The sequence below is a fragment of the Pleurodeles waltl genome, chromosome 8 (assembly GCF_031143425.1).
Source record: "Pleurodeles waltl isolate 20211129_DDA chromosome 8, aPleWal1.hap1.20221129, whole genome shotgun sequence".
NCBI classification, from domain to species: Eukaryota; Metazoa; Chordata; class Amphibia; order Caudata; family Salamandridae; genus Pleurodeles; species Pleurodeles waltl.
In genome coordinates this window covers 468,730,844-469,687,648 of record NC_090447.1, presented here as the reverse complement: position 1 = coordinate 469,687,648, position 956,805 = coordinate 468,730,844, and the positions used below count along the sequence as shown (strand labels likewise).

General features: G+C 45.6%; 2 protein-coding genes across 2 annotated transcripts; both read left to right on the top strand.

Moving 5' to 3' along the window:
• The first annotated feature begins 103,303 nt into the window (after positions 1–103,303).
• Positions 103,304–565,694, top strand: LOC138250053 (interleukin-18 receptor 1-like). The gene is made up of 7 exons (XM_069204433.1): positions 103,304–103,552; positions 163,633–163,701; positions 186,596–186,737; positions 253,877–254,016; positions 272,675–272,836; positions 476,925–477,083; positions 564,777–565,694. The coding sequence occupies exons 1-7, from the start codon at positions 103,492–103,494 to the stop codon at positions 565,148–565,150; spliced, it is 1,107 nt and encodes a 368-aa protein (XP_069060534.1). The 5' UTR covers positions 103,304–103,491; the 3' UTR covers positions 565,151–565,694.
• Positions 565,695–710,628: 144,934 nt separating this feature from the next.
• LOC138249534 (interleukin-18 receptor 1-like) lies at positions 710,629–943,291 on the top strand. The gene is made up of 4 exons (XM_069203483.1): positions 710,629–710,796; positions 770,784–771,039; positions 911,231–911,411; positions 943,109–943,291. Exons 1-4 carry the CDS (start codon positions 710,739–710,741, stop codon positions 943,289–943,291), a joined length of 678 nt encoding a protein of 225 aa, XP_069059584.1. The 5' UTR covers positions 710,629–710,738.
• The last annotated feature ends 13,514 nt before the right edge of the window (positions 943,292–956,805 follow it).

The window sequence follows — 956,805 nt, the reverse complement described above, 5'->3', positions numbered from 1 at the left end:
AGAGGACTTTTAAAAAAAAGGTAGCTCACATATAGAACGCTATGTTTCAGATCCAACAATCAGACTGTTGATGAGGACAAAGAGGCTACCTGTCTTGGAACTCACCCTCAAGCCAATCGCACTCAAGGAATATTTTCCCAGCTTAGTCAGAATGTTAAACGCGAAGTCACTCATGGGCTCCTCGACAAGGTTCTTTCACCTGTAAATATAAAGAAAATGTTGTAAAACAGATGCCATCAATTAATTGGGCAATTTAGGCCTTGTTAAGAGGTACTAAGCCTTAACCTCTTTCTACCTCTCATAACGCATCAAAACTGTGTTTAAGGGCAACAGTTGCACTAATCAACATCAATCACCAAATTAAGTGCAGTAGCAGAAGTGACATCACACACCCTTTGTTTAAATATCATATGATTTTGGGAAGCAAAATCATATATTTAACCCTGAATCTTCTCAGGAAGTGATCCCCTTGACCTTAAATTTGAGTAACAATATATTTGCATAATTAATATAAACCTGTACACAAACAAATATCCACTCCAGATATCACCTTCATTAGAGTGCTAAAATATTAATGGTTTCTGTAAGAAATTTCGCTACTGGTTGAGGGGGGTCAAAACCTTCTCAAGCTGCTATCACAATTTTTCTCAGGGTGTGGTCACAAGCAAACCCTAAATCAATCTGTTCTTAACACTCAGGTAGCTTGCCACATGAAGCAGTCGACTTAATTCAGGAGGCAATGTGTAAAGTATTGGTGCAACACTTCAAAGAGTAACAGAATGAAAACACAACACAAAAATAGCCCACAACACATTTAGAAAGTTGAAGTATTCTTTAATAAGTAAAACAAGATCATAATGACAAAAATCTAATCAATTCCCTCAGAAATATTCAAAGATTTTAGTAAAAGTAGCGCCAAAAGGCGTAAAATGCTGTTGAAGCAGATATGCTAATTAGAAAATTATTAATGATGTTTATGTGCTTGAATAATGAAAAGTTTGTAGAAGAATTAATCGTAGAGAAAAATAATGTGTACGTTTGAAATTGTGCCCTCCGGGCATGTCAGCCATGTGTACAAGATTGTACTCATATAACTGAAACTGTATGAAATAATGAAAATATACGAGAAAAATGTAGTAATATGTCATTTTGAAATATATAACCTATGTTTTACTTTAATGTCTAGTGTTAACTTAGCTGAATTTATGGCCTAGTCTTTCTACGCCTCGCACACAGCGAGCAGATATAATAACTGCGTTTGCAAGAAACTGGATGCCTGAACTGTCCTTGATCCACCTCAGGTTAAAATTGCTTAGCTAGAATTTTCTGCAATGTACCGGCGGACAGGAGATGATGAAGAAAATTTGATAGAATTATATGTAGAGAAGGATAAATGTACTTTCCCAGGACTTGAACAATGGAGCCACTGACTGAGGAGGAACATGCAACAATTTTGCTACATGAAGAGCCGGATGATGAGGACATCGTATAGCAGACCAATCTGCATCTTGTGAAAGGACTAATATTGAAATTGGTAGATTTGGTAAACAAATATTATAGGTTAACCCCTTCGCTGCCAGGCCTTTTCCCCCTCCTGTGCCAGGCCCTTTTTTGGCTATTTGGGGCAGTTTGCGCTTAGGCCCTCATAACTTTTTGTCCACATAAGCTAGCCAAGCCAAATTTGCGTCCTTTTTTTCCAACATCCTAGAGATTCTAGAGGTACCCAGACTTTGTGGGTTCCCCTGAAGGAGGCCAAGAAATTAGCCAAAATACAGTGAAAATTTCGTTTTTTTCAAAACAATTGGAAAAAGTGGCTGCAGAAGAAGGCTTGTGTGTTTTTCCCTGAAAATGGCATCAACAAAGGGTTTGCGGTGCTAAAATCACCAGCTTCCCAGCTTTCAGGAACAGGCAGACTTCAATCAGAAAACCCAATTTTTCAAGACAAATTTGGCATTTCACTGGGGCATACCCCATTTTTAAACATTTCTAAATTCAGCAAGGGGTCATTTGTGTAGATCCTACAAGGGTTTCCTACAGAAAATAACAACTGAAAAAGAAAAATATTGAAATTGAGGTGAAAAAAACAGCAATTTTTCACTACGTTTTACTCTGTAACTTTTTACTGCAATGTCAGATTTTCGAAGGCAATATACCGTTACGTCTGCTGGACTCCTCTGGTTGCTGGGATATATAGGGCTTGTAGGTTCATCAAGAACCCTAGGTACCCAGAGCCAATAAATGAGCTGCACCCTGCAGTGCGTTTTCATTCTATACCGGGTATACAGCAATTCATTTGCTGAAATATAAAAAGTGTAAAATAGCTATCAAGAAAACCTTTGTATTTCCAAAATGGGCACAAGATAAGGTGTTGAGGAGCAATGGTTATTTTCACATCTCTGAATTCCGGGGTGACCATACTAGCATATGAATTACAGTGCATTTCTCAAATAGATGTCTTTTTTACACACTCTCTTATATTTGGAAGGAAAAAATGTAGAGAAAGACAAGAGGCAATAACACTTGTTTTGATAATCTATGTTCCCCCAAGTCTCCCGATAAAAATGATACCTCACTTGTGTGGGTAGGCCTAGCGCCCGCGACAGCAAATGCCCCAAAACGCAACGTGGACACATCAAATTTTTTGAAAGAAAACAGAGGAGTTTTTTTGTAAAGTGCCTACCTGTAGATTTTGGCCTCTAGCTCAGCCGGCACCTAGGGAAACCTACCAAACCTGTGCATTTTTGAAAACTAGAGACCTAGGGGAATCCAAGATGGGGTGACTAGTGGGGCTCTGACCAGATTCTGTTACCCAGAATCCTTTGCAAACCTCAAAATTTGGCTAAAAAAACACGTTTTCCACTCATTTCGGTGACACAAAGTTGTGGAATCGGAGAGGAGCCACAAATGTCCTTCCAACCAGCGTTCCCCCAAGTCTCCCGATAAAAATGATACCTCACTTGTGTGGGTAGACCTAGCGCCCGAGACAGGAAATGCCCCAAAACGCAACGTGGACACATCACATTTTTTGAAAGAAAACAGAGATGTTTTTTGCAAAGTGCCTACCTGTAGATTTTGGCCTCTAGCCCAGCCGGCACCTAGGGGAACCTACTAAACCTGTGCATTTTTTAAAACTAGAGACCTAGGGGAATCCAAGATGGGGTGACTTGTGGGGCTCTGACCAGGTTCTGTTACCCAGAATCCTTTGCAAACCTCAAAATTTGGCTAAAAAAACACATTTTCCTCACATTTTGGTGACAGAAAGTTCTGGAATCAGAGAGGAGCCACAAATTTCCTTCCACCCAGCGTTCCCCCAAGTCTCCCGATAAAAATGATATCTCACTTGTGTGGGTAGGCCTAGCGCCCGCGACAGGAAATGCCCCAAAACGCAACATGGACACGTCACATTTTTTTAAAGAAAACAGAGGTGTTTTTTGCAAAGTGCCTACCTGTAGATTTTGGCCTCTAGCTCAGCCGGCACCTAGGGAAACCTACCAAACCTATGCATTTTTTAAAACTAGAGACCTAGGGGAATCCAAGATGGGGTGACTTGTGGGGCTGTGACCAGGTTCTGTTATCCAGAATCCTTTGCAAACCTCAAAATTTGGCTAAAAAAGCACATTTTCCTCACATTTTGGTGACAGAAAGTTCTGGAATCAGAGAGGAGCCACACATTTCCTAAAACCCAGCGTTCCCCCAAGTCTCCCGATAAAAATGATACCTCACTTGTGTGGGTAGGCCTAGCGCGCGCAACAGGAAATGCCCCAAAACGCAACGTGGACACATCACATTTTTTTAAAGAAAACAGAGGTGTTTTTTGCAAAGTGCCTACCTGTAGATTTTGGCCTCTAGCTCAGCCGGCACCTAGGGAAACCTACCAAACCTGTGCATTTCTGAAAACTAGAGCCCTAGGGGAATCCACGATGGGGTGACTTGTGTGGCTCTGACCAGGTTCTGTTACCCAGAATCCTTTGCAAACCTCAAAATTTGGCTTCAAAAACACATTTTCCTCACATTTTGGAGACAGAAAGTTCTGGAATCAGAGAGGAGCCACAAATTTCCTTCTACCCAGCATTCCCCCAAGTCTCCCGATAAAAATGATATCTCACTTGTGTGGGTAGGCCTAATGCCCGCGACAGGAAATGCCCCAAAACGCAACATGGGCACATCACATTTTTTGAAAGAAAACAGAGGTGTTTTTGCAAAGTGCCTACCTGTAGGTTTTGGCCTCTAGCTCAGCCGGCACCTAGGGAAACCTACCAAACCTATGCATTTTTTAAAACTAGAGACCGAGGGGAATCCAAGATGGGGTGACTTGTGGGGCTGTGACCAGGTTCTGTTATCCAGAATCCTTTGCAAACCTCAAAATTTGGCTAAAAAAGCACATTTTCCTCACATTTTGGTGACAGAAAGTTCTGGAATCAGAGAGGAGCCACAAATTTCCTTCAACCCAGCGTTCCCCTAAGTCTCCCGATAAAAATGATACCTCACTTGTGTGGGTAGGCCTAGCGCCCGCAACAGGAAATGCCCCAAAACGCAACGTGGACACATCACATTTTTTTAAAGAAAACCGAGGTGTTTTTTGCAAAGTGCCTACCTGTAGATTTTGGCCTCTAGGTCAGCCGGCACCTAGGGAAACCTACCAAACCTATGCATTTTTTAAAACTAGAGACCTAGGGGAATCCAAGATGGGGTGACTTGTGGGGCTGTGACCAGGTTCTGTTATCCAGAATCCTTTGCAAACCTCAAAATTTGGCTAAAAAAGCACATTTTCCTCACATTTTGGTGACAGAAAGTTCTGGAATCAGAGAGGAGCCACAAATTTCCTTCAACCCAGCGTTCCCCTAAGTCTCCCGATAAAAATGATACCTCACTTGTGTGGGTAGGCCTAGCGCCCGCAACAGGAAATGCCCCAAAACGCAACGTGGACACATCACATTTTTTTAAAGAAAACCGAGGTGTTTTTTGCAAAGTGCCTACCTGTAGATTTTGGCCTCTAGCTCAGCCGGCACCTAGGGAAACCTACCACACCTTTGCATTTTTGAAAACTAGAGACCTAGGGGAATCCAAGATGGGGTGGCTTGTGGGGCTCTGACCAGGTTCTGTTACCCAGAATCCTTTGCAAACCTCAAACTTTGGCTAAAAAAACACATTTTCCTCACATTTTGGTGACAGAAAGTTCTGGAATCAGAGAGGAGCCACAAATTTCCTTCCACCCAGCGTTCCCCCAAGTCTCCCGATAAAAATGATACCTCACTTGTGTGGGTAGGCCTAGCGCCCGCGACAGGATATACCCCAAAACGCAACGTGGACACATCACATTGTTTGAAAGAAAACAGAGGTGTTTTTTGCAAAGTGCCTACCTGTAGATTTTGGCCTCTAGCTCAGCCGGCACCTAGGGAAACCTACCAAACCTGTGCATTTCTGAAAACTAGAGCCCTAGGGGAATCCAAGATGGGGTGACTTGTGTGGCTCTGACCAGGTTATGTTACCCAGAATCCTTTGCAAACCTCAAAATTTGGCTACAAAAACACATTTTCCTCACATTTTGGAGACAGAAAGTTCTGGAATCAGAGAGGAGCCACAAATTTCCTTCTACCCAGCATTCCCCCAAGTCTCCCGATAAAAATGATACCTCACTTGTGTGGGTAGGCCTAATGCCCGTGACAGGAAATGCCCCAAAACGCAAAGTGGCCACATCACATTTTTTGAAAGAAAACAGAGGTGTTTTTGCAAAGTGCCTACCTGTAGATTTTGGCCTCTAGCTCAGCTGGCACCTAGGGAAACCTACCAAACCTGTGCATTTCTGAAAACTAGAGACCTAGGGGAATCCAAGATGGGGTGACTTGTGGGGCTCTGACCAGGTTCTGTTACCCAGAATCCTTTGCAAACCTCAAAATTTGGCTAAAAAAGCACATTTTCCTCACATTTTGGTGACAGAAAGTTCTGGAATCAGAGAGGAGCCACAAATTTCCTAAAACCCAGCGTTCCCCCAAGTCTCCCGATAAAAATGATACCTCACTTGTGTGGGTAGGCCTAGCGCGCGCAACAGGAAATGCCCCAAAACGCAACGTGGACACATCACATTTTTTTAAAGAAAACAGAGGTGTTTTTTGCAAAGTGCCTACCTGTAGATTTTGGCCTCTAGCTCAGCCGGCACCTAGGGAAACCTACCAAACCTGTGCATTTCTGAAAACTAGAGCCCTAGGGGAATCCAAGATGGGGTGACTTGTGTGGCTCTGACCAGGTTCTGTTACCCAGAATCCTTTGCAAACCTCAAAATTTGGCTACAAAAACACATTTTCCTCACATTTTGGAGACAGAAAGTTCTGGAATCAGAGAGGAGCCACAAATTTCCTTCTACCCAGCATTCCCCCAAGTCTCCCGATAAAAATTATATCTCACTTGTGTGGGTAGGCCTAATGCCCGCGACAGGAAATGCCCCAAAACGCAACATGGGCACATCACATTTTTTGAAAGAAAACAGAGGAGTTTTTGCAAAGTGCCTACCTGTAGGTTTTGGCCTCTAGCTCAGCCGGCACCTAGGGAAACCTACCAAACCTATGCATTTTTTAAAACTAGAGACCTAGGGGAATCCAAAATGGGGTGACTTGTGGGGCTGTGACCAGGTTCTGTTATCCAGAATCCTTTGCAAACCTCAAAATTTGGCTAAAAAAGCACATTTTCCTCACATTTTGGTGACAGAAAGTTCTGGAATCAGAGAGGAGCCACAAATTTCCTTCAACCCAGCGTTCCCCTAAGTCTCCCGATAAAAATGATACCTCACTTGTGTGGGTAGGCCTAGCGCCCGCGACAGGATATACCCCAAAACGCAACGTGGACACATCACATTGTTTGAAAGAAAACAGAGGTGTTTTTTGGAAAGTGCCTACCTGTAGATTTTGGCCTCTAGCTCAGCCGGCACCTAGGGAAACCTACCAAACCTGTGCATTTCTGAAAACTAGAGCCCTAGGGGAATCCAAGATGGGGTGACTTGTGTGGCTCTGACCAGGTTCTGTTACCCAGAATCCTTTGCAAACCTCAAAATTTGGCTACAAAAACACATTTTCCTCACATTTTGGAGACAGAAAGTTCTGGAATCAGAGAGGAGCCACAAATTTCCTTCTACCCAGCATTCCCCCAAGTCTCCCGATAAAAATGATACCTCACTTGTGTGGGTAGGCCTAATGCCCGTGACAGGAAATGCCCCAAAACGCAAAGTGGCCACATCACATTTTTTGAAAGAAAACAGAGGTGTTTTTGCAAAGTGCCTACCTGTAGATTTTGGCCTCTAGCTCAGCTGGCACCTAGGGAAACCTACCAAACCTGTGCATTTCTGAAAACTAGAGACCTAGGGGAATACAAGATGGGGTGACTTGTGGGGCTCTGACCAGGTTCTGTTACCCAGAATCCTTTGCAAACATCAAAATCTGGCAAAAAAAACACTTTTTCCTCTCATTTCGGTGACAGAAAGATCTGGAATCTGAGAGAAGCCACAAATTTCCTTCCACCCAGCGTTCCCCTAAGTCTTGCGATAAAAATGATACCTCACTTGTGTGGGTAGGCCTAGCGCCCGCAACAGGAAATGCCCCAAAACGCAACGTGGACACATCACATTTTTTTAAAGAAAACCTAGGTGTTTTTTGCAAAGTGCCTACCTGTAGATTTTGGCCTCTAGGTCAGCCGGCACCTAGGGAAACCTACCAAACCTATGCATTTTTGAAAACTAGAGACCTAGGGGAATCCAAGATGGGGTGGCTTGTGGGGCTCTGACCAGGTTCTGTTACCCAGAATCCTTTGCAAACCTCAAACTTTGGCTAAAAAAACACATTTTCCTCACATTTTGGTGACAGAAAGTTCTGGAATCAGAGAGGAGCCACAAATTTCCTTCCACCCAGCGTTCCCCCAAGTCTCCCGATAAAAATGATACCTCACTTGTGTGGGTAGGCCTAGCGCCCGCGACAGGATATACCCCAAAACGCAACGTGGACACATCACATTGTTTGAAAGAAAACAGAGGTGTTTTTGCAAAGTGCCTACCTGTAGGTTTTGGCCTCTAGCTCAGCCGGCACCTAGGGAAACCTACCAAACCTATGCATTTTTTAAAACTAGAGACCTAGGGGAATCCAAGATGGGGTGACTTGTGGGGCTGTGACCAGGTTCTGTTATCCAGAATCCTTTGCAAACCTCAAAATTTGGCTAAAAAAGCACATTTTCCTCACATTTTGGTGACAGAAAGTTCTGGAATCAGAGAGGAGCCACAAATTTCCTTCAACCCAGCGTTCCCCTAAGTCTCCCGATAAAAATGATACCTCACTTGTGTGGGTAGGCCTAGCGCCCGCAACAGGAAATGCCCCAAAACGCAACGTGGACACATCACATTTTTTTAAAGAAAACCGAGGTGTTTTTTGCAAAGTGCCTACCTGTAGATTTTGGCCTCTAGGTCAGCCGGCACCTAGGGAAACCTACGAAACCTATGCATTTTTGAAAACTAGAGACCTAGGGGAATCCAAGATGGGGTGGCTTGTGGGGCTCTGACCAGGTTCTGTTACCCAGAATCCTTTGCAAACCTCAAACTTTGGCTAAAAAAACACATTTTCCTCACATTTTGGTGACAGAAAGTTCTGGAATCAGAGAGGAGCCACAAATTTCCTTCCACCCAGCGTTCCCCCAAGTCTCCCGATAAAAATGATACCTCACTTGTGTGGGTAGGCCTAGCGCCCGCGACAGGATATACCCCAAAACGCAACGTGGACACATCACATTGTTTGAAAGAAAACAGAGGTGTTTTTTGCAAAGTGCCTACCTGTAGATTTTGGCCTCTAGCTCAGCCGGCACCTAGGGAAACCTACCAAACCTGTGCATTTCTGAAAACTAGAGCCCTAGGGGAATCCAAGATGGGGTGACTTGTGTGGCTCTGACCAGGTTCTGTTACCCAGAATCCTTTGCAAACCTCAAAATTTGGCTACAAAAACACATTTTCCTCACATTTTGGAGACAGAAAGTTCTGGAATCAGAGAGGAGCCACAAATTTCCTTCTACCCAGCATTCCCCCAAGTCTCCCGATAAAAATGATACCTCACTTGTGTGGGTAGGCCTAATGTCCGTGACAGGAAATGCCCCAAAACGCAAAGTGGCCACATCACATTTTTTGAAAGAAAACAGAGGTGTTTTTGCAAAGTGCCTACCTGTAGATTTTGGCCTCTAGCTCAGCTGGCACCTAGGGAAACCTACCAAACCTGTGCATTTCTGAAAACTAGAGACCTAGGGGAATCCAAGATGGGGTGACTTGTGGGGCTCTGACCAGGTTCTGTTACCCAGAATCCTTTGCAAACCTCAAAATTTGGCTAAAAAAGCACATTTTCCTCACATTTTGGTGACAGAAAGTTCTGGAATCAGAGAGGAGCCACAAATTTCCTAAAACCCAGCGTTCCCCCAAGTCTCCCGATAAAAATGATACCTCACTTGTGTGGGTAGGCCTAGCGCGCGCAACAGGAAATGCCCCAAAACGCAACATGGACACATCACATTTTTTTAAAGAAAACAGAGGTGTTTTTTGCAAAGTGCCTACCTGTAGATTTTGGCCTCTAGCTCAGCCGGCACCTAGGGAAACCTACCAAACCTGTGCATTTCTGAAAACTAGAGCCCTAGGGGAATCCACGATGGGGTGACTTGTGTGGCTCTGACCAGGTTCTGTTACCCAGAATCCTTTGCAAACCTCAAAATTTGGCTACAAAAACACATTTTCCTCACATTTTGGAGACAGAAAGTTCTGGAATCAGAGAGGAGCCACAAATTTCCTTCTACCCAGCATTCCCCCAAGTCTCCCGATAAAAATGATATCTCACTTGTGTGGGTAGGCCTAATGCCCGCGACAGGAAATGCCCCAAAACGCAACATGGGCACATCACATTTTTTGAAAGAAAACAGAGGTGTTTTTGCAAAGTGCCTACCTGTAGATTTTGGCCTCTAGCTCAGCTGGCACCTAGGGAAACCTACCAAACCTGTGCATTTCTGAAAACTAGAGACCTAGGGGAATCCAAGATGGGGTGACTTGTGGGGCTCTGACCAGGTTCTGTTACCCAGAATCCTTTGCAAACATCAAAATCTGGCAAAAAAAACACTTTTTCCTCTCATTTCGGTGACAGAAAGATCTGGAATCTGAGAGAAGCCACAAATTTCCTTCCACCCAGCGTTCCCCTAAGTCTTGCGATAAAAATGATACCTCACTTGTGTGGGTAGGCCTAGCGCCCGCAACAGGAAATGCCCCAAAACGCAACGTGGACACATCACATTTTTTTAAAGAAAACCGAGGTGTTTTTTGCAAAGTGCCTACCTGTAGATTTTGGCCTCTAGGTCAGCCGGCACCTAGGGAAACCTACCAAACCTATGCATTTTTGAAAACTAGAGACCTAGGGGAATCCAAGATGGGGTGGCTTGTGGGGCTCTGACCAGGTTCTGTTACCCAGAATCCTTTGCAAACCTCAAACTTTGGCTAAAAAAACACATTTTCCTCACATTTTGGTGACAGAAAGTTCTGGAATCAGAGAGGAGCCACAAATTTCCTTCCACCCAGCGTTCCCCCAAGTCTCCCGATAAAAATGATACCTCACTTGTGTGGGTAGGCCTAGCGCCCGCGACAGGATATACCCCAAAACGCAACGTGGACACATCACATTGTTTGAAAGAAAACAGAGGTGTTTTTGCAAAGTGCCTACCTGTAGGTTTTGGCCTCTAGCTCAGCCGGCACCTAGGGAAACCTACCAAACCTATGCATTTTTTAAAACTAGAGACCTAGGGGAATCCAAGATGGGGTGACTTGTGGGGCTGTGACCAGGTTCTGTTATCCAGAATCCTTTGCAAACCTCAAAATTTGGCTAAAAAAGCACATTTTCCTCACATTTTGGTGACAGAAAGTTCTGGAATCAGAGAGGAGCCACAAATTTCCTTCAACCCAGCGTTCCCCTAAGTCTCCCGATAAAAATGATACCTCACTTGTGTGGGTAGGCCTAGCGCCCGCAACAGGAAATGCCCCAAAACGCAACGTGGACACATCACATTTTTTTAAAGAAAACCGAGGTGTTTTTTGCAAAGTGCCTACCTGTAGATTTTGGCCTCTAGGTCAGCCGGCACCTAGGGAAACCTACCAAACCTATGCATTTTTGAAAACTAGAGACCTAGGGGAATCCAAGATGGGGTGGCTTGTGGGGCTCTGACCAGGTTCTGTTACCCAGAATCCTTTGCAAACCTCAAACTTTGGCTAAAAAAACACATTTTCCTCACATTTTGGTGACGGAAAGTTCTGGAATCAGAGAGGAGCCACAAATTTCCTTCCACCCAGCGTTCCCCCAAGTCTCCCGATAAAAATGATACCTCACTTGTGTGGGTAGGCCTAGCGCCCGCGACAGGATATACCCCAAAACGCAACGTGGACACATCACATTGTTTGAAAGAAAACAGAGGTGTTTTTTGCAAAGTGCCTACCTGTAGATTTTGGCCTCTAGCTCAGCCGGCACCTAGGGAAACCTACCAAACCTGTGCATTTCTGAAAACTAGAGCCCTAGGGGAATCCAAGATGGGGTGACTTGTGTGGCTCTGACCAGGTTCTGTTACCCAGAATCCTTTGCAAACCTCAAAATTTGGCTACAAAAACACATTTTCCTCACATTTTGGAGACAGAAAGTTCTGGAATCAGAGAGGAGCCACAAATTTCCTTCTACCCAGCATTCCCCCAAGTCTCCCGATAAAAATGATACCTCACTTGTGTGGGTAGGCCTAATGTCCGTGACAGGAAATGCCCCAAAACGCAAAGTGGCCACATCACATTTTTTGAAAGAAAACAGAGGTGTTTTTGCAAAGTGCCTACCTGTAGATTTTGGCCTCTAGCTCAGCTGGCACCTAGGGAAACCTACCAAACCTGTGCATTTCTGAAAACTAGAGACCTAGGGGAATCCAAGATGGGGTGACTTGTGGGGCTCTGACCAGGTTCTGTTACCCAGAATCCTTTGCAAACCTCAAAATTTGGCTAAAAAAGCACATTTTCCTCACATTTTGGTGACAGAAAGTTCTGGAATCAGAGAGGAGCCACACATTTCCTAAAACCCAGCGTTCCCCCAAGTCTCCCGATAAAAATGATACCTCACTTGTGTGGGTAGGCCTAGCGCGCGCAACAGGAAATGCCCCAAAACGCAACATGGACACATCACATTTTTTTAAAGAAAACAGAGGTGTTTTTTGCAAAGTGCCTACCTGTAGATTTTGGCCTCTAGCTCAGCCGGCACCTAGGGAAACCTACCAAACCTGTGCATTTCTGAAAACTAGAGCCCTAGGGGAATCCACGATGGGGTGACTTGTGTGGCTCTGACCAGGTTCTGTTACCCAGAATCCTTTGCAAACCTCAAAATTTGGCTACAAAAACACATTTTCCTCACATTTTGGAGACAGAAAGTTCTGGAATCAGAGAGGAGCCACAAATTTCCTTCTACCCAGCATTCCCCCAAGTCTCCCGATAAAAATGATATCTCACTTGTGTGGGTAGGCCTAATGCCCGCGACAGGAAATGCCCCAAAACGCAACATGGGCACATCACATTTTTTGAAAGAAAACAGAGGTGTTTTTGCAAAGTGCCTACCTGTAGGTTTTGGCCTCTAGCTCAGCCGGCACCTAGGGAAACCTACCAAACCTATGCATTTTTTAAAACTAGAGACCTAGGGGAATCCAAGATGGGGTGACTTGTGGGGCTGTGACCAGGTTCTGTTATCCAGAATCCTTTGCAAACCTCAAAATTTGGCTAAAAAAGCATATTTTCCTCACATTTTGGTGACAGAAAGTTCTGGAATCAGAGAGGAGCCACAAATTTCCTTCAACCCAGCGTTCCCCTAAGTCTCCCGATAAAAATGATACCTCACTTGTGTGGGTAGGCCTAGCGCCCGCAACAGGAAATGCCCCAAAACGCAACGTGGACACATCACATTTTTTTAAAGAAAACCGAGGTGTTTTTTGCAAAGTGCCGACCTGTAGATTTTGGCCTCTAGGTCAGCCGGCACCTAGGGAAACCTACCAAACCTATGCATTTTTGAAAACTAGAGACCTAGGGGAATCCAAGATGGGGTGGCTTGTGGGGCTCTGACCAGGTTCTGTTACCCAGAATCCTTTGCAAACCTCAAACTTTGGCTAAAAAAACACATTTTCCTCACATTTTGGTGACAGAAAGTTCTGGAATCAGAGAGGAGCCACACATTTCCTTCCACCCAGCGTTCCCCCAAGTCTCCCGATAAAAATGATACCTCACTTGTGTGGGTAGGCCTAGCGCCCGCGACAGGATATACCCCAAAACGCAACGTGGACACATCACATTGTTTGAAAGAAAACAGAGGTGTTTTTTGCAAAGTGCCTACCTGTAGATTTTGGCCTCTAGCTCAGCCGGCACCTAGGGAAACCTACCAAACCTGTGCATTTCTGAAAACTAGAGCCCTAGGGGAATCCAAGATGGGGTGACTTGTGTGGCTCTGACCAGGTTCTGTTACCCAGAATCCTTTGCAAACCTCAAAATTTGGCTACAAAAACACATTTTCCTCACATTTTGGAGACAGAAAGTTCTGGAATCAGAGAGGAGCCACAAATTTCCTTCTACCCAGCATTCCCCCAAGTCTCCCGATAAAAATGATACCTCACTTGTGTGGGTAGGCCTAATGCCCGTGACAGGAAATGCCCCAAAACGCAAAGTGGCCACATCACATTTTTTGAAAGAAAACAGAGGTGTTTTTGCAAAGTGCCTACCTGTAGATTTTGGCCTCTAGCTCAGCTGGCACCTAGGGAAACCTACCAAACCTGTGCATTTCTGAAAACTAGAGACCTAGGGGAATCCAAGATGGGGTGACTTGTGGGGCTCTGACCAGGTTCTGTTACCCAGAATCCTTTGCAAACATCAAAATCTGGCAAAAAAAACACTTTTTCCTCTCATTTCGGTGACAGAAAGATCTGGAATCTGAGAGAAGCCACAAATTTCCTTCCACCCAGCGTTCCCCTAAGTCTTGCGATACAAATGGTACCTCACTTGTGTGGGTAGGCCTAGCGCCCACGGAAGGAAATGGTCCAAAACACAACGTGGACACATCACATTTTCTCACAGAAAACAAAGGTGTTTTTTGCAAAGTGCCTACTTGTGGATTTTGGCCTCTAGCTTAGCCGGCCCCAGGGGTGGCAGAAATGGCCTAAAATACATTTGCCCCCCCAACCCCCCCCCCCCCGGGTGCAACCCTTGCCTACGGGATCGCTCCCCGCGTGACATTGGTGCCAAAGAAAAAATCCCCGGTGCCTAGTGGTTTCTTCCCCCTTGGGGGCAGATTGACCTAAAATCTGCCAATCTGCCCCCAAGGGGGGCAGAAATGGTCTAAATACAATTTGCCCCCCAGGGGAGCGACCCTTGCCTAATGCGTCGCTCCCCATCTCTAAAAAATAAAATAAAAAAAATAAAATGTTTTTTTTGCCCTGGCGCCTAGAGGTTTCTGCCCCCCCCCCGGGGGAAGATCGGCCTAATAACAATAGGCAGGGGGTGGGGGGGTCGGATGTGAAAGGGGAAGGGCTTCCCCTTCCATCCCTGCCTTTGGGGGGTGGGTGGGGAGCATGTTCCTGTGACTTGGACGAGGTGACCTCGTCCGAGACACACAGGAACTGGCGCCTTGGTCGAGGTCACCTCATCCAAAGCACAGAACCGGTTAAAGTCATATCTGCTGACTGACTGACCAATTAGGAATTAGGGGGAAGGACTGGGAGACCCTAATAAAATGTCATGAAAAGGGGATAAAAAGGAAGATGCGAGGGGAGAATTGATGACGTCAGGAGATGCTGTCCGAGGTTCTGTTGTTGGGCTCATACTCTGAGAGCCTGATGCGTGGCTGACTAATTGATGACCTGAAGAATTACTTTGTTGCTGATCCATTTTGTGGATAGGTAGCTATGAAAATGTGACTAACTAATTGTGCCTTTTCTTCTAGGTAGCAACTGTGCTGATTATAGAATTTTCACTTAGATAGATTTTTCCCAAATCAATGTTTTTCTCTAACTTGTTTTGCATGAAGCCCCACATGCTGATGCTAATCTTGGCTAGGTAGACTGTTAGGGGTGACGTTGACAGTGACAAATCACTGATGAGCTATCTGCTGAACTCTGCTATTAATGTTGGTATTCTTTTGGCATATGTAGATGCTTTTATGCATGTGTTTTCTTCAAGTTATGAGATGATGTTTTCATTTACAAATTAATAATTGGACTGATTGAATAAAGATTGATCTAACAGATGATTTAGTATTGTAATCAATAGGGAAATAAAAATTGTTTAACTCTTCACTGAGTTGTGGTTATTGAAGAGAAGATGGTTTATTATTGATAGCTATGCTGATTATTGATTTTGATACTCACTACATGACTAGGATACTCCATGCGATTCAAAAGGTTCATCGACCTATACGCGTCGCATTGTAAGCTTACTTACTAAGGACCAGGCGCGCTTGCAGTTTTTGATAGCAGCTTGATGGTTTTGTTCCTTGGAGAACTAGTCATGTGGTGAATATTGGTTATGGTGGTAGTTTAACCCCTTCGCTGCCAGGCCTTTTCCCCCTCAGGTGCCAGGCCTTTTTTTGGCTATTTGGGGCAGGGTGTGTTTAGGCCTTCATAACTTTTTGTCCACATAAACTACCCATGCTGTTAGAAATGGGGTCTTTGGTTGACAGTCAGGATACCCCCTGTTCAAGCAAGAACCCTCAATCTAGTCAGGGTAAAAGAGAATCACCCTCAGCTAACCCCTGCTTACCCCCTTGGTAGCTTGGCAGAGCAGTAGGCTTAACTTCAGAGCGCTAGGTGTAAAGTATTTGTACCAACACACACAGTAACTCAATGAAAACACTACAAAATGACACAACACCAGTTTAGAAAGATAGGAAATATTTATCTAAACAAAACAAGACCAAAAGGACAAAAATCCGACATACACAAGTCAAGTTATGAATTTTTAAATATTAAACTCAAAAATAGCGCTTAGACACAAAAATGCTTCGATGAGATGTTAACGCGGCGTCGTGACGGAGTCGTTCCCAACACGCTGACACCAGCGGCGCCGGACACGGAGTGGTGTAGACCCCCAAGTACAGTACCCTTGGTGAAGAGTGAAAACAAGCCGATGCGCGAAGTCGGGAATCGTGGCGTCTATGCGAAACGTTGAATCCGTGCACTTCGAGCGGCGTCTGTCACAACGTGGTGCAGTGACTTCCACGGAGTCGCGGACTTCAGCGGGGCTGCCGCGGCGTCGGGCCTGCGAAGAGCATCGCGTTCCAGCGAAGGTCACAGCGTCAGGTGCAGGCGGCGTTACCGGATTCAGCAGCGGCGTCGGTCCGGAGTCGTCCGAAGTCGATTTCCTTGGATTTCCACCAGCTTTTCTTTCAAGGGCCCAGGGACTGGATCGGGCACCACTTGTCAGAGCAGGAGTCTCTCCAGAGGCTCCAGGTGCTGGCAGAGAGAAGTCTTTGCTGTCCCTGAGACTTCAAACAACAGGAGACAAGCTCTAACTCAATCCCTTGGAGATTCCTTCACAAGATGGAAGGCACACAAAGTACAGTCTTTGCCCTCTTACTCTGGCAGAAGCAGCACTGCAGGAAAGCTCCACAAAGCACAGTCACAGGCAGGGCAGCACTTCTTCCTCAGCTATCAGCTCTTGTCCAGGCAGAGGTTCCTCTTGGTTTCAGAAGTGTTTCTAAAGTCTGTAGATTTGGGTGCCCTTCTTATACCCATTTTAGTCTTTGAAGTCACCTTTCTTCAAAGGGGACTCACACCTACTTGTGAAATCCTGCCTTGCCCAGGCAAGGCCTCAGGCACACACCAGGGAGTTGGGGCCGGCATTGTCAGAGGCAGGCACAGTCCTTTCAGGTGAGAGGGACCACTCCACCCCTCCCTCCTAGCAGAGGTGGCTAATCAGGAAATGCAGGTTACACCCCAGCCCCCTTTGTGTCACTGTCTAGTGCGCGGTGAAAAACAACCCAACTGTCAAACTGACCCAGACAGGGAGTCCACAAACAAGGCAGAGTCACAGAATGGTTTAAGCAAGAAAATGCTCACTTTCTAAAAGTGGCATTTTCAAACGCACAATCTTAAAATCAACTTTACTAAAAGATGTATTTTTAAATTGTGAGTTTAGGGACCCCAAACTCCACATGTCCATCTACTCTCTAGGGGAATCTACACTTTAATCATATTTAAAGGTAGCCCCCATGTTATCCTATGAGAGAGAAAGGCCTTGCAACAGTGAAAAACAAAGTTGGCAATATTTCACTGTCAGGACATATAAACCACATTATTATATGCCCTACCTTATCCATACACTGCACCCTGCCCTTGGGGCTACCTAGAGCCTACCTTAGGGGTGCCTTACATGTAAGAAAAGGGAAGGATTAGGCCTGGCAAGTGGGTACACTTGCCAAGTCGAATTTACAGTGTAAAAATACACACACAGACACTGCAGTGGCAGGTCTGAGACATGATTACAGAGCTACTTATGTGGGTGGCACAACCAGTGCTGCAGGCCCACTAGTAGCATTTGATTTACAGGCCCTGGCACCTCTAGTGCACCTTACTAGGGACTTACTAGTAAATCAAATAGGCCAATCATGGATAAACCAATTACATACAATTTACACGGAGAGCATATGCACTTTAGCACTGGTTAGCAGTGGGAAAGTGCTCAGAATTCAAAAGCCAACAGCGACAGGTCAGAAAAAAATAGGAGGCAGGAGGCAAAAAGATTCAGGATGACCCTGCATAAGCAAAAGTCCAACACGACCCCCTACCAGCCTAAAGCCAGGGGAGAACAATCAATTACTTGATGTACTTCCCTGATTGGGGCGATAGAACAAGGACCCAGGCCCACAACAGCAGGGGCATGTTCCAGTTCTACGCCTTCCTGACTCCAGTTGGATCCCTCTGTCCATACTCTCAGGGCCCACCAAGCTAACCCATGGGGAACCCTTCTCCACATCTGCAGACACCATCTGTGCAGCGCCTAACTTTACTTTGCTCACAGATGTATTGCAATGGGCAGATAGTACCACCAGGGCCAACACAGTGGTGTTGCCCACTCCACCCCTGGGGTGTGACTCTCGTTCCCCCCCCCAGGGGCAGCTCTGTCCACCAGGACAGCAAGCCAAAGTGACCCCTGACAACTGTCAGGGATGAGAGCCTGACCTCAGGCCTCTCCAACCACTGTGACTGTGGAGAGTGGGGGGCGGTAGCCCCAGGTGCCTGACACCCTTTGACCACTCTACCTTCCGCCAGGTCAGAGAAGATAACCTGACCCTGGTCCTCCCCTCTGGGGCTCTGTACCCTCCCTCCAGGAGCAGCACCCCCAGAGTAAAATAATGTCAGGGTGCTTGTAGAAGCAGTCCTGCACAATTCTTCCACCAGTGCAGGGATGTTAACCTGCAACTGATCCTCCAACCTGTGGTCTGTACCTTCAGGTTGGACCAGGGCCAGGGGTGAGGCTTCCCTCCCCCTGCCCTCTCTTCTGGGGTCCTGAACCACCCAACTAGGAGTGGCCCCCCCAGAAGACAACATGGTAGGGGCACTGTTAGCAGCAGCCCCTTCCTCCAGGTCATGGGGGACACCCTGAACCTGGCCTTCCAATCCAGGGTCTGTACCCTTAGATTGCTCTGGGGTCCGGGGTGAGTCTTTCTCTCCCCTTCCCCTACTCTCAGGGTTCTGCACCCACCCCTCAGGGAGAGTACCCCTTGAAATCACACCAGGGGGGGTGATTGGGCAAACCGCCCCCCCTTCAGGTCAGGGTTTATCCCCTGCACCTGATCCTCCAGTCCAGGGTCTGTACCCACAGACTGGACCACTGCCTGGCAACCCAGGAATTCCTGGGGGGCATACCTACCCCCCACCAGGTCAGAGTTTACCCTCTGAACCTGGTCATCCAATCCAGGGTCACCACCCTGCGGTTGAACCACTACCTGGCGCACCAGGACTTCCTTGGGAGCACACTTACCCCCCATCAGGTCAGAGTTTACCCCCTGAACCTGATCATTCAACACAGAGTCACCACCCTGCGGTTGAACCATTGCCTGGCACACCAGGACTTCCAGGGGGGCACACTTACCCCCCTCAAGGGACACACTGTCCCGAAGGGCCACACAAGAGGCTGGCTGGCGCAGGTCTCCTGACCTCTGCCCGTCTGACAGAGTCTGGATTCCCCCCAACCCAGAAATGGTCTCACCAAAGTTCATTCATGGGGGGCTCTGCTCTCAGAGCTGACCCCTGACCCTCCAGGTTCTCCACTGGAGTCCGCAACCCCCTCACAACCCTCTGTCTGGACTTCTGCACCCCCTTACTAGGAGTGGTACTGCCAGACACCAGAACTGGTGGGATGCTGGCTATAGCCGCCCCCCCAAGTTCTCCTGACACTGTGGGATCTCCCTCAACAGATGGCCCTATGGTACAGGCTAGGCTCCCCTCCTGGTGTTCCCTCATGGAACCCTCCAGGACCTGGGACCGGATCTCGGGCACCTTGGACCTCAGCCCATCCCAATTCCCTCTCCTCAGAGACTGGACATGGGGTCCCTCACCCATCCCACTACACCGGGACCTACCTGGGACACTACAATCCTTCCCTACCTCACCTGGTTGGGAAATACCTAGACCACTCCTCTCAGGAGCCCCCCCAAATGCCTCTTCAGACTCTCTGGTAGTCACCAAGAGGTCTGCCTCCATTGTAAGCTCCCTGGGGTCAGAGAACTCACACTCCACCTGGTGTTGGCGTAGCTGTGGAAAATAAGGACTAGACATATGCTCTCCAGCAATTACATCACTCAGCCCCTTACATGAATTAACCAAAGTACCCTTCACCCAACCATCCAGTGACTCTGCTTTGAAAAAGCACCCCACATCACCCTCCTGAGACTGGTGAGACAGTACCCGACTGTCCCTGACACTCAACCCACACTCTTCTGGGATGTCTTCACACTCCATAACCAGGACTTCTACCTGGGGGGAACCCCTCTCCCTGTCACTCTCACCTAGAGTCAGTAGAGTGTCCCTCCCACCAGTAGGAATATGACTCCCCATGCCAGTTCCCCAATCCACCTCAAGGACCCTGTGCATCACTGGAGCTACCTCATACTCCTGAACCTCCTGGCTTGTGTTAACTCCCTCCTTCAAGTAGGGCACCACATCTCTGGGCATGTGCACTTCTTCAGCAGTACTGGATACAAGATTTTTGCTGCCACCATCTGAACTGGACTCAGCCCTCATGGCCTCCAGCTTCAGCTCTTCACAGCTCAGCTCTTGAGCTGTAATCCTTTCTTTTTCCAGGACTAAGGCTCTCTTCTCCTCAGCCCTCTTAAGCTCTGCATCTAGCTCTTCCAGACTCCGGATTCGAGCTAGGAGCCAATCATCTCTTTCTGTTCCCTCCTCAGGGCCACTGCCCTCCTCCTCAGAGTAGTTCTCCTCCTCAGACTCATTTGGTGGTGTTGCCTGACAACGTTTCAATTCATACTGAAACAGGGCTGACTCAAGAGCCTCCCTTCTGGATTTCTTGTTCACAGCCAGTCCCCTTTCCATGCAGAATGCTTTAAGCTGCCACTTTCAATACATAAATAGGTGCCAGAAATTGACTTCCATTCTGCAAAGGCTTCACTACCAAAAACCAAACTCCAAATATATTAGCAATACTTCCAGGAGGACATCAGAGAACAAAAAGCAGAATCACAAGACAAGTAGTATGTGGTCACGTAGTGGTCTGAACTCAAAACAGTAGTGTACACTTAATCACTGTATGTCAAGTACAAATACAAGTCCAAATCCCAACCGCTGATCACCAATGTTAGAAATGGGGTCTTTGGTTGACAGTCAGGATAGGACCCTCACTCTAGTCAGGGTAAAAGAGAATCACCCTCAGCTAACCCCTGCTTACCCCCTTGGTAGCTTGGCAGAGCAGTAGGCTTAACTTCAGAGCGCTAGGTGTAAAGTATTTGTACCAACACACACAGTAACTCAACGAAAACACTACAAAATGACACAACACCAGTTTAGAAAAATAGGAAATATTTATCTAAACAAAACAAGACCAAAACAACAAAAATCAGACATACACAAGTCAAGTTATGAATTTTTAAAGATTAAACTCAAAAATAGCGCTTAGACACAAAAATGCTTCGATGAGATGTTAACACGGCGTCGTGACGGAGTCGTTCGCAACACGCCGACACCAGCGGCGCCGGACACGGAGTCGTGTAGACCCCCAAGTACAGTACCTTTGGTGAAGAGTGAAAACAAGCCGATGCGCGAAGTTGGGAATCGCGGCGTCTATGTGAAACGTTGAATCCGTGCACTTCGAGCGGCGTCGGTCACGAGGTGGTGCGGCGACTTCCACGGGGTCGCGGACTTCAGCGGGGCTGCCGCAGCGTCGGGCCTGCAAAGAGCGTCGCGTTCCAGCGAAGGTCACGGCGTCAGGTGCAGGTGGCGTTACGAAATTCAGCAGCGGTGTCGGTCCGGAGTCGTCCGAAGTCGATTTCCTGGGATTTCCACCAGCTTTTTTTTCAAGGGCCCAGGGACTGGATCGGGCACCACTTGTCAGAGCAGGAGTCTCTCCAGAGACTCCAGGTGCTGGCAGAGAGAAGTCTTTGCTGTCCCTGAGACTTCAAACAACAGGAGGCAAGCTTTAACTCAAGCTCTTGGAGATTCCTTCACAAGATGGAAGGCACACAAAGTACAGTCTTTGCCCTCTTACTCTGGCAGAAGCAGCACTGCAGGAAAGCTCCACAAAGCACAGTCACAGGCAGGGCAGCACTTCTTCCTCAGCTATCAGCTCTTCTCCAGGCAGAGGTTCCTCTTGGTTTCAGAAGTGTTTCTAAAGTCTGTAGATTTGGGTGCCCTTCTTATACCCATTTTAGTCTTTGAAGTCACCTTTCTTCAAAGGGGACTCACACCTACTTGTGAAATCCTGCCTTGCCCAGGCAAGGCCTCAGACACACACCAGGGGGTTGGAGCCGGCATTGTCAGAGGCAGGCACAGTCCTTTCAGATGAGAGTGACCACTCCACCCCTCCCTCCTAGCAGAGATGGCTAATCAGAAAATGCAGGTTACACCCCAGCCCCCTTTGTGTCACTGTCTAGTGCGAGGTGAAAAACAACCCAACTGTCAAACTGACCCAGACAGGGAATCCACAAACAAGGCAGAGTCACAGAATGGTTTAAGCAAGAAAATGCTCACTTTCTAAAAGTGACATTTTCAAACGCACAATCTTAAAATCAACTTTACTAAAAGATGTATTTTTAAATTGTGAGTTCAGGGACCCCAAACTCCACATGACCATCTACTCTCTAGGGGAATCTCGCTTTAATCATATTTAAAGGTAGCCCCCATGTTATACTATGAGAGAGACAGGCCTTGCAACAGTGAAAAACGAAGTTGGCAGTATTTCACTGTCAGGACATATAAACCACATTACTATATGTCCTACCTTATCCATACACTGCACCCTGCCCTTGGGGCTACCTAGGGCCTACCTTAGGGGTGCCTTACATGTAAGAAAAGGGAAGGATTAGGCCTGGCAAGTGGGTACACTTGCCAAGTCGAATTTACAGTGTAAAAATACAGACACAGACACTGCAGTGGCAGGTCTGAGACATGATTACAGAGCTACTTATGTGGGTGGCACAACCAGTGCTGCAGGCCCACTAGTAGCATTTGATTTACAGGCCCTGGCACCTCTAGTGCACCTTACTAGGGACTTACTCGTAAATCAAATAGGCCAATCATGGATAAACCAATTACATACAATTTACACGGAAAGCATATGCACTTTAGCACGGGTTAGCAGTGGGAAAGTGCTCAGAGTTCAAAAGCCAATAGCGACAGGTCAGAAAAAAATAGGAGGCAGGAGGCAAAAAGATTCAGGATGACCCTGCATAAGCAAAAGTCCAACACATGCCAAGTGTGCGTTCTATTTTTCCAACATCCTAGGAATTCTAGAGGTATCCAGACTTTGTGGGTTCCCCTGAAGGAGGCCCAGAAATTAGCCAAAATACAGTGAAAATTTTGTTTTTTGTTTTTAAAATGGGAAAAAAGGGTTGCAGAAGAAGGCTTGTGTTTTTTCCCTGAAAATGGCATCAACAAAGGGGTTCTGGTGCTAAAATCACCAGCTTTCAGAAACAGGCAGACTTGAATCAGAAAACCCAATTTTTCAACACAATTTTGGCATTTTACTGGGACATAACCCATTTTGACGTTTTTTTGTGCTTTCAGCCTCCTTTCAGTCAGTGACAGAAATGGGTGTGAAACCAATGCCGGATCCCGAATCCTAACCGTTTCTGAAAAGTAGACAAAATTCTTAATTCAGCAATGGGTAATTTGTGTAGATCCTACAAGGGTTTCCTGCAGAAAATAACAACTGAAATAAAAAAATATTGAAATTGAGGTAAAAAAACCAGCTGTTTTTCTCTACGTTTTACTCTGTAACTTTTTCCTGCAATGTCAAATTTCTTAAAGCAATATACCGTTACATCTGCTGGACAATTCTGGTTGCGGGATATATAGAGCTTGTAGGTTCATCAAGAACCCTAGGTACCCAGAGCCAATAAATGAGCTGCACCTTGCAGTGGGTTTTCATTCTATACCGGGTATACAGCAATTCATTTGCTGAAATATAAAGAGTCAAAAATAGGTATCAAGAAAACCTTTGTATTTCCAACATGGGCACAATATAAGGTGTTGAGGAGCAGTAGTTATTTGCACATCTCTTAATTCTGGGGTGCCCATACTAACATGCGAATTACAGGGCATTTCTCAAATAGACGTCTTTTTTACACACTGTCTTATATTTGGAAGGACAAAATGTAGAGAAAGACAAGGGGCAATAACACTTGTTTTGCTATTCTATGTTCCCCCAAGTCTCCCGATAAAAATGGTACCTCACTTGTGTGGATAGGCCTAGCGCCCGCGACAGGAAATGCCTCAAAACACAATGTGGACACATCACATTTTTCCACAGAATACAGAGGTGTTTTTTGCAAAGTACCTACCTGTGGATTTTGGCCTCTAGCTCAGCCGGCACCTAGGGAAACCTACCAACCTGTGCATTTTTGAAAACTAGAGACCTAGGGGAACCCAAGACGGGGTGACTTGTGGGGCTCTCACCAGGTTCTGTTACCCAGAATCCTTTGCAAACCTCAAAATGTGGCTAAAAACACTTTTTCCTCACATTTCAGTGACAGAACGTTCTGGAATCTGAGAGGAGCCACAAATTTCCTTCCACTCAGCTTTCCCCCAAGTCTCCTAATAAAAATTGTACCTCACTTGTGTGGGTAGGCCTAGTGCCGGCGACAAGAAATGCCCCAAAACACAAAGGGGACACATCACATTTTCTCAAAGAAAACAGAGGTGTTTTTTGCAAGGTGCCTACCTGTGGATTTTGGCCTCTAGCTCAGCCGGCACCTACGGAAACCTACCAAACCTGTGCATTTTTTAAAACTAGAGACCTAGGGGAATCCAGGACGGCGTGCCTTGTGGGGCTCTCACCAGGTTCTGCTACCCAGAATCCTTTGCAAACCTCAGAATTTAGATAAAAAAACACTTTTTCCTCACATTTCGGTGACAGAGAGTTCTGGAATCTGAGAAGAGCCACAAATGTCCTTCAACCCAGCATTCTCCCAAGTCTCCCGATAAAAATGATACCTCACTTGTGTGGGTGGACCAGGTGCCTGCAACAGAATAACGCCAAAAACTTGTAGAGATAGAGGGAATAGCACAGCGAGTTGATAAGGACATATTCTTCTTTTATACATCTTTAGGCTGACTCTGCTTCGGGGACCCACACAACTGAGGTGTCATTTTACTTGGGAGACTGAGGGGAACACTGGGGAGTAGGAAGTTTGTGCTGGAGCAGTGATCCTACTAAGAAAAGGTAGGAAAATATGTTTTTTTAAGCAAATTCTGAGGTTTGCAGAGGAGTCTGGGTAAGAAAATGTTGGGGGATCCACGCAAGCCACACCTCTCTGTACTCCTTGGGGTGTCTAGTTTAAAAAAATGTCTGGGTTTGGTAGGTTTCCCTAGATGAAGGCCAAACCCATGACCAAAAACATAGGTGCCCCTCCCCCCCAAACACAGGTAGTTTTGCAATATATCATTTTGATGTGTCCACGTATGTCCGTGATGTGCCAAACACTAAAATTGTGAAAAGAAACGTACTTAGGTTATGTGAAAAAGACCCCTCACCCACTAACCAAGTTGGTGGCATGCTTCATCATCGGGGTCCCACCTGAGACACCTAGCGTGTCACAAGTGTGCCTTGACGTCTGATTACAGCGGAGCAGGTTTTGTCATTAGTACCACACATACTGGTTGCATTTGGCACAAGGGTGAGTGATGGTTCAGTAGATACATTTTTATTAACAAGAGATTTCACAAAAGTGAAATGCACTGTTAATAACTAAAAGGCCAAAAAACTGAACCAATGACTCACAGCTCGTGAGCTGTAAAGCCATGTCAAGGCACCAACCGTTTTACAGTCCATTCACACACCTTTCATACATGACATGCACAAGACCATTCACGCCGCCAGCCACGGGCCCAGCACATTACAAAACTTGCATCGACAGACAGCGCCACTCACTTACACACGCCCATATACCTGATACAGCTGTCACACTAGCTGATGTGAGTGTGTGGACTGATGTTTTGCTGGCACCACCCACGCACACCGCCAGACAAGTGCCACCCCACGCACACTGCCAGCCAAGCGCCACTCCAAGCACACCGCCATCCAAGCGCCACCCCACGCACACCGCCAGCCAAGCGCCACCCCACGCACACCACTAGCGAAGTGCCACACCAAGCACACTGCCATCCAAGCACCACCCCACGAACACCGCCAGCCAAGTGCCACCCCAAGCACACCGTCAGCCAAGCGCCACCCCACGCACACCGCCAGCCAAGCGCCACCCCCAAGCACACCACCAGCCAAGGGCCACCCCACACACACCACCAGCCAAGCACCACCCCACACACACACCGCCATCACTTTTTTCCATTTATAAACAACAAAGAAACCACTAACAAATTATAAAATAAGTAAAAAACTACAAACACAAAAGCTCTAACTAAATACATGAGAGTAATGCCAACCATGAAACTGAACATACGAAAATATAAAATAGGCAGTTTAACTCACAGTATTTCCTCAAAATGTTTCTTTGTGTGGTAATTTCTGAAACAGCCGGGCACACACAGCCCAGGCTTTGGAGTGCAATCATGGCAGTATATCTGGCTCTCCCCCCGGATACCTCTTCGGGCACATACTCTACATTTCTTAGTCGGTAAGTCTTTCTTGGGAGTGGGAGGAATGTGATCTGGAAAGTGGCGATCTTTCAATCTAGCCACATCCTCCACCACTGCTACTCTAGGACCTCGTGCCTATTCCACCACAATAAGGCTCTCTATCACCGACTCCTGAAATTTAACAAATGTCATCCTTGACTCAGGTGAACAATCCTTGAACACAATAAATGCATTAAAAGTTGCCAAATGAAATAAATGTAGGGCCAACTTTTTATACCACACGTAAGACTTACGCAGAACAGTGTAAGGTTTCAACCTCTGATCTACTCTATCAACACCACCCATGTGCCTATTGTAGTCCAACATGCACGCAGGTTTGCGCGCATCGGCAACCTGACCCCAAACAGTCACAGGGGAAGTACTCTCATCATGGATGGTAGATAGCACGCACACATCCCTCCTGTCTGAAAATTTCAGAGCTACCAGCTCATTATTCCGCAAGGCACTGCACTGTCCCCTCTCAAGTTTTTTACAGACAAGCTCCCTTGGATAGCCTTTCCCGTTAGAACGGATTGTGCCACAAGCAAAAGTGTCCACTCTAAACAGCTCCTTGAACAGCTGCACTCCAGTGTAGAAATTATCTACGTACAAATGGTGGCCTTTGTTAAACAGTCATCTACAAAGTTCCCACACAATTTTGTTGCTAACACCAAAAGTGGCCGGACAACCAGGATGGTCAATACTGGAATCCCTACCAGTGTAAACCCGGAAATTATACACGTATCCTGACTGCTTTCTGACAGCATATACAATTTAATCCCATACCGTGTCCTCTTACTAGGAATGTACTGCTTAAAAACTAAACGCCCCTTAAAAAGGACCAAAGACTCGTCCACACTTATCTCTTTGCCTGGAACATAGACCTCTGAAAACCGATCTACAAAATGATCAACTACAGGCCTAATCTTAAAAAGATGGTCACAATCAGGGTGATCTCGTGGCAAGGCTAAAGCACTGTCTACAAAATGCAGCATACGAAGAAGAAGCAAATAGCGATTACAAGTCATAGTTGCAGGAAACATAGCTGTTGCCATCAAGGGACTAGGAGATCAATAAGAAGCCAATGACCGCTTCCTTATCAACCCCATCAAAAAAGTCAAACCTAAAAACTTTTTCATCTCTTCAAGATATGTGGGAACCCACTGAGTAGCTCTAGACTGAGGCCTAGGTATGGCAGCGTTGTGCCTCAAATATTGCTCAGCATACACCTTAGTCTGCTCCACAAACTCTTCCAAAAATACATTGTCCATAAACAAGTGAAAGAAATTGACAGGCAAAAAAGTTTTCTGTATTGACTCTACACCCTGGGAGACCAGTAAATGCAGGTAACTGTGGCTGCTCCATGTTTGGGGCAATCCAGGTGTCAGGCATTCTAATGGGAAACCCTTCAGCCCCAGGCTGCTGCATTTAAAATGTCCAGTTAAGGGAGGAAGACTTAACATGCCTCTCGGGTATTTCTTTTGTTTCTCGGTGGTGAAAGCAGCGTGTACTAGGGTGTTGCGGTTGTTTTTACCTCTTTTAAAAGAAAAAAGAGGTTTCTGGAGGCCTAGTGGATATAGTATCTTCCAATTTTTTTCTATAATTGATCTCACTCTGTTGGCCTTTGGACTGTAGGTCAGAACTCATGTGAGGGGAATTGTTTTATCTTTTTCTTTCTCTTTTGGGGTAAGGAGATATTCTCTGGGAGTGTACCAGGCTCTCTTGCATGATTGTTTTACTAACTTTCAGACCATTTGGGACTTTGTTGTCCCAAACAAAGTAGGGACTTTGTTTGGTGGGGGACTTTTTTCTAAATAAATCTTCATGATTTCTAGTGCTTCGTCTTGGGGGATGTTGGTGTACAATGACTCGATGTCCAGTGTGACTAATAACTGTGTTGTTGTATTGTAGTCACTGCCTTCTAGAATATTTATCATGTGCATCAAGTCTCTTACATAAGATTTTGTAACCCACACCAGGGATTTCAAAAATGTGTCTATATATTGTGCTGGGGGCTCGAGCACAGACCCACATGCTGAGATAATGGGTCTGCCCGGAGGATTGGTTGCGTTTTTGTGGATTTTAGGTAGGACGTATATGAGTGGAGTGCGAAAAGTTTCCTGGTTTAAGAACTCGTGTTCTTTTATACATATCCATCCTTCTCTAAGTGCCTACTCTGTGGCTGTTTTTATTACATCTTTAATGTGAATAGTCGGGTCATTGTCAATTGCGCGGTAATGTTCTATACTACCAAGTTATCTTTTTACTTCTGCCTCATATTTTATTCTGTCCCAAATCACTATGCCACCTCCTTTGTCTGCTGGCCTTATGACTATATTCTCATTTTGGGATAATGCTATAAGTGCTGCTTTCTCTTCTTTAGAAAAATTGCTTTTATAAGAGATTCTTTTTGTATTAAGTAGATCAAGTTCTCTAGCTACACGCCTGTGCCGCACATATGCTGGATGCGACAGCGGCGTGAGGATGTCACACAAACAACTCAGAGCTACCCTACCGAGGTAGGTTTTTATGAGGCATGAGCGTGCCTGTTAGCACACTACAACGCTTAGTAAGGCTAATAAAACCATAATATTAGCGATCCTACACCTGCCCTCTTTGTCCCTTTTTTTCACAGTCCTATAATAAATGGAAAACGGACCACGGGCCGGCTATGCCACCCACTTGCAAAGTAAGATAGTTCGTTATAGATTAGCTGATTCTAACTTATAGCCATGCTTATTTTGTTGTAGCTTATATATTTAAAAAGAAAGACTCCAGTGCAAAAGAACTGTTTCCTTCATATATTATATACTAATTTGTCCCCCTTTGAGGGGGCGACCCTTGCCCAAGGGGTGCCCTCAAACACACAAAACACACACATACCACACAATCCCTGGCACCTAGTGGGTTTCAACCCCCGAGGGCGAGAACGGCCAATAACATAGCCGATCTAGCCGAGGGGGGGCTGAAACATATAATAATGTATTGCCCGTGGGGCAGCGACCCTTGCCCAAGGGGTCGCTGCCCAAAAACATAAGGTAAACATAATCCCTGGTGGTCTAGTGGTTTTTGACCCCCCCCCCCCGGGGTCAGATCAGCCAAAAAAACAGCTGATCTGCCCCAGGGAGGGTCCGAAATAGGATTGTTTATTGCCCCCAGGGGGAGAAATCCTTGCCTAAGGGGTCGCTCCCCAAAAATCATAAGCATAATTAAATCCCTGGTGGTTTTCGACCCCCCCTGGGGGCAGATCAGCCAAAAAAGTGGCTGATCTGCCCCCGGGGGGGGGAGGGGAGGATTTTATATGATAAAAAATAGCCCCCATGGGAACGACCCTTGCCCAAGGGGTCGCTCCCAAAAATAAATTTCAAAACAAATCCTTGGTGCAAAGTGGGGGTTCCTGGTCCACGATCATCGTGGACCAGGAATCCACTGAAAACAGGCACAGGGGGGGAAGGAAAAACTCTTTCCTTTCCCCGTGTCTGTTTTCCACCCCAAAACCCCCCCAAAGGAGAGAGACTCACCGGCGAAGTCCTCTCCTGCAACGTGCTGGAAGCAAATGGCTTCCAGCGCGTCCTCTGCAACTTCTCATGACGTTGGCGCACTGTGAGCACGCTGACATCATCAGATTGCCGAGGGGGTGTCGGGAGAATTGATGACGTCAGAAGATGCTGTCTGAGGTTTTGTCGTTGGGCTCATACTCTGAGAGCCTGATGCGTGGCTGACTAATTGATGACCTGAAGACGAAGACCGACTTTGTTGCTGATCCATTCTGTGGATAGGTAGCTATCAAAATGTGACTGACTAATTGTGCCTTTTATTCTAGGTACCAACTGCACTGATTATAGAATTTTCACTTAGATAGATTTTTCCCAAATTAATGTTTTTCTCTAAATTGTTTTGCATGAAACCCCACATGTTAATGCTAATCTTGGCTAGGTAGGCTGTTAGGGGTGATCTTGACAGTGACAAATCACTGACGAGATATTTGCTGAACTTTGCTATTAATGTTGGTATTCTTTTGGCGTATGTAGAAGCTTTTATGCATGTGTTTTCTTCAAGTTATGAGATGAGGTTTTCATTTACGAATTAATAATTGGACTGATTGAATAAAGATTGATCTAACAGATGATTTAGTATTGTAATCAATAGGGAAATAAAAATTGTTTAACTCTTCACTGAGTTGTGGTTATTCAATAGAAGATTGTTTATTATTGGTAACTAAGCTGATTATTGATTTCGATAGTCACTACATGAGTAGGATACTCCATGCAATTCAAAAGGTTCATCAGCCTATATGCGTCCCCTTGTAAGTTTACTTACTAAGGACCAGGTGCGCTTGCAATGCCAACTATGGCTATTTGGTGGTGTCAGACCAAGACAAAGTCACAAGTTCAGGCTGACAGCGATGGAGCGCAGGCGGGCTACAGGGACCCAATTAGGCCAGCTGAACACAGTACCTTCAATCCTGGTTTGCGGAGATTGTGCAAGGATCCACATTGAAGATGAGTCGCACAGCCGAAGCGCTGCATTGGTACTGAGATGCTGCGAGGCTGCGGTGCGAGGTCCTGTTGTATCGTCATCAAAGATCCCGTTGACAAGGACTTAAGATGTAAAAACCAGAGTGGGGGATGCATGTCACAGCGGGGGCGGTGTATCAGTTGCCAGGAGCTGTAAGACTGCCATGTGGTGTCCAGTATCATCATTGAGGCTGCTGTTGATAAGGATGCGAGGGTCTGTCCCGAGGACGCAATGTTCAGATGTAGTTCTGATACAACGATGGGCTGCAATGTAATACATGTCTTTGCAGGAGTTCCGATCCACCCAGCAGTGGTCATGTGTCAGTTCTCCTGAGGGTTGTGCTGAACAGCAGGAAATATGTCAGTTCTGCTGGGTCCAAAGTGAGTAGCAAAGCTCCTCTGACCCACTTCCAAAGGCCCAGATCTGGGGTGACACCACTTGGCCCAGTAGATGTTGTTGGAGACTTCTGTCCCTAGAGCTTAAGTCGGGAGGTCAGCCAGCAAGTCCTTGGAGTAAATCTGGGGCTCTGGGTTCAAGAGATGTAGGTCCAGCCCTACTCACCCAGGCAGTAGAGCAGCAGGCCAACTGAGCAAAGCAACAACACAGCAAGTCAGTAGTCCATCAGAATGTAGTCCAGCAGAGTGGCAGTCCTTTAACAGCACAAGAGTCCTTCTTCCTGGTAGACTATTCACAGGTCCAGAAGTGTACTAAAGTCGTGGTGTCTGAGGTCAAGGATTTATACTCATTAGTTTATTTGAAGTGGGGGAGAAGCTTCTAAAGGTTTCTCTTTAAAGTCCCCAAGCATTCCGCCTACCCTGTCCATACTAACCACAGGGAGTTTACAGCCCTTTGTGTGGAGCCAGGATACAGCCTATTCAAGTGTAAGTTTGGCTCTGCCCAGCTCCTTTTTCCTATCCTGCAAGTGATGGCCCATCCATGCACACCTAAGCTCCCTATTGTGTGTGGCTGTCTAGGAGGAACACCCAACGCTCAATCAGCTACACCTGGTCTTGTGACCGATGTACAGGCTGCAAGCATCAAATGGCTAAGGCAAGAAAAAGCCAACTTTTCTAAAAGTGTCAAACAAACAAAATAGGACAACCAAATATTCCCCAGGAAGCCTGGTATAGACTCATAAACCTTCCAAATTGTTCCTGAAGGAGTCACTTATTATCTTATTTAGTTACTTACTAGGATGGTATATTAATCCAACACTTTTCCAGGTAAGGATATGAGAAATAACAAAAAGGCATACCAACATGCTTTATTTCAAATTATCACTAAGGGGGTCATTACGACCTCGGCGAGGGACCGCCGTGCGGAAGACCGCCTGTACTGGCGGTTTGCCGCTCGCCGTATTATGACTGTTGGCTGCTCTCCGTCGTTATTCCGATGGAGAGCCGCCAACAGCCATGTTTGCGGGTGGCGGGGAAGTGGAGGTAGCTCCACCTCCACCGCCACGCCAACAGAACACCGCCCAGCGAATCACGTCCTGTGATTCGCCGTGGTGGTGTTCTGTTGGCGGTGTGGAGTCAGCGGAGCTGCCCCCATGGCTCCCGTCCCCTCCTGGAGGATCGATGGACCAGGTAAGTCGATCGTCCATTAGGGGAGGGGGGTTGGGGGGTGTTGTGTGCGTGCATGGGGGTGTGCGTGTGTGTATGTAGAGGGGGTGTGTGGGTGTGTGTATGCTTGCGGGGGTGTTGTGTGTATGGGTATGGATGTGTGCATGTATGTTTGAATGTGGGTGTGCATGTCTGACTGTGTGTGTGGATGTAGGCATATATGTCGGGGTGTGAGCGTGTGTGTGTTGGTGGTGCCTGCATGCGTATCAGGTGTGTGTGAGTAATGTTATGTTGGGGGTTGGGGTGGGGAGGGGGGCCCCGCCACCTTTGGGGGGGTGGCAGGGGTGGTGGGGGGTGTAGGGGAGGGAGTCGGGGTGGGGGGTGGGGGAGACCCCTATCAGTGCCAGGGAAGGAATTCCCTGGCACTGATAGTGCTTACCGCCATGGATTTCATGGCGGTTGAAACCGCATGAAATCCACGGCGGTAAGCCGGGTCTAAATACCGCCGGCGGTATACTGATGCCCACCAGGTCTCCAGCCCGGCGGGCGGGACGGAGAACCGGCGGATGACCATGGCGGTAACCGCCATGGTCATAATTCACCAAGGTAAGAGCGCCAGCCTGTTGGCGGTCTTACCGCCGGTTCCCGCCATCCGGCAGGGTTTTAATGACCCCCTAAATGTTTACTTGAACCCTTAAAGCATCTCATAATCTTTGTGAGTCATATAAATAAAAAGATATTCTTATGTTACAATACCAATCTTCTGTCACAGTGACAATAGAGGGGATTTTTTGTACACAATGATCAATGTAGAACAGAATATCCACCCAACATAGTGTGCCCTTATCACAGGAAGCCCATTCTAGTTTATAATTAGATGCACAAGTTGTTAGGTTTTTTATGTTAGTGAGGATGATCGGTCGATGTTTCGGTCTCCAGGGACAAAATAATCCTTAAGACCATCCTCACGACACAGAGATACAAACCCTCAAGAATTCTGCTGAAAAAGACAAAAATGAGCTCTTAAAATCACTGGTACTCAAGAGAAAGACAAAGAATGTGGACCTCTAACCCACAGGGTGCCAAACAACCATAAAATCCTGACTGCATCAGATCAAGTGAATGGAATATGTATATCCACCACAATGGTGCCTACGAGCCTCATGTGCAACACCAATGAAAGTGCAAACTCATCCAACCACCAAGTGCTGTTAGCAGCAAATGCAAGTCGCACTGATGGATAGAAACTCACATCTGTTTCAAAACGAAAAGAATCTAACAAACTGAATATTGTCCTAGTGCAGAACCATCACCAAAAATAATGCTTAACAAATTCTGTCAGCAAAGACTAGGGGCCTGATTTAGGTGCCGGTGGAGGGAATATTCCATCACAAATGTGACAGATATCCGATCCACCATATTACAATCGAAATACGGCAGGTGGGATATCTGTCACGTTTGTGACAGAGTATTCCCCTCTGCCGACATTTAAATCATGCCCTAAGGCCAACAAAGGTTCGTCTTTCCTTTAAACCCATCTATAAATAATTTAAAGCATTGTTATAAATAACCTTACCAAGATTAGAAGAAACACAATCAATCAATTGAATCCAAATCATCTTACTTACCATTTAGGGGAAACAAAAGTGGTCTGAATTACTTGACTCATTTGTTTAGTCTTCCAAAAAAAAGAATGGAGCATCCAAAGTAATGGAGACCCTAAAAGCCCTTACTAGACTCAGGCCCTCATTATGACCCTGGCGGATGGTGGTGATATGGTGGAAAGTACTGCCAAAAGGCTGGCAGTACTTTCCACCATATGATGACATTGGCGGTTTGGCTGAAGCCAAACCGCCAATGTACCACACGGACTGCCATGGGGGTAACACCACCGGGCTGGAGATGTCAATCTCTAGCCCGGCGGCCAACACTGTACCGCCTGTGGGATAATTACCCCACCTATCACCATGGTTTCTATGGCTTCCTTACTGCCACGAAAACCATAGCGGTAGGCACTATCAGTGACAGGGAATCCCTTCCCTGTCACTGATAGAGGTCTTCGCCACCCCCTCTCCAGATACCCCCACTCACCCTTCCTCTCCAAACCCCCTACATTCACGCCCCCTACACACACACACAAATACACAAACCCATTCCCACATGCATCCATGCATGCATACATCCATTCACACACACATCTGCACACACTTTTATACATACACGCAGACACGCACTCACACCTCAATACATGCACACACATTCAACACAAAACACTCCTGCATACACGCCCGCACAAACATTCACACACACCCCGACACACACACACACAACACCCCCTCCCCTGTCAGATCACCGACCTACCTATGTTCAGGGGGTCCTCCGGCAGGAGACAGGACAGGGCGCTGCTGCCACCAGCAGCGTTCGCCAGCAGAGCACCGCCAAGCGGTCTTATGGGTCATAATGCGGCTGACGGCGTTCTACTGGCGGGCGATGCTGGTGGCATGCCACATTACCGCCATCCACCAGCATGGCCACAGCCAGATTTCTGCCCTTCTTCTGGTGGAAATCTGACTGTGGTTCTAATATGGCAGACGGCTGGTGTCTTTTGGTGGCCGTCCCCGCAGCGGTAGGTGGTTTTTACCACCAAAATCATAATGAGGGCCTCAATCATAGAGGGACAAGAGCTCCTGTATGTATATACAGAATTACAAGTGATGTCTTGAGAAACTTCAGGTCTGGACTAGAGGAAACACTCCCCATAAGCAACCAAATCGTGTTACTTACACATACAAAATGACAGTGGCCCAACTTGCTTGACTCATCTGTCTGGTCCATCCAGTCACAACAAAACCTCAAGTCAACAGAGTTATGTTAAAAAATGCATGCTTGCAGATAGTCTTGCCCACTGTGCATGACTCAGAAGGAATAACAAATAAAAGGTGAGTCGTCTTAGGGAAGGACTAGAATCATAAACTGCCAGTGAAAACACTAGTCCTGTGAAAAGTATACATTTTCAGCAAAGATGCTAATATCAAAAAATGTTTATTGGGGACAGAAATATTTACCCAAGCATGCACTATATACACCATAAGAAGGAACATTCAAACAACTCCCCAGCTCAAAAAAGGTTGCAAACACATCAATTGAACAACTATTCGAGAATAGGAGCAAAGGTTTAAGAGTACCCCCTCAATGAAGCATAACACATGGGAGACCACTAGACAGGACAAATAGGGCAGTGATCTCCCATATTCATGATATGGGCTCAAAAACCTTACATGATATTCATATAATGATAGGAAGGAGAATGAAAATAAAATCAAACAAAACATATGAATAAATATATACAGTAGTGATAATCATCAAATGTAGGAGGAAGTCCTGGTTTGTAGTGGGTACCTTGGGTACTTACACCTTACACCAGGTCCAGTTATTCGTTATTAATGAAAAATAGTAGTGTTCTAGCAGCTTAGGCTGATAGAGGTAGCTATACCATTGCAGCTTAGGCTGAACTAGGATACATGCACAGATCCTGCAATACCACTTATAGTATTTATTTGGGTGACACAGTACCAGAATTATCTTAGAGACAATACTCCTTCTGAAGGTAAGTATTATACACAATATGTACACTAGACACCAAAATAAGGTAAGTAATTAGACATAGGATAGTGGAAACAATAGGAAATGCTGAATAATCTAATGGGAGAAAATAGGTCTAGGGGCAACACAAACCATATACTAAGAAAGGGGATTGCGACTCATTAATGCCCCCCTAGATAAGTGTAGTGTGTGCAGAATTGCTGGGAGAGTAAGAATACAGTAAAGGTAAGTAAATTACCCCACCCCAGAGCCCAGAAAAGCAGGAGTAAAGTACTGCAAGTTTCCTTAGAACATACTACACCTCGTGAGTGGGATTATTGCAAGAACCAACCAAGTCTGCAAACAACAAACAGTGGATTCCTGGAACTGAAGACCTGCAAAAGAATGAGTCCAAGTCCAGAAGTCAAAAGAAGTTCCAGAAAGGACAGGAGCCCCTGCCAACCCAAAAGAGGGTGCAAAAGAAAAGTCCCCAGCTGGACGAAGACTGAAAAAATGCACCCTAGGAAGATGCCAGCAGGTTCCTGCATGATGCAAAGGATATCTCACGTCGTGAAGTTGGATGCAGGCGAGTTTTGGTGCTGGATTCCTCCAACAAGCCTTCGTTTTGGCAAAGTTGTGTTTTGCTTCAACTAGGCACAGGATGGACCCAGGAGGAACCTGGGGGCCTTACCACTGTGTGAGGAGGATGAGGGGGCTCTCAGCACTTCAGAGAGCCCTCAGAGTACCAGATAGCACCCACAGGAGTCCCAGGACATGGGGACAAAGGAGGTGCAAAATGCAGTTGGTGCAGCACTAAAAAGGAAGGTCCCACACCACCGGAGAACAACTCAGCAAGTTGAGCATCTCAGGATAGAGTGCTGGAGACCTGGCCAGGCTGTGCATGAAGGAATTTTGCAAATAGTGCACAGAGACCTCAGGAGGTGAAGAAGACGCAGTGCAAAGGAGTACTGTCGTTCTGGGGGAAGGCAAGGTCTTACCTCCTCCAAATTGCGACAGCAGGACCTCAGGAAAGTCTGTGTTGATGGGGTCCACACTCAGTGTTCCAAAAAGCATGCTCATCGCCAGGAGAGGAGTCCAAGAGAACTGGTCGTGGACTTAAAATGTGCCTGGGTGAGCAGGGGAATGACTCTGTCACCCCACAGGAGGTTTCTTCGGTCCTTCTGGTGCAGGGTGAAGACAGGGAGTCCTCAGAATATGCACACTGTGGAAACTGTTGCAGTTGCTGGCTGGAGCTGAATTTGCAGAGGAAAAATACCCCTTGTGGATACTTTGATGCTGTTACAGCGGTTACTGGAGCAGGCTGCAGTTGATCCGAGGTCAGAGGATGAAGTAGTAGTTGCAGAGGATTCGTGCTGAAAACCTGCAAGTAGAATCTGAAGAGAACCCACAGGAGAGACCCTAAATAGCCCTGAAAGGGGGATTGGCTACCTTATCAGGTAAGGACCAATCAGGAGGGGTCTCTGATGTCTCCTGCTGGCACTGGCCACTTAGAGCCCTCCAGAGTGCCCCCACACCTTGCAAAGCAAGATGGCTGAAGTCTGGGACACACTGAGGAGCTCTGGGCATCACCCCTAGGGTGGTGATGGACAGGGGAGTTGTCACTCCCCTTTTGTTTGTCCAGTTTCGCACCAGAGCAGGGGACAGGGGGTCCCTGAACCGGTGTAGACTGGCTTATGCAAGGAGGGCACCATCTGTGCCCTTCAAAGCATTTCCAGAGGCTAGGGGAGGCTACTCCTCCCCAGCCTGTAACACCTATTTCCAAAGGGAGAGGGTGTAAAACCCTGCTCCCAAAGGAAATGCTTTGTTCTGCCTTCCTGGGACTGAGCTGCTCAGACCCCAGGAGGGCAGAACCCTGTCTGTGAGGTGGCAGCAGCTGTAGCTGCAGTGCAAGCCTCAGAGAGCTGGTTTTACAGTACTGGGGGTCCAAGGTGGAGCCCCCAGGATGCATGGAACTGGCTCCCCAATACCATATTCGGAATGGGGGAACAATTCCATGATCTTAGACACCTCACATGGCCATATTTGGAGTTACCATTGTGAAGCTACATATAGGTATTGAACTATATGTAGTGCAGACGTGTAATGGCGTCCCCACACTCACAAATTCCTGGGAAATGGCCCTGAACTATGTGGGGGCACCTTTGCTAGTGCAAGGGTGCCCTCACACTTAGTAACTTAGCACCTAACCTTTAGCAAGTAAAGGTTAGACATGTAGGTGACTTATAAGTTACTTAAGTGCAGTGAAAATGGCTGTGAAATAACATGTGTACTATTTCACGCATGATTCAGTGGCAGTCCTGTGAAAAGGTTTGACTGAGCTCCTTATGGGTGCAAAATAAATTCTGCAGCCCATAAGGATTTCCTGGAACCCCAATGCCCTAGGTACCTAGGTACCATATACTAGGGACCTATAAGGGGGTTCCAGTGTGCCAATTGAAATTGGTAAATGAAGCACTAACCTATAGTGACAAATTTAAATGCAGAGAGAGCATAGGCACCGTGGTTCTGATTAGCAGAGCCTGAGTGACACAGTTAGGCACTATACAGATATTAGGCCATAAACTATGAGCACTGGAGTCCTGACCAGCAGGATCCCAGTGAGACAGGCAAAAACATACTGCCATACTGGTAAAAATGGGGGTAACATGCCAAAAAAGATGGTACTTTCCTACATCAAATCAATACTGTAACCAAAGGGAAGTTGCACCAGTTGTAGTGATGATACCCAATATATCAAATCAAAATTTACAGGGTGGGAAAAAGACTAGTAAGAGGTCCCTAAACAAATGTAAAAAACACCCGGAATGTCAACAAGAAACTCATCAAAGTGTGGAGAGGGAAAACCATTCATTCTTATGGTTGAGTCCTTTCTTGACACTGCTTGCTTCCCAAATCAATCTATTCTCCTTGGTAGTGAGAAAGTGATCCACATTCTGGCCCTCATTCCTACTTTGGCGGGTGGCAGTCGCCGCCCGCCAAGCGGGAACTGCCAGAAGACCGTACCGCGGTCAAAAGACCGCGGCGGTCATTCTGACTTTCCCGCTGGGCTGGCGGGCGACCGCCAAAAGGCCGCCCGCCCGCCCGCCCAGCGGGAAAGCACCAGCAACGAGGAAGCCGGCTCCGAATGGAGCCGGCGGAGTTGCTGGTGTGCGACGGGTGCAGTTGCACCCGTCGCGATTTTCAGTGTCTGCCAAGCAGACACTGAAAATCAATGTGGGGCCCTGTTAGGGGGCCCCACGACACCCGTTCCCGCCAGCCTGGTTCTGGCGGTGAAAACCGCCAGAACCAGGCTGGCGGGAAGGGTGTCGGAATCCCCATGGCCGTGGAGGATTCACAGGGGCAGCGGGAAACCGGCGGGAAACCGCCGGTTTCCCTTTTCTGACCGCGGCTTTACCGCCGCGGTCAGAATAGCCCCAGAAGCACCGCCAGCATGTTGGCGGTGCTTTCTCCGTCCCCTACCCTGGCGGTCTCGGACCACCAGGGTAGGAATGACCCCCTCTGTCTTTTACTTGAGCACCTTACAACCTCTAGCACAAACCATTTTATTTCATGGGCAGCATGTGATCTATTTTTGTAATGACTGAGCAAAGGTGCATTCGAAACATTGCATCTGATTCTGGATTGGCATTGGACAATACCCTTTTGAACTTCTTGAGTAGTTTTACCAATGTATTGTAGAGTACAAGGACATTTATTGTAATAAAGTACATTTTTGAAAGGACAATTTGAAAAATGTTTCAACTGTATTGTCTTGCCATTTAAAATGCATGATTTACTGACACAAGTTGAATTACCTGCTATACATTTGCAATGTGAATAACGCACTACCACCAGTTCCATACCCCAAAGTTAGCTTAAATTAGTATATTCAGGCCCGATGTAGGCCCTTACCAATGTGTCTCCCAGATTACGGGCACTTTTAAAACCAAAAAAGTGTTTGTCCCATTTCAAGGTTTCTGAGTGCAAGATGCGCCAATTTTTCAATATGATCTTTTTGATCTTTTGGGATTCAGTGCCAAAAGTGGTTATGCATCAGTCGAGACTGATTACTTCCCTTTTTTACCTTAAGAGGTGATTCCCTGTCATAGTACCAAGCTTGTTATAATTAATGTTTTACCAATTGGTAGGGATAACCTTTTGAAACAATTTAGATAATCAATCAATCTGTGTACTTATAGAGCTCAGCTTATCACCCAGAGGGTCTCAAGGCGCTGGAGAGGGAGAGGGGGAGTGGATAAGTCGAAGAGCCAGGTCTTGAGGTCCTTCCTGAACTGGATCAGCAAGGGGGTTGCCTGAGGTAAAGAAGAAGCCTGTTCCAGGTCTGTGTAGTGAGGTATGAGAAGGGTCTTTCTTCAGCTGAGTTCTTGCGGATCATTGGGGTAGAGGCGAGGGCCCACTGGGTAGAGCGGACTTGTCCGGAGGGCATGTGGAAGGAGAGGAGGTTGTTGAGGAAGGGAGGTCTTATGTTGTGTAGGGTCTTATATGCATGTGTGAGGAGTTTGAAGGTGATTATTTTGCTGGCCCAGAGCCAGTGGATGTCTATGAGGTGGGCGGTCATATGGTTGTGTCGGCGGTGTCCAAGATGAGTCTGGCCGCAGCACTCCAGATTCTTTAGAGTCTCATTTGGAGTTTCCTGGTGGTGCTGGCATACAGTGTGCTGCTGTAGTCAAGATTGCTGCTGATGAGCGCTTGGGTGAGTGTTCTTCTTGGCGTTCAGAGCAGGGAGGAGGTAGGGGAAGCAGGAGGATGAGATGGCATTGACTTGGAGGACCCTTGAGAGTGAGGAATCAATGATGATGCCGAGGTTGCGCGCATGGTCGGTGGGTGTGGGGGGGCCTCGAGATCTGCGGGCCACCAGGAGTCATCCCAGGCGGAGAGGGTGGAGCCCAGGATGAGGACCTCAGTCTTGTCAAAATTGAGCTTGATTCAGATGTCTTTCATCCAGGTGGTGACTGCCTCCATTCCGTTGTGGAACTTGCTCTTGGCTGCTGATGGTTCATTGGTATGGGAGAGAGTCACCTGGGTGTCATCGGCATAGAAGGCGATGTTGAGACCATGGTTTCTGATGATGTTGGCGAACCAGGTCATGTAGATATTGAAGAGGTTGGTGTTCAGAGAGGAGCCCTGGGCACTCCGCAGCTGCTCTCTGTCAGTTTCGTGGTGAATGGTTGGACTCTGACTCTCTGGGTTCGGCGTGGGAGACAGTGTGAAAGGTGGCGGAAAGGTCCAGGAGGATGAGGGCTGCTGTCTTTCCTCTGTGGAGGAGTGTGCAGATGTCATCCATTGCTACGAGGAGTGTGGTCTCAGTACTATGGTTGCTCCTGAAACCAGAACAGTTTGGGGACGATGGTAGCACCAGCTCGGTTGAAGATGTGGTAGAGGCAAGGGCCTGAGGCTGCCCTGGAGTAGATTGATTTCATGATCCTGAGGGTGTCTTCCAAGGTTAGGGGGTCCATTGGAGAAGGGTTGGCTGGGAGCTGGAGTCTTTGGATGTGATGGCTGTGGACAGGGTGGGTGGGTCTTGGGTTTCAAGTTCATTATAGATGTCTTAGATCTTGCAGTTAAAAAAGTGTTGAGGTTTCTGCAGAGGTTTTGGGAGCGGGTATGACTGTGTTGTCTGTGCTGGGTTTAGTGTATTCTTTGATGACAGTGAAAAGTTCCTTGCTGTTGTGTGGATTGGCATTGATGCATTCTTAAATGGCTGATTTTCTTGCTGTTCTGATGAGCTGGTGGTGTGTGGTGATGGCGGTTTTTAAAGCTTTGGGGTCTTCCCTGTTATGGTTGCTTTCTCTCGAGTTGTCTGCAGGTGCACTTCTATTCTTGGATGTCAGAGGAGAACCTGCTAGTTTTCTTGTGATGTTGTTTGTTGAGGGTTTCCTTAGGGGGCGCAGAGTGCTGGCGCAGTGGGAGATCGTGGGCTGAAGCACTGGCGTCCATGGTATCTGGTAGTGGAGTGTGGCAGAGGGCGGCGGTGAGTTGGTCTTCGGAGACCTGGCTATAGTTTTTGCAGAGGTGGAGGTGGTTGTGGTGTTATTCTGTGGTCTAAGTAAAGGAGAAATTGATCCAATGGTGGTTGGTCCAGTGGAGTTCAGGTGTGCAAGATGGAGATGTTGTTGTCGTCAGAGAAGACGGGGTCAAGGGTGTGTTCTGCCGAATGGGTTGGGGAGATAATAGAATTTTGGCTTCTTTAAAATGATCATCCTTTATGGTACAGTTACGTTTAATACATAAAAATTGCCCAAAGGGGAGGTTGTGTTTTAAGTTCCTTGGGTAATGACTGTTGTACTTCAACAGGGTATTCCTCGTAGTAGGTTCGGTATGCAAACATTTATATGGGGTACCTGAATAATTTTGATCATCAAATAAAACATGTTGGTACGCTTTGAAGTATTGGATGGGTATCAAGATTTGGGGCCCGATTACGAGTCTTGGCCTGAAGACCACCAGACTCACTGTAGACATCAGGCTGCTGCGGCTGTGGCGGTCTGACCGCCACATTATGAGATTGGTGGTTGGTGCAACCAAAAGACCATGTCTCTGCAAGGGTTTCTGGCTCCATGTGGCGCCGAGTCCATTGCAGCTGCATGTTTTCCACTGGCCTGACCGGCAGAAACCTTGGTTTCCGCAGTCAGCCCAGTGTAAAACTCATTATGGGCTGGTGGGAAGACCACCAGGTTTGCGGCAGTCTCCTCACCACAGGGCTGGCTGTCAGGTTTTCCCACTGCCAAACTCATAATCAGGGCCGTAGTAAGGAAAATAAATTATTTTTTACTCAACCACATCTCATTTGATTCTTAGTGGCTAATTTGTTATTTCCAGAGGTTTGGCACTGAATCCAACAATATCAAAAATATTATTTTGAAAAATTGGCTTTTCTTGCACTAAGAAACCTTGTAATGGGACAAACTCCTGTTTGCTTTTAAAAGAGCCCATAATCTGAGAGACAGATTGGTACAGGCCTACATCCAACCTGAATCCACTGCTTAAAGACATCTTGGGGTCTGGAACCGGGCATTATCCATGTGGCAGCCGTATAGCATGTAATACAACTTATGTCACTAAATCATGCATTGTAAATGGTAAGACCATACAACTGAAACATTTTTTGAATTGTGGTTTCAATAATGTTATTTATTGGCTTAAATATCCTTATACTCTACAGTATATTAGTAAAACTACTCAGAAAGTTCAAAAGTGTAATGTCCAACACCAATCCAGAATCAGATGCAACATTTTGAATGCTCCTTTGGTCGATAGTTATGAATATATGCCACCCATGAAATAAAATGGTTTGTCCTAGAGGTTGTAAGGTGCTCAAGGTGAAGATGAGGTATGGATCGCTTTCTCACTATCAAGGAGAACAGAAGAATTTGAGGAGCAAACAATATCACGAAAGGACTAAATCAGCAGAATGAACGGTTTCCCCTTTCCACACATGGATGAGTTGGATGATTTTGGCATTCAAGGTGCTGTTTTACATTTGGCTTTCGGATGTCTTACAAATCTTCCCCCTCCTGTAAATTTTGGTTTGATGTATTCTGTATTATCACTAGAACAGGTGCAACCTCCTGTTAGTTACAGTATGGACTTGATTATTAGCTCAATTATATATATTCATTTTTATTTTATATATTACATAAATATTACATAGGCCTTTTGATCCACATCAAAAATATGGGAGGTCTCTGGCCTATTTGTCCTGTTGTGGTGTCTCCTGCATGTTATGCTTCATAGAGGGGGCACCCTTGAGATTTTGCTCCTATTGCAGTGTAGTTATTCAACTGATATCCTTGCAACCTGTTTTGAGCTGAGGGTGTTTTTCTTTATGAATAGTTGTTCCAATGTTCCTTCTTATGATGTAGTTAGGGCCCCCAATAAACCTTATTTGATATTAACATCTTTGTTGTAAATTAATAATTTTCATGTCTTTTCACTGAAAGTTTACTATTGTAGACCTTCTGACCTTCTCAATAATGGTGTGTCTTTTAGTTGCAATTCTTTCTCAGCCACACACAAGGGGAAGCTATCTGCGAGCACACATTTTTAGAATTTCCGTGTTTACTAAATATTTTCATGTGATGTGGAAGGACTGAACAGATGAGTCTGGCAAGTTGAACCGCTGTCATTTTGTATGTCTAATGAGGATGATTTGGTTTCTTTTGGGTGGCGTCTCCTCTAGTCCTGATCTGAAGTTTTTAAAGACATCACTTGTAATTCTTTATGATGAGTATGGAAAATATTAACTGACCTCTTTTTTCTCTAATGCGGAAGTAAGATGATTTGGATTCAACTGACAGTGTTTCCTCTAGTTTTGATATTAGTTTTTTTATAAAAATGCTTGAATTGTTTTATAGATGGATTAAAGGATGGATGAACGTTTGTTAGCCCTAGTTTTTGGAGACACAGTTTGCTAAATATTATTTTTGGTGATGGTTCTCCACTAGGACAACATTCAATTTATTATTTTTCCTTAGTTTTGATACAGATGTGAGTTTCTATCCATCAGTGTGACTGGCATCTGTTGCTAACAGCACTTAGTGGTTGGTTGGTTCTATACTTTCGTCGGTGTTCTCACTTACGCATGAGATTCGTAAGTACCACTGTGGTGGATTTATATATTCCATTAACTTCGTCTTATGTGGGCATGACTTTTTACCATTTGGCTAAGAGGGCCACTTTCTTTGTCTTTTCCTGGCGTACAAGTGATTTTAACTTTAACAGCCCTTTCTGTTTCATTTTTTATTTTATTTTATTAGAATTCTTGGGGGTTTTGTCTTTGTGTCCTGGTGATGGGCTCATGGACGATTTTTTCTCTGAAGACCAAAATGTTGATGGATGATACTCACTAACACCCCAAAAAACAACTACTTGTACATCTAACTATGATGGAGAATTGACTTATTGATATAAGTGCACACTGTGTTATGTGAATATTTCATTCTACATTGATCACTTTGTACAGGAAATCCTTTATATGGTCATTGTGATGGATGATTAGTATTGTAACAAAAGACCCCCTTTATATTTATATGATTGACAAGAAATATGACATGCTTTAACTGTTCAACTGAACATTTTTTGATTTTTAGAATTAATTTATGTTGGTAAGTTGTATTACTATTTCTCATTTATTGAATTGGAAAATGGTTGGATTAATATACCATCCTAGTAAGTAACTAAGGGCCAGATGTACAAAGCGTTTTGCATGGCGCAAACTGCGAAATTCGCAGTTTGCGCCATGCAAAACGCGCATCGCGATGCACAATCCCATTTTGCAAGTCGGTTCCGACTCGCAAAATGGGAATGCGACTCGCAAATAGGAAGGGGATCGCGGTCGCAAAGCAATTCACAGTTAGCACCCATGTCAAGTGGTTGCTAACTGATTCTCAAAAGGGAAGGGGTCCCCAAGGGACCCCTTCCCCTTTGTTAATGTTGCCATGAATATTTTTTCAGAGCAGGCAGTGGTCCAATGGACCACTGCCTACTCTGAAAAAATGAAACCAAATGGTTTCATTTTTTCTTTTGTATTGCAACTCGTTTTCCTTTAAGGAAAACGGGCTGCAATACAAAAAAAAAAATGCTTTATTAAAAAAGCAGTCACAGACATGGAGGTCTGCTGTCTCCAGCAGGCCACCATCCCTGTGAGTGCAGGGAATTGCAAGGGGGTCGACCCACCTCATTAATATTAATGAGGTGGGTGCTTTGCGACCCCCTTGCGATTCGCAGAAGGTGTCTGAGACACCATTCTGCATATGATTTTTCGACTCGGAAATTGCGAGTCGCACCGACTCGCGATTTCCGAGTCGCAAAATCATATCTTGCTACATATGGCCCTAAATTAGATAATAAGTGACTCCTTTAGAAACATGTTGTTAAGTTTTTGAACTTTATAGAAGTGATATTTTCAACATCGTATTTTCAAATCCGACTTCACCATAAGCTAGGATTTTAAATTCCAATTCAAGAGACACTACATATGAACTTGTTACCTGTTCCCATTTGGAAATTGCACCTATAAATTGTAAGAAGGTAGAACCAATGTTATCATATGGGAGAAGTAGGCCTTGGTGTAGTAAAAATTAATTTAAGAGCTTTTTATTACCTGGACATGTAAAACTTCAAGGTGCATGCCCAATCTTTTCCAATATACTGCTTGTAGTGGTTTATGGGTTATACCGCTCGAGAAGATCTAGTGAAATAATACCCAAGATGGGTACTCTGCTTTTATTTTATGATCTAAGAATAATTTTTGTGGGTTGCCATCCAATCCGTGATTCACAGTATGCGTTCGAGTCTACTAATTAAGCCATTGATTAGCAAGGAATAAGCCTTAATTATTATCTGTGGCTCTACAAGTTTAAGGGTCTCTTATTGGAGGGGGGAGTTTTAGCAATCTGCTACTAGGTGATTACTCATGGAGTCATAGATGCATTTTATGGCTGTGGTACTCAAGAAATATGAAGTCAAAAATGTGTTAGTGTATCTGCCTTGGGATTCACAAGTCTCCATGTGAGAAACCAGGGCTGATTGCAGAGGACCCCTAACTTTTTGCCCCCATTTTTCACTTTTTGCAGGTGTTTTCTTGACTCTGAGGGTGTCCTGGGTACTGCTAACCAGTCCCAGGGCCTGTGCTCTGTACAATAGAAGTATGCAAATTAGGCTAATTATAATTGGCTATGTCAACCTACCTATAAGTCCCTAGTATATGGTAGGTCATGTAGGTTTAGGGACCACAGCATAGGTAGCACTGCTGAGGTGCCCAGTGTCATTTTAAAGGCAGGCCTGCCTTGCTGGCTGTTCTTCAACTAAAGTGTTATGCAAATTCGACTTTACAATTAAAAACACTTCCAAAGTCTTAAACTAGCTTATTTTTACATATAAGTTACCCCTAAGGTGTGCCCTATGTGTCCCTAGGACTGGGTGCTATGGAACTATGAGCAGGGACCTTATAACATAGATTTATACCCTGGTGAGGTAAAACAGCCAAGTTTGTTTTTTCCTCATTATAGTGAATGGCCTTCAAAGGCTGGAATGGGGAGACTTTATTTTAAGTTGTAAAGTCCTCTTAAGTGTCATATACCTCACTTTTGGTATCCGATTAATTGTTATAATAAATCCCACAACTTACAATTGTTGGATTTAATATACCTTGTTCAGGTAAAGAGTTTTAAACTCTACCTAAAAAGTTGCCAACTTCAGCCCTGTAGTGCTCTGCTCTGATTGGCCAGGCTGCCTTGATGAGGTGTGAAGTAGCCGTGGCTGAACACAAAGCAATGTGCCTTGGGGAGGAGATCTTCCCTCAGCAGATGGAGATGCAGGAAGGGGGAGGGCTGCCAAACTGGTCTTCAAAGGCAGGGAATGACATTTGGAGTAGCCCAGCACCTCCCTCACATCATGCAACCCCAGACAATTAGGTGCCCTCTTGATGAGATTAGGAGCGGGCAGGAGAAGGGTGTGTTTAAGATTTTTAGCCACACCAGTGAGTGGGCTCAGCCAGATGTAACCTCCAAAAACCACTTTCAGCCATGATGGATTTTTGAGGAATGTTGCTCCCTGGGATACATTTTTGCCACACTTCCCAGGAAGAGTTCATAACAGGGGGAAGAACCCTGCACCTGATTGGAGAACCAGGACCCCCCTGTTTTTAACCTAGGAGCAAGGATAAAACTAGCAGACCTGCACCTACACCTCAGATCCCAACCAGGAAGAATTATAGGAGAAGAAGGACTGCCCTGCTGGACCCCTGACCTGCACCTGGACACTGAACTCTGGAGGGTTGCACCAGTTTTATGAGCCCTGGTGAGGGAAAACAGCCAAATTCATTTTTTCCTCATTATAGTGAATGGCCTCCAGAGGCTAGAATGGGGAGACTTTATTTTAATTTATGAAGTCCCCTTAAGTGTCATATACATCACCTTTGGTATCCAATTAATTGTAATAATAAATCTCACAACTCACAATTGTTGTATTCAATATACCTTGTTCAGGGAAAGAGTTTTAAACTCTACCTAAAAAGTTGCAAACTTCAGCCCGTAGTGCTCTGCTCTGATTGGCCAGCCTCTGGCAGCCTGGCCAGGCTGCTTTGATGAGGTGTGAAGTAGCCGTGGCTGAACACAAAGCAATGTGCCCAGGGAGGAGAACTTCCCTCAGCAGATGGAGAAGCAGGAAAGGGGAGGGCTGCCAAACTGGTCTTCAAAGGCAGGGAATGACATTTGGAGTAGCCCAGCACCTCCTTCACTTCCTGCAACCCCAGACAATTAGGTGCCCTCTTGATGAGATTAGGAGAGGGCAGGAGAAGGGTGTGTTTAAGATTTTTAGCCACACCAGTGTGTGGGCTCAGCCAGATGCAACCTCAAAAAATCACTTTCAGCCATGATGGCTTTTTTAGGAATGTTGCTCCCTGGGATACATTTTTGCCACACTTCCCAGGAAGAGTTCATCACAGGGGGAAGGACCCTGCACCTGATTGGAGAACCAGGACCCCTCTGTTTTGCACCTAGGAGCAAGGATAAAACTGGCAGACCTGCACCTACACCTCAGATCCCTACCAGGAAGAACTACAGGAGAAGAAGGACTGCCCTGCTGGACCCCTGACCTGCACCTGGACACTGAACTCTGGAGGGCTGCACCAGCTGCACACTTGGGCTATACCACAAAAATGACTTTGCCTGGGTTCAACTGGTTCAAGAAGGAACTCCCTGTTTGCTACAGGTGAAACACTGCTAACCAGAGTTCCCTGCATGACGTCCTGCAAGCAGAGCCCAGGTGACCAGCGGTCAGTGGCCATTCGAGGATTATGACTAGGTGCATTCTGGGAATTGTAGTCCCAACTCCTAATGAGCAACTCAGAGCTTCTGGAACCTTGGATCAAGTTGTGGACACTTCAAGGACCCAAAAAGGACCGCTGGAAGAAGATCTAGAAGTTTGGAGACATTTGGAGCAACTCCATATGTTGAAGAGGTGCATTGTGGGAGCTGTAGTCCCAGACCCCAAGAGGCAAACCAGAGCCTATAAACCTTTGGCTGGCGCTGTGGACCACTTTCTTGAATCAAGAAACACTTCTGAAAGTAAGTGTGATATAGTGTTACCTCAGGGGTGGCTTGAACTCTGGACTTTGTCCCTTTCCAGTGTGACCTTTTTAACCTTTCAAGCGCTAATTGTGTCTATGCACTAGAAAACTTCAATTCTTTAAAAATTGATATCACCGGTTCCTCTTATTTGATTTTGATAGTTTTGATGTCCTTTTAAAGATAAAAATAGAATCTATTTTTACAAATTGGTGTTGGAGTTTTGTGTCTTACTTATTTACTGTTTTGTTATTTTTAAATGCTTTACACATTTGTCTCCTAAGTTAAGCTTTGTCAATTGTTGCCAAGCTACTAAGGGTTGAGCTGGGTTTAATTTATTGAGACCTAACTGGCCCTAAGGGGAGGTTAGTGACCTATGGCTAAGTGTAGGTACTTACCTGCCCTTACCAATTATCCATTTTCCAAAATGTTTGGTGCGCAGTGGTGGGATCCAGTACTTGTGTTTAATGTCACACTACAGTTTTAAGTGAAATAAGTTACAAATCCTCTAAGTTGACCAGAGCAAAAGTATTTTTGATTTTCAAATTTGGACTATTTTTTTAATTTTAATAACTTAATTTTTGATTTTTCTAAATTGTTCTGAACAATTGTTGAAAAAGTTTTTTTAAGTGACACAAAACGTAAGGGAGACCATGGAGCTTGATCTGGCTAGCCTACCCACACTTACTGCAGCTGAGCTTAGGGTGTTGTGGAGAAAGAAGGGACTACCTGCTGCTAACAACCTTAGGAAGACTGTGATGGCCAAGACCCTTGAAGCCTGGATAGGGCAGAAAGAGACAGGAAGTTTCAGCGGTAGGAATGGAGAGGAAAGCTGTCCTCTCCAACCTCCAGGAGGAAGAAGATGATTGCCTCACTGTAATCTCAGCAGCTAGGGCCCCATCCAGAGCTAGTGGGAGGGGTGGGTCTATGGTATCAGACTAAGAGGAAGCAGAACTGGATCTCAGGGAAAGGGAACTTGAGGCCCAGGTAGCCCTCACAGCTTTGGAGGTAGAGAAGTTGGCCCTAGAGAATGAGAAATGGGCAAGAATTGAACAGAGGGATGGTGGCAGCGACAGAGAAGTTGAGGTGTCCATGGGTGGGGGGTATAGTCCCAGAGTTTCTAAGCTGGTGGTTCCTGCTTATGTAGAGGGGGATGACATAGACAATTGGTTGGAGGCCTTTGAGAGGGCACTCCAAATAAGAAGGTTTAGGCCTCAATACTGGGGTTCACTTCTTTGGGAGTTGGTTCCCAACTCTGGGAGGGATAGGCTTCTGATCTTAAGTGGAGGGGAGACAGATTCATACCCTATATGAAGAGGTGCTTAACCAAAAAGTTTGGTCTGACCCCAGAGCAGTATAGGATGAAGTACAGGGACATCCAAAAGGGCAATACCCAGTTAAGGGTTGATTTTGGAGACACCTCACTTAAGGCACTAGCGGGCTGGATACATGGTAACAAAGTGACTACTGATGAGGGGTTATACAATTTGATTATGCGAGAGCACATCTTGACCAATTGTATCCAAGAAATGTTGCACCAGCATCTAGTGGGCTCTAAGCTGACCAATCCCAGAAAGCTGGGGGAGGCAGCTGATGAGTGGTTGAGAACCAGGGTGATTGTCACGTCCCAGGGGAAAGACTCCAGGAAAGGGGGGGGTCAGGTCCCCTAAAACCTAAGGAGGGAGGTGGTAAGCCCACCACAGAGACTCCCTCTGTAACCCAGAACCCTAAGAAGGAGGGGAGTAAATCCCACTCCCACTCTGACAAGCAGAGGCAGGGAGACCCAGGTTTGAAAAAGCTTTCAGACAGCAAGGCTTGCTTTGACTGTGAGCAGATAGGTCACTTCAGAGGAGATACAGCCTGTCCAAGGAAGGTGGTTAGCACTGGGCTGTCCAGTGTAGCCAAGAAGGAGGACTCCTCAAATTATGAGGTCCTCATATCATTGGGCTGCGAGACAGAACCGATGGTGAGCTGGTGATTCCCAAAGGTGGGAGAATGCACTTTCACCCCATTCAGGTGAATGGGATCCCTACCACTGGCCTGAGAGACACCTGTGCCAGTCACACCATAGTGAGTGACCAGTTGATGACCCCAGACATGGATGTCCCAGGAGAGACCAGGAAAGTCATTATAGCCTCAGGAGAGGTCACCTTCAAACCTGTAACCATAGTGCCCCTAGCGAGGGAGGGTATCCTTGAATGGTTTAGGGTCGTAATCAGTGCTGACCTCCCCCTAGATTGCATCCTGGGCAATGACCTCCCAGGAGTGAGTCTGGTCCCAGATGGGGTGGTCGCCCAGGGCGCCCCCCCAACCCAAAGTCCTGGAGAGCTAGTCCCTACAGTTAGGAGATAGGGGTCCCCAAGGAAAGTAAAGACGAAAAGGAAGGGTAGGTCACTCTTAAAGAGAGTTCCAGTGAGACAAAGGCCTTCTGCCCCAGAGGGGGGGAGCCCAGAGTTGGCAGTGGTGAGGCTTCACTTGACCCCAAAGAAGTCCTAAGTAATCAGGCAGCTGTCCAGCTGCAGGGTGTAGCCCCCTGCACTGACATAAGGGAAAGTGGAAGGAGGGTGTCAGCCACCGGAGGTGGGAGCTCCCCACTCTAAACAGCCAGAGAGGTGCCAGGACCTAAACCCATGCTGCACAGAGCCCTTTCACCGTGCGCAGCAGAAGTTGGCCATGGCATGTCTCTCTGGTTGTGAAAATAGGTGTGAAAGGGTGTATCTGGGGGTGAGAGCAACTGTGAGAGTGTCTGTCTGGATGTTAGAGTGGGTGCATCAGTGTCTTAGTGGGTGCATCAATTTCTGTGTGGATCTGTGAATGGGTACGTGAGAGTTTCAGTGGGTCTCAGTGGGTGTGTGAGAGTCTGAGTGGGTCTTTGAGTGGGTGTGTGAGTGTTTCAGTGGGTCTGTGAGTGGGTGCATGACGGTCTGAGTGGGGCTGTGAGTGGTCTGGGTGGCACAGTGACTGGGTTTATGAGTGTCAGAGTGGGTCTGTAAGTGAGTGTATAAGGCTCTGAGTGGGTGTGTGATTAGGTAAAAGGGACTGAAAAAGAGAGGGAGAGAGAGAAAGAGAGTGACAGGGAGCGAGAGAGAGAGAGATAGAGAGTTCTTTAGGCTTTGGTGAATGATATACTTAAAATGGGATATTTCTGGACAAATTGAAAAGAAAAATGTATTTGTCAAGTTAAGAGAGTGAGATCACCTTTAATTATTAACCTTAAACTTTTGAAGTTGAAAACAAATTAAAATATGGAAATGATCACAGACACACCTGGACTAGAACACTCAGTTTTCAGTGTAAGTGTCTGTGACCTTAACCGTTATGACACAGGTGACTCTTTACCGTGCTTTGAGGTAATTGTATGGAGAGACTATTGTAATGACTATCTCTCTCTCTCTCTCTCTCTCTCTCTGTTCCTTCCCATTTTGGGATGGAAGAGAGACAGAGAGAGTGACAGACTCGCTGGGGGAGCCTGAAGACCTAGCCAGCTACCCGCATCTTGCAGGAGTCAGCATTGCTCCCACAAGAAGTGAGCAGCTTTAAAGAGCAGCTCCCTGCTTATGGCAACAATGTTTCATCTGTTTCCCTGCATGGATATTTGCGTGTAGGGAAACAGATTAAAACTCTGCTTTCTAACAGCGGGAGCTGTTTAACAGTTCCCGCTGTCAGAAACTGAACTTTGTTTACTCCCACCAAGCAAAAGCAAACTCCACACTACTCCATTGTGGTGTCACTGACCCTATCCGAGGGATTGATCAGAGTTTCTTGTTCATGCATTTGTCTGCCAGCTACATGCTGCCCCACCTGTGATCTGTCAATCAGTAACCTTAACCGTAGGTCTCAGAGCCTTCCTGGCCATGCACTTTTTAAGTCAGAGTTGACAGAGAGTTCATGATGGATGAGTAGATTCCAAGATTAACATTCCCCCCTCTATTTGAATTTTCAACTACACTATCTAATCCATACTTCATGACAGTCACATTTTTTGGGGGCTTGTTGTTCTACTGCCCTGGTTACCAGCCTTCCACCCAATTTGAGGACTGCATTTTTACAGCAGAAAACCCCTACTTACAGGAAACCAAACAAAAACAATAATAGTATGAGAATGGGCAACAATGATGTGCACAGACTGGTCAGCCACCTGGGGAGCCAGGAGAACCAGTTTGCGAACCACTCCTCACACACATCTATTTGTAAACGCTGCAATGGTTGGATGGCAAGAGTCAGAGTGTTGTTGTCCATATCATTGCCTGGCATAAACATGCAACAAGAGGTTCCGATCTTGGTATACACCCCTCCCTTCATTGCGATCATTAAGTCCAACACATAGCTATGTTGTATCACACTGATGCAGACGGCTCTCACTTGTTCCTTGACCACATTAAGGCCGAGCTCAGTGGTGTTCATTATCTTGAGCATATCTACCTGGTTATTTGTAACCAGCGTGCGTTCATTTTCGTCTGCACTGCGAAGAAGGGTATCGGCCCTCCCGCTGATATTTGTACATCAGATACCAATCTGAATTCTTCTGGAAAGTCCTTGTACTGGGCCCAGCAAAAGTAATCAGCAGTTCTTTTTTCTTGACCCTGACATAACAGAGTCATCTTCTTTGGTTCACTGACAGAATATCGAAACCCTATATGTCATGGCACAAAAATATCGATACAAAAATATCAAACCCAAAAATATTGTTATCCTATACCTATAATGAAAATGGCAAAAATATTGAAAAAAGAATATTGTTTTACACTAATATCAAGAAAAAGGCACAAATCTTTTGTAATTTATATAATTTATATAGTTAAATATTAACATCTAACAGTGTTTTCATGTAAATTAAATATCTTGAAACATAAAAAATATAAATATATATTTATTTAATTATACGCACACACACATATGTGTATGTGTATGTTTGTTAATTTAAAACTACTTCTAATATATGTATATGTGTGTATATATATCTATATATGTACATATATATATATATATATATATATATATATATATAGAGAGAGAGAGAGAGAGAGAGAGAGACAATGCATTAAGAAGTGGAAAAAATAAAACACATACCAATTTATTTCCACATAAAAATAAACAACATTAAAAAATACATTTTTATTAAAAATATATTATCTATATCAAGCATTTCTAATTAAAACAAGCATAGTTTAAAATAGACAAAAACATAATAATAATACATATTTAAACAATATAGATGAAAATGTAAAATTTCAAAAATAATACATATACTAATCCTACTCCAGTCTGTACAGCAGTAAGGAATGCAATCAAACTCAGGAGGGGTAAAATGTACTATTCCCACTGTAGTTGGTGCAACAGTAAGGAAAGTGTTGGACTCTGGAGGTAAAATTTACTATTCTCACTCCCGCCTGAGCAAGAGTAGAGAATGCGTTGGGCTCAAAAGAAGTAACATTTACTTTTCCCATTCCAGTCTGTGAAACAGTAGGGAAACATTGTACTCCGGAGGTATAAAATATACTATTCCCACTCCAGTGGGTGCAACAGTAAGGAAAATATTGGACTCAGTAGGGGTCAAATCTATTATCCCCACTCAAGTATTAGCAACTTTAGGGAAAGCATTGAAATCAGGAAGAGTGCAATTTACTATTCCAGCTCCTGTCTGTGCAACAGTAGTGAAAATACTGGACTCAGGAGAGGCAAAATATTCCCACTCCAGTCAATAAAACAGTAGGGAAAGAGTTGAACTCAGGAGGAGTCAAATGTATTATTCCCACTCTGGTCTCTGCAACAGTAGTGAAAGCGCTGGACTCAAGAGGGGTAGAATTTACTATTCCCACTCCAGTCTGAGGAACTGTAGTAAAATCATTGGACTCAGGAAGAGGAACATTTACTATTCCAGCTCCAGTCTGTGCAACAGTAGTGAAAACTTAGGACTCAGGGAGGGTAAAATTTACTATTCCCACTCCAGTCAGTGTAACATTAGGGAAAGCATTAGACGCAAGAAGAGTAGAATTTACTTTTCCCACTGTGCTCTATGCAACATTAGGCAAAACATTGGACTCAGGAGAGGTAAAATGTACCATTTCCACTCCAGTCAGTGCAACAGTAGGGAAAGCGTTGGACTTAGGAGGGGTAAAATTTACTTTCTCCACTCTAGCCTGTACAACAGTAGAGAAAGCATTGGACTGAGGAGGAGTAATGTTTAATATTCTCACTCCTGTCTGTGAAAGAGCGGGGAAATATTGGGCTTAGGAGGGGTAAAATATCCTATTCCCATTCCAGTTAGTGCAACAGTAGGGAAAGCATTAGACTCATGAGGAGTACAATTTACTATTTCCACTGTAGTTGGTGCAAAAGTAAGGAACGTGTTGGACTCTGGAAGGGTAACATTTACTATTCTCACTCCAGTCAATGCAACCGTAGGGAAAGCATAGGAAACAAGAGGGTTCAAATTCACTGTTTCCACTCCAGTCTGAGCAACTGTAGGGAAAGCGTTAGACTCAGGAGCAGTAGCACTTGCTATTCCTACTCCAGTCAATGCAACAGTAGAGAAAGCATTGGACATAAGAGTGGTCAAATTTACTATTCCCACTCCAGTCTGTGAAACAGTAGGGGAAACATTGGACTCAGGATGGGTAAAATTTACTATTCCCACTCAAGTCAGTGCAACAGTAGGGAAGGCATTAGAGTCAGGAGGGGTAAAGTTTTCTGTTCCCACTCCAGTCAGTGCAACAGTAGGGAAAGCGTTAGACTCAGGAGGGCTAAAGTTTACTATTCCCACTCCATTTGATGCAACATTAGGGAAAGTGTTAGACTCAGGATGAGTAAAACTTACTATTCTCACTCTAGTTGGTGCAATAGTAAGGAAAACATTGGACTGAGTAGAGATAAAATATACTATTCCCACCCCAGTCTGCATAACAGTAGGGAAAGCACTTCAGTTCCAAAACCTACCTTATTTTAATACAATTATTAATTTCATAAAATTTTAAAGCTATAAATATAAACCTAAATAAATACATCAAAAAACAAACAATTTAAATAATTTTACATTTCTTAAATAATTAAAATAAATATTTATGGTGTCATCATTATTTTATTAAATTCCCAGACTATTGTGCAACATTTAACATAAATCTAAATTAAACAATTGTAATACCTAGACCATTTACATGGTTAATTACCAATTAATTAATTAACAATTAAATAATTAATAATTTATCGAAAATAATTAGTAAATTATTATTTCATAAACTTCCCAACCTCTACCCCTACAAACCCAATGACCCGCACCTAAAATAAAACTTAAAAAATATTGTTCACAAAATTCATGACTTAATAGTAAATTAAATAATTAATATTAATTTTAAAAATATATAAATTATTTATACCTAAGTTACTTCCCACCCTGTACATCTACAAACCTCCCAACCTGCTACAACACTATAAATTATTATTTTACAATTAACTTAAAAATAAAAATACTTTAAAATGACAAAGTTTATTTAAAAACATTAACAAGTACAGAAACAAAATAAAACATATACTATTAAAATATAATTTAAAGACACAAAGAATCTCTTAAAACATGATACTCTTTACCTTAAAACAATGATATTTCTGTCAACAATATTTTTGCTCATGATATTTCTGTGTCACAATATTAAAAATTTGATATTGTGAAACTCAATATTTTTGATTTTTCATTTTGTCCGAATACCGGGCCAGATTCACAAAGCTAAACTTAGACCACTAGTGTAAGTTTATGATTGTTTGGTATTCACAAAGGTAAGTTACGAGGAGTATCTTAATGTCTGCACCACAGGCATAGTATCAACTCAGGGCGCAGCAAAGGGCGCAGCATCTGACCCGGGGATGGAATTATTGTAACCACATTCACCTGTACATTATTAATCTCACCTGCAACCCAGACCCAGAAGCCAGATAAAAGCAGCAAGCAAGCAAGCACTGATTTCACCACAACCACACTGTGCCTTTGCTACATATTCTGACACCATGCTGCCCAACAGGAGGAAAAGGAATTACACAGAGGAGGAGACCACCATGATACTGAAATTTGTTGTGAGGAACTTCAAGAGACTGCATGGTCTCCCACCCTACATCAGCAGTTCCTCACAGAAGGCAGCCTTATGGCAGCACTTGGCCACGGCGGTCACTGCATTGGGGGAGGACATCCGGACTGTTAATGACATAAAGAAGAAGTGGCAGGATGAGAAAAAGCAGGGTGAAGGAAAAGTTCACCAGGATAAAGGTGGCTAGAACACTCCTTGGTGTACAAACTGGAGCCCACCTCCGACTCACTCCCCTTGAGTAAGTTAACCTCTCCACCATAGACCCGTACCTGCTCCGTGGGCTGCCTGTGACTGATGTCCACAATGTGGTGCCAGATAAAATGCAATTATACTAACAATGACACCACATGAGTAATGTATGTGACACTCAAAAATGTGGCCATGAATGTTGTCCCAAGTAAGTGCAATCTGTGTGGTGTCTCTCACTCTCATATGTCTCAGAAAGTCCATAACACTACAAGTACCAGAATCCTTTGTAATTTTAATTTATAATAGCTCAGTCCCAAACAGCGGCCCATCATGGCTGCCTGAAATGAACTAGGCAATGTTGTATATCACATGTGCCAACTAGTATGTTAACACACACATATAATTGTAGGCCCTGTGAAGTTGTCCAGAAAAGAACAGCCTGCAGTGACATCTGCAAAATGTATGAGTGTGACATCTGGTCAGGCTCCCCACACTCTGCAGATGTCAGACACTGGTAAGGAAATGTAAAAATTACATTCACAAATGCTTCTGCTCCTAACCTGTGGTGTTAATATCAGCATTATGTGAAGTGTCTCTAATTTCACTGTTGTCACTCCTCCCCATATGCTACTATATGGGTCACAACAGTGTACCACAACCTGATATGCTGGCTAATGATAGGTCTACAAATAATGCATATATACAGCACGTACTTATGGGTACATGTTGAACCTCATGTAGGTAGATATTGATTGGGTAGTGAAGCAAGTCAATATGTAACAAAGCTGTATGCCTCACCTCAAATCGTGTAAGTTGTTTGTGCTCTCACAGATATACATAGTTTTATCACTGGGGAAGTTTCACAAATGTCCCAATTGTTCATGCAAAGTGACTCAAGTGGAGAGTAAGGCAACACAGTGACTTGTTCAGTCTTGACCCATTCCAAGGAGCCTGGTCTCGTAGACATGATTTACTGGTGTGTGCAGCTGGAGTTGCACAAAGAGTGACCCTCATAAATTTGTTCCCAAGTATATCATGTGGAGTTGGAGGCACAACCAGTTTCTGAGTTCATGACATGGATACTTGCTAACTAAATCCCAGGATATAACAGCTAATGTAATGATGTTGGTGAGTTTTGTACTGATACCAGCAAGCTTGCAGTTTAGGAGTGTCGTAGTGGCTGGCAAGTTGGGTGTAAAGGGGGAAAGCCTACACAACTAGTTGTGGAGCTGCACAATGTGAAAATAGTGAATGTAGTAAATGTGGTGATCAGCCCAGCTTTCCCTCTTGAGCAACTTGTGGGATCCTAAATCAATGTTTATTTCACTTTGCCACCATGATCACAAATGGATGAGTTCCTGAACATATGACTACAGTTGGTGTGTTGTACATGACGATATACAGTGTCAGGTAAAATAGACCATAACATTGTACACATACATCAGAAATACAGGGCAAATGAGAAATGCACAGCAGAACTGGCTGACCTCACAGTATAAACTTAGCAATGTTGGAGGGGGTGTATCAAAATAAATGTACCCATACCTTGGTAGAGAATTGTGTATGCCATATATGCACTTGTCAATGTACTGACTAAATTTGATATGCAAAGATCATACAGCCCTGTATATTGTAGAAGACTTGTATTCAAATCAGAACATCATACATAGTATGCAATAAGCCACTGACAATGTAGGTATGTCCAAAGGTAGCCAGTGCTGGATAACCAAGGGTTTACTGCCCCTTAGCTCTCAATATTTAAATGTTTGCCTGTAATTGTGATACCTGAGTGATATGGTGTCCACCTGTAACTTGTAGATCACTGGTCCATCCCTCGTACATGTAGAATCATCACCATCATCCTTTGCACTCAGTAATGGATATGTATGTTACATTACAGCTGCTGTGAGGACTACTTCCGTGATTCAGATGATACCACCCAGGGGTTTGGGAGACACCCTGGCTGCAACAGTCAAACCTACTGTTATCCGTCCATCGGGTGAGTGAGCCATATAGTGTCACCTATTGATATCCTACCCATCAACAAGAACCAAAATCGTGTGGAAGGGGATGAGCAGATTTCGCCATTTTAGCACTCCTCCATAGTTGGTGTGTAAAACATACCCAACAAGTTCAGTGATGTGTGTTGCAGGTGTACACTATCGCATAATATATATGCTGTACAGGAACCATGTTGTCACTTCTTTCCAAAGAAGCTGGATCACAGACCAGTTCTTCTGCAACACATCCAAGGAGCCCAGTCCACCAACTGACGTCTAGGGGGATCTCTACACCACACAGACCTTTGGTAAGAACTGGTGAGTTTGGTTTTGCATTGTACATCTACATTATCCACGTCAGTGTCACCCTGTGAGCTATCATGTCTAAGTGTACACAAACCAGGTCACATGTGGTACATCCATTGATGTGAAGATTATTCAACTCAATCCCTGTGTTACACCACATCATGCTGTAAGTCAATTACTTAGCCTGTTGGAACCTCCGTCTCATAGGTGGTGAGGACAATGAGTTGAGATGGGAGAAAGCACCATCAACCAGTGATGGGCACTGGGCAATCCAACGGCGGAACCCACTACTCTTCCAAGCTGCCTTGTCAGCTGCCAGCACAGCACAGGAGGAGGAGGAGAAGGAGGAGGAAGTAGAGGAAGCTGAAGATTAGGGGCTAACTGCAAGTGATGTAGAAGCCAATCCCCTGATCACACATGCTGGCCCATGCAGATTACCTACTAAATCCACATCTGCTGTGGTTGGTATGGTGCCTCCTCCCACACTCCATAGGATTGCCCATTCCCCAACTACCCCAACCCAAGCCTCACCTCTTTACAGCCCTCACATCCAGGTCCGACATGTTGGTTCCCCTGTACACTCCTACCCTGACAGTGTCTTCCAGGCCTTCACGCCAACACCTGAGGGACATGCCAGCCCTGGTTAAGAGCAGGTAGCCTCTAAGCATATTTATCCTCCTCACAACCTACCACGTGCCACCACCCATCCTCCTGGTGGACGCTCTGGTTGCTTTCAAGTCCTTCCCAGGCAGAGTGGGCTGGCAGATATTGATGTCAGAGAGTTAGAGGAAGATTACAGCAGCAAGCAGATGTTAGGCAGGACATTTGTGCCATTGGGGTAATACTGTAGGCAATGTCTGCCTCACTACAGATCATGCACCAACTCTCACGGTTGGTGTACAGAATGACCCAGGTCTTAGAGAGGATGGATAGATCCTGAGACAACATGGGGAAGATGATATATGACATAATTACTTGAGGGCTGGACCAAAAGTTGTACTGCACAATATGGGGCATAGTTAAATACACAGATCATTTTGCACTTCCAAACATGAAATGTGTTTAAAATGGTAGCCGCCTGATCTACTGTACTGGACATGTCGAAGTGGCCTAAGTCGTCATGGCAGTAGGTGGTCAAAACCCCCATGTAATTTGCCATTGGAACACATTGCTGCCTTTGGTGGACTTGGGCCAATGGCAATGTCCGCAGGTGGTGACCGTCATGTACGAGGCAGGCGTGATCACCATCTTCTGCAGCATTGCTCGCTTGACTGCTGACACTGCATCCAGCAAGACCTCCACGACCTGAGCTGCTGTGTACTGCCTCTAGGAGCTATCATGCCACTTCCTGCATGTGATAGGGCCCCTGCCTTCACCCCTGAAGAGCTGGAGAAGCTAGTGGAGGAGTTCCTACCCCTGTATGACCAGCTATATGGTGCACCAGAGGAGCAGGTGAGTTCAATGTCATACCAATGTGTGATAGGTGTGGTGAATTAAGGTGTATTGTTTATGTAGACTAGTGAAGATGGTGATGCATGCATACATATTTTGTGAAGGAGTGTCAGCTGAGAGAATGGGATTGTGTGACTACTTGCTATTACTGATGTGTTCTGTCCACTACTATTGGTATGGTGCATGTGGGCATGACTTTCGACTTTTTTCTGTGTCATCCATGCAGGTCAAAGCCCATCGTAAGAAAGGAATCTGGCGTGCCATAGCCAAGCAAGTGCAGACCCTGGGGGTCCACAGCCGGCGGAGTATCCACTGTAGGAAGCGGTGGGAAGACCTGAGATGCTGTGCGCGGAAGACAACAAAGGACCAGCTGGGGATGTCCTCCCCATGAGGCAGGCGTGCCCGTCGGACCTTGACCCCCTAATAGCCTGCCATTTGGCGGTGTCCCACCCTGAGGTGGATGGGCGCTATAGGGCAGCACAGCAGCAACAAGGGGGTAAGCAATGACAGAACCTATGTACTTGCCTCTGCTAGTTTACTGCATGCTGTATATGTATTTCACCTGTGAAGATGTGGGTGCTACAGGTATGTTGACTATTGGGAATACATGGTATTCAAGTAGCCAATATGCAGACACAGATGAGGCCATTGTAATGTCCATGACAACATGTTGATCAACTGTATGTAGCAAATTGTATGACTCCATGTGGAGATGCACATCTGACTGAGTCATATGTGTGACTCTACTCAGCCATATATAATTCTTCCCTGCTGTGTCATCTTTCTCAACTAGTGTCCCTGATCAGTATAGGGAAAGGTGCGGAAGACATTGTGACGCAAAGGGTTAACTAGCTTGAGCAGTGTAGATGAGCGTGATGCCTGCTGAAACCCGAACAACGTGGAAAAGTTTACGATGTTGTTTTCAAGCTTGTTTCCCAACATTCCGTAGATACATTTATTCGCAGCTGCATGTGTAAGAAACAGGTTGTGTAGGAGACTCCGTCTCAACCTTGAGAACGAGAGTACATGGAGAAGATGGAATGAAAACAATGTCTAGGGAATGGCAGAGCAGCCAAGAGACAAGTGCTGATAACATAGCTAGAACATGCCAGAAAGGGATAGAATCCAAGCTTCAAGTTATTTAAGCACTGAAGTGCGGGTGAGGGTGAGGGTGCGGGTGAGGGAATTGAAGCTCGCAGATGGGGTTGTGAAAGCCATCGCCAGGCCCACAGCTCTGCCTCCCTGTTTTGCTGTTCAGAGACTGTGACGCTCGAGGGAGAGAGAGGTCCAAGCGGGTGGTAGAGGGCTTCTCAGCATTTCGTGGACTATGTTAAATTCCACCGAGGGATGAAAGGCCTTTGTTTCTCTGCTCTATTATTATGATTGATTATTATGCTTGCACTGTGTTTATAATCTGAAGTATTCAGCTCGTTTATATTTTGCTTCCTGAACATCGTAGTGTGAGCTTGCTGCAGTAATTGAAACATGCATTTTGGTATGCAGTTAATCAAAGCTTATCTGAAGTATTCAGCTCGTTTATATTTTGCTTCCTGAACATCGTAGTGTGACGAATTTTGGTATACAGTTATTTAAAGCTTATATCTGTCAATTAACTCTTAACACTCATATATACATAGATGTTCTTTGTAGTGTACTCATATATAAATAGATGCTCTTTATTGCTATTTTTTTCTACCATGTTGATGTGCCAAATGCATACATGTACCTGAAATTCTAGTAAAGCTAAATTGTGTTCATAATTGGTGTGTGGTCATTCATTGAACATCCTTATTGACTTATACCGAACAGGTGTCAACCAGTCACCTGGATAAGACATTTTGGTACCAGAAGTGGGGCATAAGTCAATAATGACTCTTTGGGGACATAAGAAGAATGGGGAAAATGGGGCAGAGAGCGGAAGGCAGCATGGGGCAGAAGCCAGATCCATTCCCGGGTGGTTAGCAACTGACCCGTTCTCTGGTGTGGCAGGACTCCTGAACCGGTGGGCAGCGCCGGTTTTATGGGAAGCACTAGATGAGAAAGTGACTCCTCTCTTAGTGGAAGATGCGGTCGAGAGTGTGGAGCTAAGAGGGGCGAAACTGGAGCTGAAATCGGCAGGGCAAGTGGGATGACTTTTCCTGTCTGCGCTCCGTACGGTATACAGGAAGACATTAACCCAAGATGTAGAAATAAGAAAACTGTGGGATGAGGTTGCAGCCTTGCAGGAAAGGCAGTTGCTTAAGAAAGAGACTATAGAAAGTGCAGTGACTCGGGGTGATCAAATGGAGGCAAGGCGCACCGCATTAGCAGTACGAGTGGCAAAACAGAAGACTAGGCAGAAGCCTAAAACACCCTCAGCTGTGCAAGTGAGAGCATTGGTACGCAAATAAAATTGGGATCCATATACTTGGGATGGAACAGTCTCAGATAATGATGACGACTGGAATTGGGGGGATGAGGTGGAAGTACGTGTAGCAGAACTAGGTGGAGTTGAAAGTGGAGAAGGAAGTGTAGGTGAAGTTGAAGGAGGAAGAGGAAGTGTAATGGAGGTTCGCCCACTCGTGCAAAACAAATCAAAGGGAATGAATGGTGGGCAAATACAGAATTCTCGTTTGGTGAGAGATTATACACAGAGTGAGTTGTTGGAGATAACCCGTATGTTTAGGCAGATGCCTGCAGAGCCTTTGTTTAAATGATTGGTGAGATTGTGGGACACTGGAGCGGATGGTACATATTTATCACCAACTGAACTTTTGAAAATGGGATCAGTACCTACACATGCCATGTTAGGGCAACGGTTACGAGGTGCACATGGGCAACAAGCTTTCTCTCTAATGGGTTGGTTGATTGAAGGAGTGAAGCAATTGTACCCAACTGCTATAGATGTGGAAGAGAGTTGGGGCCCTTGGCATACGATTTCAGAGGCAAATGAACAACTGCGAGAAATGGGGATGCAGAAAGCAGTGTATTCCCAACAGTTTTTAGGACCTGACATTGAACCTGTGACAGCAGGGATCAGGGCACGGTTGTTCAGGAATGCCCCTCTGCATATGAAAGGTGCTTTGCTGGCTCTTCTAGGACCCGCTCAGGGAAGACCGGTGGGGGATGTGGTATTATTAATGGCACAATTAGAAGGGCTTGACAGGCAAAAATCAGCAAGAGATGTCGGGCAGGACAATAAGTGTAAGGGAGGAGAATCTACAAAAAAAGTGACCAGCCGACAAATGTGGATAGATTTACTGAATGCTGGGGTGAAGAAAGAGGCGATGGGAAGCCTACCCCTTATCTGCTTAATAAATGGAAAGCATTGCAGCATAGACAGAAACATGTGGGGGGGATGGCATGCAGTGTTTGATTTAGCAAGCGCCTTCTTTTCAATTGACATTGATGAGGCCGGTCAAGACCAATTTGCAATAAGCTGGCAGGACAGACAATTCACATTCAGGAAGTTGCCCCAGGGGTACATGCATAGTCCCACATTGTGTCATGGACTAATAGCCAGAGATTTAGCCAACTTCTCGGCAGGAAACACCCGACTTGCACATTACATTGATGATATCATGATCACTGGGGAAACTAAAGAGCAAGGTGGTCATTACAACCCTAGCAGACGGTGTAAGCGGCGGTAAGACCGCCAACAGGTCGGCGGTACAAAAATTGGAATTACGACGTGGCGGAAACCGCCAACAAAGACAGCCACTTTAACATTCCGACCGCCACAGCGGTACAGACAAACAGCTTGGCGGTCACCGCCAACACACAGGCGGAAGACAATGTACCGCCCACAGTATCACAACCTACCAATCTGCCACCTTTTCCGGGGCAGATTCCTCGTGGTCATAAACACGGTGGAAACATGACTTCGAAGGGAACACGCTCACTTCTACATACCCCACGAGGAATCCGAACGCCACGGAACCCGAGCTGCACATCCTGCCAGCCCTCATCTTCTTGCTCCTCTACGAGGAGCACGAACGCCGGTGGCGAAGACAACGGTAAGTACTGCACCTACGACAATACTGGGGAGGGGGGAGGGAAAAACAGGGACACAAACACACAACACTCCCACCCCAACCCTCACCCACTACAACACACACACTAATACATATTTATACATTATAGTTACACCCCCAAGCCCCCGTAAGAATGCAAAGACAAAAGGAAATGAGTGTAACCATTGTAATCTATTAAAATCAAGTAAGCAAAAATATATATATACACTATAAACAAAATATACACCAAGCTTAGTAGTCCAGGTAGTGCTCCAATGAAGTCTGTGGAACACTGGGCCCACACGGTATGGGCGAGGCCCACACAAGATCCCCAACCACAACGGAGAGAAAACTGCAGGGGCATCACAGAGCAAGAAAACAGGCACCTCAGCCGGTTGAGTGCACAACGCCAAATCCACAAGGGGGCCACATGCCCACTGTTCCATCCTGGGGAGTGCAAAGCCACAGTCTCTCAAGTCTCTACAGTGGGTGGGTTGCCCACTGTTCAATCCTGGGGAGTGCAAAGCCACAGTCTCTCAAGTCTCTACAGTGGGTGGGTTGCCCACTGTTCATTCCTGGGGAGTGCAAAGCCACAGTCTCTCAAGTCTTTATAGTGGGTGGGTTGCCCACTGCTGCATCCTGGGGAGTGCAAAGCCACAGTCTCTCAAGTCTATACAGTGGGTGGGTTGCCCACGGTTCCATCCTGGGGAGTGCAAAGCCACAGTCTCTCAAGTCTCTACAGTGGGTGGGTTGCCCACTGTGCCATCCTGGGGAGTGCAAAGCCACAGTCTCCACTGGTTCTGGAGGTGGCATGGTGCTTAGAGTGCTTCAGCCTGCTAAGGACAGAGGTAGTGGATGTATCTCTCCACTGGTTCTGGAGGGGGCATGGTGCCCAGAGTGCTTCATCCTGCTAAGGACAGAGGTAGTGGATGCCTTTCTCCACTGGTTCTGGAGGGGGCATGGTGCCCAGAGTGCTTCATCCTGCTAAGGACAGAGGTAGTGGATGCCTTTCTCCACTGGTTCTGGAAGGGGCATGGTGCCCAGAGTGCTTCATCCTGTTAAGGACAGAGGTGGTAGATGACAGTCTCCAATGGTTCTTGAGGGGGCATGGTGCCTAGAGTGCTTCAACCTGCTAAGGACAGAGGTAGTGGATGTATTTCTTCACTGGTTCTGGAGGGGGCATGGTGCCCAGAGTGCTTCATCCTGTTATGGACAGAGGTAGTGGATGCCTTTCTACACTGGTTCTGGAGGGGGCATGGTGCCCAGAGTGCTTTATCCTGCTAAGGACAGAGGTAGTGGATGCCTTTCTCCACTGGTTCTGGAGGGGGCATGGTGCCCAGAGTGCTTCATCCTGCTAAGGACAGAGGTAGTGGATGGGAATATCCACTGGTTCTGGAGGGGGCTCTGTGCCCAGAGTGCTTCATCCTGCTCGTGACGGACTCAGTAGGGTCAGTGCCCTTGGCGCTCATGGGCCAGCGGTGCTTGTAGCGGTGGTGCCCTGTTCAGCTGTGCTTGTAGCTGCGGTGCCCTGTTAAGCGGTGCTTGTAGCGGCGGTGCCCTCTTCAGCGGTGCATGAGGCGGCGGTGCCCTGATCAGTGGTGCAGGAGGCGGCGGTGCCCTGTTCAGCGGTGCATGAGGCGGCGGTGCCCTGTTCAGCTGTGCATGAGGCAGCGGTGCCCTGTTCAGCGGTGTTTGAGGCAGAGGCCTCCTTTGCAGTGACTCAGCTGCTGGCGGTCCTCTCTGTCCCGGCGGGGCTTGTGCTGGCGGTCCTCTCTGTCCCAGTGGGGCTTGTGCTGGCAGTCCTCTCTGTCCCAGCGGGGCTTGTGCTGGCAGTCCTCTCTGTCCCAACGGGGCTTGTGCTGGCGGTCCTCTCTACCCCAGCGGGGCTTGTGCTGGCGGTGGCCTCCTGGGCAGCAGGGTAGGTGCTGGCAGTGGCCTCGTGGGAAGCAGGGATGATGGCGGTGGCCTCCTGCACAGCGGGGATGATGGCGGTGGCCTCCTGGGCAGTGGGGATGATGGCGGTGGCCTCCTGGGCAGCGGGGATGATGGTGGTCTCCTCCTCGGTGCTGCTCTTCCCAGACTTTCCGGGTTTCTTGTGACCGTTCCCCACCTTGGAAGGTGTCGCAACTGACTCCACACTCCCACCGGGACCCCTGGGAGCAGCTTTGGTGGCTGAAGTCTTCCCCCTCTCCCGCCGGACACTGGCCAACTTTTGATGCTTGACAGGTGGGGGACTGTCTGTGCTGTGGCTCCGTGCCACACTGGCTGCCCTGGTGGCCGGTGTACTCCAGATTCCGGTGACTACAGGCACCACTGGTCCCGGAGATGTTGTGGCTGAGGTGCTAGGTTGGGACCTGGAGAGTTGGGCCCTAGGACACGGTCGGGGTGGGCGAGGTGTGGGAAAGAGGTCAAGGTTGGACAGGAAAAGTTTTTTGGAGACATAGGGACGGGTAGCTGGAGGGGGTTTGGGATTGGAGGAAAAGTTTGGGGTTGTAGGAGGTGTTCGTTTGGTGACTTTGGGTGAAGGTGCATGCGCTGGAGGCTGTCGTGAGGTGGATGGCTGTTGGGTGGGTGTGTGCCTGCGTTTGTGTATCTTGGGAGGTGGCGTCACAGACACACTGGGAGAGGACACAGGGGACGTGTGAATGGTAGTGGGGGTGGTGACTGCACGTGAACGGGGTGTGGTGGTGGGTGTGCTGGTGATGGCAGTAATGGCTGTAGATGTAGTGCATGCAGGTGTGAGTGTAGACGAGCCTGGGAGGGAGGAGGGAGACGAGGAGGAGGGGGACACAGTGGAGGCAGTGGATGTTGGTGTGTCTGCATGCGTGTGATGCTTGTGTGAGTGCCTGTGGGATGTGTGGTGCTTAATTTTGCCTGAGCTTCCCTTGTGTATTGACGTGTGTGCATGCTGGTCTGAAGGTGTGCTTGGGATAGGCTGGGGTACAGGGGATTGGGTATGGGTGGAGGAAGTAGAAGGGGGGAGGCTAGAGACAGAGACAATGGCTGCCATCAGTGCTGAGGCCAGAGTCTGAAAAGCTTGCTGAAGGGCTGCCTGACCAGAATGAATGCCCTCCAGGAATGCATTGGTTTGTTGCAACTGCCTTTTGACACCCTGGATGGCATGCAAAATGGTAGACTGCCCAACAGTGAGGGACCTGAGGAGGTCACTGGCCTCCTCACTGAGGGCAGCAGGGGTGACTGGGGCAGGGGCTGAGGTGCCTGGGGCAAAGGTGATGCCCACCCTTCTGGGTGAGCGGGCACGGGGCAAAGGCTGAGGGGCTGCTGGGATGGCGGTGCTGGTAGGGGATGTGGCGGCTGTACCTGTAGATGCGGGGGCACAGATTTTGCCGCCACCACAAGGGAGCTCCCATCAGAAGACGAGTCCGTTTCGCTGGTCTCAGCTCCTGTCCCTGCCGTGGAGCTCCCCTCGCCCTCCGTCCCACTGGTGAATTCAGACTCCGTAGTGTCGCCCTCCAGGGCCATGTGGGATGCAGCTCCCTCGTGCTCCGGTGCCACTGCTCCTCCGCCTGATGATGCTAATACACACAAGAACAGGGAGACCACAAAAAGGGGACGACGACAGAAGAAAGACATGTTCAGTGCATGCATTACTGCTACCGTTGGCGGACACAACAGACACAGAAGCCCCCTGCACTACTCCACGCTCTTGGGTTCCACTGTTCAATCCCTAGGAAATGGCCTACTAGGCTATGGACGACATCTGCACCCATGGATGACACAGGGGCATGACTAGGTGTACTTGGCACTCTACAGAGGTGGGGTGCCACATGGGCTGCCTTACGGAGGGACCTTGCCTACTAAACTCGCCCTGGCCTAGGGAAACCCACAGCCCACCTTCCCCACCCAGACACCTCTGCGGCACGCAAAATCAGCAGGATGAGAGTGTACTCACCCCCTTGTGGCTGCTGTGATGCCCTCAAGCGGCCATCCAACTCCGGGTACGTCACTGCCATGATCCTGAACATCAGGGGGGTCATGGTGCGACGGGCACCCCTCCCACGTTGGGAGGCCAACCCCAGCTGAGCCTCCGCTGTCTTCTTGCTCTAGCGGCGAATGTCCTCCCATCTTTTCCGGCAGTGGCTGCTCTGTCTGTGGTAGACCCCCAGGGTCCGGACGTCCTTGGCGATGGCACGCCAAATATCTTTTTTCTGGTGGGCGCTGACCTACATTAATTGTACATGGGGAAAAGAAAAGTTATTACCAACTGCACCATCACAGTCATTGGCCCCCATCCCTACCATTGCCATGTGGCACATGCACTCACCATCGTTTCATGCACGCCGCAATCCCCGCCCCCTTCTTACATCCACCCCACTCCACACAGGCATAGCCCATACAGCATGCTCCCAGTGTACTTACCTGTTTGTCTGGAAGACCGTAGAGTAGCGTGTACTGGGGAGGACCCCGTCCACGAGTTTCTCCAACTCCTCCGATGTGAAGGCAGGGGCCCTTTCCCCAGACACTCGAGCCATTGTCTCTTCAAGACCGAGGTCACAGAAGCACTTGCAGTGTAGGTCCTCTCCTGTTGAAGATCAGGTATCGAGTGATTGAACAGATAGAATATGGCGGTCACGTCCGCGGCACTGCGTACCGTCACCGCCGGCGTACATCGTCATTGGCTCCTGGGACCGATAGGGTCCAATGTTAACCAATGCAGCAGCATTGCGCCGCGGTCTTTGACCGCCTACCGTGACGATGTGCAACGCCAGCGCAGTTACCTCACATCCCACTGTCCCACTTTAGAGGTCAGGCAGCCACCATTTCAGGTGCCCACATGGCTTCATTTTTAAGTGCGTCACACATACCTAGGCCTAGACTCAACGCATACAGGCCACTTTTCGGATTAGGATTTGTGTTCTGTGTAAGCTGTGGGTACGTACCACTGTGTTGTTTGACTCTGTGCTCGCTGTTGACCTTCATAGGCACCATCCGCTGGGACATGTGAGGAGATGGCAGCATCCTCCGGTGTACAGACCGCTGGTGGACCTGTCGACAATGGAGGAAAGACATGTGATCATCACATACAGGCTTGACCGTGCCACAATCCAGGAACTGTGTCCCCAGCTGGAGCCAGACCTGATGTCAGCAATCCGCCATCCCGCAGGAATCCCCCCTCAAGTGCAGGTGCTGTCAGTGCTCCATTTCCTTGCAAGTGGGTAATTTCAAACAACAGTGGCCATAGCATCAGGGATGTCCCAGCCTATGTTTTCCAACGTATTGTCCAAAGTGTTGTCTGCCCTTCTGAAACACATGCGGAGCTACATCGTTTTTCCTCAGGTGGAGGATTTGCCTACAGTGAAAGGTGATTTCTATACCCTGGGACACATCCCCAACATCATAGGTGCCATTGATGGGACATATGTGGCTTTGGTCCCCCCGCAGGAGTGAACAGGTGTACTGAAACCGGAAAAGTTATCATTCCATGAATGTGCAGATGGTGTGTTTGGTAGACCAGTACATCTCCTGTGTTAATGCCAAGTTCCCTGGCTCAGTGCAAGACGCCGACATCCTGAGGAATAGCAACATCCCTTATGTGATTGGTCAACTCCAGAGGTACCGTGTGTGGCTATTAGGTGAGCACCTGGAAGCAAGACAGTGGGAATGGTTGTCTGGGTCTGGGGTTATCCCTACAGGTTAGTGTGTGTCTAACAGTTGTCCCTCACCATTTGCAGGTGACTCTGGTTACCCCAACCTGTCATGGCTACTGACCCCAGTGAGAAATCCCAGGACAAGGGCAGAGGAACGCTACAATGAGGCCCATGGGCGAACACAGCGGATAATTGAGCGAACCTTCGGCCTCCTGAAGGCCAGGTTCAGGTGCCTCCATATGACAGGTGGATCCCTATTGTACTCACCAAAGAAGGTGTGCCAGATCATCGTGGCCTGCTGTATGCTTCACAACTTGGCTTTGCGACGACAGGTGCCTTTTCTGCAGGAGGATGGTCCAGATGGCGGTGTTGTTGCAGCTGTGGAGCCTGTGGACAGTGAAGACGAGGAAGCAGAAGAAGAGGACATGGACAACAGGGACTCGGTGATCCAGCAATATTTCCAGTGAGACACAGGTAAGAATACAAACCTGCCTACTACATGTACTTTAACACTAATACCTCTCTACTGTCTGTTTGTTGTTTTCACCCAGTGTATGGTCACTGAGTTGTCACTTTCCCTTAAGATTTCACAGATGTGTGTCCCACTGTGTGACATCTGCTTTGATTCCTCATGGACTAGAGCTGTGTGACATAGGTATGTTGACATTACAATTGAAAGAGCTTTTTGCCACAGTGATACCTAATACACTATTTCCAAATCACAGACTGACTCCAGATTATTTTGTGCTTCAAGGGTGTTTATTTAAGTGCAACATATTGGGGGGGGGTTGCAAAATGGTGAGGGGTGATGGTGGAGGAATGTCCATGGCAGAGTCCAGTCTATTAGTCTCACAGGTGCATTGTCCAAATGGGCATAGGAAGTAGAGCTGGGGCAGTTTAAGGATGGACAGGGTGACAAAGTGGGACAGAAGGATGACATTCAGGGTGGTCTCATTTCTTGGTAGGGGTCTTGGCATCGTTCTCTGTCTTTGTCCTGGATCTTAGGGACCGTTTGCGGGGTGGTTCTCCCTCTGCAGGGGGTGGGGTGCTGGTGTGGTGGTCCTGTGGCGGTGCCTCCTGTCCACTAGCGCCGGCGGAGGTGGTGGGCAGTTCATCGTCCATGCTACTGTCAGGGGCCCCTTGTTGTGCCACAGTGTCCCTCCTTATGTTGAGTACTTCCTTCAGTACCCCTACGATGGTGCCCAGGGTGGAATTGATGGATCTGAGTTCCACCCTGAAGCCCAAATACTGTTCCTCCTGCAGGCGCTGGGTCTCCTGAAACTTGGCCAGTACCGTTGCAATCGTCTCCTGGGAGTGGTGGTAGGCTCCCATGATTGAGGAGAGGGCCTCGTGGAGAGTGGGTTCCCTTGGCCTGTCCTCCCCCTGTCGCACAGCAGCCCTCCCAGTTCCCCTGTGTTCCTGGGCCTCCGTCCCCTGGACCATGTGCCCACTGCCACTGCCCCCAGGTCCCTGTTGTTGTTGGGGTGGTGGGTTAGCCTGGGTTCCCTGTAGTGGTGGACACACTGCTGATTGACGTGTCGTGGGAACAGAGGTATGGGCTTGCTGGGTGGGTGCTGTGCTGGTGTTTCCAGAAGGGGGAAGCTCTGTGGTGGCCTGTAACTGTGTCAGGGGAACCGACTGTCCCGAGGTCCCCGATGGGACAGGCTGGTCATCTAGATCCAGTTGGACAGAGCTGCTGTCATCACTGTGGGCCTCTTCTGTTGGTGGTGTGGACATGTGTGGACCCTACTGTCCGGTGACGCTGGGTAGGGGTCCTGCAGGGGTATGAAAGGATGTTTATTACATCTGTGTGTGGCATGGTGTGCAATGGGTGGGTGACCGTGTACCCCAGTGCTTGCATTCCTGTGTGGGACCTTGTGTGATGATGGTTTAGGGGGGTGTATGGGTTTGTGCAGTGGGCATGCTTTGGTGATGGGTGTCCATGCTTTTGTGCTGCATGCAGGGCTTGGTGTTGGGATGTGTGGTTTGTGATAGTGGGACATCTGTGAGGAGTTGGAGTGATGGGGGTGAGGGTGAGGGTGGGGGTATGTGATGGCATGCAGGTAGGGTGGGGGATGAAATAGTTAAGATTTGACTTACCAGAGTCCAGTCTGCCATCTACTCCTGCGAGGCCCTCAGGATGCAGAATTGCCAAGACCTGCTCCTCCCATGTTGTTAGTTGTGGGGGAGGAGGTGGGGGTCCGCCTCCAGTCCGCTGAACCGCAAGGTGGTGTCTAGAGACCACGGAACGCACCTTCCCCCGTAGGTCGTTCCACCTCTTCCTGATGTCATCCCGATTTCTTGGGTGCTCTCCCACTGCATTGACCCTGTCCACTATTCTTCGCCATAGCTCCATCTTCCTTGAAATAGAGATGTGCTGCACCTGTGATCCGAATAGCTGTGGCTCTACCCGGACGATTTCTCCACCCTGACCCTGAGCTCCTCCTCCGAGAACCTAGGGTGTCTTTGCCTTGCCATGGGGTCGTGTGGGTGATGTGTGGGGTGGTGTGTGTGGTGATAAGTGTGCTGATATGTAGTGGGGTGTTGTGTGAGGTGCGTGGAAGTTATGTGGGTGATGGTGTTGTGTGTCTGTGGATGCTAGTATTGTTGATGGTGGTGTCTCTCTGTGCTTCTTTCTCAATTGTTGTTATAGGGGTTTGTGGGTGATGTGGGTGTGTGTTTTATATTGTATTGGGTGTATGGGAGTGGTGTGTGTATTTCGATTTGTCCAATGTGGCTGTGTTTTGTATGTGTGTGTGTATTTTGAGCGCGGCGGTGTGTACCGCCAATGGAATATGTAGGTTGAAAGACCGCCACATGGATTCGTGTGTCGTGATATTGTGGGCGTATTTCTGTTGGCGTGACGGTGGAGGTTTTGTTTTCGTCAGTTTATCACTGACCTTTGGTGTGGCGGACTTGTGCGGGTGTCTGAATTTTGGCGGATTCCGTGCTGTGGGTCATCATAGCTGTGGCGGATTTCCACGGCCGCAGCAGTGTGTTGGCGGTCTTCTGCACGGCAGTAAGCGGCTTTTACCGCCATTGTTGTAATGAGGGCCCAAGTCTCAGACACACTGGAAAGGTTAATTGAATACTTACAGCAGGGGGGGATGGGCTGTTAACCCGAAAAAGGTCCAAGGCCCGTCACAAGAGGTGAAATTCCTTGGCGCTATTTGGTCAGGGCCGGTAAAAGGAATACCACAGAAAGTGATTGATACGGTACAGCAACTAAAGATTCCTACTACTAAAGCAGAAGCACAACGATTTATTGGTTTGATGGGATTCTGGAGACAACATATCCCTCACTTAGGATTAATACTGAAACCATTATATCAAGTCACATGAAAAAAAGCATGCTTTCCAATGGGGACCTGAGCAGCAAGAGGCCTTTGAGGGAGCAAAAGATGCATTACAGATTTTTTTTGCGTTAGGTCCCATCACAAAAGGAGACCTGTTTGAGCTGGAAATGATAGTACAGGATGATGTGGAGCCTATGACAGAGGCAGGGAAAAAAGAGGGTGCCACAAGGATTTTGGTCAAAGAGATTAACACCATCCATGAGCAATTACACCCCGTTAGAAAAAGAACTAGCAGGGGCATATTGGGCATTAGTGGAAACAGAATGCATAAATGGTGACCGGTCGGTCACCTTAAGAACACGGGTCCCCTTACTAGGCTGGATAAGAGAAGGAGGGGTTGGCACTAAAGTAGGCAGGGCGCAGGAGTCTACCATCGTAAAGAGGAAATGGTATATGCAGCAGAGGGCAAAACTGGGGCCAGCAGGAGTGTTGAAATTACAAGAAGATATGCTAGGACTTGCAGGCAATGGCCCCCTCACAAGAGCCCTCTGAAATGGAATACTCACCATTTAAAACAGACCCACCTTTTGAACAACTCACTGAAGAAGAACAGCAAAATGCATGGTTCACAGATGGTACCGCCCGGTACCGTCAAGGAAAAAGACAATGGCAAACAGTCGCATTCCAGCCTGCTACAGAAACTCTGTTGCTGTGAGGAGGGATAATGGATCAAGCCAGCTTGCAGAACTGCAGGGGGTAGCAGCAGTGATCGAACAAGCCCCCATCGGAGAGAAAACATTTGTGTACACTGACAGCTGGGCCACTTACCAAGGACTTGTAAGCTGAGCCCCGACTTGGCGCAAGGATGGATGGAAAATTAAAGGCACTCCCATTTGGGGAGGCGAGCAGCTATGGGAAGAGATGTGGGAGAAAGGGCAAAATGTCAAATCTATGTGGGACACGTGGAGGCCCATTGCCTATTGGACACCTCACCTGCATCTCTATTCAATGACACCGCAGATCAGATGGCCAAAACACGAACTTTGGTCCTCAATGAGGAAGCTGAAGCTGCCTTAGCAAACTGGGCCCATGCAACATCCGGACATCTAGGAGAGAATGGCACTTATGCATGGGCAAAGCAACGACAAATTCCAGTTACTAAAGAACAAGTGCAACAAACAGTAAAGGAGTGCCCCACATGCAACCAGATTGGACAAATGCCCCTGCAAAAGAAGCCTAGCAGTCATATCAGAAGAGGAACTGCAGCTGCTATGATGTGGCAATTGGACTATATTGGGCCGCTACCAAAAGAAGGAGGAAAAAGCTACATATTGACCATGGTGGACACCTACTCTGGCCTTATGTTGGGTATGCCCTGTAAGTCTGCAGACCAAAAGTCCACTTTGCGAGGGCTAAACTACCTGATAAAACATTATGGGGTACCTGATGAGATCCAAACAGATAGGGGCACACACTTTTCAGGGGAAACAGTGCAGGACTGGGCTCAGGAACAAGGAATTCAGTGGATTTTGCACCTTAGTTATCATCCACAAGCTGCAGGCATGATTGAGAGATAATAGATTGTTGAAAGAACAGCTAAAAAAGTTATCAGCACATCAGACTCTAAAAGGATGGAATAGCAATTTAGACAAAGCCTTGTTCGAATTGAACAATAGACCAGTTGGGCAGCAGACTCCTTTCATTCGGATGACAGGGCATGATAAAGAAACCACCCATACAATGATTGTCTGGAAAAGAAACCCTCGAGCTCGATTACCTTTACAGGCTACTTCTGGCAGTATAGGACTGGACCTGTTTGCCCCAGAGGATGGAGAAATACCTGTAGGAATAGGAGTAAGGGTACCACCTGGAACATATGGTAGAATTGCCCCTCGATCCAGCATAGCCATCAAGCGAGTGTCGGTGCTAGGGGGAGTCATAGACCCAGATTATAGAGGAGAGGTTAAAGTAGTATTATTGAACCAAGGAGATGCTGCTGTATCATATCAAACGCATGATAGACTAGCACAATTGATTTGTGAACAAGTGTACACCCCTACATTGAAGAAAGATCTCCCCCCCCCCGATAACACCCAGAGAGGTGGGGGAGGATTTGGAAGCACAGGAAGAAAAGTATGGGTGCACCATCCAGGGAAAAAGCCAGAGGCAGGAGAGATATTGAGTCAAGGGGTGGGGAGTACGTATATTGTACTTTTAAAGAACTCTAATGTACCTGTGTTTGTACCTGCAGTGAGACTTACCCCACGGTCATAAACAATGGCATCTGCGTCGATGACGTGGTTCCTGTTTGCGGTCATAATTAAAACCGGAAGAGGTGTTTGGGTTCAACCGAATGTAGCAGAGAATGTCGTTACGGCCCTTCATGTCACTTGTGCACCTCAAGCCACTAATGTAACTGATGACCAGGAAAATGTTTCACTTTGCAACGTGGAGGTACATGGAGTCAAGTGGATGGCTGCCAAAGCTGTGACCTGGAAGGTAACTGGACAGCAAATCCGACATGCTAATGGATTGAACGAGTTGCAGGGGACGCCAGCAACAGTACAGGCTTTGAATTATATGCTAAACATGATATTTAAATATTGTGATACCATTGTATCTTTTACACCAGCACAGGCATACCCGTGTAAACCTTATGATTGCTCTGACAAACAAATTATTTTACCAGGACATATGGTGGTTGTTACAATGAACAATGCAACCAAAGGAGTTTGATACTCCAAACCACCAGCCTTCATGTTTTATGTAACCGAAAGATGCATGGTCAGCAACTTAGGCAATGTTTCCATAGTTCAACATAGAATAGGATGTAAGCAAGCTCTGCAGGCAAGCATAATTAACTGTATTGTGTTACAGATAAATATTGCCAAGGGGAATGTCTCAAAGTATGACCCATTATGTTTACCATAGACACCACAGTTATGGCCCTTACCAAAGTTGCGCATTAGAAGAGATCTAGGATCCTTGATAGCTGGGGCCACCGGAATCGGGTTAGGGGCCCTTAATTCTTTTGATATCGAAACCATTACGAATAAGCTATCTTCTACAGGATATAGTACAGGAGAGGCCATATAAGTAATTTCTCAATGGGGGCCCACACACTCACAGGAAGTATGGAAAGTCCTGCGTGGGTTGTATCGTGATTGGCAATGGCATAATTTCAATTATGAACAGGTCGGAAAAAGCTTTCAAAACACACAAACAGTGACCCAGGGCATTCAGTGCATACTATGGCAAAGCATTGTTAATCAACAGTATGCAGACTTAAAGTGGAATGGGGACAGCTTCAGGGTGAATATTGGAGACAACAATTGCATTTGTCTGAAGAAATATGGGTAAAGCCCATACAGTTTCACTGTGAGGAAGAAGTGTGTTATGCTCTTTTTGATATAGCAACAAGTGATCTTCCTCCTGACATATGGTGCCCCTTTATATTGCTCCCCGTAGTGATAGGTAAAGAATGGTGGATACCTCACACTGACAAAAAGTGGATTGATCAAACAAATCATACTGTAGATCCCACTAGATGTGCAGATTGGTATAAGGGGTGGGTATGTACCCACACTGGACAGGTGCTAGATCCATGTCTTCACACAATACCAGGAGAATGTGAATGGTTACCTTATCCTATTAATGGCTTATATCAGATAGGGGCAGAGAGTATATATAATGTCACTAATCATCCCTTACTTATTAACGGATTTGTACAAACCACCGGAGAGCAAGTAATGTGTATGTGCAATATTACCAGCATTATTGACATAAGCACTCACGTCTTGTACCGACAGACTAAGTTCACCATAACCACATTACAGACACAAATGCAAGCGCAGTTAGAGTGGAACATCCCGCTTGTTGTTAAGCTACCCAGATTAGAGGCAATCAGGCACTACGCACAAGTTACATTTGCTAAATTTGATATGGCAGCTAAACACACCGAGGACACAGCCATACAGATGACCATAGATGCTAAGCAGCTTATGCACACTGCTTCACGCATCCAACAAGTAACTGAGCATCATTGGTATGGCATCTTCTCAGGCTGGGCACCAGGAGCTACGAAGACGCTAAATATAGTGTTACATCCGCTAATTTGGTTATTGATTGTTTGTGTTACGCTAATGACTATACTATGTAGACTATATGTACACACAAAACAGCTTTATACTAAGATGCAGGTGCTTAGAATAACGCTGACAAGTATTCTTAACAACCTAGCTAGCGGAACATCAAAATAAATGATTTTTGTTTCACATGCATCGCGCTCATCTAAGAGGTGGAGTGATCAGTATAGGGAAAGGTGCGGAAGACATTGTGACGCGAAGGGTTAATTACCTGGAGCAGTGTAGATGAGCCGCGATGCCTGCTGAAACCCGAACAACGTGGAAAAGTTCACAATGTTGTTTTCAAGCTTGTTTCCCAACAATCCGTAGATACATTTATTCGCAGCTGCATGTGTAAGAAACAGGTTGTGTAGGGGACTCCGTCTCAACCTTGAGAACGAGAGTACAGGGAGGAGATGGAATGAAAACAATGGCTAGGGAATGGCAGAGCAGCCAAGAGACAAGTGCTGATAACATAGCTAGAAAATGCCAGAAAGGGATAGAATCCAAGCTTCAAGTTATTTAAGCACTGAAGTGCGGGTGAGGGAATTGAAGCTCGCAGATGGGGTTGTGAAAGCTGCCATCGCCAGGCCCACAGCGCTGCCTCCCTGTTTTGCTGTTCAGATACCATGACGTTCGAGGGAGAGAGAAGTCCAAGCGGGCGGTGGAGGGCTTCCCAGCATTTTGTGGACTTAATGTAAGTTCCACCCAGGGATGAAAGGCCTTTGTTTCTCTGCTCTATTATTATGATTGATTATTATGCATGCACTGTGTTTATAATCTGAAGTATTCAGCTCGTTTATATTTTGCTTCCTGAACATCGTAGTGTGAGCTTGCTGCAGTAATTGAAACATGCATTTTGGTATGCAGTTAATCAAAGCTTATCTGAAGTATTCAGCTCGTTTATATTTTGCTTCCTGAACATCGTAGTGTGACGCATTTTGGTATACAGTTAATCAAAGCTTATATCTGTCAATGAACTCTTTGCTCATATATACATAGATGCTCTTTGTAGTGTACTCATTTATAAATAGATGCTCTTTATTGCTATTTTTATTCTACCATGTTGATGTGCCAAATGCATACACGTACCTGAAATTCTAGTAAAGCTAAATTGTGTTCATAATTGGTGTGTGATCCTTCATTGAGTGTCCTTATTCACTTATACCAAACAGGTGTCAACCAGTCACCTGGATAAGACAGTCACCAAGGCCATTCATCCTAATGGTGAGATATATTTCTATAAGGTGTCTGACCACTCATATTTCACAGAGTCTGCACTATGTGCAACATTGGGTCTGATGGGTGAGTTACAGGGCCAAGTAATCCTGTGTCCTGAAATATTTGTACATTGCATGTAAGGCTATCATCCTAATCTAGCTTTTGTTATGGCCAACTTTGTACTGTCCCTATGAGGTTTGTGTTGATGTCCCCATCTTCATGTCATATTCATACAATGGGAATTGTTTAGTTGGCTAAGGGTGTACATCCTACAATGTGAAACTTATGTAGTCCATTAGACCTTCACATTTCATGGTATATATTGACATGTTTGCAAATGAATTTGTATCCCAATGTGATTATTGTGGAGAAGGTAAGTGGCTAGGCTGCTTATCCCTTAGCCCGTGTGTATTGTCCATTCTAGATGTCATACCTATATGAGTGCAACATATGCTATTTGCTGCCTACATCATGTGTCAATAGATACTTTGTTTCTGAATATATTTTGTTGCATTATTATACTCAGACTTACCTTAGCTGATCTGAGGCTGCACAATTATGCCTGACTTTATGGTGTAACAGATGTTCGATCTCGCATACACCTGTTGTGTGATATGTTGTAAGTGAAATAGCATTCGTCTCGGTGGATGTGTCACTCACGGGTACACTGGTTAACAGTTGTGTAAGTGTTATCTGTGTACTTAGGTAAGGAGGATCACATCAGGACAGTTGTTAGTGACAAAGGTATTTTTATGTTATCATGTAGTGGCTGCTATTCAGCATGTCTGGTGGGATGACAAAAGCCTTTCAAGCACAATGTTTTGTGTCCATAGTTTAGTTTCAGTAACTATGCTCCCTGTGGTTGTCTGTGGATGTATCCTATGTGCCAGGTAGCCCCCAATTGCAGTACATAGAGTTGGTGTATATGTGACTATGCATCTGGTGCAGACATTCCTGATGAATCTATAGCTAGTCTTTAGATACATGTTTCCTAGATACGCACTGTGATTTCGTTATACCCACTGTATGGAAATTACATATGTAGTGTATTCCTCAGAAAATTATGCCATTGTGTAAGTAATGTACAGAATGATCAGTTAGGCATGTGATTGGAAGTCAAGTTGCTATGTCGTATGTGAAGTGGGATGACTTACCTTTCATGGAACATGACTTCTAGTGATCAACTGAACAGATTTGGAGCCGGAGTAGGAATGATATTGTGCTATCAGTCCCCTGCATTTCCTTAGACTGATGCTATGATAGACAGTGATGAGCTGTATGGGGATATATGTCTTTTGCTGAGTAAAAAGTGATTGAAGGGATGGTCAAGTAGTGGTCAGATGGTTGGCTTATGTTGTCGGTGAGAGTGTTGTCAAATGGGAAATTTGGAAGTATCTTCTTGTGCCATGATTTGGTTGGGCCTTTCCTAGCAGGAGATTTGTAGCTACCGTTGTGCATGTTGTAATGTTTGTGTGTGTGAAGAATGTGATGACCCTCTCTCTCTCTCCCACTGTCTCTATTTGTGTTCATCAACATAGGCAGGTGGAGGAGATGGGGCACAGGCGAGTGGAGAAGCTGGTGGCCACGGGACCCGAAGTGCTGAGACCACATACAACGAGGGACCCAGTGGCCCGGAGGGCGATGGGAGTGCCACAAGGGAGACAGGATCCATGTTATCATCCTCCAGTGGACACTCACTGGTGGGGACAGACCCGTCTAGGACCACCCCAGTACCATCTTTGTCCAGCACCCCTCTTTCTACCACCACCCGCCCTGTAATTCCCCACCCAGTTGGCTGTGCCCGCTCACCCATGATGGTGGGCATCTCCTTTGCCACAGGCAGCTCTGCCTCAGCCAGCCCTGCTGTCTTCAGTGAGGAGGCTAGTGACCTCCTGAGTTCGATTTCTGTGGGTCAGTTGACCATTGTAGGAATTACAACTCAAACCCAACAGAGTAATGCATTCCTGGAGGGCATTCATAGTACTCTGGCTGGCCTACGGAGATCCTGTCAGGCTCTGGCCTCCACACTGACAGCCGTCAGTCACCCTTTGTCTTCCGCCCCCCCACCTTCCCAATCCCAAACCCCTTTTCCTCATCAATCAATCAGTCAATCAATCAGTTTTTGTAAAGCGCAACTACTCACCCGTGAGCGTCTCAAGGCATTGGGGGATATTCTGGCCTCATCCTAAGAGCCTAATCTTGAGGTTCTTCCTGAAGATGGTGAGTGATGGGCTTTGTCTGAGGTCCATGTATAGGTTGTTCCAGCTCTTAGCTGCGAGGCAGGTTAAAGATCTTCTTCCGTCAGTGGTTTTCTGGATGCGTCATATGGTGGCTAGTGTCTACTGGGCTGAGCGGAGGGATCTGGTGAAATAATGGAAGGAGATGCAATAGTTCAGGTAGGCTGGTCCAATGTGAATGGCCTTGTAGGTGTGGGTGAGAAGGTTGAAGATGATTTGTTTCTCCACTGAGAACCAATGGAGGGTCCTCAGGTGCTGGGAGATTTGTTCCTGATGGGGGAGGTTCAGGACAAGTATGGCGGTGGCATTTTGGATGAGTTACAGTAGAGTCAAGCTTGCTTATGACTAAGGCATGGGTGACTGTCTTGCGGCAATTGCCCGGGATCCATTTGAAGATTTTGCAGAGTTGGGGTGGGGTGTGTCAGCAGGAAGCAGTGACTAGGTTTACCTGTCAGGTCATTGTTAGGGATGATTTTGAGGTTGCGAGTGTGGTCAGTCGGCGCTGAGTGATGTGGACCACCAGAAGTCATCCCAGGCTGAAGTGGAGTTTCCGAAGATGATGAGCTCGGTCTTGTCTGAGCTGAGCTTGAGGCAGCTCTCGCTCATCCAGGTGGCGACGGCTTACATTCCTGTGTGGTCCATGTTAGCTTTGTCTGAATTTTCAGTGAGGGATACAATGAGTTGTGTGTCATCGGCGCATGACAGGATGTTCATTCCGTGGCCTCTTACAATGGCTGCAAGCAGGGCCATGTAGATGTTGAAGAGCGATGGGCTGAGAACTCTGAGGGACTCCGCAGCTGACTTCTGTTGGTTTGAATATGAAGGGTGGGAGCCTTGCTCTCTGTGTTCTTCCGGGGATGAAGAAGTAGATCCATTGCAAGGCTTTTCTGCTGATTCTTGTGTCGTGGAGTCTGGTGCATAAGCTGCTGTGGGAGGCTGTGTCGAAGGCTGCTGAGAGGTCGAGGAGTATGAGTGCTGCGGTGTGGCTGTGGTTGAGTGTGCAGATGTCATCGGTGGTTGCAAGAAGAGCTGTCTCTGTGATGTGGCTACTGTGGAAGCCAGACTGCGAGCAGTCCAGTGAGTTGTTGTCTTCAATGAATTGTCGCAGGTGTGAGTTGAGCGCATTTTCCAGTACTTTGGCTGTGTAGGGTAGTAGTGAGATGGGCCGGAAGTTCTTTAGCTCTGATGGGTCAGCGGTGGGTTTCTTCGGGAGGTGGTGGACTTCGGTGTGGTTCCAGTCTTCGGGGAAGGTGGCTGTGTTGATAGAGCAGTTCAGTGTCTTACGGAGCTCGGGAGCGATGGGTGCACTGGCTCTGCTGTAGATGTGATCGGGACAGGGGTCTATGGGAGCTCCAGAGTGGTTGTTCCCCGTCTCTTCTCTGGTGAGAGTGGACCAGCTGTGGATGGTTTGGATGGGTTCTGGGGGGCTGGGTCGGTCATAGGTTCTGATGCTGGGCGGGTTTTCCAGGAGGGAGCTGTCATAAATGTCCTTAATCTTGTGGTGGAAGAAGGTGACCAATTTGTTGCAGAGGTCTTGTGACAGGGGGGTGTTGGTTGCTTCGGAGGGAGGATTGGTGAATTTGTTGATTACCGTGAAGAGTTCTTTCGTGTTGTGCATGGAGGAGTGGATGCGTTCACAGATTGTGGCTTTTTTTGCGTCCTTGGTGCATTAGTGGTGGGTGGCAGTGGCGGCTCTGAAGGAGGCGAGGTCTATGCTGGTTTTGCTGTTTCTCCATTTCTTCTCTAGGTGTCTGCAGGTACACTTGGATTCCTGGAGGTCAGTGGTGAACCAGCTGGCTTCTTTGGGATGTACTTGACTGAAGTTGATCGGAGGGAGAACTAACGTGTCAGTGCATTTGGTAATCCAGGAGTTGAGGTTGTGTGCTCCAGAGTTGGAGTCATCAGTAGGAGGCGGGGATATTTTGGCAAGTGCCGTGGTGAGTTGCTCGTCAGTGATTTCATTCCATTTCCTGTGGGGGGCCATTGGGACGTGGAGGAAGCTGTTGGGTGTGGTGATGGCGAAGTGTAGGCAGTGGTGGTGAGTCCAATCCAGGGTGGAGATGTTCTTGAATGTAATTTGGTTGCTTGAGGTGAAAATGGTGTCTAGTGTGTGTCCTGGTGGGTTACATCCCAGCCAAAGCACACAGACAGACATGCATGCATCCACCTCAACATCCAAGGGTAGGTCAGAGAAACACAAGCACCACAAGACACACCACCGGCATGCACACAAACAAAGTACACCTGCATTCACAGCAACAGTCACAACCTGCCCTGACACCACCACCACCCCCTGCATCAGAGAGTATATCAGACACACCTGCAGACACCACAGCATCATTCACGGATCCAGCCACTACACCTATCTTACTCACAGACAGCACAACAGCAGAACCTCAGACATCCAGCAGGGTCACCTCATCTGCAGACACCACAACCACTGACATGCCTACATGCAGCACATACATCATGCCTGCAGTCAGCACCCAGACAGACCACGGCATCCCCGCACCTCCAGCTCCCTCAGTCCTGTATACATAAATGCCCTCTCTCACCCACCCAACAGACACCCACCACCTGCAGGTATACCTCCCACACAAACACAAGCATGACACCCACACCGACAAGTCAGACAACCACTCTTCACCCTCCACTCACAAATCCCATTCTGATGACCATCCCTGCCGGTCAAAAAAATGGTTCTTTACACGTTTTGACCTTTTCCCTACTCCTCTTCCCCAGTGAGACCCCTAAACGCTACGTTTTCCTCCCCAGACCCGTCCCTTCCACCCCCAAAACCTCCCTTCCCCCCCTGCAAGTACCCATGCCCCTCCCTCAGCCAAGAAGTCTACCCCTCCCAAAAGTACCCAACCCTCATAAGCCTAAGCCTAATCCCCCCAAACCCAAACCCAAAGGTCCCACTCCCAAACAAAAGCCCATCCCCCCCCATCACTGAGGTGCCTGCCTGCCCCCTTGATGTCCCTACCTGTGGAGGTTACATGGCAGTCCGGAGTCAAGTTGGGGGCACACACGTGCATTGTGAGCATTTTGCCCATTGTATTTTTGGACTGGCTTCTGCCCTTGGCAATTTTTTATGTATTTATTCATTATTAATATATTTGGGCCAACCAGTTGTTGTTTCCAAGTTACTTCTTTGTCCTGCATTTCTTTTGTTAGGTCATATCTGTTCCTGGCTGACATTGTTTGTGTGTCAGTATTTGTGTGTAAGTGGTGGTTGTGCTACCTATTTTGTCTGGGCAGCATGTGAGGTTGTATGCAGTGCATTTGTCCCCTAGTGATGGGTGTGTGTTGTGTGATGGGCATGTGTATGTTGGATACATGTTGTTGTGATGGTATTGAATAGTGTTTGTGATGACGTGTTTATTGCAGTGTTGTGTGCCTTTGTGTGCTTGGACTGTGTGCATGTGCAAGTGTGGTGAATGGTATGTCAGATATGTTGTGATGTGTGTTTGTCAGGGTATGTCGAATGCTGCGTTGTATGGTAGTGTATGTTTGTTACTTTTGGTGGTAATGTTGTTTTGTATGAGTGGTTTGTCAATGGTTAGTGTCTCTTGTGGGTGCTTGCCTTTGCTCTGATGGTGTTACGGTTGTGGAGTTTTGGTATCATTTGGTGGTGTTGTGTGTTACTGTGTGTGACTGTCCTGGTGCTGTCTTTCTGGGGGTAGGTGTGTGTTACTGACGTGTGTGGGTGATATAGCCATGGTGTGTGTACTGTGTTTGTGCGTGGGAGTATGTGGCTATCTGTGAGTGTAATGTCAGATTGTGGTTACTTGTGTGTGTCACCCGTGCCCCCCGTTCCCAGTTGGTTTGTGGTATGTGAGTAGGTACTTTGACATTTGACAACAGTGACAGGTAAGTGTGTGTACTCACGGTAGCTGTCATAGTTTCCGTAGTCGTTGTGTGAGCAAGAGCAGTGGGAAGACGTGTATTTCTGATTCCATGGCACCTCCGGACGAGTATGACTTCCTGAAGGTGAATGTCTCCTTTTATACAGTTGGTTTCTGCCTGGGTTTCTGTGGTGGTGCGACTGCACAGAAACGTTGGCGGCGTGCAACCTGGTAATCTGTCCGGCAAATGCATGGTCTCTGTCAGTCTGCAGGTGGCTACCATTGTCTGTGGGGGCTTGACTTCATTGGTGTTGCCGGCAGTTGTTTGGCTGTATTCTGTTGTGAATACTGCCATGGTCATAATTTGGCGGTCTTCTCGGCCAGCCTGTCGGCGGTACAACCGCAACCACCAACATGGCGGTCCTCAGATCGACAAACTCGTTGTGTTTTTAATTAAATTCCAATTCAAATCATGATTTGTGTTAGTTTGTAACCGAAAGTAATACAACATTGTGCAATGAGCTGCATCAAGATGGTTTTCATTGTGTGGTGCATGGTCGCACCTATGCAACCACCCATGAGTTTTGAAGCATATCCTTTTCTACAAAGAATTGCAGATGGGGACTTGAGCTAAAATCCTGCACCACCCTAAGACAGGCATAACAAGAAGAAATGTCTTGAATTCTCTTTTTTCAGCCTTCCATTTTTGCTATAGTCTACAGCATAAATCATAGTTTCTGCATAGGAAGGAGCCCCCTCCTGCACAACAGCTATGCTTACCACAGTGCAAACATCCTTGTGCAATAGGGTGTCTGCAATGGAGTATGAAAGCTTAAAGTGCTCCGGCGCAGAGAGCGATCAAAAAAGCGGCACATCTTAGTAGATACGATGCTGCTCGTTCTCTCTAGTTCACGCAATGCAACACAGCAACTTTACTTAATGCACTGAGTTGCACAATCTTTTTGTCAAGCAGGGCCTTGTTGCTCAAACTGTTCTATTCTGTGCCATTTCTTTAAATTACAGATGGGCTAGTGCTCTTGTGCTTTTGGCATAAACTTCTTTTTGTGCATGAAAGATATTTGTGCTGACCTTTGTTCCACTATGCATTGCACCAGTGCCCAATCTAACATATAGTAAATCTCTGCCTTGGTCTGTAAAATGTTCCCATAATTTGCATAACCAGCACAAAGCACCACAAATACATTTGTCAAAAGTAGATCTGAAAATGTCCTGATACCCTGCAGGTGAGGAGGCAGCTTGTCCACTACCAACCATATCATTATGTGCCTTATTCTACTTGTTTTTAAGAATGTCCCTTGCACTGGTATATTTAGTGTACCCCTGCCCAGAGTGCCTAACTGCATGTAACCTGCCATTCTGAGTTTTGTTTTGGCCCTGGAATCACACTAATCTAGGGTGAGTATATAGCCTAGGCCTCTCACTGACTATGTGCCTATGTGAGGTGCACAGCCTGTTATGAGACCTGCAGGGGTGCAGGAAGCACAGCGTAATAGATGACAGTGGGTTGCTGACCCTGTCCTGAATATAAGCATAAGGCTGTTGTGGCAAAGTACAGTGTTTTGAGACTCTGCAGTGCAATTGTTTTATTTTGTTTCAGTGAGAGAGTGTGACCTACTGACTCTTCTCACATAAAGTTCTAGTGTTATATGAAACCCAGAACCTTGTGCTAATATCTTGAGAGCATGTTGACTACATTGCATGTAGAGTAAGCCTGTAATATGGGTGTTAATGGGACTCTGTTCGAGTCTACCTACTGAGGCCAATGAGAAGAGTTTGGATGCATCTGGTTGTAGCATGGCACACAATGGAGGATGAGGATTGCTTCCTTAGAAACAGTGAGTGTTTTGCCTGCGCTCCTACTGGTTGTAGGCTGGAGTTCCAGTCCCTGAAGTGAGGAGGATGGAGACAAGACTACCCTTAGAAAATCTATGAAGACCTTCCTAGCAAAGGGGTGCTCATTAGTTATTCCTGATTACTGGCATTTGGCATCAGGAAGGGACAAAGAGTGGCACGTCCATTTCTGTTGTTCAAGGTGAGGAAGTTTGTAGGTCAAGCCTGCCCTGTTGTCTATCTTGTATACAAATGCAGGAACCTCACACCTTACTGTTTCCATGTTATGGGTGCTTCTGCTTGGTGCTGCCTGCTATACAGTGCTATATGCTGTGGAAATCATCCATTACAAGAAGGATGTGTTCAGAGAATAGCCTCAGAAGAGCATTTGAAAGAGAACAAACTGAACTGTGTTCTGAAGCGTTAGACAGTGAATCCACATTCCTTTCCTTGAAAGTCCATTTATATGTGCAATGTAAATGACCCGCTTTGTTCCAGTCCCAAGTTCTTCTTGACCAAAGAAGGGAGTGTTCTGCAGCATAGTCAAAGAGCTCCTGTATAACAAGACCTTTTGTCTGACTGACAGCCAGTCTCCCACAGGTGAGGGGCCATCACTTGAAGGCAACACTCTCTGCTGGAGGAGCTAAGACACCAGGATTAGTATGACACAGCCCTAAAGGCCACGGGAAATGGGAGGGGGGAGAAGAAGAGAGTGTGCACCTAAGTGTGCATGTGTGTTTGGCTGGCCTGAGATGGCTTGCAAAACACGCATGAGCACTTAGGTGCACACTCTCTCCTCCCCCCTCCCATCTCCCGTGGCCCAGCCCGCCACTCCCTACACTGCTGGCTGAGCCAGCAGCAGAAAAATAAAATGAGAGTCAAAAATCGTTTTATTTTTCTGCTGCTGGCTCAGACAGGGGGGCGATGCTAGTTTGCCATAGCAAAGGAGCCATCCTGGAATCCTGCCTGTCTGCCTACCTTTGGAGAAAGGGAGCAAGTGTGCTTGGCTCTGCAGGATGAGACACTGTCCAGGAGAGGTTGGTTGCGGTCCCTGGCTAGGAGAATCTCATAGAAATCAGAGGACTGAAGTGAGTGTGCCATGAGAGGCCCTGTATTTGTGATAAGGTCTCCCTGACCTATCTGCGCAGTTCCTGTGTTGAGCTGAGTCTAGTTTATGCCAGAGGATTTTCACCTGGTAGCCAGACATAGATTTGATCACCTGATGCTGCTGCATCTCACGAAGAGTGAAGGAATGTGCCACCACTGAGCAGAAAGCCTGATCTGCCCAGAAAGCACCACTGCCCAAGCAATCAATGTCAAACAAGTCCAGTAAGCACTAACCTGTAGTTGACATTGGGAGGCACAACAACTGGGCTAAACACTGCCATAAAGACACACATCCCCGAATCCATGTTCTGATGCTGTCTGAAAAGACTGCTGCTGTTGCCCCACATTAAAGTATCCAAGCTGCGAAGGATGGAAGGTGGGACTGCATCATCCACACATCTGAACAATCAAGAGCTTTCTTGCTGGTAAACCACAGTTCTTAGCCTGCCTGCTACATTTTGTGGCAATGAAGAAATGATAAACTGTTGAACCAAGCTGACAATTAAAACCAGTAAGATCTTTTGAACAATTTGCGTATACCTCTAGGCCTGGCTGGAACTAATAGTGGGGATCTTTGCCCTAGAGGTAGAAGAGGATGTTTTCCAAAAGGTAAAATGTTACTAGCATCTCACAATAGGATGGAGCATTTTGTAACACTGTATGTTTCATTAATTGACCTGAACAGTATTGTGTTCTTCTGTGAGATTCAAATTACTTTTATTTCAATAAAGATAAGCATTAGGCTCGACAGTACCTTATTGTGTCTTCTGAAATCTGACTTCCTGCCCCCTACATTACATCCTTGAAAAGCCTGTGGTCACAAGCTACCTCGAGATTCTAGTGGAAGAAAGGGTTGTACCTGGCCTAGTTTGCAAAACCATAGCAGGACGCACTCTGAGACTACAGTGACACAGTACACTCCACCTTATCTGGCCTATGCCCCCGCCAAACATAGTCTAGCACTAGCACTTCTCTAAACCATCCTGAGCACATCTTAGAAACGCAAGATCCATAATTAAGTGGCCAAACATCGACTCTATTGGCAATGTTACAGATCCCATTAATCTACTTGAATCCCATTCAGAGATTTTACCAAACGCAGATTTGTCCCAAGACTCGGACCACAGTTGTATGTAATTACAGAGGGTACTTTAATTAATGCATACCTATACATGAGAGTAGATGGTTGTGCCTGTGTGTATGGGTATGCGTGTGAAAGCAGACAGAAGTCTCAGACATCATTGGCAACTTCCCTTTGCTTAACTCAGGTCGTGTCATGAGTACTTTGAAGATGACACAGTCTCAGGCCATGTCCTGTACAAAATGTGCATAGGTCATTATAGTAGCCCTTGATGTCATATGTGAGGACATGAACAGTGCTTGCCAAAAGAATTAAGTTTGAATAGCTACCTTAAATGGAAAATTTCTGAGATTACTGGCTATGAGATTCTGATTCATAAGCTTAACACCACATAACATTTCTTACCTAATTTCAAATGCGTTTCTACTGATTTGCTTGGATATGGCCAAGTGGCACAAAGGCACAGCTCAAAAGACCACTATTTCACAATCATTGATGGTAACAGTGTGTGTTGACAACCAAGGGCAATTTTATGGGAAACACCTGAACAAGAGGAAATTGTGGTTATAAAGGTGTGATACAAACGAGCAAAAAACAACTAACTGAGAATAGAGATCGTTCAAGTCGAATGAGTGCAATGCTAAAAAGATGACACCTAACTCACACTACAGTTGCCCTGCAATCAACACCTGAAGCAGCATGCAATCCTGATCACACAGTTTATGTGTGAGAATATGAGTTGAATTAGGTTCACAACGCTCATGTTCTGCTAAGCGCAAATGTATTCATTTGCATTACTCATTACTTGCAATCACAAGTTAGCAGCTACGCCCAGCAGACGTCATAGGCTAATATATCAGGCTGAGCCGATCGTTTACCCACTGCCAAGTAACCTACTGTGACCTGCCAGGACCATTGACAGTGGTGCATTCTGCAACTTAAAAGCAAACGGTACTTGATAATACGACAAAAATTGGCCTCGGGAATAAACTGCATGGCCTTGCTTCAGGGGAAACGCATGGTCTTCAACTTTTGAAAAGTAGGTTGCTCAACCTCAATAAAGGACTCCTCCCAAAATTCACCTCGTTTAGCACCTACACCCAAAACTCTGTCCTGATTTAGTGAATAAGTCATGTTGCTCATCTGCAAAGAGTTTGCTCTGATTAGGTATGACTTACTCTTGGGGTTCTCCTGGCTTGCTCCTGGGTTGCAGGAGTGAGCTAGGAGTACTCCGGTCTTGCCTTTAAGCAGAGCCTTTTGACATGGCTGAAAGACCAATCAACTAAAAGGCATGAGGGTTAGGAAAAGATGCACTATCTCAAAAACATAACTAAGATCACAAATTAATTCAGCAGGTCAAGCACACACACGCACACATGCACAGTCAAACACACACAACACACACACACACATAACTCCCTCTCTCTCTTTCTCTCTGGGTGAATGTGGCTATCTGTAAAGGATTTTAAACTCAACGCTATTAAATATCCAACAACAGTACACTCATAGTCGATAACAACCCATATTTATTCCCTAGATAACAATTTCACACTGAAGGTCACTGGTTTGTATTCTTCCTCCTCGTCTCCTCGGGTCGCTAATATAGTATTTCCCCAATTCCAAAGAAGTATCTATTCCTTTGGAGAATAAACCTCTAGCTAATGTAATGGACCTTGAGCATGGTCACTGTACACTGTATCTCTTTCTAGTTCACAAAGGTCTTCTGGCATTCATGGTCGAAATGACCACCTGGACTAGTCGCTGGGGTCAGTATAGGCAATGGTTACACAGTAGTCTTCCGCCCGTTTTACAACTCTTTTACAGCAATAAAATTGTTGAGTCTTAGCCTTAGGACAAATCGACAACTGTAGCACTATCTATGCAGAGATTCTAAAAAAAAACCTCTATCCGATAGATTGAAAATACAACAAAATCATGCAGCAATGTTTGCCTAAATGATTAGAAACACAACAATTCATAGTAAGCCTCGAAGGTTTTTAAGCTGCTCCTAGCTTATTTAGTTTTCAACTTGAAAACATTCAATGCTACCCACAAAGCCTATTGAAACAAAGGGAATCAGTCACTTGCAAAATCTCTGCACTCTTCCCAAGCTAGAAACCTTCAGTTGTCCACTTTCCATCCTGTACATAAATAGGCCGAACATAGAGACAGGTCTCTAGGATGCCATACTGTACGAAACCCAGAAGTCCTGTCGGTGAGTCGACTATCTTGGTTCTAAACATTCCAGCAGATAGAATATTTTAGTTGGGCAGTCAAACGAACACATGTAGAATTAGGCAAGCAGTAGAGGAATACCTGAAAAGTCTAACAAATTTCACATTTAATTTTCCTCTTCTTAATTGTATTCCTTTTGGTACCTTTTTGCACTTACAACGGTCTTCCTATTGTGTTCTGTAATAGTTAAAAAAGCACTAAACAAATAGACATTTAATTTAAGTAAGTCGTAGTAGGTCTTAGGAAGGACATCTCTGGGCCAATATGGGGTAGTATTTTGTTTAGGAAACTGGCTTGCAAAGCAATGGTAGAGGTCACATTTTGGATATGAAGTTTGTCTGAGCTACCTCAAATCCAAAATAATCTGACCCCTAAAACGTTAAGTGGTTTCTATGAGGAAGATATTGTTTACCTTTGGCAGTTGTCTCAAGCAGCAAGGCTTGCTACAGAGAAATACATGTGGTATATCTGCAACATCTAAATAACAATACAGTTAATAAATAAACAGCTTATATTTTCCCAACTGAGGTAGTCAAAAAGAGATAAACTCCTAGTAAGTGAAAATGACACAAAAAATAAAAGTCAAAGTAGAGACCAGGAATTCTTACAAAAACAAACATATGCATAGGAAACAATGAAAAAGTCAATTTCAATATTATTCTACGTAGTGTGCTGAATCATAAAGCAAGACCCTCTGCAGCCAAAACTAGATGGAGCATGGTCTGGTAAAAATAGCAGGTTCATCTTTGTTTAAAATGTACCTTCAGACTTAGAAACATTTGGGAGAATAAAAATCTTCAGAAGGACAAGGCTGGAAGATGCAACTCAGTGACATGTGTGAATTAATGGAAAATAAAATCTGAGAAACCACATTGGAGGAAGCCCAATAATGGAAAGCCAATTTTAAGGGAAGATAACTTTAAGGACATACAAAAAATAAAAAAATTAAAAGAATTACTTAAAAGGAAAGATAATTTTAGGTAAAATCCAAAATTACAGAAATCTTGGGTAGGGTTTGGGACTACTGTGGGGTTTTTGAATTCAGGGATGGGCAATGTTTAGGGTGATGAGGGGTTTTGAGGGATCAGGAATAGTCGACGTTAGGGCATAGAAAGGGATTTTTTGAGGTTCAGAGATGGGTGGAGTGTAGGGGTGATGAGTGTTTTTTTTGGGTTCACTGATTAGTGGTGTTTAGATGTGTGAGGTGTTTTTTGGTTTCAAGAATAGGTGGACTGTATGGGTGTTAAAGGCTTACAGTGTTCATGGATGGGTGGAGTTTAGGGCTGTTGAGGGTTTTTGAGGTTCAATTATGGGTAGCAGCTCTGGTAGTAAAGAGTTTTTAGGGTTCAGGATGGGTTGAGGGTTAGGGTGGTGAGGGGTTTTAAGAATTCAGGGATGGTTAGAGTTTAGATATAGAAAGGGGCTTTTAGGTTCAGGGATGAGTAGTTTAGGGTGATGAGGAAGATTATGGGTCATAGATGGCTGGTGTTTCAGGGCACTGAAGTTTTTTTAAGGATTATGGATGGGTGGGGATTGGATATGCTAAAGTGTTTTAAGGGATATGGGATGGGTGGGGTTTAAGAGAGGAAATAGTTTTTAAAGGTCCAGGAATGGGTGCAGTTAGGGGTAGTGACTGATTTTATGGTTCAGGGATAGTGGATGTTTCGGGTCGAAAGGGCTTTTAGGCTTCAGGGATGATTGTAGTTTAGGTGTGGCAAAGGGACAGGGACTGATGGTGTTAGGGGCTGAGAGAGGTCAGCGATAGATGGAGTTTATGGGTGGTGATAGGTCAGTGAATTAAAAGCATCTGAATTAATTTTTGACAATGTAAAAGATATAAATATGAAATTACGTCCATCAGTATCTTCAACAAAACTGTTTCTGTATATAAGACCTGCAGCCATTGCATTTCCACTTAAAAAATAAGCAAGTAAAAGCTAATTTCAACTAAAAGACATTTTATGAATTGTTTTCTATGAAAAAATAAACGACATTCATTCTGAAAGTTTCCATTAAACAGTTTAGATAAAAAGTAATGGTGTCTCAGTAACATTATTCAATTTAACCGTTTTTCCATAAAATCACATACAACGGTAGCTGAGAGGAGACTCAAAATTCCAGGTGCTTCCTTTCCTGGATGCCAAGGCCTGGAACCTTGGTAAAAAAAATTCAGAGTGAGATAAGGTATTTTTCGCTATTCAAATGCACAAATTGTATCAGAAAATGCTCATTTGACCCCTATCTATGCTGCAGGATGCCCCCCACAATTTCAGTTCAAGAGATTTGAGTCAGAGATCGGGGGCCAGTCTCTCCACAGTACATGTGTGTGAGAAAGTTGCATCTTTCTAACATGGTTGCCCCCACTTTTGGCCTGTTTGTGAGTGTGTGTCAGTGTGTTTTGCCTGTCTCACTGGGATCCAGCTAGCCAGGACCCTAGTGCTCATAGATTATGGCCTAATGTTTGTGTTGTCAGTAGTGCTAACTGTGTCACTGAAGTTCTGCTATACAGAACTTCAGTGCCTATGCTCTCTCTTTTTCCAAATTAGTCACTATAGTTTAGTGACTTCATATTCAAATTACCCGGACTTCGTGAGTGCAGGGATACCATTACATGCGTGCACTACATATAGGTCAATATCTATTTGTAGCTTCACAATGGTAACTCTGAATATGGCCATGTAAGGTGTCTAAGATAATGGAATTGTCTCTCCATTCCAAATCTTTTATTGGGGGTCCAATCCCATGCATCCTGGTGGCTCCACCATGGACCCCCAGCACTGCCAAACCAGCTCTCTGAGGCTTGCACTGCAGCTACAGCTGCTGACACCTCACAGACAGGGTTCTTCCCTCCGGGGGTCTGAGCAGCTCAGTCCCAGGAAGGCAGAAGAAAGCCTTTACTTTGGGAGGAGGGTGTTACACCCTCTCCCTTTGGAAATAGGTGTTACAGGCTTGGGAGGAGTAGCCTCCCAGAGCCTCTAGAAATGCTTTGAAGGGCACAGATGGTGCCCTCCTTGCCATAAGCCAGTCTACACCAATTAAGGGACCCCATTCTCTGCTCTGGCGCGAAACTGTACAAAGGAAAGGGGAGTGACCACTCCCATGTCCATCACCACTCCAGAGGTGGTGCCCAGAGCTCCTCCAGTGTGTCTCTGTCATTAGCCATCTTGTTTTCCAAGGTGTGGGGACACTCTGGAGAACTCTGAGTGGCCAGTCCAAGCGCCAGCAGGTGACATCATAGACCGCTCCTGGTAGGTGGATACCTGGTTAGGTAGCCAATCCCCTTCTCAGGGCTATTTAGGGTCTCTCCTGTGGGTTCTTCTTCCAATTCAGCTTGCTAGTTTCCTCCAGGAATCCTCTGCAACTTCTGCTTCAGCTTTTGACCATCGGATCAACCGCAGAATCCTCCAGAAAATGCTGTAACTGCAACAAAGTATCCAGAAAGGCTACTGTGACCCTGCAACTTCAGCTCCAGCCAGCAACTGCAACAGTTTCCGAGGTGTGCACGCTCTGAGGACTCCCAACATCTCGACGTGGGACATTTCTTGCATCACGCAGGAACCCACAGCCATCCTCTTTGGTGCTCTTCTACAGACTTCTTCTAACCGGAGAATCCATTTTTGCACCATCTTCTAGGTTGGCAGGGGCTCCTGTCCTTCCTGGAATCTTCTGTGACTTCTGGACTTGGTCTCCTCTCTTCACAGGTCTTCAGGTCCAGGAATCCACCTTTTGTTGCTTGAATTCTTGCGTGGTTCTTGCAATAACTCTTATCACGACTTGTAGTGTGTCCTGAGGAAACTTGCAGTATTTTATTCCTACTTTCCTGGGCTTTGGGGTGGGGTATTTTACTCACTTTTGTGGTTTTCTTACACTCCCAACACCCCTCTACACACTACACTTGCCTAGGGGGGAATTTGTGATTCGCATTCAACTTTTTTAGTATATGGTTTGTGTTGTACCTAGGCCTATTGCAACCTATTGCATTCTACTGTATTTTCTACTGTTTGCACTATTCTGTGACTATTTACTTACCTGATTTTGATCTCTAGTGTATATATTGTGTATAATACTTACCTCCAGAAGGAGTATTGCCTCTGAGATATTTTGTCACTAAAATAAAGTACCCTTATTTTTGATAACAGTAAGTATTGTCTTTTATTGTGTATAAGTACTGTGTAAGTATAGTGGTATTGCAGGAGCTTTGCATGTCTCTTAGTTCAGCCTAAGCTGCTCTGATACAGCTACCTCTAACAGCCTAACCTGCTTGAACAATGACTACATTTCACTAATAAGGGATAACTGGACCTGGTATAAGGTATAAGTACCTAGGGTATCCACTACAAACCAGACCAGCCTCCTACAATGTAAAGTTCCCAAATAGTATGCAAAAAAGCTTTCTTTCTTTCTTGGTGCTTTCTGCTGAGATTGGGTCATATTTAGCAATTTAACAAGTAACGTCTGGCTTTACTTGGTTAAGGTCCTTACAAAAAACTAAAATTTCCTGTCTTCAACCAAAATTTAGCACTCCCAGGGCCAGATGTAGGTAGCCTTTTGCGCCTCGCAAACGGCGAAAAACGCCATTTGCGAGGCGCAAAAGGCCTCACGCGATGCAGAATAACATTTTGCGAGTCGGTTCCGACTCGCAAAATGTGATTCAAACTCGCAAATAGGAAGGGGTGTCCCCTTCCTATTTGCGACTCGCACCGCGATGTAGAGTTGACTTGTGACCGCGAAAGCGGTCGCAAATCAACTCGCAGTTACCATCCACTTGAAGTGGATGGTAACTCATTCGCAAACAGGAAGGGGTCCCCATGGGACCCCATCCCCTTTGTGAATGCTCACAAAAATATTTTTTCAGAGCAGGCAGTGGTCCTATGGACCACTGCATACTCTGAAAAAAAACGAAACAAAAAGGTTTCGGTATTTTTTCTATTTGCAGCTCGTTTTCCTTCAAGGAAAACGGGCAGCAAAAAGAAAAAAATAACTGCTTTATTCAAAAGCAGTCACGGACATGGTGGTCTGCTGTCTCCAGCATGCCACCATCCCCGTGAGTGCCTAGACTCGCTATGGGGTTGCAAACTGCGACCCACCTCATAAATATTTATGAGGTGGGTCTTTGCGACCACATAGCGAGACGCAGAAGGTGTCTGAGACACCTTTCTGCATTTCCTTTTGTGAGTTGCAAATTGCGAGTCGCTGGGACTCGCAATTTTTCAACTCGCAAAAGGAAACCTACCTACATCTGTCCCCAGTTCCTATTCCAGAAATATACTTTCAGAAAAAGCTACACCATATTCCCTTTTACCACAAAAAAGTATCCCCATTTGGCCATCTATTTCCTTCCCTAAACCACTTCCAAAGCTATCACAGTTACTTACAAGAGAAATCAAAATAAAATCCCAATGTCCCAGGCCTCAGATCTGTTTGTTTCTGTGTTGTATTTGGCTTTACTGTTTTGAGAAAACTCCCTTCACAAAATAAATTTGGTTGTGGAATCATTCACAGTTGTATTTCGGAACCTCGCATATATCTGCTTCGCATGCCTTTACAACACAGTCTCTACCATGACTGCGAAATTACCACATTTACCTCGCAGTTTTGAATCGATTGGAGTAATGGAAACAAGTATTAGCGTTTGTAAATGAGGCCAAGAATTCACTTCGGTGGAAACTGAGGTGTAATTGGTAATAGCGGTTTCCCTGCAGAAATGTTGATTTTTTCAGTCTTACCAGTTGGCCCACACCAATATTTAGTTCAGGTATTTTTTGACAGACTGTGAACAGGAATGTTGATAGACCATGGCCAGGAACATTCCAAGTGTTCCCAATTGATTCCTTTGCTTATTAATAGGACCTTATTTTCCATCTGTACGTTGTCATTACCGGTGGTGCTGTCCATTATCTAGATTCTATGGACTTTGATTGGAGTTAATTGGATTATATACCAGCACTACATTCTCGCCTTTTTGTCCTGATGATGATCTTTGAATAAATAAGCGTTAAAACGCCGACTGTTGATACAGCGAAATAGGGCTTTTAATGTTTGTTAAGAATGTGTGAATGATTTATCAAGTCATCCTTTTCTACATATATTTGAGTTGTATTTTACGACGTGAGCCCATCTGCTGTTTTGTATATATATATATATATATATATTTACTTGCGCCGTTCACCTGCATGATGTTCAAGAGCACTTTGTGTTTACTTACACTATTTGGCTATGAGAAATGTGATTGCTGTTTATGGCTTTTTATTCCTGTCATAATCATAATATAAACAATTATTTAAATGCACACACTTCCCTGTGTTAACCCTATTTTTGTGAGGTCCTTTAACATTGGGTTACGAATTATACCTGTTGTGACATTGTTGCAGAAACATAATCCTTCTTAGGTCCTCTTAATGGGGGAAAATATAATTTTGACTGTTTTAATTTGGTATTATTATTGAGATTATTATTGAGATTTTATGACTCTAGACCTGATGGATGACGTGTCGGAAAGCGTACACTCTGTTCAGTAATTCTGTGTTGGTTACGGTGACAAGCCAATGATAAGGCTAAAGGCCTGACTGAATTTTTTGGGAAACTTATTTCTTATTCCATGGGTTTATTGGGTTTGTTTCAAAAGGTTTGAAAAAGTCTGTAGGCCTCACTTATTTATTGTGATAAACATACATTAAACCCAATAGATATTTTAGGATGGATTGTTTTTACAAAGTGTTAAAGCCTTTTGGCATGTATTGTGTTGAATGGAGTGACAGGGATTTCAGTAGTTATGCAAGTGTTTCGTGTTGGACTCCCCCAATGAATAAGTCTGGTGGTTGAAGATGTGACCTTGATAATCCTTGTTCACGGTTAGGGTAATTAGATGTTCTAAGGTATTTTATTCTTAAGACCTCACCAGTATTATGTCCAAGGTTCTTCCAGGAATACAGTTGAGCTCTTCCTGGTTTTTAGGGGCCAGGATGAGACCAGAGGATGAAGCATGACACCATAGTGTGTTTGAGGGAGAAACAAACAACACAAAGGTTGTGTCAACTTGTTAGAGTTGCGCTTCACTTTTCTTGTGAGTAATCTCAGTGTGGATGCCAGGCTAATAAATAAATATATAGAACACCTTTTGTGGACTGAGCTTAAGATGGGAGAATGTATCCTATGGTTTTCCTCTCATTCCCTTCTTAGTACTCAATTGACCTTTCCGTCTACTTGTGCTATCAATATTATGGATACAGGTGTAGTTGTCTGCCAGACCCTGCCATAAATCAGTCATAAAAAAAGGCATACATAATTTTAGTCCCAACATCCTTGATGTGGTATTTGCCCAGACTTTTTGCCTTCCTTCCTCTATTTTTGCTGAACTTGCTCTGGTTGGCTTTGGATTCTGTGCAACTTACCCCTGCTAACCAGTGGTAAATTTATTGTTCTCTCTCCCTTGAACATGGTAAATGTAGCACACATTTAACTGCCACATTTAATTTAAATAGTTTGTTAGTTTGTGGTACTACCTATTCTCAAGCCCTGTAACTGTATTGCTACAAGAGGGCTGCAGCAGTCATTGTTCCACCCACTGGAGTCAAATTGTAAAACATATCTCAGGCATGCCACTGAAACCCGTAGCGCATTATTACACTGCCATTTTTTCTTGGGTTGTGTTTTAACTTCAACACTGTTTGAGTGCAGCATAAATACTTTACACATTGCCTCTAAGTTAATACTGACTGCTTCCGTGCCAATCTTCCAGAGGAATAAGCACAGGTTTATTTGGTGATTTGTGGTTCAACCTGACAAGGATTGTGTTTATTTCTTGAGTGGAGCTCTTGCCGCCCTTTCAACAAGTAATACAATTTCTTAGACATATATACATATATTGACATATATATGCAGAATCACTGTGGGTCAGCTCTCTCCTGCCATTGGTCTGCTTGAGTGTAATTTATGTTCTGCTTTTACCCATGACAGCATGTAGCTTGAGATAATGAGTCAGCCCACATCAATAATTGTCTCTATGGCATGCTGAGTGACACCATTTTGCTCCTCCCCTGGCTAAAGAGCCTGTGACACATTCTCCCAACTGTCAGTATAATGTGTTCACTCATTCCATTGCCTCTGATCCCAACAACCTTTCCCTTATGTTTTCCTACATAAGTTTTAGGGGCTCATTACGAGTTTGGCCATTACCGCCAAACATGCGGGGAAGAAGCGGCCGTCAACCCGGCTGCCTCACCCATCATATTATGATGTTCCTGCTGGTCAGCTGGGTGGAACAGTGCTATGGTTTTGTTCTCGGCTCCCGTCAGGTAGCCAAGGCCAGTACCGTAGCATACAAGCAAACTGAGAATGTGCACTGTCTGCAAAGCGGGGGCATGGGCAGTGCAGCCCAGTGTCTCCCAGTACTCTGTTTCCACCAGCCTTCTTATGGGCGACCACGACTCCAACCACTGTCAGCCTGGCGGGAACCAAGTTCCTGGCAGGCACGGTGGTCCCCTGGTGGTCTGACTGCCAGGGTCGTAATATAGCAGTCAGACCACCTGGAGTGCAGCAGTCCGACTGCTACCACAAGGCTGGAGATCTCAAGACCACCAGCCTCATAATGAAGCCCTTACTTATTGTCAGCGATAGCACAAGAACCAAGCTGTGAACTAGAGATGTCTGCTGGGAATTAAAGAAGGTTTAATGACAATGTGAAAACTTAAATCTTGCGCGTATCATGCCCATATACACATATATATATTACAGTGTTGATACGTGCAAACATGACCCTAAAAGTATCAATTATCTAAGTCAAAAAATTATATTGTTTTATAATAGTTTCAAGCTGCTGTCACACTGAGTATCTGATCTCGTTTTAGTGCTCTAGTAGGCCAGAAAGCCATAAGAATCAGGGTTTTATCTTTGCACATTTTCTAGCATCACAACCTTGCTTTCAAAATCTGGCAATTGTAAGCAGGGGTCTGGGAGAATAATGAGCCTAGTGTTCAGTGGTTGCACCTTATCAGGGGCTTCAGGACATAGCCCCACCTCACATGAGGTTCCACAGCTGCTACTTAATTAACTGAACGCTGTTCATGATAAAACTAGTTTTGTGCTCTCATGCACACTACCAGTGTCCTGATGCCAGGATGGTGAGGATTGGGCTGAGAGGGCTCTGGCTTGATCTAGCTACAGAATACTGTTTAAAAACACACCAATATGTACATGAATGCTTTGACTGGGCATGTGAGAGATGTAGTTCAATTATGATACCCTCACACAGGCACAATCCATGTTATTTAGCATACTTATTGAGCATGCCTCAGGCAGCACAGTATACCTGATAAACTGTGGCTATCATGGCGCACATCAGTTCATCTGTGAGGCCAATGAGAAGCCACACAGAGCAGCACAGGCAGGAGCCCAGCACAGCAGGCTTCCAACAACCTTGCACCTCCACTGGACTCTGTCATCTGTGAGTCTACCTTGCCAAGTGGTGGCCCTCCAGTCCTGGACTCTTGGAAGTGGGCTTAAGGTGCTGTGCCAGTCTCTATGGATCCAGTAGAACTGATGCATCTCCTCTGCTGCATGGCGCAAACCCGAACAGAACAAAGGCATTGCTGCTGCTGCATGGATTGGACCTGTTGCAAAGACCTGCATCGCAGCCCATCGAAACCGCTGATGCATGACACATCCTGGGTGCAAGGCATTGCGTCCCTTGTTGGTGGCAGCCTCAACAATGATGATGGACTCTGTATCACAGACTAGCAGTTCCTCAGAACGGTGCATCGCGTTGACTTCATGATGCATCCTTGATGCCAAACTTCGCATCGCAAGCTCTCACAATGAGATCCTCAATGATGATGCAGGACCTCGCACCGCAGCCTTGCTGCATCTCAAAACAGCTGCATCACTTTAGCTGCACAACTCATCTTCAGTGCAGATCCTCTCAACAGTATGCAAACTAGGATTTAAGGTTCTTTGTGAAGCTGGCCTAATTGGGTCCTGCAGTCAGCCTGCACACCATCGTGGTCAGCATGAACTTGTGACGTTGTACTAGTCCGGCACAACCAGAAATCTGCAAGTGACACTTTGGGCTTTTGAGCCCTGTTTTCACTAAAACCTGCATATTACCGATTATATTGGTTGGATTTTTGTTATTTTGGATTAATTTTATTTATTAAAGAAGTTTCATTTTTCAAAAAAGGGCATAGGATCCTTTTGATGTGGTGTTTTCGCTTTATTACTGTTTGAAATGTTGAACAAACTTTAAACTTCTACACTATGTAAGCCTGACTGCTTTGTGCCAAGCTACCAGAGAGTTAAGTATGGCTTAAATCAGGGTTGGCTTGTGTCTCACTTTGACAAGGACTGTGGTTGCTGCTTGCCAGGGCTCACACCCTAGTCAACCAACAACCAACTTCTTACATAAACCAATCCAATGCGGAAACGTTTCTGTATCACATACTTGTTGGTCTATCATATATGCCCATGAATTCCTGGCAAGTAATATGCCCCGCTACTTTTAAAGATTACCAGCTGCCCCTGACAGCATTATAAGTGTATATGTGCCATCGCCATACATCTCCCACAACCCTGCACCTGTTACTCCTCCTTACCACGCGCCCCAATTACTGAGCCTCACTCCACCACCCCTTCATTTCCTCAATCCTTCACCCCTCCCCACTAGGGGTGTGCAAAATGTGTGTAGTTTGCTAATATGTAATGTGAACTTTATAGAAAATTACACAAATAGTTCAAAATGCAAATCTGTCATGTATCAATATATTTTAGCACGAAATTCATTTTGCATTATTTTTTTACCGGATGATGCATTTAATGCTCAAAAAAATAGCGTGAAAAATACAATTTGTACAAACAGCTGTTCGTGTTCTGATTATTTGCGTTGTTCCCGTGTAACTGCGCTATAATTTTGCCACAAACTGCTGCGTATTTACAGCATGCTGCGTGATGGCATAATTTAGGGATTTTCTCATCAGAAGCATAACGTAAAATTTCCAAAATTATTTAACTCAGGCGGACGTATTTTAAATTTCACCAGGACCTAAGCCTCACCACTTGTCCTTCATTCTCCCAGTGTTGGCCCTCACTTTCTTCTCAAACATCTCACCATTCTCTCCCCCTAAAAACTGCTATCTTTGTTTCATCAAGTCCCTTCCTGAATCACCTAACTCCCTTGACTCTTCCAACTCTTGCTGCTCACACTCCTATCTGCACTTCAGCACCCTCCCCCATCCTTTTCCGTTTCCTCCTAAACACTGCAGTGTTGACCTTTGCTAAGTTAGCACAGTGCAGACACCGACGTCATTTAGCTGCTGTCTCTTCTGCTGCCTCTGCTGTACGTTAGACTGGCCTGGAAAAAGTCTTGACCCAGAGCTAACGCCAGAAGGAGTGACTTTGGCAATGATTGTTTGAATGAGAAGGGGTGGGACATGCAGGCAGGTTTCGATCAAGAATGCGGCCTGTGAAAGGGAAAAGAGTGCGATTGAACTGTCATATTCCATTACGTTAGTCACCTATCGCCTGGGTTCAAGAAAATAGTAATTTCCCCTTCGATGGAACAAACGTATGTGCAGGGCATGACAAAGACGACGCCGTGGCTCTATTTCGCAATACCTGCTCTGGCGAAACAGTTCTTAAGTAAACCGCGTTTGTTGTGGTCATGAAGTTCTTTTCAATCTTTTGCTCCTTTTAACTCCCCGACTTTACCGTGGCCTAAAAGCCAAGTCTGTGCTTTTATATTTCAAGGAGACGCGCTTTACTTGGCTGGGGAGAATGAACGGGCTCGAGGAGTTTATCGTTGTATTCATCATGGTTCTCTCGAGGAATTTAACAGGTACGTACTGTGTGTGCCTTTCATGAAAACATGTCATTTTAGTGGCATTGTGTTCACCTTTAAAAGGCTTTCTTTAAAAATTGCAACGTCTACCTTTTTCGCATGTCCGTTTTACTGCACAGATTGCATGGCATTTCTACACCCATTTGACTTTTAAGTTCATTGCACCAGACTCACACAGTTTTTTCCATGAGTACAGTTGTCTTCCTCGTAGAAAAATTAAGATAAGTCACAATCATGCCACACCAACTCACAGAAATGTCTTTGTGACAATAACTGGCGTGAGTTATGTATTCATGTGAAGGTTGCCATATGTCTGTTCTGAGCACAGCATAAATTGATGTTGCCTGTATTCAGACAAAATACAATCCACAATTTAATTAAAAACATTCTGGGCCTCGCTCGCAATCTTTTCCGATGAGTGGTTGTGTTTTAACTCATGCGTAGAGTGTGTCCTACTTCAGACTCCGATGTGGGACTGGGCTTGGTCATTTCTGCAGGGTCGTCCCCAAACTTCTTGCCTTCATATTCCCATTTCCTGAAACCATGTTTATTGGTTTGTTCGACTCTGCACACCAGCGCCAAAGTGCAGGCGTGCTCTCCTTTAAACATGGTGAAAATGGCTTGCACCCAATTGACACATTTCATTTACTTGTAAGTCCCTAGTTGATTTCACATGTAACCAAGGCCTGTAAATTAAATGCTACTAGTGGGCCCACAGCTCTTATTGTTGTGACACCCACTATGGCAGCCCTTTAAAAATATCTGAGCCTTCCCAATGCAGCCTGTGTCTGCCCTTTCAGCCTTGCAAAATAAATCTCTTTTCAGGCCTAAACCTCTCTTTTTAGGTCGAGCGCGCAAGCGCATTGACTTGTAAGTATTGCAGGCTTTTAACCATGCACACCTCATGTCCATCACTTTCATTCATTCGTGGGATTGCCTTTCAAAAATCCCTCAATGTAATTGGTAATTGCTTTACGTATGTCCCACCTTGATGCTGTTTTTGTCACGCCTTGCAGACTGACCCTGTTACATCGATTATTGCAGGATTACCGATATACTTCAGTGTGGACGAACTACTTTTTGTTTTGTCTCTCCCCTTTGTACTCCATTGCCCTCACAGCACTCACAGCACTATCAGAGAAAACTCCATCAAATTATTTACTACAAAACACAGAAATCTGCAATGTAGCTCTCCGGGCACAGCGGGAGAGTCGATACTAAAATATTCACTGCACTCTGAAAAAGGTGCCCCATAATGCTTTGCAAACATGCACCAGAACCTGCTCTTTTTGTCTATATAATCTCTGGGTCCCCACACTAGGTTAGTGGGGACCCAAAAATAATAGCCTCTCCCTCCATTCAGTATATTTTTAATGTCTCTCATGGCTGTAACTTTTGTTTCACAACTGACAGTGATTTGTGTTTTAAGGGTCTTGTTTGTAATGTCATTGGAATAGGCCTGCTAGTCCTCAAAATGTGTAATGCACTATGCCCTTCAGAGGCTAAACATATGGTTACACTACAATGCTTTTAGTCATTTCCATTTTATGTGGTTATGACCTCTAGGTGTTAACTATATGGTAACATAACTTTGTTTCTTACAAATGCTGTTTTCATTGTGATGTCCTCTAAGGACTGTGGCTATTTTTTAAATCTCTCCTTATTACAATTATGATCATGATTCAGCCCAGCTTAACATCCATATTACACTATGACTGTTTGTACACTCTTGATATGTTTGGGTGACCCTTCTAGTTTATTTCTCTCTTTACTCCTCTGTGGCTGTCCTGTTTTGGGAATTGTGTTAGCCAGCCAGCAACTCTGATGGTGGGGTGATAAAAGTAATATTCTATTGGAATTAGCATTTCAAGTTTAAATCAGGATGCTAAATGGCAACATTTTCATTATTGGCTGCCGATAAAGGAAGAAGGTAAATGGAAGTGCTTTAGTTATATGCAGGGCCACTGGAATTATGTGGCAGGAAAAGATGAAATTATGAGACAGGTTTGACCAATTTATGTTGCAAGAAAAGTCCAGTTATGAATTCTCAATACCTATGTCACCCCTAGTGCAAGCTCCAAACATCCCATATAGCAGGGTACAGTATTTTTAAATATTTGGATATGTACTTTTAGTTTTACGTATCCTGGTAGTGAAAAACACCTGAATTTGTTTTTCACTACTGTAAGGCCTACCTATCTTTTTGGAGAACAGTGGGTTACCTTATTATATTTACTAAGTGATAACTTTCAATTGGTAGCGGGTAAGAAAGTCAAGTTTAGTCTATAAAGAAATTGTCATTTAAAACCCCCTTTTATGGTAAAGTTGCATTTTAAGTCTGAAAATGACACTTTTAGAAAGTTGGCATTTTCCTGTTCTAGTCATTTGATGCCTGTAGGGTGCATCCATGGTCACATGACTAGATGTAGTTGGCAGTTCATCATTGTGTATTAATCCTAGTATTAATCCCAGGCAGTGAGACAAAGGAGGAAGAGGTGTTGAAAGGATGGGCCCTCTAACCTGATCGGGCATTGAAGTTTACACTTACCCCACTTGCACATCACAAAGACTCTACCTTAGTACACTCATAAAGTTTTTATATGAGTCTTTTGTGCCCCTAGAAATCCCAGGTATGGACAGGGAGAAAGGAAGGAAATTTAAAACACCCTTTGGGGGTAGAAACCTCTGGAAACTTCTCCTACTTCAAAGCTAGCACCAGGTATAACTATTGAACCCTCAAACCCAATTTTACAGAAGACACATGGACCTGTGCAAGACTCAGAAGAACTGCCATGCTGCTCTGTGGCAAGAAGAACCAATGTTCTGCCACTATGCTACTCTGCTGTTCTGCTGCCCTGCTGCCTGTGTAAGAAGGACTGGACATGTATCTTGAACTCAGGACTACCATAATGGCTCCAAGGACTAAATGGCTGGTGTTAAACTTGGCATCATTGGAGTGGTCTCCCCTAACTTCTTCCCTCTGCTTCCTAGGTTGTTGATGTGTGCTGGACTCTGTTTTTGCTGTTTTTGTTATTCTGGGCATTTTACCAGGGGCGGCTCCTCCAAATGGGTGGAGGAGCATCATGCAGCACCTGAAGCTGCAACGCTTTCACCACGAAGGAATAATAAACTAAGTTTATTATTTCTTCGTGGTGAAAATGGAGGGGCTTAGGGGATGACAACCTTGGAGGGGAGTGCACAGACCACTCCCTTCAGAGCGCATGTGTGTCTCGGGCCGGCCAAACACACATGTGCTGTAGACTCTCTGCAGCCCGGCAACATAGTTGCTGGGCTGGAGAGAGCCTGCACGGGTTCCCAGTCTGCCTTTGAGCAGCGTCAGGATAGGCGCAGGGCAGGCTGGGAGCCTGTACCTGTAGTGCCAGCGACAAGGACGAAGGAGCGGCAGCAACGGAAAGGTAAGTTTTTTTCATTTTCAATTGTTGTTATTTTGTATTACTAATTGTCCCACTCCCCACGCACTGCAACCACCCTGCCCTTTCAAATAGGAGCGAGCCGCGACTGCACTTTACCACTCCTATCCAGTGCTAAAGTGCAAGTGCTCCTATATAAAATGTGTGTGTAATTGGCTTACCATGATTGGCATATTTGATTTACTAGTAAGTCCCTATTACAGTGTACTAGAGGTGCCCAGGGCCTGTAACTCAAATGCTACTAGTGGGCCTGCAGCACTGGTTGTGCCACCCACATTAGTAGCCCTGTAAACATGGCTCAGACTTGCCACTGCAGTGTCTGTGTGTGCACTTTTAAACTGCCAATTTGACTTGGTATGTGTACCCACTTGCCAGGCCTAAACTATCCCTTTTCGTACATGTAAGGCACCCCTAAGGTAGGCCCTAGGTAACCCCATGGGCAGGGTGCAGTGTATGTTTGAGGCAGGACATATACTAATGTGTTTTATATGTCCTGACAGTGAAATACTGCCAAATTCAGTTTCCACTGTGCAAGGCCTATCTCCCTCATTGGTTAACATGGGGGCTGCCTTTAAATATTACTAAAATACAGATTCCCTTTAGGAGCAGATAGAAATACAGAGCTTTGGGTCTCTGAACTTACAATTTAAAAATACATCTTTTAGTAAAGTTTGTTTTAGATTGTGTGTTTGAAAATGCCACTTTTAAAAAGTAGGCATTTTCTTGCTTAAACCATTCTGTGACTCTGCCTGTTTGTGAATTCCCTGTCTGGGTCAGTTTGACAGTCGGGCTGTTTGCACTTCTCCTCTAGACAGTGACGCAAAGGGAGCTGGGGTGTAGCCTGCATATCCAGATGAGCCATCCGTGGTGGAAGGGAGGGGACTAGTGGTCACTCACACCTGAAAGGGCTGTGTCTACCCTCACACAATGCAGTCTCCAACCCCCTGGTGTGTGCCTGGGGCCTGGCTTGGGCAAGGCAGGATATTACAAACAAGAGAGACTTTCCTTTGTAGTTTGTCTACTTCAAAGACAGAAAAGAGTTTAAGTAGTGAACCCAAACACCCCATATTTTAGATCACTTCTGGATTCAAGAGGAACCTCTGCCAAGGAGGAGAGTTGAAGAGCTGAGGAAAAGTGCTGCCCCTGCCTTTGTTGGGCTATCCTGCAGTTGCTGCTTCTGCCTGTGAAAGGGGACAAAGACCGGACTTTGTTGTGCATTTCTGCTTGAAAAGAATCTCCACGGGTTTCAACTGAGCTTCAAGCCATTGTTAAAGTCACAAGGCCATCAAAGACTTCTCCGGCCAACACCTGGACTCTCTGCTGAGACCTCTCCCTCGAAAGTGGGGCCCTATTCAGTCCCTGAGCCCTTGAGAGGTGAAGCTGACAGCCAAGAACTGAAAATCCACGCACAGAATGCAATACGGGTAAATTTACGATGCATCTTCCACGACGCGGCTGATAAACGATGCGCCACCAGCTTTGTGGCAAAAATCTACCCTGCATCGCAGCTGGGAGATCGATGCTCGCGGCAAAAGAAATGATGCGCAAAACACCTGCTTACAGACGCTGATAATGACACAAACCCCACACAGTGTGGTTTTCTAACACAGTGCGACTCTGCGTTGACCCAGGGTGCCCATCCGGAAATCGATGCATCACTCTCTTGCGAGGGACAAAAACAATGCCTTGCCGATCCAACCGGAGAAGGAAATGACGCATCGCTCTCTTTTCTGACACACGCTTGCCCGTGCAGCTTTGTTTTTGACGCTAACCAGATACTTTGTGTAACAACAGAATTTTCACTGTTTTCTAAGGATTAAGACTCTTATTCTTTTGAAAATATATATCTTAACTTATGCAAGTTGGATTTTCGTCATTTTTGTCTTGTTTTGTGTAGATAAATATCATCTATTTTTCTAAACCTGGTGTGTCATTTTGTAGTTGTTCACTGTATTACTGTGTGTGTTGATACAAATACTTTACACATTGCTTCTGAAGTTAAGCCTGCCTGCTCATGCCAAGCAACCAAGGGGGTGAGCGGAGGTTAACTGAGTGTGATTCTCCTTTACCCTGACTAGAGTGGGGGTCTTTGCTTCAACAGGTGGTAACCTGACTGCCAGCCAAAGACCCCATTTTTAACAGCTGGCCTCCTGGTCAAAGCCTCAGATAAGAAAAAGGCTCCAACCACGGTGAACCCAGCACCTGGACTTGGTCTGCTGTTAGCCTTGCCACCCTCCAAGTCCTGGACCAGGGAAAGTGGGTCTGAAGGTGCTTTGCCATCCCAGCTGTAGTCCTAGCAGAACCAAGGCAACACAACACAGCACGGCCCAGCCCCTCAGAACCACTGCTCCACAATACCTCTCGATGTAGGACCTTGCATCACCGCCTTGCAGCACCTCAGAGCCACCCATGCATGACATATCTCGATGCAGGACCTTGCATCATGGCCGCACAGCTCCTTGGAACCACCCTGCACAATGCATTGTTGATGCAAGACTTTGCACCTCAGCCCTGCAACTCCTCTGAGCCATCGCTGTGCAATGCATTCTCAATGTGGGACCTTGCAACGCTCTGCAATCAGGGTTTGAGGTACTTTGTTCAGTGGGCTTAACTTGCTTGCTACACCCGGCCCGTGCTCCGTCATGGTCAGCCTGAGATTATACCTTTTTCCCAGTTCAGCAAGACCAGATAACCACATTTGGCACCTTGTACTTGTAAGCCCTAGCTTCACCTTAACCTTTAAAATTGCACATCTCCAGTTCTACTGATTGGATTGTTGTTGTTTGGGTCTCAGAGTCTACTGACTGGATTTTTGTTGTTTGGGGCTCAAATAATTTATTACATTTTACTCTATTTTTCTAAATTGGTGGGGGTTTCCTTATGTAGTGTTTTCAATTTATTAGTGTTTGAAGTGCTGCATATATACATTAAACATTGCCTCTAAGTTAAGCCTTTCTGCTTTTGTGTCAAGCTAGCAAAGCGGTAAGTACAGGTAAATTTGAGGCTTTTTTGTGTTTCACCCTAACACGAGTTGTGGTTAAAGCTTGGGTAAGGTTTCACTCTCCTCAACCAGTAACCCAATTTCTTACATGTGGTTTATACAAAAAATTTCCAGCAGTATTATATGTTTACTCACAGGAACTATAAATGAGCATGACTTACTTCTGGAAATTACTAACTGTAAATGCTTTGCAAATCTATCCTAGATATTGAGGTGTAACTCACTTCTAAGATAGGGTCAAGAAACAATTGCTCATAAAATCATGGAAAATGTTTTTTGAAATGGATCTTCTCTATGTAAGTTCAGTTTAAATTAAAAACATATATTATACTGACTGTATTTCATTTCTAAATTCACATTCTAGACTAATTGACTTTTTATTTCTGGCTTAGTTCCTCCTGCTAGCATAACACATGTATAGCAAAAACAAGTTAAAAACTGGTTCTAAGAACATTAACAGAATTTAACCCAAACTATCACCCATTGTCAAATTGCTCATATTGAACCTGGACATCAAGGTCATTCTCAAGAAGCACACCACCAAGAAAACCAAAATTATCTAGTAAAGAGTTCACTACTGAAGAATGTGAAACCATTCCTCCAATTAAGCGACTTCAGAATTAGCATTCAAGCCCTCCTACTCTTCTATCTGGATGAGGGCCAAGCCTTACTACATGGCCACTCATGCTCTGCATTGCTCCCCTTGTTGGCATCCTACTTGTTACTTGTCCATGATCTTCGACATGTTATATGGTCATATTCGGACTTACCATTGTGAATCTACATATAGGTATTGACCTATATGTAGTGCACACGTATAATGGTGTCCCCGCACTCACAAAGTCCGGGGAAATGACCCTGAACTATATGGGGGCACCTTTGCTAGTGCAAGGGTGCCCTCACACTTAGTAACTTTGCACCTAACCTTCAGCAAGTGAAGTTTAGACATATAGGTGATCTATAAGTTACTTAAGTGCAGTGAAAATGGCTGTGAAATAACATGTGCATTAATTATTTCACTCAGGCTGCAGTGGCAGTCCTGTGTAAAGGTTTGTCTGAGCTCCCTATGGGTGGCAAAAGAAATGCTGCAGCCCACAGGGATCTCCTGGAACCCCAATACCCTGGGTACCTATGTACCATGTACTGGGGAATTATTAGGGTGTTCTGGTGTGCCAACTGAAATTGGTAAAAGTAGTCACTACCCTATAGTGACAATTTTAAAGGTAGTGAGAGCATAAACACTGAGGTTCTGGTTAGCAGAGCCTCAGTGACACAGTTAGTCACTACACAGGTATACACATTCAGGCCACAGACTATGAGCACTGGGGTCCTGGCTAGCAGGATCCCAGTGAGACAGGCAAAAACAAACTGACATACATGTAAAAATGGGGGTAACATGCCAGGCACGATGATACTTTCCTTCAATCAGACACTCCTGATTTCAATGAGATGCAGGGCTGTGTTAAACACGCTGCTCATTTAAAATCTACCACTTGGCAAAACATTAAGGCCCAAATTTAAGAAAAGTGGTGCTACATTTTATGCAGTGCCAGTTTTATTGCGCCCATTCATGACCCCTAACGTCACAATGTGTGAACCGTATTAAATGGACGGCTCACCATGGTGCTGGTCAGGGACAATAGCATCAAACTTTTTGATGCTATTGTAGTACATTGCAGGATTAATGCCAAAAATGTTGGCGCTAGTCCTGAAAGGTACATATGGGGCCCATTAAGAATAATGGTGTGCCCCCTTTTAACGTTTGCTCTATGCAGGCATTAAAAATAGCCGCTATAAATGGCACTGTGGAATCTCATAGATTCCACTGTGCCATTTTTGCAGTCCCCCTAATCGAGGAATACCCCCTTGCAAGGGGTTACAAAGTGGTGGAATGCATGCATTCTGCCACTTTGTGAATCTGGTGCGGTGCATCTGGCCTCATTGAGCCACATCAGTGTAATAAAAAATGATATTAAGGCGGCACAAGGAGGCACCATGCCTTCTTAAATCTAGGCCTAAGCGTCTCTAAGGTCTATAATTCCCCTCAGTGTCACCAGCCTCTGTCATCAGCATGGAGGCGTTGAAAATTACAATGAGTAAATTCACGTTACACTATTGTTTTGCAATTAACACAACTGGGTTTTAAAGCACAAGAAAATATTCCCTAAATTCTATATAAATTATCTTGATTGCTAACCCAGGCACTGTTTATGATATACAATATTTTGCAACAATGTAGTCACTTGGGGCCAGATTTAAGCTGGCCTTGCGCTGTTCTAACACCACATTAGCGTCATTTTTTTACGCTAATGTGGCGTTGGAAGAAAGAAAAAAACGCCGCTCCATATTTATAAAGTGGGGCAATGCTTGAATTGCCACACTGTATAACACCTTGCACCACATTATGCCTGCACCAGACATAATGTATGCAAGGGGGCATTCCAGCATTAGGGGGGGGCATACAAATGTTGCAAAACGAATCTGTAATTCTTTTGCACCATTTTTATTGGCATTTTTTAACGCCTGCTAAGTGTAGGCATTAAAAAGAGGCTTCCATTGGTTACAATGGGCCGCTGGTTACTTTGCAGGGTTAGCGTCATCGTTTTTTTTAAGCTAATCCTGCAAAGAGCTGGACTGGCGTCACAAATTATGATGCTAGTCACCCTAACTACTCCATGGTGTGATATATTTTAAATATGGCACCACCCTGGTGGCGTTAGAAGGGCGCTAAGGAACATTAGAAAAATTACTCTGGACTAGGTGCAGCGCCACTTTTCATAAATATGCCCCTTGGTTTATTAACACAATGAAACAATCATTTGCATAAGGTGGTTACCATCAAAAGGAAGACCTGTTGGAAGGAATATTTGTAGGTAGTATATACAAAAATGGGCAAAGAAAAAGAGGCGTCTTGAGGTTAAAGATGAGCATTTGAATACATATGTGGGAGTCTTAGAGAAGTTCATAGACATTTATAGATGGGGATGAGGAAAAACGTAAGGCATAGTGCCATTAAAAAAATGAAAATGATTCTGCTTAGATTCAATCGTGTATTTTAATTATTGTACTTGTTTAATAGCATAATTTTTAGGCTTAGAAATGTACTGAAGAGCTGTTACTAAGTCAGCCCGTCCTTGCCTAATCAATGTGGTTCGACAAACGCAGTGCCATGTCTACAGTACCTACAAATAAACAAAAAACGAGTGACATACATAACTTTTTTAAAGCACATGCAATCTCCTCTCTTAAGAGGAAAATCTGTTTAAATGAAAAGTATGCTTTCACATTCCTGGAACAGATTTCTTTTTATCCACTAATTTGATTTATGTTTCCATGCATGTGCTGGGTGTAATTATGACGCAAATCAAAGTTGGAGATACATAATATCAAGCGTGATCATGGTTGATAACATTTGTATATCATTTTCCATCACTTGCTATATTCTGTATTCTAACGCATGGATGAGTCTCCTTGTCTGAGTACTGGTACTTCAGATAGGGTGCTAGACCACCGAAAGACGTCAGCGGTCCTGCACACAAAGTTGCCATTAACATCAAGGGCCTGATTCGCAACTTACACGTTGTGCAAATTTACTCTTTTTTTCAGTATTCACAAAACTACAATGTAATAGTAACTTTATGAGTGTGGAGACTCCGCAGTCCGGGTGGAAAACTTCACACATAAAAAATAGGACAGGATTATCTTAATAGCGTGATATTAAATTCACAAAAACGCATTTGGAAATGTAGGTGGAGTAATCGTACTAATTATATATTCCTGGGACATATATTATTACCACTTCAAACGTTTACTAACAAGGAGCAAATCAGGGAGTTTCAAAAGGGTAGAACGCTAAAAGGAGAGCATCATGAGCAGGGCAACGCATTTCCACTGACACATCCACAAATAAACAAGTTAGTCTGGAAAAAGCCTGATTCGTAAAAGAAAACAGCCATACCTATTAAAGTAGTACATCAGTACAACTGAGCTCAAAGTCACGTGCAAAAAAGCTGACAGTGCAAATTGCACACACGTTATGTTATAACAGCACCACAAGTAAAACTAACAGCACCACGCTAAAGTCAAAAATGAATACTGTTAAAGGAATCCATTAAGAGAGTGTTCAAGTCAAAGTATGACTGGAAACGTGAAGGACACCATGCACTTTTGTAGATTCACAATTAAAGTGCACAATGTGCATTATTGACAAATGGCTCCACACATCCTCATGCCAATGATAACATTTCTAACGTGAGCATTCTCACTTGCAAAATAAAAGGAAAGCATCTATATCTCAACTCAGTTAATCATACTTCTTCAGTTGCAGATTGCAAAGTGGCTGTATGGTGACTATGAGGGCACGTGGCTGTTTGTGGATGTGGAGACATTCACTTTCTTTGTAGCTTCCCCAGTTCTATTTGCTTTTAAGGGAATTCATGTATTATCACCTTCTAACTCTGTTCAGTGGGAGACAACTACACTGCTCCCAGTCCATGTGCTGTGACACCTAAACATGGTGAAAGAGTAGCTTACCCCAATTGGCCTATATGACTTATTGGTAAAGCCATACTAACATGATAAAGAAAACTGCAGAAGCAGCTTCAAAGTTGGATGTCACGTGTAGGTTGCAGGATTTACACCGCCCATATGAGTGGTTTTATAACATATCTTCGGGCAAGTCTACTTTTAACATTAGCTGAACTGAAGCACACGTGGCCTAATTGTATAATGTGTACACATCGGTGATAACAAATATTACGATTGCCATGTCCCTTCAGTTCCAATTTTGTCAAAGCCCTACTTAAGAAAAAAAGTCATATTTTACCCAAGTTGGATTAGGAAGAAACATCAGAAATCAAATGCACACTATAATTATATTTATCAAAAATTGAAATCGACGGTGAACATAGACGTTTGTTAAACATACTGTAAAGATGGCAAGTTACTCTCTGCCTGAAAGCTTAGGAAGTATTTTAATTCAGTTGTGCTACACTCTCCCTCCTCCGTGGATAGAAACTAAGAGACAGATTTACAAGAGAGTGGCACATCAGTACTGATGCACCACTTTTGTTGCGTCGCCCTTGCCCCACCTGACACCATGTGTGTGCAGTATTTATAATACAGCACATCATGGCGGTCGCTAGAACAATAGTCTCAAAATATTTGCCGCTATTGTGGCGCTTTGTCACACTCGCATCAAAAATGTTTACCCTAGTGTGGCAAAGTGCAAATAGGCCCAGTGATTTCGATGGGTAAGTCATTTTAACGCCTGCTCAGAGCAGGCGTTAAAAATAACACCACAAATGGCACAGTGAAATCTTGCCGATTTCATTGCACCATTTTTGCAAGCCTCTTACTGGCTGCCTTGCCCTGATGACCTATACCTTCTCTGATATGTTTCTTCAAAACTTCTTGTGAGTCTGAAGATAAGAGGAGACAGGCCTAATCCACTTTTTGTAGGTGAACAGCACTCCATCACAGTGTGCCATAACTTTTGAGTTTGTCCCAGACTCACACAATTATATGTCTGAATAACAATTGCCTGAACAACTAATTTTAAAGTAATTTTTTTTATTTTTTTTATGGTTTATTAGTTGCTTAGAATTTATATATGTAAATATTTAAATATATGTATATATATATATATATATATATATATATATATATATATGTTTAAAAACCAAAACGAAAACCTTACCTTAAACTTAGTTGTTCTGGCAATTGTTATTCAGGCACAATTGTTGTTTAGACAGTAGTTGTTCAGTACTTAGTTGTAGAGACTTTTTAGTTGTTTAGCAGTAGTGGTTTAGGCTATAGTTGTTTAGGATCTAGTTGTTCTGTCACATCTTCGCTAGGGCAGGCTACCCTGGCAGCTGGGGTAGGCTCCCTTCCCTTCTTAGCAGCAGCTGGGGCAGGCTCCTTTCTCTTCCTGGCAGCGGCTGAGGCAGGCTCCTTTGTCTTCCTGGCAGCAGCTCGGGCAGGCTCCTTCCTCTTTTCGGCAGCTGGGGCAGGCTCCTTTCCCTTGAGGCTGCCTGGTGCAGGCTCCTTCACCCTCAGGACATGTGTCTTGGATCCTTTTCGACCACGAGTGGGTGTGGTGATGACTGGGCCCGTGGACTGGGTGGCTGGGGTGCTTGGCTGGGTTCTTCCCACCCTTGCCAGACATGCAGGATGGGAGGGGTACGGGTAGGGAAGAGGTCAATGGTGGATAGGATTTTTTTTTTAGGGACATTGGAGTGGGAAGAGGGAGAAGGTTTGGGAGTGGAGGAAGAGGGAGTGGTTGTCGGAGGTGTCCATCTGCTGATTTTGGGTGCAGGTGCATGGGCTGGATGCTGTTGTGTGGTGGATGGTTGTTAGGTGTCTGAGTGCTTGCGTTTATGTACCTTAGGAGGGGGGGACAGACACAGAGGGAGAAGACACAGGGGACGTGTGCATGGCTGTTGTGGAGTTGTCTGCCAGTGAGGTGTGTGTTCTGCTTGGTGTGGTGGTGATGCTGGTAGTGGATGATGATGTACTACATGCAGGTGTGAGTGTAGACTGAACTGGGAGGGAGGTGGAAGAGGAGGATGAGGAGGAGGAGGGGGAGACAGTCGAAATAGTGGATGTTGGTATGTCTGCATCTGGATGGTGCTTGTGTGTGTGCCTGTGGGATGAAGTGTAGTGCATGTGTTTGCTGTACCACTCTTGTGTGTTGTCTTGTGTGCATGCTCGTCTGCATGTGTGCTTGGGATAGGTTGGGGTTGAGGAGAATGGGATTGGTAAGAGGAAGTTGGAGGGTGGTTACAGGGACAATGGCTGCCATCAGAGAAGAGGCCAGAGCCTGGATCGATCTCTGTTGGGCCACCAAGCCAGTGTGAATGTCCTCCAGGAATGCATTAGTCTGTTGCATCTGGGATGCCAGCCCTTGGATGGCATTCACAATGGTTGACTGCCCTACAGAGAAGGATCTCAGGAGGTCTATAGCCTCCTCACTCAGGGCAGCAGGGCTCACTGGGGCAGGGCCTGAGGTGCCTGGGGCGAAGGAGATGCCCACCCTCCTGGGTGAGCGGGCATGGGCAACTCAATAAGGGGCTGCTGGGAGGGCGGTGCTGGTATGGGGGTGGCGACTGTACCTGTAGCTGGGGTGGTCACAAATGTGTCCGCCACCACCAGGGAGCTTCCATCGGAGGAGGTATCTGTGTCAGAACTGTCCCCTCCAGCATCCACCGTGGTGCTCCCCTTGCCTTCCGTCCCTCTCTGGTGCCCTCAGCGTCGGTGAACTCTGCCTCCTGGGTCCTGTGGATGCAGCTCCCTCCGTCGCTGGTGCCACTGCTCCCCCCGCTAGTTGATGCTAATGCACATAAGGAGAGGGTGACAAAACAATAAGGGGGAATAGACAAAGGATACACTTTATCAATGGCTGCACCAACACCACAGTTGGCGTACACAGCACCCTCACACACAGGGAACAGGCCTGCGCACTATGCATTGCACTACCAGTGATATTGCTAGGCACCAAAGCATGGGGAGGGGTACACACTGGCAAATGCAGCACACCTGGGACCCACGCAGCCCTGACCAGGATGCTAACAAGCTAGGTAGCAGGATTATCCCTCCAGAACCCTATCCACAAGGGGACCTACACTGGAATGCCAGGCCTAGTCTAGAGGCACCCACTGACACACATCCCCCACCTGGATACCACCCTACCATGTGTAAGTTGTAACGATGGGCACTGTACTCACCCCCTTGTGGCTGCTGAGATGTCCTCAAGCGCCCATCCAGCTCTGGATAGGCCACCGCCAGTATGCGGGCCATCAGGGGGTGTCAGGGTTCGACTGGCACCCGTTCCTCGTTGAGAGGCCATCTCCAGCTGGGCCTCTGCCGTTTTCTGTGCCCAGCGTCTCAGGTCCTCCCACCGTTTGCGACAGTGGGTGTGCCGCCTGCAGTAGACCCCCAGGCCCGCACCTCCTTGGCGATTGCACGCCATATACCCTTCTTTTGATGGGCGCTGACCTGCAGAGGAAATACACACAGGAAAATAGTATTAGTCAAACAGTCCTGCCTGTTACAATATTGGCCCAACATACCCCTTCACATCACCATTTCCACACACATGGCCCAGCACAAAACCAATACGCTGCCTAGAGGACATCCACCCACCCCCATTACACAAGGCCTTCACACACCACCCCATGCATTCATGCCACATGCATCGTGCCCACAGTGTGCTCACCTGTTGGTCCGCAGGCCCATACAGCAGTCCGTACTAGGGTAGGACCCCATCCACCAGTCTCTCCAATTCCTCTGATGCGAAGGCTGGGGCCCTTTCCCCAGTCACACGGGCCATGGTAGGTTCCAGACACAGGTCGCAGCAGCAAATGCAGTGTAGGTCCTCTCCTGTTGAAGATCAGGTAGGAAGTGAGGGATGAGATAGAAAATGGCGATGACGTCCGCGGCGGTGTATACTGTCACCGTCAATGTAGATCCCCATTGGCCACTGTAGGCCATAGGGCCTAATGTTATCCAATGAGGAGTTGCTTAGTGGTTTTCGGCCACCTCCTGCCACGGCGCACAACATCAGTGGAATTACCTCACTTCCACCTGTCCCTCTACACAGGTGGATGCCATTTCAGTGGGGGGCAGGGCCTGGATATTTGCTGCGTCACTGGGGAAATTTGGACATACTAGACAACTCACACTTACCCATTACAAGTTAACAGCATGCAAAGTTCTGTTGTAGCCCCATTGTTCAGTTTGTGACCGGGTCCTCAATCTTTTGCCCCATAGATTGCTACCGCTGCGGATGAATAGGAGATGGGGACATACCTCAGTGTACAGACCCCTAGTGGACTTGGCAGCAATGGAGGACATGCACATCATCCTCACCTATAGACTTGACAGAGCCACAATCACAGAGCTGTGTACCCAATTGGAGCCTGACCTGATATCTGCTATCTGTCATCCCATTGGGATCCCCCCTCAAGTTCTATCAGTGCTCCATTTCCAGGCAACTGGTTCTTTCCAAGTGACAATGGGCTTGGCAGCAGGAATGTCACAGCCAATGTTCTCAATAGTGCTGACCAGAGTGTTGCCTGCCCTGATCAAACACATGTGCAGCTACATTGTATTTCCCCAGGTTGAAGATTTGGCTACACTGAAGGCCTAGCTCTATGCAATGGGACATATCCCCAACATGATTGGGGCGATTGATGGAACACATATTGCATTTGTCCCCACCGTCAAAATGAACAGGTGTTCAGAAATCGAAAGAGTTTCCACTCTATGAATGTACCGATGGTGTGCTAGGCGGACCAGGACATCTCCCACGTCAATGTATCCTGAGTCGGTTTATGATGCCTTTGTCCTGAGGAATAGCAGCATTCCAAATGTGATGTCCCAACTACAGAGGCACAGGGTGTGGCTAATAGGTGAGCCCTGGTCCCCACCCAGTATATGTTGGTGTATGGGTATGGTGTGGGCTATATGGGATAGTTTTTGGCTAAACGTTGTCCCCCAATATTGCAGGTGACTCTGATTACCCCAACCTATCATGGCTTCTGACCCCTGTGAGGAATGCCAGGACAAGGGCAGAAGAACATTATAATGAGGCCGATGGGCCAACCAGAAGGATAATAGAAAGGACCTTTTGTCTCCTGAAGACCAGGTTCAGGTGCCTCCATCTAACAGATGGATCCCTGTGCTACTCTCTGAAGAAATTCTGCCAGATAATAGTGGCATGCTACATGTTGCACAACCTTGCCCTGAGTCGCCATGTGCCTTTTCTGCAGGAGGAGGAGGCTGGAGATGCCCGTGTGGCAGCACTGGACCCTGTGGACAGTGAGGATGAGGATGCAGAGGATGAGGATGAGGACAAGAGAACATCAGCCATCAGACAGTACTTCCAATGACATACAGGTGAGACAGTGTTACTTCACATCTAAATGAAATATTTTGGTATATCTGTGGCACTGGCATGCTTTTATTTCCCTCTTTTATGCCCACTTACTGTACCCTTTGGCAATTCATTTTACAGATGTTGGTGACCTCCCATATGCTCTTGGTGTGATCACTGCAACCAGCTACAGGTCCTAAACCTATGCTCATTTTCTGTGCAGTTGAATTGCAATGTTTGTACCTGTTTCAATGAATACATACTTTAAAAATTTGACATACTCCAAACTTCTTTTTTTTCCAAGGGTGTTTATTGAAGTGCTACAATATTGAGGGGCTAGTGCAATGGGATGGGGTGATGATGGAGGAAAGTCCAGGGTATTGTTCCATTCTGTTTGTAGCACGGATACATTGTCCAAGGGGACATAGGAAGGGGAGAAATGGCAGTTCACGGTGGACAGGGTGACTGAGTGGGACACAGGGGTGACAATCAGGAGAGTCTCATTTCCTGGCGGGGGTCTTGGCAGGAAATGAGACCGGTACAGGTGGACACACTGCTGATTGACATGTCCTGGGGACAGAGGTATGGGTACGCTGGGTGGGTACTGTGGTGGTGTTTCCAGATGGGGGAGGCTCTGTGGTGGTGTGCGACTGGGCTTGGGTAACAGGCTATCCAGAGGTCCCTGATGGGCCAGGTTGGTCATCCAGATCCTGCGGATTAGAGTTGCTGTCATCACTGTGGGCCTCTTCTGTTGGGGGACTGGTTATTGCTGGCACCTCCTCTCTGCTGACATTGGCTGGGGTACCTGTGGGGATGTAAATGCTGTGTTATTGTTCTCTGTCTGACATATTGTGCATCCAGAGCTTGCCCTCTTTGGTTGTATTTGCACTGGCAGCTTTCACTTGTGTAAGTTGGTATATGGTGGGATCGCTGATTCTCTCTAGTGTGCATGCTTTAGTGATAGGTGTCCATGCAAGGCTGTGAGTGGTGTCCATGTATTGGTATGGCATGCAGGGCTTTGCATTGGGATAAGTGAGATGTGATGGTGGAGTGTGTGGGATGTAGTGGAGTGATGGGAGTGAGGGTATGTGATGGCATGCAGGAAGGGGGGTAGTTGTAGTAAAGTTGACTCACCAGAGTCCAGTCCTCCTCCTACTCTGGCCAGGCCCTCTGGATGCATGATTGCCAAGACTTGTTCCTCCCATGCTGTTAGTTGTGGGGGAGGAGGTGCGGGTCCACCGCCAGTCCTCTGTACAGCGAGTTGGTGTCTTGCTGCAATGGATCGTACCTTCCCCAGTAGGTCGTTTCACCTCTTCCGGATGTCATCCCTAGTTCTTGGGTGCTGTCCCACAGCATTGACCCTGTCCACGATTCTTCACCATGGCTCCATCTTCCTAGCTATCGATATCTGCTGCACCTGTGCTCCAAATAGCTGTGGCTCTACCCTGATGATTTCCTCCACCATGACCCTTAGCTCCTCCTCTGTGAATTGGGGGTGTCTTTGTGGTGCCATGGGTGTTGTGTGAGGTGTGTAGGTGAGGGTGTATAGGGTGATGTGTTGGGGTGTGTGATGTGGGGTGTGTGGGTGGTGTATAGGTGTGTATAGTGTGTGGCTCTGGTTTTGTCTGTGGTCTTAGTGTCTGTCTCCTGCCAATGGTTTGTAATTGTAAAGGGTTGTGGGTAATGTGGGTGTGTGTTTTATAGTGGTGTGGGAGTGGTGTGTGTATGGGTGTCAGGTGCGTGTTATTTAAATTGACCAATGTCATGTTGTTTTGTTTGTGTGTGTGTATTTTGAGCGCAGCAAGGTGTACTGCCAATCGTTTACCGCCATTGAATGTCCGCCGTGGTGATTCGTGGGTCATAATGTGGTGGCCATTGTTCTGTTGACATAATGGTGTGGGTTTTGATACCACCACTTTATCACTGACCTTTGGTGTGGCGGAATTATTTCTGGGGCTGAATAGTGACGGATTGATGTATGTGTGTCATAATATGTTAAACAGATATCCGCTGCAGTGGCGGTAAGTTGGCGGCAGTCAGTATGGCGGTAAGTGGGATTTAAAACCAATGTCATAATGATGGCCATAGTGTGGTGGCCCAATGCTCTCCAGAGGAGTTATGGGTTAGCAATCTCAACATTACTAAGTCTTTCGGGGTCATGAGGTTTCCTCAATTTCAGATCTCTCTTTTCGTCTTCTATTAATTTTATTTTTTGAAGAGAGCAGTGATCCACTCTGTGGTGTTATACTTGTGGCCGTATGTTTGGATGCCATCAGGCTCTGAGAGGTAAGCACAATCAAAAGAATTCATGCTGTTATGGAATTTAAAGAAGTTGGTTACAGAGAGGTCAGTGTGCTAAGACTTCTGTTGCAGACCTGTGTTGTTACATGCAAATTAAAGTGGCTTATCAATAACTTTACAAGTGGCTATGAGTACGGCTCTGCAGAGAACCCAGCATGGCAAGAGGAGTTTATGATATGGAGTGGATGCTTTCAAATTGAAAAAGAGAAATAGAGTAAGAGCGAGAGCAAAATTCAAGTGTGATGGTACAGGCGCTAGAAGTTGTCATTCCGCCTGGAAGGTGAATCTGTGATGTCTGTGATGGGACTGCTGGGAGAAACAAGGCATGAGAAAAGAGTCACTGGTAAGGCGAAGGTAGTTGCATCAGCAAGACGGAACCATTGTGAAATGCACCAATCCGTGCGTCACAGCAACAGTGAACACTTACCACATCTCAACGCATGAAGAAGAGAGAAGATGAAAACTGCCGTTAAATGCACAGACTGAAACCGTTCTAATGAAGCTTGGCTTTAGTTATTCTCAGCACATTTGGATCGGGTCTCAAACGCTGTACACATTCAAAAATAAAGTTACAAAGTTAGAGTAATCAAATTATGTAGTACAGCTGCTGCTGCCTTTGAATAATTTGTTAAAATAATGATTGGTATGGTATTTATTAAAAGTGTAAAGTTTCAGTCAACAGGGATATAAATAGCCAAAAACTGTCACTGTGTCGCACAGACCAGGTGAAAGCGGGGGCATGTGGGGTGAAGTGTCACTAAGGGTAGCAATTAGGGGTGGGTGGGGTTCATGGAGTTCCACTCCGTGAAATTCCACAGAGTTGGTTTAAAACTTTGTGGACTTCAGCGGAGTTCAATGAGTGGCGGAGTGCTGCCTGTCCTCTGGCCTCCCTGGCCTGAATGCTCCCAATCTCAAAAGCCCAAAGCAGGATCAGGCCTGGTGTGCACTTCCAAGATCGGGTGCATTAAGGCCAGGGCAATAGGCAGCAAAAGCTGCTGTTTCAGGCCTCTTTCACTGCTATGGCCCTCACCTGAATTCAGGCCAGGGCCGTAGGAAGCAAAAGCTGCCATTTCAGGCCTTTTGTGCACCAGCCATTTCAGGCCTCCTGTATACCGTTGCACCAGAACTAACAAAATGAGGACTTACCTGGATCCTTCGAGGGTCTTCGTTGTCAGTGGTCTGGCTCTCTGCCTCCCTCTTCCCCCCGATCCCAGGATGGTGGCGGGGGAGGACTGGATCCGGAGCTGGTGCCAGCAGCATCTCCATTTCTCCAACATTGGGCCCAGTGCGCATCATCTACAGCCCAGTTGTGGGCGACACAGCACAAGCGCAGACTGTGCTTCAGCTGTGTGGCCCATAACTGGGCTGCAGTGCGCTCGTGGTGAGGTCTGCTCCACTGCTGAGTCTAGCTGAGATTTTGGTCAATCTTCACGCTCCAAGATGAGTCAGGAGTGCCAAAAACTCTCTTAGCTCTGCCAGTAGAGCGAACCTCACCACCCACTCCCAGTAGCAATCAACCTGCTGAGGTTTAGAATGGGATACAGATGGTGCCTGGGAAGAAACATTTTAGAAAAGGGCATTTGTACAGCTATACATCGGGAGTGTGGGCACCAGTCAGAGGGTTGCAGAAAGGGCATGCTCGGTGTACAGCTCCTTCTGGAAGGCAAAAACTTTAATTCAGATAAAGAATGTGACACTGCACATCCAAGAGGTGAGGCACAACTTATTTCTGAAAGTGGAGGACACTGCCCATGTCAGTTGAAGGGGCTTGTGCCAGAAAGTGGAGAGAAAATCCAATGTTTTGGTGAAAAGAAGGTGGCATAATAAAATTCTTGCTAGACTGCTCATGTGAGAACACACTGCATGCAGGAGAGAATGAAGGGAAGCCAGACCTGAGGGCCTGGACCTGGTCCTGAGCTCCCAAAGCTGCCAACTTAGATCTGCCATGCAAGCAATGTCCTGCTTCCTCCTTGTGCTGGCTAACATGGACAGTGACAAAGGACTACATACACTACACTTTGGCAGTGTAATAACCTGGTGGCCATCTTGCAAGGGGATGCTGGAGGGCTGCTGAGGGGGCTGTGCGCTGACCATGGAGGACAGTGATGGGTGATTCTGCCACAGCAAGACGGGAATGCTGCTTGGGCTCTGGAGCCTCTGCTCTGCCACTGCCTTCTTCTGACCAGGGCTGGAGCACAGAGATGGTGCGCACGGGTAGCTGACAGTGCATGCCTCCTCTCCCCAGCTTACTTGCAAATGAATGGCAGGGAGATGCAAATGCGTGGTCTACTCCAGTCCAGTGTTTTGTGGAGCAGCGGATGTTCTGCTGAATCATATCACACATGGAAAGGGGTGTACAAGCTGAGCCAGAATGGGAACACAAGCTGCTACACACATGCGCCTGCACCTGGGGAAAAGCCACAAGGAGACTGCAAGAAAAGCAGAAGACTAAACAAGCACAGCTCCAGGGCTGTGCAGCCGAAACATGAAAGAAAATGTTCCCCAAAAGCAGATGTAAACAGTACTTGGGCCTCAGTACACTGATAAGAGCAAACACATGCATTGGCAAATGCTAGAAATAGTATGCTACAGCCAATAGAAACGGAGGAAAAGTAGGTGGCAAGCAGAGGAACCAATGAAAAGCAAGAGTAAAATATAAGTCACTTTTCTGATTTATATTGAATACAATAGATTTCACAAACATAGTACAAGCTCTAGGCAGGTGAAACCTGAAGAACGTACATTGGTGTATCTAATATCCGATCCTGCAGCAGCAAACTTGCAAATCCCATGCATAACAGTAACCTGATTCAGGCTCCATTCTCCCGATTTTTTTATAAATCTGCCACTTTACTCTTCTAAAATGTTGTCATGTGTGCTTTTATCATTTCTCTTAGATCAGCTTTTTAAAATCTTTGAACTGTACAAGTGCAGTGTCAACAGGGCCGGCTTTAGGGCGGTGCGAGCTGAATTGGGGGGCTCTGACCACAGGGGGCGCAGTCTTTAGCAATAACTTAGTAACTTGAGATTTAAAAGCACCTGCTGGAAAGTTCCTTGTATGTCCAGCCTTGAGAATGCATTTAACATGTCAAGATACCTCTTGTGATTGATGTTCCTGCTAGGGAGAGGGATGGGAGTTTTGTCTAGGGGCACCTTTGACTCGCCATAAAGTAGAGCAGAGGGTTACTATACAAGCTGCAAAGAACAGAACTATATTTTATGTGGATATCTCAACGGATTAGAAAAGCCAGCCTTTACAAGTGCTTTAAAACAAAGGAATGTATGTGAAAGGGGCGTTATGGAGAGATAAGGGGCACATTTGCATTGTAGTAGCAAGGGAATCTGAGGAGGTGGTCATGGGGTGATGGGGGCGACAAAAAAGACTGTCGCACAGGGCACCACCAGCACTAAAGTCGTCCCTGAGTGTCAAATACCGCAACCATATGCAACAGGAAAAGAGCAATGAGGAAGTCCACAAATGGCCCTTTTTGTGCAGTGCTCACTATAGTCAGTAGAGGCTCGTGGGCCACGGAAGGGGCAGAGTGGGGAGGTGTGGGGGGAGAGAAGGAGGGAATAAACATTTTATTTAATTAAAAAATGATCACTTACCTTCTCCACCGCTCCTCTGTCCCTCGACGGTCCTCACTGCAGGCACAGGCTCCCAGCCTGCCCTGCACCACTCCTGACGCTGCTCAGAAATCAGGATGTTACTTGCACTTCATAAGTTACCATCCTTCTGAGAAAGCACCGTGAACTATGAACTGTATCAAGGTGCTGCATGCAAACTGCATGGCACATCTTTAGAATTTTTTTTGCTTTTGTCTTTGTCTTTCATCATTCTACCCTTACTAAAAAAAAAAAGGACTCTTTTGGGTAATACAAACATGTAAATAGACCCAATTCTGGTGGGAGACGACCGATTTGTGATGCCAAAAATAGCTTACTTTTGGCTGTCTCCCACCTGAAATTGCTTTTGTTTCAATACAAATCAAGGGGAGAAATGGAAATGCACACCCCCTAATATTTTTTTTTAAGTCTCCCACTTTCCTCTTCTGAAATGTTGCTACGTATGGTAATACTTCATTTTTTATTATTATAGACAACCTAATTTTATATCCTGATTTTGTGGGGCAGAACCGCTAATACTTTGAATACAATTTGCATCACAGAAGCAAAACAAACCTGGAGCAAAATATAGTACTAGCAGTCATAACTGTTCAACACACATACAAAGTGGTAAATTTTGAAACGTTGGGAATGCGTAACATTTTGTACTAGAAAGCAAACTTTCCAGTAGAAAACCTGAAGGGTACTCTTCCAATAAAGAACCTATGCTTAATATCAGTTACACACCCTTGCACTACAGTTCAAGGATGTGTGTATTGGTACAAGGTAGCCTAAGGTAAGCCAGTGCTATGGGAAAGAAGAACAGGGCAATTTCTTAGTAGAGATGGCACTGTTCTCTCCCCTTTTCACACAACACAGCACAACTTCAGTTACTGGGCTCTGTTGCATGAAAACATAGTAAATCTGTCCCTTCATTTCCATAGATGAAGCACTTTTAACACATAGGGCCTGATTACAACTTTGGAGGAGGTGTTAATCCGTCCCAAAAGTGATGGTAAAGTGACGGATATACCACCAGCCGTATTACGAGTCCATTATATCCTATGGAACTCGTAATACGGCTAGTGGTATATCCGTCATATTTGGGACAGATTAACACCTCCTCCAAAGTTGTAATCAGGCCCAAAATGCCTACCAGTATGGGTCACATGCGACTCCAAGACCTCTTGGCCCTCATTGTCTATACATTGATTTATACATTCATTTGCAGACTCTGTACAGTATGAGTGGGTGATGTAAAGCGCTCCGAATCCCTTGACTGAGGGGTTAAGGAGAGATGGGGAGGGTGGTAGTAAGGGGATCGGTTGAGAAGGATATCACAGGGGCCAAGGCGGGCCCAAAAACAATTGTCGCCGTGCACACCACCAACGCTAAATCCCTGTTCCTGTGCAATGCACTAGACATTGAGTACCATCCATGTCCGTTCTGTTGCTCAGTAGTGATCCGTGGAACTTGAGATGGCGATGGGCATACAGAGAGATCCCATAACATTGTCATTAATTATTTCGACATCATGGGGTGATGGTCCTTTTAAAGTATCCTAATCTTTACTGGACTGTGGATCAGCAACACGCTCTAAAGACACAGATGGAGAAGAATCAGAATCGCAGTGGCAGATAGGGCAGCATTGTTCTGAAGAGTTGGAAGGCCCTTCATCAATATACATTCAGAATTGATGTATTCATTGTCAATCATTTTTTCCGATCAGGAGAGCTCCAGTCCCTTATTTTCCCTCCTGAGTCAGTCTTATGTTTCTGGTTAAATCCTCTCGAGGCTGATACCATGAAGCATCTTTACATACGGCCAGGGGAGCCAATACAAAGAGCAAAAAATATTTTATTGCATCCACAATTTGCGGCACTAAAAACAGTTGCAAAACCTTAAGCACACTTAAAATGCCTTCTTTAGATAAAACGTATTTTTTTTTACTGAGGTTCTTGTTTTAGTACCCAAAAAACAAAGTGCTCATTACACAACGCAGCAAGCAGTGCTCACCAACATGATGCATTTTAAACTGTTTCATTCAAGATCGCCATAAGAGGGAAGAGGTGTGAAATCAAGGTATTTATTTAAATACCTTTTCATTAAGCACATTTTTCAGATATGAATAATATTCGAGAGCCTCCTTACAAGTGACTTATATTACTAAGCGTTATCCCCCTCACCCCAGAATTACCGGTATGGTACCTGTCCATGTTATTCTGGAGTGGGGGTATGAAAATAAAAGGCATTAGAAGATATTGGGGAATAACATGCAGGGACTAGTGTTTTTGCACTGTTTCCTGCATATTTTACCCTAGTGTTTCATACACAGATTTCAGCTGCTTTCAGCAATTTTCCTGTGAAGTACTATGCCGTGAAAACCTTATGAGGCTGTAAACATGAGTTATTGGCACACTCAAGATTACCAGGGCACTCTTAATGAAGCCCAGTCCCTCTCGCTCGGCCCTCCCGTCACAGCTCAAGGCACTGAATATCCTGGTGGGATGCTTCTAGGTCAAACAGAGGGTCAGACCTCGGGTATCCCTTTTAAATGGAGGATCTTATTTTAAACTACAGATCAAGCTGCATAAACACAACCAAAAGCAAGACAGCGACCATGTTCATACAAATAAATAAAATGAATTACATTTGCATTTGTAATGTCTACTTTTCAGCATCTCCTGTTGCTTATGTGTGTACAAACAATAAGTGCCTTTTCTTCTTGAGAAGCATGATGAGCATGTTGAACTAGTGTTACAGGAGGAAGGGTGCATATGCTATTCTTTAAAATACTGTAAGTCATAGCACTATCATATCTTGCATTTCACAAATATTTTGTGGAGGGATGAGTGTCAACATAGAAGATGATTCTCCAAAGCAGTGGGGTAAAATATTTACTCTATCAAAAATCATAGCATCCCAATGTGGTCTGTCACAGACTAAGGCTAACATCAGCTGTCTCTAAATGACAAGCAATGCTGATGTTAGGAGTCAAGCAAACATTCAAAGAGAAAGAGGGTTAATAGGGACAAGTGGGAGAGGGTTTTAGAAGGACCGCGGTCCCACAAGAGGGCTGTTCAGCAATGTGAGCAGCAGTGATTGATGTCATCAAAATTCAAGATTTTTTTATGCCTCAATTTAATTTGAAATTGATTATGTTTACAACATCACGATTGTGGCATATGTTGCTTGCTTATAGATCTTCCTCTGATTCTGAGCAGCTAGAGGAGGTCCAAAATTAAAACTTGTGCTCACCTATAGAATGATCAAAAAGTGCAGCAGGCATTCATGGGATCCAGAGAGAGATTGTAATCATTGGCACCACCAAGTACATGAAGCAAAAGAAGTGGAAAAAGCTTCTAGATCAGTGGACCCTGTGGTTTCAAAAATTTAAACACAAACATCACACCCCATGGCAGCCTCTACTGGTACTTTTCGTCTTCACCTAATTGCCTACACTACTGAAGGACACTATCTGCCCAAAGTCTCCTTAAATTCTGACACCTCTGTTGCCTCTTATGGCTTCCTCCATTCATCAGCAATACAACACAATAGAGGCTGCTTCTAAGGAATGGATTGGGTATGTGCTAGGAGAGGTGCAGCACTGTAGAGAGTCCTGTGGGGTCTCCTAGAAGATATCTAGAGGCACAGACTGCTCGACATCATGATATAATACTCCCCTTTCTTCTTGGACTGCTCTCACGCCCTCACCTAACACACCGCCACTGGATAAATTGAAAGCTCTGTCCGCTTCTCCCTCCTCTCCATCTGATCACTCCTTTCTTCTTTCATCCCAATATGGTGATGCCATAGCCATTCTCATCTTCAGAAGTGAATAAACCTGGACATGGGGCATTTCATGATGAGTGGCAATGCTTACAAATTTGCCATTGAAGAATTCCTCCTTTGTAAGGATGTGAGATGTTTTTGGGTGTGTTTTCAATGTGATCCATTTTTCTTTAGTAGATCTTTGTTGCTTGTGTTCTTTTCAACTACGATGTTTAATACTTTGGGGGTGATTCTGACCCCGGTGGTCCACTACCGCCGGGGCCAGGGTCGGCGGGAGCACCGCCGACAGGCCGGCGGTGCCCCGCAGGGCATTCTGACCGCGGCGGTTCGGCCGCAGTCAGACAAGGAAAACCGGCGGTCTCCCGACGGTTTTCCGCTGCCCTTGTGAATCCTCCATGGCGGCGGAGCGCGCTCCGCCGCCATGGGCATTCTGACACCCCCTACCGCCATCCTGTTCCTGGCGGGTCTCCCGCCAGGAACAGGATGGCGGTAGGGGGTGCCGCGGGGCCCCTGGGGGCCCCTGCAGTGCCCATGCCAATGGCATGGGCACTGCAGGGGCCCCCGTAAGAGGGCCCCACTTTGTATTTCAGTGTCTGCTTTGCAGACACTGAAATACGCGACGGGTGCCACTGCACCCGTCGCACCTTCCCACTCCGCCGGCTCAATTCTGAGCCGGCGTCCTCGTGGGAAGGTTGATTTGCCCTGGGCTGGCGGGCGGCCTTTTGGCGGTCGCCCGCCAGCCCAGGGCAAATCCCAAAATACCCTCAGCGGTCTTTCGACCGCGGAGCGGTATTTTGGTGGGGGAAGTCTGGCGGGCGGCCTCCGCCGCCCGCCAGACTTAGAATGACCCCCTTTATTTCCTTTCAAGTTTACACATCCTTCCTAACATAGGTTTTTAGATTTTTTAGACTCATTTATGCTTATTATTTTACCCATCTGCTGCCAAGCTAAATATTTTTTTCTCTAACTATTTTGTACTGAATATTTTCTGATATATTTTTCCAGCATTTGTATGCTAGACCTGTTAGCCTTAGGGTGATCTTCCCCCAATTGTTTTGCCTTCATCCTCCATTTTTGCTGATCTCGTTTTTGCTAGCCTTTGGGCTCTGTGCATGTGCTTACTCCTTAAAATTTGGTAACATTCGCTTATCCCCAATTGTCATTTATTTTTACTTGGAAGTCCCTAGTAAAGTGGTACTACGTGTGCCCGGGGCCTGCATATTAAATACTCAAAGTTGGCCATCAGCACTTATTGTGCCACCTACTTATGTAATCTAAAAAACACATCAGGCCTTCCATTGCAGCTGGTGTGTACAATTTCAACCGCCATTTGACCTAACAAAATAAACCTTTTACCAGGCCAAAACTTTCATTTTTAAAATACATGTCACCTCTAAAGTAGGCTCTGGACAGCCCAAAGGGCTGGGTGTGGTGCATTTAAAAAGTAGAACATGTAATTTTAAGTTTTACATGTTCTGATAGTGAAGAACTCTTAAATGTGTTTTTCACAACTGTAGGGTGTGCTTTTCCAATGGGATAGCATTGGAGTTACCTTATTAAACTTAATAAGCTGCAATTTCACAATGTGAGCAGGTAACCAGTTCATGTTTCGTGTCTGTGGAGTTGTAATAAAACGCCTCTCCTTTCGTAAAGTCAGATTTTATATTACAACTTTTAAACTGCCACTTTTAGAAAGTTGGCATTTTCATGTCATACCCATTTAGTGCATGTAGCCTGTCTCTGGGTCACATGACTGAGTGTAGCTGACAGTTGGGCCTTGTGTGTTCCTCCTACACAGTCACGCAAAATAGAGAGCTTAGGTGTGCCTGGATGGTCCATTGCTGGAAGGGTGGGAGTGATGAGCAGGGCACAACCCTACTTACACTTGTATAAGCTGTGTCCTGCCTCCACACAAAGGGCTGCATACCCCCTATAGTTAGTTTGTAACTAGTACAGGGAAGGCAGGATGCCTAGGGTCCTTAAAAGGAAAACTCCAGAAACTTCTCCCACTTCAAAGGCAGAACGGGGTATAATTACTGGACCCCAGACACCAACTCTGGACCTTTGGATACTGTGCCAGGAAGAAGCGCTACTGTGCTCTTTAAAGGACTGCAACTCTGAGGAACTGCTGCTGTGAAGGACTGTTGCCCTGCTGTGCTGACCTGCTGTTTTCTTGCCTGGGTAAGAAGGACTATACCTGCATCTGTTGAACTCAGGACCCAAAAGTGACCCTATGGCTAGTTAGCTGGCCAGTTGACTAGAGAATCAGGGACAGAAGCCTCCAACAACCTTAAATCATCTGTGGATCCTACCCTGCCAATCGGTGCCACCCAAATCCTGGACCCTTGGGAGTGGACATGAAGATGCTCTGCCAGCCCATCTGTGGGCCCGGCAGAACCAATGCATTGCCTTATCTGCAAGGGCTCTCCTGACATAGAAGACTTCTCATCCATCTTGCAGCCCCCACGGAGCCGCCACCTGTGCAAAGTTTTCCTTAGGCAGGCCCTCACAACGCGAATCTCTCATAGACAGCAGCCTCAATAACGTCACAGGTTCTTGCATCACAACTTCTTAGCTCCTTGGAACAAATGCATCACCTTGACTGCCTGACACATTCCCCTCACTGGACTGTGCATCGCAAGCCATCGTCAACGGGATGCTCAATGACAACACAGGTCCTCGCACCTCCGCTTCGCAGCTCCTCTGGATGACGCATTCCTTGGCTGCGCAACGCATCCTCAGCATGTGACCTCGCAAATCTCCACAACCAGGACCTAAGATACTTTGTTCAGCAGGCCCAACAGGATTCCTATAGCCAGCTGGAAGTCCATCACAGTCAGCCTGAACTTGTGACTTTGTCCTGGTCTGGAGCAACCAACCATCCAGAGTTGGTGCTTTTTAGTGCTGTTTTCACTGAAATCTTTAAACCTGCCTATCTCCAGTTCTACTGATTAGATATTTGTTGTTTTAGTCTTGTTTTATATATTGAAAATTACTCAATTTTTCTTAACTGGTGTAGGATCTTTTTGTGGTGTGTGTTTTGCTGTGTTACCATTTGAAGTGTTGCACAAAAACTTTACACATTGACTCTGAGTTAAGCCTGACTGCTCTGGGCCAAGCTACCTGAGCGATGATCACAGGTCAATTTATGGTTTGCTTGTGACTTAACCCTGAGAAAAAATGTGCTTGCTCCTTGAGTAGGGTCTCATTCTTCCCAACCAGTAACCCAATGTCTTACATTGTAACTAAACAAATCTGGTAGCTATCCTTGTGAGATAGCTGTCTATGCAGTGAATGTGCATAGGTAATCATAGGCATGTCAATAAGTAGGGGTTCCTCAATATGATATTAAATTGTGCATACATCCCACCTCCACATTACTGAAACATGTCACACATCTTGATCACCTTATACCATGAAACATTTCATAGATTAATAATAAATGTAGTGGGTTAAATGTTTATTATACATTAAGTGGGAGATATACACAGATGTGTGTGACAACAAGTACATTAATTCAAATCAAAGTGGTTTTGAAGCATTTCACTTACCCATAAAGTGCACATAAAACCATTTACTAAGGACCTAGGAGTACATGGAATGTGCCAATTGGCTGTATAGCTATTTTACCATGTTCAGAAGGGAGGGCAGAGGAACTTTAACACAGGTTATCAGCTGTAGACTTCAATTGCAAGGATTGCTTTGCATCCTTCCCTCCTACATTTTTCAAAACATTTACATTATATATAATACTTTTAAAAACTCTTCAATTGAGGTACACAATAGTGATGCACAATCTGAGGCACCCTAAACTGAAACTCAAGGATGCTTTTTTCCCCCAAATCCCAGAGCTGCTTGAGAAAGTTAAGTTTTGATACCTCTCAAACCTTGCTCAGGGATTGTCTTACTCCAACTAGCACCCTATCAAGGTAGGTCGATAACTAAGCTGTTCAATATTAGTGTATGCTCAGAAGGTTTACCAATCGATTTGAAAACTTGGGTGGGCACTCCAATCTTGAAAAAGGAAAACTTTGATTCTGAATATCCAACTAACTACTGCCTGATTACATTAATCCCAGTCCTAAACTAAGCTCTGGAAAAATCATTGGCCGCTCAGCTCTCCACTTTTTTGATGAGGCAAGTGCTGTTAAATCCTTACCCGCACTTGCCTCGTCAAATAAGTGAAGAGTTGAGCAGCAACTGATTTCTGTTGAGATTTCTTCTTGATTGCCAGAGGAAACGCAGATTAATCCCATTATTACCCATGCACTTAATAGTACACTTGAAAAATGTCAAATGTCTCCTTATGGTGATCCCAGTTTGGAGGAAACATACCAGAAAAGATATACAAACCTCATTGGCAATCATGTAGGTCCTTATTGAAGATAAAGATTAATACAGAAGTTAAGAAACGGGCACCAACACCCTAACATTATGGTAAATCCAGTTGAAGCACCAAATTCTAGGAACAAAAATCTGGGTGAAAAATAGTAGCAAAGTTGGAAAAGAAAGTGACCAAAAGTACGGGAACAAATGAGTTGTGATGTATCTATCACTATGCCTGTCTATATATGATTCAAACAGTAAGTGACATCAAGGAAAAGGCTATGCTTCATCTAAGTTTGGGGATGCCAGATAAAATGCCCTGGACAGACCACCACCTTGGAAAGGGCTTATAAGCCTTGTGCATGTTACTTTCCTGAAACGCTTACCGCTGGTTTGGAATTCATAGAAGAAACCTAAGTTTGACATTCTTTACCATGCGCAAAACTCTGAAAACTCACTGCCACCCTTATCACCCAGTGCTCACTTCGGCTTATGGCACATGTCTCAGAGTGTCAGTGAATGCAGAATCTCCAGTGTGGTGTAGTGCTCTGGCTCAAACTAAAAGGACATAATGCCAAAGAATGCAGCACTCTTAGTCTGAGTAATGAATTTATTTAATAAGCATATACCTCAAATAAAGTAAAATAATCACAGCAGTTAAACAATCAAAGAGCGAAATGTGCACTGCATCAACAGTGAAAAAAATATCTATATATGTATTTATATATATATATAGCAAAATAATAAAAAATGCATCACCAATGTTTTTTTTCCATCATCCTCACCAACCAGACTGGGGAACCCAGGATCAGCCAAGGCAGGTGACCCCCAAATTGGGATCAAAGAGATCCTGGGCAGCGCGTCCACTTCACAAGTGATTTCCTGCCTTGGTGCCAAGTTTCTCCATCTTTTATACTATAAAACAAGGTCCAGGAGAGATGTCTAAAATAACCCTCCCCTCTGTTATGAAATTAAACATACTGTACTTTGTCTGCTTCAAAAACATACACAAAAGTAGGCCAGACTACCCATGCTTATTTCTAAGACAGAGCTGTACATTGCTCTGATAAAAGCATTCTCAGCCTTGTGCACTCGTACTTAGTACGCACCACCCATAATATGTTCTAGCATGGTTTGAAAAGAGAAAAAACAAGTGCTCTGAGGAATACAAGTTTTGTGTGAAAGAACATCTATGCTGACTGCAAATGAAGCAGGGTACAAAATGGAATCACTTTCACAAAATGGAGTTGATGGTCAACATGGAGTCAGTGGTTAAATACACATAGCATTACACTCCACCCTTTGTCCATTGACCCTCATAGCTTACAGGTTTAAATTCAAACTTTTGTGGTCGTAGTATAATGATTATATTAGGCATGCATTGTGCACAGCAATATAGCAGTATTATGATGTATATTGTTAGGATTATTCCATCTAAAATTGAACAAAGCTGACCAAAATAAGGGAGCCAACTGGAGAACCAGTTTCACCACTATTTGCTTATATCTTGTTCCACCCCCTTTACCAATTCATACAAGGCTCTGATGTGAGACTGGGTGGGTTTAGAGTGGTCTGTCAAGTTGAAACAACCCATCCCTTCGGTTTCTGAACATCCAAAATTGTATTTCAAAAGCAAGTAGTCGGTGCCGGCGTGATTCTGAAGAGCAGCCTTTCTGGCACCACGCATATCTAGTAACAGTTTTGCTAAAGCAATAGATGTATAATTAATATGTTTGACAATCAAAGATGCTAGTTTTGTAATACCTTGAATATTATAAATAGCTAACCCTGGACCTTATACTATGTAAAGACTTAAGCTTAAATATTCTGTTTTAGATAATAAGGCCCATATTTATACTTTCTTAGCGCCGCATTTGCGTCATTTTTTGATGCAAAAACGGTGCAAACTTGCAAAATACAATTGAATTTTGTAGATTTTACTACATTTTTGCATCAAAAAACGGCATAAATGCAGCGCTAAAAAAGTATAAATATGGGCCTAAAACTATTTCAGAGTCACAATCTTCATGAGGGGAAACGTTTTCCCTCGTGTTTCGAGTATGTAATGCAGAATGTAATGGAAACATTATAAGCCCCAACCACGTGAAAGCACAGGGTCCTCCAGTTATGTTTGCAGGGTTGTAGGTGTATGTGTCATTTAACCTACTTTTATGACTAGAAGCAGATGCTATATTCTTGCAAGACATGCTATTATTTACATTTTTGCAGGTTTTGTCAGTTTGTCTCTGACATAACTCTTCTTCAAGGCAAATTTGAACATACTTCCCGATCTTTTTGGTGTCACATGTTAGATTATAAAAAATGACGCCAGAGGTGACATTGCAAACAACTATGTGGGTTATGTTGTTCCATCTGTTGTCGGCAGTCTCTTGGCAAACCTGACAGTACTCATATGGTGAGAAATGATTGCATATGTCACTTTCTTACACAGCCTCAACCTTATTGGTGGTGTTAAATATTTGCAACAGAACACTAGTGGGAGTTGGAATAGCAATTGAGCAGGTGGACAGGACATTAATGATGCTTTTAATATTCGTCATTCAGAAGTCTGACCTGTGAGGCACAGTTTATGCTATGTGGATCCAGACATTTTCTGGCTGGTTTAGCAGAGGTGTCAATCGGTGCTGTCAGTCAGTCACTATGTAGCTGGGAGCTTTTGGTCCCTCCTGACCCCACTCAGACACATCCTAAAATGCTCCACACAGCGCAGTCAACACAAGGCCACCTTGTAGTGTGATCTGTAAAAGAGACAAGTATGATTATTCTTGCACATAACATTTATCCCCTGTTATATGTTCCCATTTTTCTTGTCCTGGTTTCATGACCAACAGTATTTTGTCTTTGCCCTTTCCTATAACTTCCGCTGGTTCCGGGGGACGATTTGGGGATTCTACCCAGGCCTTAGCACCAGGATTCTTGTCAGAAGAGCCAAAGCCTACCTCCCCACGCTTGGTAAGAAAGGCTGAGGCAGTTCCCTTTGTGACTACTCCTCCATACACTGGAATATTTACAATTTGCACATTTCAAGACCTGCAGATTCTGGTATCACTCAGCACAGAGCTAGAGCCATTGGCTTTGTCTCCCAATACATTATAGTATTGGTCGCTACATGAGGTTGTAGCTGTAAGGCTAGGGGCAGCATTCAAATTAAAGGAGTTTCTGCATTTGTTAAAGGTCTGTTGTTCAGTACCTGTAATGCTTCTTTTAAATGATCACTCCAATTTTTAAAAGATCCATTTGACAGTTTGAGTAATTGAGATTTCAACAATCCATTCATTTTCTCAATGAATCCCAAAGCTTGTGGGTAATATTGAATATGATAAATCCACTCTATAGTGTGCTGTGAACAGTAGTCATGCACCAACTTTCCTTTGAAATGTGATCTGTTATCATGTTGGATTTGGAGTGGAACTCCATAGTACAACATCAACAGCCTAGTGTCATAATTGTATTGAACTGAGTAGTACATTTACATGAAACTGCAATCAAATAGACAGAATAAGTATCCACCACCATGCAGGTGTATTGACATCCACGACTATTCGGCAGTGGTCCAATGTAATCAATCTTCCCTGGTAATTTAACTCTCCCCAGCTGACCTCTTACGGCCTGCGGAACAGATCTCTGTTGTGTATGTTGACAAATAGGACGTTGCATGATGATTGTCTTAATCACATCTAGGGGAATGTACATTCCTCTAATCTCTGTCCACGTGTTAGTGGCCTTCTACCCAAGGTGGCCACATTCTTGGTGAGCCCATTTAGTCATCCGAACCAAGTCTGAGACCTGTGTCACCACTTTTGCTTCCGAAATGTGGGCTTTTTCTTCTGAAATGGAATTAAACCAGCATTCTAGTGTGTAAGTGGGACAGTGGGCATCTACATGATATGCATGCTTTGCTTTAGCATTTCCCAAATTTCATGCCACAATTCTTTGCCCCACACATCCTCAGAAAGTATTTGCCAGTTGTGTGCATGCCATGCAGGAAGCCTGGTAACTACCTTATTGGCAGTAGACCAAGAATCAGTATAAATGTGACATTTCCCAGGTAATTCTTGTTTTAGAGCTTGATATACAGCACACAATTCTGCTTACTGACTATGCTTCCCTTCTCCAGTACTGGAAAGCAGCTTCTTTGTTACAGGCTTATATGACACTGCCTCCCAATTTCTCTTGGCCCCCACATACTTTGCTGAACCATCTGTGAACCATACATGCTTCCTATCCTCAGGGGACAAGGACTCAAATAGCTCATCCCACCTCACAGGTGACTATTTTTTTTTTACTTTGGCACCTCCTGTAACACGTGTTCATCCTGCACAGGGGCCTGTGCCAGTTTTTCATGCAGAGCTGTGGTTCCTGCTGGTCCCACCCGGGCCCTGTCCTGTATGTACCATTTCCACTTAATGATACTTGCTTCCTGTGCATGTCCTATTCGGTGAGTTTTGGGAGAACTCATCACCCACTGCATATTCGGGATCTCTGGTGTCAGAATCAAATATGACCTATTGTTACCTTTTCGGTGTCCACAAAAGAACAATAACACATCAGTAACTGCTTTTCAAATGGACTGTACCGCCCGCCAGCATCTGGCAACTTCTCCAAAATCCTAGGGGCACTCTCAAGACAGTGTATTCTCTTTTTGGTGTTCTCAATATTTTCATTTGAACCTTGGTTTGCACAGCAAGGTTTTTCTTTACACCTAAAGCCATAATGGTGTAATACTGACCTGTGAACTTTTTCGGATATCCATATATCAAAGAAGCCCCAGCTCCGGTATCCACCAAGACTCTGACCTTTTGTACATTTATATTTTTCTAATAAATTTCTACATCAACATGTTGTCTATTATCCTTATAACCCCATCCCTGTGCCAGAGGTTGACCTATTTCCTAATCTGATTTAAACCCGTTGACTTTTGCTCAGGTCAGACCTGGATATATGCTTTCATACCTGCGGGAAGATTCCTCTCCTTTCCTGTTCCCCACAGTCAACCAATCATTGTACACATCTTCCTTCCTCCTTCACCTTTCGGGAAGCATTTCTCTCCATTTCTGCCTCTTGCATCTCTGATTTGCCCTGACTCACCCGTTTATTATCCTGCTTATTCACCTTCTGGCTTCCTTCCTTTCTGTCCAGTCCTTGCTTGCGACACATCTCCCACAGACTCTTGGTAACCATCCCATCTATCAGTTCTTTGTTGACACCATCCTTCAATAATATCATAAACATATCTCTTTTAGATACCCTGTTATTGCCAGAACGGCTCTCAGACCGAGAGGCTCCTTCAGGTTAAATCCACTCTCCCAGCTCTCCCAACTCTCGGACTGCCTCAAGTACATCTTTCAATAAGGGTCCTGTCTTGTTAGTTAGCAGAGTCATTATCACCTGCTTGTACGCTGGGGGAGCTAACCAAATGATTTTGTTTCACACTGACACCGTCAGTGGTGCATTCAACAAACTGGGAGCTTCAATCAAAAGAAAAGCAATTTTCATACTTTCTTCCTTGATTCTCTGCATAGTCTCTCTAAATGTGTACCAGGGTTTATCATTTGGTGGCCAGTCTAACTCAGTATGATATTTGTGATTACACCCTATAACTACTAATTGCAATAAGTTAGTGGCTCTCTAATCCTCATAACCCCTAAATTGCTCCTGTATAATGGGGTCAGTGCTAAGGATAGAAAACGTCCTTGCAACTCCCACATCCAACACTACTCCAGAAACTCCTGTGTGAAACAATCGCATCAGCCACGTAAGCTTTCCCAGGTTTTTGACAAAACCTATCCATTATATCAAATATCTCCTGCTGTGAGTAATCTTCTAGGGAGTTCATCTCAACCCCCCCCCCGGATTTTGTGGGGTGCCCTGTATTTTTTGACTAAATATAGGCTTTGCTCAAACCACTTTCTGCTCGTCTGACTCACCCTGAACACCACTATTTTAGCAACACTCTTCGCCAGAATCTAAAAACCCAGAAGAATCCCAAATATTACAATCGCATTCATCAGGGTTCCAATGTAACCCTGATCTAGCAATGAACTTTTTTCTTAACTGTTCCCCATTTTTTCTTGTATTTATACTGAGCGACGAGCACTGTGGCTCTCTCAGCTACAGTTTGGTAGGTGTCCAGTTTATCCTGCAACAATTTCTTCTGACACAATACCATTACAAAGTATTCTTGGCTTCCACTAGCTGCCTTTCTAATTGTTCATGTTTCTGTTCTAACTTAACACATTTTTCATGCATTTTCCGATCGGCACATAAAAGGATCCAGCCTCTCTCTAGAATCTTTTCTGTTTTCTACTGGCACTTTCTGCAAACAGGCTAATACATTTGCTAGCTCAGTTTCTGCTATACACCCATCCCAATTCTCACTCAAATCATCACCATAAGCCCAGTGATGGGCAAGTACATCGTAAGGACATTTTTTACCAACCGTTTTTTCACTTGGCGTCTGGAAAACTGCCTTTGTCTTTTTGCCAAACATTTTTTACTTTTTAATCTTTTACTTTGTATCCTGCAAGTAATGCCAATTCATATTGCTCTGGCTCAAACTAAGAGGAAACAATACCAAAGAATGCAGCACTCTTAGTGTGAGTAATGAATTTATTAAGGCACTTCCCAGACAGCATATTACTCAAATGAAGTAAAACATATGTGTATATCAGAATAATCACAATATACTAGAACAAAAGAATTAAAAATGTATCACCAATGTTTTTTTTTCACTGGGATCAGCCAAGGCAGGAGACCACCAAATTGGGATCAAAGAGGTCCTGGGTGGCGCGTCCGCTCCACAGGTGAGTTCCTGTCTTGCTGCCACGTCTCTCCATCTTTTATATCTTAAAACAAGCTCCAGGAGAGATTTCTAGAAAAACACTTCCCTCTGTTATGAAATTAAGTCCTGACTGTACTTCGTCTGTGTCGAAAACATGCAAGAGAGTTGGCCAGACTCCCCATGCTTATTTCGGAGGTAGAGGCAGTATGGGAAGTAAAAAACAAGTGCTGTGCGGAACAAGTTTTGTGTGAAAGAACATCTATGCTGACTGCAGAAGGAGCAGGGCACAAAATGGAATCACTTACACAAAATTGAGTTGATGGTCAAACATGGAGTTGGTGGTTAAATACACATAGCATTACATGTGGTCACACATTAAAGGTTGCCCACATGCAGAGAGCTGTCTTGAGCAACATGCTGCTTGACTGCATAGAAGGAGCTCACAGTCTACTGAATGTTTGGTAAGTCAAATACGATCTCAGCACAGAAGTAACAAATAAATGTGCTTTTAGTGTGAAAAACTGTCTGGCGGTAGTACAAAACTGGATGAGTTTTCTAAAGCTCAATGCAGGGGAAGCAGACATTTTAAGGCCACATGTTTTCTAGGATGGAAACCTATGGCCAATAGACTTTGATCTTTGCCTACTGTCCTCCGTAAAATCTACTTCTAGGTGTGTTAATGTATCAGGATTCTCCTTTGGAATAGATCAATGCAATGGTCCCCTCCTATTTATTTGCACTACAATAACTAAAGAAAATCAATCAGTCATAATTGTTGACTAACACTTTATTATTATGTCTTCCATATTCCTCTTCCGATAAGGCTATTGAAGCATCTTAACCTTGAGATTGACTAGCCCTTTCTTGGTGAAATTACAACACACTCAGGGTTTAACAGCACAGATGAAATGCAATTTGTTTAGGTTTGATCTGGTTTCGGAGGCTTCTTATGGGCCAGGCAGCTAGCCTTTGAACAAAGTGTCAATTTCAATCCCCAGGTCCTAACCCATAAGTTAGTCTTTGGACCAGAAATGTTAGAACAAAATCTATCCTACAACCAATGTACACTCACCTGACCCATAAGATCTGAGGGCCAGTCTCTATGCAATGTTCCTTGAGTAAAGAGAGCTTGCTCAGGTGGCCACTCTTTATGCCTCCAGGTCTCCAAGCTCTGAAATACCCTCCCTGTGAAGGTAAGGAAATTCAGCACCCATCCTGCTCTTCGAACAGCAAAGACAGTTTTTATTCTGTTGATTGTACTTTAGTCCAAAATGATCTCTTATCAGTTGCAGCACCAAGACACTAGTGGGAGCTAGTGTTCCCTAGACATACATTAATATATTTAAATAAGGGTTATGTATAGTAAGGGGTAGCAAGTATATTTAGTGAACAGGGTGCACACATTATCAAATGAAACATGGGATTAACCATGTATTTGAGAATATCACTCTCAGGATTGGCTATGGAACGCTACTGCAGGGCTGATGGAAGGACCTGCTTTTTCATCTGAAGAACTCTTTGGATGGTGGGGCCCCTTCTTCAGAATGTGGGGAGAGAGAATATAATCTTGATGCTTCAGGCACAAGTTTCGCTTGACAACTTTACTAAACTCTACAGTCAGGGTCTGCAGTCTATTGGCTGCCATACTTTGAAAGAGCTGTAGAACTCTGCAGTGCCATCTTTCAAAGATATCTCTTTTACAAGTGTGTTATCGCTCATTGCATACTGTTTTAGCTCTGCATACTGGTGTGCATAATGGATTATCAGGGGTCAACAGAGATGTCAGTCTGCTCCATAATCTGAGGACCACAACTCATTGATTCCTGCTGGTCACTGAAATTCTCATCCATGAGGGATGGAACTGACTCAAAACCACCCATTACACATGCATGAACAGGAGTCAGTGATTGCCACAGAGATGTGACACAACTGTAGGAAAAGTGAAGTCATTAATAAGTATTAGTAGGAATCTGTGAAATTGTTAACCAGGTGATCATCCAACAAGTTAGTATTACACACACATATTATTGTTGGTCATAGGCACAACAATGGTGAGAAGCGAACAACATGAGTGGTGAGAATTGATGGAAAGGTGAGATATTGGTTTGGACATAAAGGTGGACAGCAACCAAACCCTGGTGATACATCTGTCAGTAGTTCTTGTTGGGTTTGCACCACTGCAGTACCAACACCAACAGTTCTGGTAGTTGAAGGCAGAGAATGTTGATGACTGGATACTAAGAAGTAAACTTTTAGGCATATGTCCTTCTCATTCAATTTACAGCTGTGAAAGGATTGCATACTAAAGATACCACACTGGGATACATTCAAAGAGTAAGTAAGTAAGTAATTAGTTTATTGTTCAGTTACTTAAAACTTAAAATGGTTAAAAACACAGTATACAATTATCATTGGAATCAAAGCTGATATATTGACCGTTTCTTCCTACAATCATTCTTCTTAAGAAGCAAAAACATCTGTAATACTATAATAACATATTCAACTGTAATCGCTTTAAAGAGCCAATTTCCTAAAAACGCGCTAAGTGCATTGACATTACTTTTGTCTCCTCATACCTATTATACCAAAATCTCATAAAATACTCATGATACTTAAACATAGTCAATAATTGTTCATCACAATCCAAGTAGGTTTCCTAGACAATTGTGCTTAGTACTTTGGCATTAAATTTCATCTCATCATGCTTATATGCAATGATACCACAATACGCTTAGACTACTTTACTCTAGGAAATAATTAATTTGCAGAATGTGTGCACTATCCGTCCATAGCTATGTAGTATCCTGCTGGACCTTTGGCATTAATTCCATCTTGTCATGCCTATACTGCAGTCATACTTAATTGAACTTATACTACTAGTAATAATCACACACAGAAAGTGCACACTCCATGCCCATTGACACTGAATATCCTGCTTTCAAATATGTAGTAGCTAAGCAATTTACCAGCTTACAGTCATGGCCTAATCAAGGGCTCCTTTATAATTCAATCTTTGCTAGTTTTGGCTCTGCAATTCATATAAAGATAAGAAACTTCCCAATAAACATTGCATCTTCTCCTTGAACGCAGGCTATAATAGCCCACCGACATGTATATATGCTGTTCTTAACAAAGTACTGTTAAGTAATCCTGTTTGCTCCTTCATTAGAGCAGGACGAATGCATACAAAGTGGCAAATGTCCGCCTTGAAATTATTACAGAGTTCACATGTTATTTCACTGGAGGATTGCTTCCAGACCGGGGAATTGAAACAGGTTTGAAAATCCCCCATCTGTAAGGTTAACAATTTAAGTTTAGAGAAGAGCACATATGTGATGTGTAAAGCCATGTTGACTGGACGGGGGCAGTGGATGGTAGGGTAAAGAAGGATGTTCTGCCAACCACTTAGTATTTTTGAAGGCTAAGGGGGCATTTAGATTTTGAATGCAGCACTGAAGAGTGCTGTTGTAGCAGACTGGATCGTAAGAGTATCTTACGTTTTCGACCATAGAAGTGCTTATAGTTCTAAAGTTACAGCAGATACAGCATGATTTTCTGAGGGCACTTTGGGTGAAATGTGCATTGCTTGATGTTTGAGTTAGTTCTCTGCCATGGAAACATGGCAGAACCTCTGGCACGTATTATGTACGCCAACATCTTTCTGATATACATTGTTATAAATCTGCACACTCTATGATGGGGCGATATAGTGTTACGGTCTGTGTGAGAAATTTGCTGTTGTTCTTTAACATGTCAAACGTTTTGACATGGATGGAAGTTCTACCAGGGTAAATGGCACCAAAGTGGATCCACTCAGTGAGCATGCCACTTTGATGTAATTGCACCCTAATACTTAGTGTAAGAAATTGGGTTATTGGTTGAGAGGGGTGAGAACTCCACTCAAATAAAAAACACAGTTCTTGTCAGGGTGGACCACAATAGTTCCTAAATAAATCTATATTTAATCCTCTGGTAGCCTGGCACAAAAGCAGTAAGGCTTAATTCCGAGTCAAGTTTTTATGCAGCACTCAAACAGTAATAAAGTGAAAACACAGAAGGCAAATCTCAGACCAACTACAAAAATGCATAATAAATAAAATGACACCAAAACAATAGAAATCCAAAAGTAGAACTGAAGTTATGAATTTTTTAAGTTTTATGTAAAATTATTTCCAGGAAATACAAAGTACGAATTGTGATAGTCAGGACAAGCAGGACTGGAGCAACATCGGAGGTTCAAGCTGACCTCCATAGATCACTTGTTGGATACAGGGACCAGGTTTGTCCCAGTAGAAAGTTTACCTTCTACTTACTCCAGTTGCACACAAGGAGCCTCAGCCAGAGATTCACAATGGTGAGGGCCGCAACTAAGTTGTCAGCATCAAGAAAAGGTCTCAGCGATAGCTTTGTGTTGGCAGAAGACGTAGGCGTTCATTGTTGATGCAAAGAACAGGTCACCATCGGAGCTTCTTGTTATCAGGAGACACAGGTGGCAAGGAGACCGGGATGATTTATTCCCAGATGGGAAGTGCTCAGAACCTCTGGGTTTTCAACTGCAGTTTGAAAGTCAAAGAGTACACTCTGACACCAGCCAAGGGCCCAGAACCTGAGCAGGAACCTGTTAAATATTTTAAATTAGAATTCAAATGAGTGGAAGAACTATTTCTCTATCTGCTTCCAAACTGAAGTTATCAAGTGGTAAGTGTAATAAGGTAACCCAGTCAATGGGAGAGGTAGCCTTGCTGCAGGGGAAAAGAACTTGTAGAGTTTTTCACTGCTAGGGCATTTAAAACCTAAGTGTGCATGTTATACTTTTAAAACAAATACTATGCACCCTGTCCTATTAGACTTCAGGGGCTACTTTTTGGGCGACTTATAAGTATTGAAAAAAGAAGGTTTAGGCCTGGTTATTTTGCTTAGTCAAAATGCCAGTTTAAAACGCTGCTGCAAGCTGCAGTGGTTGACCAGTGACGTGATTTACAGTGCTACTTTAGTGGGTAGAAGAATGAGTACAGTAGCCTGGTTGCAGCATTTAATTTGCAGGCCCTGGGTACACATAATACCATATTCTAGGGACTTCTAAGTAAATTAAATATGTCACTTGGGCTTGTAGCAATTTTACCAGGTTTGGAATGGAGAGTAAGAATGTTACGGCTGGTTATCAGGAGCAATGGGCACAGAGTCCCAATGCCAACATAAGCATATTTAAGTGTAACAAGAAATTTCAGTAATAGGTAGTTCAATGATTCAACTGAAAACAGATTTTTTCAGACCAGCTACCATTCTGCATTTAGCGAGTAAGTGTACTGACCAGTACAAGAGGAGTTTGGGGGCGGCTCTGCCCGAAGTGTTTTTTTTAAAATCATTCCAGGTATGGTGAGGTTTACAACACATTTTTCGTTATTAAACCTTGTTCAATCATTGAACAGATGGGTGGAGATTGGCAACAGGCTATAGCTGGATGATGAGGAGTGTTTGCTCGAATTAATTCAAGAATGAATGATGATGAACACCGAATTTTAGCTACGTAGGCAATGTGGTTTTCATTTTATCCTTTATATTAAAACATCACCCCCCCTGAGCACTACTGCTACCAATTCTTATGAACAATTCATAGCCTGAATGCATTTAATGATCTTATTTAACACCTCAAAGAATTAAAACAAAACACTTGATCTAAAATTGGGGAGAGAATGAGATTTCATCACAGAGGATGAACTGCACAAAACCTTTGCATCAATCTTCTTGAAAATCAGTGCATCCTTTTGAACATATTGAGTGTTTCTAGGCAATCATTTTTTTTCAGAGTGCCTTCTTTTCCTTCAACGTTACGTGAGAACTGAAAATACTTAATTGCAGGGTGTATACTGCATTAAAGCAAAATACCCTGTCTATAACTACACCCTATGCCATGTATAGAGGACAAAAGACAGCTATCCTCTTGGTTAACTAATAGCATCATCGCTAGGGTGGTGATGGGGCCATGATTGTTTTTAAGTTCATGACTAGAACCATGTTGCTTCTGACAATTACCACTCAAGTATAATGGTTTGATTTCATGTAATTAACAGAAATGGTTTGAAAGAACACATTATAAAGAAATACCCTGTTTAGAATTTTGAAGAGTCTTTATCATATGGAGTCTCCAAGCCAAGCAACAACAGGCCCATCACCCCCCTCTCAACTAAAGCCCTGAAGGTTAGTGCTGCTCACTGGTGACCCTAAAAGATACAGGAACTGCCAAATGGAAAAACAAATGGTTTTAAAGCAGGATTTAAACCCATGTTGCTTTTTCATAAGTGCTGGAAACACTTTGCGCTGCTCTCCAGCAACAAATCTGACCGCCCACCTGCAGTGAAACTGGCCTTTACACCGCCAGTCCTCTGGAAACAAGCCCAGTGTCCGGTGGCACCAACTCAGATGCAGAACCCCTACCAAGCTCCCACCATAGGCATTCTGTACAGCCATCTCAACTTTTCCACTGCAACGCCAACAACACCAGTGGTTGTTGTAGTAGGTTGCAATGGTAGCTGCAAAATTGGTGCTGTGAGAAAAAGCAACACCTTTCCTCTGTGCATAAGATTTTGAAGGCAATTGCATATGAACTGCATGCTGCACATGACATACATTGTGCAAATGCATACATGGAGTCAGAAAAATTATCAAAGGTGCAGACAATGTGAATGTGCCTAGTGCATATATTTTTTTCTTGAATTACGTGGTTAAAAAGCTCGGGTGATGTCATAAAACAAACACACCTAGATGGCTGTGAAACAGAGATGGGTTTTCTAGCCAGGCCAGGTATCAACATTGCATGTTTGTTGGATAGATACACTGCCAATATGTCTGCAAAGTTCAAAATTGCTCTTGATGCTCTTGTGACATTAGGTTGTGCGGTGAACATACTTGTTTTCTCACAAGATGTCCGATATTGTTGTGTTCCTTACTCTTTTGACACTTGGCCACTGTTTAAAAGCCATGTTGTTAATATGCTGGGACACAGCTGCAGGGAATTACATTGTTAAAACGTTGGCTATTGCGGTTATCCATGTTTGGCTAAATTGTTGTGGATGTGCAGGTTAAGGGTTTAAGGGTGCACACAATATTGATAATATTTTGCTCCATGTGGGCGAGTCTGAGACAGATCCCAGATCCACCGGGAATATAGAAGCTACCCATTATATTCTGTAAAACTTCTTTACCACAAGCATCTTTGGCATTTACCATGTCACTGAGCCCCTGCCACATGACCTACTTGTCTACTGCACTGTGGATGTGTGGAAGCAAAACTGAGATATCAACATATACGGGCAAAAATTTCATTTCGCTTCAGTGAAATCTTAATTCTGGTTCAAACATAGTGGCTTCTGTGCCTCTTTTACAGTATGATGCTGAAATGGAAACTAGTGAGTCTTTACCAAAAACAGTCATTTACGATTTTTCTGTGTAGATATGCTTGAGTGTGACGGGTGTCAGACGTGGATATTTATCTATTTATACCATGTAACTTTATGATACATATGTATACATAATTAAATATTTCTGTTGGATCATGTGGGTGTAATATTACCTCCTGCCACACCTTTGCATGTGAAACCCCGATCTCTGCAACTTTGCAAATGAGAACACAGGTATGTACCATCCTATCCACGATATACATATGCAAATATGTGTAGTACATCATAATCTTCTGCATTCGTAACATTGATGTAGCTGAAATGTTACTGCTACACAATTAACATCTATATGTGACAGAATTTGCATTTTGACATTTAAAGTTTTAATACATTAACTGTAAAGTGGTGCACTGAAAGCCTATATCAGACTGCATTCATTGTAGAATAGTGATTTAATGTGATGTGGTATAGCTCCAAAACTGCATGTATAATTAGTTAATTTGATTTCATGTGTTTCCCCATGATAATAATTAACAGTTTTCACTAAAATGACAATGAGTTCTAGAAAGAAATGTTCCCTATTATACTTGTTGAAATTAATTAACAATTCTTTTTGCTTTTGCAGACACTGTAACATGAACACTTACAAGGTTTATTAATGATGGCATTCCAATTATATAATTAGTTTTTTTTTTTTTTAAGTGAATAAATGTGCCATGTTAATTCCATTTGCTTTAGTTCAGCCATATTGTTTGCTAGGCCTCTGACTTTGCAGAAATGTGAGAAACTCTTTTTTATTCTTGGTAATGTATCATTACTTTCAGACTTCATTCCCATAGAATATTAGCTTGGAAGTAGACGTCCTATTGTTTAAAGCATAGAGAGCCTGAATAAATAACCTTGAATTCAGTACACCAAGAAACTGTGGATATGGACAATATACAATTGTTTCAACCCAAACAGCAGAGGAAGGTGGATGCCTTTCCCTTGTTGGTAATGGGAATCTTTCCTGAAGTTTCAAATGACTGTCATATTGTGGATTAAGACTAGACAATTAAACCTTCTGAATAGTGTGATGTGAGCGATGGGCAAATCATTGTGCACTTTGGACTTTAATTTACCATTCACCAGTTGGAATGGAAGGACTGTTGTCTTGGACCTCTCTACCCTTGTCTTGCACCTTAATGCTGAGATTTGAGGACTTAGGGGGTGATTCCAACCCTGGCGGTCGGTGATAAAGCGGCGGCCAACCCGCCAACAGGCAGGCGGTCAAAAAAATGTCATTCTGACCCTGGCGGGAACCGCCACACAGCCCGTCACTTTAACACTCCGACCGCCACAGCGGGACAGACAAACAGCGCGGCGGTCACCGCCAACAGGCAGGCGGCAGACAATGTACTGCCCACCCTATCACAACTCACCAATCCGCCACCTTTTCCGGGGCGGGAGCCCCGCCGATAAAAACACGGCGGAAACAGACTACGAACGGGAAAACGCTCACCGATACACACTCCACGAGGAAGGAGGACAGCATGGAACCCGAATTAAACATCCTACCAGCTATTGTCTACCTGCTCATCTACCAGGAGTACGAACGCCGGCACAGACGACAACGGTGAGTACTGCACCTACGACACAGGGGAGGAGGGAGAAGGAAAGCTTACAGGCACACACATACGCCATACACCCACTCCCCCACCCCAATTACCTACACCCCAATGCAGAGAAACAAGTCAGAGTGACACCCCCCAAACCCCCCGGAATAATGCAAAGACATAATTAAAATTATCTTTAAAATTTATGTATAATATAGCTCTATTGAAGTTATGGGAAATATGCAATATGAAAGATACAAAATAAAGAATGAACATAGTGAAAAATATATACATAGGCAATAAGTCCTGCACATTTTGTCAAAGTTCCATAGTCCGTGGGCCAATGTGCACAAACACATGGGCAAAGCCCACACAGGAGACCAGATACCATTGGAGAGAACACTGCTGGGGCATCAGATGATAAAACTACAGGCACCTCAGGGGGAAGGGAAGGGGGGGCACCTCAGCCACATGAGTCCACGACGCCAGACCCACAAGGGGCCTCCATGCCCACTGTACCATCCTGGGGAGTGCAAAGCCACAGTCTCTCAAGTCTCTACAGTGGGAGGGTTGCCCACTGTGCCATCCTGGGAGTGCAAAGCCACAGTCTCACAAGTCTCTACAGTGGGAGGGTTGCCCACTGTGCCATCCTGGGGAGTGCAAAGCCACAGTCTCACAAGTCTCTACAGTGGGAGGGTTGCCCACTGTGCCATCCTGGGGAGTGCAAAGCCACAGTCTCTCAAGTCTCTACAGTGGGAGGGTTTCCCACTGTGCCATCCTGGGGAGTGCAAAGCCACAGTCTCACAAGTCTCTACAGTGGGAGGGTTGCCCACTGTGCCATCCTGGGGAGTGCAAAGCCACAGTCCATCAGATGGATTACCGACTCCACTGGTAATGGAGGAGGCATGGTGCCCAGAGTGCTTCGTGAAGCCCTGCTCGACACAGAACCGGCACTGTCAATGGGCCAGCGGTGCTTGAGACGGCGGTGCCCAGCGGAGCGGTGCTTGAGACGGCGTTGCCCAGTGGAGCGGTGCATGACAGGAATGGCCCAGCGGAGCGGTGCTTGACAGGAAGGGCCCAGCGGAGCGGTGCTTGACAGGAAGGGCCCAGCAGAGCGGTGCTTGAGACGGCGGTGCCCAGCGGAGCGGTGCTTGACAGGAAGGGCCCAGCGGAGCGGTGCTTGACAGGAAGGGACCTGCGGTGCGGTGCTTGACAGGAAGGGCCCAGCGGAGCGGTGCTTGACAGGAAGGGCTCAGCGGAGCGGTGCTTGACAGGAAGGGCCCAGCGGAGCGGTGCTTGAGACGGCGGTGCCCAGCGGAGCGGTGCTTGACAGGAAGGGCCCAGCGGAGCGGTGCTTGAGACGGATGTGCCCAGCGGAGCGGTGCTTGACAGGAAGGGCCCAGCGGAGCGGTGCTTGAGACGGCGGTGCCCAGCGGAGCGGTGCTTGACAGGAAGGGCCCAGCGGAGCGGTGCTTGACAGGAAGGGCCCAGCGGAGCGGTGCTTGACAGGAAGGGCCCAGCGGTGCCGTGCTTGACAGGAAGGGCCCAGCGGTGCGGTGCTTGACAGGGAGGGCCCAGCGGAGCGGTGCTTGACAGGAAGGGCCCAGCGGAGCGGTGCTTGAGACGGCAGTGCCCAGCGGAGCGGTGCTTGTCACGGCGGGGCCCTGTTCAGCGGTTCTTGTCATGGCGGGGCCCTGTTCAGCGGTGCTTCTCGCGGCGGGGCCCTGTTCAGTGGTGCTTGTCACGGCGGGGCCCTGTTCTGCGGTGCTTCTCACGGCGGGGCCCTGTTCAGCGGTGCTTGTCAAGGCGGGGCCCTGTTCAGCGGTTCTTGTCACGGTGGGGCCCTGTTCAGCGGTTCTTGTCACGGCGGGGCCCTGTTCAGCGGTGCTTCTCACGGCGGGGCCCTGTTCAGCGGTTCTTGTCACGGCGGGGCCCTGTTCAGCGGTGCTTGTCACGGCGGGGCCCTGTTCAGCGGTGCTTCTCACGGCGGGGCCCTGTTCAGCGGTGCTTGTCCTGTGTTTCTAGGGAGCCAGACCTGGCCAAGACTGCCCGCTCAGTTGCCATCCGACCTTGCGGTTGCGGGGCCCTCCTGTGATGGAGTCCTGGGCCCGTGGGTGTCGTCCGTCACACCCGGAATGGGGCTGGTAGGGCCCTCCTGGTCAGCTCGCCTGCTGCCTGACTTCTCCGCCCTGCTTCCCTTGCCCTCCTTCGCTGAAGCTCTGTGGCCCTTGCCTCCCTTTGATGATGTGGCAGGTGACGGGGCAAGGCTACTGTCCTTGGTGGCAGCCGTCTCAGGCTTGTCGCGCCACCCCTTAGTTTTTTTTGTCCTCTTCCCAGGGGGTGGGCTGGCTGTCCCCTTGCTGCTGGCCGATGTTCCTGCCCTAGGAGCTGGGGGACTCCAATAGCCCTGCACTATGGTCCTAGTAGATGCAGGGCTGGTGGTGGCTGAGGTGCTCTTTGGACTCTTACCAGATGGAGGGGGTGGGTCAGTGGTTGGAAAGAGGTCAAGGTTGGTAAGGAAAAGCAATTTGGAAAGACAGGGACTGGTAGGTGTAGTGGGTATGGGAGTGGAGGAAGAGGATGTGGTTGTAGGAGAGTCAAGTGTGCTGTCTTTGGGTGCAGGTGCTTGTGACGGAGGCTATCGTGAGGTGAATGGCTGTTGGGTGGGTGGCTGCCTGCCTGCGTTTGTGTGGTTTGGAAGAGGGGGTGACAGACACCCTGGGAGAGGACACAGGGGACGTGTAAATGGCAGTGGGGGTGGTGACTGCACGTGTGCGGACTGTACTGGAGGGTGTGCTGGTGATGGAAGTACTGGCTGATGGTGGTGTGCATGCAGGTGTGAGTGGAGACGTCACAGGGAGAGAGGAGGGAGACGAGGAGGTGGGGGACACAGAGGTGGTAGTGACTGTTGGCATGTCTGCATCTGGATGTTGCTTGGGTGAATGCTGTGGGATCTGTGGTGCTTATGTCTGGATGAGCTGCCCTTGGGTGTTGAGGTGTGTGCAGGCTGGTCTGATGGTGTGGATGGGATAGGCAGAGGAACAGGAGACTGGGACTGGGTGGAGGGAGTTAGAAGAGGGAGGCTGGAGACAGGGACAATGGCTGCCGTCAGTGCTGAGGCCAGAGCGTTGAACGATCGCTGATGGGCAGCCTGACCCGAATGAATGCCCTCCAGGTATGCATTGCTCCAATGCACCTCCCTTTCTACACCCTGGATGGCATTCAAAAGGGTAGACTGCCCAACAATGATGGTCCTCAGGAGGTCAATGACCTCCTCACTGAGGGCAGCAGGGGTAACTGGGGCAGGGCCTGAGGTGCCTGGGGCGAAGGAGATGGCCGGCTTCCTGGCCGAGCGGGCACGGAGCGAAGGCTGAGGGGCTGCTGGGAGGGCGGGGCTGGTGCGCTGGGTGGCGGCTGTACCTGTTGTGGCGGTGGGCACGGATGTTGCCGCCACCGCAAGGTAGCTCCCTTCCGAGGATGTGTTGGTGTCGCTGACGTCTCCACGGGTCCCTGTTGTGGAGCTCCCCTCGCCCTCCGTCTCACTGGTGTACTCGGAGTCTGTTGCATGGCCCTCCGGGACCATGTGAGATGCAGCTCCCTCGTGCGCCGATGCCACTTCTCCTCCGCCTGATGATGCTAATGCACACATGAACAGGAAGACAAAGAAAATGGGGGGGGGAGAAATGAAGACAGGTTGAGTGCATGCATTGGCAACACCGTTGTTGGAGAGGACAGACACAGAAGCCCCCAGCACTAGGCCGCGCAATCGGGGTACACTACTCAGTTATTGTGACTAGGCTTACAGGTCTATGGACGACAAATGCACACATGGGTGAGGCTGGACCATGGATAGCTGTACTTGGCACCCTACAGAGGTGGGGGGCACAGGGCCATGCCTAACGGAGGGGCCTAGCCTACAGAATGCGCCCTGGCCTAGAGATACCCACAGCCCTCCTCCCCCACCCAGACACCTCCACTGCGCGCAAAGATAGCAGAATGTGCTGATACTCACCCCCTTGTGTCTGCTGTGATGTCCTCATGCGCCCATCCAAATCGGGGTAGGCCACCGCCAGGATCCAGGACATCAGGGGGGTCAATTCGAGCCTGGCACCCCTCCTACGTTGGGAGGCCATCCCCAGCAGAGACTCGGCGGTCTTTCTGGTCCCGCAGCGGATGTCCTCCCACCTCTTTCGGCAGTGGGTGCCCCGTCTGTTGTGGACCCCCAGGGCCCGGATGTCCTTGGCGATGGCACGCCAAATTTCGATCTTCTGATGGGCGCTGACCTATGTGACATGTACAGGGTGGGAAAGGAAATATCATCACTTTTCTGCCTGGTCAATGTGAGTGGCCCCCCTCCCCAACCTTGCCATGTGGCACATGCTCTCATCTGTCGTGCGTTGCATTCCTCATTCGCTCACCTCCCCACCATCTTACATCCACCCCACTCAACACAGGCATAGCCCATTCAACGTGCACCCTGTGTACTAACCTGTTGTTCTGGAGGACCGTAGAGTAGCGCATACTGGGGGAGGACCCCATCAACAAGTTTCTCCAATTCTTCTGAAGTGAAGGCAGGGGCCCTTTCCCCAGTCGCAGCAGCCATTGTATCTCCCAGACCGAGGTCACAGCAGCACTTGCAGTATAGGTCCTCTCCTGTGGATGATCAGGTCTTGAGTGATTAATCAGATAGAAAATGGCGGTCACGCCCGCGGCGGTGCGTACCGCGGCGGTGCGTACCGCGACCGCCGGCGCACATCGTCATTGGCTACTGAAACCCATAGGGTGCAATGTTAACCAATGCGGCTTAGCACCGCGGTCTTCGACCGCCTACCGCCACGGTGTGCCACGCCAGCGAATTGACCTCACATCCCACTGTCACACTTCACAGGTCAGGCAGCCGCCATTTCAAGGGCCCACATGGCATAATTTCTACTGCGTCACACAGGCCTTGCATTGCCACTCATACAAGCCTTTCAATGCATAGCGATTCGTGTACTGTGCAAGCTGTGTGAACGAACCTGTGGGTTGCTTGACTCTGTGCTCCATGTTGTCCTTCCTAGGCACCGTCCGCTGGGACTTGCGAGGAGAAGGATGAATCCTCCCGTGTACCGACTGCTGGTGGACCTGTCGACAATGGAAGAACGACATATCATACTTAGATACAGGCTTGACAGAGCCACTATACATGAACTGTGTGCCCAGCTGGAGCCAGACCTGATGTCCCCCATCCGCCAACCCACAGGGATTCCCCCTCTGGTGCAGGTTCTGTCAGTACTCCATTTTTTGGCAAGTGGGTCTTTTCAGACAACAGTGGCCATGTCATCTGGGATGTCTCAGCCTATGTTTTCTAAGGTTTTGTCCAGAGTGTTGTCTGCCCTGATGAAATACATGCGGAGCTACATTGTTTTCCCTCAGGTGGGCGATTTGGCTACAGTGAAGGGTGATTTCTATGCCCTTGGACATATCCCCAACATCATTGGTGCCATTGATGGGACCCATGTGGCTTTGGTTCCCCCCAAAGAAAGTGAGCAGGTGTACAGAAACAGAAAAAGTTATCATTCGATGAATGTCCAGGTGGTCTGTTTGGCTGACCAGTACATCTCCCATGTAAATGCCAAGTTCCCTGGGTCAGTGCATGACGCGTATGTCATGCGAAAGAGCAGCATCCCTTATGTGATGGAACAGCTACAGAGACACCGTGTGCGGCTATTAGGTGACTCTGGTTACCCCAACCTGTCGTGGCTACTGACCCCAGTGAGGAATCCCCAGACCAGGGCAGAGGAACGGTACAATGAGGCCCATTGGCGAACTAGGAGGATCATAGAAAGGACCTTCGGGCTCCTGAAGGCCAGGTTTAGGTGCCTGCATATGACAGGTGGATCCCTAATGTACTCACCAAAGAAGTTGTGCCATATCATCGTGGCCTGCTGTATGCTTCACAATCTTGCTTTGCGACGCCAGGTGCCTTTTCTGCAGGAGGATGGTCCAGATGGTGGTGGTGTAGCAGCTGAGGAGCCTGTGGAGAGTGAAGAGGAGGAAGACGACGGGGACGACACGGACAACAGGGATACAGTCATACAACAATATTTTCAGTAGCACACAGGTAAGAATCACCCACGCCATTTTACATTTACTTAAAGCCTCCTGCCTCTCTACTGTCTGTGTTTCCCCCCAGTTCCTGTTAACTGATTTGTGACTTTCCCTTCCCTTTTCAGAGCTGTATGACCCACTGCGTGACTTCTGCTTTGTTTGCCCATGGACTAAAGCTTATTGACATTGGTATGTTGTCATCACAATGTAACTGAACATTATTGCACCGTTATGTGTAATACATTTGTTAAGAATACAAGCAGACTCCTGTTATTTTAAGTGCAATAAGTGATTTATTTTAAGTGCTACATATAGGTACATGATTGTAAAATGGTGATGGGTGGGGGTGGAGTAATGTCCAAGGCAGAATCCAGTTCTCAGTCTCACAGGTGCATTGTCCATATGAGCAAAAACAACAAGGGGTGAATGTTTGACAATGTTCAGCATTCCGTCCATCACTACTTGTTTTTGCATTTTTCGCCCTAAGTGGGAAGGGTATGCCCAGACGTGGGTCCCGTGCTTCCCATGCCACTGGATTCAAGCTAACCTGGCTGATGAGGGGTGAAACCCCGAAACCGGTCCCAGGATGCTTGTTTCCAGTCCAGGGAAGACCTGGCCTAGTAGTTCGGGCTGGACTGTTCCCATGGGGAACAGGGTCAAGACTGATTTGCATATGGCTGGGTCCAAACTGGAATGGCATGAGCAGCAAAAAAACGATGGATTAAACCCAGATCTGTGACTGGGGGTGAATGTTTGACAATGTTCATCATTCCGTCCATCACTACTTGTTTTTGCATTGTCCATATGCCTGTGGAAGGATGGAGCAGGGGCAATTAAAGGTTGGACAGGGTGACAATGTGGGACAGTGGGATGACATCAGGGGGTATCTTATGCTGGCGGGCGTCTTGGCATCCTACTCTGTCTTCTTGTGAGATCTCAGGTTCCGCTTGCGGGGTGGTTCTTCTTCAGCAGGAGGTGGGGTTCTGGTGGCCTGTTGTTGTGTGGGGGCTTCCTGTCCACTAGCGTCGGCGGAGGTGGTAGGCTGTTCCTGGTCTAGGCTAGTGACAGGGGCCCTTTGGGGTGCCACATGGTCCCCCAATGTGGTGACTATCTGGTTAAGGGCCACGACGATGGTCCCCATTGCGGAACCAATGTTCCTCAGTTCCTCTCTGAACCCCATGTACCGTTCCTCCTGCTGTGCCTGGATCTCCTGGAACCTGGCCAGTACCGTCGCCACCGTCTCCTGGGAGTGGTGGTATGCTCCCATGATGGAGGAGAGGGCCTCTTGGAGAGTGGGTTCCCTGGGCCTGTCCCCCCCCTGTCGCACAGCAGGCCTCCCAGTTCCCCTGTGTTCCTAGGCCTCTGTCCCCCTGGACGGTGTGCCCACTACCACTGCCCCCAGGTCCCTGTTGTTGTTGGGGTGGTGGGTCAACCTGGGTGCCCTGTAGTGGCAGACACACCGCTGATTGACGTGTCCTGGAGACAGAGGCATGGGCCCGCTGGGTGGGAGCTGTGCTGGTGTTCCCAGAGGGGGTTAGGTCTTCTGTAGCCTGTGGCTGTCTGTGGGGAACCGACTGTCCAGAGGTCCCCGATGGGCCGGGCTGGTCATCTGGGTTGAGGGAGACAGAGCTGCTGTCATCGCTGGGGGCCTCTTCTGGGGGTGGAATCAACATCTCTGTACCTTCCGTGGCGGTGTGGTGGCGTTCGGGTCCTGCAGGGGTATAAGGGTATAGGTATTGCTTCTGTGTGTGGCATTTCGTGTGATGGGTGGGTGGCCGTGTACCCAAGTGCAGGCATTCCCTTGTGGGGGCTTTTGTGAGGGTGGCTTGTGGGGGTGATGTGTGTGTGCAGTGGGCATGCTTTGGTGATGGGTGTCCATGCTTTGTCGTCGCATGCAGGGCTTGGTGTTGGGATGGGTGGGTTGTGATGGTGAGCCATTTGCAAGGAGTTGTTGTGATGGGGTGGCGGTGAGGGTGGGGGTATGTGCTGGCATGCAGGTGGGGTGGGGGTGGGAAGAAGTAGTTAAGATTTGACTTACCAGAGTCCATTCCTCCGCCTACTCCTGCGAGGCCCTCAGGATGCAGGATGTGCAAGACTTCCTCCTCCCATGCTGTAAATTCTGGGGGAGTAGATGGGGGTCCGCCGACAGTCTTCTGCACCGCAATGTTGTGCCTTGATACCATGGAACGCACCTTCCCCCGTAGGTCGTTCCATCGCTTCCTGATGTCATCCCGATTGCGTGGATGCTGTCCCACCGCGTTGACCCTGTCCACTATCCTTTGCCATAGCTCCATCTTCCTAGCAATTGTGGTGTGCTGCACCTGTGCCCGAAGAGCTGGGGCTCTACACGAACTATTTCCTCCACCATGACCCTGAGTTATGCGTCAGAGAACCTGGGGTGTCTTTGGGGTGCCATGGGGTGGTGTGGATGAGGTGAGGGATGTTGTATGTGTTGTAGAGTGTGATGTGTGTGGTGGTGTATGGTGTTTTGTGCGTGGTAATTGTGTGGGTGATGTTGTGATTTGCCTCTGTGTGATGGTCTACTCTAAGCAGTGCTGTCTCTCTCTGTCCTTAATTCGCAATTGTGGTTGTAGGGGTTTGTGGGTGATGTGGGTGTGTGTTTTATATTGTATTGGGTGTGTGGGAGTGGTGTGTGTATGTGTATCAGGTGTGTGTATTTCAAATTGTCCAATGTGGTTGTGTTTTGTAAGGGTGTGTGTATTTTGAGCGCGGCGGTGTGTACCGCCAATAGAATACCGTGGTTGAAAGACCGCCGCGTGGATTCGTGGGTCGGAATGGCATGGGCGTATTTCTGTTGGCGTGACGGTGGAGGTTTGGTCATCGCCATTTTTTCGCTGACCTTTGGTGTGGCGGACTTTTGTGGATGTCGGGTTTTTGGAGGTTTTCAAGTAGTGGGTCAGAATGACCGTGGCGGTTTACCGCGACTGCGGCGGTGTTATGGCGGTCTTCTGACCGGCAGTAAGCGCCTTTTACCACCGAGGTCAGAATGACCCCCTTAGAGTTTTCTTTCGACCCATGAGAAGATTCTTGACCAAGTTTCTGACATGCTGACACCTTCCCTTTTTACTTACTTTTTGACAACTTTAGTTAGTTTATCTTGTCCCAGATGTAATTTTCCCAAATTCGTTTTCTCCTTTATTTCCTTTTTTGCTTTTTGCCCCCAGCACTAAGAGAAGTTAGAATTTGCACCTTTAATGTACTTGTTTGGAGAACTAATTGGATACTTGAGGTTCATGCAAGTGCTCAGAAGAACTGGTCAACATTTATTTTCAGAACAACAGGTTCTGGTGCTTATGTTTTGTATTGCATTAATAGAACTTTTAGTCTGTTGGATTTTGGTTAAGCTTTGGTTACTCCCAAGAGGTGGATATCCATTGGTGATTCTGTATTTTTATAGCTTTGTCTTGAGAATTGTTTATATTGTCCTGAGTCTGAGTTTGTGATAAAAACCCCCATAACTTTTATCTTTGACTCAGGTTTAACTTGGGTTTCTAAATTGGTCATACTGTAGATTTAAAAGTTGATTGAATGTGCAGTTTACCTTGTCTCCATCCCTTCTGCTAGGGGGAAAAGATCTGTTGGTCTTATTTACAGCATACCTGAATTGCTCCATCAACATTAGGTGCATGCATTTTGTGAATTGTTAAAGAGGGTTTTTTTTTCCAGGACTAATGCTGTGATACTACACACCCCTGGTATTGTGAATAGGGTTCAGTCAGCTTAAAAGTGTCTACATAGCTACTAGGGAATGGAAAAAATCCAGGAATCCTGAAAGGTGTCCATTTTGTTTTTCAAAGACATAGAAATATGTCTTATTTTTGCATATCTAAATAAAAATCGAATTACTAATCGTTCTCCTATTGACAAAATCAAGGTACTAGTTGTTCAAAATTATCTTTGTTTTATATAAATCCATTCTTGTTTCTACATGTTTGCCCACATTTGTTTCGATTTACATAATTTTAAATAATAAAAAAAATCACTCTTGTCTGTTGCCTGCTTGGGATTAACACAATAACTGATGACTTCGTCCTTAATGGTCAGCTCATACTCCAATTTTATCAGCTACCTATGTCCTTAGAGTGCTGCTTTTAATTTGGATCTTATTCAGTGGAAGGAAGTAAGGAAGGAATGAACGAACGAACGAAAATGGTCGTATTACTTTAGGTACTGCAGATACATAAATAATCACATTGTAGAAATGTACAAAGTAAATTAAATAATTGTGCAATAAATTTTAAAGTTGTCATATAAATTTAGACGGTGAAAACACCAATATACATCACATTGCACGAATATTGAAAATTGACAAAAAATAATAAGTATAATTAGTATAAAAATGTCACATAATTGCAAATGTGGCAGACACCCAAAGAACTCATGGCGAACGAATATTACAAATATTTAAAAAATAAAACACAAAAATAAAATAAATAAAATCATATAACAGTAAACATCACAGACACCTATTATAATCATTATGTAAAACATAACAGCTACATATACATAGAATAGTACAAACAAGTAAATTGCTAATCAATTTAAGAAAACACATTCTACATCTCACATGTAACAAGATTCAAACCAAGACTAAAATACACATCATAACACATTGCTTGCCCAGAACACATACAGACCCACACACACTCACAGACACACAATGACACATAATACAATTGTAAGTGCTATATGGCTCCACAAGATCTCTGAGCGAAAGGGAAAGAGGTCAAAGCCCTGGGTATGGGCTTTCATTATGCTCTCAGTAGTAATGTTTGTTGTTCTTTTTGATTCATAGTCCTTCATAGTGTGACACAAGGTTTCTACATAACCTATGTAGAATAATGTTTGGGTGATAGACACCTAAAATACGTACTCCTACTACAAGGTTTAAATCTCCAACCAGAGGTGGTGAATTGGACCTGTGAAGAAAATTATGACTAGACATAGGGATACATCAATGGGTGTGGATATTTCCTCATGTACATTTACCTTTGTGTACTGGCCATAGAAGTAAGCAGGAGTGATCCATGAGCACTCCTGAAATTCGGGAATAACCCAAAAGTATTAGAAGAATAAGCCACTGCTACTCACAGCAAAATCTTTCTCAATCAGGTCACTGATTCAAAAAGACTAATTGCAGACACTGGGACACGGTACCAAATAGGTGACCCAACCCCATATGTGCATAAATTGTTTGGCACCAGCCAGTGTTTTAGGGCAGCAGTGTAAAGATTGCAGGATTGTGGAGTAGGTTTAACAAGAATGAGATGTAATAAAAACTATGCATATAGAGAGCCGACATTTCATACTATGACATACGGACGTCTAACAGAGCTTTGGGCATCTGGCATATATTGTTTTAAAAATTAAGCAATGCTAATGTGTTCATAAACAATTAAATAAATCAACGTACATTTAGTAGAAATAAAAAGGACTGTGACCTCTTTGCACTCTTACTAATTCGAAGTTGGAGATTTAGGAACAATTCAGCAAGGCATGCTAGAATATGTAAAGGAGTGCTTCTGGAATACTACTATTCATACTCATAAATTCTTTTTGTGAATGTGCCCCAAGGGCTGCAAATCATGTCTATTAAATCTGCAAGCAGAAGTATCATGCAATATGTGTAACCAAATCTTGCACTTCACAAGACCCGCTGCAAAAGGAAATGAACCTCATAAAGTATGCCTAAATGAGGTACACACTGGCTCATGGCCATGCAAAGCTAAGACTTTCCTTTACAGCATGGAGTGGGCTATGTCAAAAGCACTTGAATGACACACAAAATCCACAGAGATTGTACATGCACTGTGTGCATGATACAGATGTTCTAAACATTGACTATACCCTACAGATGTAAATCAAGTCTAGTGCAATTCAGCCATGCACACATTACACAGGGAGGTCCCTAAATTGCTCTGCAGATGAAAGCTGTGAGTGGCACATGTTCAGTTTATGAGACAGATACAGGCTTGGCCTATGACTAAATATTATATATCCAACTTTGATACGGCTTTTTTCTTTAAGGGAAAGTGCCGTTGTACATTAATGACAACCCTTGCTACCTCATTTTATGCCTAGCTACTGGCACTAAGGGTTACACCTTCACATTCCATGAACTTGCTACTATTTGCCGAGTACAGCTATTCTTTCCTCCAGTGCAAACATAATATGATATGATTCTGCCATGATGTACCTATGTTGCTCCATAATATTCCCATTACCTTAGAGCATGGGTACTGCGATCATAAGTGCACCACTGCCATCATATGTGCAATATGGCCTTCATATTGAGGGGGTGCAAAATTGCAATGTTGTCTCGAAAACGTTTTGTAATATTTCTGCACAATTCAGCAAAATTCACTTTGCAGTTACCACAAAAAAATTGAATCTGAGGGTATACCTTGTGTTAAATCCGACTGAGAAATCAGTAAGAATAGTGCCACAAGGTGAAAATGTCTTGCACAGAGGACTTTCGGCTTGAGCCAGTCTCCCAAAAGACATTTTCCACTCGATCCTATCTCCAGCGGAAGAAAAAATTTGCGCCCAAAATTTCTCAAATTTTAAGATCATAATATTTTACAGGATTAAATAAAGAACACTGGAAAATCATCAACACATGGTTCAATGTAATCCATCTTATTCTGAGGTATTGCTCCATATGGTGAGATGCATCAGTCCTATACCTACACATGTCCAACAACTGCCACTGCATGCAAAGATAAAGTCCACATACACTTAATATTTGCCATCACATCCCATTTGAAGGACATTACATGACCAACAGCAGCCACTACATGGCAAAGTCCAGCACTCATTTGCCCAGGAATTCAAGGTTTTTCCCATGTCCTGTCTTTATAGGCGCAAGACATTGGTACGCCATGAAGCCAGACAATGCCAGCATATATCCTTGACTGGCATTCATATGTCAGAAAGTGCCACTTTTAACCAATTTTGATCCAATATATGCTCTGGTACTGCCAGCTTATGTTCAGGTGGTGCTATTTCATACGCAAGTACTATCATCAAATGCCATGAAATGTCAAATATTGCTCACACACCACCAATTTACACCAGCACATTGCATGGTTATGTTCACTTTCTGGTATTTTATGAACAAGTTCCACAATTATGTTTTAAACGGCCAACTAAAGAATGCTATCACGCAAGGTTTCACAAGACAACCAGACATTATGAGTCAAAGGGGCATTCTGGAATCAGCTTTTCTGGTGATTTTTATTGTTGTTTGGTAGGTGCATCTGAAAATAAAAAGTCTCACACAGACATGTGTCTGCTATGTTTTTCCACTGATGTTTTATAGCAATTCTCCAATAGCCACTACACCACAAGAACCATTGACAACATAGTTTAACTTATCTATTGACATTTCCACCTGGTGGGTTGAGGTCTAGAATGGTTGCTTTTGAACATGTAAATCGTTGGAATGTAGCTGAATCTTGCCAGTTCTAATTAAGTAACCTTTTTTTGTTGTTGCTCCCATAAAGGTCGAAATCCTCAGTAGCAATCTTTTTTTATTCAAAGGAAAACTCCCACTGGACAAATATTCACCAATCCAGGCTCCTTACTAGTTGAATAATTTACTTTCTTTCTTTATTTCATGTTTAATTGTTTATTCATTTATTTATTAATTGGATGCTTGAAATTAAACCTACATGCAGTGGCATCTGTGCATTTAGAAACATAAATCTTTCTGTCGGATGATATGCTCATTTGGATGTAAAGAAAAAAATCCAGATTAATATTATACTTCATCCTTATTTCAATTGTTAGCTATATTACATAAAATGGCAATTAACATATGTCCCCGTATTATTCCACAGATTCAGAAGAAATAATTCAACCAAACATCATTGGACACGATGGAGTTAATTATGAAGACGTCATCATTGGTATTGAGTACATACTTTCTAATTGCTAAACCTTTTTCTCTTCATGGAATTGTCTGGGCCCTTAAGAAAATGCCCATTATGTTTATTCATTTGACTTTGAAATAACCATGTTCTGCTCTAGTGCTCATGGGCATTACTTTTGTGAACAGGACGTACATGGGGCGTCCTCTGGTGTAGTATTCTGCAGGTTATAAATCAATGGGCTATTCGCACATTTTTGACATTCTTTACGAACCAGCATCATGTGTGTGTGTCAGTCATTTGGGGGCCCACTTTCCAGCTTCCTAACATTGGCAGCACGGAGGTCGCACACCCACACCTTCCTGTTGAGCCAATCTCACCAATGCTGAGTCGCATACCTTTGTCAAATGTGCAGGACGTGCTATTCCTGCACGTGAGACATGTGGCTCTGCCTGCCAGCTGTGATCCCAGCAGGTGCTCAGACACACCCTTAGGCCGCCGGCACACCGCTGCAATGGCACAACATAGCACTGCTCCCATAGAGACGTTTCAGTTCCACCCTTGCTTACAAGCACCTGGGTGCAGCCCTGTCTGCTGGCGATGCCTGAACACGCCCACTCAGCCACGCAACGGATGCCGGGGCAAGCAAATGCCCCAGCAACCATAAGGGCTCCACAGAGGTCCACCACAAGGCCATTCACACGCTACGAATCATACAGGGAGGCAGGTAGGATTGAGATAATTATTCTTTCAGGATGGAAATATACTCAGGCCTCAATCACTTCCAGTGGCCAAATGTGAAAATTCAAGATGTATTAGGCCTAAATAGTGCTTGACACTTTCACCTCTGCTAAGGCGGGCCACCAATCTCCTGTACAGCCTGTCGGCACCATATTGAAAGGAAAGCGTTATCACAAACTTACCATGACATGGTGGCGATCACTGCATGCACCCGCTGGACGTTAGGAGACCATGACTCACTGCCACATTGCAGCAGACTGGGTGATACTATCTCGGCTTTTTAAAGAGGGCTCATCTAGTTTACCATGTTGGATGACGCTGCACCAACTGTCAACAGTCCCTGTGGGGAAAATCTGGGTTGGCAGGCTAGAGAACTCTTCCATAGCCACCCTAAAGCATGACAGGGCAGTCAAATGGTCTTTCTTTCTGCATTTTGAGGGGATGAAATTTACAAACTCTTCAGACATCATCCAACCATTATTGAGTTAGAGGAGTACAACACAGTGGTGGGAGCACTTAACGCACATTTTGACCTGCAATTAAATCCAGATTTTGAATGCTTCAAGCTCTGCCAGGTGCACCAAAAGGAAGGAGAGTCTATCGACCAGTTTAATGCCCGCCTAAGGGAACTTGCCAGACATGCATGGATAATGATGAACCAAATGAAATATGTGGCAAATCATATAAGGTTGCAGTGACAGAAAACCTGAGGCAACCCAACATCAGCCTCAAAGACATTCTGATAGTGACTTGATCACATAACCTGTCAGCAGCCAGATTGGCAGAGATGGACATGGCGATCACCCAGACACCCGAGAAACCCCCAGTGATCAAGGTGGAACGAGCCAATGCGGTTTGAACACAACAAGCCAGGACACAACCAAAGGCATACATTCCAGCCAAACCAGGGAGACAATGTGAATACTGTGGAAGGGGGAAACACGCCCAGAAGTAGCGTCCAGCTCAGGGGAAGATGTGCTCTACATGCAGAAAAAGAACCACTTCCTGTCCATCTGCAGAGGAGGTTCACGAGGAAGAGGAACACAAGGAAGACATGCCCCACAATGGCGGTGAGGCACCTGTCACTAGATGAGCCAGCCCCTCATGACATATGACAACACCCACCACAACATCAAACAAATTACTTATCGCCAGAAGAAGACAAAGAAGAGGTGTTCCTAATATAATTCACAAATGTTCTGAAACAACTTCAGAGACCCCCACCTACATATGTAATTTAAGCCACTGGATCCAGAGTCAAAGCACTTATAGATACTGGGGCCTCTGTCAATGTCATGGGCACTCAGCAATATCGATGCCTTCAGCATTGCCTGACTCTGTCACCCACTGCCACCAAAATATTAACATAGGGAAGCTGCAAGCCTTTGTCACTTAGAGGAAAAATGACAATAAAACTAAAGTCGAAAAGGAAGGAGATCAAAACCACGTTTCATGTGGTGTACAGAGAAGCAGACACCCTTCTTGGCAGTCATTCTGCAGAAGATCTGGGGTTAGCATATTTCACAAGGAGTGTGAAGTCATCAGAGATCGATGAGATTCTAGGACAATTCCCAGAACTGTTTGAAAGACTAGGGTGTCTGAAAGCACCCCCTATCTGCCTGCACAGTGACAAAGCACATAAGCCCACAGCTCTTTGACACAGGTGCATCCCATTCCACCTTCAACCCTAGGTAGAGCAGGAACTGAAGAAACTATAAGAGCAAGGAGTTATTGAAAGGTTGTCTGGACTCGCTCCATGGGTGTCACCAAAGGTCATTGCTGAAAAGCCGAAGCAACCAGGGAAAATCAGGCTCTGTATTGACATGCAACATCACAAAATAAAATGATAGATGGAGTGATGAAACTTTTCAAACACTCACCAGCAGTCACAGATCTGGGTCTAATCCATTGTTATTTTGTTGGCTACATCATCCTAGTTTGGACCCAGTCATATGCAAATCAGTCTTGACCCTTCTCCTCATGGGAACAGTCCAGCCTAAACTGCCAAGTCAGGACCTCATTGCACCCGAAACAAGCATCCAGGAATGGTTTCAGGGTATCACCCCTCATCAGCAAGGCTAGCTTCATTGCAGTGGTGCAACAAGCAAGTGACCCATGTCTGGGTATACCCTAGCCACTTAGGGTGCACATAGCAACATCCCCCCCAAAAAGATTGACTGAGTGTTGAAACTTTTCAAACACTCAGCCCCAGTCACAGAGCTTGGTTTAATCCATTGTTATTTTGCTCACCACGTCAACCCAGTTTGGACACAGCCATATGCAAATCAGTATTGATCCTGCTCTCCATGGGAACAGTCCAGCCTGAAATGCCAAGCCAGGTCCTTCTTGGGCTGGAAACAAGCATCCTCGGACCGATTTTGTGGTATCATCTTCATCAGCCAAGCTAGCTTGATTTCAGTGATGTAGCTAGCCAGGGACCCACATCTGGGCTTACCCTAGCCACTTATGGTCTGTATAGCAACCTCACAAAATAAAATGATGGACGGAGTGCTGAAACTTTTTGAACACTCATCCCCAGTCACAGATCTGGGTTTAATCCATTGTTATTTTGCTTGCCACGTCACCCCAGTTTGGAGGCAGCCATATGCAAATCAGTCTTGACCCTGCTCCCCATGGGAACGGTCCAGCCCGAAATGCCAAGACAGGTTCTCCCTGGACCAGCAAGTAACGGTCCAGCCCGAAATGCCAAGACAGGTTCTCCCTGGACCAGCAACAAGCATCATGGGACTTGTTTTGGAGTATCACCCCTCATCAGCCAGGCTAGCATGATTCCATTGGCGCAGCGAGCAAGGGACCCACTTCTGGGTGTACCCAAGCCACTTAGGGCTCACATAGCAACATCACAAAATAAAATAATGGACGGAGTGTTAAAACTTATCAAGCACTCACCCCCAGTCAAAACTGGGATGGCATGGTTATCAAAATAATGATGGATTTATCCTAGATCTGTGAGTGGGGGTGAGTGTTTGAAAAGTTTCAGCACTCCATCAATCATCCTTCTGTGTTGCAAAAGTCGTCCTAAGTGGCCAGGGTATGCCCAGATGTGGAACCCTTGCTCACTGTGCTACTGGATTCAAATTAGCCTGGCTGTTGAAGGATGATACCCCGAAATCAGTCCCAAGATGCTTGTTGTCAGTCCAGGGAGGACCTGGCCTGATAGTTCGAGTTGGACTGTTCATATTGAGCACAGTCTCAAGACTGATCTGCATATTTGTTAGTCCAAACAGGGGTGGCATGGTGAGCATAAGAATGATGGATTTAACCTAGATATGTGACTGGGGGTGAGTCTTTAAAAGTTTCAGCACTCTGTCCATCATCTTTTGGTGTTGTGAAAGTCACAGTAAGTGGCCAGAATATGCCGAGACTTGGGTTCCTTGTTCGCTGTGGGACTGGATTCAAACTAGCCTGGCAGATGAGGGCTGAAATGACAAAACTGGTCCCAGGATGCATACTTCCATTCCAGTGAGCACCAAACTTGACAGTGCGGGCTGGACTGTTCCCATTAGGAGCACTGTCAAGATTGATTTGCGTATGGCTAAGTCCAAACTGAGGTGGCATGGTGAGCAAACGTACAATGGATTTATTGGATGATTGAAAAGTTTCTGTACACTGTTCATCATCCTTTTGTATTGCAAAAGCCACTCTTAGTGGTCAGGGTATGCCCAGACATGACTTACTTGCTCACTGTGCCACTGGATTCAAACTAGTCTGGCTGATGAAAGGTGATACCCCAAAACCAGTCCCAGAATGCTTGTTTCTGGTCGAGGGAGGACTGGCCTGGCAGCTCGGGCTGAACTGTGCCCATTGGGAGTAGTGTCAAGACTGATGTGCATATTGCTGGGTCCAAATTGGGGTGGCGTGGTGGACAAAAGAACAATAGATTTAGCCCAGACCTGTGACTGGGGGTGAGTGTTTGGAAAGTATTAGCACTCCGTCCATCATCCTTTTGTGTCTGCATTGACATGCGCCTTCCCAATATGGCGATCAGAATAGAGAGATACATCACACCAACAATAGATGATCTTGTTGCTGATCTCAATGGATCAAAGTGTTTTCCAAAACTAGACTTACATGCAGGATATCATCAGCAGAGCCTGGTGGAGTCGATACATAACAACGTTCTTGGTGAATGTGGGAATAAGGAGATGCAAAAGTATGAGTTTTGGCATATTCTCAGCTGCAGAAGTCTTCAAAGACGCTATCTACGAGACCTTGTCTGGAATGCAGGGTGCCATGAATGTCAGTGACGATATCCTGATCCACTCAGCAGTGGCTGTAGAACACCACAGGCATCTGAGAGCTGCCCTCAAACGTTCATCGGAACAATGCTTGACGCTTGACACTTAATAAGGAGAAGTGCTCTTTTTTTTAACATCAACAAACAGGAATCAAGGCAGACCCGAGGAAGTTCAATGCCATCAAACAAGCTCCAGCAGCAAAAATGGTAACAGAGCTGAGGAGTTTCCTAGGTATGGACATGTACTGTGGGAGATTTATACCCAATATGGGCACTCTCTCTGAGCCACTACAAGCACTCACTAAAACTGGTGATTCCTGAAGCCTTGCTATCCGAGACGACCATGATATATTTTGACCCCGCAGAAAAGACTGAGTTGGTCCTGGGTGCCAGTCCAGTAGGTCTAGGGGCCGTCCTTATTCAGGAGGTAGAGCCGGGAGACGGGACGATGGGCCCCACTTACGTATGCTAGTGGAGCCCTCACACCGACTGAACAATGCTATGCCCAAATTGAAAGAGAGGCCCTCACCATCAAGTGGCCTTGTGGGCACTTTCACCTGTGCCTTCATGAGAAGCCGTTATCAGTAAACACTCTGCCACTAGTGCCATTATTCAAGGGGACAGCACTTCACCCTCCTCCACGGATTGAAATGTGGGCCATCCAGCTTTAACACTACAGAATAGAAGTATCCTACTGACCCGGGGCAGAGAACCCAGCCGGTTTCCTGTCCCATCTCCCACCAAAGTTGGATGAAGAATGCACAGCTGACAACGAGCCGACCAAAGCACATATACAAAACATCGCCTACCACAACTGTCCCAAGACGATAGACCTTCAAGATTGCCTAAGCAGTGGTGGGACATGCTGCCCTGACAAGGTTAAAGGGGGCCCTCAAGAATGGCTCCTGGAGTGAGTTTCTCACAGATACCCATAGGTGGTCAAGCACCTAAAGAAGCAGTTTGACTCAGCTATGGAGAGTTCAGGATGAACTGAGCTCGACCCAAAATGGGCTAATTCTACAGAGACATCGCCTTGTGATCACTCAAAGCCTGCAGCATCGACTAACCATTTTTGCGCATGGAGGACACCAAGGCACTGGAAAGATGAAAGCCTGTGTGAGACAGAAGGCGTGGTTCCCTGGCCTTGAGACTGAGGTTGATGAGTTAGTGAGGCAATGTCTGGCCTGCCAGCTAACATTCATCGCCGACCCTCCAGCACCCATCCTACCCAAAGGACCATGCCCAGGGCCATGGTCCAAGGTCAGCTTGATTTTGGAAGCTTCCACAATGGCAGAATAATCCTAGTTGTCATTGATGGGCACTCCAAATTCCCTGTGGTTGAAATAATTGACTCCATGACTTTCAGCAAAGTCACTCTAGTGCTTGAAAATACTTTTGCCATGTTCTGACTTCTGGAAGAGGTCAAAACGGACAATGCTCCCCTGTTTCAATTAAGTGAGTTCAAAGAGTTAACGGAAAAATTAGTCATAATGAGTCAGTGGCCCAAGTCCAATGGCAAAGTCGAGCACTTTATGCCTACCCATAACAAGGTGCTGAAAATCGTTGCGCTGGAAGCCAGTAACTCTGAACTCAGCTGTCACAGATTTCTCCGAGAGTACCGAGGGACACTTCATTGCACAAGAAGATGGTTGTCTTGGTCTCTGATGTTGGCTGGAGAAAGGGAAGATGCCATCTCCTCTGATCCGGGGTGGCACGCAGGCCACAAGAAAGGGGAAGAATGACAATGCCAGTATGAGGAGGCATGCATCAAAGCAAAACCTTTGAGTTGGCAAACAAGTACTCATCAAAAACAGAAGGCCTGGCTGAAAGTTCCACACCCCATGTAAGCCTAGGGTCTGGACAGTTACTGTGGCAACTGGAATCATGGTGACTGCAAAAAGGGGAGGTGACAAAGTAACTAAAAATATCTCCTGGTTTTGTAAATTAACATTCTCGGAGCCTGCCAGTGACCTGTCAGATTGGGACTGTGCACACAAGGATTGGCCAGGTAGTTTTCACGACGCTGGCAAGGAGTGAGAGATGACTGTGGCAGATGAATTGGTAATCTCTGAGCCTCCCATAGTTGGTCACCCAGTTGACTCAGGAGACACTGGCCGATCCTGCACCCAACAATATAACCTTTGACCCATTCCAGCACCCAGCCAGAGACTGAAAGATTTTATATGTTAAGTTTGTCTTCTTTATGTTTTGAATCCTATTGGGGGGATGTAGTGACCGTGTGGCAGTCTAGTGCTCATGGGCAGTTCTTGTGTGAACCACACATGCATGGGCTTCCTGTGGTGAGGTTATAAAGAAATAGGGGATTGGCGCATTTTAGCTGTTCTGTACCAACCAGCAGCATGTGTGTGTGTGTGTCAATCATTGCTGCCCTCACTTCTCCTGTTACTGATCTTTGCTGCTGTATTACTTGTATTTTAACTATCTAGTAAACCAGTTCTCATGTTCAATGGTCTCGTTGCTTAAGGGCACGTGTTGGAAGTTGGAATAACTAGTACCAAATTGAGGGCCGCATTCACAAGAATCTGATGCGTCAGCTCCTATTTCTTGCGCTGCCCTACGACCCCCTAACAATGCCAAGAATGCACAGTATTTACAATACAGAGCTCCATGGCGCACGTTTTCACAGATATGTCAGAAATGTTGATACATCTGTGGCACTAAACTCATGCATTGCTGGACAGTTGCCAAAATAATTATGTTACTCCAGCAATGCCAGGAGGCTCCCATTGAGAAAGGCCTTTTGTCAGTTTTATGCCTGCTCTGAGCAGGTGGTACAATTCTGACGCAGTGAAGTCGCAGAATGATGCAGTGAAATGTTGCAAATTTCACTGCATCAGTTCTGCGTGACTTTTCCCATGGGAGTGCCTACCGTGCATTCATTATACCTAGCACAGGTATAATGTGACGCAAGGCGTCACAAATTGATGCTTTTGGCCCGATGCATCAATTTGTAACTGTGAGCAGTGAGGAGCACTACTTGTGCTACCACTGCGTAAAAAAAAAAGTGATGAAGAAGTTGCGCAAAGGCCTTGTTAATGAAGCCCGGATTGTTTTAACTTTGACCACTGTGTTTCTTCATGGTTTTTTATGGTGACTGTAGGAGCGGCAGTGGGTAAAGTTGGCGGTTAGCAATTTAGGTGGGAGCCAGTGGATGGACTGGGACTTAGACATAAATGAGCTGCACAGAAGAAGAGGTGGAAGAGTGAGTCTTTAATTCTCTTTGGTTGAACCACACTCATATCTCCAGCTCAACAAGAGGACAACTATGCTTTTGCTCACATTTATGCTCTGACATAAGTGTATGCATTCAGGTGTGCAGTGAACCATCTAAGGGGGGCCATGAATACACACATGACATAAATTATGGCATAACGTTCTTGCAAAAAAAACAACAAATGGGAGAATTGGTCCAAGTAGCAAAAAAAACTTTTATGCCATCACTTATATGACATTGTTCTCAAAATACTCTGGAGGACAAGGTGGAATGACTCTGAAGTTAATGGTCATAGTCACATAAGTTCTTTTATTCCAGCCTTCTGCTGACCCAGCGCAAGAACAAGGTTCATGGCTCTACACCGGGTTGGCGTATTATTTTCCACTGAATGTTATTTATATTTTTATGAATATGTAGCTCTATAAGGAGAAATGGATTCACTTTGATCAGAAAATACCACTTTGATCTGTGATTGAAGGATTCATTGTATTGCCTAATAAAGGTGAATAGAATGCAGGTTATTCTCTCATACACTCCTACTGCTCATTGGCCTTTCTAGATTTAATTAGACTGAGGTGGATATTTGACCGAGATCTAAAAATGTTGCAATCTCTTTCTGGTGAACTGACTTGTGGTAATTATATGATTTGCTGCTATGTTTCAAGGCTTCTTATGTTGAGTAGTAGGTTTTGGAGGCTTGGGTCAGGTATTCTTTACTTGCCCATACTAAGAGTAAGGGTTCTCCTCACTCTTTGGGCCTCTTCCGGTTCATGTACCTTACTCTTTGACATACCACCTAGTCCAATAGTTTGTTGCAGTTGATCATGGTTATACTGTTGTGCTTATCAACTGTGCTTATTGAGTGGGAATGACCTGATTATCAGCCTCTGCTGGATGACTGCAAGGCCAGCACTGACCTGCTTGTAGACAATTAGTGGATCTAATTTGGCCTTTTATGTTGTGGTAAGAGCATCCATTATGACTTTAGAAGATGGCAGTCACATTGGTTAGTATATGATATGTCTACTGAGCTGGTTGACTATTGATGGTATGTAAGTTGTTTCATAAGGACAGAGATTTGGGTTATTAGCTTTGTCAAGCTATTTATAACATTATTAGATTTGGGGAAGTATCAAAACAGCTCTTTCAGTTTGATATCACAATCTCGCTTGGTTATGATTGTGGACAATCATGTATGTATATTCCCGTGGGAGTAATGTTCTTCAAGGTGTTCTACTGTGGATTATTTTTTCAGCATGTTACTCAAATTCCTTACTTTCTTCCTCATCAGTTACGGAGGGCTCTTCATACTTATTTAAGCAGCCTTCTGGTAGAGAATGCACCAGTTGAATCAATAGGCCCCTTGGCAACAAACATACTTAAGAATAGAGTGCCCGTTTACCCTTTCAGCCTGAGTGTTTTGGTTTGTTCTGCTCTGGGAAGGAGCACAAACATTGGAGACTGAAGCATGAGTAGGACTGTGATTTTGTATGTCAAATTTGTATGACCAATGGCTTGGAATGGCAGTTGCAATTGTTTTCATTGCTCCTTTGATCAATCCCTTTACTGTATGTTTTGACTGTAACATTACTGGGCTCGCATGTTTTTTCTTGATGGCACTTGGGGTAGGACTGCACTGTGTTCTACTGAATCATGTTGAAAGATAGCAGGGTGATTATCAAATTGTCCTGTGAAACGCCTTCCCTTCCATTGACTTTCTTTGGCATGTGTGGGGCTTTGAGTCATGTGCAGAAAAGGGAGCTGTCAAAGTCAAAGATCACATGTTTGCAGGTATAAGACAATCATGCACAATGGATCTTGCCTTTGCTTCTATTTAACCACTTCACTGCCCTTGATGATTGAGTCATCGTCAGTGAACTTCTTCTGCAGCCTCTGGTTTGCAGGGTCTGGCCACTGTAGTGGTCAGCAAGCTGAAAGAGTATGAGTTCATCAAAATAACCCCTTTTCACCTGTTTTTGAAATGGCCCTTTCTGCAGGGTGATGCCTTCCTTCTCCCCTTTTTGCTGAATTTGTTTTTGTTGGCTTCAGACCTCTGTGCACTTTACGGAACTTTGCTAGTGGGGTGAAAGATTGGGGTTATGTAGGCGCTCAGGATCATAAATAGCATAAACTCAGGTCAAGTAGGCATGAAAGCAAGGAAAACAAGGGTGCCTGCACAAGGGAACACCCCCATCCCTTATAGGTTTGAACAACCCAACAAACAATGTTACATAGTATGGCACACCTAACAGGAACTTATTATGAATAATCAGTAGAAAATTAAACAAAGTCAAGTATCAACTTTTAATACATATTTGAAAAGTCCATTCTAATTCAGTGCTTTAAATAGTTGCTCCTCATAAGTATGCACATGTCTCCATAATGGTACAACTCAAGCCAACACGTGTTTCGTCTTGGGAAAACTAGTGCTAGGGGTAGATCTGCCTGAATTAGCACTGGAATTCATTGTAGGGTGCTGGTGGAAATATTTCTTAATTTTAAGTTTGCGCACGAATTTGAATAAGTCAATCTTGGACCTACAAGGGTCCCCAAATGATCTGGGGCAAAAATTGAGTCCTCTAGCCAGAAGACTCTTTGCCCCTGTAGTAAGTTCACATTCAGAATAGTTAATCACATTGATGGAAGTCGACCCACCATCATCTAAGTTTTTTTGTTGTCCCGAGATCTGTGCACTTTACCACTGCTGTCCATTGCTAAGGTGCTTGTGATCTCTGCTTAAAAATGGTAACATTTGCTTTTATACAATGGGCATATTTATTTTACTGGTAAGGTCCTACTAAAGTGCACAACATGTGCCTGGGGCATGTAAACTAAATGTTACTACTCGGTCGGCAGCAATGATTGTGCCATCCACTTAAGTAACCCTTTAAACATGTCTTAGGCCTGGCATTGCAGAGCCCGTGGGTGCAGTTTAAACTGCTGTTTCGACCTCAATATTCCTTTATTATACATATAAGTCTCCCCTAGGGTAGGCCCTGTACAGCCCAGGGGCAGGGTGCAATATATTAAAAAAAAGTAGGACCTGTGCTTTTATGTTTTACATATCCAGGTAGTGAAAAACTCTCACATTCATTTTTCACTTCCTCAGGGCCCACCTCCTCTATAGAATGACTTGGGAGTTGCCTTATTACATTTTATAGGTGTAATTTCCAAAGTAGAAAAGATAAACCCTTCAGGTTTGAGATCTCTGGAATACCTCATTTAAAATCCTAGTTTAGGGTGAAGTCAGATTTTAAATTACAGTTGTGAAAATGCCATTTAGTTGAAAGCTGGCATTTCCTTGCCTTAGCCATTTGGAGACGGGTCTCATGTCTGGTTGTAGCTGTCAGTTGGGCTTTGTGAATTCCCCCTAGACAGCCACACTCCTTCTAGGCAGCGACACACCATGGGAGCTTAGGTGTGACTTAATGGGCCATCATTATCAGGATGAGAGGGAGGAGTTTGATCCAGCCTTACTTACGTCTGAATAGTCAGTGTAATGTCTCTGCACAAAGGGCTGAATAGCCCCTGAAGTTAGTCTGGTACCAGAGCAGGTAAGGCAAGGTATCTGTGAACTTCAAAGGCATGCCTCTAAAGGTTTGTCCTGACTTCAAACGCATGCCTCTATCAGTTTTTTCCCCACTTCAAAGGCACAAATGTGTAATAAAGAAGGCCCTCAAACACCACCACTTCAGTACACTTCTGAACCTGTGGATCCTCTGCCAAGAAGAAGGCCTCTGTACTGCTGAAGGACTGCGACTCTGCCAGACTACACTGTGCTGGACTCCTGCTTTGCTGACTGCTGCCTCTTGCCTAGGAATGAGGACTGGAATGGCAATTCTTCAATCCAGAATCCAGAGTGATTTAAGGGCTAGTTGGCTGGGCTTCTAATCTGAAGTCTGAGGGACATAAAAGACTTCCAACCACCCTGCTTCTACACATTAACTCTGCTATCTGTGAGTCAACCCTGCAAGTGGTGCCACTTCAGTACTGGATCCTTGATAGTTGGCCTAAGATGCTTGTCAGCAGAACCAATGCATCCTCTCTGCTCAGCGGCACACATCGAAGCAGAACTGCTGCATCTGCTCGGCTGAGTGGCACATCCTCAAGCAGAACCGATGTATCGCCTCGGCGTGTGGATTAGATCTAGTGCAAACACTTCTTGGGTTCAATGAGTGACTTTGGAACTTCTGCTATGTAACACTTCCCCAGAACAGGTCTTTGCATCGCCAAAGCAGTGCATTGCAGAGTCAGAGCTCATTGGAACCGACTGCACTGCCTCAACTGTGCAGCACATCCCTGACACAGGTTTTGACACTGCAAGCCCCGTTGATTTGATTCTCGATGCTGACACATCAGGACCACGCACCACAGTCTCATCGCATCTCAGAATCGATGCGTCATGTCAGCTGTGCCATCCATCTTTGACTCAGATCGACGCGATGCTCCGCAACCAGGATTTAAGGTACTTTGTTCAGCAGACCTAACTGGTTGCCATTGTGGTTGACCTGAACTTGTGACTTTGTCGTGGTCCAGTGCGATCAGATGTCCCCAGCTGGTGCTTTATGTTTCTGAGCCATACTGTACAGTTTGTTTTCTAAGTATTCACAACTCAAGCTCAACTGATTGTTTTTTGTTTTTTTGTTGTTTTGTTCTATTATAAAATTAAGTTATGTGTTCTAATCTGTGGTGGGATCCTTTTTGTGTGGTATTTTCACTGTTTTACGGTTTTAAGTGTTATGAAAATACTTTACACACTGCCTTCAACTGTCCTCTGGCCAAGTCCCCCATCTTACAATTAAGGCATTTACACAGGAGAATAGCATTTTGGACCCTCTCCAACTCTGGAGCTTTGCCTTTTACCTAACTATTCTTTCCTGTAATAAGCCTGGATATGTCTTCTCATATTAATAGACGGGAACAACGTGATCAGAAACTGCAACAAGTCTTTAATCTAACTGGAGAGGGTATCCCTCACCTTTCCACTCCGAACTCATTATCTGCTAAAAGCACGTTCTTGGCTCTGGAAAAATCCTTAAAAAAGGAAACATCTAAATGGTGGGAAATAACCTCATTGAAAAAATATTTGGAAAATGATCGAATTCCACAGGGACTTCGTATCCTGATCTTCCCACCCATGGACACCACATCTCTAGAACAATTACAGAGATGGGAAACTAATCTTAAAACAGCATCAATTAATATGATTAAACAACTAATAGAAATCTCGGAGGAAGAATATGACAAATATCGTAAGGAAGTTGACAACTTGACCCAACGCATAGAAGAGGCAAACTGGGGAGAAATCACCACAAAAAATTATGCTATCCTCGATAGTATTATAGATAGATATGAGGAAGATATAATACAAAGGAAGAGCAGGAAGTTTCGAAGAGACCTATTTGATTATCAACATGGGAGAGTGTACACGTTTAGTAAGAAATATGACAATATAAAGTAATCTAACCTCTCGTTGGACCCCAAAATCAGTCATGATACTCCTTCCTCATCTGAAGTCGAGTCAATAGACGATTCTTCAATTTGCACTCTGTGCAGACCACAAGTGAATTTTTTAGAGGAGGCAAGACGCCATCGCCTGGGAACTTTAAAGGATTCAAGAGGGAAACCACCAGATATTACTCAAGTAACCCCAAGTACCTCAGGCATACAAACCAGAGCTCGGAGCAAAACAACTCTACCTTGACAATAGAAAACCTGACAGTGAATTTATCTACGTATGAGTTAGCCACAATTGATCAATCTATTCTAAATCGGGGATTGTCCTTTTGCCCAACTCATTCCTGGGACATTACTCAAACCAAAATTGACATGTTTAAATTCATTCGACACCTCAAACTCAAATCCTTCTTTGCATCTTTACCCACAACCTCTAGTTTATCATCCCCTATAAATCCCTCTCACGACATTACAGTTCAAGATCTATCTGATATCTCTCTCCTCTGTAACCTTTCTAATATCACTGAACCAGATGTTACACCATCTTTCATTGCTCAAGAACTTGATTTTAATATCAGTCAATATGTTTCTTCTGATCTCCGCACCAAATCCACCTTTTCTCCTGTTCTTCCGGCGGGAAATTCAATTGACCTTTTCTCAAAAGCAGTATTATGTGATCTTGAGCGTGAGTATAAACGATATTGTGCTCGATGAAGATACTTACCAACTAATATTCATAGTAAACAGGTAACAGCACTTGAACGTTTAAGAACCAATAACAATATTATCATAAAAGAGGCAGATAAAGGAGGCAACATTGTCATTCTCAACACTGAAGACTACCTCACTGAAGCCTATCGCCAACTCCAAGATACAACATGCTATAAAAACCTTTCACATAACCCAACAATAGAAATACAACAAAAATTGCTTGATTTGTTGGAACATTGGCACTCTCATCACATGCTGTCTAGCTCTGAAAAAACCTCTCTTTTTCTTCAATTTCCAACCATCCCGACCTTGTACCTTCTTCCCAAAATTCATGAAACAGGACATCCACCAAAGGGTAGACCCATAATTTCAGGAGTAAACTCCATATGTTCCAAGTTGGGTTCCCTCATTGACAGGGAGCTTCAACCATTTATGATAAATTTATCGTCATATGTCAGAGACACCAAAGATATTCTGCAAAAACTACAAGACATAGAGTGGCAACCAGACTTTCTTCTTGTAACTATTGATGTAGTTAGCCTTTATACGTCGATTAAACATAAGGATGGTCTTGCGGCAGTAAATAAGTGCTTATCCACTAGATCAGTGCAATATTTGACACGGAACACGATGATTCTGGATTTCCTTAAATTTTGTCTTGAGAATAACTATTTTCTTTTTGATGGCAATTTTTACCTTCAGCTACAAGGAACTGCGATGGGGGCAAAATTTGCTCCACCCTACGCATGTATTTTGATGGGAGCTGTGGAAAACTTTTGGCTTTGGTCAGATCGCTCTGAACAGTTTACCAAACACATTATATTTTGGGGGCGATATATTGATATCTTGCTTATATGGCAAGGTTCAAAAGTCTTTCTCCAACAATTTTTTCAGTCTCTTAAACCAAACCCTTGGGACATAGATATCACCTATCAAATTTCTAACTCTTCAATTGAATATCTTTCTCTTTTGATCTTTGTTGAAGATAATAAACTTCAGACAATTTTTTTCCGCTAAATGACATCAGCCAATTCTATTCTCCATGCTACTAGTTGCCATTCATCTAGCACTATTAGAAACATACCAAAAGGAGAATTTAGACGAGATAGACTTAACTGTACTAATACCTCAGACTATGATAACACGTCTTCCGAAATGACCAAGAGACTTATATCAAGGGGGTACAATAAGGCCTCTTTAGACACCATCAGAGATGAAGTGAGAAATATGGACCGGAATTTACTGTTGAACACACCTAAAAAAACTACTCAGAACAAATCGGTTCGTTTTATCACCACTTTTCATAATGGTCACAATTATATTTGCAAATCACTTAGAAAATTCTGGTTCTTACTTTCGAATAACTCTTCGATTAATCAATATATTACTAATCACCCCCAAATTGGCTTCAGGAGGGCACCTAACCTTCGGAATAAACTTTGTCCTTCTTTTTTTCAACATAGACCTTCTACTACTTTCTTACCCTCAAAACCAAAAGGATTCTTCACCTGTAGCAAATGCTCTGTATGCAAATTGGGCCTTTCTAAATCTACATTGGTTAATATCAATAACCACACACATCGGATTTCTGACTTTATTAACTGTGCCAGTACCTATGTCATCTATGCCATTTGGTGTCCTTGTAATTTAACCTATATAGGCAGTACGATCCGTCCTTTAAAAATCAGAATTCAGGAACACTTTCGGAACATACAAAAATTGGACACTCAAGCACCACTGGTAGAACATTTTAATAACTGTCATTCACAACAATGTACTTTTACTTTCAGTGGTCTACAACGTATCTCACCCTCTTTGCGAGGTGGAAACAGGTCTCTGCGACTACGTCAAGAAGAAAGTCGTCTTATTATCAAATATGATACAGTTAACAAGGGTCTCAACAAAGATTATGAATGGCACTTCTGGCTACTGTAGAAATAAGGACTTCCACATTATATATACATACTGCTGTATTTCATGTTTTCTGTAATTATGTGTACACGAAACAGGTCGTGCTTCAATTTCACTGTCAGAAAGTTCTATACAGATTATTGCTTGCCTTTTACCTTTATTACTTTTGTCTTCACTCTTTTTCTCTTTATTTTAGTATTTTATTTTAGTATTTGATTAATAAGCGCATATTTAGACTTACTGGTCACCTATTTTGCAACCGAAGTTCGATTTTGATTCATCTTTTTGTTCAACCTTTTTTCTTTTCAACTCTGTCCTTTATTTTTTACTTTTTATTTATTTAGATGTTGTGCCCATTACTTTATATGCCTCAGCGTATACAATTGTGTTCACAAAGGATGAATTTGTATTGTTCTTGCATTGGTTTTCACGATCATTAACACTGTATAAAATGGCGGCCGCGATTTTCTTTCCTTCCTTACGAGTTAGAGACAACAGCAGTCCGTCGTCTGTTTCCATTAGAAACCGTACGACGCTAGGAACTCTCTACCTGATAAAAGCCTGCTTATTGCAAGCGCGCCGCTTAATGCGTCCGTTCCTTGTTGTAATGGCTCCTCGCCCTGATAGTTGGCGTTTTTGAGATCAATGTAACTCGAAGGTAAGACGTAGGAATGCTCCGTGTTATATATAGACACTCTGCTCATTTGACATAATGTATTCTTTAAGATTTACTAATACAATCAATTAACAAGACGGTCTCCCCGAGTAATGGGACTAGTCATACTTCGAAGACATGTTTTATTATTATTTTTATTATCATTTGAGGGTTTCTGGTATAACGATACTATAACATGTTTTGCACTATTCCTTTTCTCTAAATTAGAATATGCTTCAATATTTTTTTAATTTAGCTAATAACAGATAGTGTTTTACATTACAGATGTATACGTATTCTTACGTTTAGCTTAAATTAATTGTTCCTTACTTGTTTATTTAATTGACTTTATTGTATTTCTCTCTATTACCTTTTTTAGCACGGGTGCATACTTTTACTTTTTCTTGGGATATCTAACAGCTTTGTCTAGACCTGAGCATTAGATGCCTTACCACTACTTTCTTGTACACTTTTCTGTAATTTATGTTCTAGCGTAAAACCAAAGATTGCGCTTTCTTCACCGCTGACATTATTGCACAATATCGGTGCCATCTTTTGCACAGTAACTTTGTTCTTTTGCACACAATTTGATGGCTCTTGAAGGCTTTTTTATATTTTTCTTCTTCTTCTTTTTCTTCCATACATTATTCTTTTTAAGACTATCAACAAGCGTTGATTTCTCTTTCTTTTCCAGCCTTGAGAAAGCCCTGGCTTATAATGCCAGAGGGAGCGAAACACGTGTTGGCTGTTTCTTTCTTTCTTCTTGCGTCATTATATTGGATGCTGCTTTTGCATAAGGAAATTAAGTGACTCTATTGGAATGTTTGGAAGCAAAATGTTGGAATCAGCATTGTAATAAACTTCGCATTTGATAGTTTCAAGAACTTTTGAATGGGACTTTACCTCTTTTTGACATAGCATTTTCTTCTTTAGAGGACGTTTGGGTCCTTGTCCTCTGGCCAAGTCCCCCATCTTACAATTAAGGCATTTACACTGGAGAATAGCATTTTGGACCCTCCCCAACTCCGGAGCTTTGCCACACACTGCCTTCAACCTAAGACTGACTACTCTCTGCCAAGTTACTAGAGGGTGAGCATAGATTAATTTATAGTTTGCTTGTGCCTTAACCTGACAAAAATTGCGGTTGCTGCTGACTAGGGCTCTCATCCCAGTCAACGAAAGAAAAACAAATTCTCACAGCCTTTCATCAAAGTACTTCACAGAACCTTTTGCTTCCTTCTTACATTAGAGTGGGTGGGTAGTATGTTTAAAGTGAACCCTGCTTATCATCTGCATATTTGAGGTGATGGTGGTATAGTCTTCAAAGGACGTTGCACAACAGTATTTGTCTTGGGTAGCTTGTATTTTTCTTGCCTGGATTATGGTCTTGGCCGAAGAAGAAACTTTTAAAAACTGAATCAATGTGGGGGCAAGGCTGGAGGGTTTCTGGACAATAGCTGATGATGTATCATTTATCACCAAGGTGAAGCTTGCACTTCCAGTCAGTGTACAGCATAAAAGATGTGACATTAGAACAAGTTGCCAAGCATATTCTCTTCCTCTTTTCTTGTCAGCCTGAAATGACTAAAATTCAAGGGTAATTGGCATTGCTTTGATATGGGTATCAGACAGGTTGGTTTAAAAAAATGGTGGGACCTCACTAAAGTCACATTTACCTTTTGGTTTCCCTTTATACTATATGCTTGGTTTTATGTTTTTTACTTGATCCCCTGTACTTCTCCATACTTTTATTGTGTTGTTCCTTTATGTCATCCAACATTTACTTGAGTCCCCTACTCACATCATTGACATGATCTTTAATATGTCTCCTTTACATTGTTGTGCCCTTACTTCCTCACCTATCCTTAACCATGGGCATCATTTAGGGGTCGCAAGGGGTCGCAGCAGCAAACCCTGGTTTGCTCACTGAGACTACTGGTGCTGCCATTGCAATCCCTGGCCACAGAGGCAACACAATCAGGGCCAAATCTATTAGAATTTGGCTCAAGGCAGTGCAGCAAGTCATCTTTCTATGCTGCCCTGCTTCAAAAGGAAAGGGCAGAAATGTACCATATCTAGGAGATACAGTGCATTCCTGACCCTTACCATGGCATTGACACCATTATGAATGCCTATTGCCAATGCAGGCACCATGGTGCAAGGGCATCTGCATTGTCAGCAGGATAGTTTGGTGCAGAAAGGGGTCCCTTCCTGGACAGAAACAATTTCAAGAGGCGTTTTCCTCTTTCTATGTGTACTGCAGAAAAAGTAAAAAACAAGGATTAATGAAGATATTTGTTCTTGTTGCACCTCCCGTGGGGAGATGTAAGGTTTTTGTGCATCCCCAGGTTTACAGTCTCTTGTAAATCTGGGGCTGTATCAAAATCCGTGGGTGTTGTATAGGAAAACCCACTGCAACACCAATGGGACGCCTCCCTGGAGCAGAATAAGGCAACACAGCGATTTGTACTGACTTGACTTACTCCATATCTATGAGGCCATTCAAAGCCAGGCAAAGTGCTTTATGTGGCTTCATAGATATGGTTGAGAGCTTTGCACTGCTGCTGCATCAGTAAAAGTGACACCATGGTGGTGGAAACCTCTCATACATATGCCCCTGATTGCGAAGAACACATTAACTGCTTTGCTCATCTTGTTTTTAGCAAATTTTTAATTCCTCTAATTGTGAATGATTGTATATTAATCACTATTAATGTGATAAAAACAAATATCCGGTAAGCAAAACATTTTCTAAGTATATGTTATGTGCGTGCTTGCGCATCAGAGAGTGTTCAGCTAGAGAGGGAGTTTCATGTGCAAGCTTGTATGTATGTGAGCGTGTGTGTGAGTGAAAATGGCCGTCAGTGACAGGAGCGGCAGTAAATGAGATTAAATGTCGGTGAGTAGGGGTGAGGCAGGGAGCATGAGAATGATGGAGTGAGGGTAAGATTGATGCGTCATATTTCATTGGCATGGACATGACAAGTGTCATTTCAGAAGCCATGGCTTTTCAGCTGATTTAATTGAAACCTTTGCTTTAAAATGCACCATTCCACTCATTATTTAAAAAACGTTTCTTGTGGGGAAACCCCTTACCCCCGACCCCATTCAAAAGATCTCTGGTTTATTTGCTTTGCATAGTACCAGTTAGGGTGAGTATTTTATTGGATACCTTCCACCACTTTTAAAGCTTATGTCGGCACTATAATATATGTGGATCCAAACGTTTCATTTGTGTTGTATGTTTATATAACTGAAACATTAAAAATGTAACTTCAGTGATGTCAATTATTGTGATATCAATCAGGTTAAGGTGTAGTCACATCATTTCCTTGGAAGATTCAGGGTCAAAGGTCGTATGACGTCACTTTCTTTTATGCCAATAAGGTCAGAGGATGTGTGATGTCACTTTCGTTACCCTGGTGTTTTGGTAAATCTGCTTTCATGTCCTTAACCATCAGTTTTCTAATTTACAAACCGTTTCCCTAATTTTAATTTTAATTTAATACTCTAAATGTAATGTGTAATCTCCCTTGTACGTATCTATCCATGAATCTAGCGAGATTAAATATATTTTTTCATGTAAATAAAATAATAAGTTACCTTAATTGAGCACTACCAATGACTCAACCATTGTATCAAATTGATTTCTATTATTTAAATTACACTATATGTCTAAACACCTCATAACCCTAAAACTATTACTTTTATTAAACAGAATGTGCTTAGTTCAAACGATTTGTAACTTTACTGTAACGTTAAACCTAATTCGATAAACCTAATACTTAATTTAAGGGAAATAAATATTTATTAAATGTATTCATACACTAACTATAAATTACATTCAAATAAAATAACTATAAGCATTATTCCAATCCATACGGTAATTTTAAACCTGAAAATCATTTAATAGCTGCATTTGTAACTTTTTTTTATTATTAGTAACAACCCTAACTCTAAATGTTGTTGAATTAAATCATGTAAACTATCATTACATTGATAAGTAGAAGCACGTTTATTCCAACCTCCATCGGGAATTTTTTGTTTCCTTATGTTTTATCATGGCATTTACCTGATGTCGCTTCACTCTTTCATTTGGATGCGCAGATATTTTCATTGGTCATTGATGGTGGGCATAAGCGCTGGAAGCAAGCATGCTGGGGGTGCTGCAGCACCCACAAAATAACTGCTGGGGTTCAAAAAGTGAATGATGAGTTAAGGTGCCTTTATTTATTTCTTTTTTTGTCACATTTGCTGTGTGTTCAAAGGCAGAGGTCAGTTGTTAGGCAGTTTTCTGACAAATTGCTGCTTATTCTTCGACATGGAAATCTGTCTTTTCGTTAAGTATGTGACAATCTTGCTGCGGCAAAGGGTGAGAAAGGAAAGGCTGTAGTATGTCGTTTTTTCCAACACACAGCAAAATGTAAATACTTGTACGTGAACGGTGCAAGTATTTTAAATGTATCGGTAGTTGGGAAAGAATAAATTATTTTGTAATTCTAAACTATCATGGAAATAACGATTTTACAGGATCAACACAAATCAAGCTATTTACAAGGTGATCTACCAATGATAAGTGTTTGCTAAAAACGGATTTCTACGCATTATCTTTTTGCGCTATATAGTTTTATCAGTAAAACAGCACATTTGTGCGAATTAGCAGCCATTTCAATAAAACGTGCTGTTGGTAAATGACAGTGCGCTATCACACCATGCTTTAGTGCTATATTTGTGAAAGTGTGCTCCAAAGCAAACCACGAGCTACATGCCGCACCAGTATTAGCCTCCTGCTGAATGGGCTTAGCTTATTTGCTACTCCGGTTCTTTGTATGATGCTTGATGTGACATTGATGGCAACATCCCCAATCTGAAAATTGTTCCAGAACCACTGGTTGTGTATCTTGGACAAGGTAGCAGTGTAGGGCAGTGTCATTTGATCTGCAGCCACTTCAGTTTCATCACTTTTCAATAATAAGTTAAAGAGAGTGATGGGCTGGAGAGTAACAGTCTCTGCCTCCACTGCTGAAAACCTGTAAAATAGAGAATACAAAAGGTTGCAAGATTCCTGTACAGGTAGAGACTGGGACCTGGAATGTATTGCAGATACCTCACCAATACTGCTTAATAGGTGCCATCAGCAGCATACTCTCCTCTGTTGTAGGTCCCAGAAAGTTCTCCTTTCCATGAGTAAATGGTCGCCTTCCAAGCACGTAGAGACATAGGTGTGTCTCCATTGTACAGTTACCTGTGACCCCAGGGTCTGGGCAGCTGAGCCCCAGCATGACAGCTACCAACCTGCTGATAAACCAAGGAGCATGTTGGGATAGAACACTGATGCAGGGCTCCTAAGCAGGAGTGAGTCCAGGATGGATGCAGTGGCAGTTGCATGAGTGAGAGCAAGACTGGTCTCAATAGGTATGAGGCAGCTGAGTAGTAGGTAGGCACTGCCACACCTGTGACAAAGGCCAATGTGTTCTGTAGTGTCTCCCAGGCACAGCAGGAACATGACAGAGAGAGGCTTAGAGAATGGGTTATGATGCAGTCCCAAATGGAGAAGACCAAAGGCCGCCACTGAAGCTAGTTGAGAGTGGGTACATGGGACAGTATCACAGGAATAGAGGCAAAGCCTCTGACCCTGTAAAAATGCGTCCTTGTGCATAGATTATGAGGGTAGTCAGGTTCTGGTGAACTTTGTTGGCATTCTTTTAAGTTGAGGAGGTATTCAGGTTAGAGACACAAAGGAATGCGTCCCCCTTTTTTCAGTTTCTCAGGTGACAGGGGTGAATTTGATGGAAAACAACTACAATGACTCCAAGCAAATGATTTCTAGCAATTGGTTTCTTACATACAGATACAAGCTAAGATTGTAGAATTTAAATACTACTTGTCTATTCTTTGTCACAGTACAACATTAAATATAATAGTAATGTACTTATATATATTATATTTTATATTCCTCTTATAGGAAAGTCGAAGACACTTTTTTGCACAGCTGTCACCATCCACTCAAACACAACTGATGCAATATCGCTCTACTGGTTAATGACAAATCCCAGTGAAACAAATTTCATCGAAATTGACGGAGTACAAGAAATTTTAACATGGAAGTAAGTTTCTAAATTGAAAATTTCACATCATGATATATGACACATGGTTAAGTCTAGCTATTGGCACAGGACCGCAAGTATGCAATCAAATGAAAATGATGGCTATGTCAAAAGCATAGTCTTTTTTTTATAGACGAGCATTGTGTAGTGATCCCTCCACCACTGAAGAACTGTGATACCGTGTTGGGTAAGTTTTCACTCTTGTTTATAATTTATGAAGAGCTGCCAGAATGGCAACCTTATACAGCCATAAACTGTTCCTCCAACTGAACTGGAATACTTTGCAAGCATTCCAAGTCTTACGTGAGGAGATTCTATAAAATTACACCACACCATTGCCAAAAATGTAGCATGTGGCAAGAATACTGCATTTACTCTCTCTTCTCCTTTGGAAAAACAAGAAAACTAAACACAACATAAAATATAAACTACTACAAAGCATCAAAACAATTAAAATAAATAATAAAGAACAGCATTATCAAATACAAAGTACCAAAATCAATATGGAAATTACTGAAAAACAGAACACAGCTGTGATTTTCAAAAAGCTAGTTGGAGTACTTCAACAGGAACCTGAAACCATCCAAACAAACTGACCATGAACCCCAGGCTAATACGTGAACCTATAAGGAACATGTCTAAATTGACTGATCTGGTGAACCTCAGGAATGATATTTCTCAAATGACCACCCTTGCTTACAACCTTCTCATTCCTTGTATTCACTGTGTTTTCCTCACCAGACGCACCAGACGCCTCCAAGCTGTTCACAGTGATATCCTGCCTAGACCTAGCTTTGACCATTCTTACAACATTCTACCGATCAGTACCATTTACTCTAACTGCATTACCACACCCTTTGTCCATCACAAATGGTCCACCAAATTTCTCACCACCCTTCCTTAGCCACCTTTTTTATATACACCCTGTCACCAACATAAAGTGTCATATCACTCCCACAATGACTGTTGTTTATTTTTCTGTCTCTTCTTAGCTCCGGCCACATTCCCTTATACCTTTACATCATAATCTTTTAATTACATACTGAACTTTACCCACCTACTCATTCTACTAGGGCATACTTTGCTAGTGGGTTTCCTAGCTCTCAGAAATTTGGAAGGGAACTTGTGAAGAACATTGTGGGTTGGTCTAGTAAAACCACAACATGGACTAGACCACATTCATTACAACACACTTGTTGGTGGTAGCCCACTGAACACAATGCAGTAGCACTTGATTCATGCGCTCCACCTGACCATTTCTTTGGGAATGGTATAGAGACATTTTCAAATGTTGAAACATCACCAGAATAAGGAACCTGTCAACTTCCTCATTGAGAAATTAACACCATTATTGGAAATAAGAAATTGAGGTTATCCTTCATGTAAGAAAATGTGTGTTGAGTAACTCAATTACAATTTTGGCATTAGGATCTGCAACAAATTCTACTTCTGGCCATTTGGAATAGAAATCCACCGTAGGGGAAGACCATCATCCATGGACAACTCATCAGATACTATCCAAAATGGTTTACACAGACTAATAAGTTATATTTCTGTGGACAGCCCTTCGAAATGTAAGATCTTATTTCTTTCATAACCTCATCCAAATCCATTTCATTCTTCTATTCATACAATGATACAGCACAGATTTCTTCTAGATGCAATGCAGCAATTAAGTAATTTTCCTCCATAGCGCCTTCAGCATTGTCCATATTGGCATCTTGTACAGGAAGCCTGGACAAAAAATCCACCTGCACAATTTCCCCCCTTGGATGTGTACTATGTCAAAATGATACAGCAGCAACTTTGTAGACAGCCTGGAAATTCTGGGAGTCTTTATTATCTGTTTTAAATTGGACCTTGTACCCCAAATATACGGTTTGAATTTGTGTATAGCCTAACAACAGGCTAGCAACTCTCTCTATAGTTGAAAAATGGGTTTCAACATCCCTCATAACCCTAGATGTGTAACTAATAATATTTTCTGTTCCACCTCTTTCCTGGATAAGAACAGCACTCAGACCATGGTTACTTACATCAACAGTAGTGCAACACAGAAGCTTATAGTCAAATAGTTTTTTTGAATTTTAAAATGGGCAAGCTGTGTACCTACTACAATAAGTCCTGACATTTGGCACCCCACTTAAAAGTAACATCTTCCTTCAAGAGAACTGTCAAAGGTTGGATGTGTGAAGCATAATCTGAAATAAAATGAGCATATAATTTGCACATTGCCATGAGTGACTTAAATATTGTTATCAGTGGGTGCCTGTACATCAAATATTGCACTAGCAAAAAAATGGCCTTGGTTCTATGCCATGTCCAGAAACAATATGTCCTAAATATTTGACTCTGATTTTGCTCTTTTTGTGTTTATGAGTTTTAAAGACAACCCTTTTCTCCTACAGAATGGTTAACACTCAACCGAAATAGCAAGGTGCTTCTTGTTGGTTTCTGCAAATATCAGTACATCATCCTGAAAAGCCACAACCTATTTTAGAGACACAAATGCTGTGCAATGGCTGGATTCTGGTTTTAACACTAACTGGTGGTACACTGAAGCTAGGTCTAGCTGCCTGAACCACTTTGTACCAGCCACAACAGCAAGCGGGTCAGATATTTTAGGAAGAGGGCGTGGATCTATCAAAATAACCTTATTAAGACTGCATAAATCTACACAAACTCTCAGTTCCCCATCTCTTTTTTGAGCTAGAATGAGAGGTGGCAGCCACAGTGACAATTCAATAGATTTGATGATTCCATTGTCGCACAATTCTGTTGTTTCTTTCTCAAGATCTTTCCTATTGGAGAAAGGCACACTGTGTAATTTGTGTTGCACCAAAATAATTCTGATTTTATGTTGAACTCTCTAATGGTTCCCAGTTTATCGGAAAACACAGAAGGAAATCAAGCATACATATTCTCTACTAGGTTTTCTCCAGCTGTAGAGACTTGGAGCTTATTTACAAGCCCCTTGTGCCGCGGGTTTGTCACTTTTTCCCATATAAAAAGTGACGCACTTATGGCGCAAGGGGCATGTAAATAAGTCCTTTGGTCTTTTGTACCCGGTCTTAAGACCATTTTGAACAAACCTTGGTGAAACCACCCTAAAATGAACAGACCTTTGACAGCCATGTTTATTTTGCCTAACATATTTCTGGTCCTAAAAATTAAAAGAATCCTGACAGATCGATATGTCTCCCTGTATATGATATGCCTGCATTATCAGGAGGTTCTAAATTTCTACCTGGCCAAAGTTCACTGAATAACTCAAGTGAGATCATAGTTATTCTAGCTCCTGAATCCACTAACAGTCTTACTGATCTGTTACCTATATGGATTTTCAGCATATGGGTCCATGCAGGCACAAGGGTCATCTGTATCAAACGCATTTTCACTAACCACTAAAACCATATCCTAAAGTTCTTCCTGAAGTTTGTCTAAGTGACCATCACTACCTTCTTCCCCAAGATTTGCTACAACAGTGCTACTCCTGGCTGTCGTTTTTAACTGGCTTGGACAAACCTTGGCAAAATGACCCATCGTACTGCAATTCCTACAAATGACACTTCTTCCTTGACATTGCTTCACGATCCTGAAATGAGAGACATTTCCGCAATGAAACGTAAATTAGTTTGCTTAAAAATTAGTTTCTAGTTTTGTTACAGCTTTAAAAAAAACAGACACGTTTACATTGGCTTTCCCTTTCTGTCTTATAGCATTTGACACTTCAGTTTTTTTCTTCCAGTTCTTTCACAGGTATCTGTGACTTTTCAATACTTTTAGGTATTTGTCAAGATATGTATTTGCTCGAAACAATAGTTGTTGCTGTATTGCTTTGTGAAGTGGCATATAAATTGGTCACAAACTAGATGGTCAGTTAATTTTTCAAAATTACAATCAGAAACTTGTTTTTTAAGTGCTGACACATACATGTCTGCATTTTCCCCAATATTTTGTTTCCACATAAGAAATTTCTGTTGGAAAACAACTATGCTAGGTTGGATGCCGAAATGTAGTGCTTACTTATTTACATAGTCTGTGTACTCATCGATCTGCTCATCATCCATTCCTTCCACTTCAGGTAAATGTTAAAAAATAGTATAGCCTTTGAAACCTAAAGAATGTAACAGTAAAAACATTTTTCTCCCAGGGCGAAATAGTGAAGCTTCTATTGTCCCCAAATACATTTCTAAAGCATAAAAACAGTTCCTTCACACCACTGGGGGTTCCCCAGGTGATGCTAGAAATGGGGGTGGTTGATCAACTGATTACATACCAAATGACAGAAGTTATGCAGATAATCACCTTAAATGTGAGTACCAGAGCATGATCAATACAGGGTAAATGTAGTTAACAGTGTGCATATCACTGAGCAAACAGGAGTTGTCACGTCCTGTAATAGTGTGCACATCACGGTAAAGTAGATACACAACTGACAATAATCTGCGTTTTGTGGTAGCACAATACTGTGCGTATCACTGTTAAGTTGTGTATAAAATATATAATAAGTTGATCTGATGTGCACCAGACATGAACAAGGTACATAAGTGTGTGCATCAGAATCAGAGTTAAATCAGAAGACGATACCCCGTCCCTACCATCTGTTTTATTCTTTGTAGATATACCCTTTAACGGAATGTAGGCAAACTGTAGACTGGTGTAACAATGTTTGTGGAGATGGCTCCCATAAGAACTGTAGAGCCAAAGTACAAATGGCGTCACAGAACAATTCACACTTTTTCTATTAAAAACATGAAATGTAGACTGGTGTAACAATGATTTTGATATTTGTTCCCAAGACTTGAAGAGCAAAGGTACCAATTGTGTCATAGAATAATTTACACCTTTTCTTTTAAAATATGAAGTTGGCTCTGCTTTTTCTTGAATATCTCTAATCAAAAATGGAGGCACATGAAATTTCCTAAATAAAATGGCCTCCGTCATCTGCTTTGAATTTCCCAATAGAACATGACACATAAAAAAAACAGAGGGCCAGATATATCAAGCCTTTTTGCATTCGCAAACGGTGCGAATGCCCATTTGCGATTGCAAAAATGCCTTTCAGTATTTATGAAAGGCATTCACAACGCAAATTTAAGGAATCGCTAAAATAGCGATTCCTTAAATTTGCGAGCCTGTTTAGAGAATCGCAAATTGCGATTCTCTAAATAAGAAATCACAAATAAGGATTTCTAAACCACATGTAAGAAGCAATTCCTTAATGCGAATTGGGCATTAAGGAATCGCTATTACCACCAAGTTGAACTTGATGGCACCCATGTGCAAATTTAAAAAATGCATTAAAAATGCATTTTTAAAATTGACATGTAACGCACACATGCCCCTTTGGCATGTGTGCGCCTTACATGTCCTGAAATATTTTTTTGGGGTGCAGCAGAGGGGGCCTTTGGCCCCCAGCACCCTGGGGTTTTGCATTTTCTAAACTGCAAATTCCAGTTAGGAATTCGCAATTTGGGAAATGCAAAAAATTCGCAAATATGGGCCTACAGGCCCATAGGTGAGAATGGGGTCTGTATCGCAATTAGCGATTCGGTAATAGCATTTGCGATTTTTAAGAAATCGCTTTTACTGAATCGCAAATATGATACATTGCATTTTGCGAATCAGAAATAGCGATTTCTTAAAAATCGCTATTTCTTAATCGCAAATGCCTTTTTTGTTACATCTGGCCCAAAGTTCCCAAATGACAATGGCTGCCCACGTTGTGTAGCACGTCTTACACAGCTGAGCTGCTACTTTAAAAGATTGGGACGCACACTAGCTAGTAATCTCATCTAAGATGGTGGACATCCAGCATAGTGGTGTGGGAAGGTTTCTTGTGGGAGTGCCCTCTGCCAGCTCCGCAGGTGCTCCTTATAAAATATAAACTCTTCAAACACAGCAATAGGAAATGCTGAAACAGTTAACAAGTGCAGCGTGCAGGCCCCAATAAAGAAAATAAAGCAGGCTGACTGGACCGTAAATGGGATTAAGGCTTCATACAACAGCGAGGGTCCTGTGGTAGCTCCAACACCTTGTGGCCAACAAATGTGTGGTGATCTCTCAACCACTAAACAAATGTAGCACAGGGTTTGGTATGTTTTCACTCACACTTGTTATTTATAGAGTGCTGCCACAATGGCAACGTTGTATAGTCATATTCTGTTCCCCCAACTGACTTGGAATTTTCAGAGAGCATACTAAGGGGGTGATTCTATGTCTGACGGGCGGCGGAGGCCGCCCGCCAGACTTCCCCCACCAAAATACCGCTCCGCGGTCGAAAGACCGCTGAGGGTATTTTGGGATTTGCCCTGGGCTGGCGGGTGACCGCCAAAAGGCCGCCCGCCAGCCCAGGGCAAATCAACCTTCCCACGAGGATGCCGGCTCAGAATTGAGCCGGCGTAGTGGGAAGGTGCGACGGGTGCAGTGGCACCCGTCGCGTATTTCAGTGTCTGCAAAGCAGACACTGAAATACAAAGTGGGGCCCTCTTACGGGGGCCCCTGCAGTGCCCATGCCATTGGCATGGGCACTGCAGGGGCCCCCAGGGGCCCCGCGGCACCCCCTACCGCCATCCTGTTCCTGGTGGGAGACCCGCCAGGAACAGGATGGCGGTAGGGGGTGTCAGAATCCCCATGGCGGCGGACCACAAGGGCAGCGGAAAACCGGTGGGAGACCGCCGGTTTTCCTTGTCTGACCGCGGCCGAACCGCCACGGTCAGAATGCCCTGCGGGGCACCGCCGGTCTGTCGGCGGTGCTCCCGCCGACCCTGGCCCCGGCGGTCTCTGACCGCCGGGGTCAGAATGACCCCCTAAGTCTTACATGCGGAGATTCTATAAAGTGGCATCACACTGTTGGTACATCCAACATGTGCCAAGAATACTACACATTGTAAGAGACTTTCTAATACTCTTATGCCATTGATCAAGTTCTTATCCTATGTCATGCAGCAATTTGTTCAAATAGCGAGCTCCATTCTCCTACCATGCTCTATACCTGATCCAGTATTATTAATCCTTTAGAGGGAATACCAAGTATTAACCTACACAACAAGTCCTTGCTCTAATATTCATGTGTCTGCAATAATATGCATGGGACTGCTAAGTAAAATCAAAAGAATTGTCTGCTAATGTTAGCATTCAATTGAGCTAGAGACCATGCCTTGCAGCCAATAAACAAAAATGCAAATTTTAAATTTGTATGAAACTGAAGCGAACTGTGACTGAGTCTGTCCTCATAAAAAGTGGCTTACTCCCTCCAAAATCCAAGCTTGTTTGCCAGATATTCACACTGAAGCTATGTACCTTTCCAACCCCATCTGCAGTAAAACACTGGACTTTACACAGACCTCAATTTAACCTTTGAGGAATATATGCTAAAAATAAACAATAGTTTGTTTCCAATTTCATTTTCTTAGCAGATCCAAACGTTTCCTCAAATATCACAATGTTTACTATACTATGGATGCCTTGGTCCTGTCTGACACGTGCAATAGTCATGCTCGCCGACCTCCTCAACACCACTTAAACCCTGCTGAAATGTGTCTGGTTGGCCTGATGCACACTTCCTCATAAGCCAGGGAGAATTTGATCACATCATGCCTACCTTTTATTAACTCCAAGGGGTGCCCCTCACCTACAGTGTCAAATGCGAGGTCATACACATGTAAGAAAAAAAAATAAACAAACATTCTATGGTTTGATTGGTGGACAATTAGCTGTGAGACAAACACCAACACACTCTTGAAGCCGGTTGTTTCCACGTTGCTCTACAGTTAGAAATGCGGGTTTCTGCTTTACCCTATGAAGCAGTAACCACAATCCTAATCAGGTTAAGTCAGAAACACACTCTAAATGAATCTTTGTTCCCCTCGGTAGCATTCCACAGAAAAGTCAGGCTTAACTTAAGGGGCAATGTATTAACTATTTGTGCAAAAGTTCAAACAGTAAAACAGTGAACACTACACAACAGGATACCACACAAGATTAGAAAAAATAGATCTTGATTTAATGAACCAAACATCAAAAATCAAATTATCAAAACTCAAGATATGAATTTTTAAAGAAAAAACGTAGTCCTTAGAAGCATAAAGCGCCAACCGGGGTTTTCTGGTTATAATAGACTGGGTCAAATCTGAAAAGTGAGGCCGACCACGATGGAGCATGTGTCAGACCAACCCTCATTCTCTGTCCATGCTCTTCAAAAAGCAATTGAAATATTCCATCTTGGAATATGTTATTGTTGGACATCATAACTCTAGTTATGAAGGGTACTGGTAACTTAGGCGATTGCATTTGAACTATGTGCCATTTGAATGTTAAAGAAAATATTGCTTATGTTTTGTTATTCTGCCCAGCCTATGTAAAGCCAAGAAGCAAACACCTGCACCCTTTGTGTTTATGTTTAGGCTTTAGTCAGCATCTTGAAGATTTAAGGGAGCTAAAAAGTGATACTTCAATCTACATAGTAAACACTGTGAGTTGCTATTTATTTGCTATTAGAAGTTTTGCGGAAACTGAGACCTAAACTTTCAATATTTTAGTATCTTATACTATTTGATGCTTATAACCAATAGCTAAAGATGTTTTCTGGACCTGGAATTTGATACAGTGTATAGTTTTTCTTTTTTTTAAACCATTGTGGATTGAGATATTCTACCTTGATTTGATTACTGTCCTCTGTATTGTGAGAAGATATCAGGTTTTTATGATTATATAAACTTCTTAAGTATTTTAATGAGAAGGATTTGCAATTTAAATCCCAGGTTTACAACTGGTTACAGTTACTGTCGAAAGGGTGAGCTACGTTGGTGGCTCAAACTTATAACCTTCCTGACACCATGTTATCATAAGAGGGAGACCTGCATGCTATCCTTGCTAGGCAATGTGATGACCTATGCTGATCACCAAATTGCTCTAGGGACTTGCTCAATTTGAAATTAAGCTGGTAAGAAGAACTAATGCCCTTTGTCATTGTACAAAAACGTTTTAAAGTGATTATTTTGCACGGACATAAAGTATTTTCTATTGTTCATGCTTTTAAGGACATTATTTTGGGGAATAAGTTTTAAGTTTCCAGGACTAGTCTTGGCCTACTGAAAACAATGCTGTGGTTCTGAGTTGTATAGACATCAAGAGCAAGATGGGACAGAGAAAAGGAGGCAATGCTCTTTTTTTGATCCCGCAGATGTAGGTGATGCTTTGGCTCCGAGCCACGCGAAGTCAGAGGTGCATTGGGAATAGAGACAATGCATTGAAGACTTGCAGCAAGCAATGTCCAGGTGCTGTAGGCAATGAGTTGGAATTCTATTATGTCCCTGAGACTTCAGAAGAACAGCCAGCAAGTCAGCAAGCCCTTGGAGTCACTCTGGTTCTGGCTTCAAGTGTTGTAGTTCCAGTCCTTCTCATATAGGCAAGGGGGTAGCAGTCAGCAGGTCAACACAGCAAGAAAGCAATTCTTCCAGAGCAACAGCCCGGAGGAGAATCACTCCTTGCGGCAGCACGGTTGTCCTTCTTCAGGGCAGTGTAATCACATAACCAGAAGTGTGCTGGGTTGGTAGGATCAGAAATCCAGTTCTTATGCCCAGTGGTGCCTTTGAAGTGGGGGACACTACAAAGAAGGGCTTTGAAGTCACTGCGTTCCTCATTTCCTGTTCTGGGTCCAGGCTTACTACAGGGGGGTATGCAGTTCTTTGTGTGGGGACAGGCATTGCCTATTCAGGTGTAAGTGTCAGCCCCATCCTCCATTCTGCCCAGGATGGCTCATCAGGATGTTGATGGGCCATCAATCACACCTAAGGTCCCTTTATGTGTAGCCATCTAGAGGGAATGCATAAGTCCAGCTGCCACCCCACCTCAAACGTGTATTGCAGACAGGCTATAGGCACACAGGGCTAAAAGCAGGAAAATGTCAACTTTCTAAAAGTGGCATTTTCAAAATTGTAATAATAAATTTGACTTTACCAGTAAAGAGGATTGGTCATTTCGATTCCACAGGTACTAAACATGACAGGTGGTCTACTCCTTCTCAATCAGGAATTACAACTCTTGATGTAATAAGGAATCCCCATTGTTATGCTATGAGAGGGGTAGGGCTCACAGTAGTGAAAATTAATTAGAGTTTTTCATTACCAGGACAAAGAGTATATGTCCTGTTTTTTAATTACATATCACCCTGCCATATGGACTACTTAGGGCCTACCTTAGGGGAGCCATATATGTAATAAAAGGGGAGTTAAAGCCTTGGAAAGGGTCCTTAACTGCCAGGTAACACTGCATTCAGGCTGCAATAGCAGGTATGGGACATGTTTCAAAGTGCTATTTAAGTAGGTGACACGAGCAGTGCTGCAGGGCCACTAGTAGAACTTAATGTGCATGCCCGGAGCATGTCATGCACTTTACTAGGGACTTTTAAGTAAATTAAATATGACAATTAGGTACATAACAGTGAAACCATGTCTTATGGAGAGCACATGCACTTTAGCACTGGTTAGCAGTGGTAAAGTGCACTCAGTCCTAAGGCTAATTTTAACATTATTTCAAGATTTTAAAAAAAAAACCTTACAATACAATAAACAATACAAGTGCACTAAAATGACTCAAGGTACCAACCTCATGTCCATCCGTTTAGTGCATTATGAGTAATTTAAATGTCTCATTCCAGACAGCCGTTGCCAAACAATTTAAAAATATAAAAAAACAATGCAAGTTCCCCACCCTCCAGTCAAGAGCAAGTTTCCCTAAAAACCTGGTATAAACATTTTTTCCATAAAAACTAGTAAAACATCATAATTAATGTATGCATTATCACAAAAAAAAAATGTTTGTTGGCATTAATCTCTGTAAGGTGCACATGCAAGAACATTAAGTGCATTTTAATAAATAATTAAAAAATACATCAAAATCACAAAGCAATTTAGGGGTGTATGCCATATCAGAGAAGAATTGTGATAGGGGCCTAGACTGTTGTATAATAGACATTCAAGCACCAACAATGCCCTATGCAGCATTCAGAATAGCCACTACATTGGATGGCAATAACCAGGGTGATTAGATATCAAATGGCTCCCCATTCCCATTCTCTATTTGGGCCTTGGCCCCCGACCTTTTCAAGAAGCACTGCAGGAATTTCACCAGTACAGAGTTTAACCTAATGTCCCTATGGTCGAAGCAGACCAAGACAGCCTCCCTGCAGGTCTGAATGCCCCAGGTATTCCATCTTCTTCGTAAATGTTCCTGCCGGTCCTTCAGAAGGGTGGGGCACAAGCACAGCATATGGATGATGTCTTCCTCACCACGTTCACATAGACGGCAGTTCCCAAGCCCGTCTCATCTTTTCCATATGGGATCTTAATAATGTGTAGTTATAATCCCCATCCTGTATTTCATAAACTGTGGCTTTACCCAATCCGTATAGAGTTTGCTAAGATAACTCTAGAGTTTCAGCTGCGTATACGTTTGAAGAGTCATCCAACCATGTTTACACAGGGCCAGACTAGCCTTGTCTTTAAGCAAGGAAAGTCATTTGCTGCTAGTTCTTGTTAACGTTTTGAACTCCTGATGACTAATGGGAAGGTCCCAGGCATTAGTTAAGCAGGGAGAGCTCAAGGCCTGTATCTTTGTGTCCTTTGTTTCCTTTTCAGACCACAGGTAGAGGGCCAGTGAATCACTATTTGCAGACATGAGTTTGTGGCAGCACAATGTAAATGCTGCCATCCGTGCCAAATCTTGCTTAACAATGCTGATCTTCAGTCTTATCTGGGCAGGCGATGAATGGGAGGGAAGCTGAAAAGGGTATCTATAGATCTTAAGTAGCATTTTGTCTAATGCTGCACTATCCTGACCAGTAAGGGTCTCGCTTCCATACGACAATGTTGCCAAAATCTTAGCCTGTGCTACCTGGAGGATTGGCAACAAAGTACGCCCTTTTAGTTTTCTAGCTAGGGACCTAAGGCCACCAGTCAGTGTGTTGCCCTTCCTGTTGATCATAATATCCCCGTTCAAATTAAAATAAACTCCAAGGTATTTAAAACTGCTTGTTGACTCAAGTCGTTCTTGATCTGGGAACCACGTTGATTTTTGTGATCTTGCCCCTTGAATGACGAAAATCTTTGTTTTATTGATTTTTGTGATCTTGCCCCTTAAATGACGAAAATCTTTGTTTTATTTTTATTGATTAGCAGCCTATTCTTGATTGAAAAAGCGAAGGTTGCATCAAGAAGGCACTGCAGACCAACTTTTGCTCTGCTGATCAGAACTAAGAGCTAAATTTAAGAAAAGTGGCACTGCATCATAGGCAGCGCCACTTTTCCTGTGCCCCTTAGTACCCCCTAACGGCACTATGGGGGTCATTCTGACCTTGGCGGTCTTTTCGCAAGACCGCCGAGTTACCGCCGCGGTGAAGACCGCCGACCGCGGTGGTATGCCGCTGTGCGCATTCTGACCGCTGGGAGCGTTCCGCCGGAAAACCGCCAGCAGCCACACTGGCGGTCGGCGGGAAAGTGGAGACTGGTCAACCTCCACCGCCACGCCAGCAGAACACCGCCCACAGAATTACGACCCACATTTCTGTGTGGCGGTCTTCTGTTGGCGGTCTTCTGTTGGCGGTCACCTCCCCATGGCTCCTGTCACCTCCCGGAGGACCAACGCACAAGGTAAGTTGATCGTCCGTGAGGGGAGGGGGTGGGGGGGTGTTGTGTGATGTGTGCGTGCATGGGGGTGTGCGTGTGAGTGTGTAGAGGGGGTGTGTGAGTGCGTGCATGCGGGCGGGGAGTGCTGCTGTGCCTATGGGCAATGTGTGTAGTTCGGCGGGTGCGCATGTCGGCATGTATGTGTGCGGGTATGTGTCCCCGTTGTGTATGTGTGTGTGTAGGGGGTGTGTATATGTGCATGTTGGGGGTGTGTGCATGTCAGGGTGCGTGTATGTGCATGTCGGGGTGGGGGTGGGGAGGGGGTTCGTACCACCTCTGGGGGGTGGCAGGGAGGTGGAGGGTGTGGGGGGAGGACTCAGGGGGGCAGTGGGGGGTGGGGGAGACCCCTATCAGTGCCAGGGAAGGAATTCCCTGGCCCCGATAGTGCCTACCGCCATGGTTCGCATGGCGGTTCCCGAACACCAGAAACCGCGGCGGTAAGCAGGGTCATGATACCGTTGGCGGTCTTGGGTCGACCGCCGGACCGGAGTGCGCAGACTCCAGCCCGTCTGTCATGACCGCCGTGGCTGTCGGAGTGGGGAAGTGGCGGTCGGTCGCGGCGGTGACCGCCGCGGTCAGAATGCCATTTTTAATACCGCCGGTCTGTTCGCGGTCCGACCGCCGCCTCTCCGCCGACCGCCAAGGTCAGAATGAGGGCCTATGTGTGCACCATATTTAACATATGACGCACCATGGCGGTAGTTAGGGAATTAGCTTCAATATTGTTTAGGCTAATTTGGCGCTTTGCAAGATTAGTGTAAAAAATGTTGACACTAATCCTGCAAAGCACCTAGAGGCCCTTTGAAAACAATGGGAGCCTCATTTTAATGCCTGCTCTGAGCAGATATTAAAATTGCAGCAAACAATGGAACAAATAAATCTTTCAGATTTCTTTGTGCTATTTTTCACCCCCCCTTGCATACATTATGCCTGGTGCAGGCATAATGTGGTGCAACTGTTTACAAAGTGGTGCAATGCATTGCGCACTCTGTAAATATGGCATGTGGAAAAAAACACTTTAGCACCGCCTTAGCATAAAACAAATAATGCTATGGCGGCACTAATGTGGCACTAGTGGCTCTCAAATATGCCCCTACGTGATCTCTGTACAGCAAATTTGAGAGCTGAAAGCCCCCAAATTTGTATGGATGGGAATTGATTGAGTTTAATGTAGGAGCCAAATCCGATAAGAACTAGTTAAATAGTGTTGGAGCAAGGACACAGCCCTGCTTGAGAACCTGCATATTTTTGATCAGCCTAGACAGGCGAGAACTGTCCCCAATCTTTATCCTGTTGCACGTGTCCTTATGCAGGAACTCCAAGGCTCTAAGAAGGCCGTCCAGGATATTCAGAAGGGCTAATTTCTGCCATAGTTTCCCCGTCAACTCTATCAAAGGTAGACTTGTCATCAATGAACTCCAGATAGGCTGGTTGGCTATTTTATTTTGCCTGGTCAAATAACAAGGAGAAAGCCAAGAGGTTGATTGAAATCCCCGTATGCTTTGGAAAGCCGGTTTGAATTTGTGGAATGATATTATTGGCCTCTCCCCAAGTTTGAAGCTCCTCTAGTAGCACTCCTGCAAAGTATTTAGCATTATTATCAATGAGAGCTATCGAATGATAGTTCCCTGGTGCCCCTTTATCTCCGCCCTGGAAAATTGGTGCAAGGATTGAACCATGCCATGTGGGAGGGATACAATACAAGCGTAGGATAGTGGAAAAGAGTGGTGCTAGGTAGGCAGACCAATATGTTGGATCTTTCATATAAATGGCTGGTGATATGCCTCCAGGGCCTGTCACCCCCTCTTTATGGCCCTTTGCTATTTGCTTCTGAACTCGACTGACTGAGATGGAATACCATAATGCCTTGTGGTCGCTACTGCAGTGCATAGTGGGCAGTGGTTTCATAGCCTCCTTGCTGACTCCTTGTGCATAATTTTGGATTTTTTGTGATTGCAAATTAAAGTGGTCAAGCAGGAAATGATACCATTTGGACTCCGAGATGTTAGAGGAGGCCACATTTGGCATGGTTCTACCCAAACTATTTATAATCTGCTAAAAATTAGAAGAGTTGTTAGACCTGATATTGTACAACAATTTGAAACATAATTAATTCCATTTCGTTGTTCAGAAGGCCTTTTTCTCCTCTTTTACTTTCCTTGCCTCCCTCAGTTTGCAATATATTATTGGGTCCATAGGCTATCTTTTAAGAGCTCTCCACAGTGAGCTAACCAACCTATTGGCCCTTATTATCTTGTGATTGGTATCCCGACCTAGGGGGAGAACTGTATTTTGTATTTTGTACTTATTTCCGAATTGTCCCTGCCTAGTATGAACCTGTGAACCTTACCCAGTGTGACAGATGATCACCTGCAGGTGTGTGTGCGGAGATGAAAAGTTGTTTAGCCTTAGCTGCCAGTGTGGGAAGGGTATTGGTGGTGCACCCAATGCTTTTTAGATTAATTGTGTGCCCTTTGAAACCTAGACCAGCTGCAGAGTCAAACTTGTTCAGAGTAGTAACAGAAGTGATTTCATGTGGACAATGGTCACTGTCCATTTTTTCACCCAGGTGAAAAAAGAGATGGTGTTTAGTAGAGGGAGACTAACAAAAGCGTAATCAGAGATGCCCCAGTTGCTGTCAGAAAAGTAAGGCCTAGTGGCTTGTCCTGGGCAAAGTGACCCTTTAAAGTCCTAGGTTGCTTTGCAGGGCCCGTCCTTTCTCATTGGAATTATGTCACCCAGGATGAGTTTGTGGCGGAGTCGTCCAATAGCTGTCTTGTGCTTCTGTGACTTCATTTTCAGTTAACGTGCTTATAAAATCACCTGAAATCACAAGGTCATTGCTGGCACTCTCCGAGATTAGACCTATTACCATATTAATCAGCTTGTCAGATGTCGCAGCACTTGCTGTTGCATTTGGATGAATGTAAACATTGACCACATTGATTTTCATTATGCGGCCATTAGAAGATTAAAAAGATAAGCCAACTACTTGCAGACGATCCTCATTACTATTTTTCTCTAAGGACTCGATTTGACTAGAAATAGATACATAAATGGCCAGGTCACCCATACTGCACCCATGCTTATGTGTCTTTGTCACTGGAATAAAATGAGTAACACAGCCTTCCAAATGCTGAGCCTACTGTGACCAAGTCTCTTGTAGCAGAATGATTTCAAAGAGACAGAGATACCGAAGGATGTCTGGGTCTCCCAGCTTACTTGGAAGAACATTGATGTTCCAGGAGTATACCTTGAGAGCCTGAGCTGAAGAATCAGTTAATTAGGTACTTCGTCAGCGTAAAAGGTTGGTTGAATTTAAGGTGCCTGGCAACCAGCTCCAGTTGTCCTTTGAATATGGGCCAGAAGCATTGGTAAGTCAAACCTTTAACTATCATATCCCCCACCCTCATGATATCCACTAGTTTGCAGTGGAGCTGAAACTGAGGATTTGCTTTGGGCATTTCTTAAAATGGAGTAAACTGATTTACCTTGCATCGGTGTCATGTCCTCTTTCCGTCAATACTCCAGAACATGCTATTATGGAGTAATTATGATGCCCCTCTGCTTGAAATTCTCAATACTGCCCAAAACCTTCTGAGCCAGTTCAGCAGTTCTCCAGGTAACCTTGGTCATTTCATTATTTTGGCCAGGACCTGGGACAATAAATTTGATGGAGACAATATCATGCAATGTAACTTCTCTGAGAGATTTAGTTGATTGAACCAGGGTCAGGATATTACCCCCATTTAGAATGTAAAAGGAGCCCCTGGAGGTGTACTCTGGGCAGAAAAACATGCAAATTGTGGCAGCTGGGACTTGCAGAACATCATGAAAGCCACCACCTGACTCCGTGAGTGGGTGGTCACCCCAGATTATAGGAGAAGGGGCTGCTGAAACGTTTGTGACAGTCGATTGTGGCACCTGGTGAATCTGAGAAACCCCCCTGGTCCCAACGGGCATTGCTGAAGCTCCGTTATTGCTTATTGCATTGTTGGATCCCCCTACCTAGGAGTCTGGGGTTGGAAACCATCTGCCTATATTAACTGTCATCATAGGCATTGTGTGTGAAGCCAGATTGCTTTCTGGTATAGGACCCAAGAGATTGTGAGGGGCAATTGCTGGAAGGATTTGCATAGTATATGGAGCCAGATTGCTTTCTGGTACAGGGCCCATTGTATGTGAAGCCAGATTACTTTCAGGTACAGGACCCAAGAGATTGTGAGGGGCAATTGCTGGAGGGATTTGCCCAAGAGGATATAAGAGGCTGATAAAACACTGGCTATAGTAGCTTCAGTCATATCCCACCTTTGGGCCATAAAAGGGAACTTTAGGGCCTGATCGATGCCCACTGGGTCCTCTTCTGGGCCAATTTGGGGTTCAAACCCAGGTGCAAAGGGCTAGTTGTTTTTCCACCTGAAAAATTGGGTAAGTTGCCAAATTTTGATTCCAAGTTGTCCTTGTGTTGCGACCCTTCCTTTTTTTGATCTCTGGTGTCCCTTCTGTTGTTGAATGCTCCATACCAGGATCCTGTGAGCCAGTTAAAAGGTGAATGATGTCCCCTGAGTCAATTCCCTTTGTTGTTGATGCTCCCTGAGTTATAGCATCAGTGGGGCTCTGGATCCGGGACTCTCATCCAGTGGGGACCCAGCCTTGCCAGAAATAAATGCATTTATACAATCTCCTTGACCAATCTGCATTCCATTATCATCTATCACCTCTTCTTCTTCTTCTTGTAGCCCTTGCACACTTTACTGAATTTTAGCATTAGCCATTGCCTTTAGAATACCTACTAGTTTGACATAATCTCTGGGAAGGTGATTAATGTTTCTAGAACTGGGGAACAGTTACAGTCCTGAACTGGTCCCTGTGCATCGGACTGGGCCCTTATTATCAGGTCATTGAGGTTTGAGACCTTTCCATCTATTCTTGTTATGTACATTCCCAAGGTGTTCAGGAGGCTAATCTGTATGTCCATTTTGTTAGTCTGGAATTTCATTGCATCTACTGAGCTCTGCAGGATTCCAAGTGCGCTAGCCCATAAAAACTCTTAGGCTGTCTGGGATTTTTTGCTGACAGTTTCAATGGGTCTTGAGTTTTTTTGTGATTTATTACCATAGGAGGCCAGCATGTTCTCCCATTCTTTTGTATGCAGATAAGAGAGATCTTTCATGGGTGTACTTAGATCCTCCTAACTGCGGGCTGGTTGTTTTGATCCATGTCCATCTATCTTTTTACATCCTTTGAGCTCCATTCCTCAATTTTCTCAGAAGATGAAGGCGATCCCTTCAGTTCACTTGCTGGGATAGATCTTAGGCTACCATGTTCTGTGATATGACACAGGGGGGGCGCTGGGCCAGAAATAGCCCACTTTTTTCCTCCTCCTCTATTTGTGTGATTAGATGAGACAGGTATTCACCTCCCAGCGAAGAACTAAGCGAAGGCTGTGTGCGGTTTTCCACAGATGCAGCTTTGAGATTAGTCCTCCTGAGTAGTAGTTCGATCTGCTCTAAATGCCACTGAGACAAGGGGCTAGGTAGAGCGCTGGCAAGGAGTCTAGTAAGCTGCTCTAAACCCCAGCCCTGAAGTACAATTTGAGGGGACTGAGGGTCGCTCTTTGAGAAGGGAATCTTAGTGTAAGGATAATTGATGCATCATACTCCCTCCACCATCTGAGAGGGGGACAGATCCCTTGGGCATATGATCACAGTAGGGCTTGATGGGACAGGCAGCCCCTTAATATTTGAGTTAGTAGAGAAGATTCCTACCCCCGCATCTTTTAGATAGTTAAATTTGGAGGTAACTTTTGGCTGAAGGTGTTTTGGAGTTGTCCCTCCAAGGATGCTGGTTGTACTCACTTGCATTGTGAAATCAGACTGATGTACTGTTGACAACATAGTTTGGATTAGTGATAAGATCAGCTCTGGGGAAGCTGGGAGGGTGGAGTAAGCTGCCCTCTTTTTTCTCCTTTTTTGGGACACCACTTGTCCTAGTGATCTGCCAAATTTCAAAACATGGTCTTTGTTGAAACCCCTAGGCTGTTGTCAGTGGTTATTTTATTGCCTTGTGTCAGTGACCCTCAAATGCAGGTGAGGCCCCTTACAATGTGCAGGTTTCTTTATCAGGGGAGAGGAAAGGGGGGGATTGTGTAAAGTAACAGGCTGCAGGAGGAGGAGCAAGCCACACAGGACTAACTGCTGCCATATCTTCGCCTGTCCCTGCTAACACCAACCCCCTAGGGTCTCTCACACTCTCTTCATGTCACCCTCTAGAGACCACTTGCTTTCCATAAACTTCAGATTCAGATTTGCAAGTTGTCTAACACCTATGGTTCAGAATATTATGACCATTAGGTGTGGAACACCCCCTTTAAGCCTTGTCTCCTCTTTGAGATCTAATAGGTAATCAAGTTGATGGATATAGACAGTTTGCAGTGATTATCCCTTGTCACCCTGTTGTCAGCTTTCCCTGCCGCTGTCTTGCTACTGCTCCTGTCGATAGCAGGCAAGATCGGGAGTGCCACCTCACCCCTCTCATAAGCTGAATATTTAGCACCAGAAGGAATAGCGAGGGAGGGGGGCACGAGCATACTCTATGAGAGAATTGACCACCTCATCCAAACATCTTCAACTTGATTGCTTTCTGTCCACTTTTTGTCCACTCTCATTCCAATCTAATTCCTATGGCACAAGCATGCACAGCCACCACCATATGTTACAGCACAGCACATCAATGCTCAATGTTTAAGCCTGAAATCAATGGCCTTGCAAGTGATGACAGATCTGAGTCTGGTATTCAAATTCTCAACAATGAGAATTTCTTTAAGTCCACTTGAGTTCCACTTAATGCGCTGCCACACCCCCTTATGTGTGCTCCATGTATTTAAGTTCTTCTCTGTTATCCCTATATTAAAAAAAGGGAGGATACACACACAATATTGCACAGTACACACAGCGCAGCATGTCAATTCTTCATGTCCAACAATCAGGCCCAAAACCAGTGGCACTGTGAGTGATGACAATCCAAGTCTGATAGTCATGTTCAGGTTCTGAATTATGTTAGTACTGTTGCATGGTTAAGTCAGTATCCCGGCAGAGTGTACAAGATGCAATATGCAAGATCTACAAAGTCCAGCAGACTGAGTGATTCCTGTTTCCCTAAGGAGCATTGGACAACTTCCACAACAAGAGAGGCAGAGCCTGGCGAGCCTGATGAGGGAGGACAGTGGGAGCAATATATGGGCCCTTCGAGGGATCAAACTGCACCAGCCTAATGCCAGATGCTTCTGTGTGACTCTAAAGGGACCCAACAATCAGAAGCTCACCTCTGTCTGCATTGCACATTGCCACCACTTTGTCCTTGTCATCCCACTCCAGCTACCTCAGTTGTCGGCTGCTGGCAACCCGATGACCACCTCCAGTGTCTGACGCTAATGCTGCTCAGGCAGCCCGGCGGCTGGCTTTGGCATTCCGATGCCCGTCTATCACCGCTGCCTCCCTCCTACTGGGCTTTGATCTTGGGGCCTCTGGGGGAAGAGAAAGACAGAGCCAGGAGAAATGGCCTTGTCAAGGCTCTGGCAAGCGTCATTGTCGACCCGGAAAAGTCAACCAGTGTTCCGGTAAGGATGAAGCAGGTTCTGGAGCCTGAGTTTGATTTCTGTCTGCTGGCCCTAAGGCTAACAAAAAATGTGAGGCATGCAGGTTTTGGGGAAGCCCACCTACCCTAAGGCTGAAAGGTCTAACATGTGTTCCCTCCATGTGAAAGTGGGGGGGACTACCCAACCTCCTGGGAGTTCTCATCACTAAAGCAGAAGTACCTAGAGAGATCTTCAGCATTGCCGGGGTCTGACTCAGGTCTGTGTTTCACTGTAAAGTCAATTATGTGTGGGGAGATGGACCACTTCAACAATTTTGGATTCTCACCCCTCATTTGCATTAGCCATCTGAGGGGTCTGTGGTCTGTCTGAATCTAGAAGTGAGTCCTAAGCAAGTATGGTCTGAACTTCTTCAGTGCTTAGACCACAGCAAAGGCTTCCGTTTCAACAGCACTCCACCTCTGTTCCCTGGGAAGAAATGTCCTAGAGATGTAAGACACAGGTTGGTCTAGGCCCTCATCATTATGCTGTGAAGGTACTGCCCTGATGCCATGCTGTAAGTCATCAGTTTAAACAATGAAGTCCCTGGACAAGTCAGAGGTCAAGAGCACAGGGGCTTTGAACATCGCTTGTTTTAAGGAGTCAAATGCTTTCTGGCATGCCTCAGTCCAAATCACTTTTCTGGATTGCTTTGTGGACATCAGCTCAGTCATGGGGGCAACTATGGTGCCATATCCCTGGACAAACCACCTATACCCTGTGAGGCCCATGAAGGCCCTTACCTTTGTTTGGGTTTGGGGGGCCTCCCAGGCCATGATAGTCCCTATCTTGGCCTGGAGAGGGCTGCAACTTACCCTTGCCCACCAGGTGTCCCAAGCTCACCACAGACCCCTGCTCTATTTGGCACTTGCTAGCCTTGATAGTCAGGCTTGCAATCTGCAGAGCCTGAAGCATTTCCTGCAGGTGAACCAGGTGGTAATTTCAGCTCCTACTGAAGAAAGCTATGTCATCCAACTAAGCAGCATTGAAGGTCTCCATACCAGCCCAGTCTTGGTTTAACAGCTGCTGGAAGGTAGTAGGGGCATTCTTGAGTCCAAAGGGCATCATACCACTTTGAACTGGTAGTGGCCCTCTGGAGTGGAGAAGGTTGACCTCTCTGTGGCTCCTTCAGTTAGGGCAATCTGCAATAATCAAAAGTGCTCAGGACCTGGGTGCCCCCTAACCTATCAATCAGCTCATCAGCCCAGGGAATGGTATGAGCATCATCCTTGGTGACTGAATGAAGCCCCTGGTAATCTACACAGAACCTGAGTTATGGTGTAGTGCCTGGTAGGATAGCTTTTGGTACCAGCATAACAGGGCTGGAGCAGGGGCCACCAGAGGGTTCAATCAACCCCAATTCCAGCATCTTAGAAACCTCATCTTTGATGCTAGTCCTCTCTTGGTCAGACAGCCTATGGATTTTATTCTTTAAGGGAAGCTGTCACCTGTGTCAATGTCATGGGTACACAAGTGGGTAATCGCAGGAGTGAGAGAAAACAGAGAGGAAAACTATCCCAGCAATTGTTGACAGTCCCTCTTCCGGTTGAAGGCTAGAAGGTCAGGGAAAGATTTACTCTCCACTTCCTCCCCACCATTTTTCACAAGCAACATGGTGTCTTCAGACCTCCATATAGATGTGTCAATCAATCAATCATAATTTATAGAGGGCAACTACTCACCCTAAGGGTCTCAAGGTGCTGGTGGGGAGGAGTCTGTCCTCTGTGCTTCAGTCAAATAGCCAGGTCTTGAGGTCCTTCCTGAATTGAGGTAACAATGGTGATGGCCTGAGGTGAAGAGGCAAGGTGTTCCAGGTTTTTGCCGCAAGGTAGGCGAAGGATCTTCCTCCAGCCGAGGGCTTCCGTATGCAGGGTACGGTGGCTAGTGCCTGTTGAGCGGAGAGGTCTGGCGGGGGTGGAAGGTGATGCGGTGGTTGTGGTAGGTGGGTCCTAGGTAGTGGAGAGCTTTGTAAGCGTGGAAGAGGAGTTTGAAGTTGATCCTTTTCTCGATGAGAAGCCAGTGGAGGTCTCTAATGTGTCTGGTGATGTGTTTGTGGTATGAAATGTCCAGGATGAGTCTAACAGAGGAGTTTTGGCTTGTGCTGTTGTTTCCTCACGTTTCTCTGGGTGGTGCCAGCATAGAGGGCATTGGCAAAGTCGAGTCTACTGGTGACCAGGGGGTGAATTACAGTTTTGCGGCAGTCGTTAGAGATCCACTTGAAGATCTTACGGAAAAGTCAGAGTATGTGAAAGCAGGAGGATTCGACTGTTGACTTGGTGGGTCATGGTGAGTGATGAATACAGGATGAAGCCGAGGTTGCGTGCGTGCTTTGTTGGGGTATGGGGTGCAGAGGGTAGCAGGCCATCAAGAGTCATGCAAGGCTGATGTGGATGTTCCCTGGGTGAGAATCTCCGTCTTGTCAGAGTTGAGCTTAAGGCAGCTCTGCTTCATCTAGGAGGCGACGGCTTCCATCCTGTTGTAGAAATTCTTCTTGGCAGTTGGAGGGCTTTTGGTCACTGAGATGATCAGCTTTGTGTCATCTGCATAGGAGACGATGTTCAGTCCGTGGTTCCTGGTGATGGATGGGAGCTGGGCAATGTAAATGTTGAAGAGTGTGGGGCTCAGGGGGGAGCCTTGTGAAACTCTGCAGCTGATCTCCGTAGGTTCTGACAGTATGGCTGGAGTCTGACTCTCTCTGTTCTGCTGGTCAGGAAGGAACATATCCACTGTAGGGCCTTTCTGTGGATGCAAGCTGCAGGAAGTCTAGAGCAGAGGGTGTCATGAAAGACCGTGTTGAAGGTGGCCAGAAAGACTAGTAGGATGAGGGCTGCTGTTTGGCCAAGATTGAGGAATGCGTGGATGTCATCTGTGGCAGCAAGGAGGGTGGTCTTCGTGCTATGGTTACTCCTGAAACTTATTGGGAGATGTCCAGGATGTTGTTATCCTCAAAGTATTTGAGGACCTTGGATGGGAAAGGCAGCAGAGAGGTGGGGGTAGTTCTTGAGTTCCCAGGGGTTGGCTGTGCGTTTCTACAGGAGCTGGCAGATCTCAGCATGCTTCCAGTCCTCAGGAGAGGAAGCCATCTCCATGGAGCAGTTAAGGATGTGGCAGAGCTCAGGTGCGATTGAGGTGTTGGCTTTGTTAAAAATGTGGTGTGGACAGGGATCGGCAGGGTTGCTGATGTGGATGCTGCTCATGATGTACAGGTCTCATCCATGATGAGGGTGCTCCAGCAGTGCAGGGTCTGTGAAGATTTGGAGGGTCTGAGCTGGAGGGTTGTTGGTGGGCTCGGAGGGTTTTCGGGTCCAAAACTATTATACAAGTCTTTGATTTTTTGGTGGAAGAAGCTGGATAGTCTGTCGTAGAGGTCCTGAGATGGAGGGATGTTTGCCGCTTCTGATTGGGGTTTAGTGAAGTCTTTGACCATAGCAAAACATGGTTTGGTGTTGTGTACAGTGGCGCTGATACCATCCTGCGGGACAGCTTTCCTGGTGGATCTGATGAGGTGGTGGTGCAATTTGATGGTAGATTCGAAGGCTGCGAGGTCTTCTGGGGACTTGCTGGTTCTCCATCTTTTTTATAGCTGTCTGCAGGTGTGCTTGGAGTCCTGGAGTGCAGGGGAGAACCAGCTGGCCTTCTTGAGGTTGTGTTTAGCTGAGATCCTTTGAAGTGGTGCTAGAGTGGTGGTGTATTCGGAGGTCCATTGGTGGAAGTTCTGTGCTGGTATGTTTGCATCTGTGTTGAGGGGTGGCAATTGATATGGAGAACTATACGGAGGTGTTTGGGGGTCTTGAGGTCCACCACGTAGGTGGCCTCTTCCTTCTTCTCAATCACCTCAGAGTCTATCAATCCTGGAGGGCCCTAGACTTCACGAGCTCCATGACTCACACTTTTCGTCCAGGCTGGAATTCCACAGAGTAGCCACCTGATTATGCCACGTCTTCATTACCTCCTGACTGGCCTCCAAGTTTTCGGAGCTTGCTTCCAAAACTTGGCCATCTGGCTGTGGAGGGATAGGATTTAAGTAACTACATACTGAGAAGGTTTCCTTAGACCTTACTTCCACTCCTCTCTAACCAGACTGAGAGTTCCCCTTACCAGATACCCATGCAGCAATTCAAAGGGACTAAAACCAACCCCCTTCTGTGGCACATCTCTGTAAGCGAAGGACAAACCTGATAAGAAGTTGTCTCACTTAAGTCTCATGAGCTCTGATAGGCCCTTTATTATGTATTTTTATGGTCTTGTTGAATCTCTCAACAAGCTCATTGTTTTATGTATGATAGTGGTTGGTAAACACTGCACTCCTTTCAAATGGGCTGCCTGGAAGAAGACATAAAGCTGGTCCCCCTGTCAGACACCACTTCCTTGGGGAAACCCACTCTGGTAAAAATCCCCATTAGAGCATTAGTCGCTGCAGGTGCAATAATGGACCTCAGGGGGATAGCCTCTGGGTACTGTGTGGCATGATCCACCAGAAAGAGGATAAACCTTTGGCCAGAGGGGGCTGGGGATCCATGGGCCCAGTACTGTAGATAGCCACCCTCTCAAACAGGGTACGAATTACAGCTAAGAGATTCAGGGGAGCTTTCAGCTATTACCATGTCTTCCCACTAGCCTGGCGTGTTAAGCAGGTCCTACAGAGAACATCTGAGGAAACCTTCATCATAGGTCAGTAAAAGTGGGGGAAAAGCCTAGCAAAAGTCTTGTCCTGGTCCAGATGTCGTCCCCGGGGTAGCTCGCGAGCCAAACCCACTTTGAAGGCCCTGTGGCACAGGGGGACCACTAGGGCCCTTGTTTCCCTATGCACAGGTACCTTAGGCTCACTAAATAGGAGGCTAACCTATAAATTGATGGGTGATTCCCTGAGGTTTCACAAGCTGTCTGGGCTTTGACCTGTTGCCTCATGCCCTTCAAGGTTGGACACTCCCTCTGTGCTGACAGAATTCTTCCCTGGTGGGTCATCCTTCCTCTTGCCATCCAGGATGTACAGGCAGGTCACCAAAGAAGACTATGCTCTTCTCAGTGGGCTCTGGGGCGCCCTCCTCTGGTAACCCATCCATCTCAGCTGGGAAACATTTTGTGGTTGGTTTCCCATGCCCCTTGCCAATTCCTCTCATGGCAGTTGTCCGGGCCATTTTTTCAAGGCTCAAACAGAGTTTTATACAGAAATTGCAATGGTGTTAAGGACTGGCCAGCAGATTATCTTCTTCCTTGAGCTGTGGTGGGGCCAAAATAAATTTTGTGGTCAGTCACAAACTAGACTGATTATATATTGTTAAATGTTTTGTTGTTGATGCTTTATAACCAGACGCTGATAGACGAGACTGCAGATACATAACATTGTATACTTTTATGTTATCTGTGGTCTCCTTTGGGCTGCAGATTTCTGGTAATAGCTAGTCAAATGTCTATTCTTACTGTTTGCTGGCAAGAGACAGGCTATTATCAAAACTCAATAAAAAGACTGTTAAAAATAAAACTTGAAATAATCAGGCATGTTAACAATCAAAGCCTTATGAGTCTGAGTTGGAGTCTCGAACTGAGTTCACTTGTAAAAGAAAAACATATGCACACTTTTGTAAATTGCAGACTGACCTAACTGCTGACTTCTGTAGCACTTGAAGCCTTCTAAGATTAGGCTTTGAAGTCCCACCAACAAGGTATTTCCATAAACACTTTTGGCACCAAAGATCAACCTATTACTGGTTGCTGTACTGACTTGTTATGGTACATGATAAGATGTACGTACTGTAAGTAGGAGAAAAGAATGACAAGGATCTGTGCGGGCCCATCTGAAGCCTCTAATTAAAAGTTCCTAATATCTTGGGTTTCTTTTCCTTTTCTTTTTTGTGTAGTCTCTCACTTGAATTTGGAAAGATGCAAACTTCCTGGCACCCTCAGGTGATCATTTATAGGGTTGTTAGATGTTAGACCTGGCATCCTTGGAGAGCTTTCAATCATTTTTGTCTTCAGACCATCTTTTGCTGCCTCATTTTTTTGCTGGCCTTAGGACTCTGCACACTTTACCACTGCTATCCATTGCTAAAGTGCCTAACCTTGCTCCTTAAAACATGGTAGTCTTGGCCTATACCCAGTTGGCAGATTTAATTTACATGTAAGTCCTTAGTAAAGTGGAACTACCTATGCCCAGGCCCTGTAAATTAAATGCAACATTTGGGCCTACCAACTCTTCTGTACACTGCTGGACCTGTGGATATTCTGCCAGCAAGAAGGGCTGCTGTGCCCCTGAATAGACAACAACTCTGCTGGACTGCTGCTCTGAAGGACTGCTGCCCTGATGTGCTGACCTGCAGCTCTCTGGCCAGGTGAGAAGTACTGAACCTGCATCTCTTGAACCCAGAAACCAGAATGACTCCAAGGGTTTATTGGCTGGTCTCCTGATCTGAAGCCTCAGGAACATAACAGGCTTCCAACAGACTTGCATATGCACCTGGATTCTGCCGTCTATGAGACTACCCTGCCAAGTGGTGCCACCCTAGCTCTAGACCCTTGGAAATGGGCTCAAGGTTCTCTGCATGCCTTTGTGGATCCAGCAGAACAACACATCTCCTCTGATATTCAGTGCAAACTGGATGAGAACTGATGCATTGCTACTGCATTGATTAAATCCATTGCAAAAACCTGCATTGCCCTCATTGCCTCGTTAGAACCGCCACTGCATGATGCATCCTCGGTGCCGGCCCTCACATCTCTCATGGACTGCAGCATCAATGAAAATGCTGGACTCCACATCAAAGCCTTGCAATTGCTATAATCCAATGCTTTGCCCTGACTGCATGCTGCATCCTTGACACCAGCCTTCGCATGACAAGCCCATTCACCAGGATCCGTGACAATGAAGCAGGTCCTCTCATCGCAGCCTTGCTGCATCTCGGAACAAACACACGGCTTCAGCTGTGTGACGCATCTTTCAAGCACATCCATGCAATGCTCTACAAACCCAGATTTAAGGTACTCTGCTCAGTGGTCCTAATTATGTCTTTGTAGGTGGCCTGCCCTCCATTGCTATCAGCCTTAACTTATGTCTTTGTCCCAATCCTGCAAACATTACCAATTACTGGAAGCTCACGTAAGAGAACCTAAGAGCAGTTTGATATGTGTCATAACTTAAAGCCCATTCTCTAATGAAATAAAAAACATGACTATGAAACATTGGAAATTCTCTAGTACAGGCCCCCTTGATCTAGAGAAATCTATGTTTTCCTTCAAAAGAGCAATGAGTTTATGGGCTCAGCTTTTACAAACACGACTACGGACTACACCCCAGGCTCTGAGGGAAAGGACTCTCTGAGACATGCCCAAGGCGACAGGGCAATTTCCCTGTGGGCAATGTTATGTTTGCCATCTGACCAAAATAAAACCCAAAAGAATTGGATTTGGGAATAGAAACACATTGGGTTTTACAGTGCTTTAGCAATGGTAGCACCAAGAATATGGTGTATATTATATTCACCTGTGGATTAAAATACGTTGGGATGACAAGTAGACCAGTAAAGATTTGCATGAACGAGCACTGGAGCATGTCGAGATGCAGAAAGACGACAACCAAGTGGATGTGTCACTTCATAGACACCAGGCATAGTACAGAGGATTTCTGTTGGTTTGTCATAGAACATCTTCACCCAAAGGGAGCAACCCATCAAATCCATTATTTAGGTTGGAACAGAGATGGTTTTACAGCCTCCACACAGACGGAAGAGGCATGAATGACGAAATTCTATGGTCCCAGTCAGTCTCAAGCTTATTCTACTCATAGCCCCCCACCCCATGTCCAAGGTCTTCCTTTCGAAAAGTAAGAAATATATAGTACCAGAATATAAGAAATGCTTTCTAAAGAGAGAGTTAGTAATGTTAACCTCTATTAGGAATTGCCACGTGGAAAAAGGTATCATAATTAGATGACTAATATTCTTTAACATCATCCACCCAGCGTTTTAGTGGATTTTTCACACCTTTGATTGTGGACAGTAAAGATTATGGTATTGTGGAGTACTATCTGCCATGAACATTAGATTTAAAGGGGGTATACATATTTTTTATAATGATATCTCTTTGAATTTTGTTTGTTCCTGTTGGAAAGACTGGAGGATTTGACAATTAATGATGCCCCACACATACACAGACATGAAAATAAGATTCTTAGACAGGGTGTACATTTTTGCAGACTAGACAATTTGATAATTAATAATGCTGCACACACACGGACACAGAGATAAGATTACAAGGCAATAGATACATTTTTTACAAGATCACCCTTTTCATTTATTTGATGCTTTATTGATGATTAGTGGATCTGACAATATAAAATTTTGTAGCATACGCGTCAAGAATTTTCAATTCTATTAAAGACATGGAGCAGAGGATTATGCTGTTTATTACTCTCCAAAGTATCAACAGTAACAAAAATGCATTGTTGGAATACCTTATTAAGTGGCGTCTGGGCCTTGTCTAAGGTCATGAACGTGTGGACAAATTTGCCCAGGTCATTAACAAACTTGTCCTCAAACAGGAGACCATCGGCCAGAAGACCTGGCTCTGTGTTGGCTAGATCTACGAGCTTGGGATCTAGATGCAGCAGTATTGACTTCCATCACTCCATAGAGAGCATGCTTTTGGCATTGCCGAACATACATAACGCTTGTTGTCCCCATCCCAGCAGGGTTTCTGGGTCGATGTTGGAGCCAGAGTCCTTTACAGCCACAGCCAGCTCCAATATTTTGAATAGTGGACCTGCAAGATCCAATACATTGTCCTGGCAGGCTTTCCAGAATCTATTGATTCCCTTTTTTTGGTCCTTTGAGTATCTCTTAATAAAGGTTGCCAGGTTGGGGTCTAACTCGGGGTGAGTGCTACCTTGCCAGGAATATCAGGGCAGGGACACTCGGAACAAAGCCTGTTCCTGACCTCTATGGGTTTCTTGAGGCGTCCCTGAGCATACTCTGTGACTTCCGGTAGGGGTGTCCAGTTGGAGGATCTAGGATGCACTATTGCATCAAAGTTAAGGTTGGAGGTTGAGTCGATAACCTCATTAGTTGGAGTGGGGCCACCAGGAGAATGATGTTGTCGTTTTGGTTGAAAAAAGTCGTCGTCTGAGTCAGTGTGAGCGGAGCGAGAGTCATCTGATGCATTACCAGGATGCGAAAGGGGAAGATCCTGGGCATTGGGGGAGGGTTATTCTGTATATTCATGGTCTGTGGCTATATTTTGGGAAAGTCGGGCCAATGGGGCTGCGTGGGGCCAATCTGTGGGAAGGGGAACCTGGACGTCTGTCCAGGGAGCAGATAAAGTTGGACTAGGTGGAACAGGCAGACTCCTTATGTTTAGACTACGACTGAGTGCGTTGGAGAGCGGCATATGGTTTTACACTTTCTGTTATAACTCGCCCTGGTGATGCATGCTTAAGCTCGGTTTAAGAAGGTACAGGGTCCCACACAGTAGATGATAAGGCAAAACTCTTTTCCTCTACATGATTATTATTTCAATTATCCTGTGTCAGACTACTCCTCACAGAATATAGATACGGTACCATGGGAACCTCAATGTTTTGAACAACAAGAATCCTATTTTCTTTTCTATGTCTTTCCTCAGGACATTAACATGAGGACTAAGCTTTGTTGGGCCCTACTGGGCCCTACTAAGTTAGACTGAGAGTGGTGCTGACAAATCCACAGAAAAGCAACCAGTTATTACTATAGATTTTTTAGAGTGTGATTACAGGTGAGGTCTCCCTGCCTAGTGACTGATGGTGCAGAACCCTGAAGACTGCAGGGTAAGTCTGAAGACACTAGTGATGCATGTTCACATTGGGCCTGATAATGACCTTGGCAGAGGGGATTACTCCACATTAAATGTGACGGATAGCCCAGCCGCTGTATTTGCAAGTTCCATTATATCCTATGGCACTTGTAACACAGTGTATGGGATGTCTGTCACATTTGGGACGGAGTAATCCTCTCCGCCAAAGTCATAATCTGGCCATTTGTGTTTGCAGATAACAATTGATAGATTCTCTACTTAGAAGTGAACCATGCATGTTTTTCACTGTGTGTTTTTGGAATGATCCACACCGTAAAAATTTGTTTTAACACTTAATTTTACATTTTCCTTTTTACTCCATATATTGGACATCTGATTACTCTTTTTGATGTTTTGTTTCTTTAGGTGCACTTACAACATCTTTGTAAATTGGTAAGACTTACTCGTACCCTTTTTGCATGTCTTTGGCATGGTTTAAAGACAGTAGGTCTACATTTATTCACCCTGACAAAGGCCTAGGGCCTTTCACCTGTAGATTGAGTAATCTAGGTCGCTATACATATGAATGGCCGTATCACGTTGGCATTAGTGGATGTAGGGGTATAGTGAGTCTTTAACACTTTGAGACACCCCACCGAAGTTGTCTGTGACAGTGGGACAATCATTTTAACTCTACCCTGTGTGACCTCATGAATAAAGGAGAAATCCTGGGTACACACAGAGGTAGTATTGTGGACTTCATATCTGGATCCCTACAATTACTAGAGCATACTTTGTTCTGAGCTCCCTTTTCCCAGAAAATTGTTTGGGGTCAAGGTTGAGACTGCTGAGTTAGTATCATCTTAACCCAATGGAGCGGACTGGCCAAGGAGGAAGCATGTCAAAATAATGTGGGTGAGGCCTATCTTTCCATAAACAACATGTATCTTTGGAATGAAAGAAGAGAATAGGATTAGTTACATGTACTTTCAGTCAGGTACAACTGTCAAATTTAATCTAGGATTCTAACATACACACACACACATGCACAGACACACACACACACACACACTCCCTCTCTGTCTCATCTCTGTTTTAAAGGTATCAACAATTTTGGCTAATTAAAAAATATTGTATTTTAAGTATTCTTAACAATCCACACTCTTCTTAATTTCCACTGCTCCCAGAATGTGTACAGATTCAAACAATTGATCAGGTACAAACCTTTGAGATGGGGTTTTAGCTGTTTCTCAAAGGAGAATCATGCCCTCTGAGAATGACGTTGGTGGTCTCGAAGGTAAGCTGGGGCAGACAGACATCCATGGGACCACGGCCTGCTGCCCTTAAACCTTTCTATCAACTGCTCCTTTAAAGATCATTGACTGCTTTTGTAAAACGTATTGACTTGATAGAGTCTGTTGCCTCTTGCACACCTCCATCCCTGCTGTCAGCACATTTGTCACAGCCATTTGTAGAGATTGCTAAATGTGATTTGACTTGTTAATATTCATTACGCCGGAGGATTTGCACCCTTCTTCAAGCACCATTTTACGTGATGGATTAGTATTTTGCTCTCATTTTAAAATACATTGAAGATTGCAAAACGTTAGTGTGCAATTTGCAATTTTTTTTTTTACCTGTTCAATAATACATCAGGCCACTTGTCTTCTGGTTATTTTCATAAGCCTCGATTTTATAATAGGCATATTGGTGCTAACTGTGTGCTTTTGTTCAACTACTGGTTTAATATACATACTGAGTTAGCCCAGGCAAGGATGGGAGTTAAGGAACTCCATGTGTCTTCAGAACAAGGTAAGAAAGAAAAATGTTGAACTCCGACTTAAAAAAGTGCACAGCTCGTAAGAGGTACAACAATTGTGACGCTAGTTCATTGTCTAGAGGTTTCAATAGGGTGTCAATGAGAACACCACGGTTGACAGTACTGAAAACTACAAACAATTCAGGGTGAATGGGAAGGCAAGAAAGTCCATCATTTAAGTTGCGGAAAGCTTCATCAACAATCTGTAGCATGATGTTCAGTATATCAGTACTGCCTAAACCCTAACTGGTCATCAAGCAAGTCATTCTTGATCACTTAATGCTTGAGGTGATTGGCCACTCTTGAAGTTAAGGAACAGAAAGACACTTATACAGCAATAATTGCTGATGCCATGGAGGTTGGTCATGCCTGTTAAAGGGGAGGCCTACTTTGAGTCGGGCAGCGGATTTGCCTATTGATAAACACATTTTAAAAAAACTTACCTCAGTTGACGTCTATGTGAGGAGTGATTAATTTAGGAAGCATGACATGGATAGGGTCTACTGCGTAACTGGAAGGGATGAGGCAAGTGCTGGTCTAGGCTTTGTCACTCAGCGAGATTGGAGAAGAAGTCGAACATGTGAAAGAAGATTCTAAAAAGTGGTTGAGGGAGTGCTAGATCTCTGAGTGGAATGGACTTTGTTCCATCTGTAACTTGGACATTTGGAGTATCAGTTTTTTTCTGATGCCAAACAGACACTTCGGTCTGTTTCTGGTTGTGTCTGTGTCAGATCTGATGAAGTCTGATGAAGGAGGTTTAAATATCATGTTATAGAGCATTGACACAATTAATATTTATCTGACTCATTACTAAAATAGATATACATTTCCATTTCTAGGCTTCATTTATCAAAATGTGCCAATTTATATTTTTGGATATGAAAAAATAGAGCAAATGCAAATGCAGTTGCTAACTATTTTCTACACTCGGAAAATATTCTTGCTTTTGGTAAACCTCCTTCCCTTCTACCGCATATATTTTGGAGGATGTTTCCTTCCACTTACATTCCTATACAGTGACTTACTCCCAGCAGCAGCCCGTCCGTATGGGCTGAGGGGGCCACACCCCCCTACCTTTTTCCTGAACTGAAGAGTATCTGTCAGGCTGAACAAAAGTCAGCCTGATAGCTACTCTTTCTGGCTCAGGTCGGGCAGGCAGGAGTTGGACATGCGCTAAATGCGCAGACTCCTGGCTGCCTGAGCTGAACTTTGCTGGGCTGAAGAAGTCACAACCCTGTAGGCAGGACCTCTTCACCCGAGCAAAGGTTCCTTGAGGCCCTCACCCTTATTATGAGGGGGAACGTCACTGATTGCTTTGAACCTGGATGTTTCAGTTTTAAGTCCTGAAGCACCCAGGGACGAATGTCAATCAATTACACCTCGTCACAGATTGTGACGAGTTGGAACTGCTACCTTGAGAGAAGGCAACAGTCCCAAACCTCTTGGGACCTCTGAGGCTTCCCTGTCGGAGCTACTGAGATAAGTTTATTTTTTTCAAATGTTTGGTGCATGCATGTATGTAGGAATATTTGTTTACTTGTTAGTGAGTGTTGTGAATGGATGAGTGAGTGAGTATGTGAATGAATGGGTATGAGTGAGGTGTATGTGTGCATGTGTAACCTACCCCCTCCAGTCTCCTCTCTCTTAATATTATATGCCGTCAAAGCTTACCCCAGCACTAAACAAATCTTCAACTTACTGCAAGATGTTTACTTCAAGGAAAGTGATTGTAAATGTTTGAGAACACCCAACTTTGGAACATTTGTGGGTTTTCAGTTCCAGCACATTCAAAATCTGGAATCTTTAAACCCCACTCACAGGGGACCTTTCACTCACATAGAATCCTTGTTATGAATAAATCCTTTTACGAGTGAGAAACTGACATCTGTCAATTGCAAAAATAATTTTGCAGACATAAAAAACTTTTTATTTGGACAAATCTGGCTTAGGAACTGAACACCATTTTTGAAAGAGACACTTTTAATAGATTTCTATGCCAGTTCAGACATAACGAATTCACATGTTTTACCTTTGTTTATTTTTATATCAAAGGACACTTGCCTTTAAATGGGTAAAACATGCGTGGGTTATTTTTGGAGGTAAGCATTGTCAAGACTCAGACTTGTGCTCTATGTACGGTGGGTAATGCTCGCCTGCCTCATGTCATTCTTTACCCTGTGGCGCCCTTCGATCAACCAATCAAGCACTCAGGCATTATTTGTATAATGCAGCTTTCCACCCGAGTGGTATTCAGGCGCTTGCTGCAGATATTTATTCGAAAAGTCAGGTTTTCAGTCCCTTTTTGAGGTGGGTCATTAACGATGCAGTGCGGAGGTGTAGGATGTTTCAGGCTTTGGCGGCACTGTGAGAGTGGGTGCATCCACCAACAGCGACGTATGCATGGTATCTTTGCTAGGGCGATGTGTGCTGAGCGGAGGTTCCTGGTCGGTTGGTGGAGGTGAAGGTGGTGGTTCAGGTAGGTGGGTCCTTGGTTATGGAGGGCTTTGTAGGCATGGGTCAGGAGCTTGAAGTGGCATCTTTTCTGGATTGGGAGCCAATGGAGGTCTCTCAGGTGCTAGGTGATGTGGATACTTCTGGGCAGGTTGAGGATCAGTCTGGCAGCTTTGTTTTGGATTCTCTGGAGTCTTTGTATGACTTTGGTGGTGATGCCTGCATAGATTGTGTCACCGTAACCCAGTTGGCTGGTGATGAGGGCCTGTGTCACTGTTTTCCTCGTGTCAATGGAGAGCCACTTGAAGATCTTGCTGAGCATGCAAAGCGTGTGGAAGAAGGCTTTGGAAATGGCACCTCCATCCTAACTTTCCTGGCACATAGACCGACTTTTGAAGTTCATCTCATGCTTATCATGGCCCGTTCTCTATTTGATATCTCATTTAATGATATCAGAGACTCCTATGCTCAGAATCCAACTGCCACGGCTACCTTCAGTTCATGGTACATATTTTCCCAGACCATATGAATTAATTTGGTTTCTCGGAAACATTCCAGATCTCTTCGCAAGAAATACCCACATAAAAAATTCTTCCTTGAAAATGTCCATGTAACGAAACACATGTCGGCTGATTGCAGACTATACTTTATCAACAAGGAATAAAATCCTCATCAACCTCTACACACTGTTTGGACTTTGGACTCTTCTTGCCACTTTGGAACTAATTCTCGGACTGCTTATGGTGTGCCCTGGTATTCTTTGATTTTGGAAATGGCATTGACCTGGTGTTTCATGGAGAGTTTGAAGTCAAGAACGATGCAGAGGTTGCGGGTGTTATCTTTTGGTGTGGGGCTGGGTCCTAGCTCTGCTGGCTACCAGGAGTTGTTCTAGAGAGTTGAGTGTCCGCTGAAGCTTAGACCCTCTGTTTTGTTCATTTCGAGCTTCAGGCAATTGTCCTTCATCCAGGCAGATATGTTCTTCATATAGCTGTAGAAGCCTTTCTGTCTCAAGTACTCCTTTCCCAGAAGACCTGAACTATTGTTAATTTATTTTGGTCGCTAAGCAAGGTAAGGTAAAGCACCTGCAGATATCACATGTCAATCTAGGATAGTCATGTTTCCACTGTGAACCATTTGATTGTACCATAATGTACTTGGGTTCTGCTGTACTTGTTGTTGTAAAATATATGTGCAATTGTTGCCTGCTAGGCCTCATATCTGTTGCACACAACACATGATTTTCCCCAGGTTCATTGGAAGGTTACACTTCGGACAAGTTCCTTTCTGGAACACTCCTGGCTTCCTGTATAAACAATCCCCTGGAATCTACATCAGGGCTTGGCCTTGTACCTGTACCCAGACCCCTCCCAGTCCTGCGCAAGCAGCTTCCCTGCACTCACCTCTAGATTTGCCCAGATCCTCCTGAGTTTCTGTCAAGTGCAGGGTTTACCCCTGCACTCATGTCCTGAGTCACCTGGCCTTTCATCACTCCCATCCTGTGCACCCTCGTCCCTGCACTCATCTCCAGGTTCATCCAGAATCTTCCAGCATTCTAGTCTTCCAAGCCTTCCTAATGACTCAGAGATCCTGATTTCTGCAACTCTACCAGTGTCTCCCTCCATGAGCAACAATCCCTCCTCTTCTTGAACTTCTTACACTGATTCACCAGTTGAAATACTAATCCTGGCTAAGTACTTGCCTCCATGTTAGTGTGCACTAGTCCTTAGAAGTACTGTCAGGCCTGTCTGTCATCCTCTTCAAGACTCTAGCCACAGCGCCTCTTGCTTGTCCTGGCTCCGGACCCCCTTTCCAAACTTTGGCTCCTGAATTGGGTTGCTTATGGACTAGAGACTGTCTTTTGAATTAACCTTGTTTTATAGCATACCTAAGGAGTGCCCTGACTCCAACATATGTACTGAGTGTAACCTTGTTTTATAGAATAGCGTATTACGAGTTCCATAGGGTATAATGGACTCGTAATACGGTAGGTGGTATATCCGCCACTTTTGGGACGGTTTAACACCGTCCTCCAAAGTTGTAATCAGGCCCATAGAAGGTAAAAAAATATAAATATTTAGGCATTTGGTTTGACTCAGATTTGAGATGGAAAGATCATATTGAAGCCCTAAAAAGTAAAGCACTATCATCGGTTTGGGGATTGAGACAATTTAGTAGTAAATATGGGGGACCTTCCCTCCAGCCGGTTATCTCTGCTTTTAATGCTATGGTACGTCCCCAGTTTCAATATGGGGTAGAAGTTTTAACTTCGGGAAAAAATAAATTGGGAGACAGAAGAAGGCATCTGCATAAAGCAAATGCTATCACTGCCTCCTTCAAGTATGCTAAAAGCTACAAGAGCAGAATGTCAAGTGACAGCAGGGACTTATCAGGGACTGCAAGCGGGACTGAAGTTTTGGTTAAACATAAGAGATGAGGGGATTGATAAAATTGCAAGATTGTGTAAAAAAAGAAATAATAACAAGTGAGTTATACTGGGCGTTACAAGTGAGAGGATGGTTAGAAAAAATTTGCGTCCTCTTAGGCTTACCCAGCAATCAGTGGTGTGGAGAACAAATTCCGAAACAGAACCTATGAATAATGGTGAAGGATATGGCAAGAGAAATAGATCTGAGGTACCTGGAGTGTAAAATCTCAACCCAGGCTATGGTGGGTGGATGGAGGAATCTGGAAAATTTCCCCTACATAGAGGCCCTACCCAACCCAAGATTAAGGGACTCAGGGGGTCATTCCGACCCTGGCGGTCAAAGACCGCCAGGGCCGCGAATGACAGGAGCACCGCCAACAGGCTGGCGGTGCTTCAGAAAACCGGGTCCGGCGGTTTCCCGCCGGATTTCCCCCGGCTGGGCGAATCTGCCAGGGCAGCGCTGCCCAGGGGATTCTGACCCCCTTCCCGCCAGCCTGTGTCTGGCGGTTTTCACCGCCATGAAGAGGCTGGAGGGAACGGGTGTCCTGGGGCCCCTGCACTGCCCATGCCCATGCCATGCCTAACAGACAGTGAAAAGCATGACGGGTGCAACTGCACCCGTCGCACACCTGCAACACCGCCGGCTCCATTCGGAGACGGCTTCAGTGTTGCAGGCCCCCTTCCCGCTGGCCCGGCGGGCGCTACCTTGGGTAGCGCCCGCCGGCCCAGCGGGAAAGTTGGAATGGCCCCAGCGGTCTTTTGACCGCGGAGCGGCCAAATGGCGGTTCCCGCCAGGCGGGCGGCAACCGCCGCCCGCCGGGGTCAGAATGACCCCCTCAGTGTTACAGCTTAGAATTGGGTTAAACTCAGGTTATAGGGATCCCAAAGTAAAAGCATTTCTTAAGAACATCGAGGGCCTTCGTACTTGTGGTTTACTACAGAAATATAGCACGCAACATCTACTTTTAGATTGTTATTGGCTTTTAGAAGTGCGTAAGAAGTTTTTAAGACCAATGTTTAAGGAGTATAATAATATTAATCGGGATCAAGCGCTCAAGGTACTAGTTGACATGAGGTTTCTGAATGTAACTTGTTCGCTAGGCCAATTTTTAATTGGATTAAGAGGGGTTTTAACTGGACTTGTAAGATCCGGTGTAACGTAGGTAATAAAGGTAAATGAAGAGACCAAATTGTTGTAAATTGATTATTTAAAATTATATTGGCTGATGGTAACATAGAAAATTTGCCAATTTATAGCGAGGCATGAAGTAAAATACAGAGCACTTTATATTGAAAATTGCACTTTATGAAACTGTAAGGATTTAAGCCTTATTAGAATCACATGTGGGTCAATTTGGTGGGCATGCTGTACCTTGCAGGATTAATAGGAAAGTGAAATTTATTCAAGGTTAGAATAATTTAATGAAGTATGTAAATAGAGCTGGTTGATAAGAATTAGAATGAATTAAGAACTTTGTATGTGATTGCATAATGTAATAAGAAACGTTTAATGCACTTTGTAGAATTAATTGTTTATGGGATAGGATTTTTTTTAATGAATTTTGTACAACCCGTTGTTTTTATACTTTTAAGGTTTAAGCCAAATAAAATAATGTCTTCCTCCATGAGCTACAATGCTGCTTTTTCTTGAACTTCTTACACCGACTCACCTGCTGTCTTCAAACTCCAGTTAAAGTACTAGTCTTACCTAAGTATTTGCCTCCAGGTTAGTGTGCACTAATCCTTATCAGTAGTTGCAGGCGTTGCTGTCATCCCTTTTAAGACTCTAGCCTTCAGCGCTCCTTGCTTGTCCTGGCTCTGGACCCTTTCTCCAAACTTTGACTCATGAACTGTGTTGCTCATGGACTAGAGACTGTCTCATGAATGCACCTTTTTTCTAGCATTTCTTGGGAGTGCCCCTGACTCTAACCCATGTACCGAGTGTAGCCTTGTTTTCTATAATATCTTGGGAGTTCCCCTGACTCCAACCTATGTAGTGAGTGTACTCTTGTTTTATAGAATGTCTTGGGAGTTTCCCTGACTCAAACTTTTGTACTGAGTGTAACCTTGTTTCTAGCATACCTTGGGAGTGTCGATGATTCAAATCCATGTTTGGAGCATAACCTTGAGGGAGTGCTAGTGACTCTGACCTTGTGCTGACAGTAACCTTGTTTCGAGTATAGTCTTGTTCTCGAGTCTAGTCAATGTATTGAGTACAACCTTGAGATTGTCTGCATCTCCAACCTTGTGCCAAGTATAGCCTTGTTCCAAGTATTACCCAGTTCTGAGTTTGTGTAAATTCCAACCTATGTACCTAGAGCCACCTTGTTTCTAATTTCCTTTGTGAGTGTTCCCAACTCTAATCCAAGAACCAAATGCAACATTGGGAGTGCTAGAAACTCCAATTATATTTTGAATTTACCACTGGATTGTCTTAGACTCGAACCAGTATTTCAAGTTCTTTTTCAAAAGTTCCAGAAAGTTTTCATCTGAGTACCTGTTCGTTCTTCTCTAATGTTATGATTATGAAGGCATCTGTAAATATGGATACCTCAAGCATTGCACTTAAAAATGCATAGAGGAGTTGATGTATTGATAGTAATTGTTTCCTTTCGGTGCTTCCAGTGTATTACTACCAGAAGTGCTGATTCCGTTAACACCCACCTTTGCATAACCATAAGCTTCTAAGAGTGATAATCCTGTTAAGCAGAGTAGTACCATTGCTGAGCAGAACCAGTACTGCAAATCCTCTTTTATTATCTTGTCCCTTCCTGCTTTCACCTCCGGAAGTGGCCTGGAATCTAGGAGTACTGTCCCTGGGTCCAGCTTCTTCCTGGGAGGGTGTGGGGGTCAAGCATCAGCTCCAGTGTCATCCCCACAGTTGGAATCCGGTGAGTGCGTGACAGGTATGTTGCCATCCTCATGGGTGTGGGCTAATGGTACCTGGAAGATCAATGCCCGTTCTAATTCATCTGTGTTTATATTTTTGTGTCCCACATCCAGACTGTGTCAAAGTTAAAATGGTAGGTGTACATTTTTAGACAAAGTGACTATAAAAGGGTCTTTAGGGCAAAGCAGACAAAACCTTCTTAATGTATAATGAGATAAAGGAAGGAGCCTTCAGTATGCACTACCTTGGCTCAGTTATAGGTGAAGACATTACTATTTGAAACAAGGCAAATAAGGAAACATGGCTGTGTGGAACATTATCTCACTGCAGGTAACTGCACACAGAAAACTTTATTATGAAAGTACATTATTTGAGTAGTTTTACAACTCTCAGTTAACATAACATGACCATTTTTTTATACCAGCAATGGTACAAGTTCTCCTGTGCTGGATGCTAATTAATATTTATTCTGATGGGAGGACGTGAGGAAGCTTAGGCCAGTTCTTAAACATTGTAAGGTGGAAGGAGAATGTTTCATTGGAGACATGCTTGCAGTTGAGCCATGTGTCACCCCTCCCCTTTAAAATACATGGGGCTCTAGGGGATGTGGTTCCTATTGCATTATGGGACTAGTGTAGCACCATATAGCCACCATCCCCTTAAACAAAAAGGTTCTGGAGGATGAAATCTCAAGGATCTTATGAGGCTGTAGGGAGGGCACATAGCACCCCTCACCTTTAAAATACATAGGGCCTGGGGATAGGGTTCCCCCAGGGTCTAATGAAGCTCTGAGAGGGGGCATATTTACACCCTCCACTTTTTAAAAAATATGGTCCTGGGGTATAGGGCCACAGAGCCTAATGAGGCATGGCGACGGGTGCCAAGGCCCCCCAACTCTTTAAAATACACAATGCTGTAGGGTGTGGGTCCCCAGGGCCTTATGTTGCCCCTCCTATATTTTATTGTATTTGGCTCTAGGAATGTGGTCCCTGAGGCCTAGTAAGGCTCAGGGAGAGCGGCTGGGTGCCCTCCTCTCCTGTTTAATTGTATTTGGCCCTGGAGGATAAAGTCCCCAGGTCAATAAAGGGAAGGGGGCTATAGTTAGATGTGATAGTTCTGTTTTAGTTCTTTTTTTTAAACCTTGGAATTTCACAGAAAAATCCAAAGAATAAAGTAACCATAAAGTTTGGTGAATATGTCAATGACAACATGAATGTCTTGAACTAAACAAACCAAACACAGAAAATCACCAGTTATTGTTAGCAGAGCTAACTCAAACTTGCCCTCCCACCACTGCTTATAACCTCACATATTGCACCACTAATTACGTTCTATGACATCACTTATGACATCACTGATGACATCTCAAAGACATCATTGATGACCTCAATTGGCTCGTCCTAAGGGGGGTGAATAGTGCATAGGGAGCCCGTGATTTAAAAAAAAAATTGCCACAGATTTGTCGATCCTCAATGAATTTGCTGCACCATTTACAAAAACAATGCCCTCCTCCCAACCTGGCCTAAAGGGTCAGGGTGTGCCTCCCCAGTCCCCTTAGGTCTGTTTTCAAACTTTTCTTTTAAGACTTGGAACCGAGTTCAAAGTCCTAAGATGTTCTTGTTGTTCAGTGGCAGCCAATCTGATGTCAGCATAAGATATGTAGGGGCTGCGAAAACTCTGTGATGTGAAATATACAGGTTTTTCATCCGAAAGTACTAAAAAATGACTGAGTCAAATCACAAAAAGCATTCTTTCTGGCCCAAGATCTAGCTTTCTGTCAAACTGGTGTAAATCCATTCAGTCATTTGGGCAGTTCCTATGGAAAAAATTTATGTGGAAACAAGTTATGGGGCCTCAGTCATTCTCAACCCTTACTTGATGGATAACCCCAAAATCTTTCCATGCACAAACTAGGCAAGAGGGTCACTTTTTTTAAAGTTTTAGTGAAGATTCATCAAATCTAGCAACACAAGAACGATCTTAACTATAAGTACCCAGTGGCTACATATATATATATACACAAATGCACCAATGGGTAGGGATAGTTAGATCATCTGTTCAAAAGGAAAATTGTTTTTTGCATTGCAAAGAAAGGCCATGCTCAGCGTGGGGTTGGCTGCTTGAGGGATGTTGGCTGCCTCCGGGTGGATTGGCCACAGGGCTTAGCAGCAGTGATGTCATTGTTGAATTTGTCAATAATGTAATTTGAGATGTCACAAATGATATTCTAGAATATGTCATGAGTGTCGTAATATGTGAGGTCATAAGCAGTGCCTGGCGGGGGTGCAAGATATATTTAATTCTGCTAAACATAACTGGTGAATTTCTGTGTTTTTTAAGTACAAAACATTGATGTTATTACTTACATATTCACCTAACTATAACGTTATTTTAGCACTTGAAAGTTTCAGCTTAATCCTAAAATAATCAGTGAAATTCACCAGTTATAGTGTGCTGAACTAACAAGAACTAGTGCCCCACCACACCTAAGCCCTCATTACTAGTCTGTCGGTCTTATGACCACCACACTTACTGTGGACTTCTGGACTGCTGCCAATGCGGCGGTCTGACTACCACATAACAACCCTGGCGGTTCGACTGCCAGAGAACCACCAGCTTCACCAGGATCTTGGATCCCAGTGGTCTGCCGGTGGAGGAGATCCGAATCCAGCGCTGCCCTGGAGATTATGACCTTGTTCTCCTTCCAGCCTTTTCATGGAGGTAACACAGCCATGAAAAGGCTGGTGGAGAACAGGTGCAGTAGGACACAGGGGAGCCCCTGCACTGCCCACGCACTTGGCATGGGCAGTGCGAGCCCCCCCCCCGCCCAGCACCATCGCAGTGTTCAAATTGCGCGAGTGCTGCTGCACCTGGAGGCAATTATTTAGCCTGTTTCCCGCTAGGCTGGTGGGGGGAAACCGAGTTTTCTGCCCCCCAGCCTAGCGGGAAACTATTAATGGGTCCGGCAGAAGGGTTAGCCAATGTGGCAGCAACATCCCCGTCTGAAGTTTGGCAGAGGGTGAAAACCGCCTGGTGAACTCCTAATGAGGCCCCTAGTGTTGTCATCAATTGTGTTAACTGAGATGCGATCAGTGATGTCATCAATTATTTCATTGAACATGTCATGAGTGATGTAATTTGTGAGATCATAGCAGAGGATGCTGGGAGCACAGGTTCTAGTTAACTCAGTAAACTATAAATACTGAATTTCAGTGTTTTTGAGTTTAAAATGTTACATTTTAACTAACATTTCCACCCAACTGTACCTCCACTTAAGCCTTTGTTTTATTAAGTGAATTCTCAAGTTTATTTGTAATGTTTCAATACCTAAGTATAACATCACTTGAGGCTTTGCTTTTTTCAGGGAATTTCGAGGTTTTTTCTTTACTCTGCCACAGATTAAAGCAAGGAAATGATTTCTGCTGCCTTGCGTGTCAATTTAAAAAATATTGGGAGACAGAAAGTATCAGAAATCAAATATCGTTACACACAAATGTAAAAAAATTGTTGACAAGAATATCATTTTTTGACGTAAATAATAAGTTATATATAATATACATGTTTTTAATATTATTTTCACTAATTTAGTGGTTAAAATATCATATTTAAATATTTTATTTGATGTATTAATTCTGTGCATTACTATTGTTTAAATAAATGTTTTCAATTATTTTTAAAATATTGATGTAATTTTAATTGATTTAGAATTTATTTTTATTTTAAATAGTAATTTATAGTATAGTGTCATTGAGGGTTGTTGGGTTTGTTAGTGGATACGGTGGGAAGTTAATTAGGTAATAACTAATTACGAATTACTACATAAATTCTATTTAATTAGATGGTTGATATTGATTATGTCAATTATGCAATATTTTTTTTTTTTCTTTATGTCTTATTTGTGGGCTGTTAGGCTGCAGGGGTATAAGTTGGGAAGTTAACTAATTAACAATTTCTTGATAATTAGTTATTTAATTGATTTTTTATTATGTAATTTATGGAATTCTTTTTTATTTTATTTATAGTTTAGTGACGGGATGCTCACCTTGTAGGTACAGGTAAGTAAGAAAGAGTTAGGCATTTTTCTTTTATCATTTGTTAATTATTTAGTTGCGTTTTAATTGTGTAAACTATGGGATACTGATTTATTTTACTTATATGTTAGTTATGGGATGCTAGGTTTGGAGGGGTATAGGTAGAGAAGTAAATTAAGTTACAATCAATCAACCGTTAATTATTATGTGTAAATTAATTATTCAATTCAATTTTAAATATGTAAATTGTGGAATACTTATTTTATTTTATTTTATTTTAGTTGTAAGATGCTAGGTTTGTAGTGGGTGTAGGGTTGGTAATTAACTAATTAATAATTAATTAACGAGTTATTAAATATAAAAGTTAAGAAATAATTCGTTTTAGTTATATTTAAGGTGCAGATTGCTAGGTGTGCAGGAGTGCAGGGTGGCAAGTTAGTTAATTGAATTACAATTATTTATTCATGATTAATTTTTATTGGCTAATAATTACGTATATTGATTAATTGTTTTAGTTTTTTTACATATATATATATATATATATATATATAGAGAGAGAGTGATAGAGAGAGAGATTTTATGTAATTTATATTTCAATTAAGAGTTTAAGATTTTATCTGACTTGAAGTCAAGTATTTTCCCTACTCATGCTTTGAAAACAGTAGGAATAGTAAAGGTAACCTCTTCGCAGTTCATCACTTTCCCTACTGGTGTGCTGTTTGGAGTGGAAGTAGTAAATCTCACCCCTCTGAAAATCTGAAATCCAACACTTTCCCATCTTTTGCAGGGATTGACATGGGAATAGAAGATTTTACCCCTCCAAAGTCCAACACTTTTGCTACTGTTGCAATGACTGGAGTGTGTATAGTAAATTTCACCCCTCTGAAATCCAAATCTTCCCCTAGTGTTGCACAAATTGGAGCGGGAATAGTAAATTTTGCTCGCCTGAATTACAACACTTTCCCTACTGTTACGTGGTTTGGAGTGGGCATAATACATTTTACAACTCCAAAATCCAACGCTTACCCTACTGTTGCATTGTTTGGATTGGGAATACTACACTTCAGCCCTCCAAAGTTGAACACTTTCCATACTGCTGTGTAGACTGGAGTGACAATAGTAAATCTTATCCCTCCGAAGTCCAACATGTTCCTTCCTATTGCCCTTTTTCGAGTGGGAATAGCAGATTTACACCCCTCCATAGACTAAAGCATTCCCTACTGTTGCACTAACTGGAGTAGGAATACTAAAGAAAACGCCTCTGAACTCCAACACTTTCCCTATTATTGGGGTGACTGTAGCATGAATAGTAAATGAACCCCTCCGAACTACTGTTGCATAAAGTAGAGTCGAAATTTCATATTTAAAATTCTTAAACCTAAATGGTTTTCATAATAATGGTTAAATAGATTTTATATCAATAATTGTTTTATTTTTTCTTATATTTTATATTTTTTGTTTTTATTTTTAAACTGATTTTAATATTTATAGTTTGCAAATGTGTTTGGATTTTCAACTATTAATATTGTATTTATTGTCTAATTAATGTTTTTTTAAATTGTTTCTTTTGTTTAAATTGTTTATATTTTTATTATATATATATATATATATATATATATATATATATATATATATATATATATATATATATATAATATTTGTATGTGTATGTGTGTATGTGTATGAGTTATAGTTACTTGAAACTGGTGAATCGGCTAGGGACAAGAAAAAAGGAGGGAGGGGGGTCAAGAAAGTGTATTTCCCATGCTAATTCCAAAAGGAGGTTTAAACACAACTACTGCCCGAACTGCTGGATGGAATTATACCAAATTTTGCAGAAAGCTAGATTTTGTTTCACAAGTTGTGCTTTGTTTTATTTGGTATATATTTCTTCAGGAGTTTCGAGACATTAAAGGGAAAAAAATGTGTATATCTGGGCACAGATCTCATGGTGAGAGGTGACTGGATTTCAGCACTTGAACCAGAAAGTGATGACAGCCATCTTGGGACCAATATACATGATAGCGCCCCATTGAAATGCATTGTAGTGAAGGCAGGTACCCAAAAAGGAGAATGTATAAAGGGTGATAACTTTTAGTTACAATATAAATCATTTGTCAATGGTATCATGCTAATTTTAGGAACTTTGTTGTGTTCTCTGGTGATATTACCCAGGTGGGATTTCCTAAATCATTTTTGAGAGAGAACTGTTTTCTAATGATTTTCCTACAGAGGTAGGTGCTCGTGAAGCTAAAATGCGGAGAGCGTTTCTGTACATTCATACTGTCTTTCACACCCATACGAGAATGAAGTCTGACATTCTCATTAGAACATGTACTTCTAACAGGCGCAGCCTGTCAGTTATTAATAAATGTAAAATATATAAGGTAAAATGAATATTTTGTGTTAAATATGTTAATTTATATATATGTATTTATATAAATACAAAGATATATATATATATATATATATATTACACACTTCTCTTCCGTGGATATAGGAAAAAGGCAGCACTCCACAGCCACAACTAATTCAATCATGTTTATTCACCTACAGGGACGCGTTTCGGCGTTGCCGCCTTCATCGACCTGGTCAGATGAAGGCGGCAACGCCGAAACGCGTCCCTGTAGGTGAATAAACATGATTGAATTCGTTGTGGCTGTGGAGTGCTGCCTTTTTCCTATATCCATGGAAGAGAAGTGTGTAATATAATACGCGATGGCGTGCGTATGAGGAATAGCACCGTTGACGTTCAGGTGCCGAAAGGGAACGCCACAAGTGGAGTGTTTTATATATATATATATATATATATATATATATATATATATATATATCTCCCAGCAATGCGGCCACACACCGCGACACGCTCAACAGTTGGTGCGCTTTGCGAGAGCTGGCCGTGCTCTCGATTAATTTAGAAACCAAAGTATAATAGCAGCGCACTCCGTTAAGGTGGAATTCCTCAGTTCATTTATTTGTTTTAGTGCAAAAAAGAAACCAACGCGGTTTGACTATTCTGTCTTCTTCATGGTTACAAAAGTTCTTTCTTTTTGTCAGTATTTTTACTTTCAAACTCCAATGTCTTTTACACTGCATTGTGGAAGTTGTGGTTCACAACTGATAAATCAGTGTTTTTCACATCAAATTACAGTGATACCATAAATCAAAATGCATTAGAAAATGTGTACAAACTAAATTCAATTAAGTTCACACTTACAAAAATGACAACAGAAAAGAAGGACCAATCAAAATATATATATTTGATGCAAAGTATCCAATCTTAGTTCACTTAAAAATGGTAAGTGGTTTTTTAAATCATTAATTAAATGTTTAATTATTCATTAACTTCTATTTCCATTAGGATATGTTAAATTGTATAATAAATTCATTTTACTATTCCAAACACACGGTTGTGATTATTCAAAGTGACAAGCTAATCAGTTTTCTGCTATGTTATTCATAAATGTATAAAAAGTTCTCATCGTTCTTCATCCCAAATGGTGTTTTAGTCCTCATTTTGATAATATATCTGGATTCTAATTGTCTACGTTTTTTAACTCTATCACCACCTCTTTCGTGTTCTGGAATATGATCTAATCCAAAATATCTTAGGGTTTTCCAATCATTACTACCATGTGTCTTTAGATGTTTAGTTACAGCATAGGTTAGATCATTATGTTTAATGGCTCTAATGTGTTCCAAAATTATTTTCTTGAGCATGCATATTGTGCTTCCCACATATTTCGCCCCACATTGGCATTCAATCACATATATGGTAAACTTGGTATTGCATTTTATTTTATGCTTGATATATATATCGTCTCCATTAGGTATTTTCACCAATTTCATTGATTTACCAATCTTACATGCTTTACATTTGTTATACTTGATGAAGCCCTGTTGTTTTTCCATCAACCAGGAAATTTGATTTTTTAGAGATAAGTGACTTTTCACTACATAATCCTTTATGGATGGCGCCTTACGATACGTGATTATTGGCCCTGACCCTATCTTAGGTCCTAAATTTGGGTCCCTGCTTATCAAATGCTTACATAATATCCTTTTTATCAAGCCACTTTCCTTAGTGTAATCCATAACCATCCTCACTTTACTCTTATCTAATGATTTCTCCTTTTTACTGGAGCATTTTGAGAATAACAACTCTTCTCGACTAATAATTTTCATTCTTTCCAAATTCATTGCTAACATTTTATTGTTATAGCCTCTTCTTTTAAACTTAGATATAGTCTATTTGTATTTTTGTTGTACTTCCTTTTCACTGGAGCAGTTCCTACGCATTCTGAATAATTCTCCATATGGGATACTTTTTATCAAAGATTTGGGATGAAAACTTTTTCCATGCAAGATGCTATTTGTTGCAGTTTCCTTTCAAAAGACTGTTGTTTCTATTTTGTTGTTCTCCACATAAATTTTGATATCCAAAAAATCTATGGAATTTTTGCTCATGTTGCATGTGAATTGTAACCCCATATCATTATGGTTTAAATTTGAAAAATATGCCTTGAACTCTTCCTGTGAGCCATGCCAAATAATAAACAAATCTTCAATAAATCTTACCCATAGGGCAATTTTATCCATATACATCTCATTTTCTTTACCCCATGCTATTTCTCTCCCCCACCAACCCATTACCAGGTTGGCATAATTTGGAGAAAGAGAAATCCCAATTGCTGTCCCACATATTTGTTGATAGATTTCATGGTTGAACATAAATATGTTATTTTTAAGGCACATGTCTATCATGGACAATAACATCTTTGAATGTTCAAATTCAGCAATGATTCTTTGTCTCAAAAAATATTCACAAGCATTCAGCCCAATGTCATGATTAATGGATGTATATAAAGAGACTACATCAATAGTCACCAACAGATAATCATCACTCCAATCCATATTCAGCAAACTTTTCAATAAATCACCAGAATCCTTTATGTATGAACTCAATGCCATAACCATTGGTGCCAAGTAAAAATCCACATAATCTGATACTCTTTCATAAAGTGAATCACAGGCAGAGAATATTGGCCTGCCTGGTGGGTTGACTAAAGACTTGTGGATTTTCGGTAAAAAATAAATTGTTGGTAACGTTGGATTTTCCTTCTTCAGAAATTTATATTTATCTAAGTTAAGTAATTGTTGATGATACCAGTCATCCAATTTTGAATGCAACTGCTGAACCGATCGGATTAGGGGATTATGGCTATATTTCCTATAGTTTGATTCATTTTCATATATATATATATGTTTGTTTTTATGTAAGTGTATATTTATTTACGGTGTTAAATATTAGTGGAATACATTTAATTCACATTACATTAAATGTATATATTAAAATATTTGCCATTTACTACTTTCAACTATATTAAAAATATATATATTTATTGGTCTATTTTTTCACAATTTTAGTGTCAACAATATTTTTTTCAGATATTTTTGTAGTTACCCTTACCATATATTAAAGCATGATATTGTGCTAAACGATATTTGTGTCACAAGTGGCCTGATTACAATTTTGGCGGATGGTATACTCTGTCACAAATGTGACAGATATTCAATCCGCCATTTTACTATCTCGATTGGATATCATGGAATCCTAATACGGACGATGGAAATCTGTCACGCTTGAGATGGAATAACCCCATCTGCCAAGATCGTAATCAGGTCCAATATTTTTTTCACTGATATTGTTTACCACAATATTGTGCCAGTGATCCCAGGGTGAAACTACCCTGACACTCGGGTCAATACTGGGGTGGGGGTAAAGGGAGTGGCATCAAAATTATTATTAAAAAAATATTTTTATCACTGAAGTCACAAATCATCTGCTGAGTTTGCAAATCCTAGACTCTTCCTGCGTCCCACAGAGGTTTTCGGGGTCTGAGGTGCACTACAAAGGTGCTTGGGCAACTGCTCTGTGCATGGCCTTCAGCTGCAAGTGGGTTGGCATGAAGGTTCTGCTGGAAAAATTCATCAACAAAATAGTGGTTAAAGTGATGTTATATTTAGCTTTGAGTACCACCTGAACATAATTTAAACAAAAAGTAAGAAATACAGTTCATAAAAACACTATACAAATGCAGTGATGGCTACAAACTAAAACCAAAAAGGTAACGAAATTGGAAATTCCAAAGTATGTATAGGGCTACAAGCCATACACAAGGTGTGTTTGTGTGTGTGTGTTTCTGTGTGTGTGTGTGTGTGTTTGTGTGCACCTATATGTAAAAGATAATATTGAATTCTCATTTATTGAGACTGAGGGCCTGGTTATGAGTTTGGCAGTCCTGTGACTGCCATGTTGGCGGTGGTGGTCCGACTGCGAACGGTCTGGAAGGGCAGTCCGCTGTATTATGAGTTTGTGGTCAAGGAAACAGAAGACTGCTGGCAGTCTGCCAGTCTGGACAGCCAGCACAGACCGCAATAGTCACCTGGAAGCACAGACTAGCCGGTGGAGATTGTGTTATGAGGTTGCACACCGTCAATGTGACCGTGTCGGTCCAACCACCAGAGAGAAGCTGGCGGAAATGGACAGTATAAAGGGAGACACTCATCTTCAGACAGCATCACATGTCCGGATCCTCCATGGAGCCCTTCACAAACGTCATGCCGCCGCTCATGCTCGCGCAAAGACAACAAAATCAATGCCGCTGTGGATGACAGCAACTGTACGTGCACACACTTACCTGTATCATTAACCTTAAAAACAGGTTCTAGCACCGGCAAACACATCATAGGGGGGTATGCCATGGGCAGGAGATACACGTCTGAAACTACAGACACTCACTGACATACAGCAACATGGGCACCTACACACTCAACAATATGCAAACTTTGGCCAGCACACTCACACTCACACTGCAATGCAACAATACAGAAATACATACGGCCACACAGCTTAGGCACAGGGACACTGCAGGATATACAACATTGTCATACACGGCAACAACACACCTACAGCACATATACAAATCACACACTCACATTCAACAATGGCCACAGAAAGTCCACAAATACAATACACATATCTATTGATGTGCCACAGAACACATACAACACAACCATGAAACAACCCTGCAATGGACCCATACATCACACCACAATGGGAGCACAATGCCATACACAATAGACAGAGAGACAAATAGACAAAATAAAGAAATAGCACCATACCAACAATACCTGCACAGTTAAGATCAGAGCTTCAGGAGCATACATGGAAGGAGGTTGCACTGGGACATATGTCACGTTGAACAGGCCTCTCAAACAACATGCACACAGGAAATGGCCCTACAGCGGTCACAAAGGCAAACAATACCAAAACCAATTGTCATGCACAGCTACATAATGGGGAAATGGAAGTCAACAAAGCATATACAACTCCTAAGCTATGGGACATACCTCTACATGACCTAGCTGTACGGAACACACACCTAAGTGGACACATGCACACCCAAATGCCAAACAACCTAGCACAACTGAACTCACTCCATGTCTGCACTAACAAAACTCAAGAAAACACATATCACATGTATACAATAACCATATCGGGGAACAAGTCTAACTCCATGCATGCCCACTTTGGACAACACAAAAATAAATACTTAATATACAAAAGAGTACACAATGCCATTAAACCAACATTGCATATACACACACATACCTAACACACAACATACACCCTACCCTTGCAGAAGAACATGACTGCACACAAACCCACATACTGCAGATAACAGCACATGGAGCAGCAAGCAGGCACAAACACACACAACTGCAGGCACACAATCAAAGCCACTCAGGAACAACATAAAGCTAGGAAAGAAATTGCAGGACAAACGTATACCCAACAAAATCAACTCTTTGGGTTTAATACCAACAACAATAATAGCAATATCAACGTTCAAAGCCCATTGGCCAGTCCAATAAATGTCCAAATTGTGCCCAAACTTGACTCCTAACTCCCATGTACCCTCCATAGTAAGGGGCATCAAGGGGTCAAGCAGGCACTTCAGGTATTATCTGGGCATAAGGGTGGTTCGAATTTGGGAGGGGATTTGAGTTTGGGAAAGGAGGCTCCTTTTTGGCGAGGGGTGGGCTTCTTTGTTGGGGGAGTGGTGTTGCTCCTTGCAGGGGTGAGGGATGGCCTTGGAGATGGTTGAGGATCTTTTGCGTGTGTTATGGTGGGGAGAATAGGGGTAAGGTCTAGGTCACAAAGCAAACGTTTTTTGGACACATGCGGATGGTCATCAGAAGGGGGATCAGGATTTGACGATTGAGGGAGTGGTTGTCTGAAGTGTAGTTGTGGATGTCTTGGGTGTGTGCTTATGGGAGGTATGCTTGTGTGTGGTGGGTATTTGTTGGGTGGGGGAGTGAGGGTGTTTAGGGGGGTGATTTTAACCTTGGCGGACGGCGGAGGCCGTCCGCCAAGGTACCGCCGCCAAATGACCGCACCGGCCATTCAAACATTTCCTCTGGGCCGGCGGGCGCTCTCCAAAAGAGCGCCCGCCGGCCCAGAGGAAATGCCCCTGCAACGAGGACGCCGGCTCAGAATTGAGCCGGCGTAGTTGCAGGGGTGCGACGGGTGCAGTTACACCCGTCGCGTATTTCAGTGTCTGCAAAGCAGACACTGAAATACTTTTTGGGGCCCTCTTACGGGGGCCCCGCGGCACCCCCTACCGCCATCCTGTTCATGGCGGGTTTCCCACCATGAACTGGATGGCGGTAGGGGGTGTCTGAATCCTCATGGCGGCGGAGCGCGCTCCGCCGCCATGGAGGATTCACTGGGGCAGCGGTAAACCGGCTGGAGACCGCCGGTTTACCCTTTCTGACCGCGGCTGAACCGCCGCGGTCAGAATGCCCTTGGGAGCACCGCCAGCCTGTTGGCGGTGCTCCCGTGGTCGGTGACCCTGGCGGTCACCGGCCGCCAGGGTCAGAATGACCCCCTATGTGTCTTGGGCTTAGGGGGTGGAGGAGCTGGAGGATGCTGTGGTGGGTAGGTGGGTGTCTGTTGGGGTGGTGACTGCAGGTAATGGTGGATGTAGGTGTGTAAGTAGTTGTGGTGTCTTTGGGTGTAGTGTTTGGGATGGATGTCTGTTGGTCTACTGGGGGGGTGTCTGTGGGTAGGATGGGTGCGGTGGCTGTGTAGGTGTCTGTTGTAGTGGTGTCTGTAGGTATGCTTTTTTTTTTAAACACATTTTATTGATCTTTAATAATAAAAGTTAGGCACTTCCAGAGCTCTACAATGATGACCTTTGTTCAACTTAAGCCAATTATTATCAATAAAATAATCTGTTCTCTAATTCACTGTAATTTCTCTCACTGGATCATCGCATATGCATTTGTTCATGTTACAAGGTGTTTCAGCTCTGGTGCCACCCCCTTACCCCCCTCTTCCCTATGTGCCCCTGCCGCTCTAATTCACCCGTGTACTCTTGGGTCGGATCTCTTATACTACTCAGAGTTCTCCAGTGTGCTCTACTCCTATAGCCTTATCTGCCCCTGCATGTTATATTCCTGTGATATCTTTATGTACTCACTCCTTAACTAAATAATGTGGTGTATCATAATAATCATAGATCAAGGGGATAGTATATCATTATTTGGGGCATTACCCAACTCTTCTAATCAACCTGCTAAAGTACTCCAAGCCCTCTCAATCAACCCGTTACCTGATTTGACCTCTCGGTCTCTCACCACTTTTAAGGAGTTACACCACTCGTGATCCAATACGTGTAAAAGGTGTAGCAACTCAATTCATATGGTTTGAGCCGGCACGGGAGTACTCTCCGCCAGTGATTCCATTACAGCGCTGACTGGTTGCAACCCCTGCTGGCTCTTTAAGGCCTCCGCTCCACTGTAGTACCATTGTTAACGCACCAGGTTTCCACAGCCCAAATATTTATGTCCTTGCCGACCACTCGCTCATTGTCCTTCCAATGCGGCCGGCACTGCAGGGTCTCCCACCCCGCAGGAATAGTGTCTGAGGTGTCTCAGGAGGGGGCGGCTGCGCTCACGTTTGGGGTCGGTCTGTGTTGCGCTCAACCCCGGGGCCTCTCCGGGATACGTCAGTGTACAACGCCCGAGCCCCCCAGCTCCTCACCTGGGTCTTTTGTGGTGGGGGTGCCCAATGCACCCTGAGGCTGCCGATGATGTCTCCTCTGACCGGGCCAACCTTCCCTCTTTTCCGGTGTAATTCGTGCCCGTCTTCTGACGACAGTGCGGGCCCTGCCGCCACTTGTCATGGCGCTGCTTCACAGCGGAGTCTCTGTTTCTGCACTGCTTATGCGGTCTCTGGAGTCAGATCTCCTTCCCCGGGGATCTACTTGGTCTCAAATGTACAGGACCAACTCGTCCCCTTGGTCTCGGCGGCAGGATAATGGTCGGGTGGGGCCCAGCACGCCAGAGCTCGCCGCCCTAGTCCATGCCCAGCTTGATGTTGTGTGTGTGTGATGCTGAGGTGGTGGACGTGTCAGGGAAAGCAGTGACTGTTGCTGTGTCTGAGAGTGGATATTGTTTGTATGCATTCCAAAGGTTTGTCTTGTGGTGCTTGCGTTTGTGTGCGCTACCTTTGTCTACTGAGGTGGATGCCTGATGATCTGTTTGTGTGTTTTAGGTAGGAAGAAGAAGGGGGGATTCGGACTGGGAGCAGGGAGGTGGAGTGGGGACAAAGGTGAAGGGCGACTAGCTGCCATCAGTGTATAGGCCAAGGCTTGAGAAGATATCTGTAGGTTGCCATTGCACCATGAATGCCTTACAGGAACACATTGGTATGTTGGAGTTACTTCTCAGGAGGTCAATAGCCTCCTCACTGAGGGCAGCAGGGCTAATAGGGAATGGGGCAGAGGTGCCAGCTGCAAAAGAGACACCCACCCTCTTGGGTTAGTGGGTATGACCACCTTGGTAGGGAGCAACAGGGAGGATAGTGTTAGAATGGAGGTGGCGGACAAGGATGGTACGGGGGTCCCTGATGGGTCCACCACCACTAGGGAGTGGCCACTGGAGGAGGAATCTGATGATGAGAATGTAGATCCCATCCCTGGCGGCAGTCCCCTCGTCCTTCAGGGCACTGGGACCCTCTGTGTCAGTTGTGTCTTGACCCGAGGTCCCGTGGCCAGATGCTTTCCCACTCAGCTGTGCCCTGTCTCCTTTACTTGCTGGTCCTGCAAATAGTAATAGAAGTGGGATCACAACATATAGCTGATAACACTTCAACCACAACTCTGAGTGACAAACAATACCATCAGGTCAAGAAGGCCCCAGCAAAAACTTATACCTAAGTGGCACATACATGTGCTATAACATATTCTTGCATTTCCCAAAGTTTCCCACAATAAAATCAGGATGTCAGACTAATGCAATTACATGGATGAAGTCTGGCAAACCCCACAACCATACTACACCTAGTTGACAGCTCCATCCCAAATGCCATGCCACAAAGAGCAGACTCCCATTAAGTTGTAGCCAACAGAAATATCCTATTTTAAAGTACACACCCATATTTCATACAGAAATTTGTGCACACATCCATTTTGCACTTTCATGATGTACCAACAATTTGGGATGAAAGCCAATGACATCCAGCTAACCCTGATACAAAAGTGCAATATCCTAGAGTATTGGAAATAGAAATATCAATGTCATAATAGACACATGTCGACAATGTACTGATCTACAAGTGATACCTGTCACTATAGAATCAAGCAGGTATTATCAGTGTCACACGGAGAGGCCTTACATGTGTCAATGAAAGGAACACCATTGATGCCAGCTTAATATGACATGGAGTAACGTTTCAAGGATACAAACAACAAAGAATCAGTTGCCCCCAGGATAGCCACCAATAATATCTGACACCCATGACAATGACAACATCTTAGTGTGTCAATAGTACACATCTGTCCTTTGAATGTTGTAGAAACACAGAACTCACAGTCACAAATAGAAGGACTCCAACCTGTTGTCCAATGAGAAGCAACATCACTACCCACATCTTGGACATGCCAAACATGGTAGCTATCTGTAGCTGAATGCATGTCCCCCTACACATGTGATGTCGACATCAATGCAAGCCACTCCATGATGCATGACAACAGTCAGGGAACAGTCCTCAATTAATACAAATGTGCAGTAACTTCTTTATATGATGCCACATCCAGGGCATAGATAAACACAGATTAGTCCCACAATCTTGGGCCATCTGTCTTATCCCTCATTTCTACAACAGTTCTGCATGCCAAATTACATACTATGGTGCATGAAGGTGTCTGTCATACAATACAGAATGCCAACACACTCCTGTCTGTGACACAACATGGAATGTACCACCATTGTAAATATACCATTCCACTAAGAGTTTTCAAACCACATGTATGTGAGGAGATACAGACATCATACTATCAACATGGCTAGGACATTCCTGAAATTTCAGATAATGAGTGTTTCCTAAAGGGAAAAAGGACACATGTTGACATGTAGGCACAATGAATGTTGGCAACAGTCATGGAATGTGACTTATGTCAATGGACAGTCCCACTGACAAAGGGAAAGTGGTTTGCTGCAGCTGCAAACAATTATCCAGGTAAGCCATGTCACATACATGATGGGTACCAATAGAGCACAGACTGCAGTGAGGCACCATACCCATCATATACTGACTACAACTTGCTTTTGAGTGTCAGATGTCTACATACACATATGCAGAGATACATGCGAGAGGACAGTTATCCATAATACACTTACCTTTTCGTCTGTGAAATTCAGAGGAAGTGATTTTTGGCTCACAAATAACATCCACTACAACAACAAATAGTACATGAAGGAGGAGTGGACACAGACATTTTTGACCCTGCAGAGTATGTGGTTTGTGAATTCCCCCATGGTTTGTACTAGGTCCCAGGTTCAGAAGGCAAGGTACACCAGTAAGATACACATTACATATCAAGATAGTCTCCCAAATACTGTGTGACACATGGCTCCTCCCTAATTCTAAGGGGGAGCAGTCAGTAACCTACACAATCTCCTGGCAATGGGACAAGCCAGAACTATCTGTGTACTCACGCCCTTGTGACTGTTCTGCTGCCCTCAAATGTTCATCCAGTTCTGAGTAGGCCACCACCAGAAGGCAGGCCATTAGGGATGTCATGGTCTGACGGGCACCCCGCCCATTTTGGGAGGACAGCCTCAGCAGGGCCTCCACCATCTTCCAGGTCTAGTGTCTCAGGTCCTCCCAACTCTTTCTGCAGTGGTGATCCACTGGATGTGGACCCTCAGGGTCCACACATTCTTGTGATGGCTCTGAAAATCCCTTTCTTTAGATGGGCATTTACCTGCATGAATGCACAAACACAAGTCAGGAAATTATGGCCCTCATTACAACCCTGTCGGTCGGTGTTAAAGCGGCGGTAATACTCCCAACAGGCCGGCGGAATAAAATGCAAGGCGCTCCCCCCGATGGCCGAGCACCCCCCCCCGGGCAGAGATGGAAGGGGAATCGCTTCTCCTTCCACCCCCGCCCCCGTGAACCCCCCTGTGGGCAAGGGTCGCTCCCGGGGGGGGGAAATTATTATCAGGCAATTTCTGCCCCCCGGGGGCAAATCGGCCCTGCGATCTGCCCCCAAGGGGGGCAGAAACAACTAGACACCAGGGATTATTATTATTTTTTTATTCTTGCACACAAGGAGAGCGGCGCCTTGGGCAAGCGCCGCTCCCCACGGGGGCAAATGATTTTTAGGCCATTTCTACCCCCCCTGGGGACAGAAAACCACTAGACACCAGGGATAATTGTTTTTTGGTTTATTTTTATTTTTTTTATGTTTGGGGGGGCCTCCCCGTGGGCAAGGTTTGCTCCGTGGGGGGGTAATTATTATTAGGCCATTTCTGCCCCCCGGGGCAGACCGGCCTATTTTTGTTAGGCCAATCTGCCCTCAAAGGGGGCAGAAACCTCTAGACACTATGGATTGGTGTGTGTGTATGTGTGTGTTTTGCTTTGGGGAGGCAGCCCCTTGGGCAAGGGTTGCTCCCCATGGGGGCACATTACTGTTGGCCATAACTGCCCCCCTTGGGGCAGATTGGCCTATTTTGGGAAGGCCTATCTGCCCCCAAGGGGGGGCAGAAAGCCCACCAAAGACCAGGAAAGATTTTTTTTCAAAATAAGAGGTTGGGGGTATGGCCATACCACACCCCAAATAAATGGGGCCAAAGTTGTCTGCCCACCAGTGGGCAGATTGGGCAATTACCCCCGATCCATACCCCAGGGGGGTCAGAAAGTCTATTAGATGCCAGGGAATAAAAACAATAAAAGAAAATAGTGGGGTGGCGGCTATCAACCAGTATGGGCCTGGTTATGCCCCCACCCGAACAGAAGGGGCTAACAGTCATTCAGCTCTCCCCCGCATACTAAAACATCTTATCCCATGGCAAGCAAGAGGACATTTGATTATTTTTGTTTTTTGTTTTACATTTGGCCCATGAGAGCTTGGTAACTCTCAAAATCGTCCCACTTGGAATGGTGCAGGCTGCATATTTTTTTACTTTGGGAAGCTGTCATGTAGAAAAATCCACAAGACCTAGACACATCTGAAAAGTAAACATCTAGTTGATTCCAGGGTGGTGTGCTTCACATGCACCAGCACCATTTCCTTACCCACAATGCCCTGCAAACCTGCAACTTTGCTGGAAAGCACACATTTTTCCCACATTTTTGTGATGGAACCTTCCGGAATCTGCAGGAATCCACAAAATTCCCAACACCCAGCATTGTCTCATCTATACCGATAAAATTTCAGCTGCACTTGTCAGCCTAACTCTTTTTTTTCAAACGGCCCTTTTGGACCCACTTTAGTTCCCCCTCAATTTCTACATGTTTTTTGCTCTTCCCTGTCACAAACACTTGGCCCACCCGCACAAGTGAGGTACCATTTTTATCTGGAGACTTGGGGGAACACTGGGTGGAAGGAAATTTGTGGCTCCTCTCATATTCCAGAACTTTCTGTCACCGAAATGTGAGGAAAAAGTGTTTTTTTAGCCAAATTTTGAGGTTTGCAAAGGATTCTGGGTAACAGAATCTGGTAAACGCCCAACAAGTCACCCCATCCTGGATTCCCCTATGTCTCTAGTTTTCAGGAATGCACAGGTTTGGTAGGTTTCCCTAGGTGGCGGCTGAGCTAGAGGCCAAATCCACAGGTAGGCACTTTGCAAAAAACACCTCTGTTTTCTTTGAGAAAATGTGATGTGTCCACTTTGTGTTTTGGAGCATTTCTTGTCGCGGCCACTATGCCTACCCACACAAGTGAGGTACCATTTTTATCAGGAATCTTGGGGAACATAGAATACCAAAACAAGTGTTATTGCCCCTTGTCTTTCTCTACATTTTTTCCTTCCAAATAGAAGACAGTGTGTAAAAAGGACGTCTATTTGAGAAATGCCCTGTAATTCACATGCTAGTATGGGCACTCCAGAATTCAGAGATGTGCAAATAACCACTGCTCCTCAACACCTTATCTTGTGCCCATTTTGGAAATGCAAAGGTTTTCTTCGGACCTATTTTTGACTCTTTATATTTCAGCAAATGAATTGCTGTATACCCGGTATAGAATGAAAACCCACTGCAAGGTGCAGCACGTTTATTGGCTCTGGGTACCTAGGGTTCTTGATGAACCTACAAGCCCTATATATCCCTGCAACCATAAGAGTCCAGCAGACGTAATGGTATATTCCTTTAAAAAATCTGACATTGCAGGAAAAAGTTACAGAGTAAAACGTAGAGAAAAATGGCTGTTTTTTTTCACCTCAATTTCAATATCTTTTTATTTCAGTTGTTATTTTCTGTAGGAAACCCTTAGAGGAGCTAAAGAAATGACTCATTGCTGAATTAAGAATTTTGTCTACTTTTCAGAAATGTTTAGGTTTCTGGGATCCAGCATTGGTTTCACACCCATTTCTGTCACTGACTGGAAGGAGGCTGAAAGCACAAAAAATCGTTAAATGGGGTATGTCCCAGTAAAATGCCAAAATTGTGTTGAAAAGTTGTTGTTTTTTATTTAAGTCAGCCTGTTCCTGAAAGCTGGGAAGCTGGTGATTTTAGCACTGCAAACCCTTTGTTGATGCCAATTTCAGGGAAAAACCACAAGCCTTCTTCTGCAGCCCTTTGTTCCGTTTAAAAAAAAAAAATCACTGTATTTAGGTTAATGTCTTGGTCTCCCTCAGGGGAACCCACAAAGTCTGGGTACCTGTAGAATCCCTAGGATGTTGGAAAAAAGAACACAAATTTGGCGTGGATAGCTTATGTGGACAAAAAGTTATAAGGGCCTAAGCGCGCCCTGCCCCAAATAGCCAAAAAAGGCCTGCCACCTGAGGGGGAAAAGGCCTGGCAGCGAAGGGGTTAACACTTCGACCGCCGCGGCGATACAAACAAACACTGTAGGGGTCACCGCCAACAGACAGTCAGAAGACAAAGTACCACCCACAGTATTTCAAGATGCCTATCCGCCACCTTTTCCGGGGCAGAACCAACAAAATCAAAAGCACGGCGAAAACAGTACACAGAAGGGAAAACACTCACCTCTCGACACCCAATGAGGAACCAGGACGCCATGGAGCCCGAACTACACGTCCTGCCCATGCTGGTGTATCTTCTCATCTACCAGGAGTACGAACGGTGGAGGAGACGACCACGGTGAGTACTGCACCTACAACACCGGGGGAAGAGAGTGACATTCAACATGCAATACCCCCACCTCCACCCTCACCCACAACAACATACACACAAATACATGCAGCAACATTACATATACACCCCCCCCCTGGAAGAATGCAAGCACAAAAGGAAATTATTGTAACCAGTGTAATCATGAAAAATCTGATAGTCAAAAATCAAAATTCAGTATATACTGTACAAATATGTACACAAACTACACAAGTCCGGATAGTGTTCCAATCATTGTCCGTGGACCACTGGTCCCAAAATGCATGGGCGAAGCCCACACTAGATACCTGACTCGAAACGGAGAGAACAGTGCTAGGGCATCAGACCGAAATTATACAGGCACCTCAGGAGGAGGGGGCACCTCAGCCATATGAACGCACAACGCCACTGCTGCACGAGGGGGCACCATGCCCATTGCTGCATCCTGGGGAGTGCAAAGCCACAGTCTCTCAAGTATTTCTAGTGGGTGGTTTGCCCACTGCTTTATCCTGGGGAGTGCAAAGCCACAGTCTCAAGTCTCTCTAGTGGGTGGTTTGTCCACTGCTTTATCCTCTGGAGTGCAAAGCCACAGTCTCTAAAGTCTTGCCAGTGGGTGGTTTGCCCACTGCTTTATCCTGGGGAGTGCAAAGCCACAGTCTCTCAAGTCATGTCAGTGGGTGGTTTGCCCACTGCTTTATCCTGGGGAGTGCAAAGCCACAGTCTCTCAAGTGGATAACAGTCTCCACTGGGTCTGGAGGGGGCTTTGTGCCCAGAGTGCTTCATCCTGTCAAGGACTGAGGTAGTGGATGTATCTTTCCACTGGTTCTGGAGGGGGCTTTGTTCCCAGAGTACTTCATCCTGTCAAGGACTAAGGTAGTGGATGTGATTCTCCACTGGTTCTGGAGGAGGCTTTGTGCCCAGAGTGCTTCATCCTGCAAAGGACTGGGGTAGTGGATGTATCTCTCCACTGCTTCTGGAGGGGGCTTTGTGCCCAGAGTGCTCCACGTGCAGTGTGACGGTACAATTCCCTCACCTGGGTGTGTGTGCCACGAGATTGGCAAGGTACAGGTAGCATGATATGCCATGGAGGCAGAGACATACCCCACACTGCTGTGGCTTCTCCTTCCACCTGCAGGTGCAAACAGTGATGAAAGTCATGCCTCATGGAAGCTGCCCAGGGTCCTGGAACTCTCCTCCAGCCTCAGACGACTGACCACTGGGGATGGTAGACATGTCAGCGGTGGTGCCACTGTCTGAGTACATCGCGGGGCCCGTGGCGTTGCTTGCTGTGGTGTCTGTGGCGGCGGTGCTTGCGCAGTGTCTGTGGCGGCAGTGCTGGCGGCAGTGCATGGGTCAGCACCTGCTGAGGGACACCCTGGATGGGCGCTTGAGGGCATCACAGCAGCCACAAGGGGGTGAGTACACTCTTTTTCAGCTGACTCTGCACGCATTACGGGGTGTCTGGGTGGGGGAGGTGGGCAGTGGGTTCCCCTAGGCCAGGGCGAACTTGGTAGGCAAGGTCCCTTGTGAGGAAGGCTATGTGCCACCCCAACCCCACTAGTGGTAAGAGCCATCTACACCTAGTCAGGCACCTGTGGCTTCCAGGTGTGCAGTAATTGGGCTTAGGCCTCGTACCCCATGGTCAGGTGAAATTTCTAGGAACTGTTAGTGCATGGCGTAGTGCATAGGGCTGCTCCCTGTGTGTTGTGTCCACCAACGGTAGTGGTGTTGCATATACTGACCATGTTTTTCTTTTGTCTTTCCCTCCCTTTTTGTGGTCTCCCTGTTCTTGTGTGCACCTAATTAGTGTCATTTTTTTTTTTTTACTCTAATTCGTTGCAAAACTAACTCCATATTTATACTTTGGTGCTAGACCCGTCTAGTGCCAAAGTTATGGAGTTAAAGTAATTTTTTGGAAATGGAAACCTGCCTTGCCTTAATGAGATGCAAGGTAGGCGTTCCCGTGCAAAAAATGACTCGATGGCCTTAACGCTATATTTATACTCCGGTGCAAAAATGGTGCATGGGAGGGAGGAGGGGTAAAAAAACGGTGCAAAACTTGCTTTGCCCCTTTTTTTAACACCGGGTCAGTTCAGGCGTTAGGGGACCTGTGGCCTATTTCCATAGTGGAACACCATGCAATAAGCCCACAGGTGTCCTCCCGAGGCCCCAGGGACACACACAAAGACCAGAGGGACAGAAGAGGATGGGTGACCCCATTCAAGGTAAGTATAGGTAAGTACAAGTAAGTATTATTTTTTTTTTTTTTTAAGTTCCATTGGAGGCCCTGAAATGGCCCCCCCTACATGGCACTGGGTGCATTAGCCATGCCCAGGGGATCCTGGTCCCCTGTGCTGGCCATTGGGGTGGTGGGCATGACTCCTGTCTTTTCTAAGACCTGGGCATGTTACATGGATGGTTTTGCGTCAGAAAATCACTCTAGGCTAGTAATTTTTTTACTCTAACATGCCTAACATCATTTTTTGGTGCAGAAACCCCTTCTTTCATACTGCCAGCCCAACCTGACTAAAGTCATTTTTTTTGCCGCTAGCCTACCCTTTGCACTGGCTTGCACCATTCCATAAATATGGTGCCCGGCTGGTGCACAGAAATGGTGCAAGCCGGTAATAAACTTTTGGGTGGGCAGTTTTGCACCAAAAATTATGAATCAGGGCCAGAATATCTTATGCTTTGCAGTATACAGCCAAGTTTGAATTGCTAAGTCAGACTTGTACATTCCACTACCTTGATTATCTGCTTTGTTTGTGTCAGTTTCATTGCAGTTTGCAGTTTAATTGCAATGTCAGTAGATCAGCTGATTTTTGATATGAGGTTTTGGTCATAGTTACTTAATTTCCAGCTTAAACTCCTTGTTTTGTTTTTGACCAGCTCCTTTCACCATGCTATCCTTATGTGGGCATTTCAGAGTTGTGACATTGGCAGGTATCTGTTTCTGTTTTGACATATGAAGTGGACATGGATTGAGCCAGGTAATGTTGATTACAGATTTAGGATGTATGAGTCCTGTGCCAATGCAGCTTTGTCAGTGGGTGGGTGGAATTCTGAAGTGCACAATACACTGGATTGATGTGGTGCATTGATCCAATTGTCTCATGTATGTGATCATATGGCATTGATGTTGTCATCCAGTGCAATCCATGGAATCTCCCTTCATATTATGTAGACAATGATCCTTTATGACCTGTATTTAGCTGTCAAAGTGTTTCCTCATTGCAGGCCACAGTGCCTGTACCACATCACTGACATAGGTTTGTATCATACCACCAGATGCTTGTTCATTGTAATAGGATGGACCTATGAATAGGGACTGTTGTACTGCCCTCTGTCCATGTCACAGCATATGTCAAGTTGGTTTTGGTATATGATAAGGCTCATGCTGGTGACAACATCCACTAATCTGTTAGCCTATTCTATGGAACAAGGTCTGACATAGCCCTTTCTTCTTTGGTCCGGGGGACAGTACCATGAGATATCTAGTCTGACTCAAATAGTTCTGCCATTCTTGGTTATGACAGTCCAAAATTTTGGCAGCCTGCGTGCTGTACAGTGCAATAAAATGTTTGGTGTGACTAGTCACTACTGTCATTGTGTTGGTAGTAATCTTCTGCATGCCACTACCTGTGACAGATCCCTCCTTCCATTACCATCTTAGATATTCATGATTTGCATCACGTGGATTTAACATTCAACATCTCAAAATGAAGAAAAATTACTAGTAGGCATTGTTTTAGTGTTAGGTGTGTCCATTTATGTGCTCGGGAAAGAAAGGTTAAACTCGAAAAAAAAATTGGCAGTGAAGGAATCAGTCATGGTGGACGTAATCATTATAGGATGTGCCACAACATTTGAAGCCCAAAGTCCAGTGTTCTACTAGCATGGAAAATGGAAAGTGGTAGAAGAACAGTCAACAGAGTGAATCTGTGGCACACAAAGGAGTTTTATCAGGAAGGGATCACTTTCTGGCAGTGGTTTGTGTCTTACCATCTGCACCTCCTTGATGCTTGGATGAACGTCCCTGCTTGCAGGAGGGTTCTTCAGCTACAAAGAAAGGGGTGTCTGAGGCAGGTCCTTCCCCTTGCAGGGCCTCCCTTCCAGTGGCTGCCACAGATATACAAGGGGCTGGCATTGACATCCAAAGGAAGGGGGTCTGGTGTTGTTGTCGATCCCTGCTCAGTGTGGTGTTGATGTCTCTCAGCACCCCTGTCTGAGAGGCTATGTTGGTATTGTGGGACTCCCACTGTCCACACATTTCCCAATGGAAGTCCCTCTGTAGCTCCTTGATCTCCCTGAGTTTGGCAAGTACCTGGCCCATCATGCCTTGGGATTGTTGGTATGCTCCCAGGATTTGGATGATGGTGTCCTGGCCAGAACCATTGCGAGCAGCCTCATGCTGCTGGCCCACATACCTCCCATGCACTCTCCCCCAACATGCCTGCACCCTTGGTTCAGCTTGTCCCCTAATACTAGCTCCAGGGCCATCATTGTCAGAAGGGTTTTGCTGTGTCTAAGAATCCAGGACTAGGGGGCACAAGATTGTTGTCACTGTCCTTGGGACACAGGTTTTAGGGCAACTGGTTGCCTGAGATGTTGACACAACAGGGCTGAGAGGAGTCAATGTGGTCACGGTGAGACTGACAGGTGTCGTCTGACCAAGTTGCCTAGATGGGCCAAAACCATCCTCAATGTCCACACGTCCAGGAGTGTTGTCCTCACTGAGGGCATCATCCATGGGGGTAGTGGCAGTCTCTTGAGTGGTTTCTGTGTTCCGAGTGGCAAGTAGACCTGTTGATGTGAGAGACAGAATGTTACAGGTTGTATTGTGACATCTACCTCCAATAGTTAATAGTGACATTTGACTAAGGGAATGTACAAATTGGATTTGCCGATTTTCCTTATGTGACATGCTCACATGCTATCAACTCTGTCGACCTGACATTTGGGTAACATACCAATTCCATTTGAGTCAACTAGCTTCAGGATGTCTGAGCTTATTAGCACTTGGAGAGTAGGTCATAGACTTGTATCTTGCCAGTAGTGGATGGAGTAAAAACAATGGCTGGGTAGGATGTGGTTGAGGTCTTCTTAAGACCTAGTTGACATTCATGCAGGCAGATCTGGAACCTTATTGTAAATGTGATACTTGTCATCATGTGGTCAGTGCTTCGGGACCATATCTGCGGCCAATACCATTCAAGTGATGCATTTTGAGGCCTTTGATATGTCTTTAATGTTTTTAGCACACAGTTTGAGCTGTTCTTCTTGTCCACAGTTTGTTCATCTTGGCATAGCTGCTCAAGGTAGATCTAGGTGTTTAGCTACACCACAGAGAGTACCATGATCTGTATCTTGGCCCCTCCCAGGTGGGTACACTTCATCTGTGAGTTCACAGCTAGATGGACATTGTTTTATTGTCATATGGACACTGGCCTGGTTCTTCGAGTTACAGGGACTGGCCCTCCTTGGATATACTGTCACGTTACTTCAAGATTTACACACAATATGCACTTTCATTGCAAATTCACGTACAGGGATACTTGCAGAGATGCACAGTGGGCTGATGTTTTGCCTTGGGTAAAAAAAGTGCCTCCTGACCTTAGCATTCCTATCAATGCCTGTCCTACACACAGACTATACATATGTCATCCTCTTAGGTGAGTACAGTTTAATGATTGAATAGAGGGAGAAGGGTCATAGTGGCAGAGGACAGTTTTGTGGCTGAGTAGAGTGAGAGTACCTGTGCCTCTTGACCTTAGCATTCCTGTCAGTGCCTGTCCTACACACAGACTATACAGTTGCCATCCTCTTAGGTGAGTACACTCCAATGTGAGGTTTGTAATAAATGTTAATTTTGAGTAGGCTACACTGTTCTGGTTTTAGTAATGTTGGAAAAGTTCCAGCTGGGAATTGTAATGCTGTCAATCCCTATACGACATCCACTATACAGAGATGTAGTTCCCCAGATGAGTCTACTTCATATGTTGGAGGCCAGACAGGGTCTATGGACAGGTGGACATTGGACTGTTGAGTGGGATGACAGTAAAGGTGGCAAAAGGTGAGCAGTGAGCATGCATGCCAATACATTTTGGTACCATTATTATTGTTGAGAGCTGTGTTGTTTTTAAATTCATTCATCCAATGTGGTGTTGTTTATCACTGTGATGGCCACGAACCACCGTAGTTTGGACCGGCATTAAAGGACCGCCACAATATGACTGCCACTGCAATTTTGAACTGGTAATAGGTTCAGTGGTTGGTCAATGGTCTATCGGAGCTGGTGGTTGGGCTGTCTATTTCCCACTCTCCAAGACATTGGTAGCGTTGTTTTTTGGCTGGGTCTTGGCGGTCTTGGCTGTGTAACTCATAATACCGCAGTTTGTATGACGCCCAACATGGCGGTCTTTTGGTGGCCGCCACTATGGCGACCTGGCAGTCCGACCGCCAAACTCGTAATGAGGTCCTGAATGATAATGTGTGAAGTGTTGACTTAAATGTTGCATCTGGTATATGAGGAAGTATTATTGAGTAGAACTCAGTTTTATAATAAAAACATCTATAAATTGCCTATTATGTAAAAAATAATTATGCTTGTATTTGAGCGGGCTCTTCTGTAAATGATACTGCTTGCTTATTCTATCATTTGAAAGAAGAACAAGAATATATTTGGCAAGGTTTTGTTCTGTACGAAAAAAACAATATATTACAAAACTGTTAATGTTTTTATATTGCAGCATTTCAGAAGGAAAAAAGTACATGACAAGTGAACTGCAGTTTGAACTTGTTAAAGACCAGCATATGGAGAACAATTATACCTGTGTTTTGCAGAGTGTTTTGGCAAAAAGGAATAGAACTTTCATACTGAGAAAGAAAGGTACTGACTTCTTACATAATGCATATTTGTGTCAACCAAAGCTCCATTATGTTGATTCTTTGCACCTCTCATGTTATGTCATGTTATGACCCTTCACATCAGCTTGGTATTAAAAATTACTACTACTGTCATTTTACACAATTTACCAATATCTGGGAGTAGAAAAACAAGATTATTAATTATCTAAAAATATTCATGGGTAAATATAATCTGTACAAAAGGTGGCTATTGATTGGGGATTGGTGGCCACTCATCTCAAAGAATAATAACACTAACTTGTCAGGTTGAACCTCCAAGGCCACTAAATTTCCCTAAGCCAATGCCCTTGTAACTATGGCACATTGCGGGGAAGCTTTACTTAGAGGACTTTATACAGTATTTATGCAGTGTGAACAGTCATAAAATCAAAACACATAACAATACAAATTATTTAACTAAACTAGAAAAATAGAGTAAAATTTAATGAACAGAATTACACCCAAATGGCAAACACTCAATAAGTAGAAATTGAGTTATGAATATTTAAAGTTGTGTGCAAAAATAGCAACAAAAAGCACTAAGTGTCCTTTATAGTCTATGCAAGCGGCACCCTGGCACCAAGGTATGATTTAAGTCCTACCTCAATGGAGAGGGGGTTGAAAATACTAAGTGAGTTTTGCCTTCTGTCTTAGGGTCTAATTAGTGATACAGTAGTCCATGGACTGCCGTACCTGTGATGACAGTCGGACCGCCACATGCTTGGCAATCTGACCATCACATTATGATGCTGGTGGTTGGACCACCACACCGCCACCACTGCCAGTATCTTGTATACCGACAGGCTGGCGGAAGTGCATATCATAGTCAAAGACGGTGGTCCAAGTTCAGCACCACTGTGCGGATTATGGCTTGCCCTTCTGCTGGCCTTTCTATGTCACGGACCCTGCCATGGAAAGTCCACCAGAAAGGCAGGTATGGGGTCACAGGGAGAATGGGCAGTGCAGGGTCCCTCCTAACAGTACACTCGGAATGCACACAGTCTGCCATTGCAGACTGCGCGCATTCCAAGTGTGCTGCTGGCGCACACAGTACAGCGGCATTGACCTCAGTTCTCCCTGAGAGCCAAAGCTAATGCCTCAGCATTGTGTCTGTCGGATTTCCCAGCGGGGAAATCATAATACAGCAATGGGGAGCCCTCTGGCTTGGCGGCTGCCTTCCCACCATCTTATTGGTGGTCTGGGGGTCAGACCACCACATTTGTAATTAGGGCCTTTTTTATAGGGTTCAGAAGCCCAATAGCGAGCCAACCATGAAACTGTCTCCAATAAATCTGAACAACTTTGCTGCATGGTCCCCCTAATGGCTCCAGAGGTCTTGGAAGCCCAAACATATTCTAATTACTAACTTTTCGGGGTCTCAGGAGCAGCTCCTTTTGCTCACAAGACCTCAAAGACAGTGGTTAGAGGCTAGGACTCTCTCCAGCAGAGGCCACCAGCATGGTCTAGACCAGGCCAGTTTATACTAGTCAACTGATCACTTCAGGGAAAAAAATCTTGCTGCTTGTTGTGTGCCTGTAGCCACACAGGAGGTGATCTACATGACCCTTGAATTCCACTATATTTTCTGGGTGAAAGAGGGGACATGTCCAGTCCTTCAGGGCTTCTCTCAGATCACAGCGAGCAGAGACCAGTCTTCTTCCTCATGTCCAGAAAGTGTTCTGAGCATGGTGCATTGGGGTGTCACAGTCATGGTTTCCACTACCAAATGGGGAAGATGACTCCTGCACACTCACAATGGGCTTAGGAAATTGGAGTATTAGTTGAGGGGTGAGAGCCTATCTGATATCCACAATCCGTGTCTTGGTGCACCCCAAAAGTCACTAAATGAACCTGTGTTTAGTCCTCAGCTAGTGTGCCACAAAAGCACTCAGGCATAACTTAAAGGCAGTATGTAAATTATTAATGCAGTAAGCAAACAGTAATGAAGTGAAATCAAAATATAAGAATACTCCCAAACCAATTTAGAAAAATCGAGTAAATTTTAATACAAAAATGACATCTAAACAACAAAATGCAACAAATCGAACAAGCCAGCCAGGAGTACAAGGAAAAATCCTCTTGAAACTTGTTCTGTCTCTGTAGCCCAAACAGTAAGTCAGTCTTATGACCCTTACAGTCTACTACTTTGTCCTAGGAACAAGAGAGAAAGTAGGTCCAGGTTTCAAGGCTCATGTCAGCAAATCCTGCTCTCTTCTGTTCTTTCACAGGTGCAGAAATGATCTGAGGAGGGTACTGGATATGCCAAATTAATACCTAGTACCAGCCTGTGGGTGGGGAAACTCCTGGCCTCTCCCTAGCCTCTCCCTAACCAAAGGGGTGAAAGTTCCCTGGGGTGACACAATCCAGTTTTGCATCACTTCTTATTTCAGTCACTCTAAATTATCCCACAGTGCCCCTCTCTACCTAATTCCAACATGACAACACTTTTTTTACTTGGAGCAGAGCTCCCTGTCCCCACCCAGATGTGTGGCTATGTGTAAGGCAATGCCTCTTTTTCCATGATCACCCCCAGCATTTTGGGCGGATGCTGCTATTTATATTTCTCTGAGAGTGTGCAGGCCTCAGTGCTAGTGTTGTGATCCTTAAAACCTGTATATCTGATTGGCTTACCTGGAATTGGCCTGTGTTAACTTTGATGTATACCCCTAGTATATTGTCCCAGAGATACCCAGGGCCTTTGAGGACTGCCACACTTACAGTGCCACCACAAGTGTGATAAAGCAAAGCATGACAACCAGCCTGCAATTACTGGTTGGTGTCACGGCTCCATCGTTCTGCCTCTGGTGGGTGCTGTACACAGATCATCTACAGCCTGGGAATCATGAAAACCCATCCAGAGACCCTTTATGGCTCCTACTTGCTTCCTATTTCGATATTTTTTGCTACTGTGTGAGAAAACAGGGCTGATTGCAGAGGCCCCCTAACTTTTTGCCCCCATTTTCCACTTTTTGCTGGTGTTTTCCTGACCCTGATGGTGCCCTGGGTACTGCTAACCAGTCCCAGGGCCTGTGCTCTGTGTAAAATGGATATAAAAATTAGGCTAATTATAATTGGCTAAGTTAACCTACCTATAAGTCCCTAGTATATGGTAGGGCATGTAGGTTTAGGGACCACAGCATAGGTGGAGCACCCATAGGTGCACTGCTGAGGTGCCCAGTGTAATTTTTAAGGCAGGCCTGCCTTGCTGGCTGCTTTTAAATTAAAGTTATACGTAAATTCGACTTTGGAATTAAAAGTATTTCCAAAGTCTTAAACTACCTTATTTTTACACATAAGTCACCCCTAAGGTGTGCCCTATGTTCCCCTAGGGCTGGGTGCCATGTAACTATAAGCAGGGACCTTATAAAAATAGTTTTATAAGCCCTGGTGAGGTAAAAACAGCCAAATTCGTTTTTCCCTCATAGTAGTAAATGGCCTTCATAGGCCAGAATGGGGAGACTTTATTTACATTTTTAAAGTCTCCTTAAATGATGCATACCAAGAGTTTGGTATCAAATTAATTGTTGTAATAAATCCCACAACTTCCATTTGTTGGATTTAATATAACTTGTTCAGGTAAAGAGATTTAAACTTTACCTGAAAAGTTGCCAATTTCAGCCCTGCATTGTTTTTGCTGCTGTGCTCTGATTGGCCAGCCTCTAGCAGCCTAGCCAGGCTACCTTGATGAGGTGTGAAGTGGCCTGGCTTCACACAAAGGAATGTGCCTGTGGGAGGGAATCTCCACTCAGCAGAAGGTGAGGCAGGATGGGGGAGGGCTGCCAAACTGGTCTTCAAAATCAGAGACGGACATTTGGAGCAACTAGCAACACCCCCACATCCTGCAACCCCAGACAACTAGGTGCCCCCTTGATTAGATTAGGAGAGGGCAGGAGAGGGGTGTGTTTATGATTTTTAATTACACCAGTGGGTGGGCTCAGCCAGATGTAACCTCCAAAAATCAGATTCAGCCATGATGGATTTTTGGAGAATGTTGCCTCCTGGGATTGATTTTTGCCACACTTCCCAGGAAGTGGTCATCACAGGGGGGAGGACCCTGCACCTGATTGGAGAACCAGGACCCTCCTGCTTTTCACCCAGGAGCAAGGATAAAACTAGCAGACCTGCACCCACACCTCATATCCCCATCAGATTCCAACAAGGAAGAACCAAAGGAGAAAAAGGACTGCCCTGCTGGACCCCTGGCCTGCACCTGGAACCTGCACTCAGAAGGACTGCACCAGCTGCACACTTGGGCTTCACCACAAGAAGGACTTTGCCTGGCTTCAACTGGTTCAAGGAGGGACTCCCTGTTTGCTACAGGTGAAAAATTGGTATCCAGAGTCCCCTGCACCAACTCCTGAAGAAATCAACCAGCTGGCCACTGCCCAGTGGCCAAAAAGGAGTTTGCGCCAGGTGCATTCTGGGAGTTGTAGTCCGCACCCCCCAAGGACCATCTCATAACTTCTGGACCCTTGCGGTGATCTGTGGACCTGAAAAGAACCTTAAAAGGACATCTGGGAGAAGCCTCAGAAGTTTGGAGAACTTTTGTAAAAAGGCTCCATAGAGGGACCGACCCGCCGCGGCAACTCTAGCCGGCTTGCCTCAACCGCGACCCGGCATGATTTGCTGGTTCGTCCCGGTAAAGAAAATCTCCAAAAAAGAGACTAAGTCCGAAGGTAAAAAGTTGACCGGGACCTTCCAGCCAACGTATCCGAGGAGGGCTCCAGGGACGTTGGATCAAGATCCAGGTTTACCCTGGTCGAAGGATTTTCACCTTGAAAAAGAGACTAAGTCCGAAGGTAAAAATCTCCACTGAGGATTCCACCATCACGTATCCGGAGAAGGGTTCCAGGAGGTCCGATTGGACTGGCAGGTTTGTCCCGCTGAAGAAAATCTTCGAAAAAGAGATTGTGTGAAGGTAAACTTTTAACCGAGGCCTCCTGCGGCCTGTAGCCGAGCAGGGCTCCATCGCGGTCGGCCTTAAACTTTGACTTTGCCCCGGTCGAGGTGCAACCAGGTGACCCGATTGGCGCTTTTTGTTTCTAGGCGCTAAAAAAAAAATATTCTTTAAAAATTCATATCTCCGGTTCCCCTTTTCCGATTTTATTTGTTTTGGTGTCATTTTAAAGATAAAAATATAATCTATTTTTATAAATTGTTTTTGGATTTTTAAACTGTTTCCTGTGTTTTATTTAAATACTGTTTTGTGATATTTGAATGCTTTACACTCTGTCTCCTAAGTTAAGCCTTGAAGCTTGTTGCCAAGCTACCAAGGGTTGAGCTGGGGTTAATTTACTGAGACCTAACTGGACCTTAGTGGAGGTTGGTGGCCTATTGCTAAGTGTAGGTACCTACCTGCCCTTACCAATAACCCATTTTCCAACATACTGAAAACTACATTTGTTTCCTTCGAATTCATGACCCATACTGCACTGACTGTACATTGCTTCCTATGGGAATAGTCCTGTTGTACCTTTGTACTGGTTTCTCTCCTCCAGGGCTTGGGAGAGACTGGAATCACACACACCTGTGATCAGTCTTGTGGAGTCCAGCAATGTGACTCCGTGCTGGGCTTGCAGCTGCCTGGAACTGCTTATAAGCTGATATTTTCTGAAGCTTGCTGTTCATGCATTGTAGTTTGTTCCTCGGTGTACTGGACCTCTTGTTGGTTTGTTTTCCAAATCTGTTCCTGTTTGCCTCAGCCCTTTTTGCCTTGCCCTCTTCCTGTGCAGCCTGCCACACATATTTCCAGCCCTCTATGCTGTGCTCTGTTTCTGTACAACCTGCTACAGACTTTTCCCAGCCCTGATTGTTGTGCCCTGTTTCTGTGCTGCCTACTTCAGATTCTTAACAGCCCAGTTTGATGTGTCCTTTTCCTGTGCAGCCTGCTGCAGATGTTGCCAGTCCTGTTGCTGTGTCCTGCTCTTGTGCAGTCTGCTACAGATTTTTGCCATCCTTGTTTGCTGTGTCCTGGTCCTGTGCAGCCTGCTACATATTTCCCCAGCCCTGCTTGCCTTTGCTTTTTTTGTCTGCCTTTTTGTAACCTTGGTGCAGCCCTTGAAATGCTCCTTTTCTAATTGTTCTTAGTTCTTTCCTTCTGTTCCTGCTATTTTTTTCAAATTACTTATTCCTTTTACTTCTACCTTAACTCCTGTAATTTCTCATTTGTGTCTTAGATTTTGCCTAGTTTCTGTTCTCTTTCTCTATGATTCTTTTTTTTCAGTCTCTAGTTCTTGAAGTTCAAGTCTCTAGCTTGTTACAGTTTCTTAGAATCCTGTTGTATGACTTATCTGTTCTCCAGTTTCTCACCTTGCATTAATTCTGTTGGAGATCAAGTCTTGTGCTTATACAGTTTCCTAGAATCCTTGTATGCCTTGCATTAGTTCTCTTGATGTTCAAGTCTTGTGCCTCTCTTGATGTCAAGTCCTGTGCTTCTCTTGATGTCAAGTCTTGTGCTTTTTACAGTTTCCTAGAATCCATGTATGATTTGCCTGTTCTCCAGTTTTGTTCCTTGCATAACCTGGTCCTGAAATATTAGCTACAGTTCTTAGGCTCTTTTCTAGCGCTTGTTCTGTATTTACCTCTTGGGCTATTGTGTCTGGTAAGTGAACTATTAGTCCTCAGAGACAGAATTGCTTTTGCTGCTTCCCTTCTATGGGGCTTGCGTGTTGATTATCTGTAAGAGGAATCTTCACGGAGACATTTGCATTCCCTGTTACTGTGGGAAGTTCTGAGCCTTACTGTTAGAAATGGGGTCTCTGGTTGGCAGTCAGGTTACCCCCTGTCCAAGCAAGGACCCTCACTCTAGTCAGGGTAAGTCACACAAAATCCAAATTATCCTGTGCCCACCCTCTGGTAGCTTGGCACTGAGCAGTCAGGTTTAACATAGAAGGCAATGTGTAAATAATGTGTGCAATAAATCATTCAAATAGCACAGTGTCTTATCCAAGTGATTGACACCTGATCTGATCAACATAAGTCAATAAGGATACTCAATGAAGGACCACACGCCAATAATGCAAACAGATTAGTTTAATAGAATGATCAGTGAAATATATATATATATATATATATATGTTTGGCAGACCAACAGAGTAGAATGAAAATAGCAATAAAATATCTATTTATATGTATGTAAAGAGTTTACCAATATAGCAATCTAAATATAGCTTTACTATACAAGACTACATTAATTGACTGCTTATGAAATGCAGATTCAGCTACTGCATTCACTCGCATTGAGATATTCAAGGAAATCAGATATAAATGAGCAGAATACATTAGATTACAGACATAGCACTGGTATGTTGATCAATCGGAATAAAGCAGAGAAACAAAGGCCTTTCATCCCTGGGTGGAACTTAACTTTATCCACAATGCTGGGAAGCCCTCTTCCGCTCACTCGAACCTCTTTCTCCCTCGAGCGACGCAGTCTAAGAACAGCACAGCCAGGGAGGCAGCGATGTGGGTGATGGCAGCTTGCACAACTCCGTCTGAGAGCTTCAATTCACTCACCCGTGCTTCGGTGCTTAAAGAACATGAAGCTTGGACTCTATTCTTTTCTTGCATTTTCTAGCTATGTTATCAGTACACGTCCCTTGGCTGCCCTGTTGTTCACTAGTCATTATTTTCTGGCCTTTTCTTGAACTCTCTTTCTCAGGGTTAGAGTAACCTTCGCTTGCCTCTCTCCCATACTTCCTGCTTCTTGCACATGCAGACTACAGATAATTTTATCTATGGAATGTTGGAAAGCAAGCTTGAAAGCGGCATTGTGAACTTTTCCACATATGGTTCAGTTTTCTGCATGTAGCATGCTTATCTACACTGCTCAGACTAATTAACCCTTCACGTCACAATGTCTTCCGCACCTTTCCCTACACTGATCACACAGCATAGCACCACATAAATACACCACACAGTGTTTAAAAAAAGTATAATATTTACCTGGTAAAATGCAGGTCAAAAAACGATTAAGATGCAATAGATATATGTTGAAAATATCACTGTAAAAATGATATAAAGTGTCTTTAGTCTTTAAAAAGCAATCAATGTCTCTTTCAAGCACAAAATACCTGGTTTGTGTTCAAAATCTCTGCAAAGAACTGCAGAGGAGGAGATGCTTGGAAAACAGGGAGGTGTGCATTGATTTCTCGTGCTGCACACGGCGATGCATCGTTTAGTTTTCACGCAGGGACAGCTTTGCGTCTATTTCCGGTGCCCGTTCTTGGATACTCTTTGGGTTGCGGGGTTTTCGGATGCCCCAGTGATGAGGCGTGGATTTCCAGCACTGACAGGACAAAGTCACAGGGGCTGTGTTGATCCGGTGGGCATTGCGTGGAAATTTCTACTGCATGGCAGGTGCTACTTTGATACCTCTCTGGATGTCGGGATGTGTTGTTCCAGCTCGGCTGGGCGTCGATCCAGTGGGCCGTGCGTCAAATTTCCAGTCGCTATGCTGGTGCTGCGTTGATGTTCTCGTTGCGAAGTCGGTCTGCGTTGTTCCGGTTCAGTGTGTGGTGAATTTTTCATCGCGATGTGGGCTGTGCGTCATTTCTGGGAAGCTGTGCTTCGATTTTCGCCGCACAAGGAAGGAGTCCTTCTTCTAGAGATTAAGTATTTTTGGTCCTGAGACTTCAGGGAACAGAAGGCAAGCTCTTTCCAAGCCCTTGGAGAGCACTTCTCACCACAGCCAGAGAGCAGCAAGGTAGCAGGGCAACATCAAGGCAGTAGTCCTTCACAGAAAGCAGTTTGGTGAGTCCTTTGGGCAGCCAAGCAGTTCTTCTTGGCAGAATGCAGGTTCTGGTTCAGCTTCTCTTCTCCAGGAAGTATCTGAGTTGGTAGGGGCAGATGCCCTGTTTAAATACCCAAATGTGCCTTTGAAGTGGGGGAGACTTCAAAGAGTGGCTTAGAAGTGCACAAGGTCCCCCTTCAGTTCAAACCTGTCTGCCAGGGTCCCAGCAGAGGGTGTCGCACTCATTTGTGTGAGGGCAGGCTACTGTCTTTTGACATGTAAGTGTCAGGCCCTCCACCCTCCTAGCCCAGGAAGACCCATTCAAAATGCAGATGTATGCAAGTGTGCCTGAGTATCCTGTGTTTGGGGTGTGTCTGACTGAATGCACAAGGGAGCTGTCAACTGAACCCAGGCAGACGTGGATTGAAAGGCACAGAAGGATTCAAGTGCAGAGAAATGCTCACTTTCTTAAAGTGGCATTTCAAAAATAGTAATATTAAATCCAACTTCACCAGTCAGCAGGATTGTGTATCACAATTCTGGTCATACTAAATATGACCTTCATACTCCTTTCAGATCAGCAGCCACCACTCAAACAGTATATGAGGGTAGCCCCAATGTTAGCCTATGAAGGGAGCAGGCCTCACAGCAGTGTAAAAATGAATTTAGGAGTTTTACAATACAAGGACATGTAAACTACACAGGTACATGTCCTGCCTTCTGCCTACACAGCACCCTGCCCTACGGGTTACTTAGGGCATACCTTAGGGGTGACTTATATGTAGAAAAAGGGGTGTTTTAGGCTTGGCAAGTACTTTTAAATGCCAAGTTGAATTGGAAGTGAAACTGCACACACAGGCCTTGCAATGGCAGGCCTGAGACAAGGTTAAGGAGCCACTTAAATGGGTGGCATAATCAGTGCTACAGGCCCACTAGAAGCATTTAATCTACAGGCCGTGGGCACATATAGTGCACTTTACTAGGGACTTATACGTAAATTAAATAACCCAATTGAATATGATCCAATGTTATCATGTTTAAGGAGAGAGCATATGCACTTCAGCACTGGTGAGCAATGGTAAGGTGTGCAGAGTCTTAAATCCAGCAAAAACAGTATCTAAAAAATAGAGGGAGGCAGGCAAAAAGTTAGGGGTGACCACTCTAAGGCTGTCAGGCTTAACACTTACCTATGTATAACCTTATTGGTAAACAATGTGTTGTTCGTTATTAGTTTGTTCTCTGTTGTTCACGCTAAGGCTGCTCTGCCTTCACTATCCTGCGCTCCAGCTATAGCTGTTCTTTCCTTGCATACGCCTTTCTCTGCTCCTGTGCTATAGTACACTACATCAATAGGAAGATATTCTGTGACCTCAAGGGGTGCTCCACCTGGAGTTCCAACAGTCTTCACCCGGAGTCCTGACAGTTGGCAGAGCAGTTTTTGAACTGCTATCTCAATTAACTTTGCCATTTAAAGTAACAACAAAGCCCAGACTGCCTCCTTCAATATATATAAATCACTCATGTGATTTTCATAGTGGAAAGGCTAGTAGCTTCATTGGATAGGGCAGGGTTAAATGCTGATCACTCAACTGTGCTTACTTCTGAATGGCACTACTAATGTGGGGTGCTGGAAACTGAGTTACTGGCTGAATTGGGTGTGAGCTCTGGGCAATGAGCAACTGCAATCCTAGTCAGGGTAAGGCATAAACAAAACCCCAAATTAATCTGTGCTCAACCCCTAGTAGGTTGGTACACAGCAGTCAACCTTAACTTAGAGACAATGTGTAAAGTATGTGATACATTTCAACAGTGAAACAGGGAACTCACTGCACAAAAGATCCCGCACCAGGTTAAGGTTAGAAAAATAGAGCCTAATTTACAAAAGAAAGCAGAGTGGCAGTCCTTACAGCTGCAGCACAGCAGGCCTTGATCCTGGCAGAGTATTCACAGGTCCATAAGTGTACTGAAGTAGTGGTGCCTGATGTCCTTCTTTTGTATACTAGAGCCCTGGTTAAGGGAAATGGGAGAAGCTTCTAGATAGTGGCTTTAAAGTTCATGGAATTCTTTCTTCCCCTGCCCTGGTTCCAATCTGTCTGATGTGACAATGTAGGCATGTAGGTCTCTTTGTGTGGAGACATGACACCCCCTATTAAGGTGTAAGTGAGGCTGGGCCCAACTCCACCCTCCCATCCTTCAAGTGATGGCCTATACAGTCACAACTATGCTTCCATTGTGTGTGGTTGTCTAGGAGGAATGCACAAAGCCCAACTGCCATCTACACCCAATCATGTGGCCAGAGACAGGCCACAGGCACCGAATGGCTAAGGCAATAAAATGTCAACTTTCTAAAAGTGGCCTTTTCAAAACTGTACTTTAAAACCTTCATCATTAGTTAGGATTCCAGAAACATTAAACAGAAACGGATTATCTCTTTCCATTGGAAAATGATGCTTATAAAACATAATAAGGCAACTCCAATGTTATCCTATAGGAGACATAGGCCTTGAAGTAGTGAAAAAAGAATTTAAGAGTTTTCCACTAACAGTACATGCAAAACGTAAAAGTGCATGTACTACTTTTTATATACATTAGACCCTGCCTCCTGGGTTGTCTAGGGCCTACCATATGAATGACCTATATGTATTATAAAGGAGCATTTTGAGCATGGCAAAAGGTTTATTTGCCAGGTCAAAAGGACAGTTTAAAACTGCACACAAGGGCTCTGCAATGGCAGGCCTGAGAAATGTTTAAATGGTTACCTAAGTGGGTGATACAGTCAGTGCTACAGGTCACCTGTTAGTGTTTAATTTGCAGGCCCTGAGTACATGTAGCTCCACTTTACTAGAGGCTTATAAGTAAATTAAATATGCTAATTGGGGCTAAGCCAATATTACCATGGTTTAAGGAGTGAGCATGTGAACTTTGGCACTGGTCCGCCGGTGTAAAGAGCACAGAGTTATAATGTCAGCAAAATTGAGATCAGGAGAAAATGGAAAAGGAAGGCAAAAAGTTGTGTGGAATATCACGCTAAGGCTGACAGATTTACCATTGGTACTTCAAGGTATCGAAAGAATTGTTGCATTAAAGCCAACTTGATGCTCAAGTCAAATTTAATGTAGCATTTAAGTAAAGGGCAGCTCTAAAATGTTGCTACTCTGTTGCACAAAGGTTTCCAGTGACCATTTACAGTTCCTGGCCACAAGAAAGCCTTGTGTTTTTCTGGGGGCAGGTGTGTATGACTCTCAGGTGGGAACACAAAAGGGCCTGAATTTAGAAGCTGTGTTACCTCTCCCTGGTAGTAAGGGCAACAAGAGTGTGAGCCCAAAAGGCAGGCTTCAAAGGAGAAGCTGTCTTTGAAGGGCATATGATAGACACATACAAGAGGGGCTGCCTTTTTGTTTTAGTAGACAGGTTGGCATCAGGAACAGAGAGTGGGAAACAGTTGCTAAACGTGTTTCACCATGGGCATGTAGCCCTTAGGTAACCACATGTCTATGGTGGGCTACCGAACTCCACACACAAAGACAGGGGTCCTGCCGTCCTGGGAGTGGGCAGAATATTGCATTCTGGAAAGCTAGATTCTGCGCTTTGCAGGAAGTTTTGTCATCAGGCAGGAGGAGACCTGGTAGCCCATTGGCTAGTAATCACCACATCCACTGAAAGCAAGTTCTGGTGATAACAGTGGCACTCTAGCCAGAGATCAGATCATATCTGTGCTGGAGAGACAACTGGAAAAGGACTGCTCTGCTGTTAGTGGGACGTGTGCACCAAAGACTGGAATGCACCTGCTGCTGCTGTTCTATAAAAGAGAGGACTGTACCTGTGGTAAATGCCTGAGGAAAAGTCGCCCGAGCCTCAAATAGAAGAAGTGACTCCAAAAGTCAGTTGTATGAGTTTCTGCTGAAGCTGAAGAATCCTACTTTGGTGAATTGATAGCCAAGATTGCCTGACCTCCATTGGTTGCCAAAGTGCAGCCTGGGAGTCCAAGTTCTGACCCTCAAAAGTTACACCTAAATCTGCTGGATCTGGGAAAGTTGTCAGAGTGTAGTTTGGTTACCTAAGACAGCCACTAACTCACTTAAAGGGAACCAATGGTTTTGCTGTAACTGGAGACCGGTAGACCAGTGACAACTGATTTTTGATCAGACTTAAATGGATTTTGAGGGATATTCACTCCTGTGGCCAAAGAGATCCCACCATGACTGTGGACCGAAAGGTATCCCAGAAAGACCCTCATCACCAGATCAGCATCCTAAGCATCCTTCCGCATGTTCATTAGCCCATATCCCTTGCATTAGGATCACTCGATCTGAGCCTATTGCAGTTCTGGAACTGGGCTGGAAACTGCTTAGACAGCAAGGTTACTGTCCTTCCAAGCCTCATGGGTCACTGTTGCTCTATCCATGCTGGAGTTGGTTGCCCAAAGTGGGTCGGAGCAGACAAACACAAATGTATAAACGTTTTCAAAAGTTTTTAACATAACCACTAAACACAGTAGTACCAATGCTTTTTTGCATTTTGAATGAAAAGCAGTGATTTATTATTTGCTCATTAATTTATATCTCAGGAACCCTTTGATGGATTTTGTTCATTTTGCTTCTACATATTCATAAAAAGAAGAGATATTTTAGAAATTGGTGTTGAATTTCCTTTCTGTTTCTTTCCTATTCAACAGTTTGACTGCTCAAAGACATAGCTACCCAGGGATGAGTTAAGGTTTTGCTAACAAGACTGACTGGACCCAAGATGGGCTTATGAGTGTATAACATGACGACGTTGCACCACCACACTATTTAATAAACTACTTTCCTCACACTATAGAAATGGGAAATCCTTCCTTGTGGTCACTCCAAACCAATTTTTGGGCATCTCCCCCCTTCCGCTGGGCTTGGACTCAAGCTGACTGGGAAGACAAAGGGAGGAAGGCCTAGGTGTTAGCTACATCTGCCAGTGCCATGGTACATACTCATGTAAATCTTATGGTGGGGACTAGGCATATCCTTCAAGCCATCCTGCTTAAAGAGGGACACATAGCTTGTCACATAAACCTATTGTCCACTGTCTGGGAGCAATTCACATCTCACCACAGAAAAGCCATTTAACTTTCAGCTGACATTGGAAATGGGCAGAAAGGCAGTCAGGTTATGCAAGAAAATGACAAGTTTTCTAAAAGTGCCATTGTCAAAATCGCAACAGAATCTGACTTTACCCTCAAGTTGGATTTTAAATTACTATTCAATCAAGTCCACGGATCACTTTTCTAGCTGCTTCCAAACTGATATCAATAATTGTTTTCAATCTGTAGCATAGAGATGTAATGGAGACTCAAGCCTTGCTCTAGTGAAAAAGGACGCTGGAGGTTTTTCACTGGAAGGACAATATTAAATATAAATGTCCTGCTTTTTAAATATCCCTGACCCTTCCCTATGGGCATTTAGATCCTACGTCAGAGGTGACTTATGAGTATTAAAAATAAGGTTTAGACCTGGTAAAGGTTTATTTTGCCAGGTAGAAGATGCAGATTAAAACTGCACATACAGGGTGCAAGGGCAGTCCTGAAGACATTTTTGATAATGCTACTTTAGTGGGTGGCACAGAAAGTTATACAATCCACTTGCATTTAGTTTACAGGATCTTAGGGCATGCAGTACCATATACTAGGAACTTATATGTAAACAAAATGGTAAATGAAATGTGCTGATTAGCAGTATGCCAATGTAACCACATTTAGAAGGGAAAGCTCAAGCACTTCACTGACAGCTAGCAGTACAGTGTTCAGAGCCCTATGGCCAACAAAAAATGGGCTAAGTTAAAGAAGGCAATATTTGAGAAAGGGCAAAATTCCTACAGAGGAGAAAAAGATTCCCAAGGGCCACGCTCATCTTTGCGGCACATCTTATTTGTCTTGCAGCGAATAAATTCTACAGTGCATCTCACTCCGAACATCCAAGATGGGGAAACTCTTTGGGGTATATTTAAGAGCCCCTAGTTCCCCCTTGTGCCACATTAGCGTCATTTTTTTAATGCTAATGTGGCCCAAAGAGGCTAAAATCGACACACCATATTTACAAAGTGACGCAATGCATGCAGTCTGCCACTTTGTAAGCCCTTGCACGACATTATGCCTGCGCCAGGCATAATGTATGCAAGGAGTGGGCGTTACCCCATTAGGGTGCCCAAAAAAATGGCACAAAGAAATCTAAGAGATTTCTTGGCGTCATTTTTGTCTGCATTTTTAATGCCTGCTCAGAGCAGGTGTTAAAATGAGGCTCCCATTGTTTTGAATGGGCCTCTGGGTGCTTTGCAGAATTGGCATCAAAATTTTTGTTTGATGCTAATACTGCAAAGCGCCAACTATCGTCTAAAATGTAGACTTTATTATCCTTACTACCGACATGGTGCACCGTATGTTAAATACAGAACACATGGTAGAGTTAGGGGGCGCTAAGGGGTGCAAGGAAAGTGGCGCTGCACTAGGTGCAGTGCCACTTTTCTTAAGTCTTCCCCTTTGTCTCTTGTTGAGAGTGGTGTGTTTTCAGCTGTTCATACATGTTCACCCATGGGGTGCTGAGGGAAGTGAGCATTCCTCTCCTGTACGGTCACTCAAAACCTGTTCTGGGTTAGCTCCCCTATCATTGGGTTTGGTGCCAACCTAGCTAGGGGGAACAAAAAGCTGACTTCTCCAGGTCTCATCTTGCATTTACTTGTAAAATGTCAGGCCCCTTTATAAGTTAATGAAGTTCCTGGGTATACCCTGACTGGTCTTCCTGCAAGGAGAAGAAAAACACTTGACCACACCAAGGCCATTGTTCTCACTCTGGAAGCAGTTTCAACTCTGCATTAAGGCAAGCACTGGCATATAGCTGTCAATAGGCTAATATTAATTTTCCTACTTGAGATTCAGACTGATAAAAGGTAGCTTTCTAAAAGTTATCTTTTGTAAATAATTATAGAAAATCCAACTTTATCATTAGATTGAATTTTAATAAATATTTAAAAAAAGGATCTGGAATGATTTTAGCTGTTTCTTTTCAAAGGTTATGGATTAAAATCTATAATCTGTATTTTCATGTTTTCTAGGATCCATCTACACCACTGCCAGTGAAAATAGCATATGAAGTCTAGTCACTGGAGGAACTAGCCAACTTTCATTTTTCACATGTTCTGCTCTAAATAACAAGCGCCTTACCTTGTAGCAACAAGATGTACTTAGGGGGTGACCTATCAACATTTAAAAGCAGGATTTCATGCCCATAAAAAGGGCATTTTGACAGGTTTGACAGTAGGTTTTGAAACTGTTGCAGTCAGACTCCACATGGTATGCCTAATGCCATGCTTTACAGGCCAACCCTGTGGATAGCATAATAGGTGTTGTAGCCCACAGATGTCAATAACGCCGGGTATATTTCCTACACCAAAGTTTCTTAACCAGTGGCCCAGGGAGTCCGTGGGGTCCGTAAAGACATATCAGGGTGTCTGTGACTGATTACAAAATTAGAGACTATCAACAAATTAATAAAGTGTATATAAATAATGAAGCAAAATGTAAAACAATTTTTAAAAAAATGTTCTGTAAATGTGAAGGAGGAAACCAATTCAACCGTGCTCAAAGAGGAATTCTCCCTTACATAATATTCTCTCACATCTGAAACTTCCAAGAATTCATGAATAAATCGGATTTGTTTGAAATAGTTTCATAAAGAGTGCCTTTCTTAATATACCATTTCTCAGACTCGGGCCACAGAGGACAGTGGACCAGCACTGATGAAGTAATGTGGCAAAGGCAGTATAAATGACCACAGTGTGAGCATTATGGTTGTCTCCTGTGTCTCTCACTTTAAAATTGGCTTGAAACATTTTGCATTTATCACAAAACATGTGAGCGTTTGGCATAGAACTCCCAACGTTCAACATACATGTATTTATTGACCCCTTTTGCTCGGAGAAGACCCACTGGTTGCAGTAACCTGTTTAGGTTTAATACCCCCACCCAAGACCAAATGCCTCTGATACTGCATTTCATGAAAGCAAATACTTGTCAGCTCTAATATCACCCTTACATTTTCTAATATCTATACATTTTCTTCCACTGCTTCATCATGCTCCACATTAGTGCTACCACAGATCCAGATGTCATCTGAAATGCTACCACATTATTTACTCCATGAATAATTTGGCCATAATTGTTTGAAGTAATGAGCCGCAAATGCCAAGTTGAGGGGCATCGATTAAAATTGGTATACACCGTCAGGCATAAAGGACAGGTAAATGTCATGAATTCTTGTCTAGTACGACCTCTTAGTAAACTGCCTATGAAACCAGCAGGCACCTGCCTCGTCCCCAATCACTGCCTGTCCTAGGTAGTGGGTTAAATACCCAAGAGGATTTAGCTCAAATTTGTTAAATAAATGGCTACAAAAAATGCATGGATTTTTTTTCCTAACAAGAAAATCCATTGTTTGCTCATGAATTTCAATTGATACTTTCCTAACAACAAACCGTAGGTTTCTAAGTTTGTCTTTAACAGGCAATGACCCTTCCTTCAGTTTTTGCAAATCGCAGTCTTTGCAACTGCAAACCTACAAGAACGAAGGAAAGACTGAGAGAGAGACAGAAAGAAACACTTTTGTACATGAGGTGCACCTCATCGACACATGTCGACTCTCCTCCCAAGTTCTGCAGCGTCTGTTTCTGCTGCTGGGAGCCGTCCTCATCATTTATTGTACCTAAACTTCTCATTGATGTCATTTAGGGGTTGCCAGGGGTCGCAGTTGCGACCCCCAGCTAGACCCTTGCGACCCATGGCACTGCTTCTGGGACCCCTAGCCTTAGAGGTCACAAAATCATTGCCTGGAACACAGGGACAGCTCGTCCTTATGGACGTTGCTCTTGGGCTCCACTTCCCTGCTTTAAATAATGAATAATATATTATTCACTATTAGTGTCATAAAAAATGGAGTACAGTTACCTATAATATTAACCTCTTTGGTAGCTGAGGTAAGTAAAAAACACTGTTAAATGTACATTGTGTGCGTGCTTGCGGGTGAGAGTGTGTTTATGTGAGGGAGAGAGTGTGTATGAGTGAATGCGTGTGCATGTGTAAGCTTGTGTGTGTGTGAGTAAAAGTAAAGATGGAATGTCGTGTGATGTCACTTCCGCCACCACTTACATCTTGGTGAATTGTCATCCATGAAACTTCTATTGCTCCCCAAAGAAAATATCTCCCAGCTTGTCACACGGCACAATATTGCTTCCCATCAAGGTATGGGCTTTAGAAATACTCTTGCAGGCACACTTACACACCCACACTCACACCCAGATATCTGCATATATACTACACAAGCAGTGATAGCCACTGTGTAGTTATGGGTTTCGACGGACTGTATTTTCCATTCAAAAGGCATTACGGGGTGTGCTAATAAGCTTCACTCTTAGATCTTAGATTAGATCTACCATGAAACACCTTCTACAGGTTAATAGCAGCAGCAATGTACATAGACGCTGTTCCGCTATTAGAATCACACATACTGGATGTGATTGTGGATTTTCTCTCAGATTTGTGAGACACAGATGATTGCTCCTCTTGGAGTGTCCATGCTTTTCTAAAAATTACATTTCATGAGGATTTTGCATGCGAATAGATACACATCTGACAAAGTTAGAAGGTCTGGCTTGCATTCTGAATTCTGGTTAAGTCATTAAAAGATATGTTGCAATGAAAAAAGCAAGACTTAAGTTGCTGTTTGGTTACAGCGCATCAATGAGATGAAGGGGTTAATGTGTGGCAATTCAACACACTTTTGAAATGCAAAATGGTTCCTCAAGTATTGCACTACAAGCACTGTATATGGCATGTGTATGTTATTTGTTTTTTTAAGTTCCTTAAAATGTGCCTTATTTTCTTTTTCAGACAACAATACGGATATTCCAAAACATGCATTTACAACTGGGATGATTATAGCCACGGTGTCTTCAATTGTGTTCGTATCCATTGGAGCAGCATGTTTTATGTTTAGAATACAGATCGTACTATTATATCGAAGTCTAACTGGAAAAGACGACACACTGTCAGGTAGGGCACTAAATACATATAGCAGTTCTTCGGTACACCAGCAGTGTTTAAAATTGCAAATACACATTTGACCTGACCGACACAGTGACAATAAAAATATTCAGTAGTAAGTTAACATTCGCTACTTTGGCCGATGCTCAACAATAAATAAGATTCCAGTCTTGGCGCAAGTCATGTATTCTTACTATACTTTGCAAAGTGTAGTGTATTGGTATTAATATCAAACACTAATTGTACAGAATAGAACCCCCGATAACGAGTGGACTGCGAATAGGAATTATGAGTTCTGCAGTAAACGTCCATCTCACGCCCCAGCTGTCCATAGGTAAATTTCAAAAGGTTAAATAATGCACTCGAAATTTACTAGTGTGAAAGCCCGAAAAATATAGATAGGCAGAATTCATTGGGGGTAACTAGTGCTTATGTTTGTAATTCGAATTAAATGACCTGGGGCCAGATGTAGCAAACTGTTTGCGACTCGCAAATGGCGAAAATCGGCGTTTCCGAGTCGCAATCGGCGAAAATCGCCGTTTGCGAGTCGCAAACGCGTGTTTGCTATGCAGAAATGCATTTTGCGAGTCGAAACGACTCGCAAAATGCATTTCCGAGTCACAAATAGGAAGGGGTGTTCCCTTCCTATTTGCGAGTCGCAGTGGTATGCAATTCCATTTGCGACTGCGTACGCGGTCGCAAATGGAGTCGCAGTTACCATCCACTTGAAGTGGATGGTAACCCACTCGCAAACGGGAAGGGGTCCCCATGGGACCCCTTCCCCTTTGTGACTGGACCCAAAATTATTTTTTCAGGGCAGGCAGTGGTCCAAGGGACCACTAACTGCCCTGAAAAAATCCGAAGCTAAAGGTTTCGGTTTTTTTTCCTAAGTGCAGCTCGTTTTCCTTTAAGGAAAACGGGCTACACTTGGAAAAAAAAAAAACTGCTTTATCTAAAAGCAGTCACGGACATGGAGGTCTGCTGTTCCCAGCAGGCCTCCATCCCCGTGAGTGCCCAGAGTCGCTATGGGGGCGCAAACTGCGACCCACCTCATTAATATTAATGAGGTGGGTCTTTGCGACCCCATAGCAACTCGCAGAAGGTGTCTGAGACACCTTTCTGCAGATGGTTTTGCGACTTGGAAATTGCGAGTCGCTCGGAGTCACAATTTCCGAGTCGCAAAACCTAGTTTTGCTACATCTGGCCCCTGGTCTGGTAATCAATTTACCCAGTTTGAGGATCAATGTATTCACAGGCTAACTGTTTTATTGAATAGTATTCTGCTGCATTTTGCATACCGTTTTCCTGAAAAAAATATTGTTCCCTGTACATTGAAAAACAATGTTAAAAAGTATTTTTTTCTGCATGCTACATGAAGTTTACCAGGGCAAAGACCCTCAGTTTTGCTCCAACGTCAGGCAGGCATCTGCTAATATTTTGCGTTGGGGTTTGAAAAATATCTTGAAATTTCTTATGATCTCAATAGGAAAATTTGAAACTGAGGTATGCATCTGATTCAACTGTTTAATGATTATGAGCCTCATTTAGATTTGGTGGACTACACGCCTTGCCAAAACCCAGTGAGGTCGCTGCCCGATCTAACCCGCAGTTTAGCTGCCTCATTTAAAGGAAGACAAAGCACACAATTACCAGCGGTAGAACCTCAGTTGGCTTTGCCATCAGAAACCTCATCCACCACAGGACAACATGGCAACAGCAACGTTATTTAGGATTGGGCAGCCATCACATGTGAAACCTGGCAGCCTCAGGAAGAGACATTCTTGGGAGAAAACACATTTTTTTTGTTTTTCTAGAGCAAACACACTTTGGAGTTAATTCTTAAAAAGCAAAAGTTTGCAGAGTTGGACCAACAAGCATGATGCCCGTGCATCAGACTGACTCACCACCTACAAAGTTCTAAGGAGTGAATTCTCAAAATGTACAGAACTTTTCAGACATTTCCCAGACTTCCCAAGAAATCTCCCCTACTCAGGCACTCTGTGATCAATTAAACAACTTCTGCCTAGACAAACCTCCCTCCAAACAGGGAAAATTAAACAAGGCAAACTTTCTCCTTCTAATACGGAACTTGTGTTTAAAACTACATCCTTCAAGGACTTTGGTCCTGATTTAGTTTTTGTTAAACATGTTACTCAGCCACGTCATGGATATCAAAAACGTGATTGATATCACGCCACCCATACTACAAATGCCATTGAATATACTGCACTTGTAATATGGGATATCCCTCATGTCTGTGACAGAGTAACCCGTCCGCGGAATTCTATATTAGGCCCTTTGTGTCAATATCAGACTAGCCTCTTTCATCTACTATCTAGCATATAATATCTGGCTCCTGATTGGACTCCTGTACAGTTAAGATGCTTTGGCAAATTTATAACGCTGTTGTAAAACCCTTGTTGTCCTTCCAAAACTCCTCACTAGAACAGGGAGTTGTAGCCTATTTATTCAACTCATCCACACTTATCTCTTTACTATACAGGGAGTGCAGAAGTATTAGGCAAATTAGTATTTTGACCACATCATCCTCTTTATGCATGTTGTCTTACTCCAAGCTGTATAGGCTCGAAAGCCTACTACCAATTAAGCATATTAGGTGATGTGCATCTCTGTAATGAGAAGGGGTGTGGTCTAATGACATCAACACCCTATATCAGGTGTGCATAATTATTAGGCAACTTCCTTTCCTTTGGCAAAATGGGTCAAAAGAAGGACTTGACAGGCTCAGAAAAGTCAAAAATAGTGAGATATCTTGCAGAGGGATGCAGCACTCTTAAAATTGCAAAGCTTCTGAAGCGTGATCATCGAACAATCAAGCGTTTCATTCAAAATAGTCAACAGGGTCGCAAGAAGCGTGTGGAAAAACCAAGGCGCAAAATAACTGCCCATGAACTGAGAAAAGTCAAGCGTGCAGCTGCCACGATGCCACTTGCCACCAGTTTGGCCATATTTCAGAGCTGCAACATCACTGGAGTGCCCAAAAGCACAAGGTGTGCAATACTCAGAGACATGGCCAAGGTAAGAAAGGCTGAAAGACGACCACCACTGAACAAGACACACAAGCTGAAACGTCAAGACTGGGCCAAGAAATATCTCAAGACTGATTTTTCTAAGGTTTTATGGACTGATGAAATGAGAGTGAGTCTTGATGGGCCAGATGGATGGGCCCGTGGCTGGATTGGTAAAGGGCAGAGAGCTCCAGTCCGACTCAGACGCCAGCAAGGTGGAGGTGGAGTACTGGTTTGGGCTGGTATCATCAAAGATGAGCTTGTGGGGCCTTTTCGGGTTGAGGATGGAGTCAAGCTCAACTCCCAGTCCTACTGCCAGTTCCTGGAAGACACCTTCTTCAAGCAGTGGTACAGGAAGAAGTCTGCATCCTTCAAGAAAAACATGATTTTCATGCAGGACAATGCTCCATCACACACGTCCAAGTACTCCACAGCGTGGCTGGCAAGAAAGGGTATAAAAGAAGGAAATCTAATGACATGGCCTCCTTGTTCACCTGATCTGAACCCCATTGAGAACCTGTGGTCCATCATCAAATGTGAGATTTACAAGGAGGGAAAACAGTACACCTCTCTGAACAGTGTCTGGGAGGCTGTGGTTGCTGCTGCACGCAATGTTGATGGTGAACAGATCAAAACACTGACAGAATCCATGGATGGCAGGCTTTTGAGTGTCCTTGCAAAGAAAGGTGGCTATATTGGTCACTGATTTGTTTTTGTTTTGTTTTTGAATGTCAGAAATGTATATTTGTGAATGTTGAGATGTTATATTGGTTTCACTGGTAATGATAAATAATTGAAATGGGTATATATATTTTTTTGTTAAGTTGCCTAATAATTATGCACAGTGATAGTCACCTGCACACACAGATATCCCCCTAACATAGCTAAAACTAAAAACAAACTAAAAACTACTTCCAAAAATATTCAGTTTTGATATTAATGAGTTTTTTGGGTTCATTGAGAACATGGTTGTTGTTCAATAATAAAATTAATCCTCAAAAATACAACTTGCCTAATAATTCTGCACTCCCTGTAGAAAAGGGTGCAAATGACTTTATCTTGAAAACAACTAATCCAATTTCATTCCTGGAGTTAAAATTCTGGAAACCCATATTCTAAAGCAACCCAGCAATCACCTTCAAGACAATTGCTTAGGAAACTCACATATATCCAGTACATAGGGCCTCATTGCATCCCGGCAGTCTAATGACTGCCAGGGTTCCATTGATGGTCGGACCTCCGCCAATGTGGCGGTCCGAGCACCATAATACAACCACAGCGCTACCGCCGCAGTTGGACCGCCAGCACCACCAGATTATGACTTCACTGTGGTCTGGTGGTGCTGGCAAGAAGCGCTGCCCTGGGGATTGCAACCCCCTTCTCCATCAGCGGTTTCATGGTGGTTACACTGCCACAAAATGGCTGGCAGAGACGGGATGGAGGGGGCCCTTAGGGGGCTCCTGTACTGCCCATGCACTTGGCATGGGCAGTGCAGGGACCCCCCTGGCCAGCCCCATTGCAATGTTCACTGTCTGCTTTGCAGACAGTGAACATTGCGATGGGTGCTGGTACACCCTACGCACTACAGCATTGCTACCGGCTCTATTATGAGCCTGAGACAGTGCTGTAGGCTGTTTTCTGCTGGGCCAGCGTGGAGAAACTGCGTTTCTGCCCTCTGACCCAGCAGGAAACTCGTAGTGCGCCTGTGGGGAGGCTGCCACACTGGTGGCAACCTACCCCTCGGGACTTCAGCAGACGGGTTTTTCTGTCCACATAAGTCATAATAAGAATCAGTCCTTTTAATGATTAATGACTTAAAAATTGAATTGCCCTGATCGTACTGGAGTTATCTGCTTTCGATACTGTTGAACTATCATATAAAACTCAAATGTTTAAAGGCAGCTGACAAGCATGGCACCGCTCCAAAGTAGTGCAACTCCTTCCCCTCGGGATGCATTAAAATAATCGGATTATCACATAATAACTCACACAAATATTCTATGCCCTAAATAGCTCCCCAAGGATCAGCCCTATTGTTGGACCTGACCCTCTTTGCAGAGTCATCTGAAAAACTTTTTGTCGCCTTCCTCCTATTTTTCCAGACAGTTTTGTTGGCTTTAGGACTCTGTGCACTTTACCACTGCTGACCAGTGCTAAAGCGCAAGTGCTCCCTGTCTAAACTGTTTGTGTAATTGGCTTTTCCATGATTCGCATATCTGATTTACTAGTAAGTCCCTGGTAAAGTGTAATAGAGGTGCCCAGGTCCTGTAAATCAAACGCTACTAGTGGGCCTGCAGCACTGATTGTGCCCCGATATGAGTAGCCCTGTAAACATGACTCAGACCTGCCACTGCAGTGTCTGTGTGTGCAGTTTTAACCTGCCAATTTGATCTGGCAAGTGTACCCAAACCTTCCCTTTTTATACATGTAAGGCATCCCTAACATAGGCCTTAGGTAGCCCCAGGGGCAGGGTGCAGTGTATGTTAAGGGTGGGATATGTACTGGCGTGTTTTACATGTCCTAACCGTGAAATACTGCCAAATTCATTTGTCACTGTTGCAAGGACTAACTCTCTCATAGGTTAACATGGGGGCTGCCCTTAAATATATTTTAAGTGAAGTTTCCTTTGGGAGCAGATAGGGATGTGGAGTTGGGGGTCTCTGAACTCACACTTTAAAAATATATATTTTGTATAGTTGGTTTTTTAGATTGTCAGTTTGAAAATGCCACTTTTAGAAAGTGGGCATTTTCTTGCTTAAACCATTCTGTGACTCTGTGACTCTGCCTGCTTGTGTATTCCCTGTCTGGCTCAGACTGACAGTCGGGCTGTTTGTGAATTTCCGCTAGACAGTGACACAATGGGAGCTCGGCTGTAGCCTGAATATCCTGAAAGGCCATCTGGGCTAGAGTGAAGGGAGGAGTGGTCACTTACACCTGAATGGTCTGTGCCTGCCCTCACACAATACAGTCTCCAACCCTCTGGTGTGTGTCTGGAGCCAGGCCTGGCCAAGCCAAGATTATGTGAACAACAGAGACTTTCCTCGGAAGTTTGCCCACTTCAAAGGCGGGTAAAAGTAGTGGACCCAAAACCCCAGATTTTCAGATTACTTCTGGAACCAAGAAGAGCCTCTGCCAAGGAGAAGAGCTGAAGAGCTGGAGGAGGAGTACTGCCCCTTTGCCTCTGACTGCGCTTTGCTGGGTTGGCCTGCAGTTGCTGCTTCTGCCTGAAAGAGGATAAAGACTGGACTTTGTGGTATATTCCTGCTTGTGAAAAAATCTCCAAGGGCCTGGACTGAGCTTGCTCTGAGTCTCAAAGCCATCACAGACTTCCTCTGCCAGCACCTGGACTCTCTGCTGAGACTCCTGGCTTGTCAATTGGTGCCCTATCAAGTCCCAGTGCCCTTAAAAGGTGACGCTTGTAGAACAAGACCTGAAATCCACACACAAGTAGCCATGCATGGAAAATTTTGATGCACCACCTGCAATGTGGCTGTAAAAACGACGCACCACCCACCTTTCAGCTGGGAAATCAACATATCACCTGCATCGTGGCTGGAGAAACAACACAAAACTTGCTTGCGGCTGCTGAAAATGATGCAAACCCCTCGCAGCGCGGTTTTTCCATCACCGAGTGGCCTGATTTCACATGCATCGTCGCTGGATGTCAAAGTCATTGTGAACCTGCGTGGATTCGAGGTGTCTCGTCCGGAAATTGATGCATCACTCTCTTGCGAAGAGAAAAATGGCACATTGCCTACCCGACTGAGAAGAAATGACACACGGCCTCACTTGTGAGTAAGGAATCAACGCAATGCTGACTTTTACGATCCACGATTGCCCGTGCGGCTTTATTTTTGACACAAACCACGTACTTTGTGTAACAACAACACTTCCAATGTTTTCTATTGAGTAAAACTCTTTTTACTTTGAAAATTCATAACTTTACTTTTTTGCTGTTTTGGTCTTGTTTGATCTAAATAAATATTGGCTATTTTTCTTAAATGATTTGTTGTCCATTTTGTAGTGTTTTCACTATATCACTGTGTGTGTTGGTACAAATATTTTACACATTGGCTTTGAGATAAGCCTGACTGCTTGTGCCAAGCTACCAACGGGGTGAGCAGGAGTTATCTCAGTGTGTATCTCCATTGCCCTGATGAGAGTGAGGGTCCCTGCTGGGACAGAGTGCAAACTGATTGCCAACCAGATACCCCATTTCTAAACCTATCTTCTCGTCTTTTTAAGATTTATGTAGGCCCATTAGCAAAAGCTCTAATGAATATATGCTTCTGAACTTATGCTGATGATGCTGAGGTATTGATAAGCCTCAAAACCCTAATATTCATTGAGCTTTCCAGTAAACTAGGAAATGTGTTATGGATGGACAGTAAATGGCTCAAACTAAATACAGAGAACGCATAAATACTAATTTTAAAGTGGTGTGCATGACTACTGGCCGAATATCCTCTGACCAGCTACCCTCATATCAGTAACAATTAAAAAACCTTGGAGTCAAAATAGACAATAGTCTTTCAATAAATAAATGTTCCTCAGGTGCCCCCACTTATACATTTCATCTATGAAATCTGAGAACATTTTTTAAAGCATGAATGTGAACGACTGAAAGGCTCCTCTCCCAATGGTTCATGCCTAAACTAAGGTCACTTCCTCCATCTGGGACTCCCTGACAATAATATTAGCTTCATAAGCTTCAAGTCATCCAAAATACCCTTGTCCGGTTGATCATGAGGGTGCCTAAATTTGCCTACTTCCGAACCTTACTTTCGCGCCTTCAATGACTGCCATCCAATTCAAGTCACTCTACATTGCGCACAGAGCAGTCTTTTGCCAAAAGCATGCTTTCATCAAAACCTGTTTTCAAAAGTGCAACCCGAGTGGAATTTATGCTCACCTACAGCTATTCTGTTATTTCTTCTGAAATTCAACAAAATGAAGACATTTAACCTTAGCTTCCCGGTACTGTGACCAAATTGTGAGACTTCTTACCAGATGTGACCGAGCATGAAAACTTTCGGTCTCATTAAAATTTAACTTTATTCCTTTTTAATTTCTCTCCTCCCATTTTACAGGTTTGAGCACTGAAATACTGTTTAGTTGTGTGTACTCATTAAAGAGTTTGACACCAAAATTAATTGCGATAGCAATCATCTTCATACTATTCCTTCATGTTTCTATTTTCTGTTTTCCTACCTTTGGATCCTAATGTAACATTCACCCTGCCTATATCAATACCTATGGCTCTAAGTGCTGCTGTAATCTCTGGAAAGCCGGGCAGGGAAACCTTACAATGACTCCAAAATCTAGGAAGAAAGCTCCCTGCAAATAAGGGCCATTGATGTTTTCTGGAGTTACACAAACAAGGAACACAGAAAGTTAAGTGGGTGAAAAAACATAGCCACCCTCAGTTTTCAGCCATGCATTCAGTGCTTCTGCCACACTTGTGCATGTACTGAAGCGACTGAAATTTGTTTCAGGCAAGCTCAGATATTTAATTATGGCAGGCAATCTGCTAGGGCCTCCTCTTGACTGGTAGGCTCCAGTACCTCTAGTCAAACTACAAATAAGGCCCAGATTCTGAACTATCAATTCTCTTATATTGGAAAATAATACCTTCCCTAACAAAATATAAGGGGTTCTTTACAGACACTCTGTCGAATTAGCTGGCTCCTGATTTACTTTCTTTATGGAAATTATTGTAGCTTCCTTAATGCCTTTTAACCTGTGGGTTCTACAATGCTTTGTTTGTCCTCTCTCCTCACAGTAGTACCCTTAATCTGTGGCATGATTCCTTGCACCTGGGCCCTTGCCGTGATAGATGTTAGAAAGGTCTGGCGAGTTTTATTTTAAAGAAACTCTGCTTCAGCACTTTGGGTCAGATGTACTAACAATGGGGATAGTGATTTCCAAAGTGCGATTTTCTGTGAATCACAGTTATGAAATCATTATTCCTAATGTATGAAACTTATGTTCATGCTTGATTCCGGTCCCGGGAAACTGGAATGGCATGGGTAGCAAAACAACTATGGTTTTAGGTCCAGATCTCTGTACTGGAGTGAATGCTTGACATGGTTCAGCAATCTGTCCATCACTTGTTCTTTTTGCATTTGTTGCCCTAAGTGGGCCTGGTATGCCCAGACTTGGGTCCTGTGCTTCCCATGCTGCTGGTGTCAAGCTAGCCTGGCTGATGGGGGGTGATACCCTGAAACCGGTCCCAGGATGCTTGTTTCCAGTCCAAGGAAGACCTGTCCTGGCAATTCGGGCTGGACTATCCCCATGAGGAGCAGGGTCAAGACTGATTTGCATGTGGCTGGGTCCAAACTGGAATGGCATGGGTATTTAAAAGCTATGGTTTTAGGTCCAGAACTCTGTAATGGGGTGAATGTTTCAGCATTCTGTCCATCACTTGTTCTTTTTACTTTTAGAAAGTGGACATTTTCTTGTTTAACCATTCTGTGACTCTGTGCATCTGTGGAATACACTTCTGGTTCAGGATGACTATTCGGCTGTTGGTGTATTCACTCTAGAAAGTCACACAAATGGAGCTGAGGTGTGCCCTACATATCCTGATGGTTCTTCCTGGACTAGAGTGGTGGGAGAAGCTGATACTTGCAGCTGAATAGGATTGTGCCTGTCCTTACACAAAGCAGTCTCAAACCCCCTGGAGTATGTCTGGGGATAGGGCACTACAAAGACTTTTCTTTGAGGTTTGCCTACTTCAAAGGCAGAAACGAGTATATTTACTGGACTTCTGACCCCAGAAATGTAAAACACTTCTGGACTGAGGTCATTCTGCCAGGAGAAGAGATGGATGCTGTAGGTGAGACTGTCACTCTGCCTGTTGCTTTGTTGTGCTGGCAAGCTGATTGCTGCTTCTGTCCTGGGAGAGAAAGGACTGACCTTTCCTGTTGACATCCTGCTTCCAAAGGTTCCCCAAGGGCTCGGACTGAACTTGCCTCCTGTTAAGAAGTCTCAGATACATCAAAATCAGCTAGCACCTGGGTTCCCTTGCTGAGAGTCCTGACTTGCCAAGTGGTGCTAAATTCTGGGCCCTTGGGAGTGAGTTCTGGTGTACACAAGAAGAAGCCAAGTACATCAACTCCAGAGCGAAGTCAGAACTGGTGCCGCTGTCTAACTCCACATGCTGCCTGCACCGGAGCCACGGTCCTCGCTGAGTGCAAAGACCATGACTGACTCTGTAGATCCAACACAGCCACAGAACTTTTAAAGTCCTTTCACAGCCTGAGGTCCCTAGTGCCGTGTCACCGACGTCCGTGACACCCAACTCCAACTCCCCAGCAGCGCCTGTGACACTGTGGTGTGATCGCAACACCACAAAGTTGACACCTCGTGTCTTGACCTGCTGAATTCATTGACTCCGCCTTGTCGTAAGGAACTGATGCCTTGCCACCTAAGCCACATCACCTCCCCTGCAACCATAAGGGACCAATGCCTCTTCTTCCCTGCCTAGCAGCAAGGAACCAAAGCCTTGTCTCCCTGGTAGCAGAAAAGAACCAACGCCACACCGGCGATACCTCATCTCACCGACTCCGTGCAACATCTTTGTTTCCTCGTTTTCCAAGGTACAGTACCTGGGTCAGTGCAACTCCATGACTGGCCTGCCTTCCCTTGTGAGTGGCGTCAGACTGTTAGGAACTACTCCGTCAAGACTTTGTGATAGCCCCAGTTGGAGCTACTGTGTTTCTAAACGCTACATGATAATTTAATCTTTGAAAAATCACATCTTTGGATGTGTATGTTGGATTTTTCTCATGCTGGTCTTGATTTACTCAGATAAATATCGTCTATTTTCCTAAAGTGGTGTGGAGTACTTTTGTGATATTTTCACTGTGTTACTGTCTATCTGTACAAATACTTTACACATTGCCTCTGGAATAGGCCTGACTGCTCTTGTTAAGCTACCAAGGGGGTGAGCAGGGGTTATCTTAGCTGTGTGACTCCCTTACCCTTACTGGAGTGAGGGTACGTATTTGGACAGGGTGCAAACCACTGCCAACTAGAAACACTATTTCTAACCCTCCCAAATTGACCTACGTTATGAATATTAGGAAAGTAGGTTTCCTTTGTTGACCAATTGGGAATTAAAGTTAAACTGACTGGGAGACAAGATGGCGGTCGCAAGTTTGGCTGTGGGTGGGTCCCCGCAGTCCCAGCTCGTATACCGTGTAACCGATCTGACTTACTGATTTAGATGGCATTCCTTTTTTCTGGAATGGAGGTCCATAGCTGTGTCTTCGTAGTTTTTGGGTGGCAGCATTACACAGGCGGGGTCATAACAATTTTTATGGATCACGGACCCTTGGTGGAGCATTGTTTTGATGGCTCACAGCAATTGATAAGCGCTGGGGGCTGCTGCACTGTGACTGGCTCAGAGGCTGAGACGGGCCGAAGAGCAAGCAACGGCGAGCCCCCTGCCTCAGAATGGTGCCAAAACCTCCCCGGTGCTTTCAGGGGAGAGCAGGTGCAGGAGTAAATGATCAGAGGCAGTTGCCTCTGCATCTAGAGACTACATAAACACTCTGACAAACCAAGAATAAACCCAGGGGGTCCACCTAGAGAAAGGGCTGTTACAGGCATAGGCTTCCTGTACATAAGGAGGCACCCGCTGTGAAGTGTAGAGGTGGACCTTCAATAGCAAATCTTTTCAAGTCTTCAAGCCAAATGAAATGCTCAGTGGAGCTACCAGGGGAGGAGGCAGCTAATCTGGTTTTACCCATTGTGAGGGACCAGCAGCCAGGAGCAGTGAAGGGCGGCGATCCATTTCAACTGAAGGAGCTAATGTGGACCAGGCAATCCGGGACTGAAGCCTGCTGTTGGGGAATGTGGCCAGCTCTCCATAGGTTTGTGCTTATGATAGTATATCTTTAGTTTGAAAGTATTTCTTTCTGTGTATGGCAATAAATTGGGCTTAGAAACTAATGCAGAGACTGAAATAGAAACTAAAGTAGGTGAGAGCCAAGTAACTCCTCCCTAAATGGGACCGCGCCTGCTACTCTGAATCTTGAGGGAACGATTTGTGTCGACAAAGGCAAATGGGAGTTTGGACAGGATCAAGAAGGCAAATTGTTTACTATGACTGGGGATATTATTGGAGCTAGAGCGACTAAGGTAGTAGACAGAGTAGATTTAGTCAGGAGAGAATTTATTTTCCTTATGAGATGGGTCCAGGAATACAAATGATTCTAGCTTGCTGCCAGAGGAGGACTCCAGTGGGAGCTATAGTACATCTAGTGAGTGCCTAAGTGAGACAGACTGGATAAGAGGGCAAAGAGAGCTGATTTTGTAAAGGCTGGGAAAGTAAAAGTAGGAAGTAGAAAGTCCACAGGAGGCATGCAGTGGGGGTATTTATCGACTCAGCAAATTTCCCCAAAGTTTGTGGAACCTCTGCCAGGCTCTTCTTCATACTCGCACGAACCCTCACTCTCTGTACCTTGATTTAATTTATTGGACAAAGATGAAACAGACCCCACATGATAGCATGAAGGCTAGGATCACCAATATGAAACTTCAGGAATCAGTGAAGAGAATCTCTAAGGTCTGTTCAGAGATTAGAGAACACATAATTGCAATTGAGACCCATGCCACTGTGTAAGAGTCCAACATCAGTTCCATGGAACAGCAATCCGCTTGCACAAATCACAGATTTCAGATATCCACTGGAAATTGGAGTATGTTGAAAATCGACAGCATTGTAACAACTTGTGGATAATAGGATCAAAGAAGGGGTGGAAGGGCAAGATATGCAGACTTTCATAATTCAATTATTTAAAGGTGCCTTTCCTGAGCTTAAAAACTGGAACTGGGAGCTTGGGATACAGAGGGCCCACCAGTTTCCACTTCTTTTGAAACCACAAAGAGATGAGTCATTCATAATCAGATGCAACCTAGGGCCGTTATCGTATACTTTGGCAACTATTTATTATGGCAAGCTGTGCTCAAGAAGGCTCATCCTGACTCAAACAGAAATTTTGAGAGGATCTCTGTTTTTTCTTGTCCAGACTACTGTCACACTACTGAGGAGAGACGGTAGCGACTAAGGCAACTGATTGACCCCTATCAGGAGAATGGGGTGGAAGGATATTTACAGAACACCCCCTGATTAAATATTTGACACAAGGGCATTGTGCGTGTGTTTTCATCAGAGATCAAGGCTAAAGAGTATATGGAAAAGTTGTCTTAAACAGACTGTGGATAATGGATAATGGATAGCTGTATTGTAATGGGTGGTGTCAGAGAAGGAGCCCATTTCTGAGTGACTGAACAGGAAGGTGAATGGAAATAATGGCTAACAAGACGGATATAGGTATGCTGGGAGAGGGGGGACAGGCAACTTATCTTAAAGGCCTAGTGGTCTGACTGTCTCATATGGCTGGAGAGAGAGGTGGTCTGTGGGGACAGGGTTTTGCTGGGTTTCAGGGCAGGGAGAGGGTTTGGGGGGTTGATGAGGCTAGCGGGTGTGGGATGAGAATGGGTGGGGGCGCACAAACGATGTAAGTCAAAACCTCGTAAATCTGCACTGACAGATTATGTGTAACAGGAGTATTTTTCTTTTTGGGTAGTGGTATAAATATTGATATGGCACGAATAAGCGGCTTGCGTGTTGCTACAGTCAATATTTGTGGGCTAAATGATGGTTAAAAAAAGGCTTTTTGTGACAGAAGTGCTGAAAACACATAAGGCAGATATTATAGATATTATCTGTATGCAGGAGACACATACTACAGGTCCCAAAAAGCATTTGCTGGAATTCCCTGGTTATCAATTACTGGCATACACCACACATGGGACAACTACTAAAGGGCTAGCTCTAGTGGTTTGCAATAGAGTAGCAGAACCGACAAGGAAGTCTTTTAATGAACTTGGTCGTTGGATGATTTTAGAAAGCCTAATTGGTGGGAGTAAGTTTACACTATGCTCTATTGATTGATCTAATCTGGACGATCCACTAATAATTCACTTTATCAATATTGAGTTAGCATCTTGGGCAATGCCGATCATTGTATGTGGGGACTTGAATATCAATAGAAACTTGCCTACTCAGCATCTTGGGCTATATGAGGGGAGAAAGCCTAGAGTATTTTGGGCAGTACAGACTCTTGTATCGAGCCATGGACTTGTGGATGTATGAACTTGTGAATGTATGGCAGCAATTTAAGGCTCCCGATCCAGGTTATACTTTTTTCTCTTCCCCCATAAGAAGTATGTTAGGTGAGATTATTTTTTGTGTTGCCCGAATTGTGGGAGGGGTCAATGATTGAAAAACACCCAAGAATTATGACCGATCATAATCCCTTAGTGATAGAGATAAGGGCAGTGAGCTAAGGCAGAGTTAGCAGTATTGGAATCTCTGTTAGTGAAAGTAGCTAGAGATGATTTACTTTTGTGTGAGACATTAAATAAAATATCCTTGGTGAGGATTAGAATCACTCAATCTAACTTGGAGAAAGTTGTGGGTAAGTTTCAGGCATGTTGTCAGGAGTGCTATGAATTTAGTGAAAGGGTTGGTAAACTTGGAACAAGGAAAAATATGGCTTATGGTACTATTACTGAAGTTAAGGATGCACATGGACACTTGGTGAAAGAAAAGTCAGAAGTACTTAGGATATTTAGAGAATTTTACCAGAACCTATATCAGCAGGATACCAACATATCAGAATATGAGAGAAATCAATATCTGGGTAGTGTCCCTGATGGCCAGCTGGATGAAGATGTAAGGCAACAGCTTGTGGCCCTAATGACTTCAGACAAGATTGTGGTAGCTTTGGGTTTGGCTGCAGGAGTGGATAAGATCCCCTAAGAATTCTTTAGGACATTTTTTTTTTAATTGAGGGACAAGCTTTTTGCATTGTTAAAGAACATTCAGGGTGGATTTCAAGCCCTGGCATCTTGGTCAACAGCAAATATTATTGTCATTTTGGAAAAAGAGAAGGACCAATCCAAACCTGGGTCTTATAGGCCTATCTCCTTAATTAATGGTAACACTGAACTTTATGCGAAGGTTCTTTCCACCGGATTGAGTAATGTGATAAGCAAACTGGTTTCTCCCTGGCAGCAGGGGTTCATTCCAGGGAGGGGGACTACTGATTGTGTTAGACAGGTAATAGCACTATATGATGAAATGGAGGTTGGCAGGGCCCCCATGTCTGATTTTACTGGATGCTGAGAAAACTTTTGATCAGGTGAACTGGGCCTATTTATGGGTGGTGCTTCAGAGGAACAACATAGACCCTGGCTTTGTTGAGGCTATTCAGGCTTTATATAAGAATACTTCCATGAGATTACAAATTGTGGGGTCGTAATCAGAAGTCATCTCATTTTCAAGGGGCACAAAGCAGGGGTGTCCTTGTTCACCCCTGCTCTTTACCTCATATTTTGATCTATCAAGAAGAATGCAGTTAATCAATAGGCTAGTTACTCCAATAATAATGCATTTGGTGGGTACCAAGACACTAGCATATGCAGATAATATTGTGGTAGTAACATCAGACCCTGAGACAACTCTTTTAGAGATTGAGAAGGAAACTGAAAGATTTAGTAAGGCATTGGGCTATCTTTTAAATAAAACCAAGTGTCAAATTTTGACTAATGAATGGATATATCTGGAAGATGAATAAAAGACTGAACAAATTAAATATCTGTGGATTAAAATCACCGTCAACTTGGACGCCATTGTGGAAAATAATTTGGCCCCAGTGTTAGTCAAGACAGGGAGAAAATTGCATCTTTCTATAGTAGGGCAATGCAATGTCATTAAAATGCTCATCCTCCCCAGGGTTTTGTACTTCTTTAGGACCATCCTATTTGAACAAAACTGATTTAAATGTATGGAAGAGACAGCTGGTAGTTTTATATGGTCACTTGCTCAAGCTCGTAGAGCTTTTAAGTATTAAGTATTACCAAGGGATAAGGGCGGATGGCCTGTCCCCAAATTCAGATATTATTATTTGGCTGCTGCCTTCCAATGTATCCAAACATTAATTATACCAGATTATTCTGGTAAAGTGTTAGGGGAAGCTCCCCCGCCTATTTATAGCATGATTGGGGGTGATGCAGCTGATGCTGCTTTTCTGACAATAGTGGAGCCAAGCTACTTTAACCCCTTGCATGTCACAGATTGAACAGTTATGTCCAGTGGCAAAGCGTTGCTGTGCAACAGATGTAACAGTTACGTCCTGGCTCTGACCTGCAGGGGGCGAACTAGCACTCCCCCTGTGGGCCACCAAACCACCTCCCCAGGTAGGGATGGCAGTGGAAACGCTTCCGCTGCCAGCCACTACGCCACCCAATGACTTCAGATTTTTTTGTTGTTTTACATAAGGAGAGTGTCCCCTTAGGCAAGGGCTGCTCCCCATGGGAGAAATTTATTTTAGGCCATTTCTGGCCCCCTTGGGGGCAGATCGGCCTATTTTCATTAGGCTCATCCACCCCCAAGGGGGCAGAAATCACTAGGCATCAGGGATTGTTGTGTGTGTGTCTTGTTTTTGAGGGTGGCCCCTTAGGCAAGGGTTGCTCCCCCAGGGGGCACATTATTGTTGGCCATTTCTTCCCTCTTGGGGGCGGATCAACCTATTTTGTCTTAGGCCCATTTGTCCTAAAGGGAGGCAGAAACCACTTAGGCACCAGGGATTGTTGTGTGTATGTTGTTTTTGGTGATCCCTTGGGCAAGGGTCGCTCCACATGGGGGCACATTACTGATTGCCCTTTCTGCCCCCTTTGGGGGCAGATCAGCCTATTCTTATTAGGCCCATCAGCCACCCAGAGGGGCAGAAATCACTTAGGTACTAGGGATTGTTATGTGTGTGTTTTGTTTGGGGACGGTCCCTTAGGCAAGGGCTGCTCTCCTTAGGGGTGTCATTCATTTAGGCAAGTTCTGACCCCCCCCCTTGGGGGCAGATCAACTTATTTTTGTAAGGCCCATCTGCTCCAAGGAGGCAGAAAGCACACTAGACACCAGCCAAGAATGTTTAAAAAAAACAGAGTGGGGGTATGGTCATACCCCCACCCCAAATAAATGGGGACACAGTTGTCCTGCCCACTGAGGGTCAAATGGGCTAATTACCCCCGATCCGCCCCTGGGGGTGTAGAAAGCCCACTAGCTGCCAGGGAAATAAAACAAATAGAGGGATAGGGCTGCCAATCACTATGGGTATAATTATGCCCCCCACCACAGCTGAAGGGGGCAACAGTCTTTTAGCACCCCCCTGAAAACTAAAGGGTCTCATCCCAATGAGGACATTTGCCTCTTTTGGTTTTTGATTTTACATAGGGGCCAAGAGAGCTTGGCTAACTCCCAATCTCGTCCCACTTGGATTGGTGAGAAGCTGCACATTTTGGACTTTGGTACGCTGCCACCTAGAAAAAGTTAACAGACCTAGACATATCTGAAAATGAAACATCTGGGTGAGTCCAGGGTGGTGTGCTTTCCATGCATCCCACACCATTTTCTTACCCACAGTGACATGCAAACCTCTAACTTTGCCTAAAATCATGCATTTTTCCTACATTTTTGTGATGGAGTCTTCTGGAATCCACAAAGTTCCTACCACCCAGCATTGTATCCTCTATCCGATAAAACTTCTGCCTCACTTGTAAACCTAAAAACGTTTGTAAAAAACTGCCCTTTTGAACCCGCTTTGGTTCCCCCTCATCTTCTACATGTTTTTGCCTCTTCCCTGTCACAGGCACTGGGTCCACCTACATAAGTGAGCTATAATTTATATCAGGAGACTGAGGGGAACGTTGGGTGGTAGGAAATTTGTACTGGTGCAGTGATCCAACACAGAAATGTGAGTAAAATGTGATATTTTGGCAAAATTTGCGGTCAGCAGGGGATTCTGAGTAAGAAAATGATGGGGGATCCACGCAAGTCAAACCTCACTGGACTCCCTCAGGTGTCTGGTTTTCAAAAATGTTGGGGTTTGGTAGGTTTCCTTGGATGCTGCTGAGTCTAGGACTAAAAGCTCAGATGACCCCTTGCAAAAACAGGTAGTTTTGTAATAGATAATTTTGATGTGTCCATGTTGTGTTTTGGGTCCTTCCCTGTTGCAGGCATTAGGCCTACCCACACAAGAGAGGTATAATTTTCATCAGGAGACTTGGGGTAATGTTGGGTGAAAGGATGTTTGTGGCTTTCTGTAGGAAAGCTGGCATACTTATCCCCTTTTTCTGCCTCATGTCAGTGTGTTTGACTGTGTTCACTGGGATCCTGCTAAACAGGACCCCAGTTACAGGATCTCATAAGTCTGTATTTCACCCACAATTGGCACACTGATGTCCAATTAAAAGACGCTAGTATATAGTACCAAGGTACCCAGGGCATTGGGGCTCAAGGGGATCCCTATGGGGTGCAGCATATATTTTGCCACCCATAGGGAGCCCAAGCAAAGGGTTCTGCAGGACTGCCATTGCAGCTTCAGTGTAAAGGTGCAAGCACCCTTTGACTGCCACTTTTCACTACACCAGGTCACTTATGAGTCACCCCTATGGCAGGCCTTCCATCCCAAGTACCTGTGTGTGAGGGCACCCCTGCACGAGCAGAGGTGCCCCCACAAACTCCAGGCCCATTTTTCAGGACTATGTGAGTGCGGGGATGCCATTTTACACGTTTACTGGACATATGTCACTACCTATGTCCAGCTACATAATGGTAACTGCTAACATAGGCATGTTTGGTATCAGACATGTTGGAATCATACCCCAAGGCTTTTGCAAGCATTGGTTGAATGATTCCATGCACTCTGGAGGATCCTTAGAGGACCCCTAATATTGCCATTACAGCCTTCTGAGGGTTTCCAGGCAGCTCATGCTGCTGCCACCTCCGAAACAGGTCTCTGCCCTCCTGTTGCTTGAGAAGCTCGAGCCCAGGAAGGCAGAACAAAGGATTTCCTTTGTGAGAGGGGTGTTACACCCTCTACCTTTGGAAAAAGGTGTTACAGGCTTGGGAGAGGTAACCTCCCCAAGCCATTGAAAATGCCTTGAAGGGCACATTTGGTGCCCTCATTGCATAACCAGTCTACACTGGTTCAGGGACTTCCAGTCCCTGCTCTCGTGCAAGACTGAAGAAAGGAAAGGGGAGTGACCACTCCCCTGTCCATCACCACCCCAGGGGTGGTGTTCAGAGCTCCTCCAGAGGGTCCCTCGTTTTTGCCATTTGGATTCAAAATTGGCAGGGAACTCTGGGAGCATCTAAGTGGCCAGTGCCAGCAGGTGACATCAGAGCCCCCACATGATAGATGGTCACCCAGCTGGGTGACCAATCCCCCTTACAGGGCTATTTAAGGTCTCTCTCTTGGGTGGTTACTCAGATTTGGATTGCAAGACTCCACAAGGAATCTCTTGCACCCTCCACTTTGACTTCTGACCAATGAAACTACATCTGGACTCTTCAGGACCACACAAGCTGCAACAAAGAAGCAAGACACGTTCTGCAACATTGTATCTCCAGCTCCTTCCAGCAACTGCAACATTTCCCTGGTCGTGCATCCTCTAAGGACAGCCTGTCTTCAGCCTGCATCAGAAGAAAGAAGAAATCTCCCTTAGAGTGAAGGATTCACTCCCCTGCTTCTGCAGGAACCAACTGCGATAACGATCGGCTGTGTGGATCCCCTCTCCTGCTGAGTTGCATGGATCCTGCATCACGGATGGTGGACTGAAGTGGTCCAGGCATTCCTCTCTTCTAGCTGTGCAACTTGGGTGGAGGTAAGCCCTTGTCTACCCATGCAGGACAGCGCCCTGTGCGCTGCATTCTTTGCAGCTGCCAAGGCTTGTTGGCATCCTTCCTCCAAGATATCCTTAAACTCCAGCCCCTAGCACTACTTCCTGCGATGCACAGCTCCCTGAGAGGTTCTCCGGCAGGGTGGGAGCCTTTCTTGTAGTGCTGCATGGGCCTCTGCAGCGACTGTCCTCTCCCCGTCCTGTGGAACTCCTGTGGGTGCTGCCTGGGCTTCTGTGGGCTCTCTGTGTTGGTGAGGGCCTCCTCTGACTTTCCCTCCTGGGTTGAGTCCACCTGGTCCTTCCCAGTCACAGACAGCTCCACTTTCCACTAAGCCGTGAGTTTTGAGTGTGCCAAGGCTTGTTGGAGTAACCCCAAGATGCAAACCTGACTGCAATTCTGCTTCCGGCGTGGAACATCACCTGCATCCTCCAGGAACCCAACTTCCTCTTCTTGGGCGTAGTACTGACTCTTCTTCAACAGTGGCTCACCTTTTGCACCTTCATCCTGGTGGGTAGGGGCTCCTGCCCTTCCTGGACTCTGCTATGGTTCTTCGACTTGGTCCCCTTCTTCCACAGGTCTTCTTGTCCAGGAATCCACTGTTGGTGTCTTGCAGTCTCTTCTGGGATTTGCAATAATCTTCTTTACTTCCCTGTGTGTGTTCTGGGAAACTTTTTGAGATTTACTCCTGTTTTCCTAGTTGCTGCGGTGGGTTGTGGTACTTACCTTTGGGCTTTCCTAGTACTCCCAGCTCCCCTCTACACACTACACTTGCATAGGTGGGGGATTGACTTTCACATTCCATTTTTTTAGTATATGGTTTGCTCTCCCTTTAGGCCTGTTTCACCCTATTGTGATTTTCACTAATTTCACTGTTTTCTAACAGTTTTTATGCCTATTTCTGCATACTAGTGGAGGAGGTGGTAATTTTGTTATTTGTGTCACCAAAATAAAGTACCTTTATCTTTGTAACACTGAGTGTTTTCTTTCATGTGTGTAAGTACTAAGTGTGACTACAGTGGTATTGAATGAGCTTTGCATGTCTCCTAGATAAGCCTTGACTGTTCATCCACAGCTACCTCTAGAGAGCCTGGCTTCTAGACACAGACTACACTACACTAACAAGGGATACCTGGACCTGGTATAAGGTGTAAGTACCATAGGTACCCAACACACACCAGGCCAGCCTCCTACACTTCCGTCTGAATCCAGAATTTTCCATCACCGAAATGTGGGGAAAAAGTGTGTTTTAGCCAAATATTAAGGTTGGCAGGGGATTCTGGGTAACAGAACCCAGTGAGGGTCCCACAAGTCACCCCATCCTGGATTTCGCTAGGTGTCTAGTTACCTAAAATGTATGTTTGCTAGGTTTTCCTACATGCCGGCTTAGATCCACAGCTAGGCACTTTCCAAACAACACGTCTGTTTTCATTGGTAAAATGTGATGTGTTCATTTTGTGTATTGGGGCACTTCCTGCTGCGGGCACTAGGCCTACCCACACAAGTGAGGTACCATTTGTTTTGGGAGACTTGGGGGAATGCTGGATGGAAGGAAATTTGTGGCACCCCTCCGATTCCAGAACATTCCATCACTGAAATATGAGGAAAAAGTGTTTTTTTAGCCAAAGTCTCAGATTTTCTAAAGTTTCTGGGTGACAGAGTCTGATGAGAGCCCCACAAGTCACCCCACCCTAGATTCCCCTACTGTCTAGTTTTGAAAAATGTGTGGGTTTGGTAGGTTTCACCAAGTGCGGGCTGAGCTAGAGGCCAAAATCCACATCTAGGCACTTTGCAAAAAACATGTCCGTTTTCATTGGGAAAATGTGATGTTTTTTGTGTGTGATGAGTTTTGTTGCATTTCCTGCCTTGGGCAGTAGGCCTGCCCACACAAATGAGGTACCTTCTTTATGGGGAGATTTGGAGAAATGCTGTTTGGAAGTACCTTTGTGGCTCCCCTCAGATTCCAAAAGTCTGCAGCACTGAACTTTGAGGAAAAAGTGTTTTTTTTAGGCAAATTTGAGGTTTGCAAAGGATTCTGGGTGACAGAACCTGGTGAGAGTGTCACAAGCCACCCCATTCTGGATTTCCCTAGATGTCTAATTTTCAAAAATGTATAGGTTTGCTAGGTTTCCCCTAGGTGCCAGCTGAGCTAGAGGCCAAAATCCACATCTAGGCAGTTTGCAAAAAACACGTCAGTTTTCAATGCAAAAATGTGATGTGTCCATGTTGCGTTTTGGGGCTTTTCCCGCCACGGAAACTAGGCCTACCCACACAAGTGATGTACAATTTTTATCTGGAGACTTAAGTGAACACAGAATAGAAGAACTAGCGTTATTGCCAATTGTCTTTCTCTACATTTTAGCCTTCCAAATGTAAGACAGTCTGTAAGAAAGAAGTCATTTTGAGAAATGCCTTGTAATTAACATGCTAGTATGGGGACCCTCAAATTCAGAGACGTGCAAATTACCACTGCTTCTTAACTCCTTATTTCATACCCATTTCGGAAATACATAGGTTTCCTTGATACCTGTGTTTCACTCTTTATATCCCCTTCTGTGCCCAGGACGTAATAGTTACGTCCTGAGGCACAGTGCTCATGTGCCCAGGACGTAACCATTACGTCCTGGTCACAGACCCCAGAGGGTGCGCTGACAATCACAGAGGCCTGCGATCGGAAGAGAAATGCAAAGCATTTCTCTTCCGATCACGTGGAGGTGGCCGGAGAGGCTTCAAAGGCAAGAAAAGGAATTTGGCAAGGGTCGTTCCCCTGGAGGGGCAAATTGGAGGGGCAAATTGTATTTAGGCCATTTATGCCCCCTTTGGGGGCAGATCGACCAATTTTAGGTCAATCTGCCCCCAAGGGGAGCAGAAACCACTAGGCACCAGGGATCTTTTTTATTTTGTGCCAACGTCACGCAAGGGGAGCGACCCCGTAGGCAAGGTTCGCTCCCCGGGGGGTGGGGGGGCAAATTTATTTTAGGCCATTTCTGCCCCCCTGGGGGCAGATCTGCCTATTGTTATTAGGCCGATCCGCCCCCGGGGGGGCAGAAATCTCTAGGCGCCAGGGTAAATTTGTTTTGGGGTGTTTTTTTTTTGTTTGTTTGTTTTTTTTAGAGATGGGGAGCGACCCATTAGGCAAGGGTTGCTCCCCTGGGGGGCAAATTGTATTTAGACAATTTTGGCGGATTTTAGGTCAATCTTCCCCCAAGGGGGGCAGAAACAACTACGCACCAGGGATTTTTTTTTGCACTAATGTCACGCAAGGGGAGCGACCCCGTAGGCAAGGGTCACTCCCTGGGGGCGGTTGGGGGGGTGAATTTATTTTAGGCCATTTCTGCCCCCCCCCTCTAGGAGCCAGGGCAAATTCTTTTTTTGTGTTTTTTTTTTATTTTTTAGAGATGGGGAGCGACCCATTAGGCAAGGGTCACTCCCCTGGGAGGCAAAATGTATTTAGACCATTTCCGCCCCCCTTGGGGGCAAATCGGCCGCTTTTAGGTCAAAAACAACTAGACACCGGGGATCTTTTTTTTTTCGCCAATGTCACGCAGGGGGAGCGACCCCGTAGGCAAGGGTCGCTCCCCCAGGGGTTAGAGGGGAACATTTATTTTAGGCCATTTCTGCCCGCCCTGGGGCTGGCTGAGCTAGAGAACAAAATCCACAGGTAGACACTTTGCAAAAAACACCTCTTTTTTCTGTGAAAAAAATTTGATGTGTTATCGTTGTGTTTTGGGCCATTTCCTTTCGTGGGCGCTAGGCCTACCCACACAAGTGAGGCACCATTTTTATCGGGAGACTTGGAGGAACACTGGGTGGAAGGAAATTTGTGGCTCCTCTCAGATTCCAGAACTTTCTGTCACCGAAATGAGAGGAAAAAGGTTTTTTTTTGGCCAAATTTTGAGGTTTGCAAAGGATTCTGGGTAACAGAACCTGGTCAGAGCCCCACAAGTCACCCCATCCTGGATTCCCCTAGGTGTCTAGTTTTCAAAAATGTGCTGGTTTGCTAGGTTTCCCCAGGTGCCGGCTGAGCTAGAGGCCAAAATCCACAGGTAGGCACTTTGTAAAAAACACCTCTGTTTTCTGTGAAAAAATGTGATGTGTCCACGTTGTGTTTGGGCCATTTCCTTTCGTGGAAGCTAGGCCTACCCACACCAGTGAGGTACCAATTTTATCGGGAGACTTGTGGGAACGCTGGGTGGAAGGAAATTTGTGGCTCCTCTTAGATTCCAGAACTTTCTGTCACCGAAATGAGAGGAAAAAGTGTTTTTTTGGTCAAATTTTGAGGTTTGCAAAGGATTCTGGGTGACAGAACCTGGTCAGATCCCCACAAGTCACCCCATCTTGGATTCTCCCAGGTGTCTAGTTTTCAAAATTGCGCTGATTTGCTAGGTTTCCCCAGGTGCCGCCTGAGCTAGAGGCCAAAAATTCACAGGTAGGCACTTTGCAAAAAACACCTCGGTTTTCTGTGAAAAAATGTGATGTGTCCAAGTTGTGTTTTGAGCCATTTCCTTTCGTAAGCGCTAGGCCTACCCACACAAGTGAGGTACCATTTTTATCGGGAGACTTGGGGGAACACAAAATAGCAAAACAAGTGTTATTGCCCCTTGTCTTTCTCTACATTTTTTCCTTCCAAATGTAAGGCAGTGTGTAAAAAAGATTCTATTTGAGAAATGCCCTGTAATTCACATGCTAGTCTGGGCACCCCGGAATTCAGAGATGTGCAAATAACCACTGCTTCTCAACACCTTATCTTGTGGCCATTTTGGAAATAGAAAGGTTTTCTTAATACCTATTTTTCACTTTTTATATTTCAGCAAATGAATTGCTGTATACCCGGTATAGAATAAAAACCCATTGCAAGGTGCAGCTCATTTATTGGCTCTGAGTACCTAGAGTTCCTGATGAACCTACAAGTCCTATATATCCCCGCAACCAGAAGAGTCCAGCTGACGTAACGGTATATTGCTTTAAAAAATCTGACATCGCAGGAAAAGGTTACAGAGTAAAACGTGGAGAAAAATGGCTGTTTTTTTCACCTCAATTTCAATATTTTTTTATTTCAGCTGTTATTTTCTGTAGGAAAAACTTGTAGGATGTACACAAATGACCCCTGGCTGAATTCAGAAATGTGTCTACTTTTCAGAAATGTTTAGCTTTCTGGGATCCAGCATTGATTTCTCACCCATTTTGGTCACTAACTGGAAGGAGGCTGAAAGCACAAAAATAGTAAAAATGGGGTATGTCGCAGTCAAATGTCAAAATTGTATTGAAAAATTGGGTTTTCCAATACAAGTCTGCCTGTTCCTGAAAGCTGGGAAGATGGTGATCTTGCCACCACAAACCCTTTGTTGATGCCATTGTCAGGCAAAAAAACACGAGCTGCCTTCTGCAGCCCTTTTTTCCATTTTAAAAAAACAAAAAAAACTTTTCACTGTATTTTGGTCAATTTCTTGGTCTCCTTCAGGGGAACCCACATAGTCTGGGTACCTCTAGAATCCCTAGGATGTTGGAAAAAAAGGACGCAAATTTGGCGTGGGTAGCTTATGTGAACAAAACTTTATGAGGGCCTAAGCGCTAACTGCCCCAAATAGCCAAAAAAAGGCTCGGCACAGGAGGGGGAAAAGGCCTGGCAGCGAAGAGGATAATTTACCAAATGAATTGCTGTATACCCGGTATGCAATGAAAACCCATTGCAAGATGCAGCTGATTTATTGGATCTGTGTACTTTGGGCTCTTGCTGAACCTACAAGCCCAATATTGTTTTATTTCAGGTGTTACTTTCTTTTCCCCAACTTATTATCAATGGCTGGCTTGAATCCTTTCAAGGTATTATTTGGAGATTAGCTTGTACACCTGCAGGGAGAAAAAGGGGGGAAAATTCTGGGCCCCGTTGTCACAATGGTTAATGAATTAGCAATTGGAATGGTGTTTGAGGAAATGATTTTTATATTAGGGTCAGAGCAATGATTGTATGGATTATGACTATGATATATTTCTATGAAAAAATTGATGGTTGTTTTTCTGTATTCTTTTGTGTACAATAAAAATAAAAATTCTAAATAAAAAAAAAGAAATGATAGCCATCACAGGGATGGTGGCCTGCTGCGGTCAGCAAGCACCATGTCTGTGATTGCTTTTCATTAAAGCAATCTTCTTACTTTTAAATGCAGCCCATTTTCCGTAAAGGAAGATGGTATGAGATTAAAAAATAAATTAAAGAATTTGTTTTTATTTTTTTACCATTCTCAATGGGAACTGACTGCGTGGGGATCCCTTTCAAATTACAAATGGGATACCACCTCATTTGTCGAGGTGGTAAAATATGAATGTTTTGTACCAGGAATTCGATTGCAAGACATTAATACATAGTACTGTGATTCAGTATTTGGCAGGAACACCCTAAAAATGCCCCTCCCAAATACTGAATCAGAATTGGGCAGCAAACACAAACTGCGATTTGGAAACAAGTTACTAAATTGCAATGTATGGTTTGTACAATTTAAAAAAGCATTTATGCTGTCACAAATGGACTGATTCTGCAGGTCAGGCCATTTGCAAACTCAAAATTGTTTTGTACATCTGGTCCTTTATTCACAAAATGCAATTTTTTAAAAAACTCACAAAGATGCTTTTTTATTAAGTGCAATAGAGCACACCAATGCCCTAGGGGCTCTACATGTGCACCACTATTTTTCAGATGCATCTCAGGGGGCCTATTGGCCAAAAACATCCTTGGTTTTGCATTTCCCAAATAGAAAGTCGCTATTTCAGAAATGCAAAACTGGCCCATTGGAACAAAGGCAATGGGATTTCCTGACTGTGATTTCCTGATTGCAATATATGTAATTAGTAATTACATGTATATCATTTTGCATTTCCTAACTAGCAATTTCCATGGAGTCGCTATTTGGGAAATGCAAATGCAAAATTGAATATTGATACATCTGGCCCAAAGTGTGGATACTGGCACTGTGGGGACTCACCTTTCTCAATGTTTTTAATTACAATTTTATTTGAAAAACAATTACTGTTGCAGAATCCTGCTTCAAACTTGCAAATATATTGTTATTTAATTATGTGTACAGACCCATCCTTGTGGGGACTTGAACAAGTGTTACCATCCTTGTGAGGATCCACTGCATAATTTCCATTTGTGATTAAATAAAGTCAAAAGCACATGACTAAATGTTTATTTTATTACCAATATACAATTGGATTACGATCTCCACCATCACCAGGCCACCAGTATCATGGATCCTGGCAATGCTGGCAGTTCCCTGGCAGTCTGACTAGGGTTTTAATTTGGTGGTCGGACTGCCGTCCAACTTGTAATGAGGCCCATGTTGTTCGCATACCTTATGAAAGTACTCACAGAGGAAGAGTGTGAAGGTAATTATATTCAAAGATAGTGTGAGATTATTGGGATGTTCAACTCCCCACATGTATAATGTGTGAACATGATTGAGTTCAAGTCCGCAGTAATAAAATTGTGTTTAATCAATGCTGGAGTCCCCACACAGAGAGTGTGAAGATAATGATGTTCCAGTCCAAACAGAGATTGTGTGTAGTTATCGGAATGTTCATGCCTCCACAGAGACTACTTGAAGGTAATCATATGATGTGTTATTATAGTGATGTTTACGCTTCCACAGAGACAGTGTGTGGTTAATAGGATGTTGAAGTCCCCAGACAAATGGTGTGTGAAGATAATCATGATTGAGACCCACTGAGTGTGAAAAGTTAACGTTCAAGTCCCCATGCAGATAGAATGTGAATATAATGATGTTCAAGTCCAAACCGAGATAGTGTGTGATTATAGGAACTTTTTCATGCCCACAGAGATAGTATGTGGAGGTAACAATGTACAAGTCCCTACAAATGATAGTATGCGAGTGATGTGATGTTAAAGTCCTCAAAAAGATAGTGTACAGTTACGGGGATGTTCAAGTCCCCGCAGAGATAGTGTGTGAAGTTGATTCTGTTCAAGTACCCACTGAGAAAGTGTTCAAGGTGCTTGACTATGTTCTCATCCGTGTCCTGCCTAGGGATTCTGGGCCCCTGTGCCTTCTATGCTCACTTTCTGATAATCACGGTTTGAGTTTAAATGACAAGAGTTTCCCATCTCTTCCTGCACCTTGGTGGTATTTCTCCTTCACCTTTAGTAGGCAGCAAACCATTTCTGTAAATATGTACTGTTTTAGCTAAAAACCTTAGTGCAAGTATAAGTCTTCAAACTTTCATTGTGTTTGTCCATCTGTGAACACTCTTGTTAGATGTGTCAGCCTTAGGGCAGTCTTTTACCAAACCTTTTGCCTTCTTACTCCATTTTTTTGCTGACCTCATTTTTGCTAGCCTTAGGACTCTGTACACTTTAATGCTGCTAACCAGTGCTAAAGTGCACACCCTCCTTAAACTCATTAAATCTTCAAGTCTCATACCAAGTTTTTCTCTTCCCAGGCCTTACTATCAGTGAAATTAATACACAGGTTATACTCCTTTCCTCTAGCTACTGAAGCTTTGAAACACACCTGCAGAGAGAACACGCTAACCAAACAAAAGTGCATTTCAGAATTAAGGCCTTTAGCCAGGATAACTTTAGCTAAACATTTAGGCCCTCATTATGACAATGGTGGTAAATACCGCTTACCGCCACGCTGACGGCCGCCAACATACCGCCGTGGTGGCGGATATCTGCCATCCATATTATGACACACACACACCAATCCGACAGAATACTGCCACACACACAAATCTGCCAGCCCAAGGTCAGTGCTAAAGTGTCGGTGCCAACACCCATACCGTTACGCCAACAAGACAAAACCCACCACATTATGACACACGAAGCACCATGGCGGACATTCAATGGTGCCAAACCATTGGTGGTACATAACGCAGCGCTCAGAATGGACACCCACAAACAAAACAGCACCACATTGGCCAATACTAAAGACACACAGGACTTTCATACACACACCACACCAACACACCAACAGCACTATAAAACACCCAACCACATTACCCACAACCCTTTGCCAGCACGAAAAGACTGCAAAAGTTAGCCACTGACATCATAGAGACAACTACACACACACCGCTGACACCCATGCATCCTTCATGCACCCCCATCACTCACCCCACCACATCACTCAACACACTTTCACCAACACACAACATACAACACCCATGGCACCACAAAGGCACCCCCGTTTCACTGAGGAGGACTTAAGGGTCATGGTGGAGGAAATTGTCAGGGTAGAGCCACAGCTGTTTGGAGCACAGGTACAGAAGATTTCCATTGCCAAGAAGATGGAGCTATGGCAGAGAATCGTGGACAGGGTGAATGCAGTAGGACAGCACCCAAGCACAACGGACGACATCAGGAAGAGGAGGAACAACCTAAGGGGGAAAGTACGATCCACTGCAGCAAGGCACCAGATCGCGATACAGAGGACTGGCGGTGGACTCCCACCTCCTCCCCCATAGCTCACAGCATAGAAGGAACAAGTACTGGCATTACTGCATCCTGAGGGACTCGCTGGAGGAGCCGGAGGACTAGACACTGGTAAGCAACATTTACTAGCTATCACCCCCCATATCTGCATGCCATCTCAAACTCTCACCCTCACTCCCATCACTCTACTCCATCCCAAGCACTGCACCTACACATATGACTAACCCCAATGCCAACCCCTGCATGCCATACCAATGCATGGACAGCCCTACCAGCCCTGCATGGACACCCATCATAAAAGCATGCACAGCATAGGAAAACTAACAATCCCACAGTACATCACCATACACAAACAAAAGGTGGCAGGGCAACAGCAACCATACAGGGGAAGCCAGGAATGGACAATTTGTCATACACATTAAGCATAATACATCACTTACATCCCCACAGGTACCCCAGTCCATGTCAGTGGAGAGGAGGTGCCACGACTATCCAGTCCCCCAACAGAAGATGCCCCCAGTGATGATAGTAACTCTGGACTTCTGGATCTGGATCAACAACCTGGCCCATCAGGGACCACGGGACAGCCAGTCACCCAAGCCCACTCACAGACAACCACAGACCCTCTCCCATCAGGATCCAACACCACAGCACCCACCCAGCCTACCCACACCTCTGTCCCTAGGACACATCAATCAGCAGTGTGCCCACCTGTTCAGGGACCCCAGGCCACACCTTGCCCCCAAGATAATCAGGGACCTGGAGTCAGTGGGCACACCATTCAGGGGACAGAGGTACAGGCCAACAGGGACACTAGAAGGACTGCTTTGCGCCAGGGGGAGGACAGGACCAGGGAACCAACTCTCCAGGAGGCACTCTCCGAGATCCTGGGAGACTACCAACATTCCCAGGACCTGATGGGCCAGATCCTAGACAATGTGCAGGAGAACAGAGCAGCCGGCTGCAGGAAGGACAGTATCAGGGTATCAGGGAGGACTTGCAGGCCATCAACACCACCCTGATGTCCATAGCAGGGGTGCTGGCAGATATGGCCAAGATCATGAGGGAGGCAACAGCGCACCAGCGGGCCCCTACCACAAGCCAATCAATCGACCAGCCCTCCACTTCCTCTGCTGCTAGTGGGTAGGAGGCCCCGCCACAGCACACATGGGCCACCGGCATCCCTCCCCCTGCAGAAGTTGAACCACCCTGCAAACGTTCCCTGCGATCCAGACAGAAGCAAGAGACACTTGCCAAGACCATCGCCAGGAAATGAGACTCTCTTGATTGTCCCCCTTGTGTCACCTTGTCCACTTCGATCTGCTGTTGCTCCCCTTCCTATGGCCCCTTGGACACTGGACCTGTGCTACAAACAGACTTGAGCAATACCCTAGATTTTCCTCCATCATCACCCCATTCCATTGCACTTCCCTCTCAATTTATTAGCACTACAATAAATACCCTTGGACACATCTCAACTACTTGTATGTCATGTGTTGAAAATGTGTATTCTTAGAAACAGTTACATCCATTGCAAATGTACTATACATTGTGAGAGCATAGAAATAAAGACCTGTATCTGGCTGATCATAGCAGATCCGTACACAGTTGTTATATCACCAACATCTGCAAAATGACAAACCATCACAAAGGAAGTGAATGCCATCATGCCACAGCCACACAGAATACCCCAATAGTCATAGAAATGTAAATCTGCAGTGTCTCACCTGCGTGTCATTGGAAGTACTGACGGATTACTGATGTTCGGTTGTCCTCATCCTCAGCCTCTTCATCCTCACTGTGCTCAGGGTCCACTGCTGCCACAGGGACGTCTCGAGTTTCATCCTCCTGCAGAAAAGGTACATGACGTCCGGGGGCCAGGTTGTGCAACATGCAGCATGCCACTACTATCTGGCAGGCCTTTTCGGGTGAGTAGCACAGGAATCACCTGTCAGATGGAGGCACCTGAACCTGGTCTTCAGGAGGCCAAATGTCCTCTCGATGATCCGTCCGGTTCGCCCATGTACCTAATTATAATGTTCTTCAGCCCTTGTCCTGGCATTCCTCACAGGAGTCAGCAGCCACGATAGGTTTGGGTAGCTAGTGTCACCTGCAACTATTGAGGTACAACATTTAGCCACACACAATCCTATGGGGTTGACACCAGAGGCTTACACTAACATACAGTAGGTGGGGACCAAGGTTCACCCATAAGCACATCCCTTGCCTCTGTAGTTGGCCCATCACGTTTGGGATGCTGCTATTCCTTAGAACAAAGGCATCATGCACCGACCCAGGATATTTAGCATTGACATGGAAGATGTACTGGTCCGCTAGGCACACCATTTGCACATTAATTGAGTGGAAACTCTTACGATTCCTGAACACCTGTTCATTCTGGCGGGGGGACTAACGCAATATGTGTCCTGTCAATCGCCCTAATAATGTTGGGGATATGTCCCATTGCATAGAATCAGGCCTGCACATAAGCCAAGTCTTCCACCTGGGGGAAAGCTATGTAGCTGCACATGTGTTTTATCAGAGCAAACAACACTCTTGCCAGCACGATTGAAAACATTGGCTGTGACATTCCTGATGCCAAGCCTACTGTCACTTGGAAAGAACCTGTTGCCAGGAAATGGAGCACTGATTGAACTCGCACAAGAGGGGGGATCCCAGTGGGATGACGGATCGCTGATATCAGGTCAGGCTCCAACTGGGCACACAGATCTGTGATTGCAGCCCTGTCTAGTCTATAGGTCAGTATTATGTGCCTATCCTCCAGTGTAGCCAAGTCCACCAGAGGTCTGTACATAGGGTTATGTCTCTACCACCTATTCATCCACAGCGGTAGGTATCTAAGGGACACAAGAGTGAGTAGGGTGTCACAATTGGAACAACGAAACCACAACTGCAGTCCACATGGTGCCCTCATGTATTGAGAAAGTGTAAATGGTGAAGTATGTGTCAATCTAATCTGTGAAGCAGTAATTGTCGATAGGCCTGTACCTCCCCTGCCTTGAAATGGCAACCGCCTGTCCTGTATGGAGGGACAGATGGAAGTGAGGTAATGCCACTGATGTTGGGCATCGTGGCGGAAGGTGGTCTTGCACTGCTGTGCAATGCCTCATTGGCTAATATGGGGCTCTATGGAGTACAGTGGGCAATGGGGATCTATGCCAGCCGTGATGGTGTACACTGCCGCGGACGTGGCCGCCATTTTCTATCTGATTCCTCACTTGTTTCCTGACCTTCAACAGGAGAACACCTACACTGTGTGTGCTGCTATGACCTGTGTCTGGAACCTACCATGGCCTGTGTGACCGGGGAAAGGGCCCCAGCTTTCCCTACAGAGGAGTTGGAGCGACTGGTGGATGGGGTCCTACCCCAGTACGGACAGCTGTATGGATCAACAGGCAGGTACAATTTAGGCAAGATGCATGTTGGAAGGATGCATAGAGATGTGTGTTCAAGCATTGTGTAAAAGAGGAGATGGGGTGGGGGAATGTCTAGTGGCGGTGTACATGTTGTGCGCTGGGCTATGCGTGTGCCAATGGTGATGGAAACGGGTATTGTGGGCCATTTGTGTGACAGGCTGGCCAGTTTGTCTAATGGTGTTCTCCTGTCTGTATTGCCTCTGCAGATCAGCGGCCATCAAAAGAATGGAATATGGCGTGCCATCTCCAAGGACATGGGGACCCTGGGGGTCTTTGGCATGCGGAGCACCCACTGTCAGAAACCGTAGGAGGACCTGAGACGCTGGGCATGGAAGACCACGGAGGCCCAGCTGGGGATGGCCTCCCATCAAGGAAGGGGTGCCTGTCAGACTCTGACCTCCCTGATGGCCTGCATACTGGCAGTGACCTACTCTGAGCTGGATGGGCGCTTCAGGGCATCACAGCAGCCACAAGGGGGTGAGTACAGAGAGTATCAATACATATTTTGGCTGGTGGGGTGGTATCTGGGTGGTGGATGTGTGTTAGTGGGTGCCCCTAAGGCCAAGCCAGACATTGCAGCATGGGTCTACTGAAGGGTAATGGGTGCATGGCAAATACAGATAACCTAGCTTTTTAGCAGTCCATTTCAGCCAGGGCATCATGGGTCCCAGGAGTGCTGCAGTTGGCGGTGTGTGGTCCTCATCTTGCCTTAGTGACTAGCCATTTCACTGGTAGTACAATGCATAGTGCTTAAGCCTTTTCCCTGTGTGTGACGGTGATGTGCATGCCAATAGTGGTGTTGGTGCAGTCACTGACCATGTGTATCCTTTATCTCCCCCCTTTCTTGTTTTGTCATCCTTTCCTTGTATGCATTAGCATCATCTGGCAGAGGAGTTGGGGGACCGGCAACAGAGGGAGCTGCATTCCACAGGACACAGGAGGCAGAGTCCAACGACGCCAAGGGAAAGAGTGGGGCGGAGGGCGAGGGGAGCACCACGGCAGAGATTGGAAAAGACAACACAGACTCAGATACCTCCTCCGATTGGAGCTTGCACTCCCCACCAAAGGATAATGGACATGGAGCCCCCTCCACAACCAGTGGGGATGTTTCCCAGCTCAGAGACTGTGACCTTACACTCCCCACCAAAGGATAATGGCCATGGAGCCCCCTCCAGAACCAGTGGGCATGTTCCCAGCTCAGAGACTGTGACCTTGCACTCCCCACTAAATGATAATGGGCAAGGAGCCCCCTCCAGAACCAGTGGGCATGGCCCCCACCTGAGAGACTGTGGCCTTGCACTCCCCAGTAAAGGATAATGGACATGGAGCCACCTCCAGAACCAGTGGGCATGATCCCCAGCTCAGAGAATGTGGCCTTACACTCCCCACCAAAGGATAATGGGCATAGAGCCCCCTCCAGAACCAGTGGGCATGTTCCCCAGCTCAGAGACTGTGACTTTGCACTACCCACTAAAGGATAATGGACAAAGAGCCCCCTCTAAAACCAGTGGGCATGTTCCCCAGCTCAGAGACTGTGACTTTGCACTCCCCATAAAGGATAATGGGCAAGGAGCACCCTCCTGAACCAGTGTGCATGGTCCCCACCTGAGAGACTATGGCCTTGCACTCCCCAACAAAGAATAATGGGCATGGAGCCCCCTCCAGAACCAGTGGGCATGTTCCCCAGCTCAGAGACTGTGATCTTGCACTTCCCAGCAAAGGATAATGGTCATGGAGCCCCCTCAAGAACAAGTGGGCATGTTCTCCACCTGAGAGACTGTGGCCTTGCACTTCCCAGCAAAGGATAATGGGCATGGAGCCCCCTCCAGAAACAGTGGGCATGTTCCTCAGCTCAGAGACTGTGAACTTCCACTCCCCAGCAAAGGACAATGGGCATCGAGCCCCCTCCAGAATCAGTGGGGAAGTTCCCCTATTTGGCTGAGATGCCTGCTTCGTCACCCTGAGCTGCCTGCCCACTTGCAAACGGATGCCTCTGCAGTGTCCTCTATGGATGATGTCCGGATGCAAGTTGGGCCTTGGACTGTGCCCTGTAGCCTTGTGAGCCTTTATGACTTTGGATTGAGCATTGGCCCTTTATGAACATTTGTATATATTTGGTTTGTGTGGTTGGTTTTGCTATGCTAATACATTGTCAGTACTTCTGAAATCTGGTCCTTGATTTATTGTGCCGCGTGCCGTGTGCCATTGGTTTATGTCTGCAGCTGGTTGTGTATATGGTGTGTGTGGTGTTCCTTCCTCCTGTGCTAGGTGGCTGTATTCACCATTGTCTTCTATGGTGTTTGTGTTCCAGGTGGAGCATAAGGTTGAAGATCATCAGGAAGACTTGCAGTTTGGGCTCCATGGCGGTGTAGTTCTTCCCTGTGTCTCCGATGGTGAGTACTTTAACTTCTGGGCTCTGTTTCCGCCAGGCTTTTGATAGTGTTGGTACCGCCCTGGAAAAGGTGGCAGATTTGTGTGTCTTAATATGGTGGGCGATACTTTGTCTTTCACCTGGCTGTTGACGGCTACCGCAGTGGTGAGTGTTGTGTCCGCCCTGGCGGTTGGTGTGGTACATTGGCTATCTATGGGTGTTATCACCGCCATGGTCATAATTTGGCGGTACTTACCGCCAGCCTGTTGGCGGTATTACCGCCACCTTATCACTCACCACCAGGGTCATAATGAGGGCCTAAATGTTTTTTTCAAACACCTGGTAATACATATGCACTTGTTCAACTTTTCATAATAGATGCAAGTAAGGAAATACATGTTACTGTAACATATGCAACTTAAAATATAAATGTAAAATGTGAATAATGAACACATGAAAGCATTTTAACTGTACATTAGTGTGCTTGTTATAAAGCTTCAGTCTTTTAGTGGGTACATTTCAGTATTGCGTTAAGGTATGTACACATGGCAATAATATTAAAAACACACAAAATATAATGTCAAATATAAATGCATATTTTCACAATGATTGACGTGTAAAGGATGGAGTCTAAATTTGTGCTACTCCATTCCCCACCCTGATGATCGATGTAACCCATCACAGTAATACACATATGAATCCATAGCCAGTGAGATAAAGTCAAATCTGTGACGTTTTCAATAACTTTTGTCTAGTATTTTACAGGTGTTTCATGACATCATTTAATCTACATTGACTTTCCTCCATTTGCATATCTGTTGTAGTTCTTTTCAATCCCTTCAATCATTGCTTTTCCTTCCATGTCATTAGATATTTATATCTCTTGAAGATAAGGAACAGACAAATTGCACAGATGGCAATAGCAATAAGATGTTGTGAGATAGACCCCATTATTCCACTTACCAGCTTTTAAAACCATCTGCCAATCCTCAAATCCCTATTTCCAATTGCTTCCCAAACACCTGTAGGTTCCAATTCCTTCCGATCTTTCTTCAAACCAGTAATGTTCTTTATATATGCCTTCAAGTGTTAGCTCATGTCAGGGATGCAGGTAGAGCATTGCTGGACCTTTAATATCCTGCAGACTCTATCGTCTTTGGCGAGGAAAACGTCTAATGCAAGGCGATCTGCAAAACAATTGTTCTCATAGATAACATTTCAGTTTCTACAACCAATAAAGCTCCTGCCATACTAATAGACAGTTTATCCACTATGTTAGACAACTTCCTAATCTTTATGTCATTTTAAATCACACCTACAGATAGAATCATTGCTTCAAAGTTGTCTCTCACTACTTCATTTAGGTCTAGAATTCACTTCTCATACGGGATCAACAAAATGTTCCACATTATATATTTTTGGGAAACCATACCTAGATAACACATGCCATGCTATCTCTTGGGTAACTTGAAATATGGATGTTCTTCACAAATACATTAAACTCCAGGAATAACAGGATCTTTAGCTGCCAAAAATAATTCCCAATTTCCTCTTACCTCAAATATGTGATCACATTCACTCTTTACCATAAATATAGTGTCAACTGAAGATTTATCTGTAAGTCTGCAAAATTTCCATTTGTTTCCAATCTAAAGTCAGTGCTGCTTGATTCCCTGCCAGTTAATGCTCAATTTCCTCACTAGCCCAATTATGCAAATTTTTAAGGTCCTTTTCCAACTCTGACTTAGCCCTACCCCTGTCTTCAACTAAATTGAGAAATTCCTTCTCAGCATCTGTCAAAATGAAGGTCACATTTTTTCTTTTAGCATAGGCAGTGTCCAATATCATGGAGGGTTTAAAGAACTTTGCATCTATCCCTAGCTCTTCAATGTCATGCCAACAATCCAGACACTCAAGTTTGACAACTTCTGAAAAAATGAAATCATATTTGAAAAAAAAATACTGGAAATGACCCTGTCCATAGAAAATACTCAGTAAAAGACTTCAAGTAACACCATAAGTTAAAAGAATAGGATGGTACATGATTCACTCTGCAGTTGATGCAGGCAATTGCATACATACATAACAATCCCTTCTATCCATAGTGTAAATGTATTCATAAAGCAATTTAAAATAGGCCTTTGATTAATAATCTCCTCTAGTTGTGTGTACATGTACAGCCTTATAATCTAATACACGTAAGCTATTGCCTATAGGACTCAGGGTCAAAGGGGTAGCACTAACTTTAGGCTTAATTACTGTGGAATGTGTGAGTGAGGATGGCACTGCAGCTCTTTTTGATCTCCTCTGTACAGGTTGTTCACTTTGTCTGTCACTCAGATCAGACTCCTCATTATCCTCTGGGACAGTGCTCAGTACTCGTTCTAGAGGCATTCCCAATCTCTCTCTCTTGCCTCCTCGGGCAACTCCTCTCAGGTTCTGCTCAGAACACAACATGACTTGGCCTTTCATCAGGGTCTGAGCCTGGCTCGGTTAGCAGTACAGGCCAAGACTCCGTAACTGTCAGTCCAGCAAGACCCCCCTCAGGCTGAGAATGTGCTGTCATGGCTCTTTCTCACTACTCTGTGCACCCACCTCTTGTGGTCTCTCAGTTGTGGGTTGCACTTCTGGAAGAGACACTGTCACTTCATCAAGAGGACAATCCACTCTTCAAGTGTGGGCTGCATGAATCCAGTGAAGTCAGGAAACCAAACTTAGGTACCAACTCCCTCAACAAAAAATTAGCTACTGTGAGACTGTCATTTGTGGTGGTCGGGTAGACCTCTACCCAACGTAAGAAGATGCACACAGTCACCAAGACATATCTCAGCCCATAACACACAGGCATATCAATGAAGTCCATTTGCATTCAATTGAATGGCACTTCTGATCTTCCTAAAAGGCTCAATGTCACTGGAGTTCTTTTCCCTACTTTCATCTGTTGACACACAACACATCTGTGACACGCCTGTTTATTAACCAGTCTAAATCACGTATTGAACCAGTGCTACTTAAACAACAAAACTATGGCATTCCCTCCCAGTACGAGCAGTTCCATGCAAAAGTCTTGCCATTGGGGATAGCATGCTGTCTGGTAACACTCGTCTGCCATCTACAGAAATCCATATATCATCTCTTTTCACAAATATTGCCCTGTTCCAACTTTGCTGTTCTGCTTCTGTTACTTCTTCCTGCAAGCTCTTTCCTTATTCCCAGGTATCATTTTTTGACAACAAAATGCTATGGTTGTTCTCACCTTCAGATATATTTACATATTCACCGTTGAATGTTTATGACCCATATGTACAATATTGAGCGACCTTATCAGCATACCGGTGGCCCACTGTCACATAATCATCATCACTGTGGTGAGCAGAGCACTTTACAATTGCAATTTGTATGGGCAGTTGTAATGCCTCAAGTAACTTCATGTCATACTCTCCTTTATGAATTGGGAAAACAGAAGAGGTCATAAATCCACTTTGTGACCATAAATGTCCGAAGTCATGAATGGCACCAAAGCCATACTGACTATTTTTAAAAATAGTCACTCTCAGCTGGTCGGAGTCACAGCAAGCTCTAGTAACATCTGTCAATTCAGCTACTTATGCACAGACCACCCCTTAAAACCAGGAGACTTTGACTACTCCTGAGACCATGCAGTCTGCATAGGTAGTTCACATGTTTCCCTCATTGCCTCTAAGATTTCTAAGACAGGATCCATCCACAAGTAGTATGTGATCACACTCTACCAGTGTTTCATCCTGTATATCTGGTCTCGGCTTGATGTGTAGTTCAGTGATATTGAGACAATCATGTTCAACCTCCCCATCATCATTTTCATTCTCTGGAAGTGGCATGAGTGCAGCAGGATGAAAAGTAACACATTGTCTGAGGGTGACATTGACTGCAGCCAATATAATCTGCTCATACTTTGTCAGGTAGCTGTTGGTAAGGTCCTGTGTATGAGTATGTGTCAACAATATCTCAACTGAATGTGGGAAAAGAACAGTTAAAGGATGTCCCCTCACAATGCTTTCATAACGTTCAGTGCTAACACCTACAGCTAGCACTGCCTTAAGACAGCCGGGAAGTCCTGCGGCCAGTGGGTCAAGAGTAGCAGAGAAGCAGGCCACATGGTATCTTTCATTCCCATGCATCTATGTAGGCATTGAGAGAGTGCAACCCTTCCTCTCACTGCATAAAAGAGTAAAAGCTTTATTGTAATCAGGCATTCCCAGTACTGGGCCACAAAGAGACTTTCTCCCAGCTATAGGAAATCAGTCAAACAATTGCTATCCCATGGTATCTTATTATTTACATCCTTATGTGCCAACTTCTTTAAAGGCTTGGCCACAAGAGAAAAAGTGGGTATCCACTGATGACAGTAGACCATCATTCCCAACAACATCCTGACATCTCTGGGTGGGTGGAAAATTCATTTTAAGGATTGCTGAGATTCAATCTTGTGACACCTTTCTTGCACCTTTCCCAATGTGATGTCTGAGATACAGAACTTTTTTCTGACAATAGTGCAGCTTAGTGGGAGACACTTTATGTCCATTCTCATCTAAATGGTTCAGTTATGAAGTGGTGTCTCGTTTGCAAGTTTCCTGAGTATCAGACACCACCAAAAGCTCATTGATTTATTGTATCAGGGCAGAAATAGAGGGCATGGTTAGAGACTCTATATTCTTTTTGAGAATGTGTTTAAAAATTGAGGGACTCTCTGTATACCCTTGTGGGATTCGGAACCAAGCCAAATCATGGTTCTGAAACTGAAAAGCAAAAAGATGCTGGCTATTCTCTTGCAAAGGAAGAGAGAAAAGGGTCTGGCACAGATAAATGATGGCGAACCACTCAGCCTCACATAGAATCTGAAACAAAATCACACCTGGATTCGGTACCGCAGGACAACAGGGAACAACAATATCACTGATCCTTCTCAGGTCCTAAACTTTGTAGTACTTACCTCTAGGCTTCTGGAAGCCCATAATGGGTGAGCTACATGGACTCCCCATCATTGCCTTCAAAATGCCTTGTTGCATCACTGACTCAATCACTGAGGTAATTCCAGCAATTGTTTCAGGGGTCAGATTGTACTCTGGGGTTCTTGGGTACTCAACATTAGGTTTTACCATTATGTGAAGTGGTTTAACTCCTTTTATGAGACCAAGCTCTTTTCCTGAGAAGGCAAAACCTCAGGCCTCACCATATCCTTAAGATCTGGTGGCAAGTCTTCAGGAGTCATCACAGGGTACACCTTAACTTCTGGCTCTTGACTCACCAAGTTAAAACTTGTTTCCTCATCATCTGTTTGGTATCCAACACCCTTTGCTGTGCAATAGATAGTGAAGTTTAATTTGCTTAACAAATCGCATCTTAGTAAACTCACAGGACTCGAATCACAGACCACAAACTGGTGATCCACTTCAAAGGACCCTATCATAAAAGATACTTCTTCTGTTATGCTTGTTTGCAACTCCTACAACTTGGATTCTTCTTTCTGAGAGGAGTAGAACCTTCACTGTTCTAACAGTAGAGTGGGTAGCACCAGTATTGATCAGAAATTATACAGGTGGCCATCTACCTCACCTACTAAGAATGGACCACTCTGGCCTAACTCTAAGTCTGTGCCAAGTACGCAATCTTCCTCCCCCTTCAGTTATTGTCATTGTGACTGGTCAGAGTTGTAGGCCTTAAAAGCAGTAAATACAGCAAACTGCTGGGATGGGTTCTGATTAGAATGGGGTTTGATTTTGATTTGGGGCTTAGTTTGAACTAAATCAGAAACCATTTTCATTTTGTTGCACCATCGAGGCTTATGGATCCAGCATCACTGGAACACGGTGTGCATTAGTATTTAGCATTTTTGGTCTCAATACATTCTGTGATTGTACAAAGTTATTGCTCTGGGGATAGACAATCCTAAACCTGGCTCCCACTCATCACTCTATTTGGGTTAAGATGACATTCCCACTTCCAATGGCCTAACGTGTTGCAATAATGACAAGGATTCAATCTCTTCAAAGTAACCACATCAATTTCAGTACTTGGGTCAATTGGAACACCACAACCTTGTTGTAGGAATTCATTTCCACCTTGTACCAAAGGACCTCCGCCTGATACACTCCTTGCATAGAACCAATGATTCCTATGAAAGGTTGACTCTGACTTCCTCTTGGCGCTGCTTTCATTAACTTCTCATTCAATCGTTTCTGCTTCATTTCCAATCTATCACTATAGTATTTTGCATATCTCATATCTCTCAATCTCATCAACTGATTTATTTTGCCAACAAATGCTATTGAATCATCAGATTAATAACAGGTCTCAATCCAGTCACAGCCTGGGACACAACATTTCCTATGTTCTTAGCTTCAAGAGTATCCATTCCACTATGCTGCTTGAACACCTGCAACAATCTCTCATAGTATGCATGCACTGACTCTTTGGGCTCTTTTGTCATCCTGTCAATATTTACCCTATCAATATATTTTGCTGGTAGCTTCCCTTTCAAAAAGGTCATGACCTGTTGATACTTTTTTGTCACCAACAGTGAAGGGGCATTTGTTATCAAATTTGTCCCAGGTTCCCTCTCTGGCCACTCTGCAGCCACTTTATGTTCTGCCCACAGGTCGAAGAAGGTGTTCAAATTCATCCACAAAACTTGTGAAATCTTCACAAATCACTCAACCTGTTTATACCCTTCCACTGTTTTTTTTCAGTGTAGGAAAATCATTAGTGATTGATGCAAGATCACTCCTACAAGGTAGAAGGTACATGGAAATAAATTCCACCAGGCACTTCCCTCAATGGAAAATTTGAAATGCCCCCTCCATCCTCTAAATATGGAAGCGGTTCTCCATCTGGTTTCTTTTGTTCTTTCTTTTTCTTCCATCTGCTTTCCCTCTTCACTGACTCTGTTTTCTAATGCTCCTAATTAATTTCTTAATTTGCATTTTCATTCCTGATGCTCTCATACTGTAAATGTCATTTTTATAAAAAAAATACATGACAGCTTCTCCACAGTGGCATGGTTCAATTCAGATCTACCTTGTACATTTGAGCCAATTCAGTAAATGTATCATGAGCTTATCCTGCATATTTAGTAACATCTTTACACATGAATACAGGTTTTTTCTCTTGGTAAGTATCCAATCGGGAAAGGTCTAGATTCCCGAGTATCATCTCATCTATTTCTAAATTTAATTTGACCACATCCACCACAATTTCCCTCACCAGGATCTGAACTATTACCCAGCCTGATCCTGAACCTTTATTTTCCCTTGGGAACCCAGTGAAAAATCCTATCAGATCATCTAGCGCTTGAGAATTCATATTATTCTGCATTCCTTCTCTGGGACTACTGTTGAACACATCTTGAGGTGAATTCAAAATTAACATGCTAGGATTTGGTGACCTTGGAGTACTCTCTCCTACAGGAATAATTCCTATCTGATTCATGATTGATGCCGGAGAGACAACACAAGGAGTATTCACCTGAGCTGGGATTAAAGGAGTTCCTCCTAATTCTGGGACTACCACAGTATTCCCTGACATATCTATTCTAGTAGGAACTGTAGATATATGTGTCTTAGTTCTTGCTGACTTAGGTTTATACAACAGAACTGGTGGATCAAAAGTAACCAGAAAAGTGATTGCATCTGGGGTATTTGAAAAGTAGAGCTAACAGGGCCACTAATCCCTGAACTGTCTTCCATCAAATTCAGACTCAAATTCACTGGTGCAGTAGCTATTCCTGAATTCACTCTGCCAGCTACCATCCATTCCTTCAGTTTGGGCCACATTATCTGGAGGTGGGCATTCCCTCTATCATGTCAGTCCTCTACCAGTTCTGTTCTGCATCCCATCTAGCAGAATAATACATAACTGCAATGGTCCAAACTGTTTTTTTTATCGCTTAAACACAAAAAATAATTTTGTCAGCATATAAATTGCAACATATGCATGCAGCACAAACCAGCATTCATCATCTCAAATAACATTCATAAGCCAATCCATAAAGAAATATACAATGGATTACTTGTCTTAGGATTCAAAAGCTTTAAAAAAAATTGTTGCCTCAAAATACCAAAAAGGAAATGTGTATGGGAAAGGTGCTCGAGAAAAAGAAAAGGAAAAAGAAAAAGTTAAAAGAAATCAATCTCATTTATTATAAACAAATTATGTACATCACAGCCTGTCAATTGACCATCCTACAACAGACAGAATATGCATCACGTTCTGTGGGGGTAGACTGTCCTAATCACTATTGACCCTTGGTGGTACCAAAACCAATCCAGGCTCAGTCTAAATTGTCGACATTTCGACCCGGCAAAGTAAATAGGGCCAACTGTCGCCTCAAATGCGGGTTTTCATCAGGACACAAACATATTAGGAGCAACCTAAAATCTTTCATCCTATAGTGAGAAAATGGCAAAACTCACCGAACTGGTACATCAATCACTTCATTCAAAAATCCATATCCCCATACCTCAGTATTACAGAAAGGAGAGCAAATACAATTTTCTCTTTGTTCTCTCCAAACAAATTGCCACAATTGATTTTGAAAAATTCAGGGTCAATCCACTAAACAATTTATATGGTTGTCTGGGGCACTGATTACAAAATATATGTTTACTTAACATGCCAAGGAAGTACAACGATTCCACTGTCCTTCTTAGCAGTGGCACAGCCACAAACTACCTTTCAAGCTTTTCTGTGGTATTTTGCCCCTACCCTAACATAGACTGTGTGCTCTGAAGCATAAAGTGCTTTGAACTGTGCAGGTCTAGAAGGCGCTTTGATTTTGTACAATCCTCTCCTCAGATTTTCAATGATTCTCAAATTAAATGTGCCATAGTGTGGAAACATCAATGCACCTTCTTTTGCTGTGATCTTATGCGACTGACTCACGTGTGAAGGCCAACATTTATAGCCATATAATGACTGGCATGTCTTCAGGTGGTGCTTCCTCACCATCTCTATCAGGTATTTTGATATCTCCCCTACTCACATTCCAAAAAGCCTTAAAGAAATTCATTTTCTGACAATGATATCAACAATCACAAATAGAATTTCACATTAAATGGGGAAATAATTACTTTTCACCCACAATTCTTGTTTGATGTTAACAGCCAATAGCAGACCAGCACTCTATGAAGTACTCAACCAATAACAGCGTGGCACCAACCACCCAATCTCAGCGTGGCACACTGGGACATCTCCCACTTCTCGTAGCAGCTCACCCTCCTTTACAATTCTTCATGAATGTTGCAAAACAAGCACAGAACATTACCACACACTATCTCAACAACTTTCTCTGCTTTTCTAAACAATCAATAGTATTCAATCAAACATGAAATCAGGCCTACTCTGACTCACACTCAAAGCCCTAACCTGTGGGGAATCAACCAGATTAGCACAGCTTCACCCCTGTGCAAAAAGATCCACCACACCTTACTCTCACACAAAGGTATTTGTCCCTATCTCAATCGTCTGATCAATGGTGCCCTACGACTAACAAAATAAAACTTAGCAGATAATTACAACATAGTGTCTCTGATACTGATAACGTATTACTTTCCTGGGAACTTAGGCTACGCCAAGCCCATTAACCACTTCAACTTAGCATTAAGCTCTTCCAAATCTACACACCAACTTGAAACATCACTGCATCATCTCACGCAGCCTCAACAAAACACTGCAAGCTAGAAAGAAGCAATAAATTAAGTTAGTCAAAAAGCAATTGACTATTTATATGCATGTCATGAAAATATTGAAGAGAGACAGAATTACAGCTGGGAAGCTGAAAATCACAATTGGTTCAGTCTCATTAGTTTAAGATACAGAGCAATTACAATCACAGCAGTACAAAAATGTTCCAGAAAGAAACTCTTGTTCTCTCTATTAAAGATGAAATGATTCTAAAGCCATCTAATCAGGGTTCTAAATAGGAATGAAAATGGTTCATAAGTAAATCTTAAGGATGGTTGGAATAAAGGCTTAAGGCAATTTGGGAACACGAGAATGTGTCAGCATAATGAAAACTTCAGTAGAAGTTTTCCAAAAAAGGAATAAGTGCTTAGCGTAAAGATATACACTTGCAAGACATCTGTACCTTTTGAAGTCTAAGGGAATCTGCCCTAACTCGAATAGTGAAAGCATCAACATCAGTGGATTTTTCGCCTCCCTTCAGGGACCAACTATAACATCACCTATGTTTCTCATCCCACGGATTTCGAATAGTCTCTGCAACCTTGAACGTCCCATGTTCCTGGTACAGGATGAATAGGAGACTTCAGATGCTCATTCAGTTTCCACATCTCATGAAAAGATTTTTTCTTCTCAGGCATTACTATCAGTGAAGCGAATACACAAATTATACTCCTTCCCTCTAGCTACTGATGCCTTGAAACACACCTGCAAAGAAAAAACAACTAAACAAAAATTAATTTCAGAATTAAGGCCTTTAGTCAGGATAATTTTAGCTAAATGTTTACTGTACATTTCAAATACACAGTAATACATATGCACACATTCAACTTTTCATAATCAATGCAGATAAGAAAATACATGTTCCTCTAACATATACAACTTAAGATGTAAATGTAAATGTAAAGCGTGAATAATGAATACATGTAAGCATTTTTAATGAACATTAGTCTGCAAGTTATGAAGCTTTTTTCTTTCAGTGGTTACATTTCACTCATTGAGGTATGTACACATTAATATTAAACATACAGTAAATATAAAGACAAATATAAATGTGTATTTGTGCAATGATTGACATGTAAAAGATGGCGTCTAAATTTGCACTACTCCATATGTGACAGAAGAATACCATTGTAGGTAGTGACTGACACACAAACTAACATCTCTGAATGCAGCTAAGCAACTTCACACTGCAGGGATGACCACCACTGCGAGCCTTAGTGAATAGATGGTTCCCATTGTTGTCTGCATCAAAGTTTATCAGTTTCTAAGACACGTTTTCATTTCACTGGAGGAGATCCCTGATCTTGCCATTAAGCATGGCCCTTTCACCTTCAGTACTTTTCATCTCATTCTACCCAGAAATTACCTTATTTTTAGATGCTTATGCACCAAGCTGCTGACTTATGTTTTTCACTTAACTCTTGTTGAATTCCCCCAGAGATTCTCAGGTCTGATTGGATAATTCCACCTATAGTAGATCACTTCCCTAAGTCTGCCCTGAATTCTGACGGGCTGATGCTGTGCCTGACTATGTGTCAGCTGCATTCTTACATTACCTATTGACAATATTGAAATTGGTTATTAACCAATACTACTGGAGTGTATGCCTCTACATCTGCTGATGTCTAATCCCAGATGCTGAAGGCAACTCTTATCATGGGTGGTGATTTCCAAAGTTCATAACACATGCCTCACTCCTGCCCCCAGAATGCTGGAGGCAAACCATGAAATAACTTTTGAATTTTAAAGAATGTTAATGGAGGGCACAACCTCCAAACTAGCACAGAAAGTTGCACCAACATGTTCCACTATCACATAATTCAGACTGGGCTTAACATCATAGAAAAGATTAATGTTTCTGGGGACGTACTGAATTCCATCTCTGGCTGAGGGCATGTTTGATGTGGTGTGGAGCTTGAGGGTATTGACAGATGGAAAAGCTTTTCTGTTTATGGGACATTTGAGAATGATAAGGATAGATCTCACTGGGTTCCTATCAGACCTCCTGCCTTGTTCAGGATCTGAGTGGGAAGAGTAGAAAGTAGAAGCCATTCTGCCTCCTCCACTGTCACACACTCTAACATAGTACAGTTAAACCACACTTTTCATGAACACTTTAAAACATGTTTTTTAGGATTAGCTAAACATTTTTGGTTTAGTCAGAAACCTACATAATTTTTTATAAAAGTAAAACTCTATTGTGCAAACTTCTGATAGGATGGCAAAATAGCTAGGTAAAAATGCCACAGAATGTGGCAAATACTTTTCATTCCACTGAGTGCTATGTTGCATATTTTATATTTGTTGCCACAAATTTAAATTTCCTTGTTTCATAATTTAGTCAGTCCAAGAACATAAGTTGTTCTCTACTGCCACATAGTTTTAGTGTCCATGAATGTGCCTTCAAACAATGTTCATTAATTCAAACTGCAATCCAGTTTGACCGGGCACCGTTGGGTAAACTCGTTATTGGTCAGTATTGTGGCAAAATATCATAGAGGACATTAAAAATAATTCCATGAAATGCTAACCTTTTTTGTGTTCATCATATATAGTCTTTCTTCTAGATGTGTGGGATGTGCCAGTCTGGTCTATCCATTTAGTTGGTTGCTGTCATAGTTCTTCCCGTCAATGGATAGTGCCAACATTTAGTCAGATGTTTGTGTCTGTGGCTGTCCCAAGTTTCAGCTTTGAAAATCTGTTCACCCTATCTCTTGTGAAATGGTATAATTGTCTGCCCTTCTACCCAGAGCTGTGACTTTGTTGCTTATGCAGACATTTAATTTATCATCTTAGATTGGCTGGCATTGTGTCTGGGGCTATGGAGGCTGTATCAGACCATCACCAACTGTTCCATTCAGTCTTATAACTGTTAAGATAGTAAAATAGACTACTGTGCCTGCTACAAAATATGTGTGTGTGTATGTAAGCTCATATCACAGGATTGATCACAACTATAGGTAGTCCTACATCCTTCTGTGGCCAATAATATCATTATGATTGACTTCGATAGTAACATCTTATAATCATGCTCCAAGAGGCAACTGCATTTATAGGGCTGTGTTCATAATTGGTCAATACTTGGAGGTTTTGGGTTTGATTCACAAAAAAAGTAAGAACAATATGGGCAGCGGTCTCTGTCTCTGCTTGAGTGTACTTTTTATACTTTCTCCTATTTGCCACTATTCCCAAAATTAATCCTGGAACAAATTACCCTGATTCAGTGTTCCAGGCTTAATCGTTGGAAGATAAGGCAACTTTATAATTGGAGTCCTATTTCAAGATTTCAGAGTTCTCAATAGCATAGAAGTCCACGCAAGGGGAATAGGGTCCCCGTGCAAACACACACTTTTTTTCCTTTTCTTTTCTCCACTGGGAAAATAATTTTTTACCATGGATATATTCCCCTTCCCACCATGGAAGGGAAGCAAAGGTGTGGCAGCTGTTGAAGTATTGTTTTTAATGATGCTCCTTGAGTACTAATGAATGCCTTCATGTATTAATGTTCTGCACCTTTACTGAGCCCTAGTGGCGAAGCCTTTGAGGCACATAGTAAACATTATTACAAACTGCACACTAATAAATAAAATACATTCAATTCATTATGAATAGAGGCAAATGAGAGTTTGTGTTCTGTTTTTAAGGTGTTATCAAATCATAAGTTCATCAATTTCTTTACTAGCAAATCATTTAATCTCAATGCAAATTACATAGCAGAGCATACAGCGTGCCCCATAAAGATCTAGTTCCTAATCTAATCTAATCTAATTTCAAGGAAAAGATTAAAGTTCAGTAGTACCCATAAAGAGTTCTCGTCTCAGATGTGAAAGGATGTAGGCCCTCATTATGACCCTGGCGGACGGTGGTATTTTGGAGAAAAGTACTGCCAACAGGCTGGCGGTACCTTTCCTCAAAATATGACATTGGCGGTTTGGCTCAAGCCAAACCGCCAATGTACCACTCCATCTGCCAGGGAGGTAACAGCCGCCAGGCTGGAGACTACAGTCTCCAGCCAGGCGACCGTCACTGTCCTGTCACTATGACCTTGCCTATGGCCATGGTTTTTGTGGCTTCCTTAGCACATGAAAACCATAGTGGTAGGCACTATCAGTGACAGGGAATCCCTTCCCTGTCACTGATAGAGGTCTTCCCCGCCTCCACCCTTCCACTCCCACTCCAGACTCCCCCGGCATACACGCACATTCCCGCAACATCATACACACGCATACACAAACTCATGCCCACATTCACCCACGCATACATCCATTCACACACACATCCACACACACTGACATACTTACAAACACACACGCATTCACACACAAACATAAACACACACACACACATACACACACAACACCCCCACCCCCCTCCCCTTTTGGAGGACTCGACTTATCTGATTTCAGGGGGTCTTCCGGCAGGAGACAGGAGGGGGTGCTGCTGCCCACAGCAGCGTCCGCCAGCAGAACACCGCCAGGCCGTATCATGGGTCATGATACAGTCTGCAGCGGTCTACTGGCCTGGCACTGCTGCGGGCAGCAGCTCCACCTTACCACTGTCAGCCGCCATGTTCGTAGCCGGAATTCCGACATCCTTCTCGCGGAATTCGGTCTACGGTCATAATATGGCGGTAGACACAGCGAAAGTCTTTTGGCGGCTGTCGCTGCGGCTGTAGGCGTTTTCTACTGCCACTGTCATAATGAGGGCCATAGTTTCTAATATAGCATTTCACTGAGACTTTTCAGTAGAATCACTCAGAATTAGGTTCAGGCAAGATAAAGTCAGTCTCAGAATTAATCCAAGTCACATTTGTAAGTGGAATGACATAATGAGTCAGAGTGCTTGCTCACAGAAACCAAACTGAGCGAGTAGAGAGAGATGAAAATCTGAGGAGTCTTTCTCTTATCTGAGTCTCAGAATACACTTTAATGGCATTATACACTGCAACAACTTAAAAAGCTTGAGTAGATAATCTTTTTGGCTCTGGCCTATCAGAGCATGATGTCTTCATGTAAACGGGACAGCTTCAGTCAAAATGGCAAGTTTTAACAAAGATAATTCTAATTACACAGTACATTTAGCTAATATCTAAATAGTAATGAAACAAGAAAGTCTCTTCCCATTGGTTATTGTCTATAAGGCAAAGAACAGTTATGTAAGCACATTTCAAATTACTTCACTTCCATTCCTATATGTCTTTATAGCGGAGCCTATTCATAAAAAACTATTTTTAAGAAGAATCTATCATTGCAGTGATTCTTTTCACAGGTTAAATGGTCATAAAACACAGCTCTAACATTTTCTTTATTCATTTAATTGTTACTGTAGAACATTTGCATCATGAAATGTTATTCTTATGACCATGACACAGGTCAAAACTGACAAAAAAAGAAAGAAGGAAGACAGGAAGGAAATAGAAATGTATCCTTGTCAGCAGTTTAGCCAAGTACATGCTGTTGTGCAAACTTTAAATGCAAACCCCATGTTTAAAATACAGGCGGTCATTACAACATTGGCAGTAAAAGCCGCTTACCGGCGTGCAGAAGACCGCCAACACACCGCCGCGGAAAACCGCCACAGCTATTATGACCCACAGCACGGAATATGCCAAAATTCAGACACCCACACAAGTCCGCCACACCAAAGGTCAGTGATAAACTGGCGAAAACAAAACCTCCACCGTCACGCCAACAGAAATACGCCCACACTATCATGACACACGAATCCATGCGGCGGTCTTTCAACCGCGGTATTCCATTGGCGGTACACACCGCCGCCCTCAAAATACACACACACATACAAAACAAAGCCACATTGGACAATTTGAAATACACATACCTGATATACATACACACACCACTCCTACACACCCATTACAATACAAAACACACACCCACGTCACCCACAAACCCCTACGACCAAAATTACTGAGAGAAGGCCAGCGAGAGACACCACCATCAACAATACTAGCATCCACAGGCACACAACACCATCACCCACAGAACTTCTACGCACCTCACACTACACACCACTACATATCAGCACACTTATCACCCCACACACCACCCCACACATCACCTACACCACCCCACGGCACGGCAAAGACACCCCAGGTTCTCGGAGGAGGAGCTCAGGGTCATGGTGGAGGAAATCGTCCGGGTAGAGCCACAGCTATTCGGATCACAATTGCAGCACACCTCAATTGCAAGGACGATGGACCTATGGCGAAGAATAGTGGACAGGGTCAACGCAGTGGGACAGCACCCAAGAAATCGGGAGGACATCAGGAAGAGGTGGAACTACCTACGGGGGAAGGTGCGTTCTGTGGTCTCAAGACACCACCTTGCGGTTCAGCGGATTGGCGGCGGACCCCCACCTCCTCTCCCACAACTAACAACATGGGAGGAGCAGGTCTTGGCGATTCTGCTTCCTGAGGGCCTCGCAGGAGTAGGTGGAGGAATGGACTCTGGTAAGGCAAATCTTAACTATTACATCCCCCACCTTACCTGCATGCCAGCACATACCCCCACCCTCACCCTCACCCCCATCACTCTAACTCCTCACAAATGTCCCAACATCACAAACCACACATCCTAACCCCAAGCCCTGCATGCAACAACAAAGCATGGACACCCATCACTAAAGCATGCCCACTGCGCATACCCATACACCCCCCTAAACCATCATCACACAAGGTTCCACACAGGAATGCAAGCACTGGGGTACACGGTCACCCACCCATTGCACACCATGGCACACACAGATGTAATAAACATCCTTTTATATCCCTGCAGGACTCCTACCCAACGTCACCGGACAGTAGGGTCCACACATGTCCACACCACCAACAGAAGAGGACCACAGTGATGACAGCACCTCTGTCCAACTGGATCTTGATGCCCAGCCCGGCCCATCGGGGACCTCAGGACAGTTGGTTCCCCTCACCCAGTCACAGGCCACCACAGAGCATCCCCCCTCTGGAAACACCAACACATCACCTACCCAGCGGACCCATACCTCCGTCCCCAGGACACATCAATCAGCAGTGTGTCCACCACTACAGGGAACTGAGGCTAACCCACCACCCCAACAACAACAGGGACCTGGGGGCAGTGGTAGTAGGCACACGGTCCAGGGGACGGAGGCCCAGGAACACAGGGGAACTGGGAGGGCTGCTGTGCAACAGGGGGCGGACAGGTCCAGGGAACCCACTCTCCACGAGGCCCTCTCCAACATCATGGGAGCTACCACCACTCCCAGGAGACAATGGCAACGGTACTGGCCAAGTTTCAGGAGATACAGCGCCTGCGGGAGGAACAGTATTTGGGCTTCAGGGAGGAACTCAGAACCATCAATTCCACCCTGGGCACCATCGTAGGGGTGCTGAAGGAAGTACTGAACACCAGGAGGGACACTGTGGCACTACAAGGGGCCCCTGACACTAGCCTGGACGATGAACTGCCCACCACCTCCGCCGGCGCTAGTGGACAGGAGGCACCGCCACAGGACCACCACACAAGCACCCCACCCCCTGCAGAGGGAGAACCACCTTGTAAATGGTCGCTGAGTTCCAGGACAAAGACAGAGAACGATGCCAAGACCCCCACCAAGAAATGAGACCACCCTGATTGTCATCCTACTGTCCCACTTTGTCACCCTGTCCATCCTTAAACTGCCCCAGATCCACTTCCTATGCCCATTTGGGCAATGCACCTGTGAGACTAATAGACTGGACTCTGCCATGGACATTCCTCCGCCATCACCCCTCACCATTTTGCTACCCCCTCCAATATGGAGCACTAAAATATACACCCTTAAAGCACAAAACAATCTGGAGTCAGTCTGTGATTTCGGAACACTGTATTAGCAATTACTGTGGCAAAACTCTCTTTCATTTGTAATGTCAACATACCTATGTCACACAGCTGTAGTCCATGAGGAATCAAAGCAGATGTCACACATTGGGACCAACATCTGTGAAATCGTAAGGGAAAGTGACAACTCAGTGACCATACACTGGGTGAAAACGACAGACAGTAGAGAGGTAGTAGTGTTTAAGTACATGTAGTAGGCAGGTTTGTATTCTTACCTGTGTTTCACTGGAAATATTGCTGGATCACTGAGTCCCTGTTGTCCATGTCTTCTTCTTCTGCTTCCTCGTCTTCACTGTCCACAGGCTCCACAGCTGCCACAACACCGCCATCTGGACCATCCTCCTGCAGAAAAGGAACCTGTCGTCGCAAAGCCAAGTTGTGAAGCATACAGCAGGCCACGATGATCTGGTACACCTTCTTTGGTGAGTAGAATAGGGATCCACCGGTCATATGGAGGCACCTGAATCTGGCCTTCAGGAGGCTGAAGGTCCGTTCAATCACCCTCCTAGTTCGCCCATGGGCCTCATTGTAGCGTTCCTCTGCCCTTGTCCTGGGATTCCTCCCTGGGGTCAGTAGCCATGACATGTTGGGGTAACCAGAGTCACCTGCAAATGACGAGGGTCAACTGTTAGACACACACTAACCTGTAGGGATATCCCCAGACCAAGACAACCATTCCCACTGTCTTCCTTCCAGGTGCTCACCTAATAACCACACACGGTGCCCCTGGAGTTGACCCATCACGTAAGGGATGCTGCTATTCCGCAGGATGTAGGCGTCATGCACTGAGCCAGGGAACTTGGCATTCACATGGGACAAACATACCATCTGTACATTCATCGAATGATAACTCTTCCGGTTTCTGTACACCTGTTCACTCCTGGTGGGGGGGGGACCAAAGCCACATGGGTCCCATCAATGACACCTATGATGTTGGGGATATGTCCCAGGACATAGCAATCACCTTTCACTGTAGGCAAATCCTCCACCTGAGGGAAAAAGATGTAGCTCTGCATGTGTTTCAGCAGGGCAGACAGCACTCTGGACAACACGTTGGAAAACATAGGCTGGGACATCCCTGATGCTATGGCCGCTGTTGTTTGAAATGACCCACTTGCAAGGAAATGGAGCACTGACAGCACCTGCACTTGAGGGGGGATTCCTGTGGGATGGCGGATAGCTGACATCAGGTCTGGCTCCAGCTGGGTACACAGTTCCTGGATTGTGGCACGGTCAAGCCTGTATGTGATGATCACATGTCTTTCCTCCATTGTCGACAGGTCCACCAACAGTCGGTACACCGGAGGATGCCGCCATCTCCTCACATGTCCCAGCGGGCGGTGCCTATGAAGGACAACAGCGAGCACAGAGTCAAACAACACAGAGGTACGTACCCACAGCTTACACAGAACACGATTCCTAATCCAAAAAGTGGCCTGTATGTGTGTTGAGTCTAGGCCTAGGTATGTGTGACGCAGTTAAAAATTGACTTTGTGGGCCTCTGAAATGGCAGCTGCCTGACCTGTAAAGTGGAACAATTGGATGTGAGGTAACTGCGCTGGTGTTGTACACCGTCGCAGCAGGCAGTCGAACACCGCGGCACAATTCTGAATTGGTTAACATTGGACCCTATGGGTCCCAGGAGCCAATGATGATGTATGCTGGCGGTGACGGTACGCACCGCCGCGGACGTGACCGCCATTTTCTATCTGTTCAATCACTTGATACCTGATCTTCGACAGGAGAGGACCTACACTGCAAGTGCTGCTGTGACCTCGGTCTGGAAGAGACAATGGCTCGAGTGTCTGGGGAAAGGGTCCCTGCCTTCACATCGGAGGAGTTGGAGAAACTCGTGGATGGGGTCCTTCCCCAGTACACGCTACTCTACGGTCCTCCAGACAAACAGGTAAGTACACTGGGAGCATGCAGTATGGGCTATGCCTGTGTGGAGAGGGGTGGATGTAAGAAGGAAGGGGGGAGAGTGCGGCGTGCATTAAACAACGGTGAGTGCATGTGCCACATGGCAAGGGTAGGGATGGGGGCCAATGACTGTGATGGTGTAGTTGCTAATAAGTTTCTCTTCCCCCTGTACAAATCATGTATGTCAGCGCCCACCAGAAAAAATATATTTGGCGTGCAATCGCCAAGGACGTCCGGACCCTGGGGGTCTACCACAGACGGAGCACCCACTGCCGTAAAAGATGGGAGGACATTCGCCGCTGGAGCAAGAAGATGGTGGAGGCTCAGCTGGGGATGGCCTCCCAACGTGGGAGGGGTGCCCGTCGCACATTACCCCCCTGATGTTCAGGATCCTGGCTTTGGAGAACCCGGAGTTGGATGGGCGCTTGAGGGCATCACAGCAGCCACAAGGGGGTGAGTACACTCTCATCCTGCTGATTTTGCGCGCAGTGGAGGGGTCTGGGGGGGGGGAGATAGGCTGTGGGTTTCCCTAGGCCAGGGCGATTTTAGTAGGGCAAGGTCCCTCCATAAGGCAGGCCATGTGGCACCCCACCCCACCTCTGTAGAGTGCCAACTACACCTAGTCATGCCCCTGTGTCATCCATGTGTGCAGATGTCGTCCATAGCCTAGTAGGCCATTTGCCAGGAATTGAACAGTGGAGCCAAAGAGCACGGCGTAGTCCAGGGGGCTTCTGTGTCTGTCGTGTCCGCCAACGGTAGCAGTAATGCATGCACTCAACATGTCTTTCTTCTGTCGTCGTCCCCTTTTTGTGGTCTCCCTGTTCTTGTGTGCATTAGCATCATCAGGCGGAGGAGCAGTGACAACGGAGCAGGAGGGAGCTGCATCCCACTTGGCCCTGGAGGGCGAAACTACGGACTCGGAGTTCACCAGTGGGACGTAGGGCGAGGGGAGCTCCACGGCGAGGACAGGAGCTGACACCAGCGACACTGACTCGTCCTCTGATGGGAGCTCCCTTGTGATGGTGGCAACATCTGTGCCCCCCACATCTACAGGTACAGCTGCCACCCTCCCTACCAGCACCGCCCTCTCAGCAGCCCCTCAGCCTTTGCCCCGTGCCCGCTCACCCAGGAGGGTGGGCATCACCTTCGCCCCAGGCACCTCAGGCCCTGCCCCAGTCACCCCTGCTTCCCTCAGTGAGGAGGCCATTGACCTCCTCAGGTCCCTCACTGTTGGGCTGTCTACCATTTTGAATGCCATCCAAGGTGTAGAAAGGCAGTTGCAACAAACTAATGCATTCCTGGAGGGCATTCATTCTGGTCAGGCGGCCCTTCAGCGAGCTTTTCAGACTCTGGCCTCAGCACTGATGGCAGCCATTGTTCCCGTCTCTAGCCTCCCCTCTCCAACTTTCTCCACCCAGACCCAATCCCCTGTACCCCAGCCTATCCCAAGCACACCTTCAGACCAGCATTCACACACCTCAACACACAAGGGAAGCTCTGGCAAACATAAGCACCACACATACCACAGGCACTCACGCAAGCATCACACACATGCAAACACACCAACATCCACTGCCTCCAGTGTGTTCCCCTCCTCCTTGTCTCCCTCCTCCCTCCCAGTCTCGTCTACACTCACACCTGCATGCACTACATCTACAGCCACTACTGCCATCACCAGCACACCCACCACCACTCCCCGCTCACGTGCAGTCACCACCCCCACTACCATTCACACGTGCCCTGTGTCCTCTCCCAGTGTGTCTGTGACGCCACCTCCCAAGATACACAAACACAGGCACACACCCACCCAACAGCCATCCACCTCACGACAGCCTCCAGCGCATGCACCTTCACCCAAAGTCACCAAACGAACACCTCCTACATCCACAACCTTTTCCTCCACTCCCAAAACCCCCCAGCTACCTGTCCCAGTGTCTCCAAAAAACTTTTCCTGTCCAACCTTGACCTCTTTCCCACACCTCCCCCACCCCATCCATCTCCTAGTTCCCAAACTAGCACCTCAGCCACAACATCTCCGGGACCAGTGGTGCCTGTAGACACCGGAATATGTCCTAGCAGCCACCAGGGAAGCCAGTGTGGCACAGAGCCACAGCACAGACAGTTACCCACCTGTGAAGCATCAGAAGTTGGAAAGTGCCCGGCGGGAGAGGGGGAAGACACCAGCCACCAAAGCCGCTCCCAGGCGTCTAGGTGGGAGTGTGGAGTCAGCTGCGACACCTTCCAAGGTGGGGAAGGGCCACAAGAAAGCAGGAAAGCCTGGGAAGAGCAGCACGGCGGAGGAGACCGCCATCATCCCCGCTGCCCAGGAGGCCACAGCCATCATCCCCGCTGCCCAAGAGGCCACAGCCATCATCCTCGCTGCCCAGGAGGCCACCGCCATCATCCCCGCTGGGCCAGAGAGGACCGCCAGCACAAGCCCCGCTGGGCCAGAGAGGACCGCCAGTACAAGCCCCGCTGGGACAGAGAGGACCGCCAGCACAAGCCTCGCTGGGACAGAGAGGACCGCCAGCACAAGCCCCGCTGGGACAGAGCGGACAGCCAGCAGCTGAGTGACTGCAAAGGAGCCCGCCGCCTTAGGCACCGCTGAACAGGGCACCGCCGTCTCAAGCACCGCTGAACAGGGCACCGCCATCTGAAGCACCGCTGAACAGGGCACCGCCGTCTCAAGCACCGCTGAACAGGGCACCGCCGCTCTAAGCACTGCTGAACAGGGCACCTCCGCTCCAAGCACTGCTGAACAGGGCATTGCCGCTTTAAGCACCGCTGGCCCATGAGCGCCAAGGGCACTGACGCTACTGAGTCCATCACGGGCAGAATGAAGCACTCTGGGCACAAAGCCCCCACCAGAACCAGTGGAGAGATCAATCCACTACCTCTGTCCTTAGCAGGATGAAGCACTCTGGGCACAAAGCCCCCTCCAGAACCAGTGGAGAGATCCATCCAATACCTCTGTCCTTAGCAGGAGAAGCACTCTGGGCACTAAGCCCCCTCCAGAACCAGTGGAGAGATCCATCCAATACCTCTGTCCTTAGCAGGACGAAGCACTCTGGGCACTAAGCCCCCTCCAGAATCAGTGGAGAGATCCATCCACTACCTCTGTCCTTAGCAGGATGAAGCACTCTGGGCACTAAGCCCCCTCCAGAACCAGTGGAAAGATCTTTAGCAGGATGAAGGACACTGAGCACAAAGCCCCCTCCAGAACCAGTGGAGAGATCCATCCACTACCTCTGTCCTTAGCGGGATGAAGCACTGTGGGCACAATGCCTCCTCCAGAACCAGTGGAGACTGTTATCCACTTGAGAGACTGTGGCTTTGCACTCCCCAGGATATGGCAGTGGGCAACCCACCCACTGTAGAGACTTGAGAGACTGTGGCTTTGCACTCCCCAGGATGGAACAGTGGACAACCCACCCACTGTAGAGACTTGAGAGACTGTGGCTTTGCACTCCCCAGGATGGAACAGTGGGCAACCCACCCACTGGAGAGACTTGAGAGACTGTGGCTTTGTACTCCCCAGGATGGAACAGTGGGCAACCTACCCACTGCATAGACTTGAGAGACTGTGGCTTTGCACTCCCCAGGATTGAACAGTGGGCATGTGGCCCTCTCGTGGATTTGGTGTTGTGCACTCAACCGGCTGAGGTGCCCCCCCTTTCCTTCCCCCTGAGGTGCCTGTTTTCTTGCTCTCCGATGCCCTTGCAGTGTTCTCTCCATCATGGTCGGGGATCTTGTGTGGGCCTCGCCCATACCGTGTGAGGCCAGTGTTCCACTGACTTAATTGGAGCACTACCTGGACTACTATGCTTGGTGTATATTTTGTTAACGATGTATATATATTTTTTTGCATACTTGCTTTTAATATATTTCTATGGTTACACTCATTTCCTTTTGTCTTTGCATTCTTCCGGGGGGGTTTGGGGGTTGTAACTATCATGTATTAATATGTATTAGTGTGTGTGTTGTAGTGGGTGACGGTGGGAGTGGGGGTATTGTGTGTGTGTGTCCCTGTTTTTTCCCTCCCCTTTCCCCTGTGTCGTAGGTGCAGTACTCACTGTGGTCTTCGCCGTCAGCGTTTGTGCTCCTGGTAGAGGAACAGGAAGACTATCGCAGGGAGAATTTGGAGTTCCAGCTCCATGGTGTCCTAGTTCCTCGTGGGGTGTGTAGAGGTGAGCGTTTTCCCTTCGGAATCCTGTTTCTGCTGTGTTTTTATCCGCAGTGAATCCGCCCCGGAAAAGGTGGCGGATTGGTACGTTGTGATACTGTGGGCGGTACTTTGTCCTCCGCCTGACTGTTGGCGGTGACAGCCGTGCAGTTTGTTTGTACCGCTGTGGCGGTCGGAGTGTTAAAGTGGCTGTCTATGTTGGCGGTTTCCGCCACGGTCGTTATTGCTAATTTTTTACCGCCGGCCTGTTGGCGGTCTTACCGCCACTTTAACACCGACCGCCACGGTTGTAATGACCACCACAGTGTTCAGTTAAGGCCTCTAAAATTCTTTCATACAGGTTAATAATAAAATGTTTTTATTCTTATTAAAAACTCTCTCTCAAATCCATTGGTTGGAGTAAAGTTAAGACTCTTTCCAGAAGGAAAAACGAGAGAATGGCATATGGAAAAGCTCACACGTATAAAGCGTTTGAGAATTTCCAAACTTTAAAGGCAAGCCATGCTTTTTGTTGCTCACTTCTAGCGCTTGGATTTACATCTGCCTGTGAAATCCTGGTGAACCTAGAAAAAAGTAATTCAGTTGCAAACATTTGCTTATAGTTTAATTTAGTTTTGTGACAATACCTCTTTGTCTTCTCCAAACAGATCCGCCTCAGAATGTGAGATTTAATAAGTCACTTGTTCAAGTGCTTATCAAGTGACCATAAACTCACTCTGCCAGCCTTTTACTACACTTCAGTATTGTAAAGTGCATCTGAAAATGCAGTTCCTCCTTTGCAATATTAGTTACTTGCGTTTTATAAGGGAAAACGATACTGCATGTGAGCTTGGCAGAGGTTTCTCTAGTTGTTTTACATTGAGAACTTAAAGCAGCAGTGCTCTTGATGTATCCAGCTTTCGTTTATAGATGTGAATATTAGCATGTTATTTATTTGTCTTGCAGATATCATTTTGTATATAATTTAACTTTGATCTGTATGTCAGGAACTGTGTTGGTCATTTGAAATATAGTCCCATTCATGGGAAACTGCCTTGTTGGTTTGTTTACCACGGTCTAGAAAGGCAAATGTGTTTCTCTTTTGTGTTGGACCGGCAGTCCGCTTTCATAAAAATGCATGAGGTGCCCTTGACAACCCCTAAGAAAAACCCAGACATAAAAGCTTTGACAATGCTCAGTTTTCCTTATTTTAATCCCCAGTGCATGCACTCTGTTACAAACCAAGCTGATCCTCCTCCTTTCAGCTAGTAGGCCAATTTACTTGAAATAGCAAATGGTGTTTCAAGTGGTAGATTGATATATATATTTTTTTATTTTACAATGTTTTTTCTAATCCCACACCGATCAGTCCTCAGTGCCCTTGGAGCTTTGTACAAAAACATTAGAGTCGATAGGTAAGAAGGTGCAGAGCAAAAACCTAATTTCAGACAGACTTGTGTACAACTGAACTAGACATTGAAAACATGTTCCAGCAAATAAAGGATCAATTACATCTTAAGAAATAGAGAGAACAGCTCCTCGGCTGATTTATGATTTTAGAGAAACCAAGCCCTCTTCCCTGACATATAAAAAACCAAATGGCTGTAACAGCAGTGATTCCGAAATGTTGATGGGGACATAAAATGTAGAAGCCAAAAATATGAATTTACAGAGTTTTTCCTTAATGAAATGAAGTAAGTGTTGTCATGTAGATCATGCTCTCTGGAGCATTGGACTTCTTACATCCTGAAATAGGTTGTTGGAATCATTAACCTGGTACCACGGACAGGTCAAGTTCCAGCAATTTGGAAACAGGCAAAAGTGGTTGCATTTCTGAAAAGGCCAACAGCAGATAGGTTAGTATTATCTAGTTTCAGACCTATCTCTCTTCTACCATCGGCACCACAAATTTGTGAAAAAAATATCAGTGTACATTTATCAGAGTTTTTGGAAACAAGTTGCTAGACCCTTCCCAATCTGACATTCGCCCATGACACAACAGAGAGATAGCGTCGCTGGAAATAGCAGACTCTATCAAACTGATTTTGGATCAGGGCAATAATGCAGCCTAGATTCTTTTGGATGTCTCTGCAGCATCCAACACTGTTTCCCGTGATATCTTCTTGCACCTCCTCTCGACTTTGGGAGAGGAGGGAAGGTTTGGAACTTGATCACTTCGTTTTTGGATCACAGAGAGCAGGCAGCTTGAAGGAACCCTTACACCTCAGACTGTAAGATACTTAAACAGGGGATTCCTCATTAGGTGATACCTGAGTCTGACATTGTTTAATATTTACATGTTTCCTATATATTGGAATCCTTTGGCATTAAAATCATATCATGTAATGAATGACATGCAACTCTTATTTTCAACAAGGGGAGCTCTAAAATAGCAAAGGAGGCATTTTCAGTCTGTGTGGGAGCTGTGATGAACTGGATGAGAATTAAAAATCTACAGTGCCGACCAGACAAACCAGATGGGCTGTTGTTTGGCTCTGATCCTGTTTCTGGATGAACGGGGAGCTGGCCAAAGGAGATTTTGGCTTTCCTCTCCCCAGCAGTGGTGTCCAAAAAACTTGGCATTAAATTAAATTTGACTATCATCTTTCTTTTATGGACCAAGTTTGTTTGGTGGTGAGAGCTTGCTTTTGGATTATGAGAGCTTTGAAGAAGTTGTTAGCTTTAGTACAATAGAAGGCTCAGAGAACAGTTCTTCATGCCCTGGTCACTTCACATCTTGATTACCCAATGTGCTCTAACTGGGCCTTACTGGTCACCTCCTTCAGCATCTGCAAGTAATGCTGAATGTGACAGCCTGCCTATTAGTTAAACATTCACGTTGGACTGCCATTTCTTCAAACCTAAAAGAGTTATACTGGTTGCCAGTAAAAAAAACCTGGTTCTAGCACACTGGGTGTTTTTTTAGTACAGATCTGCAGTATTTGTCTGACAGGTTGCAGCAATACTGCCCAACAAGAGCCCTGTACTTTACCGATGCTTGGCTGATGGTGGTCATTTGCTTTAAGTGGGTAAGGAGAGAATGTTTTTCTTTTACAGTTCTGGTTGCAAAACATGGAATCACTAACCTCCTAGATCAGAGACAAGCAGAATGAAGTCCATAAAAGACTATAAACACATTTGTTTGATTGGCATTGAAGTTGCTTTAGAATGGTGTTGGAAAATGGGTCATTGGTAAGGACAGGTAAGTACCTACACTTAGCAATAGGCCGCTAACCTCCACTTAGGTCCAGTTAGGTCTCTAAATTAAACCGAGCTCAACCCTTGGTAGCTTGGCAACGAGCGACAAGGCTTAACTTAGGAGGCAAAGCATAAAGCAGTCAAATATAACAAAACAGTAATTAAATAAAACATAGGAAACAGTTTAAAAATCCATAATCAATTTATAAAAATAGGAAATATTTGTAGCTTTAAAATGACACCAAAACGATATAATCGGATTAGGGGAACCGGAGATATCACCTCGACTGGGACAAAGTCAAAGTTTAAGGCCAACCGAGATGGAGCCTGGCTCGGCTACAGCTCGCGGGAGGCCTTTGTCAAAAGTTTACCTTAGGACTTAGTTGTTTCTCTGGAGATTATCTTCAGCGGGACTTACCTGCCAGTCCAATCCGACCTCATAGAATTCTTCCTCAGATAAGCATTGCGAGAGCTCTCATGGAGATTTTTTTTACCTTCGGACTTTGCCATTTTTTCGAGGTGAAAATCCTTAGACCGGTGCAAACCTAAATCTTGATCCGACGTCCTTGGAGCCGTCTTCGGATACACTGCCTGGGATGTTCCTACATTCGGACTTAGTCACTTTTTTGGAGATTTTCTTCACCGGGATGAACCTGCAAGTCTGGTCGGGTCGCGGTTGAGGCAAGTTGGCTAGAGCTGTTGCGGCAGGTCGGTCCCTCTATAGAGCTTTTTTCCAAAAGTTCTCCAAACTTCTCCAAACTTCTAGATCTTCTTCCAGATGTTCTTTTAATGTTCTTTTGAGGTCCACAGTTCACCCCAAGGTTCCAGAAGCTCTGAGATGCTCCTTAAGGGTGTGGACTACAACTCCCAGAATGCATCTGGCGCAAACTTCTCTTTGGCCACTGGACAGTGGTCACCTGGTTGGTTTCTTCAGGAGTTGGTGCAGGGGACTCTGGTTAGCAAGTTTTCACCTGTAGCAAACAGGGAGTCCCTCCTTGAACCATTTGAAGCCAGGAAAGTCCTTCTTGTGGTGAAGCCCAAGTGTGCAGCTGGTGCAGTCCTCCAGAGTGCAGTGTCCAGGTGCAGGCAAGAGGTCCAGCAGGGCAGTCCTTCTTCTTCTGTAGTTCTTCCTTGTTGGAATCTGATAGGGATCTGGTAGGGAACTGAAGTATGGGTGCAGGTCTGTCAGTTTTATCCTTGCTCCTGGGTGAAAATCAGGGGGGCCCTGGTTCTCGAATCAGGGGAAGGTTCGTTCCCCCTGTGATGACCACTTCCTGGGAAGTGTGCAAAAAGCAAACCCAGGGAGCAACATTCCTCAAAAATCCATCATGACTGAAAGTGGTTTTTGGAGGTTACATCTGGCTGAGGGCACCCACTGGTGTGGCTAAGAAATCCTAACCACACCCCTCTCCTGCCCTCTCCTAATCTAATCAAGGGGGCACCTAATTGTCTGGGTTTGCAGGATGTGAGGGTGTTACTGGGTTGCTCCAAATGTCCTTCCCTGCCTTTGAAGACCAGTTTGGCAGCCCTCCCCCTTACTGCTTCTCCATCTGCTGAAGGATGATCTCCTCCCCCAGGCACATCTCTTTGTGTTGAGCCAGGCCACTTCACACCTCATCAAGGCAGCCTGGCCAGGCTGCCAGAGGCTGGTCAATCATAGCAAAGCAGCAAAAACACTGCAGGGCTGGAGTTGGCAACTTTTCAGGTAAAGTTGAAAACTCCTTACCTGAACAAGTTATATTAAATCCCATAACTGGAAGTTGTGGGATTTATTATAACAATTAATTGGATACCAAACTTGTGGTATCTGTTACTTAAGGACACTTTTAAATTTAAAATAAAGTCTCCCCATTCTAGCCTATGGAGGCCATTCACTACAATGAGGAAAAAAACAAATGTGGCTGCTTTACATCACCACGGCTTATAAAACTATTTTGCTAAGGTCCCTGCTTATAGTTACATGGCACCCAACCCTAGGGGCACATAGGGCACACATTAGGGGTGACTTATATGTAAACATAATGGAAGTTTAAGGCTTTGGAACTACTTTTAATTCCAAAGTCGAATTTGCATGTAACTTTAATTTAAAAGCAGCCAGTAAGGCAGGCCTGCCTTTAAAAGGACACTGGGCACCTCAGCAGTGCACCTTTGGGTGCACTATCTATGCTGGGGTCCCTAAACCTACATGCCCTACCATATACTAGGGACTTATAGGTAGGTTGACTTAGCCAATAATAATTAGCCTAATTTGCTTACTGATTTTACACAGAACACAGGCCCTGGGACTGGTTAGCAGTACCCAGGGCACCATCAAAGTCAGGAAAACACCAGCAAAAAGTGAAAAATGGGGGCAAACCTTTGGGGGCCTCTGCAATCAGCCCTGATTCCTCACAAATGGTACCTGGTTGATCAGCACCATGACGCTCTCAAAGTAGCTGCACACTCTTTTTCTTTTCTTATTCTCTGTGTTCGTGCATGTAAACATACTGTGCTGTTCTGGTCGATATACTCTGTGAGTACTGCCGTTAAATCACGAAGATGCCCTGGCCATTGTCATTTTTCCTTTACAATCAGCAGGCTATCCAGGAAAAATGCTAAGGCACAGCGCTTCTGAAAAATGTCACATTTTTCCATGCTTCCTTTTTATTCTGATTGCTGTGGAAGTTTCTGCTTTTGCTGGTGATTTGTCTTAGCCAAGGTGTGTGTGTATTTTCTTATAGCAGTGGTCATCCTGTCTCCGTGACAGTCACGGAGTCTAGGTGTTTTATTTAACCCTTTCCCCGCCACGGACGTAATGGTTACGTCCATGGCAGCGCCCGTGTGGCGCCATGGACGTAACCATTACGTCCTGCATGCTGCCCTCGGGAGAAGCGCAAGCGCTCCCCCCGAGGGCCGCCCCCCCACCCCTCCAGGTCAGGGCTGAAAGGGGAATCCCTTCCCCTTCGACCCCCGACCCCCCCGTGACGTCAGCGCGCAAGCAACCTCTAGGCGCCAGGGCAAATTGTTTTTTTGTGTTTTTTTTTTTTTGTTAGTTTTTTTAGAGATGGGGAGCGACCCATTAGGCAAGGGTCGCTCCCCTGGGGGGCAAATTGTATTTAGACCATTTCTGCCCCCCTTGGGGGCAGATTGGGCGATTGTAGGTCAATCTGCCCCCAAGGGGGGCAGAAACCACTAGGCACCAGGGATCTTTTTTTTGTGCCGTCACGCAAGGGGAGGGACCTTGTAGGCAAGGGTCGCTCCCGGGGGGGGGGGAATTTATTTTAGGCCATTTCTGCCCCCAGGGGGGGTAGAAACCTCTAGGCACCAGGGCAAATTGTTTTTTTGTGTTCTTTTTTTGGTTTGTTTGTTTTTTTAGAGATGGGGAGCGACCCATTAGGCAAGTGTCGCTCCCCTGGGGGCCCAATTGTATTTAGGCCATTTCTGCCCCCCTTGGGGGCAGATTGGCCGATTGTAGGTCAATCTGCCCCAAAGGGGGGCAGAAACCACTAGGCACCAGGGATCTTTTTTTTTTGCACCGTCACGCAAGGGGAGCGACCTAGTAGGCAAGGTCGCTCCCCAGGGCGGTGGGGGGGCAAATTTATTTTAGGCCATTTCTGCCCCCCCTGGGGGCAGATCGGCCTGTTGGTATTAGGCTGATCTGCCCCCAGGGGGGGACAAAAACGTCTAGGCGCCAGAGCAAATAGTTTTTTTGTGGTTTTTTTTTTGTTTGTTTGTTTTTTTAGAGATGGGGAGCGACCCATTAGGCAAGGGTCGCTCCCCTGGGGGGCAAATTGTATTTAGACCATTTCTGCCCCGCTTGGGGGCAGATTGGCCGATTGTAGGTCAATCTGCCCCCAAGGGGGCAGAAACCACTAGGCACCGGGGATTTTTTTTTTGGCACCAATGTCACGCAGGCGGAGCGACCCCATAGGCAAGGGTCGCTCCCGGGGGGGGCAGGGGCCAAATTTATTTTAGGCCATTTCTGCCCCCCCTGAGGCCGGCTGAGCTAGAGGCCAAAATCCACAGGTAGGCACGGTTTTCAATGAAAAAATGTGATTTGTCCACGTTGTGTTTTGGGCCATTTCCTGTCGCGGGCGCTAGGCCTACCCACACAAGTGAGGTATCATTTTTATCGGGAGACTTGGGGGAACGCTGGGTGGAAGGAAATTTGTGCCTCCTCTCAGATTCCAGAACTTTCTGTCACCGAAATGTGAGGAACGTGTTTTTTTAGCCAAATTTTGAGGTTTGCAAAGGATTCTGGGTAACAGAACCTGGTCAGAGCCCCACAAGTCACCCCATCTTGGATTCCCCTAGTTTTAAAAAATGCGCTGGTTTGGTAGGTTTCCCTAGGTGCCGGCAGAGCTAGAGGCCAAAATCTACAGGTAGGAACTTTGCAAAAAACAGCTCTGTTTTCTGTGATATGTCCACGTTGTGTTTTGGGGCATATCCTATTGCGGGCGCTAGGCCTACCCACACAAGTGAGGTACCATTTTTATCGGGAGACTTGGGGGAATGCTGGGTGGAAGGAAATTTGTGGCTCCTCTTAGATTCTAGAACTTTCTGTCACCGAAATGTGAGGAAAATATGTTTTTTTAGCCAAATTTTGAGGTTTGCAAAGGATTCTTGGTAACAGAACCTGGTCAGAGTCCCACAAGTCACCCCATCTTGGATTCCCCTAGGTCTCTAGTTTTCAAAAATGCACAGGTTTGGTAGGTTTCCCTAGGTGCCGGCTGAGCTAGAGCCCAAAATCTACAGGTAGGCACTTTGCAAAAAACACCTCTGTTTTCTGTCAAAAAATGGGATGTGCCCACTTTGTGTTTTGGGACATTTCCTGTCGCGGGCGCTAGGACTACCCACACAAGTGAGGTATCATTTTTATCAGGAGACTTGGGGGAACGCTGGGTGGAAGGAAATTTGTGGGTCCTCTCAGATTCCAGAACTTTCTGTCAGCGAAATGTGAGGAAAATGTGTTATTTTAGCCACATTTTGAGGTTTGCAAAGGATTCTTGGTAACAGAACCTGGTCAGAGCCCCACAAGTCACCCCATCTTGGATTCCCCTACGTCTCTAGTTTTCAAAAATGCACAGGTTTGGTAGGTTTCCCTAGGTGCCGGCTGAGCTAGAGGCCAAAATCTACAGGTAGGCACTTTGCAAAAAACAGCTCTGTTTTCTGTGATGTGTCCACGTTGTGTTTTGGGGCATATCCTGTTGCGGGCGCTAGCCCTACCCACACAAGTGAGGTACCATTTTTATCGGGAGACTTGGGGGAACGCTTGGTGGAAGGAAATTTGTGGCTCCTCACAGATTCCAGAACTTTCTGTCACCGAAATGTGAGGAAAATATTTTTTTTAGCCAAATTTTGAGGTTTGCAAAGGATTCTGGGTAACAGAACCTGGTCAGAGACCCACAAGTCACCCCATCTTTGATTCCCCTAGGTCTCTAGTTTAAAAAAATGCACAGGTTTGGTAGGTTTCCCTAGGTGCCGGCTGAGCTAGAGGCCAAAATCTACAGGTAGGCACTTTGCAAAAAATAGCTCTGTTTTCTGTCAAAAAATGGGGTGTGCCCACTTTGTGTTTTGGGACATTTCCTGTCGCGGGCGCTAGGACTACCCACACAAATGCGGTATCATTTTTATAGGGAGACTTGGGGGAACGCTGGGTGGAAGGAAATTTGTGGCTCCTCTCAGATTCCAGAACTTTCTGTCACCGAAATGTGAGGAAAATGTGTTTTTTTAGCCACATTTTGAGGTTTGCAAAGGATTCTGGGTAACAGAACCTGGTCAGAGCCCCACAAGTCACCCCATCTTGGATTCCCCTAGGTCTCTAGTTTTCCAAAATGCACATGTTTGGTAGGTTTGCCTATGTGCCGGCTGAGCTAGAGGCCAAAATCTACAGGTAGGCACTTTGCAAAAAACAGCTCTGTTTTCTTTAAAAAAAAGGGATGTGTCCATGTTGCGTTTTGGGGCATTTCCTGTCGCGGGCGCTAGGCCTACCCACACAAGTGAGGTATCATTTTTATCAGGAGACTTGGAGGAACGCTGGGTGGAAGGAAATTTGTGGCTCCTCTCAGATTCCAGAACTTTCTGTCAGCGAAATGTGAGGAAAATGTGTTATTTTAGCCACATTTTGAGGTTTGCAAAGGATTCTTGGTAACAGAACCTGGTCAGAGCCCCACAAGTCACCCCATCTTGGATTCCCCTACGTCTCTAGTTTTCAAAAATGCACAGGTTTGGTAGGTTTCCCTAGGTGCCGGCTGAGCTAGAGGCCAAAATCTACAGGTAGGCACTTTGCAAAAAACAGCTCTGTTTTCTGTGATGTGTCCACATTGTGTTTTGGGGCATATCCTGTTGCGGGCGCTAGCCCTACGCACACAAGTGAGGTACCATTTTTATTGGGAGACTTGGGGGAACGCTTGGTGGAAGGAAATTTGTGGCTCCTCACAGATTCCAGAACTTTCTGTCACCGAAATGTGAGGAAAATATTTTTTTTTGCCAAATTTTGAGGTTTGCAAAGGATTCTGGGTAACAGAACCTGGTCAGAGACCCACAAGTCACCCCATCTTGGATTCCCCTAGGTCTCTAGTTTAAAACAATGCACAGGTTTGGTAGGTTTCCCTAGGTGCCGGCTGAGCTAGAGGCCAAAATCTACAGGTAGGCACTTTGCAAAAAATAGCTCTGTTTTCTGTCAAAAAATGGGGTGTGCCCACTTTGTGTTTTGGGACATTTCCTGTTGCGGGCGCTAGGACTACCCACACAAATGCGGTATCATTTTTATAGGGAGACTTGGGGGAACGCTGGGTGGAAGGAAATTTGTGGCTCCTCTCAGATTCCAGAACTTTCTGTCACCGAAATGTGAGGAAAATGTGTTTTTTTCGCCACATTTTGAGGTTTGCAAAGGATTCTGGGTAACAGAACCTGGTCAGAGCCCCACAAGTCACCCCATCTTGGATTCCCCTAGGTCTCTAGTTTTCCAAAATGCACATGTTTGGTAGGTTTGCCTATGTGCCGGCTGAGCTAGAGGCCAAAATCTACAGGTAGGCACTTTGCAAAAAACAGCTCTGTTTTCTTTAAAAAAAAGGGATGTGTCCATGTTGCGTTTTGGGGCATTTCCTGTCGCGGGCGCTAGGCCTACCCACACAAGTGAGGTATCATTTTTATCAGGAGACTTGGAGGAACGCTGGGTGGAAGGAAATTTGTGGCTCCTCTCAGATTCCAGAACTTTCTGTCACAGAAATGTGAGGAACATGTGTTTTTTTAGCCAAATTTTGAGGTTTGCAAAGGATTCTGGGTAACAGAACCTGGTCAGAGCCCCACAAGTCACCCCATCTTGGATTCCCCTAGGTCTCTAGTTTTAAAAAATGCACAGGTTTGGTAGGTTTCCCTAGGTGCCGGCTGAGCTTGAGGCCAAAATCTACAGGTAGGCACTTTGCAAAAAACAGCTCTGTTTTCTGTGATGTGTCCACGTTGTGTTTTGGGGCATATCCTGTCGCGGGCGATAGGTCTACCCACACAAGTGAGATATAATTTTTATCGGGAGACTTGGGGGAACATAGAATAGCAAAACAAGTGTTATTGCCCCTTGTCTTTCTCTACATTTTTCCCTTCCAAATGTAAGACAGTGTGTAAAAAAGACATCTATTTGAGAAATGCCCTGTAATTCACATGCTAGTATGGGCACCCTGGAATTCAGAGTTGTGCAAATAACCACTGCTTGTCAACACCTTATCTTGTGCCCATTTTGGAAATGCAAAGGATTTCTTGATAGCTATTTTTTACTCTTTATATTTCAGCAAATTAATTGCTGTATACCCGGTATAGAATGAAAACCACTGCAGGGTGCAGGTAATTTATTGGCTCTGGGTACCTAGAGTTCTTGATGAACCTACAAGCCCTATATATCCCCACAACCAGAAGAGTCCAGCAGACGTAACGGTATATTGCTGTCGAAAATCTGACATTGCAGGAAAAAGTTACAGAGTAAAACGTAGAGAAAAATTGATGGTTTTTTTACCTCAATTTCAATATTTTTCTTTTTCAGTTGTTATTTTCTGTAGGAAACCCTTGTAGGATCTACACAAATTACCCCTTGCTGAATTCAGAATTGTGTCTACTTTTTAGAAATGTTGCGGTTTCTGGGATCCAGCATTGGTTTCATGCCCATTTCTGTCACTGACTGGAAGGAGGCTGAAAGCACAAAAAATCATAAAAATGGGGTATGTCCCAGTAAAATGCCAAAATTGTGTTGAAAAATTGGGTTTTCTGATTCAAGTCTGTCTGTTTCCGGAATGCTGGGAAGCTGGTGATTTTAGCACCGCAAACCCTTTGTTGATGCCCTTTTCAGGGAAAAAAACACAAGCCTTCTTCTGCAGCCCCTTTTTCCCATTGTTTGGAAAAAAACTAATTTTTCACTGTATTTTGGCTAATTTCTTGGCCTCCTTCTGGGGAACCCACAAAGTCTGGGTACCTCTAGAATCCCTAGGATGTTGGAAAAAAAGGACGCAAATTTGGCTTGGCTAGCTTATGTGGACAAAAAGTTATGTGGGCCTAAGCGCGAACTGCCCCAAATAGCCAAAAAGGCTTGGCACCTGAGGGGGAAAAGGCCTGGCAACGAAGGGGTTAAATAGTCCCTTGCTGTGCAGGACTGTGCATTTGCACATCTCTGGCTGACCTTGGCAATCTATGACAGAAATAGAAAACAAGTCAAACTAACAAAAAGACGAGTACATCTTGTTAATCACAGCTGCGTCTGGAGAAGTTTAAAATTGGTTGGGTTGTGTGGAGGCACAGCTTCGGGGAGGGGCTGAACCCACGATTTTTTTAAATGAAAAAAAAAAACAAGAAACAACAGCTTTCATAGGATTTTGTACAAGAACTCTCAAAATATTTGGAGGAGTTCCAGGCTTTCCAAGGAGGCCTGACTTCCTCCTCAGGGATATGTGCACCAGGCAGGAGGGTTTGCGGCTGGTATCTCCCTCGCATAAAGTTTTGCGAAATAACTTCTTATTTCCATGTGAAATTAGCCAATTTCACTAACGCCCTACAAGGCTCAAATGACTTACTATGCTCTCGGGCAGATGTTCTACACAGTTCCCGGAATTTCACGAATTCGCCTGAATGCCTTAATGCCCAACAGTGGAGGTGAATATAAAAACGGTATTGCAACTGTGATTCAGAGTGCAACTGGGTCAAGCTCAGAGACGTGGCCAGCAAGTGATAAATATTCTGCCACTACATTTTTGGTCTTTCATTCTAGTTAAAGGTATGAACAATCAATGGAAGTTAAAGTAGCAGTCGGGGAATGCACCTTTTACACTAAACCATCTCAATGGTTTAACGTAATCACTGCAGTTGACTGTGTGTAACCAACCATGAGACTGGTGCAGTGGGGAAAATATTGACGAGTTTCTAGCGCCGCGACTCCCCAGCCTGCGACTGAAAGCACTGTGAATATTCAAGTAATTATTTCAAAAATGTTTTACACAACATAACATAGACAGCCGCAAGATGTCCAAAAATAAAAGTTATTTTAAAATGTATGCCTGCAATAATACTCAAGATTCTTTAGAAGAATGCAACTTGGCTGTAGGCACACAATTGCTCTCAAAAAAGATTTTTAAAACCGTGTTGCCCCCATGAGCCTCAAATGATCCTATCAATTAAAGTCTTTACTGGCTTCCTTTAGTTATGATTAATCAGCTGCATTCATTTACATTTCTGTTTTTATTAGAAACAGGTGCGCCGTTCCCACCTGCTGCTCTCTTGGCTTCCCAGTACAGGAGAACCCCTCCCTTTCAGTCAAGTTTTGGCCAGGCATTAAACAGTCTGCAGACAGAAAAGAAAGCAGCGTGAGGCAGGCGTTAATCTAAGGCCTCACAGAACATCTCATAGAGGATTAATTATACCTTTGCTGACACCAGATCTTTGACTCATTTCTAAATTGCTGATCAAATTAGCCAAAGAGCTAGCAAATGAAAATCATTTTGACACCACTACGGCTGAATCGCTACCGAGAAGTTACTAGCTACTGAGGGATAAAACATTTCTAATATTTTATCTGCCTCTTCATACATCAAAAACATTCTGGCGGTTTTTGAAGGGTTCGTAGAAAAGAGGCGGGCTGTGGTCTGAGAAACAGGAAGAGGAGAGTGTTGATGGGTGTGTGCCTTATTATCAGGGCAAAATTGAACAAAGTACGGATACCCACCAAGTATAACATCCAGCACTAAGACATTTTTTATTGAAAAAATCAGGAAGCTTTAAAGTGTACACACAGTCAGCAAGAAGATGCAGAAGATATATACCAGTGATGGTATCTTGTCGCAAGGGGCGTAAAACTGCATTCGCCGTTGGGCCACAGGAAACCTGTGGTGAGTGGAGATATTTGAAAGTGGTGGGGCGTAAACGTCGTGCATGAGGGTTACATCACTGGAAGCGAAGCAAGTGAGCAATGATAAAGCGTCTCGGGGGTCTTTTTTTAAAAAAACAGTGAACAAACGAAGCATTTTAAAGCAAAATTGAGAGCTCAAGAAGTCTTAAAAAGCAATTTTTAACGTGTAATCTTGAAATAGTTAAACACGTAACAAAATGCCCTATATTGTATTGCATTACATATGTTCAACCGTTACTGAAGTGTGCAAACTGTACAGTTTTCAATTATCTTACCTGCTCATGGCTGTCTCCGCACTGCATCTGGTTGGTAAAACGGAAGGATCTTCATGCCATATTGATGATCTCATAACACTCGTAGTCTTTGCAAAATTAAAATGTAAATGCAAATTATGTTTTGATCCAAAGTGGGGATATTATGTAGTACATAAGTAAACACAGTACATATATACTGCACGGTGGGAGCATCTATCATGTGAAGAAGAGCCTGTCTGACATTATGGGCGTTATTCCAACTTTGGAGGAGGTGGTAATCCGTCCCAAATGTGACGGATTTACCACCAGCCGTATTACGAGTTCCATAGGATATAATGGACTCGTAATACGGCTGGTGGTATATCCGTCACTTTACCGTCACTTTTGGGACGGATTACCACTTCCTCCAAAGTTGGAATAACCCCCTATGTTCCTACTGACTAGTTATGGCATCAAAAGAGACATTTATTTTGATAATGATGTAACTGCTTTGTTCTGTAACCAGAGAACACCATAACTGACATACCAATGCTTAATACCTCACCGATTTGTTTATTTATTTTAACACCTTTACCAATGAAATCTACTAGGACAATTCAAGGTCTAGTTATTGTGATCTGTCAGACTAGAGTCAACTATGAGAATGCAAGACCTAAAACTTAAGGACATCTTGAAAGCCGTTCGATTTCTTATCCCGGGGATGAAGAAATATGATTACATCACCCTATCTTGATGAAACTCCATTTGCTCCCCTTGCTGGCCCACTAAATCATCAACAACAGCTTCATCATTCACAAATATTGTAAATGTTGAAGCTGCTTTGGTTTTGAAGATGTATTTGGCCATCCCTATTATCCTGCAGCCAGGACATCACTGAAGAATAGGAAGCGCAAAAAAGAAAAAAACACAAGGCTGCAGGCCTCTTCCATCTAAGCACCCAGGCACCTGGAACAACATCTCTGTATTCATCAGCAGGACTCCAAAACTGCTGCAATGCAGGAAAGATTTGGAAACATACTTCTTTATAAAACACTGTCACAGTGCAGACTGTAGCTAACAGTATATCACTCGCTGACTGTATGCTTGCCTTTCTTTGACCCAGACCCTTACTTCTTCTTATATTCCCATGATGGAAATAAAGCAAGATATGAATATGTATGTAACTGCATCAAATAATAGACAAACAGAACAACATAATCAAACATGAAATGGGTGTTTTGGCTCAAATAGCAATTGCAAAAAAGGCTGTATCAACTTATCCAAGAACTCTGCAAAGTCTCAAATGCTCAGCAGTGAGTGACAGAGCATCAACATGGTAAACGTTGAACATATGGAAGTCTGGCATACATCCCTGATTTTACTGACTCCCGTGCCAGGCCAGCAGATGAGGAACAACAGCTGGTCACAAACTACCAACATTCCAAAAATGTTAAGATTAACTCATGCTGTACATGAAATCAGTACATCTGTCCTTAATAGCTGCAAACTTCTCAAATACTTCAATGTTGATGTTTGGGATTCTCCTAACAATGTCTCTCTCTATAGAGAGCATTTCTAAAGCATTTAGGGCCTGATCTAGATCTTTGCTGCGGTGGCAGACCAGAGTACACTGTCAAGTCAGCGATGTTCTGACCGTGGTATTTAGAACTGAGCCATCCACCGCCATAATGGAGTGCTCTTTAGAGCTGACAAGCTGGTGGGTTCCTGCAAACCATATTTAGATGTTTCAGTTCTGCAGGCAGTGTACTGGCAGCGGATTGCTGACAGAGGAAGGCTATCACAGGACCCAAATGGACATTGTACAGTGGCAGTAGCTATGGAGGAGAGGTAAGTCACACACACATTATACCATAGCCATATGTGTCACACTGCACAACAGTTCACATACACGCTATTATCCATTGCCATTCCACCACAACACAACATGTACATGCAGAAAACACACATTGCCATACATCATGACACAACATACACACATTGTTGGCACTACACCAACACAAAAAAAACACGACAACCAACACAACTACACACTAATCTACCCAAACACACGCATACAAAAGCACAACTACACACATCACAACGACCACCACACAACAGTGACACTCACCTGAATGTTACACACAGCAACACAACACACAACCAAACATACACAACATCAGACCCATGTGCAAGTGGGACACAATCTGACACAATCTGACACAACCACATCACACACTCCAGCTCCCTCCACCTCAACTAGACAATCCAATTGCGCCCACACATACTGACTCACATATACAACTGAAAGCACAACTTCACAGGGACAGGTCCCCTTGCCTTGTGCACAACTGGACATAGGTAACAAGTGTGAATGTTACATTATTGTGGTGCCAGCATTCATTGTGAAAGTGTGCGATATGTGCCTTGTACCGGTGTGCCCCCATCCCCGTTTGACACAATTGTGTCCCCAAAATACCCATGCCGTAGTAATTTTAAGAAATTACTGTGACGTATTAGACTGCAGTGGTCCTGAGTTCATGTGCAGTGCCCACACCACGTAGACTGGCAATGCAGATTCCCTACCTTAAAGTCCAATGATGGGGGGGTTGTGTTATCTCCATGGTCCAGTGGCAGCAGCAAAGGAAGGTTTTGTCCAGTAGTGTCCAGTCGAATACATAAGTGAGATCAGGAAAAGTTAGATTTTTGCCTCATTCCCCCCCCCCAAGCCGCCAACTCAGGTGAGGAGTACCAAATCCACAGTTGGCTTGGCTGGAAGGCACATTCAAATCGCTCAGTGGGAAGGGAGCTGGAGTGCTACAATCAGCTGCTTTATCCTGACGGGCCATCAAAGTAGTTGGGAAGTTCCGGTGAAGTCAGTGGGACTCGGTGGGTTATCAGCTATGGGACCACCAACATATAAATTGGGCGGGCAGACCACCTAATTGGTAAATGGGTTTTCCATTGAAAATCGATGGTGGGACTGAGACCAAGAAGATCTAAATTAGGCTCTTAGTCTTTCCTCAATCATGGCCTTCTTCAAGAATGTCTTAATGTTGTTCAATGTTGAAAAACATTATTCCAACTCTGCTGTTCTCAGGGGAGTGTTAATGAGTATTTTCAGTAAAGCCACTGCCTCTGTAAGTGATTTTTCCCTATTAAGTTTTTGAATTAAAGTGAGCAAAGGAATGGTACCACCTGTAGCCTGCCAATATACATGCACTACATACAGTACAGATCGCTCAGCTCTCAAATCCTCTTTGTTGAGCATACAGTAAGTTTCCACAGCCTCTCTCAGTGCTTGCTTAGGAATGGAAATATTAGCTTTTGGAAACTGGTCACTTTGCAGTAATGTGGCACTCACCAAATGCTTTAGTGTGACATATTTCCTTCACAATTTGGACAAGGCTGCTCATGTTTTTGCTATTATTTGAACACAAGAATCTTTTGACAGTCTGCTGTCAAATTGTCAAACCATTGTCTCACTTTGTTCATGCTGAGGACAAACTGAATTGTAGCTTTATGCACAAATACAGTATCTATTTCTTGTTTTGGTAGCTGGTTATATGATATGTCAACATGACAAATTATTTCATGAAACAGAAACGGAAAGAATTGGAACACCTAATCTTGTAGTGCTCTTGCAAAGCTGCGAGCCTCATTTTCACTTTTGCACTCAAAGTCACCACTGGCCTCTATGGTGTTGAAGCATTTCTAATTATCAACCCTATATTTGTATGCTAGGTTGATTGTGCATATGTGAAAGTTCCAACTAATTGCACATCCCTTTGAAGTATGTCTGGCCACAATGTACTGAAGTATTTTGGTTCCTATGGGTGAGCTTGAGAAGAATGCTGCAATACCTCCTACATTCAAACAGAACATTTGTGCTTCAGAGAACATTTCTACTGCTTGTTGCATAATAAAATTAAGTTGGTTGGCATAATAGTGCACTTAATGGGCATTAGGGTACGCATTTAAAAATGTTTTAAAATTCCACTCATAACTGAAGCACCATTGTAACTTTGTGCAATTAGTTTTTTGTTTTTGAGTGTACTCTGCAAAACTCAAGTGCATTTCATGCAGTATAGTAGTAGCAATGGTGCTTGCAGTAGAATCTCTTAAATGTGAGAATCCATAGAATCTGCCACACCTTTACTGTCATTGTCAACATACCAAAAGATTAATTTGACTTGTGTTTTAGTGGCCACATCAGTAGTGTCATCAGCCTGAGAAGGCACAAAGTATTTGGTTTGCAACTGTTGCACATTATAGCTTCTTGTAATCTATAGCATACACTCAAGAGGTTCATTCTTGAGGACTGTACTTGCAAAATCGGTTTCAATTTTACTGTCTATGCTTTTGTTTCAATTTTACTGTCTATGCTTGTAATTAAATCTACCAGGCTTCTGAATATACCAGGATTTGAGGAATTTTCTGATTTTTCATGCCCTTGTAATGCACACTCAAAAACACCACAGAGACGAATACAATCAATTATATTTGAAAGTACGTGTATATTCCTGTTGATTGTCTCATTAAGTTTCTTTAGTGCTTTTTGGTATACGTCGCTTATATGGGCTGCTGTGGGGGCGTCTTCAAACATATCTAGTCTTGTCGGGTTTTCCATATGGATTTGCAAATGTCCATGCTTCTTTTTTTTATCTAACAAATGCTTTGAGTCGGTTACTCATTTTATTGTTCAAGGAATGTCACGACCAAGCAGCAGGCAGGAGAAGCAGAACAAAGAATTTGTCACATTACTCCCTGTAAGCAAATTACCTTTTGTGTACCAGGAGTTTGAGAATATATGTTTGTATGTCTTCTCTTGTATTATGTGGGTTGTTGCAGGTTTAGGTCTGGCTCACCAGGTTCTAATTGTTTTACAATATATATATATATATATATATATATTGTAATACTATATATATATTGCGACTCAGTCTAAGGAATATTTTTTTTTACAAGTAGCTGTTTACTGTATTCCTGTCCTCTTACCAATATTAAAAGTACCTGTAAATAAATAAAATACAATTGTAAGGTTTGGTGCAAACTCACGCTTCTGTATAAATGCATATATTGTGTATTTTATCAGTATACCTACGACAATGTTCTTTTGCTCAACATATCTGTTATTAATATAGCCTTATAGCCTGCTACCAAGGGATATAAGGGTGAACCTAAGTTATAGGCTTGAGCCACAGGCAAGGAACAATAATGACAGAAAGGGTCTTTAACAAATTATATCGCCCAAGGCTACCAGTTAAATACTACACCCGTACCACCTTCCTAATGAATGGATGTAGCTCATTTGAGACACTTGTGCTTTGTGCTACCGTTGGATTTTTCACAATCCCTTTGATTTCAGGTATGCAACATTGATGGCAGCATCACCACTCTGAAAATGGTTCCAGCATCACTGCAGTGCTTAATTATGGCACACCAGATCAATAGACCTTGAACTGACAAATGCCCAATGCACTTCCATTGTGGCCTGAGAGTGCTGATGGTAAGTGCTGCACTTTACAACAGCACCCACGGCCAGAATGAGAGCTGCACATCTGCTATTAAGCTAAGTGGGAGAACAGCATTTCACTTCAGAATGTTTCTCATCTGCCCTGTGTTATCGTAGCTGCAGTATATAGGAGGTGCATCATGCACATCCAAAGGAGCACATTTTCAAAACTTTCTGAGCACTCTGAGCACAACGGACGCATTCCGAATGCAGGGCACCTTCAAGTCAGGAAATATGATTTGCACTTCACAAGCAAAGCTAACCTTTGGAAGCCAGGTTTAGCGTTCCTTATTTAACTTGCAAGTTACACAAACAATTTGTAGGGGATTCTGTGTGGTGGAAATCAAGATGCACTGAACATCTGTAAAACCTCAGGTCAGTGTCATAATCTCAGAGTGTGCATTAAAGGTAAGTCTGTGATTTCCTTCTCCAAGATGTATAGACTACAGCCTGAACCCATCATGATTACCACTAAAGGATTTTTGAAAGGTAAACCCACGAACCAATGAAAGTGACGGGCGTGCAGGGGGCATGGTTAAAAGCCCACAGATAGATTCTAGCACGTCAGAATGCTTGCGTGCTCGACCTATAAAGAGGAGTCAAACAGCTGTTATCATAGATTCTACTCTACAAAAGCTCAAAATCCCAAATGCAGGCAGCCCATTGCAGAAAAAAAAACACACACAACTTCTCAGAACTGTGAAATATCCTGGTCTTTTGTTTCGAGAGCTTTTACAGCTCACAAATCAACTTTTACAATAGTAATTGAGCGGGAGGACACTGCCAGTGGCTTTTTGTGCACATTATTTAAGTAAGCTCCACAACCCACAGAACTACCCTACTTTGGAATGTGGGGGATGAAGTTCGATAAAAGGCTTGCCTCAACACCACATCCTATGCTTTTTGGCAAGGAAATCACTTTCGCTTTGTGCCTCAGAAGGAAGTGAGCAAATCCAATAGGTTTCGCCTTTGTTTTTTCTTTTGCATTCTATCTTACTAACTGGATTATAAATATTAGAAAAATATTATAATAATGATTGTTTTAAATTTGATAAACCAGTAATAGTTGTTTATGTTGTGATATATGATGAATTAATATCCCAGGGTTCCAAACTCATAATTTTTACCTTATTTAATATGGCACTGTATTAGAGTATAGTAATGTGTAGTTAGTAAAGTGCCACTGCACTTGCTGCACCATTCAAATCATGCCCGTTTTAACTGTAACGTAACCTCAATTGTGACTGCCTGTTTAGTTGTAAAATATAGCAATATGCGGTGTTTAGAGGAGCTATGACAATGTTTAGCCCAGGCGCCACTGCACCTGCTGTACCATTCAAATCATGACCTTAATGCCTGCAAGGTAACTGTACTCATGACTGCCTGTTTAGTAGTAAAATATAGCAATAGTTGGTGTTTAGAGGGGTTCCTAGAACTTTTGGCCCATGTGTCACTGCGCCTGCTGCACCACTAAAACCATGATCCTAGTGTCTGCAAGGCAACTGCACTTGTGACTGCCTGTTTAGTAATACAATTTAGGAATTATCTCTATTTAGATGTGGTCTGAAACCATGTGGCAAGGTGCCACTGCCTCCTTCAAGTTAGCCTGACTGATGTAGGGTGATACCCTGAAACCGGTCCCAGGATGCTTGTTTCCAGGCCAGGGAGGACCTGGCCTGGCAGTAAGTTTGGGCTGGACTGTTATGGGGAACAGGATCAAGACTGATTTGCATATGGCTGGGTCCAAACTGGGGTGGCATGGTGAGCAAAAGAACAATGAATTAAACCCAGCTTTGTGACTGGGGATGAGTGTTCGAAAAGTTTCAGCATTCTATCATCCTTTTGTGTTGCTCCAGGTGCCACTGCACCCGCTGCTCCATTCAAATCATGACCCTGATGCTTGCAAGGTAATTGCACTTGTGACAGCCTGTTTAGTAGTAGAATATAGTAAAATATAGCAATATCTGATGCTTATGGAGTTCTTACAACCTGTGGCCCTGATGCCACTACACCTAGTGCACCATTCGAATCATGACCCTTGTGCCTGCAAGATAACTGCACTTGTGACTGCCTGTTAATACGTCACTGAGAATAAAAATTTGAAATAAAACTTTGCCCAACTATACAAATTACAAATGAGTGAGTGGTAATTTAAGAAACAACCACACAAATAATTTTAATATTTACAACTGTTCATCAGAAGTGTAATTATTAAGTAATGAAAAACACAACATAATGAGCTAAAATGCTTCTTGTTTTACATCTGCACTCGATACTCCACTGCAAGATGGCCAACATGTTTACACATATTTCCATGCAAATTGACTCGTGTTCAGTTAATTTTTTCGCATACAAACACCAACACGTTCCCGATCACCAAAAACTGGAAGGTGTACTCCGGTCACCCTTCACGAGACGGCAAAAGCAGAACAGATTAACAGAAGAGCAGGAAGTGACCTGCTAGCCAATAAAAAGCAAGTAAACTCATGCATCGTTTGAATGATCAAATGGGAATTTCAGGTAAGTAAGACGTGAAGTACGGGCAGACCATTCTAACTGCCATATTTAGCGGTAACCTCCAACATAGCGGAACATGCACAGCAGAAACCGTTGCCGGTTCGCACCGCGGTGGAACAAAAAGGCACCGCCGAAAGTAGCCAACACCACATTGGCCAGTTCGAATATGCCACACCTGAAACTCATACGCACACCATGCACACCTGCACAAGCCAATATATAAAACCCCCACACACACCTCCACAATCCCTTGCGACAATCACGTGCAGCCACAGACACACTCGAAATTAACCACACCCCAAACACAACAAAAAGAAATCACACAGCACGCATTGCACAAATCAACACCACAGCTCACCGGCACCCACAGCCAAACACACCCACGTCACCCCCCACACTGCACCTGACACACACACCACATGCCCACCCCAGAACATGTCACGCTAGAAGCACCCACGGTTCACCGACAATGAGTTGTGGGTCATGGTGGACGAGATCATCAGAGTAGAGCCACATCCCATGGGAGTCATGGGAGTCCAGGGACAGCAAACCTCGATAGACAAAAAGATGGAGTTATGGCAGGGGATCGTCAACAGGGTCAATGCAGTCAGCACCTACCCACGCACAACGGGGGTCATCATTAAGAAGTGCCACGACCTCAGGGGGAAGGTCCGTTCTATAGTGTCCAGGCATTAGATAGCCATCAATAAGACTGGCGGTGGGCCCCCTACCTTCTCCTTTTCATTTGACATCCTGGGAGGAGAGAGTCCTGGACATCATGCAACCCAAGGGCCTGACTGGCATCACCGGAGGGCTCGACACCGGTAAGTCATCAATACCCCCAAGCAACAACTACTCCTGCCCAGCGGGCCTCCCACGATCAACCACTGACTTACCTATTACAACCCACCCCACTGCACCCGAACCAAACACCCCACGCCCCTCCTCTGCATGCCACACAACCCCACTCCCACCATCCCTACTCACACACTCCTTATGCATGGATGACAACCACAATGTGAAGAACCACAGCTCCTGCAATCCAGCACAGCCCACACAGCAACACACCCCAGATCCACTACACAGTGGAACATCTGCATAGACAACCATACCACAGCCCACACCTACTGGCTGCCATGACTTTGTCCCAACACATGGCAATGACAGCAATGCCAACCACCATCCACACCCCCCATGCCACGTGGAAACCATGCCACAGACCCCTACACCAAATCAATGTCTGCAGTGCTGCAGCTGTCATTGCCATCACTGGGAAGCAAGTCGAGCCACTGCATGCATCACAACAGGGATATAACAACTACAGTTACACAACTAATATCTACCATTTCCATCCACAGGTCCCCCTGCCACTGACACCCTACAGAGGATGCCAGGCTCAGACAGTCCTCCGTAGGATGAAGGCCCCACTGGATGTCTAGATGGGGATTATTTGCCTGAGCAATCTGGGGCCACTAGACAGTCCACCAACGGCAGACCCACCCTGGACACACCGGACGCTCCGACCCATGTGGCAACAACACCACAGCCAGCCCCTGAACCCCAAACCTGTTCCCCAAGGACGTCACAATCAGAGGTGTGCTCTATAGTACGGGGGCCAGTGTCAAGGGCACATACCCCAGATAAGAAAGGCCCTGCTGCTACTGGAAGTGGGCACACTGTGCAGGGGCACAGGCACAGGGGGCCAGGGGTAGTGGGATAGGAATCATGGGCCAAGGCTCGGGGCAGGCACACTAACTAACTGCCCAGGAGGCCCTCAACCAAGGCCTGGGTGTATATCAGCAGTGGCCCAGATCCTAGCTACCGTGCAGGAGACCCAGTGGCTGCAGGATGAATACCATCAGGAGGCCAAGCAACAGTGGCAGGCCCACAATGCCACCATGGCCTCCATAGCAGGGGTGCTCAAGGACCTGACCCCATCGTGCGTGAGTCCACCACCCACCAGCAGACCCCTTCCACTAGCCACATCCCATCAGAGCCCTCCACGTCAGTGACAGCCAGTGGCATGGAGGCCCCACCACAGGACTTGCAGGACACCAGCACCCCTACCCCGGTAGCTGAGGAACCCCCATGCAAGCGAGGACATTAAACTAGACATCCAGCCTGACATGATGCCCAGATCATGACCACTTCCAGGAAGTGACCCTCTCCTGAACATTATCCCTTGTGTGTGACTGAGACACCCTGTTGACTGTCCACTCTCATATCTCAATTTTACCCATTCCCAGCAGACTGGACCTGGACTACCCACAGCTGGCCTCACCACTCTGATGATTTCAGCTCCCATGGCCCGACTCATCACCCTTTGCACTTGTCCATCCCAAATAAACACCAATTGAGCACAGTTACTGCCTACATCTTTATTTGTCATGGGTACGAATGGAACTGACAATACATGTGGAACTGGCAACCCATCGCCCAGCAAATGCATGGGAGGGTGAGAGAGTGGGAAGCAAAATGCAGGGAGGTCAATCGTGGGGCAGCAAGTGGCTGGAGATATGTGTCAAGTGAGGCAACAGGCCAGGCAGGGACCTGAGTACACCACTACAATGTCCTGAATGTACAGCAAGACAAGGACAACAATCACTGTATGAGTCACATATGTCAACTCAACACAAATGCACTGTAGGAACAGGTATCCAAGGCAGATATGCCAGTCAAGTCCACAACCATATGTCCAATACCAACACACAAAAACAACATAAACCAATCCAATGGTCCCACCCGAACAGTACCCAGCTCCAGACCTGACCCCATGCCCACTGCCACCAAAAACAACAATGTACCACTGCCACCCAATGTCGACTCTCAGAATAGATGCAGCAGAGATGCAACAACCCTGTGTAGCACACACATAGCACTTGAACTGGCAGCTCAGGGAACATTGTACATACATGTTGATGGCACTAGTGCACCAGCACAACAGCTGCCTGACTATAGTCCTGACCTGTACACTGTGACTACCTGAGTCCTGGGCACATGTGACACCCCGCAACCCACCCAGAGGCAGAGCTGCAACCAATACCTACAGTGGTCACAGACAACAGGTGGTAGCAGGGACAAAGCAGACCATTTTAGAGGACACATACCAGACAGTTGGCACATACCTGCATCTCAGCTGAAGTAATGTCGAATTAGCTCTGCCCTGGAGCCAGCTGCATCCTCATCATCCTCCTCTTCATCACGCTCCATGTCCCCTTCATCAGCCGCTGGTACACCTACCCCCTCCTCTGCATCCAACAATGGGATCTGATGCCTCAGGGACAGACTTCGCAGCTTACAGCATGCCACAATGATCTGGCACACCTTCTGTGGTTTGTAGAGCAAGGGGCCCCTTGGAAATATGCAGACACTGGAATCTGGCCTTCAGCAGGCCGAAGCACCTCTCAATGACCAGTCTGGTACGACCGTGGACCTCATTGTAATGGTGCTCTGCAGCTGAAGTTAGATGCTTCACAGGTGTCAGGAGCCAGCGCAGGTTGGGATAGCCAGAGTCACCTGTATGCACAGAGGTAAGAGGCATATCAAGACCGGGAGGGTGATAGGGAAGGAACACAAGAGTGCAGAGAGCTGAATGGCACACATATACAGGGGTACATACCGATGAGCCAGGCCCTCTCCCTCTGGAGTGGTGCCATCATGTGTGGGACGCTGCTGTTCCATAGAATGAAGGAATCAAGCACAGAGCCTGGGTACCTGGCCATCACCTGGGAGATGTACTGGTCTGCGAGATACATCACCTGCACTTTTACCGAATTAAAGTTTATGTGGTTTCTATAGACCTGTTAAGTCCTCCTATGTGGCACGAGGGCAATGTAGGTGCCATTGACAGCCCTAATGACATGAGGGATGTGTGCCACACTGTAGAAGGCAGCCTTAACAGTGGGCAATTCTGCACGTTGGGGGAACCGAATGTAGCTGCCCAGATGTTTGAGCAGGGCACATAGTAAACTTCTCAGGATGTTGCTAAACATGGCCTGTGACATCCCAGCTGCCAGGCCCACTGTGACCTAGAAGGAGACTGAGGCAAGGTAGTGGAGGACTGACAACACCTGCACTGTTGGAGGGATGGCATTCGGATGGCTCCAACTGGGCCACCAGTTCCATGGTGGTCACATGGTTCAGACGATAGGTCTGGATGACGTGATGCTCCTCTAGGGTGGCAAGGTCGATTAGGGTCCTGTACACTGGTACATTCCTAATCCTCATCCTTACATCATACCTGGGAACAGGAGAGAGTTGGAATTATGTTGTGCACCATAGACTGTGTCGACGGTGTTGATGTGGCCACAGGTCAGCAAATGACACCCATGACACACTAACATTCACACGCATTACACATTGGACATGTAATGGCAGCCACCTGTCTGCATGCATGGGACAGGTGGAAGTGAGATCATCCCGCCGGTGTAACGTCATGTCGGTAGGCAATCATGGCTGGCGTGCAACTCACCATTGGTTAACACTGTTGCCTATGGGAGGCACGAGCCAATGGTGATCGCCACATGCGGTCACAGTGATGTCTGGGGCAGGCTGTGACTGCCATTTCATGTGCTCGTGATCACTTGACTCCTGAACCTTGTGCACTGAAGACCTCCACTGTGTGTGCTGCTGTGTTCTGACTCTGGTAGCTAAGACGCCATATCCTGCAGGAGATAGGGCTCCAGCCTTCAGCCAGGAAGAGTTGGAGTGGCTCGTGGACGGGGTCCTGCCCCTGTATGGATGGATAGTTGTATGGGGCACCAGAGCAACAGGTGAGTCCAATTTTATTCTCCTGTATGTGAGTTGGGCACAAGGGGAAGGGGACCTTGCTAGGTGGCAGTGTGTATGGAGCATGGACATGGGTGAGGGGTCTAAGGCTACATTGGGTGATGATGTGTAGGTGTGGAAGTGTGATGAGTGCGGTCCACTGCTGTCCCAGGGATGCCACTCTAGATGACTGTGTTCTTCTGTCTGGGTCACCCTTGCAGGTCAGTGCCCATCAGAAGAAGTGGATTGGGTGTGCCATCACCAAGCAAGTGCGGATCCTGGGGGTCCATGCCTTGTGGAGCACCCACTGCAGAAAGCGGTGGGAGGACCTGAGATGCTGGGCCCGGAAGACCACAGAGGCCCAGCTGGGGATGGCTTCCCAACGAGGGAGGGGTGCCCGTCGGACGCTGACCCCCCCAATAGCCCGCATATTGGCTGTGGCCAATCCTGAGGTGGAGGGCAGCACAGCAGCCACATGGGGGTAAGTACTCACTCTCACATGCTACATATGTTGCCATAGTGGCTCTGGGTGGGTACTATTGGGTAGCTGTGGCATAGGTGCTTGGTACAATGATGTCCTTTATGGGTAATGTCCATCTGAGCAGGATTGGCATCATAGGTGTGGGTAATGCCATGCAGTCAGTGGTAGCGGGCAGTCTCCTCCAATGTCGAAACTGTGTGGCCACCTACTAGCTAGATATGCTTGCCAGCTCATGGTAACAGGATGATTGGACCTGGGGTGTCAGGCCATTTTGATTAGTCCTTGCCAATCACTGTGCCAGTGGTGGATCCAGGAACCTCAATCAGCTGACAGGCACTGCATGTGTAGTGAGGTAGGATTGTGCCAAGTGGTCACAGTGCTACTTAACAATAGCAAAGTAGGCCTGCCAACTAGCCGTGCAGAATTCTGTTGGATGAGCAGTCCTTTACATGCCGATCTCAATGGCCATGGGTAGTGGGCAGGTACTGGACAGGTGTGGCGGGTATGCCACTCCTCATGTATATGTTTGCATTAGTCAGACCATCAGCAGTTGATGTGTATTGTTGTGGTTTCCCTCATGGTGTTCCCTAGTTGTAGGATGTGCAGGGGTGGGCATAGCATATCGTGGCATGGCATCAAATGCTGATGTTCTACCCTGTGTCACTGACATGCTTGTATTTACCGATTGGACCCTGTTTCTCTCTCTCTCTCTCTCTCTCTCTCTCTCTCTCTCTCTCTCTCTCTCTCTCTCTCTCTCTCTCTCTCTCCCTGTTCTCCTCTGTCTTTGTGTGCACCAGCATCATCTGGCGTAGGAGAAGGGGCACCGTCAAATGGGGAAACTGCAGCCCATGGGGCCCAGGAGGCTGACACCAGCGGAGCCGAGGGGATCAGTGGGATGGAGGGTGGGGGAAGTGCCACGGGGAGACCGGATCAACCACTACATTTTCTGATTCCTCCTCCGATGGACGCTCCCTGGTGGTGGCAGACTTATCTGGGACCATCCCAGCACCATCCTTGTCCGCCACCCCCCTTATCAGCACTGCCCTCCCTGTAGCTCCCCACCCAGTTGCCCGTGACCGCTCACTCAAGAGGGTGTGCATCTCCTTCGCTGTAGTCATCTCTGCTCCTGCCCCAGTCAGCCCAGCTGCCCTCAATGAGGAGTCTATTGACCTCCTGAGGTCCTCTCTGTGGGACAGACAACTATCGTGAATGCCATCCAGGGACTGGCATGCCAGATGCAATAGAGCAATGCTTTCCTGAAAGGCATTCACGGTGCCTTGTCTGGCCTACAGAGATCGTTACAGGCTCTGGCCTCCTCCTTGATGGCAGCCAGTGTCCCTTCTACTTCTGTCCCCCCTCCAGCTACCTGTTCCCATACCCACATCACTCTCCCCTCATCTCTTCAAGGCACACCTACTGACCCACATACATCCACATCAACAGACACAGTACACAAGGACAGATATTGGCAGCACAAATGCCACCACCACCACCACACACACAAACAACAGACACATGAAGACATGACAACATCCACACCATGAACCCATTCACCAACCACCTTACACATCACAGCCAGTACACCACTCACACCTGCAGTCAGCACCACATCAGTCACTGATCCTGCCACATGTGCTCTCACTGCCTCCGTCACCACATTATCTGACCACCATTCATGCACCCCATAAACCACTGGTGCAGACACCTCGACTGTCAACACACCCATGTGCAGCACATCCACCCTACCTGCAGAAATCACCCCAACATACACTGACTCGTCCTCCCTGCCATCTCCCTACATCTTCTCCGAGTACATCGAAACACCCACACTCGCCCACCCAACAGTCCCCCAGAACAAACATTTCATCCACCCATGCACCTGCACCTAAGGCACCTCCACGTACACACCTCACAAACATACCCACTCCCAAACATCCTTACCTTGACCTCCCTTGTGTCCCCAAAGAATGTTTCCTCAAATAATTTTCCCTGTTCCCCACCACTGACCCAGTCCCTGTTCCCCCCAAGTGCCCTGCAACCCTTCGAAGGCCCCTGCCTTCTGCCTCCCAGTCCACCACTGCCCCTAGACATGCCCCTCCACCACCTGTCACTTCAGCCCCTGTCACGTCCACTGCTCTTCCTGCCAAACCCCAGCCCATGCATGCTCCCTCCAGTTCCAAGGCCAAGCCCACTCCCTCCACTACCAAGGCCAAGCCCAAACCCCCCCTCAAAGGGCAAGCCCAAGGACCTCCCATCCAAATCCACCCCCAAGGACCCTCCTACAATCCCAAACTAAAGGACCCCCCTCAAGCCCAAAGCCTCCCCACACCCTCACCCCCCTCAACCCTGAGGAGCCTGCATACACCATTGATGCCTCTGCCCTATGGAGGCCAGCACTTTGCAGTCAGGAGTCAAGTTGGGGCGTCACCTTGTGCCCAGTGGGCTTGGGGCACTTTGGTCTTTTGGACTGGCCCTTGGTCCTGTGTGTACATATTTTTCCTCTTTGTAATATATCTGCACCACAACACCGTGGGTGTCTATGGTACCTACCTTGTCCTGGCTTTCTTTCCACATGTATGTGTGGTAGATGCGGGTATTAGTGTATATGCATGTGTGTATGTGTGTGTCTTGGTAAGGGTGTTTGTTTGCATATGTGTGTGTGGATGTGGCTTCCCATGTTGTGTGTGTGTGTGTAGGAGGCTGGCCTGGTTTGGAGTGGGTACCTAAGGTACTTACACCTTAAACCAGGTCCAGTTATCCCTTATTAGTGAAATGTAGGCAGTGTTCTAGCAGCTTAGGTTGTCTAGAGGTAGCTGTAGCAGAGCAGCTTAGGCTGAACTAGGAGACATGCAAACTTCCTGCAATACCACTATAGTTACACAGTACTTATACACAATAAAAGACAATACTCAGTGTTACAAAAAATAAAGGTACAGCTGGACCTTAGGACAGTATGGGTCACGTCGGTCCACCACCTTTGCTAGTGCAAGGGTTCCCTCACACTTGGTAACTTTGCACCTAGCCTTCAGTAAATGAAGGCTAGACATATAGGTGACTTATAAGTTACTTAAGTGCAGTTAAAATGGTTGTGAAACAGTGTGGGCACTATTTCACTCAGGCTGCAGTGGCAGTCCTGAAGAAAGGTTTGTCTGAGCTCCTTATGGGTGACAAAAGAAATGCTGCAACCCATAAGGATCTCCTGGATCCGCAATGCCCTTGGTACCTAGGTACCATATACTAGGGACTTATAAGGGGGAGTCCAGTGTGCCAATTAGAATTGGAATATGGAGGCACCAAACTATAGTGACAAATTTGGTAAGTAGAGAGAGCATAAGCACTGGAGATCTGGTCAGCAGAACTTCAGTGACACAGTTAAGCATACTGACAGTGAGACAGTCACAACACACTGACAAACACTCACAAACAGGACAAAAATGGGGGTAACCATGCTAGAAAGAGGCTACTTTCTCACATTGTGTACTAACGTCGTTCACTCCAGTGTGTGCTAGGCTGGTGTACTTACGATTGGTATCTTGGTTGCTGTCATTGGTCAGTGAATTGCATGGGCAGGTGGAGCATTGGGAGGAGTTGAAATTTGCATGCCATGGTGCCAACAGACGTGCCTTTGTTCCTGAAGGTAGGTGTTCCCTTTTATATTGTTCGTTTCCGCCAGGCTTTTGGTGGCAGTGGATCCGCCCCAGAAATCCTGGCGGTGTATTACCTCGTAATGTGGTTGTGGAATACTGCCTGACCTCCGGCCTGAAGATAGCTGCTGCCAGCCGCACCAACCCCTCCGCAGTGGTGGTTCAACAGTAACTTGGCTGTGTTCTGCAGGTGTCTTCCCAGCACTTGCGATATGGTGGTTTTCAAGGCCGGGCCCGCAGCGGTGTGATTGCCAACTCTAATAAGGGCCAATGTGTGGTGGGGTGCTAGACCTGTCAGCTCTTGGCGTGGTTCCCCTGTCTTTTGGCTTCTGACCTCCTGTTTTGATTCTGTGCTGAAGTGTGTGCTGGCTTTAGGACTCTGGGCACTTTGCCACTGCTGGCTAGTGCTAAAGTGCAAGTGCACTCTGTCTAAACTTGATTGGTAATTGGTTCATTTCTAATTGGCATATTTGATGTACTAGTAAGTCCCAAGTAAAGTGCACCAGAGGTGTTCAGGGCCTGTAATTCAAATGTTACTTGTCTGCCTGCCGCACTGATTGTGCCACCCACTTTGTAGCCCTGTAAATATGGCTCAGAACTTCCAATGCAGTGTCTGTGTGGGCAGTCTGGAACTGCCAGTTTGACCTGGCAAGTGAACCCACTTACCAGGCCAAAACCATCCCTTTTACTACATGTACCCCACCCCCTAAGGTAGGCCTAAGACAGCCTAATGGTAAGGATGCAGTGTAATTAAAAGGGGGGCACGTGTACTGATGTGTTTTACATGTCCTGATAGAGAAATACTGCTAAATTCAGTTTTCACCCTTGCAAGGCCTATCTCTCCCATAGGTTAACATGGGGTTTGGCGTGAAATATATTTTAAGTGTAATTTCCTATTGTCCCATTGGGAGCTGATAGAGATTTGGAGTTCGGTGTCTCTGAACTCACAATTAAAAAATACATATTTTGGTGAAGTTGGTATTTAAATTGTAAGTTTGAAAATGTCTCATTTAAAAAGTGGACATTATCTTGCTTAACCATTCTGTGCCTCTGCCTGGTTGAGGACTACACCGCTAGATCAGGAAGACAGTTGGGCTGTTTGTGAGTTCACTCTAGACTGTCACACAAAGGGAGCCCAGGGGTGCCCTGCATATACTGATGGGTTTTCCTTAGCTAGAGTAGAGGTAGGAGCTGACACTTGCACCTGAATAGGACTGTGCCTCTCTTACACAAAGCAGTCACCAACCCCTTGGAGTGTGTCTGGGGCCAGGGTAGGAAAGCAGGGTCTTGTGCTCTACAAAGACATTTCTTTGAAGTTTGCATACTTCAAAGGCAGAAATTAGTATATGTATTGGGCCTCTTAGACCACAACTTCAGAACACTTCTGAACTGAGAACTTTCTGCCAATAAGAAGACCTAGATACCGTAGGAGAGACTGCCACTCTGCCTGTTGCTTTGTGGCACTGGCCTGCTGATTACTGCTTTTGTCCTGGGAGTTAAAGGACTAGACTTTGCTTTCTACATCATGCTTTCCAAGGTTCTCCAAGGGCTTGAACTGTGCTTGCCTCCTGCTATCCTGCTAGAAGTCTCAGGTATATCAAAGACTTCATCTCACCAAGTGGTGGCAAATCCAGTCCCTGGGTCTTTGGGAGTGAGTTCTGGTGTAGCCAAGAAGAAACCGAGTGCATCAACTCAAGAGCGACTTTGAAACCTGTGCCGCTGTCTGACTCTGCACCACTGCCTGCACTAGGAGCTGTGGTTCCCGCTGAGTGCAATGACTGCAACCGACGCCGCAGGCACAATGCCGCTGCAATGTCTCCGAAATCTTGCAACAGCGTGAGTCTTGAGTGCCGTGTCCCCAACGTCTGGAACACCCGACTCCAACTCCGCCACACCTGTGGTCCCGTGGTTTGATTGAGAAACCGCGAAGTCAATGCCTCGCCTCTTGACCTTGTTGATTTATTGAGCCCGCTGGATTAAAAGGAGCCAGTACCACGCCACCGATGTCGCATCACCTCCCTTGCAACCGTAAGGAACCAATGCCTCACCTCCCTTGCCTGGCAGTAAGGAACCGATGCTGCACTGGCTCCAGCGATGCCTCACTTCCATGCAACGTCTTTGTTTTATCATTTACCAAAGGTACTGTGCCTGGGGTCTGTGCAACTCTGTGACCAGCACACACTTCATTGTGAGTAGCGCTGGACTGTTGGGAACGACTCCGTTAATGATGTCATAATAGCCCCAGTTGGAGCTATTGTGTTTTTTAGCACTTTACTTGAGATTTAACATACAAGAATTGTTGTTGTTTTGGTCTTGTTTTCTTCAGATAACCAGATAAATATTGGCTATTTTTCTAAACTGGTGTGGAATCCTTTTCTGCTTTTCACTTAAAAAATATATATACTTTGACAGCTTACTATTTTGCAAAGCATTGAAGCTTAAAAATGTGATGCTTTAAGTCTTGTAACTATCTTGCACATCCCTATCTAATAACATAATTCCTAATTTTATATTATTTATCTTTTTTATATGCAGGTGTTCACTGTAAAAAAAACAGGTGTGGTTCTGCCTCAAATGCAAAGCACACTGAAGTTCACTAGTTACGGTCAGTAACACACACAGCACAAACACCATAACTCACATCACTGCTGTGCTCAAAATTCCAATTTGCCAACAGAACAAAGACAACTGCTAACCAGAACCTCAGTGCTTATGCTCTCTCTGCTTTTAAATTTGTCACTGTAGGCCAGTGACTTCATTTACCAATTTCAATTTGCATACTGGATCCCCCTTATAAGTCACTAGTATATGGTACCTAGGTACCCAGGGCATTGGGGTTCCAGGAGATTCATATGGGCTGCAGCATTTCTTTTGCCACCCATAGGGAGCTCAGACTAACCCTTACACAGGACTGCCATTGCAGTCTGCGCGAAATAAGGCACACGTTATTTCACAGCCATTTTCGCTGCACTTAAGTAACTTATAAGCCACTTGCATGTCTAACCTTCACTTGCTGAAGGTTAGGTGCAAAGTTACTAAGTGTGAGGGCACCCTTGCACTAGCAAAGGTGCCCCCACATAGTTCAGGGCCATTTCCCTGGACTTTGTGAGTGCGGGGACGCCATTACAAGCGTGCACTACATATAGGTCAATACCTATATTTAGCTTCACAATGGTAACTCCGAATATGTCTATGTAACATGTCTAAGATCATGGAATTGTCCCCCCATTCCAAATCTGGGATTGGGGAGCCAATTACGTGCATCCAGGGGGCTCCACCGTGGACCCCCAGTACTACCAAAACAGCTCCCCGAGGTTTGCACTGCAGACACAGCTGCTGCTACCTCACAGACAGGGTTCTGCCCTCCTAGAGTCTGGACAGCCCAGTGCCAGGAAGGCAGAACAAAGCATTTCCTTTGAGAGCAGGGTGTTACACCCTCTCCCTTTAGAAATAGGTGTTACAGGCTGAGGAGGGCTAGCCTTGCCTTCCTCGAGAGCGACGGTACCCCTGTGCACTGCATCTTCTTCGCCTCCTGAGACCTCTGTGCACTCTTTGCAAAATTCATTCGTGCACAGCCTGGCCCAGGTTCCCAGTCCTCCATCCTGTGGCACACAACTCGCTGAGTTGTTCTCCGGCAACGTGGGACCTTCTTTTGTTGCGCTGCATCAACTGCATTTTGCACCTCCTCTGAACCCAGATCCTGTGACTCCTCGGGTTGCTGGCTGGTGTCCTGAGGGCTCTCTAAAGTGCTGAGAACCCCCTCTTCCTCCTTACACAGAGTTGAGGCCCCCAGGTCCCTTCTTGGTCCATACAGCACCATTTTGATGCAAAACACACTTTTGTCGTAGCCAAGGCCTGTTGGCACCTTCCAACACGAAATCTCATCTGCAACGGTCTTCATGGCATAGGACATCTTTTGCATCATGCAGGAACCCGCTGGCATCTTCCTAGGGTGCATTTCTGCAGTCTTCGACTAACCGGGGACTCTTCCTTTGCACCCTCTTCTGGGTTGGCAGGGGCTCCTGTCCTTCCTGGAACTTCTTTCGACTTCTGGACTTGTACCCCTTCCTTTGCAGATCTTCAGGTCCAATAATCCAGCAGTTGCTCTTTGCAGACTTGGTTGGCTGCTGCAAAATCCCAAAAACGAGGTGTAGTGTGTCCTAAGGAAAGATGCAGTACTTTACTCCTGCTTTTCTGGGCTCTGGGGTGGGGTAATTTACTTACCTTTACTGTATTCTTATTCTCCCAGCGATTCTGCACACACTACACTTGTCTAGGGGGGAATTCATGATTCACATTCCACTTTCTTAGTATATGGTTTTTGTTGCCCCTAACCCTATTTTCTCCCATTGCGTTCTATAGGATTTCCTACTGCTTGCATTGTTCTATGACTATTTACTTGTCTAATTTTGGTATCTAGTGTATATATTGTGTATAATACTTACTTCCAGAAGGAGTATTGTCTCTAAGATATTTTTGGTACTGTGTCACCCAAATAAATACCTCTATTTTTGGTAACACTGAGTATTGTCCTTACTTGTGGATAAGTACTGTGTAACTATAAGTGGTAATGCAGGAGCTTTGCATGTCTCCTAGTTCAGCCTAAGCTGTTCTGCTATAGCTACCTCTATCAGCCTAAGCTGCCAGAACACTACTACATTTCACTAATAAGGGATAACTGGACCTGGTATAAGGTGTAAGTACCCAAGGTACCCACTACAAACCAGGCCAGCCACCTACATAACTCTATTGAAATATATTGTTTAAGTTGTTTTTAGAAAAACAAAATGATGCTATACTAAATCTAATTGCCAATGTATAGCATTATTAGAATATTCACCTTAAAACATAACTTAATAATGATTAAGGTATTTTATATAATTTCTTTTTGTAAAAAAAACTCAACTGATGTGTTTCCAGCATAATTTAGGAATGATTAAAGTATTTTGTATATTTTTTTTTTTAAAAGAGACTCAGCTTCTTCCATCCCTTCCAGTCAGGCTTTAGGGCTGGACATAGCACTGAGTCAGCCCTCTTGGGCGTTACTGAGCATCTAAGACAACACCTGGATGACGGTGGCACTGCTGCACTTATTCTGTTTGACTTGAGTGTGGCTTTTGAAGTGGTGTCCTAGTGGAAAGACTTGGGCATTAGGCCTTGAAGGCTCAGCATTAGGATGGTTTGTCTCCTTCCTAAAAGACTGTGGCCCTTATTACAACCCTGGTGGTTGGTTTTAAAGTGGCGGTAATACCGCCAACAGTCTGGCAGTAACTACCGCCAAATTATGACCACAGCAGAAAGATCTCCGACAGATAGACAATGTAACATACCGACCTCCAGGGCGGAAACAACAGCCACCATGGTGGTTGCCGCCTACAGCCAGGCAGAAGTCAATATTCCGCCCATCATATTAAGACACTGCAATCCACCACCTTTTTCGGGGCAGTACCAACAACATCAAAAGGCTGGCCGAAACTGAGCTCAGAAGGGAAAGGACTCACCATTGGAGACACAGGGAACAACCATGCCGCCATGGAGCCGGAACTGCATGTCTTCCCCATGATTTTCTATGGGCTGCTCCTCCACGAACAACAACGCCAGCGAAGACAACGACAGTGAGTACAAACTCCTAGCACACAAGGGAGGGAGGGAGGAAAAAGAGAGTGACACACACACACGCACAACACCCACCCCCCCAACACCATACACACAATTAGCTGCATTACTAAAAAATATTTTACCCTGTAACTCAAATGAATAATGCAAGGACAAAACGATTTTGAAAAAGTGAATGTAATGAGATCAACACATCAAGAAAAATAAGTTAGGCAAGATAATAGTTATATACATATGTATAGAAAAAGGGACAAAGCCCAGTCCACAATGTTCGTACGCCACATGGCCACATAGCCACCGGCCAAAGCCCAAGGCCACACATGTCACCTGTGTCAACACGGAGAGAACACTGCAAGGGTTTCAGTTGGTAAATAGGCAGGCACCACAGGGGGACGGGGGACACCTCAGCTGGGAGATGGAACAAGACCCCTGGTTCTGGAGGGGGCAACATGCCCTGTGCTTGGTCCTGGGGAGTGCAAGGCCACAGTCTCTCAAGTGGGTGTCTTGCCCACTAGCACTGGAGGGGGAAACATGCCCTGTGCTTGGTCCTAGGGAGTGCAAGGCCACAGTCTCTCGAGTGGGTGACTTGCCCTCTTGCTCTGGAGGGGGCAACATGCCCTGTGCTTGGTCCTGGGGAGTGCAAGGCCACAGTCTCTCGAGTGCGTGACTTTCCCACTGGTTCTGGAGGGGGCCTCGTGCCCTGTGCTCTTGATCCTGGGGAGTCTTAGGTATGTAGATGTCTTACCCACTGGTTCTGGAGGGGGCATCGTGCCCTGAGCTCATGATCCTGGGGAGTCTTGGGTATGTGGGTGTCTTCCCCACTGGTTCGGGAGGGGGCCTGTGGGGATGTAAATGATGTGTTATGGTTTCTGTGTCTGTCATATTGTGCATCTGTGACTTGCCCTCATTGGTTGTATTTGCCCTGGCAGCTTTCACTTGTGTACATTGGTTTATGGTGGGATGATTAGTTCTCTATAGTGTGCATGCTTTAGTGATGAGTGTCCATGCAGGGCTGTGAGGGGTGTCCATGCATTGGTACTGCATGCAGGGCTTGGCATTGGGATGAGTGAAATGTGATGGTGGGGTGAGTGGGAAGTGGTGGAGTGATGAGAGTGAGGGTGTGGGTATGTGATGGCATGCAGGTAGGGGTTAATAGTAGTAGAGAGTTGACTTACCAAAGTCCAGTCCTCCTCCGACTCCGGCCAGGCCCTCAGAATGCAGGATTGCTAAGACTTGCTCCTTGTAGGAGGCTGGCCTGGCTTATAGTGGGTACCTTGTGGTGCTTACACCTTGTGCCAGGTCCAGTTATCCCTTAATAGTAGAATATAGGTGTTTCTAGCAGCTTAGGCTGATAGAAGGTAGCTATGGCAAAGCAGCTTAGGCTGAACTAGGAGACATGCAAAGCTCCTACTATACCACTTATATCATATAGCACAATATCATAAGAAAACACAATACTCAGAGTTACTAAAAATAAAGATACTTTATTTTAGTGACAATATGCCAGAAGTATCTCAGAGGATACCCTCATTTAGGAGGTAAGTAATATACACAAATTATATGTACACAACCTCAAAACAGGTAAGTAACAGTAAGAAAAGTAGTGCAAACAATGTAGAATCACAATAGGATGCAATAGGTAGACATAGGTCTAGGGCCAACACAAACCATACACTCCAAAAGTGGAATGCGAATCACAAATGGACCCCATACCTATGGGAGATTGTAGGGGGTCGCTGGGACTGTGAGAAAACAGTAAGGGTGTCCAAAATACCCCACCCCCAAGACCCTGAAAAGTAGGAGTAAAGTTACCCGACTACCCCAGAAAGACACAATAGTCGTGATAGGGGATTCTGCAAGAACCACAAGCACCAGCAAAATACTGAAGATGGATAACTGGACCTGAGGACTTGTAAAGGAAGGGGACCATGTCCAAGAGTCACGAAAGTGTCCTGGGGGGGCAGGAGCCCACTAAACCCCGGATGAAGGTGCAAAAGGGCTGCCTGCGGGTGGAAGAAGCCGAAGATTTTTCAACAACGAAAAGAGCTAGGAACTTCTCCTTTGGATGGAAGATGTCCCACAGCGTTCTGGAGGTTGCAGTAGTCTGTCCAGGCAGAAATACCGCAAACAAGCCTTGTTAGCTGCAAGAGTCACAGTGAGGATTTTGGGTGCTGCTGGGGACCAGGAAGGACCAGGATGTCGCCCCTTGGAGGAGGAGACAAAGGGGGTGCTCAGCAACTCAAAGAGTTCCCTCAGAAGCAGGCAGCCCCGCAGACGTACTGGAGCAGGCACTTAGAAGATCTGAGGACAGCGGTTGACTCAGAGTCACAAAGGAGGGTCCCACGACATCGGAGTCCAACTCAGCGAGTTGGGCAATGCAGAACAGAGTGCTGGGGACCCAGGCTAGCCTGTGCACAAAGGAATCCTTGGAGAAGTGCACAGAAGCCGGAGCAGCTGCAAATCACGCGGTACACAGGTTTGCTGTCTGGCGTGGGGAGGCAAGGTTTACCTCCACCAACTTTGGACAGAAGGGCCACTGGACTGTGGGAGACACTTGGACCCAGCTCCTTGTCAGGATGAGAGGGGACCCAGAGGACCGGTGATGCAGAAGTTTGGTGCCTCCGTTGGCAGGGGGAAGATTCCGTCGACCCACAGGAGATTTCTTCTTGGCTTCCAGTGCAGGGTGAAGGCAGACAGCCCTCAGAGCATGCACAACCAGGAAAAAGTCGAGAAAGCTGGCAGGATGAGGCGCTACAATGTTGCTGGTAGTCGTCTTGCTACTTTGTTGCGGTTTTGCCGGCGTCCTGGAGCAGTCAGCGGTCGATCCTTGGCAGAAGTCGAAGAGAGAAGTGCAGAGGAACTCTGGTGAGCTCTTGCATTCGTTATCTGAGGAATAGCCCAGAGGAGAGACCCTAAAACCCAGAAAAGGAGGTTTGGCTACTAAAAAAAGGAGGCTTGGCTACTGAAAGAGGTAAGCACCTATCAGGAGGGGTCTCTGATGTCACCTGCTGGCACTGGCCACTCAGAGCAGTCCATTGTGCCCCAACACCTCTGAATCCAAGATGGCAGAGGCCTGGGACAGACTGGAGGAGCTCTGGCCACCTCCCCTGGGAGGTACTGGTCAGGAGAGTGGTCACTCCCCTTTCCTTTGTCCAGTTTCGCGCCAGAGCAGGGCTGGGGAATCCCTGAACCGGTGTAGACTGGCATATGCAGAGATGAGCACCATCTGTGCCCATTAAAGCATTTCCAGAGGTTGGGGGAGGCTACTCCTCCCCAGCCCTTCACACCTATTTCCAATGGGAGAGGGTGTAACACCCTCTCTCAGAGGAAATCCTTTGTTCTGCCTTCCTGGGACTGGGCTACCCAGACCCCAGGGGGGCAGAAACCTGTCTGAGGGGTTGGCAGCAGCTGCAGTGGAAACCCCGGAAAGGTAGTTTGCCAGTACCCAGGTTCTGTGCTAGAGACCCGGGGGATCATGGAATTGTCCCCCCAATACCAGCATGGTATTGGGGTGACAATTCCATGATCTTAGACATGGTACATGGCCATGTTACCATTGTAATGCTACACATAGGTAGTGACCTATGTGTAGTGCACGCATGTAATGATGTCCCCGCATTCACAACGTTCGGGGAATTTGCCCTGAACAATGTGGGGGCACCTCAGCTAGTGCCAGGGTGTCAACACACTAAGTAACTTGGCACCTAACCTTCACCAAGTGAGGGTTAGACATATAGGTGACTTCTAAGTTACTTATGTGCAGGGAAAAATGGCTGTGAAATAACATGAACGTTATTTTACTCAGGCTGCAGTGGCAGTCCTGTGTAAGAATTGCCTGAGCTCCCTATGGGTGGCAAAAGAAATGCTGCAGCCCATAGGGATCTCCTGGAACCCCAATACCCTGGGTACCTAGGTACCATATACAAGGGAATTATATGGGTGTTCCAGTGTGCCAATGAGAATTGGTAAATTTATTCACTAGCCTGCAGTGACAATTTTAGAAAGCAGAGATAGCATAAACACTGAGGTTCTGGTTAGCAGTGCCTCAGTGATACAGTTAGGCACCACACAGGGAACACATACAGGGCATACATTATGAGCACTGGGGTCCTGCCTAGCAGGATCCCAGTGACACATGGGCAAAAACACACATACATACAGTGAAAATGGGGGTAACATGCCAGGCAAGATGGTACTTTCCTACAGTCCTCCCATGCTGTGTGCTGCGGGGGAGGAGGTAGGGGTCCACCACTAGTCTTCTGTACAGCGAGCTGGTGTCTTGCTGCAATGGAATGTACCTTCCCCCGTAGGTCATTCCACCTCTTCCTGATGTCATCCCTAGTTCTTGGGTGCTGTCCACCGGCGTTGATCCTGTCCTCTATTCTCTGCCATAGCTCCATCTTCCTAGCTATCAATATCTACTGCACCTGTGTTCCAGATAGCTGTGGCTCTACCCTGATGATTTCCTCCACCATGACCCATAGCTCCTCCTCTGCGTAGCAGAGGTGTCTTTGTGGTGCCATGGGTGTTGTTTGAGGTGTGTAGGTGAGGGTGTGTTGGCTAATGTGTTGGGGTGTGTGATGTAGAGTACGTGAGTGATGTATAGGTGTGAGTAGTGGGTGGCTCTGCTTGTGTCAGTGGTCTTGATGTCTCTTTGGTGGCAATTGTTTTTAATCGTAAAGGGTTGTGGGAAATGTGGGTGTATGTTTTATAGTGGTGTGGGTATGTGGGTGTGGTATGTGTATGGGTTTCAGGTGTGTTGTTTGACTTGTCCAATGTGGTGTTGTTTTGTTTGTGTGTGTCTATTTTGAGCACGGCGGTATGTACTGCCAATGGTTTACCGCCATTGAATGTCAGCCGTGGGTCATAATGTGATGGGCGTTGTTCCGTTGGCATAACGGTGTGGGTTTTGATACCACCACTTTATCACTGACCTTTGGTGTGGCAGATTTGTGTTTGTGGCTGAATACTGACGGATTGGTTTGTGTCTGTCATAATATGACGAACGGATATCCGCCATGGCGGCGGTAAGTTGGCGGCAGTCAGTGTGGCTGTAAGTGGGATTTACCGCCAATGTCATAATGAGGGCCTGTATGTCTCTGGTCTTTTTGGCTAATGCTAAATCTAAGCCACAAGCTCTGACCTCAGGAGGTCTGTCCTGAGAACCCTGCTATTTAACATCTGTGTCCACCCACTGGAAGACTTCAAAGAGAGCTGTGGCTTACCTTTTTTTTACATGCCAATGACACACAGATCATCTTTTCTCTGTTGTCGGAACAGAACCATGACCCGTTTATCTTGAACCTGAGCTTGAGTGAAATTCCTTATGGATGAATAAAAACTCTCTCAAGCTTAACTGTGAAAAAACTGAGGTCATGGTTCTGGCCAAGAACCCCTCTCTCTGGGGCTCAAAACACAGTATGGAATTCTTAGTGAGTTTGCCCATCCTGTCCCCTAAGGTCAAAATCCTGGGCTTCCTCATTGATGATAAATTGTCCATGAAACCACAGGTGACTAAAGTCCTCACATTTGTTTTGGTAGCCTCACTTGAGAATTTAACCTCTTCGCTGCCAGGCCTTTTCCCCTCCTGTGCCAAGCCTTTTTTTACCTATTTGGGATAGTTTGCACATAGGCCCCTATACCTTTTTGTCCGCATAAGCTATCAACGCCAACATCCTGGAGATTCTAAAGGTACCCAGAGTTTATGGATTCCCCTGATGGGGACTAAGAAATTAGCCAAAATACAGCTAAAAGTTTGAGTTTTGGGGAAAAATGAGAAAAAGTGCTGCAGATGAAAGCATCTGGTTATTTCCCTGCAAATGGCATCAACGAATAGTTTGCCGTGCTAAAACCACCATCTTCCCAGCTTTCAGGAACAGGCGGACTAGAATCAGAAAACAACATTTTTCAACACAGTTTTGGCATTTTACTGGGACATACCCAATTTTTCCTATTTTTGTGCTTTCAACCTTCTTCCAGTTAGCGATAGATATGAGTCTGAATACAATGGTGGATTCCAGAAAACTATCTCTCTTGTGTGGGTGCCCAAAGCAGTAGCAGTTTAAAAACATTTTAGAAAAGTTCACTTATCAACTCGCTGTGCTAGCCCCTCAATCTCTACACATTTTTTGGCCAATCCCTGTTGCAGGCACTTGGCCCACCCACACAAGTGAGGTATAATTTTACTCGGGAGACCGAAGGGAATGCTGGCTGTTAGGAAATTTGTGCTGGCAAGGTGATCCCAGACAGAAATGTGAGAGAAGTGTGATTTATTTCGCTAAATTTGAGTTGCTGTGTTCAGAGAGCCCCAACCGGATCCCAGGCCCCTGGTGGGCCCTGTGGCAGGCAGTCCCTTCCTCCAGCCTGCCGTACCCTGAACGGACGAGGCCTGGGAGTCCACCGGGCCCAGGGAGGTTTCCCCTTCTGGTTCGAGTTCAGGGGTTCTGGCTTCCCCACTGCGGATGTGGACAGAAGGGGGCCGCCTCCATCGCCCTTACTGCACCGCATGTTCGTTGGGCACCCCGTGCTGAATCATTTGTAAGTGACATGATTCTGGTTCAGGGTTTCTTAAGTAGAAGAGCAGTTACCTTGCTGTGATCTATTGAAAGACATCCTGACCCAAGCTTTTGTCTCTGTCTGTGGGTGCCTGTGTCACTCCACCACCACACATAGCAGGGGGTGATGGTCTCTCTGCTGCCAGGCCGGTGGGGAGGGAGGGGGCTGTGGGCCCGTGGGAGGTTGCTTCCACCACGTGCCACCCGGCACAGGCCTCCCCCACCCACCCTGTGCCACCGGGTGCAGGGATGGGGGTCACAATCCCTTGCAAGTCAGCAGGGTGACCAGATGGTCAGGGTGGGAATCCCTGGTCCGCACAAGTCACTGGGAGGCAAGCAGCCTTTCAGAGTGCACAGCCGCTCTTGTCTTTGCCGTGATGACTGCCATGGTGTGTGGGTCGCTCTGGCCATTGGGTCACCCCAGGCCATCTGGCCACCAAGTTGTCCTGGGCCATCTAGTCACTGGGCTGGGCGACCAGATGGCCGGCGGGCCGGGCGGCAGGTCTAACTCACTTTTGTCTCCGCCAAGGGTTCTGTAATAGTCGAGGAAAATGGGCATGCCAGTGGGGAGAGGGTGTGGGGCAGTCCGGGCTTAAGCCTCCTGGTCTTCCAGTGCCTGGGCTCAAGGAAGGTAGAAGGCACCCGCCCAAAGGCAGGACCCTGAGCCTACAGTATGGTGAAGGCAGTCACTACACAGGGCAGGGTGGCTGCAGACCAGAGAGGACTCTTGTGCTCCCCCACCAGGTTCAGGCCTAGAGCAGTGTCTAGCCCTGTAGGAAGGCCTCTGGCCCATTTCCAGCACCAGTTTTAGTGATAAGTTCGACATTTTGAGTTTTTCTGGTTCTGGGGGGCAAAGTCACTCCTTCTACCCAGGGCTACAGAGCTCCAAGTCAGGTACGATTTCAGGTCTTTCCCTTAGATGCAAGTGAACAAAAAAAAAACACACCACATGGTCCAAAAGGTATACAAACTCATTTCCAATGTCAGTTCAGAGCCTCTGGTCCCGCTCTAGCCTCCCAGCACCAGTTTTAGTGATATTTTGGTCATTTTTTTGTTTTTCTGGTTCTAGGAGGCAAAGTCACTCCTTCTACACAGGGCTACGGAGCTCCAAGTCGGGTACGATTTCAGGTTTTTCCCTTAGATGGAAGTGAACAAAAAAAAAACACACCACATGGTTCATAAGGTATACGAACTCCTTCCCAATGTCTGTTCAGTGCATCTGGCCCCTTTCTAGCCTCCCAGCACCAGTTTTAGGGATATTTTGGTCATTTTTAGTTTTTCTGGTTCGAGGGGGCAAAGTCACTCCTTCTACCCAGGGCTACGGAGCTCCAAGTCGTGTAAGATTTCAGGTTTTTCCCTATGATGGAGGTGAACAAAAAAAAAACACCACATGGTCCAAAAGGCATACAAACTCCTTCCCAATGCCAGTTCTGAGCCTTCAGTGCCTCTCCAGCTTCCCAGCACCAGGTTTAGTGATATTTTCAAAATTTTGAGTGTTTCAGGGTCAAGGGGGCAAATTCACTCCTTCTACCCGTGGTTATGGAGCTCAGAGCATGGTAAGATTTCCATGTTTTCCCTTGCATGGAGATGAAACAAACAAAAAAAAAACCAGAAAAAAACAAACAAAAATAAACACACACTTCAAGTAGTCCAAAACGTACACAAACTCCTTCCCAGTGTCAGTTCTGAGTCTTCAGTGCCCCTGGCTGGGTCGGAAGCTATGACCGGGCATCGGTTAAGAGCTCCAGGTGGCTGCGGGTGGAAGCACCACTCCAGTCTGCCAATCCGCAAATATAAACAAACCATTTACAAGTGCTTCTAGGTACGTAAACCTTATGGGATCCACACAAAACACACCACATATTATTCCCTTAGTGACTAGTTTCCAAAAAGATGTGACGGCAAGGTGTTCGCTACGGAGAGAGTATGCATGGATGCTAAAATGCAAAGATAAACACCAAAACAGTATTGCACACCCACCCACTAGTCCATCTCAGGCATACTGGTTGGATTTGGCATAAGGGTAAGTAAAGGTTAAAAAAAAACAAAAAATTATTCACCAATGACTTTATGAAATAAAATCCCTAAATATCATTGATAAATCAACCATTTACAAGTGCTGTTAGGTAAGTAAACCTTGTGGGAGCCACGTAAAACACATCACATATCATTCCCTGCTCTGATGACGTGGGCGCATAACTTATTACATGAAGTTTAGCAGACGTGCAGTGTATCTTGATTTTCTCCACAAGGAATTCCCAATCGCTGTTTGAATAACTAACAATCATGGCTCGTGGCAAGCAAAAGGGGATGGGCGGCGCGCACGTGGGCAGAGGCGGTTTCTTTGTATGGGCGTGGGGGCTCCGCCCCTGTAGCTGTTCCCTTATTAATTATTTTTTTACTAACTAAATGCAGCCTACCTGCTGCCGTAATTGTTGATCATTCAGACATCTTCTGACCCTTGCGCTGCGTGAGGGTCAGGCAGTCGCAGCACTGACAGGCACTGACTGCGCATGTGCCATGTCGCAGAGTTTTCAGGGCTTGTGTGATTTCAGCCCTTGCTTCTGTGGCCTGCCCGAGCGTAGGGTCACTCCTCTCCTGTAATGTGCACCACCTTCGCTGACTGACTACGCTTGGGTGCTTCAGACTGCAGCCTGTGATTTCCAAAACAGAGCGTCAGACATCGAGGGTTCGTCACAGAGCGGGGTGGGTCAGCCAGCCACCCTCTTCCACCCCACTCTGTGATGAGTTGGGTACAGCAGGCCAGGATTGGAGGCAGAAGGGTTGCGACATGCGGGCAACATCGAGGAGCACTTGATGGAATGAGAAAGATGTTTATGTGAATTTCAGACACACAGGTAGCCCAGATGTTTTATTGTTAAAGCTCTGTCCTTTTCCCTCCAACGCATTTGTCTCTGCTTGTTTGTTCTACATGAACACTATTGAAGAAAAAGGTTTGCAGTCATCTTTGGGATCGGATTGGGTCCAGCGTGGCCAGGTAATTGGTAGGTAGGGCGAGGGTGACCTGTTTCTGCATTTCTGCTTTGACAGAGTCATGTTTTCAAAGCACCAGCAGCCTAACATGGATTAATGAATTGCTTCAGTGTGCTGGCCTGTAACGTTTTTCAAGTGCATCATGCAACTTAGCATGTGTGTGCCTTGAAAAGTGTATTGCTTTTCCCTTTGCTACTCATGCGTAAGTGTAGTGAGCTGATGAGCACAGCTTGCATTTTTTTAAAGACAGTTTTTGTGTTCTCTTTTACCGCATGTGCCCAACCATTCACTTTCCAATCCAACGTGCTTTCTTTGTGTAACTCTTCATCCCAAAAATGGAGAACTGTAAATACCAGGTATACCTGTAGGACCTTTATTCCTTTCAAACATGCTGTAGCAGTTGCCTTGCAAACACCTTTATGCCTGGGTTTGTAATGAAAAAGCAGTTAAGTCATTTCACACGTTTTTCAGTCCCCACTAAAGTTTATTTCAAATAGTCACAGTTTTGCCTCTTAGGTATTTTATTTAGAGACCTTGTTGCTCTCATCTGCATGTTTTCATGCAGAAATAGTTCAAAGAAAATATTGCCTACTTTGATGATTGGAAACAATATACAGATTGTGTAAGATGTGCAATATGGTCTTATACTGCAGAAATATAACTATAAGATATAGGATCAAAACAAAAGAAACACACTTCTAACCACCTACCTTACAAGATGTAGCAAGTTACTCATGTAGGCTAGTGCTTTAATGCTCCAAATAGGTAGTAAGCACTATACAAATATTGCAATACATTACAATCAGTGTGTAAAGGGAAATGAAGTAAGGTTGGCAACAGCAAGAGAGGAAGCGTGATGTTGATGAAGCAGGACAAGGGGAATGAAGGAAGGCTAAACTGAAATGTAGAACAATTTGAAATTGATACACACAGGGAAGGGAGACACACAAAATGAGAATAGACAAATGCTCTGAATAATACAAGCATTTCAGAAATTGTAATGGAATGGTATTAGCTAGCTTGGTGTGGCAGGGCATGGAGTAAGGAACACAGTAATGGATGAATGGAAGGATACATAATGGCATAGAGGGTACAAAAGTGGGGATTTTTGTTTATGAATGCCATCCACAAAACTATTGTGCTACAAGAACAATATAGGTAGGATATCAACTGCGAAAATATACCTCAAGTAAGTATATACAGCTGCATATATATTTACTATCCTTAATTCGAAATCTGTGCACTTTGAGACACCCACCCTGAAGTCCCATAGTGACAGTTGCTACACTTGCTTCTATAGTCTAATTCAGGATTTATTCTTGCGCCCCACCACTTTCAAAATTCACCAGCCACCACTGGCGTGGGGGTTGGGGTAGTGATAAAAGAAACTTAAATTAAAAATAATAACAAAAAAACCTTCACCTCCTTTGTTGCCGTCACACAGCCTCTCAGTCCCTCGGAGCTCTGGGCTGGAGGCACAGGCTCCCAGCCTTCCCTGCGGGCAATCCTGACGCTGCTCAAAGCAGCATCAGGGTGCTCCCAGGCAGACTCGGAGCCTGTGCAGGCTCTCTCCGGCCCGACAACTGTGTTGCTGGGCTGGAGAGAGCATACTGTGCTTGTGTGTTTGGCCAGCCCGAGACGGCTGGCCAGCCACACATGCACTCTGAGGGGGAGTGCTGTGCACTCCCCCTCACTGCTGATCACCCCGTGCCCCCACCCTTTTTACCAAAAAATTATAATAAACATAGTTTATTATCGTTCTTTGGTGAAAGATTTGCATCTACCGCTGCTGGCGCGGGTGGGGGGGCGCTCCTCCTCCATAATGGAGGAGCCACCCCTGATAACTTATTAGTTTTCCAGATAGATATAGCAAGCTGCTGAAGTGGCTGCAGTGTTCACAGGTACTGCTTGTTGCTGTTTATCTCATTGCTTGTATAGCATGTGATGGCATGGTATTAGCAACAAACTGAGGGACTCATTTATGAGGCCCTAAAAGCACACCGCACCACCGGAGCATTATTTTTTGTAAGCTCTGGTGGCGCAGTGTGCTGGTCCATATTTACAAGGCTATGCAAGGCCACCTTTGTGACTTTTTATGACCCTGTAAATATGGACCCCTTTCACGCATAACACTGTGAAAAGGGTGTTCAATGTGTGTTGCTGCAGGTGTTTCTTTGCAATAACCATGGAATCTGGTGAAATCTGATGCATTCCCAGATTTACCTCACAGGTAGGTTAGGGTGGCGCATCAGGGAGAAATAACACTATTTCTCCCTGTTTTTTCCTCTTCCCATGTGTGACACAGAAAAAGGAAAATGCCAATAATGATTGATTATGAGCAGGAAGGTGCAAGGGTGCCTGCGTTGGCGCTAGGCAGTAATTTGTGTGCCAGCGCAGGGGACAAGGACAGGAATGCACTATATCTTGTAGATACAGCACATTCCTGTCCTTTTGTTTTGACGCACTGCGGGACAGCAAAAAGTCTTGCGGCACTGCCCTGTGCCAACACTTAGTAAAGTCCCTGTACTTTGGTTCCAACACTGTCACTGCAGCAGTCCTAGTGACTGCGGTTTCCGCATTCCTTCTGCAACTTTCAAGCAATGATAGAATTATTTCTAAAAATAGAATGTATGTTCTATTTTAAAAGGTGTTCTATAGTTGTTTGGAAGTAGCATAAGTAATGCTAAACCTGGTGCCCAAATGTTAGCTCCCCTCATAGTGTCCAGATCATATTTTCTGCCTTGAGGGTGTCCTGTGTTTAGAATGCACCCCCTGTATTCAGAAGTTCAAGCTGCCCAGATAGCTCAGAAAATTATGAAAATTAGCTCAACCTGCACGATGCACCTCCTATGACAACACAGGGACTAGGAGAACTCTGCATTTCATTCTGGCCCTAAGGGTGCTGTTGGAAAGTGTAGCACTCACCATCAGTACCCTCAGGCTCACAATAGAAGTGCATCAGCATGTATCGGGTCAAGGATTATGGATCTGGTGTGTCATTATTAAGCACTGCAGTGATGCAGGAACATTTTTCAGAGTGATAGGGATTGTGAAAAATCCACAGGTAGCACAAAGCACAAGTTTCACAAATTAGCTACATCCATTTATCAGGACTGTGGTGTGTGTGTAGTATGTTACTGGTGGTGGTGAACCTTGGGGCACACTGTCCTAAATATAATACTAAAGGATGATGCAGAAGTGCACTGTCATTCACAGATAACACATTTACATTGAAATGACCACTCCATTTTCACAATCATGCACTTCTATTGATAATATTATAAAGCAATGAGCATACAGATATAATGTGTATAAATTGGGTTTCAATCATACTTAATTTCAAAGAAATGCTTTACGTATTTTTTCCTAACTATTGATATATATTTTGAAATATTTGTATAGGTTCATTCACAGGTATTCACATTTTAATGTGTGGTAGAAATGTATTTTCATCCTTCTGAATTTCCGTTCACACTCTCTGTAATGCACAGCCAGATTGTCACACACTTCACATTACAAAATCGTCTCACTTTGCAGTCAGATAATAAGTGAACACCATTCTCATTTTCAATGTTAAAATAATAAACTGCAAATTGCCAGAAGGCATAACCTGGTATTTCACCTTTGTCTGCGAAGCCCGCAAATCATGGACATGTAACAAGATAAAAACAATATTTAAAGGTATCTTTACTGTACATTCCCCTTGGGAACTCCAGCATGGTTATTTAGGAGTGCTGCAACACGTTCGGCACCTTTATTCGCACAGCCCATGGGACTCTAATAGCGATCTGGATTGTGGCAAGTCCTCATCACGGTTGAAAAAGACGGAATAGGGAAGTATATGTACCTTGTCTCTTTTATATCTCTTGGTAGTCTGTTCTATGCATTAATGAACTGTGTTGACTTCCGGCCTTATGCATAAGTGGCGCACCTAATCTCTTCTAGGACTGTAGTGTAATCACGGTGTATTTCATATTTATTCTGATGGTGCTATTTCTCAAATCACCTTTTTGTGGTTCATCTACTTTTTTATAACTGCCTGGGTGGGACCACTAGCAATATTTGGGCATACCTCAGTGATACTCACACTGACTAACAGTGATATGTGCTTTTGCCTACCATTTATTTACAAACACTAAAATACATATTTATGGGATTAGTGGTGGAGTGGAGTACAGCAAGTCACCTTGCTGCACTGCACTGCATCACTGGCAAAGGACAGAAGTGCACTGAATTTAAGGGGTATGGCACAGTACTGACTTTTCCCTGTGTGCTGGCACACAATCCACTGCCTAACACCAATGCAGGCACAATTGCACCAGGGTGCAAGGGTGTCTTCATTGTTTGCAGGATTGTTTTTGTGCAGGACGGAATACCTTCCTGCACAAAAACAATCCTCAGAGGCATATTCCTTTATCTATGTGTGCTGCATACTGCAGCATACATACAAAGAGGAGGTAACAATTAGAAATGAAGATATTTCTCCTAATTATCTCTCTCCTCGGGAGGAATATCTTTTTGTCACATTCTGAAGCTTACCAGGCCAGGTAAATCTGGAAAAGTGTCAAAAACCATGGGTGATGCGTGGGAACTCTGATGGAATGCCCATAGAATGCCTCCCTGCGCACAGTAATGTAACACAGTGATTTGCACTGTGTTGGAAAGTGGGTTTTTTGTAAGGACAGGTAGGTAGCTGCATTTAGCAATAATTCCCCACATGGTCCAGTCAAGGTCTCAATAAATTAATTGCTGCCCAACCCTTGGTGGCTTGGCCGATGAGCAGTTAGGCTTAACTTCGGAGACAGGTGTGTAAAGCATTTAATATCAACCAAATAGTAAATAAGTAAAACACAAAACAAACAAAAAATAGATACCAATTTATAAACATAGGGAATGTTTTTATCTTTAAAATGACACCAAAATGACAATAAAACAATATAGGGAACTACAGGTATGAATTTTTATAGTTTAAATATTAAAAAATGCTTTCTATTACCTAAAAACCGAAAGAGTCAACTGGGGACACCTGGTGGCGCTTCACTGGGGCAAAGTGAAAAGTTGAGGTCACCTCGATGTACACTGAGCGTGATGCCTTGGTTAAAGTTTTACCTTCACATTTAGAAACTTTTCTGGAGCTTTTCTTCCTAAACATTGTACAGTCTTCCCCAGAAAGCCAATTTCGATGCAAAGTTGCAGGATCGCCTTTCCTTGGGCCCCCGGTCAAATGCTGGAAGTATGGACCTCTGGGATTTTCAGCGGGACAAACCTGAAATTCAGGCTGGGTCGCGGTTGAAGGTAGCCAACTTGGGGTCCGTCCACTTACAGAGCATTTTTACAAAGTTGCTACAAACGTTTCCAAACTTCCGGATTTTCTTCCATAAGTCCTTCATGGGTCCTTGAAGTGTCCACAAACGTGATCAAAGGTTCCCGAAGCTCTAAGTTGTGCCTTGGAAGTTAGGACTACAGTTACTAGAATGCACCTGGCCAGAATCCTCAAATGGCCACTGGACGCTGGTCATCTGGGCTCTTCTTGCATGACTTGATGCAGGTGACTCTGGTCAGCACCTTTGTACCTCTAGCTTACAACGAGTCTACTCCTGGAGTTGCGGGAGCAAGGCAAGGTCCTTTTCTTGATGAAGCCTGAAGTGTGCAGCTGGTGCAGTCCTTTTGGTTGCAGTCCTTTAGGTGCAGGCAAGGAATTCAGTAGGGCAGTCCTTCTTCTCCAGAATCTTCTTCCAGCAGGGATCTGATTTTATGGGAAGCTCTGCCACATTTATCCTTGCTTCAGTGTTTGCAAGTAGGGGGACACCCTTGACTAATGAGATGCAGGGTGCCACTCTCTGGGGTGCCAGTTCCTGTAAGTGTTGCAAATATCAAGCCCAGAAAGCAGCATCCTTTAAAAATCTAACATGGAGAAAATCTCTACTTGAAGGTTAAATCTGACTGAGCCCACCCACTGATGTGGCTAAGTTTCTCTAACACACCCTTTCCAGCCACTCTCCTGATCTAATTATTAGGGCTCCCATTTGGCTGGGGGAACAGGAAATGGTAGAAGTCTGGTTTCTGTCCCAGGTGGCTTTCCCAACTTTGAAAAACAGTTTGGCCACTCAACCTTATCCGACTCTGCCATCTGCTGCAGCAGTGCCTCTCTAACCAGATGCTTCCCTTGTTTCAGCCCAAGCTAGTTAAAACCTCAATAAGGCAGCCTGGCTCAGGCTGCAAGAGACTGACCAGTCAGGAAAGGCCCCTGCATGGCTGATTTTGGGAACTTTCAGAAAGGGTTCGAAAACTCTTTCTCTGTTGTTGGATTTATTCTAACTGTTAATGTGATACCAAACTTGACAGATTTAGCTCTGTTCTAGTGGAAATGACGTTATTCATTTTAAATAAAGCCTCCCAATGTAACCCTAAGGAGCTAATGCACTGCAATGGGTAAAAAAAAATTGACTGTTTTTCCCTCATCAATTTCAAAGTTGAATTTGGGGTTATATTTAATTTAAGCAGCCACCAAGGCAGACCTGCCTTTATAATGACACCAGAGACCACAGCAGGACACCCAAGGGTGCTCTAATTACACATGGGTCTCTAAACATACATACCCTACTATATACTAGAGACTTTTAGGTAGGATGTCAGAGACAATTATAATTATGCCTAATTTCCTCATACCATTTTACACATCGTACTGAGCCTGGGACTGGCTAGAGGTGCTCTGGGCACTTTCAGAGTCAGTAGCCACCAGTATCAATCAAAAGGTTTGGGGCGGATCAGGGCAAAAAGGATGACTTTCTCCCACACTGCGTTGCATTACTCAAGATTTTTAAAGCCATTCAAAGCCACGCAAAGTGGCTTCATAAATCTGACCTAGAGGTTTGCATCATGCCTGTACAAAGTTGCGTGTTGCAAGCGTAACGCAAACCTCTCATAAATATGCCCCTAAATCTAGGGAACCTCTTCAAATGAATCCCTTTTCACAGGTGTGATTTTGAAATTGTAGTATGAGTTAATTTGGCTTCAATGTATACTTGATGTATCTGATTGCCACCACTAATTATTTTGTATTTTTCATTTGAACATTTTGCAAAGTCTGAAGAGTATTGCAAAGATCTCTTTGACAAACAAGAAGGGATCTTTCACTGACCCATCCACCTTTGATGCTCTTGTTGCAGCTGCAGTCCTAGCTACTTCCAAGCTATGTTCAGCTGTCCTGCACCACCACAATCCCAGGGCTTAAATAAAGCAAATTGATACCATATTTTAACACGGTGGGCAAGAACAACATACGTGGCCTATGCAGTGGGTGAGTTCAAATCAGTATCAATTTGAGGAACAGAGCTATGCAATCAATCGTATAACTTTGGAATGTTGGTAGCTCCATTGAAGACATTGAAGTCGTGCATGGCTTACAATAGCTTATAAGAGCCTTCTACTCAAACAGTCCAGTGTTTGTCTTTCTTTTCCTCCCTTTTTAATTTAGAACAATTTACTCTCAGTGGATAGAATGTAATAATGGCCTTAGAGCCCTTCTGCCTCAGGCCCTACCAGTTATTAAAGGCACTTTCTGTCATTCTAGTCCCTTGCCTATTGCTCGAACCTATAACTCTGGTTCACCAGTATATCCCTCAGCATTAGGCTACAATTCTATATTAATAACAGTCAGGTTGTCCAAAGGAACATTGTTGGAAGTGAGTTTGCACCAATCCTTACAATTGTATTTCATTTCTTGATAGGTACCTTTAGTATTGGTAAGAGACTATGAATACAGTAGAACAGCAAAGCCATTCCTTGGACTGAGTCGCAAAAAACTATAATTGTGAAACTACTAGGACGTGATCAGCCAGACCTAAAACTACAACAAACCACCCAAGACAGAGGGAAGATGTAAAAACATACATTCCAAAACTCTTGATTCACAAAAAATAATTTGCTTACAATGAGTACTTCAAGAATTAGTCTCTGTTCTGCTTTCTCTGCTTGCTGTTTGGTGTTAACATTCCTTTGGCAAAAAAAAAGGATTAACAGATTTAAAGCGCTTGTCAGACAAAATAAAGAAGCAACCACATTTGTGAATCCATATGGAAAACTGACAAGACTAGAAATATTGGGAGACACGCACATAGAAGCCCACATAAGCAGCCCATACTGAAAAGGAATAAAGAAATACAATGAAGCAGTTGATAGCAGTAGACATATACTGTAAAAAAGAATTGTTTTTATTCTTTTCTGTGGTGCTTTTGAACTTGCATTGCGAAGGTATTATTGATCTGAAAGTCCATCCAATTCTAGTATGCTCCGAGGCCTTGTGGATTTAATTGTGAGCATAGACAGTGAAATAAAAGCACATTTGGCAAGTGTTAGCTGTCTTCAATGGCATCTATAAAGCAATGCAAAATGAACATTTTTCTGTCTGCTAGGTATTCAAAAGCTATACTCTCTGAAATGCACTTTGTAGGCCCCTAGGAAATATTAGAGAAAAAAAAAGAAAAGAGCTGGCTTTAATGTTCTGAACAGCCTTGAGTGGGACATGGCTCTTACTTGGCCCACTCTGTAGAACCAGGCCTGGTGCTACTTAAAATACAACACAATCATTTGTATGTGCCAAGCGAGTCATTCACTCTTTTCCAGAATGTTAGCATGTTTTTACTTACCTTGGCTAGTCGTGCTCCTCTAGTATGGCCCCACTGGGCTGGGTGACGATTAACACAGGGGTAAGGGCACTGTTTGTGAGTCGGGGAGAGGAGCTCAAGGTACCACTCCTCTATTGAACCCACACCTTGAGCCTTAAGTGTCCAGGGTTACATTTACCACCGTGTCGTTAGGGGTAGAGATTAGTTGTCGAGGCTTTGGATTTGTAAAGCTGATGATCTCCTATGCCTAAGGGCTATAAGATCATAAGTCTGGCAAATAATGTAGACTTTGCAGGCAAAAGATGGGCTTGCTCCAGTCTGCATAAAAAATACGTGCCACTGAGGTGAGTGCAGCAGCCCCCAGCCAGCAAGATCAAGTGAGTATTGAATTATTATTTTCAAATAAGCACTGTAATTGCACTACTACCTCCTGTCCTGTGGAAAAAATAAACGGGACAGAACCCACAAGCTGCTCCTGGCTAATCAATAAACTGCACAAAAATGGTTGGGCATTTTTAAGCTTTTCACATTATGGTTAAATATAATTCTTAAACATTAAGGTCACTGTTTTACTAGGGCCTTTTATTATAAGTATGCTTTTTTACTAGCTGTGCCTACAATAGCTGTGGTTTAATTGCCACACTGAAAAAAACTCTTTTGCTGATTATTTTTTTGCGCAAAGGTTTAATTCCATCATTAGAATCAATTTGGTGCTCGCCTTTTGAAAGTATTTTTTGTGCAATGTTTTGTGCTGGCACTTCTTTTAAACAAGACAAAAATATGTCAAGGAAATTGACGTTGCTGTGCAGCAGCTAGACACCGGTGAAATTTAAATGGCACCAGCATCATTTGCATAATTTAACAAATTTCACGCTATGCTTCTTATGCAAAATTTTAAAATTACTCCATTACAGCATGTCATATAATTATGTGATGTTTTACTGTGAGCACATAGGAATAACACTAATGGCCAGAAAGCAAGCTGCTGTTGGCCAAGCCATTTGTGCTTTTGCGCTTATTGTTTAACCTTGAAATTAGTCTTCACATCAAGAATTAACCATAGGTTGCATTTGATGGTTGTGCTTTTGGCATATTTGTTGGACCTGACATCCTTGATGTGGTTTTCCTCCAACTTCGTGCCTTCAGTCCTCCTGTTTTTTCTGGCTTTATATATGCTGGCTTTAGGACTTTGCACACTTTCCCACTGCTAATCATTGCTAAAGTGGTTGTACTTTCTTATTTAAACATGGCAACTTTGGCTTATGCTCAACTGGAGCAATTAGTTTACTTTTAGGTCCCTAGTACAGTTGTACTACATGTACCCATGGCCTGTAAATAAAAAGCTGCTGCTGGGTCTTCAGCACTTATTGTGCCACTCACTTATGTAACCTTTTAAACATGTCTCAGCCCTGCTATTGGAGCAGGTGTGTGCAATTTTAAACTGCCATTTTGACCTGGCAAAATAACTTTTGCCGTATACAAAGAAGGGAGGAAGGAGGGCATAAAGGTCCAGCATACGTGCTCCTAATAATTCTGAAGTAATGCAAAAAGGGCATGCAGTTCCTTGGCACTAAAATAAGCAAAAGATGACAAAATACAAGTCGGTAAGGAAATTGAGCTGTCAGATACAAGGGGTCTTGTTGCTTAGAAACAAGAGCCCTCACACACCCAGATGGGTTTCATGCTACATCATAGGGCATACTCCTCATCGGGTAGGTACTGCAATACCTAAGGGGCACCCATGAGGGGGCTCTTTGCTGGAGATCTTTTATTGTATGCCGTACAGGAAGACTAAGTGTAGGTGTATGGGCTCTGTCAGTGTAGATTAGTGTGAGGAAATGTATGTTAAAATAGGCTAAGAGGTATCCTATCAATTTTATGTGGTCCTCTTGCCTAAATTAAAAACTAAGAGTGGGGGCTGAGGACAGAGATAATGATCAGCTCAAGAAATTGTGCGTAGGTGGGTCAACATGCACCTTGCCGCTAGTAGTTGTTCTTGATCATGGACAATAACTTTTATGTGGTTAAAAGTGTAAGCATGCTATTCACATCAAAAGCATGCCACAGTGATGCCTCCTTAAAATGTGGAGGTGCAGGGATCACTTAACAACGAACAAAACACATAAAATCACTGGAATATATATATTGTCTCACAGGTGACCACTCCACAAAACACAGAAACAAGCATTGTGCCCTCAGTTAAAACTCACCCCAAAAGGGCTGGTGTCCAGGCCACCTCGGGTGGGAACAGAGGCCACATTAAATTTTAACTGGCTCAAGACACAACTATAATGGTAAAAGAAAAGAATCAAAAACAGCTCAACAACATGGCGAAGGGAATTAAGGGCCAGATGTAGGTAGCCGTTTGCATGGTGCAAACTGTGAAAATCGCAGTTTGCGCCATGCAAACAGCCTAACGCGATGCTCATTCACAAATTGCGAGTCGGTACCGACTCACAATTTGTGAATGCGACTCGCAAATAGGAAGGGGTGTTCCCTTCCTATTTGCAACTCGCATCGCAATTCAGAATTGCTTTCCGACCTCGAGTGCGGTCGCAAAGCAACTCGCAGTTACCACCAGTGTCACACTGGTGGTAACTCATTCGCAAAAGGGAAGGGGTCCCCATGGGACCCCTTCCCCTTTGTGAATGTGGGCATTAAGGTTTTTTCAGAGCAGGCAGTGGTCCAATGGACCACTGCCTACACTGAAAAAACGTAACCAAATGGTTTCGTCATTTTTTTCATTTTGCAACTCGTTTTTCTTTAAGGAAAACGGGCTGCAAAATGAAAAAAAAAACTACTTTATTGAAAAAGCAGTCACAGACATGGAGGTCTGCTGACTTCAGCAGGACACCATCCCTGTGAGTGCAGGGACTTGCTATGGGGTTGCAAAATGCGACCCACCTCATTAATATTGATGAGGTGGGTCTTTCCGACCCCATAGCGAGTCGCAGACGGTGTCTGAGACACCGTTCTGCATCCGATATTGCGACTCAGAAATTGCAAGTCGGACAGACTCGCAATTTCCGAGTCGCAATATCGGACTTTGCTGCATGTGGCCCTAAGATCCTATCTTGCATGGGCATACATGTTCATAGCCACAGTGCTGTGGTGTGTAGTATGACCTGTAACTTACCCTGTCTCTGCCACCTCAGAGGTAGTGAAACCAGGAGCGGGGTGGGTTTAAATACCTGCATGAGCATGCTCAATCTGAAAAAGGTGATTGTTTGCAGATGAGCCCCCCGGTGTGTGCATTGTTACAGGAACTTCACAGAGGAGGTTTTTTGGCACCATCTTAAAAAGGAGGAGAGACTTGCCCCTGTCAGCCAATTGTACTGCTGGCAGGTGCAACAACACATACATTATTAGCGGAGCTGTTTCTGGGCAAAGTAGGGGTGCCATATTGGAGTGGTAAAGGCATCGCCTCAAATCAATGATACACCATGATGCTAGACAGGCTGAGAGAGTACAAAATTATTGAAGCTTTCATAGAGTGGAGAAGGAGGAGGGGAAGGTGAGTAGAAGTGGGCAAAACAAACTACTTCTAACAACATGAGAGGTAAAAAGCACCAAAGAACTTTGGCGTTGAGCACTGAAACATTCAAAATGACAACATTGTGTCTCAAAAAAGGAGAGCAAAAAAAGGATGGGGGTAGAGGGGTCTAATGGTCATCACAATATACCTTTTAGCACAAAGACAGGTGATCATGTAAATGCAGTTCATAGAATTTCAGTTGCTTTTAACTATGGGACCCAGATGTGATCTGGAGGGAAAATGTCCATTGACAGGAGGGAGAGCTAATAGGGGGCGTTGTTTGGGTCCTAATGGTTTAGAGGGTCTTCTACGTACAATCATGTCTTTTATGTCCTGGATCAGTTTATGGGCAAATCGTGATAGGGGGAAGCTCAGGTCACCTGTCTGCAGAATGGGCCAGTGTTTGTTGATTATTTTTTGTACTTTGTTAGCAAGAGATGTGAATGTGGTCATGCATGCCATCACATCTTCCTGTGTGTGAGTACAGGATTGCAAGAGAGCTGCCCTGTTGCTGTTTCTTGCCAATTTGTGTGACATTTTCAGACAGAGTGGTGCATAATCTTGTTCTTCCAGATTTTGTGTCAGTGATCGTGCTTGGATCTCACAATCCTTTATGGTACTGCAGTTGCAGTGGAGCGATAAGAATTGGCCAAAGGGCAGATTGTCTCTGAGCGAATTTGGGTAATGGCTATCATACAACAGTAGGCTGTTTCTGTCAGTCGGTTTCTTATATATTGTGGTTATTAAACTGCCATTGGTAAGGATGATCATCGAATCAAGAAATGGGTTACTCTTATCTGGGATGTTTTTCATAAATTTCAAATAGGGATTAAAAGTGTTAATTCAGTTAAGAAAATCATCTCACTTTATTCTATCTCCTTGCCAGACGATCAAGATATCATCAATGTATCTGTGCCATATTAGAATATTACTAGACTATGGGTTCATTGTCCATAAGATGTTTTCTTTCTCACAATTGAACATGTATAGGCATGCTAGGCTTGGAGCAAAGGTCCCCATGTCAAAAGAAATGTACTGTTAGTGCCAAAGTAGTGCACTCCATAATAAAGCTGACTGTGATGGGGGAGGTCCAGTCTTCAGCCAATAAGGTTGTTTCTGTCACCTCCAAAGTGGATTTTAGGCGGATATTGGTGTAGAGGGCCTCCACGTCTAAAGTCACCAAAAAGCTGATTTGATTAGTAATGTTAGTCTGTTCAATCAGGATCACTACAGCTCTTGTATCTTCAAAGAAAGAGGGAGTTCTTATAAACAATGGTTGGAGACAATGGTCATAGAATTTTGATAAGGGTTCCAGCAGGGATCCTATCCTTGACATAAGTGGCCACTCACGGGGAAATCACTCCTATATTAATTTTGGAGAAGATACAGAAGTATGGGATTTTTGGAGTCATATAAACTGGAAAATTTGCTTCATTCTTACTGACTGACCCTTCTGTTTCAGCAGAAGAGACTGAGGAGGCAATATGTGTACCTAGTTTCCCTGTAAATCCTAGCTGATCAGGGTATAGTATCTGCGTTCAGACAGTATCTGGCGGAGACACTGCATGTTGTAGCCTGCGGTGAACATAATTACAATTGCACACCCCTTATCAGCTTGCTTTATCGTGATCTGGGTGTCATTAGCAAGTGACTTGACTGCCAGTAATTCATGATTAGGCATGTTGTAGAAGATAGAGCCATCAGAACATTGCTGTACCTCTTTGAGGACTTCCTGCTCAAAGGTCAGTAGCTCATTAGATATCATCCGGGCAGAGTTCTTGAACCTAGATGGGTTCCGTAAGCCTGAGTCGTATTGGTCAGGGGCTAGTTTGTTATGAAAGAAAGCCCTAAGACGAATTTTCCCAAAAAGTTGGTAGATACTTTCTATCCTTGATTACAGGTTGGCCTCAATACCATTACATGGAGGTATTATTTAATGCATTCCTTAAATGCTGGTAGTGTTTGAGTACTGGTCACCATTTCCCCCTACACTTCCACAACCCCTGTGTAGATTAGGAAGCCTGGTCCTGATGAATTGCCCATGATCGAGAATGACTAGTAGCGGCAAGAAACATGTTGACCCACCTATGCACAATTTCTTGTGCTGATACAGATGATTATCTCTGGCTTTTACTTCAGACAATAGCACCCACATAATAATATTTTTGGGATGCCTCTTAGCACATTTTATCTCACATTTACCCACACCAATCTACACTGACTGAGCCCATACACCTACACTTAGACTCCATGAACAGCATACAATCAAAGTTCTCTGGCAAAGAGCCCCCTCGTGGGTGCCCTATGGGCATTGCAGCACTGGTCCGATGAGGAGCATGCCCTATGATGAGGCATGACACCCATCTGGGTGTGTGAGAGCTCTTGCACCTGAGCAATCAGACACCTTGCATCTAGTAGCTCAGTTCCCTTACTGACCTGTACTCTGTCTTCTTTTGATTATTTCTTCTGCCAAGGAACTGCATACCTTTTTTGTATTACTTAACATTGAACCTTTTGCAGGCCCAATTCCTTTTAATACATTTAAGTCCACCTTAGGGTAGGCCCTAAACATCCCAGAGAGAAGGGTGCAATGTATTGAAAAGCTGAACATGTGACTTTAACTTTTACATGTCCTGGGAGAGAAAAATTCATAAATTCATTTTTCACAACTTCAAGGCCTATCTCTCCTATAGGATAACATTGGAGTTGTGTTATTACATTTTATAAGTGCAATTCCCAAATGGAAAGGGATAACCAGTTCATGTCTGGTGTCACTGGAATCACAATTTAAAATCCTAACTTATGGTGAAGTCAGATTTTAAATTGGAGTTCTGAAAATGTCACTTTTGGAAAGTTGGTGTTTTCTTGTCCTAACTATTTAGTGCCTTCAGTCTGTATCCTGGGTCACGTGACCAGGTGCAGCTGGCAGTTAGTCTTTGCGTATTGCTCCCCAACAGTGAGACAAAGAAGGAATAGATGTTGGCAGGATGAGCCATCTCTGACTTGAGAATGGGGAGGAGCTATCATCTACCACGTTTGCAAATCACAAAGCCTCTGCCTGAGCACACTCACAAACAGTTTAATACTGGTCGTTTGTGTCCCCAGGCAAGCTGGGACGAGGGCAGGTAGGATGGAAATTCCAGAAATTTCTGGTGGTAGAAACCTCCACAACCTTTTCGTACTTCAACTTTTCATTACACCTCTGGGCCTGTGGAAGTCTCAGAAGTAGGCCTGGGCACAAAACTCTTCTCCGCTGATGTAGTTTTTAGAATTCTGCACTTCGGGCTACGCTGTGAAGTGCAGAGTTCCCGAATTCCACCATCCAGTGCAAAGTGGAGTTTTTTTTCTGCCTGCATGCACAAGATTTATTTTTGGAGTGAGTAAGTAAGCACCACAATATTCTCAGGCTGCTTGCGCCCATGCACAAGATTTCATGCCTTTTCCCACGGTTTCCACCCACAACAGAGCTACCAGCCGTGATGGTATTGATATAGTGCCGCTCACGAATCCTGCTCGATTAGATTTTCTACTCGAGAGGCAGCTAACTCTACTCAAAAATAGGTTTTTGAATGGATTTTCTTCTCAAATGGAGCATTCAAGTTGTTTTTTAGTGTGTTTTTTTTCCAAATAGAAGGAAGTGCCCCAAAGACTGCAACTTACTGTTACTGTCCGGCATGCTCCTCCCAGTGCTTTGTCCATCTCCTGGTCACTTTTCACTTGAAAATCGAGGTGGAAGGATCACTCTCTTTGTCTCCTGAATATATACCTTTGGGTTTAAGGTCTGTGTGTGAATCATACCAGTAAGCTCAAAAACTATTGTATAAGGGTGTTGTTTTTTGATAGGCCATGCACCCGTATTTCTTTGTACTTTTATTAATTATTTTATTTCATTGTGGTGGGTAGCATGGAGTTTAAGTATGAGCCTAGTTATTTTTTTTTTCCATTTCATTGATTTTTCATCTTTTGTAATGTAAAATTCTTGCACAGCTCAGTTCCTTTTCTCCAAGTTTGTTACATTTGCAATATTCACTTATTTTACTATGTGTCCTAGACTTCAATGGGCCATCAAGCAGATAGGCCCAGTACTAGTAATCAGTGCATGAAAGAAATGTTTCTGTTGTATATGGTTTTACAACTTCATTTAGGGCAGGTATGGCATTGAAATAAATTAAAAATGTTGACTTGTTTGCATATCATTGTTTCTGCAAAACATGTATATGTGGGGTAATATTTGATGGTATAGGAGGATGTGCACTGTAAAATGTTTATAGCTCGGTTAATTTTCATGTTTTGCATTGCTGAATTAATGGTAGGGTTTTCTTCAGTGTTACCACCATGCCTCCTTTTTCTTGCCAGTGTGTGCGCATGTTTGTCATTGGTCACCCTTTGTCTTTGTTCTCCATACCATGTGGCCAGGGGCCATTTTGTGTAGTCTATGTCCATAGGCCTGAATGTGTTCTTTGTTCCCCATGCTTCCTTGTTCGTTGTTGTTGTTTGACCATGTGGCTGGCGGCCATTTTGTGCATCCAGCCAGTATGCCTTTGCCATAGGCTTGCATTTGTTCTTTTTCTCTATGCTTCCTTGTACACTGCTGTTGTTTGATCATGTGGCTGGTGGCCATTTGTACATCTAACCAGTGTGCCTTTGCCATAAGCTTGCATGTGTTCTCTGTGCTACATCCCTGCTTGTTCTCTCTTGTTATTTGACCATGTGCATCTAGCCAGTGTGTTTTTGCCATAGGCTTGCATGTGCTCTTTGTTCCCCATGCCTCCTTGCTCACTATTGTTGTTTGACCATGTGGATGGTAGCTATTTTGTGCCTCCAGTTAGTATGTTTTTGCCATAAGCTTGCATGTGTTCTTTGTTTCCCATGCCTCCTTGCTCACTACTGTTTTTTGATCATGTGGCTGGCGGTCAGTTTGTCCACCCAGCCAGTGTGCCTTTGTCATAGGCTTGCATGTGTTCTTTGTTCTCCGTACCTCCTTGCTGTCTGTTGTTTGACCATGTGGCTGGTGGACATTTTGTACATCCAACCAGTGTGCTTTTGCTACAAGATTGCATGTGTTCTTTGCTCCCCATACTTCCTTGCTCGCTGTAGTTGTTTGATCATGTGGCTGGCGGTCAATTTGTCCACCCAGCCAGTGTGCCTTTGCCATAGGCTTGCATGTGTTCTTTGTTCTCCATGCCTCCTTGCTCTCTGTTGTTGTTTGACCATGTGGTTGGCAGCCATTTTGTGCACTCAGCCAGTATGCTTTTGTCCTTGGCTTCCGTGGATGGATGTGATGTCAGTTTGATAATATGCTTGAGGATCATTGTAGCATATGGATATTATGAATATGATTTTGATGAACAGTGCTTATATTACATGCATTTTTTTGCATTGTTTTGTACCTCCTTACAACACAATAGGTTTTTTTCTCCTCGTCCTAGACAAGCGTTTGCAATTATTTATCTTTTTTATGTACATTTTTTATTTTTTATTTTAGTTTCTTTATTTTTATTTTTTTTAGTTTGTATTTTATTTTTACTATTTTTTAAAAATGTGGATATTTTATTTTTTATTTTTTATTACATTTTTACATTTTAACTTTTATTTTGTTTTTGCATTTTACCTCAATATATCCACGTGACGGCATTCCATTTTTTTAAGTATCATTCCATTTCCTCCTGGACACCCTGCCTGCTGTGCACTGCACACACATTTAGTATCACTCATTTTTTTTAATGATTATTCCATTTCCCCCTGGACCACATCACCTGTCAAAGACGCACACTAGCCTTCATTGTTTTAAAGATTAATTCATTTACCCATGCACGTCCCTGACTGCCACAGGTGTCTCCTTTAGAGTAGATTGACACAAAGGAAAAAACTATGGCGGTCATTATGACATTGGCAGTGACTGTTAAAGTGGTGGTAATACTGTCAACAGGATGGTGGTAATTACTGCCAAACTATGACCATGGCGGTGATAACTCCCATAGACAGCCAATGTACCACACCATCCACCAGGGCGTTAACACTTCTGACCACGGCGGTAGCCATCAACAGCCAGGTGGAAGCTAAGGTACTGCCCACCATATTACGACACTGCAAATGGCCACGATTTCAGGGCGGTACGAACACCATCAAAAGCCTGGCTGAAACACATAACAGAAGACCAAAGAGTCACCAACAGAGACACAGAAAAGACCAACGGCACCATGGAACCAGAACTGCAAGTCTTCCCGATGCTCTTCTGCAGCATGCTCCACCTGGAACACCAATGCCGGCGAAGACGGCGACGGTAAGTACAGCCGCCTAGCGCACAAGGGAGGGAGGGAGGAAAAGAAGAGTGACACACACACTCACGACACACACCAGACACACACACCATACACACAACCAGCTGCAGACGTGAACCAATGGCACACGGCGCACAGCATAATAATACAAGGACTACAGTTCGGCATACTGACATTGTAATAGCAAGGCAACACCCACCATATGAACCAATTTTAGAGCGAAGATACATTAACAATTGTCCAGAAAGGGCCAATGCCCAGTCCAAAGTACATAAGGCCCACGTGGCTACAGGGCACAGTCCAAGCCCCAACTTGATCCTGACGAACTCCGCACAACATCTCGGAAGTAGACAGGCACCTCAGGGGGAAGAGGTGTGGGGGGCACCTCAGCTGAAGTCGGGAACTTGCCCACTGCTCCTGGAGGGGGCTCCATGCCCATTTCCCAATGCTGTGGATTGCAAGGTCACAGCCTCTGAGGTGGAGCACTTGTCCACTGCTTCTAGAGGGGGCTCCATATCTGTTTCTCAATGCTGGGGAGTGCAAGGTTTACAGTCTCTGAGGTGGGGAACTTGCCCACTGCTGCAGGAGGGGGCTCCATGTCCATTTACCAATGCAGGGGAGTGCAAGGTCACAGTCTCTGAGGTGGGGAGCTTGCCCACTGCTTCTGGAGGGGGCTCTATGTACAACAGTCCCTAGAGGGTGGCCTACATGCCCTCTGCTGGAGGTGAGGGCTGCATTGTCTCTGCTGGGGGAGATGTCTCCTGTGCAGCCTCTGCTGGAGGCGAGGGCTGCTGTGCCTCTGCTGGGGAGGTGTCTCCTGGGCAGCCTTTGCTGGAGGTGAGGGCTGCTGTGTCTCTGCTGAGGGAGGTGTCTCCTGGACAGCCTCTGCTGGAGGTGAGGGCTGCTGTGTATCTCCTGGGGGAGGTGTCTCCTGGGCAGCATCTGCTGGAGGTGTGGGCTGCATTGTCTCTGCTTGAAGGGGTTTCTCATGGGCAGCCTCTGCTGGAGGTGAGGGTTACTGTGTCCCAGCTGGAGGTGAGGGCTTCTTGTCTGTCATTGGTGGTTGAGTAGGAACCTTTTCTGACATTGGTGGATGAGTGGGAACCTCTTCTGTCATTGGTGGTTGAGTGGGAACATTTTCTGACTTTGATGGTTGAGTGGGAACCTCTTCTGTCATTGGTGGTTGAGTGGGAACATAGTCTGACATTGGTGGTTGAGTGGGAACCTCTTCTGTCATTGGTGGTTGAGTAGGAACCTTTTCTGTCATTCGTGGTTGAGTGGGAACCTTTCTTGACATTGGTGGTTGAGTGGGAACCTCTTCTTTCAAAGGTGGTTGAGTGGGAACCTTTTCTGATATTGGTGGTTGAGTGGGACCCTTTTCTGTCATTGGTGTTAGAGTGGGAACCTTCTCTGATATTGGAGGTTGAGTGGGAGCCTCATCTGTCATTGGTGGTTGAGTGGGAACCTTTTCTGATATTGGTGGTTGAGTGGGAACCTTTTCTGTCATTGGTGGTTGGATAGGAACCTCTTCTGTCATTGCTGGTTGAGTGGGAACCTTTTCTGATATTGGTGGTTGAGTGGGGACCTTTTCTGCCATTGGTGGTTGAGTGAGAACCTTTTCTGACATTGGTGGTGGAGTGGTATCTTTCCCTTTCCTGGCTGGTGGAGTGGGATCCTTCCCTTTCCCGGCTGGTGCAGTGGGATACTTCTCTCTCCTGGCTGGTGGAGTGGGATCTTTCCCTTTCCTGGCTGGTGGAGTGGGATCCTTCACTGTCTTGCCTCCACGACTAGGAGGTTCCGCCACTGTCCCCGTGGACTATTTGGCTGATGTGCTGAGCTGGGTCATTGGGACCCTGCTCTTACGGGCAGGACGAGGGGAGAGGGAGGGAAGAGGTCAAGTTGGGCAAGGAAAAGCTTCTTAAGGATGGTGGGGTGGGATGAGGGAGGAGGGACGGGAGTGGAGGTTGACAGATTGGTTGTTGGAGGAGTGCGTCTGCTGGACTTGGGTGCAGGTGCATGGGAAGTGTGCTGATGTGAGGTGGATGGCTGTTGGGTCTCTGAGTGCCTGCGTTTGTGTCCTTTGGGAAGGGGGGACAGACAGGGTGGGAGAGGACACAGGGGACGCGTGGATGGATGTTGAGGAGGTGTCTGCTAGTGAGGTGTGTGTGCTGCTTGGTGTGGTGATGCTGGTGGTGGCTGTTGAAGCAGTCAGTGCATGCAGTTGTGAGTGTGGACATGACTGTGAGGGTGTTGGAGGAGGAGAGGGGAGGGGAGATAGTGGAGGCAGTGGATGTAGATGTGTGTGCAGCTGTCTGTTGTTTGTGTGAGTGCTTGGTGGCCTGTAAGTGTGGTGCCTGTGTTTGACTGTGCCACTCTTGTGTGATGTTTTGTGTGCATGCTCGTCTGTATGTGTGCATGGGATAGATTTGGTTTGAGGAGACTGGGACTGGAAAGTGGTAGTTGTAGGGGGGACAGTAGGAACAGGGACAATGGCTGCCATCAGCGAGGAGGCCAGATTTGAATCGATCTCTGTTGGGCCGCCAATCCACTGTGGATGCCCTCCAGGAATACATTGCTGCATCTGGGATACCAGCCCCTCGATGGCATTCACAATGGTTGACTACCCTACATAGGTGGATCTCAGGAGGTAAATAGCCTCCTCACTGAGGGCAGCAGGGCTCACTGTGGCAGGGCCTGAGGTGTCTGGGGCGAAGGAGATGCCCACCCACCTGGGTGAGCGGGCACTGGCAACTCGTTGAGGGGCTACTGAGATGGCTGTGCTGGTACGGGTGTGGTGGCTGTACCTGGTGCTAGGGTGGTCACAGAGGTTTCCGCCACCACCAGGGAGCTTCCATCAGAGGAGGTATCTGAGTCAGTGTTGTCACCGCCTGTCTCCGCCTTGGTGCTCCCCTCGCCCTCTGTCCCACTGGTTCCCTCGACGTTGGTGGACTCTGCCTCCTGGGTCCTTGGGATGCAGCTTCCTCTGTCGCCGGTGCCCATGCGCCTCTGCCAGATGATGCTAAAGCACACATGGACAGGATGACAGAAGGAGAAAGGGGGGGGAGGCAGAGAAAGGAAGCACTGGGTCAATTACAGCACCAACACCACAGTTGGCATACACAGCACCGTCACACACAGAGATCAAGATTGAGCACTATGCATTGCACTGGCATTGAACTGGCTAGATGCCACAGCAAGATGAGGACCAAACACCGCCATCTGCACACCTGGGACCCACAAAGCCCTGACTGACATGGAATGCAAATGAGCTAGGTTACCTGCATTTACCATACACCCATTATACTTGAGCTGGATAACGCTGCAATGGCTGTCCTGGCATTAAGGGGCAGCCACTAACTCACAACCACCACCCGGATCCCATGCCACCTACCAATTACTGTAGTAAGGCCCACTTTACTCGCCCCCTTGTGGCTGCTGTGATGCCCTCAAGCGCCCATCTAGCTCTGGGTAGGCTACTGCCAGCATGTGGGCCATCAGGGGTTTAGGTTCCAACGGGCACCCCCTTCCTCTTTGGAAGGCGATCCCCAGCTGAGCCTCCTGCGGTCTTCTGTGCCCAGCGACTCAGGTCCTCCCACCGTTTCCTGCAGTGGGTGCTCTGCCTGCTATAGACTCCCAGGTTCTGCACGTTCTTGGCGATGGCATGCCACAATCCCTTCTTTTGATGAGAGCAGACCTGCAGAGGTAATACAGACAGGAGGACAGCATTACACATATGGCACCCAAATCCTGTGTCCAAATCCATTGGCACACACATCGTCCAGCGCACACCCTGTACACTACCACCAGACATACCACCCCACATATGACACGATGCCTGCAAACACATCTTCATGCAACCTTCCTACATGCATTGTGCCCAAGGTGTACCCACCTGTTGGTCAGGATACCCATACAGCTGTCCATATTGGGGCAGGACTCCATCCACCAGGCGCTCCAACTCCATCAAAGTGAAGGCAGGGGCCCTTTCCCCTGTCACACAGGCCATGGTAGGTTCCAGACACAGGTTAGAGCAGCACACGCAGTGTAGGTGTTGTCCTGTGGAAAGTCAGGATTCAAGTGAGGTTATAGAACGAAAATGGCAGTTATGTTTGCGGCAGTGTACACCGTCACCACCGAAGCTGATCCACATTGGCAACTGTACTCCATAGAACCACATATTATCCAATGAGGAATTGCACGGCGGTGCATGACTACCTTCATCCACGACACCCAATGTCAGTAAATTTACCTCACTTCCATCTGTCCCTAGATACAGGACAGGCGGTCGCCATTTCATGGTGGTGAACTACATGCAGATCTTTCATAACTGCGTCATTTATGAGAATTGCACATATATTGCCATTCCCACTGTCCTATCACATTAATGCTGTATGCACACTGAGGTGGTAGTTTCATTGTACAAATTGTTACAGCCTACTCACTCTTGTGTCCCTTATATACCTACCACTGTGGATGAATAGGAGGAGGAGGCAAACCCCCATGTACAGACACCTTGTGGACTTGGCTACACTGGAGGACAGGCACATTATACTCACCTATAGACTCGACAGAGCCACAATAATGGAGCTGTGTACCCAATTGAAGCCTGACCTGTTATCAGCTATCCGTCATCCCACTCGGATCCCCCCTCTTGTGCAGGTTCTATCAGTGTTCCATTTCCTGGCAACTGATTCTTTCCAAGTGACTGTGGACTTGGCAGCAGGAATGTCACAGCCAATGTTTCTAAATCAAGGTGGCAAAGGTATTGTCTGTCTTGGTGAAACACATGTGCAGCTACATTTCTTTCCCTCAGGTGGAAGATTTGGCCAATGTGAAAGCGAGATTCTATGCAACGGGACATATTCTCAATATTATTGGGGCGTCTGATGGTACACATATTGCGTTTGTCCCTCCGCCAGAATGAACAGGTGTTCAGGAATCTGAAGAGTTTCCTCTCACTCAATGTGCAAATGGTGTGCCTGGTGGACCAGTACATCTCCCACGTTACTGCTAGGTATCCTGGGTCGGTGCATGATGCCTTCATTCTGAGGAATAGAGCATCCCAAATATGATGGCCCAACTACAGAGGCAGAGGGTGTGGCTAATAGGTGAGCCAGAGTCCCCATCCACTGTATGTTAGTGTATGCCTTAAAGTGGTATCCCCATAGCACTGTGCAAGGCTAAATTTTGTCCCTCAATACTTGCAGGTGACTCCGGCTACCCAAACCTATTGTGGTTCCTGACCCCTGTGAGGAATGCCAGGCCAGGGGCAGAGAACCATTATAATGATGCACATAGGGGAACCAGGAGAATAATTGAGAGGACCTCCGTCCTCCTGAAGGCCAGGTTCAGATGCCTGCATCTGACAGGTGGATCCCTGTCACCCAAGAAGGTCTGCCAGATAGTTGTGGCATGCTGCAAGTCGCACAACCTGACCCTCAGATGACGTGCATTTTCTGCAGGAGGAGGGGACTGGAGATGACCCTGTGGCAGCGGTGGACCCTGAGGACAGTGAGGATGAGGAAGTAGAGGATGAGGATGAGGACAACAGAACATCAGTTATTCGACAATACTTCCAATGACACACAGGTGAGACAGTGGAACTGACCATTACTCCGACTATTGATGTTTTCTGTGTGGCTGTATCATGAAGGCAATCACTTCCTTTGCATATCGACTTACTGTCACCTATGGCTTGTCATTTTACAGATGTTGGTGATATGACAACAGTGTCCTGATGAAAAGTGCAATGGAATGGGGGAGATGGTAGTGGAAAGTCCAGGGTATTGTTCCAATCTGTTTTTAGCACAGGCCCAGTGTCCAAGGGGGCATAGGAAGGGGAGCAAAGGCAGTTCAAAGTGGACAAGGTGACAGGGTGGGACACAAGGGGGCCAATCAGGAGAGTCTCATTTCCTGGCGGTGATCTTGGTTTTGGCAAGTGTCTCTGGCTTCTGTCCCGGTCACAGGGAATGTGTGCGGGGTGGTTCACCCTCTGCAGGTGGAGGGGTACTGGTGGTCTGTGGGTCCTGCGGTGGGGCCTCCTGTCCACTAGCTGCAGCGGAAGTGGAGGGCTGGTGAATTGACTGGCTAGTGGTAGGGGCCTGCTGGTGTGCTGTTGATTCCCTCATGATGTTGGCCATGTCTTCCAGCACCCTTGCTATGTAGATCATGGTGGTGTTGAGAGCCTGCAAGTCCTCCATGATCTCCTGATGGTGTTCCTCCTGCAGCCGCTTGTTCTCCTGCGTGTTGTTAAGGATCTGGCCCATCGTGTCCTGGGATTGTTGGTAGGCCCCCAGGATCTTCGTGAGTGACTCCTGGAGAGTCGGTTCCCTGGGCCTGTCCACCCCCTGGTGCACAGAGGTCCTCCCAGTGTCCCTGTTGCCCTGTGCCTCTGTCCCCTGAACGGTGTGCCCACTGCCACTGACCCCAGGCCCCTGATTGTCTTGGGGGCGCTGTGTGGACTGGGGTCCCTGTACAGGTAGGCACTCTTCTGATTGATGTGTCCTGGAGACAGAGGTGTGGGGGGACGCTGGGTGAGTGCTGTGGTGTTGAATACTGATGGGGAGGCTCTGTGGTTGACTGGGAGTGGGCTGGGGTGACCGACTGACCAGTGGTCCCTGATGGGACAGGTAGTTAATCCAGATCCAGAAGTCCAGAGTTACTGTCATCACTGGGGGCATCTTCTGTTGGGGGACTGGTTTGTCGTGGCATCTCCTCTCCGCTGACAATGGCTGGGGCACCTGTGGGAATGTAAGTAATGTATTATGCTTCATGTCTGTGACATATTGTACATCCCTAGCTTCCCCTCTATCATTGCTGTTGCCCTGCCACCTTTGTTTGTGTATGGTGATGTACTGTGTGATTGTTTGTTCTCCATGCTGTTCTCAATGCTGTGCATGCTTTTGTGATGGGTGTCCATGCAGGGCTGGGAGGGATGTCCATGCATTGGTATAGCAGGGCTTGGCATTGGGGTTAGTCATATTTGTAGGTGCAGTGTGTGGGGTGGAGTGAGCTTGAGGGGGGTGAGATGACATGCAGGTATGGGGGTTGATAAATAGTAAATGTTGACTCACCAGTGTCCAGTCCTCCGGCAACTCTAGTGAGTCCCTCAGGATGCAGTAATGCCAAGACTTGCTCCTCCCATGCTGTGAGCTGTGGGGGAGGAGGCCGTCTGTATGGCAAACTGGTGCCTTGGTGCCACGGAAGGTAATCAATCAATCATAGCATTTGTAAAGCGCACTACTCACCCGTGAGGGTCTCATGGCGCTGAGGGGGGAGGTGTTGCTACTGCTCAAACAGCCAGATCTTGAGGTGTCTCCTGAAGGTTAGCAGGTCCTGTGTCTGACGCAGGTGGATAGGAAGAGTGTTTGGAGGCGAGGAGGGAGAACGATCTGCCACCGGCAGTCATTCTGTGGATGCGTGGAACGGTGGCGAGGGCAAGGTCAGTGGAGCGAAGCTGGCAGGTCGGGGTATAGAAGGAGAGTCGTCTGTTGAGGTATTCTGGTCCGTTGCGGTGCAGTACTTTGTGAGCGTGGGTGAGGAGCTTGAATGTGATTCACTTGTTGACAGGGAGCAAGTGCAGGTCTCTCAGGTGGGCTGTGATGTGGCTGTGGTGGGGGATGTCCAGGATGAGGCATGTGGAGGCATTCTGTATGCTTTGCAGTCTTTTCTGGAGCTTGCCCGTGGTTCCTGCATAGAGGGCGTTGCAGTAGTCCAGTCTGCTGCTTACAAGGACTTGGATGACCGTCCTTCTGCTTCCAGTGGGGATTCATTTGTATATCTTCCAAAGCATGCAGAGGGTGTTGAAGCAGGAGGAAGAGATGTATTTTCCCCATAGGTTGTTCCACCTCTTCCTGATGTCATCCCTTGTTCTTGGATGCTGTCCCACGGCGTTCACCCTGTCCATGATTCTCCACCATAGCTCCATCCTCCTGGCAATGTATATTTGCTGTACCTGTGCTCCAAAATAGCTGTGGCTCTACCCTGACTATTTCCTCCACCATGACCTGCAACTCCTCTGTGAAATGGGGGTGCCTTTGTGTGGTGTGTTTAAGTATGTGGGTGTTGGGTACTGTGGTTGGGTGTGTGAAGTGGGGTGCGTGAGGGATGTATGGGTGTATGTGGTGGGTGTGTCTAGTTGTCAAGGTGGTCTTGGTGTCAGTCTGGAGGCAATAATTTGCATTAGTAAAGGGCTGTGGGTAATGTGGGTGGGTGTTTTATAGTGCTTCGGGTGGGTGGGTGTGGTGTGTGTATGAGTGTCAGGTGTGTGTTTTTGGTATTGGCCAATGTTGTGCAGTTTAGTATATGAGTGTCCATTTTGAGCGCCCCGGTGTGTACTGCCAATGGTTTACCACCATTGAAAGTCCGTCTTGGTGATTCGTGGTTCATAATGTGGTGGGCATTGTTTTGTTGGCGTAACAGTATGGGTGTTGGTACCCCCACTTTAGCACTCTCCTTTGGGCTGGTGGATTTGTGTATGTGGCAGCATTCTGTCAGATTGGTGTGTGTTTATCATAATTTGGCAAACAGATGTTCGCCTCCGCGGCAGTATGTTGGGATTTACTGCCAATGTCATAATGAACGCCTATATCGGTATGTTGTGTGTTATGTTATCCTGACTGGAAATTTCATTTTATGGCATGGTAGTGTGGTTTGACTTTAAAGTGGTTGATTTGTTATTACCTAAGTAACCAACCACACTAATAGTGCCTTTGTTGCTTTTAGGTGTACAAGAGAAGAAGAGACATCACCCGCAGTGTTGCCAAACAAAAGGCCTGTACAGTGATGTCAGACCTCCAATCTCTTCCGCTTATGCAGCTTACTGGCACTGCCAACTGAGAGCTTTAAGATGGCCTCAAAGAAGGTTGCTCTAAAGAAAGAGGTCAGTGAGAAGAAGCAGTTTTCTACCAGTGGTGTGCTGACACAACCTATTTTGGCAGACATGTGCCTGCCGCACTGGCCTCCGGGAAGGAACATGGGAGCAGCACTCCTACATTAACAGTACCACCCCAACTTAAGTCTAAACCCATGTCTGTCAGTGAAGAGCCACTGCAATCATGGAGACGCTGACGAACAGTGATTTGTTCCATATGCAAAGTACTATGCACTCATTTTAGGAAATAGAGCAAAGTGAACAGCAGCTGGAGCCAGCAATAGTAGATCTTCCTAAAGATGGAGCAGAACTGGAGATCGAGCTTTCTTCCGAGCAAGAACCTCCTCTTTTAAAATAATTGGCTCCCAGACCTCCAGCAAGGAAATGGAAGGGTATTACTCCGCCATTTTCTCCAAGCACCACTTCTGATGAGGATGATAGGGACAATGAATGGACCCCAGCAGAGTCTGGGAGATGCCAGGAAAGGCAAGGGAAAATAAAAGTTCCTGAAAGCCTTAGAATTATGGAAAGGGATGATGAGGTGGATCATGATGATGTACCACTCATTGTGAAAGCTGGCACAGAAGAGTCTGACATTACTATTCAGCCTGCTCCAAGGGATGTGGCACTGCCAGCTCCCATATTTGTAAGGCCCCAGCTGAGACCTGCACCAACCCCTACCTCAGTAGAAGTATGTATTGCAGAGAGGCAATGAACAACACACCCACCTACCTACAGTTCTTCTTCACGCATTGGCAGTGGCCCACTAAGAAAGTACTCCTCCCCCATTAGGGACTATTTTATGCTTAGCAAACAGGAGGAGAACATTGAAATATGCTCCATTTGCCATGTGAGTGTTCATCGAGGTTAGGGTAGTTCACATTATGGTACTCAAGACCAAAGGACCCATATGAAAAAACATCACGCAATCCAGTGGGAGGAGCAACTTAAAAAATGGTTGAATGTGTTTGTGCTGGGGAAGGTGAGGAGAGCCGTGAAATATCAGCTACAAGTCCATTCACTGTGGGAGGAGAAGATCAAGATGAAGATGGTGACATCCTCATGCAAAGCAGCCCTGTCCCCAGCAGTGTACCAGAATCTCCCACCTCAGTGACCTCACAATGGCACAAGAAGACTCAGAGTCATATGGAGACACCACTGCATGCAGTGAATGCCCCAACATGCACATTAAGGGGGTCATTCTGACCCTGGCGGCCGGTGACCGCCAGGGTCACCGACCACGGGAGCACCGCCAACAGGCTGGCGGTGCTCCCTCGAGCATTCTGACCGCGGCGGTTCAGCCGCGGTCAGAAACGGAAAGTCGGCGGTCTCCCGCCGACTTTCCGCTGCTCGGGGGAATCCTCCATGGCGGCGGAGCACTCTCCGCCGCCATGGGGATTCTGACACCCCCTACCGCCATCCTGTTCCTGGCGGGTCTCCCGCCAGGAACAGGATCGCGGTAGGGGGTGCCGCGGGGCCCCCTGCAGTGCCCATGCCAATGGCATGGGCACTGCAAGGGCCCCCGTAAGAGGGCCCCACTTAGTATTTCAGTGTCTGCTTTGCAGACACTGAAATACGCGACGGGTGCAACTGCACCCGTCGCACCTTCCCACTCCGCCGGCTCAATTCTGAGCCGGCGTCCTAGTGGGAAGGTTGATTTGCCCTGGGCTGGCGGAGCGGTATTTTGGAAGGGGAACATTGGCGGGCGGCCTCTGCCGCCCGCCAATGTTAGAATGACCCCCTAAGTCTACCACCACTTAGTTCTTGAAAGTCACCTGCATCAGTGGCTCCAGAAAAGAAAAAAGTCCAGGGTACTATTACGGGCATGTTTATGCAGGAGGTGACCTATGAACGCAATCACCCAATGGCATGTTTTATCAATGAGAAGCTGGCAAAAATGTTAGCGTTGAACCTCCTTCCATTTTCTCTTTTGTGAGAGGGATGGGATTTTTTAGATTTTGTGGTAGCCATCTGTCAGACGTATTCTGCCAGAGTTGCTGCTCCAATGCTGCCTCACGATGTGCTGTAATTGGTCACAGCAATGTGTCGTTCACACCATACACCTGACGATAGATATGTGGACCAGCTAACAGGTGATTGATTACATTTGCATCTCTGCACACTGAATCTGTTTTGTGGGGGTAAAGCAAAAGCTATTTACAGATCTTGGCCCTGAAGACATTTTAAGGAGCATTTAGCAGCATGCAACAGCAGCCATGTACGCCATGGAGAAATCAGTTACAGCTGCAAAAATCTTGGATGAATTTAACAGCAAGGTGTTGGAATAGTTGTGACCCAGAGGTCTTCTAAATTGGATTTGTTGTCACAAATAATGGAAGTAAAATAGTCAAGGCCATGTCAGATTGTGGCTATTTCAGATTCCTGTGTTTGGCACACTGCATCAACCTGGATTGTGCAAGACTTTCTCATTGTCAACAACAAGGTGACCACCTGCAGATGAATCTGCCCACTTTTCAGCCATTCGTTTAAAGTACGGAAGCAGTTGTGGATTATTCAGCGTGCAGTGTACCAGTTAAAGCCCTGATACAGGAAGTGCCATCCCGTTGGAACTAGGCCTATTTTATGTTGCAACGTCTGAGCAGTACAGACAGATCAATGACTAGGTCATTCAAAGAGGAGGGGATGAAATTTGAAAATCTTTGACCATGGATGTGGATAAATGGGTCCTAGTCACATGCGTGATGCAGATGCTACTCCCTTTTGAAGTTTTCACACAGGAAGTTAGTAAGGAGGACTGTACAATGGGCAAGCTATCCCGTTGTTGCATTTGATACAGGACCAGATACAGAAGGTGTCCGAAAGGTTTGCACTTGGACATGTGAATGAAAACACAGACGAGCATGCCTTGGTTGAGAGCCCAAACTTTTGTGTGGCTTAAAATGCAAGGCTGCAAAATGACATAATCTCTTGCAAAGAGTACGTCTGTGTCACACTACTTGATCCACGGAACAAAAAAATGCTGCCCACTTTCATTCCTTTTTCTGAAGGGAATGTTTCAAAATACAAGAGGTGGATTGCTGAGCTAGTCGGAGACTGGGAAGAACAGCTAGAACTTAGAGTTCCACTCCGCAGTTCTAGGGTGTTGCCTTCAAGTTCCACAGAGACCAGTCTTATCTCATAGCAGCCAACACCAGCAAAATGAACACCAGCAACAACTGCAACAGAAGAATCAGACACAACCTCTGCATTGGCTTGGTTTCATGTGGCAGGTTTTAAGGAAATGCAGAGCTGAAGCCAAATCAGTTTGAGCAAGTGGCAGCACCAATGATATTCAGAGGATGCTCCAGGAGTATCTAGATGACCTAAAAGAGGTATATTTGGATTATAACCCATTGGTGTATTTGTATGGGAAGATCCACAATGCTGACATAAAGAACCTGTCTTGTCCTATAGTCATGGTGCCTTCTGAGTGTGTGTTTATTGTAGCTGGCACAGTTGTTACAGTGAGAAGGACCAGTCTCTTTCTTCAAAACGTGGAGAGATTGACTATGATGAAAATGAACCAACATTTCATACCACACGATTATACTATTCTTGAAACTCCACAGGAGGAGGATGCTTGGTGTGTCAGTTGACCAACTTCTGGGTGAACCACCTGAGTTTGAGGACAAACTCTACTTCCTGGACTCAGTATGCCAGTGCCACCATAGAATGTTTAAGTTATTTCTCGCTGAAAAATGAGCTAGTGGAACATTCAGTTTGTGTTGGATTTATGCTGCCCCACCATTTTTAGTTACATATGTGGCTGGTTTGGAGTTGGACCAGTGTGCAATGAAGAGGCCTCCACAATACCTTCATGACATGACAATGCCTCTCTCCCTTACATGCCTATCCTTTTTTCGCATCACTTAGTAGGGCTGCCTGAGAAGATCATTTATTTACAAGAATGCCAAAAGCAAATTCCAATTCCAGTGTTGATTGATGATTTATGTGGTGGCAGACCGAGAGGGACGGTGTTCAATTAATAGTATACTTTGATCAATCTTAGGTGCCTGATGGGTGATCATTTTTCCTGAAGGTGATTGGCCTTTACAAACTTACTTAGGGAAAATGTACCTGTACTGTCTACTCCTTTTTTCAAGTTCTTCAGATACCAGACAAGTTGGTTTAGTTAACAAACACAAATCTACACAACATACAGCAATTCTTTTTCTCTACTTGTTCTTCAACAGCAGTGCACTACACGTCTATCATGCTTGCGTCAGGCTTGGGATGGAGGTACTTGGAGTCAGGAGGAGAATAGAAGACTCAGTACGGACTACCTCAACAACAGCTAAAAGAAGGGAGTTATCAACTTCAAATAGAAACCATGACTTTGAGGCCTAGAACTCAGCTTTGTGGAATACAGAGAGGTGCATTGATTTGGGGAACACTGATGAGTCTGTGTGTTTCACTGGTAGCAAAAGTGAAACTCTGAGGCCTCTTGCTTTTTGCATTGCCTCTGAGTCTTGCTGGTACACTCCTCATAAAGCTTGTCTTCCTTCAGTCCTTCTCCTTGACTCTACAATACAATTTCTGTTTTATGGTCTACAGGCCTTCTCCTCTCCTGCATGAACGAAAGGCGAAAGATGAGCTCAACAATCCTGCTTACCTACACAACCAGTTCAGACAGACTCCCAAGAGTGACGGACATTCAGCGGAGAATGCAGATTCACCGCCCAATTACAAAATACAGCATAAGTTTTCTTTTAACAATCGTATCTTTTAGAACTGGGTGAGTTCAATTCACTCCTCCATAATTCAATATTTCCAAACCTAGGTATCTATAACTTTGGCCTCTGGGGCAGATGTGCTGTTTGCAATGCATTTAACTTAACTGCGTCATACTCATTCCTTTACTGCCTTCCACAACAGATTGGTGAGGATGATGTGCTGCTCATAGCCTTGATAAATACCATTGTTGTGTTGCTCTTGTCTTTGTCATACCTTTCCTCAAATCCAATTTCCCACCCATTCTTCAAACCCATAACCATCATCCCTCGGGCTGTGTGATTAAGGAGGTGTGACTTAATTTACAGAAAAAAGATCCCACACTTGGTGGGCAGATATGATTAAAATGCAACACCAACTCATTGCGGGATCTTCTATTACCCAAGCAATAGCCCACACAGGCCCCACTTACCCAGGCACAAATAAGTAAGAAAGAATGTTATTACTCAATGTCAACATCATCATTCAGCCCTTTGTTATGCCTAAATAAACTGCTTAACCTTGTTGACTAAAGAATACAAACTTTGAGTATATTTTACCTGACTTGAGGATTTCATAAGTTTGTATTATTGCTAGTTTTTATTATGAGGTATTCTTCAATGTGTCACGGTGGTAGTAGTCTGTCCTAAGTCTTTCTAAAGCAGTAATATAAATCTATATGTCTAACCTACTGACACTCAGTTTTTCTTTCAGTTTAGTTGCCTTTGATCCTTTTGATTAATCCTAAAGTTGGGTATCACCTAGGTGGGAGTGGGGCCTGCTTGTGAAGCCTTCCCTATTAGCACACTACCACGTCTATGAAGAAAGTACCTTGGGAAGGTTTTGGAGCTTGGAAGATTGACAGAGGGATCAGCCACCAGCCATCACTTCATCTATTCAGGTAAGAGAACTATGTGGTGAAGTGAACTACTTTACTTAGTACATAACTAACTCCTACTGCCAATAAGATAAGTGCTTGTTTTTCTATGTTTCTGTAGGCAATATAGGGGATGGCAGCATGCCCTCCTAACTGACATGCACTTCAAGAAATAGATTAAGAAGACAGGCTGCACGCAAAATGATCAGTGCAAAGTTAAAGTAAAAGACAAAAAAACACCTCAATGTAAAGTGGATTATAAACATCTCGCCTTTACTAAAATATAAAACATTAATAATAAAATGTAAAACCCGCCCTCTACACCCATAACAGGCCCACCACTCTCCCACATCTTTACCCATCTCCAAACAATGTCCAAAATTAATATGTCCATGTCCAAACTCAAAGAGTCCATAATAAAGAAAAATGCCCTTCCCATATGCCCACCTTCTCCACACACAACAGCTCCCTCCCAAAAAATAAAAACTAAGAAAGGACTATTGGAGGTCATTTTCAATGAGGGTCTCCAGATGTTGAACGCAGGCCTTGAGGCATGCCATCCAATGGCCCAAGAGTGCCAGCTTGGGTAGTACGTGGCAATGGTAGAGCTGATCTGAAAGTGGGTGGCATGGAGATGAACAGCTCCAAGCTGCCTGTGGCGCTGGTGTGATCTGGATGCTGGAGGCGCATGTGGTTGGCTGGTGGAACTGGACTCAGGTCCAGGAGCAGGGTCATGTGCTAGGCCCTCCTTATCCACTATCTGCTGGTAATTCACCTTGGTGGCCTCCAGACCATGATCTCCTACTGGGTCCATGGTGGTATTGCTGGTGGATCAACAGGAGTAGCTATATCATGAAAGAAAAGAAACAGAAAATACAAAGTGCAATGAATGTTCTGTGCAAACACCTGTTTTCTTAATTTACGTATTAGTACCTAATAAGTACATTGCTGTTGGTCCATTAAAGCCACTGGATTTTTTGATGTGTTGATTGGGAATGTCAGTCATAAGGAGGTACATGAGTTTAATAACACATGCCTCGCATAAAAAACTCTGACTGGCTGAATGGAGGCAGTATCAGATTAAAAAATCAGAGTGTTTTCTTTCTTAGTAAAGGATTTCCTAAAAATATTTAACCCCACAGACACTTTGTGTGAAAAAAATAAAAAGAACTATCTTTAATTAGTAAGGCATCATGCACTATGGAGTACAAGTATTCTATTCTTGTGCTAAATGACTAGAAGCGTGCTAGCTAGTGCATTGGGTACAAATTTGCTACACTCTGCAGTCTGCAAATGGGGGAGCTGCAATGGACAACAAATTATATTAGATTCCAATGTCCCTGCTCTTTTCCAAATGCCTTTCAATTCTCCCCCGACTCTAAAGAGGCAGAAGATGATTACTTGTCACACACGTCATGTTTAACTTGAGGATAATAGATATCCTGTCTGGCGTAAGTAGACAGTGGGAAAAATGATGCACTGCAGTTTGGGGAACGGGATATATATATTTTATTAGGTACGTTCATCACAGAGTATTGCATCCGCAAAACACGAATTCACAGACACTTCATCCCACTTTACTTCCTGACCTCACCCTCAAACACAAAATATTTAAATCAAATACATTTGCTTGACAGTAAGGAAAGGAAAAGGAACCTTGACTTAGGGATTGATTTAGATTTTAAACTAGAGATTGGCAGAGGGGTTACTCCATCACAAATGTTACAATATTGCATCTTCCATATGACAATTCATAACACAGCGGACAGGATATCAGTCGTGTTTGTGACAGAGTTACTCCCTCCTCCAAACACTAAATCAGGCTCCTAGTCTGCTGCAGCAGGGTAAAGTACAGGGGAAATTCTGAGTAGGCATGGTAGAAGTTGCTATAGAATACTTGAGGGGGTAGGCTCACTGATGATGTAGCTTAGGTTTAGTCAGGCACTGTAGTTGAAACTGAACGTTGATGAATGCACAGGTGTAAATCCATTATGGAAACCATATGAAGTATGAACCACTTTTCTGGTCCATAAAACTTGACACATGCCAAAAAAATATATATTTTTAATGTGGACAGAACTTAGTGATGAATAAAGGAGTGCAGTACTTGGGGAGGTGACTGAGTGGGCACTGGTAGGAAAGAGAAAGACACCTTGTTTTTATTTTGGTTTGCATTCCATTGAAAGCTTTGTAAATGCTACATTAACAGACGGAGACACACAATGAATAGCCAACACTGCACGGCTGGATTGAACCATGCTCCAGTTGGGTGAGTCATCCTGGCCCAAGGGTCATGACTCGCAAAGTGCAAATGGCAAGGAGGTCATGGATGGTAATAGATGGGTAGGATCTGCCTGACTTAACAAATACAATACGTATACTAGTAATTGTCAGTAACCAAGCAATGTGACTTACCTTCACCCGTCCCTGCCGCCGCAGAGACACCCCTTTCAGGCACTGCATCTGGTGCAATGGTGCTGGCCTCGGCACTGGTGGTCTGTGCAGGTAGAAAAAACATTACATATTTTAGATGTCAGATACATCTCCCTTTATTAAACAAAATACAACTGCAACACGTGACTACAGTTGAGTTTGAAGCATCTCCTCTCCCATCTAAAATATCACATTGGCATTTTGCTGGTTGACAATGTTAGAAAAGCAAGGAGTTAAGCCAACTGTAATGGAGGGGCAGAGATACGATCATGACTGTGAGTCATTTGAAATGCAATGAAGGAGTAGAATAAAATGGTCAATGAAGGACTTACGTTCAGTTTTGGGTGACAATTTTGGCAAATCCAATGGACCCAGTCTGCATACTACTTTACTACCATGCTGCACTGTCATCAAAACTGCTGGGATAATACAACACAGCATTGGAGGTGTGGGTGCTCACCATAACCTTGGCCACTCTCTCATCATTTGAGCATGAGCAAAAAGTAGAAAGTCTTCTCAACAAGCAAGTCTAGAAGAGCTTGCTTGGGTCTGCAAACTCTACAATCGTCATAGTAGTAATATAGGCCCCCATTATGACATTGGCAGTAAGTACCGCTTACCGCCATGCTGATTGCCGCCAACATACCACCGCAGCGGCAGATTACTGCTACCCATATAATGACACACACATAGCAATCCGTCACTATAAAGCCACACACACAAGTCCGCCAGCCCAAAGGTCAGTGATAAACTGGCGGTATCCAAACCCACACCGTTAAGCCAACAGAACTATGCCCACAACATTATGACCCACGAATCACTGCGGTGGACATTCAATGGCGGTAAACCATTGGCAGTACATACCGCCACACTCAAAATACACACACACATACAAAGCAACACCACATTGGACAATTCAAACTACACACACCTGACACCCATTCACACACCTGACACCCACACACCCACACCACTATAAAACACACACCCACATTACCCACAACCCTTTGTGAATACAAACAAGTGCCACAAGAGAGATACCAACACCACAGACAAGACCACAGCCACACACCACCATCACCCATACACCATCCACGCACCTTACATCACACACCCCAACACATCACCCTACACACCTTCACCCATACCACTTACACCACAGCCATGGCACCACAACAACACCCCAGATTCTCAGAGGAGGAGCTAAGGGTCATGGAGGAGGAAATCATCCAGGTAGAGCCACAGCTATTCGGATCACAGCTACAGCAGACATCCATCGCTAGGAAGATGTAGTTATGGTGGAGAATCGTGGACAGGGTCAATGCCACGGGACAGCAGCCAAGAACAAGGGATGACATCTGGAAGCGGTGGAACAACCTACGGGGGAAGGTATGTTCTGTGGAAGCAAGACACCAAATAGTTGTACGGAGGACTGGCGGAGGACCCCCACCTCCTTCCCCACAACTAACAATATGGGAGGAGCAAGTCTTGGCAATCATGCATCCTGAGGGCCTGGCAGGAGTAGGAGGAGGACTGGACTCTGGTAAGTCAACCCTTTACTACTTTCAACCCCCCTACCTGCATGCCATCACATACGCCCGCCATTAACCTCACTCACATCACTCCACCACCTACCACAAACCCCACCATCACAACCCATCCATCCCAATACCAAGCCCTGCATGCAACAACAATGCATGGACATCCATCACAGACCTGCATAGACATCTATCACTAAAGCATGCACACTAGAGGGAAACACCTAGCCCACCAAATAACAACTCACACAAGGCAAAGCTGCCAGGGCAATAACAACCATAAAGGGCAACACACCTATGCACAAGATGTCCCACGCAGAAACAGTAATACTGCATTCACATCCCCACAGGTCCCCCAGCCAGTGTCACCGGATAGGAGGTGTCAGCAACATCCAGCCCCCCCCCAGAAGAGCCCCACAGTGATGACAGCAGCTCTGGACGCCTAAATCTGGATGACCAACCTGGCCCATCAGGGATCACCGGACAGTCGGTTACCCAGGCACAGTCCCATACGACCACAGAGCCTCCCCCCTCAGGAAACACCAGGACAGTACCCACCCAGGGGGCCCATACCTCTGTTTCCAGGACACGTCAATCAGCAGTGTGTCCACCACTACAGGGACCCCAGGGCACCCCACAAACCCAGGACGATCAGGGATCTAGGGTCAGTGGCAGTGGGCACACGGTTCAGGGGATAGAAGCACAGGACAACAGGGAAACTGGGAGGACTGCTGTGCGACAGTGGGAGGACAGGCCCAGGGAACCGAGTCTCCAGAAGGCACTCACCTTGATCCTGGGAGCATACCACCATTCCCAGGAGATGATTGGCCAGATACCGGACAAGATGCAGGAGAACCAGCGGCTGCAGGAGGGACAGTACCTGGGGATCAGGGAAGACTTGAAGGACATCAACACCACCCTGGTCACCATTGCAGGGGTGCTGGCAGACATGGCCAACACTATGAGGGAGGCAGTGGCACACCACTGGGCCCCTACCACTAACTAAACCGATGAAGAGCCCTCCACCTCCGCTGCTGCTGGTGGACAGGGGGCCCTGTCACAGGAACAACAGGCCACCAGCACCCCTCCACTTGCAGAAGGAGAACCACCCTGCGATCCAGGCAGAAGCCAGAGACTATTGCCAAGACCCCCGCCAGGAAATAAGACTCTCCTGATTGTCACCCTTGTGTCCTACCCTGTCCACCCTGAACTGCCATTGCACCCTTTCCTATGCCCCCTTGGACAATGCACCTGTGATCCACATAGACTGGACTCTATCCTGGACTTTCCTCCACTATCACCCCAGCCCATTGCACGCCCCCCTCTACTTATTAGCACTTAAATAAACACCCTTTGAAAAAATACAAGTATGGAGTATGTCAATGATTTAAGTATGTATTTGTTTAACAAGGTTTAAAAATTGCAATTCAACTGCACAGTAATGTATTCATAGGAATGGCCTGTAGTTGGCTGCAGTCAACCCACCAGGAGCGATAGTGGGGCACTAATATCTGCAAATAGAGATGCCAAAGGGTACAGTGAGTGGCCATATAAATGGGAAAATCAACCTGCCAGTGACAATGTCAAACACAAAACTGTCAATTAAAAGTGAAGTCACACTGTCTTACCTGTGTGTCATTGAAGTGTTGATGAATTATTGCACTTCTGTTGTCCTCATCCTCTGCCTCCTCATCTTCACTGTCCACAGGGAACACTGCTGCCACATGCCCATCTCCAGCCTCATCCTTCTGCAGAAAAGGCACCTGGCAACGTAAGGCAAGGTTGTGCAACATATAGCATGCCACGATGATCAGGAAGACCTTCTAGGGTGAGTAGCACAGGGAACCACCTGTGAGATGGAGGCAACGAAACCAAGCCTTCAGGAGGCCGAATTCCCTCTCTATAATTCTCCTTGTTCGCCCATGTGACTCATTGTAACGTTCCTCTGCCCTTGTCCTTGGATTCCTCACAGGGGTCAATAGCCATGAGAGGTTGGGGTAACCAGATTCACCTGCATATATCAAGGGACACCTCTTAGACACACTCTAACTCTTAGGGCCCATACCATACCCATACACCAAAATCCACTGGGGGGAACCAGGGCTCACCTATTAGCCACACCCGGTGCCTCAGGAGTTGAGCCATCACATATGGGATGCTGCTATTCCTCAGGATAAAGCCATCATGCACAGACCCAGGATACTTTGCATTGACATGGGAGATATACTGGTCCGCCAGGTACACTATCTGCACATTCATTGAGTGAAAGCTCTTTCGATATCTGAACACCTGTTCATTTCTCCGGGGGGTGGGACAAATGCAATATGTGTACCATCAATTGCCCCAATAATGTTGGGGATATGTCCCATTGTATAGAAATCCGCTTTCACTGTGGCCAAATCCTCCACCTTGGGGAAAACAATGTAGCTGCACATATGTTTAATCAGGGCAGACAGCACTCTGGTCAGCACTATTGAGAACATTGGCTGTGACATTTCTGCTGCCAAGCCCACTGTCACTTGGAAGGAGCCAGTTGCCAGGAAATGGAGCACAGTTAGGACTTGCACAAGAGGGGGATCCCTGTGGGTGACAGATAGCAGATATCATGTCAGGCTCCAATTGAGCACACAGCTCTTTGATTGTGGCCCTGTCCAGTCTATAGGCGAGGATAATGTGCCTGTCCTCCATTGTTGCCAAGTCCACCACGGGTCTGTACATGGGGGGATGTCTCCATCTTCTATTCATCTGCAGCTGTTGCAATCTATGGGGGAAAACGGTGAGCAGCTGGTCAATATCTCATATTTCCAAACACTACACCTCTTTGTATGTTGTTATTGTAACAATATATTGTTGGATAGGTCCAAATGGTGCTTATGTGTACTGTGACGTAGTTAGGTACCATGGCCTAATCCCCCCTCCGAAATGGCATCCGCCTGTCCTGTATGGAAGGACATGTCGAAAAGAGGTAATTCCGCTGATGTTGTGCGCCGTTGCGGGAGGCGGCCGAGAACCGCCGTGCAACTCCTCATTGATTATCATTGGGCCCTATGGGTTACAGTGGCCAATGGTGATGTACGCTGGTGGTGATGGTACGCACCGCCGCAGACGTGGACGCCATTTTCTATCTGTTCACTCACTTGCTACCTGACCTTCAACAGGAGAGGACCTACACTGCATGTGCTGCTGTGACCTGTGTCTGGAACAGACCATGGCTCGTGTGACCGGGGAAAGGGCCACTGCCTTCACCGTGGCAGAGTTGGAGAGACTGGTTGCTGGGGTCCTACCCCAATACGTTATGCTGTATGGGCCTCCAGATCAACAGGTGAGCACACTGTGAGCACGATGCATGGGGCATGAAGGCAAGGAGTGGTGAGTTTGAAGTCTTCGTGTGGGAAGGATTTGGTGGAAGGCGCCTGGGGAGCGTGCTGCATGTATGTTTGGCCATGTCTGTGCAATAAGGGGATGTGAACGGCTATGGTGGGCCATGAGTGTAACAGACAGGATGGTCTGACTGATACCTTTTCCTATGTGTATTTTTCTGCAGGTCAGCGCCCATCAGAAATAGGGTATATGGCGTGGCATCGCCAAGGAGGTGCGGACCCTGGGGGTCTACGGCAGGCTGAGCACCCACTGTCAGAAACGGTGGGAGGACCTGAGACACTGGGCACAGAAGATGGCGGAGGCCCACTGGGGATGCCCTCCCAACGAGGAAGGGGTGCCTGTCGACACTGACCCTCCTGATGGCTGCATACTGGCGGTGGCCTATCCAGAGCTGGATGGACCCTTGGGGGCATCACAGCAGCCACAAGGGTTTGAGTACAGTGCCCCAATATACTACTTGTGTGTGGTGGGGTGGTATCCGGGAGGGGGATGTGGACCTGTGGGTGCCCCTAGGCCAGGCCGGATATTGCAGGGCAGTTCCCATGCCGGGCAGGGTCTGATGTTAGCTTCCTCCAACAAGCTAGTAGGCATCCCCTACTGGGCAGGGGTCTGTGGGTCTCTGGTATGCTGCAGTTGGCGTTAGGTGTCCCTGCCCATGGGCTGTTGACTAGCATTGTGACTGCAAGTGCATTGCCCAGTGTGTAGGACTGTTACCTGTGTGTGTGTGTCGTGTACGCCAACGGTGGTGTTGTTGCGGTCATTGACCAAGTGTATCCTTTGTCTCTTCTCCCCCCTCTTTGTTTTGTCACCCTGTCCTTATATGCATTAGCATCATCTGGCAGAGGAGAAGAGGCACCGGCGACAGAGGAAGCTGCATCCCACAGGGCCCAGGAGGCCGAATCTACCGACGGTGAGGGCACCAATGGGATGGAGGGCGAGGGGAGCACCACGGCGGAGACTGGAGGGGACAGTTCGGACAGTGATACCTCCTCCGATGGAAGCTCCCTGGTGGTGGCAGACACCTCTGTGCCCAACCCAACTACAGGTACAGCCGCCACCTCCATACTTGCACCACCCTCCAAGCAGCCCCTCAGCGTGTTTTTCGTGCCCGCTCACCCAGGAGAGTGGGCAATTCCTTCGCCCCAGCTGCTACAGGGAAGGGCAAGGAGCAATCCCCAGATGCTGACAGGAAGGATAAGGGGCCTGCAACAGCAGGCAGGAAGTACAGGAGGCCTGGTGCTGGGACTCATTCAGAGCCCCCACCACCAACCATGGGGGTTCAGCCGACTAAGGCTGCAGGGGATGTGCTGGAGCCTCCCCCCGCCACTGCAAGCACCACCACCAGCACCGCCACCAGCACAACTGCTAGCAGCAGCAGCCCCAATGGGCAGCCATCCGAGGCTGCAGGGGAAGGGCTGGAGCCTCCCCCCACCACTGCTAGCATCGCCACCAGCACTGCCACTAGCACCACTTCCAGCAGCAGCAGGCCCAGTGGGCAGCCGTCCGAGGCTGCAGGGCAAGGGTTGGAGCCTTCCCCCACCACTGCTAGCACCGACACCTGCACCATCACTGCCACCACCTACGCACAGTGCGTAGTCCTGCATTCATGGGCTGTTGTGTGGCCTGACCCCTGCAATTCCTGTGGGTCTAACATCCAGGTGAGAGACTGTGACCTTGCACTCCCCAGGATATGCATCACAGGGCACAATGCCCCCTCCAGAACCAGTGGAGAAGCCATCCACTCACCCCATACTTCCCAGGACGAAGCACACTGGGCAATATGCCCCCTCCAGTACCAGTGGATAAGCCATCTACTCACCCCATGCTTCCCAGGATGAAGCACACTGGGCACAATGTTCCCTCCAGAACCAGTGGAAGAAGCCTTCTGCTCACCTAATCCTTCCCAGGATGAAGCACACTGGGCACTATGCCCCCTCCAGAACCAGTTGAGAGGCCATCCACTAGAGAGACTGTGGCCTTACACTCCCCAGGACCAAGCAGTGGGTAAACACCCACTTGAGAGACTGTGGCCTTGCACTCCCCAGGAACAAGAAGTGGGCAAGTCACCCACTTGAGAGACTGTGGCCTTGCACTCCACAGGACCAAGCAGTGGGCAAACCACCCACTTGAGAGACTGTGGCCTTGCACTCCTAAGGATGAAGCAGTGGGAAAGTCACCCACTTGAGAGACTGTGGCCTTGCGCTTCCCAGAACCAAGCAGTGGGCAAACCACCCACTTGAGAGACTGTGGCCTTGCACTCACTCCCCAGGAAAGTGCACAGGGCATGTTGCCCCCTCCAGGACCAGTGGTGTTGTACCATATTCCGGCTGAGGTGTCCTCCCATTCCCTGCCCCCCTGAGGAGCCTGTCTATTTTTGACCTGCTGCCCCTCCTGTGTTCTCTCCGTGCTGTTGCAGGAGTGAGGTAGGGCCTTGGCCTATGTGTTGTGGCCCTCTGGCCCACAGACATTGAGGACTGGGCAGTGTCCTTACATTTGTAAATATGCATATACGTTTGGATTTTGATGCACTTATTCATAGTATTTTATCGTATTACACTCACTTTCTTCAAATCATTTCGTCCTTGCCGTTTTCCTGAGGGGTACGGGGTAAATATGTTATGTTGTTGCATCTGGTTGTGTGTATGTTGTTGGGGGTGGGGGGTGTGTTGCATGTGTGTGTCACTCTCTTTTTCCTCCCCCCTCCCCTGTTTGCTAGACAGAAGTACTCACCTTAGTCATCTTCACCGGCGCTGGTGTTCATAATGAAGCAGAAGGTAGACGAGCATGGGGAAAACTTGCAGCTTGGGCTCCATGGTGTCGTGTTTGTTCTCTGAGTCTCCACAGGTGAGTCCTTCGACTTCTGGGATCTGTTTCCGCCAGGCTTTTGATGTCGTTGATACCGCCTCTGAAAAGGTGATGGATAGGCTGGTTATAATAGAGTGGGCAATACATTTTCTTCTGCCTGGCTGTTGGCGGTTACTGCTGTGGTGCTTGTTCATTCCTACCTGGAAGTCAGTGTGTTAAAGTGTCTGTCTTTCTGAGTGGTTTCAGCTGTGGTCATGATTCTATTTTTGTTACCGCCGGCCTGTTGGCGGTATTACCTCCGCTTTATCACCGACCACAAGAGTTGTAATGAGGGCCATAGTGTCTTAGCCTTACAGAGCCAGTCCTCAGGGTATAATAAAGTTAGGGAAGAGAGACAGCATAAGCAAGGAAAAGAAAGCTTAAGCTACAGATTTGAACAGAAGTAGGTGGAACTTAGCTACAGAAATAACAAATATAGAAAATAGGATAATTGAGGGTGGGATAACAGCAGTGTCGGCTCCTCCGCTATGGCTGAGGAGAATTGCTCCCCTGCCAGAAGCTGCAAACCTTACACAACAAAGGGATAATAAAGTATGTTTGTTGTCCCTTCATTGTGAAAGGAGCGGGGCCAAGGGGTGAAGAGCAGTGAAGGGAGTGCACTGTGCACTCCCTTCAATGCACATGTATGTTTATCTGGCCCTCTCGAGCAGGCCAAACACATGTGCAGTAGGCTCTCTCCAGCCCAGTATTGTGTTGCCAGGCTGGAGAGAGCAGACACAGGCTCCCAGTCTGTCTGGGTGCGCCCTGGTTGGGCTCTCTCAGCCAATCCTAACGCTTCTCAGAGCAACATCAGGATTGGCTGCAGGGCAGGTTGGGAGCCTGTGCCTGCACTGCAAGACGGAGAAGCGTAGCAGAGGTATGTTTATTTCTTTTTTTTTAAGTTCATTAAAATCCCTTCCTCCCCCACCTCCCCTGCACGCTGCCCCACCACCTGTATCCCCAGCAAGCAACAAATGGATAACAGGAATAAACATTGAAATAGAATGAAAAGTATTTGGAAAAAAGTCACAGAATAAGAGAAAGGGGGAGAAATTAATCTAATTGCGAGAGGTAAAAGTTAGAGAAATAAATATTAACAAGAACTTGCTGGGGCCAGCAGAGCCGTCTGCTGTGATGCTGATGGTAGAACTTCTATCCGCCATGGCACTGGTGGTGGCAACCCTCCTCAGCCTGACCCTCTGATGCCTTCTTCTTGCCCTTGGGTGCTGATGTAAGAAATGAAGAAGATAACAAAAATAGATCAGTAGTACAGTTAATCTCCTAAAAAACATTTTGACAGGCAAAGCAAATTCAGTAACATATTGACATTGCACTTTTCTATATCAGATAGCCTAATACCTATATGATACAGTTGACGTATTCCTAATTTACAACACCTTACGTCCAATTTCAAATGTCCTAAACTACATTTGGAAATACTATTACTAATGCATTGCAACAAAAGATCTTTGCTGGGAAAATTCAGCCAGTTTTCCATTTCGATGCATTGATACATGTATACATCACTGAAAGATTTCTTGAGACAGTACGAGCTCCATAAGACACAGAGAACGCTAACTCACTAATATATATTACTTACTACTACTAACACAATACCACTATCTTATTGATAGGAGGACACAGGAGTCATCATAACTTCTTAACTAATCTGCCCAAGTGAGTGCCTACAGTAACAAGCTCAACTAGGTAGCACCACACACCTGGATCACTCAAATTGGATCACACAGTATGTGCAACATTAGGTTGTGTGAATTTAATTTACCTTTGATTGCGAGCAGCATGCTATTTGAAAACAAATTGCATTTATAGGATAGGACACAACAAAATGATAACTAGTACTCACCAAGGGACCAACCCTGACTCCCAGTAAGTCAAGCAGGCCCCTCTCCCATTTAAGAATATCAGCCCAGTAGTGCATCAGCCTGCCCACAGCAGCAAATGCTCCATTAGGCTGTACCCAGTACCGGGCTGCCAGCAGGAAGGGGAGGTGGTGCTGCACAAAAAAAATAAAAACAAGTGCAGCCACCTCCTCCTCGCTAAAAATGGCATGAGGCTCTTGTCATGTGGCACCTGCAGGTTATGAAGTTAGCTACACCCCCTGCACTGGCACTACCTCATCCCCCACATTCTGCCATAGCACTGGGTGGAATATTAAAAAAAGACAGGGGAAAAAGAAGGAAGGGAGAGGGAGAAATTAAGTTAAGAGAGGTTAGGGGAAAACTAATAAATGGACAAAAAAGTAATAGAAAACAAAAAAAGAAAAACATTAAATACTCAAATACACACACTAAGGAAATAAATGTAAAATAGGGGAGGATAAGTTGGATAAAGTAAGGATGACTAAGATAAAGTAGGGATTGTAAGGTACATGAAGCACCATGTACAGAATAGGAAAGACAAGATGGCTACCCTTGCAGTTGACCACATGGTTATGTTTGTGCTCTTGTTCCAATGGAGATGGTGTTACTTGCATCAATTGGCATGAACGAAAGGCTGAGCACAACATCACCTGCTCACGTGAGATTGGTGAAGTATGCAGAATTGTTTCTTTATTCAGTGGAATTCCACATAGTTGAACTCCGCAACCTCTGCATAGGTCTACTCAGAAGACCTGTTGTACTACTCTACTGCAAGAAGGACTGCTACTCTTCTGCCTTGCTACTCTTCTGCCCTGCTGCCTTAGTTAAAAGGGGATCTTCATCTTGAACCGAGGACCACCAGCGTGACTCAAAAGGCTAGTTGGCTGGTCTCCTGATCAGTGCCTCAGGGATGCAAAAGGGTCTAACCAACTTGAAATCAGCACCTGGAATGTGTCTGCTGTTAGTTCTACACCCCACCCCCCAACGTGGTGCAACCTCAGTCCTGTACCCCTGAAAGTAGGCCTGAAAGTGCTCTGTGAACCGAGCTGTTGTCTAAACAATGCTAAGGCAGCCCAATGCATCGCCTCACAGCTTCAATTCAAAACTGCCACTGTCTGATGCATCCTCAATGCAGGACCTCAGATCTCAACCTGCAGCCCATCAGTACAACAGCTGTGCAACACATCTTCCATGCAGGATCTTGCAACATTCCGCAATCTGAATTTAAGGTACTTTTTTCAGTTGGCCTGAATCTAGCCCGCACTCCATCGTGGTTGGGCTGAACTTTATCCCGGCCTTGCTCAACCAGATAACAACAGTTAACGCTTTATGCTTTTAGGAATTATTTTCGTTTAAATCCTTATAATTGCATACCTTTGGTTCTACTGATTGGTTTTTTGTTGTTTCCGTTTTAAATTATTTATCGAGGTTCACTCTATTTTTATAAATTGGTGTGGAATTTTTCTTGTGTTGTGCTTACCTTACTACTGTTTTACACGCTACATAAATACTTTACATATTGCCTCTAAGGTAAGCCTGACTCCTATGTGCCAAGCTGCTAGAGGGTTGAGCACAGCTTACTTTTGGGTTTTCTTGTGACTTCACCCTTACAAGGAGTATGGATTCTGCTCACCCCCTCAGCCAGCAACCCATTTTCTTACATTGGTAAACAGTGGTGAGGATTAGATGAGGATTAGATCTTGTGTTTGTACAGTTCCATACAGTAATTTTGTATTATAGTAAAAGCCCAGATAAATAATATGAGGCCTATTCAAACCTCTTTAACTTATCCCTAGTGTCTGATTGTCTGTTTTCCTTTTTTTCTAAATTTAAGTTCCCTACATCTTTGTCACATATCATAGAGGTAGAGAGGCTCAATGCTGATCACCTCAGCAGCGCTGAGCTGCATAAACTCTTCAAGGCGAGGGGCTAAATGCTGGAAAGAAGGCCAAACCCTGACCTTCAGATAGCCATTTGTGTCTATGAGGATGTCATTAGGTGCAAGGATGTAAGACCAGCCTGAGGGCTCTGAGAATGAGGATACTAATATGGGGATCTTGATGAAGGGGAACCTGATTTGGGAATGGTAGATGGCCTGGCTGTGTGACCTGAGTTAGAGATCCATGAAGGGGGAGGTCCTCTACCCACTGCAAGATAGCAAGGAGCAAGAGCTGGAACACATTTGTCTTATGGTCTGTCCCCATGGGAGCTGGAGGACAGGAAATCATAAACAGAGCTCGGGTTCCAGCTAACCAAAAATGCACCAGAGGCAGACGAGAAAAAGAGAGAGAGTCTTGGCAGAAAATAAAATGCTGCTGGAGCATTAGAAGAGCCAGAAAGAGGTGATGATTAAAATTTGAGAGACCTCAAAATCCAACAGCAATGGTGGTAGCTTACTTTGAGAGTGTGAAGGTGGCAAAAGGTGCACATACCCAAAAATCTGGTATTCAACTATTTCATGGGAGAAGATATTGATAAATGACTTGCTGCATATGAGGTATCTCTGAAGGTGCACAGTATCTCAAAGGAACACTGGGGGAGGGGGTGGCTTGTGGAAGCATATGCCAACAGTGGGGAGGGATACACACTAGCAGATGACCTGACCAATTATGCACCCATAAAAGCCATCCTTGCTTTACATTTCTGCTCACCCCTGAGAAATACTGCCAGAGGTTCAGGGACAGCCACAGGGATAGCCACAAACTCCAAAGCAGTCATGGATAGATTTCTTAGATTACTCTAGTAAGGCACTGAATAGCTGGCTGAGGGGCAGCAAAGTTTTCAAATCAAAAATGATTATGATGGGCTGTAGTACCTGATTCTGAGTGAGCACATGCTCAATATTTGTTTTACAGAACTGTGCCAGCACCGTAAGGATATCAAGCTGACTGATCCCAAGAAGCTTGCAGAAGAGGCAGACCTCTGGGTCAGTACCAGAGTGTTCAAGAGGGCATTTGGTAGTGACTCTAAGAAGGGGGGTTCAGGTTTCCTCCAGCAGAGCTAGGGGTATGTTAAAGAGTGAGGGGGAGCTTCAAGATGATCCACACAAGTCCCAGCGTAAGGTGTGGGAAAGGGTTCCGGAGCCCCTCTGAGAAACAGGGGGTGGTCCTGGTGGTGGTGAACCAAGGTGCCCCATGTCCAACCTTGCTGCTATGATTTTTCACAGGACACCACAAGGGGGACTCTTTCTGTCCTAAGAAGCCACCCACTGGCGGGAAGTCTGTAGTTGTGGCCAATATGGCCTTAGAGTTATATAGTCTCCAGGGGCAGGTCATAGACCATGCCATGCCATCCCTTAGCCTGGCTGTAGACTCAGCGTGTGAGCTGGTGATCCCTGAGTGTGTGAGCCATCACTTCTACCTTGCTGAAGTACATGGGACCTCTATTACTGTTCGGAGGAACACCGAGTCTAGCTACAGCATGTTAGTAGAAAGGCTGGTTTCTCTGGAGCAGTACACCGGCCAGGCATGTAGGGTAACTCCGGTCCATGGCCAGGAATGTTTCTGACCTATGATCCTGGCAACGATGGAGTGAGTTGGCGAGGTGACCCAAAGGAGGGTCGTAGTTCCCAGATACCCATAAACTGCATTCTGAGTAATGAGTTGCCCCCGGTATAAGGAAAGCTGAGAGGGGTGGCCACTCATGGCATTATGGCAGTTCAGTTTTCTAGGTGTACAACTCCCAAGCGGAGGGTACGGGAGCCCAGATGGAGGGGCAGGGGAGTGAAGGAAGGACTCTCCCTGCCACTGGTTTAGCCTCAGGATACAGATCCTGTGGTCATGGCAGGTAGTTCTAAATTGGTGTGGGACTGGTCTTGTGGTGTGATTCACCTTATTACAGTTTGAAGTGCTGTATAAATACTTTACACATTCCTTCTAAGTTAAATCTGACTGCTCTGTACCAAGTTACCAGAGGTTGAGCATGGGCTAATTTGGGGTTTACTTGTGACTTCATCCTGACAAGGATTATGTTTTCAGCTTGAGTAGGGTGTCACCCTCCTCATCCAGTGACCCAGTTTCTTACACTATGGTGCAGAGTAAACAGGCTTACCGTGGGTCAATGCGTAAAGTATTCATGCAGTACCAAAACATTAATATTCATCCAGTCAAAGAATCTTTATTTGGCCAAAATATGGCTATAAAAGTACAAGGTAAAATACGTCCCACAATATTCATATCAAAGATACAAAACTCATGGAGTGAATATAAATATATTAAAAATCAAAAAATCATAAAATATACATTAAAGTGCATAATTCTTCCTCAACCTCATAGCAGCACTGATGTGGCTAAGTACAGCTTGCAGATTTCTGGTGAAGCTAAGCTTTGCTGATTGTCCAGACCTTCTTTATAAGAAGTGAAGTGCTTCAGTAAAAGAATAGGACATAAGAACCATATCCTTAGGGCATAATATAAATTGCAGAAGAGCATAAAGTGGGGAGTTGATTGTACGGAAACAGTATCACAAGGGCAACAAGAAAGTGAAGCAAACCAGGTACCATCTGAATGCCACTAGGAAATTAACCATATTCCATCTCAGCCTAGCTAGATACAATCTATGCTCATGATTAGAAATCCAAGATAGCTAAGGTTCAATATCTAAAACAGAGAGAATTTGCATGTAACTAATCACTGAGCCTTTATTGAGTGGTTTCCTCATTCTGGTTCCTCCCTATAAGAAACAAAGCATTGTATACTTAATTATTTGGTATGTGTAGTTTGATACCTTCAGGAGAATCAAAGAGATGATTACAGCCTAAGCTATAGAGCGTGTTGTTAGCATACATCAGCCATGGGATGGCAGACATATTATCTAATTTTAAGTAGTCCTCCACTATATGCCTAGAGAAGCCTGCTTTAGGATTATTTCACAGTTTAACCATAATAATATGGGACCATGCCAACCTGATCTTGAAGGAAACCCATGTTCACGTCCATGTGTAAAATAAAACATGACGTCATTTTCGGAATGGCTAAAAGCCTTCACAAGAATTTATTTTCAGCAATCAGTAGTTTTCTGAAGTTGGGGTAGCCCCAAACTCCTGCCCCATATGTACCTACTGAGAGACATTTGCTATTATAGAGCTGGATCATCTCTCTGATTGGTTTATGGCCTAGTTCTTTTGAAAATCTAAACATAGCCTCACATGCCACCCCATGTTTGCAATCTTTGATTTATAAACCTATCCCATGTGCAATTTGCATCCAACAAAATGTCCAGGTAATTGAAAGAAGGAAGTTTATCAATGAAGGCTCCCCAATATGACTTTTTTCAGATTTGATGCATTTAGGGCCACAAATCATTATAAATTATCTTTGCTCATTAACTTTAAGACTTAAATTTAACATAAAATTGTTAAAACCATTCTAACACATTCTGAAGTTCATTGGCTGTTAATGCTAGGAGGACCACATCATCTGCATAACGCAGGGCCAAAACTGTAAAAGAACCAATTCTGGGCACGTCTTTACAACAGGACTCTAAGAAGGTGTCTAAAGCGTTAATGTAAAATAAAAATGTGAAGGGGGCTAAAATATGTCCCAGTCTAACACCACAGGCGACCTTAATTGGCCATGTGCAGTCCAAATAATGAGAATAGTGTACTTTAGTTGTTGTGCTCCAATACTTTGGAGGATCAACGCCCGTCTGCTCCATCAGTCTCCATAAAATGCCTCTATCTACTTAGTCAAAAGCACAGGAGAGGTTCATAAATGCCATGTGTAGGGCACCTCTCATGGCTTTGACATATTTTCCAAAAATAAGGGATAGGTTGAGTACTTGATCCACGGACCCTAACCCAGACAAAAACCATATTGCACAGGTGAAAAAATTAAGTTTGCTTCTGCCCATGCCTGCAATTTCCCAGGATAACCAATCCTGGGGTTTTTGCTGTAGAAACTATTAGGACATTGGGCCATAACATGCTGGATGATTCCACTCTCCGTTTTGAAAAATGGGAACTATAGCGGCTTCTCTCCAAGAGCTGACAAGGTCACCCATGATTACTGCTCCCAAGACGTTGGTGATTTGTCACACCCAGAAATCTCTGTTGTTTTTAAACCAGTCTATTGGAACCCCAACACGTTCTGCCACCTTTCCGCTGGCAGAACCTGTAACAAATGCTAAATCTACAAGATCACATAACTGGCACTCAGTTATAGAGTGATGATATACCTCCACATCACAAAGCCCTTCCTTATTTGGGTTGAAGAAACAATGGAAATGGTCGATGCATTCCCCTTCTGGGATATGGCACTCAATATTAGCCACTAAACTATCCAAAAAAAGAGGTGTTTTACTTTTTCCCAAAAGAGTCTACTGTCTTTCAGGCAGGCTGCTCTTTACAAGTCTTCCCAAGCCTTGATTCTAATATCTTCCTTTCTTTTCTCAATTGCTCGCTTATAGGTATTTCTCATTTTCCTAATGTCTACCATATTGCATGGGGTCTGATTAGTAGCTGTTTTAAGAGCTTTGAGCACTGCTGCACATACCAAACTGAACCATGAGTGGGCAGGATGCTCTTTGGCATCCTACATTCTTTGCTAAATCCACTGATATTAAAACAAAATCAAGTGTACTCCTCTTACCTCTACCATTGAAGGTAGGGGGACTTACAACACCCAGTCCTTGAAAGTCCAAGGAAAAGGTCAAGTTGTATGTTAGAACTAATTGGTTTAAATCTTCGCCATAATATGAATATATAAAATGGCTGATATCTGGCCCTTTCTCAAATATGGTTCCCACTGCGGGTACATTTAGAAATGTTGAAATCACCCCCCAGAGGATTGAGGTATAATTTCCAGCAATGTTCTCATGTTGTTAAATTAAGTTCCCCATCTCTTGAATAATCCCAACTGGCTGTGCAGAAAAGTAATTTAAATAAAAATTAATTAAAATCAAATTAAAACATTTTTTGAATTGAAGATGGAGAATTTGAAAATATGGATTAGTGGCAAGAACCTTGATTTTCAAATCCCCAGAAGTACATGACTCAAACATGCCTAAACCCCCCTTTCCTCTTCCTGCCGTTGACGGGACTGCATTGAGACAATAAGATTTGAAACTGTTTATATGAACAGTATTTAAAGACCAAGTGGCATATTTACTAGAAAGTGGCGCATCAGCTCTGATGTGCCACTTTTCTTGCGTCGCCTTGCACCTCCCTAACGTCACCATGGTAGCACTGTATTTACTATACACTGCACCATGACACACGTTAGCACAATAGCGTCATAATTTATGATGCTATTGTAGCGCTTTGCTAGATTAGCACCATAAATTTTGCCACTAGTCCAGCAAAGCAGAAGAAGGCCCATAGGTTATTATGGACGCATCACTTTAACCCCTGCCATGAGAAGGCGTTTAAAATGACGGAAAACATGGTGCAGTGAAATCTTGTAAATTTCACTGCACCATTTTGTTGGGCCTCCCTGCGTGGGAATGCCCCCCTTGCATACATTATACCTAGCAAGGGGTTACAAAGTCATGCAATGCATACATTGCACCACTTTGTAAATATGGCACATCATGAGGGCCTCCTTAAAGCCTCCTTAGTGTAAGAAATATGATGCTAGGGCAGTGCAAGGAGGTGCAAGGGGCTTGTAAATATGCCTCCAAGACTCCTGGCAACAAGTGATATCAAATTCCTGGACAAAAGACAGCCAGTCCTCATTTTGAATTTTCTGATGCATCCCCACAATGATCCTTGTTAAAAAATTCTTACCTTTACCATGAACGATGTTAGAATATGAATAACGATTAACCCCAAAGTCTACTGCCTCAACAGCACAGAACTGGCAGTTTAAAACTGCACACACAGACACTGCAGAGGCAGGTGTGAAACCTGTTTACAGGGCATCTGATGTGGGTGGCACAATCAGTGCTGCAGACCCACTAGTAACATTTGATTTACAGGCCTGGGCACCTCTTCTGCCCTTTACTAGGGGCATACTAGTAAATCAAATATGCCGATCATGGAGAAAACCAATAACCAACCCAATTTAGACAACAAGCACTTGCACTTTAGCACTGGTCAGCAGTGGTAAAGTGCCCAGAGTCCTGAAACCAACAAAATCAGGTCAGAAAAAATAGAAGGAATGGAGGCAAAAGGTTTGAGTATGGCCCTGCAAAAAGGGCCAGGTCTAACATTATCAATAAAACATGTCCCCTTAGTTGCATTTGGTATGGACACAGAATGAGCTGGGGGGAGCAGTAGCCTCAACATTAGTCGTGGGGCACAGGCTGGATGACATTGGTGCCAGTGGTGGGGGAGTGGCAAAATCAGCAGATGTAAGTGAGTGATGCCACTCTGCCAGTTTTAGCTCATTAGATACCCGCTCCACGGCCCTCATCAGGAATAATGCTAATAGTTGTATGTTGCCATTGACACATAGGCCCTCATTACAACCCTGGCAGTCGGTGTTAAAACGGCAGTAATATCGCCAACAGGCCGGCAGTAAAAAATTTGGGATTTGGACCATGGCGGTTGGCGCCATCCAAAACCGCCAATTTCACACACTGACCGCCAGGGTAGAAAGGCCACTGGGCTGGAGACTTTGGTCTCCAGCCTGGTGGCAATCACATTTCCACCCTCAGGATTACGACCCGGCCTACCGCCATGGTTTCTGTGGTTTCTGTACCGCCACGAAAACCATTGCGGTAGGCACTATCAGTGCAAGGGAATCCATTTCCTGGCACTGATAGGGGTCTCCCTGCCCCCCACCCCCTCCCCAGAGTCCTCCCCCACCTGCTCCTGCCCCCGCACATATACACACCCACATGCGCACCCATATACACATATGCACACACGCATATCCACATCCACCCACGCCTGCAGACATACATTCCAACATGCCACAACATACACCAACATACTTTGTCACACACATGCATGGACAACACACAACACTCACATTCACTCATTCACGCATGCATCCACCGTGACTCACACCTGCATGCATGCATTCCAAAACATACACCCCACACACATACACACAACACCCCCCACCTCCCTCTCTGGTCGGAGAACCCGACTTACCTGCTTGCAGGGGGTCCTCCGGCTGGAGACGGTCCATGGCGCTGCTGTCAGCAGCAGCGTCCACCAGCAAAACACCGCCAGGCCATATCATTGCTCATGATACGGTCGGCGCTGTTTTGCTGGCGTGGTGGTGCTGCTGTCAGCAGTGCCGCCTTACTGCCATCCACCGCCATGACTGTCGGCGGTGTTCTGCCAGATTTTTGGCGGTATACCGCCGGTGATCATATTACGCTTTGCCTGCTGGTAGCCACGGAGCAGTATGTTGGCGGCCGTCACTGAGGAGGTAGGCGGTCAATACGGCCAATCTTGTAATGAGGACCTTAGTGTCTCAATGATAGTTAATGGGTACAGTAGTTTCCGACCTAGGTGCAATTTGAGGCTGACTGCAATGGAGGACGGGTAAGTAATCAAAGGATTCATTACTGCCCATTCAGGTCAGCCTTGTGTTTGCTCCTGGAAGTTATTTTACGCCTTTTTCACACCTATTCATGTCTAATGTCTGGCTGAAAGTAGCTGAAGAACTAATACAAATTAGCCTCCAGGAACTTCAGGCAGAGAAAAGGTAACTTTCTAAAAAGTTATTTTTTCCAGATATTCATTAAAATCAGACTTCACAAATGAGCTGCATTTATTAATAGTTGTTACATTATCCCATTCCAAAAATACAGCATTAGTATGTTATTGTGCACTCTGTTTTTCTATATAGGACAGTCAGGCCTGCCACAATGAAAACAGGTTTTTGGGCCTTGTCACTGTAGGCATATGGTATAATTAGTTTTCTGCATGTCCCACTTTCAAATGCAATACACCCTACCTTGTGGGCTCCAAGATTATGCAAAGGTGACCTATTAATATTCAAAACAGAGTTTTTCTCCTGTTAAAAAGGGCAGTTGGCCTTCAGGTTTAAAACTGCAGTAGTCAGGCTACAAGTCAGGCTACAATAGTAGGCCTGATGCCGTGTGCGCACTGCTTCTATAGTAGATGGCACAGTAGATGTCGTACTTCACTAGTAGAGTTTAACTTCCAGGCCGTGGGTATGCCTTGTACCATATACTAGGAACTTATAGGTAAGTTAAGTATAGCAATCCGAAAGATGCCTATTCGACCTTGTTTAAATGAGAAACACAAGCACTTTATAGTTGGTTAGCAGAGGCGAAGTGCACAGAGTTCTAAAGCCTGCAAAAACAGAGGGTCCAGCAAAAAGGCAAACAATCCAAGGTGACTACGCAGAGAAGTCAGATTTCCTCTAGTACAGGTGTAAGCCAGATCCCTAGGTACTTCATTTTGGCAACTCTACCTTCATGCTGTAAGGAATATGAACCATGTGGAAGTATCTGGGCATTTTCATTACTCAGATTGTAGCCAGGTACTTTTCCATATTGTGCTGCTACTGACTCAATATTTGGAAGGGCAAGTATGAGATAATGTGTGATAATTGAAACACCATCAACGTATGCCATAACCTCCGTTTCATCTGAGGAAAAATTAACCGGTTTGTTTAGCTGGGACTTCATCAATTGGCATAAAATGGCTCCATATAAAGCGCAGGGAATAAGGGGAACCCATGCCATGTGTCACGGTTGATAAGATCATATGTTACACCATTATTGGATATCATGGCCTGATGATTACTGTATGCTATCCGGATCATATCAATGAAGTCAGACGGAGCTTTGAGATTGATTAGAAGCCTCCACCAAATATTTTAATACAACTGCAGTATTGAAATGCTCTATAGAGTCTCTGCCAAGAATAATGGCATGTTGCCATGGCATAACCAGATTGAGGAGAGCTAGATTTATTCTAGCAGCGAGTAGACGGGTATATATTTTATAGTCAGAGCACAGGAGCGAAATGGGGAAGTAAGAATTAAGTAATATTTAGGGCTTATACTTTTTTTAACAAATACGGCTGTGCGTGCTATGGGCCACGATGGAGATGGTGAAGCACCTTTATATACTGAATTCATTAGTCAGAGAAAGAAAAGAGACACTTCCAATATAAGAATTTTGTAAACGGGCCGAACTGTGTTACACAAGAGAATCGATTTAATCACCTGTTCAAGCTTAGGCATTGTAACTGAGGCACCTGACATCTTGGCTTGGGGATGTGATAGGGAAGGAAGTGGTATTGTATCAAGATATAGGTCAATTGCCTCTGGTTGTATCAGAATGTTGCTAGTAATGTGAACGAAATTCATTCAAAATATTCACCCTGTTTAAGCTATTTTAGCACAGATTTCCATCGAAGTCCTGCACTTCCCTTATAGAGTGACAGGCAATATGTTCTTGCACTTGGACTGCTAGGAAAGTCCCTGCTTTGTCTCCCATTCATAATTCATTTGAATCTAGATTTCTGGCTGGCTCTCACACTGAAAAGAGGCAGTAGCCTGGATCTAATATGTAATAATTTCACCCAAGTATGAATATGTGCTGAATGTAATGATTGTTTTAGAGATGCATGTCGGTTTTCAAAGCATACATAAGAGAGTCTGTTAATGCATGGTATATTCTGTTTTGTCAGCAGGGGGGTTTCATTGTAAAACCCCATATAGCAGCTTTCTCTGGGGCATATTTACAAGCTCCTTGTGCCACGTTAGCGCCGCCATAGCGTCATTCTTTTGAGGCTAAGGCGGCACTAAGGTGGGCCTTCTACCGTGCCACATTCACAAAGTGGCGTAATGCTTGCATTGCCCCACTTTGCGACCCCTTGGCCACATTATGTCTGCGTCAGGCATAATGCATCCAAGGGGGGATGTTCTGGAGCAAGGAAGCCCGAAACAATGGCGCAGCGAATTTTACATTTCATGCGCCATTTTTTTCGTCATTTTTAAAGCCTGCTCAGAGCAGGCGTTAACATGATGTGCCCATTATATTAAATGGGCCTCCCTGTGCTTTGCTGCATTAATGTTAAAGTCTTTGACGCTAGTTTAGCAAAGCGCCACAAAAGCGTCAAAAATGTTGATGCTATTGTGCTAACGACCACCATGGTGCAGTGTATTGCAGCGTATTGTAAATATGGCGCAACCATGGTGTTGATAGGTGTCCTTTAGCGTACAGGGGAGTAGATTGAGCATTTTGACCAGGGAGCAACTTTATATATGTCCTTAGGTTTTGCATGTATGATGTAGTCAATGTGCGTATGCTGTGTTTTTTTTTCAAAGTTCTTTTTAAGATTTCTGGTGTCCTATGTTTTCTGTTTTTATTTGATAACATAATATCGAAAGTTACTGGAGCATATTCAGACACCCAGATGGGATGATTTGGTACTTGTGATGTTTCTAATGAGGTCCAATGTACTAAATAGCAATCTATTCTAGAGTACTGATCATGTGCTATGGAGTAGAAAGACTATGCTCTTTCCTGGGGAAACTCCATGTCCATGGATCAGCAACATTTAAAGTGTGGCACATAGAGGAGCTAGTACTTCGTACTTGGGCCATACATGATTGAGACTTAGTGACATATTTGTGAGCCCCCTTACTTTGCTCTTGCACTAAACAATGTGGTGCAAGAGTGGTACAAATGAAGTTGGAGGTTTATGAAGCCATGCAAGGCCACCTTGCGTGGCCCTGCTTGGCTTCATAAATTTCGAGTAATGCAACGCAGCGCCACGCAAATCTGTGCCAGGGAGATATTTCCATTACTGTTCGCGGGTGTTCCCACGCAACATCCATGGTTTTTGACACATTCTCATATTCACCAAAAAGATTTGCCTCCCCAGGAAGGAAGTAACAATAATAAATATCTTTATTTCTCCTTGTTTTTTTCCTCTTTCTATATGTACTGCACTTTGCAGCTCACAACGAAAGAACGAAAGAAGAAAAAAGCTTCTAAAGATTGTTTTTGGTGTAAGGATGCGTGTGTTAGCGCTAGGCAGCCTATAGTGTGGAAGTGCAGTAGAAAGGAGAGGAATGCGCTATATTGCCTTAAATACTGTTGCATTCCTGCCCTTTCCCAGTGAAGCAGTGCAGCAAGGTGACTTGCTGTGCTGAACCACGTTCTCCTAAATATGCCCTTTAGTGTTAGTGGTATCAAAAAACTGAAAACTAATGTAATTAACACCACCTGCTACAAAATAACTATCAGTAGTTGTGATTAATGTATTTAAAATGTGGTTGAATTTGGTATTTTCTGAACGTAAGCTACAAGAAGGCTTAACCTTTGCCTTTGATAGGCCTTTGCGTTATGCGGAAGATCTTCAAAGTTTATCGCCTACTGGTGGGACACCAGAGAAGAGCTTTTACAAGTGGTGAGATATGGTAACTTATGTGTATATGCAGCTATTGTCTCACCATGCCATTCTGAATTTATTGCAGTGTGCAGCGACAGCCACTTGTAGAGTTTTGTTGCATAATCAATATGTAATAATATGACAGAAGCGATTGCCTGGAGCCTCTGTGGGAATCTTATGCATGGGAAAGTTGGCCTACTGTCCATTTGATGTGAAAGGCACTTCTCAAGGCTCATTTTATTTGTGGAGCCGGAGAAAAGTATAAATTTATGATCACTCTAACGTTCCTAACATCTGTTAATTTTGTTGACTGTTCTCCTATGGCCATACAGTTTGTGGATGGCAGTTCTCCCAGTCTTCGCAGTTGATGTTTTAATACACTAAGCTACCAGACCCAGTTTAGAGAAATAAAATGACCCATAAGAAGGATGGGAGAGATCACCTGAGAGCAGCAATACTTCAAAATCTTAAGCAATCTACCATGACTTCATCAAATACTGGCACAGGTGAAACCAAGCTGGAGGTGCAGCTCCTATAATTAAAACATGTTTAAAAAACTATGAGATCCACTCAAAGTGGTGCTGACACAAAACCAATGAAGGTGTGACTTTCAAACACCAAAAAAAGTCTCCATGGCATGCACCTGATGATTGCACGTTTCCAAACTATCAGTAGTTGTACCATTCTATGGAGTCTCCCCTTGTGTGAGGATTGTGGACACCAAAGTGCCTACACATCTACAAGTTGAGCTGAGTTTCTTATAATTAGGGGTGGGTGATATATTCCATTCCGCCAGCGGAGTTGGTGGAATTTTGGCCACTTTGTGTTTCACTTGTAATTCAGCTTTCTGGCCAAATTCAACCAACCGCTGTGCGGAGGAGTTTTTTCTCGCATGTATCTCACTAACCGTAAGTTGGTGAGTGTGAGAGAGATTTGGCATCCTCTAACGTGATTTTTGGTCACTAAGAAGGCACCCAACAAAATTTCTCCAACGAGGTAAGTCATGGGAGGTCACAACGAACAATATAATCGAGCAGTAGCAAAATCAGCTCAAGAACCTGTGCCCTATGGTATATGGTGTGCTGCTGTTTACGCAGATTTTTCCGCATGGAACGAGCTCAAGGCAGTATGTATAACATATCGAGTTTCATTCAGGCCTGCTTAAATGAGGGTGCAATTCTCAAAAAAGGAGAGTTTCCTACAATATCTGTTGTGCAGGGGTCTAGGCATGGTGTTGCACGTCTGAACAGCAAAGGTGCATACACATGGAAAGTCATAATTGTTGTAGGACTCTCATTGTTCGAACAAGACTGCTGAATAGGGGGTGGCAGCACCACCACTTGTGGGTGACTGAGTCATTCCCACACAAGTTGACGGCTGCTGGACCAACCCTACTGACTTGCTAGCAGCACCTCATCCAACCCAAGAAGGATAGGTGACTTGTGGAAGCCTATTGCATAACAAGCTACTGACCTCTCAGGAAAGTCACGGTGAACAGATGTCAGCCCTTTCTCTCATTAGCAAAATATCTCACACACACACATACAGGCAACAAGGAGATGCAGGGTGGTATTCAATATATATGAGCTGTAATTATTAGGATAATGAGACAGACTAAAATTAGGATTGTGATGGCTAGTGAGAAAAAGATGAACAATCCCAACATATTGCAAAGAACATGTCTTTAAAATTCGTACCTAACGCCTAGCATCTAGCTTCTAGCAAGAGCACATCAGTGATCTGTCCACACAGTCCGTGAGAGGAGTGCCCACTCCAATTACCTTAGAGTGAAGGTCTGCCCTTTGTCTCCGTAGCCGGCTTAGAGAGACAAGTTTGAGGTCTTGCTGAAAATGGCATGTAGCATAGATGGAAATCCTGGTCAGAAGGACCCCTCATCCCACACTTGGCCCACATGTTGTCTTATAGAACAGCATGTTTTTGTTCTGCGAAATAGACCTGACGAGGGCATCTGCCTAATTGTTAGACCATGTTCGTGCTATTGTGGTAGTAATGCCAAACATTATCTTGCGTTGGTCTCATACTGTTCCTTGTCAACCTTGAGTCAGGAACACAATGGGAAATGTTGTGCATAATAATAATAACACTCTTGCAGAATAGCAGCTGATTATGAAAAATAAAACATCCCCACTGAAAAGCAAGCTATTTTAAAATGAATAAATGAGAATAGAGTATAATATCTAGGTAAAAGGGCACAGGCCACAGGCCTACGCTAAGCTAACATATATGTGCACGAGCAAGGTACTAAAATTAACTCACAACACAATTAGCAGAGCAAAGGCACTAGTTCTGTTAAGATTCTATGGTATGCAAACAAGTAATGTGCACTCTACAAAAACTGCAGTTGTAATAAGATTCTGTGCATCCATTTAATTTAAGTAAAGTTTGCATTGGTACCATGTTGCATTGTTACTCTGTCGAGTCCACTTGAAAGAAGCAAATGAACACATCCAGGGTATGGTATGATTCTCAGGAATCACAAGTTGAGGGTGCATACACTGCTTCCAAAACATGTGTTCATTCAAGTGAGGCAAGGGTATAAGCTCACAGGAATGTGTGGCTTCCTAAAAAAAATATCTATGGGGTCCTCCTGGTTCAGGTGATGTGAAAACTCGTTGAATGATGCAGATTCAAATGGGACAGTTTACTAAGTTCTGATGGCATCCGTTCAAGTCTCCAGAAGGTGCAAACCGCAGAAAGTAGCAGCTTTCAAAGCAGCACCACATGTATTAAAATTCAATGGGCATCTCTAATCATGGCACTCAGTTTGAACAGTGGTTCTCCCTCTAGATGGAGGTATGTACAATTTCCATGAGATGGAAAGTTGGATTGTGAGTGGGATACAATGTTGTGTTCCATTGTCTCATGTGAAGTATACAGTACGTGGAGCTTAGCAAATATCCAGGAAATTAGTTTTATATTCAGGGTGTGTACAAGGGAGGTAGGTATGTAGCGGGTGAATCACATGATTAGTAAGCCAGCTGAAGTGCATCAGAGGAGTTCAGTGTGAACCTCCATATTCAACGACCAGGTGCACACTCAAAAATATCAGACTTTGATTTAATTAAGGACAGGCCTAATGTAGGGATTTATTCATAAAGATAACTTTACACATGCAGATTTATTCTTGTGTAAATGTACTTTTACTTTCTGTTGTAATTTTACTACTACTGGCTATTCACCATTTACAAGTGTAAATTTATTCCAAAGTGTAGACTTACTTGTCCCCACCCCTGAAACCACTGGGTGAAAACACATTTTTGATTGTAAAGTTACTACTAGTAACTCTTCATGCATAGGCGGAAGTCTTTGCCACGGGGGTAGTAATCTCCGTATAGTGAAGTATAGGAGAAAGTAAAACTGTTTATTAAACTTTAAAATAATTCAATAAAACATAATAATGTCAACTACTTTTATGTCACAGCACTATTATGTTAACAATGTATCTTAACAAGTGTAGTAAAGTGTAGTGTACCTATAAATATATGTAATTAATGTAAAAATATATATTCAAATATCTGGTAAAATATTTACTTTTATTTAAAACTTTTAGAAATTGGCTTATTAGTTGAGAGGGGTGAAAGCCCCACTAAAATAAACATAATCCTTCTCACGGTGAACCTAAGAAGTCACTAAATAAACCTCTGCTAAACCCTCTGGGAATTAGAGGCAATGTGTGAAGTGTTTATTCAACACTCAAACAGTAATAACGTAAAAACACAACACAAGCAAAATCTCAAATTAACTTTGAAAATACAGTTACATTTAAAATAACACCAAAAGGTGTTCAGGGCACCAAACAGTAGAATTAGAGATATGAAGTTTTTAAGGTTTTAGGTGAAAATATCACCAAGAACCACAAAGTGCCACTGACGTTTTCTGGTGACACTAGACCGGCAATGGTGAAGGGTTACAGTCTCAAGTCCAGCACGAATTATGCTGTTCATGTTAGTAGGCCCGCAAGCAGGAGGCTGTCTGAACAAGAAGCATGTAGAGAGTTGCGAATTGTCATTCTTCTGGCACGAAGAGCTGGTCCTCGCTGGAGCATTGTGTCTGTGATGTCCCAGTCTATCACTGTTGGCATGAAGTGCAGGTCCCACATTGCAGACATCACAGACGGTTGCTGATAAAACAAGCAGTAGGTCCCACTGGCAGTTTGCATTGGTGGTCATCACAGGCAGTCAATTCTTGGCACATTCCTCAGTAGTGAGGCGCACAAAACATCTTTATCTTCAACTTTTCTTCAGGAGGAGTTCACACTGATGCCAGACAAGGGCACCTCTTGGGGATCAGGACTCACTCCAGCAGAGGCTAGCAGCAGGCTAAGGCAGGACCAGAAAGGTCTCCTTGGTGCTGGTCAGCTGGGCAGTTGCTTTGAAGCCTCTGGAAGATTGTCGTATTCCTGCAGCGCTCACACAGGACATAGACAACTGACCAATTACTTCTAGGTAACCTGGGGTCAAGGTACGCAGGTCCTATTATAGTTCTTCAGGCAGCAGGCCAGTTCCTCTTTCTCAGAATGCAGGGCAGTTTGTCTTCTGAATTTCCCGCAACTGCAGGAGGGTTCTGATGAAAGGATTTGAAGATGCCACATTTATACCTTTATGCCATGCTGCCAGCCTTTGTTTGGGGCATTCCCTGGTCTATCCCCAAAAATTATTTTTGTCAGTTCTTCCTCTTCCCCTGAATTTGGCTTCAAATTTTCTATGGTAGCAAAGAAATGCCTGGTGTCTGGTTCCTTTGGGTGTACTGCAGACAGGATCCTTTGAAGTGCAATCAGGCAGGGCACACCTCCTCCCCAGACCCTGTCCCCTCACACCAAGGCTTCTTTTGTTTCAATGTCTGGAAGCAATACACACACCACAAGAGTAAAGCCATTCATAATCATGTGACACTGGACACACACAGAAAGGCACATTTAGTTTAGGCAGAAAAATGCTGATTTTCTTAAAGTGGGACTTTTTAGGAGTTCTTCCATGCCAGAACATATAAAACTGCCCCACATTTTGAATGCCGTGCACCCTGCCATATGAGCCTTTACAACCTACAGTGGCATGCTAGAAATATGTTGTAAAAGGCTACTTTAGCAGGTCACCGACTGCCAGGGTTAAAGTGGCGTTCGTACCACCAACAGGCTGGTGGTACGAATTGCCATATTATGACCATGGCGGTAGCGCCGCGGTCACACCGCCGGGACCGGCGGTTTATCGCCATGGATGTCCCGGCAGCCAGAATCCTCCAGGGCAGCGCAGCTCTGGGGATTTTCACTCCCCTTACCGCCAGCCTGTCCATGGCAGTGTCAAAGGCTGGCGGTAAGGGGAGTTGCGGGCCCCTGGGTGCCCCTGCACTGCCCATGCACTTGGCATGGGCAGTGCAGGGGCCCCCAGGCACAGCCCGTTGCGATTTTCACTGTCTGCATTGTGTGTTTGAAAATGCCACTTTTAGAAAGTGAGCATTTTCTTGCTTATACCATTTCTGTGACTCTGCCTGTTTGTGGATTCCCTGTCTGGGTCAGTTTGATAGTTGAGCTGGTTGCACCTCACACTAGACAGTGACACAAAGGGATCTGGGGTGTAGCCTGCATATCCTGATGAGCCATCTGTGCGAGGAGGGAGGGGAGGAGTGGTCACTCACACCTGAAAGGGCTGTGCCTGCCCTTACACAATGCAGTCTCCAACCCCCTGGTGAGTGTCTGGGGCCTGGCCTGGGCAAGGAAGGATTTCACATTCAAAAGAGACTTTACTTTGAAGTAGGTCTACTTCAAAGGAGGAATTGGTTATAAGAAGGCCACCCAAAACCACAGACTTTAGAAACCCTTCTGGAAACAAGAAGAACCTTTGCCTGGAGAAGAGCTGAAGAGCTGAGGAAGAAGAGCTGCCCTGCCTGTGAATGTGCTTTGTGGAGCTATCCTGCAGGTGCTGCTTCTGCCAGAGTAAGAGGGCAAAGACTAGACTTTGTGTGCCTTCCATCTTGAGAAGAAATCTTCAAGGGCTTGATCTAGAGCTTGCCTCCTGTTGTTTGAAGTCTCAGAGACAGCAAAGACTTCTCTCGGCCAGCACCCGAAGTCTCTGGAGAGACTCCTACTCTGCCCTGTGGTGTCCATCCAGTTCCTGGGACCATGAAAGGAGAAGCTGGCAGCCTAAAGACATGGAAATCCATGCACAGAATGCCGTACAGGGAAAAGATCAACACAACTCCGATCTGCGGCTGAAGAAACGATGCGCCGCCGGCTCCGCAGCTGAGAATTGACACTCATAGGAAACGCAACTGAAGAATCGACGCACGGAGCAGCAGAAGCGACTAGCAGCATCGCTGATGGAGGCTGGGAGATCACAACCCGCGCTGCAGGGTTTTTGGATCATTGTGCAGCTGGTTTTCCGACTCAAGTACTGCTGGGTGTGGAAAAACAACGCAAGACCTGCCCCGACCCGAGAGTGCTAACCAGATCGACACATCGCTCTCCTGCGGAGAGAAGAAACGACACGCCCGACCGAGCAAAAGGAGAAACTAAGCAAGGTCCCGCTCGTGAGTGGAACCAACGCATCGCAAGCCCTTTTTGACGCACACTCGCCCGTGCTTGGTTATATTTGACACACTCAAGGTACTTTTTCACGTTAACAGCGTTAGTGTGTGTTTGAAACTACTTAAAGACTCTTTTTGATTTTTAATTGATAACTTGACTTGTGTATTGTGGATTTTTGTTGTTTTGGTCTTGTTTTGTTTAGATAAATATTTCCTATTTTTCTAAACTGGTGTTGTGTCAATTTGTAGTGTTTTCATTAAGTTACTGTGTGTGTTGGTACAAATACTTTACACCTAGCACTCTGAAGTTAAGCCTACTGCTCTGCCAAGCTACCAAGGGGGTAAGCATGGGTTAGCTGAGGATGGTTCTCTTTTACCCTGACTAGAGTAAGGGTCCTTGCTTGAACAGGGGTTAACCTTACTGTCAACTAAAGACCCCATTTCTAACAGCAGGTGACACAATGAGTATCACAGCTCACTGTTAGGATTTAATTTACAGACCTTATGTCACGTAGTGCTATGCACTAGGGTCTTAGAAGGATATCAGATGTATGCTAAATTTACCATATTTTCCCTGGGCAGCATAAGCACTTTACTGCTGATTATCATGGAAAATGTTTCTAGACTTATAAAAGCCAACAAAAATGAATTCAGTAAGGAAAGGCCAAAGTCTGGGGAGACCCTGCAGAAAGGGCTAGATCCTGAAAACATGTATTAAAACTTGTTAAACGTTATGCATATAATTTGCAAAGAAAAAGAACAACAAAGTGCAACAAATAAAGTTGCTGTGCTGTGCTGCTTGAATGAGAGAGAGAAGAACAGCACCACATCTACAAAGATTTTACTGTGTTCTGCTTACTCCCTGCACAGACTCACTTTTGGCTGCCAAGAACCAATGCTCACACCCTTGCACCTAAGGGCATCTGGGTGTTGGGAAGCATAGGTTGTTATGCTGAATGGGATCCTTTCCTGTGCAGAAGCTATGCTTGAAGGCATTCCCTATTTCTAAGTGTGCTGTAGAATGTAGCAAAAAGGGAAAAACAAGAAGAAATGAAAAAAATATCTTTGCTATGCCTGCGTTGAGGAGACTCAGGGTTGTGGTGCAAAACCCTGCCTACAGTTCTTTGCAGGTATGGATTTGCATAAAAACCCATAGGTGGCTTCATGGAAACACCTATGTACCACTGTTGAAAGGCCCCCTTGATGTAAAGTAATGTAAAGTAGCACATTGAGCAGCTTTCAGTTACGTTGGGTTACAATCCAATGCAAAAGTCACAATTTGTGTTGGATTGTAAATCCCAGTCTAGTACATTGCACCAGGTTTGCATTAAAAAGGTAACACAAACCCGAAGCAAAGTGTTTGGAGAGCTGAGCCTTAATTTTTATCATTAAGTGAAGTAAACAAATATACACATTTAAAGTCAAAATAGGATAATTTATTTTAACATTATTCACTATGTGCTGTTGTCTCCATTATTTTCTTTGGAAAGGCACTGTAGTTCCAAAAATTGGCCATATGATGTGCTGCACGTACTCTAAGTCTGAGCTGGAGTATACTTGTGACAGTATTGAGAGCTTTTTATGTTGTATTATTTTTAGAATTCTAGTTTGTGAATAACAATGGGCTAACTTTTTTGTGGGATGAGATCTGGCTCTCGCTAAACCTTTACTTAGCCCTTCCTAAACTCCACCTCACTCCTCCCTAACTCCTATCTTTTGGTAGAAAATATTTCCCTTTTTCCAGTCACCTTCTAACCCTCCAAAATTTATTATAAGAAGGATTGTTTCAATCACTGTGGAGATCTCTGTAATCAGGTTGGAGATCACCATAACTGGGTGGAGATTTCCATTCAGAAAAGATGGTAGATGCAGAGGTCTCCACTTGTAGGTTAGTGAATAGTATGTTGTAGTACATGAGCAGTACTACTAAATGAACTACAAAGTGTAGTTTGTGAGTAGGAACCTTAGAGTTTAGCAGATGGTCATCTTGAGGAATATCCCATCTGTCATATTGCAAATGCCAAAGCTAAAATGTAGTTGTAGTTAGGCATGGTCAAAATGTAAATTTTACCTGCGCAATTTGTGAAATTTGGAGATCTTTGCATTACGTGACATTCCTTAAACAATGGCTTTATGACATGTCATGTAATTATGCCACAATTCCTGGCCACATTATAGCAATTGACTGTTGGAAAAATGCAGAGATCCAGAAAGTGAATGGCTGTGGTTTGTGCCAAAAGGTGTTTTAACCCAATGTTTATTTAGCACGAAATGTGTCCTTATATCAGTAATTGATGCAGTGACACAGGGCTAAAAGTTGGATTTGCTTGTTGAGTACTTTAGCCTTATTTTCCCATAAACACTGAAACTCAAATTACATGAAATTCTCACACTCCCTACTTGTAAGATTGCTGATGTTATATCTGCCACATTTGTGAAGGAGTATCACATTCACCAAATTCTAAATAAGGCCCAGGGACCTCAGTATGTTCAAACAACATGTTTTCCAGGTCTTCACTATGATCAGACACATCCTTTGTGAGGGCTTCAATATGATTTCACACCATACCGTTAAAGACTCAAATATGACCACATCATCCCTGTGCAGGTTTTAGAATCATCATGCAATGTCTATGTGAATGCTTCAGTATGATCACAGTCCATCCCTATAAGGACTTCTACACAATCACAAATCATCCCTGTGAGATCTTCAATTTAATCGCATACAATCCCTGCAAAGTTTTCAGCATGATCACATAACATCAAAGTGAGTGCTTCACTATGATCACACACCATCAGTATGAGGGCATCAACATGATCACTCCATCCGGTGTGGAATTAAATATGATAACACAGAGGCCCTCATTATGACATTGGCGGTAAGTGCCGCTTACCGCCATGCTGACTGCTGCCAACATAACGTGACCGCGGCGGTATACCGCTATGCGTATTGTGACCCACATATAGAAATCCGCCACTAGACAGACACACACACACAAGTCCGCCAGGCCAAGGGTCAGTGATAAAATGGTGGTACCAAAACCCACACCGTTACGCCAACAGAAATACGCCCACAGCATTATGACCCACGAATCACCGCAGTAAGCCATTGGTAGTATATACCGCAGCGCTCAAAATACAAACAACACCACATTGGACAATTCAAACTACACACACCTGACACACCTACATACACCACACCCACACAGCCACACCACTATAAAACACACACCCACATTACCCACAACCCTTTACCACTACAAACAATTTACAACAGAGAGAGAGAGACACGCCAGGAGCATCCACAGAACCAGAGCCACAGAACACCATCACCCACACACCATCCACGCACCTCACAGCACACACCCTAACACTTCACCCCACACACACTCACACACACCACTCACACTACACCCTTGGCACCACAAAGACACCCCCGGTTCTCAGAGGAGGAGCTATGGGTCATGGTGGAGGAAACCATCCGGTTAGAGCCACAGCTATTTGGATCACAGATGCAGCAGACATCCATTGCAAGGAAGATGGAGCTATGGCGGCGAGTCGTGGACAGGGTCAACACCATGGGACAGCACCCCAGGACAAGGGATGACATCAGGAAGAGGTGTAATGACCTACCGGGGAAGGTACGTTCCTTTGCAGCAAGACACCAGATAGCTGTACAGAGGACTGTCAGTGGACCCCCACCTCCTCCCCCACAATTAACAACATGGGAGGAGCAAGTCTTGGCAATAATGCATCCTGAGGGCCTAGCAGGAGTAGCAGGAGGACTGGACTCTGGTAAGTCAACTCTTTACTACTTTCACCCATGCTACCTGCATGCCATCACATGCCCTCACCCCCATCACCCCATCACCTCACATATACCACACCATCACAACCCATCCATTCCAGTAACCAGCACTGCATGTACCCCCAATGCATGGACACCACTCAGAGCCCTGCATGGACACCCATCACCACAGCATTCACAGTAGTGACAATCACTTAGCCAACCAAATCGCAACTCACACAAGCCAAAGCTGCCTTGGTAATAACAACCATAGGGGAAATATACCCATGCACAAGATGTCACACCAAGTAACAATAACACTGCTTTCACATACCCACAGGACCCCCACACAACGTCACCACAGAGGAGGTGCCAGCAACAACCAGTCTTCCCCAGAAGAGGCACACAGTGATGACAGCACCTCTGCATGCCTGGATCTGAAAGACCAACCTGGCCCGTCAGGGACCTATGGACAGTCGGTGACTCAGGCACAGTCCCATACCACCATAGAGCCTCCCCCCTCACGAAACACCAGCACAGCACCCACCCAGCGGGCCCATACCTTTGTCCCCAGGATGTGTCAATCAACAGTGTGTCCACCACTACTGGGACCCCAGGCTACCCCACAAACACAGGAAGATCAGGGACATGGGGTCAGTGGGCACACGGTTCAGGGGACAGAGGCACAGGACAACAGGAAAGCTGGGAGGACTGCAGTGCGACAGGGGGAGGACAGGCCCAGGGAAACAACTCTCCACGAGGCACTCACCAACATCCTGGGAGCATACCACCATTCCCAGGAGACCATGGGCCAGATACTGGACAAGTTGCAGGAGACCCAGCGGCTGCCGGATGAACAGTACCTCGGGATCAGGGAGGACCTGAGGGACATCCACATCACCCTGGTCAACATTGCAGGGGTGCAGGCAGAGATGGCCAACACTATGAGGGAGGCAGTGGCACACCAACGGGCCATTGACACTAGCCACACCGATGAACAGCCCTCCACCTCCGCCGACGCTAGTGGACAGGAGGTCCTGCCACAGGAACAACAGGCCACCAGCACCCCTACCCCTGCAGAAGGAGAACCACCCCGCAAAAGGTTCCTGTGATCCAGGCAGAAGCCAGAGAACATTGCCAAGAACACCACAAGGAAATAAGACTCCCCTGAATGTCACTCTTGTGCCCCACTTTGTCACCCTGTCCACCATGAACTGCCATTACTGCACTTCCTATGCCCCCTTGGACAATGCACCTGTGATACCAATAGACTGGACTCTATCCTGTACTTTCCTCCACCATCACGCAAGCCCAATGCACATACCCTTCTACTTATTAGCACTTAAATAAACACCCTTGGAACAAATACAAGTATGGAGTTTGTCAATCGATTGAAATATGTATTTGTTTATCAAGCTGTAAACATTGCAATTCAACTGTACAGTTATGTATACATAGGTAGGACCTGTAGTGGGCAGCAGTAAACACACCAGAAGAAGAGTGGGGCATAGATATCTGAAAATAGAGATGCCAAAGGCTACAGTAAGTGGCTATAGAACTTGGAAAATCAGGCTGCCATGTACAATATCCAAATCAAAACTGCAATGGAAGGTGAAGTTACAGTGTCTTTCCTGTGTGTCACTGGATATACTCTTGAATTATAGTTGTTCTGTTGTCTACATCCTCTTCCTCTGCCTCCTGTTCGTCCCTGTCCACAGGCTCCACTGCTGCCACATGACCATCTCCAGCCTCATCCTCCTACAGAAAAGGCACCTGGTGTCTCAAGGCCAGGTTGTGCAACATGCAACAATGATATTGCACACCTTCTCGGGTGAGTAGCATAGGGATCCACCTGTCAGATGGAGGCACCGGAATCTGGCCTTCAGGAGGCCAAAGCTGTGCTCAATGATCCTCCTTGTTCACCCATGTGCCTCATTGTAACATTCCTCTGCCCTTGTCCTGGCATTCCTCACTGGGGTCAGTAGCCATGAAAGGTTGCGGTAACCAGAGTCACCTGTAAATATCGAGGGATACCTGTTAGCCAGACACTCACCCTTAGGGCCAACCTCACACCCATATACCAACAGACACTGGGTGGGGACCATGGGCTCTCCTATTAGCCACACCCTGTGCCTCCGGAGTTGAGACATCACATATGGGATGCTGCTATTTCTCAAGATAAAGGCATCATGCACAGAGCCAGGATACTTTGCATTGACATGGGAAATGTACTCGTCTTCCAGGCACACTATCTGCACATTCAGAGAGTGAAAGCTCTTTCGATTTCTGAACACCTGTTAATTTCTCCGGGGGGCAAAGGCAACATGTGTACCATCAATAGCACCAATGATGTATGGGATATGTCCCAGTGCATAGAAGTCAGCCTTCACTGTGGCCAAATCCTCCACCTGGGGGAATACGATGTAGCTGCGCATGTGTTTCATCAGGGCTGACAACACTCTGATCAGCACGTTTGAGAACATAGGCTGTGACATCCCTGCTGCCATGGCCACTGTCGCTAGGAAGGACACACTTGCCAAGAAAGGAGCACTGACAGGACCTGCACAAGAGGGGGGATACCAGTGGGGTGGCAGATAGCTGAGGTCAGGCCTGGCTCCAATTGGGCACACAGCTCTTTTGTGGCCCTATTAAGTCTGTAGGTAAGGATAATGTGCCTGTCCTCCATTGTCACCAGGTCCACCAGGGGTCTGTCCACGGGGTATGTCTCCATCTCCTATTCATCCTCAGCGGTTGAACTCTAGGGTGAAAAACGGTGGGCAGATGGTCATATTCAAACATATCTTCAGAGTAAAATGCCTTGCATTTAGTTACAGAAACAGTATGTGAACGTGGGGGTCCGTTGATGTGCCTATGTCTCTGTGACGCAGTTAGGTGCCATGGCCTGTTCCCCCTGAAATGGCCGCCGCCTGACCTCTGAGGAGGGACACGTGGGAATGAGGTAATTCCGCTGACGTGGTGCGCCGCTGAGGGTGGCGGTCGATGACCGCCGTGCAACACCTCATTGGTTATCATTGGGGCCTATGGGTTCCAGGTGCCAATGGTGATGTACGCCAGCGGTGACGGTACACACCGCCATGGACCTGACCTCCATTTTCTATCTGTTCACTCACTTGCTACCTGACCTTAAACAGAAGAGGACCTACACTGCAAGTGCTGCTGTGACCTGTGTCTGGAGGCGACCATGGCTCGAGTGTCTGGGGAAAGGGCCCCTGCCTTCACTCCGGAGGAGCTGGAGAGACTAGTGGATAGGGTCCTACCCCAGTACCGTTTACTTTATGGTCCTCTAGACCAACAGGTGAGTACACTGTGAGCACAATGCATGGGGCATGAATGTATGGAGTGCTGTGTGTAAGCCTCGTGTAGGGGGGTGGCTGAGGGGTCCTGGGCAGAGTGCTGCATGTATGGTGGTCAATGTCTGTGCGTAAGGGGATGGGAGGGATATGGAGGGCCATAAGTGTAACAGGCCAGGCGGTATGACTAATACCTTTTCTTATGTATCTTTTTCTGCAGGTCTGCGCCCATCAGAAAAAGGGTATTTGGCGTGCCGTCACCAAGGAGGTGCGGACCCTGGGGGTCTTTGACACGCCGAGCACCCACTGTCGCAAACGATGGGAGGAACTGCGACACTGGGCAAGGAAGACGGCGCAGGCCCAGCTGGGGATGGCCTCCCAATGAGGAAGGGGTGCCCGTCGTACCCTGACCCCCCTGATGTTTTGCATCCTGGCGGTGGCCTATCTGGAGTTGGATGGGCGCTTGAAAGCATCACAGCAGCCACAAAGGGGTGAGTCACGTTTCAGAATCATGAAATTGCACATGTTGAGGTGGTATCTGGGTGGGGGATGTGGGTCTGTGTGTGTCCCGAGGCCAGTGTAAACATGGCAGGGTAGGTTCCATGATGGGCAGGCTCAGATGCACTTCAACCCTAAAAACACTACTGGGCATCTACTACTGGGCAGGGTCCCGTGGGTTTCAGGTGTGCTGCCATTGGCGTTAGGCATTGTACCCCATTGTCTGGTGACTAACATTGTAACTGGTAGTGCATGGCCTAGTGCATAGGGCTGTTCCCTATGTGTTGTGTACGCCAACGGTGGTGTTGTTGCTGGCATTGACCAAGTGTACCCTCTGTCTCTTCCGACCCTTTTTTGTTTTGTCACCCTGTCCTTGTGTGCATTAGCATCATCTGTCGGAGGAGCAGAGGCACCGGCAACGGAGGGAGCTGCATCCCTCATGACCCATGAGGCTGAATCCACAAACGGTGAGGGCATCAGTGGAACGGAGGGCGAGGGGAGCACCACGGCGGGGAATGGAGGGGACAGTTTGGACAGCGACACCTCCTCCTGTGGATGATCCCTGGCGGTGGCGGACACCTCTGTGCCCACCCCAACTACAGGTACAGCCGCCACCCCCAAACCAGCACCGCCCTCCAAGCACCCCACAGCGTCTTTCCCATACCCGCTCACCCAGGAGGATTTGGCATCTCCTTCACCCCAGGCACCTCAGGCCCAGCCTCATTCAGCCCTGCTGCCCTATGTGAGGAGGCTATTAACCTCCTGAGATCCATCTCTGTTGGGCAGTCAACCATACTGAATGCCATCCAGGGGATAGCAGGGCATTTGCAACAAACAAATGCATTACTTGAGGGCATTCAATCGGCTGTGGCTGCCCAACAGAGATCATTCCAGGCTCTGGCCAACTCCCTGATGGCAGCCATTGTCCCTGTCTATAGCCTCCCCCCTCCAACTTCCTCTACGCAGTCCCAATCCCCTCAACCCCAGCCTATCCCAAGCACAACTTCAGACCAGCATGCACCCAAATCAACACATAGAAGTGGCTCAGGCAAACACAAGCACCACCCATCATCCCACAGGCGCTCACACAAATGCCATCCAGATGCTGACATAACAACATACACTGCCTCCACTGTGTCCCCCCCTCCTCGTCCACCTTCCTCCCAGTAGCATCTACACTAACACCTGCATGCACTGCATCCATACCCACTGCTTCCATCACCATCACACCTATCATTACACGCCCCTCACTGGCAGTCACCACCCCCATATCCATGCACACGTCCCCTGTGTCCTCTCCCAGTGTGTCTGTGCCCCCTCCTCCCAAAGTACACAAACGTAAGCACTCAGACACCCAACAACCATCCACCTCACAACAGCATCCAGCCCATACACCTGCACCCAAACACAGCAGACAGACACCTCTTACAACCACTCCCTCTTCCTCCACTCCCAAACCTTCACCCTGTTCCAGCCCCTGTGTCCCTCTCCACCCTTTACCTATTCCCTGCCCCTCCCCCTCATCCTTCACTTTGGGCCAGGGTGGCCAGAACCCAGGCCAGCATCTCAACCACCCAGTCCACTGCCACTGTAGTTTCTGCAGCTACTGCCAGTGTGAGAGGCTCCAAGGAGACACCCATCAGCACTGCCAGTGTACCTGCACCAGTCTGCCAAGGGCAAGAAGGGTCCACAGTCTGCTATGGGCAAGGAAGCACCACCAGCTAGTAAGGGCTAGGAGGCACCGCCAGCTAGCAAGGGCAAGGGGGCACCACCAGCTACCAAGGGCAAGGATGCACCACCAGCTAGCAAGGGCAAAAAGGGACCAACAGGTCAGGAAGGGAACACCAGCTGGCAGATGCAAGGAGGCACCACCAGCTGCCAAGGGCAGGAAGGGAACACCAGCTGCCAAGGGCAAGGAAAAAGGTACAGACGCTGCAGGCAGGATGGATCTGGTGCCTGGTGCTGGAGCAGCATCTGGGCAAACAACACCAGCCACCTGCACCACCAGCAGCACCACTGCCAGCAGCAGCAACCCCAGTGGGCAGCCGTCCGAGGCTGCAGGGGAAGGGCTGGAGCCTCCCCCCACCACTGACAGCAGATTGTTGGTGTGACACTAAGGTGAGAGACTGTGACCTTGCACCATCCAGGATCAGCATCACTGGGCACAAAGCCCCCTCCAGAACCAGTGGAAGAAGGCATCCACTCACCCCCTCCTTGCCAGGATGAAGCACCCTGGGCACAAAGCCCCATCCAGAACCAGTGGAAGAAGGCATCCACTCACCCCCTCCTTGCCAGGATGAGGCACACTGGGTACAAAGCCCCCTCCAGAACCAGTGAAAGAAGGCATCCACTCACGCCTCCCCTTGCCAGGATGAGGCACACTGGGCACAAAGCCCCCTCCAGAACCCAGGGAGAAACCACCCACTTGAGAGACTGTGGCCTTGCACTCCCCGGGACCAAGCAGTGGGCAAACCACCCACTAGAGAGACTGTAGCTTTGCACTTCCCAGGACCAAGCAGTGGGCAGACCACTCACTTGAGAGACTGTGGCCTTGCACTCCCCGGGACCAAGCAGTAGGCAAACCACCCACTAGAGAGACTGTGGCTTTGCACTCCCCATGTCCAAGCAGGTAGCAAACCACCCACTTGAAAGACTGTGGCCTTGCACTCCCCAGGACATCGCTGTGGGCAAACAACCCACTTGAGAGACTTTGGCCCTGCACTCCCCAAGACCAAGCAGTGGGCAAACTACCCACTAGAGAGACTCTGGGCTTGCACTCCCCAGGACCAAGCAGTGGGCAAATAACCCACTTGAGAGACTGTGGCTTCGCACTCCTCAGGACCAAGCAGTGGGCAAACCACCCACTTGAGAGACTTTTGCTTTGCACTCCCCAGGACCAAGCAAGGGGTAAACCACCCACTTTAGAGACTGTGGCTTTGCACTCCCCAACACATCGCAGAGGACATGTAGCCCCCTCCAGGTGCAGTGGCGTTTTACCATCTTCTAGCTGAGGTGCCCCCCTTCCCCCTGAGGTGCTTGTGTATCTTCGACCTGATGCCCCAGCAGTGTTCTCTCCGTATTGAGGCAGGAATCAAGTGTGGCCACAAACATTTTGTACTGGGCATTGTCTCTCCATTTGTATATATTGTAGATACTGTTTTGTGCTTTAAGTTTCTCGAAATGTATATTATTACACTGGCTTTACTCACTTCCTTTTGTCCTTGCGTCATTCCTGAGGGGTACGGGGTGGATATGTAATGTTGTTGCATGTGTTTGTTTGTATGGTGGTGGGGGTGGGGTGGGGGTGTTAGTGTTGCACGTGTGTATCGCTCTCTTTTTCCTCCACCCCTCCCTTGTGTGCTAGGTGCGGTACTCACCGTGGTCATCTTCGCCGGCATTCGTGTGCCTGGTGTAGGAGGAGGTATACCAGCATAGGGAAGATCTGCAGTTCAGGCTCCATGGCGTCATGGTTCTTCCTTGAGTGTCGAGAGGTGAGCCGTTTCCCTTCTGTGTACTGTTTCTGCCGTGCTTTTGATGGCGTTGGTACCGCCCCAGAAAAGGTGGCAGATTGGTGTGTCACAATACAGTGGGCTGTACATTGTCTTGCGCCTGGCTGTTGGCGGTTACCGCCGCTGTGCTTGTTGCCGTGGTGCTCGGTGTGTTAAAGTGGCTATCAGTGTTGGCGGTTTCCGCTGTAGTCAAAATTCCATTTTTTTTACTGCCAGTCTGATGGCGGTATTACGGCCACTTTATCACCAACCGCCAGGGTTGTAATGAGGGCCAGAATGCTGAGGACTTCAATATGTTTAAACTCCAAGCATGCCAGGGCTTTGAGACATTCAAACAACACCCGTGTGAGGTCATCAGTATTGTAACACACCATACATCAGAGGACTTCAGTATGATCATCTCATCCCTGTGCAGGGTTGAATATATTCAAACAACATTCATGTAAAGGCTTCCGTATGATCATGGACCATCCCTGTAGGGACTACTATGTGATCACACACCATCCGTGTGGGGACTTCAATATGATCACTTACTGTTCCTGTTAGGACCACTACACGATCACGCACCATGCTGTGGGGACTTCAAGAAGATAACATACTGCCTTGTGGGGACTTCAGTATGATGATACACTATGTCTGTGAGGACATCGATATCATCAGACACCATCCCAGCATGCATGGGAGACTTTACCATTACCATTTAAAAACATTATGCTTCTGAGGACTTCAGCATTATCACTCACCACCCTTGTGAAGGATTCAGTATGATTGCACACCATCCCTGTGGGGATTTCTATATGATCACACACCATCCATGTGATGACTTTGATGACACGTGCAGCCCATATTCTCGCTCCTTTTCTTCTAAATAGATCTTTTTGGGAGTCCTGATGGGTAAAGGGGAGTTAAAATCCATGCTTCAAATCAATTAATTGTGTAACTTATTTGGTCACAAATTGAATCTTCAAGATGTAGAGTAAAGTGCAAACATTTATTACAAAGTGAGGGCCAAACGCCAAATCAATGTACATGAATCTCAAAAACATACTCTATAAGTACAGAATCACCAAAGGTGAAGAGAAATATCTAATGGGATTAAATCATGCAAACATAAGACATACAAAAATTTCAGCTGCAGTAATTCAAAAGGTGAGAAACAAGATCTGATAATCAGTTTGTAAATTGCAATCCTTTTGGTTAATCACTGGAGAAACTAAATTAATCTAATTGCCCTTAACTAATCCAAAGGAAATCCTAATTATCTCCAAGGAAATATAGGAAATGATGGAAATATAGGAAAGTATCAGCATAACAGAATCCTCACCCTGCTAGAGAGATGTTGCATATCATAAAGCCATGCAAAGGCATAAAGAGTAGAGAGGGCAATACCCCTCTAAGTCTCAAGGAAATCTGCTCTTGTTAGAGGCTGAGGAGAACCTGCTCTCACCTAACAAGGTGAATACCAATTAAACCTACAAACCTTACAGAAATCCATGTCTTTAACAAGAGTAGTTTGCCATCTACCTTGCACAGTTGAAATTGGCAACTCCCATCAAGTTCTCATCCCACGAATAAGGCATTAGTATGACATTGAGTGTCTTTTCGAGCCTGGTACACAAACAGGAGTCTTTTCTTCTCTCTTTGTTAACGCTCCTTTGTTCTTGCCAAACTATCCTCCCATACCACACTATCTCAGATACACAATATGTCTCTCATTAAATACAGACTCAGATGGATGCACCTGCAAAGAAAGACAATTGCAACGCAAGCAAAAATCCACGTTGAAGGTTAAACACATGAAACCATCATTTCAGGCCTTTGGGTATGCTAACTTAATATGTCATTTCCAAGCACATTTGAAATAAATGATTATATGTGCATCTTCAACTATTATTGTAACATAATTATAAATGAAACATGATCAAATGCAAGTTCGTCATACTATCATAGTCACAACACATGAATATAAATGTGCATAGGTTTCGCAGCCCAGCTTGTTAAAATCCACATTGGAACACACACATATATATATATATGAATTACTAATCTTTTACTGTGAATTACTAATCTTTTACAGTATTATGATGTAGATGCTACACTTTACATTAGTATTGTTAAGGCACATGATATATGTATTGTTGATTATATTATAATGTCACTCCTGTGATGCATGATGGTACAGCAGAAATTACACGTTACCAACTTCGGTACGATCATACACCAATCTTTTAAAGACTTCAGCATAATAGCACACCGTCTCTGGGAGGACTTGATAACACAGAACCTTGAGAGGATCCCAGCATAATTATACATCATTCCCATGAGGGTTTCAATACGATCATATATTATACCTAATGGATCTTCAATAAGACACCAGCACTGTGCGGACTTCATTAGAATAACACACTGGGGCCCATATTTATACTTTTTTGCGCCACATTTGCGCCACTTTTTGATGCAAAAACGGCGCAAACTTACAAAATACAATTGTATTTTGCAAGTTTGCACAGCTTTTGCGTCAAAAAATGACGCAAATTCAGTCCTCAAAAAGTATAAATATGGGCCTGGGATCCTTGTTGGGGAATAAAACCCTGCACAATCACCAACCACAAATTCATGTCAGGGTGAAACACAAGCAAATCACAAATTAACCTGTGCTTATCCCTCTGGCAGCTTGGCACAAAAGTAGTCCGGCTTAATTTAGAGGTAACGTGTAAAGTACTTATGCACCACTTTAAACAGTGATAATGTGACAACACAAGAAAAATCCCACACAGCCTTATAAAAATATAGCAGAACGTAGGGCCAGATGTAGCAACCCTTTTGCGAGTCGCAAACGGCGAAAATCGCCGTTTGCGACTCGCAAACGTGGGTTTGCAATTCACAAATGCATATTGCGAGTCGTTACCGACTCGCAATCTGCATTTGCGACTCGCAAATAGGAAGGGGTGTTCCCTTCCTATTTGCGAGTCGGAGTGGTATGCAACTCCATTTGCGACCGCGCACGCGGTCGCAAATGGAGTCGCAGTTACCATCCACTTGAAGTGGATGGTAACCCACTCGCAAACGGGAAGGGGTCCCCATGGGACCCCTTCCCCTTTGTGACTGGACCCCATATTATTTTTTCAGGGCAGGGAGTGGTCCAAGGGACCACTCCCTGCCCTGAAAAATCCGAAACTAAAGGTTTCGGATTTTTTTTAAATGCAGCTCGTTTTCCTGTGAGGAAAACGGGCTGCACTGCAAAAAAAAAAAAATGCTTTATTTAAAAGGCAGGTCGCTAACATGGAGGCCTGCTGACGTCAGCAGGCCTCCATGTTAGCGAGTGCCTATACTCGCAATGGGGCCACAATTTGCGACCCACCTCATGAATATTCATGAGGTGGGTCATTGCGACCCCATTGCGAGTTGCAGTCGGTGTCTCAGACACCGTACTGCATAGCAATTTGCGACTTGCAAATTGCGAGTCGCAGGGACTCGCAATTTGCAAGTCGCAAATTGCTTTTTTTGTACATCTGGCCCGTAATGAATTATTTAATACCAAAAGGTCAAAAATCCAACCAGAAGAAACAGAGATATGCAATTTTATATATTTGAGTAAAAATCTTGCTCAGAGAAATGGAGTCCCAACTCTGGTTATCTTGTCACGTAAGACTGAGATAAAGTTACAAGTTCAGGTTTACTGTGATAGAATGCTGGCCGGGTATAGGGACCAAGTTAGGCCTGCTGAACCAAATACCTTAAATCCTGGTTGTGGAGCATTGCAAGATCCTGCATCGAGGATGCGTCACCTAGTGGCATTTCAGAGAGGCTGGGGCAATGACACAAGATCTTGTGTCAGAAATTTGTCACGCAGTGGTGGTTTTGATGAGGCCATTGATAGGGCTCGTCATTGAGGATGCTGTTAATAAAGGCTTGTGATACAAAGTTCCACATTGGGGATGCATTGTGCAGCAGCAGTTCTGAGAAGCTGTGGGCTGCAATGAGAGGTCCTGCGCTGAGGTTGTCCCGATGTGTAGATGCAAAGGGATGTGTTGTGATGCATCGGTTCTGTCCAAGGGACCACAACTAGGTTGGCACAGTACCTTCAGTCCAGTCCATCTCACTCAGGCACAAGGCAGCAGGCCAGCAGGCTTTCTGTAGCGCAGCACAGCAGTCCTTCTGAGTCTTCCACAGGGCCAGAGGTATTCTGAACAGTTGGGTCTGGGGTTCCAACATTTATAGCTGGGACCAGGTTCTGGAGGTTTCACCCCTGAGATGTTTGGAATTTCCTGCTTCCTTGCCCTGGCCCCAGCTTGTCTGTGACCACAAAAGACTAGTGTCACATACTTTGTGAGTGTGCTGAGGCAGAGGATGTTTGACGTGCAAGTACAGTAGATGACAGCCTCACCCCCCATCAAGTCAGAGATGACCCATCCTGCTATCGCCAATTCTATTATACCTTTGCCTCATTGTATGGGAGCAATCCACAAAGTGGCAGTTCAAAATTGTGCTTTAAAATCTGACCTTATGATTTAAAATGGTTTTAAGTTACAATTCGTTAGACACCAAACTTGACATTCCTCCAAGCTCCCGATTAAAACTTATCGCTTACTAAATGCAATTTGGTAACTTAATGCTATCCTATGAGAGATGTAGGTCTTGAAAAACAAAGTTTAAGAGTTATCCACTACCAGGACACGTACAAGTTAGAGATACATATCCCACTTTTAAACACAGTGCACCCTGCTCTCTGGGCTATGTAGGGCCCACCCTGTGGGTGATTCATATGTAGGGGTGGGTGGTGCTCATGGAGTCCCACTCTGTGGAATTCTGCGAAGTGGTAAAAAAATTCTGCGAGCTCCATGGAATTCTGTAACTCGGTAGAGTTGTTTAGCGTGCCCGTTCGCACTACATTTTTCACGTTTCGGAGCATGATCTGCATTCTCACACTGCAACTATTGTGCGAATGGCACCACTTTGTTCAAATGGGCATGGCCATTTTGTTTTCTCTGTCTCTGTACATGGTGCTAGGCCTAACTTTTTAATCCACTCTTAATGTTTACCATCCCACTATTTTCTAAATTATCCGTCTCTCATTTTCCTTTATTTCATTAGTTTACATCTTTGTGTTTGTGTTCTTTTCATTTCTGTCATTTTTTGTGTGTTTTGTGACTTTTCAATACATTATTGTTTCTTTGCTTTCGCCTTCACCTTTTAATATTGTTTTTCATTCTTCCTTCCTTCTATTTCTTCCCCTTTGTTTTTCCCATCCAGTGCCACAGCAGAGTGCAGCAGAAGGAGTGGCAGCTCAGATACAGCTTCTAGCCGTATACCTTGTGGGAGTCGACGCTGCTCAGAGGTGCAGCCCTACCTCATTTTCACTGAGGCAGAGGTTGCAGAACTTGTCTTTTATATGCAGCGCCACCGCCCTTCCATGCTGGCAGCAGGTGGCTGGTCTGGGAGTGGTTATGCCCTCCAGAAGGGTCAACTGCTCTGGGGGAGAGTTCGCTGGTTGGTTGGTCAGCACTCTGGGGTCCAGCACACCCTGCAGCAGTTGATGCAGCATTGGGTGGACATAATCGACCATAAACAGGATCTGCTCTACCTGCTGGGTGTCGAGGTGTCGGGGCTCGGTGAGTAATAGTTATTTATTTGTTGTTGTGTGTTCCACAATGCTGATTTTTTTCTAATAGCAGTGCTGACTCTCAGCTGTAGATTAAGCTTACATTTATTTATTATGTGATCTAGTTTAAGCTAGCAAGGTGGGTCAGCACTTCCTAATTGTACTCCTTGGCGTGCCTTTGGGCTGATTAATTAAGAAGCCATGCAGACAGAGACTCCCCCTGTCACCACGAATAAGATAGCTGTAGTAGTAACAAGTTATATCAGTGAGTTAGCATTCCTTTTCCTGTGCCTTTTTTATGTAGCTTATGCAGCCCCTCCCAGTCACAATCCTTCAGTAATGTGTAGTATGATATCATCATAGTATGTATGCATCTATGCATTGAAGAAAAACGGAAGGCTGAGTCGTTCCATCAAAGATGTTTTGAGAAGCAAAGATCATTTGTTGCAAAATGAATGTATTGTTAGTGGTACATAGTAGTAAATGTAGGAACATATTTATTTACAAGACCCTTTGGGTCACTGGAAGTCAAGTTTAGTGACGGTGAAAACTGCAGGGCCATATTTGGAAGACCACATAAAGCCACCCTGTGTGTAAGTTGATGTGTTGACGAGGAGACTGGACATGGGCTTGTTCTCATGCAACAACCATGGCATTTGACACATTCCCAGATTTACAAGGTTTTGTAAACCTGGGAATGTGTCACAAACCTATGCCTCCCAGGGGAAGCATAAGGGATACGCAACAAGGAGAAATATCTTTATTTCCTCTTTTTTAGAAGAGATTGCACCATATCTCTTCTAGATACAGCACATTCCTGCCCTTTTCTTGTGATGCTGGGCAGCACAGCAAGAAGTCTTGCAGCGCTGCCCTGCATCAAATGTTTGTGAACATGGCCCGTAGTTTAGGAAATTTGGTGTAAGGCTTCGGTGTAGGAATTAGGGGAGTAAAAGTAATAGATCAACTCGAGTTGATCCCATCATACTAGGCAATCTGAATTAGTAAAATACAACGTTACTGTTTGCCTCTGCTTGTCAAAATATTTTTGGGGAGATTAACTGTCCCACTAATACTTTTTTTTATCTTCTTTGTTTCTTACCTCAGTACCCAAGGGGAATTAGAGGGAGACATCGGCCTGGTTCCAGGAGACGAGGGTGCCAGTGCCACCACCAGTGTGGCTGCTGGCAGGTCAGCCGGCCCCAGTAAGACTTCCTATCATATTATTTTTTCCTTGATTTTCACCTCTCCTCATTTTGAATAATTTTTCTTTTAGTTTCACTGTGCCTGTCTACCTTTTTTGTACTTATGTTTGTTCTACGTGAGCTTTCTTAAATTCTTTTTATCTCTGCATTTATCTATTTTTCATGTTTTCGTACCTGACTTCTTCCTGGCTGTACTAGCTTTCTTATGCTTTGTTACTAAGTTTAGCTTTCCCTTCTCCCTTTATATGTCTTAGGGACTGGTACTTAATACTAAGAGCACATAGGTTGAAGGCAGGTACTCTACTGACAAGATTGGATGCCCGAGTCAGCTTTTCTACCCATTTCTGTGAAGGTTTTCTTTGCCTTGCTCATGCTTATTGCATTTGACAACCAAGACCTCACCATAGATTCTCCCGGAGAACCCAAAGTATTCTACCCCCATACTGTGCTTCCATGTCTTAGCTCTGCTTATCCAATATGAAATTTTGCATTTGATTTGTTTACCTGGCTTTTCTAACAACCAACAAAATTCCTATAGTGAATGATAGACGAAGATAGAGCTGTAATGATCTATTGTGGTAATAGTTTGTTGATACTAAAATGTGTAATGTTTTTTCCAGCCGCACTGACCACCAGTGCAGGGGCCAAAGGCAGCAGCAGTGCACCGGACCCCGCAGCGATCGGAAGGATAGAACTGGCAGCAGCAGGGACAGGTACTGGTAAGTCATATTGCTCTTCCTCATTTACAGTACTAATATACACACTGTAAGGGCATTGCTTGTGGAGCCTTTGGTTTAGCAGCTGCAGTGGGGGCTGAGCTCTTAGTGGCCTCTTCTTTCTGTAAATCAGCAGACAAAAGCTCATAATGAATAGATGCTACAAATGATGGCTTGATGGAAAAGCAAACAAAGGATGGATGACTTATAGAAAAAATGGGTGAAATGTTATATGAGTGAAAGGATGTGTGGGTGAAAGGAACATACATGTAGGTGAGTGATAAGGATGAAAGGTATGAAAGGATGCCTCAGTGGGAGAAGGGTGGATGGGTAAAAGACAATGCTCGGGTGAGGAATGGGTGAGTAGCAGTGAACAATACATGGGTAAATGGATGTATAGGTAAAAGAAGGGTGTTTGAAAGGGTGAATACTGGATAGGTGAGTGTATGGATAGGCAGGTAGATAAATATTAATTGCTGGATTGGGATAGTGAAAGATTGGATGAGAGAGTGTAAAGCTTAAATGGTGGGTATCAAAGGGTGAATAGAGTAGATGAATCAAATTATGAATGTATAATTGCTTGGATCAAAAAATAAGGGAGCTGTTGTGGAGAAGGACATGTCTGCTGTTCTCCTTTTTTATGCTTATCAAAGCTTTTGTTCAAAGAGGGGGTATTTTAATTTACTGTTTTTTCTCTTAACTCACTGTAGTTGAAGCAAGGCAGATATATATCCTCCCACTCATCATCATACCTCCCTCTCCATTAGTTACCAATGCCACTATGACAGAACTGCAATGTGGTTCAATACAGCACTAGAATAGTGTTTTCTGTCCAATGCGCATCTGCTTCAGTTAATGCAGCATTTACAAAGTTGTCAATGCACTGCAAACTTAAAAGGTTTGTTTCCCTTCCCTTCTAGTGCCCACTCTGTCCCCTCCTAGTATTTCAGTCCTTTTTTCTCTTCATAGTTCTGTCCCAGCCACCCAAAAGAACTTGAAAAATCCCCTTTGAATGTTCCACATTTATGTATAATTGATTAATATGTCATGGTTTCCATTACGGATTCATGCCAGTTCAAATGTTATCCTTTTCACATTTGACATGTGTAGGTAATAAATGGTCTTGTGACTTTTTGTAACCATCAAACCCCAGTGGCCCCAGGGAGCCAGCAATTTACTGCTACTGTGCCACTCTACTTTTTAAACAGTTGTTTGCACAGAGCACAGTTTATAATTTCTCATTTTCCTTTTTCTTTTCTGCAATATCAACTCCTGGTGGACATCACCTGATTCACCAGGAGATAGCTGCCGGACTGCGGCAGCAGAAGCTGGAGGGTATCCACAATGAATACCAGCAGATGGTGAAGGATGAGGTCAAAGCAGCAGAAAACATGGCCTCCTGCCGTAGCTCCTCCAACTGCCACCAGCGTCTCTAGCCTCCCAGCAGAATCACCACTGCAGCTGTCAGCTGCCATCAGCCTGTCTCCATTCCACCACTGCTGCCCTCCCAACACTCGGATCACATCTTCCAATGCCGCATTCTGCAACACCTTGCTCGTATGGATCGCCGGGTGACACACATAGAGGCAACCCTTGATGATCTCCGGACCCATGTCTAGATTAGAACGCCCTCTTCTGACTCTTTTATTATTTTTTGTTTTGGTGGGAGGAACACTTGTTGTAGGTGGAGAGGGTGGGGAAGGAGTTGGGATGTTTTTTTTTTTAAGAACTTTACATATTGGACTTTTTGTTGGAATTAGGGATAGGGCTATTTGTTTGGGGAGAGGGGTGGACCTGTTTTAGGTGGAAAGAGAAGTTTTATTATTTGTTTAAAATAAAAGGGATGATTTATGCCTCAAACGTTTACTTCAGTGTTTCAGTTTGCACTGCTATCTTTTAGTGTAGCATGTTTTTTACATCTGCTAAAAAAGGTGTATGCCATTTGCTTATACCCTTTCTCTATTGCCCTCTGCAACTATATTGACCACTAGGGGATGAATGCCAGGGCCTATTTTGCCTCCAAAAACCTAGATACAAATAGAAAAGTAAGAGAATATCTTCTTTAGTAGGAGTAATTACTAACTAAACAACTTAACTTCAATCCATAGTTTCCTATCTGAATAGATGAAGTGAGGGATTCTTCTTACTGTGGGGGTTTTCACAAGATAGCAATAGTAGTAGGTTAGAGTACTAACAGGGAAGACAGAAGATGCCACTCTCACCTATGCAAACTCCAACTGTAGGATTAATCAGAAGGTTTATCCATCACTGTCAATTAGATTGAAAGAAAACAGAGAGTTATTGGTTCATCATATTGCATCATCATAACTTTAGGAAATATGAGAGCAGAGTACCACAAAGAAAGTATTTGACAAACAAAAAAGAAGACCAGATATGATAATACAAACTAGTAATATCAGCTTTTTCTGAGCAATGGTGGGTAGCTAGTATTTAAAAACTAAACTTAAGAAATGAAATCATGGAGTCAAGAGAAGTGGGCTCAGAGTCAATAGTAGCTTGAAAAGGCTAAGCTTTTACATAACACACAACAAAACAGGCCTTAATGATGATGTTGATGGGGCCGGTGTGGAATATTGCTCAGATAATAGAAGGTCATGCAGTGAGTTGGTGTCACTTTTACAATAGCTGCCCCAGCAAGTGCGTGATCTATTTATGGTGTCAAATTAGGTCACACCTCAATAAATCACACATCCTGGGGGTAGAGGGTTAGGGGTGTTGATGAATGAATGAGAAAGGTGAGTTGGGGAAAGATATAGCAAAAACAAACACTACACAAAAGAAACCGTGACAGTATTCATTGTTGCACCAAGCAACACACCATCATCAATCTGTTCTGGAAGGAAACAATGAAGAGTTCAGTTAAAGGTATTGCAAATAGTCTTTCTACCCCTGAGAGACCCAATATAGTATATCCCTATATGTTATGTCTTCTATGGTTGAAAAATACAAATTATGGGAGATTGAAGTTAACCCACCCAGTTCTAAAAATTATGATTGTTAAAAGGAAATTGATACTATATTGCCAATTGAGCGTGGCATCTCCATTCTTCTTGCAATGTCTGTCACTCTTGGGGGCCTGGCTTAACCTGTCTGGTAGGTAGACTGGAGCCTTGAGCTTTCACCAAGTTTTGTTTGTGGAGGACCAGGAGAAGGACTGCATATTGAAAAAACACTAACTGTATTCTAGAGTAAATGAGAAGGACAAAAGGATCGGACTCAAAGTAAGCTTTGTGAGGAGTCAGAAGTGTACCAAGAAGACTCAGAGGCAGAGCAACACCATAAATGAAGTTTCACGTTTGAGCCAGCAATGCAGCAAACACTCAGCACTGTAGGAAACTGGCTCCTTGTTGCAGTTACCCCCCCCACACATTTGCCTGATACTGATGCTGACTTGACTAAGAGTGTGCTGGGGCCCTGCTAATCAGATGTACCATTGTTTCCACAATTGGCACACACCTGGCACACAGAGACGTCCCTTGTAAAAGGTACCAGTGGTCCTAAACGCCCTGTGACCAGGGAAGGATGCAGCATGTGTTGTACCACCCTAAGGGACCACTGCCATTGCAGATTGTGTGTGCTGGTGGGGAGAAAAAAGTCAAAGTCGACATGGCATCCCCCTCAGGGTGCCATGCACACAAAACACTGCCTGTGACATAGGTAAGTCACCCCTCTAGAACGCCATAAAGCCCTAATGCATGATAGCTGCATGAGCAATATGTCCCTAGAGTGTCTAAGTCCATTCTTAGATATTGTAAGTACAGTGAGGCCATATTAAGTATATGGTCTGGGAGTTTGTCAAAATAAACTCCACAGTTCCATAATGGCTACACTGAATACTGGGAAGTTTGGTATCAAACTTCTCAGAATAATAAACCCACACTGATGCCAGTGTTGGATTTATTAACAAATGCACACATGAGGGCATCTATGCCCCCTGTATTGTACCCAATCCTTCAGTGCAGGACTGACTAGTCTGTGCAAGCCTGCCACTGACAGATGAGTTTCTGACCCCCTGGGGTGTGAGCCTTTGTGCTCTCTGGGGCCAGAAACAAAGCCTGCTCTGGGTGGAGGTGCTTCACAGGCCCAGGCTCAGGCCTGGTGTTACAATGCCCCAGGGCACTCCAGCCAGTGGAGATGCCCGCCCCCACGGATGAGCCCCCACTTTTGGAGGCAAGTCCAGAGGGATACTGAGAAAAACAAGGAGGAGTCACCCCTCCAGCAGGTCCAACTCTTAGGTGACCAGAGCTGAAGTAATCCCCTCCTTCAGAAATACTCCACCTTGCTTTGGAGGCGTAGTTCCAATAGGGACAGGGATATGCCCCCCTCCCCAGAGTGAGTGGGCACAAGGAGGGTGTAGCCACCCTCAGTGACAGTAGCCATTGGCTACTGCCACCTGACCGTAACACACCCCTAAATTTAGCATTTAGGGGTGACCCTGAACCCAGATCATCAGATTCTTGATGACCTCCAGAAAAAAGAAGGACTGCTGAGCTGAAAATCCCTCAGAGAAGAGGAGACACCAACTGACTCGGCCCCAGCACTACCGCCCTGTCTCCTACTTTGAAAAGCTGCAAGAAAAGAAGCAATGTGTTCTGCAGGACCAGTGACCCCTGAAAAGCCTCCAAGGGACTGCGTGCATCACCGAGGACCAAGAAACTCTTGTGGATAGTGGACCTGTCCAAAAAGAAGATCAAGAAACCAACTTTAAAGGAATTCTCACCTCACTCGAGAAGTGTGAGTCCAACTACTCTACACCCGATGCTCTCGGCCCATGTTCAGAGAAACCAACTAGCCATAGAGGATCCCCAGGTGACCCTGACGATGTGTCCACCCTGGTCTGACCTATCTGCACCCCCATGATGACGCCTGCAGAGGCAATCCCGAGAACTCCCCTGACCACAACTGCCAGGGGCGAAGATATCCGACGCCTGGAGAAGCCCTGCACCCACAGCCTCAGATCTCAGAGAAACTGACCCCCAGTGCAGTAACAACCTGCCCCCTGTGCCCTGTCTGCAGCGCCCAAGTGACCCCCGGGTCCCTCCATAGAGTTCTATTGAGAACCCGACACCCTGTTTGCACACTGCACCTTGCTGCCCCCGTGCCACTGAAGGTGTGGTTTTTGTGTCTACTTGGGACCACTCCAGTACTCCTCCAAACCCCCTGGTCTGCCCTCCAACAACACAGGTACTTACCTGCGAGCAGACTGGTACCGGAGTACCCACTGTCTCCATGGGGGCCCACATTTTTTTGGGCTCCTGTTTGACCTATGCACCTGACCGGCCCTGTGTTGCTGGTGCTGGGTGTTTGGTGTTACCTTGAACCCCCAATGATGGGCCCCGGAGGCTGAACCCGTAAGTGTGGTACTTACCTCAGAAACTGCACTGTACTTACCTCCTCCAGGAACTGTTGAAAATTGCACTGTGTCCACTTTAAAAAAAGCTTTTTGACATTTTAAAGAAAACTGTGTACAATATTTATTCTATTCAAAATCCTAAGTATTATTACGCAAAGTACCTTTCATTTGATGTACTTACCTTCTAAATGAATCTTGTGGTTCTAGAAATAAATTAACAAAATAATATGTTTCTATATAAATACCTATTGGCCTGGAGTTAAGTAATTGACTGTGTGTTTTCACTTATTGCTTGTGTGTGTACAACAAATGCTTAACACTACCGTCTGATAAGCCTAACTGCTCGACCACACTACCACAAATGGAGCATTAGTGTTATCTATTATTGCCTCTGTCAAGCCTCTTGGGGAACCCCTGGACTCTGTGCACACAATAACTAATTTTGATATAATAGATGCAGAGCCAGCTTCCTACAAGCACCATTTCCCTAATCACCCCACCTCTCTCCAGTCCACAGAGCAGAGTGAGTACTAGGACTCAAAGTCTTCACCATCATTATGGTTTGTCTTTGAAGTTGATAACTTTCTCCTTTTAGCTGTTGAGGTAGTCCCGGCTTGAGTCCTTCCAGCCTCTTCCTCCTGATGCTGAGAAACTCTCTGCCAGTCGGAAATGGAGCCGGGTACCTGTGTAGTCAGGTGCACTGCTGTTGAAGAACACATAGAGAAACAGAACTGGAGTATTTTGTGTAGATTTGCATTTGGTAACTAAAATTTCTGATCTGGTCTGAGGAACCAGAAAAAAGGAGTGGACCCTGTAGGTAAATTTCACCAAGTTTGAAAGAACAAACACTTTCAGGATGATTATCACCAATCAGCCCCCAAACACTGCAAATCATCATAATCAAGTTTACACATTTGTTGAACTCCCTCCCTTACTGTCAGCCACCACATACATCACCATTCATCACTCACAATCACTTCACCACTCATTGGTGCAATATCAGTAGTTACCTCTTCCAATCTAAGCATGTGGTTAAACAAAGTATTATCTCCTCCATTGGTAGCATGTAGCAAAACATTGGAATTTGGCATTGGCACTGAAATTCTTTTAATTAATGATCTTCTAGGGCAGCCCTGCTAGGTGATGTATAAAAAAGGATAGGCAATGGCATGTGGGCGAGGCAGTCATCCTCTCTAATATCCTGAAGGAAATGTGGGGGCTTCTTCAGTGCACACGGGTCCAACTCCAATCCGGCCATATAATAATAATGTGACTAAAAAATGGTGAGGCAGCATAAATCCAACACAAAATAATGTTCCACTAGCATGTATTTTTTTAACAAAGAAAGAAAGAAGTTCAGTGCGAAATTATTAAAAGGTTACATGGTGGCACTGGCATACTCAGTCCGGGAAGTAGAGTTCATCCTCAACCTCAGGTGGTTCACCCAGTTGGCCAGCAAACACACTTGACTCGGACTAATCATCCTCTTCCTCCTCCTGCATTGTTTCAGGAACAGTATAATCAGGTGGTTTAAAATGCTGGTTCATTTTGATCATGGTTAATCGCTCCACATTTTGAGGTGAGAAACTGGTCCTTCTTACTGTAACAACTACATCAGCTGCACTGAACACACGGTCAGCAGAAGGATTCTTTTGCCAGCCTGCTGAGCTCTGGCCATTGGTGACCCTTCTCATACCAATACACAGATGGACTTTGATCCACATACACCTCTTTTGACTCGTGGATCATCCTCAGAAGTGTCATTGGTGCTGCCACTTGCTCGACCTCATTTGCCCGCACCTCTGCACTGGAAGTAAGACCTGCCACTTGAAACCAAACCAATGGAGAAGTTGGGTCTGATTCTTCTGATGCTTTTGTTGCCAGTGTTCTTGTTGCTGGTGTTGGCTGCTGTGAGACAAGAGAGCTTTCTCTGGAAATTGAAGGCTACACACCAGAACTATGGAGTGGGACTCAGTTCCATCCATTCTTCTTCAGATTCTCCAGCTTGCTCAACAAGCCACCTCTTATAATCTAAAACACCCCCTTCAGAACAAGGAATGAAATAATAACGATTTTTTTGTAGCATGGATCAAGTAGGCTTGCACAGGTGTACTCTTTAGATGAGATAACATCATTTTGCAGCCTCCAATTACAAGTCAAGTGATAGCTTAGGCTCTCAACCAAGGCATTTGCTTCTGGTTTTTCATTCACATTTCTGAGTGTGAACCTTTCTGACACCTTATTTAGCTGTTCCTGTAGCAGATGCAACAACGGGATAGCTTGGCCCATCGTACTGTTTTCCTTGCTAACTTCCCACATGAAAACCTCAAAAAGGAGCAGCATCTGTGTCAGGTATTTGACTAGGACCTATTTGTCCACATCCATGGTAATAGCTTTCCCAATTGCATCCCCTCCTCTTAGAATGACATAGTCATTGATCTGTCTATACTGCTCAAACAGAAGTTGCAAGATATAATAAGTTAAGTTCCGACATGTTGCCACCTCCTGTATCAGGGCTTTAACTGTTACTCTGTTACCACACTGAATAATCTGCAACTGCTTATGAGCTTTAAAGGAGTGGCTGAAATGAGTGCAGATTTGTCTGTAGGTGGCTAGTATGCTGTCTATGTCTTCATTTTTTAGAAAGTCTTGCACATCCAGGTTGATGGAGTGCGCCAAACAAAGGACATGGCTACCATCTGCCATGGCCATGATATATTACTTACCTTTGTCCATGACAGCAAATCCAAATTGGAGACCTCTGTGTCGCTGCCATTAAGACACCTTGCTATTAAATTTCTCCAAGATGTTTACAGCTATGAGTAATTTCTCCATGGTGACCATGGCTACTGTTCCTTGCCGCCAAACCCTCTTAAAAGGCCAAGATCTGTAAATAGCTTTTGCTTTACCCCTACAAAAGAGATCTAGGCCCGTATTTATACTTTTTGACGCTAAACTGCGCTAACGCAGTTTAGCGGCAAAAAATTTCGCGCCGGCTAACGCCATTCTGAAGCACCATGCGGGCGCCGTATTTATTGAATGGCGTTAGCCGGCGCAAGCAGACCGGCGCTGCCTGGTGTGCGTGGAAAATAACCACGTACACCAGGCAGCGCCGGCGTTGGGAAAAATGGCGTTAGGGCGTCTTAAAATGGCGCAAGTCAGGTTGACGCTAAAAAATCGTCTTAACCCGATTTGCGCCATTTGAAACGACGCCCAGACGCCATTTACATGACTCCTGTCTTAGTAAAGACAGGAGTCATGCCCCCTTGCCCAATGGCCATGCCCAGGGGACTTATGTCCCCTGGGCATGGTCATTGGGCATTGTGGCATGTAGGGGGGCACAAATCAGGCCCCCCTATGCCAAAAAAAAAATATAAAAAATAAAACATTTATACTTACCTGAACTTACCTGAATGTCCCTGGGGTGGGTCCCTCCAGCCTTGGGTGTCCTCCTGGGGTGGGCAAGGGTGGCAGGGGGGGTCCCTGGGGGCATGGGAGGGCACCTGTGGGCTCATTTTGAGCCCACAGGCCCCTTAACGCCTACCCTGACCCAGGCGTTAAAAAGTGGCGCAAATGCAGGGTTTTTTGACCCGACCACTCCCGGGCGTGATTTTTGCCCGGGAGTATAAATACGACGCATTTGCGTCGCCGTCATTTTTTTAGACGGGAACGCCTTCCTAGCATCTCATTAATGCAAGGAAGGCGTTCACGCAAAAAAATGACGCTCTTTACTCATACTTTGGCGCTAGACGCGTCTAACGCCAAAGTATAAATATGGCGTTAGTTTTGCGCCGAATTTGCGTCGAAAAAAACGACGCTAATTCGGCGCAAACGGAGTATAAATATGCCCCCTAGTGTGCAGTTATGCACATGTAATCCATCACTTGACAACTGGTCCACATGTCTGTCGTCAGGTGGATAGTGTTGATAACATGTTGCTGGAAAGTTTATCTAACCAATTGCAGCCCATTGTGAAGCAGCGCTAGAATCGCAACTCTGGCAAAATAGGTCCAACTAGGAACCTTTGATTTCAGGCAGGTAGCTTCCACAAACTCTAAGTATCCCACTCCTTCCGCAAAAAAAAAAATGGAGAAGGTCCAGCGCTAACATTTTTGCCAGCTTCCCATTGTATAACCATGCCATTGGGTGGCTGAGGTTGTAGGGACCCTCCTGCGTTAACATGCCCATAGTTGTAGCCTGGATTTTCTTTCGTGTGGCCACTGATGCAGGTGACTTTTGTGATGTAGGCGGTGGCAGACTCAATGTGCATTTTGGTGCGGTCACCGTATGCCATGGTGTCTCCATCTGACTCTGAGTCTTCCTGTGCCATTGTTAGGACACTGAGGTGGGTGATTCTGGCACACTGCTGGGGACAGGGCTGCTTTGCATGAGGCTGTCACCCTCATCTTCCATCATGATTTGACCAGTTGTAGCTGACGTTTCTCGCTTCTCCTCACCTTCACCACTGCAACCACATACAGACATTTTTTAAGGTGCTCCTCCTACCGGATTGCATGTTTTTTTTCACATGGGATGTCTGGCCTCCAGTACCATAAAGTGAACCAGGCTTATCTCGATGAACACTTGTGTGGCAAATGGAGGATATCGCACTGTGCGCTGATCGTAAAAAAAAGTCCCAAACTGGGGAGGCGTACTTTCTTTTTGGGCCATTGCCAATGCCCGAAAAAAAACTGGAGGTAGGAGGGTGTATTGATTGTCTCTCTGCAGTGGCCTTACAAATATGGGAGCTGACTGTGCTGCCTGTGCCACATTCCTTGAAGCATGTTGGATAATAATATCATATTTCTCTGTGCCATCTTTCTCAATGACTGGCTCATCATCAGCATCTTCCTCATCATCATCCCCTTCCATGATTCCAAGGCTTTCTGGAACTTTTCTTTTCCCTTGCCTCTCCTGGCATCTCCCAGACACTGCCGGGGTCCACTCCATGTCCCTATCATAGCCACCAGAAGTGCTTGGAGAAGATGGTGGAACACTACGCTTCCTTTTTGTTGCTGGAGATCGGGGAGCCAATGATTCTAAAAGAGGAGGTTCTTGCTCGGCAGAAAGGTTGACCTCCTGTTCTGCTCCAACTTCATGAAGATCTACTATTGCTGGGTGTGGCTGTTGCCCACTTTTCTCTGTTTCCTGAAATGATTGAGTACCACTTTACAAAAGGGACAAATCTAATTGAACGTCACTGTTCGACGACGCCACCATGATTGCAGTTGTTGCTTCACTGACAGACATGATCTTGGGCTTAGGTTGGGGTGGTGCTGTTGATGCAGGAGTGTGGCTCCTAGGTTCCTACCCGGAGGCCAGTATGGCAGGCACAAGTCTCCCAAAAAAAGTTGCGGTTGGCATGCTATTGATGGAAAGCTACTTCTTCTCACTGGCTGTTTTCTTGGGCGCAACTTTCTTTGGAGCCATCTTACACTCTACGTTTGCAGTGTCAAACAAGAAATTTAAAAAAATAATACAAATTAAAATACAAACTAAAATTTTATAAAAGAAACAAAAAAATAAAATAAAATTACATAAAAAATTACAATTTAAATAAAAAATGAAATAAACAATTGAATTGAAAGATACAAATAATAAATGAAAATAGAAAATAGAAATAAAGAATTAAAGAAGAAATTTAAAATAAACAAATGATCAATAATTAACGATGTTTGTATGTAAGCCGATGGTAAAGACACACTGGCTGGCTACACAAAATTGCTGCCAGCCATATGGTTAAACAACAAGGAACAAAGAGGAATGACAAACAAAGGACAAATGTAAGCCTATGGCAAAGGGACACTGGCTGGATGGGCAAAATGCCTGCCAGCCACATGGCCGAAGAACACAACAAGAAGCAAGGATGCGTGGCAAACAAAGAACACATGCAACAGTATGGCAAAGTGACAATGGCTAGATGGTCAAAATGGCTGCCAGCCACATGGTCAAACAACAGCAACAAGGAGCAAAGAGGAAGCATGGGTAACAAAGAAAGAACACATGCAAGCCTATGCCAAAGGAACACTGGCTGCATGCACAAAATGACTGCCAGCCACATCGTCAAACAACAAGAAAGAGTAAGGAGGCATAGCAGACAAAGAACACATGCACATCTATAGCAAAGGAACACTGTCCGGATGGACAAAATGGCCGCAAGCCACATGGTCAAACAACAGCAAGAAGAAGCACGTGGCATGGGAACAAATAATGGACATTACAAGCCTATGGCAAAGGATCACTGTCTGCATGCACAAAATGGCTGTAAGGCACATGGTCAAACAACAACAACAAGGAGCAAGGATGCATCGCATACAAAGAAAACATGCAAGCCTATGGCAAAGGGTCATTGGCTGGATGGACAAAATGCCCACCAGTCACATGGTCAAAAAATAACAAGAAGCGAGGAGGCCTGGGGATGGTCAAAATGGCCACCAGCCACATGGTTAAATAACAACAACAAGAAACAAGGAGGCATTGGAAACAACGAAAAACACATGCAAGCCTTTTGCAAAGGAACACTGGCTGCATCCACAAAATGGCTGCTAGCTACATGGTCAAGCAACAAGAAGGACCAAGGATGCATGGCAGACAAAGAACACATGCAAGTCTATAGCAAAGGATCACTGTCTGCATGCACAAAATGGATGCCAGGCACACAGTCAAACAACAAGAAGAAGCAAGAGACATGGCAAGGTAAGAACACATGCAAGCCTATGGCAAGGGAACACTGGCTGAATAGACAAAATGTTTGCCAGCCACATGGTCAAACAACAACAACAAGGAGCAAGGAGGCATGGGGAACAAAGAAAGAACAAATGCAAGTCTATGACAAAGGAACACTGGCTGCTTAAACAAAATGGCTGCCAGCCACAAGGTCAAATAACAGGAAGGAGCAAAGAGGCATGGCAAACAAAGAACACATGTGAGCCTATGACAAAGGCACACTGGCTGGATGCACAAAATGGCCGCCAGCCCCATAGTCAAACAACAACCGCAAGAAGGCATGGGGAACAAAGAAAACATGCAAGCTGATGGAAAAGGCACACTGGCTGCATGCACAAAATGGCTGCCAGGCACATGATTAAACAACAACAGCCACAAGGAGTAAGGAGAACAAAGAGCACATGCAAGCCTATGGAAAAGACACAAAATGGGCACTAGCCACATGGTTAAACAACAACTGTAAACAATGAGGCATGGAGAACAAAGAACATATGCAAGCCTATGGACATAGACTACACAAAATTTCCCCTGGGATGGAGAACAAAGACATATTGTGGATGATGACAAACATACACACACACACACTGGCCATAAGGAGGCATGCTGGTAACACTGAAGAAAACACAAATGTTAATTCAACAATGCAAAACAAGAAAAGTAACTCAGCTATAAAAATTTCATAACAACAGTACGCACATCCTCCTATGGCATCACATATACACTTATTGCAAAAAAAATTAAATGCAAAAAATAGCCAACATATTTAATTTAATCCAAAGCCACCCCTGCCTTAAATGAAGTTTTAAAAACCTATATAACTGAAACATTTATTTCATGTACTGATGACTACTAGTACTGGGCCTAGTGACTAGATGGCCCTTTGGATATCTAGGCTACATAATAAAATAATCTAAAAAACTACTTGGAAGGTCCACTGGTTAAAGAAAATCCACTCAAGAATCACTTTTTAACTACAATTAGATGTATCTGCAGTAGAAAATCTTCTTCAGGTGCATTGGCACTCGAGTCAACGCAAAGTCTCTTGCCCACAGCTAGAAACAGGGTGATCAAGCGCAAAGAATCGCACTCGCTCGCTAGGGGCTCAATAGCATTGTTGTGCTCCCGAGAGAGCACCAGAGCCCAATCTCACGTGCAAGAATTTACTAGGTTGATTTCTACACCTGGGCCTACTTATATGTATTAAAAAGTAAGGGTTAGGCCTGGGAAAAGGTTTCTTTTGCCAGGTCCACATTGCAGTGTAAAACAGAACATACAAGCTGTAATGGCAGGCCTGAGACATGTTTTGGGGCTACCCAAGTGAGCGGCACCATTAGTGCTGCAGGCCCAATAGTAATATTTCATTTACAAGTCCTGGGTACAGGTGATACCACTTTACTAGGGACTAATAAAAAAGGAAATGTACCAACTGAGTGTAAGTCAATGTTACCATGTTTTAGGGAGTGAACACACACACCTTAGCACTGGTCAGGAGTGGTAAAATGCATGGATTCCTAAGGCCAATACAAATGATATCAGCAAAGACAAAGGAGGAGTAAGGCAAAATGTTTGGGAGAAGGCCACCCTAAGGATGACAGGTCTAACACTAGTATTCCTCTCAGTACATTTTATATCAAATATGATGTTGTCATGTGATACTTTCTCTGCTTTTAAAACAGTTTTGCGCCAAGCTATCAGAGGTTTGAGCACAGGTTAATTTACGGATGCTTTTGACTTTCACCTGACAAGTATTGTGATTGCTTTTTGAGTAGGGTTTCAGCCCTTCAACCAGTTACCCAATTTCACAGAGCCACTTTTCCATATAATGGTTCTTTTGTCTTCTGATAGCATAAAGTGTGCTAACATTCCTGTGGTGTTTTTGAGGGTGCAGTGCCACCTCCTGTCTACAAGGGAGGACTTGGAGCAAAAACCGACACGTAACAAAACACCGGCCGCCTCAAATCCATTTTTAATACGTTGTAAAAGCTGGCGTACAGGTTTCAGTAGTCATTTTTTATCGTGTAGCGCATATGACTTTGTGGGAACTTAGGTTAAGGTCGTCACAGTGCAATCTAGTCCCCTCAGCGTGAGTGTGCTTTCACACCCAAGTCCCCACAAGGATAGTAACACAAACCACACACACAGACACATACACACCCACCAGTCAAAATAATACTGTCAACATTAAAAATGAATTTCAAAATGAAGGACACACTGTGCTGGCATGTATGCTCAGTAAACATTTGACCAAGAAAACAATGACATGCAGTCCAACGGGTCGTAGCGTCCTTTGTCTTAAGTACTTCCCTTCAATGATCCAACCAGACATAATTTGTCATAGAGGCTACCTTACTTCCATACCTAATTTCGATTATTCCCAGCATTATGTCAAGGGCTTCTAGTTCTTTGTCAGAGTATGCATTACAGAGTTTTTGCACGAGAAAAGAGCAACCCCTCCCCTGTGGTCCAGATCACTTCTGGAAGCAGCTCCCTCCTCATTGTGACTGCAGCCTGGCTGATTGTGCAAACAAAGAAGGGCCCTAGGCAGGTTTTATATGACTGTGACAGCAGAGGCTCCTTTGAGGATAATTAAGTTCCTGGACACTGTCCAAATGGTCCTTGTTAGAAATGGGGTCCTGAGTTGGCAGTAGTTTGCAATGTGTCCAAGTAGGGACCCTCACTCTAGTAATGGTAAGGGAGTCAGACAGCTAAGATAACCCCTACTCACCCCCTTGGTAGCTTAGCGAAAGCAGTTAAGCATATCTCAGAGGCAATGTGTAAATATTTGTACATATTCACAGTAACACTGTGAAAACACCACAAACAGACTCTAGTCTGAGACTTATTTACAGGGCTACTCATGTGTGGCACAATCTGTAATGCAAGCCCACTACTACGAATTGATTTACAAGACCTGGGCACCAATACATTTTAGACAGGGAGGACTTGCACTTTAGCACTGGTCAGCAGTGGTAAAGTGTCCATAGACTTAAAGCCAGCAAAAACAAAATGCAGCACATAGTCAAAAACATGAGGTCAGTGGCAAACAGTTTGGGGAGAACGCTGCAACAAGGGCCATTTCCAGCAGTCATTGTACCAGAGTTTATATGTGTGTATGTGTGTGTGCGCGCATGTGTGTGAATGTGTGTGCCAAAAGTGATATCATTTTTTTAACCATTAATATGAAGTCTTAGTTTTCAATGTATAGGTCTTTGTGTAGGTAGAATTATTATTTTCCTTTGTTGATTTCTATGTGATCCCTTGCAGTACCAGTGAATGGGCATATGCCTTCTGTGATTTTTTTCAAGGCTTGGATAGAATAGTTTTGAACCTGTTAGGGATGTAGAACCATTCACTTAGGTTTGTGTGTAGCTTTTGTGAATTAAAACTGATCTACCCTTTTTTAGATGTTCTTGTGTGACCCTTCCTGTGCCTGACCCTGATTTTTCGAATCTTCCATCCACTTTTTTGTAGATAGTGAATATTTTGCTAGCCAATTCCCTTTGCCAGTCCCCCATTTGCATCTAACACGAAGAACTGCATGTGTATAGTTCTATGCACTATTGATAGAGAAATTTACACTTAAAAGATAGGAACAGAGTAGGTATTCAGTAGATGAAGTCGTATACCAGGAGTACTAATACTCATTCCTGTACTACCTCTGTGAGAAACCCTAATGTTTCAGAGTTGGTTCTGCTACAATAAATTACAAAAAAGCTTAGTATATTCTCATTTATTTAACTGGATTATTTTTATTCAGTGTTTTTTTGTGTTTTCACAATAGGACTGATGTTTTCTTATTTACTGGTGACGCTTCTTAAATTGTTTTTTACGACATGTCCTAAAGTGCCCAACTTATATTTTTATCTTATTTTGTTTTCATTTTGTAAAGGTTTAGACCATACTATGCAATACAATTTTGAAATAAAATGACTCTGTCTACAATATTAATGGGTTTAAATATGAATTAATCTAATCTTGTTTTATGTGTTTTTAGATGGAAAAGAATATGACGCTTATATTTCTTACCTGAAGTATGCAGTGCTTGACAATGAAGAGGAGAGGAAATTTGCTTTTGATATTTTAGCCCATACTCTGGAAAACCATTTTGGATATAAGTTGTGTATATTTGAACGTGATGTAGTGCCAGGTGGAGGTAAGAAAATTTGCATCTTAAATAATTATATCCCATATAAAAACATCAGTAACTTCTGGTTCAAAGTCATTAATCAGATTCAACATTCTAGAAGTTGAGACCTATTTTTGTTATTAATGCTGAAATGTGCACTGAGAATTAGAGTTGAAACACACGTTCACAATAATGATATCATCATTAAAAATGTTGAAAATAAGAAGGCATGATATGTCTATGTCAACGTTTATGTAAACGTACTAGAAGGATTTTCATAGGTCCCATCCATCACCACTAAGTAAAAATATAGTAACTTTTTTTGTGAACATCAAAAAGTAAACGTGAGTTCTACAAACATTCACAATAAATATCACAGAGAACTACACTTTACACTAGTTTAAGTACTCCCACTTTCAAGTTCAAGTTCATTGTAACTTCAATGTCACCATCTCCTTGGTATTAGGAAAAATACTGAACATTCAAAATACATCTCTGTGGGAACAAGGTATGCGGAGGAGAATGTATTGCTGCACTGCATCTTTTTAGGTCTGTGTAGGAAAGTCTGCCTTTTTGCCCTGTGCACCCTAAACATTTTGGACAGATACTGGTGTGTACTGACTCTTGGCTGTGCCCTGGGTACTGCTTACCAGTCCTAAGGCCAGTGCTCTGTGTAAAGTGGATATGCAAATTAGGCTAATTAAAATTGGCAGTATCAACCTATCTATAAGTCCCTCGTATGTAGTAGGGCATGTAGGTTTAGGGACCCCAGCATATGTAGCGTACCCATAGGTGTACTGCTGAGGTGCCCAGTGCCATTTTAAAGGCAGGCCTGCCTTGCTGGCTGCTTTTAAAGTAAAGTTATATGCAAATTCGACTTTGGAATTAAAAGTACTTCCAAAGTCTTAAACTACCCTATTTTTATATATAGGTCACCTCTAAGGTGATCCCTATTTGCCTCTAGGGTTGGGTGCCATGTAACTATATGCAGGAACTGTATACAAATTGTTTTATGAGCCCTGGTGAGGTAAAATATCCAAATTTGTTTTTCCCTCACTGTAGTGAATGGCCTCCATAGGCTAAAACGGGAAGACTTTATTTTAATTTACACAATCCCATTAAGTGTTAGATACTTCAAGTTCGGTATCAAATTAATTGTTATAATAACTCCCTGAACTTACAATTGTTGGATTTAATATAACTAGCTCAAGTAAAGAGTTTTAAACTCTACCTGAAAAGTTGCCAGCTTCAGCACTGTAGTGCCCTTCTCTGATTCGCCAGCCTCCGGCAGCCCGGCCAGGCTGCCTTGATGAGGTGTGAAGTGGCCTGGGCTGAACACAAAGAATGTGCCCTGAGGGAGGAGAACTCACTCAGCAGATGAGGAAGCAAGAAAGGGGCAGTGCTGCCAAAACTGGTCTTCAAAGGCAGGGAAGGACATTTGGATCAACCCAGCCTCTCCCTCACATCCTGCAACCCCAAACAATTAGGCGCCCTCTTGAATAGATTAGGAGAGGGCAGGAGAGGGGTGTATTTAGGATTTTAGCCACACCAGTGGGTGTGCTCAGCCAGATGTAACCTCCAAAAATCAGTTTCAGCCATGATGGATCCCTGGTATTGATTTTTGCCACACTTTCCAGGAAGTGGTCATCACAGGGGAAAGAACCCTTCATCTGATTGGAGAACAATGACCCCCTTTCGCCTAGGGGCAAGGATAAACATGGCAGAGCTGCACCCATACCTCAGATCCTTACAAGGAAGAACATCAGAAGAAGAAGGACTGCCCTGCTGGACCCCTGACCTGCACCTGGACACGGCACTCTGAAGGATCGCACCAGCTCCACACTTGGGCTTCACCACAAGAAGGACTTTGCCTGGCTTCATCTGTTTCAAGGAGAGACTCTCTGTTTGCTATAGGTGCAAAATTGCTAACCATAGCCCCTACATCAAATCCTGAAGAAACTGACCAGCTGGCCATTGTCCAGTGGCCAATTTGGAGTTTGAGCCAGGTGCATACTGGGAGTTGTAGTCTGCTCCCTCAAGGAGCAACTCAGAGCTTCTGGAACCTTGGGGTGAGCTGTGGCATCCTAAAAGACCTTAAAAGCCCTTCTATAAGAAGATCCAGAACTTTGGAGAACTTTTTGGAAAAAGCTCCATAAAGGGACCGACCCGCCACGGCAACTCTAGCTGGCTTGCCTCAACCATGACCTGTTCTGAGTTGCAGGTTCGTCCCGCTGAAGATTATCTCGAAAAAAGAGACTAAGGCCCATATTTATACTTTTTTAGCAGCGCATTTGCGTCATTTTCTGAAGCAAAAGCGGCGCAAACTGTCAAAATATAATTGTATTTTGTAAGTTTACGCCGCTTTTGTGTAAAAAAAATGACGCAAATAAGGAGCTAAAAAAGTATAAATAAGGGCCTAATTTTGAACGTAGAAAGTTGACTCGGACCTCCCACACAGTGTATTCGAAGAGGGCTCCAGGGACGTCAGATTAAGAATCAGGTTCGCTCCAGTCGAAGGATTTCCATCTCCAAAAATCCTCTAGTCCCGAATGTAGAAATCTTCACTGAGGGCTCCAGCAACGCGTATCTGAGGTAGGGCTCCATGGAGGTCTGATTGGACTGGCGAATATGTCCAGCTGAAAAGAATCTTCAAGAGAACAACTAAGTCCGAAGGTAAACTTTTGACCAAGGCCTCCCTCTTGCTGTGGCCTAGCACGGCTTCATCGATGTCGGCCTTAAACTTTGACTTTGCCCCGGTCGAGGTGGGATCACTTGACCAGATTGGTGCTATTTGTTTCTATGCGCTAAAAAACAATCATTCTTTAAAAATTCATATCTCCAGTTCCCTTTACCCGATTATTTTCATTTTGGTGTCATTTTAAAGCTAAAAATATTTCCTATTTTTATACATTGATTTTGGATTTTCCTGTGTTTTATTTAATTACTGTTTTGTGATACTTGAATTCTTTTTAGTTTGTCTCCTAAGTTAAGCCTTGTCGCTCGTTGGCAAGTTACCAAGGGTTGAGCTGGGGTTAATTTATTGAGACCTAACTGAACCCAGTGGGGGTTAGTGGCTTTTTTCTAAGTGAAGGTAGTTACCTACCCTTACCAATAATCCTCTTTCCAACAATCTGGTGTTGGCTAAAGCATTTTGCTTTTACTGAATCCACATAGAAAATCTACAGGACCTTTCTGCCATCCCTCTTCATCTATTGATCTGTTGATGTGTCATTCATGTTTTGCTATTGGCTTCCACTGCATACAGTTGACTTGAGTTATTCTGCGAGGGACCAACAGATCTCCTGACACTGATTCAGACTGTTGCTGCTGCTGCTTTCCGTGTGCTGCATCTTGCCATAGTTGGACATCTTCAGAAGGGATTTACTCTCATTCAAAGATGGCTGTCGGCAAATGTATGCACTTGCACAAGCATGGCCAAGCACCTTTAAATATTTCCGTACAACTTCACTACAAAAGCTTTCAAAGACGGCCACTTGTGCATGTGGAAACAAGGGCAAATGAATTTGAAAGCTTCTGTAAAAGTTTAATAGATAAAAATTCAAAATGGCCATTTATGTGTGTGCTGGCAGAGGCTACAAATTTCAAAACATATTTTTGTAATGAAGATTTACAAAAACATTTTAAAAAAGATGCCGACTTTAGACCAATTGGCTTTGCCTATGCTTTTTTTGGTTGGACCTTCCTAACTTCAAATTACCTATCTTAATGATCGAGTTCTGCTAATGAAAACTGACAAAGAGATGCCATTCCCACTGCACAATACTGAACAGAAGATATAAAATACTCACAACACCACACAACACTGAACAGATTGCATTCAGCACCTAAGCTCATATAGGTCACCTCAAAGAGAATTTGCTGTATTTCTTGTTTTGGTACAACACTGTATTGTTGATTTAAAAATATGTAACTTTCTAAATGTAACATGATGTGTCAGCTATCTTGTCTATTAGAATATGCCATACATATCTTATTCTGAATTAGTTATGCACACCTTGTGTCATTCAATCAGGAGTAAAATGTTTTCTGGCTTCTCAGTGCCACACATGCTGTCTGCTATGTTGGGGCACTGTGTGATTTTTAATTAGCGCAGGCAGCACTAAGTGCAATAATGTGCTTTAAGCTGCTTCAACTTTCTTCCCATGTATACATATGCTCCACTCTCAAACCTAACACTTTACTGTTAATTGACATTATGGATCTCTGAGGTAAGTTTTTATGGTTGGGTGCCCTGGGCTGAGGAAATTATGTGTTTTTAATTGCCCCACCTTCTGAATGAGTCTGTGAATATCCCTGCTGCTGTCGTAGTTAGCCCTGCTATAATCCTGGATGAGTGTGCTCTACACTGTCCTTCTACATTCTCACAGCTGTAAGGGCAGATGTTCATAATCAATCGTAATCAAGCAGCACTGACAGCTGGTGCAAAAGGATTTACAGCACTAGCAACGCCACATAAACTTCGAACACGGCCACTCCCACTTCACATGCCATGTCATTCAAATACCAGCATTTCAAATGTGAAAGCCATTCGACCGCAGCTTTATTTGCTCATAAGGCTAAAATGAAACGCATTATCTCGTCACAGGTCATAAATCACAATGGTCAAAAATCAATGAGGACGGGTCATAAATCATCTTGCATGGGGTCATAAATCACAGCTTCAGCCATGGAACACTGTAGACAGGTCATAAATCATTTTACATGCCATAAATCAATCAGTGTCACTGACCCCTGGTCATAAAACCGTTCACTGTTACCCCATGACATTGCTAGCTGAATGCTTAGCGCCTGCGCCGGTTCGGACATTTTCCATTGTTGGTTGATTCTTGAGCTGGAGTTTACTGTCTGTACCGAGCGGAGGCGTGATGCATGATCTCATAGTCTTAGGCCCAACTCGCTACCTTGAATAGTCTGTTGTCCTCCGCCGGCTGGCGGCCCGGGCTGCAAGTGCCGTGTCCTGACCCATTTTCTTCTTTCATCTCCTTACAAGTGCTGTGAGGGATCCCAAGGCAAGGGACCGGTCTGCTACCCTGTGGTGGCCTTCCCAACTCAGTGAGCTCGTTCAAGTTCCAAGCTGCGACAGACCTTGTTGGCAGGTGTGGGCGGGTGGGACTTCCTGCTTCCGGCGCTACTAGTCCAGAGAATGCCCTGACCGTGTGGGCCCCGGCCACTTATAGGGCACAACTGCCCTGCGTGCACGATTCAAATGTTGCCTCCCCATTGGCCGGTGCTTCTCACCACTTGTGCTTGTTTTGGAGCCTTTCCTTGCACCACACCCCCATTCCTGACCCTGCTTTTGGGGGGGGGGAGGTGTTGCTTGCCCCCGCCATCTTCCCTGTGCATCTTCGGGCCACTGGTGCAGGCCCTTGGCGCTGTTTACTGAGCTGGCCTTCTGAGCACCCTGCAGGTGCGGGCCTCTGCCAGATAACCCTGACTGTACCTCTATATCAGGTTTCAAAGCTCAGACTGGTCACACTTCGAAGTCACTTGTAAGGGTCGTGAACCGCTGCTGCTTATAATTGTCTTGGACAATAAACACAGGAATACTGAATCCCACCTCTCCTCTTCCGTCCAGCACTCCTCACACTAAACGGTTCTTTTACCACCTTTCCTCATCACTGCCATCTCACTGACTCTAGTAGTTCCATGAAAGACATAGAAGAAAGGCCATCTGACTAAGAGTGCTTCAAAAACTCCCACCAGAATCATAGTTAATATTTAGTCTGATTGAAATTATTTAAACCATGGTAATAAAATCACCAATATAGCTAAAAGCTAAACCAAAGAACAGTGCTAACAAAAACTTTACTAACACAGGTAAAATAAACCATCTCAGAATAAAAAATGGAACACAATATGTTTGAAATGTACATGTAAACAAGCACGACATCCCTATAGCTTCAAGAATTTTAAATGGATCTGCCAAAACAAACTTTAAAAAATGGCAACTGAACAGTGACAACAAGCGATATCATTTAAATAGCGCCGGGTGATAGCTTCGATTTCAGACATTATGTTCAAATGTCCGAACAAAGGAAAACTCCATGCTTTCCTTGAATTTTCTTGTGAAGGACAAAATAGGAACAAGCATTGGCAATGCCAATAGGCCTGGCTTTAAGGTGCTGCACCCACCAACCCATGCCACTCATTCTGCATTCACATGGGTACAACTCTGATCCTGCCCTTAGAAAGGCACGTAGTTCATCCTGCAGTCACACAGACACACCACTACCCTCTTTATCTGCCCTCACTAACTCTGCACCCTGACCGTATTCCCCTCTTACCCACCACTTACCCTGCAGTTACACTGTGGCAAAACACCACTTCACTTGCACTTACACCTTAGTCTGCGCTCAGCCATTAATCGCACGCTGCACTCAATCACCACTTACCTTGCACTCACCCACCTACAACACTGTGCACAAACACAGCTTATCCTTAACTCAGACACTACTCACACACCTCTCATTATGCACTTGCAAACCACTAAAACACTACTCATGCTGACCACTCAATATTCACTCATGCACATTTCACCCTGCACACTCGACCCCTCCCACCCTTCACTCACACACTGCTCACCCTATACACATGCACTGCTCACCCATTCCCACACACTGCAAACCCGGCAAACTCAATCACTTAGCCTCTACTTACACACTTCTCACAATGTCCACTCACACAAACTCTTAGCTTGCACTCACACTGCCCACCTGCATTCAGATACCGCTCACCTTAAACCACTCACCCTGCAATAAGGCACTTTCACCCTCACTCAGACACTTCTCACCTAGCCCACCAAAACCCTTCATAATCCAGACTCATCCTACACTAAGGCATTGCTTACCCTTAACAAACAGCCTTCACCTTGCAGACACATACCACTCACTCTAAACTCAGAGACTGCTCCTGGTGCTCACAGCCATGCCCAGCCTGCATTCACACAGCACTCATGCAATTGTCATCCAGCCCTTGCTCACTGATCACCCAACTATCATTCACTCATCATTCCCTTTGCATTCACCCACCATTCATAGTGCAGTCACCTACCACTCACAGTGCACTCATAAACAACTCGCCCAGCACTTACAAAACACTCATCATGCTTTCGCACACCATTCTTACAACTTGCCAACACCAGCCCATGCACATATTCATCACCCTCCCTAGACACACACACACACACACACACAAAACTCCCCCTGCACACAAACACCACTCTCCCTGCACACACACTGCACACACCATATTCACCCTGCACACACACAGAGCTCATGTTTTACTCACACAACTCTCACTCTGCAGACTAGTACACCACTCACCCAGTACACTAAGATATTGCACACCCAGCACACAGGTATTGCTCATTCTTCACACAGACACCACTAATGCTGCACAGCTGACCCTGCACTCAGATAACAATGACATATCTCTTGCCTAGCACTCACACAGCCCTTAACCTCATCCACACTTCTCACCCTGAACTGAAATCGCTTACCCCACTCACACAATTGTTACCTTGTATTGTTACCCAGTACACACACTGCTCACTGTGCATTCACACAACGTTCACCTTGCACATCCACTGTTTATACTGAACACACACTGCTCATGATGCACACTCACATATTTTTCACTCTGTTCTCACTGATCACACATCAATCACCATGCAGTAATATACTTATCCTGTGCTAACGCGTCCTTCTATGTCAATTTATTACACATTAGGACTCGTTTTAGGCCAATGAATCTTGTGACCCAGTGGAGAGACACCGTAGGACGAGATAACTGATCAATATATCAAGTAATATATAAATAATGTCATCAATATTTACCACCACAATGCACTTCACTTTGGACAAAGTCATTAATCAAATTGTCGACGCAACCATGACCTTTCAGCCATGAATAACCACACCCTCTGATAGAATTTTGTGAATTTTATTCCCTATTGAGTACAATCTACCAGCAGAGGAGTTAATCTCAATACCAGGAAGCATAAGAGCATAGTCACGATATGACAGCAGTGATAAGATTTCATTAATGCAAGAAACACAAACATAAGAACATAGCACGGCGTGAACATAGATCAGTATACAGTGAATATCATATAAGTGTCAGTTCAGCACAGCTTAATGTCAGTCATTTGTCTATTTTCGTCAGTCAGAGTGAACTCCTATCCTAACCACTAATTAGCATCAGCATGTTGGGCTTCATGCAAAACAATTTAGAACACCAATTTAGAAAACATCTAACTAGGGCCTCTATAAAAAAGAGCAGTTGGTACCTAGAAAGGAAAAGCAAATAGACAAATTACAAATCGCATTGTCATAATTACCCTCCAAGGATTAGGCCAGCACACAGGATCAGTCTTCGTCTTCAGGACATCGGTCGAACCGCCATCAGTCTAAACTCGTCTAAAGGACAGGGGACACTTCCCTCATAAGGAGGAGAAATGTAAAAGGGGCAGTCTATGGGTGAGGATGGTTCAATAATTCTCAAAGTCACCAAACAGAGTGACAGAGTTTCTGGATAAAATCAATAGCATTCCCTACCTAGTTCTCTCGACCCTTCTTTGACATGGGTTTTTATACCTTTTTTCGTAATACCTTCCCCCAAAATTCTATTGGACAGTTGCTATACTCCACTATATTTAACCTATCAAATTATGCATTAGGTAATTCTAATTGTCACCCCATGATAATTCATGACACTTTGATTGGTCTTCTTTATTGATGTCTTCAGAGGTGGCACATCCAGGGTTACTTTACCGTTTTGACACCTCTTCCTGGGTCATGAGTTCCTTTGTCCATGGTTTGAACGTCCTTGTACATTACATTAATCTACACTTGTTACAATTTTGTATACAAACTTAAACTGAGGCACAAAGTATGCGGTTGGGAACGGAATCATAAAGATACATGCGTCGCCTAAGTTTGAAGAAAAGGAACATTTGCAGGGTCATGGCCCTTTGCGAGTCAGCACACTGAAAAACAGAAGAATGCTGTTAATATGAAAGTCAAGCAGCTAAAACTCCACAGCTCACGCTAACTTAAGGCCTATAGGGTTTTTCAATACAATATCGCAAACGTTAATATAAGCTTGATTAACCATAGCATTGACAATTCTACTCATTAATTGTTATTAGTTCGCATACATATTGATATAGTCATAATTCAAATGCACGTATAAGCAAAATCACTATTATTGTCGTTTTCTATGCAGCATCGTTAAACATTGATATAAGCATTTCGCTTTAATATACGTATTATTTAAACTACGCTCTTTCACCTGCACTCAGACATCTGTCAGCCAGCACTTATGCACCACTCACCCTGCACAAGCACCACTCACACCATTCTTCCTGCTCCAGCACCTCTTACCTTGCGCTCACACTGCTCACCCAAGATTCACACACCTTTCACCCTGCACTCACACCCTATTCATACACCTCTTACCCAATAGTTGCATACTGCTCACCCAGCAGTCACTCACTTCTCACCCCGCAGTCACACACCACTACTCTTCAGTCACAGATCATTCACACACCTTTCGGAGTGTAAATACACTTACACACCGCACAATGCATGATCACAGCCCCCACCCTGCACCCAGGCACAGACAGCATTCACTTTGCACAGACACATCACTCACCTTGCAATCTCAAAGCGCTCGTCTTTCACTCATATACCACTCACTCTGAACTCACATCTCTCACCTTACACTCACACACTCTCATCCTGTGCTCTCCTACTACTCACTCTTCACTTACATACTTCTCACTCTTCACTCACATCTCTCACTGTGCACTTACACACCTCAACCTCTACATACACTGCTCTCCCTACACATACATCGCTCATCCGACATTGAGGCCCTGCTCACCTTGCACTAATGCCCAGGTCATCTTGCCCTCAAGAACTGCTCACCCTGCACTTATACAACACTTGACTTCTCATCACCCATTGCTCATCTTGCAGACATTTGCCACTCACACTGAACTCTCACTGATGGACTGATCGATAAAAAGTAGCCATGTGAGAAAGAGGCATTGCTGCAGGGACATAGAGTTTGTCCTCCTCACTGCAGCGCATCAGATATTTTGAGGGCCACCACTACAGATTGTGCATTTGAGACAGTACAGCAATATCCCTGTAGCATGCTAGGACCATCGAACCCAGAAGGCAGGTCAGTGGAGTGAAATGTTCAACATCAAATATCTCTCCTGCATATACCTTAGGGCACTGTCGCCCTATACCCAGTTCGGACCCCTATCATGCACAATAAGCCTATCACTGACCAGCCTGAGCCGCAAAAAATTATGCAAATTAGTCAAATAAATTGACCTCCAGGTGGCTGGCCTGCAAATCTGATGGATAGGAGGATTCCTCAAATGAGCCCCCAAACCGCTACTCCTCTAGTGTAATGATATTTTTACCCAGCAGGGACCCCTTAGCTTTTTGAAAACAAGATGCCTGTCTTTACCCGGCAGGGGCTGCTTAGCTTTCTGAAAATAAAAGGGCATGTCGGACACTTATTGAGCAAGAAATTGTTACCAGGCATCCTAAAACAGTATAAATAGGTTATTGGGAAAAACACCATTATATAGCACACCATACATAAAACAAAACATGATGAAGTAAAGTTTAAGTTACACATACGGTGATGTCTTCTAACATGTTGGAATAACACACCCTCCTTGCAACTTTAACCAAAGTATCAGGATAGGCCCCTACCCGTGTTAGTGCACCTCACAAACAAATACAACATAGTATAGCATAACATAACAACATTCCATGACCTGCTGTCCTTTTTCCTTGGTAATACAATTTTATATAAAACACAAAAGGTGGCCGAGTGGAAAGGTTTTGCACTAGCATAAGCGACCAGCAAGCTTCCGATTTGACAACAACGCAAACAGTGCAGACTCCCTCACTCTTTCATTCCCCTCTGATCGAATCATAAGCTCCTTAATTTGGACTCTTACCCGTTTCTAATTCGATAATGCTCTCCTTGCTGTCAATATGTCCTGCCTCCCTTTTTTCCGAGCTTCTTTTACACTCTTCCCTGCTACTTTCACTTTTCTTTCACGATTGCACTGTCATCTCATTCTCCTTCCACTTATCCACTTGCATGCCCCTCCCTCAATATCTTCTATGCCCTTAAGTTTTAAAAGATTTGTGTCTTCCTCTCAGTCTCTTCCATCTCGCTCTGGCAACTCTTAATTTCTCCAGCTTTCTGTCAATCTCTCAGGCATCCTATCAATATGCCCTTTACCATCTCAAGCTCTAGTAGTAATGTGAATGTTGTACCCTGGTTAAATATAAAACGCCAGAAAGGACAGGTGGGCTATTTTTGCTGAATGAACGTACCTTACAACAGCGCTTCTGACTGCTAGTCACAGAGGCCCATGTCAATTGTGTTTGTGAGCAGTTCATTCAGTTCTGTATTGCACTGTGGTACTTGCACCTTAGAATTTTAAGCTTACGCCTAAAATCAGAGCAAAACTACAAGCACCTAAATACATATTCAGAAAGAGGACTGGGTATAGTAATGGCACCAGGCATCAGAAGCTTTGATATCTTGCACATCTGCTGTTTTCGCAGACATACGCATGCTGGATGACTCAGTAAGTTAAGGCTTGCTGCTGATATATACAGTACAGTTATCTGCAGGTCAAGAGTCTGAGGCAAGGTTGACTCACACTTCCATTCTTCCAATGGTGGTATGTAGAGTGCACATCTGCCAAGTGAGCACCTATCACTTGTGACACATTAAACCAGTTCTGGCATTTTGGCCAACACTGCATTGCTTTCAGAATTGTGTAGGTCAGTTGTTCTTCATCTGTTGTCCGGGGGTCCACAAAGCATACCGCTGGGTTAAAAAATTAAATACAATTATAGATTAAATAACTGTAAATAAATAAAGAAGCAAAATGTACACTTGAAAATATTTAAACACTCTGTAAATGTGAAGGAATTTGAAATTGGATCCTTAAAATTAATCTATTATCCTCAGACTGATTTGTGGGAGAAGTGCAAGTTCATCGAATAAAATATAGAATGGAGGATGAGTGGCCTCAATTGAATTTAGAATAGCTCCAACGTTCCTGTTAACATAAAAAAATATTTTTAAAATATTTATTTGTGAATGTAAATATTTTATCATTTGTTTATTTATTTGATGAAATCTTGTTTCTCTTTTTTTAGTGTATTGTTTTGAGGTTCAAATAATCAAAAATGTATGGGCTGAAGTCCTTGGTTTCAAATAAAGATTCATTGAGGTTTTGCAGATTCCAATAATTGTTTAGTGGGGGTCCCCTGGCTCCAGTAATATTAAGTGTGTAATATTAGGTGGTTGTGCTCAAAGAGTCCTGAACCAGGCTGTTAGGTTAGTACACGACTTTAAACAAAAGGTAGCATTCAATTAGTTGAAATGAGGCAAAGGTGTGCCCAATCTATTCAGGAAAACTGGGGGCTAGTAGGTGAAAAGGGGTACGGTGCATGAAGGAAAAAGTGCAACATGAAAATACAGTTTGAGAGGTAGGCATTTGAATATGCTGTTTATGGCAGTGGGCCAGCAGCATGGAGATGTGCAGGGGCCCATCTAGCTGTCGTCTTTTGCCTGCACCAAAACGCGAACAAAACAGCTCTTTCTTCAGCCTTAGCTCTTGCTGAAACTGAAAGCCTCTTGACACAGTTCAATCCATTTTTAATATTCCTAGTTTCCCATGTTTAAGTTAACAACATATGTCACTGATTGCCAAGTGTTCTGTCAGCACATTGATTACGCTCTGTTTCCTGGCGTAGTAACTATCATTGAATCACTCCCTAGCAGTAAATTCTTATTTACTTCACTTAGCTTTCATCCTGCAGGGCACCTTGCAACTTTCACCAGTTAGAAAGAAGTTTAAAACGGAGCATAGAAAACATCCACATGCTGGAATCCCTCTTGCTATTGACCCCTTAGCTGCTACCCTCCCCTACCAGCAACCCCCCCTACCTCACCCCCCCTCCCCCACCCCAAGGCTGAGACCTTTCTTGGCTATTTGGTGAAGTTTGCGCTTAGGGCTCCATAACTTTTTTCCACATAGATATCCATGCCAAATTTGCATCCTTTTTTCAAACATCCTGGGAATTCCAAAAGTGTCCAGGGTTTGTGGAGTCCTCTGGAGGGGTCTGAGAAAGTAGGTAAAATATAGCCAAATTTTTCTGTTTTTAGACAAATAGGGAAGAAGTGCTCCAGGTAAAAGTGGCATGTTTTTTCCCTAAGTAGGACAGCCATGAACAATTGGCTACACTAAAATTGCCATCTTCCCAACTTTCAGCGACATGCTGAACTGAATCCAGAAACCTAAGTTTGTACCACAGTTTTGGCATTTTTCTATTAGGTAGCCTTGTTACCCTATTTTTAGGCTCTCAACCTAGTTCCACTTTGCAGTGGAAACCAGTGTGAAACCCATGGGTGATCCAAAAAAGCTATAGATTTCTGAGAATTAGGCAAAATTCTGAATTCAGGAAGGGGTCACGTGTAGATTCCTCAAGGTTTTTCCAAGAAAAATAACTGTTGAAATAAAGAAATATTAAAAATGAGTAGGAAAAAATGGGCATTTGAGACAACATTTTCATCTGTAACTTTTTGTCACCATAGCCGATTGACAAAAGTATTATATACCACTATATTCGCTAGACCCATTGGGTTGTGGAGATATATATAGGTTTTGCCGGTTTTCTAAGGACCCAATGTAGCCAGAGCCAACAACTGAGGTGCACTGTACAGTGGTTTTTCTTTGAGTACTGAGTATAGAACAAAATAGGCAGAGTGAAAACGGGTAGGAAGGAAACTTATGTATTTCTGAAATGGCCACAAGATATAGGCCCTCATTCTGACCTTGGCGGGCGGCGGAGGCCGCCCGCCAAAGTCCCGCCGTCAGGTTACCGTTCCGCGGTGGAAAGACCGCGGCGGTAATTCTGACTTTCCCGCTGGGCTGGCGGCCGGTCTCCTTCAGACCGCCAGCCAGCCCAGCGGGAAAGAGGCTTCCACGATGAAGCCGGCTCGGAATCGAGCCGGCGGAGTGGAAGCTGTGCGACGGGTGCAGTTGCACCCGTCGCGTATTTCACTGTCTGCGCAGCGGACAGTGAAATACATTTAGGGGCCCTCTTACGGGGGCCCCTGCAATGCCCATGCCAGTGGCATGGGCACTGCAGGGGCCCCCAGGGGCCCCGCGACCCCCCCTACCGCCATCCGGATCTCGGCGGTCCGACCGCCGGGATCTGGATGGCGGTAGGGGGGGTCAGAATCCCCGCGGCGGTGCAGCAAGCTGCGCCGCCGCGGAGGATTCAATGGGGCCGCGGTACACTGGCGGGACCCCGCCAGTGGTGCCGGTCCGACCGCGGCTTTACCGCCGCGGTCGGAATCCCCATTGAAGCACCGCCGGCTTGTCGGCGGTGCTCCCGCGGTCCTCCGCCCTGGCGGTCAAAGACCGCCAGGGTCAGAATGAGGGCCATAGAGTTTAGAAGCAGTGGTTATTTCTGTGGGTACCTGTACAAGCGTATGATTTGGAGGGTATTCATGAATATGTCATCTTTTCTATATAATGGCTTACATTTGAAAGGCAAAAATGCAGAGAAATCCAATAGGTAATAAAAAATGATCTACTATTCTATGCTCCCACAAACCTCTCGATAAAAATAGTAACTCACTTGTGTCACATAGGCTCTCATTATCTTAATTTGGCTGCTGGATTTGGGCAGCAGCATCATTTGAATTGTGGGGAACTGAGTGCAATCCCACACCATGTGACAACTGTCACCTGAATCTGTTTTCAGGCAACTCGCAGCGTCTCAACTCTGCCCGAGCAGGGATGATTTGTGGCAAGTGGGCGCATTAACTAATGACTTCTCAGGGAAATTGTGGTGTATCAGATCCCATCCTTTTCTCCCAGTTACTTTAGTCTCACACATGCAAAGACAAACAGAGGCAGAAAATGGTTCGGTAAGATTTATTGAAACCACTGCGCTTTAGATAAAAGGACATGAATTGCAAAAATTAGAATGTTAAAACATACAAAAAGCAAAATGGTGACAAGGAAAGTTTAAGACGGGAAAAGTCCCACCATACTGTCACTATGCCTAATGCATGTGGTTCCTACCTAAGCTATGTTAGAGCACTGCATAATAAGCCTTAATCTGCCCTTCAGTATTCCCCCACTGGGAAGACATCCTCCCCCGTACCTGAGCAAGGAAGCCAGTTGTCTATAGAGGAACCATCCCCCTGTAGGCCAGGGAATCGGAAGTCTCAGCAAGCAGCTGTAACAAAGTCAATCAGCATGCAGTCGTGGTCATCTGTCTGGAATCTCCCTCTAACATACATGTGACAGAGAAGTATTTTTATAATAAAACAGCTAATGTCCTAAGAAAATGTCCCCGCATAAGAATGTATGTGTTTCCATGTATGTTGGAGACGCAGTGTACCACTTTGCGGGCATCCCTATCTCGCTGCAGCCGTGAGGAAAGCACAAAGTGAAAAGAATGTGTTCCTAAGAAACACAATGCCTTCCTAGGTGAAAGAACAACTAGATAAAGAAAAGAAAACAGCACCACAAATGTGGCTGATTCTGAAATAATAAAAATGAAGCAGAATAAAATGTAACTGGGCCAAAGGGCTCATGTGGCAGGCCTAGTTGCTAAAATAACATGCCTAGAGTCATTACTAAAATGGCTATACAACACTTGTGTGGGTAGGCCTAGTGCCCATGATAGGAAATGCCTCAAAATGCAACTTGAACGCAGCACATTTTTCCACACAAAACTGACACTTTTTTCCAACATGGTTAGCCTGAGGTTTTGGACCCTAGTTCAGACAGCACCTAGGGAAACCTAGCCAACCTGTAAACTAGACACCTAGGGGTATCAAGGGTGGTCTAATTTGCATGGCTAAGAGCAATTATGTTTACACAGAATCCATTGCAAACCTCAAACTTTGACTAAAAAACACCTTTTTCGTCACATTTCTGTGACGGAAAGCTCCGGAATCTCTGGAGATCAACAAACTTCCTTCCACCTGGCATTCTCCTAGGTCTCCTCATAAAAATGGTACCTGACCTGTGTGGGTAGACCTAGTGCCTGTGATAGGAAATGTCCCAAAATGCAACATGGACACATTTTTCTATTAAAAACGGACTAATTTGTCCCCAAAGTGGGTAGCTCAATATTCTAGACCCTAGCTCAGCCAGCACCTATGGCAACCTAGACAACGTGTTCATTTTTAAAACTAGACACCTAGGGGTATCCAAGGAGGGCGAACTTGCATGGCTCACACCAGTTTTTTGTACAGAGAATCCCTTGCAAGCCTCAAACTTTGACTAAAAAACACAAATGTTACTCACATTTCTGTGATGGAAAGCTCCCTGTCTGTGAGAGCAATGCCGGCTCTCGCAGGAGACGGGGAGGTGACTTGGATCGTGTGTGCCTTGAGACACCCCGTGGTCCCATTGCACACTGGATACCCTGGAGGGCACTCAGGAGAGACAGTTGGGCCCGGGGGGATGTGAACCCTGAGGCTAAAATTGACCTGGGGTGGGGGGCCAAGTGACCATGTGCCTCAGAGAAAAAAAGATGTAGAAGTTAAGGCTGGGTGATGGGGACCTGAGGGCCACGTTTGGCCTGGGGAGTGAGGGTTTGCAGCCCTCCTCCCCCCAAAATATATAATATGGTAAGGCCAGGCCCGGGGCAAAATTGATCAGGGGAGGTGGGCCATGTGGTCCCCTGTTCCATTGAATGCGGGATGGGTTCCCTGGTACCAAAATTGGCCAGGGAGGGGGGCTGCACTGCCCCCACTCCCATGTTTCTCCCTTTAAATTGCTAAGAATATGCAAATGTGCAAATGACCTGGAAGCTGCGCCCGCTTGACCACACACCGCCTACTCCAGTAGTATGCATTTGTCTTCCCCCCTTTTGCCAGGAAGATGGATAGCTTCCCAAATGAACCCCAGTGCGTTTACCACTGATTTTGATGTCACCTTCTTGATGCCAAGGAATATGAGGACACAAAGAAGCATTTACTTCATATAGATCAGAGGAATGACCCTGGTTTGATGAAGATTTTCCTCTTTGTAGTGTTATTGGCCTCTTTACAGTAGGATTAATCTGTTCACAGAATTCTAGCGAAAGATGTACAAGGGACAGTCACATTGTTAAATGGACACAAGGTCACTGGTGACATGTCCTTGTGCTCCATTACACAACTGTATTGTAGAATACATACTTGACATTTACCCAAGGTGGCAGAAAGAACTCCACTTGGGTAGATATTTCATGCAAAGCTGTGGACTCTTATTGGTAAAAGGACAGGTGAGGTTCCTTTCTGGAAGAGTCACTTACACAACTACTGACATACCCACACATACACTCACTTATTCACAGTCACACTGAGACACTCATTCACCCACTCACAGACCCACTCAGAGACCCATACAGCCACTCACACACCCACTCAGAAACTCACACACCCACCCACTCACAGACCCACTTACATGCTTGTGCACCCACTCACAGACCTATTCAAAGACTCATGCACCCACACACAGATTCACTCACTCACAGAATCATGCACCCACTCACAGACCAACGCAGAGACTCAGGCACCCACTCACAGACTCACTCAGACACTCACACACCCACTCACAGACCCACTCATGCACCCACTCACAGACCCACTCATATACTCACATAGCCACTCACTGACCCACTCAGACTCACTCACTCACAGACCCACTTAGAGACTCATGCACAGACTCACAGACCTACTCAGACCCTCACACATACACTGACATACCCCCACAGACACTCACACACCCTCTCACAGACACTCTCATACCCACTGTCACACCGAGACACCTGCTCACACCTACTCGCAAACTCACACATTCTCACACCCACTTTCACATCCACATATACCCTCTCACACCCACTCTCACACCCAGGCAAACACTTTCACACCCACTCTCACACCTAGCAACACCGTCTTACACCTATTCTAACATCAAGAGAGACAGGCCCTGAGACCAGCTCCTGCTGCACATGGCCAAAGGCCATACACAGCATGGGGTTGGGTGGCTAGGGGGTTGGCTGTAGGGCCTGGCCAACCCCCACCATGCATGGCGAAAGGCCATTTATGGCATGGGTTCGAGTGTTATAGCCGGATGAAGGCCGTGCGCAGCAGTGGCTGGATTAATGTATATTCATGAAAATTACTTTACGTTAAAAAAAAAACATATACATTCACTGAAAAAAACAAAGGTTACAGGGCTGTTATCGTTAGGAAATAGAATTAAAAAAAATATAAAATTCACTTAAAAAACCAAAGGTTACAGGGACGTTATAGTTAGGTTCTGACTTTACTCACACAAATCCAAAGAAATTCAGCAGTTATAATTGCGGTTATTTCAAGTAACTATAACTCATGGCCTAAGGTAACTATTATTCACCCCCTTGCCATGCACTGCTAATTACCCCAGATTTACCCCAGATTTCACAGCACTCATGACAACTTTTATAACCTCAGTAAATATATGTAATGAAACAATGTAAGTCAAATTATTGAAGAAAAAACTGTGCATGGAGAGGTGCGAGTTACAGATGCCTTAGGCCGCAAGTTAAAGTTACGTGAAATAATTCTAGCTATAACTGCTGAGTTTCTCCGATTTTGTGTGAGAAAATTCAAAACCTAACTATAAAATCTGTATGACCTTTGGTTGTTTAGTTGAATATATGTAAATCTATATATACACCTTTAGGTAGAGATATCTCTCTCTTTAAATGGATATATCTATCTATATATATATATAGAGTGAGTGTCTCTCTCTCTCTCTCTCTCTCTTTATATCTATATCTATATATATATATATATATATATATATATATAGTTGCCTTAGGCCTCAAATTATAATTGCTTGAAATATTCTGGCTATTACTGCTGATATATATATATATATATATATGGAAAACAAAAAGGCTCAGAAAAGGCACCGCGCTCCAATTACCGGTGCTACTGCTGAGGCGAGCCAACCCACAACAATGTTATTAATCAAAAATTAGCAGTGTACTCCATTAGGGGTGATAATTCTCACGTTTATTTCAAGTTCAAGCTGGAAAAATAAAACGAACGACGCGTTTCGACCGTCTGGTCTTTTTCGAGTTCAAAGAATCTCATTACTCTTGCAGCTTCTATTTATAGAAACGAACAGTGCTTTACAGTGCATGTTGGGACTCGTGGTTCCAAACCACTTAACCCTTCGACAAATATAACAAACAAACAAAAGTAATGTGTGTAAATATTATTACATTTCAAAAAGAGGACATGGGTCAATTTATTTAAACACTAATGTTTTGAATTCAAAAAACTGTAGTACCACCATATATTGACAATTGATTATGCATGTAGTCAAAAATAAATTATTGAAAATGTATCAATTTAATTCTCAAATAAATTCTTTGATTTTTGTAACCATTATTGTCGTACTACCAGAAATAATGCAAAATTTCCTCCAAAATTGGTTAATTCATTGATATAAATCTGTGTAACTAATGTAGCTATTGAATTGTAAGAAAGAAGGAAAAAGGAAAAAGGAAAAAGGGGGAGAGGAGAGATCCAAAGAAGTCAAATTCAATGATTTTCAAAATAATGTATCTTATCTTATGTTATACAGGTGATAAGAGCAAATGTTATTGTGGTAGAATTTATAACTCCACATTAACATTAAATATTCTTTTAAATTAAGGCTAGAACTACAAATGAACAAATAATTCTTCATCATTGTTCATCCCAAAAGGGACCTTAGTTTTCATCTGTATTATGAATCTTGATTCAAGACGCCTTAACTTTTTGACTCTATCACCTCCTCTCTCATGCTCAGGAATGTGATCAATACCATAGTATCTCAGTGTTCTCCAGTCATTCTGTGTGTGAGTTTCTAAGTGTCTAGCTGTGGCATATGTGAAATCCTTATGATTGATTGCTCTTATGTGTTCCAAAATTCTTTTCTTTAAAGCACAAATTGTGCTCCCAATATACTTGGAGCCACAATGACATTCAATTACATACACCACAAATTTTGTGTCACATGAGATCTTATGCTTAATTACCAACTCTTGTCCATTTGGAAATGTGACCTTTTTCAAAGATTTTTCAATTTTACAAGCTTTACAATGATTACATTTAAAGAACCCCTTTTGGGTTTCCCCCAGCCAAGTGTGTTCCTTCTCCAGGCAAAAATGACTTTTAATAATCATATCCTTTATACTGGGTGCTTTCCTGTATGAAAATAAAGGCATAGGGTCCACTAGGGATCCTAAATCCGAATCTCGTTTTATAATTTGCCAATGTTTGCATAAAATGTTTTTAATAGAATTACTTTCTTTGGTAAACTGCATTATCATTCTTATTGGCTCTTTTGAGGTTTTCTCCTTGTTTTGAAACAGGAGGACTTCTCGTTTTTTTGACTGAATTAAATTGAGATATTTTCTTGAGAATGTTCTCATTATAACCTCGAGTTTTGAACCTCTCATAGGTTTGATAAAATTTTGATAATGACTCACTTTCACTGGAGCAATTTCTCCTCATTCTAATGAATTCACCCAAGGGTATACTGTTAATCAGAGATTTGGGGTGAAAACTTTTACCATGTAGTATGCTGTTGCATGCAGTCTCTTTACGAAAAACCGTGGTTTCTATTTTGTCATTCTCAATATAAATCTTAATGTCTAGAAAATTAATTGTTGTATTACTTATATCACAAGTGAATTTAAGACCCACTTCATTGTTAATCAGAATACCAAAATATTCCATAAATTCCTGCCTTGATCCATTCCAAATGATAAAAAGATCATCTATGTAGCGAACCCAAAGTAATGCTTTTTCAGCATAGTGTTCATTGTTTTTACTCCACACTATCTCCCTTTCCCACCAACCCATTACCAGGTTTGCATAATTTGGGGAAAATGAAATTCCCATAGCAGTGCCACATAATTGATGATAAATTTCATGATTAAAAATGAAAACATTGTTTTTAAGACACATATCAATCATGTCTAGTAACATCTTTGAATGCTCTAACTCCGAAATATTTCGCTGTTTCAAAAAGTATTCACAAGCATTTAACCCAATTTCATGCCTGATTGATGTGTAAAGAGAGACTACGTCTATTGTAACTAACAAATAACTGCTATGCCAATCTAAGTCTAGTAGAATTTTAAGAAGATCTCCAGAGTCCTTGATATATGAACTTAAGGTTTTTACTATGGGAGCTAGATAAATGTCTACATAATTCGAAACTCTTTCAAATAATGAATCACATGCAGAGACTATTGGCCTTCCCGGTGGTGATTTCAATGATTTGTGAATTTTCGGCAGAAAATATATCGTTGGTAAAGTAGAATTCTCTTTCTTTAAAAATGTGTATTCTTCACGATCAAGTAACAGTTGTTGATACCAAGTCTCCAATTTAGTATGTAAAAGAAAAGTCAACTTTTTTATAGGATTTGATGTTAACTTTTTATATTCAAATGGATTATTCAGTTGTCTGTAAGCTTCCATCATATAATCGGAAATATTTTGGATGACAATATTGCCTCCTTTGTCTGCTGGTTTAATTATAATCCGATTATTTTGTGTTAAGTTCTTTAGTGCCAGGCGCTCATTTTTTGTCAAATTCTCCATGTTATTTCCACGTTTTTTATTTTGTAGGCGCTCTAAATCTCCTAAAACTAATTCTGAATATAAATCTATTTTATTGCCTGGAGATAAAACAGGACAAAACTTCGATTTCTCTTTTAAACCAGATGGTATATGATATTTGGTATTCACGTTTAGTTGTTGTAAAACTTCCATTTCCGTATATTCATCGTCCTGTAAGTTATGAAATAAGTCAAACATTGTTTTTAAATCAGTTGCTTGATCAACAGTTAATTGAGTTTCATCTGATTCCACTGTGGTCTTATTCTCTAAATTAGACAAAGTCTTTTTCTTTTGCTGTGTATGAAATTTCAACAATTTTAACTTTCTTATGAATTTATAGATATCAATCCGAGTATCTACATAATTATGATGAATTTCCGGGCAGAATGATAGGCCTTTGTTAAGAGTTTTTAATTCCAATTCTGTGAGTTTGTAATCAGACAGATTAACTACTAAGTTTGGAGATTCGCTTATTTCCTTAAGCTCCTGAGAGAGTATTGTCTTTTGCCTGTTTCTTTTTGCTCTCCTTGATTTTCTTTTTTTGATTCTGCCTGATTTGATTTTCTTCCAAAGCCACGGCCTGTTGTTCTGCCTCTTCCTCTTGAAAGTTTTTGATCCAAACAAAGTACTTGCATTTCTTCTAAAAAAGTGTTTCCGTTATCAATGCTATCTCCTTCACTTACTTCTACTTCTGACTCTGTGGACGTCTCATCCCCACTTTGGACCGGTTGTGCTCTTATAGCCTTGGAATTACGTTTTAATTGATCAATGGAAGTTTTACAACAACTAAACGTGAATACCAAATATCATATACCATCTGGTTTAAAAGAGAAATCGAAGTTTTGTCCTGTTTTATCTCCAGGCAATAAAATAGATTTATATTCAGAATTAGTTTTAGGAGATTTAGAGCGCCTACAAAATAAAAAACGTGGAAATAACATGGAGAATTTGACAAAAAATGAGCGCCTGGCACTAAAGAACTTAACACAAAATAATCGGATTATAATTAAACCAGCAGACAAAGGAGGCAATATTGTCATCCAAAATATTTCCGATTATATGATGGAAGCTTACAGACAACTGAATAATCCATTTGAATATAAAAAGTTAACATCAAATCCTATAAAAAAGTTGACTTTTCTTTTACATACTAAATTGGAGACTTGGTATCAACAACTGTTACTTGATCGTGAAGAATACACATTTTTAAAGAAAGAGAATTCTACTTTACCAACGATATATTTTCTGCCGAAAATTCACAAATCATTGAAATCACCACCGGGAAGGCCAATAGTCTCTGCATGTGATTCATTATTTGAAAGAGTTTCGAATTATGTAGACATTTATCTAGCTCCCATAGTAAAAACCTTAAGTTCATATATCAAGGACTCTGGAGATCTTCTTAAAATTCTACTAGACTTAGATTGGCATAGCAGTTATTTGTTAGTTACAATAGACGTAGTCTCTCTTTACACATCAATCAGGCATGAAATTGGGTTAAATGCTTGTGAATACTTTTTGAAACAGCGAAATATTTCGGAGTTAGAGCATTCAAAGATGTTACTAGACATGATTGATATGTGTCTTAAAAACAATGTTTTCATTTTTAATCATGAAATTTATCATCAATTATGTGGCACTGCTATGGGAATTTCATTTTCCCCAAATTATGCAAACCTGGTAATGGGTTGGTGGGAAAGGGAGATAGCGTGGAGTAAAAACAATGAACACTATGCTGAAAAAGCATTACTTTGGGTTCGCTACATAGATGATCTTTTTATCATTTGGAATGGATCAAGGCAGGAATTTATGGAATATTTTGGTATTCTGAATAACAATGAAGTGGGTCTTAAATTCACTTGTGATATAAGTAATACAACAATTAATTTTCTAGACATTACGATTTATATTGAGAATGACAAAATAGAAACCACGGTTTTTCGTAAAGAGACTGCATGCAACAGCATACTACATGGTAAAAGTTTTCACCCCAAATCTCTGATTAACAGTATACCCTTGGGTGAATTCATTAGAATGAGGAGAAATTGCTCCAGTGAAAGTGAGTCATTATCAAAATGTTATCAAACCTATGAGAGGTTCAAAACTCGAGGTTATAATGAGAACATTCTCAAGAAAAATCTCAATTTAATTCAGTCAAAAAAACGAGAAGTCCTCCTGTTTCAAAACAAGGAGAAAACCTCAAAAGAGCCAATAAGAATGATAATGCAGTTTACCAAAGAAAGTAATTCTATTAAAAACATTTTATGCAAACATTGGCAAATTATAAAACGAGATTCGGATTTAGGATCCCTAGTGGACCCTATGCCTTTATTTTCATACAGGAAAGCACCCAGTATAAAGGATATGATTATTAAAAGTCATTTTTGCCTGGAGAAGGAACACACTTGGCTGGGGGAAACCCAAAAGGGGTTCTTTAAATGTAATCATTGTAAAGCTTGTAAAATTGGAAAATCTTTGAAAAAGGTCACATTTCCAAATGGACAAGAGTTGGTAATTAAGCATAAGATCTCATGTGACACAAAATTTGTGGTGTATGTAATTGAATGTCATTGTGGCTCCAAGTATATTGGGAGTACAATTTGTGCTTTAAAGAAAAGAATTTTGGAACACATAAGAGCAATCAATCATAAGGATTTCACATATGCCACAGCTAGACACTTACAAACTCACACACAGAATGACTGGAGAACACTGAGATACTATGGTATTGATCACATTCCTGAGCATGAGAGAGGAGGTGATAGAGTCAAAAAGTTAAGGCGTCTTGAATCAAGATTCATAATACAGATGAAAACTAAGGTCCCTTTTGGGATGAACAATGATGAAGAATTATTTGTTCATTTGTAGTTCTAGCCTTAATTTAAAAGAATATTTAATGTTAATGTGGAGTTATAAATTCTACCACAATAACATTTGCTCTTATCACCTGTATAACATAAGATAAGATACATTATTTTGAAAATCATTGAATTTGACTCCTTTGGATCTCTCCTCTCCCCCTTTTTCCTTTTTCCTTTTTCCTTCTTTCTTACAATTCAATAGCTACATTAGTTACACAGATTTATATCAATGAATTAACCAATTTTGGAGGAAATTTTGCATTATTTCTGGTAGTACGACAATAATGGTTACAAAAATCAAAGAATTTATTTGAGAATTAAATTGATACATTTTCAATAATTTATTTTTGACTACATGCATAATCAATTGTCAATATATGGTGGTACTACAGTTTTTTGAATTCAAAACATTAGTGTTTAAATAAATTGACCCATGTCCTCTTTTTGAAATGTAATAATATTTACACACATTACTTTTGTTTGTTTGTTATATTTGTCGAAGGGTTAAGTGGTTTGGAACCACGAGTCCCAACATGCACTGTAAAGCACTGTTCGTTTCTATAAATAGAAGCTGCAAGAGTAATGAGATTCTTTGAACTCGAAAAAGACCAGACGGTCGAAACGCGTCGTTCGTTTTATTTTTCCAGCTTGAACTTGAAATAAACGTGAGAATTATCACCCCTAATGGAGTGCACTGCTAATTTTTGATTAATAATATATATATATATATATATATATATATATATATATATATATATATAAATATATACACACATAGGCTGAGATATCTCTCTCTTTATATAGATCTATCTATATAAATAGAAAGTCTCTCTCTCTCTCTCTCTCTCTCTCTCTATATATATATATATATATATATATATACATAGCAAAGGAAATGCCACTCTTCACAGGCATTTGAAAAGACCGCACTCCACAGTTTCAAATGCCTGTGAAGAATGGCATTGACTTTGCTATGAAATAACGGCTACCGGTGGCCGTGACCTGCACCGACTCCGAGAGGTGGAAGAAGCTGGGTAAACATCAAGATCATTATGGGGGTTATTACAACTTTGGAGGAGGTGTGAATCCATCCCAAAAGTGACGGTAAAGTGACGGATATACCACCAGCCGTATTACAAGTCCAATTTTATCCTATGGAACTCGTAATATGGCTGGTGGTATATCTGTCACATTTGGAACGGATTACCACCTCCTCCAAAGTTGTAATAACCCCCTATATGTCAAAACAAAGCCCCTTCAGGAATAGCTACTTCAGGGTTAGAGTGGCATATAAATTATGCAAAAATGGATAAGAGAAATCTGGTAAGTTTCCAAGTTTAGATGAAGGGCAGCTCCAGTAAAAGTCACTCTGCAACACCAGCGATACTCCAGATTTGCTCACCTCAAATGTCTGTTTATCTAGTAAAGTTTTTGAGCATAGGATCAGCACAGTGCTATCCACGCCACACTAGATAGGCACAAAGTCTTTTGTCATTTGCACAGCAAAATCTTTAGGCATAGGATTGACACAGTGCTATCCTCGCTGAGCTGTAAAATGACAAAAGTCATTCACTACTCCAGGCACAATAATCCAGCTCTGGACTGGTAAAATACCATCCAAACCAACCTTGAATGAGTAAAAGCAACCCCTGACACCTGTTTCGCTATCATTATAGGTTTTCAGAGGAGTTTAAATTTGTCCGCATACAAGGGAGCACCCAGTATAAGTCGAAACAAAGCACGTTCAGGGTTAGAGTGATGCATAAATTATGCAAAAAGGGAAGTGAGAAATAAATGTGGGTAGTTCCCAAGTTTAGGTGGAGAGCAGCTCCAGTAAAGAGCTCTCTGCAACACAAGCGACACTCTAAATTTGCTCACCTTAAATATCTGTTTAGCTAGCAAAGTTTTTAAGCATAGGATCAGCACTGTGCTATCCATGTCGAGCTAGATACATTTGTGTTTAAAGAGATACCTTTTATCCATGAGTGCGGTTTCCCTGGGGGCCGATCATAACCCCCAGGTAAACTGAGAGAGATGTTTCTCCCCCTATATATAGAGAGAGCAAGAGTTTCTCTCCCTCTATATATATGTATATATATATATATATATATATATATATATATATATCACTTTTTTTAAAAGATGTGTGGTTTTCCTGAGAGCTGATCCTGGCCCCCAGGGTAACCATACATCTGGAAGAAAGAAATGAACCCCAAAAGGGGGTCGGCCCTGCTTACTGGTGACCCCCTGTCAGTTTCACTGTTTGCACGTTTTTTTGCCTGCCTCAGGTCAATAAAAATGAACGCAGTGGAGACAGGACTTTAAAATTGTGACCAAGAGCAGATATGTTATGCGACTCCGAACACCGACACCTTATGGATTGAATATGGATGAGGAACGATTTGTTCATTTATATTAGACAATATATCTGAGTTTGAAGAGTAGAAAATTATTAGCCAGCTATATATAGATTTTGGTATTTTTAGGGACACAATACAAAGATGGAATTGGCATCTTTGTCATTGGGTTAATGGCACATTTAATATGTCTTGCATCTGCATTTTGTAGTTCCCCTGCTACTTAAAGTAATTTGCACTTCATAAGGAAGGGATCAAAAACAATATGTTCTATTGTTGGCATTATGGTTGAAATATTATAAGTTATCAAAATTGATGGCATTTAGCCTAGATTTGAGTTACAATTAAGGGGAATTAATGAGATGGTTTCCATGTAGTGTGCTAATGATACTATACCAAATGCCAACTGACACTTAGCCAGTATTGGTTGAAGTTTAATGTTATAATAAAGATGTTATACAGGGATCTTTTGGAGTGTGTTGAATCTTTTTAGATGTAAACATTATATCAAGGGGGGTCTCCTCCGTCACCAGCACCGTCAGTGAAGTGTGCTGCCAAGACTTTGTTCAGACCTATTGTTTTGCAATACATATACATACAGCATGGGGGCAATAGAACATTGAAATTGCACCAACTAGAAAGTAAACTCATCATTCAACTCAGAACCAAGATCCCTAATGAGCTCAACATTGACTAGGAACGTTTTGTACATTTATAGAGGAGGACATTGAAATTAGCTGTAATTTGAGAACAATTGAACATTTTTATGACACTATGAGATTCACATATAATAAGTAGCATGGGAGGGACTTGACATAAAGGCAAGAACATGGTGTGTTCCATGGATCAGATCACATCTGTATAATGTGGGTCACCACATAAAAGAAAGAACATTTTGCTGATATTAACATGTTAAACAAACTTATATGAAAGAATAGGCACTGAGCCGTCACTTATAATTGAGTAATGGGATATGTCATACCAATATATAGTTGCAATATGTATTTCTTTAACAAACATGTCTATTACAGACAGTCAAGTTGAAGGTTTGGACACTAAGCCGGCATATAGTGTGAAATGACATGATGTGCTAAATATAATTGTTATCAGCATTTTTTTATTAGATTGTCATAAATCTCTCATAAATATAGGAGTCATATCGAATGATCATCTAAAGAGTCGAGAACATATATAACAGAGTATTTGGAATGTATTATTAATTTTTGTGATTTCTGTTTAAGTAATTTTTGTTTTTTGAACTACGTTGTCCAGAATGCACTATTCTGAGCAGGACACAATTTTACTATTTAAAGGAATTAGCAGAGGGACTCATTAGCTGTGAACAAGACTTGTAATAAGTTGAAACGCGTTGGTGGTTACTGAATGCTTTGATAAAAGGGATACACAGGACCCTGTGGAGTGCGGTCAATTTTTTGCTCTCATTAATATTTCGAGGGTGGTCTCCTCCGCCACCTGCACCGGAAACAAGAACTGTTTCTGACCCTTCGTGTCGATATATATATATATATATATATATATACATATATATATATATATATATATATATATCACATAAGTACATATATGTGGAATAAGATATAGAAAATATTTACTTACATAGCCTATAGATATTTTGGACTCAATAATTATATTGTGTGCCATCATTATTCTGGTTTTGATCTTTAGGATACATGCTGTGTAATTCTATGTGAAGGAATATGTGGATTTCTTTAAGGAACATATTGAAGCACACTCAACTTTCCACAATCCAACTTAAAATCTTATTAGTTAGGCAGGATTTACAGTAGAGGAATGTTAAGTTCTGAAGTCAGCTCAGTTGCTTCTTTGTGTATATTCTAAACTGTTCAAGCTTTGTGAAATGCAAAACTTATGAGGGTATTTTTTAAATGGGATTTTAAATAGGCTGTCCTCAACTCAGCTCAAAGCCCTTCCTCCTGCACCATTTACGTAAGGTGGTGTATGTAGCCTTCACTCTAAGTTTTTTTTTCTGGTGGACATTCTGCATCAAAGAAAATCACACCTGGAAGCTTCAAATTGAGGAGGTTTGCCTCAAGTAAAGTTAGGAAGGTTAATCTGCTTCATAAAGTGTGTGGTGTCCTAAATCCCTCTAACTTCACATGTGAAGTTTTAATTTTACACACCACTACTTTAAAATTGGCTTACATAGAGCGAGGTGCATATCCATCAAGGAAATTTTTGCAAAAATAATGGTGAACAGTGTATTTTAAACATTGTAGGGCTGCCACAATGATGAAAACTATATAGAATATAAATGTCATTTAACATGAGAAGCTGGGACGGTCCCACAATGACGTTTACTATAAGACTGTGAAAAGTAATGGATAGTTCAATTACATTTGATCAAAAGAACCAGTCAAAACTGCATCAATCTAAAGCAGGCTTTGACATTGGCATACAGTACACCCATCATAGTTACAGGAGAGTTGTGGTAAAGGTGTTATTCAAAAGGAGACCTTAGTTAGACATCAACAAATGACAAGACAGGTAGGCATGGTAGAGATTAAGTGATTGTTCTGAGCCTGGGATGGGTCCATTTGAGGCTTGTGATCTGGTTTCAGACACTGGGTCCATCTCCAGTGGTGGGTTTATGGTTTGCATCTAGGATTCTGCTCTGTAATAACCTGTCTCTTTGATGCTGTTTGAATGATGTCTCCCATTTGGACGCTACTGAGCCCTACACTTCAGTAATTATGGGCATTCTCCTCTCTCGCATGCAGTAGACTTTTTGCATAGAATCCTCAAGATGCCACCCTATTTAACACTGTTCGGACAAGCATGCAATTTTTTGAATAGGAAATACAGATAGCATGTAAGCTTGCCCTGTGTATTAGAAATTGAAAATATTTAGTTGCAGAGGGATTGTTTGGCATTATTACAAGTTCAGATAAAAATCAGGCTTCATGTTATGAAACAGTTAAGACACTGCCATATTTAAATATACACTAGAAAGCCAAATCACCTGCATATTAGAACTTGGACTTCTCAGCAAGTAGGTTGTTCTTTCCTGCAACTAAATAAGCCAAAGTAGACTTGGCTGATATGCATTAACAGGAAACGGATCAGAAGTTCTCATCAAAAGAATGTAGTATCAAATAATAAGGGTCTCCATTGTTAAGCAAATTGTAAAAAACAAATGTGAACCAAAAAACAATGGTTAGATTTTAATAGGACGGCAACAACTACAATGCAGGGTGATTTTTGGATTTTACATTAAGACCCTTTTTTAGACACTGAATGCAAATATGTGCATTGAATCTTTACTGGAGCAGCTGTATTGGCAAAAACATAATATACTAGAAATTCCATTAAAAAAACGCTACTTAACGCTCTAGTTCCCTTTCCTTCTTCTCTTCTTATCTCCAGTGGTGGGTTTATGGTTTGCATCTAGGATTCTGCTCTGTAATAACCTGTCTCTTTGATACTGTTTGAATGATGTCTCCCATTTGGACGCTACTGAGCCCTACACTTCAGTAACTATGGGCATTCTCCTCTCTCACATGCAGTAGACTTTTTGCATAGAATCCTCAAGATGCCACCCTATTTAACACTGTTCGGACAAGCATGCAATTTTTTGAATAGGAAATGCTGATAGCATGTAAGCTTGCCCTGTGTATTAGAAATTAAAAATATTTAGTTGCAGAGGGATTGTTTGGCATTATTACAAGTTCAGATAAAAATCAGGCTTCATGTTATGAAACAGTTAAGACACTGCCATATTTAAATATACACTAGAAAGCCAAATCACCTGCATATTAGAATTTGGACTTCTCAGCAGGTAGGTTGTTCTTTCCTGCAACTAAATAAGCCAAAGTAGACTTGGCTGATATGCATTAACAGGAAACGGATCAGAAGTTCTCATCAAAAGAATGTAGTATCAAATAATAAGGGTCTCCATTGTTAAGCAAATTGTAAAAAACAAATGTGAACCAAAAAACAATGGTTAGATTTTAATAGGACTGCAACAACTACAATGCAGGGTGATTTTTGGATTTTACACTAAGACCCTTTTTTAGACACTGAATGCAAATATGTGCATTGAAACTTTACTGGAGCAGCTGTATTGGCAAAAACATAATATACTAGAAATTCCATTAAAAAAACGCTACTTAACGCTCTAGTTCCCTTTCCTTCTTCTCTTCTTATAGCCTAATATCTGTCTCCGCTACCCTTTTCTGTTTGCAGCTAATCTGTCTATCAATCCCTTCCTGTCTATCATGCTCTCTCACTTTTTCTATTTACTCTACTTTTTCTCTTCTTCCCTTTTCTAGAATCTCTTCTCTATCTTCACTGTGTTACTGTGTTTCTCAGTATTTTTTATTCTCTCCATAGCCTTCTTCTTCATGGACCATGTGTGGCAACTGAAACTTTCTCTTTGCTGTGTTTGGCTGTTAGAAATGGGTTTACTGGTTGGCTAGTGTATGCACCTAAGCCAGGCAGAACCTACCACTCTAGTCAGGGCAGGTAAGTTACACCCCAAATATAACATCTGCTCACCCCCTAGTAGCTCAGCACAGAGCAGTCAGGCTTATCCCCAGAGACAATGTGTAAAGTGTTTGTACAACACACTCACACCAGTGATACAATAGATACACCACAAAAGAGACTCCACACAGTATTATATAAAAATATGTGTCTGTATTATTATTCATATATCAATAGACCAGTCATAAATGTTGAGCATAGAATGTCTTTACTGTAATATGACTCAGCATTCTGGAAATGCAAGGCAAATCATCACATGACCTATGGTCAGGGCATGAATATGAAACAGTTTGGGAGCAAGGGTATACATTATTCCCTGAGAGCTAGTATTGCATTGGCATTTTAGGGGCATAACAAATGTATCATCATGAAAACAGGTCCCGGCACACCTGACACCTGGGCTTCTAGTAAACCTTATACAGTAACTAGATAAGAGTTATAGGCTTCGGGATCACCTGTGTGCCTATGACATGCTTTACCGTAACTTGGATGAAGTTCTACTGAGGTGCTCTCCTTGTCTCTCTCTGTCTGCACGGATCTGGTCCTAAGGTAAGGTGAGAAGGGGTCAAACACCTGGCAGAGTCCCCTCCATGCATGTAGAATCCCCAAAGAAGCAGCTGCCTGCGAGCGAGAGGAGCAGCTACTGTGATAGAAAAATGCTGGCAGCAAAGCCAGCGCACGGAATGGTTCAGCTTGACGTGTATTCCTTGTGGTCTGGGGAATGTGGCTTCCCAAGGAAGAGGCATGCTGAAAGGTCCTTCAGTGGGTATGCAGAATCCTGGGGTCTCGTGTCTCTAGTAAATCCAGCTGGGTCAGCTGGAGTCACAGGTGAAGTCTACAAGCCTCGGCTGCGATGGGAGACATCCCACTCATCAGAAGATCTCTCAGGGGCGCTGGGGGCCCACTGCATCACTTGGCTTGGAGCTCCATTAGTGAGTGCAGTACCAGAAGGGAGAAAACGCACAGCTCCTAGTATCAGGTGAGGTTGAGCCAGTGACTGGGCTTACCCTGTGCCCTTCAAAGAAACCAGACAGGTGGCTCGCCACATGCTAGGTTGGCAAGAGTCAGAAACTGTGCTCAGCACTCACCATACACTGTTTGAGAACAGGAGCAACCACCAAGGCCCCCACATACTGGGCTTCTAAGAGGACACTTAGGCCCATATTTATACTTTTTTTAGCGCCGCATTTGCGTCGTTTTTTGACGCACAATCGGCGCAAACTTAAAAAGTACAATTATATTTTGTAAGTTTGCGCCGATTTTGTGTAAAAAAACGATGCATGTGCGGCGCTAAAAAAGTATAAATATGGGCCTTAGAGGGGCAAGAGGTGCGCCAGACAGGTGGGCCAGCACCTAAGCAAGTAGTACTGATGGTGGTCTTCTCCGGGCAGCCCAGCAGTCCTCTAGCAGTATAGCCAGCAGCGCCTGGTTACAAGTCCCATGCAGCCTCTGGGTAGAACAAGGTCAGGGAGTAGCAACCATCAAGGCAGCAAACAGAATAGCAAATCCAGTGAGTCCTTTAGGACACCCAGCTAGCAGCGGGCAGCAGGGCAACAACAGAAGAGCAGTCCAGATGAGTCCTTTGAGAAACACAGAGGTCCCTGTGATAGATGTTCAGTTCCAGTTCAACAAGTTCTCTAAAGACAGAGGGTCAGAGCCCGTGTACTTACACTCAGAAATATCTTTATGTAAGGTGTGACTTCAAAGGAACCCTTTCAAGTGTAACACAACCCCTTTCAACCCAGCCATGGCTCCAGACATCTGTAAAGGGGAAATCAGCCTTTTGTGTGAGGGCAGAATACAACCTATTGAGATGTAAGGTGTGAATAACCTCTCCCACTTCCAGCCCAGGAAGACTATCAGTATGCAGATGGATGCAGATGCCTCTCATGTCACACCAAGCCCTTCCTGTGTCATGGCTGTCTGGAAAGTAAGTACACCGTATAGCTGTCACTCTGCCCTAGATGTGGATTGGCTGCAAAACACATAGAGTTATAAGCACAGAAAACCTCCCTCTTTCCAAAAGTGGTATTTCTAAAATAGTAATGCAGAATCCAACTACACCAGTGAGCAGGATTTTTCACTAGCATCCCAAACATACCAAACATGACAAGACTACTCCTTTCAGATCAGAAATTACCACTTAAAATTTTATAAGAGAATTCCCAATACTAACCTATGAAAGGAACAGTCCTCACAGTAGTGAAAAACAAAATAGGCTGTTTGTCACTACTACGACATGCTAAGCATGTCCTAACTTTTACATACACAGCACCCTGACCATAGGCTACCTTAGGGGTGACTTGGATGTAGAAAAATTAGAGTTAAGGCCTCAGAAAGTAGTTTGAAGTGCCAAGTCAAGGTGGTAGTAAACTGCACAAACAGGTCCTGCAGTGGCAGGCCTAAGACATGTTTGAAAGGCTACTTCTGTGGGTGACATAATCAGTGCTGCACACCCACTTGTAGCCTTTAATTTACAGGCCCTAGTTATATGGTATTTCACTTTACAAGGGACTTACAAGTAAATGAAATATGCCAAACAAGTGTAAGTCAATCATACCATATTTTAATGAGAGAGCACATGCACTTTAGCCCTGATTAGAGGTCATAAAATGTCCAGAGTCCTAAAGCCAACAAAGAGAGGTCAGAAAAATAGGAGAAAGGCAAAAGGTCTGGAGATAACCCTGCAGAAAGGGCAATTTCTAACAATGGCCATGAGCAGTAGCTGCCACCATTTGTTGGTCACTTTGTCTTTTACTGTTCTCCATTCCCAGAAGCCTACAACCCTGAGAACCTTTCTGGAAGTGGAGAAGTCCCTTACAACCATGGAACAAAAACATTAGTGCGAGGTGGCCATCATATAGCTGCAGCTTCTTGTCCATTATAATGGACAGGACCTCAGGCAGCATGGATTTGGTGGGATTTAACAGCTTTAGGGCAGAGGATAACCAACTGATGGCCACAGCCCTACTTCTACTATGAGGTGACTGCAACAAGTTGTTCACAATATTAGAAAAGGATATGTTTCTGTGAAAAAAACACCAGACATATATTCTTAACCAAAAGCAAAGCCTGGATGCAAGGAAAACTTTTCCTTAGATCCTGAGTTTGATTTTTTATTTTGTTTTGCTGTATTGCATTGCATGCTATGCGTGCTGATGCCACAGCAAAGCAAGGGTGAATGCAGACTGTGATAATAGAATGTGAGGATTCCCAAATGTCCTTTCACACATTGTTCCTCTCCTAGTAATAATAGTACCCCACTTGGTTGGATGGGCTGTTGCCCGTGAAATGAAAGGCCCTAAAAGCAACAAGGAAACATCAATATTTTGTATATTGGATGCTAGGTGACTTTATTGCTCTGAGAAAACCAAAATTATTTTACCCAATGGCATATTTCACTTCATGCATCTGAAATTCCTGCATCTGTATGCAGATGACACCAAAATCATTTTAAAAATAGATGGCCTTGAACACCTCTACAATTTGAAACTTGATGACTGCCATCTGACAATAAACACATTGATGATAAATTACCATCTAAAGCTCAATACCAGAAAGGAAAAGATTATGACTTGAGGACAATGGCATATTGCCATATGGCCCAAGGAACATGATTCCCCTCCAACAATATAATGAGAAATCAGAAACCTAGAGGTAACCATGGATTCAGACCTATACTTGAAACCACATCTTAATAATGCTCCACAGAGAGCCTTCTACACAATGAATACATTGTGTCACATCTTCCCAAATCTTGGATACCAACAGAATCTGCAAGCCATCCTCACATTCATAATGTCCAAGCTTGACAATGTCAACAGCCTACATCTTGGCATATCTGCTTTAATCAAACAGAAAATGCAACACAGCCTAAATGCTGCAGCAAGAATTCTTCTCTGCCTTCACCCAAGAGAACACATGATTCCAGTCTTGCAATCACTCCACTGGCTACCCATACCTGGAAAGGCAATTTACAAGGCACTTTGCAACCAAACAAGTAACTATTTCTATAGACAGGAAAAATAAGAAGAGCTTGCCTATGGTTTGATGAGGTACTATGTAGTTAAGTAGGTTCAGATATATCATTTCTGGCCCACACTAATGCTACTGCCATAACACTCAGCATTTGACAGCCAACTGTAGCTTACACTTCTTACATTCACATAAGAAGTATCTGCTACAAGGTTTGTCCATCACCATTACTGAGCATCAAATAACCAGCCATCTCCTAGCAAACCGACTTGAAACAATTGAAAAGAGCTTTGTCACACCACTGGTCAATAGGTGGGATTAATTTAGGCCCACCTAATCTTTGGGACTGCAGTTCCCAAATATCTATAAACTATGGCCACATCTTTTCATTTCATAATGACACTCAGATATGGGATGATAGTAACAATACCCAGCAGCTTTCTCTACTTCTCTCTACCTCCAACCATCCCAGATCAGGCCCACAACTATACACACAATTTCTGATTGGACAAATGAGTACAGTAACCAGCTAAGTAAACTATAACAATAGGAAATACCAGAAAGGGACCTGCAGAGATATTCAAAGCTACCAGTGTACTAAAAAATCAAATACTGATTGTCTGTGTCTCTCACACCTTATCAGTCACCACACTGCTATGGCCTGCACCCCTGAACATGATAACTACATCTCTGTGGTGATCATGCATTGAATAGAAACACTTCCCACATGGCTCACAAAACAAAGATACCCCAGCTCCAATCACACAACCTTCATGGCATAGCTTGTTGCCCATGTAGTTAAATTACTCAATGTCCCAAGGGGTCATAAGCACAAATATTGCAATAAAATACAATATTTATTATTTCTGATCCCATTAACATCTTTGTTTCCATCGCACTTCAGAATTACAAAACAGAATATGCATCATGTGTACTTTAATAACTGCTGATATGCTTTGAAATATTTGCACTGTGAATTTCCAGGTATTTACATTACATTGTGTATTAGAAAATAATCACCATATAGACTTTCTTTTTGTACTAGTGTACTCCAGCGAAATTGTCAGGTGGTTCTCTTTAAAAAATTCTTTCACTTTGCAGTTAGAGAAAGAAAAGTAAATCTTCATGTTAAAAGAATAAACAGTATTTTTTTCATTAGACATAGCCTGACATTTGACCTCTGTCTTTGAACACACAGAAAGTGTGACAAGGGACTTTTATTGCTCAGTCATCTCCTGAACTCCAGCATGGCTATTTTGGGGCAGCATTCCCACCCCAATCTTTACTTCCAGCACCTATTTGTTTTTCGATTTACATTACATTGTTTACATTGCAATGTGAATGCTGTTTGTTTGGATAAACTGATTTTATGGCAAATTCTGTGTCAGCAGCTTGGGTAATTTTGGGGGACAAAGATTAAAATAGGCTGGTGTGGCCCTCAAATGCCCTGCCCCCGCTGCTCTCCTAGACAGTAATTATCTGCTTGGATACTGTGATAGCTCAACTGGCCGCCTGTCATTGCCTGTTGCACTTCTACTACTCAGTGGTGGTAAAGTGAGCTGAATCTCCTCTAAGAAAGAACATGTGCAGTGAGAGCTGCCAGCATACTTTGGGCCCAGCCAGAAGCTGAACCACTGTATCCCTTCACTGTCTGAGGGCGGAACCAGACTGGAGGCAGAGGGCCACCTGAAATCTGTGCAAGCATGTTAACTTCAGAAGTCGTATGTGGTCAGTCGTAGGGATGGAGCCTGGTCTGCCCTGCATGTTTGAGCTCTAGCCATATGCCAAGTTAAAAAGGCAGCCTGGCTCTTCTAGGGCACATGCCCAAATCCTTACTAGATCACCAACATTGATATCAGACCCAGCTGCTTTATGCAGTCTATCATAACAAGTGGTTAAGATGGCTTGATGTTGAGAAACCCTCATGTGGGTTTTTAGGAGAATGATCAGAATGAGGTGGTAGTAACTTAGACTTGAGCCACCATGGTCCAATGGACAAGGTAAGTTATCTTCCTTTGAGCAATAGGTAATGTGACACATATATTACATATCAGGTGTGAATCAGTAAGATCAAAATCTTTCCCCGATGGTAAGGACAGGTGAAAGATTACCAACTTGTGCAACATGAAAGCTGACTTAAAAAGTATTTATTGACCATTCTACCCGGCCATTGCACTCCAGATCATACAGAGCTTTTTTAATGTGTTTGATCTTACGAGCTCTATGAAATTCAGTCATTTCATGTGAGATACACTGCACACCATTTTCTGTGACAATACACTCCAAAATAACTCTCATGATTAAAGGCTTCCATGGAACATTTTAACACCACAGTTGCTATAACTCTCTCCGTAAATATTACTTGGGCCATTTAGAATGGTAGGCAGTTAGGACTACTGCATATGCATGCTAGAGGATAGCTTTTTGAAATGCCTTGAAATATCAAGCACTAACGTCTGCCAACCAACATGCAGTCTGCATACATGTGTAATCAGGTTTTGCAATTTTTGTCAGATGAGAAACAAATCTCACATTGTGTAACCCAATGTTTAGTATCAACATCCATTAAATGCCATCAAAAAAATTGCCTTACAGGTTTTTTTACACAAGACATTCTTATGTGACTTTGGCAGCATACGGTTTCTCTCATATCTGACAGTGGTACAAACGATTCAGGAGAAGCTTGGGAAAACAGTTTAAGAGAGCCTTTAATTTCTTTACTCTTTGCTAATATATATTTTAACAAGTTGAAATTCTTGGTCCCTGTCACTCTCAGTCAGCCATTCATCTTCACTCTCTTCCATACCTTGGATGGTACAGACATCTCTGATCCATGCTACAACTTCCAACTCATCCTCATCTAATACACTCTTTTGATTAGTGCTATTTGGCAAGCTAGACAAGCAATCTGCAGGCTGTTTACAATGTCAAACTTGTACTCTTTCAATCTGGAGCAAAGTCTTGCACATGTGCCATTGAGATTTCTCAACTTCTAGGAAAACATGTTGGCACAAGAGGTTTATGTTCTATGCGGAGACTGAATCTGATGACCCAGATGTAATGACTGAAATGTTCAATAGCCCACAGACAGGCTAGTAGCTCCTTCTCTGTGACTGTGTCATTTGCTCAGCCTCACTCAATGCCTCTAAAGTGGTAGATCACAATCCATTTGCTATTACCTCCTATTACCTCCTATTTGACATAGGAAAGCATAAAGTGCATAGGTAGAAGCATATACAGTGATGATACAGTGCTTGCCAACTGGAGAATGGTTGAAGAGTAGGAGCATTAGTGATCTTATTTTTGATAGAATCAAATGCTTCTTGTTGCTCTGTGCTCCACTCAAAATGTGTATCCTTCTTCAATAACCTATGCAGCAGTTCTGTTTGGACTGTTAAATGTTCAACAAACTTGCTGCAGTACTGGCAGAGCCTTGAAAATGACCTAAGTTTATCTTATCTAAAAAAAATGGCAACAACCAGGGAATCTTTCAGTGTCACACCCTTGGCGGAGATGCTGTGTCTAAGATAGTCCACTTGAGTATAGTAGAGGTTCCACTTATCTTCAGTCAAGACAAGTTCACTCCTCTGACAGTCTGGTGCAAATGTCTTTTAGATTTTCTCATGCTCTGAAGCATCTTTTGAGAAAACTAGGTCAACATTTTGGAACCATTTCACATTAGTTTCCATGCTTTTCAGTACATGGTGTATTACTCTCTGAAATACAGATGCCTCTACGGCTGGTCCAAACAGAATCCATTTATACTGGAACATGCCAAACGGGGTGATGAAAGCAGTGAGTGGTCATGAAGCTTTTAACAGTTCCACCTGGTAAGATGATATGCACTTCATTTGTTCGGCTTACAACATATAGTGGCTCCTTCTAACACTGACAGTAAATCATAATTCGTAGGTAAAGGATGATTGTCCTTTATTACATCGTCGTTAAGGTCAAATATAAGTTCATGTCTCCACAGCTTTTCTTGAGAAGAACAACCGATTTATGCAGTGAAATGCATGATTCCCAGAGTCAATAATGAGGTTTCAAAATGGCCACTGAGAATAAAAAGCCTAGAATTATCTATATTTCATCCTTGATAGCAGTGATGATGAGGAGAGCTAATGTCAGAATTCCACTCCTCAAGACACATCCTTAGGGAGGGGTAGCACAAGTCCACAGCACTAATGACTGCCTGGGAAGTGAAACAGCAACAGACCTTCAATACATGTACTGCCCTAAGGGAGGAGGAAGACAGCACTGTTGTGCACAGAGTCTAAAGCCTCACTAAGATTAAAGAAGAGCAGTCATCAGGAGCTGTTGCTGCTCAACCTATGGCATAGATGGTGAGAGGTGTAACGGCCTGTCCTCAATGCCAAACTAAGCGTGTTACATGAAATGAGACAACAATGAAGTAGGTGCATGGAATGGCCTCTATTCACAGCTCACCAGGCCAGAGGTCAGCACCCAAGTGCAATTAAACTGCCACCTTGGAATGTTTAGCCTGAAACGTTCCAAGGAAGTGATAATACATTAAGAGTTGGAGTGGTAGAAGGAAATAGATGGGGAACATGGTATAAGAAAAATACAATAGAGAGGGATAAGAGAAATAGAACAGTACCAAGTTTCAAAGGTGTGCATTTGCTTTCCAGTGCCACAGATTTTCTGACTGCCAGTTCTTGTAGACTCTTGTGATTATAAGACAAGAGACCCACATGTAGAGTGGGATGTTATTGGCTGGCTGGTCCTCCATGCTACTGCCTGAGATTGAAAGGTATGCACTTGCTTTCCAGTGAAGTAGATTGATTGTTGGCAGATGCTTGTGATTAGCTGGTGTTGTGAACATTGGTTGGCGTTGTAGGCATCTAGATGAAGCACATGACTTCATCCCAATCAAATCCTGTACTCCTGGCTCGCAACATGCGGACAGAGCAAAATGACTCTCTGCTGGTTCTTCTCTTGGCTAGTGACAGCTGTGCTGTCAAGGCAGACCATAAATAGTGCCACTGGCACTTTTAGTAGAAAGGTAGATATGGGCTCTATAGGGCATCAGAATATGATGAAGATCAATATTCAGAGCCCATTCATAGTATCTATTTTTGGCAATAAGGTCTTCCTTCTATAGAGGGAATCCTTTATCTGAGAGATCTTGGCTAAATTGAAGCGATTTATTGTTTTTAAACCATGGTAAAGATATTGCACCCTCCCTAGAAAGAAGGGTGTCTCTGAGAATAGCTCCATCTGAACTGGCCCAAACCCTAATTCATTAGAGCAAGGGCTTAAGGTGAGCATAGAGAGTATATAGTATATATACTGAGTTCCTGATGAAAAAGCAATGTGAGAGTAGCTTTAAGGGATAGCTATGACTTAAATAATTTGTATTTACCTTCCTCAAAGTTCAGTCCCTTAGCATATTAGGCTGACCACTAAGGACACTGTTTCCAGTCCAGGACGTTTGATGGACATGTTAATGCATTCTGGGTGGTGTAATCCTGTTTTGCTTTCATTAAAATATTTCGATCATCACTATAAAAAGTTCAGGACTGGAGACATTGTCCGTATATGTGAGAGAACAGGGCTGATTGCAGAGGCCCCTTAACTTTTTGCCCTCATTTTCCACTTTTTGCTGGTATTTTCCTGACTCTGATGGTGCTCTGGGTACTGCTAACCAGTCCCAGGGCATGTGCTCTGTGTAAAATCAGTATGCAAATTAGGCTAATTATAGTTGGCTAAGTCAACGTACCTATAAGTCCCTAGTATATGGTAGGGCAGGTAGGTTTGAGGACCCCAGCATAGGTAGTGCGCCGCTGAGGTGCCCAGTGTCATTTTAAAGGTATGCCTGCCTTACTGGCTGCTTTTAAATTAAAGTTACATGCAAACTCGACTTTGGAATTAAAGGTAGTTCCAAAGTTAAACTACCTTATTTTTAAATATAAATCACCCCTAAGGTGTGCCCTATGTGCCCCTAGGGCTGGGTGGCATGTAACTATAACCAGGGACCTTATAAAAATAGTTGTATAAGCCCTGGTGAGGTAAAACAGCCAAATTTGTTTTCCCTCATTGTAGTGAATGGCCCCCATAGGCTAGAATGGGGAGACTTTATTTTAATTTTAAAAGTCCCCTTAAGTAACAGATACCAGAGGTTTGGTATTAAATTAATTGTTATAATAAATCCCACAACTTCCAGTTGTCGGATTTAATATCACTTGTTCAGGTAAAGCTTTTAAACTTTACCTGAAAAGTTGCCAGCTTCAGCCCTGCAGTGTTTTTGCTGCTGTGCTCTGATTGGAAAGCCTCTGGCCGCCTGGCCAGGCTGCCTTGATGAGGTGTGATGTGACCTGGCTCCACACAAAGAGATGTGCCTGGGGGAGGAGATCTCCCCTCAGCAGATGGTGAAGCAGGAAGGGGGAGGGCTGCCAAACTGGTTGGAGCAACCCAGCAACACCCTCACATCCTGCAAACCCATACAATTAGGTGCCCCCTTGATTAGAGTAGGAGAGGGCAGGAGATGGGTGTGTTGAGGATTTCTAGCCACACCAGTGGGTGGGCTCAGTCAGACGTTACCCCCAAAACTCACTTTCAGCCATGATGGATTTTTGAGGAATGTTGCTCCCTGGGATTGATTTTTGCCACACCTCCCAGGAAGTGGTGATCACAGGGCGAAGGACCCTGCACCTGATTGGAAAAACAGGACCCCCCTGTTGTTCACCCAGGAGCAGGGATAAAACTGGCAGACCTGCACCCACACCTCAGATCCCTATCAGATTCCAACAAGGTAGAACTACAGGAGAAAAAGGACTGCCCTGCTGGACCCCTGACCTGCACCTGGACACTGCACTCTGGAGGACTGCACCAGCTGCACACTTGGGCTTCACCACTAAAAGGACTTTACCTGTCTTCTACTGCTTCAAGAAGGGACTCCCTGTTTGCTACAGGTACAAAGGAGCTGCCCAGAGTCCCTTGCATCAAGTCCTGCAAGCAGAGCCCAGCTGACCAGCGCCAAGTGGCCATTTGAGGATTCTGACCAGGTGCATTCTGGGAATTGTCGTCCCAACTCCCAAGGAGCAACTCAGAGCTTCTGGAACCTTGGATCAAGTTGTGGACACTTCAAAGACACAAAAGGACCTCTGGAAGAAGATCCAGAAGTTTGGAGATGTTTGGAGCAACTCCATAAATTGAAGAGGTGCATTGTTGGAGTTGGAGTCCCAGACCCCAAGAGGCATACCAGAGCCTCTGAACCCTTGGCTGGTTCTGTGGACCACTTTCCTGAATCAAACACTTCTGAAAGTAAGTGTGACAGTGTTACCTCGTGGGTGGCCTGAACTCTGGACTTTGTTCCTTTCCAGTGTGACCTTTTTTAACCATTTGAGCGCTAGTTACTTCTATGCACTAGAAAGCATTAATTCTTTAACAAAATCATATCTCCGGTTCCCCTTATTTGATTTTATTCGCTTTGGTGTCATTTCAAAGATAAAAATATAATCTATTTTTATAAATTGATTTTGGATTTTTAAACTGTTTCCTGTGTTTTATTTAAATACTGTTTTGTGATATTTGAATGCTTTACGCTTTGTCTCCTAAGTTAAGCCTTGTCGCTCGTTGCCAAGCTACCAAGGGTTGAGCTAGGTTTAATTTACTGAGACCTAACTGGACCTAAGTGGAGGTTAGTGGCCTATTTCTAAGTGTGGGTACTTACCAGCCCTTACCAATAACCCATTTTCCAACAGTATAGATCTAGAGTGTACTTGTCAGCCTAAGTATATTAGAGCTTGAAATACTTTTCACTCCCAAAGCACAGCAAACTGAATTCCCAAATAATCAAATTCTGTAAGCTGCAAAAGTGTGACATCATTAAAAAATAAACTTTATTGAGCTTTGATTTTGTGCCATGAGGCAAAATCTTTGATTTTGTATTGTTATGTCCTGGGCCCTAGGCCCACATGCAGCATAAAGAGTAACACAGACACTGCTTTGGGAGTTACAGAACTGGTCACAAGCATCTGCACTCAGGCTCCTTTATTGGCAGGGTCACCTGACCGGTAATGCTTATGTTGGATGGGTGTGGGGTTTGTGTAAAGTCCAGCCCTTGGGGAGTGGCTGGTAAAGTACTACATGCTGAAGGGCACATGTGCGTCCAGCAGGACACTACATTCCTCCAAGACTTCATTAAAGATAAAAAAAAAGTCCAACCTGTAATAATAAAACAAAAACACACAATACACTTACTAAGTCGCTGAGCCTCGAGAGGCAGTCCACAGGACAGCAGCGGACAGGTGCAGCTGGGAGCACCCAGGCATCTTTTGCCAAACCCATTGTTTAACCAGCTACTGCTGGGCACGAATACTGTGCAGCCGCAGTCTGGATTCTTTGACAGCTGGATGGTTGGGTCAGTGTCCACTCACGGACAGTTGCTCAGTCTTGTGTACTCTCGGGATGATGTAGTTGGTATCAAACAGTTAAAACTTTGTGCATCAGGAGCATTGGTGGAGTCTGATGCAGAGGTTACTCATAAAACACTCCACGAAGGTCAATCCCACGAAAACTGGGAAGACATCGGTGATGTTTGAACTCCTTTCTCCTAAGCCCTGGTGCTTCCTAGTACCTTGTTGATGGAACAGCTTCCAGACCATCTTTCGTGCAGGGATTCCATTGCGTCCTTTTCAATGGGTCACCACAAGACCGGATGGACTGTGCAGAACTGCATGTGGGCCACTGCAGGATCTTCGACAGGACCAACAGCCAAGTCGTTTGTGCAACCGCAACGGTAGATACATAGGCCCTCATTCTGACCTTGGCGGTCGGCGGAGAGGCGGCGGTCGGACCGCGAACAGACCGGCGGTCCAAAAAATGGCATTCTGAGCGCGGCGGTCACCGCCGCGATCGACCGCCACTTCCCCACTCCGACCGCCACGGCGGTCATGACCGACGGGCTGGAGTTTGCGCACTCCGGCCCGGCGGTCGCCCCAAGACCGCCACCCGTATCATGACCCTGCTTACCGCCGCGGTTTCTGGCGGTCGGGAACCGCCATGCGAACCATGGCGGTAGGCACTATCGGGGCCTGGGAATTCCTTCCCTGGCACTGATAGGGGTCCCCCCCCACCCCCCACTGCCCCCCCGAGTCCTCCCCCCACCCCCTCCACCCCCCTGCCACCCCCCAGAGGTGGTACGAACCCCCTCCCCACCCCCACCCCGAAATGCACATACACGCACCCCGACATGCACGCACCCCAACATGCACATCTGCACACCCCCATGCACGCACACATCACACAACACCCCCCCACCCCCTCCCCTCACGGACGATCAACTTACCTTGTGCGTTGGTCCTCCGGGAGGCGACGGGAGCCATAGGGACGTGACCGCCGACAGCACACCGCCAACAGAAGACCGCCACACAGAAATGTGGGTCGTAATTCTGGGGGCGGTGTTCTGCTGGCGTGGCGGTGGAGGTTGACCAGTCTCCACTTTCCCGCCGACCGCCAGTCTGGCTGCCGGCGGTTTCCCGGCGGAACGCTCCCAGCGGTCGGAATGCGCACAGCGGCATACCGCCGCGGTCGGCGGTCTTCACCGCGGCGGTAACTCGGCGGTCTTGCGAAAAGACCCCCGAGGTCAGAATGAGGGCCATAGTCAGTGTGCTTGCCAACAGGACCCAGGTGCGGGTGGGCTATCAGTTACTTTCTGGACTATGGGACTCTGATGTTGCCAGGAGTGCCTTGTTGATCTCTTGATGCTTTACTGGGGTAAGGCTCCACTCTGGTGATGAGATGATCCTTTGTTGAATCAGGTAATGCACATGGCAATATTGGTGTGGTTGTCATTAGATGATCTAGTTGACAGATGGCAATGACTTGCTGAAAAGAAGGTGTCTGGAGGGACTTAGCATCCGTGTGACTTGTGTATTTGCTGGTGCTGTTGGTCTCCTTCCAGCATGTGTGGTCGCTACCAGGAATGTCATATCTTATTAAGCAGCCAGGGCCTGGGAAAAGGACTGTCACACTGGGAAGTGTGGGGCAGAGATGTTGTTCGTACTAGCTGGTGGCTTACAGTTGGTTCTGCTGCTGAGCAGTCACCAGGGTCGTCGCTTCACCTCAGTGGCTGGATTGTGCCTGCAGGTGCACTCTCCAGTAGTGGCACAAGCCCTCCATCTCTTCACCCTGTGATCTTTTTCTCTTACGCATCTGTGGTTACCAGGTCTTTCGTGTGACAGGTCTGGTCACATTCTCTTCTCTCCTGTCCCTTTTCTTCCATCTTCATGACATGGCATTGTTCCATGCTCTCCTCTTGCTTGGTGTAATATGGCATCTGGCCATATGTCTTCTCTTTGCATGGATCTCTCACAGGTTTGGTCCTGTCTGATGACTAAAAGCTGTCTTCTCTTTGAGTTGGGATGGTGGCAGCTTGCCACTTGGGTATGCAATTCTCCTCTTGCCTGTTGTGGGTCAATGGTCACTCTATCCTGTGGCAATGTGGGGCTCCCTGATCAGTCTCTGGCCCACTGCAGGGCAGTACTAGTGCAGTTAGTATATACATGATCTCCTTCCTGTGTTCTGGTCACAAAGGGCCATTCCTCTCCCTTTGTCTCTAGGGAACACTGGTGGTGCTGTCCATGTGTGTAGCATAGATGGCAGAGTAACCAGGCTTTTATTGTGAAACTTGCTCAATCTCTTCTGGGTGCTCTTTGCTGCCTCCCTGTTTGCCTACGTCTTTACTCTTTCAGTGATGGTGACGGCTTGACCACCGCTGGGGTGTATGATTTTGTCCTCCTTTGTCAAGGTACCATGTAATGGCAGCCATTCAGCACAAAGAGGCATACGTTGTAGTGCAGTTCACCCTGGGTCAGCCTCTGTTTCCATGTGCCATTCATGCAACTACCTTGTGATTAATTTTATGGGGAGACACAAACCTGGAGTTTCACGCACAAAATTCACTCCCCCACTGATTCTTTGCTTGGGACAGTATATGTAAGTGCAGTTTTGCTTTGTCACGTAGGTTCTCATTATCCTAGTCTCAACATATCAGTGGCAGAGTATATTTCAGTAAGGTTTTATTGAAGTAAAAGCATCTTAGATAATAAAGCATGCATTGCAAAAACTAGGACGATGAAGCACAACAAGATTAAAATTGTGACAAGGAGAGTGAAACATAAAAATAACGCTACCATATTGTCAGTAAGATTGTTAAGAATAGTTCCTACCTAGGCTATGTTAGAGCACAGCATGTTAAGCTCTAATTCTGCCCTTAAGGTTCACCTGGGAAGACGTCATCCTTCATACCTGAGCAAGAGGCCTATAGTCTACATAAGCAGCTGCAGTGAAGCACTCAGCAATCAGCATACAGTCCTGGTCATCTGGCTGGAATATCCCTCTAATGTACAGGGGTCAAAGTAGTGTTTTTTAAATAAAACAGCTGATGTTCCAAGAAAGGATCCCCATGTAATAGTGTGTATGTTTCTGTGAACATTTGAGACAAAGCGTACCACTTTTGCCGGCAACCTAGCTCACTGCAACCTTGAGAAAGCACAGAGTGAAAGAAATGTCTTGTTTAAGAACGCAGTGCTGACCTAGATGAAAAACAACTAGATAGAGAAAAATAAAACAAGACCGCAAATGTGGCTAGTATGAAGAAGCTTAATACAATATAGGTTAAAGGGCACATCGGCAGGCCTAGTTTGCTAAAATAACGAGTAAAACTATAGCTAAAATGGCTACACAACAGCCTCCCCTTGCCGGTTCAAAGGTGGTTCGAAGCCTAGTTATGTATAAAAGCTACTAAAATTCAACCTAAAGCATATATATCGGAATTTCAATAATGACAAGTTAAAGACACTTGAGCATGTATTAAAAGGACAGTTTAACATGTTAATTGTGGCATCAGGAAAAAGCCACATTTCAAAAGTCCGGGATAATTGAAGATAGGAAATCTTCCACTTCGGCAGGTAGTAAATTAGGAAGTTCATTGCCAAGGAAAACCAAGAAGCATTTGTGTTCCAAATCCTGTGCTCCAGCCAAGGCAGCAGCGTTCCGTGGTGTGCCCAACAGTGAGTTGAGAGCTGCATGATCCACAAAGGGCAACTCATAAACAGCTTCCCGTAGCAAACGCACCCTCAACGAGCATGTCTGGTAATGAGCCCTCAGCGAGAACATCAACAGGTCAGCGTCCAAGGAAAGCAAGCGGTGCCTAGAAAGACAAACTGTCAGTGCATATTCAAATGAGCACCAGAGGCACGGAAACCCAGGTTGCACACAATGCAAAACTGGTCTGAATGACAGAGACCAGTCACACTCCAATTGCTCCAGGAGTGATGCTCCAAAGTACTGCATCATGCGTTCACGACAGAGCTGCGCTGTTGGAAGCACTTTGAGTCCTTCTTGTTGCAGCGGGACAGCCATTGTGCAGAAAAAGTAGCAATAGCAAAATGCCACCTATTATAGCCAAAGTTATCGGAAATCACCCGTAAATACTGGAGAATATTGAGTGGATAGCTGGAGGTGCTAAGCCTAATATAGAGGAGAATGTGTGAACAAAACCAGAACCAACAGCCTTAAAAAAATGTGCGATTCCAGTAGTGCTGTACGCATTAAATATCTGTCCCATGAGTTCACCAAAGTGTCTCGGAAAGTTGGTACTTAAAAGGGACTGTATCTCTGCAGATGACCTCGCAACCTGTAGTGCATAGATCGCTCGTGCGGATGTGAGCGCCCCATGTTTAAAAGCCTTAAGTCTGCTCAACTTGTCCAAATTCACATTTGAAGTAGCGATATGTGGCCAAATCTCAGCTACTACACTCGTGTAGGAGGAAAAAGTATGTTCCCACAGCTTGTAACAATTTTAGAGACTGAAACGATGTAAACTATTCCGGCTCGCATCTCACAACAGCTCTCGCTATTGAGGAGGACATAGCTACCATTCGAGAGCACCTGGAACGCAGGTCTAATCAAAGGGACTGGGGCTTCCTTCAGATAACAAGCCAAATTCGCTGCTGAAGCTCTACACGCCCCTTGCAGGGACAGCTATTTACAAACCATTGAATGGCTGACAGAAATCTTGCATGCACTACCACTAAGAAAGACCTCTTTAATGCCACTGAGACATTTGTATGAGAAGGGTCGCTCCCACACCTCATGGATGTAACTATCTCATAGCCTTTCATATCTGCCCACTCGAATATGTTTTAAGCATGACATGAATTGCAGTGTTGAAATAGGCAGATTAATGACCTCGTGTATTTTTCAATGTTTAACATGACATAAGTTGCTTCTTTCTTAGCCATTAGTTGTTGTTGTTGGGTTAAATTAAATGTGGAAAATATGTCCCTTGCGCTGACGTGTTGCCAGGGAAAGCGACCTGCCTTCAGTGTCTGTAGTGTCCAACCTAACTGCATAACGGACCTTAGCTGATTCTGTCCATGGTGTAAAGAGGACATGTCACTTTGTATTATATCTATTGCCGAAGAAACTATGGGGGTCATTACGACCCTGGCGGAACAAGTCCGCCAGGGCCGTGGGACGCGGTGGCACCGCCGGTTTCCCGCTGCCCCAAAGGAATCCTCCAAGCCGGCGCAGCATGCTGCGCCGGCATGGGGATTCCGACTCCCCCTCCCGCCATCCAGTTCCTGGCGGTTCTCCCGCCGGGAACCGGATGGCGGGAGGGGGAGTCGCGGGGCCCCTGGGGGCCCCTGCCGTGCCCATGCCTATGGCATGGGCACGGCAGGGGCCCCCGTAAGAGGGCCCCTAAAAGTATTTCAGTGTCTGCAAAGCAGACACTGAAATACGCGACGGGTGCAACTGCACCCGTCGCACCTTCCCACTCCGCCGGCTCTATTACGAGCCGGCGTCATCGTGGGAAGGGAGTTTTCCCCTGGGCTGGCGGGCGGTCTTGTGAAGACCGCCCGCCAGCCCAGGGGAAAACTCGGAATACCCTCCGCGGTCTTACGACCGCGGAGCGGTATTTCGGAGGGGGGAAGCCTGGCGGGCGGCCTCCGCCGCCCGCCAGGCTCGGAATGAGGGCCTATGTTGTTTAAGGTGTATATCCAGTCGGACAGAGGAGTAATCCCATTATCTACAACAGTTAATGCTTTCTGTAAATTTTCTTGATCTATTTACCTTAACCGGACAGCAGCTTCTTGTTGAGAAAGCTTCCAAATTTCATCATGGACAAGCACTTTCTGTGTTGTTTTCTTGGGCCTATCAGGAAATCCTGTAAGTCAGTATTATTAGACAGGAGACTGAGGTGTTCTCTAACAGCATCTAGTGAGGAACTTTTCATCCATTGCTGGCATAGTCTCCCTACACTGTATGTCGTTACTATACCTGCATGTTCAGATGACACATAGCGACGGTCAGGCCTACTTGTTCTGAAACCCCTGTGGAATTGATAAAATGTTTGTGACACCCAATGGTATCTATTGACCACAATAACCACCCACCAGGACGTGAAAGTGAAGCATTAAATATGCCATTTTTGACCCATTCATCGAGCTGATCTTCAGTTGCATTTATATACTTTTGCCATTTGTAAAATTTTGCAGGAATAGGAATGCTGGGCACATTCAAATCCTTATTTTTAGCTAAGCCTAAACAACATGTCTGTTGTGCACTTTCATTTAAATATATCATTTGACACGGTATCAAGCATGCTCTAAATAAAGATTCCTTCCCCTTATTTGCCAATTTTTGTTCCCCACAAGCTTTTTAAGTAAATCGACTTCAACCAATATTCATAACCTTCTTTAGCCAACCGGGAAACAAAGGAATCCGAATAAATGAATTTTGTATCTGTCAATGATATATGTACATTTTCCATAAATGGCAATTTTAAATAATATGACTCTGTATTTTTAACATTGTGCCCAGAAAAATATGCAAAATTTCCAGAATATGTTTTAGAACTCCCTTGCAGTGGAGTCGGACAATGTTACCATTGTGTATAATTAATGATAGTGTTTGGGATACTTGCTCTGTGAATGATATGATGTCCATAATGATTATAGCAAAACATGTCACCATCCTTTTCTTTGGATTGATAAACATCCTAACTGACCCAAGGGTAGGTCACTCCCCCTGCCGCTGCAGCTCCTCCAGGTTCCTGAGTTCCTGAGACCCACCTCACAGTAAGTACCCCCCCCCTCCCTGCCCCTTGCTCTGCCCTGCGCTACTCACCCTCTCTCCTGCTCCTGCTTCTTTTCTTCTTTTCTTCTTCTCTGTTCTTCTGTTCTTCCTCCTCGCTCCTCGTCTGTAATCTTCTTCTGTACTCTTCTTTCCCCCGTCTTCACTCTTCTTCTCTTCTTCCTCATCTTCTTCTGTGGTCTTCTGCCCTCTGTTCTTCGTTTTCTGTATCTTCTTCTGTGTTCTTCTGTGTTCTTCTGTGTTCTTCCGGTCTTCCTTTCTTCTCTCCTTCCGGTCTTCTGATCTTCCTTTCTTCTCTCCTTCCGGTCTTCTGTTCTTCTGTTCCTCTTTTCTTCTTGTCTTCTGTTCTTCTTGTCTTCTGCCTTGGTCTTCTGCCCTCTGTTCTTCGTTTTCTGTATCTTCTTCTGTGTTCTTCTGTGTTCTTCCGGTCTTCCTTTCTTCTCTCCTTCCAGTCTTCTGATCTTCCTTTCTTCTCTCCTTCCGGTCTTCTGTTCTTCTGTTCTTCTGTTCCTCTGTTCTTCTTGTCTTCTGTTCTTCTTGTCTTCTGCCTTCGGCTCTTCTGCCTCCTCCGTCCTCTTCTCCCCGCGCCTGCCCTCCTGCTCCTGCCTCATCCCCCTCCCCCACTCGCATCCCCCTCTCTATTTCCCCTATCTAACCCGTTCACTATCTACCTCCCTCACTCCTCCTATCTACCTATCTCTCTATCTCTCTATCCCACTATCTAACTCCCTCACTCTCCACCTCCTCCTATCTTCCTATCTCTCTATCTATTTCCCTATCTATCGATTTCCCTATCTATCTATTTTCTCTATTTCTCTATCTCTCCCCCCTCCCTCACCCCCTCTATTACCTATCTTCCTATCCTCTCACTCTACCTCTCACCCTCACCCACCTCTACAACCCCCCTCCCCTATCTTCTCAACCCTACTCCTATCTTTCTCCCTTATCTCCTAAACCTCCTAACACTCACCCCCCTCCACCCTTAAACCCCCCTTCCCCAGCTCTTCTCACTCTACCTGTCCCCCCCCTCGCGCTTTCCCGCCGCGACCTCCTGCACGCCCCCGCCCCCCAGCTCCCATTCGCCCCCACCTGACCCCTCCCCCCCTCCTACCTCATATGGCGGCCGCTGCGCGACAGTGGTAGCGACCCTTGACCCAAGGGTAGGTCGCTCCCCCTGCCGCTGCAGCTCCTCCAGGTTCCTGAGTTCCTGAGTTCCTGAGACCCACCTCACAGTAAGTACCCCCCCTCCCAGCCCCTCGCTCTGCCCCACGCTACTCACCCTCTCTCCTGCTCCTGCTTCTTTTCTTCTTTTCTTCTTCTCTGTTCTTCTGTTCTTCCTCCTCGCTCCTCGTCTGTAATCTTCTTCTGTACTCTTCTTTCCCCGTCTTCACTCTTCTTCTCTTCTTCCTCATCTTCTTCTGTGGTCTTCTGCCCTCTGTTCTTCGTTTTCTGTATCTTCTTCTGTGTTCTTCTGTGTTCTTCTGTGTTCTTCTGTGTTCTTCCGGTCTTACTTTCTTCTCTCCTTTCGGTCTTCTGATCTTCCTTTCTTCTCTCCTTCCGGTCTTCTGTTCTTCTGTTCTTCTGTTCTTCTGTTCCTCTGTTCTTCTTGTATTCTGCCTTCGGCTCTTCTGCCTCCTCCGTCCTCTTCTCCCCGCGCCTGCCCTCCTGCTCCTGCCTCATCCCCCTCCCCACTCGCATCCCCCTCTCTATCTCCCCTATCTAACCCGTTTACTATCTACCTCCCTCACTCCTCCTATCTACCTATCTCTCTATCTCTCTATCCCACTATCTAACTCCCTCTCTCTCCACCTCCTCCTATCTTCCTATCTCTCTATCTATTTCCCTATCTATCGATTTCCCTATCTATCTATTTTCTCTATCTATTTCTCTATCTCTCCCCCCTCCCGCACCCCCTCTATTACCTATCTTCCTATCCTCTCACTCTACCTCTCACCCTCACCCACCTCTACAACCCCCCTCCCCTATCTTCTCAACCCTACTCCTATCTTTCTCCCTTATCTCCTAAACCTCCTAACACTCACCCCCCTCCACCCTTAAACCCCCCTCCCCCAGCTCTTCACACTCTACCTGTCCCCCCCTCCCTCGCGCTTTCCCGCCGCGACCTCCTGCACGCCCCGCCCCCCAGCTCCCATTCGCCCCCACCTGACCCCTCCCCCCCCTTACCTCATATGGCTGCCGCTGCGCGACAGTGGTAGCGACCCTTGACCCAAGGGTAGGTCGCTCCCCCTGCCGCTGCAGCTCCTCCAGGTTCCTGAGTTCCTGAGTTCCTGAGACCCACCTCACAGTAAGTACCCCCCTCCCAGCCCCTCGCTCTGCCCCGCGCTACTCACCCTCTCTCCTGCTCCTGCTTCTTTTCTTCTTTTCTTCTTCTCTGTTCTTCTGTTCTTCCTCCTCGCTCCTCGTCTGTATTCTTCTTCTGTACTCTTCTTTCCCCCGTCTTCACTCTTCTTCTCTTCTTCCTCATCTTCTTCTGTGGTCTTCTGCCCTCTGTTCTTCGTTTTCTGTATCTTCTTCTGTGTTTTTCTGTGTTCTTCTGTGTTCTTCTGTGTTCTTCCGGTCTTCCTTTCTTCTCTCATTCCGGTCTTCTGATCTTCCTTTCTTCTCTCCTTCCGGTCTTCTGTTCTTCTGTTCTTCTGTTCTTCTGTTCCTCTGTTCTTCTTGTCTTCTGTTCTTCTTGTCTTCTGCCTTCGGCTCTTCTGCCTCCTCCGTCCTCTTCTCCCCGCGCCTGCCCTCCTGCTCCTGCCTCATCCCCCTCCCCCACTCGCATCCCCCTCTCTATCTCCCCTATCTAACCCGTTCACTATCTACCTCCCTCACTCCTCCTATCTACCTATCTCTCTATCTCTCTATCCCACTATCTAACTCCCTCACTCTCCACCTCCTCCTATCTTCCTATCTCTCTATCTATTTTCCTATTTATCGATTTCCCTATCTATCTATTTTCTCTATCTATTTCTCTATCTCTCCCCCCCTCCCTCACCCCCTCTATTACCTATCTTCCTATCCTCTCACTCTACCTCTCACCCTCACCCACCTCTACAACCCCCCCTCCCCTATCTTCTCAACCATACTCCTATCTTTCTCCCTTATCTCCTAAACCTCCTAACACTCACCCCCCTCCACCCTTAAACCCCCCTCCCCCAGCTCTTCTCACTCTACCTGTCCCCCCCCCTCGCGCTTTCCTGCCGCGACCTCCTGCACGCCCCGCCCCCCAGCTCCCATTCGCCCCCACCTGACCCCTTCCCCCCCTCCTACCTCATATGGCGGCCGCTGCGCGACAGTGGTAGCGACCCTTGACCCAAGGGTAGGTCGCTCCCCCTGCCGCTGCAGCTCCTCCAGGTTCCTGAGTTCCTGAGTTCCTGAGACCCACCTCACAGTAAGTACCCCCCCTCCCAGCCCCTCGCTCTGCCCCGCGCTACTCACCCTCTCTCCTGCTCCTGCTTCTTTTCTTCTTTTCTTCTTCTCTGTTCTTCTGTTCTTCCTCCTCGCTCCTCGTCTGTAATCTTCTTCTGTACTCTTCTTTCCCCCGTCTTCACTCTTCTTCTCTTCTTCCTCATCTTCTTCTGTGGTCTTCTGCCCTCTGTTCTTCGTTTTCTGTATCTTCTTCTGTGTTCTTCTGTGTTCTTCTGTGTTCTTCCGGTCTTCCTTTCTTCTCTCCTTCCGGTCTTCTGATCTTCCTTTCTTCTCTCCTTCCGGTCTTCTGTTCTTCTGGTCTTCTGTTCCTCTGTTCTTCTTGTCTTCTGTTCTTCTTGTCATCTGCCTTCGGCTCTTCTGCCTCCTCCGTCCTCTTCTCCCCGCGCCTGCCCTCCTGCTCCTGCCTCATCCCCCCCCACTCGCATCCCCCTCTCTACCTCCCCTATCTAACCCGTTCACTATCTACCTCCCTCACTCCTCCTATCTACCTATCTCTCTATCTCTCTATCCCACTATCTAACTCCCTCACTCTCCACCTCCTCCTATCTTCCTATCTCTCTATCTATTTCCCTATCTATCGATTTCCCTATCTATCTATTTTCTCTATCTATTTCTCTATCTCTCCCCCCTCACCCCCTCTATTACCTATCTTCCTATCCTCTCACTCTACCTCTCACCCTCACCCACCTCTACAACCCCCCTGCTCTATCTTCTCAACCCTACTCCTATCTTTCTCCCTTATCTCCTAAACCTCCTAACACTCACCCCCCTCCACCCTTAAACCCCCCTCCCCAGCTCTTCTCACTCTACCTGTCCCCCCCTCCCTCGCGCTTTCCCGCTGCGACCTCCTGCACGCCCCCACCCCCCCAGCTCCCATTCACCCCCACCTGACCCCTCCCCCCCCTCCTACCTCATATGGCGGCTGCTGCGCGACTGCGCGCAGCGGGCGCGCCAGAGGCAAGCCCGTCTGCGCCTGTCCGCGCCTGGCCTGCGCCCAGCGCCACGACCCCTGGTCCCCAGCTCTCCCAAGCCCCGCTGACCCGCTACGACCCCACCACCCTCCACGCCCTCAACCCAGGACGCTCCAACACTTGCTTCCAAGCTCACCCCAAACGCACCCATAGACCCTTCGCCTGCAACTCCTGCAAACGCACCTTCCACCACGCAACAACCACGACCACAAGCCCACGTGCCATCAACCACCTCAAGTGCATCCTAGTCAACGCTCGCTCCGTCCACAAACATGCCATTGAACTCTGGGACCTCCTGGACTCCATAGCACCGGACGTCGCCTTCATCACGGAGACCTGGATGAACGCCTCCTCGGCCCCTGACATCGCTACTGCCATCCCCGAAGGCTACAAGATCTCCAGAAAAGACCGCACCAACCAGGTAGGAGGAGGTATCGCCATCGTCTTCAAAGACTCCATCAGCGTCACCACCTCCACCAAAGACACCCCTCTCGCCGCTGAACACATGCATTTTCAGATTCGCACCGATCCGAGGACCACCCTCAGAGGATCCCTCGTCTACCGTCCTCCCGGGCCACGCGCCCCTTTCAGCGACGCCATCGCCGACTTTATCTCCCCGCACGCCCTCGCCTCGCCGGACTACATCCTCCTAGGTGACCTCAACTTCCATCTGGAACAAAACAACGACCCCAACACCACCACCCTGCTCGACAACCTCGCCAACCTCGGCCTCAAACAACTGGTGAACACCGCCACCCACATCGCCGGACACACGCTTGACCCCATCTTCTCCGCCAGCAAACACGTCTTCTTCAGCCACGCCTCCGCCCTACACTGGACCGACCACAGCTGCGTCCACTTCACATTCCGACGCGAGACCCGCCACCTCCGAACCCAACCCATCCCTCGTCGACAGTGGAACAAGATCCCCGAAGAGCAACTCTTCTCCGCACTCGCCGCCAACCAACCCACCCTCACCACCGACCCCAACGACGCAGCCCTCAACCTCACAAACTGGATCTCCAACTGCGCAGACATCCTTGCTCCCCTCAAACGCACGCATTGACAGACCAACACCAAAAAACCTCTCTGGTTCTCTGACACCCTCAAAGAATCAAAGAAAACTTGTCGCACCCTTGAGAAAGCCTGGCGCAAGGACCGCACCGCTGACAACATGACCACCAAATGATCCGCGCTGCCAAAAGGAAGTTTTTCACCGACAGACTGGACAAAAACAGACACAACAGCAGAGAACTCTTCAGCATCGTTAAGGAGTTCTCCAACCCCAGCGCCAACGCCGTCACGCCCTCACAGGATCTGTGCGAATCCCTCGCCACTTTCTTCCATCGCAAGATTAGCGACCTCCACGACAGCTTCGGACACCAGACCCAACCATACACCACCGAACCGGCATCCACGGCCATCACCCTCAACAACTGGTCCCACATCAACACGGAAGAAACCAAATCCATCATGAACTCTATCCACTCCGGCGCCCCTTCGGACCCCTGCCCGCACTTCATCTTTAACAAACCCAACGACATCATCGCCCATCACCTCCAGACCGTCATCAACTCTTCTTTTTCTTCTGCTACCTTCCCCGAATGCTGGAAACACGCCGAAGTCAACGCCCTACTAAAGAAATCTACGGCTGACCCGAGCAACCTAAAAAACTTCCGCCCCATCTCTCTTCTGCCTTTCCCAGCCAAAGTAATAGAGAAGACCGTCAACAAACAGCTGACCACCATCCTGGAAGACAACAACCTGCTCGACCCCTCACAAACCGGATTCCGAACCAACCACAGCACTGAAACCGCCCTCATCTCAGTCACTGACGACATCAGAACCCTGATGGACAACGGTGAAACAGTCGCCCTCATTCTGCTCGACCTCTCGGCTGCCTTTGACACCGTCTGTCACCGCACCCTAATCACCCGCCTCCGCTCCACTGGAATCCAAGGCCAGGCCCTGGACTGGATCGCCTCCTTCCTCTCAAACCGTTCCCAAAGAGTTTACCTCCCTCCGTTTCGCTCAGAACCCACCGAGATCATCTGCGGCGTACCCCAAGGCTCATCACTCAGCCCGACACTCTTCAATGTCTACATGAGCCCCCTCGCCAACATCGTACGCAAGCACGACATCATCATCACCTCCTACGCCGACGACACCCAACTTATACTCTCCCTCACCAAGGACCCTGCCAGCGCCAAGACCAACCTACAAGAGGGTATGAAGGACGTCGCAGGTTGGATGAGGCTCAGCCGCCTAAAGCTGAACTCTGAAAAAACGGAAGTCCTCATCCTCGGCAACACCCCGTCCGCCTGGGATGACTCCTGGTGGCCCACGCCCCTCGGCACCGCACCGACCCCCACAAACCACGCCTGCAACCTCGGCTTCATCTTGGACCCTCTTCTCACCATGACCAAGCAAGTCAACGCCGTGTCCTCCGCCTGCTTCCTCACCCTCCGCATGCTCCGCAAGATCTTCCGCTGGATCCCCGCCGACACCAGAAAAACCGTGACCCACGCCCTCGTCACGAGCCGCCTGGACTACGGCAACACCCTCTATGCCGGGACCACAGCCAAACTCCAAAATCGCCTGCAACGCATTCAAAACGCCTCGGCCCGCCTCATCCTCGACATACCCCTCAGCAGCCACATCTCCGCACACCAGAGACACCTGCATTGGCTCCCTGTCAGCAAAAGGATCACCTTCCGACTTCTCACCCACGCACACAAAGCCCTCCACGACAAGGGACCGGAATACCTCAACAGACGCCTCAGCTTCTACGTCCCCACCCGCCTCCTCCGCTCCTCTGGCCTCGCACTCGCTGCTGTCCCTCGCATCCGCACCTTCACGGCGGGTGGGAGATCTTTCTCCTTCCTGGCGGCCAAGACCTGGAACTCCCTCCCCACCAGCCTCAGGACCACCCAGGACCACTCCGCTTTCCGGAGACTCCTAAAGACCTGGCTGTTCGAGCAGCGATAACCCCCCCTTTTTCCCCTAGCGCCTTGAGACCCGCACGGGTGAGTAGCGCGCTTTATAAATGTTAATGATTTGATTTGATTTGATAACTTTCAAATACAGTAAAATACTGCAAGTCAGTCACCATAGAATCAACTGTTTTCACATCCCAGTCAACATAAACAACTCTGGGTATTATTACATCACTCATAGAAAGTTTAAACACATATAGTATTTGAATGACCTCTGTCAGGCCGTATATATCAAATGTGACTTTATCCCAAACAATCCCATCAGGAATTGGTATAGCGGAAATGTTCACGAAAGACAAGTCTCTGCGGGCCTTGTGAGAAGAAAAATTGGGTTTTAGGACCTCATCCACCAATTCAACTGTTGATCTTTCAGGAAGGTAGTGACCATGTAATAATAGAAAGAAAGTAATAACAAAACCAATCCAAAGGAGGTAAGCTAATATAGTCAAGGAAAGCCACAGATAGTTCCATGGAAAGAAAAAGTAATTTGTTTTAAGCCAATTTATCAGTTTATGTGTTTTTGGCAGTTCAGGTGTAGAAGAGGCAAATGAGTCCAAAAAGGTATCACTGATGTCGGCAAAGCATCCAGAAGCAGTTTGTGCAAAAACTGGAGCCGTATTTGAAGGAGGAGAACTGGTAGGTGTCTCCCGCGGTGGTTCACTGTAAATGATGATCTGTTTGTGTAGAAGTCGAATCAAATAGATCAGCAATTTCTGTGTTACTTATTACAATTGATGTTAGTGGAACTAATGTAAGATCATTTTCCACCCTCCCCAAGCTTGGAGAGGAGTCAGCATTGCTACTCAAAACTTGTGGAGGGACATCTTAACTAGTAGTGAGAGGGATTCGGGTACTACAAGTTGTTCATCTTGGTCTGCTGTGCAGGATCGGCCACATGATGTAACTTGACATTGTCGATAGACAAAGCGGTGTTCTTTAGCACCAGGCTGCAGTGGTAGAATGAGAGTTCTGGTACCGTATATTCCCAGGACTGGGACCGGTGCACGATAGGAAGGACTGAACTCCTTTTTCACAGCAACATTTTCATGTACTAGAGCCGCAACCTTTGGAATCCAGCCGGTAGATGTTATTGATACATCCTTAGTTCCTACGGAGGCAGCATTGGCAGAGGCGTTGTCGTCACGGAACTGTTGAAATACCTGCAAGACAGAGACACGTTCATTTATGTCAAAGGATGTTTCTGCCACCTCAACACCAGGACCATCAAGATCTGGAACATCCATTCAAGTTCCAAACAGGCACTCGTATGAAGTACGACCCCCCCAGGGACCTTCTAGGCAGATAATTAAGTGCTCACTGGACTCCATTCAGGTGATTAAGACAACTATGACCAGTACCTAAAACTCTACATTTAAGGATTGCTTTAAATCTTGGTTTAGTCACTCCACAACACTATTTTCCTCAGGATGAAATGTAGACGAGTAAGGGAGTTGGACCCCTAATGAAGCCATTGTGTCCCTGAATGACCCTGAGGCAAAGGCAGGGCCCTGGTCCGAGTGGAAAGCCGTAACTTCATATGTGCAGATAAAGACTTGCAAATCTTTAATATCAATCTGAGCGTCAGCCGAGCATTGTAGCCACACCCATGGAAATCTGGAGCAAGAGTCAACAGTGACTAAAATGTATTTGTATGCACTATCTGGTGTCAGGGGACCACAATGTCCAAGTACACACATTGTAATGGTTTGTTTGAAATTAGGAGGGGTGTCTGCGGTGGGGGTTTGATGGTGGACCCCTTAATTTGTTGGCAGATATCACAACAAAGGACATACTGCTTGGTCTGTTTGTAGAGACCTGGCCACCAATAACAAGCCTGCAATAATGATATTGTAGCTGCCACACCAGCATGGGCAGACGCAACTCCCTCATGCGCTGCTTTGATCAACTCTGGTGTTAGGTCTTCATTGGGAATTACTCGAACTCCCACGCCTGGTATTTTTAATTCCGTGTCTAAGAAGCCTCCCACTCAGTAGGAATATTTAGCAGGAAATGCTTTTGGTAATTGAGTGCCTTCAGGCGTGGCTTTTATGGCAGCCCATATGTCATCGTCCAGATCCGTTCTAGAACAGGTTACTGCAGCAACAGAAGCTGTAGCTACTGCTGATTTGGCTGCTTCATCAGCCAGTGTATTTCCAGCAATGTATATTCCAATGCGCTGGTGTCGCAGTGTATGTAGAACATGGACATTAGGAAGAGTTTCCTTCAGATCCGCTAGTTTCCCCCACAGAAGTCTGTGTTTGATGGTGTTACCTTTAGTGTTAGACCTGACAGCCTTGGGGTGGTCACCCCTAACTTTTTGCCTGCCTCCCTCCAATTTTTGGACACTGTTTTTGCTGGTTTTTATACTCTGCGCACTTTACCACTGTTAACCAGTGCTAAAGTGCATATGCTCTCTCCCTTTAAACATGGTAACATTGGATCATACCCAATTGGACTATTTAATTTACTTATAAGTCCCTAGTAGAAGGCAATATATGTGCCCAGGACTTGTAGATTAAATGATACTAGTGGGCCTGCAGCACTGATTGTTCCACCCATTTAAGTAGCCCCTTAACCTTGTCTCAGGCCTGCCATTGCAAGGTCTGTGTGTGCAGTTTCACTGCCAATTCGACATGGCATTTAAAAGTACTTGCCAAGCCTAAAACTCCCCTTTTTCTACATATAAGTCACCCCTAAGGTGTGCCCTAGGTAACCCTTAGGGCAGGGTGCTGTGTGGGTAAAAGGCAGGACATGTACCTGTGTAGTTTACATGTCCTGGTAGTGTAAAACTCCTAAATTCGTTTTTACACTACTGTGAGGCCTGCTTCCTTCATAGGCTAACATTGGGGCTGCCCTCATACCTTGTTGAAGTGGAAGCTGCTGATCTGAAAGGAGTAGGAAGGTCATATTTAGTATGGCCAGAATGGTAATACAAAATCCTGCTGACTGGTGAAGTTGGATTTGACATTACTATTTTAGAAATGCCACTTTTAGAAAGTGAGCATTTCTCTGCACTTAAATCTTTCTGTGCCTTACAATCCACGTCTGGCTGGGTTTAGTTGACAACTCCTTGTTCATTCACTCAGACACACCCCAAGCACAGGATACTCAGCCTCACTTGCATACATCTGCATTTTGAATAGGTCTTCCTGGGAGGGTGGAGGGGTTGCTCTCACACAAAGGACTGCAACACCCCCTACTGGGACCCTGGCAGACAGGATTGAACTGAAAGGGGACCTGGTGCACTTCTAAGCCACTCTTTGAAGTCTCCCCCACTTCAAAGGCACATTTGGGTATACAAACAGGGCCTCTTCCCTACCACCTCAGACACTTCCTGGAGAAGAAACTTGTAACCAGAACCTGCATCCTGCCAAGAAGAACTGCCTGGCTCCCCAAAGGACTCACCTGACTGCTTTCTGTGACGGACTGCTGCCTTGCTGTTGCCCTGCTGCCTTGCTGCTCCCTGGCTGTGGTGAAGAAGTGCTCTCCAAGGGTTTGGATAGAGCTTGTCTCTTGCAACTGGACTCCTTGTGCAGTGGAAATTCGACGCACAGCCTGCCCTGCGTTGAGAAATTCACCGCACGCCAAACCAGAACGACACAGCCCGACTTCGCAAGGAGAAGATCGACGCCGCGCCTGCATTGCGACGGAACTTCAACGCACGGCCCACCGGATCGACGCACAGCCGACCTGGGACAACGCGGCCTAACTTTCAGAGGGGAAATCGACGCAGCGCCTGCTGTGCGGAAGAAATTTCCATGCAACACCGACCGGAACAACGCAGCGATTGTGACTCCGCTCCACAAGCCCAGGATTCCATGCAGAGACCCCGGGGCGTCTGGAAATCCCGCAACCCGAAGAGGATCCACCGTCCCTGCGTGGAGACTAAACGACGCATCACCGTGTGTGGCCTGAGAAATCAACGCACACCCTCTTTGTTTCCACGCTTCTCCTCCTCTGCGCCCCATTGCAGAGTTTTTTCAAGCGAACCAGGTACTTTGTGCTAAAAAGAGACTTTGTTTGCTTTTAAAAGACTTAAGACACTTTGGTGGTCATAACAACCCTGGCGGACGGTGTTAAAGCGGCGTTAAAAAAAATTGAATTATGACCATGGCGGGAACCGCCAACAAAGACAGCCACTTTAACACTCCGACCGCCACGGCGGTACAGACAAACAGTGCGGCGGTCAGCGCCAACAGACAGGCAGAGGACAATGTACCGCCCACAGTATCACAACCTACCAATCCGCCACCTTTTCCGGTGCGGATTCACCGCAGATAAAAACACGGCGGAAACAGCCATTTCAAAGGGAAAACGCTCACCTCTACACACTCCACAAGGAAGCGGGTCACCATAGAGCCGGAACTCCATATTCTGCCAGCGATAGTCTTCCTGCGCCTATACGAGGATCATCAACGCCGGCGGCGAAGAGCACGGTGAGTACTGCACCTACGACATAGGGGAGGGGGGAGGCAAAAGCACAGGGACACACACTACCAACATCCCATCTCCCACCCAACCCTCACTTACTACAACACACACACCAATGCATATCTATACATTACAGTAACACCCCCCAACCCCCCCGGAAGAATGCAAACACAAAAGTAAATGAGTTGAGCCATTGTAATATATCAAAATACAAGAAGCAAACACATACATATATATACACACATTAAACAAAATATACACCACAATAAGTAGTGCAGGTAATGCACCATGCATTGTCCATGGACCACTGGGCCCAAAATTCATGGGCGAGGCCCAAACAAAAAGACCTGATCAAAACGGAGAGAACACTGCAGGGGCATCAGATAGAAATACAACAGGCACCTCAGGGGGAAGGGAAGTGTGCGCCACGCCAGATCCATGAGGGGGCTCCATGCCCATTGATGAATCCTGGGGAGTGCAAAGCCACAGTCTCTCAAGTCTCTACAGTGGGTGGTTTGCCCACTGCTGCATCCTGTGGAGTGCAAAGCCACATTCTCTCAAGTCTCTACAGTGGGTGGTTTGCCCATTGTTCAATCCTGGGGATTGCAAAGCCACAGTCTCACAAGTCTCTACAGTGGGTGGTTTGTCCACTGTTCAATCCTGGGGAGTGCAAAGCCACAGTCTCTAAAGTAGATAACAGTCTCCACTGGTTCTGGAGGGGGACTGGTGCCCAGAGTGCAGCACACACCCCATGACGGTCCTAGTTGCGTCACTGCCCCTGCCGCAAATGGGCTAGCGGTGCATTCCATGGCGGTCTTTGCCCTGTTCAGCGTTCCCCGGCCAGTTCAGCGGTGCTTGCGTTGCCAGTGTCAGACCTGTTCAGCGGTGCATTCCATGGCGGTCTTTGCCCTGTTCAGCAGTCCCTGGCCTGTTCAGCTGTGCTTGCCAAGGCGGTCCTTCATTACCCAGCTGGGTTGTGGTTGGCGGTCCTTTATGGGTCAGCTGGGCTGTGGCTTGCGGGGCCCTCCTGGCCAGCTGGGCTGTGGCTGGCGGTGGCCTCCTGGCCAGTGACTCTGGGGCTAGCAGTGGCCTTCTGGGCAGTGACTCTGGGGCTGGCGGTGGCCTCCTGGGCAGTGACGATGGGGCTGGCGGTGGCCTCCGGGCCAGTGACGATGGGGCTGGCCTCCTGGGCAGTGACTCTGGTGGTGGCCTCCTGGCCAGTGACGATGGGGCTGGCCTCCTGGGCAGTGACTCTGGCGGTGGCCTCCTGGCCAGTGACGATGGGGCTGGCGGTGGCCTCCTGGGCAGCGGGGATGATGGCGGTCCTCTCCGCCGTGCTGCTCCTCCCAGACTTTGGAGATTTCTTCTGCCCTCTTCCCCACCTTGGGAGGAGTCACAGCTGAGTCGACACTCCCCCCGGGACCCTTGTGAGCGGCTTGGCTGGCTGGAGTCTTCCCCCTCTCCCGCCGGGCACTGTCCAACTTCTGGTGCTTCACGGGGGGGACTGGCTGTGCTGTGGCTCCGTGCCACACTGGCTGTCCTGGTGGCCGGTGCACTCCACATACCTGTAACAACAGGCACCACTGGTCCCGGAGATTTTTTGGCTGAGGTGCTAGTACGGGACCTATGCGTTGGACGGAGGGGGTGGTAGGAAATAGGTTAAGGGGGACAAGGAAAAGTTTTTGGGAGACACTGGGACGGGTAGATGGAGGGGGTTTGGGAGTGGAAGAAGAGGTGGTGGTTGTAGGAGGTGTAAGTTTTGTGGATTTGGGTGCAGGTGCATGGGCTGGAGGCTGTCATGAGGTGGATGGCTGTTGGGTGGGTGTGTGCCTGCGTTTGTGTATCTTCAGAGGGGGCGTCACAGACACACTGGGAGAGGACACAGGGGACGTGTAAATGGGAGTGGGGTGGTGACTGCACGTGAGTGGGGTGTGGTGGTGGGTGTGCTGGTGCGGGATGCAGTGGCTGTAGTGGTAGTGCATGTAGGTGTGAGTGTAGACGAGACTGGGAGGGAGGAGGGAGAGGAGGAGGAGGGGGACACAGTGGAGGCAGTGGATGTTGGTGTGTCTGTATGTGTGTGATGTCTACGTGAGTGCCTGTGGGATGTGTGGTGCTTATGTTTGCCTGAGCTTCCCTTGTGTGTTGACGTGTGTGCATGCTGGTCTGTAGGTGTGCTTGGGATAGGCTGAGGTACAGGGGATTGGGTCGGGGTGGAGGGAGTTGGAGGGGGGAGGCTAGACACATTGACAATGGCTGCAATCAGTGCTGAGGCCAGAGTTTGCAGGGTTCGATGAAGGGCAGCCTGACCAGAATGAATGCCTTCCAGGAATGCATTTCTGTTTTGCAATTCCCTTTCTACACCCTGGATGGCATTCAAAATGGTAGACTGCCCAACAGTGAGGGACCTGAGGAGGTCAATGGCCTCCTCACTGTGTGCAGCAGAGGTGACAGGGGCAGGGGCTGAGGTGCCTGGGGTGAAGGTGATGCCCACCCTCCTGGGTGAGCGGGCATTGGGCGAAGGCTGAGGGGCTGCTGGGAGGGCGGTGCTGGTAGGGGGGGTGTCGGCTGTACCTGTAGAAGTGGGGGGCACAGATTTTGCCGCCACCACAAGGGAGCTCCCATCGGACGACGAGTTTGTGTCGCTGGTTGCAGATCCTGTGACCGCCTTGGTGCTCCCCTCGCCCTCCGTCCCACTGGTGTATTCTGAGTCCGTGGTGTGGGCCTCCATGGCCATGTGGGATGCAGCTCCCTCGTGCTCCGGTGCCACTGGACCTCCACCTGATGATGCTGATGCACACAAGAACAGGGAGACCACAAAAAGGGGGGGGGGACAGAAGAAAGACAGGTTGAGTGCATGGCTTACCGCTACTGTTGGCGGACAATACAGACACAGCAGCCCCCTGCACTACGTCGTGCTGTTGGGCTCTACAGATGCAATTCCTGGGATATGGCCTACATGGCTATGGTCGACATCTGCACACATAGATGACACAGGGGCATGAATACCTGTACTTGCCACTCTACAGAGGTGGGGTGGGGTGCCACATGGCCTGCATTACGGAGGGGCCTAGCCTGTGGAACTCGCCCTGGCCAAGGGAAACCCACAGCCCTCCTCCCCCACCCAGACACCTTCACTGCGCGAAGTCCGCTGAATGATAGTGTACTCACCCCCTTGTGTCTGCTGTGATGCCCTCAAGCACCCATCCAACTCAGGGTAGGCCACTGCCAGGATCCGGAACATCAGGGGGGTCATGGTTCGACGGGCACCCCTCCCACGTTGGCAATGCCTGTTTTGAGTGGTGTGAATGGAAGAAACAAGATGTGGGCTGAGGCCTGCATGTGCGGATGGTGAGTGTATGTGCGTCAGGGCATGGGTGGGAACTGGTGGGCAATGAGTATGACAGTCCGGATGGGTGAGTAATTTCCTTTCCCCCTGTACCATTCCTCTAGGTCAGCGCCCTCCAGAAGAAGGGTATTTGGCGTGCCATCACCAAGGACATCCGGACCCTGGGGGTCTACCACAGACGGAGCACTCACTGCCGTAAAAGATGGGAGGACCTGCACCGCTGGAGCAAGAAGACAGCGGAGGCCCAGCTGGGGATGGCCTCCCAACGTGGAAGGGGTGCCCGTCGCATCATGACCCCCCTGATGTCCCAGATCCTGGCGGTGGCCTATCCGGAGTTGGATGGGCGCTTGAGGGCATCACAGCAGCCACAGGGGGGTGAGTGCACTCTCATTCAGCTGACTCTGCGATCATCACAAGGTGTCTGGGTGGGGGTGGTGGGCAGTGTGTTCCACTAGGCCAAGGCAAACTTGGTAGGCAAGGTCCCTTGTGAGGCAGGCTATGTGGCACCCCAACCCCACTAGTGGTAAGAGCCATCTACACCTAGTCAGGCTCCTCTGACTTCTAGGTGTGCAGCAATTGGGCTTAGGCCTCGTACCCCATAACTTGTGAATTTTCTAGGAACTGTTAGTGCATGGCGTAGTGCTAAGGGCTGCTCCCTATGTGTTGTGTCCACCAACGGTAGTGGTGTTGCATGCACTGAACATGTTTTTCTTCTGTCTTCCCCCCCCTTTTGTTGTCTCCCTGTTCTTGTGTGCAATAGTATCATCAGGCAGAGGAGCAGTGGCACCGGAGCAGGAGGGAGCTGCAAACCACTTGGCCCTGGAAGGTGAAGCAACGGAGTCTGAAGCAACCAGTGAGACGGAGGGCGAGGGGAGGTCCATGGTGGGGACAGGAGCATACATCAGTGTCAGCGACTCCTCCTCTGATGGGAGCTCCCTTGCGGTGGCGGGCACCTTTGTGCCCATGGCATCAACAGGTACAGCCGCCACAACCCCACCAGCTCTGCCCTCCAAGCAGCTCCTCAGCGTGTGTCCCATGCCCGCTCACCCAGGAGGGTGGGCATCTCCTTCGCCCCAGGCACCTCAGCCCCTGCCCCAGTCAGCCCTGCTGCCCTCTGTGAGAAAGCTATTGACCTCCTGAGATCCCTCACTGTTGGGCAATCTACCATTTTGAATAACATCCATGGTGTTGAGAGGCATTTGCAACAAAAAATGCATACCTGGAGGGCATTCATTCTGGGCAGGCGGCCCAACAGAGAGCATTTCAGGCTCTGGCCTCAGCACTGATGACGGCCATTGCCCCTGTGTTCAGCCTCCCCTCTCCAACTTCCACTACCCAGACCCAATCCCCTCTACCTCAGCCTATCCCAAGCACACCATCAGACCAGCATGAACACACATCAACACACAAAAGTGGCTCAGGAAAACATAAGCAACACACATCCCACAGGAACTCACACAGGCACCATCCCCATGCAGACACAGCAACAGCCACTGCCTCCACTGTGTCCCCCTCCTCCACGTCCTCCTCCTCCCTTCCTGTCTCGTCTCCACTCACACCTGAATGCACTACATCCTCAGCCACTACCTCCATCACCAGCACGCCCATCACCACACACTGCTCACGTGCAATCACCACCTCCACTACCATTCACACATCCCCTGTGTCCTCTCCCAGTGTGTCTGTGAGCCCTCCTCCCAAAGTACACAAACGCAGGTACACACCCACCCAGCAGCCATCCACCTCACAACAGCCTCCGGCCCATGCACCTTCCCCCAAATTCAGCAGATGTACACCTCCTACAACCACTACCTCTTCCTCCACTCCCAAACCCACTCCATCTTCCTGTCCTGGTGTGTCTAAAAAATATTTTGTGGCAACCCTTGACCTCTTCCCTTCACCTCCCCCCGTCCTTCCCCTAGGGCCAGGCTTTCCAGGTCCCAGCCCAGCACCTCAGCCACCAAATCCCCAGGCACAGTGGTGCCAGCAACTGCGGGGTCATCAAGTGCACCACCCATCAGGGCTGCCAGTGTGCCACGTAGCAAGGGCAAGGACATTCCGCCACCTGCCAAGCTGAAGAAGGTGCCCACATCTCGGATGGAGAAGCCGCACCTACCAGCCACCAAGGGCTCCGCAAAAACAAAAGGGGATAGTGGCAAGACACCTGTGGCACCATCAAAGGTGGGGAAGGGATAAAAGCAGAAGAGCAGGTCAGGGCACGGTGGCAACGATGAGGGACCAGTGTAACCCGTTCTGTCCACGACAACACCAACCTGTATGGCGGCGAACACCGCTAGCTGCCCCGCCACCAGCACCGCCACCTGCACCGCCACCTGCACCGAAACCTGCATCGCCACCTGCACACCCACCAGTACGTCTACAGCCTCAGCGACAGTCCCCAGCACCTTCCCCAGTGGGCAGCTGTCCGAGGCGGCAGGAGACGTCCTGCTGTGTCCCTCAGCAGGTGCTGACCCATGCACCACCGCCAGCACCGCCGCCACAGACACCACCGCAAGCACCGCCACTAGCCCCGCGACATGCTCGGACAGTGGCACCACCGCTGACATGACTACCATCCCCAGTGGTCAGTTGTCTGAGGCTGGAGGAGAGTTCCTGGACCCTGGCCAGGTTCCATGAGGCATGACTTCCATCACTGTTTGCACCAGCAGGTGGAAGGTGAAACTGCAGCAGTGTGAGGTATGTCGCTGCCTCCTTGGTGTATCATGCTACCTGTTCCTCGGCTATCTCGTGGCACACACACCCAGGTGAGGGAATGGTACTGGCCACACTGCACGTGGAGCACTCTGGGCACCAGACCCCCTCCAGAACCAGTGGAGAAATACATCCACTACCTCAGTCCTTGGCAGGATGAAGCACTTTGGGCACCATGCCCCCTCCAGAACCAGTGGAGAAATGCATCCACTACCTCAGTCCTTGGCAGTATGAAGCACTCTGGGCACCATGCCCCCTCCAGAACCAGTGGAGAAATACATCCCCTACCTCAGTCCTTGGCAGGATGAAGCACTCTGGGCAACATGCCCCCTCCAGAACCAGTGGGGAAATACATCCACTACCTCAGTCCTTGGCCGGATGAAGCACTCTGGGCACCAGGCCCCCTCCAGAACCAGTGGAGAAATACATCCACTACCTCAGTCCTTGGCAGGATGAAGCACTCTGGGCACCAGGCCCCCTCCAGAATCAGTAGAGAAATACATCCACTACCTCAGTCCTTTTGCAGGATGAAGCACTCGGGCACCATGCTCCCTCTAGAACGAGTGGAGAATGACATCCACTTGAGAGACAGTGGCTTTGCACTCCCCAGGATAAAGCAATGGGCAAACCAGCCACTGGAGAGACTTGAGAGACTGTGGCTTTGCACTCCCCAGGAAAAAGAAGTGGGCAAAACACCCACTGGAGAGACTTGAGAGACTGTGGCTTTGCACTCCCCAGGATATAGCAATGGGCATGGAGCCCCCTCGTGCAGCAGTGACGTTGTGCGTTCATCTGGCTGAGGTGCCCCCCTCCCGCTCCCCCTGATGTGCCTGTTTATTTTCGATCTGATGCTCCAGCAGTGTTCTCTCCGTTTCCAGTCAGGTATCTTGTGTGGGCTTCGCCCATGCATTTTGGGACCAGTCGTCCACGGACAATGATTGGTACACTATCCGGACTTGTGTAGTTGGTGTACATATTTGTATATACTGAATTTTGAATTTTGACTATCTGATTTTTCATGATTATAATCGTTACAATAATTTAATTTCGTCCTTGTGTTCTTCCGGGGGGTGAGGGGGTGTATATGCAATGTTGCTGCATGTATTTGTGTGTATGGTGTTGTGGGTGAGGGTGTGAGTGGGGGTATAGGTGTTGTGTGTGTGTGTCACTCTCTTTTCCCTCCCCCCGTGTTGTAGGAGCAGTACTCACCGTGGTCGTTGACGGCGTCTGTCCTGCTCCTGATAGAGCAGGAGGAAGAGCAGCATTGGTAACACCTGTAGTTAGGGCTCCATGGCGTCCTGGTTCCTCGTTGGGTGTCGAGATGTGGTGAATAGGCGTGTTGAAATACAGTGGGCGGTACTTTGTCCTCAGCCTAACTGTTGGCGGTTACCGTCGCGGTGTTTGTTTCTACCGCCGTGGTGGTCGGAGTGTTAAAGTGGCTGTCTATGTTGGCGGTTTCCGCAATGGTCGTAGTTCCATTTTTTTTCCGCCGGCCTGTTGGCTGTATTACCGCCGCTTTAACACCGACCGCCAGGGTTGTAATGAGGGCCATAGTCTACATCAGTGGCTGTCAGAGTCGTTGTCCATTGGATCCATCGTGGATGTCATGCTTTAGCATTGGAACCCTGGCTTTTGTAACAGCCTTGAGGGCTGGGATTGGAGATACGACAATAATGCGTTTCCCCGGGGCCAGTGATCTTTCTTTAATGACAGCCATCTGAACAGCTGTGAGAATTTTCTTAGTGGGAGCAAAGCATTGTTCTGCTGTTGAATACAGATGTGATTTGTATGCAGTTGGGATTGCCTCACCCTCATTGAATGTTACATAGGTGAAACCAACGGCACCAGCAATCACTTTGATGACCAGGTGTTTTTTATTACCCCTTGTGTGTAAGTGTTGTGCTCAAGCATGTCTGTTTGCAAAGCTCTGAGAATGCGTGTGTTCGACTGTTTAAAATGTATTGGAAAAGTCAGGACGTATTAAGTCATATAAGGGTTTTATGTGTGATGCGTAATCTGGAATGTAAATTCTGCCAAAATATAGGAAACCCAAAAGATATTGGAGTTTTTAATGGAATTTGGAGGTTGTAACTGTGCGCATTTTTCCAAGAATTGCGGCGCTAGGCTCTTTCCTTCACTTGATAGTTTGTATCCCAGAAACAGGATGCTAAGGACGGCTATTTTTTTAAAAAAATTAATGTATAACTGAATTAGGCAAATCCCACAAAAATGCGGGCTACCCATCTTAGATGTTGCAGTAATTCATCGTCCATGAGGTAGATGTCATCTACATAGGACAATGCTTCGGGGTCAATAATTTACACAAGCCATGAATAGTCCTGGACTGTTATAATACCCCTGTGGTAAACAACAGAATTTTCTCTGTGAGCCTAGTACACTGAAACTTGTTAAGTCTCTACTTTAAGGTGCTATATTTTGGCAGAAGAAACCACTGAAAATATCCAGTGTTGTTTTGTATTTTTTGCACACTATGTTGTTCATAAGTGCTGTGCTATGAGAGTTTTGTATAGCATATGTGCGTGTATGACTGTTTAAGTGTCTATAGTCTAAGACTATTCTGTATGAATGGTCTGGTTTAGCTACAGGGAATAAAGGATTATTCATTGGTGAGACACAGGGTTCGTTTACGCCCTGGTACTTTAGTTGTGTTAGGATTTCCCTCATGGGTGATTTAGCATCATGTTTTATTGGATACTGTGGTTGAGGTTGGGGTTGATTTTTTATTGGAATTGCATAATAGGGGTAATCTTTATCCCACTCTACGTGGTTACAATATAACGCATGTGCCTGTGCCAATGCCCAATCAATGGCGTAGGATTCTGCAAGCTCATCGGGAACAAGAGGCGAGAAAGAAGGTTTGATAACCTCTTCTCCATATGGGCAAGTACAGACAAATTCAGGTGGGTGTCCAATCCTTTTCGGCCAGTAGAATATCATAAATGTTTACAACGAGGTCCCAAAAGATTGTGTAAATCATATGTTCAATGTCTCCTTCTAACTGTAACGTTACTTTGTACACCCTATCAGGCGTGGAGACTCGCATGGCTGCAGTTTCAACTTGTAAGAAGTCATCGGTTGCTTTCACCTTCAGATGCTCTTGAAGATTCCGGTGAACTATTCTGAACTCTGCTGTGCTATCTAGCAGAGCTAGCGCCCACTTCTTGTTCTTCAATAGAGCCATCTTCTTGAGAGGCATGACAAATCGCAACTGCTGGCACTTTTTTGTTTGTAAACTGTGTTTTGTGGACGTTTCTCTTTTTTTTTAATAGAAACTTCTGTCTCGGCTTCATGTACTCAGTTCTTCGCTCTGACCGCCCACCTATCTCACTGCCTCTGAGTCCTGAAAGGAACGAGATTGGCGTGTATCAGTATATTGATATCTGTCAGGCGTCTTAATATTATCTCTATTTCTGAAGTTATGACTATTCTGTGGGGTCTCAGTACATGGAGATTCTCCCCTTTCTTTCTTAGATTTTTTTTTTTTTTTATTCCAGCAGCTTGGTAGAATCTTTATTAGATTTACCCTGGAATTGTGGTTTTATGGATCTGGCCCCCAGACTATCTTGACCAATACTTCAGTAGGTCTCTGCAATAATCTTTGGGAGCTCACGTTCTTGATCCTGTGCAGGAACGTCCCGGAGCGGCATGTGCACTGCTAGTGCAACTGCTTCCCCTTTAAGGTTACTTACTTAATATGATTGAAGATCTAGTGGCAAAATAGCCCATAATAGGTTAAAGTGCACAGCGGCAGGCCTAGTTTGCTAAAATAACGTTTATAAAACTATAGCTAAAATGGCTACATAACAGCTTTTCTTACTGTCCTTTAATGCCACTGCTCAGCTTAGGTCACAGTCCGGGGCACCATAGGCTCTTTGGCAAAGAATTTCTTTTTACAGTCTTAGCCCCCCCTTGGGGTGCTTCAAGGATAAAAGTTGCTGCCGACTCCTGCTGCAATGTAATGAGCCGCCACTAGGTAGCCCTGCAGGTGCACACCATACTGGGTTAGAGACTTGCCTTCAGAAAAGGTCTAAACGCCAAGAGGGGTCTGGCCTGTGTCGGGAGTATTGGTGGCCGTGGGGCCTTCAGCATGAGAAAGTAAAGGTTCAACCATCTCCTCGAAATGCCTTCTGATGAGCAGCATGCTCTCACACTGTCACTATTTTTGTTTTCTAGAGCACGGTTGGCTTTTGCATGCCTGCTGTCCCCGGCACCTCATGGTGTGGCCACTGCAGCAGTTGCAGGAAAGATGGATGCTGGAGGCATGCCATGCCTCATAGGCTCATAGTCTGCTTGCCGTGAGTGATACAGTCAGTTACTGCAAATGGGCTGAGACTGTCTATGCGGTACCTGTTGTTTGAGGGTGTCGCTCCAGCCATGCAGTGGTTGCTGCAGGAGACCGTCACTTTTCTTCTCCACTGGCAGGTGAACAGCGAGAGGGTTGGCACTTAAAGCAGGTGCTGTCTTCTCGCCCACGCAGATACCTCAGGTGTACATGGAGAGGGTCACTCCATGTTGGGGCGGAAGGACAGCCGATGTTTTCTGATGCTCATGCCATTGCTGGGTTGAGAGTGAATCAGGGTAGATGTGGCCTCTCTGCCCTGTGCTGGGGTACCCTCTGTGCTTGCCAGCTAATGCTGCTTGGCTATCGCAGGAGACAGGCAGACTCTTTTCCTCCTTGCATACTGTAAAAAGTGCTGTCTTCTCACACTGATCAGATCATTATGTGAGCTCCAACTGGCACCTAATACATTGCTGATATTCTGCACTTGCTCACTGCAGCTCTACTGATGGCCCTCTCTCACCTTGGGGGGGCCAGGGCTTAGCGTTGCTTGGTGTTTCCTGCACTGGCCGTCTTTCAGAGTCTCACTGCAGATGGGCAGCAGCATGTACGGTGAGTGCTGGAGGATCTGTTTCCTCATTATGCAGGGACAGGGTCACCCTCTTCTAGGGGCAATGTGACCACTTCCCCTTGCAGGCAGTAGTGCGCAGTGACAATGGAGATGTATCCTCCTCCTTCATGGCAATTGAGGCACAAGATGGCATAGCATGTGGGGTCAGACCCCTCATCGCCATTGTTATGTCCTGGACCTTAGACCCACATGCAGCATAAAGAATTACATAGACACTGCTTTGGGAGTTACAGAACTGGCCATGAGCACATGCACTCAGGCTCCTTTATTGGCAGGGTCACCTGACTGGTGATGCCTTTGTTGGATGGGTGTGAGGTGGGTGTAGAGAACAATCCTTGGCGAGTGGCTGGTAAACTACTACATGCTGAAGGGCACATGTGTGTCCAGCAGGACACTACATTCCATCCAGACTTTATTAAAAATAAAAACAACTCCAACATGTAACAATAAAACAAAAACACTCAAGACACCTACTAGGTCTCTGAGCCTCGAGAGGCTATCAGCAGGACAGCAGTGGACAGGGGCAGCTGGGAGCAACCAGGCATCTCTTGCCAAACCCATTGTTTAACCAGCTACTGCTGGGCACGAACAATGTGCAGCTGCAGTCTGGATTCTTTGACTGTGGGATGGTTGGGTCAGTGTCCACTCACGCACAGTTGCTTAGTGCAGAAGGGCACTTGCGTGTCCTGCAGGACACTACATGTCGGTTAGTAAGTAATTTGGATTCAGAATGTTTGATCTCTGCTAGAAGATGGCAGAGGCTGTTTTTGTGCACGCGCATTAAACAGTAGCATGTAATAATAGTACAACTTGGTTGAGATACAATCTAGGAGCATTGTACTGAAAAGCCTATAAGGCGACATCAAAACATTTGATGAAAATGCTAGAGAAAAGGAGTGCTGAATTACAATCTCGGTGGACACCCTTTATATTTTTTTTTAAACTTCCTGTCTATATCAACGAAAACTCTATCAAGAAGTAACAACCGAACTATCTCAACCAAGCCTGCATCCAATTAATCAATTCAGACTATCACCCGCATTCAGATCACTTTTTAAAGCTGAGGAAGCTAAATAGGTTGCCTAAGTAGGAAGACGGACAGATTTCATGATTATGGGGGTCATTCCAACCTCAGAGGTAAAAGGCGCTTACCGCCGGTCAGAAGACCGCCATAACACCGCCGCGGTAAACCGCCATGGTCATTCTGACCCGCAAGAGGAAAACCGCCCAAAACCCGACATCCACAAAAGTCTGCCACACCAACGGCCAGTGAAAAACTGGCGATGACCAAACCTCCACCGTCACGCCAACAGAAATACGCCCTTGCCATTCCGACCCACGAATCCACGCAGCGGTCTTTCAACCGCGGTATTCCATTGGCGGTACACACCGCCGCGGTCAAAATACACACACTCTTACAAAACACAGCCACATTGGACAATTTGAAATACACACACCTGATACACATACAAACAACACTCCCACACACCCAATACAATATAAAACACACACCCACATCACCCACAAACCCCTACAACCACAAATCAGAGACGAAGGCCAGAGAGAGACAGCACAGAATAGAGAACACCATCACACAGAGTCACACTACACCATCACCCACACAACATCCACGCACAAAACACCACACACCACCACACTCACCCCACTCATCACCGCAAACACCACCCTACACCTCATCCACATCACCCCATGGCACCCCAAAGACACCCCAGGTTTTCAGACGCTTAACTCAGGGTCATGGTGGAGGAAATAGTTTGGGTAGAGCCCCAGCTCTTCGGGACACAGATGCAGCACACCTCCATTGCCAGGAAGATGGAGCTATGGCAAAGAATAGTGGACAGGGTCAACGCTGTGGGACAGCATCCACGAAATCGGGCCGACATCAGGAAGCGGTGGAACGACCTACGGGGGAAGGTGCGTTCCATGGTATCCAGGCACAACATCGTGGTGCAGAAGACTGGCGGCGGACCCCCACCTCAACCCCCAGAATTTACAACATGGGAGGAACAGGTCTTGGCGATCCTGCATCCTGAGGGCCTCGCAGGAGTAGGCGGAGGAATGGACTCTGGTAAGTCCAATCTCAACTACTTCATCCCCCCCACCCACCAGCATGCCAACTCATACCCCCACCCTCCCCCCCACCCCATCACACATCCTCCTTGCTAATGTCTCACCATCACAACCTACCCATCCCAACACCAAGCCCTGCATGCCACCACAAAGCATGGACACCCATCACCTAAGCATGCCCACTGCACATACCCATCCCCCCCACAAACCACCGTCACAACAGCCCCCACAAGGGAATGCCAGCACTGGGGTACACGGGCACCCACCCATTGCACGCTATGGCACACACAGAAGCAATAACCATACCCTTATACCCCTGCAGGACCCGAACGCCACAAAACCGCCCAGGAGGGTCCAGAAATGTCCATCCCACCCCCAGAAGAGGCCCACAGTGATGACAGCAGCTCTGTCTCCCTGGACCCAGATGACCAGCCCGGCCCATCGGGGACCTCGGGACAGTCGGTTCCCCTCACACAGCCACAGGCCACAGCAGACCAACCCCCCTCTGGGAACACCAGCACAGCACCCACCCAGCGGGCCCATGCCTCTGTCTCCAGGACACGTCAATCAGCGGTGTGTCCACCACTAGAGGGCACCCAGGTCAACCCACCACCCCAACTACAACAGGGACCTGGGGGCAGTGGTAGTGGGCACACGGTCCAGGGGACGGAGGCCCAGGGAAACAGGGGAACTGGGAGGGCTGCTGTGCGACAGGGGGGGGACAGGCCCAGGGAACCCACTCTCCACGAGGCCCTCTCCTCCATCATGGGAGCATACCACCCCTCCCAGGAGACAATGGCCACGGTCCTGGCCAGGTTCCAGGAGATTCAGGTACTGCAGGAGGAACAGTTTATGGGGCTCAGGGAAGAACTCAAAAACATCAGTTCCGCAATGGGCACCATCGTTGTGGCTCTCAACCAGATTGTCACCACATTGCAAGACCATGTGGCACCACAAAGGGCCCCTGTCACTAGCAAGGACCAAGAACTGCCTACCACCTCCGCCGGCGCTAGTGACAGGAGGCCCCGACACAAGAACAACAGGCCACCAGAACCCTACCCCCTGCAGAAGGAGAACCACCCTGCAAGCGGGGCCTGAGATCTAGAAAGAAGACAGAGTAGGATGCCAAGACCCCCGCCAGGAAAGGATACCCCCTGATTGTCATCCCACAGTCCCAGATTGTCGCCCTGTCCAATCTTAAACTGCCCCTGCTCAACCTTCCACAGGCATATGGACAATGCACCTGTGAGACTGAAAATCTGGACTCTGCCATGGACATCTCTCCACCATCACCCATCACCGATTTACAACCATTTCCCAAAATTGAGCACTCCAATAAACACACTTATTGCACAAAAATGATCTGGAGTCTGCCTGTATTTTTGAACAAATGTATTGGACATAACTGTGCCAAAAAGTCCAGTTACATTGTGATGACAACATACCACTGTCACACAGCTGTAGTCCATGGGGAAACAAAGCAGAGGTCACGCTGTGGGGCCCACATCTCTGAAATTGGAAGGGAAAGTCACAACTCAGTTAACATACACTGGGGGGAATCTCAGACAGTAGAGAGGCAGGAGACTGTAAGTAAATGTAAAATGCCGGTGTTGATTCTTACCTGTGTGTCGTTGAAAATACTGCTGTATTACTGTGTCCCTGTTGTCTGTGTCGTCCTCTTCGTCTTCCTCCTCTTCACTCTCTGCAGGCTCCACAGCTGCCACAACACCACTATCTGGACCATCCTCCTGCAGGAAAGGCACCTGGCGTCGCAAAGCCAGGTTGTGAAACATACAGCAGGCCACGATGATATGACACACCTTCTTTGGTGAGTACATTAGGGATCCACCTGTCATATGGAGGCACCTAAACCTGGCCTTCAGGAGGCCGAAGGTCCGCTCGATCACCCTCCTAGTACGCCCATGGGCCTCATTGTTCCGTTCCTCTGCCCTTGTCCTGGGATTCCTCACTGGGGTCAGTAGCCACGACAGGTTGGGGTAACCAGAGTCACCGATTAGCCACACACGGTGTCTCTGAAGTTGTTCCATCACGTAAGGGATGCTGCTATTTCGCATGATGTACGCGTCATGCGCTGACCCAGGGAACTTGGCATTTACATGGGAGATGTACTGGTCAGCCAAACAGACCACCTGGACATTCATGGAATGATAACTTTTTCTGTTCCTGTACACCTGTTCACTCGTGCTGGGGGGGACCAAAGCCACATGTGTCCCATCAATGGCACCAATGATGTTGGGAATATGTCCAAGGGCATAGATATCACCCTTCACTGTAGGCAAATCCACCACCTCAGGGAAAACGAATTAGCTCCGCATGTATTTCATCAGGGCAGACAACACTCTGGACAACACCTTGGAAAACATAGGCTGAGACATCCCAGATGAAATGGCCACTGTTGTTTGAAATGACCCACTTGCCAAAAAATTTAGTACTGACAGAACCTGCACTAGAGGGGGGATCCCTGTGGGTTGGCGGATGGGTGACATCAGGTCTGGCTCCAGCTGGGCACACAGTTCCCGTATAGTGGCTCGGTCAAGCCTGTATGTCAGTATGACATGTCTTTCTTCCATTGTCGACAGGTCCACCAGCGGTCTGTACACGGGAAGATTCCTCCATCCCTCGCAAGTCCCAGCGGACGGTGCCTAGGAAGGACAACATGGAGCACAGAATGGCTTGTTTGAATGTTGATGCAAGGCCTATGTATGTGTGACACAGCAGAAATTAAGATATGTGGGCCCTTGAAATGGCGGCTGCCTGACCTGTGAAGTGCGACAGTGGGATGTGAGGTCAATGCGCTGGCGTGGCACACCGTGGCGGTAGGCGGTCGAAGACCGCGGCGCAAAGCTGCATTGGTTAACATTGAACCCTATGGGTTTCAGGAGCCAATGACGATGTGTGCGGCGGTCGCGGTACTCACCGGCGCGGTATGCACCGCCTCGGGCGTGACCGCCATTTTCTATCTACTTAATCACTTGATACCTGATCATCCACAGGAGAGGACCTATACTGTAAGTGCTGCTGTGACCTCGGTCTGGAAGAGACAATGGCTGCTGCGACTGGGGAAAGGGCCCCTGCCTTCACTTCTGAAGAATTGGAGAAACTCGTGGATGGGGTCCTCCCCCAGTATGCGCTACTCTACGGTCCTCCAGACCAACAGGTAAGTACACTGGGACCATGCTTTGTGGCCAATGCCTGGGTTGAGTGGGGTGAATGAAAGATGGGGGGGAGGGGAGCGAATGAGGCATGCATCAAACGACAGATGAGAGCATGTGCCACATGGCAAGGGTGGGGATGGGGGGCCACTCTCATCGAGCATGCAGAAGGTGATTTTAGTTTTTTTTCTCCCCCTGCACATGTCACATAGGTCAGCGCCCATCAGAAAATCGACATTTGGTGTGCCACCGCCAAGGACGTCCGGACCCTGGGGGTCCACAACAGACGGGGCACCCACTGCCGGAAGAGGTGGGAGGACATCCGCCACGGGAGCAGGAAGACCGCGGAGGCTCTGCTGGGGATGGCCTCCCAACGTAGGAGGGGTGCCAGTCGTACTTTGACCCCCCTGATGTCCCGGATCCTGGAGGTGGCCTACCCCGATTTGGATGGGCGCGTGAGGACATCACAGCAGACACAAGGGGGTGAGTACAAGCACATTCTGCTGATTTTGGGCACATTGGAGGTGTCTGGGTGGGGGAGGAGGGCTGTGGGTATCCCTAGGCCAGGGCGATTTCTGTAGGCTAGGCCCCTCCGTTAGGCATGGCCCTGTACCCCCGCCCCCCACCTCTGTAGGTTGCCTAATACAGCTATTCATGGCCCTGTGTCACCTATGTGTGGAGTTGTCGTCCATAGGCTTGTAGGCCATGTCCCACGGATTGAGTAGTGTACCCCAAGTGCGCAGCGTAGTCCAGGGGGCTTCTGTGTCTGTCCTCTCCGCCAACGGTGTCGCCAATGAATGCACTCAACATGTCTTTGTTTCTCCACCCCCCCCCTCTTTTTTTGTGGTCTTCCTGTTCATGTGTGCATTAGCATTATCAGGCGGAGGAGAAGTGGCATCGGAGCACGAGGGAGCTGCATCTCACATGGCCATGGAGGGCCATGCAACTGACTCTGATTTCACCAGTGAGACGGAGGGCGAGGGGAGCTCCACAGCGGGGACACATGGTGACACCAGCGACACAGACACGTCCTCGGAAGGGAGCTCCCTTGTGGTGGCGGCAGCATCCGTGCCCACCGCAACAACAGGTACAGCCGCCACCCAGCGCACCAGCTCCGCCCTCCCCGCAGCCCCTCAGCCTTCGCCCTGTGCCCGCTCACCCAGGAAGGTGGGCATCTCCTTCGCCCCAGGCACCTCAGGCCCAGCCCCAGTTACCCCTGCTGCCCTCAGTGAGGAGGTCATTGACCTCCTCAGGACGCTCATTGTTGGGCAGTCTACCCTTTTGAATGCCATCCAGGGTGTAGAAAGGGAGGTGCACCGGAGTAATGCATACCTGGAGGGCATTCATTCGGGTCAGGCTGCCCATCAGCGATCGTTCAACTTTCTGGCCTCAGCACTGACGGCAGCCATTGTCCCTGTCTCCTGCCTCCCTCCTCAACTTCCTCAACCCAGTCCCACTTCCCTGTACCTCTGCCTATCCCAGACACACCTATAGACCAGCCTGCACACACCTCAACACCCAAGGGCAGCTCATCCAGACATAAGCACCACACATCACACAAGCGTTCACACAAGCAACATCCACATGCAGACATGCCAACAGCCACTGCCTCCTCTGTGTCCCCCTCCTCCTTGTCTCCCTCCTCCCTCCCTGTGACGTCTCTACTCACACTAGCATGCACAACATCTTCAGCCACTACGTCCATCACCAGCACACCCACCAGAACACTCCGCACACGTGCAGTCACCACCCCACTACCATTTACACGTCTCCTGTGTCCTCTCCCAGTGTGTCTGTCACCCCCTCTTCCAAACCACACAAACGCAGGCAGCCACCCACCCAACAGCCATCCACCACACGACAGCCTCCAGTACCTGCACCTGCACCCAAAACACCTAAAGTGACACCTCCTACAACCACCTCCTTTTCCTCCACTCCCATACCAACTACAACTACCCGTCTCTGTCTTACTAAATTGCTTTTCCTTTCCAACCTTGACCTCTTTCCATCAACTGACCCACCCCCTCCATCTCATAAGGCTCCAATCAGCACCTCAGCCACCACAAAACCTGGACCTACAAAAACAGTAGTCCAAGGATTTTGGACTCCACCACCTTCAAGCCCAGTTACTTCGCCTAGGAGTAAAGAGACGGCCAGCCCACCCCCTGCAAAAAAAAACAAGAAAGCCAGTGCCCGGCGCGAGAGGCCAAAGACATCTAGCTCCGAGAGCACTACCCTGGTGCCGTCAGGGAGTGGGGTGCCACCTGGCACACCGCCAAAAGGAGGAAAGGGCCACAGCCGAGCAGGGAAGGGTGGCAAGGGCAGCACGCCCGACAAGTCCGGCAGCAGGCGAGCTGCCCAGGAGGACCCCACCAGCCCCAGCCCAGCTGCACAGGAGGGCCCCACCAGCCCCAGCCCAGCTGCACAGGAGGGCCCGCCAGCCCCAGGCCAGCTGCACAGGAGGGCCCCTCCAGCCCCAGCCCAGCTGCACAGCTGGGCAATGAAGGAGCGCCAGCCACAACCCAGCTGGGCAATGAAGGAGCGCCAACTCAAGCAACGCTGAACATGGCAAGGACTGCCAAGGCAAGCACCGCTGAACAGGGCACCGCCATCTCAAGAACCGCTGAACAGGGCACCGCCATCTCAAGCACCGCTGAACAGGGCACCGCCATCTCAAGAACTGCTGAACAGGGCACCGCCATCTCAGTCAAGAACCGCTGAACAGGGCCATTCAAGTCAAGAACCGCTGAACAGGGCCCTTCAAGTCAAGAACCGCTGAACAGGGCACCGCCATCTCAAGCACCGCTGAACAGGGCACCGCCATCTCAAGCACTGCTGAACAGGGCACCGCCATCTCAAGAACCGCTGAACAGGGTACCGCCATCTCAAGAACCGCTGAACAGGGCACCGCCATCTCAAGCACCGCTGAACGGGGTCATTCAAGTCAAGAACCGCTGAACAGGGCCCTTCAAGTCAAGAACCGCTGAACAGGGCACCGCCGCCTCAAGCACCGCTCCGCTGGGCTCTTCATCTCAAGCACCGCTCCGCTGGGCCCTTCATCTCAAGCACCGCTCCGCTGGGCCCTTCACCTCAAGCACCGTTCCGCTGGGCACCGCCGTCTCAAGCACCGCTCCGCTGGGCCCTTCACCTCAAGCACCGCTCCGCTGGGCCCTTCATCTCAAGCACCGCTCCACTGGGCCCTTCATCTCAAGCACCGCTCCGCTGGGCCCTTCATCTCAAGCACCGCTCTGCTGGGCCCTTCATCTCAAGCACCGCTCCGCTGGGCCCTTCAACTCATGCACTGCTCCGCTGGGCACCGCCGTCTCAAGCACCGCTCCGCTGGGCCCTTCAACTCATGCACCGCTCCGCTGGGCACCGCTGTCTCAAGCACCGCTGGCCCATTGGCAGAAGGGGCAGGCCCGCATCTGTGTCGGGCAGGGCTGCACGAAGCACTCTGGGCACCATGCCTCCTCCAGAACCAGTAGAGTCTGTAATCCACTTGTGAGACTGTGGCTTTGCACTCCCCAGGATGGTACAGTGGGCAATCCACCCACTGTAGAGACTTGTGAGACTGTGGCTTTGCACTCCCCAGGATTGGACAGTGGGCAACCCACCCACTGTAGAGACTTGAGAGACTGTGGCTTTGCACTCCCCAGGATTGAACAGTGGCCATGGAGGCCCCTCGTGGATCTGGCGTCGTGGACTCATCTGGCTGAGGTGCCCCCCCTTCCCTTCCCCCTGAGGTGCCTGTAGTTTTGCTATCTGATGCCCCTGCAGTGTTCTCTCCATTGGAGCCGGGTATCGTGTGGGCTTTGCCCATGTGTTTAGGCCCATTGGCCCAGTAACAATGGCTGATACCCAATTTGGACTGGACAATTTACATATGTATATATAGTTATAGATTTTTGATATATTTTTTTACTAAGCCGTACAATATACTTCAAATTTCATGATCATTTTTTTTTGTCTTTGCATTCTTCCGGGGGGTTTGGTGGTGTCACTCTGAGTTGTTGCTCTGCATTGATGTGTATGTATTTGTGGGTGAGGGTGGGTGTGTCGCATATGTGTGTCCCCGTAATTTTTTGCCTCCCCCCTCCCCTGTGTCGTAGGTGCAGTACTCACCGTCGTCTTCTGTGCCAGCGTTCGTGCTCCTGGTAGAGGAGCAGGAATACAATAGCTGGTAGGATGTGTAGTTCGGGTTCCATGCTGTCCAGATTCCTCGTGGAGTGTGTAGAGGTGAGCGTTTTCCGTTCGTAATGTCTGTTTCCGCCGTGTTTTTATCAGCGGGGCTACTGCCCCGAAAAAGGTGGCATATTGGTGGGTTGTGATAGGGTGGGCGGTACATTGTCTCCCGCCTGTCTGTTGGCGGTGACCGCCGCGCTGTTTGTTTGTCCTGCCGTGGCGGTTGGAGTGTTAAAGTGGCGGTCTCTGTTGGCGGTTTCCGCCAGGGTCAGAATTCAATTTTTTTGACCGCCTGCCTGTTGGCGGGTTGGCCGCCGCTTTAACACCGACCGCCAGGGTTGGAATGACCCCCTATGTGTTGCACCTTGAAGACTTGGTCTGCTGTTGCCATTTCCTTACTGAACCCAGTCTGAGCTTTCATTAAGACCCCCTGTTTCTCAGCCCACCTTGTAGATTTTTTCCCAGACAGTCCAGAGTGAAATCGGGCAGTAATTCTCAGGGTCAAAGATGGGACCATTTTTGTCTATTGATCTATAGGAACATCTGCGCTCCTCTGATATCCTGGAGTATATAGGACATCCTAAGTATGGCAATGGTAATGTTCAGAATTAAAGCATAATTTATTGAAGGTTAATTTAATCAGTTTTAACAGTGCAAGAATAAACTTACAAAAATCTTGTTTAGAACTAGCTTAAAGGATACCGTTTTGCTTGATGTCTGCAAGAAGACCTCCACAATACTTCAAGTAGCTTTTTCACCTTTACTTTATATGACACTTCACCCACCTCCCTCATGTTCACAATGCAGGACAAAGCACCCACTGTCATTTTCACCCACAATGTGAACGTCTTCCTTTAACTAACCAGGCCCATAATTACAAAGAAGTCCTGCAACACAGGGCAACAAGTAACGTTGCTGCACTGCATTTGTGAATGGGAGAGAGCTGTGCAGCAACATATGTACTAAGATGTGGCACTGTTTTCCTCTCTCCCTGTCCTGACACACTTTAGGCTGACATGCACCAATGCGGACACCTTTGCTCTATAGTGCAAGAGAGTTTGCGTTATCTGAAGCATAGTTTTTGTACTGAAAAGACTCCCTTCCTGTATAAAAGCTATGCTTTAACGATGTTCCCACTTTGTATGTGTGCAATACAATGCAGAATCTATGTAAATTGGGAAAACGAGGAGACACCTGCTTCGAGGAGAAGCAGGGTTTTTGTGCAAATCCCTGTCTACAAATCACTCCCTTGACACAAAGTAGTGCACAGCAGAGCATTATACAACTTGTTGTTACTTTGGCTACAATCCAATGCAAATTGCAACTTTCAGTCGATTTTGTATCCCACCTAAACACTTTGTGTTGGATTGGTGTTAGAATATTAACCTGGGGGATCAGTTCCCAAACTCCTCTGTGACACTGTTAAGATTGCCATAAACTATCACTTCTTGATGTCTACTTCAATATCTGATGTCAAAATAATTGCCAGCTTGTTTATTCTGGCAATCCAAGCCTGGAAAGCAAGTTCGACTCTGTCTGATTCGGTGTGCATCTGTGTTTCCCCTGTGAATAAGAAACAACACATGCCATCTCATTTTACTGTGGTTTTACACCGATGTACTCTATGTGAATTCAATTTCAGATTGAGATTCAAACAATTCATAATCATTGCTAGTCATAGCTTAGTACATGGTGAGATATTTGGCAATGTAACCTTATTGCGTGTCCATGGATCTCACAACCCATCAGGTATTATGTTACAAGTTACTACAAGGACACTAGATTTCTGCTTTTGCTCCGCTCATAAACACAATGCATCTGTTCCTTTGAAATCGTAACTCGATAAAATGAATCAATAGAGCACATGATATGGCACAGACCGTGGGTGAGAACGTTTTGTATTAAAAAAACAAAACTGCTGTCAATCCCAATAAAAATTCACAGCTGTATTTTACTATTGTAGGAAAGTCCTGCTTTTTTGCCTGATCACCCCCACTCTTTTTGGATAGGTACTGGTGGTTACTGACTCTTGGCTGTGCCCTGGGTACTGCTAACCAGTCCCAGGGCCTGTGCTCTGTGTAAAATGGATATGCAAATTAGGCTAATTATAATTGGCTAAGTTAACCTACCTATAAGTCCCTAGTATATGGTAGGGCATGTAGGTTTAGGGACCACAGCATAGGTGGTGCACACCTAGGTGCACTGCTGAGGTGCCCAGTGTCATTTTAAAAGCAAGCCTGCCTTGCTGGCTGATTTTAAATTAAAGTTATATGCAAATTCGACTTTGGAATTAAAGGTACTTCCAAAGTCTTAAACTACCTTATTTTTACATATAAGTCACCCCTAAGGTGTGCCCTATGTGCCCCTAGGGCTGGGTGCCATGTAACTTCCAGTTGTTGGATTTAATATAACTTGTTCAGGTAAAAAGTTTAGACTTTACCTAAAAAGTTGCCAATTTCAGCTCTGCATTGTTTTTGCTGCTGTGCTCTGATTGGCCAGCCTGCAGCAGCTTCTGGCTGGCTACTTTGATGAGGTGTGAAGTGGCCTGGCTTCACACAAAGGAATGTGCTTGGGGGAGAGAATCTCCCCTCAGCAGATGGTGAGGCAGGAAGGGGGAGGGCTGCCAAACTGGTCTTCAAAGGCAGAGAAGGACATCTGGAGCACCCAGCAACACCCCCACATCCTGCAACCCCAGACAGCTAGGTGCCCCCTTGATTAGATTAGGAGAGGGCAGGAGAGGGGTGTGTTTATGATTTTTAGCCACACCAGTGGGTGGGCTCAGCCAGATGTAACCTCCAAAAATCAGATTCAGCCATGTTGGATTTTTAGAGACTGTTGCCTTTTGGGATGGATTTTTGCCACACTTCCCAGGAAGTGGTCATCACAGGGGGACGACCCTGTACCTGATTGGAGAACCAGGGCCCCCCTGCTTTTCACCCAGGAGCAAGAATAAAACTGGCAGACCTGCCCCCACACCTCAGATCCCCACCAACTTTCAAGAAGAAGGAACTTAAGGAGAAGAAGGACTGCCCTGCTGGACCCCTGGCCTGCACCTGGACCCTGCACTCAGAAGGACTGCACCAGCTGCACACTTGGGATTCACCACAAGAAGGACTTTGCCTGGCTTCAACTGGTTCAAGGAGGGACTCCCTGTTTGCTACAGGTGAAAAATTGCTAACCAGAGTCCCCTGCATCAAATCCTGAAGAAACTGACCAACTGACCACTGTCCAGTGGCCGTTTTGGAGTTTGAGCCAGGTGCACTCTGGGAGTTGTAGTCCACACCCTCAAGGAGCAACTCGGAGCTTATGGGTGTGAGCTGTGGACTCCAAAAGAACCTTAAAAGACCTTCTGGAAGAAGATCCTGAATTTTGTAGAACATTGGAGAACTTTTTGGAAAAAGCTCAATAGAGAGACCAACCCACCTCGGCAACTCTAGCCGGCATGTCCCAATCATGACCCGGCCTGACTTGCAGGTTCATCCCACTGAAAAAAATCTCATAAAAAGTGACTAAGTCTGAAAGTAGAAAGGTGACAGGGACCTCCTAGGCAGTGTGTCCGAAGAGGGCTCTAGGGACGTCGGATCAAGATTCAGGTTCGGCCTCGTCAAAGGATTTTCAATTTGAAAAATCATGTAAGGCTGAACACAGAATTTTTCACTGAGGGCTCCCGCGACACGTATCCGAGGAAAGGCTTTAGGGAGGTTGAATCAGACAGGGGACTTTATCCCGCTGAAGAAAATCTTCAAGAAAACAACAAAGTCCGAAGTTAAACATTTGACTGAGGCCTTCCGCTTGCTGTAGCTGAGCAGGGCTCCATGCGCGGTCTGCCTTAAACTTTGACTTTGCCCCAGTCGAGGTGCGACCAGATGACGAGATTGACACTATTCATTTCTATGCGCTAAAAACCAAAAATTATTTAAAAATTCATATCCCCGGTTCACCTTATCTGATTTTATTCATTTTGGTGTCATTTTAAAGCTAAAAATATGTCCTATTTATACAAATCAGTGTTGGAATTTTGAACTCTTTTCCTGCATTTTATTTAATAACTGTTTTGTGGTACTCAAATGCTTTACACTGTGTCTCCTAATTTGAGCCTTGTCGCTTGTTGCCAAGCTACCAAGTTTTGAGCTAGGGTTAATTTATTGAGACCTAACTGAACCTAATGGGTGTTAGTGCCCTACTGCTAGTGTAGGCACTTACCTGCCCTTACCAATAATCCACTTTCTAACAGTCCATATTACTAGTACATTTGGAAAAAATAACTGTCAACCAGTCCTCTCCTTCCAACTAATGCCCGGTATCTCAAATCCCCCTATGCTCTAAAATAATAGAGCAATTATTCGGCACTGGTGCTAAAGCCCCTCTAACACTGCTGCCAAGTACTTCTCCTTCTCAACAGCTCCCATCTCTGTAAATGACTCAATCCACTTTGTAAATGGTTATTAATCGTTAGATAGCTTCTTTAAAAGCCTGAATAATAACCAGGCCAGAATACAAATGTCCCAGATTCTAGCAAGTTATCAGTTGTCCATTTTGTGCAAAAAGTAAGGGAAACATTTCACAAACGGAGCGTGTAGATGACAGAAGTAGATTTCTTTGCAGTAATATTGTAAACTTGTAAGCCTTGTATTTTAATATACTTTTGAAAGTATGATTGTAAGATTTACCTCGTTAAGTTATTCTTCTATTTGTATGAATATTCTAATACTAAGTAAAACAGCCAATGACACCATGTGTATGAAAGGGAAACTATGTGGGTTTTCACTTTAGAAATCCCAAATAAATCACCAAATTGTTTCTTGATACTGTTTTTTTACTTCACCCTGATATTAACAGAAGTGTTTGTTTTTCAGCCATTGTGGATGAAATCAATACTTGCATCGACAAAAGCAGAAGACTTATAATAATATTGAGCAAGAAGTATTTATCTGACAATGCCATGTATGAACTTGAAAGGGGACTGTACAAGTCACTGGTGGAAAGAAAGATGAAGGTGATTTTAATTGAATACAACCTGCAAAGTGATTTGAAATCCCTACCTGAATCATTGCTTCTTTTAAAATCCAGTAGCCGAATTAAATGGAAGGGAGGAGAGTCTGCACCCCTAAATTCAACTTTTTGGAAGAAAATGAGATATTTGTTGCCAGCAAAGCCTAGAAAACGGTACATTGCAACTTTCAATCAAGCTACATTGCTTTCCACAGTGAATAAATCAACAAATGCATAACATGATTGTGGCCAAAATTCCAAGTGGTAAAGTGATGAATCACAGTTCACAAACGGAACCAGCAAGCTGATTTGCACACCTACAAGGGCAGACTTGCACTTTCTACATATTTTGTTGTTACTGTATTAAAACTGAAAATTAAAAAGAGAGGTTGCATGTGGGCACTGTGTTTCTGCTTGCTTTCAAAATCTGAATGTTTAGAATTAGCACCAGATTTTTGTTCGAGCTAAAAGAATAGGTTTACCATGGAGTGAAGTGGTATTACCTCATTCCAGTTTCTTAAGCACCCCTTGTCTTTAAAAACACAAGTTGTAAAAGATTCACCTGGACTCAAAAACAAACTAATGTTCTGTTTCTAAAAACAAGAAAAAGTTGATATATATTTTTAAATAAAAGTAGATTTATTTTTAAGAATTTTTAAATTAATTGTATTATTGAATGCTTGCAGTGGCTGCTATGTTTTACTGTTGGGAGAACAAGCATTGGTTTAGGGCAGTAAACTGTTCTAAGAGTTCAATAACATTAAGTATCCAAACATTCTAAAAATGCAAGTAAAAAATAGGTCAAATAGCGCCTCAGAATGTATTCTACTTATAGTTGAATGTATTTCTTTGATGTTCTCTGTCAACTTGCTTCATAAATAAGGGTTGTTGCAAGACATGTAGTTGGGTACAGTTTATTTCACCTTTTTGTTTACTTGCATTTTTTGCCACATTGTTTGACCTTTGATTGAAGTTTATTAGGTTTTATAATGACATAACTACAACTAGAAATGGTACTACTGGTTGCTGTTTAATGATTTACCTATTTACCTTTTATCCATGAGCAGATTTAGGTGGTCATTATGTACTTTGCGGTGTGGCCCAGCATGCCGGCGGTGGTGGGTAAACCTGCCAGCTGGCATGGCGGGCCACACCGCCACATAAAGAACCCCATGAGGACCGCCATCGGCAGCCTTCACTCACTGCCAGGCTGCCTCCGTCATGCAGCCTGGCGGCGGTCGGAATCATTATCCGACAGGGCAGCGGTGCTGCCCCTCGGATAATGATTCCTCAGCCACCAGCCTTTCCACGGCGGGTTTCCCTGCCAGGGAAAGGCTGACAGAAGGGGTGCACTGGGGCACCCCTGGGGGCCCCTGCACTGCTCATGCACTTGGCATGGGCAGTGCAGGGGCCCCACTGCAGTGCCCCATTGCACAGGCCTCTGCACCCTCCGCACAGAGGCATTGGCGGCGGCTCCATGTGGAGCTGCCGTCAATGTTCCAGCCAGGCATTCCTGTGGGCCGACGGGCGGAAACAATGTTTCCGCCCGCTGGCCCACCGGAATGTTCTTTATGCGGCAGGTGGCGATCTGGGGACGCTGGTGGTCAGTAGTTTGACCGCCAGCATGAACACAGAGGTTTCGACCGCCGTGTTCATAATGAGGGCCTTAGTCACGTCTAGATTTGCATATATGCTAATTTATTAACATGAATATTTGGTTACATGAAAGTTTGGTGTACATGTTTTGCACACGGTGACAGAAAATGTTGTTAGCTTTCAGTCTCCTATTGTAGGCATGCATGAAGCATGTGAGCATTGAAAACCCTGTTCACAATTGTTCTATTGAAGATTTTTTTCCATGTTATTAATGGGACCAATACTCTCCACTTCCTTTCCATAGGTTAGGTTGTCACTTTTTCAGTATGCCTTCAACTAATTTCATGCATTTTTAATATAATTTTAAAATTTTCTGCACATATAGGGGGCCAAACTCCCACGGTCAGGTTGCCACCAGTGCGGCCACCTTCCCGCGGGTCCAGTTACAGGTTCCTCACTGGGTCATCAGGCAGAAATGGTGTTTTGCCCGCTGGCCCAGTGGGTAACAGCCCACAACATTGGCGCAGCTCATAAAGGAGCCGCCGGGAATGTTGCGGTGCGTAAAGTGCAAAAGCACCCGTCACGCTTTTCACTGTCTGCGTAGCTGACAGTGAAAAGCACAACAGGGCTGTCGATGGGGACACCTGCACTGCCCATGGCAAGTGCAGTACAGGGGCCCCCATGGGGCCCCCTGCACACCATCTTTGCCAGTTTTTACATGGCGGTAAAACCACCATTTAAAAGCTGGCGGAGAGGGGGGGTTGTAATCCCCAGGGCAGTGCTGCATGCAGCATTGCCCTGGTGGATTAGGACTGCCAGCACTGCCAGTCCATCCAGTGGAGGGAAACTGGCGGTGCTGGCGGTCCGATCGTGGCCGAACTGCCACGGCCAAAATGTTGCAGTCTGACTGCCACCCCGGCCCTGGCGGTCTCTATACCACCAGGGTCGGAATGACGGTCATAGTGTTACAAAAAAAAAAATCAGGCTTTCAATGAAAGTGATCTCTTAACAGATGGCCTCATTTACTATTTTTTGGGGGCAGAGCAGTGCTGCGTCGAAAGGAAAGGGCAGGAATGCACTGCATTAATGACATACAGAGCATTTCTGTTCTTTCTGTCTGCACCAGCGCACAAATTGGTGCCTAGCGCCAATGCAGGCACCCTTGTACCATGGTACAAGGGTGTCTCTGTTGTTGGCACATTTGTTTTTGTGCACAAAGGGACACGTTCCTGCACAAAACAATCAATGGAGGCATTTTTCTTTTTCTAGGTATGCTTAGTAAGAGGACATAATGAGAATAAATAATGTTCTTTCTCCTTGTTGCGCCTCCCTTACACCTCCCTTATGGAGGCATAGGCTTCTGATGCATTCCCAGGTTTACATGGCACGTCTACCTCTTGCAGTGTGAGGCAACACAGCGACTTGCCCTGCACTGCCCTATTCCATATCTACAAGGCCATGAAAAGCCACACAGAGTGGCTTTATGAGGCCTTGTATTTATAGTGTGCACTGCCGGAATGTCAGTAAAAGTGATGTTCCAGTGGCACAAGGGACCTTGTAAATGAGTCCTGAGGGCCTCATTTACAAGGTTTTTGTGCCACGGCAGCATTGCAAGAATTCTTGCTGAACTGCCTTGTGTCAAAAGAAAAGGCCAGGAATGTGTCATATCTATGAGACATGGTGCATTCTTGTCCTTTGCTCCTTTGCTGGTGCACAATTGGCTGCCATGCACCAATGTCGGCACCCTTCCGCCATGGTGCAAGGCTGTCTGCATTTTAGGAATGATTGATTTTTATGCAGGAAGGTAAGCCTTCCTGTACACAAACAATCACTGGAGGCGATTTCCTCTTACTATGAGTACTGCAGAATGAGGAAAAATAAGTTTCTTGTTGCGCCTCCCTTACGCCTCCTCTAAGGAGGCGTGGACGTTTGACGCATTCCCAGGTTTATAAACTCTTGTAAATCTGGGAATACATCCAAATCTATGGTTGTTTTGTGTGAAAACCCACTGCAGCACCCATGGAACACCTCTACGATGCAAAGTAAGGCAACAAAGTGACTTGCACTGCCTTGCCTTATTCCATATCTACAAGGCCATGAAAAGCCATGCCTAAAGGTTTGTTTAGCAAACTAGACCAGCTGCTGTGCACTTTAAACTAGATATATTTTATTTAGCTTTGTTACATTATTTTAACCTGCAATGGGCTGGGGTGAGGATGGAGGAAAGTCCAGGGTACCTGCACGGCTCAACGATGATGCATCACGTTCATTTCAATGGAGTTCGACTCAGATACGGGACCTGACTGCGAGGCTCGATGACAACGCAGCTCCCTGACTGCATGGATCGAAACCAACACCTCGTGTTCTCAACGTGGGCGCTTTGCTCCATCTAAGGTACTGTTTCAGTGGGCTCTGCTTGAGTCTTGTAATCAGCCTGCTCTGTATCAGGATCTGCCTGACCTTTAGATTTACTTGGTCTAGCGTGACTTCAAGTAACCTTTTAGTGCTATTGACTTCTAAGCACTGTTTTCACATTTAGGGAGATATTCATCTGCCTCTAGTGCCACCTTGCACCACATTTGTGACATTTATTTTGACGCAAATGTGGCGTTAAGGTGACATTTCCCACATGCCATATTTACAGATGCTTTCCAGTTTTTCGCTGTTCACTAGAACGGCAACCGAACATCAACTTACAATTAATGCTGCTTCCTATCAAGGGCAAGGAGAGAGACATTCACACAACATACAAGGTAAACAATTGGTCGTCTCTTAAACTGGATCAGAGAAGCGTGGGGCTCTTCACAATTTTGCCTAAACAGAAGTTGTGACAGGGGCCTAGATGATGCACTGAACTAGATTTCATGAGCATCAGATGTAGGACAAGAAAGTTCTTAGAGGATTTCAGGAGCTCGGAGCTCTGGCCGCCTGGAATAGCTCATGTCATCCAGTAATTGTGAGGACAGGATGAAGCAAGGGACTGAAGGCATTCAAAATAGTTACAAAAAGTAGGGGAAATATATGATAGAGCTGCAAGAGGTGCACAGTCCACGGGAGGGAGAACAAAAGTTGTTGGGCTGGAAAGAGGCAGAAGAGAGAGTGGTGCTGCCAAAATCTAAGTCAAGCCCCATATGTTTAAACAACAGGTAATAAATATCTTCGCCTAACAAACGTTTATAATACTATAGCTAAAATGGCACTCCCCAGGACCAAGCACTGGGTTGAAAACCCTTGCACAACATTATGCCTGTGCCAAGTTACTAAGGGGGTTGAGCACATGATAATTTGGAGTTTGTCTGTGCCTTAACCTGACATGGATTGATGTTGCTACTTGACCAGGGCTCACACCCCAGTCAACCAAAAACCCAGTTTATTACAGTCATAGTCTAGTGATGCAAAATTCTTATGAAGGATCTCTGACAGAAGATCCCAGACATTTTTGATCTCACAGAAAAAATATGTGTCAATTATCTTGTGAGATTTGCCTGTGGCAAAGATGACCAACAATTTATCACGAAGATTTCAGGAGATGACATATTGAAAAATTCCACTGTATCCAAAGCTTAGGAGGCAGGGTAAGTATTATGATAGTTAACTTACAAAATGGGGTTGGAATGTGCATGTGCCAGATAATTACAGGAACTTTGGAGAAAATAAGACAATGTCACTCTCAGAAAATATGGGAACTTAATTTATTTCCTCTGGCTAGTACATGAATATCTGACCTTTTATCGATTTTGTCTGTGTGAGAAAAGGCCTCTTTTAGACATGCTTAGCACCCCACTTTTTGCTTGATGTATGATGTAGCCTAGAAATTATAGTGCCCAGAACCCCAGGTTTCCTGGGCCAGAGCTCTTTCCCTAAAACTGTTGTGATGCATTGGCACAGTTGGATACACCCTTAGCTACCACTATAAGTTCCTAGTAAAAGGTACTTAGGTACCCAGGGCATGGGGTACTAAAGGGTAGGACCTGGATGGCAGCAGCACTGAATGTAAAACCCTCTAGAGCCATGCATCCAGATACAACCAGCTGTGCCATTGCAGGCTGAGTGCCCTAGTGCAAAACTAAAACACAAACTTGACATGGCACACTACGTGTGTGCCCCGTCCATCATACACTGCATACAGTATGGATAAAACACCCCTCTGGCAGGCCTTTCAGCCCCAGGGCAGGATGCAACATAGCATATGTGAGGTTATAGCTGGCTGAGCAATATGCCCCCACTGTTTCCTTGGAAAACCTAAGAGATAGTGAGTGAACAGAGCAGCCAATTTAATACATGTGCAGGACAGTGAACAACACTAGTTTCCCAGCTACATGATGGCCATTCGGAACCCTGGGTTATTTTGTATCAAACAACTCAGACTGATAAATCCAAACTGGTACCAGTATTGGATTTATCCCTAAATGTACCCAGAGGTCACCTTAGAGGTGTCCCCTGCAAAAGCTAACTACCCTGGCATGGTTTCTGACTGGTCCTATCAAGCCTGCGATCTCCAGACACCCAAACTACAAACCTTGGGGGAGAGATCCATCCCTCTGGTTTGTGGAACAATGCCCTTCCTGGGTGATGGTGCTAACACCCCCTCCCTCAGGAATGTTTAAAGGTGACTTTCCATTGATTCCTATGGTGAGTAATTACGCACAAAAATACTTTTTTTATTAAACTTCAAAAATTCATATCTCAAAAACTACGTTACCAATTTTGATAATCTTGGTCTTAAGAATAACATACACATCTAAAGTATTTTTATAAATAAGTATTGAGTTATTCTTTTGAGTGTTGCAAGATTGATGCTTTGAGTAAAACAAATGCTTTGCAGTTCTCCAAGACTGGCCTAACTGCTCTACCAAGCCACCTTGAAAAGTAGAGCAATAGGTGATCTAGTTTTTACCCCTGTAAACAAACATGTGGTTGCCTGGTCCACCTGGACAGTGTGCCTAGCTTTGCACGCTACATAGAGGGCCAGCCTCTTACACTCTGAAGTTATTTCAGTTTATAAGAAATTGTTTTGAATCATTCTTCTACAGTTGGGTGTATTACCTCTGTAGGTTTTGTTATGAAGCTGGGCATGGGTACCCTCATTATTGCAGTATGAATAGCAGTGTCTTGAATTTATTAGAACCATATTCCCCCAAACCGACCAAGTTCTTTTGTTAACATAGCATCTGCCAAATCTTTCAGGTTCCTGGTTTAAGATCTCATTCTCACAAAAGGTTAGAAGGTAATGTAGGGAAGTGGATCATTATGTGGTATGTCTGCAGAGTCTGAACATGTAATACTGTCACAATACCCAAAAGGTGGTCCTCGGTTTCACACTAATAAATCCTTAGCTCAGTCCTGGTAGAGTAGCAAAAGGTGTCAGGCTTTACTAGAGGAACATGTGTTAAGCACTTCAGAGTATCAACTTGGACTCTAAGTAATTGACAAGGCTTGGTAGAAATCTGACACCAATTTATAAAAATAGAGTGTATTCTTATCTTAATTTAGACACCAAAATGAATGGAATAGCATACTAATAATCATAGTTATAGATTTTAAAAGCAACATGAAATCAGGACAAAATAATACATGATAAACATAACATTTTGGTCAATAAGAAAAAACACTAGTGACAATCAATCACTTCGAGGTTGATTTACATGGATCCCTTGCCAGGGTAAGTTTGTGCAGGCCTCGACAGTCAGTTCAAATTTACCTAGCTCGTGGAGTCTGGGTTCAGAGCTGTCCATGCTGCTGATGGGAGCTGCGGTTGGTGCTGATTTTACTGCTTGTACTGTGTTGCAAGAAACAAGATGCAAAAACAAAGTAGATGCCTGGTTGCAGAGGTCGGATGCAGTTTGCATGTTATTCCTTGTTGATGCAGCATTGAGTGTAGGGGGTCAGTTACCGGGCTGGTGGCCAACAAGCCTTGATAGAGTAAGCAGCACGAAAAGCTTCTGGAACTTCACGAGGTCCAGGAGAGCGGTGTGCCAGCCTGGAACTTCTGGGCAGGTGAGACAACAACTTCCACAATGAACTGGACAACCTGGATTCGGGCACCCCTATTGGGCCAGCTGGTGTTTGGATCTGAGTGTTTTTACCTGCAGTTTTCTGGGCACTAGTGCCACTAGTCCAGGGGAGACTGAGAGTGCTTCTGGTGTACACAGGGGTCAAGAGTGCTGAGTTTGAGCTAAGAAAGAGGGTCGTTCACACAGTTCCAGGTCTGTTGCCACTGGGACAGAGTAACCCTCTTTTGCTTTAATGCTGTGGGCAAAGTCCTGTTGTCATCGACACTGGTCTCCTCTTAGTCCCTTTTCGAAGTAAGTTGTTCAGATCTGAGGTTCTGGCGTCAGGGGTGTCCTTTAAATCCTAGATTTAGGGTAGTTAGGGGTATGGAGGATAGTGGCCAATAGGCACCTAGCTCCTGAAGCTAATCTGCCCCTGAGGTGACATCTTCTGGTGGGGTGGATCACCTTTCCTACCCCGAATCCTCTATTCTGCCACTCCTAAACATGACAGAAAAGTAAATTTAGTGTACAGACCGGGCCGCTCACCCCGGAGGTGTGGTCAGCCTTCTGGGAATGTACACTACCTTGCATAGGTAATTTCCCACCTGTCTGAGAGCAAATGTGCCTGGGGCCAGGGAAGGACTGTTCACTGCATGGGAGGATGGGCTTCATGCATTTCAGAGATGGTGTAACCTTTGAAGCTCACCAGCTTGATGTGCCAATTCACTAGCCGGCTTGGGAGGAGAGAGGTGTGACCGACTTCATGCTCAAGGCTATGTCCCCAACTCCAGGGAGTATTCACACTGCCTGGCAGAGTCCAGAATCATGTCTAGGTGACAGCAGGCGTAGAAAAGCGCGGGCTGGTCAGTCAGAGCCAAGTGAATCTGGAGTAAGCAGGTGGGCAACCAATAAGGTTGCCACCTAGGTGCATGCCACGTCACCCAGGGCACAATATTCATGTCAGAGGTGAGAAGGCATGTTCTTTGATACCAAACATGACACATTTTAGTGGTAGTATTACGGAACTGCCAATCTCGAGGGTGCCCGGTATGGCAGTCCAATAGCTTATGGCCCGCTAACACTTATTATGGTTTCCAAAGGGGAACGCCACTATAGGGGCATGCAGGCTTAAACTTACATGCCATACCTTTAATATACTTCGCCCTTCCTCCTGGGCTGAGAAGTTCTACATTATGTATGTCTGGCTTACAGGCTGTACACTAGACTGTGCCACACATGGCAAAGGCACAGTTGAGTTTGAGCAGTTTGCACTGCTCCTGCGGTCTGCAATGGCAGTTACAAATATAAGAAATACAATCCACATACAGAATACCCCACTAACTCTTTGCATGAAAGCCTTAGGTATTCTCGAATGTTGTGACATATTATAGGCAGTGTACTGGACTGTGCCACACGTAATGAGGGCACAGTCAATTTGGAGCAGTTTGCACTGCTCCTGCACTCTGCAATGGCAGGCCTGCTGCTAGTCGTTTGTTTGGGTCATCCAGGGTGGCACAAAGTTGTGCTTCCCACCTGTGCCCTAGGTCCCCCTGGCCCCATATACTAGGGACTTATAAGGGGGTAAAGTATTTGCCCATTTGGGGGGGCAGCAGGGAGCCAGTGTGCAAGATGGCCGCACTGTAAAGCGGCTCCTGCCATCTAGGTACAAAATCTGTCAACATCGACCGCACTCCACCCATTCCGTAACTGTGTGAACATGGATCTTCATGCAAGCCATGATGCCCGCTAGACAGTGAAACTTTAGTGGGCTGAAAATGACTGGAAGACTACTAAGCTTGCTTCCATACTCGAGCCACTGGGAGACCCAAGATGGTGGCCACAATACTGAGCTCCGCTCCAACAGCAGAACAACAGCACTGAGTGATACGTGAATGCCCAGCAGGTTTTGAGGATAGTTGTGGGGGTCCGCCACAAGTTGTGAAGAGCTGGCAGTGACTGTGGCTTGCAGCCTGGAGGAGAGAGCAAGTGAGCTGCAGTGGTGAGGCTGACCAGTCTATGATCTGGAGTGCTTATTACGTAACGGCTACCTTGTAAGTCTCACTTGTTTTATTTGGTGGGGCTCGCTGTACAGAATGGATTTGGGAGGTGACTAGACAGGCTCGAAGGGGGCCTCTCAGAGCGCCACCAGTTGCCGGTGCGCAGACTGACTGTGCAACGAACCTTTCATTGCCTCTGTGAGATTCACACCAATGGACTTCTGTAAACAACACTACTAATCCCATATAGTGTTGTGTAGCCATTTTCGCTATAGTATTATACACGTTTGTTTAGCAAACTAGGCCTGCAGCTGTGCACTTTAACCTAGATATATTTTATTTAGCTTTATTACATTATTTTAACATTAGCCACATTTGTTTTATTTTCTATATCTAGCTGTTCTTCGCCTAGGTCAGCACTGCGTTCTTAAACAAGGCATTTCTTTCACTCTGTGCTTTTCTCAAGGCTTCAGTAAGATAGGTTGCCGGCAAAAGTGGTACGCTTTGTCTCCAATGTTCACAGAAACATACACACTCTTACATGGGGATCCTTTCTAGGAACATCAGATGTTTTATTATAAAAACCCTACTTTGACCCATGTACATTAGAGGGAGATTCCAGCCAGGTGACCATGACTGAGTGCTGATTGCTGATCGCTTCGCTGCAGCAGCTTATGTAGACTACAGGCCTCTGAAAGGCAGAATTAGAGCTTAACACGCTGTGGTCTAACATAGCTTAGGTAGGAACTATCCCTACAAACCTTGGTGAAAGTATGGTAGCACTATTCTTGTGTTTTACTCCCCTTATTACATTTTTTTATCTGATTGTGCTTCACCGTCCTAGTTATTGCAATGCATGCTTTATTATCTAAGATGCAGTTACATCAATAAAATCTTATTGAACTTTACTCTGCCTCTGATTGTCCTTACATACGTGAGACTAATGTCACCGAGAGAAAGAGATAAGATCTGAGTGACCACGATTCCCCTGAGGAATCATGTATGTCATGCGTCTGGTTGCCCCAATCATCCCTGCTCTTGGGTGGAGATGAGGCACCACTAGTTAGCCAGAACAAACCCCGATTAGGCCGGCAGGTGTCACATGGCGCGGGATTAGACTCAGTCCCCCGTAGTACAAGTGATTCTGCCGCCTGAATTCAGTAGTCTCATTAGGATAATGAGAATCTACGCGACAATAGCGCATGAGGCCTACCCGCATTATAAATCAAGTGACCTGCCTGCTGATAGCTGCCGCTGGTGCTGCCGCTGAGACCTTACCACAGTCAGCTGCGGGGAAGACTCAGAGCTGGACTGGAGTGTGAGTGGCCTGTGGCTGTGCCCGAGAGGGGCTCCGCGCACTCTATCCGCAGGCCGCTGTGTGGATTCTGACGGATGTAGCCTCGGTGAGTCGGACTGAATGAACCTGCTGCTGAGTGTGCCTGTGCTGTGGTTCGCCCCTAAGATTCTGGTGACCAACTGCCATTACCCTTGCACGGTGCTCAATCGCCAAGCCAATGCCCAGTCTGTTTGTGCCCCCTTGGCATTGGAGTGTGGCGGGCCTGGGCAGCCCATCTACAAATAAAACTGTGGGAAGGCCACTTTAATGCCAACAAGTGAAGTACCCTCACAATAACCTTACAACACACGCTGTGATAAAGGATTGTCAAGATAGAATGAGTGCATGGTGATTGCACAAGCCGCCTGGGCAGCTCTTTAGGGTCTAATACGGGGGACACATGATGGACCCTCCCACCTGTATGCAAAGGCATTGATAGTATTTTTGCACGCACATCAGCACCTTGCTATTTGACTATATCACCATGGGAAAAACAGATGGCAGATAGACCAAACTGCAGTTTGACCTGCACAGATCAGCAAAGGAGGTAATTGAAAATCTGTCCCCATCAGGCACAGATTCAGGGATAACAGACCTAAGTACTGAAGATGCTGACATGAAGACATTCCTTTTAGCAATGAAGCACAGCTGAACATCTATAGAGGCCAAAATGGATACAATGTGCACTGGAATTTACTCCATGGCTCACAAATTTGAGAAATATAATGGTTGCCTCCATGAGGCGGAGCAGCGTCTAGCCACTGTCGAAGTCACAACAGCCTCCAGGGGAGAACAGCTCCTGAATATGGAAAAATTCTGAGAGCAATTGTGGCTAAAAATGAGGATTTGGAGGCACAATTGTGGCGTAACAACTTCGCATATTAGGAGTACTGGAGTCCACTAACACAGGAAGAATGGTAGATTACATTGAGAGACTCCTTAATGCTCTTTGGTGCTGACTGCTTCTCGTGCGTGTTCATTGTTGAGAGGGCCTACCAGTCATTGATGTCCAGACCCCTGCCAGGTGCCCCAGATAGGCCTATAATAGCTAAATTACCTAATTAAAAAGATTGTGATGTGGCTTTAGATCTTGCAAGGGGAAAAACGCATTTAACATTTGATGGAAATGTCGTTTTTATTTTCCCAGACTTTACTGTTGCAATTCAAGATGCTTGCCAAAAGATTACAGCGATTAAACAGCATTTAAGACAAGCAGAGATTACATATGCAATACTGTATCCTGTGCCCTTACACATGACATCTCAAGGCAAAGATCACATCTTTGGCACTCCACAGCAGGCCCAGGACTTCCTGAGAAAACATTTTCTCGGAACAGCAAAACCAGAACATAAAGCTGTTTCATCTAAATCTGTTTCGCCTATGTCAGACGTTGGCTGAATTTGCCTTCAGGCACAATGAGTTACTAATGTCACAATGTAGTGGCCCACTTTGTTGCCCTATGTACTTCAATGGGCTCTCAACCAAATGTTTGCATTCCAGTTGTTCAACTACATTCTTTGTTGGCTATGCAGTTTTTATAGGAGCATTATACTTCATACTAATCCCAGATACCCTTGTTGACTCAAGGAGGACCCCGCCTGGCTCCTGGATCTACCCCAGCAGCATATCTCTATTTACCTTAAGGGGTTTTGATTTGGTTGAGTGCCATCATTGTCTCATGGTTTCGGTTGCCCTCCTTTCCGGTATGAGCCGAAGTGTTTTAATTTTAACATCCAATGCAGCAATTTTACCTCCTGTCTGTGCTGGCCCGGGAGGCGACTGGGTACCATTGTTTCAGGTTCCTTTTGATATCTGTAACCTTTGTTTTGATATTTGGGAGGGTTGTAATTCAGTAGCTAAGTTGGGTCGTCAGTGTGGGAGGGAGGCTGTTGAGGGGGATTGTTTGTCAAAAGATGCATGAACCTACTTGGTATGGTTACCAGGGCACATACATCACTTAACCATGGGGAAGCCTGTTTCTGTCCATGTCCATTCTGGCATAAACAGAATAGAAAATTGGTCCCATGGCTGACTCTGAACAGCCCTCTGGCGGTAAGGCCCCCAAGTATCTTACATATGCAAAATGTAGATGTATTACATGGAATATTATAGGTCTGGGAGATCCAAGAAAGCGACAACACATATTTGCATACCTAGATAGACAAGATGACCACCTCACACTGCTCCAAGAATCTCACTTTACAGCTGGCACTATTACTGTGGTTGCCACTCAATGGGCTTCATATAAGCAATACTCTGTCTACTCCTCATACGCAAGGGAAACTGTCAGACTAGTAAGATTGGGTACCATATATACCATAGGTGCCATAAACTATGATCACGGTAGGTACACAATTATATGGGGCAGGTTGCATTCCTACTCCATTCTTATTGACAATTGTAATGGCCCTACCATAGACAAATGCCTTTTTTTGAAGATATGGGGCCTGATTACAGACGTCAAACCTAGAATGGTACTATGGGGGGGGTGATTTTAATGTTGTTTTAAATACAGCACAGGATCAGTCTCCTGCTTCCACTGTAGAACACAGCACAGCAGCCAGTTATTTAGCAGACATAATGAGACAATCACTTGGTCGATGCTTGGAAGCAACTACAAGCTAGTGCATGTGATGGTACCTTTTACTCTAGAGTGCATGGCAGTTGGTCCAGATTGAATTATTGGCTTGATATCAATATGTAGCTGGTTACATGATATGCACCACCTAGCCAGAACCTACTCCGATTACACGTCAGTATTAATGTCACTGCACATACCTATCAAGGCCCTAGATGGTGGCATCTGGAGGCTTTCACCCCTAACTCTCCAAGATGCACCTTTCCGCAAAGAACTGCAACATGAGAACTGACTTTTTAGCTCCCAATGCAGACTCTATTCCGTCAATTGGTACAATATGGGAGGCCTTTAAGGTAACCATAAGAGGCTTTTGCATTGCTAAAACCAATTAAAGCAATGGGGTACTGAGGGCTTTGATCATCACTCTGACTAACTTAGAAATTGACCTTAAAATCTTGAGCACAGGCAGGGGGATACTGGAGACCAAGTTATATCCCATGATATAAGGCTTAAACTGACGGAATATTGGGAACTAGCCAAGACAGAACACTTGTACTGATGTAAATATGCAAGGGCTCAAGTTTATGGTGAAGGTGGAAGGCCCAGTTTTACGCTAGCTACCATGGCGCGTAAACCTCCTGTAACTGTCATACTAGAGGTGTATGACTCAGAAGGTCAACTATGTTGAGACACATCAAGCTTTCTTAACACATTTGTACAATTCTACCAATATTTATACAGCTCCTGAAGACAGATCTAGGTGGACTTTACTGCCTTTCTGGACAATATAGCACTGAGATGGCTGAGGGATGCTCAGAGACAATTTCTAGCTGAGGAAATAATGGACAAATAAATAAGAGAGGCAATTATGCAACTACAATCAGGAAAAGCTTTGGGCCTGATGGCTTTCCCGCTGACTTTTATAAGACATATGCAGACATTTTAATACCCACCCGAAAGCACTACATCAGGAATCTAAGGAAATAGATAAGCCACTGCCTACGGTGTGCGAAGCTATGCTATGATCGCATGCTTAAACCCAGAAAGGCACTGGCAGAACATGACTCATATAGGCCCCTTCCGTTAATTAATTGCGATGTGGAAATCCTTGCCAATCGACTCACGCCACTCATGCATTTCTTAGTTCAGCCTGATCAATGAGGTTTCATTCCGGGGAGGTGGACATCGTACAACTTGAGAACCTTATTTACTCTTATACAAGATATTGAGCCAGCTATAGCCACTGTGGCAGTCTTTCTTGACACCATTATGCCTTTGATTCTCTCAAGTGGGATTTTCTAATGGCTATTCCTAGGCGAATGGGTTTCCACATGTTCGTTTTGGACGTGGATTGTGCTCTTATACTCCCAACCTATAGCGTGAGTGTGGATTAATGGTCTTTCTTCAGAACTGATCTATGTTTCCAGGGGCACGAGGCAGGGATTTCCTCTGTCACCACTACTGTTTGCACTGGCAGTAGAGCCCCTGGTGGCTACGTTACGACAGTGGCATAGAAAGTATGCTATTGCCTATCCATCTAGACATATCCTGGTATCGTTATATGCAAACAATATCACCCTCTGTCTTAAAAACCCGCAAGACAGACTTAATGGAGTTCTGAGGGAATTTGTCCTGTATTCGTCTTGTATTGAGAGCTCTCAGGAATACAGCTCAACTGGCGGAAATCCCACTTTTTTCCCCCTGTATGGCCCTTCACCCCTCATTACACATTGCAGTGGTGTACAACAGACATTAAGTATCTCGAAGTGGTCATTGCTAGGATCAAAGAGGAAACTCTGAGGGCAAATTATGGTGTGGTACTGTTGCACATTACAGACAGCATTACCAGGTTGATATCCTTACCATTATCCCGTGCAGGGCACATTGGCCTTATGAAGATGATCATTCTATCAAACGTTTTATACCTATTTCTAAATATACCATATCCCTGGGATGGATCTTTTTCCAGGCTTTACGCTCACAAATGATCAGACTAGCATGGGCTGGTAAGCAAACCAAACTACAATGGGCTAAGCTTATTCTCCCTTTCTCCAAAGGGGGAGTTGAAGAACCCAACATGGAACCATATTACCTATGCATGCAAGCCCGTTATGCCATTCATTGGTATAAGACCACCCCGTATATGCCACATCTGGCTGTAAAGGAGGGCTACAGGGCCCCAATACCCTTGGACTCTTATTTGGGTGCAGCATTGCACTTTCCAGACTCCATGGACTCCACTGTGGCCTGCATTTCAAATGCTTGGCTCAAACTAACGCTAAAAGCAGGTAAAGTAGTATAATATTTCCCACTGATTCCGTTACAGTGTCACCCCTTATTCCCTGTTACATATGACACTGCTTGACATCGGCTCCTCCTCCTCTGAGGAAACTTGAGATGGGGAGACCGTTATAAGGACAGCCAATTTATGACCAGGGAACAATTATTTGACCATGAGATGCCCTCACCCCTCGATATCTTTCTCTATGTTAGGCTTAGGCACAACGTGAAAGCAGAGGATCCAAAATTCCCTGAGGAACCCCCTAAACTAAATGCCTCACACATACTGCTGCAGATGGACACCGAGACATTTAGGCCCTCATTATGACATTGGCAGTAAATGCTGCTTACCGCCGTGCTGATGGCCACCAACTTACCGCCGCGCTGGCGAATATCCGTTCACCATATTATGACACACACGCCAATCCAACAGAATACAGCCACATACACAAATCCGCCAGACCAAAGGTCAGTGGAAACCCACCACTTTACGCCAACAAGACAATGCCCATCACATTATGGCCCACGAATAACCATGGCGGACATTCAATGGCGGTAAACCATTGGCAGTACATACTGCTGTGCTCACAATGGACACCCACAAACAAAACAACACCACATTGGACAATTCAAACAACACACACCTGGCACCCATACACACACCACACCCACACAACTATAAAACACACACCCACATTACCCACAACCCTTTACAAATACAATTAATTGCCATGAGACTGACATTAAGACCACTGCGAAACTAGACACTCACACCACTCACACCCATACACCCCTCACGTAATCCACTTCACACACCCCAACACATTACCCAACACACCCTCACCAACACACATCACATAGCACCCATGGCACCACAAAGGCACCCCTGTTTCACTGAGGAGGAGTTAAGGGTCATGTTGGAGGAATAGTCAGGGTATAGCCACAGTTATTTGGAGCACAGGTGCAGCAGATATCAATAGCAAGGAAGATGGAGCTATGGTGGAGAATCGTGGACAGGGTCAATGCCGGGGGACAGCCCCCAAGAACAAGGAATGACATCAGGAAGAGGTGGAACAACCTACGGGGGAAGATATGTTCCATTGCAGCAAGACACCAGCTCGCTATACAGAGGACTGGCGGTGGACCCCCATCTCCTCCCCCACAACTCACAGCATGGGAGGAACAAGTCTTGGCAATACTGCATCCTGAGGGACTTGCCGGAGTTGGAGGAGGACTGGACACTGGTAAGTCAACTTTAAACAATAATTATCCCCATACCTGCATGCCATCACATACCCTCACGCCCATCACTCCATCCCACACACTCCAACATCACATCACGCTAATCCCAAAGCCAAGCCCTGCATGCTGTACCAATGCATGGACACCCCTCACAGCCCTGCATGGACACTCATCACCAAAGCATGCACAGCATAGGGAAACCAGCATAACCACTATACACCAACATACACAAGCAAAAGCTGGCAGGGGAACAACAAACATAGAGGGGAAGCTACAGAAGTACAAATGCCAGACACCTGAAGCATAATACATCATTTACATCCCCACAGGTACCCCAGCCAATGTCGCTGGAGAGGAGGTGCCACCACTATCCAGTCACCCAACAGAAGAGGCCCACAATGATGACAGTAACTCTGGACTTCAGTATCTAGGTGATGTACCTGGCCCATCAGGGACCACTGGACAGTTGGTCACCCAAGCCCAGTCACAGACCACCACTATTCCTCCCTCATCAGGAACCAACACCACACCACCCACCCAGCGTACCCAAACCTCTGTCCCAAGGACACCTCATTCAGCAGTGTGCCACCTGTACAGGGACCCCAGGCCACACCTCGCACACAACACAATCAGGGACCTGGGGTCAGTGGCAGTGGGCACACCGTTTAGGGGACAGAGGCACAGGCCAAAAGGGACACTGTAGGACTGCTGTGCACCAGGGGGAGGACAAGACCAGGGAACTGACTCTCCAGGAGGCACTTTCTGAGATCCTGGGAGCCTACCAACATTCCCAGGACACGATGGGCCAGATCCTAGACAACGTGCAGGAGAACAGGTGGCTGCAGGAGGGACAGTATCGGGGGATCAGGGATGACTTGCAGGCCATTAACACCACCCTAGTCTCCATACAGGGGTGCTGGCAGACATGGCCAACATCATGAGGGAGGCAGTGTCACACCAGCAGGACCCTACCACTAGCCAATCATCTGAACAGCCCTCCACCTCCGCTGCTGCTAGTGGCCAGGAGGCCCCGCCACAGGACCAACAGGCCAGCAGCACCCCTCCCCCTGCAGAAGGTGAACCACCCGCAAACATTCCCTGCGATCCAGACATAAGCCAGAGACACTTGCCAAGACCACCACCAGGAAATTAGACTCTCCTGATTGTCTCCCTTGTGTCCCACTGAGTCACCCTGTCCACCTTGTCCACCTTGAACTGCCATAGCTCCCATTCCTATGTACCCATGGATAATGCACCTGTGCTACAAACAGACTGGAACTATACCCTGGATTTTCCTCAATCATCACCCCATTCCATTGCACTTTCCCCTCTATATTTTAGCACTACAATAAACACCCTACTTGGCTTCTAGTATTTCATGTATTGACAATTTGTATTGATTGAATCAGCTACAACCATTGCAAATGAACTGTACATAGATTGAGCATAGAATTAATGACCTGTGGTAATCACACCAGGAGAATGTGTCATATCACCAACATCTGCAAAATGAATATCCAGGGGTAACAGTAAGTAGGGCAAAGAAGTGGGTAATGCCAGCATGGCAATGCCTCACAGAATACAACAATAGTAATAGAAATGTAAAGTTGCATGGTCTCACCTGTGTGTCATTGGAAGTACTGACGTATCACAGATGTTCTGTTGTCCACATCCTCATCCTCTGCCTCCTCATCCGCACTGTCCTCAGGGTCCACTGCTTCCACAGGGGCATCTCCAGACTCCTCCTCCTGCAGAAAAGGTACATGCCGTCTGTGGGCCAGGTTGACAACATGCAGCATGCCACTACTATCTGGCAGACCTTCTTGGGTGAGTAGCACAGGGATCCACATGTTAGATGGAAGCACTGGAACCTGGCCTTCAGGAGGCCAAAGGTCCTTTTAATGATCCTTCTGGTTTGCCCATGTGCCTCATTATAACGTTCTTTTTCCCTTGTCCGGGCATTCCTCACAGGGTTCAGCAGCCATGATAGGTGGGTAACCAGAGTCACCTGCAAATAGTGAGGGACAACATTTAGCCACACACTACCCTATATGGCCAACACCATAGGTATACACCAACATATACTGGGTGGGAACCAGTGCTCACCTATTAACCACACCCTGTGCCTCTGTAGTTGGGCCATCACATTTGGGATGCTGCTATTCCTCAGGACAAAGGCATCATGCACCGATCCAGGCTACTTAGCATTGCCGTGGGAGATGCACTGTTCCGCCAACCATCTACACATTCATGGAGTGGAAACTCTTACGATTCCTGAACACTTGTTCATTCAGGTGGGGGGGGGGCACAAATGCAATATGTGTCAATCACTCCTATTATATTGGGAATGTGTCCCATTGCATATAATCCGGTCTTCACAATGGCCAAATCCTCAACCTGGGTGAAAGCAATGAAGCTGCACATGTGTTTTATCAGGGCAGACAACACACTTGTTAGCACGTTTGAGAACATTGTCTGTGACATTCCTTCTGCCAAGCCCACTGTCACTTGAAAAGAACCAGTTGCCAGGAAATGGAGCACTGATAGTACTTGCACAAGAGGGGGGATCCCAGTGGGGTGACAGATAGCAGATGTCAGGTCAGGCTCCAATGGGGCACACAGCTCTGTGATTGTGGCCCTGTCCAGTCAATAAGTGAGTATTATGTGCCTGTCCTCCAGTGTAGCCTAGTCCACTAGGGGTCTGCACACAGGGGTATGTCTCCACCTCCTATTCATCCGGAGTGGTAGGTATCCAAGGGACACAAGAGTTAGTAAGCTATTACAAACTGAACAATAGAGCCACAACAGCAGTCCGCAATGTGCAAACATGTTATGGGACAGTGTAATTAGTGAAGTAAGTGCCTGTTTATCCTGTGATGCAGCAATAATCGATAGGCCTGTTCACTCCCCCTGAAATGACGACCGCCTGTCCTGGGTGTAGGGACAGGTGGAAGTGAGGTAATGCCGCTGACGTCGTGCACCGTGGTGGAAGGCGGTTGTGAACGGACGTGCAATTCATTGGTTAATATTGGGCCCAATGGGGTATAGTGGCCAATGGTGATCAATGCCGTAGGTGAAAGTATGCACCGCTGCGGATGTGATTGCCATTTTCTATCTGATTACTCACTTGTTTCCTGACCTTCCATAGGAGAGGACCTACACTGCATGTGCTGCAGTGACCTGTGTCTGGAAACCACCATGGCCCGTGTGACCAGGGAAAGGGCCCCAGCCTTCACTTCCGAAGACTTGGAGCGACTGGTGGAAGGGGTCTTACCCCAGTACGGACTGCTGTATGGGCCTCCAGACCAACAGGTGAGTACACCTTGGGCACGATGCATGTGGCATGAATGCATGGAGTTGTGTGTGAAGGCCTTGTGTAAGGGGTGTGGGTGGATGTCCTCTTGGTGGTGTACATGTTGTGGGCTGGGCTACGTGTGTGCCAATGGTGATGCAAACGGGTATGGTGGGCGATTTGTGTGACAGGCTGGACTATTTGTCTAATGGCGTTCTCCTGTCTGTATTGCCTCTTTAGGTCAGCGCCCATCAAAAGAATGGAATATGGCATGCCATTGCCAAAGATTTGCAGACCCTGGGAGTCTATGGCAGGCGGAGCACCCACTGTCGCAAACGGTGGGAGGAACTGAGACGCTGGGCACGAAAGACCACGGAGGCCTAGCTGGGGAATGGCCTGCCAACGAGGAAGGGGTGCCCGTCAGACCCTGACCCCACCAGAAGGCCCACATACTGGCAGTGTCCTACCCTGAGCTGGGTGGGCGCTTGAGGGTATCCCCTGAGATCCATCTCTGTAGGACAATAAACCATTGTGAATGCCATCCAGGGGCTGGCATCCCAGATGCAGCAATGCAATGCATTCCTGGAGGGCATTCACAGTGGGTTGGCGGCCCAATTGAGATCGATTCAGGCTCTGGCCTCCTCTCTGATGGCAGCCATTGTCCCTGTTTCAACTGTCCTCCCTCCAACTTCCACTTCCCAGTCCCATTCTCTTCAACCCCAACCCAACCCAAGCACACAGGCAGACGAGCATGCACACAAGACAACACCCAAGAGCACCACCGGCAAACACAAGCACCACACTTCATCCCACTGGCATGCACACAAACACCATTCAGTTGCAGACATGACAACATCCACTATCTCCACTGTCTCATCCTCCTCCTCTTCCTCCACCTCCCATCCAGTTCCGTCAACACCCACACCTGGATGCACTACATCTATATCCACTAGCAACATCATCACCACACCAAGCAGAACACACACCTCACTGGCAGACACCTCCATAACATCCATGCATGTGTCCCCTGTGTCCTCTCCCTCCTAAAGTACACAAACACAAGCACTCAGACACCCAGCAGCCATCCACTTCACAACAGCATACACCCCATGCACCTGCACCCAAATCCAGCAGACAAACACTTCCAACAACCACTCCCTTATCCTCCACTCCCATCCCAACTTCCTCCTCTGGCCCCAATGTCCCTAAAAAGCTTTTCCTTGCCCAACTTTCCCTCTTCCCTACCCCTGCTCCCCGTCCTGCACGTATGGGCAGGATAGCAAGGACCCAACCAAGCACCTAAGCCAAACAGTCCATGGGCCCAGTGGTAGCACAACCTACTCGTGGTGGTAAGGTTTCCAGGCTAACAATACTGAAGAGGAAGGAGCCTGCACCAGCTGCTAAGAAGGGAAAGGAGCGTGCACCAGCTGCTAAGAAAGGGAAGGAGCCTGCACCAGCTGCATAGAAGGGGAAGGAGCCTGCACCAGCAGGCAGAGGGTGGGAGTGTCCATCCACCAGTGCCAGGAAGGGTAAGGGATCCTCATCCCATGAGCAGGAGGAGAGGAGGCAATCTACGCCAGCGGAAGCTGACAGCCAAACACCACCACCACCACTAGCTGTCACAGGGACCCCATCACCAGCCGTGGTTGTGCAGCCATCAGAGAGTGCAGGGGCTGAGCAGGAGCCTTCCCCAACCACCACCACAGTGCAGCCATCAGAGGGTGTAGGGGCTGAGCAGGAGCCTCCCACAACCACCAACACAGTGCAGCCATCGCTGCCGACGGACACCATATAGTCGAGCCTCCAAGGGACTATGTGCAGCCTGCCCCCACCAGAACCAGTGGGCACGACACCCACTTGAGAGACTGTGGCCTTACACTCCCCAGGACAAAGAGCAATGGGCATGTTGCCCCCTACAGAACCAGTGGGCAAGACACCCACTTGAGAGACTGGTCTTGCACTCCCCAGGACAAAGCACAGGGCATGCTGCCCCCTCCAGAACCAGTGGGAAAGACACCTACTTGAGAGACTGTGGTCTTGCACCCCCCAGGACAAAGAGCAATGGGCATGTTCCCCCCTCCAGAACCAGTGGGCAAGACACCCACTTGTGAAACTGTGGCCTTGCACTCCCCAGGACAAAGCACAGGAGATGTTGCCCCCTCCAGAACCAGTGGCCTTGTTCCCGCATCTGGCTGAGGTGCCCCCCTTCCCCCTGAAGTGCCTGCCTATTTGACAACTGATGCCCCTGCAGTATTCTATCCGGATTGGTGCATGATTCAAGTGGGGCCTTGGACTGTGCCCTGTGGCCATGTGGTCCCTTTGAACTATGAACTGCACAGTGTCTCTTTTTTATACAAGTGTACAGATGTGTTTCATGGCCAAATCGGAATGTTGATTTTATTGTTGGACTGATTACAGTAATTTTCGTAAATTTCTGTTGCCTTTGCATTATTCTGCAGATTTTCACGGTCAAATTGTTTTTTTAATGTATATGATTGTGTGTATGGCATGTGTATGTCAGGTGTGTGTGGTGTGTGTGTGTGTCATTCTTGTTTTCCTCCCACCTTCCCTTGTGTGCTAGGTGTCTATACTCACCGTTGTCGTCTTCGCCAGCGTTGGTGTTTAAGGTGGAGCATAACATAGAAGATCATCAGAAAGACTTGCAGTTCGGGTTCCATGGCAGCTTGGTTCTTCCCTTGTCTCCAATGGTGAGTCCTTTCCCTTCTGTGATGTGTTGCCGCCAGGCTTTTGATGGAGTTGGTACCTACCACCCTGGAACAGGTGGCGGATTCGTGTGTCTTAATATGGTGGGCGAAACTTTGTCTTCCGCCTGGTTGTAGGCAGCTACCGCTGTGGTGACTGTTGTTTCCGCCCTGGTGGTCAGTGTGGTACATTGGCTGTCTATCAGAAATATCACCGCCATGGTCATAATTTGGTGGTACTTACTGCCAGCCTGTTGGCAGTATTACCGCCACTTTATCATCGCCAGGGTCACAATGACTTCCTTAGTCTAAATTCTGCATGCTGCTTCACAATTAGAACTGATGCCTGCCACAGATCACGCACGACCCAGATGGCGCATGGACATAGATACGGTAATCACTGACAATATATGGTGTTCCTGTTGTATACAAACCGGAAAGACTGATTCAAGCATTCGCCTATGGATAATACATTATAAATTCTTCAAAGACCAGAGGATGTACCGCTATGGTCTGCGTCCGGGTGATAGATATCAGAGATGTAATTTGGAGGGGCAGACTTCATACACTCAGCTTGGGCATGTGAGTTTATCAGTTGGTACTGGACAACTGTGGAAAATGCCCTGAGTGAAATCACTGATACCAAACTCACACTTACCCTTCTCCTCGCTCTTTTATAATACACAGACCAACTTGACCCCCTTATAGAAAATTTGTAGCACAAGCATTATTACTTGCTAAGAGATGTATCCCTTGCCTGTGGGACAGGTGGAGAGCTCCTAAGTTCAAGGAATGGCTTACCAATTTAGAGGTATATTTACAAGCCCTATAGTGCCACCAGAACGTCTTTTTGTGGCACTGAGCCATATTTTGTGGCTTAACTCTGCCTTGTAAATATGGATCCTAATGCAGTTTTCTGTGGCAAAGGGGCGTGCAATAGGTATTTCTGTGGGTGTTCCGCCACAACACCCATTGCTTTTGACACTGCTGCAGATTTACAAGAAGCTGTAAATGTGTGGCAGCACCAAAAATTAACACCATCCCTGGGGTGGCATTAGAATGGTGCAACAAGAAGTAATGCATTCATTTCTCCTTGTTTTTTGTTTTTCTGTGTATGCTGCATTCTGCAGCACACATAGAAAGAGCAAAACCGCCATGAATGATTGTTTATGTGAGGACGGTGTCCCTTTAGGCACATAAAAAGTCATTCAAAAATGATGTTTGCTACTATTATGTGTGCTGCATTATACAGCACACATAGAAGTGCGAAATTGTTATTGCAGACGGTTTGTGTGCAGTAAGCAACACCTTCCTCGACATAAACAATCAATCCCCTCAACGCAGACACCCTTGCACTATGGTGCAATGATGCCTGCGTTGGCACTAGGCAACTAAATTTAGTGCCAGCGCAGGGGGGAACGCAGGGGTGCACTGTATTCTTGTAAATACGACGCATCCCTACATTTCAAAACTGATGGGGCGCTGCTGATTTTGGCACAGCAGAGCGCTGTGCTAGTTTGTTGTAAATCTAGCCCTTAGTTTACTGTAATGATCAGTTAGATCTATACGCAGAGACCCTACCATTACAATCTAGACCAAGAGATATTTGGAGCCCATTGCATTATTACCTATTAACGGACCTACTCAACATGGCAACCAAGATAGCCATAGAACTCGAGAGATACTAGAGCTGTGTACACCATTCAGAATCCTAGGATGACACCTCATTAATCACATGAATGCATATGAATATGCCACTTGTGGCCCACACACTGTACTGCCTCAGGTCATGTTATGATTGCATACTTCCTATCTGAAATACTTCTACTAGCCCTCAGCCTACTGCTACTCCATACCTTCATTTGCCAATGCAGTTGTGATGGGATGGTATACATTTAGCATGCATAGAATATAGTAGTATATTGATGTCTGTAATGCCAAAGTAAGCTATTGAAAATCATATGATGCACTTGTGACTTATCAATGTATTTTGTTTATCTTATGTTAAACTTTATAAATAAAAGTTTTTTTAAAAGTATTTGCCCATTTGGGATTACCAAATGGAACATAACCGTTTTGGGAGAGAGAACAGTCACTGAGATCTGGACATCAGAGTCATAACAATCGGATTTTGGGGCAAAAAGGGGGACTGACCACACACAAACGGGCACTTTCCTACATGTAATATGCAATTGAATATATTCTACGCCCAACCATTTACAGTTGAACAAAACCTGAGGATAGACTGAGGGTCCCTCTCAGTAACTATACAGTATGGCAAGGTTTTGAATAGAAATATGGGCCTCATTTTAAGGGTAAATGTGGCAAACTCCACCATCAACAGGCTGAAGGTGCAGACCGCCACATTATGAGTGTGGCAGGTTGGTGAAAGAGTGCCAGCACTGGCGGTCTCCTGGTGCCCGCGGCTTTGGCGGTCTTCATGGAAGACCACCAAAGTCATAATGAGGGCCTATGTGTTGGGGATAGATGTGTGGCAACTAGCAATAATTTAAAGGTATGCATGTAAGTTAGCATGTTGACTATGTTCTACTGTTTTGTTAATGACAGATTAAAAGTAAATATTATTGAAAGTTTGTGTCAACAGTGCGGCAATTAAACAAGAGCTGCACAAGCCAAGCACAGTAGTACCGTTCTGCTTTGGTTCGAACATGAGAAACTGTTAGATATATTAGAAATACAATCCACGTGCACGATACCCCGCTAACTTTTTGTATGAAAGCCTTAAATATTCTCAAATGCCTTGAAAATAAATAGTATAATGCCAAGCTAAGACCTTTTCTTGTATGGCATGAGTAGGCATGTAAAGTCTAGTAATACGATAAGGTCGTAATCACCTTTGTAACTTTATTCATGTTCCTCCATTTTTCTCTCAATTGCTAGAATGTATTTTCTTTCCTAATCTCTTTCCCTTTCCTCAGGTCAGTTATCTTCTTTCTTCTGTTTAGTCTGGTATTCTTCCTGGTTATGCAACTAGGTTTACACGTCTTTCCTTATCTGGCACTAAACTTCATGCACGCCACAATAATCAACCTTCTGTTTCTATCCTTATCTCCCTGTTACTTTTAACATGATGGATCACTCTATTCTTGTTCACTCTCTTATTAAACTTGGGCTCTCTGGCTCTGTTCTTAAAAGTGTTTGATATTCATCTCACTAACAGAGCTTTGCTGGAAACGGGCAGGACACTCTCTATCCTGTGCTCTCTGGGCTGGCTCAAAGTCTGGTGATTGACCCACTACTTACAGTTTTCCATCTATTCTATTCCTTTCACTTCAACTTTATAGCCCTTTGAGTTTCAATTCCACACCACTGATTACCCGATCTATATCTCATTTTCTTCTTTCAACGATTCTCTTCTTCATCAGATCTTTGCCTATTTTTCTGCCATTGAACACTGGATGTCATCACACTTGTTAAAACTAAAACATAAGATAACCGAGATTCCTTTCTCCTCTGCCTCTTCATTAGCTCGTCTCCTGTGTATTGTTCCTGCAATCCAGTTCCATTTTCCCACTGAGCCTTAATTCTTGGAATCATTCCCAACTTCTCATTGTGTTTTTTCTGAATGATACTCCTCTGAAGTCATTAAATGTCACTTGCCTCTATTTAATATTTATGTAATCAAATCTCAGCCTTGAATCTCTTTGACTAGAAATCTGACCCAGTGACTACATATAGAAGTTTCTTGATGATTCCAGTGGACTAATGTATGTAGGTCAAGTCCAGGTGGTGTTTCTTCTGTGGATCCCCTACCCTAAAGCTGGAGTGTGCAGAAGGTTCAGATTCTAAAATATTAGGGGCATATTTATACTGCATTTGAGCCAAATTTGCGTAATTTTTTTTCCCGCAAATTCGGGGCAAAACCAATTCCATATTTATATTTTGGTGTTGACCTGTCTAACGTCAAAATATTGGAGTTTGCACCAGTTTTTAGATGCATGAACCTACCTTGCGTCAATAAGATGGAAGGTAGGCGTTCCCATCTAAAAAATGGTGCCAGCCCCATATTTATAACCCCGTGCTAAAATGACAAACGGGTGGGAGGAGGGGATAAATAATGGTGCAAAGCTTGCTTTGCACCATTATTTAACACTTGGATCAGGCCAGGCGTTAGGGGACCTGCGGACTCATTTCCATGGTTGAACACTATGGAATGGGTCCGCAGGTGCCCTCCTCAAGCCCCAGAAACACCTCCACCCACACCAAAGGGACACAGGAGGATGGGGGACCGCATCCCAGGTAAGTAGGGTAAGAATAGGTATGTTTTTTCTTTTTTTTAACTTAAAGTGACAATTAAAGTGCCTTTGGTGGCCTAACTTGGAGCCCCTTGCATGGCACAAGGTGCAATGGCCAAGCCCAGTAGTCATGTGGTATGGATGGTTTTGCATCAGAAAATGATGCTAGACTGGTTAGAGGCATTTTTTTTGCCTCTAGCCAGCCGAATGTCATTTTTTGGTGCAGAACCCCCTTCTCCCATACCTCCACCCCCACCTGGCTAATGTTTTTATGTTATGCTAGCGGACCCTTTGCGCCGTCTTGCAGTATTCCATAAATTTGGCACCCAGCTGGCGCTCTGGAATGACGAGAGCCAGTGCTATACTTTTTGACACAAAACTGCGTTTGCGCAGTTTTGCATCAAAAAGTATAAATGTGGGCCTATGTATCTGCTTGAAATAAACAGTAAAACAGGGACAACTGGACATTTCATCTGTCAGCCCCTGTCAGAAGAAATGCTGGTGCATGGGGAAATGAGGAGATTCTGTGGAATGTGGAGATAGAAGCAGCAGAAGAAGAAACCTGGAAACCATTTTCAAATGGATAATTCACTGCTGACTTGAACTTTTGCTGTGGAGACCCTTCTTACCACATAGACCCATGGTTTGCAGTTTAAGAAGACTGTTTAATGTTTGAGGACTTTCCAAGTAACGAGGAAGAGGTTGCTACATTTTGTTTAACACTAAGAACATTACCATTGCCGGAGGACTGGACCCGGGTCAAATCTATCTCAATAAATTATTATATTTTACCAGTTTGTCCCGCGCACAGATTTTGAATTTAGAATTCTATGGCTACACTGGTATGCTCATGAAGAATTATCCAAAGTGGTAGCGCCATGTTCCGTTACAGCTGTTAGTTTTACCCTGCTGAGGATGTTTGAATTTCATACTTATTCTAACTATAACAGTAAACATTTTGACCATGCCAAACCATAATAAATTTCTTGACTTAACTCTATTGGCCTTTAATCCTGAAGGGTACCTAGGTCCTGGTTCTACATAACTTTTTCCTACATAATTTCTAACAGACTATCCTATATCACCAGTTGGCCACAAGAGGGTGCCTAAGTCCTTATGTCATGGCTTGCCACAGGTGCTCACTCCCACTCCAATCCACCTCTAGTCCTAACCATTATTAGCCACCTCTTCCATCTCTTACTCAGGACATTGCTTCACAGCATGTTTGCACTGGTGTGATACATAGGATTGTGGCTGCCCCAATCAGTAACACACTAAATTCTGGCACATGTTGGCAACACAAAAGCTGAGGCAGTATGGTCCATATGAGTGGAAGGCTACAGTGGAATGTGAGGATCGATTACAGGACTCAAGGGATCCAAGATGTGAGGATTTACTGTAGGATATGGAAGACCACTGTTTCTATAAAAGCCACATCCAGTGCGTGGTAAGGCGCATGCCTTTCCTCCCCGTTGATGAGAGGAAGCCTCTGCTTGGCATTTGCTCTTCTTCTGTGTTCCTCTGCTTGTGTCCTTCTCTTCACCTGTGTTCCTGGCTCTCCAGCTGAGACAGTCTTCAAGCCAGACATCCAATTAATCGTTATAGTAGGTTTCTTATGTGTGGCACATCTTGCAAATTCATATGCATGCATCACTTCAAAGAATGCCCTTACATCCTTGTAACTTTTCAACCTCTTCCAGCAGCCTTTTCAGAAACCTAAGGTTGGGGATTAGCTAGGAAGAGCTAGATGTATTTACAAAACTACTCTTGGAGTCTTTATTTTCCACTTACACCTACATACTGGAAATCTGCCTCCATTTCTAAGTTGTACTGTAGATATTGCATATTGTGTCTTTGCAGAATTATTTACAAACCTTGAGTGAACTTTTGTTTCTGTTCAGCTGTGGAGCTTTAATAACCGTGTATTGGACATTGGACAAACACTGGTTTCACAATGATTCCCTCTTGAGCAAGAGAAGGATAATGTACCTTTGAACATTTAGGCCCTCATTTTGACTCTGGGCGCCTTTTGACCACCAGAGTTAATGTGGCGGTATCACAGCCAACAGGCTCATACTGCCATGGTGGTATGAACCGCCGGGCCGGAGATGTGCATCTCTGACCCGGTAGTCCACACATGGCCATCAGCGGTAGTAAGAGCTGGCCTACCTCTACTAGAACCATGGTGGTAGGGCTACCGGTGACAGAGTTTAATCCTTCCCTGTGACTGGTAGAAGGCTCTCCCACCCCCCCAGTAATCACCTAACCCCCACCCCCACCCCCTGTCCAACCCCCACCTCCCCTAGAATCACAGCACACCCCCAACCCCCCACTCCCTAGAATCAAAGCACACCCCCTCCTCCCCGCACCCCCTCCCCACAATCATGCACACACACACCAATAACTCGTGCACCACCACTTGAAAACATGCTTTCACTCACACATACTCACATGTATACACACTGACATGCAGACATGCACTCACCGTAACATTCATACACGCATTCACTCACATGTATACAACCACGCATACACCACAACACTCACAGACGCATACACACATGCACACACACATCCACACACACATCCATACACACAGCAGATACCACACACAACACCCCCTACACTTCATCCCCCTCCCCTGACGGACACCTGACATACTTTGTCTGGCAAAGTCATCCGGCAGGGAAGGAGCGATGCTACCACCAGCAGTGCCCTGCCAGCAGGACACTGCCAGGCCATATGAATGGCCATAATACGGCTGGCAGCGTCCTTCTGTTGGGGCGGTGCAGGTGGTAGCACTGCCCAGGCACCTCGCCCGCCAGCCTGGCTACTGTCAGATTTCACCCTAATGAGCAGTCACTCAAAAGAGACTACAGATAACCTAGAGCTGACTTTTGACAGAACAAGCTGTTACTACAACCCAAATGGCCTCTCTTGTGGACCTTCTCTTATACCCCTATCCCTTTTACCTTCTCTTTATTCTCAGTTCGGGGAAGGATTGGACTTGTTCCTCATTGTCAACTGGGAAGGAAACAGGTGGGTTCCACATCATTTCTCCATCACTCCTGCAGCAGAATTTAGATCTATAGGTCATTGCAACATGTCTCTGGCATCCTGGCTATCACATACCACAGAAATACACTGACTTTAGAGCGCCCATGTTTTCTTTCTTTTTAATTAACTTCTGCACACTTCATCACATTTTCATAATTTCATTTTAATTATTACATTTCTCCAATTTCCAACTAAATTTGAATGTAATCATTTCCTGACTCTAATGTTGTTTTCATAGTGATACACTCAAGCCACTAGCATTTGTCTTTAAGATCAGTTTCTCAGCCTATTCCAGGCTACGAGCCACGGGAGACAGTTAACCAAATAGGACAGAAGGCAGTTTACCAAATAGGAATTATATGTTTTTTTTACCTTGTTTGATCTCAGATACTGGTCATATAAATGCTGTTGACTCATGTTTTCACTTACTTGAACACACACGCTCCTACTTTGTTGTTCAGTGATTTGGACAGGGGGTTATTTGTGAGCAGCAACTACTGGACGAGACAACCTTAGTAATAAAGACACAAACGTCACTTACTGGTTTTGGGGGTAGGTTTTTAATTTCGTATTTTTTAATCATAGAGCTGTGTATGCCAATTTTATGAGGTCCGCCAGCAGCAGCCTTGAAGCCATTGTGCATGTATAATAAGCTAGCTGGACAGGTGTAAAAAGAAACTTGAGCAGGAGAAGGTCATCTGATCCTGAGAGGGAGCCAGACAAGTACAGATCACTACAGTGGTGGAGGACAAAAAGCAATACTGAAAACAATCCTGCCTAGCATCTCTTCTCCGGAGCAGGAAGCAGCATTTCTGTAGGCTATACCTCATCAGAGAAGATGGAACCAGAAAGCAGAAAATGGAGGACAGTTTAAAGAGGTATTTAATTGCTGCTTCAGTTCAGGTGGGAATAATATACGTTTGGAGGAAAGAAGGCCAACCTTACCTTTAGAAGAGTGACAAGCTGCATTGCTCACATATAGAGCATGGTGCAGTGTATGGCAATGGAGCGAACTGTGCTGCATTGCCTTACACCATATCTACAAAGCCATGAAAAGCCACACAAAGTGGCTTTGCTTGGCTTGAAGATATGGGTCTGCACTATGCACTGCCAGTGCTTCATAAAAAGTGATGCACTGGTAGTGCACGGGGCTTGTAAATATGCACAAGTCTCTGTGTTGCCTTACGCTGCATCAGGAAGGTGTACTGTGGTCGTTGTGGTGGGTGTTCCCACACAACACCAATAGGTTTTGACACATTCCAGATTTGCAAGAATCTGCATCAAAACTATATGCCTCCCTAGGGCATGTGCAACAAGCAGAAATATCTTTATTTCTCTTCATTGTTGCCTCTTTCAATGTGTGCTGCATCCTGAAGCACACATAGAGGAAAATGCCTCTTTGGGTTGTTTTAGTGCAGGAAGGTGTCCTTTCCTGCACAAAAACAATCCTACCTACAATGAGGCAGCATTGCATCATGGTGCAATGACATCTGCATTGGCACAAAGCAGCAACATGTGCTCCAATGCAGGGGGAAAGGACAGAAATTCACTATTACTTGTAAATACAGTGTATTTCTGCCCTTTCCCTGTGGCGTGGGGCAGCGCAGCAAGGTTGTTTTCTGTGCATTCCTGCACCAAAAGGCTTGTAAATATGCCCCCACGTGTGAAGTGGCATTCTTTCATTCCTCTCCCTTTCAGCTAATCACAAAGCCTGGAATTTCAGATTTCCCTACTCTTTTCATATTTTCAAAATATTTCACAAATCATGATGCATAATCAATGGCTAGACTATATTCAAAATTGGAATTTATAGTTACTTATGAAACACTGATTGGGTTTGTGTAGGTAGAAAGGATCATAAATCCTATTTTTATGCACATAAGAACTGACCCTCACTCACCCAGAGAGAGTCTAGTCCTGTGTGAGTGTGCAAAGTGATCTTTCCCAGAGTGAACAAAAACAGGAAGCATGGATCGTTCATACTGACCTTGTCAATCTGGTTAGATTAAGAAGTTTATGCTCTCTTTTATTCTTGGGGAAGGGGCTTATCTGGCGTGCATGACAGATATCCTGTTTAATGTATTTTAGGATCTAGGAATTCTGAATTAAAAAAACTAAATAGTTTCTATTGTTCATTTTGGTGATGTTTCTGAAACTGAAAATCAGGAATACTTCTTCTTTACAGCTGGATGAGAAGAACACAGTGTAGAAATAATAGAACTGCTGCCTTGGCACTTTACAGCTCCCACCATGGTTGTGGAATCAATCTGGTGGGGATGGTAGATTGTGGGTTGGGTTGATGCTCCGGTAGCCTATGTTGGCCCACCTTTCTTGAGCAGTTATAAATCTAGCTAATGTTGAAAAGGCCATTAACTGTGATCCACGTCAGTTTCCTCTCTACATTCAGGATGCATTGTTTTACCATGCTGTTTATGACAACTCTTTTAGAAATATGATGATTATTTGTGACCCAACACAATGTAGAAGGAAACCATGAATGACTCTTGCATTCTGGTTCTGTGTGTCTGTCTTGATGCTCCAGCTTCTTCTCTTCTTGTTTTTCAATCATATGAACATACATCTGTCTTCCTGCCTGCCAATTGTCTTTTTATTTCATTTTGCGATCTATTGTGTCCCCCTATCCCTCTTACCCACAAGTTTCTATAACTTGTAAATGCTTTGCTCAGACCTCACTTCCGACTGTCTCATTGTGACTAATCTGACGACTGAATACTTGCACCACTATTCTATCCCAAGAAGGAATCCATAGCATAGGTGTACCATCGAAAAATGAATACCCTCTGCTTTCCAGTGGTGCCCCACATGTCTGGTTATCTGCCCAGGTGCGGCCACAATGCCCCTGGTCAGGAGTGACAAAAAACACGATTGCTGCAATATTATCCATTCCTGTGGGGGAGCAACTACACCCTGCTATGGTGCCCTAAGGATCATGCTCCTCTGGGGGGGTAGGTGAGCTGAACCACATAGCTGTGGGGCCTAGCTCCCCAAAAATATGCATCCATGTGGAGATTGCTGCACAAGGACTGCAGCATGGCTTCCATCTCCACTTAGGAATCCTTTTGGGCGGGAAAGAGGAGACCCCCACCCCCTTTTCCAGGGATTTCTCTCCCATTGTTATGGACCCCTACAGGGAGAGAAATCCCCCCAGATGTATGGTGCAACATTCATCTCTTGCTGTTGAGCATTGTCCGATGTGCTAATTGAATCAGAGTAACCAACATCACTGAAGGGGTGAGAAGGGACGGGGACTGATGCAAAATCTTTAGCCTGCATCACTGGTATAATTGAGGGGAGCCTGGTGTTCACCCTCCTCTCCCTGGTGAGTGAAGAGAAAAAGTCTATTGCCTGATATGTGCGTACAAGCTAGGGGGCCTGGCTGTCAGGCTTTTTTGGGGGGATTTGGGGGAAGTTCTCGAAGTGTTTCTTATTGGTGTATACTGGGCCAGCTTTCTGGCCCTGTGTTTTCTTTATTGGTGGTCTTTGTGTGGAATGATGAAAACACTAACAAACAGATTTGGCTATATTGAGGCTATCAGTTCTCTTGGTCGGGTATGCTTCGCCACTGGATTCAAGCTAGCCTGGCTGATGAAGGGTGATACCCTGAACCCGGTCCCAGGATGCTTGTTTCCTGTCCACGGAGGACCTGGCCTAGCAGTTCGGGCTGGACTGTTCCCATGAGGAACAGGGTCAAGACTGATTTCCATATGGCTGGTCCCAAACTGGGGTGACATGGCAACCAAAATAACAATGGATTAAACCCAGATATGTGACTGGGGGTGAGTGTTTGAAACTTTCAACACTCTGTCCATCATTTTATTTTGTTTTCTGATGTTGCCGGGTATGCTTCAACCCAACTGGACAAGAGACACAATATTACTAGAATGTGGTGAAGCCTATTGCATATGGGCCTATTGCATATGGGCCACCATATGTGGTGAAGTCCAATTGCATGTGATTTAAGGGGCCATCTGACTTCCCTATGTGACTCATAGTCCCAGTTGTTCTTGTGCCACATTTAGCTGCTGGCAAGTGATACACCTTTCACACAAATTCTCAGCAGTGGCACGACTAGGGGTTTTGTACTAATAATTAAAAAAGGTGCAGACCATGGTGCCCCTTCCTGTGTGTACATGAGCATGGAAGTGTCTGGCCACTAGAGAAAGCATAGCATCACGTAGAACAAGTCTCCCATCGCTCAAAACCAAAATCTCACTCATTCTTTACACATCCAGTCTTATCCCACTTTTCTTTCTCTGCTTCTCCATTCTCTAATTCTTTTAACTCTTCCCAAGTGTTTACAGTATTTAGTATCCTGGTTGATATCGGGTACTTGTCAAAATAACATTGTTCAACTTGATTACCTGTGCAGAACTCAAGAGCGTAATACCTGGACATTTTGCCCATATAGCATTTTCCAGAGGTAAAAAAAAAAATCACATCTGCTCTTGTGCACTGAACACTGTTGACTGATATCTTGCTAGACAGTTGCTATTCCTCTACTTAATTCATGACAATTCTTCTGTTCCTGATTGGATATCCAGAGGAGGTTAGGAAACCCTTCTGTGACCACAACTGTCCGGAGCAATAGTCTTTGACAAAAAACATATTGATTATCAGTGTAGATGGTGACACTCAAACTACTGGAACTGCAGCTTGCTCTAGTAAGAGCAATAAGTTCAGCCACCTGTGCAGAAGTTACAGTGCAAAAAAAGGAGGTTTCCACAACACCATCTATCGTCACACAACATATTCCACTTTCAAAATTCCTCGTCTGGCTCTTACACAAGAATCGTCAATAAACAAAGTAAGATCAGCTCTTACAAGGGAACAGTATTTGGCTTATTACACACCTTAGTAACATTAAGACAGGCATGGTCAACATCACTGTAGTCTCAGTCACTTGATGGAAGGGCCAAAGGAGTAGGGAGATTTAGAATCCTGTACCTCCTGAGAGAAGCGTCCTCTGCTGCCAAAATCACTTGTTCATGTTTAGGACCAGATTTAGCAAAATGTCATGCAACACAACATAGCAAAACAACTTGCTGCGCTAACAAACAAGAGAGATCATGAATGCACCATATCTGATAAAATATGAAGCATTCCTGCTCTATCCCTAGTGCTGCTTAGCACCAATGTAGACACCCCTTTCCATTGTGCAAGGATACCTGCTAAATAGGCAGAGTTGTTTTTGTGGAGAAAGGGACACCTTTCTGCACAAAAACAATCCTGAGGCATTTTCCCCTTTCTACATGTACTGGAGAATTCAGCACACATAGAAAGGGGAAATAACAGAGAAATAATACATTCTCCTTCTTATGCCTCTTTTGGAGAAGAACACCATTTTGGTACATTCCCAGGTTTACAAGTCTTTGCACTTCTTAAGGAATGTACCAACATCATTAGGTAGATGAAATGGAATTCCCCTGCTTCACTCATAGAATGCTTTCCCAATGCAGAGTAACTCAAGGCAGTCATTTGTGTTACTCTGGATTTTCTAAGCCACCCGAGACATGCAAGGTGGCTTTTTGTGGTTTAATAAGTCTCAATGAAGCTCTTGCATTGCCTTATGTCACTTTTGCAACACAAAGGTAACACAAGGGCTTAGTAAATTTGGCCCTTAGTGAGCATGCTGTTTGTCATGTGCTGAGTATGACTGCAGCTCAGTTGGATTTGGACTACATGTGAGTCCATCACAATAAATAAGTAAACCATAAATCGTCCTTGCTCTGTTACATGCTAACACTCACTGCAGCCTAGTCTTTAAGGCATCCAGGAATTGATGCAGCCACTGGATCTAGTGTGCAGAGAAATAAGCCACTGGCCATTTTGCTTCCCTGTGGGTATCTGTCAAAAAAGACAGTGTGTACCCCTCTCTATCATGATGATAATGGATCCTCTAACCTCTAGGAAGGCACCCAAGCATTTGTTGTCCCATGGTTGCAGATCATTCACATCACTGTGTGTATGTCTCTTTAGAGACTTAGGGCCATATGTACAAACACTTTTTCCCATAGACACAGAATGAGTAAAAACCTTTGCTACATATGGCCCTTAGCCTCTAGGAAAAATGTAGGACTCCACTGACGATGGTTGCCCATCATTCCTAGAAACATCCTGACTTCTCTCTGTTCACAACAGGCCAGATACATAATAGTTAGTTATGGTAGTAAATCATACCTTGTGATACAAAACTTTCTTAAATTCACCAACAGTAACAAAAGTTATAGTTTACATTAAAATAAAACTCCTAAATTCACAAAAAAAAAAAAAAGTTATAATGAAGCTACCATTAGGTCTGGTAATATCTTACTTTACGTTAGAAAAGCCTTAGAAATTAACCGAAAAAAACACAGGTTAAAAGTGAGGTTAAGAAAATACCAGTTTAAACAAAAAAAACTTTGGAATTCACTACTAATATTTTGCTGAGCTCAATATAACTTGCACTCCTGCCGTGCACTGCTTATGACCTCACATGTTACATCACTCACGACATGTTCAGTGACATTGATGACATCACTCATGACATCTCAAATTCAAGTTTAGCTTTACTTCGGTAAAAAAATACCATTAAAGCACATTTTACAAAACACATTGATAAATATGATAAAAGAAAACAAGTATAAAATTCTCTGGGTAATCATTTCAGATGCCCATTTAACACTATATGCTACAGGCGGCATCTAAAACAGAAATAGAAATAAAAAGATGAAAATGCAGTATAATATAAGTAAATAAATTTGAAATCATGACCAAATATTAAGAACGTGAACTCACACAAGACACAAAAATCTTATTCTTGATTTAGTACTAAACATTCATAAATTATCTATAAAATGCTAACTATTGAGCTGTGACTCCACGCTCAAGTCAGCTTTAATATAATGCCTTATAAATTACCCTACAAAGATTTATCTCTAATATGCCAAGTTGCCTCTAAAGATTTTGCCAATATGCATGCCACAGTCCCATGAGGGTTTGTTTTTCAAATCCTAAGGGCTAAAGGCTGGCTAAAACCCATGGCGGGCTAAAACCCATGGATCTGCAAAGTGGTATAATCCAACAAGCCCTCTGCATAGAATAGGTGGGGCAATGAAATAAGACATGGACTGTGCATTCAGCAATTCCACATCCCATTGGACATAAGTCAGAGTGACTTTCATGTTGGGTCCATCTGCAAGTGAAAGTGCGTAGTGGTAGGGATCCTAATATAAATCTAATATAAAGTGCATGTGCTAAAGGAGATAAAAACAAATCCATATATTGCTCAAATTCATAGTGGCATTTGAGTGATAAAAGGCTATTTGCCATACTAAACAAAGGCACCTCTGCTAAAATTTCTATTTGTAAGTTTAACCAGTACGCATCCTTTACAACCTGCATGGTGTTTGGAAGATGAGAAGGGTCTGTCCAGTAAACTCCCAACCCAAGTTTTATAAGAGTATTTTCAACACGATTACACCACCTTATTTTTTTATTAACATGCGTACTCATCAAAGCACTCAACCATGTTCTATATGGGCTAAAAATGTCCAAAGACCAGATCCTAATCCAATACAATAGTGGCCTTAGGGCAGCTATATGCAAGATTGAGTATAGATTTAAATCCATCTGAATAGGCAATGTGGGGGAGCTTGCAGGTATTTTTAATAAAGGTTTAATGAACACATTTTTGGCTCTCTCTAGATCCTTCAAGTTGCTATGTCCCCATAGATCCACACCAAATAGAACCCCCCCTCTAGCTTGGGCTTTATATATTTCTATCGCAAGAGTGATGGCGAATCTAGAAGATCTAGCAGCAAATCTCAGAATACCCCCGTACTTTTGTTTCAGGCTCATAAGGGACTTTGATAAATGAGCCTGCCATTTGTTTAGTCCTCCAATCTGATTCCCAAATAGTCGAAGTCAGACACTTTTTCTAAAGCTTCCCTATCCCGAAATATCTGTTTCCTCGCTTTATGTTTTGTGTCGCCAAATAGGATGTATTTGGTTTCGAAGTATTCATTTCCAAACCATGGTCCTTACAAAAACCCATAAACTTCTCAAGCAAGTTAGCAAGTCCAAAAGCAGTCTGCGATAATAGCAAAGTATCATCCGCAAACAACAAACACAGGGTCTTCACCCTGCCTATTTTGGGAGTGTCATATACGCAGTCCAATAAGTAGAGAATGCAAGCATTAATAAACATTGAGAAGAGTGTGGGGCCAACACACACCCCTGCCTCACCTCTCTACGAATTGGGATCTCACTTGTTAATTCCCCTTTTGTTCCCCATCGAATTCTGGCATAACTCTCGGAATACAAGTCTTTAATCAGATTTTATAGGGGTTTCGGGACTCGGGCTCTGTCCATAACCTCCCACAGTTTATAGCGCAGGACCAAATCAAAAGCTGATTTGAGATCTACAAAAGCAACAAAGAGTTTCCCTGCATCTAGGTCCACCGTCTTCCATTTAATCATAAGGAAGTGAAAGACCTGGATAGCTGTGCTTATTCTCTGCCTCAAAACTGCTTGTAAATGACTAAGGGCTTGACTTTCTTCTATCCATTCCTTAAGCCTACTCAGGACCTGATAACAGAGTATTTTTTTGTAAGTTGTCCAAAAGGCTGATTGGTCTATAATTTCTCTGGACACCCCTCTCCCCTTTTTTATCAATGGGAACAATAATTGCTCCCTTCCAGATCCGGGGGTAAATGACACTTGCCAAAGCGGCGTTTGACACCCTATTAACATAGGGGCCCCAATAATCAAGATCTGATTTAAACATATCTGTGGGTATACCATCCAACCCAGGTGCCTTCCCTGATTTTTGGCCTTAATGGCGATCTCGGTTTCCTTGAGAGTAAAAGGTTTAAGACTGACAGCAGAGGAAAGAACATATGTTGATTCACTATCATTAGCAATGGGAAAAACAGGTTCATAACTATACAACTCAGTAAAGTGGCTAAACCAATTTTCAGGGGGAATGTGGCAATCAGGTCTAAAATTCCATTTCGTCCATTTTTGAGTTTCTATCCTTAGCTGCTAATAATAGTTCTTTTCATGATGTCTCTTCCCAATGTTTTTTGCTGGTCTTTAGTACAGATGCATATTCACGCCTTGCAGAAGTTATCCTAGATCTGTCTTCTAATTGTATTGCTTTTATAAGACTGCTCTTAGCCTCTCTGTGCCTTATCAAACCACCTATGGTGCGGTCCTGCTCCCGGATGTTTATTCTCCCTCGAGGTTCTAAAGAATAATTCTTTCTAGGAAGAAAGAAGGCCTACATGCGAGGCCATAACCTCATTCGGGGTATATGAACAAGAACCGTCAGATAGTGGATGAGTTGATACTAGGACACACATTTTTGCCCACAATTTATTAGAATTTCTAAAGGAATCCCATCTCAGGGCACGCTTATTGGAAGAGACCTCTAGAGAAGAGGCGACTCCATGATTTTGTTGTACGTCTGTTTTAGCAAAAAACTGCCCATCGAAAGCAGAATTGGGCTCAAGGGACATATTAAAGTCAACAGCTACAATGATGAAATGTGAAGAAAGACGATCCACCACAAGGGCATTCAATATCTGGATGGCTTTAGATGTTTGGTTCAGATGGCCAGGTCTGTTGTAAACATTGACACAAAGTAACGGAAAACCTTGCTTTGACTGTATTGATAGGGCCAATAGATCAGCCGAATCCACATAGATTTCCTTAATTTTACTCTCCTCGGAAATTCCTATCCAAGTGATAATACCCCACGCTGCTCTACCAGCTGGTGACGGCCTACCCTCCTTACAAAAGGAACTATACCCTTCTCTATAAACTTTGAGGTAGCCCAAGTTTCCTGGAACAAACAGATATTAAATTTATCTATGTACTCCCCCCAATCAACATCATCTAATTTATTGCGACTTCCGGCCACATTCCATGGCATAAACTCAGATGTTGGAGTCTCAAGTCCCCTGGAGACCTGGTGAGGGAACTCAAGGGTACACGTTCTTCCAAATCTCTCCATGGGTTTTAATTTTGCCATATTTACATTGTGCACTGGGGCCAGGTCCTAGGAGAAGCTAGTTCTAAATCTGAATTGTCGGCTGTCTGCAAATTAACCACAGGGGGGGATGCAATATTATCCCAAAAGACTGGGGAAGAAAACAGTCAATCAATGTCTGAAGCATAGTCTGTTTGTTCTGTCTCCGGTAATTTGGGCCTCTCAGTCAAACAATCATGCTCCTTCTTGTGGGCTGTAGAAGGCGACTCTTCAGGAGGAACTATGGTCCCGTTCCCTCATTACGGGATCTAATATTCAGCGTAGAGGAAATTCTCTTTGATAAAGGACTATTCACAGGCCAACAGCTTTTAAAACAGATATTTAAGCCATTTCGCAAGGGATTTCGAGCCTCCATGGATAGCAGGCCCTTTACCAACTTAGGACTAGATAGCGTTAGCTTTATAATATCCCGGTGGCCTTCCTTCTCAGTGAAACGTTCAGCCGATATTATATCAGAGTGAATGATGGAACCACATTGTCTGGTGTGTCGTATCCAATGAATGGCCTTATTTATTAATGATGATCTATGTTCACGTATATTTGGAGGTAATAAATGTACCTTACACATATAAATTGGGTAGCCACTACTGGACAATTTGCAGAAGGTTTGCACAGTAGTCGAATCCCACACCAATTTTGCACGAGGTCGAGGAGCAGATGAAACACAGGAATGACCCTGGGAGCCCGATGGACTGGAGAAATTAACCGGAGGTCCTCTGCCACCATAAACTGACTTAACAGAAAGACTAGAGCAATTTTCATTCCTCGCAGTGCCTTGTTTTGAGGAGGTGAGGGTAGTAGTAATGAGCTCTTCCTTATGAATGGATACAATATCCCTCGTCAAGCTGATGGAATGATTTAATACTTCCACCATCAATGACTTCAGCTCCCTCACTTCTTCTTTTAGGCCAGTAATGAGGGAGACCACTTCCTCCTGGGAAGGGGCTGCAAAAAAAATGTTGACTAGACGGTCCATGACTTGGTATGGAACTTACTTTTTCGTGAATTTAGTCCTGTATTTCTAGCGGCAAGAAGCGATTTGTACAGGAAATGTCATGTACAATCACACTGCCTAACAAGGCATTCTCTGTACTTGAATGTGGTAAACTAGTTCCCAAGTGCTTTGCATTTGATCCTTCAACCTGGGCTGCCGGTACCGACAAGGTATCTCCATTTGAGGAGGTATTTTCTTTGCTAGGAAATCTAGCAGTCAGAAAGAGGAAAAGGGATCCACTTTTCAACCCCTTCTGTGGATTCTTCTCCTTTTTGTTCAACAAGGATTCTACCTCTTCAATCAAAGTGTCTATTTCATTAGTTATACATTTAGAAAAGGTATGTGGCATCCGATGGAGCTTCGGGATTTTAGTTTGCACTGTGCCCACTGGTGGACTTCCTTTTGCCTTATGCTTCACCATTTTTTCGCTGCAAAATTATCTGCAACACAGGATTAACAGTATCAAACAACAGTGAGTTTCAATGACAATTCATACCGCAGAGCTAAGAAGGGTAGCCCAGCCCAGCCCCAATCGGTCTCAGACGGGTGGAACGGGCCTTCCCATGGCCTGGGTTTTGCCTGTGCTCGTCCCCCGTTGCAGGGCTGCGTGACGTGCTATCAAGCGCTCGCAATCCTGGCTCCGTCCCCCTCAAGCAGCAGTGGTATCCTGGGACAGGGAGTGGCTCCGCCCCCCTCAGGCAGCAGTGGTATCCTGGGACAGGGAGTCCACAGCCGGGCACCAGACAGCAGCGTTTCTCCCCCATGGCGGGGCTGAGCAACACGCTATCAAGCGCTTGTGATCCTGGCTCTGCCCCCCTCAAGCAGCAGTGGTATCCTCGGACAGGGAGTGGCTCCTCCCCACTCATCCTAGGACAGGGAGTCCCCAGCCGGGCACCAGACAGCAGCGTTTCTCCTGACATCTCAAATGACATTGTTTATGACATCACCGAGATATCAGTCACTACCACACAGGAGTTGATTCCAATGCATCTTCCATTCCTCCTGAGATGGAATAAGTGAGTGCCAATCTGATGACAATAATATTGCCTATTCATAATTCTGCCTGGAAAATGCTTTGTCCAAAATCAAAATAAAAGAGTTGTTCTTAGCACCTCAAAATGAGCAGTTCTTATATGAGATTCTTATATAAGATTATCAAGGTAAATTCAAGCAGAAATTCACCAGACAACTGGCAGAAAACGTAGTTGATCTGAAATAACTTTGCAACAAACTGTTTTAGCATATAAAAAATACAAGGTGGGTGCCCTGGACGAGCTGATCTTATCCTCGGCTACAGCGCTGCTGTGCCGAGGGCGAGACCAGCTTGTCCTACACCCGGCCCATGGTGGGAGTGCCACCGCTCCCCTGTGGGTCTCCCACCCCCTCCCCTGGGCAGGAATGGCAGAGGAAGAACTTCTCCTGCCACGCTGACCCCCCCCAACACCCCCAAGTGACATCAGCACATGATCGCACGCTGATATCATCAGAGGTCACCCCCATCGCACTTTCGTTTCTCTTCTGATAGGGTGGGGGGGATCGGAGAGGCATCAGAGGAAACGAAAGGCTATTCCTTTCTTTTGATGTTTTTCTGAGCATTCTTGCAGCACGATGGCATAGCGATCATGCTGCATGAATGCCCACTAGACACCAGGGACTTTGTTGTTTTTGGAAGTAAACAAGGAAGGGGGAGTGACCCCTTGGGCAAGGGTCACTCCCTATTGGGACACATTACTGTTGGCTGTTTCTTCCCCCTATTTTTGTAAGGCCCATCTGCCCCCAAGGGCAAAAACCCCCTAGACACCAAGGAAGATTTTTTTTAAAAAAGACGTTGGGGGTATGGCCATACCCCCAACCCAAATAAATGGTGACAAACTTGTTCTGCCCACCGTGGGCAGATGGGTCAATTACCCCCAATCCACTCCCTGGGGGTGCAGAAAGCCTACTAGATGCCAGGGAATTAAAAAAAACAAATAGTGGGGTGAGGGCCACCAACCAGAATGGGCATGGTTATGCCCCACCCCAACTGAAGGGGGTAACAGTCTTTTAGCTCTCCCCCTCACACACTAAAAGATCTTATCCCAATGGCAAGCAAGAGGACATTTGATTATTTTGGGTTTTGATTTTACATTTAGGCCAAGAGTGCTTGGCTAACTCTCAAAATCGTCTCACTTGGAATGGTGAGGGCTGCACTTTTTAGACTTTGGGACGCTGCCATCTAGAAAAATCTACAGGACCTAGACACATCTGAAAACTAAACATCTGGGTGAGTCCAGGGTGGTGTGCTTCACTTCCACCCTATAAAATTTTCCTACCAACAATGCTCTGCAAACCTCCAAGTTTGCTTGAAATCACACATTTTCCCACATTTTTGTGATTGAACCTTTTGGAATCTGCGGATTCCCCAACATTCCTACCACCCAGCATTGTCACATTTATACTGATAAAAATTCTCCCCCACTTGCCAGCTCAAAAATGTTTTTTTTCAAACTGCCCTTTTGGATCTGCCTTGGTTCACCCTCAATTTTGACATGTTTTTGGCTCTTCCCTGTCGCAGGCCCTTGGCCAACCTACACATGTGAGGTATCATTTTTATCGGGAGACTGAGGGGAACTTTGGGTGGTAGGAAATTTGTGCCTGTGTGGTGATCCCACACAGAAATGTGGGGAAAATGTGATTTTTTTTAGCTAAATTTGAGGTTTGCTGAGGATTCTGGGTAAGAAAACACTGGGTGATCCACGCAAGTCACACCTCCCTGGACTCCCTCGGGTGTCTAGTTTTCAGAAATGTCTGGGTTTGGTAGTTTTCCCTAGATCACTGCTGAGCCCAGGACCAAAGACGCAGGTGTCCCCCCCACCAAAGCAGATAGTTTCATAATTGATCATTTTGATGTGTCCACATAGTGTTTTGGGGCATTTCCTGTCGCGGGCACTAGGCCTACCCACAAAACTGATGTGTCTCTTCATGATCGGGCTGCAGAACTGCTCAGTGGCATGAAAGGAAAGGCAAGGGGGGGAGGTGATCTCTCATGTCACTGGTGGGGGGTCAGGGGTGAAATGGGAAGCGATTTCCTTTCCATCCCTGATGGGGGTGTGGGTGGGAGGCCCACAGGGGAGCGCTAGCACTTCCCTGTATGCCAGGTGCAGGACGAGCTGGTCTCATCCTTAGCACACGGCAACCGTAGCCGAGGATGAGACCAGTTCACCCTTGCCACCCTAGGGAATAAATAATAGGCACTGTGGGCAAAGCAGATTGCCTCATAATGGATCCTTCTAGAAATTGGCTAGCAGGGCAGCTTACAGCGATCTTTGGAGAACCTATCAACCGTCCTAAAATTCATGACATGCCACACTGTCATATTCTGAATGCCTTGAAGGTTAATAATAGCTGACTTAGAAAGTCCATTGTAGCTATTATTGGTATAGTACCATATAGAAATAATGTTAACATTAACAACATGCTTATAAGTGACACAGAACAAAAAATATTTTTCTTAAAGCTTCTCATTTGGCGGTGACAAGACAATACAATTGCAACAGCAGCATGAGGATGGTGGTACAGAATAAAAAATAAATGTAGTCAAGCTCCTCATTTGGAGGTAACAGGATAATACAACTGCAACAGCAGGATGAGGCATGTGGAAATGCCATCATTGTAATCTTGTCTGATGTCATTCAAGCAGCCACAGGGGCAGTCTCAATGCCTAAACCGGGCCTTAAACCCATCTGGTTAGAAACTAGTAACTGGGGCTCTTGAAGATGTTTAGCCAGTGAGGCAAAACATTTCACCTATTTTAGTCACTGCTGGCCAAAGAAAGATGTGCTGATAGCTTCTGCCCTGAGGTCTGAGTTTGACTACTTTGAAAGATAACTGAAACCCCCTTTAGATTTCTCCATTCACTAGAGACAATGCCTGATGAAAACAGGCATTAAGGATGATAGTAAAAGCAGAATAAAAGATCTTAGAGTCCTGAGTGGACATGTATTATCTGGGGAGCCCATGTTTAGGGAGATAAGCTCTAGGAGAGCTGGTATAGTAGTTACATAAAGAATGATGTCTTCAAATCATGAGGTATGAGACAGGATGAAAATAAGCTGGGCCATAGAATCATGAATGGCCTTGTTCTCACAGAATAAAAGATCTTAGAGTCCTGAGTGGGCATGTATTATCTGGGGAGCCCGTGTTTAGGGAGATAAGCTCTAGGAGAGCTGGTATAGTAGTTACATAAAGAGTGATGTCTTCAAATCATGAGGTATGAGACAGGATGAAAGTAAGCTGGGCCATAGAATCATGAATGGCCTTGTTCTCACAGAACAAAAAAGTGGTCAGATTGTCACACGCAATTTGGGATTGGAAATAGCCATTTTGACACAGGGCAGATTAGGCAGATTGGAGACTGCATGGAAGAAGATGCCTTGAAGAGTTGGAGGCCTGAGACATAGAACTTGAAATTAAAGAGGTCTTAGTAGTGATAAGACATAATTTGTAATGCCTGAGTTCTTGACATTTATGTGATGGTTTCTAAGTCTGATGTATGTTTGCATACATACAACTTTGTATTTTTCTCATCAGGATTGCATGTTTGTTACATACAAAGGCAGACGTGTTTACATACAAAGGTGGAAGGATTGCAGCCCTTTTTCTCTTACCCTGACCTCAACCTGATGTACCCAAAATACCTCCAGCCTGTCCTACTTTCTAAAGAACAATGCTTTGATGTTTTGTGTTTTTCTTTAGCACTATATACTGTATGCTGGCAGTTTTGAAGCACCAGTTACCAGGCATCAGTACCTAGCCACCAGGAGCAAGGGCAGAGGTGAAAACTAATGGCATCATTTAGAGTTTGAGGGAGCGGACCACCACCATAACTCAGTGGTAATTCAGCCCTGTCAAACTCACCATTCTGCTCTGTTTAGGTTTGGCGGAAAGGCAATGTAGAGCCTCCACTGGCTCTTTTGGTGTAAACCTCTGAGCCCGCAGCCCTTCTGCAAAGGACGTACCAATTCACAATGAACATTGTATGAATAGTAGGGCTACTATCATCCATTTTCCCAGCCTGAATCATGGTGAATATAGACACGGGAAACATGGTGTCTCCCACACATGTAGGCAGAAAACTCCATGCATGTCAGGCTGTGATAAATTGGGTTATTGGTTGAGGGAGGTGGAAACTCTTCTCAACCGACAACCACAATCCTTGCCAGGATAAATCACCAAAGTCACTACATTAACCTGTGCTTAACCCTCTGGTAGCTTGGCACAAAAGCAGTTAGACATAACTTAGTGGCAATGTGAACAGTATTCATGCAGCAGACAAACAGCAACACCACACAAGAAAAATCCCACAGCACTCTAGAAAACTAGAACAATTGTAGTGAATAATTTGAGACCAAAATAACAAAACTCCAACCAATAGAACCAGAGATATGCAATTTCAAAGATTTAAGTAAGTATATTGCCTAAAAGCACAAAGCGTCATTCCCAGTCATCGGGATGTACTTAGACCAGGGAAAAAGTCACAAGTTCAGGCCGACCGTGATGGAGCACAGGAGAAATATAGTGACGAGGATTATCCTGCTGAAACAGGTACCTTCTCAAATTCTGTTACAAAGAAAATACATTGTGGTGCCAGAGGCTGCAAGTAACAGGGAGAGTATTGCTGATGGTCCTCTCAATAGTGTTAGGAGTAGGCTTGATGTCACAGTCGCTGTAGCATAATTGTCCAGTCATTCTCCCTTTCCTTCAGAGAAAGGCACTCTTATACCTGCAAGGGCCCAGGATCTAGGGAGGAGCCTCTTGGGGATCAAGGACTCACTTTGACAGAGGTCACAAGGGTTCAGGCGGATCCATTTGCAGGTGCAGACAGATCCAGTTGCAGCACGTCAGCTGGGCAGTTGCAGGAAGGCTTTTGAGTTTATTGTTTACCTGTAGCTCAGAACAGGAGGTCACCAGCTAACCTTTGGAATCCCTCAGGGTGGCCTCTAAAAATGAAACATGTCCACTTTTCCTTCTTGGGAAGCAGAACAGGCCTCTTGCAGAAGGGCAGCCCTTTGCAGCAGGGCATTCCTTCTTCTGTAGAGTCAACACGCCCAACAGTGTACTGAAGAGTTGGTCTGAGGGTCCAATATTTATAGCAGGTGCCAGCTTTGAAGTGGGAGAAACTTCTAGACTTCCCCTCATATCTGGTTCAGGGGAGGCTTATATGTATTAAAAAGGAGTGTTTGGGCCTGATAAAAGGCTTATTTTACCAGGTTGAATTGGCAGTTACAAATTGCACAAAAGGCTGCAAGGGCAAGACTGAGACAAGTTTTAAAGGGCCACTTAAGTGGGTGGCACAATAAGTGCTGCAGGCCCACGAGTAATATTTAATTTACAGGCCATGGGAACATGGGTACATGTAGTAAAACGTTAATAGAGCCATAAGGGTAAATTGAATGTGCCAAATGGGTGTAAGCTAATTCTACCTTGTTTAATTAAAGAGCACTTTAGTACTGCTTAGCAGTGGTAAAGTGTTCAGAGTCCTAAGGCCAACAAAAACTAATTCTGCTAAACAGGAGGAGTGGAGGCAAAAGGATTAGGGGAAAACCACATGAAGGATGTCAGGTCTAACAGGTGCTCCCTCACCAGCTGAAAGCAGGGAGAACTACTTACTCTCATGGAAGTTCACATTACTAAGGCCGAAGAACCTGGAAATGCCAGCAGCAATGGTGTTGTCAATTCCAGTTCAATGTTCCACCATAAAGTCCATTCCCTGTAGGGCGAAGGACCGTCTCAACAGTTTAGGATCCCCTCCCCACATCTCCTTTAGCAATCTGGGGCGTCTATGTTCTGTCTGCACTGGAGGTGAGCCCCAGACAGGTATAGTCTCAACTTCTTCAGCGCTTAGAGCATTCCAAAGGCTTCTCTTTCAATTGCACTCCATCTGCATACCCAGTGAAGTAGCCTCCTGCTACCAAAGGCTACAGGTTGGTCCTGGACCACTTTGGTTAGCTGTAGGAACACAGCCCCTATTCCATGCTCTGAGGCATCTATCTGCTCTATGAAGTCTTTGAAGAAGTCAGCGGCCTTGAATGTGGAAGCTGCGCACATGGCTTCCTTCAAGGTGTCAAAAGCATTCTGGGACACCTCTGTCCAGATCACCTTTCTGGGCTGCTTCTTGGAAGTCAGCTCTTTCAAGGGAGCAACAATAGTGCCATACACCTCAAGAAATCTCCAGTAGTACTCAGTGTGTCCAAGAAGGCTCTCACCTCTGCCTGGGTCTTGGGCAGATTCCAAGCACTGAACCCTGCCCTACTTGGCACTTGCTGGCCTTGATTGTCAGGCCTACTTTCTGCATGACCTGAAGCACTTCTTGGAGGTGGTACAGGTGCTCCTCCCAGTCGAAGCTGAAGACGGAAATATCATCCAGATAGACGGAACTGAGGTTCTCCAATCTAGCCAGGATCTGGTTGACCAGCCTCTGAAAGGTGGCAGGAGCATTCTTTAATCCAGAGGGCATCACCCTAAACTGAAAGTGGATCTACAGGGTAGAGAATGGAGACTTCCCCTTAGCCCCCTCACTTATGGCAATCTGCCAGTACCCAGATGTCAATTCAAACATGCTGAGGAATTTGGCAGCTCCCAACCTTTTTATGAGGTCATCAACTCAGGGGGTGGGGTGGGCATCAGCCTTGGTGACTGAATTGAGGCCCCAGTAGTCCACACAGAACCATAGTTCTGGAGTAGAACCCTGATCAGTACTATTGGGCTGACCCACGGGATGTCTTGATCATCCCTAACTCTAGCATTTTAGACACTTCCTCCCTTATACTGACTCTTACCTTATCAGATAACATGTAGATTGTATTCATCACAGTCATACTGTACCCATTATCAATATAATGAGTGCACCAAGTAGTGAGCCCTGGGGTCAGCAGGAAGAGCAAGGCAAACTGCCTCAGCAAGTGGTAGCAGTCCCTCTGTTGCTCATTGATCATTGTGCCTGACACCTTCCACTGACCTATCCTACTCCATGAAAGATAGGAGTTTGGGGAATGGTTCATTCTCCTCTTTCATTCCATCATCTGCTGTAACCAGGAGCCTGGTTCTCTAGGCCCTCTCAATTTGGAGGCTGAAGCAATTGACATGCAGGACTCTCAAGGGGTTCCTGAGGATCATAAGGTCCACCAGGTATGTGACCCTCTTGTGCTCCTTCACCTCTTAGTGCCTAGACCACCGTGCCTGCAGGGCCAGTGCTCCTCAGGCACCATCACCAACACTTTCAGGCTAGGATGAAACTCGACCAGAATGGCCTTCTTGTCTTAACAGAGCTTCAAAACCTCCTGGCTGTATTCCAGATTCTCCTTGGCCTTCTTCCAGGAGCACGTCATTTGGGTTCTGAGAGTCAACAAGTAGTGGCTGAACACCACTCCCCTTTTTGGCAACTCCCTGTATGCAAACAACAGACATGGCAAGAGGAAGTCCCACTCTACCTCAAGGTATCAGACAGACCCATATTATGCCTTTGATGGTCTTGGTACCTCTAAACGAGCCCATTAATCTGGGGAGGAAAAGGTATGGAGAACTTGTAAGTTGGATATAGGAGAAACAAGCGACTCCCTGCAATGGAAAACAGATCCTAGGGCAGGGAAATTATAAATAATATAGGAAGTGATCCCGTCAACATTATTTACTTTATATAACAAATACTATGACATCAATGGCTCAGATTGAATAATTATTCTTTACAAAATCATCTTAATTGACAATAAAAATTGCATTCCATCATTGTATGTTTTTTATATAAAATATATGCATCATCAATAATTAACATATTGAAAACAATATAGACCCCACACACATTCACTTGCACATACTCTCCCACATTCTTGCATGCCTCACACTGTCTCTCCACACATACCAACTTACACATTTATGTGTTCAATAAATTCTAAACGCAAACATTTCTACAGAAATAACTTTCCAATTGATGTCTTATATGTTTACGCACAATCACTTAGGTCATTAATCCTTTATCTGAGTAACACAATTTATCTTTACATGCTTTGAGCGTATTAATATCAAGATCAGTGTATTGTTATCAAGCTGATTCTATCATTATTTGTGTTAGTTGTCGATTTTCTTTAATTACACAACTTATATAGCAATCTTCAAAGCTGTGGCTTGAGTTCTATAATCTTGATTTCAATTTTTTGTGTTATTTGTCCCTTTTCATTAATAATACACATTTTATGAAGCAATCTTCAATGCTGTTGCTTGAGTTCTATAAACCTTGATTCCAATTTCTATGCATCTTTTGGGGAACCTACGTTTTCTTTAGGAAAGCCACTTCAGAAACACATCTCATAAAATGGACCTAAAAACAAGTTAAATATTCTGCTGAGCCAGACTCCAAACTCAAAACATTTCACTTATACTTCTACATACTCAGTCAGAACCGCCACCTGAAACATGATGTTAGCATACATGCTTTTCATAACAAAGAGGTTGTCCACCGCCATGCAAACCCCAATGAATAATCATGCTATGTAGTTTGCCAAGTACAACGACTTTTCATCAAACTCATGTTGTGCTGCCCTAGAAAACAGGTACTTCACATGCTGATGCTATGGATTGTGTTTTGTCATCAAATGGTGCCTCATAACCAGAAATCATGCTCTAAAAGACTATGGGCCTAATTATGAATACGGTGGTTCATGGACCACCATACCTGTTGTAGGGGTCAGACCACCACAACCTTGGAAGTCCGACCTCCTCATTTCGATGCTGGCAGTTGGAACGCCAGCACACCGCCACCACCGCCAGGATCAGAGATCCTTATGGGTTGATGGCGGTGCATGTCGTGGTCAGCTGTGGCGGTGGCTAATTCGGCACCGCAATGCTGACTACAACTTGTCTTTTTGCCAGCCTTTCCAGGGAGGGGACCCTGCCATGGAATGGTCAGCAGAAAGGCAGGGACAGGGCCACAGGGGGACCACTACACTGCCCATGTGCATTGCATGAGCCCCCCTGTCAGCACATTTGGAATGAGCACTATCTGCCATGGCAGACAGTGTGCTTTCCAACTGTGCTGAAGGTGCACACTGTGCAGTAGCATTGACCTTGGCTCTCCCCGAGAGTCGAAGCCAATGTCACCACACTGTGTCTGCCAGTCAGGCACCAAACTCATAAAACCTCAGTGGGGAGGCCGCCGACTTGGCAGCTGCCTCTCTACTATCATATTGGTGGTTTGATGGTCGGATCGCCAAAATCCTGATAGAGCCCTGTGTATTTGGCTGGCCTATATTCCAAAATATATAAGTCCGTGGAACAAAGTACTCAAAGGTATATTGTTCCCACTATTATCCAATAGGGAGAATTGACAAATACTGAAAAACAAAAAATTAGAAAAGTAAATGGCCAGAGCTGTCTCTCCAAGTCATGGGGATCTTTAAATGAGTTGAAAATTTACACGTGCTGGAGGTAAGGGCACTGCAATAGTTAAAACACTCCTCTTATGCGAAATGTCTGGAACAAATGTTTAGGAGATGACAGATAAGTGTGGACAGCTTAAAACAATAATGGTAAACCGTAGTCCATAAAAGTAGGATTCTGTCTCGAAGATTCTCAAACAAGGTGCACATTTACCACAAAAGAAACAACATGCTACTGTTAGCGCGTCTGACCTTAATAAGTAAACTTACAAGGGGATGCAAATAGATCGATGAACCTTTTGACTCGCAAGTAAGATGATCTTACCATAGATCCAGTACATAATCAATAATCAGTACACAATAATCAATAATAATTTGCAATCAATAATCAATGGAGTCAGTAATTGTCACGCACCATGACCTTTTAGTCATGAATATCCACACCTTTCGTAAAAAGTTTAGAATGTTTATTTCCCTATATTAACAATGCTAAGGTCATATAGATTAGTCTCAATATCAAATGAAACACATACAGAAATAACACTGGTTGTCCAAAGTGGTGGAAGAAATGTAATCTAATCAAAGCTTGAATTACAACACATTCTAAGCTTATGGTGCAAATCAATAACAAAGTCAACTGGGTCAACTTTTTAACATACATGGAATTCAGCAGAGCAATTCATCAAGCATCAGTTCTTGTTATCGTAAGTCATTAGTGAGAATCCTTAACTATCATCAAATTAGCATCAACATGTTGGGCTTCATGCAAAACAATTTAGCTACACAAATTTTGAAAAACATCTAGCTATGGGAGAGCCATAGAAAAACAGCACAGTTGGTACCTAGAAAGAAAAAGCAAATGTGCATGATAATCACAATCTGGATATACCTATCCTCAGGGTGGATCAGCAAAGCAGAATCAGTCTTCATCCTCAGGACATCAGTTGATCAGTAAGGCATCAGGCTTCAGCATCAGAATTTAAAAAGGGCAAAGTGTTTAAGCATCAAAGTTAAGCATGTCTCTAGTCAAGACGCATAAGAAAATAGTAACATTTCTGTCAGGAAGAATAAGGGCAATGGGATATCTTCTCTCAGAATGAGCGAATGAATGAGCTCTCTTTCCTCTGTGCAGTGTTGTTAAGTGAAAGTCACCTAAACTATCCCCCAGATCCCTATTGGTCAGTTAATCGTATGTTCACACTCTGTCCAATAAACTAATATCCCAGATCTATGAATTCTAATTTGTCTCCGCTCTCATATTGTTGATTGGTTCGTCTTACGATGTCCTCATCATCCGGCTTGTCAGTATCTTCATTGTTCTTGTCCTGGGAAAGTCAGACTCACTGTTAGAAATGGGGTCTTTGGTTGACAGTCAAGTTACCCTCTGTTCAAGCAAGGACCCTCACTCTAGTCAGGATAAAAGAGAATCACCCTCAGCTAACCCCTGCTTAACCCCTTGGTAGCTTGGCAGAGCAGTAGGCTTAACTTCAGAGTGCTAGGTTTAAAGTATTTGTACCAACACACACACAGTGACTTAATGAAAACACTACAAAATTACACAACACAGGTTTAGAAAAATAGGAAATATTTATCTAAACAAAACAAGACCAAGACGACAAAAATCTACAATACACAAGTCAAATTATCAATAAAAATGCAAAAAAGAGTCTTTAAGTAGTTTTAAACACACACTAGCGCTGCTAGCTTGAAAATGTACCTGGTGCGTGTCAAAAATAACCCAGCACGGGTGGATGTGTGTCAAAAAGAGCTTGCAATGTGTTGATATCACTCACGAGCGAGACCTTGCATTGTTTCCCACTTCTGTTGATTTGGTGTGCATCGGTTCTTCTCTCCGCAGGAGAGCGATCTGTCGATTCGGTCCGCACATGGGTCGAGACAGGCCTTGCGTTGTTTTTGCACGCACAACGATGGTTCAAGTCAGGAATCCAGCCGCACGATGATCCGAAAACCACAGAGTGCGGGTTGCGATCTCCACGCCTCTGTCAGCGATGCTGCACATCGTTTCTCCTGCTCCGTGCGTCGATTCTTCAGTCGCGTTTCTGGTGAGCATCGATTCTCAGCCGGAGAGCCGGCGGTGCGTCATTTCTTCTACCGCAGATCGGAGTTGCATCGATCTTTTCCCCGCATGGCGCTCTGTGCATGGATTTCTTCCTCTTAGGCTGCCAGCTTCTCCTGCCAGCTGGGCACCACAAGTCAGAGTAGGAGTCTCTCCAGAGACTCCAGGTGCTGGCAGAGAGAAGTCTTTGCTGTCCCTGAGACTTCAAACAACAGGAGGCAAGCTCTTAATCAAGCCCTTGGAGATTTCTTCTCAAGATGGAAGGCACGCAAAGTCCAGTCCTTGGCCCTTACTCTGGTAGAAGCAGCAACTGCAGGATAGCTCCTCAAAGCACAGGCAGGGCAGCTCTTCTTCCTCAGCTCTTCAGCTCTTCTCCAGGCAGAGGTTCTTCTTGTTGTAAAAAGTGTTCCTAAAGTCTGTGGTTTTGGGTGCCCTTCTTATACCCAATTTCTCCTTTGAAGTAGGCCTACTTCAAAGTAAAGTCTCTTTTGAATGTGAAATCCTGCCTTGCCCATGCCAGGCCACAGACACTCACCAGGGGGTTAGAGACTGCATTGGGTGAGGACAGGCACAGCCCTTTCAGGTGTAAGTGACCACCCCTCCCCTTCCTCCTAGCACAGATGGCTCATCAGGAAATGCAGACTACACCCCAGCTCCCTTTGTGTCACTGTCTAGTGTGAGGTGCAACCAGCCCAACTGTCAAACTGACCCAGACAGGGAATCCACAAACAGTCAGAGTCACAGAAATGGTATAAGCGAGAAAATGCTCACTTTCTAAAAGTGGCATTTTCAAACACACAATCTTAAAATCAACTTTACTAAAAGATGTATTTTTAAATTGTGAGCTCAGAGGCCCCAAACTCCACATGTCCATCTGCTCCCAAAGGGAATCTACACTTTAATCAGATTTAAAGGTAGCCTCCATGTTAACCTATGAGAGGGACAGGCCTTGCAACATTGAAAAACGATTTTAGCAATATTTCACTGCCAGGTCATATAAAACACATTACTATATGTCCTACCTTAACCATACACTGTAACCTGCCCTTGGGAATACCCAGGGCCTACCTTAGGGGTGTCTGACATGTAAGAAAAGGGAATGTTTAGGCCTGGCAAGTGGGTACACTTGGCAAGTCGAATTTACAGTTAAAACTGCACACACAGACACTGCAGTGGCAGGTCTGAGACATGATTACAGAGCTACTCATGTGGGTGGCACAACCAGTGCTGCAGGCCCACTAGTAGCATATGATTTACAGGCGTTGGGCACCTCTAGTGCACTGTACTAGGGACTTACTAGTAAATCAAATATGCCAACCATGGATGAACCAATTAACCATACAATTTACACAGAGAGCATATGTACTTTAGCACTGGTTAGCAGTGGTAAAGTGCTCAGAGTTCAAAAGCCAACAGCAGCAGGTCAGAAAAAATAGGAGGCAGGAGGCAAAAAAATTGGTGAAGAACCTGCATAAGTAAAAAAGTCCAACACTCACACACATTGCACATAAAATGTTGCATTAGCAAGAACATCATCTCCTAGCAGTCGGTTCACAAGAAAAACTTCCTTTATGAGCACATTTAAACAATACAATAGACATTCATAGTTTAACTTCTCTGGTAAGCAATTTTAATAAACTCTAGGAAATACAGCTTTTACATGAGGCCTGGCAAGTAGGCCAAGACACTCGCTAAGTTAAGGCCTACAACTAATAAAGCTAAAGCTTAATTCATAACCCTTATATATGACATATTACTGAATTAGTTTAACATATATTCATCATTTATTTCAGACAATTAATCATTGATTAGCACATTTCGTTAACATTCTTGGACATTCTTCGTGATTACATTTTCAAATGCGTGTATTATTTTTCTACGTTAATACTTATTTTATATAAACGTATTATTTAAAATACAGAAAATCTCATTAATAATTTTTACTATGGCACCTGCGCTAGCAATCCCTCCTCTGATGAGTAAATATGTCATCACACTAACTATTACCTACAAATTCTTTGCACCAGCTAAAAAGTTTTACAATTCAATCTCTTTCGTTTCCCCCCTGAATTTTCACTGTACATTTTTTCAGTTTTCTTTACTTCCCTCTGATTATTCTTTTACCTTTTCATTTTAATTCTTTTGCATAGTTTGCACAATCCCCATACTCCAATTAGAAAACCACAACAATTAGGCCCTCATTATGACATTGGTAGTAAATCCCACTTACTGCCGCACTGACGGATGCCAACTTACCGCTGCGGCGGCGGATATCCATTGACCATATTATGACACACACACACCAATCCGATAGAATACTGCCACATACACAAATCCGCCAGACCAAAGGTCAGTGATAAACTGGCGGTATCAAAACCTACACCGTTGCACCAATATGAACAATGCCCACCACATTATGACCCACGAATCACCACAATGGACACCCACATACAAAACAACACCACATTGGACAATTCAAACAACACACACCTGACACCCATACACACACCACAGCCACACACACACCACTATAAAACACACACCCACAATACCCACAACCCCTTACGAATACAAAGCATTGCCACCAGAGAGACACCAAGACCACTGACACAACTAGAGCCACACAACACTCACACCTACACACCACTCACGCACTCCACATCACACACCCCAACACATTACCCAACACACCCTCACCAACACACCTCACATAACACCCATGGCACTACAAAGACACCTCAGTTTCACAGAGGAGGAGTTAAGGGTCATGGTGGAGGAAATTGTCAGGGTAGAGCCACAGCTATTTGGAGCACAGGTGCAACAGATATTTATAGCTAGGAAGATGGAGCTATGGCGGAGAATCGTGGACAGGGTCAATGCCATGGGACAGCACCCCAGAATTAGGGATGACATCAGGAAGAGGTGGAACAACCTACAGGGGAAGGTACGTTCCATAACAGCAAGACACCAGCTCGCTACACAGAGGACTGGCAGTGGACACCACCTCCTCCCCCACAACTCACAGCATGGGAGGAGCAAATCTTGGCAATACTGCATCCTGAGGGCCTGGCTAGAGTTGGAGGAGGACTGGACTCTGGTAAGTCAACTCTCTACTATTATCACCCCCTACCTACATGCCATCACATACCCTCACCCTCACCCTCACTCCCATCACTCCACTACTTCCCAGATCCCACCATCACATCTCACTCATCCCATTGCCAATCCCTGCATGCTGTACCAATGCATGGACACCCCTCAGAGCCCTGCATGGACACTCATCAATAAAGCATGCATAGCAGAGAGAACTAACAATCCCACCATACACTAACATACACAAGTGAAAGCTGGCAGGGCAAATCCAGCCATACAGGGGAAGCCACGGATGTACAATATGTCAGACACATTAACCATAACACATCATTTACATCCCTATAGGTACCACAGCCAATGTCACTGGAGAGGAGGTGCCAGCACTTTCCAGTCCCCCAACTGAAGAGGCCCACAGTGATGACAGTAACTCTGGTTTTCAGGATTTGGACGAGCTACCTGGTCCATCAGGGACCACTGGACAGCCAGTTATCCAAGCCCAGTCACACACCACAACTGAGCCTCCCCCATCTGGAAACACCACCACAGCACCCACCCAGCGTACCCACACCTCTGTCCCCAGGACACGTCAATCAGCAGTGTGTCCACATCTACAGGGACCCCATGCCACACCTCGCACACAAGACAATCAGGGACCTGGGGTCAGTGGCAGGGGGCACACGGTTCATGGGGCAGACGCACAGGCCAACATAGAAACTGGGAGGACTGCTGTGCGCCAGGGGGAGGACAGCCCCAGGGAACCGACTCTCCAGGAGGCACGGTCCAAGATCCTTGGAGCCTACTAACATTCTCAAGACACGATTGGCCAGATCCTGGACAACGTGCAGGAGAACAGGAGGCTGCAGGAGGGACAGTACCAGGGAATCATGGAGGACTTGCAAGCCATCAACAACACTCTGATGTCCAAAGCAGGGGTGCTGGCAGACATGGCCAACATTATGAGGGAGGCAGTCTCACACCAGCGGGCCCATGCCACTACCCAGACATCTAAACAGCCTCCCACTTCCCCTGCCACTGGTGGCAAGGAGACCCCACCACAGGACTCACAGGCCACCAGCACCCCTCCCCCTGCAGAAGATGAACCACCCCGCAAACGTTCCCTGTGATCCAGACAGAAGCCAGAGACACTTGCCAAGCCCCCTGGCAGCAAATAAGACTCTCCTGATGGTCACTCTTGTGTCCCACTCAGTCAACCTGTCCACCTTGAACTGCCATTGCTACCCTTCCTATGTCCCCTTGGACACTGCACCTGTGCTACAAACAGACTGGAACAGTACCCTGGACTTTTCTCCCTATATGTTAGCACTTCAATAAACACCCTTTAACAAAAATCCATTTGGAGTATGTCATGTGTATCAAATATGTATTGATTGAAACAGGTACAAACATTGAAAAAGAACTGTACATAGAATGAGCATGAGTGAACGACCTGTAGCTGGCTGTAATGATCACACCAGGAGTATTTGTCAAATCACCAACATCTGCAAAATGAATTGCCAGAGGAAAGAGTAAGTGGGCATATAAGTAAGAAATATCAGCATGCCATTGCCACACAGATTACAACCAAAGTCATTGAAATGTAACATTACACTGTCCTACCTGTGTGTCATTGGAAGTACTGTTCAATAACTGATGTTCTGTTGTCCTCATCCTCATCCTCTGCCTCCTCATCCTAACTGTCCACAGGGTCTACTGCTCCCACACGGGCATCTCCAGTCTCCTCTTCCTGCAGAAAAGGGACATGGCATCTGAGGGCCAGGTTGTGCAACATACAGCATGCCACCACTATCTGGCAGACCTTCTTGGGTGAGTAGCACCCATCTAACCACCTGTTAGATGGAGGCACCAGAAACAGGAGGCCAAAGGTAATTTTAATGATCCTTCTAGTTCGTCCATGTGCCTCATTATAACATTCTTCTGCCCTGTCCTGTCATTCCTGTGGTTAGCAGCCATGATAGGTTTGGGTAACCAGAGTCACCTGCAAATATTGAGGGACAACATTTAGCCACACACTATCCTATATGGCCAACACAATACCCATACACCAACATCTACTGGGTGGGAATCAGGGCTCACCTATTAGGCACACCCTGTGCCTCTGTAGTTGGGCCATCACATTTGGGATACTGCTATTCCTCAATACAAAGGCATCATGCACTGACCCAGGATACTTTGCACTGACATGGGAGATGTACTGGTCCGCCAAGCAAACCATCTGAACATTCATAGAGTAGAAACTCTTACGATTCCTGGACACCTGTTCATTCTGCCAGGGTGGGAAAAATGCAATATGTGTTCCATCAATCGTACCAACAATGTTGGGGATATGTCCCATTGCATAAAACTTGGCCTTCACTGTGGCCAAATCCTCAACCTGGGGGAAAACAGTGTAGCTGCCCATGTGTTTTATCAAGGCAGACAACACTCTTGTCAGCACTATTGACAACACTGGCTGAAATTCCTGCTGCCAACCCCACTGTCACTTGGAAAGAACCAGTCGCCAAGAAATGGAGTACAGATAGCACTTGCACAATAGGGGGGATCGCAGTGGGGTGACGGATAGCAGAGATCAGGTCAGGCTCCAATTGGGCACACAGCTGAGTGATTGTGGCCCTGTCAAGTCTATACGTGAGTATAATGTGCCTGTCCTCCAGTGTTGCCAAGTGCATTAGGGGTCTGTACACTGGGATATGTCTCCATTTCCTATTCATCCGCACCGGTAGGTATCTAAGGGACATAAGAGTGAGGACGCTGTCACAAACTGAACATTGAAGCCACAACAGGAGTTTGCAATCTGTGAACTTGTAATGTGTCAGAGTGATTTGTCCAGTATGTGCCTATTTCTTCTGTGACTCAGTATGAATCCATCGGGCTGCCCCCCACCGAAATGGCGTCCGCCTGTCCTGTGTGGAGGGAGAGGTGCAGGTGAGGTAATTCCGCTGATGTTGTGCTCCGTTGCAGGAGGCGGTCGGGAACTACTGTGCAACTCCTCATTGGTTAATATTGGCCCCTATGGGGTACAGTGGCCAATGTTGATCTATGCCAGCGGTGATGGTATGCACCGCTGCGGACTTTACCACCATTTCCTATCTGATTCCTCACTTGCTACCTGACCTTCAACAGCAGAGGACCTACACTTCATGTGCTGCTGTGACCTGTGTCTGAAACCTACCATGGCCCATGTGACTGGGGAAAGGGCCCCAGCCTTCACTTTGGAAGAGTTGGAGAGACTGGTGGATGGGGTCCTACCCCACTACGGACTGCTGTATGGACTTCCAGACCAACAGGTGAGTACACTGTGGGCACGATGCATGTGGCATGGATGCATGGAGTTGTGTGTGAGAAGGTCTCATGTAAGGGGGGTGGGTGGACGTCCTCTTTGCGGTGTACAGCTTGTATTCTGGGCTATGTATGTGCCAATGGTTTTGGAATGGGTATGGTGGGCCATATGTGTAACTGGCTGGACTGTTTGCCTAATGGTGTTTTCCTGTGTGTATTGCCTCTGCAGGTCAGCACCCATCAAAAGAAGGGTATATTGCGTGCCATCGCCAAGGAGGTGCGGACTCTGGGGGTCTATGGCAGGCAGAGCACCTACTGTCACAAACGTGTAGGAGGACCTGAGACACTGGGCACTGAAGACGGTAGAGGCCCAGCTGGGGATGGCCTCCCAACGAGAAAGGGGTGCTTGTCGATCCCTGACCCCCCTGATGGCCCGCATACCTGGCGGTGGCCTATCCAGAGCTGGATGGGCACTTGAGGGCATCACAGCAGCCACAAGGGGGATGAGTAGAGTGCCCATCATTACAACTTATGCCTGGTGGGGTGGTATCCGGGTGGTGGATGTGTGTCAGTGGGTGCCCCTAGGTCAGGCCTGACATAGCAGCGTAGGTCCTCTTGTGGCTAGGGTTCTGAAGGGATAATACTGCCTACCTAGCATGTGAGTATCCACTACTGGTCAGGGCTGCATGGGTCACAGGTGTGCTGCAGTTGGTGGTGTGTGCCCCTCCTCATGCCTTGGTGGCTAGCAATATCAGTGGTGCTGCAATGCATAGTGGGTAGGCCTGTTCCCTGGTGCAGCCATTGACCCAGTGTATCCTTTGTCTCTCTCCCCCCCTTTTTTTTGTCATCCTGTCCTTATGTGCATTAGCATCATCTGGCGGAGAAGCAGAGGCACAGGCGACAGAGAGAGCTGCATCCCACAGAGCCAAGGAGGCAGAGTCCACCAACCCTGAAGGCACCAGTGGTACGGATGGCGAGGGGAGCACCACGGCGGAGACTGGAGGGGACACTTCAGTTAGAGATACCTCCTCCGATGGAAGATCCCTGTTTGTGGCGGACACTTCTGTGACCACCCCAGCTACAGGTACAGCCGCCACCCCGTACCAGCACCGCCCTCCCAGCAGCCCCTCAGCGAGTTGCCCGTGCCCACTCACCCAGAAGGGTGGGCATCTCCTTCGCCCCAAGCACCTCAGGCCCTGCCTCAGTTAGCCCTGCTGCCCTGAGTGAGGAGGCTTTTGACCTCCTGAGATCCATCTCTGTAGGGCAGTCAACCATTGTGAATGCCATCCAGGGGCTGGCAGCCCAGATGCAACAATCTAATGCATTTCTGAGGGCCTTCTCACTGGATTGTCAGCCCAGCAGAGATCGATCCAGGCTCTGGCCTCCTCTCAGATGGCAGCAATTGTCCCTGTTTCAACCGTCCCCCTCCAACTTCCACCTCCCAGTCCCATTCTCCTCAACCCCAACCTATCCGAGGCACACATACAGACGAGCATGCATACAACACAACACCCAAGAGTGGCACAGGCAAACACAAGCACCACATTTCATCCCACAGGCACTCACACAAACACCGTTCAGTTGCAGACACTACAACATCCACTATTTCTTTGTCTCCCCTGCCTCCCCCTCCACCACCTCCCTCCCAGCCATGTCCACACTCACACCTGCATGCACTACATCATCATCTACTACCAGCATCATCACCACACCAAGCAGAACACATAACTCACTGGCAGACACCTCCACGACATCCATGCACACATCCCCTGTGTCCTCTCCCACTGTGTCTGTCTCCCCCCCAAAGTACACAAACGCAAGCAATCAGACACCCAACAGCCATCCACCTCACAACAGCATACAGCCCGTGCACCTGCAACCAAATCCAGCAAACAGATAACTCCAACAACCACTCCCTCATCCTCCACTCCCATTCTTTCACCCTCTTCCCTCCTCAATGTCTCTAAGAAACTTTTCCTATCCACCATTGACCTCTTCCCTACCCCTCCCCCCCATCCTGCACGTATGGCTAGGGTAGGAAGAACTCAGTCAAGCACCCTAGCCACACAGTCCATGGGCCCACTTCCATCTGCACCTACTTGTGGTGGAAAGGGATCCAGGCCACATTTACTGAAGGGGAAGGAGCCTGCACCTGCCACCCGAAAGGGCAAGGAGCCTGCACCAGCAGGCAAGAAGGGCAAGGAGCCTACAACTGCGACCCGAAAGTGCAAAGAGCCTGCACCAGCAGGCAAGAAGGGAAAGGAGTCTGCACCTGCCACCTGAAAGGGCAAGGAGCCTGCACCAGCAGGCAAGAAGTGCCAGGAGCCTGCACCAGCAGCTGTCATGGAGCCCCACCACCAAACATGGTTATGCATCTATCTGAGGGTGCAGTGGATGTGCAGGAGCCTCCCACCACTACCAGCACCACCACAGTGCATCCATCCGAGGGTGCAAGGGGTGTGCAAGAGCCTCCCACCACAACAGGACCACCACAGTGCATCCATCCGAGGGTGCAGGGGATGTGCAGGAGCCTCCCACCACCACCAGCCCCACCACAGTGCAGCCATCACCGCTGGCGGACACAATGTAATCCTGCCTCCTCCAGAACCAGTGGGCAAGTAACCCACTCAAGAGACTGTGGCCTTGCACTCTCCAGGACCAAGCCCTTGTTCTGTACATTTGTAAACATCTGTTACATTGGCTAACTTATTATTTTTTAACTGTATTGATATTATTACACTCACTTTGGTAAATTTGTTTTGTCCTTGCATTATTCTGCTGATTCAGGGGGATGCATTGTTTTCTTGTGCATCTGGTTGTGTGTATGGTGTGTGCCTGGGGTGTGTGTGTGTGTCACTGTTGTTTTCCTCCCCCCCTCCCTTATGTGCTAGGCGGCTGTACTCACTGTCGTCGTCTTCGCCGGTGTTGGTGTTCATGGTGGAGCAGAACGTAGAATATCATTGGAAATACATGCAGTTCGGGTTCCATGGCGGCGTGGTTCTTCCCTTTGTCTTCAATGGTGAGTCCTTTCACTTCTGTGCAGTGTTTCCACCAGGCTTTGGATGTTGTTGATACCACCCTGGAAAAGGTGTCAGATTGTGTTGTTGTAATATGGTGGGCGCAACATTGACTTCTGCCTGGCTGTAGGCGGCTACCGCTATGGTGGCTGTTGTTTCCACCCTGGCGGTCAGTGTGGTACATTGGCCGTCTTTTGGAGATCTTTCTTCCATGGTAATATTTTGGCGGTAATTACAGCGGCCTGTTGGAGGTATTACCACCACTTTATCACCGACCACCAGGGTCGTAATGAGGGCCTTAATATTCCTTGTAGTATTTTCAATAGAACCCCCTTCCAAATGTTGCTGAGGCAATTTCCCACTGAAGCAAACCCCTTGCCCACCTTTTCCCAAACACCTGGTTCTTTCAATTATTTCAAATCAGCACTTGCATTAGTCAGAATAGTAAGTAAGTCTCTCATCTCTTTACTATTATCTGGTATATACGAACAACAATGCCTAGAACTAATCATTCTACAGACTCAGCCATCCTTCGCTAAATGAATGCCTAAAGCAAGACGATTTTGAAGAGTCATAGCTCTATCAGCAGCTAATTCTGTATCTATCAGGAGCATGGCTCCTGAAAAATTTGTCAGCATGTTATCCACAATAGTAGACAACTTTCGAATCTTCATTGAATTCGGAATGACTCCCGCTGAAGCAATCACCGCTCTGAATATATCTCCCACTATAGCAGAAAAGGACTCCCTCCTCTGTCTCTCATGATGTAATTCAGTCACTTTTGGAAACTTTTTCAAATCCTCCATTTTGTAAATTGTTGGGAAACCATCCCCAAATAACATGTCCCATACCATCCTCTTAGAAGACGGTAATAAGCATTAAGTCCACAGATGTAGTAAACCCCTGGAATTGCAGGGTCCTGTCCATTCAACATAAACGTCCATTTACTCTGAAACAAAAACACATGCCTACATTCACTCATTCCCACAAATAAAGTGTCAGTGCATGATTTAGACCTATTTATACAATGTTTCTCTATGTGTTATACATCTAAAGTTAATTTCCCTTGCTTTTTAATTGCACTATAAGCATAATCATTCTTGTAAGTCCTTTTCTCTAAGCCTTTTTCTAATTTCTCTTTTAACGCTTTTCTCCTGTCATCTGTGTGATCTAAAAATCTTTTCTCTAAAGGTGTAAGCAAGCATGTCAAATTATTTCTATGTGCATAATCTGTGCCAAACATCAATGTAGGTTCAAAGAACCCTCTAACTAGTACTATGTTATTATCTTTAGCTACTCTACTCCAATACCTAGTTATAGAAACAAACGAAAACACAACATCATAGTTTGAGTAAACATATTGAATGTACTCCTGGTTATAAAATCGTGTTAGTAACAGACTACAACTTATCCCGTAGGTTAAAGGAAAGCTATGATAGGTGACTCCTTCCTCGAATGATGAAGGAATCTGTATACACACAAAACAATTCTTCACATCCATTGTCTCAACATACTCACTCAATAAGCAATAGAAAACATTAGAAGAAAGTTCTCCCTGAGCATTAGTATCCTCATGCAAATATTTCTTATCTAACCTAAACTTCTTTAATGTCATTAGTGCAGTAGTCGTCTCAAAAGCAGAAGTATGGTTGGCTTCCCTTTGATCAAGAACAGATATACCCACAATCAGTACCACAAACAATATCCCACACATAATCACCAAACCAATGCTCATATTTTTACAGCACCTAGCACCTTTATCCTGATTACTAACGTTACTCATGATCTGTAAAGAATCAGAAACTAGAAGGAAATATAGAAAAATGACCAGCAAAAATAAAAAACAAACCACTCTTCTTTCAGCAGTTCAGTTTCACTTCCAGGATCCCTTGTCAAAATCGGTTAGCAGCTTGTCAAAATCAGGTTTCAAAAGTCAAATCAGGTTATCAATGTCTCTTACGGTTACTTTCAACAGTCTCTTTCTCAAAAAATTTCTCTCAGGTTGTTTCAACAGTTCAGTTTAGTAATTTCATTCACATGCCAAAATACTGACCCGGAACTTCTCTATCAAAACAAAAAGACATAAACTCTTGCTGCCATTCGTCAGTAGTTGCATACGCCCATTCAGGACCTGCGTATCTTCGACTTGCTATTCTCTTTTTTTTCAATTTTCGATCACCATTCAGCTCTCCTTCACTTAGATCTTCTCCCCTTGTGGCATCTATTTCTTCATCGATTGTTGGTTCGACAACAACCTCCTTCCCTTTCTCCACTTGTGATTCCGGCCACTTATCTCCCTTCAGTGGACCCTTTGTCAGTATTCTCTTCAGAGTCGACCTTGAACCTTCTCCTTGTTCTGTGGTGTTTTCCCTTGGCGGACCTGCAACCGGTTCAGGAGGAGTCAGATCCCTTTGACTTTAATCCACCTCAACTCCTTCCCCTTCTGGGTCTGGCAATTGCTCTGTTTGCCTTTTAAGATTGTTTACTTCTGGGAAAGCCCTCCTCTGACTAGGCTGTCCTGCTGCTCCAATTGAGATAGGCTCTCCGTCACCCTCCTAGTAGTTCTCCTCCTTCGTCTCTCACAGGAGTGACTGAACCGTCCTCAACAAGCTCAGATCCAGTCTCAGTTCCCCTTTATTCTCCTTCTGGCCCAGAGACTTGTTTCCCTGTTGTTTGTACTCTCAACAATGCTTCTTCATGATCCAGTGTACACGCCACTTTCTTCGTGTGACTTAAGTGAATCCAGTTTGGAATTCCAGCACACTTCACAGCTGTGGTAGTTTCAAAACTACCTGATATGGTCCCTTCCAACGAGGCTCCAAACAAGTCTTTCTCATGTGCTTTCGGATCACAACCCAGTCCCCAGCTCTCAGGCTGTGTCCTGAGTCACGGATCAGTGGCAGTGTGGTGGCCTCCACCTGTTGAGAGAAAGAGCATACCACATCAGCAAGACCTTTGCAGTAATCCAACACCATATCATCTGTAATGTTGACAAGTGCATTTGCAGGCACCGCTGGCAACCTCATTGCTCTGCCCATGAATGATCTCATGTGGCGACAGTCCTATCTACCTGTCAGGTGTGTTTCTCATTGACATCAACACTAAAGGCAATGTGTCAGGCCATTTCAAATTTGTTGCCGCACACATCTTTGCAACTCTTGACTTCAATGTACCATTCACCTGTTCCACTAATCCTGATGCTTTAGGGCGATAACTACAATGCAACTTCTGCTCAATGTTCAATGCTGCACACAGTAATTTAATTACTTCATTGTTGAAGTGACTTCCCCTATCTGATGCTAAAGAGATCGGAAACCCGAAACGCGGTATCAGTTCCGTAAGCAGTAGTTTCTCTACTGTGAGACTTTCATTTCTTTGTGTAGGGTACGCTTCAATCCAGTGACTAAAGATGCATACAATCCCCAACACATATCTCAAACCTCCAAACACAGGCATCTCAATAAAATCCATTTGCATTCTGCTGAATGGACCTCCCGCTCTTCCAATGTGGCCCAAATTGACCACTGTCCCTTTCCTTGTGTTTAATTGTTGGCAAATGACACATTGATGGCAAACCACTTCAGCAACTTGTCTAAACTTTGGGTTGAATCAATCATGTTTGAACAAATAAATCATTGCATTCCTCCCAATTTGTGCTTGACCATGATAGTACCTCACCACTTGAGACAACAGACTATTTGGCAAAACCAACTGACCCTCCTCAGAAACCCACAATTCATCTTGACTTTGCACACATTTAATTTTGCTCCATGAATGTTTTTCCTCCCTGTCAACATTGGTTTGCAAAGCTTTTAATTCTTCCAAAGTGTCAATTATGTTCAATGCATAGCTTGTACAAGTTTTGTCTTCTTCAGATTACAATTCCCACTTGTCTTTGAACGATATACAGTTCAATGCGCAAAACCTTGCGACTTGATCCACATATCTATTTCCCAATGACACATAGTCCTGCAACTTTGGATGTGCACTGAATTTCACCACGGCAATCTTTTCAGGCATTTGAATAATATGTAATAACTCTTTAATTCTCTCACGATTTCTCACTGGTGTACTAGAAGAGGTCAGAAAACCTCCCTGTGACCACAACTGACCAAAATCATGGACTATTCCAAATCCGTGCTGACTATCCATGTAGATTGTAACTTTTAACTGAGCAGAATCATGGCATGCTCTAATAAGGGCGACCAGTTCCACTGCTTGGGCAGAATACACTCCTCGAAGCCAAGAAGCTTCCAAGGTACCTGCAATTGTGCACACGGCATATCCTGCTCTCACTGTCCCTGTACTGTCTCTCAGACAAGAACCATCAACAAAAATAATTTGGCCATTTTCTTCCAATCGTGTATCTCTAATGTCAAGTCTCGTTTTGTGCACAAGTCAGTTACTTCAAGACAATCATGCTTAACATCTTTCTCTTTTTCAATTTCAGCATTTTCACTCAGAAGTAAGGTTGCCAGGTTCACCACTGTACATCTTTTCAATGAAACATTTGGCGACCCCAGAATACTCGTTTCATATCTAGTCAACCTTGCACCAGTCAAGTATTGGGTTTTCGTCCTTGTCAGAATCTCAATAGAGTGAGGGACCATTACAGTCAGGGGATGTCCCATCACAATGTCCTCACACTGTGTAAGGCTTTGATCAACTGCGCCAACTGCGCACAAACAACCCTGTAAGGCTGCTGCAACTGGGTCCAAGGTAGCTGAAAAATAGGCTACTGGGCGGTTTACACCTCCATGGACCTGTGTCAAGACAGACAAAGAACATGCATCACGCTCATGAAAAAACAATGTGAAATGTTTTGTGTAATCAGACATACCCAACACTGGAGCCCTGCACAAAATCTCTCTCAATTCAGTGAATGCTTTCATTTCATCCTGGTCTAACACTATGCGATCAGTGACTTCCTCATGAGTCAGCTTTTGCATTGGTCTTGAAATGACTGAAAAATTCGGAATCCATTGGCGACAATAGCCCACCATTCCCAAAAATATCTTGACATCTCTCTGTGTAGTCAGGGGATTTATCTGCAATATGGTTGTAATCCTTTCTCTGGCTATCTTCCTTGAACCCTTCTCAATCTGGTGACCCAAATACTTCACTACCTTCTGACAGTACTGCAATTTAAGTGGAGACCCTTTGGCCCTCATTTAGACATTGGTGGTGAAAACTGCCTACCGCCGCGGAGACGGTTACCAGAAGACCGTTGCTGCAGCTACAATCCATCCGCCATTATAGGACCATAGCTGAATTTCTGCCACAAGAAGGGTGGAAATCTGGCTGTGGCCATACTGGCGGGTGGCGGTAAGGTGGCGCTGCTACCACCAGCAATGCCACCCCAGTAGATCGCGTCAGCCACATTATGACAAATAATACAGCCTGGTGGTGTTCTGCTGGTGGGCGCTGCTTGCGGTAGCAACGCCCCGTCCCCTGCCATAAGACCCCCTGCATCCAGGTAAGTCAGGTCTCCGACAGGGGAGGGAGTTGTGGGGTGTGCGTGGATGTGTGTGGGTGTGTGTGAGTGTAAGCGTGAATGCGAGTTTGTGTGTAGTGTTGTTGGCGTGCGTGTATGAATGTGTGTGAGTCCGTGAATGAATGAGTGTATGTATGGTAATGTGTATGCGTGTCAGCGTGTGTGTTATGATGTGTGTGCTGATGTGTGTGTGAATGAATGTATGGATGCGTGTACGTATGTGTGGATGAGTGTGTGTCTGCATGTGTGTGTGTGTGTTTTGCGGGTTGTGGATGTAGGGGGGGTGAGCGGTGTCTGTGGACGTTTGGGGGAAGGCGGCCTCCTATCAGTGACAGATAATGAATTCCCTGTGACTGATAGGGCCTACCTCCATGGTTTTTGTGGCGTTACAAATGCCACGAAAACCATGGAGATAGGCAGGGACATAATACCGCTGGTGGCACAATGGCGGCCGACGGACTGGAGATTCCGATTTCCAGCCCGGCGGCTGCTACCACCATGGCGGTCGGAGTGGTACGTTGGCGGGTTGGCTCAAGCCAACCCGCCAATGTCATAATGTGGCAGTAAGTACCGCCAGCCTGTTGGTAGTACTACTGCCACATGAGCTCCGACCGCCAGGGTCATAATGACCCCCTTTGTGACCATTTTTTCACAAATGGTTCAACAGGGCAATCGTATCATACTTGTACTCGTCCCTTGTCTTGGACGCAATCAGTAAGTCATCAATGTACTGCACCAAGGTCGATTGGAAAGGCAATTCCAACGACTCCAAATTCTTTGTCAGGATCCAATTGAATATGGAAGGTGACTCTGAAAACCCTTGAGGAATTCTGCAACAGCAATAAACTCAATCCAGGAATTTGAAACAAAAGAGAAATTGGCTATCCTCGTGAAGAGGCACAGAAAAGAATGCTTGTGACAAATCGATGACAGTGAACCACTCAGCATTACATGGAATCTGGAACATTATCACAGCTGGATTTGGCACCACAGAACAACATTTGCCCACAATCTCATTTATTTTTCTCAAATCCTGAACAATTCAAACCTTCCCACTGGGCTTCTTCAAACCCATTATTGGTGAGTTACATTGGCTGCTCAATACTTCTTTCAGAAGTCCTTGCTTTACAATCGCTGAAATTATCTGAGCCACTTTCATCAGGACATCTTGCGGCATGTGGTGCTACGGAAGTTGGGGGAAAACTGCATTTGGCTTCACAGTAGCTTTGACTGGCTCCACTCCCTTTATCAAACCTACTTCTTGTCCTGTAAAATCCCGTACCTTCTCCTTTACTGTTCCCTGCAAATCAGGATGGAGCTCTTTCACTGTGAACCTTGGGAAAAACTCAATCAAAGGGTACAAATCTGTCTGTCTGCTGATACCACTCTACTGGCTTTTCTCTCAATTTTGGGTAATCATTTGTAAATGACAGAAAGTTGCTTCTGCTCCAAGGAATGTGAACAAAATGTCCCCCTGGAATCTCTCTCATTGGTAAAATCTTTACTGAATCTTAATCCTGCTGCACATTTTCAGTCAGCTCCAAAGAATCCCTTTTTCTCTTGTCTCTTTTTTTTACCCATCTTCCTTCCCATTTGTCTAATGCTCCCCAGGTCTACGCACTTTGAAGCAATTCCTTAAGGTGTGCCTTCATTCTTGCAGATCTCATGTGTTCAAAACCTTTCACCTCAAAATCTAATCTGTAACTCCTTTTCAAATGCTTTGTTTTCTCTATTTCTATGCCGCACTTCTCTGCCAGGTTGGCTAGTCTCTGATGTACATTGCTAACCTCCCTCATAATCTTTGGGCACAGATATCTCAATTCTGCCTCTGTGTAGGATTCTGACCTATTCGCCCCCATCGTTCCTCAATGAGTTCACCCGCTTCCATGCTAAGCCTAGCAAAATTCAAATACTCCTCTCCTTTAGGGACACTCTGTGGGGTATTCAGCTTCTCTAACCATTCAGATAATTGCTGAGCTGTCAAACCTTGTAACAAAATGTTTCTTGCTTGGACAGGGGTCACCTGTTATTCAACTGCACTCTGGGTCTGCGGTGTTAATAATTTTAAACTCCGGCTAACATTTGGCCCTGCCACAGTATTTTGAAGTGCAATAAGTGGACTAAGATCTAGCAATGATCTTGATCCATCAAAAGTCTGTCCCACAAAATAGACTACCTGAACATGTTCATTATGTCCTCCCATCATTAGGTTCTGGGGCACTGTTTCCTGTTAACCTACAGTCGGTTTCTTCTGCGCAAATAATGGTACAGCTGGACCAACAGTAATAGGTAGCGATATAGCATCCGGGGCTGCTCTGGCACCTACACTCTGAAAGAGAGTAACTCCCATATTCTGATTCTTCATCGGAGACTGTGTTCCTGTCACTGGTGTAAATCTTGGCATAACCTGTGGCTGTACGTCGGGCAATAAAATCAGAGTTGGCTCAGTCTGAACCAGTATCGGTCTCGGGAAGACCTGCTCCGTGGGCACCACTAAGTTCGAAGTTGTTTCCATAATGGGCACATCAGGATGAATTCTCTGCACCTGTGGCGGTTGCATCAGAGTCTGCACTACAGGAGTAGTAGGCACATTAAGATTACTTTGCACCGCATTCTGCGTCAGGCTAGCAATAACCTGTACCGGACTCACTGTCCCATTAACCTGTGTCGGAGCTGTCGGATCAGTACTGGTACTTGGACCACTCTCATGTACTGTGTATGGTTGTGGTCGATCTCTCAATAAACGTGTAATAAACTCATCATAGTCTCATTCCTCCTCTACCATTGAAGACTTTCTAGCCTCCTTATTCTTGGACGGACTTTTATTCGTTTTCCTAGTAGCTTTCTTTCTTTCCTTCTCATTCTCCTGTGTTATTGCTGGAAACAACTTCATCCCGTGCAAAGTCTACATTCTCCATGCTATCTGAACACAATCCCATTTAACCTCCGCTAGAGTCTTTTCTGCTTTTCTCATCCTCCTGCGAATTTCAATTGCTGTTGCTGTCTTGCTACTAACTCCCAAATCGCAAATTCCTCAAAGTGTGCTGGTCTCGGAAGGGGCTTTGATTCATATAGCACCACCTGTAAATGCTCCAAAACTCTCAAATTAAACGTCCCATTTGTAGGAAACATTAAGGCCCATATTTATACTTTTTTTAACGCCACATTTGTGTTATTTTTTTACGCAAAAGTGGCGCAAACTTGCAAAATACAATTGTATTTTGTAAGTTTGCGCCTTTTTTGCATCAAAAAGATGCGCAAATGAGGCGCTAAAAAAGTATAAATATGTGCCTAAGTTCCCATCTTTCTCTGTCAATTTGCACCATCGCTTTAGTCAAAGACATGGGGCAACATCCTTCTCTTCCATTACAATATCTTCTGGCAGTGTAGCTTCGCCTACACTCGCTGTAATGTACGTATCTCCTCTTGGGGCTCTTTTTAACGCTTTGAAAAACCTCATCCTTTCTATCTTTTTGTTATTCAAAATCAAATCAGGAAGTGACTTTTAATTCCAAGATTCCTTTCACCTGCAATCTCAACCAATTGCCTCTCATGGACAGCTGCCAATCTGTGTGTGACCCTTCTCACTAACCGACCTATCCAGGCGCGGCTCCAATAACGTCCCAATACAGGTACCTCAGCTGACAAAGTCTTACAGCTTGTCCTCCTAAGCTCCTATTCACAAAAAACTAATGCAAAATATTGCGAGCACTTAATCAAAAACAAAAAACAAAAACAAATCTGCTGGCTTACTACAGGAAAGGTAACACAACTGCTTTAGAAACCTTACAGATTGTTCACTGATGGCTCTTCCTGCACTTACAGCTACTCCTTCTTTCTCAGTCCCCCAGATTCGCAAGCAAAATTCAACCCGCAAATTTTACTCTCAACTGATCAGTGGGTCTGTCCTGATGCACATAGAACTCGCCAAATCTCAGTCGAACTTTTATTTTGCTCACTTTAACTCACAGACTGACTTCTTGACCACCCCGATCAACCTACTAAACCAGACAGATTACAACATAAAACCAAGTGTCTCATTAACTTATCAATATACTCCGAAGCCTTACACCACGCAGGATCCGTACATCAACAACCATGTGGCCAATTTTTGAGCCAAAGTGCCACACACATATGAAGTTCGATGACTTCCCTACTCTCACACTGCAGAGTATGCACACTCCTACTACAACTTCATTTGTAGTACACAAACTCCCTATAATCATCGCAAACCTCACAATTCACCTGCGATTTGCATAAGTTGTGCAATCGCAACCTATTTCATCCACATTATCACTACAACGCTGGGAACATCCTCAAAAACCCATAAAGAGGATCAAGGATCTGGGAAAGTCATTTCTGGGCTTAAGGGAAAATCATTTTCTTTCCAATTATCATTATCGAAAAACACAATCCAAATCTCATTAATAATGAATTCTGCTACCACCTCTGAGACCTTCAGTCCTGCTATTATCTCTGTTAATAACTGTCACTCTGTACAGGTCACATATGCAAGCTCTTAAGGAGATGAACCATCAGTCCTTTACCATGTCTCTGTTCTTCTATTATTCTATACAGACGTCTATGGTAAGCTCTTAAGGAGACTAACCATCAGTCAGCTACCATCTCTGTTAGTGCATCTGACCTTAATAAGTAAACTTACAAGGGGACGCGAATAGGTCGATGAACCTTTTGACTCACAATTAAGATGATCTTACCATAGATACAGTACATAATCAATAATCAATACACAATCATCAGTAATCATCAGCAATCAACATAATCAATAATCAATGGAGTCAGTAATTGTCACGCACCATGACCTTTTAGACATGAGTAACCATACCTTTAGTAAAAAGTTTAGAATGTTTATTTCCCTATATTAACAATGCTAAAGTCATATAGATGAATCTCAATATCAAATGAAACACATACAGGAATAACATTGGTTGTCCAAAGCGGCGGAAGGAACCTAACCTAATTAAAGCGTGAACTACAACACATTCTAAGGTTATGGTGCAAATCAATAACAAAGTCAACTGGGTCAACGTTATAACATACATGAAATTCAGCAGAGAAATTCATCAAGCATTAGTCCTTATTATTGTAAGTCATTAGTGAGAATCCTTAACTATCATCAAATTAGCATCAGCACGTTGGGCTTCATGTAAAACAATTTAGCTACACAAATTTGGAAAAAACATCTAGGTATGGTAGAGCCATAGACAAACAGCGCAGCTGGTACCTAGAAAGAAAAATAAAATATGCATGATAACCACAATCTGGATATACCTATCCTCGGGGTGAATCAGCAAAGCAGAATCACTCTTCATCCTCAGGACATCAGTCGATCAGCAAGGCATCAGGCTTCAGCATCAGAACTTAAAAAGTGCAATGTCTTTAAGAATTAAAGTTATCATGTCTCTAGTGAAGACGCATAAGAAAATAGTAACCTTTCAGTCAGGAAGAATAAGGGCAGTGAGTTATCTTCTCTCAGAATGAGCGAATGAATGAGCTCTCTTTCCTCTGTGCAGTGTCGTTAAGTTAGAGTCACCTAAACTATCCCCCAAATCCCTATTGGTCAGTGAATCGAATGTCCACACTCTGTCCAATAAAACTAATATCCCAAATCTATGAATTCTAATATGTCTTCATTCTCTTATTGTTGATTGGTTCGTCTTACGATGTCCTCATCATCTGGCTTGTCAGGTAAAAATATTGTTGCAGCTTCTACTCTAGTCAGTATCTTCATTGTTCTTGTCCTGGGAAAGTCAGTCTCACACACATTACACATAAAATGTTGCATTAGCAAGAACATCAACTCCTAGCAGTCGGTTCACATGAAAAGCTTCCGTTATGAGCACATTAAAACAATACAATAGACATTCATAGTTAAACTTCTCTGGTCAGCAATTTTATTAAACACAGAAATGCAGCTTTTACAGGAGGCCTGGCAAGTAGGCCAAGACACTTGCTAAGTTAATGCCTAAATTAATAAACCTGAAGCTTAATTCATAACCCTTAATATGACATATTACTGCATTAGTCTAACATATATTCAACATTTCATACTATTTAATCATTGATTAGTACATTTCGTTAACATTGGTGGCCATTCTTCATGATCACATTTTCAAATTCGTGTATTATGTTTCTACGTTATTACTTTTTCTACATAAACTTATTATTTAAAATACATAAACTCTCATTAATCATTTTTATTAAGGCACCTGCGCTAGCACTACTATGCCTCTAAGTAATTCCACACATCGCATCAAGTAGAAGATTTGGAGGAAATACATCCTGTGGTTCAATATCGATTAAGACACTTGGATTTAAAAGACAAAGGCAGCTAAAGGGTACACCCAAATGTCAGGGCAGCCTTCACTTAGAGTCTTACTGACATGCTAAATACATTTTGTCCAATGTAGACTTTTCTACAGAACAAAATACTCAAAATAAGACTTCATAGAGTTAGCTGAGCCTCTATTAGGGGAACAAAACACCCTGCTGAATCCGAACCCAAGCAACTCGCTGAAATACCACAACCTGCTTGATTTATAAGCAACCTTAATCAATAGGAATCACTCACCTGATTAAAGTATATTATGATCCAGCCTGCACAGATTGGAACCAAAGGCAAAGGAATCTAACTTCCCTAATACGAAGGACATACCACGCATGCACATGAAAAACGCCAGCTGGTATAAGTGCACTGCAAGTAATTAACACATTGGAAAAACAGACAGAGACCAGCCCCTGTGAATAAAGAAACTGCGGTGGCCATGTTGGAAAGTGAATGTTCTGCTTATTGTGGAATAGAGAGAAGCTGGCAATCAACACAGTCCCCCATAAATGACCGAAGGGCTGGACAGTAAGAAAACATATGCATCACTAATCAGGCAATTAACATGCAAGCTCAGGGTATAAAGCAAAGTGCAGATGGAATCTGTTCATTGACATCAAGATGAGGAAAATATACTTCAATAAAGAGGCCCATATTGCATAACGTAGCTTGTTTGGAGATAATGAAAGTCACTCATATAACTTAATCACACATGGCCATAGGCTAGAACCATATATAGTACAGGTTCTCCTTAATCATAATAGGCTTCCAGTGAAACAGAGAAGACCAATCCATTACACGGGGAACAGGAAGAAAAAACTTTCTCCCAACGCACAGTGGTGTTAGCGCGTCGGTCCTTAATAAGTAAACTTACAAGGGGACGCGTATAGGTCGATGAACCTTTTGACTAGTTTAAGATGTTCTTAGCATAGGCCCAATACATAAACAATAATCATTACACAATAATCAATTATCATTAGTCAAATTGATAATCAATGGAGTCAGTAATTGTCACACACCATGACTTTTCAGTCATAAATAACCACACCTTTAGTAAAGTTTAGTAAGTTTGTTTCCCTTATATTAACAATGGTAAAGTCATATAGATTAATCTCAATAATCTAATCAAACGCAAATAATACCAATATTGGTTAATCAAGAAGACGCAAGAAACATATCCTAATCAAAGCTTGAATCAGAATACAGTCTAAAGCATCAGTAAAATTCATCAACAAAGTTAGCTTCAATAGTGGCACATAATCCATAGAGTTCAGCAAAATAGTTGGTCAACCATTTGTCTCTTTAGTTTGTCAACCGTCATATAGATAACCTCAATCAAACTGTATGGGTCAGCAAACAGTATCAGTCTTTGTCCTCAGGTCATCAATCGATCAGCAATGCATCAGGCTCTCAGTCACAGAGTATGAGCCCAATGACCCAGTCTCTAGTCCCTTTTTCTCACTCTGTCACTCTAGATCTCTAGTCTCACAATCTTCAATCTCCTTAAATTCCCTTTGTCGCGTTGTTATACCAAACTATCCCCTAATTCCCTATTGGTCAATTGATAGTACATTATTACTCTACCTAATAATTTTTCTATACCAAATCTATGAACTCTAATATTTCATTCTTCACATGTTGTTGATTGGTCTGTTTACGATGTTCTCATCATCCGGCTCGTCAGGTATCAAATTTGTTGCATCTTCTTCCTCAGTCAGTGTCTTCATTGTTTGTGTCCTGAGAAATAACCTCTTGCAGCTCGATACATTTTAAGGACACTATCTCCTGTTGGTCTATTCTCATGGAAAGCTTCTGCTAAGCATTTTATTAAAACAATTAACCTTTCACAGTTAGTTTACTCTGCCAGCATATTCTATTAAACGTTAAAAAATACAGCTTCTGCATGAGGCCTGGCAAACTTGGCCAAGACACTCGCTAAGTTAAGGCCTACAATTAACATGTAAGAATATACTGCACAACCTTTAATATGACCTATTACTACACTAATCTAATATATTTTCAATATTTCATACATATTAATCATTAATTAGTACATTTCGTGAACACTGGTGGCCATTCTTCGAGGTCCCATTTTCAAACATGCACATTGTTTTTCTCTACTTTATTTCATTTTCTACAAAATTAATTATCCAAAATACATAAGCACTCATTAATCATTTCTAATTAAGACATCTGCTTCAGCAATCCCTTCTCTGATGACTAAATGTGCCATCATACCAAATTTACCACCCATAATTTTATAGCTCTACTTCTTCAAGATGTTGCCTCTTCTTTGTATTTTCCCTGTAGGTTCTTTCCCTTTTCTTTTTTTCCCATCTCTTATTCTTCTTAGACCTTTTCAATTTAATTCTTTTACATGATTTGCATAATCCCCATATTCCAAATAGACAACCCACAACAATTAATATTGCCTGCATAATTTTTAACAGCACCCCATTCCAAATACTACTAAGCCAATTTCTCACCGAAGCAAACCCTTTACCAATCTTTTCCCAAACACCTGGTTCTTTCAACTCCTTCAAATCACTACTTGCATTAGTAAGATTAGTAAATTGGGGCTACATATACGAAGCAGAAGAATTGCAAGTCCGAAATAGTGACTCAATGCGAATCACTATTTCCGACATGCAAACCGTGATGTAAGTACAAATCGCAATCCCATTTTGCGATTTGGTGCGGAGTCGTATTGCAATTTGCCAAATTGCACATGGGTGTGGCCTGGAGTCGCAAATTGCGACTGTGTCGCAATTCGCAAAGGAGGGCAAAAAAACAGTGAAAACATACTTCCTGGTGCTGTTTGATGACATCAGAACCAGGAAGTACCCCCCATGGAACTGGGAGGAGTCTACCCAGCACAGACAGCAGAGGCACACCCAGCTGAGAGGAGCAACTGCAGCCATGTCAACTCAGACCAAGGAGACAACCACTGCAGGGAGGAAGAGAAAACTGAAATTCTCTAATAAGGAGCTGGAGGTCCTGACTGAGGAGTGCTGCCTGCACCATGAGGTCCTGTTTGGCAAGGCAGCAATGAGTGTCACTGACACACAGAAAAAGAAGATCTGGCTGGATATTCAAATCAAGATCAATGCACTTGGAGTTAGCCATCGCAACATCGATGAGGTCCGCAAAAGGTGGTACGACCTCAGGTCCAGAACCAAAGAAAGGGTGGCAAAGTGGAAGAGGGAGGCTCACGGAACAGGTGGAGGACCATCCACAGGACCACCTCCTACAGCCATAGAGAGCATGGTGGAGACCACACTGGAGCCAGAGGCTGTCGTAGGAATTGGGGACTTGGACAGTTCAGTACCGGGAACCTCAAAAAGTTAGTAGCAAATCCCAGTTATTTATACCATTCAATGCACCATGCACACAACCAAAGTACACAAAAGCATGCATAATCCAAATTTGATCCATGCCTATATTGCAACCTAAAGGACAAAGCATTATGGGCAATGTAGTACAGTAGTCCAACTTTTGAGGAATATTTATTTTGATACACCACACATCAGAGAGGCACTTACAGTGTATCCCCTGTGTCCCACTGGTCTCCTTCAAGTACCCACCGATGACCCTAGTCTGCAGGGAGATGAAGATCACAGCAGACAAGGTGGCCAGCATATCTGCAGGGGAGTGTATGACCACACCAATTGTCCACCGTGCATGTGAGACCACCGAAGAGACAGATGTGGACACAGAGACAGGAAACATGACACCTGGGCCACTGATGGGTGTGAGTCGGCCACTTAGATCAGCTGGGTCTGGGCGAAGGCGGTGTCGTCAAACACAGGCTGCAGGTGAGGCGGATGTCACAGGTGAACAATTCTTTGGACTAGAGGCATCCCTACTGAGCATTTACTGCCTGCAAAGTAAACAAATATGGTTGATGAACCGTAACCTGCACAGACTGCAACAGACCCTCACACAGGGATTTGCCAATGTTGACACCCGTTTTACAAACATGAACAACAACATGGTAAACCTCACCACCATCATCAATGACCTGTGCAAGAAAATGGTAGCGGATAGGGCCCATGCAAGGCACAGAGAGTGCAACACTGCTGCCTGTTTGGACCAGCTCAGTCAGTCGATTGGCCGCCTCGCAACCATAACTACCTGCCTGTCAAGGCGCACTGTTACTCTACAGGTGGAACTCGGCCATTTTGCTGGAGATGTGGCAAGGGGCTTAGGGCGCATCAGTCATGCAGGGAACCTCATCCAGACTTCCCAGGCAGCAAGGGGCATTGGTGAGAACCCTCAGGACAGTGAGGACATCTCAAGCGTGAGCAGCGTTTCTGCCTCAGATGCACGCATCCTGTGGAGTAGCAGTGCCCGACAGACATCAGGGGACCAACCAGGAACGGGCCATGGTGGGCGTAGTCACAGGAGGGGTAGATGTTGCTTACCTGGGATTTGCCTGAGGCACATGATGTTAATGTGTCAGACGTTACAGTTTGCTTTTTTACTGCTAGCTAAACGTCAACAGTTCAATACTACACTCCTGACATTAAAGGAATATTTTTTGTGGCACAACCTGGCTATGTGTGTCTTACATTTGTGAGTGCTGTAACGGTTGCCACTTACCTGCCAAGGTAGTGAGTTGCAATGTGGTCCCGTCTCCGTCTGCGTTCCGGTGCGGTGCTACCATCCCCAGGCTGTCGTTGTGGTGGCTCTTGCTCCTCATCCTCCAAATCTGTGTAATCTAGGGTGAGATGTAGCCCACGTCTGGTTGCTATGTTATGTAGGATGGCACATGTCGCCACAATCTTGCATGCAGTCTCTGGGGCATACTGGAGTGCCCCTCCACTTTTGTGCAGGCATCTAAAACGTGACTTTAACATTCCAAATGTCCTCTCAATGACGGTTCTGGTGCGCTGATGTCCAATGTTGTAGCACCTCTCATTCTGATAGGGAGGCGTTAGAGATGGGAGTTTGTATCCATGGCCTCAGAGCATATGTACTGTCACCCTTGGAACAAAACAGCAGATATGAGCATGGCTTCACATGGTTATGCAGTGACATGTATTCATTACATTGGTGTGTACTACACAGTACCTAATAAATATCCTTCACCAAACTCCCCACGTTATAGGTGTTGGTGTATCCCACTGTGCCTAAATATGTACGCATTGCGTGTGCTCCCTGGAAATGTTGCCACTATATCAGTCATGACATTATGGGCATCACATACCACCTGGAAGTTGAGGTAGTGAGTACATTTCCTGTTGGGGAACACATATTCCAGATTAGCTGGTGGGGAAATGGGTATATGTGTCCCGTCCACACACCCTATTACATGGGGAAAGTTTGCAATTCTGAAGAAGTCCAATTTGGTGTTGTGTATTTCCTCCTTGTTCCTGGGTAGGTATATGTATGTGGACATTTGTGTGAGAAAGGCATCTAAGAACCATCTAAAAATTCAAGACAGGACTTTGAGACACGCCACCAGCAACTGCAATCACCCCCTGGTAGCTACCCGAGGCCAAGAGGTGAAGTGAGCAGAGCACTTGCACATGTGTGGGGAAGGAGCAGCTGTGCAAGGTCTGGCGTTATAGCTGAGGTTTCAGCAGTTCGAATATCTCTAAGGTAACTGCGCTGCTCAGTCTGTATTTGTCATATATTTCCTTCTCAGTTTGTTGAAATATGGTCTGCCTGGTTCTGTATATCCTCTCATGTCTCCGCCTCCGCCTCCTCTGCTGGGCAGCCTGGACTCTCCTCCTCCATGATTAGTAGAGTGCAGCCATTTTGAGAAACCCAGGTGCCTTCTGGGTCTGCTTTTATACTTTGGTTCTGGTTACCACCTGTTTGGAATCAGTGCTAATCTGGGTGTGCAAAACAGGCTTTTTGCGATTATTCACAATTTGCGACTGCCTTGTACATGCGGTTTGCGACTCGCAAATTGTGATTTCTTAATTGCGAGTCGCAATCTCGAGTCGCAATATTTGCGATTCGGTAATTGGTCTTATTGCTATTTGGGACTCCGAAATGGCATTGGAACATACCATTTCACTTTTTGCACAGTCGCAAATTGCACTGCAACCAATTTGCGAGTCGCAAAACGTATGTACATGTAGCCCCAAGTCTCTTACCTCTTTACTATTGTTAGGTATGTAAGAACAGCAATGCCTAGAGTTAATCATTTTACAGACTCCACCATCCTCCGCTAAAAGAATGTCTAAAGCAAGAGGATTTTGAAGAGTCATAGCTCTATCCGCAGCTAATTCAGTATCTATCAGGAGTTTAGCCCCTGAAAAATTGGTCAGCATGTTATCCACAATAGTAGACAACTTTCGAATCTTGATCGAATTTAGGATGGCTCCCACTTAAGGAATCACCGCACCAAATATATCTCCCACTATCACAGAAGAGGACTCCCTCCTCTGTCTTTTATGATGTAATTCAATCATTTTCAGAAACTTTTTCAAATCCTCCATTTGATAAATCTCTGGGAAGACTATCCCCAAATAACATGTTCCATACCATCCTCTTGGAAGATGGTAATAAGCATTAAGTCCACAAATATAATATATCCCTAGAATCGCAGGGTCCTGCCCATTCGACATAGAGGTCCATTTACTCTGAAACAAAAACACATGCCTACATACACTCGTACCCACAAATAAACTGTCAGTGCACAACTTAGGCCTATACATACAAAGCTTCCCTAAGTGTAATGCATCTAAATTTCCCTTGTGTTTTAATTGCACTATAAGCATAATCATTTTTGTAAGTCCTTTTCTCTAAGACTTTTTCTAATTTCTCCTTCAGCGCCTTTCTCCTATCATCAGTATGATCTAAGAAACTCTTCTCTAAAGGTGTAAGCAAGCATGTTCTAAGTTGTTTTCATGTGCATATGCTGTCCCAAACATTAGTGTAGGTTCAAAGAATCCTCTAACTAATACTATGTCATTATCCTTAGCTACTCTGCTCAAATACCTAATAATAGGAACAAATGAAAATACGACATCGTGATTAGAATAGAAATACTGAATGTACTCCTGAGTATAGAACCTTGTTAGTAACAGACTACAACGTATCCCATATGTTAATGGAAGACTATGATAGGTGACTCCTTTCTCAACTGATGAAGGAATCTGCGTACACACAAGACAATCCTTTGCATCCATCGTCTCAACATACTCACTCAACAAGCGATAGAAAACGTTAGAAGAACGTTCTTGAGGCTTAGTATAATCATGCAAATACTTCTCATCTAACTTAAACCTCTCTAAAGCCATTAGTGTAGTAGTCTCAAAAGCAGAAGTATGGTTGGCTCCTTTCGCATCAAGAACAGACACTCCCACAATCAACACTATGAAAAAAATTCCACACATAATTGCTAAACCAATGCTCATATATTTGAACCACATAGCATCTCTAACTTTCTTATCAAAATCAGCCATGAACTGTAAAGAATCAGAAAGCAGAAGTAACTTTTAGGAAACGTGCAGCAAAAATAAAAAATAGACAATTGTTCTTTAAGCATTTTCAGTTTCACTTTCAGGAACCCTTCTCTTGTCAAAATCGGTTAGCAGCTTGTCAAAATCAGGTTTCTAAAGTCAAATCAGGTTATCAATGTCTTTTTCAGTTGCTTTCAATAGTCTTTTTCTCAAAAATAGTTTTCAGATTGTTTCAACAGTTCAGTTCGTTAATCTTTTTCAGGGCACCTCAAAATATTGACTTGGAACTTCCCTATCAAAACAAAAAGACACACACTCTTGCTGCCATTCGTTTGTAGTTGCATATGCCTATTCAGTATCTGCGTATCTTCGACTTGCTATTCTCTTTCTTTTCAACTTTTGATCACCATACAGCTCTCCTTCACTTAATTCTTCCTTTCTTGTAGTATCTACTTCTTCTTCTATTGTTGGTTCGACAACCACCTCCTTCCTTTTCTCCACTTGCGATTTTGGTCACTTATCTCCTTTTCGAGAACCTTCTGTCAATATTCTCTTCAAGACTGAACTTGAATCCTTTTCTCTCTCTGTGGTGTTTTCTCTTGACAGACCTGCAACTGGCTCAGGACGAGTTCGATCACTTTGACTTTGATCCAGCTCAACTCTTTCCCTTCTGGGTCTGGCTCTTGCTCTCTTTGCCTCTCTGACTCATCTGCTTCTGGGAGGACACCCTGTATATCAGGCTCTCCTGTTGTTTCAGTTGTTTCAGCCAGACTCCTGAAGTAAGCCAACACCATATCATCTGTAATGTTGACATGTTAATTTGCTGGAACTCCGTGCATCCTCATTGCTCTGCATCTCATGGGGCGACCATCCTATCTTCCTGTCAGGTGTGTTTCTCATTGACATCAACACCAAAGACAATGCATCAGGCCATTTCAGATTCGTAGCTGCACACATTTTTACAATTCTTGACTTCAAAGTAGCATTTATATTCTCCACCAGCCTTGATGCTTCAGGGTGGTAACTACAATGCAACATCTGCTCAATGTTTAATGCTGCACACAATAGTTTAATCACCTCATTATTGAAGTGCGTTCCTCTATCTGATTCTAAAGAGATCGGAAATCCGAAGCGCGGTATCAGTTCCCTAAGCAGCAATTTTGCTACAGTGAGGCTATCATTTCTCAGAGTAGGGTACGCTTCAATCCAATGACTAAAGATGCACTCAATCATCAACACATATCGCGAACCTCCACACGCAGGCATCTCAATAAAATCCAATTGTATTCTGCTGAATGGACCTCCTGCTCTTCCAATGTGGCTGAAATTAACCACTGTCCCTTTCCCCACATTTAATTGCTGACAAATGACACAGTGATGACATACTGCTTCACCTGCTTGTCTAAACTTGGGGTTAAACCAATCAATTTTTAACAGACGAACCATGGCATCCCTCCCAATGTGTGCCTGACCATGATAATACCTTGCCATCTTAGACAACAGGCTATTTGGCAAAACCAGTTGACCCTCTCCAGATATCCACAACTCATCTTGTCTTTGAACACATTTCATTTTACTCCATGAACATTTTTCCTCTTTGTCAACGTTACTCTGCAGTGATTTTAACTCTTCCATAGTGTCAATCACCTTTAATGCAAAACTCGTACATGTTGTGTCTCCTTCAGGTAACAACTCCCACTTATCTTTGAACGATATACAGTTCAATATGCAAAACCTTGCAACTTGATCGGCATATCCATTCCCCAGTGACACGTAGTACTGTGACTTCAGATGTGCACTGCATTTTGCCACGGCAATTACATCAGCCAATTGGATTGCATACAACAACTCCTTTGTTTTCTCACCATTTCTCACTGGTGATCCAGTAGAGGTCAGAAAACCTCTCTGCAACCACAATTGACCAAAATCATGAATTATTCAAAATCCATATTGACTGTCCGTATAGATAGTGACTCTCAATCGAGCAGAAACATGGCACGCCCTAGTAAGAGCGACCAATTCTGCTACTTGAGCAGAATACACTCCTCGAAGCCAGGAAGCTTCTAAGGTATCTGTAATTGTGCACACAGCATATCCTGCTCTCAGTGTCCCTGTGTTGTCTCTCAGGCAAGAACCATCAATGAAAACGATTTGGTCCTTTTCTTCCAATATCTCTAATGTCAGGTCTTGGTTTTGTGCACAACTCAGTTACTTCGAGACAATCATGTTCGACATCTTCCTCTTTTTCAATTTCAGTTGTATCACTTGGTAGTAAAGTTGCCGGGTTCAGCACTGTACATTTTGTCAATGTCACATTTGGAGCACCCAAGATACTCGTCTCATATCTAGTCAACCTAGTGCCAGTCAAGTATTGGGTTTTCATCCTTGTCAACAAAATTTCAATTGAGTGAGGGAGGATTACAGTCAAGGGATATCCCATCACCACTCCTTCACACTGTGAAAGGCTCTGACCAACTGCAGCAACTTCACACAAACAACCTGGTAAGGCTGCTGTGACTGGGTCCAAGGTAGTTGAAAAATATGCTACTGGGCAATGAGCACCTCCATGGACCTGCGTCAAGACAGACAATGAGCATGCATCACGCTCATGACAAAACAATGTGAAAGGTTTTGTGTAGTCAGGCATACCCAATGCTGGAGCTCTGCACAAACTCTCTCTCAACTCAGTGAACGCTTTCATCTCATCCTGGTCTAGTACTATGGGATCGGTGACATCCTTATGAGTCAATTTCTGCAATGGTTTGGAAATTTCCCAAAAATTTGGGATCCATTGGCGACAATAGCCCACCATACCCAGGAACATCCTGACATCTCTCTGTGTGGTCAGGGGACTTATCTGCAGTATCATGGTAATCTTCTTTCTGGATAATTTTCCTCAACCCTTTCTCATTTTGGTGACCCAAATACTTCACTACCTTCTGACAGTACTGCAATTTCAGTGGTGACACTTTATGACCATACTTTTCCCAAATGATTCAACAGGGCAATCGAGTCATACTTACACCCGTCCCTTGTCTTGGATGCAATCAATAAGTCATCAATGTACTGTACCAGAGTTGATTGGAAAGGCAATTCTAACAACTCCAAATTATTTTTCAAGATCTGGTTAAACAAGGAAGGTGATTGCATGAACCCTTGAGGAAGTCTACACCAGCTATAGACTCGATCCAGGAATTTGAAACAAAAGAGAAATTGACTATCCTCATGAAGAGGCACGGAAAAGAACACTTGTGACAAATCAACAACTGTGAACCACTCTGCATCACATGGAGTCTGGAACATTATAACATCTGGATTGGGGACTATGGGATAATATTTGACCACAATGTCATTTATTTTTCTCAAATCCTGAACAATTCGAACCTTCCCACATGGCTTCTTCAAACCCATTATTGGTGAATTACCTCCTTCAAAACTCCCTGCTTCACAAAATCTGCAATTATCTGAGCCACTTTCATCAGGACATCTTGTGGCATATTGTACTGTGGAAGTTTTGGAAACACTGCATTCGGCTTCAAGGTAACTTTAATTGGCTCCACTGCCTTCATCAAACCCGCTTCTTTCCCTGTCAAATCGCACATGTTCTCTTGCACTGTTTCTTGTAAATCACAATGAAGCTCTCTCACTGTGAACATCGGAAAAAACTCAAGCAAGGGGTAAACCTAATTTGTAGTTTCACACTCAGTTTCTGGAGCTGGGTCTTCCTCATCAGCACTATTTGTCTGGATCTCGATTCTATCATTTGAGCAAGTAATCAAACACTTTGTCTTGCACAACAGGTTCCTTCCCAGTAGGGATACTGGACTTGAATCACAGATCACAAACTTATGCAGTCCCTGAAAATTGCCAATCTCTACTTGCACTGGATCTGTGATCGGGTTTGTCAAATACTGGTTTGCTACTGCCACAACTTGAACTGTTCTTCCTGAAAGGGGCAGATTCGGGACCTCTGCACTTCTTACAGTAGAGCGTGTAGCTCCTGTGTCCACCAGAAATGAAACTCTGTGACCCATTACCTTTCCCCTCACATAGGTCCCCTCTGATCTACTTCTAAAGAAGTCGCAAGCACACAAGGCTCCTCATCCGAACTGTCACTCATCCATTCACCATTTATTTCATTCTCACTGTGTAACAAGAATTGGTACACTGTGTTACTATTTCTTTCTTGTCTCTGACCTATGACCTGTTGAGAAAGCATCATCTGTTGTTGCTCCATCGGGGCATGAGGTATCTGCATTTGCTGTCTAGGTACCATGGGAATCTGGTGCTGCATCGGCTGGAAATGCGACACTTGTGCGCGGGGCATTTGCACCTTCTGCATGGGCTGGAAATTTTACACTTGATTCACATTATTCTGAAAATTTGGATTGGGACCCCTTATTCTTGATCCTCTCACATTCTGAAATGTGTTGACGTTGTTACCTTGCTGAACAACACCCTCTTGTACCATCATCGGACACCCCCGCCTTCCAGTGTCCCACGGCTCCGCAAATGTGACACGACTTCTTCATCCCCTGCACATCATTCTGAACCACTAAGGTATTCAAATCCGGACCACGATTCACATTGACTTCATGGCCTCTACCCCTCATCTGAGGCTGAAACAAGACATTTCCCTGTTGCTGCGGTATCTGCTGCACAAAACTCATTTGCACTCTTGTCTGAGCTGCCTTAATCTGCATCACCATCGCCTTCTCTTTCAACTTTTTCTGCTTCAACTCAATCTCATCACTATAATATTTCACATACTACAACACCATATCAATTGGCTTTGCCTGCCAGCAAATCAAATGACTGTTAATCATCTGACCTATCTCACGTCTCAGTCCTTCCACTAATCTGAACACAAAATGCAACATATCCTTCAGCTCAATCGCTTCCTTGCCACTGTACTCCTTGTACGTCTTCAACAATCTCTCATAATACCCACGTATCGACTCTTTTACTTCTTGCACCGTCCTATCAATACCCTTCCAATCAATGTTTTTGGGTGAAATCCTTGTCTTCGGAAACTCGATCACCTTATAGTAATATTTCATTACCTCAGGAGATGGTGCACCTGTACTCTTATCCCTTTCTAGTTCACTTGTTGGCTAATCTACAGCTCTCTTACACTCAACTCACAAATCAGCTGGAACCACTATCTCCAGTAAGGTGTTCAAGTCTTCCCACAAACACTTCACGAGCTTCACAAACCTGTCTGTCTGCTGATACCACTCTACTGGCTTCTCCCTCAATTTCGGATAATCATTTGTAAATGATAGAATATCCCTCCTGCTCCAAGGAACATGAACAAAATTTCCCCCTGGGATTTCCCTCATTGGTAAAATCTTCACCGGATCCTTGTCCTGTTGTACAATTTTGGTCACTTCTAGAGAATCTTGTTTCCTTTTGTCTCTTTTCTTTACCCATCTGCCTTCCCACTTCTCTCAAGCTCCCCAAACCTGAGCATTCTGCAAGAATTCTTTAAGGTGCGAGTTCATTCCTGCTGAACTCATGTGTTCAAAATCCTTTGCCTCAAAATCTAATCTGTAGCTCCTCTTCAAATGCTTCATTTTCTCAATTTCTATGCCATGTTTTTCTGCCAATTCTGCCAGTCTCTGGTGTACCTTGCCCACCTCTCTTGTAATTCTCGGGCATAAGTATCTTAACTCTGCCTCTGTGTAGGACTCTAGTCTATTCACCCACATTGTTCCCTCTACTGATTCACCTGCTTCAATTCTCAATCTGACACAATTGATCTGTTCCTCACCCTTGGAAACATTCAGTGGGGTATTCAGCTTGCCTTACCATTCAGTCAACTGCTGAGCTGTTAATCCTTGTAACAAAATGTTACTCGCATGCACCGGTGGCACCTGTTGTACCACTGCATTTGGTGTCTGTTGTGTCAATAACTTCAAGCTCTGACCTGCACTAGGTTCATTCACAGTATCTTGAAGTGTGACAAGTGGACTAAGATCTAACAACGACCTCGATCCGTCAAAGGTCTGACCCATGGAAGAGACTACTTGGACTTTCTCATTTGATCCCCTCCTCATTAAACCCTGAGACATTGCTCCCTGTTCATTCATAATTGGCTTCTTCTGTGCAAGTAATGGCACCGCTGGACCAACAGTAATCGGCAAAGATATGGCATCTCGGGCTGCTCTGGCACCCACACTCTGTGGGAGAGTAACTCCCATACTCAGATAAATAACTGGAGTCAAGTCTGACTGTGTCCCTGTCATTGGTGTAAACCTCAGCATCCCCTGTGGCAACAATATCGGAGTTGGCTCAGTCTGAACCAACATTGGCCTCGGAACCACTTGTTCCGTAGGTACCACTAAGTTCGAATTTGTCTCCAACATAGGCACATCAGGATAAATTCTCTGTATCGGCAGTGGATGCATCTGTGCCTGAATTTCTGGAGCAGTCAGCACATTGGGACTACCCTGCACCACACCCTGTGTCTGGCTAGTATTAACCTGTACCGACTCACTGTCCCTATTGCCTGTGCTGGGCCTGTCGGATCAGCACTAGTACTCGGACCACTTTCATGCACTGCATATGGTGGTGGTAAGTGTCTCAGTATCTGTGTAACAAGATCCTCAGCATCTGATTCCTCCCCTACAATGGAAGACTTTCTGCATACTTACTCTTGGACGGACTTTTATTAGTCTTTCTAGTCATTTTCTTTCCTTCCGTCTCATCCTCCTGTGTAGTGGCAGGGAACAATTCAGCTCCCTGCAAAGTCTCTGATCTCCATCTTTTCTACTCCCGCTCCCATTTAGCCTCTGCTAAAGTCTTTTCTACCCTTCTTATTTTCCTCTTGAATTTCATTTGCTGCTGCTGTCGAGCTACCAGCTCCCAAACTGCTAATGCCTCAAACTGTGCTGGTCTTGGAAGGGGCTTCGATTCATATAATGGCATCTGCAATTGCTCCAAAATTCTCAAATTGAATGTAACATTCTCAGGAAATGCTAAGCTTCCATTTTTCTCTGTTAACTTGCACCATTGCTTCAACCAAAGACATGGCGCGACACCTCACTCCTCCATTACAATGTAAGCCGGTGTATTTTCCGGTGGTGTAGGCTCCCCTACATTCGCTCTAATGTACGGATCTCCCCTTAGGGCACTCTTTAATGCCTAAAAAAACTTCATCTTCTCTACTTTTATGTATTCAAAATCAAATCAGGAAATGACTTTTACTCCCAAGATTCCTTTCACCCATGTTCTCAACCAATTGCCTCTCACGGACGGCTGCCAATCCGTGCGCGACCCTTCTCACTAACCGTCCTATCCCAGCGTGGCTCCAATGACGTCACACTCACACGTACTGCGGCTGACAAAGTCTTACGGCTCGTCCTTCTAAACTCCAATCCACACAAAACGGATGCAAAATATTGCGAGCACTAATCAAAACCCAAAAACCAAAAACAAATCTGCTGGTTTACTACAGGAAAGGTAACACAATCACATCAGAAACCTAACAGATTTTCACTGATGTCCCTTTCACTCATGCAGCTATTCATCTTTCTCTGTTTCCCAGATTTGCAAGCAAAATTTGACCTGCAAATTTTACTCTCAACTGATCAATGGTTCTGTCCTGGTGCACATAGAACTTCCCAAATCTTAGTTGAAATTTTCTAACACCCACTGAACTCACACTCGACTCGTTAACCATGCCCGATCAACCTATTAAACCAGACAGATTACAACATATAACCAAGTGCCTCCTACACTTTTCAATGTACTCCAGAGTCTTAGTCCCGCAGGGTCCGTACATCAACAACCACGTGGACAATTTTTGAGCACAAAGTGCCACACATGTGAAGTTCGACGACTTCCTTACTCTCATACTACGGAGTACGCACACTCCTACTAAAAATTCATTTGGAGTACGCCTACTCCCTACATCCTCACATATGTCACAATTGGCCTGCAATTTGCAGCATAAGCTGTGCAAGTGCAACCTATCTCTCTCTCGCTATATCACTAGATAGCCAGGAACATACCCACACTACTAGCAGGATCCAAGATCTGGGAAAGTCATTTTTGGGCTTAAGGGAACATAATTTTCTCTCCAAGTATCATTTTAAAAAACAAAATCCAAACCTCAAAATTAGTGAACTCTTAACGGATCAATCTTAAACTATTACCATAACTAGGAACACCTGTCCATCAGTTTTTTACCACAACTGTTAACGCCTGTTACTCCGTCCTGGACACCTGTGGCAAGCTCCTAAAGAGACAAACCATTGGTCCCGCCACCATAAATGTTAACACCTGTCACTCTGTACTAAACACCTTTGCACCTAAAACAAAAGCCTCAATATTGAATATAATGAGAGTTTCATAGTTGGGGTTGAGAGTGTACACTTCCACACAAGTAATCATGTGCCTTGTGTCTTTAATATAATACTCAATAAGGAGACTTTGCGTCTCAAAAAAGAGTCCACATATTTTGAAAAGGGTTCAGTAATCAAGCCAGTGGTGGTTACAATTGGTGTATATGGAGGGCCATGTATAGATTTGTGTATTTTCAGTACCCCCCTCCCCGCCCCTGCTCCACCCTTCGCCCTTGGATCCTGCCCAGGGCTTCCACAGGCAGGAGCAGGAAAGGACCAACAAGGACTGGTAATTCCGCGATCTGCGCAGGCCCTCAAGAGCTCCAAGTACCCCAGAGGGGTACTTCCACTGCACCCTCAGATGTTAATGTTTCTTCTTGGAAGACAGCACACTTAGCTGCCTCAAAACAATAAAAGGCACAACAAGGCCTATCTCCCCCGCTTCGACAGCCCGCCCAAATCACCCCGCTCTAAGGCAGCAAAAATCTACCGACCATGAGATCAGGCAAAACATGAGGCAGTACTATCAACCGTCCTGCAAAACAAGGAAAAACAAAAAGGAAAGGAGACCTGGCTCTGGACGAAGCTACCCCAAATAGGAGAACAAGCAGTGAACAGGATCTCCCCCTCCCACGCAGGAGGCATAATCTGACAATTGGCTCATGCAGGGGAGGCGACCATAACACCAGTATGGAAGAAATGATCTGGGGAGCGCCCGGCTTTTGGAAATCGGTGACCCAACCGGAGGGGGCTCCAGAGCCCACAGTTTCCCCCAAGCATCGCAAGATAACTGATTACATCATTACCACTGGAGCCTACGCCCCAGAAAAAGGATTGACTCCCTGGCTCAAACCCAAACAAGTTTTGGGGAAATAACCTCATCCAGCCAAGGCCGGCAACAGCAAGGAAGCAATGAAAAGAAACTCAGAATGAATTCACCTCCCCCTATCGCCAACAGTAGTGATTAGAGAAAATCACCCCATGAAAATAGCCGCATCAAGTACTGACCAGGAAGACGCAATACCAGCCCCTCCTATACCAGGACCCCTCTATAATCTTAGGCGAAACGCAATCATATGCAATAAATCACTAGATGCCTCTAAGTACCACTGGACTTCCAGTCCAGCCAAGCTACCCATCCTGGACTCAGAACTGGTAGCAATCGCAGAACATTTAGAACAAGAATCACAGGATGGTGACCCATTCTGCCGAAGTCCGAAACTCCACTCATTTCCAACGTACGAAGGTGAAAAAGAAGAACAGGACCACTGGGGTAAGGAACAGGTCCTCACAAGCAGATCAGCAAAGGAGGAAACAGTGACAGCCGTACAGAAAGTCCAACACAAAACAACAACAAATAAAGTATTATTAAGTGGTAACCAAGAGCCTGACTTAAAGACACCAGCCCAAGTGGCAGTCAGGTCAGAAGAAATGTGGGCCGCAATCCTAAATTCAATGCAAGCAACGGTCATGGCGCTGCAATTTCACTCAAATAAAATGGACATTCAAGTTGACTTGCTAAATACCCTTGCAGTATTTGTCTCTGGGATTGACAATAAATTGGAAAATTAAATGCACTTATAACAAGGGCGCAAGTCAATCACTCTAATGATTTTACAATTTGTTCCTGTAAGGAGGTAGTAGAAAAGATATCCCAACTGCCGCAAATCCTAGAGGGAATACTTCAAGAAATCTGCTCCACCCGGAAGGTTGAAGATACTTGCACTAAACCACTCACCACCAAGCTAAAATCTACACCGAGGGAGCTGAAACAAGAGGAGCAGCAGCCCGATTCCTCTCTAGCACCTGTTTCATCAACCACAAGCAAGGAGAGAAAATCGGCTGACAGTCGCCAACTAGCAAGTGCTCGTATGGAACCCATGGAGAATCATCCTCCGCTACAGTCCATCAATAAGACCGGGAACCCTGAGCTTCCCACAACCCGGACCCTTTCAAAAAGAGACCGAAAGCGGGCAAGGAAGGGAAGGAGGTCCGCACAACTACATCATCCAATTGCCATAAAAAGCACTGAAACTAGCCTAAAGGAATCAACTAAAGACCATGCAACATGAAATGGAGGGTATAATAGAGACATTACTGCCCACATAATTACAAGCTCCAATACAATAGTAGATGTGATAACAATCCCCAGCTCAGCAGACAACACCCAGTCAACAATGCCCCCCCTGAGGTCACCGGCAGCAATTGGCTCAACAACAAACTTAAGACCAAGCCCCATAAGGAGCCACCAGAGTATAAAACCAAAAGCCATCACGCCTGCGCTGCACCCCCCACCTAACATGGGCCAATGTGGGCAGCAAGGGACACAAGCCTGTTACTGGTCAGTGGGAAGATGGTTATAAGGAGCAAAACCTGCATATAGCGCAACACCAGCCACTTATATCAGACACGAATGCCCAGGAGTTCACTCTGCAGTTATTGTGGATTCCAGAATACACCTCCAGGTCCCCCACAGATATTCTCAATCGCTCTTCTATTCTAAGAATCATAAAAGCCCTACCGGATCTTCAGTCTGTAGCCCCAGAGGATCTTGCAGCAATAAAATTCATCCAAGCAAGAGGCAACCAACACACGGACCCAAAACTCACCATCTTCTCTTCACCAGATATCCCAAAGTGGATCATGAAAAGAAAGGACCTATTGAAAGCCTGGGGCATTGAGGTGACCATCTACAAAGAAGAGCGCTATCCAACTCCGTTGCTAGCCTCACAATCCCTGGGAAATCCCAAAGGTACATGGTCAGTTTTGAAAGGAGTACATCAGGCCAGCAGGCCCATTGAAGAAAAATCCAGTGAGAAATGTCCACCTAAGCACCCGCTGATAGTCCAAACATGGAGAGAAGAAGGTAGGGAAAGAGTGGTATTGGGTCAACAAATGTATCCGGAAAGGGAATGGGCAGCGACAAATTCACCACCAAGACTGATGGGCAACAATTGAATAGGTAAGGATCAACCCGCACACGGCATATTATCCATTTGCTCTTGGCCTACGGGCAAAACTGGAGGATCCTGCAGTAATCAATTTTTTCAGTACCTTCGACATTTTACTCCTACAGGAATCCTGGGCAATGGAATCAATACCGATAATCGGATTCTTGGAATATCTTAGCCCAGCAACAAAAACAAATAGGTAAAAATCTCTGAGCATAAGGAGGAAGACCAACCCTTTCAATTACTCTGGCTGGACGATTGGGGGAAAACTACACAGAAACCATTGATTCTGGTTAAAATATACATCAATCCAAAAAATAAAAAAATGGAAGCAAACAAATTGCTAACGCAACTGTTAAGGATAAAAAGCACAGTAAAATCGGCATTCTGGCTAATGTCGGGCGACTTCAATCTTGGCTTATTCCACAGTCCCAGTGAGGACCATATTCAAACAGTGGCAAGAATGCCCAGCCAAACCCTCCCAAACAAATGCAGGAAAGATAAAATAGGGGAGAGTTTGATACGTACCTGTGAATCAGTAGGCCTCTTCGTGCTAAACGGACGGAAGTGCCCTGATATTCCACCAGCATGGACAAGATTGTCTGGGAAATCGGCCTCCTATCTAGATTACACCCTGGTGTCCCCTGCTCTATATAAGTTTGTAAACACCTTTACCATCATGGACCGCATGGAAAGTGATCACAAGCCACAGGTATTCGGGATTTGTGCATCACCATAGAATCCGGAGAAAGCGGTAGCCCTAACCGGGGCATTGGGCACCGGAAACCTAAAGCGACTCAAATGGTCCTCTGACACCATTGAAAGCCAGGCAGATGAGGCCCTACAAAAGCTAGAGTCAATGACCACAAGTGGGGCAAAGGTGACAACAGTTTGGGAGTCTTTTGCCACCGAACTCATAAAAAAAGATTCCTTAAAAAACACGAGCAAGGGAGCACCATTGAACCACCTCCAAAGTTCACTTTTACCGCTGTCAGTGCGCAAAAGGAAAGCAGCAGTAGGTAAACTGTTAAGGTCACTGCGTAAAATGTCCAGATAATGGATTAATATTGACCGTGTTGAGAGAGCAAAGGAAATGGTACAAAAGGGATCTATGGACCTTTAAAAAAGGCCAACAGGAGGCCCTGTTGGCCAAACTACATTTTCCGATCAAAACATCTGACTCCAAAAGATTTTGGAAAATCATCAACATAATAGACAATGGCGCAAAAGCAGGCAATAATGCAAATATAGCAGAGGAAGTATGGGTATCCCATTTAAAGTCCCATCTAAAAGAACTGCCCTTCGAAGAAGGCCCTCAAATTCAGGGGCATAATATTGGCTGGGAATCCAACATCCCTGATCCTTTGAAATTTATGGCACCAGAACTGTTAAAAATCATTGGAAAGTCACGAACGGACTGCGCGCCTGGCCCTAATGGCTCACCCCAAGCATTATTCAAGCAAGAAACGGAAAGGTGGGCCAATTTCCTGGCTGCAATGTTGAACGATGTGCTCACAACAGGCAACGTCCCGGCATCTTGGAAAGGCTCAATAATCCACCCCATATATAAGGGTGGGAGCGCGCTCTCCCCAAGTAACTACAGACTAATCAGCCTTTTAGACATTGACCTCAAGTACTTTTCTTGCTGTGTGCTAAATCACCTAGAAGCCTGGATCACAGATAACAAAATTTTACCCTTTAACCAAACCGGCTTCACTGAGCACCAAGGAACATTAACAAACCTTATGGGGCTAGGTCTGATCATAAATAGAGCAAAAGCAAAAGGGAATCCAACCTATTTATGTTTTGTTGACTTTAAAGCTGCTTTTGACTGTGTCTCCCGCGGCAAATTGTGGGCTAAATTACTACTGTGGGGGCTGCCACATTCTATTTTAAACGCCATCAAAATGGTATACTATGATACTTGGGTGAAGGTTAAATTGGGGAAAGGCTCTCACCTATCCAGGGCAGTCAAAACAACAGTGGGTGTGAAGCAGGGCTGTGTATTGGCCCCAATACTGTTCAACCTGTACATAGCAGACCTCCCCACCAAGTTAAATGGTCATTCCTCCCACTCTCCCTCACTGGGCGGACAACAAATATCCAATCTGCTATATGCAGACGACCTACTACTAATCAGCAATTCCAGAATAGGCATGCAGAAATTGTTAAAGGCATTAGAAGAATACTCAGGATCTAATGATTTAGAAATCAATCATAAAAAGTCTAAAATGATTATCTTAAACCGCAGGCCAACCAGCCAATGTAAATGGCATATGAATGGGGAAACCCTAGAGGAAGTAACATCATATAGATACCTAGGATTTGTGGTGGACGCCAGAGGTAATCACTCGCCACAAAAAGAAGCAATAAAAAGCAAGACGCAGGCCCTCACTTATGCCTTTTGTAAGCTAGCAAATTCAACCTGCGGTCAGGCTCTGAACTCATTAACATCTGTAATGAGAGCGAAACTACTTCCAACTATTACCTATGGGACCAAAATAATGAGGGGGATGGAAGCAGGGCTACTGGATAAGCTTCTGATAAAGACATATAAGCGCGTTTTTTGGCTCTCTGGGCGGGCCTCGCCAGCCCAGGTCAGACTGGAATTCATGCTGGTCAAACAGTCATTAGCCCGACCCGCGGCATACATTAAATGCTGCTACAAACTGAGCTGTGCATTAAAAGGGTCTTTAGCCTATCTAGTCTGGCAGGAAATTATCCTAGAAAGAGGGAGCTGCAACTACATAAGGCATCTAGAAAAAAGTAAGAGCGTTTTGAACTTAGATGAGGTATGGGATCAGTCTCTACCCATCCCCGCTTTCAATAAAGCCATGAATAAAGCAAGCAAACTACAGAGCTGGCTAGAAGATAGGGGCTTACTGACCAAAAGGAAGCATGGTTGGTTGATCCTTAACTCCTACAAAACGTTGAAAGAATCACTACTTATGGCTGGCTCCTACTCACGGAAAATAAAGCATTCCTTTCTCAGACTTAGGCTGGGTGAAGTCCCAACACTAGACCTCTTGCCAAAATGGAAGAAGGAGCGGCAAGTAGGCCCCCAGGAGTGCCGTCTCTGTCATCTAGCAGAAGAAAACTTGGTGCAAGTGGTCTGCATTTGTCCAGCTTTGTCTGTTGAAAGGAGACTCTTGCTGAAAAAAGAACTAAACAGTTTAAGAATTAGATCCTGCAGACAAGCACTAATTGCAGCTTTTAACCCTCGAAACACAATATTGAACATTAGGCTGGTTCAATTTTTGGAATTTTTTTCTCTCAAAATCACATCTCTCGAAATAACCAAGCCATAGGGAGGGTAGAAACGATAGCAAAATCCCTATAGCCCACTCGGAATATATAAAAGAAGGGAAGGCTTTGAGTTAGTTGATTCGGGTTGCTGAGCAGGTTAGTAATAAAGTCTGGTACTAACAATTAGACATAAGTGGGGCAAACATAATCAACAGAAGATCTCTTCCCACTTTGTCCAATTTTTAAAAAATGTCTCATTGGTCTATTAATATTCTCTTCTACATTTCTATGTGGAAGGACATTTTCATATGTAATTTCATTTAAACACCAAGACCTTTTAAGCTGTATTTGCCTTATCTATACTAAGTTTGTTTTGTTGCCCCATTAATATTAGTGTCATATAGCATTAGTAAGTTCTTAAAAAAAAAAAAAAAAAAAGAATTATGTGGCAGGAAATTTTATATATTTTTTTCATTAAGATCTGTAATTGCCTTCTTGCACTAATATTGCTCTGTTAAACTTTTAGGTGGAAGGAAATGTTTTATGGTTTTAATTAACTAATAAACTTGTGTGTTATTCAGTGTTCAATTCGGTACTCAAAATATACTTGCCATCTTAGCACTTACAATATTGAGAAATAATTCAAATCTGTTCATGTTAGTATGGGGCACAAATGATACACCTCTAGTAAGGAGAGAATTGACTGACACATTCAACACAGTTGTAGAAAGGTTGAAAATGGGGACCTGTTTTACTGCTTCCAATACTTTTCATTCCTGGTTTCTAAGTATAGGTAGTTGTTGTTGGAGTGAAGCCCTCCTCTTTGCTGTGGTTGTAAGATTTAGTTTTTTTGTTTTCCAGCTCTGCCCAGAGATTTCCTCTTTATTATACTGTCCTTGGTTGTAATAATTTTCCATCTACCAACCAAAGGAACCAGGAGCTCTAATAGGTTCAGCATATATGCTACTAACTAGACTAAATATCACAACAAGGGAATGTGGTTGCTTTTGAAGAAAACATGAAGAATGGAATAGGTATGGTTCAAGTCTAAAGTACCAGAAGAGGTCTGGTTCCTCAGGACCAAGAGCTCTCACACACCCATGTCATGTTTCATCATAGGGCATGCGGCTTGTCAGGCTGGTGCTGTAATGACCGATGGGGACCCACTATGGGGCTCTATGCTGGAGATCTTTTATGTAAAATGCTGTATGTGAGGTAAGGGTGTAGAGCTAATGGTGTAGATTGGAGATACAAAGTTGTGAGTGTGAAGGAATGTGCAGGATAAAATAGACTGAGTAGTCCTCAGAAGACTTTTTATAGATTAATACACCTGTCTAATTCAAAGAATGGTCACCATCTTGAGGAAATTTGCTAGCTCAGTGGGTCAATATCTTTCTTGCCATTTCAAGTCAATACTGATTGTATGGTAATTCTTCAGGACCAATTATTCTATTCTACACAGTGGTTGGCATCTAAACGTATGTGCTTCCAATAATTACCAATCACAAATCACTACAACTTGGTGGAAATTTAATACCTTATTATTATTACAGAACTGACCTATGATAGAGAGACAAAACACCATCAATAATGCAGTTTGCATGTATCACAGCTCAGAGTCAAGCCTCTGACAAGGAAGTAAAAATCCTGTTGTTGTTTCACTTGCATGTAACCATAGGTGTACATGCATTAAACAAAGTGAAACATTAAATGTAGAAGAGCACCCAACACAAAAAGCACATGTGACATAACAATGGGAAGCCATAATGCACAGATCTCACACACTGTATCGAGGAGGGTTAACTCACCCAATTTGGGTATCAATTGTGTTCTCTGGAGTGGAGGCTGTCTAAACACTACTACGGGGCTATGAAAAACAAATAGAAAAACAACATGAAAATGGGGGCTCTTCACAACGGCAGCATCAAAGACGGCTCTTACCAGTTCTGAAAACAGTAATACTCACAAGAACGCAGAGTGGCATGCAGCAGTCAACCTGCCCACTCTCTCCTTCCTTGAAAGTAAAGAAACAGGAGGGGAGGCTGCTGTTTAAGTGTAGAGCTGAGAGCAGCCAATTGACTGCACCTGTGGCAGCCGCCATGTGTTACGCTGAGGCAGGAGAGTGTCTGATATCAGAAGCTCAGAAAATCATAGGCATGTTGGAAGTGCAAGGCATCACTAAAAAGATCTAAATCCTAATGTCTTGATGGGATGAGTCCGACAAGTAAAATGTTCCAGGTTGCTCAAACCCTTCCAAAAAAGGTCTTTTCAATCTCATCCCTTTCATAACTCAGCATATCAATGAATTTTTCCCTAAAGATGAACCATCTACCAAACAATGTCCCGCAGCAATCGCAGATGTATAACAATTTATTGTTTTATAACCTAAGCCCTTCTTGAACAGTTCTGCTAAATAATTTTCCATCACAACTTCATCTGCTTCCACGGGATCCAAATTCCTCTTTGTGCACCAATATACACATACATTCCATGCACTCTTATATATGTTCCTTGTTTCTGGAGCCCATGATTCATATACCAACTCTTAAACCTCTCCAGATAGTTCTCTGAAATGCTGGTTTCTCCTGACATCTTCCAAACCAGAAGGTTGAGCATCCCTGACTCTACTAAAGGAAGTTCTTGATCATTTACGTCTTTTAAAAGACCCTTGCATGCTTCTATCAAAATTGGGTCCTCTACAACTAGCTCCATTACCGATGGATACCATGCCTGAGTGGTCCAAAACGGAGTTACCAAAACCAACTGACATCTCAGTCTCCTCACCGCCATAACTACTCTCTGAATCATACAGAATGGAGGAAAGGTATAACCTAGAAACTTGCTCCAATCCAAACTGAATACATCCACTGCTTTCGCTCCTGGATCTGGATGCCAACTCACATAATCCCCCAACTGATTTGTTAAATGAGAAGCAAAGAGATCTATCTCTAGTGGCCCCAAAACTCTGTCTATCTCTTGAAAAACCTGAGGTGTGATCTTCTTTTCGCTGTAATCCCACATACAGCGGGAACTCCAGTCTGCTCTTGTACTCGCTTTCCTTGGTAAATATTGTGCTGTTACCTGTATTTTTTGTTCCATGCAAAACTCCCCAAAATCTTTTGCTATTTCTGAAAGTCTCTTTGACCTGCTGCCTCCTAATTTGTTTATGTAAGTTACCTGCTGAAATGTTGTCCATTCTCAAAAGGATTGAACGCCCCCTTCAATTGATCCCTGAAACTGCAAACTGCCAACTCTCCACCCTTCAGTGCAAGCAATTTATGTGATCCTCTGTTTCTCTCATGTTCTATTTCCCTCCCGTCAATTGGTTTTCTATTACTGCACTCCAACATACTGTACTTGCATCTGTCTCTAAAACGAAATCTGCTGCTGTACCAAATATTGCTCTCCCATTCCATGCTTTCAGATTCTTCAACCGCCATTCCAACTCTTTCACTGCATCCTCTGAAACCTTTATAATATCCCCATACCATAAACCTTCAGCTAAAGCTAAATATTTGACTCGGAGTGCTCTGTAATTCAATGGTCCTGGGAAAATAGCCTGATTTGAAGATGAAGGGAAACCAATTGTCCTTGCCAATTCCCTCAAAGTAATATTCTTTTTCCTCAATACAATCTTTATCTCCCTCTTTATAAGAGAAATCGTCCTTTTTGGCAACTGTAATTGTGCTGTCACAAACCGTAAAAACTCCATCCTCAGAGAGGGTATAAGAACTGACTCTTCCTGATTGATTACAAATCCCAGATCGTCTAGAAACCTCAAACTCATCTTCACCTGTTCCAAAAGTAAAGACCTTTCTTGACTCATGATCAAAATGTCATTCAAATAGATAATCAATCTCACTCCTCTTTTCCAAAGTAAACCTATTATGGATCTCATCACCTTTGTAAAACACCAAGGTGCTGAATACAGACCAAAAAGAAGACAAGTGAATTGGGATAGTTGGCCTTCCCACCTGAACTGTAAAAACCTCTGACTCTGCTTTCCCATAGGAATCATGAAATAAGCATCTTTAAGATCTATTTTCGTATCCAATCCTGTTCTTGAATAATGTCCCTCAGAAGATGTGTTCCCTCCATTTTGAAATGTCTGTACACCACATATTTGTTCAAACTTCTCAAATTTATCACTGGTCTCCAACACTTGTCCTTGTTATCCACTACAAATGACGTACTCACAAACAGTCTTTCTCTTTCTCAAACTTCCATAAGCGTCCCCTTTTCCAACATTCCAAAAATGTCCTTTCTCATAACCTCTTATCTTTTCTTGAAAACATATTTCTCTGGGTTCTATAACCTGATGTGGAATCTCTTCTAACTCTATTATATAACCCTTCACTGTCTCAAAAATCTAAGCATCTGTTATTATCCTCTTCCAATTTCCCCCCAAAAAGTTTTAGGCCCATATTCATATTTTTTTAGCGCCGCTTTTGTGTAATTTTTTGATGCAAAAGCGGCGCAAGCTTACAAAATACAATTTTATTTTGCAAGTTTGCACCATTTTTGCGTCAAAAAATGGCGCAAATGCAGTGCTAAAAAAGTATAAATATGGGCCTTAGTCTCCCCGCAACTCTTCTGAGGGAAAAAACGATTATTGTCTTCATACTCACCCTGTACTGGTTGTGATCCTGAACTGGTAATATGGCTACGTCCAAGGCCTGATCTGCTCAACCTCCTCTTCCTTTTTGCAGGCAGAAAGAACTTAATGAAAAATTTCCTCAATAGGATCCTATTCCATGACCACTTGGGCCTCTGTAAAATGTACTGCCGAAAGACTCGCTCCTTCTTCCGGCCCTACTGTATAAATTTCCATCTCCAAATACTTTCCTCATTGAGGAGTGAGCCTTTTCCAAGGCTGTAAACGTATGGACATATTTGCCCAAGGCCTTTATTATTCCTTCTCCAAAAAGAAGACCCTTTGTCTGTTCAGATGTTTCCTTTCTCACTAATTCTCCCAGTTTCAGGCTAATCCTCAAGAGAATAGCCCTTCTTCTTTCTGCTATAAGTCCTGAATTCGCATTTTCCCCAAAACAAATTGCTCTGTGGCTCCATCCTCTTAATAAATTAATATCTAAATCTGCTCCTTTAACATAAAACTCCTCCACCATATCAAAAATTCTTGCTAAAGGGCCCCATACATCCAGTAACCTATCTTCACACTGTTTTAATGATCTTTCTAAACCTTTTCTTGGATCTCAGCCTCGTTTAAACAAATATGTAATCAAATCCCGATCCAGGGTTGGTGTCATGGAATCTTTGTCCTCAATTACTGGGCATGAACATTCCGCCCTCATTATATTTCTTTCATTCCTCACCAGAGGTTTCCTTATTTTTTGCTTTATATATTCCGCCACATGATGAATAGGCCACCATGTTGCACTGCGCAGATGCTTAACATCCGATAGTTCAAAGAGAGTATGACCCAACGGATCCTTAACCTCCTTCCTCTGCTCCTTATCTGATGAATCCAGCATTTTAAATTCATCCATTTCATTGTCATTATCCATACCAAATACGTACTCATCCATTACATCTGAATAATCCTTATCATACTACCCAGGCTTACTGGCCATTTCCTTTGCAGGGTTGTCCTGCCTTTCCATTGTGTCGTTTAGGACACATGTCACAAATTTCTTTGTAATTTCTAGACATTCCTTTTCAAAGTCCTCCTCTCGCATATGCTTCCTCTTTTTTAAACATTTGCCTCCTGGGCCTCTCTTCCCTATATCCTCATCATCAGAAAGAGATCCATACTCATTCTCATTTAATGTCTTACTTCTCTTCCTATGCTCTTTCAACAAATTTCTTATTGTCATTTGAACCATCTCTCCAACTTCCTTTGAGAGTAATTCGCTTATCACTTCCCCCTGAATCTCCTTTCCAGATACATTAATTTCTTCTGCCATTTCTCTCCTCTTTTTTTGCATTTTTCTATTTATCCTATAATAATCATTTTAGAAATATTATAATTCTTTTATTTTGTTTGTAAATACTGGGACAAAAATCCCTTCCTTTTCCTTATGCTATTTATTTTACATATACCCCCGTATCAACACTGCCCTCCCAGCAGCCCCTCAGCGAGTTGCCTGTGCCCGCTCACCCAGGAGGGTGGGCATCTCCTGCACCTGAGGCACCCCAGGCACCGCAGGCACTGGCCCAGTAAACCCTTCTGCTCTGCGTGAGGAGGCTATTGACCTCCTGAGATCCATCTCTGTTGTTCAGTCAACCATTGTGAATGCCATCCAGGGGCTTGCAGCCCAAATGTAACAAACCAATGCATTTCTGGAGGGCATTCACACTGGACTGGTGGCCCAACAGAGATCAATCCAGGCTCTGGCCTCATCTCTGATGGCAGCCATTGTCCCTGTTTCCACCCTCAAACTTCCTCTACCCAATCCCATTCCCCTCAACCTAAACCTATCCCAAGCACACAGGCAGAAGAGCATACACACTAGACAACACACAAGAGTGGTTGAGGTAAACCCAAGCACCACACATCATCCCACAGGCACTCACACAAGCACCATCCAGATGCAGACATACCAACATCCACTGTCTCCACTGTGTCCCCCTCCTCCTCCGCCTCCCTCCCATTTGCGTCTGCACTCACACCTGCATGCACTGCATCCTTATCCACTACCGCCATCACCAACACACATCAAAACACACACCTCACTGGCAGACACCACCCCAACAGCCATGAACACGTCCTCTTTGTCCTCTCCCACTGTGTCTGTGTCCCCCCTCTCCCAAGGTACACAAACACAAGCACTCAGACACCCAACAGATATCCACCTCACAACAGCATCCAGCCCATGCACCTGCACCCAAACACAGCAGACAGACACCTCCAACAACCACTCCCTCTTCCTCCACTCCCAAACCTTCTCCCTCTTTCCACCCAAAAATCCCTAAATAGCTTTTCCTCTCCACCATTGACCTCTTCCTTCCCCCCCCATCCTTCACGTCTGGTCAGGGTGGGTAAAACCCAGGCAAGCATCTCAGTCACCCAGTCCACGGGCCCAGTAGTGTCCACAGAAACTCGTGGTTTGAAAAGATCCAGGGCACCAGATGGCCTGACAGAAAGGGTGACTACCCCAAGTGCTGCCCGGAAGGGCAAGGAGCCATCCCCAGCTGCTGCCAGGAAGGACAAGGGGCCTGCACCAGCAGGCAGGAAGGACAAGGGGCCTGGTTCAAGGACTCAGTCGGAGCTCCCACCACCAACCATGGCTGTGCAGCCATCTGAGGCTGCAGGGGATTGGCTGGAGCTTTCCCCCACCACCACCAGCAGCAGCACCACCACCACCACCACCAGCAGTGGGTAGCCATCCGAGGCTGAAGGGGATGGGCTGGAGATTCCCCCCACCACCACCAGCAGCACCACCACCACCAGTGGTCAGCCGTCTGAGGCTGCAGGGAATGTGCAGGTGCTTCCCCCCACCACCAAGACCAGCAGCAGCAGCACCACTGAGCAACCATCACCGCTGGTGGACAGTCTGTAGTCCAGCCTGTGGTGCGGCCTGCCCCCTGAAAATCCTGTGGGTATAACACCCAGCTGTAAGATTGTGACCTTGCACTCCCCAAGATCTGCATCACGGGGCACGATGCCCCTTCCAGAACCTGTTGTTATGGCACTCACTCACCCCATCCTCAGCAGGATCAGAAGCACAGGGCATGATGCCCCCTCCAGAAATAGTGGGTATGGCACTCACTCACCCCATCCTCAGCAGGATCAATAACGCAGGGCAAGTCACTCACTTGGGATACTGTGGCCTTGCACTCCCCAGGACCAAGCAGTGGGCAAGTCACCTACTTGAGAGACTGTGGCCTTGCACTCCCCAGGACCAAGCAGTGGGTAAGTCACCCACTTGAGAGACTGTGGCCTTGCACTCCCCAGGACCAAGCAGTGGGTAAGTCACCCACTTGAGAGACTGTGGCATTACACTCCCCAGGACCAAGCCCAGGACCAGTGGTGTTGCTCCATCTGCCGGCTGAGGTGCCTCCCGTTCCCCGTCCCCCTGAGGTGCCTGCCTATTTTCGAACTGTGTGCTAGGTGGCTGTTCCCACTGTGGTCGTCTTCGCCATCGTTGGTGTTCGTGGTGGAGCAGGACGTAAAATATCTTTGGGAAGATTTGCAGCTCGGCCTCATGGTGCCGTGGCTCTTCCCTGTGTCTCCAGAGGTGAGTCGTTTCCCTTCTGTGCAGTGTTTCCGCCAGGTTTTTGATGTCGTTGGTACCGGTCCGGAAAAGGTGGCAGATTGGATTATCATTATATTGTCTTTTGCCTGGCTGTAGGCGGCTGCTGCCGTGGTGGCTGTTGTATCTGCCCTGGAGGTCGGTGTGGTGAAGTGGCTGTCTATCTGAGCTCTTTCCGCCATGGTCATAATTTGGCAGTATTTAGCTAAATCATGCAAAATTACTTGAGAATTTTGCAGGGTAATGCTTAATTATGCAAGAAGAGTTATTCTGAATGTAGTGCTGTTTCTTAGGGCACAAATGCTTGCTCATGTCCAAAATGGGAACAAGAGTGCATTGTGTACCAAGAAATAGTGCTATATGCAACAAAACTCAAATAGTGGGCATAAGAAGCCACTCATGCCCGCTAAATGTGCTCTTGATATGGGATTTTTTCTAGAAACTTCTCCCACCATTTAGCATGATTTTCTTAGCGCAAAATGCACCCTTGAATCAAACATGGACGTGAGGATACATTTTCTGCTAAGAAATAGGACTAAATGCAGGAGAACACAAATGGCAAGCTGCTTGCACTTGCTAAATATGCACTTGGAAAATGATCCTCTCCCCCAATTACTCATAATTACTCAAGCAGGAGTAATTTCCTGATTATTGGTAATTCCACATCAAATGTGGAATCACCAAAATTACTCTTACTCCAGCTTAATTGAAATCGGCCTGGGCCTAGATAGGATGCTGCAGCCCTGGGGAACTCTATGAGCTGATCATTGGCAGACTAAAGGAGGGCCCAACAGGGAGAAATTCTGCAGCGTGCAGAAGGAGTTACCTATTCTGGACGACCTAAAGTGTTGGCTGAGGCCCAGGCAGCTGGCGACATCTCTGGTGTTCATCTGATCTACTTGAAGAATTATCTCCTGTACCATGAGCCTAAGGTTCCGGAGCATGGGAGCAACCCAGGTGTGAGTGGTCCCCCAGTGCTACAGGTCCTTCTGACTGGGTCTAGCTCATGATGTACATCTGCGGCAAGACAAGACCTTTGGCTGGCTTGTAACCTACTCCTATTGGCCCCAGAAGACACCTGCCAGGCCAATGGGAAGCCAGGGGGAAAGTGGAAGGTCTCCATGGTTCACCTTCCAGTCATTAGCACCGCCTTAGAAAAAGTGGACATCGACATTGTTGAACCCTAGGCATCAGGCTCATCATAGTTGTTGTGGACCATGCCACTCGGTACCCGGAGGCTATACCCATGAGGATACTGACTTCACCCAGGGTGGCCAGGGCACTATTGAGGATATTTATCTGTTTAGGTTTCCCCAAGGCGGTAGTATATGACCAGGGTAACTACTTCATGTCAATATGCAAAAAGTCAATGAGGGAGGAGTGTGGAGTAACTTACAAGTGAAACTTTGGTCACATTATATATTGAGGCTTTGTACAGCAATATCCCTCAGAAGGAGGCCTTAGAGACAAAGGAGTGGTTCATGGAAGAATATCTCAGAGATGCTTGTGAGATTTTATCATGGAATGTTTGGAAATAGTGCTAGATGAAAACACCTTTGAATTTGGGGGACAGCAATATACACAAAGTAAGGGAGTCAGTATGGATGCCTCCTGTGCACCTAGTGTAACTACTATCTACAAGTCACTATTTGAAAAATATATATCTATAATGAAATAGCTCCATGTTTTGAGTCTGTGACAAAGTGGTCACGCTAGATAGATGGCATTCTTTTCATTTGGGTAGGGACACCTGAAGATTTGAATGAATTTCTCTGATGGCTGAACTTGTGTGATCAAAATATGAAATTTACAGCACATAGCCAACACCAGGTGGAGTTTCTTGATATATTGATTCGTTATAACAATGATTAACTGGAAGTAGATCGCCATGTGAAACCTACTGCTAGAAATATGCTGCTGCATTTCAAGCAGCTTCCATCTATGAAATCAGAAACAAAGCATCCCTTTTGGTCAGTTCTTCAGATTAAGAAGGAATTGCAGTACTTTACAAGATTATGATACTCAAGCCAAAGTGATGATAGAGAAATTTGAGGCTCATGGGTATCCTAAAAGACTAGTACAGGAAGCTTTTAAGTGAGCTCGATTTTATAATAGGGACCAGCTATTTAACAGCCAGGTAGAACACAAAGACCCCAAACCGGTATCTGTTACGAGGCACTCAGGTTTAAACATGAAGGTCCGTAAGATTGTGAATTCCAACCGGCACATACTGAATCATAACATAGACCAACACCTCAAGTTCCCTAAACATATGTTTGCACACAGATGCAACAACAATCTCAAGGATTTTTGTGGTACGATCTTATCTGGAGAGACCGTAATCATTTGTGCAGAAAACCATTTATGGCAGTAACTGTCACTGGAAATTTCACATACACATCATGTAGCATGTGCCAGTGCCACTGAGACAGATGTTTTCACTTTCAATAAGTACACGGTGCATCTTAAAAGCTTGAGTAATTGCAAGACTGAGAATATCATCTATCTCATAATCTGCCCATGTAATCTAGAGTATACAAGTGAAACAGGGAGGTCTCACACCACCCATTTTATAGAACATAGACCTTCCATGATGAGAGCTCAATTAAATGCACCATTATTAAAGCATTATATGGCAAAATGCCTTGTCCAGAGGATATCCAATGGCTTATTTTAAAAAAAATTGTAACCGGGAAAGGAGAAGACCCTAAAGCATAAGGAAAAGAAGGGAGGTCTTCTGGATCTTTACCCTTGATACCCATGCACGCGGTCTTAATAGTGAGACCCCAAGCGAAAATGCCATTATTTGTCAGAACATGAGTTTATGACATATTTCTGCTACACATTGAAAGAACGTTTTTTTCCCCCTGATCCCCTGTGTAATGGATTGGTCTCCTCTGTTCCACTGAATGCCTATTATGATTAAGGAGAACCTGTACTACGTATGGTTCTAGCCTATAGCCAGGTGTGATTATGTTATATGAGTGTCTTTCATTCTGGCAACTTTAGCTCTGTTAGGCAGTGAGGGCCTCTTCAATGAAGTATGTTTTCACCATCATGATGTTAATGAATTGTGCCATCTGCACTTTGCCCTTATAGCCTGAGTTAGCTTGTTGGTTGCCTGATAAGTGGTGTAAATAGTTTCTTATTGTCCAGTGCCCGGTTCATTTATGGGGGACTGCATTGATTGCCAGTTTCTCTTTATTCCACAATAAACAGAACATGCATTTTATGTCAAGAGAGGAGGCTGGCATTATGCACAAGCCTTTTATTCAGCTGTACCTGTAGCTGGGGTGGGCACAGAGGTGTCCGCCACCATCAGGGAGCTTCCATCGGAGGAGGTATCTGTGTCCGAACTGTCCCCTCCTGTCTTCGTCGTGGTGCTCCCCTCGCCCTCTGTCCCAATGTCGCCCTCACCGTCGGTGGACTCTGCTTCCTGGGTCCTGTGGGATGCTGATCCCTCCATTGCCGGTGCCTCTGCTCCTCCGCCAGATGATGCTAATGCACATGAGGACAGGATGACAAAACAAAAAGGGGGGGAAGAAACAAAGGAAACACTTGGTCAATGGCTGCACCAACACCACTGTTGGCGTACACAGCACCCTCAGACACAGGGAACAGGTTGACGCACTATGCAGTGCTCTACCAGTAACAATGCTAATCACCAGGGCATGGGGAGGGACACATGCCACCAACTGCAGCATACCTGGGACCCACACAGCCCTGCCCAGTAGTGGATGTCTACTAGCTAGGTAGGAGGAATGTCACATCAGAACCCTGCCCAACATGGGACCTACTCTGCGATGTCAGGCCTGGCCTAGGGGCACCCACAAACACACATCCCCCACCCGGATACCACCCTACCTTGCGTAGGTTGTTCTAATGGGCTATATCCTCACCCCCTTGTGGCTGCTGTGATGCCGTCAAGCGCCCATCCAGCTCCGGACAGGCCACTGCCAGCATGCAGGCCATCAGCTGGGCCTCTGCAGTCTTCCGTGCCCAGCGTCTCAGGTCCTCCCACCATTTCCGACAGTGGGTGCTCCACCTGCTGCAGACCCGCAGGGTCCGCACGTCCTTGGCAATGGCACACCATATACCTTTCTTTTGATGGTTGCTGACCTGCAGAGAAAATACACACAGGGAAAGGTATTAGTCAAACAGTCCTTTCTGTTACACTCATGGCCCACCATACCCCTTACCATCCCCATTTGCACAGACATGGCTTAGCACACAAGCTGCACGTCGCCCAGGGGACATCCACCAACCCCCCCACACGAGGCCTTCACACACCACTCCATGCATCCATACCCCATGCATCGTGCTCACAGTGTACTCACTTGTTGGTCTGGAGGCCCATACAGCAGTCAGTACTGGGGTAGGACCCCATCCACCAGTCGACCAACTCCACCAAGGTGAACGCAGGGGCCCTTTCCCCAGTCACACGAGCCATGGTAGGTTCCAGACAAAGGTCACAGCAGCACATGCAGTGTAGGTCCTCTCCTGTTGAAGGTCACGTAGCAAGTGATTGAACAGATAGAAAATGGCGGTGACATCCGCGGCGGTGCATACCATCACCACCATCGTACATCACCATTGGCCACCTTACCCCATAGGGGGCCAATATTATCCAATGAGGCATTGCACGGTGGTTCCCGACCGCCTCCTAAAACAGCGCACAACGTCAGCGGAATTACCTCACTTCCACCTCTCCCTCCACACAGGACAGGCGGTCGCCATTTCAGGGGGGGGGCAGGCCCTGGATTACAACTGTGTCACAGTTCACAATTGTACATCCTGGGCAAATGCACATATACATTTCAAAATAACATCATGAATTGTACTGTTGTGGCTACAATGTACAGTTTATGACCGGCTCCTCACTCTTTTGCCCCATAGATTGCAACCGCTGTGGATGAAGTGGAGATGAAGACATACACCCGTGTGCAGACCCCTGGTAGACTTGGCAACAATGGAGGACAGGCACATAATGCTCACCTACAGACTTGACAGTGCCAAAATCACGGAGCGGTGTGCCCAACTGGAGCCTGACTTGATATCTGCTATCTGTCACCCCACCGGGATCCCCCCTCTTGTGCAAGTGCTATCAGTGCTCCATTTCTTGGCAACTGGTTCTTTCCAAGTGACAGTGGGCTTGGCAGCAGGAATGTCACAGCCAATGTTCTCAATAGTGCTGACATGAGTGTTGTCTGCCCTGATAAAACACATGTGCAGCTACATTGTATTTCCACAGGTGGAAGATCTGGCCACAGTGAAGGCTGGCTTCTATGCAATGGGACATATCCCCAACATAATTGGGACGATTGATGGAGCACATACAGCATTTCTCCCCCCCCAGGAAAATGAACAGTTGTACAGAAATCAAAAGAATTTTCCCTCAATGAATGTCCAGATGGTGTGCCTGGCGAACCAGTACATCTCCCATGTCAATGCGAAGTATCCTGGTTCGGTGCATGATGCCTTTATCCTGAGGAATAGCAGCATCCCAAATGTGATGGGCCAACTACAGAGGCACAGGGTGGGGCTAATAGGTGAGCCCTGGTTCCCACCCAGTGGATGTTGGTGTATGGATATGGTGTGGGCCATATGGGATAGTGTGTGGCTAAATGTTGTCCCTCGATATTTGCAGGTGACGCTGGTTACCCCAACCTATCATGGCTACTGACCGCTGTGAGGAATCCCAGAACCAGGGCAGAAGAATGTTACAGTGAGGCACATGGGCGAACTAGAAGGATCATTGAACATTCCTTTGACCTCCTGAAGGCCAGCTTTCAGTGCCTCAATCTAATAGGTGGATCCTTTTGCTACTCACCCAAGAAGGTCTGCCAGATAATCGTGGCATGCTGCATGTTGCATAACCTTGCCTTGAGACGCCATGTGCTTTTTCTGCAGGAGGAGGAGGCTGGAGATGGCCGCGTGGCAGCAGTGGACCCTGTGGACAGTGAAGATGAGAAGGTAGAGGATGAGGATGAGGACAACAGAATTGCAGTGATTCAACAATATTTCCAATGACATTCAGGTAAGACAGTGGTAATTCACATTTCATTGTCAATTTTTTGTTTAACTTTTGTCACTGGCAGGCTGTTATTTCCCCCTTCTTCGCCCACTCACTGTACCCTTTGGAAACTCTCTTTGACGATGTTGGTGCCCCCCTATCGCACCTGGTGTGTTCACTGCAGCCAGCTACAGGTCTATCCTATGTGCACATTACTGTACAGTTGATTTGCAATGTTTGAACCTTGTTGTACGAATACATACTCAAATCATTTGACATACTCTATACTTGTATTTTTTCAAAGTGCGTTTATTGCAGTGCTAAGAATAAAAGGGGGAAGTGCAATGGGCTGGGGTGATGATGGAGGAAAGTCCAGGGTATTGTTCCAGTCTATTTGTAGCACAGGTGCACTGTCCAAGCCGGCATAGGAAGGAGAGCAATGGCAGTTAAAGGTGGACAGGGTGACAGAGTGGGATACAAGGGTGACAATCAGGAGGGTGTTATTTCCTGTTGGGGGTCTTTGCAATAGTCTCTGGTTTCTGTCTGGATCACAGGGAACAATTGCGGAGTGGTTCTCCTTCTGCAGAGGGAGGGGTGGTGGGGCCTCCTGTCCACTAGTGCCAGTGGAGGTGGAAGGTTGTTCAGATGTCTGGCTAGTGGCAGGGGCCCACTGTTGTAAGACTGCCTCCCTCATAATGTTTGCCATGTCTGCCAGCACCCCTGCAATGGAGACCAAGGTGGTGTTAATGGCCTTCAAGTCCTCCCTGATCCCCTGGTACTGTCTCTCCTGCAGCCGCCTGTTCTCCTGCACGTTGTCCAGGATCTGGCCAAGCGTATCCTGGGAATGTTGGTATGCTCCCAGGATCTCGGTGAGGACCTCCTGGAGAGTCGGCTCCCTGGGCCAGTCCTCCCCCTGGAGACCAGCAGTCCTCCCAGCTTCCCTGTTGTCCTGTGCCTCTGTCCCCCTGCCACTGACCCCAGGTCCCTGATTGTCTTGGGTATGAGGTGTGCACTGGGGTCCCTGTAGTGGTGGACACACTGCTGATTGACGTGTCCTGGGGATAGAGGTATGGGTACACTGGGTGGGTGCTGTGGTGGGGGAGGGTCTGTGGTGGTGTGTGACTGTGGCTGGGTAACCGACTGTCCGGAGGTCCCTGATGGGCCAGGTTGGTGATCCATATCCAGGCGAGCAGATTCGCTGTCATCAATGTGGGCCTCTTCTGTGGGGGGACTGGACATTGCTGGCACCTCTTCTCCAGTGACATTTCCTGGGATACCTGTGGGGATGTAAATGCAGTGCTATTGTTTCTGTGTGTGACATACTGTGCATGGGTTGGTTTCCCTCTTTGTTTGTATTTGCCCTGGCAGCTTTCACTTGTGTGAGTTGTTATGTGGTGGGCTAGCTGATTCTCTCCAGTGTGCATGCTTTAGTGATAGGTGTCCATGCAGGGCTGTGAGTGGTGTCCACGCATTTTTTTATAGCATCCAGGGCTTGACATTGGGATGAGTGATATGAGATGGTGGGGTGTGTGGGAGGTGGTGGAGTGATGGGAGTGAGGGTGAGGGTGGGGGTATGTGATGGCATGCAGGTAGGGGAGTAGTAGTAGTAGAGAGTTGACTTACCAGAGTCCAGTCCTCCTGCTACTCCTTCCAGGCCCTCAGGATGCATGAATAAAAAGACTTGCTCCTCCCATGTTGTTACTTGTGGGGGAGGTGGTGGGGGTCCACTGCCACTCCTCTGTACAGCTAGTTGGTGTCTTGCTGCAATGGAACGTACCTTTCCCCATAGGTCGTTCCACCACTTCCTGATGTCATCCCTTGTTCTTCGGTGCTGTCCCACGGCGTTGACCCTGTCCATGATCCTCTGCCGTAGCTCCATCTTCCTAGCAATGGATATCTGCTGCACCTGTGCTCCAAATAGCTGTGGCTCTACCATATTCCCTCCACCATGACCCTTAGCTCCTCCTCAGAGAATCTGGGGTGTTGTTGTGATTCTATGGGTGTTCTGTGAGTAGTGTGGGTGAGGGTGTGTAGGGTGATGTGTTGGGGTGTGTGTTGTGAGGTGCGTGGGTGGTCTATAGGTGATGGTGGTGTGTGGCTCTGGTCTTGTCCATGGTGTCTATCTCGTGGCAATTCTTTGTATTCGTAAAGGGTTGTGGGTAATGTGGGTGTGTGTTTTATAGTGGTGTGGGTGTATGGGTTTCAGGTGTGTGTTATTCAAATTGTCCAATGTATTGTTGTTTTGTTTGTGTGTGTGTATTTTGAGCGCAGCGGTGTATACCACCAATGGTTTATCACCATGGAATGTCCACCGTGGTGATTCGTGGGAAATAATGTGGTGGGCGTAGTTCTGTTGGCGTAACGGTGTGAGTTTTGATACCACCAGTTTATCACTGACCTGTGGTGTGGCGGAGTTGTGTCTGTGGCTGAATAGTGATGGATTGGTGTGTGTGTGTCATAATATGGTGAACGGATATCCACCGCGGCAGCGGTATGTTGGCAGCAGTCAGCATGGCTCCAATGTCATATTGAGGGCCTATATCTTTAATAGTCTTTGTTTTCTTTGTTTATTGTGCTCTTGTGTACTCACAGTTCATAAGTCTGGGCTATATTATCTTATTTGTTTGCATATACACCTTTTATTAATGACCTTTATAACAGTTCTTCTTTGTTTTTTTAACAGAGAATACTTGTGTGACCCTTGCTGAAATTTCTATGAGGTCTGGATGAAGAATGCTGGCTCAGGAAGAATTCAGTCAGGTAAGTTTTGTCTATTACTGGAGTCTTTCCTTATATATTTCTTCTTGTTTTCTTATGGAGTTGAATGTAATCTCTCTTATCCTAGACATTGTTTTCAGACATACTGCACTAAGCTTTTAAGAGACACTAATCTCTCTGAATTTAAAACAGCTTTGAAACAAAGTAACAATGCCACTTCAGCTCAAACTGCTGCTTGAGTGTATTTACTCTTAGAGGCATTACAGAGAAGAGAAACTTCTCCTTACAAACTCCGACACGGAGCAGAGACACTTCTTTTGCCTCTTGAACTTTGCATCTAAATGCTATTCAAGAAGGGGAATAGTGTACGATCCAGGCCTTCTAGAAATGATGCCTTTTCCTCCGATACCACTAACCTAATACTAATTTCAGGACTGAACCATTAGGTAAGGACTGCCCTCTGGTGACTCTCCTCAATGAAATGTGCCAATTCAAGGACAGCACTCTCTTGACCTTTCATTCTTGGCTAAAGGGAGAACAGCTAGTGTGGGACCAGAAAGAGAGAATGCTTTGGCGGCCATATTAGAATTCCTTTAGTGTAATTTGGTCCTCCAGGTGGTATACTCAACTTTTTCTTTTCACTGAATGACACTGTCTGAAGTCTGAACTTGGGAGTCTTCTGTTGGATCCTGGCAACCTCTCTCAAATTAAAAGAAAATGCTGGACATTTGACTGGAAAGACAGATCGCACAGAGTCTCATGCAGATGTGTATATGGCTTAGGGCTGGTCGGAGTTCATGAAAAAACTATGGCATGCTGCGCGGAGTTCCACGAGCAGCTAAGTTTGGGTATGTTGTGCTGTTTGTGTTGATAGAGTACCAGGAGTTTCTCCTGTGCTGTAAAATCAGTGCGAACAGCATCACACGGAGCACCAGAAGGCATTCATTTCTTTCTGCTACTCGAGCAGATTTTCTACTCAAGCGGCAGCTTCCTCTTTGTGAGCAGCAACCTTCTCAAAGCAGGCGATTGCAACATACCGCAACTTCCTGTTTTCAGAAATCTCGCTCACCAACTTAGCAATTTTGCTTGCTTGCGCCAACCAATTTAACATTGGCAAGACGCCTGAGAGAACTCTGCACAGAGTGGGGAAACTGTGAGAACTCTGCCAGCGGAGCAGAATTCTGCCCTATCCTGGAGGGAGGATTGGATTTACTAATTAAGAGATATATATCAAAGCAGCCCAATTATGCTCATCCTTTAATTTGGACTATAACCCAGACCAAAATGCATGGATACGAATAGAGCTGGAACTCTATGAAATCTCTCTTAAAAAGCTACTGTGGTTCCATCCAATGGTGTGGAATGAGCTAAACACACTTCTCTGAGGCACATTAATTAGGAAAAAGGGAACCTCCTCTAACCCCTCCACACTTTTGCCCATAGTGCATAATCCAGATTTGTCCCATGTCTCTCAATTCTAGGATTTTGAAAATGGATCAAAATAACCCACCATTATTAAGAGAATTATTTGATAATGGTTGCCCCTTCACACAGTAAATATTTCAGGATAAATTTGCCCTACTCTGAGATGACGAAAATAGGCTACCTCGGATACTACATTGTGTGAATAGGAAGAAGCAGACAGAAAAACAACATACATTGAATCCCTGTTTTTCAACAACATAAAACACAAGGATATCACCTAGGGCTATTTCTATACCCATAGGTTAGGCTCCTCTTCTAAATAGAAATAGGTGGAAAATTGGGCAAGGAACCTTGGGATAGAAATCACACAGGAGACTTGGGTGTTGATTTGAAAATTGGGAGCCGAGTCATCCATCTGCACACAACACAGAGAGAATGCATACAGTCTTATGACAACATGGTACATCTCCTCAACAAGGCTGAAGGCAATGTTTGAGTTCCTAGATACATGTTGGAAGAGTTGTGGTGAACGGGGTACACTTCTACATGTTTGCTGGTCCTGCCCAACAATAAAGACATTTTGGTGCAAAATGCTATCATGTATCACAGATATAACGGGTATCAAACTCACCTTAAAACCTTCAATGATGCTACTATGGGACACAGGTGAGAATAACACATTTCCCTTGACCACACCAATAGGAAAGCTAATTTCACACTTGCTTATGGCTGCCAGATGATCAACTGCTCAAATCTGGAAAATGAAGGTAGCGCTTCAGCTCAACACGTAGTGGGGCAAGGTGTGGTCCATATATGCTATAGGAAAGCTTTCTGCAAATGCACATTAATGGATATATACATTTGAGAGGGTGTGGCACCCATTCACCACACACATGAAGAGGACTCAAGTACTCAGGGGTGACCCCACAGTGTTGTCAAATGTCATGCGACATTCCAGACTATTCAGAAATGTCTACCTAGGATGAAGATTCTTCTGGACTGCTTTAAAGGCAATATGTCAAAGCAACAACAAATGTATGCTCTTGCTTTGGTTTTGGTTTGGTCAGTGCCTGTTGAACCCAAACCCCCAGCCTTCACCCTATGACTATTAATTCAGCTTACGATGATGACTGTGAAATTCGTAGTGCCTTTATTGTTATCTCCTCTGACACAATTTAATATTTGCTACAGGTCTGTGCCTTATAAAATAAATTCAAAATAATTTGTTAAATAAAAAAAGGTAGATAGGCAAAGACGTGGAGATTTATTGAAGGCTATTGATTCCCCCGGACACTCATGTATGTGAGTCTAGAGGCATTTCATCTGAAGCACCTACTTAGTGACAATTCAGTGGAAAATACTTTACAACACGTGTACCTTTATCGAACTACTACAATCCACTATGTTGGTTAACATTATGATAGAAGCAGAAAAACAGGTTTGTAGACTAAGGCCATGGTTTCATGTTATGTAGAATTTAGGTGGTAATTAGTACACACAGTAATTACTGCTAACCTGGTGTGGGGTATTTAAAAGGTAACATTTAACTTCCCCTGAGTTTCCCACCTCAGAATTCCTACTATGTGGAATAGATGTTTACCACAATGATTACTTCATGTTCTGTATTTATGTGTTAGCATTTCATCCTGATAACTGTGCTCATGCTTTTCCTGGTGAAATCTGTCAGGAGAAAACTGCATAGCCTACTATTTGATCAACAACATAGAATTCTGATCAATGTGCAAACATCTATTTGCCCATGGATGGGAATTAAAAATACAACTTTGAATCATGGTCTAACTCAAGTCTGTACATTTATAGAAGGCAGGGCTAGGTTAGGTCAATAGAGATTTGCCAGTTCTCTGCTGTCATTGTTATGGCCTCACAGTGCTGCAGTGCTCAGGAATGTTCACTGTATTGTAGTTGCATGTATACAGTTCCAATACACCAGTACCATGCAATTATAAGTTAAACCTCAAGGAAAGGAACTGCTGTGTGGACCTAGACTTACCATTCGTATTCCCCATGGTATTCCCTTTTCCGTGAAGTTTAAAACAGGCATTTGCCACCTGATCTGAAAAGATTGCAAAACTGTGCAGGGAGCGATGGTAAAAGTATTTGGGTTTTTTTGGTGGGGAGAGAGAGGGCCAGGAGGGTGAAGAAATGAGTGAAAAATGATGGCTGGCAGGGTGAGGCATGTAATGCTCACACTGTGCCTTATCTGAGGATCGGGCAGGGCTTCCTGGAGGGGTCCAGGCTTAAATGCAGTCTGTTCCCACAGAGTTTTAAATACTGGATTTTCCACCTGGAAAAATCACCAAGTTTGTTATTCCTACACCAATTAAATACAGGTGCAGGAACATCAGACCTCTTATAATTGTGAGTAACATGATTCCACACTAGAATTTCCATCAGTATAGGTTCCAATTCAGGCATTGGCGAAACAAAAAATGATTGCCCCTGCAGAAAGTGAGCATGGGCCCCCGAGTATCCTAGAGATAAACATTGGCATTTGGCTGAGTAGGGGGGCCCCTTGAAGGGCTGAGGGTCCGCTGGAGGGTCGGGCTGACCTGCCCTGCAGTGGTTGCAGTGGCCTGTGTTACACCCCTGGATTTGGCCCATGCACACCTTGCATGTCTGCTGGTTAAGTAAAGTGAGCACAATACTATGAGGCACTAGGTGTAGGAGGCTGGCCTGGTTCGTAATGGTACCTAAGGTACTTACACCTTATACCAGGTCTAGTTATCCCTTATTAGTGAAATGTAGGCAGTGTCTAGAAGCCAGGCTCTCTAGAGGTAGCTGTAAATGAGCAGCCAAGGCTTATCTAGGAGACATGCAAAGCTCATGCAATACCACTTTAGTCACATAGCACTTACACATATGAAAGAAAATACTCAGGCCCTCATTATAACTTTGGCGGTAAAAACCACCTACCGCCGCGGCGACGGCCACCAAAAGACCATAGCTGCGGCTACCAGCCATATTATGACCACAGCCGGATTTCCACCACAAGAATGTCAGAAATGCGACTGTGGCCATGCCGGTGGATGGCGATAAGGTGGCGCTGCTACCACCACCAGCCCCACGCCAGTAGACCGCCTCCAGCCGTATTATGAAAAAGAATATGGCCTGGCGGTGTTCTGCTGGCGGGTGCTGCTGGTGGTAGCAGCGCCCCGTCCCGTCTCCTGTCGGAGGACCCGCTAGATCCAGGTAAGTCGGGTGTCCAACAGGGGAGAGAGATGAGGGGTATTGTGTGTGTGGGGGGGTAAATGAAAGTGTGTGTTGAATGTTGAATGTGTGTGTGCATGTACGGATGTGTGACTGCGTGTATGTTGTGAAATGTGAATGTGTGTCTGTGTGTATGTTTGGAAATGTGTGCGGATGTGTGTGTGTGCGGATGTATGCATGCATGTATGTATGTGTGAATGAGTGTATGTATGTGTGTGTGTTTGTGAGTGTGTAGTAGGGCATATTGTGGGAGGGTCGGGGGTAACTGGAGAGGTAGGTGAGGAAACCCCTATCAGTGACAGGAAAGAAACTCCATGTCACTGATATGGCCTACTGCCATGGTTTTCGAGGCGTTACGAACGCCACAAAAACCATGGCGGTAGGTGGGGTCATAATCCCGCAGGCGGAACAATGCCGCCCACAGGGCTGGAGATGGATAGCTCCAGCCCAGTGGCTGTTACCGCCGTGGCGGTACGAGTGTCACATTGGCGGGTTGGCTGAAGCCAACCTGCCAATGTCATAATGTGGCGGTAAGTACCGCCACATTATCGCCGGGGTCGTAATGACCCCCTCAGTTTTACCAAAATAAAAGTACTTTATTTTGGTGACACAAATACTAAACGGAAAACCATAGAAAACGGTGCAATTTGTGAAAATCACAATAGTAAGAAATGGGCCTAGTGGGAGCACAAACCATATACTATGAAAGTGGAATACGAAAGTCGGTCTCCCATCTAGGCAAGTGTATTGTGTAGAGGGGAGCTGGGAGTACTAGAAAACTTCAAAGGTATGTACTAGAACCCACCCCAATGACGAGGAAAGCAGGAGTAAAACACAGTAACTTTCCCAGAACACACATAGAAACGAGAAGAATAATTATGCAAGAACCAGAAGAGACTGCAAGACACCAATGGTGGATTCCTGGACCTGAGGACCTGTGGAAGAAGGGGACCAAGTCCAAGAAGCACAGAAGAGTCCAGGGAGAACAGGAGCCCCTGCTAAACCAAATGAAGGTGCAAAAGAAGAACCACCGGTGAAGAAGAAGAGTCAGTACTGCACCCAAGAAGATGGAGTAGGATTCCTGGTTAGTGCAAGTGATGTCCTATGCCAGATGGAGGATTGCAGTCTGGTTTGCGTTGCTGGAATCCACCAACAAGCCTTGGCACATGTGAAGTTTGCTGTTAGCGGAAAATGGCACTGCCGGGGACCAGGAAGGACCAGGTGGCCTCTAACCAGGAAGGGGAGACCGTGGGGACTCTCAGCAACTCAGAGAGCCCACAGAAGACCACGCAGCACACACAGGAGTCCCACAGCACGAGGACAAGGAAAGTGCAAAAGAGGCACATGCAGCACTACGACAAGGGCTCCCTTGCCACCGGAGAACCACTCAGGAAGCTGTGCGTCCTAGGCCAGAGTGCTGGGGGCTGGAGCTGCAAGATACATGAAGAACTTCATGGAAGGATGCCAACAAGCCTTGGCAGCTGCAAAACATGTGGTGCACGGGGGTACTGTCTTGAGTGGGGATGCAAGCTGTGACCTCCACCAAAGTTGGAAAGTTGGACGAGAGGACTGTCGGGACCTCTTCAGTCCACCACCCATGATGCAGGATCCATGCAGCTCTGAAGGAGAGAGGATGCATGCAGCAGTTCGTCGTTGCAGATGGTGCCTGCTGATGCAGGGGGGTGACTCCTACACCCCAAGGGAGATTCCTTCATTTTTCTGGTGCAGGCTGAAGACGAGCTGTCCTCAGAGGATGCACAACCAGGAAACAGTTGCAGTTGCTAGCAGGAGCTGAAGATACAATGTTGCAGAAGGCTTCTTGCTTCTTTGTTGCAGTTTGTAGAGTTCCTGAAGGGTCCAGATGCAGTTTCCTCAGTGAGAAGTCAAAGTGGAGGATGCAGAGGATTCCTGCTGGAGTCTTGCAATCCGAATCTGAGAAACCACCCAAAGGAGAGACCCTAAATAGCCCTGAAAGGGGGATTGGTCAGCTAACCAGGTAATCACCTGTCAGAGGAGGGCTCTGATGTCACCTGCTGGCACTGGCCACTCAGATGCTCCCAAAGTTCCCTCCCAACTTTGAATCCAAGATGGCAAAACTCAGGGACCCTCTGGAGGAGCTACGAGCACCACCCCTGGGGTGGTGATGGACAGGGGAGTGGTCACTCCCCTTTCCTTTGTCCAGTTTCATGCTGGAGCAGGGACTGGGTGTCCTTAAACTGGTGTAGATTGGATTATGCAAGGAGGGACCCAATTTGCCTTTCAAAGTATTTCCAGTGGCTTGGGGAACCTACCCCTCCTAAGCCTGTAAACCTATTTCCAAAGGAAGAGGGTGTAACACCCCTCTCTCAAATTAAGTCCTTTGTTCTACCTTCCTGGGCTCAAGCTTTTCATGCCACCAGAGGCCAGAAACATGTCTGTGAGGTGGCAGCAGCTTGGGCTCCCTGGAAAACTTCAGAAGGCTGAAATGGCAATAATGGGGGTCCTCTAAGGAGCCCCCAGAGTGCATCAAATCATACAACCAATCCTTGCAAATGCCTTGGGGTATGATTTCAACATGTTTATTACCAAACATGCCTATTTTTGCAGTTACCATTATGTAGCTGGACGCAGGCAGTGACCTATGTCCAGTACACCCATAAAATGGAATCCCCGCACTCACGAAGTCCCGGAAAATGGGCCTGGAGTTTGTGGGGGCACCTCTGCTAGTGCAGTGGTGCTCTCACACACAGGTACTTTGCACCCTGCCCTCTGGGCTAGAAGGCCTGCCATGGGGGTGACTTATAAGTGACCTGGTGCAGTGAAAAGTGGCAGTGATAGGATGCTTGCACCTTTTCAAGAAAGCTGCAATGGCAGTCCTGCAGAACTCTTTGCTTGGACTCCCTATGGGTGGCTACATATATGATGCCTGGAATCCCAATGCCCTGGATACCAAGATACCATATACTAGGGACTTATAATGGGGTATCAGTGTGCCAATTGTGCATAAAATACAGAGTTTTGGGAGAGAGAGCATAATCACTGGGGTCCTGGTTAGCAGGATCCCAGTGAACACAGTCAAACACACTGACATCAGGCAGAAAAAGGGGGTAACCATGCTTGCTAAGAAAGAGGGTAGCAGAGAAAGAAGAGACAATCCCCTCAAGGCTGTCTGCTACCTGAAAGAAATGTAAATGTGTGCAAATTATTATTCAGCAAATCTAAAGATGATATGGAGGCAGTATAATGCTTTAGTGGACTGAGTAATTCGAGGCTTTATGGTGAAGTAGTTTTCGTTTTGAAAGGTTATACATTTTTTAAGCAATGACTTGCTTTCAGTCAGTGGCGTAACGAACGTTGATGGGGCTCCCCTGCAAAGTACCTTGAGGGAGCTCCCTCCCTCCTGGACCCAGTGAGGGGCCTGCCAACCGTGCACAGTGCTAAGGGAGACCCCTGAAGGGAGTCTGAAGGAGCCCAGAGGTGCCCTCCCATGCCCCATGGACATCCCCTGTCACCCTTGCCCACCCCAGGAGGACACCCAAGGCTGGAGGGACCCATCCCAGGGACATTAAGGTAAGTTCAGGTAAGTCATTTTTTTTTTTTTGTGGCATAGGGGGGCCTGATTTGTGCCCCCCTACATGCCACTATGCCCAATGACCATGCCCAGGGGACAGAAGTCCCCTGGGCATGGCCATTGGGCAAGGGGGCATGACTCCTGTCTTTGCTAAGACAGGAGTCATTTCTATGGGGGGTCGAAAAAAATGGCGCAAATCGGGTTGAGGCGAAAAATTTGCCTCAGCCTGACTTGCCCCATTTTTTGACGCCCAAGCTCCATATCCTCCTACGCCGGCGCTGCCTGGTGTACGTCGTTTTTTTCCACGCACACCAGGCAGCGCCTGCGGCTAACGCCGGCTAACGTCATTGATTAAATACGGCGCCCGCATGGCGCTTCAGAATGGCGTTAGCGGGCGTGAATTTTTTTTACGCAAAACTGCGTTAGCGCAGTTTCGCGTCAAAAAGTATAAATATGGCCCTTAGTGCCTTGCCTAACTTTATATCTATGAGGCCATAGATATGGTTGAGAGGTTTATGCCGCCGCAATGTGTTTCCGGCTTGTTCTCTCTAACATTCACCCATTAACTGGGATAAATTATTCCAAGTTATGTGGCAACTTGACACCTCGTACATGAAAACAACAGTCTCTCTTCCCGTTATGAAACGGATCTCCTGATATTCACTTCTCAGTGTGAAGTAATTGATGGCGCATTTCCTTGAAACAAACCTTAGTCAGCATTGCTCGGTTCCTTTTACCTGTGATCCCACGCCCACTGTGCCACTTCAGGTATTTTGACTGCATCAGTTCATTGTTTACTTGAGAACGGTAAGGAAAAGCCAAACTGCTGTAACTCTTGTCTAGCTACTAAACCCATTCTTGCAAGTAAAAAGAATTGGGGGACCACTTTAAAATTCATGTTTTTTTTTATAGAAATTCCGCATCAGAACAAAATGAACTTGGGCAGTCCGACAATCGTTTTTGTCATCTTTCTCAAAGACCTCTTAACAGGTGAGTGCTTTTGTGGGTTATTGTATGATATTTTGCCTTGTCTTGTGTTTTGTTTTCAGAATTCGTATACCTGTCTTCCTCTCATTGGCAACCAGGACTGTATGCTGTTTTAGGCCTACCTACTGCAAATTTCATGACGATATGTGCATGCTTTGGTAACTTAATTTCCACTCTATGCCATTGCAGTTCTCTTTGCTGATGGTACTGTCCTATTAAAACCATTTGGGATGGGGATTGTGGTGCATTAGACAATAAAGAAGTAAGCTACTGAGGTAAAATATGTATGTTTTGTCTGGTCTACGCATAACTTATGTAGTACATTGTGGGAAATCCTCTCAGTATAGTATGTGAAGCATTTGAGTGATTGAGAAGGAGAACTTTCACATTTCTATCAACTCCCAAGTGTGACTGGCCGCCCATTGACTGGCAGGTCACTGTTTTACTCTAAGATGGTTTTCGTCAATTAGAAGCCATCATGCTGTTTGTGTTTCTCTTGATGATAATACCTGTGTTTCGAAAGAAAGAGCAAAGCCTAAAGAATTACCCCCTCATCTGTGCTCCTTGTTTCAGTACTAACATATGAGGTGGCCCCTCCATCTGTGCCCACATGTACTAACAAGTGTGTTTGCAATTACCAAATAGCCAATTGTTGTGATTCACTGTTTGGTATTCACAAACATCAATGTACAAATGTGTGTTTACACATTACGCAATTCCCAGTAGGCCTAACTCTTGAATAATAGTGAGGAAGGTCTTGGTTTGTGACACATTAGGAATCACACAAATCACAGTGATGGTGGCCTGCTGAGGTCAGCAGACCACCATGTCTGTGATTTCTTTTCAATAAGGCAATCTCTTTTTTTTAAATGCAGCCTGTTTTCCTTGAAGGAAAGCAGGATTGTTAGACCTGACAGCCTTAGGGTGGTCACCCCTAATTTTTGCCTGCCTCCCTCTACTTTTGAGATACTGTTTTGCTGGTTTTTAGACTCTGCGCTCTTTACCTCTGCTAACCAGTGCTAAAGTGCATATGCTCTCTCCCTTTAAACATGGTAACATTGGTTCATACCCAATTGGGATATTTAATTTACTTATAAGTCCCTAGTAGAGTGCACAATATGTGCTCAGGGCCTGTAGATTAAAAGCTACTAGAGGGCCTGCAGCACTGATTGTGCCACCCACTTAAGTAGCCCCTTAGCCTTGCCTCAGGCCTGCCATTGCAAGGCCTGTGTGTGCAGTTTCACTGCCAATTCGACTTGGCATTAAAAAGTACTTGCCAAGCCTAAAGCTCCCCTTTTTCTACATATAAGTCACCCCTAATGTGCCCTAGGGCAGGGTGCTGTGTAAGTAAAAGGCTGGGCATGTACCTGTGTAGTTTACATGTCCTGGTAGTGTAAAACTCCTAAATTCGATTTTACACTGCTGAGAGGCCTTCTCCCTTCAGAAGCTAACATTGGGGCAGCCCTCATATATTGTTTCAGTGGTAGCTGGTTATCTGAAAGAAGTAGGAAGGTCATATTTAGTACGGCCAGAATGGTGATATAAAATCCTGCTGACTGGTGAAGTTGGATTTAATATTACTATTTTAGAAATGCCACTTTTAGAAAGTGAGCATTTCTCTGCACATAAGTCTTTCTGTGCCTTACAATCCACGTCTGGCTGGGTTTAGTTGACAGCTCCTTCTGCATTCACTCAGACACACCCCAAACACAGGATACTCAGCCTCACTTGCATACATCTGCATTTTGAATGGGTTTTCCTGGGCTGGGAGGGTGGAGGGCCTGCTCTCACACAAAGGACTGCCACAACCCTTACTGGGACCCTTGCAGACAGGATTGAACTGAAAGGGGACCTGGTGCACTTCTAAGCCACTCTTTGAAGTCTCCCCCACTTCAAAGGCACATTTGGGTATAAAAACAGGGCCTCTACCCTACCAACTTCCTGGAGAAGAACCCTGAACTAGAACCTGCATCCTGCCAAGAAGAACTGCCTGGCTGCCCAAAGGACTCACCTGATTGCTTTCTGAGAAGGGATGCTGCCTTGCTGTTGCCCTGCTGTCTTGCTGCTCCCTTGCTGTGCTGTAGAAGTGCTCTCCAAGGGCTTGGATAGAGCTTTCCTCCTGTTCCCTGAAGTCTCAGGACCAAAAAGACTTCTCTCCTGCAGCTGAAATCCCGTGGAGCGAAAATGTAATGCACCGCCTGCCAAAAACGACGCACAGCCTGCTTGCGGTGAAAAAATCACTGCACACCGAGACCGGAATGACGCAGCCTGACTTCACGACAGAAGATCCAAACAGCAGCACCAGTGACACGACCGAAACTTTGACTCCCGTCCCTACTGGATCGACGCAAGCCAACTCAGAATGACGACGCCCGACTTCCTGAGAGGAATCGACGCAGCGCCTGCCGTGCGGAAGAAAATTCCATGCATCACCCACCGGAATCGACGCAGTACCTGTGACTTTGCTCCGCAAGCCCAGAAATCCATGCACCATCCCCAGAGCACCGGAAAACCCCGCAACCCAAAGAGGATCCAATTCCGCACGCCGGAAATCGACGCAACGTCTTCCCCGCGTGGAAAATAACGAAGCACATCTGTGTGCGAAGGGGCGAAACCGACTCACACATACCGGTTTCCACGCACCTCCTCCTCTGCGGTCCCTTGCGAGGATTTTGCAACACAAACCAAGTACTTTGCCCTGCTAGAGACACTTGTTGTTCCTAGGAGAACTGAAGACACTTTTAATGCTTTTACAGTACTATTTCAATTCTAAGACACTTTATTTCACTTTCAGTGATATCCCTACATTTGCGTATTTCATCTTTAATCATTTTGACCTGCATTTATCCAGATAAATATTATATTTTTTTTTTAAACACTGTGTGGTGTATTTTTGTGGTGCTATATTGTGTTATTGTATGATTTATTGCACAAATACTTTATACATTGCCTTCTAGGTTAAGCCTGACTGTTCAGTGCCAGGCAACCAGAGGGTGGGCGCAGGACAATTTGGATTGTGTGTGACTTACCCTGACTAAAATTAGGGTCCTTGCTTGGAAAGGGGGTAACCTGACTGCCAACCAAAGACCCCATTTCTAACATTGGTGATCAGCGGTGAGGATAGGACTTGTATTTGTGCAGTGACATTCAGTAGCTAAGTATTTCACTACCTACCCACGTTAAAGATCAACTTGATTTTTTTTCTTTTTGCAATTTTGGTGGTCATTACAACAATGGCGGACGGTGTTATAGCGGCGGTAAAACCGCCAACAGGCCGGCGGTAAAAAAATAGCAATTATGACCGTGGCGGAAACCGCCAACATAGACAGCCACTTTAACACTCCGACCGCCACGGCGGTACAAACAAACAGCGCGGCGGTCACCACCAACAGACAGCCGGAAGACAATGTACTGCCCACACTATTATGACAGGCCAATCCGCCATCTTTTCCGGGGCGGATTCACGGCGGATAAAAACACGGCGGAAACAGGAATTTCGAAGGGAAAACGCTCACCTCTACACACTCCACGAGGAACGAGGACACCATGGAACCGAAACTCCAAATTCTACCTGCGATAGTCTTCCCGCTCCTCTACCAGGAGCACAAACGCCAGCAGCGAAGACCACGGTGAGTACTGCACCTACGACACAGGGGAGGCAAAAAACAGGGACACACACACGCAACACCGCCACCCTCACCCACTACAACACACACAAATGCATATCAATACATCACAGTTACACCCCCCAAACCCCACGGAAGAATGCAAAGACAATAGAAAATGTGTGTAACCATTGTAATATATTAAAAACAAGTAGGCAGAAATAAATATATACACCATGTCCAAAAGAAATACCAAGCATAGGAGTCCAGGTAGTGGAACACTGGGACCACACGGTATGGGCGAGGCCCACACAAGATCCCCGACCATGATGGAGAGAACACTGCAGGGAAATCAGATACCAATAAAACAGGCACCTCAGGGGGAAGGAAAGGGGGGGCACCTCAGCCGCTTGAGTGCACAACGCCAAATCCACGAGGGGGCCACATGCCCACTGTTCAATATTGGGAAGTGCAAAGCCACAGTCTGTCAAGTCTCTACAGTGGGTGGTTTGCCCACTGTTCAATCCTGGGGAGTGCAAAGCCACAGTCTCTCATGTCTCTACAGTGGGTGGTTTGCCCACTGTTCAATCATGGGGAGTGCAAAGCCACAGCCTCTCAAGTCTCTACAGTGGGTGGTTTGCCCACTGTTCAATCCTGGGGAGTGCAAAGCCACAGTCTCTCAAGTGGATAACAGTGGGTGGTTTGCCCACTGTTCAATCCTGGGGAGTGCAAAGCCACAGTCTCTCAAGTGGATAACAGTGGGTGGTTTGCCCACTGTTCAATCCTGGGGAGTGCAAAGCCACAGTCTCTCAAGTGGATGACAGTCTCCACTGGTTCTGGAGGGGGCATGGTGCCCATAGTGCTTCATCCTGTTAAGGACAGAGGGAGTGGATGACAGTCTCCACTGGTTCTGGAAGGGGCATGGGGCCCAGAGTGCTTCATCCTGTTAAGGACAGAGGGAGTGGATGACAGTCTCCACTGGTTCTGGAGGGGGCATGGTGCCCAGAGTGCTTCATCCTGTTAGGGACAGAGGTAGTGGATGACAGTCTCCTCTGGGTCTGGAGGGGGCATGGTGCCCAGAGTGCTTCATCCTGTTAAGGACAGAGGGAGTGGATGACAGTCTCCACTGGTTCTGGAGAGGGACTGGTGCCCAGAGTGTTTCATCCTGTTAAGGACAGAGGTAGTGGATGACAGTCTCCACTGGTTCTGGAGGGGGCATTGTGCCCAGAGTGCTTCATTCTCCCTGTGACGGACTCAGTTGCGTCGGTGCCCCTGCCGCTCATGGGCTAGCGGTGCTTCAGATGGCGGTGCCCTGTTCAGCGGTGCTTCAGATGGGGGTGCCTTGTTCAGCGGTGCTTCATATGGCGGTGCTCTGTTCAGCGGTGCTTGAGATGGTGGTCTACATGGCAGGGTGTCAGCTGCTGGCGGTCCTTCATGGCCCAGCGGGGCTGGCACTGGCGGTTCTTCATGGCCCAGCGGGGCTTGCGCCAGTGGTCCTTCATGGCCCAACGGGCATTTTGCTGGTGGTCCTTCATGGCCCAGCTGGGCTTGTGCTGGCGGTGGCCTCCTGGGCAGCTGGGCTGGTGCTGGCCTCCAGGGCAGCAGGGCTTGTGCTGGCGGTGGCCTCCTGGGCAGCTGGGCTGGTGCTGGCGGTGGCCTCCTGGGCAGCTGGGCTTGTGCTGGCGGTGGCCTCCTGGGCAGCAGGGCTTGTGGTGGTGGTGGCCTCCTGGGCAGCTGGGCTTGTGCTGGCGGTGGCCTCCTGGGCAGCAGGGCTTGTGCTGGTGGTGGCCTCCTGGGCAGCTGGGCTTGTGCTGGCGGTGGCCTCCTGGGCAGCTGGGCTTGTGCTGGTGGTGGCCTCCTGGGCAGCTGGGCTGGTGCTGGCGGTGGCCTCCTGGGCGGCGGGGATGATGGCGGTCTCCTCCGCCATGCTGCTCTTCCCAGACTTGCCGGGTTTCTTATGGCCCTTCCCCACCTTGGAAGGTGTCACAGCTGACTCCACACTCCCAACGGGACCCTGGGAGCAGCTTTGGTGGCTGGAGTCTTCCCCCTCTCCCGCCGGGCACTGACCAACTTCTGATGCTTCACAGGTGGGGGACTGTCTGTGCTGTGGCTCCGTGCCACACTGGCTGCCCTGGTGGCCGGTGCACTCCACATTCCGGTGACTACAGGCACCACTGGTCCCGGAGATGTTGTGGCGGAGGTGCTAGTTCGGGACCTAGGAGACGGACGGGTTGGGGGAGGTGTGGGAAAGAGGTCAAGGGTGGACAGGAAAAGTTTTTTGAACACACTGGGACGGGTAGCTGGAGGGGGTTTGGGAGTGGAGGAAGAGGTGGTGGCTGTAGGTGGTGTTCGTTTGGTGACTTTGGGTGAAGGTGCATGCGCTGGAGGCTGTCGTGAGGTGGATGGCTGTTGGGTGGGTGTGTGCCTGCATTTGTGTATCTTCAGAGGGGGTGTCACAGACACACTGGGAGAGGACACAGGGGACGTGTGAATGGTAGTGGGGGTGGTGACTGCATGTGAGCGGGGTGTGGTGGTGGGTATGCTGGAGAGGAACGTAGTGGCTGTAGAGGTAGTGCATGCAGGTGTGAGTGTAGACGAGACTGGGAGGGAGGAGGGAGACGAGGAGAAGGGGGACACAGTGGAGGCAGTGGATGTTGCTGTGTCTGCATGGGTATGATGCTTGCGTGAGTGCCTGTGGGATGTGTGGTGCTTATGTTTGCCTGAGCTTCCCTTGGGTGTTGAGGTGTGTGCATGTTGGTCTGTAGGTGTGCTTGGGATAGGCTGAGGTACAGGGGATTGGGTCGGGTTGAGGAAGTTGGAGGGGGGAGGCTAGAGACGGGGACAATGGCTGCCATCAGTGCTAAGGCCAGAGTCTGAAAAGCTTGGTGAAGGGCCGTCTGACCAGAATGAATGTCCTCCAGGTATGCATTGGTTTGTTGCAACTGCCTTTCTACCCCCTGAATGGCATTCAAAAAGGTAGACTGCCCAACAGTGAGGGACCTGAGGAGGTCAATGGCCTCCTCACTGAGGGCAGCAGGGGTGACTTGGGCAGGGCCTGAGGTGCCTGGGGCGAAGGTGATGCCCACCCTCCTGGGTGAGCGGGCACGGGGCAAAGCCTGAGGGGCTGCTGGGAGGGCGGTGCTGGTAGGGGGGGTGGCGGCTATACCTGTAGATGTAGGGGGCACAGATGTTGCTGCCACCACAAGAGAGCTCCCATCAGAGGACGAGTCTGTGTCGCTGGTCTTAGCTCCTGTCCCCGCCATGGAGCTCCCCTCGCCCTCCGTCCCACTGGTGATTTCAGACTCCATAGTGTCGCCCTCCAGGGCCATGTGGGATGCAGCTCCCTCGTGCTCCGGTGCCACTGCTCCTCCGCCTGATGATGCTAATGCACACAAGAACAGGGAGACCAAAAAAAGGGGGGGGAAGACAGAAGAAAGACATGTTGAGTGCATGCATTACCGCTACTGTTGGCGGACACGACAGACACAGAAGCCCCCTGCACTACGCCACGCTCTTGGGCTCCACTGTTCAGTTTCTGACACAGGGGCATGACTAGCTGTACTTGGCACTCTACAGAGGTGGGGTGGGGTGCCACATGGCCTGCCTTACGGAGGGGCCTTGCCTACGGAACTCGCCCTGGCCTAGGGGAACCCACAGCCCACCTCCCCCACCCAGACACCTCGTAATGCGCGCAAAGTCAGCAGAATGAGAGTGTACTCACCCCCTTGTGTCGGCTCTGATGCCCTCAAGCGCCCATCCAACTCCGGGTAGGCCACCGCCAGGATCCTGAACATCAGGGGGGTCATGGTGCGATGGGCACCCCTCCCACATTGGGAGGCCATCCCCAGTTGAGCCTCCGCCGTCTTCTTGCTCCAGCGGCGAATCTCCTCCCATATTTTCCGGCAGTGGGTGCTCCGTCTGTGGTAGACCCCCATGGTCCGGACGTCCTTGGCGATGGCACGCCAAATATTTTTTTTCTGGTGGGCGCTGACCTACATGGAATGTATAGCGCAAAAAGAGCAGTTATTACCAACTGCACCGTCAAACTGATTGGCCCCCATCCTTACCCTTGCCATGTGGCACATGCATTCACTGTCTTTCATGCACCTGCAATCCAGCCCTCTCCACACAGGCATAGCCCATACAACATGCTCCCTGTGTACTTACCTTTTTGTCTGGAGGACCGTAGAGTAGCATGTACTGGGGGAGGACCCCATCCACGAGTTTCTCCCACTCTTCCGATGTGAAGGCAGGGGCCCGTTCCCCAGACACTCGAGCCACTGTATGTTCCAGACCCAGGTCACAGCAGCACTTGCAGTGTAGGTCCTCTCCTGTTGAAGATCAGGTATCGAGTGATTGAACAGATAGAAAATGGCGGTCACGTCCGCAGCGGTGAGTACCGTCACTGCCTGGTGTACATCGTAATTGGCTCCTGGGACCCATAGGGTCCAATGTTAACCAATACAGGATTGCGCCGTGGTCTTCGACCACCCACCGCGACGGTGTACAACGCCAGTGCAGTTACCTCACATCCCATTGTCCCACTTTACAGGTCAGACAGCCGCCATTTCAGGGGCCCACATGACTTAATTTTCAACTGCGTCGCACATACCTAGGCCTAGACTCAACACACATACAGGCCACCTTTTGTGTATGAACGGTGTTATGTGTAAACGGTGGGTACGTACCTCTGAGTTGTTTGATTCAGTGCTCGCTGTTGTCCTTCATAGGCACCGTCCGTTGTGAGGAGATGGCGGCATCCTCCGGTGTACCGACCGTTGGTGGACCTGTCGACAATGGAGGAGCGACATTTGATTATCACATACAGGCTTGACCGTGCCACAATCCAGGAACTGTGTATCCAGTTGGAGCCACACCTGATGTCAGCTATCCGCCATCCCACAGGAATCCCCCCTCAAGTGCAGGTGCTGTCAGTGCTCCATTTCCTTGCAAGTGGGTCATTTCAAACTACAGTGGCCATGGCATCAGGGATGTCCCAGCCTATGTTTTCCAACGTATTGTCCAGAGTGTTGTCTGCCCTTCTGAAACACATGCAGAGCTACATCGTTTTCCCTCAGGTGGAGGATTTGCCTACAGTGAATGGGGATTTCAATGCCCTGGGACATATCCACAACATCATAGGTGCCATTGATGGGACCCATGTGGCTTTGGTCCCCCCCCCCCACAGGAGTGAACAGGTGTAGAGAATCCGGAAGAGTTATCATTCTATGAATGTACAGATGGCATGTTTGGCAGACCAGTACATCTCCCATGTTAATGCCATGTTCTCTGGTTCAGTGCATGACGCTTACATCCTGCGGAATGGCAGCATCCCTTATGTGATGGGTCAACTCCAGAGGCACTGTGTGTGGCTATTAGGTGAGCAAGTAATTGGGAATGGCTGTCTGGGTCTGGGGCTATCCCTCCAGGTTAGTGCGTGTCTAACAGTTGCCCCTCACCATTTGCAGGTGACTCTGGTTACCCCAACCTGTCATGGCTACCGACCCCAGTGAGGAATCCCAGGACAAGGGCAGAGGAATGCTACAATGAGGCCCATGGGCAAACTAGGAGGGTGATCGAGCGGACCTTCGGCCTCCTGAAGGCCAGTTTCAAGTGCCTCCATATGACAGGTGGATCCCTATTCTGCTCACCAAAGAAGGTGTACCAGATCATCGTGGCCTGCTGTATGCTTCATAACTTGGCTTTGCGACGACAGGTACCTTTTCTGCAGGAGGATGGTCCAGATGGCAGTGTTGTTGCAGCTGTGGAGCCTGTGGACAGTGAAGACGAGGAAGCAGAGGAAGAAGGCATGCAGAACAGGGACTCAGTGATCCAGCAATATTTCCAGTGAGACACAGGTAAGAATACAAACCTGCCTACTACATGTACTTAAACACTACTACCTCTCTACTGTGTGTCGTTTTCCCCCAGTGTATGGTCACTGAGTTGTCACTTTACCTTACGATTTCACAGATTTGGGTCCCACTTCGTGACATCTGCTTAGATTCCTCATGGACTAGAGCTGTGTGACAAAGGTATGTTGACATTACAATTGAAAGAGCATTTTGTCACTGTAATTGCTAATACACTATTTCAAAATCACAGACAGACTCCATATTGTTTTGTGCTTTAAGTGTTTATTTTAGTGCTCTATATTGGAGGGGGTACTGAAATGGTGAGGGGTGATGGCGGAGGATTGTCCATGGCAGAGTCCAGTCTATTAGTCTCCCAGGTGCATTGCCCAAATCGGCATAGGAAGTGGAGCTGGGGCGGTTTAAGGATGGACAGGGTGACAAAGCGGGACAGTAGGATGACAATCAGGGTGGTCTCATTTCTTGGCGGCGGTCTTGGCATCGTGCTCTGTATTTGTCCTGGATCTCAGGGACTGTTTGCGGGGTGGTCCTCCCTCTGCAGGGGGTGGAGTGCTGGTGTGGAGGTCCTGTGGTGGGGCGTCCTGTCCACTAGCGCCGGCGGAGGTGGTGAGCAGTTCATCGTCCATGCTAGTGTCAGGGGCCCCTTGTAGTGCCACAGTGTCCCTCCTGGTGTTCACAAGTTCCTTCAGAACCCCTACGATGGTGCCCAGGGTGGAGCTGATGGTTCTGAGTTCCTCCCTGAAGCCCATATACTGTTCCTCCTGAAGGCGCTGGATCTCCTGAAACTTGGCCAGTACTGTTGCCATCGTCTCCTGGGAATGGTGGTATGCTCCCATGATGGAGGAGAGGGGCTCGTGGAGAGTGGGTTCCCTTGGCTTGTCCGCCCCCTGTCGCACAGCAGCCCTCCCAGTTCCCCTGTGTTCCTGGGCCTTCGTCCCCTGGACCGTGTGCCCACTACCACTGCCCTCAGGTCCTTGTTGTTGTTGGGGTGGTGTGTTATCCTGGGTTCCCTGTAGTGGTGGACACACAGCTGATTGACGTGTCCTGGGGACAGAGGTATGGGCCCGCTGGGTGGGTGCTGTGCTGGTGTTTCCAGAGGGGGGAAGGTCTGTGGTGGCCTGTGACTGGGTGAGGGGAACCGACTGTCCCGAGCTCCCCGATGGGCCAGGCTGGTCATCTAGATCCAGTTGGACAGAGCTGCTGTCATCACTGTGGGCCTCTTCTGTGGGTGGTGTGGAAATGTGTGGACCCTCCTGTCCGGTGACGTTGGGTAGGGGTCCTGCAGGGGTATGAAAGGATGTTTATTACATCTGTGTGTGTCATGTGTGCAATGGGTGGATAACCGTGTACCCCAGTGCTTGCATTCATGTGTGGGACCTTGTGTGATTATGGTTTTGGGGGTTGTATGGGTATGCGTATTGGGCATGCTTTAGTAATGTGTGTCCATGCTTTGTTGTTGCATGCAGGGCTTGGTGTTGGGATGGGTGGTTTGTGATGTTGGGACAGATGTGAGGAGTTAGGGTGCTGGGGGTGAGGGTAGGGGTATGTGATAGCATGCAGGTAGGGTGGGGGTTGTAATAGTTAAGATTTGACTTACCAGAGTCCTTTCCTCCACCTACCCTACTCCTGCGAGGCCCTCAGGATGCAGAATCGCCAAGACATGCTCCTCCCATGTTGTTAGTTGTGGGGGAGGAGGTGGGGGTCCGCCGCCAGTCCGCTGAACCGCCAGGTGGTGTCTGGAGACCACGGAACGCACAATCCCTCATAGGTCGTTCCACCTCTTCCTGATGTCCTCCCGATTTCTTGGGTGCTGTCCCACTGCGTTGACCCTGTCCACTATTCTCCGCTACAGCTCCATCTTCCTTGCAATGGAGGTGTGCTGCACCTGTGCTCTGAATAGCTGTGGCTCTACCCGGACAATTTCCTCCACCATGACCCTGAGCTCCTCCTCCGAGAACCTGGGGTGTCTTTGCCGTGCCATGGGGTGGTGTAGGTGATGTGTGGGGTGAAGTGTGTGGTGATATGTGTGCTGATATGTAGTGGGGTGTTGTGTGAGGTGCGTGGAAGTTATGTGGGTGATGGTGTTGTGTGCCTGTGGATGCTAGTATTGTTGAAGGTGGTGTCTCTCTCTGTGCTTCTTTCTCAATTGTTGTCGTAGGGGTTTGTGGGTGTGTCTTTTATATTGTATTGGGTGTATGGGAGTGGTGTGTGTATGTTTATCAGGTGTGTGTATTTTGAATTGTCCAATGTGGCTGTGTTTTGTATGTGTGTTCGTGTATTTTGAGCGCGGCGGTGTGTACCGCCAATGAAATACCGCGGTTGAAAGACCGCTGCGTGGATTCGTGTGTCGTGATAGTGTGGGCGTATTCCTGTTGGCGTGACGGTGGAGGTTTTGTTTTCGCCAGTTTATCACTGACTTTTGGTGTGGGGGACTTGTGTGGGTGTCTGAATTTTGGCGGATTCCGAAATGTGTGTCATAATACCTGTGGCGGATTTCCGCGTCCGCAGCGGTGTGTTGGCGGTCTTCTGTACGGCGGTAAGCTTCTTTTACTACCAATGTTGTAATGAGGGCCTTTGTTTTTTCCTGACAATTTTCTAAACTAAAATCCTCACTCAACGTGTCTCAGTCTGGGTCTCAAGAAGGAGATTTTGACCTGGCCCTGTTAGAGACATATTCTGTCAAACAGCTGAAAGGGTTCTGCAGGGAGATGGGAGTACCCACCCAAGGGGCCTCCAGAAAGGAGGACTTTCAAATGGCGCTGAGGGCCTGGGCAGAAGCCCATTCAGAGGAGGATGCTGAGGAGGAGGAGCCAGAAGATGGCCCCTCAGAGGATTTTTTGCCATCAGTGGATGATGTTACCACTGCAATTGTGCCCCTTGCCAGACCAGGGAGCAGTGTCTCTGATCAAGGCCTGATCGCAGAGGAAAGGAGAGAGGACAGGGAGTTCCAATTGCAAATGGCAAAATTGAAAATTGAGGCTCAACAGGAGGAAAGGAGGGCAGAGAGATAAGCACAAGCAGCTGAGAGAGCCTTGACTGAAAAGAATCTATTGTTGGCTCATGAACTGAGTCTCAAGGAGCTGGATCTTAAGGCGAAGCAGTCTGAGTCCAGCAGTACTGGTGGCAGCACACAGGCAGGTCCTGCTGGAGAAAAGAAGGTTTGTATACCCAAAAATGTGGTGCCCAGTTTTGTGGTGGGAGATGACATAGATAAATGGCTAGCTGCTTAGGAAGTTGCACTATGGGCTCATGAGGTTCCTGAAGGGCAATGGGGTACAGCTATGTGGGGTTATGTGCCAGCAATTGGAAGGAACACACTTCTCACATTGGACCCAAAGGATCAAAACACATACTCACACATGAAAGCCATTTTACTTGCCAAGTTTGGGCTGACCCGTGAGAAATACCGTCATAGGTTCAGGGACAGCACCAAACAGTCCACACAAACATGGGTAGATTTCTTTGACTTTTCCAGTAAGGCACTGAATGGACGGGTGTGGGGCTGCAAAGTAGATCATTACACAGGATTGTATAATTTGATTCTGAGAGAGCATATGCTCAGTACTTGTTTTACAGAGTTGCGCCAGCACCTAGTAGAAAGTAAGCTGACTGATCCCAGGAAGCTTGCTGAGGAAGTGGACCTCTGGACTAGAACCAGAGTGTCCACAAAGGTATCTGGAGGTGACACCCACAAAGGTGGTCAGGTTTCCCATCAGAAGAAAGAGGGGGGAGAAAAAGTTAAAAACAAGGAGTTCTCAAAAGGCCCCCAAAATAGTTCGCAAGGAAATAGTGGTAACCAGTCCCAGTCTGGTTCCAAAAGGAAAGGGTTTAATGGCCATAAGACAGGGATTTTTGTACCCCAATGTGCAGAGCACAGTAAGTATGGGCACTCTGAGGCTGACTCTAAGTCTCCTAGGAGGGCGCAGTCCCCAAAAGTAGGGCAGACACCTGGGTTGGCTAGTGTAGCGCTCTGGAGGAGGTGGTCCCAGATATTTTTGGGGAACAGATAGAGGTGGCCCTAGTGTCCCTGGGAGATGCAGAGATGGTGCCAAAAACCCAAATGCCTGCCAATACTTGCAAGTATAGGGAGTGGGTCACCCTCAATGGGCAAAGGGTGGAGGCTCTGCTTGACACAGGAGCCAGCATGACTACTGTCAAGGGTCAGCTGGTGTCAGCAGAGCAGGTCCTCCCAAATACATTCCACCAAGTCATAGTCGCCGACAATCGTGAGAACCACCTACCCGTAGCTCTGGTTCCCTTAGAATGGGGGGGGAGGGTCTCTGGTACTCTAAAAGTAGCTGTGAGACCTGTCATGCCTCTACACTGTCTGTTAGGCAACGACCTTGAGCACACTATCCGGAAGTAGGTAGAGGTAAGGTCTCACTTGGAGATGTTAGGATTGCCTGAGTGGGTCTGCATAACCACATGGTCCATGGCTGCCCGGGAGGGAAGTCAAGGGTGTCTGAAGCCTGGAACCCAGGGCCAGACAACTGCCAAGAGGAGGGGCAAGGGGCGGGGGAAACCGGTCCCAGAAGTTCCCATAGTGGTTGACGGGGTTCCTGAGGAGGAGGCCCCCGAGCTAACTTGGGAAGGCATTGCCGCCCTAGGTGACCTACCTGAACTTGCTGGCTGGCAAGTTGAGGGTGGGCCCACCAGGGAGGAATTCTGAAAAGGAGCAGAAAGAATGCCCCACTCTAGAGGGCATGAGAAAACGAGCCTCAGCCCAAGCATCAGGTGAAGCCTCTGGCGATCAACATATATATTGGGAGAATGATCTCCTCTACAGTGAGCCTAAGGTTCCGGCCATTGAGGCAGCACGTGCGCTGGTGGTCCCCCAGTGTTATCAAACCTTCCTACTGGGTCTGGCTCACGACATTCTCCTGGAAGGACATTTGGGGCAAGACAAGACCTTTGCCATGCTTGTCACCCACTTCTATTGGCCCTGAATGAGGACAAACTCAGATGTGTTCTGTAGGTCCTGTCCTACCTGCCAGGCCAGTGGTAAAACGGGGAAGAGGGTTAAGGCCCCCCTGATCCCACTTCCTGTCATTGGCACCCCCTTTGAAAGGGTGGGCATCGACATTGTTGGTCCATTGGACCCCAAAACTGCCCTAGACAACAGGTTCATCCTGGTTTTGGTGGACCATGTCACCCGTTACCCAGAGGCAATCCCTCTGAGGACCGTAACGGCACCAGTGGTGACCAGAACTCTAATGGGGATCTTTACCTGTGTGGGATTCCCAAAGGAGATCGTGCCTGACAGAGGCACTAACGTCATGTCTGCATACATGAAGTCCATATGGGATGCGTGTGGTGTAACCTACAAGTTCACCACACCCTATCACCCCAAATCTAATGGTCTTGTTGAGAGATTCACAAGACCTTGAAAGGCATGATCACCGGCCTCCCTGAGGCGTAAGTGGGACGTCCTCTTACCATGTCTTCTCTTTGCTTACAGAAACGTACCCCAGAAGGGGGTGGGGTTCAGTCCGTTTGAGCTTCTTTATGGGTAGCCTGTCAGGGGACCCTTAAGCATTGTCAAAGAGGGGTTGGAGAAAGCTCCAAAGGCACCCCCTCAGGATGTGGTCAGCTGCATGCTGGCCCTCCGCAACCAGATGCACCGCTTCTGGAAAACGGCCAAAAGTAACCTTGAGGCCAGTCAAGAGGTAATGAAATGCTGGTATGACCAGAAGGCCACCCTGGTAGAGTTTAAGCCTGGAGACAAAGGCCCGTATTTATACTTTTTTAGCGCTGCATTTGCGTCGTTTTTTGACGCAAAAACGGCGCAAACTTGCAAAATACCATTGTATTTTGTAGGTTTGCGCCGTTTTGCGTCAAAAAGCGGCGCAAATGCGGCGCTAAAAAAAGTATAAATACGGGCCAAAGTGTGAGTAATGGAGCCAGTAGAGCTTGGAGCTCTCCAGGACCACTAGTCTGGCCCATTTGAAGTGAAGGAGCAGAAAGGGGAGGCACTTACCTAGTGGACCTCCAATCCCCTAGGAACCCCCAAAGGGTGCTCCAGGTCAGCGCAATGAAGCCTCACTTTGAGAGGACCGAAGTCAACATGCTTCTGGTGACAGATGAGGGTATGGAGGAGGAGAGTGAACCTCTCTTTGACCTCCTCTCTGCCAAGGAAGGTGATGGGTCAGTGGAGGGTGTCATTTTCTCTGACTCCCTGACCCTAGACCAGAGAGGCGGAAGCTACCAGTTACTGGAGCAGTACTCCTCCCTGTTTTCCCTCACCCCTGGACTCACACACATGTGTGTCCATGATATTGACACGGGAGACAGTCCCCCTGTAAAGAACAAGATTTACAGGTTGTCAGATAAGGTGAAGGCCAGCATCAAAGAGGAAGTCTCCAAGATGTTGGCTCTAGGGGTTATTGAAAAGTCTAGTAGTCGCTGGGCCAGCCCTGTGGTGCTGGTACCCAAGGCTGCTGCACCTGGTGCCAAGCCAGAACTCCGGCTCTGCGCGGACTACCGGGGTCTCACTTCAGTCACACGGACTGATGCACACCCCATCCCCCGAGCTGATGAGCTCGTAGACAGACTAGGCACTGCCAAATTCCTCAGTACTTTTGATCTCACATTAGGGTACTGGCAGATCACCTTGACTGAGGGGGCTAAAGAGAGATCAGCATTTTCCACACCTGAGGGCCATTACCAATTCCGGGTGATGCCCTTTGGGTTGAAAAATGCCCTGCTATCTTCCAACGATTGGTTAGCGGGGTCCTAGCTGGCAAGGATGCTTTCTGCACAGCCTAACTGGACGACATTGCTCTCTACAGTGACACCAGGGAGAAACACCTGCTCCACCTCAAGGAGACACTTCAGGCTCTGCAGCAGGCAGGCATGACCATCAAGGCCAGTAAGTGCCAGATTGGCAGGGTTCAGTGGTGTACTTTTATTTTTTTTATTTTTTTATTTGTTTCTACATTTTTTAAAGATGAACATACAACAAGAAACATTCAGTTAACAGAACAACAACATCAATATATCACTTGGTCCCCTGTTGTATAGCAGTATCCGATACGTAGCTCAGAACAGCCACTAAATTTCACTAAATGTCACAGAGATTGTTAACCCTATATCCATCCAACATAGTAACATAGAATATCATCAACAGCATTGTGGTAACATTAGTTATCACAAAATCAGGGATAAGTCTAATTTAAACAGGCGTTCATGAGCAGTTAAAGAAATAACATATCAGCGACCAAGAGGAAGAAGATAAAGAAGAACGGTAAGAGAGGAGACGCAGGAAAGCGATGAAATCATTCATTTATACATAACCATATACATAACCACCTTGCCGTAGGGAGACAGGCATAGAAGGTAAAGTGACAGTGGGCGTAGTCAATTGTGGCCACGTCCGCAACCTCATAAAGCAGACTCCAGGAAGGAACGCAGCGGAGCCATATATCCCTTGGTCGTGAACACTCAGGGGCCAGCTCCCAGAAGATCATTAATTGTTCTTGACAAAATGCGGTATTTCGTAGCCAGTCAGATCCGTGGGGAGTGCAGCCGTGGCCCCAGCACATCGCAACCCTGCGCTTCGCCAGGGTTCCGTGGTGTACTTAGGACACCCAGTAGGTGGTGGCAAGGTGCAGCCCCTCCAGGCCAAGATTGATACTATCAAGGCCTGGAAACCATCTAGAACCCAAACCAAGGTGAGAGCCTTCTTGGGCCTCACTGGGTATTTCCTCAGATTTGTCAAGGGCTATGGAACCATGGTGACACCCTTGACAGAATTCACATCCAAAAGGCAACCTAGGTTGGTGAATTGGATGGAGGCTTGTCAGAAAGCCTTTGACTCCCTGAAAGAAGCCATGTGCATGACATCAAATCTCCGGACTACTCCAAGGAAATTATTATGCAGACAGACGCTTCAGAGCATGGCGTAGGGGTGGTCCTAGCACAGCTAAATGAGGAGGGTCTAGTACCTCTTTATTAGCAGAAGACTATTACCACGAGAACAGAGGTGGAGTGCTATTGAAAGAGAAGCATTCACTGTGGTTTGGGCACTGAAGAAGCTGAGACCATACCTGTGTGGGACTCACTTCCAGGTTCAGACAGACCACAGGCCCCTCAGATGGCTCGTGTATATGAGGGGTGATAAGCCTAAACTCTTGAGGTGGTCCATTTCCCTACAGGGGATGGAATTTACGGTAGAGCATCGCCCGGGGATTGACCACACCAACGCTGATGGTCTCTCCAGAAACTTCAGCCTTAGCAATGAGAGCTCCCAGGAGGTTGGGTAGCTCTCCTCACTTTCAGCTGGGAGGACACATGTTAGACCTGACAGCCTTAGGGTGGTCACCCCTAACTTTTTGCCTGCTTCCCTCCACTTTTGAGATACTGTTTTTGCTGGTTTTTAGACTCTGCGCACTTTACCACTGCCAACCAGTGCTAAAGTGCATTTGCTCTCTCCCTTTAAACATGGTAACATTGGATCATACCCAATTGGGCTATTTAATTTACTTATAAGTCCCTAGTAGAGTGCACTATATGTACCCAGGGCCTGTAGATTAAAAGTTACTAGTGGGCCTGCAGCACTGATTGTGCCACCCACTTAAGTAGCCCCTTAACCTTGTCTCAGGCCTGCAATTGCAAGGCCTGTGTGTGCAGTTTCATTGCCAATTCGACTTGGCATTTAAAAGTAATTGCCAAGCCTAAAAGGCAGGTCATGTACCTGTGTAGTTTACATGTCCTGGTAGTGTAAAACTCCTAAATTTGTTTTTACACTGCTGTGAGGCCTGCTCCCTTCAAAGGCCAACATTGGGGCTTCCCTCATACATTGTTTGAGTGGTAGCTTCTGATCTGAAAGGAGTAGGAAGGTCATATTTAGTATGGCCAGAACGGTGATACAAAATCCTGCTGAGGTTGGATTTAATATTACTATTTCAGAAATGCCACCTTTAGAAAGTGAGCATTTCTCTGCACTTAAATCTTTCTGTGCCTTACAATCCACGTCTGGCTGGGTTTAGTTGACAGCTCATTGTGCATTCACTCAGACACACCCCGAACACAGGATACTCAGCCTCACTTGCATACATCTGCATTTTGAATGGGTCTTCCCGGGCTGGGAGGGTGGAAGGCCTGCTCTCACACAAAGGACTGCCACACCCCCTACTGGGACCCTGGCAGACAGGACTGAACTGAAAGGGGCCTGGTGCACTTATAAACCACTCTTTGAAGTCTCCTCCACTTCAAAGGCACATTTGGGTATAAAAATAGGGCCTCTGCCCTGCCAACTCAGACACTTCCTGGAGAAGAAACCTGAACCAGAACCTGCATCCTGCCAAGAAAAACTGCCTGACTTCCCAAAGGAGTCACCTGACTGCTTTTTGAGAAGGACTGCTGCCTTGCTGTTGCCATGCTGTCTTGCTGCTCTCTTGCTGTGCTGCAGAAGTGCTATCCAAGGGCTTGGGTAGAGCTTGCCTACTGTTCCCTGAAGTCTCAGGACCAAAACGACTTCTCTCCTGCAGCTGAAATCCCTGTGCAGCGAAAATTCTATGCACAGTCTGCCAAAAACGACGCACAGCCTGCTCGCGGTGAAAAATTCACTGCACGCCAAGACCGGAACGACGCAGCCCGACTTCGCAACAGAAGATCGACGCAGCGTCAGCGACCCGACCGGAACTTTGACACCCGGCCCTACTGGATCGACGCAAGCCGACTCAGAACGATGACGCCCGACTTCCTGAGAGGAATCGACGCAGCACCTGCCATGCGGAAAAAAATTCCTTGCATCGCCCACCGGAATCGACGAAGTACCTGTGACTTCGCTCTGCAAGCCCAAGATTCCACGCATCGTCCCCTAGACATCTGAAAAGCCTGCAACCCGAAGAGGATCCAAGCACGCGCGCCAGAAATCGACGCAACGTCTTCCCCGCATGGAAAATAACAACGCAAGTCTGTGTGCGAATGGGCGAAACCGACGCACACCTACCATTTTCCACGCACCTCCTCCTCTGTGGTACCTTGCGAGGATTTTTCAATGCAAACCAGGTACTTTGTCCTGCAAGAGACACTTGTTCTTTCTAGGAGAACTTAAGACACTTTTTATTGCTTTTACAGTAATATTTCAATTCTAAGACACTTTATATCACTTTTAGTGATATCCCTACATTTTCTTATTTCATCTTTAATCATTTTGACCTGCATTTATCCAGATAAATATTATATATTTTTCTAAACACTGTGTGGTGTATTTTTGTGGTGCTATATTGTGTTATTGTATGATTTATTGCACAAATACTTTATACATTGCCTTCTAAGTTAAGCCTGACTGTTCAGTGCCAAGCTACCAGAGGGTGGGCACACCATAATTTGGATTGTGTGTGACTTACCCTGACTAGAGTGAGGGTCCTGGCTTGGACAGTGGGTAACCTGACTGCTAACCAAAGACCCCATTTCCAACAAGGATGTGTTTCATTAAAAAAATTGACATTTTTATTTTCACTTATGAAAAGTAGGCAGTGGTCCATATGACCACTGTCTGCTCTTATAGACTAGTTTTATAACCATTTTCAAAGGGGAAGGGACCCCTTGGGGACCCGATCTCATTTGTGAGTGGGTTACCACCAACTAGAAGTTGGGGTTAAAATGCAAATGTTTTGCAACCGCATTCTGGTTGTAAAACATTCATACATACCACTGTGATTCGATATTAGAAAAGGATACCATAAACACTCCTCATCCCAATATCAAATCGCAAACCCAAATTTCGATTTGGTAAAGGGTTGCTGAATTACGAATAGGGCTTTGTACATTTCAAAAAGCCTTTTTGCAGTCACAAGAAGGCCAATTCTGTGAATCAACATGTTTGCAACCACAAAAATGCTTTGTACTTGTGGCCCGTAGACGGCTACTTTCTCAAGCTTTAGATTTGAAGAGAATAGTTCCTCTTTACTTTCTAGCCCCCCCCCCCCCTTATTAACCCCTCCTCCCTCCGTCCTGATGGCTTAACTGTTGCGGACAAACTGTCTTTGAGCAGAAAGTTTAAAGATTTATGTTTCATTTGATATGTAAATGATTCTTTGCTTACACTGTGCCTCATAGATAGGGTTGAGAGGGTTGCACCGTCGTAAGACAGTGCAAGCCGATCATAATTATGCCCCTACGTTTTTTTGCGTATCTGAACTTCAGGAAATAGTGAGCGGGGATTGCCTCTACAGGGAGTGCAGAATTATTAGGCAAGTTGTATTTTTGAGGATTAATTTTATTATTGAACAACAACCATGTTCTCAATGAACCCAAAAAACTCATTAATATCAAAGCTGAATATTTTGGGAAGTAGTTTTTAGTTTGTTTTTAGTTTTAGCTATGTTAGGGGGATATCTGTGTGTGCAGGTGACTATTACTGTGCATAATTATTAGGCAACTTAACAAAAAACAAATATATACCCATTTCAATTATTTATTATTACCAGTGAAACCAATATAACATCTCAACATTCACAAATATACATTTCTGACATTCAAAAACAAAACAAAAACAAATCAGTGACCAATATAGCCACCTTTCTTTGCAAGGACACTCAAAAGCCTGCCATCCATGGATTCTGTCAGTGTTTTGATCTGTTCACCATCAACATTGCGTGCAGCAGCAACCACAGCCTCCCAGACACTGTTCAGAGAGGTGTACTGTTTTCCCTCCTTGTAAATCTCACATTTGATGATGGACCACAGGTTCTCAATGGGGTTCAGATCAGGTGAACAAGGAGGCCATGTCATTAGATTTCCTTCTTTTATACCCTTTCTTGCCAGCCACGCTGTGGAGTACTTGGACGGGTGTGATGGAGCATTGCCCTGCATGAAAATCATGTTTTTCTTGAAGGATGCAGACTTCTTCCTGTACCACTGCTTGAAGAAGGTGTCTTCCAGGAACTGGCAGTAGGACTGGGAGTTGAGCTTGACTCCATCCTCAACCCGAAAAGGCCCCACAAGCTCATCTTTGATGATACCAGCCCAAACCAGTACTCCACCTCCACCTTGCTGGCGTCTAAGTCGGACTGGAGCTCTCTGCCCTTTACCAATCCAGCCACGGGCCCATCCATCTGGCCCATCAAGACTCACTCTCATTTCATCAGTCCATAAAACCTTAGAAAAATCAGTCTTGAGATATTTCTTGGCCCAGTCTTGACGTTTCAGCTTGTGTGTCTTGTTCAGTGGTGGTCGTCTTTCAGCCTTTCTTACCTTGGCCATGTCTCTGAGTATTGCACACCTTGTGCTTTTGGGCACTCCAGTGATGTTGCAGCTCTGAAATATGGCCAAACTGGTGGCAAGTGGCATCGTGGCAGCTGCACGCTTGACTTTTCTCAGTTCATGGGCAGTTATTTTGCGCCTTGGTTTTTCCACACGCTTCTTGCGACCCTGTTGACTATTTTGAATGCAACGCTTGATTGTTCGATGATCACGCTTCAGAAGCTTTGCAATTTTAAGAGTGCTGCATTCCTCTGCAAGATATCTCACTATTTTTGACTTTTCGGAGCCTGTCAAGTCCTTCTTTTGACCCATTTTGCCAAAGGAAAGGAAGTTGCCTAATAATTATGCACACCTGATATAGGGTGTTGATGTCATTAGACCACACCCCTTCTCATTACAGAGATGCACATCACCTAATATGCTTAATTGGTAGTAGGCTTTCGAGCCTATACAGCTTGGAGTAAGACAACATGCATAAAGAGGATGATGTGGTCAAAATACTCATTTGCCTAATAATTCTGCACTCCCTGTATGTGTTTCCGGCTTGTTCTCTCTAACATTCACCCATTAACTGGCAGAAATGATTCCAAGTTATGTGGTAACTTGACACCTCGTACATGAAAACAACAGTCTCTCTTCCCGTTATGATACGGATCTCCTGATATTCACTTCTCAGTGTGAAGTAATTGATGGCGCATTTCCTTGAAACAAACCTTAGTCAGCATTGCACAGTTCCTTTTACCTATGATCCCACGCCCACTGTGCCACTCCAGTTATTTTGACTGCATCAGTTCATTGTTTACTTGAGAACGGCAAGGAAAAGGCAAACCGCTGTAACTCTTGTCTAGCTACTAAAACCATTCGTGCAAGTAAAAAGAATTGGGGAACTTCCTTAAAATTATTTTTTTTAATAGAAAGTCCGCATCAGAACAAAATGAACTTCGGAAGTCCGACAATCGTTTTTCTCATCTTTCTCAAAGACCTCTTAACAGGTGAGTGCTTTTGTGGGTTACTGTATGTTATTTTGCCTTGTCTTGTGTTGTGTTCAGAATTCGTATACCTGTCTTCCTCTCATTGGCAACCAGGACTATTTGCGGCTGTTTTGGCCTTCCTTGCTTTTATATTGTGTATGCTGTTTTAGGCCTGCCTACTGCACATTTCATGACTATATGTGCATGCTTTGGTAACTTAATTTCCACTCTATGCCATTGCAGTTCTCTTTGCTTATTGTACTGTCCTATTAAAACCATTTGGGATGGGGATTGTGGTGCATTAGACAATAAAGAAGTAAGCTACTGAGTTAAAATATGTATTTTGTCTGGTCTGTGCATAACTTATGTAGTGCATTGTGGGGGATCATCTTAGTATAGTATATGAAGCATTTGAGAGATTGAGAAGGAGAACTTTGACATTTCTATCAACTCCCAAGTGTGACTGGCCGCCCATTGACTGGCAGGTCACTGTTTTACTCTAAAATGGTTTTCGAATTGCCGAATTGCCGAATTGCCGAATTACGAATAGGGCTTCGTACATTTTAAAACGCCTTTTTGCAGTCACAAGAAGGCCAATTCTGCAAATCAAAACATATTTGCGACCACAAACAAGCTTTGTACCTGAGGCCCTTAGACGGCTACTTTCTCAAGATTCAGATGTCAAGAGTAGTTCCTCTTTACATTCAATCCCCGACCCCCTTATTAGCCCTTCCACCCCTCCGTCCTGCTGGTTTCACTGTTGTGGACAAACTGTCTTTGACAGTTATAAATACTTGTCTTTTATTCTATATGTAAATGATTATTTGCTTACAATGTGGTGCCGTACCCTGCAGTTTGATGCAGCAGTGATCAATGCGCTCCCTGCACATGTACTGATGTGAGGCAGGGATCGTCTTCAGTACTGCTTTCTGCAATGTGTGGGTTCTGTGATTTTAGCCAGCATTCCAGAGGTTAGTCATCGAGCGAGCAAGCACATAGATCAAACCAATGACAGGCACCGGGGCTCTTTCAAAATGCAAGCAGTGGGTCTGTTCAGTTTTATAGTAGCATATATAACTACTCCACTGCTCACGCTTGAGGAGGTTTACACAATGGAGTGCAGGAAGTGTGGGCAGAAGCAGTATAATATTGATCCAGGACTAGAGGTGATGGAAGTAATCTCCATGTGAAAATCAGACTCGGAAATGCTTATAAAATTGCTGTGAATGAGGCCTTGAATGAGACAATTGGTAAAACACAAAAACTGGATCTTAGCTTCAACGAAGATTCAGGGAAGGGTCTCAAAGCGAAAAATATTTAGGGTTAACAGCTCCTACAGCTTCTAGAGCATATCAGGGAAAAGCTTAATTTCTAATGCTTGCATCAGCAAGAAGAGGAAGAATTTTACATGCAATATACCTCTGCAAGAGTTGGTAGAATGTCTTTTCATAATGTGAGAAAGCACATTATCACAAAAGAATAGATGGAATTTGACAAGTGTTCCTTCCTGAGATTTTCCTCTGAGTTACTGCTTGGAATGCTTTGAGGAGGAGTTCCTAAATACCCCAAATGTGAATTCCTTGCAGGCGAGCATGATGACGCACCCTTCATGCATGGCACAGATAAGAAACTAGTGGAATGTACTATACAAGCATACACTTCCTCACATTTTTCATGAGGACTGAAACATCTGAGGCTCATAGACACTCCTGAAGGATTGACAGGTGCAGAACGATTGTCACCAGGATGCTGATCCATCACACATATTAGCGAACATGAAATTATTGGTGCAGTTTCTCTCAGACTCCATGATACTGTGTGGTCTTCAGGTACAGTGACATGGGCATCAGTAGCTTGGGAAAGACTTCAGTGGCTGAAGTTGTGGAAATTGGATCCTCCACAGAGCTACCTGTCCATCATCTTCCTTTTCTAGATCCGTATTGTTTGACACAGTTCTAAATCATTTTCTTTAGAATTTGGCAGAGGAAAGAAAAATGCTTCAGTCATTCTGAGTTTCAATATAGGGAAATTCTTCCTACAGAATAAGTCACTGATAGGGGAAAAGGCTATCTCCTTCACCAAGCCTTAAACAGCACTAGCGTGGTGGTGACATCATACCATGTAGTGGTCAATAGCAGTGAACAGGTCCTTTTCACCCTGTGTCACTGGATTGAGGCCTACAAGCTCACCCGCCTTTATAAAATTTCTGAGGAGTAGTGACTGCACTGGATGTATATGTGGGTGAATGTGTGCCTGAAAAAGGTGCATTACAGTGATAGAGCAGTACTGTGTAGTACATGTAGGACTAGTGCATGTGCTGAGTGTATGGATGTCTGAAAAGAAGACATGACATGCAGGGGCACATCTACCAGTGGTGCAGCTGCTACAATAAAACTGGAAAGAGGGCTGAACTACAACAGCCACTTGCACACTGAGAGGGCACCTAAATAATCAGGCTAGAGTTCCTAATAATGTGAAGGAGCATTAAAGAGAACTTTACACTTTGTTTTTTTTGGTGTCACATTTGCAGTACATTCACAGATAGAGGTCAAATGTCAGTCTAATCCTCTGACAAATTGCTGCTTATTCTTTTAAAATTAAGACTAATGTTTACTTTTCTTTCACTCACTGCAAAGCATGAGGATTGTGTAAAGTGAACTATGTAAACACCTTTCTGGTGTGAAAGGAAAGGCTGTAAGATGCCATTTTCTTCTACACATTACCCATATTTCAAGGCAAGCAAACAGGAAACGCACATTAAGGGTCTCATTCCAACTTTGGCGGAGGGGGTTAATCCGTCCCAAATGTGACGGATATCCCGCCCGCCGTAGTACGAGTCCATTATATCCTATGGAACTCGTAATACGGTGGGCGGGATATCTGTCACATCTGACACGGATTAACCCCCTCCGCCATAGTTGTAATCAGGCCTTAAGTATTTTTTCTAATTCTAAAGTGTGATGGAAACAAAGATTTTAATATGGCTGAAACAAATCAAGACACTTTACTTGGTGATGCACAAATGACACATATTCAATGAAACCCAATTGTCATACATTATCATTCATGGGCTATACAGTTGTATCAGTAAAATTGTATGCCTGTGTAAATTTAGTGGTAATTTCATTGGACAATGTGCTTTCTCTAACTTACAGTGGATTCCACATCCTGCTTTAGTATTATAACTGTGACAGTGTGCTCCTAACTGCAACACGGGCTACTTACCAATCTCCTTCTGAATGGGCGTGGCTCATTTGAAACACTTGTTCTTTGGGTGATGCTTGGATTTTTCAGAATCCCTATGCTTTCAGGGATGAAGCATTCATGGCAGCATCACCAGTCTAAAAATTGTTCCAGCACTGCTGTCTATTAGGGACTCAGGAGCTCTTACAGCTCTGGGAGCTTAATGTTATCTCAGTTTGATTAACTCAGCTACAGAAGTCAGACTTTGGGCAAAATAATCTACTGAAGCAGCTGTGGGCATTGCAGTGGACTCATTGCATGCACACTGAATGGCTGAGCAGGGCGCTTGCTCACTTGTGTAAATGCAGAGTGTGGCATTCAGCCCTAGCTGCCTGACACCATCAGATGTAAAAGAAGATATGCCATGCTGCTAGATGGCTTCTGAAGGCAATATAGTCACAGTAATCACTGTGTTCAGCCTTAAGAGTGGAAGGCAAACGGTGGTAGTTTGTAAAAAACATTGCTTACTTAAGAAAGAGTGGTGGCACTGGGAAAATAAATGATTCGATTAGTGTTTGTTTTATTTTATGCTACAAAAATGTACAAGTAATATTAAACGACCTCTAGGGGCTGCTAGTGTGCAATTGTTCCTTATCAAACCCAGAAGCATGAATAGATATCCCTCTGAGACACGTGGAAACCACCTAGGAGCTCACAAACAAGGAGTTGCTCTCCAGGACAAGATAGTGAGAGTGGGGGACTTTTTGAGCAGCTATTATACACAGTACTGTAGTAGAGGTGGGCGAGCAAAAAAATTAAGTGTGAGAGCAGACTTAAAAGTCTATCTGCTTCCCACTCTGACAACAATGCCAGTTGCGACTTAAGACAAAGTCAGTTGTCATCTGCACCCTATATGTGGACTGTGTTCTTATTTTATATATTTATAGGGTGCAGTATTATAGCCCAATACAAGAGATGTCTGCATAGCACAGATCCTCACAGTAATGAAACAAAAGGAGGCATGATAAAATAAAATAATTGCCTTGAATCACACAATTTGACCATGTACCCAAGCCATGATTAATCACAGGCTTTCTAATCTCACATTGTGTAAGTCAGCCACTAGACTGGTATTCCTTTCTCACTCCTTTTTGACATCAAAGTTTAATGCTTTGTCTTTCATTCTTGGTGCATGAGGTTCGAGCATGGGTAGCAGGTAGAAGCCGCAAGAAAGCTCAGCTCATTTTGGGCTCGAGTGATCAAGAGACTCCCAAACTGGATCAGAGCTTAACATCTGACTAGAGCCTTCAGTGGCTCACTCACCTCTACTTTACTCTGGTTATTGTGTGCTTGAAATAAGCTTAGGTGCTGTTGCCATTGTGATACCTGTTTTGTATGTGAGGGTGTATTAGCTTCCACTGCTGATGACCATCTTATACCTATGATGCACGTGAGGGGGAACCTACACTATTGACAAATGCTTCCCATTTTGTGTGTGCATTTAGGCACATACTTGGACTGCTGTTGCAGATGGTGTCCATGTCCTTTTTATGCAAGGGGAACTTGCATTGTTTCTGACCCGATCAGAATGTGTTCTATGGGCATGAAGGAAGTGCATAGTCCTGTCTAGTGCTCTACCTTTTTGTGTGTGGAAATCTTGCTATGCATGCAAGTGAAGCTTGCAGTCATACACCCAAGTGCTGTTCATTACACTCATAACAAATCTGAAATGCTGCTTGTTCATTGTATCCAAGGGTAGTGTAAAATGGTGCTGCCTAGTGCTACACTTGTTCCATGTCTTTGAAAGAAGATTGCAATGATTGGTCCTGCAGTACCACACTTATTCCATGTCTTTGAAGCAAGCTTGCACTGGCGCTGACGTACCACACTTTCTTCAACTTGTTAAGGGAAACGTGCACTGGGACCAGGACTCCTTGTACTCCTGATCCCTGAGCTCTATATATTTCTGCATGTTTTAGGACTGACCAAAAGACTGTTTTTCTCTTACTGCCTTCATGTTTCTCACAACTAGTTCATAATTTTGCTTAGAGAACGTGGGATTTAGGTAAGCCAACTTCCGTTATTCATCGTACGGAGTGTCATTCACATATTCGTTGAGGCCATAAAAACAGTATCCATACAACTGGGCAGTGGATCAGCCGCCCTCTTCAGCTACGGACTTTGTTGCCAATGTTTGTTTCTACCTATTAGACAATTGCAGGTCTTTAGGGTGTCAGGTAGTCTGAGTAACAGTATTTTGCCTACTTACTCTGTTACTGTGCATACAGAGAAGTCAGACCTCAGGACCTATTGCCTTTGTTTCTTCCCCAGCATCTCACCTGCAAATAAGACTAGTGCTATTTGAGTAGTGACAAGACCAGCAGCTCTACTACCATTGTTACAGAACCACAACTATATTACGCAGAGCACCAGGCATCACTGCTGCAAGTTTCAAAGCCATGCCACCATATTCTGCTTATTCTGGTTTTTTTACTGTTTCAAGATGGCACACCGGTGCAAAGCTGTACTTTAAACATGTTTAATTGAAGCATATGCTGTTAGTTGGCATATTTTGTCTGTTGTTGTTCTTTATTTTATTTTAGCTACAAGGAAATCCTACACTACAAGGAAAACCACCACCATGTTTTTAGAAGGCAAATGGAACTGTGATTTATTATTCCCAGACTGTTCCCTACAAAAGTCCACAAAGATCAGGCTCACATAGTCTGCAGCGCTGGTCTAATTATGGCTTATGGGAGATTAGATAACCTCAATGGGCATTAAAGCTTTAGTGTAGATAGCTTACTTAAAGAGCTGTGAATTACTCTAGTGAACCAATGCACCAGATACTCATCCTGGGTCCCCTATGGCAACATCTGTCGAAGCTCTTCTCCGTCTTAGTGAATGCTGCACCTGTGTGTTAGCCATGTGCTTGAATGAGTCCATGAAAACCACCATGTTTTGTGAGTGGATTGTGAGGAATGCGACTGTGTGAATGTAGGGTTAACATTGTCTTTTGTGAGTGCAGAGTAAGTGGTTTACAGGTTAAACATTGTGCCTGTGTGAGTGCAGAGTGAAACATATACCTGTTTGAGTGCAGTGTGAGGGATGTGCTCATAGGAAGGCAGCAGTGAGAGTGAGGTCCCTGCATCTTAGTGTGTATGCACTTTACAATGGCTAGCCCTAATGCTTTTTAAGACTTTGACTTACAGAATTGCAGCCCAGGGATTGTGTGTATGACTATGGTCATGAGTTTTAATATGACAGTTGCAGACTCTGTCAAAGGAGGTTAAGAAGTGTCGGGAAGGCTGACACTATGAAATGTTACTTTAGTTAGTGGGTCTAGTTAGGTTGTTTGCATGAGGGTCCATTGCAACCTAGCTATACCACTGATGACATAAAAGATATAGGCCCTTATTATGACCCCAGTGGTCTACTGACCGCCAGGACCACTGTGGCGGTTTCACAGCCAACAGGCTGGTGGTAAAGACTGCCCCATTATGAGTGTGGCGGGTTGGCCTCTGCCAATCTACCACATCTCCGCTCATACCGCTAGGGTAGTCGGAGCCGCTGGGCTGGAGATGAGCATCTCCGACCTGTCGGTCCACAGAAGTCTGTCGGTGAAATTAGGAGCCGCCTTCCCACCAGGGTTTCCACGGCGGTAGCACTTCCATGAAAACTTTGATGGAAAGGCTACTGGTGACACAGAATCTTTTCCCTGTCAGTGGCAGATGACTCCCCCACCCTCCTGCCGCAATCCCCCCTCCAAACCCCCTACCCCCACCCACCTCCAGGTAGATCGCCCTCTTCCTCCACCCCCTCCATGAAGATCTGCTCCCTCCTCTACCCCTCCCCACATACATGCACACGCACACAGACACCTACACGCACCCCTCACACATTCATTCGCCAACACTGACATACATGCATTCACTCACATGCATTCATACACGCATTCACCTCAACACTCATACTCGCATTCACCACAACACTCATATTCGCATTCACACACCCATACATACTTACATTCATATATGCACTCACTTCTACATTCATACAGGCATACACACATAGATGCACACACGCAGACAGCACCCACTCACACACGCACATACTCCACCCCTCACCCTCCCACCCCACTCCCCTGACAGACGATTGACTTACTTGGTCCAGGGAGGAGGTCATCTGGCAGGGAACGGGCACTTCCACCTCCAGCAGGCCATATTATTGCACATAATACGGAGGGCAGAGTCCTTCTGGTGGGGCAGGGCCAGTGGTGGACCGCCCCAGCGCCTCCGCCTGCCATCACGACTACTGCTGGATTCCCACCCAAAATGTGGCGGAAATCCAGCAGTACCCGTAATATGGTAGGCAGAAGACCACCAGCACTTGCAGTCCTCTGGCGCCCGTGGTTTTGGACGTCTTTGAAAAAGACCGCCAAAGTCATAATGAGGGCCATAGTGTTATGCAGTACATGTGCAACGAAAGCATGTGCTAGATGTATGTGTGCTTGAACTGTGTTATGGGTCAATCAGCTTTGGAGTTTTGCCTGCTGTGACAGGCTTCCTCACAAGGAGAAAGGAGAAAAAGAGAAGTGGAAACTTCAAAAGATGCAGAACTCCAACTTAAAACTTCAAGACTCAGACTGTAAATTATATTTGGTGTCTGGAAATGGACTATAAGAAAGGGAGGTTGAGACCCCAAACGTTGTCAACTGCCAAGCAGCCAAATGAGTTGTGTGAGAAGGGAATAGCTGAAAGCCGCCCGCCTGTGACAAGGACTAGGGGCCAGGGCCTGCTAGTCTCCATGCTGAGTGAGGAAACATCACCCAGGGAATCCCAAGATCACGTGCCCTGGAGCACTAGCACCTGCCTACTTGCCAAGACCAGTGTGCCCTGTGAGAATAGGGAGTCCATTGGAGGGAGGTCTAGTGGCGAGTCCTTTCGAGAGGATTTGCTGAGTGAGGTGTAGGGAGAACGGTTATACGTCAATTCGGTTGTTGCTAGGGGTGGGTAGAATATTCTGTTCCACCTGGGGAATTGGCAGAATTTTGGTGACTCCACTCACTCTTGCAGCCAAATTCCACCAATCATTGTATGGTGGAATTTTTTCTTGAGCACGGTTCCAGATTTGTAAGTTAGTGAGAACAAGAGACATTTGGCAGCCCCTACTGGAATTTCTGGTTGCTAGCAGGACATTTAGGCCCATATTTATACTTTTCAACGCAAAACTGCGCTAACGCAGTTTTGCGTCAAAACAATTAGCGCCGGCTAACGCCATTCTGAAGCGCCATGCGGGCGCCGTATTTAATCAATGACGTTAGCCGGCATTAGCCGCCGGCGCTGCCTGGTGTGCGTGGAAAAAAACAACGTACACCAGGCAGCGCCGGCGTAGGGGAAAATGGAGTTTGGGCGTCAAAAAATGGGGCAATTCAGGCTGAGGCAAATTTTTCGCCTCAACCCGATTTGCGTCATTTTTTTTCACTCCCAACCCCCATTGAATTGACTCCTGTCTTAGCAAAGACAGGAGTCATGCCCCCTTGCCCAATGGCCATGCCCAGGGGACTTATGTCCCCTGGGCATGGTCATTGGGCATAGTGGCATGTAGGGGGGCACAAATCAGGCCCCCCTATGCCACCCAAAAAACAAAACAAAAAAAAACCTACCTGAACTTACCTTAAGTTTCCTGGGATGGGTCCCTCCATCCTTGGGTGTCCTCCTGGGGTGGGCAAGGGTGACAGGGGGTGTCCCTGGGGGCATGGGAGGGCACCTCTGGGCTCCTTCAGAGCCCACAGGTCCCTTAGCGCCTGCCTTTTGCAGGCGCTAAAAAACGGCGCAAAAGCGGCCGTACGCCATTTTTTTTGACCCGCCCACTCCCTGGCGTGAATTTTGCCCGGGAGTATAAATACGACGCACATGCCTCGGAGTAAATTTTTTTGACGTGAACGCCTACCTTGCATCTCATTAACGCAAAGTAGGTGTCCACGCTAAAAAATTATGCAAACTCCATGGACTTTGGCGCTAGACGCGTCTAACGCCAAAGTATAAATATGGAGTTAGTTTGCGTCGGAATTGCGTCAAAAAAAGCGATGCAATTCCGGCGCAAACGGAGTATAAATATGCCCCTTAGTAAGGTTTTTCAAACACAGGTGGTCATGACTGTTCATGGTCAAAAGACTACCACTCAAGTAAAAACTCTGCTTGAGCTGCAGCATAATCAACTTGAGTGGCTGCCCCTTCTAGTGCACTGTGTGGTGCTGTTTGTGCTGATTTTCCAGCGTAGAACACACTACTGGCACTAAATTACAATATGAGCAGCGTATCATGCCTATTTGTGCCCATTGACTGAAGTCTGCAGAATCTCGCAGCAATTGTATGTAACTCAGTGGAATTCCAAAGAGTCAAATTCCACGAGCTTGTCCACCCCTAGTTGTTGCCTGTGTGCAGGAATGATCACGCAACCTCTGTATACTAGGAGAGGACCAGTGTGATCTAAATCATATGAGGAGGAGCCATGTGGACTCACACCGTCTTGCTGCTCTGACTCCTAGAGGGGGCCACTGTTGAACTTATTGGGCCAAGAGCTTGAGACTTGTGTTTGCTGTAATCTGCTCCCAGATTGTGAGTAACACGGCAACCCTGTATGCCAGAAGGGGCTGCCAGTTCCACTGTGGCCAAGTGTTCTGAATGTGGCCCGGAAGAGAGGATTACTGCCATAACCTGCAGGTCAAGCCCACAATCCGCACCTGACTGATTCCCCAAAGATTGCAGGGATGCTGCCGAAGATGTTGGACACTCACTGGAGCTCCAGTCCGCAACAAGAGAATCTGCCTAAACCCATTAGGGGAAGAGTGATTTACCTTGTGTTATTGAGTAGGAGCAACTCTGATCTCTGGGTGAACCGGTAGTGTTGTTCAGAGGAGAGCGCCTGCTCCAGCCAGGTGCTTCTGTTACAACTGCACGCAGCCCGTGTTCACTGAACATTATCTGGACTCAGGAGCATCCATGGAAGGGGGCACCCACTACCCCACTGAGCACTTTCATACTGCCAGAGTGGATAAGAATGGAACTCAGCCTTTGGGACCCTGGGTGACTCACTGCTCATGGTGGTGCAGCACCATAGACACTTTTGACTAATAACTGAGGAGTCACAGAGGAACCCTTGAGTAAAGTCTACCAGTACTCATTCCTTTGATGTGGCCTCCAATGAATGGAGAATAATGCCAAACACTTTATAAAGAAGAGGATGAGACATGGATTTGTCTGACAACTACTAGAGCCCAGACCTTAATGGGAGTGTGTTGTATGCACGTGTAATGATAGAAATAAAATGCTTATTTTTTGAGTAAGCATTTGACTGGGTATTGATTTATTTTTTGTACCCTTTGAATTGTGAGTTGTTTTCACTTACCTGTATCTACATTTCCCTCTGATGTCTCTGAATTTAAGCCACAATGTTAAAGGCAGTGTCTCTCTGACCTTGGTATGTACACTTGTGTCTGGTGGTTGCGTTTTCCTACTGACTGGTGCAATAGTAATGATCAACTCATGTAGGTTTAAAAATATATTTGCTGGCAGGCAGCAACTTTATCCAGCTTCGACCACAAAATCAAGCTGTGTCGCCAGGGAACATTACACATATCAACGATGTGTTGTATATTCTTTTATTACTGTATGGTCTCTGTTAGAAATGCAGTCACTGGTTGGCAGTCTGTTTGCACTCTGTCCAAGCAGGGACCCTCACTCTAGTCAGGGTAAGGGAGTTATACTCCTAAAACAACCTATGCTCACCCCCTTGGTAGCTTGGCACAAGCAGTCAGGCGTATCTCAAAGGCAATGTGTAAAGTATTTGTACCAAAACACACAGTAATACAGTGAAAACACTACAAAATGGACATCACACCAGTCTAGCAATATTTATCTAAATCAAACAAGACCAAAACTACAAAAATCCAACATACACAAATCAAGATATGAATTTTTAAAATAAAAGGAGTCTTACTCCATATAAAAAATTTGAAACTTTTTTACACAAAGTACCTGGTTTGCATCAAAATAATGCTGAATGGGCGAGCGTGCATCCGATAAGTCAGCAGTGCGTTTATTCCTTACTTGCAAGTGAGGCTGTGCGTCCTTTCTTCTCTGGTCGGGTAGGCAATGTGTCATTTTTCTTTCCCACAAGAGAGCAATGTGGGCAGGGCACCTCGGATCCTCACAGGTTCACAATGACTTTAACGCCCAGTGACTATGCGTAAGAAATCCAGACGCATAGTGATGGGACACTGTGCTGCATGGGGTTTGCATAGTTTTCAGCAGCCGCAAGTGGGTGTTGCTTCATTTCTCCAGCCATGATGCAGGTGATTAGTTGAAATCAGCCACGAGGCGAGTGGCATGACGTTTTTCAGCCGCATTGCAGGTGGTGAGTTTAAATTGTCCCTGCACGGCTCCCTGTGCGTGGATTTCCATCCTTGTTCTACCAGCTTCACCTTTCAAGGGCCCAGGGACTGGATAGGGCACCACTTGGCACGGCAGGAGTTTCAGCAGAGAGTCCAAGTGCTTGCAGAGGAAGTCTTTGATGGCACTGAGACTTCAAAACAGGAGGCAAGATCAGTCCAAGCCCTTAGCGATTCTTCACAAGCAGGAATATCCCACAAAGTCCAGTCTTTGTCCCCTATCTCAGGCAAAAGCAGCAACTGCAGGATAGCCCAACAAAGCACAGTCACAGGCAGAGGCAACAGTTCTTCTCAACTCTTCTCCTAGGCAGAGTTTCCTCTTCGTTCCAGAAGTAAATCCAAAAATCTGGGGTTTTGGGTCCACTACTTATACCCCCTCCTGTCTTTGAAGTAGGCAAACTTCAAAGGAAAGTCTCTGTTGTTCACAAGATCCTGCCATGCCCAGTCCTGACCCCAGACACACTCCAGGGGGTTGGAGACTGCATTGTGGGAGGGCAGGTACAGCCCATTCAGGTGTAAGTGACCACTCCTCCCTCCACTCTAGCCCAGATGGCTCATCAGGATATTCAGGCTACACCCAAGCTCCTTTTGTGTCACTGTCTAGAGGGGATTCACTAACAGCCCAACTGTCAGTCTGACCCAGACAGGGAATGCACAAGCAGGCAAAGTCACAGAATGGTTTAACCCCTTGGGTGTCGAGGATGAGGTGGTTACGTCCGGTGGTGTGGCACTCAGGCACCACGGACGTAACCACCTCGTCCTGGACCCTAGTGCTCCCCGTGGGCATCCCACTCCCCTCCCACGGGCAGGGATGGAAGGGGATTTGCTTCTTCTTCCACCTCCGAAAGTGACGTGTGATGACGTCAGCACACGATCGCGTGCTGACCTCATCAGAGGTCACCTCATGCTTCCAGCGCGATGCGGAAGAGAATGCAAAGCATTTCTCTTCCACTCGGGAGGAGGGGGCAGGCAGGGACATCAAAAGGAAGGAAAGCCTTTTCCTTTCTTTTGATGTCATTCTGAGCATTTCTGCAGCCCGATCAAGATGTGATCGGGCTGCAGAAATGCCCACTAGGCACCAGGGATTTTTTTTAATTTTTGTTTATGTATAAGGGCACTGGCCCCTTGGCCAGGGGCAGCTCCCCAGGGGGGCAAGCTATTTTTAGGCCTTTTCTGCCCTCCCGGGTGCAGATTGGCCTAATATAATTAGGCTGATCTGCACCCGGAGGGGGGCAGAAACCCTAGACACTAGCTATATATATTTTTTATTTACATTATCTTTTTTATGTATGGGGTGCGACCCCTTAGGCAAGGGTCGCTCCCCTGGAGGGAAAATTGTATTTAGGCCATTTCTGCCTCCAAGGGGGGCAGTTCGGCCTATTTTTATTAGGCCAATCTGCCCCCAAGGGGGGCAGAAACCACTAGACATCAGGGGATTTTTTATTTATTTATATTTATACATAAAGGGAGTGGCCCATGGGCAAGGGCCACTCCCTAGGGGGGCAAAATAATTTTAGGCCTTTTCGACCTATTATAATTAGGCCGATCTGCCCCCGGGGGAGCAGATACCGCTAGACATCAGGGATATATATTTTTTTGTTTACTTTATTTTTTTATTTGTGGGGAGCGACCACTTAGGCAAGGGTCGCTCCCCTGGGGGGCAAATTGTATTTAGGCCATTTCTGCCCCAAGGGGGGCAGTTCGGCCTATTTTTATTAGACACCAGGTATTTTTTTTTATTGATATTTACACGTAAGGGGAGCGACCCCTTGGGCAAGGGCCGCTCCCCAGGGGGGCAAAATATTTTTAGGCTTTTTCAGCCCCCGGGGTGGGGGGTAGAAACCCCTAGACCCAAGGGATATATATTTTTTTGTTTATTTTATTTTTTTATATGTGTGGAGCGACCCATTAGGCAAGGGTCACTCCCCTGAGGGGCAAATTGTATTTATGCCATTTATGCCCCCTTGGGGGCAGATCGGCCTATTTTTATTAGGCCAGTCTGCCCCCAAGGGGGGCAAAAACCACTAGACACCAGGTATTTTTGTAAAATTTATATTTATACATAAGGGGAGCGGCCCCTTGGGCAAAGGCCGCTCCCCAGTGGGGGTAAAATACTTTTAGGCCCTTTCTGCCCCCCCTGCGGGCAGATCGGCCTATTATAATTAGGCCAATCAGCCCCGGGGGGGCAGAAACCCCTTGAGACAAGGGATATATTTATTTTGTTTACTTTATTTTTTATATGTGGGGATTGACCCCTTAGGCAAGGGTCGCTCCCCTGGGGGGCAAACTGTATTTAGGCCATTTATGCCCCCCTTGGGGGCAGATCAGCCTATTTGTATTAGGCCAACCTGCCCCCAAGGGGGACAGAAACCACTAGACACCAGAGATTTTTTTACATCAATTTCATGCAAGGGGAGCGATCCCTTAGGCAAGGGTCACTCCCCGGGGCGGGGGGGGGCAAATGTATTTTAGGCAATTTCTGCTCCCCTTGGGGGCAGATCAGCCTATTTCTATTAGGCCGATCTGCCTCCGGGGGGGGCAGAAACCACTTTGGCACCAGGGATTGGTGTATGTGTATGTGTGTGTTTTGTTTGGGTGGGTAGCCCCTTGGGCAAGGGTTTCTCCCCATGGGGGCACATTACTGTTGGCCATATCTGCCCCCCTTGCGGGCAGATCCACCTAGTGTTGCAAGGCCCATCTGTCCCCAAGGGGGGCAGAAGCCCACCAGAGACCCGGAAAGATTTTTGTTTTCAAAATAAGAAGGTGGGGGTATGGCTATACCCCCACCCCAAATAAATGGGGCCAAAGTTGTTCTGCCCACCAGTGGGCAGATGGGGCAATTACCCCCGATCCACACCTCGGGGTGCAGAAAGTCTACTAGATGCCAGGGAATAAATCAAATTAAAAAAATAGTGTGGGGGTGGCTACCATCCAGTATGGGCATGGTTATGCCCCCACCCCAACCAGTCTTTCAGCTCTCCCCCCACACACTAAAACATCTTAGCCCACAGCAAGCAAGAAGACATTTGATTATTTTTGGTTTTGGTTTAACATTTGGGCCATGAGAGCTTGGCTAACTCTCAAAATTGTCCCACTTGGAATGGTGAAGGCTGCACTTTTTGGACTTTGGGACGCTGCCATGTTGAAAAATCTACGGGACCTAGACACATCTGAAAACTAAACATCTGGGTGAGTCCAGAGTGGTATGCTTCACATGCACCAGCACCATTTTCTTACCCACAATGCCCTGGAAACCTCCAACTTTGCTGGAAATCACGCATTTTTTCAACATTTTTGTGATGGAATTTTCCGGAATCTGCAGGAATCCACAAAATTCCTACCACCCAGCATTGTCTCATCCACACCAACAAAAACTCTGCCACACTTGTCAGCCTAAAAATGTTTTTTTTCAAACTGCCGTTTTGGACCCGCTTTGGTTCGCCCTCAATTTCGATATGTTTTTGGCTCTTCCCTGTCACAGGTCCACCTACACAAGTGAGGTATCATTTTTATTGGGAGACTGAGGGGAACGTTGGGTGATAGGAAATTGTCCCGGTGCGGTGATCCCACCCAGAAATGTGGGAAAAATTAATTTTTTTAGCTAAATTTGAGGTTTGCTGAAGATTCTCGGTACGAAAACATTGGGGGATCCACGCAAGTCGGACCTCCCTGGACTCTCTTGGATGTCTAGTTGTCAGAAATGTTTGGGTTTCCTAGGTTTACCTATATGGCTGCCGAGCCCAGGACCAAAAACGCAGGTCCCCCCCGCAAAAACAGGTAGTTTAGTATTTGATAATTTTGATGTTTCCACATGGTGTTTTTGGCCATTTCCTTACGCGGGCACTAGGCCTACCCACAAAAGTGAGGTACCTTTTTTATCGGGAGACTTGGGGGAACGCTGTGTGGAAGGAAATGTGTGGCTCCGCTCAAATTCCAGAACTTTCTGTCACCAAAATGTGATGAAAAAGTGTTTTTTAGCCAAATTTTGAGGTTTGCAAAGGATTCTGGGTAACAGAACCTGGTGAGAGCCCCACAAGTCACCCCATCCTGGATTCCCCTAGATATCTAGGTTTCAAAAATACACAGATTTGGTAGGTTTCCCTAGGTGCTGGGAGAGCTAGAGGCTGAAATCTACACCTAGACACTTTGCAAAAGACACGTCCAATTTCTATGTAAAAGTGTGATGTGTCCATGTTGCATTTCCTGTTGCGAGCATTAGGCCTACGCACGCAAGTGAGGTACCATTTTTATTGGGAGACTTGGGGAAACACAGAATAGCAGAACAAGTGTTATTGCCCCTTGTCTTTCTCAACATTTTTCCTTCCAAATGTAAGTCAGTGTGTAAAAAAGACATCTATTTGAGAAATGCCCTGTAATTCACATGCTAGTATGGCCACCCCGGAATTCAGAGATGTGCAAATAACCACTGCTTCTCAACACCTTATCTTTTGTCCATTTTGGAAATACAAAGGTTTTCTTGATACCTAATTTTCACTCTTTATATTTCAGCAAATGAAATGCGGTAGACCCGGTATAGAATGAAAACCCATTGTAAGGTGCAGCTCATTTACTGGTTCTGGGTACCTAGGGTTCTTGAGGAACCTACAAGCCCTATATATCCCAGCAACAAGAAGTGTCCAGCAGACATAATGGTACACTGCTTTCAAAATCTGACATTGCAGGAAAAAGTTACAGAGTAGAGCGTTGAGAAAAATGGCTGTTTTTTTCCCCTCAATTTCAAAATTCTTTTTTATTCCAGCTGTTATTTTCTGTAGGAAAACCTTGTAGGATCTACACAAATTACCCCTTGCTAAATTCAAAATGTTGTCTACTTTTTAGAAATGTTTAGCTTTCTGGAATCCAAAATAGGTTTCACACCCATTTCTGTCTCTAACTGGAAGGAGGCTGAAAGTACAAACAATAGTAAAAATGGGGTATGTCCCTGTAAAATGCCAAAATTGTGTTGAAAATTGTTTTTTCTGACTCAAGTCTGGTCTGGGAAGCTGGTGATTGTAGCACCACAAACTCTTTGTTGATGCCATTTTCAGGGAAATAAACACAAGCCTTCTTCTGCTGCCCTATTTCCACATTTGTTTTTTTTTTAAAAACAAAATGTATGCTCTATTTTAGCTAATTTCCTGGTCTCCTTCAGTGAACCCACAAAGTCTGGGTCCCTCTATAATCCCTAGAATGTTGGAAAAAAAGGAGGCAAATTTGGCGAGGGTAGCTTATGTGGACAAAAAGGTATGAGGGCCCAAGTGCAACGTGCTACAAATAGCCAAAAAAGGCCTGGCACCTGAAGGGGAAAAGGCCTGACAGCGAAGGGGTTAAGCAGGAAAATGCCCTCTTTCTAAAAGTGGCATTTTCAAACTGAAGATTTAAAAAACAATTTTACCAAAAGATGTATTTTTAAGTTGTGAGTTCAGAGGCCCCAAACTCCATATCTCCATCTGCTCTCAAAGGGAAACCACTCTTTGAGGATATTTAAAGGCAGCACCCATGTTAACCTATTAGAGAGATGGGCCATTCTACAGTGAAAAACGAATTTAGCAGTATTTCACTGTTATGACATGTAAAACACATCAGTACATGTCCCACCTTTAAGATACACGCCACCCTGCCCATGGGGCTGCCTAGGGCCTACCTTAGGGGTGCCTTACAATATAAAAGGGAAGGTTTGGGCCTGGCAAGTGGGTATACTTGCCAGGTCGAATTAGCAGGTTAAAACTGCACACACAGACACTTAAGTGGCAGGTCTGAGACATGTTTTCAGGGCTACTGATGTGGGTGGCACAATCAGTGCTGCAGGCCCACTAGTAGCATTTGATTTACAGGTCCTGGGCACCTCTAGTGCACTTTAGTAGGGACTTACTAATAAATCAGATATGCCAATCATGGAAAGTCCAATTACACATACAATTTACACAGGGAGCATTTGCACTTTAACACTGGTCAGCAGCAGTAAATTGCTCAGAGTACCAAAAACAGCAAAAAGAGTCCAGCACAGAGTCAAAATATGAGAAACAAAGGCAAGAAGACAGGGGAGACCACATCAAGGATGCCAGGTCTAACAGTCTCCATACAACATACCTCGCTCCTTATTTCTTGACAGTTGTTTACAATTTGCGGATACTCATGGATTTATACATGTTAACAACACTTACTGGAACATGCATATGTTGGTGTTGTAAGATGTTGGTGCAGCACAGTGCTTAATTTGAGCGAGTCGTTTCAGGTGAGGGGCACCGGCACTTATTTTTGGGGGCCAGCACTTATTTTTCTGAAGCAGGCATTTACAGTGGCCAAAATCCACATATGGGAAAAACGGAGGAATAAAAAGACATAAGCGTCACAAAAGGAGAAAGCACAAAGCTGAAGAGTGAGCTGGAAGGGCAGGGAGTGACTATACATGGATTAAAGAGGACAAAGACCACTTTAGGATTACACTGCCTCAGTAATCTGTACTCGCATGTTTAATTGCAACAGTCAAGTGTTTCAGAGGAGAGCTTTGGGCACCAGCTTTTTATTTACAAATTAAGCACTGACAGTATTTTCACATAAGTCATAATTGGGTGGTATTTATCAGGTGCTGTAAAACTGCCAACATTTACAGGGCCACTTGTAATGAGGGTGTAAGAAAATATGGGTAAACTTATCTTTAACTTTCTGGAATTTTTTATTCTCCCCTTTTTATTCACTCCCACTTCTCCATTATATTGCTTTCCATTTTTTGTTGAAAGCTATCTTGCATTCGATCGGTTTCTTTTCTAAACGTCTTTTGATATCTTCCGGAGGTAAGGCCAAACAAAGTTAGGGTAACTCTGCAGAAAGGGGACATTTCCAACGCAACCCAACAGGGCTAACCATGGTGGTCATGGCCAGGCAAAATCATTGTCCGTATTATCTGAGGAGTTGCAAGTTACCTAGGGCTATGTTGTTGACCAAAATGCCAAGATATTTCACATTAAACATTAGACACTTAAATCCATAGCTGTCTACAATGTTTGCGTGGTGCACCTGTTCAGAGGGAGGATTGTACTTTTGGCCCAGTTAATTTAAGTCTCTGAAAATGAGGAAAATGAGATCAAATTAGAGAACAAAATTCCAGGTCCTTTAAGGGTGAGCAGAATGTCATTCTAAAACAGTGTGATCTTTGAGTGCTCAGGGATGTAACTACTGAACAAATCAACTCAGACTACCTAATTTCGAAATATTGGGACTCCAATACAAGTAAAAATAGTAAGGCAGAGAGCCTTCAGCTATAACTTGTTCCTCTAAGGATGAGAAGTTTCCCAACATGAATCCTTGACAGTTACTTTGGGCCCATTGGTCCCAAATAAAGCCACTGCACTTAGGCCAAGAAATATAGACTGATACTGGCCTTTTCCAATGTTCGGAACAGGAACCCCAATTCAACACAGTTGAATGCTTCCTTGCTGTTCATCGATATCTTGCACTTCATTTCCCACTGAGCACCACAATGGTCGAGCATTGTCACTCCCACCTGTGCTACGCTGGCTTAGCTGCCCTCATTCCACCCTTGGTAGGGAGGTGTCCATAGCTGGGATTGCATTGTCTATAGAAACTCTTACAGATCCTCAGCTCCAAGAACTACTTGTTCTTCCTGTCTAAGGTCAGGAGCATAATTGGTTGTTCTAAAAGGCCATACCTTTATGGAGCACAGATGCAGGGCCATGCCATTTTTCGATTTACAGTAGTTTCCTGTGAAAATACATCTACCACGTAAATCCAGTGATAATTTTAAAGAAAGGGGCCATCCTACTGTCATGCAGCAGCTATGCTTGGAAGGCTTGGTAGCACAGGAAGCATGTTAACATAGATCTCAGGGTGATCTGGGATGATTCCATAGTACCCCGTTGGATTTCCAGTAGGTGGTCGAAAAAGTTCTTGATCAGTTCTGGTAAGAAGGAGGTCAGAACGGATGACATACTGTTGGGTTTAAAACCTTTTGTTATGCCACGGAGAAATAGACATAATTTGTGCGGCTGTTGTCTTCCACATTTATCATCTTATTTTGGTAAATGCAATAGTACTTGCCCAAGGTCAGAGCCATTATCATTGAGGTCCAATTGATTTTCCAATCTCCATTCTGATTATTCCAGTCTATGAAAGAAATCCAGGTCTATCCTCATTTACTTTGCTCAGCTGTTGTGGCCATAGTATCTTCACGATGTGGTGGTGATTAATTTTAGTAGCATTTCCAAGGTGAATTCAAACATCATGTCATTGTTGCCCTTTACATTACCGAAACAGCCTTTGAGAAAAGAATTGATAGGAATGAGTATGCTTTGGCATGAAGCAGGCAAAATACGAGGACAAGAACTGACTGTACTTAAGAGTGGTCCACCCCAACACACATAGCTAACTAAGGAGGGGAGGGGCGGGATAGGGCAGTGAGACCTTACTCAAGTCCAGTTCATGAACATCACCAAGATCATAACCATGTGTGGCCCCAGTTCATTCGCCAATGATGGGGTCAGTGGGTGCGGGCAGAGCACCTCTGACCCCATCTGTCCTGAATGAGTAATCCCATGCGGGCCTTGGTCATCTGCTGCTGCACCTGCTCTTTGTGTGTTTCCATGCTCTGCCACATCACCCCCACTTTGTGACCAGGTAGATGGAGAGTTGGGCAGATGGGCGGTTCACATATGTGCACCAGACTATAATGTGTTACTCATGCCCTTTTAGCAGCATTTTTCATGCGCCCGTCACAACCCCTGTACCTTGTTTGTAGACTGCACTCTGCATTGCCATCGACAGTGGCCACCTCTCAGTTGTCCACCTCCTTCATTAACTGATATTTAATGACAACCTATTGGTTGTTCAGGTGGTAGAGACCATGATGCATAACGAGCAAATCAAAGTTACTAAATATGTATTTTTATTTGTATAAGCTAATACTATTGACAGGAGGGAGGAGGGAAGTTGAAGGTAATGGTGAAGGTGGTGTGGGGGAATGACAAGATGTCAAATATGTCCTTCTTAATTTTTGGACAGGGAGAGGAGCGATGGCCACGTGTTGGCTGATTGAGTGGCAGGGCACATGATTATTTAATGAGGTTTGCATCTGCACTTCCATAGTGCTGTGCATTTGTGCACCACTTCTGCAGACTTGTATAATGGCAAGCTGATGTAATGCTTTACATCACTTTGCCTCACTGCACCACAACAACTGCCCAAAACCGTGATAAATAATCCCCTGTGTGTAACACACAGACCAGGGGTTTGAGGCAAGGAACCCTCTACCCCTGCACAGCTGTAGAAAGCAGGGTAGGTGATTCGGGGGAGATACATATCATATAATTGTTGATGAATATAATTGAATAACTGGGATGTTTTCCGCCAAGGGGTTCCTATTAGCATCATACACTATTCAAATGTCACTCTTATTGTCTATTTGATGTAATTTACAAGCTCTCATTGAAAAACATCTTCATTATTCGCGGATACCGATCTATAAATCTAACATGTTACAATCTAAATGTTATGCTGGTATTAGGTACTCTCTGTTGTATTCTCAGCAGTTCTGCATGTCTTTTTCACTTTAGAGTGGGTGCCACTTAGAATATGACTGTTCAAAAAGAAGAGTAGTTTACTGGAAGCTGCTGATCTGACACATTTCCTCTAAAGATAAATGTAGCTCAATGATTAAATCTACTTTCCTGCGACTTCGAATTTGGTTTACCCCAGAGAAAGATGAATATCACATTTCACAGCAACTATGTAATCAAAAGCTGATGATACAAATGGATAGTTTCACAGACCCCTCTATCAGCCATAAAAGGTCTCCAGAAAATTCAGAGCTCAACAGCAAGAATATTTCTAAATGTAAAGAAAAATGCATATCTGCCGTTCCCCGAGGGCTCTCCTTTGGCTACCAGCCACTAGAAGTTCTTCATTCAAAATTGTATGTATTACTCACAAGGTAATAAACAACAAAGTTACGAATTTCTCCAGATGAAAATTAACAAATACTCCCAACCTAGGAATTTACACTCTAGACCAGGACCAAAGTAACTTTAAAAAAAACTGTTGGTGGCACCTCTTTGTGCAGATTTCCAAATTATGGAACTTTCCCTACGAGAAAAGAAGAGCCATTGAAAACTATTTGTATTGTAGATGATTGTTTACGAACTATATTTTCCCAACCTGACCATCATGGACACCTTGATGTGCCATCCCTAAAAAATGCTGCTCTCCCAGAATAAAGCCTGGTCTGTATAAAAGCAGAAGCCCTTGTCAGTACAATATGCAACATCAGAATTAATCTTACCTGCAGACTGATCTTCCTTTTTCCTATTCTTTGTAATTAAATACACAATGGCACTACCAAACACCCAAATATTCTTATTGTTTTCTGCCACCAAAAGGCTCAAGGTTGAATTCTTCAAATCTACACCCATTAAGTTGCATAAATCCTCAGGCAAGCAAAAATTACCTCGATTATGGACGTAGAGTGCATACTATTCTCCATATGACCTGCTACCCTTATTCGACTCTGAGCAAAATTGCATGACCTAAATCGTCTCTTACACAAGATTGCATCTCCTCTGTCCTGTTTTTCTGTATGTGGTACGACCTTATGTACGAACTGCATTTTGTAGTCCGTTTAGTAGACTACAATAATTAGTTTAGTTGTGGTACAATAGTACTACTAGTGTAATATTAAACTCTATTCACAAACCTACATGCAGAGGTTCCGCATCTCCTATCTTTTTATCTGTGGAGAGTTGTCTGCTCAGATTGTGCATTCTCCACACATGTAAGGATACATTTTAGTAGTAACTGCGGGAGGGATAGGGAGGAGTGGCTAGAAAATGGGTAATACTTATTACTGAAGGGGAGAGGTTAAGGGTGGAGCAAGGAAGGGTTTAGAGAGAGTTGGGAGGGACTTATGGATGGTTTTAGACCTACCCACAAAAGAGTAACCTAAGGCTATACCCAAACTGCACTTCTAAAGTTACTACGATCCAAAAAGGAAGCAAAAAAGTAGGAAAATACTCCAGCTTAGAGCTAGAGTAAGCTCAGCAACACACATGGCCACTGTTACTACAACACCCTTCCAAAGAAGACAGGGGAGGTTGGGACTTAAAATAAAACATCCAAAGGAAACTATTACAAGACAGCAATATCATTAAGTATATTGGATAAAAAATTATGTTAACTTTTAAATTCAGAGCAGGTTGTTTGATTTTTAGATAACTATTTTCACATTAAAAGTATATGTATTTAGATTGTTAACTAGTCTAAATGTTTTATGCTCATTTTTTAACATTACTTCATATAGGGCTCTACTTTAAATCCCTTCCTGCATTACTTTCTTTACTAGGGTACTCCAGTATCAGAGGTTGGTCATGTGTTATGCTGGAGTTACTACTGCTCCTTTTTGGCAGTAGCAACTTACACTGGTAAATTTGGTACTACTTCCTGTTGCAGGGGTTGCAGATATTCAAGTCTACACTTTTGAGTATCTTTGCACTTGTAAATGATGAATATCAAAAAGTAGTAAAGTTACTCAAAAATGAGTAAATTACTCACAAGTGTAAGTTACCCTTGTGACTAGCCCCCTACTACTGTGCAGTGCCCAAATTGCCACTCATAGTCAATAACCCCTTCCTTCTGTAATTTGTAATCACTTGCCTGCAATCTAGCAATACCCTAATCCTCATCTACTCTATTTTCTAACCCCATCAATCATTCACATGACCTTACATACGCCATCCCTCCACCCATACTAGCAACCACAGGTAATTATTTTTGATTCACCTCAATCAAACAGGGTTGAAGAATGGAAAGGTTTCTTCTGAGAACACAAACTAACAACACTAACCAAAAGCCATGTACTTCACCACTAACCTTTCGTTCAGGAGTAGTGTGCTACGCTGCAGAAAGCACTTCAATGCCACATCTGGGAAAGTAAGTGGGAAAACGCACTTTATTTGCGGTGCAAAACAATAAAGATGTTGAAATAAAATAAGTGATCTGATATTAATCTTCAGATTTTAGCTTGTATGATAAACAGTAGAACTGGACCCAAAGTAGAATGGATGAATTACCTCAGAATTAATAAAATAGGCACAGTCGGGTTCAGGGTTATGGCCGGTTCCGAATTGTGGATGGCAGGCCTGATGCCTTTGCAGATAAAAATGGTACTTGGTATAGAAGTAATCAGCCTCACGTTTTAAAATTCTTATTACCCACACCATTGTGTCTGCTTGTGCGTCGACGTTCTGTCATCTGACAAGCTACAGAGGCTTCTGTATATCCTGAGCATGCTTAAATCGAAACTCTACACGCAGGAATGTAATAGTAGTGCTAGCTAGACATGCCGGACACATGGTGCCTAAGTGTGACCTTAAAACGACCACTGCAGGTACCAGCCAAAATTTGAAGAAGCCTGGCATGGTCTTTGATTGGTTTCTTCCCATCATTAATATTCTATGTACTTTTTATGCCAAGGATAAAAGCGTGGCACATGTTTTTCCTTCCTTAAATTACATTTTCAGTCCTTATAGTGTTTTCAAATGTTGCCATCCTGTCTGCTGTCTAATTTATGCCAGACAGATGGTGTCACGATTATACGCAAAATCACGAAGGGGGGGGGGGGGGGGCGGGAGGTTAAAGGTCGTAGTGTACAATCTCCCAAATATGTCCAAAACAATATAGAGTACAGTGTTCCTAAACAAAAAAAGAAAAGGTCTAGGCAACCAAGAAGATCGAGAGCAAAGCCCTCATGCATCAGAATGGATGACAGGCATCATCATCGGGAATTGCTCAACGTCAGGCCGGCACTGCAATGCCTAACGTGCTCCCAAAGAAGCCACTCACATTTGATCATTTTTACAGTGACATCTCAGAAATGGCAAATGACGTCATTTGACGGGCAGCGCTCCGGAGGTCGGATCCCCGGCTGAGAACTATTCTCTGAAAATATCCGAGCAGTTCTTTGGTTCGCGCTTCCTTTGGAGCCATCCCCCCCTAATTGGGGCCGGCCCCTCCCCTCCCCCATTTCGGAGATGTCACTGTAAAAATCATCAAATGTGAGTGGCTTCTTTTCTTGATATGAACTGGAGAAGCATCTCTGGTCCTGAAGAAGCGTCATCGGATCCGGCTGGACCAACAGACGCGAAACATGTCGACCTTTCGATAGAGGCACCACACTTTTTGGGACCCTCGTAGTCTATTTTGAAAGCCGTTGAGCATCATACTCGATTCTGGCTTTCTTCCTACATTTTTTATCTTGGTCGTCACTTCTTTTTTCTGATTAAAATGATGATGGAGTTTGGAAGTGACTAACCAATTTTGACCTATCTTTCTTTGCTCTCCCTTCCTTGGTCTGGTGGTGAGTTCCTTCCACTAGCCTTCATACTAACAATTCTGGCTGACAGCTCCCAGTTTGGGAGCACGTTAGGCATTGCAGTGCCGGCCTGACGTTGAGCAATTGCCGATGATGATGCCTGTCATCCATTGTGATGCATGAGGGCTTTGCTCTAGATCTTCTTGGTTGCCTAGACCTTTTCTTTTTTTGTTTAGGAACAGTGTACTCTATATTGTTTTGGTCACGATTATGCGGGCATTTGTAAGCTGAGAAACCTTTTTATTATGCCATTCCCTCAATTGCACCCATTTTTAACACATAGCCCCGCCTAATTGTGTATTGGAGAACAGACAGTGCTTACTTTGTGCTTGTTGTTTCCGGTGCTCAGCACCGGCACTTAATTTTGAGGGCCAGGGCTTATTCTTCTGTCTCAAGCATTTGCTGCGAGCAACAGACACACATGGGACAGACGGAGGAAGGGAAAAACGAAGAAGCATCACAAAGGGAGAAAGTAGAAAGCTGTAAGAGCTGAAGGGGCCGGCAGTGGCTTTATATGGATTAAAGAGGCCCGAAATGGCTTCAGGATTACGCCGCCTCAGTATTCAGTGTTCACACATTTAATTGCAGCAGCCGCGTGTTTAAGAGGAGGGCTTTGGGCACTGGTACCTTTTTTCGTTTTTCTGGCAGTAGGGATGGTAAATTATATTTGAAGTCTGCTTTATCTGTGGTTTTGGAGCTATCTAGCAACACACTATGGTTGCAAATAGTTAGCTTTTCAACTCTAAGAATGATCTCACACTTAACTTTCGAAGGTGTTGTGTGCGTCTAACTGTATTTTAGATGAAATACTTAAACCTTAGCAGAGCCTGATCTCTGATGCAGTGAGTAGAGGGGACCCCCCAAAAGTACATGGAGGGGGCCCCTCTGAACTCACTCAGGCGCTCTCACGCCAGGGTACTGAGCTGAGGGCCCCCCTGGAGCTTGAACTCCCCCCCCACCCTGCACCACGGGGGCTGCGGGGACCTTTGTTACGCCACTGCTCTGATGCCAATCCTCTCGAGTCTATAAAGCAAAATAGAATAGGAAACAATGCCGAACGCCGAGGACAAGTCAATCAACATCACCATAACAGGTGAGCTCTGGTCCAGATTTTCCTTTATGAACTCTGATACCTCAAGCAGGACAGGCTCAGTAATGATCCCTGTAGGAACACCCATTTGGAAGTCATGCAGCAGATGGTTGGACTCTAGGAAGTAAGATAGCTGCCTATTAACAATCTTCTGCATAAATTTAGCTGCTGTAGGAAGAAGGAAAATCCATCTAAAGTTGCTTAATATCTTAGGGTCTGCAGACGTTTTTTTAACAAAAGAAGCAGCAAAGCGTGCTTCCAGCTCTTTAAAACAAGAGCCAGGGAGCCATTCATCAATTTGTTTAAGAATGGATTTACAACAACAGCTTTACTGGCAATCAAGCTGAGCAACAGCTCCTTCTGCTGAGCCATACATGCTATTATGTCTTACACAAGAACCTATCATTTATTCATAACCCATCCTGCCACCTCTAAAAAAGTCTCACCCCAACTGTTACCACCCCCTTTTCCCTTAAGCACGGACATCACCCCAAAGTTATAACTTCCAATCTTCATGTATTCTCTTACGTGTCCATCCACTGTTTCTTGGTTGACTAGCTTGTCTGCCCCTGAACCAGGCCCACCTCATTGATTCCTTGCTCCATTTTTCTTCCCCTATTTCCTCTATCCCCTCGTTTCTCAATGTCTCAATGTTGTACCCTTCACACCGCCTCCCCCTCACATTATTGCATAACTTGCATCTAGCTTTTTCCTTTTTTGGCCCTGAACTAGAGAGGTGGTGGGCTTTTTCTTTTGATGCATGGTGAAAAGAGGTCCCCTGTGTGTCAAAGCGTGATGATGGGATCCCCCTCCCACAATGATGACTTGCAGTGTAAACAAAAAGGAGTTTATGACATTCAGCTAATTTTCGAACAACCATCCAAATATCCTGGTAAATGCAAAATCTGTTCTTTGGAATCCAACAAATAGTTTCTCTACTCTATCCTTCATTGTATTTGGTGAGATTACATTTTGCAAATATTTTCTGTTGTATTTTCTGTCCCACAAATATTTAGTTAGTATAAAAACACTTAGATTTTGCTTCAAAAATCCTCTTAGTTTGCATGTGATCAAATCCAATGAAAATCAAATCATGTGCTGCACCTCTTAAAATATTGTCGTCATCAATGTACTCGATATCCTAACTTCATGTTGTACTTATATGAAAAAAATGAAACTTAATGAATGGTTTAATAAAAAATATTTAGGCCCAGATTAAGAGGGCCTAGCGCCTCCTTGAACCACATTAGCATCATTTTTATGCTGTTGTGGCCCGGAGAGGCCAAACTCGCTACGCCTGATTTACAAAGTGGCGCAATGCATGCATTGTGGCACTTTGTAACCCCTTGCTCTACATTATGCCTTCGCAAGGCATAAAGTATGTAAGGGGGGCATTACCCCGTTATGGGAGTCAAATAAATGGCAAAAGAAATCTAAAGGATTTCTTTTCGCCATTTTTTGCGGCCTTTTTAACACCTGCTCAGAGCAGGCCTTAAAAGGTGGCACACCATTGGTTACAATGGGCTCTTATGTACTGTTCAGGGTTAGCGCCAAATTTGGCGCTAACCATGAACACTACATCAATAGCATCAAAAATGTTGATGCCACTGCGCCCTACCCTGCGCTATGGTGCACAATATTTTAAATAAGCGCACACATGGTGGCAGTAGGAGGGTGCTAAGGGGTACAAGAAAAGTGACACTGCACTGGAGGCAGCACCTCTTTTCTTAAATCTGCCCCTCAGTTTTTTAGATGTCATTATTGTGGCTGGAGACTGCTGGGTACAGGTCACATGACCTTCTGACAAAAGATGAACATTGGAGGGCATGTTAAGCTAATCGCAGTTATTTTTACAGCTAAAGACACTTTTTCAGTAACAACTGTTACCGCAGTCATCCAGCTGGACACCTCATTACACAGTCACAGTGCTGACTTGGCCTTTGTTTGGTGTTGGGATGGGCAGAAGGGTGGTTTCAATGTTCATGAATGGGGTAGTCCTTTTGTAATTTTGAATATTTCCTTAAGCTGGTTTCTGTGCCTCTGTTTGCCCATGTAGTACTCCATTCTGAGCACATCTCATCAGCAGAAAATAGAAGTATACAACTATTATTTTCATTGTAGTGTGCCCTCTATTATTTTATTGCAAACCTTGCTCCCTAGTTTTGATGTTTTGTTGTGTTTTTTTACATCATCAACAATTTATATAATAATGTATGCTGATGATTACTATTAAATACCTGAATTATATGTATGATCCATACCAACCTGGCAGTCACGTGCCTTAAAAAGCTATTGGCCCTTTAACTTTGAAGGCTAACATTTAAAGATAGATATCCTGTCCCCATTACTTTCTATGTGAACAATTATCACTTGATTATATCATTTGATTAGATCAGATTCTCTTGAGATGTGTTTAATCAAATGTTTTAGTATCTAATCACATGTTGCATTGTAATGGTTGGCTGGTAAATATTCACCCGATATTACTGTTTGTATGCAAAATCACCTTGTCCTTACTATGCAATTGAAAATGTAAAGCCTGGAATGGCATTTAACATTTAAGGCATCAAATGACTGCATCTGCGTGCTTCCCTCTTTACCAGGCTTTTTACCCAGTGCCTGATTTTTAAGTCGGGCGTGCAGGCACTCTGGCCTGTTGGAATCTATCTGTGGGCTTTTAGCCATGCCAACTGCACGCCCATCACTATCAATCGTTCATGGGCTTGTCTTTCAAAAATCCTTTTATCTTTGGTGAATGCTTTAAATTTGTCTCTCTTGGGGGAGTTTTGTTACGGTCTTGGCCATCAACCCTGCTATTTGGAGAATTGCACAATTGCCGATACGTTTGACTGCAGGGGAACTTATTTTTCCTTTTGTGTCTCTCCTTCTCGCTCATGCTCATGGCAACCATTGCGCTTTGAATCGGCTCCCTTATGTCAATGCTTTACTTTAGGAATTTACAACAAAATAGCTCTAACTCGAACAAACAAAAGACCTGTTACATTGCAAATGCTTGTACTAAGTTGAACTGTACCTAGTTTTTGCTGCACCCACTAGTCCCAGGTGTTGTAGAACAATACCACTTGCAATAGTTTGAAGTTTCACCATTAAAATGTGGGGTTTAGGATGGAACAGGGTTGACATTAAACTAGTGATTGGCTCATAAGTGGTGTTCTCAGTGAGAACTTTCTGTATATCAGAATACAGAATCAGTTAATAGAGTTGAAGAGTGGCATACTTTTCTTCAAAAATAAAATTTCTAAAGCTCCCTTCCAAGTTTGACGTAAAGTCCACAGAAGTTAACACCGATCATCAGTTAGGCTTTCCAGAATAGGGGAATAAACTGCCACACCTGAAATTATCAGATCCTTTTCCGCAGGTTTTTCATGACACTGAGGAGTTTAACAATGATATTTTCAGCTTTTACCAGGTGGTAAATATCTGTGGGCAGGAGCTGATGCAGGTCAGGGGTGTTCGTTCAAGAGCACGGAGGGCATATGGGGAGTGTCGAGGCTGTACCCTCTATGGGAGGATGCTGGTCTGTTCCCCCTTGGGTGCTGGAGGAGTGGATGGGGGTCAGCCTGTGCTTCTGCCTGCAGTCCATGCCCCTCTGCAACACACTCGTTAAAACTGGATTCATTGTTTCCTATGGACCAAGACATTTAGATGGCTGAAACACTGCACCAGTTTTAGTGTCCAGAGGGGTATAGCCCCCATGGATACCACTTTGGGCTGTTTTAACTGGGGAATGAAGAATGTAAAAACCTGTTATGTTGGGTAAGGCGGCAGGCCTAAAATGTGTTGCTTGCAAATCACTGTTTGCACAGTTTCCTGAATGGCAGTAAATGATACGCAATCTACACATGCCTAATAGACTTGCATGCACGTTTGTGCTTTTTTGCACCAGTTCTCCTTGTAGAGGCGCATAGTTCACCTGATGCTTGCTTTTTGAAACACCAATATCTTCCTCTTAATGCTCCTTAAATTCTTCCTGTACATTGGCCTCCAGATGAGGGGCAAAGAATAACTGCCATGAATCAGTGCATACTGCCATCAGTTCTAAATATACTTTCCTTTAATTGTAAAGGCCTAAAAAACTATTTCAACTGAAACAATATTCTTACCTATTTATCAACTAAAAAGCACGAATGGCGTGAATAACAAATTCTATCTCCTTTACAGGGGGAGGGGTGAAAGAATGTGACTTAGGGGGTTATTCTAACTTTGGAGGAGGTGTTAATCCGTCCCAAAAGTGAGGGAAAGTGACAGATTTACCACCAGCCGTATTACGAGTCCATTATATCCTATGGAACTCGTAATATGGCTGGTGGTATATCCGTCACTTTACCGTCACTTTTGGGACGGATTAACACTCCTCCAAAGTTAGAATAACCCCCTTAGTACTTTCAGGGGCCTAAAACGGTTCTATCCCATTTGATGCAAATAGGGAGGCGATAAATTCAGACCTGCGTGCTTCGGATATGGCAACAGGCGTAGATCGAACTCTAAACCCACAACCCTCGCCCACAAAAACGCATTGCCTGGCCCTTTGCTGCTGCTTCCCGTAGGTGGATCCGTAGCCTGTCCCCAGATTCTCTTGCAAGACGGCTTTCAGATGCCTCTTTCGCCTTCTCAACAAAGCAACCCTAGTATTCCTTTCTCCTGACTATGCAAGCTACTGAGACCAAACAAGATTGTTTAGTTCCCTGTTCAAATCAAGTAATGGGCGAGGGATCATTCTCTGGTTACTCTTTAATACACCTGATGAAGAGTTGGTTAACAACTGCTTCATAAATTTAGAAAAAGGCTGTAGTTCATTCCCTTCCAAATTACTTAGATCAGCAACCGCAGTTATTAAGGTCTCGGATAAACCCTCAACCCTTTTAAGGTCCTCCTTTTTACCGAAGACCGGAATTGACCCACCCAGCTTCCAAGTCTCTATCAGAGGTGGATGTGTTTCTAATGTGAAATTAAGCAAATTGAGGTTGATGTGAGGAGTATTTATAATCTTAAAATCATCCAATAAACAATGAGTATGATAGCCAATCACCAAATAATCTAAAATCGCCCTCCCCCCCGGAGGGATATGCGTAGAGGAAGGAAAATCAGGGGGAGGCCTTCCTTTAGCAATAACGCCATCATTTTTCTAAGAAGACTGAGTAAAAGTTTCCCTCTTTTATTAGTTCTTATCGACGGAGGGAAAACGCAGGCTAGTATTTGCAGCACAGCTTCTCTCTCCGCCTCCCGCATTTGGCAAGCGGCATGATTAGATATCTTACAGTTTAGGTCTCCCACTAAAACTTTAAAGGGAGGAAGCTCGTTGTCTAAAGCATTTTCAATAGAGGCAAAAACCTTTTGTAACAGAAAATCATAAGCTGTCTCAGGGGGAACATAAAAATTAATTAATAACAACGAAGTAGAATACTGAGTTGTATTATGCAATTGAAAGGTTAAGGCCATAAAAAGATTACTTGGGTCTTTATAACAAACAAAATCCCATTTAAGCATACTGGACAATAAACAGGCTACCCCCCTCTTTCGCATGCCCTCTTTGGGACGTTGAGGCTTTGCAATCAATAACAAAATAGCCGTCCCATAATAAATCTATGTCAGACCAAGTTTCCTGGAGGCAGATCAAATCAGGATTTAACTGACTGAGTTAGAATAGCTTTTCTCTGCTACCTTCTACTCCTGCTACATTCCAGGAAATAATGTTTAGGCCTCTGCTAGTTAAAGTATTGGGATAGAAACCTAGAACCCCGCGCCTGATTAAGGACACTCGGGAGCCACCCCCATTCATCAAAACCACTAGAGTTTTGTTGCTTCGGAAAAAAACAAAGGCCCTGCAGTAGCACCTGCCTAAAATTCCCCATTAGGGACACTTTAAGAGCATGCAGATCTATTCTAGAACTAATCATAGAATCTTCAATGTGATTAAAGTGCTCACGGGATAGAGGACCGTTAAAGGCCTGATTGACTGCCTTATCTCCTAGAGCACCAACATGATTCAGAAAAGGAACTACATCAGTCCCTCTACATTGCAAGAAATCAGCATTTTGTAGAACCAAGTTCGCCGACCACACAGAGCGAAATGTGACCCTAGACTTAAATCCTACATTAGAAAGCAAGAAAACAAGAGCAATGTCATCGCTTAGGATCTTAGCCAATGTCCTGGACTCTGAGAAGCATCTTAACAAAGTAGATCTATTTAAAGTTAGGTCTGCATCAAAGATTGGAATAAAGTCTACTAAATGGATGTCCACATTATGATCTATTGGAGCGTCTTTCCCGGATGCAGAAACATTCATGTCATTGAGGTTGGTGACCGGACTTGGAGGCAAAAAAGGCATAGCTGTTGGATTCAAGTCTGAAGGCACTCACAAGGGATGTATGAGAGAAAGATCAGATTTGCACTCCCTTCCAGGCTGGAAAAAATGGGAGGGTGGAGACAATAACTCCTGGTGTGTTTGCAAGTAGACTATCATCTCAGGAAAATGGACTTTCCTTCTATCTTCCTTATTACTCCGCCGATTTGATCTCTTCATTCTTTTCACACCTTTAACTTTGTCTCCCTTCTTTTTTCTTCTCCTCTAGATAGTGAAGGACATGGCTCCAGAGAGACATTCTTTTGGATAGATAATTTTCAAAGAAAGGGAATACCTTCTGAGCAGTCCGTTTAGACTTTGCTGATTGTTTACACTTGGCCACCGGACTGTCGAAAATAAATTTTATAAAATCGACTGGGCTGTCCGACAACATTTTTGCCTCATGGGGCCTATTATTCTGCGGTTTACCGGCTTGTGTGCTCACATGCACTCTTGGAAACACCTTAGGAATCACCCTATGGGACACCCTAGGAGTACTCTGATCTTTTGATAAGTGCAGAGGTGCATCTTTGGTCTCTAATGTGCCTAAGATCAGATCCCCCTTTTTTTTCTTTAGTCAATTCCTTTAAGATTGCAGTCACGGAATCAAGAATACAGTCTGAACCGCCAACAAATTTCTCCAGAAGCTTTAAGATTGATGACAGTAGATTTTCCAGGCTATTCAGAGGGGCCCAAAACCTGACCACTTGGTCAGGAGGTTGACAAGGCAAAATACCACTTATTTCTTGAGCAGTTGTCACGGACAGATGAGAATACACAGAGGCCCTCATTACAACCCTGTCCGTCGGTGATAAAGCGGTGGTAATACTGCCAACAGTCCGGCAGTAACAAAAATGGAATTATGACCACGGCAGAAACCGCTCAGACAGACAGCCACTTTAACACACCGACTGCCAGGGCAGAATCAACAAGCACCACAGCGGTAACCGCCAACAGCCAGGCGGAAGACAATGTTCCGCCCACTGTATTATGACCGGCCTATCCACCACCTTTTCCAGGGTGGTACCACTGACATCAAAAGCCTGGCGGAAACAGATCTCAGAAGTCAAAGGACTCACCTGTGGAGACAAAGGGAACAACCACGATGCGATGGAGGCTGAGCTGCATGTCTTCCCCGTGCTCGTCTACCTTCTACTTCATTATGAACACCAACCCCGGCAAAGACAACCATGGTGAGTACAGCTGTCTAGCACACAAGGGAGAGGGGAGGAAAAAGAGAGTGACTCACACATGCAACACCCCGACCCCCAACACCATACACACAAGCAGACACAGTAACATTACTTATTCACCCCATACCTCGCAGGAATAATGTAAGGACAAAATGATTTGAAGAAAGTGAGTGTAATACGTACAAATGCAATGAATAAGTGCATCAAACTCCAAACATATATACATATTTACAAATGTAGGGACACTGCCCAGTCCTCAATGTCCATAGCCCACAGGGCCACAACACATAGGCCTAGGCCCCACCTCACTTCTGCAACAACACGGAGAGAACACTGCAAGGGCATCAGGTCGAAAACAGACAGGCACCTAAGGGGGACAGGGAAAGGGGGGGCACCCCAGCTGGAAGTTGGTACAATGCCACTGGTCCTGGAGGGGGCTACATGCCCTGTGAGCTGTCCTGGGGAGTGCAAGGCCACAGTCTCCCAAGTGGGTGGTTTGTCCACTGCTTGGTCCTGGGGAGTGCAAAGCCACAGTCTCTCAGGTGGGTGGTTTGCCCACTGCTTGGTCCTGGGGAGTGCAAAGCCACAGTCTCTCAAGTGGGTAGTTTACCCACTGCTTGATCCTGGGGAGTGCAAGGCCACAGTCTCTCAAATGGGTGACTACTTCCACTGGTCCTGGAGGGGGCATAGTGCACTGTGCGCTGTCCTGGGGAGTGCAAGGCCACAGTCTCTCAAGTGGGTGGTTTGCCCACTGCTTGGTCCTGGGGAGGTCAAAGCCACAGTCTCTCAGGTGGGTGGTTTGCCCACTGCTTGATTCTGGGGAGTGCAAGGCCACAGTCTCTCAAGAGGGTGGTTTGCCCACTGCTTGGTCCCGGGAAGTGCAAGGCCACAGTCCCTCAAATGGGTGACTACTTCCACTGGTCCTGGAGGGGGCATAGTGCCCAGTGAGCTACATCCTGTGGAGGATGGGGCGAGTGGATGGCTTCTTCCACTGGTTCTGGAGGGGGCATTGTGCCCAGTGAGCTTCATCCTGTGGAGGATGGGGTGAGTGGATGGCTTCTTCCACTGGTTCTGGTGGGCACATTGTGCCCAGTAAGCTTCATCCTGTGGAGGATGGGGTGAGTGGATGGCGTCTTCCACTGGTTCAGGAGAGGGCATTGTGCCCAGTGACCTTCATCCTGGGGAGTATGGGGTGAGTGGATGGCGTCTTCCACTGGTTCTGGAGGTGGCATTGGACCCAGTGAACTTCATCCTGTGGAGGATGGGGTGAGGGGATGGCTTCTTCCGCAGGTTCTGGAGGGGGGGCATTGTGCCCAGTGAGCGTCATCCTATGGAGGATGGGTTGAGTGGATGGCTTCTTCCACTGGTTCTGGAGGGGGCATAGTGCCCAGTGAGCCTCATCCTGTGGAGGATGGGTTGAGTAGTTTGCTTCTTCCACTGGGGAGGAGGCATTGTGCCCAGTAAGCCTCATCCTGTGGAGGATGGGGTAAGTGGATGGCTTCTTCCACTGGTTCTGAAGGGGGCATTGCGCCCAGTGATGCAGCTCTTGGGGAGTACAAGGTCACAGTCTCTCACCTGGGTGTCATACCCACAGGATTTGCTTGCGCCAGGCCGCACAACAGCCCATGGATGCAGGACTACACATTGTCTGTCAGCGGTAATGGCTGCTCAGTGGTGGCAGTGGTGATGTTGCTGGTTGAGCTGGCAGTGGTGGGGGGAGGCTTCAGCCCATCCCCTGCAGCCTCGGACAGCTGCCCACTGGGGATGCTGCTGCTGGCAGTGGTGGTGGTGCTGGCAGTGGTGGGGGGAGGCTCCAGCCCATCCCCTGCAGCCTCCGACAGCTGCCTACTGGGGCTGATGCTGCTGGTGGTGGTGCTGGCGGCGGTGCTGGTGGCGGTGCTAGTGGTGGTGCTGGCAGTGGTGGGGGCAGCCTGTCCTTCCTGCCTGCAGGAACAGGACACTCAGTGCCATTTCAAGGGAGGGCAGGCCATGGCACCTAACTGCGTCACAGCACACATAGGCACATTTTGGAGATAATCATCAACATACTGTTTCTGTCGCAACATGCAATGCACTGTACATTTAGGAAATGTTGAAAACTGACCAGCTGCTCATCGTTTTGCCCCTTAGATTACAACCACTGCAGATGAATAGGGGATGGAGGCATCCCCCTGTGTACAAGCCCCTGGTGGACTTGGCAACAATGGAAGACAGACACATTATCCTCACTTATAGACTTGATAGGGCCACAGTCCAAGAGCTGTGTGACCAATTAGAGCGAGACCTGATCTCAGATATCCGTCACTCCACTGGGATCCCCCCCCTTGTGCAAGTCCAACTGTGCTCCATTTCTTGGCAACTGGCTCCTTCCAAGTGACAGTGGGCTTGGCAGCAGGAATGTCTCAGCCAATGTTCTCAATACTGCTGACCAGAGTGTTGTCTGCCCTGATGAAACACATGCGCAGCTACATCGTTTTCCCCTAGGTGGAGGATTTGGCCACAGTGAAAGCTGATTTTTATGCAATGGGACATATCCCCAACATCATTGGGGCAATAGATGGTACACATATTGCATTTGTGTGTCCCCCGGAGAAATGAACAGGTTTTCAGAAATCGAAAGAGCTTTCACTCCATGAATGTTCAGATAGTGTGCCTGGCAGACCAGTACATCTCCCATGTCAATACAAAGTATCCTGAGTCCGTGCATGATGCCTTTATCCTGAGGAATAGCAGCATCCCATATGTGATGTCTAAACTCCAGAGGCACAGGGTGTGGCTAATAGGTGAGCCCTGGTTCCCACCCCGTGTGTGTTGGTGTATGGGTATGGGGTTGGCCCTAAGGGTTAGTGTCTGGCTAACTGGTATCCCTCAGAATTTGCAGGTGACTGTGGTTACCCCAACCTCTCATGACTACTGACCCCAGTGAGGAATGCCAGGACAGGGGCAGAGGAGTGTTGCAATGAGGCACACAGGTGAACAAGAAGAATTATTGAGCGCACCTTTGGCCTCCTGAAGGCCAGGTTCAGGTGCCTTCATCTGACAGGTGGATCTCTATGCTACTCACACAAGAAGGTGTGCCAGATCATCATGGCATGTTGCACAACCTTTCCTTACGTCACTAGGTGCCTTTTCTGCAGGAGGATGATGCTGGGGTATATCGCATGCCATCACCAAGGATGTGTGGACCCTGGGGGTCTACGGCAGGCGGAGCACCCACTGTCGGAAACAGTGGGAGAACCTGAGACGCTGGGCAAGGAAGAAGGCAGAGGCCCAGCTAGGGATGGCCTCCCAACGAGGAAGGCGTGCCCATCGAACACTGACCCCCCCCTTATGTTATGCATACTGGCAGGAGCCTATCCAGAGCTGGATGGGCACGTGATGTCATCACAGCAGCCACAAGAGGGTGAGTAGAGTTTCCCAATATAGTACTAGCGCGTGGTGGGATGGTCTCCGTGTAGGGGATGTGTGCCTGTGGGTGCCCCTAGACGAGGCAAGACATTGCAGCATAGGTTCCATGTTGGGCAGGGGCTGATAAACTCCACCTCCAAACAAGCTAGTGGGCATCCACCACTGGGCAGGGGTCTGTGGGTCTCAGGTATGGCGCAACTGGCGTTAGTTGTTTCTGTCCATGGCCTGGTGTCTAGTATTGTGACTGGTAGTTCATTGCCTAGTGTGTAGGGCTGTCCCATGTGTGTTGTGTATGCCAATGGTGTTGTTCCTGATATTGAACAAGTGTATCCTCTGTCTCTTCCCCCCCCTTTTGTTTTGTCATCCTGTCCTTCTGTTAATCAGCATCATCTGGCAGAGGAGCAGAGGCACCAGCGACAGAGGGAGCTGCATCCCACATTGTCCAGGAGGCCGAATCCACCGACGGTGAGGGCACCAGTGGGACGGAGGGTGAGGAGAGCTCAACAGCAGAGACAGGAGGGGACACTCCTGAAAGTGATGCCTCCTCCAATGGAAGCTCCCTAGTGGTGGCTGACAGCTCTGTGCCCACCCCAACTACAGGTACTGTCTCCACCCTCGTACCAGCACTGCCCTCCCAGCAGCCCCTCAGCGAGTTTCCCGTGCCCGCTCACCCAGGAGAGTGGGCATCTCCTTCGCCCCAGGCAGCTCAGGCCCTGCCCCAGTTAGCCCTGCTGCCCTGAGTGAGGAGGCTATTGACCTCCTGCGAGCCATCTCTGTTGGACAGTCAACCATAGTGAATGCCATCCAGGGCCTGGCAGGGCATTTGCAACATACAAATGCATTCCTGGAGGGCATTCACTCTGGTGTGGCGGCCCAACAGAGATCATTCCAGGCTCTGGCCTCCTCCCTGATGGCAGCCATTGTTCTTGTCTCTAGTTTCCCCCCTCCAACTTCCTCTGCCCAGTCCCATGCCCCTGAACCCCAACCTATCCCAAGCACACTTTCAGACCTGAATGCACCCAAGACAACACACAGGAGTGGCTCAGACAAAACACAAGCACAACCCATCATCCCACAGGCGCTCACACAGATGCCATCTAGATGCTGACATAACAACATCCACTGCCTCCACTGTGTCCCCCTCCTCCTCTTTGTCCACCTTCCTTCCAGTAGCGTCTACACTCACACCTGCATGCACTGCATCCACACCCACTGCTTCCATCACCATCACACCTATCACTACACGCCCCTCACTGGCAGTCACCACCTCCATATCCATGCACACATCCCCTGTGTCCTCTCCCACTGTGTCTGTGCCCCCTCCTCCCAAATTACACAAACACAAGCACTCAGATACCCAACAGCCATCTACCTCACAACAGCATCCAGCCCATGCACCTGCACACAAATACAGCAGACAGACACCTCCTACAACCACTCCCTCTTCCTCCACTCCCAAACCTTCACCCTCTTCCTGAACCAGTGTCCCTAAGAAGCTTTTCCTCTCTGCTGTTGATTTCTTTCCTACCCTTCCCACATCCTTCACATTGAGCCGGGGTGGGAAGAACCCAGGCGAACACCTCAGCCACCCAGTCCACGGCCACTGTAGTTTCGGCAGCTACTGCAGGTGTGAGAGGATCCAAGGAGACACCCATCAGCACTGGAAGTGTGCCTGCACCAGCTGCCAAGGGGAAGGGCAAGGATGTACCACCAGCTGCCAAGGGCAAGGAGGCACCACCAGCTTACAAGGGGAAGGGCAAGGTGGCACCACCAGCTTACAAGGGGAAGGGCAAGGTGGCACCACCAGACGGCAAGGGCAAGGAGGCACCACCACATGGCAAGGGCAAGGGCAAGGAGGCACCACCACACAGCAAGGGTAAGGGCAAGGAGGCACCACCAGACGGCAAGGGCAAGGGAGCACCACCAGACGGCAAGGGCAAAGGGCCTGCCCCTGCAGGCAGGAGGGACAGGAGGCCTGATGCTGTGACAGAATTTGAGCACCCACCACCAACCATGGCGGTTCAGCCGTCCGAGGCTTCAGGGGAAGGGCTGGAGCCTCCCCCCACCACTGGCAGCACCGACCCCAGCACCACTGCCAGCACTGCCACCTGCACCGCCACCAGCACGGACACCAGCACCACTGCCAGCACCGCCATCAGCCCCGCCATCAGCACCACCACCAGCACTGCCACCAGCACCACTGGCAGCAGCCCCAGTGGGCAGCCGTCTAAGGCTGCAGGGGAAGGGCTGGAGCCTTCCCCACCACTGGCAGCACCACCACCTGAACCGCCATCAGCCCCGCCATCAGCACCACCACCAGCACTGCCAACAGCACCACTGCCAGCAGCCCCAGTGGGCAGCCGTCTGAGGCTCCCGGGGAAGGGCTGGAGCCTCCCCCCACCACTGCCAGCAGCCCCAGTGGGCAGCCGTCTGAGGCTCCCGGGGAAGGGCTGGAGCCTCCCCCCACCACTGGCAGCGCCACCACCTACACTGACATCAGCCCTGCCATCAGCACCGCCACCAGCACCACTGCCAGCAACAGCTTCACCACTGTGCAGCCATCGCCGCCGGAGGATGGACTGTAGTCCTGCCTCCCTGGAGTGTTATGCATCCTGCCCACTGTAAATCTTGTGGGTCTGACACCCAGGTGAGAGACTGTGACCTTGCACTCCCAAAGATCTGCATCACAGGGCACACTGCCCTATCCAGAACCAGTGGAAGAAGGCATCCACTCACCCCCTCCTTGCCAGGATGACGCACACTGGGCACAAGGTCCCCTCCAGAACCAGTGGAAGAAGGCATTCACTCACCCCCTCCTTGCCAGGATGAAGCACACTGGGCACAATGCTCCCTCCAGAAGCAGTAGAAGAAAGCATCCACTCACTGCATCCTTGCCAGGATGAAGCACACTGGGCACTATGCCCCCTCCAGAACCAGTGGGCAAACCACCCACTTGAGAGACTGTGGCTTTGCACTCCTCAGAACCAGGCAGTGGGCAAACCACCCACTGGAGCGACTGTGGCTTTGCACTCCCCAGGACCAAACGTTCGGCAAACCACCCACTAGAGAGACTGTGGCTTTGCACTCCCCAGGACCAAGCAGTGGGCAAACCACCCACTTGAGAGACTGTGGCTTTGCACTCCCCAGAGCCAGGCAGTGGGCAAACCACGCACTAGAGAGACAGTGGCTTTGCACTCCCCAGGACCAAGCAGTGGGCAAACCACCCACTTGTGAGACTGTGGCTGTGCACTCCCCAGAACCAGGCAGTGGGCAAACCACCCACTAGAGAGACTGTGGCTTTGCACTCCCCAGGACCAAGCAGTGGGCAAACCACCCACTAGAGAGACTGTGGCTTTGCACTCCCCAGGGCCAAGCAGTAGGCAAACCACCCACTTGAGAGACTGTGGCTTTGCACTCCCCAGGACCAAGCAGTGGGCAAACCACCCACTAGAGAGACTGTGGCTTTGCACTCCCCAGAGCCAAGCAGTGGGCATATAGCTCCCTCCAGGACAAGTGGCGTTGTACCATCTTCCGGCTGAGTTGCCCCCCCCATTCCCCATCCCCCATCCCCCTGAGGTGCCTGTGTATTTTCGACCTAATGCCCCAGTGGTGTTCTCTCCATGTTGTCGCAGGAGTAAGGTGGGGCCTTGGCCTATGTGATTTGGCCCTGTGGCCCACGGACATTATAGACTAGGCATTGTCCCTCCATTTGTATATCTGTAAATACTGTTTTGAAAGTTGAGTACGTTTTCCTGGATTATTATCTCATTATACTGACTTTAATCACTTCCTTTTGTCCTTGCATTAGTCCTGTAGGGTAGTGGGTGAATATGTAATGTTACTGCATCTGTTTGTGTGTATGGTGTTGGGGAGGGGGTGTTGCGTGTGTGTCACTCTCTTTTTCCTCCTGCCTTCCCTGTGTGGTAGGCGGCAATACTCACCATGGTCGTCGTCGCCGGCATTGGTATTCCTGGTGTTTGAGGAGGTAGACCAGCATGGGGAAGATCTGCAGTTCGGGCTCCATGGTGTCGTGTTTCTTCCTTGAGTAACCAGAGGTGAGTTGTTTCCCTTCTGTGCAGTGTTTCTGCCGTGCTTTTGATGTCGTTGTTACCGCCCCAGAAAAGGTGGCGGATTGGTGTCTCATAATACAGTGGGTGGAACCTTGTCTTCTGCCTGGCTGCTGGCGATTACTGCTGCGGTGCTTGTTGCTACCGCCGTGGCGGTAGGTGTGTTAAAGTGGCTGTCTGTGTTGGCGGTTTCAGCCGTGGTCATTATTCAATTTCTTTTACTGCCAGCTTGTTGGTGGTATTACCGCCGCTTTATCACTGACCGCAGGGTTGTAATCAGGGCCGGAATATGGGATAAAGAAAGCCTGGACAGTTTTTCTTTTATACACTAGCATAATCTTGTAGAATTATTGAATTTCACATTATGCAGTGCTTGAAATGTTTATCATTTAATAATGCAACATTGTTCATGATTTGTGCTTAACAAGAGATAGATTTTCCACAAACAATATATTTTTGTCCTTGAACCAGTCTCCAATATTTTGTATGATGTGTTTGTGTGAAGTATTCCCTTATGGAGAAAGTTGCTCAAAATATCATCAAAATACATTTATGATTAGTTAACAAAACAAAAGCATAAATTGAATGCATTCTATCAGGACTAGTAACAAAAAGAGACAGTCCTGAACTCATCTTTAATCCCAAAACTCCCACACTATGATATTCCAGCAGCATAGTGAGATCTGTGTGGAGCATGGAAATGGGGAAGAATGAGAAGAAGGATAATGGAAACACCAGTTGTCGGAAGAGGATACAATCTGCCAGGAAAGACTTGTATGGAAAAGCAGGCCACTAAATATTTTTCCTAAGCAAAGAAAATACCTCATTCACATATTACATAAACTATTACTGCAGTAGTCAATCTAATAGTAAGAAGCTTAATAGAAATAGAAAGAGTTTCACCAGTATTTTCCTATGGCAAGCTGAAAGTGTACTCCACTACAGTCAAGGGCCACATCAGGCAGAAAAAAAATGGGGTTGTAAATTGCCTCTAATAATCAATAACCTAATTGTAGCCTAACTAATAATACCCTAAAGGAGACCACAACTATACTGGGGATAGGCACATTGCTAGACACTCAAGCTTCTGGTTAAAATGCCCTGGAAGTGCGGTGTGCATTGGACCTCTGAGCCAGCTTCCCAGTTGCCAAATATCCATCCGCCACTGGTGCCATTGAAATTGCTACTCAAAAAACTTTTATGTCAGCAGTAAGTCTTTCCTAACATACTCCTGATTAAGTCTGCAAACAATTTGCTTAGCTTTTCTGCAAAAGGTGTACATCACTGCCTGTGATAATACCTTCTGACCCGAGACATCAGACATTTCCTGAAAGGCTGATAAAGTAGCTGATATGAAGCTGAAAATACAACCTCTTTGATTTTTACAAATGCTTCAGATTACCATCTTCCTCAAGATTATTACAGACACTGTATCCACTCCAGGACGTTTGTGTAATAGTCAAATGCATTCTGGGTGTTGTAGTCTTCTTTTGCTTTAATGACTTAGGGCCTGATTACAACTTTGGAGGAGGAGTTAATCCATCCCAAATGTGACAGATATACCACCAGCCGTATTACGAGTTCCATAGGATATAATGGATTCGTAATACGTCTGGTGGTATATCCGTCACTTTACCGTCACTTTTGGGACGGATTAACACCTCCTCCAAAGTTGTAATCAGGCCCTTAATTCATTATAATTAAATGAATAATAAATTGAAAAGTTCAGGACTGGAAATGTTTTCCAAAAACAACCTGAATGAATGCTTAAGAATACTTTGTAATTACCCCATCAAGTAAATGACTTTGTGCATTCTGCGCTCCTAACAGGCATATCAAAAGGCAGAGGTTTCCTGAAGAAGCTATTAAAACGTAACGAAAAGGAGTGTGGTTTGTACCCTCCGATAGTACCAAAATTGAAACTTCCCTGACCATCAGCATCACCACATACACCTTAAGCATAAAACCAATTCAAAAGAATCATTAGTCAAAATTCACATATCCTGTTCATGTTGGATTGACAACTAAAGTCACTCTTTGCCCAGTAGAAGAATAGCAACCTAAGACATCTTGTGAAAGCATACACTAAACCAAATCCTGCCACCAAAAAAGCTCTGAGAAATATGTTGATGCTCCAACCCATTCAAAAGCACTAGAGATGTGGAGAATGCTCCCTATGTCAAAAGACAGTTGAAAGCACTGGGAAAAGATTACACATCACAACTTTTCCAACTGTAAAATAAGGCATGTAGTTTATGGTATACTTTGCTCTTGCCAAAAATGTATAAACCCAAAGGTCTCCAAATGGATCAGTCATCATATTCAAGAAGCCAATGTCAGAAGATGCCAGCTGCCCTGGTCAAACCCTTCTTGGAAAATTCTCTAACTGAGAATCAGCTCAAAGGGACTGTATTAGGTGCTGCAGCCAAAGAGCAAAGAGGTGGGTAGCGTACAACACAAGCTTCTAAAACGAGAAGCTGTCCTTATTTTGAGATTTGGCAGAGTTAACACCATACTTAATGAAATGTCTGGACTTCACAACATGTGACATATGAACCAACCTCCAACACGAAAGGACCATTAAGACTGTTAGACATGACAGCCTTAGGTGGTCATCCCCCAACTTTTTGCCTGCCTCCATCCACTGTTCTGACACTGTTTTTGCTGGTTTTAGGACTCTGGACACTTTACCACTGCTAACCAGTGCTAAAGTGCATATGGTCTCGCCCTTAAACATTGTAACATTGGTTCATTCTCAATTGGCATGTTTGATTTACTTGTAAGTCCCTAGTAAAATGCATTACATGTTCCCAGGGCCTGTAATTGAATGCCATTAGTGGGACTGCAGCACTAGCTCTGCCACCCACATAAGTAGCCCCTTAACCTTGTCTCATGCATGCAATTGCAAGGCCTGTGCGTGCAGTTTCCCTGCCTCTTCGACTTGGAATTTAAAAGTACTTGCCAAGCCTTAAACTCCCCTTTTTCTACATATGTCACCTAAGGTAACCCATAGGGCAGAGTGATATGTAGGTAAAAGGCAGGACAGGTACATGTGTGTTGTATCTGTCCTGGTAGTGGAAAACTCTTAAATTTGTTTTACACTGCTGTGAGGCCTGCTCCTTTAATAGGATAGCATTAAGGCTACCCTCTTATGCTGTTTAAATGATAGATTCTGATCAGAAAGGGGTAACCGGGTTATATTTAGTATGGCCAGAATGGTAATAGAAAATCCTGCTTATTGGTAAGGTTGGATTTTATATTACTATTTTAGAAATGCCACTTTTAGAAAGTGAGCATTTCTCTCCACTTAAAATTCATCTCTGTCTTACAGCTTGTCTCCAAGCAACATCTGGGCTGGGCTGGTTGACAGCTCCCTTGTGCATTTCACCCAGACAACCATGAACACAGGACACTCAGTCACATCTGCACTCATCTGCATATTGAATGGGTCTTCCTGGACTGGAAGGGTGGAGGGCCTGACACTTACATTTCAAAGGCCAGTGGCCTGCACTCACACGATGGACTGCCAACCCCCCTACTGGGATCCTGGCAGACAGGACTGTACTGAAAGTGGAACTTCTGTGCTTCAAACCCATAACGCATTTTGGCATTTTTGGGTATATAAACTAGGGACCTGACCCAACCAAAGCAGACACTACTGGACCTGAACCTGCAACCTGTCAAGAAGTACTGCCTAGCTGCCCTAAGGACTCATCTGAACTGCTTTGCTGAGAAGGACTGCTGCCATGCTGCCCGGCTGCCCTCTGACTTTCCTAAGAGGTGCTCTCCAAGGGCTTGGATTGACCTTGCCTCCTGTTTTCTGAGCTTCAGGGCCAAAAATACATGGGCCCTCATTATAACAATGGCGGTAAAAAACACCTACCACTGTGGTGACAGCTGCCAAAATACCGTCACCATGGCTACCATCTGTCGGCCAAATTATGATCACTGCCAGACTTCCGCCACAAGAAGGGCGGAAACCGGCAGTGATCATACTGGCTGACGGCGGTAAGCTAGTGCTGCTACTAAAAGCACTGCCACGCCAGTTGAACGCCGCCAGCTGTATCATGACCTGTGATACGGCCTGGCAGTGTTCTCCTGGCGTGTGATGCTGGCGGTAACAGTGCCCCTACCCGTTCCCTGCCGGAAGACCTCCTTGACAAAGGTAAGTTGGGTTTCCGATGGAGGAGGGGGGTGTGGGGTATTTGTGTGCGTGTCTGGTTGTGTGCATGAATGTGTGAGTGTGTGTGTGAATGGTGAAGTGAGTGCGTGTGTGCATGCAGTGTGATTGTGTGTAAGAATGCGTACAAGCATTTCTGGAAGCATGCATGAATGAATGCTTGTGTGCCAGTGTGAGCGATTGGGTGTATGTGTGGTGCATGCCTGTGGGTGTGTGCGTGTATGGGGGTGGGGAGTATGTGTGAGGATCGGAGGGGGTTGGGATATGTGAGGATCAGAGGGGTGTGTGTGTGTGTTTGAGGATCAGAGGGGGTAGGGGTGTGTGTGTATGATGAGAGGGGTGGGTGTGTGTGTGAGGATCAATCAGAGGGGGTGGGGGTGTGTGTGAGGATTGGAGGGGGTCAGGGTGTGTGAGGATCAGAGGGGGTGGGTCGGCTTGGATGGAGGGAGGGCTGGGGGTGTCAGGTGTCTGTTGGGGGTGTGGGGAAGCTGCCTACCGGTGACAGGGAAGTAATTCCCTATCATTGGTAGGGCCTACCACCATGGTTTTCGTGGCAAACCATGGTGATAGGCAGGCTCATAATGCCGCTGGAAGTACTATGCCGGCAGCCAGGCTGAAGATTGACATCTCCGTCCCAATGGATACTGCCATGGCGGTATGAGTAGCGAAATGGCAGGTTGGCTGTAGCCAACCAGCCATTCTCATAATGTGACGGTATGTTCCGCCAGCCTGTTGGCAGTACTACTGCCACATTTCCACTCACCACCGGGGTCATAATGACTCCCTTACTCACTTCAAGGAACTCCTTGTGTGCTGAAAATCGACACACAGCCTGCTGGAAACGATGCACAGCCGTGGTGCGATTGAGAAATTGCTGCACAGCCGAACCAAAATGAAGCAGCCTGACTTTCAGAGTGAAGAATCGAGGCAGCGCCTGCCTTTTGGCTGGAAATTCGATGCACAGCCCTACTGGATCGACGCACAGCCAAACCAGAATGATGCAGCCCAACTTTCCAAGTGAAGAATCAACGCAACACCTGCTGCGCAACAGAAAATTCGACACATCGCCTACTGGATCGACACAACTCCTGTGACTTTGTCCGTCATGCCCAGGATTTCCATGCATCATCCCTGTGTGTCAATAAGATCCCTGCATCTCAGTGAGGAGCCAAGACTGGGCGCCGGAAATCGATGCAAAGCCCCTTGCAGTGTGGAAAGAAATGACTCATCGTCCATGCCGTGCCAGGAATTCCAGTGCACAACCTATTTTTCAATGCATCTCCTCCTCTGCTGTCTCCGAGCTCGTTATTTTTGATGCAAACTAAGTATTTTGTGCAAACAATAGCAACTGTTGATTTCTAAGATTTAAGACTCTTTTTAATATTGCAAAAGTGATATCTCAACTTGTGAATATTGAATCTTGATCGTTTTGACCATAATTTAACTAGATAAATATCATATATTATTCTCAACCTCTGTAGTGTATTTTTGAGGTGTTTTCATTGTGTTACTGTATGATTTATTTCATAAATATGTTCCACATTGTATTCTAAGTTAATCCTAACTGCTCAGTGGCAAGCTACCAGAGGGTGGGCACAGGATAATTTGGATTGTGTGTGATTTATCCTGACTAGGATTGTGGTCCCTATTTGGACAAAGGTGACTACCTCTGCCAAATAGAGACCGTAGGAGTTTTCCACTACCAGGACATATAAAATGCACAGGCATATGTCCTGCCTTTTACCTACATAGCACCCTGTCCTATGGGTTACCTAGGGACTATCTTAGGGGTGACTTATATGTACAAAAGGGGAAGTTTAAGACTTGGCAAGTACTTTTAAATACCAAGTTGAAGTGGCAGTGAAACTGCACATACAGGCCTTACAGCGGCAAGCCCGAGATATGGTTAAAGGGCCACCTATGTGGGTGGCACAATCAGTGCTGCAGGTCCACTAGTAGCATTTGATTAACAGGCCCTGGGCACAGGCAGTACACTTTACTAGGGACTTACAAGTAAATGAAATATGCCAATTGGGAATGAACCAATATTACCATGTTTAAGGGAGAGAGCATATGCACTTTAGTTGTGATTTGCAGTGGTAATGTGCACGGAGTCTTAAAACCAGCAAAAACAACGTCAGAAAAGTGGAGGGAGGCAGGCAAAAAGTTGGGGGGTGACCACCTTAAAGCTGTCAGGTTTAACATGTGTGCCCCTAGCTAAAAGTGGGGAGAACTACCTAACCCTTTGGGAGTTCTCATCGGTAAGGCGGTATCATGACCTGCACAATGCATCTCACCTTTGATTAAAGGATTTGAAAGAGCACCAAGGGCCAGATGTAGGAAAAAAGCAATTTGCGACTTGCAAATTGCGAGTCCCTGCGACTCGCAATTTGCAAGTCGCAAATTGCTATGCAGTACGGTGTCTCAGACACCGACTGCAACTCGCAATGGGGTCGCAATGACCCACCTCATGAATATTCATGAGGTGGGTCGCAAATTGCGGCCCCATTGCGAGTATAGGCACTCGCTAACATGGAGGCCTGCTGACGTCAGCAGACCTCCATGTTAGCGACCTGCTTTTAAATAAAGCAGTTTTTTTTTTTTTTAAGTGTAGCCCGTTTTCCCTAAGGGAAAACGAGCTGCACTTCAAAAAAAAACCGAAACCTTTAGTTTCGGTTTTTTTTCAGGGCAGGGAGTGGTCCCTTGGACCACTCCCTGCCCTGAAAAAATATTTTGGGCTCCAGTCACAAACTGGAAGGGGTCCCATGGGGACCCCTTCCAATTTGCGATTGGGTTACCATCCACTTGAAGTGGATGGTAACTGCGATGCCATTTGCGACCGCATATGCGGTCGCAAATGGTATTGCATCCCAATGCGACTCGCAAATAGGAAGGGAACACCCCTTCCTATTTGCGAGTCTGAAATGCATTTTGCGAGTCGGTAACGACTCGCAAAATGCATTTCTGCATTGGTATACGCGTTTTGCGACTCGCAAACGGCAAATTTTGCCGTTTGCGAGTCGCAAAACGTTTGCTACATCTGGCCCCAAGCCTTCTGCTGGCTCTGGATAGACCAAGGTAAGGGTGACCCTTTCTAGTAGCCATGATGCTGCTAGACAGAAAAACACCCTAACAGACCGTACCCTCCAGAAGGAGTCCCAGAGGAAAAATCCCCCAAATATGGGAAAAAAATCAAAACAGGAACTCCTAAAAAAGAAGAAAAAAACGAGAGTGCAAAAAGGGGAAAAATTGAAAATCTCTATCAGAGCGACAGGAACTGGAGAAAAACACGACGAACAGGAGCGAAGATCACCACCAAGAAGAAGTGTTTGCAACGCAAGGCAAATCAGGACTGAGTGACTTATATACTGGAAGACAGGAAGTGGCAACACAGGAAGAGAAACAATGCCATCTTGGATTGGGAAAGGCCAATAGAAATGAATGGCGAAAGAGTAGTAGTATAAAAGAAAAATGCATGCTGGGAAAAAAGGAACAGAAAGAACACAACATGGAAACCAGCAAGGAGACAGTATGGATACCAGAAAAAGGAAAAATACAAATTGCACAGAAAACCCAGAAGAAAGAAGAAAACAGAAAAGAAGAGGAGCCCACCACCAATCAGCAAGAAAATATTTAAAAAGACAAGTGAGAACGACACGACCGGGAGTATGAAATGTGCTTTCTGAAACGCGCCAAAAATTGTATGCAGAAATGCGGAGGACGGCGCTCCGATAATCGGAGTGCGGTCCGACCACAGGTGAAAAAAGAGACGCCGCGGTTAAGTGCGGTGTCACAGGTGAAAGTATCTGGAGATACCATCAGCAGTGGCATGGTCAGTCTCTGGGCGATGCTTCACCGTATAGTCCATCCCCTGTAGGGAAATGTACCGCCTCAAGAGTTTAGGATGTTCACCCCTCATCTGCATGAGCCATCTGAGAGGCCTCTGGTCTGTCTGAACCTGGAAGTGAGTGCCAAACAGGTATGGCCTTAGCTTCTTCAGTGCCCAGACCACAGCAAATGCTTCTCTTTCAAAAGCACTCCACCGCAGTACCTGTGGTAATAGTCTTCTGCTAATAAAGACTACTAGTTGGTCTAGGCCCTCCTTATTCAGCTGTGCTAGAACAGCCCCATGCCATGCTCTGAAGTGTCTGTCTTCACCATTTATTCTTTGGAGTAGTCAGGGGCCTTGAGAACAGGTGCTATGCACCTGGTTTTCTTCAGGGAGTCAAAGGCTTTCTGACAATCCTCTGTCCAATTCACCAACCTTGTTTTCTTCTTGGATGTGAGTTCTGTTGAGGGGGTCACTATGGTGCCATAGCCCTTAAAACATCTGTGGTAACTGGTGAGACCCAAGATGGCTCTCACCTCTGTCTGGGTTCTAGGTGGTTGCCAGGCCTTGATTGTATCAATCATGATCTGTAGGGGCTGCACCTTGCCTCCATCTACTAGGTGTCCCAAGTATACCACGGAACCCTGCCCAATCTGGCACTTACTGGCCTTGATGTTCAGGCCTGCCTGTTCCAGGGCCTGAAGCACCTCCTTGAAGTGGAGCAGGTGTTCCTCCGAGCTGGAACTGTGGACAGCGATGTCTTCTAGATAGGCTGCGCAGAACGCATCCTTGCCAGCTAGAACCCCGTTAACCAGCCGTTGAATGGTATGGGGGGCATTTTTCAATCCAAAGGCATTACTCTGAACTGGTAATGGTCCTCAGGAGTAGAAAAAGCAGATCTTTCTTTAGCCCCCTCAGTCAAGGCGATCTGCCAGTACCCTGACGTGAGATCAAAGGGACTGAGGAACTTGGCAGTGCCTTGCCTGTCTATGAGCTCATCAGCTCAGGGGATGCGGTGAACATCTGTCTTTGTGACAGAGTTTAGACCCTGGTAGTCCACACAGAACCTAAGCTCTGACTTGGCACCGGAAGCGGCAGCCTTGGGAACCAACACCACTGGTCTGGACTAGACTTCTCAATCACCCCAAGAGCCAGCATCTTGGCAACTTCCTCCTTGATGCTAGCCCCCACCTTGCCTGACACTCTGTAAATTCTGTTCTTTACAGGTGGGCTGTCTCCTGTGTCAATGTGATAGACACACAGGTGTGTGAGTCCAGGGATGAGGTAGAATAGGGAAGAGAAATGTTCCAATAACTGGTAGCAGTCCCCTCTCTGATCTAGGGTCAGGGAGTTAGAGAGATTCATACCCTCTACTGACCCATCACCTTCCTTTGCAGAGAGGAGGTGGGGGAGAGGTTCACTCTCCTCTTCTATACCCTCATCTGTCACCAGAAGCATGCTGACCTCAGACCTCTTAAAATGAGGCTTTAGTCGGTTTTGATGGAGCACCCTTGAGGGGTTTCAAGGGGACTTGAGGTCCACTAGGTAAGTGGCCTCCCCTTCTACTCCTTGATCTCAAATGGGCCAGTCCATCGGTCCTGGAGAGCTCTAGGCTCTACTGGCTCCATTACACAAACCTTGTCTCCAGGTTGAAACACTACCAGGGTGGCTTTCTGTTCATACCATTGTTTCATAACCTCTTGACTGGCCTCGAGGTTGCTCTTGGTCTTCTTCCAGAAGTGTTTCATCTGGTTGCTGAGGGCCAGCATGTAACTGACCACATCCTGGGGGGTTTCCTGGGAGCTTTCTCCCACCCCTCTTTCACTATGCTTAGTGGTCCCCTGATAGGGGACCCACAGAGAAGTTCAAAGGGGCTGAACCCCACCCTTTTCTGGGGCACCTCTCTATAAGAAAAGGGAAGGCATGGCAAGAGGACGTCCCACTTATGCCTCGTGGCCTCGCGGAGGCCTGTGATCATGCCTTTCAGGGTCTTGTTGAACCTTTCAATAAGACCATTGGATTGAGGATGGTAAGGTGTGGTGAACTGGTAGGTCACCTCAAACGCATCCCACATGGACTTCATGTACGCAGACATGAAGTTTGTGCCTCTGTCAGGCACAATCTCTTTGAGGAATCCTACATGGGTTAAAATCCCCATCAGAGCTCTGGTCACCACCAGTGCAGACACTGTCCTCAGAGAGATTGCCTCTGGGTAGCGGGTGGCATGGTCCAGCAAAATCAGGATAAACCTGTTGCCTAGGGCTGTTTTCGGGTCCAAGGGACCAATGATGTCGATGCCCACCCTTTCAAAGGGGGTGCCAATGACAGGGAGTTGGACAAGCGGGCCTTAAGCCTTTTCCCTGTCTTCCCACTAGCCTGGCAGGTTGGGCACGACCTACAGAATGCATCTGAGGCCACCTGCATTCGTGGGCAATAAAAGTGTGTGACAAGCCTGGTGAAGGTCTTGTCTTGCCCGAAATGTCCGGCCAGGGGGATGTTGTAAACCAGACCCAGCAGGAAGGCCCGGAAGCTCTGGGGGACCACTAGCACACGTGCTGCCTCAGCCTCCGGTACCTTAGGCTCACTGTAGAGGAGATCATTCTCCCAGTATGTATGGTGATCGGCAGAGGCTTCACCCGCTGCTTGGGCTGAGGCCTGTTGCCTCAGACCCTCAAGAGTGGGGCATTCCTTCTGCGCCTTGCAGAATTCCTCCCTGCTTGGCCGACCCTGAACTTGCCAGCGAGCAAGCTCAGGTAGGTTACCCAGGGCAGCAATGTCCTCCCCAATTGGCTCAGGGGCCTTCTCCTCAGGGACCCCGTCAACCACCAAGGGAACTTCTGGGACCGGTTTCCCGGACCCTTTGCCCCACTCCTTGGTGTAGGAAAGTACCCTCTTTTTGGCATGTTGACCCCAATTTCAGCCTGATATCAGTGTGTTCGACGGTGTCACTGTGATCCTGCTAACCAGGACCTCAGTGCTTATGCTATCTCTCCTCTTAAATTTGTCACTGAGTACTGGTAAGCAAGTATTTCATCCCAAATTGGCATGCTGGTCACCCCTTTTAAGTCCCTAGTATATGGTACTTAGGTGCCCAGGGTATTGGGGTTCCAGTGGATCCCTATGGGTTGCAGCATTACTTTTGCCACCCACAGGAAGCCCATGCAAAGGCTTCTGCAGGACTGCCATTGCAGCCTGTGTGAAATGGTGCATGCACCCTTTCACAGCTATTTGCACTGCACCAGGTCACTTATAAGTCACCTATATGTCAGGCCTTCCAACCCTGAAGGCTGGGTGCAAAGTACCAGGTGCCCCCACATTGTCCAAAACCATTTTCCTGGACTTCATGAGTGCGGGGACGCCATTTTACGCGTGCACTGGACATAGGTCAATACCTATGTCCAGCTTCACAATGGTAACTCCAAATATGGCCATGCAAGGTGTCTAACACCTGGGAATTGTACCCTAATACTGATTCTAGTATTGGTTGTACAATTCCATGCACTCTGGGGGCTCCACAAAGGACCTCCAGTACTGCCATACCAGCCTTCTGAGGTTTTCCAGGCAGCCCCAGCTGCTGCCACCTCACAGACAGGTTTCTGCTCTCTTGTTGCTCAAACAGCTCGAGCTCAGGAAGGCAGAACAAAGCATTTTCTGTGGGATAGGGGTGTTAAACCCTCTCTCTTTGGAAATAGGTGCTACAGGCATGGGAGGGATAGCCTCTAGAACCCCTGGAAATGCTTTGAAGGGCATGGATGGTGCCCTCCTTGCATAATCCAGTCTACACCAGTTCAGCGACCCCCAGTCCCTGCTCTGGTGCAAAACTGGACAAAGGAAAGGGGAGTGACTACTCCCTGTCCATCACCACCCCCGGGGTGGTGCCCATAGCTCCTAAAGAGTGTCCCTGGGTTTTTCCATCTTGAATTCCAAGGTGGTGGTGCACTCTGGGAGCATCTGAGTGGCCAGTGCCAGCAGGTAACGTCAGAGCCCTCCCCTGATAGGTGTTTACCTGTGTAGCTGACCAATTCCCCTTTCAGGGCTAGCAGTAATCCTCTGCATCCTTTACTTCATCTTCTACCTACAAAACTGCATTTGGACCCTCTAGGAACGCTACAAAATGCAACAAAGAAGCAAAGACGACTTCTGCAACATTGTATCTTCAGCTCCTCCCAGCAAGTGCAACTATTTCCATGTCATGCATCCTCCAAGGACTGCCTGTCTTCAGCCTGCACCAGAAGAAGCGAAGGAATCTTCCTTGAAGTGAAGGAGTAACTTCCCTGCTTCAGCAGGCACCCCTCTGCAGCGATGGTCGGTGGCGTGGGGCCCCTCTCCTGATGAAGTGTGTGGATCCAGCTACACGGGTGATGGACTGAGGTAGTCCTGTGGGTCCTAAGGTCCAGCTCTCCAACTTTGGTGGAGGTAAGAACTTGCCTCCCCACGTAAGACAGCACCCCCGTGCACCATGTTTTTTGCAGTTGCCAAGGCTTGTGTGTGACCTTCCACAAAGTTCTTTGTGCACAACCCAGCTCAGGCCCCCAGCACTCCTTACTATGACGCATAGCTTCATGAGTGTTTCTCCAGCAGCATGGGATCCCTTTATGTTGTGCTGCATGGGCCTCCATTTGCACGTTCTTTGTCTCAGTTCTGTGGGACTCCTGTGTGTGCTGCCTGGTCTTCTGAGGGCTGTCTGAGGTGCTGAGAGACCCCTCAGTCTCCCCCTCCTGGGTAGAGGCCACCAGGTCCCTCCTGGTCCTGGGCATTGACTTTTTCTGCTAACTGCAAGCTTTGCATGTGCCAAGGCTTGTTGACGGAATCCAGCAACGCAAACCAGACTGCAATCTTCATTCCAGCATGGGACATCATCTGCACCAGCCAGGAACCCGCATCCCTCTTCTTTGGTGCCGCACTGATTGCTGTTCTTCACCGATGATTGTCCTTTTGCACCTTCATCCGGGTTAGCAGGGGTTCCTGCTCTCCCTGGACTCTTCAATGCTTTTTGGACTTGGTCCCATTCTCCCACAGGTCTTCAGGTCCAGGAATCCATTGTTGGTATCTTGCCTTCTCTTCTGGATCATGCATAATCTTCTATCACATGTCCTTGTGTGTACTTACTGTGATTTACTCCTGTTTTCCAGGGGTCTGATGTGGGTTCTTTTACTTACCTTTGGTGTTTTCTCACAATCCCAGTGCCCCTCTACACACTACACTTGCCTAGGTGGGAAGCCGACTTGCGCATTCCACTATTTTAGGGTATGGTTTGTGTTTTCCCTAAGGCCTTTTTCTATCTATTGTGATTTTCACTATTTGCACTGTTTTCTAACTGTTTTTACAGCTAATTCTGCACTCTAGTGTATATACTGAGTATATTAACTCCTAAGGGAGTATAGTTTCTAAGGTATTTTTAGCTTTGGTGTCACTAATATAAAGTACCTTTATTTTTGTAACACTGAGTATTTTCTTTCATGTGTGTAAGTACTTTGTGACTACAGTGGTATCCCATGAGCTTTGCATGTCTCCTAGATAAGCCTTGGCTGCTCAGCTACAGCTACCCCTAGACAGCCTGGCTTCTAGACACTGACTACATTTCACTAATAAGGGATAACTGGACCTGGTATAAGATGTAAGTACCTTTGGTACCCACTAAAAACCTTGACAGCCTCCTACACTTGGCAGCTGTCTGGGCCATTGTTCCAGGGTCCAGATGCCCTTGACTCCCTGTCTGGGCAGCTATGGAACTTGTGGTCATGTAGAACCACTCAGACAAACCAAACTTCTCCTATTGAGACCTTAGCTCTACCTCCTTCCAGGTAGTGTACTCAAGGTCGTTGCCTAAGAGACAATCTGCAGGCATGGCAAGACTCACAGCTACTTTCAGAGTACCAGAGACCCCCCTCACCACTCAAAGGGAACCAGAGCTGATGGTAGGTGACTCTCACGAGTGTCAGTGACTATGACCTGGTGGAATGAATTGGGGATGACCTGCTCTGTTGACACTAGCTGACCCCTGACAGTTGTCATACTGGCTCCTGTTTCACACAGAGCCTCCACCCTTTGTCCATTAATGATGACCCACTACCTATACTTTGACGTATTAGCAGGCATGTGGGCTTTTGGAACCATTTCCTCATCTCCCAGGGACAATAGGAATACCACTATCTGCTCCCCAAAACTACCTGGGACTGCCTCCTCCTTGAGCGCTACACTAGCCAACCCAGGTGTCCGCCCTTCAGTGGGGGGCTGTGCCCTCTTTGAACACTTGGAATGACCATACTTGGTGCACTATATGAATTGGGGTACAAACCTCCCTTCTTGTCAAAGAATCCTGGCTTCTCAGAATCAGTTTGGGACTGGTTACCATTACCTCCGTGGGAATTATTATGGGGCCTTTTGAGAACTCCTTATTTTTAAGTTTTTCTCCCCCTGCTTTCTTCTGGTGGGAACACTCACCACCTTTCTGGGTATCCACCCCAGATACCTTTTTGGACACTCTGGTGCTAGCCCAGAGGTCCCTCTCCTCAGAAAGCTTCCAAGGATCAGTCAGCTTACTGTCAATCAAGTTCTGGCACAACTCTGTAAAGCAAACACTAAGCATATGCTCTCTCAGGATCACATTATACAATCCCACATAAACATTTACTTTACTGCCCCACACCCATCCATTCAGCGCCTTGCTAGAAAAATCAAAAAAGTCTACCAAAGTTTGTGTGGAGAGTTTGGTACTGTCCCTGAACATCTGACGGTATTTTCTCAGGGGTCAGCCCCAACTTGGCAATTAAAATGGCTTTCATTAGCGGGTATGTGTTTTGTGTTTTCTCTTCCATTGAGAAAAGTGTGTCCCTCCCAATTGCAGGTACATATTTCCACAAGCCAGCCCCCTCCCATTGTTCATCAGAAACCCCATGGGCCCGTAGTGCAACTTCAGAGGCAGCAAACCATTTGTATATGTCATCTCCCACCACATAACTTGGCACCACATCTTTGGGCATACAAACCTTTTTGTCTCCAGCAGGTCCTGTATGAATGCTGTTACCATCACTGCCGGACTCAGACTGCATAGACTTGAGGTCCAGCTCCTTTAGACTAAGTTCATGAGCCAGAAGTAGTTTCTTTTCAGCCAAGGCTCTCTCAGCTGCTGGCTTAGCTTGTTTGGCTTCCCTCTCAGCCTTTCTCTCTTCTGCCTCCATGTTTAGCCTTGCCAATTGCAGTTGGAATTCTTTCTCCTCCCTCCTTTCCTCTGTGGTCAGGCAGTGACTAGAGACACTGCTCCCTTGTTTAGCAGGGGGCAGAAATCCAGGGGTGTCACCCCCCACTGCCATTTGCAAATCCACTGGGGAGCCATCTTCTGACCCCTCCACCTCAACATCCTCTTGTGAACGAGCTTCTGCCCAGGCCCTCAGCCCCTTATGGTACTCCTCCATCCTGGAGGCACCCCGGTAGGTAATCCCATCCCCTTGCAGCATCCTTTCAGCTGGCTGACAGTGTATGTCTCCAGCTTGGCTAGGTCTCCAGCTCCTTGAGACCCAGCCAGAGACATGTTGTTGAGGATTAGATTAAAATATTAAGCAGGAAAAAAATTGCAGCAAAAAGGGAAAAAATCAGATTGACCTTTCACTGTGGGTAGGTTCTGTACATGTAGCTATTGTATGTTACTGCACAAATACAAGTCCTATCCTCACCGCTGATCACCAATGTTACAAATGGGGTCTCTAGTTGGCAGAGGTATACACCCTTGTCCCAGTAGGGACCACAATCCTAGTCAGGGTAATTCACACACAATCCAAATTATCCTGTGCCCATCCTCCGGTGGCTTGGCACTGAGCAGTCAGGCTTAACCTAGAAGGCTTACCTTACAAGGCAATGTGTAAAGTATCTGTGCAATAAATCATGCAATGACACAGTGAAAACACCACAAAAATGCACCACACAGGTTTAGAAAAATATAAGATATTTAACCAGTTAAATTAAGGTAAAAAGATAAAGATTCAATAAATACCAGTTGAAATATCACTTTTGCAATGTTAAGAAGAGTATTAAGTCTTAAAAATCAACAGTTGTCTCTTGTGTGCACAAAGTACCTGGTTTGCATCAAAATTACACGCATGGAGACTGCAGAGGAGGAGATGCATGGAAAAAAAGGTGTGCGGCGGCTTTCCCGACATGACACAGATGATGCGTTGTTTCTTACCAAGTTGCAAGGGCTTTGCATTGATTTCTGGCACTCAGTCTTGGGTCCTCACTACGATCCGGGGTTCTTTTGATGCCCAGGGACGATGTGTACAAATCCTGGGCATGCAGGACAAAGTCACAGGCGTTGGATCGACCCAGTAGAAGATGCGTCGGAGTTTCTGTCACACGGCAAGCGCTGTGTCAATTCTTCACTCAGGAAGTCAGGCTGTGTCGTTCTGGCTCGGCTGTGCATCCATCCGGTATGACTGTGAGTCAAAGTACTGGTCGCAACGCAAGCACTGCGTCACTCGGGAGGTTGGGCTGCGTCGTTCCGGTTCGGCTGTGTGGCAGTTTTCTCATCGCAGGGCAGGCTGTGCATCGTTTCTGGCAGTCTGTGTGTCGATTTTCGGTGCACAAGGAGTTTCCTTGAAGTGATGAAATCTTTTTGGCCCTCAGACTTCAGAAAACAGGAGACAAGCTCAATCCATGCCCCTAGAGAGCACTTCTCAGAAAAGTCAGAGGCTAGCAAGGCAGCAGGGCAACAGCAAGGCAGCAGTCCTCCACAGCAAAGCAGTCCAGGTGAGTCCTTTGGGCAGCCAGTCAGTACCTCTTGACAAGCTGCAGGATTTGGTTCAGACGTGTTTGATTTCGTAGGGTCATGGCCCAGTTTATATGCCTAAAAATGCCTTTGAAGTGGGGGAGACTTCAAAGAGTGGTTTTGAAGTGCACACAGACCCCTTTCAGCACAAGTCTGTCTGCCAGGTTCCCAGTAGGTGGTTAGGCAGTCTCTAGTGGACTCTGAATGGACAGATTGGGCTAAACTGCCATGCTCTTGCTATAGGCTAGAGATTAGGTGTTAAGTAAAAATGATTTATCCATGTTTATTACAATATGTTAGAATTGTTCATTTTCATATTACTGATATTTGCAATCCTAATTCTGTTATGCCTAATTAACCTTATTATTGTATCTCATGTTGTAAATTGTAGTCTTTTCAATAAATCTATTGATAACCATCCTGTATATCCTTCTCTGCCTGTGTGTTTATGAGATGTGTTAATGAAGAGAGAAAAGGCTATCGCTCGTTCACCGCTACTACCCTGAGAAGTCAAAAGAGTGTCATGTGTCAGATTGGAACAAATCACCATCACCCTTAGTGTCTGGATGAGGTACTGCTAGCAAGCCTGTATGGTTGGCCGACAGTTGTCAAACAAGTCTGGGTAAGACTCAGTCACCTGCAAGCAGTGGTGCTGCTGGCTCCGGCCGAGCAGTCTTGTGGAATCACAAGAGTGAGAGGGCAGTTGCTTGTGTTCCATTTCAGGGAGGACCTGGCCTGCCAGTTTGGGCTGGACTGTACCTATTGGAGCAGGGTTAATACAAAAAGTGTACAGAATAATGATGGATTGTGATGCAGCCCTGAGTAAATACCAGCATCTGCAATTATTTTCAACCATTCCATACATCACTTTTTGCAATTATTTTCAACCATTCCATACATCACTTTTTGTATACTTTAGCGTTGTCTAGGGACACACACGAGAGTGTGCCCATAATCACACATATTCAGGGAATTTGGGGGGCATATTTATACTCCGTTTGCGCCGGAATTGCGTAATTTTTTTTTACGCAATTCCGACGCAAAACTAACTCCATATTTATACTTTGGCGTTAGACGCGTCTAGCGCCAAAGTCCATGGAATTTGCGTCATTTTTTTGCGTGGACACCTACTTTGCGTTAATGATATGCAAGGTAGGCGTTCACGTCTAAAAAATTGACTCCGAGGCATGTGCGTCGTATTTATACTCCCGGGCAAAATTCACGCCCGGGAGTGGGCGGGTCAAAAAAAATGACATACGGCCGCTTTTGCGCCGTTTTTTAGCGCCTGCAAAAGGCAGGCGTTAAGGGACCTGTGGGCTCTGAAGGAGCCCAGAGGTGCCCTCCCATGCCCCCAGGGACACCCCCTGTCACCCTTGCCCACCCCAGGAGGACACCCAAGGCTGGAGGGACCCATCCCAGGGACAATAAGGTAAGTTCTGGTAAGTATTTAAAAAAATAATAATAATTGTGGCATAGGGGGGCCTGATTCGTGCCCCCCTACATGCCACTATGCCCAATGACCATGCCCAGGGGACAGAAGTCCCCTGGGCATGGCCATTGGGCAAGGGGGCATGACTCCTGTCTTTGCCAAGACAGGAGTCATTTCTATGGGGGTTGGGAGTGGAAAAAAATGGCGCAAATCTGGTTGAGGCGAAAAATTTGCCTCAGCCTGACTTGCCCCATTTTTTCACGCCCAAGCCCCATATCCCCCTACGCCGGCGCTGCCTGGTGTACGTCGTTTTTTTCAACGCACACCAGGCAGCGCCGGCAGCTAACGCCGGCTAACGTCATTGCTTAAATACGGCGCCCGCATGGCGCTTCAGAATGGCGTTAGCCGGCGCTAATTTTTTTGACGCAAAACTGCGTTAGCGCAGTTTTGCGTCAAAAAGTATAAATATGGGCCTTGGTGCCTTCATCTTTTAGCCTCTGGAAGCTATTACATGTGACTCTGAAAGCAGTCTTAGACATGAAAATTAAGTGGATGGTTGTTGTGCATTAATTTCAGTATCTGTAGTGTAATTTGTTTAAATAAACAATCCTGATTTTGATTGTTCAAAACATTTGTGATCTTTTTCTCATTTGACGTTTCTTTTTTCTTTAAGGATCAACACAGTTCACACCATCTCCTTGTACCTTTGAAGGGGACTTCTCACTTATGAAATGTCCCCTACTCATTCAAGAAAATCCAAATGATTCCAAGAACTCACAAAATGTATTGACCTGGTTCAGACAGCATGAAACAAAAGGGTGGACAAGAGTGGGCCCAGAAATTAACAGCAGACTTCTTGCCATTGAAAACAGACTTGAATTCTGGCCAGTTGAAACAAGTGACAGTGGGAAATATTGTTGTGTTTTGGGGTAAGTAAACACGCTAATTAAAACCTTGTATTTAATTGAAACAGCAGAATGGTTGTCAATGATCAGTGCTAGCCAATAGTAAGCATGTCGGCTATCAATAGACCCCTCAGGGTGCCATGCCCACATCCCACTGCGTGTTGCAAAGGTAAGTCACCACTCTAGCAGGCCTTACAGCCCTAAGCAGGGTCCACTATACCACAGGTAAGGCCACAGTTTCATAATGGCTACACTGAAATCTGGGAAGTTTGATATCAAACTTCTCAGCACAATAAATCCACACTGATGCCAGTGTGGGATGTATTGAAAAATGCACACAGAGGGCATCTTATAGATGCCCCCTGCATGCCATTCCGACTCCTACTGTTAGGCTGACCAGTTCCTGCCAGTCTGCCAAAACCACAAGAGTTTCTGGAAACATGGGTGAGTACCTTTGTCACTCTGTGACCAGGAACAAAGCCTGCACTGGATGGAGGTGCTTCACACCTCCCCCTGCAGGAACTATAACACCTGGCGGTGAGCCTCAAAGGCTCATGCCTGTTGTTACAGTGCCCCAGGGCATCCCAGCTAGTGGAGATGCCCGCCCCTTCAGACACAGCCCCCACTTTTGGCAGCAAGTCCGGAGGAGATAATGAGAAAAACAAGGAGGAGTCACCTTCCAGTCAGGACAGCCCCTAAGGTGCCCTGAGCTGAGGTGACCCCTGCCTTTAGAAATCCTCCATCTTGAGTTTGGAGGATTCCCCCAATAGGAATAGGGGTGTGCCCCCTTTCCCTCAGGGAGGAGGCACAAAGAGGGTGCAGTCACCCTCAAGGACTGTAGCCATTGGCTACTGTCCCAGACCGAAACACCCTCCTGGATTCAGTATTTAGGGGCGACTCAGAACCCAGGAAATCATATTCCTGCAACCTGAAGAAAGAAGAAGGACTGCTGACCTGAAAGCCCAGCAGAGATGATGGAGACGACAACTGACTTGTCCCCAGCCCTCTGGCCTATCTCCAGACTCAAAGAACCTTCACAGTGACACATCTAGCGGGACTAGCAACCTCTGAGGAATCAGAGGACTGCCCTGCACCTAAAGGACCAAGAACCTTCAGAGAACAGCGGCACTGTTCAGAAACAGCAACAAACTTGCAACTTTGAAACAACTTTAAAGAGAATCTCACTTCCTGGCAGAAGCGTCAGTCTTCACACTGCACCTGACGCCTCGGGCTCGAGTCCAGGACAAGAAACACCGCATAGAGGACTCCCAGGTGACTCCAACAACAAGGACACCCTGAGACGACCTCCCTGCACCCCCACAGCGACACCTGCAGAGAGGATCCAGAGGCTCCCCCTGACAGCGACTGCCTGGTAACAAAGGAACCCGGCGCTTTGACCAAGCACTGCACCGCAGCCCCCAGGACCAAGAGTAACCACCTAACAGTGCAGGAGTGACCAGCAGGCGTCCCTCATCCTAGCCCAGTCAGTGGCTGGCCTGAGAAGCACCCCTGTGCCCTGCCTGCATCACTTAAATGACCCCCAGGTCCCTCCATTGATTTCTATAGCAAACCCAACACCTGTTTTGCACACTGCACCTGGCCACCCCTGTGCCGCTGAGGGTGTGTTTTGTGTGCTTGTGTGTGTGTCCCCAGTGCTCTACAAAACCCCCCTGGTGTGCTCCCTGAGGATGCAGGTACTTACCTGCAAGCAGATTAGGACCTGAGCACCCCTGTTCTTCATAGGCGCCTGTGTGTTTTTTGTCCTCCTTTGACCTCTGTACCTGACCGGCCCTGTGTTGCTGGTGCTGTGGCTTTGGAGTTGCCTTGAACCCCTAATGGTGGGTTGCCTATGCCCAGGAGACTGACTGTGTAAGTGCTTTACTTACCTGCAAAAACTAACCAAAACTCACCTCTCCAGGAACTGTTGATTTTTGCACTGTGTCTACTTTTAAAATATCTTATTGCCATTTTAACCAAAACTGTGTGTACTATTGTTTTAAATCAAAGTTCTATACTTACCTGTGTGAAGTACTCAGCATTTGATGTACTTACCTCAAATTTGAATCTTGTGGTTCTTAAAATAAATTAAGAAAATATATTTTTCTGTATAAAAACCTTATAGCCTGGAATTAAGGCAGTCATCATGAACATGGCGGGAAAGACCGCTGAGCGCCGTGTCGGCGGTGAACACAATCCCACCGGTGGCGGCGAATGGAAACCCGCCATATAATGATAGAAAAACCCAACCCTGCCCAAAAAAATCAGACCACCACTCCCCGCCAGGACACTGTTCGCGGGAATCCCGGTCCACCCCACCCCACCTCCGCCAAGCACACCCACATCCCGCCCTCCAAATAATGATGCACAAATCACCTCGGCGGACAGTGGTGTCCGGATGACGATTGGTGGCTGTGACCGCCACTGGCGGCAAGTGGGCCCAAGAGCAAGAAGTGCACACATTGGCTAGGCCTGTCACCCACACACCTGACACACATCCTGAACACCATAAAACACCCCCATACATACCCCACAATCCCTTGCAACAAAACCAGGAAAAGAAGACGGAGAGCACCAGAGCCAGACAGCAAACGTCAGCACACAGGACACGCATATCGACCCACACAGGAGAACCCATACCCCGTCCCCAGTCCTGACACCATCCACCACCCTCACCATGTCCCCCCAGAATTCCACGCTTCACCGAAAGGGAGCTAAGGACCATGCTGGACGAGATCCTGAAGGTGGAGCAACAAATCTTCGGCTCCAAGGTGCAGTACACACCCATTGCACGGAAATTGGAGCTGTGGCAGACCATTGTCAACAGGGTGAATGCAGTAGGAGACCATCCACGCACCAGGGATGTCATCCGCAACAGATGGAATGACCTGCGGGGAAGGTCAGGCCATGGCATCCAGGCACCACATCGCAGTGCAGAAGACTGGGGGAGGACCGCCACCAACACCACCCAACTACACCGACTGGGAGGACAACGTACTCGCCGTCCTGCACCCAGAGGGACTCACTGGAGGAATGGACTTGGGTAAGTCATCTACAATTACCCCATATACAAAACATCTGCAATGCATGCACCACTTCACCCCACCACACCCACCAGGACCAATACCCCACCCAGGCATCAGCCACCACATCCACCACCCTGCATTACCCACAACTCACTACCAGGCCCACATCACTCCCGCTGTTCACAGCCACCCACCCCTGCACATACCCACAATGGAATAATACCCCCCACCACAATGTAAGCCCACCACTGCCACTAAATGCAATGTCCATCTCACAAAGTCACCCTGGAAGGCCCCTGAAAGTCACACCAGCACAAAATTGCAAAGTTCTGTGCACCTCAAACCCTCAGGCATAAGTAACAGACATGTCTATGTCCCCCAACAGGCACCACCACCCATGCAACCCTTATGGAGGGGACAAGGTGTGCCACAGCACTCCAGGGAGACAGAGGCACCTCAAGGGACACTGGAGAAGGATCCCTGGACACTGATGAGCAGGCAGGCACCTCACACAGCCATCGATGCTCCCCATGCAGCAGCCCCACCCAGGAAACCACTGTCACTCCTAACACCCAGTCAAGACCAGCAGGCTAGGGGAGGCGTACCCACACCAGTGGACCCAGGGCACAGACAGGTGGAACACAGCAACAGAGGCCACAGTCTCCCACTCCCAACATGCAGGAAGGCGAGGGCCCCAATACAAGTGGCACATCAAGACCTGCGCAGGGGACACAGGCACAGGGGGCTATGGCAAGGTCAAGTGCCCCAGTGGTTCAGGGGGTAGGGCACCGGATGGATGCAGCAGCCCAGGACGTCATTGCAGAGGTATTGGGTGCCTACCAACATACCCAAGACAGGTTGACTCAGATTGTGTCCACCCTTGAACGAAGTCAGAGGATGCAGCTGGAACAACACCAACAGGCCATGGAGTAGTGGAAAGAATACAATGCCATAATGGAGCACTGCTGCAGTTGGTCAACAAACAGTCTGAAACCCACACTAGACAAGAGGCCCCCAACCAGCCCTGGACAACCAGCAACAGAGGACCCAAGCAGCAGAAAGAGCACAGGAAATACCCTCCCAGGAATCACAACGGGCCAACCATGCCACCCCAAGAAGCTCCACAGCAGGCGCCCAAAAGCAGTCTCAGGCCAAGATATGGCACTGGAAACCCAGCTAGGAACAAGCCCCACTCCAACAATTGCCACTGCTACTACTGCAAAGCAACCACCCCACCCATTCACCAACTACACTCACCTGAGGGCAAAATGAAGTACTATACTACAAATAGGACCCACCTATGACATCCAACAGGGCTGCCCCGAAGTCGGTTTTGAAGACACCCAACCCTTACCACTTCCATCACTGAATATAGCTCAATTCACTGTATTCGACCAATAAAACACAATTCTCACCTTTAACACTGTCCCCTGTCTTCAATGTGGAACAAATTGGAGTATGGATGCAACTGGCAGACAACAACTTTATTGTCAATTTGTGCTTGGAGGTGGTAATGTGTATTTCAAATTAGGCAAGGAATGAATGCAAAAAAAGGTCCATGTCTCGCCTATCATGACCAATCCCCCCCCATATGACATGGCCCACTGACAGTATTAGTCAGTAACCACAATTACAGGCTTAAGTCCCAGACAGTTATTGGAAGTAGAGTTGTATCAGTTGGTTCCTGGAATTTACATCTTTCCCTTCCTCATCCTCACCATCACTCTCCTCACCTCTCAGAGGTAACTGATCAGGAGCTACAGCACCCTCCACCTCCAAAAGGGGGATAGTATGTCTCACAGCCACATTGTGCAGCATGCAGCAGGTCACCACTATTCTACACGCCTTATCAGGACCATAGGCAAGGGACCCCCCAGAGATATGTAGACACCGGAATCTAGCCTTCAGCAGACCCATAGTACGCTCTATCATCCTCCTAGTACGTCCATGGGCCTCATTGTATTTCCTCTCTGCATCCGTCCTGGGGTTCCTCACTGGTGTCAGGAGCCAACGCAAGTTTGGGTAGCCAGAATCACCTAGAAAAAGGGTCAATACAGAGTCGTCATTGTTATGTCCCTTAGACAGGCAGGTTCTCTGCAATGTGTCAGTTAGTGACAGGCAAACTTACCTATGATCCACCCTCTGTCCTCTTGTAGTTGTTCCATCTTCTGTGGCACACTACTGTTCCTCAAAACAAATGAATCATGGACTGACCCCGGAAACTTGGCATTCACATGGGAAATGTATTTGTCTGCAGTACATACCAATTGGATGTTCATGGAGTGAAAGTTCTTCCTGTTTCTGTACACCTGTTCATTCACTCTTGGGGTGATAGCTATGTGGGTGCCATCAATAGCACCTATGGCATGGGGAATGTTTGCAAAGGCATAGAAGTCAGACTTAATGGCAGGGAGGTCAGCACTTTGGGAGAATTGCACATAGGATTGTAGATGTTGTACAAATGCATTCAGAAACCTTGTCAGTACCTGTAGGAAGCTGGCCTGGCTTATAGTGGGTGCCTTGTGGTGCTTACGCCCTGTGCCAGGTCCAGTTATCCCTTTTTAGTAGAATAGAGGTGTTTCTAGCAGCTTAGGCTGATAGAAGGTAGCTATGGCAAAGCAGCTTAGGCTGAACTAGGAGACATCAAAGCTCCTACTATACCACTTATGTCATATAGCACAATACCATAAGGAAACACAATACTCAGTTACTAAAAATAAAGGTACTTTATTTTTATGACAATATGCCACAAGTATCTCAGTGAGTACCCTCAGTTAGAAGGTAAGTAATATACACAAGTTATATGTATACAAACCCAAAACAGATAAGTAACAGTAAGAACAGTAATGCAAACAGTGTAGGATTACAATAGGATGCAATGGGTGAACATATGTCTAGGGGCAACACAAACCATATACTCCAAAAGTGGAATGCGAATCACAAATGGACCCCAGACCTATGGGGGCTTGTAGAGGGTAACTGGGACTGTAAGAAAACAGTCAGGGTGTCCAAGATACCCCACCCCAAGACCCTGAAAAGTAGGAGTAAAGTACCCCTTCAACCCCAATAGGACACAATAGTTGTGATAGGGGGATTCTGCAAGAACCACAAACACCAGCAAAGCACTGAAGACAGATTCCTGGAACTGAGGACCTGCAAGGCAGGGGGACCAAGTCCAAGACTCGCGATAGTGTCCAGGGGGGGCAGGAGCCCAGGAAACCACAGATGAAGGTGCAAGAAGGCTGCCTCTGGGTGGAAGAAGCCAAGGATTCTGCAACAACAAAAAGGGCTAGGAATTTTTCCTTTGGACGAAAGATGTCCCACGGCGTGCTGGATGTTGCAGAAGTGTTTCCACGCAGAAATACTGCAAACAAACCTTGCTAACTGCAAGGGTTGCGATTGAGGTTTTTGGGTGCTGCTGGGGACCAGGAAGGACCAGGATGTCACCCCTTGGAGAAGGAGACAGAGGGGGCGCTCAGCAACTCAGAGAGCCCCAACAGAAGCAGGCAGCACCCACAGAAGTACCAGAGCAGGCACTTAGAAGATTTGTGAACTGGAGTCCACTCAGAGTCACAAAGGAGGGTCCCACGACGTCAGAGTCCAACTCAGAGGGTTTAACACTGCAGGACAGAGTGCTGGGGACACAGGCTAGGATGTGCACAAAGGAAACCTTAGAGAAGTGCACAGAAGCTGGAGCAGCTGCAAATCATGCAGTACACAGTTTTGCAGTCTAGCGTGGGGAAGAAAGGACTTCCCTCCACCAAACTTGGACTGAAGGATCACTGGACTGTGAGAGTCACTTGGATATAGTTCCTGTGTTCCAGGGACCACGATCGTCGAGATGAGAGGGGACCCAGAGGACTGGTGATGCAGACGTTTGGTGCGTGTGTTAGTAGGGGGAAGACTCCGTCAACCCTCAGGAGATTTCTTCTGGATTTCCGGTGCAGGGTGAAGGCAGACGGCGCTCAGAGCATGCACCACCAGGAAGCAGTCGAGAAAGCCGGCAGGATTAGGCGCTACAATGTTGCTGGAAGTCATCTTGCTACTTTGTTGCGGTTTTGCAGGCATCCTGGAGCAGTCAGCAGTCGATCCTTGGCAGAAGTCAAAGAGGGAAGTGCAGAGGAACTCTGGTGAGCTCTTGCATTCGTTATCTGAAGAATGCCCCAGAGGAGAGACCCTAAATAGCCAGGAAAGGAGTTTTGGCTACCAAGAAAGGAGGACTGGCTACCAAGGTAAGAGCCTATCAGAGGGGGTCTCTGATGTCACCTGCTGGCACTGGCCACTCAGAGCAATCCAGTGTGCCCCCAACACCTCTGAATCCAAGATGGCAGAGGTCTGGGACACAGTGGAGGAGCTCTGGGCACCTCCCCTGGGAGGTTCTGGTCAGGGGAGTTGTCACTCCCCTTTACTTTGTCCAGTTTCGCGCCAGAGCAGGGCTGGGGGATCACTGAACTGGTGTAGACTGGCTTATGCAGAGATGGGCGCCATCTGTGCCCATCAAAGCATTTCCAGAGGCTGGGGGAGGCTACTCCTCCCCAGCCCTTCACACCTATTTCCAAAGGAAGAGGGTGTAACACCCTCTCTCAGAAGAAATCCTTTGTTCTGCCTTCCTGGGCCGGGGCTGCCCAGACCCCAGGAGGGCAGAATCCTGTCTGAGGGGTTGGCAGAAGCAGCAGCTGCAGTGGAAGCCCCGGAAAGGCAGTTTGGCAGTACCCGGGTTCTGTGCTAAAGAACCGGAGGATCATTGAATTGTCCCCCCAATACCAGAACGGTATTGGGATGACAATTCCATGATCTTAGACATGTTACATGTTACATGTCCATTTTCGGAGTTACCATTGTGATGCTATACATAGGTAGTGACCTATGCATGGTGCACGTGTGTAATGGTGTCCCCGCACTCAAAAAGTTTGGGGAATTTGCCCTGAATGATGTGGGGGCACCTTGGCTAGTGCCAGGGTGCCCACACACTAAGTAACTTGGCACCCAACCTTCACCAAGTGAGGGTTAGACATATAGGTGACTTATAAGTTACTTATGTGTAGTGAAAAATGGCTTTGAAATAACGTGGATGTTATTTCACTCAGGCTGCAGTGGCAGGCCTGTGTAAGAATTGTCCGAGCTCCCTATGGGTGGCAAAAGAATTGCTGCAGCCCATAGGGATCTCCTGGAACCCCAATACCCTGGTTACCTAAGTACCATATACAAGGGAATTATATGGGTGTACCAGTGTGCCAATGATAATTGGTAAGTTTAGTCACTAGCCTGCAGTGACAAATTTAGAAAGCAGAGAGAGCATAAACACTGAGGTTCTGGATAGCAGAGCCTCAGTGTTACAGTTAGGCACCACACAGGGAACACATACACGACACATACTATGAGCACTGGGGTCCTACCTAGTAGGATCCCAGTGACAGAAGGGCTAAAACAAACATACATACAGTGAAAATTGGGGTAGCATGCCAGGCAAGATGGTACTTTCCTACAGTACCAGGCTGAACATTGGCTGTTAGAAACCAGCACCCATGCCCACTGTCACTTGAAATGAGCCTGTGGCCAGGAAATGGAGTGCGGAGAGCACCTGCACCTCAGTTAGAATGGCATGCTGATTACAATTTCTGGGAGTCAGTGCAGGATGCAGTAATGCACGTAGGTCCTGAATAGTTGCACGTGTGAGTCTGTAAGTGATAATGATCTGATGCTCCACCATGGTCCCCATATCCACAAGTGGTCTGTACACCGATGGTGCCCTTCCTCGCTACAAGGGTCGGTACCTATGAGGGGTTACAAAAAGGAGTGATGTGAACACATAAATTGGCTTATTTGATAAATACATGCAGTGCATTGTTCATAGTAGTGTCTGTATAATTACTGCAACCTGACAGATGTACATGCATATCACCAAGACGGAACAGAGTAAATCATGTGTGCTAATATACGCAATGGATAGAGGCCTAGGTGCTTCATATGGCTAGTAGGCCCTGCATTGTGAGTATTAAGAATTTTAAGATGCGTAGGTGATAGCAAAATGACTGCCCACTGTAGTTCTGCCCCTTCGTTGTGGGAGTGACCTAAGACCACTAGCTGTTGACGTCATAACGTACAATGGTGTTGACCGCTGTTCGCACCCTCATTGGCTAACATGGATGCCAATGGGGAATCCTGGCGTATCATGATCGCTGCCGGCGGTGACAGTGCATACCGCTGCGGAACGCACACACGTTCGTCATCGTTTGATCACTTGACTCCCTGATCTCGGGCGGACAGGTACTCCACTCTGTGTACTGCTGTTGCCTGCCTCTGGCTATGGATGTTCCACATGGTGCAGGGGAAAGGGCCCCGGGCTTCACCCAGGAAGAACTGGAGAAGCTAGTGGAAGGGGCCTGCCCCTGTACGACAGACTTTACGGCCGGCCAGAGGTACAGGTGAGTCTGGGTTTGGGGGGCACTGTGTGAGTAATGGATGGAGTGATTAGCACATGTGTGTGTTCCTGTGAGCCAGGATGGGCCATGGTGCATGGAATGCTGCGTGCCACTGTCCTGCATGTCTGAAAGTACTGTCAGTCCTATGTTTGACAATCTGCCAGCTGTTCCCATTGTGGAGGTGCCTGACCTCTGTGTTCCATTTCTGTGTCACCCTACTAGGTCAGCGCCCATCAGAAGAGGGCACATTGACATGCCATCACAAAGGAGGTACGGACCATGGGGGTCTACAACCGGCGGAGCACCCACTGTCGAAATAGGTGGGAGGACCTGCGGCGCTGGGCGCAAAAGATCACTGATGCCCAGCTGGGGAAGTCCTCCTAACGTGGAAGGGGTGCTCGTTGGGCACTGACCCCCCTCATGTGAAGGATCCTGGCGGTGGCGTACCCAGACCTGGATGGGCACTTGAAGGCTGCACAGCAGTCACAAGGGAGTGAGTACTCACAGACCATACTTCAGCCTGGAAGGATGAGTGTGTGTGCGATAGGGCTCATGGTGCTTAGAGCAGGGATTTTGACTGGTGTCCATTTACTGTATGTTCCCCAAAGGGTGGAGGGGTGTCCCTGTCAGGTTTCACCTACCTCAGCTCCAATACTCTTTCAGGGGATGGGTGTAGGTCAGTATTCTGCTCAGTAGTCAGGGGCATGGCCATGGGCATAGTGTAAGGTGCCGGCTGTTGGGTGTGTTTCCTGGGTGGGTGTATGTCTGGCCATTGTGTATCAGCATTCAGATATTTACAAGTGTCTTTCCTGTTTCGTCTCCCCATCCCTGTTCTCTTGTGTTGGTTTGGTACAGCATCAACGTCAGGCGAGGGAGTTGAGGCACCGGCAAGTAGGGAGGCAGCGGCCCACGGATCCTCCGAGGCAGAGACAACGGATGCCCAGGGGAACAGTGGTTGGGAGAGCGAGGGGACTTCCACGGGGGACGCTACTACCACAGGAGGTAGTGACTCTGAGACCTCCTCCGATGGGGACCCTCCAGCGGTGGTGGACCCTAGTGGACACACCGCTACCATAAGATCTTCCGTCACCACCCATACCATTACCGCCCTCCCTTCTGCTCCCCACCGAGTTGCCCGTGCCCGCCCACCCAGAAAGGTGGGCGTCTCCTTCGTCCCAGGCAACTCCTCCCCTGCCCCAGTCAGCCCTGCTGCCCTCACAGAGGTGGCTATTGTCCTCCTGAGAACCATCTCTGTAGGGCAGGCAACCATTGTCAATGCCTTCCAGGGTCTGGCATCAGAGGTGCAGCAGACCAATGCCTATCTGGATGGCATTCACGGTGCCGTGTCTGCCCTACAGAGATCTTTTCCGGCTCTGGCCTCCTCTTAAATGGCAGCCAGTTTCCCTGGCCATTCCGTCCCCCCTCCAACCTCCTCTACCCCTTTCAGCACCTCACTGCCTTCACCCATCCAAAGCACACAATCAGACCCGCTTGCAGGCACATCAACACACAAGAAGCACACTTCCAAACACAAGCACCACACCTCCCACCACAAGCATTCACACAGCCAACAGGCACCTGCACACACACAACGTCCACTTCCCCCAGTGTGCCCACCTCTTCCGCCTCCCTGTCTGTCCCCTCTACATGCACACCATCATGCACTGCACCTCCACTCACTGTTACTACTCCTCTTCCTGCACTCACCACGATAGCAGACAGCCATACATGCACCCCATACACCACACCTGCACTCACCACCTCTACTGTAGTTGACACATGCAGCACACTCACCAGACTTGCAGACACCCACCCAACATACATCGACACTAGCTGTCTGTCTTCTCCCAATGTGTCCACCCCCCACTTCCCAAAACACACAAACGCACCAAGACACCCACCCATCAGACATTCACCACACCACAGCATACTGAGGAGTCACCTGCACCCACTACACGCATACCTACACCCCATACATCAACTCCCTCTGCCTCCACTCCCATGCCCTCATAGACGCCCACCCCAATTGCTCCCAAGAAACTTTTCCTCCCCTGTGCAGACCTGTTCCAACCCACTGGCCCACCCCATCTTGTCCCCAAACGTGCCCAACTCCTTGCCCTTTCCGCTCCTTCCACATCACAGCCCACCCTGGTCCAGCCTTCCCATTCCCGTGCCCCTTCCCCGGTGAAGAAGAAGACCCGGTCTTGGGCAAGACTATCCATCTCCACCCGAGCCAAACAGCCCCCACCTACTTCAAAGAAGAAGCCCACCCCCCTCCAACCTCCTCACGCAAGTCAAAGTCCAAACCCCGTCGTAAATCCCCACCCTCACCCCGCCCCCCTTCCGTGAGGTGCCTGGATCCCCATATGGTGCCCCATTCAGTGGAGTACCCAGCACTTGTGGGAGTCAGGTGTGGCCAGTAGTGGCCAAGGACAATTTTCTTTTTATGGACTGGCTATTGGCCCTGTTGGCACTGTTTTGCTCAGTGAGCTACAAATTAAAGTTTCTGTGTGGCCTGTGTTTGGGCTGCACACAGTTCCACCCTGGTGTTTGTTTTAATTTTTAATGGGTGTGGGGCTATTGTATGTACTATGGTCAAGTTGCTTTTGCCTCCTGTCGGGTACGTACCTCTTGGTGTGGGGTGTCTGACTTGTGCTGCTGGGAAGGGCTGGAGGGGCGTTGTAGAGTGGCTGGAGTGGCTTGGTATGTAACTGTGCTCTTTTCTCCCTTGTGTGGTAGGTTGCGGTACTTACCGTTGTGGTCTTCGTCAGCGGTCTCGGTTGTGTAGGTATATGGCAAAGAGCAGGGCTGACATGATCAGCAACTCTCTGTCCATGGCTGCCGCTGCACGTCTTGTGGAACTCCAGTAAGTGTTTCCTTCTATTTGTTTCATTTCCACCTGGCTTTGTGTGGCGGTAGTTCCCGCCCCGAAACTGGTGGCGGAATGGTGGTTCATAATTTGATGGGCGGGTTGGGCCTTACTTTCGGCCTGTGGGCTGACTCTGCCGTCGTCAGCTGGACTCCTTTTCTGGCAGTGGGTGGTGCGCAGGATGCGTGTGTTTCGTTTGGTTCATTATTTGGCGGTCCGGAATGCTCCTCTGTTGGTGGTTTCTACCGCCACCGCCGGCGGAGCAGAACGGACCGCCATGTTCATAATGAGGGCCTAAGTCTTTGAATGTGTGTTCCTCATTTATTGCCTGTGTGTGTACAACAAATGCTTAACACTACCCTCTGATAAGCTTACTGCTCGACCACACTACCACAAAATAGAGCATTAGTATTATCTAATTTTGCCACTATCAACCTCTAAGGAGAACCCTAGGACTCTGTGCACACTATCTCTCACTTTGAGATACTATATACAGAGCCAATTTCCTACATTGATGGATCAGCGGTGGGGTCTAAGACTTTGCATTTGCTGGACTATTCAGCCAGTACCTGATCACACAACTAAATTCCAGAAATTGTCATTAGAAATAGATTTTTGCAATTTGACTATTTTTCTAAATTTGTAAAAGTCCTGCTAGGGCCTTGTGTAAGTCCCTGTTAGCATTTCTTTTAGAGTTTAAAAGTTTGTAAACGTTAGGATTTAAGTTCTAGAAGCATATTTTAGATTCTTAAAAAGTAATCTCAAATTTTAGAGTGATAATGTCTAGATCAGATGAGATGGTGGTGGTGCTCAACCTCACCCCTTACCTGCCTCTAGGGATAGCAGAGCTGAGGACTCTCTGTAATCTAAAAAAGATAAAGACTGGGTCCAACCTTACCAAGGTCAAGCTCCAGGAGCTCTTGGCAGTTTCCAAGGGATCACCCCTCTGAGTTGGAGGATGCTCCCTCAGATAGGGAAATTAGCAAACAGGAGGAAAAACTCACCCCTCCTGTCCTAATTAGGAAAAGCAGGGTTCCCAAAACCCTGACTCCACAAATACTAGTCAGAGAACCTGGTTCTTCTACAGGGGAGACCAGCAACTCTGGAAGCATTGAGGACAGCCTCAATGAAGAGGACCACCTGTTAGCCAGGATGGCCAAGAGATTGGCTTTGGAGAAACAGCTCCTAGCCATAGAAAGTGAAAGAAAAGAGAGGGGTTTAAGTCCCATCAATGGTGGCGGCAACTTAAATAGGGTCAGAGAAGATACTGACATCCTAAAAATCCCCAAAGGGATTGTAACTAAATATGAAGAGGGTGATGACATCACCAAGTGGCTCACAGCTTTTGAGAGTGCTTGTGCAACCAGAAAATTAAGCAGATCTCACTGGGGTGCTCTCCTTTGGGAAATGTTCACTGGAAAGTACAGAAATAGACTCCTTACACTCTCTGATAAAGATGCAGAATCTTATGACCTCATGAAGGCTACCATGATTGAGGGCTTTGGATTCTCAATTGAGGAGTACAGGATTAGGGTCAGGGGGGCTCATAAATCCTCGAGCCAGACCTGGGTTGGTTTTGTTGACTTCTCAGTAAAAACACTAGATGCTTGGATAACTGGCAGTTGTGTAAGTGATTATGCTGGGCTGTATAATTTATTTATGAAAGAACATCTGGTAAGTAATTGCTTCAAAGATAAACTGCATCAAGATCCGGTAGACCTAGGTCCTATTTCTCCCCAAGAATTGGGAAAGAAGGCCGACCACTGGGTCAAGACTAGGCTGGCCAAGACTTCCACAGGGGGTTACCAAAAGAAAGGGGTCACAAAGCCTCCCAGGGGAAGAGTGGTGAGACATCCAAGGACGCAAGTAAAGAGTCTTCTACAGGGCCCCAAAAACCTGCTCAGGAGGGTGGGCCCGAGCCTCTTAACAGTCCACAAATGCCAAGAAGGCCTGGTGTCAAAACTGTAGACAGCATGGACACCAAACTGGAGACAAGGCCTGTCCAAAGAAAAGTCCCACAACAACAACTACTCCAGTTAGTACTGGAATAGCCAGTCTCCAGGTGGGATCAACAGTGTGCCCAGAGCAAATCAGGGTTCACACTGAAGCTACACTAGTCTCTGAGGGTGGGGTGGATTTAGCCACACTTGCTTCCTGGCCACCTAACATGTAAAAATACAGGCAGCAGCTCTTAATCAATGGGACTAGAGTAGAAGCCTTGAGGGATACAGGTGCCATTGTCACTATGGTGAAAGACAAACTCGTTTCCCCAGGACAGTACCTGGCTGGACAGACATATCCGTTTACTAATGCTGACAATCAAACTAAAGTCCATCCCATGGCAATGGTAACTTTAGAATGGGGAGGGGTCACTGTCCTGAAACAGGTGGTAGTCTCCTCTGCAATTCCAGTAGAATGTCTGCTAGGGAATGATCTGGAGTCTAGAGCTCAAGGCCCATGCAGCCATGCTGGGTATCCCTGAACTGGTGTGTGTCAAGACAAAGGCACAGAGCAGGGCTCAGGGTGAAAAAGAGGTGTCTGGAATAATGGCTCAACCTTTCAAGAGAAAAGGAAAGAAGACTGGGGAACCAGCTTCTACACGGCAAAAGAAGCAGAACCTCTCTTCCCAGGAAGATGTTCTATCCCTTCAGGGAACTGAGTTAATGGAGCTGGAGCCTTACCAGGGTGTGCTCTTGGGCCCAGGTGGACCCTCAAGGGAACAGCTGTGTAAGGGACAAAATAGTTGTCCCTCTCTTGAAGGCCTAAAACAGCAAGCAGCTCAGAAAGAAAAAGGAACTGTCAGTGGAACCCACAGGGTCTATTGGGAAGATGGGCTTCTTTACACTTAGGCAAGAGATCCCACACCGGGTGCCACTAGGAGAGTGGTAGTGCCTCAGGAGTTTAGAGAGTTCATTCTGACCTTAGCCCATGACATTCCCCTTGCTGAGCATTTGGGACAAACCAAAACGTGGGAGAGATTAGTCATCCATTTCTATTGCCCCAATATGTCCCAGAAGGTTAAGGAGTTTTGAACCTCCTGTGGTAAGACAGGTCGCCATCCAAAGGCCCCACTCATTCCACTTCCAGTGGTGGGGGTCCCCTTTGAGAGAGTTGAAGTAGACATAGTGGGTCCACTGGAACCTCCCACAGCATCAGGGAACCAATATATTCGGGTAGTAGTAGATCATGCGACCAGGTACCCTGAAGCAATTCCCCTTCGGTCCACTACTGCTCCTGCAGTAGCTAAAGCACTCATTTGTATTTTTACCAGAGTGGGATTTCCTAAGGAGGTGGTTTCTGACAGAGGTACCAACTTCATGTTAGCTTACCTGAAGCACATGTGGAATGAGTGTGGGGTGACTTACAAATTCACCACACCATACCATCCACAAACCAATGGTCTTGTAGAAAGGTTTAACAAGAGATTGAAGGACATGATCATGGGGCTCCCTGAAAAACTCAAAAGGAGATGGGATGTCCTCTTGCCATGGCTGCTTTTCGCCTACAGTGAGTTGCCACAGAAGGGAGTACAGGCTTCCCCTTTGAGCTTCTGTTTGGCCATCCTGTCAGGCGACTACTGGCACTTGTAAAAGAAGGCTGGGAGAGACCTCTCCATGAGTCTAAACAAGATGTAGTGGACTATGTACTGGGCCTCCTCTCAAGGATGGCAGAGTACATGGAAAAGGCAAGTAAAAACCTTGAGGCCAGCCAACAACTCTAGAAGTTGTGGGATGACCAAAAGGCTGCTATGGTTGTGTTTCAGCCAGGGTAGAAAGTCTGGGTTCTGGAGCCTGTGGCTCCCAGGGTACTTCAGGACAAATGGAGTGGCCCTTACCCAGTGGTAGAGAAAAAGAGTCAGGTCATCTACCTGGTGTACCTTGGCACTAGCAGGACCCCCAAGAGGGTGATCCATGTTAACCGCCGTAAGCTCTAGCATGAAGGGGCAGATGTAAACATGTTAATGGTTACAGATGATGACCAGGAAGCAGATAGTGAACCTCTCCCTGATCTCCTCTCCACTGACCCTAAAGATGGCTCAGTAGATGGAGTTGTCTATTCAGACACCCTCTCTGGCCTGGAAGGTCCTCCAGCAGTTTGCTGAGCTCTTTTCCTTGACCCCTGCCCAGACACACCTGTGTACCCATGATGTAGACACAGGAGACAGTATGCCTGTCAATAATAAAATATTCAGGCTGTCTGACCAAGTCAAAGAATGCATCAAGGTGGAAGTCCACAAGATGCTGGAGTTGGGAGTGATTGAGCACTCTGACAGTCCCTGGGCTAGCCAGTGGTTTTGGTCCCCAAAACCTCACACCAAAGATGGAAAGAGAGGGATGAGGTTTTGTGTGGCTACGGAGGGCTTAACTCTGTCACCAAGACAGGTGCTCACCCCATTCCTAGGGCAGATGATCTCATTGACAAATTAGGTGCAGCCAAATTCTTCAGTACCTTTGACAGCAGGGTACTGGCAAATCAAAATGGCACCTGGAGCAAAAGAAAAGACAGCATTCTCTACACCGGATGGGCACTATCAGTTAACTGTGATGCCCTTTGGTGTAAAGAATGTCCCTGCCACCTTCCAAAGGTTGGTGAATCAAGTCCTTGCTGACATGGAGTCCTTTAGTGCAGCTTATGTTGATGATATTGCTGTCTAGCTTCAACTGGCAGGATCACCTGGTCCACCTGAAGAAGGTTTCACAGGCTCTGCAAGCAGCAGGCCTCTCTATCAAGGCATCTAAATGTCAGATAGGGCAGGGTACTGTGTGTCACTTGGGACACCTTGTATGTGGAGGCCAAGTTCAGCCACTCCAACCCAAGATCCAGGCTATTCTGTACTGGGAAGCTCCAAAAACTGAGACTCAAGTCAGGGCATTATTTGGCTTGACTGGGTATTACAGGAGGTTTGTGAAGGGATATGGATCATTAGTGACACCCCTCACAGAACTTACCTCTAAGAAAATGCCCACAAAAGTTAACTGGACCTTGGACTGTCAAAAGGCCTTTGACATCCTGAAAGAAGCTATGTGTTAAGCACCAGTTTTGAAAGCTCCAGATTATTCAAAGCAGTTCATTGTGCAGACTGATGCCTCTGAGCATGGAATTGGAGCAGTCCTCTCCGAAACAAATGATGATGGCCTTGACCAGCCTGTTGCTTTTATTAGCAGGAGGTTACTCCCCAGGAAGCAGCATTGGAGTGCCATTGAGAGGGAGGCCTTTGCTGTGGTTTGGTCCCTGAAGAAGTTGAGAACATACCTTTTTGGTACTCACTTCACAGTTCAAACTGACCACAGACCTCTCAGATGGCTGATGCTAATGAAAGGAGAAAACCCTAAACTGTTGAGGTGGTCCATATCCCTACAGAGAATGGACTTTGTAGTGGAACACAGACCTGGGACTGCCCATGCCAATGCTGATGGCCTTTCCACGTTCTTCCATTTAGAAAATGAAGACTCTCTTGGGAAAGGTTAGTCTCATCCTCTTTCGTTTGTGGGGGGTCGGTGGGTTGTGTAAGGCAATGCTTTCCTTGGCATGATTTCCCCCTAACCTTTTGCCTTTTGTTGATGCCAGTTATGATTGAAAGTGTGCTGGGATCCTGCTAACCAGGCCCCAGCACCAGTGTTCTTTCCCTAAACTGTACCTTTGTTCCCACAATGAGCACAGCCCTGTAACACAGATCAGTCCCTTGTAAATGGTACCCCTGGTACCAAGGGCCCTGTGGCAAGGGAAGTTCTCTAAGGGCTGCAACATATTTTTTACCACCCTGGGGACCCCTCACTCAGCACATGCACACTGCCTCTCAGCTTGTGTGTGCTGGTGGGGGGAAATGATTAAGTCGACATGGCACTCTGCTCAGGATGCCATGCCCACATCCCACTGCCTGTTGCATAGGTAAGCCACCGCTCTAGCAGGACTTACAGCCCTAAGGCAGGGTCCACTATACCACAGGTGAGGGCATATGCCCCTACAGTGTCTAGGCCAAATCTTAGACATTGTAAGTGCAGGGTAGCCATAAAGAGTGAATGTTCTGGGAGTCTGTCAATTATGAACTCCACAGCTTCATAATGGGTACACTGAAATCTGGGACGTTTGGTATCAAACCTCTCAGCACAATAAATCCACACTGATTCCAGTGTGGGATTTATTGAAAAATGCACAGAGAGGGCATCTTAGAGATGCCCCCTACATGCCAGTCTGACTCCTAGTTTTAGGCTGACCAGTTCCTGCCAGTCTGCCACAACCAGACGAGTTTCTGGCCACATAGGTGAGTGCCTTTGTCACGCTGTGGCCAGGACCAAAGCCTGCACTGGGTGGAGGTGCTTCTCACCTCCCCCTGCAGGAACTGTAACACCTGGTGGTGAGCCTCAAAGGCTCATGCCTGTTGTTACAGCACCCCAGGGCATCCCAGCTAGTGGAGATGCCCGCCCCTCCGGACACAGCCCCCACTTTTAGCGGCAAGTCCAGAGGAGATAATGAAAAAAACAAGGAGGAGTCACCTACCAGTCAGGACAGCCCCTAAGGTGCTCTGAGCTGCCTTTAGAAATCCTCCATCTTGGACTGTCTCCAGACTCAAAGAACCTGCACAGCGACGCATCCAGCCGGACTAGCGACCTCTGAGGACTCAGAGGACTGCCCTGCACCTAAAGGACCAAGAACCTCCTGAGAACAACGGCACTGTTCAGAAACAGCAGCAAACTTGCAACTTTGAAACAAATTTAAAGAGACTCTCACTTCCTGGCAGAAGCGTGAGTCTTAACACTCTGCACCTGATGCCCCCAGCTCGAGTCCAGGACAACAAACACCTCAGAGAGGACTCCCAGGTGACTCCAACAATGAGGACACCCTGAGTCGACCTCCCTGCACCCCCACAGCAACGCCTGCAGGGAGGATCCAGGGGCTCCCCCTGACCCTGACTGCCTGGTAACAAAGGAACCCGACGCCTGGACCAAGCACTGCACCTCAGCCCCCAGGACAGAGAAAAAACACCTACCAGTGCAGGAGTGACCAGCAGACGGCCCTCATCCTAGCCAAGTCAGTGGCTGGGCTGAGAACCCCACCTGTGCCCTGCCTGCATCACCTAAGTGACCCCCTGGTCCAGCCATTGCCTTCTATAGCAAACCAGATGCCTGCTTTGACACTGCACCCGGCCGCCCCTGTGCCGCTGAGGGTATGTTTTGTGTGCTTGTGCCCCCCTCCCCCCAGTGCTCTACAAAACCCCCCTGGTCTGCTCCCTGGGGACACAGGCACTTACCTGTAAGGAGACTAGGACCGGAGCACCCCTGTTCTTCACAGGTGCCTATGTGTTTTGAGCCCTCCTTTGACCTCTGCATCTGACCAGCCCTGTGTTGCTGGTGCTGTGGCTTTGGGGTTGCCTTGAACGCCCAATGGTGGGCTGCCTTTACCCAGGAGACTGACTGTGTAAGTGCTTTACTTACCTGCAAAACTAACCAAAACTTACCTCACTCAGGAGCCAACTTCCTACAATAGATCACTAATATTTTTTTAAAAACCTGAATTTAATTTTTAATCTGAGCTCACTCCATATTTCTCCTATCATCTTTCTTTGTTGTTTATAATTGTAAGAAATTGGGTTATTAATTCTGTAGGATATGAGGCCTGCACAAGTAACAGGTCTACTCACTCTGAACCAGGCACCGCAATGTAACACTTGTCTCCTTCAAGGTAGAGAAGCAGAACAATCCAATGCCTAGTCATGGGAGAATGGTTTGGGCTAGTAATCACCATTCACTGGCACACAATATTAATAATCAATAAATGGTTGACTAGTCAGTGCTTTTTCTTTGAAAAAAGAAAAATACATTTATTGCACACACTACCAAATACTATGCATTAATTTAAAAGTGTAAACTTCAGACAGATTGTGACATTCTAAAAGCACATTTGACCCCTATTGGGTCATGACCCCCAAAATTACAGCATCTCTCACCTATACCAGATAGAACATAATAACATAGGGGGCATCACTTTAAATAAAACAGGCTATTGGCTTTGTCAAGGGGTCACCACAGCAATATGTAAGGTAAGTCTATTGGCTTTGTCAAGAGGTTGCCATGTTAAACCATAATGGTGTTTGAACAGAATATCGGAGAAAAATATTGTGATGCAAAAATATTATATATATATATATATATGTGTATTGCGGTCACCGGTAGGCGGTAGGTAATTATAGTTTGGACCTAATTTCCATAGAAAAAGCATTTTTTGACTTGCCTATATATTTGGCACAGTTTGACGAATCTTCAAGAAATGTTCTCAAAAAAGTGTGCCCAAGAATCTCGTTTTGCATGGGAAGTTTGGGGGTGATCTCTCATGAGGGGGCAGAGAAAAAGGGGGTGGGGTAAAAAAAAAAGTGCATTCACATAGGAGTTTTGAACACAACTACAGCCCAAACTACTGGATGGAATTACACTAAATTTGGCAGAAAGGTAGCCCTCAGTATGCAGATTCCACCTTTTGTTATTTGGTGTAAATCTGTTCAGTAGTTTAAGAGAAATTAAAGGAAAAACAAATTGTATATGTAGAGGCGCAAAGGCTGTGCAAGTCCTCCCGATTTCTTGCAGAAATCTGATTGGCTGCCAACACTTCAACCAGGAAGTGGTGGCAGCCTTTTTGATACTAGGCTTCTGCCGATTTTCATAAACAAACCTAAAAAAAAGAAAAAGTGAGCAGGGTATGTTTACCCTACGCCCCTAGCCTTGGTGCAGAGGTCTCCCCCCCAGGACATAAAAGCATTTTTTGTTAATTCACAGTGAAATTTGCAAATATTTATGAATTTCATTGCAACATTTTTTTTAAAAACAAGTGCAGTCTCCTTTGCTTGCTTTTATTTGTAACCCCAGGTGGGACAGTTCCAGGGGCATTGCGGGCCAAATAGGAGCTAGCACCTACCAGCTGCTCTCAGGGGGACAGGCAGGCGCTAGGCTGTTTTTATAGCAAGGAAGATGAGTTTTTTGTGTGTGCACCAGAAGACTTGATTCTTTTTCAGTTTCTCACTAAATCCACAGTTGCACTGGAAAACATTTCTGTTGCAACCTTTCAAGTTTGTAATCATGTCCATTGTTACAACGAAGAGCATATTAAGGGCTCACTTAACTGTAGCAAGCAAAACAGCTGTTAAAAATGAGCATATGCCCCCCTTTCTTCCCTTCTTTTAAACTCCCAAGTGTCCAGCAACATAATTTCAACATTTACTATTGTTCTCCATGGTGAGATAAAATTATTTATAATTGTAATCAATGTCTGGCCCCGGAACTTCAATAAAATCCTTTTAATTTACAAACAGAGCAGCATATTTTTAATACCATATCCAATCGCCAATCCACCAAAAGAAATTAAAAGTCTCCAGTCCCCACCGCTAAGCTAATGCCTATGCGGTGCCCTGATCCAAAAATCGGGTAATCCTAAGAGCGAAGAAAAAGGGCTTCAAGAACAAAGAGAAAAGTCCCCGCCAAGAGAGTCCCAGGGCTCTCAGCGTCGAGGTCACACTCCTGGCTCGGCCCCCACTCCATCTCCAATTTTCCATCATATATATATATACATATATATACAAACAAAGGTTACAGGGACGTTATAGTGTTGTAGTTAGGTTCTGAATTTATTCGCACAAAACCATAGAAATTCAACAGTTGTAGTTACATTTATTTGAAGCAACAATAGCTTGAGGCTTAAGAACACTATAACTCGAGCCCTCACCATGAACAGTTTTTTCTTCAATAATTTAACTTCCAATGTTTCATTAATATTTTTATTGACATTATAAAAGTTGTAATGAGTGCTGTAATATCTGGGATAATTGCAGTACATGGGAAGGGCGTGAGTTATACTTAACTTAGGCCACGAGTTTGGCTGTGCGCATTTGCGGTTAGCGCAGGTCAGGCCCTTCGGCCAACCCTCTATAACCACCCAACCAACCCCACACTCTAACTAATGGGCAGCTAGTAACTGCCACCTTTTTGGGTAAATGTGCAGTGTGGGGGAGGGGGCACCATGTGGCCCCCCTCTTTGCGGCCGATTTCATCCCTGGGGACCCATTCCCCTGGGGACCATTACAACTCCCTTAGGGGGCCATGTGGCCCCCCTCCCCTGGCTGATTATGGCCCCTGGGACCCCATCCCCCAGGGCCTGGCCTTAAAAAAAGTCTATGGTGGTCATTACAACCCTGGCGGACGGTGTTAAAGCTGCGGTAAGACCGCAAACAGGCCGGCGGACAAAAAAAGGGAATTACGACCCTGGCGGAAACCACCAACTAAGACAGCCACTTTAACACACCGCCCGCCACGGCGGTACAGACAAACAGCGCAGCGGACACCGCCAACAGACAGGCAGGAGATAATGTACCGCCCACACTATCACAACACACCAATCCGCCACCTTTTCTGGGGCGGATTCACCGTGGATAAAAACACGGTGGAAACAGCTTTTGCTATGGGAAAACGCTCACCTCAACACATCCCACGAGGAACGAGGACACCATGGAGCCGGAGCTACAAATACTCCCAGCCCTTGCATTCCTGCTCATCTACGACCAACAGCGACGTAGGCGCAGAAGATACCGGTGAGTACTGCACCTACGACACGGGGGAGAGGGGAGGCAAAAGTTAGGGGGACACCCACCAAACACCCCCACCCCCACCCTCACATATCACAACACACACACCAATGCAGTCACAAAAATCACAGTAACAACCCACAATCCCCCCGGAAGAATGCAAAGACAAAGCAAATTGCTGCCAAACTTTGTATTGTGCCAATATACTACTCATAAAAAAATATACTGATATATATCACGAAATCTGTCAAAAATAAGTGTACAATACAAGAAGTAGTGCAGATATGTACACAATGTCCGTGCACAAACAGTCCAAAAATGCATGGGCGAGGCCCACAATAGATACCTGACCAAAATCCGAGAGAACACTGCCGGGGCATCAGATAGAAACAATACAGGCACCTCAGGGGGAAGGGAAGCGGGGGCACCTCAGCCAGATGAATGCAAAGCCAGATCCACGACGGGGCTCCATGCCCATTGATGTATCCTGGGGAGTGCAAAGCGACAGTCTCTCAAGTCTCTACAGTGGGTGGCTTGCCCACTGTGCCATCCTGGGGAGTGCACAGTCACAGTCTCTCAAGTCTCTACAGTGGGTGGGTTGCCCACTGTGCCATCCTGGGGAGTGCAAAGCCACAGTCTCTCAAGTCTCTACAGTGGGTGGGTTGCCCACTGTGCCATCCTGGGGAGTGCAAAGCCACAGTCTCTCAAGTCTCTACAGTGGGTGGCTTGCCCACTGTGCCATCCTGGGGAGTGCAAAGCCACAGTCTCTCAAGTCTCTACATTTGGTGGCTTGCCCACTGTGCCATCCTGGGGAGTGCAAAGCCACAGTCTCTCAAGTCTCGACAGTGGGTGGCTTGCCCACTGTGCCATCCTGGGGAGTTCAAAGCCACAGACTCTCAAGTCTCTACAGTGGGTGGGTTGCCCACTGTGCCATCCTGGGGAGTGCAAAGCCACAGTCTCTCAAGTCTCTACAGTGGGTGGGTTGCCCACTGTGCCATCCTGGGGAGTGCAAAGACACATCTTCGCAAGTAGATGCAGTACTCTACTGGTACTGGGTGGGACTGGTGCCCAGACTGGATGAGTCTCCCCTTGAAAGTACATGTACTGTCACAGTCCCAGCTGCACATGGGAGAACGATGCCTGATGTGCCGGACTAATCATACCCACACGGTCTTTGACCTGTTCAGCGGTCTTCACCATGGCGGTCTTGGCCTTGTTCAGTGGTCTTCACCATGGCAGTCTTTGGCCTGTTCAGCAGTGCTTTGCCATGGCGGTCTTGGCCTTGTTCAGCGGTCTTCACCATGGCGGTCTTGGCCTTGTTCAGCGGTCTTCACTATGGCAGTCTTTGGCCTGTTCAGCAAGGCTTTGCCATGGCGATCTTGGCCTTGTTCAGCGGTCTTCACCATGGCGGTCTTGGCCTTGTTCAGCGGTCTTCACCATGGCAGTCTTTGGCCTGTTCAGCAAGGCTTTGCCATGGCGGTCTTGGCCTTGTTCAGCGGTCTTCACCATGGCGGTCTTGGCCTTGTTCAGCGGTCTTCACCATGGCAGTCTTTGGCCTGTTCAGCGGTCTTCATCATGGCGGTCTTGGCCTTGTTCAGCGGTCTTCACCATGGCAGTCTTTGGCCTGTTCAGCGGTGCTTTGCCATGGCGGTCTTGGCCTTGTTCAGCGGTCTTCACCATGGCGGTCTTGGCCTTGTTCAGCGGTCTTCACCATGGCAGTCTTTGGCCTGTTCAGCGGTGCTTTGCCATGGCGGTCTTTGCCCTGTTCAGCGGTCTTCACCATGGTGGTCTTTGCCCTGTTCAGCGGTGCTTTGCCATGGCGGTTCTGGTACGGATATTGGTGTGTGGCATGGCGAACTCCACACTGGAAGTTGGTGTGTGGCATGACGAACTCCACACTGGACATTGGTGTGTGTCATGACGAACTCCACACTGGACATTGGTGTGTGGCGTGACGAACTCCACACTGGACGTTGGTTTGTGGCATGACGAACTCCACACTGGACATTGGTGTGTGGCATGACATTCCATCACTGCCCAGCGGGGCTGTGGGATTCTGGACCCTCCTGGGCTGTGACTCCGGCGGTGGCGGTGGTCTCCTGACCAGTAACGATACTTGGGCCCTCCTGGGCTATGACTCTGGCAGTGGTCTCTGGACCAGTGACGATACTTGTGCCCTCCTGGGCTATGACTCTGGCGGTGGTCTCTGGACCAGTGACGATACTTGGGCCCTCCTGGGCTATGACTCTGGCGGTGGTTTCCTGACCAGTAACGATACTTGGGCCCTCCTGGGCTGTGACTCCGGCTCTGGGAGTGGAGGAAGAGGAGGTGGTTGTAGGAGGTGTCACTTTAGGTGTTTTGGGTGCAGGTGCAGGTACTGGAGGCTGTGGTGAGGTGGATGGATGTTGGGTGAGTGATTGCTGGCGTTTGTGTACTTTGGGAGGGGGCGTCACAGACACACTGGGAGAGGACACAGGGGACGTGTATATGGCAGTGGAGGTGGTGAGTGCAGGTGAGCAGCTTGTGGTGCTGGGTGTCCTGGTGCGAGTCCTAGTGCCTGTAGATGTGGTGCATGCAGGTGTGTGTGTAGACGACACTGGGAGGAAGGAGGGAGAAGAGGAGGAGGGGGACACAGTGGAGACAGTGGATGTTGCTGTATCTGTATGGGTGTGATGCTTGTGTGAGTGCCTGTGGAGTTTGTGGTGCCTATGTTTGCTTGAGCTACTTGTGTGTGTTGACTTGTGTGCATGCTGGTCTGTAGGTGTGCTTGGGATGGGCTGGGGTACAGGGGATTGGGTCTGGGTGGAGGAAGATGGAGGGGGGAGGCTGGACACAGGGACAATGGCTGCCATCAGTGCTGAGGCCAGAGATTGCAGGGTTCGCTGAAGGACAGCCTGACCAGAATGAATGCCTTCAAGGAATGCATTACCGTGTTTCAACTCTCATTCTACACCCTGGATGGCATTCACAATGGTAGACTGCCCAACAGTGAGTGACCTGAGGAGGTCAATGGCCTCCTCACTGAGGGCAGCAGGGGTGACTGGGGCAGGGCCTGAGGTGCCTGGGGCGAAGGTGATGCCCACCCTCCTGGGTGAGCGGGCATGGTGCGAATGCTGAGGGGCTGCTGGGAGGGCAGTGCTGGTAGGGGAGGTGGCGGCTGTACCTGTCGAAGTGGGGCGCACAGATGGTGCCGTCACCACAGGGGAGCTCCCATCGGCGGACGAGTCCGTGTCGCTGTTTGGTGATCCTGTGGCCGACGTGAAGCTCCCCTCGCCCTCCGTCCCACTGGTGAATTCCGAGTCTGTGGTGTGGCCCTCCATGGCCAGGTGGGATGCAGCTCCCTTGTGCTCCGGTGCCACTGTACCTCTGCCTGTTGATGCGGATGTGCAGAAGGACTGGGAGAGCAGGAAAAGGGGGGAGACAGAAGAAAGAGAGTTTTAGTGCATGGCATACCGCTACCGTTGGCGGACAAGACAAATGCAGCAGCCCCATGCATTACGCCGTGCTCCTGCCCTCTGCACATGCAATTTCTGGGATATGGCCTACATGGCAAATCTGCCCACATGGATGGCAAAGGGGCAACTATACATCAGTTTGGCTTGTTTTTGAGCTGGGGTAGAGTGCCACATGGCCTACATAACAGAGGGGCCTTGCCTACCTAACTCGCCCTGGCCTAGGGACACCCACAGCCCACCACCCCCACCCACACAGCTCCACTGCGCGCAAAGTCCATAGGATGAGGTGGTACTCACCTCCTTGTGTCTGCTGTGATGTCCTTAAGCGCCCATCCAACTCCGGGTAGGCCATCGCCAGGATCCGGAACATCAGGGGGGTCATGGTGCGATGGGCACCCCTCCCACGTTGGGAGGCCATCCCCAGCTGAGTCTACGCCGTCTTCTTGCTGCAGCGGCGAATGTCCTCCCATCTCTTCTGGCAGTGGGTGCCCCGTCTCTGGTGGGCCCCCAGGGTCCGGACCTCGTTGGCCATGGCACGCCAAATGTCCCTCTTCTGGTGGCCGCTGACCTACATGACATGCACAAGGAAAGAGGAACAGTAATTACCTACTGCACCATCGTTGTAATTGGCCCCCTCCCAACTGTATCCCTGTGGCCCATTCATCCCCATGCATGACTGTTCTATGTACTCTGCCCCCTTCCCTCATCCACCCAGCCCTGTGCACCCAGGCCTAGCACATACAACGTGCTCCCTGTGTACTAACCTGTTGGTCTGGAGGACCGTAGAGTAGCGTATACTGGGGGAGGACCCCATTCACAAGTTTCTCCAACTCCTGTGCAGTGATGGCAGGGGCCCTTTCCCCAGACGCAGCAGCCATCGTCGATTCCAGACAGAGGTCACAGCAGCACTAGCAGTGTAGGTCCTCTCCTGTCGAAGGTCAGGTATCTAGTGATTGAAGAGATAGAAAATGGTGGTGACGTCCGCGGAGGTGACGTCCGCGGCGGTGCGCATCATCATCGCCAGCGCACCTGTTCATTGGCTCCTGGGACCCATAGGGTCCAATGTTAACCAATGCAGCATTGCGCCACGCTCTACGACCACCTACCGCGACGGTGTCCAACGCCAGCGCAGTTACCCCACAATTCCAATGTCCCAGTTTAGAGGTCAGGCAGCCGCCATTTCAGGGGCCCACATGGCTTCAATTACTACTGCGTCACACATACCGTGGCCTACACTCAAAACCTTTCCCGGATGGGTTAATTGTCTGTTGTAGTCTTGTGTGTAACTGTGGGTATATACCTGGAGGAATGCTGACAGTTTCTTCGCTGTTGTCCTTCTTAGGCACCGTCAGTTGGGACATATTGGAAGATGGCGGAATCCTCCGGTGTACCGACCGCTGGTGGACCTGTTGACAATGGAAGAGCGACATGTCATCGTGACCTACCGGTTTGACCGTGCCACAATCCAGGAACTATGTACCCAGTTGGAGCCAGACCTGATGTCACCAATCTGCCATCCGACTGGAATCCCCCCTGATGTGCAGGTGCTGTCAGTGCTCCATTTCCTTGCAAGTGGCTCTTTTCAGACAACAGTGGCCATGGCATCAGGGATGTCCCAGCCTATGATTTCCAACGTGTTGTCCAGAGTGTTGTCTGCCCTGCTGAAACACATAAGGAGATACATTATTTTCCCTGAGGTGGCAGATTTGCCAACAGTGAAAGGTGACTTCTATGCCCTTTGAAAATATCCCCAACGTCATAGGTGCCATTGATGGGACCCATGTAGCTCTAGTCCCCCCTGCAGGAATGAACAGGTGTACAGGAACAGGAAGAGTTATCATTCGATGAATGTCCAGATGGTCTGTTTGGCAGACCAGTACATCTGGCAGGTAAATGCAATGTTCCCTGGCTCAGTGCATGACGCCTACATCCTGCGGAATAGCAGCATCCCTGATATGATGGGTGAACTCCAGAGGCACCGTGTATGGCTATTGGGGGACTCTGGTTACCCCAACCTGTCATGGCTATTGACCCCAGTGAGGAATCCCAGGACCAGGGCAGAGGAACGGTACAATTATGCCCATGGGCGGACTAGGAGGGTGATCGAGCGGACCTTTGGCCTCCTGAAGGCCAGGTTCAGGTGCCTCCATATGACAGGTGGGTCCCTATTCTACTCACCGAAGAAGGTGTGAGACATCATCATCGCCTGCTCCATGCTCCATAACTTGGCATTGCGACGCAAGGTGCCTTTTCTGCAGGAGGATGATCCAGATGACGGTGTTGTTGCAGTGGGTGAGCCTGTGGAGCCTGTGGACAGTGATGAGTATGAAGCTGATGAAGATGAAAACGACAACAGGGAGGCAGTCATACAGCAATATTTTCAGTGAGACACAGGTGAGTACAATTTCATGTATCACATAATATTACATTTCACACGTCTACCTCTATCCTGTACCTACATTTCACTCCCTATTTGTTAACTGAGTTGTCCCCTTCCATTTCAGTTTCAGTAATGTGGTAACCTACGTGTCAACAGCTTGCACCCTTGAAAGGCTTGTGATGTGTGACATTGGTATGTTGGCCTTCCAATGGGTAACCTTTTTTAACACTGTAATTGACAATACAAAGTTCACAATCATTGACTGACTCCAATATTATTGAGGTTTCAAGGGTGTTTATTGAAGTGCATAAAAATGTAGGGGGGTTGTGAAATGGGGATAGGTCATGATGGAAGAATGTCCATGGCAGAGTCCAGTCTATTAGTCTCACAGGTACGTTGCACATCTGGACATTGAAAGTGGAGCTGGGGCTGTTCCAATGTGGACAGGGTAACAAAGTGGGACAGTGGGGGGACAATCAGGGTAGTCTTATTTCCTGGCGGGGGTCTTGCCATCTTGCTCTGTCCTGTTCCTGGATCTCAGGGACCGCTTTCGTGGTGATTCTCCATCTGCAGGGGGTGTGGTGCTGGTGTGTTGGTCCTATGGCGGGGCGTCCTGTCCACTAGCGCCGGCGGAGGTGGTGGACATTTCTTCGTCCTGGCTAATGTCAGGGGCCCCTTGGAGTGCCACGGTGTCCCTCAAGGTCTTTTGAATGTCCGTCAGCACCCCTACGATGGTGCCCAGGGCGGAGCCTATGGTCCTGAGCTCCTCCCTGAACCCCAAATACTGCTCCTCCTGCAGACGCAGGGTCTCCTGCAACTTGTCCAGGACCGTTGCCATTGTCTCCTGGGAGTGGTGGTATGCTCCCATGATGGAGGAGAGGGCCTCGTTGAGAGTAGGACACCTTGGCTTTTCCTCCCTCTGTCGCACAGCAGCTCTCCCAGTTCCCCTATGTTCCTGTGCCTCCGTCCCCTGGACCGTGTGCCCACTACCACTGCCCCCAGGTCCCTGTTGTTGCTGGGGTGGTGGGTTAGCCTGGGTGCCCTGTAGTGGTGGACACACCGCTGATTGACCTGTCCTGGTTAGGGAGGTATGGGCTCGCTGGGTGGGTGCTGTGCTGGTGTTCCCAGAGGGTGGAAGTTCGGTGTTGGGCTGTGGCTGGGCAAGGGGAACCGACTGTCCTGAGGCCCACGATGGTCCGGGCTGGTCATCAAGATCCAGTAGGGCAGAGCTGCTCTCGTCACTGTGGGTCTCTTCTGGGGGTGGAGTGGTGTTGTCTGGACCCTCTGGTGTGGTGACGTTCCTTCGGGTTCCTGCGGGGGTATAAGTACATGATTATTGCATGTGTGTGTTTCATGGTGTGCAATGTTTGGGTGTGCGCGTACCCCAGTGCTAGCATTCCTGTGTGGGAGCTTGTGTGGTGATGTTTGGGGGGTGTTCTGGGTCTGTGCAGTGGGCATGCTTTAGTGATGGGTATCCATGCTTAGTTGTGTCATGCAGGTCTTGGGGTTGGGATGGGTGGTTCGTGTTATGGGTAGATTACTGAGGAGTTAGGGTGATAGGGGAGGGTGTGAGGGTGGGGGTCTGTGATGTCATGCAGTTAGGGTGGGAGATATGATAGTGAAGATTTGACTTACCAGTGTCCGTTCCTCCGACGACTCCACCGAGGCCCTCAGGATGCAAGATGGACAAGACTTGCTCCTCCCATGTTGTTAGTTGTGAGGGAGGAGGTGGGAGTCCGCCACCTTTCCGCTGTACCGCGATGTGGTGCCTGGATACCGTGGAACGCACCTTCCCCCGTAGGTCGTTCCACCTCTTCCTGATGTCCTCCCTATTTCTTGGGTGCTGTCCCACAGTGTTGACCCTGTCGACTATTCTTTGCCATAGCTCCATCTTCCTGGCTATGGATGTGTACTGTACCTGTGAGCCAAATAGCTGTGGCTCTACCCTGATGATTTCCTCCACCATGACCCTGAGCTCCTCCTCGGAGAAGCGGGGGTGTCTTTGGCGTGACATGGGGTGGTGTAGGTGATGTGTGGGGTGGTGTATGTGTTGATGAGTGTGGTGAGTGTAGTGGTATGTGGTGTTTTGTGCGTGGATGTAGTGTGGGTGATGGTGTAGTGTGCCTCTGTGTGATGGTGTTCTCTATTCTGTGCTGTCTCTCTCTGGCCTTCGTCTCTAATTTTTGGTCGTAGGGGTTTGTGTGTGATGTGGGTGTGTGTTTTATATCGTGTTGGGTGTGTGGGAGTGGTGTGTGTACGTGTATCAGGTGTGTGTATTTGGATTTGTCCAATGTGGCGGTGTTTTGGAGCTGTGTGTGTATTTTGAGCGTGGCGGTGTGTACCGCCAATGGAATACCGTGGGTGAAAGACCGCCGGGTGGATTCATGGGTCGTAATAGCATGGGCGTGTTTCTGTTGGCGTGGAGGTGGAGGATTTGTTTCCACATATTTATCGCTGACCTTTGGTGTGGCTGTATTGTGTGGGTGTCTGAATTTCGGCGGATTCCGTGATGTGTGTCATAATAGCTGTGGCGGTCTCTCGCCGCCGCCGCGGTGTATTGGCGGTCTTCTGCACGGCGGTAAGCGGCTTTTACCGCCAATGTTGTAATGACCCCCTATGAGCCTGATTACAACTTTGGAGGAGGTGTTAATCCATCCCAAAAGTGACGGTAAAGTGACGGATATACCACCAGCCGTACTACAAGTACATTATATCCTATGGAACTCGTAATACGGCTGGTGGTATATCTGTCACATTTGGGACGGATTAACACCTCCTCCAAAGTTGTAATCAGGCCCTATGTTTTTTGGGTCAGGGAAGCACGGCCCCCCTCCCCTGGCTGATTTCATCCTCAGAAACCCCATTCCCCAGGGAAAGGCCTTAATATATTTATTTATTTTGTTTGGGAGAGATAGGGGGCCACATAGCCCCTCTCCCCTGGCCGATCTTGGCCTTGGGGACCCCATCTCCTGGGGCCCGGCCAATTCTCCAGGATGCCTCCCAGGGCACCTAGAATGCAAGGGGACCGCAGGGGAAGCCTCAAGGCCCCAGAGGTCCAAGCTTACTTCACAGACAGGGAGCTGCTAAGCATGCAGTCCCCAAGTGTTTCCCTCTATTTCCCTGCTCAAATGTCTGTGAGCAGGGAAACAGAGGAAACCTTCGCTTCCAGCAAGCAACAGCTATTTGACAGCTCCCGCTTGCTGGGAGTGTTTGGTCTGACATGCTGGGAGATGCCAAAGCTCCCTCCAAGTCAGACCAAACAGCTATGGCCAGCGGGTGGGCCCCCTTGTAGGTGGCAGGAGCCACCCCAGGAGTTATGGTCCTATACAATGGTGTATTTGCCCCGAGGAGGTGGTGATCCCTCGGACGGTGGCTCCACAAATGACCCCCTTCATTCTTTTATTTCAGTCCTTGGGAGGCGGCAGTCCCGAGGCTGCGAGGAGGCCTGTATTGCTATCTGTATTTAACCAATGACTCCATTTTGAACGCTTCAGTGGTTCCCAAACTGGGAGCCGCTGCTCCCTGGTGGGCCATCAAAACAAGCCAGGGGCACCGCACACAGTGTGGGAACCACTGGCTGTAGTTTTATTGTGTCCGAAATGGAAATAGCTCAGTGGTTCCCAAACTGTGTGCGGCGCCCCTGGCTAGTTTTGATGGCGCACCCGGGAGTTTGGGAACCATTGGCTTACGCCATTTTGTGCTTAGCTTAGCTTCAGATGCTGCCACATTGGTGGCCCAGGTATTTTTCCACACAAGGCTTGTTTTCTACACAGAACATGTTTATGCTCTTCTTCCTAGCACAATGTTACACAGAGTTGGAGCAAAACATGGGGGATGTGGTACATTCTGATAGAAGGCTTCAGCCTGGAAATGTTTCCATCAAGGAAAAGTACAGCTTCTTTGTCTCAGGAATGCTCATTGGGAAAGGGCACGTTCCTTTGCGTGTTTTCGATGAAGACGGAGCATGGCCAGCACTTAAATTTCATAACTTATGCGAAGTGAGTGGGAGGTTGCCAGAACCTTTCTCTTGGTTTTGTTTAACCTCTCGGGTGCCCTGGACGAGCTGATCTCGCCCTCAGCCATGGTTGCCATGTGCCAAGAACAAGACCAGCTTGTCCTGCACCCGGCCCAACCCCTCCCATGGGCAGGGATGGAAAGGGAATTGCTTCTCCTTCCACCACCCGCCAACCCCCGTGACATCTGACCTCATCAGGCAAAGCATTTCTCTTCTGATTGGAGGGTGGGGACAGGCAGAGGCCATGCAACGAAAGGCCTGAGCATTTCTGCAGCCCAATCGTGAAGCTATCGGGCTGCAGAAATGCCCACTAGACACCAAGGAGTTAGGCAAGGGTCGCTCCCCTGGGGGGGGCAGATTGTTTTTAGACCAGCCTATTTTTATTAGGCCAATCTGCCCCCTGGGGGGCAGAAACCACTAGACACCAGTGATTTGTTGTTTGTGCCAATTTCAAGCAAGGGGAGCGACCCCTTAGGCAAGGGTTACTCCCCTGGGGGGCAAACTTATTTTAGCCCAGATTGACCTATTTTAATTAGGCTGACCAAAGGGGGCAGAAACGGCTATGCACAAGGGATTTTATCTAACAAAAATTATAAATGGGGAGTGACCCCTTAGGAAAGTTTCACTTCCCTAGGGGGCAAATTTATTCTAGGCTATTTCGGTCCTCCTTGGGGGCAGATCGGCCTATTTATATTAGGGGGCAGAAACCACTTAGGCACCAGGGATTGGTGTGTGTGTTTTGTTTGGGGGGGCAGACCCTTGGGCAAGGGTCACTCCCCAGGGGGGCACATTACTGTTGTCATTTCTGCCCCCTACAGGAGCAGATCAGCCTATTTTTTTGAAGCCCATCTTCCCCCAAGGAGGGCAGAAAGTGCAGCAGAGACCAGGGAAGAGGGTCTCTGCTGCACCATTTATTTGGTGTGGGGCCATACCCCCACCCCAAATAAATGGGGACAAAGTTGTTCTGCCCACCGGTAGGCAGATGGGGCAATTACCCCTGATCCACTCCCTGGGGGGGGGGCAGAAAGCCTACTAGATGCCAGGGACTTAAAAAAAATAATAAAATATAGTGGGGTGGTAGCTACCAACCAGTATGGGCATAGTTATACCCCCACTCCAACTAAAGGGGTTAACAGTCTTTCAGCCCCCGCACACTAAAAGGTCTTTTCCCAATGGCAAGCAAGAGGACATTTGGTCATTTTGGGTTTTGGTTTTACATTTGGGCCATGAGAGCCTGTCTAACTCTTAAAATCGTCCCACTTTTAATGGTGAGGGTGGCACTTTTTGGACTTAGAGACCCTGCTATGTAGAAAAATCTACGAGACCTAGACATATCTGAAAACTAAACTTCTGGGTGAGTCCAGGGTGGTATGCTTCACATGCACCCTGAACCATTTTCCTACACACAAAGCCCTGCAAACCTCCAATGTTGCTTGAAATCTCTCATTTCCACACATTTTTTGATGAAAGCTTCCAGAATCCACAAAATTCCTACCACCCAACATTGTTGCATCTATACAGATAAAAATTATGCCCCACTTGTCAGCCTAAAAAAGTTTTTTTTCAAACTGCCCTTTTGGACCCGCTTTGGTTCCCCTAAATTTTGACATGTTTTTGGCCCTTCCCTATCACAGAGACTTGGCCCACCTACACAAGTGAGGTATAGTTTTTGTCAGGAGACTGAGAGAAACTTAGGGTGGTAGGAAATTTCTGCCGGTGTCGTGATCCCACACAGAAATGTGGGGAAACTATGATTTTTTTTAGCTAAATTTGAGGTTTGCTGAGGATTCTGGGTATCCACACAACTCACATGTCTCAGGACCACACAACTCACACGTCTCAGGACTCATTCGGGTGTCTAGTTTTCAGAAATGTCTGGGTTTGGTAGGTTTCCCTAGATGGCTGTTGAGCCCAGGACCAAAAATGCAGGTGCCCCCCTAAAAAAAACGGTAGATTTGTAATTGATAATTTTGATGTGACCACATAGGGTTTTGGGGCATTTCCTGGCACGGGCACTAGGCCTACCCACACACGTGAGGTACCATTTTTATCACAAGACTTGGAGGATTGCTGGGTGGAAGGAAATGTGTGACTCCTCTTAGAGCCCAGAACTTTCCATCACCGAAATTTGGGGAAAAGTGTTTTTTTTGCTAAATTGTGAGGTTACAGAACCTGGTGAGAGCGCCACAAGTTACCCCATCCTGGGTTTCCCTAGATGTTTAGTTTTTTTTTAAATGCACAGGTTTGGTAGGTTTTCCTCGATGCCGGCTGAGCTAGGGACCAAAGTCCACAGCTAGGCACTTTCCAAAAAACACATCAGTTGTCAATGTAAAAATGTGATGTATCCATGTTGGGTTTTGGGGTGTTTCCTGTCACGGGCACTGGGCCTACCCACACAAGTGAGGTACCATTTGTATTGGGAGACTTGGGGGAATGCTGGTTGGAAGGAAATGTGTGGCTCCTCTCAGATTCCAGAACTTTCTAACACCAAAATGTGAGGAAAAAGTGTTTTTTTTGCCACATTTTGAGGTTTGCAGAAGATTCTGGGTAACAGAACCTGGTGAGAGCCCCACAAGTCACACCATCCTGGATTCCCAGAGGTGTCTAGTTTTAAAAAAAATGACCAAGTTTGTAAGTTTCCATAGGTGCAAGCTGAGCTAGAGACCAAAACCCACAGCTAGGCACTTTCCAAAAAACACATCAGTTGTCAATGTAAAAATGTGATGTATCCATGTTGGGTTTTGGGGTGTTTCCTGTCACGGGCACTGGGCCTACCCACACAAGTGAGGTACCATTTGTATTGGGAGACTTGGGGGAATGCTGGTTGGAAGGAAATGTGTGGCTCCTCTCAGATTCCAGAACTTTCTAACACCAAAATGTGAGGAAAAAGTGTTTTTTTTGCCAAATGTTGAGGTTTGCAGAAGATTCTGGGTAACAGAACCTGGTGAGAGCCCCACAAGTCACCCCATCCTGGATTCCCAGAGGTGTCTAGTTTTAAAAAAAATGACCAAGTTTGTAAGTTTCCATAGGTGCAAGCTGAGCTAGAGACTAAAACCCACAGCTAGGCACTTTCCAAAAAACATGTCAGATTCCAATGTAAAAATTTTATGAGTCCATGTTGCATTTCCTGTTGCGGGCATTAGGCCTACCCACACAAGTGAGATACCATTTTTATCGGGAGACTTATGGTAACACAGAATAGAAGTAAGTGTTACTGCCCCTTGTCTTTCTCTACATTTCTTCCTTCCAAATGTAAGACTGTGTAAAAAAGACTGCTATTTGAGAAATGCCCTGCAATTCACATGCTAGTATGGAGACCCCGGAATTCAGAGATGTGCAAATAACCACTGCTTCTCAACACCTTATCTTGTGCCCATTTTGTAAGTACAAAGGATTCCTTGATACCTATTTTTCACTCTTTATATTTCACCAAATGAATTGCTGTGTGCCCGGTATACAATGAAACCCCATTGCAAGGTGCAGCTCTTTATTGGCTCTGGGTACCTAGGGTTCTTGATGAACCTACAAGCCCCATATATCCTCTTTTTTCCACCTCAATTTCAATATTTTGTTATTTTTAGCTGTTACTGTCTGTAGGAAAACCTTGAAGAATCTACACAAATAACCCCTGCCTATATTCAGAGTTTTGTCTACTTTTAAGAAATGTTTAGCGGTCCGGGGTCCAATTTGGTTTAACATTGGAGATCATCTTCCTTCCGGCATGTTAATATTCCTCGGTTCAAGAGAACCTGGGGAGGCCACTCCTTTTCCACCAAGGCTGCCCGCCTTTGGAAAGCTCTCCCCTCTGAGCTCTGTCCAGAACCGTCAGAGCGGCTCTTCAGGAAGAAGCTAAAAACTATTTTTTTTGTAGCTAACTTCTCTGGACTTTTTCTCTGTTCCTTATAGTAGTCATGTTACGTCCGCGCTGGGATGCCCTAGGGTAACTACACGCTTTATAAATCCTTTAAACTAAACTAAACATTTTTGTCACTAACTGAAAGGAGACTGAAAGCGCAAATTTTTTTAAAAATGGGGTATGTCTCAGTAAAATGCCACAATTGTGTTTAAAAAAGTGGTTTTCTGATTCATGTTTGCCTGTTCATGAAAGCTGGGAAGATGGTGATTTTAGCACTGCAAACCATTTGTTGATGCCATATTCAGGCAAAAAAACACACACTTTCTTCTGCAGCTCTTTTTTTCCCATTTTGTTTTTAAAACTACACTTTCCCTGTATTTTGGCTAATTTCTTGGTCTCCTTCAGAGGAACCCACAACCTCTGGGTACCTCTAGAATTGCTAGGATGTTGGAAAAAGGACACAAATTTGGCGTGGGTAGCTTATGTGGATAAAAAGTTATGAGGGCTTAATCGCAAACTATCCCATATAGCCAAAAAACAGCCTGGCAGCGAAGGTGTTAAGGTTTATAAAGTGGGGAGGCTTGGCACTTAGTTAGAGGGAGTTCTCCTGAACGTGGACACACGGTTCAGGGTAAAATATCCCATGTTGGAAGGATCTCCTACTCCTCAGCCGTCCAGGGCTCCTCAGCCTTTTGTTGGCAAGGATGAAGAAGTCAACCCCCATGGTGATGCATTTCAATACTTAATTAGCTAGCTTTGCTGTGCACATACAATATATATGTATTCACTGCATACATAGAGTTCTGCATTCTTTGGTTTCATTCCCTCTCAGTTTGAAGCTAAGCAGAGCAGGGCAGCATGCCCCTCCCGTAATTTAAATAAATAGCCCAAGGGTAGTGGCGGTGAGCAGGGCTTCAGGGGGATCCACAGGACCCACCATATTTATTTTACACTCTTTGCCCCGGGGAGGTGATGGTCCCTGGGGCTGCGGTGGGAGTCTGAAGGAGCCCTCCTTCTTATTTAACTTAATTTGCTCCAGAGGGTGGTGGTCCCCAGGGCATAATTAATCCCAGGAGGGCAGCCCTATGCAGCCCCTCCTTTATATTTATCATGACCCTAGGATTTGGCCCACCTGGGGGCTTTCTTAAAACAAGCACAGGAGACCACTCATATTTTCTTTACATTTTTGCCACAGATTTTGGCAAAACAAATTTAAAAAGTACTTTTTTGCCCTGGGTAGATCTCTTTGCGACCCCAGCGGCAGAGCTAAAGCATCAGGGTGTTACTGCAGCGTCACAAAATCCTGGCTATTGCTTAAACTAAATAGTGGATTCTGCGCAAGAGGTTAAGGGATCGAAGCGACAGAGGATTGAGGGGATGTCATCAATAAGGAATGTAATCATTAACATTAATCAATATAATCAAAGATCTTGAATCTCAAACAATAACCACACCAGTTTATTAAGAAGAATTGTAACATTTATTTCCCTAGATTACCAATATTAATGCCACGAAAATAATTCTCAAACACAAGTGGTAAGCATATAGACTTAATCGTGGTTGACTAGAACGTCTAATATATCTGAGTTTAATCAAAACAATCAAGCAAATAATCTCCAAAATAATAACACTGATCAGCAACACCAGAATCGGTAATAATGGCAATATATGCATTAGTACAAACATTCAAAGAGTGTCAATATAAAATCTTGAGCATTCAATGTCAATACCCTCACTAACCCCAAATTAGCATCAACATGTTGGGCTTCATGTAAAAAGAACTTAGAAACATACATTTAGGAAAATCTCTCTAACTCTGGTTATTATAAAAAAAAAACATTAATATGCAGCAATCAAATTATAAGTTGCAGCTGGTACCTGCAAAGCAAAATAGACACATATAACATACAATCAGATACTTTACCCCATTGATAACAACATGCAGACTACTTCAGCAAGGGGACACTAGCAGGTAAGTCTTCAGAAGAATCAGGCCTAACAATTGCTAAACCCATACTGCTAATATGACTGAGACCATCAACAGAAACTGTCAATGAATTCTCAGGTGTCTACCTTTCCCAATGATAACAACATGCAGACTACTTCAGCAAGGGGACACCATCAGGTAAGTCTTCAGAAGAATCAGGCAAACACTGCTAAACCCACACTGCTAATATGACTTGGACCATCAACAGAAACTCTGTCAACAAATTCTCAGATCTCTATCATGAAGTCTCTAGTCTAACATCTGACTAAAGGTTGTTATACTAATCTTCAAAAAGCTTATGATTGGTCAGTTCATGGGGGGGTTACATTTCAGCCAATAATAATTCTAATTGATAACCTAAAATACAACAATGTCATATTAACAAGGACATATTTTCAACAGTAACATTTCCTCTTCAGTCTCGTCTGTAGCCCCATTGTTCCATCTCGTCTAAACTTCTCTTTCAGGAAGAAACTTTCTTACTTGCTACATTCACTTCCATCCTCGAGGAAGAAACCACATATTAGTAACATTCTCAAACAATAGAACATTCAACTTATTCCAGAATTCAGATACACATGGCCTTGTAAGACATAGGGGGTCACTACGACCCTGACAGATGGCGGAGAACTGGCGGTAAGACCGCCAACAGGCTGGCGGTCTTACCTTGGGGAATTATGACCATGGCGGTAACCGCCATGGTCATTCGCCGGTTCTCTGTTCTTCCCGCCAGGGCGGAGGCGACCGCCGGGCTGGAGACCTGGGTATTTGGACCCGGCTTACCGCCGTGGATTTCCAGCGGTTTGAACCGCCATGAAATCCATGGCGGTAAGCACTATCAGTGCCAGGGAATTCCTTCCCTACACCCCCCACCACCGCTGCCACCCCCCAAAGGTGGCAGGGCACCCCTCCCCACCCCGACCACCAACATCACATAACTCACACACACCCGACACGCATGGAAGCACCACCAACACACACACGCACACACCCCGACATACATGCCTACATCCACACACACAGTCAGACACGCACACCCACATTTAAATATACACGCACACATCCATGCAGACATACCCACAGACATACACGCACTCATTCCCAAACACGCATCACCCCCACAAGCATACACGCACTCACACACCCCCTCTACATACACAAACGCACACCCCCATGCACGCACACAACACACAACACCCCCCCACCCCCCTCCCCTAACAGACGATCGACTTACCTGTTCCGTCGATCCTCCGGGAGGGGACGGGAGCCATGGGGGCAGCTCCGCCGACACCACACCGCCAACAGAACACCACCACAGCAAATCACAGGACGTGATTCGCTGGGCGGTGTTCTGTTGGCATGGCGGTGGAGGTGGAGCAACCTCCACTTCCCCGCCTCCTGCCAGAATGGCTGTTGGCGGCTCTCCGTCCGTAAAGGGACGGAGAGCTGGCAACGGTCATAATAGGCCGAGCGGCAAACCGCCTGCACAGGCGGTCTTCCTCACGGCGGTCCCTCTGCGGTCATGAAAAAAGACCGCCGAGGTCGTAATGACCCCCATAATGCGGCAACCCAATAGGGGTAGCTGTGGACACATCTATTAAACCATCAAGTACACTTTTATCTAAGCATTGAATTATGGAAAATAACCACAACATTTAGTTCAAATATTGCTCAGTTAGAAACAGAAATTAACTGTGGTGACCATTTTCAAAAGTCACCCGTTTTTACATGTTAATTCACTATATAATTAGTATACCAAAATCATTAATAAACATTCACACTCTCACAACCCCTGCTCTGATGACTATTTATGTCATCACATTAATCCATAAGACATTTATTTATTATTATCAATACTTCAAAATGTGGTCTAATTTATTTTCGCATTATTTCTCTTTCTCCTTTTATTTTCCCCATAACAGTTAGTCATTCGTATATCAAATCTTTTCTGATTCTTTTCCAGCTTTCTCTTTTTCAAATATTTTATCATTTTATATGTTCCCCAGATTCCAATTAGACAAAATACAATAATCAACACCCATTTTGCTATTGCCAAAATAACACTTATTCCCACGTTACTAAACCAATTTCCCACAGCTGCAATTCCCTTGCCAGATTTTTCCCAACATGTAGTTTTTGTTAGTTCTTTTAAATCTTCTTTGTTAATTGTTAAATGTTTTATAAATTCTTTAACTTTTCCTGAATTATCAGGAATGTATGAGCAACAATGATTCAAACCAAGTAATTTGCAAACTCCGCCCTCCTTTGATAAAAGAATGTCTAATGCAAGACGGTTCTGAAGTGCCATAGCTTTTGAAGCAGCCAACTTAGTATCTAGAAGAATGATAGCTCCAGAATAACTTGTCAACATGTTATCCACTATCGTAGACAACTTCTGTATTTTGATAGAATTTAGGATTACTCCCGCTGAAGGAATTATAGTTCTGAAAATGTCTTCCACAATGCTAAAAATTGATTCTCGCTTGTGCCTCATTTGAAAGTGCGTAGTTTCAGGTATTTTACTTGTCTTCCAACTGATAGATTTTCAGTAAAACTATTCCCAAATAACATGTTCCATACCATCCTCTAGGAAGACGGTAATATGCATTTCTTCCACAAATATAGTAAATACCAGGTTCTGGTGAATCCTGTCCATTCATCATAAAATCCTACTTACTCCTAAAAATAAAAACATGTCTACACTCACTCGTTCCCACAAACAGTCTATCATTCTTACTCCATGGTCTATATATACAAAGTCTTCCCACGTGTTCAGCATCCACTGTTAGTTTTCCTTGTTTAGTAATACCAGTATAAGCATAATCAACCCTAGGTCTTCTATTCATTATTCCCCTATCTATCTTTGCCTTTATTTCTCTTCTTCTGTGTTATCTAAAAGTTCTTCTCCACAGGAGTAAGTAAACATGTTAAATTGTTCTTGTGCGCAAATGCTGTGCAAAAAGGTAAAGTAGGCTCAAAGAAATCTCTCATAATAACTATGTTATTATTTTTGGCTATTCTATTCAAATAACTAATGACAGGTACAAATGAAAATTCAATATCATAATTTGAATAGAAATACTGAATATATTCTTGATTATAGAAGCACGTTAGCAAAAGACTGCAACTTATAGCATAAGTTACAGGCAAGCTATGGTAAGTAGTTCCTTCTTTCACTGAAGTCGGAGTCAATCTTTTACGTCCATCACTTCAACATACTCATGCAATAAGCAATAGAAAACATTAGAAGAAAGCTTTTCCTCTTCATGCAAGTATTGAACATCTATTCTAAACTTATCTATTGTTAGTGATGTACCAGTTATATCCAAAGAATTATCAATCTTTGCAGTATTGTTGGCTCCATTCGTCTCGTAAACAGTCACCCCTATAAACAACAATAAACACATTAACCTCTTCGCTGCCAGGCCTTTTCCCCCTCCTGTGCCGAGCCTTTTTTGGCTATTTGGGGCAGTTCGCGCTTAGGCCCTCATAACCTTTTGTTCACATAAGCTACCCACACCAAATTTGAGTCCTTTTTTTCCAACATCCTAGGGATTCTAGAGGTACCCAGACTTTGTGGGTTCCCCCGAAGGAGACCAAGAAATTATCCAAAATACAGTGAAAAATTTGTTTTTTTCAAAAAAATGGGAAAAAAGGACTGCAGAAGGCAGCTCGTGTTTTTTTCCCTGAAAATGGCACCAACAAAGGGTTTGCGGTGGCAAGATCACCATCTTCCCAGCTTTTGTGAACAGGTAAACTTGAATTGGAAAACCCAATTTTTCAATACAATTTTGACATTTTACTGGGACATGCGCCATTTTTATTATTTTTTGTGCTTTCAGCCTCCTTCCAGTTATTGACCAAAATGGGTGAGAAACCAATGCTGGATCCCAGAAAGCTAAACATTTCTGAAAAGTAGACAACATTCTGAATTCAGTAAGGGGTCATTTGTGTAGATCCTACAAGTGTTTCCTACAGACAATAACAGCTGAATTAAACAAATATTGAAATTGAGGTAAAAAAGCAGCCACTTTTCTCCACGTTTTACTCTGTAACTTTTTCCTGCGATGTCAGATTTTTGAAAGCAATATACTGTTACGTCAGCTGGACTCTTCTGTTTGCGGGGATACATAGGGCTTGTAGGTTCATCAAGAACTATAGGTACCCAGAGCCAATAAATGAGCTGCACCTTGCAATGGGTTTTTATTCTATACCGGGTATCCAGCAATTCATTTGCTGAAATATAAAAAGTGAAAAATAGGTATCAAGAAAACCTTTGTATTTCCAAAATGGCCACAAGATAAGGTGTTGAGAAGCAGTGGTTATTTGCACATCTCTGAATTCTGGGGCACCCATACTAGCATGTGAATTACAGGGCATTTCTCAAATAGACGTCTTTTTTACACACTGCCTTACATTTGGAATGAAAAAATGTAGAGAAAGACAAAGGGCAATAACACTTGTTTTGCTATTATGTGTTCCCCCAAGTCTCCCGATAAAAATGGTACCTCACTTGTGTGGGTAGGCCTAGCGCCCACGAAGGGAAATGGCCCAAAACACAACATGGACACATCAAATTTTTTCACAGAAAACCAAGGTGTTTTTCACAAAGTGCCTACCTGTGGATTTTTGTCTCTAGCTCTGCCAGCACTTGGGGAAACATAGCAAACCAGCACATTTTTTAAAACTAGACACCTAGAGGAATCCAAGATGGGGTGACTTGTGGAGATCTGACCAGGTTCTGTTACCCAGAATCCTTTGCAAACCTCAAAAATTGACCCAAAAAACACTTTTTCCTCTCATTTCAGTGACAGAAAGTTCTGTAATCTGAGAGGAGCCACACATTTCCTTCCACCCAGCGTTCCCCCAAGTCTCCCAATAAAAATGGTACCTCACTTGTGTGGGTAGGCCTAGCGCCCACAAAAGGAAATGGCCCAAAACACAACATGGACACATCACATTTTTTCACAAAAAACAGGTGTTTTTTGCAAAGTGCCTACCTGTGGATTTTGGCCTCTAGATCAGCCGGCTCCGGGAGGGGGGGGGCGCAGAAATGGCCTAAAATAAATTTGCCCCCCAGTCCCCCCAGGGAGCGACCCTTGCCTACGGGGTCGCTCCCCCTGCGTGACATTGGCGCAAAAAAATAGATCTGCGGTGCCTAGTTGTCCAGCCGATTTGCCCACAAGGGGGACAGATATGGTCTAAATACAATTTGCCCTCCAGGGGAGCTAGCCTTGCCTAATGGGTCGCACCCCATCTCTAAAAAAACAAACAAACAAAAAAAAAACACCAAACAAATATTTGCCCTGGCGCCTAGAGGTTTCTGCCCCCCGGGGGCAGATCGGCCTAATAACAAAAGGTCGATCTGCCTTCAGGGGGGCAGAAATGGCCTAAAATAAATTTGCCCCCCACCCCCCAATCCCCCCCAGGGAGCGACCCTTGCCTACGGGGTCGGTCCCTTTCCTGGACATTGGTGCAAAAAAAAATCCCCAGTGCCTAGTTGTTTCTGCCCCCCTTGGGGGCAGATTGACCTGAAATCGGCCGATCTGCCCCCAAAGGGGGCAGAAATGGCCTAAGTACAATTTGCCCCTCCAGGGGAGCGACCCTTGACTAAGGGGTCGCTCCCCATCTGTAAACCAAAAACAACAAAAAAAATCTCTGGTGCCTAGTGGTTAATTAAAATAGGCTGATCTGCTCCCCCAGGGGGGCAGAAATGGCCTAAAATAAATTTGCCCCCAGGGGAATGACCCTTGCTAAGGGGTCGCTCCCCTTGCGTGAAATTCGCAAAAAAAAACAAAACTCCCTGGTGTCTAGTGGTTTCTGTCCACCTTGGGGGCAGATTGGCCTCATAAAAATAGGCCAATCTGCCCCCATGGGGGGCAGAAATGGCCTAAATATAATTTGCCCCCTATGGGAGCGACCCTTGTCTAAGGGGTCACTCCCACCTCAAAAATATTTTTAAAAAAATACTCCCTGGTGCCTAGAGGTATCTGCCCCGGGGGGGGGCAGAAAAGGCCTTTAAAAAAAATGCCCCCCCTGGGACCGACACTTGCCCAACGGGTCGCTCCCTCATGACAATTTCATTTTTTTAAAAACATCCCTGGTGTCTAGTGGGCGTTTTGACAGTCGGATTGCTTGCAATCCGGCTGCCGAAATTCTGAGAGAAACTTCAAAAGGAAGGAAATAAGTTTCCTTCCCTTTGAAGTCTCTCAGCCTCCTCCACGTGATCGGAAGAGAAATGCTTTTGCATTTCTCTTCCGATTGCACTGGAAGCTGAGCTTCCAGCGCAATAGGAGGAGGCCTTGTGACAATCAGCGCGTGCTCGCGTGCTGATGTCACAGGGGGGGGGGAGGGGGAGGTCAGGGGTGGAAGGGCCATCCCTGCCTTTGGGGGTGGGGGGGAACTCCACAGAGGGAGCACTAGCGCTCCCTCTGGGCTCTATGCCCAGGACGTAATGGTTACGTCCTGGGCACAGGAACACTGTGCCTCAGGACGTAAGCATTACGTCCTGGGCACAGAAAAGGTTACCACAATCGCTACCGCCAATCCAATACTTAGAACTTTACAACAACTAATTCTACTATTTTGGGTATGCAAGTTTCTCATAGTCTCCATAGTCTAAAAAATAAAAAAGAAAAACATTTTTAAAAAAAAACGTTAAAAATTGAGTAAACAATCATAAAGCCCGCCTAATTTATTATTATTTTTTTAAAAAATTAATTCACTCAGGACAAACTCTCTTTGCCAGTTCCAGTCATTAATGTCTTTCTTAAGCACGACTTTCAAATAATTTTCCATACCTTTTTCCCAAAGTCTTTTTCTCGCAATCTTCACATGCCAGAATAAACGTTTTCAGTATCTCTATCAAAACAATAACTCAAAATTTCTTCTTGCCAATCATTTTTTAGTTAAATAAGCACATTCTGGTCCAGCATATCGCTTGCTTGCAACGCTCTTTTTGGTCTTTTGCAGCTTTAATCTTCTTCTCCACTATTATTTTCTCTTTCATTCAACTCTTTTTCCTCCTGCATTGGTGGTACTACATTAATTCTTCCACTAATCGAACTTTTATCTGGCCAATTGTCTTCTTTTAATGTATTTTTTGTCAACAACTGAGTCTTTACTTACCCTTCTTCTGATGTTCCTGCAACTGGTTCAGGAAGAGTATAATCCCCTTGGGAGGGGCTACCCTCAATTCCTTTCCCAGTGGGGTCAGTCCTTTGTTCAGTTTGGTATGTCGAACCACCTGCTACTGAGGACACCCTCCTCTAGGAAGATCTTCTCTCAACCAACTCTTTCTGATCATCCTCATTCGAGGATACCCTCCTCTGATCAGAATCAGTCTGAATTTCTCTTTCTTCACGAACCAACTCTTCTTCTACTCCTTCTGCAGATTGTTCAGCTTCTTCTGCATTTTGCTCCTTTTCATCTGTTATAGGAGTAGGCACATCTCTCTCATTCTCGATGTTCGGTTCACTTTCCTTTTCTTTGCTCCCCATGTTGTCAACTGTCGGCAATCTCAACAGTTCTTCTTCTCTTTCTGTTGAATCATTCACTTTTCTCGTGTGGCTAGCATGCACCCGGTTCGGCAAACCTGCACACTTCACAGCTGTCATTGTTGTGAGTAGGATTTGATAAGGACCTTTCCACCGTGGTTCTAGGCAAGACTTTCTCACATGCTTCCGTATGAGCACTCAGTCACCAGCTCTCAAGATGTGGCCTTCACCTTACCTTTGTTGTACTGTTGTTGCTTCCACCTGATGAGAAAAAGACTGAACCACATCAGCTAGGCTTTTGCAATAATCTAACACCATGTCATCTGTAATATTCACAAGTGCATTTTCAGGTATTGCTGGCAATCTCATTGCTCTCCCCATTAGGATTTTGTGAGGAGACAACCCAGGCTTCTTATCAGGAGTGCTTCTCGTTGACATTAGCACTAGTGGTAAAGCATCTGGCCATTTTAAATTCGTTGATCCACATACTTTTGCCAATCGTGACTTTAAAGTTCCATTCATCTGTTCTACAAGTCCTGAAGCTTCTGGGCGATAACTACAATGTGGTTTCTGCTGAATGTTTAATGCTGAGAAAAAGCAATTTTATCACTTTGTTATTGAAGTGGCTTCCCCTATCTGATTCTTTAGAGACTGGAAAACCAAAACATGGGATTAGTTCTCTCAAAAGTATCTTAGCTACTGTAAGGCTAGCATTTCTCCTTGTTGTATATGCCTCAATCCAGTGACTAAAAATACGTACACTCACCAACACATATTTCAAACCAGCACACACAGGCATCTCAATAAAATCTATTTGCATCCTGCTGAATGGACCTCCTGCCATCCCTATATGTCCCAAGTTGACAACTGTTCCTTTGTCGACATTCATTTGCTGTCAGACCACACACTGGTTCAGCAACAGAATTTTGGATTATATCAGAACTGTTTAAAACATCTGATCCTTGCATCTCTCCCTATATGTGTCTGACCATGATAATATCTGGCCATGTGTGTCAATAGACTGTTTGTTAAAACCACTTTTCCCTCTATTGTCATCCAAATTCCATCTTCTCTTTGAATACAATGATGTTTTAACCAATCCCTACGCTCTTCTTCTGGAACATTGTTCTGAATGGCATTTAACTCTTCCAGTATCTCAACAATTTGCATTGTAAAATTTGTATACACTTCATCATTTTCAGACATGAATTCCCAATTTCCTTTGAATTAAATTCCATTCAGAGCCCAACATTTTGCAACCTGGTCTTCATAAGCATTTCCCAATGTTACATAATGTTGTCCTTTCTGGTGTGCGCTGCATTTAACCACGGCAATTTTCTCAGATTTCCATACAGCTTGTAGCAAATCATGTATCCTTTCACCATTTCTCCCAGGTGAACCTGATGACGTTAGAAACCCTCTCTGTGACCAAATTTGCCCCAAATCATGTACAATATCAAATCCATACTGATTATCAGTGTAAATCATTACGCTCATCTGGTCTGATGATAGGCATGCTCTAGTAAGAGCCACCAATTCTGCAACTTACTCCTTAAAGCCATGAGGCTTCTAGGTTTTGCGCATAATTCTGGCACTTCCAAACAATCATGTTTAACGTCATCTATTCTATTTGGATCTTCTCCCTTATTTGGTATAAATATTGCCAAATTAAGCACTGTGCACCTTTTGAACATTACATTTAGTGCTCCAAGAATTACTGTCTCATATTGTGTCAACCTTGCATTTGTCAAGTATTGTGTTTTTGATCTGGTCAATAGAATTTCTATCGAATGAGGTACCATCACTGTCAGAGGATAACCCATCACAATATTTTCCAGGTAAAGCTGTTGCAACATTATCCAAAGTAGCTGAAAAATATGCTACTGGACGATTGACAATACCATGTGTTTATGTCAAGATAGACAAAGAACATCCATCACACTCATGACAAAACAACAAGAAAGGTTTTGTGTAATCAGGCATACCTAAAGCTGGAGCTTGACACAAACTTTCTCTCAGATCATTAAATGCTCTTATGCGTTCTTCATCCATCATTATGGGATCTGAAACATCCTTATGTGTCAGTGTTTGCAGTGGCTTAGAGATAGCTGAAAATTTTTGAATCCACTGGCGACAATATTCTACCATTCCCAGAAACATCGTCAGCTCTTTCTGCGAACTAGGTATTTTTTTTCATTATTGCCGCTACTCTTTCTCTCGAAATTCTCCTTGATCTTTTCTCAATCAAATGACCCAAATATTTGACCTCTTGCTGACAATACTGCAACTTAGAAGGAGATACCTTATGCCCATTGTCTCCCAAAAAGTTCAACAATCCAATTGTATCTTCTCTACAACCTTCCTTTGTCTTTGATGCAATCAACAAATCATCAATGTACTGCACCAATGTCAATTGGTAAGACATTACCAATGACTTCAGGTTTTTTTTCAAAATCTGATTGAAAATTGATGGTGATTCTGGAAACCCTTGAGGAATTCTGCACCAGCAAAGGACTCTGGTGAGGAACTTCAAACAAAAGAGATATCTACTGTCCTCATGTAGAGGCACAGAAAAGAAAGCTTGGCACAAATCAATTACTGTGAACCATTCTGCATCACATGGAATCTGAAACATTATCACTGCTGAATTTGGCACAACTGGACAACATTTCACCACAATATCATTTATTTTCCTCAAATCCTGGACAAGACAAATTTTCCCATTTGGCTTTTTCAAACCCATTATTGGTGAATTACACATGCTACTCATCACTTCTTTCAAAACTCCCTGTTCCAAAAATTGTTTTATCAAAGGTCTTATCCCTTCAGTCGCCTCATTTGTCATTGGATATTGTGCAGTTTGTGGAAAAATTACATTCTCTTTTACTGTTACTTTGACTCCTTCAACTCCTTCCATCAAACCAATGCCCTTTCCTGGTAAGTCCCAAGCCTTTGACATAACTCTTTCTTGTAAATCGATCGGCAGATCTTTCATTTCAAAGAATGGAAAGAAATTAATTAAATCTACCGAATTAAAATCCTCATTTGTCTGCTCATTTTCATCTGTCCAGTCATCAAGATCAATCAAAGAAAAGTCTCGAGACACCATCCTTCTTTCGACAAGAATTGACTACAGTATTTAGCATACTGCAACACTTCATCAATCATCTTTGCTTGCCAGCAAATTAAATGATTCTTAATCATCTGATTTATTTCTGGTTTCAACCCTTCAACAAACCTGATCACCAAATGATTCATGCTCTCTTTCTCAATTGTTTCCACACCACTGAATTGTTTGAACGCTTTCAACAACCTTTCATAATATGCATGAACCGATTCCTTCCCTTCATGTGATGTTCTATATATGCGCTGCCAATCAAAAAAATTTGGCAAAACTCTTGTTTTCAAAAACTCAATAACCTTATAGTAATGTTTCAGTACTTCAGGAGATGGTGCACATGTTTTCAGATCCCTTTGCAGTTCACTTGTTGGCCAATCAACACTCCTTTTGCATTCAATCCACAAATCTGCTAGAACCACAATATCAAAGAGTGTATTCAGGTCTTCCCACTGACACTTCGAAAGTTTCACAAACCTATTTGACTGCTGGTACCACTCCATTGGCTTCTCTCTCAATGTCGGGTAATCATTTGTAAAACTTAAAATATCACTCCTATTCCAAGGTACATGTACAACATTCCCTCCAGGTGTTTCCCTCATGGGTAGCATTTTCACTGAATCTCCTGCCTGTGTCACATCATCTTTCTTTGGTCTTTCTCTTTTTTTGACCCATCTGCCTTCCCATTTATCTAATGCTCTCCAAACCTGCACTCTCTCAAGTAATTCTCTAAGATTTGTTTTCATCCCTGCAGATCTCATGTGTGTAATTCTTCTTCCGCCATGTTTAATCTGTAACTTCTTTTCAATCTTTTAATTTTTGACGAATCAATATCAAACCTCTGCTATTTCTTGTAACTGCTGGTGAACTTTCTCTGCTCCTCTGGAAATTATTTTACACATATATCTCAATTAGGTTTCAATATTGAACTCAAGTCTATTTATTCCCTTGGCCCCTTCCAGAAGTTAATTTCCTTCCATTGTTAATCTCACTCTATTTATTGTGTCTTCCTCTCTGTCTTTTCTTTCTAATGTTTTTAAATTACTTAGATCTTCCAACCACTTTGTTATTTCTTGTGCAGACAAGCCTTTCAAAGAAACTCCATTAGATTGTGCACCTAAAGCTTGCTCTTGTCCTGAACATGCGCAGTGCTGCTTAACCATTACTGTCTGTCGCTGACTATTGTAAGATATAGTCCTAGAATTCTCAACAGGAGACAAACTCTATTAAAGAATTTGTCTCATTCAAAGCTTGTCCTTGTCTGGGAATTGATTTTTCCAAAACCCCATTGTGAACTTTATTTTTTGATAAAGAATTTTTATTGGTTTTGCAAAACCAACAAAAATTAAGATACACACAATATGGCACCAATTGGTACCCAGAGATGGTCACCTCCCATGCCCCAAACAAGCTACTACAGACAATGTTTACAACCGGTATACGGCTGCACGGACATATTCTAAAGGAGAAAAGAAGAGAGAGAAAAGATAAAGAGGGGAAACCCCCCCCACGAGTTACTACTTGGGGTGGCTCCCCCCAGCAGACCGCGCAGTTCCTGAGGAAGTTAAGTGCACCACGTGGCCTTCCATTTCCTCCACACTTTATTATATTTATTTGGGCATCCCATGGCTTCATATATAAGTTTTTCGCGCTGGACGCACCAGTCCACACCTCGTCTCCATCTGGCCAGCGCCTGCTCCGCCCCAACCTTCCAGTCCGCCATTATGTCTCTCTTTGCCAACAGGCATGCTACTTCCAGGAAGATCCGTTCTGCTCATCTCAATCCCACTTCCCCCATGACCTCCAGCAAGACTGGCAGCGGAGCCACTTCCACCTCCTCCGGCAAGACCCCTGAGACCTCCCTCATGACCGCCCTCCAGTAAGTCGCTATGGATGGGAAGGACCACACCATGTGGTAAAAATCAGGGTCCGGGCCCGAGCATCGAGGACAGTCAGCCCGGAGCCGGAGGCCCGCTCTGTGTAACTTAATGGCGTGAGGTATGCAGATAGAGGGTCTGTAGCAGTCAGAATCGGGTGGCCATGGTTAGGGTCTGAGGGGCCATTAGCGCTTCCCTCCAATCCTCTTCCTCTATAGGGCCCACCCACTCTTCCCACCTGTGGCGAAGCCCATCAAGTGGACGAGCAGTGTTAGCAATCAGAGAGCAGTAAATCTGTGAGACCCCACCCTCGTCCAGGCTCCCCATTAGCACCCTTGCCTCCATGGGACTGTACTCAAGTACAATCTCTCCTGTTCGGACGGGTACCAGTAGTGCATGGCGAAGCTGCAGGTGCCTGTGGAATTGGGTCTTGTTTAGTAAAAAGAGTCTTTGAAGCTCCTCAAAGGATCGCATGTGTGACCCCCCCAGACGTTTCCCAATGTGGAGATTCCCATATTGTCCAATCTCTGAAATCCCTCCAATGCCGAGACCTCTGCCAACCATCTCCCATGCCATAATGGGGTCTGGTGGGTAAGACAGCCCCACCAATCTGACACTCTTTGGGCTTCGCGGCAGCCCAGTAAGACCACCTTAGTCACCTCAGGGGTCACTCAGGTGATTGGATGACCATATAGTGCGTCAAGGACCCTGGGGTAGCCCATTGTTTGGAGCTCAAATCGGTATGCTGGGTCTGTCCAACCTCCTCCCATCCAATCGTTTATTACGAGTAGGTGCATCGCAAGGTGATAATAGTGAATATTGGACATTCTCAAACCTCCATCATAGACGTCTCTTTGGCAGGTATTAAGGGCCAGTCTAGGACGAGTGCCGCACCACAGGAACTGACGTGCTACTGTGTGCATTTCTTTGAACCATTTCCGAGGAATTGGGTGTGGAAAGTTCTGCAGTAGATAGAGGAGCCTATGGAGGATCATCATTTTATCGAGTGCTATTCTACAGAGCAGGTTGAGAGGCAGGACTCGCCAGTGTTGAAGGTCGTCTTTAACTCATCGGGTAAGCGATGCGACATTAAGCGCCCACGCCAGCTCCGGTAGCAGGGCCACCTGCACTCCCAGGTACCTAAAACTGTTGCGCCTAATGGGGATGTTTTGTTGCCAATCTACACAGTCTCTGGAGGGATGCAGGGGGACCAATAGGGATTTGCTGGGATTCAAAGTCAAGCCCGAAGCCTCAGAGAAGAGACCCAGGATTTGCAGAATTCGGGGACCACTCTTGGTAGGGTTGGAGAAGTATATAAGCACATCATCCGCGTATAGTGCCACACGGTCCTCTGGCCCAGCGGGCCATGACCAACCTTCAACCAAAGGGTCCTCTCTCAATAGCTTCGCCAAGGGTGCTATCGTGAGTGGGAAGAGTAACGGGGACAGTGGGCACCCTTGGCGGGTGCCCCGACGGATGGGGAATGGGTCCGAGATCACCCCGTTCACTTGGACTTAGGCGGTCGGGTTAGAGTAGTGGAGCTTCACCAGGCTGCGGAATTTAGGCCCAAATCCATTACTTAGCGGGACGTGATCCAAGTAGGACCAATCCACAGTATCAAAAGCTTTCTCAAAGTCCAGCAAGAGAAGAGCCAGGGGTGACCGGGCCAGGGCATCACGGTGGGCCAGGGCTACATGTAGGCGCCTGATGCAGTGTCTTGTACTTCGTGTGGGCAAGAACCCGCACTGGTCAGGGTGTACCAGCGAGGGAAGCGCCACCCTCAGCCTGGTGGCAAGAATTGTGGATAATACCTTAATCTCAGTGTTTAAGAGAGAGATGGGACAGTACGCCAAGCAGTGTTGTGACGGAGGTTGGGTCTTGGGGATCACCACAATACCGCCTGGTTGATCCCAGAAGGGAAGCAGCCTGTTTTTTCCACTTCTTCATACATATTTAGCAAGTGAGGGCCCAGGATATCTCTGCATTTACCGTATAGCTCTGCCGGGAAGCCGTCTGGGCCGGGTGTCTTACCTGGTGACAATTTAGCTATTGCACCTTGATCTCTACGAGGCTTATGGCCTCGTCCAGGCTTTCCCTAGTCACTTGTGAAATATTTGGAAGGACAATGTCATCTAAGAGAGGGGACTCCCTTTCGGCCACTGGCATTCTGCATATAGTCGTTCATAGTAGGAGGCAAAGCTCTGCGCAATGTCACCTGGCGTCCTGGAATGAGTTCCTGATTAATTGACTATTTTCAGAGATAATTCTATCTGCTAGCGGCCGAGTGGCTACCCAGTGTAGGAGTTTCCCATTCTTGTCTCCCCAGCTATACACCCGAGCTGCTGATGCTCGCCAGAGATGTTTTGCAGTCTCCAGCAATAAATGTCTAATCTCATCTTTGACCATAGTGAGTTGCCTCGAAATGGAGGCTGATGCGGAGGTCGCGTGTCTGCGCTCAAGTCGCAGCACCCTGGCCTCAAGCTCTGACACCGCAGATTGCGTGCACGTACCCGTATGTGAAGGAGATGCTTGGCATGTCCCCGGAGTGTAGCCTTACATGCAGCCCAAACCGTGCCCGGTGATTGCACTGACCCTAGGTTTTGCTCGAAGTATTGAGTGAGATGGTCTCTAACAGCTAGGGTGTACTCACTGTCCTGCAGGAGCCAAGCGTTCAGGTGCCATATCGGGCGCTGGGAAGGGTCCGCACCGCCCAACCGAATTTGTATTGGTGTGTGGTCTGAGACCCCATGTGGCAATATCTCGGCCCCGGTGACACTGGCGATATCTAGTGCTGGCATGAAGACGAGGTCAATTCTATCGTCTGTCTCATGGGTTGCTGATGTGTGCGTGTATTGTCCTGACCTGGGGTGCCAGATTCTCCAGACCTCACACAGACCCAGGCTTTCAGCCCAGCCACTCAAGCTCGACGCCCGGCAGGAACGACAGGTGGATACGGTACCTGAAACCTCTAGCCTGGGATCTAGGATGGAGTTGAAGTCTCCCCCTATTAGAGTAGTCCCCTGGGGGAGTCCCAACAGCGCCTGGCGGAGTGAGGGTAAGAAGTTATCAAACGCAGTTGGGGGGCGTAAACACATACAAAGTTAGTTGGCAACCCGTCGAGTGAACCAGTAACTACAACAAATCATCCTTGAGGATCGGACTGGGTGGCAATGAACGATTGAGTAGAATGGCCACCCCTCTGGAGCCCCTCGAGAATCCTGAGTGGTAGACTTTGTCATATCCTCCTCGCGCAAGCATGGGGCACTTGGTGCCAAGTAGATGGGTTTCCTGCAATAAAACCACTAAAGGGGCGTACCTATGAAGCGTGTTAAACACTGCGGACCTCTTGATCTTGTCCAGGAGTCCATTCACATTCCATGAAAGGACCTGTCTCAGTGAGGGCCACGCGTGGAGTACAGTAGTATAGTGGAATGTCGAGTGCCCGACAAGGGGCCTAGGGGCAAACGTCTCAGACAAAGAGGTAACTTAAAAGGAACCTTATTGAAACATCATTGCTTAACCCTTTGATGAACTTCCCACCCTCCAACCGCCCCCCACCCCATACTTCTACCCCGGAAGCATCTGTCACCCAACAACCCAACCAAAACAACACAGCCAGTTGGACTGTCATTGGAGTGGAGTGGTGGACTCTCCATTCAGACGGATCATCTGCAATCAGTAGATGGAAGCCAAAGACAATAGGTGGTAAACAATAGGCAGAAAGCATTAAGCAGTAGGCAAGGACTGCACTAATCCGCACGTGTTTGTGCCAGGCATAATCGGTCACCCCTGAGGTACATCAGGGAAGAACCGTGTCTCCACAGTCAGCCGAGTGTAGGGGTTTGACTCAGGCGGTCCCCTTCCATCGCACATGCTGAGTTTCGGATCTTTGAGGTATCTACAAGGTCCCTTTCCATCCGGGGGCCGGATCTTAGCCCCACGCCCTTGCCTACAGGGCTATCGGGACCCCTTTTCTCCCACATCGGGACCTGGTGCGCCTTCGTCCTTTTCACACACCTGTTGGGGAGGCAGAGCAACGCCCGGGGGAGCCCCCCATCGGTCCAGGATGGTCCCCCTGAACCCCGACGCCTTCCTCTGTCAGTAAGTCCCAAGGCTCCTCTCGAGTTTCGAAGAAGTAGGTCTTCGCACCCATAAGGACTTTCAGGCGCGCGGGAAAGAGGAGCATGTACGAAAGTTGCATTGCCCTGAGCTTTTGCTCGACGTGCTCATACGACCGTTGTCAGGTTTGGACCTCTCGAGTGTAGTCTGGAAATATCAGAATTTTGGTGTTGTTCCAGTGGAGGTCGGTGCAACGCCTGGCTTCCTTAAGGATATTGTCACGGTCCTTGAAGTTTAAGAAACGTGCAATCATTGGTCTTTTCAGACCACCCTGGGGCTGGCTGTGGGGCCAGGGCCCTGTGTGCTCGCTCGATTGCAAACCAAGGTGAAAGAGTTTGTTCTAGCATCCAGGATTTGATCCAGAGCTCTAGGAACTCAGGGGCCATGTTTTCTTCTGCACCCTCCGGAAATCCAATGAGGCGCAGGTTATTGCATCTGGAGCGGTTTTCTGCATCTTCAGCGCGGCGGTGCAATTCTCCAGTTCAAGTTTGCAGTTGGGCCACCTTGGTCCTGAGATCCGCTAGATCGCCTTCTGTGATTTAGCCCACTGCGTTTCTGAGATCGTGTCTTATAAGGCCCATGTCCTTTTGCACTTCCCCGATCTTGGTTTCTACGGCTAGTTGCAAGGACTGGATGTCTTGAAGGATGGCATTCACCCTGTGCTGGGCGGGTACCTCAGATGCCGTGTCTCCCTCACTCCAGGAGATCACCGGCGTGGTGAATTGGTCAATCCTCTGTTGGGACGCTTACCCATGCCACCACGAGAGGTCAGACGGGGCTCCGACTGTGCCGCACGTTGATCACACCTGGGCCCTTGACCATACAGTGCCTCGTTTATGTTTACTGACTCTCAGAAGGGACTTCTCTATGGGAAGCCTCCTGCTCAATCAGATAGTCTCAATGTGAATCCTCTGGTCTGTAGATCCCTGCATTGGGCCTCCACCCATGGGGCCTGTCTCCCGGCGGACCAGGACAGCGCTCCCAGGCGAAACAACGGGGTCCCAGGCAGCCCCCTCTATGGTCCAAGGGTCAGCCGACCTGGGCCCCATCTCGCCCGATTCCAAACACAGCTGGCCAGCCAGGGGCCCCTACCCTCGGAGACTGCTGTGATTATGCTGCCCCCTTGAGGTGGGGTCCGCCGGGGGCGGAGCGATCACATCAGCGCACATCATCCACGTCCCGGCCCCTCCGGCAGCGGGCCCAAAGTCACATGCCACCTCCGCTCCCCCGGTGCCTCCACTCCTCTTCGGCTCCTCTGGAGCCTCGGCCGTGCCTCCGGCCCGGGGGGTGCCCGGCAGGTCGTCCCCATTCACCTCCTATTGACAGGTCAGCCACGGATCTTTCAATTAGTAGGGAGGACCAGGGCTCCTCACAGTCCGTTTGTTCCTCCTCGCCGCAGGGGCCTGGTCTCCCCCGAGGCTACAGAGGCTCGGGTCAGCACGATTGCTGCCTCTTGGGCCCTCCACGCACCACGCAGCGGGCCCATCAGTCGCCTTTTTTTCCGCAGCGCAACAGGCAGGGCTGGCCCGTCCGCTTCCACCTCCTCCCCTGGTGGGCCACGCCTCTGGCTTTGTGGCCTGGGACCAGTTCTCCTGCCCCAGGGGACCACCACTACCGCACGCCAGGTCGTCGAGTCTCGGGCCGACCCTCCGAATCCAAGGGGCCGGTCTGAAGTTGCCGAGGCTCCGCCTCCTGGGGTGCTGCTGCCGCAGCCTAAGGGGGCTCATCTGGGTCGCTGTCCGCCGGGCCCGTTCAACAGCCCCTTTCAGCCCTCTCACTGTCTCTCCAAGTCCGTGTGCTCAATCTTGGCAGCTGCACTGTGGCTAGGAGCGCGGGGAGCGGCCTCAGTTCCCGGCCACCATTTTCTGGCTGCCGATCCGGGCCCGGTCGCTTGCGGGTGTGCGATCACCGTTGCATCCCGTTCACTGGGTCTCCGAGTTCCCAGCTGGCCAGGGAGCCAGCAGGGGCAATCGGAGGTGAATGCTGGTACGGGATGGCAAAGGCTTCAGCGGGCAGATGACGGAGGGGTCCGGAGCACTCTTAGAGTGCGACCGCCATCTTGACGCCCGAAGCCACGCCCCCCCATTCTGAACTTTAATCAAAGAATTCACTCTACTATTGTTTACTCATGCATATAATGGAGTTAACTGACCCCTCGTAATAGGTACATTAATTGCATCTGGATTCGCTAAAGATCCAACCCTCTGCATCTGTTCTGCACCCATGCTCTGCATTTGTGGAATCTGTATCTGAACAGGCTTTCTTATGTTCAATCCTTGCTGACTAAGAGACAATACTAAATTAGTAGTTGTCCTTATAAACTGAGCCTCTGGCTGTTTCTCAGGAATGTTTATTTCCAACTGTTGTCTGTTGTTCAATGAATCATTGAAACTACTCTGCATCTGAACTCTTTCATTGTTCAGGATACCACTTGATATTTCTGATGTGAATGATCCAGTAGGAATTGTATTACTAATTCCACTCCCATTTGATCCACTATTGCTTATCTGGTTCGCATTTGGTGGAGGATAACTCTCTAAAATCTCAGAAACTATCTCATCTTCACCCATCTCATCGACATCATTAAACATGACTTGTTTCAAGTCTTTCAATTTTTGTTCTTTAGTCTTTGTTGAACCCTTTTTCTTTTTCTTTCTATCTTTTGTTCCATTCTCATTGTCCTTTGTTCTTGCAGGAAATAATCTAATTCCCTGTAGTGTTTCTACTCTCCACCTCTTCTGCTCTTCATCCCATCTAGCCTCCGCTAACATCTTTTCCACTCTCCTCATTTTCCTTTCAAATTTCAATGCCTGTTGCTGTCTTGCTACCAGCTCCAAAATCGATAAAGCTTCATATTGTGCTGGCCTCATTATAGGTTTTAAACTGTACATCTTTCACCTCAAATTCTCCAAAATTCTCAAATTAAATGTCCCATTCTCTGGAAAAGCCAGACAACCTTCTTTTCTTGTAATCTTAACCCTATGTTTCAACCAAAGACACGCTCCTGCACCCTTCTCCTCAAACACAATATATGCCAGAGTATTTTCTGGCAGACAACTTTCTCCTTCGAGTGCCAGAATATACTCATCACCTCCCAGTGCGCTTCTCAAAGCCTTGAAAAACTTAATTTTCAACTGAATTTTATTTAAACCTGATGTCCTCAACAAAAGTTATTTACGAATTAAACTAAACTTCACAAGTACTAAATTGAATGTAAAAAAAAACAACCAATCAAGAAAAGTGACTACTATCCCACAATTCTCTTTGACCCTCTCACCTTCCAATTGCGTTACTTTATTGTCGGACTGTTCAACAAATCCGTGCATGACCCTTCTCACTAATGAACCAAACCCAGCGCAGCACCACTTATGTCACACTAACACATACACACCTCCTCAGCACACTCGCTAAGACACTGACAAAGCCTATCATACCGATTTCATTCACTACCCACACATAAAATCAACGCAATATTAATTTGCGAGCAAAACTCAAACCAAAAAATAAGAAAACAAATTTGCCCATTTATTACAGGTAGGGTAATACAATTGCTTTAGAATCTTGCAAAGTAACCATCAGTTTTCGCCTACTCTATTTCACAGTTCCCTCAATCACGAGTAAAATTCGACCTGCAAATTTCACTTCTCAACTGATCCTTGGACTGACATCCTAGTGCACTTAGGGCCAGATGTAGCAACTTCCGTATTTGCGATTTGGAAATTGAGAGTCTGTGCGACTCTCAATTTCCAAATCGCAAATGCGGATGAAGAATGGTGTCTCAGACACCGTCTGCGACTCCCTATGGGTCGCAAAGACCCACCTCATAAATATTAATGAGGTGGGTCGCATTTTGCGACCCCATAGCGAGTCCCTGCACTCACAGGGATAGTGGCCTGCTGAAGTCAGCAGACCTCCATGTCTGTGACTGCTTTTTAAATAAAGCAGTTTTTTTTTTATTTTGCAGCCTGTTTTTCTTAAAGGAAAACGAGTTGCACATTTTTTTTTAAAACGAAACCATTTGGTTAGACCAGTGGTTCCCAACCTTTTGATTTCTGTGGACCCCCACTTTAACATTAATGGAACCCAGGGAGCCCCATTGAATCATCATTGGAATCCGGGGACCCCCGCCTGAGTCATTACTGTTAGCTGGGGACCTAATTTGTCAACATTTGTTAATATTTTTTTATTTTCTAGGCTCTCACGGACCCCCTGAGAAGACTTCGCGGACCCCCAGGGGTCCCCGGACCACAGGTTGGGAACCACTGGGTTAGACCACTGCCTGCTCTGAAAAAACCTTTTGGGCAACATTCACAAAGGGGAAGGGGGCCCCTTCCCTTTTGCGAATAAGTTACCACCAGTGTGACACTGGTGGTAACTGCGAATTGCTTCGCGACCTCATTCGCGGTCACAAAGCAATTCTGCATTGCGATGCGAGTCGCAAATAGGAAGGGAACACCCCTTCCTATTTGCGAGTCGCATTCACAATCTGCAAGTCGGTACCGACTCGCAAATTGTGAATGTGCATCGCAGAAGGCTGTTTGCATGGTGCAAACTGCGATTTTCACAGTTTGCACCATGCAAACAGCTTACTACATCTGGCCCCTAGTTCTCACCACTCTCAGCATAGTTTCAATTACACCAATTATCTCGCAACCTCGACTTACCAATCACGCCAGATCAGTCTATTAAATGAACAAATTACAACATATACCAAGTGTCTCACTACACTTGTCAATATACTCCGGAGTCCCAGACCTTTCTCCTTAGGTCTTTCATCAACAACCACGTGGACAATTTTCCCTGCATTAAGCGCCACATTTAAATGAAGAACGCTGCTTCCCTGCTCTCATATCTATTGGAGTAAGCCCACTCCTTCTAAATTCTACTTGAGTTTTTTCACTTCTCTAAACTCATACTCACCTCAATATTCTGCAAATTAGCTCAAGCTGTGCAAGTGCAAATCACTCCACTCAATTCAACCAAACACCGCTAGAAACATACCCTTCAACCTAGAGAGTCTCCAAGAGCCGGGGAAAGTCACTTAAGGCAACTGGCAACTCATCTTGTTAAATCCGTATAATGGTTTAGGAAAAGAAAACCAACAAATTTTTATTTCAGAAAAGGATGAAAATCTTACATTAACCTCATTATGACATCATCAAACAATGACGTAACTGTAAACTGCTACTAAAAATTGCTGCAGGGCCACAAAATCCTAGCTATTGCTTAAACCAAATAGTGGATTCTGCGCAAGAGGTCAATGGATCAAAGCGACATTGAATTGAGGGGATGTTATCAATGAGGAATGTAATCATCAACAATAATCAAAATAGACAAGGATCTTGAACCTCAAACAATAACTGCACCACTTTATTAAGAAGAATTATACAATTTATTTACCTAGATTAGCAATGCTAATGTCACAAAAATAACTCTCAAACACAAGTGGTAATCATATAGAATTAATAGTGGTTGATTAGAACATCTAATATATCTGAGTTTAATCCAAACAATCAAGCAAATAATCTCCAAAATAATAACACTGATTAGCAACACCAGAATCGGTAATAATGGCAATAAATGCTTTAGTACAAACATTCAAAGAGTGTCAATATAAAATCCTGATTATTCAATGTTAATACCCTCACGTAAATTTAGGAAAATCTCTCTAACTCGGGTTACTATAAAAAAAACATCATTAAAATGCAGCAGTCAAATTATAAGTAGCAGCTGGTACCTGCAAAGCAAAAGAGACACATATAACATACAATCGTATACCTTCCCCAATGATAACAACATCCAGACTACTTCAGCAAGGGGACACCATCAGGTAAGTCTTCAGAAGAATCAGGCCTAACAACTGCTAAACCCACACTGCTAATATGACTCGGACCATCAACAGAAACTCTGTCAACAAATTCTCAGATCTCTTTCATGAAGTCTTGAGTCTAACATCTGACTAAAGGTTGTTATACTAATCTTCAAAAAGCTTATGACTGGTCAGTTCATGGGGTGGTTACGTTTCAGCCAATAATAATTCTAATTGATAACCTAAAATACAACCACGTCACATTAACCAGGACATATTCTCAACAGTAACTTTTCCTCTTCCGTCTCGCCTGTTGCATCTCGTCTAAACTTCCCTTCTCGAGAAGAAACTTTCTTACTTGCAACATTCACTTCCATCCTCACGGAAGAAACCATGTATTAGTAACATTCTCAAACAATAGAACATTCAACTTATTCAAGAATTCAGTTAAACATGGCCTTGTAAGACATAGGGGGTCATTCTGACCCCGGCGGGCGGCGGGAGCCGCCCGCCTGGAGGGAACCGCCAGAATACCGCTGCGCGGTCAAAAGACCGCCGTGGGTATTCTGGGTTTCCCACTGGGCTGGCGGGCGACCGCCAAAAGGCCGCACGCCAGCCCAGTGGGAAACACCCCTCCATGAGGATGCCGGCTCCGAATGGAGCCGGCGGAGTGGAGGATGTGCGACGGGTGCAGTGGCACCCGTCGCGTATTTCAGTGTCTGCAAAGCAGACACTGAAATACAAAGTGGGGCCCTCTTACGGGGGCCCCTGTAGTGCCCATGCCATTGGCATGGGCACTGCAGGGGCCCCCAGGGGCCCCACGACACCCCTCTTCACCATCCTGTTCCTGGCGGGCGGAACCGCCAGGAACAGGATAGCGGTGAGGGGGTCGGAATCCCCCATGGCGGCGCAGCAAGCTGCACCGCCATGGGGGATTCCCAGGGCAGCGGAAAACCGGCGGGAGACCGCCGGTTTTCCTGTTCTGACCGCGGCCAAACCGCCGCGGTCAGAATGCCCTGCGGGGCACCGCCAGCCTGTTGGCGGTGCTCCCGCCAACCCCGGCCCCGGCGGTCCTTGACCGCCGGGGTCGGAATGACCCCCATAATGCAGAAACCCACTAGTGGTAGCTGTGGATACATCTATTAAACCATCAAGTACACTTTTATTTAAGCATTGAATTATTGAAAATAACCACAACATTTAGTTAGAATTTTGCTCAGTTAGAAACAGAAATGAACTGTGGGGACCATTTTCAAAAGTCACCTGTTTTTACATGTCAATTCACTATATAATTAGTATACCAAAATCTTTAATAAACATGTTAGAAAATTCACACTCTCACAGTGTCCTCACCCTGGTCCCTTTTCTTATTTTTTTACTTTTTTTCTGGGACTTGATGGCTGCCAACACTTCCTTGTTGAAGTGTTGGCAGCCAATCCGATCTCAGCACAAGATCTTGAGGGTTCGCAGACCCTTTGCATCTCTATATACTCAAATTTAGTTTTCCTTTAATATTTCAAAAACTACTGAACGGATTTCAACCAAATTACAAAATGGGCTCTTTCTGGAGTAACAGCTAGCTTTCTACCAAATTCCATCCAGCGGTTCAACCTCTATCCCTGTTCAAAATTCCTATGGAAAGTAACATGGAGAAAACATGTTTTGGAACTCCCTCCTTTTTTTCGGCCCTGCTTCACGCATCACCCCGAAACTTTCCAGACAGCAGCTGAGCGTTTTATTTTTTCATAAAATGTTGTGAACATTCATCAACCGGCGGCAAAGATATAGGCAAGGAAAAAAATGCTTTTTCTTTAGAAGGTCCTAAATATACCTACCTATATATATTACCTACTAGCGGTCACCCCTAAGTAGTTATAGTTAGGACTTAGTTTCCATAGGAGGAGTTTTTTTGTTTTGCAAATAACTTTTGTGCCATTTGACGTATCTTCATGAAATTTTCAAAACGTACACTTTTGTCAGGTCAGCTTAAAGTTTTGGGGGGATCCGTCAAGCAAGGGCCAGTAAAGAGGGAATTCCAAAACACATTTTTCCCATGCATTTTCCCATAGGGATTTTGAACAGGACTTGGTCCAGAAAGTGTGCTTTTTATGATTTGGTGTTAATCTGTTTAGAAGTTTTAGAGAGATTGGAGTTTAAAAAATAACTAGGGATGCGGATCATCCGTGGATCTAACTGGACTAACTGCTCTTGTGATGATATCTGATTGGTTGCCAACACTACAACAAGGATATTTTGGCAGTCATTTTGGGACTCGGCTTCAGCCGAGTCCTACATAAAAGGACAAAAAAAGAAAAGGGGCTGGATAGGGTCAGCCTAAGACCCTAGCCTTGGTCTGGGGGTTCCCGACAGACCCAGCTAGGGCTAAAAAGCTTTTTTTTTTAATCTCAGAAAAGTCTGCTGATGGATCCGTGGATTTTTCCAAGATTTTTTCAAAAAGAAGGGCAGTCTCCCATCCTTTTTTTTATTTTGCCTCTGGGTAGGCCAGGTCGCGGGGCACAGGAGGCTTGCAAAAAGAGGGAGTCCACGGGCCCCCCCCCCTAGGTCTTATTTAGCCCTGGGGACCATCACCTACCAAGGGCCGATAATAATAAAATATGTGGGGGGACCATATGACCCACCCACAAACCTGGGGACCTCTACCTCCCTGGGGCTAATTATGAAATGTATACATGGGCTGGCATGACCCCCCACCCCCCACAGCCCAGGTGATCACCACCCCCCAGCGGCTACTTATTCAATTTAGGGGTGATAGCCACCTCCACAGTGCTTAAATAAAATAAGAAAGGGGGTCGGTCACAGACCCCCGGGGACCACCACCTCCTCATGGCTTAATTAAACATTAGAGGGGGTGCATGGCACCCCTCATGCAGCAATAATGGTTCTGGGGACGCCACCCCGGAAGGCCGGCTCCTGCTATGTCTCGGGGTGCCCACCCCTGGGACATAGCTTAGCTGTTTGCTCTGAATTGGCGGGAGCTTTAACAGCGCTACCGGGCGAGAGCTGTCAAAGTGCTCTCATCTGCTGAAAGCAGAGGTTTCCTCTCTTTCCCTGCCGGCAGAGATGCAGGCAGGAAAGAGATGAAACTATTGCACTTGCGCACAGGGTGCTGCATGTTTAGCAGGAGGCGGGGAGCTGGCTGGGACCTTGGGGGTCTTGAGGCTCCCCCCCCTTGGTCCCTTTCCTCATTGGGTGCCCTGGGGGGGCACGCAGGAGACATGGCTGGGCCCTGGGGGATGGGGTCCCCAGGGCTGGAATTGCCCCGGGAGGGGAGGGGGCTGTTGGCTCTCCTCTCCTAGAATCCATGGTTCTCTCTTTAATTTGCTATAAGTGTGCAAATATGTAAATCACCTGGAAGCTCTGTCCACTGGACTCTGCACAGCCCACCTTAGTAGTAAGCAAAGGTCTTCTTGCATTTTGCCAGGATGATGGACAGCTTACCATAGGTTCCCCCAGTGCATTTGCTGCTGATTTTGGTGACACATTCTTGATGCCGAGGAATATGAGGACATCTCCACAAAACAAAGAAGCACTTATGTCATATAGATCACAGGATGGACCCTAGTTTGATGGAGATTTATGCCTTTATAGGCCTCTCTACATCTATTCATGTCATCACATATTTCTAGATAAAGAAGCACCAGGCACAATCGTATTACCAAAACGCAGGCAAGGTCAATGGTGACAATTCCTTGTGCTCCATTACACAGTTGTAATGTAGAATTTGTACTGGGTATTTAGCCAAGGAGGCAGAAACAACTCTACTTGAGTAGATATTTTGTGAAAAACTGTGGACTCTCCTTGGATAAAAGGGCAAGTGAAGTTCCTTTGTGGCCGAGTCAATCACACAGCTACTGATACATCCACACAGACACTCACACACCCACTCACAGATGCACTCAGACACTCATGCACCCACTGAGAGATCCACTCAGACATTCACGCACCTACTCACAGACCCACTCAGAGACTCACACACCCACTCACAAACCCACTCACAAACTCATGCACTCACTCACAGATGCACTCAGAGACTCATGTATCCACTCACAGAACTACTCAGACACTCACATATCCACTTAGACACTCACGCACCCACTCACAGACCTTCTCAGATACTCACGCACCCACTCACAGATCCACTCAGAGAATGAAGCACTCACTCACAGACCCATTTAGACACTCACACACCCACTCAAAGACCTACTCAGAAACCCACACACCCACTCACTGACCCTCTTAGACTCTCACACACCCACTCACGGACCCACACAGACACTCTCACACCCACTAACAGAGACACTCTCACACCCACTCTCATCCTCAGAGACTCCCTCATAAAACCTACTCTCACACCAAAACAGACACTCTCACACCTACATAGACCCCTTCACACACTCTCACACCCAGACAGACACTGTCACACCCACTCTCACACCCAGAGTCACCCTATACACCTATCTTCACATCCAGAGAGACAGGTCCTGCGGCAAACCCCTGCCTTTGGCTGTGCGTGGCCTGGAGTTGGGCAGTTATAGGGGTTGGGTGCACGGCCTGGCCAGTCCCTTCTATGCACAGCCAAAGGCTATGCACAGCAGTGGTTGGATTAATGTGTAGTAAGTTAAATTACTTTACGTTAAAAAAAAACAAAAATTCACTGAAATAAACAAAGGTTACAGGGACATTATAGTTAGGAAATACAAATTTTTAAAAAACAGAAATTACCTTAGTTACTTTAGGGCGCAAGTTATAATTATTTGAAATAGCTCTAATTATAACTGCTGCATTTCTATGGTTTTGTGCGAGTAAATTCAGAACCTAACTGTAACGTCCCTGTTACCTGTGTGTATTAGGGGTGAATAGTAATGATTTTTTACTTAATTTAAGTATGTGTATAAAATATTTTGGTTTTATTTGAAATAAATTTTTTATGTAAAAAGAGTTTATATATATTTATTAGTGATCGATTATTTGGATGAAAGTACTGTAATCAATGCTGTTTGAATTCATATTTTTGATATATTTTTATTTAAAGATAAAAGCAATATTTTAGTATTAAATATTTTTGTTTATGATATAGTTAAAAATCGATATTTGTAACCATATTTGTGCTCTTGATATTTCTGGTTTTATGAGATAAGTACAGGAAGTCGATATTTTTTGTTATCGATATTTAATTTCGGACATTTTTATGTTTTGATATTGTATGCATTGATATTATGTCAGTGATCCAGTATAAGGCAAGCCTTTTCGTTTTGTCTAAGGTCATCACATCATTATATATGACAAGCCTATTTGCTTTGTCAAAGGGTCACTACATCAAAAAACATTTAAAAAAAAAATATGTTAAAAATTGTCATCTTAACACTGCGATCTCTAACCATGCTCAAATACAGACATTATTGTCAATAAAGCATTGGAATGTTTGTCAAAATGACTGCTCGCAATATACCTTTCAAAAACATTTAAAATGAACATAACATGTGTCTGAGTCTTCTTTATATACTGTTACGCCACATAAACTGCAGCAATAGATTAGAGAACATTGCACTCCCAGGCAAGAGTGCAAAGTTCCTGCCTTAAAAATACTGAAAAAGAATGCAATTACTTTCAAAAGTTAGCCTCTGCATTCCTGCAGCCCCCAACCCGTTCCTTCGACATGTTGGTAATGCCCCAGACTTTTTTGGGGACAGCACAAGCAAGAAAAATATGCAAATTGAGGCCCCACGAGGCTCTCCCCATGGAGCGGTGCATTTAAATGAGCTGGTTTACTGCTGTGCAGCATCCATTGGTTTCTCTTTCTTTATGCTTTTCTTTTATGAGGGATGCAAAGGGTCCTTCTCGGGACACCCAGAAGCCATCTTCTATTTTGAGGGCCCAACTGGCTCCCCATACTGGTAAGCACACCGGTGTGTGTTGAACAGGAGCCAGTTTTTCTTCCTCTGCTGTTCCTGCAAAGTGGCTGGGCTTCTTCTGCTCCCCCTGTCACCGGCATGGGCATGGGGAGCAAGGAGGCGCTCCTTTGTCTGTTTTCCTGTGGTTGGGGGCCCAGGACCTGGTAATTGTATTTGGGTGTGGAGATGGGGTCCAGGGTTCACTTGATAAGTATATTCGGGCACTGGGGATGAGGTCCCTGGGCTGGCTGGAAGCCTCTGAATGGGGCCCTATGCACACCTCCCCCCTGTCAAACAATAGTTAAATAATTTGGACCTATGCAATCTGGATCTCAGCCATGGGGGTTCTACCATCAATATATTTGAAGGTTCATAAGTCAGGCTCCTGGGCCCATTTTACTCTTGGTGGTGAGCTTCAGCCACCTGGAGCAGATTTAGTAGTTGTCCTGGCCTGCACTCTCTGGGGTGGTTTCACTGGCTCCCTGTACCAGCTCCTGGTGCTCTCATCCTCCTGCTTGGCACAGAAGTTTAAGTATTGACTAGAGGGCAGAGGGTGTTAGGGGGCCAGCTGCACTGGTCTTTGGAGTAACACTCCAGTCTTGGTATCAGCTGCAGACAGAATCCTCAGTCCATTTCTTCATCAGGGGGCTTCACTTTCCAGCTGTCCACAGTATTGCTTCTGTCGCAGTCAAGGTCCAAAGTCTTGCTCCTCTTCAGTTTTCTGGAATAACACTTTTATGTCCAGTCCCACTTGTGGTGGGAGAATTCTCCCTTTGTCTAACCTTTCTCCTTTCCTAGCTTTTGCTACTGCCTGGCTAGTGATGCAAAAGTGTGGTGTTAGGTCTCTTTGTGTGTGCTAGGAAAAGACACTTTGAAGTGTGACCAGGGACGATCCCCAGCTCCCAAGCCACCCTGCCAGGAAGACTCACTCCCTCTACACCCAGGCCATTTTGTGCATTGTCTGGCTCCCTACTGGGAGAGCTATCACCAGACTCCAAACGGAAATTTCAGAATTAGAAACAGAAATTAGAAATATGAATTTGGAAGAACCCACGGCCAAAAATTTCAACATACTAAATGAAATTTTAAATCAACATCAAAATGAGGTCGCACAAAGAAAAGCACAGAAACTCAGACGGGATGAATTGGATTACAAAAATGGTAGGATTTTCACATTCTCACGCAAATATGATCATTTGATTAAAAGGGTTGAAACCCCGCCAAATTGTGAGGCGGGCTCCTCATCCTCACTGAATAGTGTATCCACCAGTAACAGCGAGAGTAGTGCTTGCTCCAATACTTCCAGACTTGACTCAATAGCACCACAGGGTACTCCCTCTTTTTTAGCAGAGGTCCGGAGAATAAGACAGGGACAGTGGGAGACAAACCGACGTGTGGTAGAACCAGGAAAACCAGACGGGGTAGGAGAGGCGGAGCACACCGACTTAAAGAAAGGAATGAAAACACGCTCATGGAACAAGGGGAAATAAGTAACTCGGTTAGTGACATTATCAATGTCATTAACCTTTCTGATCTCGAACTTACAACTCACGATTTGACTCTTTTAAGTAAAGGTCTAGGTTTTTGTCCAGGAAATACGGGGGATTTTCAGGGTACTAAAATCGACCTTTTCAAATTTATCAGACGGCTTAAATTGAAAAAACATTTCTCAAATCAACCCGACTATAGACGAAACGGTACCTCAATGGATACTCTTAATGAGGGCCATCCCCTATCCATCAGGGATATTCAGGACACGGCCACCTTACTGTCTATTGCCAACTATGAACAAGATCCGACTACCTTAACACAAATCTTATCTGATCTTGATATTCCATCAGAGACACTACCTAGTGGTCTAAGGAACAAATCGACCTGGACTCCAACCCTTGTGGGTGATAATTGTATAGATACCTTCTTTAAGGTAGTCTGGCGGGACTTCAACAAATTGGAATGTCAAAATACCACTCGACTGGATGTCTGGCATCACAATCTTAGTCATACAGAAAGAATTAATTTAAAACAGTTATCCAGAAATGAAGAGATTACCATAAGGGAGGCGGACAAAGGGGGTAATATTGTGATTATGAACACCTCAGATTATAAACAGGAGATTTACAGACAATTAGGAGACAACGTTTGCTATGAGAAGATGATCTCAGATCCCATCCCCTCACTGTCTAATAAAATCAATAAATTCCTACAAGAGTGTCTGAAGCAGTCTCTTTTGAAGGAAGAGGAATATTTGTACCTACGTGTCCATAGACCCAGGAATCCCTGTATTTACAGTCTACCGAAAATACATAAGAATCCCACATCCCCGCCTGGTAGACCTATTGTATCAGGCATAGGAGGTCCTACGGAGAGGCTTTCGGAGTATGTAGATATTTTCCTACAACCATATGTAATTAATTTGCCATCATATATCAAGGATACCAAACACATTCTTAGTATATTATCCGACATGACGTGGGAACCAGGTATGATCTTAGTTACATTGGATGTCACCTCTCTTTATACCAGTATTAATCACGAACAAGGAATGGAGGCCCTGTGATATTTCCTGTACAGGCGACCTGCAATACTTTATGACCACACCAATATGCTAATCAATATGGTTGATTTGATTTTGAACAACAATGTTTTCCTATTTAATAATGACTGGTTTCGCCAGAGACAAGGTGTCGCCATGGGGTCGAAATTTTCTCCAGCCTATGCGAATCTATTCATGGGTCTTTTTGAACAAAATAAGATCTGGAGTAAAGAAGGTAGCGATTGGATGACTGACATACTCTATTGGGGTAGATATATTGATGATTGCCTGATGATTTGGACAGGTAACCTACAAAAACTGAATGCTTTCATCAAATATCTGAACAATAATGATTGTAACATACAATTTACTTTCGAACAAAGTGTGACTAAAATTGCATTCTTAGATGTTGAACTATTCATCCGTGACAACAAAATAGAGAGTCGTCTCTACAGAAAAAGTACTTCCTGTAACTCTATCTTACATGCTAAGAGCGCACATCCGACCCACCAGATCAATTCAATACCTTATGGTGAGATGGTGAGGGCAAGACGAAACTGCAGCCTTGAGGAAGATTTTAAATTATGCATTAGGATATGAGCAATAGATTTGAGGCACGGGAATATTCTTCAGACGTGATTAATAACGCCCGTACTCGGGCAATGCGTCTGAAGAGATCGAATACATTATGTCAGAAATCTAGACCTAGAGATGACACCATTCGTTGTATAGTTAACTATACGAAACCATCTATGCTTCTTAAGAAATGTATGAATAGACATTGGAATATTCTTACAGCTGACCCTAACTTTAAGAAAATGATTCCTAGGACCCCGGTTTTTACTTTTAGGAGGGGTAGAACTCTTAAGAACATCCTATGCCCCAGTTTCCGCACTAAACTGAGACACAATGATTGGCTTAGTAAACGTAATAAGGGTTTTTTCAAGTGTGGACACTGTGGCATGTGTAGATGGGCAAAATCTGGCATCTCCTCCTTCATGAGCTCCACTGGAATTTCATTTAATATTAACTACAATATCACATGTGACAGTAATTTTGTCATTTATATGATCGTATGCAAGTGTGGCCTGTATTATATAGGCAGCACCATTAGATCACTAAAAACTAGAGCAAGTGAACATTTCAGAGCCCTCAGACAGGATGATGGGAGATATCCCATTGTAAATCATATGCGGCTATGCCCTGAACGTAACAACTCATGTGGTTTTGAATTTTTTGGGTTTGATCTCATTGAAAGAGACCCTCGGGGTGGTAACAGGGAGTTAGCCCTTAGAAGAAGGGAATGCTATTGGATTTTAAAACTCAGAGCTGTGGAGGATGGCCTGAACACCAATTTTGAGATGGAGTACTACTTAGGTGACTAACATCTTATCTTCAATCATGGCTGGAATACAATGTAGGTTCATGTGATACTTATGGATTTCCATAATGATTGTATCCGTATGTCATTTCATTAGATATGTATCCATGTCAATGATTGTTACTGAGGCAGCGTACGGGGTCTTTATACAATGATATTGCTGTATAATTTGTGCGTATAGTTGATTCGAAGTATACATTGTTTCAATACAATAGACTTGGTACTATTATCAATTTCAGCTCTTTACGCATGTTCAAATGCATTCAATGTGATTTGCATTTCATTATTGACTCATTGCAACTGATGAGGCTACTATGTTATCTCTCTTTTAAAGACGTCCTTACGTCACTGTTTATGAGCTGTCCCTACAACAGACATATCATGTTATATGTGATGTAAATGTTATTTTATTTTCATCCCCTTCTCTTCTTTTTTGTATTAATGACCACATGTTTCTTTCTATCCCATCTCCGACATATTTATATCATGATTTCTCATAGATAAAGTGTTGTTACTACAGATCTTATCAATAGGTATATATGTTTTGAATATGTACTTCACTCTTATCCTCCTTTTGGTTATAGTGCGATCATTTGCTATTTCCCATCCCATTTCTGATTGTATATTTTGGCTTATTCTAATTTTATGACTATAGATAGTTATTATTATCCTTGTTAAGATGAGGGATATTTATTATGATTGGGTTTTAAGACCCCCCGTTTTTCTTTCCCCCTATTTCGAATAGTTAACAAGGTTAAAGAAACCTTTGTCCAGTATTTCTTTTATATCTACCTTATTGGCAGTATGCTTGCTACTCATATTGTTAAGAATCGACATTTCGTAATTTGGACACTTCACTTTGCAGTATAGACCGTTTTTGCTTCTCTCATGTGGCATATTGATTGATAACGGGTGAAATTTTAGAACATTAAGTACCCGATATGGTATAATCAACGTTCTACGGATAGTCCTAGTCATTACAATATGGCGCCCATGGTTTTTAGTTAAAGTCCGTCTTCCACTCCAATCATTCCCGCGGATACAGTTCCTTTTTTTAAAAAGGGACGGCTTTCTCGGGCGTTTAGACGAGATGCGGCACATTGTGACTGGGACGTAGCGGGATGCATTTTGACTCCGTTTCGGTTCCCCATATATAAGTTTGATATTCTATCACAGAAGGTGAGTGGTGTATTAGTTTGTAACATCTGGATTGGCTCCGTTTGTTCGAGTTTCGGCATCGGGGTTTTTTCTTGTTTTTTGTGTTTCTTTTCTTCTCTTCTTTTTTTGACATAGAATCCACACGGTGACGCTTACCTTAGCATGATAGATTCATGTCTATAATTCTTTTTTGTAGATTGATATGGAATTTACCTCGGTGCAACTTTATTTTGGATGCAACATAGAACTTAAGGTCGGTGTATGTATATTTGTGAGTTGTCTTACTTAATTGCTTGGATTTTATACTCTATACCTGATATGGACCTTATATAAGACTGATTGTTCTCCCCCCCTTTTTTCTTTTTGGGATCTCGACAGGTTGCTCAATGGCCCTGTTTGGATATTTTGCTACTAAACTAATTAATTTTATTAAGGTATGTCACGGATGAGATGCCTTAATGGGATAACGACAGATTAGTTTAGGTTTTCCTTGATTTATTTATTTTATTTACTTCTGCTTGTATAATCTCTAGTTTAGTTTTCTATATATTCTGGGTTTTGTTTTATAATCTCTACATAAAACCTGGATCTTTTTTTCTACCTTGCTCATAGGGCGTCTCACTCCATTTTGTCTTCTTTTGGTGACGTGCACATTCTTATTATATAAACCTATATGGTACATGACATGTATAATCAATAGTTAACTAAAGTTTTAATAACAGATGACTGATTCGTATTTTTCACCCTCTTTTGAACGGGTATATAAAAATTGTCGGTCTATACTGTTTTATCTTAACCACTAATAATTTTTTACGAATATCACAAAAGTCACATTATATCTTGCCCTGTTACATTGCACTATTGTCACTTTGGGTGCTGATATGGTCTCTGTTTTGACCAACGCTCGTTACCACATATGTAGACGCTATTATTTTGTCTATTTGCAGCCCTGATGAAGTCCTTAAGAGATTAACTTCTCATGGGATGAAACACGTGTTGGCTGTACTGTACTATACTTATGGAGAGTTCCATACATTGAGAATAAAATCTGGACTCTGAGATGAACATGAGTCGGTGATTGATTGACTAAGAAGACTGGATACATCAATAACTCCTAATTAGGAATATCATGAGTGCTCTGACACCTGTTCTTTCTTTCTATCACTAGACTACTGGACTAAGACAAATGTCTAAAATAGCAAATTTAAATTCAGACCACGTCATTAAAGAGGATTTTAAATTTCAATTAAAAAGAGTGGAACAATTATTTTTCTATGTGCTACCAATCTGAATTTAGCACCTAACAAAATTAACAATGTATCCCAATGGTTCCCTGTGTCAGTAGCAGCCTTGCTACAGTGAAAATCAGTTTTCGAGCTATTTGGCTGTCAGGACATGTTCAACATTAATTCCTACATGTCCTACATTTAAATTATATGCACACTGCCTTTATAGGCAATACGCTAATGTATGGGAGACTTATTAATATCCAAAAGGTATGTTTAGGCCTGTCAAAAGGTGAATTTTGGTGAATTTGGACAACTCAAATTTGCAGTCTAAAATTACCACAGGCAGATTAATAATGTGCTTACATTCAACCTGTACCCAAGCACACACATGCACACATGTTCATGTGGAACCACCCAGTGCCACTTACCCTAGCTAGATATTAGTGATCTACCTTAAAAGGTGGACACTGGCTGTAAACACAAGCAGTCCAATTTACCATTAAATTGGGGGCGGGGCTCAGGTAGGGAGGGCACAATAAAACTCCAAAACTGAGTGATCCAGAAGCAAACAATCTGGGCATTCTGAGTGGATGGAACCCATTTGCAACAATAATGTTAGGCAGATGCAATAGGTTTTTGTTAAGTTCCACGCATGAAGGAGTGAACCATGGCACATAGCCATAGAAAACAAAGTACCCTGCTGCTATACTGGAGTTGAAAGTCTTCCACCTGTAGGGCAAACTGTAAAATGAAAAGAAAAAAAGGAAAAAAGAAACTCCCAAAGTCATACATTCATTTAAGTACCAGGGATAGCAGTCATGACATCACATACCCTTTGACCTTAATGTCATCACAGGAAGTTAAATCATATGATCCTTGTTATTGATTGTTTTCAGGAAAGCATGACACATGATGTTAACATCGCAGCTCCGGAGTTAAGGGAGAAAAATAGAGATACTGAGCTGAAACAAAAAGGGCTTGTGGTGAGGTAAGATGAGGAGGTCCAAGAGAGACAGAAGTGGGGTCATAGAAGAGTGTTATGTGTTACCATGTTATAATTTATTTGGTGTGGAATTCAACGGGAAATCCTCAGCTTTTGGGAAGGTAGCACTCCTTAAGAATCAGTGGATTGCAAGAAAGATGGATCTTTGAAGAAGGCAAATGAAGGTTTAAAGTTGGCAATCAGAGCAGGAATTTATGCTACTATTAAGTTGGTGAGCCACCAAGCCTTGTGTTTATGCCTATATGGCAACATATATACATATATACATGTATTATGACTCTTATGTTTCTGGACATCAGCAAAAGTTTAGTACTTCCTCAGTGTCAGATTCCTGAGTATTCGATTGAATGGGCCTAAATTATCTCAGAAGCCTCACTTAGTACAATCATTAGCCTACACTTAACAGATTTGTGGGTTTGCAGCGAAAGGATCTTATAGTTAAAGCTTTGTTCACTGTTTAAGATGCCATCATGAGCCCTGACCGTAAAAAATAATTTGTTTTCGATTTCAAATATGCTACACCTTCTGGGTGCTTTCTTAAGTATGAAAATAAACTTTCATGTAATGGTTTGCAATGGTGATGGTGTTCGTTTTAAGGTGTTGCTTTTTTCTAGGAAATAAAGCCCAAAATCCCCAGGAAGATATTGGGCCAGATTTACAAGGCCAAAGCGTGTTCCCTCAACTGCTTGCATTGCGCCCTTTGCAAACCCTTGCACCACATTATGCCTGTGTCAGGCTTAATGTATGCAAGGGTGGGTGTATGCCCACAGGGAGGCCATTAAAAATGGCGCAGTGAAATCTGCAACATTTCCCTGTACCATTTTTAGCCTCATTTTTAACTCCTGCTCAGAGCAGGCTTTAAAATGACGTGCCTAATACTTTCAATAGGCCTCCCTTTACTTTGCAGGATTAGAGCCACAATTCATGGCTGTAATTCTGCAAAGTGATGCTAATCCTGCACAGTAGCACAATAGTGTCATAACTTTTGACGCTATTGTCCTAATGTGTGCCATGGTGCGCTGCCTTGTAAATACAGTGCACACATGGTGTTGTTAAGGGGGTACGGGGTGCAAGAAAAGTGGCACATCACAGCTGATGGCTATTACTCTCTCACTGCCTACCACTTCCAAATAATTTAGGCTTCATTTTGAGTTTTGATGATGCGAGACATCTGCAAAAAGGTGTGGATGTCCAATCCGCCAAACTCACAATTCCACTGCTCTATTTACAGTCGAGGGAACACCATATTTTCAATGGTTGAGCCTATGCTGGCTTCACCAGCTGAAACCTTAAACAAACAAACTGTCCTATATTTGGCCATATGTTAATGTACCTGAGACCATCTGCCTAATTTAGGCAGATGTTAGGACGCTTAATTTTCCTTCTTCATACCACCATGGAAAGGGTGACTTCCAAAATAAAATAAAAATAAATTGACAGATGCAGGGAGAAAACTCAGTATACCACAGATATTTCTTTTTTGTTTTTCAACATCAAACTTCTGCTTTTGCAGTTTGTTTTTGAAAATCAATAACTTTGCTGAGCTGGTGCATTAATTGACACGGGCTCAGCAAAACTTACATGCATTGGATAAAGCTTCCACCCTGGTAGCTCTGGAGAAGGAGCAAAGGCCTTTACCTGGACGTCAGAGATCTCTAAGTATGGCAGTGTTCCTTCCACCAAGTAAGCAGAGTACATACTTGTAGGAGGCTGGCCCGCAATGTAGTGTGCAAAGCTAGGCACACTGTCCAGGGGGTCCAAGCAGCAACACTTTGGTTTACAGGGTTAAAAACTAGACCATCTAATGCTATAATTTTTGTGGTAGCTTGGTCGAACAGTTTGGCCAATCTTAGAGAAGGGCAAAGCATTTGTTGTACCCACAGCATCTATCTTCACACACTTAAAGGAATAGCACGTGACCAATTGATAAAAATACTTCAGATTTCTATATACATTTTAAGACCAAGGTCATTAGAATTTGTTAAGTACTTTTTGAGATATGAATTTTTGAAGTTTAATAAAAATAGTTTTTGTGTGTGTAATTACGCACCATGGGAATCAATGGATGATAACCTTTAAAAATACATATAAAATCACATAGTAGGCTTACCAAGTTCTTCTGATGTAGGTTGTTTGAGGTCATCAATGGGCACATTGTGGCACCTGGAGAAGTTCAGGTGGCTCCTGGTTCTGGTGGGAGCAGCAGGAGAAGGTCTCTGGAGCTAGTGCAGGGCCACTGTAGGGGACCACTTGGAAAAGCATTGCACAGGCAAGTTTGAAGGTGAATCCTGGGGGTCCCTTTGGAGTGTCAAGGTCTCAAGGGGTGGGGGACCCTTAGGGCACAGATGGTTCTTCACTGCAGGGCACCGGACAGCCGGGTGTAGAACGAATCGGTGATCCAGGAGCTGTGCACAAGGATGCCCTCAAATGAAGGAGGTAAGTTGGTTTGAGGGTCGATTGCAGGACAACGGGGGCACTCTGGTGGGAGATCCAGGTTGTTTCAGTGTCCCTTGACTGGGACTTCTTCCTGGTCCTTTTACAGTCCCGGGAGGGCTGTTTTTTGGGATGACTGAAGCTTGGTGACTAATACCTTGGGTATTGATGTAGACAGCTGCTGGAGGGTGCAGTGTCAACAAACTTGGCACTCTGGCAGCGTTTGTCCTCGCAATGGTTGGTGTGAGGTTTCATCTCGCTGCAACATCTGGTTCTAGAGTTAGCATCCAGTCAATGAAGTGGACCTCACTGGCATATTGGTTCTTTGTGGGTTTAGAGTGGTACCTACACTCTGGAGGGTGTTCTCTGATGATTTGTGAAGCCGGGAGGTCCTCTATGGTTCTTGAGAGTTTTTCCAGTTGTCCACCAGCTCCTCAGTGGCGATTGCCAGGTCCTGGTTGCAGCAGGCACAGTTTGGCACCTTTTCTTTGTACAGCAGGTCCACAGTTCTCGTGCCTTTGGATCTTCTTGTTGCTGGTCTTTTTTTGTCCATCAAATTTGATTTCTTGGTCTAGGGATGCCCACTTAATATTGTGTTTTGTGGGCGTTTTAGGGGTAACTTGGTAGTGACCAATGGGTCATCTACCTTATGGTGGCTACACCCACTAAGTGACCAATTCATGTGGGCAAAGGTCACTTCCCTACACCTGATTGGCTACTTTTGTTCCATCCAAGAAGGAGGTAAAAGAAATGGAGAGGTCAATTTGCATGCAACACCTTGGGGTTGTGCAGGCTAGGTGGGGCCACTCCTCCTGTCCTTTGTTTGGTTTTCTTGCCATTGCTCCCACTAAAAGTGGGGTTTTGAAATGGGGGCGGCCATCTGCTGCTAGCAGCATGCCTGAAGGTTGAGTTACAAAAGCGGTAAGCCCCTTGAAGCTCACCAACAGGGAAGGGCACATTCCTGATGGAGGGGGTGTTAGCACCTCCACCAGGAAGGCCTTTGTTCTACATCCCAGAGGGCAGGAGCCCTCACTCCAGGAGTGCAAATTTGTGCCTGGAGATGGCAGGCTGGTTGGGTCCGCTTTTGAGATGCCCCTTTTGCAGTGGGCATCTCTACGGTGAGCCCTGGGTACATTTTATAATAAATCCAACACTGGTACCAGTTTGGATTGATCTTTCTAAGTTGTTGGATGCCAAACAACCCAGCGTTTCAGAGTAGCCATCATGTAGCTGTGAAACTCGTACTGACTAATGTCCAGCACATGCACTTAAAATGGCTGCTCTGTTCACTCACTATGTCCTAAGTTTGGCAATGACATAATTGGGGCATATTGCTCATGCAGCTATGCCCTCACATACAGTATAGTGCACCCTGCCTTGGGGCTGGAAGGCCTGCCAGAGGGGTGACTTGTCTATATTGCATGCAGTGTGTAGTGGACAGGGCACATAGGCAGTGTGCCATGTCAATTTGGCATTTTTGGATTGCACCTGGACACTCAGCCAGCAATGTCAATGCTGTGTGCATCTGGATACATGGCCCTAGAGGGTGGTACAATCAGTGCTGCTGCCCTCAGGGGTCTACCCAGGTACCCCATACCCTGGGTATCTAAGACCCACTTACTAGGGACATATAGTGGCATCTAATGGTGTTGCCAATCACCTTTGACATTTTTAGGGAAAGAACACTGGGAACCTGGTTAGCAATCTGAGTTGCATCCAGAAGCCAGGCAGAAAATGGGGTGGTACTGCAACAAAGGGATAGTTTCCCATACATACCTCTACAGCCCTCGAGGACCTGCGAAATGGCAGCCATATTCTATTTAATTCCCTTAGTTTTGTTTTGAGTGAACCCTTTTATCAAAAGGAGCACATTAAAGCAATGGATAAAACTAGAAGATCTAAACTACAGACAATGAAATAGCTAAATACACAGGGGCTGATTAACAGAGGTAAATGTACAGTTTTGTGTGACTTTAATATTCTTTTACTGTTCACAAATTCCGAGTAAATAGCATGTTGACTGTGGAGATTCCTCAGTCGGGACGGAGAATACCTCACATAAAAATCTAGGACAGTCTATCTTTGTATGTGTGGTGTTCCCTCCCCTGAGTACTGATACCTATCAGGCTCACCCCTCTTCAATGGCTTTCAATTACCTTCTGAAAATGCTAAAGAGGAAACGTTCCCTGAACAAACAAGGCCCTTCCTACCTGTTTTATTTAGTCTTGTTTACTAAACTCATTCAGCTCAATGATCCATCCATCAAATATGATACATGCTTGTACAGCTCTTCTAGAAACGTACAGGAAAAACCTCCTATATTCTGATAATCGCAAAAGACTTTCTGCAGTGCTTTGCATTTGACTTTGCCTCCCTTAATCATTATCATACTCATAGATACAAGCACTCCCTGTACCACTCAGAAAAAAGTTTAAGCTAATGCATCCTCTACTCTAGTTATTTCAAGGCGTGGTATATTGCTCTGAAACCCAGATGGGTGAAATTCACGCCATAGGAAACAAAAGTAAATACATAAATATACTTCTAAGTGAAGTTAGGTGGATCTTACATAAAATGTGTCCTTGATCTTCCCAGAGGCAGCTACTAGAATTTAAATGCGGTGTAGGTGAATTTTCAACATTGTGGTACAACTAAATACAAAATGTTGTCTAGTAGTGCTTCCTTTACACAACCCTGGACTCCCGACTTCCAACAAGACCCAGATTTACAATAAAGTGGTGCAGCGCGGTGCTGTGCCAAAATTACCCGCGATGCACTGCACCAATTTGGAAACACAGGGATGCGCCGTATTAACGAGAATACAACGCACCCCTGTGTTTCCCCTGTGCTGGTGCTAGATTTGCTGCCGAGCGCCAATACAGCCACCCTTGAGCCATGGTGCAAGGATGGCTGCATTGCAAGGGTGATTGTTTTTGTGCAGGAAGGGACACCTTCCTGCACAAAAACAATCTTGAATGGCAATTTGCAGCACACATAGAAAGAGCAAAAAGTAAGGAGAAATGAAAGTGCTGTGTGGTGGTACAAACATATTCATCTTCTTTTTATATAATATTAATTATGACTATCTGTTTTCAGTAATATAGGGAGCACCAAATTATTATCTGGTAACTCACCTGGTTCAGTAATATAACTAGCTGTACATATGGAAGTGAGTTTCTTAGGCTATGTTTTTGGCCATATGAACTGGTCTAATCACATTTTGGGTGATGTTTGGGATATCACATGAGACATTGGAACTAGTGCCTTATTATTGTATTTTAAATATTGTTTTACAGCCTTGAGAAAGTCGTTGTTATGGCGAAACACGTGTCGGCTGCTGGCATATTGTTTACGGATCTTTGTTCATTGGATATACCAAAGACTATTTTTACATGGAACATTGTAACGGATCTTTGTTCATTGGATATACTAAAGAAGAATAAAGGAAAACATTTGGAATTATTGGATGTGCTGTGGTTCTCTCTATCCTATATATTCAGTGTGGACCAATTGGCTCCACAACCTACACACCCTGTGGCTGGGTGTGGAACCACTCTGGCACTCCGTACAATTCATATATCAACAATCACTGACTGTTCTGCATTTTCATACAAGCAAGAAATTGTCGGAATTGCGCACCATTGTATTACACAACCACAACTTGATTTCGGAACTAGATAGGGACATGCATGATCGACCTGTTGTAGGCAGGTGAAAATGAATGTATAATTTGGTTAGGATCACTGTGTGACACTTACCTGTGTACCAAGAATAGAAAGTGAGTAATCTGAGGAGGTCTGAACACATACAATGGTGTGGGCCTGAGTCATATGATGTGTGACACTCTGCAGATAGACAACTCACATCAGGATGTCATGGGGTGAAAGTAAGCCAAACTACACAGCAGGACAGAATCCCATCCCCTCAGAGCAGGCACACAGTGTCTGTGACCGTAATCCATTAGCAATGTAAATTTTGGGAAACTGCATCAATATCCATGACCAACATGTGAACTACACATTACTGTCCAACTCAGGGCCGTACGTATGAGGAAAAGATGCAATGTGGTGCTGCAACCCAGCTTGCAATGATGCGATATACCATTTTGTAAGTGCAGGGATGTATCATATTTACCAAAATGCAACACATACGTGTACTTTCCTCTGTGATGGTCTACTCATTGCTTCCTCGCACCAACACAGACACCCTTGCACCATGGTGCAGGGGTGCCTGTGTTGCAGGGATGTGTGCTCATTTACTGAAAGGGACACTTTCTTGAACTTGAACAATCATGAATGTTGTTTTCTGCTTTCATGTGTGTTGCAGAATGCAGCAAACATTGAAATAGAAAAAACGGGGACTAAAATGTTAAATCTCTACATTGCACTAGTGCAATGTCACCCCTGATGTTGGGTAGGAATCTGACACATCTCCAGATATACAAATTTGGGAACTTGTCCTATTCCTTTGCATTATATCGGTGTTGCAAGGGTACTCACATTGCTAAATTATGTTTGTAGATAGCTGATGGGATCCCATTGCCAACCTCACATGTATTTGGCTGTAAGGAATACACCTCGTCACACGTTTCCAAGTACTGCTTTCAAAGGCATATGCATGTGCCAATTATAACCTATGAAGACATGCTAATTCCTAGACAGTAAATTATGATGGAGAACATAATGTATGAAACAACAAAATGTATATAAAACTATCAATCTTGCACTAAAAACTACTTTAACTACCTAACCTAACTATCCTTACTTAACCTATTCTACCCTAAAATACTTAATAACTACAACTAACTTAACTTATCTTAACTTATCCTGTACCTGTAACGTCAAATGATAGACATCAACCCCCCACTCCCTTAAAAAACATCTATAGACAAGAACAACAGTAACTACAGCTATACATAAACTAAGTAAACATCTAGACCTAAACAAAGAAATATATTTTTGAAAAATATATATATATTTTTTTATGTTTTCATTTGAAAAAAAAGTAAACAGACCTAAAACATCATCTCCCCAATAACACTCAATAAGAAGAAACCCCAAAGAAAGAACCCACCTTTAATATCAAATTGCTACGGATTAAAACTACCCTACACTACACTAACTTACCTAACATTAACTATTTAAAACCCCAACTATAAAAACTATATACAAAGGGAAGGGAGGTAAGTCTCTCTTTGGCCTATCCTACTCCTCATTTCTTCATGCCAGTGGCCTTGCATTCACGGAATATGGTGAACACCTGGTCCTGTTTGAGCTCCAGGTTAGAGGGGTGAAGCTTCATGTCAGCTATTTCTTTTTTGATGTTGCACTCAAACTCCACACAAAAGATTTGCAGTGGGGCCTGTGGTATGGTTGGGACAGTCATGGTGGTGGTGGAGGTGGATGGACCGACCCTTCCAGGACCACCTGTGTCTGTGGCCCAAGACTTCCCCTGACGATGGTGGCTGGAGGTGACAGTGTCAATGGTTGAGGCCCTTTGGGAAAGGCACTCCAGGAACCCAATGTTCTCTCATGCTCATAGGTCTTCCCCGTCCTCTTGTATGCCTTCCTCACATGGCGGATATACCTAAAACAGTCAGCCCATTTCTCAAACGTTTCCTTCTGGGGTGGGGTCACGTTGCCAGAGGAAACAGGAGGAATACATGTCATACAAAGGTCCCTTAAGCAAATGAACATTAAGCATTCCACGTTAACACTATCTGAAGACATCACATGATGCACATCACAAATCACAATAACATCTTGAAGGGCAATGTGAATAGACATCTACCCAATATCCTTCACCTCCACATTGAACAATCGTCAATATATCAAGGCCACGCGAATGGTACGCAATAGCAATACCACTTCTTGGGACATCTTTGAATGACATTGACAATGGTTATGAAAAATACTGTTTTGTGAACATGGTATGGCACTCTCATCATGTTGCATTGCTCATCAATGTTCCTTCTGCATGACCTTGGATCCATTGGCATTTAGCAAAGTTATCTGAGCAAGGACTATAAGTTAGATGGCATGTCTCATAACATTATGTGCCTGATATGGCAAGGACACATATCTGGGCACATTTCTACATGGGAAATACATGTGCCAGATATCATATGTGAGAATGGAGTGTGGATAGTTCACTCACATCACACATAGTTACATGAAACTACTCTCATTTGCACCCATGTACATACATGGTGGGCTGTGCCATGATTTCTAGTATACTCCCTGAATAACTGAATGTTTCTCACTATGCAGGCCATTGCATGTACATTCGGTGCACAAACCATGTCACCTGGCTGCACACCAGCACACAGCACATCCATTTAATAGGTGGGTGCATGCATGCCCTACATCTCATCTGCAAAGGGATCTTAAAACAGCAATGGCTAATGCTGATCATTGTGTGTACCAGTAAGCATTGCATGCTGTAGACTATCAGGGCCAGCACTATCTGAAGCAGCATTTGGTATTGGCATGCCATATGACATTGTTGTATGGACAGTGCCCTGCCATGTTCAGTTATGATTCCACTGCCACATATGTTCTCACATCCTGGCATTGTGGTCATTGTCCTTTGGTCATACCAGCATACTTGTGGGCCCCCAGTTGTAGCAATAGGATCTACATTAACATTTGTCAGATGCAAAGGCACTTCACTTCCTGGACCCAACCTCCACCTTACTGTCCATACACTTATATAGCCTATGGAGTTTCTCTTTGTATACATGCACTTTGTACATGGCATTGCACACAGCATACAACATTACACACAATCCTTGCACTACCCATTACACATAAAGGATGACACTTACTGGTAGCATCAAGGTCACGGAAGCTCTCCTCCTCTCCTGTCGTGTATGGCTCGGGTCCACCTGCAAGACACAACATAAGACATAGCACTATGAATGCCGAACAATGAACACTGTAGTCAAATATTGCACATCACACATGACTTGCAAATGAATATCATGGCTTTATGGTTGTGGCAACTTAAATGGGCCATTGGTCCTGTCTCAATGTCATACATTGGTAGGCCAGGATGATATGAACAGATAAATCTCAGGTACATAGTGTGAGGCTTTCAAATGAGCAACTATTCCAGGTTTTGTCAAGGCTAGCTGAATACAGTGGCACTGTGCACTTACATGACTCCCAAAAACACTCACCCATGACTAGAAATACCCCTACCTCACTCTTGTCATCACATGTACATGACTACGCAACATACAACAGTAGTTAGACATCCTTGCCCCCACATTTCACAGACATAATTGGATGTCATTGATGCATATTCAAAGATAACAAACACATGTTTTCTACACCCCAAAACACTACATTATCTTTTCAGGTACAACAAACACATGTGTGATGTAATCAGGCATATAACATTCAACATGGCATAACTATGTTTATAGTCACCCACATCATGCCTCATCTACATGAGACATGATCCACTGAAGTTTTTAAAATGTGGATCTCCAATGCTAAGGGACATCTCCTGTGCTGACACATGTTGCCATATGCCCTGGCAGCAGGCCACATAAAGGAATTGTGCCCATTTCCTCAGGCTGTCCAGAACACATCTGGTGACGTGCATCTTGATGCTAACAGGAAAGTGTCTGACAGGTACACCAGAGACGCTGCTCTCTGTGGGCGCATGACAACCCAGTAATTGTAATTCTTTGTGCCATGCTTTGGCTATTAAATGACTGCTTTGGGGTGTGATGGTATTTGTGCCCTGACATATGTGAACCACTGACACTATGGGCCACATTTACAAGCCTGAGTGTCACCCTGTACCACTAGAGCAACATTTCAGTTATGTTTGTGAGGCACAGTGTGCCAGACCATGATCCCAAGGCTGGTAATTCATCTGATTTGAATGGCACATCAGGGGTAGTGTCACCGTGGCCCAATGGGAAAAAAAGTAATGATTACTCCGTGTGTTTCCTCTTCCTATGTGTGCTTTTCTACAGCACAATTAGATGATAAAAAACTCAATTGATGATTGTGTATGGGCAGGAAGGTGTCCCTTCCTGCACATAAACACTCTTCCCTGTCAACCATGTACCCTTGCACCTTGAGGCAAGGGTGCCTGCATTGGTTCCCGTCAGCAATTTTTGCGCAAACACAGGGTACAAGAACAGGAATGTGCCACATGCCATAGTTATGGCGCATTGCTGCATTTGTCCAGGATGCGTGGTTACACCCACAACAGCACCCATTGCACGCCCTTTGCCACAGAAAACTGCATCAGGACAGCCCATGTTTACAAGGTGGCTTTAAGCCACTAAAAGTGTCTTAAAGCCACCTTGTAAATATGGAGCAGGGCACAGTGCCACTGTGAGAAAAGGCCTCTTTTGTCTTGGTTACCCCCCACTTTTTGCCTGGTATTTAATGTGGTCTCAAAGTTGTTAGTGCCCAGGGCCCCGGCTAAACAGGTCCCCTGGACAAGATCTCTTATTCAAAACTGTTGTGATGCATTGGCACAATTGGCAACACCCTTAGCTGCCACTATAAGTCCCTAGTAAATGGTACTTAGGTACCCAGGGCTTGGGGTACTTAGGGTGGGCAGCAGCTCAGATTGTGCCACCCTCCAGGGCAGTGGTTTTCCAACGTTTTAATGTTGTGCCCCCCCACTGGGGGGGGGGGGAGGAATCATTGGGCCCTCTCAGAATTTTTCACAATTATTCTATTAAGCTGGCAATGTTTGAAAATGTCTAGACTTATTTAAACATTGCAGTTAAGTTACGTTACCTTTTTGAAAATGCAATAAATGTTTTTCATCTTGAAAAAGCAGTGTTATTGACATAATGCCTCTTGTGGCCAGACCCTGGTGCCCCCCCCTGGGATTATATGAGCCCCTCCCCCCAGGGGAGCCAACCCCCAGTTTAAAAACACCCGCTCAAGGGCCATTCATCCAGGTGCACCCAGCACTGCCATTGCTGAGTGTCCTGGTGCAAACCTCAAATGCAAACTCAGCTTGGCACACAGCCTATATGTCCTGTCTACTACACACTGCATGAAATATAGGTAAGTCACCCCTCTGGCAGGCCTTCCAGCCCTAAGGCAGGGTACATACTTTACTGCATGTGTGGGCATAGATGCATGCCCCTACTGTGTCCTTGCCAAACCTGGGACACAGTAAAAGAATAGAGCAGCCATTTTAAGTGCATGTGCTGGACACTGGTCAGTACAAGTTTCACAGCTACATGATAGATACTCTGAACCCTGAGTTGTTTGGTATCAAACAACTCAGAATGATATCACCAATCTGGTACCAAAATTGTATTTATTGCAAAATAAACCCAGGGACCTCCTTTAAGGTGCCCCGGCAAAGCTAACTAACACTGGCATGGTTGTTGGATGAACACACCCAGCCTGCCACAACCAGACAAGATTCTGGAGCCCTGGGGTGGGAGCTCATGCTCGCTGAGTCCCAGAACAAAGCCTTTCCTTGGTGGAGGCATTACATCTCCTTCCTTAGGAATGTGCAATGGCTTGCTCGTAAAGCTTCACATGGCTTACCACCTTTGAAACTCAACCCCCAAGCCTGTTGCTAGCAGTAGATGGCCGTTCCCATTGCAACCCCCCAATTTTTGGTGGGAGCAACTGCAAGAAAACATACAAAGGAAAGGGGGAGTGGTCACCCCTAAGGAGTTGCATATGAGGTGACCCGTCCATTTCATTTTCCTCTATCTTGCATGGTAGGAAAATAGACAATCAAGGATAGGGAAATTACCTCTGCCCACAGGAAGTGGTTACTTTGTGAGTGTAGCCACCCTGAGGCAGAAGCCCCATTGGTCACTACTAGGTACTGCCCTAAATGCCCACTAAATACAGTATTTAGAAGGCACCCCTAGATCAGGGGTTTGGATCGCATGGATGAAAGAAGACCAGCAACAAAGAAGACCTTGAGAACTGAAGTCCAGCTGCAGCCGGGACTCAACAATTGCCGCTGATGGTGTTGCTCGAACCTTGGACAGACCCTATAAATCCCCAGAGGATTGCCACTCTTCTAAAATGTGCTGAAGATCTGCCTTCAGAGTGAAGGCATCACTCTCCTGCAACCAAGACCAAAAGACCAATGAAGTCCAGCTCACTGAAGAGCTGCTGACCAAGAAACTGGATGCTGCAGCCAGACCAAGTTTCACCCGACGACCGGAAAGAGAAAACCTGCGAGTGTGCCAAGTTTGGTGGCACTGTGTTCTCCAGTGGCCGAAACATGCAATATCTCCAGGTACTGGTCACTCCACGTTGGACACCCAGAAGGACAGTCCACCCCAGACTGAAAAAGGGCGAGGAAGAAGCCCCAGTGGAGGGACTACAGACAATACCAGGACCTCCTACGAGAGTGCTCCTGCTGTCCTGCAAGCAATCCTCAAAACAACGTACCTCCTCCTTCCAAGGGCACTTTTGAGCACAGCTCCTGGCTCACCGATTCTCTTTGCACCCAGCCACCCTGTGCCCTGCACTGAACATCCAGCTGTATCCTAAAAGGTCCCCTATCCCTTATGACCTCAACACTCCAAAGGGACCCGCAGGACTCACCTTGAAGTCCATCTGTCCACTTCTTTTCCAAGTGGTCCCCTGCAGTGGCCTTGCACCAGCTCCAAAGACTTTCTGCAGCTGCTCCTGCCGAAACAGGGAGCCGCCCAAACTTTTCGATCTGGTCCACAGGGCCTGCCAATGACCTCAACCTACAACTGAGAGGAGACATTAGTGAACATATTGCCTGGTTTTATATGCATTTTTAAAGTATTTCTCAATTGATTCCTAAGGTGAGTAGTTACACACAGAACTGCAACATTTTCTAAATTTTGAAAATTCATAATTTAAAAAGTACTAGCCCAACTTTAACGATCTTGGTCTTTAAAATGTTATAAAAATCTGAAGTATTTTTGTAAATTGGTCTCGAAGTATTCTTTTGCGTGTTTGTTTTGCTTTAATGATACTGTGAGTACAACAAATGCTTTGCACTTCTCCAAGGTTAGCCTAACTGCTCGACCAAACTACCATTAAAATTAGAGCATTAGGTGGTGTTGTTTTTACCTCTATAAACCAACGTGTGGTTGCCAGGACCCTGTGCACAGTGTATAATGTTTTCCACACTACGTAGAGGACCAGCCTCCCCTCCTACAGCCACTAGAGCATGGCAAAAAGTGACGCTCCAGTGGTGCAATGGGCTTGTAAACAAACCCCTTAGAATACACATGGGTATGGATATGTGAATGATGCAATTTGCTCATATTCCCCCATCCAGGGGCCTCCCATCAGGGGACACACTACCAGTTTGCCACAAGATATGGTAGCTGCACCTGGTACCACATTTGACATACAGGGGACCGTCAAAAACTCCCTCTCCTATTATCTACTAGGGACTTAAAGCTAGTAGGGTTCAACCTTGCCCTGTCATCTACTAGGGACTTATAGGTAGTGGGTTTCAACCTTGCCCTATTATCTACTAGGAGCTAATAGGTAGGTGGATTCAACATTGCCCTATTATCTACTAGGGATGTATAGGTAGTTGGATTCAGTCTTGCCCTATTATCTATTAGGGACTTAGAGGTAGTTGGATTCAGTCTTGCCCTATTATCTAATAGGGACTTACAGAAGTCTGTCGTTCACAGTTGTGATGGTGACAATATAGCATATGCCTTTTATACAGAGTAGTGGCCCTAGGCCTGATTACCAGACCCAGGGTACAGCCAGGGTCAGGTCAGTCAACACCATTTTCAATTACTACAAATTTGTAGTATATGCAGACTGGATGACTTTCTCCCACTGTTATTGGGCAGGTAATTTGGCCACACACTGGTTGTGATGATATGTGTTATCTTACATGGGTAACTCTTTCATGTTAGCATGCTTTTCTGACATTGTGTGAGTCACTCACACATGTACCAGACACGACTAGTTTTTGTGAACTCAGCAATGTTGCTGCTATTGATGTTACATTTTGTGATTGCTCCCCATCATTCCTGCTCCTCATTGTCATTGAACCATAGGAGTTTATGGCCTGCTCAGGTGTTTGGCAATATGCAGCACAGTAGTATTTGTTTATTGGCTATTAGTGAGGATTTGGGTAAATGGTCCCAAAACCTATCTTGACTCCAGGAGCATTACTTGGGTATTTTAGGAGTCCCCTCGACAATGTAGAAGGTCCTGTTTAGGTAATGATTTGGACTTTTCTGAGCTTTCATGTGGGTGTGTTTTGAGGAGTACTCACCCATAGCTACAGACCATATCATTTGTCAGTCTTTACAGTTAATGTTCCCACACGCATATGCAAGTCATTCTATGTTCTGGTGTACTCAGAACTATTGCCAACAGTATGAGACATGCTATGACATTTTTTAGCATACATGCAAGATGATCAGACAATGTGCTACACATACAGATGTACTGTCCTCTGTGGTACACTTATTATTTGTCATGAATGTGCTTGCAAAACATGTTGATGTGAGTTGTCAGCAGTCTTATGAATCTTTCACCCATTGATTTGACACATATCTCATACTGATCAACTGTTGCACTTCCTGACTACTATTTACAGACCGTGGCATACAGTGTTGCTCTGATGAATCACATAGTGACTCCTATCCATCTGTTTTCGTTTTGGAACAACGGTTCAATGGCAGATATGACTGTTTTCATTTAAACATGTTTATTTGGCAGGCAATGCAAACGTTACACAATACACTTTTCAAAGCTCAGTGCATTGTGTCTGGTACTTAGAGGATGTCAACAGTGTCCACACTAGATTGACAGCTCTTAGGGCCTACTCATGGTGATGTTGTTGTTTTTGGAAATGGGACTGTGCCAAACACTCCAAGACATATGTTGTATAGGATTATTTATTCACATATTTGGCAGTCATGCCTTACTCCACATGTTTTCAGGTAAAGAAATGCTGCACAATGTGGGCATGTTGCCATGCACCGGAAGCAGTATTCTGTATGTCTGGGTGATTTGGCATGTTATCCTCCTCCTTTCCCTGGGGAGCCTCCTGCTCCTCGTCCCAGAGGACACTGGTGTTTACCCAGGCATTGTGCAAAATGGCACATGCCAGAATGATCTTGCAGATCATGGTTGGGGAATGCAGCAGTCGCTGACCTGATACATCAAGGCAGTGAAAGTAGACTTTTAGCAAGCCAAAGATCCTGTCCACAATGATCCTGGTCTGAATATGTGCCTGGTTATAGGCCCTTTCCGTGTCCGTTTGTGGGGTTGCAAAAGGTGTCATTACCCATGGCTGGATGCCATAACCTTGGTCAGCTGAAATGTTAAATGAAACAAAGTGTCATTGGTATGGGTTGCCTGCACATGTGTGTCATGTGTTTTTGTATTGTCATGCACTTCTCCCAATTATGAACACATGATATGTATATCATGCCAGTGTAGTGCCATTTCCAGAGGTCTCTTCAGACACTGTATGTGAGGTCCAATGTGGTACAATGGCAGAAACATCATACAAATCAACTTTCTGAAAACCATATTCATACAGAAGGGTTAGATGGTGTCTGATTTCCATCACTCTGGTCAACTCAGTGTTTTGTGTTGCCACTACATGTGTGGTGGTACAGAATGTGGCTGTGAATCTTTTTGTATGTTCCGCCTATGATGGTGGTGACATGCCAGCCATGGCTGACACAGACACATGTGTGGGTCCATGCTCCTACCCAGATGTTGATATTGCCCTACATTACATTTGCCCATGCCTTTGATTGTCCTACATTGTCCATGACAGTTGACGTGATGCCATCCACACAGTATGCCCTCACACATTCCAACTGAGTGATATGATGTGACAACTGCCATTTCCCAATGCATATCTGCATGTCACGGTGCTGTAACATTGTATACGTGTGAGGCAGATTTATACCCAATTTTTGCACACAACACATGTATCCTGCAGATATGTATGTGGTCCTCTGCAGTCCAGCTACACAACTTCCTACACTGTACTACATCTCTAAGAAGGGAAACTGGTACAGATTACTGGGGTCCTCATGACAACTTGGGGTCCATAGAACTGGACTTACACACAAGTTGCCTTGCAAGTACACATTCACACCTACATCAGGGGTTGTAGGTGTACGTCTTAGCTTTCAGGATGAAACTTGTGTATGCAGGTGTACCTTCCAGTCAAGGCTGCTGCCTCAGTAGCATGGCGAGTGATGTCTATTTGTAGCAGTACACATGTTTGGCATAGCATTAGACATTTGTACAGCTACATGTCATCTGGCCATGAGTGTTGGTTTTTCATCTAGCACCTAGGGCATACTTTATGAGGCCCTTGGCACAGGGTAATGCAGCAAGTGCCTTGCTGTACTGCCATGCATCACCATGGAAGGTCAGGAATGCAACATATCTACAAGATATGGCACCTTTCCGCCCTCTGTCCTTGCACTGATGCACCAATTGATGCCTAGTGCCAAGCCAGGAAGCCTTGCATCATGGTGCAAGGGTGCCCTAATTGTGTGGATGAATGTTTTTTGTGCAGGAAGAAACACCCTCCTCCACATAAACCATCACATGGGGTATTTCCCTTTTTCTATGAGTGCTACAGAATGCAGCACTCATAGGAAGAGGAAGATACGGATAGTGATAAAGATGATTTTCCCCATTGTTTCACCTTTATGCCACCCCAGAGATGGCGTAAAATTGTGAAACATTCCCAGACTTTTAAATCTGTGAATAAATCAGTTAGCTTTTTCTTCCATGAGTGTTGAGTGGGTATGTCCCAAGCGACACCCATGGAACAGCAGTTTTAGACAGTGTTATGCATGTAAGCTGTCCATATTTACAAGCCATGATAAGCCACATAAGGTGGCTTTGCATCGCCTTGTAATTATGGCTTGGCACACTGTGCCAGCGGAGCATCAAATAAATTTGGCACAAAGTGGCATAAGGGCCTGGTAACTGAGGGCCCTAATCCCTGGTATATGAGGCATTACACGACTGATGTCCCATGTGTATTGCATGTGACCACCCCCCGTGTAGATGGTACACCTTCCTTGTACACAGAGATATAGAGCAGAGTTTCCTTCTGCCATGCACGGGTGTGTGCCTTTACATTATGCAATGTATGCAAAAGTGACTTCAGATGTCAGGGTGATTTGCATTAGATATGCATACAGAAGCAGAGTGCATGTATGTGTGACAAGGATCATCAGGAAGTTCCTATCTGTGCAGGCAGAGAGTGATCTGTGTATTGTGTCCCCCATATTTATCTGTTCTTTTGTCTGTTAAGTACTTGCTGTTTGCTTACCTACAAGTAGGCCATTCCCATATTGCCCATCCTCAAATCTCTGATTGATGATGGAGTTGCGGAAAATGTACGTGTCATGTATGCCTGGGTATTTGGCCAGCACATAGAGGATTAGGCAGCGATGATCCACAATGACCTGCACACTCATCAGGTTTGTGTGTGCTTCCGGCTGCAGTACTCATGTTCTGTTGCCGCAGGTGGTACAAGTAACACATGGGTGCAGTCCATGGCTCAGAGGACATGGTGAAACCTAGCAAGTGCGTAGGGGCCCTGTTTAATATCAAACTGCAATTGCTGGGTATTGGGGAAGAGGATGTGTTGGGGTGTGGGACAGATGATTGCATCAGAAACAGAGGGCAGGAATGCAGACAGGGAGGGCTACAATACTCCACCTACTCGTGCTTCTGTGTTCGGTAAGGATCCAGATGCAAGAAAGTGTAGCACAGCAAGGAGCTTAGTCAACACCGGGATAGTGCTGGATCTCTCAACCATTGCCTGCAGTTGTGGCACAATGAGGTGGAGCAGCTGCACGACTGACTCCCGGCGCAGTCGGTAGAAGATGATGAACTCCTCCTCCCTGAGGGCAATCCGCTGCATCTGTGATCTGGGTGGTGATGACTGCGGTGGTGCTGGATGATGTGGTGGTGTTGGGGGTTGTGCTTGTTTCCTTGGTGCCCCAAGTTGTAACAGTAGAAGGTCCAAGATGTTTTCCAGGTTGCCAGAGTTTTTTCTATGTGTTCTCCTTATATACCTGTGCTTGAGTCATTTTAACGCCAGGTGTTAAAAGTTTGATGCTAGTCAGAGTTAATGCGATTTTCCCTAGGCGCTTGCCATTTTTCGTGAAGCTTGTAGATACAGCACTAGCGGGCTAGCATCATTTTTAGGAGGGAATGCCTATATTGCATATCATTGTTGGTATTTGATGCAGCCAGATCTGACACCGACACTGATGGAAAATGATTCTAGCCCAGAAAAAGTGATGGTAGAGGCCTCTAGCGTCACATTGTAGATCTGGAGTTAATTTAGCACGGCTGCAGCATCAGAAAAAAATGACGCTATGGCGGTGCAAAATCCTTGTAAAGGAGGCCCCATGAGTCTAATTCTATTAGTAGTAATTTTACAACTGTGGCGACTCCTCAGCTGGGATGTAGAACTCCACACATAAACAGATATGAAAGGCCTATCTTTCTATGTGCAGAGTCCAGGCAGTTGTGAAATTACTGTTAGTAAAATTAAACTTTTGTGAATCCTAAAAAATATTAAACTTAAATAAAAGTGTAAGTTTACATTTTTTGAGTTAGGCTCAATGAGCCTGATTCACAAAGGTAAACGTCTACTTTGCATTAAGGTAACTACTATTTTGGTAATCACAAATTATGAGTGCAATTTTGCTACTAGTAATTTTATGATTGCAGGGACTCCACACTATTGGCAGGGACTCCACAGTCATAATATTACTAGTAGTAAAATTACAGTTGTAGTTTGTGAACACCAAGACAGTATTAAACGTACTACAAAGTGTAAGTTTACCTCTGTGAATCAGGCTCTTAACTAATTGAGGGACAGCCTATATAAGAAGCAATATGGAAAGCACATCCATTGAACATGGAATCATTTTTACTACTTTTGTTCACTTTGATCTTTGGCAATTTGCTACTCTCACTTCAAATTTCTCTGAAACTTTCTTGGGCATTTTCACTCAGTTTCATAACTTAAAATGCTGACTGCTGAGTCACTTTGGCCTTTGTGATGACTTATTCTAAAGTAGGGTTTCACATAACCCAATAAGGTTTCTGGATTTATTTACTATTTGTACTGAAATTGAACTGGCCTCTAAGCAAATCAACAACACCTTCTTGAAATTTCTTTATGTGTAAACTCCTTTGGGCAAAAATTATTTATCAAAGTTTACCTTCTTTTTCTGTGACTATATGACAATGATTGATACCTATTTAAAAGCAAAAAGCTAACACCTGAGCTAAAATACATTTCTGATCCTATTCCTTAAAGACAGAATTTGCAGCCAGCAGGAAAAGGATATTTTTGTAAAAATAGTTGGTATTCAGAGCAAGACAATTGGGCCTATTCACAATTTATGTTCCTGTTACAGGTCAGTCTGAAGAAAATCTTAGTGAGGGAATCTTGGGATTTGTTTTACAGGGCACGCTTTAGATGTGTGCCTCTCACCACATCGAAAACAGCAAATTATTCTGTGTGCCTGGCACGGGTTTAAGCAAAATCTACTTTGTAGACTAAAACGTTTTCTTCAAAATACATATGACCAATTTAATAGTGTGAACCTGAATTTCTTACGAATGATTTTAATTTATTATGGGTTAAGATTTTGCATTGAATAAAGCTAATATAGAAAATAATGTGCGACTTAGAAAATGTGCCCACTTGAGTGGCTGTCATTATTCGTAATGGTTTTAATAAATGCATAATATTATTAGTTGAAGTGCATGCGTAAACAAAATTGCAGTAGTAAGTAATAATAATGATTTTATATTATATATTTAGCTTTATCAACTATCGGCCTTAAGTTAGCAAACTATAGGCCTAGTCTACTTCATATTAATCTGCAATGTCTAACAAAATAGTGGGAAATGTATGACTTGTGAACTTATGCTTCTACTGTTCACACTGTGCTGACCAAACACTTTTGTAGATGTCTTTAACTTTCTCATGAGAACTTCTTGTTAGAATGTCTTGTATTAGAAATTGTAACGTTATAAAGTTTGATGCGTGCAACAGTTATGTTTACATGAACCAACAATGGATGCACTGACTGGAGTACGGATCACAGCAAAAAAGATACCTCATTACTCTGACAATGGGAACAGGAGAAGAGGAACCAATCATCGACATATGAAATACAGTTTAGTTATATCTTAGACTCAAGTTTTTATTTCTATTAGACTAATTGAAAACGTCCGATTTTCTGACCAATGACAAGGTGGGATTATTCTTTAGGACACTATAACTTAGCCCGACTGCAGAGAGAGAAGAGAGGCTCTTTCTATTCAGTTTTTTCACAGTAGTGGCTCTGTATGAGGAGCTGAATAAATTCCTGATGATTTTCTTTCTATCTTTCACTTTAATGCTTTAATTTTTTATGTTGAATGCTGATCCTCTAGATATTGTGCTTAAATGGTTCAGATAGCTTACAGTCCTCGTCTCTGAACTATCCCCTTTCACTGCCCGTTGCTGAAGCTGACCAAACAGATGTCCAACTGACGAGGGGAATCGCAGCTTGCTGATCCATATTGAGGAGAGGTATAATAAAATGCTATTGTCTGTGTTGTAAGTTGTGTTCTTTGTTTCCACGTACCAACCGCTATTTTAATAGAGCCATAGTTAGATGTTTTTCAAATTAACTTTATCTAAAATGTTTTGCATAAAGCCCAAACATGCTATTCTAATCAGAAGGTTAGTTAGGGAGCCCTGGAAATGTTAACTTGCTATTAACAAAGAATTGATGTTGTTCACCTGTTGAATCCAGATGTATATCATTTCCATTGCACAGTTATTCTTGCTAATAATTTGCACTGTGACTCTTGAATGCTTAATTGTTAATGCTTTAGTTAAATTGAGATTCTTCAGAAGATTCGGTCAACTGTTTTCATTCATGTATGTTTATCATTTGATTTTGAGATTAGTTTACATGACATTACCATTGCTAATATAGGGAAATAAACTTTCTAACTTTATATAAAGGTGAGGTTATTTGTGGCCAAAAAAGTCATGGTGAGTGAAGAATTTTTGATTCCAGATGAATTGTTTGTTTATTGACTATGTTGAAAGAATTGATGTTTAGATGTGGAGCTTCTAGTGGAATCATTCCAAGCGTAGTCAAAAGGTAATACGAACCTCTAATGCGTCCCCTTATAAATGAAATTATAAAAGACCAAATAAGGTCAGACGCGGTCACAAGTGTTTACATCACCTTGCAAATTGTTCAAACAAAAGTTCGCATACACATCTTTATCAATTTTTCTTTTGCCATCCTTGTTTAATCATTGAGATGGAATTTTCTTGACTTTCCCAAAACTGTAAATGCACAATTTCACTATTAAAAAATGCTCCAACTGGATACGGTTTTGTTTCTGATCGTGACTGCGTTTCCTCAGATCATTCTTTTCAAGTATGCAGCAACTGGCTCACATTATGTTGACAAGCCATGTTGTTTTCAGTCCGGCCAGTGTTTGGCAATCTGTCAGTCGATGGTTAAAATACATCACAAAAGAACATCACTGTGAAGTGCCATCCCTTGTGGGCACCTCCAGGGAATGTTTTCTTAGATGCACTTGCACAGACCCCGCTGACTGCTGTCACACATAATTAACAATCTCTTGCTGAAAACTCTAGCATTCCTGAAAGATGGTCCTCACTCACCTCTCTTTCTTTGTCTGCGCGGTGCCTCTCACTTCATGCGCATAGCGTCCCTTTGCCTACGAGACCCACTAAACAGAAATATTTATTTTTAAATTAAATTAAAATTAGACCAGCTGGTAAAGACGTCTGTGTAGATTATTATATTTCCCCTGCAATCTGAATAGTGTAAATATGTCTGAAATACCTCTGAAGGCATTGCAGAGTTTACAATCTTGGTCACTTAGTCAAAATTCAGTTCTTTCAATGAAGGCATGTTAGCTTGTCTTGTAGACAAGCTTGTCACCAATGTCAGGTGTATTCCAAAAAAAGATGGAAAAAAACAGGTTGATCTAAATATTTAATGTAGAGACACCCCAGCCACAGGGAACAGAATTCCATTTCAAGCCAATGCAGATGCTACACTTATATATAGATGTGTACCAGAATAGAACTTGAGAGGGAGAATCAATGTGATGGCCAATTACACGAAATAGAGTATAAGCAACATACAAGATATTACAATTGGTAATTTATCCCTTCATCCCCTCATCCTTCCCAGGTCCTGTTTCTGGTGATATATATATATTTTTTATTTTAACAATTGGTTTTCCGATGGGGGGAGTGGGGGTCACCCCGATCCCCATTTTACTCTTTGCTTATATGTCTCGCCCAAGTTTCATCTTCCTCAATTTTCTTCCTCCTTCATAACCTCTCCTCGATTGTCGTTTTATGGTTGAGCGTAGCAGCGTGCAAGCGCTGATTTTCTGACATGTTGTAATCTATTCTGGGCTTTAACCACGCCCATCACTTTCATTGGTCCCTGGGCTTACATTTCAAAAATCCCTTGATGTCATTGGTAAATGCTTTATGTTTGTCCCGCCTTCAGGTGGTTTTGTTACACCTTGCAGACTGACCCTGTTACATGGCTTATTGCATGATCTGCCATATACTTTACTGTTGGGAACTACTTTTTTCTGTTGTCTCTCCCCTTCACACTTTACATAAGCCCACTTAAACTATTGGGTTACATTAGGCATGGGTAAATGGAGTGATTCACCCAGAATGGGATCAGTTGATGCTGAGACTCGAACCCTGTTTCTAAGATCCACAGCCGGCCACCCTGGTTGTTAAGCCACATGCTCTTCCCTGGTCCGTGTTGCTGCTTTTCGCAGACAAAGGCATTTTAAGTTTATGATTGCATCACCAAAGCCCTGAATTGCCTGTGTTGTCATTTCCTTGCAGGGGACAGTGTTGCAGTGAACATTAGATGAGTGCGTGAGAGAAGCAGTGTGACATAGAATATGTGTGTGGAATGGCGTTGGCTTCCAGGTGTGTGAGATCTGCTTCGGCATGTTAACTGAACTGTTTACAATGCTAGGTGTGGGGGGGGAAGTGTTGCCTAGTTGTACTTCATGTTTCAGTGATAACTGAAAGGAATGCGCTGATTATAAATGCTTGTCTGACAGACTTGTGTCCATGCAGCAATTACCAGTCCTGCCCCAGGAGCCAAGGAGGGGAAAAGTATGGCAGGACTGAGACGCCTTTGCAGAGCTCCTGGAAGGCTGTGTAGGGTAGGCCACAGTGTGTGTAATCAGCATCTCTTGAGTCACACATTGAAGGTTCATGTGTCTCGCAACAGGTGAGCCAGGTGTGGCTCTGGCTGAAAGTCTGCTTCAAACTCGGACCTTGGTCACATGAGACTGCCGAGCTCACCTAGCGTCGGGCCAATCAAGGCAAGGACTGCCCTTTCCCTCCACGATACCATTAAAAAAACAACTATCAGCTGGTTTTCTGTTTGAAATGTTATCTTAATAAAAGCCAGTTAATGCAGTAATATATTCTAATATATTACTTTGAAACAAAGTATAAAGAAACAACTTCATACAAACTTTTTAAATTTTAAGTGGTCTTTGTCATATTTTTACATAGTGCTTATTGTGTTATTTACATGTCAGAGGTTTCAATAGCTCGGTTCGTGCCTTGTTTTGTTGAGCCATGCCTGACCCTTGGCGTGGCTCTAGATGGGGCCACTATATGAACTTATTAGTTTGCCCATCTTTGGGGCGCAGTGTTTAGGAAAAGAGACTACATGTAGGCTGAGCTTTCCTCATACAGATATCAGCTCGTCCACTTAAAGGAGTGTGTATTCGCATGTGCTGAGCTTTGCTTCGGGGCAAATTAAATTGAGCACCATGCAGCTCATCTCCAGGGGCATTCATTTTATTTAAATCATCTCCAGGAGCATTGGATTTATTTAAGCTTGTGTCCAGAACTGACTTCCTCCCTTGGCTTCTCTTCCCTTGGCAGTGGGAATGGCCTCTAATATTGGCACCCACTACAGCGATGCTTTGGTTTCTAGAAAAAGGTAAGGGCCTGGAAGTAGAAGTGTAATTCTTGATATAGGGCTGGAGGTGGAAGTTCGGGAACATTTATATTTTTACCATACAAAACCATCTTTGACAGCTGGAGGAGCATGTTTTCTAAATATGATTCAGTTATAAATGGAGTGAAAAAGCAGTCTTCCAGGAAACAGCTGTCAGATTCTACGATGATTCTGACGCGGTTTCTAGGTGTCTGGGGAGGGGTACCCATGGTCTCAAGATCTTAAGTGTTGGTGGCATTCCAGCTGTTTATGCAGGCTCACTGCAGGAAAGGTGTGAAGATTTGCATCACGCCAGGCAAAATAAAATTTTGCTTTCTGGTGCACTCTGCTTATTCCCGTTAAAAAGGCCAGTTTGCAGTCTCATTTGTTATAGTCTGTCCTCTCTAGCCGGCATATTTGCAGAGTGTGTTATGTTTTGCCCAAAACTTACATAAGCAGTTCATATGCAAAATGGAGGGCTATAAGGAGGCCCTAGTGCTGACAGAATTGCCATCAGAAAGTGGACCATTGAATTTCTCAGTGTAAACTTAATTGAGAGTCAATATCAGCCCCATAACCCCCCAAACATCCCAAAATTCTCTGAGTTGATTGTCATCCAATGCAAGGAGGATGTGGATACCTTGGCTAGACTGATAGTGGAAGCAGCCATTGTTATGAAGCCCACATCTGCCTCAGCCCTAGCTGTTTCCTCTTGCATATGGGCCCGTTGGAGTACATCTGCATCCTGGAGCTGTCCTTGCTCTGATTCCTGGCATGATTCTTTCAGTGTCTTTTTAAGTTCTCTTATGGCTGAAATGTTTGTTTTACAGCTGGGAGTAGTTTGTGTTTTAAGGGCTTGTTTGTAATATTATTCTAGTAGGCCTGCTAGACATGAAAATGTGTAATGCACTATGCCCTCTTAGGGCTAAAGATATGGTTACACTGCATTACGTTCTGCTATTCTGTTTTCATGTGATTATGCTGGCTAGGGGCTTACTATATGGTTATATGACCATGTTTCTTACAAATGTTATTTTTATTGTGGTGCCCTATAGGGGCTTTTCAGAGCATTAAAGTCAAGATAATACAATATTCGCTGCACTCGGAAACTCACCCCAGAAAACGTTGTGGGGCATTCCGTCTACAAAACATTTGTGCCCATAACTCACTGTGTGGTGGTCCTAGGTCAATGGGACCACCTTCAAAATATTCAGCACAACTTCCTCTTCCTGTCTAGGTCATCTCTAGATCCCAATTCTAGGTTGGGGACAAAATAATAATACAAAAAATATGATTAATAATGGCCATATTGTCATTTTGTGCTGCAGATCGGGGATAAAGGTAAATGGAAGTTATTTAGTTATATGCAGGGCCACTGGAATTATGCGGCAGAGAGGATCAAATTATGCTGCAAGGTTAACCAATTTATGTGGCAAGAAAAGTCTAGTTATGCATTTACAATGCCAACAGCTCTACAATGCCAACAGCTCTAACTCAAGCAAATGTGAGACGTATTGCATTGCAAATGCATTTTGAAAAGGACTCCACAATAACCCTTCTTCATCCATTTTGAGATTATTTTTTATTCCTTCTCCCCCATGTTTCTACTTTTTTTCAATCCATTTTCTTGCAGAACCCCTTACCATTTTTCCTCTTAATTCTGCCTTCTTTGATCTTTTTCTTCTTCCCTCTTTTCCCTCTACTAGACTATAAGTGTACTCCCTAATTAAAGAATACAATGGAGGGCACAATTTGTCTTCAAAACAAGTTTGCATATTTTAGGCTACTAAGTTATTTTTAACTGTTATTGAGAATCATACCTAGAAAGAAACTTACAATATAATAGAGGGCATTTTGCCCTTTCTATTTTGTTCAAACCCCGAATTTGCATTTGTCTGCACATCTTTCATATCTGGTTTCACTTGGCAAAATTGTGAGAACAAAAATCACCATTTCTAATACAAGAACAAAAGAGAGTTAGCTTCCAAATTAGGATTTGTAGGACCAGGAAAATGAGGTACCCAGATGAAAACATGGAACTGATCATCTAACTGCAGCCTTGCAGCTGCTAACAGCTTCTTGGATTAATAAAACGTATGTAATATACTGAGTAAAAATAGACATATCTCACTAATATTAGTAAAGCTAAAAAAAATCATTTTCATGATTTGGCATTTTTTCAAAGTAAATGCTCCAACAGTTAAAGTTAAGAAGCCAGCAAAACGTGGGTGGCTGGCTCTGCCCACATGCTCACCTGCTAGCATACATGATTCGCCCCGCTCCCCCAGCTTCGTTGCAGACAGCGCTCAAGCAATGCCACAAAAGGGGGCTTCTGTGGAAGCTCACATAGCACAGCAAGAAGGGTTGGAGCCTGCGTGATTTGCCCACTTATTATCAAATGTTCACTTGCTTTCCTCCATAAATATTATTTGTTTGGCATGCCCCAGCTGTCAGGGGTGAATGTTGCTAAGCTGCAAGGAGTCGAGGTTGGAGGTTGTTGAGCGATGGATGCATGGGAGTGATAGCTGTTAAAGCTCTATTCTGACCCCCTGCTTTGGAAGCAGATGTAGAGTGGAAGTGGTTCGAATTGATTGGAAATTGCTAACGCGTTTTCCCCTCACCCTTTTCAAGATTCCCAAAAAGTTTTCATTCCCTCAGGTCGATGGATCTTTTCATTCAGTGACAAGTGTGGTAACCATATACAGTCAATGGAAACCAAACAACAAACTTAAACACCATGACCCATGTAGCCATGGAAAAAAACTCCAATCAATGAAAGATTCAAGGTTTTATTTTAAAACCACAAAGTCAAAGTCACACAAATTGTGTGAAAAATCAAATTGCAAAGATAAATGAACACCATAGGCTGACCAAATCTATGAAAAAGGTTTAATCTACTCAACATCCACACCATTAGACATTCCAGAAGAAAAATGCATATTAATAAAGCAATCACTTGTGAAACAAAGATATGTTTCAGCTCAGATATTAAAATCATTAGTCAAGACAATTTGAACAGATTCAAAATTCAGGGTTTGGGACATAGGTTCTCCCAACAACAAACCAAATCAGGGCAAGCATGTGTTGGGGTGGGCTAACACATGTGGGCAAAAGTAAAAAAGAAAAGACAAAAATAATTTGGGAAAGCATCTATCGCAGGCTAAGTTAAACACTTGCATTAGAATATACCTTTCCTAGGTTCAGCATTGAATTCAGTTTCATCAGCAAAGCGTGTCGATCATCAACAAAATCCATTAAAAGCATCATCAGGGGGAAAGTGCAGAACACAGACTGTAGATGGAAATCACAAAATATCCAAGGGGACAAGTTAAGAGAACTAGATTCTAAAGGGGATTGCCACTGAAACTTACGAAGTCCATCCCTGATTAGAAATACTCAAAATAGTTTGATTGGTTAGTTTCATGAGTCCACATTATGCAAAATGGGCAATATCCAATCAATCCCTTGGCAAAAATCAAGTTTGCAGCATTACAGCAGTTTCACACATTTGATGTGGTGTCATCTTCTGTTTGTGTGTGACTCCAATAAATTTAGTAATTTTTACATCACTTGTTGCAATCCATATTTCTTTCCATGGCACAGGTCAACTTCCACAGTTCTCATGTGAATGGAAAGTTAAACAAGGGTAATGCTTTACTTTTCAGTCCTCATGTTCTAATGTAACAATATCAAGGACACTACTGGACCTGGCCCTTTTTGCAGTGTCATCCCCAATCTTTTGCCTCCTTCCTCCTATTTTTAATGACCTGTTTTCGTTGGCTTTAGGACTCTGGGCACTTTAACATTGCTAACCAGTGCTAACGTGCATGTGCTCTCTGTCTAAATTGTATTGGTGATTGGTTTATCCATAATGAGCATATTTGATTTACTGGTAAGTCACTAGTAAAGTGCAGCAGAGGTGGCCAGGGCCTGTAAATCAAAGGCTACTAGTGGGCCTGCAGCATTGATTGTGCCACCCACTTAAGTAGCCCTGTAACCATGTCTGAGACCTGCCACTTTAGTGTGTATGTGTGTGCACTGCAAATTCCACCTGTCAAGTGTACCTACTTATCAGGCCTAAACCTTTCCTTTTACTACATGTAAGTCACCTCTAAGGTAGGCCCTAGCTAGCCCCATTGGCAGGATGCAGTGTATTTAAAAGCTAGGGCATGTACTGGTGCGTTTTACATGTCCTGATAGTGAAATACTGCCAGATTCGTTTTTCACTATTGGTAGGCCTATCCCTCCCATAGGTTAACAAGGGGACTGCCTTTAAATATCTTCTAAGTGCAGTTTCCCATTGGGAGCAAATAGAGATGTGGGGTTTGGGGTCTCTGAACTGATAATTTAAAAATCCATCTTTTTGTAGAGTTGGTTTTTATATTGTCTGTTTGAAAATGTCACTTTTAGAAAGAGGGCATTTTCTTGCTTAACCATTCCGTGCCTCTGCCTGCCTGTGGAATGCACATATGGGTCAGACTGACAGTTGGGCTGTTTGTGAATTCCCTCTAGACAGTGACACATAGGGATCTTAGGTATGGCCTGCATATCCTGATGGGTCTTCCAGGACTAGAAGGGGAGGAAGGAGCTGACAGCTGCAGCGGAAAGTACTGTGGCTGTCCTAACACAATTCAGTCTGTGGCCCCCTGGAGTGTGTCTGGAACCAGGCCTGAGCAAGGCAGGATCTTGTGAACAAAAGAGGCTTCCTTTAAAGTTTGTCTACTTCAAAGGCAGAAATTAGTATAAGTTGTGGACCCCAAACACGGAACCTCTGCCAAGGAGAAGAGCTTAATGCTTGAGTAGGACCTGCAATTCTGCCTGTTGCTTTGCAATGCTGGCCTGCTGCTTCTGCCTTAAGAGGGAAAGGACTGGACTTTGCATTCTGAAATCCTGTTTAGGAAGTTTATCCAAGGGCCTGGACTGAACTTGCCTCCTGTAAGAAGTCTCAGGGACATCAAAGACTTCACCTGCCAGCACCTGTGTACTCCTGCTAAGGACCCTGACTTGCCAAGTGGTGCCAATACAGTTCCTTGGCCCTTGGGACTGAAAGCTGGCCAGAAACCAAGAAAAAACAGGTACACCAACTCCGGATGACTCCAGAACCACTGCTGCTGCACGACTCCACACCTCTGCCTGCAACTTGAAGCCATAGTCCCTGCTGGATCGCGACATCCCTGACCAACACTGTTGGCCTGCCATAGCCTCTCTGAAGTCCTGTGACATCGTTAGTCCAGAGTGCTGTGTCACTGACATCCATGACTAGGTCCTTCATAGGCACCGTCCGCTGGGACATGTGAGGAGATGGCGGCATCCTCCGGTGTACAGACCGCTGGTGGACCTGTCGACAATGGAGGAAAGACATGTGATCATCACCTACAGGCCTGACCGTGCCACAATCCTGGAACTGTGTGCCCAGCTGGAGCCAGACCTGATGTCAGCTATCCACCATCCCACAGGAATTCCCCCTCAAGTGCAGGTGCTGTCAGTACTCCATTTTCTTGCAAGTGGGTCATTTCAAACAACAGTGGCCATAGCATCAGGTATGTCCCGGCCTATGTTTTCCAACTTGTTGTCAAATGTAAATGTAAATTTCGTACTTGTATAGCACACTACTCACCCGTTAGGGTCTCAAGGCGCTGTACACATACTCCTGTGGAACCCTTCCTGGCTTTTCCCTGTGAGGTGCCCACTCCTGAGCAACCTCCAAGGTGAAGCCAGGCATCCCAGCGCTGTTGGGTCCATTGTGGAGATTAAGCAGGCTATTGCCCAGAATTACAGAGTGGGACCCATGAATTAAATGAGGCACCGATGGGAGAATTATCAGGTCCGAGGAAATTGAGCCCAAGACCCACTAAGGCGGGAATTGAACCATGGTCCCGGGCCAGATTTCTGCATCAGGGTCTGCCGCTCTAACCATTGAGCCACACTTCTCCACTTGTCCAGAGTGTTGTCTGCCCTGCTGAAACACATGTGCAGCTACATGGTTTTCCCTCAGGTGGAGGATTTGCCTACAGTGAAAGGAGACTTCTATGCCCTGGGACATATCCCCAACATCATAGATGCCATTGATGGGACCCATGTGGCTTTGGTACCCCCCCGCAGGAGTGAACAGGTGTACAGAAACCGGAAGAGTTATCATTCCATGAATGTGCAGATGGTGTGTTTGGCAGACCAGTACATCTCCCATGTTAATGCCAAGTTTCCTGGCTCAGTGCATACATCCTGCGGAATAGGAGCATGCAGCATCGCTTATGTGATGGGTCAACTCTATAGGCACCGTGTGTGGCTATAAGATGAGCACCTGGAAGCAAGTCTGTGGGAATGGTTGTCTGGGGATATCCCTACAGGTTAGTGTGTGTCTAACAGTTGTCCCTCGCCATTTGCAGGTGACTCTGGTTACCCCAACCTGTCATGGCTACTGACCCCAGTGAGGAATCCCAGGACAAGGGCAGAGAAACTCTACAATGAGGCCCATGGGCGAATTCGGCTGATAATAGAGCGGACCTTCGGCCTCCTGAAGGCCAGGTTCAGGTGCCTCCACATGACAGGTAGATCCCTATTCTACTCACCAAAGAAGGTGGGCCAGATCATCGTGGTCTGCTGTATGCTTCACAACTTAGCTTTGCGACGACAGGTGCCTTTTCTGCAGGAGGATGGTCCAGATGGCGGTGTTGTTGCAGCTGTGGAGCCTGTGGAAAGTGAAGACGAGGAAGCAGAAGAAGAGGACATAGACAACAGGAACTCGGTGATCCTGCAATATTTCCAGTGAGACACAGGTAAGAATACAAACCTTCCTACTACATGTACTTTAACACTACTACCTCTCTACTGTCTGTCGTTTTCACCCAGTGTATGGTCACTGAGTGGTCACTTTCCCTTACGATTTCACAGATGTGGGTCCCACTGTGTGACATCTGCTTTGTTTACTCATGGATTAGAGCTGTGTGACATAGGTATGTTGACATTACATATGAAAGAGCATTTTGACACTGTAATTGCTAATATGCTATTACGAAATCACAGACTGACTCCAGATTGTTTTGTGGTTCAAGGGTGTTTATTTAAGTGCTCAATATTGGTGGGGGTTGTACAATGGTGAAGAGTGATGGTGGAGGAATGTCCATGGCAGAGTCCTGTCTATTAGTCTCACAGGTGCATTGCCCAAATGGGCATAGAAGTGGAGCTGGGGCAGTTTGAGGATGGACAGGGTGACAAAGTGGGACAGACAGATGACATTCAGGGAGGTCTCATTTCTTGGCGGGGGTCTTGGCATCGCTCTCTGTATTTGTCCTAGATCTCAGGGACCGCTTGTGGGGTGGTTCTTCCTCTGCAGGGGGTGGGGTGCTGGTGTGGTGGTCCTGTGGCGGTGCCTCCTGTCCACTAGCGCCGGCGGAGGTGGTGGGCAGTTCATCGTCCAGGCTAGTGTCAGGGGTTCCTTGTTGTGCCACAGTGTCCCTCCTGGTGTTGAGTACTTCCTTCAACACCTCTACGATGGTGCCCAGGGTGGAATTGATGGCTCTGAGTTCCTCCCTGAAGCCCAAATACTGTTACTCCGGCAGGCGCTGGGTCTCCTGAAACTTGGCCAGTACTGTTGCCATCGAGTCCTGGGAGTGGTGGTAGGCTCCCATGATGTTGGAGAGGGCCTCGTGGAGAGTAGGTTCCCTTGGCCTGTAGTCCCCCTGTTGCACAGCAGCCCTCCCAGTTCCCCTGTGTTTCTGGGCCTCCGTCCCCTGGACCGTGTGCCCACTACCACTGACCCCAGGTCTCTGGTGTTGTTGGGGTGGTGGGATAGCCTGGGTTCCCTGTAGTGGTGGACACACTGCTGATTGACGTGTCCTGGGGACAGAGGTATGGGCCTGCTGGGTGGGTGCTGTGCTGGTGTTTCCAGAGGGGGGAAGCTCTGTAGTGGCCTGTGACTGTGTGAGGGGAACCGACTGTCCCGAGGTCCCCAATGGGCCGGCTGGTCATCTAGATCCAGTTGGACAAAGCTGCTGTCATCACTGTGGGCCTCTTCTGTTGGTGGTGTGGACATGTCTGGACCCTCCTGTCCGGTGACGTTGGGTAGGGGTCCTACAGGGGTATAAAAGGATGGTTATTACATATGTGTGTACCATGGTGTGCAATAGGTGGGTGACCATGTACCCCAGTGTTTGCATTCCTGTGTGGGACATTGTGTGATGGTGGTTCAGGGGGGTGTATGTGTATGTGCAGTGGCCATGCTTTGGTTATGGGTGGCCATGCTTTGTTGTTGCATGCAGGGCTTGGTGTTGGCATGGGTGGTTTGTGATGTTGGGACATTTGTGAGGAGTTGGAGTGATGGGGGTGAGGGTGGGGTTATGTGATGGCATGCAGGTAGGGTGGGGGATGTAATAGTTAAGATTTGACTTACCAGAGTCCATTCCTCCATCTACTCCTGCGAGGCCCTCAGGATGCAGAATCGCCAAGACCTGCTCCTCCCATGTTGTTAGTTGAGGGGGAGGAGGTGGGGGTCCGCCTCCAGTCCGCTGATCCGCAAGGTGGTGTCTTGAGACCACAGAACGCATCTTCCCCCGTAGGTCGTTCCACCTCTTCCTGATGTCATCCCTATTTCTTGGGTGCTGTGCCACTGCATTGACCCTCTCCACTATTCTGTGCCATAGCTCCATCTTCCTAGCTATGGAGGTGTGCTGCACCTGTGATCCGAATAGCTGTGGATCTACCCGGACGATTTCCTCCATCATGACCCTGCGCTCCTCCTCAAAGAACCTGGGGTGTCTTTGCCATGCCATGGGGTGGTGTGGGTGATGTGTGGGGTGGTGTGTGTAGTGATAAGTGTAGTGATATTTAGTGGTGTGTTGTGTGAGGTGTGTTGAAGTTCTGTGGGTGATGGTATTGTGTGCCTGTGGATGCTTGGTAGTTGTTAGTGGTGTTTTTTTCTGGCCTTCTCTCTATAATTGTGGTCGTAGGGGTTTGTGGGTGATGTGGGTGTGTGTTTTATATTGTAATGGGTGTGTGGGAGTGGTGTGTGTATGTGTGTTTCGAATTGTCCAATATGGCTGTGTTTTGTAAAAGTGTGTGTATTTTGAGCGCGGCGGTGTGTACCGCCAATGGAATACCGTGGTTGAAAGACCGCCGCGTGGATTCGTTTGTCGTGATAGTGTGGGTGTATTTCTGTTGGCGTGACAGTGGAGGTTTTGTTTTCACCAGTTTATCACTGACCTTTGGTGTGGCGGACTTGTGTGGATGTCTGAATTTTGGCGGATTCCGAGCTGTGGGTCATAACAGCTGTGGCGGATTTCCGCAGCCGCAGCGGTGTGTTGGCGGTCTTCTGCGCGGCGGTAAGCGGCTTTTACCGCCAATGTTGTAATGACCACCAATGTCTGCTATGGTGGGCACAGTGTCTGTCACACCATTTAAACATTTGAACGTAAACACTTTTAAAATGTGTGTCAGTGCAGCTCTATAAGTTAGGCTTTTAAACATGAATCATATACAACTTGTTTCTGATGTCTGGTGCACTAGAAGCATTACAGAGCTCAGAAGGCTGGAGAATCTTAGGCACTGATGACCTGCTGGTGGGCCTGTTGGGGGTACGAAACTGTGTCAAGCTCTCGGATAGCTTTTAAAGCATTAGGAAGCAGCGTTTTAAGACCACAGCTTCTGCTGGTACCTTGAATTCCTCCACTTCTCTGGCTCAGAGAACTAAGAGGTGCACCGCCCAAGCAAAGTCAGCTGCTGACCAGGCTAATTACTGTCGTCAGTTTAGAGTTGATTCCAACATGGCATCATCTCCAACCACTTATTCATCTAGCATGCTGAAAGCAGTTGAGATGGGTGCATAGAATGGTGAGAAGCCTGCAATTCCGGAGTAGGTGGTAGGAGGTTCAGTGAATGTTTCAAACTGGACTCAAACTGCAGTTCATAGCAAGGAGGTGTGTGAGGAGGTGACTGTTGAGGTAGTTCTGCAGCAGGGTAAAATGAAAGAATACCTCTTGTTTGCGAAGGGGAAGTTGTTGGTGTCTGATACCACAGCTATGTCTCAATCCACTGCTACAAGAGCTCCATCAGAGGCACAGCTTTTCTTATCCCTGGCAAGCCGGGGCTTGGGCCTTACTCTTGGTCTATCCCTTGCCCCTGAGCGCATCATCATCTACCAGGGTTAATCCTTCCAGCTGCCTCAACCTGTGATTGTCGCGGGATTGCAGGCTTTGGAGTGGAAGCGCCAAGAGCAGAGCCAGCAGCAGGAATGTCAGCGAAGGAATGGGCCAGCTCGGAACATGATGTAAAAAGCATGCTTAATAGTATTTTGGCTGAGATCAGGGAATTAAAGATCTCGCAGGCATTCAAGATCACTATTTTGCATGAGAGGTTGTTGAAAATCAAAGAAAGAATGGCACAACTTCCATAAAGACTGAAGGAGTCTGCCTCCAGAATATCAGAACTCAAAGACAAAATTGTCATAATGCAGAAAGAAGTCAGTCAATTTCAGAAGCGTAGGTGCCTCTTTGAAAAATGAGATTAAGGAGCTTGAAAATCACTTGAAGTGCACCAGCATAGTGGGTGTTTCAGAGGGATACAAGGGGCAGCAGGTTTCCCAATTTGTTGGTTCATTTATCAAGGCCAATGGGCTGCCCAAGTTTTCAGGAGACTTAACTATAACAAGGGCCCATCAAGTTTGATCCCAATGTCTTCAAGGCACAGAATTTACACATATTATTTTAGTAACTTTTTCAGATTATCGAATAAAAGAGCACATCTTGATCAAGACAATTGAAAGAAAACAGTCCTCAACTCCTGGGATACCTCACTGTCTCACTTACTCAGACATGTTGGCATCAGCAGCTCATCCTCAAAGAGATTTTAGCAAGATGTTACACTCATGTACAGCTCTGGGTTCCAAGGCATTCATAGTACAACAGTCTAAGCCGAAAGTGTTGGTAAATGGGAGAGTTTCATTTATACTCTAACCTTGGAGAGGTACAGTAGTTTACCTATAAGATCTCAAATTGATAGCAAATAACAAACGCTTTTCTCTTTATCTTTTTTGCTGTTTGTTTTGTTTGATTGATTTTTGGGTTCAATAACATGGCACCTTTTTTTATGGCGAAGGTAGGAGAGGGGAGTGTGGGTAATGCCCTTCCCCCGGAGTGATGGGGTGTTCCAAGTATCAGGAAGGATGGGGTGTTCCAAGTGTCACAGGTTTTTTTTTGGGGGGGGAGGATTGGGAGAGTGGTGCACTAAGAGTTAAAAAGAGCTGAAAGTGAGTAGGTTTGGAGATTCTGATGGGCAGTTACATGAAAGAGTTGGAAGTTGATGGATTCTATGTTTACAATGGGACACAAAGTTAAACTTATTTCTTGCAATGTCAATGACATTAGAAATAAATGTAAATATGTAGGATTGATTAGATTGTTGACCTTGCTTTCCCCCAGGTACTATTTTTCAGGAGCCCCACCTCAAGGATAATACTCCTAATATTTTGATTCCGAAGCTGTATCCCTATGCATATTTTACATCAGCTGGATTGACGGCAAGGGGTGTTGCGATCTTCCTTGGGGGGAGTCGATTGGTTGAGAAGGGATGTAATTGGAGATCCACGAGGTAGGTGGTTATGGCTTAAAATTGTTGCCAATGGAAGTCTTCTGAAGCTTCTCAACTATTATGGCCCAGTTATCGACAAAACTGATACATTATTGTAGATTTATAATATTGCAAAGGGAATAGTGGGTCCAATACATTTAGGAGGGGACTTCAACTATATTCATGATCTTGCAATGGAACACTTCTAATAAAACCTAAACACAGCTAAAGCCCCAAACTAAAAGAGTGCTTGACACCTTAAAGCAGGATTTTCAATTAATAGACCCAGGCTTCCTGCAACATACATGTTTTTCACATCACTTTCACACTGCTTCCTGTCTAGACTTTTTTCTCAAATTTCTCAATTAATCAAAAGGGCAGGATCAGATATTAGGGCAAAGCCCTTCTCTGACCACTCAGTGGTCTCTATTATGGTAAAGTTGGAAGTGATTGGGAGGGACAGGCCAAGGTGGCAGCAGATTGGTCCTTCTTTCTAATCAGGAATAGCTTGTAGATATGAGGACATTTATTGGGGAACTTTTCTTGGTCAATAGGAAAGTTCCTCAACCAGGACAACCCTTCTTGGCCTCAGGGACCAGGACATCAAAGAGACCTACATATTGAACCAACAAGCTATACTACACCTGCTGCACCACATCGAGCCACAAATCACAGCTAGCCTGCAGACCCCACACAACATACCACCTGTGACAAAGCTGCTCGCTGCCCTGCACATGCTGGCAAATGACTTATTCCAAACAATGGGTGCCATGGTTATTGGTGTCTTACAGCCGTCATTTTCTGCATTCCTGCCAAAGGTATTAGACGCTATAATCTCCCTGACACCGCACCACATCAGCTTCCCCAACACCCAGCAAAAGCAGCAGGAGACAAAACATGGGTTCTACCAAATCCATGGCTTCCCACATGTGCTCAGTGCAATTGACTGCACCCATGTCTGGCTCGTACCACCTGCAGCAACGAAGCACTTATACCAGAATTGCAAGCACACACATTCCATTAATGTGTAGGCCATGGTGGACCACCGGGGACTATTCATAAAATGTTTGGCCAAGTATCCTGGGCGTGTCTATGACGCCTTCATATTCTGGCACAGCAGGATAAATGAACAATTCCAGGATGGACAATATGGAAATTGCCTACTTGTGGGGAAGTCAACAAACCTAGCAATATACAGACAACACACCAACCCTGTAGGACACACAAGACATACATCACTGCATTAACACATGGCCAGGGTAGCACAGATGTGCATGTAATAACACATATGCACCATGCTGGAGTACAGCACAATCAGTGCACCCCACAAACACATACACCCACATGTACGTAACACACCCACTACTTGACAGGCAAACCACGATAATGACAGGTGCAGACATGCTTTGCTAACAGAAGAACTACACAGACCAGAACAAGTGCCCACAGGTTGCCTACTATGTACCCTTCACACACAGTACATCAAACAAAGAATAGCACCTGCATGTGAATAGCATACACCATGCTCATGTTATGTCAGTTCCGTATATGCACAGATCCCTTAAATCATGCTGTGCAAGTCACTGCCAGAACAAACATCAAATGCCAGACAACTTCTGCCTATACCAACTACATCTCATCAACACATGCCTGACGTAACTGTAGTGTGCAGAGACATCTGCCTGACGCATTGGCTCACACATAGGAATACAAGATCAATGCCCATCACATACCATGTGCCAGATGTGTGATAAGTTGTACCACACCCACTGCAGTCCCCTCTCACATGCACCACTTACTGACCCAAAACACCATTATGTCGGTACCAGATACAATAAATGGCCCACCTTGGAGCAGAGTCACTGTCAGACAGTGCATTTCATGAATATCATTGTGGGACTCAGTAGGAGAATACAGGACATCACTGACCTTACATGCACTGTGCCAAGGGACACATTTGCTAAGTAGCTGAGCTCCATCTATAGCCTGCACTTTGCATTTGTTGACAGTCTACATGCTGACTCATGTGTTGGAAGATAGGAGAGACACTGGTAGTTATGTTGATCATCCTGAAACAATGGGATACACACCCTTGAATACCTCAGGGCTGCCACAAACATTAGCTGCCTCTCTGGATCACAAAGGGACCTATGTAAAAGCCCACAGTGCCATTGTCATGGCCTGCATTGTATGTACAACTTGGCATATGACCATTTTTTATGACTTGAAGCCACATTGTAAATCGGCCGCCCCAATGCAGTGTGTAGTGTGGAAGGGGTGTGCAATGTGTATTAGACCCATAGCAGGAAGATGCTGACCCAGATGTAGGTGTCACCTAAAACCTGAGGCAGTGCCAACATCAAAACACCACCCCAGGGATGCCATTTGCAGGTTGCAATAAGGAAGTAGACTGTGTTTGAACTCGAATGATTGTGCCACCAATGCATGCTGCATACTGCTGCACACACAGAAAGAGCCAATTGGCCATCAAAACAGCATATGTATAGGGCAGTGTCCCTTCCTGCAGAGATACATCCACCTCCACAGGGCAGCTAGCCAAGTACCCTGGTGCAAGATAGATAGTGTAGGTGCAGGGCTGCATATGAACGACTGGCGCAGGGGACAACAAAGGGTTGCCTAGTAACATGTCACACATGGGGCATTCTTGTATAGTCAAAATGTTGCAGGACAGTGTTGACAAATTTGGAGACATGTTGTGCATTGTCACTTACCCATTTCAATGGGACTAAGTGTGGCACATCATCTGCAATGGCACATGTCAAAATGGATGGGATGTGGAAGGCTCTGTAGTGCTACCATGTTGCCACTACAACTGACCTCATTGTGTTGTGAGGATGTGTCATGTCCCCTTCAGTGATAGCACACTGATACAAAGGTGCACTACACAATGCATGGTATATACATACTGACCATCAGTTAAGAATCAAATTCATACGTCCCAGGTCCTTGAGCCAAACACAAGATTGTCATGTCTAACAACCCAGTGCTGAGAAGACCTTACACAAGGCCAGAAACTCACACCATACCACAAACACATATGAGTCACAACCAACTCAAAATATGAACTGTCATGCTACATGGCAAAGCTGTTGCAAGCCTTAACAAAAACTTCGGGCCAGATGTAGCAAACGATTGCGACTCGCAAACGGGCCGATTCGCAATTTGCGACAGTGCAAAATCGGAAATGGGATGCAAAAAGCCCATTTCCGACTCGCAAAAAGCGGTGGGACCCGTTTGCGAGTCGCATCCGTTGCGACCCCATTTTGCGACCCGCAAACTGCAAGTCGCAATTTGCGAGTCGCAAACCTTATGCAATTGCAACTCGCAAATTGCGACTAGTCGCAAAAAGCCCAGTTTGCAAGTCGCATTTACCACTAACTCAGAGCAGGTGGTAACCATTACCAAAGTATAAAAGGAGACCCAGAAGGCATCTGGGTCACTCAAGATGGCGGACATATACCTGATAGCAGTGAGGAGGAGAGTCTACGCAGCCCAGCAGAGGAGGAGGAGGGGCCACAGACAGGAGAAGATTTATAGAACAAGGCAGACCCTTTTCCAGCAAACTGAAGAGGAGATCTATGATAAATACCGCCTTAGCAGCGCTGCCATTCTAGAATTAATAGATTTACTAAAACCACAGCTAGAACACAAGACTCTGCGTGGCTGCGCCATCCCTACGCATGTGCAAGTACTATGCGCACTGCACCTCTTGGCCTCAGGGAGCTATCAGGGGGTCATTGCCATGGCAGGTGGGGTATCCCAAAGTGCAGTGTCAAGGTTCCTCAGGGCATTCCTAGATGCCTTAGTAGCGCACAGGTCTCAGTTCATATACTTACCAAGGAATGAGGCAGAAATTAACAACACGAAGCTGGACTTTTACCGCATTGCCCACTTCCCCCATGTCATTGGATGTGTAGATGGGACACACATTCAAATATGCCCCCCGCTAATCTGGAACATATTTTCCGCAACAGAAAGTGTACCCACTCACTCAACATACAGGTTGTTTGTGATGCCCATTACGTCATCACGGACATCGTAGCTAAGTTTCCAGGCAGTACCCATGACTCATACATTTTTAGACATAGTGGGATACATCAACGCCTGGAACGTGGGGAGTTTGGAGACGGATACCTCCTAGGTAGAGCTTCATACACCTTGCAGACATACACACAGGTCACTGTGCACGACTATCTGGACTTACTAACAGTGTACTTTTGTGCCCAACAGGTGACAGTGCATATGCTCTAAGGCCATGGATCATGACTCCATTTTTAACACCCAGCAATGATTCAGAGAGTCAATACAACAGTGCGCATAAGAGGACCAGGAACCTCATAGAGCGCACCTTCGGACTCCTGAAGGCAAGATTCCAATGCCTCCACCGCAGCGGAGGCGCCCTCCAATACACCCCCATTACCGCCTTCAAAATTGTGGTCGCATGCGCCATCCTCCACAACATAGCCACCAGACATGGGCTACCTCTCACCCCTGCAGACCCAGATCCTGATGAGGAAGAGCAAGAACAACCACACCGCCATCATGGGGATAGGAGTCTTGCTAATCAAGGCAGACTGAGACGGGAACACATTGCAACGCAATATTTTGGACGGTACGTGTAAACTCCCACCATACTCACCCATTAACCAAACACTCCTTTTGTTAAGTGGAAGAAAAATAACTGTTTTAATAATGTAATGCATGAACTATATACAAGATGAAATTGTCCATGGGCAGGGAAATGCCAACCACTCATGTGGCACATTAAAGCCATGTGCCACATTTGTTTGTCCGGGCTGTTGGCTAACTTCTCCTGCCCCTCCTGCCAGCCTGGTTGATCCCAGCCGCATCTATGGTGCTCTGCCTCCCACTCCTTAGCACCCTACTGTCAGTGGCAGATACACTGCTCACTGTGGAGCCCTCTTCACTATCTTGGGGTGTTTCCCCGGTGGCCCTCGACATCTCACGTGTCTCCATTAGTTCTATGATATGTGTGAGACGTCCCAGGCCCCTGGCAACATCCCCAGCAAAATGGCCCATCTCAATTTGCAGGCCAACTGTCCTCCTCGACAGGCCTGTTGTGTTGATGGCTAGCCTGCCGATTGATGTGGCCATCCTGTCCAGTCTTAACATAATCTGGCGATCCCTGCGCCGCCCTGCCTCTGCCTGACCCAGCAGTCCGGCCGCCAGTTCCCTGATGGCAGAGGCAATGTCCCCAGTGTTCTGGCACATCAGGTCCATCCGCCTGTTGAGGTGCCGCATGCTTGCATGGTTTTGTCTTTCAATGCGGTGCAGCACCCCACTGATCCTGCCCAATATTGTGTTCTGCAGGCGCTGACCCCGCAGCAGATGTGCCTCACTGCTGGTTGGAGGATGAATCCGGAAATCAGACGCTCTTGCCCTGCGACGCCTGCGCAGTGGTGGCTGCCCTGTCCTCGCACCTGTATCCTCCCTGGCTGTTGCTGGGGCAGCTCCTGGCGTTGCTGTTGCAGCAGGCGTTGCAACTGCAGGAATGCTGCTGACTGTGCATGTGGGGGTGCTGGAGGGTCCTGGGGTGTCCTCCTGGGCCTGGGTGCTTGGGGTGTAGGGGGTGTCTTGCTGGAGACCTGTGGGACATGGGGAACACACTGTCAGTGTCTAGTATCTTTTGCACAATTCCTAATAAACATTTGCCTATGCACTGCCTATTGGACTACATTTCCCATAATGCATCATTCTGGCTTTTTCTACCCTGAAATGGAGCTAATTTGGTTGTGCATGCACATGTGTACATGGTGGGTGGGGTATGACATTGATAGGGGTACAGGCTTATCACATGGTACTCACCGGTTGATGTGCTGGGCTCTGAAGTGTCCAGGTCCCCAAATCCACACACTGCCTCCGGCTCAAAGGTTTGCTCAATCCTGTCTTCAAGGGGTGTGGGTGGTGGCACAGATGATGGTCCCCCTCCAGTGCCTCTCATCTCCCGGAGCCTTTCTGCCACCCTCTCCTTGGTCCGGGAGCAGAGGTCATACCACCTCTTCCTTATGTCCTCAATTGTCCTGTGGCTCACCCCCAGGGCATTGATTTTCTCTTGCATTTCCTGCCAGATTTTCTTTTTGGTGGCCTCTGGAACAGTGAGGGCAGCTCTCCCAAAGAGCTCATCATGGTGCTGACAACATTCTTCGGTCAGCACCTCAAGCTCCCTCTCAGAGAATTTAATTTTCCTTTTTCGGGGGGTTCCCTCCATGGCTGCTGCAGCTAGCTCAGTGTGCAGACTGGCAGTTGTAAAAGGGTGTGGTCCAGCCTCCTCCCAGGTGTATTTGTTAACTTCCTGGCTGTGATGTCATCATCATGTGCCAGGAAGTGTTTCCAGAGTGTTTTGGTGTGCTTTCTGGAGTGTTCTGCTGCACCTGCAAGCAATTTTGAGGAAACTCGCAATTTGCGACTCCAACTCGCTAATTGCGAGTTCGTTTTTTGCACACTCGCAAACAGCGACCTCGCAATCTGCGGACTCGCACACAGCGTTGCGAGTCCGGATGCGAGTCGCTAAATCGGACCGGTTTATTTCCTGGCATACCAAATTGCGAGTCGCATTTTGCGAGTCGCATTGACTCGCAAAATGCGACTCGCAATTTTTATTTTTCCTACATCTGGCCCTTCCTCCTTTAACCTTTTGCAGCGGATCAGGGTTATGGCATACAACCATGGATAATAACCCCATTTTCCAACCTAAGCACAGCAGCAGAGCATGCATATAATGAGGGACATCGGAAGAAAAGGACTATTGGGGAGAGGACATTTGGCATCCTGAAGTCAATATTCAGGTGCCTGGACATCACAGGAGGCAGCCTCCAGCAGCCTCCTATATGCCCAACACATTGTGTGCAAGATCATAATGACATGTGCCATTGTGACAAAACATATGCATGCGGATCAACGTCCCCTTATGTGAGCAGGTGGATGACCTGCCTGAGGAGGAGGAGGAAGGTGGTGAAGAAAATGAGGGGGAACAGCACAACACAGCTGCTGGGATGCGCCGCAGTCTGCATATAGTGGAACACGTCTTCACTTAAAAATCACTTAATTCATTTTGTATATTTTGTCAATAAACACCTCACTTATTCACACAATCCAGCTTTGGTCTCTTCAGTCTCCACAACATTTACCTCAGGATTGTGAGTCTAAGCTCAGGGAGCATGTTACAAACACTAATCTGAAATGTTCTGTTGCTACATCACATGTGATGCGTAAGATGATACTGCTACCATCACACATATCACATATAGCCTCATCACGTGAATGTGACAACTGAAGGGCACAATCTATGGGCCACAACATATGAATTACACGTTGCCAACTTTTACAACAATAGCTCATCACACACAACTACAACATGTCCAAATAGGAGGTAAACAAGGGCCCCACACATGAGGCAGTGGATGTCAAAATTTGTAAAGACAGTAATGTTTGAACAGACCACTATCACAACTCAGTGTGAGAGTTACAATGGCTGCATGGAACATGTGTGACAAGGGGGGACATAATTTGTAACAATGGTCATCATGATTCGCCCAGGTATGACAAGCAATGGAATAATTTGGGCCTGCACAGTACATCCATGGTAATCATTCCTGCCACTTCTATGGGGCCCAGTCCTGACACAGGGTACACATGACCCCACACTTTGCACGGACACATCTGTAAATGCACATCAGAATGCATGAGAACATATGCAGCTAGGGATGCAGGACCACCACACAAAAACAACAACCATTGCTAAATGTAATGAGTTTAATCAAACATTTGTGGACAAAACATAATATGGGTGGAATGTAGGCAGAATGTGTCAACTATGTGTAGTCCACACACAAGTGACCATAAACACAAAATCTATATACGGAGACAGTTGTATCTGGTAACATTTCCTAGGTAGCTTTTATCAGCCATCATCAACAATGCCTGAGCTGTGTATGTTGTCTTAAATGGTATGCTCTGTAAGACAACTACACACATCACATAAGCAAACACAATTCACAATCACTAACCAGAACTAACCAGAACTGTTGCATAGTACTGACTACCATACGTGTATGGATACAGTGTTGCCACACATGCATACATATGCTAGATGTGCAAATATTTGTATGCTGTTGACTCTGTAACAGACCAAGCACACCCAAATCACATTGTTGCATGGACTACCACTTATAGCTATACACAATATGCCCCACTGCAGCACAACACATTTCATTTTGTATGTTGATATAGGATGCATCCATAGAGAATGGAACTAAATCACGCAATCAGGAATTGAGTCAAAAAGACTTACGCAAATGCGTCGAAAACATCGCAAACGCAAAGTACATGACCTATGGGCCCTTAGCGTGAATTCCACCTTCGCACTCATCTCAATGCTGATTTTCTGTTAATTCTACACATAAAGGTAATGCGTAAAAAAGAACGATGCACTTAGGTCATGTGTCCAAAATACTCATGCAAATATCACATGCGTCAAATAAATACAAGCATAACAGAAAACGTGATGCACAGGGACAGGAAGTGATGTAACTGGAAATCCTGTTTACAGGCTTGGTTCAGTGGGTATACTTTCACTTTCTCTTTACAGTCTGTGCCTCTTTTGACGGTGTGGTTATATCCTGGAGTTGGTGGTGTGTTTTTCCTGAGTGTTGTATCTTGTGGTGTCCCTCCTGTCCTGCTTTTTGTATATTTGACTGTACTTTGTCCCTGTGTCAGTAAATTTGTGTTATTTTTTTGTCTATAATTGTACTTGAACTGTGAGGCGGATGTCCGGGATAGTTGATAAATTGGATTAGTTAAGATTAATTTTTGGAACTTAAGTTTCCTTTATATCTTTTTTTTTTTTTTTTTTTGTCAACCTGTACCTGATTAATATGTCTGGTGGGGGGGTTGACAAGGACTGGAGAGGAAGAGCTGGGTGGCTTTGTGTGACTGGTAGCCCACTACCTGCCATTGATGTTAGAAATAGGAGGCCGTGTAATCCAAGGTTACCGGATGGAGGCGAGGCAGCTGCGGTGAGGCAAGGTGCTTCACCACCTGAAGAGGGTGTTTCGCAGCACCAGAAATGAGCACCAGCTCAAGTATCGCTGGGCAGATCTGGTGGCCAGCGAGCAGGATCTGCTTGACCATTTTGGTGTGGTGATCGGTGGCCCTGTTGGTGTGTCTCCCATTGGCATACTATTTACTGTTCACCGCTCTTGAATGACAGTAGCAGATGTGTTGGAGTGCTGCATGCAATGCTTGTGGACAGGTTGTATGTAACTAGAATGAAGTGTAACTGCGCCAGTCTAGACATGGAGTTCACATGTCCTACCATTTTACCAATGCAGGTCAGATGTCTGGTGAGTCATGCACAACCATCACTAAGTCACAAATATCAGGGCCCATGACAACACCTGTGCCCTGTCATAGTGTCATGTATGATAAGCCAAGACACTGCCAGCCTACCATCTTTAACTTGATGATGTCAACAAAGTTGGGCAATGCATGTATAGTGCTACTTTGCCATCATTTCACACACATGATCCCTGCCATCATGTTAGCAAATGGGGCTTAACCGCCTTAGGGGCACTGTAAATGGTGCACTTGATATGATCAGACAACTTAGTCACATCAGCTCAAAGTATCATCATTGCAGACTTATAATTGAGCCGCATGTCCATTACAAAGTGCCTCTGGGTGCCTTGCAGGACAAGCTTGAATACCTGAGTCAATTGTCTTGCACAGCACCAGGCTAGTGTCTTGTATTTGCCACCCAACTCATAACATGGAGTTCTATCTTCTAAAGATTGGCCACATATGTTTTTTGCAGGGTGTAGCACTACATGAGTCTCAGGCTTTCACTCACCTGAGTGTCAGCGTAATTGTGAGTTTGCAGTGGTGTGTCTGTTGCATTGTTGTACACCATGATAACTTGCTCACTCCTCTGAAATAGTACACACTGTAATATGTTGTCCACTAGTAGTGACAGTGATATGACACTAAGCATGGTTTCCCATACATATCTTACAGGTGGACCTTCCCCAACACCATTGGCGAAGTGGCAAGATTTGAGGACGCAGATGTATCCAGTGAGTGTGATAATGTCTGTCCTATGTAGTAATTGAGGGTTTGGTGTGAGTCGTGTGTTGCACACAATGCTAGAAGTGATAAGTTGTCAAATGATCAGATATCAAAGTAGTCTGGCTGGTGACATTGTGTCTCATTAAAAGGTTCCCCAGGCACGAGCAGAGAGTCAGATCTTGTGAGGCTTGTGGTGCACAATGGGCAGCATTGTGTAAACAAGGTGATGACAAGCAACATGTAGGCCCATATGTGACTAAGAAGTGCACCGTTGTGAGAATATTGGCACTGGAACACACCATCATTCTCACAACACAGTGATGCACCATTTTGAACACAATTTGCTGCAACCCTGTATTGTAATGTATATGTAGGACTGGGTTGGCAATTGTCCCCCAGCATGGTGCTCCATATTTTGTACTTCATTTACTTAACACTTATGTGGAATGTAATGGGCGTGCATGCAGGTCAAGGCTAGACATGTGCTGGCATGGATCTGAGTGTGTAAGGAATAGTTTTGGCAGATCAGGTATTGATCGGTGTCTACACCTAGACACATGAACGTAGATGTTATAGACCTATGGATACCAGCTTCCTAGTTGGCAGCCCTCCTAACATATGGTTCACTCCCTGACTCCATGTATGAGTGGGCATGCCTTGGTGGATGACCAGGACAGTTGACATGATGGATTGCATGGCCATTGCCTCTGAGGCACTGGGGAATGTAGGTAGATATGATGCTCCAGTGTAGGTGACAGTCATATTATTCAGTCTAGCATGTGTACCTATCAACACTGACTCCTTGTGGTTACCAACTGCATCCCATACTCCCAATAACATATTCAAGTTACTGGTGATGTGTGGTTTAAAATTGACACATATGATGAGGAATATTGGCCCTGATCTATGTGAAGTTGACGCTGCCTTTGCATTGTTACATATGGCACAAAATCAATGCACCTAATTTGGTTTGTTTCCTTATCTTGTTGTGCGTTGCTTTGGTGTCAATAAAATGAGGCTAAGGCAGCGTTGTCATTGTATTTATGAGGGCCATTGTTTTTTTTTGGAACATGAAATGGAGTGCATGTGCAATTAGATGTAGAGGGTAAGCTAATAATCTGTACATGCTCCACACAATGCTGACACTGATGGTTCCCGGTCTCCATTTAACAGCTGTGAAAATAAACAATGAGTAACTGCGGGCATTTCAGAAGAGGGCAGTCCACTATAGGCACATCCTGGAAGTGGAATCTGGGTTCCGGAGGATGGTGCATCGCTATCACAGGGAGAGATCCACAGGGGAATGGTGGGCATTCACCCAAGGGGGACCCACACTGGCCACACAGAGAGGACCAGCTCCACAACTGTGCAGGGGGGCACAGTTGCCACCACCACTACATCCCTAGCTGCTACACTCTCAACAACTGTACCACAGACCACACCACCTGCTGTCATGGACATGAATGTAATAAAGGAGTTACAGAGGGATGTGATACTGGTCCTTAAAAAGTTGGACAGGCTGGAGAAGGAGGTGGGGACGAACACTAAGGGGCATATTTATACTCTGTTTGCGCCGAATGTGCGTCAAAATTTTTGACGCACAATCGGCGCACACCCTGCCCCATATTTATACTTTTACGTCCGACGCCGCGGGCGTCAAAGTTCCACCATGTGCACCATTTTTTGGAAGGGGGAACCAGCCTTGCGTTAATTATATGCAAGGTAGGCGTTCCCTTCCACAAAATGACTTTAAGGCCTGTGCCCCATATTTATACTCTGACATTCTTTTGACGCACAGGAGGGGGCAGGCCTTAAAAAACGACGCACAGCCTGATGGGTGCTGTTTTTTAACGCCTGGGTCAGGGCAGGCGTTAAGGGACCTGTGGGCTCAGAAGGAGCCCAGAGGTGCCCTCCCATGCCCCCAGGGACACCCCCTGCCACCCTTGCCCACCCCAGGAGGACACCCAAAGATGGAGGGATCCATCCCAGGGAAGTTGAGGTAAGTTGGGGTAAGTATTTTTTTTTCATTTCTTTTTTGTGGCATAGGGGGGCCTGATTTGGGCCCCCCTACATGCCACTATGTCCAATGACCATGCCCGGGGACATAAGTCCCCTGGGAATGGCCACTGGGCAAGGGGGCATGACTCCTGTCTTTGCTAAGACAGGAGTCATTCCCATGGGGATTGTGCATCAAAAGAAATGACGCAAATAGGATTGAGGCCTGAATTTTGCCTCAGACCTGACTTGCCCCATTTTTTGACGCCCAACCTCCATTTTCCCATACGCCGGCGCTGCCTGGTGTGAGTCATATTTTTTGACGCACACCAGTCCGCAGCGCCGGCTAACGTCATTACATAAATAAGGCACCCGAATGGCGTGTTGGAATGGCGTTAGCCGGCGGTAAAATTTTTGACGCACAACTGCGTTGGCGCAGTTGTGCGTCAAAAAGTATAAATATGGGCCTAAGGCTCATATTTATACTTTTTTTAGCGCTGCATTTCTGTAGTTGTTTTGACACAAAAGTGGCACAAACTTACAAAATACAATTGAATTTTGTAAGTTTGCGCCACTTTTGCGTAAAAAAAGCGGCGCAAATGCGGAGCTAAAAAAAGTATAAATACTGGCCTAAAACTGAAATTCATGAAACGAAAACTAAAGAGGGCCAATCTGTAATTGGCTTAATGACTGTCACCCACAGGTCTGTCCCCTCCCTCCTCATTTGTTTTAATGTTTTATAGTGGGTTTTAGGGGGTTAGTGTCAGGTTAGATTAGGTTAGTAGTTTAGTTAGGATAAGTGGGTTTGGGTTGCGGGTCTTCTACTTTTTACATGTCACTTTGTGGGTGGGTGGGGGTAATGTTGGGGCATTTACGTATTGTAAAAAAATATATATATAAACATATATAGATATATATATATATATATATATATATATATATATATAAAATCAAAAAGATAATGATATTGGACATAGTGTCGCCACTTGTCCTTCAATTACATATCGGAAAGCACCATCTCTAAAAGATATGTTAGTTAAAAGTCATTTTGAGATGCCCAAAACCTGCAATTGGTTATCAAGGGGCAACAAGGGTTTTTTCTGCTGTAGGAAATGCAAAGCATGCAAAATTGGTTGTGACAAAAAGTCTGTAACAGATTTTAGAGGTAAAAAAATATTGATCAAAGAGAGAATTACATGTGAAACCTCCTTTGTTGTATATGTTTTGGAATGCCAATGTGGTTTGAAATATGTGGGCAGTACCATATGTCCCTTAAAAAAGCGCATTCTAGAACATATAATGGCAGTACAAAATGAGGATACCGCATATTCTATAACGAAACACTTGAAAATTCACTCAGATCTAAATTGGATGTTCATGAAATATTATGGTATTGCAACAAAACAAAAAAGTGAACGAGGGGGTGATAGGGTTCAGAAACTGAGACTTTTAGAATCCAAATTTATTATCAAATAAAAAACAAAGATGCCATATGGGATTAATTACGATGAGGAGCTATATTGTCATTTATGATTTGTGATTGTATAATAGAATAAGAAGATATTACTGTCTTTGTATTAACCTAAAATAATCTGCAATAAATTTGATGTTGGTCAAAATAGGGATAATTATCCCTATGATGAATGGCTGTATTTATATCTTGGGTGCACATCAATTTTTCACGTGTTTATTTTGTTATACTAGCAACACTGTTGGATATTTTTTATGTTATGGGTGGTTTAATTCAATATAACACATGTTACATAAAACTACATATCCCAGAATGGCACATAAAGGCATGGCTTAGTGGAAGAGTATAAATAGTACATGAATTGGATTATTGCTTTACCGTGATCAAGACCGGGAAGGTCGAAACGTGTTGGTGTTATTTGGTGTTTTTTTTTCTTGTTGCATAAAAGAAGATTAATCACAGAATTCTGTGAGTGCGGCACCTTTAACCTGTATGTTAAGCTGGCATGAAGATTTATTGGGAATAGGTCCTTTCCCTGATGCTGGCACCGACGCTAAGAGCGCGCCTTTTCTGTGGACCTACTGGAGTGTAATATATATATATATATATATATATATATATATATATATATTTGTTTAGACATAGGTAGTATATGTGCAGTTTAATATATGCTTTCCTGCATGTGTCTTGTAATATAAGGGGGGGGGCAATGATTATAGTGTGTTGTTAAATGTGTTAGGTAAGTTTAGCATAGGGTAGTTAGGGTCAGTTGTTGGTTAACTATAGTTAGGATAGGTTATGTTAGGATAGGTGTTCATTCCTTTTAGTTTAGTTTCATTAATATTAAAAATCTGTGGGTACTCCCTTACTTCATGTGTCATGTGCTTGGGTTACAGGGTCTTCCGTTGAGTGTACTGTGAAAATGTTGTGTCGGCCTAGGGATTCCGTCCTGCCTCCAAATCCCTCTCTTGACATGTTCATCACCTTCTTACAACTGAGCTGTTACATCGGCAGCTACAACACATCTACTTTTCTATGCATCTGCCATCCAGTGTACCCACCACACAAGGTGACTATGTTAACTTTGTATTGGACAGGTAGTGTGGCAATTCAGCTGTCCTGTGTAGGAATGTTGGGCACTGTGGGACATCTGCCAACAGCCTACATTTTAAATCTATCATGCTAAACTGACCACTGCCAATTACAGATGAGGTTAAGTACCTTTGTTTCACACCAATGCGTTCTACTGGTACTCCCAGCTGATGATAATGCCCGAGAACTTTTTCACAGCCATCCCTGCTGTATGTAGTGGGTGAAGCATACATGTGTTCAACATTTTTTACATACTCATTGAATTGCTTGTAGGAGATGAAACCATCATCGAGGTTCATCATGTAGGTACCTTGTGCGTAGATATGTGCCCCCATATTCCTGCACTCTTGTACTGGCACTATGGCCCTCATTACAACCTCGGCAGTTGGTATTAAAGTGGAGGTAATACCGCCAACAGGCCGGCAGTGAAAAAAATGGGATCACGACCATGGCGGAAACTGCCAACATAGACAGCCACTTTAACACTCTGACTGCCATGGCGGTAGAAACAAACACTGCGGTGGTAACCGCCAACAGACAGGCGGAAGACAATGTACCGCCCACTGTATTACAAGGCACCAATCCACCAACTTTTCTGGGGCAGAACCAATGCCATCAAAATCACTGCGGAAACAGGACTTGGAACGGAAACCACTCACCTCTCGACATCCAATGAGGAGCCAGGACGCCATGGAGTCCAAACTACAAGTGTTACCAAAGTTGGTTTACCTCCTCTTCTACCAGGAACATCAAAGACAGCAGCGACGACCACGGTGAGTACTGCATCTAGCACACAGGGGAGGGTGGAGGAAAAAGAGAGTGACACACACACGCAACACCACCACCCTCACCGACCACACCATACACAAATACATGCAGCAACATTATAGTTACACCCCGTAAATCCCTGGAAGAACGCAAGGACCAAATTAAATGATTTTAACGATAGGGAAGCAGGTCTGTAAAAGAGCAATATATACAAAATGTACAGCAACTACACAAGTCCGGATAGTGTTCCATTCATTGTCCGTGGACCAGTGATCCCAAAATGCATGGGTGAAGCCCACACATGATACCTGCCTCAAAACGGAGAGAACACTGCAGGGGCATCAGGTTGAAAATAAACAGGCACTCAGGGGGAAGGGGAGGGGGGCACCTCAGCCGGATGATGGGACGACGCCACTGTGCCACGAGGGGGTTCCATGCCCACTGCCTGGTCCTGGGGAGTGCAAAGCCACAGTCTCACAAGTCTCTCAAGTGGGTGGGTTGCCCACTGATTGGTCCTGGGGAGTACAAAGCTACAGTCTCACAAGTCTCTCAAGTGGGTGGGTTACCCACTGTTTGGTCCTCGGGAGTGCAAATCCAAAGTCTCACAAGTCTCTCAAGTGGGTGGGTTGCCCACTGTTTGGTCCTGGGGAGTGCAAAGACACAGTGTCACAAGTCTCTCAAGTGGGTGGGTTGCCCACTGTTTTGTCCTGGGGAGTGCAAAACAACAGTCTCTCAAGTGGGTGGGTTGCCCCCTGTTTGGTCCTGGGGCGTGCGAAGCCACAGTCTCACAAGTCTCTCAAGTGGGTGGGTTGCCCACTGATTGGTCCTGGAGAGTGCAAAGCCACAGTCTCTCTAGTGGATCCTTTTCTCCAGTGGTTCTGGAGGGGGCTTGGTGCCCAGAGTGCTTCATCCTGCCAAGAACTGGGGTTGTGTGGCAGTTTCCATTCCCTCACCTGGGTGTGTGATCCACAATGTTTTCTGGGAACAGGTAGCATGATACTCCATGAAGGCAGAGACACACTCCACCATGCAGCGACTTTGCCTGCCAACTGCTGGTACTGCCAGTACTGGTTGTGGTACCTCATGTAGTCTGTGCAGGGTCCAGGACGTGTCCTGCAGCCTCGGACGGCTGCCCTCTGGGAATGATGTTCATGTCGGCTGTGGTAGCACTGTCTGAGCATGTCGCGGGGCAGGTGGCGGTGGTTGCGGCGGTGTCTGTGGTGGAGATGCTGGCGATGGTCCATGTGTCAGCACCTGTGGAGGGAGAAAGCAGGACATCTCCTGCAGCCTCGGATGGCTGCCCACTGGGGATGTTGCTGGGGACTGTTGCAGAGGCAGCAGACGTGCAGGTGGCAGTACAGGTGGCGGTGCAGGTGGTGGTGCAGGTGGCGGTGCAGGTAGCGGTGCAGGTGGCGATGCAGATGGAGGTGTTTGAGGCGTTGGCCATTGACGTACAGGTTGCTGTTCTGTCTTGCAGAAGGGGTGACACCAGTCCCTCACCCGGAGGCTCCGGGCCCTGAGTTGACTTCCCTTTAGTCTTGTGTCCCTTCCCCACCTTGAAGTCGCTGCTGGGAACTTGCCACTGTCCTCTTTTGTCTTGGATGATTGGTGGTTGGTGCGGCTTTTCCCTACGGCATGTGGGCCCCTTCTTCACCTTTGCAGGTGGCTGAATAGGGTGATCCTTGGCCTCACTGGGTGGCACACTGGCAGCCCTGATGGGTGCCACCTTCGATGTTCCTGGACTTGGAGGGACCACAGTGCTCGAGGATTTTGTGGTTCAGGTGCTTGGCTGGGATCTGGATATCCTGGCCCTAGGAGAAGGAAGGGGAGGGGTGTAGGGAAGAGGTCAATGTTAGCCAGGAATGTTTTTTAGACACACTGGGACGGGAAGATGGAGGGGGTTTGGGAGTGGAGGACGAGGTAGTGATTGTAGGAGGTGTACATCTGCTGAGTTTGGATGAGGGTAAATGGGCTCAAGGCTGTTGTGAGGTGGATGGTTGTTGAGTGGGTGTGTGCCAATGTTTGTGTACTTCGGGAGGAGGGCTCACAGACAGACTGAGAGAGGACACAGGGGACGTGTGCATGGTAGTGGGGGTGATGATTGCACGTGAGCTGTGTGGTGATGGGTGTGCTGTTAATGGAGTGGCTGAGGATGTAGTGCATGCAGGTGTGAGTGGAGATGAGACTGGAAGGGAGGAGGAGGACGTGGAGGAGGAGGACACAGTGGAGGCAGCGGATGTTAGTGTGTCTGCATGGGGATGGTGCTTGTGTGAGTGCCTGTGGGATGCATGGTGCTTATGTTTGCCATGTCCACTATTGTGTGTTGATGAGTGTGCATGCTGGTCTGATGGTGTGCTTGGGATAGGCTGAGTTACAGAGGATTGGGTCTGGGTAGTGGAGGTTGGAGGGGGGAGGCTGGACACAGGGACAATGGCTGCCATCAGTGCTGAGGCCAGAGCCTGAAATGCTCTCTGTTGGGCTGCCATACCAGAATGAATGCCCTCCAGGTATGCATTTGTATGTTGCAAATGCCTCTCGACACCCTGGATGGCATTCAGAATGGTTGACTGACCAACAGTGAGGGATCTCAGGAGGTCAATAGCCTCCTCACTGAGGGCAGCAGAGCTTACTGAGGCAGGGCCTGAGGTGCCTGGGGCGAAGGAGATGCCCACCCTCCTGGGTGAGCGGGCACGGGAAACACGCTGAAGGGCTGCTGGGAGGGCGATGCGGGGGTGGCGGCTGTACCTGTTGTTGCGGTGGGCACAGATGTGCCGGTCACCGCACAGGAGCTCCCATCATAGGAGGAGTGGCTGTCACTGGTGTCTCCTGTCCCTGTCGTGGAGCTCCACTTCGCCCTCCGTTCAACTGGTGCCTTCAGACTCTGTACATTCAGCCTCCTGGGCTATGAGGGTTGCAGCTCCCTCTTGCTCCGGTGCCAATGCTCCTCCGCCAGATGATACTAATGCACACAAGGACAGGGTGACAAAACAAAAAACAGAGGAAAGACAGAAGAGACATATGGTCAATGCCTGCAACAACACCACCGTTGGCGGACACAACACACTGGGAGCAGTCCTATGCACTAGGCCATGCACTAACAGTTCAGGGAAAAATCACATGCCCATGGGAGAAGGTGCCTAGACCCATTTGATGCACACCTGGAACCCACAGGAGCCTGACTAGGTGTAGAGGGCCACTACCACTTTTGGGGTTGGAGTGCCACTGAGCCTGCCTAACAATGGATCTACCGTGGCACGTCTGCCCTGGCCTAGGGGAACCAACAGCCCACTTCCCCCACCCAGAAACCTCATAAAGCGTGCAGAGTCAGCTGAATGAGACTGTACTCACACCCTTGTGGCTGCTGTGATGCCCTCAACCGACCATCCAACTCAGGATATGCCACCGCCAGGGTCCTGTACATCAGGGGGGTCATGGTGCAACGGGCACCCCTTCCACATTAGGAGGCCATCCCCAGCTGGGCCTCCGCCGTCTTCTTGCTTCAGCGGCGCAGGTTCTCTCATCTTTTGCGGCAGTGGGTGCTCCGTCTATGATAGACCCCCAGGGTCTGCACTTCCTTGGCGATGGCACGCCAACTACGCTTCTTCTTGTGGGCGCTGACCTAGAGGAAAAGTTAAGTAAGAATGGATTTTACTCCCCCGTCTGGTTGTTCTTACTCATTGGCCCCAAACCTCCCACCCTGGTCCAGAAACACATACAGTGACCATCCTCACATGCTGGCCTCTGCCCCCCCCACTGTATCTTCCACCCACGCCACTCCATACATTCATGTCCCATCCATCATGCTCACAGTGTACTCACCTGTTTGTCTGGAGGACCGTAGAATAGCGTGTACTGGGGGAGGACCCTAGCCACCAGGTTATCCAACTCCTCCGCGGTGAAGGCAGGGGCCCTTCGCCCATACACTGTAGCCATTGTCTCTTCCAGACTCAGGTCACAGCAGTACTTGAGGTGTAGGTCCTCTCCTGCTGAAGGTCAGGTAGCAAGTGAGTGAACAGATAGCAAGTGGCGGTCACGTCCACGGCGGTGCGTACCGTCACCGCCGGCGTACATCGTCATTGGCTCCTGAAACCCATAGGGCCCAATGATAACTAATGCTGATTTGTGCTGCGGTCTTCGTCCACCTACCGAGACGCTGCACAACGCCAGCGCAGTTACCTCATTTCCCCTTGTCCTTCCTTACAGGTCAGGCAGCTGCCATTTCAGGGGGCACATGGCAGGGCAACTAACTGCGTCACAGCACTTTTGGGCAGGAATACGGACAGACACTGCAACACAACTATTACATCACGATTGTTCTAAACACCCTTGTGCAAGGTATGTGGTGTATGACCCTCTGCTCACCCTTCTCCTCCATAGGGCACGTCCGCTGGGGCAGATGATGAGATTGCATCATCCTCTGGTATACAGACCCCTGGTGGACCTGTCAACAATGGAAGACAGACACATTATTATCACCTACAGTCTTGATTGTGCCACAATCCAAGAACTGTGTGCCCAGTTGGAGCCAGACCTGATGTCAGCTATCCGCCATCCCACAGGAATCCCCCCCTCTAGTGCAGGTCCTGTCAGTACTCCATTTCCTGGCCAGTGGGTCCTTTCAGACAACAGTGGCCATGGCATCAGGGATGTCACAGCCAATGTTCTGTAACGTGTTGTCCAGAGTGCTGTCTACCCTGCTGAAACACATGCGCAGCTACATCGTTTTCCCTCAGGTGGAGGATTTGCCCACAGTGAAAGGTAACTTCTATGCCCTGGGACATATCCCCAACATCATTGGTGCCATTGATGGTACACATGTGGCATTTGTCCCAACCCGCAGAAATGTACATAAACCGCAAAAGCTACCATTCCATGATTGTGCAGATGGTGTGTTTGGCAGACCAGTACGTCTCCCATGTGAATGCCAAGTACCCTGGCTCAGTGCATGACGCTTACATTTTGTGAAATAGCAGCATCCCTTATGTGATGGGGCAACTCCAGAGGCACCATGTGTGGCTAATAGGTGAGCCCAAGGTCCCAACACAGTTGACATAGGTGTCTGGGTCTAACAGTTGCCTCTCAACATTTGCAGGTGACTCTGGTTACCCCAACCTGTCATGGCTACTGACCCCAGTGAGGAATCCCAGGACAAGGGCAGAGGAACACTACAATGAGGCACATGGGCGAACTAGGAGGATAATTGAGTGTACTTTCGGTCTCCTGAAGGTCAGGTTCGGGTGCCTCCATCTGACAGGTGTCTCCCAATACTACTCACCAAAGAAGGTGTGCCAGATCATCGTGGCATGCTGTATGTTGCACAACCTGGCTTTGCGACACTATGTGCGCCTTTTCTGCAGGAGGATGGGCTTGATGTTGGCAGCTGTGGAGCCTGTGGACAGTGAAGAAGAGGAGGCAGAAGAAGAAGATATAGACAACCGAAACAACATCATCATGCAATGCTTCCAGTGAGACACAGGTAAGAGACTGGCACTGCTCCTCTCATATCATACTACTGTAGGACATTGCATGATTCTGCCTTTTGACCTCTGTGTATGGACCCTGATATTTCACTTTGGCTTTCCATTTCACAGACCTGGGTCCCACTTTCTGCCTTCTGCTATGTTTACTGATGCCCAACAAATGTCGAACATTGGTATGTGAAAAAGAACATTGACATTGCTGTTTTTCTGAAAGGTTGCAATTACACATTTGTGAAAGTACAGACTGACTCCAGATTGATTTGTGATTCAAGGGTGTTTATTTCTGTGCTAATAAGAGGAGGGGGTTGTGCAATGGGCTGGGGTGATGGTGGAGGAATGTCCATGGTCGAGTCCAGTCTCTTGGTATCACAGGTGCATTGTCCACGGGGCCATAGGAAGTGGAGTAATGGCAGGTCTAGGTTGTCAGGGTGACATAGTGGGACAGAAGGGTGACAATCAGGAGAGTCTTATTTCCTGGTGGGGGTCTTGGCAATGTTCTCTGTCTTGTTCCTGGATCTCAGGGCTGGTTCTCCTTCTGCAGGGGGTGGGTTGCTGGTGGCCTGTGTTCCTGTGGCGGGGCCTCCTGTCCACTGGTGCCGGTGGAGGGCCGTTCATCATTAAGGGCCAGATGAATCATCACGGCCCTTTGCGATTCGGAAATAGCGTTTTTTTACCTATTACCGCTATTAACGAATCGCAAATTGCGATACCGGCCCCATTCGCAGCTATGGGCCTGTTGGCCCATATCTGCAAATTGTTTGCATTTCCAAAATTGCGATTTCTGAACCAGAAATTGCAATTTTGGAAATGCAAAACCCCAGGGTGCTGGGGTCCTAAGGGCAAGTGTGCTTCACATGTACAATTTAAAAATGCATTTTAAATGCATTTTTAAATTTTGCACCAGGTTACAACCTGGTTTCTTTTAATGGTATTTTGCATGTGCAAAATGCCATTCTGCGAAAAATCTCAATTTGCGTTTTTTTGCTGCATCTCCTTGCGATTTGGATTTTGTGAATCGCAAATTGCGACTCACAAAACCAGGTCACAACGCAAAAAATCTAAATTTTTGTGATTTCTTATTTTTGGTCTGCGAATGCCTTTCAAGCATCGCAGACCACTTTTTTGCACTCGTAAACAGACGATTTTTGCGATTCGCACCGTTTGCGAATGCAAAAAAAGTTTCATACATCTGGCCCTCAGTGTCAGGGGCCTGTTGGTGTGCCACTGTGTCCCTCATGGTGTGGGCCATGTCTGCCAGCACCCCTGCAATGGTGACCAGGGTGGAGTTAGTGGACTTCAAGTCCTCCCTGATCTCCAGGTACTGTTCCTCCTGCAGGCGCTGGGTCTCCTGAAACTTGCTAAATCACAAAAGAGAGTATGGGGTTCTTGTAACGTAAGTAGGTCGGTAGTGTATCAATTGTGACACTAGACCACTCGTGTACCTCGACTAGAGGTGAAATGTAGGTGAGCTGTAAAGTGGTGTGTGGTCTGTGAGGGGAATTTCCTTTACGGACTAGGTGGTCTCACACACTATATAGTGTCATGCTTCATCATATGACCACCTAGCCCCACCCAGGTAGGACAGTGCCACCTGGGCGGACTCGACCTCACTGTTAAAAGAACAGGAGGGAGTGCGTAAATTAATTTAATTTCTGGAAAAGGGGATCCAGCTATGCTAGGGAAATAAAAATACCTACTCCGAAACCCGGGTGAATTTTAATAGAGGGTTCTGTGTGGTGTGATTAAAAAGGAATGGGGAACCAGTGTGAGAGCAATGACTCACAAGGTCACCTATCTAAAAGAAGTAACCGACATGTTTCTGCCCTTGTAATTGAGCTATGGAGGGTCTCTGGGCATTCATCAGGGCGTTGGATCCCTGTTGCATATGCTTCTTAAGCGCTGCACAAATAATCACAATAGAAAAGGGGTGGAGGAAGGGCCTACCTTAACCAAGGGAATACCTGGGGAGGACCGTAACACTCGAGGCTAGTGGCCTCTGGTATCCTGGAGAGGGAGCCTCCCCTTTCAAGCTTTCAAGCGGTCCTGAAGGAGAGGTCGGTATAGGCGCACAGAGAGCGCCCACCTTTGATGCAAGTCTGACTATAAGGGGACGCTCCCTCTCCAGGATACCAGAGGCCACTAGCCTCGAGTGTTAGGGTCCTCCCCAGGTATTCCCTTGGTTAAGGTAGGCCCTTCCTCCACCCCTTTTCTATTGTGATTATTTGTGCAGCGCTTAAGAAGCATATGCAACAGGGATCCAACGCCCTGATGAATGCCCAGAGACCCTCCATAGCTCAATTACAAGGGCAGAAACATGTCGGTTACTTCTTTTAGATAGGTGACCTTGTGAGTCATTGCTCTCACACTGGTTCCCCATTCCTTTTTAATCACACCACACAGAACCCTCTATTAAAATTCACCCGGGTTTCGGAGTAGGTGTTTTTATTTCCATAGCATAGCTGGATCCCCTTTTCCAGAAATTAAATTAATTTACGCACTCCCTCCTGTTCTTTTAACAGTGAGGTCGAGTCCGCCCAGGTGGCACTGTCCTACCTGGGTGGGGCTAGGTGGTCATATGGTGAAGCATGACACTATATAGTGTGTGAGACCACCTAGTCCGTAAAGGAAATTCCCTACACAGACCACACACCACTTTACAGCTCACCTACATTTCACCTCTAGTCGAGGTACACGAGTGGTCTAGTGTCACAATTGATACACTATCGACCTACTTACGTTACAAGAACCCCGTACTCTCTTTTGTGATTTAGTATTGTTTTTTTGGGAGTCGAGTACGGTTTGTGTTCTTCTTCTTGCTCCCATATACTCTCCCTTAGTGTAATGTCTCCTGAAACTTGGCCAGTACCGTGCCCATGGTCTCCTGGGAATGATGGTATGCTCTCATGATGTTCGCGAGTGGCTTGTGGATAGTCGGTTCCCTGGGTCTGTCCTTCCCCGGTCGCACATCAGTCCTCCCAGTTTTCCTGTTATCCTGTGCCTCTGTCCCCTGAACCGTGTGCCCACTGCCACTGACCCCAGGTCCCTGATTGTTTTGGGTTGGTGGGTTATCCTGGGGTCCCTGTAATGGTGGACACACTGCTGATTGACGTGTCCTGGGGACAGAGGGATGGGCCTGCTGGGTGGGTGCTGTGGTGGTGTTTTCTGAGGGGGGAGGTTCAGTGGTGGTTTGTGACTGTGGCAGGGGAACTGACTGTCTTGAGGTCCCTGATGGGCCGGGCTGGTCCTCTTGATCCAGGCGTGCAGAGCAGCTTTCGTCACTGTGGGCCTCTTCTGTGGGGGACTGGATATGTCTGGCACCTCCTGTCCGGTGAGGTTGGGTATGGGTCCTGTTGGGGTGTAAATGCAGTGTTATTGTAACTGTGTACGCCATCTTGTGCAATGTGTGAGTTACCATCTTCTCCTGTCCTTGGCTTATTGTCTTTGCCCTTGTGTGATTGGTGATTTTGGGGCCTGGGTGAGTATATGTACTGGACATGCTTTGGTGATGGGTGTCCATGCATTGGTGTGACATGCAGGACTTGGTTTTGGGATGTGTGGATTGTGATAGTGGGGTATCCATGGTGTGTTGGGGTGATGGGTGTGAGGGTTGGGCTAGGAGTTTGTGATAGCTTGCAGGTAGGGTGGGGGGATGTAGTAGTAAAGATACGACTTACCAGAGTCCAGTCCTCCTGCTACTCCTGCGAGGCCCTCAGGATGCATTATTGCCAAGACTTGCTCCTCCCATGTTGTTAGTTGTGGGGGAGGAGGTGGGGGTCCACAGCCAGTCCTCTGTACTGCTACCTGGTGTCTTGATACCACAGAACGCACCTTCCCCGTAGGTCATTCCACCTCTTCCTAATGTCATCCCATGTTCTGGGGTGCTGTCCCACTGCATTGACCCTGTCGACAATTCTCTGCCATAGCTCCATCTTCCTTGCAATAGAGATCTGCTGCACCTGGGATCTGAAAAGCTGTGTCTCTACCCGGATGATTTCCTCCACCCTGACCCGGAACTCCACCTCAGAAAGCCTGGGGTGTCTTTGAGGTGCCATAATGTGGTGTGGGTGATGTGTGAGGTGCTGTTTGTTTTGCTGTGTGATGTGTTGTGTTGGTGTGTGTTGTTTGAGGTGCGTGGATATTGTATGAGTGATGGTGTTGTGTGCCTGTGGATGCTGGTGTCGTGTTTGCTATTCTCTCTCTCTGTGCTTCTTCCAAAAAATTCATTGTAAGGATTTGTGGGTAGTGTGGGTGTGTGTTTTTTACAGTGTTGTGAGTGTGGGTGTGGTGTGTGTATGTGTATCAGGTGTGTATATTTTGAATTGTCCAATGTGGTTGTGTTTTGTAAATATGTGTGTATTTTGAGCGTGGTGGTGTGTACCGCCAATGGATTACCGCAGTTAAATGAGCGCCACGTTGATTCGTGGGTCGTGATAGTGTGGGCGTATTCCTGTTGGCGTGACAGTGTAGGTTTTGCTATCGACAGTTTATCACTGACCTTTAGTGTGGCAGACTTGTGTGGGTGTCTGTATTGTGGCGGATTACGAGATGTGGGTCGTAATACCTGTAGCGGATTTCCGCCGTGGCCTTGGTATCTTGACGGCCGTCAGCACAGCGGTAAGTGGGATTTACCGTCAGGGTTGTAATGAGGGCCTATGTGACTAAAGACATGTTACACACATCACAATTCCAAAGCGTAGTAGATGTGTCACAAAACACAAAGACATGCTTGTGTAGGTGGTGTTTATTTACAAGTGTTTTAGTGCAATAGTTGCAATGTCCAGGTCCGTGACCCCATTAGTGAAATCCAAACAATTGTGACACAATACAAATCTAGGGTTGAGGGACATGTCATGGGACATGCTTGAGTAAAGTGTCATTCAGTGCAGGGGAACGTGAATTGCCAATTGAAAAGTGAGAGACAATTGCAGACCATAGCAGAAATGTCAACAGTGTGTTGGTGAAGAGTGCATATCTCCAACTGTGCTAACAGTGGCATGATGTTAAGCACAGGACAAAGGAAAACACTGCCCATGTGGCATGGGCTGGTGCTACTGGAAACTCCTACAGGTGAAGATGATCTGTTCCACATCTTCATCCTCCAATGTGTGTGGTGTCCCCTTTATCCTTGATGGTGGTAGTAGGGAGGTAGAGGGGGCCACACACACTTCAGTGCTTCAGTGGATGGAGAAGAGGACTCCCAATTCCCGGCAGCTGCCATCTGTGGAACAACATATGGCATCACTGCAGCAAGGAGGAACTGCTGTTTTTTTAGTATAGCAGCAACATCCCTATGGTAGGCAGCCATATCTGCCGTGAGGGAGGCCATTTCCTGGTGCATGGAGTCCATCTTGTTCTCAAACACGCTGATGCCAGTTTGGGAGGGCAGTTGTTGTGGCCTCTCCCTCTTGGCAACAGCTATGTCCCTCAGACACTGCTTAACTCCATGCATTGGGGAGTGTGTGCCTCCGTTGGCTGCAGTCTGTTCAGTAGCCGTAAAGATGCAGGTGCGCATACCCTCTAGGCTGGCTGCCATAATTTGCATCCCCACCCGCAACTCCTTGGCCAGCTCCTGCTGGACTCCTACCACTGTCCTGTCATATATGGTCCCTGGGTCCTCGGAGTCCTCAACTTTGTTGGTGTTGGCAGGTCATACTATTGGGGTGTTAGGTGGGGCTTGTGGGATGGCTGCTACATTAATACTCCTCCTTGCGACTGGAGATGGTGTCTGGAGGGTTACAAGGGTCTCTTGGTTGATGGTTGTCAGCTGGTCATCGAGATAATCGGGGTACTCTAGGACATGCAGATCCACAACAAAGCCATCATCCTCTGCAATGAGATGGTGTAAAATTAGTCTGTGTTGTAGCAGCTGATAGAGGCTCATTGTCATCTTAATTCCAAAACATTGTTCCTCTACATCATTGCTGCAGTCTATCAGCCCTGTACCCCACCTGGGTGTCACATCAAGTGAAGCCCGTTTGGCGCAACTGGCTGCGTAATTTCTTCTAGGTGTTTTTTTTGTTCCTTGACACCATCTTGTTGTTGTCAACCCTCTCTCTGCATCCATTTGCATGGTGAGGCCTTGCAATGGGTGTTTCTGTGCTCATGCCACAGCACCACACATGCAATTTTCCCCTGTCCCAGTCTGACATGTTTCACATACACCCATGCGGTGCTGAGACCTTGCACCACCCCAGGGATGACATTGCCAGGACACTATGCCCTTGTTACCATTGATGGCTCCTCATGTTGATGTTTGTGTATGTGTGCTACATTGCATAGCACTCATGGACCTAGTAGAGTCCAATTTCATCTTCTGTCTGTGCAGGTGTGTTTGCCTTCCTACACACAAATGTCTGCCCCCTCAATGCAGCCCTCCTTGCACTATGATACACAAGTGCAGAATGGTGGCAGTGCAGCTAATTTCACACAGGCACAGGGTTAGTCCCAGTGATGGCCAGCATGGGTATGACATTTCTGTTGTGTACATCATTATGTATGTGACAGTGCCTGATGGTAAATTAGTCTATGGACATAGCTAGTTAACAGGAGTTGTACTTAGGTCAGGGCCTGAAGCTAGTTTGAGGTGATTCTGCAGGTAGTCATACTGATCCCTCATTTCAAGTGTGTCAGTCCAATGGGCAGCTGACTGCTATTGTCTATTTGACCACCCCCATCAGCACAGGTGATAGTGGCAACTGTTGTCAATGTGGAATGCCCCATGGGCCAATGGCCTGGCACTGGCAGGTTTTCAGCAGCTTACAGACTGGCAATGCCAGATGTCCTGTGACACCAGAACAGTATTACGTTCAACTCTACCCTCCAGGTCTTATTCCGCATTTCCACCAGCCTTTGCATGGCGGTGAAACCCCCATGCCAAGGTTGTTGGTGATGTGGTGTGGTGTGCCCCTGCACAGCCCATGCACTTGGCATGGGCAGTGAAGGGGGTCCTATTCCCTAGCCCTTTTCACTTTCCACTGCCTGATTTGCTGTCCAGTAACACACCCAAGCACCCCAAAACTGGCACTGAGTCTATTTGATCCATCAACAATGTTGTACTAAGTGCCCCACAGAGCTACTATGAGCAGACAGATTTCCATCTGCTATTCCAATGTGTGACTCATACTGCAAAGGGTACACTGCACTGGCAGTCTTACCAACACTGGACTTGCCCATGCACCATCCCTGCAAGTCGATGTGGAATTATACATCATTATGTTCACAGTCATACCCTATCTGTTGTATGTGTGTGTTCATTTCCCCATTCATATGTGTCCCACATGGTTGTGTAAGAATATTTGTGGGCTCAGCCATTGACTGTTGTGACCTACTGTTTGATATCTGAGGTACATATTTTCTGTAGTGGCACATTTCAGTTCAGCATCAAGATGTGTGGTTCAACACTACTGCAGTTTAGTTGGTCTGGGTAGTGGCATGTTACCAATGATACAGGACCAGCCTGCTATTCCCTCAACGCCTGTTCAGTTCATTGTTCCCTGCACCCAGGGGGCACCCTGACTGCATGATGGAGTGGTGGCTGCCTTATGTGGATGTGCTGTCAATGTGTGGGGTTGTGGTGCTAGCGGCACATGTCTGGGTACTGTTGGGACAGTTTAAATGACTTATGTGCTGTGTGATGCAGCACACATGTTTGGGCAATGAGGCAAGGTAGTTGCAAGGTGATACTGCAAGGGACACCACCATGACGTTACCCCAGAAATGGTATTGACTGACTACTTAGTCTCTGAAGTCTTGGTTGTGTTGGTAGGGTTGATATGACTATATGCAAGGGATGTTGTGATGACACAACCAGAGGCACAGTGATTATACATGCCATCCATCCCATGTGCTGCATATGTACATGTAGATATTTAGGCCGGGTGATCAACATATGTCTAGGTTGTGTATGTGTTATGGTGCATGGCACTACCAACGCATAGGTACATGTGTAGCTTACATCAGCATGGTGGTACTTGCTTCATGTGCATTTTGTCCCTCTTTGCTCCTTTGACATGCATTGTGTAAGTACTATGTGCTTCCCCCTTCTTGCACTTGACATTTTAACGTAAATTTCCCCCATGGAACTTACCCTGCATTTGTGGTGTTTCCTGGTATTCTGTGCTGTCCTGTCCTGCGATTCCTGTGACAAGTTCCTCTGGGATGACTGCTACAACCATCTCCTCCATCTCGTCCAAGTCCTCTTTTGGTGCTGGACTCCCACCTCCAGTTTGCAGTGATGCCTTTCTGTTCCTTGCCATTTTTTCCTTTGTCCTTTTCTAGCAGTCATGCCAGCATTTCTTGCACTCTGTTACGGTTCTCCTGACCTCTGCCACACTGTTAATCGTGTCTACTATCTGCTGCCAAATTGCCTCTCTCCTTCCAATTGTTAATTTTGAGGTGACTAAGAGCTGATTTTGATGCTCCGTCACCTTTCTCAACAGTATTTCATGCTCCTACCCACTGAAACAACACTTTCTCTTTTTCTTCTCCCGACCCCGGGTCTTGTCTGTGTCCTCCTGGCTGGTTTCCTGGTGGTTGGACTCTTCCTGGGGTCTCCCCTGGCTTCCTGGGTCCATTTTGTCTCTCCTTTGCACTGTTTTCTCCAATAGCGTCTGTATTTGCGGGCAAAAATGGTGCATTTCCATTTTGTGACATGTTTACGTGTCGTAAAATGGATTAGAGTCATTTTTCCTGTGTTAACGTCACTTTGCTTTACGACAAGGTGCAATGGTTAATGTCCAGAAAAATGACTCTAGACTATTTTTATCGCCACCCAGGGTCATAGTATAAATATGCCGCCCCGGTGGCGTTAAATAATGGCACCAATCAGCCCTAAACTTTTTGACGCAAAACTGCGTTAGCACAGCTTTGCATCAAAAAGTATAAATCAAGACCTAAGTATTTTGCCTCGCAAACTAGCATGGAGGGGTAAAAAAGAATTACATTTAATGCTGTCTAAAGAAACAGTTCCCAAAATGGTTTGAAATACCTAAAAGTCTTATTTATTTATAAAATAAGTATATAACCACATTTATTATGATTCCAATGTAGTAATATCTTAAATAACTTATTTTATTATACAGAAATAGTACTTACAACACCACCTCTACATCTTTACATTTCATTGTGAAGAAGAGAAATGCAGATGAATGTTTAAATCCACTGTGTGCTCTGAAAACGCCTGCAGACGGAGGAACTGCTGAAACAGTTCTATGTGGGATTGCTCATACTTTAACAAATATCACTAATATGGTATGGTTCAAGGTAGGTTTTTAAATTATCAATAACATCCATTTCTAGATAGATAAATCTTTAGTAAAATATTGGTGGCTCGTTATGTAATACTGCGTTCAGTCATGTTAATTCATGGTATTGTCTGTTCTATTAAATTATGAAATTATATATTAACATGTTATGTATGTTTTGTTAGGTTATGTTGTGGATGTTATGTTATGTAATTTTATGTTAAGTTACATTATGTTACATTACGTTATAGCTGCCCCTCTGAAATCCTACCAGCCAGCAAAGACTGGATACTACGCAAGTAACTTGAAATGTTCCTTTCAAAATTTAGGGGGCAACTTACAAAGGATTTGCTATTACTTTTGATTGTAGTATTCCTAATTTCCAAGAGTAATTCAGGAATGAGCCATTGTGAAAGTCACGTGACAAAGATTCTAGAACAGCAATTCAGTTCTACTTATATACCAGTTGATGTGAATTTGGCCCACAGATTCTTGTCTCCTGCAACTATTTTCATACCTGATCTTCTGTCTTGTGGCCAGCCTCTTTTCCACCCTGCTCTACAGTAGATACCCCAGTGAAGAACCTAGGAAGCTGAAATTATTAATGTCCAAATTTAAAAAGGGCCTAGCGCCACCTAGCGCCACATTAGTGTCAGTTTTTAGACACTAATGTGGTGTTAGGTTGGCAAAAATGCAGCACCAAATTTACAAAGTGGTGCAATGAATGTATTGCATCACTTTGTAAACCCTTGTGCCACATTGTATGTGCACCAGGCATAATGTATGCAAAAGGGGTGTTCCTCCGTTAGAAGGCCCAGAAATATAACGCAGTGGAATTTATGAGATTCCACTGCACCATTTTTCTAGTCATTTTTAACACCTACTTCAGTGCAGGCATTAAACTGAGGCACACCATTGTTTATGATGTGCCTTTATGTACTTTGTAGGGTTAACGCCAAACTTTTTGGTGCTAATCCTCCAAAGTACCACAAAATCAGAAATTATGACGCTATTGATCCTAACATGTGCCATGGTGTGCCGTATCATTCATATGGCACACACATTGTGGCGTTAGTGGGCGCAATAGGGTGCAAGAAAAGTGCTGCTTCATATTATGAAGCACCACTTTTCTTAAAATCTGGGGCTAAGGTTTGGAGTGGAGGGATATAACAAGCCTTGACCGCACTACACATATCCCTTGTTTGAGTATCACTACAAAGCTACAGAATGTTTCTAGTGCTGCAGGAAGATAAATATAGACCATGGAATTGGAAAAGTAACTCCCCTGCATGGAAGTTTTGATGATATGTTTAATAACAGTCTCTGGATCTGGTGAGAGCTTTCAGGGTCCTGAGAAATAAAAATATAGAAAAGTAAACTCCATCATGGGATGGGTGATACTCAGCAGTCTGCAGCAAACAAAAGGTCCAACTATTTTGAACTGTAATATAGTTTTATGGCCTTGGTATTGTGTGACGTCAATACCAAATACCTGAGTTTCACCTAAAGATAGATTATTGATTAACACATATAGATTCAGACATTGTAGGCAAAGTTCAAGACTTTAGGTGAAACATTTGAAAATGTAACTGTTGGTGGAAATGAGAGCATTGTGATGAATGGCTCCAAGTAAAGAGCATAAAGCATTTGAGATGGGGGCCATACTCTTGTCTGGTGACCTGTAAAATGGAGAGCAGTTTTGACGAATTACCATCAATCGATGCAGTGACCGATACAGATGCATATAATGCTTTGACCCAGCTAATGAACATTAAGTTGTGAAGTTGCTAGTCAAATGTATTAGGAAAATGAAAAAAAGAACTCCACTATACTGTAATAACTTCTTACAGTTGTGTTATGTCACATTTCCTGCATTGGACAATAGGAAAGACAGATCAGTTTCCATCAATTGATGCAGTCACCGATACAGATGCATATTATGCTTTATCTCAGCTAATGAACATGAAGTTGTGAAGTTGCTAGTCACCTGTATGAAGAAAATGACAAAAAGAACTCCACTATCATAACTTCTTACAGTTGTGTTATGTCACATTTCCTGCATTGGACAATAGGAAAGACAGATCAGGCACCGGAATTACACCTGCTGTTTAAACAATGAAAACCAGAATTTGATTTTCGATTGTTCTATATCCCTGCAATGATATTGCTGTTATCAGCAGAAAAGAGACATTTAAATCAACATGTGTTTTAGTGTGGCTATGGATCATTACACAAAAGCAGGAATTATAGAAAACTGCTGTTTTTGAAAAGTGACTTCCAATAAACTACATATACTATTTTTTGCAACAAAGTACAAGCTTTACATTGCTCTGTTTAATTATACATGTATTCTACATATTTTCAAGCATACTTGTTCAAATAAAGGAGTAAGAGCCCAAAGAATTAGCAACCTTTTGGGGGAAGGATAATGCAGTGACAATGATCTCTGAGGAAAGTATACCTTATGCCACATATTAAAAATATAGTACAAGTCAACTTGGAGTTCCATGAATGAACATGGCCTTTGACCTCATTCCTGGATATTGTCACTGAATTCCTCAGAAACTTGCAATATCCTTATAATGTATGTCAGAGGGCCTGCATCCCCTATACGAAGCTCACCTGGAATGCCATTGGGCCAAAAGTCTCCTTTGTGAGAATAGATTTTACTACCCTTCCATAGCTAAGTATTTTTGGACGTATTTTTGTCTATTTAAAGATGGCGCCGCCCTTGGATACAACCAAGATGGCGCCGCCTATCTCGCGTGCCCACTCTTAGCGAGGTTGAGGTGATGGAGTCCTTTCTTCCTGTCCATACCTGATAGTCTATATTGAGGTAGGACAACCAAAGAAACACACCGGTCGAGTTTAAAGACGCAATGTGAAACCGGAATGCTGCCTTCTTTCAAACATATTATTTCAGGTGACTGACAGCAATATTTATTTCTGAATCCTGTCATAGACTCAAAACGGGTGAGTTTGGCTGTAGCGGTCTCCTTTAGGCAAAACGAATGGCACTATTTCTCACGTATTCCTTTTGATAATCTCACAAATACTGATTTTTCCGACGGAAAGCAATATTTATCTCTGAATTCTGTCGTAGACACAAAACGGGTGAGTTTTGCTGTAGTGGTCTCCTTTAGGCAAAACTAATGGTACTCTTTATTACTTATTTCTTTTTGATTATCTCACAAATACTGACTTTTCCGACTCGCTCTTCACATTAACTAAATCCTCTTTTCTTTTTTGAGCCAAGACTTCATTTTTAAATTTGTTACATGTTCTATGTAATTGATATTACTTCCTATATAGTTCTTCCATATTAGACATTACTCAGCCGGTTTGTTTCTTTTAAAGAGGTTTTTCTCTGATTTTCCACTTCTGTTTAACTTAATTATACAGCTGCATGGTGTTATATGTATATACTTATGTTTCAGGCTAACTGCTGAACTAGTACTTAAATTATCAACAGTTTTTGGCTATCAGAACACAACTTACTAAAAATGGTATGTTGTTTCTTCTTCTTTTTTCCTGTACAGTCACAATCTCTGTTTCCAATCACATCACTTTCTTTCAGTGCAATGCTAAAACGTCTTTCTTCATTTGCATGCTCTCCCTTATAATTAGCCAGTCCTGGTAACCTTACAACTGTTTCTTGATCATCTTTATTCATTCTTAAGGACACTTGCAATAGTCGCTATTAACTAATATTCAGCTTTTGTTTATCCCTATTTTATCACTTGCTTTTTCATCATCCGGCACAGGCTTCTTTCTGACCTTTTTAGGATTTGAGAACCATGTTTTTTGATTGCATGACCTTTTTCCACAGACTTTTGGGTCCTTATTCTTTGGAATCGCTTGGGATTTCTCTGTATTTTTTGGCTTCTCTTCACCCTTTTTAACATAACTACACCTTATTTTACTATGTTCTGTAGTCTTATGACATCTCTCTTTCTTTCCAGCCTTGAGAAAGCCCTGGCCTACGCGCCTGTGGGGCGAAACACGTGTTGGCTGGCCTAATTCATACACTCCTTTGGACCTATGAGTGTCTACATTTCTACTGTGAGTTGTATGTCTTTCTTAAATAAAAAACTGGAATTGGAGCAACACTGGCATTGATTATAGCCTTTTTGATGAACGCTATACGTCTTAAGAAAAATTGACTTTGAAAAACAAAACTGTATTTACACAGTGGGACCTCACCATTTTTCGAATCACGTTTTCCTATGGAGGACTAGGGTCCAATCTCCTCTGGTGAAGTTCCTACGCCCTACAATATTAAAATGCATTTTTTTATACAGGGAGTTTGTGGTTTTGGACCCCCCTTTTTTTGGAGTAGGTTTTGTTAAACCACAATAATCCTACTTCCTGTTCTAAGCCTAGGACACCTAAAGACCACAGGATGTCACTTCATACAAATAGACGGGAATTACGTATTTCCAAGGTCGATCAAGTATTTAACTCTTCAGGCACTGGTATCCCTAACACAGCAACTACCAATCTATTATCAGCCAAAAGTACCTTTCTTGCACTGGAGAAATCCCTTAAAAAGGAAACTTCCAAATGGTGGGAAGTAGCCTCTCTCAAAAAATACCTGGAGAATGATCGAATTCCTCATGGACTTAGAATCTTGATCTTCCCACCAATTGACACCACCTCAAAGGAACACCTACAAAAATGGGAAGCCAACCTAAAACTGGCATCAACCAATATGATCAAACATCTGATTTAAATATCCCAAGACGAATATGACAAACACAGAATAAAGGTGGATAAATTAATTCAAAGCATAGAGGAAGCCAAATAGGGAGAAATTACCACTAAAAACTATGCCATTCTTAATAGTATAATTGACCGCTATGAGGAGGACATCATTCAAAGAAAGAATCGTAAATTCAGAAGGGACCTCTATGACTACCAACAAGGGAGAGTCTACACCTTTAGCAAAAAATATGACAGTATCAAAGATTTTAACCTTTCTCTGGAGACACAGAGTTGCCCTGACACCTTACCGTCCTCAGATCTTGAATCCTCTGATGACACTGAAAGATGCTCATCAACCAGACCTCTAGTAAATTTTTCCGAGGAGGCAAGGCGCTATCGCTCAGGAACTCTAAAAGATATACGAACAAAACCGCTGGATACCTTGAAGGAAGTACCAATTACATCAGGTATACAAACAAGAGCCCGCAGCAAGATTACAAGACCTTAAAACCTGACAAACAACTGACAGTTAACCTTTCTGATCACAAGCTCTCTCTAACAGACCATCACATCCTTAATAGAGGCCTTTCCTTTTGCCCTACTAATTATTGGAACATCACCCAAACCAAGATCGACTTTTTTAAATTCATAAGCCATCTCAAACTCAAATCCTTTTTCTCTAATATTTCCCCCCTTTCTTCTTCCCATCTAACACCCCTTTCACAAAACCCAAGTGATCTCTCAGTCCAAGACCTTGAAGCTATCGGTCTGTTACGAAATCTGTCCAACACTGATGAACCTGACTTACCCCTTTCTTCGATAGCACAAGAATTAGACCTAGATACTAACAAATATCACCCTTCTGACTTGCGACCCAAATTTACCTTTACCCCTATTCTTCCGGCAGGCAATTCTATTGACCTCTTTTCGACAGCTGTCTTGGGGGACCTGGACCGAGAGTACAAACACTATTGTGACAAACGTAAATATTCTCGTCCTAATATTACCAAACACCAAGCACAAGCCCTCAAACAATTGAGTAAAAATAATCAAATTATCATTAAAGAGGCTGACAAAGGCGGAAATATAGTTGTCCTTAACACTCATGACTATTTGCAGGAAGCTTATCGACATCTTCAGGATAAGAAATGCTATAAAATACTTTCACATAATCCAACAGTTGAAATTCAACATGGGCTATTTGATCTTTTGGAGCACTGGCATTCTCTTCATATCCTTTCTAGCAAAGAAAAAAGTGCCCTATACTTGCAATTTCCCATCATTCCCACCCTATATATTTTACCAAAAATACACAAAAAAGGCCACCCACCCAAAGGTAGACCAATAATATTAGGCATCAACTCGATTTGTTCTCAATTGGGCACCCTAATTGATAAGGAACTGCAGCCTTTTATGACGAACTTACCCTCCTTTGTCAGAGATACTAAAGACATTTTACAAAAGCTACAAAACATCGATTGGCAATCTGACTACTTTCTGGTTACCATTGACGTTGTCAGCCTGTATACCTCCATAAAACATAGTGACGGCTTAGAAGCTGTAAGAAGATGCCTATCCACCAAGTCCGTGAAGTATCTGGAACGTAACCTGATGATTATAGAAATGTTGCAATTTTGTTTACAAAATAACTATTTCCTATTTGAAGACAAGTTCTACTTGCAACTCCAAGGGACTGCGATGGGGGCAAAATTTGCACCACCATACGCCTGCATACTGATGGGTGCAGTAGAAAACTACTGGCTGTGGAATGATCTAACTGAACATCTCTCTCAACATATAATTTTTGGGGGAAGTTACATTGACGACATCTTGTTAATTTGGCAAGGTCAGAAGGATCTCCTTAATCCATTTTTACAGACATTAGTTCCCAATAGATGGGGCATTGACATCGCTTATCAAATTTCTAACTCATCAGTAGAATACCTGGACCTTTTGATTTTTATTAAAGATGACAAGTTACAGACAAAATTATTTCGGAAAACAACAGCAGCAAACTCAATTTTTCATGCTACCAGTTGTCACCCTTCAAGTGCCATCCGGAATATTCCCCAAGGTGAATATAAAAGAGCCAGATTGAATTGCTCCACTACAATAGACTATGACAACATCCCCACCCAAATGACGAGAGACTTACTGCCAGGGGGTACAATCGCCAATCACTCAACACCATTAAGAACAAATTACGTGATATAGACCCCAACAAATTACTTAACAAATCCCAAACAGTCAATACAAAGCCTGCTATTCGGTTTATCACTGAGTTCTACAATGGCCATCACCTCATTCGAAAACATCTACGTAAACATTGGTACCTTCTACAAAACAATCCCTCCATTAATCAACACATAACTAATTTTCCACAAATAGGCTTCAGATGGGCTCCTAATCTAAGAGATAAACTTTGCTTATCATTCTTTCAAAACCAGTCCCCAACAACATTTTTACCTCCAAAACCAAAGGGCTTTTACACTTGTAGCAAATGTTCAATTTGCGAGTGGGGTCTCTCAAAAACTACAACAACCACCATTAATGACCAATGTTTCTATCTCAATGACTTCATAAACTGTGAAAGCTCGAATGTTGTCTACACAATATGGTGTCCATGCCACCAAGCCTAGATAGGCAGTACCATTCGCCCACTCAAAACAAGGATTCAAGAACATTACTGTAATATCCAAAAATTGGACACGAAAGCACCACTTGTCGAACATTTCACAGAATTTCATTCTCATGAACGTACTTTTACATTCTGTGGCCTCTGACGTATCAGATCAACCCCTCGAGGTGGCAACATTCCATTACGTTTGCACAAGGAGGAAAGTAGACTTATAATTCAATATGACACAGTTAACAATGGACTTAACAAAGACTATGAGTGGCACTATTGGCTATTGTAAAATAGAGTCACTCAGTAACAGTGTCATCTGGAGATTTCTGTAATGATGTACAAACAAAGTTTACTTTAAATGTGTTTGTTCTCTTCCTGCTTACGCACTATTGATGTCTTACATGAGCACTTTATCTATTTAGTAGGTCCTTTTTCTATTTATAATATAGCCCCCATAAAATGGTCATTTTTATTCTATAGGCAGGAGGCTACACAAATGCTGCTAATGAGTTTCTTCAATCTCCCTCTTTGTAATCATCTTTTCATGTTTTAATTTCTTATGGATTGACTTGTTAGGGCAACATCATAACTCATATTTACAACAATCCTGTCCTAAATACTACCTATCACTTCCTTTTACTTTTATTTTTCTTCTTCTTTTTTATCCCTTAGTATTTTTCCTAGTCACTTAATTGGATTAATTTACAAACACAGACCTTTGATTTATTATGATTTATTACGTGTTAGTTGCTGTTTCTTAATTGAACACACTCTTTGTCCTTTATTTGGACGTATTTTTGTCTATTTAAAGATGGCGGCGCCCTTGGATACAACCAAGATGGCGCCGCCTATCTCGCGTGCCCACTCTTAGCGATGTTGAGGTGATGGAGTCCTTTCTTCCTGTCCATACCTGATAGTCTATATCGAGGTAGGACAACCAAAGAAACACACTGGTCACGTATAAAGATGCAATGTGAAACTGGTGCGCTGCCTTCTTTCAAACATATTATTTCAGGCGACGGACAGCAATATTTATTTCTGAATCCTGTCATAGACACAAAACGGGTGAGTTTGGCTGTAGCGGTCTCCTTTAGGCAAAACTAATGGTACTATTTCTCACGTATTCCTCTTGATAATCTCACAAATACTGATTTTTCCGACGGAAAGCAATATTTATCTCTGAATTCTGTCATAGACACAAAACGGGTGAGTTTTGCTGTAGTGGTCTCCTTTAGGTAAAACGAATGGTAATCTTTCTTAGTTATTTCTTTTTGATTATCTCACAAATACTGACTTTTCTGACTGGCTCTTCACATTAACTAAATTCTCTTTTCTTTTTTGAGCCAAGACTGCATTTTTAAATTTGTTACATGTTCTATGTAATTGATATTATTTCCTATATGGTTCTTCAATATTAGACATTACTCAGCCAGTTTGTTTCTTTTAAAGAGGTTTTCCTCTGATTTTCAACTTCTGTATAACTTAATTATACAGCTGCATGGTGTTATCTGTATATACTTATGTTTCAGGCTAACTGCTGAACTAGTACTTAAATTATCAACAGTTTTTGGCTATCAGAACACAACGTACTAAAAATGGTATGTTGTTTCTTCTTCTTTTTTCCTGTACAGTCACAATCTCTGTTTCCAATCACATCACTTTCTTTCAGTGCAATGCTAAAACGTCTTTCTTCAATTGCATGCTCTCCCTTATAATTAGCCAGTCCTGGTAACCTTACAACTGTTTCTTGATCATCTTTATTCATTCTTAAGGACACTTGCAATAGTCGCTATTAACTAATATTTAGCTTTTGTTTATCCCTATTCTACCACTTGCTTTTTCATCATCCGGCACAAGCTTCTTTCTGGCCTTTTTTGGATTTGAGAACCATGTTTTTGGATTGCATGACCATTTTCCACGGACTTTGGGGTCCTTATTCTTTGGAATCTCTTGGGATTTCTCTGTATTTTTTGGCTTCTCTTCACCCTTTTTAACATAATTACACCTTATTTTACTATGTTCTCTAGTCTTATGACATCTCTCTTTCTTTCCCAGCCTTGAGAAAGCCCTGGCCTACGCGCCCGTGTGGCGAAACACGTGTTGGCTGGCCTAATTCATACACTCCTTTGGACCCATGAGTGTCTACATTTCTACTGCGAGTTGTATGTCTTTCTTAAATAAAAAACTGGAATTGGAGCAACACTGGCATTGATTATAGCCTTTTTGATGAACGCTACACGACTTAAGACAAATTGACTTTGAGAAACAAAACTGTATTTACACAGTGGGACCTCACCATTTTTCGAATCACGTTTTCCTATGGAGGACTAGGGTCCAATGTCCTCTGGTGAAGTTCCCACACCCTACAATATTAAAAGGCATTTTTATACAGGGAGTTTGTGGTTTTGGACCCCCCTTCTTTTCTATGGAGTACCTTCCATAGCTACGCAGGACATCATGGCCTTAACTTGTGGGTCTATCAGAGTAGGGATGGTGGTGCTACGTAAATCTGCTCACCCAAATGAAAGAATGCTTTAAAAGCATTACATGCCTCATGTTCACCACATACATGTCTCGCTCTATACTGCAAATGTAGATTTCTTGGCTTGCTCAACTTTTTGCTATGAAAAAAGGTCACAAGTTGATAAACATTGATGGCTGTTTCCTTTACAACAGACTTGTGTATAGTCCATGTTCAGAATCAATTGAGCATGAATCGTCTCAGATATAAGCTTAGGCCAAATGTTGGGTTCTGGTAAGGTGTGTATGGTTCATGGCATGTCAACACATTTAGTTGTTCACACCTTAGGAATAGATCTGCTCCCTAGTAGCAGAACTAAATCTAACATTGTGCAGTGGATATTCAGAAACATACATCAGAAAAACTTTAAGGCAATACTCATAATAAAAGCTGTGGACACTGTTACACTTTGAAATTTGTGGAGCTAAAATACCTCTGCAAATAGAATTGAGCAAGCAATTTACATGGTTGAACCTTGCTTCTGCTGGGGGTGTGGGTGCGGGTCAAAAAAACGGGCCAACTGGTGCATTTAATAGCACAATTTTTACACAAATTTGCTAAACATACATAGGTTTTTGGGTGAACTATTTCAGTACTTTTTGATGTGTCAGGAAACCCACACAATGGGTGTAGTTATTCGCTCAAACCACAAAAACTTCAAGAATAGTGGAAAAAAAATGTATTTTTATCTTAATAAACCTGGTGAGCTAATATAAAATGCCACATACCATCAGTTCAGAATTCATATAGCATATTTCTTCACTTAATGTTTCTAGCCTGCCTCTTCAGTGTATAACTTCTGTTGTGTTGAAACTGAGGGCCCGATTTAGAGTTTGGCGGTTGGGTTACTCGGTCACAAAAGACCCAGATATTCATTTTGCCTTTGCCTTATTACAAGAGCATTATAACCAATGGAACTTGTAATAAAGTGGATGGGATATTCGTGACGTTTGTGATGAAGTACCCTGTCTGCCAATCTATAAGTCGGGCCCTGAGTTTCTACTCACAACAGGCACAGTGACAACCTCCAAAATAATTTAATTTCATAATCGCAGCCCAGACTCTACACACATATTGAAGGTTAATACTGTAGTGCCACTACTCAATTATACATAGTTTATGGGGTCTCACAGGTTACACCAGTTGTACTTGCTCGAACCTAGATTGCTGGAGTGATATAGAAAGATTTTGCAATTCAAGACCACCCAACATCATCATAAATTATTATGACTAGCCAGAATATTGCCAAGAAATCCCTCCATGATGTGTCCAATGTATCAATAATTACACCATGGATCCCCATTATGTCACTAAGAAAGGATATAGTCTACAATTGTTGTGTGCCCTGATACCCACCCACCATAAATTATATCCATTGAGCAATTCAGACCTTCATCATTAGAATGAGTTCTGATATTTTCAACATGGAGGTTGCTACCTTCAAGATCATGGGCAAGATATGCTAATGTTTTATGTAATGCAGCTCAACATCCAAAGTTGCTGTGATATTGCTTAAGAAAGAAAACAGTGTAGAGCTACAGCTACTTAGATTGACCTCCTGTTGGTGGTATCCACTGTGCTGGTGCTCAGACAAGTCTGCTTTGTGTGACACACAGCTTTGCATCATTGTGCAGAGGTGAGTGTGCAACGTCTAGCACAGGATTTATCCTGGAAACATGCACGTACAGTACAAGTTCCTATGCATGGACACAAGAAGTTTTGCAGCCATTGTCTACATGCTCTGCATTGGAGCATACAATCATTGCTTCAGCATGTTGGAGAAATGAAGACATTTCTTCTTGTTTGTACTGATAAGTAGTTGGTAGTTTCAACCTCAGAGCTAAGCCTGGGCAAACTTTTAACTACGCCAGAGTAACTGGAGTAATATTGGTAATTCGGCATTACTCTTGTGTTGTGAAATTACTGTAACCATGCAATTATGTCTTACTGAGTAATTAAGAGTAATTTGGGGCAAAAGTCCTACTGCAGGAAGGCAGGACCACCAAGCTTAGAGAGCACAAGTGAGTGCTGCTGTTCTTGTCCTGTTGTATGTAATGCTATTGTCTTACCACAAAATGCATCCTCTGCTCTATTTTGGACACATGGATGCATTTTGAGCACCAAAATTTTGCTAAAAGCTGGAATATGCTCCTTGTGTAAATATGAGTAATTATGCTCAAAGTTGTGGTAATTACATGTAATTATGCTAGAGGCAATTACACAAGTTACGCCCTCCCCTACTCTAAGCCCATTCTGGCTATAGTAGTAGATTGGCTTTAAATCTAATACCTACTGGTGGTTTCTCTGATCTGTCCTAATAATGCTCTCTTGACACAAAATAATGCAAAGCAATGTTTGCAGTGAGAAAATTGTTTTTTCCAGCACAAAACACATTTTGTGCTAACTAGGTAATAGCATGCACTGTTTAGTATCACATGTTGCCAGTGGAAGCGTCAGTGAACCTGGGCCCATGTCTCCTAAGAACCTTCCTCAAACTCTGACCTCTCCCTTTGTAATTTCCCCTTGCCTATTTCCATTGTCGGTGGACACAACTATCACATATAACATGTCAGTTAAAGGGCATTAAACACACAATCCTTATTCAGATTCATCTGGATTCAATTTTTACTCCTTTCACTAAAACTGTCAAGCCTTTACTTTGTTGTCTCCAGCATAACTGCAGATCAACTGTGAAACACATTTTTGAGATATCTGACACACTCATTAGTCTCGCTCTTCCTATCAATACTCCATTATTTGTTGTGATTATGAGAGTTACTCTAGTGAGGGGATTGCTTTTATTCATAAAAAATCCATACACAACAAATGGCTACCCAGTGACACGTGCAACTTCTTCCAATGCTTTCCCTTGAAAATTCCATCCATAAACATGTCCTCTATCAGATTTAATGCTATATTAAAACCTTGCTTCTGTATGCTTGTTGGGGCTTATGTTAGGTGAAGACTAAGCTAAGGTTTGCACACAAAATTCAAATTATAAACAAGAAGAGAGGTTTATTCAAATAAGATGAGACTTCTTTAAGCATGTGATATGGATAAAGGATAGTACTAAATTTTGCTACCTCATTTATTTGTGTCCAATGGTGCTAAGCAGATTCTTGAGTGTCACAGTACTGAAGAGTGGTGGTTTGTGCACTACTCTAGGCTGTGTGATAAATGAACTGTAAATCCTAGCTCAGTACCTAACTGACTCTATTCCCCCCCAATACTGACACCATTTCTGAAATCAAAATTGAAGAGATGCAGTTGCCCCTTAATGATCAAAAAAGTTAAGGCTCTTTGGCCAGACATTGTACAAATAATTGTTTTCCTCCAGGATCCCATAATGTGTGTGAAGCCAATGACTCTTCCATCCAATTCCTTTTTGTGACTGTACGTGTTTCCCTCTTGGCTCCATGAGGTTGCAATACAAATTAATAAAATGGGGAAAAGATCCTCCTAAAAATGCTGTCCCATCTCCCTCTTAAATAGGTTTGGTAAAATGTATGTGCAGATTCCGTGCAATAAAGTCCAGGACGGGCTTGATAAAAGAAGGACCACTTATTGCCAATCAAGTCAATAAAAAAAAATCTCTGGATTAAATCAAGCAATCCCCAGACTTATTGTATTCATAGAATTTGGGGAAAACCTTTGATAGAATTGTTCAAGTGCTGCTAAGAGATACCCTCATTGCTCCAAATGTGCCATATGGTGTGTTGAATGCTATTGTTTCATAACTCTGCACAACCCAGCTTGTCACACTTTGTGACTTCAAGCCTACAACCTCATTTGAAGTTAAAAAGATATTCCTTTGCGTCAAAAGTATGCTTATTGAAGTACATGTTTTTTTGTTACAGGTAAGCCTGCAAACCAAAGCTCATACAACTTGCCATGCAAACCAAAACTCACACACCTAAGGCAATGCTTATGACCCCACATTCAGAGTAAGGCAAGACTTCACGTCCAAAATACAACACATACAACACATACATAAAGATGTCATGATGTATTTAGCAGTTTGGGCTCAATTGTTCCCATTGGTGCAGGTTGAGACTGATTTGCATATGATTGGGTTCAAAGTGAGGTGTCATGGTGTGCAAAATAATGATGGACTAGGATGAAACCCTGAGTAATTACCAGTGGCTGAAATAAATGCAGGCATTCCATCTATCAATTTTATGTATACTTCAGTGTATCGCCCTAATTAGTGGTGAATATGCCCAGACATGGGTTCCGTGCACACTGTGTCATTGGAACCAGGCCATACCTGACTGATGACCCCTAACTAGGACACATCCAGTCCTAGGTTGCTAGTTTGTCAATTCACGGAAGACCTGGCTTGGGAGTTTTGGGTGGACTATTCCCATTGGAGCAAGTTCAAGACTGGTTTGCATATGACAGGCTCTAAACTAATACTTCTAGCATTCCTTCCATCATAACTATTATGTGTACTTTAGTGTGTCCCCGTAATTGGGACGGGCATACCCAGTCATGGATCCTGTCCAATTGTGTCACTGGAACTAAGCTATACCTGGCCGATAAGTCCTAACTAGAGCAAAACCGGCCCTGGGTTGTTTGTTTTCCGGTTCAGGGAGCACCTGGCCTGGCATTTCGGGCAGGAATGTTCCCATTTGAGCAGGGTGAAGTACTGATTTGCATATGTCTGGGTCCAAACTAAGGTGGCATGTGTACAAAGTAATGATGGACTGGGTCGCCATAATTAGTAATTACCAGTGGTGAGATTAATTCAAGCAATCCACCCATCACTTTTTTAAAAACTTTTTTGTATACTTTAGTGTATCCATAGTGATGTTACTCATAATAATAATGGTATTGTAATATGCGTTGTCACTAGTGAGACACCTTACGTCATTTCAGAAGTCATGCATTACATCAAACACATATTAAGGTCCAATAATCAGAGTTAAACTTACCTTTATATTAACGGTTATTAGATGAAAAGGTGAAAGCGGTTTACTGGTGGTTGGGTGGATATATCTAGTGTCTGGTGTTGAATCCTGGTGCCACTCTATGGTATTGCAGCCTACCCCCATTTCTGCATGGGTTTCAGGCTATGTGTAGCAATGATTGATTGCAGGCCTGGCTACAGAGCAGGCAAAGGACAAAAAATCTTACACAAATATAAAACGTTTGGAATTAATAGTAGAATATCTACATCCAAGTGAACAATGTTTTTTAAAACATATTTAGGAGACAAACTTTATGTCAGATGGCATTTATGGCAAGACTATTCTGACATATAACCCCTCATACATGTGCAATCCATGTGCAATCCATAGGTGAAAGGAGCCTTCCTGATCTCCCCTCCCCTGCTGACATGCACACTTTGTTGGGTTAGTGCCCAAGCCTAGAAAATGAAAACAAATAAATTGATAATCTGTCAGTTTATGGTTTTAATGTCTGCTGCTGGAAGTTGCAAAAATCACTTTCTGTTGTGTGCATGCTGTTGCTAGTGATGTGCTGTAATAGAGACAAGTGCAAAATCTACCAGTGAATACAAGAGTGACTCCTAGAAGGTACATTGAAGGCCCATGTCTGCATACATCTCAGGTGCGGCTTAAATGTAAAGCCTCACCCAGTCAATAACTCTCTTCTTCCTTTAAGACTTAGGGCCTGATTACAAGTACAGCCATCCTAAGACTGACATGCCCATGGTGGTGGTCCGACTGATACATCCTTGGTGGTCTGACCATCAGAATATGATGCTGGCAGTCAGACAGCCACAAGACCACCACCACCAGGATCTTGGATCCCGGCGCTTTGTCGCTGGGGAAAACCATGGTCAAGCATGACAGTGCTGATGTTTGCACCGCTGTGTGGATCACAACTTGCCTTTCCACCAGCCTATTCATGGCTGGGAGGCTGCCATGAAAAGGCTGGTGGAAAGGCAGAGAAGGGGCCCACAGGGCCCTGCACCGCTCATCCTCATGTCATAGTCGGTGCATAGGCCCCCTTGTCAGCATAGTCGGAAAGCACACTATCTGCAATGGCAACAGTGTGCATTCTGACTGTGCTGGCGGCGCAGACAGTGCAGCAGCATTAGCCTCGGCTCCCGTTAGTGTCGAAGCCAATGCCGCCACCCTGTCTCCACCATCCAGCCCACCGGGAACATCATAATACAGCAGTGGGGAGACCGTCAGTTTAGCAGGATCCTCCCCATGGTCATAATGGTGGTCTGGCGGTCAGACCGACAACTTCGTAATCGGACCCTTAGTCTATCTCAAGTTCTTGAGTGTGGCTCAGCCATTGGGTGTGACTCGGTATATATACAAATATCTCTCTGCTTGCCACTGAGACTTCTGAGCAGAAGGCACCAGCATCCCTCAAGGCTCTACCTATTTGTATTATAGACCAGCTGACCTAGCGCTTCACTTTTGTTCCTGTAGCACTTCATTGTGCTCTTCAGTTTTGAAACGCTAAGGCTCATCATCTCCAGGCTTATAGTTCCAGTACCTGTTTCACAGTTCTTTCTTTAACACCTACAGGAAGATCAATATCCAACTAGGATTAGTTAGTGGGTCAGTTAGGGATTCATGACCAAATTTTTGCAATTGTTTTACACAATGCGGAACTGCATTGCGTGAAAAGCAGCACACAACTCTTTGCTAAGCAACACAAAAGAAAATGTTTCTCCAACATTAAGCCTACTTCCAGGAGGCCTAAACTTTTAATGGAAAGCCCTGTTTATCTTTTTAGTAGATATGGCTTTTCACCATAAACCATAGGTGGTTGCATGGAAACGCCTGTGTACCACCTATGCTATCCCTCGCCACACAAAATAGAGAAAAGTAGTGCACAGTGCTACTTTGCATTGTTTTAGGGCTATTCTCCAGTGAAAAACAAGTTTTGGCTGGGAAGTAAATCCCCATTTAAAACTTTGAGCCAGTTTGTGTCATTTTTGTGATGCAAACCTGCCACAGAATATTAGAAACATGGGTCTCATTTTGTATGCATGATGCCATTTTGTATTTTCACACCTGAAGACTGCATTTGGGACTAATGCACCAACTGCAGACTTTTTCTGACTATTACAGCGCTACAAGCTTGGCTTTGTAGCTCAGCATTTCAGATTTATTTGTTTTTTTTTCACGTTGCAGTTGCCTAAGTGCTATTGACACACATGTGATTCTTAGGCCCATATTTATAGTTTTTGATGCAAACGAGCGCCAGCGCTGATTTGCGTCAAAAATATTACCGCCGGCTAACACCATTCCTATGCACCATGCGGGCGCCTTATTTAAGGAATGGCGTTAGCCGGCGCTGCGGACTGGTCAGAGTAAAAGAAAATGACTCAAACCAGGCAGCGCTGGCATAGGGGAAAATGGGGGTTGTGTCTCAAAAAATGGTGCAAGTCAGGTTTGAGGAGAAAATCATGCCTCAAACCGGACTTGCGCCATTTTATGACGCACAAACCCCATTGAAATTACTCCTGTCTTGGCAAAGACAGGAGTCATGCCCCCTTGCCCAATGGCCATCCCCAGGGGACTTCTGTCCCCTGGGCATGGTCATTGGGCACAGTGGCATGTAGGGGGGCCCAAATTAGGCCACCCTATGCCACTTTAATAAATAAAATAAAAAATACTTACCTGAACTTACCTGTACTTACCTTGGGTGTCCTCCAGGGGTGGGCGAGGGTGGCAGGGGGTGTCCCTGGGGGCAGGGAAGGGCACCTGTGGGCTGTGTCCATGGTCAGAGACCATGGAAGTGAGCCCCCAGGTCCCTTAACGCCTGCCCTGACCCAGGCATTAAAAAATTACTCTAAACGGGTTTAGAGTCATTTTTTAAGCCACCCTCGTGCGCCATTTTCACCCAGATGGATAAATATGGCGCACGGATGTTTGAGTAATTTTTTGGACGGGAACGCCTACCTTGCATCTCATTAGCGCAAGGTAGTTTCCAGCATCAAAAAAATGACTCTAACTCCATATTTTTGGCGCTAGACGGGTCTAGCGCCAAAGTATAAATATGGAGTTAAGTTTGCCCAGAATTGTGCCAAAAAAATGGCGCAAATCCGGCACAAACAGAGTATAAATATGCCCCTTAGTTTATTCACCTAACGTGTACTAGCATAGGTGATAGGTGATTGTTTCTGTATAATGTTTTGATAATATTATTTCCGTAGTAGCTTTGACAGACCTGTGGTAGCCTTGCTTCTCTTAAGTTCACAATATAACATAATAATTGTTGGCAACTATCACTGCACAGTGCATCTTACAGAGAGAGAAGGGCAAGCCTCTTTAACAAGAATACAACCAATAGGGGCGGGAGCAGAGTGTATACCTACACAACGTGTGTAGAACAAGTGGGAAAAGCAGCAAAAGAGGTGCATTCTCTTCATGTCTCTGAGTCCCCTTGCCCTCTCATGTGTATTACTCACCCCATGATTCTTCATGGCGGCAGTCATAATGAGTTTAGGGAGTGGATGATCGACGTCGCTCCTGCAGCACTAACGTTGGCAACATGCAAGTTAGTACATGTTATCTCATGGCAGTGAGATTGTAGCTGTTGTGAGATTTAGCTAAATTGGATTTTTTTCTGAGTTTCCTATCGGGTAAAACGCAAAAACAGCTAATAATACTAAAAAAATAAACCATTTGAGATTATTGTTTGTGCAAAGAGAAATAAAATGTGTTGTTTAAACACAGAACTTCAACTTGTGTGTGGCTGGTGCTAAGCACATCACACATCTTCTCCCACCATTGTACATTTGTGATATCTAGCATGGGTCAGAAATGGCAATTTAGACCCCCCACTGTAATCCAAAGGGTACTTAACCACTGATTAGAAGGGGATAGAAGGCCTCAAACCTATGCATACCTTGAAAATAAAAATAACCCGAACATAAATGCATTAGACAGACGTTAAGATAATAGTTGCCATCACTTTGTAGCAACACATGTTGCTCAGATGAAATAGAACTAGGGAGGAGGGGTCAAACGGTGATACAGCTGATCCCTTCACTGAGGGGTATTGTAAAGTGAATTAAAATCTAATGTAGGAAAAAACACTACAATCAGAAAACCAACCCTAATATCCTACAGATAAGCAATGTTTTGCTAATGACGTAGTAGCCTGAGCTGGAATATAACTTGCTTCCCTTCACTCTAACGAAAACAAAACGAATTCCTAACACCACATACAATGCTGTGGACGTCTAATCATGTGTCTGACTCAACCCTGCACTCAACCCCACCTACTCCAGCTCCGTACTTGCTTATTTATTCTCATCTCATGTGTGATGAATGTTTACAGTATTGTAGGAAAACACAGCGTTCCATAGACATGTTATTTAATTAGTAAGAGAATTAGATCTTCCATTTGCGTTAATTTGAAAGCATGTAACTGACTACCACCTACAGTGAAATCACTTTCCATTTACTATTGTAAATGTTAACTCCAGATAATTGGGTTTATTACATTGAATTGTTCCATCTTGAATTCTAATTGTATTCATTTTGAAGGCATATGCAAGTGAGATTACCTTTTTGGATGTAACAAATTTTGAAACTTTGTGTCATTAAAAAGTAGTAATAGCTTACAAACAGTAAGTACAGTTGTAAACGTTTGCACAGTTCACTTTGAAGTATCTTGTATGAAAATAGAATTCAAGAGCATACCTCACGTTGAATGTTCTACACATACCAGTCCCCCAGGGAAAACAGATGTGGAATTTTGTCCCTGCGAAGTTCATATCATTTCACAAATTCCACATACTAACAAATTACACAAATCTCATGGATTTCAAAGGCATAGTGACATTTTGGACAGGTTTATTAACCGTGTGATGGAGCTGCTGCGAGTATTTAGCAATCTAGAAATTAAATTGCATAGATATAGACAGGGCCACGGGAATTATGCGATTGTGCAACTGTGACGATTTTTACATGATTATATATTTGACGCAGTTGCCACATATTTGACCATCTGCTGTATAAGCTGTAGATTTTAACAATAAAAATGTGTTTCTAGCTCAAGTGGTTCAAAAGTTACTAAAAGCACAGCAACATGTTGCCACGCATTGAAAGGCCTTATGAAAAGGTTGACTAGTTAGTTGTTGCTAGATTTGGGTATTAAACTGGTGCTAATAAAGTGTAATCACTTCCCAGGCAGTGTTAACAAGTTTGAAGATGACAAAATAATAAAGTAATGCTATCACAAAATGTGCTGCATTACGCCGCATAATTTGACTTTTCTTACAATTTACTTAACCCTGCAGCTTTATTTGGTCCTCCCCTACTGCATAATTCCAGTGACGCTGGATATAGATTTTTATATGAACCAATTTGTTTATCCTGTTAAGAAGCCGTCAAATAATAAATACATGTATTTTTATCATAACTTTATAGCCTGCATAATTATATGACAGATTAATAGTGTCTTTACCATAAATGAAATCAAGCACTTGCCTACTTACGCTGGCAGCATAACTCAGTGCAATAATTGTATCGTCAAGCAGTATTAAACAGTGGAAAGGTTTCCAGAACTCATTGCAGAACACTCAAAGGTATTTATTTCATTTTACTTCCACACTTCTGCCATCTATCTCGCCTCTTCCTCGTGTGTGGAACAGTGGAAGATTTGCCGAACAACCAGGATTGTTGTGGATGGCATCCTGCCTGGTGTAGGAGGCTGGCCTGGCTTGTAGTGGGTACCAGAGGTACTTACACCTTGTGCCAGGGCCAGTTATCCCTTATTAGTGTAAAAGAGGTGTTTCTAGCAGCTTAAGCTGATAGAAGGTAGCTATGGCAAAGCAGCTTAGGCTGAACTAGGAGACATGTAAAGCTCCTATTGTACCACTGGTGTCATATGCACAATATCATAAGAAAACACAATACACAGATATACTAAAAATAAAGGTACTTTATTTTTATGACAATATGCCAAACGTATCTCAGTGAGTACCCTCAGTCTGAGGATGAGAAATATACACAAGATATATCTACACAAACCAAAATTATGCAAGTAATAGCAAAAGGAAGTAATGCAAGCAATGTAAAGTTACAGTAGATTGCAATAGGAGCACATAGGTATAGGGGCAACACAAACCATATACTCCAAAAGTGGAATGCGAACCACGAATGGACCCCAAACCTATGTGAGCTTGTAGAGGGTTGCTAGGACTGTAAGAAAACAGTGGGGGTTAGAAAAATAGCCCACCCCAAGACCCTAAAAGGTAGGTGTAAAGTGCACCTACTACCCCCAGAGAGCACAGAAGTCGTGATAGGGGGATTCTGCAAGGAAAACAAACACCAGCAATGCAACAACAGTGGATTTCCGGACCTGAGTACCTGTAAGAGAAGGGGACCAAGTCCAAGAGTCGCGACAGTGTCGAGAGTGGGCAGGAGCCCAGGAAATGCCAGCAGAGAGTGCAAGGAAGCTGCCACTGGGTGGAAGAAGCTTGGTGTTCTGCAAGAACAAAGAGGACTAGGAACTTCCCCTTTGGAGGATGGATTCCCACATCGTGAAGAAACTTGCAGATGTGTTCCCACGCAGAAAGACCGCAACAAGCCTTGCTAGCTGCAAGGGTTGCGGTTAGGGTTTTTGGATGCTGCTGTGGCTCAGGAGGGACCAGGATGTCGCCACTGGGATGAGGAGGCAGAGGGGGCGCCCAGCAAGTCAAGGAGCCCTCACAGAAGCAGGCAGCAACCACAGAAGTACCTGAACAGGCACTTAGAAGAAAAGTGAACCAGAGTCCACCCGAAGTCACAAAAGGGAGTCCCACGACGCCGGAGGACAACTCAGAAGGTTGTGCACTGCAAGTTAGAGTGTCGGGGACCCAGGCGTGGCTGTGCAAGAAGGAGATCCTGGAAGAGTGCACAGGAGCCAGAGCAGCTGCAAATCACGTGGTACCCAGCAATGCAGTCTAGCGTGGGGAAGCAAGGACTTACCTCCACCAAACTTGGACTGAAGAATCACTGGACTGTGGGAGTCACTTGGACAGAGTTGCTGAGTTCCAGGGACCACGCTCCTTGTGCTGAGAGGGGACCCAGAGGACCGGTGATGCAGTCTTATGTTGCCTGCGGTTGCAGGGGGAAGATTCCGTCGACCCTCCGGAGATTTCTTCAGAGCTCCTGGTGAAGAGAGGAGGCAGGCTACCCCCAGAGCATGCACCACATGGAAACATTTGAGAAAGCCGGCAGGATGAAGCGATACAAGGTTCCTAGTAGTCGTCTTGCTACTTTGTTGCGGTTTTGCAGGCGTCCTGAGCAGTCAGCAGTCGATCCTTTGGCAGAAGGTGAAGAGGGAGATGCAGAGGAACTCTGGTGAGTTCTTGCATTCGTTATCTGGTGAGATCCCCAAAGCAGAGACCCTAAATAGCCAGAAAAGGAGGTTTGGCTACCTAGGAAGGAGGATTGGCTACCAAGAGAGGTAAGAGCCTATCAGGAGGAGCCTCTGACGTCACCTGCTGGCACTGGCCACTCAGTGCAGTCCAGTGTGCCACAAACACCTCTGTTTCCAAGATGGCAGAGGTCTGGAACACACTGAAGGAGCTCTGGGCACCTCCCCTGGGAGGTGCAGGTCGGGGGAGTGGTCACTCCCCTTTCCTTTGTCCAGTTTCGCGCCAGAGCAGGGCTGGGGGATCCCTGAACTGGTGTAGACTGGCTTATGCAGAGATGGGAACCATTTGTGCCCATCAAAGCATTTCCAGAGGCTGGGGGAGGCTACTCCTCCCCAGCCTTCACACCTATTTCCAAAGGGAGAGGGTGTTACACCCTCTCTCAGAGGAAGTCCTTTGTTCTGCCTTCCTGAGCCAGGGCTGCCTGGACCCCAGGAGGGCAGAAACCTGTCTGAGGGGTTGGCAGCAGCAGCAGCTGCAGTGGAGTCCCCGGAAAGGCAGTTTGGCACTTCTCGGGTTCTGTGCTGGAGACCCGGGGGATCATGGAATTGTCCCCCCAATGCCAGAATGGCATTGGGGTGACAATTCCATGATCTTAGACATGTTACATGGCCATGTTCGGAGTTACCATTGTGACGCTGTATATAGGTAGTGACCTATGTACAGTGCACGCGTGTAATGGTGTCCCCGCACTCACAAAGTCCGGGCAATTTGCCCTGAACGATGTGGGTGCACCTTGGCTAGTGCCAGGGTGCTCTCACACTAAGTAACTTTGCACCCAACCTTCACCAGGTGAAGGTTAGACATATAGGTGACTTATAAGTTACTTAAGTGCAGTGAGAAATGGCTGTGAAATAACGTGGACATTATTTCACTCAGGCTGCACTGGCAGGCCTGTGTAAGAATTGTCAGAGCTCCCTATGGGTGGCAAAAGAAATGCTGCAGCACATAGGGATCTCCTGGAACCCCAATCCCCTGGTTACCTCAGTACCATATACTAGGGAATTATATGGGTGCACCAGTATGCCAATGTGAATTGGTAAATTTAGTCACTAGCCTGTTAATGTCAAATTTGGAAAGCAGAGAGAGCATAACCACTGAGGTTCTGGTTAGCAGAACCTCAGTGAGACAGTTAAGCATCACACAGGGAACACATACAGGGCACATACTTATGAGCACTGGGGCCCTGCATGGCAGGGTCCCAGTGACACATAGACTAAAACAACATATATACAGTGAAGTATGGGGGTAACATGCCAGGCAAGATGGTACTTTCCTACACAAACCCCCCAAACGAAGGACAATAAGACTAGCCATGACCTGATGAGTCTTTATTGTCTAAGTGGAAATATCTGGAGAGCCCATCTGCATTTGAGTGGGCACTCTCAGGTCTATGTTCCACTGTATAGTCCATTCCCTGTAGAGATATGGACCACCTCAACAATTTAGGATTTTCACCTTTCATTTGTTTTAGCCAAAGTAGAGGTTTGTGGTCTGTGGTCTGTCTGAACAATAAAGTGAGTGCCAAGCAGGTATGGCCTCAACTTTTTCAGTGCCCAGACCACAGCAAAGGCCTCCCTCTCTATGGCAGACCAACACTTTTCTCGAGGGGTCAACCTTCTGCTGATAAAAGCAACTGGTTGATCCTGGCCCTCCGAATTCAGTTGTGATATGACTGCCCCTACCCCTATTTCAGATGCATCAGTTTGAACAATGAATTGCTTGGAGTAACATGGGCTTTTTAGGACAGGTGCAATGCACATGGCCTGTTTGAGCTCCTCAAAAGCTTTCTGACAGCTAGCTGTCCACAATACCTTTTTAGGCATCTTTTTACTGGTGAGATCATTAAGTGAGGCTGCTATGGAGCCATAGTTTTTAATGAATCTCCTGTAATACCCAGTGAGGCCTAAGAAGGTTCTCACCTGGGTCTGTGTTGTAGGGGGAACCCAATCCATGATTGTCTGGATTTTGCCCTGAAGTGGTGCAATCTGTTCTCCACCTACCAGGTGTCCCAGATAAACCACCTTTCCCTGCCCTATCTGGCACTTTGAGGCCTTGATAGTGAGGCCTGCCTTTTGCAGGGCCTCCAAAACTTTCCAAAGGTGGACTAGGTGCTCATCCCAGGTGGAGCTAAAGACAGCTATATCATCTAGATATGCTGCACTAAAAGCCTCCAACCCTTGCAGGACTGTGTTCACCAACCTCTGAAACGTGGCAGGTGCATTTTTCAATCCAAAGGGCATCACTGTAAGTTGGTAGTGCCCTCCTATAGTTGAAAATGCAGTTTTAGGTTTAGCATCCTCAGCCAATTTGATCTGCCAATACCCTGCAGTCAAATCAAAGGTGCTTAGATACTTGGCAGATGCAGTATATCTATGACCTCATCTGCCCTGGGTATAGGGTGAGCATCAGTTTTTGTTACCTGGTTGAGACCTCTGTAATCTACACAAAACCTCATCTCCCTTTTTCTATCTTTTGAGTGAGGCTTTGGTACAAGCACCACAGGACTCGCTCATGGGCTTTCAGACGGTTCAACCACTCCTAGATCAAGCATTTTCTGAACCTCTTGTTTTATGCAGTCCCTGACATGGTCAGGCTGCCTATAGATTTTACTTTTGACAGGCATGCTGTCTCCAGTATCAACTGTGTGTTCACACCAAGATGTGGTGCCTGGCACAGTTGAAAAGAGTTCAGAAAACTGTCCAAGGAGATTTATGCAGTTGTCTTTCTGTTCTGCAGTCAGACAATCTGCTAAAACTACTCCTTCCACTAGAGCATCCTCTTCAGTGGAGGAGAAGAGATCAGGGAGAGGGTCACTCTCTTCTTCCTGTCCCTCATCTGTTGCCATGAGCAGGGTGAGATCAGCCCTGTCATAGTAGGGTTTTAGGCGGTTGACATGAATCACCCTAAGGGGACTCCTGGCAGTGCCCAGGTCAACCAAGTAGGTGACCTCGCCCTTTTTCTCAACAATGAGATGGGGTCCACTCCATTTGTCCTGGAGTGCTCTTGGGGCCACAGGCTCCAATACCCACACCTTCTGTCCTGGTTGGTACTGAATCAGAACAGCCTTCTGGTCATGCCATTGCTTCTGGAGCTCTTGGCTGGCCTGAAGGTTTTTACTGGCCTTTTTCATGTACTCAGCCATTCTGGATCTTAGGCCAAGTACATAGTCCACTATGTCCTGTTTGGGAGCTTTTAAATGTTGTTTCCAACCCTCCTTCACAAGTGTTAGTGGAACTCTTACAGGGTGCCCAAATAGGAGTTCAAAGGGGCGGAAGCCCACTCCTTTCTGGGGTACCTCCCTGTAAGCAAAAAGGAGGCAAGGTAACAGGACAACCCATCTCCCCCTGAGTTTTTCAGGGAGTCCCATTATCATTCCTTTGAGAGTTTTATTAAAACTCTCTACCAGTCTATTAGTCTGTGGATGATAAGGTGTGGTGAATTTGTATGTTACACCACATTCCTTCCACATAGCCTTCAAGTATGCAGACATAAAGTTGCTACCTCTAGGTTTAGGGAGCACTTGGTCCATTGCTCCAGGATCCAAATTACCCTGTCCTTTTTGCTTTTTGGCCTGAGCCCTTGTCAAAGAAAAAATCGGTGCAGGAATGGCCAGCATTGCTGCATGAGCCTCCAACTCCACTTCTGCCCAAGCTGATGTCTCTAAATCATTTCCTAGTAGGCAGTCTACAGGTAAATCTGAAGCAACCACAACTTTCTTTGGACCAGTAGCCCTCCCCCCCCCCAGTTGAGATTCACAACAGCCATGGGGTGACTAAGAGTGTTGTTATGAGCGTCTGTCACTTGGTACTGGTGACCAAGTAGGTGTTGTTCAGGGTGTATCAGTTTCTCTATTACCATGGTAACACTGGCACCTGTGTCCCTGTAGGCCTGAACCTCAACACCATGTATTAGGGGAAGTTGCTTGTACTTATCCATATTAAGGGGACAAGCAACCATGGTGGCCAAATCAATGACACCTTCAGAGACTAACACAGCCTCTGTGGTCTCCCTAACAAGACCAACCCCAACTAAATTACCAAAAGGGAGCCTAGCTACTCCCTTGGATTGGCTATTAGTAGGTTTGCTCCCACCACCACTGCTATTACTAGAGGCACTAGAGTTTGCAGTAGGGGTTGTGGTAGTGGGAGGTTTGGTGTTTTTTTTTTGGACAACTGGCATCAGTTGTCCAATGGCCTTTGACTTTACACAAATAACACCACACCAAGGCTTTTTAACTTGATTTGAAGAGGATTTGGACCCACCACCCCCACCAGAGGATTTTTGTGGGCCTGATGAAGACTCAGTTTTAGTTTTGTCCCCACCCTTGTCAGAAGACTTACCATCCTTCTTCTTTCCATCCTTGTCACCCCCTGTATGAACTTTTCTGTTCATTCTTGTTCTGACCCATTTGTCTGCCTTCTTTCCCACTTCTTGGGGAGTGGTCAGATCTGAGTCCACTAGATATTGGTGTAACAAGTCAGACACACAGTTATTCAGAATATGCTCTCTCAGAATAAGATTATACAGGCTTTCATAGTCAGAAACTTTACTGCCATGTAACCACCCCTCCAAGGCCTTCACTGAACAGTCAACAAAGTCTATCCAGTCTTGTGAGGACCCTTTTGTTGGTGTCTCTGAACTTAATACTGTTTTGTTCAGTGGTTAAGCCAACTCCATCCAAGAGTGCATCCTTCAAAACTTCAAAATTGTTAGCATCACTTCCTCTAACAGTAAGGAGCCTATCCCTACCCTTTCCATTGAAAGATAGCCACAATATAGCAGCCCACAGCCTTTGAGGGACCCCCTGTACCATACAGGCCCTCTCAAGTGCCTCAAACCACTTGTTGATGTCATCCCCCTCCTTGTAAGGGGGAACTATCTTGTGCAGATTCCTGGAATCATGCTCTCTAACAGGATTACTATCAGGAATACTGCTGCTGCCACCATGGGGTCCTAACCCCAAGCTCTGTCTCTCCTCCTCCAGGTCTAGGGATTCCCTGTCTAGAGCCAGCTGTTGCTGTTTAAGCTTCAGTCTGGTCTCTTCCATTCTCAACTTTTTGAGTTCCCTTTCTAACATGTTGTCTTCAGGGTGGGTGGGTTGGGAATGCTTGGACACTGAGGACAAATTTGAAACAACAGAGGGAAATCTGTCCCTAACAGCTTGGACTCTAACAACCTGGTCTCCAGGAATAAAAACATCCCTACTATAATGGGAGCTCCTATTACTACCAGCATTGCTATGTGGTCTGCTGAGGGGCAGATTTGAAATACACCCTCACCCCCTCTCTCAAGGGGTTCCCCTGAGTCAGAATGGGAGCTATCGATTAACTTCTCATTTGAAGTGCCAGCTAGGGACTCATCATTCACAATGAGCATGTTATACAGAAATTCTCTTGTAGGGTTCTTTCCTATCACTAAACCTCTATCTAAGCAGAGACTCCTTAGGCTCTTGAAATTTAAATGTCATAGGTAGTATTGACCATTTTAAGAGCAGACTTTACAGCAGACATGATAAAAGAAGGTTTAGAGACAGTGAGGAGAAAGAAAAAGTTTCAGAACTTTTTAAAGAACAGAGAAAAAAAACTTTTTCAAACTTTTGGAAACTTTTTAGAAGTTTTGGAGTACTTTTCAGCACTTAGTAGAAAGTGTAAGAGGAGAAAAGCTAAACTTTTTGGTTAAGTGTACATACACTGAACTTGTTTTGTATATTATTCTCTTATGAAAAGTACACAATGACAAAGTGGTAAGTAGTTACAAGTACTTATCCCACCGCTCCACAACCAATGTAGGAGGCTGGCCTGGCTTGTAGTGGGTACCAGAGGTACTTACACCTTGTGCCAGGTCCAGTTATCCCTTATTAGTGTAGAAGAGGTGTTTTTAGCAGCTTAGGCTCATAGAAGGTAGCTATGGCAAAGCAGCTTAGGCTGAACTAGGAGACATGTAAAGCTCCTACTATACCACTGGTGTCATATGCACAATATCATAAGAAAACACAATACACAGATATACTAAAAATAAAGGTACTTTATTTTTATGACAATATGCCAAAAGTATCTCAGTGAGTACCCTCAGTCTGAGGATGAGAAATATACACAAGATATATGTACACAAACCAAAATTATGCAAGTAATAACAAAAGGAAGTAATGCAAGCAATGTAAAGTTACAGTAGATTGCAATAGGAGCACATAGGTATAGGGGCAACACAAACCATATACTCCAAAAGTGGAATGCGAATCACGAATGGACCCCAAACCTATGTGAGCTTGCAGAGGGTTGCTAGGACTGTAAGAAAACAGTGAGGGTTAGAAAAATAGCCCACCCCAAGACCCTGAAAGGTAGGTGTAAAGTGCACCTCCTACCCCCAGAGAGCAGAGAAGTCGTGATAGGGGGATTCTGCAAGGAAAACAAACACCAGCAATGCAACAACAGTGGATTTCCGGACCTGAATACCTGTAAGAGAAGGGGACCAAGTCCAAGAGTCGCGACAGTGTCGAGAGTGGGCAGGAGCCCAGGAAATGCCAGCTGAGGGTGCAAGGAAGCTGCCACTGGGTGGAAGAAGCTTGGTGTTCTGCAAGAACGAAGAGGACTAGGAACTTCCCCTTTGGAGGATGGATGTCCCACATCGTGAAGAAGCTTGCAGAGGTGTCCCCACGCAAAAAGCCTTGCTAGCTGCAAGGGTTGCGGTTAGGGTTTTTGGATGCTGCTGTGGCCCAGGAGGGACCAGGATGTCACCACTTGGATGAGGAGACAGAGGGGGTGCCCAGCAAGTCAGGGAGCCCTCACAGAAGCAGGCAGCACCTGCAGAAGTACCTGAACAGGCACTTAGAAGAAAGGTGAACCGGAGTCCACCCGAAGTCACAAAAGGGAGTCCCACGACGCCGGAGGACAACTCAGAAGGTTGTGCACTGCAGGTTAGAGTGTCGGGGGCCCAGGCTTGGCTGTGCACGAAGGAGATCCTGGAAGAGTGCACAGGAGCCGGAGCAGCTGCAAATCATGCGGTACCCAGCAATGCAGTCTAGCGTGGGGAGGCAAGGACTTACCTCCACCAAACTTGGACTGAAGAGTCACCGGACTGTGGGACTCACTTGGACAGAGTTCCAGGGACCACACTCCTTGTGCTGAGAGGGGACCCAGAGGACCCGTGATGCAGTCTTTTGTTGCCTGCGGTTGCAGGGGGAAGATTCCGTTGACCCACGGGAGATTTCTTCAGAGCTCCTGGTGCAGAGAGGAGGCAGGCTACCCCCAGAGCATGCACCACCTGGAAACAGTCGAGAAAGCCGGCAGGATGAAGCGATGCAAGGTTGCTAGTAGTCATCTTGCTACTTTGTTGCGGTTTTGCAGGCGTCCTGAGCAGTCAGCGGTCGATCCTTTGGCAGAAAGTGAAGAGGGAGATTCAGAGGAACTCTGGTGAGCTCTTGCATTCGTTATCTGGTGAGATACCCAAAGCAGAGACCCTAAATAGCCAGAAAAGGAGGTTTGGCTACCTAGGAAGGAGGTTTGGCTACCAAGAGAGGTAAGAGCCTATCAGGAGGAGCCTCTGACGTCACCTGCTGGCACTGGCCACTCAGAGCAGTCCAGTGTGCCACAAACACCTCTGTTTCCAAGATGGCAGAGGTCTGGGACACACTGGAGGAGCTCTGGGCACCTCCCCTGGGAGGTGCAGGTCAGGGGAGTGATCACTCCCCTTTCCTTTGTCCAGTTTCATGCCAGAGCAGGGCTGGGGGATCCCTGAACCGGTGTAGTCTGGCTTATGCAGAGATGGGCACCATCTGTGCCCATCAAAGCATTTCCAAAGGCTGGGGGGAGGCTACTCCTCCCCAGCCTTCACACTTATTTTCAAAGGGAGAGGGTGTTACACCCTCTCTCAGTGGAAGTCCTTTGTTCTGCCTTCCTGGGCCAGGGCTGCCTAGACCCCAGGAGGGCAGAAACCTGTCTGAGGGGTTGGCAGCAGCGGCAGTGGATACCCAGGAAAGGCAGTTTGGCAGTACCCGGGTTCTGTGCTAGAGACCCGGGGGATCATGGAATTGTCCCCCCAATGCCAGAATTCCATGATCTTAGACATGTTACATGGCCATGTTCGAAGTTACCATTGTGACGCTGTACATAGGTAGTGACATATGTACAGTGCACGCGTGTAATGGTGACCCCGCACTCACAAAGTCCGTGAAGGTTGAAGGTGAAGGTTAGACATATAGGTGACTTATAAGTTACTTAAGTGCAGTGATAAATGGCTGTGAGATAACGTGGACGTTATTTCACTCAGGCTGCACTGGCAGGCCTGTGTAAGAATTGTCAGAGCTCCCTATGGGTGGCAAAAGAAATGCTGCAGCCCATAGGGATCTCCTGGAACCCCAATACCCTGGGTACCTCAGTACCATACTAGGGAATTATATGGGTGTACCAGTATGCCAATGTGAATTGGTAAATTTAGTCACTAGCCTGTTAATGACAAATTTGGAAAGCAGAGAGAGCATAACCACTGAGGTTCTGGTTAGCAGAGCCTCAGTGAGACAGTTAAGCATCACACAGGGAACACATACAGGGCAAATACTTATGAGCACTGGGGCCCTGCATGGCAGGGTCCCAGTGACACATAGACTAATACAACATATATACAGTGAAGTATGGGGGTAACATGCCAGGCAAGATGGTACTTTCCTACACCTGGGCTAAATGAGAAAGTGTTTTTTTTATTTCTTTTTTTCTAGATTTATACCTTTCTCAGGTTGCATTTGCTTATGGGCAAGGTTGCTGACATGAAGATAAATATAATGTGGTGAATTTTGGAGTGACACTGGAGGTGTACAGATTCACTACTTCAAGTGTCAATAGTATAGGGGATATATGGAAACAATATGTAGAGAAACTGATTTGCAAAGTGGCTCCAAGTCTCTCCTTACAGGAACGGATGGGAAGGGAAGGCAAGGGAAGAGATTTTGTCCAGCCTGGGAGACACAAAAGGAGGCTTTTAAATGCCCATGCCTTTGCTCATTTCTATTTCATCTCCCTCCTCAGCCTCCCCTGCTCATTCTTTCCTGGAATATGATGAGTAGACGGTCTGTGATGTGAAGTTTGAAATCAAGAAGCGGTTAGTGGAAAGGTCAAACCTGGCAGTCCTGTTACTTTATTTTCCAGGCAATAAGGACTTACTTTCATAAAAGGTTCAGTGTAGTATTTACAAGCTCCTACCCATCTTCAGATTAAGAAACGAGTGAAGAAGCTACTTTTACTACAGTTTCCTTATGATTTGCGTTATTTTGTATTTTTAACCTATTGCTTTTTAAAACCAGACGTTGCATGCGTTGCTATAAAGGTTGGAAATACTCTATTTAAAGAATAAATCTATATTGTACACACTTAGTAAAATACCTTGATGTCATGATATTGGTTCGATTTGTTGAGAACTGTACTTACACAATCAACTGTCTAATAATGTTTTTGATGTAAATGCCCCCATTATAGAAAATTACAATAATTGGTTTTTTGATTAACTTTTTAGGGCTGTAATTTCTTTACACAGAGTGGATCACATCTTCGGTTCAGAGAATTAAGTGATACCGACTCTGGGAACTACACATGCGTTGTTACACTTACTCGTGGAGGAAAGAGCTACAACTATACCAAAACAACTCAATTGATTGTAAAAGGTGCGGAGCTGCTTTCGAAATTGTTCTTGCCATAATCCCAAAGACTAACAAATGCTTCCTTACACTAATTTGAATAGGGATGAATATATTGTTCAAAATTAAAAAAAAAAAATGTGGAGCTGCTACCTTTGTCATATTACAGAACAGGTGCACTACATACAAAATTTTAATTACGTGGCATAATTAGCATTAGAAATGTTGCATTATTGTTGTTACACGTACGCGGTCGTAAATGGAGTTGCATACCACTCCGACTCGCAAATAGGAAGGGAACACCCCTTCCTATTTGCGACTCTGAAATGCATTTTGCGAGTCGGTCCCGACTCGCAAAATGCATTTCTGCATAGCAAACTCAGGTTTGCGAGTCGCAAACAGCGTTTTTTGCCGTTTGCGAGTCGCAAACCCTTTGCTACATCTGGCCCTAAATGACAGATTTTCATTTCACACAACTGTATGGAGTTTCACATAACTTTCCCAAAATTTTACATAAATAAGCAAAAGCTAGTTACACGCTCCTAAACTCTCCCTGTGCCAAAATACTTCTTTGGGCATCACTGTAGCCCTACCACGTACAGCGCATTAGGGGTTAGAATAGTAAGCCATTTATAGCGCCTCTTGACACCACCGGAGCTGCGAAGCTAAACTGAGTGAGACCAAGAAGAGCAGTGCGAGGAGTGCAACGGGGCCAAAACTAGGGTTGAGTCTCTGAAACTGGTTCACCTTATAATACCTTTTGAACGAGCTATTTTAAAATGAAACGTGCAGTCCTATTTCAACACGGCTGCAGCAGTTTATTCAGACGAACAACAGTACATTCTGCAGGAATGGTCCTATGTTTATTTCTGTGCACTGAGCCTTCTACAATCCTGTCTTTCGTAGCAGGAAGTTGAACCTTTGTGTATGTCCTGCCGTACTCTGGACAGGTACATTTCCATTCATCCTTAGGAAATGGGAAGATGGGGATTCTATCTGGCGCTAGAACTACATTGAGGCTTGAGCACCGCCTGGTTGCAGGGCCCACATGACAGACAAGGTAATTATTGGCAGAACTGTGGGTCTGGTGGGGGCACCAATAGCAAATTAATTTTCCTTGAGAAGGATCAGCCAGGGGAAGCTTTCCAAAGTAAGAGGGGGGTAGCCCTGGAAAAGGCGACTTGTCAGTGAGATCTGCTTCTGCCACATCACTGTGCCTTCCATGTGGTGCCCAGGAAACCCACTTCTAGACATTTGAGTACCTTAAAACAAGCAAGTGAGTAGACAGGCTTACACTTTAGGAATTGGTTCTACACTGCAAAAGCTGGTAACGATGAGAAAGGTTTGACGCATAATTAATCGGATTAAGGGGCATATTTATACTCTGTTTGCGCCGAATGTGCGTCAAAATTTTTGACGCACAATCGGCGCAAACCCTGTCCCAAATTTATACTTTGACGCCCGACCCCGCGGGCGTTAAAATTCCACCATGTGCGTCATTTTTTGGAAGGGGGAACCAGCCTTGCGTTAATTATATGCAAGGTAGGCGTTCCCTTCCAAAAAATTACTTTAAGGCCTGTGCCCCTTATTTATAATCTAGCGTCATTTTGACGCACAGGAGGGGGTGGGCCTTAAAAAACGGTGCACAGCCTGATGTGCGCCGTTTTTTAACGCCTGGGTCAGGGCAGGCGTTAAGGGACCTGTGGGCTCGGAAGGAGCCCAGAGGTGCCCTCCCCTGCCCCCAGGGACACCCCCTGCCACCCTTGCCCACCCCAGGAGGACACCCAAGGATGGAGGGACCCATCCCAGGGAAGTAAAGGTAAGTTCGGGTAAGTATTTTTTTCCGATTTTTTTGTGGCATAGGGGGGCCTGATTTGGGCCCCCCTACATGCCACTATGCCCAATGACCATGCCCAGGAGACATAAGTCCCCTGGGCATGGCCATTGGGCAAGGGGGCATGACTCCTGTCTTTGCTAAGACAGGAGTCATGTCAATGGAGGTTGGGCGTAAAAAAAAATGGCGCAAATCCGGTTTGAGGCCTGAATTTTGCCTCAGACCTGACTTGCACCATTTTTTGACGCACAACCCCCATTTTCCCATACGCCGGCGCTGCCTGGTGTGAGTCATTTTTTTTTACGCACACCAGTCTGCAGCGCCGGCTAACATCATTCCATTAATAAGGCGCCCGTATGGCGCGTTGGAATGGCGTTAGCCGGCAGTAAAAAATTTTACGCACAGCTGCGTTGGCGCAGTTGTGCGTCAAAAAGTATAAATATGGGCCTAAGTGCTTAATGCAAGAGGCACTGCAACCATATTCTATTATTTGTTTTTCTATTGTAGGTTTTTATGGTGCGATGGTAAGAGGTTCAATCACAGCATGCTCTTTTAAAAAAAAAAAGTGTGCACTGAGAACATGTTGTTCTTATTTACTACTTTTGAAACTATTGTTTCTTTTCTTACTGCAAATTATAAGCATTTTGTAAAGTAAACTATGTGAAAATCCTAGTGACATCAAAATGTGTATACGTATAAATGAACTGTACAAATATTAAGGAAATACCTGAGAAAAGCACACATGAATCACTTTTTTAGTAATTCTGAAGTGGGGTGCAAACAAAGATTCTAATAGCATCAAAACAAATAAAGAAACTAATATGTGATGCACAAATGATAAATATTCATTGTTGAAACCCAATTTCCACACATTGTTTTTTGCATTTATCAGTATCAGTAAAACTATGGGTCTGATTTAAGAAAAGTCTCTCTGCATCCACTGCAGCACCACTTTTCTTCTTCTCCTTAGTGTCCCCCTAATGCCACCATGTGTGCGCTGTGTTTAATATACATCGCACCATGGCGGTAGTTAGGGAACTAACGTCAAAATCTTTGATGGTAGTTTGGCACTTTGCAGCATTAGTGTCAAATATTTTGACGCTAATCCTGCAAAGCACATTGAGGCCCATTATAAACAATGGTGTGCTTCCTTTTAATGCCTGCTCTGTGCAGTTGTTAAAAATGCTGCCACAAAATGGCACAAAGAAATCTTTTAGATTTTCTTCTGCCATTTTTTTGGCCCCCCTAATAAGGGTACGCCCCCATGCACACATTATGCCTGGCACAAGCCGAATGTGGCACAAGGGGTTACACAGAGGTGCAATGCATGCATTGCATCACTTTTAAATCTGGCGTGGCGATTTTGGCCTTGCTGGGCCACATTAGCATAAAACAATAATGCTAATGTGGCGCAAGGCCTCTTTAAAACTGGGCCTATATGTCTGTGACATTAGTGATCATTTCAATGGAAAATGTGCTGTCTGTAAATAAGAGTGCTACCATACCAAGCTTTTGTAATATATTTGTGACTGTGTTCATAAATGCAACTCCAGCTGCATTCCACACCATACTGCTCTCCTGCACCCCCACTCTGAAAGTTGTTCCAGCACCACTGTGTTAGTCATTATCACAACAGACCAGGGGTGCTGTTTGCAGGTTGCAATAATGAAATAGACTGTGATTTTACTCCATATGAATGTGCCACCTATGCATGTTGCATACTGCAACACACACAAAGAGCCTATTGGCCATAAAAAATGTATATGTATAGGAAGGTGTCCCTTCCTGCATAGATACATCCACCTTCACAGGGCAGTTAGCCAAGCACCCTGGTGCAAGGTTGGTAGTCTTGGTGCACGGCTGCATATTAGGCACCAGCGCAGGGGACAACAAAGGGTCACCTAGTAACATGTCACACCTAGTGCATTCCTGCATAGTCAAAATGTTGCAGCACAGTGCTGCCAATGTTGGAGTTGTGTTGTGCATTGTCACTTACTCATTAAAATGGGCCTAAGTGTTGCACTTCATCTGTAATGGCAGATGTCAAAATGGCTGGATGTTGTCATCACATCTGACCCCATTGTGTTATGAGGATATGTCATGTCCCCTCTAGTGATAGCACATTGATACAAAGGTGCACTACACAACACATGGTACATATATACTGAGCATCAGTTAGAATTCCAACATATATGTCCAAGGTCATTGAGCCAGTACCGAAAATTGTCATGTTCAACAACATAGTGCTAAGAAAACTTTGCACAGGGCCGGGAAATCACACCATACCCAAACATGTATAAGTCACAACCAAATCAAAATAACAACTGCCATGCTAAATGACAAACCTGTTGCAAGCCTAAACAACTACTTACACCTTTTATCTTTTGCAAGGGATCAGGGTTATGGCATACAGCCATGGATGATGACCCTGCAGGAAGGTAGCCTCTTTCTAGCCTTGTTACCCCCACTTTTGGCCTGTTTGTGAGTATATGTCAGGGTGTTTTTACTGTCTCGCTGGGATCCTGCTAGCCAGGGCCCAGTGCTCATAGTGAAAACCCTATGTTGTCAGTATGTTTGATATGTGTCACTGGGATCCTGCTAGCCAGGACCCCAGTGCTCATACGTTTGTGGCCTATATGTATTCCCTGTTTGGTGCCTAACTGTATCACTGAGGCTCTGCTAACCAGAACATCAGTGTTTATGCTCTCTCTGCTTTTAAAATTGTCACTGCAGGCTAGTGACTAATTTTACCAATTCTCATTGGCACACTGGAACACCCTTATAATTCCCTTGTATATGGAACCTATGTACCCAGGGTATTGGGGTTCCAGGAGATCCCTATGGGCTGCAGCATTCTTTTTGCCACCCATAGGGAGCTCAGACAATTCTTACACAGGACTGCCACTGTAGCCTGAGTGAAATAACATCCACGTTATTTCACAGGCATTTTTCACTGCACAGAAGTAACTTATAAGTCACCTATATGTCTAACCCTCACTTGGTGAAGGTTAGGTGCCAGGTTACTTAGTGTGTGGGCACCCTGGCACTAGCCAAGGTGCCCCCACATTGTTCAGGGCAAATTCCCCAGACTTTGTGAGTGCGGGGACACCATTACACGCATGCCCTACATATAGGTGAATACCTGTATGTAGCGTCACCATGGTAACTCCGAACATGGCCAAGTAACATGTCTAGGATCATGGAATTGCCACCCCAATACAATTCTGATATTGGGGGGACAATTCCATGCATCCCTGGGTCTCTAGCACAGAACCTGGGTACTGCCAAACTTGCTTTCCGGGGTCTCCACTGCAGCTGCTGCTGCTGCCAACCCCTCAGAGAGGTTTCTGCCCCCCTGGGGCCTGGGCAGCCTGGTCCCAGGAAGGCAGAACAAAGAATTTCCTCTGAGAGTTTGAAAATAGGTGTGAAGGGATGGGGAGGAGTAGCCTCCCCCAGCCTCTAGAAATGCTTTGATGGGCACAGATGGTGCCCTCTCTGCATAAGCCAGTCTACAGCGGTTCAGGGATCCCCCAGCCCTGCTCTAGCGCGAAACTGGACAAAGGAAAGGGGAGTGACCACTCCCCTGACCAGCACCTCCCATGGGAGGTGCCCAGAGCTCCTCCAGTGTGTCCCAGACCTCTGCCATCTTGGATACAGAGGTGTTGGGGCACAAAGGACAGCTCTGAGTGGCCAGTGCCAGCAGGTGACGTCATAGACCCCTCCTGATAGGTGCTTACCTTTCGCAGTAGCCAATCCTCCTCTGAGGGCCATTTAGGGTCTCTCCTCTGGGCTATTCCTCAGATAATGAATGCAAGAGCTCACCAGAGTTCCTCTGCACTTTCTCTTCGACTTCTGCCAAGGATCGACCGCTGACTGCTCCAGGACGCCTGCATAACCAGAACAAAGTAGCAAGAAGACTACCAGCAAAATTGTAGCGCCTCATCTTGCCGGCTTTCTCGACTGTTTCCTGGTGGTGCATGCTCTGAGGGCTGTCTGCCTTCACCCTGCACTGGAAGCCAAGAAGAAATCTCCTGTGGGTCGACGGAATCTTCCCCCTGCCAATGCAGGCACCAAACTTCTGCATCACCGGTCCTCTGGGTCCCCTCTCATACTGACGAGCATGGTCCCTGGAACACAGGAGTTGGGTCCAAGTGTCGCCCACAGTCCAGTGGCCCTTCTGTCCAAATTTGGTGGAGGTAAGTCCTTGCCTCCCCACGCCAAACAGTAATCCTGTGTACTACGTGAACTGCAGCTGTGCTGGCTTCTGTGCACTTTTGCAAGACTTCCTTCGTGCACAGCATAGCCAGGTCCCCAGCAATCCGTCCTGCATTGCCCAACTCACTGAGTTGGACTCCGATGTCATGGGACCGTCCTTTGTGACTCTGACTCGACTGCTGCCCTCAGATCTTCTAAGTGCATGTTCCGGTACTTCTGCGGGTGCTGCCTGCTTCTGTGAGGGCTCTCTGAGTTGCTGAGTGCCCTCTCTGTCTCCTCCTCCAAGGGGCAACCGCCTGGTCCTTCCTGGGCCCCAGCAGCACCCAAAATCCTCAACCGCGTCTCTTGCAGCTAGCAAGACTTGTTTGCGGTCTTTCTGCGTGGAAATAACTCTGCATCCTCCAGCACGCTGTGGGACATCTTCAGACCAAAGGAGAAGTTCCTGGCACCTTCCGTTGTTGCAGAATCTTTGGCTTCTTCCACCCGGAGGCAGCCCTTTTACACCTTCATCCGGGGTTTAGTGGGCTCCTGCCACCCCTGCACACTTGCGTGACTTTTGGACTTGGTCCCCTTCCTTTAGAGGTCCTCATGTCCAGGAAGCCGTCTTCAGTGTTTTGCTGGCAGTTGTTGTTCTTGCAGAATCCCCTATCTTGACTTGGCTGTCTTTCTGGGGTAGTAGGGTAACTTTACTCCTACTTTTCAGGGTCTTGGGTGGAGTATCTTGGAGACCCTTAGTGTTTTCTGACACTCCCAGCGACCCTCTACAACCTACACTAGGCCTGGGGTCCATTTGTGGTTTGCATTCCACTTTTGGAATATATGGTTTGTGTTGCCCTTAGGCCTATTTCTACCTGTTGCATCCTTTTGTGATTCTACATTGTTTGCATTACATTTCTTACTGTCACTTACCTGATATTGGTTTGTGTACATATACTTTGTGTATATTACTTACCTCCTAAGTGAGGGTATCCTCTAAGATACTTTTGGCATATTGTCTCTAAAATAAAGTACCTTTATTTTTAGTAACTCTGAGTATTGTGTTTTCTTATGATATAGTGCTATATGATATAAGTGCTGTAGTAGGAGCTTTGCATGTCTCCTAGTTCAGCCTAAGCTGCTCTGCTATAGCTACCTCAATCAGCCTAAGCTGCTAGAACACCTCTATTCTACTAATAAGGGATAACAGGACCTGGCACAAGGTGTAAGTACCACAAGGTACCCACTATAAGCCAGGCCAGCCTCCTACAGACCCCATTTGCAAACCCAAGCACAGCAGCAGAGTGTACGTACAATGAGGGACACCGTAAGACACGCAATATAGTGGAAAGGACATTTGGCATACTGAAAACAAGATTCAGGTGCCTGGACCTCAAAGGAGGGAGCATTCTATATGTCCCACACATTGTGTGCAAAATCATCCTGACGTGCTAGCCACCACAACATATGTGTGCAGATGAACGTTCCGATGTATGACCAGGTAGATGACCTGCCTGAGGAGGAGGAGGATGATTGTGACGATATGGAGGGGGAACAGCACAACACAGCTGCTGGGGTACACTGGAGACAACACATAGTGGACAACGTTTACTTAAGAACCATTTAATTCACCTTGTCATACAACCAATCCTGCTTTGGTCTTTTCAATCTCCACTGCACAATTCATAGGAATGTGAGTCAAGGGTCAAGGATCATGTTACAAATAGGAATCTGACAAGTACTGTTGCGACTTTGTATGTGATGTGTAAGATTGTACTGCCACCATCACACACATCACTAACAGTCTCATCACTGGTATTTGACAACCGAAGAACACAATCTATGGACATGGACCATTACATATTTTGTACATCCACATTGCCAACTTGTTAGTCAATAGGTCATCAGGCACAACTACATCATGTCCAAATAGTATGTATGCAAGTGGCCCACACATGAGGTAGTGAATATAAAAAAATATTAATTAACTTTTGTTGGAACTGAACACTGTCACAACTCAGTGTGATAGTTGCAATGACTGCACGGAACATGTGTGACAAGGGGGGGACATCATTTGTAACTATGGTCATCATGATTTGCCCATGTATAACAACCAATGGTAGAAGTTGGCCCTGTGCAGAATATCCATGGTAATCTGTCCGGCCACTGCCATGAGGCACAATCCTGACACAGGGTACACATGACCTCACACATTGCACAGACACGTTTGTAGAATGCACATCAGTATGAATGAGACCATATGTAGCTAGGGCTGCAGGTCCACCACACAAAACCAACAACCATTGGTAATTGCAATGAGTTTAATCAAACGTTTGTGATCAAAACATATTCTTTGTCGCATGTAGGCAGAGTATGTCCAACACACTATGGGCCTGATTTATGAAAAGTTAGCACCGCATTTGCGTCATTTTTTGACACAGAAGCGGCGCAAACTTTCAAAGTATATTTTTAAAGATTGCACCACTTCTAAGTCAAATAATGACACGAAGGCGGCGCTAACTTTTCATAAATCAGGCCCAAAGTACCAAAGATATACACATGTCAGGCAAATATGCAGGCTTCACACAAGTCTCCATAGACTCAAAATATACATACAGAGGCAGTTGTCGGGTAACAATTCCTAGGTAGCAATGGTTTACCCATCATCCACAATGCCTGACCTGTGTATGTAGCTTTAAAGAATATGCTCTGTATGACAACCTCACACATCACAGACAAAAACACAATACACAATCACAAATCAGAACTAATGCATTGTACTGAATGCCAAACATATGTGGAAACACTGTTGTCACACATTCATACAGTATATATGCACTATGTGCAACAATTTGCATGCTGTTGAGCCTGTAACACACACAGTGGTGGAACAGACCAATCACACCCTGGTCACATTGTTGAATGGACTACCACATGTGGCCATACCCAAAATGCCACACTGTAGCACAGCCCATGTCATATGTATGTTGATTCAAGGTGCATCTAAGGGCAATGCAAAAAAAAACCACGCAATCAGGAATTGAGTAAAAAAAATATGACACAAATATGTCTAAAACATCCACAAATGCAAAGTAAATGACACATGGGCCCTTAGCGTGAATTCTACATTCGAACTCCTCTCAATGCTGCCTTCAGTGAAATTGACACATAACCGTCATGCATCTATATAAACAATGCACGTGCGTTAACCATCTAAAAAAAACTACGCAAATGTCAAATGCGTCAAATAAATACACGCATAACTGAAAAACGTGATACACAGGGACAGGAAGTGATGTAATAGAAAATCCTGTCCACAAGCATTGTACAGTGGGTATAGTTTCCCTTTCTCTTTACAGTCTGTGCCTTTCTGACTGTATGGTTGTGTTTTGGAGCTGGTGGTTGTGTCTTGGTTGTGTATTGAAGTTTGTGGTGTCCCTCCTGCCCTATATTGTGTGGATTTTGTCCCAGTAGTTGTGATTTTGTGTATTTTGTCTATATTTGTATTTGTACTGTGGGACATCTGTCCTGAGTAGTTTAGCATTTGGGATAGTTGGGATTAGTTAGTGGGTTTAAGGTTCCGTTTATTTTCATTTTTTCTTGGTATTTGGGGTCAACTTTGACCATTTACAACATGTCTGGTAGGGAGAGGCTGACGAAGATGGCAGAGGATGACTTAGGTGGTTTTGTGTGGCTGGTATGCCACTACCTACCTTTGATGCCAGAGATGGGTGGCGGGTCATCCAGAGATACCAGACTGAGGCCAGACACCTGCAGTGGGGCAAGGTGCTCCACCACCTGAAGAGAGTGTACAGGAGTGGCAGGAATGAGCACCAGCTCAAGCATCGCTGGGCAGACCTGGTGGTCAGGGAGCAGGATCTGCTTGGTCACCTTGGTGTTGAGATTGGTGGACCTGTTGGTGAGTCTCCCATTGGCATACTATTTACTGTTCACTGCTCTTGAATGACCGTAGCAGATGAGTTGGAATTCTGCATGCAATGCTTGTGGACAGGTTGTATGCAACCAGAATAAGATTAATGTGCTCCAGTCTAGGCCTGGAGTTCATATGTCCAACCATGATACCAATGCAGATCAGATGTCTGGTGAGTCCTGCACAACCATCGCATAGGCACACATTTCAGAGGCCATGGCGACACCTTTGCCCCGGCATAGTGTCATGTATGAAACGCCAAGGCACCGCCAGTCTACCATATTTTACCTGGATTGTGTCAACAAAATTGGGCAATGCATGTCTAGTGCAACATGGTAATCATTTAACATAAATGATGCCTGCTCCTGCCATTATGTTAGCAAAGAGGGCTTATCCACCTTAGGAGGCAATGTATATGGGGCATTTGATACCATTAGACAACTTTGCCACATCAGTCATGGATTAATCAATGCATGATCATTGCAGACTTAAAATTGAGCAGCATGTCTATCACAAAGCGCCTCTGGGTGCCTTACAGGACAAGCTTGAGTACCTGAGTCGTATGTCTTGCTAAGCACCAGGGTAGTGTCATTGTTTTTACACAACTCCCCCTTATACAATGTTGTTCCGTCTTCTATAGATGGCCCACTTATGGTTGTTGCACTGACCTTGTCAGGGAACTGCTCTGCCTCCGTGCAGCTCCTCCATCAAGAGCAGCCCATGGCTGACTCGAACTCTGACCTCGGTCAGGAGGTCGAGGCCCTCTGCCCCGTAGGCTCCTGCCTTCACCTCACCCCTGGTGTCTAGTGGGAGAGCTCTGCTCTTCTACTAGGCTACCGCATTGTGCCTTTTTTCATTTTCTGAGCTTTTCTATCTTTCTCCTCTTTCACTCTTATTTCTCTCTTTTTTGAGCATTTCTCGTTTTTTGCTTCCCCATCCCTGCTGCTGGTGCCCTGCTCCCCTTTTTCGCGCTGTTTTCCCCACTCCCGCCTCCCAGCTGTCTTCTCCTCCCCCCTCTCCTTACTTAATGGTGACAGCAGCGCGGCTGCACAGGGGATGCGCCAAAGGCGTGCCTAAGGCAAACCAGTCTGCGCCTGACCATGACCAGCACCAGGACCCATGGACCTCCCGCCCGCCACTTCTGCATGCCAGCAGAACTCCACGCCCTCAGCCCAGGACACAACAACAACGGCAAGCTCTTTACTCCAACCGACACCCACAAACCTTTCAGCTGCCTCTGCTGCCGCCAGTCCCTCACCACCGCCAAGACCTTGGACCCGGCACGATCCACCTGCAAAAACACACCAACACCAAAGACCCTGAAATGCACCCTCCTCAACATCCGCTCCTTCCTGAAACACTCCACCAAAAGCTGGGACCTCCTTGACAGCATCACCCCGGACGTCGCTTTCCCCACTGAGACCTGGACCAACACCACCTCAGGCCCGGACATCGCCATTGCCATTCCCCAAGGATACAAGATCACCCAGAACGACCGCCCGGCCGGCCTGGGGGGGGGAAATCACCATCGCCCACAAATCCAACATCCGTCTAAGCACACACTTCGAAGACCCCACAGGACTGATGGAACATCATTATTTCAAACTACAGACCAGCCCGACATCCACTCTCAGATGAACCCTCATTGACCGCCCAACGGGACCCCGCGCACCCTTCTCCTAATCCATCACTGACTGCATCACTGCAGAAGCTATTGCAGCCACCAACTACACCCTGCTAGGCGAGCTCAACTTCCACCTCGACAACCTACAAGACCCCAACACCACACCCAGACCCTTTCCTCCTAGAAAACCTTCACAGTATAGGGCTCTGACATATCGTGATGGAACAAACTCACTCAGCAGGACACACCCTCGACCCCTTCTTCACAACAGGAACATCAGGCACCTTCAGTCACACCTCCAAACTACCATGGACAGACAATCGATGCATCCACTTCACCTTCAACACACCCACCGTCCTCAGGCCCCAGCATCAACCGTCTCACAGAAGCTGGGCAAGAATCACTGACGACCAGCTTACCACCACCCTCACTAACTCCACCCCCTCCATCGCACACAACGACGACCCGAACACTGAGGCACGCACCTTTCACAAATAGATCACCGGCTGCGCCAACAACATAGCCCCCCTCAAGAAAAACAACAGCACCCATGCCAAGAAAGCCAGCTGGTTCACTGAAGAACTCAGGGAATCCAGATGCACTTGCAGTCACCTTGAGAAAATCTGGAGAAAGACCAAATCCACAGAAGCCCAAAACAACTTCAGAGCCACAACCACTGCACACCACCAACTCATCAGAAGCACCAAAAGAAAATCAATACACAACAGAATCTCCTCACATGCACACAACAGCAAGGAACTCTTCAGCATCATCAAGGAGTTCGCCCAACCCAGCAGTGAAACAATAGACATCCCATCCTCACAGAACCTCGGCGACAGACTCAACATATACTTCCACCACAAAATCAAGACCATCTATGACATCTTCAAAGAGGACAACCTATGCACAGAACCCCCTCCATCAGAACCCAAAACCAACAAGCCAACAATCACCAACTGGAACCCCCTCACCACCAAAGCCACTCTGAAGACGATGAAGTCCACATACTATGAGGCCCCCACAGACCCATGCCCCCACCACATCTTCAACAGAGCCGCTGACATCATCACCCCCAAGCTCCGCCTCATCATCAACCACTCCCCAGCTGACGCATCCTTCCCCGACGACTGGAAACATGCCAAGATCAACCCCCTCCTCAAGAAACCCTCGGCAGACCCCAGCAACCTCAAAATCATCAGGCCCATCTCTCTGCTCCCTTTTCCAGCACAAGTCATCGAGAAAGCCATCAACAGCCAACTCGCCACTTTCATCGGAGACCACAACATCCTCGACGCCTCCCAATCCGGATTCAGAAAAAAACCATAGCACCGAAACAGCCCTCCTGTCCGCAACCGATGACATCCTCTCCCTGCTCTACAAGGGAGAGACGGCGGCACTCATCCTGCTAGACCTATCTGCGGCCTTCGACTCAGTCTCCCACCACACCCTGATACGCAGACTTCACAAAGCCAGCATCAGAGACAAGGCCCTCAACAGGATCCATTCCTTCCTCTCTGGCAGAACCCAAAGAGTGAGACTCGCCCCCTTACTCTCGGACCCCACTCCTACCACCTGTGTAGTTCCCCAGTGATCCTCCCTCAGCCCTTCTCTGTTCAATGTCTACATGGCCCTGGGTGCCGCTATCAGTAGGAGCTACGGAATCAACATTGTCTCCTACGCTGACAACACCCAACTCATTCTCTCCCTAACCCAACACAGCCAGACACAACTTCCGCGAAGGCATGGGAGCAGTTGCCAACTGGATGAGAAACAGCTGCCTCCAACTCAACGTGAACAAGACAGAAGTTCTCATCATGGGCCCCCAACCTGATGTGTGGAACGACTCATGGTGGCCACCCACCCTCGGAAACCCTTCCACCCCATGAACCAAGCCCGAAACCTCAGGATCTTCCTGGACTCCAGACTCAACATGGACTGCCGAATCAGCTCAGTCACATCCACCTGCTTCCACACCCTCCGCCTCCTATGCAAGACC

Bases quoted from the DNA above. Each gene is read 5' to 3' on its own strand.
- LOC138250053 (XM_069204433.1), top strand. From the start codon at position 103,492: ATGAACGGGCTCGAGGAGTTTATCGTTGTATTCATCATGGTTCTCTCG. The intron at 254,017-272,674 runs GTACTGACTTCT...TTTCTTTTTCAG, and splicing joins TTTCATACTGAGAAAGAAAG to ACAACAATACGGATATTCCA. The intron at 477,084-564,776 runs GTAAGAAAATTT...TTTGTTTTTCAG, and splicing joins TGATGTAGTGCCAGGTGGAG to CCATTGTGGATGAAATCAAT.
- LOC138249534 (XM_069203483.1), top strand. From the start codon at position 710,739: ATGAACTTCGGAAGTCCGACAATCGTTTTTCTCATCTTTCTCAAAGAC. The intron at 710,797-770,783 runs GTGAGTGCTTTT...TTTTTCTTTAAG, and splicing joins TCTCAAAGACCTCTTAACAG to GATCAACACAGTTCACACCA. The intron at 771,040-911,230 runs GTAAGTAAACAC...TTTATTATACAG, and splicing joins AAATATTGTTGTGTTTTGGG to AAATAGTACTTACAACACCA.